Source organism: Tympanuchus pallidicinctus, unplaced genomic scaffold, assembly GCF_026119805.1.
Source record: "Tympanuchus pallidicinctus isolate F22 unplaced genomic scaffold, pur_lepc_1.0 scaffold7, whole genome shotgun sequence".
Taxonomy (NCBI): domain Eukaryota; kingdom Metazoa; phylum Chordata; class Aves; order Galliformes; family Phasianidae; genus Tympanuchus; species Tympanuchus pallidicinctus.
Genome location: NW_026294791.1, coordinates 6,290,423 through 7,428,273, shown reverse-complemented (window position 1 = coordinate 7,428,273; position 1,137,851 = coordinate 6,290,423). Strand labels below are relative to the sequence as shown.

General features: G+C 39.0%; 4 protein-coding genes and 1 long non-coding RNA gene across 24 annotated transcripts; 2 read left to right on the top strand and 3 right to left on the bottom strand.

Moving 5' to 3' along the window:
• Positions 1-38,122: 38,122 nt before the first annotated feature.
• LOC128072334 (uncharacterized) lies at positions 38,123-49,543 on the bottom strand. Its single transcript, XR_008202215.1, has 2 exons — positions 49,494-49,543; positions 38,123-41,179 (listed from the first exon to the last, which is right to left on the bottom strand). It is a non-coding gene; the product is annotated as an uncharacterized LOC128072334 (long non-coding RNA).
• Positions 49,544-110,916: 61,373 nt separating this feature from the next.
• Positions 110,917-133,516, top strand: SLC5A9 (solute carrier family 5 member 9). 4 transcript variants are annotated; one of them, XM_052665952.1, is made up of 16 exons: positions 110,918-111,085; positions 111,475-111,550; positions 112,332-112,529; positions 113,378-113,449; positions 115,829-115,933; positions 117,743-117,907; positions 120,214-120,319; positions 120,551-120,631; positions 121,387-121,592; positions 122,365-122,500; positions 123,359-123,466; positions 123,627-123,777; positions 124,949-125,117; positions 125,680-125,895; positions 131,204-131,351; positions 132,687-133,516. In XM_052665952.1, the coding sequence occupies exons 3-16, from the start codon at positions 112,401-112,403 to the stop codon at positions 132,893-132,895; spliced, it is 2,001 nt and encodes a 666-aa protein (XP_052521912.1). In that variant the 5' UTR covers positions 110,918-111,085; positions 111,475-111,550; positions 112,332-112,400; the 3' UTR covers positions 132,896-133,516. The 4 variants fall into 4 exon arrangements, with proteins under 4 accessions (XP_052521914.1, XP_052521912.1, XP_052521913.1 ...); XM_052665954.1 differs by lacking the exon at positions 115,829-115,933 and having other exon boundaries at positions 110,917-111,085; XM_052665953.1 differs by lacking the exon at positions 111,475-111,550.
• A 5,338-nt stretch (positions 133,517-138,854) lies between these two features.
• Positions 138,855-179,329, bottom strand: SPATA6 (spermatogenesis associated 6). Of its 3 annotated transcripts, none has more exons than XM_052665974.1 (13): positions 179,245-179,329; positions 174,726-174,863; positions 173,174-173,222; positions 172,264-172,305; positions 170,837-170,961; positions 166,374-166,454; positions 163,591-163,869; positions 161,911-161,998; positions 160,356-160,396; positions 159,204-159,382; positions 150,582-150,681; positions 147,659-147,747; positions 138,855-144,037 (listed from the first exon to the last, which is right to left on the bottom strand). In XM_052665974.1, the coding sequence occupies exons 1-13, from the start codon at positions 179,248-179,250 to the stop codon at positions 143,857-143,859; spliced, it is 1,398 nt and encodes a 465-aa protein (XP_052521934.1). In that variant the 5' UTR covers positions 179,251-179,329; the 3' UTR covers positions 138,855-143,856. The 3 variants fall into 3 exon arrangements, with proteins under 3 accessions (XP_052521934.1, XP_052521933.1, XP_052521935.1); XM_052665973.1 differs by lacking the exon at positions 179,245-179,329 and adding an exon at positions 178,526-178,660; XM_052665975.1 differs by lacking the exons at positions 138,855-144,037; positions 147,659-147,747; positions 179,245-179,329 and adding exons at positions 147,758-148,363; positions 178,526-178,660.
• An 18,442-nt stretch (positions 179,330-197,771) lies between these two features.
• BEND5 (BEN domain containing 5) lies at positions 197,772-1,048,775 on the bottom strand. Of its 7 annotated transcripts, none has more exons than XM_052665964.1 (13): positions 1,048,735-1,048,775; positions 1,032,572-1,032,694; positions 1,005,630-1,005,754; positions 837,999-838,093; positions 713,152-713,368; positions 601,549-601,588; positions 403,070-403,159; positions 380,007-380,121; positions 345,520-345,631; positions 296,467-296,619; positions 281,991-282,153; positions 210,471-210,567; positions 197,772-200,137 (listed from the first exon to the last, which is right to left on the bottom strand). In XM_052665964.1, exons 1-13 carry the CDS (start codon positions 1,048,763-1,048,765, stop codon positions 200,014-200,016), a joined length of 1,485 nt encoding a protein of 494 aa, XP_052521924.1. In that variant the 5' UTR covers positions 1,048,766-1,048,775; the 3' UTR covers positions 197,772-200,013. The 7 variants fall into 7 exon arrangements, with proteins under 7 accessions (XP_052521924.1, XP_052521925.1, XP_052521930.1 ...); XM_052665965.1 differs by lacking the exon at positions 197,772-200,137 and adding an exon at positions 202,881-203,178; XM_052665970.1 differs by lacking the exons at positions 197,772-200,137; positions 210,471-210,567; positions 281,991-282,153; ... (8 more) ...; positions 1,032,572-1,032,694; positions 1,048,735-1,048,775 and adding exons at positions 514,961-515,159; positions 519,031-519,244; positions 523,513-523,661; ... (2 more) ...; positions 533,763-533,854; positions 543,716-543,822.
• Positions 1,048,776-1,063,482: 14,707 nt separating this feature from the next.
• Positions 1,063,483-1,137,122, top strand: ELAVL4 (ELAV like RNA binding protein 4). Of its 9 annotated transcripts, none has more exons than XM_052665980.1 (7): positions 1,063,483-1,063,692; positions 1,097,030-1,097,270; positions 1,118,806-1,118,909; positions 1,128,048-1,128,201; positions 1,128,594-1,128,819; positions 1,130,137-1,130,175; positions 1,134,360-1,137,122. In XM_052665980.1, the coding sequence occupies exons 1-7, from the start codon at positions 1,063,648-1,063,650 to the stop codon at positions 1,134,685-1,134,687; spliced, it is 1,137 nt and encodes a 378-aa protein (XP_052521940.1). In that variant the 5' UTR covers positions 1,063,483-1,063,647; the 3' UTR covers positions 1,134,688-1,137,122. The 9 variants fall into 9 exon arrangements, with proteins under 9 accessions (XP_052521940.1, XP_052521942.1, XP_052521938.1 ...); XM_052665982.1 differs by lacking the exon at positions 1,063,483-1,063,692 and adding an exon at positions 1,063,926-1,064,095; XM_052665978.1 differs by lacking the exon at positions 1,063,483-1,063,692 and adding an exon at positions 1,077,490-1,077,621.
• The last annotated feature ends 729 nt before the right edge of the window (positions 1,137,123-1,137,851 follow it).

The following is a 1,137,851-nucleotide window of genomic DNA, read 5'->3' as shown; positions in this document are numbered from 1 at the left end:
TGAACAGTTCACAAGACTCCAAGCTTCACACTTATTTTACTGGAGAGAAAATGTAGCTGCTGGATATTATGTTTTAGTAACGTATTTCAACCTGATGACTCATAGGTTGCTTTTCTTTTTCCTTCTGTTTTTCCTAGAAAACCAGCTTTGTGGAAAATGTCTTTTCATCTGACACCAGTTCAAACATAATTCAATTTTAGTTTTGTTAAGACTGACCTCATCTCATGCTTGTCCAGCAACTAGCTGATTTAAAGCCCCATTATCCTGAACGCATTTGTATGTGATATGCACTGAAGACATCTCTTAGCTTAGAGCAGAAACTTCATAAATGGCAAGAAAAGCCTGTAGGCTACCAGGGAGCCATTTTCACAAGAGATGTTTCCCTTAAACTTATTACCTGCTTAATGTCTTTTTTTGTCTGTAGGTCTGTCTGCTTGATTTGAATGTAGGTCTTTATGTGGTCCTTTTGATGTGTGCTGGTGACCTTTGAGCCTCACCTCTTGCAAATGAAGGGGTCTCTGCACCTGTGTGCCTGGCAGAAGCACTAGACCTTGCAAATGCAGCTGTTTTAACCAAGCATTGGTTCAGTGGTGTATCTTCATAGGTAGGTAGGGCATTGACTTAGCTGAAGAGGACCCAAAATGTACTGAAGAGATGGGAGAAGGAGATAGATTTCTTTCTCACATCCAAAGTGCTTGCTTCTCCAGAGGTGTGAGAGCCGTGGAGAATACAACTGGAAGGCAGTCATGTGAAGGCAGCTGTGGTGGGAAGAAAAGGGTGTGGTGGGACTGGATAAATCAGAAAAGCAAACCCACCTGCTTTCTCTGTTCAGTTACGTTTTAAGGGTCTGCAGCTGAGCAAAAAGGAGAAAAATCCAATTTGAAGCCAAAGCAGAAAAGTAGAAGTAAGTGGAAGGTTTAATCTCTTTTGAGGATTATCTGGTTGGAGTGGTTCCCTACACAGAGCCTCTGCAGGGAGTTCGGTCCCATGAGCCGTAAACCTACATTTTGTATGACTGTAAAGCATCACTGAGTGCATGGAGAGCATGCTGCAGGAAGTTACCTGCACAATAATATTTGCTTCCTGTCTGAGCATCTAAGCACACATCGCAAGAATGTCATGCCAGTTCCCTACATGCCATAAGAGTAGGATTACCATGCTGCTTCCCATTGTCCTCAGCCAACCCTCTAAACAAAAAAAGGTTGAGCTCTATTGGAGGGGACAAGAAGAGACAGCCTGAATGGAAAAGAAATCAAGGAAGCTAAATAAAAAATGGAGAGGTTTGGAAATACAGGCCAAGTTCCAGAGAAATCCCTGGCAGAGGATTTGGGACAGGCTCTATTGGAAGGTTTTGAACATCCTGAAGTTCAAGAGTCTGAAAAAGTAATCCAGAATATGCTTGTGCAGAGGAAGGTGGCAAAAATGAAGGTTGCATCATTCTGTGATTAACAAATTAAAGAGCTTTCAAATGACTGTGACCTTCATTTCACTTCCAGACCCAAAGAAGAGATTGACCCTAAATATATTTGAAGTTTGTGTAATGGAGAGAGTCTTTGCCCTGTCAATCCTGTGATCTGGAAACTTCAATTTTGGATGAGGGCAGAAAAGATCAGCCCAATGCCCTGGAAGTCTTCCCTACCAGATGGAGCAGAATCAACCATTGTCCTGAGAGAATCAAAATTTTGTGGCAAGGACCTCTGAGAAGATCTTGAAATTGAATCCCAGGGACTTTTGCTCATCATCCTTAGACAAAATAGTTCTGTTGGATGGCTCCGCATTTAATTGCTGAGGAAACCTGATCAGAGCAGAAAGGAGGTTCCCAGCCTCTGGCTATGCTGTTGGCCTTACTTAGTGGTTTCTATCAGCCCTGTGCTTCTCAAAAAGTTCATTTCAGGTGCATCTTTCCTGAAAGATTAAATACTTCTGTGCAGATTACAGTGCTGGGGATTAATTGCCCCCTGAGGCTGAAAAACCAATCTCTTAGGCCATGTACAGAAGATACAAAGTGTGGATAAAACTGGAAGAGGAGAGGTTTTGCCACAGAAAACACTTGGAAAACATATTATTTTAGGATAATCTAATCTCTTGTTAAAGAAAAAGAAATGAAGGAATATGGAGCAACAGAAGAGAAAGGAGGAATACAGAGCAAAGTCTGTCCTAGGCAGTGGGAAATATTCAGTCCTAGAAAAGCTCCCAAATGCAGTTGCTACAGGAATCTGGGCTCAGTCCAACTCCACTAAAGCTGATGAAAAATTTGTGAAGTTTGCATCCTCCATGCTGCAAGAAGCTAGGAGAGATTTGAAAGATGTGAGGAAAGGGGGAGTAAAGGTTGTTGAGAATAAGAGAAAAGCCTGAACTGAGAAATTCACAGAAGCAAGCAGAGAGACTTGGAGGGTCTGGGATTGAGGATACTGGTTTGGACAGTTACCAAGAAAGGGGAACTGCCTCAGTGTTTGGATCATAATCTAGCTTCCAAGCCCGGTGTTCCTGCCATCTCTTTCTCAAATATATTTGGGTTTACTGGGAACTACTCCTAGATCCTGTCTGTTTGACTAGCTACATTCATGTTTGTGTAATGATTAGTCTGTGCAGCTCTTTGTGTAGTATTTCAGTCTTGGTACAGAGGCCCTGTGTCATTGTGGCAGCTGGTGGTGTGGGACAGCCCAAGCTTCTGTTTCCCTTGCTGGTTGTGGAAATGAGCTTCCGCTGTAGGACAGAGATCCATGGGCTGTGAGATGGGAGCAAATGTGTTAGATAAAATCTAGAGTTCACTCACAGATTAAATAAACCTTTGTGATGATACACCATGGCTTGTGGTTATGGCAGACAGCACAGTGCTTGCATGATAGTGAGTCATGCAGTGGGTTTGTTTCCTTCCTTCATTTACTTCTTGTTTGTTGCTGCTTGTGGGTCAGTAGTGAAATGATCTGCTTAGTGTGATCTTCCCAAAGTCCACTAAAATGCTTCCTCCTGAATGAGCTGATTTGAATCAATTGGAGCTGCAGGAGAAGGAAATGTCCTGCTTGGATTTTCTGTGAAGAATGTGGATTTGGTGACACCAAACTCTGAATTTATTTCATTCCGGTTATATAAGGGAAAAAAAATGACAATTCAAAGCAGATAATTTTGGTGTTTTCCAAATGAAATGCTTGAATTTTCCCATGTAAGGAGACTTTTCATGTGACTGAGTATGCTTTGTTTCTTGTTTGAACTCTTGAGATGGAAAAAAAAAAATTCTGCTGATTCTTTTCTGCATTTCATCAGATACTTGTGAAAGAAATTTCAGATCAAGCCAACATTTTATTTTATGAGTTAATTTGGAAATGGCAGCAAATGGGTATTTCACTTATCATTCCAGCAGATTAGAATTTAAATGTAGCACCTCCTGGAGCTCCCAGTCCTCATCCTAGGATCCTCCGGCCCCTGCCCATTGCCAGGCAGGACAGTGAGCACCTGGCCAGAGCACTGAACAGTGAGTGTCTGGTGCCCTCTATGGGTGTATTCCGTAGATGGGCCTGAGTCTGTCCACTGTGTTCAGCTGCGTGCCTGAAAACCAGATTTCTGAGGGCGTGAAATCAGCAGAGTCTCCTTCTGACCAAAACAAATCCGACGAATAACTTGAAAGCAGGAGCAATATATACATGTTGGAAGAGAATAGCTGAAATTAAGGAATCAAGCAAAATCCTTTCCTTAAATCCTAGTGAGGTCTGACATGGCATGAAGGTGAAGGATTATTCCCAGGGAAATGAGGCTGCACGGTCTTGCTAAGGACCTTTCCTTTAAATTAGATGTGTCCTGCACCTGAAGGAACAAACTTTCTAAATCTGCATGCTTAAGCTGGCTTAGTTTAATCCACTGGAATGCAAATAGTGATAAAGCTGACAGCCTCTGCCCAGATGCAGGCTCTCTTATTTAGTAGCTAGAATCTCTACCTGGGAGACAGATGACCAGTTCCACAAGATGCTCACAGCTGAAAGTTTGGGAGCAGCCCCATTTTCAGTAAAACATTGAAGGCTGAGGGGGTAGGGTAGGGTAGAAGTGTTGAGGGACTTCTGGGTTTTTTTGCAAACCAATTTATAAATGTGCCAGAAATAACATGGAGTTCTGCCTAGGATGAGAGCAATTTTTGGTACTGAGTCTTCCCGTGTACTGCTGATAAAATAAACTCTACTTAAATTTCCCTGCCTCCCCATACTGATGTGGCTTGTTATAAAGTTCATCTCTCCCACCCTTTCTTTCTCATTTCTTGCTTCCAGTGAATATGCAATTGGCATGGGAAACTGAATTGATAGATGCAGAATCTGAAGGTCTCTATGCTCAGATCTGCCAAAGCCTAAATAGCAAACAAGTCTGAAATCTTGTCCTTCAGCTTTGGAATTGTGTACAGAAAAGTCTCTCAGTGGGGATTTAAGACCTGTGCATCCCACTGCTACGCAGCCCTTATGGGCCATGGGGCGATCAGGCTCTGCAAACCATGGTTTGTGACAGAGGAGAGAACAGGCTACCAAAGGCTGAGTATGAGCAGGGTGAGACTGCAATGGCTATGGGATCAGCATCCCTGGAAAGCATGGGTCCCACAGTGGATACTGCTTCCCGAGTGAGTTGCAACAAACCTGATTGGTGCTCCCTGACTCTCAGAGCAGAGAAACCCAAATCCCCAAACTCTTGACAGCGTCTAAGTTCTGTCAGCATGTGGCAATCTCATTGCATTTCTGTGGCCACAGCCCATCTCCGTGTTGCCAGCAGCAGATTCCTATCATCCCGTACTTTGCCAGCACCGGTCCTGAATGGAAGAGATTGTGTATTCACCTAGAATTGAAATTTTGTTCTTTGACAGAAAGCAAGAGAAATACATATAGAGTCAAACTTACAGGGCCTGATTGATTGGGAAAGAGAGGGAAGGAAAAAAAATTCTTAGGTGCGGTTTGCCTTGTAAAGTATGTGTTTCCCTGCTGGTAAGGTATGTATATGAGTTTCCCTCCAATTCAAAGCAAGCTCTGTTCATCTCTTAAGCTCCTGTGTTGCCAGGATGGGCACTTTACGAGGGAGCAATCCATTCTGGGAGTCAAGCAAGGAAGAGTGAGGCTGTAATGTGCAGCTGACCAGAGACATTTTCCTGCCACGGGTTATTGGGTCAGATGGTGTGGATTAACGCAAGTTTTCTTCAGCAGAGCAGAGACCTTAATGCCGCAAATGGTTTGCAAATGATTTAACCGAAACTCTTGTATGCCACTGGCAGATGGACCCCACCTTGTCCTGACCCAAATCGTATGAGAATTCACCACTTCCCCTTGTAGTTTGTCCTAAAATTAATCATCCTCCCCACTCAAAATGTGTCTTTTATTCTCAGTTTCTGGCTCTGCCTTTCAGGCACAGACTGTAACTATACTTTTCTGCTGGCTGAAAGACTCCTTTCAACTGTGGTGTTTTCACTGGCTGCAGATATTTTTATTTCATCTAATCAACCTGTCTCTGTCCTTTTTGATAACCATTCAGGCTCTAGGTCTGTTGTTAAGAAGTATTTTCTCTATCACTTCTGCTTTTTCTCCTGAAGTATTTCCAAATGTCGGCATCTATTTTAATGATTCACTCTAGATCTGGTTTTACTGAACTAAGGCTATGCAAAGAGAGAAAAGCATTTGCCTACTCTTGTCTTCTCTGTTGATTTGGTCAAGGATAAGCCATATACTTAGTTCCTTGGCATTTCATCAGTGCACCATCTAGAGTCTTCTGCAGATCTCAAATAACTAAGTTTTGCCTGAAATATATTTCTGTTGATACATTATAATGCCAGTTTATATGTGGAATGTTGTACTGTATATAGTATATAATCACCTAGATTCTATGCATTACATTTAACAAAGAGCTGTCCAGCTGATACCAGGTCTGCATGTTGAACTCTATTTTCTATAAAACTTCCCTGACTGGCATTAGTTATATTTTCTGCCATCCATTTTTGCTTTGCCTTTCAGAATCATCTATCAACTTCTCCATTATTTTTACTTCGCTCGTTTCAGGTTTGTAGGATGAAGATCGGTGAGTGAAAATGTATATTCTTCCTGAAACTCACTCAATATTTACCACGTGCAAGTTCTCTTGAATTTCTCAGCTTTTCAGAATATGCTAGTATATAATCAAGATGTTATAATCACAATATAATTGCATAATCAACAGATATCAAGATGTTATAATCACAATATAATCAAGAGAATTAGGCAAAGTAGACAACGATCACAAAAGAGAATAAGTGGAAGAGCTTACCCTTTGGCTGAGCTCACCAGAAAACACCAATAGAGGCGATCTCCAGAAGAGATCCTTCCCCTCTGGTAGCCAGCTCTTAAATAGGTCTAGGAGGGGTGGAGCCTGGCTCCACCTCTTCCAGCAGCACAGGTGAATTGCCTTCACCTGTGCTCCTCTGGCTGGCTCATGGCTCGCCTCAGGTGATCAATCAGAGGTTCAGGCCGTGACTCAGCAGTTCCCATACAGCTAATTATCCAGTGTGACATTTGGCTAAGTGTTTGGAAGCTCACACATCCCCTTAGACCACACTGTGTAAGGTGAAACATCCCTCTCCACACTGCTGTCCTCTTTTCTAACTATTCTAAATCCAGAGCTAAACTACTTACTCAATATTTCTTTTTTTTCAGTCATGTCTTATCAATAATTTTACAGTGTCAGTTAGGTAACAGGCAGTTGTAATTGTTAGAATTTCTGCTGTTTCATTCTTGCTTAAGAACTTGTCTTTGACTTTCCCTCTGCCAACAGCAATTTTCCTGATTTCTTTTGCTCCCTTGGTCAGTTACCTGCGTTCATAGCTTCTAACTGATACTTACTGCTATCTTCTTTAAAAGCTGGTTTCATGCAGGTTTTTCTATTACTGTTGTCTTTGTGTCTGAGTTTGGCTTTTAGCCAAAGTTGTCCTTGTTCCTTGATTGGGAAATTAGTGGTTTATTAGAATATAAATAAACAAAGAGGAGGAGGTGGTCAGTGATGCAGAAGTTGGCTGAAACAGTGATCCCCTTTAAAAATAAATCCTATTCCAAGAAAAATATGCAAAGTTAGGTCAGAAAGACCGAGTCTCAATAACTGTGTTAGGGGAACATGCGAACATTGGAGATAAGAAGTAATTATGCATCCTATTATATTTAGGGAATAGCTTAATAAACGTAAATGTAGTGAAACAGTGGAGTAGGTCAACATGTCTTTAATTTCAGAAAAAAGTGTGTAGATGTTGCAATTGATTTTCAAGTAACCTGTTCTGGTTACCTGTTGCTGTACCTGAAGTGGAGCATCTTACCTCACTGGATTTTTGCTTCTATTTTAATCATGAAAACAAGCAGTATGAGTTTTTCAGCCTTGCTTAGCAAACTTCTATTTTTAAACAGGACTACTCGGTTTTTAGGTAAATATGGTGATTTGCAGTGAAACCTACTGACCTAATGAATGCAGAGCTGGCCTAGAGAGGAATATTGTTGCTAAACTGAAAATGCTGCCTGAGAGAGCATCATTAGACAAAGAGGTTTAAGCTGTAGGTCTGTTTTTGTTTGGTGAGTCATTGAAGAGAACAATGTAGAACTTCTTAGCCTACAGAGCTGATATTAAATGAAACCAAACAAATTTTCAGGAACGTTGCATGTTATTGGTCATGAGATCTGCTGACATTCCTTAACTGGGAGATTGGACAAAAGCTGATAAAGATGAAGGTGGGATACTAAAAAGAAAGGTAACAAAGGAGGGAGAGAAAGCAAGCCAGAACGTTATGGAGAAAATAAGTCTGAAACCAATCTATTTACAAGAGAAAGGAAGCTTATGCAGCAAGAATGATAGGAACATAGGGGTGTTTCTGCAGAGATCATTCTAGCACATAAAATGATTCAATGCGTTACAAAACCCCTCTACAACTGAAGTTTTGAGTCTGCATATGCAAAAAGCATCATCTTACAGAGCAAGGAAGTAATAGCTCCTCTGTTGTGGCTGTACCTGGCATGTGAGGCCAAACACTGAATTCCTAATATTGACAAATTGGAGACAGTTCAGAGAAGAGTAAGAAAAAAATAATAGAGATTAAAGGAACTAACTTTGTTGTTTTACATGACTAATAGCCTGTGCTGAGTCCAGCCGAGTTACTGTGCATTTGCATTAGAGCGAGTGAGACCAGAGTCTGGGGCTCTCCTCTCTGCATGAGTCTTCTTTACTTCCAAGTTCAGAAGATATTTGTAACTCTATTTGGGCTCTTGCTATCTGCACTGGGCCAGTGTTTCAGGCAGTGAAAATCCAGGCTGTTTTCCTTGGTCAGCAGTGCTGTAGAAACAAAACCAGCCACCCATGGGAAAATAGCTGCTCACCTCGCACAGACTGAATGTATCCCTGGCCAATACAAGACACATTCGGACTCTTCAGTGAGTGTTAAATCAACTTGCAAAGGACCACATATGCCTGCTTTGTCCCTTGTCCTCACATTCCCACATCAGAAAGGCTCTGTAGGAGCTGACCAATTCCAGACAAATTTTTGGTCTTGCTAAAACTGATAGGATTCGATTTCTGATTGTTGAGGAGACAGCACAGTTAGGGCCCAATTTAAAACAGTAAGATCTCACCACAGATAGAGTAGTTTGTACTCACTGAAGAAGTACCCTCTGTACAGTTCTTACTATACAAGCCATGGCAGTGCAACAACCTATTCAAGGAGCAAAATGATCCTCAATGTTCGAAAGCACATATCTCACAGAAGCATGATGTGCTTGAGAGTATGCCACAGCATTACAGAAATATGGGCAACAAAGACTGTTCTGCAGAAAAGCATCAGGGTGGTATGATGCATTCGAGGGATGGCATTTTTTTGAAATAAGAGTGCCAGAATTATGTGTCAGCTTATAAATTGCATGGTAAGAATAGTGAGTTGTCAGGAAAAGTCAGTGGATCTGTTCCATCTGCTTCTGTAAACTGGTTCCCACCACAGTGGTGTGCACTCACTTACTGTCTGGACTGCAAGGGCTTGAGAGGCTGTAGGACACTAGCAAGAAAGAATCTCCTTCTGTACAACATCTTTTAAGTACTGAGATGCCTAGTGAGCAAGAAACAAGTCCCCCAGAGTAGCATATATTACAGATACATATATATATCTGTAATATATGTACCTTTCCAGACTTTTCTATTTCTGCTTTCATATGTCACTGTTCACTCTGTACTGGGACAGCTTAGCTTGGAACAACACAAGATGCCTTTTGTCCCAGCCAAGGCTGTCAGCTTTGTACCCTATGGCTGATGGTCGGCCATAAGCGGGAGCTGACAGCATTTCTTTGGAGTCTTTTATCTCTGCGTCCTGTCAGTGCGGGCCATCAGAAGTGGCTTTGAACTTGCTAGTAACTGACACGTGCCCCAGACTTCCTGAAGGGCTCTGGAGGATTTGGCAATACTCCGAGATCTCATTTGTAGAGATCTCATCATGCCCTTCTGTGCCAGTGAAGACTTGGAGGCAATGCGTGAAGAATTGACTAGAACGCTTGCCATGGCAGCTATGAATTGTCCTATCTTTTCAGGCGTACAAAAGAGTGATGACAACTGTGTTGTAGACATTTGCTTTTGTGTGAAGTCGGATGTCGTCTTCGTTCCAGACACACTGCATTCATCTCCCCAGGGCTCCCCGGTTTGTGCTCGGCAGGCGTGCTTTTCCAAGGCAACACATTGCCAAGGTAGCAGAGTTTCCTCACCAATGTCAGTACTGCTTTGTCGACTGCTTTTGTATGCTTGCTACCACAGCATTCCTATTTAACGCTGGCATTTGTTCTACTTAAGTAACTAGTAATGATCAGAATATTTTTGGGTATGTGTACAACTGAGAAATTATTGCTAGAAAATAGCAGGTTGCAGGCCAGCAGCTCTGGGATTGCTTGCCACAGAGAACCCTGTGAGAATGGCTATAATGGATCAGACCACAGACCAAACCCTATCAGCTGGGGATCTAAGCCAATTCTTTTCATCTTTAGTAATCACTTATGTCCTTGAATGACTGGGTCAAACTCAAAGCATACATTTGTCAGGACAAAAACATGAACTTTCGTTTCACATCCTGCAGCAATGATGGATGGATCCATTCAGTACATCTGCACAAGTGGTTTGAAGAGATACAGTGCAACACAGGCAATATGAGAAATAATATTTATCTCCAAATTCTATCAAATGACAAAGTAGATATGCACATTTGGGAAGCCACAGAAACAGAGTGTTCTAGTCTAACTGCACAATGTCTGTCAAGAATCTAGATATGAACTATGTAGCTCAGTGCGAGGTACATTAACTCTGTTCTTTGCTTTCTTGATCACAGTGTAATCATGCTGTTTACGTGTGCATGTGTACATATCTCTTTCTTTATATTTCTACTAGAAAGAAAATTTAATCAATATCATCATATTCTCTGTAGGCAGGATCCTCATGATTTTCTCAGATGTCTTCTTCAGTCCGGAAGATTTTATTTGTTCGCTCAGCTGGATTGCTCCTAGCAGTGCAACACTGGAAATTCGAGCTGTGCCATAGTAAGTGTATGATGTCACTTCTCTTCCCTGATTAAAGGAGTGTAATTCTCAAGATCTGATTTCTGGAGTGCCTAATACATTTAAAATTTACTTTTAGGGTTGAAGTCTTTGGTTTAAATTGATAAGGCTATGTAATCTTAAGCATATCATTGACATCCAGGTTATACCAGATAAGAGTAGCATGGTCAACTAAAATAACAATGTTTAGCCCTCCTTTTAATCCACAACACTTGTTCAACATTTTGCTATGATTTTTTCAAAACCATATGGGTCTCATTTTCTTCTCACATATACTGCTTACGTACAGATGCAGCACTACTGAGTTCAATGGAATTATGCTTTGATTTAAACAGGTGTCAGTTCTCAGTCTAACATAGCACTTAAGCACATGGTTAACTTGAAAGAAAGAATGCATTAATACAACTTCTGATTCTGTTCTTGAAAATATTCACTATCTGCTTGAATGCTTACAATCATAAATACAGGAATCAAAATAATTACTTTGCTTCAGCCACTCAAGAGATCAAATAATGACTCTGAAATAGTTCTCTCTGATCTATAAGGAAAACTTTAATGCACAAAACAGCAGTAATATTTGGGGTTTTTATCAGATTCCCTTTTAAATTCTCTCATGGGAGGAAAAAATCGAATAAACACGGACAATATTTTTGAATGCCATGTTTTACAATTTATGATCTTTTTGAAACGATATTTTGGTTTCCATTTTAATGAATCTTGTAATCTTAAGAATCATGTTTCTCTCCCTCTCTGGCAAATCAGTTACGGTACACTACAAGAAATTACAGATTGTCATAGGAAGATTTTAAACTTGGCTTAGTAATGGAATATAGCACTGCTTAAACAGAGTACTACTGACAGAGATGCATCCTGAGCATCTCCAAAAAATGGACAATATCCAGCCAAAACTGCATTTTGTTGGGAGTTTGTAAATTAGTAATGCAAATTATGTCTTCTTTTTAGTTAATTCAAGTGTTTCCTATGTGCAGGGTGTAGGCTAAAGGTATTTGGTGATTCATTCTCCATTAAGCAACAGCCTTTGTCAATTCTGCTACAAATGTAAAACATAGTAATTACATTACTTAAATCCATAACGCCTGTTTGAATTCCAGTGTAAAATTCAGAACTGAGGTGGAATTTTTTGATGTATCAGACAGTTAAAAAAATATTCTCTTTCTATCTGGAAAGTTTGTTTAAGGGAAAAAATCCCCCCCAAATTTCAATTATGTGTTTTTGTTTGTTTGTTTGTTTTCTCTCCTTTTATTTATGGAATTACTCTGCTAATAGAGATGATTTCATTAAGGTTGGCATTTCTAGGGGGGGGGTGGGAAAGGCTGTTGAAGCCAATAATACCAGCTTGATGTTTTACAAAGCTCTCCACAGAAGTCAGCTTTTTCAGTTGTCTCTCTCATTACCCAGCAGTTTTGCTCCCAAAGTCTTCCTCACCCCAGACAGCTTCATTGAGTACATAATGTGTTACACCCAGATGACACCAAGAGAACTGAGTGGTCTGCTTGTTGAAGAAATCCAAACAAGTAAAAGGCTGAAGTGCCATTTTCTGTATTGGTGGGGAACATTTGTGCTAGCAGTTTTAGAATCTTCTAGGATAAAATTTTCAGATTCTTCATCATCTTGGCCAGGGCCTCCTTACTTCTACAATGTGTAGGGATCCTTCTTTCAAATCACTTGTTCAAAGGTACTGGTAGATCTGGTTTGCATGTGCAAATCCTGTTTGTGCAGCAATGCAAGGATTTCTACATGTGAAAATCGGTAAAGGAATATCAAAATCTCTGCAAATCCTTGTTTCAGTTGGTCTGGTGCCAGCTATTGTGCAGCACTGAGCAATATTTCATGCACTTCTGATTGTCCAACAGAACAGCTTAGGCTGAGCCTATGAAGCTGGGCAACATAAAAGGCCTGTTCAAAGTTTTGATAAAAGTGTTAGAAGCATGCTCAGTTCCCTGCTTCACAATCAGAAACTTCATAACGCAGTTCTGCCAGTTTGTAACCCTGACCATAAATCTGTAGAGAAAGCAAATTGAAAACTCCTACCCTAGAAGAAACTGAACGTTCTCAAATTGTGACCATCTCTAAGGATTCATCTTGAGCTCTGTGGGCAAGGAAGCTCCTGGTGTCCCCTTTACAGTTTTGGTGTGAGAAGAAATATAAAGGAGAACAATTCCTGTGACTCAAGCACATCACCGAATGTAAGGAGTTTGTTTATATAGGTTCTATCTGTAATCAATGCTGGGAGAGGAATTAAAATCAACAGGATTTCCTGGCACAGTGTTAACCACAGTGGAACAGTTTCCAGGTGGCAGATGGGCAGAAAGCAGCTGCAAGCATCCTTATGTCACAGTATAGGTTTCTCAGCTGCTTTTAACATAGCTGTGCTCATCTGGCTTTTGATGTGAGTGTGATTCAGATCATAGGGAATGGGAAAGGAGTGGATATTGTGGTTCATAGACTTGTCCCTGCTTTCTTCTCTTATGGTACAAATGAGGTAACACAAGAAATATTTTCAGGGGTGACTTGGTGCTGTTACTGCTGATAGGATCTTATGGTTGGGTTCTGCAACCCCTGACTTGAAGACAAACCCAAGGTGCCTGCTCTGTGCCTTTGGCCTCCCTCTGAGAAAGGCAAGAAGGCAGCTCCATGTGCCGGGTGTTAACCTGGGAGCCTGAATGGAGGAAAACATCCCATTTGTGCAGTTCAGTGTAACTGGAAAACATCTGTCCATCATGCCACACAAGATTAGGTGATTTGTGAGTCCATTTACCTCAGGTGAGTTTAGTTTTTGATCTTGAAAGGAACCCAAAGCAGGGAAAGCTGCCTATATGCTGTGCTGTCCAGCCAGCAGAGCATGCAGAGGGCAACAGGCAGCTGGAGAGATCCTGCATCCTGGCTGCTTTCTGGAGGCACTTGGAGACTCCCAGCCTCTCCTCACCCTCCTCTCATCCCTAACGATAGCCAGACTACCCCATCTGCTTGCAGTATCTAAAAGAGGTGACCTCAATTAAACTGAATGTTTCCCATAATTTGGCTGATAGGGAAGTTTTTATTGTTTCAACCTCACCGTGATTCATCTGCAAAATATTTTGTTTCTCTTCATGGTTTGGTTGTACTTTTTTTTTTTTCTTTTTCCTATTTGCTTGGTTGTTTTTCTTTACATGTGCAAAAGTGTTTGTTAATTCTGTAATAATGCTCTGCTCTGTGGGCAGCTATATGGAAAAAACAAGTCAGTGTGAAACCACTTCCAAGCCCAACCTCACACACGGCAACCAGACAAGGCTGAAGTACTGCCATGTACTGCAGACAGACAGAAAACTTTGCAGGTGACATTTCCAAGTGCACTTGCTCTCTGCTTTGGCCTGACTTAGCTTCTGTGGAAGCCAGTGGTAGTTTTATCGCTGACTTCACGCCATCAGCTCTGCATGATAATCCCAAAACATTAATTTCTGGACTACGGTTGACACTGAAGCACTTACATACTTTCAAGTCTTGACCCGATGCATTGTGAAGAGCAACAGGAGGACAAAGGAGGAAAGGGACTCATGGTGTTGCTGGAACAGCTGGATGCCTATTAGGTCTGAGATGTGCTGCGGGCTTTGTGTTAAGGGCTACAGGGAATAGGGAAAACAGAAACTGATGTGGCTGAGTCTGTAGATGAAATCTGAATTCTCCAACCTCAGAATTCTCAAAACAGGAGCCTGTAAAGCTTGGCACTTAATTCATCTGGAGATGGCTTTTCTTCAGCTGCTTAGTGGCCAGTCTTGACTTGTGAAAGGAGATGAGTGAAGACTGACTACAGAATATGATGTGTATGATTTTGGAAATTTTAAATGACAAGATGGTTAATGTAGGACACTAAATTGTGATTTAGGCTATCAGGGGGGTAAAATGATGTGGGAGAGAAAGCACCCAAAGATTGCCAACACAAGCCACAAGAGAAGAGGGAGTTTGGTCCTCAATTTTCCCTCAATTTTCCCCACTGTAATTTCCTGGCAGGCAAAGCAACTTAGACTGGGCACAACCTGGACTGGTAAATTGTTTCTCTGGGATGAAGGAACTCCTGTCCGGCCAAATAAGACTTCCCTACAAAGCATGGGGAAACATCTGTATCATCTCTTTGGAAAGTATGTGGGACCACAGGATCTCAGCCCTTTGCTGTGACCACAGTGAGTCAAGAATGTTAACAGTTGCATTCAGGGTATATGAAGGTAACCTGCTTTTTTTTCTCTTTTTCTTTTTCTTATTCTTTTTCTTTTTCTTTTAGGCCTGTCCAGCTGTATTTGCAATTGTAATCATCATTGCTGCTTTGCAAGTTTGTATTGACCATTTTTAATTAGAGTGGATTTTTCTGGCAAGTCCCAATCTTGTTAATTAATTAGGCTTCAGTATCTGCTCCAGTGCCAGAGCGTTGGACCATGGCTGTCACGCTTCCTTGATGTGAGTGAGAAAGAGAGATCTGTTTTTGTCTTGCTGTCTGTAGATGACAGGATTTTCCAGAAAGAACTCAGATTTGCTAACTTGAAGGGAGAAAAACAAACATGAAAAGCTCAACATCTTCAGCTACTGACAGCTAACTTCCCTGTGGTGCTCTTTTCTGAAAGCTGAAGCTCAAAAACCACCCAAACAGAAGCAATGTAGCAATAATACCCAGTGCTGAAGGTTGAATTCTCTTCACAGCCTTCACATTGTGGGTTGCCCTAATGCTCCCCACAGTTTTCACCTATCAATGCTGAGCTCAGTCCACTGTCAGCACTAGAAATTGACATCCCAGCATCACACTCCTCAGCGTGGATCATGCTTGAACTTTAGGGGTTTGTGCATAGAAGGATGTAGGGAAAGACCATATGGGTCAGTAGCTTTCAGCCTGTGAAGCAGACCTCTAGGAATTAGATAAAATCAAATTATTCTGAATAACACAGAATTCTACATGGATTTTTCCAAATGTTTTTCATCCTCGCTGGAAAATGGTTCAGACTCCTCAGACAGGGAAGAGTTTAAGGCCCCTGTCCTAGTACAAAGGGCGCAATCTGTTCTTCTATCTACCGAGTCTGAATAGCACTATTTTTCTTTCTTTCTACAGCAGTAATAATAAAAATTACATGTGATCACAGGAATGTTTTAGTCTAAGTATTGGGTCAAAATCCCTGATTATTTTAAAATAGTATTGTTAATTAAAGAAAGATACTGTGGTATACTGTGGTACCACTGAGACGTTTTTAACCAAAGAGATCTTTATTCTTTCTTTTTATTAAACACAGCCAAAGAAAAGCCCTACTTACAGGCTAGATAATAGCAAAGCAGAAAAAAGGAGCTAGCAAAAAGGCATTTGAAAATTTATTTCAAATGCACGTTCAGTTATTATCCCTTCCATCAAAGGATCTCAAAGTGCCTTTAAACTGCTGGCAACTGCCCCAGAAGTTACCTTTGCTGTAGGCATTATTAAGCCCTTGAAAAGCTAAGATGTAAGCAGTGGGTGACTTTTCACTCAAGGTTACTTGCAGGTTCACTCTGCAAGTCAGGAGCAGGGATAGATAGACTGTACATGCTACGTGCTTTGGGGAAGCATTTGGCTGTTGCAGTTGTGCATGTGGGAGGAGAGATAGGAAGGACATCTGGGAACATCATCATAAGATAGGATCCCAGCATCACAGGACTGCAGGCAACACAATGCAATTTCCTAATCCAACACAAAAAATACTGAATCACAAAGCTATTTTACATTAACATAACGTTGTTCTCTTTCACGTGTTCACTCCTGGTGCCATTCATTCTGATTTGTCTGAGTTTAGATGTAGTTTTTTAATTGACTTTTTTTTCCCTTGAATTTGTTTTCTAAACATGACTGAGCAGGTCTGTGCCACGATACTGAGAATTACAGTGGGGAAACACTGTTGCTATAGTAGTAACAAAAAAAAATGGGCAAATCTGGGTGTGTATCAAACATAATTAATGCGGGCTTTATTTTCAGATCAATAACATCAGCCCCACCAATCTCTCTGTAACTGGACAACCTAGAAGTCAGGCATCTCTGTTCCATCTCTGCTTGAAAATGTACTTGGCATTTGCTTTTTATGAGAACACATGAGAAAATGTTCATTTCTGTCCAGATCTCCTGTGAAAATCTCAGGCGTAAGAGAAGCAGTGCCAGTGCTGAAACATCTTCAAAGCTGAAATGCACGTTTGATGTTTAAACAAAAATAAATCACCAAACCCTAAAATCAGCCACTGGTTTTCAATAAAAAACACTTGATAATTTTTTTTTTTTTTTTTTGCAAGTATTTAAAAAATGTCAGCAAGTTTCAGGGAAAATGAGAAGCCACTTTTGACATCTGGGGAGGGGGTGACAATTTTTGTGAAGTATGAACATGCAATGCCTTCATCAGAAGGGAGTTCCATTGGAAGGGTGAATATCCCATTAACATGCGATATATCCTTCCCACAAACACCAAACTAATAGCTTTGCTAATTACACAAATGCAATTAACATTTTTAATGAAGAAAATAATTATGATTGCATCCGATCATTGATAGATTGGGCAGATAGCAACTTTTCAGGAAAAAAAGTCTTAGAAAAAAGTCTTTAAAAAGGAATATGCATTTTAGGTAATACATGTAACCCACACTTAAACAAACACTAACATATGCGGAAAACAATTGCTTTACAACCCTCTCCTGTAGATGAATTGCCCAGATAACACCTCCTCTTGTGAATCAAACAAATGATCCCATGATGGGAGCAGCGGCAGCACAAATTCAGTGGTGTAGTGCTTCCTATTCACCTGCAGATCAGAAAAAACATGTATTTCTTTTCAGAGGCAACAACTGCTGAAGAACAACTTTTCCTCATTATGTGCTGACACTGCTGGATAGTGAGAGCTGAGACCTGCCCATAACACGTGGAAGGTGAGGAGTCCCAGAGTAATTCTGATCCTGTGCTGCCTTCAAGGTGTTGGGAAAAGGAATTATTCTCACTTATCCTCCAAATGGGCTCCCCATCCATGCTTCTAACTGACAGCTCAACTTGAAAGAGTTCATCCGCAGGAAGCTATTAAAGTGATGATCATTCTTGTGGTTTATGCATTGATACAAAAATTCTTGGTTAAAGCAAAACACAAAACCAACAACAACAACAAAAAAACCCGCTGTGGTAATTTACTTAATAAGTTTTTCCTCCTCTTAAGTAAACTTGGGAAAAGTCCCAATGAAGGTGGTTGGCTGTGTTGGATAATTAAAGGATAAATCTTTGTCAGCGTAACAGATTTGCAAACACTGTGTAAATATGCACTTAGGCAGTTAAAGCCAAAATGTGTCTCACTGCACAGTCAAATACATAAACAGCTGCTTTAGGATAAGACCCATCTCAGCCAAAACATGTGCTAGAATTCCACCCAGAAAACCTCCTACCCTGGCTTTACCAGTGTCAAACACAGCCATTGCACTTTGTTGAAGTCTCCCTGGAACCAAAGTTAACTCATCTCACTGGAAGACTGTTCATGGTTTCTGCTTTTCAGGACAAAAAGAAAAGGTTGAGTTGAACAACTGGGAACACTTCCCAAGATGAGAAGAGATGGAAAAAATGCTTGAATATGAGCTTGATTGCATTTGAAGTGTGGCAATGGCATGCAGCCAGGATTAAAATGCTCTGTGAGAGTGAAAAGATAGTCCTATACCAAACAAATCATTCCAGATTTAGTCTCAAAAAGAAGCTCCTTTCCCTGCAAGTCTCTCAGCTACTTCTGAGCGAGGGCCAGGTCAGCAAGAACGAATATCTTTCCTCACTGTTCCTCACTCAGGCTTCTATTGCCTGTTCAGTCTCCCCATGCTGTTTTTGTTCCCCCACCCCTTAGAGAGTGAGCTAACCCTGGGCCTGGACACAGAACAGCTGGAGAACAACTGAGAGGACATTTAGTATTAGAATGGCAGGTAGAACAGAGATAATGAAAATCACTGACTTGGCCCCCATGTTTTCAGAAGCTTCTCACAGCCTCATTTCCTCCCCTCTTTTTCCTGTTGATCGCCTTTTTACTCATTCACCTGCAAAAACAGGACTCTGCTCAAAATAGTGGAGGTTGGTACTGCAGTAGTAAGATAGGTGTACTGTATAATCAATGGATATCAAGATGTTACAATCACAATATAATCAAGAGAGTTCGGCAAAGTGGACAATGATAACAAAAGAGAATGAAATGGAAGGCTTACCCTTCAGCTGGGCTCACCATGAAACACCATTAGAGGCGATCTCCAGAAGAGATCCTTCCCCACTGGTAGCCAGCTCTTAAATAAGTCTAGGAGCCAGGCTCCACCCCTTCCAGCAGCACAGGTGAATTGCCTTCACCTGTGCTCCTCTGGCTGGCTCATGGCTCACCTCAGGTGATCAGTCAGAGGTTCAGGCTGTGACTCAGTAGTTCCCATACACGTACCCAAGGAGATCTGGCTTACACGGAACTGCAGAAGGTGGTTTCCACTGAAATAAAGTCTCCTGGCAGAAATTTTAATTCTCAAGAGGCTGATAAAAGCATCATTTGAGCATTAAATAACAGAGGGCAGGAGCATATCTATGTTGCTACCAGCCCTGTCCCCATGCAAATTGTATTTCAAGAACTTGCCAGGAAATAATGAAATAACACAGTGACTTACCTTCCTGGTAATATGTGATTTTATGTTTTATTTTAAAGTGCTAGCATTTAGAATGGCATACAGATCCTTTTTACATTGGCTTGTTCTTTTCAGTCTCAAGTTTATTTCTTTGATTAAGGAAAGAAAATTGTTTAGATGTGCCAGGGACAGGACTGACCTTGGGAATAGGCAGTTTAACCCTAGGGAAGTAGAGCTAGATAAGAAAATCTTCATCATAAAAGTGCTCAAAACAGCCCCCCAGACTAGAGTCTTGAGACCGCAAACATAAAATGAGACAAAGCCCTGCAGCAAGGTCTTCCAAATGTCATCCTGTGAATGTCCAACATTCAGGCAGACGCCATTGAACAATATGACACAAAGGAAGAAACACTGTTAAGATGGAAATTGAAACGTTGTTGTGCCTTGCTAATTAATATTTAGAAATCTGCAGCATTCTTTGATCTGAGAAGTCTTCCGTGATATTTCGATGGGGAAATAAAGTTCTTGGAAAACGTACAAATTCAGAGCCTGGCCATGGGTCACATCCTAGTTTCAGTGAACTAAGTTACAAACTTCTAGTATATAACCTGCTATGAACTTGCTGTTGCCATTGAACTGTTACTGTTTGTTTTTCAAGCTGAAATACTCCTTAGGAAAGTGTTGCCAGGTAAATGACTGATGTGTGTCTTGCAGTGACAACTCAGGAATGTTCCAACTCCCATATTCTGTAATCTCAGTAGGTGAGTCAAAAGAGGACTTGAGGAGGCGAAATTTGAGATAAAGGGAACATAAATCAGATTAAGGAACTGTATGCAGGAATCTTTCCTTAACTGTTCCAGTTCTCTAATATGTTTAGCTCCAGGAAGTAACTTGACAGGTAAACCTTAGATCATACTTAGAACAACTGATTTTGCCTGAATCCAGTGTTGAAAAGGGGAGTTATCCATTCTAAAACTTTATCCTCATCCTCTGAATTGCATTTTAAAGAGTAATTCATCTTTTTATTTTTCTACCTCCAACAGAGATGTTACCTGCGGTATAGTTTAAGGTTCTAGATAGAGACAACTCACAAAGTAGCAATAACCTCTTTTTCTCACTTTTCTTCGGTAAGGGCTTTTTTTTTTAGGGCTCTGCCATCTTCGTTTTTTGATTGTTTCTGAAGGAAAATGAGACACATGTCATTACATGCTTCGTATGTCTATTTTTCTCTCTCTCCCCCACTCACAACTGAACAGTATTTAAGTCTGCTGATTTATTTTAATCAAATATAACAGAGGATTGCAGCTTCCAAAAGTATTAAACTGCTGAAAAAGTCATGGAACTCAAAAAGTGGGTAATGTGAGACAGTTTACAATGCAAGCTTACTCTAGTTAGACAGTTAAGAAATTTAGTCTTGGACACTTATCTGTGAAAAGCCAATAGTTCTGTTACTCCTAGAAACACATGCTTGTTTACTTGATTCTGAAGATCAGTTATGCCCAGAAATCACATTTTGATCTGTGTTCCTATTTCAGGGAGCTTGGGATAGAAAAAAAAATCTTAATGCTATCCCATAGCCTCTAACAACAGCTGTGATTTTGCATTAAGGATATGTTTCACATGGTGGGTGCAGCAATTAGAGAGATCAATACAATGGGAAAGGCATTACAACAAAAGCGTGACAACAAAAGGACCAGCACAATATAGAGGTGCTATAAAGGAAGAAAAGAAGACTGCTTACCCATATCAGAAAATTCCAGGTTTGCAGGAGAAAGCTTCACCAAGGAGGGATCTCCAAGAAAAGATCCTTCCCCAGTGGCAGTCAGCCCTTAAATGGGATCTAAGAGAGGTGCAGCCAGGCTCCACCCCTTCTCATCACACAGCTGAATTGCCTTCACCTGTGCTCCCAGGGCTGACCCCTGCTCCTTTCCCCAGGTGCTCAATCAGTGGTTCAGACCATGATCCAACTATTCCCATACAGTGGGACTTGAAATGAGGGATATTTTTCATGGTGTTAGCGTTCAGAGTGCTGGAGAGTATGCTTCTACCTTCTTAATAGAAGGAGTTGCTGGAACAAACTGCTTCCAGAGAATACACTGCACTATCATTGCACTATCCTTGTGGTAAGAGTCTGCAGTGATACGAAGGCTGTTTTCCAAGAGACTGTAATTTCCTGCAAGAATATACGTGATGTGCTGTTGGGACTTTTAGAGAGATTGGGGAAAAATATTTCTTGGGACCTGAAGCCAAGGAGTGACTGATCCTGGCACTGAATTCCTTTTCAAATGAATGTATAGTGGACCAAACGACTATTATGAAGTTATGGCTAGAAACTTATGGATTTGGGACATTAGGATGCTCAGAACCAGCATGACTCATTGACAGACTCAAATGTGGCTTCATGGTAAACAGTCCAGACCTAATACCTCAGTCCAAGTCAAGTCATGTCATTATATACAGCATGTCCCATCCTTTATTTGGAGAGGTAGGGATAAAAAAGCATACCCCGCTGTCTCAGAAAGCAGTATGAATGCCATGAAGGCTTACTGAACCCTGATGCTATACATTAAAGCCAGTATAAACCTTGCAGAAGAATTTCAGCCTCATGGGAAATATTATATATGAGGATGTTTGAGAACTATGGCTGAAGGATTTAGTTTGATGTCTTAATTGGGACCTGATGCACAGCTGCCACTGGGTTTCTTTGCTCCCTAATCTTCATTTCTTTTGCTTGGCAGACACCCTGCAGACAAGCAAGCCTTCAAAAGCTGAAGAAATGTGTTGTAGGTGAGGGTCTAACAGGTTATATACCAGAGACCTCTACAGGATGTGCACAGTTAAAAAGACATTCCTACTGAACTATTAGTAGTGTAAAGCCAGGCAGAGTTTTCTTTGGATGAGGCATGCATTTCTGTCCCTCTCCTGATCTGTGAGAACAGGCCAAGAAAACTTGGGTTTATTTTTTTGCTTTCACAGAATCCTGCAGAAGATTTATAACTGTTGCTGAGAAGCAGGTGCCAGAATGGCCATGGTAGATTGGGAAACTGCATTCCACTGAGACGAGTCCAGTTCCAGGAGATGGTCAGGGCTGGTCCAGGACTTTGAAGAGAGCACAGTCACCTTGAATCCCAACTGGTTTATTTCTTTCTCTCTCCCTCTCTTTTTTTTTTTTTTGGTGTGTGTGTGTTTTCCCCAGAAAGCCTAGGAACTGATTTGCAGAGTTACTTACATCTTTGTGGTGGTGATGATATGGGAAGACATACAGAATCTGTTGTTTTTGTCAATATGGAAAAATTATTTGTATCATGAATGATCAATGGTTTTCTTATGAGAGGTTTTTCAAAGGCCAGTCCTCAATCTTACTACAAAATGCTTGCTCTTGCCAGATTTGTCACGTATCCTAACACCACTGGATGTCTTTATGATAATTCCATGATGTGGAAATTCACCTATACTAAAGACATCATATCTAGGTTTTATGTAAGTGCAAAGATGGAGGTTATCACATAGAATCAACATATAAAATGGAAAAGCAAAACAAGTTTAGAGGGAAGATTTTCTTTTATGAGTAGACTTCTAGAGAGATTCTGTCTGTATCCTTGACATCTGGCTGCTCTAAATTGTTGGTTTGGGGCTGTTTTAGAAGCTGTCATACATTGTGCATTCTTTATTCTCCAGGAATATTCTTCTGCCTTGACTATTTTGGTTTTGCAACTTCCTGGGGCTGTATTTTTCCATATTCTTGTGGCTTGGTCTCCTCTTAATTCCTCAGTGTCAAAAAACAGATCAGAAGCTTGGGCACACACTGCATCTCCCCCCATTACTGTTGCCTCCATGCACCCTAGAGCTGTTTAATTCACCCGAGAGATAGTGATACTTGCTTTTGTCTTTTCTGACACAAAATTGACCACCCCGGAGTCATCTCCTTTTCCAAACTAACCAGACAGATTAATGAAGTCTAGAAATCTGGACCAGAAAATGCCAGCTGGCCCAATCAAGTGCCTTTTCTAATCTGTTTTGTTCTGATTTGTTCCTCTGTACCATATCTGCAGCATTGTGTCTGCCCTCGGTTCTTCATTCATTGGCCTCCTGTTATACATGGAAAAAGAAATTTAATAGAACACACTTTCTGGTGGACTGAACTTCTTTTAAATTTATTCTTCTAATAAAATTGCAGAGGAAAATTTGGGGAAACAATGGTGAAACTTGTCCAAAATATCAAACCACCAAGCAGAATGAGACACTGAGATCCAGCTGTGCAATTCCACAATGGATCTCCTCTGAAAGATCTGCTAGAGAGGAGATGGGCTACGCTACTTGTGGCTCCAAGTTAACTCTACACTGAAAGTTGGCACAAAGAAGAAAATGTCCCATTTTCTTGCACTTCTAACATTTTCCCAGCAGGGACTAGTGGCCAACAGCCAGGTTTCAAAGAGAACTGTGATTGATGGGTGAATATGCAATGGGGAAAATATCTTGCTGCTTCCTCGTGTCTAATTCCCACTGCTTTTGAAGGCTGTATCCCAAGGCACTGCTGGGAATAGACAAGTGAATTTCCTTTCTTGGACGTCTTGATGTTTGTGAGATGGACAGTTCAATGTGAATTCAGTTCATGCTCATTAAGTGACGATTTGTCATTTGTATACAAAGGTACATAAGTAGAACTTCCAAAATAACCAGAATCAAGAAAGACTCATTGTTAAGGAGGAGAATATGGCTTCCAGAGATCAGATCTTTAGTGGGTGGAGAGAAACAAAAATCTAAAATCCCCCTACCACTGCTGACAGTAAATCTTCTTTCCTTACCATTGTGGCTAACTCTTCAATGATCTTCTTAACATCTTCATTGCAGAATGCCAGGTGAAAATTTAAAGAGTCTCTGTAAAATGATAGAAATTGATAGTTAAGTAATGGATAGCATTGTTAATGTTTGCAGTTTTCATCATAGAAAGGAAAGCTTTCTTGCTATTCCTCTAGAATAATCTGTTGGATGGTTTTAGAGGGCAGCTGGTCGGTTGGTGCTCGCTTGCTAAAATGAACAACTTTTTGATGAGTTCCCCTCGAGTCGTGATATCTTCCATTAAATGAAAAGAAATGTCAAGACCCAATAAATGAGTGGCAAGAAGGCCCCATTAAAGGTTGGTTTTTTTTTTTTTTCTTTTTTTTCCCCTGCATTCTGATTTCACTGCAGGGAGTATTTAGCCACACAATTTTTTTTTTAACCTGCAGATTCATTGAGTGCTAATGATTAGTTGTAAGGCAAAAAAAAGTCTTCAGATGCCTAGATAGTGTTCTGCAGATGTTATCCATTGTAGGTGATGTTGTCTTGAGGTTAACTACAAAATAATAAAAATCCCAGCCTCAGAGAGAGTGCGAGAGCTCTTGGGAGTGGTAATGCAGTACAGAACCTTTCACCCTGAGGTCAGCAGGTCAAATCCATTTCAGATCAGGAATGACCAGCAGTTATTAAATGTCTGCTTTTGGATTTGCACGGGGGTTTGCAAACTGTTGCTTATATTAGTGCTACTGGAAGGCTGTTTATTGCAAGACCTGCTGATACATGTCATTGATGTGAGACAACTTGGAAGTGAATACTTCATGAACATCCAGAAATATAGGCTTATTTACAGTACAGAAATCATCAGAGTTGTCATTATTTGCCCTTTTGTGGGCTAGCACAGTAGAAAGATCAAAGATAGAATTGACCCCAGTTAAGGACTTTGCTCTCTTACCTCTAGATGTGACATCTGGTGTCAAGCTCAGCATGCTAATAGCTCCCACCACAAAGCTCAGTCATTCTTCCTGAGTATTTCAAAAGAGATGTTTATCATCAAGAAGTGCCCAAGAATCTTAAATCACTGGGAATAAAATTGTGCAGATCGAAAAGAGATGATGCAATATATGGATTGGAAGACAAAAAGATAAAAACAGCAATTAAGAACATCAGTTTCTCTATTAGAAGCAGTGCTGACAAACACATTCACCTTCTGCAAAAAAACATAGCTGCAGGCAGTACATTTGACATGTGAAAGGAATACTGCGTGAAGTCAAAGAAAATCTAAGTTTCTTTTCCTCTGCCATAAATCACAGCACTAGTTGGTTGTTTTTTTTTTCGAGGCAAAGTATAAGATTGATTTTTTGCACAGCATAGAGCTGCATATATTAGCTTCTGATGTTCACGGAAATGGCACCGTTTCTGAATTACGTGACATGCATTATGTTGTCAGTTTCAACAAGTGCTGTAGTACCTAAACCCGTTCTATCCTGTAACCCTGTTCTCTTGTCTTGTGCAACATCTCTTCTCCCTAATTGCTGCTTTTTAAGCAATCTATTCTAACCAGCTTTTCTTCTCACTTTTCAGCTGAAATATAAGACTGAAAGATACTCACTGCTCTGAGGTGGTAGATGAACCCCTGTGCCCCACCACAGACTTGAAAGGCCAAATGCTTTGAGTGAAGAATCACAGAAATCAGAACGTATCCACACAAAGCAACATTATGTGTGTATTCAGGAAGGCACTGATATTCTAGTAAGTGGTGTATCTGAATCAGACTAATTAATTCTAACTAATCAAACTAACGCTAAGTATTGATGTCAGCTTTGCCTCACTGAGAAAAATAGTTGCTGATTACCCATGGCAAATGAGCCAGAAGGATAAAGGAGAAATGATTTTGAAAGTACAGAAAAAAAAAGAAAAAGAAAAAAAAAGTCTAACTGTAGAGGTGATAACATAAGTTTTGGGAGGAAAAGGAGTGGAAGTGAAAGAGCACAAACAACATGCAAATCCTAGGCTTAAACCTTGAAGAGGAGACTCCTGGGCTTTCTGCCTTAAAACCAGTTGTGCCTCTGGGTCACCCTACGTAATAGATTCCCTTGGCAGCATCACTCTTGGGGCTCAGAACTGTAGCAACCTTGGTGGCTTTATAATAGTTTGTACACTTGGTATTGTCAGCTCTTTGTACAGCACATTGTACCCAAATATTGAGCACAACATTTCTTTCTTCCTTTTTCTTTTTTTACTTTTTAATAACAGAAGAACAACAGTAGAATTGCTTTCTAAAGTAATTTTCATTGGAAAGTAAATGGAAACCTTTCTCCATCTCATAGGTTAGAGTAATCCAATCGGATTCGATAGCGTTCTAAAAGTATGAGCTTTCAGTCTCTGTCTAGACCTCCCACGTTTATTAACATTTGCCTTCTATCACACCTATGAGGATAGTCTCTACAGGCTGTTTTTTTGTGTTGGGAATGGACTGATATGATGAATGGAAATTTCCAACACAAGCAGTGGAACTCTCCTAAGCTAATTTCATCCATTTCTCAAGCTCTGCATAAACTCTGCCTTAAGCCAAGCTTCACTATTGCCTGTAGTTTGTGCAGGGCAATGATCTGAAACATTTAGAGTCTTTTGGGTGATTCTGTTCCAAGCTGGCTTTTTCTGTATCCACATCAGCTGGGAATTGGCTGTGCCATAGAGCTGGTACAAAATGAAATGCTTCATAGTAATGTCTTTCCCTAGATGATCCAAAGTGAATTCAGACTTTCTGGGTTAGAGGATTCTTCCACAGAACTGGGCACAATCCAATGTGCAGATCTGCAGGAGCTTGGCACCCTACGTTTATCTTGAAATGTTTCCCTTCCAGTTTCCTCTGCCACCCAGTCTGCAGCTCTGCTTAATCAGTGGTGTGAAAACTGCTCCTTCTCCCAATTTCTGTGAGCCATTGCTGCCTCCTAACATCTGACAAAAAGAAGTGGGTATTTCATCCTAATTTGCTGCTCCGGTGTCAGCTCAACTTACCCTCCCTCATTCTGCTGCTGAATGACTGGTTGTTTTTTAAAGAGCTCTTTAAATGTCAAATTTAAAGAAACATGGACAAGGTAGAAACAAGATTACAGGGTCACAGAGGTTAGGAGAAGTGACCCCATCTGAGAATAAAGGATATACGAGCAGAATAGACGCAGTGGTGCGGTGACCTTGCCTACTGAGTGGTCTGACATGAAGCTGCCCAAGAGCACACATTCCAGCTGATTTCATACCCTGGCACATGGATGCCACTGCTATGAAGACAGATTTCTAGGTTCCCTGCTTTCTGATAGAGGCCTTATATGAGCTCTCATCAGTGAGGGAAGCAAAACCTTTATCAGATCTGTTTCTTTGTGGCTGTCCTCTGTAATAGGTGTTTCTTGCTTAGAATTGTATCTGTACAGTGTAGCAATGGTTGTGTTTGGTTGTGTTTGCTTTCTTTTTCTGTTGTTGGTGGTTTATTTTTCCCTGTGAAGCTTACAAACACAAGAAATGTTTAAATGCCCCTTAGCTGTTTTTTTCTTGTGTGAAAATCCCATGAAAGCATTTCTGTTCACATAAGGGAGGGAAAAAGCCTTAATTTGTGTCAGGTAATGAGGAATTTCATCTGAACAGAGAACTGCATGTTAATGTGATGACTAGTTGCTACTTTCTCCAACAGTAGTCAGTTCTCCCCTTGCTACCTGCTGCACTGAAGTCTTTGCAAGGAGAAAAGTCTAATTTAGAAGAACCTCAAACCTCTAAGAAACTCGACTCATATTTCCTTTTAAAGCTTGCTGAGATCAGCAGAATGAAGTCCTTCTGAGAACATGGAGAAGAAATCACTAGAGAAATAAAAACTGGGAGGAGTGCCAAACTAAAGTCACGCTGTATGGAGATAGCCACACGTTGAATGCTACCATATCTGTCTGAAGGCTTGCACTCTAATCTGTAAGTGTTTAATAGAGAAGATAATCAATAGAATGAAGGTCACTGCTATTATTACAGCTATGCACTACCCTTCCCACTCTAATTTTAGCTTTAATCTTGCTTCAGAGGATGGTTAGAGGCATTAATTCTTGATATTCTATATGAGAAAAAATCTTGTGCTGTAGACGAGGGCAAGGTGACCTGAAAAGTTCCTTCCCCCACCAAATAAACACATTTCTCATGTCCAAGGGAACTAAGTTTTGCCTTGGGTGTATCCCAAACATGCAAAAGTTGAACTACCCCTCAGCTCCTCGGTCTGAATCCTCATGAGTCTTTTGTGGTTTAGAAACAACAGAGTTTGCTTCCCAGCTGCAGGCTCTGAAGAGCATATCTGTTAGTTACAAATGACTCTGGGCAGCCCTAGATCTTTGCTATTTAATTACTATTAATGGATGAATTGCTTCTAATGACTTGCTTCTACATGCAAAGTTTCAGAACTGTAAACTAGCTTACTGACATAGGTGTCTTTTTCAAAGTTTACCAGTTCTTTAAAAAGCTTTTGTGGTTTTAGAGTCAAGTAGGCAATATTACAACTTTCTCTTCTGCTGCAGTTTACCTAGTAGAGACAGCTCCATTTTCCTCACTGCAAATTGGTATGCATCTTCTCCTTTGCATGATCTTATGCGTCTTTTGGTTATCAGTCCTCCATCTTTCTCCCATTTCCATATTTATCCTCCAAGTCATTATTTCTTTCCTCTACACTGATACTGAGGGACAGTTTTCCAGTGTGTAAGTATTTCCATTTTTTCTCCTCTACTCCCATGTATTTGTCTAAATTGGACCAGAATCCATTCTTTTAATTTGTAATATACTAGAAGTTCCCCAGACTCAGCAAGTACTGTTGGAAATTACCATATTTTCAATTTCTGAGCGAATAGCAGCAGCACTGCTGACAGCAATATCATTTTACAAAGAAGCCTCTTTGGGGCTTTCCTGGTCTTTAGTCTGAAGAATGGAGCCATCAGTAGAAGGGCTACAGCCAAGGATTTGTACCTCTAAGGTCTTCAGCAGAGACCCCTGGGAATCTGGGCAGCTTTCCACTGAAAGTTTGCCTTGGATTCAGTAAAATTTCATTAAACCCCTACTGTGCCAAATGTAGCATGTCAAGCTCAATGAAAAAAAAATTCACTAGCTCTCATAATATTCCCAATACAATTCCCTGGCCTATGTTTTCTATTTCTATTGCCTACTTGCCGTTATAGCAAAATTAGTTGTAGGCAACAGATATAAACAAGAGGACAGCTGATCTACTAGCCCAAGGCCACTACTACAGTGACCCAAAACAATAAAAAAAAAAAGTGAAAAATTTATAGCTCGACCAGATTTTATCTTTCGTCTGTTGTGAACTCCTCTGTATCACTCTTTCTAGGAAATCTCAGCCTAAGTCAGTTTTCCTTTTGTGGCTCTTAATTCTAGAAGAGTTTGTAGAATACTCTGTCTTCAAAACATGGCTACTACTTTGGGAGCTCCCATCACAGGCCTTAGATTCATCTACAATCTTTTTCAAACCAGTAGAGCCACAAATATTAATAACAGAAATAAAGTTATAGAAAGCTGAAAAAGGTCTTAAAAAAAAAAAAAAAAAAAAAAGTGTTGATCTGAATCTGGAAAACATGCCTTACAAATGGAAATAAAAGGGTTGGCTCTTCTCTAAACCATTTTCCAAAGAAGATGGGAATATGGAATATAAAAGCTGTATAAACTTCCAACCTGGTTGGAAACTGCTACTTTTCAAATTCAGTCTTAAAATACTGCAGAACTGAAATAATGGATGTGAAAGCATCAAGAATTGTCTCTTATTTGTTATCTTCTGGATGCCAGAATTTGTTATCTTGCTTTTTTTTTTTCTTCTTTTTTTTTTTTTTTTTTTCCCCTAGCTCACATGGAAAGTGTGCTTGCAGTGTAAGAACTTTTGAGGAACATGGGGTTTTATTTTTTGGGTGGTGCTTTTTAGAAGGGGCAGATTAGAACTGTTCCTTCTAAATTAAAGATTTAAAGTCTATGAAATATTTGCAGCACCCATATTGTGTAATCTCTTTCATGCTTACATATGCCAAAGCCCTGGGGAAATGCAGTCCTAACATTTTCTTTGATTGTTTGCATAGAGGAACATCATGACCACACCAAGTACACAGGAATAAAATAACAAATGTACAACATGTAAAAAGAAGCTGTAGTTCATTTCCCTTTTAGTTTAACTCAATAAAAGCAGTGAATCATTTGATTTTTACCAGTAGAATTTTTGCAAATAGACTTAAAATATTTCTCTTCAGATCTGTGGCTCCAACAGCTGCAGCTGAAACCAGCAATCAGCAAAGCTTCTTGTTTTTATTGGAGTTGAAGTGGCTTGTTGAAAATGGATTGGATTACGGGGATCAATCAGCAGCAGGTCGAGGATGCAGAGGGAACTCTGCCAATGCAGCAGGCTGCCAGGAGCAGCAGAAATCCTTGGGCTAGTGACACGTCCTAATGTATTGGAAAATCCATTGTTTTACAAAGAGCTTTGGAGATAGGAAATGGATCAAGTTGCAGAAGAGTGCAAAAATAACAGTAATTCTCTCCCAAGTTCCTTTTGTTCATTTGTACTTGGCTTTAAGGAAATAAATTCCATAGAGATGCTGCCTGAGTGTCCAGCCAGTGCCTGGAGATGATTGGGAATAGGACAGATGCTAAAGCATGATCTTTCCTGAGTCACAATTTAGGAAACAGAACACTTCTGAATTTCAACAGCAGCCATCTTGGCAATCTGAAAGTTGCCATATGGTTCTGTTCTGTCCAGTTCTGGATTCTCCCTAAATAATGAAGATTGTTGTTGTTTTCCATTAAATTACAGAGTTGAATAATCTTGTCATTGTTTTGCAAGGGTCAGTTCTCAATGTACTAGATCTTGATTAATGTGAGGATGAGCTGACACCCCTTTGTGTCCTCAGTTACACAGCAAATCCATTCACAACTTGATGAGAATATTACTAAGTAGACTAAAAACAGAATAACAAATTATTTCTGAGTTCAACTCCTTTAGATTTTGGTGATCTTTCTCTACTTATTCTTTGTGAAGTAGCCCCTGCATTCAGTGGGAGCCGTCTTATAGCATTTGGCAAAGACAGATGGCAAAGACATGGTCATGAATCCTGCCTGGCCTTGTTGACACGGGAATCAGCTTCCAGATGAAAGACAGGCATTTGCTGATCCTCACTCATGAGCATTTGGGAATATCACCCTCCAGCGGAATGTAGGCTTTAATGAACAGAACAGTAGTTCACAATTCTAAGAGCTGCTTGCAGTGTGTGGCTCTTTCTCATGAGCTTTAATCACATGGTGAGGGAACACAGATGTTTTCCTCAAAAATCACCATTATTAAAAACAGGTAGCTCTGCAAGAAGCAGGGGTGGAATGGATCTATCTGATGACAACATCTATTCCTCTGTCAGTGGATATCATACCCACAAGACCACGTGTCAGATATTTAACTGATACTGTACTTGAACTTATCCACACGTCTGGCATGCAAGGGTTAGGATAGGAAATCTACTTCACAAGCAGGGTTTATAACAATAATAAAAACTCTCCATACTTGGGAACCTAAAGAAAATCCACGTAACAGTCCAAGAAAAGCAGAACAGTGGAAAAAGTGAAGCATTTGAATACTCTCCCTCCCTGTGTGTTGGGCTCTGGTACCCTTGCTGGGACTGACTCTCAGGCATTGAAGAGCTGCGGTTCTCCTCAGAGGAACTCATGCATGTGGCCAGACTTTGTACTGTAAAATCAGGCAAAGAAGAGAAAGTTTCAGAGACTTGTTCATTCTGACTTGAGATTTTAAATTCTCTGTGTAAGAATTCGGTAGATACGTTTTTTCAGGACAAATGAAATGATTTCTTTTTGAGGAAATCAGCTTAGCTGATTTCAATGCTGACTCCTAAAACCTTGCAGGATATAGTAGAATGCAGGACTTTTAAATGCCAAAACATAATGCTTGGGAAAAAAAAAAAAAAAAAAAAAAAAAAAAAGAGGGTAAGCATTCCCTTCTCAAACTTGAAGCCTTCTGAATATTTCCTTCTCTAGAATAAAGCTCCAAAAAAATGGAAGAGTTTTTCCTTCTTTTTTATTTTTCCACTGCCTTTTTCCACTTCTTGCTATTTTGTATTTGGGACATGGTTGGATGAATTGGGAAGCAATGTCAATTTCTGCTTGCTCCGTGGAATGCCTGAAATGTTTTTTTAATACACTTTGGACAGTATAATAATATAATGAAATTTAGGGATCTTGAGATATACAGTTTAAAGTGGAGGAGGATTATTTCTGTTTCATGTAAAGCCAATTTTCCAAGTCTGTGATACTGTTGTCTCTTGCAAAGCATAAAATATATGTGATCAGGTAAAGTGGCTACATTCTGTTGCTTGTTAGACTGAGGATAACCAGAAAACTGTTCTTTTCCAAAGTTCTATGGTAATGCTGCCAGTAACAAGGGTGCTGTGAGGAAGCTATCCCCTTTTCTGGAGGACTTCTCAGGTTATCTTTCATTTGAACTGCTCTCTCAACCCTAATACTTAGAGGCATCTTCTGTAAGCACATTCCCAAACACTGGAGTACCTCATTTATCCTACTACCATACAGTGCACAAAAATGAATTTCTACCTGCTGCCAAGACTGGCTGTTCACTTATTTTTCACATTCATAGTAGTCTGTGGGCATCACTGGTTATCACAGAAAATACAAGGATTCCTTTCTGCTACTTAACCTGGCAAAAGAGCTGAATTGTTATCCTTTGGGTAGACTATGAGAGAAAGAGTCACAAACACCAAGTACTTTAAATTTAAGGCCCTGGGTGAGCCCTGTGTAGAAGTATTCATGTGAATTGTCAATCCCTGTTTACACCTACTGGTACAAAACCATCATCTACTCGTATTCCATTTAGAAAGTGTGTGTGGATTTCAACAGTTAATATTTCCTTTGCATATGAGGATTAAGGAGCTGAAAACAGAATGATACAACCAGTCTTCTGCAAGAATCTACAAACATGTAAAATACTATACGTATTATTTTAATTTTGCAAACAAAGCCCACTTTATGTTGAAAGATTCGATTCATGTAGCGATGCTTCAAATGGAAACATAGCTTGCCTATGTGTAGTAGGACAAATAGCATTTTAAGTGACTCATCAATGGCTCCCATGACATCCTCTTAAACAATCAGAGGCACAATAAACCAGTGATTTAGATGAAGAAGGTTTTTGCTGGAGAAATAGATCAATAGATTTTAATGGAAAAAGTCACTGATTTTTACTCCAGAGTAAACACTGATGATGTGACTGGAAACTGGATAGTTCCAAGGTTTAATTCTCAAGCATCTGACATGCTCACGTGCAAGATATTATTCATCTTTGCTCTGACAAGGATCTTCCTTTCTCCATTTCCCCCATATCTCATAGGAATCAAGTTTGGCTAGCAGGCATCTATGTAACTTGCATTTCATACTTATCTTGCTGCAAAGCAAGACCCAGCTTTAGTTCCAGTGGCCAATGAATAAAATGTGTTTATCGGCGCCTTAAGGAAAGAATAAAGACCCTGGAGAAGTCATGGTGGTGGAGACTTTGTGTGGTAATTAGGGGCATTCCCACTTTTTCCACTTTTCTTTACATAGGTAATGGAAGCTTCTGAGTTATCAAAAAAGAAGAAAACTAAACAGAGGATGCCTATGTCTTTATCTTTGCACAACTCTCTGCTCAGTCCTCTTGCAGTTTATCTTGCCAGCTCTTCAAGGGTGCAGAGCTCCTACCACCTTCCTCTCTGCACTGATTTGGGGGATTTTCTGGGTTCATTTTTAAGTCACATCACCTGGAGGTGTGCACTGCCCATGTTATGCCAGAAAATTGTGAATCTGTAAGTGCTCTTGTCCAGGCAGCAATGTTCTTTGCAGCTACTTTAAAAAATAAAACAGCAAGAACACAGGCAAAGTGTAAGTGATCTCAGCTGTCTGCGCTGGGCCTGGATTGTGCTTCTGCACAGCCATGTTTGGTGCACATGAGGCTTCGCTGAGCCCCAGACTCTTCCGTGCAAATCCCACAGTCTCCAATAAGACAATCACTCACTTTGGGATCACCTCTTTGACACAGCAAGTCTATGTGCTGGAGGGAGGACATCTGTATGTCCCCACAGACGTGGTACCACACATCCTTCCTGCAACATTTCAATGGGACCAGAACAGTCTCTAACATAGATTTTTATTTTTTTTCCCCTATAAAAACTAAAGGCTTTGAATTCAAAAGGTCATTGTTGGGATGCTTAGTCAGGAGCAAAAGATCTGAGCAGCTCAGTTTGCACTTGTGCTCTGAAATGAGCATTTCTAGTACAAATGATAAGGCTTTAATTGCAATTCCCTGCAAATGAGTTTTGCTGATTCTTTTCACCCCACAGCTAAGGGACCTCTGAGGTTCCAGAATTTTATGTTTTAGGATGCTTGTTTTAACTGCTCACTCATAGAGCACAAGCCTGATTAGAAAGAAAAACATTATAATCTAATATACATATTTTTTTAATTGATTCAGATGGCTGAAAGAGAGTTTATGTATGGGAAGAACCAACATAAATAGTTTTTTATGCGCAGAGATAGTTGGTAGGGATTTTGTTTTCACTGTGTTGCGGTTGAATATTTTGTATCAGGCTGCCTAAATGGATGTAATCTCAAGATTATAGTTCTCTATGGAGACATTGAGGTCACTTTGCAGCTGTCCAGCTTTCCACACTTTAGGTGACAAGAAGGACATGCATGGGAATGACATTCCTGTGCTTATTTCAGTACAGGAGGGACCTTTCCAGAAAAGGAGGAGGTGCCAGTTTGCAAGGGCTGGGATGAATGAGAAAGACCAAAACACACACATGCATTTCCACAACATCTGATAGCCATGCCTGGGATTAATATATATTCATTATGAATTTACTTTTCTTGTGAATATATCACTTTGTTGTGCTTGGATTCGTTAGAACGGTGAGTTACTTCTTCTAAAACAACATTGCTAAGCTGTGGATAGGAGAGCTAGAACAGATAGCAAATTTTTAGCTCAAAAATTTGTCCCTGGTAAAAACAACTTTAGCAAGTTAAACTGCATGTGGAAGGAACATCAGGACCTCAAGTTTGTAATGCATTTTTTGTAATGCATAATTATTTCTGCATCTTAGAAACTTTACAGTATCCCAAAGTTGTCTTTAGGAAAACAGGCAAATAAACTAAACAACAGAATAAATAAATTTTAAACATGAAATGAAAATCAGTGTAGAGTTTGGATCATGATTTCCAGTAAAACATGCAGACAACATGGAAGTTCAATCATGCAGGCAGAAGTTAATGGGAAATTAACTCTCTTAGTCCCACAGATCAGACTAAAACTTATAGAGTAATTTTAAATCCCTAGCCCCCCTGACCACTCAGGTTCTTTTTCTTTGCTTGTGTGTCATGACATACATGTGAGAAGCCATTAGGGAAGATGTAAGCCTCAGAATCACTGATTTTAGGTTTGCTTTCACATGGACCAAAATAGCTGAATATCAGAAAAAAGTTCTGTGGAAGAAAAATGATACCTGATATGGATTAAATGTGTTATTCATTGTGATCCTTTACAACAAAATTATAAATAAATAAATAAATAAATAAAGCAGTCAGTACTGTTTCCTCCCTTACATGCATCTTTATGTGGTACGTGTAATATTCATATAATTTCCTCTGTTAATGTGTATTTTCACATATTACAGTGTTAAAATACATGTGTTTGTGTAGTAAGGTAAATCAAAATGTTAACTGCATGGTTTAGTCTATACAAAGAATGTCTTTAATTTATGCAGAATTTCAGACTGTGCAAACTGCATGGTTTTCTCTGGTTTTACATTGATGGGACTACTTACTTTTGATCTGTATCTTTGGAGTGAAGCGTTCAGAATTTTATCCTTATGACTCTGAAATTTGTGAAAGTGGAATTGCTGGAAAATTAAAATCCTTATTGTTTGAATGTAACAATCCAAACCAAGGCAACTCTGTCACAATCTCATTCTAGAGGCAAGCAGTACTTCTTTTCTCCCAGGGAACTGAGACAGAAAAAAAGTGTTTGCAGGAGATCAGAATTCCACTTGCAAGTTCTCAAAGGAATGGCCCTTAAGATGGTGTATTCCTACTGAATTGTGGAGAAGAGCTCCATAGAAAGCTATTAAACACAGTGGTTAGAATGCAACCTCTTACCTAGCAAGTCTGTAAACCAAGAATGAGAAGGCAGTGAAAGGTAGGTTTGTTCTGTGCGTGACCTATTACACTCCTCACTAAGCATCTACTGTTGTCTGCTTCCAGATGAATCTTGTAGTAGATGGATCTTGGATTTGACCCATTACCATCTTCTCTGTGTTCTGCTGTGATCTATGAAAAGCATGATTAGAATTGATGCACTCTTGTTACTTAACAATTCTTGAAATGGGAGGGCTGTCAGTAACTTTCAGAGCAAAATTTTTACAGAAACCTTTTAAGTTTTGTTCAGTTTTGGAAGAAAATTAGTCCCCAGGTCAGCCTGTGAGGTCAACTCAATCACTCAGCACTTCAATGCAGATAGCCTTCCAGAAGGCTTTGTGAAAAGCTGGCTATTTGTTCATGTTTCACACCTCTTTAATTACCCACCTGTGTTCCTTTTATTATCAGAGCTTGAATAGGATCTCTCATAAAACTTAGGAGGCTGAAAGGAAATTGCTGATTTTCTTGGATTGCATCAGCAATGCAAAATGGAATCACTTAATATTTGAACACCCTGCCCCTTTCATTTTCCTTTTCCTGTGTTCCTTCCATGCCACTGTGGATCCTTCCCATCCAACAGCTATGATGTGCTGAACAGCAAGTGTCTATTATGGAGAGGAAGCCACATTTTCACTCTGTTGTATACCATTTTTACCAGTCTAAAATCTAGATTTCAATCTAGTGAATTACAGAAAAACAGTGTCCGACCTCCTCAGCTATGAAGGAATGCTCACATATTCATTTCCAGCTAGGCTGCTCTGTGAGGAACATTTGAATTAATTTTTTATAATGATATTGCCCTTCTTCCCACTAGAATGGTGCTAACATTCCCATTCCTGATAGCGATAGGTCGTAACTTCTGCATTTCTTTTAAGTAGAAGAAAAGAGGCTGTTTCTGTGCGTGATGTAGGGAGACACAAGACACTTAAAAAACTTTTAACATTTTTCTCAGTCCATGCCTCCGCCAAAGAGAGTTCATCAGGAAGAGCAGCATGATCTCACCATCTCTGTCTATGACAGGGCATCAACAGTTATCTCTAGGGTATAGTAGCTGTTAATGAATCTGGCTCCGGTTATTAAATCAGGGTCAGTTCAATGCCAAGTAGTTTCTCTTGTGATGGCTTCTCCAGCAATGAGCCTTTGAAGAAATTTCCCCCAGAGGGTCAGGAAACAGATCAAGTTTTTCTTTTTCTTGAAATAAAACAAACAAAAATACACTCACAATTTACTGGCATAGTGATGAGCGTGGTACCTGTCTGTGGCAGTGACTGTACAGTTTTGCCTGCTTTGTTCTTTGTTCCTTTCTTGCTCAGGCCATTGTGTCCCATGGTAAATGAGGGATTGCAGAGGTGGAGATTGAAGGGGAGGACACAACAGTGGACCTTGCTGTGCCTTTGTTTGGAAGAAAACAGTCCTTTGGAGTTCATTAGGCACTTGGCCTGAGGTGAAAACCTGGTGGAGACAAGTTTGTTGCATGAACAAGTGTGAGCAGGCCATGAGAAAAGGTTACAGGGAGCTGCTAGCATTTACCTCTCAACACATTTTTAGAACTCCTGCTCCATCTTCACTGTCTTTGTCACGTCACCTTGCAAATATTGGCAAACTCGGAAATATATATGCTTCTTTCCCCAGTGAAGAGAAAAACAACAACACAGCGGCTTTGAGAAAACACTTGTGTAACAGAAATCCTTGTAATTCCATCCTTTGTTATTACTCTTGCTATTAGATTGAACCAATGCTCATCCCTCTCAAATGAGGGCAGCCCAAAACCACTTGAGCTGCACCCTAAGAGAATAATGGCAACTGTTTCCCAGTGCAGTGACACAAGTGCCAAACTACAGTTAAGTGGCAGCAGGTCCAGAAGACTGTACTTATAGGTATAGAAGAAAAAAAGGGCATAAGTCATAGTCCTGGCTTTGGCAGACTGCAAAGGACAAGGCTCTGGGAATGGAGGGTGGAGATAGGATTCTGGATCTGTACAAGTTTTGGCAGGTTTGTGTCAATTTATCCACTAAGGATAAAGGAAGAAAATCACAAAAAGGACATGCAGCAACAGGGAAAAACTGTTCTCTCTTCAAGAGTCTCTCTGTGCTATTCTTCCTGTCCATTTTAAACTTCCCACTTTCATGAAATAAAAGTGATGGAAGCAGATAAGGAGTGAATTCAATTAAGGTTGATTCTTCCCCTTAAAGAGGAATCCAGGAAGCTCTCTGCTGTCTTGTTTCTCTCTTTGAAGTGCCTTATCATCCTACTCTCATTAAAGTATAATGGACTAGCAGTGGGTGTGCTGGGATTTGACACCCAGTGGGGAGCTGCACCTAATCCTACACGATCACCTGATCCAGTTTGGCTTATTTTCACAAGTCACTGACTCCATCTTCACCATTCTAAGTGGGGCAGGACCAGAGAATTATTATGAAGGACTTAGCCCTAATTGACTGGCCTCTGCATAGGTGTCACAGGAGACAGCTCCAAACACGGACACATAAACAAATGCAAGTCTGTCTACAGACTCTCCATGAGAGGGGGAAGAGGGGGTTTTATCAGGTGCCTGGGCCTGTTTAATCACTCAGTGCTCTGGATGCTGTCTTTATCTTTCCAAGTCAGTGGATAGCATTGACTCACCAGTCACTTAGGGGGCTGGGAGCAGCTTTTGGGGCACAGCGACAAACAAACAAGGATGGGAGCCAGGAAGACAGAAGATATCTGCTCTGACACCACAGGCCTTTATCTCTGTCACTTGGCTGCATACTTGGAGATGAATGGCTTTTAGGAACGAATGGGTCTTCATCAGGAATTGGATAGTTGTTCTTGCCTCCAGAAAAATTCCTGCTTCCCCAGCAGAGCATCTCAAATTAGATAGTCTGGTTATTCTTCTATCTGAACAATAAACAACATCTGAGGAACAATCCACCTTTGAGTTTTAGCCTTCTTTTTATCCAGAGAAAGACATGAACAAAGGTTGTCATACCATGGTCAGATGCACTCTGTGCATGTTTTCTCTGACATGGCACAAATAATAATATCATATTGTTCACAAGGGCAGTCCTATAAGTGCCTCCTAGAGACAGATACTCCTTCTCTTTACCTCTTATGTGGAGGACAATGTGCTTTACTGCCTCATCTAGGAGTATAAATCTCAGATTTTACAGAAGATAACCCGCATGAACATATTTCACTGTTTCTGACCCGCTGGCTTCCTTATTATATCATCCAAATGTTGTTCTGGTGGTTGCAAAAGGCTCACGTTGAACTAGGGCTGAGGTTCACTCAGCACAGCCTCAGTTTTATGATTATGAAAACAGCAACAGGCAGAAGGTTTCCAAGAGGAGCAGTCATGTGCATGCCTGTCTCATATGTGAGATAATCCGCAATGATTTTGGCTTCTGACAGTGGCTATCTGCAGTTACAGACATCAAAGTCCATAGAGAAATTGTACCTCAGTATGCAGGGACTGGTAAGTAACACCAACACCTCATGAAACTCAAAGGAAAATATTTGGATACTTCTGTTTTTGCAGGACTCTTCCTTTCAAAGTCAACCTGAGAAATCCAGAAGACAAGACGTGACGCTTATTTCATGCTGAATGATAAGACAGTCAAAAAGTGAATGGAGAAAAAAATTTCCTGCTGGTTCTAGCTAGCGTGATTGAGGTGCACAGGCCTTTTTGGCCAGCTGTAAGAAAGCTGCCTCTGGCTGCCCAGCAGGACTGACCTGCTATCTTTTGCAGCTCCATTAGCAGGGGACAGCTTCTCATAGCAACAAGAGCAAGAAGTAAGCTCCTATCTTCCAAGATATGGCGAGACATTGGGATAGCTCTTTCCCAGGAGTCTTTTGGCTCCATGTCTGGGTTTTACTGTCACTACTCACCTTATTGTCTGGAATACAACATTCCAAACTTCTCTTTACTTATTTTTAACAAAATCTGTGAGGAACTTATATCCAGGCATAGTAAATTAGGCATATCAGCAGCCAGAACTCAGCTGGAAAACAAGATCCAAACAGAATTTCTGATTGTCAGGTCATCTCTGTGATTTTATTTTATTTTTTTTAAATATCTTTTGGTGGTTTTAAGGAATTGCTTGCTATGGCAGGATACCTCTGTTGTTCATTGTTTTCTCCCTAAATAGATGACCAAAAGTTTCTAAATGGAAGACAGACTACAAGCAGCAAGGAAATTTCATAATAAGTTTCTACAATGTAGCCATTTATGACAGTGTTCAAAGCTTTCAGGAATATGAATCTTTGCACAAATGCTGGTGATTTCCCAGTACCTTCAGGATGAATAAGTTGATGAATAATAGGGAACTGAAATCAGCAAGGAAGTAAATCTGTTACTGACTCAAAACAGTCTTTTTTTTTTTTTTAAATCGAGTTCTGGTACAGCTACAGAGAAAACTTTGCTCTGTTTGGTTTTCTTTGGAGTCCCACGGAGGTTTCAAAGTAAGAGTGTAGATTCAGTTCTGGAGTTGTAAAGAAATAATTTGAATCAGTTTTCAGTTTGGGCTTCATTCAATGCTGTAAAGTGCATTCATACAGTGATTAAAGCTGTTCCAACAGCTCTGGCCATGAGGAAGCTAAGACAAACCCAGAGGACATGCAGATCTGGACAAGTACTCTTGCTATTTGTTTTTTTTTTTTCTGCTGATTGAACATTTGCACAGACCAAATCCTTACTGTCTTAGGGGAAGAAGAAGGTAGAAATTACCCTGGCCTGAAAGAAATCTTCCTGTCTATAGACACAAAGCTGGTACAAGATGAGAAAAAAGAAGCGGTATCTTCTTTCACAGGTTAGGAATGGAGACACAGAGAGGTGAAGTGCCTTTGCAAAGACAGCACAGGAAGGCTGTAGCAGAGCTGGGAAGTGCACCCGAGCACCATGAGCCCCTCTCTGTAACCACAAGCTGTTTGTCCTTCCTGCCTCCCCATTCAGCTGGTATGGCACCTGGTCAGATCTCCATAAAAGAGCACAGTGATCCACGTGGCTGGAGGGGAGAACGGGGAGAAAGAAAACCCATTTATTTTTCTTTCTGCTACTCTATCTCACTTCAATGGGTGCAGTTGAAAACGTCAAGAATAAATGAAAACAACTGTTGGGCATCAATCCAAGTGGTTAACAAAGAACCCTGAGCTCTTTTAAGTCCTAAAACTAAAAGGTGCTGGCATAAAAGGAATAGCATTTTTCTCCACAGAAATCATTTGTTGAACTCTCTAGTTCTGAAGAGGACTCCTTTCTTTCTCCCTGTTCACTTCACTCACACTTTTCAAACAAACCACTCAGTAAAAGTACAATTAAAGAGTTGCGTTGTATTAGATGCGTCCTGACAAGCACAGTCTTGTCATCCATGTGACATTAATCTGAGGTCCTGCCATAAATGACAGTCATTAGAAACCCAGTCTAAGGGCCCCACTCCCATAATCATGTTCTTCTGGATTTGAGATCAAGTGCCAAGGCAGGTAGCTATTTTCATCTTTGTCTGGACAGAGGATTTCCTGTTCTTGGTGAGTCAGTGGTGTGTCCAAAAGCACCTGTCTATCCTGATGGGTCAAAATGTACCAGTACCAGGCTGGGGAGATGGGTGGGTTTGGTCTGAAGCTTTTCCCAGTTAGCGAGGTGAAAATGGTTTGGAAAATTAAATAAAGAACCTGAGGGAAAAGTTTTGACTTTGAAAGGGAATCACCAATGCAATAAAGCAGAACAGACAACCAGAATACATTTAGTAACTTGTTAAAGATGCTGACCTGCGTAACTTGGGCTGTGGAAGAGGCTGAGAGGGGCTGTACTTTCTTTCATACTGAAAACATTTGGTGCCAGGGTAGAAACATGCAAGGAAAATATGGCCCTGGGGCTTTGCTGCCTGCAGCGATTGAATGAATTCTGTCTTCATCTGCTTGGAGAGGCTGAAGTTTTGTGTCTTTCACCTACTCTGTGGTTAGTACAGGTGAGGCAGGAACATAGCTGTAATATTTGTGTGGACCAAACCCTCTCATTATAAAAATTTGTTTTTACCTGTTTATAATGTAGTTGAAATTTGGGTTGAAAACTAACAACTTGGCCAGCAATGACATTATTGCTTTAGAAGAAAACTGAAATTTCACGGAGGAGAAAATACATTATTATGCTCATGTAAATAACACAGATACTCATTTAAAAATAAATGTGAAAAGTATAAGTTTGAGGGCAGTTGTTTGACACAGTACAGCCTTTAAAAACCTCTGCCATCTCCTCCCTTCCTCAAGCTTCCCTCTTTTAATTATAACATAGTGAAACAAATAGTTAATTTGGTGATCCCAATTTATGGAGATGCTAGTGTCAAAAAGCAAGCACTAAGAAAAGTACAGTCAAAACCCAGCCTGCAGTTCTGGAAAAGGCAGAGCATGCTAGCAGGTTGTGATTTGGCTCTTTCAACCAGTCTCTCATAAGTTATTTAGATCAGTACTGACTTTGCAAAGCTAGACTTTATAGAAGTCCTAATCTTTCACACTTCTACCTGTGGTGAAGGTAGTCTGAGCAACAGGTAATCTATCAAAATGCATTATCAGCTGAGAACTCAAACCACAAGTTTCTTGTATTCCTTAGACATAAGAGAAACATAAAACAGCAGTGACACCAGTCAAACCAACTGCTCACCAGTAAGCTGTGAAAATAAACTTATTATCAACATCATTTATTAAACACTTGGATTCTTTTGTGATAAATGATATAGAGGAGGCCATAAGGAAATGGGTTAATTCCAACTTCAGAACAAAGTTTGAGTGGTGTGCTGAAAAGAGATGACCTTGGACCATGTGTAATAATAATATTAGATGTTAAAGTAAAATATTCAGCATCTGCTTATTAAACTAGCACTCCTTGTAGGCCGTTAAATGAGGAAAGGTTGCTACCAAAACATTGTGAAAATAAATAAATAAGGTCATCTTTCAGCCTTAGCAATTCAGTAACTGCAAGACTATTCTTTTTCAAAGTTTCTGGTCTGAAAGGTGTCTAAGCAGAGACTATCCATTGACATCAGAAAATGAAGAAAGTGAAGAAACAGGCCCAAATGAGGATTTATATGACAATAGCATCAGGGTAGTAAACAGCACCCATTGAGTGACATCGCTCCCTGCTCTCTTCTGTATTCAAACCTAAAAAAATATCATCTGTTCATGGGGCTGGGCAGTTCTTTTCACACTGCTGTGTAAGAGGAAGAGGAAAAATAAGAAGCAAAATCAGATGGCCTGATTTCCCCTTATGATTTCTAAGCCAGAAAAAAAATGCACCAAAATTAACTGAAATCAGGAAAGCAGTGAGCAAGATCAGAATGTGTCTAATCACTTATTTAGAATTCCCCAAGGATGACAGAAGGGAAAAGCTGGGGACATGCTGAAACGTTGCCCCAGGCACGTTCAGCAGTTATTAAAAAGAATTCACTTCCATGTAAGTTGTATTTCATCAGCTAATTAAGAAGGCATTTATCCTCTGCTTTAATTAATATCTTGTATCTTCCTTCCGAAATACTTCATCGTTGAATGAAATCATCATAGAAATATTGCCCTGAAGTTAGCATAGGCATTTTATATCTCAGAAAAACTCACGTGTGTGTGTGTGTGCACACGGGAGAGAGAGAGAGAGAGAGAGTATATTTTAATAGCAGTAATTATAAACTACTCTGCCAACTTATAGGGCTGCTTTGCATTTCTGGCTTGCTGCCAGGCTTCCCCCCCCAGAGCCTGATGAATAGCAACTGTTGTGTACGCAAGATCTGTGCTCCATTTAAGCAATATCCCCAAAGAAATCGGTCTGCCTAGCCGTTAAGCACAACTTTGTTAGGCAGTGCCTGGGGCAATTGACAAAACCCATTTGCTAACTAAAAACTGTAACCAGTGGTTTGTCTATCCACGGTGCATACTTTCAGTAAGGCCGCATTATAATAGATGGAAAATCAGTTATTTCCTGAGCATCAACAACCAATTTTCCACCAGTTAGACTGGAGATGCATATCCCTGAGGTATGTAGAAAACAGAATTAACTGGTATCAGCTTAAGCATGGGAAACTAGCAAAACACATGGTAGATTTTCTAAACAAACTAAGTCAGCCAAGCTGGAACATTGCTATTGGCACTTGCCATTTATCTTGCTGTGCCATTAAGTTTTCATTAAAGTGCAAGAAATTTCCTGAGAGAAGGTGCAATCTCCCTCAGTCCAGATTGGTCACGGCCCTAAGAGAGGTGTTACAACAACAAGAAGTTACAGGCATCGTATAAGCATGACCGAAATCTTTGCCACATGAGAGATGGCTCTCAGGATAATAGTCCAGATTGGTCTTTAAATTTAATCTATGAATTTATGAGATGAACCTTCACTTCCTTAAAGAAGCCTTATTCTTGCTATTGAATCAATAGGCAGTGTTCAGTCCAGAGGAGCACCACACATGTAAACACTGTATTCCCATTCGCTTCAGAGACATTCCTCACCCAGAATATTCAGTGCAGCTAATCTGTTAATGTAAATAAAAACAAACACCAACAGGATGTAGCTTATCAGTTATTTCTGAAATATTCTTATCTCTTGTAGAGCTTCTCACCGGGAAATTATGTGAAGGCTTTCCCCCCCACCCCCTATTTCTTTCTTGCAACTATGTATCTGGAATGCCCTGAAATGGGTAAACTGCAAACCAATCACCACAAACATAATTGGAATAATTCACTCACTTCAGTAGTCTTGGGCATTTGAAGTTCCCCTTTTCAGTCCCAGATGCAAGTCATTACACGTGTCATCAGCCAAAGGCACAGAGAGGTCACAGGATGCTGATTTCAAACCTTTAAGCATGTGTGAGGTAAATCTTACTGCCTAAACAAGTATTTTTTTATTTCTCTTAACATGATAGACTACTAGAGCATTATTAAGTCAACCCTTTGTTAAAGAACATGACAAATCCCAAAGTAAAAGAGGGATGCCGTTGGACTGACTGGTCCTTGGATCCTGCAGTTCTAAACAGAATGATTTCAATTGCTTGTGACATTTTTCAGATTTGTAGACAGGCATGAGCTAGGACTGTAAGTTACAACATATCTATGGAAGTTTTAGCTTTGCAAGCCTAGGAAGTCATTTTAAAGGCTGTGTTAGCCTTTACGAGTCTCTGTGGATTCCTGCACAAATCTATAGCTGCAGAGACATCCACAGCTCTTTAATGAAGGCCTGGGAGTTCAGGCAGGACAGAAGGAACTCCAACACAATTTCTGTTCCTGAAGGTGTCACTGACTGTGGCTGTGCCACTAAAGTTTGCCAGGCTCTAGTTTTCCTTATAAAATTGGCATGGTGATGTCTTCAGTCTTTTAATGTTTTGTGAAGACTTATAGAAGAGGTTGGCTAAAATGACTTCCTTGGGAAGCACAAAGAAGTGTTTCGGATCAACGCTGAATTACAGGACTCCCTGCATCCACACCTTTGTCAATCCCCTAAGCTTGTTAGTGAAGAGGGCACCACTAGGGGCTCAAAGTCCTGCTGGAGCTGGTGTAAAGCCTGATACAAGGAAACTTAGTGGCCCCTTCTCTGTCCTTGCCTCTGCCTTCTGCTTTTTCTACCTCCCCTCCTGTACTCAAGCCATGCTGTCCTCTGTGCAACAAGGACCAGGTCTTCTACACTGATCAAATACTTAAGAAATCCAGACCTCTAATCATATGCCTATTAATATTGTTTCCAGTCAACACAATCAAGTTCCCTTTATTTTTTCTGAATGTAGGACTTAGTATTTATTACATGGCAACAGTTTGAGCCTCCAGAAATTCAACTCTTCAGGCAGATGGGAACTGCCCCAAAATTTTTATCTTCCAAACTTAAGAAAATAATTATAAGACCAATTATGAGAATACTTGGGATTAGTTCTGGGAACAGATCTATTCACAGGTCACTAGGATAAGCCCATCAGCCCTCAGTCCTGAAACAGTAGAGCACTTCTAAACAAATCAAGAAAGTCTTGAAAATATCAGGAGTCTTTCTAGATTTGTTTCAGTTCTTATATTATCTCACCTTCACCCACTCAGCCCTCTCATTAAGCAGTGCAGGGAATTTTAGTAGGAACTTAGGATGTGATAGACCTTGATTTTTTTGCTTTTATTTTTATAATAAAAAGAAGGACATGGCAGTACCAAGGATGAAAAGATACGGACATTCTTCCAAGTGATTAGAAGGTTCAAAGATGAATATATGCGCATACACACAACATATCTGCAAACCAGGCTGTGATTTACTGCTAGACTTAGAAATGCTTTAAAGACTTCTAAGCACAGGAAGAAATATGCTGTTAGTAAAGCTTCTGTGTTATCAGCCCAGCTAAATAATGATGTGCAATGTGTCACGTGTAAAGAATATATTAATACTTGGATAAATATTTTCCTAACGTCTGTTTAGTTGATATCTCCTTGGCGTATAACCCATGGATAGTAAATAACACTCACATTTCTGTTTACTTAGGGTCTATTTTTTCCTCTTGTCTTTCACATTGGCAATAGTTTTGGGGCTAATGGGGAAGAAAAGGGAGAGGGAACTGGAGTTCTAAAAAAATGTTTGTTTTCCTTACAGATTTCATGAGAAATAAACTGTTTATGTTTTAGTGTTTCACTGCCATGGAAATGTTAGATGATTGTGTGACTGTCAAAGTGTTTAATGCATAGCCAAGCAGTAGCATTATGAAGAGCGGGAGGGGAAGAAAATGAGAAACTGTAGAAACAATGAAAAAAACAAATGAGTCCGCTTTACCTTGGGGCTCCTAACACGTTATTTTTCCTTGCTTGTGGGCATGACTTAATGTTGGTTACTTCCTTTGGCTTCAATCCGCATTCATTTTAATCATCTGTTTTGACAGTCTCTTCTCCCCTCAGGCTCGTCTCTAATTGAATTTGTCATACAATCCTCACCTCCCCTAAAATTGTTTGTAAGGGAGGGAGGCTGGGAGACAGCTGGACCTGGGTTGGTTTCTGAAGTGTTAGCTCCAGTAATCTGCCCATTCCAGCCTTCCTTTTGCAGCTGAGATGATTGACATTTAGTCCCATTTCCCACAAAAGTAGGAAAATCTGGCTGCCATGCTACCAGACTTCATCTAGGACCTTTATATAGGACTTGGTGGACATCCAGTTCAGATCACTACCAGCTCCTTTCCCCTTACCTCCCGCTGTCTTCTATATCATAGGGTAGGTACGCTCTTAAAGAGCTATTGATATGGAGAATTTCTCCTTGCAATCCCCCAAAATGCAATTTTCAGCTCAGTTTTGTCCTTTATGATCCCCTTGTATGTTGAGGGATGTCATCAGGCTGCACATAGTGTGCAAGCAGGGATGCAGATCTGAAATTCTATAGCATCACAGACCTCATGCCATCAGGTGTGCAAGTATGGCAGTACTTGATTTCCAGAGAAGCACCAGCTGCTATTTGTGATAGGGATCAAAATGGAATATAAAAATGATACTTAGTTTTTTCCTCACTCTAAATGTCTTTAAGCCTGTCAGTCTCAAATACTGTGCTTTTACTCTTAACAAAGGAAAGTTATGTTTTATAAAACAAAATCAGACAAAAGTACACCTAGCCTGAAGGCAAGTTCTCATGCATACACGCATTTCCTGTATATAGGATATCACTACTTTTTCACTGTAGTTCCACAACAGCAAGGTGAAATGCTTTTTTGCACTTAATGCAAGGCTCACTGGGTTTTTAATATTTATATTGCTGAATTCATCTCGGCAGTTCAAGTTGATAGCAGTAAGCATTGGAGGGATTAGCATAAGAACACTTATCTTGTTCCTCAGCATAAGTGGAACCATCACCCTGTCTTCATCTACTCAGAAGCGTAGTGTCAACATGTCCCTGCAACAAGAGTGTTCATAATGTCTAGATAACACGTGTCACACGTTTGACACATCTGTGTTATCTCATCTGGCTAAACACAAAGGTAAACAATGTCATGGAAACACACACGTGCTTCAGACAAAGTCTGGGATCAACTCAAATCTACGACTTTTATTTCTGACTACAGCATAAACAAAAATATTGCAAGTTTACATAGCCTATATTTTGTCTTTTAAAGACAACCTGTAGAAAAACTTATAAAATAAGAATTGTTAACACTTGGAAATCTAGCCATCAGAAACTTCAGGGTTTCCTACTGAGTGCCTAAGTACAAAGTACGTGCTTACTATTATTTTAATTAGATGCTAGTAAGAGAACATATTTTCCTTTCTAGAGACACACTGATTTTAAAGCACGCATCTAAAATTCATCATTTTATTCCATTGTTTTATATAGAGTGCTTGCTCCAAGCTACAAACCTTCCATCACACTGTGGCCCCACTCCCCACCCCCCACCCACTTCCAAGCCCAAAAAAGTCCTCTTTTTCTATTATAAAATTAGAGAGTAAGTACTCTCAACCCTTCAAGACACTGTTGCTTCTGTGATTCACCAATGAATCACAGAATTCAGCAATGGCTAAAGCGGTTACTTTTCCTATATCAATGCAGTAATAGTAGACAAGAAGTCAAACTGTATGCAACGTTACTATTGTAGAGTGGATAAGTATTTCCAGATAGCAGATTCTAATTTGAATTATCATAGTCTTTCTCTTACACGCAGATGTGAAAGCCTTGCAAACAAAGGATGTAATATCAGAGATGAAGTTAGGAAGTGAAGGTTAGTTTCCTCTTCTTCCATCTTAACCACCCAAGTGTAAGTTAATTTTGGCTGTGTTCAGTCTGAGCTTACAGAAGGGAGAACGTGAGAAAGTTTACTTCTTGTAAAAGCCCATTGCCAGATGAAATAGAAAGAAGAAACAAAAATTAGTAACAAATACTGAATTTGAATTAGAGAAGAAAAAAACCACCTAATATCCTCTCCAAATATTAGCTCTTACCCCCCTTTGCATCTTTATTTACTAACTCATTAGGAAATAACTTCTCAAATATAAACAGATAGATACAGTTCCTCCTCAGTTTGAAGTGATACGAGAAAAGTCTGTTAGAGTCCATTTGACATTTTCTTTTGTTGTATTTTGTTTTTAATTGACATTTTCCTCTTCCTTCACACAAATAATCTCAGTGAGACAGACAGACCCAAGTTCCTTAACAACAAGGAAACAAAAATTGCTTTTAGACTTATGTCCTAGTCCACAGCCTCAGAAATGACCCAGGTTCAACACATCAATGGCACACACTATAATGTGATGGAAGTACAACAACAGCAGGGTAGCAAGGCTCAAAGCTGCAGCAAGTAAGGGTTTGCTCAAACACAACAGCAATAGGCACAAAAATAAGAGAAAGGGACAGCTTACCTTCATAAAGCCTCAAGCACACAGGAATCCCCACAAAGATACTCTTGCCTCCATTGCCAACCCTTAAATGAGGTCTGGGAAAGGGTGGAGATCTTTAAGTCACTCAGGCACACTGCATGCACCTGAGCTCCCCTGGGTTGTCCCTACCTTCCCACCAGGTGTTCAATCACTGCTTCAAGCTGTGACTTAGCATTTCCACTACATACATTATCTTTTGCATGTTGGTGAGAGTCCTTTATATTTAGCATAAATAGTAGTGCATAGGCAGGAATATATGGCCTTAACCAAGATACAACACTGAAAGGCATGGCTAACTGGTATTATATGTACACCATGGTGCAAAAGAGCTAAAGCTTGTGGGGTCCCATAGTTGTAACTGGCAGGATATCTCACAGAAAGCTAGCCAGCCCTGCTTGGAAGGCCTTGTTCTCCTCATTCTCTTAGCCCATTTGAAGGAAACTCTGGGTGAGGTTTATGGACTTGTTTTTGCAGGAGGTCAAATAAGAGGCTTGTAAGTCCCAGTGGCCTTGAAATCCTGTAGAGCCAGGCTGGATCTGATTCCTATGGGTCTACTTACTGACTGTTCCACAAATGAAGTCCAGAATCTCCCAGCACGAACAGCAGATGTCTTTTACCTTATGTCTAGTTTGGATGAGAATATGAGTTCAGAGGCTTGCATTTACTACAGCCTCAAGCTCCAGCGCTTGGATACACCTTTTTCCAAGTGGAAATGAAGTGATTTCACCAGAGATCAGCTCTTCTCAGCGGGACGTGGAGAGGAGCATGTATCAGTACACTTAGTATCAGTACACTGAGTATCTGTCTGAATCCCAAACTGTGGGGTGTGATGAGGTGATTCTGTTCTAATTGTGTAATCAGTGCACAGTGATTCTTACCAGTTATTTCCAGTGTGATGAAATACCCACCACTAGCGATCAAAACCTATCACTTACTCACATTGTTTTTCTTGGAGATATGCATTTGCTTTGAGCTTTCATGTTTTTCAGCACATCCGTGTTGAGAATCATGCAGGATGCCTCTAGTCCCCCAAGACAACGAATCTAGTAACTCTGGCAAGTGATGCACCCCACAGAAGAGATCACAAATTGGGCACCAAACCAACAGAAAGAAACTGCATCCAAACTTTGTGTCTTTCCACTTTCAACCTTCATAACATATTAACCCAACAGGCCTAGGGACCCCAGCAGAGAACACGTAGCGAGGGGCCAAAAGTTTGCCTGTATCTCTCTTTTTGTCTCTGCTGTGAAGTGGGATGACAAGCTCTGATGGGAGAAGGGACAGGACAAAATGTGTCAGTGCTTCTGTTTCACAAGGAGGGACAAAAGTCACTGGTTAAAGCAAGTCAGCCATGTGGCTAAGTGACAAAGAGGGGCAAATCACTGAATTTGGGGTGAGGGTGTCAGTTGGAAAGGAGTGGGGCTATTTATGAAGGAAAGAGTGGACAGAAGGAGGATGGTTAGTATGGATCCTTAAGCTCCGGGTGTCTCCATGTTTAGTTGGTGAGAGTCAGGCAGTAAAGTTGTGTCTGGGTACAGATTCAAGCACAAACTACTGAGAAAATGAGGGGACTGGATATGGTCACAGTATTTTTAAATGCTTCTATTCTGGATCATCCCAGAGCAAACCTGCATAGTGACAATCTTATCAAATATGATATCTCCTTTCCTTTCCTGCATCACCACAGCTGATTAATGAAACATGCATAACCTCTCAGCTGTTTCTTCTTCCCTTCAGCTGCTGATATTCCGTGGTTCACAGCTCCTCTCAGACTATAGCTCTGTGGAGCACAGACAGCGGTCTTTCAGAGCACAGAGACTCACATGGCAGGCCTGGATTCAAACACAAGCCCTACCCTAATGCAAAAACACAGCAGTCCTAACTGAGCAGGAGCATGGTGCTGGCTCCTCTGATGCCTCTAATAACATGCATACTCTGAAGTTTTTTTCCACAGCTGGGGCACTTGAACTTCTCTCACGAGACAGGTGTTGTCTGAGATTGCACTGGAACTGTACTCCTAGGGAAGGCATTAAACATTTTCTGTTTTCTCCATCTGTCTTATTTTTGTGAGAGGTGGGAACATAATATGCTCAAGGCTTCTCCCATGCATCAAGTTTTGTTGAAATTGGCCCTGGTGTCCAGAAGTTGTAAGGGATGGAGTGGAGAAAGAGGAGAGACCATATTGATTCATTAAAATGAAGCTGCAAAATAATGCTAATTGTATCAAATTTGAGTTTCCATTAGCAAATTAAATCCATTCCCAGATGAGATACACCACAGATGAGATTCAGCCACAGCCCTGCTCTCTCTGAGAGCTTTATGAATATTGCTCTTTTAATTTCCCTTGCTGACAGGACCTCAAATGGCAAGGGCCTCAATTGCAGAAGACACTGTAAAAGCCCGTTGACAGGTGATTAACAGCTCCTGGATGCTGTGAGTCTGACCACACTTCTGACCATGGGAGCTGTTAAACAAATTAGCAACAGAGCAGTTTTGTGGTTAACTACCCTTTTTCTCTAAACAAGGCTATTAATGACATTCCCAGGCCTGGCACCCCTATACACTTGTGAGCCAGGCACTGAGACATAGTGTTTCTCTCATTTATCATATTCCTTTAAAACACAACAATAACAACAACAAGACAAAACTGGAGAGCAAAAATAATTGATATTTCAGAAGAAACAAGAGTCAGAATCCCAGAAGTTGGCTGAGGCCCTAAACATGAGCAGCAGTTGACCAAATGCTTCCCATTGCTTTTTGTCCTAAGCTCCTGTCCAAGGGGTGAAGGGACAGGAGGATTACACCATTGGCCAGGTGGGAGAAGAATCACCCTTCAGCACTGCAAAGTGTTGAATATATGGGAGAGGGAAGGAGGTGTCCACTTAACCTGCTCCAGGGTCATCATAGGCTTTGTAGAATTGTGTTTACAGGGAATTTCACAATAAGCATCTCAAGCCATATTTGATCACAAGTAAAAGTCACTGCTCTGGCAGGAAAAGGAGCCAGGGAAACATGAGGTAGCAAGATGCTCCAGAGCTGTCTCTGCCTGTTGCTTGAACTGTACTCAAAATCTGGCATGCTTTTATTGCTGAAGACTATTCAGTTTTGAAGCTGGAAGTCTTCTCCCAGCTGGTTGACTTGCAGCTGTACTGAAGGGTGTATCAATAAGATTCTCTTGCATGGTACTCCACACAGTGGCTGTGTCTGCCATTCCCCAAGCACCATAGGGATTTGTTCTTGCCCTGAAGCATGAGGAGAGCCCCTGTACTTGAAGACATCACTGAGGCTCCAAGTCTACCTTATAGCATTATGGAACAGACAACTGTCTACCTTGGAACACCTCCCTGCTGTATCAGACTCACTCAGAGTTGAAGGGATCTAAGGAGGTTTCATGACCTCGGATGGTTCCTGGGGACATCACCATTGTGATCTTGCAGAGTCCTGTCTCTGTGACAGATTCTCACGTGAGAAAGGAGGTGCTTAGGACAAATTGCAGTCTTTGCACTTTGTTTAGAGATCTTTGGATAAAACAGAACATATGAAGCCAGAGGACACAAAACATCCTTCAGACTTTAAACTTTTAGTTATGAATGTGCTGTGACATTTGGAAGATTCCTGTCACAGTGTGTTTTACAGAGCCACTCCTTAGGAAGCTGTAGTGATCTGAGGTACAGGTGCACCCTAGGTCTTCTAAAGATATCTAAGGGCTCCAGGACTCCTCCCATGGTTCCTGAGCGTAGCCTTTTCCTGAGACTGTTGGGAGAATAGGGCAATTGCTCCAGAGGCCTTGAGATCAAGCTTTGAGGGCACAGAGATAAATATGTTAGGTGCTACCCTGGTTGCATTTGTTTTCAGAGGACAGGAATTACCAGGAGAGCTGCAAAGTTATAATGACCCAGGTAGCATATCCATTCTCATTGTACCTTCTCTTGTCTTTCCTCCTCCTTTGTTACATTGGTAGGCAAAGAATCCTTGTTATGACAATCAATTCAATAGCTCTCTAAGGAATAAGAGCAGGTGGTTTCACACTCTTACACAGTAAACTGTGTAAATGAGAAAAGAGTCATTAAGTGCAATCACTGGTGAGAGCTCCACTAACTCACTGAGGTGTGTGCAGAGTGCATAGAGATGGAGTGCTTATCATATTTAGACAGATAGAATTTGCAGCAAAAAACATTATGCAAACCTATTTTTATTCCTCATAGCTAATGGAAGCAGGTGGATATCCAAAGTCCGAGCCTGAAGTGCTTTTTTGCTTTGGAGGCTTTAGGGTACAACACTTTCTCCTTAATGCATGGATGAGAAGTTAGGGCTGCTCACAACCTGGACTGCCCTCTGCATACTTAACTCTGCTGAAAGCAAAACTTAGGTTATACTTAGGCTTTTCTAAGCCTTGTCTGCTGTTACCTGCCGTTTTCATTTCAGAGAAAGCATGTTATGCTTTCAAAGGATGTAAATAATGTGATTTTGAATTTGTTCAGATACTTATACAATTTATATTACGGCTCAAATAGCTTTTTCTTTAAACAGCAGTTATCATTGTTGGTTTAAATTGCTTTGATGTTCTGAAAAACAACTACAACAACAACTTGCCTTCTTTTTGAATGCTTTCTTTCCACCATAGAATTCAAACCCCAGGACTATAAAATACCCAAGAATGTTTCCCAGAATGTTTCCTCCAGGTAAGGATCAACTAGTGAGAAATATTCCCTTTCCTGCCTCAATCCAAAAATTGGCCATAGGATGGATGGTCACAGGATCTCCTTGTTAGGAGGGACATTTGTTTCTGTTAGGCAGTAAATCTCACCTGGGCTCTCTTTTTGATTCAAAAGCAAACACCTGAAGGATAAATCGCTTGTTCCCCTAAGAGAATTCTCATGAGAATTTCAAGCCTGCTGTTGGCCACCCTCCACTCTGCAGAGGGGAATCCAAACTGACAGGGCCAAGAAAGAAGTGGTCTTGTGCTATGGCAGAACTGCAGGGATATAAAAACTACTAAATCTAAAGAGGAAACTGGCAGGTTCAGACATATAGATTTAATCTGTAGAATTTTTGGACTGCAGTTTTTGTCTTAAGTACCTAAATTCTATTTTAGGTACTTTCACTATTATTTTTTTTCTCCTTTTTGTAAATAATTCTAAGTCCCCAATTGGAAGCTGGATGAAGCTTGAATTTACATTATGAATAAGCAGTTAGAAAAAGGAACAAGGAACTATCTTCTACTATATGGCCTATGCCCCTGTCACAGAATCACAAAACTGTAATTGAGTAGCAGCTGCAGTTATATACGAGTTGCAGCAGCTCTATAGTCTCTGTTAGAGTCTTTCTTCTTTCCCAAAAATCTGCCTTCCCTTCCCATTTCACCATGCGTATCATCTTCTTCTATGAGGCCTCTGCAAGAGACATTGCAGGTGTCCTTCAGATAAATGTGGGTCTCTTCTGAGCATTCCAGATGACTGCCTGTGCTGTGAAGATGCTTTGGATGCTATGGGAAAGCTATAAGGTCCAGTTATTTGAATAATTCAGAACCAATCTGGTGCTTTTTCCTCCAATCACGGAGTTGTAACGTGATTAGTTAGTGTTGGAATGAACCTTGGCATTTACATACAAATTATCCTAAAAGAAGCCAGCTGTGCTCACCTGCAGGATTCACTGCAAAAGGCACTGCTAGAAGACAAGGAGTTCTTTAAAGAGACAGAAAATTTTTAAGTGCCCTTGGCTTCCAAAGAGGATTGATTTCTCTACAGCAAAACCAACACAAAAATCCACTGAAGTCTGATGACAGTTTTAAGTGGTGAATATGCTTTTTTTTTTGTTTAAGGTGCTTTTTTTCCTTAATGGTTGAAGCAAGAATAACGTGCCAATGCATAACTAATAGCACACATTCTGAATAAGGCTTTTCAAAGCAAAGAAAAAATAATGTCAAGAAGCGTAAGATTTTTTTTTCCCTGAGTTTTCCTGCCCTCTGATATGTTGTAAAGACTTTTGTTTTTACTATGTACTCGGAGCCATGAGTTAGTTTTGCCAAGAAAAATCTACACGTTCATGTGTTTCCATGCAGCAGTCAGAGCAAATTGCTCTGATGTAGCTTGCTTTTGTCGAGAGATTTGTCAGCAAAAGCTCTCTCTGTACCATAGGAGGATCATGAACCAACAACATTTCTGGATTAAACATGTGTTTCTTTCAAATCAGCCATATAAAGATGAGGTCACTTGCAGGTGAGCTGATCAGTCAAAAATGCACAAAGAATGGATTTTTTCCCCCCGTGGTCATAAGGAGAAATTAGGGCAGGAAGGGAGACAATTGTATTTTGTCAGCCCAAATCAGAATGTTTTGGGTCATTTGCTGAAACGAGGAAAATAAAATCAGTCAATTTCATCACTCCATTTCACTTTCAGGTTATTTAACTCTGAAGCTAATGGCAACAGTTTTCAAAGAATGATCTCAGAACTAGCAGAGCAGACGTGAGATATAAATTCACATAAATGAAGAGGGAAAAAACTCCTGCCTGGTCAGCTCATGCCCGTGTCTTGGAGACTCTGTGTGATTTTAAGGGCAAAGCCTCCCCACACCCAACATCATACTCTTACATTTCAGGAAATGCTGAATTACATCATTTAAGTCAAGTGCTTGTGTTTCAGATCAGTACCTTTTTTGGTCTCCCTCTGGCCAGGGGCTCTTCGCTGCTCAGTGCTTCAGTTTGCTTATTTCTGGGTAACAGATAATGAAGCTCCTCATTCTACACTTGTCAGAACAGCTGGTGATGAGGTGCTTGGACCAGTGTCCAAATGGGAGAAAAATGTATTTCAGTCAATGCTGAGCTGTGAGATATGTGTGTGGCACAGAAGCTGCATCATCCACAGACATCTAAGAGAAATCTTTACTGAAATCTCTACTGAACTGCTGCATGCCATATTTCTAGTTCCACAGACTGTCATAGGCAGTCTTTGAATTTCCTGTTTTACAAGTACTCATAAAATGAATGACATACCTTATAGACAGCTATCAAATGTGTTTAAATGCTACTACTTGCTCCTGGGCAGCACTGACAGTGCTTTTGCAAGCAGCATGAATCTCTTTGTTAGAAGCTTTGCAACAATGAAGGGCATCTGATAGGCACCATTTTTACCTTGCTTGCTGCTTGCTTGCTGCTGTTTCCTACAATAAGGCAAAGACAAACCTTTGACACTTTTACTGGCCATCCTCAGTTAGTCTGAGAAGGACTTATGAGCCTCAGGAAGAATAAATGTCCTGCCTGGGAATGGGGACAGCAGGTGCTCTTCCCAAAGATTCTGTCTGGGATAATAGTCCCTTCTTGATTCTTTCACCTATGCACCAAACTAGCTCAACATTTTTCTGGTGTGCTAGGTCCTTTAGAGAAAAACTACTGTGCTGCAGTGCCAATGCAGAAAGTAGAGAAGCTACAGCAGGGGAGTTTGCCACCCTCATGCACTTCAAGTTTATCAATACTGTTTGCTCAATCCCATTTTACACACAACAATCTATGCTTATGCCATTTCATTGCTCGCAGTCCAGAAATCCACAGTTCTGGGAATGTACACATTTGTGCTTCACTGCAGCAGATTAAGCTCTTGTTGCGAGTCAGTGGCCAGTCTGTTTTTGCAGCTACGTTTTCTAGGAATTTTCTTCCTCTCCCCAGTCCAAACACCCCTGAAGCCTTTGAAAAATATCCCTTTTTGGCTTTTGACAATCTTAGTTTCAGATTCTTTTTGCCAGCTAAAGGATTTCTGGGCAGGTTGACAGACATAACATCTCCTTCTTTTCAAAACAGACCAGATGCTGGAGTGATGGGTTGGGAGCTATGTTTGCCTTAACTCAAATTGCAGATCTATCACTCAAGCTGGGAAGATCTCCCTCTTTCAGTTCTTTCTGAAATAAAATACCACTTGCTTTCAACTCTATCCAGGTTACTTTAAAGTTCCTTCTGCATTTGTCAGGAGTTCAAGAAAGCCTTATCATGAAGTGTAACTTCCAGAAAACATACCAATGGCAAAGAGATGAAAAAAATCACTGAGAGAGCATTTACGGGCCTTGAGTCAGTAGGGCCACCTTTCTGAGTGATTTGATTTGGGCAAATAATTTGTCTTGTTGTATAACTGCAATGAGATTTTTGTTACTAATTTCCTGGACAGGTCCAAGTAGCTCAAAAGGCCTGGTAGGTACTTGTATGAGATGGTTCATGAAGTGTTTCATAAGACTTTGAATGCTTTGGGCAAAATAAACTAGTACCGGGGATGGGATACCAGAAGAGCTTTGTTTCCACTTACTGTAAATGATCATAAATTCTACTGCTACTTTATTGTGGTGGCTGTAGTTCTTGGAAAAGCAGAAGGGGTGGGGAACCAGTTCCCAGTCAGTTTTATAAAGTACGAGGTTGCTTGTATTGGTACCAAGTCCAAAGTGCAGTATTTCAACTATGAATGATTGGACGTTTTCCCAGCTTCCCATAAAGTCATTAAACACAGTGTAGAGGGTCACCCATAACATAACCAAAAGATCCTTGCATGCAGAACTGGAGCAGATTGTCAAGACAGCTCTGTGTTCCAAGAAGGTGAATACACACTTTCAATTGTATAGCCTTGGAGGTAGCCATTGTTGCGAAAATGGGCCTTGTAAAATGTTCTCCAGTAAAGTTGTTTTTATAGCATACCATGGCATCTCCATATATATCTTATAAAAGCAGCAGCCAAGAGCCCTTCCATCCTGAGGGAACTTACTCATGTGGAACTTCTCTTTGGAGAAATCTTCCCTTAATGTGAGATCCAATCTTGGACCAATTCCCAGTGATCTTCCAAAATTGAGAAAACTGAGCAACTCTCATTCTTTTTGAATGTTTACATGGCAAAGTCCCATCTAACAGATTAAGGATGATACCCAGAGGATCTACATGCTATTTTAGAACTCTCTATTGAGATATCAGGGAGTTGCATTGTCATTTGTGTTTATTGAACCATTCAGCTGAATTTCATTGCTGTAATGTGATTTTTCTATTAAGCAAACTAGAGGGGAAATCATTATTTTCCAGCCTGTTCTGGGATGAAAACCACTAGTGACAGCTGGAGGTATTCTGCTTGCAAAAACAATGCTCCTACAAAAAAAAACCTACAGAAAAACTGAGGAGATGTGTCATTAGCCAGAGGGGACACTGTTAGGCACTGAGACGTGCACAGGGTCTCAATGGATTATTGAAGTTACAGCTTTGTGCTGAATTTCAGCAGTGAAGGGTCTCTCTCAATGTCCCAGAGGTCACATTGGTCTGAGGTCTGCTGCCTCAGCAGAAGACTTGGCTTCCAGTGGCGTGGGAAGGAAAAGATGAGATTGGGAATCAGTTTCTGGTTTCTCTTTTAGCAATACAAGGCAATACCGTTGGAGCAATGTGGACCACCATGCAGATTTAAATGTTCACAAAGAGGTTTTTTTTTTTTTTTCTTTCTTTTTTCTTCAGGAAGTATTCTGTTTGGAATGGAAAATAAACTCCTTTAGTTTTCTTTTTGACCCCTGCTGTATAGGCAGATCTTGCGGCAGAGTTGCCACAAAGGGCACTTCCAAATTGAGACAGAAAATTTTGGTCCATCTGTGACAAACAATAACCAATACAGCCCTTGCTTGCTTTGGGCAGCATCAGACATGGAAGCAGAAAATGGATGCAGGATTGAACTTTTCACAATCCTGGGTGTGTTTGAATAAGAGCTTTGGCTCACTTTGTTGTGCCAGCATACAACCAGGCCATGAATCTGAATTTTTCCAAAGTTCAAATGCAGTCATATTCATACTCCTCAGACCCTTGTTTATTTGGCATGTTGTGACATTTACACATACGCACACAGGGAGTCATTTAAGCCATCCAACTCAAATCCTCCTACAGCCACAAACACATAAAATTTGAATGCTTTTTTTTTTCTTTTCAGACATTTTGGATGAAATGAAGCTTTTTTTTTTTTACAGTAATAAATAACAGAATAATTATTTTTACTTCCTACACAGGAACTAAAATGTTTGATTGATTTTGGTTTTTCTGGCAGAACTGATAGATCTGGAATAGTTTTCCCTGGCATGTCAGAAATAACAGCTCCTATTAACCCTGAAGAGTCCGATGACCTAAAATCAACTTCAAGATATTTGATTTCTCCTCTCCCACCTACTCACATAGGAACGCAAGAGGAAATGTAACACACCATAATAGTGATTGGTACCTACCTTTTCCTTTCTTCATCCCTAACATCCAGACAAATGCTCAAGGTAACTTAATAACTGTCTTTTCATAGACATGTTTTCTATTTGTCTGGATTATTATTTTTTTTTGTGAATCTGAGGATTTTTTATAGGTGCCTAGAATTTCCTTATCCAGCAGAGAGCTACTGAGCAGCATTCAAGGGAAATAAATGGATCATACGTCTGTTACACCTGAAAATCCCAACCATTTCTGATACCCACTGCTCTGTGCTTCCTGGCCAGAGAGACTGTGCCTGCGCTGTACAGAAGATCCATCAGTGTTCAATAAACCCAGTGCAAACCAAATATATTGGTCTTAAGGGCCTGCGCAGCATAGCTGCATGGTTTGACACTTCCCAGAAACCTCAGGCTGTGTGTATGTGTGCAACACACACTGTCTGCACATATACTTTTGTCTGAGAAATGCCAGGTTCCACTCACCGTTGGCAAATGCTTATGTTTAATGAGAACTACTGTGCTGACAGATCTTTGGCTTCTTCAATTACATGTGAATGGTAAAGACATCATTGTTCTCACCGCTGTGCCTAGCCCCACATGTGTGCCTGCACTGACTTGTTCTGTGCCACTCGAGTTCTGGTGGCTGTTGTGGAAGGAGACTAAAGCACTGCACACTTCACTCATAAGAGGAAGGCAGAAAGATATGTATTGACATAAATAGATATAAGATGGCAATTTGAACAATGATAACAGTGACTGAACAAACTGGCTAGATATCCTTGACTATTTGCTACATAGAGTGTAGGGAGTGTATCATGAATCAAAGATCAAATCTTGGCTTCAAAACAATAAATCACTGAGAATCTGTCGGCAATGCCTCACCACATCCCGGGTGAATCTCTGTGCACCTTGAGAAGTGTCAGTACACAAGGGGAGATTTTGGTGTGCAGCCAGCTGCTTGCATGAAGAACTCTCCAAGGGGTTCTTAGGCTGCTTGCTATTTTGGGGTAAGATGATTGACTTAGAATTTGTTCCGTTGAACCAGGTGTCTGTTATCAGGTGCCTGAGCACAGGCGATGAAACCTTAATTGCTGTTAGTCCCAAGGATAATGTCTTTTGCACCTTGTTGTATACGCTAGACCCTGCGCATGAAAAACGGGCAGTGTTCCTGTTTCTCTGATCTGGAATAATCAAAGTGCAAATGACCTTCTTTGCATTCAATGAAATCCCTCTTCCCACTGTACTGAAATGTACAGCACAGTAAGCGTTTAATTAAACTACTGTCCCACCAAAGTGTATGTTTTTCCAGGTCCTATACCATCTGCTAACACAGTCTCTCTCTTTAAGCTTTGCAGTTTGAACTTTATTTTCTTTAAAAAAAAGCATAGACACCATTTATTTGTCCTCTCAAGTGCTCTAGAAAAGTTGTATGAAAGGGAACAATAATAAGCATAGTTCCCTGATACAAATTAGGCTTGTAGGTTGAGATCCTTGCAGAGAAGATAAAGTTGTAAGGAAATCTGGAAAACAAATTCACTTACTGTCGTGACTTTAACTTTGGTCATAGGTATGTTGACATCAGCTGCCAAAACTTCTGTGCTCTGCTGGTTCTGCAGGAAGCTAATAGAACTTCTTGGAAGGTTCTGTTTTCCCCTGACCGTTCAAATCTTCAGTGGGACTAGGCACAGTCTGGACATACCAGTCTTTCTTCAGTAACCTCGTGGACCCAGGGCAACACTGGCACTCTCTGTGCCGAGGTAAGTGTATCTGCATATCAGCCTGTCACAATGGGAATGTCACTGCTTTACCTATGTGGTAGCTGTAAGGATAAATATGATATTGGAGAGGCTCTGAAGTGGAGAGCTGGAGAAGTGTAGATAAAAGAGGAGTTGTCGTGTACAAGTAAGAGATTGTCTGGGTGTGTATGCATAATCTCACTGAAATTGTGAAGCCAGCAGCCAGCATCTGAGATTCATTTTCTCTGAGGATCATAACTGTAAAGCTCAACTAAATAAATATTGAAAGACATTATATAAAGCTCCCACATGGAGCCCTGCAACCTGAAGCATAAAACATATATGCAGCATATTTCTCATTCTGCTCATTGCAAAACTATGCCAGGAGTATAGGAGTATCTTTTTATATAGTTTGGCTTGCATCCCATTCCAGCGTCAGAGACACAATGCTCCAATAAACATTCATGGATTGTTTGGAAATCACAGGCATCTATGAGTTGTCTTGCCTGTCCTTCATATTTCAAATGAACCTTTAGTGTTGAGTTGTTATGTCCACCCACTCCTTCATTGCTCTCATCTTCTTAATTCCATTAAGTCATTCATATGGTGCAGTTTTGTCAACTGAATCATTTTTAAATAAGTTCTCTTTGGGTCTTTTAAAACAGCTGGTTATAGGACTAGCTCAAAGTCCAAACCAAAGTCCATCCTGAGAGGATGCTTCTTTCTGCTACATTCTCAATGACTTCAGAATGAAATAAATACAATCATTCCAATGCTCTAGTTGCTTGCTTGGGTTCCTTCTCACAGAAGGAGCCACTATACTGAGAAAACAGTAAGAAGAGTCCATAAATTCAGTATTACACATTCAGAGCCTTGTGAAACTAACCAGAGCACGAATTCCCATGGGCACCAAATGATGTTTGATTCATTCCACTCTGCGAATTCAGAAGAGTTCACCAAAACATTCATGGAGATGGGTGTCCAATCTGCTACTCTGAAAGTGATACATCTGTATCAAAGAGGGGAGACTGTACAAAGGGATCTCCTTCAGTAATCTGTACAAGGACGCAGCACAGTTTGCTGGAGAAAAGAGATGAGAAAAGCATCTGTACTTCATTCTGTACAAATGGACATGACCTATCTTCCTTCACAGAATGAAGAGCGAAAATTATTTCAAATCTTAGAAATTGCTCTTTAATCTGAGTAGAAAACACAGAGGTAGACAGGTCAGTTGTTTTTTGTTGGGTGTTGTTCTAAGAGACTTTGGCACAGGTAGGATATCAGGAACAGAAACTGAATCCTGAATTCATTGGCTATTGTCAGATTTTGTTCAAGATACATAATCTGCTTTGATCTTCTTTTTCTTGCTTTAATCACACGTATTATCTGGGCCTATCTGTTGGAGAATTCAAGAATCCAGTCATGAGAGAACATGGTTATGCAAACCCAGCAGTAGCCCAGCCAGTGCAAAGCAGTTGAATGAGTCACAGCCCTTGTGGCATACAGAGGATGCAACTGGAGATTCATATTCACACCAAGAAATGCAGTCTTATTCGATACTTGCTGACAACTGGAGAGAGAAAAATTAAAGGCAACTGGCGTGTGTTAAACCCCCTCCACCCTTTTATATAGTTTAGTCTTGCAAATTGCGTTTGTTTAACAAAGGAAAAATGTATTAATTGTTCTGCAACTGTGACTAATGGTAGCTAGTCCTATTATTCTGTCTGGAGGAGGGCTACAATTAATTACATTTAACTCTTGCTTGAAGTTGCCCAGTTTCATGCAAAGTTTTCACACTTTGACAAGCTTCAAAGCTAGTATTGTCCATCCAAGCACCCTGATGTTAGCAAGACCTGCTGACATACAGTGCAGCAGACTTAAGTTCAAGATCTCTAGAAGCTGGAGAAACTCAAGAGGTCCGAATGCAAACCAGTTCCTTTTTAACAGAAGTATCTGTTTCTCATCTAGCCCAATTGAAACTGATCGCCAACTCCTTTATCAATGTGCACTTCAGTGATTGGAACCTTTATTGTTTCTAGACTGGGCAATCATTGGGTGACATGGCCTTTATATCCAATCCAAAGCAGGTGGAAGCACAACATTCTGGTTCTTAGGCATGGTGACTTTAGACATATAACATTATTCATTGCTTAGATGTTTCAGACCTGAAAGTCTGGTTTGCACAGATCGTGCTGGGATCCCTCTCATTGGTGAAACTATTCTCTTTCCAATGAGGTAAAGGCATTTTCTACACTGCTGGAAATGTACAAATAATAAATGCATCAGCTGAGGGATAAGGAAATGTTGGGAGTTCAAACTTATCTACAGTTTCATTTCACATTTATTTTTTAAAATCCTCCTGCTTCCATCTCTGTCTGTCTTATAATGCATTCATCAATGCACTCGCATGGTGCATGGCCAAGAGCACATAAACGTGGCTATGAAATGCTACATCAAAATACAACGCCGTCAACATTAATATTTTGGGGCAGGTTCTGGAGATAGGACAGTGCATGTATGCAACTCCCCCTGGACTTGAGATGTAAAATAAAAGTGCTATTAAAAAAAGGAATGATTTCTTATTGTCTGAGAAAGCAGAATCGGTGCAGAAACAATGGTGACATAGTGTAACATAGCACTGTAATCTGTTGAGTGGAAAGGTCTCGGAGAAGTGGAAGACTTCTCTCTGCAGCCTTTGAAATAGAGATCATCAAAGCACTGAAGAATACCCACCAGGGTACAAACATCTGTGATGAGCACAGAGGTGCTGGGCGAGAAAGAGATTTTTTCCCCAGAATTCTTCGTACAGAAAGAAAGCTGAATAAATAGCAGTCTTTCTTTTCCTAGGAATTCCTCTACTGAGAAGTCAGACAGACTTCGGTATGTGGAATGTGATTCCATCCTAAAGCCAGCATCAGTTTTGTTGTGTTTGTGCTTTTACATTTACTGCTGCTCCCTCTGCTTAGATTATAGGATTGAATGGAGAGCATAGAACTGCTAAATCAGAATTGACGGCCTAGGAAGCCAAGCAGTCATATCCCAGCATCAGTCAAGTACTTTCTCAGGGAAGAATTTTCAAAGTAATAAGTTCTGTGCCTTTTTTTTTTTTTTTTTTTTTGACATAGTTTGGAAGGAAGAAGCAAAAAAAAGTGACAACATGGACAGCATGTCTTCTGTCTGCTCTGTAGCAACGTACACATATTTTGTCAGTATCTTTTTAAGGAAAATAAAGATGCTATGGTGGACGAAAAATAAAGACCTGAAGTGAATTTTGTCTGGCTTTATAGGTGTCATGGAATTGTCATCTCAGAAAGTCCTGAGACAATGAGTCTCTTTCTGCTCTTTCTGCTGGTCTTCTATTGAAACAGCTAGGCTAGGAAATCTAGGCAGGTTTGTGGTCCTTCTGGATATGCCATAGGCTTTCTTTTATTTTCTCATCAACTCACCAGGCCTTGACTTTGTATCATACATAAACAAACTACAAAGACAACAGAACTCCAGATGATGCACCTCTAGGGTGCAGCTTCCTTGCCATCCTGAGCACAAAGTAATTGCCAGCTTTACTGCATTTTCCAGTGATCATATTTAGAATCAGCAAATTAGAGACTGATCAGATTTCTTCAGACCTGTCTTGTTCCTATCATTTTCAACCATTTTCCCTACATGTTAAGGAATGTAGGTAAGTGAGTTCAGATCTATCTGTATTTTGTCAATGACACAGCCTTGAGTGTAGCCCAAGGCTGACAAGAATCAAATGCTCTATACCTCACGTTCATGGCCATTGCCACGTATACTCTGCCATTCATTCATTCTGTATATTCTTACTGGAAAGGGATTAAATTAAGGGAGAGGTGATCAGAAACAGAAGGGAACTTGACTTTAATGATCTGTACTTTTTTTTTCACAAAGTAACTCCCAAACTATTCACTGATACCTTTTTGATTTGCATACCTGCCTTGCAGCCTCTGAGTCAAATCAGTGATCCAGAAGAGCTCAGAGAGGAGACATTTTCCCCCTTATAGCAGTGATATTGAAAAAAGATGTGGCCCTCTGCTGCTGCCATGGCCTTTGATATCCAGCTACATGTTGTTTCCATACTGCGCAGTGAACTGTGAGACCAGATGATCTCCATAAATAACGCAGTCTTGTGATTTCCTCAATTACCATTCCAACAGAAACTTCCTAAGGGTCAATGCACCACGGGCTCTCCATGAGCACATGGGGACACCACACCTTTTGGGGTACTTGTGAGTACAGATGAGAGATGACCCTTAGTGAGAGGCAGTCTAGACATAAACATCCAGTGCTGTACATGGCTTTGACTCTTGGAAGCTTGGAATTAAGTCTATAGCAGTTTGTATAATAGTACATAGCAGGGCATCTAGAGTTTTTGCCGATCAGTGTTGTTAACACACTTCCTGTTGCTCACCTGAGTATGTTCTCCATATGAGATTTTGCTCTTAACAAGATACATTGTGGACATTGACTATGATGACCCATTCATCACCTTTAAGTTTCCTTCTTCAGGGAAGTCCTTCAATACTCAGTACGGAAAATTCCCGGACAGGGCTTCCTTCTACTGTGATATTATTGCAGTTGTAACAGAAACTCTTTAAACATTTTTTCTGCTACATATGTCTGTGAGAAAAATCTTTCTTGAGAAGTATTAAATAAGAGCCTTTGCCCTACACCAAGACATTGACCGTGGAAGTCAGAAGTACATATGACTTACTAACATATTTAAAACAGATAAAATTAAATCTAGCAATTTTGCCTTTCGCCATCACAACTTAACACCATTTGTCTCCTTTACTAGCAGCTATACATTATTTTCTTACAGTCGGACTTATCTGGTTTCCAAAAGTTCCTCTTTCCAATGAAAGACTGGATCATCTCTAAGCAGTCTTTTCCAAGCTGTAACTGAAGGGATCCTTGAAAGACTGGGTCTTCTCAGAGGGCCTTGCTGGGTTTCATGAATGGCCATGTTTTTGGATAAACAGCAGAGCAGGATGTTGAGGCAGACAGCACTGGCAGAGCTGAGCAGATGGGAAGGTGAGCTGAAACAGATCAGTTATTCACTCAGGCCCCAGCTGAAAGCTGATTATACGGAAAGCTGTGTGTAGAGTATTTATAGTTGGGCCCCCAAACTCAAAATCTATTCCAAGTGGGAAGGTTTACATAGTCAAATGTATTTCCATTAATTAGCTGTATTTTCCTACTAACAAGTTTTACTTAGTTGTGTTTATTGTTGTTGTTTTTTTAATCTGCTAATTACTTTTAAAACAATATCATTTCTGTGAAATGTTCTTATTGAAAGATTCAAACACTCTAAAAGGAATGAGAATTCCCACCTGAGAACAGTTTTATGTCTGCATTCAGCCACCAGTCTTGCCTCCCACGGGCAGTTCACAACAGAAGTTGTCACTGGCTTTCCTTCCTTCCCTTTCTGAATCCTGAATGCCACATGCACGTGAGTGCTTGTTGGTAGTTACACCTTTATTTTGGTGCATGGCATGATAGCATGTGGCACCATAAAACCTACTGAAAATAGCAATCTAATCGTTGGCTGCAAAAATCACAAAGGCCCTGTAAAGCTCAGTGATGACAATTGTGAAAGCCTGTAAGACATCTTACTGAAGGGTAGGTAGGTCTTCTCAGAACAAGACAGAAATTCATGTACACATTTCCTGACACTTACGTGAGTATGTGTGTGCACAAAATAGGTACTACGTTCAAAACTGCTTTTTGTAGTCTGGTATTGCATCTGCATTTAATGCAGCCTGGGAACATAGTTAAAACTGAGATGGCAGTTCTTTCCGTCATACCCTTTCTACAGGGCTTTCACTCTGCTAATTTTCAGTCATATTTTGGCTGTCTGTGTATATAGGCATAAGCCTATCTGTGTATACACTAAAATATTTAATTGAATGGGATATGTTTATTCTGTATTTTGTTTCTCACTCACGCTATAGTCTCTAGAGTCCTGGGCCATATTTTCTCATGTTTGGCTCTTGTATACAGATAAACACATCATGCTAATTTCCCTGATTTTCCACATACCTAGAGCACAATTTATAATGGCTTAAGATGAGGAAGAATGTATTTTTCTTAACATGGGTTTTGTTGAACTGTCAAGAGGAACTTTGCTGCCGTGTGACTTGAGACACAGAAAATGTTGATAGCAATGAAATCTTAGCAGAGCATGCCAAGAATATCAGCATTTAGTTTACCTAGGATATCCCAGAGGAAACATACAGTTAATATTGAAGTTTAAAATATCTTAGCCTTGGAATCTTAAAACTCCATCAGCATTTGGAAGAGGGGAAAGAAAGAGTAATAAAAAATCCTGTAGCAACAAGGAGATTAAACACACACATGCAATATGTAGCACAACTCAATGGATCACTTTTAGGGGCTACAGATTTTTCCCGATTTGGGTTTTGCTCTTGATCTCCTCATATTTGAATCACTGAAGAAAAAAATAATTAAGAAAAGCTTTCCTTTTTGAAAGTACCTTATAATGAAAACAAGAATATTTTGAAAGAAAAGAATAGGAAATGTTGACTGGAGTGTCCTGCTGCTTTTTAAGTAGTCCAGCTCTCAAGATTTATGTCAAGAGCAACAGAAGGTTGGAAATGAAAGAATGCCCTTGAAGTTATGCTCTGTAACTCAGCCGAGAGAGATCGTTTTCTCATTTACCTTGTCGAAAACCCAACATGAAAAAAAATGGTTGGAGATAAAAATCTTGTGCTGTTACTGGAGATTTACAAATGATGTGACAAAATAAACATGTGTGCCACGCATGAGAAAAAGTGCTCCATTCAATGATATAGCAGCTCCCCTGCTCAAGACAGGTGGTACGTAGCTTTAAATCTTCAGAACATTATCTTGAGCTTCTGAAGTATCCTGCTCTGAAGCAGTTCTCATACATGGGCTCACTGCAGGGATGGCCTAGCACAGCTTCCCTGCCAGCCTGCAGTGCCCTTCCTTTGCTGTTCTTGGTCTTCATGGATCTCACAAATGGCACAATTTGCTGCATCATGGGTCACATTGTTTTCCAAGAAGTGGCTACTTTACTGAATCACTCAATGTTTATTTAATAATCTGTTAAAAGTATTAAAGTAGGCAAAATCCAGAGTATATATCTTAGACACATAGAACTTATCATTTCAGCTACACTGAAACTGCCAACTTCTTTACATGATTCAAGCCTCCAGAGTAAACGCTTTTGTCTTCTGTCTATGACAGGTGGCAGATCCCTCTGGGTGCCTGCAGAGACCATTCCACCAAAATTACTTTTCTACCTCTCTCCAAGCAGATTCTTCTACAGTAGGAGACAAATATGATATAAAGACAAATTTTCATTCAGGATCCAATTTATATCTTTCCACACAGATTCCCAAGGAGGGCTGCTTCTTGTTAAAAGATAAAGCAGTGGTAATGATCTTCTAGCCAGAATGTTTGTCCCAGAGGATAGATATGGGAATTACCTTCAGGAAATCTGAACTAACACCTCAGGAAAAATCTTTAAGCAATGTACATCACCATATTGAGATGAGCTTGCAGTGCTGAAGACTACTGTCACAGAATCTTAATGCCTCATACTCCGAACAAATTCAAACCCTAGGAACTTGTAGTTGTACAAATTCAGTATCTGCTTCATAAAAATAGAGAAATGAGAACAGGTTAATGAGTGCCCTGAAAACACAACCAACCATTTAAAAGGCAGAGAATAGATCCGAGTTTTAATTTCTTCCCTCACTTCTGTCTCTGTAAGTAGACAGGCCAAAAACCTTCTATTCAAACATCCTGAACTGTGTGGAAGTTGTGATCCAAACTCTTACAAGCCGAGCCATTTCTAATTATTTTTATTGTCTCATTAAATTTATTATGTTGAACCATTTCAAGTGACCTCATGAACTCTGCAAAGAGTTTGTCATGTACAATATTTAACAGATGTCTGATTTCAGGCATTGCAAAGTCACTCATCTGGCCCTCTCCCCAGTGTGCATATACCCTTAGCAAACCAATCCTATGCTCTACTCTCTTTCAAGAAGCATTTCATTTTCATGATGCTGTATTACTGGGAAATTCGCTGCAGTCCTGTTATGGTCCATTTTAATGCCTTCATCCTCTAAGCATGTCCTGCATATTTCTTCTCATCTGCCTTGTTTCCTTCTGTGTAGATCCAGATGGGTTGTATACCGGAACTGTACTCTCTCCAGAACATCTTCTGGCTTGTTGAGTCAACCGGGGTTTGAAATGCCCCACTGGGGTTAGGTTGTAAAAACCCTCTATTATATGCACAGCTGCGCTCAGAGACCAGATTTCACTTTGTTCCTTCTTTATCCACAATTTGGAAAGCATGATTATTAAATGCTGGGGATCTGGATCACAGCCTTGAAGGGTTGTCAGAAGGGCTTTTTGAGTCACTGCGCAGCTGAGAACAGGATGTGGTACTGACAGGATCAAGAAAGAAAGAAGGAAGCTACCATGTGAACCTGAGATGTGGCCAGGTCTCCTACCACTGGCTTGCTGGGTAGGCAGCATGTAATGCCAGACATCTGGGGATGAACACAAGAAGCATTTTTGGGAAAACACATGAATTCTGTAGTCATACCCATTCCCAGATCAAGAGATCCAGACATTGCCCCAACAAGTCTCATCCCATGCACTGACATAAAAACAGGCAGGCCAAAGGTCCACCCCTTTTTCTGAAGTCAGCCAGTATTAAATGCCAAAGACAATGGACCTGAGAGCAGATATAGAGGTATTTTCACACAATACCCCTATGATTTTAGCACAGTGTGGTTCAGGAGTGCTCCTGTGCTTGTGTAATTAATATTCCTTGATAGATGTTTTTGTTTTGGTTTTCCAAAAACTTTTTAAGCTCTTGTAAACCTTTATTGTAAACCTTCTAAACCTAATCTTCCGTGGCAAGTATTTCCATGGCTTAACTTCATGTTCTGTGAAGAACTAAACCCACCCTATGCCCCTGCCTTTATCTTCAGTTTTCCAATTTGTTTCCTACTTTCCCATTCTTATATCAGAAGAAATTAAATACCATTTTCATTTTCTGCAGATCCATCATGGTTTTATAGACTTCTACGTTTCTCATTGTCAGCCATCTCTTTTAACATTGCTTCTGTATCATTGCCATGTTACCTCTAGGAGGTTAAGAAACATAGGCTGAGGATCAGGAATATATTTCTGTAGTTTAAAGGAAGAAGGAGAAACAGAAGTTGGAGAGGAACCTGAACAGCGGGTTAGATTACACTTTTTGTTGTGAATATGGTACAGCATTTCCTGAAACAAATTCTAATTTTGCAACTTAGATTTCCTACATTTCAGAAGCTATGTGTATGAAAAGGGGAGGACAGGAATTTATGAAAAGCTTCAGTTTCCACATAAAACTTAAGCCCAGTTCTCCTCTTGCCTTTTGTAAAAGTAGATCTGCAATGTGGTGTTAACCTGAATTATTGCAAGGATTAGAAGGTGAGATGGGTGCAGTTCTTAGTTCTTCTCGCTTCTTGGTTTTATGGAGGCACAGCTCTCGTGGATTTATATCTGAATTAGACGAGGACAGATGGGAGGAAAGTCAAGCCTATTGTTTTTACACTCTGCTTTTGACAGTGCTGAGAATCTTCATGCTATAAAAGTGTCTGCGCTATGCTGCCTTCCATCTGTATTGCATATATTGTATCTGTCGTGCTGGTAAGGAAGAGCTGATATTTTTGGCAAGCTTTCTTTCTTGTACAACTACACACACAGCATCACAGCATTAAAAATAGCAATGGATGGGAAAAAAAATCTGACTCATGGGAAATTCTCATTTTATCCCATGTCAGAGCAGAAAAGAATACCAGTTTTTCCCCCATGAAGTTAGAAGTGTTATCAGGTTTCAATTAATTCTTGACCAAATGTTAGGTGTATCTGGAGACAGTGGGACATTTCAGACATAGGAAGTTCAGCTTTGTCTCCTGAAACTGTACTTGCCCAAAAGTTGTCTTCAAAAATGAATAAAAGAGAGGGATTGGCCCATCTAGAGTGAATGTTATCTCATCCCAGATGCTGCATTTCAAGTAATACAGATCACTGCATGTTTGGAGAAACTTAATTCTTTCTGTTGACTACATAATGAATTCAGACATGCCATTTGACTTACTGCTTACCTTCTGAGCAACTGATGTTAGAAAACACTCCTCCCTCCAAATACTTCTGTGGAGATAGTGCTCAGCTGAAGAGAAGACAAGGTCAGAACAAACTCAGAACACCAAATTCCTTGGGAACACAATAGCCAATGCAGCATTGATGGGAAATAATTTATCTTCATTTTCCTGGCAAAAAAAACCCCAACAAACTCCTTTAAAAATCAACACTTTCCCAGGGAAGACTTTTGAGTGAGATGATGCCCTGCCTTCTCATGGAGATTTTTTTTCACACAGAAATTAAGAAATTAGTTCAATAAATAAAAAAATAAATGAATAGTAGAATGTTTGCTAATGAAACATACAAGTGAAAGCCATATTATTGAGCCATTATGAACCATTTTGAGAGCCATATAATCACCTTCCATAGCCAAGATTTATAAGGGCCTTTTATTTCACACTGGCACTGACTTCAAACATGTAAAATCTTGACATCCGATCTATATAGTGTTTGAGCTCCTTCTGTGCCCAGTGTGGAGATTCAGACATGTCTAGAGAGAGCCATCTCATTGATTCTGTAACTGCGTGTTAAAAGTTGAAGAATTTGGATATCTGTGAGGAAGAAAGAGGTATCTCACAATGCATATGCACCATTTAAACGGCGCAAAAATACTTGCATCATTCTCACTATCAGCTTATAAAGATGATAGTATGGATCATCTACCCAGCACAAGATTTGTTTTCCACGTCTTGAAATGATGGTGAACATCATATTTACGCCCAAAGATTTTCCCATGAAAAGAAGACTCATAAATTTTCCCATAAAAAGGAGTGGCAGAGTGAGAGAGAGACTTAGAAAGGTTCTTGATTAGATCCACAAACATCAGCTGATTTAAAGTTTATAAACATAATATCTGAACATTCATAGAATCATAGAATTATTAAGGTTGGAAAAGACCTTTAAGATCATCTAGTCCAACCACCAGCGTATCACTACCGTGCCCAGTAAGCCATGTACCCTTTTCTTAAACACCTTCAGGGACAGTGACTCCATTGCTTCTGTGAGCAGTCTGTTCCAATGCATGATCACTCTTTCTGAGTGTTCTGATAGTTTTTCCTAATATTCAACCCTGAAATTGCTATGTTAAAAAAACAAAAACAAAACAACCCAAAAACCTAACAAAAAAACCCCACCAGATTCCAGCTGCAAATCTATTTTTGTCCTAATTTCCTTTGATCAAATATCTAGGAATTTCCACACGACAACAAAAGGCTACACCAAAAGCCAAATTTTTGGCCAACTTTCAAGCTTTATTTTGAAAGTAAGAACTCATTAGGACTATGGAGAAGAAATGACTTCAGTTCAAATACTGAGCATTTGGAAAAGTCATCAGCAACAGGTTGCTGAATATTGTGATGGGAAAAAAACCATCAGCAGTACCAATGCCAGCCTCTTAATGGTAATAGTCTAGAGGCTGAACAGTGTTTTCTGGTGGCAGTAAGGGTTCACAGACTCTGTGAACTCATCTCTATCTAAAGTTTTCTAAGACTTCTCCTGAGCATGGGGGTAGGGAAATGGTGCGAGGGAAAGTAATGTGACCTGTGAGCTTGTACACCCATTTCATAGAATAGAATCATAGAACCATTTGAGTTGGAACCAAACTCAACTGAAATGAACAAGGACACCTACAGATATGTCAGGTTGCTCAGAGCCTGGTCCAACTGGACCTTGAATGTCTCCATAGGCAGATCATCCACCACAGTTTGTAGTGTGCCAAAGAGTAGTAAGGTAGGAATACAGTAAAATAGTAACACAGTTGGCATTTAACTCCAGTTACTGTAAATGCTTCATGGTGGCAAGTAGAAACAGATGAAGAAATACCCCTAGATCACTGCTGATCCATCAAAGGAGTTAGTGTACTGCATTCACCATGTGCCTCCATTTTATTAGCATGGGAAGTAAGAACCTGTGGGATATTGTGTCCTTCACTATGTGTTTTCAGTAAATACTGATTGCTACTCTATAGCTAAGATTAAGAGCTTTCACCTTCAATGACCCATAAATGTATGCCCTAGGACCTTTCCCCAGAGAATTTCAAATGACTTCACTAACTGACTTAGGTCAGTGAAGCAGTCTTTCTTCTTCAAAGCCTAGGAATAGATTTCCTACCCAAAGCACAAGGTCCAGACGCTGTTTATCCTGTTCTGCCCAGGACTTGCTCTTTTTGTTTTGTACTGAATTTCTTTCCTGTTAGACGTTGTTCGTGAGCCAAAGTTTTCTTTGGAACTCAGAATGGGAAAGGACCACCTGGGTTAGGAATTCCTGTCTTTTGGAATTACAGGCTGCTGTGCCAGCTTCATCATTTTTTTCTCAGAAAATAGGTATTTAGTGCTGGCTGAGAATATATACTTGTTGGGTATGGACACAGAGGATACTTTCCATCCAAAACAAGCTGTATTACAAAAAAACAGCAATAAATCAACAGTAGATCCACATAATCGTGGCAAGGCTAGGAGGTAAGCTCTACAAAAGGCAGCAGAGTCAGTAAGGTATTCAGCCACAGTTTTCTGTAATCTCAAGGAAAGAAGGCAGGTGTGAGGGAGGAGTGGGATAGGGTAGCACTGTGCCATCCAACAAACCGCTCCTGCTGGGCATGTGCAGAGGGGACAAGATGCCCATGTGGGCTGTCATGGTCATGTCTGTGTCTTGTCAGAGCCAACAAGTGAGGTTACATCACAGGCATGTCAAACGCATTGTCAGAAGGTGCTGAAGTGGCTGGGTTTTATTTTAATCTGGAAATGTGGCCCTTGCTGCCTTTTATGATGTGCCAGTCTAAGCTGCCTCTGGCAGCTGTGAGAATATTGGTTTTGGCAAACAGCTGCAAGGAGCAGCAGACTGGAAGGAGTCAGCAGCAAATGTGATAAAAGAGGAAAATTGCTGACGCCAGGAGGAAAAGTGCAAGGTCCTGCTGATTACCAGAAACCCTTTTGGAGCTGAGAGGACGAGGAGATCTCCTCAGACATTGGGATGAATGGACAGCAGAGGATTAGCTTATTCCTCTTGACTTCAGCAGAATTGCTCCCCTGTGCTTTTCAGATGCCCCACTGGCTGGATGGGAAGGATGCTCAAAAGAACAAGGGAGAATTGACAGAAGATGACAGAGAAAGATTTCTCTCCTTGTCTGGCACTTGGCTGAACTGAGCCTCTTTTATAAAAAGGACTGGGCCCAGGTCACCCATAATGGAATACAAATGAGAGCTGAAGGTGTCTAAACTGAAGGCTAAAACTCTGTAGGTAAATTGCTCTGTTCTACATTAACAGGTGCAATATTTCCCATCACTGGAACTTGATTGCAAAACAAACCACCTCTGTCTTATAACTCTCCTACTCTGTGATTACAGCAATGGCCTTTTTTCTTTTTACCAACTAGATAACAAGCACTTTGGGACTAGGATCTTTTTATGTGCTTTTTGCTCACAAAGAGGGTGGTGTATGTAAAAAGTCCCAAGTCCTTGTGAATACTATGCATTTATAATAATAATATGAATTCTCAAATTTCCTTCTCTAATCTGATGGCTGTTATAGAAAGCTCGTCAAAGATGATCTCCAGGAGCAGGTCCCTAGAAGGAAAATCAATTTCTATGCCATCTCAGGGATACAGTCAACTTGTTATCATTGCATTTTCTATTTACATCCAGAAATGCAGAATGCCTAGGTGAGGGGCTGTTTATTTTGTGGCTGCCCATTTTGTGTTTGAGTATCCAAAGCCTGGATGAATGTAGCAGCAAAAGGTGTCAGCTATCCATAAGCTCACCATAGCACATTCTGCAGAGCTTGTCACAGAGACCCCTCTGTGCATGACCTCTTGCACAAGGACAGACTTCACTGAACGTTTCCTAAATGGATCCTAGGCACTCGGTTTGACTAAGACCAGTCCATTGGGAGACTTTGCCCATGACTCCACACGTTTCCAAAAAATGCTCTCTTTTTATATGCAGTAGTAGTTCAATTTTTCTCATATTGTGTTTCCTATTTCCGATCAGGGTCAGCAAGTGAAAATGCTAGAGGAGCCATCTGAAATGCTGTTCTACTGTTTTCAGTGTAAGTGTTGGGAAACCTTTAGTGCAGTTTCACAAATGGAAGCTCTTTAGGGAAGAGTCAGATCTCTGAAGCATGCGTAGCTTATCCTAAACAAAAGCATGCTTTGAACCTAACTGAGATACAGCTGTGACTAGCTTTCAGAGAGGAATTTACAAGCCTGGAGCAATTTATAGCCAAGAGAACTTTCCAAGAATTGAGTGTAGGAATAAATATTTACCTCTTCTCACCAAATCGCCATACTAAGACTTGCGCTGAAATAATTATTTTCCCATTATTCAAAGATCTATGTGACTTGAAAAAACAGCCCAGATTTAAATAAGAGACATCTTGTGTTTTTATGTACCATTTTAGTCAGCATCTTAGGTCTGCCACTTTGTGGAAAGTGTATTTGGAGATAAAATAGTTGTGGTGAAGTATGCTTCTTGTGATACTAGATCAGAGTGGAGTTTTGTGTTGCTAATGATCTAGGTAGCAATAACATTCTTGCAACAAACTGAAGACCTGGTTGCCAACGATCATACATTTAGGCACACTAGCCAGACCTCCTATTATCTGCAGTAATTTTAGACTTGTGAACTGTTGATTTAAATGAAATATAAAACACTATTCTGAGTCGAAAGGAAAGGTGTGTCCCTGATATTTTCTAAAGACAAGTGACTTCCTGAGAAATTTCCTACATTTCAGTGATGTTGTGCTTCTAGACCTCATTCAAACATTTTTTTTTAATTATAATTCATCTTCAAAAAGGAAATAATAATAATAATAAAGATAATATACACAAAGAAAAGCAGAGTGGAAAAAAGAAAAAAAAAAGAAGAGGTCTAATCTTGACCTGGCTGATGTCACATATCTTTTCCGTATTTTAATGCAGAACCTGATGTGCATGGCTGAGTTAAAGTGAGTAACTTCTAGTGATCTGGTTCATGGTGTGCTGTTTTTATTTACTCAGGTTATTATAGCAGTGCCAAGGCACAGCAGGTCTGAATTGTGCCAGCTGGTACACATGTGCCTGGAGAAAAGTCATCCCAGCTGCAACACTGCAATCAGAAATTGACAGAGGGAAATCAATGTGAAGGTGGCTACATGAAAGAGAATCCAGCAGCAAAGGACAAAGATGATGAGAAAGACTGAAAATATAATTCCTGCGTATAAGATTGACAGAACTTGGATTGTTTAGTCTAGAGGAAAGACAACTGTGAGACAGTTGTGATAACAGTCTTCAAATATGTTGATGATTGCCACAAAGAGGGAGGTGATGAATTCCTCTCTATATCCACTGGGGATAAGGCAAGGAGGGAAGGGCTTAAATTGCAGTAGTGGTGGTTTGGGCTAGGCAGGAGGAAAATCTTTTCAAGGAGAAGGGAAAAAAACACAGGGATAGATTTCCTAGGAAGCGTTCAGAGTCTCTGGCACCATAAATCTTTTAAAGCAGGGTGGAGGAAGATGTGGTTGGTAGTTTCTCAAGGTTTAATTTAACTCCATAGCTTTATTATTTTCCCAGTTGAGAAGTAAAGCATAGAGAACTGGGGTGACTTGCACAATGGGTAACCTAGGACAGGATTACAAATCAATGACTGAGTTATCTGCTTACTAAGTGAAAAGAGAGCAGTGTCTGGGAATAATAATAAAAATAATTAACCAAGGGCATGATGTCAAATAATAACATAATAAGAATGAATTAAATCAAATGTTTACATTTTGAAGGTTTAGAAAGTTTTTCTTAATAGTGTTCTAACTGAAAACAAGCTAAGCATTCCAAATTTTCCAGTCTGTAAAGAATTCCAGTATTTTTAAACGTCTTTATTCAGAATCTACTTTCAAACAATATGTTTTGTTCAGTGCTGAAGCACAATGTTAAGTATGAAAAGTACGCACTGATATACATAACATCAGATATTGCACTACATGTTTAAACAGCAAATCAGAACATTATCACTGACACATAACATTTTAGCATTTAAAGAACAAACAAACAAACAAAACAAAACAAAACAAAAAAAAAAAAAAAAAAAAAGAAATCAAAATGATTAGTTGTTATTCCTCTCGTGCCAAAAATGCAGTTGTTAGTATCAGAATGCTTTGTTGAGCTGAGCTGGATAGAAATCTGCCTATTTCTAATACAAAGCTCTGCACTGAAGTTTTTGAGCAGCCCTGTACATTTCTTTATTTCTATTTTGTATCGTTGCTTGAACAAAATTGGAAGGGCCAGAAAAAAACACAGGAAAAAGCTGCTTTAGCTGGAAGCAGGGTTACCTGATATAACCCCAAAGGACCTGCTCCCTTGACATTTCCAATCAGTGAAATTACTCAGTTGTCATCTGTTTATTTTTGCATCAACAAGTTCAACATAATAAAGTCAGCTTACCCTTCTGAAAAGCCGTGGAGCTGTGTTGGTATCCCCTCAATATTCAATTTCAGAACAGATGCAGGAAACATGACAATATGAGCAGAAATATATTTGTATGAATGGCTCATTCTTGTTTATCTGAGTTTGCTTTGTGCTATACATGTCTGTAGGACCTTGACTGTAACAGACAAAATCTAGAGCATTTTGTCTTTATCTGACCACCTCCACAACCAAATGTGACTGCCAGAAGTTTAAACCCCAATTTAAAAGAGATGATTTGAGTCACGTACCAAAGACTGATATGTGCCGGGCTTAGGAAAAAGATCCAAGATGACCAATGTCTGAAGGGCCATAGAGAGACACAGGTGGGATGGAGTCAGCTTCAGTGTGGTTGCTTCTCTATCATGTAGCCCAGATTGCACAGACCATTGTGGGGACCACATTGCTGAGTTGGGAACCACAGTTCCTTGCCTGCACTGGCTAGGAGGCAAATCCACTCCTGCTTGAGAACGATTCTCTCGAGCAGCCCACAGCAGAGGTTAAGAGTGGGAGAGCCTGAGAATCAAAATTAATATGCTTTGCCTGGAGAAACCTTTCACTGGCTTTGTCTGTGCAGTGGCTATTTTGCTGAATAATTTCATTTCTCAGCCATCATCTTCCCCAGCCATTAAATCTACTTCAGAATGATTCCATTATAAAGCGTGTACTCCCCAAGTGGCACAAAATGTACAACATGCACAAGTCCTAAGTTGCCATTAGAGCTTCAACAGCCTGGCTGGCATATTGTCAAACATTTTACAATCCAGCAAGTTGCCAAATACCTTCTAATTAAACAAACCCTTCCTTGCATAATGCCAAACAATTAAACAGGTTTATAGATTTTAATCTAACACTGCATCTAGTTTAAAGGTTTGTTTTAAATATCAAAGCCTTTTGATCATCTAATGACAGTTGAGAGCTGATGATGGAGCATTTCACCCATCCATGCCAGCATGTCTAAAGAATTCATATTCCTTCTGTTTTTTTTTCTCCTCCTCATAGAATTCACAACAAATTGCATACAAAACACTTTTCAACCCTTCATTTTGGAGAATCATCTCTCATACCCAATATAAATTAAGGTTAATTTATTTCTGCAGTTTCTCTCCAAGAATTCAGAATGGGAGGATTTGGTAGGCACCCATGGTCATTTTAAAGGACCAGATTTAAGCCTCAAAACTAGGTTAAGTTTGAAAATCTTTCTGTGTGTAAGGTGATTCATTTCAATGTCCAAGTGATCCATCTCATTCCCAGATTCTACCACATCACCTTTTGTCACATCTGGACCACATCCCACGGAAGGGAAAGAGGAGTCTCAGAAGATCAGTGGGGAGCTGATGTGAGGAAAGATGTCAGAGTGATCCTGAATGAAAGCTGAAGACTGGCTTTCACCCAAGCTATGAACAGAGGTGTTCATCTGGATCTCAGACTCAAAGTGGTCAGTAACATCTGAGGCCCACTGACATTGTTTTCAGAATTCATAGCAAATTTCTCAATAGCCAGTGGAGAAGCTGAAAAAAGTTACTTTTCATGTCTGTGGCAACCAGATTCAATAGCATATTTATTCAGCGAAGCTTCTCTTTGCTGTACTTAAAAACCTCCAGGAATATCTTTGTGGCATACTGCTACCATCTACTGCCACTTACCCATCTTTTCACAAACACATTTGCTCAGGTAGAGATTTAAGTCAATGTGAAAGGCAAGCTAGCACACCAAACCATAAAGAAAACAATGGTTGGTTTAACAGCTGGGCAAGTAACTAGAATAGACAATGCCTCTATAGCCAGCCAGGCCCAGCTCTATTTATGCAGGTGTAAAAGAGCTCTTGCCATTGGAAATAGCGCACTCTCATTGTATTACACATTCTTTCCTCCATCAGCATCCTGTTTAAACAGGCTCAGTATGAAGGGGGTGTCTGCTATTCATTTGCAGATGCCTTGTGATGATATGAAACATAATTGTATAATTTATGGAGAATAAACCTAGAAATGGCTGCTGTTCAAGGGAGCTAGCAAGGCCCCAAAGTGCTTGAAATATTGGAGCAGGCAGAAAAGATAACAAAGCGTGTTCTTTTTGCTACTCCATTCTGGTACAGGAGGAGAGGAAACTTAGGGAAAGAATGTGATTCAGATGTGCTTAGTTGTTGCTGGAAGAGAAAGAAACACAATGGCTCTGCAAACCTATTGAGTAACTTCACCAAAGCCAATGTACTTGCCTGGGGAATGAATATTGGCCCTTAGACTCTTCTTTCTGTGCAGTGCAGCTCTTCAGATGTTTGTCAAAATGAATGTTCAATTGTTTGTTTGTTTAGAGCCAACAATGTCAGGCTGCATATTACGGCCCCACTGTGCTTGGCTTGTTCATGACTTCTCTGCCTGAAATCGCTTTGGTTTTATTTAGCTGGAGGAGGGAGAAGGATGTTGGGGACTTTGTTTCATTTTGTAGTGGATGATTCAAGATTGAATGTTAAATCTGGGGCTTGGCTCTGAGGTAGGTCAAAAGGGAATAGATTGGAATAAACTGCTGATGTGGAGCTTTGTTTTCTACGTAATGGCAGGATGTTTTCATGCTATGAACAAGTCATCTAGAATTACTACGCTGTTACCTTCCAAAGAGATTTTCTGGCTTAAGACTAAGACCTCTTGATTCTAACTTCCTGTGCAGTAATGCTATCACTACATCAAGGTAATAAACTCCTAGGCTTTTCATGTCAGTATTCTGATTCAGTTTACAAGACATTTGAAGCTGCAAGAAAATACTAAGAAATGAACAAGCAAAAAGCAAAGTGTTTCAAACTGTACTTGATATGCTAAGTTTCTCACACACTAGTTCCAATCTTGTCAGTCATAACTCCATTTTTCTCCTTGTTCAACAGCTTTCTTTAGAAAACCTGGCTTGTTCAGTGTTTTTCCATTAACTGATTGCACCTTAATCACTGTTCAGTATTTGTAACAACACAGCGTTGGCTTAAGATGGATTTTCAGAGCTGAACAGAATATTAGGGGTTTAAAAAAGGAGTAACTAGCATCCACATTAGAGAAGGTAAAGGAGAGATGTGCAAGAGTCACCAAACACACTGCCTGGTTCAATAAAGTTCCAGACTGGGCTCATTTCTTGGTTGAAGTTGTTTTTTGAATATTTAGCTCTTGTAAGAGTTAGTGTCAAAATAATGGTATTTACCACAAGGATAGATATGGCCTTTTCCAATCGCATCCATTAGTGAAAGTCAAAACAGTGTGGTGTTACCTAGCAAAATAAAACCCTATGTTCTTGCTCTGAGAAGTATATACCTGTTGAAGCAGAACCAAAGCTGACACTTTCAGAATACCATAAAAGAGGCATTCAAAGCGTTTGGCAATCATGAGAGATAATGACAGTAAAAATTCTGTTTGTATTATGAAAGTATGATCACTCAAAACAATAATGCTGTTTTTGCAGTTGCCTTAGAAGGACCCCAAAATATTCATTGCTAACAGTCTCTCTTCATGGATCTTGCAGGTTTCAACAACAGCAACAACAAAAAGAAGGCAAGATACCGTAAATATTGCTTACATTGCCAAAACATGACTTAGGTTGGAAGGGAATTCTGGGGCTTTCTGGTTCAAAATACCTTCCAAAGGTTGCTTACAGTCCTACTGAGTCAGGTGCTGAATACCTCCAAGAAGGGAGATTTCAAGGCTTCCTTGATCCCCTTTTCAGTGTTTGACTTCTCTCACTGATTTCTTTTAATTTCTTAACATATCAGATTTTCCATTCTTGCAGCTTGTACCCATTCCACTTGATCTTTTACTGTGCACCTCTCAAAAGAGTCTACCTTGGTCTTCCCTATAGGCCACACAGTAGGTTTTTGAAGACAGGAATAATGTCACTCATTAGGTTACTCTTCCAAAGACTGCACCAATTATTTCCAAAGTTTTCTTGGAAAATATCTTACTGGCTCTGTTTGTGTTTCCTTCCCCAGGAATCTATTGCCAGCTCTACTGGGGAATGAATGGCAGCCTATGTTGACTATTGGCCTTACCCACTGTTGCACTCTTGTATCCTTGGGAAGGACATAATGACCCTAACTTACACACTCAAAGCCTTTCCATGAGCTACGAGGTTATGACTGCAAGTATACAAGATGACTTAACTGCTACCAGTTGTTTTAAGTGTTTAAAGTTTCCAAATGTTTGAAAGTCAGTGCAGTACAGATGCTTTTAGGATCAGATTCCTTGCAGATTGAATTGCTCTGACATCTGCAAAGTGATTTGTTTCTCAGTTCTGTTTCAAATTCAATAAACTTTACAGTAGTCATATTTGACCACAAATTGTTCCTATCAACTTCCGTGCAGTCCTGAAGAAAAACCTGCCTTTCCATTTTTTTTTTTTAAATGTAGTTTGATTTTCACACAATCTAGGATGCTCCCCAAGTATTCAGCAAATGCCACAAGGTTATGGAATGGTATTACTAGATGCCAGAAAACAAATGCAATGGAAAGAAAGAGAGAAAACTCATGACACACTTCTGTTACCAGCTTCTTTCACTCTGCTGTTGAGATAAGAATTGTAAAGAGATTTGTTAGAACAGTTCTTTAGGTATTCTGAAAGGAGTTTGACTTGGTGAAACACTACACTTCACTTGAAAAAATAGATTCCTGCAAAGCTTCTGCCTGTTTAATAAGTTAAACAGCAGCAGTGCACTTCTGCACTTCAGCAAGTCCTATCTTCTCTGCCATGAGGACCAGTGTCATGTCCCTCATGCAAATTGCATTCAAAGCCATTCAAAAGCTATAAAAATAAGTGCTATTGATGAAAAAAAAAAAAAAAAAAAAAAAAGTGGTCACCACTTCTGTCTAGTATTATCATCCAGAAAACTGACATGGAGAAAGGATGTAAGGTTAGGTGAATTGATAACTGTGCTACACTGTGGCTTAAGTCATTTGTTCCCTTCCCGTAAGATCCTGCCATTCCCTGTCCTTCATTTTCTCTGTCTGAAAAAAAGACCCTGGTTTTCTTTTCAGTATACAAATGAGAATTACTGCTTATCAGTCTAATGGCTATTTTCAGCAGTTGGGAAGGAGAGGATAGTGGCAAGTTAAACAGGGAAAGGGCAAATGTCTCAAATCATTTCCACTGATGACTACTCTCATTACACCTGCAGCTCCTGCAACATTTCTCTGTAAGACCAATACTAAGAAGCAGGTGCTTTCTGTGGCACTGATACTGGAAGCATCTATTTGGTACATTGGAGACCCAGGAAATGGCTGCTGAGAACACTTGACACCACATGATTCATCCAAAGCAAAAGGGAGGAACAAAAGGGAAGGCCAAGAGATGAGGAAAAGCCCTTATAAACAGATTGTTCACTTTAAAGTGTCTTTTCTTGAGGGAAGAGGAAGTATGGAAGAGCAAAGGGAAATATTTCTCAGCTCTGGATTCTCACTTTTGTGATAAAGATGAGCGGAAAACAGGTGAAGGAATAGATTAATGAGAATAGAATAATTAAGGGTAAGGGGAGCTCAGCACCATTCTCACAAATCTTTCCCAGGAGAATGAGCTGCTGCTGATTTTGGTTGTCAGCAGTGTCGGGATTTGCAAGGTGCTGCTAGGCTTTCTCATCCTAAGTTAAAATGCAGGGGGCAACAGCATGCCACCATCTTTGCCATGGCTTAACGAAAGGACTGAGTAACTGCCTGATGTGGGTATTTGTGGAAGAAGTGTTCGCCTGCTTTAAGTTTTATATTCTTTAAAGAAGAGAAAAGCTCATCTGGACTTTGTCACTATAGGAGACTGGAAAAACTTGAATTTCTTCAGAAAAAAAGTGCTAGAAAGTACTGGGCCAGACTTGGCTTATCAAGATAACATTCCTCTTGTTTCTGAATTTATTAGGGTTGCTTTCACTGTGGAATAAGTGGGTGTACACATGTTTATTTAAGAAAAATGTCCACATTGCTATTTTCCTGAGCATAGCTGAAAATAAGCAAAAGGAGATGGCTTCTCTCATGCGGTGCTGAACCTCATTGTGCCTGCAAAGCACAAAGGTTCTTATTCCTTTTCCCTAGTGGGATGCTACCAACTCCCCCTCAAGTTGTCTTGATACTTCACCCATGTCTCCTCTTGCTGCTTCTCTCCTTCTTCCCTTCCACTCCCCAAAAGTGCCATTGTTAGCAACGTAACATAAGCTGAGGAGCAGATTGCTGTTGTAAGCAGGGATCAGGAGCTGGAGATCAGTCTGCTGGCCTCAATCTACACTTCTGGAGATCTTGTTCTAACAGAAGTCAAAGTCACTCCTGAGAGTTCCTTACTTCAGAGCACAGACGAGATTTCCCAGGGGTGAAGGGCCCAGTCACATAATTCATGCCAAATCTCTATTGTACCTTGCCTTGTGTGTCAGTATTTTCTGTCATGACATGCAGGCAGCATTTTTGTTCTCTCCCTTCTCCCACAGTTGCTCCAGGAGCCCATACTGTGTGCTTCAGTCTACCCAAGAGGAACAAAGACAGATGAGGGCAGAGGGCAGAAGAGGCATCAGTGACAGAAGACATCAGAGGGGTGAGCTGAAAGGGGAGGCAAAGTAGCTCAAAGTGCTCTGAGATGCTAAGTGCCACGGGAACAAAAGAGCAGGAGGTGGCATACCATGCTGGGGCAGCAGAAAGGTTGTACAGTGTTTTGGGTGCATTGGAGCAGAAATGATATGCCAGTTGTTTTCAGTTTCCCAGCTGTGGGTTTTTTTTTTTTTTTTTTTTTTTAAGCTAAATCTTGAGCTTGTTGGAGTGGGGGTGCTCATCAGTATGTGTACAGCCTGCACCTCACACACCAGGACCCTCTGTAGAATAGTAGGGAGAGAAATAACAGCTTGTGTTAAAGAGAAAATTGTTTGAAGAAGAACTGAGGCACAGCTGCAGAGGTGCCTGTGATGTATGGGATGCACCAATACACACCACCTCTTTCACTGCCTCTATTTCCTCAAAAAGGAGAGGAAAAAAAAGCCCAGAAAACATGAGGCACCAGCATGTTGTTTTTCTTTTTTGAAAACAAATGGTCTTTTCAATTAGACTGATTTGTCCCCGAGACAATCAATCTAAGTTTTATAAAAGCAAACACAAGAGTAATTAGTTCTATCCAGGAAGAATATTAACTTTGTTTATCTTTGTGTAATTAATCACTGACCCTGCCAGCTCTACAAACCCTCCTTTGCACAGATGGGACAGCAAAGAAGGGAAGCAGAGGGCAGGAGTGAGGTGAGCAACATGCGATATACAACAAGAGCATGTCAGGATGCTGTAACACACAATTTACCCCCCTCCCCCCCAACACCTACATAATTGTATGAAACCACATTCCAGCTCCAGCACTGTGAGGCTGCACAAGAGCTGCTACCTGAAGAAACAATAAATAACTTTTTTTATATACCCTCATTCATATTAACCTTTGAGTTGTGAGGACAAGCAGTTTTTCACCATGGTTCATTTGCCTAATTGACAAAACAGTGGCTATGTTTTCCCTGCAGCACTGCAGTAGCTCCCAGCAGCCACCAGGTAAGCAAGCACTCCAGTACCCTCAGCAAGAGGAATTGCAGCCTCTGGTTTGGCCATAGTGAGCACTGCCAAGTGTCACTCCAGGGCTGGCTGTGTGTCAGTGGTGGTGTTATATGTTAGTTGTGGTTTGCTCTGATCTCAGTCTATAGGGACTGAGGAAACTTTGAGTCTCTTCCTCTATCCCTGACCTCCAGTTTAACTTTAAGGAAATGTTTGGATTTATTCAAGTACTTTTCAACAGCATGAAACAAGATCATGGTCTAGTTCCCCCTTCTCTTACACTTGGTACGATTGTACAGATCATCTCTCCTATGCTACTTCAGTAAAGTTTTAGATTGACTTTACAGTAGCAGCTGAAAACTAGAATGAAATAAAAGGTGACAAATAGGAAACAATGTGCAAAACTTATAACTAAGAAAAACTGCCTTGCTATCTTAGCCCCTCCTGGTTGCATCTGAAGAAGTTGAACCGCAGGTCAGAGGAAATCTGATCATCCTCTCCCACCTCCTTCTCTGGGTTACTATTCATTAAGGTAAGGTATAGCTTTACCTTCACAGGACACTCCTTTTACTCTTTATCAGCTCCACTGAACATTAAGCAGGTCACATGTGGCCTCTGTCAGGTACACTGCAAATCTTTTGTATCTTTTAATGAAAATATTGCCAGTGTTTCTGTTCTGTTGTCATTGGAACACAACCTCATGGCTGTGATAAATGACATCTAACATCTATTGATGAGGGAATGTTTCAGCTACAAGGACACTGTGCTGATCCAGAACAGCATCCAGGGGATGCTTCCACAAGCCCCAGTGTACAACAGGGGGTTTCAGTCCCTCCCCACAGGTGGGACAACAGGAAAGCACTGCCTTTTTTTTTTTTAATTATTATTCTTTTCCTCCTGGGCATTAGAAAGACCAAATTTCTTTCTTAATCCACATTGTTATGATAGCTACTAAATTAGAAGAGCTTTTATCGTTAACTTCAAAACACAATCCAAACGTCTTTCTTTTTTTACAAGAATCCCAATTTTAAAATGCCAGTGTTACAATCAGAAAGATTAAGGTGGTAGAAGGACAATACAGGAGTGAAACAGCAAAGGGACAAAGCAGTGCTATAAAGTAAAAGTGCTCACCTGCCATTGAAAACATAGGCTTTCAGAAAAGATACCAGAAGGGAAGAATCTCCAACCAGAAAGCCTTCTCTAGTAGCAGTCAGCCCTTAACAGAGGTCTACGAGAGGCGCAGCCAGGCTCCACCGTTTTTGGTCACACAATTGAATTGCCTTCACCTGTGCTCCCAGGGATGAGCAGGTCCTTTCCTCATTTGCTCAATCAGTGGTTCAGGCTGTGACTTAACAGTTACCATACAACTAGAGAGCTTATTTCAGTTTGATAGTGGGCTGTGCTTCAAAGACTCAGAGGAAAAATAGGCACTATGGAAATCCAGTGAATGATGCTGCATTTGTTTTACACAGGAGAGGGACTCAATTACCCTTCTTGGTCCCCTCAAAGTCCAGATATTCAGTTATATTATATATCCACATTTGGGGCTGAGAGATTAGATCAGGAGAGGGAGAAGAGACTTAACGATAGTCAGTCTCTGTGTCTTTTTTCACATGAGAGGACTGCTGTTCAGGGAAGTCAGATCTGAGCTCTTTCTGTTTCTCCAACTGTTACATTAGTGGGATTGGGATCTGCTAATCTGCCCATAACTCTTCCTTAACCATATTTGATTTCCGTACTAGTCTCAGATAGGCAGGGTGTTAAGGTTTGAGTTGTTGATTCATATTTTCTGTACAGTATAGATACGAACCTAACAGGAATCAGTTATCACAGAATCATAGAATGGCTTGGGTTGGAAAGGACCTCAAGGATCAAGTTCCAACTCCCTGCCACAGGGAAGTTCACAGCTGTCCAGTGCTTTCCCATAGTCTGTAGCTGGAGCCCATGAGGAGACACCAGTTCTCCCAGTTTAGCAGGACATTGCTGCTCCCAAAGCAGCACATTCACTCCTGTATCTTCTTGCAGTGACAGCTAGGGATGTGGAGTGACTCAGACCTCCTCTTTCACCCATCTGACAACCACTAACAAAAAGCCATTCACTCTTTCTTCTAGCCAAATCACAGAGCAGATTCATCTCCTCATGCAGCTCTGTGGTTGCTGATGGTGATACAAGGTAGGGAGCAGGTCTATATAGCCAGGAGGTGGAGGAAGGTGAGTTCTTGTAGCTTTTGTTAATGATCTTAGATCGCTTTAAAACAGCCATTAATCCTCTCTCTTTAAAGTGCAGTGATTTCAATGGTGGATAATCTCAGGTCAAGCCCAAGTGACTGTCAAGATGGGTGGTCATCACAATAAAATATGGGATATCAGGATGCAACTCAGTTTAGCAAGGAATCTGCCAAACTCAGTGACCCTGTAATTAATGTCTTAAGGAGAGGAAAAGAAAATCTTTCCTTACAGGAAGAGAAAGACATTTTAATGTCTTCAGGGGGTTACACAACTGAACAGTGTTGTCTAAGAATGGTAGCTGGGGAAAGGAATTGCTCTCAATTTTCAGTTTCAATACTTCACTCACAGATGCATGAGATTTGAGAAGTCAATGAGTGTTTTCTCCAAGTCAGCCTAGTGATCATGAGTTCAAACATACATTTTTCCATTCAGTCTGAATAGGCTTCTCTGATCTTTACTGAGAATTTATCATAGAGATCATATGGAAGGACATCATCAAATCTTGCTATTTTTCTTTTCTTTTTCCTTCTTTTGTTTCAAAAATACGGTGATTTTCCCAAAGTCACTGTGGCTGTAAACTGAAATTCTACTTGGACAGTGCCTCAAACATCCAGCACTTCTGTGTGTGTGTGTCTACATCCTTCATTGTAAAGTGTTTCTGGGAGACTCAAGAAAAATGGTGAAAAAACACACCTGTGTTTCTCTACAAAGCAAGACAGCTGGACAGAGGCCAGGCCACAGGTCATGTTCACCTGATAGCTGTATATCGGATAGGCACAGCTGAATCACAGTGCTCTGCCAGTAGGTACCAGGCCCAAGGGGAGGAGAGGAGGTGATAAGAATAGGTTGAGAGGGTGAGCTGGGATGAAGAAGAGGTAGATTTCTGATTGTGTTAGTCGCTTCTCCTACTGCCGAAAGGTTACTAGGAGGATGAAAAGACAACTGCTATGAATGGGAAGGACACAGGGATTAATGCAGTACAGGTCTCCTTGAGATGTCCCAATGAGCTGATTGCCAGCCACATCACCCGTACAGTTTTTAATCTCTGCAGGTTGTGAGAAATCATGGCACTTTGACAGTCCTGGCATCCAAGAGCAGGACTAGATTTTTATTTAGTTCTAATCTTTGAGGCTTTAATGATGGATGGGATCTTTGTCTTTACTAGTGAATTTTGGAAGGTGAATAAAAAGTAGATTTATCAAGTGGTTTAAGGGAACTGGAAATACCAGTGGGACAATTCTGTATCAAGGAGGGAGAGATGTTGTGCTTATGTAAGGAGCCACTGCTGTTCCCACAGAAGAGAAAAAAAGAAGGAAAAAAAACACCTCTCCCCCCCCAGGCCTCTGTTCCATTACCCAAGCAACAGTGCATGAACTGCCGTGAGATTGAAATGAATCTGACCTTCAGAAAGAAGAAGGAAAAAGTTGCTTTTTATTCTGCACACAGCCTTTACGTAAGTGTCTCAGTGGTCTGTTACAGACTGGCACAAAGGAGCCATTAATGGCATGGGGAGTCCCAAGGAAGCAGCGATGCCACCTAAGAAGGCATTGCAGTCGTAATTCTCCCAGGGTGTTTTTGCTTTCTTTCCCACCTGCCCCAGATCAAAGGCCCCAAGGCAAATGGATTTTAGGAGGTGGAGGGGTTAGCGGTTGTGAGCTTGTGTGTTTTACTGCCATATCCCAGCGGCTGTGCAGCTCCAGTGAAAACCGGAGCTCTATTATTAATTTCTCTTGTATCACTAGAAAGGAGCAGGGCAGTGGGGTCAAGGGAACTGAAAGAGGCCTTGCAAGGGAAGCAAAAGAAAGCATTGAGGGGAAAGTAGCGCTATCAACTCCTTGTGATGTGATAGCAACTTTCACCATCCTTGACCTCTTTCTGAAAAACTGCGCCTATCAGAGACAAATGACCGTGCTGGGAAAGCTGAGAGATTGCATTGGAGAGCAATTCAAAAGGTTTCTAAAAAGTGCTGGGGGGGAAAACAGACACTACGTATTTTAGATGAAAAGTGTAGGTAGAGTATAATGTCAATAATTTCTTACAGAAAGCATGTTAGATCTGCGATCGTTAGTGGTGTTAAAATGAATGTACACAAAGTGACCACAAGCTGAAATGGAGCAGTCTAAAGATTCCCCAAAATAATCAAAGATGTTCATGTATACATGTACTAACATAAGGAATTATGTATTATTTTATATAACTGTTATCTGCAGAATTATTCATTTTTTTCCCTTAGATACAACAAAAAATGTGCAATCTAAGCTGAAGTGTACTCTTTCATAAAATATGTTAAGTGAGGCCATGTCCATGGCCATGAGGTAGAGTGATAGGTTCTGATGAGGACTAGGGCCTGGGCAGTGCCCAGGGAGAAGCTCTGCAGCCTGCAGTATGATGTGCATAATGTGCATAGACCAACAGAGCTTCTGGGATGCACCACCTTGTTTTCACTTTTAAATGCCAAAAAATTGAGATTGTGACTCAAAGACACTCATTGCATTGTCTCAAAGACTCTCCCAGTCACTGATTGCTGTGAAGAAGAAAGAAATGCATGATGGCCTGAAGCATGTCCAGAGCAGTCCTGCCTGGATGCATTGCCCTTTACATTGTAAGGAACATGTTTGTGGAAAGCAGGGAGGTTTTTTATTGTTTGTTTGTTTGTTTTTAATTTCATTTTCTTAAAAAAAGAAAATAAAAAGAAAAAAAGGCAAATTATAAAAAAATTACAGTTTGGGTGCAGGTTATATCAATCGAGATTCTTGTCCCCTGGTCTCGTGCAGTGGCTGGAGCAAACACTGGAATCTTCATTACAGAAGGTCACCTGGGCAACTATGATATGTTTCATTTCCTACACTGGCTTTTAGGGCTGCTATTAGACTCGAGGCTATCTCTGAGGGACGAAAAGAGAGGAAGCAATCTGTTTATCCAGGTTTCTGTGAAATTGCTGTTAACCTGTAACACGATGCAAGGCTTGCTGGCTCTACCTGCTGGCTAGAGGGGAAAACACACTCCCCTCAATAGGATGTCCTTAAAGCATTAACAAACCGTTTCATGAGACAGTGGATTAGAGATAATAGAAGAAATCAAAAAGCAGCTGCTACCTGATCATTTTTGAGCTGTCAGGTATGTCAGCAGATCAAGACTGATGGTCTGGAGCAGTGGGAATTGATAACATTTCTCTGCTTCCTGTCAAGCTCTCAATAACTGAGCAATGAGAAACATCAGCCCGGAATGCAGCCCCACTGCAGGAGCTTTGTCTGCTTGCAGATTAAAGCTGAGACCATCATGTGTCCTGCTGAATTTCTGAGAATTGAGGATTGACTCCATTTCACCTCAATATAATTCTGGTCCAGGGCACTGCAAAACCACGGGCTGCAAGGAAGGTTTTCATTACTGAATTTTAGCTCCATGGTCTGAGCTCTGATGGAAAAAATGAACAGCTACAAAGGCAGAGAGGGGCTTGTCTGTGGTTTAGCTGATCCCTTTTTATTTGGCGTATCAGCAGGAATGAAGTGAATGGCCTCTTCTCTCAGCTTTTGCTCCAAGTAATGATTGCCTCCAAGCAGCACCTCTTATGCAACCAGTATTACAATCTTGACATTGTAATCCTTTCCTGAACACATTTTCAAAGTTGACAGTAAAGAACGGAATGCTTTTCCTCCTTAGCTGCCACCCAGCCCAGCTCTTGTGTCAGCTGAAGCTCCTCCGTTCAAGTCTTGTTGCAGGCAATGAGGTATGCCTCTCCAGGAGCCGTAGGAAGATTGGATGCCAGAGCTAGAGATGAAAATCAGTGGGTTTCCTGTGGAAAAAGTACTCAGAAATCTTATCAGCCCAATAACGTTCATTTCCAGACATGTCTAATCCTGAGGGACTTGCCACTGGATTTTACATCTGGATTGTATAAGTTTCACTGAAACACCTGCATTAGGCTCCCACTCTAGTCAGAAGAAAAGATCAGCAGGGCTGGGAGTCTTCCTGGAGGTACTCTGCTCTGCTGGAGACTGTGGCAGGATGAGCCCGAATGCCTCAACAATGTACAAAAAGTGGCAGAGATACACTGGAGCTAATAACATTTGAATTAACAGATCACAATCCAGCTCCTGTCTTTCCAGAGTGAACCCTGCATAGTCTGATTTCATCCCTCAGAGGAGCAGCTGAACTTCAGCACAGAAAAGGTCTCAGTCTCTGGAGAAGAAAAGAGTTTCATTTTAAAGCAGACCAACTTAGCAAGAGGAGAATTTTCCTCAACACCTGCTCCACATTTGCCAAATTTTTCTCCCACTGGGGTCAGGACTTAGAAGGATTAGATCACCTGCGGTTGCTTTTGTACACTTCTGCTGCTGCTCAGCATATACCAACAAGTTTTACTTATCATAGGTCACAAAGTTGTTTTTTTTCTCTCTGTGTGCAAACAACCCAATCCCTCAAACCTTTGCCCCATGCAGACTGGAAAGGACTTGGAGAGCTGATGTCCTCCCTGAGATGTGTGCTCTGCTCCCAAAAGCAAGAAGCCAGCAATGGGAGTGTTCAACTGGGTGTTTATGGCTCCCTCTGGGTACAAACTGGATAGAGATATTGCAGCTGTGCTGTCTGACTACAAAGAGCTTGGATCCCGAATTGCCTATCCCAAATTTACTAACACCACTGCACAGAAAAAGAAAGAAAGAAAAAAAGAAAAGCAGGCACATAAAAAATTCACAGATCCACAATGATCCTCCCACTGTTCTGGTGGAGCTAAGCCATAACATGGTCCTTTTTTTGTTACGCAGGGTAAGTTCTGAGCACTTCCCTACTGGGAGATTCCATGTGGTTTCTAAAAGACACTCTTGTCTTTCTGACTTTGTACAAGAGCAACAGCAATGACTAGAAAGATTTGCCTCTTTAATACATGCCTGCTTTACTGATTGCACGCCATGTGTCCAGACAAGTGATGTAAGTCTCTTAGAATCTCTGAAAAGTCTGATCATGTGCAAGAGAGGAGAAATAGGGTTTGAAATATCTTCCAAAAGCAGCTTTGGACAAAATGATACAAAATGCCGCACGTAAATATTATGCTCACAATAGTTCTATTGAGACAAGGATGTCATAGTGCCCAGTACTGCCACAACACAATCTAAGATTACTCGTACCCCAAATAATTTATATTCTTAAGATGAGGAAATAGGAAAGCAAATTTTCTTCATTTAACAGGTGGAAGAGAATGCGTGAATTGCCCAAGGTCACACAGGAAGTCTGTAAAAGAGGCAGAAGCACGGCCCAGTTCTGCTGAGTTGTATTCCGAAGCTGTAACCACAAGGACATTCCTCCTCTCCCAAAGCAGAAATTGGTTCTGGCTGCTACAATTTCTCAATTAGGGGATTTAACTATCATTTGGGGCTCCGTCATGGGTGGGCGGAGCTGAGACAAACCTCACCATTATGACCACGATGGTATATGTAGAACTGACCATGTGGATGTCCCTAAAGCCCAGAAGAAATTCATTATGCAAATGACCATCAAAATCAGCCCATCATTTCAAGTTGCTAATGGAAAACAACTCTCCCTAAACTGCATATCCAAAACATTTCCTCCAAGCAGCAGGCTTTAAAATATATATATGCACATATATATATTTTTATTTAATTGGTGTTGTATTTCTCTGACAGATTGGTCCAGAATGCAGAGGGAAGGGAGAAGCCACTGGAATGTGTTCTAAATTAATAGTGAATTGTGACACAATCCAGAGCACTCGTAATAATCAAGTTAGTATGTTTTACATTTTCTCTCAATGTGTTTCACATTTTTGCTGCATGGGGAAGGAGGCTTTAGATATTGAAACAACATTATGTTAAACTTAAAAAATGACAATTCAAACACTGGCTGCTTTAAATAGTTTATACCTTGATAGTCTAGTGCTCTGTGCAGTGCACACATGGCTTTGTTGGGGACCCCTCAAGTAAGTGTAGTTTATTTATAGTTAATGAATGAGTGCTATTATAGATAGAAAAAATCTTCTGCCTGGCTAACCACTCATCAGGTTTTTTTTTTGTTTGTTTGTTCATTTTTCCCTCATGTTGGGGTACTAACAAAGCTATAGTAAGAGAATGAATGACAATTTACATCTCTAGTTCTTATCCTTGACCTGGGACTTCTCCATATGTTCCCATCATCCCTGCAATCCTGCTGAGCGGTACCAAAGAGGTATTACTTCCTCTGTCTCCAGCATCACATCCTGCTTCCTTCTGTTTTCGCTTCCCATCTATGTTAAATGTTACTCTACATTCATCTTCTTACCTGGAGGAAGATAATGTCCCAGGGATTTAGAAAGCAGTGTCTTCATTTCAGAAGTCAAATAACTTTTTTTTTTTAATTCCACAGTAAGAGGGTGAAATTTGTTTCCTCTAACTTTGTACAAAATATGTCTTGCTTAAAGTCATTGCAACACCTCTGTTCATTCATCTCACCTAACGTAGTTAGATGAATTACAACTAAAAATGCTACTCTCTCTCCATTCCAGCACTGGAATCCTGCATCTCTATAAATGGCATAGTTCAGAAGCCAGTCTTAAAAATGACTAGCTGAACTGTCTCTTTACAAGACAGGGAAGTCACATTTCAAGGATTATGGCTGACATAGCTGTGTAACTGGTCTCAACAGAGGGCACTTTTCCACTTTGGTAGAACTTAATAAGAAGAAATCCATAGTCTATTTTAGTTAGTGCTGCCACTCACAGAAGCGCTTTTTCTTACTGTATATTCCTACTCCTAGATTCACATCTTGTCACCAAGTTTCATCAACATTTTTGCTTTCAATCTTCTTGTGTCAACTATTCATTGATTTTCGCACAACTTGTTATTTTGTGCTGTACAGTATTGTTTTATGTTGATTAATTAATTCCTAATGCTTTTTGACTTCGTAATAGCATAATATGACTCACAAAAAATGAAGAACAACTAGCTGCTGAAGTCCTGGCTATGTGATCGTTACCTGCGGTCTGGCTGTCGTGGTCCATCAGTAGGTTTCCAGGTGCATTCTGCAAACAAATAATATGACATCATTCCTCTGAACAAATAGATCTGCTACTCATATTCACAACATAATGTCCCAAATGAGAATGTTTTGATACGGTATTTTGGAGCCATTTTTACTGCACTGACATTGGGAATGAAGTTGCTGCCCAATGAATGTGACAGCAAAAGAGAGAGTTGCAACTTTCTAAACAGAAAGTGTGTGCTGCTGATGCTACCCCAGAATACTTATTCTTGTAAAACCAATCCAAATCATTGTATATCATCAGCTGGCTTCTCTTGTATGGATATGAACCACTGAAGGTTGAGAGAAGACACTACAGACTGATATGAATGAAAATTATAAAATTTTTGTCTGAAGGTAGTGGAACAAAAATCATTAAGTTTTGAATCAAGTGTTTTTGTGGAAGTTGTTTCAAACCTCATGAAGCTAGAAATATATCCAGTGATAAATACATGTGGGAGAGAAGAATTGTTTGAAACAAAAGACAATGTTGGCACAGACAAGAGGACATGAAGAATAAGTTCAGGCTGAAAACTGGGAAGAAAGGAAAAGCAACAGGAGGCGGGAGGATAAAGAAAAAGCAGCATAAAAAAGAGACCTGAAACAAGTTTCAAAATGAGCTTGATGTAATTGCTCTTTGAATGTAGGTCCAGCAGGTCCTTTCAGACCTGTCATCTCCCAAAGGAGTACTTCACCAGCATGAAGAAAAAGGTCAATAATGTGACACTGACCTGTAACTGAGAATTGTGGAGAACGCATAATGCCAGTCTGTGTTTATGGCACTGTGGTTCTGGTATCTGTCATTGTTACATTAAAATCATGGTCTAATTTGTGTTAGAGCATATTTATGGAGGTATCTTGATGCAAAAACAGTCCAAGAAGCAGATCTAGACTGTGGCAAGTTACTCCTGTGTATATAAAATGTGGCTGGAAAACTGTATGTACGCTTAGTTACTTGTCATGGCAGTTTATTTATTTTCTTTTGTCTTTAAATCCATCATTTGACTCCCCCCAGATATTAGCCTTTAGATGCAGAAGGCTTTTACAGAGGTAGGCTGTTACTGTATCCACCCAGACCTCTATGCTTATTGTATGGATTATACAAACCTTTTGGTTACATTAGCACCTGAATATGATTTATGAGGGCAGATGGGATCTGGTGATTGACCTTCTTTCATGAAAGCAGCCTGTTTGCTGAGAAACAGCTTCCGGCATAAATCATTTTAGACATGCTTTTACACCAGGACTAAATAAACACTTACCCCTGGTACCTGCTAATATGTTAACAAGTAATGTCCTCAAACAGCCTTATTATTTGATTACATCCAAGACTCGGGTCTTTGCACTGTTGCTTTCTCTCTGCCTGCCAGGATCTCATGAGCCCAGACACATTAGTTCACTTGAATACTGAGAGAAAGTGGGAGTTTTATCATTCTCCATTATCAACTCAACATAACAAAACAGAACATAAGGGCATTTATGATCTCATGGCTGAGGCATTATAACGCAAATGTCTTAATCCTTGCTGTTCTCAGTGGTGCTGTTGCCATGTCTTTGGGTCAGTAAGGTGGTGCAGGGTTAATTAAGAAAGACAAATACAGTGGAAATGAGAGAAGCTGGAGGAGTGCCTGCATCCCACTCCTGTCTGCACTTGTGACCAGCTTGCTCTTGGCCTTTGGAAGACATTCTCTGCTGCTGCAACCTTAGCAGCATGCCTCTCTTCAGCACCACTTGCTGAAGTGGACCCTGGCTGCAGGCGACCCTGCGTCCATCAAGGCAGGGCAAGATAGAGCAGCCTAACACGGAGGAGAGGCAAAGATTAAAAAAAAAAAGAAAAAGAAAAAGAAAACCACCCCAGTTTTTGTCTCTGGTGCCTTTTATTAGCATTAGGCTGTTTCCAGGATCAGCATTTCTTGCTGGTTTTTAGGCACTGAAGGATGTTATAGGAAGTTTGATGGGATGATGGTTGGACAAGATGATCACAGAGGTCTTTTCCGACCTTAATGACACTGTGACTCTAAATACAGGAACTAAGATTTTCTTTGTGCAGGGACGTTTTGGGGACAGGGAGATCCATGAAATAAGGGAGGGGAACAGCACTCTCTGAGGTACATACAGGTGAGCTTTATATCCAAAGCATGGTGGCAATAACTTATGCATCAGCCACTGTAATCACCTTCAGTGACTTCATCAGTGACTCCCTGACTTCCCACTGAGGTACTTTCTCAGATGGCTGCCACAGCAGCTAGGACCTTACAAGGAAATGCCATTAAATTCTTTCTATTTTCAGCATAGTTATCTGAGATAAGAATTTGAGAAAATCTCTTAAGTTATCAATAACAAAAAGCTTTAGACATCTTTTTTTCCTCACCTTTGATGGAATTGTGCCATGCTTTGCAGTAACATGCACTTATATCTTGGAAAAACTAAGGTAGATTTAACAGACTTCAGACTTTGAGTCAGGAAAGCTTCCCACCATGGGAAAATTTCAGAAGTACACATAAGTCCCATTGTAGTGAAAGGAACATAAACAAATCTTGAAGTCAAATGCAGGTTTGGAAAACGTATGAATCAAAGCCTAAATGCAAGTTTCAAGAACACGTTGAGTTCAGGATACTCTTCTATCTGGGGCTACATATTCCACTTATTTTTGCAAAGAAAAGGTTAAGGAAGCTGATAAAGGTGAACACTGAACAGGGACTGTTTTTATTTTATTAGATTTCCTTTGCACTTCACATTTATCGTAGCTGTCCTAGCAGTGATGCTGTCCTAGCCATGATGTAATCTGCAATTAACTAGTCTCCTTTTGTCAGCCTGCATCATCAAAGCCTGTTTTTATGGAGTGTTAAGTCCAATATTTACAGTGTTAAATACTTGGACAATATTTAAATTGGTTTCATCACATACTATATTTAGTTGGAGTGATATTGTCTGGTTAACAGCAATGAAAACAATTCCTTTCTTTTAGATTTTATATTTTGAGTGGGTATTAGGTAACTGGAAAATATGGTCATTATATTTGTCTAACATTTCTACAAGTTGTAACATGGCATTTCAATTTGGGCTTTAACTCATGAATTATCCGTACGCAAAACCTTTGAGAAGTTTCCAGGTTCAACATCCAAACAAGCACAGAGTGCAGTGGTGTGTCTGAAAGGAAAGCAGTTTAATATTTATGCACATGCACAGAAAAGTATGAAGACATTTTTCAGAACCTTTTCTTTCCAGCATTGCTGCTATTACACAGCCTTTGTATTTTTAGGTATTTTTAATGTCAAACAGAAAATGCAATTAAGGTGTGATTTAATTGCAGTCTCACAGAGACATAAATCACTACAATTCTGGATATTGATTCTTGTAGATTTTATTTGTCTTTATGATTCTTGTTTGTCTCCATTTGTGGTATCTGCAGACAAACTTGCTCATGTTCTCCTGAGTGATTTTGTCCTTTGGACCAAAGGTCTGTAAGACTGCAGCTGTGTTGACTTCTCATCTCCAGCAGCAAGGAACTTGGAGAAGTGTCCACCTTCTTCAAAGCAGAAATCTTTGCTAGAAGTTTTTTCTAGCATTTACATAGTATAGTGACTGCTATAAGGACATTTTTCTTCAACTGCAGGGCCAATCTCACACCTTCTTTCTTAAGCTCTCCTTTTTTTTCCTAGTCCTGGCATGAAGACGTCATCTCAGCAGTGTGATTTCTAGCTATCCCACTGTGTTAGTCATTCTTCTCATTGATCATCACAGCTATGGTCCCTTGGTCAGAACAATACCTGCTCCATGTATTGGCTTTTGTCCACCAGAAGTTTCTGCTCCAGAGACTTTTGTCTGTAGTTCTATGCAGGAAACATATCTGTAAAAGGAGCATTTTACAGAGAATGATTTTGTCCTGAATTCTAGAAAGGACTCTGCTCACAAACCCATAGCTCTGACCCAGCTCTAGGGAGCTAAGCTCTTATGCAGGGGACTCCATTAACAAGAGAGAGTTGTAATTCCTGTAGACAGCCCTTTGAGCTGCCCAGGAGCTTTTTGGCAAGGTCTGGTTTAATTTCTGAAATACTGGAAACATCTAATTACCTGTTTATTTGTTGTTAGCAGATAGAAGTAAGAGATTCTGAAGAAACCTGCAGCCAGTAGATTGCAAGAAAACTAAGCACATATCAAAAGATGCACAGTGTTATTTTTAATTATTGCATGAAACAGAAATCAGTGCTTTTCTTCCTTAAAAAGTCATAGGCTTTTAAGATTTGAAATCTGTCTGTTGCTGTCACTTCCAGAAGACAGAAAGCCCTGATGGCATTTAGCTGTTCTCTTTTCTATGCACTTAGGAAAGATCTGCTCTTACACGGGGGGACACAGCCTTTTCTACATAGGAAATGAAGTGCTGAACACTTCTTTCACAAACACCAATCTAATTTAAAACATGCTTGAGACTCTTAGAGAGGGTTTGTGTGGCAGAAGTTGGTAGTTTCTGTTGTTTTTTATTCTGTCCTTGCTTTTGCATGTTGGACATCAGTATCCAGTGCCCAGGCAATATGTTCTTCGACTGCAGCTTGAAAACTCCTGGTAAAAAAGTCACGCAATGCTATAGGCACATGGGAAGAATAAGCACCTGGAAACCTATGTCTTTTTATTATATTTTCTGTTTTTCACATTGTCCTATGTCTTTTTTGTTTGTTTGTACATTGTTTTATGTAGGTTATACAACATCTTGCAGCTTTTACTTAGTGGGATGGACTTGCATTCCTTTTTAAGGGATAATTCCTTCGGGCCTAACCCCCTTCCCCAGCAAGGCTCAGGACAGTTTGTGGAGCTTCCAAAATATTACTCTTTGTACAGAAACAGACTTTATTTCAAGCTCTGCTAAAGTGTTGGACTGGATGGGGAAAACGAGAGGGAAATGTTTGGTTATATTCCTTAGTTACACTGTGTTTTAATTTCAAGATGTCACAGATTTTATGGCAGACTTTATTTACTTTCACTAACCCCCAAAAAACAAATATGACTTCCAGATTTGCTACAAAATGAGTAAAAAAGCAGGAAATGTAAAACAAACTTTGATTAAGAGCCTGATTCTGTTGATTAAAATCAGTGGCTATACACTTATTCACTCCAGAGATCAGATTTGAACCTTTACTGCTCTGGACCAGCTCCAAACCCCACTAAAGTCAATGGGAGTCTTTCTTTTGAGCCCAGTCACTGGGTGTCTGTCTGCCTTATTCTCTCTTAAATTATAAATCACCAGGAGGAGTTTAATCCTGCAGTTTTCATGGCCAGCATGACATTTATTTCAACATTGGCTGTTGACAAAGCGCCCCGCATCCTGCACTTCCCTGCTGGCAATTACATGTCTCTTCTAATTCGCATGTTACTTTCTGTCAGTGATTTTATTTTGTTTGCACTCTGCTTATTCCCATCCACATTTCCAACCCTCCCTTTGCATCTGTCCATCACATTTGGCAGCAAGAAAAATGGATCTATTCTGCAATACCATTCTCAGTGCCACTTGCCAGTCCAAATAAGAGTTGTGTATCTAACACACCATACAGGGTCTCAGTTTCTGGATTTTGTCACAAGAGCCGTATTTTCTCAGCAGCTTATTAACAGTGTGCATTTGGGGTGAAAATTAAGCAAATGGAAAAAGGATGTCACAGCAAGGAGCTGTGTTGCAACACTTAGATTATTATATAACATTAAGTTAAACAAAGAGGGTTTAGCCGTGTTATGACTATGAGTCTCATTCATTCCAGTCCCTTAAGAAAAAGTATTTGAAAAGAGACAACTTTGCTCCTCAGACAATTTCCCAATGGTAAAAACGTTCCCAGGTGCCACTCTTGTGAATTTGACAGGAAAAAAAGAGAAAAAGTTAAGTGAGAGTAGAGCTTGGGGTGAGGGGGAGAAAAGATTGCCGTAACTTTGCTGATGCCAAGAATAAGAAGAGTAATGGGAACCACTGCAGATTGGAAACTTTCTTTTGGTCATTTATCAAGTTCATATTATTTTCTCATCTTTCACTGTCTTTGGAGCGTTCATGTCAGGTGAACAAAAAAAGTTACAAGAAATCTTGAATTGCACTCCATTTTCCCACAAAAATGTGCTGACCATCTATCTCGTGTGCCTGAAGTCAATCATGCAGCTTTCAAAACTGCTCTGGATCCACAAATAGCCTTGGACAAGGCTGCCAGACAGCTGACAAGGCTTTGAATTTCTCATTCAAGAGAGGGGTGACATACAATTGCTCAACACCAATCCTTCTGCTGTCTCTTCCCACATCTGGCCAATGACTTTGTTGCTTATATGGGGGCTGAGCAATTCTGGAAATTGGAGTATAAGTAGAAAACATTCCCACTTCTGCTCTATCAGTGGTGTTGGTGAGGAAATAAAGCACTGTGACGCCTTTACCATATGTGGATTTTGAAATAATTTCTAAATCCCCTGTGTCTGAGCCATAGTTTTCTGAACAATTCCCATCCACTACTGTTCCTGATTGGGGTGGAAATGATGCAGGTGATTTTGATAGGATGAACTTCTTGAGTGGCTTAATTTAAAGACACAATTCTACCTTGCAAATGCTAAGGCATACGGTGGATTTTAGCCAGAAAGCTCTTTATTCTTGAATGGAAGAGACAGCAGTGTCTGCCAGGTTTGTCTCATGGAGAAATCAGCCGTTTTGTATACCGTAACAGTGGTAGAATGTGTATAAATGTGGTATAATTTCTAGCTCACTGTAGAGACCTGATTCCAAGTCTTTGCTTGGAAACCCACAGCCTGCTACTCCCTTTTACTTGCCTAAAGTGGGCATAAAGCTGTTGGAAGACGATTTCCACTTTCTTGATGAGGGATGCTGCCTTCAGTCACACCATTCTTTATCTGACAGACACATTTTCTCCCATACTATCCTTTCTTTACCACACAAATTGTTCCCATCTGGTGTTCCTGTTCACCCTTGAAAATTGACTTTTTCCATAATTTAGACTGCAGCTTGTGACCTGCTAACAGCCAGGCAGGTGAGGAGCTCTGTCTTCGCTCCTAAAAACACATTCTGCTTGTGGCCTACTGGCAGCTGCACTTCTGCATATAACAGCCACATTATTTCAGGCTCCATCCATCTATCCATCCATCCATCCATCCATCCATCCATCCATCCATCCATCCATCCATCCATCCATCCATCCATTTCCCACATATCACCTAGATCTAGGTCTAACCTTAAATGGCATCTGACAGAAAACATAGCCAGCTTCAAACACTGAGGGACGTGGTTAGTGAGTCTGGTGGTGATGGGCTGACGGTCGCACTAGATGATCTTACAGGAAACTATAGGTATGAAAAGATTTAGAAGTAGCTGGACAAGTTCCTGGAAGCTGAATTCACTAGGGGCTATTAAATACAAAGACACCATATCTGGCTCAGGAAATCCCAGAGCCACAAATCACTGCCCCTCAGTCGCAGTGTGCTTGCCCTGCTCCTTCCTGAAGTGCCTACTACTGCTGACTGCCATAGAGTATTGGGTGGACCTTGGGTCTTAACCAGTTTGGCCAATTCTATGTTTTTGTATGAACAGATGAGTGGGGACTGAGTATCACTTTCGGCACTAATGTCTCTGCATTCACCCGGCAGCATTTCTATCACCAGCACTTTCCAAGCTGCTTCTGCCACGGCATCTGGACATCACGTAACACCTGAAGCACATTAAGCTTTTTCAGCAGGTAATAAACCCCTGGATGGTGTAAGGCGGGCGAGCCCCATTCTCTAAATACCCACCACGGACACTGCTTTCTCCAGCAATTGCTGAAGCCTGGTTTAGATTAAACTACTTCAGGCCAGCCACCGCAGAAGGGCAAGGCTGGAAACGGAAGTCTGCCTTGTTTTGTTTGGGTTCTTTTTCCCACTGATTTGTTGTTTTGGGCTTGTTTGTGTTTTTGGCAAGTTATTTAAAGGACAAATATAAGGCTAGACAGCTGAATGCATCAAGAAGTTCAGCCAGTTTCTCAGGCTACTGTCTCAATCCAGCTGTTCCAGCTGCAAAAAAAAAAAAAAAAAAAAAAAAAAGAAGGAAAAGGCTGAATCTCCCTGTTTGGTTTATACAGCACAAATTGGTCTTCTCTCATAGAAAGCAATAGGTTAGAGATATGTGTGGAGGCTGGGGAGACAATGTCATAGAACACTCGTGAAAGACCCTCTCACTGGTGGTATTCTGCTCTTTTCAGAGCCATTCTCAGTGCCATATAACCAGGCTCTGCTCTTCTCATGACCACTGTCCATCAAAGCCTTGAAAACAGATATGTGCTATGCAGCTTTGAGTCAGAATGATATGGATATGGAGCCTTCCTTCAGCAACATCCAGCTTCTTGAACTCTGATATCATATGGAAGTCAGGGCCAAGAGGTGGAAAACATGTGGAACTGTTCCCTGTAGTCCTGTCTCTGGAAGGTACCATGCACAAGTCACCAAGCAGAAGAAAAAGACGAAGAAAAAGAAAAGGAAGAAGGAGAAGAGGGAGAAGACAGAGAATAAAAAGAAGAAGGAGCAGAAGAAGAAAAAGAAGAAAAAGAAAGAAAAGGAAAATAATGCTTTTTTGATGACAGCTGCACAAACTTGCCTTATTCTGACAGATCTCTCAATTAAAATCAAGCCACTCTTATTTAAGGCGAAAATAAACACAGGTCTGATGCTCTATACTCTGCTTTCAATAGGAATCATCTTGAGGAGAGGCAGTGTGACCCTGGGTTCAGAGGCTGATTGTGAGAGAGCTGCAGATTGGGCTGCATCGGCAATGCTGGGGCCAGGCTGAGCTGCGGCTCATTCCCCGCAGCTGTGGGTTCTCTGTAGATTTGCACCTTGGGAACCTGGAGTAGAAAATGCCACACAGTGTGATCCAATTAATCCTTGGGCTGTTGCAGATCTGCACAAACCAGGTAAAGCCCTTTGCCTACCTAGTGGGTTTTACTACTGCAATATGACAGAAGAAAGCAAAACCTTCCAGCACAGGAATGCAAAGGTCCAAGGGTCTATGGGAAATGGTAAAAGGGGCACTTGTTCAAGCTAGACATCTAAAACCTCTATTATCTACACAGAAGGAATCTGCTTGATGTTTCAGAGAAGAAAAAAAAAATAAAATAAAGAGTGTCACAAAAGTAAAAATGTACAAACTCTTCTTTATAAAGCTATCATGGGTTCGGGTCTGGATTACAGAGGTTCAAGAGATCAAAGCAGAAGGGGCAAAGCAGAGACAAAACACAGATAAAAAAAGAGATGAAAGCCAAAGAGGCTGACACTGGTAAATGAGAAACTGGGGTTGAATTAGACCAGTAGTACTTGATGTGCTATCGACTTCCTTTTTTGGCCCCATTAGCTCCTGCAGAACTGAAGCTTTAGTGTTTGGAAGTAAGGGAGGGAAGGATATTTCCATTTTTTTTTGTCCTTGCCAAGAGAACTTTCTGCATGTGAGCCATCTCTGCTGCTTGGGGAAGGCTGCAAGAAGCCAGGATAGGAAGGAAACTCATAGGGGTTAAAAGGTTCTCAGGAAGATGATGCACCCAGTTTTAGCTGTGCTATGCAGTCCTCAAATGTCACCCTACTGGGGACACACTGCCTGATCTTTGTCTAATGTGTCTAGATAGACATTATTTTATATTGTGTGATGTTTGCCATCAAGACCTTGATACTGCTGGTATCTGCTGAGGGTGGGATCTACCCCAGTATCTGCTTTTGACCATGGTGGCTGCCCATAGGTGAGATGGCTTTGCTATGGGCATCCTCTGGGTGCCCTGCGGGTGCTCAGTTCTTCCTTTCATCCTGGAAGTGTGTATGGATCCCACCCTCAGGACTTTTGTAACACATGGGATATTTCATAATCTGTTAGAGCTTGATATGAAGCATTCTGTTGCCAGGCCTGAGGATGCCCCAGGCAGCTGCATTAATTCAGCCCACCGTGAACTGCTGACAGTGTCAGTGCATTGGTCAGTGCAGCAGGCAATGGGCAGACCTCTGACTCTGGATCTAAGTGGGGAGAAGCTCCTCTGGGTGAGCAGGTGCAGCTGATACCTCCCACAGCTGCCCCACATCACTTGGGCTTGCAAAGTGGGGTGGCTGCATCCCCACTCATTTCCAAGGCCATGCCCGCACCTATGTCACCCATTAACCACAAGATGTACTTGCAGTGTGGAGAAAACCCAAATGCCTTTCCTTATTGCTATGGAGTGGCACCTCTGTGATCTCCAGCTGCCATCTGCTGGTAACTGTGCTGAGCCAGACAGCCAACACTTCGCTGCTGGATGCTTCCCAGCTGGTGCAAAGCTGAGCATCCTTGGGACCAGGGGCTGCTGTCATCCCATGCTGGTCACAGCAGTGCTCTGGCACAGAGCCACCTGAACTCAAAGGACCTTCTTGCAAGTTCTGTGAAGGGGAAACGATATTGCTGCAGCAGACTGCCGAAGGGCAAGCAGGATTTTAGCATGGCATTAAATTGCATGATTTATTGGAAACTAATCTTTTTTTTTTCTTTTTTTTTTTTTTTTTTTTTTTCTGGTAGATATTAAACCTGCCTTGAGGAGGTGGGGAAAAGATGGGGAACAATCTGTTAAAATACGTTTTTGCTGTTTTCTGATCACTTGGGTGCAACAAAGCAAGCTAGCAAAAAAGTGAAGCTTTTGTCTAGAGCCTAACTAGTGATTTTGTTTGCTTCTTTATAATCTAGCTGTGCAGCTTCAGAGCTATTCTGCTGCATGTTTACCACTGGAGATGCAAGTTACAGTGATCTGAAATACACTGCATAAATAGCAATTGCTCCCTGCAGCATGAATGATGGGTTTGTGAAGCTGTTTGCATTTCAGGCTGGGATGGCAACCAGCATCATGTAACATGGTGGCCAGCCATGGTATGACCTGTAGGCAAGCATCTGTCTCCTCTGCATCAAGACCAATATGTCACCCTTCTGCTTTGGCTTACCGCATACTGCCAATAGGTGCACAGATGTCCCAGATGGTGCCAGGCCCTGTGATGTGGTTCTTCATGGAACAGTCACAGCTCTTGTTTGTCCCTTGCAGCTCAGAAGGGGTTTGCTGGGGATCACAGGAGGTGGCAGGGGAGCGTTGGTCCTTCTAAGCATCAGCCCCAGTACTAGTAGATGCCTTCGTCAACACAAACCAGTGTAGTAGAAAATGAAAAGGTTTGAATTGCGAAGTCCTTAAAAGGTTTGTGAAAATAAATGGTGGAGTAGAGAAAGACTCTGTCAGAGCCACTGGCAAGGGGAAAACTGAAGTGTTAAACCACTGAGCCCCAAACGTTTTTTGAGATGTCAGAAGGGAGAATGTCCCAATTCCAGCTCCTAACTCTAAATTGAAGGATGTCATTCTTTACCATTTTACTCTGACATGAAGAAGAAAGATTTTTCTAAATAGTCATCAAGCAAGCTTCTCTGCTAAAAGGTAAAAAAATGAAAATCCTTGTGATATCTTAGCTGATATCACTTAATTTTGGTGCCCAACTCAAGAATTTTTAAGGCTTGGAGTCTGCAATAGCAACACTCCTCTGATGACCAGGAATAAGGGCATTATTTCTTGCCAGCATCCCAAACTGGAAGAATCCCTTTCTATGTACTCAAAACTGCCTCCTAGAATTTCAGCTCTGCACGAGGATTTTTATCACATCTTGTCCTCAGCTTCTCCAGGGCATCACAAAACAGCAGCATCCTCCCACGTGAAATCTCATCATGCTGTGCGAGTTGATGGCAGTAGTTTATCAAGTCAGATATATTCCTCAGGATGCAGGCTGCATGAGTAACATATAGGGGTTATAGGAGTTATTATTATCATGGTGCAGATTAGCATCGAGGGTGTTGATGGCGAATGTCACAGTCTTTCTATTTCATTCTGATATTTTTTTGGTGGGAAGCTAGGTTTGAAACTCAACCAAAGAAGCTCCTTATTTTTATTTTATTTTAGTTTTGTTTTAAGAAATCTCGCCCTGGAGGGAGCTGTCATTCTGGGATGCTGATTAGCTTTTGCAAGTTGACAGGGAGCAAGGAGGCTCTCTCTGTAGCACTCCCAAGTTCTTTCACCTAATCACACCAGCACTGCAGGCTCCATGTGGAGGAAATGTAACCCTATCTCACTGCCTGACAACTCCTTCAGCTCCAGACTTTGTTTTCTCGTTCCCCTCAAACTGTAACAAACCATTAAGTTTGATTTTTTTCTTTTTCTTTTTTTCTTTTTTTTTTTTTCATTCTTTCAGCAACCATTTTCGTTCTGCCTCCCTTTCTGGTTCTTTTCCTTAGGGTTAGTAACACTGAAGACTGTATTCGCTTCGTATATATCCTTTATCCTTAGAGCTTTTTGGCATCTATTGTATCAACTGGTCAGAGGATATGCAGCATCTTTCGAAAACTCTCCTTTTTAGCTGGGGGGAAAAAATAGTTGTAATATATCTGTCCAGGTTGATGTGAAAAATACTGCAAGCAGAAACAAATTAACAGGCTTCCTAGCAGGCTCTTACTGCAGTTAAAAAGAGGGTCTTGTATTGTGGAGTTTGATTCGGAAGATGTGGATTTCATTCCCAATTCCTAAGAGTCCATAATGCGGGGAAGTGACATGAAATGTGTCTTTCACAGAGCCCAGGTGTGAAAAACAGTGAGTCCTGTTCATGGACCAGCTGTTGGAGCAAGAGCTGGTGCTCCAGACCCTCAACGATTGTCTGAACCCAGAAGAGCCTGGGGAAGAGAGTGCACCCTTAATAAAATGCCTGCAGAGCTCTGGGGCAAAGAAGCAACTGGGACTAAGTTTTCCCTTGATTCTCCCATTGAGTCTTTCTAAACAAGCAGGTTTGTGCCAGATTTTGCCTCCAACCAACAAGTGCCCAAACATTGACTGATAAGGGAGAGAATGTTCTTATTCCAGCTCCTAACTCTAAAATGAAGGACATACTTCTTCTTTGCCATTTTCTCCCTGACATGAAGAAGAAGGATTTTCTAAACAGTCACCATACAGAGATGGATCAAAGCTGCCAATACCTGCCTGAATCTGCATTTCCAAAGCACATGGGCTGTTGACATCTGTGGTTTTGTCATGGAGCCTTTTCTCTTGAAATGGGCTGGCTGGTATAAATTTAAATGCATTGCATCACTTTTCAGTTGTGCACAGGGAATGTTTTTTTGTTTTTGTTTTTTTTTTGCAAATGCCAGAATGATTCAGCAGTGGCTGCTTTATTCCTCACAGTGTAATCTGGAATAGCACTGTGAAAAACTGCACCAGGAAACAGGGATGGGTACGAGCCCACCTCTTCCCCTCTCTGGCAAGAGCTTTCCAGGTGATTGAGCACCACCTCCAGCTTTTATCCGTATCAGTTTATCAGTTTAAGTTCCTCATGATTTCTCAAACAGCAGATTGCAGAACAAGCGAAACTGGTTGTACCTGTAGCACAACCACACTGCACCCTTGGCAGGGGCTGGGAGGCATTGGCTTACCTGCTCTGCTGGGGAGCTTGATGGGCTGGGCAGCACAACTCAGCTCCTCCTGCATTCCTCCTTGGCTGAAGTCTGGTGAAATGAGACGGACTCCCTTGCAGCTCCTCTATTTCTCCTGCTTGCTTATTCATTATTTTTGCTTCTCCTTTTTGCTGGCGGTAGCTAATGGACGCAGGTCAGCATGGCCTCGCTGTGCAGCATCACCCCAAATGCTGTAATTCACAGCCCACGTTGCAGGGACTGTGTGGCTTTCATTTCTTCAGTGTTTCTCAGACTGTACTTCGTTTGTACTCCAAACCTGAACCACCCTTCCAGAAAAGTAATAATCCTTCCAGAGTCCTAATACAAACTACACGCAGGTCTCTTTGTGCCTTAAATTCATTAAAAGCGCTCTTAGAAAAATGATTTATTCCCAGACTTCTGCATGGAGTTGGCAACGACATTATGTAATAGCTAAATCTTCATTACTTATATCTGTATGCTTTGTGCCTCCGTGACAATGATGGAAGCTGTAAATAAGTGTATTGTCCCATCTTAACAAGGGTAGCGTATCCATCAGTAAGGACACTTGCTCTGCTGAGATCTTTGCAAGGCTGTACAAGGGAGTAAATTAAAAGGAGAACAACATCCTTCATTTAAAGTGTCCTTGTTCTGTCACTTAATGTTTTACCCTTGCTAATATCTTTCAAAGTCTGGCTCTTACTCAGAAAAGTCACTTGGTAAATATGACATATTTTATCCAGCCTATGTCTACTTGGTCCTAAAACTATTTTTCTGGGCAACTGCAGCTTGAAGCTCTACCTGTGGCTTCTCAGCTTTGTTTCCCAGCAGTCACTGAAGATCTGCAGATTTGCAGTTCGGTCAGACATGCACCCTGCTTCAGACCGGAGCAGACAGACGTTACCTCTGATCCCACCTGGCCGGATAGACTTAATAATAATGCAGGGAGAGCTGAAATGTTGGACTTGCTTCAGACTCATCTGACAGTCCAGGAGTGAAAATCGGAGTGTGGCCTGCAGAGGGAAGAAAAGAGCTGTGGTAGCACTGCCTGGCTGCCCGGGGTCTGCTCCTCTCCCACCGCCCTGCTGCTCCTCAGCTGTTCCCCTAAGCTGAAGCGCTGTCTTTAAGCGCTACATGCATTTAAAGCCCGATCACATCAAACCAAAATTAAACAGAAGGTTTTAATTCGAGAGATATTCCTTCTGAGAAAGGGCTGGGAGGAAAATACTGGTTAGCTGAATGCCTCTCCCATCCCTGTTGCTGGAAAAAGCCCCCAGGAGGTGAGGTGAGGTGAGAGGAGAGGCTTGGCTATTGTCTTCCCTCATTGCATTGTTATGTGTATACTGGCCAATTTCTGCATCCATTTAGAGATGCACTAATTGTCATTGGAGCTGTTTGCTGACAACTGTGAAGTAGCTTCATAATGAAGAGGAAGTCCATTATTCATTAACATTTGTAAAAATAATTGCCTGTCACTTAACCAAACACCGTTTGCCCCAGAAACATTTGCTCTTCTGTGTTTTTTTCTTATGTATATATAGATTATTATTTCAAGCTGCACTCTTTGAAACGCCACTTCTGATTTCCCATCTCTGAAGGGCTCATTCTCAGCTGCTGTGATGTGAATCAGAGAACAGACTGCACGAGAAGATACTAAAGGTCCTGTCATTTCTGCTGCACGGAGAGCAGAGTGCATTAACGGGGCTGTGATGCTGTGCTCCAGGAGGGCGGCAGCTCTGAGATACTGCTTGAACAGTGGGTTTTGGGGATTGCTGCTTCTCTGCAGTCTACTCTGCTCCTTGCCTGAATATTATTATGATGCAGGAAGAGGCTGTGAGTGCAGGGCTTGGTGGTAGAAAGTCATCTCTGGCCAAGGAGGTGGGACATACAAGGTAGCCCCAGCCCCAAAAGGAAAGGCTTTTTTGGGAGATGAAGAAGGTTTCTCAGGAGGAAAACAGGGAGGAGATGGAGGTATCCTTTGTGTTGGCCCTTTTTGCCCATTACACCTATGAGCAGAGCTGTCATTTTCACCTAGACACATTTATGCCATAGGTGACGCTCTGGCAAGGCCTCGTCCCCATGCCCACCAGCTCACCACAGTCCTATGTGCCAGGCTCTTCCTCAGCCACAACCACCCCCGGGGATGAAAGAAACCAACCCGTCCGTTGGCTGTGAGAAAGCAAATTTTGGCTTTGCTGATGTGGCCTGAACACTCTGAGCTGTTCTGCCTGTTGGGGAAGATAGTTTGATAGTTTTGCAGCTATCCAGAGCATTTGAGGTACGTTGCTACATCCCCTTGGGATTGAGAGGGAACAAAGGAATTTCCTTCCCCAGGAATCAGTGGAGACCTGTCTGCTTGCACCTGCCAAGCTTCTGCTGCTGTAATAGCTTTCACTATTTGTCATTGTGCTGATTATTTATTATTTCCTGGACATATGAGTTCCCTCTCCACCCATCCTCTCCCAGGGCAGGGAGTGCCACATCTCCTGGTGGTGAATGGCCACCACTGTTGACTTAAGAGCACAGTGAGCAGCAGGTGAGTACTGTCCTGCTGCTTGGGCCAGCAGAGCTGTGCAACATGCTTCTCACCCAGGGATAGGAGTCAGGGAGTGCGTCACTTTGAGCCAACATGTGTCATACCCTTGTCTGTGGGCAGGGACACGGGCCATGTCCTGGGGGGCTGTGGGAGGAGCACATCTCCATGGCCAGCCCCAAGGAGTTGTGGGCAGAGCAGTGGGACCAGGACAGGAGGGCCACCAGACTGCCCAGCTGCAGAGAAGGACATAGCCACTGACAAGGTATGTTCTGTTTTCAGGATGAAGCCAATGCAATCCTACCTTGCTGCACCAGCAGTGGGGTCAGCTCTATGGCTTGGGATGGTGCAATCAGTGAAATAATACTTGAAGGGTCCTTCAGGCTGAAGCCAATGTCATGCTTATTGGTTCAGCAGGCTTGTGATACCTTAGAGCCGCTGGGAATGGCTTGTTAGGTGGACTTACTTTTCATGGGGCAAGCTTTCAAGTGCTTCCAAGTGCTTTCAAGTGTTAATCGTTGCTGGTTCGGCACCTTGGAATGGTGGGGTGAAAGGGGTTGAGTTTTGTGAGGGCTTTGAGTTGTGCTCCCCATAGACAGTAGGCTTCCTGTTTTGGGAAGACCAGAGATACTGACTTATGTGCTTCTTCGGCAGGAATTTGATGCATTTCAAGATTAAGAGACAGTCTTCTTGCGTTCGAGTGTCACAGTGTTAAAAGGGAAGTGTGTGGGTGAGTGTAAATGAGCTCTGCGTGCAGAGAGCTGCCTGTGTGCAGTGGGGAATTTTGGCTTCCAGATATTTAATTTCTGGTAACTGTACTTCAGGTTGTTGAAACATTTCAGTCTTGAAAAGCATTTTGCAGTTAATGAGACCACGGGGAGGCACTGCTCCCAGAGAGCTTCAGACTCAGGAGTGGAGGTGGACAGGGGGCCTTCCATTAGCAACACAATTAATTAGTGAGTACATAGCCAGAAAATGCTGGGAAAGAGGGAAATAAAATGAGAGAGTGGTTTTGATGCCCCTCGTGCAACCAAGAACAAATGAAGCCAGCAGAAGTCTGGGGTGGGGGAAACCATGGATGGCAGAGAAAATGGGGGGAGGCAGGAGATGATTCTGTATGGAGCACTGGAGGCTGCCAGAGGAAGCCCTGTGTCCTGCAGCCGTATCTAAGCAGGGTCCTTCTAGGTCCGTGTGGTTCACATTTTGTCACTGCAGTGGGGCACGGCCAGCTCCCACCTGCCTGTAGCCCAGGCCAGCTGCTGCTCCTGCAGCACTGCAGCTTCCTGGAACCATCCAGGGGATCTGGCAGCAGCTCTGCTTGTCACGCAAGCAGCTTAACTCCTTTGCTGCTGGCTATGTGCATGCCAAAAAGCTCATCTGTCTCCTCTCCTGCATTTCCCCTGTTGCTATCTGCACAGCAGACACTGCTTCACATGAGCTCACCTAGCTGCAGGTCCCTGCAGCATGGGGCTCCCCGCTCACACCTTCTTCACCCTGTTAATTATTACAAGGGAAGCGATGAAGGCGAACGTGCACCAAAGTCCAGTGTGAAGGAGAAAATCATTAGTTCTCCCACAGCCATGAGCCAGCCAACTCCAGCCACCATGGAGCCACCCGTGCTGCCAGGGGAGACGAAAGCTGTCTTTGGGGTGGCAGACATCATCGTAGTGGTTTTGTATTTCATCTTTGTCCTCGCTGTTGGAATATGGGTGAGTGCCTGCAGTGAATGGGTTCAGCTCTGCCTGGGGCAGCATTTGATTCTCCCCAGACCATTTCTGGGTACAAAAGTTTCTGCCTGCAGAAGGCATCCTCTGCACACACCATTATCCCACGCCATAATGAACAGGCCTGGGAGGTGACACACCCATGAGCCCCTGTCCCCATATGGAGACCACTATGGGGTCATCCCCTGGAGATTGTTCTGGGGGTGGTGTAAACCTCCTGTGCTGAAAAGTAGTCTCATGCCACGGGGTGGACAGGAATGGGACCAGGTCAAGAAGAATGCTGGGGCAGGGATGAGAAGAGCGTAATGAGACTTTAGAAGCTTTGGAAAGGTTAGCAATTATTTATTTATGTTGCTCTGTGGAGACCTTTTTTTATAGACATCTGTGGTGTTCTGGTTGGCTGTTTTTCTCATTCCCATTGAGTACATTCCAGAAGTCATTAAATAGGTAAAAGTGGCTTCCTTCCAAACCTAGACTACCAGAAATCTGAGTGAAGACAGGCAGAAGCAATGGCTGAATCCTGGCATACTTAACAGATGCTCTGAGCAATTCTGAGACCTGATGCTGATGCCAGAACTTCAATCTTCTCTCAGCTTGGTGGCAATGCTGCTATCTAGTCTGAGAGCTGCTATGCTTCAGCCTGCCACAAAGTCACCTACAAAGCACTGTTCTGAGTGGGGTAAGCTTGCTGATTTGGCAACAATCAGGGGAGCAGGACTAGGGTGGCACAAGATATTGCTTATAGGATGTTTCAGGCTGCTGGGAAGGGCACTGGGTCTGGCCTGAGAGTAAGCGAATGGAGGAAAACACTTTCATTTTTCCTGTGTTTCCAGTCATCGATACGGGCAAGCCGTGGAACCATTGGAGGTTATTTCCTTGCCGGGCGATCCATGACCTGGTGGCCTGTGAGTGAAAAGCATTGCTCTGTCTCTCATGATTTGAAAGCAGTTCTAGATCTAAGGAAGGCAGGTCTAGAAGAGGACTCTGTCCATGCACTTTTTGACTATACACTTGAGATGAAAAGGATCCATAAGGAATCATCCCAGGCAACTTCGCCAACTTTGCCAAAGACCTGTGAAGCTTCCAGGTCCAAAGGGCAGTTCAGCATCTTCAATTTTTTCTCAACTTCCAATTCCTCTGCTAAAGTTAGCAGTAAAACTGCCCACGCAGGTGGGTGTGAGGGAGATCTGATTGCCCATTTGGGGCTCAAACTCTTGGGTCACAACTCACTAAAGATTCCATTGTTCCCAAAGCCAAGAGAGCATTAGGTAATCTAGCAATATGCTATCCAGTAAAAAGCATTTAAAGACTGACGTAAAAATAATCCCAAAGCCCAAGACTATCTGAGCCCTTGCTATTTAGAGCAAAGTCAAGATTATCGACTAACGATGTAAGGGATATAAACTTCAAACCACCAAAGTATAAATCTTCACTATGAAGAAAAAGGATCTATTGAAGGCATCTTTTCTTGAGAGTGAAAGGTACATATAAAGATAATTTAAAGTTTGAAAGGAATAAAACCACTGCAGGAATAAATATCCTTCTCAGCCAATGCCAAACTCCACTACCATATATCTCCCCTGTGAGTCGTGGGTAACGGAATGCACTTCTCAACCAAAACAGGGTTTTTTTTAAATCTTTTTTCCCTTTGTATACGCATTGCCCATAAATTTACTAGGCTAAATAAATCGGGCACACATATGTGTCTGTAAGGTAAGTTATTTTTAAAATATTTTTTATACTTTTTCTTGGCCACCTGACTATTAATGAAAAAGCTTGATTTGATGATTTTCTCTGATTGGGAGGGGAAAAATTAAAAAAAAACCAAACACAAAAATGGAATATTTCCCCCCTAATAACATCTTTTTTTTTTTCTCCTTTTTTTTTTTTTCTTTCTTTTTTTTGTTTTCTTTCTTTTTTTCCTTCTCTTTTTTCTTTTTTCTTCATTTCTTTTGGCTCAAACTGCAAGTGGCCACAGACTCTGATGGGTACAGCCTGAATCTTGGCATCTTCAGCTTAGAACCCTAGGTCCATAATGCCCTCAAACACTGTTCAGTTTTTGAATCTGTTAGTCCATTTAGAGAGCTGATGCCAACTCCGTAGTGCTTCTTGGAGAGTCAGCTCCTCGTGGCCTTCACCTTGATTACGTGACTGGCTTACATGTACTTTTTTTATACAGGGATGACATATTTCTGCAGTGTGTTTGCCTCAAATAAGCCCCAGTGTTACATTACTGCTCCTGTGTAGTACATCACCTTCTGTATTTTTGTGTCTGATGTTGTAGATATCACAAAAAGAGCTTACATTTCTTGAGAGCACCAATTGCTACCTAAGTTGCAAATTTAGATAGCAGCAACCAGCTCTCTAATCAGGAGTTTTCTTAGACAGGAAGGCAGAGCTGCTGGCAGGATCCATTGTGGGTGTTCATGCCATATTAATGTTTTACCTTGCTCAAGGATGAGAAGCAGATCAAATTCCATCATCCTTTTTTTCAGTTTAGCATTACTTGGGAGAGAAAATATCCTCACAGAAGATGTAGCTAAAAGCAAACTTCATCTGAACAGAAACAGGCTCAGCTTGTCCTTAGCATCACTTCTCATTTGACCCTGAGAGATTTGGCACTGGTGTAAAGAAGAAAGTGAGGCTATATGCCAAAGAAAAGTGGTAATTAAGTCTGCGTTGTTTAAATCACCTTGGAGTTTGCTTTCTTCCAATTAGAGTGCCAATGAGCCATGGTTGGGACAGTGTTAAAGTTAACCTGAGGAATTAGCACATTCCATAATGTGGAGCTGAATATCTTTGAACCCATGTGAGCACAGTAAACAATAAAAAGCCAGCATATTTCCAACATTGATCTGGCTACAGTTCAAGGATATCCTATCTTAGGATGAGCTTCACCAGAATCCCCAGTGCTGTGCAAACCACCACATGCATGCTCTGTGCAAGACTAAAAGAGGCCAGGATGTCTGCAAGATGTGGAGAGCAGATCCCAAAGGGTCAGCAAACTTCAAGTTACCAAGGAAATTAAGAAATCCATCAAATTTCATAGACTCTAAGTGGCTGCCACCAGCTTCCCTGTAAAGCAGATGCTTAACTCAGGAGAACCATTGCCAAATGAACCCTGATTCTGAGGGAGGAAAACCCAACTGTCCATTAACACCCAGGTACCTACCTGCAAGGAGATAAACATCCTAGGGAAAGGAAGCACCTGGGGGAAGTACTGGGGCTGGTACAGAAGTTCCACATTGTGATTTGATTTTGTGTGCCTGTGCCATGTGTTTCAGATTGGAGCATCACTGATGTCCAGCAATGTGGGCAGTGGCTTACTCGTTGGACTGGCGGGCACTGGAGCAGCTGGGGGTCTTGCTGTTGGGGGCTTTGAGTGGAACGTAAGAGTCTGTTGTGTTGTCTACTAGGACATCATGGTTTGCAAAGGGACTGTGGGTTTCTCTCCAGCATCATACACTAACAGTATTGACAACACCATGTCTTGGGGGCAGGGTTAGTGGGCCATATTGGCAGTAGATGGGTGGTTGGACTGAATGATCTTAGAGGTCTTTTCCAACCTTAGTGGTTCTACAATTCTAAGTTTTCAAACCTCAGGAGAGAACTGTCCAGAAATTGAGGCAGCTTTAGAAACAGGAGATCTGTTTCTTTTAGCTTAAGTGCAATCCACTTAAATGATTAGCTCTTTGACCTTCCCTGAAGCACACAGCCATATTTTTAATATTTAGTTGCTGCTCATAGAGACTAAAATGAAAGATAACGAGTGCTCAATATGTACTTGGATAATTGCATGATTCTGGAAACAGGGACTTTGTGCTCCTAAATTCAATGCAAAACCACGAGAATCAGCAACACTGCATTCACCTGTCAGCTGCCAAAAAGTGAAGTCTCTGGGGTGAACGTTTGGGTGTGAAGGCAGGTCTCATTCTGTCTTACTGAAATGCCCTGGAAAATTGCCACTGACACCACACGGAGCATGAAAACCAGGCCCTTTGTGTGTGATGCTAATGATATTTCTCAGCTGCAGTGATGAGAAGAGAGACTAGCCAGCCTCACAATAAACATCACTCACCTAACTCTAAATCTTTTGTCTGTATCAGCAGAGAGTGCTAATGGTGCCGGATACTTGCCAAGCACAAGCAGGACCCGGCCCACCAAAGGCTTTCTCCTGAGTTATCTATTCACTGCAGCATTTTTTCTTTTTTTTCTAAACCCTTAAGATCACCTTTAAGTCCTTTGTGAAGAAACCCGAGCCTGTTTTCAGTCTGATGCATGTAAGACATATCACTGTATTTTAAGTAAATCTATTCGAGTAATTTTAGAAGCCCACGAAGACAAGATTGTATGTCAAGGCAAATCTAACTTCATGAGTTTAGATTCATTTCTTTCAAATTGGAAAGGGACCTTAGGATATGCCATTATTCTCTTCCTTCAGCATGGGACATCGCTCAGCTGCAGGGATCATATAGGCATCTTTTACCTGAGCCAATCTCTGCCACTGCAGGAGACACAGCTGTTCTCCTCAATCACACTCAATCTCTGTCCCCAGGGCTTGGTTTCATTTCTGATAACTTAAATAACCAATCAAAGTAAAATCTGACTAATGTAAGGTATTTGGGAAAAAGGTAATGTCCAGAACATGGAGGAAGTGAGGTCTGATAATTCAGTGACTTTTATTTAAGCTCAACTTCTCCTGTCTGGGTTTTTGCTGGGTTTTAGAGAGGAAATACATGATGGGAGATGCCTTTACAACTTTCTAAAGACTCTTCACCTGTGGTGAAGCAGCTGAACTGCCCCTTTATCTACAAGTAACAGAAGCAGATCTGCTTCAGCCTGAAAGGAGAACATCCCAGCAGAGTCTTGCTGTTGCTTATTTTTATGCTCCACAGGGAGAGTATGCAGCCTCAGCCTCATCACTTGCTAATCAAGCAACAAACAGATGCTCTCATCCTTCTCTAAATCACTTAACTCTTCACTGCCACCACATCAGTGGTTTCTAAGGCCACAAAATGCAATTGCAACTTGGAAGAACAGAACACACCATCTACCCAAAAGTTCTGAGTAGGGACAAAAACTCAAGAGTTCCAAATACATTGCATAGCACCTCACACTTCTTTTTTTGTCCATTGGGACAGGATAGGAGAAATGTGTTCCTGAGTCATGTGCCTTTCTTTTCTCCCTCTCTCTACCAGGCTACCTGGGCACTGCTGGCTCTTGGCTGGATCTTTGTACCTGTTTACATTGCAGCTGGAGTGGTTACCATGCCTGAGTATCTGCAGAAGAGATTTGGAGGGCAGAGGATACAAATCTACATGTCTGTGCTGTCCCTCATTCTCTACATATTCACCAAGATATCTGTATGTATCTACTGGATGCAACCCTTTTGGCTAGGGCAGGGGTAGGTCGTCCTGGCACAGTGCAGGGATAACTCAGATGTCCTTGAAGGGACCAGCTCGGCTACCAGGATCCTGTGTTAGTGTGCTTCTTCGCTCACATAAATAACTGCCTCTACATTGATCATGAAGATCTACCTTCAGAGAGACCACTCGTTAAACAGCAGTGCACACTGAGAACCATACAGGGATATAGCAGCTAATTATTAAATAGTATAAGCGCCACAATTTTTCTGCCTATTTTGCCTTCCATCAAACCAAATCTTTGGCAATACAGACGGGGGAACTGTGTTTTTGTAGTTGAGTTTTCAACATTAAGAATGTTATGATTACTTCTCTGTCTTTCTATCACTTGTACTGCATAAGAAAGGAATAGGAAAAGCGATAGGTTCTGGATTAAGAGAAAACTCAGCGTCCTTCCTGGATCGCTTGCAGCATTGTACCCTGCTGATAGTTAACTGCTGGGTATTTCATTTCATTTAAATGCCATTAATAAAGAGGAAGAACTTATGCTCACGGATTTGATAAGCACTGCCTCTGCCCTTGGAGGGAGAGAACTGCATTCCAAAGTCCATTACAGAGGCTGAAAATGTCAGTCTCTTGTCTCCAGCTGACTGCTCTGTGGCAGCACAAATCGGTGTTGACTAGACCCCACTGAAGTGTTCAGATCTCAAACTGCCTCAGAAGATGTTGAATGGAGATGATGCACCTTTTTCTGCTGGCTTCAATGCCCTTCCAGGTTTCTCATGTATCAGGCTCTGAGAAGTGCATTAAAATGAGCTTAAGGTTGGAAGCATAGGATGGATTTCCCACCTGTTGGCCATGTTGCCCACTGCTGCCACCATTGCTCCCAGGTGTTTTGCTCTCTGCGCTGGAGTATTGCCCAAGATGAAGCCTTGGAAAGAGACTTTTCATGTGGAATAGAGTACATGGAATTCTCCTGTAATAGTGGTGTGCACAGCTACACCCTCAATGTATTTGGAGAAAAAAGACTGATCGTTCTGAATAACCTTTGGCAGAGCTCTATTTGCCAGTGCTTTCCAGAGCAAGACCCTGGCCCCAGTCATTGCTGTTTCAACTCAGTAGTTTCTTCTCTGTGCAGCTAACTCACATGTGTCTGATGGATGTGGCTGGTGGAGTTTATGGGCATGATAGGTGCTTTCTATTAAGCACAGTGCCTTTGTTTGTAGAGAGCTCATTTAGCAGCTGCCTGGACAGCAGGCAGTTGGTTACAAGAACAATTTTTCTCCCTGTGCTTTTTACTCACACATAAGTTAGCAACTAGGACACTGCAAAGCCTTCCTCTCTTGCAAAGAAGAGCAGAGATCTCATTGCACTATGTTGTCGAAGGACTGATCCTGTACAGCTAGAAACCTGTTTGCATTTTTGCTGGGTGGGCAGCAGAAGGCAGAGAGGCTTCTGCAGTTCCTGACAATTGCTGTCCCATCTTGGGATTGCAGAAAGCAGGAGCTGCACAAGATGCTTGCTTCTAAAGTGCTTATTTATAGAAATCTTGTCCTATCCTTTCTGTCTTGCTCTCCAAATGTCTTTACCTCTATCTCACCCCATATCAGGTTTACAGGCGTTCTTTAGATGGATTTCCCAACACGTACACATCTCCCATATCACCTTCTGCATCTGAGTGATGTTATCTGTATAATTCTGGGTTTCGCCTGGTTTTTGGTTTCAATCTCTCTCACAGTAGGTCCAAACAAAACAAAGCTGATGGGGGTTTCTATCTTTCCAGGGAGGTTCTCAGCAGGTGTAACCTGTTTTACTGGAGTCAGGCTGCTGACGTTTTCAGATAAATAAATCATAGCATAAGATACCAGTGATACTTCAGAGGTCTTTCTAGCTGAGAGTGTCTCTTGGCCACTAGATCACCAGAATATGCTGATGTGCTTCAGGGGCTTCAGGGCTTCATGGTGTGGGAGTTTCCACCTCTGTCTCTCTGTGTCAGTGAAGATCATGTGCCATGAAGGCTGCCTGTAAAGTAGCCCTCATTCTGTTGGAATATAGGACTTTGATTTTCATTCTGTTCCCAGACACTGTGAGCTCAGAGCTCCAGGAAGCATTCTCCTTGCACTGAGAACACGAAGGTTCACTGCCATCAGTCCCACACTCTCTCCACCTCTTCCACTTCACCTCTGTAATGTTCTTTGTCAATGCTTTCATCTGCTCAGGACTGCAGCCTGCTTTATTAGATTTCACTTGTATTAAGTACTGCTATCAAACTTCCTTTTATAAATTATTATTTGATTATATTCCAGACAGATATTTTTTCTGGAGCATTATTCATCCAAATCTCTTTGGGCTGGAACCTCTACTTGTCCACTGTGGTCTTACTAGTTGTGACTGCTGTCTACACTATAGCAGGTAAACTGCTGGCTTTAAAACACTAAACTGTGGGCATGCCCTTTAGGATGTTCCTCTTGGGAGTGCTTGGGGCAGTTATAGGGCCCTAGGGTCCAGCTCTGTGGCAGCTTTCCCCAGTGAATCCATACTGAAGTCACAGGGCTGGGGTCAAGGAAGTCTTTTCCAGATGAAATACAGGCTTCTATATACGTGTGGACACACTCTATCTGTTGTCTGTTGTTCTCCTAACAGGTGGTCTAACAGCTGTGATATACACAGATGCACTACAGACCTTGATCATGGTACTGGGAGCTCTGGTCCTCATGTTTATAGGTAAGGGGATCCTTCAGTGGCATCACGCACTAGCTTAATGATCCCAAGGTCATCAGAGCTTATGAGGCTACCTCACCCTTTGGGAGAGGGAAGGTGCAGAAATGAGTTTTAATCACTCATAGAATAGGTGCTGGCACAATCCTCATTTGCCAGCAAGTCAGACTTCCTTCATCCTTCGTACTACCTGTCTGTAAGGTAAGGTTCTGGATAACTTCACCTCCCTCCTTTGGGGTTGTCTGGAGTTGCCAACAAGCTTACAGAACTGCATCCCCAAAGACAAACTCAGCTCACTGTGCTCATGTAAATTCAGAACAGTTCTGCTGACTTTCCATGTTGACTTTGGGAGTTACTGTGGGTTCACCTGGGTGTAACAGAATTATAAAAAAATAAAATAACAAGGAACAGACCATCATTAGTCTTTGCTTTATGTCTTCTTGGCAAACAGAAATTTAACCCATGTTTCATTTCATACCTCCTCCTCCAGCGGTTGGAGGGCATATGAACAAAGAGAAGGTGCTGAGGACATTGTGGGGATTAGGATAACAGAGGTTTTCCCGCATTGATCTTCTTCCAGGATGCACTGCTAAAACCACAAGGACTCTGGGCAAGATCCAACTTAGTTCTATACATGCTTTGACTGCCAAAAGCGAGAGCAGAATGAAAAGTAAAGAGATGAGAGGAAGATAACTGAAAAAAATGCAATCGGTAAACTCAGATAAGGAAATAAAATTAAATTATTGGCGTTTTCTTTTCAGGATTCGAAAAAGTTGGCTGGTATGAAGGACTTAAGGAGAAATACAACACAGCTATACCCAAGGTCATAGTCCCAAACACAACCTGTCACCTCCCACGTGAGGATGCCTTTCATTTGTTCAGGGACCCAGTCACAGGGGACATTCCTTGGCCGGGCCTTGTATTTGGACTCTCCGTGCTGGCTCTTTGGTGCTGGTGCACTGATCAGGTAAAGAAAGACTTTTCCTCTCCGGGAGTCCCCTGTAGTGTTATTTCCAGTCCGCTCCTCCAGTCCACTCCTTTGTAGATCTGTGAGCTGAGATATGACTGTGCCTTGCTGTGTGGGAGTTACTCCCTCTGTTACTGGACTACACCACTCTTTCAACTTTCTCAGCAAGCAGCTGGTTTTGTGCACTTCTTGGGGTGGAGAGAGTAGGTGATTTTCATCCAATTTACCCTCCTGTGGGCTGCAGTTTGTGCGATGAGGATATAGCAGTGCAATCTGTAGCTGGCTCTGCAGTGACCTTGTGTAGATCTCCAGATAAATTGATTGTACTCCAGCAGGTCTCTGATTTCTCATCCCTATCCAAGCTACAAACAAGGAAAACTGTATTTGTTTCTTACAAAATTTTGTTTTTGTTGTTCGAGATGGGATAATCATCAAAACCCACCACTGATCTTTCACTGAATCAGATTAGGCTGCTTCATTCCTTGTCTCTTGCTGCCGTACAGCTGCTGCCTCCAGTCCCCAAGGTGGCTTCATTTCAGTCAAGGGCGAAATTATTTCTGTAAGGAAATTTCCACTCTGCCCTCTCCCATAGCCTGTGTGCTGAGCTCTGAGCAGGCTGCAGACACTGAGATGGGAAGGTTGCCATTGGCATGCAAAACAGCCTGGGGTCCTGTTGGGTGAAAGTCATCCATGAGCACGAGAGGAAGGATGGATCCTGCTCTCTCTGCAGTGCTTCTGTTCTGCTTCCCACTCTCTTTCTGACCAATTGCAGGTGATAGTTCAAAGGTCCCTCTCTGCCAAGAACCTCTCCCATGCCAAAGGTGGATCAGTGCTGGGAGGATATTTGAAAATCTTCCCTATGTTTTTCATTGTCATGCCAGGAATGATCAGTAGAGCTCTTTATCCAGGTAAGCCTTCTCGTGTTCCTCACCGCAGAGCTTTACACCTACTATGAGCACTAATTGCACACAGGTTCTCCGGCACTTTCACACCTCAGGCATACTTGTATGCTTTCTTGTTGTGCACTCGTGTTCCCAGGCCTTTCCTCCATCTCCAGTGCTCTCACAGTGGCAGAAGTTACCTGGAGTATCCTTATGGGGCAGGTTGTGCTAGAGGGAACACAGAGATCATGCTGTGGATATTGCTTGTTTCTGTGTAGCAAGTTGATAAAGTGAAATGCTTGAAGCATTGAGGTTCTCCTTCAAGTTCTATGGACTGTTTCCAGTAGGCATTTGGTGAGTCTTAGCAGGCTACCATGCAATTTTATGCAATTCCTGGTAGACTAAGTGCAGCAGGCCTCCTTTGTGGAAAAAAAAAACCAGAATTCCCCTCATGTTGTCTCCCAAGGAACTTTCCTTGCTCATTCCTTCAGAGCACACCACTTCCTGGGGAGAATGCCCTTGTTAGAACGCTCATACCTGGAGGAAGGAACTTCAAGTGCCTCTCTACCAGAGTTCATCAAATAGGATGCAACATCCTTGGTAGCCCAGCTGGCAGGATCATGGAAACTTACAAATCATCAGGCATTAAAAATATACAGCATCCAGGAGACAGAACTAAACAGAACAGCAAAACCATATATCAAAGTTTCACTTTTATTTTATGACAGAAAATGTTCTTCGGCTCTACTTGCTTTTGCTACATTTTGGCTTCACCTCAGATTCGTATGAAATTAAACAGGACATCAAGATTTGTTCCCCTGGGTTATACATCCTACAGCTCTATAGGATTTACGTGACTTCTTGTTCTTTTCATGTCTCCTACAGATGAAGTGGGCTGTGTGGACCCGAGTATCTGTAGAAGGATCTGTGGAGCTGCAGTGGGTTGTTCCAACATTGCCTACCCCAAACTTGTGGTTGAGCTCATGCCTGATGGTGAGAAACTTTTATGGAAGTGGGCTTGAGCCAAGCTGTATGCAGAATCAGATTGCCTTAATCCATCCTAAGGACAAGGAAATCTTCTTGCAGTTATCAGCCATTGGAATGCTAAAGTAGTGCTGGGAGGCTAAAGTCCTGAATTTTTTTGCTCCCTCAGGGCTCCGGGGTTTGATGATTGCCGTGATGATGGCAGCCCTGATGAGTTCCCTCACCTCCATTTTCAACAGCAGCAGCACCCTCTTCGTTATAGACATCTGGCAGCGGATCCGTAAAAATGCTTCGGAGCAGGAGCTGATGATTGTGGGCAGGTCCTTACGTTTCTTTATGTCTTTTTACTGGCATCATCTGTTTTGACTGCAGCATTTACATTCTTCAGTCTGGACACACTAAGAAAAACCTGATGCCAAAGACATAGATCAGAAACACAGCCTGGGAAGAGCATTACAGCATCCAGCTTCATCTCAGATAGACCTGGTCAAAGGATACATTGAGCTTACTGCTGTGCTAGGTAGATCATTACTTCTCTGTTAGCTAAACTTAGCAAAAATACTGACTTAAATCTGCATTTTAGGAAAGGCAAAGGTGCTCCGGAGTCACTGTCACTGGAGGTCTTTAAAAACATGATTTTCACATCAGGCTGTGGCAATACATTGCAGATGCTCCTTTTTGGGAAAAAGAGCAACCTTAGTGAGCTGGGCCTCCCAGCTCTCTTTGTCTGTGATAAGTTACAGTGGCCTTTATAAGCAAGCCTTAGTATTGCACTATATTAGGGGCACATAAAGTTCTCCTCTTGATAGCAGAATTTAAGCTGCATATTTGTGCTATTTCCTTCTCAATTCACAAATACTGTTTCAAACCTTTATGCTGGGATAGGTGAAGGATACAGGCTGTACCTCACTCTGCCACTGTAGAGTATGGAAGTGCCTCTTCCTCACCCACATGGAGAAACCTCTCTAACATGCAATACAAAGATGACGAAGGGATATAACATGCCCTTGAGACCACAGGATCAATTTTAAAAAAGAGAATATGAGTTGGAATTTGGCAAAGGCACTGGACCAAGCATGATATCTGCTTGTAGAGGTGGGAGAAAGGTTGCTAATGATCACAAGCTTCCAGCTCTCTATGTCGTCTGAGAGAAAATCCTTTGAAGTACGTGTCACTGAGGACATGTGAAGTTGAGGGGGTTTGCATTGGCTGATGGTGGGAGTCACCAGGCCCTTGAGGATCTCTCACATGTTGTCTGGCAAGTCCCAGAGCAGCTTACATTGAAACCTGTGAAATCACCTCTGGGATTTGATTGATCTGATAATAGTAGAGAATGATTTTCTCTTTCCCTCTGTAAACACCATTCTTAAGAGCGACGTCTGGATTTATAGGTAGGAAATTCTGGAAGCGATTGGAATTTGCTGCAGAACTTTATTTTGAGGTTGACTTCTCCAATAATAGAGCTCATGCAATTTTATCCTCACCTTCCAGAGTCTTCATCCTCATCCTGGTAGTCATCAGCATCCTCTGGATCCCCATCATTCAATCAGCCAACAGCGGCAAGCTCTTTGACTACATTCAATCTATAACCAGCTATCTGGCTCCACCCATCACAGCGCTCTTCATCCTGGCCATCTTCTGCAAGAGGATTAATGAGCCTGTAAGTGGCACGTGAAATACCAATTGATGCACATACCAAATTACATAGAATAAATGATTAAATATTTCCCCTCACTTTCCAGCCTTGGAGATTCCTTCGACTCAAAACCACTCCAGCTAAAAAGTGTGATGATTAGAAGGCATTTTCCTGGGACATATTAGTAGATCTTAATCTCTAGTGTGTGTGTGTTTTGCTTCCAGGAAGCCACTGCAAGGAAAACTTCTTGTCAGTCTCATTTGAACTCATAAAAGCCCAAGATGTTCTACACTTCAAGGATGGGATCTCAAAGTCTAGTTGGAGGCATGTTGCTAGGAGGAGACTTGCATTATCTGTGCTCTATCAATTCCGTGTTCAAGAACTGAAAAATAAAATGAGGATTTAAAACTAATCCTCCTTTGATGTGTGTCAGTATGGGATTCTATCAAGCATAAAAGGTTTTGCTCTATGAAAGAGCTATATTAAAGAAAAAAAAAAAAAGAAAGAAAGGAAAAGAAGAAAAAGAGGAAAGCTTCAACCAAGGGTATTGTGCAGTGAGTGTTTCTTTATGCTTGCCTTCCCTCAGGGTGCTTTCTGGGGCCTCCTGTTTGGGCTGGCTGTTGGTCTCATTCGGATGATCATGGAGTTTATTTATAGTGCACCATCCTGTGGTGAGGAGGACAGAAGGCCGGCTGTGCTGAAGGACCTGCACTACCTCTACTTCGCGCTCATCCTCTGCGTCCTCACCGCCACTGTCATTGTCCTCATTAGTCTCTGCACCCCTCCAATCCCTGAAGAAAAGGTAAGTGACTTTTCTCAGAAACCCCATTTGGTTTCCAAAAATCTCTAGAATCTCTAGTCCTTTTCACGCCGTGGCTAAGAAATGGTGTGTAATGCTGCAAAGAAGCACTTGCTCCATCACTTTCTGTTCCCCAGCTCTCACAGTGTTAATGCTTCCTGAGGCACTGAAATTGAGTGTGAGTTTCCATGCTGACACTGGAGCTGGGCAGACACCACAGCCCATCATAGCTGGAAGAGAAAGAAAAGAAGGAGGGGGAGGGAGAGGAAATCATATTACAGAGCACTGCTGAGGAGAAATTAAATATATCTAATTGTAGCATCTACTCTGTTTCAGCAGAGCCAGCATCAATCTTGCAGGCAAACAAGATTAATAACTTTTGCAACATGGGCATTTAGGAAAATTGTCCCAATGTGATCTCAATTACATTTAATAACTTTGAGTCAGGCGCAACTTTCTTTTACTTAACACATTAAAATGGTGCAGAGTTGGGAGGCTTCATGTAATAAAACCTCAGAGTGACTCTTTACAGTGCAAAGTTTTAAAGCAGCTGTCAATATAACAAAGCTGCCATCTACCTCCAAACAAAGTTACTGGATAGATTTAAAATACATTGTGTTTTATTTTTTTTTCTAACTGTGTGAGGAAATGAGGGTGATGCTATCACAGCATTTTCTATCTGTTGCTTCCTCATAACTTGCAAAGCATTAACCAGCGCCGTCCATGTTTGATTGAATGTTAGTGGTGTCAAAGATACCCAGCTCCTAAAGATTACATGAAAGCAGGTGCTCAGATAGAGGAGAGGCAGAGAGAGATTGTCTTTGTGTCTGCTTTGAGATAAAGTCTCAGCTTTTATTAGCTATCAGAGGATCCACATGGGAGAGAAATACTGGCAAGGAGGCACCATTAGTTCTGCAGCTTACGTTGTTCGCTGCTGCTCGGGGTGGCCAGATGGTTGCCAGCAATTAATTACTGTGGTTTAATGAGTTCCCACTCATCATCTGACCTGTGATAACTAAATGTGTGCAGTGCTCCCTTCCCACAGCAATAGCAAGATAAGATGCATTAGCATAGCACTGGCAAATAGTGAACATTCATATCCACCAGTTCAGAAAATGAAGAAAATGACCGCAGCACCTGCATCTTTTTGATCTGAGCTCAGAGGTGTAAAAGCATTTCCTCTTAAGGAATGTGTGTGTTGGGGGAGGAGGTACCAAAAACGTCTTGTAGATGGGTGCAAACCTTAGAAAAATTAAAATGTAATCACCGAGTCTTAGAATCAGGTCTTCAGGACTGCTGCCTAACCTGCCTTGATAGACAAAGTTACCTTCGTCTCTCATATCTATCTGAATTCTGTGAACAATATGGGGTATGGTCTACCCTTAAGAAGATGGTAAACAGCTTAATTATCTGGTCAGATCTAGCCATTTTGTTAATAATTACATCACTAGTGCTTCTTTGCTTTGTATGGTATAGTTAATACAGTTAATGCTGTGGCAGTGGAATGCTGGACACAGATGCTCAGACAATCATCTGATGATGGAGATTTCAGACTGAGGGCAGCTTTTGCCCTGGACCTGAGCATGTAAATAGGGCTGGGCCATGCCTGTAGCAATGTGGGTTTCCAGGACGCACTGCTGAGGTGCTGTGGGGATGCTGAGACAGCCCCTCATCATCTCAAGTTAGTCTGTGGCCACGCTGAGATTGGTCAAGGACAGAAATATTGTGGAAAGAAGAGCAGGAGGTAGAAAGCAGAGCAGGTAAGTCAGCCCCTAAGTCTGGCTGAAGCTGGCACCTGATTTCAGTGTTTGGCCACAAGCTACTTTGGGTTGTTGGGTTTTGGCTTGCAAAACAGGAAACACAGTGAAGAGACTGTATGTCCCTATAACAACGGCTGAAGAGAAAACTGGTGGTGGGCATGAGGGCTGGAGGTGTGTGAAGTTGTGGCCCTTCCCAGTCCCAGTGCTGGGCAATTCACGTGGTGAGCATAGATCTTCCCCCATAAATATCACTTGGGGCTAATCTGCCAGCCCTTATCTGTGCAGCACTTCGAGAAGTAATGATGAAAGATACTATATAAGGGCTAGAAATTACACCATTTATTATGTCAAGCAAAAGTAAAAACAAGCCTCTAAAGTAAAAGCCAAATGAAATACAGTGATAGATCAGATTTCAGCAGATGTAAATCAGCATAGCTCCACTGCCTTCAAAGACCAGCAACAGCTGCTGAGCACAGTTATGCCACTTTATACAAGCTGAAGATCCACACAGGACAACTTTAAATATTGAATCCCAATTCTTTTCAGATAGCAAATGGGAAAAAGGAGAAAAGAGATTTGTATCTGATGTTAGAAAGGTATAGCTAATGTGCCCGACTTTAAATGAATTACAATCCAAGAACTGCAAGCTGTAGCATTTTCTCCTGCTGTTTTGGACACTCTCCCATCCCTGTGGTGATTGATGCTGTGCTGGAAAACAACTATGCAAAGAATTTGTTTGGTATGCTCCAGAGTTCATATGTCTTCATTGTAGGTAGCCCATATTGTGTCACGCTGTCCTTGAAAACCCTGCAAAAGAGCTTACAATTAAATTTGAGACTGTGAAGCTGAAACACAACTGTCAGGTGCCAGATGGCATTTTGGAACAGAAGGATTTATTTGAGTTTACAAACAACAGAAGAAAAACTTTGCTGAGTTCTTGTAAAAGCCCCTGTCCAAGGAGAATGTGGGGGTGAAAAGGGAGAGAAGCAGCTCCCAGAGTACAAGTACTAGAGAAGCAGGTCACCTCCTCTGGTGTCAGGGCTCATGCTGACATGCTGATGGATCAGCAATTCCAGCTGATGTGCTCTGGAACTCGGGATGTTTTCTCAGTGTGCTGTTGTCTGGATTCAGTGCTTTCTTTAGGTGTGCTGCCTGAGAGGAGCACCAGGCCAGCGTGTGCTGGGCTTCTTTGGTCCTGGTTCTTTGGTGTGTGTCCTTCAGCAGATGACACAGAGGAAAAGGGTGACCTTGAGGAATTCAGTCATCCCAAAACTACTCTGGGGAGGTTGAAGCTGGAGAATGGGTATGAGGCTTCATCAGGGAGCCCTCTGGGGTCTTGGCTTGCTGTGTTGAAGAGGTTAGCACAGACAGAGCATCACTTTGATAGAATTATAGAATGGCTTAGGTTGGAGGGGACCTTAATGACCATCCAACCCCCTGCCATGGGCAGAGTTGCCAGCCACTAGATCAGGCTACCCAGGATCCAATCCAACCTGGGCTTTAGTGCCTCCAGTGATGAGGCATCCACAAGCTCTCAGGGTAACCTGTTCCAGGTTTGGAGTGGTTCAGTGATGCTCTGTGATGGGGTTACCTGTGTGTCTGTACTGCTGGGAATGGCTCTCACTAGCAGAACCTGAGCCCCAGGGAATCTCCAGCCCTGCAGGTTTGGATGCAGCATGAAGGGGGTTGGTCACACAGTGACATGCAGGAAGAAAAGCAAAAAGACAAAAGTTTCTCAAACCCTTCAGTACTCTAAAACTTTGATACGTTCCAGTGACATTTCCTAAGTGATTAAAAAAAAAATAAAAAAAAAAAATCCTTGAGAAAGATGAGGATCATCAAATCAAAGCAATTTAGCACATCGTGACAAGAAAGATTAGCCCTGCCCAATGCTCATCTTGGTTGAAAATGATTTAAATAAAGCTATAAATCTTCTGGAAATTATGCAACATTGTGTGTCAGCTGGAAACTGCTGCCTAGATTTGTGTGTGTGAAATTCAAAAATTAAACTCATGTTACTTTGTAAAGTGACCCATTTGAGACATTCATTTCCATACAGGCAGAGCAGGGGCACAGTTTCTCATCAGGCAGATGTGTGACTTTTCCTGACCATGGCTTTGCTGCCCCAGTCTTGTTCTATGGGATGTCCATGAATTTGGGTAACTGCTGTTGTGTTGTGTGGCCTTACTATTTGGCTCAGTCACAGCATGCAGGAGTTAGAAAGTGGCCACCAAGCTCCTTAGTGTGCCATAGTCAGCCAAACAAGCAGCAGCCAGCTGCTTTAACCCCCAGCTTAAAGACCTGAGCACCTGGGTTTGTTATGCCACCCCACAGCTGGGGAAAGGACCGAGGTTTGGAGGACTTCCTATGTGCTTCCCCTCCCCAAGATGTGAGAAGACTTTGAGGCCTACCCTAGGACAAGGGCTTTGCTCATCCCACTACTGTAGAACAGAGATTGCAGCCACAAAAGCCTTTCCACAGCTCATTTACACACATGGCTTTTGAAAGCATGATGCAAGGAGGAGCAGTAACTCCAGAAAACTGGAATTAAATATAAACAAAAAAAATCCCAAGTGAAAAAAAAGTAATTCAGACCAACATGCCCAGAGCTCATGCTTTTTTTTTCTTCTTTTTTTTTCCTCTTGTAAGTACACCCATTGCTGTAATGCACAGGATAACCATTCCTGCAAACTGTGACTTGTTTATCACCACTCTGGCTCTGTCCCTCTGCACTGCTTCAGTCAGAGAACAGAGAGACAAGGCTGTTGCTTTTCCACCAAGAACTACAAGATAAACTCATTTGGAAGTGCAGGTTACTGCTTGGATGTGAGCTTCTCTCAGCTGTGAGGCTTAATGCTCTTTCAGGGTTTGCTTTTCCTATTAAACTACAGCTGAGATGAGGCAAGATCCTCCAGTCTGTTCCCACATCCCTGAGATGAAGCCACTCAAACAGCAGCGTCCTGATGGCCATGTATCCACATCATGCCCTATGGCCATACATCCATGTGTCAATAAACAGCTGATCTTTATCTGCTGAGAGTGGGCAGAGGGTACAATTGCTGTCTGTAACTGGCAATAACCAGAGAGGGCTATTCTAGCTTTTTTTCTTTTTTCGTTATTTCTCTCTTGCTTCTTTTTTTTTTTTTTCTTCTTTTTTTCTTTTTAATTGACTTAATGGCCCTTCCCTGCTGGACAGCTGCTGTTCTGGACACAGATCTTTGTCGTTATTTCAAGTCACTAAACTGACCACAGTTAGTAATCAGTGCCTACTAAAAGGTATCTGGTAGAAACAGGGATGGATTAAGCAAAAAGAAAAACAGACAAACAGATGGAAAGAAGCTAGATTAACTCACCATTTTTTCCTCAGCTTTTCAGCTCAAGCTGGCTGCCTTTTGTTTCCAGCGTGTGGACACCTTTACAAAGGGGAAATGGCAGGGGAATAACCACTACCCCCAGAACCACTCTCCCAGCACTGTTTTGGAGAGAGCCTTGACTTGCATACCCATCTGGGACAGGCAGGCCATAACCTGTGTTCTCCATACTTTTTTCAGCTTGCTTGCCTGACGTGGTGGACGAGACACAAAAAATCTCCTGACATTGATCTGAAAACTTACAAGAGCGGATCAGCACAGATAAACCCAGCTAATGGAGAGCACGACTTGGTCGAAAGTGCAGATGCATGCAGTAAGGAGGCGGCAGGTAGGGGGCCTGGCTGTGTACAAACACACTTGTGTGCATGTGAGTGCGTAACTAGGATACACACTTGTCCAGCCACAACACATGAGAGGTCAGCTGTTGGAGTAAGCACTTGTATTTATGGCTATACCAGTTATGGAGATGGGAGTAATGGAAGCGTTGTGGCTTTTAGCTTTCCAGACAGATCTGCTAGTGTGTTTCTTTCTTGTCGTGCTCTACTCAATGGCTCATAAGAGCTGCTATTTTTGAGAATCAGATAAAACCCACTATTCACTGAAATGCTTTTCCTCCACCCAAAAATCAAGTCATTTGCTCACGCAAACTACCCTGATGCAGTCCTGGTCTGGTTGCAGCTTTACTTTAGCCCCTAAGGCCTGGCACTTCATGGCATGATGGACTCCTTAGAAGGGAGTCAACAGCCACCTACTGTGACCCTTGGGGGTGGAGGTCTGTGCAGCTGGAATGCTGCTCATCATCCCATTGGCACTGGAGCTTTGTGTCACCACATCTCTTTAGCTGGCTCAGCAAAATGCTTTAGAGGAGATCTGTATCACTACTGCAAGATTTCTTCACTCCCTCCTTTTGTTGGTCTGTTCAAAGGACATTGGTGCCAACTACAGCCAAGCTAAACAGAAATGAACAGAAAAAAAAAAAAAGCAGTACTTTTATTTTTCTTTTTTTCCAGTAGAGTAAGCTTGGGCTTAAGTTACATACAGATGTTCATCTACTTAAAACTTATTTATAATTTCTTATCAATTCCTAGTTCTCTCAACTGGCTCATTTTTTGTAAACAAATGTCTCAGTAATTTGGTAATTAGTAATGATGGGAAAGGAAATACGGAGTACGAAAACTGACAGTTTAATGAGTTCTTGGATAACACCTTTTTCAAGGCCTTACGACATTCTGCCTTTCCAAAAAAAAAAAAAAAAAGTTATATTTGGAAAGCACAGCCAATGAAATACACACAGCGTAGGACTGACAATTAAAACACATACTTCACCTGGCCTGTCACACGTAATAAATAAGCCAGGAGAGCTCTAAAAGCACCATCATGCTGTCAGGAACTTGTGAATGTGGATGGAAGATGGGCCAAGGAGGAGGGGGAAGAAGTCTGTTAATTAACTAATGAGTGATTGGCTTTGCAATCAACTAGCTGCAATCAGGCTGTGCTATACTTGGTAGAGGCAAAGCTTTCTCCTTCCACTTCCCATCATCTCCCATCACCATCACCATCTCCTATCCCAGGTGCACCTCAAGAGCCAACACAATCTGGCAGAAGGAGGCAGGGAATTGTCCCCTCTAGATGGTAACAGTGATATTTTCTCTGTGTTTCACAGTACCCAAGCCTCCCTGCTGGAAAACACTCTATCTCTGGTTCTGTGGTCTGTCCCCCAGCCCCACATCAACTCTGTCCCAGGAGGAGAGAGCTGCCCTGGAGCGCAGACTTACCAGCATTGAGGAGAAGCCTCTCTGGAAGGCTGTTTGCAACGTTAACGCTCTTCTCCTGCTGACCATTAATGTCTTTCTGTGGGGATATTTTGGCTGAGATGGGGTTGGGCAGTGCATGGCTTTGGTTTACTACAGGTCTTTTCATCCTCACGTCTGAGCTGGAGGCTTTGGGTGACAGATTCTGCTGATGGTCCCCAAGTGCCTGGGCATGGCCCTTCCCCAAGGCACTGCTTGCTGGAAATGCCTCCTGAGCCAAGGAGTGACCAAGACTCAAACCCGGTTGCAGACAGGATACATGAGAAAGCACATGGGAGCCAGCAGAGCTGGGGTCAGCTTTAGAGCAGAGCCAAACTTGACAGGGAACAAGTGTCTGGAAAGCCTGGAGCCTTACTCCTCTCATGCAACCTGACTGCCCCACTGCTTTAGGGGAAGAACTTCTGGCTTACATTACCGTGGGGGAGGAGGCTGAAGCACTTCTTGCAGGCTTTTACATGACCAAATTGAGATGGGGTCAGGGTGCGATCACTGAATTAGTGACAATCCAGGCTCCTGTAGCTACCCCAAACCTACACTGGACAATCTCCCCTCCCCCCACCCCATATTGGCAGCAGACAGACCCCCACCAGCCCCTGGCCTGTCCCTCTTCGCTCCCGGGTGAATCTTGCCTTTAACAGCATTACCAGCAATAAAAGTGCCTTTGTAACAAAGCCAATTTTGACTCCAGGTTATTGTGGCTATATATCCTGCAGTGACACATCAAGGTCTCCCTGGGACCACCGTGTCATAGCTGTGGGATGGAAATGAACACTCCTCCATGGGCCGGGTCACTTGGACTCCAGGCTCCCCTGCCTCCCCTTGGGACTACCATGAAACATGCTATAGCCATCACGTTTTAAACCACTTTGTGAAGAAAAGATGGAAGTACCTACTGTTAATAACACTGCATGGTAGTTAGGACCTGAGAAGCCTAGAGAAGATTAAAAATCCCCATGGGGTTGTGACCCTTTACTCCACCACATCCAAACTTCCAGGCACGGGCTGAGCAGGGAGGTAAGGGCACCCTGTGAATCACAGTACCATGAAGATGAAGGAATCATGGAATAATTGGGTTGGAAGGAGCCTCAAAGTCCATCTACTTCCAACCCCAGCCACGGGTTGGGTGCCCTCAGTACATCAGGCTGCCCAGCGCCCCACCAGCCTGATCTTGGGCACCTCCAGAAATCGAGTTACCAGCTGCAATTAATAGCAGGATGATGTCTAATTAATAAATGGACACATTGCTAATACTCAGGCTCCCACCTGAGTATCTCTGAGGCAGAGGTCTTGTGTGCTCCTGAGCCACAGAGCCCCCCAGCAGCACTTAGCTTGATATCTTTTATTGGTTTTTTTTTTTTTTTTTTTTTTTTTTTGACCACATATCCTGTAAGCTATCAGAAATGCACCACAGAGCAGGATGAGGGGCAAGGGGCAGTTTTTAAAAGCATTTGAGACTGTTCTTTTCCCCTAAGAAAAATGCTACTTTTGCAGAGAGTAGAAGTAGAGCTTACTAAGCCTTTTATTTTTAACAATACAAACAGTTCTAATCTGGGGACTTTGTGCCCTGACTCTTCCCTTCCTCATCTCACCCACAGATCTTGGAGGACAATGCTTCCCCTAAAACGATGATGCCTGTGTCAGTTAAAGCAAAATACTTCAAGCGATGTGACTGCATCCCTTAGCTTGGCCACAGAATCTTTCCCTTCCTTCTATTTCCCTTCTTGGTTGAAGACTGGAGATGAGGAGAGTTCCCTTTCTACTAGTTCTCATTTCAGTCCCTCTGCTCCTTCCATCTGCCTGCACCCACATGAGCTTCCTTTGTATCTCCAGCCCTCCATTCCAGCCTTGGTGACCTCCCTGTTGGGTCACATCTGAGCAGCACGGAATGAGCACATTCATGAGGTCAGGAGACTTCTAGCACCACCCCCAGGAGATGTGCATGGTGAGGCAGAGCCAGACCATGCCACAACCATAGTCAGGCAGCAGCAGCTCCGTGCTCCCCTGGGAGCAGGCTGTCATCACTGCAGAACACAGCAGCCTAGCTCCTCACCGTGCTGATGGATTGCAATATCCTAACGGGAACACATCGCTTTCAGGGCTGTAACCAATATACAAGTCCATTGGCAGCAGATGTTATTAACGATGCCAATACATATTTTCTTATTAATCTTCCATACTAGGCTTGTGTCTATCTGCAAATGATTATCATTCATTTTCCTGACAAATCTATCAAGATCATTTATTACTGTTCAGCAAAGGATCTTCTTTTATACAAAGATTAATAACATTGCATTTTATCTGGCTGGCTGAGCCAAAGGAAATGAAATTAACAATGAACCCTACAAACGTGTCATCACTTTAATTTACCAGAAAATACTTAAAAATGTTATTTAAAAGAATATACGCTACAGTAGGCACAGTTTATTACAAAGAAAAGAAATGAAATGCCATACATACATTTTAGCAGGAGAGAAAGTTAGCAAGCAGAGCTGTGTTGTCTCCGGTTCCTTGTGCTCATTTTGTGGGCCAAAGGGAGCAGGGCATGCAGGCATCAGTGCCCAGGGGAACCACAGCTGGAAGTTGCTTCTGGGCTCTGTGGTGCTACCCAGGATCTCAAGCTCTGATCCCTGCAGGCAGCATTGCCCTCCTGTATTCCTATGAGAGGAAACTTCTTCGGGATAGAACTTACAGAGATCTGAGGGAGAGAAGGGGACATGGGCAGGTAAGCGACTCTCATGGTCGCTACTACAAAAAACACACCTGTGAACTTACATGGCCATGCTTCTTTTCTTCTGCTTTTTCTGCTCCTGGGTAGGGTTATTCCCTTTCTTACATTTGAAAAAAAAAAAAATCAAAACAAATGATAACCATACACCAAAGAATGTATCATACGCTGCCTTTTAGTGCAAGCAATAACAAAAAAGCTTAATGTTACCATCGCTTTCGCACTGTTTTATTTGTTTTACGAATCTCAGCTCGGAGCACAGCTCTGGTGGAGCCCCCACCACCGTGGGACATTCCTCAAGTTTCCAGTGCTGGCCTGAGGCATCCTAGGCAATGGGATCCCACAAATACCACAGCTCATGTGCCCGTTTCCCACCAGCCAGTGCTTCCAACACTGGCATATTATTCCTCTTCCTTGCTGGGTGGGGAGAAGATTGCTTAAAATAATTTTGGATTACGTAGTCAAGAAGTGTTTCTCCAACACACAATAAAAAGCCAACTTCTTACCTTCAGTGCATTCATCTTATCACACTAAATACAGGGGCAGAAGCAATGTTTTAAACACCAGACAAGAGAACAACCCTGCTAACCCTGAGCTTTAGCAGTTTCAAAATGCTGACGTATTGGCAAGAAGATTTCTCAGTGTGCATTTGTGCATCTCCAGGGAGCAGCACAACCACATGTGTTAAACCTGCTGGCGTTTAACCAAACGCTTTATCACTACACAAAAAAGTCTTCCTGAGTCTTTTTAATTAAAAAAAAAATCATCAATATTGTGCAAGTCTAAATAAAATTTTAACACGTGAGAAAAATATTTGCCATTTCCCAAGTGCACCTCAGCCCCCAAAGCCATGCATTTTTTCCTCCCCAGTGAGTTTTGAAACTCCTGGAGTTAGAAAATGATTCTGCCTCTGAACATACATACACCAAGCACTGGGACTCTTCAGAGACTTCTAAAGGTTTCAAATCATTCAAGTGCAGCAGGGCAACCAGCAGCTCTTTAATTCCTGACCGAAAATCTCACATCATGCCTTCCCTCCCCGTCTCCAAGTTTCCAGCACCTCTGTCTATTCATCTCCATCACAGTGGATGGGAGATGCTATTTCAGCAGGTGCCATCTGGTCAAAGGCTGGCACCAGGTAGCGATGTGCTGCTCAGGCAGCCCAAGATGTCAGAAGCAAGAACTGAAATATCACGCAGTGCAGTATTACTGATAAGCTGTCCAAGCAAGACCAGATGGCACCACTGCACCAAGGACAACGAGCAGAGATATTAAGATGTCAGAGTATGAACCCAGTCAGCATGAGCTGCTAAAGTTTGTGCCATTTGTGGGCACAGTTTCTGCAAAAGAAGTTGTCCAGGATCACAGGGCAGAAATGCTCCTGGAGAGGGCACATGGACAATGTGCCACGAGCCCCAGGATGTCCCATTAGCACACGGAATACTCAGCTCCTACTCCATGGGACTACTTGCAGGCTAGGCTAGTAGCACTCAGCACTGACTCGGTGACCATGGGTGCAATTCCTCTGGCCACTTTCTGGTTTAGAATAAGCAAACAAGCAGGCTCTACTTTTAGGCCTGGGGGGAACGAACGCAGCCACCATTTTAAGAACCCCATCTTTTTTGTTGTGTTCCTTCCCAACAGGAACGCTGTGCAAAACATTCAGCCCTCACTCCTTCCCACAGCTTCCACAAAAGAAGCATTCCATTTAATATGTGAGGCTTATAACCAACTCACGCAGTGCAATAGTTCACATCAGTTTGAAGGAAAAACATTCTGCTGGAAGCACAGGCAAGTAGCAGTGTCAATTTTTCATTAACCTACAGCCACTGTCTCTGTAGACTTCCAGCTCTAAGTAAGATTACTGTTATAATTTCTTCTAGTCCCAGAGGGAAGGGGAAAAAACTTCACAGAACTTTTAAGGTCATTAAAAAAAACCCAAACAAACCGCCTTTAAATCAGAGGTAGTTTCAGTTTACTTTTATATTTCAAAATCAAATCTTAGCTTCAGCCGTACATCACAGCAGAAATGTCAGATGCTTTGTTTCGACATCTTTCACGAAAGAAGTTCCGGCTCATACATGAGCTGAATGCCAAGTAAATAGATTTTCCTGGGGAACAAAGACAGCTTTTCTGTTTGTTTTAAACATATGTAAATAAGAGTCCCAGGAGCGGAGCTGCCTGTCACTTCCACCAGGTTTGCTCTCCTGCCACCCGGGCAGCAGCCCCAGCCCTCGGCCTCAGACCTCAGCAAAAGGAGAACGGTTTAACACACATTCCTTTTTCTCGCTTAGCGAGTTTCTTTCTTCTTTTCCTCCTTTTTTTGATTTTCAAGCTCTAGTTAAAGAAGGGAAATGCAGAACTACTTTGGCCCTCTGTCACAGTCACTGCAGAGATGCTGAAAAGCATTTGGCAGATAAGATCAGCATCTGACAATGTATGACTGCTATCAATAAACAGTCAGGGCTGTGCTCCCACATACCAGTGCTGTATTAAAGACTGATGGTACCTGCTAGCTTACAGTGGGCAGGGAAAAAACTGAAATAGATTGCTAAGAAAAATGACATAAAAAAAGAACAACAAAAACATCCCAAACTGAAAAAAAAAACCAAACAAAAACTCAACAAAAAACAACCACAAGGACACCACCAGGATTACTGTCTTTTCAGTACCTGCCATCTAAACAGGCTGGAGTTATTTCCCACAAAGTCAGGAGACAGCAAGGAGGAGCACAATCCCTTCACGTACCCATCTGCTATTACTCACATTTGTTTAAATTTAATACTAACAGATCAGCGCAAAATTAAGAGAGCTTACAATGCCTGTCACTGCCAAATGGCTCGCGCTGTATCTTAATCTCCAGCACTCATTCTGGGTGTAACACAGGCGAGCACTGAGGGCTGTGTCACTTAAAGGCCGTGCATAAGCCACCATTAAGAAAAATCCCCAAGTACACAAGAAGCCTCACTTTTGATTGGGCGCGTTGCCGTAACTTATTGATCATTCAAATCACTCAAGTATTATTCAGTGTTTTCTTCTCCCTGCTTTTTTCATCTCTTGACAAGTTTACAAAGACAAGAATGGAGCAGAGCTTAGCTGCCTTACATGCAATATGCTGCCTACACGGACGCCAGAGAAGCAAAATGAACCCCAGAACATATGGCGCTCTGCTGACAGAGCTCAGAAAGCAGTTCTGCATGAGCAACAAGGAACATCTTGAAACGCACAAGACATATGTGTTTTAGGAGGAAGATTGAAGTGTTTCATAATAAAACAGGACAAAGTGAAATACAAGCGCTGTATAAAATTTTAATTAAAAAACCGGTTTTACCCCTCAACGTGAGTATACAATATGCTTCACAGATGGATTTCATATTTAAGTATTACCCGAACCAAAAACGTAAATGAGACAAATAAAGCCTTCAAAAAATGGCACAGAGGCTAAAATGTATGTAAACAGTAGATGGCTGTGGTGAAAACAAGGCAGACAGGGAAAGCAACCTCTTAGCAAGTGTTCACTGGTGGAGTGCTCAATGGGACAGTTCATGCAGCCATAGTAACTACGCCATCGGTGCAACATCCAAACAGAAATTAGTCAGTGCAACAATACAAATATCTGTGTTAGAATTCAGCAGTGTGAGTGCTGCTTTTGTTACCTCAACATCTATTTATGGGTTCCACAGTTGTTTTGTAGACTGGTATACAAATGCAGAAAGCACAGAAAGCCTTTCCCCAAAGCAGTCCCAGATCCCATCCCTGCCCCATCTAATCGCAGTGGTTCCATGCCGTCACACCAACGTTTGACTAAATAAGTTTCCATAAGGAGGAGGTGGTTCCATATGAACCAAGGGGGACCTTGTTTAGTAACAGCAAACACCTTCCCCTGAGGAGAAGAGAAGGCAGCTCAGACATACACACCTCACATCTCACTTGTAGAGAGTTCTCTGTCAGAAGCAAACACCCAGAGCTGCATGGAAACAAACACAAAGAAAGCGCAGTCTCCACATTGATCAAGAAGGGAGGATGACTGCAGTTCCTCCATGCTGTCAAACAGACAAATTATCACTGCACTTCAGAGAATTTCTCTCTGAAGACAAACACAAGGAACAAATCACATGTCTTTGGCAAGCCAACACTGTTAGCAGAAGGAACTACAGCTACCACTTTTTAAGGGTTTGGGTTGATAATACTTCCAATTCCATGGGCAAGCAGCAGAAATCAAGAACAAGAAGTTCCACCAATTTAAAAGTTTCCTCAAATTTCTTGCCCCCTAAAAGATCTCTTGATACATTGTCAGCATCCTGATAACAATCACTCTGTAGCAGCAAAGTAATTAGTTTAATGGTTAGGTTTTCTATGACCCAGAGATTCTGCACTACAAGATTCATAAGTAGCCACTGCTAAAAAGCTAAGAATTTTGCTGCATAGTTCAGTGTTCCAGAAAACACTTTTAAGTTTAAAAATCGGGAAGATCAGCACTATATAACAGGCTGTCCCTTACACCATAAAACCTTTCCCTTTGCCAAGTTGCACACACCACTGCACCCCCTCAGTTCTTGGGGAGGTGATGAAAACAAAGCGATAGATGTTAGCAGTGCTGGTTAGCATACCATGAAGTGCAAGCATGATGAACCCAGATCATCCAAGAGACATAAACTGCACAAAATGTCCATTGTGGGAAGGTCTGTAGTGGTAAAGCATCGTCTTTTTCAATAGTTTTACGAATTTATAAGGTTTCTACCTTGATAAGTTTAAGACTTGCTTAATAACTGCCTTATTAAAACATAACAAATCTGGGAACGTTAGAATAAGGACTTTTTAGTAACCTGGAGATGAGATGGGAATTTTCAGCCAGGCTTCCACAAGAAAATTTCAGTAACATTCTCTTCAGGATCCCAAAACACTTTACAGTCATTTAATTAAGCTTCAATAGAGCACAAACTTCCCATTTTACAGCTGAGGTAATGGTGAAAGGGAATTTAGCACAGACTATTTAATACTGAGCAGAGCAAAAACTTCTGTTATTTTATCCCCATAAATAGGTTCCCAACCCCAATAGGTAGATTTCTTTCTATTTTGGCAACCTACTAAGTAACAATACACTTCAAACACGATGTACAATCTAAATAACAGCCCTCATCTTCAAAGCCTCTTCAGATCTGGCATACAAACATGCCACCCATTTATTTCATAAGGCTGTTCCTTACTCCATCCACCCCTTTGCCTCCTGTCCCCAGCAGACCAACTTAAGCTTCCCTGCTTCTTGTTGAAAACTTTGATAAGGCAAATCATTAATAAGTCAGATATTTTTTTTTGCATTTAAACCACAACAGGTCAACGACTAAGTGATTTCCAAAGCAACTGCTACTCAGCAAAGGATTTGGCATTCAGCCCAATAAGTAGACAAACTATATGCCTAGTGAGCCATCCCAAGGTCCTAAGCTGTATCAAGTTCTTTGTAGGAAAGGGAGCATGCTGGAAGTTGGCTCCGATTTATTAAAATGAAAGTGATTAAAATATTACACTGATTAGACTGCACACTGCAAGCAATACTGGATGCTGAAAAACATTTGGCGATAATACACATGGGTTATAATAGCTCAGGGAGGGCAAGAGAGAGAGAAAGATTGTACAAAAAAAAACCCCCACACACTAATTCTCTCTTAATCTACCCCATTATTTCTAGATTTGAGTAGGCAGCTTTCCTTTAGGAGGTAAAATGATGGAGGTGGAATGATGCCATCCCAATGTCACTAACAGACCACTTTGTGGATGGCAAAAGATAAGGAATGAGCATAGAAAATGCTATTTAAAGCTCCACTCAGGAACCTAGAAATTTGCATTTGATAGAAGGGATTTAAATTGTATTAGAAGGCAAGGTGCACTAAACAATTACAGTTTATTACTATGTTGGTTCGCTGCCTGAACCTATACTTATCGCATGCTGCAGTAGCAAAGGAGCAGCAGTGCTCAGTGCACTTGAGCTGTATGCATATTAATTGGAGGGTTAGCTGAGCAAACAGGGAAGGGGCCAAAAGCTTTTAAAAAACAAGTGGCTTGCAGATTTTATGGATAGATAGAGTACTTTGGGTTTCAAGTCACATTTCACAGAATAGCCTTCCATTAACCAAACTGGATTTCCAGCACAGTGCTTGGAAGAGAACTGTGCAGTATCACAGCATATAAGCTGTGGAATGACTCTGACCCAAGAGAGAAACATATCCTGCAGCAGCTGATGCAGAAAGACATACACACCATCCCTCTCCGCAGCTGGAGCAAGGCCAGTGACACTCAGAGCCTATCTGCTTCACTTGTTATGCTGCATACAAAGGCTTCAGTGAGAATGTTCATACTGGTCAGAATTCAGTATATGACACTTTCTATTTCTCCCATCTAGTTTTAGTCCGTGATGAAAAAAAAAATCAGAAGTTGTCATTTTACCATATGCTGTGATTATTCAGTTACATCCTCTGGATCTCTCCAAAATCTTTTCCTAGTTTTTCACAGTGGCCTCCAACCTCTCTCATCCCCTGCTTGTGCCTTGAGCTTACTTTCCAGAAGCAGCAAGACAGAAACCATTCCTTTCTGATCTAATCTGGGGTCATGGGACTGATGGAATACCAAGTACTGGTAACACAATACTCCATGGCCACCATGTCTTCAGTGGCATGGCTCAGGTTAAGTTTTTCTTTTCGCATCTGCAAAAAACCAAAAAAAGCATACTACTTCACAGAGTGCCTCAACAGTTATCCACAGAGTAAGGCTGTGCAGCTAATACCCTTTGAAAGCACTAATGTGTTAAATGGCAGCAGGGACAGGAAGTGATCAGTGTTAATCCACATCAACGTGCTTAACTGTTACAAGGAATAGAAATGTCTGCATGGAAGACACTTCCTCTGAGAGCCCCCTTTCCTGAAGCAGAAGCACACAACCTTCCAGCATGCTTTCCCACCAGCATAATTGCTCACCAACTGCTTTCTCAAATCAATTACATTGTCTCAGCATTAAAGGATGGAAGGCAAAGTAGACCAACTTTCTGTTTATCTAGGCATGCTGGCAGGTAACAATCATATGCTCTGCCATCTGTACTGCAAGCTTTATCTTTTATCCAATCATAACAGGTAAAATGCCATCGGTATAACTGAATCTGTTCATTTAGTTAGGGAAGGAGCCAGAATATGCATGTGTTTTCCCCCCCTCCCCATTCTAAAAGGGAAGCAGAGATGGACACTCTTGCCCTTTTAAAGCATTTGGCTTTTCAATAGATGGGCAACTTGCCCTGGCTTGCTAATGTGGGATCTGTTCAATGCAAGGCTGAAAAGGTTCCATCCCTTGGGATAGCATTGAACCGCTGATGAACATTTGGTGGCCTTTAGCAGAAAGGATGTGATTTCTGCCAACAGGATCCCAGAAGGCTGGCAAGGACAGGCATCACAATCCAGGCACTTCAGAAGGCCTGTACTGGATACATGAGCTTGCTGACTACCTTGCTCCAGTCTTTCCCCCTCCCCACTCCTTTTCTATTAGTATTTTAAAAAACTACAATTATATTTGCAAATGTCAGGACTGCATTCAAGAAAGCCTGGAAACTTTCAAACACGCAGGGTAAGTAAAGAAAGCCTTTCTTCTAATACAAAGACTGCTAATCTGGGTAGGTTTCTTCTAAAATTTGACATTATTTGAAAATTTGTGACTAAAGGTGCTTGAAACCACTTTGAAAGCATGCCTGTAGGTCACTATTGGAGTCATCCTTCCATCCTTCTCAAAAACAATCCACAGCTGATTTTCTAGAAAACAATTCAAGTTCTCTCTTTCCCAGAGCAGACCATTTATATCAACACTCACACTTACCCTCCCCTTCAGATACCCTCACTGAACACTAGGACTTATTGCTTCTTATGTTGCTACATAGATTTAATTATTTAAATCATAATTGACTGCAGCTGAAACCTGACCTACGTCAGGCAGGAACATCCAGCAGACATATTAGTCTTTAAAATGGCTATCTTCAGAGAGTCTCAAAGGAGCAACACCACTCTCATCGACTGCAGAGGGGCTTAGAGCTTTTTTTGCTGTTGTTTGTTAGTTTTTTTTAAATTTGGAGCAGAGGTGTTGTGGTGGTGGGGGTGCTGCTAATCGCATTCATTTGGCACCCCAGACCAAAACTCCATTACTCCAAAATCCTGCCCAGCCATAACTGCATCTTAAAAATAGAGTACAAATACTTGTCACATAAAAAAAAAGTTTTGCTAAGAAATATCAACACTGTGTACTGTGCACTTCCAGCCGAATTGCCATCAGGAGTATGTTTTTTGGTCTGAAATAGTGCCAGAAGCTTTTCGGTACATGTTTCTATATATTTTCGCAAGACTGTCTTCAAAGATTGCTCTGTGAGGCTTCCCTTTGTATACAGCTGCACGGTTAGACCACAATTCACCATTATCCAAGTGAACAGTGATGTTCTGCTGCACTGGTGAACTGTCAAAAGAAAAAAAAAAAAAAGAAGAAATAATGATCAAATGAGATAAATGAGAGGAATTAGAAGTACAAAGCCAACAGAAATCCGAGCGTAAAGCTGCTAACTACAGATTACCTTTCACAAATAGAAACAAAATCTGCACTGCAGCTATTCTTCAGAAATGGGAGCCCACCCCACATTTTTCATTCATACACAGTCTCCCTTACCTGACCATGTGCACTTGATAATACCTCCCAAAAAGAAGGAATTAATTCTCAAAGAGCATGCAGTCATTATGCAGTATTTTGATAGGCAGTGTGACTAGGCACTGAGCCCATGCAAGAGCAACACAGTTGGATTTCTGTGTCCTCTGAAGGTCAAAATGCAGCTATTTCAATATGAAGACAATCTATCAGGGGTATATTAAATTACTGTGGTTGCAGCAGTAAAGTGCTCTATCGGAAGCATCTTGGATTAAGTATTCTACCAAACACATTATGACATAATGGCAATCAAGTGCTCCCTTTTCCACCCCATCTTATTTGTCACCATTTCAAGACCAAACGCAGTCTGTTTACTTTGAGAAATTATTTTCCTTATCTACAAAATAAAATTTATTCTCTGAAAATCATTACAAAACATTGACAGATCCAAAGCATGTATATCTAAACTTCCTGACTGTGTGCCTTCTCTTGAGACACTCAAAACAAAGGATCGTGTTATATAAGGAAGTGAGCCATTTTCCTGTAATACAGCATGAAACAAACAGATGAAAAATCAACAGAAAATAACTACTGAGGTGACATTTGTCACATATGCTCAAATATTTAGGCACTTATGACACTTAAAAATTAGGACTGAGTTACCTTCAGCCTTTCAGTAAGGTTCTCAGTCTAGGAAAAGAAATGGGAAAAGCAAAGCTTGTGGTGACCATTCTCATTTGGGAAATGGCTTACATTTCACAGGGAAGTTTTAGACTGTGTTACATAATTTGTTGATCTACTATCATCAAGCCATTGCTCAAAACTTTGTACTTAAATTTGTACCAGTCAGCATATATAATAGAATTGGAAGAGGGCTTGTGTCACAGGACTCACAAATACTTGTAGATAGCTGTTTTAAATCATAAGGTTTTCAATTTAAGAAAGAAAAACGTGAGCCAAGAAGATCAGTAGTATGAGTGTGCTTTTTTTAATTCACAGATCTAAGCTTCTCTTCACCCACAGAAAACAAAAGTAGTATTATGCTGATATCAACTAATACCTCATTTAAAAAGATTTCTATAAGCCTGCAATATCAAAGGAGGAGGAAAGGTCAGCTTCCCACTTTTGCAGATAAAGCCTGAACATTTTAAGTCAGCCAACAGCACGAGGAAAATTTAAACCTACTCATCATCCTGGAGAGGGTGATCTGCTCACTACTGTTTGGAAGCAATGAAACCAACCTACCAAACGGTAAAATCAATAGAAAAGTTATATTGGCCTACGTTAAATGTAGACAAGTCAATGCTCTGGGCACCCATCAATGACTGAACTTTTGCTCCCTCATTTCCTCAGTCTGGGTCACTTCAGTTTTGACACAGAATTCTCAATCCAATAAATAAGGACGGAATTTGCAAATGTACATAAACAGCTCTGGCATCATTTTCCTTGGAGCTCATCTCCTGTAGTCAGCTTTGTACTTTCATTTTCATCTACTGAAAGCTTAATCTACAGAGAGACACTCAAAATCCAACCAATTTAACTGCAGAAAAATAAACTCTCTAAGGACAACAGCAACTTCCACAAACTCCTTATTCTGCTTCTAACAAAGAATTGAAAGCATGCATGCTTTAGCTTTGTTTTAGTCCTTGCACACCAGATGCTTAGCACTGGTGTGGACACAGAGCCAACCTAAAGAGTCCCCTCTCTGTCTTGACTGGAAACGAACTGACAACCTGAGCTAAACAATCTGGGAATTACACTCACAAATCATATTAACAGCAGGATTTCTGCACGCAACTCCCTGCTCTGAAATACCTGTCAGATGCTTTTGTTCCGTCATACATCTCCTTTAAGAGTCCCAGAAGTTCTTTTCTGAGTGAATCATATACTAAATATTTCACAAAACATGGACCTCTTCCTTACTCCCAGCGGTTCTGAATCACCTGCTTTACTGCCAACGTTTGGTTGACAGAACCATGTCCTTCTGTGAACTCTGTCTCCGTCCTTGTCTCCTGTTTATGAGCACTGTGGTGAACGCTCAGCAATCAGACTGTCCTCGAGTCCTTTTATGCCTCGCCCTTCAGTGAATGGGATTAGTGCTGCTGGCCTCTAAACCCAAGGAATGGTCTTTTCCCAAGCTGAGTGCCACATTTCATAACCCATCACTTCTTGATTCTCTAGTATTAGGATTTGTTTCTTCTCTTGTTCCGTTGTCTGCAGTCTCAGCATCAATCTCAAACTCCCAAAGCTGCCTCAGAACAAAAACTTGCACTTTCTCTCTCAGAAACACATCCTACACAATTTAATTGCAGCATCTCTCTGCACAGAGGAGGCAAAAAGGCTACACGCAGAATACAAGAGTGAGCTCAGGTAAAGAAATGCTAACAACTTCTGCAGCAGCTCCACATCCAGGTGAAAACCCAAGACTAATTAGATCCCTTGCACAGAAGAAGATGCAAATTATGGGAATTATAAATCCAACAACTAAATGAACTTTTTAAAGCACACTCATCATAAGACAAAGTTACCACTAGCTACACACTGAACTAACCCTCCTTTTCATGGAATACAGAGATGATTTGGGAAGACTGTTAAAAACTTTGCAGTACATTTAATTAGCAAAGTAAAACCTCTTTTTCCCCCCTCTAGTGTCAAGCTCTCTCAAATTCAGCACCATAGTTCTAGGAGTTCTACCATAAAGAAAAACAGAACCCACACAACCCTAGAAACGCTCTGCATTATTTTATACCTTTCCTTCAGCAAGTACACAAACAGTAATACAAAATACCGTGCACATACATAGAGATTATCAGTACTGAGAACTTATACAACAGAAGTGGACAAAAGAGTCAAATCAACTGGTGCCTTTTAAGTAACATTTTCAAAAGAAAACCTAGTTATAAGTGTGAGGGCAGCAAACAATAATTAACTTATAGAAGCAAGGTGTTCAAAATATCTTCTGAAATATGAAACACTGAATTACTAGACCAAGTCCTATGTATTTGCACCCTTTTTTTATTATTTATTTATTTATTTTAAGATGCTCCTCTTTTCCAAGCATTTATTTTGGAAAAAAAAACAAATAAGCAAATTATCCACAAGTCTTATCAGTGAAGAAGCTTAAAATTACTTTTGCATTCCTGTAACTTTAAGATAACCAAACAGCTACTTTTTAAGTTTCAGTTATTTACTCATCCACTGATAAAATCCTGCCCATGGACCATTTTTATGACCAAATCCAGTAATAAAAAAAAATTGGAATTTAACAAAGATGATACTGACACAAAGCCAAACAGAATGAATGGTATAATGATAGTTAACTGTATTTTCCTTTTAGACAAAAAACCTTGCTAAATCTAATATGACACAGCTCAAAATAGGAGGAGAATTTTTTTACTATTATCTAAGGGGCAAAATAATGATGGTTCAACCCCATACCTGCTCTGCAGATCACTTAAGGATAAGTGTGCTTTATGTGAAGATTGTCTTGTCTTAGTCAAGTTTCCTTTTGATGAGTTACTTTCATCCTAAAAAAAAAAAAAAAAAAAAAAAAAACAAATCAAATTCTCATTACCTTGGTTTCTGATTACAATGATCTCATTTCAAAACTACTTTCTTTCCACTCAGAAAACTATTAAAGTGCTTACATTTCTTGGGGGGAAAAAGGGACAAAGTGTAATGAGCCAAATGCTATTTATGAACATTTTTAATTAAGTTCAGCGCAACTCAGCTAATAATTCTCAGGTAATAAACTGGAAAGAATTTCTAGACATTGTATATCTAAAGAACCATGCAGACAGCATAAGTTTCAATAACCCAAAAACGTGGGTTAAATGCTACAAAACCTGCTGCTAACTGCCTTACTTTTGTTTCTTGCAAAAGATGGGAGAAAGAACAAAAAACTTACTGTTAACAGCTCTGCCACTAAGCTACCATTATTCATGTAATGTATTTTAACAGACATGTTCTACACATCTGTACATTTTCCATTCCATATGCAGGGCAGAGAACATGCTTAAATGCTTATTTACCCCTCTCAGGTATGCATGAGATAGAATAACTCTTTTGAAATAAGCTAGCTGCCCACCTGAGGTAGGATGGGAGAAATTTCATCCACACAAATACAACCATGTTCACTCTGCTCTGAAAGGCAAGGACGCTACTGAAGGGAAGGGATTCAGAGATGTTTGTAGCAGAAGCTAATTGATGCAAAGATTAGCAAACAAAAATTACCTTTCACACTACATAAGAAATAACTTGAAAACAAAATTGTGAAGTTAAAACAATCAAACTTGTTGCTAACACAAGTCTGGGAGAAAAGACAATAAATAGAGTAGTGGACAGCAAGAAGATGCAGAACAAGCTGAATGACAGGAGTGTGGATGTGGAAAAATCTACCACAATTTATTGCATTGCAATACAGGTAATAAGCATGTTTGTAAACAGGAAAACTCTTCCTTCAGCAGTCACAGGCTACAGAGTACTGAATAAAGATAATGGGGTACAGCAGTAAATAAAACTCTTCAGCATTTGCCAGAGGCAAACTATGTTCTGGAAAGCAAAAAAAAAAAAAAAAAAAAAAAAGGGAACATTATGATACTGCCAGAATGTCACAGTGGAAAGCTACAGCAGACACCCTAAGGAACCTGCAGCAGAGCTTCGGTCACACTATTTTTACAGAGCACTATGGAAACAAAATTTTGGAAAACACAGATAGATGCTTCTGGGAATGGTTGTTTAGCATTACGTTCTTCAGAATAGAACAGTAAGAGATTTTTTTTTTTAAAACTTTCAAAGTTTGGAAGAGCACCCAAACAGGAGCCAGAAATCCACTCACCCCATTGCAAGTACATAGAATCACCAAGGTTGGAAAAGACATCTAAGATCATCCAGTCTAACCATTCGCTGACCACCAGTATTTCCCACTAACCCATGTCCCTCAGTACAGCATCTAAATGTTTCCCTACACTTCCTCTGCTAAGCCCTCACTTTCAAGATGACCCGTTTACCTCATCCATCCCCTGCATAACAGCACAGTCTAGATTTGTCAGCTCACAATATCATCATTTTTGGATATGAACTGAGAAAGATACAACACAAACTGGATCAATCAATCTTAGCTTGCATAAGAAAAACCTTTTTCATGGTTGAAAATGAAAAGCACATCAACTAAACTGAAAATAAAGATTGACCAGAAATGAGAAAATAATCAGATTGAGAAAGCAGATAAGCAACACAAGTCGCTGCCCATGATGGCTACAGATTGGGAAATAAGTAAATAATCAAGACTTCAGAGCCAAGGCAGATGTTTTTCAGTACATCATGCAGCAACAAGTCAAGACAACAATCCTTTTCTTTTTTTTTTTTGCCCCAGGAGTTAATGGTAGTTATTGCATCTCTGTCAGCAGACTTCAATTGTTGGTGCACTACTGGTACACCTACTTTCTCTTCATGGAAATGCGAGGTGGGGAGACTAAGGCTTCCCCATCCTTTATCATGCCTCCTATATACACAGTAAACTCTGGCAGAGGGGTGAGGTGGACTGCTGGGGACAACGCTCCTTTTTCTAAGAAAGCTGAAGCAAAGAAAAAAGATCTTTCCCCACTTGAGAGGTTCATCTCTTTGAACCAATCAATAACATCAGTGCAGTAGATTGTCAGACAAAAAAATAATTCAGAGCTCCTTATCTCTACCTTACCTACTCTCACCCTTATATCCTTTTACCTTTCCTTTACCTCATCTCAGACTTAAGACCCCTAAATTCTCTGCAGATGAACAATATTTTACAAATGCTCTGCTGAGAGAAATCCTGTGCCAGGAGTGGGTTTCTCAAAATTGCAGTGGCAAAAAATGTCTATCTGACTAAAATCAGACTTCAAAATTCCATCAGACTCAAGGACAAAGTATTCTGATCCCAGGCTTAATAATGTTAGATTTCATTTAGAGCCAGGTAATTAAAGGGAGGAAAAAAAAAATCCACAAACAACTGGAGAATAATATTAGCTCTACAAACAGCTGGACACCAGCAGCTGTTTATGTGCAGATGCACAACATGTTAAGCCACGGTGTTCTATAATAGATCGCTAACATTTTTTGCTTACAGTGAAAACAGTGGAATCAGATATAAAGAAAATGTAATTGTCCTCTATACCCTTATGAGGTTGCCACCTGTCCACAAGAGCTTCACACAAGAAGGTTACTGAAAACAGTGAGAAAGAGTTCAGCTTACTTACTAAATTCACATTTCTAAATCAGATGTGCCTCAAAAAACATCACTGTAATAAATTCAAGAGTATAAGCACAATTAGTTCTCTTCCTCAGTCATCTTGGAAAGTAGAAAGGACTCAGTATTCAAACTTACAAACACTAGGCGCTGTCTAGCACTGTGTGTCCTTAAAATATTTTTCACTCTCTTATGAATCTCATCTCCATTTGCTGGTGGAGGCCAACCAGAGTTGAATCTGCAAGAGGAAAAAAAAAAAAGAACCACAAAAAGAAGAAATATTTGCAAGTTAAAAAGCTCTAACATACTTTTCACTTTGATTTTTATTTTTTTTTCTAAAAACTACAAAGCATGCATAGTTTCCTTCTATTTGGAATGTACGCAATGTTTAGATTTGATTCTTTTTTTCCTCTGGAGTACAAGGAAATAAACATTTTGAAGCACTGCATAAACAACATGCATCTACAATTCCAGCACAGGATACAAAGCACAGAAAACATTGATGATTTTGTAACAAGTAATATTTTTGCAACGTCTGTTTGTCCCTACAGAAGAGAAAAGCCATACAGTTATGCTATTCCCAGTGATCAGGTTTCATTTTTCTCTTTTTAAAGCAAATACTACATGCATTAAATTCTTTCCACTGGAATAAATCAACAGAAAGATAACCCCAATGCAAATAGGAAAGCCCACAGAGTTCAAAAAATGCAAATTCACAATCCTGACTTCATAGGAGGGAGCTACATATTAAGGCTTTTTTTTTTTTATATATATAAAAAAAAAAACAAACATCAAAAATAAAAATAGTTTGCTTGATTTGGGCAACTTAAAACCCACAGTCACTTTTGGATCTTCTTTTACATTTTGCAGATCTTTTCTTCACCAATTTATTCAAGAAAGAAAAAAAAAATAAGGTTCTCATCCTTCTCAGCAAGCTCAGAAGCTGGCAAAAATTTCCACGTTATTCTCAGACTACTGGAGGATGCAATCAAGATTTTAAGAATAGGGTTATTTACACTCCAACCTCCAGACTTTAGTACACTCAAATATGTATTAAAACCAACCGAAAAACAAATGAGAAAACACCAAGAATGAATTCACTGGGGAAAAATGAGTTGGGAGTGTAACATGTAAGTAAAAACATCATCAGAGCAAATAGAAACAGGGTGCCAGATCAGGTTCAAGTATCTACATTTCAGTGTTTCCTAGCATCCAAGAACCTGACTTGCTCCAAGAAAATAACACAAAAACTCGTGCTAAATATGAATATTATATATGAATATACATATATGAATATAAGCAGCCAGCTGTAGATCAGCTGGACTGGGGCTGTGAGCCTTTCTGTCCACTTCTCGTATCTTCTGTTATTATACAACAATACAAGAAGAAAGTGAGCAGTTCTCTGCCTTTGCTTCTTTCCTTGTCCTGTGTATAATTAACGCAGACTCAGTTACTGTTTACCTCTCCAAAATCTCTCTATTCTAAACAACCCCAATATCTTCAGCCCATTTATGAGTTTCCTTAAATCAAATAATCTATTTCTGAACAATTCTATTTTTCTCCAAGAAAGAGTGCCAATAAATGGCACAATATTGTGAGGATGAATCATATAATCTATAGGGGGGATCTATTTTCTGGATTTCTAATGACATCCAACAGAGTTTATTGTTGGTTCATTACAGGCAAGGGTTTTCAGAGAGCTGGCTATAAGAACATCCATATTAGCATCCTAAACATTTTCAATTAATTTCAAATCCAACAGCATGTATGGCAAATCCATACAGTTCAATTACTTTACACATAGAATGCAAGGATCTGTTGCATTAAAAGTCCTCACATAATTTTTCCTACAAGAAAGCAAAGTAATATGTGTGAATTTTGTTTAGAAAGCATTGCCTTTAAAGAAAATAGAGGTCTAAGTCATTTAGGCAGGCAGGAACATTCACTTCTTAATGCAGCCAAACTCAGTTTGATGGACAGCGTTATGAAGTGTGTGCTGTATCACCAGCAACATTTTGAACAAAACCCCAACCCCGTGGTCATGCTAAAGCACACTACTTCAAATGTGCTTCACTACAACAGATCATGCAGGAATGAAAAAGCTCTTAAAAACATCTCTAGGCTTGCAATTAGCCCTTACAAACACCAATATTACAGAACATCCCAAATGCATGTTTAAAAATCTGCATTTGAGATGCAGTGAGTCTTTTCAATTTTTAGGAAATGAAAGCTAGAGTCATGAAGTCATGGCATTTCCCTCGTATTTATACAGTGGCTGCTGTTCTTCCAAATCCAGGTTGCTGGCAGTGAGAAGTTGGAACAGATTACCTTGGGGAAATAAATTTTATGAAATTCCTATGTAAGATTTCACATCATTGTTATTAATCTCAAATTTACAAATATCCTTGGAGATATGTGCATTTACTTTTGAAAAAAGAAAGCACAGTTTGCTACTATATTCACTTAGAAAATATCTGGCTACGTCTGCAAGAAGAAAATCAAATTACTTAAATCAAGAACTATTAGATTTCCTTCTCCAGGTGATTTCATTGATCAATCCACTAGTGTGCGCTGTGGTATAAGAAATGTTGGCCACTCACATACATCCCAAACTGAATTTATCAAGGGAAAAATAGAATCAAAACCTTAAGTATGATTAAAAGCAGTATCAGCTTATTTTAATTAGTTTTGCTAGTATTGTCATTGTCTAATTTTAGTAATAACTGCTGAGTCTAAACTACATTTAAAATCATAGCGTCAATATTTACATCCACCAAAATGCATACTGAAATTCCTGCCTTGAAATGTAACACCCATCATCTGAAGTAAAACCTATTTATGATACGGTAACTCTCCTTCTGGAAATGTTTTAAGAACAGGCATTAGAGCACAGCGTCTTAAGCCATAAACAACAAGATTCCATTTGCCTAACATGACTAATACCGTGTTTCTAAAAAGACTGGTTACTTATTTATGTGATTAAGGTGTCAGTATTGTACTGCAACACTGGAAGGAAAGTCATTTCACTTCAATGACTGTTTGTCCTGATAAACAAAATAAACTTCTATAGCTGTATTCTTTGTCATACTTTCAATTTTCCCTGGGACTTGCAAACATTCTGCAGTTACATCAGTTTAAATTGTTTATTGATTCCAATAGATTGTATAAACACTTTGGAAATATAGCTCAGTGACCTAGAAAAAGCCAGATCAATCAGAGAACTTCTCAAGATTAATTTCAAAGATGTTGTGTTGAGTACAATCAAGGAAACAGAACCATTTTCCCTCATAATGTGACTAAAGGCATTTATACTCTTTATGAGATAAGGCTTTTTTTTTTTTTTTTTTAAAGGTCATGCAGACATCTACCTTGATAGAACAAAAAAGAAGCCAAGCACAGTTTAGATCTTGTGTTAAAGATTAAAGCTGTTTTTTGTTTTGTTTTGTTTTTGCATAGAATTTTATCCATTAGGACGAAATACTCCATTAGAAATACAAACAGAATACATCCATCCACCTACTCTAGTGAAACAGCAGCTTGCAAACTTGAGAGCAGTAATAAATAGGAATTTTCAAATGTCAGACAATCCAATCGTTCATTGGCACAAAGCAAAAATGTTAATATCGCATTTCAGCAGGAGATACTAATACATTTCAGATCGGTAGAATTAATGCAAAAAGCCTGCTGCAGAATATTTGCAATGCCTATCGTGACCCCTTCCCTCACCATCACACCTCCCAGCCTTGTGAACAACTCTGTGCATCTGGCCTCCATGAAGAATTCATCAGCTTCAAAGACACAGACTTCATGCTGAGCAAAACCATATACAAGGACAAACTATCAGAGGATAGAAATCAATGAAGTACTGTGGTACCAGATTCACAATTGGAGAGGATGTTACTGTAATTGGGGGGGAAGGGAGAAAAGAAATAACTCTTAAGCTAAATATAACCTTGAAAATAACAATCTTACAAGAATTTGTGCGTGGAGCAAAAGAGATTCTCAGAAAACCCAAATATATTTAACTCTGAAATGGATAAAAAGAGTCACAGACTTTACAATCAGGATATTTATGAGCGTGCATAGAAAGTGGAGAAGTTACTTTATACTTGCTCAAAAGGATGTGAAGTAGTAATCTAGCAAGATGAACTTGGTTCTCAATATATACTGGTCTCAGTAGAGGCACAACAGAGTAGCTGAGCTGCACTTAATTGTTCTACCGGTCTACTTCATAAAGGATACAATTTTGTTTTGCCTTCTCTTAAAATACCTGATGGCTATAAACCTTAGTACAAGATGTACAATTGCAAAAGTGTTTCAGAGGCTATATTGGTACACACATTTTCATTACAATTCATAAAAGAATAACAATATGAAAATCCTTACATTCTCACAATATTTGAAGTGAAGGAAGTATGCTGCTTTCACAATGCCAATATACCTACTACGAAGCAGAAACCACTACACACAGCCAATGCCTTAAATCAAAGAACAGTTTTAGCGTTTGGAAGCAGAAGCTGACAGTTGCTCTTCTGCTACAGTAAGAAATAAAAGGAAAAGAAAAACAAACAAAAACCACTAATAAAAAAAAAAAAAAAGCAACTCCTTCTAAAGAGTTTCTCTCATTTCCAAAAGCACCATTTACTGTTACAACTTCAGTGCAGAGATGTAAAATTCACAGATGCTTTCTTTTCCCCTCCTAAGCTTCAGCTCTGGCCTTTAAAACTGGGGCAAGAGAAATCATCCTCATGTATTACATGAGTTCCAAAAGGCAGACAATTTCCAAGCTCAATACTGCAGCTCAAGATCTCAACCACAGGCTCAATATTACCATCAAAAGTTCTAGGCATTCTTGTTCTAGATGTTTAAGATGTCACTAATGGGCTGAACTTTCTTGTACTCTTTGGCAGCTTTCCCACTTCTTTGTATATGTTTATTCCTAGGCAAAAGTTTTGACATCAGTCACTTTCAAATTTACCTACTGAGCAATGAAGTTGATAAATAGTATAGAAGTTGGTTAAAAACATGAAACAAGGCTTCTGTACTACACAGTCTTTGCAACATATGGTATAGAATAACTGATCCATGAGTGCTGCTCCCAGAATTCAACTCAGAGAAAGCAAAATAATGAAAGGGTCCCCAAAAAGTGAGAATGATAAATCCCAAAGCTTTGAGAACTACTTCACTGTGAAACTGAATTCCAAAACTTCCAAAATATTTGGCTAAAATCAAGCTGGAGACTGAGTCGCAGTCTCTTCCCAGAGCAAGCCACCTTCTGAGAAGTCTGCTAAATTATTTAGAGTTCCAATTAGTAGCAGAAAGCTCTCAGAACTTAAACATTCATTCTCACAGAAGTAAACCTTGGGTTAGGATGCATTCTGCTTTCTAAAATACAAGGTAAACTACCTGCTGTCGGGATGTAGTAGGATCCAGTATGGTGGCATTTCATGCTGATATTTCCCTACTACTAGGAAAAAGGCAATAGAAGAAGATGGTAGAAAACCAGTATAGGAATATTATAGAAGCTATCTGATCCAAGCAGTTAACCTCTGTCTTGCTTCAAACAGAACTTAGATTTCTGTTAGATTTTACAGTAGGTAAGATCACATTTCAGCAGAGCAACCAGAATCTCAAAAAGACATTGGAATGGCCTTTGCTCTGGAAGTGATTACTTTTCAGATCAATAAAAAAATCCCTTGATCTCAAATGCATGAGAAATAACTTTGTTTCTCAACATAGGAGAAATGATCAAATACTGCTATGACTGTTGTAGTCTCTAGAGAAAAGAATTTCTTTTGTGCCATCATATAGCTCCATTCAGAGGACTTCTATCACTAGCCTACTTTTCTTTACAGAAGGATGACTTTAGCTTTGTATTTTGCTGCAGATTTCAATGCTGCAAGGAAGGCTAAGCTTGCAAGTCCCCAAGAAAACCACCACCCTCTAGGCATGTATGACGATATACAGGCACTATAAAAGCAAGCACTGAAGTCAAATTTTCCTCTTCTACAGCAGTTCTAATGCTTTCACAAAGCATCTATGCACAAACAACCAGCCTGTGGGGGCAAATAACATTTTAACCACATTGATTGAAGCTGGTCAGACATCATAAGCAGGGAAGAACATGCATGCATCATTGCTCTGCATAGGAAATAAAAATCAAAATAGGGCATGAAGATGCACAGCCTCATCACTCTATTTTGATTCAGTTTGCAACACAACAAATGCTTTCCTGCAGTGACCTAAATAACGAAAAGTGTAAAAATAAAATATGAAAAATTAATATTCAAAACTTTGGAGCCTTATCCAACAGTAAAACTGTTTACAGTTCTGTTATTGGCTCAACTTCAGTGGAAAAGGGGAGAGCATTGATTTGAGATATCTCAAAAAGGCTCACATGAAAGAAATGGAAACTGCTACAAAGGATGCAAGATTCCCGAGGGGGCATTATGCAAGACCCCAAACTTCTGTATCACCAAAAGGTATTGCAGTGGCTTAACAACTATTCAGCAGGTTTATGAGGAAGTACTCTCAGAATGACAGACATTCACTTCATGCTCACTTCAAAACAAAAACAAGGAAGTAAAGAAAGGCTGAGGTAAGTTGTCAAGTTTTGTATTGACCATGGATTGATCAGATGAATAAACAGTATGTATATGTGAAGCTGTTTGTCTCTGTAATTCAAAATAAGATTGAGGAAATAACAATCAAATCACTGTCAGATAAGATATCATCTTGCAAATACTCTAAAACTGCCACACATCCAATAGTTCTGATTTCCTCTGTATTTCTATAATCTATAGAACAGCATTTGCATGCATTTCCAAACATTGACCTCTGATCCATGCTTGTCATTCCAGCTACACGTCTCTGCATACAGTCAGCTAAATCCATTGTTATCTCAGCAGCACGAACACAAAGATCAAACTTTCCAAAATATACCTTTTACTTCCCTTTTTTTTTTTTTTTTTTTTTTTAAATGTCAGAAGTAAATACCCAGGTCTTTAACATAAAAAGATGCTACATCTCAGAAGAGCTAAGAATATTAGTTCTAAAGAGAAAAGAAACTTCAAAAGGCACTTATCTCTTCTGGAGAGAGGGGCTGGTAATGAGAAAAGGCAAGAACATTCAGATGGTTTTACGATGACTTGGAGAATGACTAACTTGCTGACTAACAGTGGCTCACAACACACAAGATTTCCTTGCTATCAATAGAAAAGACTTTGTCATCTTTAAATACAGTCATTAAATAAGCAAATAAACAATCACCATTACAATCTCTTACCCAGACATAGTTAACCAGTGCACAATGTAAGAAGAGGGGATTGACCACATGAGAGAATGTGGGGACTAGACAAGATGATAAAAAGAAAAAACAACCAAACAACACATTTTTTCCAAACCCAAACACATCCTGATTTTCACATAACAGCTCCCAGAAATACTACTACACAGAAGAACAACCAAGCAAGTTTTCAAGCAGAGAAAGATGTTAAACCACCAACTTGATCTGAGTTCTAAAAAAATTCAATCTCCACCTGCCATCTGTCATTTTTATTTTAAAAGGAGAAAACTGAGATAGTTCTCCTTTTTTGGAGGAAAAATAAAAGTATTAGAGTGTGTGTAGGCTACAAAACACACCCTTTGAGCACTCACTAAACGAGGTACCAATGGTAATAAGGAGAAAAGAATCAGAAATGAGTGTGAAAAGGCTGTCGGAACACATACACAAGTATGGCTTTAGATAAATACTTCAGAATCAAGGGACAGGACATCAGTTTGATCCCAAGCACCTTCAAATTGTTTTAGGTACTTGGTTATTTAGGCCCAGATTTACATACAACTTTTCTACCCCTAGAAAGTCATCTAGTAACCTATTAAGCCAAACGTATAGCAGGAACATTGTGTACCCAGGACACGTTCTACTTAGCAGCAAGTAGGGAATACTCTCCTTGCAGGATTGGAGTGCGTAAATATGAAAAAACTGCTTGTTGAAATTTCTTCTGTTTCACCCTCTCAAGACACTGGAACTTCTATGCTTGCTCTACATACTCACCTAAGGATTGAAATCCACCAAATTAGGGGATATTAATATTAGAAGACTAAAAATATATATATATATATACAGAAATGGGTATACACAGAATTGCTACAGAGGCCAATACTTCAGTTTAAAATAAAGCAGAAGGATCACCTCAGTCTGCAAATATACTAATTATATGAAAGTTGGCCCATGGACATTACTCAAACTAGTCACATATTTGACTACAGCACAACCAGAAGTACATACTTACAAATGCTATGGTGAAAAGGACAGAAGAAAAAACAAAGAAAAAAAAAGGTTTCCAAACAGCTCTAAAATATCCTGCTTAACATATATCTATATTTGTATTCCTGATAGCCTAATGCCCTTTGAAACATTAATTATTTACCCATTTAAGTTTTCCCTATTTAAGATTTGTTGGACACTGGGGACATGTAATCAGAAACGTTATTGTTTCAGGGGAGGTCAGCAAGAAAGAGGTCAAGGATCCTTTTCATTGCCATATTATTTGTATTGTATTCATTAAGCAGAGAGGTGATGGCAAACACAGCTCCTGATAAAAATACAAAGTACAAGATAAAAAAAAATAGAAAATACAAGATAGTTGACAGGGAAAGATCTGTCTTTTCATCCAGTGTAAACTCCAAACATGAAACCTATTGTCATGCAAGTACTTTAATGATTCCAGAATTTCACAAACAAGAACAAGTTATTACCTTTCCCTTAGAGAAGATCGATTTAGTACAGAACTTAGAGAATGCTTCTGAAATGCTGAAGGTGCTGAATGCACTAATGAACCGCCGGAATGGGCCAGCCTGTTGGGTGAACCAGAGATCACATCCTCACTACAAACATCAGAAGAATTGTCATGGTCTTTCCCATGAGTAGATCTTGCCTGTTAAAAACAACAAGAAAAAACACCAAACCTTGCTAAAATGTAATATGAATATCAAGAGGTAAGAGGTACAGTTTTCTTTTTTAAACTGAAGGGTTACAGGCTTTCCATACATGCAGGAATATCCACCTGCTGGGGAAGAACAAAGATCCCCATTTTACAAAAGGAGCCCTAGTTTGAACTAGGAAGTGCTCCCTGCTGGTATCTAACACTCTGTATTACAGCAAAGCCTGGTTTTCAGGCTATCATCTTATTCTGACTGCATAGTGTAAAGTCTCCCATGTCACAGGATCCTCAGAGATTCAGGGTGACACCCAAGAGTCTACACCAATAAACCTCAGACCTCTCCTCAGTCCGGGACCCCTGCTCAGACTTATTTTTTTCATGACTTTTTCTTCCTCCAGGAAAAATTCTAGTCTATCTCCTAGTCAATCTTAACTCTTTCATTTACTCCTTTCATAGCTCCTCTTAATCTGAAATACAGCATGCAGATGTCTCCATGGGTTACCCTGGTTTACAACAGAACAAGATAGAACCCTGACATTATCTTCAGATCCACTTTTTACAAAGCAGCTAAAATATTAATAATTAAATGTGAAATGACAAAATAGTGGCTTGCCATTTGTACTTGAGCTACCTTTGCATAATATTCTGGAAAAAAGTTTGATCTCAGAATGACCAGGCAGATTTCTATAAATTACTTCTAAAGGCTCTTCTACAGTCTTACCACAAGCCTTAATGCCAAAGAGAAGTCCTTTACCTACAGGCATGGACACATCACAGAATATTGTTTCACATTTGTATTTCAAAATAACCCAACAGAGATAAAAAGAGCTATATCAGATTTTAAACATCCTTTGTCTTGTTTTTGGTAGTGCAGTAGACAATTACAAACGTACCTACACAGAACAAACCTCCTCTCTCAGAGCTTTCCCCCAAAACTAGTTTCTAAACAGCACTACAGAGTACTCACTTTGGCTTTCTTGGGTCTGTAGCTGCCAAGAAGAGAAAGATCTGGAGAAAGAAAAAAAATTGTATACTTCAAGAAATTCAAAAGAAAATCTGAACGCCCTGTTTTATAAAATCTTTTACAAAATAGCTTACCTCTTCTCCCAAACACTAATAAACCAAGTTATTATTACAGACTGTGAAATTCTAAACAGTCTTCCCAGTAATATTTTACTACCTTCAGATGAAAACAATGACCTTACGTTTTACTCAGTACAGTGTTAATAACATTAAATCAGGACAAGCACAATCTTCTACATAGACAGAAGTAGTACATTTTGATAAGCTATTACTTGTATAAATCAATAAAAAGTAAAACTCTATCATTCTCAAAAAAATCTCATTTACATTACTCTACCTTCCCACACTTTCTGGAACAAGCTTCCCTACCACCATCACTTTCTCCTCTAATCACCTCCTTGTTCTTTCCCTCATCACTGGCTCATAAACACAAGTTATGAAGACCACAGAAGCAACAGTGGAGGAACTATTAAATCCACACCAGCTCAGGGTGTCCAACCACTGTCAATATGCACCTCACCCCAAAGGGAATGACAACTAATTATGTCTGCTTTCTTCATCAGTTGTATCAGTCTGCACTGAGCAGCCCTAAAGACAACCCATTATCATCTATCTGCACAAAAGCAAAACCAGACTAAATTGTACTGCAATCACAGGAACTTGTGCTTTATAAAAATTAGAATTGAGCTTCAATACATAGAAACATGACTAGTAAACCATTTGGATGTTAGCTGTGAGGCAGGTTTCTCTCTCCTAGCCACTGGCTAGATACCATCAACTCATTTGTAAGTACATAACGATACTAGATGATTATAGGTCTATTATATTACCTTGCTACAACAGATTGATATGCACAATCCCAACAAGAATGAGTAACCCTTTAATATCCTGCACTCAGTACTATTACAAAAAAAAAAAAAAAAAAAAAATTAAATTTCTTGTCCCACACTCTTTATAAAACACTCAGTTACTATTGCCAGTGAAAGTGGAAGGAGACACACGCAAGCATCCTGGATGCTCATTAACAATTGTAAGCCACAGATCCACTTAAAAAAAAAAAAAAAAAAAAGCTGATATACACATTATTCATTTTTGAAGCAACAGAGCTCTTGAATTTCAAAATGATCAACATTCCAGGCATGACTAACACACCCACAGCGACTGATGTGCAGATTTGTTCCTCTATGCAACTAATCGAAACAGGTGGACTGGAACAGAGTGCCTGGACTCTGGTATTTTCTGCTCCTACTTTCCTATCATGTAGAACTACGTTCCAAGTTTCCCCGAGGTAAAGAAATACGCAAACCCACCTTTTGCAACAATAGGTTTATTCAGTGCTCTTATTCTTCCTACCAAAGAGGAGCAGGTTTTTCTCCAATAGAGATTGTTTCAAACCAAAAAAAAAAAAAAAACCAAAAAAAAAAAAAACACCTGACTAAACTACTGGAGGAAAAAAAAAAAAAAAAGCATTAAATGAGATAACAGTATTAAATACTGACCACGGGTTACCTTGGACCAAGTTTCCATTGTGCCTTCTTGCAGGGTAGAGCGGGCATAAAGCTCAGTTCCAGGACTTGGTTGTTCTACCTGAAGCAAAACTACTGTTAAGAGGTGCAGTATCAGATGTTTTAATCTCTATACATATTTTTAATTCCCTTCCCCTCCCCCCCCCCCCCCCCATAAGACCACATCCAGTCCTTTCTAAAATCATTTATTCTTTTTCAGATACTATTTAAAAATGTGTTCTTAATGTTTATATTATCAGCATTATCACATATAAACAAAAAGAGTTCTAGAAAGGTCTAGAAAGGCCTGAATGTCACGCTGTTCAAAGGAATAAAAAAAGCAGACAGTTTCTCCTTCATCTATAACATCTTTTTGAAGATATCTTTTTAAAGACCATGTGATACCACATATTTATTCCAAACTGTTCAGACCTTACAAAGTGCTACTGTTGCTAGGTTTAAAAGTTACATTTTAACATAATTTAACTTTAATTGTCAATGTAGTACTGCCAAACCAAGGCACCTCAGCAGTAAAGATGCTCTGAAAAGAGCATTCTCACTCTAGAAAGGCCATGATGCCAGGAAGGGATGCATTAAGAGACAAGAATTTTCCTTCCTGTACAAATATAACAGTGCAACTGAAATCAATAATCAGTATTTACAGATGTTGTAATTAAACTGTGAACTTCACCTATAGATCAAAAACCAGAAAAAATTGATTAGCAGGAGATAAAAGAAAAATAACAGAGAAAGACAAATTGAAGGCTGATGAATAATTAATGGATTAATAAGACTAATTTGAATTTCTAGAAAAACATACCTACAAGAAGAAGAAAACTTTTGAAAGAATTTTAGAATTTGATAAGCTATTACTACTCCTACATAAACAAAAATGAAATAGTGTGACAGGCAAACTAATTAAATGCTAAGTTATCTCAGTAGCTGTGACAAATGTTCGAAATTGTTGAGAAATCGTGTCACAGCACAGAGTCAGAACAATCCTATCTTGGGCCCTACACGTTCTCAGCAATATCCTTAGAAAGGAGGGTGACCAAATTGTAACAAAGCAATTTGCAGGAGAACACATTCATCCAAGAGGCTGGGCAACCTGGACCTGCAAAAAAGCACTTACATGAAGTTTCTTCAAGTAACTACTTAATTTCAGAACAGTTTTTCCACATGCAGATTTTGTTTAAGTGCTAAATGCAGGCTGGTTATCAGTTGTAAGTCAAAGTATCAGAGACATAGCTTTGAGTAAAGCATGTGTTTCAAAGATCTGAGAATGCTAACAAAGTTGAAAGAGGCAGTGTGCGTGTTCTTAATGTGACTAGACACCTCTTCTTTAAAGTCTTATTCAGGATTTTTTAATACTAATATCAATTACTTCCAAGTTGAATTTAAACAGCTATTATACTATCTACCGTGCTGGAAAAAAAGAAATGGGGCCTCAGAGAATTTAACCAAGATATTCATGAAAGAATTTGATCTTTGTCTAATACTAACAGATAACATTAACTAAAATAAAATTCTTTTATATTTAAATAACTATGTGACAGACTGGAGAGAAATTATTCATCTAAACTAACAGATGAATGAATTTTTGGAACAGTATTCAGTGGAAGAACAATGTTTGATCTCAGACTAAACTAGAAGCACTTCGTGGAGAATACAAACCCGTCTAACTACAAATGGAGGTTTATCAGTTTCTCTTCTGAATTCGTAAGGACCAAGGTTTAAGTGGGCAAGTCGTTGCCTGGCTTCTTCTGACAGCTCACACATTCGTCTTTTTGTGTATGGAGATGGAGAACGTGACTTGGAAGCTATGGTTGGCTGCTCATAATTCTTTCTTGCTACACTGTGCCTGCTTTTCTCAGGTGAAAGCATGTTTTTCTTTGGTAACTTTGTTTGCAGTTTTCCATTTGGAGTTGAGTGATGTACCCAATTCAAATCATCCTAAAGTGAAAAAGAGAAATTATCTGCTTTGACAGCATGCAGAACAAAGACCACTGACAGTAACAGAAACAGGGAACTAATAATTTTAACAGAAATTGATGCTATATGTCAGCTGAAATTCCTCTCAGAAGACTATAATCAGACAGCAATTTAAAAAGCAACAATGTATTTACCATTTTGTCAGAATCCAAAAGGAGGTTAAAACACACATTACCACCTGTTAGAAGTTAAGTGTCTAATACTTCACTCAATTAGTTTGCTCATTCTTTTAGCATACAGAGACTGCAAAATAAAAAAAAAACAAATTGGGGTTTCTATCAAGTTCATTTAACATAAGCTTTATCAGCATTGGACGTACAAAATTGTGCAGATTTTTCATCTGTTTAAAACTTCTAAAATACGTATCTTAAAATTCTTCTCCATTCAGATCATTTAAAGTTGCCTAAAAGTCACAAGAAGTGTAATTGTACTCTGAAATCCATATTTTCTTGGAACACAGTCAATTTACTACTTGAATAGTGTGTCTTAATCAAGAATGTTTTGTATAATAACAAACAACCAGACCATCTTCCCAAGATTATCCTGAATCAGGTGAATACTTTTGCAAAAGAAGAGAAATAGCTGTTTATTCGTATTGCTGCCAGTTTACATCCAAAGCATTTATTTTTTCAGTCAAAATTTACAAAAATCACACAATTTTCTCATACTGCTTTAGAAGTTTATCTCCGAGTCGATGCTGCTTTTAAAATACTCACATTTAACAGAATGGAAGAAAGTTGGGAAACAATCACCCTCACCAGCTCCCTGTGCACAGTACAATACATGAGTATTTTGTTTGCATGTTTTTTCACTGGAAAACCTACTTAACAATTCAGATTAGCTCCTATTCCAAATAATTATCAAATTTGCAGTGACCTCTTCAAAAGACTGCAAAACTCACTCCAACACTGAAGTTTTATTTGAAATACCTTATCATTCCTTTGCAATTCTTGGCATTAAATGTACATTTAATTACTCTGGAAGCATTATAGGTCAAGGAATTCTAGATTATACAATTCTTATCAGACTACTAAAGTCAGTGGCATATGGATAATTAGGCTTTTAAGCCAAATTTTGCCTAAATTCCCATGTTACAGAAGCTCAAAAATAGAAGTATGGCAAGATTTTTGTTTTCCAATTAGAAATTACTTTTCAAGCTTAAGGAAGTTGACATTATTCTTAAATATGAATGTTGCATGCATTATTTTACTTCAGAAGAACCTAGGAAAAAAATGCCCAGCTTACCTTTGTGTCTTCCCTTCCATATATAACAATGAAAACAAGATGAGGTTGAGTGTTTAGTACTAGCATAGCGTGAATCTGGCATCGCAAACACAGTTCACATTGCTTTCTTTTGCCTGTACTTGCACTTATGCAGCTGGTAGTGAGCCACAATGTGAAACTGTCCCAGACAAAAAAGAATCTAACACTCTAAGAATAATTTCAACTTTAACAGAAGAAGACTACATGTTCTCCTGGCTTAAACTAGTTGTAAAATTAAATCCTCACTGTAGTCCATGAAAATCTAATGGAAATTTTGTAACATATTAAATACTTTTAAGGTCATTCTTTAGTTTCAAATCAAGTTCCTTTTTCTGAAGTCCCCTTCAACGAGTTTAGTTTTCTATCAACACTAATTTTCTTTTTTTTTTTTTTTTTTTTTTTAAAAAGAAATTCTTCGAGTGTCTCAGTAATATATTTTGCTAAAATTGAATTTTCTCAGTGAATTAATGAACAATATCATGAATGGATCAAAGTCACCTCGTCCTTTTTGCACACATACCTTCTTAACAATTCTATTTGAGTGATGCTGCACCATTTGCAATAAACCAGAGAAGGAGGAGCATGTAAGAGTAACTTTGTGTGACAGTCTGTCCCAGGAAGCTATGACACAAACCAGTGAGATCAGAGAAAAGTGATACAAACTAAACTAATGCATCAGAAAGGGTATTTCTCCCCACTCTTTTCAGCTACTACTTCTTTAACTTTACTCACCGAAGAAGCAGCGTTTCCAGATTAACATTAGTGATAGGTTTTGCAACAGAAATCTTCGTTTTGATTGCTACTGACATCGCTATGGAAAACAATTAATTGGTTTGTTTTTGACTTTCTCTGACTTCACTAAGCTTCATTGTCCCGCCTTAATTCTGAGTGCCAGTACCAAACAGTGAACCTTCCCACTGCGATACACCAGGGATTAACACTTCAGCTGATCACAGAAAATAGCAGGTGATAATTGTTTCAGATTCAAGGAACTCTCAGCATTTACTGTCATGCACCAGACCCACTCTTTACTCATACTCGATTGAAAACTTAATCGAGTTGTCAAGCACCCGTGACAACTGCTTTAACCACAACAAAAGAATGAGGAAAGTTTGAAGTGAGCAGCATATGCAAAAAATTGAAACAAAGCGTATCAATATTAAATCTAGAAATTAAATTGCAAACAATTAAATTATGCTAACCTGTACGTGACTCCTTCCTGAGCTTAACAGACTTTCAGTAATAAGGGAGGTCGTAGAAAATCTCAATTTTGGTGCAATTCCCTAGAAGAGAGACAATAATTGAACATCAAGCCCCAACTCAAGATAAAGGGTATCAAAGAAGTAAATGTCACCTAATGTAACAAACCATCCCTAATTTCCAGCCATTTCCTTTGTTAATTTCAGCCTTTAATAAAGATAATTAGAAAAGACAGAACAGCAATGGTAAATGTCAAGATGCTAACATTTGCATTTCTGACAATTCAATTACAGATGATTATATTGCTTTCGTACAACAATTAAGGTCTGACTTTCATTTCAATACATTTCTTAGTCAAAAGCAATTTTGAAGATTTTTCATGCCATGCTGTATAGCATCAATAAAAATTCCAGTCATGATATGGAAGTTCCAATAATGCTAACTTCAGAAATTTATTTACAGTCTCAATTGTGTCACCTTTTTGTAAGAATATTTTGAAAATCCATCAATTACACTGCAAATAACTATTCACTTGTAACAGTGTCATCAGGAGTCCCCTTTGTTCTGTAACTCCCAGAGCAACATCTGATTCCTGTGGATTGTCTCCTATAACCTGCTTCTTTTCAATGACCTCTTAAGCACATGGCTGGCAAGAGCCAGGCCTAGTTTGACTGATCTGGAGGCAGTGGAATTCAGCTGGTCCATGTTTAATAACAAAGTGGCAGGCCCCTGCATCTCTGAGACAAACCACAGACAAGTGAGAATAATCTAAGAGCATCTACCACAACTCCACAGAAGCAAATAGGGATTCAAGTGTTCCTAGAACTTCCTACTCTCCTTTCAACACAGAGAGCTTGCTGTACAGCCCCTGGCATCTGTATGCAAAGGCGTTTGTACAACTGAACACAAAATTACTGTGAACCAAAAAGGAGCTCATCATTTTGTGATCCTGCCCCACAGCTGAGAATTAGCAGGAACTTCATGAGTGAAGGTTACTGCTGAACCAAAGGATTTCCCTACCACCTGCCTAAACACACACTCATTTCCCACAAGGGCATACGATCCAGCCCCAGGTTAGATTATGAAAATGAAATGACAAAAATGCCAAGAAAGCTCAGTTAAGCAATTAGTAAGAGTCTGGCATTCAATCAAGTCAAGTTACGGCATATAAAAAGATTTTCAAGCTGACCATCTTTAATCAACTCGGTTTTATTACTAATGAATTGTCAAGTGCTATCAACAATTTAAAAAAGGACGCACCAGAATTAGCAAGTCTATAAAAAGCAGAGCTCTTACAGAGAACGAAAACAGAGTTGTTACATGCCTACAGATAAAAATCACGTAAGACCACAGTTCTTCAGATAAACGGTTCATGGAGAGCACATACAGGACAGCCCTTGCATACACAGGAGTGGGTATAGCATGAGTAACTTATTGATCAACAGAAAAAAGGAGTTTTCCCTTTTATATTCGTATATAATGCTATATATTCTATATAGCATGATGTAAAGACCATTCTATAGCTCTAAACACTTTCTATAAATGAAAATCCAGTCAGAAAGTTTTGTGGGTCTATTTTCCTGCCACTGTGTTAGCGGTGTCAGTGGAAGACTTGTTAGTACTCTTGTAGCAGTCATTGACCAGATACAACACAGATATACTATCACCTTCTTCATAGGAAAACTGTTAAGGTAGTTCATATTCACTGGAAACCAAGTTAAAAAAACCAAATCTAATATGTGCTTTTAAGAAGCATGAGAATATATCAAAGCTTAAAAAGCGTATGTACATAACAGAACATCTTCTGTTGGTATGTAATGAAAGACAACAAAACTGAAAAGAATATGTTTTAAGTAAAGTAGCAAATAGTGCATAAAGGTGGGGAGTGGAGATAAGAATGTCTGTCAGAAGTCACCACCAGTTGAGGTTTAAACATATTCTGAAGGACAAGGGCTGCAGAGAAACACAGAAGAGCCAGCAAAAGCCTCAGCTGGGCAGCACTGGACCAAGAGAGATAACTTGAGGCATATCTGGTACACATATTGTGTTTGTAAGCTTCAGAAGACATTTAGCCAGAGACATTATCAGCCAAGTGCCAGATTTCTGGAGGAGTCCTGATCCTCTCAACTTGGGATTCCTTCCAACTGGCAGATTAGCAGCATTCATCAGACACTGCTTGTCACTGCCTATCTGAACTCCACAACTGTAACCTCGCTGTTGCTACTTTTACTTTTTTATTAAAAGACAGTTATTAGGAATCGAAGTGCCAGAGAAGCACATCTGTCAGTCTAAAATACTCAACATTTCAGCTAACCATAAATAACTTTCTGTATAGGAATAACTCAGCTTGAATAGAACACAAATAATGTGAGTGATTTTTGTCCGCAGGACCTTGTTTAACACTTGGCCTTTTGTTTAGTGTTTACACTCAGTGCTTGGTGCTGACAGGAGACACTTGCCAGTAGAGCTTAGGGAACACCAGAAGATGGAGGCATTGGAGACTTCACAACTTCTGGAGATACAAATCCTCTCATTGCAATCCCATTTTGCAACCAAAGAGAGGAGCCACAAGTAGCTATTTGAGAGACTTCCTCCAATTGCTTCAAACACAGCTTCGTTAGTACTCCTGAAAATGGGGTCAGTATGCCAAAATCCTTTCTTGGAGCTGTTCTGATTTTCTGTGATGGAGATGCAATAGAGTATAACTGATGCTTCTGCAGCCCTCATTTCAGGGCAGAGATGTATTTCATTTACACTGCTCCTGAGGACAAGGAAGGACATTTCTGTCTATCATCAGTCAACATTTAAAAGCTACCACAATGTCATCATTCAGTTACACATTCAAATGACTCTGAGCCCATCTGCTCACAGCTCACAACCTATGACACCTTATTTTGCTAGAGAATAATTTTTTTTCTATTAAATAACTTAATCCAGCAAACAAAAACAATGCACAAACTTCTCTACGTATTTCCCTCAGTGATTCACAACACCAGAACAACTGTATTTGTGGCTGTATTGAGAACTCTGTATTTAAGGTTGTTTTTGTAGCATGGTTTTGCTGATGAACGTATTTTTAAATACTTAGTTCCCTGATCTAGTGCATAGTGTGTTTGCACTCAGAGAAAATGATGAAGTGATGGGAAAGGAACGAACAGCAGAATGCAGTACTGTAGCTGAAAGCTGGATACAAAACTACAGCAACTTAAAAGCCTTATAAATGGAGGCTGTTGTGGCTCCCTCCCTCCCTTTAGCCACTGAAAATATTCATAGGACAAGTTTGATATATCAAAGAGATGCCATGACAAAAAAATGTCTTTTTCTTTACAATTTAGGGACTGTTTAAGCTGCTGCAGAACAGTACACTTTGTATCACAAAAATCACAGCTTTAATTCACTGAAATGTAGCACAGCATTAGACACCAAATTAGCACTTCTAATTGCAAGTGACAGGGCAATTTCCAGGTTGCCCTTGCAGGGGAAAGATTATACCAGCTAAATGATACCAGTGACCTTTAATCAGCCTTCCACCCACCCCAACAAAGTGTTTTTTAATCCAATCACAACAGATAGGGCAACTGAGTCCTAATTCAAACGTTCTGTCACTCCACTAGTACAACTTAAATTCCAAAACACATTCCCTATGCCAATAGCAACATCCTCAAAGTGCCTTTCTGAGGTATTCCACTGACATCGAAGATCCAACAGTCTTAAAACTCTCTGATAGGGTAGTGAGATGAATTCATTTCTACTCAATGTGTACTTGAGCCCATATCTCCAAAAAATTAACATTAATCCATTGCACTTATTCTGCCAATTAGTTGTCATTTATCACAGTTTTCAGAAAAATTGTAGAAAAGGCAGTTATTACGAGAGCATGATAGGCTGAACAGATCTTTAAGAACAGGTTTTGTAACTGAAAAGCAATCACATAGCACTAAGCTGAATTTCAGTCACTGTTTTTGGTGATGACTTTGGACCTCAGAGAGGCCCACAGAACAGATGCCATAGAATTGTATACATCTGTAGTGACTGTCAGTCTTGAGCACTACAATAAAAGAAAACAAAATGCTAAAAAGGTAACCCACCTCTCTAGTTTCCACGGTTTTTTTTTTTGTTGAGAATCGTGAATTTGACACAAAATCTCCCTCTTGAACTACCATCTGCATCATGGATTAAATTGAAATAGAGACGTCATAGAATCACATGCAAACCACATGGCATGGAAATTAACTTCTTCACATTAAACACTTTAATGAAGAATTTTCAAAAAAAAAAAAAAACCAAACACACAAATACCTTCACTGAAGGTGCAACTGAGAATTTGTGCATTCAACACCTGAACTGGCAAAATCTGTCAGAAGAAATCACTTTTCCTTTTGAAGTAGTTCAAAATGAACTACTTCATTGATGTGTTCATTGAAACACATTGCACCATAAACACAACCCAAAGGCATTTACTCACAGTAAAATAAGAAGATCTCTTCATTAAAATCTCACGATCTGCACCGTGCTGCCGACAGGTAAGCTTAGGGTCAGGGAACAGGAAATCTCTTGTATTTTCTTCATAAGTAGCAAGAATTTCTCCAACTAAAAAGAAAACACACACTGTAATTAGGAATTTGAATTAGCAGCAAGGCTCTATAACTCGTATCACAGTAGGGAATAACATCATCAAGCAGCAGAAATATTCAGACACTGGCCTAAAAGCACGGTTTGCTTATTTAAGAAGTATGCAGAGAATAGCTAAGGCAATCTTCATTAGGAGCCACAGGAACTTCCTCAAGGTAATCCCTTCCGTAGCTTCCTCCTTCTTTACTTCCCATGACACAGAAGAAACCAGCAGGTTTTAGCCAATACATCATGAAAAACTGTCTTATAACACAAAACATAGATGCTTCTTAAATAGCAAGTTGTTATCAGAAAGAAATGCAAGCAACATCGAAATTAGTACGATTCTTCAAGTATTGTGATCTGCTACTTTCTTTTAAAATATTTTCTTTAGGGGTAACCCATGAAAGCATATTTCTATTAAAAATAAAGTTTAAGTTGTGCTATCACAGTTATTTTGTCAGCTTCCACTGGGATGTACCACAGGTACCTCTGAGTCCCGATGAAATTACTGAAGTCAGAATCTTCCCCCTCCTCCTTCCCCCTCTCCCCCCCCCAAAAAAAAAAAAGTCCACACTCAGTATGTTTTCTTGGATAAATAAGTCCAGTGAATCACTTGAGGGAAGCAATTGTTTCTTTGAAACAACTAAAGGCGAGCAACAGAGAGTGCTTTGAATACTAGTTTCCAAGCGAGTTCTCTTTCAAACTTGACTTTATTTCCAATAAAGTACAGACTTACATTATTCATGGGAACACTTGAATTTCATTAAAATAGATTTTTATAATCACACAAACCAATAACAAAAGTATGACAAATTGCTATTTATTATTGTCACCTATCCCAAGCGATATGTAATACTTATAGTGAAGATAAGAGTTTTCCCAGTGGTCACCATTAAAACAGAAGGGAAAAAAAAAAAGAAGTGCCATTCTGAGAACAAGATGATACACTCTGAATTTCAGACAGACACTCTGCAAGTGAATTGTGATGCAGTTAATAAGTGATGTGCTGGATGATTTCAGTTTTTTTTTTTATTATTACTTTTTATTTTTTTAAATCTTATCACTTTCTGACATGGTAAGTTTTGATATTCAGTTGCTATTCTATTTCAAGAATGAGATCCTCCTGATCTATTAACATTTTATATTCAGAGAACTATTTGTTGAAATCCTTCCTATTTTGTTTTTGTGTTGGAAAAAGTGATTGTGCTGTAATGGGCAATGTCCTCATGGAAATTCACCTATTAAACTGCATAATTTATGAAGAGACTGATACAATACCTGGAGGAATGAGCTGTATTAGTTCAAGTACTGCTGTGTCAACTAGAAAGGAAGAAAAGTTTCTTTGTAAGTTAAAAAAACTAAAATGAGATGTTACTTAAAGAAATAAATGCGCGCTGATTGATAGTGCACAGTGACACCAACAATAAGGGCAAATGAAAACCTTGCCTAATCCTGGGGAAAAGAACAACTACAGATGAACACAATGGCATTAGCAGTATACAAAAAGCAACCCTTTCACTAAGAATTTGTTAAGTTCCAGCTGTTTATAAGTTTGTCTTTGGAAATATCTTGTAAAGAAGATTATGCAAGCTTAACCACTTTTTCCAGATACCTCCCTGCATTAGGGAGCATGCTCTTGCAGTTCGCATGTAGGGCTGGTGCTGTCTTACTACAAGTCATTGTGCTCCAGATGTGGTAAGACTGCTTTCTGTAGGCATATATCATTTTCTTAACCATATACATCCACACATACAGACGTTTTGTGTGAAATTAAGAAGTTTCACTTGAAATTAATCAAATAAGCAGTCAGACAGAGGAAACTATTCTCTCTCTGGATAAGCAGTTGGATGTCCTGCTGATTAGGATGTATTGCATTCTGAAGCATACAGCATACATTCTAGGGGCATTTTCTTAGTTAACAGCATTTTGGAGAAGCTGGTACTATCCCAAAGACAGCAAGAAACTTATGCCTGTACTGATAACAAACCTATGCTAAAGTCACTAGTGCTATGGTCCTAACTTATTTAGTATGTAATGCACATTTGTTATCCACTAACTTTTCAGAGGACAGGCTGCTGATAGAAAAAAAATAATTGTAACATTATTGAAATCTCCAAAACATCTTTAAAGCCTATATGCATATAACATTAATGCACACAACACAATACGCATAAAAAGCAGAACCTACCTTCTAGCAACTCCACAAGGTCTCCAGGATCAACTACATTAGCAAATGTCTGGAAAGTAAACAAATATTTTTTAAAAAATAATGGCATAGACAAAGTCATCTCATATCTCTGAGGGAAGAAGGAAAAAAACCCCAAAATCAATATTCTTCCTTGCTTCAGATGGTTGTCAAGAGTTCTATCCCTCTTGGAAAAAAAGAAAGGAAGCTGGAATTATCATTTGACACACGATCATATTCACTGAAAGCCAGCAGTTCTTGTCGGTTGCTTTCTAGCCATTTTAGGATTACCTGCCCTAATTTAAATTAGGAGCTATTGTGAAGAAAGAAAGAAGAAAGTATTGTCTGAGAAAATTTTAGGAGAGAAAGATAAATTACAGAATACATTAGATGTCTGATAGATGAAGAATGTGTTCTTTAATGTTAGTTACACTTTAAGCTTAACTTATTCATGTACAGAGTACTGTTCAATTTTTATTTTTTATTTTTATCCCATGGCAAGAGATGGCAAGGAACTGGGCAGGAATTCCTGCAAAAACATTCCAATGGATATTAAGCACATAACGGACTTTCCTGTAATTCTGCACAAAGTGGTATAAATGACTTTGCTGATTGAAAATACCAAAGCACTGTTCACCACAAGTGCTTAGATCCATTCAATAGCAATTTGTAAGAAAATAGTTCCTACTTCAGCTTTCTCTTTAAGCTTTTTTCTAAGCAAGTAAATTCCAGTGTTCTGGAATTCCCCTAAATTAGAACAAAACCAGCATTCAGTACATTTCCCTTAAATAGACAGTGGGATGTTTGCCTTTAATTAAATACTGTGTTCTTTTTTATTTTTTCCATTCTTCTGTGGTTGGTAAAATTATCACTGCTTTTACATTACCTACATAACAAGAGTATCACTGATGTTTACTCAGTCTAGATTTGAAAGTGCAGGGGGATGCTTAAAGGAAAAGAACTAGTAAAGGGCAAAGTATTATTATTCACAGGTAGTCAAGGAACCAGATCATATCTGTATGATTCTGTGTTTCATTACCCCTGTGGTACTAATAATGAAGCTAGCAGGGACTCAGAATATGTGATAAACAACTATAAATTAAAAGGCCAGAATACTAACTTGGGAATTCTGGTGACAAACCATGAATAAAGCATCTCAAAAGGAAAATTATGTCACCAAAAGGGTTTCAGCTGCTATCCCATCTTTCTACTGATTAAGCTGACTCTCCCACATCCCATAGTTTTTGTGTTACATTTTTAAAACAATAATATTTATTTTTTTTCCAAACTAAGAAAATAGATACTGAAAAAGGACAGTTCCTAAAAGAATGAATAAACACCTAAAAAAAAAAATATAATCTTCAGCATGTGTATTTCTTGAGACACTGTGTGGATAATACAGTTGCACACCTCTGCTGTGCCAAAAAAATGCAGGAGCTATATAATATTGCACTGACCTCTGTGTGATTACTTGCACATCAGGGTTCTGCAACGAGCTTTTGTGTGTATGGGATATGTTTCATTTGCCATGTATCAGCATTTGACGTTATCTTACCTTTTCAAATACTAGTTTTTCTTGAAAGAAAAGTGGAAATGCTGCAGGGACACACCGAGTCTTTTTGTATTGCCCAAGTATAGAGACACTGAGATAGAGCTCCTCTTTGTCTTTCAACAGCACTCCAGGACAAGTTATCTGTAAGAGGAACACATTCATTAAACAAACTGAACTTCAGTTAAAGTAGTAATGGCTGTTTTCAGGATAAAAATGAAATGGTCAAAGCTGAAACGGTTGATTGCTGAGAGTCAGAGTGGAAACATTTCTTTTCTAAAGGAGATCTATTTGTACAGAATGACAAGGAAAATTTGTCACCACCTTAAAATAATCAAGAGCAAGTTTACTTACAGTGGGAACATGTTCCACTGTCTTAAACCAAACCTAAAAGTGGTATCATGATCTTAGAACTGTATAATGAATGCACAGAGCATCTATAAGTTAATTAAGGGTCACATCATGTTCAGAAGGATGGACGTCTAGAACGAAGTTTAAATGATGCAAAGATACAAAAAAAAATATCCAAATGTAGCCTACACAATGAGTGAATGAAGCTGGTAGATGTATATGCTTCAATTCCCATACTCTGTTCAGTCACCAAAACAGAAAAGCTTATTTGCAAATATCACAATTGAATTAACATTACATTTTAATGTGCAAATGAGGAAAAAGTAAATGTTTTGCTCCTATGGGAGGAATATCACACAAGTTGTTATAGGAGAATTTTGGCCACTCAGGAGCATATTCAAGACAGTAAAGACCTCTCATTGGGCTCCAGATACTGCCACAAATCTCTCAACTTCCTCTGGCCAATTCTTACTCATCGAGTGAGAAGTTAGTATGCTTTTAAAGCTCTGATGAACATCAGATATTCTTAACTGTGTTTCAACTGCAACAATGTACACAAATCACTGTTAGCTACTTTCTCCAAGCCACATGGTTTTACTCTATTACCCATCCAGAGAACTGTCACCTTTCACTTCATTTCTACTGCTCACTTTTTATAGCAGTATAATAAATATGAGGTTGTCTCTTCTAACATAAGGTTGCTGCAGAAAGTGTTCAGACTTTCAATTGCAAGGTACAAAGACAAAGGAGCACAGTGACAGGAATTGAAATAAGTGCTTTGCTTACAGTCCCTTACTCCCAAATGAACATTTTACTTGAGAAATTCTTGCTGAAGCTAAAACAAAATTACATAAACAGCAGAACAACAGCCTCAAGTGAAAGAAAATAACAGAAACCAACATGTTAGAGATTAACTATAGTTACAGTCTAAGCTTAAAAAATCAAAATGTTTCTGCTCATAAGTATGCTAGAAAACAACAAAAAAAAGTTTCCTCTCCATGCAAGTTAGGGCTTCAAAACTGCAAAAGGAGTACCAGAATAATGGATATTCTGACTGAAATAGATTACCAATCATTAAACAGCTTCATGATAGTGGCTGCAAGTGCTAAGAGGAATGAGTAAAACAGAGATTTTATCCAGAAAGTAAAGATTCCCCCCAGACCACACACTAAAACTCCTATTAGCTTGGCTGGGACTTCTCCTTTTAAATTTATGATTCTTCTTAATCAGGGCTTTGCACCCTGCAGAAGGCAACTGGAAGAAAAGATAAACATTTGAACACATCAGGCATAGCAAAACTGCAAGCAACAATTAGGGGATATGTACTCTGGTCAACCTGTAGAAGTAAGATCGTACAGATCAGCATGTGTAGTGTGCTGCTTATCTACAATGTTGTAGAAGCACAATTCATTTTCTGGGCTGGAACACAAAGTCTACATGTTCATTTAACTTCAAATTAGCCCCCCCCCAAAAAACAAATGTACATGTATATCCACAGTTCATTAAGTGTGTTAAGTAATATACGCTGCACAGAGCTGCAGAACACTGAAGAGACAAACTAAAGTCCTCAACTGATCGCAAACCTTTCAGGCAGGATGAGGGACCATTTTAAAAATGGTGAAAGTACAACAATTTTCTAACAATTTACTGCTCTTACAACCAACCATGGGGGCTATTGAAGAGAAACAGCTGTTACCATGCACAGTTCCAGAAGGATGAAAACGTGCCATCCTTAGTGCTGGGACACCACAAACTGCCATAATGAAGTCACTGAATTCACTTCATGGGAAGGAACTGAATTCTACTGTTCCAACACCTGATATAGTATTTATTTTCTTTTCCCTCTTCTACACTCAATACTCAAATTATATCATGTATACACAGCCAATGAGAAAGGCTGGCCCTCAAAAAAAATTCCTTTAGTACCCCATCACTACCAAACAGAAAGTGTACTGCATGAAGGGCAATGGACAGTATTAACTCCTGTGGAGTGCAAGCTTACATAAAGAATAGCCCTTTGGACTCAGAGTTACAAAAATAATCTTCTCAATATAAAGAGATGACATTTTAGTCTTCTTACCTGACAGTAATCCACAATGCTATTAATTCATCTTGGTGCTTAAAGCTTTACATACTTCACTGCCACGTTTGTGAATTCTCCAAGTAGTGGTGACATGAAGAATAATGTGAATTTCATTCTGCTGCTACATGAGCAAACCAAATGCCAGCAGCAGAGGTAGGAACCAAAATTAGTCTCAGAAAACAAATAACAGTGAAAGCTCAGTCTGAGCAATCATGAATTATTCAATTTAAACTAATGGCAGGGTAAACCAAATATGGTCTTAAACTAAGGTTTTCAATTTTAGAAGAGCAGCCTCTCAGAAATGAAGAAGACTGCCTATGAAATAAACCAAAGGACTCGTGCATTCCAGATAGGAAAAGGCCTTGGAACTTAGATTAAGTCAAAAGGAACAAAACCAAACTGGAACACATATCCTAAAGCAAGAGAAAAATCAAATATGACAGAATTTCTGACACAGGTCAACAGGTTTCCACGAGGCTTCAGAAACATGCAGAGCGTTGAAAAAGAACCAGAAATTGAGAAAAGAAGGGCAACACTGCCTGACTGAAAAATAACAACTGTGAGGCAGTTTTGAGGCAGAAAAAGAGACCTGAGCAACTACACTTCATCAACTAGAATATTAAATATGAAATAAAAAGTCTATGGAGGCAAATACGAGAAGGAAAAAAGCCCAGCAGCATGTATTTAATAAAAAGAAGATCAGACAAGCAAAACTCAATGTTCTCTGGGCAAAGGATATCTAGCTTTATCTGGGCATCAATAACATCACATGGTGCCACATGAAATATTGCTACCTACGATGCAAAGAAGGAAGTTAGCAAGAAAGTTCTACAGTAATATAGAACTGGCCAAAGGACAGCATCAGCAAAATGAGAGCATCGATTAAGGGTTGCTATTAAAAATGCTCATCTATGTATGCTGGAATCCACATCTTTAAACAATTTTATTGATTCTGGCAGAAGTCAAGGAACACTCTTGAAATTCCTCAATAAAAATTCAGAAATCAGAGGTCACGAGAAAGATACAGAAAAAAACAGCAATAAGAACTGAGACAGACCCACAGACCAACTGTGTATATAACACTGGTTTTACTAGAGGATCTCTGTGTTAAACTTAACAGCCTGGCCGCAGTGCAGCTGTGAAGGGACTAACGTTAAGATATAAAGGATGAATTGCGGGCTGCCTTTTTTTTTTTTTTTTTTTTTCCTCTTCTTCTTCTTCTCCCCCCTGACATCACCTACGGTAACTGTGAGACCCTATTTGCAATGCCAAACTCAATTCTAACCCTGATCAATGCAAACTCCTTCCGGAAGGAACAAGAGTGGCTTTCCTGCAGCGGGCAGGCCGGAGGAGTCGCGGCCCGGGCACTCACCGAGCGGATCTCCAGCTGCAGGACGCAGCGCAGCACCTTTCGCGGCATGGAGCGGCCAGGCCGGGCCGGAGGTGACGGCTTCCGACCCGATCCCGAGCCGCGGGCCGGACGCCGTTGTCACGGCAACCGCCACGCTTCCGCCTTCCTCTGCGCATGCGCACAACGCCTGCGGATGGGGCCCGGGTGCTGAGGGAGGAGCCTTCGGGGGCGGTGCGCAGTGACGTCACTCCCACAATGCCCCGCTCCTCACCCTCTTCCCGCAGGGCCTTGCGCCTCCCTTCATTTTTGTTTATTTTTTTTCTCTTTTTTTTCCCCTCTTGTTAATTTTGGGTGCGTCCTCGGGTTTCCCTGACATCCCGGTTTTGGCCCCCTGGACTCACTGAGCAGTTGTCTCAGTGTGCCCGTTGTCATGTATTGCACCAACACAGTGACTGCTATCTGCAGTCTCAGACTGGGAGGAGTTCAAACCTTCGCTTATTTCCAAATTCATGAAAGCAGCTGAAGAGAGTAGAGGCAGCTCAGCGTGCCAATAACTGCTTCCAAAATAGGGCAGTGGCACAAATGTATCCCACAAATGTTTTAATTTCACATTTTCACAGACTGGCTATTAGTGCTGTAGCAACTGGACAGATCAGTACAATGGGAAAGACATTACAACAAAGGCGTGAGGAAGGAAGGATCAGCAGGGTGCTGCAAGGGAAGGGAAGAAAATTTCTCACCCACATCAGAAGATTGCAGGTCCACCGGGGAAAGCTTCAACAAGGAGGGATCTCCAAAAAGAGATCATTCCCTCATCACAGTCAGCCCTTAAATGAGGTCTAGGAGAGATGCAGCCAGGTTCCACATCTTCTGGTCACACAGCTGGATTGCCTTCACCTGTGTTTCCAGGGCTGACCTGGTCCTTTCCCCAGGTGCTCAATCAGCAGCTCAGGCTGTGACTCAACAGTTCCCATACAAGCACTATGTGATTGGGAAAGAATCACCATTCTTAGTGTGTTTTGGTTTTTAATTAATACTATATGCATATATTAAAGACATCAGAACAGTTAACAGTGGTTTCAGTTATTCCTAGAGATATATTCCTAGATTTCAGTCTGTACAATAAAACTGGAAATGTGGGCTTTCTGTCTATTTTGTCGATTACTATAATAGCTGTGAGCCTTTTTTGGTTTGTGGTTTTTGTTCAAGCAAAGGCAGGATTCTGCATTTGGGGACTGGAAGAAAAACAACCTCGTTTGAGACTTGCACACCTCTAATACCTACATTAAAGAGGGGTTTACCTTTGGATAAGAATATTTTATATGCATTACCATTCTCAAGCTTATGAGTGGCTTTCCACGATTAATAAGAAGGAAATTCTCAAAGATCCATAGCTTCATATGTCAAAACGGTTTACTACATATTTTCAGATGCCTTTCATATAGAATCATAGAAACACGAAGGTTGAAAAGACCTCCAGTTAAACCCCAGTCCACCCCCACCATGTCCACTTACTATGTCCCTCAGTCCATGTCTCCACAGTTCTTGGACACCTTCAGGGACAGTGACTCCACCACCTCCCTGGGCAGTCTGTGCCAGTGCAACACCAATATACACACGTTTTTGAGGGATAAATAATGTGTTAAAGATTGTGAGGTATGAGATTTTATGATAAGTGTAGCCATATAAGACTAGAAGACAGATAAATGCTGAAGTAAAAAATGGCATCATGTCTGTGATGAAAATTCAACATCTATGTGCAGTGACCTGGAACAGAAATGCTTTATAACCCTGGGAAAAGGAGCACAAGGCAAGGCAGAAAGTGAGTTTCAGTCTTTCTCTCTGGTAAACCAAGAAAAACCTGGGGAAGGCTGGAGGGTTACTCAGTGAGCACAGAGATGCTTCTCCATTCCTCAGATCTACAGACATTCTGCATCTCTCCACGCTGGACCTTGGAAGGGAAGGATGCTGCTGCAGTGTTTTTCCTGCCCTTTCTGCAACACTACGAAATCCATCTCCATCTTGTGGTCATGATGAAGTGCATAGTTTACTCAAATATTTGCTCTGCAGGAAGAGTGATTCAAGGAAATTCTGTCTTTCAGCACAAATCAATTTGCTAATAAGCAAAATCACAAAGGGCATGCTACTTTAACAGACCTGAGGTTTTTACTGCTGTAAAGTCTCCCTGCTGTGAAAATGAGTGAATTCCTTTGCTTTTACAAAAGTAAATCTTGTAATGCTACTTCTACTTAGTTCCTTGTAATACAAGAGCCTGGAAGAGAGCTTTGCATTTATGTTAATGTTTTTTTTCAATCTTCTCCATTTAAAATCTCCTTTTCCAGTCTTCTAAGCCCTACCACATATCTTCAGTTTCATCAAAATACTCAGTACTAAAAGATACTGGTTTAAGATAATTATTACAACAATTCTACCCTATTTTTGCAATGGTTCTCAGGGTCAGGCCTCAAGAATTTCAGTGTATTGGTATATGCTACAGCAGAGCTGAGGTTGGAAATGCACAAGAATCACAGCTGCAAACAATAAACATTGCAAAGTCCAGAATCTAAAAAAATACTGTGGATTAGAGAGAAATGGATCAGATAAGACTGGAGATCAGATAGCAAATCTAATGTCACTGAGTGTGTCAGAGATTCGCTTCTGGTTAAGAAGGCATGAATGTTTCTCTCCTTAAACTTAGGAAGAGTTACAGTGGGTACAAAGTGGTATTTCACATTTATTCTGGCTATAAGAATGAAGGAAATATAGGACATTTCCACATTTTTTCCTCCTTCTACTGCAGTTCTTGTAAGAGTGTTGTCAGAAAGCCATTTCTGCCTACTTTAAGATCTTAATGTTGTAGGAGCAGCCAAAAAAGACCTCAGCCTACGTATATGAAGTGCGTCTATTTTAGATAACATCACTGAGTGTGATTGTCTTGTCATAAATAACTGTGGAGAATTCCAGGAAGACATCTGCTCAAATAACAGCAACAAATTATGAGATATGGAAAAATTTCCATATTAGAAAAAGCAAACAAACAAAACATTAAGACTGCTTTACTTTGGAGAGCAGAAAAGTAAGATGTAATACAAAAAAAGGTACATAAGGGATTGTGTAATTTGTAGAAATGTGTTTTTCTATTTACCCATGCCTATTTATCCTTTCAAAGGACACAGACAATGAAATTAAAAGACAACACAATCAAAACTGATAGAAGAAAGTACTTTAGATAGTGGAACTCATTATAACAAGCTACATTCACCAGTGTTCAAAGGAGAATCAGAATGCTTTAGAGACCCTGTAGGACAATACCCATGTGCATTGCTTTTTTTGATCTTCTCACTCACTGCTAGGTTAAATGTGCAATTCACAAAAGTCTGTTCCTGTGCAAAGAATTGTAGTCGAGGAAAACATCCAGAAAAAGTTAAGGCTAAACAATCCCAGTGCACTACAGAGCAAAGCTGGAAGAATGTTGTAATGTGAGAGATTCTAATAGGATCTAAGGGGAGCAAAGTGAATTGCATTACTGCAGACAGTAATGTAACAGGGAAGGTAGACTGTTAGATTATTGATGAGGACAGAGGATGAAGATTACCTGAGGGTGTCAGCACACTCTTCACAAAATACATTTTCATCTAATCTTTCTACTTTGAAGCAGGAAAGAAGTTGCTCAGAAGTTAGCATTCATTAATATCCATTGCTTTAGAAAAAGACCACAATGGCTTTGTCGATCCCATCGTGGTTTGGTGTATTACGTCCATCTTGCTCTTTCCTATCCTGCAAGGACTCTATTGAGCAGAGCTCTCAGGCTTCCACGATGAACCTACAAGTTACTATGAGCAAAAGGCTGCCTGATCATTTTGTTCTTTTGGAGAAGCCATGACCTTTCTTTCCTGTGCCCTTCCAGTCTCACTCAGGTCTACTGAAGAGCATTTTTCACCATGCATCTGGAGAAACTGAGCACCTATCAGCTGTGCTGCACTGTGGCTCAGCCATTGTGTAGTGAATCTTCTGCATTGCTGCTAAGCCAAAACTCACTTTCTTGGCTATGGCCATTGACCTTCACTGATTCTTGATGTAAGTCATGCCTGCAGTAGAGAAAAAAAATAAATAAGGCAAGCTACCCAAAGACATTGAAATATTCTTAGCATGTAAGCTGTTTTTCAGGTCTGCTAAATTCTTTCTTGACTGGCTCCAGCTAAGGAAGAAATCAAATCTGATTTGATTACAGCCACTAGAGGAATATTCCAGATCTTGAATTCAGCCATGGTAATTGGAAACTTTCCTTGTAAAGGAACGATCTAAATTCATCTAAGAGATAACTTCAATGCATTCAGTTTTATGAATTCACAAATGGTACAGATACAATCAGCCAATACAGTATTAGATTTATACCCCTCGAAAGTTCCTGGGCTCTCCATTAATCAATTCAAAAGAGGTAATACTTTCCTTTGTGTTTTAATTATTTTTTTTAAATTATCTTAGATGGAGGCGTTGCCCCAGCAAAGTTTTTTGCCTGAAACAAAATTATTCTAACCAAGTTATAAACCCCTGAAAATAGGGGGTTTATAATGGGACTGCTGATAGACCCTTAACAATAGCGTTGTGAATTGCGCTGCTATAATTAATGATACTTCAGAAAGATTTATGGTCCTTAGACAGAGATAAAACAGAAATATCATTGCTTCTTTGCCTCCCATCATTTTATCCTCTATGAAATTTTATGCGAAATAAGTCAAATGAAAAATGTAAGCTCTTAATCTTTTCCCAGAGTCCTGTCTCTCACTTGATGAAGACTTTTGTAGAATAAATTAGAGCATTTTATTCCTCATGCATTTATGGCTTTGTATTTAAAAAGCAAAGAAAAGAGCATTGTCAGGTTGGCAGAACAGCACAAGACAATGGTTGTGGAGGAAGCAGCATCTTCCAGCCCTTCTTGCCAGTCCTTCTACCATCTCAGAGATGCAATTGTGGCCCTGTAGGAATGTGGAGCAGCTGGTGGGGCAGTGTCCAACATGGTGCCCCTGTGCCACAGTGAAGGCAGAATGCTGGCACTGATGGCTGTAGCTGCTGCACTGATAGCTCAGTGGCTCTAGGCAGGAAACCAAAAACTGGGCATCAATTACAGCCATTGTGTACCTTTGTGTTGAAAAAATGCAGGATACAAAACTGTTAGGTAACATAACTGGGAAGAGCATACAAGAAGCAGTTGCTAGAAGCTGAAGGCAGAAGAATTTGAATCAGAAATTAGGCGCTGTATTTTAACACATGAATTGAGTAACCACTGGAATCAGCTCTCAAAGGGAAAGTAAAATCTCCACCTTCGACAATTCCAAAAGAAAATGAGAACCAGATGGAAGGCATGGTTTTGTCAGAACAACAACAAAAAAACCCAACCTGCTAAACAAAAAAAGATACGACAACAGAATTTAATTACTGTTGTCTGTGATATCCAGGAGGTTGCAGTAATGGCCTGACATTACATTCTGTCTGTTAATGTTGTGACTAGTGAGCATATTAAAAACTAAAGTACTGCTTACTGGGCAGAGCCACAGAGAGGGCTCCGACCAGTTTGCTCTGCAGTGTGCACTGCAGCACATGACTTCTACACCGTGCTCACCGGAGATATCCATTCCCAGCACAGGAGTCCCTACTCTTTCTGCTACAGACAGAGAGTTTGGCACCAAAGAATCGGTTGCGAGAAACACTGTAAAACAGGGAAAAGGGCTTTCTGTGGGCAGTTAGACTGGGACAGCAGCTGAAGAGCAGGCTGAGAAATTGCAGTTTGGGGCACAGGCCATCTGAAATGGCAGTTAACGATCCAAATCCATCACATCCCATTGCAGTCCCAGGCTCAGGCTTCTGTTAGCCTCATCCAGCTCGCATGGCATCTAGTCACCTTTTTTTTTTTTTTTTGAAAAGCCTTTCTGCAGTGTGGCAGGAGATTTGTCCCTCTGCCCATTAAAGTAGCAGTGTTTGAGGTTCTTCCATGTTAATTTGATTGACAGCAAAGTCACTAGAGAACCTCGAGGACTTTCTGGCTGGCTTGTTTTCCTGGTATAAATTTTAGTGTGGCGTTCTATTATAGAAGAAAAGCAAAACACGCTCTTCAAACAACTGTTGGAGTTATTCATTTAATAGGGCGCTCTGAGATCTGATGTAAAATTCCTCATAAATTAGAACATTACTCCTTTAAGATTTCTCAAATATATCAAGAAGATTATTATTATTATTTTCTTAAACAAGAACTTTCGGTTTTCAATGGAATTCACTCCGGATGGCAGAACATTTTTTTCCTTTGTGAGGAAGATTTGTAAAGGGGAAGGATTGCGGCTATTATTAGAGTCCATCCTAAAGAAAATCATCAAATCCTTTAGAGCACTAGGCAGATCTGGGCTAGGGAGCATAACAGGATGGCACACAGCAACAGAGAGAAAATGGAGCAGGAAGAAAGGAAAAATGGAAACCCAAAAAGAAGAGCAGACACCAATTAGAATACTCGCAGTCTGTAGCAAGGGGTGAGTGTAAGAAGCCATATGAAAAGAAAGGGGAGAGTGGATTAGTGTTAATCACTGATACAGGGAAGTGGGAAAGGTTTTAAACGAGCTTTAAAAAGCAAAAAATTGAGTTAGCAGCACAGAAGAGAATTCCAGATCAAGCAAATGTGGGAGCAAAAACAAAGTGCTGAATACCAGGAGATAATCTGAGCCTAAGCAATTAATTTCTTATGGTAATTTTTGGAGGAAATGGAAGCTTCTCTCTCCTCTTTTCTCCTCCCCTCCAGGGAAAGCACTATTTCCTTCTTCTAGTGAAAGGGTGTTAGAAGTCTTCAACCTGATTTTTTTCCCCTCACTTTTCTAATGGTATATACATATGGCACCGTATTAGAGGAAAAACAAAGCACTGAGGACTTGAACTTGCCAGTCTCCGGCAATAACTTGGCCAGTGCATAAAGTTGAGACGATGCCTCTGGAGCTTCAACAGGTATCAAAGCTGGATGGCTGAGCAGCGAGGGCAGGAGCTCTCCTTACAATGTGGGGTATGGAACATAGCCTAACATTGTTATGTTACCAATTGAACTGCCTGTGAAAGGAGAACAGTAGCAGTTAGCCAGTAATAAAAAAATAAAAAATAAAAAATAAAAAGGCAAAACAAAAACAAACCACACACACGAAACCAACCAAACAAAAATGGTAGTACAGCTTGTCTGTTCTTGCACACTGCTACCATCAAGAAATCCTATTTTTAGCATTGGATTAATCTGCACCATAAGAAAGAATAGCGTAGTGTTTGAGTTGGGGTTTCTTTTATATCTGAATCATCATTTAAAGGTTAATGAGGAAAATAACACTGTGAGGAAAGGTTGTTTCCTCATCAGTTAAACACTTCCTTTATAAAAGACCTGTGTATTTTTAGCAGATTAGGAATTTATCATTCGCTGCAAAAAGCCTTGACCAGTCCCTTTTTCCTTCAAATTTTGCTACAAGTTACAATGAAGGAACACTGTCACGAAGGGCTGTTAATATAGCATCACCAAACTCCAACGTCCATTTCTCTGCACTGGGATGTATTTTGGTGGTGACAGCAGCCCTGCTGATACGGCAGAAGAAGACAGGTCCCACCTTACAGCCTCAAACCAAGCTCTAAGGCAACAGAAAAACCAAAACCTGCTCCAACTCCTTGCTTTGTGCCAGGGCTGCACGTGCCAGCTTCTCCAGCCTGACAGGACTCTTTTAATGACCAAAGTTACACACAAAACCCACTCTGAAAGCAGGGCTTCAGGACAGAAATGCCTACACAGCTGTAGCAGCCACTTCTCAAATGTGCTGCTGCTGCTTATGAACTGCAAGAATGATGTGGTGAAATGTGCCGACTTTTGCAGTTTTCCCCTCTTTTGTTGAAACTAATGAGTCACGATTAGAGTAATGCTTTTCTGTGACTCTGAAACCATTTTGCTTAATGAGGTACTAAGTCTTTATAATTAGGCCCAGAAGGGAACTGGGACGTGGCCCCTTAAGAGCAATAATTATTTAGGTTATTTATGGTAATAAAAAATTGAAAATAGGAATTCTTCCTCAGAATGTGACTATTTATTCTTTTACATATTGCCTAACAGGCAATTACCCTATTAAGGCAACGTTTTGTTGCTAAAGACATTAATTGAAATGTAAATTAAATGTAAATCAGCTAATTAAATTGATATGTAATGAACTTGTCATGCAGGCCTTTGAGATCAGATGCATTTTGCTAATAAACAAGTGTTATAGTAGTGCCATTGCTCACTGGAGTTAAAGTTGTTTAATGTGTTGCATCTATAACACACTCCCTCTCCAAACTCAGAGGTCTGGATGGTGTGTTAGCAAGCAGAATAAGGCCAGCACTGGGAATTTCCTGATTATTCCCTCCAACTGTTTCCAGCTTGACCTCCCTACATAGCAAGACCAATGCTGCACAGCCCACTGCCTGTTCCTTCTGCACCCCAGAAATGGTAAAACACTTCATACAGACTCTCACCAGGACTGATGCTGCTGTATCCAATGGCCTCTGTGGGTGAAGAGTCCAGCCAAGTGCCTGCTCTATCTTTCTCCTGGGTGTCTCATCCAGGTGCACTTCATTAGCAACTTTAACAGATACCTGTGGCTGTGGCTTGGTCTGTGGAGAGCAGGTATGCTCTTTTAATGCCTTTTTTTTTTTAGGGCAGTTACCTGTCCACCAGAGTTTTTAAAAAAAAACTCTTGAAACATGTGGAGTATCACTGCACGTTGACATCATCACCTCCCAGTTACCTTTCATCTTCTGCTTGTTTTATCACTCTGCTTTTTCTCCTCTCTGATTTTGACTACAAGCTGTTGGGATGGCAACATTTTTTTTCTCCCCTGTGTGCTGTGTCTAATTCAGAGCAGGCAGTGAACTCTCACAGCAGTGGGAAGATAACTCTGGACATTCCTGATATGCAAAGAAATAAAAAAAGAAACGATCAAAATTTGCTTGGAGATTATGTTGGAAATGTGCAAGGTGAACATTATTGCTGACATCATCAAGTCAATCCAGTTAGAGGAGGCTGAGCAAGGATAACCCTCTGTGCTGTCAATAACAAGTAACCTTAATCATCAGAGTGTGAGCTTGTGTCAAACTGGAAATAAGGGGAAGAGATATGAAACTATCAGTTCTGATACAAAACTATCAGTCTTCCTGCAGCTACATTTTGACCCAAACCCACTGAAATTTCTGGGATAAATTCAAGTCCTGAGTTGAAGGTACTGTGGAGGGTGGAATCCCCCCCCTCTGCCAGACGTATGGGCAGAATTCACTGTCTACCGTCACACAACGCTAAACCAAAAGTCACATATTTTGCTTTTGAAAAAGCCCTGCTCAAAACTTTAGAAAGTCCACTGCCTGTTTGCAATGAAATCGTGCGGATATTTTATATGTGCAGTCATAAAACTGAAGGAAATGGGGCAAAAAGCACTTTTGTAGAGTGGTTTGGAGGGGCTGAAATGCTTCTGCAGAAAGTTTTCCTGGACACATCATGCCACTTGCACCTGAGCATTCACACATAATTGTTCTGTCTTGAATAAATCTGATGCTGCATTTGTAACTTCTCCTACCCAGAGAACCTTCCACTCTGCAATCCTTTGGGTCTAGGGTATTTAATAAACATGTCAACTACCACTCTCTTTAGCTTGAATGCAGCATCTTGTTTTTTCCTGCTGAAGAACACTCCAGTTTGAAGTTTACAGAGCAATTAAAGACCCTCACGGGGCCCCTGATATGTAGAGATTGTCAGCATATGTAGATTAGTAATTGTCAAGTTTCTCCCTAAGGCCGGAGAGCTCTTAGTCAAATTCCAGAGATCATCAAGTATTCAGATTTCAGTGGGCTTTGTTTCGTACACAACACAGTGGCATAATTAAACTACAATGCTTCTTTTCCAATAAACTTTTGGATCTGGCTATGTTTCCATTAATTTATTTTAATTAGCTATGATCGGAAAATAAAAATGAACATCATTCTAAAGCTGTAACTTTGCTGCTTTGAAAAAAGATGCACTGGGTACAGCTTTCTCTTCTAAACTACTGGGGTTTGGGGACCATACTTACTGACGTGGCTTGCAAAGGCCTGATGTAGGACAAAGAACAGCAGCCATAGGGGAGAAGCACTACAGTTGCTTCTCAGCTGACTTGGGCACAGGTGATTCAAGGATACCCCCACCTTGAACTTCATTGACCTCCTGGCTTGGACTCTACCTCAAATTTGAGTACGTTCTTCAGTAGTTTCTGTGTCTTGGATCTTGATTCAAATAGAAATTGAAAAAAAGAAATGGTTTTAAGGTAAGAAAAGGAAATTAATTAGTATAAGGATTTTAACAGTCTCAGCCAATGCTGTGATGGTCTGCTCCAGCATCCTTGCTGTCCTACCGAGGCAGTTCTCTTCTACTAGGTGAACAAATACACACCTAAATTTAACATTCATTTGCTTAAGTGCTGAAGAGAAATTGTGCTGACTTGCTTTGCCCCTTGAATGGTCAAACCCTTAAAGATCAAATCACTTAAAATGCAGTAATCCCTCGAAGCCATGGGGTAACAAAAGGATATGGATGAAGTTTTCATAAGATCGAAATGCCTGTGCACATTCTGCCAGCTGGATTCTATGCTGAGGCTCTTACATGTTGCATTGTGGACCCTGGGCTGGGAGAATGCAAACTGCTGGTCTTTGGTCTGCATCCATGGTCCTACTCCATTGATCCATGTCCACTTGTAGACAAAGCCTGTGGTAAGGAGCAAGTTGTAAATGTGTGTGGTGTTTTTGGCATACAAACTGCGATTTTTTTCAAATCAGCATGTGGGATCTGAAAGTTTAATTCCTGGTAAAATAAAAAAGATTTGGACACTAAAATAGTGATGGCAACCCCAGAAGAGACAGCCAAAGCATCCCCAATATCCCAAAAGGATAATTACCAGCATGTAAAATCAGAGTAACTTCCTCAGTTACTTCAGCAGTCTCAGACTGACTTTGAAGCCAGGATCTATCATTTTGTCATCAACCTTTAAGTCTCTGTGTCACCAAACTCCTTTATGGGCTAAAATTAATTTCACAAAAAATCATTTAAATTGGAAGAACTTAAATCAGTCAGTAGCTACAGTCATAGACCTGAAGTGCCTCTTTTCTGCTTGGCCCACTACATATACATTTTGGTTCGTTCTTTTCCCAAGGCCTGTTTTTGTGCTAGGGCATGAAAACTGGATCCAAAGGGCACGAACAAAGTTTGGCTTTGAATAGTTGCCCAGGAGGAGAATCTGAAGGTAAAAGAGTCCTGATAAAAAGAAGGGAAAATAAACCTTCTCACATTTTTCCTATGATGATACTTCTCAAAATTATTAATTTTGCTTGTCCTCTATCATATCTTAGGGCAAGCTACTTTTCCTGACTGAATTGCAACGTGGCGTTTGGTTCGGTGGGCTTAACTGAAGCGTGGCTATCTGGCAAAGGCTGTGTTATCTGTAATAAAGTAACTCCTTCAAATTTACTTTCTTGATCTTGTACTTTGGTTGGGCTGCCAGTCTTAATGCCTGGAAAAGTATCTGTCACCCAGGGGCCCTCATTTTAAAGGGCTGTAGGTTTTTAGGGGCTGGATGGTGTCATCTCTCCACATCAATTTTGTCAATGTATTCCAGAGAGCGAGCCAGCCTGAGCAGTGTGCTAATGTCTCATCTCTTCTTCAGCTGATGGCAGTCCTGGCTCGGCGAGATTTCAGTTTTCCTCACTGGACTTTTCTTTCCCTGTCCTCCCTAAGCTATATTTTCTAAGCACCAATTTCACTCCAAAATTAAAGATGAAATTTAAAGATTAAGGGCTGCAATTTTTTTTTTTTTTTCCAAAGGCATTTTGATGTCTCATACTCATTGATTGAGTTAGGTATCTAAAGCATTCAGAGGAATCTGGCCCCAATCCAAAATTACTTGATGTAAAAGGCCAATTTGACTTTTAGAAAGCTCTCCATTTTAATCGCCTACTGTGCAATTAGTAGCACATGTAACAACTGCATTTTTCGCAGCATGGGTTGGCCAGGTGTGGAGTGGTGCAAAGGATCCCACTACCTGGCTTGGATAGAAATATCGAATAGCACATGTGGCAGTCACAGTCCAAACCAATTCCAGTTACATCAGTAGTCTGACTCCAAATTCAGATGTACCGTGGTGTCACTTAGGTCAGGATACAGTACATAATTCTTGTAAGTAAAACCCTTTAGTACCATAAAGGCAAAACTGCACATTATCCAAGGACACTGCACATTAACCTTCGTCAGAGCTTTGTTAGTTATTTTTCTCATTGAACAAAGGGTTTAAGATTGTGTCTCTGCTGAAGAGCATTCTGTTATAGTGCATTTTTAAGTTAGAAAACAAAGAAGAATGGAGGGACCATTCCTGCAATAAGCCCTGTGTGGGAAATCCTGAACGAGATTTGCTGGGCTATGCCGGAATCAAGGTCAGAGCTGAGCACTATGGCACATGCTCTGTCAAACTTCCCATGTATAGCCATACCAATCCCTTTCCCCTGTGTTAGATACGGGCATTGGAAAGTTGGGTTCAGGCGCTGGTTTTAGTTTAACTCAGTTCACCATTCTACGTTGTATTGTGGGATACCTGTTCTCAATAGCTGAGAACCCATTTCCAGGGTGCCATCCCAGGAGCCCACAATAACAAGACATCAATTTTTTCCTTCTTTGAAGGAACAAAAGTCATCACTAAAAGTAGAGAGTGGTCCTAATCATATTCATTCCACTTCTTCCCTTGGCTGATATCTCTAAAGTGTTAACTGCTGAAAGCAGGGACATGGAAACCCACCACAGTGAGAGCTGATTAGAATTCAGCCTGCTGTGTCACCCATAAATAGGAAATAAAGAATACATGTCTATGATTAATTATCCATAAATGGCTGGCTTCCTCTGTACCATATAAACATAGTCCTTGTATTTATCCAGCTCACCAAAAGACCAACAAGCAGATTTTTCCTGTCAGTCAGGACCAGGAACTTAAGGAAATACATAAAGTGGGGGCTCTGTGTTTGTGTGTATGTAACATGTAATACGAACATCTACTTTTCTCTATGATTTACAATGTCCATGAGAAAATCAGAATATAATTTTTCTTTTCATAGAGCTGTACTTGTCAATAGATTAAAATATGCTGAGTCACCAAATCATTCCTTTAGTTAAGAAATGTTTGTGATATTAGAAACATCAATCTATAATCTGTTTCTGTTGTGCATTGTAACTTGGCCAAATCTGAGACCTATAGAATCACTGGAAAAAAAAAGAATTAAAAACAGGTGTTATACAGAAACTAAAGCTGCAATCTGAAGCACAGGTGGGTAAAGGCTGCTCTTAGCAATTGGGAGTTCACCCTTCGTTAAAGCACCAGCTTGAATGCTGTTCAGCTGAGCTCACCAGAGCACAGCTGCCTGCTCCATCCTCTCCTTGGTAAAGCCCAGGAGCTCTCCTCATTTGCTGTGATTTACAGCCCTGGGGCTGCCCTGCATGCTGCATCCCACACCTTCAGCATCTGCTGTGGCTGGATGCTAGGTGCAGCTGGCACCTCTCACCAAACACAACTGCACAGGCATTGCAGTTGTAGTGCTGGGCTGAGAGTGGGAGGTGATGCTCTGAAGATTTAGTCCCTCTGCCCCTGTCTTCCCAAACGTCTTTAATCAAATCATTTGTTTTCTGGCTGTCCCAGTTTCCCCAGGTGCTAAGAAGGGATGAAGAGCTACAAACCTCTGTAGACACTGCAGAACAGTGAGAGAAAACTGCTGCAGGCAACTTTGATATCATTATACGGTTTGCTGCAGCGACTTGTATAGTGGTCAGGACCTGGTATAAGAAACAGGAACAGTATCTTAGCAAAGATGAGGTTGGAAAGGTTCTTGAGATGACCTCATTCAACAGCTCAGCTCATGCTAAATCACCTGGAACATTTTGCCCAGAGTTGTGTCCTGTTGGGTTTTGAACATCTCCAAAGATGAGTGCACTACAGCCTCTCCAGGCAGCCCGTTCCAGAGTGTGACCATTTGCATGGCAAAAAAAGAGTTGACTTGTGTTCAAATAGAATTTTGTATTTCTTTTAATTTGTGTCCATTGCCTCCTCTGGATTGTGTGGGTCCCACACACCCATGAGCTCCCAGCAAGCCCTAAGTGGGGACTGTATGTGGCAGAATCTGCTCTGAATGGTGGGTGCACAGTCCTTGGAGACATCCATCTTCAGGCTGGACAGGACTCTGAGCACCCTGATGGAGCTGTAGGTGTGTTCATTGCAGGAGAGTTGGACCAGATTACCTTTAAAGGTCCCTTCCAACTAAATAATTCTATGATTCTATGAATTTATCTGATCCCTTCTGAAATCTGAGGCATCCGTTCCCTTTCCTCTTGTGCATCTCTTCCCAGGTGAGAATTGAACCTTTCCTGGGAATCCACATCTGCTCATTCAGTCACTGTGTTAACAGTCTCACATCTCCTGGAGATATTCTGGCACTGTCCTGGGGCCCAGCCGTTAGCAGAGATTGTTTAGCAACAGGGAGCTCTCGCTGGGCCTGCCTCCCTAATTGTAAAACATAGTGATTACTTCCACCACTACCAAAAGACAGCTCCTTCAAAAAAAAAAAAAAAAAAAGCAAAAAAAAAAAAAAAAGCTCATGCCTAAAGATGTTATCATGCATAATTCAGGGGAAGAAATCCATACTGCATTTAAAAGATTACATCTTATCATCCAGGGTACTTATTAGCTTGATGATTTCAGAGTACACAGGGACACAGGGATAGTTTCTCCTGTGATTTTGCACTGGCATACTGCAGTCGTGCTGACGAATGATTTGCCCTGCAGCCTGGTTTGGGACAGAACTTGTTTTCTGATGCCAGAACCAGCCCAGCAATGATTGCCTGATGCATGATGGGCAGCTCGGCAGCACTAGAAGGTGTTCTAAGAGAGTGAAGAGCTGACTACGTTGAATGAAAGGGAGATTCAGGCTGGACATTAGGAGGTATTACTTTTCAGAAAGGGTGGTATGGCACTGGAATGGACTGCCAAGGGAGGTGGTGGAGTCACAGACCCTGGGGGTGTTCAGGGAAAGGCTGGATGTTGTGTTGAGGGACATGGTTTAGTAGAAGCTACTGGGAATAGGTGAACGGTTGGACTGGATGATCTTTTAGGTCTTTTCCAACCTTGGTGATTCTATGATTCTATGATTCTATGTGCTTGAGCTTCTCAAGTGCAGAAACAGTGGGCTAGTCTATACAATTGCCAATACAAATGCTTGTATCATTATTGTTTGCATTTTTATTAATTTACCAATAATTTTTCACCTAGAGAGTTCGCAATAAGAAAGGATTTTGTTCTATGTGCAATTTATTAATTAGCACTTACCCATTCCAGCACTGCCCTGGGACACATGCAGTGTGTCCTTTTTTTTTCCCTCCTCTTCCTGCTACTTCTTAGTCAAATCTCCCTGGACATGCTATATATTTTCCACCCTGTGACTCAGAATCAGCTTCTCAAACTCTTTGGGAGTGTGACAGGGCTGTGACCAACCAAAAGGGAAAGGAATCTCCCTTAGGGAAGGAAGAAATGAAAGTGCTAAGTACAATATGTATTGCCAGAAAACAACTTCCCCACTAGCTGTGCCTGGTTTCCCTGCAGGCCCTGCATTCAGCACTGCAAACAACAGCAAGCAGCCTCATAGTTTCCTGCAGCACAGCTCAATATGGGGCATCTCACAAATTGCATCACATAACATGGGCAACACGGCGCCTAAAGAAAATTCCTCCTATAGAAATTCCTTCATCCTTCCTTAAAATGAGGCATGGTGGCAGCAGAAAAAAATCCCCCTGATGGGACTAGTCTTTGTGGTATGGACTGGGAGTGAAACTAAAAAAAACCCCTACCTTCACCTTTAACCAAAGGGAGATGGGTACAAATGCTCAGCAATTGTTCAGGCTTAAAGCACCGACTGTACTTTAGAGCTGCAAAGGTGCAAAATGGGCAGGGGACTTTTCATACTCAGTATAATTTGTCTATGCAATGGTGGATGGCAGACTTCTTCCCCAATGACAAAACTTGCTCTAGCACTTCATTGTTCTTTCAAACACTTAGCTGGAAAGAAAATCTTCCTTCATATACCCAGGTGATTGATACTGCAGGTAAAGTTAGAGCTGGATGATTTCTGTTCCCATTGCTTTCAGATATTCAAGCCTTGCTGGAAAAGCAGCATTTTTATATTTTGTAAGTCTGAAATATTTCAATGACAAACAGCTTTTTTAATAAGAAAAAATGTGGAGAGGGGCTCTGATTTCAAAGTTTTCTTGCACCTTGCTACCCAATGCTCATGAGCTCAGCCTCCCTTGTGTTTCTTTCACAGGAGGATTTAAACCCCTCCATACTCACTCTCCCAAAATAGTATGTGCTGTGCATGCTAGCCTGCATGAAATGGGAAATAAATCACAGTCCTTGGCTATGACAGCCCCTGACTGCCACAGTGTTGCAGCATAGCTCCCGAGATGCCATTGGATCTCCACTCTGAGCTACCAGATGGGGAAGAACACGAGTACTGAGAGGTGCTCCTCTAGGCCCCACCAGAACCAGCAATAGGATGTCTGAGCTGATCTGAGGCCCCTCAGACATGCACTTACCTCCAGAGAACAGAAGAGATGATGGCCAGCTGCACTGGGACCTGTGGTTCCAGGAAGCCTTCTAGCTCCTCCATCCTTGAAGATGACATGGTTGTATTTACATGGAGATAGTGAGCAGGTCAGCAGGCTGTGGGCCATTGTCCCCTTCCAAAGGGTGCAAACAGGGTGTGCTTACACAAAAAGATTGTTTGCATCTAACCATAGAGCAGCAGCTGTGTCAGCACACATTGTCCTGCTAGCCCTGGACTTGCACAGACCCCATGAAGCAGCTCTCTGCTGTTACACAGGCACTATGGCCCACAGCACACTGATCCAAAAGCACACAGGGAAAACCATCGTTACAAAGTGCTTTGAAATCATTTTCACTGCAAGGACAGAGAGATGTGCAGGGGACAAAAATCAGCTCTTTTGCCAACCGTGTCAAATGTTTTTAACAACCTCTGGTACAAAACAATGCAGTGAGCTCTCCTTATGAATTGTCACCATCCAGCACCATGCTTCAGCCTGTGGAGAAAACTGCTTTAACTTATTTTATGTGAAAAGAGATAGACATACATACACATACAAGGCACAGACACATATAATATAGGAGGCAGAGAGAATCTGTATCTACATTTGCGGGTATCTTCCTGCACCAGGTAAGGAAAGCATCTTTCTTCTTTTAAGCGGGTGCTGTATGCACATTGTTTCCTTGCAGTCTATCTTTAGGTTATAACAGTTCACAAGCTTTTTTTTCTGCAGATGTGTTATTCAATTACTTCAGGGCTTTTCCATTTGTAATATTATGAAGCAATGATAGCCAGCAGACTTCACCTGTCTTTTAGAGATAGCCAGCCTGGTAATTTTAACTCTGCCATTTTATCCACACCAGTAAATCTCATAACATGGTTATAGAGAGATTCCAATTTTTGTAGAATCTTCTCCTGGGAATTCCTGTATACAATATTGCCATAGTCTGTAATGGACATAACCTGTGATTGGATTAATGTTTCCCTAGTGAAGAAGTCAAAGCATTTCATGTTCCTATAACTGGTTTGTAGCTTAGCAGTAAAGGTCTTTGGTGTGGCAGAGAAAATAATTGCAAACTCAGCCCCAATCAGAATATATAATCCCTTCACAGTGAGGGTCCAATTCAACGCAGTTAGACTGCCTGTGCAGGGGTTTCTAGCAGGATTTTCTTGTCAGGAGAGCAGAATGCACAGAAAACAAGTTAATTTCAGTATTTTAATATTCATGAGCCAGTCCTGGGCAAAGCAAGGTAAAGTCATTGCTACTCCTCCAAAGGAGGGCCCTCCTGCTCCCAAGGCAGGGAGCAGGGGCAGGCAGGACAATGCAGCGGGGCTTCAGGCTCCCCACAAGGAGAGCCCCCCAGTCGGGCTCAGATAAATACATGCATTTGTTCCCAAAATAAAATTTATTTATGTCCTGTCAGACATAACAATTTGGGCTTTGTATTGTCTTCTAAACCTTTCAGAATACCTGGTGTTACCTTGGACCTTACTCACAAGAACAGGAAGGAATTACTTGTTGAGTGCACCTTATGGCTGAGACACAGATCTACTTCTCAGGAAAAAGGGACTCAAACCACAGCAGCTGAAAACAGGCCGGAAACAGGCTATGAAGTGGGATTTGCCTGCTCAGATGGAGGAAAAGGACCTCAGTGCTTACATGGGGGAAGCTGAACTAGAGACGGAGAGCAGCTCCCATGATGGTGTCCCCAGGCACTTGTGAAATAGTCACACACAGTACCACATCAAATTGTAAGCTGGCAGAGAACCAGCAGAAGGGCTCAAGCTCTGCCTCAGAAGGCCAGGGAGAGCTTTCAAGTAACAGTTTATTGGTGAACCATGAAAGCAGAGGTGGGTCTCTGGAAAAAGCACTACAGTTTTGCTCTGCCTAAGGGGTTCAGAGGCGACATTATAGAGATCTCAAAGTGGAAAGATGGGTGGGGGCAGCTATTAGTGGAACAGAAGATGTAAGAGAGAAACTGAGACAGAGTGAAATGAATCTGAACACAACGTGCTGGAACAAGGATGGAGAGGGTGGGCTCCAGAATGGGCATGCTGCCTGACTGAAGAGCAAGGCAGATGCTCTTGGCAGATAACCTTATGTTTGGATGTTATGGTATTGCTAGGCAGGTGGAGGGGATGGGAAGAAGGTTACCAACATGGGAGCTGACAAATGGGATGTCATCATTTCCCATATGGGTAACTATCTCCAATCTGTCCTTTCTGTCTGACTAAAGCTTGGGATATCTCAGCAGAAAGGATACCACTCTGGCAGAGATGAGGATTCCACATTAGGTCTTCACAGAGTTGAAAATTGCAGGCTCTGGGGTAGATGTGGGTGACAGAAAACAAGTAGAAACAGCGATTTCAGGAAAATCCAGTTATTAAATCTGAACTTAAAAGGCTGACTTTTACAAGTCAGATGGCAGGAATCTCTGACAGCTGATATCAGGGCAGCCCAAGGGCTTCCCAGAACCAGCTTGTCCACTTCTTGGTCTCAAAGTGACTCTGGGAGCCCTTGGGGAAGATGGAATCTGAAAATGAAACAACACGCACATTCCTCAGCTGCTTTTATCACTTTATTCGTATTTCTTGAGCAAATCCTTTAGCAGCTAAGCAAATATCTGAAACTCTCTTATTATATATATGCATACGTATATAAATAGAACCATTCAAAAATAAATAACAAGGAATTCTGCAAATATTTTCTCACTGAATATGCAAAAGGAACATTTTCCTCCCAGTAAACCAACTTTGAAAGTCTTCCACTAAAACCCTATAAAACCCAATGATAGTCATAAATTAACAGTAGATTAATTCAAAGGAGAACTTATCCCCCCTCTGCATACCTTCTAATCCATATCTTCAAGAGGTCATTTTAATTATCACACTGTCACAGCTATTCATTACTCTGCTCTAGGAGACAGAGAGCCAGCACTATGCCTTTTGGATGCCTTGGAATTCATCATATGAGGGCGTTTTATTCTCCCTAAAATGCTCACAGTTTAACCCCCTCACCTTGAAAGACTGACAACATCACATTTGCTCGGTATTTTAAACCATTCTCCTTCCAGTGGGGTATCTTGTTTTAGCCAAGTTACCCTTTTCAGAGACAAACAAACTAACTAATGGACTAATGAAAGCTCAGCAAGCAGCTGACTAATGCACAGAAACAATCAGCTCAAGTTTTGTCAGATCCTGAGTAGTTTGCACTTTTTAGAGGCATGCAAAGCCCTTTTTTTTTTTTTTTCTCCCAAATTGTACCTGCTCACTCATTCTGATTGCAGTCCAGTCATGCTAATCAGATTGGAAACCATGTGCCATTGGTCCTAGGAGGGCTGTCTGGGTGGTGCAATAGGACTACAGAAGAGTGTGTGAGGTCCTAAGACACAGAATGCAGACCTTGACCCTGCTTGCTTTGTATTAGCTTGTATGGCAGAGACCCCAAAGGACCTTATGCAGAGCTCCCTTACACCCAAAATAACACTGGGACAGATACAGTATTCAAAGATAGATGAGCATATGAGGAACTACTAGTTTCCTGGCTGCATAAATACAACTCAGGTTGCTTTCTGGTAGTTCTTTGTAGGCTCATAGATTGGTTTAGTGTTGGTAATGCTCAGGTTCCGCAGCCAGTTCTCCGCAGCTGAAGATACAGGGAATATTTTCACTAGGGGCAGTAAATTTAAATAGCCTGGAAGGTCCATTGCCTATAATTTCCAGTTTTTCTCATATATCTTCATTTTTGCCCAGGATGCTTTCTTCTCTATCCAGCCCATCATGACTACCCAGCTGGGTCTGACCCTGTTTCTAGATTGCAAGGGTCATGTCCTGGCTTAGAGAAGAGGAGCAACCAACCTCACTTCCTTTACTACAGAGTCTTGGACTGCTACTTCATTGGGACCACCTGACACCAAGGGGAACTCATTCATTCTTGTTTCACATATCTCCCTTTAACCTCATTCTGGTTCATCCTTCCCCTTTCTATCCTCTGGGTCTCAGCACCTTCTCTTTCAGCGCTACCCCTCGCTGACACTGCCTCAGTCATAAATCTTTTGGAAGCCCACTCTTCCTAGATTCCTACCAGCTACTGCTGGAGGAACATGGTTTCTGCCTGTTAGACAGGGCTTGCAGCGAATTTTGTGCTGCACCTGACAGGTGACACCACTAGCATTTCTCATACGACCACTTTCCTCAAATGATCTGATAGAAGAGCAAAAGCCTAACCATGCAGCAGATGATAAACGGCACACTGAGGAGCACCTGCCGGACTCCCAGAAGCTATTTATCAGGCTCTCATAATGCAAGCTAACTGGGCTAGCACATGCAATTGGCATAAAAGCTTCTGAGCCTGACACTAAATGGGGAGACATCACATAGTGAAGCAGGGGAGCCAGGACTCCCTCATTTGCTCATTGTATGGATTACCCCTTAACAGAGAGGGAGAGAGAGGAGCTGGTGGAGGAAGGGGAGGCCTTCTCGTTTTAACAAATAGCTTTTCAGCCACTGCAAATGATTTCTCTAGATCTATTGGGTCACTTTTTTTTTTTTTTTTCTTTCTTTTTTTCCCAGAGATGAGAGCTAAAAAAAAAAAAGAAAGAAAAAGGCTTGAAATTGATTTACCGTCTATAAATAAAAAAGAATCAATGGTAAAATTTCTAGCTAATTTCCCTCTCCTTCGTTTCCCTCTGGACTATTTGTTATCTTAGAAATACTTATCTGGGAAAAAAAAAAAAAAAGAAGAGAAATATCAGCAGTTCCAGCTCCAGCTGCACTCTTCCACCTCACCACACAAACCAGCCCTCCTCTCCTCTCTTCTCCTCTCATCGTGCAGGGAGAGATTGGTCCTTCAGGTGTGCCTGGCTTCTCTTCCCTGGCTTGCTGTCAGCATGGCTGGTCCCCTGGCTCTTCTGGGTGGTGCATTTAAAGGCTGGCGGCTTTTCCTTCCTGCCAAAAGAAGAGAGAGAGGACAGGTGTTATGAATGCTGTGGTGTTCCTAAAGCAGATAAGCAAACCCTGGGTGGCTGAGCTCTGAGGAGATGCACGTGCAGTCTCACAGGGAAGCATCTGCAAGGGAGGCTTTGGCTGCTCAAGAGAAATTAGAGATGGTTAAGAGAAATTAGAGCTGGTGCCCTGCTCCTCTGGTCAGAGAAGGGTTAGTCCTTCCAGAAGACACTCTGCACTATCTCTGAACTCTCCAAGAGAAAGCCCTGTTTCCCTTCAGGCCAATGCACTTACAGCTGTTTTCTCCTCACCACACTTCTGAAACATTTCACATCATTTCTCCCCATTATCAGCAATCATGTCACAGTGAATATTTCCTTCTGGGGTAGATACTGCTTCCAGGACGGCTGGTTCCCAGGTCTGCTCACCTCTTCATTGCCCCTGCTAGGAAGAAGGCTCACAGCCATGGCCAAACTCTGCCCATGTGGCTGGGGAGCACCCATCATGTGGCATGTGATGCCAGTGATTCCAGCACTTCCATTAACTCCAAATATTTAATTATAATGTAAAACCTTACTTGTCACTGTTGTTTGTGGCCTGACCCTTTCAGCACCCTTTGGGCTGCAGACCTCGCAAAGCAGTTGGGGTTCAATTGCTGATCTCTGATGAGGAGAAATATAAAGCCCTTTTTCAGAGATGTGAGCTCATCACAGCCTGGCATGGCTGCACCAGCCTTGTAGCTTCCCACAGCCTGTCCTGTATAGCAGAGCTGCTTCATGTGGTTCTGCTCTCACTGTGTGCTTCCCAGGCAAAGTGCTGCCGGGTGTGTGTTTACAGTGTGCATTCTGGATGTTTGCTGCTTTAAGGAAAAGTAAGTCTCTAGCCTTTATTATCTATTAATTTTTTTTTAACATTTCTGTTCTGTTTACTTACACAGCCTCTTTGCTTAAAGGCCTTAATTAAACCCTCCCAATTCACAGCCCACCACTTCCACTACCCTCAGGCTCCTGACAGTTGTGTGTCACAGCATGACAGGCACAAACAGCCTCAGCCTGTCTGTCTGCTCATCTAGCTGCTGGGCAGAGCCAAACCTAGGAACCAATCCTCACATCTTTGTACCCTGAGATATAGCTATGACGGGAGGCTGAACGTGAAGGGCCACAGATCCTACAGCCATGTACCCCGCTGTGCTGGTGCTGTGCTGGAGCAGGAATCTTTGCCTTAGGACACCATGACAGAGTCATGGAATCACAGAACATCCTGAGTTGGTAGGAATCCACAAGACCTATTGAGTCCAACTCCTGGCTGAGGGAGCTTCACTGCCTCAGCTCTCCCCTCCCCATTGCCATCACAACTGCCACCAGTTCAGCATCTACTGCGTCTCCACAGTTCAACCAACCTACGAATTTTGAAGAGAAAAACATAGAGACAAAAATAAATAAATTAGGACCCTGTGAGGGAGACCTGAGAGGCACACAGAAGTGAGAACAAGTGCTTTCTCTGGTTCTGTGTATAATTACATTGACAAGTTCCTAGACAATGCTGGAGACCCAAACACAGCAGCAGCTGTGGACCAAACAGAGAATCACACAAAACATAGAGAGGCATGTCAGTCAAGCCATCCCTGCCCTTGGGCTGCTCCTGTTACTGCTGACAGCCTGCCCATGCCCAGCACTGAACAGGCAAGGCTTACCCCAGCAGAGGCAACCTCCTTCCCAGAAAGGCAAACTGGGCTGTCTGCTCTTTGCAGGAGAAGAAAGCAACATAAGAAATATGCAAAGAGGATTTTTGCATCTGCATAACAGCTGAAAAGCAAACTCGGGTTAACCAACAGCACTTACACTGGGATTTTTATTCACTGCCCTTTTTTAGCAGCTATCCAAGCATAAGTTGAGCTGAAGAACCACAAATATCAAGCACTCAGTTCACACCAGATTCTTGTGAGAAAGTGATTTGTGGCCATACAGCCAATTGATAGACAGTTGTGATCAAATCACAGCCCTGCTGCGTGCTCATCGCACATACAACAGTTAATCTTGCAGCCATGCAAACTGGTTTGCAAATCTCAGAGGCATAGCAATTACAATACCAAATTTATACCACATCTCTCAGTCTACTAATTGTACATCCAAAAAATCACCACTTGAATAATCTGAATACATTCACCTTTGGTGCTAAAAAAAACCCCTTCAGTACATGCATGATCTCAACATAATTTTGAGTTACGGAACCCATGGGAAAAAATGCCAACCTCTGATTTCAACAGCAAAATTGCTTCTTTCTAAATACAGGAGGAGCATAATTCACATGGAGGTCTGGCATCTTGGTGCTTCCAGAGAGGCTTTTTTTCATGTTCTACAAAATGGAGACGTTGCTTGCTTTAGTTCAGCCCTTAGTTAGGAATTCAAGCCCTATATACATCTACAACAAATGTACTGCACATGTTCACCTCTAAAACAATTTCACTGGTATGTTTAATTGTTAGGAAATCTTAAGGATCTCAAAATGAATTATCAGACCTCCAGACTAGGCTGATGTTTTAGATGAGCTGCGGTTTACACACCACTGTCCTAAAGCAGCGCAGGTGAGCTCACAGCCTGTAAGCATACGTGTGCTCTTGTGGCATTTTGGGCTCTTTCACACATGCTTTTCTTGACATTTGTTTCCAATTGGTGAAGCACGTTGAGGTGGGGAGTGATAGATGTTAGTGACTTTGCAGCTGGCATACTGAGAGGGCCAAAGCACAGAAGAGAATTCTGTATTTAAACTGCAAAAGGGAGGAGAAAATAAGGTTATTAAAGCCACGAGAGTAGGATCGAAAATGAATCATCAAGGCTGAAAAATGACTAACCTCTGATCCCTGAAACCATGAAATCTGGTTGCTGTCGTGTGTCTGCTGATCTAATTTTTACACTCTCCCCTCCATTCAAAGGAGGTGTGTTTCCATTGCAGAAGGGCCGCCATTGCAGCCAAACAATCAACGCCTGATTACTTCAAATGCTTCACTCTCAGGGATCCACAATTAGCCAGGCCCACATTTGACACTGCAAGGGGAGCACAGTATTTTCTGAGAATGTCTGACAAGTTTCAAATGTAAAAAAACACAAATTAAATGACCCAGCAGATAATGACGGTCAGTGCCCTGGCAGTTAGATAACGTTCGTGCTGCAAAGCAAGGCAATTAGAAGCTATAAAAACAAATTTACAGTGTTAGAGCAAAGGTCAGAAATCCTTAGCCATTACCAAAGGCTTGAATTTTTATTTTATTTTATTTTTTTTTTTTTGTATGTGGTCACCAGTGTCCATTTCCAGAAAGCAAGCACAAACTCATGTACATAGGTGACCACACACCTACACCTTTTACAGCAGATTATGATTTCTGGGCCTTGCAAATCCCACTATCTCAGTGAAAGGAGGATAATATCAGAACTACCTGGAGACCTCATCAAGTCTTTACCGTGAGGCTATACCTTTCTGAATGCAGGAATCAGTCCAGTGGTGCCAAGGCACCATATTACAGCTGCAAAGTCCCTCTCAGGAGACTTTGCAGATGGCTCTCCCTTTGCCACTGAAGGTTTTGTCTTGTCCTCTGTCCTCCTATTTTCTAAAGAGAAGCAGCAGGAGAATAATATATTGCTAGCAAAAAATGATTGTCTCTTTGTGTCTTGAGTTTGTTCAAATTAGAAATACGATGTCAGGATTAACATGCTATATACACCAGACATTAACCAAGTCAGCTCATTCAATGCATAGCAACTCTCTATGCTTTCACAGTGGTGTGCTCTATCCTCCTCCTTAGAAATAGGAGAGTCCACACAGGGGTGAAGCTGGAAAAAACACAGATGATTTAAATCTGCTTACCGAGCCCCAGCTTCTTCAGAGCAGCAAGCCTGGAGAAGGAAGGGAAAAGCAGGTGGGCGTCTCCAGGGGTATCTACATGAGGATGCCCCAGAGAGCTAATCCAAATACATTTAGGGTGTAAACCGTGAAGGTGATTAGTCAAACTACAGTAAGCTCCTATGTGGATATGCTCCTTCAGAGTTAAAGTAGCCATAATTCAATTCATTCATTTAGCTCATTTCCAAAAGTAAATTAAGGTAGAGTAAATTAAATTAAACCATCTGACAGCACCTTCATTTCGAAAAGGATTGTTAACATGGACCCAGCCTACTTCCTACAGTAATGCAGATTACTCTCCCCTGCTGTACAGGCATGCTGGCTCCCTGGACCAGTCTTGAAGTGGTGTGTTTTTACACATTCTTTACATGGGGATTTCTGAAAGCAGGACCAGTGCTGAGGTGTATCTGACTGTTTGCACGTGCTTTAGAGTGCATGCCTAAATCCAGGCTGAAATCCTTCTAGCCAACACTGGCCCCCAAGTGCTTGAGGAAGCAATTGTTGTAGTAGGGTGTTTTGGTGAGCGCTGCAAATCTCCCCAAACCCTGCAAAGGGATCCTCTTCATTGAACCCACTCAAATGTGTCACAGTTTAAAACCTGAAAAGCTTTCCTTGATGACAGCTACAAGTATCAAGAGTTGCATAAAACGCGTAGACATGTGTGGGAGTGAGCTGACATTATAATTACCAGTTGAGAAGGGGGAAAAAATAAAAATTATTTTTTGAGGCAAAACATATAATTTTCCTTTATGCCACAGTAGTGCTTCCATTTACAAACCTGGAAATCAGATTGAAGTTGTTTGACTCCTTAGCAGGTTTTTATTTTTATTTCCTTTTAGAAGTGCACTGGCCAATGTGGGAGGATAAAGCGGGGCTTTATTTAGATACTCACATGAGCTTTGCACTGTTGGAACAGGAAGGGAAGTGGTTAAGATGTCCTGCAGGCTTCCAAAGCATTTCTGTCCTAGCTGGTAGGATTGTGTATCACTACAGCCCCAAACAGCCCTTCCAGGGGCACAGGGAAGATTCTTAAATTCAGACTGGTGCAACCTGTCGTTACAAAAGTGACACGGCTGTGGGGCACCCATTGGCCAGGTCCAGCAAAATGCCCAAGACAGGCTGCAGTCCTCTCTCTTAGCCAGGCTGGTGATGAAGGGTTCTGCAGCTGATTCCCTTTTTTCTTTCTTCATTTCCTCCTTTCTCTACAAATGGTAAGTAAGTAGTTTTGCTGATCTTCCTCTGGAGCAACTCTGGAGGAAGTGGCTGTATCAGCACCATTCAAGAGCCACTGCCAGTACCCTGAGACTGAAGTGGGGTGATATGAGTAGCCCAGGGAGATGAGAAGCCTGTGTGCATCCTGTGTGGGCAAGGGAAATGGCCGGACCTCCTAGTGTTTAGGAGTACTTCAGATCACATATCATCTAGGGCACTGTTGCCCTGACAAAATTCATAATTCTTGCTAGGACATGCACTTTTTTTTTTTTTTCTTTTTTTCATTTTTCCCTAAAGACTACTCTCCCACTGAAAAATGGTGGGGGGAAAAGATGACAAGACAGCATTTTAAGTTTGGGGGAAGTGAGCTGCGGTGACAGCAAACAGGGCCCCAAGAGAATGACAAGAAGCAGCCATCTACGTAAAGCAGACAGGTGGCTTCACTCCCAGCTCTCATTTCAGACATGGCCAGGTCAAAGAAAGCGCCGACAGATGCAGGTAAAACCTCAAAAATCCTGAAGGCAGATCTTAAAAGTTTTTTCTGAAAGACAGCATGAGTGGACGGGAAGAACATCCAGATCCCAAGGGACAGAAGGACTCCCACACATGTGCCAGAAAATCCCCAGGACGGCATCAGTCAGAGCCTGGAGGCCCACACAACCACTGAACATCTCTTTAGTGTCAGATGGGGCTCAGCATTTGAATGACTGAGTTGTCCTGGCAGAAGTGTCTCTTTAGCAAACTGTGCCCATACAGGAAAAGACATTCTCCATCTCCACCCATTGTGATGCAGACAATGGTTGCCATCACCTGAGGATGACGGGGCAGTCCCGTGGGCCAATCCATCTGGTTGGATACACAGCTGTGAACTTATATATCATCATTAAGGCTGCAAAGTCAAGCAGCAAGAGGAGGAATTACCCGAATAAAGGCTGTCAGAGCAATTTTAATTCAGCCTCCTGGCAGATATGCCTTCTGATGCAGTCTTTAATTACCTCATCACAGCCTACTTTTTCTTCAACAAGACTTCTGCTTCATTCAGGGCACAACAAACAAACGAACAAGCAATTAAAAAAGGGTCAGTCAATATTTTCTTGTCTTTTTTTTTGTTCAGTGTGTAACTCTAGGCATTACTTGCTGCATGCCATCAAGTTCCCTGCTCTTAGAGACAGATCTACTCCTCTTCTCCTGGATTTCATGAGTATCGGTACGTCAACAGAGAGCTTCCCACATAGGAATGGATTTCTTTTTCTACATCCCAATGAGCAGAGGGCCTGGGTTTTACCTGGTACAGAGATATTCTGCTGGCCAGCTGGGATTTTTCAGGGTACTTACGAGGTGTCTGTTCGAAGTCCAGCTCCTCTAACCTTTGTCAGAGCCAAAAGCACTCAGCATTTCCATAATTTGGACCTCAGTGAACACAGAGAACCAGAAACATGGGACTAGCAGCTCTCAGAAAAACGAGTCAGCAGTTTGAGAGGCAATAGCAACTTTGCTGACACTGCTGTGCTGAAGCACAGCTCTGCTGCACAGTCAATGAGCCAGGAGGGAAAGAACAGAGCAATGTTGGCATGGGCAAAGGCCTAAGGCAGCACAAGGTGACTTGCATTTGCAAATTTTTGCATGGCAAGGTTTCTGTTTTCTTTTTTTTTAACAGATGCACTCTGCTTTTTCTTCATCACCTACAAAAATTTTGCCTTTTATACCAAAGATTTCAGTAGAGGCAATTTTTTGCTCTCAACACAACCAGTGCTAACACTTACTCTGGCACAAGTAGAGAAGTGTGCTCAGGACAGAGACACAGCAAGAGAAAGAGCTGCTTGTGTCTCTGACAGCATCACAGGGAATCCCACTCAAATTCTTCCCAGTGAGTGCAGCAGGAGCAGAATTTGTTGGCCGCTGAGCAGCATAAAACAGCACTGCAAGAAGAGGAGAGGAAGGGCATGAACATCCATTGCCAACCAAACAGCTGTGCTCTCCTGCTCTGTCCCCACTTAACTCGGCCTTGAAGAGATGTCTCTGTGTGCTGGTGGACTTTCCTGAGCCTTTCTGAAGCACACTGAAGTGGCAGCACTCTGTTCTCCAGCAGCTTCTGTAGGCAGCACACAGGTCTCACTCTTAGAAATCTATGGGCCTATCGGTTTATCACTCCAGAAAGTGTCCAGCATTTTCAGCAAGGCTTTTAATTCATTAGCTCACATATGAAAATATTCTAATCTTCCTGCCCTCCCCAGCTGAGCCATTGATGCTTTCCTATCTTGCTGCAGACATATCACCTTCAGGAAAATAATTGCTTAGTTTGCTGGTAACAATGGACATTATCTTTCTGAACTAAGTGTTCATTCAGGATCACGGGGTCCTTGCAAGAATAGGACTGTGGGATACACTGGGGATACCACAGGTCCAACTGTAGATCCAACAAGTTGGATTCATTTACATGCACATAAACACCTTATAAAGATACAGCTATCTCTCTTTCCATCTTGGAATAAGCTTTACAAGTGCTTGGCCCCACAGTCAGTTCTTGCCCTGTAACCAGAGCTGCAGTTCTTGTCTCTTGCACCAGATGATCCTAATTCAGTTCTCACTGAACTGCCTGCATCGTCTGTTCTTCAGTATAGCTGTTATCAGGGCTAAAGGGGCCTGAAAATGGGCACTATCAAATACTTGCACCAATTTTCAGGACCATCCCTTCCTTTCTGTGCCTCAGTTTCCTTCTGCACACCACGGTGATATCAAAGTAAACATTTCCTTCTTTAAGGTCCTTCAGTCAAGAGGTGCTCTGGAAGTGATTCAGGTTGCTGCTATTTCCAGGGCTATCCTTATAACACATTTGGCTGCATTAATTTCCTCAAACAGAAATCATTCTGCCTGCAATAGACTAGGACAAAGCAGCCAATTAGTTGTCTCTTACACGTTTATTAACTCTGCAGCTTTCTTTCAATGAGTATGTGGAATCTGGTAATGTTTTAATATATTTTCATAAACTATGGTCACAACATGTCCAGTCATCAAGCTAATAACCTTACCATGTAATTAGTCCTGATTATAGAGATATTTAGTATCATTTTACATATTCTAGTCCTTTCCTAATGCCACTGCCCAGCCAAGGCAGATTTAAAACCACAGCTATCTTCCTCCTCCTACCCAGCAGTTTGCAAGGTTTTCTTGTGCACAGGTTTGCAGTAAACATGACAGCTTCAAAGAAGATTTCATTTCGTTCGTGTACTTTTAATAATGTACACAGGCTCTGATCAAATGTCAGGTGACAAAGACCCACGAGACAAATAGAAGGCATTTGTCTACTTACAAGGAAGACCAGCATTTGAAAGCTATCAGGAAATTAACAACATGAATTTTCAAAATCTATTCCTAAAACATCTGTTGGCTTTAGGCTGAACATTTACAGTATTTAGGATTTTAATGTGAGGTAGAACCCCCCCAGACAAAAGATCCCTCGCCCCATTAGATTCTGGTGGGGGGAGAAGAGAAATCTGCTCTGTTCAAGTCGATTATAGATGTGTATCTTTCCCTGCTGGCATGGCTGTCTCTATAGAGATGGACATGGATATTTGATGAGATTAAAATGCTTCAGTTACCACTGTAAGTGGTTCTTTAATTTAAAACGAAGAAGGCAAACAAACATTCTTTTTGATGAGGTAACTGAATGATGCTACGGAAAAGCACTTTGCTGTCAGGTGGTAATTAGGTTCAGTAATAGCTGTGGGTTTTTAGCCTTGGAGGTTGCAGCCCCTGGGAATCTGAAAGAAATGATACATTCAATTTCCAGAGGAAAGGAAGATGCTGGATGCTTTTCTCTGCTAACCCTGCAGGTCTCTGCAGATAAGAGCATTCAGAGCTGCAGCGCTGACAATCCTCCTTGAGCCAGCCTAAACTGTTGTGTCGAGATCACGAACACAGAATGGAAGATGGACTCAAAGTAGGGCCTTTAAACACCTAATGCAGTCAGGCTGGCTTGGACTGTATGCATAAGGAACTGCCAGAATGGCTGCACCAAAAGGATTTTTAAAGTCTGCTGAAGTGTATTTCAGCAATTGCTCTATGGCCTGGGCTGATAATTGTAGCATCCATCTTACGCATCAGTGGAAAGTCTTTAGTAGGAAAGTGTTTCTTTGTAAACAAGAAACTATTCTCACAGGTATTTTTTTAAGGGGAAAAAGAGGGGAAAAGAAGGGAGTGATATTCAAGGGTCATCTGCAGTCCTTGCTGGACAGGAACAATTCCATTTGGAACTGGATTTTCCATTGTAAATATAAATTATGCTTGGCTGTGGTATTAAAACAAACAATTCCAAACTTTCCAATTGATCTAAATGCACTTAATTGGAAATTTTGAGTTTGGAGGCAAAAATGCTCCATCCTCTGAACAGAAACAAATTCTGAACATGGTGTTTCCCACGCAACAGGAGTTCTGCTTCCTGGTCAGCTTCTCTCTTCACATTATTACCCAGCTTTGTCTGTTCAAATAATGGCAATTCTCAATCAGCACTTCCGTAGTACAGCCACTCCTGCTCATGCAAGGTAAGACACTGAAAGGACATCAGTGGTCCAACACCACGCAGAGGGCCAGCAGCACTGCAGAGAATAGAGCTTGGGCATTTAAACCCTCTCTTCATACCTGTGTGCCTTCCTCTCTAGTGGCCTTACTTCATGTCCAAAAACAGAGACACTCTGGGACAAACAGCCTACACTGGCTGTAAAGCTGGATTAGGGATTCACAGTGAGGGGGAAACCTGGTCCTAGCTGTAGGAGAAGCCTGCCATCCAGCTGTCAGCACAGGTCCAAAGTGAATTGAAGAACACTGCCTTCAGCACAGGCTTGCCAATAACCTCCTGAAGCACTGAAAAAGTTTTTCCTTCCAGAACTAAAAGTTTTCAAAATAAAGAGAGTCTGATTCTCCTCTCACTCTTAGGAGATAAACGAAGGGTAAGTCCATTAAAGATACTGGTGTGAGATTGGTGTACAGCAGACAGAATTCAGGAAAGATATTGATATCTCCCAAATCCCCTGTATATTTTTTTCAGGCATAAACCAGGTATCTTTCCTGATCATAAATGCTTTATTTCCGAATGGAATTTTAATAGAATAAGCACAGTTAGACTGGCATGCTTATTATAAAGCCATAATGAAGGAGCACTGAAGTTTAGTCATGAAAGGCATGAAAGAAGCAGCCCCACTAAAGGAAAAGAAAATGCTTTCTGACCTACCGAATTTTAGGAGTTGCTGCCAGTGGTCTTTCCACCAAGGAGTTCAGCCTGTAATAGTCCAAGAACGTCCTGGCCACATTCCTTCCAAGCTTCATATCTGTAGATTTTTAATTAAGGAGTATTTTTGGAAATAATTAAAGATATTAATAATAAAACCACATAGTCCAGAGGTAAATTACTGCTATTTGACGCACGAGCAAGTTTACATTAGCCATCCCACAGTCCTTAGACCTCAGGCAAAATGACTTACATAAGCAGACAAAGCAAGGGTCATCTTGTTTTCTTCTTCTTTTCACAGGTAGATGCTATATAAAACTACAGACAAGAGGAAACAGTCTCTCTTCCCCTTTACACTTGGCTGCAGATCCCCGTGGTGTTCATGAAGTAACAGACTAGACCAAGCAGCCTTCCAATTTTCACGCTCAGGGAAAATATATACCTAAAAATGTTTGGACACAGGTGACATTTCTGTACTTGTCTCCAGGAGACAAGGTCAACAACGTCATGGTACAAACCAGACATGTACCAGTATAAAAATTTAACACTGGGATCGGAGCTGTAGCCCTTCACCTTTAGTGTGGAGCTCCCACACTGTCCTAGAAGAATCTACAGTTCTCTAGTTGTGTTGTACTCAGAAGCTAAAATGGTGGTTTAGCACTGATCTAGAAGAATGTCTTGGAGAGCTGTGCATTACCTTCCAGAGGTCAGCAACAACACTGAGGCTCTTCTCCCCTCGCTGGCCATGATTTCTGTTTTGGCTAACCCTGAACCCAACACTATACAGATGAGCTGCTGAAGAGACTTTGAGGGTGCCTGAACCTCCTGAAGACTCTGTTGCCTAAAAATAAGCTGAATAACCCATGACTGCATAAAAAAATAATATCCAAGATCATATATTCATTGGGTGAACCTCCTCCCTATGTGAAACATCAGCACTAGACCTGCCTGTTATAGAGTGGTCCCTGCTTATCCTCTGCATGATGATGTTCATCTGGAAGAAATGCAATGGATGTCATTATCCATAGCTGCATAGCTGAGGACTCTTTTAATTGCTTATTTTGACCTGATGCCTTTACACACTGCAATAACCATGTGATTTTCAAGAGTGCTGCCCCAGTTGGTCATCACAGCAGCCATTTCAGGATTTCAGGGGTGTTAATGCAGAAGCTGAAGTGAACATGCAACCTGGGGAACTAAACATACTTCTGCATCTGACATCCAGCAGACTAGGAAAAGAAACCATTTCTGGGTTGTTTTGTGTGCACATGTTCACATTCCGTTACACCAATAGTTATCTGCTGATGTTTCCATTAAAGGAAAATTCCAGAAATGCAGCATCCCAGGGGTTTCCAGCAGCGGCTGTGAAGACACTTGCTTCTAAATGAAGCTTTTAGTACCCGCCCACTTACATTAGACACATCAAAACAAGTGAGCATGAGACATCAGGTTCAGGCATCGCTGTGAGCTGTTTATCATTTATTTATTTATTTAAAAGAGAGGTCAAACTGACATGACTCAGTCTCTAGCTCTAGTTCTTCAACCAAAAACTATCAGCCAGCCACCAGCTCTGCTGGCATTGCTAGTAAGCCCTGATCAAGTGGCCGAGGATGACTCCTGACGCTAATTTTCTCCCCCCATTATCTGGTTCCACTACTCTAGTTTCCATTCCAGTGCCTGGGGATGATTATAGGGATCTATTCCAGGCACACTAATTGCCATTCTAATACGATGCATACTGTAGGCACCTATGTTATTGGTTCCCCAGAGAGGTGGTAGATGCTCCATCCCTGGAGACATTCAAGATCAGGCTGGACAGGGCTTTGAGGATGAGATCGAGCTGTAGGTGTCCCTGGTTAGTGCAGGGGAGTTGGACTAGACAGCCTTTAACAGTCCTTTCCAGCTCAAACAAGTCTATGATTCTACAGTTGTTCTATGCAATGGTACAGCACAGCCCAAGCAGCTGATGTTCATGGCTGCTGTCTGCATGGACAGAGTAGCGGTTGGATGGGGACATCAGCTGTGGCAATACCTGGTGAGCTTCCCTGCAGCTTGCTGGCACCAATGGATGAGGATAACCATACGAGCTCAAAAGTTCAGAAAGTTGGAGGCAGCTTAAAGTTCAGCAATTCCAGGAAGGGCACAGTTTCTTTGAAAGCATTTTGTGATTGTTACTGGAATTTGGGGATGGCTGTGGGTAGTTTGGTTTCTGCAGCTGAGAACTCAAAGCAGCAGCAAAGGTTAAGAGTTCAAAGTCTTCTGAGAAAATGAGAAAGAAGGGGAGAAGACTGTCAAGCATTTAAGGGATTGAGAAGACTAACATAGCTTGATCTTGTAGTTTCTTTCATTTACTCAGCACTTTAAAGACGCAAAGTGGTAATTGGACTCAGTAAAGTCTCTAGGACATTTTGTCAGTGCCACTCTCAGAAGGCTGATCCGCCAGAGCTGGCCCTGCTGCTTTTTCTTTGTCTCTTTACAACACGTGTGCTCACGTGGTGGGCAATGTCTGACACACTGCACCTGGAAAGGAAACCCTAAAATGAGAGTGGATGCAGCTGAGGAAGTGGCTACATGAGCTCCTCCATGGTGCCTTACAGCTCTGCTTTACTCCCGATGTGGAGGAATTTTGTTCTACGGGTGAACTTTACCTCTTGGAAAATGCTTTCTATCAATAAGGACTGGTAACCACTTCACCTAATCACAGCTGGAAAATTCCAGTGCAGAGGACTTCAAGAACAGGTTAAGCCTATGGTAGGTAAGAACAATGTAGCTCTAGCTGGTTTTGCATGAAGTTGGGAAAAGAAATATAGAAGGTGCCCTGAGGCCCATCCATCCCCATTTCCTATAGTTCATACCACGTATTGCAGCCCATACAGACCTCCTGTTTGTTAAGTTTACAGAGAAGGTAAAGGCATTTTGCCAAGCATAGACACAGAAAGTAGATGGACACTTTGACAAAACTGATCATGCAATTCTGTGCCACCACATCCAACCACTGAAAAGTCACAAAATGGAAACAGCTTGTAGTCTGGAGTAAGATTCAAGGCTGCAAAGGATAAAAAAAATGTGCATGTTCTAATATTGGCTTCTCATACCATCCCACTGCCATTGCTTTGCCAGCCACCTCCACAAAGGATGAGTAGTTTCTGTCACGGAAAGCAGGTACCTGATACATAAAAAAAGCATTAACAGTCTCTGCCTGTGCCTGCCTAGCCTGGGTGAGAAATGGCCTGACTCACTCAGAAGTGCAGGTGGCATGAGTGTGCAGAACTGATAGAGAGAAACAAATCATAGCAATGACATTTGCATTTATTTTGGGTGCACAGAAGACCCAGACTCCATTTTGTTTCACTAAATACCACAGACACAAAAATAACTGCAGCTACAGCCAGAACTCACCTTTTCCGAGTAGTGTGGTGGTTTGTTTTGTAATCGTCTTTCCTTTTGCTAATCACACATGCTGTGCTTTTGCCCACAAGAACTCTCTGCCCAACTTCAACCATACCTGCAGTCGATTGCCCAGCTATTCCCATCACAAGAACTCCCATGGGACAGCAGAAACCCACCTGGGAGAGCCACAATGGAAGCATCTGCGTGAATGTCTGTCTCTACTGCCTGCCAGGATTTTCTCTCCTCTCCCTTCCTCCTTCATCAATTTGTTCTGCATGCTCTGTATTCCTACCTGGAAGTGGAAACCAGCATCCCCAAGTTTCCTTCTGAAAATGCTGTTCCCGCAATATTTGCTCTTTGACTGGCATCAGTGGTTTTGGGGAGATTTCCGAGCAGTCTGTTTGTGCACAACTCTGCCAAATTTCGCAGATGTTAGGAAGTTCAGATAAGACAAGAATCAGGCAGAGCTCTCTGCAAAATCCCCCACACTTCTGATCTCCACCATGCCTCTCCCCCCAAAGCTTCTGGCCCTGGCATGAAAACAGGACAGAGGAGGAGTGTAGATCTCAGAAGTCATTACTAGTTTTCAGCAGAGAAGATTCACTGATCCTATTGTGAACAGTCTGCTTCAGCTGGAGCCTCCAGAAACATGCACACAGCCTTATTCTGTCTGTGTGTGAAGGCAATAAGAATCTCAATTTGGAAACCAGTTAGCAGTACAAGTCATTAGGGGAGGTACTAAATGTTGCTGCTTTAATAGCTCGCTGATCATTTAATAATATTGCTGCTGCAGAGCATGGTGGCACCATTCGCCTGCTTTTGTTTTGCTTTTTGAAATTCAGGGTCATTCCACTTTGAAGTGAGTAGATTATCTCTCCTTCCCCCTCTTGCCAGACACTGCAAACTGCTTTAAATAATTAGGGAATGGATGGCTCCTTCAAGTTTGTCGTCTCATTTTCATAAGGTCCAGTGTCATTGCTTTGGAACAGGAAGAGAAGCGGTGGTGGTGGCGAGGATTTGACAAGGGCAAAACAGTTAGCAGCCCCCACTCATCTTTGATAAGTCCTGCGGGGTCCCTGCCAAGCAGATTGGATCTCTGTTTTTATGTTTCATCTAGAGGATAGCACCTCCATCAATTTAAAACACCACACTGGGTTATTAGTTTATGGAATTTGTCCAAGTTTACTCCTAAGCAGGATTTAAAATTGTGACCTTCCAATTCAGACGCATCACTTATCAGACCCACGCAAGTCTTTTGTTTCCAAAAAACAGCTCTAAGTTATCTTAAAGACAGATTGAAGAAGGAAAAATAGGGAAGAGAGAAAGAGCGAAGGATTCACAAGGAGAAAGAAGGATGAATCTTTTTAATAGCTCAAATTAAGAACCAGAAGAAGCTCTTTGTTTGACAAAACTGAATTCTGCAGCAAATCTCTGTCCACCACTCAACAATCCTGTTATTTATGAAAAGAGGGATATTTTGTGTGGGAGAGTCCCAGATGACTGTGGTCAGTGAGCATACTGTCAGCTTTGTACAATCTCAAGAGAAATATGGACGAGGTTTTCTCATCTCTTTATAACAGCTTCCATCAATGGATCAAACCCCTTCCTGACTTGAACAAGAGCTCTAATGGAAAATGGCATTACACGGCTTTAAAGCACAGTGCTATATCACACCCTGCCTGATCAGAAACAGTCCTCTATTTCAGCAGAGCTGTTTTTGCCACAGTCACTTGTTTTGTTTCACAGGGCTGACACAACAGTCTGACAAATAAGAGAGGCTGCCAATGACATGTCTAATTGTATATGGGGGGGTACTTCAGATAAAGAGCAATTGGGGCAATTCGGAGACCTGGGGAGGAGGACTCATCTGTGGCTTTTCAGAATCACTGATCACAATGCAAACCTGGCTGCTGATGCTACATCCTTGCTCAAGGCAGGCTTTTCAGGAAACCAGGTTCACATACTCCAGTGTATCTGGTTATATATTTCAAAATCACTAGCAAAGGAGGAAACTTCTAAAAGAGAGTGTGGGAGTGGACAAGACTTATCATAGAATCATAGAATGGCCTGGGTTGAAAAGAACCATAATGATCATCTAGTTTCAACCCCCCTGATATGTGCAGGGTTGCCAACTACTAGACCAAGCTGCCCAGAACCACATTCAGCCTTGACTTACCCATTCTTCCTATCAATTTTCTTGGGAGCAGTGCCAGGCAAGCACAGACCACACCAGGCTGTTGGCATTGCAGAGCTGCAGGGTACATGTGGGCACAGCTCCTGGGAGGGTCTGCTATAGTCATGGGGCTGCTAGTAGCTCCCGTGTGAGGCTAAGAGTGGTGGTGGGCATTGTGGAGATCACCCAGAGGGTGGTGGATCTTATTCCTGTCCTTGGAGACATTCAAGGTCAGTTTGGATGGGGCTCAGAGCACCTGATGGAGCTGTAGATTTTCACTACAGGGGGTTTGGAATAGATGGCCTTTAAGGATCCCTTCCAACTCAAATGATTCTGTGATTCTGTGATGCTCTGCTGACCATCCCTTTCCTGGTTTGTGGCCAGAGGTCAGATGAGAGAATGGCAACTATCCCCTCTAGCCTTAAAATCTTCTAGTGTCCTGAGCACAGCCACCTTGGAAATAGCACAGGGGCTTTCCCCAGGTACTCTCAGACATAAGAAGAGTATTTCCATCCCTAGCAGCCTGTGCTCCTGATCAAAGGTGGGTCTGGGCAGCACAGATGCTTTTGGAAATGAAATGTACTGGCAATGACGAGTCTTCGTTTTTATTCTTTTTGTGTGTTATGAAGGAAGGAGCTGGGCAGAAAGGTTCTGACTGACTATTTCAGGCTTTCAGGCCCTTTTCCTGAAAAGCTTGATTGTGGTGGAAGAAATTACGAAGATGGGAGTTGTACACTCCTCTCCCAGAGCAATCAGAGGGCTGTAATTTTCCTTCCTCCTCTGTCAGGGGCGGCTGGAGAACACGTACCTCAGAGAGCAGCATTTTCTCTCTGCCGGAGGGACTGTGCTGCAAGGACCGCGACGCACTTCCCATGAACTCATTTCAATATCAGCTGTCGCATCTGCCCTTCACGTGAACTCAACAGAAGCAGGAGATCCCAGCCAGTGCCTGGGGTGTGGAACGGACGAGTCTCGTGGTAGGAGGTAGAGATGCTGCATGGGAGATCTCTATTCTCCCTCTACCACACACCAGCACCAGCAAAGGAGCCACCTAACTGAATACATTTTGCTACCGATGGAAACCTCTATGTGAGACTGAACTGCAGAGCTGCTTTCACATGCGGCCAGGAAAGGGGAGCTCTAATTTCATTGTAGGATTTGAGATGTGCAGACAGGGCATCCAGAGCAAGCACAGAAACAGGGAGGTGTGAGATGTCTCAAAGTAACACTGAAAATGCAATGGGTCCACTGCCCATTCTTACCTCTGAATCCACATGCCATTTACCAGCACTATGAGCATCATTTTGCAGGGATGTCTCTGACTGCTCCATTATCGTAATGCCATCTTCACATTGTCCCCTGTAAGTTACATTTTATCCATCTCACTGTCCCCTACACCACTAGGAGATAGAAAAGGGCCCTCCTGTAAATGGTAATTTGTCCTGAGCTGTAAAATGACAAAAGAAAATGGTTTATTTAATACCTTGGCAGCCCTGACTCCTGATGAGGTTATTTAAGGGGCAGAGGTCAGAACGAAGCTCACGGATGAAAAAGAAAAGCCCAGAAAGGGTGAATTTCAGCATCAAGATATTTGAATTCATGGAAATACTGCATCACCATCCCTCTATATACTGATATACTCTTAAAGTGATTTACTTAAAACCTGGTTATAATAGCTCCTTGTCAAGTTGTCCCCAGATGAATTTGGGCCAGTATTTACTGGCCTCACATTGCTGTCTGATTGATCATTAGTTACAGTGTCTAGAAAACTCCAGGATAAGTCTCTTCTTGTGATTTTAGCATTTCTGATATTGTATTGTTTAATTCTGGTCACTTGCCAAATCTGGGAAGGAGCCCTTGGGGATTAGCTAACCTCAGCTCTTTACACAGTCAATGAAAATTGCAGAGCTGATTCTCTCATACAGATACACAGAAAACGGATGAGGAGAGAGGAAGCAATTTTCAAACGAAAATCCAGCATTCACAATCTCCTATCACTGATGTTCTCAAAAGCACAAGGGAAAAACAGCAAGAAAACTTAAGTGTTAAATGCTTTTGTTATCAGTTTGGTTGGAAATTCAAGAACAGTGCAGTTCCAGTATAAATTAAACCCTTCAAAATACACTGGAGAAACATGGGTGGAACTTTTTTGGGATCCTCTTGGTCCACCACAGCTCAGCCATCGCTTCACGTCCAACAGTCCCCATTAGAGATTCCACTCACAGCTTTGTGCAAAACATTCACCGCTATCCAAACAAAATCAGTTTCAAGATAAATGGTAGAAAGAATGTTTCAACACACCGAAGTGTGGATAAAGCGTTTTTCATCTCTAAATTGTTGGAAGCTCATGAATTGTATAAATCATAACTAGGCATCAGTAGTCTGTTGCATGCTGCATTTTCCTCTTTAAGTGCAGCTTGCATTCGGAGGCAGGACATGGTAGCTTTGACAAGAGCTGTTCTAAAAGGAAGAATTTAAGAAAAAAGAGGAATTAAGAACAATGAGAAATTAAGAAATTGAGAAATATGATGATTGAATTTCTTTGTGACAGAAACCTGCACAGAACTGACTTTGAAGTTTTTGAGCAAAGATAAAGTGAACTGCAGTGATTTCAAGATTCACAGTGATTTTCAGGGACGTTCCTCCCCTGGCTGGGTTTGAATTGCTCAAAGCCCCACTGGATTCCTCTTGCCTTCCATCAGCCTTTCATAAATCCCTTCAGGATATGGCAACATCTGCATTTGTAGTGGGCAAAATGTGAGGAAGAGACAGCTTATCCTCAGAAATTGCCTCACCTCCTCTCTGACTGTCCTGGGAGGAAAAAGGACCATTGCCTCAGAGGCTGTACCTTTAAAAACACTTGCAGTCTGCAAGTAATAGTCGTGCTTCAGTGTGTTCAACATTTTGGCTGAGCTCAGTACAAAGTGCAGTGATTTAGAGGTGGGAGATCAGGCGGGATTCAGCAAATTCAGAATTATTTATTTCTTTAGAGCAGAAAGTCTGGCTACAGATTATTTACTGCAAATGGGTCTGTTTGGGGGAGGGGAAGAAGGTGAGAGGGTAGAGAGGAGGCAAATTGATGGATTGAAAATTTTCAATTAAAACAAGCAGTTTTTGAAAAAGATTTAAGGTTTTATTGAAAAAAAAAAAAGGGAAATAATTCAAGAGTCTGGAGCCCTGCTAAAGTGAAGATCATAAAGATCTAGGGGGAGAAGAAAAAAAAAATCCTATTCTGTGTAATATCAGGAGGAAGGAAAAAATGTAAGAAAAACATCATTATCTTTGTTTCTTCTGCTATGTTAATGTATTTCTCCCCTTGCGTTATCTCCAGCATCTGCAAGTATTGATTCTGAATAAGGCACTGTGGTGTAGGCTGCAGGCAGTAGAAAGGTCTGCTGGGAGTAACACATTTCCAGGGCTGTCAGATCATGAAAAAAGATCTTGGGATTGATTTTACAATGGGAACTCTGCTTGGCCAAATCTGAGACAGGGAGCCTATACTCTCTGCAAGGATGAGGATGGGCTGAGTGGCAGAGAGCTTCCAATTCAAGGGATGGATCAGTGGTGCCAGAGGTTCTGGAAGCTTTGCTTGGGCTTAAACAGCGCTATAGGAAGAGAGAACAAGAGGAGTTACGTGAAATAAAATTCGTCTGGGTGGGGAATATGGGCCATGCATGCCAAGACCTCATCTTTGTCTTGTTTTGCTTTCTTGGACTCAAGACCATGCCACTTCAGAGCTTTCTCTGTAGGGACACACATGAGCTGGAACAAAGCTCTCTGCAGGTCAGCAGACACACGTCCCTGGGAGGTGGTCACTCCCAAATAGTGCTGGTGAAGGACAGGAGAGATTAGGGCTGTTACTAGCAGGTAGAGAAAACTAATGCTATTTTTGCTTGCATAAGGCAGGAGTAAAATATTACTGCAATCTCCATCCCCCCCAGTTAATTTCCTCTTTTGCTATAATAATTCCCATTCCCAGATAAATTTAGCTTTTTCTAAAACCTTTGATTTTTCCTTTGTGTTTTACACTCAAGCTGGAATGCAGTGATAAGGGACTACACACACATATATATTTAATCTACATACACACACGTATAGTTATATATAGTCCCTGCCACAAATAACACTCTCTGACTGCTGTCACAAAGCCCTTGCTAAAACAGCTACTCACCCAAACTGGCTTGCTTTCCTGCATCATACCCCCAGAGAAGGACTGCTGGCAGCAGAGCGTCTGTGTCCAAATAACGATGCTGGAAAGGTCTGCACTCTCCCCTTCTCCACTGCCTGTCTTTTCCCCTCACTTCTCCGATGAAGTTGGAATAAACCTGTGCCAAACTCCACCACCTCTCAATGAAACAACAGCTGATTTTGCTGGAGTGGCTGAAATTGCACACACGCAGTCAGTGTGGGAGAGGCTGTTGTTTTATAGAAGGGACAACTCAACACAAGTGCTTGTGAGGGGATTTGGCACTAACTGGTGGGGCAGCTTCAGAGCCATTGCTTTTGCTAGTGAAAAGGGCTTTCAAAACAAGGTGCTTTTGACCATAATATAACCAGCAACCCCTGGATTTTATGAGAGACCTAAGCAGCAACCTCACATCTCTCCATTTTTCAGAGTGTCACTTACGGTTATAAAAATCACTTCCCCTTCACATTCTCCTTCTAGAGGTGAGACCTGTCTACTGCGCTGCTCCTTGCACTGGCACAGCTCCTGTGCAATAAAATGAGAGCCTGAGCTGAATGACAGTCCCAGCAGATAAAGATAACATGAATAAGAGACTGTTTACCCCCTCGTTTTTTATTTGTGTAAAATAAAATAAAAATATTCTTATGTAACCTTCTTATTTTCCTATTAAACTCTTGTATTTTGAGGCCACATCTCATTTTGCACTCTCACTGTCTGCTTGCATTCCCAATCTCTTTTACTATTAATAACGAGAAATAATTCCATTCACATGTACCTCACAGGAGGGCTCCATGCTCTGCATCACCTGGAGAGACCTCCCCATTGCCAGACCCACTTCCTTCACCAGTGTTTGCATTGAAACACCATAGGATATACGCCCATGAGTGCCAAAGGAGGTTGGCTGCAGCTGTGGACCGTGATGCACAGTGCCTTCCCCAGTCCCTGCAGAGCTGGATGGCTGAGCTCCCAGCTGTGCCCCAGGCTCCTGCCAGATGCAGCACTGGGCTGTGGTGGCACCAAGCAGAGTCAGAATCTGCTGCTCCCAAAGCTGGTTGAATTTCTGTTTAGTTGCCTGGGGATTATCAGGAGTCCAGAAAGCCTGAGGAGGATAAACTGATAGGTCGTGTGGCGTTTGAACCACAAAGTAGTGAAGAGAGAGGGCTCTACAAATGGGTAAAGGCTGTAGAGCAGGATAAATTTCTATGCAGCTGCAGGTGATGGAGCAAGAAACGATGGTCTGAATACGCAAGAAAACAGCTTGAGATTAGATTTTGAGGGAAGCTGTCTAGTGATAATGAAGCACCAGAGGCCGTAGCATCCCCATCATAAGGCAGAATTAGGAAGAAAGCTATAAGGAGAAGGGCAAGCAAAACTGATCCTGCTTAAGAATGGAGGGGTGGGCAGAGGGGTGTGCCTCTAACTCAATGCCCTGTGTTCAGATCTCAGCAGGGGCACCTTCTCTGCCAGGATCTTTCTCAGTCCTTGGCAAGACGGGTAGCACCAATCTCTACTTTTGCATTCCCAGGAAGAAGAGTAAGGGGCACGAATCCATCCCTTTGGAACCACAAACCTTCAAAAGATCACTACAGCTATCTTACCATTATGGCCTGTGATTGAAAATTCAGATCCTCCCTGAAGGCTGTACACGCTGCCACCTTCAGCTGGGCTAAATCCCAAATCCCCTGCCCCACATTCATCTGCTCTTTATTTCTGAATTTAAACACTGTTCTTTAAAAGCCTTTCCACCTTTTGCTACTTATTAAAATATTGGTTGCACTCTAGCTTGCTCTTCCAAGAGGTCTGGACAGCAGTGCAGGCAGTTCAGACAAACAAACAACCAAACAAACAGAATCCATTAGGAACTGCCACTCCTGACTGTCGCCTTTTCACATACATCACGTTGAAAAGGTTAATGCTTCCCAAAAGGGGTGGAAGAGACGGGTGGAGGGGAAGGGCAGGAGGGATCCAATCCTGTGAGGACCAGATGTCAATGGTACTCAATACAGCACAGAATGGGCTCCCCAACAAGTAAGACAACTGCCCATCCCTTGGCAAAGCTTCCCTTTGAGGGATCTATAATTTATTAGGGAAGGTGGAGCTCTGAATAAATTGTGCATAGAGATGAAGAAGTGATGATCGCTAACTCAAATCCCTGGGAGCTTGGCATTTTCAATCTTTAGCTCCCATTTGTGTCCCCAAGGTCCTGACTAAGTGAGCAAGCCAAAGAGCTGAATATCGACAAATCATAATGAGCTCATTGAGATCTAAGCGTTGCAATTAGCAGGGTGGAATGGAGCAGAGGGGCTGGGAGGCAGACTGTAATTATTAATCATGTTGATAATCACTTACATGTAGTTAAAAATATAAATACATCCCAAAGCTTGATGGCATTAACTACCCTTCAGTTAGCTCCATGCCCAATAAGTAAGCAATTCCCCACACCTGCAGGAGACAGGGGAAAGGTCTCTGTCTCATGGCTATACTCATCAGGAACCTATAGATTGTTGGCATGGGTGGGAGGTTGTTTAAAAGAGACACCATCACTGTAGCTCCCATCACTAGTTTGTGTTGCTAATGGAGTTGTGGAGAAAGACAGCTCAGACACATGGCTTATGTTCATAGAATCACAGAGTTGTTTGAGCTGGAAGCGACCCTTAAAAGTCCTCTATTCCAACTTCCTACTTGTTCACCAGGTAGCTCCCCCTCTGCCATCTCCTTTCATTTATTTCATGCATCCCAACCTTTAGATAGCTCTAACGTTTCTCACCCAGATGACCAGAATTCATTAAGTCAAGGAGCATGAGTGCAATGAGCACCATGGGAGGAGAAGCATGCTTTGCTGTGAGACAGGCTGGTATCTCCATCCTGCAGTCACAACAGTAACCACGGTGTGTTACAGCGATACTCGAACCATCCTTAGAAGCACTCCAACTACAGCTCACCTCATGCTGCTTCTCTTGTGCCGAAGCCAGCTGGTTTAAAAATAGCTGGAGTGCCTCTGTGCTGCTGATATTTCCCTGTTCCTGAAGATTTTGACCAAAGCGACTCTCCCACAAAGTCAGGCAGCCTGGAAGATGTAAGAGCTGGATAATCAATTGCTTTCCTCGCTGCAATACCCCATTTCTTTGTGGATATTGAATCAAAATGCCTCTTACAAAAACATAAGTGGTGTAATGGAAGAGTTGGTCCAAACAGAGATATGTTTTGCCAGCCAGAGGGGAGGGAGAAGGAGCAGTGGGCAGCAGTGTGTCAGAGCACAGCTCACAGTGAAGATTACATACTTGAGCAGAACGTGATCAGCAGCACACCTTCACCTGCACAGTAAGCAGGAGTGACCCTTATTATCTCCGCAGTGCACTTCAGCAATGTAACAGTAAAGCGTTAAGTCAAGTTTAAATGGAAAAACAGATTAGAGTGAAACCTAGAGGTGGACATGTACATCACTGTACATCAAAAAGAAAGACGTTTTGGGGGTGAGGGAGGAGGTGACACCCCACTTTGCCTGTACCACTGATTTCCTACCAGGTGAAGGGAATATTTACACACTGAGGGTAAGCTTGGGTCTTTCTCAGAGCAAATGTACAGAAAGGACAGTAGTGGGGACACAGCCAGTAGAGCTCAGTGAGGGAGCTTTAATGAAACCAAGGAAAAAACGGAAAGAAGAAAAAAAAAAAAGGAAGAAAAAAAAGGAGGGAGAACAGCAGCAGGCTGCACTGCAGTCAGACAAGCTCAGAAAATGCAGGCAGTGTTCAGTGAAACTGAAAGGGAGAAAAGCAACCCCGGAGTAAATGGAAATTGTTCAAAGATAATTGAATGTATGTCCAAGTGCTCGCATTTGCCAGCTAGCAATAAATACGCTGCCTGCAAAAGCAAGCAAGTGTGGGCAAAGGGAGAAAGTGCAAAAAGCAATCAAAGGGAAGCAAGAAACATATGCATGCAGGGCAGCAGTGCTGTAGGGTACAGGAACAGGAGACAAGGGACGACAGGCTGGAGAATGAAGCTGTGAGACTGGAAATGAGGCAGAACTATGTATCTTGAACCACATTCAAATAGGGCCCTTAGGCCTACCTCGAGCATGCTGGAAACCTGAAGAAAGGCAGCTGGGTCGTGCTGCCAGGGGCTGGCAGCAGTCAGGAGAGCCAATGTGCTTGGGGCCACGTTCTGGCAGGATGACCATTCAGTAGAGTAAGAAGGTACAGGTAATTGGTCCTCACTCTGTGGACAGTTTTGCAGGGACTAAAGCAAGTGATTTTCAGCTAATAGAGAAATATACCTGAGTGGTTCTAGTAGAGAAAGTGCAGAGAAAGCAGAAAAGACAGGGAATTTCTGAGCTCTCTAGAAAAACCCTGCAGAGAACAGAAATAAAGGATTCTTCCACAAGAAATAGCAAACCAGGTGAGACCAAACAACCCACCCCAACAACTTATCTTTGTCACCAGACAGTGTTCAAAGGAAGAACATAAATGCTTCAAGTGTAAGAGACCCCACCTGGTCAGAGGAGCAGCATGGACACCTCCTTTGGGTGCAGTGCCTGAGCTGGGATCAACTAACTGCCCAAATCAGCCTGGGCACAGCCTGCACCAACATCAATCACTTATTTTCAGGACTAATTTATCTTCTCAGTTGCCAGCAAAACCAACCAAGATCCAAAGAGCCCTCTGCACAGGCACACTTGGTACAGCTTCAAGTACAGACCCAAGAATCTGCATTGGCTCCAGCACATTCTTGCATGCCAAAATTAACGCAGGAGATAAGATGCATAAAGAACATATCACTACAACAAATAAAGCAATTCTCCTTTAAGAGAGCAATAGAAAAAACCTTTCAGAGGCTCACAAGCTCCCACATGTGGATTAAAGCAAGATACAAAAGCAGATGTGATGATTCCAACCCCACCAAGGAAATCCAGCAGCAGAAACAAGAGTAGGAACAATTTCCTGACATGCTCCATAGGAACATGCCTGTCCTTGGCCAAGGTGATTCCTGTTTGAGAGGAGGCAGCCTGGACACAGCAAGGAGAGAATAGCATCATCAATATTTCCAGAAAGATTTCCTTTAAGACAATTGTTCCAGCTACCTCCATGCTTACAACACATCCCTTTTCACAGTTTGCAAGAGACAAGCGTTCTGCTGGCTCACCTCTCACAAGCAGCCTGTGATACCTCACTCACATTCAGCCCATGTGAGAACAAGGCAGTGAACCCATGGGTGTGGGGAGCCCACTTGAAGCAGCTCATCTGCCAAAGCCCAGCTCCCATAGAGAACAGCTCACAGTCCACCAACCAGCCAAGTGGTTGGACTTGCTTGGCAAGTCATCCTGAGCTGATGTAGCCTGGAAAACGTGGGTCTATTTGCAGATTATTTATCATGCAGGAGAGCATGCCAGACTGATCAGAGAAGGTGAAACTGACAGAAGAGCTAAACTGTCCTGCTGCTGGAAGAGCACAAGAGCTGTGACCTGGCTCTTTTTTCAGCCTAGCACAGCACCCCCACCTGCACTTCTTTGTTTTTCCAGAAACACTTGGGCTGATTATAATTTTCGTGGTTGTTATCTGTAAAAGTTTTTTTTAATTATTATTTTTATTTTTAATATCCAAACAATGATGGGTGCTTTTTGCTTTCCAAATCTGGTATGCTCAGAAAAGAACGTGTGTGAATAACAACTCTTAAAACATGGAAAGGAAAATATAAATAGGTCCTTTCCCTACCTTGTAACGTGGAAACAACCTCAATATTTCAATGCTTTCAGTGCTACATTTTTTCCCTTCTTATGCAACCAGATCAGCTCTAATTAGTTCTGACTAGTGCATCTGCTTTAGCAGCACCTGATCTACATGGAAAGGAAATCATCAGGGAGAGTCCTGCTTATTTCAACGTGCTTTGGAGAAGTTTCATGTTGGATTAACCACTGAATCCAGTCCCAGACCCAGAGAACAAGGGTGAAGGTAATTCAGGCTCCCAAAGAAGGAGTTAAGGGATTCTGGCAAACCAGACCTGATGGGAGAGAGGTGTCTGGACCAACACCTGTTCACTTGCCTGTGACACCCGTAATAACTTGTCGTACATTAGATCAATTTTGTGACAGCTGATCCCACAGCCCCACTGTTCCTGTCCTGAGAGCCTGATTCATATATTGCACTGTTTTTCATGCATGCTAAAATCCCCTTTATTCCTCTCTCTACTGCTGTTGCCTTTGATTGTACAGCAGGGATTTCTAAATGCTTATTTACTACCAGCCCCTTGTAATTCCAGCATCTTGGAGGAAAGGCAGACCAGTTCATTTTGAAGCAGGACGTTCATCTTTTCGACAGCTCGCATAGACCGGGGCATCAATAAATTAAAGCTTCTAGGGATTAATTGATTGGAACAAGGTTGGTTAACTTTATGACTAAATAGGAACTAATCTGCCAGCAGACAGAGCAGAGCTGGGTTACATTTGTACGTGGAGAGTTTGGGCTGAGAAGATGAAAAATTGATGACGGTAATAAAAATACAAACAGGGATGCCAAATGGAAAAGGAAAAAGGAGGCTTTCTCCCTAAAGAAAATGTACACAGGCTCCGTTAGATCTGAAATGATATCTCCCTCAACCTCTTTTCTTTGTGAAAATCACTACTTCTGAAACAGAAATTCTACTGAAGGAAAGATCCTATTATCAGCAGCAGTCACATTTCACAGCAATGTGATTAACTGCCGGTCACATGGTCCCTTCGCTCACCACTTGTAGACAGCTCAATAATTTTAATGAGGAAAGAAGAGCGTCTTTCTCTTCTTTTCTTCTTTCCTTCCTTCCTTCCCCTCCCCCTTCTCTTTCTTCTCTCCCTCTCTTCCCTCCCCTCTCCCCCCTAGACTTCCCTACAAGGCAGGCGGTTGAAGCTGACCCTTAAGGAAAACCCCTCTGGGACCTGGATATCACTTATCAAGTCTAAATATGCTCCAGGTTGATGTGAAGAGCGGCAGCCGCGTCTCAGAAATCTCCCCTCTCAGAACAAACCCAGTCACCTTGGCCAGGAAATGTGCTCCCTCCATCACAGTCACACTTCAATCACCAGCCTCTCCCTTGTCTCCGCTCCTGTCCTTGGTTTGGAGTATTTACAGCCCATCTGTCTGTCTCAAACACACTTCTCACTCAAGAGGGAAATTAATCTCTCCTTCTCTCCTCTCTCTGCTTTCTCTCTCCTTCTCCCTCCCCCTTCCCCCAACACTTGCAATTTGCCATGAACAGCTTCCCTTTTCTCATCTAAAATTCTCGATGACTTTGAAAATTGACTGCACCCACACACCTGGGCACGGCGAGAGATAATTGATTGCATTTTTATTTCGTCTCTTCCCTAAACTGTTTTCCTTGCTAATGGCCAGTTCTCTGCCTTTCTTTTTTTTTTTTTTTATTTTTTTTTTTTTCTAAACCACCACTCACTGTGAGGGACTGAGGGAAAGGAAGAAATAACCAGCTGCTGAATATCATCTCATCTGCCTCTCCCAGGAATTAAAAGCTCTGTGAGTGATGAGGTTCCTGTCTGGAGATGGATCAGAGCTCCTGGGTCCAGGTGATAGAGAGGTTTGCAGGCAGACTCTCTGGTGGCTTTGCAAAGGGACATGTCCTGCAGCACAGTGAAAAGTAAAGGTCACGTAGGCAGTACAGCCAGGAGCTACAGACACCTCCACATTTTCCTCACTTGTCATTAAGACCAAGTTACTTCTGCACCCTCTGCAGACTAAGCCAAGTCAACACTGTGCAGGCAGGGAAACTGAGGTATGACTGTTTCCGTGCAATGCCATGAAATGGAAGGCATACAGCTGGCAAAGCACAGGACAGGGAGCTGAGACAGACCAGCAGACTGCCCAGCTAGGCACTGTGTGGACAGAGAAATCAAAATACTCAGATACACACCATTGAGCTTGGCTCCAAAATCCTAAGGAAGCCACTGAAAAAGACAGCCAGACTTTTCAAGTGAAAAACTGGCTCTAATATCTCTGGCTCAGTTTCCTCTTGATAATCGTAGAATCATGGAATGGTTTTGGTTGGAAGGGAGGTCAAAGATCATCCAATTCCAGCCTCCCTGCTGCAGGCAGCTTTGCCAGCCATTAAATCAGGGCACCAGATCAGGCTGCCCATCGCCCCATCCAACATGGCTTTCAACACATCCAGGGACAGGGCATCCACTGCTCCTCTGAGCAACCAGTGCCAGTGCCTCACCAGTGAGTCCAATCTGAGAGGTGATTGGGAATCTACTTCTCATCAGGAACTGGTGGCAGCTATCTTATGCCTGTCAGGTTGAAAAGATATCACTGGTGAATTTGTTCCCAGTAAAAACCTGCCTCTACTCCCATCCTCTTTATGGGGAAGAATAAAAGATGCATCAGTATTTGTCAATGTTATGAACGACTCAAGAAACAATGGCAGCCCTTTTAAACAGCCAGAAAAGTAGGTGTGAGAGGCTGGGAGCAAAGGACAAAGGTACAAACCAAAACATTCAAGTCACTGAATGTGAGGAAACCTGTAATAACCAAAACTGCTCTGAACTCATACTGAAATGGAACCACAAAGGAGGATCAATACGGAGACTAAAAGTAAGACACTGGGATACAGGATAATGTCATCATTTGAAACAGAAGGCATCCACTAGGTAGGTGAATACTTCCTACTTGTAGCTGCCTCCTTGAGGTTTTGTTTCTTAAAAGAGAAAGCTCCTTTTGCTGGGTGGTGACCAACAACAGGAACATGCTGTAAAGATAGCAATGCATCTGGTTTGCACCAGGCCATCCATCTGCAGCTAAAGGCACAGCAAGATCAGTCTGGAGACATATGGCAACTCAGGAGAAGCTGCTGCTCAAAAGGCACACCATCATTTGACCCTCATGTCCTGACAGATTCTGCCTCTCCAGATTGCCTGGAGCACCTGCAGACACACCTGGGCAAACTCACATATGTATCTTACTTACAAAATGGTAACAAGAGAAAGACAGCCATAGTCTATTGCTTAGGGGAGGTCATGAGCATCCTGAAGAGCATTTCTTTGAGAAGCAACATCTAGATATGCCATGAATAGATATGGAGCTGCTAAGAAGGACAGGAAAGGACTGGTCTCAAATCCCCTGTTAGCTTGTGATTTTCGTGCTGTACACAGCCAGCACAATCCTGGCACTGAAATCAGATTTTGGCTTAATCCTATACCTGAGAGCTCAAGATTGAGGAAAAATTAGAAAGAATTTGCAGTCATACAAGATTTCTACAGCACAAGATGACAGAAATCCTGTGAAGCAGCCTGATTTTGCTGATTACAGACAAAAACCTGAAGACGTTTTAGCAATATACAGTTAAAATCCATTCTGTGCTTTAGTTTCTTTTTAAGTTTGTACAGCAAAACTTGATCCAAAAGAAGCTTGGCTATCTCAGCCCATGGCTACAATCTGCCCAGGAAACAGTGAATTGCAGTTATGTGGGCTAAGCCAATTTGCCTCAAGTCTCACCAGGCCAAAGCTATTCTGCTGTTTTGCTAACGCATTACAGACAGGAGCATCTTTTGCTTCTAACCTTTCCAGCCTGGATCAGCTGATTACATACATCAAATACTAATGTCAGAGATGAGCAGAAGCAGGAACAGTAGGAAATAAGATTTAGCTTACATCTTCATTTAATTTTTATGATCAGAATGTTTCCAAACCCAGTTATATCCAAGGATATCCTCAAGCTGGATGAAGGTGTCATCCAGAAGCTGGACCTTTCCTTTGTGTTAGCCACTGCAGAAAGCAGAAAGGACAGGCTGTGCTCCCGGAACAACAGGATGGGTGCTGAAGGAGCACCTCCCTAGGATGCATCTCTGAAAGACATCAAAGCCAGATTTGCTGGCAATAGCATTTAGAGGGGGTGGATGATATTTTTAGGAACAGTGTAGGTTTGTTTGAACTATTTATCCTTTCTATACAAAACTATTTTCTCTTCTATTTCAGTAAGTACACAGTTCCTCTCCAGATTTACACTCCCAGGTATTTGTATAACCTTCACTCAGGACTCACAGATTTAAACATAAACACATTTGATCCTTTCCCTTCACCTCATCTCTGGATTTCTGTAACTGCAAGAATGAAGAAGCGCTCCCTGAGGTGAGCTCCCCTCTCATCAGCCTGCAATGACCTCAGGTCACAACCTCTGACTTTGCCAAATGTGTGCAAACACAAAGTACGTACAGGCCTGCAGTTCAATTCGGTTTCAGCGTGCATTTTAAAAGTCAAACCTTCTTGTTATTTATTGTCAGTCTTTGGACAAAAGCAACAATAACCATTTCTGGTGTGCTGACCCGCCATGACCCATGTAGCTCTCTTGACTCTGCACCATTACCAAGGACCTCTCCCAAGCCAGTGGTTGTCAACAAGAGTTAATTTTTGCCGGTCCAGCAAAGCGATAAGCTCAGAGGTGCCCGAATGCCACCAATTGGCAATTTCTCCATTTGCTGTCTGGAGATCAACTCCCCTTTTTCTGAGCACTCCATTAATAAGCATCCCTCAGCAAAAGGACTGAGAGACCCAGCTCAGCTCCCTTGCTGCCTTACAGTACCACTCCTGGGGCCACCTCTGACTTAGCTATTGGATACAACCTTCTGCAGGCCTATAGGAAAGCAAAATCTTAAAGCTGAAACCCAAAAGATGCTCACTTCTGTGCACTACATGACTTTCTCAGCAAGGGTTTGTGGCTTTGCAGTCAGGCTGCTTTATTTTACAAATTTCATACAAGAGGGGAAATGTAACAAACAAACCATTTAATTAGCAGGTACTCTAGGAAGCAAGAAAAGAGCAATGCTGTGGAGAGATTGACTGTATTTTCTCTCCATTTACTTCACAGAGACAGAAGGGTAAGTGACAGAAAAAAAAAGTAATAATAAATCCTGAAAGAAAAAAGTATTTTTTGAAAAAAACACGGCTTAACAGCATCTGTTTGAAGGCAGCCTGTAAAATGAGCAAGGCCCTACTTGGCCCAGGCAGTTTTTGATCTGTACTGGAACTGTTCTCTTTGGGATGTCATATGAACACAATTGATCCTTCAGCTGAAGCACAGGAGAGTTGCACTGCTCACACCCATTCTCACTAATGAACGTCCCCATACTGCGGCAGGAAAACAGGCTTCAGGAGGATCAGTGTCCCTGGAGGCATTCAAGAACCGTGGAGTTGTGGCACTGAGGGATACGGTTGTTGGGCATGGTGGGCTGGGGTTGGACTAGGTGATCTGAGAGGTCTTTTCCAATCTTAATGATTCTATGATCACGTACTTACATGAATTTTTGTATTTATCTCTCCTTAACTAGCATCCAAGTGTGCAAATAGCTCACTGCTTCTCTTCCCTTGAGTGATACAACCCAATAGTTAAATATGTGATCTGTCCAGTGCTGCTCTGCAGTGTTGTGAACATACAGTAAGCACAGCTTGCCTGAGTTGTACATGAACTGAAAACGGTGTGATGCCAGGAGAGCTAGCATTCTGCCAGCAGAATCATTATGGTTCGAAAAGGCCACTCAGATCATCTAGTTTAACCCCAACCCATCCCCACTAGCTATGTCCCTCACTGTGATATCTACCCTTTTCTTGAACACCTCCAGAGATAATATGGCTTATAATTCACCCTGCTTCTCCAGGCTCTGTCTCCTGGAGGAGGTGAGACCAAAATGAGCCACTCTACATGGAGCCCTGCAGCCCTGGCCTGATGGGCCATCCATCAGCTCCAAACATGCCAGTGATGACTGAAAATAGTGTGCAATTACTGTGTTTTCAAACGAGGAGATGTTAGGACTCTTGTGTATCCTTAGTCACTGAGAAGTGAATTTAATGCCATTTAGTAGGAAGAGCAACAAGTAAAGTCTGATGGAAATGTCAATTATTTTCAAAATGAGAAGAATCAGACCCTGAATATTCAAAGAGGAGGAGCCTGTTAAGGGAGAAGACACAGCACAGCACTTTAAATTGTGACACTGTCTGTATCTGAGGCTGCAGGAGGCTTTAAACGTGAAGGGAGCAGTGAGATCCCTTACAGACCTGCACAGCACTTCCCTCCAGATAATCAACACTAAGACACAGAGAGAGAGGAGGTACCAGGGCTCCAGAATGCTCACCTGCAGCCAGAGACATTGTCAGATCTGATTTTCCACAGCACACCAGAAACTTGCAGCTGAAGGAGATTAGGATCAACTATGTGCATGTCATGCCTGAAGTTGAGGTGGTCCTAGGTCTGTTTGCCAGTGGAAATGTGTCCACATGACAAAGCCTGCTGCCAGGGTTGACACCCTTGTTCCCTACTTTCACAGAGAAAAAAGGCACTCAGCTGCCTATTGAGAGGTCTTTACTTTTCACCTCTAAAGCTAGTCCTCCCAGATGAGTGCTAAGACACAGCAGCATACTTAAGCTCTTCAGAGGATACATTTTTCAGGGCTGATAATCCAGCACTAAATTCACACACACGCACAACATTCTCATAATAAGACATAAAAGCAATTTCTTGTATATGTCACACCATTCACAATATCTCACCGCCATCTCTGGGGCATTCAAATACAGCACAGTGTGACCTGCAAGAGACTCAGAGACACTGGGTCAGCTCTGCGTGCAGAGTTACTAGCCTTTCCCTACACCCTGGTGGCCTGGCTGGTAATGGATGTTTCAGGGAAGAGCCCAGAAACACAAAAACTGTCTCACACCAATTGCATTTTAGAGCATTGTACTCTGAAAAAATGGTCTGCACTCAATAGCTCTCCAGAGCAGAACAAGTTGGAGGCAGCTGAAAGCACCTGCATCTTCAGGGAAACCTGGACCAGCCTCTTGGTATCCAGGAGACACCCTTTGAGAAAGCCAAACAGCAGCTCAGTAAATTGCACTCTGTTGTGCTATGCTATGTTCTTATTCAACCAGGGGAAGCATGCCTCAAACACTTCTGCCACAGCTGGAAAACACTGTTGACAATGCAAATTTCCTGAGCTACGAATTTAGCCACTCATGACTATTGCTTTGTTCCTGCCTCTTAACCTCAGTCAAAATCCCACTCATCTAACTCACTGAAATGAGTTGATTCCTTGCTATTTTCCGTAACAAATATAAACAGCACTAAATGGCAGCAGTTGGGATCTTTCTATAAGCATTTGCAATGTTTCATGATGGGGATCATCCTCTTCTCCCAGGTAACAGAGTTATGATGAGAGATCGTGGCCTTAAGTTGCATCAGGGGAGGCTCAGGTTGGATATCAGGAATAACTTCTCCAAAAGAGTGGTTGGGCACTGGCGTGGGCTGCCCAGGGAAGCAGTGGAGTCACCATCCCTGGAAGTATTCAAGAACTGTGGAAACTGAGGGACATGGTTATTGGGCACCATGAGGATGGGTTGGGTTTGGACTGGATGGTCCTAGATGACTTTTCCAATCATAATAATTCTATGATTCTGTGATGCATTAAGTGGACACCAGGACATACATACCCACAAAATGATGTCTTTTGAACAAGTCATTAGCATTTGCAGGAAGAGCAACAAACAAGTGGGCACTTGAAATGTGCATATTCACAGTGGTGCATCTCAGTGAACATCTAAAATGCACATCTGTGAGTTCTTCTGCACATATGGTTAACCATGCAGCAGATGTACATGGCTGAGCCCTGTACTGGCATGGCTGAGCATACTGTAGCTGCTGGCCAACACAACCAAAAAAGAATTGACTCACCTGGGTGAGGGTTGGCTTGTCTTGCTGCATGCCCACCCCTGGAACAAAGTGCCTGTCAGTGTAGAGGCAATCAGTCTGTATCCCCAGTAGTAACAGAAAAGGTGAGAAAGAAAAAGAAAAGAAAAAAAAAAAAACAATTTACCTTAATGATACGGTTTGGTTAAGAATTAAGTGCTGATGAAAATTTGAAAGCTAAAGCCCACTTTTTAATTCACAGACCAGCTGCAGCACAGCATGCAGAAAGTGGGGTTGTCTGTTTCATTTGCTAAAACACCTCTTTTCTAGCATGGTGATGACTATACTCTTCTGTAATTCAGTTTAATTGAAATTCTATGCCTGTTAAATTCTGAGCCCTATATTGATCAACATATGTCAACTGTGGAAAATTGTACTAAATTGTGTTGTGTTACTGTGCAGCAGTCAACTGTCCATTGGTGTCTGAAGTTAGTTTATTTCACCTACTCACAATTGGACCTGCACTGATATTACATTTAGAATTGGATTTTCTGTTCTTGATTTTTAATAACTAGGATTTGTACCACACTCACAGAGATAAACAGAGGCAGCAATTTGGGCCACGAATCCATCAGAGCCCAGACTGGCCAGGAGCTACATAGGAAGTCTCCCAGGACTGTTGTGCAAGGCAGTGCTGGAGTTTCACCCATCAGCTCTCTCCCCAATCTGCTGGTTCTGATCTGATCCCATTACACAGGGTACATGGCAGCTAAATATTCTTCTGACCATACTTCTTCACAAAAATGCTCCCCAGACCTCCTTTTCCTGTTCTGAATTATCCCCCAGGGCTTTATACTAGAATCACAATGCTGAAATGTCACATCCTGAGTTCTGGAACATGAGATCTTCTAGCCAGGTAAGAATCCCCCAAACATAAACCAAGAAGACAATAATAAAATTACACCAGTGTATATGCAAAAAACAATAAAGGGACCCAAATATGCTTGTTGGTTACTGCACTAGCATAGAATTTGAGTAAACTGTGCTGCGGGGGATCAGCAGCTGTGGCTTTTTGGCAGAACACACTCATCTCAGGATCCAAAACTCAGTATCTAGCACTCCAGAAATGGAAGGGGACTAAATATGACATTCAAGAGATTATAGATTTTGACACTTTCCATAGCTGAATTTTCCATTGTGAGCCGTTTTCCCTTTGATGGTGGAGTCACTGTCCTTTGAGGGTCTAAAGAACAATGGAGACATGGCACTGAGGGACATAGTTAGTAGTCATGGTGGTGATGGACTGGGGTCAGACTGGATAATCTTAGAGGTCTTTTCCAACCTAATGAATCTGTGAGTCTATGATTCTAACAGAAGACTCATAGAAAAAGCAACTTACAAACAGGACTTTTTTCCTCTGCAGCCTAATGCCAAGAATACTCTAAGAGGAAAGCACAACAAAGGAGTTCAATAATTACGAACAGATTTGGGGATCTACAGACTGTTGCTCTCTATATATTTTTTCTAGATTTATTTCAGATGGAAGGACCAGCAAGCTTATTTATTCTTTTTCCGCCAGTCACTGGATAACTAAATCTTTCTGCAAAATAAGATAAAAAGTATTTCTTCACTCATTACAACTTATTTTGGGTTTGCTGGTTCTATATCCCCCAGGTTAACTGTCTGTGGCCTCACCTCAGAAGCTGGCAAGGGTAGAAGAGAAAAATGCAATAAAGAGTTGGCTAGACAAGAGGACAAAGAGCGAATCAGCTTTACCCATCTGTTGCTAGACAAAATCTGGCTGTAGTTATCGTTTCCACTTGCTAGCCAATGTAGAGATAGCTACGTGTCCCACAATGGCTCTTCCTAGATAGTAAGATGTTGCTTTAGGCTGACAGGTTTCCGCATGGAAGATCTTCAATGTATTCTACCAATTTGCTTTTGAGGAAGGTTTATAGGAGCAGACTGAGCAGCGCTATCCATGACAAGATTGGAACGGACACTCAGAGATGCACAGCTCTTTTATCAGATAGCTCACCCTCCAGCTGGGCGTGGGTGGGAGACCCAAGGAAGCAAATTGCCTGTCACAGAGCTTCTGAGTCACACCAGTGATCATATGTCCACTGGGCCTACATCTGCAGTCTAGCAAAGAGGCTGGAGATCAAATGGACCCGTTAAAATGAAATTTAAACATACAGACTTCTAAGAAAGGACTGTCTGAGGTTGTCCAGCTTCTTTCTCTGCCTTGGGTTGCTCAGACAGCTCCTGACAGATGGGCATCTGCTTTATTCTGAATGCAGCAATGGGTATTCCCTGAGCTTCCTGCTCCCCTAGACCTTGCTATTGCACCCTCCCTCACTTTTTGCTGCAATTTAAGCCCATCACTTCTACTGTCAAATACCATGACCATGGAAGACAGATTACTCCCTTCTTTGTAGTCACACAAGTAAAGACTGTAACACGTTCTTCCTCTATCCTACTTTTTCCTCTGGTAAGCAACCCTGAGTTGTTTTGACCCTTCCTCTCAAATCCAGTTTTCTAGATCTCCAGTTCTTTCTGCAACTCTTCTCCTCCTGACCCAAATTTTCTTGAAAAAAAAAAAAACACCAAACAACCCACAGCCAGAACTAATCATAGTGCCCCAGCTGTGACCTGATTAACACTAAGCAAAGCAAAGGGGTCATCCAGGTACCTATTTCCAAGGCAGACTGCTGTTTTCCCTCCAGAGAAGAATTTGTGTCATGCTGGAGAGCCACAGTTCCCTGAACCTTTTCATTTCTAGTTTGTTGCCTGCCCCTATCTATTTGTACAGCTGATTCTTTCTGTGCATAGACTCCTGCTTTTGCTTGCTGAATCGCATCCTCCCTCTCTCTTTTTTTCAGAACATTTCTCCAATTTGTTTGATCTTCTCAAGTGGAAGCTCTTGCGCTGAGCAACCTCTACAAATACACGGTGCAGTTTAAATTCCCTGGTGTTAAAAATATATGCTTGACCGTAAAACACTCTACTTTTTATATGGAAATAGCAGCTCACTGGGAGAAAAGTGGTAATGCATTGCATAGCATGCTGAAACAATCTAGGAAAAATAAAATCTATTACACACCAAAAATAAAAATACAAAGAAAATAAATAAAGAAATAAAGCCAATGGGACTGTATTTACGAACATATCAAAATCTTCCTACGCAAAAGCATTTACTTTCCATGCAAATCCAGTTTTTTACTTGCTTTTATCTCCATTCTATATGCACACTGTACGTCTCAGGAGTCTGTTGGGTTGATTTGTTATTGATTGGGGTGGGAGCGGGTACATATGGAATAGACAAATACTTCTTTAGCAAGTAGCACAACTATTAACATCCACTGGCCTCAAAAAGCAGTTCTGTCCTCTTTTCTCTGTTTTTTCATTTTGTTTCAACTAACATAGGCAGATATCTTCAGCTGTCTTCTCTTTGATGCACAACAGTGGAAGCAACAGTAATTAGTTCTCATCACAGGGAAGAAAAGCATAACTGTGGACCATGCCCAATGGAAATACATGGTCAGAAGCTCTCTACTCACACTCTTGTTTGCCTGAACCTACTATACACAAAGAATGTGAAGCCAGGGGAGAGGAGAAGCACCTCTCACTCAATATTTTGTGCTTGTAGCAGATGGCAATTAAATAGAGAGAAAATAAAGCCCTGTTTAAGTTTCAACACAAATGGATGTAAATCTTAGAATGACTGTTCATGGTAAATGAACAACAGAACCTTAGAGACACATCTGCTATCAGGCTGGAACAGACTGACCTACTCTTAAAGGACAACACACACTTTATGATTCTGCTAGTTCTCCATGATGTGTCCTGCCTGATACGTCCATGCTACAACAGTATGCATGAGCAGAGACCCAGTGATACTGCACTTTAGGGTGGACTAAGGTTAACCACTCCTGGGCTGTTTAAAATGAAAATATGAACAAAGTTACTCTCATTCACAAGATGCCAACTTTTCTTAAACTTATTTTTCCAAACTCCCTCCATAAGTTAAGCCTTATGAAGTTAAAACTCTCATGTCAACCACTGAATTTCTCACAACTTGCCCCAGGACATCAGGCACCCATGCCCAAAGCAATGAGAAAAAAGAATGCTGGTGGACAGACTTCATCCTGATATCTAGGTGTCGGTGTTTAACCCCTTGGCCAGTGTTAGGTCAAAGTTCTATCATATTTCTATAATAGTCAGATGTAGTCACAGCTACCAAATGTGTACGGTTTAATCCTAGAGGGAAAGAGATCCTAAATCCTTTTAAGAAATGCCAAAGGTAGAACAGTACCTATCGAGTGTTTTTAGAGAAACAGCTATATAAAAACCAAAATAAGTTAGGAAAAAAAAAACAAAAAACCTATACAAAATTGTATCCAACATAATTATATTGATATAAATTCAGTGTTTAGAGTGATCTAGGTTTCGTCGTTCCGATACCACTATCTTTGGGCCTAACGCAAGTCTGTCAATAGCTTTGCAACAGAGTTTATGGGATTTGGCATGGGAATTTAGACATGTTTTCCTTTTAATTAGTGACGCATATTTTCACAGCATACTCTGAAATTCCACACCTTCCTCACATTTTACAACCCCTTTTGCCTCCAATAATCTGGACTGGAATGATCTTACTTAAGAGCACCAGTGGTTCTTTCCCCAAACGATCCAACATGTTTTAGACCTTTACTTAGCCCTAACAAGGAACCATCTCTTAAAACAGGAGTAACTGCTTAGCAACATACAGTAACAGTATGAAAAGTCCAAGAGAGGAACAAAGGACAAGAAGTCACAAGAAATTCAGGGTTATAAAAGACCTTTACATTCACATCACCTTTGGTTAAGTGAGATAGCTGCTGGAATGACCAAACATTAACATTAGGCCTTAGTATTATATATCATACAAAATAGGAACATGTAGATTTAATAAATAAATAAATAAGGACAGAATTATTTTCATATCCTTTGAGAAAGTGGAAGACAGAAAGACTGTTACTCCAGCAAGCACAGACATGGTCCTGTGATCAGAAGTGCTTTAGTGGAGAGGTCTGAAGAAGTGAAAGGATGGACTCTGTTCAACATTTTGGATTCATGGCAGTTCCTGGATGGGCAACTCTTTCAGCGTCCCACTGCCAAGTGAGTAGAGGTGGACTTTTTAGCTATTTTTGCCATTCTGACTTTTGGCTTCTACCAGAACACAGAATTTTAAAAAGCAACAAAAGGATGTTACACTATGTTACAGCTATTTTGGACCCCACAAAACATTTGGTTTACCCTTGGGACAAACAGAGTCAACGGTCCTTGGAGCCGCTGTGTCTGGTATTTGTTTTTACTGCTTATTGTATGCACTCTGGGAAACACTTCTTGTGCTATTTCTGCAGCTTTAGCATCATACTGCATAGAAGCCAAAAATCTCTGTCCTCGTCTCTCTGACATATCACTGGAACGACAGACACAGGAGAAGAACCCAGCAAATACAGTGTCGACTAGCTAGGGGCATGCATAAAAGGAAGCAAAGAAGATGTAATTTCAGGTATTTTATTATATTCCAATTTTCACTCAATCTGATTGTAACCAGGCAATTTCAGAACCAATACTTTCTTCTTTCTTCCCAGATAAGCCTCAGAAGCAAGGACTTTTTTATCATTATGAGAATAACTCATTGCAGTGTTGATTTATACCAAGGACCATGTGGGATAAATTGAGGCCAGCTTGAAACCTGACCATTTAACAAGCAATGGACAAATGCATCACATCGCTGTGTATGCTGTGAAAATACTACTTGGTATTTTGATCTTAACAAAAGAATTGATGCATTTGTAAAGAATCTGCTGTGGCCTTTCAAATGAGAGAATGATATATGAAAATCATTGATTAATCAGATAAGCATCCCAAAGTATACCTTATTTAATCTGAACATGCATGCAATTATGCATGAATAATATTTGGTGGGCCTAGAGATGCATTTGTTCTTATGGCAGGTCTTCACTTCCTCCTAAAACCTCATGAAAAGAACAGGCAAAAACACTGTCACAGTGAAACTATGCTTTTAATATCACAAGGATTTGGGTTCTCCATGAGTTGTAATGGGAGAACTATCAAAGGAGTTCTTATTTTTCAATGCTTCCTTCACTAATTGAATTACCAGATAGAGCTGTCTGAATTCTATATTAAAAAATATGACTGGCCATTATGTTCTCAATTGCAAGTTTCAGGTTATTTTTTGCTAGTTTGCAGTGATGCTCTTTTGTTTTTCTCTATAATGTATGGGGCCAGGGTGATCCTGAATGCTGCAGCGGAGATTTCAAAATCCAGACCATGGCTGCAAGGAAGTGGCACTGACTTGGCAGGCACAAGATGTATGTTCTGTTCTCGGCTCTGCAATTAATTTGCTATCTCAGCTTGCACATGCCTTTTTCTTCTTCTATAATACATTTGTCCATCTAAATTTTACAGCCTTCTCAGCGAGGGTGGGCTTTCTGTTAGTGTTTGTGTCTCACATCCCTCAATGGGGCTTGTTTCCTCTGGAACCTTGAGAAGCATTGTATTTCAAGCAATTAAGAAGAGCAAAAAGCCTGATTATTCTGCCTAAAAGTCCTAATGGAACTGAAACTGGGCAGATGGGAGAACAGATATCACATCATGTGACTATTTTGCTCCATTACCCAACAAAGAATCAACTGTGAACAGTTCTGTACAGTCTGTACAGCGGTAGGTTTTTGCCCAGAGTATTCGGTAAATACGGACAAATAAATGAGTATGCGTTTACCTGTGATTTATTAACCAGCCCTAGAAGCTAACATTGGAGCACAAACTATTCTAAAAATAAATGGGTGTACTTTGCTGTCACCAGTAGAGGCATCTTCGCTACCGCTAATGGAGACTTGGACTGCAAACTCTGCAGGGTACAGACTTTGCTCTGCATTCATACAACAGTTAGCACAGTGGGATCCTGGTCTATTATGAGATGTCACGGATGCTAAATTTACACAAATACACATTTAGTAAGAAGCCAATGACAGATGTTTTGTGGACACTCAGGCTGCCATATTATTTGGATTACGAAGTTCTACTTCAGCCCAAGCAGTTCCAAGAAATACTGTATTAAGATATCCCGCATACTTCCAGGAGCTTTCTCATGCAATATTCAACCACCTGAAGTGACTCAAAGCACAGCTAGTATTAAAGCACGGCACACTTTGCTGTATTCATCTGTGAGCAGTTGCATGCCAAAATCTGAGCGCACAGAAGATCCAGAATCATAGGTAATATCTGACAGAGGTCTTTACATCGTAGAAATTCAGCCATCAACATCTGCTGAGCTGGGCCCTGTTTCGAATGAGGCTTATGAAGAAGCTATTGATTAAAGTACAGCTTTAGCTCTGTTTACCACTTACACACACACGCAAACAAATAAAAACACTCCAGAGCTGAACAGCATTTGAAATTATAGGAGTTTCCACTTCCAAAAGCACTTAAAAACATTAACCACAGACATACATATATGTTTGCTGTTTAATTGACATTGTTTTCCCAACTCCTTCAAGTCACCTGTAATATCAAGTCAATTAAGTATTATTTTCCCAACCTATTTACTGAGCTACCTAGCAATCAATCCACCTACACACACACGGAGAACAAATGCTCATGGGGGATGGTAGAGCTCGAAAAACTGCTGAAAAACTGTCAGCCTCCTCCAATGGCAACCAGGCTGAGAGCTGTACAGGATTATACAGCCTGACATCTAGCAGAAAATAAGTCTGTGGGATAAAAGCTCCATATTCTTACAGTGCCATTGCTTCTCTGCAAATCGATACACTCTGCACGGAGGAGCATTACTATTTCAAGTTATACACATGCTAAATATGTTTTGGATTATAGTGGTGTGAACAGATAGATATGAACACATTTCTATTTCACTTCTTGGTGCACGGCAGTAACCTGGGCCAGCCAAGTGAATTGGTTTCGTTCCTGATATTGTCAGGCACTTCCCAGGGTCTTTGGGCATGTCATGCAGGGCCTGACTCCCAAAGGGGCTGCACAAACACTTGAGATGCAGCAGATCCCAGGCACTTGGTCACTCCATTCCAGCTCATTCACCGGCTCACAGAAGACTCAGCTAACTAAATGGTGATCTCTGCAATGTATTTCCTAGAATCATTTGAGTTGGAAGGAACCCTAAAAGGCCATCTAGTCCAATTCCCCTTCAGTGAAAAGGGACGCCTAGAGCTCCATCAGGTGCTAAGAGCCTGGTTCAGCCTGACCCTGTCTCCAGGGATGGGACATCCACCACCTCTCTGGGCTACCTGTTTGATATCTGATTTTCTATGTATGGCAGCGATGAAAGAAAGAGAGATGAAGACATAATCAATCACTTTTCTATAAACCCAGCCTAAATTAGGGTTAATTGGGCTCACAGCTGATGTACTCACAAAGTTTCACTGTTGTCTCACCCATCAGGGTGCGTGCAGGGTCAAGGAGTAGGAGAGCTTGTCCTACCCTCTGCCACATCAGCTTCGCTGTTGCTATGAAAGGAACTCTCACTGTGGCCTGACATATAGGACCCATCTTGTGAGAGGGCATATGATCCCACTGACAAATAATTTTGTGTGTGTGTTCAATTTCCTAACGTTTGTAAATCAAAGGATCAGACCCTTTTCTTCCTCCCTTTGTTTGTGATGGTTCTCCAACTTAATTCCTGAGCACTACTGATGTCCATAGCACGAGGGGGCTCCAATTGACACAGGAACATCAGAGTCTTTCAACTTGAACCAAACAATAACACATCCTAGCAGCACGCTGTACAGACCCAGCATGATGCTGAAATCAGAGATGGCTATAAAGCTATTTCAGTGAAAACCATTATTATTTGCATTGCTTCATTTAGTAGAATGGCAAGTCATATCCCTGTACAAATATGTACCATTTTGGGCTCCAATCCAGGCACTAAGTCAATAGCAACTCTGATTTGTCAGGTGAAACAAGATCAATCAGGACAGGATTTGGAGTTCAAATCACTACTGGAAATGGAGCTTCTTGGGAGCTAAAGCTATCTAAATTAAAACACAGCTATTTACACCACCAGAGCATCTCCAAATAGAATTTAAAGAATTTCTTCACAGAGATCAGAGTAATGCAAGCAAATGGCAGTGAATATTTGTTCACATTTTACAAGCCTTTGGTTTGGACATTTTCACCTGTTTTCAGTACCTCAGTGTGTATTTAAGTGATCCACGTTTCATGGTCCAAAAGTTGCAGCGTTTCAGTGTTCTCTGCAAATGGGATGTCTCATGTTTCCAGCTGCAAAATAACACCAGATGATTCCCCCTGCTCACTTGTATCTGCTAAGATGGTCCAACGTCTGAATTCAATACCAAACAAAAACTGGAAACTTGCTTTCTCTTCAGACCACACCACTTCTAGCAAAGACCCTGTTGAGCATTTTCAGGGATGTGCTGAGTTTTTTCCTTTCCACGGTCAGCTCAGAGCTGAAGGAAGGTCTAAAACTTGAGCCATCACAATGGCTCCGCTGCTACTTTATCCCTAATATCTATTTCTCCCTTTATGCTCTCTGTGCTAATCTTCACTCACTAACCAGTTGATGTGCCTACGCATCTCGTACAAAGAGACACACTGGCAGCTGTCACAGCATCACTGAAACCATTGTTTGATGTGGTGCATGCGTACTCTTTTCACAGCAATTTTAGCCTGCCTTTTCATCACATTCAATGCGAATATACCACAAGGAAGGAACAGAATTTCAGTTTAAATCAGCCTCTGTTATATACTGACGACAGTTCTGGAACAGACATTTTATCCCTTATTGTTCTTTTTCATAAGAAAAACACATTGCCTTCCATAAATCTTTTCTGTGAGCCCACAGGGTCATCTATTTGCCAAAAGAGCAATTATTGATTATTCCCAGTCTACAGCTTCTGTCGCTATTCCTGGAAGTGCATGTCCATTTCTAATCAGAGCTAAGGTTATGACACAGCTTTTGTCATCTGCCTTAGCAGGAAACAGCAATATCCCAACAATATCCAATGCACTGGTGTAAAGCACTAGAGAAAAAAAAAAAAAAGCGTTCTTAGTGAAGGATCTGCTTTTATTAGAATCCCATGTGTTACCAAGGTTGATGTCCAATGTATCAGTTAAATCAGCTCTAAGTGCAGTCCATCCTTTGAGCCTGTCTAAGCAGGAACCTCTCCTCTGATAACTCCTTCTAGCACATTAAGGCTTAGAGGAAAAAATAAGTAGTGTTTCAAAATACCAATTAGACATAAGACTCAACCAGGCATTTAGAGTAATGATCAATCACTTGAAATTTCAAATCTGAGTGTTCTGAACCTTCTTGCTCACCACATTTTCTCGCCAAGAGACAGTAAAAGACATGGATCTGCTAACTGCTGTTCAGAGGGTTTGCTTTTTTTCTTGCTGGGGCCCTAGGACATGCAAGTGACACTCCTTAGATCATTAATTTGAATCAGTGATTATGCTTTGAAGGGGCCACTATGAAATGAATTGCTAATAATTTTTATATATATAGACAATGTTTTCGGCCAGGATGGGATGCCCCATGACAGCCTTTACATTTCATGTGTTTAATCCCCATATCAGATAGTTCACACTCATTTAAGTGTACCAGCCTTGGAAAATAAGTCCTCAGATAACCTATACAGTCAAATAATTCACAAAATCACATGTGGAGGGAAACTCTGGGTAGGGAAACTATTAGGAAAAATGGAGCAGACCATGGAAGCCAGACACAGCAGAGCTGATAGAGGAAAAGAGACACTGAGGCAAATGTTCCCTTGTCTTATCTATGTGTGTAGGCTGAGACCACACTGCTGCTGGAGCAGTTTGGCTTTTTGGCTTTTTTTCTTTCCACTGAGAATGAGCAGCCTGTTCATGAGAGAATGTAAGACTATACAGAATAAATGAGATTTGAAAACTGCATATTTTCCACCCACACTACAATGGGCACTATTGCTGGCAGCCAGCAGTGGGAATAGCTAGATAGACAGCCAGCCTTAATTAGGAGGAAGGCATATTCTTCTCAGGAGAAAGCCAGGGTTGCAAATGTTCATATTGAGCATGTTCCTTGGATTTTGGATGTAGCACCATTTTGGTTAAAAACAAATGCAACGTAGTCACCATTTTCAAAATTCTACACAGGATACTCCTCCAGACAAACAGCAGAGGACCTTTCAGACATTGCCTGTCCTTTCTTACTCCATGAATTGTAGATGATGCATTCACCCAAAATACCAAGCATCAGGAATAATGGTCTACAACATCCATGAGGACTTAGCCCTCAGGAACACCACAGACCAGTGAATTAGCATTTAAATAACTGAGACTGAGATGGAAAACTGTTCAGGGTTCTGGTTCGGAGTTCCAGTGCGACCTTGGCATGTATGAACATGCTTGGTCTGTGTGTCTTTGGGATCATCTGCATAAGGCAGGAGCAATTACATCTCCTTAAATTACAACAATGTTATTAAGGGAACTTCCTTTAGGATAGATAGATCAGAGCAATCAAGAGCTGACCAAACAAATACAGCCATTCACTCATGACACATCTCTAGTTGGCTGTCAGAAGCATCAGGCCCCCATCAAGTACACCCTTGGCCACTCATCTTTGAACCTTAAGAAAGATGGAAGAAATTGTTGCTAAAAAGCATTTTGCAAAATGATTTTCTGTGTCTCAGCATTTGTAGAACAGTTTTGATGTCTTTCCTGTATTTGTGCTGTATTTACAAAATTGTTTGAAAACAGAAAGCTGATTATTGTTCATGGTGAAAAGCTGAAATGTTGTGTTGTTTATTCTGCTTTGGAAGTGGTTAGGCTGCAGACATCTGAACCTGGCTCCATTTCATTACTGTATGGCTTCCAGCCTCCCCTAGAGATACACTCACACACACAGCCCCATTCTCTGCCCTCCCACTAGCAGGCTGCCACCAAGCCAAGAGGTGCTGCTGCCTCTAACGCAGTCGTCAGTGTCAGCACATGAAAATACTGACAGATGGAGACTGAAAAGTCATTTACAAAAGCCTACCATCACCAAACAACCACTTCTGCCTTGGAGACCAAATCCATCAGCTTTCCACCATGTCTCACTCCTCTTGCCTGCTCAGGAACTGACTTCCCAAGCGCCCCTGAGAGAAGGATCTCCCCAGGGCCATGGCACAAAGCTGCAGAGGTGTTAGCTAAGCTGGGGTTTTTTGTTTCACACTGTAATTACACACCAATTTTTTAAAAATGTTTTTCTGGGTATTTTTTTCTGGGTGGCAGCTGAATCTCTCTGGCCTGTCCCATCCAGATGGTGCTCCAACTGGATGCATGCCTTTAGACAACACTTTTCAAACTTGAACTAAAAGCCCAATAATTAAAAGTGTAACTGAGTAAATTCTGTGCCTGTGAAAGAAATATAGCTGCAAGAGGATGTAAAGAATCAAATTCCCTTTGGCTCAGGAAACAATGAGAAAGTCACCAACTTACCTTTTGGTGTCCAGGGCCCAGATAGAACACAAAGGTCAGGATCCATTTCTTTACTCCCTTCACAGCAGATAGAGAGAACCCCAGGAGTTGACAGAAGTGATCTGTATGCTAAGCAGGAACATCCTGGCAAAGATCGAGGTACAGGCATAAAATCACCAACTATATGTTAATTTTAAGATATGGTCTATGTATGCCTGTTTCCTAAATCCCATCACAGCACTGCCTAGGTTCAAAGTGAAATGTGATTCCGTTCCTCTAGAAGTTGGCATGATTTGTTGTTTGTTTGGTTGCTTTTTTTTTTTTTTTAAACTGAGAACGAAAGAAGGGCTAAGAAAGTTTATCAGAACTGAATTGAGACCATAAAGCTATATGATAAGAACACTGGCAGGAAGCAATTATTGATTTTTGATCCTACAGGGTAAAGGATTTCTATCCCTTCTTCAATACTCATGCAACTATTCACCAACTCATGTTTATGACTTCAGAGACTGGGGAGCTAGCATGATGCCTGATGCAAGAATAGCAAGCTAGTACATGACAACCCAGAAGAAACTAAATTCAAGCTCCTTTCAGATGGCCTACTGCGTGATTATAAAGGAAGCCCCTCTATCTGTATGGCTTCACATTAATTTTCTTCATCTCTTTCACACTTCTCCCCCTTTATCTCCCCACTTCCCCAGCAATACAAATGATGTTGGCTTGGACATATTTTCTCTCCAGCAGTTTAATAATTTGGAGACAGTGATGCATCAGAGCTCTCTGTTGGAAAGCGCATTCAAACATTTACCATTCACTCCTACACTGATTATTCAGAGTGCTTAAATAATAATAACAGCAAAATTAAAAACAACAAAAAATACCAACCTAAAACAAAAATGGGAATATAGAAGTGTACAGCGTTAAAATAAACTCTGGGTTCCTTGCCAAACTCATTAATAATTTTGGCTTTCCAAAAAAAAAAAAAAAAGATTTGGATTGCTCTGCTCTTCAAGTATCAAAACATCCAATTAACACAGCTAATTAGCGTCACAAACAGCAGTCAAAAGAATGGTAATTTAGATTCAGGATTTCAAAGGTTTCTTAATCCCAGGCCAATGCAACTAATCTCTCAGAGGCTGAAAGTGTTTTGTTATTGCAATGCAATTGTATAGCATCCCATCAATTAGTGGCATTGCAGGGAACACTCACTTGCATGATTCATTTGTCTAATCACAACAAAAAAAAAAAAAAAAAAAAAAAAGGGAGGGAGAGAGGAACAACAGGAAAGAGAAATCAAGCTCTTTTAAATATGCAGTATAAATTTTTCCTAATAATGTATACCTTAGCTGGAAATGATTGTGAATAACACAATGTCCTTCCCAAAACTGAGCCAGCAGACTGAAAGATTTTTTTAAGAGAGACTATTAGGACAGAAAAGCCAGCCACAAAAGTGATATCAGCTTGCCTATGATTAGATATGGTGACTGATGAGAATATTTTCTTAGAAAAGGAGGGAGAAAAAAGTTTGAATGAAAAGATCCCTTTCTCACCAGCCTTCCCCTTATGCAGGAAATAGACAAAAATGACAAGGTCCTCTACTAACCGACTCTGTTATGTCCTAATAACAATCAATTGCATATCACCCAGGGATTTGACCCCAGAGCTCTTAGCAATCCTAAGGTACTTGCATATCTTGCAATATCACTTGCATTTCCAAAACCTTAGTTTTTCCAATGAGAAGAAGGGAAATTCTTGGCTAATGAAAGCCGTAGAAAATGTTCAAGCCTTCTCGCTGCACTAAAGGCTTCAAGAGATCAGCAGAGCCAACAGAGAACACAACAGTCTTTATTTGTCATAAATCTCATGACTTTCAAGATAACGTTCTTTTCTCGCTTACAATTTCTCTTCACCAAAAACTAACAAGAGCTTCCCTAGAGGTAGAAGGCACAGATCATAAAACGTGCACAGTTGCAAGAACTATGGACTGGCAGAAAAACTAGTCTGCTGTCTGCAAGACAAGAAGAAAACAGAAGGTTTAAGGATAGAAACTTAGCTAAATGTAATCCTATCCCCACGTCACAGCAGAAATAAGTAGCAAGTTGAAGGCACTAGTTTTTCAATTTAATGTGGCTGTCAGAGACTTCTTCTCATGAACCCATACCCAGCTGTAGTTAACACTGGGAGTGGCGTTTACCTGAATCCTGACAAACGCCATCCCCAGCTCTGTTACTCTACTCCTTATCTTCACACATCCTCAAAGATGTGGATACACATTTCCAAACTCTGGCATATGTCTGCCTAGCAGGAAAAACACAAATTATTCAAGAGAGCTTTGCCAACATACCTTAATCAACCTTCTCACAGCAGGACGCGGTACAGAATGAGGGCAGCATAAAACAGCCTTTAACTCAGGAACGTGGAGGAGGACAAATTTAGTTACAATGAATAAATAAAAGAAAATAAACAAGGAAATAATCATCCTATAATGAGACAGACCCATGAAAATAAGAACAGAGTTCATAAAAAGGAGGTTGAAAACATTCAGTAATGTTTGCTAAAAATCAATCTGTTCTGGACAGTGAGGAAAGCACTGGTATTTTAGCTCTGCAAAATGCCTACTATGATCAGGAAAAAGGCAGCTCATCCTTTTCTAAGACTAGATGAATGGAGGAGAACTCAGTACCACTGTTGAAATCACTGTACCCATCTTTGCAGCAGGACTCAAGTCACCAAGATTTGAAGGAATATTTGCAATGCCCAAGCATTTCTGCTTGTTCAGATTTTGTGAGAGTTCAGTTTTAAAAATTTAAGTCCAATGAAAAGTGAGGAAGGTGCAAGTTCAGATATAATTTTTTTTCTTAATTTGCCATGTTTCTGCTTAATTCTAGTAAAGCTCAACCCTAGTTTCTGATTAAAACTTTACAGCTTATACCGTTGTCTGTGCCGCAGTACTTGGTCCCCTCCAAAAGTGACACAAATTTTTGTTCATCTGCTGAACTTGTTATTTAAAATTATACAACTCAACTTTCGCACTATACCTTCCTCAGCACCAAGAGTCTGGGATGTCTCACATGTAATCCTTGCATCCTATAACTTGACCTTACAAGTCACTTATGCCACAGTTTCTGTGCCAATCAGTTCTGGGCTCCAGGGATGCAGAGAAAATACTTAAGTAGGCACATATGAAAAAAAAACAAAACCACAAAGTAGTATCTAAGCTCTGGAATCAAATCATTGTACCTTACTTGCACGACAGGTTAAGGTAATTATGGCAAAGAGGTATCAGAATAAAGATGATAAATCACAGGTTTATTTTAAGTACCCTCCATGCAGAACTGAGCTGTTCCATTTAGCCCAGATCTGGAAGAACCAGGGTGATTCAACCATTACAAAATGTCTTCTTCTTCTACAGTCTGCACACACTGTCCTAGACCTCCTCACAACAGAGCCTTTCTGCGCCATTCTCCATTGGGTAACATATCTATCTGCCAAATGAGCAGTGTTTCTACTGCAGAGGCAGCCAAGGGTTCTGCAGCTATGGATGTTACAGTCTATCACAAAATGAAGCCCATGCTTAGAAGAGGCTGGGGACGAGATGCTCACTATACAGTTGTTGGTCCTACCCATATTACCCATATTATTTTAATTCTAGAAAAAAAAAAAAAAAAGAAAAAAAAAGTGAGAAATCCTGAAAGCAAGTGGACATAAATCAAAACAAGATCAAGGAGCTGGGAAACGAAGGAGGAGACAAACCTTTGCCCTCTGCAGTCCAAATCTCTACTGCAAAAGCTACTGTATTGGACCTGTCACGACTGAGCTTAATAAGACTGCATTGAACAAGACAACCCATGAGCAGAACAGGGTCTGTAATGAGTTAAGTGCGCAGCCAAACCTAACTGAAGTCAAGAACAGGGAACAAAAAGGCTGGGACCGCCCTCTGCATAATCCCAGTACATGGTCCCAGTATCAGTTCTGGTCCAGGCAAAGCCAGTATAAAAAGGTTACTCAGAAGTGAAAAAGTTAATGTGCAAATACAGTGTTCACTCCTGAGACCATTACCACGTTTAAGGCATAAAGCACTAATGAAGATGTATAGACTCAATCTCACGGACTTATGGACTAAATCTTTGCCTCACTTAGAGTAAGCTCTGGCTGCTCTTGCTCACTCAATCATCCTTAACACACCCATTGCCATCAACTACTTCTTTTGTCCTCTACATTCAGAGATTTGATTCAAAATCTAAAGAACAGCTAATTATTATAGGGCACTTTGTTCTTACTAAACTCTGCATTAGTTGAGCAGAGCTGTTGCCATTTACTCAAGAAAAACAGGAGAAAAAAGCCCAGACAAAGCAAGAAACACTCTCTGACACTATTCTCGGCTAATAGAATTTATTAAAGATGATCCAAATTAGAGCCATACCTATGATTTCTTTTGTTGTTTCAGGACTAAGGAATTCTGAAATCAAATTCCGTCTGCATTATTTTTACAACCGAATGGGTCTAAAAAAAAACAAGGAAAAAACCTCTCAAATCAAAGAAAAAAATGGAATTGCACCAATCTGACAGGATTAAAACCTGAAAGGCAGGTATGCTTGGAAAAGTGGAGGACACAATAAGGAGACTGTGATGCTTTCTTTTATGGCACTGAATCCCAGGGCCACTGTGACACACAGTAATAGTAGGAACAGTGATCCTGAAATCCCCACAAACATATCCTACTGGTAAGATAAGCACCACACTAATGCAGGATGCTCTTGGCAACACGTATGCATACAGGTGACAGATGGAATGTGAATACTGAAAAAACTTTGGGAAAACAACTCAACTTCTGGGCATTAAATATTCAAATTATGTGGCACTTTAACAGTCGTTCTGTTATTGTATTAAATACGATCACTATCAAACAAATAAAGACACCTTCTGGTTCTGCCTCAAAGGAGAAAGTGGTATTTTGATCAAGATGGTTCAGCATTTTCCACCTCATGCTCCAGCTTGATAACAAAGATCATGGACAAAAGAGAATGAGAAGGCAGGAGCAAAACAACACTGCAAAAGTTATTAGATAGCTGGTAAAGTTAGGTTTTAGTTGAACTCCTCCTTCTCAGTCTTACTGAGGATCAGGCAGTAAGGCCTGCTTCTGTTGCGTGGCTAACTAAACCATGGCAAAGCACGTGCTCATAAATTATATGTATACTGTACCTATCTATGTCCATGGGATCAATGACCAAAACTGTAGCACTGCTTTTCCTGTGACAAGTGCACACATAATTCTCCAAGCCTCATGTTCAGAATCTGTAAAATGGAGGGATATTGCCCTTCCTTCCCAAAGCAGTCTTAAATTCATGAACTTAAAGGAGCTCAGAAGTACTCTTTACAGACAGAATCTTTAGCACCAGTTCTCGTCCTTCCTAGATGTGTTTGGAAATGTGCAATAGATTCATAGCAAGAGAGAATCTTTGTTTGATGAGAAGAAAGTATCTTAAGGTCTGGACTTCCTTCCTAGTGTTGGTGAGTCTAACACAGGTACTAAAATATAATCTTAGCATCATTGCTGTGTATATTAGCTGAGAGTTAATAGATAGGTACATAGATCTACATTACAATTAATAAACCTAGCCAGGGAAAAGCAAGTCCCACAGCACACCTTTTAGAAGCAAGACGTTATTAATCAGCATTTTAACGAAGCATAATTGCAACAGCTTATGGCTCCCACCAGGTAAAGCAATAATTATAGGTGCAACCAAATAAACAGGGAAAATAATTACCTATTTCTCAGAGCTAATATTAATTTAACCAGGTTCGAAGTGATGGCTAGACAGACAGCTCTGCGCTTGTGCACAGCCAGACAGCAGGAAAGAACAGTTCTGACTGAAAAGAAAAATCATAGTCACCATTACCAAAGAGGGGGAAAAGAGGGGGAAAGGTACACGGTCTTTTTAATCTCCAAGACATGTTCCAGATTTCAAGCAGATGATGCAGTTATTCATTGGGCAATGAAATTCTTCCCATAGGCACTGTGTCTGTTAATTGCATATTCTCCTGGGAAGAGGTGAAATGCCCTGGGCTGACACACAGTCACGATGGATGGAAAGCAGGAAAATACATAGTTCTGAGCAAATGGAAGTTAGAAAAGGGCCCCCAAAAATATGTGGGTTACCTTGTGTAGAATCTTAAAATCACAGAATCACGAAGGTTGAAAAGACCTCTAAGATCATCTAGTCCAATTGCCAACCCATCATTAGCATGCCCACTAACCATGGCCCTCAACATGCCATATACCACAGCAGCAGACTGGGTTCAAGGAAGATGCCTGCTACAGTGTTGTACACTAAATAACTTCACTGTTTCAAATGCAGCCATGCAAACGGCAGGCAGAATAGAGGACACACCAACATTCTGATTACTCTCAGATCTGCTTGACAGGAGAGTTATCTCTTGCCAGGAGAAGTTCCTCAGTTAGACCTGCCACCATGCCTGACTTTGAGAAAATGGTACTGTTCAGATGGATCAGCAGAAAACATTTAATAATTACTTTCCAGGGCAATTTCTACTCTGCTGTACTTTCTATCCAGGGAGAATGGCAGACACAGACACATCAAGTGCTGCTATAATATCTGCAACAGTCAGGGCTTCCTCTGCATTATGGTGACTTGTAAGTACACCCCCTCCTGGACTCAGTGAGGCTTTGTGATTGCGCTGGGGGTCCCCCACTGCATTCCAGCTTGGCTTGTTGCAAGTAAGTCCCTAGTAGTGATATTAAAACAAACCAGAGCCTTTGGATTTTTTTTCATGATGCTCCTATTTCACTATGGAAACACAGACAAAACCGATGCTGCTGATGATGTATTGCACACAGACAAAATAGATAAATAAATAAATAACCCCTCAGCCCACTGGTATCTTTGCTTCTAGATCTAATGACGCTAAATACTAATAACCTAATGATTCCAATACATGCTGTTTTTTAACCTGGTGATGCAAAGGAAGGAGGTGGGGTCAGGGAGCACAGTGGAAGCTACCAACCAAAGGCTGCTCCTCTGAAGAGCTGGCAACTGCATTGTGGGTCAGAAATGGGGAGGGAAAGCAGAAACGGGGAGGTAAGAGGAGTAACACTGTGCAAAATCACAAGCAGTTGGGTTACGAGACTAAATGACACTGCCAGAGATGTCATTATGGCACAATAATAGCACGGTCCTACCAACCCACATTTGTCCTCAGGCCACTTTCCAGTCCTCTGAGTGTTTCAGCAGCACTGTTTAGTTGGGGTTCCTCAGAACAAATTACGCTGGTAAACAGATTTGTGGCAACGCATCAGGTTGAAAGACCAACTATGCTTTGAAAAGCATCAATTCCTCAGACCGGTACAAATCAGCATGGACTTGTCTAGCTCTAGTGAAACAACAGCTTACAGCTGGGGTCAGGCTCACTGCTAGTGGGAGAAGAGAACCAGATATTTTGGGAATTCACTAAAGTTGTTTAAGTCAACAAACTTCCTCACTTAGAGTTGTAGGGTTGTATGGTCCTGGTGCGGGAGTCAGCCTTGGCCAAAAGTATGGGCTTCACACTCAGGAATGGATGATCCTTTGCTAGGGTTCCTTTGGCTTAATCACCAGAAAGGCTCCTTTATTCTCTTTCTTTCCCATTTTTTTTGCACCAAGCCTGAAAACATTCGGTTGTGTTTCATATTTAGCAAAGTGACATTGCAGATTTGTTCTGTTGCAAGAAAATCGAGAAATGACACTTGCCAAGGACAGAACTAAAAACAGAAAAGGGAAAATTAAAAAAAAAAAAAAAAAAAAGGAAAGGAAAGGAAAGGAAAGGAAGCCATAAAAATAGAATCAAAAAAGAGGGATTTAAGACATTTTTGAAATGAATAAAAAGACAGTGAGAAACATTCCTTAAGAATGCACGTTCTCCTCAGAAGCTCCAGAACAAATTGGTTGGGAGAAGGTTTAAATACAGTCTTGATATATTTCAGCAAAGCTAAACCAAATCCCAAAGCCTTTTTAACTGCACCACCACTAAATGGAGGCTTATGCCACTGTAATTTGGGCTTGAATTGAAGACATGAATGTCAATACAGTCAAGAGGTTTGGATACAAGTGGGGTGGAAAATTTTCCAAGAGGAATAGATTTTACTCCCCTCACAAAACATGTAAAGCAAGGATTATACAGAAAATGAAGCTACTTTGCCAAGAGTAGGATATTTAAACCCCTCAGGCAACTCCTCTGTAATTTATTATTCTTTTAATTTAATTTTTTAAAATCTCTTTCTCTGCCCCCCTCCAAACAGAAACCATGAAATAACACTATGGAAGAAGACATGTGGGGCCAAATTCTCATCAGCTGGAACACTCTAAGCTCAATTTGAACTGACAAGGTGCTTGCATGAGGCTCTGAATCAAGCACTTTCCCCGTGTAATGCAACTTCTTGCAACAGAACGAAGTCTCAGGGCCTCTGTACTGGAGAAAATTTTCTGCATTTTAAATGCTTCCAAATACCTTCACTATCTTCTGCTTCAGTTCACCTAATTTAAGTACAGTAAAAAGTACCATCCCCCATCTCAGAAGAGAGCTATGACATTTGCAGAAGGATATGTCAGCTCATACATGAGGGCCAAGGGATAGGAAATTCTTAACTGTTGGTAAGGAGGAGAACTCAGCCCATGCAAACCATCTCACAAGATCAGGGCTCAAAGCGAGGACATGAAGGGTTCTAACCAAATTGCTTCTATTCAGCTGCTATCAAAAAAATGTATAGTCTCCATTGAATTTTCCCCCAGTCTTACTACTTGGAAGCTTATGTGATGCTCCAAGTAGCTGCAGGAGTCTTTCCAGGCAATTCCAACTCAAAGCTCCTGCTTCTGGCTGCCAGAGTGATTTTTACAAAGGTTTTCCATGCGGTTTTATTTTGAGGGACATTACCTTAAGTTCAGATTCCAAGAAGAATAATATAGGGAGGGTTGTGCACTTAGTGCATGGTTGATCAAAGCAGGATCCTCTGTCCTGCACAATACCTGACTTTGTAGAGCTACACTGACAAACAGGTCTGATGCTTTGAACAGAAAAGGAAAATGCAGTGGAACAATGGGAGCGTGCATGAGAGATCAGCAAGGATGCAAAATCATCCAAAATACTACAAAGGTGGGACAAATCCAGGGAGGAGTCACATAAACTCCTCTGCAAGAAGGACCTGAAGGACAGGACAGCTTTCCCCAGCTGGCTGCTCTGTCCTCACACTTGGTAGTGAATGGCACCACATAGCAAACTGGCAAAGTATCTCTCCCTGCACTTGCTTTTTTTTTTTTTTTTTTTTTTTTTTTTTAATGAGGTGGCAAACAGAAAATATGAACAAGGTGTTTAAAGTCAAAAACGTCTCTTCTCATCCCTCTGCCTCACCTCCTGAGGTGACCTTGCAAGAGGACCATATGGACTCCCTTGACACCTATGGAACCAGACAGTCACAGTGAGATGGGGAAGCTGTATAGGGGGGGTAACCTTTGAGGCCAGGACTTCACCCATTCAGCTCAGCAGTTTGGTTGCTCTCAAGCAGAACATAAAGACAGACCAGCTGTCCTCATCCAGCTCCCCCTTTTTCCCAGGCTACACAGGCTTACAAAGAATTGCAGCTTCTGCAGATCTACAGTATTTTCTATACTAGTATAAAAGCATAGGCTCCAGGAGCCATGGAATTATTTGAGGTTTCCCCAGCATTTATTTGAAAATGCAATTGGAGTTTCACAGTTGGAGAGAAAAACTTAATGTTGTAACAGAATGAAGCCCTAAAAATATGCAAAAAAAAAAAAAAAAAAAAAATCCATTTTAAAAGATTCCTATATACATCTGGCAATGCTGCATTCCAGCTTCAGCAATGCCCTTCCTTGTACTTCGAATTTTTCTTGCATGTACTTCCCCAGGGAAAAAGGAGAGAGAATTAAAAAAGCAAAAAACAAAAAACAAAAAACACAACAGAAGAGGAAAACATAAATGTAAAAAGTTTGAAAACATTGAGGCGAGGATTAGGAGAAGATGCAGTGCCAGAAAGTGATTCATTTATAAAACCTGCCCCGACTGCCAGAGCCCCTTTGACTGAACACAGTCAGCACAAAAATGAGCCCATGTTGTATGCAATGAAAATGCCAATGAACGCCATTCCCTGTGCAATGGCTTTAAAATTGATTTGAGGGGTGAGGGAAGGTTTTGTTTCACCTTCCTTAGTGGGGAAGCCAGACAGAGCTTTAAGCTTTATTGACTCTGGTATTATAATCACAGTTGCTAGTCTTTCAACCTGTTCCAGAATTGGAGGGAGGTTTTCTTCTCTGTATGACTAGACACTGTAGCATGGTCGATTCTGTGCTGAATTGAAATTCATCAGAGCCTGCTTTGTCTCAACAGAGTAATAAAAGCCTAAAACGTTATTATGCATGAAATAGTTATGGAGCTTATGAAAGAAAGGGTTGGGTTTTTTTCCCCCTTGTTGCAAAAAAGGGGAAGAAAGGAGAATATCTGACCTGACCACAAGAAGAGAGCAAAAGATAAGCCTTTTATATAAAATTGGTTCTACCTATAAAAATGTGTAAGTGACGAAAAAGTACCAAATGGGTCTCAAAGAGGGAACCCAAATGATGCAATGAGAATGCTCAGTACAGGGAACTTGGCTGAAACCTGTCTCGGCTCATAGAGAATCTGGTGTTTAAATACAGCTACAGTCTGCATGCAGCTGTATTTACAGCTCTTTTCTTGATCTTCTATCATGAAACATCAGCAGGTACTCCAAGGCACAACAGAGCAAAACTCGATCCTTCCTGGCTCCATCTTGCAGAGAATTATGCACCAGCTGTAAGAAGGTATCCCAAATAAAATATTTATGAAAATTCCTCAAAGGCTCCGCAAGACGTGGATGCAGCCAAGTTATGACCAAGGGTGGGAGAAAACCACTGTAACAGGTGAAGACACTTTGATCTGTAGAGCCTCATCTCTCCCAGCCTAAGCACTGCTAGATGAACTCCTGTGGTGTGGACACAGGATTTCGTGCTGCTGCAGGCAGGCTGGGGGTGGTGCAGCAGCGTTAAATCTGGATGCACATCCATTGGAAAGGGGTCATCTAAGACAGGCATTTCAGGAGGAGGAGTGAACCCTCTGCAGCCTTTCTCTCTGAGTGCCTATTAGAGTTAATTAGCAATTAAGTAATTGAATTATATGAAAAAAAAAGCACAAAAGAGATACACATGCATAGATCAATATCAGCCACTAGTATGTCTTTCATATCTTTAGAGAAACATACACAGAGAATAAAAAAATACAGAAAGATGCTTCAACCCTGCTGAAATGGGTGGGGGTTGGCTAACCCAGGGAGGCACCCAGCTGTGGGCACCCATCACACCGCAGTACCAACACCTGCATCAGGCTCCGCTGGTCCACTCAAATGCTTATAGGAGTTTGGAATTAAGAACGGGATCCCAAACACATGCTAAACAAACCCACGGTGTCCATGTTTCCACAAACAGCTAGATATAAAACACACTTTGTTTACCCCCCTGAAAAAGAGGCTCATGTAAGTGCCCAGTCTTCAGCTCCCTTGGATCCTCTCTGACGGGGGCTTTCAAAGCAATAACTATTAAAACGTTACTGCCATTTGTCTAATGCAATTCTATGTTCTGCATCCATCTTTGGAGAGCTGACTTTCATTAACACTTCAAAAATAATTTAAGGTTTTCACGGTGAAGGTTAGAAACTTTTCACAGCTCAGAGCTAATAGCTCTGCTGTTTACATGCTATAATGTCTTGATAACCTTTTCAAACACACTGTGGCCGGCAGCTGGGACCTGTCCCTGCTATTTTTGTTCCCAGAATGTAACAGCAGAAATGTGATGACTTTGTGCCCCCGAAATGGTCACATTTCTTCTCTTTAGGCTTCTCTTCCATTACAGAACTATCAGAAAGGGCCTCACCTTTTCAAGGGGCTCCTGATGTATTGAAATACACCCCCGGCCGTCCTTTCCTTGGTGAAATGAAACAAGCTGATTGCCTCAATGGAAGCCCTGTTTCCAGTGAAGGCATAGGAGGAGGGCAGGCAATCTGCCTTTTCTATATGGGGGGGGTCGTTGAGAGGGCAATGAACACACACAAACTATTTCTGGAAGAGTAAAGGTAGGATTCTTGCAAAACCCATGCTGCAGCCCTCTTCCTTGTTTTACTTTAGTTGGGTGCAGATTACAAATCCTTACTGAAGATAGGGCAGGGTGGCAAACAATAGCTGAGTGCCGTGGTATTCACAAGCTACAGAATGGAGTATCAAAAAGCAGAAATCTCACTTGCTCCAGACTCCTGCCCACATAACAGCTGGAATGGGGAGGTTGGGATGTAAGGATTATACTCTATCTGTATACATTTCTGAAAACGTCATGCAAGACTAATTTCAGCATACCGCCCTTACTGGGCCAAACAGGGATCACATATAGACATAACGTGGAAATATTTGATCCCTTGATCCCAAGGAAGGCTCCAAGAGGGGTTGTCTCTCTCCTAAACCCAGAAGAAAATGAATGCAGCTGCTGCAAACTTATAATGAGGAAAGGCCCTGAAGCTGAGAGCATGGGAACAGTCCATTCTTATTGAGTTGAAACATTAAGTCCTGGACAAGATGTAAAAACAAACAACTGAGACATGATCAACTCACTCAAATTTACAACAGACCAGAGGGCATGTCTATGATGTCCCCTCTCTTTGCTGGATGCAGCCTTGGAGCAGTCATAAGCACCAATGAACATGTTTGCAAACAACAGGGTAAATAGGCCCTACAAGAAATCATTCTAATGATCACATTTCTCTGCCTGGACAGGGAAGAGAATGGCAGAGGTCAGTCTGTGCCAACCCCCCTGCAGTCTCTTGAATCTGTTCAGAGACTAGCTAAGGTGAAAGGAGGGCTACAAAAGTGCAGTGACTAGTGGGGGCACTAGCTGATAGCACATAAAGCACCTGTTCTTGAGACATGGATCAGCACATGGAATCCTAGAGAACAAAATGGAAAGTACTTCTTGCTTCTGTAAGCAAGCAGTGTGAAGACAAGTACAGCCTTCTGACCTCTATCCAAGTGCTTTAATTTTTTGAAGTTGATAAGTGATGATGAAAACTTTTAAAAGATTCCTTGTCTTGGAAGGAGAGGAGAGTAAATCAAAGAGTAAGGGATACACAATACAATTTATTGTGGCTTATTTAGGCAGCTTGGTTACATCCTCCATGGAAAGCTGCACATTCAGCAGAAATTTTGCAAGGAGTTAGTGTAGCAAATGAGAACAGATAGCAAGCAGGCTACAGAACAGCAAAAGAGAGCCATCGTTAATTAAGAGACCTAAATGATGAGACCTGCTGAATTAGGTCAGTGAATATGCCCCTTCCTGCTCTAGTTTTAGGTTGTGTAAATTACTTCAAGGGATGTCGTTTTCAGAGTTCCTGTAGTTGCCAGTGGGGCCATATAACGGACGTGAGAAAAGCAGCCAAGAAATATCCAACAATTTAGATCTAGTCTAGAACTGGGTCAACATACGGCAAAGGAAAATTAAAGTCAACAAATGCAAAGTAATGTTCATCGCCACACGATGCTTGGAACCCCTGCTGAGCCTAATTTATATAAATGGCTTAGAGAACCTGACTGAAAACTGGTTAAGCCTGCTGACAACACAAAACTGGGGAAGTGGACACGGAGGGGAAAGGAAAAAAAGCAAGCAAAGAAATTCTACAGAGTCCTTCGCTTTGCTAGGTAATTTGGAAAAGGTATGGCAAATAACCCTTAATGTTGACAAATGCAAAGGCAATACAATTTATTTGCGAGATCTCAGAACAAAATGGGAATTGCCTTGGGCTTCTGCAAGGGGAAAGTAAAATGGCTACAGCAAGAAGAGAGCAGCCTTTTCTGAGGTAGACCAGGTGGCACACCACCTAACTCATTTTTAAGCTAAGAATGGGGTCAAGCTGAACAGTAAAAAGAAACAACATTCAGGTCACTTAAAGGTAAACAGAAAAGAGCATCAAAATGAACATACACCTGCTATTACAGCAAAGTCTTTAGCTGGCAAAAAAAAACTGCATTGGTAATATTCTGCCAAGCCTGAGCATAAGTAGGACCTTGATATAGGTGAATGCAGTAACCTTTGCATAAGGCAGAGGAAAAACAAAAACACAAGCTCCAAAATGAAAAACAAACCTCTGAGAGATGAGATTTTGGGGGAAACTTGTCTATTATCTCCAGATTATTTCCAATTCTGCCCACTCAAACATGTGCAAAAGAGGCTATTTCCCACACAATCAGGTCTTAAACTGTTTGCAGATGAGGAGGGGAGGGAATAATTTTGCAGAACTATCACGCAGATTCAAACACCACCCACTCCAGCACAGACAACTGACACAGCAGCATAGCACAGGCTAGAGACATCGAGCCTATAAATGAAGCAGAATCAACTTATTATATAAATAAAACTTGCTAGACTGTCCTCCATCTTCAGGAGAAGCAATAAAAAACCCTTTGGAAGTCTATTGTTCAGTTTGGACATTAAAACCACACTGTACCAATGCTTTGACAAATACACTACACTGGTTGTGAAAAAGTGACTGACCTAGATACAACAAAGTGATACATATTGTAGTAGAGAAGTGGGCAGCAGGAAGACACATAGGACAAATGTGGGCTTTGAAAGGAGAGCATATGAGAACAAAATCAGAAAGGATCCTAAAAGGGGAGTGGGAATAAAAAATACAACACAAATGACATCACAAGTGCTGTAGTCAAGGAAACAAAAGTTTCATTTTTTTTTCCCCTCCGTTCAGAGCAAGCAATCATGAAATGGACAAAAAGAGGAATTCAGAGCCACTCCCATTTTCTTTCCTGAGCATATACAACTTTCAAGGACAATGAAAAGAAGGTTTAGTCAGTATGGATTTGGGATCTAATATACACAAGTCTTGATTTTTTAGTGCTCAGTTTTGTAGTAATTCTGACTTTTGCACATGACTTCAATCAATGCACGCGGCATCAGGCCAGAAAACAATTTAGATTGTGAGAACTCCTTACCTGCCCTTCATTGGGCAGATTTTCAATCACCACCTACATGTTAGAATAATCTAACACTAAGTTAAATGCTTACAGTGTTATGACAGAGTAGCTGAACTCCATTTTGAGTTCATCTCATCTCCTTTGGCATAACAACAAAGAAGGTATTACACTCCTTACCCTTAGCTGACCTCTGGACAACAGAACCTGCAGAATGGTAAAAAACTCCTCCTTCCACTCTCCAAGGTTTCTACTCCTCAGCTGGACAAACTTGAGAGAGCAATTAAGAGGAACTGCACATAAGCAAGCCTTCCAGCCTGCCCAAAGTGGCAGAGAAAGGTATTTTCCCTAACACAAATCAAATCACAAAGCAACAAGCTGGCCCACACCCGAAAAGAAGACAAACGATGAATGTTATACATTGCACTTTACCATTAATTAACCAATGTATTTTAAAATCCTAACTTGCTTCACTACACTTAGGGTAACATAAGCAAGTTAACAGTCCCCACTTTTACAGACCACCCTCTCTGAAATGGATCCCAGTCATTTCCAAACATTCAAACAACACTGCACTTGGCCTTTTGCAACTCACTTATTATTTTCTCGACCCAGTGTCACATGTTTGGTCACAAGGGGATGCACATTCCTCTGCTGCAAATCACAAAACTGTAAAACACCCCTACAAAGGTTAGCCAAGCACTGGGGCCATCTGCCCTGTGCCAGAACATCAGAGGATCACAGCATCTGCATCAGCTCCATTCATCCCACAGCATTCTGAATCAGGAGATGGGAGACAGTGCTACATTACCAGTGTGGGACTGGAGGAAGCACAGTGGGTGTACCCTCCTGTGTTCAGCTTCCATACAAAGTCAAGTCTTGACTGCTCAAGAAAAAGTGCTCTGTTCACTGCTTGTAAATTAATTTCTTGCCTCCTCTGTAGAACAAGCTTAGAAAAAAATATCTCCTTATTTCCTTTCAAGATATTGTATCTTCTTGCATTTTTGTGTTCTTTGCAGGTTCCTGTGACACTGAGTCAATGCTGTAAGTAACATTTAGATACTGAATTGAGAATGACAAGTAGATCAGTGGCTATTAAAAATGATGACCTGATGCTGCCTCTGGAACAGGAAGTCCTTGATGACCTGATTGCAAAAACTGGGTGGATGCTTCAGTGTTCTCTGCCTTATGTCTCCCAGTTTGCTTCAGTTTTAGTACTATTCAGTCAAACTCAATCGTCACTAAAAGCTTTATCAAAGTGCACAGCCTTGCCTGAGGTCAGACCAGTCAAGTCTTGAGCCTCATATGAACTATTCTGATGCATAGAAAATGTGTTTTTAACAATTCCAGCCTCTCCTAATAAACTGGTCTGTCTCTAAAGAACACTGATTTTGAAATAGAAATAACCTCTATCTATTATGGTCAGTGCTACAAATAACACCAGGAAGAATTTTTATTATTATTATTTTTTTTTTACCTTGTTCACTCATCTATTGAATCAAATTCCTTATGTCATGTTTTTGTTCATCTCATGCTGGCAGGACATGAAAACAAGTTTGGGTAGGTTTGTTGCCTAAATTTTCTGCTGCACACTAGTTGCCCAATGCAGCTACATTCTCTGCAGTGGATGAGTATGCTTATTCCCCATTTCAATACCATCTCTACCATTTTTTCTGTGGGGAAAACATTTTTTACTTAATATAACTCACTATATGTCTAACAAAATATTTCTTCATATGATATCTGTACATTTCAAAGCCATTTTGGGGTGATGAAGCAATACCTCTCCCATTTTCATTCAGTTTTGTGAGTTTTCAGTTAAGCAGAAGCTTTGCCCAAGTGCCCAGCGTTGCCCCAGAAGGACCAGACCAGGCAAGCCCTGATCTCATGTGGAGGTCTTGCTCAGCACTCTGGATTCCCTGTATACACTGATCACCTATGGAACTCCTTGCTGCCAAATATCAAGAATGGTACAAGCTCGTCAGCATTTAAGAGAACAGATGACAGAAGCAGACCTTGGAAACATGCTTTAGCTTGCGGATCAAGGGAGAACATGGGGCAAGCAATGACAGAATGACACGAGAGCCAGCAGGTGTAAGGGAAGACAGTTGACAAGAAGCTGACATTCATGACTTGCAGGGTTTCTTCCATGAGGAAGGGATTTAATACATTTATTACCAACCAATTTACACAGAGAGACAGCAGCTACCCATGAGTCAGAAGGGAATGAAAGCAGGGGGAGGAAGGAGGTGAGAGGAAACTCGTCTCCACAACCGTCAGAAATACTTGATCTTCCTCAAAGCTTCCTTGCTAAAAGTATCCCTTCACTGCTTGCCCAAAGGCAACCATCATCAGCTCTAGTGCCCAAAACAATTAGACTCACACAATTTAAAGGCAGGTGGGAAAACACAGGAGAAAAGCACAGCAAAATGCTATTCCCTTTTGGCTTCTTAGAGAGTGGTGAGATGGGGCAGCAGAAGTGCTACAAGGAAAAGTGGGAGGGGACAAAGGGAACATGCATTATACAAAAGGCTAAAAAGGCTGAAGGTGTCTGCCTTGCTCATCTAACCTGCACGTCTCTCAAGCAAATGAGCAAAGTGCTGTCTGTACTGGTTTCCTGGTGGGCAGCAATGAAGGGAGGCAGACAAAGTGATATTTCTCTCTCTCTTGCCTTGAGCAGGTGCCAGCAGAAAGCTTTGGCAGCTGCTGAGTGTTGTGCTCTGGGATTTTCTGCAGCACAGAGTGTTGGTCTCGCTGCCGCAGTTGGATGACACCAGACCTGGTGGTGACAATGAGCCTTACAAGGAGAAGTGAAGGTGTAAAAACAAGATGAAATCCAGGCTGTGCTCTTTTGAAGGGAAGAAAGCATTTACTGACGTCAAAATCTGCAGCCAGTTCCATTTGAGATGTGCATCGTGCCCAAAATGAATTTGAAAGATCACAAATTCACCTGGAAGATTGATTTCATGGCCTGAGAATCAGAATATTAACTCTGTACAGCTCAACTTCAAAACAGGCCTGCTTTTCCCATTTGTGCTATTCTTCTGTGCTATTATTCTTCTGCCAAGGCAGGGCAAGCATTGTGTGCCAGCCCTCACAGCCCACCAGCATCTGAGAGAAACCAGAAAAGCAGTGCAAAGACTGGGGACCAGAGACATACGAGTGGTACAGTGGGAGGCCAGGGAGGAGGAAGTTGTACCCAAGGTGCCAAACTGATGTATGCTAAGTTTTCCACCATCCTCACATCAAACAGACCAAACCATCCCTTGCGTGACACTGAGGACAAGACCCTGCTCTGTTCACTGCCTCTTCATGCTTGTTAAAAGGAAACATCCAAAATACATCCTGTGTGCACCATGCTCCATCCAATCCATCCAGCTGCTCCTGTTTTTAGCCCAACTCAAAATTTCCACTGTCTGGAGCAAAGGAAAAGGCAATCAGCTCATGTAATGCCACAGAAAACATATGCAAAACCAAGTGCTAAAGCCAGTCAACAGGAGGATGAGTCCCAGACAGGCAGAGCCCCAGAGAGAATCATAGAATCACTCAGGTTGGAAAAGACCTTTAAGATCATCCATCCAGTCCAGCCATCCACCTACCAACAATATTGCCCACTAAACCGTGTCCCTAAGTGCCATATCTCCATGGTTCTTGAACACTTCCAGAGACGGTGACTCCACCACCTCAATGGACAGCCTGCGCCAATGCCCAACCACTCTTGGCAAAGAAACCTGAACCTCCCCTTATGCTATTTGAGGCAATTACCTCTTATCACAGTTACCTAGGAGGAAAGCGGACCCCCACCTCACCTCCTTCCAGGGCTTTGTAGAGGGATAAGGTCATCCCTGAGCCTCCTTTTCTCCAATCTGAACAATCCCAGTTCCCTCAGCCACTCCTCATCAGACCTGTACCCCAAGGAGAGGTCTTGGCTGTCTCCTTCTCCCCTCCAGCCTTCTCCAAAGCTCCAAGCCCATCACAAAGTCACCATGGACAATACAGCAACCAGGGGTTGGAGCAGGGGCAGTGGCATTTGCAAAGGGACAGACACAGAGCAGCCAGACAGCTTGGAGACAGACTCCCAGCAGGATCTGGCCTTCTCGAGCTGTTTTACCCTGCAGTGGTTTCTGAAGCATGGCGTTTGCAAACTCACTCCCGCTGTCCCTGTGCCACAGCTCAGCTCTTCCGAGAGACAGGGAGCTGATTAGGTCTCTGCACCGCCTTCCTCAAACACTCTCCCTCCTCAGCTCATTTTCTGTTGATGCGCCCAGTGTGGTTTTCTAACTCCTGACAGGGTTAATTGGCAGGCCCAGTAGGGGAAATAAAATGTTTCAGCTCCGAGCTTGCTTTTTTTTTTTTTTTTTTGTCCTTGTTTGCTCATGAGGCTGTGGGAAGCGCTTGCTCCTGAAGGGTTAAGGAGCAAGCACAGCAGGCAGCTCGCTGCTCCAGATCTCTCCTTTTTATTCCTGGCCCCTCTTCAGGCTGCTCAGGTGCTCATTAAGGCCACTACAGGGCCAGCACACAACCCCTGCTCCTCAGCCCCACACTTGTGGGCACGGAGGCCACAGGTGAGGGGCAGGAGGATGGGGCTGAGCTGTCAGATGGGCATGGCCACTGGAAGCCATTTTGGACCCGATGAAAAGAATGAAAGGCAAGGAGAGCTTGTGGCTCTTTTTCACAAAGGCAGAGGCATCCTCACAGCTTCTCCTCTGATAGCACTCTCATTCTACATGCATTTCCATCAGTTTCTAGTGAAGATTTATTACTCTGAATGATTATGCTGTCAGCCAAATGAGTGGGGAGCAGGAATATTCTTTCTTCTTGCATTGCAGCCACTGTACCATTTGGCTCTCAGTGGAAGGAGCCAAGATGGTTTCAGTCCCTTTTTCTTGCAAGTATTGTTTATTTGCAGCCTGACAGCATGTGGGAAAACCCACCAAGAATCGGAACCCCAGGGCATGGAGCTGGGTTATTATTCACCTATTTAAAACCTGAAAGAAGGGGGTGGTCAGGGAAGACTACAAGACAAAAGCTCCACATCAGCACTAGAGGCTGTCTTTTCCCCAGAGATTTTGCAGTCAAAAAAGGCAGAAGAAGTGACTGAAACAGGTGAAGGTGTTTGCGAGGAAATAGAATTGGCAAAGAAGACAACAGTAGTTTCCATCCCACACTGAAAAAGCAGGCATGTTACACAAGATGGCCATTGCCAAGGAGATGAAGTGTGCATGGATACACAAAGAGATCTTCCGAAGACCTAAGAGTTCAAGGTTTCTTTTTGCAGGTAAATGTTTTTGGGCAGGGGAGGTGTTTTTGTTTCTAATTTTCACTTCCTTGTAATAAGAACATTCTCCCATCATGTGAGAATGCATCTGCAGTAGTAACACTGTGTTGACAAGACACTGGATGACAAGAACACAAACCCAAATACAAATAAAAAGAGAACATAACCGGTCCAATTTTGGCTCCTACCTGAGAGAAATGCAAGTGACAAACAGATTGCACAAAAAAACCCACGTCTCTCATGCTGGATTTCTGACATTACTGGGCAGATTATTAAAATGGTAATCAGCAAAAAGGGCAATTTCAATCAATCAACTTCATCTCCTAAAGAGAAGCCACAGGAGGGAGAGTGAAGGAGTCAGGAGATCTGGTTGTGCAGATTTAGGCAAATCACTTTGCTCTGTGTGCCTGTTCCCTTCTCCTTTTATCTCACCAGACTGTGTCCTAGCCCTGTGTCATTGTCTAGACAACGTCATTCTTCCTCCTGTCCTGTGTTTTCATTCAAGAGGGCTGCCGGAGGAAAGGACAGGCAGAGCAAAGCACCAAGTCTGCGAGCTCTTCACAGAGCCACAAACAGAATTCAGATGCCTCGTAATGAGTAAGCGGTCAGGAATCCCCCTGGCAAAACGTACCTTTTTTCCTTCCTTACATGGGTCCGGCAGAGAACGACAATGTGCTATTCTGTTAGCAGCACCCTGTGCGCTGGAGTTGAAGGCACAGCCCTCCTGGTGCACCGTGCGTGTCAGCACAACATCACTTCTGCTCTCAGTTTGCTTTGGCAAAGTTCAGGAAGTTGCACACACAGATGCAATGTTAAAAAAACCTGCTATGATCACAAAGCTGAAAGCCTGCTAATCGTGAGATGCAAGAGGAAGATTGCATGACTTGCCCAAGGCCCGGCAGAGTGAGTGACTGAGCTCACAGCTGAACACAGCTATTCCATAAGCCAAAACCCTCCATACATACCAAACAGAAAGTCCCCAAATGCCCTGATCAAACAGGATATAAACCTCCTACCGGGATCAATGCAAACACAGTTCATCAGGAAAAGGATGTGTTTCTGGGTGAGCTGTTTCTACCAGCAAGACTGGGGGTTTGGCATTCTCCCCACCAGGCTGCAGCAGGACTGCTGGGATGAGGTTCTTAAGGTGCCTGCACTGCACAGCACACGTGAGACATAAATATATCACACAAACTCTGTCCTTTTAGGTTCTTCTCTTTCTCTCCATATTCCCATGTCACTGTGCGTGTCACCCTGCAATACCAGGCTGTTTATCATCACTGAGAGCTTAGATTGGCCCCACTAGAGGAAAATCAAAGAAAGCAGCAGGGGCTGAGGTGTGATGGGAAGGAAGCAAATTCTTCCCTCTGAGAAGCATACGTACTTCTCCTCAGCTACCCCATACACACCCACACACAAGCACACATTTCAGGCTGCTCGCCTTCCCCCCACCAGTCGCTGCTTTCAGCCTGGCGAGTCCCTGCGTTTCTTCCCTTTCTCTGCTCAGATTCGTGCCTCGTTTCTATGGATTTCTGTGTCAGCTCCCTCAAGGATATTCGCTGGAATGGACACATTTACGGGATGACTAACATTCTGAAAGCAGGTGGTGCTATTATAGTCATACAAAAGCCACCTATTTTTGCTGCCTTGCGCTGTCATCCTGTTATACTCTGCTTTGCTTTGTTATCATACCAACTTCTCAGCACCATTACTCTGGGTTGCTCCAGTTCTAGGGCTGTCTGCAGAGGACTGATAGAGGGACACCTTTGTTCCCAGCAGTGCAGGTTTGGTTCTCCCCAACACAAAGAGACCTGAGAGTTTCTGGCTGTCATAATTCATTTGCTTCATGAATCTTGGGAACATATTGAAAGAAAAAAGTTCTGTGTGTGTACCTAATGCACACAAATTCATGTATATATTTTCCCATGCTGAGCAGTAGCTTTAAAATGAAATGTTAGAAGAGAAGTATGTTCTCTTTATCCTTCTTTCATACAAAGGATAATCCCTGTGAAAGCCATAAGGTAATTCTTGAGTACTACTAGTTATTTCCAGTGGTGTCTGTTCACATCAGCAACTGAAACATTTCAACTTGCCTTGGCTTGAGAACCCTTAGGTTGTCTCATATCTCAGATCTTGTTACGTGCCCTTGCCTCCGTGCACTGTTGGTTTTAGTGCAGTAACAATGCGAGGGTCTGACCAAGAGCAGGATTTCTTTGTGCCAGGTGCTGTATAAAGCCACAGATTGTCTCTGCTCACACATCATTTAAGCACTCAGGACTGAGAACACAGGGAGAAACAGAGGCGTGGAGTTAAAATAAAACTGCATGATTAGAAATCACATTTCCTGAACCTCAGTCCTGAGATCTCATTTAACTACCTAATAGCAAAGTGACCACGAAGAAGCAACATCAGCGAATGGCAGTTTTAAAGTGCATGTAATAGAGCAGGGAGAGCCTCAAGCAGACCAAAACCTCCAGAATCTCTTCTGTCCTTTTCACCTTGAAAGGAGAAGCTGGATTTGTTTCCAGCTCGGTGCTTTGCAAAACCTGGCAATCCTGACTCCAGCTCCTTTCACTCCTCACAAACCCAGTGGAGGGCAGTGCAAGTTGTTTCTGTGATTCTCAAACTGGCTTATGCCAATCTAGCTTGTGTGTGAAGGATCTGCATTCAGAGAGCCTACAATAAGTACAGAATTATTAATACAGCAATGTACTCAATAGCTGAGACTGTGCCTGTTACCGGGGGGGGGAGGGGGGAGGGAGAAAGCCACTACCCTTCTGCTATAAAGGATCTAAAAGAGAATCAGGCTCAGACTTGTTTCATAGCGTAAATGCCCTGACCTGTTGTTCCCTACTTTATAACACAAATTCAGCTATAATCAATTATAGCTTGAAATGCTCCTTAAATATAGATAAAAATCCACAGCACATGCAAAGGCCCCTGACGGTCAGATGCAATAAAGCAGAGCAGGAAACTCCCTTTTCCTTTTAAAGGCTGAGTTTAAATCCTTCCACAGACAGATGCAGTTGCTGTGCTGTTTACTGCTAACCTTGAATTCACATTAACAAGTGCATCAAACTTTCCCTTCCCCTCGGAGTGCTCAATGTAGGAACTCCTCTGACAGCAGCTGCACGTCCTCCTCTCTTCACATTTTATCATGGAGCATTCCCTCCTAATCAATACAGGTCAACTTGGGATCCCAGAGGGATCCACAGTGAAAACTATTGACATCAACAGGTCATGAATAGACAATATATGATTTATATACAGCAGAGAGCAGAAAACATAAGCAGGAGAAGGATTCCAAATTCTCAGCTGGTGTAAATCAACACATTTCCAGATTTATACCAGCTAAAGACAAGGCAAGAAAACAAAACAAAAGAAAATAAGCATTCTTAATGACCTCAGACATGCAAACAAGACCTCATTATAGCACTGACCCACCGAGATGCTGTGACACAGCCAGGCTGGTACGACAGGGAGGCTTCTCACTGACCTCTATTCCTTGCCAAGGCCAGCCAGGACATAGAGTGGACAAAAAGGAAGAGAAAACCTGCTTTGTTCTTGATTTCAGCAACCATCAGATAAACGTCCCCTTCTCTTCAGTCGCGTGCCATTGAAGAACGAAACGTTTCACGCCAGAAGAGGGCACTTGAACTACAGGCAACACAATATGTGCTGCTGGTGCTGACCCAGGCAGGGATCTGGGGATGGAGAGACCACTTCTTTCAGCCCAATCTGGCTGCACTGTGATGTGCAAAGAGGCACCAGGCTCCTGGGCCTCTGCAGAGTCCTCTTCAGAGAGGGCCCTGAGCACTTATCCTCGCTACTTGTGCTGCCTTGACCTTGCTGAAGGTACACTCACCATGCAAAGACCTTGAGCCTGTGCTCTAGGGTCGTGCAGGCTCTGCACGGGGCCAGGTCTATTTTGAAATAGCAGTTAATTGCCCCACCTACAATGCATCAAATTATATCCTGTCCCTATTCTTGCTTTTATTCCAGTAAAATGGATTATGCGCCTAGTGAAATTCTCCCTACGATGGAGCTTTTTACATCGGGGCTCCCTCTCATGCCCCCAAAATACAATCATAGAACCACGAAGGTTGAAAAAGACCTCTTAGATCATCTAGTCCGATTGTCCACCTATCTCCAGTATTTCCCACTAAACCATGTCCCTCAGTGCAACAAGACCTTCTGGTGCATAATAACATATCAACTTCATCCAGTTTTTTTCCCCATCACTGGCCTTAGTTGAGTCTCTCTTTTGCTCAGCTACCTACTTTTAGAAATCTTGCCCAAACTGAGAACTGTTTCTTTGCCAATTTTGGCTAACACCAAAAAAATCAGCTCAGTGGGGTCAGTGTATATGACATACACACACTGGTAGCTCTAGGTCCCTAAAGACAAAGACTGCCTTTTTCCAATTGTACCAGCTGCTTCAATACAAGGCTGATCTCCTTACAAACCTTACTTGTAGGAGCACATACATGGGTATACAACCCTCCAAACATATTTTGTCTCCTTGAAAAAATCTTGCCAGCAACACAAATTTCAGACATTATGCAAAAACAAACAAACAAACAAACAAAAAAACCCCCAAAAACCAAAAAACCTGAATCATAGGTAAGAAAGACCAGAAGAGATGGAGAAAAACAAATGGAATGATGCAGCAAGTCTGAGAAGTTAGGTCTGCCTTGGAGAATTTTGTTTCTTTTCTGTGGTGTTCCCTATGATGAATCTCAAGGCATTTTTTTTCTTTGAGGTAACACTAGCACAGAGTAATAGCTAACATATCTGAACCAGTCCATAAACTCCCATTCCATCTATCTGTACCACCTAATTCTCAGTGTCTCTCCCAGAGTGGCTAGTCCTCTGCATCTCCAAAGTTTCCAGACACATAAATAAACCAAGCACGGATAAACTGGGACTAAAGATCTTTTTCTCAGAGAAATCTGGCAGCTGCCTCAGTTTATTGGCAGTTCATTTATCATCTCAAGAAAAATATTGATGGTTCTGGAGACACAGGTCCTTTCTGCATCCTGGTTGAAGGAAGGCTGCCCTTCTAGGCAGGCTTTGGAAGGAAAGTCAATGCAACAAATTCTACTTGGCAGACACATGAAGGATGTGATGCAAACAGGAATCATTAAGAGAGGAAGAAGGGGCACTAGGATGATAACTCTATTGGTCCAAGGAGGGCCCAACCTCACATACCTCATGGATATCACAGCAAGAATATGAGAATGTGCAGCTCCTAACTAACAAAATCATAGGCTGCTTCTCAAAGTGAGTTATTACTGCTACACAGTTCAAAACAAGGAGTTTGAAGCCGTATTCTGCCACCAGGACCAACCACTTATCAGACCTTGGAAAAATCCAAAGAAAAATATCACTTTACGCATGTCCTCCAACACTGTTTCAGCCAACTATCTGCAGAAACTTGTTCAGTGTGAGCTTTTGCTACATGCAACAATCTACTGCCTGCAGATCCCTCTTTGCTACACAAGAGAGCCAACCTGCAAGCTGGAATTCGGAGGGTCTGGAAAATGAAGAAAGGATAAATGGGCTGTTACCTATCATTTGGTCTTTTTTTTTTGGCATCAGATGACAGCTTCTGGTTTAATAAAAGTTGCTTGGATTTAGAGAAAGAAATAACTGGTCTGACAGAACCATACATGCAAACTGACTGTGGGAGTATGTAATCCAGGCGTTGATTTGCTGAGAAAGAGTGATGCACACCAACCATAATGACTGAAAATATAGTATTTGGGATGTTGCTTTAAAACAGTAAATTTCAAAAGCCCTCTATTCCCTCAGCAGTAGTTGATTCCTGGGCTCTCTTTACCAGACTGCCAAACCTCCAGCCTATGATCAACAGAAATTAAATTATCTTAACAGACTTTGAATCCCTCTCAAGTTTAGGAAATGGGAGAGTACAGCAGAACACACACAGATGGACATGAGGAAGTGGACACATAATGATTGCAGCGTGTACTCTGAACCTGAAAACCATATCTCTTATGTTGGTGCTTGTATCTTTATCCTGAGCACAAGCAATAATCGCAATGTACAGCAAATACAAACCCTGCTGTTGGAGTCACTGGAGTTGATTCTCCATTGCTTAGCAACTCATGTGGTTGTGGATACCTGGAAAGAAAGTGCTAAGACAATATATCAACTCCAGAAATGAAAGAATGACTTTGATCTACAAATGTTCCTTCAATCACAGTGTATAGGATAAGTACTCAGAGAATAACTTTGTTGGCTAGGAGACTTCAAATATGAGAAAATGAGGAGTGAGCCCCATGGGGAAAGCAGATGGCATCAATGCCACTTCCAGTGTAGCAATTAGGAGTCATAAAAATAACATTTGCAGGTAGTAGGCTTAAAACAAACAAGACAGTGCTAAGCTGTGGAAACCCCTGGCAAGGAGTGCTGTGGATACTAAACATTTATAGAGGTTCATCGGAGACATCCATTTGAGTGTTCCTACAGATGATAATCAAAATCCCTAGGTCTGGTATTCCAAACCACTAATTGCTCAAAGCAATTCTCAAAGGGAGAATATTCTGGGGAAGTATCATTATTTGCTTATTCTATTATTATATTCTCAGGCATCTGCTTTTGGCCTCTGTCAGAGACAAGACACAGCAGAGGACTGATTTTGATCTGAGCTGATTCTGGGCTGTTTTGTTATGAGACATGAGAGAATCAGCTCCTCCTGCTCTTACAGAAACACAAAGGTGACTCTCCTGAATATTACTTCAAAACTGCAGGTTATCTTTACTTTCTGACTGAGGTATGTTCAGACTTTCCTGATCTGAACCCTGAGCAAAGTGTCAGGGTTCTTGGTTGCAAGAAAAGCTGTTGGCTTGGGGTGACCATGTAGTGGCATTGGCTTAATGTGTATTCATTTCACCCATGCACTCTACCTGCCAGGCTTTTCGCCCCTTTCAACAGTAGCTTGAAGGAGAAGGGGCAGCTGCTTCTCAGGATACAATGACATATCCTTTGCTAAGGATTTCAGTGATATTAGGGGTAAAAATTTGTAGAGAAAAGGAAAGCAAAGGGAAGTCTTTCCTCATTAATAACAGGCAATGAAGGCAGTGAGATGTGGGATCTGTTTCCTCGACTATCATGCCTACTGTCTTCCTCTGGTTTCTAACAATAGAGATGCAGCTGTCCCTACTAGGGAGATTAATTTTGGTCTCTGTACTCATTCAGGCAGCTATTTGTCATGAAACTTGTAGGAACGTAATATCTCTGAGACCTTCATCACTGTCAAATTCAGTTGCAATTGGTCAAGCAACTGAGACAGACATACACATACAGCAAGACACTAATTTCTTTGCTGAGTTCCCTAAAACATATCTCTGATTCCCTTTCAGGAAATTGGTATGAGGAACTAAGGAAGTAGTAGTAAAAAATAGCTTCTGCTCCTGCCCTAGAATTCCCTTCAATCACAAAAAAAAAAAAAAAAAAAAAAAAAAAAAAAAAAAAAAACCTTGCTGAGCCTTTAGGTGGAAAAAATATAAAAGAAAGAAGAAATAGTTTCACTGAAAGAAAGCACACAGTGGGTAAGAAACAGAAATTGGGTGTGTCTGAACAATGAAACACCACTTGTAAAAATCAGATGAGACAACAAGAAGTCATGGAGGCATTGTTGCAACAAGGCGCAGTGGTAATGACCTAAAGTCACAAACAAGATGGACCAGCAGAGGGCAAGATACCCAGGCAGAAGCAGGAAAGATGACAAACATGGAGACACACAACCACCACTATGGGCTGGCAGGAAAGCACACAGGTCTATCGAAGAGACATTACAATTTTTTCTGTTTATTGCTTTTTGAAAAACACCTCGTTTTGATTATCTTTTTCTTATTCCCATTGACATTTGGGAAAGCTCCAAAGCACATCACTGGCGGAAGCCCTCTCCCAACTTCAATCTTCAACCCACAGATGTTACTCTTTAGTCATATTAAGCACTCCCCTCAGACATTTCCAACAAATCGTTAATATCTTTTAAGCCTTGCTCTCCATTGCCTTTCAGATTAGCCTTGCCCTTTCCTTTGCACTTAAGTTTAGCAAGTGTTACTAATAGGAATTTAACATTTACCAAAGAATTATTTTAACTACATGCCTAATAGCATTTGTGTAGCATTCTGAATACCCAAGAGCCTCACTATCAGTTCCATATGCTTAGTTTTGTCAAAGTTGCTGATAAGACAATGGAAAAATACAAGTTTACAGAAAAGCCAGTCCAGAAGAGAAACATTCAAGACCTTGATCCAGTTACAAAAGGAATAGCAGTGCCTAGAGGGAGCTTTCCTTTTGTTTCTATTAGCCACAACTCTTCAGTCCCTTATGTAAATCAACCTCCTAAGCATTCAGTTAGGAGAAAGCATCACTTGTGCCTGGATGAAGTTATTTTCTCCCATGGGTAAAAGAAATAGTAGTGAAAAAATGTAGCATTATTTATTACTAACAGGCAAATGATTTTTTTATACCACCAACAAAAACATTTTGAGTTGTAGAGATTTGTCCACTAGTTTAGCTGGTCTTATAGCAACCACAAGTCATTGATAGCTCAGATGGAAAGCACTGGGGAGGATTTCAATCAGTAAAGCCTCAGTGCCAGTCTGGCATGAGTTAGCATGCAGTCTCTCAAGAGAAACCCCAAAGGCTGAATTAGATACAAGATCATTTTTGGAGTGGGGCTTCTTCATCTTGGCTGGCTAATATGTATCAGACTTCTCATGTCAGTGGATACAGCCCTACCTGGGCCAAAGAGCACATTCTCTGCCAGCACAGAATAGAACACAGCTGGCTGAAAGTAGGGTCACTACTTGCACGTGTGCTTCTGTAAGATGCTTCTCCTCCTAATGTCCACAAGATCCCTATTCCCAACTAGGTTTGAAAATACTGAGAGCTCTCAAGTCTGACCTGCTCACCTTCCTTCCCCCCAGAAAGCCATGTGAACGCTTACTGAACAGAAGGTATGCAGAGCACCCAGACGAGGGGAGAAATGGACCAAGTATGTAAGACCACTCTGAATACAGCTGCTACCTGCAAGATTGTTTCCCATCCACATGCGTGGAATTTGATGGCTGGCTCCCAGCCAAAAAGAAACAGGAATAATATGGTTAAATCCTCAGGAAATGCTTTGAAGATCACAGAATCACAGAATCACAGAATCACAGAATCACCTGGGTTGGAAGGGACCTCAAGGATCATGTAGTTCCAACCCCCCTGCCTAGCAGGGCCACCAAACATCCACATTCAGATCAGGTTGCCCAGGACCCCGTCCAACCTGGCCTTGAACACGTCCAAGGACGGGGCATCCACAACCTCCCTGGGCAGCCCGTTCCAGGGCCTAACTACTCTCCTTGTGAAGAAGATACCTTCCATGGCTGATATTCTATATTACTGAAAAAAAATATACCTTTCTCTAAAAGAAAAAAAAAAAAAAAAAAAAATCCTCACCTTTGTAACACTTTGCACTTTTATAGTATCTCTCATGTGAGGCTATCAAAGCACTTTGGGATACACATGCTCAGAAATCCATTGCAAAAATTACAGATATTCCTAATCCGACTGTAGTCACTTGCCTTAATTTCCATTTCTTTACTGACACTCCCAGATGGTGTCTGCGTAGATTGATACAGTCAATGCTACAGGCAACGAGATAAACAAACCTACATCCAAACATACCCTCCCTCACCCCCCCCAACTCCTCCTCTTAAATTATTTCTCTACAGCACTGTCCACTGTATCGAACTCTACAGAGGAAAGAGGTGTGAATACAGCAACACCGCACAATGCTTTTCAATTTGGTTACACTGCACTTCATTAAACAGACTTTGTCCTTTTCTTAATTTTCTTTGATCAGGTTCCTCTGTACATACCTGATATGAACAAACACACAGATTCCTTCTGGGTACGAGCCAACAGCTGCAACCCTGAAAAATATCAGCTTCTTATATCATTAACTGAGTTTCCATGGTGCCCTGGGGCAGAGATATTGATGCTTGACAGCATTATCACTATAAAGTAACTTTACAACTCTATAATTTAACTCTATGCTTCCAGTAATATTAAGAGCATTTGAAATTGTGGCTGTAAACCTTGACACTCTTTCACACAGACTGGGGATTTGAAAGAGGATTTTGTTTTCTTTCCTCAAAGACAGTCGAAAACATGGCATTGAGAAAGAATCAAATACTGATGATGTGCAAGGAGGTCACTCTTAGGGAAATCTCTGCAGAATCAGGATTAATGCTATTTTTTTTTCTTTTTCTTTTTTTTTTCTTTTCTGCAACACACAGAAAGGAGCCTGTTTTCTAGGAGCTTAACAGAAGAAGTATAAAGAAGAAGACCTCTGGAGGACTTTTTCTGACTATACGCCTGACTTAGAAATCATCTTGGCAACAAGTTCTAACTCGAGTTCAAACATAAGCCATGCTGGGTAACCTCTGAGGAGCTCCCTCAGATTTATCAGCATAGCCTTGCATATCTCACTGGCTTTTGCTAGTAGTGTTGACTTTACTGGGTGGGAATGAACCTGCAAGGGCTATAATCTGGCACACGAGGATCTTCTAAGGATAGCACTAACACAGCTGCGAGGATCAAGGCAGGCAGCTGCTAAAAAAGAAAAAAACTACAAATAGCCAAATACATTGCCCTAAAGGACTAGCAGATAGATGAAGCTCTAAAAGTTACAGATGATTTTACTATAATTGTTGTTTGCATACAGATTTATTTTCTGCTGGACAGGCACTCAGTGAGATCCAAGTACTCTATAAGAAGAATCTGCATATAAGCAAATGACTCTTTTCTCTAGAGTATTTAACTTCTGACATCCACAGAGGTCAGGCAGCAGGCTGGTAGCCTGGAGAATAAGAGTGAAGCCAATTGGGTCCCTGCTGTCTCAATGGTCCAAGATTCAATTACCTGTTAGACACGTCAAGAGACTCCAACCAATCCAAGCTGTCATTCTGCATGTGCTGACAAGCGTGCACACAAGATGTAGCCACTAAGGCATCTTTTACGTCCATAAACATAGGAGTTCAGCAGTGCAACTGTACCCTGTTTAATGAATACAAAGCTTCCAGTTCAATATATACAGTGAAATGGCAAAAACAAGTTGTACCTTTACAAGTCTGTTCAGCTGCAGCATTAAAGTATCCAGCTCTTATCTCAGCTGTTTGTAATGTGATAAAACTTATCTTGGGATAACAGCAATAATGCCCATTTCTTCAAATGTGACTTCCAAAGCATAGTTTTGTTTTGTTTCTTTTAAACAAAAGAAGTATCATTGAATCCCTTCTATATACTGAGGATACTACATCAAAGAAGTAAACTGATGTACTTAGAAAAGCCATACAAAGGGGAACTATTCCATCAGGCCCTGGTACAGGGTTCCGGTCTCCTGCTCCACTCAGAAGTGATGCCAACAGTAAATCTATATAAATAGATGATTAAAGACCTGTCTTTGGGTGGGACCTCTCCTATCTAGGGAAAGCTTACCATAAAAATAATACACAATGAAGCCAAGGACACACTGATAATTTGTGGCACCCACTCATCTTGATTATTCTCCCTACAGCTACCAGGCTACAGTCACACCAGTTCTTGCCTTGCCTCCATCATTTCTGTCTGCTACTTCTTGGCAAGGCTCAGGAGGAGTGAAACCTTTTATGCTCTCTTATGGGATGCCTGCTGTGCAGCAGGGATCCAGTTCAAACGCTCTAAAAAAAAATGAACCCAATAGATGTGAAAACTGTTGATGCGAGGCTCCTTTAGTGGCCACTCTTAGGTCAGGCTGTGACAGCTGCTGATCAGTGGCTATTGAGGAAAGCAATTCTGGGTGTGCTATCAGCAGCGCTCAGAGTCCTGCAGCTGCAGATTCATCCTTCCTCCCCCTCTTTTATCCTTTGCTCCCTGCCCAGCTATGAAGCTGTTGTGTACCTAAGACAGCCCAGCAGCTGAGCTTCTGGGGGTGAATGCTATGGAACAGTTTACATGCCTCATGTCATAAGCCCAGTAAATACCTAGTAAAACATGGTATTTAATGGAAGCATATCAGCTCATGTTAAAGCTTCTTTACCTTGTGCTGAGCAAACTGTTGCTATGCTGCCTTTTTAATCAGTTACCACCAAATGTGTGTGTGTGTGAGAAGGGTTTTAAACATTCCTCTGTCCATTTACTTCCACACAACAGACTGACAAGCTTACAATCCTCTTATTATGGCTTTGAAACACAGCACATTCACTGTTATCTGCAGCATGCTATCACAGGATATTCTGTGGAGCCAGGCTTATAGAACATATCCCTAATGTTTCTTGTAAACCAGGTACATGTCAGTTAGGCACACCACCAGGTACATATGAACCTCTGAAAGCATGTATAACAGGATGTTCAGGAAGTTACACCCGATGCAATATTCTCATAGTGCAAAGCACAAGAGGCACTCCAGCAAATATCACTGATATAATGCTAATTGATGCCTGAGACATTCATGTAACCACATTAGCTCTTTTTATTTTAGAAGAGAACAGAAATTCAGTGCTCCACAGAATGTTGTTATCCCACCACAGAGATCCCAAGACATAAACGCTCTGCACAGACTGATGGAAGGTCCTTCACTCCCAGATTTCCTTTAAAGTGAATTCTGCTCTTTGCTTTCATAGAACAAACCAGATGTAATCCTCTAAATGCTGAATCTTTGAGGTACAATTCTGACTACATCAGAATTCAAATAATGCTGCTGCATTGAATGTCTGTCTCCCATTTTCTTGTATGTAAGCTGTTCATTTATTTCAAGAATTACTGTACTTCAGCCATGCAAGTCTGAACAAAATGCATAATCTTATCCATAATCTTATCCATAATCTTATGTTTCTATAATAGAAACATATCTAATACAGACTCATGTAGAGGTTGTAATGTAGCTCCTAACCCCCAAGAACACAACAAAATTAAAAAAAAAAATACACTTTTACAATGTCATGAAAGGGGGTGGTACTTTGATCTTATTTGCCTTAAATGCTGTAAAGGAAAGGCTGACAGGTAGAATTACATGCCACCAGTGCAAACAGAAGACTATTAACAGTTTATTCAGCTTTCTCACCTGTCAGATGGGTTTATTTCTACCAGGCAACTCTAGAAAAATGTTAGGCTAGATGAATATTTTTGTAGATTCTCATTGAGCCAGTGTAGCTCACTGCTGAATATGGGGTATGGTCTCTGTAGTCTCTGTTCAAGACAGTGAGTTGCATAAATTCTGTGAGTTGCCCAATGTGGAAGTTGAATCACAGCCTGTAACTTTGAGGAAATTTGAGCAACACCAGCCACCCTGATCCAGGTTCTATGAAAAACAACAACAAAACAAAATCTGACAAAAAAAAAAAAAAAAAAACCAAAAAAAACCAAACCAAACCAAACCAAAAAAACCCAGCATCAAAACAACTACAATAGCAAAACAACAACAACAGCAACAACCTCACAAACCAGTAACATCACTATGGGATGTTCATCATAAGAAATAATAATTTTTAAAAAGTCCTAAGAGATAAGTCTTTGAAGGCAGATTTCCTGAATACTTTCCCTACCAGTTCACAGTATTTGGGCTTGCTACATTTTCTTCATTTATTTGCTTGACTTGCTGTCTGCATGTAGTTAGATAGTTAACAGAAGCACGCCTGTCCTTGGAGGCCAATGTGAGTTGACTGGCTGTGCCTTTGGTTCAGGTCCATTAAAAAATCTGAGCATTAATTAATCACTGACTTGCAAATAGCTTGGAAGAGTTGTTCAGGCTAAATGGGAACGTTCTGCAATTGTTTTACTCTTGGTTACAGTCACTTCTGTGTGATGAAAACGTCTCCCTTGCCAGGATACAGCATGCATAAATCCAAGCACTCCTGTGCTAGAGCAGAAAGGACCAGAATCTGCATCAAGCAGCTCCTTTTCTTTCTTTAACTAGGAAACTGCACACTTGAGGAAGAGCTGTCATAAGTAGCCCTCCTGAATCCCATTCAAAAGGCAATAATAAAATCTACCAGGGCAAAATGACAGCAAAGCATATGACATGGGTAGACAGCCTTCTGGAATCCTTCTGGAAAAAGAAATTAAGCCAGGATGACCTGCAGGTCATCAAGAAAAACATACTCAAGGGAATCATGATCACATTTGTATAGGGACTCTTCCCACTCCTCGCTGCAAAAGCTATTCTTGATAAATAAGAGGATAAATAAGCAGTTGTCAGTACAAAGAGTGCTAAGTGAGGAGGAAAATAAGAAGTGAAAATAAGGCACATGTCTTACAAGGCCAAAATACCAACATAAGGAAATAAATATCTAAACCGACATGAAAAATTTGTCCTCAGTGGCAACATGCAGGTGTAATAGTCAAAGTGACTGAAAAAAAGGACTTTGTATTCCAAATGCTCAAGACTTCTAACTCACCTTAACATATTCAGTCTCCTCTCCCAGATTTTACCTTCCATTCCAAAAGCTAAATCAAAGAACAACCATGCAAATGATTCAGAATAATTTTCCAAAAGCTACCAAGATAGAACGACAAAATGAAACAAGATATTCAGGCTTAAAGTATAGGCAATGGTTATTTGATTGAGGACCATTAAAAAAAAAAGAAAGATAAAAACAGGCCACAAGACCACAATTCTATAAACTGTTGGATACAGTGAGATAGCCAGATGGATACGTGCCTTTTCAATAGTGAGACAACGCACCTACAAGTCCTCAAAAATGGGGACAACTTTGTCAGCTTTATTTGTAGAGCTTGCTTTCCATTTCTTTGTCAACCAGTATTAAAGATCTGGCCCTGAGGCAGCTGCAGAACCTAATGAACACTTTAGAGCCTTTTGGCAGCAGTTCAAAGGCAGAGAAGTTATTTTAACTCAGTACCAAAGATGCACTTTCAACTTGCTATTAAAACAATAATACAAATGCAGGTATAATGAGAGTATAAGGAGAGAAATGAAGAAAGAAATAGAAGACTGTGGAAAGGAATGGATCAGAGGCTCTCCAGGACTTGTTTCCATAGTAAGTGTGTGAGACAATCTCCTACAAGAGGGAAATTGTTTATTTGATCTAATGCGCCTTTCTCTTCTTGAATTTCCATAGTATGGAGAATCAATATGAGGGAAATTAAAGCATCAGGAGCAGACTCACATTTCCACTTGTGTGTCCCTATCTCAGCAAACTCTTACTGAGATAGAAGTATTTACCTTAAGTGCTCAGTTCACGTGCTCTGCAAGAAGAGGCAGGATTTCAAAAGGATACATGCTTCTTCTGTGTAAGGGACAGCAGCAGTAGTTCCACCCACGATGTAGCTGTAGAATGAGACTTCCAGGGTGTAGCAGTAGGACGTATCATTTAACAGCCCACCAAGAAAACGCCGGCCTGTCCCTGCTTTCACAGCATCTCGGTTGAAGGATGTACTGGACTGCCAGGGAAAGAACACAGAGACATGAAGGGAGTTCATGAGTGGAACAAGGAAAAGGTTGGGAAGCAGACTGTTAAAAAAGAAAACAGTGAAATTCACATTGCCAAATCTCAATTACGTTATTTGAGACTGTAATATTTTTCCAGTGGTGGCCTGGAGAGACTATTAATGGAAATACGATTCTGGCACACAGAACTATAAATAAGGCCTTGCAAACTTTCATAAATTAATCTCAGTTCACAAGTAAGATTACCTTTTCTTCTCCCCTTGTGGATAACACTTAGAGAAAGCCTGTTGCATGTATGAGCTGAAAAAGAACACTTTAGATCCATCATTTCAAATGCTAAGCCATAAACACTATTTGGATATTGGGTTTCTTCTTTCTACTGCAATTCTCCTATACCTCAGCCATTCTCACCAGCCTGGAAGCTTTAAGCAAAGTAGAAATACAGCAGTATTTACATCTTAGTGAAACTTTCTCACCTAGGACATTTGACTGCTTCTTAAATTAGGCCACAGAAATTTCCACTTCACTAACTTAAGTGTTAACTGGGTGTTGCTCTCCCAGTGGAAAAATATACTGCACTGTTTTACAGCACTAGTAGCACAGTGTTAAACACTGTATTTTGTGCTATTACTGAGGAACTGACTTTAAGGACCATGCGGCTTTATGACTATTCATTTGGGGGATGAAGGGGAGGATTCCAAGTATTTCCAAAAACAAGTTTTAGCTCTCTTTTGAAGGCACGGCAGTACAAAAGGGACATGGTTGAATGGGGAAATATTCATAGAAGGTGGACTGTTGGACTGGCTTATTTTGGAGGTCTTCTCCAACCTTGGTGATTCCATGATTCTATCTGGATACCAAAGTGGAGCTCACCATTAGGTTAATCAAAATCTCAGAGCATGTTCTACCAAAGACATAAAAATGGAATTTGATTTCATTCTGATTACCAGACCCTAATAACCACTAGACTAAGTCACTTTGGGTTAAGCACAACCTAATGATTGCTGAGGGGAGAGAAAGCCAACAAAAAACCCTATGCTTCATAGATCCAACTTGCATTGGTTGCATAAGAAGCCTTTATATCTCCTGCTTTAAGACTTTTAAGTCTCCAGAGAAGAGAGAAGCAAAAAGGACCCTCAGCATATAGTTTACAGTTCAGTCATTGTTCCCATGGTGAATTATCTGAGCAACCGAGAGTTCCCTGACTGAGCCTTAAGACTTGTGTATTTTCTTATTAACATAATGTTAGCGTGTATCAAAACAAGGGAAAATAAGACTTTTTATCTTGTCTATAAAAAAATAACAAACAAGAGATGCAATCATTCAAAATGCTAAAATTCTATAGACCAACAGAAGCACACTAACACTGAAATGAGCAACAATTCTTAATGAATGGCATATACCAAAAGATATGAAGAATGGAAATACCTGTAGGCTTATTAGCATTCTGAATGTTTTGAAGTCTCTCATGTTATAAAAAGGAAGGCTTTCCAGGTTAATTAGAATAAGATGGAATTGGGTTTCTTATTAGCATTATGTGTAGGACTTTCTAAATGTGATACTGCCTGAGTGGTAACACAATATTGCAGAAAAAGGTTGCATTGAATTTATTCTGCTATATACGTATCCTATTTTTTTTCCTTCAAATTTCCATTTGGAAGGAAATGCAATGGAAGAATCTTTCAGGATGGTCAGAATACTTGTGGGACAGAGAGCTAAGGCACTCTTAAGGACTGATGGGAAAATGAATTGTTAATTTGTTGTATGGAATAAAATACTTGGGGAAGTCTGGAAGAGGGAAAGTTTTCTGGTCTCCTTCAATAGAAGCCTTCAAAAGACCAAGACCCTGAAACTGGAGGAAGCTGTATCTTGAGTTAAGATCAAAAACAGAAAGGAAGATGATCATACTCTGGAGATTTCCTCATAATGCAAGCACACTGATTTCAGTGGATAGAACTTCACGTTCAAATGAATGTCTATGGTGAAATATTTACTGCACTAAAGCATCAGCTGGTGAATTTGGGTGTGTGGAGCCAGCTCAAAATAAGAAGATAACGTGTCAGAACACAGTTACTGTGGTTTGTGAGCACGAGCATCACTCACAAGAAAAATGAGCTAAGTCTATTTCTCTGCTCAGCACAAGTAAAACAATGGAAATGTTGGAGAAGTGATTCAGGGCAGGCATTAGGACAAAAAACGCTCCTGTCATTTGGAAGCTGAGGTACTTACTGTCACTGAGTATCATAAAGATAGTATATTTACAAACAAATTGGACAAATATCTGCCAAGTATAATTCATCTTTCTTTGGGATCCAGTTTGGACTTGAGGTCCTTTTCCAGCTGTAATTCCCATAATTTCAGTCAAACTAGATAAAGGTTACTGGTTGAATTTCTCAGAGATGATTCTTGATATAAATCTTACATAATATTTTCATCACAGTTCTTGGCACAGTAAAGGAGGACCATGCCAACAAAATTTGCTGATGACACACTGTGGAATGAATCATCATTATGGAGGAGGCTCTGAATATCATACAAAAAAGCAGTGGGATGACTTTAAGGACCAAAGTGATAGTAGTCAGATGAAACTCAGCTACACAAGTGCCAGGTCGTGTACTCAGAGTCTAATAAAAAACAATCTCTGCTATAAGCTGAAACCTCATCAGCTGGAAATAGATGAAGAGAGCCTGATGTATTACTTCACTGAAGTGATTTCTGCTTTCTGGCAGAAAATAGCTCAGAAGTTGGATCTAGTTATTGGCAAAATTATACTTGCCATATTTCAGAAGTGAATCGTAAGTGGTTTAAGTAATTTAAAGGAGGATTTTTAGATGGCCAAGAAGAGAAAACAAAATTTGAATCTTTCCATAGTTTGGATTTTTTATAATGCTATTTGGTGTTGTATTTTCTCTTTTCTTTTTAAAGAAAAGTTCCAGTTTCACCTGTGCAGAATTATTTCAAATAGTGGCAATGGCATGAATTAAATCATCTGTTCATTTCCCTGCCAGGTAGTGCTGTAGTTTCCACAGGGGAAAAAAAAAAAAAGTCTCGAGTAGAAAGGAATATCTCTGATTTGACTGAAGTGGGTTGAGATATTGAAATATAAAGTAACCCTTCCTAAAGTATGAACACATGCAGGTTTTGAAACAGTGGTTTGGGCTTGGCTATAGAACAATGTTACAAGCAAGAATGTGATTTGATGTGCTAGAAGAAAATAAGAAAATTCCAGATTCAAGACAATTCAAGTAATGGCAAGGTCAGGCAGCAGGTACTTGCTTGAGTTCAATCTGTTACTGTCTCAACTCAAGATAAATGGAATGGAAAAATATGTAAGTACTGATTCCTGATCTTGGCAACTGATAATGCTGAAACAAAGAGGATAAAAATCCATGTATTATTATTGCAAGGAAATAGCCATTTGCCTGCACGTTTATTTAATCAAACTTTACTCTGGGGAAGAAGGGACAACAAGATGGGAAAAGAATGTAGGTACCAATGTCAGAAAATGAGTCTATTGTTTCTCTTTGAGAGAATCTATTGCTGAAAACCCTTGGAAAGCCGAACTGAAGTCATCATTAAGCAAATGCACTGAGCAGGCACAGCAGGAGAACAGCTAAACAAATATTTATTTCTCTGAGGCTGAATCGCATGGGAGTGTCAACAACAGCAGCAGCAAAAAGCACAAAATCAGACGAGGCAGGGTTGGGGAAGAAAAACACCAAAGACTTTGAAGTTCTTAAACAGAGATATTTGTACAAAATCAACAGTAATTCATTATTAAAACACACAGATACATTAAAGCTCACAGAAGGACTCTGCCTCCTAGCTTGTGTGAGAAAATTCAGTACACAAATTAGCCATCTTCAGGGTTAGGAGATGCGCCAAGTAATGATAATTCGCTGCTGAAGGAGTGGAAGAGAAAGGATGAAAGATTCCCTCACATTCTGGTGAGAAGAAATACACCAGAAAATGACACCTGGTTCTTACAAAATCGGGAACCTTGAGGTGTATCTAGCCACTCTCTGCATCTTAGGCATTTGTGACAGATTTCCCAGGCCTCCCTACCAGATCTCTACCAGAGATCTCCCTACCAGATCTCTAGACTACCTGGTCTAGTATTGAATGTGGAGGTTGGTGGCCCTGCATGTGGCAGGGGGCTTGGAGATTCATGATCCTTGAGGTCCATTCCAACCCTGGCCGTTCTGTGATTCTGTGATCTCATCCCTCTTCCCCATGCTCTGCTGAACCCTTTCTGTATGATTGATTTTCCCACTAGGAATGAAAACAATCATCCAGGCAAACAAAGAAATTTGTAAACCAATTGGACAATTGTGGCAAAAAAAGATGCATGAGATGGAAACACAGGAAAAATCTGCATGTGAATTCTTTACTGGAGGAGTCCCCATGGAAAAACAAAACGAAACAAAACAAAACAAAACATTCTTAGCCTTTGGTCAGACTTCAGTGTGTTAGAATCCCTATCTCCAGGGCAATCTTATCTCTTGGCTGGTAAGGACACTCGACCACAGTGACCCTCAGTGAATTCAACAGCTTAGGCAGCTGCAATACGGCTGATGGATATCCTTGGTTTCTCAGTGCTGCTCTGCTGTCCTGCTAGGATCTGTAGAATCAATGCCCTGAGCAGTCCATATTCGCATTGCAAAGGCAAGCAGTTTACTATTTCTGCATGTCCATATCAAAGTACAAGAGGGGCTCCAAAAGACAAAGAAGAAAAACAACAAAAGTCTGTATCTGAGACTGAATGTACCCAAGTCTGTCCTTTGACGTCCTGGTGTACACTGAGTGGTTCTGCTCAGTGACTATGTGGCTTCACAGGGCATTTGTCCTGCTATAGCATCAGAAAGCCTAGGGTTGCACAAGAGGGAAAATAGGATGCACATCCAGTAAATGTGGGTCCACTGATCTGTGGAAAAAGAGATGCCAAAGAGGGCTGAAATACCATTCAGGCTCAGTGTCAAGCTGGAGATGGATGGCAGCATCAGTTCTACCTTTCATGGATGACAGGAGAAAGGGACATGGTACAAAAACTGTTGCTCTCTTATACAGAGATATTGGGGAATGAATCTTTGTTTTCTTCTCAAGTTGCTCAACACATTAGAGAGAAAAAGGATCAAGGCATTAGCACAGTCAGACCTTACCAGGCTCCTACCATGGGAACCAGGCTATAGACTGTGCATCACTTACGATCAATCTTGAGACATTTCTCTAACACAGCAAGAAAGGAAAATACAAAGTACAAGATGACTTAGAAAATGAATTAGGAGAGAAATCATCAACCAGACAGAAATCTGCTCACAATCTCTAATAGATTGAGAAAGATAAGTTTCTGATTTAACAAGGTCTAGGGGGTTCCTGTAATCCAACAGATACATTTTACCAGCTGTTCACATCTACTGAAGAACTATTGATTCTTTATGTGTCCATGGAAAGAAGGAGCAAAATGCATAAGGTTTCAAAAACTTAAGTTCTAGCAAGCTCACAAATGTTTTCCCAAAGATCACTTGTCTTTCCAAAGAGAGTATCTGCAAACTCAGAATAAGGAGATAGATCCTCCCATATGCCAGTATAGATAGCTGATGTAGGTCTAGTAACTTACAGAAAAGGAAGGAGCATGTTCAATTGTGTGCTCACAGAAGTCAGAGTATCTTGCTAGAAATCTTCCCTGGAGAAGAGCACAGACATAAAAACTTAGACGATTCATAATTAAAGAATGGTTTCATATTACAACACATAATTAAAAATATGCTGGTTCACCTTATGCCATTTCCATTTGGGAAACGAGCTTTATTTCTCAACTGAAGCTATCTCTTCCTTAAAACAAAACAAAAAAACCCTCCAAACCTTTTGTACATTTTGTAGTTGAGCAGTAAGCACTTCACCTACTGGGATAAACTGGGATTACGTACACAAATTGCTTCATTGCACAAGCAGTGGCCAAGCGTAAGCAGGACTAGGTTACAATCTCACCACAAATCTCTATTGATGCTGCTCTCTTAGCTGAAAAGCAAACTTTATTTCTAAAGCAGATCTGACCTCTATAAGCCCTCAACTCACCGCCCCAGTGTAGCAAAAAAAAAAAAAAAAAAAAAAAAGGAGATAAAAAAAAGTTAGTAGTTAGTGCTCTAGAGAAAAGGAATGACATAGTTGCCATCAAGGAAGAATAGACGTGCCGTTGGGAAATGGACTGGAGCCCAGATGATGTCAAATCTATCTCAATGAAGAGTTTTACGCTACCAGCTGTAACTCACTCACTCCCATTTTCTAGAATGCTTTATTGAAGTCTGTGGAAGTTAGAAAGGGAGCACAGAAATGCACTGACTTGAAATCTTTTCTACAGAAGACTGTAAATAGTGCAGTTACCAATTCTGACTCTTCTGTTAGTCTGTCCACAGGGTGCTGTAAGAGGGGTGCAACTGGCAGCTCACTTTTCCCATAGAGAATGAGCTAATTATTGCCATGGGACAGCCAGAACTCAGTGCTTCGAACCTGTCACTCTCACAGTTATTAGCTCACCAAGCTATCTTACCAGCAAAACTGATCTCCTTACTTCTCCAGAAGCACTGAGAGAGCTTCTCACTTCTAAAGCCAACTTAACTCTCTCTTCTTACCAGCTCCATTAACTCTTTTACTATACAAGACAGTGTACATGTTAGTGGGTTTTTTTGGTAATAGGCAACCAACTGTATGCCAGCTGGGTCTGGAGACATGGAAATCATGGCATTCAGAAGCCATCTCTCAATTCATTTCACAAAGAAGCTGCAGATAGCATCTGAAATGTAGATGGATTACAAAAAAAAAATGGGAACACAGCTCAAAATTGCTCCTTGACTCATCTCACCTTGCAGCTTTGCCATATTTCTGATACACAGGAGAGAAATGCATTTCATTTCAAAATCATTCATGACCGATCACATCTGGGAACAGGAGATTTTGAAAAGTTCAGGATCATTTCAAAAAAGGGATCACTCCTACTTGGAGGTTTTCCAGTTTGTTTATGGACAGACGGGCAGGGTTGATATTCTTGTGGAAAGAGTTTTCTCACATCTTTCTGACAGTTCCACAGATAACAGCTTTTTGTTTCATAACTTCTGTGCCTGGTAGGGAGCACTGAGGTGATCAGAAAGCCTTGGGTTTAATAAGAAAATATTTTCTGAACTGGAAAAAAAGAGAATTCAATTTGTAGAAGTCTGAGGGAAGGCATACAGAGGAGAGCCGACATGGTTTGCCCAGAATTCCTAAGAATGTGAAAGAGAAAAGCCTGAAACTGAAATCTTAAAACAAATATTCTCAAATCTTTAAACGTTTTGACCAGCTCTATTCCCTGGTTTATTTTAATTTCTTCTTACTGCTTGTAAGGAGCATCAGCATCACACTGCAGGAGTACCATGAACTCAACCTGTCTAGCACCACACTCTCAGGTTTTAAAGCTCAGTTCTCCTCAGAGAAATAACAGTTTAAAAGTACTTTGTAACCACACACACATCTGCTCCCTCAGGGTCTCCATTATTCCTCCAATGTTTGTGAAGGATACCAACATCTTTCCTTCAACCCTCCCAAGTGTCTTTCAGTCATGCCTGCTTGAACTTGCTGACAAAAACCCACATTTGCATGGCCATTATCAGAGGAGCTAGAAGGAGGGAGCTTTACAGGCTACAGGCTCTCAGTTCATGCCTCAAAACTAAATCTACCAAATTAGCTTTTCTTTTAAGATAGAAAACCAACTGGGTTTCATGCTTCATGGTTTTAGCTGTTCACCTGTGAGAGTTGCACTTGACTTCTCCCAGCTGGTAATCTGTGCTCCCTTCCATACAGTGCTCTGCTGCCTCTCTCTGCACCTTGGACCAGTTACGCTGGCAGCACCAGCATGGGCATTTGGCCTGTTTTAACATTCCCCAGAACCCATCCACATGCACTGAAATGGGTTGTACATACAGCTCCCACCTCCTCAAGCAATACAGCACCAAAGTGCACCCCTACTAAGCAGAGTGGATAGGTATTTGTAAGGGATCTGCGCATGCTTCTTGCTAATGATGAGAAAAAAAAATCTGCTTTCCTCTCTCCTCCTCTCTTTCTTTTTTAAAAATAAAAAATAATAATAAAAAAAAAAATGCAACCTCTGCTTCCCAGAGAACATCCTTCCCCAAAGATGCCAAAGCTGGCATTTTCTAGTCCAAGCTCTACAGAATAATCACACCATTTAGAAAATAACTTGTGTCTCTGGAGTTCTCACTTTCCCTATTTGTCAGTAGAAAATGAGACGTTTCCACAAAATATACAGTAAAATAGCCTTCAGCAGTAGCGTGCAATGTTTCTCTTTACAATAGTTTTATGAGCATGTTTGCAGTCTCCTGGGAGTGCTTTCATAATCATTTATACAAATGATAGAAACTTAGGACAATGAGAAGCAGAAAGGGAAATACAACCATCACACATGCAGTTGCTTTGAATACTCTGCAAAAAAAAAGTGGTTTGTTCTGTGGCAGAGACATTCTGCTCTCCTCTATCCAGAACAGGAGATTACAACTCTTCCTGAGGAGATGTTGTATACACTACATCCAGTCCTCCCATACTCTCTGACTACTCCAGAAACAGTTCCTTTGTGAACCAGGTTTTATTTTACGTCTGTTAATATGTCATGTACTTAAAGTGATAATACACAGAAAAAGATGCTGGAAAGGGGCCAGTTTCTCAATTCTTGACCCACCTCCCACCCCTCCTTCATTGCATAGTTTGTCCTAGTGCAGTGAAATTTCACAGAATTGTAGAATCATTAGGGCTGAAAAAGGCTTCTAAGATCACCTAGTCCAACCCCAACCCATCCCCACTGATTCTGTCTCTTAGTGTCACATTCCCACAGTTCTTGAACACCTCCAGGGACGGTAACTCCTCCAACTCCCTGGGCAGCCTGTGCCAGTGCATCAGCGCTCTTTCTGAGAAGAAATTGGTCCTAATATCCAATCTGAATCTCCCCTGGCACAACTTAGGGCCATTACCTCTTGCCCTAAATTTGCAGCACTCTGCAAGAGAGATGACTTGCATCTGAATGTGAAGGAGCTCATTTTATTGGTACCATTCTAGGAGGCTGCCAACTCTTCCCACCACCTTGGCATTTGGTAAAAATTATGACCGTCTCTCAAAAATAATGTAAATATGCTATAAAATTACTGGAAAAAAAGTTATTTCTTCTGCACCTAGTCAAAATTTCTACCTGTGTGGAGATGGAAAAGGGACTGCAAACTTATATGCACAAACAACAGAGCAAAAAGGTGGTGAAAGAAGGATCTGTTTACTCAAACACTTTTACCCCCTTCCTTTTCCTTTTCTTTGTAATACAAGTCAATTTATCTCTCTGTATTAAAAAAGAGGAGTGGACTGGTTCAGCAGTAATGGAGCAGTTTCATTTAGCTGTGAATGTCTTGTGAGACAAAAATCTATCATGCTCAGAAAAGAACAGGCTTTACAGCCTGTTCCTTGTGCCACCAGACAAATGCTTCCTCTCTCTCCTCACCCAGCCTCCAAGAATAAATAATAAATGTATGGAGAAACTGTCCAAGAAGCAAAGCAGCGAGCAGAAATGCATCCCAGAGGGGCAATGAAGTAAATAAAGCTATATTCATCTTCCTGGAAATGCCCTGCTACAAGATAATAAAAAAAGGAGGTAGGATCATTTCTTGTCCTCCAGTTTTAACAAGATTCTGAGGAGATCTGTTAAGCTTTCATGATGTTAACAAAACTACCTGAATACAATAATGCAACTTATTTATGCTTTCTTGGACAAAGGTCTTTTTGGCTGGCACAACAGAGAAGTATTTAGAAAATAGTGGGTGGAGACATTTGGATTTTACTTTGGGATGAATTCCAGGTCTGAGAAACCAGCTTGCTGCTCTCCCATTCCCTGCTCAGTCACATGCAATACAAACTGGCTCTTCTTTATTTCACAACAGATTATTGAGTTTGCTCCTTCACTGTCCACCAGCTGTTATTACTCCCTCTAGCACTTGTGCCAGCACTTCCTTCAGAGACAACCCCAAATGCACTGGAATTAGTAATATGGCTCACAGGACTAAGAAGGAAATGTCTAGCCAGAGTAAGTGACAACAACTAGTCGGGTCTGCCAATGATAGATAGATGTTTGCTGGAAGGAACATGCTTCACCTAAAAAGGCTTGGATATGTAAGGGGACACTGCGGAAATGAGTAGACCTGGAGGAGACCTAAAGGAAAGCAACAGAAAATATAGATAGATTCAAATCTCATTTGATTGATTGTTCATATTTAGACATCCAAGCTAAAAGAACCCAAGTAAATTACAACAGCAACGAAGAAGTCAGTTTTAACAACAACAAAAGAAGTAATCAACCAGACCATTCCTTGTTTGAGATATTTCATCTTGCTGAGTCAATGATACTCTCAAAAATATGTTTTAGGTCACTAGGTTATGACACTGGAGGGTTTCAAAAGAAAATTGGGTGGGTTCTCCCTCAGACATTTTGCTACTGAGTGCACAGCATGGCTTAAGCCATGCAGAAGGCTATGTGAACTGCCGAAGATAGTGGCACTTGGGAAACGTGGATCTTATTCTCTGATTTCCCTCAGCAAGTGCCTTTCAACCTGCTATTTTTCTCTTTCCTGACGTGACTGGAAGCTTTTGCAGTATGTGGGCTTTCTCAGTAGGTTTACCTACTGTCCAGTGTAGTGGGATCCCAACTCGCTACTAGGGTCTTTGCTAGCATGTAAAAGAAGATGACAAAGAGTATTTCAAAGGAAGCTGCTCTGCTGGAAGACTGAAAGCAAGAAAAGAAAACAAGCACTCAAAGGTGTCCCAAAGTAGCACCAGTTTTGAGTCAAAAGGAAAAAACAAACAAAGAAAATTAAATAAAGAAACAAACAACAACAACAAAACCACAACAAAAAAACAATCGCAAGATTAAGCCAAGTACTTCTGGCTAGACTTTTTCATCTCACTGCAAAGCAGAGCAATCTTTACAAAATGATAAAGCCATAAAAGGCTGTGGTTGTTTCTTTTAAATGAACCAGAGCAGAGATGGTCTCCTCTCATACTATCACAAAGGTCAGAATTAGCCACCCCTAAGACTAGCAGGTTCTTGAAATGTTCAAGTGCTTGTATCTTGTCGTTATGACTAATCCACTCTCCAGAACAAGAAAGGTCAAATGAAGAACACTCCTCCAAATAGTGCAACAACTCTTTGCCATGGCTGATGTGTAATGTGCTCCAACGCGGTGTCAACAGCTGCTCCTGAAAACCCAGTGAGTCAGCCTTTCAGAAGAGCTTGTCAGCTCTCACTGTTTGAGTTTTCATACAGATTATATTTACTCCCCAGTGTTTAAAAATAGCCTTCCTAAACCTTGAAATCATAAAATGTTTTACTTCCAGAATTGTCCTCTCCCTGAGACACCCAAGCATCTCTCTCATGTGAGAGCAAACCTTCCTAGCTCTTCTTTCATCTACTTTTCCCTTCACACGCTGACAACCAAACCAAAGGCAGGCCGCAGTATCTGAAGCCACATACAAGTAAAGAACTTCTGTCTCCTTTCACAACTTTTACCTTCAAACCACAGTCAGTCCTCCAGCACTGTGAGGTTAAGTGATCTGCTCAGCAGATAGAGTACAGAGATGATGGTTGACTTGCCTTTGGTCCTAACCACGTAGGCACGTATCCCCTATTCTAATCACCAACCTCCCTTGCATGCTGTCATTTAAATAAGAAGGCCTATTGGAAATGACAGGTGAAGAAAGCAGTCCAGGCATGAAATGCACCCTAAAGTATATTAATAGAAGGCTGCCAGACAAAACAGCACAAGGCATTTGATCGCATCATCTAGGCTTGTTGTTCATGCTCCTCTGCATCTGTCTGCGTGATTTCTGCCAGATTCTCAGCTGGAGGAGCAGGCTAGGATTTGCCTGCTTCCCCTAAACCGGGCCGGGCTCAGCTGCAATCATGCAGAGCACTGAAAGAAATCCCTTTGAGTTGGGATTCATTCTGAACATGTAAAACCCAGACAAATGACTGCTTCTCCAAAGTGAATCCCATTTCACAGCAAGTAGGTTATTAGTGTGGAACTCCATACAAGTAGCCTGCATTCAAAAGCCCTCTGCATTATTAATAGAAGATGAGCTTTTGACATCAAAGGAGAACCATTATGTATGCTAAATGGTGGCAAAAATTGTACCCGCACTTCAAACCTTTTCAATTCTTTGTCCCTTGTAAATCAATCAAGGTTGACAGATGCTTTAAGGAGAGTAATCTTTTCAATGATACTGTCAATGGATAACATAATGGAACATTGTCTCTGTGCTGTGTGAAGACATGGAGCTAGTCAATTATGGACAACACTTCATGCAGCCGCCAGTTTTCACTTGAAGTGCTGCTGTTGAAGTATTATAATCCCAACAAATGGCCGCAGCAGCACACAATGTAAATGAGACCTCCTGAAGCTTTGGAAAATTAATTAGTAACAACAGTGGTCCATTCCCACACTTTCAAACACCCGCCTGGTAATGTTAACGATGCACTTCCCCCCTTCCCTTTGAGCAGTCAATAGGGCATATTTACATACACTATTTTTAATCTTCAACACTTTTCTTTCCCTTCTTTTAGAAAACATAGGAAGCTCTGGATTCTTTTCCTCTCTTTCCAGCAGCAATATTCACCCCTGATATTTCTAACTAGTCATATAACCCACATGACTGAAGCTGAAAAGAAGGGAACAGAAACTTTCCCACTCAGAGCAGTAATATTCACTCCTCTTGCTTCCCAGACATGGGACACTTCATGGCTGTCTCCTTTTCCAACATCTCTATACCCTCAGCTGTCCTGGTAAGAATGACTTGGCTGGATGGTAGGGGAAAGGCTTCTGGGCTTCAGAGATCAGTAGAATGTGGGTTGGAAGCTCAGCAGTCCGAGTATAACACCAAAGTCAAACTGTGGTGCTCTAGACATAAAGATGCATGTCTGATAGCTGGTTTCTACAAAAAGGAGATTGAGAGTCAAAGGGTAGAGACTGCTCTGTATCTTTACCTATTGGTTTCCATTTCCTACTTTCCTCCTTTGAGAAATCATTTTCTCAAAGATTTTCCCATTGTCAACTGAGACTTCCACTAAGAGGAACACAATCTCCCACAGTAACTGAGAGAAATCCCACCATGAAGAAAATGGTCTTTTTCCCAATTATAGCAAATGTTGCTGTGCAGACTCAACTACTTTTTCGTCTGATGTTAGATTTTGTTTCTCTAGAGCTAAACACTTGGAATGTTTCTCCACCACTACTGCCATAGGCTACTTGAGATGACTCTGCAGAAGAGGCAGGCACTATGCCCAGCTGGAGAAGACTCATGCTTCTCTCTCTGTATCAGGAGGATGAAGTATTAGCAAGAATGGGATAACAGAGACTGAGAAAATATATAGTGGGTAGCAAAAGTGGGTAGAAACATAACAGATGTAAAACCAGGACCTAAAAAGTAGGTTCTTCCACTCCTTTTTGCTTGGTGCAGGAATCCAAGGTGATTTTAAAATGAATTTGTTCCTACCATATGTGCCAAATGTCACTCACTGCCCTTCCTCCTGATCACTGACAGTCGCCCTAAATCCACCAGCTTCTCCAGAGCAACTACAACAAGTGTTGGATAAAGATCTTTTCTCTCTATTTGAAGCTCACTCCTGAGATATATATATCCTCTACCACTTCATTTATAGGAGCTTGCCATCTATTTCCAACTCTCAAGGATAACTACACACAAACTTTCTTCTAAGTTACAAGACACATATTGAGCAATTGCAGGTTTTCTTGAAAAATGTTTTTCCATAGTAGGATCAAATAGTTTTAAGAGCATATATAACCTTTGTCACAACTTGCAACAGAAAATTATCCAACCGTTTTCATCAAGTTTATTTTTCTAACCTCTACTTGATATTATACCATTATTTAAAGCACACAAGTCAAAAGTCTGTGAATGTAATGTAATATAAACAGTGAAATACTAAACCTGATGCACTGCATCAAAAAAATCTTCTGATAAAGATTAAATGTACTAATAAATCAGAACCAAAGGTTATAATGTGGAAGACAAAGAACTTGCTTCTAACAATGTACATGAGATCACATCGTACCACTTTGGGAGAAAGTAAGAGGAAGGATAATGGCAAATCACAACTAAAATTTAAAATAGTCCTATATTCATATTAAAATTAGTACAATTCAATTAAATTAGAAATTTATCATCAAAAATAAACTGGACACACACAAAAATGAATTAAGATAACTTACGTAAGAGAAATCTTCAGCATTCTGACAGAGCAGCCTGGGGAAAACAGCCTGTCGCTGAAATCTTTCCTCGTTTTCAAAGATGTTCCCATACATGAAGCCATTCATCATGGTAGAGTGCGCATGGATGTCAATGTAGAACTCCAGGTTAATCTTCTATTAAGGGGGAAAAAAGCAGATAAAAAATAAAACACCAACAAACCATGAGATAAATCATAACTGTGGTATGTAGGTTATGCCTTCTGTAAATCTACTACTGCCATCCACAGATATATCCATGTTGCCAATGCCGGGTAGCCATAATAAAGACACTCTATTATTGCATCCAGCCATCACACCTTCTTACAGAACCTTGACAGACATTTCTCTATCTGTCCTGAACAGGCTGAAACATTTATGCAGCACAGGATAACATGCAAAATAAAGCTAAGGCATTCTTCTTTGCATTGCCACAGGGTCAGTGCCATTGATAAAAATATGTACCTTGCAGTTCCAGGGCAAGATTGTTAAGGCATTACTGCGTGGCTGTGTGTTACAGTACACAAATCTATCCTTTCTAGCAGCTCAAAACTGTGTAAGTAAGAATTCCTTCAAGATTTCCCATGTAGTTTATTTCTGTTTAGACAAATACCACAAATTTCTAATCCCGCTTTACACATGGAAATTTATTTTACTCTGCTTTGTAGCATCCAACAGAAAAAAAAATATCATAATAAAGTGCTGTGAACGCCTCTGCTTGTAGCAACCCTTGCCAGTAAAATGCAATGTGCAGCTCTCCAGACACATCTGGTCTGCACACAAAAGTTGCTCAGGCTACTGGAGAATACTGAGCTACATATCAGTTGAATGTATTACAAAAGCAGTTCATGTGACAGCAGTGTCAGCTCTTCTAGAGAGTCTCTAATGGGGGGAGAACATCATTTGGTATGTGATACTAATATGATACAGATTTACGTTCCCTTGGCAGAAAACCAATGTACAATACACACTGAATGTTTAGTTTAATTAAACAGCCTAGAGAGAGTAATACTGCATCTTATTAAGCCTCTCCAATGTTAAGATGTTAGCTAAGGCAATATCAATATCTGACCATGCTTCATAGGAAAAGAACATTTAATTGTATTTGACTCTAAAACAATAAATTGTCTGCTAGTGCCAAAACATTTTGCTGTGCTGTAGAGGACCAACAGGGCAATAAAGCATACATCTGCAATTTGGAGATATAGCACTAAAGAGAAAGATTAGCATCGACAGGATGAAACACCACATATGATTTTCTTCCTCTCCAAACATGCACAAATTAAAAATTAAGACTGAATAATGTTGTTGTTTTTTTTTTTCCATGAGATAATATCCCCATCAGAAACAGCATTTGTTGAGATCAAATGTACACCTTCCCATCACCATAAAACTGATTGTGTTGTAGACTTCAAACAGTGACTTAGTGTTGAAGGGAGGAGATAATCTAGTTGCAGTGGGTATTTATAAAGCATGAACGTCCTTCACAAAGAAGTCAGTGACCTAAGACATGTTTATTCTAGAACAACTAGAAAGAGTTCTTCATAGGGACGTAGTTAGTAATGTAAAATAATTGAGAAGCACAGCAAGATATACCATAGACTAGTATCATTTGTGTCTTAAACAGTACAATTAAAAGTGCTGGCTTAGGTGGTATAATCTGTGCTAAAGTATCATATGATACTTCTTCATCCATAGTTCTCAAAAGAACTTCCAAAAGAAACAAACAAATGCACAGAAGCACAGATCAGTCATACAACTTCCCATGTGGCTATTAATTCTGTGATTCTGTGATTATCTGGCAAAAAACCTACACCTGTAGAATATGTGTAAGTGGAACCCCAGCTTAGCTTTGATTTGACCAAGTCAACCAACCTTACACAGTATCAATAGACAATTTTCCAAAGTCTCAGGATTCTTACTAAGAAGCTACTGGTAAAGGTGTTCAGGGGAATTTTAGGTAGTCTCTTGGCAGTACTGAGGTTTTTTTTTAAGATCTGTCTTGTTTATCAAAAACATTTTATGGTGGTTATTATTTGTGAGCAAACACTGCCACAGAATCATAGAATTGCTAGGGTTGGAAAAGACCTTCAAGATCATGAAGTCCAATCGCAACTTAACCTGTTCCTGCACAGGCAGCACCTTGACCTAAAGATTAAATTTCCAGATTGCTCATTTGGAAACCATGACATTCAACATAGAACTCATCACTTAGACAGGTGATCAAACATTTATCCATCTTGAGCATTCTCCATTATGGAACAGAATGACTTGGTCCACTGTTAATATATCACGGGTTCCTAATGGCAAAATTCTCTTATTCAAAGGCATAGAGATATTCTGGCCTCCATGTGGTTGACAACAGCTTACCACTAGGATATTAACTCGAAGTAACTACGTTTGCAAACATGTTCTGCAGAAGAAATAGGATAATCTGCAGAACAAAAATGAGATGTGGTGAATTTTAAAGGGAAAATGAAGTCAGTAAATGTACATGTCTGTTCAAATGTGCAGACATGAACACACTTAGAACATAATCCAATCTAATCCACTGTTGAAACCCATGGACATTTGACAGTATCCACTCAGCAGAACCCATCCTGGCTATGGCTTCTAATGCTGTAGCATCTACAAGTGAGAATGGGAATAAAGTTTGATGTGTTTGATAGTTACATTTGCTTCAGCTTTTAAGCAGAAAATAATGAATAACGAAGCTCAAACATTTCCGGCTGCCATTACTGCCTTCTCAGAGACTACAAGTTACATCCTACAATATCATATTAAACTCATCATTTTCTGCTTTAGAGGTGGAATGCAAAATGATTCAGATGCCTTATAAGAGTCATCTATCAATTTAATTCCCCCAAGTGTCTTTTCTTTGTGCTTACAAGCAGCAGCAGAGAGCTTCTCTCTCATGCTCTCTTTTTTAAGTAAACCTATAATTACCTGGATGACCCGAGCACACAGAGTTGAGAAAACAAATGCAGCTCTGCTATTTCTTTCCTCTGTGTGTCAAAACAATCACTAGATTGACAACGATTGAACCCCACTTCCTAGAAAACAACAGTTAACATCCTCTGCTTTGAAAAAAATGGTCTTTGCCTCTTCTTGATGCTTACTATATAAAAAGAGAGTAAATGAATAAGCAAACAAATTCCTGCTCCAAAGTTTATTTGAATCCCTGCCTTTATGACACATTCTTTTCACTGTTCTCTTGGGTCAGAATAAAACTTCTGACAGCTTGAGAAATGCACATACAAATTAGGGAGGGGAAAACGAAAGAAACTATGGATAGAGAATGAAAACTCACATTCACTGTTACGATGTGAAACAGTACTGAAACTGTAAACTGGTGTGTGATACCATGTGAAGTGTTTTAAGAAAGTGTTCTCACTTGTCTGAGTATTAATTTCATTAGTCAGATGCCTTTAGAAGGTCAGTAAGGAGCAAAAGAAAGAGTGATGTTAATAGCCAGTGCCAATATGACCAAAATTGGATTTTTGAACAGTACAATTATGATTCTTAAGGAAATAGAAATAAAAAAAAAATCAATAAAGGCTGTAATAAAAAGATAAATATGCATTGAGCCCAGAACATGGGCCACTAGAGAGGTAAGTGATGCAGGAAAAAGCCAGCTCTGTCCACCAGCTGTCTCTCCAATATGGATATTATTAATTTTTGGACGTAGCAATTGGTTTAGACACAGTCCCAAAGCCTTCTTTAGTCCAATATATCATACAGGGGATGGGATAAACTCCTTGCAGTGTTTTATGCAAGACATTAAAACCATAGCTTGTCGTTAGTGGTAGAGGACATAACAGCCTCCAGGCACACCATCCAGCCTTACTGCTCAGTCACTGTTTGAAGCAAATAGACATATAGCAGTTGGCACCACATAAGGAGTTTGTGCTTTTTTGGTCAGAAAGGATTCAGAAGTTCTGAGAACACCTGCTCTTTGAAGTTTCCTCAGGTTTAGAGTCTCTCAAAAGAAAACTGTGCAAAGATCTCACACATATGTCTTCAGATATGTACCATATAAACCCCATGATAATATTTTGGCAGCTCCTACATGTGATACCAGAAAACTTAAGCACAACAAGCTAATAAGACAAACCAAGGAAAACTGATTATTCAGCATCACATGTTCAGCAACCGACATTCAGCTAGAAGACATCAGTCCTTGCCTTCTCAGCTACAGGGCACTCTGCCCAGCACCCTGATTCACTCTAGAGATGCACAACACCCATCTATCACTGACTACACAAGAGAACATCAGGCAAATTTTGGGCGGTCTGGATATGATTTGTATTTTCAAACTTCCCCTGAAATATCCAGATTTGGATGAGGTTAATTGTGCTGAAATCACTTTTCTTACTTCTACCTTCTTACACATTTCTCTGTAAACCTGATAAGGCTAGTATAAAGCCTCAAAAAAAAAAAAAAAAAAAAAAAAAAAGTTCATTCTATAACTTCTGGAGCAAGCGATGCCCACAGTGTCTTCTCCAATTCTGCAGATGATACATGTAAGCCATGCACTATTAGAGGTACTATTTCAGAGACATGCCACTACCCCTTTGTAACCACAGAGGCAACCTCATCTTTCCCCTTCCATTCATCACCACTGTCCAACTCTATGGCAATGGCAGCAATTATTTACATAAGCAATTAATAGTAGAAAAGTGGCTTACTATTTTTAAAAAACTTCTAAACTTCTACGTTTAAAAAGTATCTCCTCTTCTTGCTTCTAGTGAATGGGAATATGTCAGTTTAGATACACTCTTATTCTTACTGACATCAAGCACAGAAGTCAATTTCTCCTTATTCTTATAGATATAGACCTTTGCACAACCTGAGAATGTCTTAAGTGTTCTTGAAAAACAGCTTGCAAAATGTGCATCAACGTTTGTGTAATCTACTAGCAGTTCTTCATGACGTTTCATTCATTTCTTTTCAGATTGTTTCAATAATGTTCTGAGAGCTGTTGTTTTACAGAGTGGACTAGTCCAAATCAGCTGTAATTTAGAAGTCATTATTTACCCATCTGATTACACGCCAATTTCTCTATCTGAATTATACTTCTTAATAATAGGCACAATCTGACATGAGTCAAAGAGGATAGAGACTTCTGTTGGCTCCATGGATTCATGCAGCAAAATGATGACATGTCCAACAAGACTGCTACCATCATACCTGTCTTACAAAGAAAAAGATGTTTTTATTGCAGAATAACATAGGGCCTCCTTCAGTGAACTTGAAGCCTAATGTGGTATGCCCATCAGTAGGGCTGAAAGGAGCTAAATGTGTGCTTTTAGACCTGGACTGGGCAGTCTGCAACCTGCATATTCTGATCCTGGCTCTTCCTCTATCTACTTGTTCTTCTCACCTGCCAGTGCAGATAACAACACCTCCTGAGGATTAGCTGACGTTTGTAAAGCATTTTGAAGGTATAAAGCATCACCGTGAGTACAAGTTAAGTGTTAATTCATCTGCCAGGCTGATTCACTCTCTGACCCCTCTGCAGAGACTTCCAGTTAGTGTCAGCTCTGGCAGTTTTTGCAATTCAGGCACCTGTCCACCAGCTATGGGATGGAAGCCAGCAATTCACACAGGACGCAGAGAAGCCGTCAGATGGTGGTAACATTTGGTCACGACAGGGCTGAATTGGATTTGAAAGGGTGACCTGGAGGTGAAAGGCTCTAGCAAGAAGCAACTGCTGTTCAAATGCATATTAAATTAGGAAGGGGCCAAAGAGACAATTTTAAGACCCAGATCAAGTTTAGACAAGATTTTTGAGTCAGCTGCATAGGAAATTCTTGTATAATTTTTACCCTCGATGAAAAGGAATCAAGAGATACATTCTTTCTGGATTTTGGGCCTGACCTCCAGCCAAAAAATGTGATGGGTAACTCAGAACAAGGAGAGTCATTGTTCTGTCATATCCTTTCTGTCTCCTTTATACAGGAACAGACATGCAAATAAAGCCAGAGATATGGGTTTTGACCTCAGCAAGCTCTGAAGACTTTAGTAGCCTGCACAGTAGGAATAAAGCATTGGGATTGAAGTGGGTATCAGGCCATTACCTCACACTAAATGTACAGGGCCAACTGAGATCATCAACATCTCAGACCTCACTTGCATGTCTGTACTTTGCATCCATTGACACAGAAACCATACCAGATCTGGATCCTCTGTACTCCTACTGGAAATCCTGCTGTACTCACCTGTCTGCAGCAGCACTGGCGATATAGAAAGAGAGCTTTTAGGAAAAGGGAGGGGGAAATTATGGTGAAAAGAATCAAAAGCCTTTGGGGAAAGGGAAAGAATGATATAAAATAGAAGGAAAATTAGTTTTTTTTTAAAAAACAAACGTTGTGACAGCATTGTTATTCTGGCAATTAACAGCAAAAAAATTGAGTTACAAAATAGAAATATCTAAATGACCATGTTGTCACTGGGCGATCCAGTTTGACTCTTGTCTGGTTCTTCAAGTTTTCTCAGTTGAAATGTTCCCAATAGCTGTATCGGGGAATTTAATACTCCTTAGTACTTTTCCTTAGACAGTTGCTTGCTGTGTAACCAAGGGCAAGCCATGTAATGTCTTTAGGCTTCATTAGTTGCTGCCTACACCTGAAGCTATATTAAGTTCAAGAGTTCCTGTTCAACTATTCACTTCTTAGCAGTGCTAATATTTTTCTTTTTTACAAATAACTTTTAATTATACTGTCACAGAACTTTCTGACCAAGGTACAGAGTCTTTACTTTTCAAGTACATAAATAAGGCCAAAAGACATTGCCTGCCTTCTCTTCCAATTACAAAGGCAAAGATAGATTCAAAAGTGATGGCTAGGAATTAGGACTCGCTGTCCCCTAATTTCCTAGAGACTGATCAAGTTGGGCAAAAATACGTGTAAGCAAATCAAATTTTATAATGACCAACTTCTATTGCCTCTCAAACAATATATGGTATTACTCGTTATTTCTCATTAAATAAGTGACAGCTGGCAGAATATAAAGTCATCTGGCAGAAGACCTAAGGCAAACAAAATAAAGTACTTTTAAAATTACCTTTTACAGCACAAATCACTGCCACCAGGTTTTGTCCAAAACACAAACATCAATTAGATGATGAATTCAGACAAAACTATTCCATTATCTCATACAAAGAAGTGAATACAAATTCTCAATCAGAAAATCCTCAGATAACATGTTGCCAGAAGCTCTGTCCTATTCTTCCAGTCTGTCCCTTAGTATCCACAATTTTAAGCCACTGGATACAGAGCCAAATAGACCTTGTATTTGTTGCAGCATCACTGTTCTTATTTTCCATTTAGCCTTTAATTTATATTACAGAATATGACTTTTGCAGATCTTAGAAAGTTAATGCATTGCTTGTTCATGAAAAGCATGCAAACAGTCCTTGAAGACAGACCGGTGTGTAGTTAGAAAGAGACAAATACATCTGTATGCAAACTGCCAACCTGTCCAGTCAGATAGAAGGAAACAACCTGAGATATGTCATTCAAAGCCTGTGTGGCCATCTTCTTCCTTGGGAAGCAACAGGAAGGCTACAAATGGACACTGTGCATGTGTTCTGCTAATGATGGACAGCTGAACAGCAAACTAATGATCTCTCTGTCTTCCTGGCACAGCCTCACCACAAGCAGAAGCCATCCATAGCTGTTAGTCTTATTCTGTTCCTCTGAAAGTTGTCTCCTCTTTACTTGCACTCAGGCCAGTGACAAGTACATCCAAGGAAGAGATAAAAGTGAAAGCTGATAAACAGAACATAGGGACACTGAAAGAGATTAGGGACTATACAGGAGCCATAGCTACTTGTGAAGGAACAACAAGCTAATAAATAAATAAATAAATAAAAAGAAAGAAAGAATTGTCCATGACATTCTCTTGTTGACCCAATATTCATTCATAGCTGGTAGAATAGGTTTTCCTGAGTTTTACAGACTCAGAGGTAGCTCACCCTTACAGATCAGCATAGCATTTCACATCAAACTGTAGAACATTTTCTCCATGCTTTATACCCAGTGGTATTTATTACCTGTACAACGCTATAAAAGTTAAAATGTAATGGCCACTTTGGAAGGATCTGCTTTTATGACTAAAAGCACAACACATCATGCCTTTTGCAAGGCACTTATCAGCATCAGATGCATCTAATTTTTTTCCCTCCAATATTCCCCAACCCACATTGACTGATAGGCAACTGTGCTGCTGCAGGCAATACCACCTTGTGTTCTGCCCATCAAACCAACAGCAAGGCAACTGATGGAGGCTATAAGTAAAGCCATCAGATCTCAAAGGAAACATGTACCCTCTAAGCACATATTGGGGACTGCTATACATACATACATACATACATACATATATAAAAAAACTGATTCCTATAGAAAGAATACACTGAGTAAAACATTTGGGACTCGCAATTTAACACAGTGGCATAAGAAGTAATCAGAGAGATAATCTGAAGAGTATTCACTAGGGCAGGGCTAAACAAAGCTATAATAGCTCGTAAGAAGAGTATTTCCCACCCTAGAGAGTAGCAGCTGCCGACATTCACAATGGTTGACAATTTGCTCTGCATTATGTGTACAGATCAAAGTTTGATCTCTCCTAAACTATCTAAACCATGTCTCCTAAACTATTAGCACTGACAGTCCACATTCTGATTTCAGGTTGAGTCACTAAACACCAGACTGACTAGCCAGTTTATGATACACTTTACTGACTGCTTCAGTCGATTAGCTCTGCAAAACCATGTAATTTGGGTTTGTCAAGCTATTCTGAAAGATATAGACAATTTTGGTAAAAGAAAAACCCTAAATATGTTGTTATCAACTTGGCCATCTCACCAGCATGTAGAATCAAATCTGAATCAAAAGTGATGCTTTCTTCCCACACTGGGCTAAGGAGCCAGCTTCCTGCTCTAATTAGGTTTGGAGATCTGAAGTCAGGCAAATCTGACTAATTTTTACTTGCTGCTGTCTTATAATCCATTTCTCCTGGGTCTAGTTTGCTGCATAAATATAAAATCCCAACAACAGATAGCTTTCACTTTTTGGCCAAGCAAAAAAATAAAATGTTTTTTGGACTATGCTGCCTCAGTAATCCCAGGAGTTTCTTCAGCACATGAATGAAACCAATGAAATCAGAATCAATCTGGTGGTTTCTTCTCTGATCACTGACTATGCAGGGAGTGAACAGTGACCGCACTCCTTATGTAGGCTCCTAGATTTACTGCTGAAGTTAGAAGTTGTTAATTCTTTGTTACTGATTTTTTTTTTCTTCTACAATCATGACGATATGCCTGACCTTATATATACATATGCCATACAATATATAGTTTCAAATCAGTGGTCAAGAGAAGGGACAATAAACAGTTCATTGCAATGGTAACAGAGTGTTAAAGGAAAAACAGCAGTCAGTAATATTACTAGCACTTAACATTGCATACTGGCTTGTTCCTTTATGATCATTCCATGAATTGACCCAACTCTTATGTAGAATGCAGAATAATACTTGATTACAGGGAAAGAAATAGTATATCTCCCTCTGAAAAGCTGGAAACATCAACAAAACACATTTCAGAATAAGACGTTTCTCCATAAATGAATGAACGACGAATTAATTATTTATGTGACATATTTGCTACCTGCTTGTTGAAACTCTATTGGAAATACAGAGAAGTCACATGTGTCCCGTGTTTGCCATGTAAAAAAACACATCAAAATAGTTCCAAAGGGCTGATCTCCCTTCCCTAAGATACATCACAGGCTCTGCTAGCCAGAGGAACCAGAGAAATGCCACAAGGTTTACCCTGTTATTCCAAGAGACAAAGAAACAAGATAGAACCCAAACATTCATGACTTAGCTCAGTGAAAGTTCTCTGGAAGCAGAAAGCAATTACATTAAACTTCAGCAGACAACTCATTGGTAAACCAAACTTTTGGTGAATTTGCTCTGTTTCTTTATATTTTCCCCAGCAGTTTGGTCCCCTCTATGCTCCCACACAATCACACTGTGAACAGAGAAAGTCCAGAAGTATACTTTAATAAAGCTCCCCTTTCTCCCAAGAACATCTTCCCTTCAATTTCAGATTTCTCTGAAGGGAGAAGATTTCTGCTATCTCTGATGGTTGGAACCTGATCCTGTCATCATTAGCTTTCCCAGAAACTCTTCATTTGTTTAATGCTGGTCTGTAATAAGAGGCAGGAAGGATAGTCATTTTTATAGCAACTACCTGCCAACAGAATTCATTTCTTTATCCCTTCAAAATCTCACATCTGTCCATGTCTCCAGGCACTAGTGGAAAAAGCTCTGCATTAGTTATTTTTATTATCAACATAAAAATCTTTCCATTTATTTATTTATTAAGAAAAAAAAACTCAGCTACCTACAAAACTCAGTTCATTTTGTCCTTAGGCAGACATTTAAAGCTATCTGCCAACTTCTTTTCTTAATAACAAAATAAGCGAAGTCTTTATTACACAGAGTGTAACAAAATATGTCCAGCTACATTTACCCAGCTTAGACATATGCCATCCATTTATCAGGCAAGAAGCCTGTGACTGAAAGAGGAAACACCTGATAAAGAAAAGGGGCCCATTTCTGAACCTCAGCTACAGGTGAGTGCAGATGACGGTGCTGAGCCTCAAAAAGATTTCCTGTCCTGATAGGTAGCCAGGTCCACACTGCACACTGGAGCAGGGACAGATACCAAGAGTCCAGAACAGTCCAGTACAGACCTGTTCATTCAGAGTGAGGAGGGCTCAGCCCTGTGACTAACCTGCATTTGGGACTCAAATGTGCATATCTGCACAATGCTACACCAAATGGCTCCTCCAGTTGTTCTCTAACATAGCAGAGAAAGGAAAAGCTTGCAGAGATGTTGGGAGACACCATCACATCCTCAACCATCAGCTCCTCAGCCTGACCAGCCTGCTGTCAGGCTGGGGCTTTGCTTTTGCTTCTTGACAGTATGACATGATGAAGGCTGAAAATATGGACATGGTTTAGTGGGTTATATTGGTAATAGGAGGATGGCTGGACTGGATGATCTTTGATGTTTTATCTAACCTTGACAATTCTATGATCCCAAACTATTTAAATTCCTTACACAAATGTCTGTTGGACTCTGATATGAGAACATGGTAAGTGATGGGAATTGCACATTCTGTCCAGAATTTTGTGGCCTACTTCAGAGTAAGCAGTCCCTGAAAGGCAGGGAGGACTTGGAGCCCTAGCCAGATTATGTGTCAGAGCTGCTGCTTGAACTCTTTCTAGGCTAGTGACTGGCATGTTAAACCCAAACAGCACATATTAAGTTGACACAAGATGAAACGCATTAGGCAGATGGCATGTTTTCTCTGCGCAAGCCAGCAGTGGAGTATTTCCTCCTAATGATCTCCTGTTCCTGTTCTCGCAGCAAAATTAGTTTTAAAGGAAAAAGAAACAGAAAAACGCATAGCATGATGAGAGCAAAGATTGCTGTCTGAAAAATACATCAACAACAACAAGAGAAGGATTTTATTCTTTCAATTCCATGGCTTTTATTTATATATATATATATTGTTTATAAAACAAACACCCTATTTAGTCAGACGTGAAAAGTCAAAATTTACATTTAAATGGAGGCATTTAGGTGTTTTTTTGCCTCTCATCTCTTGAATGCAGAGTATAAAAGACTAAAAACTCTCAATTTTCCTAAATGGAAGGATAGCAGGAGAATTATGCATTCTGAAAGTTATTCGTTAAATGAGCAATGTTAAAGTCAGCAATAACCAAAGCCTACCTGATCAAGGGGAAAGGAGCACTGGCTACTAGGCCTGATGGGGATTTACTCAACAGCTGAGACCAGCAGAAGTTGTGTTCTCATTGTGCCCCATCCCTAAAGAGTAAATTATGCCAAATATAGCTCCCTGAGAGCAACATCTACATTTTCAGATGCACAATGGGTCACTATCCAACTGAAAATCACTGCAATTTTAGAGATTTCAGAGCTACAACATCACAGGTTTCATTGCTGGAACTACTGTGGATTTTTCAAGACATGAGGTGGACTGCTTGTAAGAGAAAACAAGACAACCTAGAACAAGTCCATAATTGCACTGTATTAAAGCTATTGTAAAATAATGAAAGTGGAGACAGATACTGTGATGGCCCTAAAACTTGTCAACAGTTAACTCTTTTTTCTCTTCCCATTTCTTCCTGGCAAGGAAAACGAGTACTGACTCTAAACAGTCAATCAAGCAAATACACTGATAAATAACGTGCACAGAGAATGCCAACCCAGTCCATGGAAAGATGCAGCACCATTTTTAACCAATTTATCTCGCTGGAGCAGCCCAGCAGTAACAGATGATGTACCATAGCAGCTCATTCAGTCCAGAGCTGGATTGCCACTCTCTGGCTTTTTCTTAGATGGAGCTGATCCACAGTGTTAAAAGGATACAGACAAAAAGAAACCTCATCATTTTTAAAACCACAGTTAACCACAAATCCAGTCACCATTCTGTGGGGCTTTACATCAATTGTTTTTAACTCTCTCTTGTGTGTTATACTGAGAGAGACTCATACAAAACAAATGAAGAAAGAAAGAATAAAAGAAGAATCACAGAAATAGTCTGGCTGTATTTTTAAAAGCAGAGGAAACAGTACATAAATAGCTGGAAAAGGCACACATACAAGCTAAATGCCTGGGAGGTAGGAGTGCTATCGCTCATGTACCCAGCACTAGGATATCACTAACTAACTTGCTCTTTTTAATGTTGAAAACAGCGTTTCCAGTCCCCCAGGACACTACCCCTAGCACTACTTTACTACTGGGAAGTATACTCTAATGTTTGTCCATCATGGCATTGGCCCCTCCAGCTCCTGTTTGTGAAGGGATATGTGCAAGGGATAAGTAAAATATAAAGGACTGAGAACATCTTAAACTTTGACTCTGAATTTAAGCTTATCTTGAGACAAAAGGGTTTAAAGTGAGCCAGAGAGCCGTAACGTGTCTTCAACCTCTATCAGATTTCTCCTCAAACAACCACCAGCATCCCCTCTGAGCACCCTGAGACCATCTGTCCTGCTCTAAGGAGTCTGCCTAAGAAATAAAAATTCCTCGTCTCCTTCTCCAAGCTCAGGTCTTTATAGCTGTGTCCATCCCCATGGTACCCTGTGATACTTTCTCTAGGCCTGTCCCCACTCCAGCCAAATATCTAGCATGGGTGGGTCCTACCTGTGCTCCTGGTTTCCTTTGATTGGACATCCAGAGGTGTGAGCAGAGGTTCCAAAGGACCACCACGAACCCACCTGGGCTGAGGCCTGCCATGCAAGGAGGAAACCGCACAGATGTGGGTTTTGCTTATTTTGTTTGTTTTCTAACACCCACAGGACTTTGTTTTCATTTGTTTCTCTACTTCAGATGGCAGCACTTCAAATCCATCCAGTTGCCTGCAATCTTCAAAAGCAAACAAAGCCTATTGACACTATGTGGCAGGTTTCCCAGAACCACTGTCCCTTCGCTTTGATGAATGAGCTCACAGCCACTAGGTATGCAGTCTTTCCAGACACGTAGGTAATTAAAGCCTACCTGGTATTTTAACCTAAAAATGATGTATAACACTGAGAAAGTGTTGAGATCTGTATACCATTAATATGACTCCATCAAAGGGTAACGAATACTGTAATGCACCTTAGGAAAACAGTTACTGTTCACGGACACAGACATGTTTCGCTTCAGAAAAACTCTTAGGATGCAGTTTTAGCCTCCAGAGTGATGTCAGCTTGAAGCAACCCAGATCTTAATATCATGGGATCGTGTGAAACATATCCTGCATTGCCATCACTTACCATGATCAATTCTAACAGTCCACAAGGTCTGGTGTATTTATACACACTTCTGTGGCATCCATGCCCACAACATCCAAATATGACATCTGTTAATTCCATGCAAGTGAACTCAGCTGGACAAGAGGATATAAAATAATATAAAATGTCAGCTTTCATGCTATATGGATTAAGCCAGCCATGTAATCAGACAGACTTTATGATGGGCATATCATGGGTAAGCAGTGATGACAGAGTTTATCAGTTACCAAAAACCAGTAATACATATGCTTGATTCTGTCTCTGTAGGAGATTTTCAATCAGCAGTCCCTAACTTAGGCACATGGTTATCACAGCTGGTGGAAATGTTAAACCTTCTGGGTTACCTTCCAGCTCCAGCAAGGTTTAGCATGCCCTTGAATTAACCTTGAATCTTACCCAAGGGAATAGCTGTGCAGTAAATTGAAACAGGCAGCTCCAACCAGCTGCAAATACACAGGGATTGGGACAGGGCAAGGCCAGTGGAGACTCAGCAACAAAGCTAAGGTACAGGTGTCTACCTTCTGCTTGTCTGCTCGTGTACTGCATTATGTGAGTCATCAGGCTGCTGTGCTCCTCAAGGCAATGGCAACTGATCTCCAAAGGGTCAGGCATCACCTGAAAGTGAATTACATTTCACACTGAGTATGTAACTTCTTTGACATGACTTCTCTGCTGGCACTGCACCACCCTAGTGTGGAGAAATACCTGCCAGGTTATGGACTCACTATAGAAATCCTTCCCATGTACTCAGTTCCTCTGTATTCAGTTGTTGGGAGAAAAGCTACATGACAGGTCTGAGTCATCTAAAGTATTCTTCTTGCTCCCGAAGAATTTCCAAGGTTTTTTTTTTTGTGCGTGTCATTTTTTCCCCCCAGCAAATATTCTTATATCCATTTTAATAGCCAAGCTGTGGGGAAGACAAGCATTTGGAAACATTTTTCAAAGAAGAATGTCAGTTGCATCACAGCAAGTGGACCAGCTCAAAGATACAGAGACCAAAGATACACACAATATAAGCACCCACCAAATTCAAGCCATCTTCTGTGCTAGCATGTTGAATATGTACTAAATACCACCACAGTCAACACCGTGATTGGCCACTTGATTACTTGGAAAAAAACCCCAAAAATACAGACCATTATACCATGCTATACCTTTTCATTTTCAGCAGGGAGGAGTCGTTTGCTTTGTTTTTTAAAAGGTTTTCAAGTTCCTATAAATGTCATTGAGTTGTGTGCAAGGCTGTGGCATTTTGCTCTCTCTAATACCAGAAAATTCATATACACATTTGCAGCTGTTTATCTCATAAATACAGAGCCTGGATCAAAGCACTGTGGGAAAAGTGGATTGTTTTTTCCTTAACTTTTCTGGAACTCAATAATATCATCAGTTTCTCTTTGTCTCCCACTTCTATTTTGTCTTAAGGCTCTGCATCTTGGAAGACTGTGAAGCTGCTGTGTGATTTTTATCTCCATGATTAAAGTGTTACACTTTATTGAGCTCTTTGCATCAGCACCAAAATCTGCAATGCAGGATTTTACATAACACTTCATTTTCTCCTCGCACCATTACTGTTATTAACCTGGTGGCAATAAACAGAAAATACAGTCTGGCTCATGATGTACTCCTGAGGTTTTGTTGTTGTTGTTGTTGTTTTTGTGCATGTATGTGTGCATAACACAAAAGGAAAAAGAATGGAAATGAAAGAACGTCTACCCCATAAAAGATTGGGAATGTCTGCATAAACCTGCATTTCCCTCAAAGAACAATTGCAGTTTTTCAGAGTTAAAAGAGAGATACTGTTCCACAGCATCTGTGTGCAGAGGATTCTTCTGAAACAAGAGATCAGAAAGTAAAAGAATATCCAAACAACATCAAAATTCTCCACCTCATTACAATTCTTCATTATGCTTCTGAGATGGAAGATTTGACTGATAGTCTGCTTTGGGACTCTGCACCCCAATCAACCCAAACACCCCTGTGTTTGAATTATGGAGTTCGGAGAACACAAGATCTGTCAACAGCATGGCATAAGGGTTTGAATGGAAAGTCAAGAGCTGCATGTGCATGCCATCACAGGTGACCTTCACAGTCCATCAAGGGATGGAAACAGAATGTGTCACATATTGAGATCTCTGAGTACAAAGGAAAAGAGTAGGAGACAAATATCCACATGTGTAGGAAACTGAGTTACCAATAGAGATACGTTTTTTGCTGAAGTGAGAAGAGACCTGTAGTTTCTGGAATAGAGGCTGAAAGCAGGGCTACAAGAGCCACGCAGAAAGAGATAGGTCATCTGTGACCAGCTGGTCACCAAAAAGCCTCAAAGTAACAGAGAGAGAACAGAGATAAATATGCCAGCACAGGGAATTAGCTAGATAAGCTTGTCAGAGAAGGAACATTCAGGAGCAAAGCCACTTTTGGTATGAACAGCAGCGTTTGGCAGCTTAGGTATCATTTTCAGGGAAAACAAAAATAAGGAGGGCGCCTTGCTCTCCTCTGCCCTTCAGATCACATACATGCTTGTTTTAAAGTCCTGAAGTGGGTGGAAGCAGGGAGAAACCTAAAAGTCTATTTGCAACCTGTCTTCAGTTGTTCCTACTGCTCTCCATAACCTGTACTACGCTACAACATGCACACAAGGCATTTCCTTGCAGGAACAGTTAAGAAAGGTGATGAAGATTGGGCTGAGTGGTATTGCTACTCCTCCCATCCAACAGATTGCTTACCCTGAGAGGTTCTGGTTACTTTTTGAATGATTGCTTTGTTGTTTTCTTTTAAACCAAAAGAAAGCTTTTAGAAAGCTCTCCAAGCTTCTGCCCCCTACTTTTGTGGGTTCCTGCTCTTTTGTCTTGCTATTTATTTTGCACTTGCTCTTTACTCATAAATGCTGCAGTTTGAAATATAGCAGAACATTTTTCAGTCTGTCAATGTGTTGTTTGCTGTCAAGGAGACGAAATGTTACTACTTTCCTCTGGAGAAGCTTAGGACATGATGGATGAAATGTCACAAATAATTAGACTTTTCTTATGAATTACATTTTTTTTAAACTTGTGTTTTCATGTCAACAGGTATGTTACAGATAGGCCACATGAAAGAACCTGGGGAAATTTTAGTTCTCTGGAAACAGCAGTAATGTAATATCTGCTAAGCCAAGGCACAGCTCTGGCCAAGACAACCTTTAAACAACTTCCATTACGAAAATTCTGGGCTATGAGAATCTGAATCCATCAGCAAGAACAGAAAGGACCAATCCAGTTCTTCAACAGCATGGACATAATTGTGAACGTAAAGGTTTTCTGACACAGTGTGACCTTCAACCCACCCACTCCAGCATCTTGTTTCTGACTGTGATCATTGGCAGCACTGTTAAGCCCCACACAATAGCAAATCCACTGATAATCTAAATAACTACGAGGCTTGGAGGGAATAAACAATGCCGTTCACTTTCACACTTCAAACAGAGATGTACTGCAGAGAGGCAGATATTCAGATTGCATAGCATTATCTAGAAGACATGTAGAAATCCTACAACTCTGAACTCTGGCTTGATTATCATGGCTAATCTGCATTTCATGGATAGGACACACAGCTGTGAACATCCCCAATATCTGCCAAATATCTGAGAATGCTGAAGAAAACTGCAGGAAAAAAATATCACAGGCATTCACATCCTACTTCATTATTGTTATATGAGTTTCTAAAGCTCTCATCATTTTAATCTCTAACTTTATAAACTGCCAGTTGTTATAGCAGGTAGGCAGTAAATGCTAGATCATACATAACACTGCAGCTGAATTACTGCTTTGAAATCTTGTATCACACGCAATGATTTTAAATTGCTTGCTTTGCTAGAGAGAGGCTCAAAGAATGTGAAGCCATGACACCTAAATCACACTAATCAATGATGTAAATTTTAACTGACAGAATGTGTCAATAATCAGGAAAGCTCTAGGGGATGAAATCTTGGAAATTACACACTGCTTAGGTCTCCCTTCCATGACAAACTTATTGTCGTTTATTGTAGAGTCATGAGGAAAATACAAAGATTAGCAATAAGACAGAAATTACCCTTTGACATAGAAATAAATTATTACTTCTTATGTACAGCAAAAATAAGTTTCTGCATACATTTGCTAAGTGATCTCAGCTGATTAGAAATTACTGAACTAAAATGGAAGTGTTGCAATGAACAACCTGAAAGAATCACTGGAATGACTGCATGCACATATACACGTGCAGAGGGGAGAGGGAGATGTGAGGACCCAATGTTCCTAAATGGAACACAATTTGCATGGGACTTCCAGGTATTTCAGGTATAAATTCTAGATACCGATATTACTACAACAGGGCCCGAGGAAATACACAGGTTGCTCCAAAAGTGGTGCCTCCCACTTATTTCCACAAAAACTACAAAAGATACAAAAAACACAACAGCACTGTTTGATAGAGCAAATTCTCAGCTATAAAACGCTATTTTGCAACATAGGCACAGCTATTAGTTCAGCCTTTTCACCAGCAATGAACAACAGCCTGCATGCCATGCTTGTAAAAATCTGCACCAGCGGAGATGACCCACTGTCCCTGACACCACTGCTGAAATGTACCACTCACTGCCTCATGCTCTTATCACCTCCTGATCTCCATAAACATTCACAAGCACCCATGAATGTCAGTGGGTGCCGTTTTTTCTGTGTGAAGGAATTCAGTGTTTCCTTTGTCTCACTTCCACGTCAGATACCATTCTGTCAGTCTGCCCCTCTGCTGCCATTTGTCCCAATGGGATACTGGTAAGAAGTTTCAACCTCTACTGCCATACCACCAACATCCACCTCTGACACTGTGGGCCAACATAACAAGACAGGGAGCATTACTGTCAGAATTCCCCTCACAGTTTTCTAATGCCAAAGCTGGGGGAAGTGAGAACATAAAAATGTTGTTTGTTTTTTTTTCCCTCATCCAGAGAATAAGGCTGAGATCATTACCTCATCCCTAAAGATGACAAACAACAGAAGAACGTTGCTTCCCCATGGATAAGAGAAAAGAAAGGGACTGAATACCCTCTTGACTGTGTCACTTCCTTCCAGCAATACCTAATGGGATTCTCTGTTGAGGTGGAACCTGCCACACATCCTCTACATCAAAAGGGACCTGCCTCAGACCTTCAGGCTACCTACTATGGTAGGCAGTTGCTTCTGAAAGTGAAAGTCCCCATGACTACCAAAAGTCACCTATTGCTCTGTGAAGAGCTTCAAAGTTGATAAAAACCATCACAAAGCACTTCTTTTACTGCTTCAGAACTGTTTATAGTCTAACAGCCATGTGAACATTTATCAAAGGGAAGAGTTAAGTGCTTGTGTTCTTTTTCTCCCTTCGTACAGCCCATCATAACATACATCATGTAGTAGCGGTGTATCCTTCCTCTTCCTTCCCACTACAGCTAGATAAGGCTCAAGAACAGCACCAAATTTCCTGCAGTGAAATCATATCCCAACATAAATAATATTGGCTCACACAGTATTGGCTCTGTTCCACACGAGTTGTGATGAGGACAAGGCACCAGCTACCTGGGAGCATATCTCTCAGGACTCTGATATTTTGTGGATTCCTGTGGTTGGTTCCTGACTCATTTATCACACACTGAAGGTTGTACTCCTGCCTCAGTGCTTCAAGGAAGCCGCTCCGCTGTTTCCCAGCCAGCAGAGATGGAAGGGGCAGGAAGCCTCCATATCATGAAACGGTACGTGCACTGATTCCTCTGCTCCGCCACAGACATTGCATCTGACCTTCAACAAGTCACTCAAGCTCCTCTCAGCTCCCACTTTTATAACAGTGTTGCCGAACGCTTGTCTGTCTAATCTTCATAAATCACAACCTCCTCCTGGAAGACGTTCGCTCATAGTGTACGGCAGGGCAAGTTCAATGGGATGCTGATCAGAACATGAGCTCCCAGGAACTGCTGTACTACAAATAACCCATGGTTACACAGACCTCAACACAACTCCCATTCATTGTGTTTCTGGAGGGAAGTGCAAGAGTTATTATAATAGGAATATCCAGATAACCTGTTGTGTGGAAGATGCTGTGTACTTAAGAAACTGCCCTTACTTGTATTCAATGCTTTGTACCTCAGGTTAAATCAATGCAGGAAATATTCCTTCTATTCCCATATCTCAACAACAATCAAACAAAAGGTCACACAATATATCATCAATAAAATAACATCTCTTGAAAATCAGTTTTGCCCCACAGTTTTAGTAAAGTCTAATTACTTTTGAAATAGAAGTGTCCTTCTTTAACCCTGTCAAGAAGTTATAGGCACAACATTCAGCTTCCATTTAAAAATCAAAGCACAAAAGGGTAGGGAAAAAAAAAAAAAAATCGCTAACACAATGTCAGTTGGGCTGTACAAAAAAGAACACGGAGATAAATGTTATCCTTTTTAGTTTGCTACCAAAACAGAAGATATTGAGCTATAGAATGACAGTAAAATCAAGTACATGTATGCAGACAAACTGATGAGTTGAGTCTCCAGCTCAATCTAAGCTGGAAAAACGATCAGAGGGGTGGGGAAAAAAATAATAAAGTCGTTAGGATAAATGAAAAAATAAATAATATTTTTTACATCTTTAGGTTTAAACACATAAAATAAACTGTTCCTGGTAACAGGAGAAAAGTCTGAGGGTTGTTGGTTTGTTTTTTTTCCTGTTAACATGGGATTTTTATTCTGACAATTTCTCTTTAATGTTCCTTGAATATAGGCTACTCAAGCTGCACATCAAAAATATACTGGCTTGGAGTTTAATTTTGGGACATTTAACATTACATTTTCCCAAGAAATGGCTGTTCTTTTCCTGAATTTCATGGCTCATTGAGCTTTCAGGTGAGAGATGGTTTTACAGGGATATGTCTCTGTACATTCTTTACAGTCCTTATAAAACTGCCTGGCCGGCTGCAGCACTCTGATTGCCTGGGGGACAGTTGGCAGGGGTAGGTTAATCCATGTGACCCCCATAGTTCAACTGAAATTACTGCAAACTTTATAAAAAGCCATCTTTATTTCCTTGCTGTCCTCTCTTCAGTTTCCAAGAGATACCCAGGCACAAACTTTCTCAAGGACAGCTGGAAACAAGGAGATAGGTGAGCACAACATGTTTCTTCCTGGAAAAACATGCACAGCATTATAGACAAAGATTCCAGCATACCCATAGATTTACAGTCCCTTAGGTAGCAACCCAAGTGAAAACTCACATATGGCACGAGTGTAACAATTAGAGTTGTGCTGAACTGTATTTCTGTACCAACAAGAAATACAATTAATGTGCTATGAGGGGTGCATTACTAGCTGGTAGCTGTCCTTTCTAGAAATGAAAATAACGTGCTTACTTTTTGATGGAAATGACAAGCAGATGCAATCCTTTCCAGGTTATGCTTTATCCTACATGGTAGTGCATTTGACTTTTAAGCAGACGATGGGCTATCTATCATAATTATTCCAACCTGGTGCAAAAGGGTAACTTCATGCTGCTCACACACCTTTTCTTCCCATCCTCTGAAGCAGCATTATTCAGATTTGCTGCCTGAGCCATGGAGCACTTTGCAGCTCTACCCTGCCTCCTTCCCATCTCTTAACACCTCTTCTCCTATTCCTCCCACCCCTATCAGCACTGTCCCCCCAGCAGAAATTGCCACACATCTGTACAAAGGACAAGTAGGAGAATAAGGTGACAGTTCTTTAAGAAATGCATAAAAATGCAAATTAACAAACACCAAATTTGCTGTAAACATTAAATACTTCAGACATGAAACCTTCTGTGCTACAAGAGTGCTTTCAGCATTATCTATTCACAGCAGTTCCTCTGCTCCTGAGGGTCATAAACACTGAGAGATGGAGCCAGCAAAAAAGCTCTAGTTGAAATTCAGCTCACAGCAAAAGCAATTTCCGAGTGTGCAAAGTGCTGTCAGCAGGCCTGATGTTTGTGTATGAAATATAGACAATATGACTGGCCCATCGGCAGTCACTGTCAGCCTGATGGATGGTGCCTGAAAAGAAGTAAAGCGGCTGCCGTTAGGGCCCAGTCTATCAGATGCTTGATGGAGATTCGGGGGCTTAATAGAGGTAAAAGTTTCTTCTAATCGGACAAAATTTCCAGCGGTGATCACAAAGAAAATAAAAGGGATAGCAATGCGATACGAGGGCACAAGCAAGGCTTTCCCATCTCAGCCACAATACCAAGCACAAAAGGAAAGCAGTGCAGTCTCAATACCGAGCAAAATTGGTATCTCTGGTCCTCTGACCTTGAATGTCCCAGAGCAAATGGGGCAGCCCTACAACTCATTGCATGCCCAGGTGTCTTCAGGGCTTTGCCACAGCCCATTCTCCCTGGCAAAATGATGTCAATCAAAGACCCGTAAGCAGGAAATATAGAGACTGCATATCAGGCGCACAGCGTGGATCAGAGAGCACAGGTGGCAGTCAGTTAATTATTACCTGTGCCAAGAAGCCATGAAAATCCAAAGGCTCTGATGAAATAATGTTGACTATCTCAATAAAGCCTGAGTGGTTTGGAATTAGAAGTGAGGTTGCTTTTCAAAGTTCAGCTGCAAGCATGTATCCAAATTATATACAGTTTGAAGCTAAATTAGCCCAGAGCTTTGATCCATCCCTATTTGCAAAGTCAAAGGAGGAGTGACAGCTCTGTTTTGGTTCCTTCAGATACATGAGAAGGGAAGTTCACAGCAAGGGACAAGAAATAATTATAGTTCAAGTTCAGTCACGGAGTCACAGAATCACTAAGGTTGGAAAAGACCACTAAGATCATCTGGTCCAACTGCCAGCCCATTCCCCCCATGTTCACTGGCCATGTCCCTCAGTGCCACATCTCCATGATTCCTGAACACCTCCAGGGACAGGAACTCTATCACATCCCTGGGCAGCCCGTGCCAGCGCTCCACCACTCCTGCAGAGAATAATTTTCTCCTAATATCCAACCTGAACCTCCCCTGGTGCAACTTAAGGCCATCACCTCTCATTCTATCACTGTTGACCTGTGAGCAGAGGCCAACCCACACCTTTGTACATTCTCCTTCAGGGCACTGTAGACAGCAACAAAGCCTCCTCCTGAACCTCCTTGTCTCCAGACTGAACAATCCCAGAAACTCAACCAATGCTCAGTTTTCTTAAGCAACATGAAATAAATCAAAACATACAACAAGAAATTCAAAGCATGCTAAATGGGAAACATTTTAAGTCTGTCTAACATTTTGGAAGAAGCAACATATATGAACAAAAAAACTTAACCTTAAAAACCTTCATTTTCAGTGAGACTTTTTACTTTTGATTTCAGTTTTAAGATTCTTTTCAATTAGAAATAGAGTTGAGAGTAGCTGCTGGGGCACGTAAGGAATTGAAAAATGGTCATTTTATCTCAGAAATGTTTAAAGTAGGTCATGCTCTATCAGGAAAAAAAAAAAGAAAAAAGAATGTTTCAGCAGCACTGGATGCTGCAATACTTAACTCCAGCACAGAAGGTCAGAATGCACCTGCTTAGTTCCTACCTGACTTTCCAGAAACAGCATACAGCTTACCAGTGGTTCTCTCACCTGCTGCACACTCTCTAGGAACAGAGAATTTCTCCCCTGAACAGTCTCTCCCCAAAGAGAGATGGTCAGAAATAGATCTATCCCTGCTGTCAGACCAGGGTACGGATTTGAGACAATCCTCTTGGTGTTTCTGCACTACTCAGTGGGTTTTCTCCCGTGACCCCAGTTTATTCTGCTTCAGACTTAGCTGGGTATTCTGCATCCCAAAGCTCCATTCCAGGATTTGTCACAAGGGCTGGCAATTTCCTATTTACCAAACATACGCAAGAGCACACAGAATTCAGCCTGGTAGCAAAGCAAGCCCTGACATTAATATCCTTTAGCACTGACTCCAGAAGAGTTGCTAACAGTGAGCTTTAAAAAAAAAAAAAAAAAAAAAAAAAAAGATTGCTGCATCTTTAACAGGTTTGAAACCAAGCTTCTTTACCTTATTACCAGCACCTGATGAAAACGAGTACCCTATTGAACTCACCAGCGGGCCATTACAAGTGTGTCAGATTATATTAACTAGGCAATTAAAAAAAAACACCCAACCAGCACTAACAAGGAGCAGGCAGCACAGCACACAAGGAGAGCCTGTCTGTCGTTTTGTAAATCCCCAAATTAGTTTTGAAAGGCCACTTTCAGCCTGGAGTTAAGGCCAGATTTACCCTCTGTGCGTCTGCAATTGGCTGAATCTCCGCAGTAACCTGATGAGACTGATTATCTATGATAAGTGACTGACATTGGACTGCTGCCCACGAGGCGAAGGAATGAACGTGGCTGTGACCCCAAATCAGGAGATTTTCTGTGGTCGGCTCACATAAACTCCTAGAAAAATTATGTCTTTTCATTCCATGCAGGAGATCAAATAATTAGGCAAACAGATGTGCACATATTAATAACAAAAGGTGTCTGCGTGTGGGGAGTATCCAACTGCAAACAAGCCATTTATTTTAAGACTAAAGTGTTGCTGAAATTCCCAGTCAGAAAAAGAAAGAATGATTTTTAAGCGTGGCATGGGAGGCATTTTGGAGTACTGGGGGGTAATTTAAAGCAGAATATGCTTTTTTGATGAGACTGCCAAAACCGAAATGCCCCTGGATAAAAAATAAAACAAAAAAAAAAAGTTAATTTACATACAGACAGAGCTGTCAGGCGAGTCGTCAGCAGAGAGAGGGATAACAAGTCTTTGGATAACAACTCCCTTGTTAGGAAGATGGCAGCCAGAAGCAGGATCAAGGGAAAAGGAAAGTCACCATGCAGATGTTTTAAAGGAACAGTTAGCATTTTCTGCGGCTTGGGGGGCTAAGCACTGCGTCTGCCTTCTCAGTGCAAGCACAGAAATCACTTGCATGAAGTATGTGTTCATAGCTGGGGGAAATAAGAGGAGAATCCGAGTGAGGAATTATGGCTCCAAACTCCAACTCTCAACTCTTCACATATTTGTGCCATTGCAGAAGGGGCAGGAAGGATGTCAGTGTGGGAGCTGAGTCAAGTTTTCCTTGGCTAAAATAGTGTGAATTAATTTAAAGAAAAAACGGATCAAGTTACAAGCCCTTTCTAAGAAACCTCAGATTAACCTACACACAGTCCTTGAGAGCAGCTGAATGAAAAGTCCATGATGAGTGATACAAATGAAAAGACCCAGTTCCCCCGAAAGAGCTGCAGAGAGCAGATTTCAGGGCCTCATCAGCACAGCAGCTATTCTTCGTCCCCCACTGCATGCCTGCTACCCCACCAACAGCACAAGGACCACTGATATTCAAGGTAAGGAAGGTGTCCCCAAAGTGCTTCCAACTATCCACATGGAAAGTCAAGCAGGAAACAATATATTTAGAACATTTTTACTGAAACTAACAGAAATTCAGCCTCTGACAATGAGAGCAGGTTCAGCAGCAGCCTGTATCCTCTCAAAGAGAAGAGAGCAGAACTGGCTAAAGTAGTACTGGTTGAGACTTCCCAGCTAAAGGACTTTTCAAACCAAAACATCTTCTTATCTAAAAGGCATGTTTTGCACAGGTGTGTTTTTCTGCTCCTATGCCCTTGCAAAATAAATCTTTGAACTGAGTTTAAGCTAAATATCACACAGAGAGCTCATTCTAATAGAAAGAAAATCATGTCTTCCACAGCCCTTAGAAAGGAGAAAAAAATCTAGAATCAGAACTCTATCAGTTTTGCTTTACCATGGCCATTTTCATGTATGCAGTACAAAGTGCTTACATGCTTTACAGATCTGTACACAGTAGGGTAGGAAACTACTTGGCTGGCTGTGGGGCTGGACTGGCTGATCTCAAAGATTGTTCTTATCTCTGTCTTGTAAGGGAAGGACAAACCTACTAGGAAGTCAGTGTAGGTGACTCATGATTATCTGCCTTCACGAGTTTACCCCTTGATCATGATGATGTGATTGAAGATCAGATGGGGTCTAGTTTCAAAAAGCAATGTGCATCACCAGCTCACGTTGACAGTATCTATGGATTGTGCAAGAAGTTCACTGTATTTGGTCTTATGGATATATAACAAAGTGCCAGCAATTTTTTTCAACAATATATCTGTTCACTATTTCTTTTGAAGTATTAGTCAGAGAGCAGGTATTCACACGTAATTTCAGTGAGATGAGATAAGAGAGACGGAAAATCTCTAAAACGTATCTTACTTTACTTAGCCAATTTAGTAAATACATTCAGAATAATAAAAAATAAATGAAAGCTGAGGTATTCTAGTATTATGTATATAATGCTATATTTTTGGACGAAATGGTGTTTTCAGCCATCACCACCACCATTTTTTCAACTTTCCAGTCCATGCTTACAGTTTGTAAATTTACCCTATATTTGGATGGCATTTTTCTCAGGCTCATTCAAATGCCAGAAAGGATATTTTAAAGGAAAATGAAACCAAACTTTACAACACAAAGAATATAAGTGGGGAGGAATGGTGGAAGACTTTATATATATGCATACAACTGGCATTTTTCTGAACTTGTCTTTACAAAACACTATGTGCTGCTGTTCTGACATGATAGCAGTCAATTTATCGAGATGGTATTTAAAGTGCAGATGATGTGACCCTTCTGCTCCAGTCAACTCACAAGCCATAGATTTAAAATCCACATATTAAGTGGATATTACGAAAAGGTGGAATTCCCAAATGAAAAAGAAGCTGCCAAGGTTCAATAATTTGCTTACCTGATGTAACCAACTCTATAAGGCCAGAGCCCACCCACCACATGCTAAGTATATTTGACAAAAAGGCGTCTCCACAATATCTTAGTATGATTCCCATTCTTTCCCATGTCACTGAAGTTTTATAATGCTGTGAAGCCCAGTTTTACAAACATAGCAATGTGAGCAGTAAACAGAACTTCTTCTGAACAAACATCCAAATATCTGAATGCTCATAGAGATCTCACCTGAACTTCAGACCCTGCCTGGCTGAAGCCCTCATTAACAAATATGATTTCAACATTCCGCATCAACTGCACTTGACAGCCACCAGTGCTCACCTAGGCTGTAGTTTATGTACTGGAGTAGGGTATCTTTTAGTTTGTCCATATAGGTTCAAATGCTTGCTTTCATATACCACTGAAAAGGTTGAAAGAGATCACTCATGACTGCTATTCAGTAAGGCCTCTACCGACACATTTCTGAGAGCTCCAGGCAATTTGGAAACACAGTGGGTAAACAGCAGTAAACATTAAAATGAAATAGGGGAAAACAAACGTTGTTAAACAACAAGAACATGAACTTTCGGGCTTTGAAATCTGACTGGATCAAAACTTGTTTCCACTAAGCAAAAATGAAAGAAAACCTGAAAGTGCTCAGTGAGAAAGCTACTGATTGGAATTATTTATTGATCCCTGCTTTGTCAGTTAAAAAAAAATAGCATCATCACAGAAAAAAAAGCACTAATTATATACTTTTTACCCTTGAAAACATTAAAACCACATTACCAGTCCTGGTAAACCTTTTCACAAAAGAAAACTCTCTCCCCTCCATGTGTTTCCCACATGTATACTTCTTATTACTCAGCTTCTCCTATCAATAACTTCCAGCACTTAGAATGTATGTGCAGTATTTAATAAGAGCTGGTGCGAATGTCAAAGGTATCTTGCTAAGATGTTATGTGTCAAAAAGCGATCATGTTACAGCATGATGGATTAATATGAAGAAACAGCTTGAAGGTAAGGTATTCATTTTTTTTTTTTTTAATGACAACACTAATACATTTGTTTCAGTTCTGAAATTAATTTCCTAATAGTAAGAAAGGTCAAAATGAATGAGGAGCATATAAGCCTTTTTGTCATCTTTAACAAATTATCCCAAACAAGCCTGTCAGATCAAAAGGGATAACATTTTGAGTAATAAATGTTAGTACTGATTAACTGGTCAAAGTTAATTCTTTTCAGGAGCTGCCATATGCAAAAGGTAGAAACCCATTCATCTAAGTTTTCTTTTTTTTCTTTTTATCTCTCCTATCATGTTTTCAATATAGTTCTTTGGGAAGTAGGCCTACTGTCATCTGTAAATAATATCCGTTAGATGAAAGAAGCCAAAGATGTTATCTTTAGTAGTGTTCAGATGGGAATTCAACTCTCAAACAAGTCAAATTAACTTGAAAAACAAACAAAAAGATCCTACAGTTTGTGCAGCACTTTTGAACTTAAATTCAAGCACAAAAGTTTCTGTTTTGCAGATGTATTGAAATTCTAACTAGTTTTCAATGACCTGCTTTACAGTAGGATTATGGTAGACATTTCTTCTGAAAGACCTATTCTCCTAAGTATGTAATGAGCTAACATCGCGTTATAGAATCCAGAACTTACAATCAAAACAGGAACATCTTCGTTACACAAGGCTCAAAACTGGTAAGCTCAGACATTGCTATGGATGGGTATATTTTATACGTTCAGAGGCTCTGAGTAATTAAACCTCCTTGAAGCACAGAAACTTCACTTCCCCCAGCTAAACACTTGCAAGGCAAGGATGATACCCAATAACATTTAACCAATTTTGTAGGTTGTAGGCTCTTCATGTTTGTCATCTATGAGACTTAATCAGAAAAGGAAAAAGGACCTCTACTTTTTTTTTTTTTTTTTTCCACAAACACCAAAATAGATCGTAAATATGCAAGTTATACTCAGCAGGCCTCAAAACTTGTTGAACAAAGTGTTATGAACACCCGCTTATAAAGCTAATATACACACAATTTAAATAGAGCTTTTAGAAGCCTGCAATTCCAAAGTGAAAATTCACCCCAGCTCTGCAGGGACCAGATATGATGTGTAAGATGTAAGTTGCTGGCAGAATGTCTGCGTCACAAAACAGAGACAAACTTGCTTTGTTTGTCCAAAAATACCAGCTGGACTAAGAAAAATTATTACCTCTCCTCCTAAAAGTCTTGTTAGATTTCTACTCTGAAAGCAGGATGATCACAGTAACATTATACCTCACGTCACAGGCATACCTCACATCTGCCAGAAGTCTTCCTTGTGTTGTCCAAGGGATCTGAAATTACTTGACACCAAGTATATGAAAGCCTTTTGGCACAGCTGAAAGTGAGGGAAAATTCGGATTGTCTTGCTGCTCAAATGGTACCTTTGTAGGTACTCTTTGACTGACATTTTGTACTTCCACAGACTTCTTTTTAAAAGAAATCACAATACAAATGTGTATTCTGCATGAATATCGACACTTTCAACATCAGTATTCTTGCTCTTCCTCCAGATCTCTGCCAGCCATCTGAACACCTCAATGGTCTTTAAAGGGAGCTCAGCTAATGCTGGCTGTTAAAACAAAAATGTAGAACAGCAAATGCAGGTGATGCACACAGGCAGTACAGTGCAATTGCATGCATGCAAAAGATGGCTGGTTTCTGTGCCATACTATACAACTTATTGGCCTGAGAAAGGGCTTCTCTGAATTTAACTGAATTTAACATCCAACTGCAGTCATTTTCCTGTAAAGGATGTTACCTTTCTGTCCTCTCCTGGTGACAACCATTTTAAGAGAACCCAGTGCATTCTCTAAGACTATCTGCAGCTCAGTTTCCCCACTGAAAATGCTGACATAAGTCTATTTATCCAGTTCATAGAGGCATGGACCCACCAGTGCTCCCAGAAATATCTGAGTTGTTCCTATACAGTATCCTCCATTGAGGAGTCTACTCCAGCAGCCTATTAGATAGCACAGTTAGGGGATTTTTTCTCCTAACTTATTCACATCAACTTGTACTGTTAAAACTTTGGTGAAACTAAATAAATCCTTTCCTCTTTGGGGCTTATGCAAGTCAAAAATCTAGAAGAGAGCACAAAGTTTGAAGGCAGGGAGGGAGAGAAATATGCTGGATTCTGATAATTGCTCTTCTTAGAATAAAGGGTTTCCAAATTATTACAGTTGGAAGGATTTCTGCAGCACAGAGAAAGCTATATCAGTCTATACATATTAACACAAGATTGGGCTTTCTATTACGATATCAACACTTTTCCAAAACAGACAGCAGCATGACTAATCTCAAAGCTCCAAAAAAAGAAAGCATCTCCTCTTTGTTTGGCCTCTGAGATCTTCCAAATATATATTTTTTAAAATGTTACTTTCTCTTCACCTCCTCCTTCTACTAAAAAAAATAAAGTTAAAGAAAAAAAATCCCCAAGAAGAATTTAAAGGCAAAGCACACATTCTAATATAAAGCACAAAAAGAAAACCTCCAGTGGTAGATTCTTTCTGGCTGGTGAATTTATTCTAAACTCAGTGTAGAGAAATGAGTAAAATAAAGGTCAGACCCTGTGCTGGGAATTCCCTTGACCTTTCAGGCTGCATCCATCATCGGTATTACATAGAATGTGCCATTTATCACACCAAACAGAGAGCAAATCTTTAACTCCTTTTCTCTTCCCAATAGTACAGACCCAACAATTATTCAGATTTTAAAACGCAATCGATGTTTATCCAGCTTCTTTTTACAGCTCTGCCTCTTTGGGCCTCTCACTTTGCCAGCCATTGGACATACAGTACACAATGATAACTCAGAGAGCATACGAGATCTGATGCAGCTTGGGGAGTGGGTGTGAAGAGGTGGATAAAAACTGCATTCAAAAAGGCTCTCAGAGCCTTTTAAAAAGGGCTTGCTTTCCTACTGACACCTGGCTCATTCGAATGATATTTGTGACAATCCTCTCCAGAATTCAGGATCTTATCTAGGGAAGTCTGTCATAATTGAGGAAGAGGGATCTGCGAAAGAAAATTTCAGGCCTTTAGGAAGTACCAGGTGATTATTCTGCTATGCTTTTTACAAAAGTACTGACACCTGCTTAAAAGAAACGTGGCTGCTCTGTGTGGAGCGCTCCAGCTGTGAGCACACCATGGCACACTGGGTGTTGCTGCCTGCTTGGACCTGCCTAGACCCTCAGTGCATAGCATCCCCCACCACCACACACCTGAGCTTCTCTGACACATAGATGGGCCCTTCTGACAGCAAAGGATTGTCAACCCGGGAGTGGAGATCAGAAGGAGAACATGGAGCGGAGACGTGGCTCATCTTCCCCAATGCTCTGCTCCATGCCAGCACAGGGATCTCTCTGTTCCCCTGGAATGCTAGCTCTACACCTAAGCCATACAGTGCCCTGGTGTCATTTGGTGTCATTGGCTTGCATTTATTACACGCATTACCAGCACTAAGGATCAATTTGGGCACTCCTAAGCATCTCCCTCACAAAGTATGAAGAAAGAGCAGTTGCCAGGATATTTATGGAAGGATGCATGGGGCAACGGTATTTGCAGAGGGTTAAACAGCCTAATGCACATTATGAGCATCTGTGTCATGAATCAATGATTAAAGTAAAGTTTCTTTCATCAAAATTCAGCTATCTCAACCATGGTAAATAATAGGCTAATTAGGCATCTGCTCATTCAATGTCCAAAGGGACAGGCCAATTCCTGGCACAAAGTGAAACATTTGTCGCAACAGTGAGAAAGTCATTTTGAAGTCTGAAACCACCTACAGCAAAAGGGATCATTTACCAAATGATTCCAGTCTCAGAAAGCACCCCCACCTTCCTCTTCTTGCTGATAGGACTTGCAAACTGACCTGAGTTGGGTGAACAAGATGAGAATGGCCTGATCCGATGCAAGATGGACATGAAATGTAAGGCCTAACTTTCAAAATACCAGTTGTTCAGAAAAGAAGGAGTGGGAAACTGCAATGGTCTGTTGGCCAAAATGTATCAATTATACATTGTCAAGGGGACAAAATTCAACCAGAGAGCTAAGGAGGCAGCTTTGGTAACAAGAGTGGACTAGTTTTCCTTTCATGGACCCAGCCAACTATGACAGCCTTACAGAAAAATAATTTGAACAGAGGCACAATCTTCATTTGCTTCCAGACTGCATCCCTCCTCTACTGCCTCAAAACACGCTCAGCTTCTTTTTCTATTTTCCTTTGGATCTTTAAACAGTTCAGCACAGCTATCTATGCATCACCCTGTTGTGGAGGGAACAGCAGCACGCTCCAAACCTGGTTGTGGCTGCGGTACCACTGAGGTGGATAAAGTCATCCGAATGACAACTGGAGTTAAGAGGCAGTCTTCTAAGGTTGACTGAAATAACTGCAAGGATTATATCCCATTAGGGAGGCTACAGATGCACATTTATTCTGAATTAATGTCATTTCTTCCCAAGCACTCTTATCTATCCCTTACACATAGCTCAAAGTCTCCTTCAAGCAGTGAAGTGCTGCTGCCAGGTGACTGAATACACGAAGGCCACATGGCACCAAGCAGCCTCTCAAGCAAAATTTGTAACTAACTTTCTGATTCTTTAAAAATAGCCAGATGGAGTTTCTACTTCAAGATTTTTTGCTTTGCTAGACATTAGATAGGAGAACAAGTCTTCAAAGGAAACAAACTGGATATCTCCCTTATAATACCATAAAAATAATCAGTAGCTCCTCTGAGAAGTCTAGAGAACTGCTTCTTAAAAGGTTTTCTTTTCTTAGCACGCCACCTGAATGCATCAACAAGGTTCTGTATGCTCTGAAATAAGCTGGCCCTGTGCCTGCTGTGGCACTCCCTGGACTCCTGCATTGCTCTCCTGAGACAGATGGGATTTTCCATGGCAGCTTGCAGCAGATTTAAGAATGGAGAGTTTTTCTGAATGCAATATGGTCATGAGTAACATGAGCAGTTTAGTAACCTGCATGTTATTTGTTTTGTTACTGAATTCAATTCATCTACTTTATTACAACCGAGGGTGTCACCTTGTAAAATACAACAAGCTTGCTCAAGTATCGCCCAAAGTACAGTAAAGACGTTACCCCCTATTCCATGAGGTTATTCAAAAGTACTTTAGAACACTTACAACAGGTTCAGGAAAAAACTAACATCCTCTCCCTGCTCTTCCATATCCACTTGTCTGGCTATTTGTCCTCTTGCACCTTCAGCAAAATTTCAGCATGGTTTTTCATACAAATCCCATCTGAGAATTGTTTCTGAAAGCTACAATCCTCAAGGCCATTACTGGATGCATTTTTAAAGATATTTTGAGAGAGAGGAAAAAAACAGATATTCGCCTTTCATGAATAACGTTTCTGATGTCAAACTGTTGCAACCAAATTTTCCCTTTTCATATTCTTGGTTTCTAAACATGTCATTTTGACCTCTAAATGTTTGTCTTGCTCTCTTCCTCCCCTTTAGTCTTAATGCACAGGGGCTGATTAGCACCATGAGAAAAGCAAGGAGTACTGAATATAAATAGTCCAGATGAACAGTTAATAAATGGGTTTTAATGGTACTGAAATATAATGCTCAGAAAAAGCTGTAACAGCATCTAAATGCTTGAATACCAGAACTAGCTGTTTTGTTTATGAAAGTCACAGACAAAGAAGGCTAATTTTTGGATGTTCAGGTAGCAAGCATGCCTTCTCATGTTCAGGAGGGTGGAAATCACACTGTTCGTCTTTGAAAGTTTCAGTGTGGATAGAAAGACTTTTTCTAGACAGCCAGATCAGAGAACTTTGACCTGCACATATGTATGCATAAATATGCAACATCCATACTTAGAAGTAATTTTACCCAAGGCTGTTAGACCCAGGTGGCACTTCATTTCACAGATCATGCCAAAAGCCATCTTCAGAGCATATTTTTCCTCAAGCAGACTTCTCCTCAGTACCCTTCTAGCAATGTAACTGTTTCCAACTTCTAGGCATCTTGGCCAGGAACTTGGGGGGCAGAAAGCAAGTAAGGGCCATTTCTAGAGTGTGCGGTGCAAGGTCATGTACATGTCTGGCCTATCTGGGAAGCAGAGGGTTGAAACCTCCTTAATCAGTGCTAGGAAATCCTGAGGCTTGAAGGCAAAGCAGGCAAGCTGTAGTGCTGAAAGCAACTTCCATACTCAGCCCAGACAGCTGCCAAACACTTATCTGAAGGGCTTTCAGTGCACAGAGGGAGTGAGCACTGATGTCAGGATGACTTTAAACATTTGCAAACCCTGGGGTAAATCAGTATCACTGTCCTTTCTTTGTGAAATGCAACAATTCCCTAAACAAATGTTTTGAGCTTCCCCTGTACATCACTGTATCAGCTCTACCAAGCTGAAGGAAGCAACGGGCAAGTAGAAACTATACTTATGGAGGGATAATAACATCTGTTCTGCCTGCGAACTAGTCTGTAAATTCATCTGGAAGAATTAAAAAAAAAAAAAAAAATCAAATTCTCCATCAAATACCAATGTAGTTAGAGGGTATTGACTTTGTTAATTACAAAGTTCACACAGGCACAGAGCCAGTCAACCCAATGCCTAGCTTTATTCCTCCAGTGTCCTGAAAGAGGGTGGCAGCCAGCAGTGTCCTCAAGCCACATCTCCTTTGCACCAGTTAGAGAGAGAAAATTCCTGTCACCTTAGTTCTGAGTTCTGCAGGATGGTTCCCTACAGCTCACCAAGGATCTGAGCTGCAGATAGCACAGACCCCTCTGATGCTGGGTAGCCTACAAAGCTAGATGGCAGCTCCCACTGGGCATTTTGGGCCTGGGTACCTGGTGCAGACCACACCTTTTGTGATGGTCTGGTAAACAGCTCCCAAGCTTTATTCCAAACGCTCAAATCTTTCCCCCAGATTGCAGCATAAATAGATTCAACCACAATTCTGAAACTCCAAGGGGAAAAGATGCAGATAAATATTTTTATAAATACCTTATCAACAGGAAAACAATGTGTAAAGAATACTACAGGTTTAATATATGTATAGGCACATGCACTTCTTCTCCTAATGCACAGATATTAAAGGTTTCAGAGGATTAATCAATCAGAATGGCAAAAAGCAGCCATAATCATCATTTACAATTTCCACTGACTTCAGTAGAAGATTTTGTTCTGGTGATCTCAGAACGAGACTGAAAACAAAACTAATATTTCATTTGGATGAATTTCCATTTCAGACATGGCAAACTGCATTTGAAGTTATTTCCACTAATAGCATAAAATCACAAATGTCTATTATGATATAAATTTTCATTGCCCTTTGCTATACAATACTGCAGAAATGAACAAAGTAGTTTTGCAAAAACACTGCACACAATACCACCTTCTTATACAACAGCGGTATATATCATTTTGACTAACACAGCCAATAATCTCTAAATATTTGTTTTTGCAAGCAACAATCCACTACTGTGACAGATGTAAAATCCTGCAATAAAACGCAGGGGTCAGACACATCTCTTAGCACTGCTCTCTAGACAATCCACTCCAAATCACACTTTCAAGGGTCTCTAGAGTACAGCTGAGTAGCTCGCTGCCTCTCTCCCTTCTCTCCTTGTAATCTTGTTAGAAAGTAACCATGCCACTTGGAAAATGATCTTTGCAATTTACAGAGTAAAACCAGGATGATATGGGATCAAGCAATCAGCATTTTCTGCCTCTCTCTCAAAAAAAACAAAACAAAACAAAAACAAAACAAAAGAAAACAATTTGCCTTTAAATCAGCTAATCTCTCCACTACTTTGGTTTCTGAGAAAACACATCTAATGAGCTAATAGTTCTGTATCTCACTGCCACTCAGTAGTCTCAGGCCTCTTGCTTTTAAAAATAGTCTAAAACATTTTTTTCCTTTTTTTTTTTTTTTTTTTTTTTTTTTGTCATGATGAGACATTTATCATTGCAGAGCTGGAATAATTCTCATTACAAAGGACAGCTGGGATTTTGTGCTAGGAAAACCAGGTAAGCAGATTTAAATGGTTTTCTAAACAAAGATCCAAATCCCCGAACAGCAGATTCAGCGGTTCTGACTTCTACCTTTCTACTTTGAGTTACCACATTTAAGAATTTCGGCTCAAAATCTTTTCCCTTAGCTGCCACCTTCTACTGAAAATTTCTTGTAGAACTGAGCAAGCAAGGAGATAATTAAGTGATTTGCCTTGAGCTGTCAAGCTGGACAACAGCCCAGCTTCCTCCCCGTTCCTATTCTTGCTCAGGTCTGTTTCAGCAGCTCAACTTTTTTCATTTTTCAAAAGAAAGGAACTCTTGGCTTATTTAAAAACAAAATGCATAGGTGTTCTTGCACAGCAGTGCCAAGGTGGCTTTCATTTCCCAACAGCTGAAAATTAGGATAACCTTTAAGCATTCCCGCTTCGCTCAGCAGATGAAACAAACATGAAAAAAAGAAAAAAAATGCGCTTTCTAATTTTACAAACTTCCAAGTGTGCCACATGCTGGGTACCGACACATGCCATTTTCCTGAGTCACCAACATGTGGCATCCTGCTGCTCCCGCACACCGCGGCTGAGGGATGATGGAATGTGTCTGCTGGTCACAGCAATAGCCTGGTACCCTTAGCAACATTTGGCAAATCGTGAACCTTTGCTTACATCAGGCCAGATCAATACAGCCATTACCAAGGGACATAAACAGAATAAAATGCTGTCTCTATTGCATGAGTTAACTGCAGCAAGAGGAGAACAACCAAGTCCTGAAGGGCAGGTGCACAAAAGGAGCACAGGCAATAATGTTTCCATAGACTACAAGTCATCTGAGAGGATTAAATTTACTCCTGCTGAGATTTAATTCTACAGTGAGAACCCTGTTTGGGAGTAGTCATAAAACACCATAAATTCCCTAGCAGAAGACCAATACTAAGATTGAGGTGGTTTATTTTCAAAAAAATACAAAACAATAGATTAGTTGAACTCAGAACAGAAAAAAAATTCTCTACTTAAGTAAACAGCGTTCAAATATTGCTGTGCTGATGGAGTCTTTTGCAGAGATGACTATATTTCAGGAGGGCATAAGCCAATATGTAACTTGCTTTAGAACTCTGGATTTAAGATACAATTAGAGAGGACAGGATCTCAGATGTTACTTTTGAAAATTCAGACTGAAATGCAAGGTCCATAAATAAAAACATTCAAAGCAATCTATTTACCATAACAAAATGGTAACGTCAACAGTATTAGGTATTCTGCGGCGATACTGTTGAGCTAAACCATCAAAGAACACCAACAAAAAAAATCAAATTCTTTACATGAAAAGGGGAAAACAGACCAAAATACCACGGTGAGGGAGGCAGCAGAGCTGTACTCATGTTACAAACTCAGCATACAGCATTTTGCAGAGCTCTTTTTAGCACCTCTAAGTGCATAGCTCCTCCTCTTCTCAACTGCAAAAACTCCACTGTATCTGTTCACCTTAACTTAGGCATTGCTGCTTACACCAGGCAAACCTCTGTTTCTCCCAGACATACGTTTATGTTTACCAAAATGTGATCCCTCCTTTTCTTCTCAGCTTATTTTGAGAAATAGTGAAGTAATGAACAGCCTTGATTCCAAAAGAGTTGCCCTGACACAAGTAACCCTAACAGAAAGGAAGGCAGCAGCTCACACCTTGGAGAGCCCCTGGCTTTCTACACACTCAGATGGCCTTATTGATCACACTATCAGATTCTGCAGCTCAGGCCACCAAAGTGACCCAGATCAGTAATCCTACTCTACACTGCAGTTCCCTACATGTCAGTTTGCAGAAGGTAGATATGCTGAGTAGAAAAGGAAATAATTCATTTTAAAAAAGGAGAAAAAAACAAAAAAGGAAAAAAAAAAGATGAGTTTAACAAGCCTTGACCAGCTCAGGAATAGGGTTTTGAGGATATCTGGAGAAAGACTTGACATGCCAGATGCTCCGGAGAGATAAAATGTCTGAGATTTTTTAGATCAGTCATTCTCTCTAACAGCTAAGCCACCAGAAGTTGAGGAAGCTCAGACTTTGATGCCCATTTAGGAAAACCATGATGGATGATATTTAGTACTATGTAAGTCAGACTAGATTATCACAGTGATTCCTGTCTGGTTTTAAAAACCTATTGATCTACTGGTGTCAGCAATGCTGAAGACAACAAGTAGAAGCCTTCAAAATACTTATAAGATGGAAGCTACTGCTAAATTTGATGCTGTAAAATTCTAACAATAGGATGTACCTACCAAAAAGAATAAAATTTAAACTCTTCTAATGAATGCAATAATTTTAATTGGATTTTTTTTTTTTCACTAGGCACACTGTAATCAGATTCTGGAAAGATAACTGAACACATCCATACAGGAAACAACAGCCTATCAGGTTAACTTGAAAGAGTTAAGCTACAGTTTTCTTGTCTGAAGAACTTTTGCTGGTAGAGATTTGCATATATTGGTCCTTTGGGTTTGGGATGGTTTCTAAGCATACAGTATATATGCTTCACAACTATGCTAGTAGTGAAGGTAGTCAGCAGAAAAGCTTTAACAAGAAGAGGAATTAAGTCTTGTTCCAATGCGGCTTGAGCAGCATTATGAATAGGTCACATACATCATGAAAACCAGCCATAAATACAAGAACTTACAGCCATCCAGAGACTGATTAATGATTCAAATAAGCAATCTCTTTGTATAATAGCACTTAGGGAACATTACAGACACAGTCCCCATTCAACAGCTTAAACTGGGCTCTAGATCAAGAAAACATATGCAAAACTGCAGAGTTTCTGCCTGCAAAACCCAGCTAATAATGCTATAGGCATTAAGCTATGTTTTGATGCCTGCAAGTCTAAAAGTGAGGTTTTTCAGGTTGACGACAAAATAATAACTCAGGACGCATCTCTCCTTCATTATAATTTATAAGAATTATGAATTTTCACAAAGGCAAAGATATCGGCAACTTAAAATCACAAAGAATATCTATTCCAGTTTTCACAAGAGCAATAGTATTACTCATTCAGCTCTCTGGTCATCTACTCTGCAGCTAAAACCTATCTGCCTGAAATAGCCACACTGGATGAATTAGTTCCTATATCTCTCTTTAAGCTGTTAAACAGCTGCTGTGCTCTTCTCCCAGGATTCCCATTTTCATGCTCAAACTCTGGAAGGCAGGGCAAAACAGATGCAAGATGGAAAAGAGCAGTAGAGAATCTGACCTGTACAATTCTACTTTGGAATTAGATACGCCAAGATATCAAGGGACCTAGCCTATATTTTTAGGTATGATTGCATAGAAAATATTAACGTCCTCCACTGTCTGAAGATAATTGTCTTTTCACCTAGGAATATCACATAGTTTTTACGTTTTTCTCTTCTCATTCAGAATATAGTTTCACATATTTTTTTGGCAGCTTAGTGATACTCTATAGCTCTGCATGCTACCTCCAAAAAGTCTCATGTAGCCCCAGGTACCATAATTACAGGCTGCAGAGGTAAAACAGGATAATTAGAAAGGAAGAGGAGAGCTTTCTTTTAGGCAAAAGAAGTCCTATCATTCACCTATGAAAGCAAGAGTCCCAGCCCAGCCATCACTCACTCTCATCATTCTCCCTTTTCCTTGGAATAGTACAAAAGGCCGTCAGATGCTGGTGGCAAAAGTGCATCTAAGAAAACAGTGCAAGCAAAATCACAAATATGATTAATACTGTACCAAGTACTATCATTTTTTTTTTTTTTTTTTTTTTTTTTTTATAGATCTCTGAGCCTTTGCTAGATTATTTGTTTCTCTATTTTTGATAAGAGCACACGCCATACAGATTTTTATATACAAACTATTTCAAATTCCTCATTTTTCACTTTCTTTACCCTTCGTTGGAATTTCCCTGCTCAGTAATTTCTGAGATCAGGTTTTCAGAATTCTAACTTTATCCAAGACACAGGTAAAACTATGAAGTACCACAGCGATGAGTCTTTGCTGTCTTGAGCATAACTGGCCGTCAACAGGCTAGAGGCACAAGTGCTTTTGCATTTATTGACACTGGACTTCACCTGCTGTTGTACGACTCAGTATCACAAGGTTTTTCTGTTATGTAACTTTGACTAAATCAAACTGTGTGTAACACCAGAAAACTTCATTCGTTCTTGTTCTGAACATTATGAGTATTTTAAATAATCTCAAGTGACCTGCAAATGTAACTTTCATCTGCTGTGACAATTTACCTGTAACTTAACCTGTCTTTAATCCTAAGGAAAGCTGCTCATCTCATCCAACAACAACGTGGATTCATAATTTCTTCAGAATCATGTGGGTAGCGATTTTCCCAGAGCTTATTAAAATTCAAAATATGCAACAGGCAGTGGCATTTATCTTCATGTTTATCAATTCCTCCAAAAGAGGCTAGCGGACTTGTGAAGTATGAATTCCTCCTCCAAAATTACATGTAGCATTATAACACTCTTCCCCATATAATCTGACTTGCCCCTTATAAAAAGCAGCTCTAATTTGGGAATTCCCTCTAGGCTACTCATAGTGAACACCAAAGCAAATAATTCATTTAGCATTTCTGCAATGACCTTATTTTCCTTGAGCACTTCTTTTACATCTTGATCATCTATCAACCTTATAGACCTTCGGGCAGGCTTCTTGCCTCTGATGTGTTTGAAAAAGTTTTTATTATTAGTTTTTACGCCTTTAGCAAGTTATTCTTCAAAATTGTTTTTGTCCTATATTATTATAGTTTTGCATGTAACTTGCCAGAGTGTACTGGGGTTTATTCCTTAGTTCATTTGAGCAAGGCTTCAAAGAGTGTCCTTCTACTGCTAATGGCCTTCTTCAGTCTAGTATTCCCCTTTGGTAACTTCTCCTGTGGCCTAATTTTTTTGAATTTTTTCTTTTTTTCTTTTTTTCTTTTTTTTTTTTTTTTTTTAAGGTTGTGGAACTTCCTAAACAGGGGCAGTATGTGTGTACTCCCTAATGGTAAAGTCAGAAAAATGGATTCCTAAAATGGTGTTTTTACATAGTTGCCATGTGACCAGAAAGTGCCATTTTATCCTATTCTGTCCTCTTAGCTACTCCTTTCAGTTCTCTTCTCCACTTTATGTTGCTCCCTTTTCAACAGTGAGTGAAAATCTAAAGGTTTTTTAGCCTTTATACTCCACCAGGAATGATGGATTTGAGTATGTTTATTACTACAGGATGATTCTCTGACAGTTACATCTTCAATCAAGTCTTAATCCTTGCTCAGGAAGAATAATAAAAAAAGAAATCTAATTTTCCCTTCGGGGTTCTCTGATTTCTTTCTGGAAGATGACATCATTTTAAAACTGCATAAGTACAGTTTCTGTATCAAATTTGGTCATGACATTTACCCAGTCACCAGCAATATACTCTGAGTCCTCAAAGCTTCTTCAGTTGCTCTCAGCATGCCATTGAAAGGATGCTTACTGTTACTAGCTTATTTGGGCATGATATTTTAATGCACGAGATTGTGAGATTTGTACTTGTTGATACAATTTCAGCCCCTTTCTTTTTTGCTTCTGAGCTTTCTTTTATCTGCAGTGTCACTCCTCTACTGGCTTGCTTTCCTCTGCTATTCGTGAGTAATTTTACACTGCTATTCCAGTGCACACTGATTGAGATGCTATTATGTCAATATCCTCATTTAAAATCAGCATTTCACTTTTCCCATCTTCATTGCATACATTGGGCTAATTGTCCACTGCCTGGGTAAGCCTCTATTACAGCTATCTTGCACCAGTAGAATAGCATGAACAGACATAGTTAGGTCAAACACTTGGCCAGCTGTCTGTAAATCGTTTTTGAATACTAAGAGCTCTTTTGTATTAAATAAAAAAGCCCTGGCAGTGACTTTGCCCCTGCATCTTAAAAGGCAAATGCAATCCCAGGCACAAAATTGAGCTGCATGAACAAAGAGCGTGTTCCCAATGCTGTCTGAAGTACAAAAAATAAAATGGATCAGCTTGTTCCAGGCATTTCCACTTGTGTCCTGTGAGAAGCCCCATCTCTAAGAATCTCTGGCAAGAGCCAACTGGAATTGACCATAGCATCTTGCAAGAGCTCATTCTCTTCTGATCTCATCAGCTGAAATGCAGCCACTGACCGAAGCAGAATTACCAGTGCTCTTGTCTCTGATCTATTTTATAGAAGCACTTGCTGGGGAGCAGGCGGAATTTTACAGGAGTAAAAAAAAAAATCTCAAACCCCATATCTTCCTTGAAAACAGAGAAGGGGAGGAGAAACATGAAGCTGGAATTGCTGAGGAGGAGCTTAAAGATGTCTCCCAGGCTCAGGGAAACTCTCAACACAGCACTGAATGTGTCAGCCACTCCCTGATAAATGCTGCTCTTCCCAGTACAGACAATAAAAGAAGAATCTAATAACATTACAGCTGTTGGAATTAAAGAAGGTAGAAGCAGAAAGATGTGAGAGAAGGAGAAAAATAATCTGTACAGAATCTGTACATGCATACCAAAAAAAAAAAAAAAGTGTATATTATATAAAGGGAATATTTTCCTCCATTGACAAGGGGGAAATCTCTTTGAAGAGATGGGTCTGATTCATCAGCAGGGTGCTGGCAGATGCCCCTAGAAAAACAGAGAACATGGCTGTACATCTTCAAAAACTATTTTAGGAGACATTATTTCCTCAGAGGGATATTCGAGTTGTGTTCAGCCCCCTAGGCATGTCCCAGGAAAATACAACCATGTTTTGATGGTAGAGAGGGTACTAAAGCTTTGATGGATAATATTTTGATCCAAGGTAAAAGAGAAGAAGGGTTTGACTAAAGGCTCTTAAGAGCTGTGGAAAGAGACAGATCTGCCGAGCTGAAACTAAGAAAGTAACAATGCGAGTTTCATGTAATAGCAATAAAACACCCAGAAGAAAAGATAATAAGGTGTACAGTAGATCACTGCAAAGTGGAGGTCATAACTAACATGTCTGCCCCAAACAGAAAAACATCAGTACAAAGATTTCTCAGAATGGTGAACTACAGGAAAGAAAAATGTGCCTGATTTGGATGTATGGAGCAGCCACCTGCAAGTGCTGCCGCATGCTTGTGCCCCAAGTCACAGGTTGCAAATATTAGTACCACACTTCAGAAACTAAAAGAGTTAACCAGAAGGGTACCAATTTAGGAATATGATAATGGAGAAAAGCTTTGAAGCATCAGGTACAAAGACCACATCAATGCAATGTCATTGCATTGGAACTGAGAAGATTTGGGGTTTTGTTTTAAATCCTACAGAACAAAGTTTCATTCTTTTGTGAGAGAGGTAGGTTAGCTGAAACACTTCTTACTCTAGATACAAACACTGCCAAAAGAGGACGGAAAAAAAATTAAGAACTATGTCTGTGTCAGAGATTACCCCCACAGTGATATGATACGACAGCACGAGTGCAGAAAGAAGCTTGGTAGTTGTAGGCACATCCCCTAGGAATCTAGAGTACTTGACAAAAGCACAGTGAAGCAATGTCCAAATATGTCACTGAGTAGCACTAAAACAAAACAGAAACAAAAAACCTGCTCAGTTTAGATGGAATGCAGGTTGTAACTTCCAGAGCTTTTACAAAAGTCAGGTTGTTTGCAAAGGGTGGCCTAAACAGCACATTCCTTCCACAACCATTACTCTGAGAAGGAGTTCACAGTTCCAAGTGGGACTTCATATTTAACAACGGGAAGAGCTTAACAGGAATATTTTTTACTTTGTCTGAAGTATAATGTTAGCCAGAGCATTACTAACTCCTATTGTGCTTGTTTAACAGGATGGCACAAAGTAAAGTCAAAACACAAAGCACTTGGTAGAAAAATCTACAGAATCAGACAATGATCTATCTATTTCATTGTTAAATTATGACCTAGCAGCAGTGAAAGAAGGTTGCCCTCACTGGCATTTTGTTCAACAAAGGACTGAAATAAGAAATGCACTTACAGTTCTAAAAAGTTACCTTTCAGTTCAGCAGGGACTGACAAGATGGCAGCGCATTTCCACAACTGTAACAAACTGGCACAAACACAAACACCACGGAAAGCAGCCACAGGGTTTCCTTAGTTGAACACTTGCTGTATAAGAGATAAAATCTCCTCTAATTTCATAAGGAGAGATCTAAAAAGCAGCATATCAGCCATTTTGCTTCAGAACAACTCAGAATAGCATGCACTAAGGCTGAGAATTATTGATGAAAATTGGTGCCTGATGATAGCAGATTTTGATGCCCAGAGTGAAATCCATCAGGTACAACAACGCAGGACTGGATCTGTGGCATACATAGCACTCCCCTAGCTTTGCCACACTGGTCTTTTCCACAGGCCAAGGTGTCTCTCCTGTCTTCCAGCAGTAAATACATCAGATGTTGCACTGAGCAGAGAGGGATGTCCACTTGTTTCTAAACAAGAGTTTATAGGTGGATTGTAATATAGAACCAACAAAGAGTACAGCCATTATGTTTGGAAGAAGGCAGATATATTCTTGTGAAGAGAAATGCAGCTATCTGCCAAACAATCTAGACCTACATTGACTTATCAGACAAAAGTCAGGTCTTCTGTAGTCTTAGCACATGCACACCCAAATCTATGTGGATCAAAAATAAGACCTCCACAGATGCAGCAAGACTGAAAATTATGATGCTTTTGTCTAAGTCTAAGCCAGCACACGGAATCTTAAAAAATCTCTCAAAACCAAAGAAGTGGTTATTCATCCTTAACTGCCACCCCCCATGTCTGCAGTATTATGCTTACTCATCCTTTCTTTTTATTAATTCCCTTGTCAGCAGATGCCCATAAAGCCCATAGGCAAAGCATCCCTTTTCCTCCCTCACACTAGTCCATAGCAGCAGCACATTGCCATCAGCAAATTCATCAGCTCATGTAGCAAGTATCTGTGTGGTGCATCCAAAGGTTCCAGCCCAGCAGATGACTCAGACTTGAGCACACTGGCGTTACATTTTGGCTGTATGTTTGGTTTTGAATCAAAGAAAGCTTTCACTCAGAATGGTATTGAAAGTATGCAAAGGCAGCAATGCTTCAAAGCGAGGAATTGAAAGGGAAATGTTTCCTGCATAAAAATAATTTAAGACTTTGGCATATGTGTGCATGGCAAAGGAGGTGATAATTAGTGAGCACACATCAGGTAGGTGGGGATTTTGTGTTGGTTTTATTTTTTGTTGTTTGTCAAGTTTCCAGCTCAGTCAGGGCACAAGATTAATAGTGTCCAATACTGGAAACATTTGCATTTAAGTCTCCAGCTTCAATGAAAATAAGCAAAGAAAAAGAGGTGAATGACATGAAACCAATCTGGTTCCAGTCATCTTAAATTATCTATGTCAAATGAGTAGGTACTTCTGCTGTACCTGTCTCAGCCTCTGTTCTTGAATCATACAAGTACAATGTAATTGTCTCTCATGAAGGTGCCCAGAAAAAATAATTAAATTTTCTGAAATGCTCTCATGGCATAGAAATAAAAATAAAAAGCCCACAAGGGGGTTAACAATCCTATCGTCATTGTAGGATCAGAATAATGCACAGTAAGTACAGGATGAGGCTGTACAACCAACACTAAAGCTCCTGAAACAAGATTCCAAATGGCTATTTATTATGGAAAAGTTTCCCATTTGGAGAACTCAGTGAGGCAAGGGTCTGACCAAGTGAATAACACAAACACAAAGATCATATGATAATGTACATGCTCAAGGGGACTGAGTTAGCATTGAGTATGCTACCTAAGTTCACTCAGTGAACTTGTTCTAAAGTTATTTGCTCCTCAGGAAAATTGCTCTATGGCTATGCAAAACCAGCCCAGTCAATCAAGCAGAGAGCAGTACTGCTCTCTGTTTCTGAGGCTTCATGTTATCCCAGAGATAAGCACTGTTTGATCTCCACAGACCATCTATAGTCTGAGCTTGCCATTGCTGAGTTTTTGATCCCCTATCCAAAACATTTAAAGACCTGCTTAAATAAGCACACAAGGAAACCTGTTGAAGTCAACCAGACTGTTTATGTGTTTAAACCCAGCTGTGCTTATATGATTTATCAGATTCTTTGCCTGGACTACAGACGTCCATTTTCCCAACAGCTCTCTACACCCCACAGGAACTTTCTGGTTCCACTGTTTATAGTTGCTGTAATGGTTCATAAGAACACTGAGGTACTTCAGGCAAAAGTCAGCTGAATTGGTTTAAATGCTCCATTCATGTTCCGAACAAATTCATCTACCTTGGCCCAATAGGAAGAGGGGAAACATCTACATGTATCACAGCTGCAGAGGTGGGAAGGCAGTGATGTCTGGAGTATGGGAAGGGAATGGTACTTGCAAACAGAAATATCTTCAGCCAGCAGTAAAAGATGAAGAACAAGTTTGCCACTTCAGTCTCGTCTGCAGCACTGACAAAACTAAACCTGGAGCTGAGAGCAAGCCCCCAATTCAAATAGGCCAACAAAATGACAGTGACTTACTATCAGGAGTGATTGTTTCCAAATCAATGACAGAGAACGACTGGAAGCTTTTGGTGTCTTAAACACTGACCCATCCTCTTCCTCCTAATATGTGGTCACTATGAAATTTGAAACTCTTTAAAAATAAAATAAGCGCACATTGTAAAATGTGTGAGCAAAAGAGCAAACTAGAGAAAAAGAGAACTAGAGATGCTTTCGTTTATTTTTATACAGTAACTATAGTAAACACTCAGCCCTGGACCATGTAATGCTGGAATCATGTGGCATTGTGTATGTGCCTCATACCCACTTGACTTATTTAGTCATCCTCCTCACTCCAGAATGAACTTTTTTCAAAGGAAACAGCTTATCTTTCATACTGCAGCAGCAGAAGAAAAATCCTCCTATGCAGCAATACTTAAAATGTGGTTTTATGCTCTTATGGCAGCTAATTTTCCTTAAATGACTTAAGGGAATGAATATATCTGAGGGGCCTGCACCAAGCCATTCTGGAATAGCAACATGCAGCTGAACTTCCTCTGCTTTAAAGAACATAATCTCCTGCGGGCAGCTCCTCGTGACAGATCTTGTCTAGAGGGGAAGGGATGGAGGTTATTTTTTATTACAGTACTTTGCAGGGATCATTACTTTGCATTTTATTTCATTTCATGTTCCCCAGTGGGGGGAAAGGTGACAGGACAGACCAATGTGGATGCAGATTCTCTGATCCATCATGGTTTGACAACAGCTCCTTACCACTGGCTCACCCACACGCAACCAGCCATCATGTGCTGCCCATCTGAAAGTTACACTGTACACCTGGACTGTACTTACAATTTTCAGCAGCTTCAATTGGTTCAAAGCAAGTTTTTATTCTGGCACTCTGTTAGTAGGGTCTGAGGTAGCTGACATGTCTTCTCTTTCTGTCACAGCGCCTTATATATATACATATATACACACACATATACTGAAATACAAACATCACTGGATCAGGGAGACTAAGAATCTGCTACTGCCTGAAAAAAATGCAACCAAGCAATAATCCCTTATACAGCCCTGTATTTCTAGGGGTCTCTAAAACTGTCCTCAACAATGGTACTGACTTTCGGATCATAAAAGCAGGCAAGAAATTTTTGGTGAATAGCTAATTCACTGAGAAATGAAACTGAAGAGACATCTGGATGTTGCTAAAGTCTAATTAAAAAAAAAAAAAAAAGAATCCTAAATTGCATTTTTTAAAAAAATTAAATAACCCTGAAAATGAAATGTTACATTTGTGTCTGAAAGGCTCCCATTCTTTCTCAGAAGGAAATGAACTGGAACTGGTTCATCTCAGGTTGATCATTGGGGAGGGGTGGGAGACAGAGAGATAGAGGAGGAAAACATTTCCATTTCATAACAACTCCAACCAAACATTTCTTCTGATTTTTCATTTCAGCTACCAGAGCAAATAAATTGATTCTTTGCACACAGGGCAACAGGAAAACTACCAGAGTCTTTAAAGCTTGCCAGGAATGGGACAAAGTTGAAAATACTTTTTTTTTCTCCCAATAGCTTTAGTTTATTGATAGTGACTTTTAACTTTGACAAGAGGTGTTGCTTTACTATTTAATGTGCTTTCCCTACACCCAACCCTCTCATAATTTTTAAGGACCTCTTTGTCCCTGGAAAAAAAAAAGAACTTTCTTTTCATCTGAAGTGGCTTGCACACTCTGTCTTCTAGAAGGAAATTGTTCTTTGGAGTAGCAAAGATCAAACTATCTGGAATACTCCTTCCTTTTCATTCCATCATCATCACTCTAACACATAGGATGGATGAAGAGCAGAACAGAAAAAAATGCAAGCCAAACAAGAAAATATTTTACATACAATAGGATTCCTCCCCTTATTTAGGACACTCACTATTAATTTGTCGTTTTTGTGCCTAAAGCACCTTCTGTACAGGTGTTACTGCTATCTATCTGAAAAAGTCCGTGAAGATATATTGGCAGAAGCAGGAGTTAAAGTGAAGTAGCTCTTTAGATATTGTTCTACACTAGACGAAGCCAAGGGTAGGAATACCCTTTCTTTATTAACCCTGGGCAAACCAGGTCCCTTCTTTTTTTTTTTTTTAAACAAAACACTATCAGAAAGAAAAAAGAAAAAGAAAAAGAAAAAAAAAAAAAAAAAAAGCCTCTGTGAAAATAAAGATTCAAAGCAAAAAGAAAGGACAAATATCAGAAATTCCATACAGAATAAAATAACAAGCTGTAAGATCTGCTCTTATTTTTCGGTAGTGATTTTTTCCTACCCATCTCCATCGTTGTTCAGCCGTTTTTCTTAGGTGCCACATTCAATAATCCTTCTGCACTTTGATGTCAAACATTCAATAGCTATCTGCCTGCCTCCCGCTTCTCCATATTCCCTGCAATCCATCTCCTCTGATTAGCTAAGATTTCACCTTCGAGAACACCTCTGCTTCTCTGAGTGAGCATGAGTGTGTGCGTGTGTATTTATATAATATTTGCAAATATTATCTCCCTCCTGCTCTGCATGCTACATAGCAACCTCTGCCAGAGCTATGGATTAAGCATCAATGCCATTCAGTAATTCAATTTGGGGGGCCTGCTGTTTCAAATCCAGCTCAGGACATCACGAGAACAGCTCAATTGAATTTAGGGTCTGCTTTCAGCATTACTTCATATTTAATCCGAGCTGAACTTCATTTCACTTGCTCTCTCCACTAAAGATGCTTTCTGCAACCAAAAGATACTTCAGATGTTCCGTGATCTCATGCAGTGGGGGTGTTTGTGCTTACTTCTCTCTTATATTGGTTTGCCACTGGATTAAGCCATGTCAGGGCTGCTGGCAGCTTGCAGAACACCCACAGGAGGAGACAGTCTGTACCCGAGGTGAGTGGCTGCTGTTCCCTTCCCCACTCACCGGGTTGTTGTACATCTCAACGATGAGCTGCTTCACTCCATGCAGGGTGGGATGAGCCCATGGAGATGGATTTGCCCAGTGCCGGTTTAAATCAAAACCCATCAGAGAGCACCTGTGCACACACAGACAAAAAGAACAACAATATATATATGGACTTCAGACAATTCTGGCTTCAGATGTAGAACTATCTTTCATTCAGCCTCCTTCTCCTTCCCAGCACAGATGCTCCCTCTCTCCTTCCCCTTCCACCAGCTGGCCACACGAGTGTGGAAAAGGAGTGTGGCACCTGCCTGTGTCTGGGGATCCCCATCTGTGCCGTGTTGCAGCTGGAGATCCTCAGCTACAAGGATGAAGGGCATCTCCAGGCCTTTACTTTGCACTCAGTCAGGCCTTGACTCAGCAAAGCTGTTAAGAGCATTGAAATCAATGGCCATTAAGTACGTGCTTAAAGGATTTAAAGCATGAATGTAACTGCTCCACTAACCCAGGGCCTTAGTTTTTTCCCCTTCTGCAATTGCCTATACAAAAGTCAGCCAGCGAAGACACTAAGTTAGAATGCTTTTTGGCCATCGGATCTTGTGGGCAGCAAAGCATGTATGCCACCTTGGCTTCTCCTTCCTGCCCTGATTCATATACCTCTCAGTATGCTGTCTGTATATTCTATTTTGCTGCTCTTGGCCCTATGGAGTAATATTCCATTCTGAGTGAAGCCCCATTGAAATGTGAGGCTCTTGGTAGGGGAAACACCCAAGAAATTAAAAATCTAGAGGAGACATAAACAAAAGAAGGAAATCATTTTCCTTTTTACTCCAGAGATCAGCCAGACAATCCCTGGCCAGTGATATAAGGTGGGAGATAAGTCCCTTCTACTCTCTCAAGCTGAGCTTGGGACCAGTGAGAAGAAGCAGAATGTCAGGAACTGTGATCTAAGATCACAACAGGAATTTTATGAAAGATTACACAAAGTCCACAGAAATAACAAAAGCCCAGGCAGAAATGCAACTTTATACATAATACAAACAAAAAAAATCAACTTCATTGCTAAGCCTTAAATCTTCTTGAGAAAACAAGGGCTTTCATTGATCCCTGGTCTATTATGAAAATGCCTGTTCAGCCTTAATCTTTTAAACACACCTATGTAAACAATAGAGATTTACTCCAGAGGCATTATCTTTTGATAAAAATTTTAAGAATCTGAAGACTGAAAAACATCAGTTTAATTGGCAAAAAGAAAGGGAAATGCTCTCACTTCCCTAGCAGTCAAAAAAGACAACTGTATACATCAATCCCAAACAAAAGCTGCATACAGACAGGTGAAATACTAAGAAAGATGAGGGGATGAACGCAGGATGTAGTAGAGAAAATAGCCTCCCTGTCTTGGCCATTACCAGTCTGCTCATCCAAAGAACAGCTGTGTGTCTTGCCTGGACACCCCAGCAATTTTGCAGACAACTAAGGCTGCTGTTTCCCCCCAACATAAAACAAAACATAGAAGCTCTTTTTTCTCTCCTTTTATTTTTTGTCTTAATGTAAACTCTCTCTCCAGTTGGTTCTCCTAATCCTATTTTCTTTTGATCTCACAGACATTGATATAAAATCAGAAGTACTTTCAGAGACATAGGTGGAATTACATTGGGATAAAACTGGTAGAAGTACAGAATTACAGGAATGAGTTTTCATTTAACAAACAGAAGCTGTGGTGATCATCATGAATCTTATTATATTTTGAAAGAATTCCCAAGAAAACAGCATGCACAGCCTACAAGACAACTTTCTTCAGAGTTCAGAACCTCAAATCATATGCCCCCATGGTTGAAGTCTCCCATTTAAATATTTCAAACTAATAACACTACAAAAACCAAGCATATTTTGATTTTACTCTAGCTCCAAAATACACAGAGGTGGGCAAGCCATAGAGCAGCAAAAGCAAACTTTAAATTCACACCAAGGTTGTCAATATTCTTATCTTCGGCTTGGGACTATTTGGATAACAGTGTATAAGTCATCCCTACAGGGAACAGAAGTAAGTGATATCTAACTTTTGTAAAATACCCAGGTGTTGCATTTTGCAATAGCTAAATTTTCTGTGAATCTCTTGTTAGTAATGAATCTCATAGCTCAGGCAAGAAGAATAGCTGAAGATAGTTGTCTTGGCTCAACAAGTCTTTATAAATAGAAAGAAGCAATACTTGACAAACAAGCTATTCATTTGGGAAGCTCCTCTGAGCTCTATTTAATAGAATCCTAAATCAATTTCCAAATATCATTTAGCCAGTCTTTGATGTGATATCACATCTTTATCAATTTAACAATTAATTTGATTTCTGATGGAGGCATTACTATTTCTTTCCAGTATGGCAACAGTGTAGAATTTTCTTTTTTTCTTTTCTTTCAAGTCTATTTTTTATTTCCTTTTTGCCTAAAGACACATTTGTATCTACCGCATCCTTATTATTTATCTGCTGCAAACTCGTGGTCTCTCTAAGGTAACATCAAGTTGTGTTCCTTGTTACTTTAGATTTGATTATTGACTCTATTACATGTAGAACTGTCTCCCAAAGCTCACGTATATCAGGACATGACCAAAACATACGGCAAGAGTCTCCCACATGCCTACTACAGATCCAGCATACATTATACTCTCTTGCTCCCAGATGATGCAATCTCCCTTGTGGTAGTACCTCCAATGCAAGCTCAGGATAACTTAAAAACTGCATCTTGCGCTGCTTTGTAATTCCCCCTACCAACCTTTAAACAGTTCGTTTCTAGTACACACTGCATGCTATTTCCATCGCTTAACTATTCATCTGCTCCTTTAAGCACCGAGTAGGCAAAGTGAGAATATAGGTAAGCTATGGAAACATCAGCTCTGCAAAGGGAAACAGCTATGTACTGATATAACAGGGTATCTTTCAGTATTTAAGACCAGATCTCTCCCTTACTCTGACTGCAAGTGGCTTCAGCATGGTTCCTTAATATGACTAAGTATCTCCCAAAATGGGAAAGGACTTCCAAATATTTCCTGCTGAGATTAGATTTATTTTGTGCAGTAATCAAACTAACGCACTCTGTACAAAAATAAGAGGATAGAGAAAAAAAAAAAAAAGGCAACATAAACCAAGCTAGATAAATTCTACCAAAGGCCAGTTTAAGAAAAACATTTGAAGAGTGATAAGGAAGAAAACAAAGCAGGAGATGTCACAGACTCCAACAGGCTCAAGAGAAGACAAAAGTGGTTTCAAAATTAGTGATAGGTGAAGGAGGTGAACATCTCCAGGGTAAGGGCATTGGAAAATACTGCATTCCATGAGGTCATGCCAATGAACATGGAAGATAATATTGACATAGAGACAGGTAAGAATGATATGTACAGACTCTCACCGGTTAGAGAAAGGTGTAATCAGGAGGAACTGAGTTTCCTACAACAAGCAAAGTAGCAAACTGTTGCTATTACCTCACCTACCTGATGCAGACGTAATTCATACTATGAAAACCTGATATTTGTATTACAGAGTAATTGCTGATAAAAATGACATATATGTCATGTGAAATATTTAAGCCGTTAACAATTGCTTGAATTTTGGACTGTGCTAGTTAGGGTTTGCTAGATATACGTGCCACTTACATATTTTTGTTTTCTGACAATTTATATTTAAATCAGGTTCTATCGTTATTCTGATTGAATTAGAATTTGTTCTTCATAAATGTTCTTCAGTCTTTTTTGAAAATTTCTGTTTTCTACCAACCAGTAGATAAATTTATTACAGTGTTTACAAATTTACATAAACACAGTACAAATTCAGTCAAAGCAAATGAGCTTCAAAATTGAAATGGAAACTGAAACATTTTGCAGTATTTATCCCACCCTACTTGGGAGACAGCCAGATCTCAAGAGGTTACCATCTCAACTCAGTAAAACCAAAAAATGTTCAGACCTGCATTCAGCTTGCTGGGCAACTGTCTGGACAGAACCTCCTTGCCTATGGGGGCTTAACTTATCAGAGGTTTTACAGACTTCTTAGACATCTGCTGTAATGAAAACATTCTCATCTCTTGCTGGAATAGAGGAAGGTTTAGTATCGAGGCATATGCTAGGTTTATTGTTAGGGCTGCTTCCTATTCTTTCAAGTTATGTCTTTACTTTCTACAATCTTCAAGTTTCAGAAACCTCCAGAACCTCTGCCTTCTTTTCTCTTGGGTTCTTCTCCCCACCCCCTGCCCCCCATTCATTTTCCCTACCACGTGAGTCCAAGTCTCTCACTAACAGACCCATTTCCACAAGGTGAGATACAGAGAATAATGGAGGAAAGGAGTTAAAGAAATCCTTTTTCATGGCATATGATTTAATACAAAGAGAACTCTACACTCTTCCCTTCAGCTTTGTAAGGTTGCGTTGGTTCATTGGATCAGTACCAGGTGAATCTCTAGATAATGCTGCACATAAAGCCAGGGAGTTCAAATCCACAAATGGCACTACTGACAGGGTTAGGATTTGAAATTGAAAAGGTAGTGGGGGGACCTCAGGCTTATTGCAATACAAGTGGAGACAGAGGGTAATTGGTCTCCATTGTTGCTCTTCGAGGCAAGAGTAACAGCAAGAAACTGCTGAGAATCTGCAGCCTGCAATATCATGCGAGAAGAGTAGTTGTGCAGCATGAGTGAATACAAGAGGAACACATGGAAGACTTGTTTCTTTTAATAAATATATCATTTTAAACCTGTTATATTCACGACGTTTTACAAATCAACTCTACACCTGCTGTTGTTGGAGAAGTCAGAGTCTTCATTAGTGCACATTTCATCATTTGGGTGCTTGGGGTTTGCGATTTATGCATTTGCCTATTATTCATTAAAGAGGATTCATTCAAGCCCACATGTTCTCAGGCAATTAGGTAGCAAGACATTCTAACGCTCCAGCTACAAAGCATCCCTCTCCCATCCCTCTCTCCCTCCTTCCGAGCTTTCTGCATTTTTAATTTAGAGCTCTGGAAACCTTCACAAAGGCTATTTAACATAACCACTGCAGTGTGCTCCAGGCAGAACACGAGTGTCCATACAGAGCAGAATAGCATTAGCTACCAGAGACCACACGGTGGAGTAGATGTTTACAGAATGATTGCTGCATAGTGTACTGACATAATTTTAAACAGTACATGATGGTTAAAGATATGTTTCTCCATTTTCTGTGTAAACAGTGTTAAATAAGAATAAACACAAAGGGATATTTTCTCTTTCTGATGAATGCTTGCATTTCTCAGTGCTGGTAATAGACGTTACAGACACACTCACCAAGGAGAATATGCCTCTGCACCTGACATGGGCAGACTCCCTTCTCTGATCTGCAGGATACATCTCAATTCCAGTATTAAACTCTCCCTCCACAGCCTGAGTCCTCAGAAATGCCAGAAAGACTCCTGGGCACGAAGCAAAGCACTGGAAATAAAACCTATCCCTCTTAGAGGAGAATCCCACCCTGTGAATGATCTGGGGTGTAAGGTGGTAAGATCTAATCATCACCACAGTTTCTCCCTACACATTCTCCAGTCCACTTTTCAGCTTTTCAAGAAACACCATTCCCAGTACGTTCCCAGGGTGCCCATAGGTTCACCAGGATCTTTCTGAGGCAGTCAGTTTCTGCCTCCACACGCAGATCTTTGCAGGAGCAGCTCATCTCTGTCTCACCCCAGGAAGGTGTTCTGGGACTCCCACTCCCAGCAGCATGCTGAGTCACACGCACATCAATTTAACACACCTAGGTGCTTTAACCATGTTACTGACACCGCCTACAGTGCTTCCATTTTCAAGCTTGATTCATTGTTTGGCCTTTTCAAAACAAAGTATGTAGTTCATTTAATGAGGAGAAAACAGCAGTTTTTTCTCCAACTTTTGGATCCCAAAATTTCCACTGCAGATATTGACCACCGCAGCTTCCCTGATGCAGACCGAGAGCCACCTACAACTCATGGATCACAAGCTGTAACGCACTGAGGAGAATCTTAGCTTCACATGAGATTAATTTACCAAATCTCCACGTCTGTGAGTGCTCCCTGCAGCCCAAATTCCCTAGGTCCTCCTTCCCAGTCTTCCCAACTCTTCTCATCTTCCACAGGATCTCTCAGAACCTTCCCCTTCAGAAAGACAGACATGCTCTAAATACATGACACCTCCCAATCATTAGATAGCACTCCAGCTGCTGTATGCCAACATCCCCCACGTTACAATGTCTATTTCACACAGTTCTTGTCAGATGAAGTTGGCAGTCTTACTTAACCCTACTCACCTTCAGGCAAGAGGAAAGGAGTAGTGTGTTCCCTCTAGACCGGTGTTACACAAACATGCCCCAAAAGATGGTTCAGCTCCTACTGTCAGATCTATGACACGTGGAAAGCTGCAGTTCAAGGAGCAAACCTTGACATCGCAAACCCATGCTTTTAAGAAGTTTGGATATGCCACAGCTGCACAGATACATACAGCCTTCATTCAACTCTGCATATGTCATTATTCTGACAGCCTTCAACTATGGTAGCACAGGGTGCTTTTCCACAGGGTTCTTACTTTATTCTGCACACAGGATCAACACTGTTCATTAATGAGCAGATTATTCAATATTTTGTCTTTTCCTTATTGCTCGATACACAGCCCTAGGCTCCTGCATACTCCATGCTGCTCAGAGCTGTTCTGGAGACAGAGCTATTCAGTTCCTCACAGCTTTCCTAAAGTGCTCAGCACTGCAAGACACAATAGCTGTATAAAACACTGATGGACTTCTTTTCCCAACTCCACTGATACAGGAGGGAACTACATTGTCCCAGTCCATAGAAGAATTGTTGGAACACACTGACTGAGATAAGAGGTGCCTGTGAATTTGGACCATTATATCCAAAAGGCCAAGGACAGATATTTTAAGAGAACTTCACATTACATAGTATGCTACGCATTCAGCATCTACCGTATACTGATTTGAGCTGAAGCTGACTATATCCAAAGCCTAAAATGACCACATGAATGAGTGGGAAGAATATTTAAAACAGCCAAGTTTAAGAGTTAGGAGAGTTGGAGGTAAGGTTCCTATCAAATGGTAAGATATTAATAGATGATATATGGCTTTGGGGTGTTTTTCAGTTATACCTTAATTCAGCTGTATTTTTAGTTTTTGTTTTTAATTCCAGTGCTGCTGCAGTTAACTCTTGCATGGTTAGCATCATGCCTGACCTTGCCCTTACTCTTCTGTATAGCATTAAACAATTACTTCACTACACTGCAGGCTGCCAGACAATTTGCATCCAGAACCATCACTTATGTTATGACAGTGATGCTACACACACACATTTTCAATAGGTGTATATCAGAATTCGGCTAGAAGAAATCCATCTCCACATCTCAAAGGCCTTCTCCTCTTTGATACCCTGAAGTGCAAGTCTGACTTATTACCAAAACTGTCAAGAAGACATTCTCTATTCTGATGAGATGGCAAACAGTAAAGCAGCACAGGACTGGCAACCTGCAGCTGAATGCTAACTAGCAAGATTTAACTGCCCAGCATCATAAAGCTTGACCGCTGGCTTCCTTTTAGAACTATCCTTGCTAACAGGCTCCAATATACTTAGGTATTTCCCACTCACACACAGCCAGTATATTGATTGCATTCCTGCACAGTCTTGCCATATCTGCAACTAGCTCCTCTTGCAAATGTGTTTTGGATTGGATACATAAATATCCATCCATTTTGAGCTGGTGGAAGAGAAGGCTCTTTTATCATATCTGCACAGGGATACTCAACCCATGCACGCTGCCTGAAAATCCATGCATCAGTGGCTAGCAGCAGGTAAGAGTCAGGGATACATCTGTTAAACAGGCAATCCAATACGAAGTCCCTTTACCACTATTAAGTGAATTTACAATTGCATGAAGACCTGAACAAAGCTACAGGTTTCATAATATTACAGAAGAGGGAAAAATAAGCCAGTGGTTAACTTAGGGTGGTAACATAAGACTGTGGAGACATCTTATACAGCCTACAGAAAAACTGCAATGCCTAAGTTCTCCTCTCGTAAAAATAATTTTATTACTGACCCTCCATGGTGTTTTAAGAGGAAATACATGAAGGATTATGAAGTACTTTGGCACTCCAGTGATGGGGATATATCAGGCTCTGTAGATGGAGATTAAGTGGTTTATGGAATCACAGGAAAGTTTTCTGACACAATCTGAATTTTAGTGAGGTTCACTTCCAGTAAGATTGCACTACTTCACACTTAACATTCTCTTCTGAAATGCTTCTAAAAGCAATAAGATATCCCAGTCTATTTTATGAGAGAAATTCTCTGAGGCTTTATATATATATATGTACAACTCATCTACATATAAATACAAATATGTCAGCGTTTCCTCTTGCTCTTTCAAGCCCCAGCTCCCTGTAACTAAAGATTTTTTTCCCCTCTCAAATGTTTCTCTGTTCTCACTTTACTTTTCAAGGTCATCTGGCCCACTGGGTGTGTTACATATTGCTATCTAATTAAAGAGAGCATATTAACCTTATTCTATTAGGTTGTTTTAGAACCTGCCAGATGAATATTGCACATTAGCAAAGGGACAGCATGGCCAAGTCAGATAAAAAACAGCAACACACAAAATACCAGAGCATACATCTTTGGAAAGTCCACTAGAAACTCTGAGCATGATGCAAATGTTCTTCCCATAATCACTGCTACAATAAAATAGTAAACACTTCATAACTGAAATAACATCAGCGCCAAGTTTGTCACATAACATTTCAGAAGATGGCAGGCAAACTATAAAGCCCTGATCTGCCACTGATTGCAATCAACAAAAAAGCCCAGATGCTTTCAAAGGAAGTTAAATCAGGCTCAGATCTTTTCCAATCACTTCTTAATTTAAGGGGCAGAGTTTTACCATCTGAGCTTCACTGCATGGTATTGCCTCAGCCCAAACAACACAGAAAAGGAGGAACTCTTTGACAGCACAGTGGTCTTTGTTCTATTACCAATTTCTACCTCAGATCACTTTAGCTTTGCATTTTCCACCAGTCCCATTGGTAGAAATGGGAATTTGCATGTGACCAATCCCATGCTACATGCCCTAGACAGCAAGCTACCTGGCAAAGATTTACTTCTTATATTACCCCACAGCATCTCCTCTTACTAAGTCAAAACAATGTAGGAGGAGATCTGGTGCCATTGCATGAGATAGGGGGTCAGTTGTCTAAAATGGATGCTTGTCTGATGCAGAATGGGAATGTAAAAGCACTCAAAGTGTAACTCCTATGAATCACTGCAACGCACCAGCAGAATGTGATTTGATACTAAGCCAAGCTGAAACTACACATTTTGTTTCTGGTGCACTGAAAACATCTCATTGCAATGAATAATGGTACAGTGAAAGATTAGTCTGAGAATCCTGATGAGAATGTTAAATCCGAAAAAAAATTCAGGGATTTGGAGCATTCACTTTTTTTTGTTGCTATCCATTGAAAACAAGCACTTGGGGGTAAAATGGCCAGAAAACCCTTTTTTTGCCTATCTGTTAATAAAAATTTTTAGTATTATACATTTTCCTGTGATTTATAGAAGAATACAACTGTTTCAGAGGACATGCAACATCTGAATAAAGGAGCTGAGGATGAAGCACCATGCCAAATTAAATTTGCTGGTAACCTTTATCCATGCAGACCAGGAGAGATTTCAGGTGGAAGCTGATCTTAGCATACTTATTATCCTACTTCTTACATTATACTTGTTGATCAAAAAAGCCACAGTGTTGCCTAAATATTTATGAGTGAAAAGCTTCTTGTCAGTCCAGATACTTGAGTTAAACCTGCCATGCAGAACTGATGCTTTTTTCTTATGTAATCCTTAAAGAGATCATCCAATATGAGATTATGACACACCACTGTGTCTGGCTTTCTACCTCTCTTCTCATCCTTAGAAACTTTGCTTTCCAACTTTGGCAGCCAGAGAGCTCCATAACTGTCAAAGATGAGCACTTCTCTCAGTCTAACTGCATCTCCCTGGCATCACAGTCTTTAATATTTTCTAGTGAACTGTCCATTCAATCAGACAAATTATTAATGGATGTTAAAGCACTAAGATACGTAGGAATACTAAAATTATGCCAGCAAAATGAAACAGAAGTTCTTGGCCATATGTTAAGTTTCCCAGAAACCTTGTATGCCATTGATCAAAAACTGAAGTATGGCTTCAGTATAACTTCAGTCAAGTTTTATAAGAAAGCTTGCAATTGCTTCAGTACCATCTCCGAGAAATTCTCTTGCCTGCTGCTGTCAACATCACAAGTGCAAAAGCCAGCCAATATCATCCCCTATTAAGAGAACAAGTATTCATCACCTCAAGTATGTTATATGTGAAATTTAAGATGCTGCAGCAGTGGAAGGATATGCAATTCAAAACAATCTTGGGGTTAAAAAAAAATACAAATGCTGACATGGTTGTGCATGCTGCAGTACGCAGCACTTTTTGCCTATGACTTGTATCCTGCAAGCTAAATGAAATGGCTGGTTGGATCACACCGTTTGTGCCTATGTTATCTTCCAGGAATTTTTGTGTCAGTGGATGACAACAATGTCAAAGACTTCCAGATCTTTTAATTTCTATGAACATAGGCAACTAAGCAGAAGAAAAAAGGCTGCTCCTATGATCATTTCTACTGAAGAAAATATTACTTAATGAACTAAGACTTTTATTAGGCAACAGAGAATCCGAATGTTAAAAACGTACAAACAACACCACCACAATAAACAAGCCAAAAAACCATGCATTTCTATCCAGAGAATTTCAACATGCGACTGGAAAAAGCCTTAAGAAACAAATATAACACTAGGGCTAGCTCTTCTTTCAGATAGGAGTCAGACTGAAAACCTCCAGAAGTCCACATTAATATCTTTTTCATTTAATTCTGTGAAAATCCCTAAATAAAGGGAAAGTTTCAATTACTGCTCTTAGCTCAGTAGACACCAGAGAACCCATCTGTGGGACAGCAGGCTTCACAAGAGGCCTCTGGAATTATTTATTTTTCTTTATCCATATTTGCAGTCTAACACTGTTCAGCACTCCTGAGATACAATCCTATAGCAAAAATGTACAATGAATGAGAACATATATGAGTGGGAAGTGGAGGAGCAAACAGATTTCAATTTCAAGCTTTCATGGCTTAGCATAAACAAACATGAAACAATTCATCCTTAGAATATAGAGGTGGGAGGAGGATATTGACAGTGTCCTCTAGACACAGAGAGACTGAGAAGTAGGGAGCCTGGAGCGAAGAGAACATTTTAAAAACTGTTGAAAGCCTTAGGAAAGTTAGAAGCAAAGATGAAGCTTGCCTGTTTCATTCACTGGGCTGTAAGTGGAATTCTCCTACCCCGCTACCCCCGAGACTGTTAAAAAATAAGTCAGCCCTGTCAAATGTTGCTTTCTCCTTAACAAACATGACCTTTTAGAAATCTGAGTTAAAATTCAGAATGAGTGAACAGATTCTAGAGAAAGCCACAGGAATAGCTTCTAAAGAGCTTACACTCAGCTAAGGCTCTTTATGAATCTGAAAAGCCTAAATGAATTTTTTATTTTCCCCCCAACATGTTGTTTTTCACAAATTCATCTTCTGCCCATATTCAAGCTGACATGGGACTAAGGTTTTAATGGGACAGTGCAATGATCTTGTAGTGATCATTAAGCGATTAGAGAGCTTTCTTCTGTTCCAGATTTGTATAGACACTCATTTAAGCTGTAAGCAGACAATCTAAATCCCACCTTCCCAGCAGACTTTCCCATTAGCTTCCTTATTCTCTCAACATTAAAAGCAATGAGGCACTGCATAGTTGTTACTCACTGCTTCAGCACCAGCAGTGCCTCCCATGGTAAGCTCATCTTGAAGCATAACTGAAAAAGCCGTGGAATATTAGTTCAGACTACATCCATGATCCATCTGCTTCTAATATGAGGAAGCAAAACCTAAGTGCATCACCCCATCCCACTGTGCCATCTTCCCAGTGGGGTTCAGGAATCGGCCCCTTCAGCTATACTTTGCATGGAGAAATGCTTCCATATTCGGCATGCAAGAACAGAAAGCTGCTCCATGATGCTGATACGTGCTTTGTTCAAGCTAAGACAAGGATCCAAGTGCTGTGTCTTCCAGTGTGGACCGAAGCAGTTCTTTGATTTTGGGAGTTAGTGCTTCCACCTTAAGTATTTTGGAAGTGGACTCTTGTTTTTCCTTTGCAACAGAATTTCAAAGCAACTTGTTCTTAAGGCCCATGAAATGGGATTGCTGGAGGCATGTGGAGAAAAGAGCAATTTACTACTTTCAAAATCAAATTGTTCTTCTCTACTGGCTTGACCTGAATGCTTGCCAAGAACACTGTGGTATCCCTATCTGAAATTCACATTCAAACTCACAGGGTGGAATTAATCAAATAAAACAAACTTTGACAGTAGTGAAATGGGTCACCCTGACCACAAATGAGCTTGAAAGAGAAGATCTAAGTAAACAAATTTAAGGCTTTCAAAATTAAGTGGTTCACCTGTAATGGTAACACGTGGAAACAATAGTTCTGTGGCCAGAACAAAGACGAGATGAAAATGACTTTCTTCCATTAGAAAGAAAATATATTGAAGCCTGGAAGACAAGAACAGACAAAGGAAAACAAAGTAAAGCAGCTCATAAGAGCCCTGACAATTCAACTTCTCCCATCAGCCTCTGGAAAATGGATAACTTACGTATGGTATGATTGAATTTCACTGTTTTGTCACCCTAGCGGTAGCATCTTGTATGAAACTCCATTTTATGAATTGAGTTTTGAGATGGGGCTGAGAGAGCAGGAGTTATGCCAATCTAATCAGGATGTGACAAACACATGCATCAAAACATTGCATTGTCAAGATCCAGAAGCCATTTAATTCTAGAAAGATTTTTAAAGCTGAGAAAGCAGTTTTGGCAACACAATTAGAAATGATGAGAAGGAAGATGAAAAATTCAGGTGGAGAAAGATAAGAGTTGTTTTTGTTTTTTTTCTGCAAAATATATCTTCAAAAATTTGGGCATGTTCCTGCATACTTTCTTACTTTCTTATACAAAGTTTTGTTTTGTTCAGATGAAGTGCACTGGTACTTTCTTCCATTAATTCCATTTGTTTTCTAATCATCTGATAAAAATACAGTGAAAGGTACACAAAATGAGATAAATCACATCATAGTGAAACCCATAAGGCCATAAGATAAGACACCACACAACACTGAGTAAAATATCCCAACAGAGGAGGTTAAATACAATAAGTAATATGCTAATGTCACTGCTACACAAAGAAATAAGCATGCTAATGCCATGCCATAGGAAGGAAAGAAAAATTCACAAGCCTGATTTGTAAGAGCTCCTAAACAAAAGCAGGGCACAGAAATAGTCTGTGATTATCAATAACATGACACCGAATTGGAAAGCATGTGCATTTAAGAGAGATGACACCAAATGCTTCCTTCAAAAGAAAAAGAACATCACAATCACTTTGTATTTCCCTGGTCTCAGCTTGCATCTCCTATCTAAATACTGAAGATAGCTTCAAAGGATAAGTACAGATTAGCGAAATACTCCAGGTGATTGAATGGATTAGTATTATTGTTTAGCACAATGCAAGGTGATAGAAAACTCTACAGAAAAGAAAGGTCTGATATCTGGACAGACACTTGAAATTACGCTGCTGAATTTTTACTTTTTTTGTAACAACGTCAAGTGTCACAGTAGATGCCTGAAAGCAATTCCAACTAAAAAGAGGGATTTAAAACTGAGGATCTTGAGCAACAACAGGTGGAACAAAAATTCCTAAGTGAAGTGTTATTTTGTCACACACACAGAAATCCATATGCTAGTACCAGAAGCAAAAATATCACGTTCTAACAAACTATACGTAACAAAAATTTGAAGAAACATTTTTCTGTAGGAGGAAGGATGAAAAGAAAGAAAAAAAAAAAAAAAACATCAAGAAGAGAAAATATCTTAAGAGGAATTCATCCTGTATCTAATCCTGGTCAGGTAGGAAGCATAAATACCTGATGTCCTCACCATGCAGGCTAATATAATCACATCCATCGTCATGTTCTCTGTTCTCCCCACCCTCACAGAGATCCACACTTTAGTTACAGGCTTACTGATATGTTCCATTTCCCTTAGATCCCAAGAATGCAATATCAAACAGACCAATTCTTATCAAACAGACCATTTCACTGCACGATGTGGCTAATTAGTTTATGTCTAGGTACACAACATTGACCTGAACTTCACTGTCTATTAAACTATGAGCCATTTCACATAGCCTGTAATTAGGGATGGAGATTTTGCATTCAGACATTACAGTTCTACAGTTTCCTCAACTTTCAGAACTAAAGACTTTGTACTTCAAGAGCTTAATCAAAGCCCCTAAAACTCAGACATCCATGGTTTGCATTTCATTGGTTTTTGGAACACTTCACAGGCATTAATGAAATATTCTCCAGAGCTGCAGCAAGGCAGGTGCATGGTATTAGTCTCACTTTGCAACTAAGACGACTGAGAAACAGAGAGAGATTGAATGAATCATACAAGATCATGCTGGACTTGTCTGACAGAGTCACAAATAGCAAATCAGGTCTCTGAAGAAAAATAAATAAATCATGTCCCTCCCTGCAAGAAGCAGAAAAATGTTTGGTTTATTCTGACTGTGTGTATCCTCCATGCTTCTGGGTTACAGCCAGCAAACAAGACATTGCTATTCCAAGCAAGGTCATTCCCACAGAAAACCCAGACAGACCATCAGCTGTAAGTAACAAATGTACCGAAACAGCATATCCTCACAAGAATTTCATTTGAACGTTTAAGGTCCAAGATACTCATGTAAGGATTTAAGATGCCTCAGTGATTCTCCTTTACCAGAAGAGAACCCCAGCTCCAAATTTACTCATGTTTTCTCATGGGCAATTATCAAGGCAGAAGTAAAGAGCAAATAGCATTCATGAGGAGGTCGCAGGACAGCTAAACAAGTCAGGTTAGCCAAACTATCTCCAGACATGAAGAAGCAACTTGCCCTAGACTGATGCAGGCAACTTTAGCTAAGATAAAAGCAAATTCATGCCGATGTCTCTTAGAGCACCTTACCCAGTGTGTATAGGAGTGAAGAAAATGAATAAAGACAAGAGCCCTACTTGCCACAAACACTACATATTTACCCCCATTCACTGGGATGCAATACACAAGTGTAACTGAAAAACACTATTACATTAGGGACAAAAAGGATGTTTGCTTTTTTACTTCTCTTGACAATTCTGACAGGATGACTATCAGACAGGGGTTCAGAGATAGATGTAAAGCATAAACAGGCCAATTATCAACTTTTTTCTCCTTCAAAAATATTTGAAACTGCTCCCCTGTAATGAACAATATACAAGCATATTATTGAAAACTGAAAGGAATCTTACCTATGACAATCAGCACAATTACTTGGACAGTTTTCAAAGATGACAAAATCTTTTCCCTCCAAATTTGTGGCCACAGCTCTTCTGATCTCCCTTACTCTTGGAATTAGAAGTCAGGACTCCCATTTGTGAACAATGGCATTCCAAGTGCAGACACAACATGCACTCAGCAGCCATCCCTGTGGCTATGCTGCTCACACTGGGATGACTAACATGGCTCATGGTTTGTTCAAACAGAAAAATAAAGTTATAAAAACCAAAGTCCTATTGCAAACACAGTGTGCTTTTACTAATCCATGACTACAAGAAAGGGACATTTGAGCAAAATTATTATTTGACTGCTTATGACATATGGAGAATGGGAGCAATCACCAAGTCTGGCTTTTGAATCTATTTCTAGAGCATTGTGCAAACTGAACCCACAAATGTGTCTACTTCTGTCATAACAAATGCCAGGTTGCCAGGAAAAAAATTAGACAAAATTGGGTTTTGAATTATGTCAAGATTAAGAGAATACCAGTAGAGAATGGTAGAGCTACAGTTAACAGTGACAAAAATGCACCAATAGAATACACACATATGAACCCAACAACAGTGGGCCTGATCCAGTGAGCGTATCAGTCTGTGCAACTCTGTTGAGTTGCTCTATACACAAGGACATCAGTAAATTTACTCTAGCTGGAGAGCAGACCTTCTGACTCATGTTAAACACCTTAAGGAGGGCAGATCAACCTCACTGTAATCCATCCAGACAGCAACTTACTTCACCTGGGACTGTGCTGCCGAACACAGACAGCTCTAAGACATCAGGCTAGAGCAGATGACTGACTTTTGGCTAAAAGCTAAACAAAGTGAATCTGATTCTGGTTTCAATTTCATTTTACAATTTATGAAGTAGCTGCTAACAAGAAAGAGAACATAGCAATCTTGTATTTTATAAAAGGTACTTAAGTGTGTTATACCTACTATGTAGAAATTCAAATCTACAGTGCAAGATCTGACAACTGAAAGTAGCAAACCCCTAATCAGGTACACAAAGTCCTTCATGTTTTTCAAAACACTAAAACCCCAAGGGACACTGTCCTCAAGCAATTTCAAGCCATATTTTCACAACAAGGAAGTGTACAAGTTTATTTTCTCTTCCTTTTTTTTTTTTTTTTTTCCTTTCTTTTCTTTTTTTTCTTTTCCATGTAGTTCTGCGAATGGAGCATCCAAACCTTTGAAATTCTCTCACGGCTCATTTGTAGGCATCTCACTGCATCCGAGTGAGTGTGGATGAGAGGAATAATTGAAAATGGGACACGTGGGCATCAAAACAAGCAAAATGTCCCCCTCCTTTCTTTTTCTTCTGGTTCATGCTTTTAAATGAAATCCCAGGCTGTCTTCCAACTGCTACTCAGAGCTGTCACAGAGAAGGAACACATAGAGAGCACTTAAACGACTGACTGACCTATTTCCATCCTTGTCTATGCTGCTGCATCTAAACCCTTCATTCTGAATTCCACACACATACATGCACACGTGTACAGCAATTTTTCTGAATACTCCCACAAGGAACTATTTCCAAAGTCTAACCTCATCTCCTAAAGGAGCTCTCTGTAGCCTCCAGAACAGCTGTTAACCCCTCGGCCTAAGTGCCCTCCTTAATTAGGTTAACTTTTGAGAGCTCACCCTTTGGGGGAAACATCAAGAGTTCTGGCTTGCTACCTTGTCTTCTCTTGTATCAGGTCTGTTCTTGATTGGATGCTGTGTTATATCCAAGGAACCTGCGTACAAGGTTATTTTAATTTCTTTTAAAAATGCAAGCACATAGAACACAACTGTGTATTGAATAAATCTAAAATCACATTCATAGTCAAAGCTCAGTACAGAGCCAAAACCCACCAACACAGCACCCAAATGGCTCTTCCCTTCCCACAGCATTCTAATCAAGGAACCTCAAGAGTGGCAAAAGGTCTCAACAGCCAAGGGGCACTCCAATCTTCCTCGACTCTTACAAAGCAACAAAAGGAACCTTATTATTCTATGTGATTCCTGTGCTACTACTCTATCTGGCTTTCCAGGAAGCAGCAGTCACTGTCTCACCGATCTGGCATAACCTCAGAGATATAGAAAAGTTAATTGGATAAAATGAGATTTCAAAAAATGAAACCAAAAAGCCCTCTATGAAAAGACCTTCAACAAAATATTTTAATGAAATCACTAATCCACAGCAGTATGATGGAGTGGCAGCAGTATTCTCGGTATTATAGTGAAACCAATAATGTTTAGGAGGAAACTTTGTTGTTGTTGTTTCTCCAAAACATGCCCTTCATATGCTTCCCCCCTCTTCCCACCCCTTTCAATTAAAAGGGTTATAAAACAAGAAATGAAAAAAATGTTAATGAAGGCAATATAGAGTATTAAAAAAAAAAAAAAAAAGATCCTTTTTGAATATGGCCACATTATCCTTTATTGGCCCCTGAAAAAGGATAAAGTAAATGTTGTTTCATTATTATTTCTTGTTGTAAGAGAGCTCTGACATGAGTGAGTGTAATTATTGCTTCTGTAATTTTGTATCATTCCCTCAGTAAGTTTTCTGTTTACTGAATGTGTTTATTATAAAAAGAACCCCTGGTCAGCAGGGAGCCAAGTGCTGCAAAATGCTATTGATGGTTTGGGAGTAAAGCATGCTGTTGTAGACTTTTAAAAAGCCACACCAAACTGATCTAGAAAGCTAAACTTTGTGGAGCCCCAAAAATGGTAAAGAACTTCAGAATATTCGTGCACTCTGAAATGTCACAGCAGACCCTTAAATCTTGTCTCACTTTCATTTGTATTTATTTATTTTCAATGCGGAACTCGATGACACCAAGCATCTATACATAGACAGCCAGACAGGACAGTTTGGTTTCCAGCTACACACTTCATGCGAGAACAACCTGCTACTTTCCTTCTTAGCAAATGATCATCTATGCCCAGAGCAAATTTCAGCTCTTACACTCCAGCCCCATTTATTGCTCAGGAATAATACAGAGTATCAGATGTTATTATGATTCTGCCCCTCAGCACCATTGCCAAAAGTCTCCTGAACTTTGTAGCTACTCAAGTCAAAGGTCAACACAAAAAGCGTGTCCCACACTAGTAGCAATCTTCTCTCATTTCCTACTGGAGCTCACATTTGTTATATTTTGTAGGTGGAAGAAGTCAGGTCCTTGTCTGCAACAGACTCAGCCTATTGTAAGATAGCTAATTCTTAATTTCTTGTTACCAGGCTCTGTCCCACAACATGTTGCTGAAATAATTGACACAGATTAACTTTAAATACACACCCCAGAGTAGCTGTAGTTCAAGTATATAAAATAAGGAAGCATCCTTAGCTGAAAGCTAATTTAAATGCCAAAATAAATTCGCGAATTTGCACTGAGTCCTCCCTGAGGAGCCAGGCCTTTACTCCTAATCTCTGGGCAGCAGATTTAGTATTTCAGAGAAAGAGAAAAAAGCACATGACAGCACCTTCCCTCCTGTTCAGTTCAATATAATGAAAGCCTGCTGTCCATCCTTTTCAGAGATTAAAAGACTGTGAGACTCCTACATAGTTATAGAGACATGCTACACAGGCAAATGCCCATTAAATGACACTCTCTTCAAAAGGAATTTAGTTATTAAAAAATTTGTGATAGAGTTCTGAAAACAACTCAAAGCATGTTGACCTTATAGAATGACTGGAAGTAGTCTCCAGTAGAGCCTTGAAACACGCAGTTCTGACGTTCTTGTTACTTGCAGACCTAAATATTTATTGCAGAAACTACCACGATGTGTGATGGCATCAAAACTGCTCCCAGAAATACAATCTCAGATAAAACCACATCGACTTATTTGCAGGATAACTATAGGGATACCTCAAGAATTAGAACAGAATAGTTAAATTGAAGGGGACCTACAAAAATCAAGTCCAACTTCCTGACCACTTCAGCGCTAATCAATAGTTAAAATATATTATTAAGGGCATTATCCAATTGTGCCCTTTAACAGAAAGCCCTTTACTAGTTGGTAATCTTTAATGATAGTTCAGAAGCAACCTTCCACTGATTAAACAAAATATTTAACAAAGGGAAACATCTGCAATGATATTTGCCAAAGATTTCTTTTCTTTTTTTTTAAAGCAGAGAGAGAAGCTCAGGATTCCAAGCTCTGGAGAAGTTCAACAGTCTCAAGAAAAAGAGAAAAAAACAAAGTACATTAAGGCATAATGCTGTCATGCGGCTGAGTGCTCTCCTCCAAATTTCATTCCTCATATGCCACGTATCCCAAGATGTCTCATCCTGCCCCAAAACACATCCTTAGCAAACAGGACAGAGGCAGCTGCTCCAGTCTCAACACTGATGTACTTATGCCTGCAGGCAATCCCCAGTGAAATTTTACTTGCAGCTGGTTTAGGCTTGCTTGTCCTATTGGACTCATTCACACAAAGGAACAAAATCGGATGGCAGCAGCTGTGTTAGGAAGCCAAGCCATTACCAACATTTATACAGCAGAACTGGGTGTCTGGCCTGCAGAAGATGAGAAATCCCACCAAGAAGCATGTACAAGGCCACCAATACATGTGCATCTAAATAAAATGCGCAGTAAAATAGGAATCAAAAGAGAAAGCCCCATGGATATGAAAATCCATTTATCTTAACTAACTGTAGAGTCTTTACAAAGCACCATTGAGAAGCTACAATTCCAACTCCAAAGCTCAAAATTTCACAATCAGCTATTTAGGTGCTTGATCTCAAGATGTGCTCGAATTAAAAACAAAACAAAACAAAAAAAAGCTAAACAATCCTCATCTGGATCCCAGAATCATTTGACATATCTCACTGTCAAAAACTAAAACCATGGCACCTGAGAACCACCCTCTGCTTATGAAAACCTGAGATCCAGCTTCCAAATCCAAGGCTTTCTTCACAAGTGGAACTGCACTGCCCAGCTGGCTGTTTGCATCATCCTGCTCCATCAAGACATAGTCAAAAAGGCACAGGTGCATATAAAGAGCAAGGATGCTCATTCATCCTTTGCCATTTTCTTGAAGTAATGTTTCAGAAACATGGAGTGGAATAAAATAAAGCTCCTAATATCAACCAGTTATATTGTAATAGTTCCAACCATGGAAATGACTGTTTGGCATCTCTACCATATGTTTTTTCAATTTATAGTTGGCAACAGTTCTAATTTGTAAGAAAACTTGTCTTAAATAAAATAGTAGCATAAACACATACATGGAGTAGTTCAGGTGACCATTTTAATTAAGATGACCAACCACAAAATATTCCCCTGACAAAACTAAACACCAGGCTTTACTTTGGACAACTGGTCAAAGTCAGATTGAGTCTATTCAAGAGTTCAGATTTTAACACAGTTTTTGTCCCTAGATATAGGGAAAATACAGAATTGTTTCCAGCACTAAACAAAAAAGGTGTAGAGTATCTGGGAGATCCATTTATAAAGAACACATTTATAGTATTTACTTTGTACACGCCAACACTTATTCATGGCCTGCTTTCAACTCAATTAGTCATTCCCACTACCGCTTTTATATTATAGGTTAGAGAGTGTATGTTTTCAATTAAAAAGAGAAAAAAGGTTTTGTTTGTTTATTACTCCTTATCTGACTGCTAAAACAAAACTCCATGTCTAAGTAGCCATTCAGGAATGGTGGGTACAAATCTGTTCTGATCATTATAGCAATGATCAAAATGGCTTCATCCTGCTTCTATGGACCTTGTACAACTACAAATTAAAATGCATATACCCTAAAACTAAGACCTTCTATTTAATACAAGTTTTCAGGAAAGTATCAGCAAAAATTAAATGGATTATGAAGTTCTATTCCTGTGATGTTTCTTCTGTATCCTATTAAGCTCACATGGTATTAAAGCTTAAAGCCCTCTGCACTGGACAGTTGAAACAAAGAGCCTCCAGCTCCTACTGATTCTAATAGAACTGTCATTTGAAAGGAATGAATTGTCTCCAGAACTTTAACCTGTAGGATACTTGTGTTGGATTAAATGATTTAAGTAGATAGCATGTCTAACTTTTTTCATTCAGGTATCTAATGAAGACCAAGAGATCATCAGGTATACATGCTTCTTGCAAAAGAATTCCATCTTCAGTAAACAGTGTTTTGATAAACCTACATTTGAAAGCTAAAAAGTGGCTAACTAATCATCTTTCTTGATTTACACACATAGATATCTCCCTTGAAGCATTGCCCATTCACAAAAATAACCAATCAACAATGATGACATGGACCTGAAAAACCCAGAGTTCTTAGAATACTGATCTAGATTATTTCAGACAGGAATCAGACATAAGTCTGAGATAAATTCATTGCTTGAAATATCCAGGTTGGTTGGATCAAGCCAGCTGAGGTTATCTCTCCTGCAACTTCAAGATGAAAAAGGACTTGACTGAGTTCCTCTAAAGTAGCAGTCATTTGAATTCCATGGGAATTTATGAATCTTCTACTGTGTTGTTACTGTTAACAAGAGCTGACAGTTAAATGCATTTCATTAACAGAAACTAGAATAAGAATGACAAGACTTTAGCAGATCAGATCTGTAATTGAAAGGGTGACCAATGTAAGGAATAAGAACTGTCTGCTAGGATTGTGTTTGCTTCTCACTTATACCAGTATAACGGTGTGTATCTCCTGGGTGCAACCTGTTTTTCTCTTGCACTAGTTAGTATAGCATCAGCAAGATAAAGATGTCAAGAGCAAGCCTACGTGGCCATTAGTTTCTCCTGTCGTGTCAACACCAGAAGTAAAAGTAAATTCTACTGGAAGAATTAAAAACAAACAACAACAAAGATTTTAGCTGCTGAAGACATACAGATTTACAAGGGCATACCAGAAAGTGAAGGAGAAAGACTGGCAGTTTGTCATTTGATTCTTTTCAGTCTTGGAAGAGCAGACAGAAGATCTACCCACGGATAATCACTAGGGTGTAAAACTTGCAGGGAGGGCTTACATGGAATTGGTAGCTTTGCATAAACATGCTTTGAAGCACTGTGTAAGCTTCCTCACTAGCCAGCGCTGCCAAAAGATTGACTGGCCTTAAACACCTGTGAATTTCCAAAACCTACTGAACAAAACTACCTCCAGCTGCACAAAATGGTGATTTAATCCAGGTGCAAAAAAATGAGTAGAACCATAGCGTTGCTCAGCTGCAATAGAACAGCAAAAATCCTAGAGCTAGAATTGAAATAATACTTGCACTAGGAGATGCCCAAGCAGTGAAAAAAGGGAGAACAGAGGAACATCTAGACGTAATCCATTTTGAATAAATGCACCTTTTGGTTCAACCTCCCTTTGCAAAATGTATTTTGCCACTGAAAGTCCCTTCTCCAGCTTCACTAAATCTAGAGAAGCCCTACTATCCACTGATATATGAAGATTACTTATCCTGATTGTATAGTTATCTATTGTGTTTCCTGCCATTGACCAGAGGGAGGAAAAAAAAATAATCACAAAAAAAAGAGAGAAAGCCCTACAATTATTCATCCGATTATATTTAGCACTTTGTCTTCCCTTGCTATAACAGTTCACTTGATTGCCTTGTACACCTGCTGCGCCACACTTTTAGCTCTGAAAGCACTTTGGGAAAGTGAGGATCATTTATGATGTGCTTGTACAGCATCTAGCAGAAAAGGATTGTGGTTTTTGGTGAACACCACAGTCTTATCAATCATCTGAACATTCAGTCTCCTTTGCTAGCTTGTTACAATTAAAATTAATATACATTATTTATTATTAATAATACAAAATACTGGAAGTTTTGCACACTTCTGCATCATCCTTCTTGCAGATCTTGAAATTCCCAACTCAATCTTGCCCTAAGACTTTCCATAATGCAGATTACTTGCTGCCTTGCACAGGATCAGATCAGAGCTCAGCCCACTTCTCAACTAGGGACTGGGCTAGTTTACAAGGAGAAACCATTCCCTCACCCAGCTGTTACTTGGAGATCAAATACAAGGCCTCTTATCTTCCTTTCTTCCCAAAGGCATCACACAGAGGCACCATGGAGAAGTTGAGACTCTTCCTAGATCCAACAGAGCTGGCAGACTCCCAGGATAACTGCTACATTAGCCTCAGGGTGCTGGAAAGCTTCATCCTTATGCAAACACTGGGATGTCTGAATGGCAGCGATGAAAGGGAGGGGGCAACTAAACCTCCCCCACCATAACAGCATTCCAGTGTTATTAGGAATCCAGCTGTTCTCTACAAACAGGCAGGATTTACTATTCCCCTTCCCCATCCATTATCATTGTATAATCTATACAATTCATCAGCTCAATGGCTGTGTCAGTAAAGAAAAGGGAAAAAGAGCATTAGCATTCAGAGCACATGCACCACACAAGACAGCAGGCTTATGATCTGCACAACCTGAAATAAGCACTTCTCTTCCCTGGGGACATGGGTTAACACTGAGTAGCTGCACATTAAGTCACGTATACTTCTATTAATATACATCCTTTCCAGTCTGGGAGGGGAAGAAGAGGCAGAATAACTATCCCACTCACACTGGCAGAGATGGATACTGCCTGCGTGATTCAGCACTGTGTGTCCACAAATGTCACATCCATCCCTTTCCTGACCACAACCCATCCATGTCAGCATTCTTTCTCCAGCTCCCGGGCACCAACCAGGCAGAGCCATCAGCTGTCAATCAGATGTCACATACACCTCCTCCTAGGGCATCCTGACATCCCCCCTCTGCCTGGTGCCAGAGGCAGCAGGCAAAAGGTAATCTGCTATGAGATTAATTGCTCCCGCTGCCACATCAGCACCATTATGTTGGCTGCTGTATTTTAAGGGGGTGGAGAGAGAAAGGGATTTCGTGGACACTTTTCCACCACATACGCAACAGGACATAACAGTTGTATGGAAACAACTCATCTCCAGCCTCTGACTCCATGAAGCCCCTGAGTGGGCAGTAAAAATAATAACCATTTGCACCTACTAGCAAATGATAAACCTAAGAAAGAGATAGTATAGGCAAAGTTGTCAATGAATGTACCAACAGCACTCAGGAAATCAGTGGTCATCCCGTCCTTCTTTTCTAGGGTGTCAGGAATAACTGCACAACAGCTACCAACATCTCAGCCTCCAGCTTCAGAACATTAAGAGCATTACACCCAAACCATCAATAGAAGAGATCTGTCACTGCTCATTCCTACCTCTTGCTTTGGTACCATTTTCCTGGCTGTGCAAGCCAAGTGAAAACCGACCTGGATTTCTACAGGATCAATCCTTTTCTGGCTCATAGCACTGCCACACAAGCACAAGTTGTGGCACAAAGGAGATGGCAGAGATGTGTGGCCAGGAGGGAGCAGAGCTGAACTGCCAGATCACACTCTTCTTAGCTTAAAACAGCTATAGAACAGCAGTCTCCAATCACTATCTATTCCAGCAACAAAGATTTGTGTACTAGCAGCTACAGAAAAAAGTTTCTTTTACAGACATAAACTATGTTTTCAGACAAACACCTTGAAAACTCCTTCTAAGATTTAACACATAGCTCATCTTCTGAGAGACTTCACCTATGCAAATTAGCATAAGCAAAAAGGCTTCCTTTCTCCTGTGTAGAAGTGATACATCACAAAACCAAACTACTGAGATCCGTTACTGGAAAGGATCAAAACAAGGCTCCTCTGTGTCACCAAGATTAGGGATTCTGCAAGTCAGCAGGCTAGCCAAGATGTGTAAAGGCATCTGCCCCTTTATACTCCCCAGAAGTGATGCACATCATTAGGTTATTGAATGCTGGTTTACTAAAACCATATTGTTTTAGATAATGGATGTTTATTATTTAGATTTGTCTCAGGATATTTTTTTTCATGTTATATGATACTGCCCTTAGGTCTAATATCATAAATTATACAGCAAGCTGCCATCATTTTAAGTGCCACCATTTAAAACAACAACAACAAAAAAACAACTGAGCAGCTGCCACAGCGAAAAGAAAACAACCAAAAGCAACTTAAACAAACATTCCCTTAGGCTGCTATTGTTTCCCTAGTAATTTGGATGGGATTTCCCCCTCACTACCCACACAGCAGCAGATGGAAAAGGAATACACAACATCTCCATTGATATGTGAGAAATACTTTCACCATAAGCTGAAGGTGAGCACTAAACACTTTGCTTGTGTCACATCATAAATACTGACCAGAAGCAAGGAGCTTTTCAGAGGCACTGAGAGGGATCAGTGGCTGCTGATGATCTTCTGTAAATGGAGACCTCTTTTTTATCAGTTTTTTTCATCAGCTGCTTTGCCTTAAAAGTGACAAAATCTGTAGGTCTTGGTAATCAGATGCTGATTAAATAAGGAGAACTGCAGAATGGACACGGTGAGAAAGTTTTTAAGATACTACCTGCGGAGAAAGAATCCAAAAATAGGATACGAGCTAAGTACATGCTGGGTGTTCCTATGCTTATGGATAGAAAATAAAACCCCCTCCACGTTCTCTCTCTCAGTTGTTCCCTGGAATGAACAGCAGGTGACCTCATTAATGCAAAATTTGACCTCAAGTTGGTCATTTCTACAGGAAAATATTTTGCAGTTTACATTTTTCTGTTACTTTTTGCAAGGAAAAATCTTTTTGGCATGAACCATAATCAGATGTACCCTAGTAAAGCTAAGATATGACAGTAGCCTGGTTGTGTCCCCTGGACCAACAGACAGCAGCATCTAGGAACCCCTCCAGAGCCAGGAGAGTATAGCCAAGTTTTTCCATGCTAGACAGAATCCTCTCAAAGTGAGGGAAGGAGGCAGCCATCTAGTGAGAGTACAACAGTCTCAGTAGCCCTGATAGCACAAGAACATCTTGAATCCCCACATACAGCCTGGCTATCTGTAGGGCTGTAGGTGTTCAAGAGCCCCTTCCTGAACCAGATCTTCAGCAAAGCAGCAGTACATTAATGTAATATGGGGGGAAAAAGGAGACAAAGCCTTGGGACTGGGAAGCTGGATCCCCACTGCTAGCACCTATGCAAACGTTTCCCACACAAACATATCAACATATGCAACATCAGCCCACAGCTGCTGCAGAGACACCTGCTAGAGCAGGAGGATTTCTGGTGTAAATGCAAGGTGCAATTCAAGTTAGAAGCTAGCTGTGTCCCATGTAAGCAGGCAGATGCCTGCAGATTGCTGATTGAAAAAAAGGCTGTTAGAAGGAAGGCATGTCTTACACCTGCCTCTGGAAATAGCTCAGGAAACCTTACCAGCAGATGGCACTTGTAAATACATGGCATACTTCTTAGGTAGTGTGACAGCAATAACTGTGTGTCCAGCAAACAGGCTTTCAGAGCAGCCCTTCAGTCTGAAAGCCACTGAGGATGGCCTGGCAACTGCTGTTCAAAAGGTAGAGCTCAGCTTGATACATCACGAGATAGTGACCAGCTCAACGTGTTTCTGCCTCCTCTCACTTGCAAAATCAGAAATAAAACAAAACATAGTTTTGATTGCATAGGTATATTTAAAGATGTCGTTTTTCTAAGCAATATTGCTTGATACCTATATAGTGTCTCAAAGCAAAGGAATGAATGCAATGTTATTTAACCACACACTAATAATTGTAAGGTCCACAGCTAACCTTGTGTATCAGACCTAATTTATTCCTAAATTGCAGCTAGGGAAACCAAAGCACAGATCCACTGTAAATAGGCTGAAGTTAACTGCAAGTCTTTTGCAGATTAAAAAAACAACAAAACATCTTGAATACTGGTGACTTCCCTCATTTGTTTGCTACTATGAGCAAGAACTCAAATCACCATTCAGATACACAAGCTAGACAAAGGACAGAGAAAGAGAAGGAAGTCCAACATTAGTTGGCTTTATAGCTGAAAGTAGAGCAAAGGAATCCAAATAAGATCATTCAGATCTAAGATTAGCTATTCAGGAGAGCAGGAAAAGAAATGGGCATTTAATCTGAATTGACATTAACACCCCTATTTATTGCAAATATATTCTATAAGAGAAAGATATGCAAAAATGAATTCAGAGAAGGTCAAGAATGGGCTCCTACAGCAACACACAGACATAAATGGCACTCGGGTACAAAACTTCGATTCACTTGGCTGGGATTCATGAGTTGGGTGCTTATCCTCTGCATAACGGCTCAAAGGTAATAATCACAAATGGTCCTATTTAAATGGAAAATAAATAGCCCTGTCTCTTTAAGGACATCATGTCTCATTCTCAGTGGAATAATGGCAGATATAAAAATGCTATGATTTCATTATGACTTCTCTCCCTGCTTCCGTAAAAATATAAAGCTACTCTGTAGTCCCTGATCAATCTAGCTAAAAAAGGGTTTGCTTATAACAACAAAATAGCAGCTCCAACACTAGTTGCGTATTCATCACGTGTGAAACTGGTCCCATAATGCTGCCTTCAAGCCCTTGCAACAAGTTGTATTAAATTAGGTCTTTTTTTTTTTTCCTGTACCAAAAGCAAAATAAATATAGCTTTATTTAATGCTACTAAAAGGTTCAGATTCAACTGGAACCCCAAGGCAAGTGGTTTTGTTGTTAAAGCACATACACTGACTCTATTGATTGGTGCAGTCCTCTGTGCAAGAGAATTTGTCACATCAATAGCAACTGAAAAATACTCAGGAGCTGTAATATGGTTTAAATGAGCAGTTACCACATCAATATAAAGAGCATTTTCAATGGCAGTAGATAGGAACCCTCTTGCAAACCTGGTATTTGTTTTAAGATAAAAGATGACCACTTTTTATTTTATTTTATTTTTAAACAAAAGGAAACTTTTTTTGTTGTTTGTTTGTTTAAATTAATAGTGACCAAAGCCAGTAACCATGATCACTGTTTAGTGACGCTAGCATTTGGGGCAATAAGAACCACAGTGGAAAGAAAGCATTAAAGGAAGAGAGGAACAACAGTGCTGTGAAGAGAAAATCTTCACTGCTTGCTTTGCCTTCCTGGACTTTTCCAGTGCTGGTGCCTAAAGCACGCCTGATCACAACTGAGGAACCACTTCAGACTCTGCTTTCCATGTCCCCAGCTCAGCACATTCTGGAAAATCCACAATAGATCCCCATGACTCCCATCCCAATGGGAGAAGGACAGCACAGACCATTTCTGAACATTCCTTAATTTCAAGCAGAAGCTGGGGGAGGGAAAGCTTTCTCTTCTGCCATGCCTCATCCCCTCCCACCTCCATAAGGAAGAAGGTGATGCAAAGAAATGGCTGATGCTAAATGTGACATAGGCAGGTAGAGAAAGCAGCTCACTGCCCTGAGCAATCTGCAATCTAAGTTAAGAACAAAAGCAAAGAGAAAGAGAGGCCACTGAGTAGTGGGTGAAGCTGACAGCAGCCTCATGTAGGCAGTGCTTCCCACAATGGTGCAGAAGCTGAACAGCCTTGAGCCAGAGGAGAACAAGTGCCAGCACTTCCCTTATCCAAGCTCAACTGGACAGGTACTAGAGAGATGGATTAATGAAAGAGAAATGCCATCAGCTCAGGAAAAGGAAAAGTATGGGAAGCTGTGAAAGAAGACGTGACAAAGAACACTGTAAGCATCTCCTGCTCTAACCTTTCCCTTGGTACCATCCACTGCTGCACTGGTGGAAACTGAACTTGTGAGGTTGATGCAGCACAGCTGTTCTCACAGACCCTTGCAGATATATAACCTCTGGTTTGGTCACAGGAGGATTAAAATCAAACAAACAAAAAAACAGAGAAAACTCATAGCGAGGAACAAATCTCCATCGCATGCGGTTGAAAAATGCCTCTTTTTTTTCTTTTAAATAATACGACATAGTCTTATATTTTCAGGGTACGGAACATACTTTTCCCAGCAGTGTATTTTTAGAGTATAATTCTCTCTCAATCACATCCTTTCATCCCTTGAGTTAATGCACCACCAACATTTTTGTCACTCAAGCAAAATCCCACTGAAGGCAGACGAGAAGCGGCATGTGCTGCAAGTTTTGAAGGAGATGAGAAATTTCACACTATCCTGATATCTTCTGGGTAACTGCTTATTTTATGATGACTAATAGGCAATTACTATGGTAATACTGCAATACAACATGTGTGAGGTTTGGGAATGAGAAATTATAGGTAACTACTTTGGACTCATTTCTATGGTAACAAAAAGTAATTGTCATTAAATACCAGTTATAGTGCGGCTGTACCTGGTAATTATAGATTTTTTTATGCCCAGTAACATAAATAAAACCAATAAATTTATTCAAAAGGCCCATGATTGTTTACTTATATGCTGTTATATAGAATACACAATGACAAACATCTAATTAGGAAAAATAAACTCCATCGAGAGCTTCATCTTGTCATCTGAGATAGATACTCAGTTTTTCAATTCAAAGCAATGCATGTGTTTCACATTCATGAAATGAAGGTAGCAAAAAAAAAAAACCTTTCCCATCAAAAAAAAACACATGAACAATAATCAAGAGATGTTAGGCAAATGTCAACATGCACATGAACAGCCATGCCTCGCAAGAAGTCAAGTGACATAGTATGATGACATGGCATATCCAGCCACTGTGAACAGTGAACAATTATGTATGTGGGTATATATATAGAATCTGAAAGTGTTAATATCAAAGACCAAAGACAGTCACCCAATGTTACAAGATCTAGTTCTAATTCAAAGCTAAGACGTTTTGGATAAAATCTCCTTATGCTTTTACTGTCAAATGACCCTTCAGCCATTACATGTGAACATCAATGTTTCACTTGGACTATTAGTCACAGAAATAAAGTTCACAAAAAACCTTTGTAGGATCAATGTGAAGTATTTAATTTGATCTGAAGCAAAGTTTCTCATTTTATTTCAGACTCTTCAATAGGGATCTTACCAAAAGAGTTTTTAAGCAGATCATGCCAGTATTAAATAAACAAAAGATTTTTCTTAGAAAATGCTAAAACTAATCAATTTGTTTCTTTAAGCCTTCCTTTCTCTCTTTTTTCCCCCACACAGAACAAACTGTCAAATTCAGCCCACTTCTGCAAGCAGTTTCAAGTTTTTACAAAACCATATTTCCAGGGCTAAAATATGCCATTTATCCAAAACATTTCATGACAAAACAGCTCTCATTTACGTATGAACTCTCCCACCACTTACAGTGAATTTGGCTTTCCAATCTCAGTAGGGTTGGCCTCCTTTCCAACCAACAACTTGTTTTGTTGAACCCTCACACAAGCAAGTAGAAGACTTTATTGGCTTTAGAACCATCATACCTGATAGTGAAACAAGAAAAGATCAGAACTGGCATGTGCCCTCTTCCCCCATCCACACAAACTCTTGAAGCCCCCTACAATCAAGACAGAAGGATTATACCTTCTTCTACCATCAACCCTATTGATGACGTATTAGAACATTTCAGCTAATTCATGGCTTTAATTTAGAGAAGGGTGGCACTGCTACAGCTAAAACATCAAAGGCAATGCAGAAACATTAAGGAAGGGAGCATTAGTGGGTCACACAACAAAGCCTTCAGAAAACAGGATATTTCAAGCAGCTTGTCATGGCATTTCCGAGACATCTCAGTGAAGATCTGCCCAGACTAAGAAATACATCCCTTTTGGTGCTAGTATGGGGTTTCATCTCTGGAAGGTGAGACTGACAAATTGGAACTAATCTAAGACAGTGTGGTACAGTCATCTTGCCTGCAGGGACACATTTCAGCATTTAACTGCAGAATGCCAGCTTAAGAACAAGCTCTCGATAAAGGAAAGTTCAGGCCAAGCCTGGGGATGCACGACTTTTAAAGCAAGAACACATTTTTTTCTTAGTCTAACTCCACCTCCCTGGGGATGGTAATAGATTCAGAAGATGATAATGCTATAGCACAAGTAGAGAAAAGTCAAGAAATCTCTCTTCTCAATAGCAGTATTCCTTTGCTTTCTGAAATTGTTTCACAGTTTAATTCATCAGAGAGGGATGGAAAAGCACACAAATATACTTATTTTTGCCATGATCTTTTCACTGATGAAAAAAAAAAAAAAAAAAAAAAAAGTTATGCCCCATCCTCATCAAAAAGGGTCTTTCACTTTTGTTGAGAGCTGTGGACAAATCACCTGCCAGAACAGAGGGACAGTCATGCTAAAAAGCTACTGTTTTAGCTAGGAATGACCCTTGGCTTTTTGTTCCCAACTGTATGGGGCCCACAAGTATACTTTCTGAACACTTGCACATACTTGAATACATCAGTAAAGTTTAGCAATCTTTTTTTTTTTTGCATAAAACCGGATATCAAAGGAATTGACATTCAGTCCCATGATGGTTTCTTTTGGAGCCCCCTCAAAGTATGTGCAACATAGAAACAACATTCCTCACAGGTATTTCTGTGCCGCGAGCAGTCATGTTTTATAGCCATGATATTAAACTCACTTGTTGCTGGTTATGAACATTTCACCACAAGAAAGCCCCTGTAGAATCACAACCTATTTGGTCTGTTCCCTTGAGAATGAGCAACAATTTATAGATAATAGACAATTATTGGTATTATTGGTTGCAGTTTTGTCTTAAACTCCTAGACCTTAGTTCACAAGCAACTCAGAACAAAGGAAAAAAAAATATTTCAGAGAATTGCACAGAGACACACCATCCACAAGAGTCCTTCACCTCCGAAAGCAACAACAAAAAAAAACCCCATCAGTCAAATGTTACCATATTACCTGTGCAAATGTGTAAGCAGAACATGAGAACTAGTACATCCCATCCACTCTACAAGAACTGCTGACACAGTCAGACTTCTAACAGTGCTCACTGCACTTGGGATTTCAGAGAACAGCAAAGTCCATCTGACAGCATACTTCGCCAACCGTATAAAGCTGTATAGCACTGGGGTTAAAACAAAATTTCTCCCCATGGCAGAGGATGAGTTTACAAACTCAAGCGTGAGGTTTAATTACCCATTTCATTATCTTAACTTGCATAGCTCTGAACACGCACCTCCAGTGAACCAAAGAAATAGTCAGTAGCTGCTGCTTTGAGAGAGAAGGAGATAACAGGAAAGAGAAGTTCAAATGACTAGAAATGCTCTTGCTGCCTATGGCACCACAAACCTTGTTTGCAAGCCAAAGAGGGTTGCCCCCAGCTGATACCTCTGTGTTATACCATGCCATGTTGAAGATTTCTGAAAGTTCTATTTATGTGCTAATCCGAACAAAGACCAAAAGAGATAAAACAGACTTATCTAGTCAATCACGGAGAAGCCAAAGAGTTAAATTTTCAAATACTAGCAATTGATCCTTAGAGATTTTTTCTTTCCTTTAAATTCATCCAGCAAATTCAAGCAAATAAATTCTGATGTGCTTGTGGATTTTGTATGAACAGGAAATAAAGTGTTTGCTGTAAATTATTCACTCAGCACTAGTTAACTACAACGCCGGCACATTACTAGGCTTTTTAATATTCTTCTCAAGATAATAGGTAGTATTTTGCTTATTACCCTCATTTTTAACTTATTAGTTACATTAGGCCTTTTGTAAATAAAGTGAAGAATTGCAAGGAAATCAAATGCTTTTCCAGCTACCTCATTAAAAGTGCTTTTAGTTCAGGAGGGCTGAAAATTCTGCATATCATGAAAGGCTAAAACAATAGTATAATACCAGGCTCAGCAATTCCAGATGAATTCACTTGCCCTTTCGTAATACCTGGGTTCCCAGATGGCCTTTCAGGTTATGAGCCATATGCATGTCTAAAGCTGCATGCCTCTCAAAGGGTATAAATAACAATGCAGGAGAAAAACCTACAGGGCAGGTGAATTTATGGCAGGAAAAGAAAGCTGCTTAATTGCAACTGGACTTGCCTAGGTGCAGGGCACCTGCAACAAGATAGTGTAGTATCAGATTGTAGAGCCATTCCTATACGGCGACACAGCCATTACAATAAATTCCCGGTGCTGTGAGACACCACTGCTGCAGTATTGCTCTCTGCTTTCAGATTAGCTGAGTTGAGTGAGTATCGGTGTAGCTGGAGGGTGACTGTTTGCCCTTGGAAGTTTCACATACAAAACTTGCATAAATGTGGTGAAATTACCCAAGCAGTCTCCTACTACTTCAGTTTAGGAAGCAACAAAGCACAAGCAGACTGAGAATCACGCCTGAAAACAAAAAGCAGAGCCAGCAGCACCAACTCTGCAATTTCTATCTTCTTCCTCAATGGTCTCCCCATCCACACAATAATCTAGTCTTATTCTGCTTAGCAATGCAAAACCTAATTAGATCAAACCTCGAAGTAGCCTGGCTTAAGAGTATAGTGTTATTTAGTCTTGCACTGTAAGCAAAACCGCATACACTATATTACAATTCTCAAGGGTTTCTCCAGAGAACTATGTGGTAGATGTAATTGCCCCCACAAACTAATCATCAGCTTATCAACTGCTTTTCATTATCACCTCCAGCAGCACATCTATTTTGTAAATAAATGCATAAGGAACAAACAATTTTAGGGAAAACAAAAGATTATCTGGGTATGTTCTCAATGGAGGAAGAGGTAAAGCAGTAATTCAAATACTAAAATGAAGCAAAATTAGCATAGGGTGGGTGATTATTCCATTCTATGTATCACTATCTACTACAATACAATAATAGACTGAAATCTGTGACTTTAATGGATGATCTGGGTAGTTGAAGGAAACTGTGATTGACTGACACATTTACAGAGATGCAGATGAGCAGCATAACGAATGTGTTTATAAAACATAGCTGAGGTCTAGCTCCATGCTGACTTCAGCTCCCATACATAAAGGAGGCTTGCAGAGCAGATACTCTTCTATCTTGGGGACTTTCTGTCTACCCCTTGATGAAAACAAATTTGCCATTGTGTCCCCTTCCTCAATGGGAATTTCAGGAAGCTTTATAGACACATGGTAACCTTCAGTTTAAAAGAAAGGAATGAAAATAAGCCATTTGGTGAAAAAACAGAACAGGGTGTATAAGGTAGATATAACAATATAGAGATTAATTCTCCATATCATACCTGTAATTTCCTAGGTATACTCCATCAGGATTGAGCATAGGTGCAATCTTGAACACCAGGTGGTCTCTCAGTACTTTTGCAACAGGATGCTGGCTCACAAGGAAATCAATTATACCTGAGAAAAACAAAAGATGAACTTGAAGAGAGTGGTTTATAGCATCAATAATTTCCAGGTATCTATCTGAAAACTCACATATAAAAGATTAAAATGATCATTTCTCTTGCTTCCTGACAATGTTCTGCTTCAAACATAACCAGCCACTGGCAATCACATAGCACTTTTTACTTAAAAACAAAAAAATCCCCAGAAATAACAACATTACGAATAAATATGCTTAGCCCACCTTGATAACTCAAGTACAGCATTGTACATCAAGTACTACATTAGAACCAGCCAAGTTACTCCTCATCAGCTCAATCACAGCAAACATTTTCCTCTTAAGTGGTAAAATTGAGAACAAATGACTAGTTTTACATGACCAGCATGTATGTACATGGGCATGTAATGCCACTCAGTTCAGGAGTGGCAACCCGCTGACCTGAACCGCCTCAAATTTGTTCAAGAAGGTATCTCGATCTACCCTCAACACAGAGATCAGGTCATCTGAATGTGTGAAGAGGTATAAAATATCCTACTATATTCAGGAGAGTTACATCAACTCTGTACCAGGCACAGGGAAAACTGTGGGACTGACAGTTTGGAATTCATAAGGTCAGATTCATCACTTGCTTTACACCCATACAAACCAGGAGCAACTCTACTTCATCAAGGCAGATCCTTTATTGTGGCAGCAAGGCAAATGACAGATCCTAAAATCCTTCCTCCAGGCACATCCAGCACCAGACCCCACCAGGGCTCCTGCCTCTAAGCTTGCTCTCAGGGAGTAATTCATCCTCTCCTTGCTCCAAGGTTGGCACTGGGGCAGGAGGCAGGCAGCCTAGAAGTTCCATTCATTGCTTATTCTCCCACCGAGTTGGTACTGACAGGAATGGTTTCCAGGGAACAAATGTCGAGATAAATTGAGTTCCTGTGTAATCTCAGGACACCCACAGATCGGTCATGACAGTTTGATATTTATCATAATGTCCATCCTGTGAAGCAAGAACAATTTACTGAATTTCCCCAGAATAAATCAATCACTATGCTCTAGTAACTGGATAAAATTAAGCAGAGAAAAATTAAGGCTGATTATGAGTAAAATTTCACTAATGGCAAGCTCTATTATACTGTGGAATCATCTCTCTAGGGGAAGAGTGGAACCCCGTCATCAGAAACATTTAATGTTGGACAAGGCAAAGCCCTAGGGAATAGATATAACAAGCAATAGTTCAGCACAGAAGAGATGGCATGGGCTAACTAGCTGACTTCAGAAAGTTGAGTTTAAACTTGATTCCTTACGATGCAGTAAAAATTGGTAATTCATTTGGTCTAAATCATAATGCCCACTTTGTATTTCAAATATTAATGATTTAAACTGATGTTGCTATTGGAATTATTTCTAATTTATTGAAGCACAAGGGGTAAAATGAAGTTTTTGAAATGCCTAAGGTGGTCAAGGTGTATCTGACTGTAAACACCACCAAATTTCTCATCTATTAGCAACTAAACCTGAAGACTAAACCCTTTCTGCCACTGGGTCTTCCACAGGAAAAGGTACTAAGCCTGAATATCTGAGGCAAATTAGCAAACCAGCAATAGAAGGTGCAGTTATCAGCTTTGCAAAGTGAATTATTATTCCCTAACCAAGCATGAAAGGCTCTAAACATGTTATGAGTGAATGCTGGCTCTTCACAACACACTGTTGTACAGTACAGTACAGTAGACAAGAGGGAACAGACTAATCTTGAACACACAGCAGATTGGTAGAAAATCATACCCAGCATCTCCCAGCATATCCTCAATCTATTAGAACATTCCGCAGTTATGTTCACCCAGTCAGAAATGGCTTACTCTACTTGCATAGTTCGGAGACTATATTACTTAAATCTGACCAAGACTTACCCCATGACAGAAATACAAAGCAAATGTTAAAAATAACTGACAAAGAGGAATCTAGCCTGGAAGAAAAGCAACTCCAAGGAGCACAAGAGAAGCACCAGATGAAAACATACATGAATGTCACCATAAAATTATTGTAAGCATCCAAATAATCAATACAATCAGCATAGACTTTTGTCTTTCAGAGGAACCTGATGGGCTCTGGATCAATAACATTTAAAGTAAAAAGACAGATATCAGACTGTTTAAAAAAAAAAAATAAAAATCATACCAGAGAACTTGGGCTTGTTAATAAATCAATACAAACTAAATTTTACAGCTTCTGTAATCAGCAAGAGACATATCAGTGTATCTCATTAGGCTGGGGTTAGGAATTTGGCAGCAACCAAAGCCCATTTAATATCATTTACTTCAAGGCAGACATGGCAATACAACAGATGCCCTAATTTATTTGTTGATTTTTGTATTAAAATAACAGTTTGCTGGTAAACAGGAAGGGTAATGATGCCAGTCACCCTTGTTAGTGGCTAATAATTGCTTAATTTGTCCACTAATTGACCTGTGCTACTGTTGAAGCACTGGATCATGTTGCAGGGCATGAAGTAAACAAGGCCACTGTAATGTTACTTCAGAGAATGACTTCTGGAAATAGAACTACTTATTGCTATAAATTTTCTCTTCACAGATGAGCAGATTAATTGGTCTGCCAATTAGTTTGCTATTAAAGAAAAAAAACGGCTGCCCACAGATTACTTGGATCTTCGAACCACAGCTCCAGTTTGGGTCAAATGAAATAATCCAATCTGAATCAGTCACACCATCTATGAAAAATACGACAAATATTATTTAAAAACAAATCTCTACAGCTAGAGGTCAAAGAAAATGTCCCATTAACTGCATATTGTCTCTTCAAGTCGCTTCAAGATGAAAGAACGAACTTGATGGAGTAGACCTACCCGGGCACATGAAAGTATGTAAAAGTTCTCCAATTAAAAGAAGCAAACAAATAGAAAGTATTTTGGTACATTCCTTTTTGGTAAGTAATTAAAATAATCATTTTTTAAATAATAACATGCAATTATAGATGCTGCCTGGAACTAGAATGGCTCAGAAATCAGCAATCAACCATGACACGAGAAGAGGCTTATCCACAGGCCACACAAAACCAAGTGTAGACTTTATATTAACTTTAAGGAGCTTTCCACAATTGTTGTGAGGGGAAGGCAAGAAAGAAGTAGAAACAGGGGAAAGGAAAACAGTGCTGACAACTGCAAGCTGTTAGATATGCTGTCATAACGATACTAGAAATCTTAGCAATGAGCTGCTGGTTTTTTAATCTGTCCTTTCTGAGAAACTTCACTGAAACTGTGCCAAATCTGGACCAGACCTTCTCTACTAAGAGTCACGTTGCTGCCATAATTCTTTCTCAAGACCAGATGTGCTTGCTGGAATTTCTCCTGCAGCTCAGCACGTCGCACCTACCATAACACCAGATCCTGTGACACTTCTCTTCCCTAATCCAGTTTATGGTGCTTCAGCAGCACCCTCTGCCACCATCCCTCCTCCTGTAACGTGGCAAAGTAACTTTCTCTGCTTATCCAGAAAGAACAGCGGAAATGGTGTTTCCTCAATCAACTGCTTTAAACTCTGTTTAAACTTCCTGCTGTCTCTAACATGACCTCTTCACATTTGCTCCTTCCAAAGCAAAGCCTGCATTATCCTGTTTCTGCCTCACCACATCCTTTCACTCTGACAATACATTTAATTGTATAACTATATCATACATTTGCCCTGTTCCTACTACTGAAAACCTAATTACCACAGATTCTAATGCAATATGGCAACTGCTAATGCAAACGTATCCTGGACTGTGTTCTAGCATATGACAAGAAAGAAGAAATGATTAATACTTTCAGACCCGTTTCCTAACATTGAATGGTTAGCTGATGGTATCCTACAGTCAGCTTGCCAGAGCCTATATGTTAAAGAGAGCACAACATTTAAGTATGAACACAAATGTATGGTATATTCACCGGAAAATAAATATGAAGGAAGCCCTGAACACTCATCCTTGTATAAATATTGAAATGTCCTGTTAAAGGACACAGAAACCAACAGGAAAGATGTTATGCTCGTGCATTTGTGAAAAGTAGGAAAACAAGAATGTGAGGTTTGTTGTCTTGTCATTAGGCATGAAGGAACTCTGTGGTGGAAAAGGGATCCTGGTCTGCTCATTCCTCATCCTTTTCTTGTGGCTGCAAAGGGGAAAAAATGACAGATAAAAAACTCTTCTCCATCCCAGCGTGGCAGGAAAGATATCATCTTCACATTGAACCTCACTCAACACAGGCCAAACAAGGCCATGTTAGGGCTGCAGAATGCAGATCTGTGCTGTCAGAATAGCCCCCAGGACAGTCAATAGCCAGAAACGACCCTATAATACCTTAACCTGAAGTGTTTCCAATATTCAACCCCACAGCAAGAGGTGGAGAGGGAAACAAAAAAAAAAACAAAACACTTTAATGGTGATAAATGAGCAGAGCTGACTCACAGCAGGATTACTGACATGATCTAACGTCACGCTGACGCTGAAATTATCTCTACAAAGGATCATTGCATGTGATCCATAAGCAGAGGATCACTGCAGATGCTGACCCTACTCCTTCTCTGTTCCTCCCCTTAGTGCTTATACCACCACTCAGCTATTTGTGGCTTTCCATTGGGACAGAAATGGAAGAAGAGATGGTATAAGAAGTAAAGAGAAAACAAGAAACCTTATCCTAACAATCTTATCAATACGAAAGGGATTCATGGATTTCCAAAGTGATGCTTTATTAATTGTTTTCCTTGCCTTTCCAGAAGTTCCCTTGGAATCCATGGCAAAAATAAGGTCTGTTTCATAAAAAAATAATAAAATATGAGCAGTGAAGGAGCACTGGAGATATAAACCAGATACACTAGTTATAGTGTTAGACGAAGGAAATCTCACTGCCTGGAGTATAAATTAACAGTTTCCAGCTCCCAAACCTAATGTATATCTGCATACATATGCCTGAGTGGTTGCTGCAATTAGCGAGAGTGGGAAAATCCAGCACACTGCCTGTTTTTCATTAACTCTCTCTCTGGACATCATCTGTGCACACAAACACAGCAGAAATGCTTACACTCAGAGAGGGATGCAATGCCATGCACTAAGACATCAGGGAGTATTCATCACACCCTACCTTTCCTCCACCTTGACACTCAGATTTCATTTCCCTGCAGGATAGGCTCAGAGCAGAACTGTACAGGCCTGAGGGTGCCACACAGTGAAAACTAATCAAATGCTAGATAACACGGAGAAGCTGCCAATGGTTCCCATGGACATGAAACTCTCAAAGGAGGCAATGGCTAAGCAACATCATTACCCATGACAAGACAAAGAGGACCCAATTGAGGCAAGCAAAATGGAATTAGAAAGGTGACCTAGATGCATTCCCTAACATGTGGAGGGCTTGGTTGATCTGGATTACCAGGACTTTTTAATCATGACACAATTTGTCCCAACCAAACAAATCACTATTTTCAGCGCTACATAAGATTGAGTGTGTCACTGATTGAAAACACCTCAAAATATCTCTAGGTTCATTTCAGAAGGGTTATTATTATTTTTTATTGTCTCCAGCCATCATAGCTGTTAAAAAAAATAAAACAGCACCAGTTACCTGATGGATTGCACAGATGGCCCAATTTCAGCTATCTTTAAAGAAGTTTTAATGAACCAGAGGCAGAAAAGTTGTATGTTTAACTTCAAGGATTCAGCTGTGATAAGCATATTGATTAGGAGCACATCAAGCTGTATTATGGGATGTTTATTCTTTTATTTACCATTGCTCTCTCATCTATTCTCTGCTGTAACTCTATGTCTCTTCAAAACACAGGATTAAAAGCAAAGGAAATTTCAAATAATGAGATAAAATGAATGTGCAGGAAATGAATGGGTGAATTAGATTACAGCAGATGAAACACTGAGGTCTCAAATGCAAAATGCAGGGAGTTTATTTAATTTGTTACTCTTTTAAAATGAAAATATGCTCACTGACTTGAATTAGTAATTTCCCTGTTTTAAGATATGTTAGGCCATTACAGCTAGGCCTGTTTCCAGAGCAGTGAAATAAATGGAAAACAGCCAGTCTCCCAGGGAACACACTAGCTCACTGCATTTTGCCAGCCCAATGAAACAGTGCTAATGTCAGCTCCAGAGAAAACCATGCTTCTGCTTTAGGGCTGTGTGCAAAGGAATTGGTAATGACTAGCAACAAATGCTTAAAATGGCAGAGCAAGGCACTATGGATTTTAACTCAAGTTTTAATGTGCTTGCTAAGCACTAGGAGTAATTTATTCAAAGAATGCTTAAAAAAAATTAAATTGTTTCCCTCCCTCTCCACCAGTCAGCATGGGTTCCCACTAATAACTAACCTGGCAGTCAGCGTGGCTGAAACACAAACCCAGATGAAGAAAGCCAGAGATGGGAACAGCAATCAAGAGCCTCCCAAATGGATTCTGCCAGAGATACATACAGTTCTGAAAGTGCCTGACCTGATTCAGGGCATCACACCTACTCACCTCCACGCCATCCCTCCAAGTTTTTCCCATATGTTCTTTGGTGTGTAATTGCTTGAGAACAACAGCTGAGTGGCCGGCCTACCAGGACAGATCAGCACCTCACAATTTATGAGTAACAACTGCTTTAATATTTTACAGCTCTAAAATTACCAACAACTCTGGCCATTCTGGGGCCCAAGTATTTCAATCACGTTCCAAACACAATAAAGGTATTAAAATCCTGTACTGCTGTATGGAACCAGAATGTATTTCTGCCATTACAGTCTCCAGTAACATTGAGATTACAAATTAAAAAAAAACTATTTGGGAACTTCTTGCCACATTAAAACAACTGAGAACCACTGAATAAGATGGACCACACAGTGCCACTAGGTAGGCCCTCCTGACCACTGTAATGGGTTTGCTGATTAAGAACACATGGGATAGAGTGGGCTGGAAAATATCTTGTGGATTTATTTACTTACGCTTACACTCTTTGTTTTCACATAAAGGAAATACTCTTACATAATCTATCTTTCATGTGCACTGATTGTCCCATGCTTTCTGCTTGATGTCTATGTTTAGACCACTCAGACACTGTCCCAAAACACTGAAGAGTTCTAACCACATGTGCTCCAGATGTATTTCATGCAGGGAGACCATGCAGAGGAATAGATGTAAGTGTCACCTAGTCAGACACAAAAACAGCAACAGAGAAGTAGAATAAATTTAGTGAAAAAAAAAAAAAAAAAAAAGTGGTGAGTATTCGGGATTTCCTTTGTATCTTTATGAGCTTTGGCTCTTTCCTCATAAAAAGAATCATATTTGCTTTGGAGGATACGTGATTGCTGGTGCTGGGGTAGAGTACAACATCCTGATGTTACTGAAAAGATATACAGATATACACTACCAGTAAAATATAATTGAAGTTGGCATTCCTGATGGCTAGGGTGGGGGACCAGAAGTCAGACTGCGATCTCTAGCACTGCTGATTGTTGGCAGGTTGTTATCAGACCCTGATATTTTATGAAGTTTAACTTGAAAAAGCAATGCCTAGATTTGCAGGGCAACAAAGCTGGTATCTTCGGGGCCAAAACCAGCAGATGGATTTTGCAAACAAACTCATGGAACACATGAGTGCTAAATACACTTCGAAATACAGTAAGTATTAAGCAACAACAAAAAAAGTTGCTAAGTATTGTAAGTAAATCCTGAAAACTTTTCTATTCTTACTCAGCTGGAAGAGATCTACAGGAAGTCTGTGCTACTGACTGTCCCTCTCCCAGATCTTCCTAAAACCCAGACCAGCAGAACAGAAGGCAGTAAACATTCTAGCAATTGAGACAATGAGAATTGCTGGACACTTCAGAAATGCAAGCTTGAGTACTCTCAGCACTACTGTCATCTTTTCTTCCATACAAATCAAGGAGCGCTAAATGTGTTCCACAAACCATAGGTGGTATTCAGCATCACACAGCATCACCCCAGGTAAAATGTGGCATTCTGAATTTGTCTGTTGAAGCTATCAACCACAAAAGAGGCAATCAAACATTTTGTGAGAGCAGGTCTAGTTTTTACTTTGTAAACTTTCCACATTCCTTATTATAACTAGAATCTTACCCTGCTTGAAAAATAAAATTAGTAAACAGAATTTAGATGATGGAACAAGACCACACGAAACATCTCGTTACAAAAGACCACCATCATCTAGGTCGTATTTTACATAAGGTTACCCTGACAAAGCAGGCTTCTGGCAAGCCCTGAGATTTGCTTTGATGTTGTAGCAGTTATTTAACACCTGGAGACATGGAGGAACTTAGCAGTTTGAGCCTTTGCCTCATTCATTGGAACCAACAATTTATGGCCTCAGGACTCATTTTGATGCCATTGATTTTTCAGGTTTTAGAAAAAGGCACAGAGATCCTCAACAGCTTCCAGCATAGGGGTTCGTGGCAGCAGCAGGCTGCTTGAACATTTGGTCAGAGAAGCAGCAGGACGTTAATGGCAACATCCACCTCCACCCAGCACAGCACATGGTACTCAATGTGAGTGCAGGTGGTGTATCAGCTTAATCTTTCCCTCTATTTCAGTGTATCCATTTCTTCGCTTCCTTACAGTAATGAGATCTCCATTAAATTTGAAAATAATAATAATCAGACTCACACAGGAAAGCAGAATGAGGCCAAGGCTGGATTTGTTTGGTAAAAAGTGCCGGAATGAACAGAAGGGAGCAGACTGCCTCCTGACCTCCGCAGAGATGAGCCCTTTCTTCAGCTGCTTAATTACCCTGATGGCTGATGTCGCTTGCTTAACTACAAACTAATCTCCCCCAGGTCACATGGACACTCATAAATATCTCCAGGAGAACTAGAACAACAGCAAAACCTGTGGAATCGACTTGAAAGAATATGCCAGGCTGTCAAAGAGAGGACATAGCAGCAAGAGCATGCAGCTGCTGCAGGATTGCCTGAAGAGTTTATAAATTCTGTGCACAGCACAGCCTGAGTGGGTGGCTTTGTTTTCTTTAATTTTCCTAATATGCTGTAAGGAGCTTGAAGTTCTCTTTGCATCAAAATGAGTCGATCAACATCCCCTAGATGATGTCTTTTTTCCTCCTGGGAAGAAACAATAGAGTTCCTGGGGAAACACTGCAGGAATCAGATGATCTTGCTTTATTAATGAATTACTTGGGATTTATCAGAATCGTTCTAAAGATGTTGTTGCAGAAGATGATGCGTTTGGTCATTATTATTCAAAGTCTGTCCTTCCCGTGAGTGCAAGTCCTCCCAGACAGCACTAAAAACATTTGCTGGATTATGGCCCTCAATTTTTACAGAATTAACAAATGTTAAATACAGCTACAATTTAAGTCTTGGAATTGAACTGATACGCAGGAGATTCTGCCTTCCATGTTGTATAAGAGGGTCACAACCCAGGACAGTGCTTCGATGGCAAGAGGGAAAAAAATGCAAGCAAAACAGGAAGATCCTGAGTGCGTGAACAAGAAATTAAGCAGGCATGTTCATTTGCAGAGTTAACTCAGGCATTGTTTCCTACTATCACTATCAACTTACAAAACATCAGTCTTCTGCTCATGGCACTGAATGGGAATTTCAGCTGCATATCCATGCACATGTTTGCACAGAACAAAGAGGAGAAAAAGAAACAAAATCCCTTCATTCTCCAGTTTTCTATTTGAAGAGTCTTACAGAGAGCAATAATCTAGGTTATTTTGTTATTGCTGCTCCACCCAGGACCAGTCTGAATCCCACACTAGCTGGAACATGACAATTTTCTTCCCCCTCCGTAACAGCTGGACATCTGAAAGTTAGAAACTCTTCAGGGACCAACAAGGGGACCACACCACAAGTGTGAAGTTTCCAAAATCTCCTGCACCCAGAAAAACATTCCCAGCAGAGCTCATAAGCAAAGAAAATAAACTCTTTTATGGATGTAGGGAAAACTAGGCAGCCTTTGTTCTACTTGGAAACCACTGAAGTTTGCTGGACTACAAGGAATAGCCAAAGATGTCATTTCTCCTTTCAAGCCTTTTGATGAATTGTTTCACCGGGACTCCGAGCACCCCATGCCCAGAGCTACCTCTTCGATATTTGGCAGCTCTGCCTTCCTCTGGGAACCCTTCAGACTCCCAGTTGGCTTAGTTTAACAAAGGTGGGTGATGGAAATGGAAGAATGAACTACAGCTACCTAATGCTTCCCTCCAGGACGTGCCATATAATACATTTTTGCATATTAAATGCAAATATGCAGCCACAGTTTGCTCTTACTCTCACAGTATTAACTGAAATAAGGTCTACACCAGTCTACAGAAGACAAATAATAACTACATAAGAAGATGGATAGATCAGCCTAAGCAAAAATGTACTGCAAAGCAAGAAGGCAAAAGGTAGATTTCTCTAGAGAGAGACAGAATATATTTACATATGAAAATCAAATACACAGCAAAAAGGAGAAAAAGGCATTGCATAAATAATGCTAGGAAAAATGAAAAATCTGTAATTTTAAACACATTCTAAAAATGCTTTCCAACATCTGCTCGTGTGTTGCTCAGTCAAGCAGAGATCCTGGAGCAATAGGTATGAAGTAGACAGGAACACTAAGCCATATGATAGAGCATAAAAGTCAATCACAACCATCCTTTCCAGTTTCCTTCAGCTGTGGAGAGGTAATCATCTCTACTAAGTTGTCTTCACCTTTAATAACCCTGTGACAGTTGTCTTTGGCTTACAAATGGAACACTTGGCTATACAGTTTGCTGGTATGACCAGCTCTGCTTGAGTGGACATAGAGCACACAATGCTGGAAAGCAGCAAGAGCACATGAGGAATGAGCCATCCGTCCAGGTGCTGTGTGCCTTCATGCCCTGAGCCCTTCAGTGTGGGATACACACAAGGGATTCAAAATGAATCAGGAATCTTAGCTTAGAGGAACTTGGGTAGGAGCACACACTGTATCTTCTTGTGCTCCAGCTCAGAGATTCAGCCTGCTCAGCTGAAGAGCAGAACCAAAGAATTCACTCCTCAGGACTGAACCCCAGGTCCTGGCCTCTACTGGAGCTGCTGCTTTGCAATTCAAGTACAAAAAAGAATACATTCTCCAGATTCTAATGATGACAGCCCTCCTCCACAGAAAACCTGTGAGGTTTTTTGCCCTCCTTCCCCCTCTAGGGATAAGTGATCACTTTCTATTATTGTTGACATGAATACTTACACTAAATCATCCATAATGGCACCTTTTGGTTGCCTCATTGATTTCTACTCTACTAGGCTTGCAGTGCATATCACTTCACTTTTATTGGATTTTCCAGTCCTTTTATAAAAAAAAAACAGCTAAAAAGGTGCAAGGCAGCCCATCTGTTTCCACCCAGGCAAAGTCACTTGTAAGACTCCTGAAGTCAAGTGGGGCAGAACAAAGTCCACAGGCACTGTGCATTTCTCTTGTCACTCAATGAAACCTAATAGGTACCTCTAAAATGGACACCTATTAAATTCCAAAAGCAAAAAGAGAAGACCTGCTGATTCAATAAAGAGTTACTTTACACTTCCCTGTGGTTGCTTCTGGTCACAAGAAACATAAAAGGGGAATCAGCATCACAGCTGACCTCACTCTTTGCAAGATATGGCTACCTTCCTCCTGAATCTAGTGCCAGCACTCTACCTTCTGGGGGGTTGCACTACAGAAAAACATCTGAGAGTGCCACATGGGTAAAACCAATAGTGAGAGAAAAGTAGGCCTGCAAACATTTCCCCCCTTGATACATGTGAGTCGGTGGTAGGCACAGCAATTCTGATCTAAACTGAGATGAAACAGAAGTCTTACATGCATGGCGAAGTCTGTAACTTCAGTCTCTGCAGACAATGAAAGTAGGGACTGTGTGAAATATCTGAACTACTTCTGGGTGACTCATGGGCTGACCAGACTGAAGGAAAAAAACAAGAGAGAGATTTATTCAACAAAATCCTAATCCTCTGGGAAGATACGATGGCCAAGAAATTGCTGGCTGCATCTGAATTTTCTTGCCTTGAATTCAAGATGAAAGATGTACATCCTCAGGCTGCTTCCAGAGCTGCTGGAGGGGACTTGTTGGATAGCTGCTTACACCAGGCTCCAGGAAGAAAATGCTTTTTTTCTGTGATTTTAATCTTTATTAAAAAAAAAAAAGAAAAAAGAAAAAAAAAGAAAAAAAAAAAAAACACAACAACAAAAGTAACCATATCTCTACACAAAAAAAAAAAAACAAAAACAATACTGCAACAGCTTTGCTTTACTCCTCACCAGTGGAGAGGGATCTCTTTTTATCTACAGTGCATGGTATCCAGGCAAGAATAAGCCCTACAGAAATAAATGAGGGCCACTCTCTATGAGCTAAGATGAGCTCCTGGCTGCTAAGCAGCAGAATAAGTTGTAAGCCCCCACCTCCCCTCCAAAGAAAGCCTTGTTGTGAAAATGAAGCTGCACTGAATATCCTGAAGTTGACGGTAATTAACAATGAAGATGGAATGTTCAGAGAGCAAACTGTCCTCACATGAGTAGGTCTGCCATGAGCATCTCTGCATGAAGAGGTAAAATTCTCCAGGCAGGTAAGGAGTACACATTTCCATCTGAAGAGCACTAGGGAAGAAGTTAGCAAGATATAACTCTCAGGGCTTCTCTAAGACTGAGGAGCTTTGTTGTTGCTGCTTCAGGAAGAAAACATTTCCTTAGGAACTCTGTTTGGAGACATTTTTATTGCAGAATCTACTTTGAAACATATTAAACTAAGTAGGAATAATAAGATGCTCTTGTTCCAGAATAAGAATTTCTCAAGAAATAATCTACCGCACTCTACATTCACAGCCTGCCTCGATGCAAATGAACTCTCAAGTGCCAGCAAGCCCTCAGACAGAACCTCTCCCCAAGCACTTAGCAGCAATGGGTTTAGACTCCAGCAGCACTATGACCACATAAACTAATGTCAAGGTGTTATTTTGCTCTTATCCTTAGCCTCCAGGGAAATTGTCATGAAGAACAACAAAAAAAAATAAATCAGAGGCATCAGAAGGGAATCAGAAGGGAAGGAGTGCCACTGAAAACACCAGGCAAGCTGAGACCTCAGACTAACACGAGCAGTGTGGAGTAAAAATTTATTTCAAAGCCAGTTACAGCAGCTGCTGGATCCAATGCAGAGCAGCCAACATGCCTGCAGTGAATTACAAGTTAATTTCCAAGGGATTCTAATTCTCACCCAGGAGAGCAGAGCTTGGTATTCCCCACTCCTTCCCAGAAGAAGACAGATATAACTTCAAAAGCATGGTACTCTTGTACCATCTCTTGGGAGAAGGTATTTTTGCAGCTCCGCTCTTCAATTTTGCCACCATTTGACAGATCACAGACTCCTAGAATGGTTTGGGTTGGAAGGGACCTTTAAAACCATTGAGTTCCAGCTCCCCTACTATAGGTAGGGACACCTCACACTAGACCAGATTTTGCTCAAAGCTCAAAAGGCCTGACTGGCTTGTTTTGCAGCAAGGAAACTGCATCCTCCTGTTCTTACTTTGGTGTCATGACTCGCTATACTGTTATTATTCATAATGTATCTGTTTTGCAGTGACACAAAAACCTGGCTTATGTTTGACCGTAACATAAGGCAGGACTCAACTTTTAAAATATTTTGTGTGCTGGCTCAAAATTGAATTTTTCTTCTAACTTTGGAAGGAAATGTTTTTGTCATAAAGAAGTCCTACACATTTTTCCTTTCTTCCCTTTTTTAACTGTGAAAACAAATCAATAGTTGATTTTTTTTTTTCTTTCTTTCCCTTCCCAACCCCTCTCCCCTTCATATTTCCTTCCCTCAGTGATAAAGTGACAAAAATGTGGGAAGGGAGATACAAGATACAAGATTAAAAAAAAACCACCAGAAATACAAAGTGAGTTTTTACAGTATTACTAATAAAGCATTCTTTGAAAAACTGTGGAATTAAAAAAAATTAACTAGCTTTTCAGCCATCTCCAATCATTTATTACATAAAGAAAAAGCAAATATTAAAACTAATTTCTATGTCAGAGGACAGATGAATAGATTGTATTACATGCTCAGCAAGGGGTAATAAGATACCAGACCCTTGAGCTTGGCACCATGGGGCACATCTGGAAATGGTTACTTAGCAGTCATTCCTATCTCTAAGGGCCCAATTTTCCTGGGCAAGGTGACTTTCAGGAAGGTGGTTGTGTCACTACTCCTGGAGGTATACAAGAAATGTTTAGATGTTGTACTAATGGACATGGTTTAGTGAGGAAATATTGGCGGTAAGTGGATGGTTGAATTAGATGATTTTGGAGGTCTTGTACAACCTTGGTGATTCTAAGATTCTATGATCCCAAACCCGCGATCTAATTCATTGTCCATAAAGCATTTAATAGAATTTTGTCCAAGTATTATCCATCAAAACAACTTGCACAATTATATTTCTTTCAAGATAACATTAAGCACGACTGGTAAGTCTACTTTGGGCTGGAGCATGTGCCCCGTTACCCCCTTCTCTCAAATCTTAGAGTGCAAACCAGGACCACATTGAAAGAGCAAAGATGACCTCAGCAAAGGTGCTGTTCTCTCAGGGAGGAACTTGCTTTCATCATGAGTCCCTTCTACTTGCCCTCCGAAGGAGATTTAAGCGGCAGAAGTCAAGGAGACTCTTTATAAACGTGTACACAATACTCTGACACACACAAAACAGGTGAGCAAACTATTCAGGGGCAAAGGAAGAATTTCATCCAGGTGCCCTCATGTCAAAGAAAAGTTTTCAGCAGCCAAGTCCTAGCCACACATGAATGCAGGCTCCTTAGAGCAGCAGCTACTGCAGAGGCAAAAGGATAAGGAAGGCAAGCACAGGGCATCTCTGAGACAAAGGAACTGAAAACAAAATGAAAACAAAAATCAATTCAGTTGAACTGAGTCAGGGCAGGCAAGGAACAAAGGGTCAGAAGACAAAGCTAGAAACGATAGACTAGCAAGATTAATATCAGTTGTGAGGAAGAGCTTGGATGCTACTGAAGGAGAAAGAAAAGGCTTAAAGAAAAGTGTGAAAACGAGAGCTAATTGTGAAACCAAACATGCTGCTACAACACCTGCAGCTTGATCAGTACATATCTCACTGTTGCCCTTACAGAAAGGGCTTCAGCTCACAGCATAGACTCCTTGAAATTAATGACAATTACTCACTGTGAGCCATTGCTTTTTCATTGACAACAGAGCCACACAGGTGGGATCTAAAGACAACACTCAACTTCTTGTTTTTTTACAGCCCTGTTCTGATGTTTGCATATTCATGCTCTGGTCTAACTCCACTTGGGCAGGACTTCAAGATTTCCCCATTAGCACATGATCCACGAGCACCATGTGACCCAGGGAAGCCAAGCTCCTTGGGGAAAGCTATGTGCACAGTGCAATGGATGCTCTTGGCCATAAACCAAGTACCTCCTACAGGCCTGCTCTCTCGATGAGGCCCAGAGAAGCTACACAACATGAGCATAATACCACTCCCCAGAAGAGCTACCCAAAGCTATTCAGAGCTATATGCACGTAAAATGGCCTCGATCTAACTGATTACTGGGAAGAGACAAACATCTTCAAAACCCACCTGGATTTCAGTTTCCAGCTGAAAAACAGACCACATTAAGGGGAGCTTAATGTGTTTCAGCTATATCAGTATTTTCTCTTCTTCCTGTCCTCAGACACCAACAAAGTGCCACAGTGTACTGTTACAAAGATGACGTGCTCTAGCTTAGAGGTGGATTAGTTAGGGGTGGGAGGAAATGATCTTCAAGGTTAGTCACAAGTATGAGCAGTGAAAAAACATTGCAAAATCAGTGTATTTAAGAGATTAATTGGGCAACCCACCCGGAGACAAAGCAAATTTGCCTGCTGTTGTGCAGTGAAGCCTTTCTCAATTCTCTCTTGAAGACCAAGGGCTCCTTTAACTCTGATTACTGTAAAGAGGATTAGTAAAGCAGAGGTAGTCAAATGCCTGCCCTGGGCAAAGAGCAAACTGAATCAAACAAAACCCCTTGACATTTCTTAGCTGGGTAGGCAAAGCTGACCTTGTTATCCCTAGGGATGAAGAATTAAGACCAGTCCACTCCTACTACAGAAGATGCAAAGTGAGCATGCAGGTCTAGGCTCACGGGGTGAACCTGTCCGCTGAGCCCAGCTTCACCATCCCAGTGCTTCTGAAGGGATACCAAGAGTGAACAGTAAGAGTGAATAACAAAACTACAGAGCCAGAAAAATTTAACCTCATTATAAATTTCCTCCAGCTCAGGAAATCAGTTGTATAACCTCTCACGCCTGCCTGAGACCACAGCAATTTGATTCAGACATGCTATCTTGTAATACCCAATATCACTTTGGGTAACAGAAATTCTTCTTATGGCCTATTTACATCAACATTTTTAAGAGGAGCTTTTATTTCTGTTACTCCAATATGGACGCTTTATATTCTCAGAACAACCTCCCTCCCCTGGGATACTTCACACTAAAATCCCATCCAGGAGATTTACAAGGGACAGACAATAGTGTTTTTCATGTTGCTTTAAAAGTCAAGGAGAGCATTTCCCTTTGTATTAAAGCTTAGGAGCTGTGCACTTAGAGGGAAAAAAAGTCCTAGTGAGAAGGATGAATGCAGTTCTAGCAACTTTAAGAGAGCCCTGCAGCTCATTTTATGGTTGGACTGTTGAATTCTGTTGTCTTTGTCTGCTTCTCATCATTAGGTTTCCTGAACCCTTATAAAAGAGACCATGAACTGCAGCTTCTGTTTGCCATGCTCCCTCATTGCTTGTAAGTGCTAAGCTGTGGCAAATTAACAAAGTGCTGTGCTTCCATCCACTCTCACCACAACATATGCATAGTATCTTTTGTACGCAGGATGCCATTCATTTCATAGAAAGAGTTTTTTTTTCGCCTCTTAACTAAGAGCAGTCACCTCTGGGATGGCACTCTGCAATGGCAGAAAGGGCAGATGCATTTTCCTATGCATTGCAGCTGGGAGAGGAGGTTTGCAAGGGATACAAGTGAATACTGAAAAGGAATGGAAGCTCAGCATTTTTGTACTTTTGTGTCAGGAAGACAGTATGAAGCCCTTTAAGGAGGAGCTTCTATTTAGTTCCATTCTCTTCAGTAACAGAAATGCAGTCAGCAAGCTGAAACACTGGCAAAGGTACCACAAAGGGCAGTCTTTTGTCTGAGAGCTGCAGCATGGCCAGAGCAGAGCACCCTCCTGCACTGAGATGAATCACAAGCTATGTCGTGATACATATGGAAATATTCACTTCTTTGAGCCTAGATGTAACCAGCATAGTGTAAGCATTTGCTTTCATCTGCTTTCATTTAGCAGAGAAGACAGAACTGAAACCTGACATTAGTATGACAAACATGTTTATGTAAAATTCATGTATTCTATGGAATTCTATGTTGGTTTTTTTTTTCCACTGCTAGGAAATACAGCTGAGAAATGAAGATCTAGCTTGCTAAAATGAAAAGTACAACAAATAAAGTACACAGAATGAAGTTAGAATTGACAAAAAGCAAGCATGTATTCTAACATAAATTCAGCCTTAGGTAAAGTCCAGCAGACAATGCCCTCAAGCCCTGAGGATCCTATCACTACCACAAAAGGCACTTCTTGGGCTCAGCGTTTTCCTCCAGCATGGCTTCTAGAACCAAAGCATTCTACACCAATACCTATGGAACACAGTTCCATTTTTCTAGGTGAAATTTATCCTCTAGAAACTGATAAGCAAGATTATCACCTGTGTTAATTCAGAAATGTTCTTTTCATGTGTAAAGGCTTCATTAGCTGCATATACTCTTGTATTTAAAACATGCCATGTCCTGTCTTTCAGCTATCACTTACACTCTTAATGCTCTAAGATTTATGCTTAGTGAAGGAAGCAGAAAAGCAACTTTTAATCCAAGTGCAGCTTATTTCTCTTATTTCTTCATAATGAATGACAAAGTTCAGCAGAAATTCCAAGCAGAAGCAATAAGTTCCTGAATGACTCTACACATTTGCAATGTGTCTGCCACAAAGGAAAGAAAGAAAAAAGAAAAAAGAAAAAAAAAAAAAAAGCAGAGAGGGAAGGGAAGGGAAGGGAAGGGAAGGGAAGGGAAGGGAAGGGAAGGGAAGGGAAGGGAAGGGAAGGGAAGGGAAGGGAAGGGAAGGGAAGGGAAGGGAAGGGAAGGGAAGGGAAGGGAAGGGAAGGGAAGGGAAGGGAAGGGAAGGGAAGGGAAGGGAAGGGAAGGGAAGGGAAGGGAAGGGAAGGGAAGGGAAGGGAAGGGAAGGGAAGGGAAGGGAAGGGAAGGGAAGGGAAGGGAAGGGAAGTCTCAGTTCTGTTGCAGCAACTTTACTCTTCTGTTAATTCCTTCAGGGATCCTCCAGAAATATATAAACAAACAAATAAATAAGAGGTTAAAGAATATTTTGAATCTGTCCTGAAATAAATTCCTTTGTAGCACACTAAGGGGGAAATAGCACCTTAGTCATGTAGAGAGCAAGCTCAATAACCCACCAGCCTGGTGAGTTATTCTACAACAGCAGAAACAGTTGGTGGAAACATTGCTTTCAGGCAGTCTGTCCCCTTCTATCCCATTATATCCCATTTATAGAATTTATAGAATTTATAGAATTAAAATTTGTACAAATGTCAGGGTTTTTTTTTTCCTGCCCTCTAGTGGGAAGAGAGTAGGGATAAAAAACAGACAAAGAATGTTAACTGAAAACCAAAAGACACTGACCAGTGTAGTCTGGTTTTTCATTTCATATCATCTGATTTAAGCTGAAGCTAGAGGGAGCATCCATTTAAGCAGCGGTAATGAAAAGAGATTGATTGAAAAGTCATTTTTGCTCCATTTCTTATGGATAAGAGTCCCAGGTGCCTGTTTTCCTTACATTTTCTTTTTAATGGCTGCTCCCTGTTCAGCCCATAATCTTCAAGGTCAGCTTCAGGTCAAACTGCATTTAGTACAAGATGCTCTGCATCTGCAAGCCCGGCTATGGGATCCCTCTGCCATCTCTATAGCACTGGGTTTTGTTTTCCATTCTGGGCTCCCAGCTCAGCAAACTTTATTTAGAGTAAATGCTTATAGGACCATATTTTATTTCTACATTTAAGTGGCATTATGAACATCACACTGGCAAACGTATTACGAAGACAACAGATAGTTCCCATTCTAACAAGAGATGCTGAGCCTATGAGGACCAGTCCATGCCTAACTACATCTAGAGTTGCTAGAGCTGCAGGTGCTAGACTTGCAAAACCCAAGGCATACAGAACAAATTTCAACATGCTAGCCAACAAATCTCCTACAACACTCCACGTGCATTTGCGGCCTCCCACAAAGAAAATCTAGCAGGCAAAGGAAGGAAAATAAGACTAAGAACACTGGGAAAAAAAATACTCTTATTGCCAGATCTTAAATGAAATTAGCCTTTGGAAAGCTGTCTAAACATCAGCTATTATAGGGTAGGAACTCGTAGACAGATTTTGCACACACGTGCATATTACATGTGTATATAGACACTATTTGGTCGCATCTGTAAGATAGAAGTATCTATCTACTTACTTAAGATGCTTGTCCTAGAAATGCAACGTGAAAATAAGACAGTAAGTAGCATATATTTTTTACATAAAATATTTTCTGAAACAAAAATACTTTTTTTTTTTTCCTTTGGAGAAACAGAGGAGAACAGTTTTTTCACTTTTTAAGAGAGGTACAAAAAAAAAAAAAAAAAAAAAGATTCAAAATCATAATTGAAACCTCTCAGAAATCTGAACAGCCCACAAGAGATTAATTCAAGTCGTAAAATGAATTCACTTTTATTTTTTTAAATGATAAAAACTCTCCAGTAGCAGCAGCGACTCTAGTCTGTTAGGAAACGTTCATAAGAGTAAACTGAAAACAGAACCCTTTACATCCTAGACCCTATTCCTACTTTCTCATCCGCAAACATGACAAGCATCAATGCTCACGATGAGTGTCACAGCCTGAGGAGGAGAGCACTGCCCAACCTTTGGATGTAACGGGTACTCATGCGATGCATTCTCTGTTGACTAACTCTCCATCTCTGACCTCGAACTTCACAACAAGCAGTTAAGAACTATCAGAAAAATGTCCTAAAAAGGCTGACCTGAAGCATTGTAATAACTCTTAAAAGACCAAAACAGAAACAAAAGTTTGTAATCCATCTTTCTGTGAAGAGGCCCTTTGGGGTTTTGTCTGCCTTTTAATGAAGAGAGCTACAGCTCAGCAGCTGCACCATGTGTGAAATATTGTGGCACTTGTTTTTAACTGCTGGACGAGGTGTTTAATGATTCTAAGGAAGTCTGACTACTGCTGCTAGCATTCCACAGCAGAAAGGAGAATAGCGCTTGCATCTGAGTTTACAACGTTCTCACATGTACATGAATGAGGAGCATTTTCATCAAAATCCCAGTTTACGGTGGATTCCTCAGTATGGAGTATGAAGAGGGATGACTCAAACAATACAGCTCGGAATGGAAAGAGGTATTTATGGTGTTTTCCCATAGGTACACAAATATTCTTGTTTAGGTTTTCCACATGTGGATAAGGTAGAAGACAAAAGATCCACAGTCAGGACCAAGTACGTACTGATGCATCAAGGTTATTTAACTTTCTTCTCAGGGCATCTTGCCTAACCAGATAGTGGAAGCTGTAAGAGTATAGTGGTGTCAGGCCCTAGGAAATTGGTGCAGATGCTACATTAGAGAGCAGGAAGAGATGCAACTAGCCCAAAGACAGGTAAGGAGTTAGTTACGAGCTTAGTGCCTTAAAAAAGACAACAGACCCAGAACTGAATAAAATATTCAGAACAAAATAGAAGAATGAAAAATGAAAGCTTGTAACTTATCATTGATTCCTCTGTTGGCTGATTATCCAGGCCCAGGCAGTCAAAATACTGCTCTTCCGTATATAAGATGCTGCTTGCACCTGGGGAATCTTTGGGATTAGCTTCCATATCTTAATACTTCAGGTGGTGAGTATAATCAAGCATTCGAGAAGAAATCTCTCTACCGAGGAAAAAAATCCTGACATGTTCCATACGCACTGACTGGGCTTGCATTTGGATATTAAATCTGCAGTATCTAACTCTGCCAAAATTCCTCCCAGGACTCCAGAAATAAAATTCCTTATTATGCCTTCACTTGACTGCCCAAGGGATCCTTTTCATCCCTTCTTTTGACCCTACCACGCAAAAGTTTTCAAAGATGGAGCAAGCACCCAATTTCACATCTGGCAATGCTAGAAACTACGCAGCAACAGCCTTGAAATGTTTGCCATTTCTACTTGTCTTGACACTAATTATACACACAAGGCAGCTTCATCTGCACTGGGCAGAATGGCTCAATGCACAGTGGAGTTCAGTGCCTTCAGATCTGTGCATTTCCAAGTGAGTGAAGCGTGCATTATAACTGCAGTCGCAGCAAGTTTCTAATGTGCTCCTCCAAGACTGACCCCTCCTCTCTTCTTACATTCCCCCTCTCTTTTTGTTTTAATTTTCCTGTAAAATGCAAAGTTTTTCTCAGACAATCAGAGCATGACTTCCATCCAGTTGTTTCATCAGGCTAAATTTGCCACCCGCTTTTTCACATCCTTTTTTCCCCCCTCTTTTTGTATAAACTCTCCATTATCAAAATAATATCACTTACAAAACACCACCTCAGCAGCATGCCTCAGCCCTCATTTCACAGGGCTCTGCCAGCAGCCATGAACAGAATCAAAGCATCCAATTAAAAATCCATATTCATTAACAAAACACCATGTGTACTATAATGCTCTACATTGACTATGCTACCATAGGAGATGGAAAACTCTGAGTTCCCCTGCACTCGCTATGGAGGTCTGATCTCTAAAAGGAAGTGTTTTACCTTTTTCTGAGAAGAGGCTTGGTACTGCCTTAGCCCATTGGGCTAGGACAGTAGAAGTGACAGCTGTTGACCTTCTGCCTCAGAGAAATGCCAGATATGGGACTTGGCCAATATGAGAAACATACAGAGAAGACCATGAAGCCATGCCAGACCTTCCCTACTGAGGTCTTTAGGTACCAACAGGACCAGTTGCAAACCAATCTGCAGCATTACGAGCAGCCAACGTAATAAGCTCTGCGTAAGCTTGATTGATGCAACTCATTGGTTAGGCAGGGCCATATTCGAGCTGATGTAGTAAATTAACACATTCCCTTGGTTTCAGGGAAGTTGCATTGATTTATACCACCAACAATTTACCACCGTGAAAAGTCACATACCATAAGTACAATATTTCAGCCTATACAATGAAGCTATACGAACACATGCCAGGATTATTTATTTATTTGTACCCACAAGCCTGGGATTTACAGCTCTTTATAAATATGAGCTGGGTAATTTGCTTTCTATTTTTAGCAGGAATGCTTTGTGCAGGGAACAGCTGTCAGCCACTGGGAACTGTGCTTCTCAGAGCAGCAGCTTCAGACAAATAGAGGCCTCTTAGAATTACACTGGAGAACTGGAGCCACTGCTTCACAGCAGAAAAGATGCTGAAGATAGTAGACAGTGAGAAAAATGATCACTCAACTGAGAACCACTCCCGGAATTTTTCCATCATTTTTTCTCTACGGGAAGGAGCCTTATGCCATCATATTACATGTATGGATCTTGAACTGTCAAAAAATCCTGAATAATCTCAGAGCCTCCTGTTCAGTTTTGACCAAATTCAGCAAACATTCACAAATCTCAGGATTGATACATTCTCACTGATCCCTGGGTAGAGGTGACAGACTCCCTACTATCTCCATTATGGGAAAAAACATCACGTGAACTCAGCCTTCTATCAGACCAACAAAATTAGGCAAATCCAACAAGTGAATCTGTAGGAAACCCAATCTGGTATTCCCATTTCTTACAAAACCACGGTGTTGTAGGCACTCACCTTGGCACACGAAGGAAGAAGGCGTTTCCCCAGGATGGACTCGTGCAGTGATGAACACCACTTTCTGTTCAGCACCTGGGCGCAGGTTCGCTGCAGCAGAGTGGCAGAAGGAAAAAGAGAGACAAAAGATCCTTAAACTGGGTTCCATATGTAGGACACAAAGGAACATTAATATTAAAGCATATCCTTTTATTAAAATTGGTCATACATTATAAATAAGCACAATCTATAATTAAAGTAGGCAGCGTCACTGGGTCTCCGTACCAGGCCACAGCAGCAGACTGCACAAGGGCTGCAAATCTAATGACACACAAGCCAAACCTGCAACAACAAAGTTAGCTCTCCTTTTATAAAACAAGATTTACTACAGGGAGTTTAACTGCACTGTAATTGCTCTCTCACTTGTGATAAATACCCCCTGGGGCAACAAGAACAGTGGGGGTCCATTCACATCGTAAAGCCAATTGAACCCTGCCTAACGCTTGATGCAAGCCTTAGCAGCACCAAAGCATGGTGAAGTGCTAACCAATTACATTCATTACCACGGGCTTTGCTTTGAGGGATCTTTCCTCTTCTGTTTGGGTCCTCATCTGCTCTGATGAAAAGAGATACTAAGGAATATCGAAGTATGGAAGAGAGATCAGAAGTAAACTGGGGTGAGACAATAACTACATGAATTGCATTAAGGAAATGACTTGCCCTATTACATTAAATAGCAAGGACCTCTGAGGTGGACCATAAAAGGTGGCTAATTGAGCACTTAATTGCTACCATCTTTAAACCACACTGCTTTGGCCATTTGCTTAGTTGTAAACAGGTTGGGTCACACAGTGTGTTCCCTCTGTGCAGTGATAGCATTCAACAAACAGGAAATAAAAGTTATGCCTCTTCAAAGTGGTTTTGGGGATTTTAAGGACCATAAGAGGTCAGGACCTCAGTTAGTATCTTTCCTAGATCTGAACACACACAGCAGGGGAAGTACTGGACACAGCAGGATTCAATTTAAATCTCTGCTGTGAAATAGTTTTTACATTGAAAGGCAACTGAAAACTAAATCCAAGCTTTTAAAAAAAATAAAATAATTAAATCAGGTATATGCGTTACATGCATATCCAAACATAGAAAGATATTTGGGGACTGAGATCACCTCACGATTTTCTGGTTGGTTGTTTTTCTGTTTAAAAAAAAAAAAAAAAAAAAAAAAAAAGTCCTGGTTCTTATAAATGTTCAGTTCTCTCATCTCAGTTTTTACAGCTTTCATATCTAACAAAATCACAGAAATAATCAATACATTTCGGTTGGTTTTGATTGTTCTCTGGAGGCAATGGGACAACAGATCTCCGTGGGGCATTTATTTCCTCAGCCCTTCTAAATGTTCTACAGCAGCTTACCCCGCAACTTATCCAGTCATTCATTCTTTCAAACTCCAACTTCACCACTCTGGCATTTCAGAGCCCCAGAGGCAAAGAAATATAAGAAAGAAATGTCTCTGACAAACATAGCAGATGTGGGGTCAATTCTGTCTGCAGAAAAGAAGTGGGAGGCAGTAAAAAGGAATACAACACCATCAGCTAGAAGTTGATGACCACTCCGCATCATTTGCATTAACACTGAGTAGTGTGGGAGGAAGGAGATGCATCAGCAAACCAACTTTAACGAGCAGGAAAGGAAGCCTATGGTGACAAGTGGAGTTTTCCAGGGAAGATGAGGTGTTTTAATTTTAGTCTTGGTTTCTCACTACCTGAGATTATTTCAAATGGAAGTAAGTTAAACTAATTTCCTTCCCAGTCAAATTTATTTGCTTATGAGGGTAATAGGTAAGTGAGATCCCTATCTCTATCTCAACCCACAAACTTTTTCATCTCATTTTCTCCTGTCCCACTCAGCGCAGCTGGGTGGGAGTGTGGCAGCCAGCCAAGGCCAACCCAGTAAAACCAGCAATAGATACAGCTACAAATCACTATCTCACATTTTAACATTCAACTAAAAATCTTTTAGTTGAAGCATCTTTTCTACATCAGGATGGAAGAGACCAATGGAATTTATAATAAAAAAGGTCAGACGTGTACCTTTTCTCAGTAGATGCCAAAACCTAAACTACAGACCCACTTAGCCATGAATTATCCAACTTCACAAATGGAGAGAATGTATTTTGCTGTGGTACCTCATGCCCCAACAGCTACCATAGCAACAGATCTTTCAAAATACCAGATGTAAAAAATTTTCCAAGGAAAAAAAACTTATCAATTTCTGGAATTATTTTCTACTCTTACTTCTAGCTGGTATGTTGAAGACTGAGCTAAACATCTTCCTTCCCATCTGAAGTCTACCACTGCAGTCACCATTAACTGTATTTGCCTTGCCTGAAGAATTTGACTGAGACCTAAACAATTTGCCTCTTTATCTATTGGCAAAACAGATTCCACATTGCCTTCCTTTCTCAGGTGTTTTGAACTATGAGGTGGGCTGTTGCCAGCATTTTGTATTCAAAACCCCGTGAGCTGAAGACTCCACAGAGGAAATGAAAAGAACTCTATTGCATTACACTTCCCTGCGCTGTCTCGCCTTGTCTGTGTCCAACAGAGCTACAACATCTGCGTTAAAGCAAACACTGATGTCATTGCTGTCCTGGCTGTCTAGTCTCCGCCACGTTAAACTGCTTTAGCAAATCAAATCCAGGCAGCCTTTACTGTACTCTGGCTTTTCCCAAGGGAACAGATTAGCACCTAATGCCATTTGTTCTTGTTACTTCTGGTCACAGATGTCATTTCAAGTAGGAGCGCACATCTCAGCAACACATGTTGTAAAAGAATGTCATTTTAGGTCCCTACTAAATCTCACTGGACAAGGTGAAGTCAAATAAACACAAGCTCTTCTTGCCGGCTTATAGTTGGATTGCAGGCCACTTCCCAGCATCCTCTTTCTTAAGACTCACATAGGCTGTGCAAAGAAACTAAGCAGGTAAAACAGATGCCTTTCATACCACAGAAATAAGCAAAGACTACATTACAATTTCTGAAAGTCAGATGCCTATTCTGAGTCCCCTTGTCCTGGAAGGGGCATAGGCAGGATCTCACGTGCCTTGCAGAAGAACCCACAGGAGGTCAGCTGCGTGCCGGGGAAGCATGTCTTCAAGATGCCCTTACTGCCTCTCTTCACCTTCCACCATGTTTAAGTAGTCCCATGTAGAGCACAGAGGAGTTTTGTTCAAAGCCCCCCTTGTGCTTGGATTCTACCCAGCAATGGTCTTGCTTGGCATGCTCTAAACTGGATCCAATCCTCTCAAGTTCCAGATTTTCATTCAGGCTCTGGCCTTGACTCTGTCAGGTGCTTAAATACATGATTTAGTTTGACAGACTTCTATTGTGTTTAAAAATGGGCTTAAATGTAAGTGTTGGCAAAAGAGCTTTGCTGAACTGGGGCCTTTTAGCAGGAAGCCTGCTTCTGAGATCATTGTCACAATGTTTTAAAGTTGGAGATTGTGCAACTATTATCCTTTATTGCCCATTTTATACCAAAGTCTCTCTTCTTTCTCTTTTTACATCCCTCTTAAAAGCAAAGCTATTTTGGAGCATTTAATATTATTTAATCTCTCTACTCTGGCAGCATAGAAATTACAGGAACCATTACAATGGTCCTGTGTGCATGTATGCTTTATTGATGTATATGCTGACCTAATATCAAATTGATTTTGCTCAGCTTTTCTGCTGACCATAGAAAAATGCAAATTGGGTATTATATTTGCACACTAATTTTACTGGGCCCTTGTGTCTTCATAAAAAGATAAAGTTTGGGCTAATAAAAATAAAACATTTCTGGTGCTAATATGGGCAAATGTTTATGTAGGCAGGTAACAAATTGGTTTGTCATTTAGGGGAACATAAAGAGCACTAAAATCATCTTTAGGCAAAATAGATTGGGGGCTTTTGCTTAGCTTTTAGCTTTCATTTGCAAAATCAATTTAATGTAACACAGTGTCTCAAAGGCAGGGTGACACAGGATTAAGACATTCATTGTATTCCCCCTCCATAACTGCTCCTTATTCAGAGACCATGAGATTTAGGTTTGTTCCTGCTTAAAGCAAATTAAATATACTCCAACCAAAAGGGAGAAAGGAACATTTAGGGTTGTGCTATATGCGAGCATCCTACAGGGACAAACAAAAGGGTGGAGTAGGAATGAGAGGCTCAGAATGTTTGGAAGGTATTTGTTGAATGAGTTATCAACACATTTCAGTGCCACCCAGGAATCTGAAAGTGTAATACGTGAATGGTCTCCTTGCCTAGCTAGTTCTTTATTCCTCCTTCAAGTCCTTTGTAACAATGCCTTTCAGGCATCTTTAACGGCCAACAACTTCTGCTGAAATGCAGCTAAGTGAACATCAATGACAGTTTAACTAGACAGGCATATATCAACAGACTAACTTCTATACTGAAATGAGTTGACCTATTAAGTTCTTTACTTTGAGAGTAGTGAGGTGCTGGAACAGGCTGCCCAGAGAAGTTGTGGATGCCCTGTCCCTAGAGGTGTTCAAAGGCCAGGTTGGATGGGGCCCTGGGCATCCTGGTCTAGTGTTGAGTGTGGAGGTTGGTGGCCCTGCATGTGGCAGGGGGTTGGATATTCAAGATCCTTGAGGTCCCTTCCAACCCTGGCCATTCTGCGTGATTCTGTATTTAAATCCCAGAGCAGGTACTATTTCCATCCAGCTTTTGCTTTCCTGCCCCTTCCCTCCCTCAATTGCAAGGTATTTTGGAGGGGTTCCATGCAGCAGGAGGTTACATAAACAATTTTGATGTTAATACTTGACTGCATTTTCAACCTAATAGCCCAGGAAAGGGATCTGACTGTAAAGGAAAAGGCCAGAAGTGTCTCCTGGTAAAAATTGTGCTGAAACACAGATCAAATGACACTGCAAAGCTATTTGCAAATCAGAAATGGCAAATGATTGTGGGGCAAGATTCTCCTTACCTCACAGACCCTCTTGTTTGTTTTTAATCTCCATTAAGTTTTGGAAGCAATCATTTTTCTATTTGGTCTGATACTTCCAGCTTGCCACCCTTCTGAGGAAAGAAAATTAACCACATGCAAAACCAGTCAAGGTACACTTACATCGTCTTTCCTCACTCCTCCTCTCTGCTGAAAAAAAACACTTCCAAAAAAAACCTGAGGTTTTGTCTTTAAATTATACATACCCTTCTGAACGTTAGAACATACAGTTCTATGAATAAGAATAGCAGTCTAGAATATGAACAGCACATTATCGTCCTCAAATGGCCAAGGTGATGACAACTCATAATTAAGGATGCAGACAGTAGCATTTAATGTCACCTACCTGCATCACCATCATACCACAACAGTTTAGCAGGCAGGTCCCCAGCCTACTTTCTTTTTCCCTCTCCTGCTTTGCTATTTATAAAGTCAAGTTGGAGCGTAGATAAACCCCTTGCCCTCCAGAGACCACAGGCAGGCAGTAAATTATGGGAAAGCTAAGTGGTACATCAAATGTGTCTCCTCAAAGCTATATATCATCTTGTTAAATTTGATGCCTAATCCCAGAACCCCAGAAATCATTCCCCAAATCCCACAAAACGCTTGTTCTATACCAGCTGAAGGACACAAGAAAATAAAGTTTACCAGCAGGAAAAAAATCATTCTAGCCCTCTTTTTCTAAATGTCTTCATTTTACTTGGGTGCCTCTCAGTGCTATTCTGTAGCTTCACAACAAACCCATCTGTATTTGAATGTATGGATGCTGATCTGCAATACTCATTTTTTTTTCTTGCAGCATTGGGTATCATACTGCAAACTGAACAAACCAAAACACATCCCACTTATCTCTTTTTAAATATGTTATAGCAGATGCAGATAGAAAAGTGGTATCTTACATACACAGCAGCACTTCTCCAGTTATTGTGAATGACAGTATAAAGACCTACAGCTGTTCCACAAACTTCACTTAACTGAACTCCACAATCACACATTAGTGAGGAGAGGGAGAAATACTAAGGAGCTGCCTGCAGCCACAGAAGCAGGCCTCATCTTTAGGGAAGGAATCAGTGCTAACTGGTACCTATCTTGTTCTGTCTTTTCACAGCTATCTTCCCTCTGGAAATGCTCCCTGTCCCAGCAGCTTTCACTCTATACAAAGGGCTAGAAATAAAATATTCAGATGGAAGACATTTCCACCTGCAGTACTACAGTTACATTGGTATCTTTTCAGTTTGTCTTTAAAATCCGGGGATTCAAAAGATATTGCTAGGGCGTGTTATAAAGCAATTCTCTATCAGCTCTCTCCAGTGGAGAGGGCTAAGGCTATGTTTGTTTGCTACAAGTATGCATGGGCTGAAAGATAAGGGAATAATTTATGTCAGAATTTCAGCCAAGATAGCAAAGAGGGAATTACCAACCACTCACAGAGTAGTCCAGCAGTTACAGGAGCAGCCAGGACACCTTTGTTCCAGTTTTGCTGTGGATTTGCCTGTGATTAACTTCAGTGCTTAGAGTTTTCCAAATTTAAAAAAAAAAAAAAAAAAAAAAAAAAAAAAGGCATAGAAACGTGCACAGAAGAGGACTGAGAGCCCCAGTACTGCTTTATCCAAAATTCTCCTAAGTTTCTAGATGCAGAGTCACGTCCTTGCACTATGGAACCTTAAAATAAATAAATAAAAGTAAAATAAAAGAGAGAGCTGAAGAAGCTACCTACAGCTATTTGGAGATGCAACTCCAAAATCCACTAGGCTGGCACTTCTAATCTCACAAGGCCAATGAACAAAGTATTAGAGAATGGACTAACTACAAGACCAGCATGTAGAGATCAGGAAAGGTGTGCCTGGATAATACCCACTGGGGCTATGCCTCACTCTTCTCTTAAGAAACAGCCTCAACAGACCTCAACAGGAAAAGGAGTGGAAAAAAAAGGAGTAGAAAAATATGAAGCGACAGACAAGGCTGCATAGATATCTACACAGCTATTTTGTTCTAAGTCAGGTGTTGCTCATTCTGGGAGGAAACGAAGATAAAAATAATCAAGGTTTCCTTCTTCTGCCAGCAAAGGCTGAAACCAGCAAAGCACGCTGCAATGCAACCAATGTTGTCACTGGGTTCACCTCCTATATTTTACCTCTCAGACACTGATATGAACATCATGAACTGTTCTGAATTATTCTTCCCAAAATACCAGTTACAATAGAGTGGGCACACTCCATGCTTAAGTACAGACACAGATGATGTTGTTTTTTTTCTTATTTTTCTTTTGACGGCATCAGACCCACCCTGGGAAGAAGGTGAGGAACTGACAGGGTTAAGAAGAACAAAGTCTTCTGTGTGCAAGGCCTGACTTGAAAGCAGTGATCCCAGGCAGGACGTATAAGGTGTTCTGCAAAAGGTTTTGGCCTTTATTGAACTATGACAGTATGTTCTTCGGTAGCTGAGCTTGCAGTCAATAAAAAGCAACCTGCTGAAATGAGATTCATGAAGAACACTGCTCTTCAGAACATGACATTGACCTCCAGGAAGCACCAATGCTGTCTTCAGAGAGAGCCTAAAGTCTGCAAGACAAAAAAGATGCTTCTCTCTTCATACTCTCCGCTTGCCTGAAATTAGAACTCAGACCTGAGCATGTAGCACCAAAATATTAAGGTGCTCAGCAGAGGGGCTTATATACCCAACACAAATTTCAAAATACTTCAGCAAGATGGGGGATACAGACAGCCCTCAGCTCACCACAGAGCAAAACTCATACGTGTCCCTAAAGCAGCCCAAAAGCAATCCTGTCTTTACTGTAATCTTAGACACTGGTTTCAAATCAGGATAAGAAAACAGCCCTTTTTAATGTAAGGGGGAAGGCAAAGATGGAGTGGAAAGCAGCTCCTCATTCATGAGAACTTGAGTTACCAGCTCTTTTGCACACATAAGAGCACTTAGCCTGTACCATCTGTTCTGTGGCCTGGCAAGATAAAGTCCTGCCACATTCTTGTCCTTTCCTTCATAGAAGAATGGTGAGATGCATGCCCAGAGGGTGAGCACGTTTGTTTCTCATTAAGGACCAAGAATTAAGTAAGCTACCATTTTGATTCACAGACTATTAGATGGCTTTTTCCTCTCTGTTACAAAACCAAAATGTTTAAATTCCACCTGGACACACAAAATCTTCCAGCAGTCTGCACCAACCTGCTACATTTGTGCCCTGCCTTTCTGCAAACTAAGAACGGATCCTCACACAGACAGAATTCTGCTGTAATGTTTGCATGCAGCCCACTAACTTCACATGCACAAGTGCTTACCAAACCTAGCTGCCCAGAATGATGATGCCCTGTCCTTTGGGCATTCAAAGTTAGGCTGAATGGGGCTCTGAGCACCTGATGGAGCTGTAGGTGTACCTGTTCATTGCAGGGGACTTGGATCAGATGGCCTTTAAGAGCCCCTTCCAACTCAAACAATTTTATAGTTCAATTATTCTAATTGAACTTTCTTGTTCCATTATTCAGGAGTAAACTCAAATGGACAGCATAGTGCACATGTAAAAAATTGTTTTGTTGTCTGCATACACACACACACACTAGAAGGCTGTGCAAGCTTTGTATCACATAGCCAGTCATCAAACTGTTAAAACCAATCTATACTATGCACCGTCTCTCTCTCAAGGCAATAAGCCTATGGAGAATTTTAATTAAAGTCAAAGGAGCTTTTAAAAGAGGAGGGGGAGAAATCTAGCACAGCAAGAAATAAATTAATAAAAACACACTCCAAGTTGAAGCTCAAGGGGATCGCTCTCAGTCATCATTTATTTAAAGGATGGGACACGTCAAAGATTGGAATGTCAAGTGGGAGATGCTGTGAAGCAGCAGAGGACAGAAAAGGGGCTGACGATCTGGATGCCACAGCTCATTTTTTGTCACTTTGGTTATATCTGTGCCTGACCACCTGCTGCTTGATATTCACTATGTCTCAAAGTTAGTCACCAAAATATCTGTATTCTCTTTCACATTTGATCTGGTGAGGACCTTTCACGCCCATCTAGACCATCCTTATCTGGCAAGCACCCAATTTCTACAGAAAATGATTCCATTGTCTCACCCGAGAATATTTTCTTTGGTATTCATCCAGCAATTTCCTTTGCAAAATTTCAATCTATTTCTCACTTGCCTCTTCTGTTGGTGTTGATATTTTTTAAAATGCCTTAATTTTGCATGCCCTGCTTTAGCTTTTGCTCAGGTAGTGGAATATTCCAGAGGAACTAGGTAACCCCTTCAAATGAACTCCTACATACAGGAACACCACCATGCTCAATCCGCATGTCCTTATGATCTTTTTATAGAGAAAGTTTCAATGCTCAGATAAGAGCTGGCATTCTGCTCTTCACTTGCCATTCTCACAGCCAGTGAATCATATCTTCTAGCCTTTCCGTAGCAGGGGGAAGAGGTTTCTTCACTTGAGGCCAGTTGCAAGCAAGCAGTGACACACTGCTCAGCTTTAACAACTCCCAGTATCAGCAGCTACAGCAAGCTCTCATCACCTCCGCCTGCCTGTCTTGTAACAGCTCACTGGGGTGTAAGATGCTTGGATCAGTGTCCTCAGCAGTCCCTAAGGTCTCCAGACCTGTATTCAAGGGAATATAATGCTTCTATTTGGTGCTCTGTCACAAACCTCCCAGCACTAGATGCAAATGAAAGTAATCATCCATAATAAATCATGTGATTATGCTGGAAACCCATGCGTGTCTGATCCTTCAACTACTAGAATTATGGAGATCCAATATTAACTGCATATCTTGACACTCATTATCTCATTTACAGAGTGTTGTGCTGTCTATTCTTCGCCAGCCAGGTCCCTTGGTAGGGACAAAAGCTTCATGGGTTGGTAAGACCCCACATCAATTTATATGTAAGAACATGGAAATGTAACTCATTTCCAACATAAAATATTGAAATTTGAAACCTAATACATATATTTATTAATGAATCTAAATTGAATTATGTTTTGCCCTTTTCCACAAAGAAAAAAAAAAAAAGAAATGCCCTCGTCATGGAAAGAGGGTTAGAAAGGTTAAAAAAATAAAGAAAGTCAAAGTCATTACATTCCAATCAAACTTGATAAATATGTAAATTACAGCAACTAAACAGTTGGCTTTGACAAATGACTTCCATGTAATGGATTTTTCATAGTAATGAGGCTACAGTGCAATTGTTTTTTAAAGCCTTATATTTCTCATCAATACAGAACGTGAGTCAGTATGCAGAATGGGGATATTTACTTTAAAAAATTAAGAGGAGAAAAAAAAATTCAGACAGTAATTGATATCACAGAGGGATGCCACATCCTGTGATGGTGTCCTTCTTTCCATCTACACTGACATGTTGTTTACTGCTCCTTAATTAAGTAGCTTGAACTTGATGTGCTACTCAATGCCAAAGAAGCATAAAGCCTAGGACTTTGTTGCTTGTGATTCATTTTTGATATATTCATCCATCCAACTCTACAAAGGGTGCCAGCTACACACACTGTGCAAACTCTACAAGACCCACAAAAATGGAGAAAAGAGGAAGAAAGTCACTTCAAAGAACTTTAAGTAACCTCTTTGCCCACATGAATCATCCACCCTCATTAAGATCTTTGACACTGTGGCATCAATGCATTTTCTTCTGTGCAATCTGACCATGTCACTTCAAGCTCTCAGCTCATAAACTCTACTGCCCACAGCCTCATCTTTGTCTTGTGGAGATATTCTAACACAGGTTGGATTCTAGAAAAGGATTCACGCAGAACACCTTCATCCAGAGTATTCTTTTCAGTTACCTTACCATTGTCCTGAAAGTGATCTGGTATTCAGCAAGACATCTCGCAGTTTTACTCTAGGCTTCACCTTTATTTGATGCAGCCTATTTGAGAATCTCGAAAGCAGCAAAGGTGACAGAAGCCAGCAACAGTTTCTCAAAACAAAGTGGCAATGATTGCAGTGAAAACGTGTCCAGAAACCTCGATGTGTGTTTAGCCTTAGCAAGGACCCTACCACACAGGATTACAGTTGTGTTGTCTCACTTAGTGCACGCTGTTGGCAAGGAATCAGACAGTCATTGAGACGGTAAATGGGACTATGTTTGGACAACCAAACTCAGTGACCAACTACACTGGAAAAGGCTCCTCTGTCGAAAAGCAGTAAGTTTTCCTCTGCAGACATCTTGCTGCATCTAGCAAGCAAGCATTTCTAATTTTTTTCTGATTTGAATGGGAAGACCCAAATTAAGTAAAAGGGGCAAAGAGGATTAAGCTCTCCCCCTCACCCCATTACACAATCCCCTTCAAAGCCAAATAACACTGGTGAACAAAGGGACTCGGTTTACAGATGTATGGTACAGAAGTTCCTGGACAAATACAGGGGAACTTTCAATGTGGAAGAGTATGTCATTTGATACAGTTTTGGTTGTTCAGCTATTCTATTTGAATGGGGGCTGAATCCATGTCCCCGCATCAAAAGGATCTTTGCCACCTGGCATTTGCATTCCTGAGCCAGGGCTACAGAACAGAGCTTAGAGTTGCCCCAAACATGATCAGATGATCCAAAGGTCGGCCAATACTGGATAGTGACAAATCAAAGACTGTACTGCTGATTTTAAGTTATTTAAGTAAAAACAACCCTTCTCACCCCAATCTGTTGAAAGGACAGAAAAGTGAGGAAGGGAAAACACAGCCAGGGGAAATGTCAGCTGAAAATAAGGACAGAGGAGGTGGAGGAGGGAGTTATGCATATATCTTCCAATAAGCCTTATAAACCCTGGCTATGGCTCTGCGTGCATGCATTTCTTTTGCTGATATAGGATGCATACTCCATGTAATGCTATTCTTGTGAGCCAAGAAAATCTGCATGTGATACAGCAGGAGAATGCTAATGGTTTTCAACGGACCTGGAATCCAACACTACCTGCCTTTATCAAAGGTAGATTTCAGAGCAAACAGTCAACCTTGGGGTTCCTCCTTGAGTTACAAATCAGTGAACACAACACAACCACATGCATGTCTGTTTGAGCCAAGTGTCCCCCACTAGCATAAGAGGTACAATCCTTCCCAAATATCCCTCAGGCTATAGCAGAGGTATTTTTCAAGCAGCCCTTTGTCAGTAAAAGAAAAGCAATTTCAAGCCCATTCAAGTGTTGAATTCAAGTGGGTTAAACAGCTTACCCAATTCAGGCTGCTAAATCACCTGTGTAACTACCAGCAAAACACCTGCATCCTATCTTCCCCCATCTCCATCCCACCAGGCTGCGAGGACTGTCCCTGCTTGGTCTGACCCACATCTCTGACAGAAGCTACATTACCCACTCTTCTCCCATTAAAAAACATCTGAGATATTTGGAGCGATTTCAAACTAAAGAAAAATGAATAGATAGATACTCCAAATAAGTAGAAAAACAACAGCAGCAACGGAAAGACTTAATCATGAAGGCCTTTTTCATGAGAGACTACCAGTAAATGACAGAAAAGCTTAATATGAATGAAAATTTAGGTCAGCACTTGCAATGACTGCCTTCTGAGTTTATGAACTTATTTAGGAGAAACAGAGAATAGATTAGTCTTAATTTGCTTTATCTTTGCATTCCTGATCAGTTGATTATAATAACTGTGGCTAATAAGAAGGAAGATAGGTTCTACAAGTATTACCATACAGACGGCAGGCATGAGTCAAAGTGAATTTAAGCAGTTTTGTTTCCAGAGCGATGGTGTAATGCAGAACTGCACGTTTCCAAGGAAAGGAAAAAATAAGATTTGTGACATTAAGTTCAAGCAGATTTTCAAATCATTGCAGAGAACAAACAAACAAAAGCCAACGACAAAAAAACGCCACAGCTTTCTCTCAGATCAGACATGTCCTAACTGACATTTAGGACTATACCCTAAAGAGATTTTTCAGAAGTTGTCAAGGCTGAACCCAAACCACTGTCCTAATTTTCAGAAAGCTTCAAAAATAATGGAAAACTTTTTGAAGGTCACTGTCCTCTGTCAAGGATGTGATGTAGCATTGTCTGAAATACAAGGACTGAAGTTCAAAATCCTGTGTTCTTTTTGTTGGTCTTCCACTAAACTGATGAGTAACCTTTCAAAAGACACTCAAGAATAAAACCAAAACAGATTTAGCAACTAAAATAACCTAAATCCTATTTAAGCCCAAAGTTTAGATCTTCAAAAACTGCATTCAGTTGTCACCAAGTTCAGGAGATGCCTGCATCCACAGGCAGAGTTCTCCTTTTGGCCAAGTCCTCACAAATCCACATGCATCTCTTTCTCCCACTACTTTCAGCAAACATTTTCAAACTGTGCTGAATGGAAGGGAATCAAAATAAACTAACACCATAGCAGTAAAAGTACAATGGCAACAACATTCGTTTCTGTCAGTACTTACAGGATCAAAAGTCTTGCCCAAAATATGGGAAGTCCCTTGGTACAAGAACTGTAAGTACTTACAGGCCTTGTTTGTCTCTCTAGTTTTACAATCATTTTAATAGCACTAGTAACAGTTACCTGTGATTTTTTTGTTTGTTTTTTAACACATCACTTTGAGATACTTGATTGGAAAAGAACTTTACATCTGCATGCATTTATTACTGAAAACAATTCATGCATGCTTTTCTCTTTACTGGGAAAATTTGGAAAGCACTTTTCCGAAATCGGCACCTCAATCACTCAGTATTTTATCTACAAAAATGCAGACTTCAAGGTTTTATTTGCTTGAATAGACAGAAGGCTTCAGAGGGAGAAGAAAAATATGGCTTTCTTAAACATTTTGTTTTCGTAATCTATTCCTTTCCTACTTATCTGGCTGTGGATCACACACATATAGTGGCCTTTCATGATGTCCAGATGATACTAGTAAGTCAACAGAGGATATATTATGCTTTTCTTTCTAACATGAAATTTACTACTTTTTTGGATAGAAACAGAAAACATGAGCTGCATACAAATGGGTCACAGCACCTCATGTTTACCATTAAACATGAATTAAATCTGAGTAGCTTGGCATATCTCTATAATAAAAAAGGCACCGTTAATAAGGTTTCATTAAATGGAGAGCTAATGTGTAACAGCCTTATATCAGATATGTGAAAACAGAATTTCATAACAAGGCTGGGAGAAGCATTATCAAGGACCTAAGTAGAAAATCTGTCTTTCTCGATACTGGAGGAATTTATATTTGAAGAGTGTTCTTTCCTATTGAGATCTTCATTGACTTGTACAAAAATACCGCTTTTAATCTCAAATCCCCACTGGCATTTTCATATAAGCACTGAAAATGCTATTGGGCTTTAGAGATTTAATTTAATGAAGGAAAAGTATTTCTATTAAAGTGTGTAATTTTTGTTGTTGTTGTTTTTCCTTATATATTTAAACACAACATATTCTGAGGGCCCAGGGAAACAGGATTATTTTAAGCTCTGAAAAACTAACCTGTGCCCTTTTAGAGCTCCTGCCTCACAAAGAAAGCTTAGCAGAAGACCCTGTAGACCCTGAAAAGGGACCCTACTGTCCCAAGTCACAGATGCACCAAGAATACCAAGCCTGGAGGAGAAAGTAGCAGAAAGAGGAAAAGAAATGTCCCCATGCAGTCAGGTTGTTTATGCTAAACTGCTGCATCATTAAGCTCCATTCTGAAATGTCAAAGATGGCAAAAACTCACCAAATAGCTACTAAATCTTCTGCATTAATGGACTGATCCTCCCATCTATTTGTGTCAAAAAGGATTAGGTCTGGCTGGGTAGGAAACAAATTCACTGTTGGGGTAAATGAAAGCCACTCCATCAATTTGGGCAGAAGGGCACCCATTGGCTCCTTTGATGAGATAGGCTCTGAATGTGCCACCATGAATTCCCTGCACATTAATTCTAACAGTACTCCTTTTGTGAGGCTAAAAATCTTTGTTTCTTCCGTGGAACACAGATCATATGAGTCGCATTTATCGTGTGAGTGTTCATTACAAATACAAATTCCTTTTTATACTGAAGAAAGAGAGTGCACTTGACACCAGGAGGCCTCTCAACAGGACACTGCTAGGGCTGACAAGATGAACAGTAAACATAAGTAAAAGCAGTTGTTCTGATTATGTGCGTAGCTTATGCAAAGTTAAATTTCCCCCCTTTTTTTTTTTAAAAAAAAAAAAAAAAGGTTATGCTTTTATGTAACAGCAAAACAGATCATTGAGAGATAACAATGCAATCCCCCTATAAACCTATAATAAGTTCCCTACTACAGCAGCAGCTGAGCCAAGGTATTATTTGAGTAAATACAGACAGCAGAAGAAAGTAGTCCAGAAATAAATTCTGGACTTTTCATAAGACTCATTGCTTATCTTATATTCAGACAGCAAACTCTGCAGAGGGATCATTTATTTAAGAGTGTACAGGCAACTGGGCACCTAGATGATTTCACAATCAAAAGGATCACTTCTGGTTTCTGAAATGATGTAACCTCGGCAAAAGTAGAGACTCTAAAGGACCGGGATGAACATCTAGTTCCTCACTGCTGACCAGCAAAGAGGATGTTGGTTTAAGCAGGCCTTCAGCCTCAGATCATTGTCATAACACAAACACCAACCTGCTTTGACCTTTCAGTTCCCTTTCCCATATTTACCTTTTGGCCTCATCTGCTTAAATTCTCAGAACTTTCAGGCATTTCTCTTTAAGCATGAAGTTTGTGGACCAAAAGATAATTCTGCCATTAACATCAGTAGATCTAAGGTTCTCTTTTGTACAGATGTACTTCAGTACAGCAGAGTGCCTCACTACCTGAAGTCTTCATAGCAATGAAATAAGCCTGTGATTGGGAATTCACTCATCTTGCTGCACAAGGTACACGATCAGTGTCAAAAAACAGTGATTCATTTCATAAGTTAAAAGGTTTTGAAGGCATATATTAAATATTACTAATCAGGGACGAGCAATCACCTGTAGTATTTAGAAATTTATTTTCTATTTAGCATTTAGAAGAGCAAACAATGAAAAATAATTGTCATTTAAATCTAATTAAAACATAGATGAAAAAAGAATCTATGAATCTTTTATTAAAGGTAACATTGGTGGATATTTTGACAACCAGACATTTGAGCTTGACAACTATTTCATCCTAACTACCTCAGTTTATTTTTGTGGTGGGTACAGGCAAGCATGATAATCCATGGTTTGATTTCATTTATCGCTCCTGAAATGCTCTTCTCCATGTAGATGGCTCAGGAGCAAAGAGAAGTACAATTCTTATGTTTGAAGGAACAAATATCTGGGGATCTCTGGTTTTATTTGACATATACTCACAATTATGCAAATAGCCACAAGAGAATGTTTTTTCATTGATCACTATTATCAAGTGCTTGTGCAATGGCAGTTCTAGTACCTCACTGAAGCAAAATGAACAAACAAACATGCACTGAGCTTCATTCTATATAAAAGCCTCAATTCTTCCTTATATGCTGTCACACCACCTACAGAATGCTTCCACTCTTTCATATACCCAGAAGAATAACAATCTGAGTTGATGTAAAATTTGCATAAGACAGAATTCCAACTAGCCTCCTGCCTCATCTCCAGCAATGGTCAGCAATGGACACCTATGGTTATAAAAGCATGATACACAGAAAGGAATTCTTTCCCAGCCATTTCCTCCAGATCCTGACAGATTCTTTCATTTTAGAGATGATTTTTGTTTTAAAATGTCCACAGATTTTCCATCAGAAAAAAGAATTATTGTCTACCCAAACCTATTTACCCAAATTTTGAGTCAGAACCATTTTGAAACAAATTAATACTCGGTCATGAACAGCCTCAAACATTGGATGCAGGTGAAAACTTCACGAGTGATCCCTGTCACTACAGAGAACCCAACAAAATCCCAGTACTGTAGAAAAACACAGGATCAGGTTCAAACCATGAGGGAGCATCCTTCAACCAGCATAAATTGTTATCGCTCCATTGAAGCCAATGGAGCTCTGACCACTTGTCTCAGCTGAGAAACTACCCTAAGTCACTGGCTCATCTCTAATGGCACTGCCAGGGGACAAGGTGGGTGGCAGGAGAAAACAGTTCAGGAGGAAGGCTGATGCAAGGAGGCAGACAGTATATTTTTTGAAATAAGTTGGCAGAGTTAATAGAAACTCTCTCCCATTGCATTCTTATGCAAAGCTCAGCTCTGAAGGTTACCTGCTTCCCCAGTGACTTGAAATGGAATTTTTTGTAACGTAATCTCTTCAATCTGTCTCTTCCTCTATTTACAGAGCATAAAAGTAACCATAAAATGCTACTGTTTTTGAGCAAATCTAATCTGCCCTTCCAGTAATACCAGGCCACACGATGATTATCTCATTTTCTCTTTGACAAATGTGGAATTATTGGCTGGTGATTGTCAAAAAATGCATGTCTCTACATCAGATAAATAAGAGTAAACACAAATAAAAAATGTGAAACATTAAGCATAAGCAGTGAGAGGCTAATGTCCCTGACTGGTGACCTGTTCTGCAGAGTTAGTGACACAGAGCAGTCTCATTTTTCAAACTGCTTATGGTTCTAGTCCTTTTTTCCTATCCTGGCTTTCAATCACAAAAGAGGAGAAAAAAAAGAAGAAAACCTTTTTGTTTCTACACATCAGGGAAAAATACAAGATTTAAACAAAAGGAAAGCAATAAAAATAGCCTGGTTTTGGACATTCCAGACTGGGGGAAGACAAGACGTCTCTGTAGAGAGAAGGCCAAAGGTTTCTAGAGGGGAGGGTTTGCTCAGTTATCAAGGGATGGAGAGGAAGAGCGAGTCAAAGCAAACCTCAATGAATGCAGGCAGAAAATGGCAAAGAAGATACAAATTTAGCATCTATTCCAGAGATCTAATTGTTAAGGACCGGAGAAGAACCTGTCCTTGGAATATCCAAAGCATCATCAAGTTCAGCAAGAAATAACAAGCAGTCAAAATGAAACAGTGACAGTCTCAATAGGATTGCTACTTCTACAGCAGGCACACACTGCAGGGAGTACCAGAACACTGCTGACCAGTGACATGACCACTGAAAAGCACAACAGAACTCTTTTTCCCTAAAGAGAAGCAAAGAAGTTTCACTGCATGACCGAGCAGCCCATAACCGTATCTCAGACAGATTCAGTGCCTCAGACCCTAAACTCAGAGGAGAACCATCTTCTCCCACTTAGCTTGACTCCTACAGGTAGAAGCCTTAGATATGTTCAGCATGCTGACAGTAGTGAAGTTTGTATACTGGTCCCTGAAGTCAAGCAGCACAGTCAAGCTAATGTGAGATCCCTTTTGCCAGCACTGGGAACAAATGTTACATGGAAAAAGGTCGCTTGTAGCCTCCGGCAGAGGAATGAACAGCTCCTCTAGTTCACTGGAAAAATACCGGAGAGCAAAGCCTGACAAAGGATGTCCTGAGGCTGCAGGACAGATTAGGCAGGAACCGAACCAAGAAGACACTCAGAAACCTTTTTGAATCCATGGGATTTAGAAGGTAAAAGAGCCAGGCACCAAAGTGCCTTCTTGTACCCTGACTTTCAACCAGGATTCAACCCATCTGGCTTTGAGTATTTACATGAAAAGTCAACTACCTCTAGAGAGCAAAGCAGTTCTTTGTGAGATCAGGCAGTCTCAGCAGTTTCCAGCCTCCTTGCACTGACTGCAGAGTGAGCTTGGAGTCTCCAACCCAGGCACCTCAAAGCTCTCATTCAGCCAAGGCAAATCTGTGGTTTAATCTCTTGCCCTTTCTCCCTCCACAAAAGACAACCAGCTCTTTTCCAGTGCTATCACAACCAAACTTACCATAAGAAATTTTCAGTGTGAAAACATCATCATGCTCCTACAGAGCATGGTCTCTTCACAGAGACCTCAGCGAAACTTCAGATCAATTCACAGATATGGTCCCAGTAGGTATAATACTCTCTGTTTTATTCCAAAACTGAGTAATCCAAAGGACACCTTGGGAATACACTATGGTGGGACAAGAGGCAGCATAAATCAGGTTTGCGTGGTGCAGAGAGCAAAAATTACAGTGAAACTACTGAAGTCCTACCCAGGTCCAGAAACTGCATTAAAGAATCCCCATTACAGTCATTACACTTTATTCCTGCACTTTCATTTTCCACTGTCACGAGGCACACTCCAAAGACATTTGCATTACCAAGGTGTTACAAAAGTGGAGTGAAACAGCTTAAAGTTTCTTTTATAGACAATACATCTATTCACGGTAGATAAAGGGATTAAAGATCCTACTAAAATCCATTAGAATCAGGAGTAATACTGCCACATATAGTTTTATTTTGCACTTTTATTATACCTTTCCTCCTTGGATCTTAGAGCACTTGTCAAATAAGAAATTAGGCTTTGCTACTTTACCAGAATAAAAACTCTGCCTTCAAATAGAGAGGACAATGACAGTGACAGCTGAAGGTCATACAGGAACAGAGCCTGGCTGCTCTGGCTTGTGGGTTTCTGCTCTAAAGCCCATTCCCTTTTTCAATTAGAGGGATGACAGCACCACATACACATGGTACTTAGGGTAAACATTTGCTTGAGTTCTTCATCTCCTCCTACCATTATCTGCACCATTTTTATTTGAACGCCTCATTTTTTTTTCCAGAGTTTTCTGCAAAATTCAAATGAACCGTGAACAAGAGAATGAGAGGTTTATTGAGCCATAGCAGGCTAACACTACCCATGTTGCAGCATGATTCGAATACTTAAGTGGCCCAGATGCTCTCGCATTCACTTAATGAATTCCGGAGATTTGGGGAGGGGGTGGAGAGAAAAAAAAATTACACAAGATGTTGGCTTTGCCATTGCATTATCCTAGGTGTCTCACTCTGATGTAGGTTAATGAGAAGAGTTCAAATGCTAAGACATAATTAAATAGCAATAATTAAGGAAGCTGACATTGCTAGAAGTAGCGAACTGAAATAAAGTAAGATTGTTTCCCTTTAAAAGAAAGAAGGCACTTATTGTTTAAACACAACCCTAGCAGGTTTGTGAAACGGTTTCTTATCTTCCAAAATAGGAGGCAAACGTGCATTAATTGGTATCATTACATGTTTAATGTTGTTTGCCTTTCCTTTCCTGATCCTATTTGCCTATTTTTGGACAGTAGCCTCAGCACAAATAAAGCCCATTTGGCAAGTCTGCACCCTGATCATAGACAGACATGCGATCACCGTAGCTAATGCACAGCTGAAAGGTGTTCATATGCTCTACAGGTAAGCAAAATATGATAACTGACAGGGAAAAGAATTGTAAGGCAAGCAGTGCTCTGACCCATCATATCCTGGGAGCACAATCGGTGCAAGACATAAAACTAAGTCAATGTTTGGAAATTGCAGGATTCAGATCCTGGATGCTATGGACATTTTGGAACGTTGGTCACCCTTGCTGATTCACACAGTATGCAGTAGGAAAAAAAAAAAAAAAAAAAGAAGCACTTTCTACTGTGTTTCTCACACCAATTTGCAGCTGCTAGTTAACATTCATCTTTTTATTAATGACATCAAAACTTCCCACTGTTCAGAAAATCTCACTGATTTACTGAACACTTAAGAATTACTCAGCACTGTCAACAGAGCAAGCGCTGTCAAGGTAAGCACAAGTTTGCCTGCTTTTGAAATCCAGCTCTGGATTAATGGAAATCGAGTGAAACGATTCTGCCAAAAGCAGTACTCATGTACAGTGGTATTCTAAAAGACACAACCATCCCATCACGTCTGCAGGCCCATCCTTCAGATCGGTTATTCTGATGGATAATTCCAGGTAGCAGAATGAAGGACAGTGAAAGTGCTCCATAATTTCATTCATTCTGAATTCATGTGGTCCTTGTGGGTCCCTTCCAATCTGTTATTCAGTGACCTCCTGATGATGACCTGAAGACTTGACAAGTCAGGCCAAGAGAAGATAATTTCCAGCCTGCGACAGGATGTTCAGTGAAGAATTACCAAGCACAGTACCATTTCCCCTTACCTTCTTTGTAGATAATTCCTTTAATTCCTAAAAGTGGATAATTCCTTTTTGTCACCCCATTAACGAATCCCATTTCCTTCCTTTCTGAAATACAACCCAGGTCTGCAAAACCTAATCAGTGCCATTTGCTGAAAGATCTTTCAAAGGAAAGTTTTCAGTCTTCAGATCCAGAAGGATGAGCTCAAATCATCTGAGCTGAGGTGAACCTCACGTGGCCACCCAAGTAAACCAAAACATCAGACAAGAAACTGGATCTGAAACTTAGGTCTGTTCCTGAATTGTGAGATTATCATCCCAATCCAGAATTCAAGCTTGCACCGCTGAAAAGATGGAAAGATGAAGAACACACCATCTAGATCTATTTTTACCATTCTTCCACCTAGAATGTCTTTTAAGACAATTTTGGGTACTGATTATCAGCTTTAAAAGAGAACGGAAGTTTCCACTCCCTGCATACAAGCAGAGTCATAAACATCAGTTATGTATGAGACTACAGCTTCTCTACTGCATATTGAAATCCAAAAGGTGCTTACTACCAAAATGTACTTAGAAATATTTGTTAAGTAAAGTATGAAATTTTAAACAGATTTATAAATATTGTCTGAATATTGCAGGTACGAAAAAGGTGTGATAGATATTCTAGCAAAACTCAATTTCCTTTTATGCACTTTTCGCACTACTCTTCACAAGAGTATATCAGCAAATGGATAACGTACTTCTAAGAGGAAGAAGTTAAGTGCAATGGAGAACGAGCATTGCTCCTGGTTGGATAAAAACAAACCCATGTTCAGTTACATTTCAGGAAGGGAAAGGAGAACGTGGCATTAAGGATGCTGTGTAAATCATCTCTCCTTAGAAAGTGGCTTATCTAAAAAAATAAATAAATAAAAAGATTCCAGCATTTCAGCTCACTACTGACCAACAGCTTTGGCGGTACTGATACAGTGCCAATCACTGCAAACACCTGAACAGCAGTATTTCTCCCTTTGAAAACTTGGCAGCAGTCAGTCAAGGCAAAACTTGCAGCATTATTATTAAGGTGCAGAACTGGCATTAGAGCAGGAAAACAACATGCTCTTTTTCATCTGAGTCTGACCAGTATTTGAAGGCAGGCCTCAGTGGGTGAAAATCCAGTACTGAAATTCCACTGAACCTCTGTGAAGGTTTTCTTTGGTCATTTAATCTTACTCAGAGGCAAAACTGATGAGGAAAACACCTTTAAGAATAAGACAAATCAACAGAAAAATACCAGCATTCTTATTCCCATTACTAAAGTATGATGACCTTGTTGAGTGGTGACCAAGGGGAATCTGGTTACAGATGGTGGCTGAGCTTCTGACAGTAGAAATATGTCTCTTGTGATAAGTTTTCCCCTAAGTTAAGGCACACTGCTGCCTCTTGCTACCTACAGATGTTTTAAACTTGAGGCAAAAACTTGGCAGGAGTTTGAAACCAAGCAAAATGCACTATTGTGAATATCCATGGAAGTTGTACAGTTTGAAGCTCTGCAGACAGAATCCTAATTTTAACTTAGTAAGCCTTTTCACAGGCTGATTCCCCAGTGGTAGAACCCGGATAATCAACTTCCTGAAGCTAGTCACAGAAAAAGACTCGTTCCTAGGGGAGCACCAGGAAAGATCATCCAAGTCAGACAGAGGTTACAGAACAAGACAGTTGGTTCCAAGAGATCAACCACCCATAGCAGCCATGCTACCAGCTCAAAAACTAAACACCACTCACCCATCAACAAAACCCTACATGATAAAGCTCTTGAATCAAATAATCAACCCATTTCATGATCTGCATCAGCATCCAAAGGTTTCTCACATCATCATTTATCACATTAAAAACACTTGCTCGCTCTCAGAGGTTTTTTGCAGAGATTGAACAACTGCCAGATATTCAATTTGCATGCAGGAAGCTGTGGAAGAAGACAACAACGTTAAACTGTCTATGCTTTAAAAGCATAGTTCTCATTACAATCACCAGAGAGCATGTAGCTATACCTGTACTCAGCAAGCCCTTCCTGATCATACTTGTCTCCTTTCAGCCCCCCCTCTTCCCCAAGGAATTTTTTTTAATTGACTGGATGGTTAATAATCACTTCATGAACGCTCCTCAATTCAGCAATTGTGAATTGCTGAAAGTTTCTCAATAAATTTTTAAAGAATTTACATTGCAGCATTCCAGACCATAGTATACTGACCAGAAAACAAAGAACTAATACTGGTTATATTTAACTGTTTTATGCTTTGAAACATCTTTAAAGAAAGGGTACAATGTTGGTAGTCATATCAGTTTATATTAATGGCCTTTAATGGAGTACAACATGTAAAGACTAATGTTGACAGTTAATTTAAAATATGTTCAATTTGAACCCTTCAGGTAAATGGTAACAACAGGGACAGCAAATACTCAGAATCAAAAACGTGTAGGAATATCTTCTCCAGATACACAGATATCTCAGTATTTTGGTGCTCAAAATTTCTTCCAGATTCATTATTTCTTCATGTAAAGTCCTTTCTTATTTTTGAGAAAATATTCTGGAATAAATGTACTCAAACACCAGAGTCTTCTAGCTTGCCAGTAGAATAATATACAGACAGTAGAGGAGAAAGAAAAAGGAGAGCAAAGAAGAGAAGCAGTACGTGGAGGTAAGCTACTGTACATCAGCCAAAGAAAAGTTTGATCAGGTTGGGTAACATACTGATGGTAAAACAGCTGTAAATAATTTAAATAAATATAATTCTGATATTATTTGTAACCTTCTGTCATCTTTTACATCACATGTTCAGCAGCAGAAGAACTGTACCATTGTCTTTCACCTACCAATGGCTAACAGTTCTGTGGAACTCCAACACTACGCTATCATAAACTCCTCTGTAAAGCTTAATGTCAGTTATTCACAGAGCATACTTTTTTTTTTTTTTTTTTTTTTGAAAGGTGAAGTTAAGAAGTAGAATGAGATTTCCAAAATGAAAAAGAAAAAAAAAAAGCTTTTTGAAGAGATCAAGATGATTTCTAAATAATGCGGATAATTGGCTAATGAACAATCAAAAGACCTGACTATGCTGCGGTTTCTTTCTTTCAGAGTGCTTTTAAATGCACTGTTTCATCTCTCACTGTGATTTATACCACTTTTATATAGCTTGCATTACAAGGAAGTTGTGGCCTCCAAATGGCTAGGTCCTCTAGGAACTCAATTATTAACCCGGTGAAAAGCTCCATTTAAAACCCTCCATCTAACCATTTTGTTCTGGCAGGGAATTGTAATGAAGCAGTGTCACAGTCAAGCATGATGGTGGACAAGCGGGATATTTGCAGGCAGCACATTCAGAATTATATACAGAGAGTATTAGGTTACTGCTGGGCCATCAATTCCACTAAATCAAGTTTTCTCATAATTAACAAGGAGGTTATTTTCAGTTTTCAAAAAAAAAAAAAAAAAAAAAAAAAGAAAAAGTATAATCAAGATTATACAACTGCTATCTCAGGGAAAAATCACAAGTTTTTGCCCTGTGAAATTGCCAAGAAATTGTTATACTTGAGCACAATAACGTGAAGTAATGATATGTGCTTCAACAAAGTGTGCACAAGGCAGATAAAAAAAAAAAAAATCTAGTACTGTCTTTTTAGAAGCACGCATACTCCAGCATCCATCTTCCTCCATGTCAAATGAAACCAACACTAAGGGTAATGAATAGCCACCATTTAAATTAATTTAGACAAAAAAAATTACTAACAGAAAATTGTGCTTACATTTTACTGAAAGCACAATATTGATTATCCTATGGGCCATGTGCATATAACAACAATTACAGTATCCTTTTCTTATTCAAACGTTTCACAGTTTAAAAGAGGCGGGAAGAATGATGAAATAAGATGAGGTTCAAGTTTCAGCACATAAAATACTGCCACAATCATTAACTTTCTGTTTATCATGACCACACCCCAAGTTTATTTTTCAAAGCTGGGCCCTTTTAACTCGCCATGCCTACGTGGTCATCTGGAGATGCACGTACTTCAAAAGACAGCATTTCTAAAGCTATGGCACGAATTCTGCAGTGATTCTGGGAAGGCACCATCAGAGCTTCGCCCATTTACATCATTCAGGGTAGTAACCTATGGCAGAGTATCCTCTGTAGTATCCCCTTCCCCTTCTGCATTTAAATGCTAACAACTCCATACTGGGAATCAAGTTTGTATGAAGCTAACTTTCCATAAAGGAAACAAACCATGCTAAACATCTATCTGATGTGTGTTTTACCTGCGGTACTTTCCTCTCATTCCCCCATAACATATTAAATATCCTCAGGAAACAGTACAATATTAATACAATATTCCAGTGATCCACTTATCTTCACCAAATAGTCCCTCTCTCCTCCATCACTCCCCTGAGCATGAAGACAAATTATATATGGTTTTTAAATGCATTCTTTTGGTAATAAAGAAGCTTATCTTATCAGTTATTGCATGTATTAAAGTGTTGTCCCCTAGAGGCATAATTTTCCACTCTACCCTAACCTTATTTCAGTATCTGTTAGAACTGAATTTACAATCTCTGTGTACTAATAACTGACCTTTGGCCTTGAGGTAGGAATGCTGATCCCCAGCTTTATCTGACAATTCCTGTTTTCCTGCAGTTACCCCTGAAAGTAAATGAAGCTTAGTTTGCTTTCAAGGTTTATTGATTAAGTACCATAAAGGATGGTTGTCGTGAACTAACTTCGGTCATAATCGCTTAAATAGGTCTCAGGAGCAAGAATAGTCATTTTCTTGCAAAGATAACTGAAACCACACAACCACATATGCGAGATAAAACACACATGGGTTTTTAGGGTGAGCTGGTGCTTTGTGTTACAAATAAATGTCGTACAGAGGAGTGCGTTTCCCCTTTCTTTAAAATCTCTGCCACCACTTTCCCTTAAGCTTACAAAAGGAAATGCTGGTGATCATAATCTTTGAGATGCTGCTGTGCAGTCACATATTTTCTTCTTACACAGTGGCTTTCATCACAGATCTCAAATTACTTTTTGAACACTGATTAATCCCCACCTGTGAGATAAGCATTCTCATACACATAGGAGGAAACAGTGTTCAACAGCTTATCCAAGGACACAGAGTTCCTGAGTGATAGAACTGGTAACTGAACCCAGACTGGCTGAGGATCACATTAGGTGACCTCCAGAGGACCCTTTCAGCCTTATGCTATTTTATGTAACGTTACACAAGTCACTGCTCACTTAGAATAGCTTTTATAGTGTGCAGTGTGCTTATTAGATGTCAACCACAGGACTGCAATGTGCACTCAACAGCTGAAGCTTCAAGTCGACGTGGAAGCAGTCATCTCCTACACCCCTCAATGGACCATGGTGCCGTAGCACCCCTTGCTGAGGTGCATCCCAGCACTGAGATCCCAACAAATCCTTCACCCTCCCAGGGAGTTTCACTGGACATTTCTCTTTCATGGCTATCTGCCCTGCTCCTTCCAGATTGATCTCCCACACCCCTTGGCATGACACTCCGACCAGATCTAGCCCTCCCAAATAAGACTTTGAGAAGTTTGTCTCCACAGCCTGATTTCAAACAGATTTAAAAATAAAATTCAGACAACCTACAGGAACAGCAGTGGGCAGGAAGATGGCCTCAGGCTGGAGAGACATGATGTTAGAGGAGGCTGAAGTGAATGAGCCTAACAAGAATTTAAACTGGTTCCTGATGAAGATGACATCAGATCATCTATCACCTCCTGAAAGAGTTACATCCAGGATTTAACCTCAGGCCCTGGGGAACAAGTATAAGTAATCAACAGAATTTCCACTGAAGAACAAGGTACAGAACACAATCATTTACGCTAGTGTCTGAAGGGTGAGGGGACTGCACTGGGAACATGATCAAAAAAACTAGCCTATGAAATTTTGCATCATCAACTTGAAATAATTACGTTTTAAACTGAAAAAAAATAAAAATTGTCATTTTACTTGTATGCACTGACTGTTTCTTAGACTGGTGTTTGATATTTAAATTACTTCTCATGAAATAAGTCTGTTTGGAAAGTATCAGGCAGATATTAGCAGAACTCTTCCATTAATATGTACAGATACTTAATATTTTCATAGAAAGTGGAGAAGACAATTGAATTATGTTTAATAACGCGCTGTTTAAACTTCAAAATTAAGAATGAAGCACATTAAAATCTGAGATAAACTGGATTTTAAAGAAGCTATACAGAGAAGTACCATTCTCAGTATGTGCAGAGATACAAGTTAAAGAAAACATGTAAAAGATCAGATCAATGGCATAATCTGTGCAGCTTATTGGAACACTGCTTTGTTTAATGAGCAAATTTCTGAAGTCTTTCATTTCTACATTATGCATTTCCTGAGCATGCATTCTGCTATGCTGAACAGCTCTCATCCTATATCAAAGAAAATTTTCAATTGACCAGAAACTAAACCCACATTCAGTTTCTCAATCTTTCTGCCTTTCCCTTTCAATGTATGTTATTGTCTATGTTTTTTTTTCTATGTTATTTTCGATGTTATTTTCTATGGGTCCTAAGTTTATGGTTGTGAATGAGAACAGTTTGATCTTTGAACATAATTATTGGCCTCTACTCTTCAACACAAAGAACCAGGTTCATATATTTCTTTGAGATTCAGTATAGATTTCTGTGACATGTAGTCAGTAAGCAAAACAGAATGACAAACTCACAAGGAATGGATAATATGCCTGTGTTCCTCACTAATCACTACACAACTCCCACTTTCTGCTTACTCATACTCTTTTGATCATTTAGGAACAACAAAAGTCAAGATTTATGACAGTTACTTTTGCAAGATTCCTTAAAGAACAAACATCATGGGACTTACACAGAATTATCTGAAAAATAACTAAATCTGGGTTCCCACAGAAAACACTATAGCCAGCAGTGCTGGCTGAGCATTTCTAACACAATCCAGTTCAGTTGAATGCTTTCTTGCAAATGCTCTGCCAGCACTACACGGATCACGATTGTGGTTATGCTCAGTGTTGACATTCCTCAGGCTGCAGAGAGATTTGTAGATCACAATCATTATTATCCTGCTGCCTAAAAATCTTTAGTTGATATTGTGAAACAAACCTTGAGAAAAAAATTCAATCAGTAAGTATCAATACCATGGGAAGAACATAAGGAAAGGATATGAATGAGCATTTGCTCTGAGTTACCTTTTACAGAACAACAATATGGGGGAAAATATCAGTGCATATTATAATGAAAATTTCTCTTTCACTAGAAGGTGGAAGAGATTATTTACTGAGTTCTTTGAGGCTGAAATATCTTGTTTCAAATCAAAACTCTTGAAAATATTAGAAAATTTAAAATCAGATGTAGTCTATCAGGATGTTCTGTTGGTCTAAAGGTTGACAATTGATTTTTCTGGCCTCAGAAGCTGATCTCATCTAGGATTAAAGACAACTGTGAAGTCAAACCCATTCCCTTCAATGAATCTCTCATCTTACAAGAAAAAGGATATATATTTTATACACACACACCACGGTAGCCCCTCAAACTGATTAAAACAGTATCTGTGCAAAGAGAATCTGTGTTGCAAGACTATTAAAATCGATGATACTCAATAAAAAATGAAACACAGACACCAAATTCAATGGAGAAAGAACTCCGAAAGCAGAGCTCCTCATCATTACGCTAAGATCTAAATTTAGGGAGCACATTAACAGACTCTTACTTGGTACTCTGATACTATTCAGCTAAACCTTTCAAAAAGCAAAGATGTTCAGCAAACCTTTTTCATACATCCCTACTCCTCCATTTTAGGATGCAGTTAGAAATAACCTTGTTTACTTCATAAATAACACACTATGTTCTCTGACCTGGGAGAAGAGTATTTGGCGACAGCTCCCCTTCACAAAATACGGACAGATTGGTTTAGTGATAGTTGCATTCACTTGATTTTTGGTACAAATGGAAACACACGACCAACAGGAAACCCTCATCTTTTACCTCCAAACCCAATGCTCCTCCAGTTCTTCTCAACATGCCACGCAGTGTGGTTGACTTCCTACAGCACAGTGTGATTTGAGCTTCAGCAACAGGTGTGCCTAACCAGCTTTACCAGCATCAGCAGAAATACACAAAGCATCCAAGAATAAAAGCTCAGACACACAATCAAATTACTGAGCCTGAGAAGCTACCATGCATCAGCTGAGATGGTCGCTGTGGTTCAGTATGCTCAGACTGAGAAGTGAATTATCTTAGCTTAAATCTCAGCAAAATGTGCAGAGGCAGAATGATGTTACTGCTCCCAGCTGATGCAGGTAACCAGATAAGCAGGTGCTATTTTGTCAGGTGTCTTTAGTGCAGCTGCTGAAGAAGTATATACATGTGAAAGTGGATAAAGTCTGTGCATACACTTCTCATATTATACAACACAAGATAATATTTTAAGGAATTATCCTTGAAAATCCTCACTGCACATTTGGGTACATGCCCGAGGTGATGAAGGCACTAAAGACTTGTGTTTGGTTGTTTTTAGCAAGCTTTGCTTACATATTCCTCAATAGTTCTGGTTCAAGATCTTAATGCTTTCCTTAAAGCTTCTTAGTTGACAGAAAACAAAAACTTCTCCCCTAAGCAAAACACTTTACTGCTGGAAAGATATTTAACTTTCCCTTTGTACTCAGTTTTAGAGGAGAGAGGGGGAGGGCACTGAAATTTCCTGCTCCAAGTTACTCTCATCGTGCTGCATCAGAGCTGGCTGAATCAGTCACACTGCATTACGCTACATGGCTGATTTAGCTGTGTATGATGAGTCACTGCAGTCAAGCGTCAGCAAAGAGATGTGCTACTTAAGACAAAAATAATAATAATAACAGTAACAATAATCAGGGCAGGTGCTGTGTGGTTAAAAAGTTATCCATAACAATCATCTTTATTTTGTGCCTAGAAGCCCCCAGTGGGACTGCTGGCCTGAGCACTGCGTGTTTGTCTAGGGAGGTGACAACATCCTCTGCCATCACAAAACATCAGAGCACATAAGGCAAAGTCTGCTCAAAAACAGGAGCCTGCCTCTGGATTCCCAGCCTCTGGACTATAACAGACCTCTAAAATATGATAGCACTAAGAAAAACCAGTTTTTCTGATGTTTTTTAAGGAAGGAGAAGAGGGAAGAGGTGAGACAAAAAGGTATATGGGGTCTGCCAAGGAACAAGGTGAGCACAGAAGTTTCAGTGACCTTTACATCTCACGTGTCCCTCTTAGGTATCATTTGCATGCCATGGAAAAGCAGGTGAAAAACAAACAGGTCAACAGCATGCTTTGGTGAAATCTCCTTGCTATTCTGCTTGTCAAAAAGACTTTTTGGCACTTGAATTAATTTCTTGTTTTGCTCTTCTACTGCATCTAGTTTTTGTATTTCAGTGCTCACAGATCACATCATAATCCCAAAAAAGTACATAAATCATTCTCCCAAGATAGATCTCTTCTTCTTTTCCTCTGCCTTCATTTCCTAGTTCCTCTCATTTGCTTCTGGATGCCTGGGTAGATTTAGATTAATCGTAGGACTGAAACGTTATGTGGAAGGGTTGTACTCATGCCTGATCAAGCTACTGCATCCTACTGTAATTCATGTACATCTGTAATAAAAATAAGCCTCTGGGAAAATATTGCTCAGAATGGATTTTTCTCTGTGATTGTCAGCATATGTTCATCCCAAAGAAAACTAAAAAAAAAAATATATGAAATGCAAACTGTTAATGGGAGTATCTCCAGGTAGCTGATCACCCTAGTTCACTGAAGAGACAGTTTGTTTTCAGTCTGAAATGAAAAGACCAAAAAAAGTGCAAAAACAAAATATTATTCACTGTGTTCTGCGTATTTGTTTCTTTCCTACATTATTACTGTGCATTTCCTAGTTGAAGAAGCCAAAGATCAGAGTTTTCCACATATTGCAGAATCTAGTCAAGTACCACTTAATCACTTGCCAGCAGCTAAATGAGTGCTCCAAAAAGACCAAGTCCTGTGCTCTTCACGTGAGCATAATGTATCAGAACACAGGTGCACCACTCTTCTAAAAAGCAGAGTTCACATGAATTTCTCCTACTGTTAAGTCTCATTTAACAATCTTCTAAAATAAGCATATTCTAATTGAACTGCTTACAGTACTTGACAGCATATTTAAAGTGTATTCTCCGTTACTAAAAGGATGGGGAAAAATAAAATAAAATAAAATAAAATAAAATGTTCATCCAAGGCCATAAAAGATCACAGATTTCTTCAGAATTTATATGCATGATGTAGGCCAAAGTAGGTAATAATTTTTAAAGAGTATTTACTTACAGGGTATATTAGCAGAGGAAAGGAATTTTCCTTTGCTTCACTACACACACTGACATGAACAAGTAATCATTCAAATGCTTTTAAGATATGCAGTCTTGCTAGTACAGTTCTTTGGAGTCACAGAGAAATGAATGTAGATTACAGCAGCAATAGAGAAGCTATAAATACGCATACTCTGCCAGTCACATCTGCTTTTATTTTTTTTTAATATAAGTTCATGGTATTGATATATTTCTTCTTGCAGAAGATTTAAACAGTTATTTAGGATGTCAAGATTAAAAGCAGTTTTTTAAAGAGCAGGTAAAGTTCCTAGGTTTTCTTTTCTACATTTTCCAGATGTATATTTCACCTCAGGAAAAAAAAAAAAAAAAAAAAAAAAAAAAAAAAAAAAAAAAAACCTTCCTTATGGACTATCTTCGCCATTGATCAAACGTAAGGCCTTTAAAAAAATAGAAAGCTTAAAATAAACAGTATTATCTGGGAAAATGCAATCAAATAACTCACCAATTAATCCAAACAACTGTTTTGCCAGAAAGGATTAGTTTTAACACAATTTGAATTTCAAAGTTAAGGTAATCTTCTTCAAGTTCCGTGACTGTTCATGCATATCATATCCACATTTTCTAAATGACCTCATGTTTTTAGTTTACAGTTGAAGCGAGGGATGTGTGTCAAAATACCAGTGACATTTTATTTCCCTTGTTCTCAAGCAGAGATAGAGCAAATCCTCCCTCCCCTGGCTCAACCCCTCCAAAAAAGCACCCACACTGATTGCTTGACATTTCAGGGCTTCATCCAGCTCAAAATGGGAAGCATTTCTAAGCCATAAAATTGTCAAATGGTGACACAACTTTCTGCCTAGCTATCATGAACGCTTTTACAGTTTTCTTTAAATTCATCAGCTCCTGACACTGCCCCCTCCGCCACATATCAAAACAAATGTAGAATGTATGGAAATACATTCTAACTGAATGTATGTTTATTCACAACAAAAAATGAATTACGCAGACTAATAGTACTAGAAGAAATCCTTTCTCTTCTGAAGGACCTGGCACAAGCACCATAGAACAAATCAGACAGGGAAGGACCTCTGGCAGTTTCCAGTCCAACCAACTACTCCAGAAAGGCCAGTTTCAAGTTTGGATTTACAGATCGCCACCACTTACATAGGTAGGGTTATGGGATTGAGTGCTCCTGTTTAGTCAGACCTCATTTAACAGCTGTACTTGAACAGAATATCAAAACATCCATTTTCCAGAATAATGCAGCAGTTATTATACTATACAAATACTGTACATTACAAAGATAATAAAGAGTCAAGGTGTCCCATCCGGTTTGCAAGGCATACAACCTGCCTCAGTGGCCTCTGCAATTACTAACCTATTGTAGTGCAATGGAAATGGAAAGCACAACAGTGACGACAGAACAGCTAGGTCTGAGGCTGCAGCAAGCAAGGATATGCTCAAACATAACAGCCATGGGCAAAGAAATAAAGAAGATTATCTTTGGAAGGTCTCTGGTATACAGGGATCTCCAGCAAGAGATCCCCTTGACTCCATTGCTAACCTTTAAATGAGGTTTGGGAAGTCACTCCGGTGCATTGCACACACCTGAGCTCCCTTGGATTGGTGCTGCCTTCCTACCAGGTGCTCAATCACTGTTTCAAGCCATGGCTTAGCATTTCCGCTACACCTACCAACCAGCTCTGTCTCAAATACAGCAGAAAGCATATTAGCATTTTGGACCTCATGGAAGGTAATCAGAGTGCCATTAAATGCTATTTGATTCCCTGTGCCCAGTGAACTAGCAGCTTCTCTTGTAGCACCTTGGACCACACCTGGCAAGCTCTGCAGGTGAATAGGGAAGTTAATGTGAATAAGACTGATCAAAGCCCAGAAATAAAGTCTCTTGGTGCTTCAGTGAAAAGACGTTACCAGTGTTAGCATCAGTGGAACACCATGCTAAATTTTTGTGTAGCTGTGTGTGCAAGACTTTCTAGTCTTGAGTTATTTAGAAGAATGTTTTGGAAAAGAAAGAAAAAATACAGCTACTGGAGACACAGGTGGACACCCAGGAGAGCTGGTATTGAGCACACACTCTCTTTTCCAGCATCTCAGGGCAATTATGCATGTTACAGCTGTTCCCAAGGCACAGCTGAGCTGCGTGACTTGCACTTCCATCAGCAAGTTTCAACAGATCACACTAACCTTGACAACTTTACAGCAGCCATTTTTTCCCACACAGACCAACCACAATTTTCTGGAATAATTTCTCCAATAGATTGGAATCAAGTACAATTTTCTTATATAAGAAACAAGAAGGTTCCTTTCTCCCTGTGTTTACTATGCATTTATTTTTGACCATTGTGAAGAAAATATTGCTTTCTAATTCCCCTTTATACTTAAATACCTCGGCGTTTCTCTGGGGGGAAATGGTGCATTGCACATTTTTGTTCTGTAACTTTTGATTTTTCAGATACCTTTTTTCTCCCCTCAAAAATCTCAAATGGAGAAAAAGAAGTGGCAAATTTTTCTGTTCTATTTACCTATGATTAGAGTGTGCTGAGCAGAAAGCAAATAAGTTTTAGAGGTGGTTAAATTGGCTACAAGCCTGCCTTCCTCAGCAAATTCCGCAGAACTCCGAATCACTCCACAATTTGACTTACCACAGAAGTTTGATGTAGCAGGCACTAAGATAAAATAAATAAAACCATGACCCAAACAAATGTAAATGAATAGACTGTGAAGAGTTATGTGAACCAAGAATTTTCCTCACTATATATTAATTTCTTAACATGAGTTATAGTCTGTGTAGCACTAAAGATCCTAAAGGACCTTTCAGACCAAGACTAACAAAGCAAGAAATATATCTTGTCTAGCTGTAAACCTTAGAGCAGCACTAGCAAATGCAACTTTTTAAAGGTAACACCACAAGACCTTCCAGAGCAGTACATAACGCAACTCGTCTTTATTAGCAGACAAGCATCATTTTTCTCAAAGGAAACCGTGTCCAAAAAGAACAAGAAAGGAGATAGATCAGTTAATCTTTCAAGAGATAGAGGCAGATCTATGTGAAAAGTACCATGGAAGAAGGCATGACAATGAAGGCTGGTGATCAAAACAAAGGGATATATTATACAAAGAATACTTAAGCATAGCAAAGAGAAAGACCTGGGGAATTAAAAGGTATGTGAGATACTTGCAGGCAAAGGCAATCCAAACTTGATTTAGGACAGTAAATAATAACTGCATTCAAACACAATGCGACTATCCTAAAAAAAGAAGAAAAAAAAAAAAAAAAAAAAGAAAAAGAAAAAACCCAACAGCAAGTAACTTCCAAATTATAAGGAAAATTTGGAAAGATTGCCCTTTATCCATTAAAATATGCAGTGAATCTTTCACGTAGCGTGGCAAACTTCAAAAGCCAGTATCTTTCTGGGGATAATATTACAATGTGCACAAAGCTATTTGTCGTGCCATAATGAAATACCAAAATTAGTTCTGATGGAACATGCAATTGCTTACCCTAGACAACATTCACTGTCCAAACAGATAGAGATTTTCTAGTTAGAGAGCAATTTTTTAATTATTATTTTTAATCACCACTGAAGTCATCTCATTAATATGAGCCAAAAGGAACTTGACCTAACATAATATACTATGTCAGAAATGAACAAAAAGAACATTCCTTTCTAATCAGCAACCGTTTTCAATTAAAATGTCGACATTTGGATTCAAGCTTATTGCAAGAGACTTACATTGGCTAATAACCTAGCTCTCCTAAGTTTTATCTGAATAAAAGATCAAGGTAGATCTGTAATTAATTATTCCTTCAGACAATCACATACTATATATGGAGCACAGAAAAGCATATGAAAGGACTAGATGCTAAATCCTGGACTCTTGCAGTAAACTTTGTAAAAATCCCCATTTTATCCTCAAACAGCTTAAAATTTCCATTTTTATTGGTGGCATTTTGGTTTTGTTATAGCATCCCTGTTCTAAGGAAGCCTGGATACATTCAAGGCAACAGCAAAAATTAAGAATAACGTTTTACTGCACGTTACAAAGACATTCAGTTTGCTTCCAGAAGTTGGAGCATTTCACATAGCCAGGACTAAGACAGTTGAGCCCTTTTAAGAACACACAGCTAACCATGCTGCCACCAGAACACATTTTCCCTGTGCAAATTCAAGAAGCTAACACAATAAGTAACAGTGTCTAGAAGTTTGGCGGAGAAAAAGAGGTCATTGCATGTTTGGCAACACATCATTAACTTGCTAATTACGCACTAATGGACATCTGATATTTCAAAAGCACTACTTGATGCAATTATGTCTGCTTTCCTACATTAAAGGAAAAATGGAACAGCTCTGCATCATCCACCTGCTGCATTTTTGTACGCTTTCTAATGCCCACTCAGATCAGAATAAATGAATTGCTTCTACCCACCACTGGTATCAGGCAACACATACGCTAGTTTCAGTACTTCAAATATATACCTTTGATCAGCAACCAATATTAGAGATATCTGCTTACTGAAAGACTGGTAATAAATTATAAGGTTAGAAACACACTGCAGTATTGCCAAATTCTGCTGAACGTGTCTGTTAGTCCCAATTCACAATGCCTGAGCCAATGCTAACAAAATAATAGCTCTTTCCTGTTTTATCTCATGACCAATTGCACAGGCACCTATTTGGTTAGCTAGGGCAGTAACAGCACAGCTGGCTATGATGGCCCAGAGCTGACTCCACCTACCAGCCAAAAAGAGGAAAACAGCACGTTTCCATCAGCCTTCCCAATAATCCATGTGTACCTGAAAGCTGCTGTGACTCGCCCACCATCTCACTGCTGGTTGCTTTTATTTTCCCCTTATTTGCTTTTCTCCTAGCAATACAGGATTTTCCCCTGTGGCACATTTTACCCAGATATAATAAATACCTGCTTCCACGCAGTTGTTTCCTGTGACTTCAAGGTCTATGCCTTTAAGTTGCTAAATTAATTAGTACACTGCATTGTATGATAGGATTGGAATCCCCTTAGCAGATGCAACTTCAACTTTCACCTTCCTCAGATCTTTCCACTTTAAGCAACAAGAACCTAAATCACTTCAGAGCCCTCAGTTCTGCACAGAGAGACTCCATTGCTGACAGACTGTTATCCTCTCTGCCCACCAGCGGGAGGGCCCAGCTTCCATGCAACACCCAAGGGGAATTAGCACACATGGAAAGGGTTGCAGGGCACCCAGTGAACCCTGCAGAAAGCATCCCTTCCCTTCCTAGGGTCAACCACATGCAAGTCTGCTCAGGCACTCACACACCACAGATGCAAACCAAACTCATCAGCAGGTATTTTCTGCGCAACGTCTAAAATCCAGCATCCGTCCTTCGAGCAGATGTTGACCCAGTGCACCTCAACCATGAAAGCATTCACGTGACTTCCCGAAAGCATTTTTAAACTGTTTAAAGGACAACATAGGAGATCCAAGGAAAAAAAAAAAAAAGCCCCAGTGAAGGAGAAATGAAGTCTCTCAGGATAGGCCTGGTTACATCCCGGCCCCAGAGGGCTTTTTCAAAGCTTCTGGCATTCTCAGATAATTTTGCTGCCATGATTTATGCATAGCTGGGGAAGACCTCAGATGAAAATCGCATGTAGAAATCTGCAGTGCTGCCAGGTGGCCTCTGGAGGGAAGAAAGTGCTGTGAAACTTCTGGAACAGTTTAAAGCTCTGAGTCCCTGCGAGGCAATTTGGATTACAGGATGGCCCATAGCAACATGCTGTTCTTGAATACACAAAGCATAAATACAGCAAATTGAGTTAATAGGTTTTGTACTGCACATGTTGTTTTGTTTGCAGAAAGTGCTACTAGAAACAGCCTCCAGTACAGTCCAGCTTCTTTCCTGACTGTTTTGTCCAGCTCTTGCCTGCTTATGTAAGTATTTATTTTAAGGTAGCAATTGCAAATCTGCAAACACTATGCAAGGACTGGAAGGAACTGCTCACATCAGTTGCCTTCTCCACCCAGACAGTCATGTCAGATGAGTCAGGATCAGATAATCCCTTAACAGCTTTCCTCCTTTTTTCTCTGCCCCTTCACACAAGCATTTCAAAGTGTGTTTCATCTGGCAGAGATGTCCCTGTCTAATACCAAACTGGCTGGTGTCCATCAGCACCCATCACGAGCTGAGCATCCAGAGTCATGTATAAATAGCGCTGCCACCCACAGCAGATGAGCAAAGCCCCATGAAAGAGAAAATCAATTTGCTACACCTATCCATAAAGAAAAACAAAAACAAAAAAATACAGATTTAAGAATCTAGTCTCATTTTTACATCTTGCTATATTTAATTTCTAAGCATCAGATGGTCTACCACACCGCTGTCACCTCATAGGTGCAGAGCAGCTACAGCTTGGCGTGTGCTTCCTGCCAACTAGGAAGGCCCCGGAACACACCGTTCCTTAGCACCAGACTCTAAAACAGGCCTTTAAAAATGACATTGTATCCTACACATACTTTGGGTAAATTGCACAGATTTATTTTGTTTTCTAGCTCAGAGATAGCCAAATGAGTGATTCCATATGTTTGTAACCTTTCCCCAATCTGTGGCAGATTGGTTTATAACCGTTTGCAGGCAGCTGATACATCGAGGGCTTGCTCACCCTGTGCAGCGGGAGCAGTCTTGTCAACTCGCAGAGCCTGCTGTCCATATGCAAGCCTGGGCCCTTTACAGTCTGCTCAAGGGGCCTGGTCCCTGCTGAAATATTCCAGAAGGTCTCATTTAATCACAGCAGCTATAACACTTGTCCCTGTTATTTAGCTTACAGTGCACAAAAAGACAGATTGAGGTGTGGTTACAGTGCTGAAGAATGAGGGGGTAGAGAGAAACAAAAAAATCACAGAAGAGTACAGGGAGATAATAAAGCTTAAACGTGTGTTAGAAGAACGCAACATGTATTCAGCTAGGAAGACCCGACATAACTTGCTTCTTGACTTCATAACAATGTACACAATTGTGAACTGTCCCAATGCTTTTTTAAACTATAATTCATAGTTTACCCGGCACTTGGCTGGGCAAACCGAAGCCCTGCACTCTAAGTGCCTAAAGAAATAGCACTGCTTTCAGATTTCACAGCTACATCAAAATATTCTGCTTGTCATCTCTTTGATCCAGCTCATACCAACACACACAGATACCCCAGAGAACTCTCCCTTGACGGGATAGAAAGAGCAGGCCATCAGCTGGAGAAAAAGGCAAGGAAGATTCAACACTGTCTTCATTAATCACAGGGGCTACAAAAAGAAAGCCACAGACCCACCTCTGCAAAAAGAAAGCATTAGTGTTAAGGGAACAGTGCGTCAGGAGAATGCATCATTAGACATGGCACAAAGCACTTTGTGGTGGGTGGATATTTGTGCTGGGTGGATATTTGCGCTAGGAAGTAAGGAACAGGACAATTTAAATATGAATTTGGCACATGCTTCAGCTCACTTCATTGACACAAACCATTTGAAAAATACATCAACAAGCAATCAAGGAAATGTTCCAGCTGGGTTTCTGTGTCTGCTTCTTCTGAGGCGTTATTATCACTGAGTCTTAATTCAGGGACACTTCAATACAAGACAGAGAATCTGATGTCCAGTGTCCTGCTGATTAGCTAGCAGGTTTAGCCAGGAGACTTAGAAGATTCCCTTTTTGAATAAAAAAAAAAAGCCAGTTGCCAGCACCAACTGATTGGCATTAATGCAAATAAGCAATTCCAGAGTCACGTGTCAGCATCCCATTACTGCATTACATTATGTAAATCAGCCTCCAAGAAAATGCAAATAGACAAGAAGAGACTCTAGTCTCAGCAGGCATCACACTGTCAAGTGCAGCCCCAGCTGCCAGCCCCTTGTAGGAGTTAACACCCCATATCCTGCAGAACAGGTTGCAGTCTGCACTGGCTCACCATTTACTTCTATTCCTTCTCTGTTTTCTCAGCATTAAGGGCTGGCACCTGGGTACTGAGGAGTGGGGGACTAAGGGAACTCCAATACTCAACCCATGCCTTTAGCAACTAGCAAAATGGAAAATGCTACCCCAGCATGCGAAACTGTGCTGGCCATCCTGTGCCACCTCTCCTCTCCCAAATCAGGCCTGAGCAAGACCAGAGAAGTTTCATGCTCCAAAATATAAAGTGAAAAACACAGATGGAAAAATACTTCTTTAATGCTTTCCTAGGAAGAAGAAATGTACCCAGCACTGAATTCTCCCATTTAGATGCATACTCAAACTACCCTGCTACCTGCTTTTCTTCACATCTTATTTGCTCAATCTAACAGTGACTTTTGTTTTAAGAGATCTAGGTCCGACCTAATTCATTCTCCCTGTTCAACCTAGGTGTGACCTCGATGCTCCCCTGCCTTTCACTCTCTATCTGCCCAGTGCTCTTCTACTGTTTTGTTCTTTCTCTGCACTGGGCTATGCCAATCCCATCTTTGAATCCCTCCACTGACTTCATTTAAAACACAATAAACCTGGACTTCTTTCTCAACACACAGAAGCCTAATCCCACCAGCAGCTTGGCTCTCATCATTTCCTCCTTCTCCTTGTATCCCATGTTCCCTTTAACACTCCCAACCAGCTCTTTGCTCTCTCTCAAAGCCCTCCCTTGAATGCAGCCCCTTAACACGTTAAGGATGTCTACTTGTTAAGTGCCTGATCACACTTCTTCCATTTACATCTTTCCAGAGAGACACTGCTTCAGCATGGACTTGCAAACTAATTGTAACAAAAGAGCCATGTGTAACTTTAAGACCAAGCTTTGATGATCTGATCCTTCCCAGACACTGCTTGGATGTAATATTCACCACTCTGCTCAGCAGTCTAGAGTACTGAAGCAGGGACTGTGATTTCCTGTTTCATGAGGCACAGACCACACTGTCAGGGCCTAATAAATTCTGGGCAATGTTTCATGTCCCTATAATTAATTGCATCATTTGACCCATATTGCGGAAATGGAGGCACAAAAGCACTAGACAAGAATCTTGCTATCTGTAAAAAAACTGATCAAATTCAATAGCAGCATCCAAGAATAAGAACACTTAAAGAACAAGAGATTTTCAAAGACCTCATCATAACCTAAAGCAATCCTACTGCAGGAATTACATGCTCTATTCAGTCAGAGAAAGAAAGAAAGTACAGAAAAGAAAGTTCTGTCCAAAATTGTATTTGTATTATACAAAACGCATTGGTGGGCACAGTGAGTGGGCAGAGGAGAAGAGAGAGAACAGAAAAAACCCTTGTTTTTGCTGTGTAACATATTGTACTTGTTTTTTGCAATTCAAGATCTTGGAGTCTTTTCCCTGTGGATAACTGTTTCACATATTGCAAGAAGAGTCAGGAACTCTAGCAGCAAAATTAAATGCAAGAAAAGTAAATGAAGCAACAAAACAAAGAGGAGATGCTTTCACGCTACCAGGACAGACAAAAGACTTTTCACAATATATTAAGCAGCCAGGAACTTCTTTTTGTATATCGTGATATAAGATAGAACTTACCCTAATCTTGTCCGCAAAGCCTACAGTCACACTGCAGTGCCAGTGAGCACAGCTTTGACCACATAACACCAAACCCATCAGCTTTAGCAGGGCTTATTCAGTCAATCATCAATCCCTCAAGTCCATCAACAGCTGATATTCACAACCCTCCATACTGATTTGGCATGGGAAAAATTTATTTTCAGCGGGACATCAGTATCCACATAGAATGACGCCTCTAGCTGTTTGTTTTGTTTTCATGGAAGAGAGTGGCTTACTTCCATTTTACTAATACATGTACAAAGGTCTGAAAAACAGATGCTGGGAGGGACTGTCAGTATGAGTGGCAGCAGCTGCCATTGGGAGGGTTAAGCACCATTAACTGTACTGATATTATCTGAGTGTAAGTCACTCAAAGGGAGGCAGCAGAGTTGCAGTCTTGATGACAATGTCTTCAGATTTCTTTCAAGAGTAAGGAACAAGAATAAAAGAGCATAGTCTCAGCAGAGGAATGATGAACATCTGGTCTGAGGCAGATGACACTCTGGAAGCGATGGCCATGCAAATCACCGTCTGTACAAGCTCAGAACAAAGAGCACACAGAAGATGATATCTCGGCTCACGCTGCCACTTAAATGGGATCTGCTAAGAAGCAAACATGCCATTTTCATCCGCACCAGATTTGTTTTATGACATGCTGGGCTTGACTGAGCTTCTCAGCTAAAGGCATGAAGAATCCCTGAAGCCAAGGACGTTAGAAGGTGGGACACTGTGCCTGCCAAGTCCCTCCTCCTACCAGGATCTGGAGGCTCCCAGCTCATTCCAGACCAGTTGCAGCACATTGGGCAACCTGCCACCTTGGCCCTTCTCAGACATCAGCCGAACATCATTAGGATAACTACAAATCCATCCACAAGAATAAGTGAAAAAAAACCAAAACATTGGTTGCTCCAAAAGTAACACCTCCCATTTATTTCTATGGAAACTACAACAGATAGAAAGAGAGCAATAATGCTATTTGATAGAGCAATTCCTTAACAACAAAACGCTGTTTTTCAGCCTAGCAACCACTATTAGCCAGTTTGTGTGGATGAACTGATTGAGACGCTCTTCATTTTGTGGTGTAACAGATGTGCAATCATCTGGAATGTGGCTTGTCTTTCACGTCACTGTCGCCACTGCTGAAATCACTACCTTCCTCACTGTGTTCACATCCACTGTTTGGTGACCATACACATTCAGCAAGAACTGATGAATATCAATGGGCGCAATCTTTTTCTGCATGGAAGAATTCAATGCCCCACCTTTGCTTCATACACACTTTTATGTCAGATGCCGTTTTCTTAGGCTGCTACTTTGCTGCCATCTGTTGCACAGCAACTAAATGGAATGGAATACTGGTGGAAAGGTTCAACCTCTACTGCCATACCACCACCATCTGCCTCTTTAATGGGCCAATGTAATAAAATAGGAGGTATTACTTTTGGAGCAGCCCTCATACATAGTGCAATCAACTCTCTCCATCTGTTTGGGCATTAGTTTGAACCCCTGTTTCAGAGACACCTTAAGAAGAGAATCAAGATTTAATCTGAATATCCAATAAAGTATGGGGCATGCCAGGATAGATAGCAAGGAAATCTGAGCTATAATACCAGCCACAAGCAGGCAAGCAATTGCATGAGGTATCTCATTAAACCTAAACAGCGCGGTAGCTACACATTTCATAGCAGCTGTAAAATCAAAGAGTTTGGAAGATATTGAGCTGGGTATCGGTCAGCACAGAAGATAGAGATTGGGCTGGCAGGGAGAAAAAAATAAACCTTACTTTGAGAGGAAGACAAAAAAACAGCTTTTATGGCTGGGAGGGTAACACAGTACAGTGATTCCAAAACTCCTGGAGAAAAAATAGCAAACATCTCTCACCCTGGGTCAAAGCTACAGCTTCACCCAGATTTCCTATTATTTTCACTCATCCATTGCAGCTGAAGACTGCAAGAGTTGGGTTCCATTTCCAAAACAGCACCACTTTCCCTACTAACGTCTTCCCATGCTTTAAAAATCTACACATAAGGAGAAAGACAGGCAAACAGCTCACGAGCAGCCCTGAGCAGAAATTGCAGGGATTGCTCTGCACTGCTGCCTTTGGCTGATCAATCCTTGCTCCAAGCTGTGTGCCCTTAGGGTACAGACATTGTTTTACAGGCAGAACAATGTGGGAAATTTGCAGAATAGTTTGTTGTCCCCATAACTGCCAGTCCAATACTGAGGATGTAAACACATAACATGTCTTGAATTAGGGTTTACTGCTCTGAGTGGCAGCTGAATCAACCCTCCATGTTGTAAGCATGTCCATTGCTCCCAGCAAGGCCCCTACAGGAAATTTTGATGGTGGTGGGGAGAAGGCAAAACCCCATGAAAGGTCTGAGCAAGAGCAAAAACTGCAGTTCACCACCAACACGAAAAACCTCAGCAGCTGAAATTAGATCTGCATGGGGCAAAATGTGTGTCCCTGTCAGCTACACAAGCCGAGACCTTGCAGGTCATATAGGAAAAGCCTTTTTCCCAGCAGATTCACATCTCATCACTGACCAATGCAGACAGCCAGAATAGTACAACCTTCAGCTGGAATCTCTAAAACTACAGTTAGGTCTTCCCAAGAGCTCTCCCATGTGAGCTTCTCTGATTTAAGAAGAGCTGAATCCAAATTGCCATCTTCAATTTGGGCAGAGGAAAATGTCATAAAAGCATCCTCTCAACTGTTTTCCACAAAGACTTTAGAAACTCATTTTTGAGACTACCACCTTTCAGATTTGGTTAGCTGATGGTAATCAGCAAGTCCAGAAGTTGTGATGGCACACTATGGAGGGGAGGAATAAAAACAAATCATGGGAATAAAGCCTTAAGGACTCAGAGTTCAGTACTTAGGTTGAGGACTTGACAGGTGCTGCCCACACAAGTACAATTTGTATAAGCACTATGCAGTGGAGCAAGCACTGTATGTCTTAGCTGGCAGCTGAGAGTAGGGACGTAAGTCACAGGAAAGAGTTTTTTTCTGAGCCAGCCATCACACAGAAGTAACTCTTTGTGGAGTTTTTCACATGCATTGTTAAAGTTGAATTGTTGCTTGAAGGTACAGAGCATAAAACCAACAAAATCAAAACAGACTTTCAGAAGGGCAAGGAAATATGCCAACAAATACACTACACAGGGCTTCACCTTGTCAAGATTTTGGCATGCACAGCCTTGAAGAAACAAAAAAATCACCTTTTGCCACTTGCTCTAAGAAATTTCACAGTCCTCTGAAAACGTACAACGGAGTAGCTTGTAACGTCAAAGCTGATAAGCAGTCCCTGGATGGAAGACAAGGCAGCTCTGTTTTGCACCGAGATATTTTGTCATGAAACCAATCAACAGCATTAATGGCAAATAAACTTGTTCATTAAAGGAAAGTTCTTTCTGCTCACGTTCTCTGCGCTGGCAGCTGGCCTCCCTGAGATTGCATACTTCAACACTTAGCCCCAGAGGAAGAAACTGGGGGGAACATTTTTCTTTTTATATAAATAGGCATAGTTTGATTTAACCTCAGAGAAAAAGCCATAGATTTCCCAGCTAGCCAAATTATAACAACACATGGAAACTACATTGACATTTGGACTAAAGCTTGTTTATGTTTAAAAAACAACAACAACAACAAAAAACAACAACAGAACTGACTTTCTCGCTGTCATTCTGCCTCTGGCAGTAGTCTTCTAACTAGATCCAAAATACTTAGAGAGAAGGAAAAAGGTGTTGTAATAAATGAAGACCTCAGAACATTCCTGAACATCCAAAGCATGGGTTGTTCTTCCTAATATCCCTACCAACTTCTCCTGCATTCAGCAGCACATTCAAGCCAAAAAAAAACTCTTTGGTTGTCTTTCCTACTAGAATATTAGTGTCACTGCAGAGGTTAAGAGGTTTGTCTGAGAGAAAGAGAAAAAACTGAGGAGCTGTAAGAATACCTATTGGCCTAACTTGGACAGAAGTGTTTCATGCACTTTTTAACTTTTAATTCCCTAACTGAATTTCAGCAAGGGCTCTTCTGGAGAAGGATCAGTGAAGTTCCTAATCAAAACCACGACATGCAAAAAAATAAAAAAGTACCATTTCTGCTTCCCGACATGAAATATTTAGTGTAAAATCCCATGAGCTGCAGTATAATGACATCACACTAATGGAAGATGGAGAGAAAACCTTCCAACAATTAAAAAGATCCTCGCTGAGAAAACACACGGGAAATAGTCACACTGTCATTTATGCAGCAGCCACAGCACATCGGACAGTACTGTACAGTACTGCGTGCCCATTTGTCTCGCTAATGGGCTGCATCAGGAAACAATGAAGACCATAAACTGAAGGAGGTATTTTTTGTTTGCTTTCAAGCAGAAGGGTAAGGTCAGTTAAAAAAAGACACTATAGTACTACCCAGAGCTGCCATCAGAGCCTGTTCCAAGTGCTGTTCTTCCCTCAACAGTCCCTGTGAAAGCACGGAGCAGCTCTGAAAACAGCAGAGATACGCCAATGCAAAGGAGAAAAGAGCTGTGTGTAGCACATTTAGTTTTCTGACAAAACCAAAACTCACGCAGACCAGCAAGCAAATTTCTTTCCACCTTCTGCATCTCTGGCAAAATTGCTGATGAGGGTCCGGTTCCAAAGCCATGACTGCCCATACAATAACGCAAAAGGCAGGAAGAGCACAGCTTGAGCTTTGGAAGCCATGCTGAACATTCAGCACCAGCAGGTACAGAAACCTTGACTATAAACCTGAGCAAATCTGATCTGGGAGTTCACTGATGGAGAATAAATATGGAAGAAACTGACTTCAAATTGTATCTTCTGAAAGCATGAGTCGACAGGACAAAAATAACAAATGCAATAGGTATCTGACTGCCACCGTTACTTTTGTTTAAGCAGAGATTGCTGCAATGTTCAGGAGCTGCATAAAAGACTCTGCAATATGCAATCAAGTCACAGGTCTGAAAACACACCAAGAAACATCCAGTAACTTTCACAAATGATAAGAGCGGAGCAGATAAAAGAAGTAATTACATCTTCTTTGAAACTCTATTTAGCTATTTTTAGTGCTTTAATCATGGGGCCAATTCTTTTACCTTTCTTCGCATCACGTTATCCTTTACTCTGCAACTATTTTCACTGGCAAGGCTACTAGAAATTAAAAGCTACTATTGAGCCAGAGTTAGGGGAGTCAGAACCTGCCCCCAAGCCTTTTAAATCAGAAGCAGAGACTCTGACCAAATGCTGTGTCATTGGTGGCAAAAATAATAATAATAATAATAATAATAATAAATAAAAATAAAAATCTCACACATCTCTTTACTTGTTAGTGTGATGGATGTGGTCCAGAGCTGGAGGGTAAGGTTTCTCACTGTGATTGTTAGCCGGTGGCTCTCTCCAGGGCTATGTTAATCAGACTGAGCTAGATCACAGTCTGATGCAGAGAAATACAGATGGCTATTAAGGATTGGACTGGGACCAGCTCATTCACAAATACTATCAAGCTTTCAGACACCAGAGCCACTCCAGGGCAAATCCCAGAGTAAAAGTGAAAATATTTTCTGAACAGTAGGCTTTTAGCATGAACTTCCATATCTAAGTCTGCCATGACTGCCAGGCTTGGGAACAGCTCCATACATTTCTCTACACTGCTTCAGTGGTCTGCATCAGGATAGAAAGATCCAGAGCCAGCACAGAAATCCTCTTGATGGCTCTATTTTGTGTTATGGATACATCAGCATGAGTCCAGCAGCAGCCCTGGGATAAAAGAGAACAAGCTAAACCCTAAGAGCAGGCAGGTCAGATCTACTTGAATTTACTTTGGAGACTTGTAAGATCTGGCTGTCAGTGCAGAGCCAGGAGATCATCATCAGCATTTTAAATAAGCATCAACATTTTTCAGACTTTGTATTTCACCAAAACATGTCAAATTTGGATTAGATTTCAACTTCAGCACTTCATCCCTCTCCAGATTCAGATACTCTCGCTCAGCACAGTGCTTTCAGCCATGCTTGCTCAAGTAGGGTGAGCTGATTGCTCTTGACTGTTTCTTCTTCAACTCCCAAGGATTTTGCTGTGTGCTACTTTGAGGGAAAGAGGAGAGGAGCAGAAAAAGGAGCAATATAGGAAGCAACCAAAAAGAGGATTAGTGTCCCACTCTGCTATTGGTTAATGACTGTTTCTGAAAGAAGCCATCTTTTATTCCTTTTTTTGTTAAAGCCTTTTTCATAAAATAAGAAAACCAACCCATGCATTCTGGAGATGATTCTAAAATAAACTTAAATAGCAAAAAGAAAAAAAGCAGGTTTAAATAACTGAACACGATAAAGCACAAAACACAAAGTCTGCTCCCCCAGGAAGCAGATGAAGCCTAACCAAAGCTGCAGAACTTGTGTTCAGGCACAATGCCACCATGCCAACAGCATCTCCTCTTTCCTGAGGGTGTCACTTAATGAAACACAGGGAAGATAGAAAAGCAGAGGTAGAAGGACTCTTTCCCCTTTGTCAGACTTGCTGAATTTAAGCAGCAGGACCTTTCCCCAAGGTTGAGAACCTTTCTCCCCACTACTACTTTCATCTAACAATGAAACAATCTCTTAGTGCCAGAATTAAAATAAAAATGGGCATCACACTGATGTGCTGTGCGCCAATGCAGGGCACTCTGGCCCAAGGGAACGCGATCCAGATAAAATGGGAACACTGGAAAGCATGGGATTGCAGCTTGCAGGTTGCCACAGGTAAGGTAAACAAGAATGATTCTGAACAACTCTTACATCATATAGAACATGGGCAAAGTGAAATTACTTCGCTCCAAGGAGGGTTTCCTGCCATAGCCTAAGTTACCACCAGCATGAATGAGGTTTGAGGCGATGTGAATTAACCACAGTCACGGCTCTGCTATGCATTGACCTAAGTCAATTGAATAAATGGGATATTATTCCAAAACTCATTTTTAGAAGAAGCCATCTGACAGCTGTTACCTTGCAAACTGCTGTGTAGAAACAGGTGCAATGTGAGCAGAAAGAGCTTCAGTTTCCTTTCTTGCTGAGCTGTAGCACCCAAGGCAGATAGTTACAGTGAGGACTGTGCCTTCAGAGAGCTGGAAGAAGAGGTGTGGAGACCCAGCAGTCTTTCCATAGAGAAATACTATCAGCAGCCAACTTACGTGGTGAGCAAACAAGCCTTGCAGAAATCAGACCTCAAGTGTTGCATGGCTTAATTACATTCTGCAAGGTCTTTAAAGATCATTATCTAGAAAAGCATTGGAAATGCACACTGTATTACTTAAAAGATAACATATATATATATATATACATATATCTTTATTGACTTCAACGAAGCATTATGAATTAAAAGAAGAAAAAAATGATCATCATCCACTTAAAAGGAATGAAGCATCAAACATTTGATTCAGAACGTAATCACAAAACACCACAGTATTTACAAACCATCCTTTTGAAATCACACACAGGAAGGGCAGATGCATCTGGATTCTCAAAAGAAAAGAGTAGCTCACCCACTTGTTGTTTTGAGATTCTAAAAGGATCAAAAGGGCCATTTTAATGCTCCAAATGCTCTACCAAAAACAAAACAAAACAAAACAAAACACTCTCAAACATTTCAAGCAGGCTGGATAGAAAGGAAAAAAAAAATGATCAGACACATGCTGCTTTAGGGAGATCTGAGTGCAGAAACTTGCAAGCGTTTCCACTGAATGCAAAGCAGTAATTAAATGCTTCCTATAGAAGAGAAAGGTTGTCCCTTAGACGCTTCTGTCAATCTGCATTTAACAGACACAGCAGCCTTCTCATTGAAGCACACGAGCGCTCCAGTACTTCGTTGAAATGACCTTAGCTGTCAACCCAGCCTGTCCTGTTCAATATCTGTAGCTCAGCTCAGTGCGTTATGTGAACATGCGTGGGGATGAGAAGATGCAAAAAAGAAAAGCATGATGAACAGGCAAACCATTGGCCCCAATTAAAAAATTAAACAGGTGTCCTGAGACTGTCAGCCTGAAGATGGAGCATCTACATTTAATTAAAGGGATAAGTTTAGCAGAAAATGCCACTCCAGCTACTGTCAGAATGCATGATTAATTTGTGATAAAACATCCAGCACTGTCTAACAGAAACAGACGGCTGGGGGACACATATTTACACAATCACTTGTTACTTCTTCAAGATATTACCAATGACCCTGGGCTTAGCATCAGTGCATTAAAGTCAAGAAGAACAGATGTGAGAACTTGAAGTTTCACAACTCGCTGGAGGCATTTCGCAGCAGCCCCACGCGATGGCACAATGAAACCTGGAAGCAAAGATAAGCAGTGGGGTCATCTGCCTCCTCCCCCATCTTGGTTCATCTGTCCCTCTCCCCACAGTGATGCGTGGGCATGGCTCTTCCTTAAGCTCATCAATGATGCAGGTTCCTTCTAAGTGATTCCTTATCAACTAGTTTCCCTACCACCAACAGCGGGTACTGCACCCGCTGCTAATCAACCACACTTTCTATTAGCAGATTGGGTTTTTCTTTCCCCCACATGATTGATATACTCTGCTACTGAGATGTTAAAGAGCTCAGTTATTTCTGCTCAATCGTAGAGACTGTTTTATAAACCATTTAGGTGAGATAACATGCAGAACCATATCTTGAAGTCTCACTTCTGCCTTGCTGATCAAAATTACAATTCTGTAGTCCTTGTTGTTTCTCAGTTGATGAGAGGAGCTGGTTTTACTTCCAGCTCCTGGGACTGCAGGTAAGACTTCCAGAACTGTAGCATTTTCTTCCCAGGGAGGAAAAGTTGCCTTGTGCTGACTTAGGTCACCAAAATTTCCTCCAACCTGCAGATACAATTCATACTTTATTTCATGAAGATATGATGGAAAAGTTTGACGAATCAAGCTAACCAGGCTCTGGGGATGACACATTTATGGAACTTACGCTGAGTTTTTTTTCTTCCCTAGATTGGTGCTCAGCATACCAGAATAAAGAAAAGAATCACAGAGCTCTCAGCATTTCACACAACACTTATTTTCAAAAATCAAATACCCAGTTCTTTTCATGCTAGTTAACAAACACGTGAGATTGTACTGAAGAAGCCAAACTCTTTCAGAAAAGAAACTATTATTTCCCCAAAGACAAAACAGTACAACTAATATTCAAGAGGATATTATCTGATACAGCTAACGTCTGAATTCTAGTTGCTCAGCAAGCCCAGAGAAAAAATGAAAGTCAGGAATCACTGCCTTCAACTCTGCTTGACATGAATAATTTCCTTCTACCCCTACTCACGGCCGTGGTCCTAGCATAAGACTTCTCTTCAGGTTAACTTCGGCAAAGATTAAGACTCTACTGAGTTAACTTCAACTGCTTCATAGGTGCAGTCAGACAGCCACGAGTCACAGTATGAGAAATGATCACAACTTGTTCTAGCATATGTCCTGTACATTTTGTGTTTGTATAGGTTTTGATGTAACCATCTGCACGTTCAGAACATCTAGGCAGAATGACCCTAGTTTCTCTGTAGCTGCACAAGAAGCCTACACCTTCTTCAAAGAGCAAGAGTTTGTTCAGAGCTAGACATACGGATATTTTCAGATCTGGAATCTCAGATGGATGACTGTCAGGCTAAATACAGACAGTGACATAGACCTAGTTAAGATTTTTTATAACTGTCTTTGGATTTCCCTTAGCTACTTCTGAAGAGATTTCTTTTAGCAACCTTAATCAGAGTGCATAATGCCTTTAATAAGGGACAAACAGCTACCTATCAACTACAGTCAGCAAGGATATAACCTGGAATACTGCAACTTCTACTTTCAATAGATAAACACAGGGAGAAGTAGATAATACTATTAAAAATATATATCCAGGCAGGGAAAGTTTGTAAATACAGCTGTACAAATCACAAATGGCTGCATGGCTGAGCTACTCTCATTTGCTCCTGAAAGAGTTCTAAGGACACAGGATGTGAATTTGTGTGATACTAGCACTGCCCAGCCCCAGCTGCATGAAGACGAGGTGTCCTCTTATACCTTGCTGCCCAGAAGTACTAACCAACAAAGGAATGGCACAGAGCAGCCCTTCAAATGTGCATGGTGATTTCGGAACCTGTGTCATCAGCAGTTACTTGCACACTTGGATACTTACATGAATTGATAGTTATGACGTTTAATACAAAAACTTATACAGGATAATTTTGGGGGGTCAAAGATTCCCACTTCACACAATATAACTTTTTCTTGATGGCCATGTTTAGCAGCATTATGGGGCTCTAGCAAGCATGAAATTAACTTCTCTGTGTGTCACAAGGCTGTCTATTACCAGATCTTTTGGCTCTTCTTCTTCTAACTGTAGGACACAACAAACCTCCAGGCACAGAGAGCTTCAGAACTGTGGGCACAATCCAAATACTAGAGAACGCCAATAAAAGGAAACAAAGGTACAGCAGAAATATATACTCAAGAGGTCATCTGATAACTCCTTGGAGAGTCAACATATATGTTATTATTACCTGAGAATGAACTGGGCTAACTGTAGAGTTTTTGTCTGCATTCTAACTGCTAGATTACCATTCTGCTTCCATTTGCTTCCAAAGAAAAAGGGATTTTTGCAGGCTTTCTGCAGTTCTCACATTTTCAATAATTAAACTTATCTCTGAGGGAATCACATTTAGGATTACCAGGTTTCCTATCTCCAGGCTAATAGGGTCAAAATGCTTAGTTGCCCTCCTGCCTGCCAGTTTATTGCATTTTGCTAATGGATCATTTCCTTCCATGGGGATAACATATTGGCTATTAGGTGTTCTCTTGTTGCACTGCAATTTTAGGTGGTCAGGAAGCAATAATAAGTGCTCTTGTTATACGGGAGACTTTATTGCCAAATTAAATAGAGTAACAAAGCAATAGAAATAACTTCTTACTCAGTGTTTGCTGTCAAAGACAAGATGGACACCTGTAACTCTCTCAGTAGCTCTCCAGTTTCTACCCTGCTTATGCTCTTTTTTTACTGCACTTGTAGTCCAAAACCACAGTATTGCTCAGCTGACCGTACTGAAATGTCCGTACCGTGGAAGATTCCAAGTTCAAGGGGTTTCTATTTAGTTTAACTCTTCTCCTGAGAAGCCCTGCACCTGCATTTCCTCAGCATTATTCTCGCCCTTATTTTGTTTTTCCTCACACTTACTTACCTAACTTATCTTACTGCAGTAGTCAAAATGTCTGACCAAGTACACATTTCTGTATATTAGAAATGGGGATGAAAAGACTAAGGAAAAAAAAAAAAGAAAATGCAGTATGCGAACAATCCATCTGTACAAAATGGAGTTTGTATGCAAAATGGCATTACTTAGGCCATGTTCATACTCACAGAAATTGCAATTTCCTTCCACTCTCATCATTCCAAAGCAACTTTTATGTGACAAACTAGAGCTGCAGTTGTATCTAATACATTCTGGTCTTGATGCAAAAATGGGATAATAGTGACTTGTCCCTCCAAATGTTGATTTTCTGGTAGAAGCATTTAATATTACTCATTAGACACTACCAAGTGAATGAGTTAAACTGATAGAGTTTCTTTTCAAGGGTTTTATTTATTTATTTATTCATCCCCTTTAGTTCTTCAAGGCCATTACATTGCACAGAAAGTAATAATCACTTATCAGGCTCTCCACTTTGCACAGAGCCTTATTTCCATAGAGGTGAAAATTTAGTAGTTCACTCAAATGCTCTTATTTTAAAGAATTCGGTGCAATCAATGTGAACCTCATATTTTTGCCTTTTTTTTTTTTTTTCTTTTAATAAAAAAGTCCTCTAGTCCTTTTTTTTTAAATAATAATAAAAAAAAAAAAGGGACTAAAGACAGCCAGTCTGGCAGAGTTTCCATTCTCAAGAGCTCAAGACAAGATGAATTAAAGTTAATTGGGGGTAAAATGAAGCACTTTAAAGTGCATCTCTGGAGCTCAGAAAACTGGAATAAGCACAGAAATCTATTCAATTATCTGTGACTGTGAGATTTGTTTTGTGGAAACCATAGTACTCAATCCACTTGTTCTTACTGCTCTTTGTGCCCTGATCCCATCAGACATCATAGGCTAAGCCCTCTGTCTGGATCAGTACTACAGCTGGAGAGTCAACAAAACTCAAACTTGGGCTCCATAAGAGATGGTTGTTCAAACAAGAGAGCTTCTCCTCAAACCAGTCACCTTGCTGGCATCATTTTACTGGTCTGAAGTGAACAAGAACAGAGAAGAAAAAAAAAAAGACATTTTAGAGAAGACAGAACTGAGGGCAAGAAGTTTCTGCAAGAAGAGGACCTATCTCCAAAGGCCAGCTGCTACCCAAGTTAATTCTGATTTCTTTTGTTCTTTTCTACCGAACACAAACTTACAACTAATCCTAAGCAGTTTGGTCAAAAAACCTAAACTGTACCTTTCACCCCAGAAATGGCTGCATTTCAGCCTTGGCTGGAGCAGCTGCCACATAGACAGCAGTACCCTAGCATAACAAATGCAGATTCCGCTTGCATGCACATACCTGGCCCAGGTCTAACCCTACTGTGATGTGTTCCCAGAACTCTGTATGGGCTCAGCTGTGCAGGGTGAAGGGCAGGAGCCTGCACTGGGCTCACGGATTGGCTCAAACATAGTGCAAAGTGGAAGTTTGGCAAATTAATTTTTTTATCCCACCTAATGGCATTGCAATACAAATGAAATGTGCCTCAGGCAGGTCCAGGCAGGTCTTTGGCTACAAAATAGATTTATCACACTGCATACAACCTATGATTTGCTCTGGGATCTCTCTGGGTGAAATCAAAGTCATCAGCATCTTCTAAATATCCTCAAAGAGTAGAAAGACAAGGAATAATCAGATACAGATTTAGCTCTTGATGGGATCCTGATTTAGGCATCTTGCTTTTCATCCTCATAGCTTGCAGCAGATCTGCTCTCTTTCTGAGAAATCTGCACAAATGGCCAGGTTGTTTTTTTTGTTTGTTTTGCTTTTGTTTCCTTCGTTCTCTCTTTCTCTCTCTCTCTGTTTCTGTTGGTAGTTGTGTGTGCACGTTTGTCTTTGTTTTTGTCGAGCAGGCAGCTAATGAGAATAGAGGAGGTAAGTGAGAAGGGAGCTGCTTTGTGCCCAGTGCAGGACTCTGCCTCCTGTACAGCTCTGTTCTGCAACTTACTGACCAAACTCCCACTCCACAGAAGAGGCTTCAGGTGCAGATGTGCCTGGAATAGGAAATAAGAACTACTGCAGAGAGGGAGGGCAGTGGGGGAAGAGCTGTTCCTGGCCTTTCTCACACCTTTTGACTCAGCTGGATCTGTAGGTCTTACCTGCTTCTTTGCAGTTGTCTTCTACAGAAGGTCAGGCCATGAACTAAACTTCAAGGCTGAATTTCCAGTTACGAGGAGTCTGGACATCAAGTGGTCCTTCCAGGCCACACATTAATCCAAGGTAGAATGGTACAGCTACAGGCGTGACTAAAGAGCATGCAGCAGCAAACAGGCTATGCAAGAGAGAGCCACTGCTCTTTCAAAAGCTCAGGCTATGAACCAGAATGTCTTCTCAGGTTATTCTATGGGTAGATGAGGATTAGCACTGCCAGTCAACTTGAGTTTAAATATGATGGTCAACATCTTAAAGGATGCCATGTCACAAACTGATGTCACGACAAAAGGGTAATTTCTCCAGCTAAATTCTTTGGTAGGCAGAACCCTCAGCTCTAACCTGCAAGCTGACATGTGATGCAGCAAATCATGCTCTGGTTAAAGGAAATCATCTTGCAAAAATGTATTGAAATGACCCCAGGCTCACGAAGTATTGATGGAAGGTCTTCCTTTAAGTTCTTCTTTGCTTGAAAAATAATAAACATTCTTTTTTCCCCACTTCCTTTATGTGGTTTCCCTTTGATGAGTAATAAATAAAAAGGCAGTTTAAAACAGAAAACAAGTGCAAAGCCCTAGATCTGAAAGGGACAAAGACTCCATCTGTTACAGAGAAATCCAGCAATCCGAGTACGAGCACAGAGCCCACCTGCCAAAAAGGTTTTATGTTTATGTTAAGTGTGGCTTTAAGGAACAGAAATGTTCTCACAGATAAAGGCAGCCACAAGAATGACTAACTGAGATGCACAGACAATAATTCCCTCCTTTGATTTCCTTTGCTGTCACCCACTATCGGTTAGACATCTGAATGAAAATCAGCTTAGAAACTTTGATCCCTTTAAAAACAGAAAAACAAACCCCATAATCCAGAAATCCCTAGAGGAATATAGAACTTCAGTGGCCTCCTACTCACTGCCATAAGTGTAAGGCTGCAGCTGCGAGTAGGGACATATGGGGCCCCGTCCTCCACAGCAACCCCAGGCAACACACAGGTGTTCTTTGCTCAGACCCACGAGGGACTCTGCTCTTCATCTCCAAGAGGAACATGGCTCTCCTCATCACTTGCTGCTTTGTGGGCTTAAAGGAAAGGGAATTTACCCTGGTATTTCTCTGTGGAGGATTAAGCAGATAGCTCTACCAAACTGGAGAGCCCCAAAGACTTGAGGTCTTCTAGATAGATCTGTTTTCCACCTCACTGTGTTTTGCTCCCAGTATATCCAGGCTCTTAGCTTTCCACCTTAAGTGATTTCACAAACATGGGCAAAACCACTATACCTCTGCGCTCCCCATCCTTGGGTACTGATGCCCCAGAATAAACACTAACACTGTGCATAAGTATAAGTAATTCCAAATTGCAGAGCAATCAATTGCTTCAGCACAAAAACTCAAGATCTGCTATGAACTCAGAGAACAACCTGCTCACACAAGAGCCATGGAGCTAGAGACTTCACAAATGACCCTCTGGTCACTCCAGCAAGCTCCTGCTGGGCCCAGGATGCTAACGCATCTCAGGAAAGCAAGCTGAGCTCTAGAGCACGGAGCAGAAGCATGACCTATGGTCCTGTTCGCAGTTATTTCCTCCAAGCTGGTGCAAAGCCATTTCTTTTAATAGCATTGGCCATGACTTACCCCAGGCAGCCTCCCTGCAGAGCACAGAATCAGCATCTGAATCAATCAGCTTCACATGCTTCCTCTCCTCAGTGACCTCCTGGGCTGGGCTCCCGACCATCCCATTAACTTGTCCTTAGGGGATGGAGCCACACATGAAATACCTGAACTTTCCAAAAAAAGCCCATCACATCCACTGCCACTAAGCATGTTTCCTGCCTGTGCCCTCCACATAGCCAGATGTCAGATGCTCAGGTCTGAAGCAAACCTCATTTTCCTTCTCCTCTCCAGCACAGCAGTCCTATAAATGGCTTCCCCCTCACCCTAAAACAAGCTAATAAATACTACTGCATTTCTGCAGGCTTTGTAGAGGGCTCAGCCACCAGAAGGCAGACCTATCTGCTGCAGATCAGGTGCCTCCTCTCCTCAACAGGCAGCTTATGGGTGCAACATGCACCCTAAATGATACCCTTCAGGAGGGCTATGGGGAACAGCCCCTTCCTCCAGCCCCCATGCCCTGCAAAGGAGCACTGGCCCCAGTGTTACAGAAAATGAAGTGCAGCTCTGAAAAACAACACGCTTTAACACCCCTGCACCCTGACCATTAACTATAATTGTATTCTACATCAATCACATGAGTTTTCCCCTTAAACGTTATTAAGTATAATTTCTGCTATGCAAATAGTTTCAGCTTCATTAATGGATTTCTGGTTTCCAGTAGAAGTTACTCTTTGATGAATGTCTCCAGATGTCAGTATCTGAAAAAAGTATTGGGGGGAGGAGGGAGGAAGAAAATTCTCTCTGATGCAATGTAAAAAGGTCCACTGGAGAGAGGGGGTTGGGAGAGACAGGAATATAATTAAAACAATTAAAATTCCTATCTCATGACCATTTACAGATGCTCTAAAGTGGCTCTAAATTAAAGGGAAATGTCACAGAACATGGATGCTTCTGCCAAAAAGCAGCATTAAAAATGACAAATTCCAAACAGCCTGAAGACTCTTGTTAAATCCAAGGAGCTTCACAGCTCAACCAAGGCAAACTGAGGGGTAGACAAAAAAAAAACAAAAAACAAACAAAAAAAATACAAAAAAAAAAACAGACCCAGCAGTCAGCTGCAGAAATGAGGGAGAGACGACTGGGGAAAAGCTATGGCAGAAAAACCAGATAACATGAGACCTACTGATTTTTAGATGTATTCCCACCATATCAGAGGTCTTTTCTATTAGCTGGTCTTTAATGGTCCCAATCTTTCTGTTACAGAACTCCCAGTTGTTGCTTTTTCCAGTTTTTTTTTTTTTTAAAGTATCTAAGTGCAAGACATCTGAAATCCAATTTTGCTAAATGAAGATTCTACACATCCGTCCAAAACAAAATCAAGTGTCACAAAACAAGACCCCAAGTCTCAAATCAGTGGAGAGAGGAGGCTGTAGAGTCTGTATATGTTATGCTTTTTTCACTGTTTTTTCGTTTTATTTCTTTTTCTTCCCCCCTTATCTGCACTGCTGGGAAAACGCTCTTTTGAAATATTTTCTCATTTGTGCTGTGAGAAACCTCTGCTGGTGTGCTTGGGTTGAGAGACCTGTTTTTATTTGTTTGCTTTTCTTTAAATAAATAAATAAAAATGAAGGGCCATCTGCCTAAACTTCCTCTTACACTTTTCCACTTAGGTTTTCACTGGAGAAACTCAATTATAAGAAATACAATAAATATTTATTGAACTGGTGAAAGCACTAGCATATGCTGCACACGCTCTGTTTTCCTGGATATTTTTTTCCCCCTGCATCAAGCCCTTGTTCTGTCAGAATTGTTTTCATGTTAGTATTACTCAGTCACTCCCCATGTGTCAGTAAATGCAAAACATGCCTGCTGTGAGACAGAGAGCGCGGGTGCCACTTTGCAGTTCCTCGGGATGCGAGTTGGCACAAAGACAAAGCACACACAAAGGATGACAGGCACCACAGCCTGCTTTTCCAAACAACAAACTGTGGAAATGATAATACCTTGGGAACGGGGCTGGAGTGTGGGGGGAGGATGCACATAGGCTTCAAGAAGACTGAAATTCAGTTGTCCTTGGTGCACGAGGGGAGCTATCTTGGTGGAAAGTGAACCCACGTGGCACAGCTGCTCCAGGAAAGCAACATCTGTGCGTGGGGTCAGGTATTACAGCCTGGTAGCAGAGCCTATTAAGTGGCCATCTGTAGATGGTTTGCTTATTTATGGGCATTTCAATAGCACAGCTCATCATTACCTAATAAATGTTAACGAACTTGGCCATGTCATGCTGTTGTAAAGGAGGCACGTTTTCATTCCCTTTCCAGCCGACAACAGGCATTAACTCTGGATGCCTTCACTTGCAGCCAGAGCCCACCTGTGGATGACTCCAGGAGAGGGAGATTTGGCTCAGGCTGTTTTCTCAGTCCCTGTCCAGGTCACTGAGGGTCCAACTTCCAGAGCACTTGAGCATTGCTCAGCACCACTGGGCCAGCTGCTGGAGCCATGTCCAGTGCAAGCACTGCAAGAACAATCAACTGAAGTCATCACCAGGGACCAAAGCCAGGCATCTAAAATGAGGAGCATGGACCTATATGATCTGATCTCACATCATACAGAAAGACCACGGTACAGTCCGGAAATTAGCTCAGCCTTTCAGCTCACAGCACAGTGCCAGAAGAAATTATAGGACAGGAAATTATTGTTGACTAGATCCATCATTATTCTTTTACCATCTGTTACTTTCAGGTTTAGTGTTTTTCATAGCTCATGGATTAGTAGAGAAATGTAGCGCGGTTTTTCAGCAATTGCATTCAATTTTTACTGACCAGAAGATGAAAGAATAAGCTCAGATCTTGATCAGGGGTTCACATTCAATTCCCAGGGAAGATTGCTGTCATGAAAATTGTTACAGAATCGTTAATGAGCAGTTATAGCAGAGACCTGTTTAATCTCTCATCCATCAGATGGCACCTTTGGCATTGCCATGACCCAGGCTTCCCACAACACCTGGTACTTACATAGTGGTTCACCTTCTCTAAGCACTTAATTGGCATAATAGATTAATGTTTATGGATTAGCTGACTCAGAAAGAGACCACCACATTCTGGGTTTCTGGTAACCCCTTCTTTTGGCACATAGCCACCTCTAGTTGCTGGGCAGGAACAGCTCATTGACCTCTCAGGGTTCAGCATTTTATAGGTTTTGAGCAATAGGCTATGAATTCTCCCACAGATGTCCATGATGATTAGACCAGTCAACATCTAACACTCAAAATGGCATCAGCTTTCTCTGATGGAAATGAGGAAAAAGGAGACATGTGGAAAGAACAACATTTAGGATACCTGGTCTAGTGGTTGGTGACCTTGCACATAGCAGGAGAGTTAAAACTCAATGATCATTGTGATCCTTTTCAACCCAGCCCATTCTATGGTTCTGCGATATTACTGAGGGTCAGGTGGCACCACCAACCTTCAGCTGGTATCTCCAGTAGATAGGATGCTATATGACACCATGATCATCCAGAACATTATCAAAGACATTTAGTGGAATTTCAGAGTAAGCATATACTCAACCAAGTCCTCAAATGGATTTGTTACCATACATGCCCATCCATCTACTATGCTGAGCACACATTCATATTGATACCACTGTTAACTGAATCAGAACCAGTAAGCAGGTTTACTTAGCATGCAGCACTGTGTGTCTTTCCAGCAGAATCCTCTTAGCTCAAGGAAAAACTATGATTCCTTTAGTGGCTGTGAAGAATTAGAAACCATCAAATGATGTGCAATGGGGTACTGGAGAAGAGACTCTCACAGCAATCCATTCTGACTGCTAAATCACATAATCTCAGCAGTAACCATCCTCCTTTTCTACAAATAATATCCAAGAAAAGCTCAAGAAGCTCATTTAAGTTTGTGCTATACATTTATCTCCACCAAAAAGCCAATTCTACCAGGAACACCAATTACCCCATCTTCACTGCTGGCTCCAGCTCCTAGACTTGAGACTCATCAGAAGACCTCCAGTGCTGAGAGGGAGACATACTAAGCCAGGTTCTAAAACTGTGCAAAGCGAGTGTTCCTATGAAGAAATCATGGAAGTTTTCCAAAGCCTCAAACCACTGGAATAAGTGCAACCCATGTCACTAGGCTGTCCAGCACACACACGCACACACACACCCCACAACACAGGCACCCTCAGCAAGCAGAAGAACGCTGTTTTAAATGCCTATGCTTCCCTCTTTCAGCAAAGCATACCAGCACCCTCACTTCAGTCAATGAACACTGTTCTTAAAGGATAACCACCAGCTTAAGAGAAGGCTTAGCATGCACAAATGCTGCCTGTAACAAAACACTTTAGGATAGAAATAATATTCTTAGGCACCTTCTTTGGCTAGGATTTAATAAGTGTGAAATCAATGTTATAATCAAATATAATACTCATTTCCTAGAATAATCCTCTGACAGAGCAGTTGCTATTTCAGCTGATTAGAAACATTGCTCAAGTAATAGAAATTCCCAATCAGTAACCCAGGAGTCCAAGGCAAGGCTTTTTTTTTTTTTTTTTTTTTAAAAAAAAAAAAAAAAAAAAGAAACCTAAGGCAGTTACTTCCCTTCATCCTAAATGTTTACAAGTGGAGAAACACCTGTAGGAATTCTTCTGTTACCATCAACTTAAACACCGTGTTCTCCCAGCAGCAGATAAATAATGGATGATTAAGCTTTTGATGCCTAAACACTGATGTGTTTGGGATTAACAGGCAAACCTGTGCTCTTAAGGTGTGTTTTATATTTTATTTTTCTTATTTCAATAGGCAGGAGCAGGGAGGGAATTTCAGACTGTGAATCTCAGCAAGGGAGCACAGGAAAGACCTCAGGCAACAGCCATGGGATGCTGCCAGTCCTAAGTGAGTTCTACAGGTGGGAAGCGTCTATCTTCAAAAGGCTCCCTGTCAGACAAGATAGATTTCAATGAGGAGATGAAACTGATGGGAGGTTTTCTTTCTGTGTCTGCTTCTGGCAGAGCAGACCTGCGCATGCGTGATGGAGTTATGACTTGACAGCACATTGCAAATCTTTCCCTTCTTATCAAGACAGAGCAGCTGAGACAGCCTCTTCTATAGCTGGCTTTTTAAATGAAAGATTAGAAGTTCTCTTATGCAGTTGGCATCAGACTTAGCATTTCAGAAAAGTCACACAGGTGCTTGGTAATCCAACAGCCTGCAGGATGGCCAGGATCACTACATGGGAGGGGAGGACCCTGGTCCTCTCACCACCAGATCAACTTGTGCCAATGAAGAGCTCCATCCAGCTCCCCTGTTACAGATGGTCTACCCCAGTTTGATGTAAAGAGAAAATTTTTCCTAGAGACATCTCAATTCCTATTGCCTAAGTGCCTCTTGGCACCAGCACTGCAGGACTAGGGTGCGTTCAGGGCAAGGAGCGCAGTGCAGATAGCAGAATCCTGGTCTGTGGCTCAGGCTGAAGGGGCTCTGGGGACACGTATGTACGAGGCAGCCAGCTACAGCTTCTGGAACAAGCATGAAAGAGGGATTGACTTGAATGGAGAGAGAGGAAGGGGCAGGCTGGGAGCAGTACTGTAAACACTCTGGTGCAGCTTGAGCACCAGATTTCACTCATTTAACCCATCTTTGACTCCTGCAATCCTCAAGAATCAAGGATCCTCAAGCAAACTCTTCTTGGCCAACCTCTCCCCACAATCACTTCAAAATCGGGGAACTCAAAAGCTCAGACCATGAAGTCCTACCACCACTGCACAGCAGAGAAACAAAGTAACTGCCAGTATACACAGAAACCAACAATAAGCACCTTCACAGGAGATGGTCAAAATAAACTCAGATGCCCATTTCCACTTGTATTTGCACTGCCGTACACAGCCCAAAATGTTTCCAGACTCAAATGATTCATTATTACAAGGAACAGACAAAGAACATGAAGATAGCAACATTAAAAATGAAGACAGTGTCATTGAGAGAGAGCACCTCATGCAAACACTCTCTGCTTCACGTTGCAATGCGGAGGGATGACACCATCCAGCCTGCTGGGGTGGCTTGGCATTCCTGGCACCACAGTGCATGGAGGTACAATCACTGCCTATAAGCCAAACTTTGTTTTCTTCTGCCTGATGGAAATGAAACACCACTTAAATGGGAGGATGTCAATTTTTCCAGCTGAGAATCTGGTTCTCTTGTGTTTGAATAAGGCCTTAAGGAAAAAAAGTCAGTAAATAAAAGGAAATTTGCCTCCCTTCAAGCCTTGCAGAACTCATCCATTACCCATCTGTCCACCCTGCACCTCATTATTTATTATTCAGGACTCAACAAGTCAGCATGCCAGTTAAGATTTTCCCTGAAGAAAGCTGGCATCTAGACAGACAGCCACAGCCACCAAAATGTTTCTTTTTTATTTCTCCAACTTCTGTCACTCCATTCTTCACAGTGGGAATAAATACAAAACCCTTGAAGTAAATAAAATGGGTTTTAACAAAAGAGCGAAAACAAAATAGAAACAAAACAAAACATAGAAATCTATTTTCTTTAGTCAGACTTTACCAGGCCTCCATTAAATCACCCCTAGAGTTCCTTTCCTCCTCTTGAGTTGGTAGCTACAAGAGGTTTGGTCTCAGGCACATATAAAACTTCTGAATACATGATGCAATTGTTCAAACCAGAGGTCCAGAGCATAGCTACAGCCATGCTGTGTCTTTTCTAGTCAGCACTAAAGAGATAATTTAGCTTAGAGGCATTGTTTCAAAATCAAAATATGATAGGGGCCTCCAGGAATCCTCCCATCATGCAGGACTTGGTAGCAGTGCCCAGAAGACTGGCTAAGATAGGATCCCCATTGTACCATGAGCCACCCACACAGCTCCTCCAGCATCGCAATGTCCGGGTTGCTCATGAAGGCATGGCTTGTCTCATGGGTCAACTGACTGCTGCACACCTGAATTGCAGTTCTGGATTTGAATTCTCAGTACCTGATGCACTAAAAGAGATAAATGCATGACTGTAGCCCCCACCTCCTCCATTTCAGATTTGCAGGAGTGTTTAGCAGGGAGCATCACTGCCAGCCACACAACACAGGCCAATGTGGGGCCATATATTGGCCCAGGTTAAACATATATTTAAAATAAAGATCCAGGTGCCTTTGAAAATCAGGCCTTTGCCCCAGACAAAACAATCTTACAGCAAATATAGAACAGGGTAAATGAGGTGCCTTCATTTCCACGATAACATATTCCTGCCTTTGTATTTTGCATCAAATAACAGCATCCTCCTTTATAACACTCAGAGCAAGAATATTTATTAGGAAAAACATAAGCCAGAAAAGGTGAGATTTCCTCCCTGCTCCGTTATCTCAAAGTTTCCTGCCTGTCATTCTCACACATTGGCTGATGCACTCTTTCATGTAATACATAAATATAATTTATGCAGGAATGTATCTTCCAGTATGCATGCTGCAGGGCCCTATCTTGTGCATGCACACAGCACATCCGGGAGCTAACAGCTTCCAGAGATGCTGTGTCAACTGTTAGATGTGATGAATATGGGGAAAGGTGGGTTCCTTTTCTCAGACTGGGACTTCCTTCCCCTGAACAGGGCACACAGTGCTCAGAGAGCAGGCAGTTTGGAAAAGAGCCATACAGCTGCACGACATGGGCTGGTGTACATAAGCACAGTGTTTCCACCCACATTTACAGGTGAGGAGCTTCCAGATCAGAACAGCTCTGGTGCATCCTGGTCAGTCACACATGCCTCCAACACCAAGAGGTGCACACACATATGGCACCATCAGATAATGTAAAAACATTTATCAGCCCCTCGGTGTCTGTGGGACCCTGAAGCCTGGTTGTGATGCCAAGCAGCACTCACAGTACTTCACACCCACTGTGAATTACAGTTGCATCAGGTGTGGTAGCAGAGTTGCCTCTCCATCAGTCTCCCCCCACTAAGCATCTTGTCACCATTATATCACATTACAGATATCACTGGAAGATGTAATACAAACAGTGCTCAGCTTCACACGCACAACCCAAAGCACAGTATTCTGGGACAGAAATGGTCTTCTCAAATATCTTGTCTCTAGAAACAGCAACAGAGTTTAAATGTCAATTATTTCATAAATATAAACCAGCAAGATTTACGGTTCCCCACTACTGTTCTTTTTCTTCGTATTTTTTTTAATACATATCTACTTTACTCCTCTAGCTGCTTACTCATTTGCACTTACCTTTTAGTCTGATCATGTAAAAGGTTTTAGAAGTAGTACAGAGGAAGAATAAAAACATAATGGTTTCTCACTGCTCGAGGGCATAACTCTAATTAAAAAGAACATTTTTGCTTTTAGCACCCAGACTTCTCTCTCTTCAAAAACTGAACTTTGACATTTTCAAACTGAGATTTAAAACAAGAAAATAATTCTCAGTACTGCAATGAAGGATTGTCTGCACTGTACAACGGAAGAGGGTTGGGGTGAGGGAGAAGGGGGTATGAAGCCAACAGCCTTAGCAGGAAGCCAGTGCTAGGAAATTGTAGATTTGCTCAGCAGCAGGACCTCACCTTCTACTCATGCATCAGCATCACAACAGGAAACCATAGAGTGAAATGAAAGGAAATCATAGAATCGTTAAGGTTGGAAATTTTACTAAGATCATCTAGTCAAACCACCAACCCATCACCACCCCACTAAATGACGTCATTCTGTTAGACACCTACCCTTTCCTTTAACACCTCCAGGGATGGTGACCTGACCACCTCTCTGGGCAGCCTGGGCCAATGCCTCACTACCCTTTCAGAGGAGGCTTACGGAGTTCCATGTGACACCAGCATGCCCAAAGCTATCTATTAGACCTGGAAAAAATCTGGTGCTACACATTAACCTTTTTTTTTTTTTTTTTTTTTTTTTTTTTTTTTTTTTTTAAGATTTTTCCAGCTTCTCAATCAATGTGCCAAGAAATGCTACAAGTGCTACCCTGGGCACCAATATATTGTAATGCCCCTGCTTCCTGTAATGCTCTCCAGTACAATACAGCTTTCCCAAGTGATTCCCTTTAGTCTTAGATAGTCCTCCTCAGTCCAAGCCTTGAGAGCCTCTTTAGAAACATTCCTTAGGTGATCTTGTCTATATAAAGCAACAGAGCATTTTAGCACTGAACAAACAGTATGTTCACAGCAAAAGCCTTCCTCTTTCACATACCCCAGAAAATGACCGTTTTTACTGTGCAAATGAGAAAGAGACTACTTAGAAATAAGAATAGGGGAACATTACTTAGCAAGAGTTAACACTGTCTTTCCACATATCATGTCCACACTTGCACATACCTGCAGAGCCAACAGCAATCCTGCAGCCAGAAGCTCCAGCAAAGACCTCAGGGTCAGGCCAAGCAGTGCTGGGTGAGAGCTCCTTGCTCACCAAGTGCCTATGGAGGCATCTCTGGTTGCAAAAAGTTCCACATCAGCAGCTCCTAACCAACATACAGCTGTTTTTCTTCTTTAACTGTACATCCTTATAGTCAGAATAGCTAAACAGGTCACAGTGTATTTCTGCTGCAAATTTTGCATCTGCACAGCAAGTAACTCCTCGTTTCCTGCCCTTGTCCCTGCTTCAGGGGAACACATTCAGCTGCCCTTTTATGTCCTTGGGTCAATTGGCAGAGCAAAACCCAAATCTGCCACAGGTGCTGCTAAGGATTTACAGGTGTGGCAAACTAACACCTTGATTCCTGCAGTGTTTTTGCTTGTGTGCTCCCTTTGCTTTTGTAACAGATAGACTTTAAATTTAAAAGAAAAAAAGCACATTTTAGAATTAGGCATTATAATCACTTAAAAATCATTCAGTCTTGGATTTGAAGTGGGAAAGAAATGGAAAAGGAGCTCAAAAAAATAAATCAGTAGACACAGATCAAGACATTTTTTTTCAGGTTTGGAATCAAGATTCATTGAAAGCCACAACTCTGAAAGGTGTAATAATTAAAAACTAGAAGCAGTTTAAAATTAGCACATTGCAGTACTATCTTAAGTTCAACAGATCACAGTATATTTCATTTCTTCGTGTAGCAGGAACAATACAACTGCTATCATTTGAAGGACCTAAAAAAGAAAAGCATTCAGTTCCCATTCAAAGGTGATAGGATTGATACCTAATCACATTTCAATTCACAGGAAAAATTTACTAACAGCAAATCAAAAACTGCATATGTATGGATTTTCATGCTGAAATTCAGATCACCACATAACGAGGATCTAAATTCTTGCACTAGTTCACATCCAGAACATAGTACTTTGCAGTGTGCTTGTAGGTAGGTCTGATGTGACAGAGCAGACATGCTTTACAAGTGAGAAATCTGCACAACTATGGGCAGCCCCACTGCCTGCCACTGCAGAAAAACAGATTCTCTGTAGTCCACCATTAACCCACCTGGCAGAAGCCCTGAGCTCATGAAGCAGAACACTGATGAAAAGCTATCAGAAGAACACGTGTTGCCCATAGAAACATTTGTTCATGGAGTATCCTTGTGATAGGATGTGCTGGAGAACTCGGAAGCAGCTGCAGGATAATTTATTGTTGATTTGGAGTTCTCATCCCATGTAACAACTTTAACTAGATGCTGGATGATTGACCAGCTCCATCCATTAGATGCTTCAAAGGAAAAAAAAAAAAAAAAACAACACTGGAAGTATTACTGCAGACAGATTTTCTCCCCTTCGCTCATTTGCAGACAAGAGAGGAAATGTTTTTCTTAGCCTTTATTGGCAACAGCAAATGTATATATGCATGCATGTTGCTGAGAAAGGGTCAGAGGAAGGAAAAAGCAAGGATTTGTCCAGATCAGAAACCTTCAGAAGACCAGGGCATGGATCCAAAAGCCAGCTATCTTACAGAACTCCAGTCATCCCCAGACTTTCTTGAGATGGAAGAGGGGAGGCATGGACCATCCCATCCCATCAGTGAGAGGTTTGAGAATTTCTATCACAACTACAATTTCACAGTCACTGTTCCCAAGGAGAGAGAAAGTGAAACGACCACCTGTTCTACTGGAGTTTTGCTTTTAGGGGGGTTAATTCACTCTAGCAGTTACATCTGAATGAGAGCAGAGGCTGCAAAACTCACTCGACAAACCAGCACCCACACAAGTTCTTTTTTTCTTCAAATGATTCAAGAGTGATTTAGACACTTGAAAATATCCCCAGACTTCAACCAATTGTTTGCAACTGAGACATAGTCCAATCGTAATTATTCTACTGATTGATCTTCAAGTGATAGATTTTCAAAAGAACCTAATAAAGAAAAGCATTCAGTTCCTATTCAGAGCTGAAAGAATTGATACTTAATCTGTTTAGGATCCTCTGAAAAATTCCACTTTAAATTAACCTGTAGAGAAGCTTTCCACTTTTGAGAATATGAGTTAGTAGAATTGACTATTACCATGTACAAATCCAATGAATGCTAAGTAAGATGCTCCTAAAGCATCTGTCCGTGTGTCTCCATCCTGGGCAATGCTATCCATTCTAATTCAGCTCTGGACCTGTGCAATAGAAACACTTTAATTTCCACTAACCATAGATTAGCTTTGCCATATGGAAAAAAAAAAATATATATATATATATGCAGCAATGAGAGTGGTGACAGAGCCAGATCCTTTTCCACATGTAATCCACAGTAAAACAGCATTAAACCTAAGTCTCTCCTCTGGAAACAGCCAGAACAGACCACTTCTGTCCCTGTGGGGAAAGCCCAAGTTGCCTAGCAAACGCATTAAAAATGCTCATGCATCTTGTCGATGGGGTGAAAAGTCTGCATAATTATTTTATACTATTGTACTGAGATATGAAAGCTTGGTTGTATACTGTAAGTTCTAGGACATCAAGATGCAAGTGAGAAACTGAATTTCTTGATATTATTGAGAACCATTATTACAGAACTTCATCAATGCACAATGGGATTTTATCAGCATTTCAGCTAAAAAGGAAGCATCGTTTATGCAAGAAGTGAACCAGAGTTATGAATTTATGCTTTTCAGTGTGTAGATGCTAATAGCATGGAGCAAACCTGAAACATGGCTGGGGAAACTGAGTATTTGTCCTATTTGCCCAACAGAAAGCAAGTTTAAATCACAGGGAAGAGTCTGGTGATTACAGTGTTCCCCCTTACGTGCTTATTTCTCTACAGATCAGAAGCTCTGAAACCAAGGGGAAGAACTAGAAACATGAGCAAAAGTCCTGGAAAGTTAGGCTGTCTGACTGGGGACCTGCCACCCCCGCTACTTCACTTCATTGATCCTTGGAGATTATTGTTCCAGGTGGAAAGCCAGCCCAGAGGACACCTGTGATCTGGAAGCAGCCATGCAGGACTGCAGACACCTGCCCAGCTTCAGAACTCAATTCAATTTGACCCAGCATAAGCATCAGTAGACCTCCACTGCCTTGCAATAGGCAGCTCTCAGAATAATTATCTGAGCCAAGGACTAAGAAGCATAAATTTTCTCTGGTTCTGTGTTAGGCTAATTCCTTCCCTCTGCATGGAAATCCATGTCTTCAAACAAAACAAAGCTTCCTCCTTCCACCACAGGTGCCTCCAAGCAGATGGTCATATGTTCCCTGTCCTAAGTGCTGATACAGCCCAGAAAGGTTATCTAATTACAGAAACAATACTTACTGGATGCACTAATGCATCTGCAATTTTAATAGCAATATGATATCTAGGATTTATATTATTTTCCCTTTCTGATTAATTATTTATATAGAGACAAGCTGAGATTATTAAGTACGTGTGTGCTTTGCCAAGCTGCAGAGATTTGAACAACAAAAAAAATGACACAGACTCTAAACTTTCAGCAAAGAAGAATCTGAGTGCTTCCAGAGTGCAGTACTCTGCACAAAGGCTACAAGGGTGCATTGGCTCAGAGCAAAGACTTGACCCAGCACACTACAGCTATAGCTTCCAAGTTAGGTAGTAAGCTACAGCAGAGAAAAGAAACTCATGTCAGTCTTTCAACCAAAGAGAGCTGCATTTATCTGCAAGCCTAACAAAATGCTACACAGGAGCACAGACAGCTGGAAAACATCCCATGGAGCAGGCAGCTCCCAAGGACCATTCACCTTCTCCCCATGCAGCATGTCCCCAAGGAAGGTAGAGAAAAACTAAGAGCAGTCAAGACTGCAGGGATGCATTTATCAAACACCCAACCCGCTTCAAAGCGCAGCCAAGAGCTCTTCAAGTAGAGCTAACTCTGTGGGAAACACATTTATTTATTTATTATAAAGAGGGGAAAAAAAAAAAACAACAAAAAACACCAATGACTTCTATTTAAAATTTATCATCTTTTCCTAAGATCTAGTAGTTCTTGGAGATTTGCCCCAGTATTTTAATAGGCATGCAACAGTGAGTAGTTAGTACTAAGTGGCAATGCCGAGCCTGGCATCTGTTCAGGTGGGATGATATCATTTCGAATATTTCGTTATAAAATAAAATGAATACAAGATGCTCTTAAAGCCTTGGAAAAAAAGTCTGCCAGCTCATAGAAATCATAGAACTATAACTACTACACAATCTCCAACACAAATCTCTGTTTTATATCCGAGCAAATTCCCCTGCACTTGTTTATCATTCAGCATACCAAACGTCACTTTGTTAACTTCTTAAAGTCCAGATGTTTATAGGAAACGATGCTGTTATCCTCCTCTGCTGCAGTGTTGAAACTGAAAGGAATTAATCCCACAAAGTTTCAATCAGATGGCAACTTTGCTTTGATTTGTGAAAAGTAGTTTTAAGAAAAGACATTTTGCAGAACAGAAGAGTCTCTGCAAAATGCTCCAAAGTCTCCTCCTCTGACTGGAGTTTTTAGTCATTAGGAACAACAAAAAGCAAAACCATTACCACCCACCTCATCTGGAGAGGACGAGAAAGCAAGTCCTCAGAAAAAGAGGCACCAAAAAAAACTGTGGTGTGGCAGATTGGGTGTGTATGCCCCTATTTTCCAGCAAGAACTTCACAATAGAGTAAATCTCAGGTAGCGCTGAAGCCTGCTGCATAGGGAAAAGTCAAATATGAATAAGAAACCCTTCCATCACACTGTCACAGAAAGCAGGTTCCCTAGGGCTTGAAGGAAGGCTATGCCTTAAACAATTTGCTCTTTAATGGACTTTTTCTTTGCAATCAGCATGTGAACTTAAAAAAAAAAAACAAAAAACAAAAAACAAACAAACAAAAAAAACCCACAACAACACTGGTTTGGTTTCTGGAGCATGTAGTCCTGGCCTGATGAACCCACACAGCTCCCAGCACACGAGCAACTGATTGGCAACCCTGCCATCCAGAACTGCCGCACAGCTTCTGCATTATGGATTGTATTAAAAATAATACTCTTCTGATTTTAAAGGATTTAAAAGAGGGTTTGTTTTTTTTATTATTATTATTTTTAATGAAAGTAATACATGCATCACCTTCCTAGAAACCAAGAAGATGCATTTCTAGAAAGAGAAAATATATGCAAGAAGGTCTGCAGAAGGTCGGTATGGCACATCTGGATGCATGTAGCCCCAGAGCCAGACAAACTTTGTAGCCCTCCTGGTACCACTGGGGTCTGGGTTGGGGGCAATGGCTCCATCAAGGCTAATAGCTATTGCCCTAACACAGAGAGTGAACTGGATGGATTGAGGTGGCTGGGGAACAGAGCCTGTCTGGTGGTAGGGAGGTGGATCTTATCCCATGCAGTAAATGTGTTTTCCAGAGACTGGTAGGCTCTGCTACCTCAGGAGAAATACAGTGGAGTTAGGTGCTGTCTGCATGGACGAAGGCATGTGTTAGCACTTGTCACACCATCAAGACTCCTTAAAACCTCACCTCTATGAAAGGTCATGCATCAGCCTCCAGCATGCTGCCATATCAGATGGTGTCCTCTAGGTCACATAAATAGCCTTCAGTAGACCAAAGAACTGACCCCAGTCCCCATATTACACCTTGACAACCAGACCGACCCTCTTCTAGCTGTGGACTCTCACATCAAAGAAACTTGCTTAGCCTTTATTGCATTGTATTTACTTCTGTTTTCCAAAACTAAAGAAAAGCAAACAATGTGGAAAACCTTTAATTTCACATTTTCCCCCAGCTGGTAAAAATGCTAGCTGGATGTGCACACATCAGTATAATCATCTCCTAAACAAATGGCACAATGACAAACTGAGGGGGTGGGGAGAGGGGGAGCAGAGCACAAGCTGGTGTTTTCAATTTAGAAAGTATGCATTATTTACACTGCCATTATTCCACTCAATTTGAGTTCACACTTTAGTCCTAATTTCAGTATAATCAAAGTCAATGAATATTTAATCAGCATTGCTTCCAGAAATTGAGTAATGCTATTAACATAATGTCCCCAGGACTTCAGTGCCGATTTTCCTCAAAAGCATGGGACTTCCACTCCTTCTGTCCTCCCCCCTTCACTTTAACCAGTTGGTGCTCTGATCTCCACCTCGGCCAAGTTTAACAAGGTGGAACTTGTCTAAATTGTAGAGAATGGGAAAACTGTTTCCTAAACATAGAGAAGTCACACCCATATCAATCCTGTCCCAGGATGGTTAATGATTAATGAGAGCCAGGCATTTCTCTTTGAGGTGACTCTGTATGGAGAAGAGTCCTAATAACAATAATCCATTTGCACTTCTGAGGAACCTTTCAACAGAGGGGCCCGAGTCATCCTACAAACATTAATTAATCCCTTCCCTTCCCCAGCTAGGGGGCACTTACTAACATGATAGCTAAGCTACAGATAGGAAAACAGGAGCAGGATGAGGTTAAGTGCCTAGTTACAGCCACTGGGAATCCATTCGGGTGGAAGTTTGGAGCTCTGAATGGCTCCAAGTTTCATTTCCTAACCAACAGACTGTGCTGCTTCACTAAAATATGATCAAGAGAAGCAGCGGTACCTATGAATATTTATGAACAATACAAAATTACAGCATAAAAAATTGTATGGACATTTCAGAGCTGCTAAGTGATGGCTCCAGAGCTGTGTCTCTGTATGCACAGAGCACTCAACAGTCTGCGCACACATGCCCCCTCCAGCAGGGCTGCATCTAATCTATCATCTTTTCTAACATGACTATCACTGTAATATCTCAGCAATGCCTTCAGCTGAAGACCTATCACAGCTTTCCATCTATCTGGGCTAGCTTATAAAGTTTTCCTTGGTGGTGTTAGAGAAATCTGTGGGGCATGTTTTTAAATACTGGATAAATTCCTCACTTTCCCTCCCATTAATCTAGCTACAATCTTGGTGCAACCTGGATCAGAAGCAAACAATCATTTGTTCTGCCATAAAATTAATTCTTCTGTATATTAATTAGGAAGAAACAACATTCTATTTTTTTCACACAAGACACACAATTAGGAAATCTGAAGTTGCATATAGAAAGTACTTTGAAAGTTGCTCTAACCCAATTTTAGAGGGTTTTGGCAGCTTGGGATCATCACAACTTGATAAAGACTCTTCCACGTGCATCTTCTCATCCAATGTTATTTCATCAGCACTCCCCCATGGTCATCAGTTTCCACATCTAACACTTGCTCTGACAAGGATCCTGCATGACAAAGACATATAGCAGTGCAGGTGTTCTTTCTACACGGAGTGAGAATTGGTTGAGAACCACCGAAGATTTCTGGACTGCACTCGTGCACGTGGCATATAGAAAACTGCAAGTCCTGCTGGCAAGGCCATACATCTGGGCTAAATTAGTGACAGTGGAGTTAAGCAGCATCCAACAAATTTATTCTCTAGAAATTTTCCTCACGTAGGCAAACGTGAAGATCTGGTTTACAGTCATTCAAAGAGCCTTATTCACAAGTCACCCAAAGAGTTTCCTCTTTCAGATTGAATGAAGGAAATAAGTGACAGATTTGGAGCAGGGAGGGAGGAATAAAACATAGCTCCACAGAAAGAACAAGGAGCTGTACTCCTTAAGTGGGAGTGGTGGTGAGACATTTACTATAGTATGAAAAAAGCTTGTACATATCACTCTGACATTAACTATTATGCAATAAAAGCTCCCTGAAATCTCAGGGGAAGCCCCTCTATAAAGTCAGGTAGCATTTTTCTAACCTATCTTGCTCTTAATACCAAGCATTTAGAAGTCAGAAGCATAATGGCTCTGTGTAAGTGACATGTTCTCCCTCCTGTTGAATAAGGTTGTATCAGCCAACACCCTCTGACACCTTCCTGATTATCATAATGGCTTTAAACATTAGTCTTGGAAAACACTATTACTACCCTGGCTGAGACTAAGGTGTCACATCACCAGTTGTGTTTCAGCAGTAAGATGGAAGAATGCTGGTTCTGCCCTTAAAAATCCCAACTTCATTGGCTCCAAAAGAAACACAAGTACTCTGACAACATCCAGAAGTGCCCCCCTTTAGGAAGGAACAAAAGATATCACAGTCCACAGCTCACCTAGAGCTGGAAGGGCACTCAGGTTTTGCAGCAGCATCAGGGAAGGCATTTTGTAGTGCGCTTCCTGACAGGCAGGGTAAGAGTTAAGCTGGAGGGAGGGGGGAAGTAGAGGATTGCCATAACATATCATCTGTGGGACTATTAATAGGGTACAGGTTATAACTTATTCATGAACTTCTGCACTTTTCACTCCCACAGTAAGGCAGGGCAGCGTGGGAACACTTACAAACGACACTACTAATGCACCAAAGAGAACGGAAACAGCTCTGGTGCTGATGCACATTAAACCTATAAAATTTTCCTCAAGACTCTATCAGATCAATCAAGCAGACATGGATACTACAATTAAAAGATTTGCCCTCAGTGCATCACTATCCCCTCCGGGTCTTAGAAGCCTTTGGCAGATACAGGGTACATTAAATCTTTCTGTCTTGGGCATACTTGTATAACCTGTATAATTCCCATTTCAGCAAATACTTAGGAGCATGGTCAGGCTCAACATGCAGCACACGTTTGCCCTGGGCCTGTGGCCATAGGAGTCCAGCGCCCTCACAGAGGCATTTCCCCTGCTCTTTGCAAGGCCAAAACAGTTTAGAATCATGCTTTTCCTTAACCACACCACAGTACAATTTACATCACACCAGTGCTAATTAATTACTGACATCAAGCAGAAAAATTCAAAGACCTTCACACCCTGGAAAATCTCTTCCATGGTTTTTGATTCTCATGTCCAAGAGGAGGTTTTGAGTGCCCTTGCATGCTGCTGAGAATAACTGCTCACATTACGAGGCTCCAACTGAACAGGCAGCACCTACACAGCCATAACAGTACTCAAGAAATGTAAAAGCCCAAATTGCCTTCTCTCTTTCAGCAGACCAGCTCACACTGGTCCTGCCTACTATCCTGAAGAGGTCCAGAAGTATAGCATAACTAATTTAAGACTTAACAGATATGGCAAAGGTGATGGGCTGAGACAGTAGTGATGCTGAGGAAGGAACTCAACTATACCTAGGGACCAAATGTTTTCTTCTCACCTGCTTTCCAGGGAAGAGATTTAGCACTTGTCACTGGTTTATCTCCACTGTCTTAATTGCCTTCCTGCTAGTTAGGGCTCATTGTATGTTATATTGATTGTTTTCCCCCACTAATTGACTGTGGTTATTGGCCTCTTTAATTGTGATCTTGAAAGGCACTGTAAATTGTCCTGCATCAACATTAGTGATAGTAAAAAAAAAAAACAAAAAAAACCCCCACAACAACATAGAAGCGCCAAGGAATTTCAGTGTTGACACAGCATGGAGATATCTCAAAGCAGGCAGCTTTTATACCCTGCCTAAGTACACAGTCTAAGGCTGAACTGTACCTATTTTCCAGCAAGGTTACATAAGCAAATGAAAATGAGAAGTGCAATCCATAAGCCCAACAAGAAGATTCCTAGATATCTCCACTAGTAATGAAAGAAAACCAACCAATTGCAAAAGAAGTTCCCAGATTTTAAGAACAGAGCTACCACCTAACCCATGAGATTTTTGGAGATCTCTCAGCTCATTTCATCCCCTCCTTTTGCTAGCTCATCCTAAAGAGATGAATGCTTTCATATTCTGATTTTGAATCCTGGTTCAGAGCCATGAAGTTCCATATACGTTTACCCAGATGGTGATATCACAGCATATCCTGCCCAAACAGATGTGCTCTGCCTGGCTCTTCCTCTGATTAACTGAAGTCTGCTTCAAGCCATGGGTATTGTGGTATGGCTAATGGCTATGTGCTTTAGGTTACCAGAAACTTTTGTTCAGATCCTAAGGCATACAAAGCTTTTCGAAGACATAAGGATGCTGACAGAGACTCAAAGAGATTTCCCAAGGCACATAATTCCTGCTGCTAATGCCTACAGACTGACTCAGTCCCTTTAGGGCTTTCAAAACTTTTACAAAACATGCATAGTCAATTTTAAACAGTTGAGTTACTCTACCTGGGTCAGTCCTTCAGACCCCATATCTGCAAGCATGGGGTGTTGCATATGCAAATCCAAACAACAACTACACTGAACAGGAAGAGTCATTCACACAAAACACAGATATTGTGGAGAAGACAGAAGACTACAAGAAAGATGAATCAAAGCCTAGGAAAAAAGAAGTGTTTTTTAAAAATATTTAGCTTTTACAGTTGGAGTCTGGAATAAGTTTGCCCTCATAGATCTCATTAAACATTTAATTAATCATATGCACTTTTATCTTCCAGAGTTTATCCCAAGTGAGCACTAAAAAGCACTAAAACCTGGTTCTGAATGTTGGTTCTATAACAGAGGGGCAGCATGGCAAAGTTCATCAGCTGCTCTCCTTCCTTCGATCACTCCACCTGGATGAATAATTTAACTTTCTTCTCAGATTAGAATAAAAATCTAGTTTCTTTACAACTTCCTAAATTCCCTAAAGCAGTCCATACAAATGGCAGTACTGCAAATACAATGAAGGCTAAACACAGAAGAAAAAAGCTACCAGTATTTCCAGCTGGGCTGTGTATAAACTTGTCTCAGTGCCGATTATAAAGAACCCCAATTAGATGCTTGGCCAGCCCTATGTCCTTGCACCTGGCTTTGGTGAGGTGGGTTGCACAGTCTTCAGCACCTAGCAGACCCCCTACCAACCTAGCTATTCCTCCTGGGTGTTGAAAATGCCAGCTCCTTCCATCTTCACATGCACCAATTCAATGGGCAGCTAAGGGCACTGCTCAGTATTGAAGGCGGAGATGCTCATCGAGTGCATGCTGATTGCCTCTTTTCCAGAATAGCATCAATACTGCAATTGATTCCAGAACTTTTCTTAGAAGAATCCCAGTTTAAATTTAACCCTGTTGAGCAGCAGCTTGGAGACCACCAAGGGGGAAAGTCACGTATTTCAGCAAACAGCCAAACAGAAGTAGGCGTTACTAAATAAATTTAAAAAAACATAGCAAGTGTAAAGGATCTCATATCAATCACATCCTGTGGCTACTTGGGGTTCCCAGAACAGCACCTCATACAACTGTAGGACATTTTCATCATACAGGTAAAACCATCTTCCTAACTGACCCAAAAGTAGTGTCATTTCTTACCATCTTTACATGGCTTTTCAAGTCAGCACAGGAATCTGAATAGAACAGATAAATAGAACACTATTTAAATTCACATCTGCTGTTTCTACACAGGCTAATCTCTCCACCATTCTTTCTCAACCCTGTCCCAGAAATAAATTTAAAAAGCAACCTAAAATGAATCTACCTGCAACACTTGACGTCTTTTCCCCAGCTTCCTTCAAATCATTTGAGCAGTTCACATTGTAAACAAGGAGGCAAGAGAAGATATGTTTATCCTGCCACATTTACAGTCCTTTCTTTAATTTCAGGATACTCTCCTTGAGCTGAAACGGAACAGTTAGGAACTTGCAGCTGAAGCAGAAAGAGGAAGAATGCAACTGAAGCAAGGAAATCCTGGGATGCAATTCCATCTATCTTCAGATGCCACATCCTCAACAATATCTGCTGTGACCACCAATTCATTAGAGCAATGCAATCTATTAAGTAACAGCCACCAGCTTGTTCTCCCCTCCCTCAGTTGCCTCTACAAAGCAGCCAGTTAAATGCTTACAAGGTAGAAAGCCAATACAGAACCATTTTTCTCAGGCTTCATTGTTTCCCACCATTTACCTTACTAACCTTTAAGCACAGCAAAAGAGGTTTTTTTGTTCGAAGTGTTGGCTTTGAGCTGAAGTGATTGGTATGTGGTAGTTGTGCATGGAAAAGGGATGTGCACCTTTCTGCCATGCTGGGTATGAGCCCACCAGCCCCATGAAATCAACTTCTCTCTAAAACTAGATTCACACTTTGCAGCTTGGGAAAGAATGATACAAACACACACACACACACACACACACACACACACACACACACACACACACACAGAGATGAACCTGCCCACTACACATCTCACTGTACTACTACTGGAGTAATGGTTCATTCCATAAGTAGGAATATATGAGATACTCAGAATTAAACTTACTGAAAGGATAGGCCAACTCAATATTTTTGAAGTCCAATCCAATGATACATTTCCATCTTCTGACAATTTAAGCAGTATCATTACTCTGAGTGTTAACATTCACCTTTGTTCCCAGAACAGACACCTATTATTCTCTTGCCTTCCAGTCCTGTCCTATCACCTGCTGAAAACAGTTCATAATGAAGAACAACAATTGTGTGTTCTCTATCAGTCACACGTACTTTTCATGTCATGTCCTGCATGTGACACTCTAATATTATTTAACAGCAAACTTCTTGCTGGAACCTAACTTCGTATTATTTCCTATATTTATATTTCAACTTTGTTGGCACAAGCAGAGAGCATAGCAGAGGTTCTTAAAACAGAGAAGGAAGCAGAGACAGGAGTCTTAAATCTGCATTTTCAGATGTTGGCAAAAGTTTGCAAGCATATTTTGCCTGTGAACAGCACCCTACCCACCAGTATTTGCTATGTCTAAAGGTGCCAAAAAGCAAGCCTGAAACACACACAGGGAAAGGGGCTGAGTTGAAAAAAAGCCAACTTAGTATCTATCTGCTCACAACAACCACCAAGCACACAAATGAGTCCTGCACTTTTCTTTCCACATTTTTACTCTGTTGCCACTCTCCAAAGAGAAGGCAGCACGATAAGCCAGAGGAGAGCAAAGCAAAGCATCCCTGTTTCAAGATCTCATTAACTGGGAAGTTAATAAGTGCACTGAAGCTTTCATTCCTCAAGCTGAAACAGGAAAAGTTGAGGCGAAAAATAAAGTACTTTTACAGTGTCAGAATTTTTATTTCTCATTTTAATGATGTCTCTGTACATTCTAATAGCTGATCCTCCACACAAAACCCACAGGAGCAAGGTTTAAGGAGCCAGATCTTACTGGAGTGTTTGCATCCACTTTTCAAAAAACCCCTTCTTTCCACAGAAAATAAGAGTCTGACTGAAAAGCTAAGAGAATCTTCACCTCCATATAATCTAGAAGCTTATTAGTGGCTTTTTGATTCTTGAGTTGTTACAGTTCACTGGTTTCATAGCTTTAGACTTGCCTACTAATATCTTCCTCGGGGCCACATACCTTCTTCAGTCTTTTTGCAGCCATCTAGTGTTTAGAGAGCGGCAGCTTGAAGCTTGAGAAACTAACAGCAAAAACGTAGTAAGAACTAGTAAATTACAGTTACCAGAGATTAACATACATAAGCAAATACACTAACACTGATCAAAGCTTTTCTAGGACATACTAAAGCATCAGAACTTCCATTTTCCAATGAGTAGATACTGGCCAGAAGTGATTCATGGTTAGAGCAGAGAGACAGGAGCAGCAGAGAGTGCAGATCTACCAAGACTTGACCTTAAGTCAAGTCTACCTAAGTCTACCTTCACTACTTAGAAATCTCCTTTAATTTGGACCTCAACTTCACTTCCATTTGTTTCAGAGAGAAAGATAGAGAATCACACTCTAGATATAGCAGGATAGATTTTTTTTTCATTCTAAGTTTAAATATTCTTTAAAAGACATTAAGAGGATTTTTAAGATGCTTGAATATCTTTCATTTTCTTGAGGTAAACTGAAAACACCTAAACATCACCACGGATTTCTTTGGATGAATTAAGTTACATGCCTTTACTCAGCTGAACACCTGTAGAAACCTAGTTACTATAAATATGCTGATCACACAAAACAGTGCCAAAAGAGAAACTGAAATTTAGCGCTACCCACTTCTTGATCTCCTCCAAAATGCCACAAATTAAGGAGAAAAATGGGTATTTCTAGACTCATGCCTAACATGCCAACAGCACAGTTACTATTGCTATCCATACAGCCCCTGGAATCGCTCAAAGTAAAATCAGGGAATTGTCACTGTGATGGAAACTTGGAGTTTGTGTTATATGGCACTGACACTTGGTGCCTGGAAAGCCACAGCAGGGGCCTGAGTTCCCATTCCTAGCACAACACGTCTGCACTTGGCTTGGCTCCGTGCCCTCGCAATTCCACAGCTCTGTCCAACAGCCACAAAGCCTGTTGCTGGAGGGAGGAATTCAGCATGTTCCCAGTAAACCAGACTGGCTTCCACAGCTTAAGAAAAGTTCTGCTTTCTCTTGTGCCCTTTACAACTTTCACTTTGTGTCATCTCCCTTTCAGCACCAGGCAAGGCAAAGAGGAATCGCCCTGGCTGTTGGAGTCAGCTGCTGACAATACATTAGACTTAAAATCCCTTTTAATATTCTACTTAGACACACTGTAAAGGAAGAATGGATATCCAGAATAATTAAAATATGTTTAATTTGCATGGAGCTCAGGGCATTGTTCTGACATCAAACATCACTGTCAACCATATGTGGAATTTCAACTGCCAAGTGCTTCATTTATGTGAAAATTAGCTTAAGTGTACAAAGAATGAAAAATTTATGATTATTTCACATTTTAATAAATGCAGTGCTATGCATTAATTTAGACTTCTAAAACAATTTTGACAGTGACAAGGGAATCCTCTGCAGACTAAGTGCTGTACTGTGCTGTGTTTCACATGTCCTGCGGAATTATGTGGCAGAGCATCGAGGCAGTTAGATTTTTATGTTTTTAAACAAAGATATTATATAACTATATCACTTAAAATACTGCTCCAGTTCACTCTTTCTTTCCCTTGTTTTCCCATGGGGAAGCACGGAACCTATCAATAGCTTTACTGTGCTACACAAACACGTTTGCAGGGAGAAGTGCATATGCATTACATTGTTCAGTATAACAGGTGTTGGCAACTTTCTCCAGACTTCTGTCATATGGGAAAATGACTTAGATGGTGACAGCATCTTCCCCAAGGTGCTAAGATCTGACACCAGCACATTATTTTTCATGAGTATCTTCTGCTCTGCATAATAAAATGCCATGTTTTACCACCTCTCATTCCTTATGGGCCATCTGGGCTTTATCTAGACCTAGACTGCAATCCCTCAAAGTATTCGTGTTTAAGGAAACCTAGACCATGAGACAAAATGTTGGCAGCACCATAAGGATGACTACTTCCAGAGGCTTCCATCTCTGGATATATCATCTTTCTTATCTTTCCTATAAGGACCAAGTTTGCATTTTGCTTTGATTACAAAATTAATAAAAAGGTATGAAACACTTGAAATATGACACAGAACCCTTGAATAAATGCATAAATGACATAAAGAAAGAAGCTTTCAGCTGTTGTCAGCCCACACAAGTCTGACTTAAGATCTGTGATTTACTGCCATGGTCTAGGGCACATCCTTCTCGGTGCATATCATACACCCAAAATCTCCATTAAAAGAAGGTTATTAACACAATTCTGCAAGAGTTCAGTAAAGAGACCAAAACCAACTTCATTCTGCCATTTCCTAAGGTGGGGCTCTTTGAAAATACACCAAAGAACTTTGTTCATCTTTTTTTTTTTTTTTAAAGCAAAGTTATAAAAATGGAAATTCTATCACATAACCTCACCTTGAGCGCAGATGAATTATAAACAGATTTGATCCTTCAGATCCACCTTGAGCTCTCAGCATGTGAGCTTATCTGGTAACCAAAAGCAGTAAAAGCCTTCATCCTATCTGAGAATCAGCTCTAAAAGGAGATGAGATCAGAAGTATACCTTGCTATTGGCTTTCAAGGCTGTTCTCTGACAGCAAACTAGTACTAAGAATAAAGAAAATTAAGACCCATTCTAGCAGCCATAAATGGGTTTGATCTCTCAGGCCCAGCTCCTCCCGTACACGCCAAATCATGAACCATAATCTCCAGTTCATAGTTGGGTTAGTTACAGTGGCTGTTTTTCAGGTTAATACACAAAAGCTCACTTGTTTTTATTTTTATTTTTGCTGTTTTTTTGGCATTTATGCTGCAAGTGCAATCAGGTATTTGACATCACTTCTCTACCTCAGCAGGGGAAATGCTGGTGCGTAAGAGAATGCCCCAGCAATAAATTATCATCATGGACTTTAGGCTGGATAGTAGATATTTCATACCAGATAATCACCTTAAGTGGAATTTCATGGTCTGCTCTTACTGCATTTTCACCACAAATTAAAGCCAATTTTAATTGCTGATTTGAATAGAGACACTTACAAACCTTAATATTTCTCCCACACTTTTTCCCTAAGTTTTCCTACAGTCAGTAAATTAGATGAAAACTATTTGTAAAACTGCATGTGGATCATTTTCATTAAAAGAATACAACAGAAAGTTCAAAGAAAATCTACAAGATGTGTACATTTAAAGACAAATTAGAGGCTGGCATCTGTTTCATTATTCATCTATCAATTTGTGTAAGACATAATTTTCTATATATAGTGGAGGAAAAGCTCCGTGGATTGTAATAGGAAGTTTTCAGCCGGATGATACTGAGATCATTGCTTTGTTAAATATTTGCTGGAAGAGTTTCGACCCATAGCCTAACACCAACAGCCTGCCCCAGGGATTTGCTTCTAGCTCATACAAGGTATTTTGTCAAGAGCTCTGTCACTATGCAAACTTCTTATACCACAAACATTACACTGGAGGGCTGCAGAAGCGGAAGAAGGAAAGACAGAGTACAATGTTTTCATGTTTACCCCCAGCCTCCATAACTCACCCTTTCACCACTGTGCTTGCTCCACCTTCAGACACCAAATTCACAATCATAATTAAGGTTGGAAAAAAACACTAAGGACATCTAGTCCAACCACCTGCCCATCCCCATTAACCACATCCCTCAGTGCCACACCCTGAAAGCTTCCAGGGACAACAACTCTCACCACCTCCCTGGGCAGCCTGTTCCAATGCATCGCCACTATTGCAGTGAAGAAATTTCTCTTAATACTCAAGCTGAACCTCCGCTGGTGCAACTTGAGGCCTTTACCTCTGATCCTATTACTGCTTCCTGGGAGAAGCAGCCAAGCCTCACTGCACTCCAACCTCCTTTCAGGGAGTTGTAGAGAGTGATGAGGTATCCCCTGAGAGACATCCCCCTTTTTATCTGCAAGCTGCATTTGGAAACCACAGAGACACCCAGAGAGATTTGCATCACACAGAGACACACAGAGACACCCAGAGAGATCTCAAAAGTAGATAAAAACAGAAGAATTCAGGCAATGTGAGCTGAGGATCTGCCCCACAATAAGATTGTACATCTGCCCACAAGCCAGTTTCCCAAAGAGAGGCAAACACAGACAACGCATATTGACCACATGGTGTACTAATTAGCTAATTCCTATTTAAGCTTTCACCCAGGGTCCTGCAGCACGTACCCCTCCTGTGTGTGCAGATGGTGACACACACATGGGGGGAATTCCTCACAGAACAACGTCCCTGTGGTCTTGTGGCTGTGCTGGTGGCAGAGCTCAGCTGGTGCTCCTAATCCTCCAAACAGGAGGAATAGGATCAGCTCAGTCACTGAAAAACGGATGCTGAACACATCCTTCCCACACCTCCTGCCAGCTGCTTGCAGCAGGGTTGGCATGAGATTTACAGCCAGCTGCTAACCTCAGCAGGAGGTGCAGTGCCACGAGAGCAGGTAGATGAAACAGGGAGAATCTGTCAGGAACTTAAGAGAAACAAAGAGAAGGGAAAAAAAGTAAGAATTAAATAGAAAGAGGGGTTGGGGGATAATTACAAAACAGGTATTTTAATGGTTGCTGGCAGAAGCCCCAACCCTTGTATTTAAATGGCTTTTTTAATTAAAAAACAGCAGGCTTTGAATGCTAATCTTTCTGAGCAGAAAACTCCTGATGGCTTTCCTGCTTCCAAAAGACTAAATCAATCAGCAAGAAGGCTAACATTCATTTCAGAAGGGCTCAAACTTCCAAAGTCAAAGCGCAGTGCATTTCTGTATGCACAGAGCAAGATATATACTAACACTAGAAGTACAACATTCAACAAAATATGCCCAATAGTGTTTTAGCTTCCTGGTTTTGGTGTTTTTTTTTTTTCCCCTAGATCTGATCTGTCTTTCCTTGTTACTTCAAAACGTTTTTTTTTCTTTTTTCTTTTTTCTTTTTTTTTTTCCCCCCTAGCTAAAAATATCAGCGGAGGCTTTCCTGGCTAAAATGTGCAGTTCAAGTCCCTAAGTGTTTGGATAGGGAATATTCCAATTGCTCCACATTTTTGCCTATGTAAACTATTTAACTTGCAAATCAGAAAGCAATGTTGTATGACACACTTGGGTTTTTCTTGGAACCTCAGCAGACATGCAGTGAAAAAAAGAAAAAGTATATAACCAGCAGTGAGAGAGAATGATGTCAACCATGTAGTACAAAAATAAATTGTTAACAATTTTTTATGAACTGAGGTTTCCCAAATGTAAAGCAATTTAACAATTTTGTGCCATCGCAATTCACAGTATCTGTGGATAGAGGGATATTAAATGAAAATCTGGCCTTACTCTATTCCATGTCAAGAATTACACATCATTTTGTTTCTTCCTTGTATTTTATATTTGTATAAAGTATCAGAGAAATAAAGCCTCATTGGGGAAGGCCACCATCAGAAAACAGCATGAGAAAACCTCAGTGCAGCAGCACGGTGGAAGACCCAAATTAGCAGGATTTTGAGCCTCTTTCAAGCCAGCAAGTTCCTGCAGTGATATCCATGCTGGGAGTGCTATGACTGGGGGGAGAGATTATGATGTCCTGTGCTTGAAAGCACAAATACACATCCTCCTATCTCCAAACACCTGGTCTTTTTCAGCATCCTCATGCAGCAGAGCAGATGCTGTGGAAGTCCTCTGGCCACTGCTTTCAGTCCCCTCACTGCTGTGTCATTTTTTCCTCCTTTGTCACTGTGTCAGCTCCCACTGATGGAGCTGACCTCCGTGCTCCTCAAGACATTGCATCGAAGCCCTCCAGCACATGCACACACATCCATCTCCTGGCACACCACACTGCTAAGGAAAGTACATTCAGAATTAGAAGATGATTACACAGTTTGCACTGTCACTGGGGAATATATAAACCCAGCAGGCTACCAGCACAGCCCATGCCTTTCTTAACTGAGCATGCCTTGCTCAGGCAAACCACGTGTGAAAAGAATCCATTTCAGGCAAATATTCACAAGGGAAATAGCAAAGCACAGAAAAGAAATTGGGTATCCTGTATCTGCACACAAGGAAATCTTTTTCTGCTGGTCTTGGGAAGCGTAGAGACACTTACAAAATGTTTTGTGGCAAGCTGCTATAAAGATGATAAATAAGACCATCACTGATGTGTACAATTCTCTTAACATTTGGCTTTACAATCCAGTTTCTGTATGGTTCCTTTGAAGGCAGCTTACTGTCCACTGAGTAGGTCACTGATACAAGGTCATAGAGTCATAGAATAATTAAGGTTGAAAAAGACCTCTAAGATCAATTAGTCCAACTGTCGACCCATCACTACCATATCCACTAAACCATATCCCTAAAACCATGTCCTTAAAATCTCAAAGATGATTCAAGAAGCCTCATAGATTATGCCACACAGTTTATGTTATCACCCCCAATGTGTCTGGACGCTCTGCATAGCTAACATCATTACTTTGAGGCACCCTGTAAGCCTTCGAGAAGAAAGACTTGAAGACATGCTCTGTGGATTGCTTCCTTGGTTACCCTTTTCTTGAATCAGGCTGAGCTTTTGCTGCAAGGAATTTATCCACAAATTCACATTGCAGGATGCTGATTTCTTATTATGAGAGAACACAAATCCATTTGACAAGAAACGTTCTCTTTCCATTCTCATTTTATTTCACATCATATGGCCTAAACCTCAGGTGTATTTTCAAATAAGCCAGCACTCATAGTTGCAAAGGAATCTCTACAGGAAACAAAGACATAGAGCACATTCACATCTTATGTTTTATTGCAGAATGCAGCAAGACAGCATAGGAACATACTGATGAAGGCTGGGCCTCTCCTTCATACTGAGTGCAAGGAACTCAAAGGATTTTGCAGACTTCCTTGAATTGTGCCCAACAAAACTGCCATGTTAATTTTCTCCCCTTCTTTAGATAGAAAAAATGAGGAGAGAGATGGGATAAAGAGTTCCACATAAAAACCTGAGAGTGATCCATAGTCTTGATCAAATGTACTTCACGTGGATCACGTGCTCCAGAACTATTCAGCTGATGCTTTGTGCAATGACGGATGGCTTCATATATTTTGCATTGCACTGACACTTGCCATTCTTGGCACAAGTTTTCTTTCTTGGGGCATACTAAAGATAACAGATCTCCTTGTGTCTGAGACAGAGATTCTCATTGTTAGTCGAGACACTGAGCAGGCCAGCACCACAGCCATATCACAGCTTTCCAGTTTGATATGCTCTATCCATCGAACAACAGCGCGTGGATCAAACGAGGCCGAGCAGTTGCCATCCACCTGCTTCTCAAGTGCAATGAAGCAGAAGAAATCTACTCTGACAATTTCAAAGGGGACTACAACCAATTCAGAAGGAAATGATTGCACAAAGTTCAACCCAATGCCTCGAAGAACATCACAAAGCAATCCTCCATCACTTAGTGTTCTGGGCCTGTCACTCTTCTGATTTAAAAAATGAGCTTAGGTAAAGTAGAGGCACAGCCACGACTCACTCAAACACTTGCACTCAGGAGTACTACACTGTCTTGCTGATAACTTTATAATTTAAAAGACTACTTCTGCCACATTTTCTTATTTACTGAAATAGATTTATACGTATAAATTATGGCAAATCCAGCCACACTGACAACAGAGAATTTTTCTTTTCTTTTGAGCAAAAGGAAGAGCTCTGGGTGTTCATGTAAACAAACATTTAGTTAGCATATTTAGACCTAGTTTTCTGCCTGGGATAGAGCTGCAAGAGTGTGATCAGTGCTAGCTGGGCATTCAGTAAACAATCACTGGGAACAATATTTGTTTTTAACGCCAATCCTTAATCCTTCAGATTTTCATACAAGAGATTTTTTTGTCAGGTCAGACACTCTTGACCTTAGCACCATTTGCTGTCATGGAACTGCAGGAACTATCCATTGACTTTCAGACCCAAAATACAGTTCAGCATGTTCTTAGAAATTTCAGAAAGACGCCGGGTTGTGGCATCTCATCCTGTAGTCCCCAGTGCCTTTCACAGTTAATTTCCTTGCCAAGAATCAATGCAGCCTGTGCCCCTCTGTGCTCCAGGAGACCGCAGAGACTGTCAGAGCAAATCTCATGGGACACCATTGAAGACATCCCTGAGAAGTCAGTGGAAAGCCAAGAGGAGTGCTAATACCTTGGGGACGGTATAAACACTATGGCAGAAGAAGCATCCCCACAAAAAAACAAAACAAAACAAAACAAAACACCCTCAACACTAAAAGCACAAAAAAACTCACACGTTAAAAATCAAACCCATGAACTCATGCTCCCAGAGAATCACGAGGAAAAGCATGCTGTAGACTTTTAGATATTTGAATGGTCATATAACACAGCCTGGTAGAAGTCAATGGAAAGGGGCAGAGAGCTTAGCAAGCATCATGTGTGCCAGCCCCAGAAGCCCTGCTGGAGCTGGTGCCTCTGCTGCTGTGGGTTACACTGCATGCTTGAGATATGCAGGCTGCTCCCACCCAGCCCTGGGGCAGCAGATCCATATGGACCAGACAAAAGCCAATGCAGCCATGCTTTGCCTTCCCCTCCACACAAATTATTAGCTGGAGAGGCTAATGAGGTACATTTACTTTTGTAAAATATTTTTTAAATGTCCAACAGTGCATTCATGAATTTATTTACTTAAACATCATGACCTCCCCTAGAGCAAAGAAGTTGGCTTTCTGGACAAAAATCTAAGCAGGTTTTGACCCAATTGCACAGTCTTCCCTTTTTTAACAGCTGTAGATACAACCTATGTAGTTACAAGTTTCAGAGCTGGAAACTTCACGGATTTCAAGAAAGCATCATAGATAAAGTGCTTTCCACATACTGTAAAGCAAGTTCTCTTTGAAACTAAACTGATAACCTGGAACAGGGTATATCTTAAATGTTATATATTGGTTTGATGTGGAAACAATTCTAATCATTCCTTTTTAGTCTTGCTTCTGGAATTTTACACAGGGGAAGTCCACCTAGCTCTTACCTGCAAATAGTGCAACCACTGTACACGTTGCTACAGATTCTGCTCTCCCAGCTGAAAGATAGCCAGGTCCTATCACTGTCCTCCAGGTCAGACACATTCCAGACACATACTGAAAGAGTGCTTGAGGACCAAGAATCACATCTCTTTGCTAGTCTTGACTGATTTCCTGAGTGGAAAAATCAGGTGGTCTGAACATCTCAGGATAAGCAGTAGAAGTTGAGGTGAAGCTCTTCTCCAGAGAAGCACGAGCACAACATCATCATCATAATCCTGCAGATATATCTGGCTCACATGTTACAACAGGCTCCTCTCACCAAGGCAACTGCTATGTCAACTCTGGGGAAGAACTCTGGGGGAAGGTCCTGTGTTCTTCCCCATCCCCTCTGTGGTTCCACATGGAAGGGAGGCCACCTCTACCATTCACCAATACCTCAGTCTGTTGACTGGCTATGCATTTTGCCTCACTCATACTACATGCTCACCATGGTCTCCCACTCATTCCCTTTATAATGGGGACACGGACTGGCAGTTCCCCTTTGGTGCCTATCAAAGACAGTGGTTGCAGCTGGATAGCTAGCTCTATACTTCACTCTGCTTGGAACTGGGCTTTCAATGACATAATTATAGGCCTATATTAAAATGTTATATTTAAATGATCTTATTCTTTGTCAGCAAAGGATATTCCTAACCAAAACAAGTTCTTCTATATCATTTATTGTATTTAAGATAATTTAATGGGTTTCTATTCATGCTGGAAGGCAGCAAATGAATAAATTCCATAGCACTTTATTTAAATATTTTAGAACAAATCTTGAAAGATGTTTTCATTTAGCAGAAAGCAGCTTAATAGCAGTTTTTTTTTTTTTTTCCTTCTGCCACAGTAAAAAAAGTATGGGTTTCTTTTTATTGCGCTTGTTAAAATAAATGGCATTTTTAATAAAGACTGTCCCCATAACAACATATATGATTTGATCATATTATGAAATAAATGTCATGTGAGATTATACATTTCAAAGTAGACAGTTTATGTTCTTTTAGTTATTAAATTCAATCAACTTTACTCCTTTTTTTTTCCTGAAGGCAAGTAAGGTTTTGATTAAAATGTGACCCCAAAAGCAGAATAATTTAAAGTGAGAGTGTATTTTCAATTTTTGAAGGTTTATCTACCTTCCCATAGGAACATAAAAGTAAAAAATAAAAATAAAAAAAAATGTGTTTTTCAATGGTAGAATTAAAATTTGTTTTCCTTTGACTGACGTTTTTATTCCAGAGAAGAACATGATACAACACAAGGTTGCATAGGGGAGAAGTTATATGTGGTGATAACTAATGAGATATTATGGTTTTAGTCCATAAAATGGGCTTGATATAAACATGCTTGGAATGCTATAGAGCCTCCTCAGGGGATACCACTCTTATTCAAAAACCCAAAACCTACATCAACTACCAGAACTCACCATTTCTGATTCTCCCTCTCTTACCCACCAGCTCCTTCGTAAGCATCTCCCTTTGCCAATAAGCATTTTAAACATGCCAAAATTCCCCGTATTTAGCCACAGTGATTCGTAGGAAGCCTACAACTGGCCCAAACTTAGGCTGAAGTTAGATACATACTTTGATTTTCTAGTCTTGATTCAGTGCAATAAGCTGCATAAAGTCCTCTTCCACCTGGCGTATCTGTAGTCTGCTCAGTTAAATACCCAGGTGAATAAACAATATAAAAACAGCCTTTTTTTCTTTTTTTTTTTTTTTTTTTTTTAAATCATGCATACAGAATTCCCGTCAGGGTGCTGCTAGATCCCCATTCCTTCTTTAAGAATACAAAAATAAGATCTTTAGAAAAGAAAGCAATATTATGTCTCTGAAGTCTCACTTGCAACACTGAGAGGCACAACCTGGGTAGGGTTCCGCCAATCCCTGCATGCTATTATCCCTATCTCCACCACTCTTAAGCCCTCCTAGGTGCCTTCCATCCATTTTAGACTCCTCCACTACACATGTCCCACTTCAATAAATAAAGCTCCAATTAACGATCACTGATAACATTGGCTTTGGTTTGATAAAGATATTACTTCTAATCAAAACATCACCACCCATCAGAAGAAAAGCAAGGAAAAGAAAATGCACTGATGCACAGCCGCAGAATAACATTTGAAAGCACATCCCAGCTCAGTCAGAGCATAAACACTGAATATTAAACATACCTGAAGCTACATGTGCCACCACCTAGAACTATCACTTCATTTTCTGTTACTCGCTGTGAGTGAAGGAAACATCGCAGACATTGCCATCTGTGTCACTTTTAATTACCAATAGGATGTGCACACATGACATATTTCACAGCTCACCCAGAAAGCTGGAATGAGGTAATGCCCAGGGCTGAGGCTTTCTTCCAATGCCTTAGTTTGTGACTTGGGTGCTCACTGGGAATCATGGTGGAACAGGAACAGCCTCTCATTTGACAAGTGGAAACAGAAGCTTCCAACTGAAACCTGCATGTAGCCCTGCTATCCCCTGATTAATGAAGGTGTTAATCGTTAGTGTTGTAGATTCAGTGTTGGCTTATTGGTAGCATCATTTAGGTTGAAAAAGACTGTGAAGCTCATCACATCTAACTCTGCACCTGAGAAGAGACCAACACCCTCCCTGCTGCAATGGGCAGAGCCATCCCCAGGCAGTGAGCAAGGATGGAAAGAGAATGCAGAATCAAAGCCTCTGCCTGGGACTTCAAGCTCGATCAGAGTACACAAAGTCTGCATGAAGGACAGAACTACGCGTGTACTGCCAAGAGCGACGATGAAGTGAAGTTGCTGAGTACTGTTTCATTCACTGCAGTTGGATGGATCAAAAGAGCGGGAAGCTGGCTGGGCTAGGAGGAAAGTCAACAATGTTCTCATTATTCCTAATGCATCTGAGCATAAAATCAGGCTGAGGACAAATGATTTCACCAGCAGCAGGTAGTTTACATGGGTCTTTGCTGCTCCTCCTGTTTGCCCTTCTAGGAATCCAATGCCTCTGTTATTTCTTCCTAAGATGCTACCAGAGTTTCTCTGCATTCTCTGGCCCCAGGCCCTCTTCTCCTGCCAGGAGGATATGCTGGGGCAGGGTGGATGGGGCTGACAAATCAGCAGGAACCGTACTGTTACCGCAGGCAACCAAGTTCAGCTGTGAATAAATCAGAAGCGAATAGCACGAGGTCGGATGTTTTTCAGATACTTATCTGGTCTCCTCATATCCTGTTAAACCTCTCAGGAAATATTCAGTAAAACCTAAAGCCTGTTCACTGGAAGTGACATTCTTCTGCAATTAAAAAATGACTGGAAATGGCACTGCACTGCTCAGCACAAATAACCCAGACCACAATGAAATAAAACAAATCTCCTCTTCAGAACCAGCTGTAGGGCATCTGGGGAAAAGCTACTCAGGAAACTCAACCAGAAACAAGGGCCTCAGACCCACTCCTCTCCCATTTCCCACCCTGCTGCTTGTCTTCTCTTTTCTGGAGCTAACTCTTTCCTGCTCATCCCTTGTAGGATTCACACTGACTTCTTCTCATCCAATGACAAAATGCAAAAAGTGTAAACTATACCTACATCAGCATCTCTTTGTCTGCTGTGCTGATAAGTATAGGAATAAAGCCAATTAAACTCCAGAAGTCAGTCAATTTTTTCCACCCTCTGTCCCTCTGTTGAAGTGAATGCTGCATCTTCTCCTCAAATTCCCTCCCTAAGCAACAATCCCATTTACTTTTTGACCTCTGTAAATTAAAAGAAGTTTGCAGCTCTTTTTTTTCAGAGCTGACTCCATTTACTTGTGAAATTGTTTATTCAGGCAATTCCCACTCTGTAGCATCAAAGTTTGTTGTTAATAGTTGCAGACCATTAATCTACATGATGAATATAACAAAGCCTGTGGAAGAATCCCAAATGGACAAGCATGATAAGAGATGGGAAAAGAGGCTGGTAAAGGTCCAGGTACATGATATTTTTGTGCCTGACCTCTTTAATTACTCAAACACCAAGTTGACTGGTAGATGAGCTTTAGAGCTACTCCAGCGACTACCAAAGAGTTCTTTAATTTCTGTGAAAAAAAATGCAATTTAACTGTTCCTCTGCAGCACAGAGGTAACATTTCATTCATTACATCTCACCGTAGTGCAAAATTAGTTTAAAACAGAAAAAGGAACCTCACAGCACAGTGAAGGTATACAAATACCTCCTCTGAGCCTTCCTGCCAGAGCAATATTATATTGCCAACAGGGTATTAGGGGATTTATTTTCATCTCAAGGTCCAGGTGCAGGGAGCTGAGGATAAGGAGCGTGGGATGATGTAGTGGCTGCTCATTGCAGATTCTTAACCCAAGTGACCACCACAGATACCATTTCAACAGCCACATTTCCTGGCACTAGGGAAACCGGTGACAAAGCACAAATAAGACTGTTTAATAAACGAGCATTTTGCTATTACAAGGAATAGCTTTTATTTCAAATTGTAACAAACTCAGCAACACTTCAAAATAGAAACAACGAACCAAGTAACTACAGCTATTTTTCTCATATAGTTTGCTGCCAATATCTCTCCACTGCTGAAATCAGCAGCAAGGTGGAACGATATAAACTTCTGGGGCAATTTCCCAAGTAATTGGAATTGGCCTTTTCTCCATCAATCCATCTCCATTCGCCACATCATGGTACTTTCATTCTTTGAGAAATTGTGAATCTCCTCAAAGACTCTCACAACATACCTGTAATTTTACCCTTGCCTCTTCAGATTTGAAACTGGAAGGAGAAAAAGGATCAAAGTTTTCATAACATCATAGAACCATTAAGGTTGAAGAAGACCTCTAAGATCACCCAGTCTAACCCCAACCCACCCCACCATGCCAAGTGACCACGTCCCTCACTGCCATACCCACAAAGTTCTTCAGAACCCTACAGGAACAGTGACCACACCACCTCCCTGTGCAGCCTGTGCCAGTACATCACTACTCTTTTGGAGAAGAAATTTTTCCTAATATCTAACCTGTAATGTGTCTCAGCTCATGGAACCAAGACCAAGTTCTTCACTAGGTTTTGTGCTATATCCTGTCTATTAAAATTAATGATGTCTGTCTCTCCAAAAACTCACATTCAGAAACCAAAATGACAAACGCTTTGATGATATCCTATATTTAAGAATTAAAAACATTTTGCAGATGTGAATTAAATCTCACAAAGCGCAAAAGAGTTGTCTGCTGACAAGAACATTTACTGAAGGAAAAAAAGTCCAGATGATTGAACTAATGATTGTCAAATGAAAATGCCACAGGAATTTATAAAGCAGAACTCCCTCCTGAAATCAGTGAAAACTTCCTGGTTCAACATTACTGACTTCTGCTAGCAATTCAGTTTTGATAGATGCTCCTGTTTTTTGACTAAAAAGTAGAGTTATTACTGACTTCCAAGGTTGATTTGGAAAAATAATTCCTTATTGAAGTCTCATCAATCCAGAAAGTATCAAAACCTGTGCCTGAAATATCATCCTTCAACCTGAGATATGCAAGAAATCTCTACTGCTGAGGATAGATCTGCAAGAAGGATTAGGAAGAATTTTGCCTACGGTTTGATGTTCAAATTAGATTACTAATTCACAGAGTCCTTTTGCTGTTTAATAAATTCAGATGAAAAGGAAAGATACAAATTCGTACAGTTCTCTCGCTACTTAATGCATTCAGATGAAAAGGAAAGATAGAGCGTAATCAACACATGCATTAATTTATGCAGATCTTTCCCCAGCCTCATGTTTTAAAATGTCTTTTTAGATAAAAGGCCAATAATACTCAGCATTTTTCATCTTCAAAGTGCTTTGAAAATCTTAACTACTGAATTGGCACAGCATACCCATCAGGTCCATACAGATTAGTATCCTTATTTTAAAGAGCAGTTCCAGGCAGAAAGGTTTTGGTATTTCCTCACTTAACCAGAAGCTAAGGCTAGGTGCTAATTAGCAAATTCATAACTTGCAGTCACAGCCCTTAGATTACACACCATGCTCTCGCTAAGTCACATCGTATAGACAATGTGTGTTTGTCAAATCTTGAGAATACTTGTCCTCGGGGGACAGAACCCAGCAGGAGAGCCTGCAGTGCTCCATAACCAGGGCTGCAGCAGCAAATTCACAGCATTGTGCAAGGCAGGTGTCTTACACAGCTCTAAACCTCACCTCATTTCTGTCAAAGCACCCCAGTCCAGACAGCAGAGGTGAAAAGAGGAGCCAAAGGCAGGATGGCAGGCAGGCACTGCAAAAACAGAGCTGATAAGCAGATTCAGACCTGATTAGCACCAAGGGTTATGTGAGCAGATGCCTATCTCATCGCAGAGGGCGTAAACACATCACAGAGAAGACTTTCTGCAGTTTATTTACAAAGAACACTTTCTATATCTGCTGCTAATAGTTTTTTTCTTGTAGTTGGAGTTCAATCTGCACTGCACCACTGGAAGAAATTCCACTAATAGCAGCCCCAGCATTTCTCCACTTCAGTTCATTATTTTCTTTCTGTAATATAAAGGCTCTTCCACAGAGGCTCAGGCTACGAAACAGAGTTGGGGTGCATTGTGATGGATGTGCAGTGGATCGCATGTGCACTGCACGACTGTACGATCTTAGAGGTCTTCTCCAACCTTGATGATTCTATGATTCACTTCCACATCTGAGGACAGCGAGAGAGAGAGAGAGCAGAAAATATCCCATAGAGAGGCAAGATGCAGACATGCAAGAACCAGCCAGCTCAAAAATCCTAACTACATGGGGATTTATAGCAGGATGTAATCCACAGCTATAGAGAAGTCTTATTTTTTATTACAGCCCTTTACTCTTTTTTCTTTTAAAGATGCAGCATTGCTTTTTCAACTGGGGCAGGAGATGCCCTCTGGCAGATGCAGATTTGCAATGGTTCCTTCTTCAGTCATTTATATGGCACTTTTATGCAGGGTTACACACTGCTTTCCTGACGCAGCAATGAGCTGAGGGCCACGAGGTAAAATGTCAAAGAGCTGTTCTAGCCCAGGGCCTAGCAGACAAACAGTGGGATGAGAAAGAGTTCACAGGAGTTCAGCATACAGTAGTACTGTGGTTTGGTTTGCCCTTCCCTGCAGCATCAAACAATGGGGTTGTGTCTTTGCTTTCAAAGCTCTCAAAACTCTCAGGAAACCTCCAGAAACTCTGACAGTGGTTTGGCTGTGGGAGTGCTGAAACCACTGCTGATCCCTTTGATGGTGACACAATGTTGTCTGGTAGCTTCCAGGCAGAGGAACTTCCTCTGTCCCTCCCCAGTGCAATACATCACATGCAAATCACAAGATCTGTGCAGCAGCTCTTATCATATATTGTCTCAGCATGCAGCACAGCAGGGTCCCAAGCATGGATAGGGCTCACCCTGGCTGCAACTACCACAGCTCATCAAGATGTGCCTCCCAGACACCAAATCTAAACAGTGCCATTTGCAGAGCTCAGCTTTGAACCAAAGGCCAAACATCGCCTCTTAGTACTACCTGCAATTATAACTCCTTATTGGTCTGTCTCCAGGACCCAACTGCAGAACTATCACAAAGATAACAAGCCCAGCCCCAAACACATAAATACCTTCTGACTGCAGAGCTTACAACGCACTTTGTCCAAAGTTTAGGCTACTAAAAGAAGGCTGGTTGCTCCATGAGAAAAGTAATATCCGTTTTAGCTTTCAAACATTTTGGATTTTTTTTTATTAAAAATACATACAACAAAAGCCTTGCGCTGTTGTCACGTACAAAGGAGATAACAAATAGCATATACAAAGCAGATAACAAATGCTAAGGAGTGGAAATCTGTCAGCTACTAATATCAAAAGGCAAACAGATAAGAAAGAACAGAGAAGTTTCTCACTGCAGCCTTTTCATAGCCAACAAACAGAGGGCATCCCTGGCTCCTCCTTGTCTCTTATACCCACCACATATACCAGTAGCCCAGCTACCAGAAGCAGGAACGCACTGGAACTTTAAAAACAACCAACCAACAAAACAAAACCAAAGTAAACCAAAAGCAAAACACTACTATGTTTGCCTCTCCCTTCTCTGGGCAGTGTTATCCAGAGTTTTCTCCGTGGCTCCAGGAAGGAAAATTCAGTGTCTTTGGTACTCTGAGCTCTAGGATCTCACCATAGTGTCGCAGAAAGATTCCTCTCATCTCTAATGCCAACACATGCCCAGCACAGAGAAGCCACCCCCTGCCCAGCCATTTGCTGCAGCCAAACCTGCCTAGCTTGGGTTTGCTGATGGCTGCATCTCTCAAGATAGCGACATGTTAATGGTACGTCCTTTTTGGTCTGTTAGCTCCCACTTGCAGCAAAACAGCTGTAGAATTAACTAGAATCCAGAATTAACATAAGTCACTTTTTAATCTCTTGATACAAAGGCATTTTATATGGTTCCCTGGTACATCTCCACAAATAAAAGCCTACTATTAAAATAAGCCACCACATGCAAACCAGTAACTTTATGGGACTGCATATCTTGAGGTGCGCCACCATAGCCTATTCCTGCATGGCATCTGAACAGTAGGGTTATAGAATGATTTGTAAGGACTCTATGAACTTTGTGGGTCCAACTCCTGGCTCCACACAGAACCACTCAAAATCCAAACCCTACATCTGAGAGCACTGTCCAGCTCTGGCAGCTTGAGGCTGCAGGTATTACTTGCCTCGTGTCCTGGCTCATGGTATTGCAGCTACTCATAAAACCACCATGCAAAACAGAAGATCAGCGAGCCCTGCCTGCAGCATGGCTATGAACCCAGCCACTGCAGAGCTCAGTAATGACTAGCAGAAACCACTGATATTAAATCAGTTTGCTCACTTTACAGCAGCAGCCTCCCCTGAAGCTCAAGAACAGCTGTGCTGTTTCACTTGGAATTCAGTGGTGGAAGGATGTTGAGACTGAAACTTTGTCTTCTTCATACAACTTAGCTCTCACATGAAGGTACAATGGCTGCCTACCAACACTGCTTCCTTTGAAGACCAGGGCATCTCTACTTAAGAGGTTAAATGAGGACTTGGATATATATCTGCAAACGTACATAGCATCTGAAGGACATACTGGTGCTGTGCCACTTGCAGAGAGATTATGAGTATTTCACATTGTGGTGTAGGCTGCTCATCTTTAACTGCAAGGTCACACAAAGCAGGAGCAGTTATTTGCTTGCATGAGCAACTGCGTCAGCGAGTGGCTATTCAGAGCAAAGCAGCCCCGCCTGCACTCTGTTCAGCAGCCATCAGCAAACAAAGTCTGATCAACTACCTCCATTTGTGCCTGTATGCTTGAGAGGCCTGCAGATATTAGCATTTTTTTGGTTATCTCAAGATCTGCATACATGATAACCACATAACCGAGTTTCAGCTGGCCTTCATTTTTCCTCATTCAAAGAGGAGCAGATGAGAAATCACCCATTTACCCATTTACTTTTGGCTTTGGAACAAGGCAGCACACTGCAAAGCATCGACCATCCGCTCCATCAGCACGAGCAGAGCACTCACAGCACCCAAGTCCTGGTCCGGCACTGGGGTTGCTAAGCAATATGGAAATACAAATAATAAACGAATAACAGCCACCTGCAAAAGATTACATGTTGAATTGTACCTTACCATGAAAGCTTATGTTTCAGACTTCATCTCATTTGGATTCAAATTTACTGAAATTAAATTTTAAAAGATGGCACGATTACTGTGCAGAATGTTTTGAGATATGTAAACACTTTCTATTCTATTACTGTGAATCACTTCAGAATTTGCTCTTTTTTTTTTTTTCTTCTTCTCTTCAAGGCACTTAAAGCATGCAGCTCTGTGGAATACAATGGCTGCTTTGCTTATGACAGCACAGACTTGAAACCGTTTAAATATATTTTTCTGTCAGCATGTATTTGTGATTCCCATCGTTATTTAAAAGGTGACTTATTCTGTGTACAAACGTGTTGTTAGCATGATTGATGTCAAAACTGTGTTTGCACTCCACATCAGAGAAGATTAAAAGCTGCTCCTGAGAAAGCCTCCTCACAATGCACAGCAATGTAAACACACCATACTAGGAAATCTCCCAAAGGGAACTTCTCCCCAAAGGCCACCTCATGTATCTGCTCTGAGCTCAAGCAACTCTTGTCACAACCACATGTCCCTTAGAAACAGAGAACCCCTCTCTCTGCAGTTTGGGTCTGGAACTCACCAAGATAACTCTTTAATGGGTGCAAAGAGCAGCTCTGCACTGCACGTATGTTGAGGGCCAGCCGCCAGGCCATGGCCAAGCAGACACAACAGGAAGGAAAAAGGAATGCAACAAGGCCTTCAGATTGCAGTGCTAGTGGTAGATTGTGCATTTGTAATTGGAATCATGCAGCTTTAATCAGATTTTTGTTGCCACAGCCCCTGTGGACACGCACCTAAAAGCAGTGATCAAGGCAAGGGGAGGGAAATGGTCAGACCCCAGACTGATGGCACAACACGGGCCCTATGCCAGCCCTATGAAAGCCAGGTGGAAAACAGAGCAATCACCTCTTTTGCAAATTATTGCAACTTTGCAAAACAATATGCTGAGTAAAAGAGGAAATTCATAAAATCGTTAAGGTTGGAAAAGACCTCTAAGACCACCCAGTCCAACCCCAACCCACCCACCATGCCCACTGACCACATCCCTCAGTGCAACATCTCCAAAGTTCTGGAACATCTCCAGGGAAGGTGACCGCACCACCTCCTTGTGCAGCCTGTGCATCATTGCTCTTCAAAACTCCCTCGGGGTCACTGCAGCCTTAAATGCAACCGTGGGAACTGAAATTGTTCATATACTCCATTTCCGTTGTCCCCTCCTCCCCTGTCGGGAGTTGCTGATAGCAACTTACTCTGACCACAGGCACCCATCTCACCCTCAGCAGCATGCCAGCTCCTATTCTCTCAGGAGCTGCAGTAACCCTCCACGTGCACAGCATCACAGCGAACCCTGAAGCAGCTTGACTTTTCTCAGCTTGCTGAGAAGAGGTTTAAGCTTGCATTTACTGTAGACCAAAAGCTCTCATACACAAACAGTCACATAAAGCTATAATTTGTAAGCTGCAGCAATTTAATTGCAAATTTCAACCTTCAACACCAGAAGATTATCTTGCATAGGGATAAACACTGTACTCAACCTTTCTGCACTGCTGGAGTGGTCTTACCATGTGCCCAAAATAAACATAAAAGATAATTTCCATAATTTATTTTTTTGGAAGCGATGAACTTTGCAGTTGGTGTGCATTCTCCTCCTGTAGGTTTGGCTTAGAGTCAGGAGGTTGGCTTTATGAGATGCACTGGTAAAGCTGTGTGCAAACCACGGAGTGGCAACTTCTATGCAAGGAAATGTTTTGTATTCCTGAGAAAAGAAGCACTCCAAGGTGGTGCTGATGCAGCAGAATAAATGATGCCAATCCAAACTACAAGGGGGGGTGCCACATTGCACATCAAGATGCAAAGCTTGATATTTATTTGTTCCATGTATGCACTCTCTGTAGCTGTAGCTCCTTGGGAGATCTCACTCCGCATTATTACTTAAGCTCGCAATCACCCCTCATGTTGAGATTAATCTTCACAATAAACACCACACTGACAAACAGAATTGGAAGCATAAGGGAGAAACGTGGATATTTGTGTTTGGTTTGTTTCACCCCCCCCCATATATCACATATACAGCTCAAGAGTTGGTAAATTTCAGGTGAATGTTGCCTGAAGTCCTTGAGATAAGTATTACTGAAACAGAAAATACAGATGAATGTGGCATTAGGTGCTATCAGCTCACCTGACCTGTTAACCCAAAGTGTATATATATATATATATATAAATTAAGTAAAAACTTAAAAAAAACAATGAAGCTTAACCCAGTATTATAGCAGTACCTACAAAACTTAAACACATGGCACCCCATGAGAGTATATCCAAAGTATTTGTGGCTAAAGTATCCAGGCTTCAGTTTGAAAAGTTGCCCAGGAGAGGATACGAAATCAAATTCCCATTAAACTAATCTTCCAGGTGGCTTTCCAGATCTCAGCCTCAAGTTTACATTGACATACCCAAAGGCTTTTAGAAAATGTGGTATAATCTCCTATTAAAAGGCAGTGTTGTTTGAATTTTAGAGCAAGGGACCCAGGATTATGCCTGCAGTGCTAATTTTTGTCATGAGATGTAACACTGAGCTAGTAACCAGGTCCCTATTTCTGAGCATTCTCACTCATTTCTTGCTCAGAATAATACCTGACCCACTGGGTAAGATTGAGGCTCCCACAGATCTTTACAAATAGTTTTAGAATAGATAGAAATTTACATACAAGCAGAGGCAGTTTTGATATAAGCACTGTTTAAGAACACACTCTTAGCAGGAGGAGGAGAAACATCTACTAATGGCATCACGCTGGAGGTTAACACCAATGCGATGCAGGAGCAGAGGAGTATCAGATGGGAGGAAAACATGACTTTCAAGAAAGGAGTAATGGAGTGGAGATCAAGTTTGACAATGTGAATACAAGTTCCTAGAGACTTATGAAGGCCATGTGTACAGCAGGAACCCAGAGAAAAGATAATCTCAGCAAAGTCATTGATTACCACTAAATTATGAGTCCTCAGCATGACAAAGACGTGAAAAGAGCAGAAGATATTTCTAGAGAAAGGTATTTCTCAAGAGATAGTGTCATTGCATAAGGTACTGTTACCACTCCAGATAAAACTCAGCACAAAGCACCACTGATCAAGTAAGATCTGACAAGTACAGAAGAAGCTGAGATAAGCAGGTGAATCAGTGAGCGTATCTTACAAGTGAAATGTAAAAAGCAGTTCAGTCTAAAAAAAGGTAAAGTATATATAACCTATCTCTCCAGAGACAAAAAAATTAAAAGAAAATATACAAAATCTCATTTTAGGACTAGATAACGACATTTCCTCATGAATTGAAACTGGACGGGAGAGGTAAAAATCAAGCCCTGACAAATGATGTTCTAGCCTCATTTACCATTAAACGTAGGAAGAGTAACACTGGGGCTTCAAATGTATGGGAGAGGTCACTTCAATCTTGCGTGACAAAATCCAACAACAGGTCTGTACACATTCAGTGCTAAAGAACGACTAGCTCCAAATTCAATAAAACCTTGGCATCTGACAGAAGTCTAGGCTTTGGGATAACCTATTTTAGTGCAGCCAAACAGTTTCACTGCAAGAAATTATGGTGGAACAGACATTCCTGGAAAGGAGCGCTTGCTGTCCTTCCCAGTGCCAAAATGAACATGTTGATCTTATATTTTATAAATGTTTCCTTTCCAGAGGAGGCTGATGTTTACATTAATTCACCCTAGATGTCATCATCTTATTCCTCCATTAGGTGAGCCTTTCCAAATTAAGTTGAATAATTTGATATAGTAACACACTTGCCTTTGACTTGACCTGAAGCGATGCAATCCAGGCTAAAGTTGCAATCACTACTTCACTACTCATTCTTTCTCTTAAGGGAAAAATAAATACATATTATTATGTACGAATTTCTGATTTTGTAAGTACCTGTACTCTAAACAAACACATCCTTCTCTGGATTTCAGCACATTGACACAACCAGTATCCACAATGCTCAAGTCAACACTCACTGTTTCTATCATAATCTTTTCTACAGGCAAAATACCTCCAGATGAATTTAAGGACGCAAAAAAAAAAAAAAAAAAAAAAAAAAAAAAAGATTGGCACATGCTTGCAGCCTTGGGAGACAGGGATTAACAACAACAGGACTTTCAATCCTGAGCTCAAACTCCACTAACCAGTGCCAAGGGATTTGTGGTTCTGCAAGGATGTAGGTCAAGCCAGAGGGGACAGACAGAGTCCTGTAGGAGCCTGGAGGCAATTAAAAGCAGTGATGCAGCTGAGCATCGCTTCCCCCGAGATAGGAAATTGCAGGCAAGAACCATCTATTCATCCTCCATGTGTCTGACAAGAAAAGATGACTTGGTTATAAAGCCTTTCAGATGTAATGAGTTACCAGAGAAACTCTCAAAGGATGTCACTGGTTACCAAAATACTGCTCAAGTATTTAACAAAGAAAAAATCCTGCAATAACAAATATCTGTTCCTTTAATTGTGCTTTTCAGACTGCATCCTTCCAGTAATTCCAACATGGGCCCCTGAAAGTACAAACAGATAACTCTCATACACAGAGCACAGGCAATACCGGCCAATAGGACAACCTTCTGCCTAAACATCCTAGTTTGAAGTTTGTGACTCAAACCAGATGAGCCTGTTAGCCAGCAACAGAAGGTACCCAGCTTTTGCAGAACTGCCTGAATAGCTAAGACACACAAAGTGTATGAGGAAATTCTGAAAGAGGGGAAAAAAAAATTATCAGCCACAGATGACCTATCTTTGATTTCATAAACACGTAGGATCAAGTTAGTTTCCTTTTCCTTTTCACAGGTTAGAGACCAAGGAGCAAACACAGTTGCACAGGTCCTATCAGCATAAAACAACTTCAGGGAAATTCCTTGTTCAAGTTGGGGGGTGGGGGGAAACATGGTAGATGCACAGAGAAATGAGCTGAAGGAATCTCCCACAAATGAGAAACCCACCACCCATAAGTGCAAGTATCAAGCTCCATAGCCTGTATATCACTAAGAATTCCCCCCCAGTGCAGACGCCCTGTTAATTTTGCACAGGTTATAACAAGCTGACCATTATCAGCATTGATATTGAACGTATACAGAGTGACCGGAATGCTACGAGCAGACAGCGTGGGGGTAGATAATACACTACGGAAGTACTAAGGATCTGAACACAAGCTAATACAGAAAGGCATGCAAGTCATCCCAGTGCTATTGACACCTCTGAGGCAACAAGCCCATGGTGGCCCCTGCAGAACCATGTTGCCCTTTGTGCACTGGCACAAGCTGAGTTGCTGCACAAAGGGGATCAAGTAGGACCTTCTGAATCCCACCAGGGCTCAGACTATGATGAGACACTAAATTTCTTCTCTAAGGAAGACGAGCAACTGGCAGCATCCTGCACTGCAAAGTTGAAATCTTTTGAGTCCAGTTTCTACTTATCTCCAGAAGAGAAGTCTTATCATTAACCTTCCAGTTAGTTAAAACCTATACAGGCCTTTCCAGCTCACATGAGAAGAGGCTACCCTTCAGTACCCCCTCACCCCCACGAGGAAAAAAGTCAACTTCAGGCATCACATTACATGTTTTTCTTGAGCTCATCACCTGAGGGTCAGCATTTGAACAGGACTGGCTCCATGATGCTGTCCTGCCCATATGTTGTGAATGGAACCTGGATGAACCTGCATGTCAGCTAGGAATAGGCAGTGGCATTCATTTCAAAATCCACTGGAAATACAAAAATATCAATAGACGTTTAAAAGAGAAACAATTTCTTTTCAAAATGTGTGGCACACAAAATTTCTAACACCTTTGAACGACATCGTCACAGCATTTATAAATTACCAGGTTCATTAACGGAGAATATTTAGAGATGATGAAGGAAACTCAGAAGAACCTTTTCTGACAACATTCAAAATTCTCAAAGGAAGGAAAAGGCTTCTTAAAAAAGGATTAATTACAAGTTTTTTTCACTTTACCTTGACGTACTTCGTTTACATATTCAATTCTGTTTTGACCTTCAGAATTCTCAAAGAACAATTTTTATTAAACCATCTCAGTGGAGAAATGTAGCAGTTCCTAATCTTGTCTCTGAGGTTAACTGAGAATATTAATTATTTAAAAGAAATAAACAAAATATATGTAACATTAAATTCCTTTAATTTATCAAAGCAAGTCCTTATTCTCCCGGCAGGTCCAATTTCTTTGTGTGATTTTGGCCAAAGGCTACTGATTGAGATGATTCCAGTTAGTTGTGTCTCTCTGTAAGGAAAGCTTCCTTTCCTTCTCAGCATATGTAACAACAAAACAATAAGGACTCCTTGCCTTCTCTTGGCAGTTCCTATATGTCACCAAACAAGAAATCTCCAAACCCCTCTCCCAACGACGACACAAAAATAAATGATGCTAAGACGACTGCAGCCTGCTCTCCTTCTAGTTTCATCATTTTATCTCCACTGCATTAGACACTGCTCACCTGTTGCTCTTTTTAATCCAGTCCCATATTGCCATCCCTGCCCAGCTCGGCAGAACACTCTGCTCTGACTACAAGAAGAAACACTTGGACAAATAGGAACAATGTGCTCTCATTGTTGGCACACACGTAAGATTTAGTCAAAGAAAAAAGCATATAGAGATAAATACAAAATTGTCGTAACAGAGCTATACTTAGCTACACAGTTAAAAAAAATAGAAGAGAATTACATTGCAGCATCAGTTGATCAGGAACAAATTAAGTACCTTCTCCCCTCCCTTCTACAGAGGCAAATTACATTTGCCCCACAAAATTAAATTACAACTGGCTCATATGACATTCTAATACAAACTGACGTGTCCTAAAGCATGAGACTGTACACGTTAATTAAACCAAATACAGTATTCAGGAGAATGTCAACAACTCTTCTGTAGGTAGCACTTCCACAAAACTAAAATGAATTTGGGTAGTCATAGAGAAAATGTATCACAAAAATGAGCTGCCACTCAAGAAGCACAGGGCAGTGGAAGAATGAAGAAACTCGGTCTATTAAGAAGTGCATCAGGTGAGTCAAAAGTATATTAAGACAAATTTAGAACAATGAACTGGAAATTAAGCCAGAAAAACATACACAAAAACAAGGCAGAAGTCAAATAGCAAGGTGTCTACCTGCTGGCTGGAATAAACTACTAGTGGAAAACATGGATTTAATATTTTGATGCATCTTCAAGGCTGCTTCTTGCTCTAAGCAGCATGCTGCAGCCCAGCAAATGCTTCTCTCTGAAGGAAAAGAGTGAATTTTTCTGGTGGGGACCACACTGCTCCATTGAATGGCCCACCAAGCAGCCAGATCACTGCCACACTGCTTCCACGCAGCACACGGAACAGAACTCAACAGCTAAGAGAGACATTCTCAACAACTCTGCTTTGATCACAGAATCCTCAAATAGCTCTTTCTTCCTGAGGTCAACAGGTGGCTGCTTTTTGTACAGTAAATGGGAAAAGGGAGTACCATAAGACAATTTAAAGTCATAAATCAGTATAATCTGCCAAAGTGCAAAATGCTTTCCATTACTCATAGCATGGAAATGACAATCCAAGCTGGAGTACTGCAGTTAGGTGAGAAGCTTGCAGGCTATCCAAGTCTATGAAAAAGAACCAGGGAAAACTCTGTTTTAAGGAACAATTTCAAATACTGATGAAAGCTTGTATTTACAGGAAATTCTATCTCACAACTTTGAGGTCTCCACATAAGAGTAAAATTTTCTTTGCTACATACAAGATCTGCTTCAGCACAGCAAGAAAAAGAAAACACTGCTACATTTAGCCCCTAAACTGCAAAGTGTGCCTTACAGCAACAGGAACAACACCGGATCTCCCAAGGAAAGGCTCTAGCTCTGTATAATTTATCTCCAAAAACAGCAAGTAGGTATTTCACTTCAAAACCCTGCAAGGCATAGATTGTGAGGTGCTTCTGACCCCTTCCTTTTAAGGCAAGGGCTTCAGACCATCTCCCCCTTGCAAAAGTAACAGAAGAGGAAAAGATACACCCAGGAAACAGACAGGACTGGCCAACCTCAGAAAACTATCAATTTATGCAATTGTGTACTCTGCAACAGGATGGAAAGTAATGACAAAGTAGCAAAGACCCAGGCTACAGAAAGTGAGGACTTGCACAAACACAACAGTTGCAGGAACAGAAACAAAGCAAAGAAACTGCTTACCTTCCGAAGGCCTCAGGTGCACAGGAATGGCCAGCAAGACACCCCCCCCACTCCTCCTCTGTCAACACTTACATGAGATCTGGGATGTATCCTGGCTCCACCCCTTTGGTCACTCAGGCACATTACATGCACCTGTGTTGGCCCTGCCTTCTCACCAGGTGCTCAATCACTGCTTCAAGCTGTAACTCAGCATTTCCACTATACATGGCACAGAGTTATACAGAGTAATGTACAGAGTATATTACATCTGTACACATACAGCTACATAACTGCGTAAGACAGAGGTCCTGACTGCAGAAGAAAAATGCTGATTACTCTACTTGTTAAAGGTTAAATTCCTGGTATGCAAGTGATTGAACTTTTATAATTAATGAAAATTCTCACTGATTGTAACCTTAAATGCCAGTCAATCTGCTTGAGATTTTGCTCTTTGGCTGCTGACTTCACCTAAACCACATGTATTAATTCTCTGTGGGAAGGTGCAAAGCACAACCAGCTGCAAGGTGCCCTGTTCCACCAGCCATGGGTCCTGATAGAGGGAATCCATTTCATTTTAAATTTAGGAAAGCCACAGAGTGGAATTTGTACCAAATATTTACCAATGCTGTGAAAATTATCTTCCCTATGTACCTGCAAAACAGCCATCCCATCAATTGTCTGACCTTACTCCAGCAAGGAGGGCAACTCCAAAGCGCTCCAAAGCAGAGATGCTACAGCCTTCACCTCTGCTTAGTCCCAAATTCCTACATCCCTGATTGCTTCTTCCTGTTAGAATATGCAGTGAAACGGAGAACTTACATGAGTATACACTGGTCTGGAAGAATTAAAGCATTCTTGGAACTGCAAAGAACCAGCAAGTGCCAAAGCACATTGACAAACAATTCAGTAAAAATGTGAAATCCCACTTTCAAAAGTGTTGGTGGTTTTTTTGTTTTGTTTTGTTTTGTTTTTGTATTTCATAATTAAAGGCACTTAAAAAAACAGAAATGCAAAGCAGTAAGTTAGAGGTTGATGCTTTGCCCATCCACATGTAACGCAGGCCTAATTACTTTGAGAATTACTTTTTAAAAGGAACTCCCATAAACCCTGCAGAGGACTCTGTGTGGAAAGGGGAGAATTTGGCACGTGTGGTTCACAGATTCAAAAAGTCCAGTGAATTATTTTCAATTACCAGAGGGCTGATATCTCAAATTAAACATCAAGAAAGGTGTGTCCCATTAAACTTCTATTCATTTAATACAAGAAAAATTGAAAACGTGTGAAAATACAAGTTACAATTTAACTATGCTGCAATTTAGTTAAGATTATTTCTTACTAAATATTTGGGAATTATTTAAAGATATATTCAACTATAAAGGAAAGACTATGAAACGCTCTCATGTTATGGCTTTCATCCCTCTGTGTGTCATGTGGCAGTGTGATACGGCCATATCAAGGCATGTTCCCTGTGCTGTTATCCCAGTGCAGGTTCATTCTGACTGTACCAAAGGGTTTTCGCAGCCAATTCTTCTGATAATTAGTCTATCTCAGGAAAGTGGGACTTTTGGGATGTTTTCTCCATCTCAAAAGTAAGAAAGCTCATGATGACTATAAAGGATATGCAAGCCCCAGCAAGCATAGTTTCTTATCTTACATTTCACAGAACTTTTTGCAATTCTTGTGCTATAATGAAAGCATCTTTTAGGTGTTCAGTAAATTTTCTGTGACTCAGAAATTCCAAATCACTAAAGAAAAAAAAATCATATTGAAGTAGGTAAGCCCGATTCATTAAAAATAGGTGTAAATACTAACAAGGAGTTTAGTTTCTTTTAGGTTTTATTATCAACTCAAGTTGCTATGCTGCAAAATGGGGAGGAAATAATTCCTTTCACGGAAAGAAGATGTCTACTTATCAGGCAGCAAAGAAAAAAAAATCCTTTAAGGCTCAGTTTCTTCCTCTCCTCCCAGAGTTGCTTTTACCTCTGCGTTGGCCCTGCCATTAATGGAACTTCTGATGTCATAAGTGAGGTATTTTCAACTTTTGGATCAACAACTGATGTCACAATTGCGGAACTGTTATTTCCCTACAGGACTGAACAAGTGGTATCTGATGCAGAGAGAGAAAGTTATTGTTCAAATGCAACAGCGGAAATAATTGCAAAAGTAAAGCAAATGAACAGTCAAGTAAATTAATTCCTTTTTGAATTACTGTTCCTGTTTTCCAAGTCCAAATGATTCTCATTTCCTATTTAGGAAGCCTGAGGGGATGAAAAAGTGTCCAAGACGGTGAAATTAAAAATTAGCTACTGAGCATGAAACATGCAATAATTGTACTTCATAGCATTTTTATTGCCCCAGTGTTCTATGAATCACTTCACCATCCCACACTGTTACGATGAAAAAAATGACACCAATAAAATCAAAGCAATTGATGTTATGACTTCATCAATCCAGGACTAAAGGCATGCACTTAACAACAAATATTTTCAAGAAAACTACCACCTCATTTTGAGGAAGCAGAAATTTCATCTTTATGTCTTCCTGAAAGTTCTCATACCAAATGATGGAACACTGGAATATAATCCCCAGCATCACTCCTGTGTCCGTATGACACAACCTTGCCTTCTCTTCCAGAAACCAGCCAAGTTTGGGGCTCTCAAGCGACACAAATGAGGTTAGCACATAGCCAGGCTACAGCTAATAAGCTGTCCTAATTCCAAACGCTCTCATTCCTTTGAGGTTTTGCATCAAGATAGTATTATTTTAACAATGAACTGCACTCAGCTTTAGTTTTTTAAAGTCTACAAATTCAGGAAGCGTGAAGCTGAATTATCTCTGCAATTTCACTAAAACCAAATAAAGTTCAATTTATTGCTACTTAGAACTTCCAAGAGAACAATAATCTACACTTAAGACAACAAAGCCGCAGCGCAGCGATCTATCAGATACGACATCAAAGGTACGGCACGCAGAAGTCACCTCCCGCAGGGAGATCGTGCCTGATCTGACAGCCATGCTCAACAGCTACCCACGTGCAATCTCAAATTCCTCCTGCTGATAGCTGAAATTCGACAGGAAAAATAAATAAATAAGAACGTTAGTCTGGATGTGTTTAAAAAATAAAAATCCAAACAATCCGCACCTGCGCTTCTACCTCTACGAAGCATCACTAAATCCAGACCCGTTGCACAGCCAAACAGGATGACTTCTCTCTTTAACAAATACTAGCTTTCTTTTTTATTGAGTGGGTAGGCATCTTGACCAAGGTATTAAAATCTCTGTTAGGATTCTTCCCTTTATAGTAGCTCATTTCCCTTATAAAATCATTAATGGAAAATCAAGCCATTTTTGTTAACTCTAGTCCGGCTTCCTTGCAGGAGTGCCAGAGGCTTTTTAATATGGATCAGGTCATGAATATACATATTACAAATTGCAGCAACACTGTGTGGCAACAAAGGACTCAGATCATTCATAGAACAGTAATATCTTCTTTCTATTTTGATGAAAAAAGAAGGAAGCAGCATGCACTGATCAGGACAGAAGTCACTTACTCTTAAGTCCGTGTTTTCCTGATGCTTACAAATTCAGGTTTACAGCATGAAGCAATAGCACAGCACAAACCTAAGAATGATGAACCAGGAGTATTACAGGGCAAGAGAAATCCTCTTTCATGTTATGCCACAATTCAGCCCTGTTTCACATGAAATAAAAAGTTAGTAGGCATTGCAGTGGCAGAATGTTCCCTAGTAGATTCCCAACAGATGCCCTATGAGCAAAGCAAAATGGTGTACAAGCAGACCCAATTCCCAAAGAATTAATGTACCAATAAGAGCAACATTTGTCAGAAAGGCAGAATAAAACAGCGACATTAAATTCACAGCTAATTTATCAATCGATATTTCAATTCAGAAAAGCACACCCTCTTAAAACATCTATTTTTTTCTTGGGTAAATGTGGAACAAATGACAACCAAACCCTACTTTCTTACTTGAAACAGAGACACTGATAAAGGCTTCTATGGTTTTTGTACGGGTTCATGGAGAGGGAAAAGAGGGCCAAACTGAAGTACAAAGATGTTATTCATACACACCTGCTAACCATTACAGAGCTCTCCACAAACTGCTTTATAACTACAGTGAATGAAAAACTGGCTCATGATTAGCAAAAGCTAATTTCCAGAAATACAAACGTGATTTAAAACACAACAAATCAGCATATTATCTTTAGCACATCCTGTTCCTTTACTTTAACTTCAAGCAGTGCTCACGCTAAATGCCAGTTGCCCAGTCTGAAGCCTCCACAACACTGCTTGATGTGGGAAAGTGAACCTTTCTGTGTTACCCTAACACACTCCTGTTCAACTCTTCTAAAAATTGCCTGCTGGACCTAGGGTGGAAGAAACTTCAGAAGAAATATATGAAGACTTCCCAGATACCTTTCCCAATAGAGTACGTGGGAATTCTTCTACAGCATTAACACCTGATGGGACAAGTATGTCAAGAAGAAAGCTGAGAAAGATTGATGCTGATTTTAAAGATAGAATCTTTGCATTTTAGGGGCAGCTAGACTCCTTACTCTAATTAAATTTTAATCTACTTTTCCCAGGTTTCAGAAAGTGCTGTCTCAAATAGACTTATCTTCTAAGAAGCGTAGCATGATCTCCTCATTAGAGTTGCTACAATGAAAACACATTAGTACTAAAGCCATAAAAGATTGAGGAAATTGTGGACATTTTCCCCCCAAACTAGTGGATTTTCTTAGTATCACTTAAAAAAAAAATTGTACAACCACAAGTCTGCTTGAAAAATGGAAGCTTGATGTTTAAGTGTTTCTTCTATTCTGTTCCTTAATTAATAAAAGGATACATGCACTGACATTATAAACACTAATTTGCTATTTAGCATCCCAAATTAGGAAGCATAAACATTTATGCACTTCATTAAACACTACCTAAGAACACTTTGAGATTAACAGGAGACAAGCAAGGCTGGTAAAAGCAATTTCAGACTAAGCATTAACCACCGCAAAAAGACACTTTTTCTCTTGCCCTCACTACAAATTCTCCCCAGCTCCATCCTAGAGGTACCAGCCCCTATGAAAAGAGATTTGGAAATTGGTGAGATCTGGCAGACTTGTTCTGGTTTAAGGGAAGAAGAGGTTGGAATGCAGAGTTATGGACAGAGAAAGTACTCTTTTTGCAGCATGACATACTTAGATTGGCTTAAATCAATCACAAAATTGTACCTTGGAAAGCAAAAACCAAATACTTATGCCCTAAATTAAGGCATTGTTTAAGCACACGTGGCCTACAGAAACAGACAAAGTGGCATTTCCCCCATCTCACCTCCAGCACACCGCATGCCCCATCCCTTCCCTCTATCCCAGCTCTGGAAGGAATCCTGACATTGCCCCTCACTCATTATCTGTGCACACAGGACTCTGCAACAGGCTCTACGTCACGGTCTGCTGGTGCTAAAGGAGGATGAGAAGAGATGACATGTCTCAAATTTACATCAGGAAAGTTGCCATGGTGGAAAAGAACCAAATGGTGACACTCAGAACAGACAAGCTGAAAGGCAGGTAATCATGGTTAACTAACATCACAAATATGACATATCCTCAAGACCGATCGATACAGGTCCTAAGTCATCTTATGCTCAAAAAATGTTTCATCCCTCACGAAACAAGAATTAAGGCTATTTTCTTCCAGTTACAGACAGCAAAATGTAATTCAGACACACAACAAATTACGTCTCATATCTTTGCGGTGCAAGACTAACTTCAGGGTTAAAAATGTATATTTATTTCTAATTCAAATTTGTGCTAAAATAACTTGGTTAAATTACAGACTCACAGGGAAATGGCATTAGATTTTCCATTATACAGAATCTTGCCATAGTGTACCCATTTAAAAAATCTTCTGAAAATACAAATGTCGTATCAAGAACAATAACATGGACATACTTGAGAGCTTTGTACCAAAACCAGAAATCTGAAAGGCTCCTTGGTTCCTGAAAAAGAACGGCTTTTATATATATATACATATATATATGAGTATATATTTACATAATTTTAAAAAATAAATTACCATGATTTAACAACTTTGGATTTTTTTTTTTTTAAATTACATTGGCAATAGTGCTCTGACTACGTGATACGAAGTGAGAAAGCAGCATTCTTCCTGTGTTTTTGACCAAATATTTATAAAAACAAGCGCTTAAAATTTCAGTTCAGAAAAACACGTTGTAAAATACAATAAGATCCTTTTCTATAGCAAAATGAATTTTATGGAGTTGTTCCTTTTGAACAGATTTTTCCTGCAGCCTAGATGCACGAACTCCAATAAAACAAAATACGTGCAAGATGGGTTTGTGTTTGTAGGATTACAGCCTATACACAGAAGTGTGGGTATCCCACTGCAACTGGTTGGAAAACCTCTGAAAATTCACTGCTTCATTGTGAATGGACTCACAGTCGATATGACATGACTTAAAAACAGACTGCACTATAGTAAGGCTTTCTGACAGAACGGCTCAAAAAATGAATCCGTTATAGAATGAAAGTAACGTCTCAGGGCAGCTTCTCCCGTCAGCAAAAATGCCACACAAGTAATAATAAAAAACGACACTTATATAAAACACTAATATTTTATTAAAAATCCAAAATTTATTGCAAATTGAACTTTGCACTTTCCCTCCTTTCTTCATTTTTACATGACTTATTGATATCCATGATTTTTTCACAGATGTACTTGTTGACTTTGGAGAGTCTCTGTGCAATTTCAGTTTCATCCACAGTTTCTTGTGCTATTCTATCATACAAACATTCTGGGGAGAAAAGAAAAAAGAAAAAGGAAAGCGTCATTAGTCTATTTTTAGAAGAGAATATAGCCCTGTTTGGGGCTAACTGCTCAAGAGACATCACCATAGAGTATTTGTTGCAAAACAACAGAAGCTCTCATTGATTCACTGGCTATTTTGTTAAAGATCTTTTTCACCAGGATTGAATCTTTGGCATGACAACCTTCTAGTTACACCATGACAGCATTAAGAGGCTTTCTATACAGAAATAGGGCTAATTCCAACCTTCCTTGTCAGTCTTGCCCACCTAACTCTGGTATTTTTTCATGTCTCCAGAGTAGATTTTGTATCTTCTCCCACATGAATGGTTTCACAACTGTTATTTACAGTTTCCTGTCACTTCTATCATTGCATCTTCAAAACATTCAGTAAATTATAATGGTTAGAAAGAGAAGCAGTAACCAGTAGGATAAGGCATCCATTGATCTTTTAATTATTATTATTATTATTTTAAATCTGTACATCATACATTAGCATCTGCACCTTCATGGTGTGCCCTGTCTTGGGGCATACTTTGCTTTTATTAGTAGATTAGCCAGGAAAAGAGCTATGTTCTCACAGGTTTGCACAGTGCATTTCGTGTTCTCAACTGTTACACAGAAAGCAAGCAACAGTAATAACTGCAAAGCAACGAAGACAACGAGAGTAGAGACAACCCCGTTCATGGTGTTGGCAGTTCAGTACCAGGACTCAGCACAAGTTACTGAAGCTGACACAACACACCCAACTCCTTAGACACAGGCAAGCTTTTCTTTTTGTTTTCATAACCTGAACAATGTGTTTTGTTGAGTAGGCTACTAGCAATAAACAGCTTCCCAGACTGATTAAACAAACTCAGCTCTGCTTTGCCTATTCCAGTGTCCGTTTATTGCTTTATATACAGAAAGCCATAGAGATTATCACTTAATTAACATGGTTTATAGCATTTATAATGCATTACATTAAAAAGTTATGAAAATTAAGTACTATGCATGCTTTGTAGTTCACTTTGAAACCTCTCAGAAGTTTTATAAAAGGCTATTTCATGTTAACAAGGTTTATAGCAGTGCTCATGCATCATACTTTTAATAATTTCTTTGTTACATACTGCACAGTAGAAAATTTTTAAGGAAGCCTGAGATACCAGACTCATTAAGAGCTAATGCTGTTACTCAGACATCCATTTTAAATATACTACTCTATGTCCACAGAATGATGAGAGCATCCAAAACAATACGAATTTTAAGTTGTAAGATTTACACTGAATATAAAATAAAATTAACCAGCATGAAACCCAATAGCTGAAATGCCAATCATAAGGAAACTATGATTTGAAGATGATGCCTAGGAAGAGGCATTTCACTGAGAACCCGAAGAAACCCAGCACGCTTACAGGATGAACTTGTATTGCTGCAACCTCGTAAATGTGGCCCAAAAGGTTGCAGCAGATGCACCTAGTATGGTGAACTTCCAGTACAACACCAGCTACAGCCACAAAAAAGAATTACTTGACAGAACCAATACATCAGCTTTGGTTCTTAAAGTCAGTATGACCCAGGCAATCCATGACTACGGATTGTCACAGTTCTTCATCTTCTTTCTCTTCCATTTCTGAGAGGCTGCAGAAACAGTAGTTTAGTAGTTTAGATGGTGGCTCAGGAGCTCCAAAAATTGATCCAAGGGTTCTGCTGCTTCTTTGCCTTTTGACTTTAGAGAAGTATACATACCTTCTTATTTCTGACATAAGCAAAGAGTCAGGTAGACCTGAACTCAAAGGTCTACTCAAACTGAAGTCTAACAAGGAACTTTATATCTTTCTGTGATACGTGAACAAAGCCAGTGGCCAACTACCTTCCCTGCATTCCTGCACTTGTCCAACTGTTACTCTTCTTTTTTTTTTTCTTCTCTATTTCTCCATTACATAACAATTTCTCATATTTCCAGTTTTCTGGGAGTCACTGTTAATTTAATGGGGCAAGATCTCGAATATTAACACAAATGAAAAGGACACGGAAATGTGGAAAAACATGTTTATGCACTGCCTGCTGCCACCTGAAAGTATTGGCCATGCAGTTTAAGTGGCTGAAGAGAAAATCGTGCAGTCTCTAGACCAACAAAAAAAGAGTTACAGACAAGGTGAAGGAAACACTGGAAAGAAAAACATGGAAAATCAGTGAGTAAACAGTAGAATTCAAGTGATGGTGGAGGCAGGAAGCCAAAGTTTGACAAAAAACACAGTAAACTGAGGAGATGGGGAAGAGCTGAATTGCTGGGGAGCATGAAGTTAAGGAAGAGCACAAAAGGAAGAGCTCAATCTGCCTCTCACCATTTATCTGTCAGAGTGCACTTCCAAAATCACTAATCAAAACAAGTTAGGAGAAAGTTATCATTTAAATAGTGTAAGCAACACAGACCGGCCCTGACTGAAGTAGAAGAGCAAATTCTCACATAAGTAACCTTGCCAGCAGCAATGAGAAGCAACAGCCTTCAGCTAAGAAACTAGAAGGCTCACTGCAATGAACAATAATCCCTTTTTACTGCAGGTTTGCACATCTGTAAACTGGGCAACTAATTCTTTTTTAGGAGCAGACAAGCCACAGAGTGGACTCCTTACACAGTCAGTATGTCATCACTGTATGTTAGGATTGTACCAAAAAGTCCCGATCAGAAGTGGAAAATCGGTATGGAACAGCGTGCATTTCTGTATTTATTCTCAAGATAAGTTCATGAAAAAAACAAACAAACAAACAAAAAAAAACCAAAAAAACCCATCTTTTAGTCATTTCTTATGGAATAAGAAAGACAACAGCGGGAATACCAGCTTCCAACTTTTCCCCACAACACAAAGACACAGACACGCACACACTCAAAGAGGAATAGTATTTCTTAGTTCCAAAAAGTGGTACTTGCAAGGCACATTACAACCGCTCATAAGACAGTTCACAGTTAAGAGCACACAGTGGCTAAGAACAGGAAATACAGAATAACGAAGCTCAATCAAATTGCAGAAGAAACTTTAATAGGGAGATTGCTTTCAGCCCTACTGCAATTTAGTCTGGACACAAAACCAAAATCCAATTTTGCTAGGTATTCCACAAGGAACTGCCTCAGTTGTAACTTAAAAAGAAGAAATACCAAGAGAGACAGAAATGAATGCGAAACACAAGCATGATGATACAAAGGGACTGAAATTCACTATTCATTTTAAATAAAGGAGAAGGCCTGCTCTATCTCCAAGTACTAAATGCATAGACTCTGGCTTGCAGTTACTGAAAGTGTCACTGCAATTTTTTCCTGCCAATGATTTACACTTCCTGTTCAAATTCCAATTCAAGTGCAACATTTAATTTTTACTATTTACATTTTCTCCACTTAAAAGGGTAAAACTATTATTTCTCAGCTCTGAAGGCATGCATATTTTTACAGACAGCTATAACTGTTTCTGTGCCTCATGTCAGAGTTGGTTACATTCTGGATGGAAGAATGTGGTAAAGCTACTCTCAGGCTTGTTAAAAGCAATAAGTGCATTTAGAAAGATTGTTACGTTACAAACAAATTCCAGAATCATGTGGTATTCTCCAAGCTCAAGAGTCCTGTCCTGGAAGTGGTTCAGAATGATGATCTTCTAGAACCTTACTGAAGTCAACATACAACTCTTCGACTGTGAAGGACTGCGCTGTGCACAGCTATTGCAATGTATCTGATTTTTCCTGGATATGTATGCATTAACAATGCAATAGCAATTTTAATTACAGTTTTTAATCAGTTAATTTTACATGAGCTGAGAAGAAGCATCTTTCAACTCAGTGATTAATGGTTAAACTTCAAAGCAGGAAGCAAAAGTTTTCAAATAACCTACCTCTGACAATGCTTAATTTGTGAGGTGAGAGAGGTGGCTTGGGAACGGCATCTTTCTTTTTTTTGGTTGCAACTCCTGTGACACTTCTGTTCTTGAGAACATCTGTTCCCCAAATCATAACCGCTAGATTTTTTGTATACTTTGAATCTCCTTGTGTTACTTGCAGCTGGTGCCATTTCTCCTCATCTACCCAAATTCCACTGCCAAGATGGACCTAGAAGGTAGTAATAATAACAGCTTATCTATGGTACGTAGCACACAACAGTCTCCAAGTGCTGTTTGAACATTAATATTAGGTACTACAATAACAGTAATTAGGGTTGAAAAAAATCCATTTTGCCTAATACTGAAACTTCTCCAGCTTTGTGGGGACTCTTCTTTTCCTCAATTCTTCTTACCCTACCTTTTAAATTTGATTTCTGCCCACCCATAGCCTACCTCCCAAGACTACGGTTAGGAATAAAGATAGAAGAAGGAAACAGGAAATATATCCAGTATTATTATAAAGGTATGCACAGCATACAAACCAAGCACCAGCCTAATTTAGGAGCAAAATAAAACATTTTCTTTAACATGAAAACTTCCCTTTCCCTTTGGCTGAAAAAGACCTGGAGCAGTAGAGAAGGGAGGTAGCAGAGAAGGGAATACCTCCTAAGCCATATCCTGCTCCTGCTGGCCGGACTGAGCTTGATTGTTTAAAGTAACTTGATGAGCAGAAGTGATTTTGAGAGTTTCAATTTCAGCATAAGCCAAGAAACTTCGTAAGTGCTGTAGAAACCAAACTCTATAATAATAAAGTCTACTTAGTCTGAACAGTCTATCCAGGTAAATACTGCTTTGTGGTAAGGCAGTGACCCACTGCTGCAACATCATAAACTTTCCATTATCGAGATACAGAGAGTAGAGATATTGCATTAGAGCAGTAAAAAGGGATGATAATGCAGGTACTGAGAAATGCAGCATAAAGCCACTATAGTCTCCAATACAAATCTGCTTGAGTGTAGTTGTGCTTCGTAGTCTTGCTCAGTGCTGAATATGCTGGGCTGACTCCCACAGGGCTACCCAGCATCCCTTCCTAAATGTTCTCAGTGCTTACTTAAGACAAATGCAGGACAAGAACTTGAGCACCGTCCTTAGGCTGGCACTGTGCACATTTGAGCTGATAAGCCCCCTGATAACCAGGCTCTGTCAAGCAACAACAAGGAAAATGACTCTACCATAATCAGCAGGGATCTGACACGAGTGCAACTAGTAAATCCAACTGGATCCAAATGCTGGCCCTGTGCAGCAGAACCACAGTTAATATTTGTCCTGCATCTGTCTGTGCTCCTGATCCCTGGAATACACTGCAGACACCTGTAAAGCCTCTGCACACAGAAAGCCTTGTTCACATGCTGATTAACTTCACCCTGCTGGGCCCGCACTTGCTCAGTACCCATGACAGGGCAGTGCATGACTGAGCTATTCCAATCACTGATAGAACTCGCTGCACTGGAAAACAAGATAGAACTTGCTTTCAGAAAATTCTGTAAAAGTGGAAAATACCAAAAATATGTATCAACCAGACTGTTACATAAAATTCATAAAATCTGATTAAGTGGAGGCTCTCTCTGTAACACGAAAACCTTAATTAAGCTTATTGCCTCCTCATCATTAAAAAAAAATAATCCTGTGAACATAACTCTCTCCTTTATTAGGAGAATTTGTTGGGCTTAGCTGTTTTCTTCTTAGTTTTTCAGATTTTTACTTCTTTCATATGGTGTTACATAAACTGTGTCTGTTACCCATATGGATCTGAAGAATATCACATAAGTCCCATTAAATTCATTGAACATTGGACAAAGCTACTGTAAAATTTTATATAGCCATAATTTTACAGCCCACATTCAAGCAAATTCAAGCGAACTTCCATTTTCCTTTAAAAGGAAGCCTGCCTTAATTATTATTGTGTGCTATAGCCTGAAGAATTATTTTATTACAGCATCTTTCAAGAGTAAGTACTTGTATAAAACCTTAAACAGGAAAATAGAATGGTTTGGCCACCAGCTACTTGGTAAAAAAGAAAAGAAAAAAAAAAAAGAAGTATAAAACCATAAGGCAAGCTGCCTCTACTGGAGGAATTGCTATACTAAGAGGATTCTAAGAAGCTTTTCATAAGTCCACATTTACTCTACAGGTATAAATTGGCTATTTTTGTTTTAATCACAAAAAGTTACCAGTAAAAATGAACACAACAGCTACTTATAACTGAGATATGGAATGTCGCGATGTGAGATTTTGGGTTGCTATATTAACTAAGTTCTAGAGAGTGTCCCCTATTTGATCAAAAATCGGATTCCTTCCTGCTAGAAATTGTTTAATCTTTTATTTGTTCATTAATTTTAAGTTATTTAAAATAAAACATAAAGTTACAGCAAATATTTTTTATATTTATGGTTCTGACAGATCACTTCTTTGAACGTCCTTCATTTAGTAAAAAATAATGATTCCTGATATGAAACCCCTGTGGTAACAGGAACGACGTGACAGACAGCCACAGCCACAGAAATCTTATGTCTTTCTTTTTCTATTTCTAGCAGTGTCACAGCAAGAAATTTAATCTGTCCACGTCTCAGTTTACCTCTCTAGAACAGGCTTGGTACTGTTTCCTATTACTCTCAAAGTCATGGGAAGCTTACTGTATCAATTCAGAATTCACTACCTTCTTGCTGGAAGAGGTGCCCCATGGGCCAGTCCCTTGGCTTGACGAAATCAATGGGAACTTTGCCCCTGACTTCAGCAACAGCAGGATCAACCTTTAAGCCCAGTGCAACAAGAAGAGCAGCAAATTCAAAGTAACGCTCACCATCGTAACTGTGCTAACAAGTGCAATATATTTAAAATGTATCTCAGAAGATGGACTTTTTTTTCCCCTCTCCAATGAACACCATAGGCTCTTGTTCAGTAGGCTCCTGTCCCTCTGGAGGAGAGAGATTTATCTGCATGGAAAGAATCCTGCTAAGATCAAACACAATGCCACAAAGGGGTAAGATTTCTAAAAAAGTATTTCTCACTACTCTAGAAATGTACATCAATACAGAAATAATGGAAAGAAAAAAAAAGAAAGGACACAAATCAGGAAAATGGGGGAAAAAAATGCTATCCAACACTAAATAAATTACTAGTTTATATTTCTGGCATCTGAACTGGCTGAAGCACCCCCAAAAATAAGAAAAAATTAAAAATACTCCAAAAATACAAAAAATAAAATAAAGTAAGAGATCTGTAAAGACAGAAAACTTGTAAGTGCCAAGAGGCTGGCAGATGGAATAAGAGTGCAGAAAAAGTTGCATACAAATACTAAAGGACATACCTTGCTTGCAAACCTTACAGAGAGAAAAAGTAAACTAAACTGTCACACTAATATGTTGTAAGTTTTCATTGCCAATAATATGCACATACAAAAAAAAAAAAAGCAAATGACACATGTTAAATACGTGTATTAGGCAAGAAAAGCTACCTGAAGAAAATAACTGTCAAACTGCCAAAATTACACCATTTTTCGCATACATTTTGTCCCCAACAATTATGTTGAATCATCTTTAAGAAAGACAGGCACTTTTGCAGTCAATGTTGTAACACAGATCTGAAAATGTAGCATGTGATGTTATTCCATTACTAAATTCTACTCCATGTGAAGGCTGAAATGGACACTTCCTCCTAAAGGGTTCTCAGATTGTGGAACTGAATGCATACATATCCTAAGAGAATGGATCTGCACAAGCAATGCTTAAGGACATATGGTTTTGTAAAAGAAATATCACGTTAATTTAATCATAATGGCAACAGCTATAAAAGCAGGCCTCTGTGGATAAGCAGACAATGGATTAAACATACTGGAGTCTGAAAAACTATCAGTCAGGTGCTGGCATACTGCAGCTAGACTGCATTTCACCAACTTCATAAAAACATCTGGAAAGCAGAACTACCTCAGCTCATCTCAAAGGCAACGCTCCTACCATATTCAGGGGAGCCCATTTTCATTCCAGGGTTCATAATTATCTGCTGGACTCCAACCAAAGCATGAAGGTTTCTCTGCAATATGAGTACAGCACACTAAAAACATTAAAGACCTTCTAAGAAAAAAGGTATTTTTGTTAAACAGACTAATGTAACTTTATAATGTGTGTCACTGACTGCTGCATATTCAGTGGATTTACGTATGTCATCAACTGAATACTCCATGCATGCACATTAATTTTATTCCTTGTGTTATACAGCATTCTATGCTTTCAACACTGAGCATAATTTTCAGTGCTGTTCACATTTGCATAATTCCATCATTTTCCTCAGCATTAACAGCACACCTTTGCAAAAACAAGGGAAGTTTGTATAAGCTGGTATCATGCACAATCCCCAGGATTATGAAAACTCCACAAGAAAAAAAACACCTGAAGGACATTTACAAACTATTCATGCCACATTTAATTTAATTTAAAATACCTTTCCATTCTCGAGAATATACTTGTCCATTACTGGAACAGGGGCAGGAAAATACGTTGATGTATTTGCTTCCTCACTGAAGGTCTTCTGTACCTCAGGTTCAGGCTCAATTGTTTCTGGTTTTACTTTTTCAAGCTCAATGGCAGGTCCTAGACAGTTAAGAAAAGAGAGCTGTCTGCTATCCCAGAGAACATTGCATCAATCACTTCATCACCCATGGTTAGCGTAAAATATCACAGTGGTCAAGTTCACAGTAAAGTTAGAAAGAGCCCAAACCAAAATCCTCTGAACATCAGTAAGCAAGAGCAAGGTAAGTAACTCTGTCTTATAAAGATTAAAATATTCAATTTAAATTTAAGTGTTGAATTTTATTCTTAACACATAAGAACTTTTACAGATGTGGATAAGGTTGTTTCAGTGCACATCACGGGTATTTTGCTGCAGTGGTAGTGAATTTATAAATCAAAAGACACAATAGTAATTCACTAAATAAGAATTACTATACAGTTATGTAGAAACCTCCATAATTTACTGAGATAATTATACCTAACATTATATGGATAACTTATATTTAATAGAAATTTGAAAACTCTTTAGATATTTCTAAGCATCTACAAAAATGTCACGAAGGAAAAAGGCTTAGGCTACTTTTGCTGAAGTATCATGCAAAGAAAGATTATTCAAAGTTAAAAACAAAATAAAACCATAAATTAGAATTTTGATTCTCCAATCCACCCAAATCCATCCACCACTCCAATTTTTATTTTTAAACCAATCAACAAATATTAAGCACAAATTAAGTAATAGAATAATGTTAATCATTATTTTTTTTTTTGAGGTTTCAAAGGAGGATAATTATATTGTCAGTCATCATCTTTTCTTTTCCTGGTCAAATTGATCAAGTGCTCCTAAAAAGGCAGAAGAATAAAAAGAATGCGTGAACTGGATTTTATTATCCCATTCATGGCAACAGTTAAACCAGAGATCTAGGAACAGGCTATGAAGCCTATCTGGGTTTCTCGATGCCTCTTAAGCTCTTGAGAAGCTCCAGCAGCCACAGAGGTCCCATGCAGAGAGAGTGGTTTGTTAACAGCACAGCTGCCAGCACAGAGCCCCGACTACAGCCATCACCCCCTTCAAGAACTACAAGGATAAACTCACCTACTTGTAAGAGCTACAGCGTATCAGATATTGCACAGATTCAATAAATGACAATTCAATAAGCATATCACCATTATGGACCAGCATCCCTCAGTGCTTGTACGCAGACCAAAGTCTGAACTGATCTATGGCTGCAAGTCAGCTCAGAACAAGAGCTTTCAGGTCATTTTCCTTAAACAATTCCTGCACTGGAACACCCAATGTAGTCATTCCTCCCACTTTGTGCAGTTTCATTTATAGATTATCACATGGTCGTATCAGCATTTCCCCAACTGCCAGTATTTGACCTTTATCCTATAGCTTATTCTGTACCTACATAGCTAGCTAGCAGTTCTCAGATGACTGCCAGTCAATGCTCAGCAACAAGAACTCATCCAAAAAGAAGTTGACTTGCACAACTACACAGCAGTGCCACCAATAGTGTCTTAAAAGCCATATGCAATGCAAGCATGGCACAAAGAGAGAAATCACAAAAACATAACATTTGCATTACAATTTCACAGTCATTTTCATAAGCACTTGAACTATCATGCGTATACCATGGTGAGACTGAAACAAACTGAAGTTTCAACACTTGAAAGTGTTAAAATGAGTCAAATTGGGGAAAATTCTTGATTGATTGAACCATCCCGAGTTTTTGCATAGATCTTCGTGCTGGCAGATGCAGGGATGTAATTGCCACGTGAACTTAACATGGAGAAGTGAACTTTTGGCTTTTTAAGAAAACACTCTTCAACAAAGTGCTATTTTGAGCTTTCTTCAAATGTATTATTCTTATACTAAGAAAACTGCTTCGAGGAAGATACCTAAGTATAATCACTTTCTTACTAGAAGGAAACATTTATCTCATCTAAACACTTCTAGTGTTCGCTACTTAGAAGTCTTTTACTGCACGTTTACAGTAATATATTGACACAGCTGGGATCTGGTTTCCAGAATCCCCCAAGAAAAATAGCTGACTGAAGTCCCCAGTAACCATAGCTCTAACAGGTCAGAAAGATCTCTAATTGAATTCATACTTTGCTGCTGAAATCACCTACAGAAAGCCTTGAAAATGTCTTCTTTCATACTCCACTGGTTCTTCTTCTCAAACAGAAATCTGTCTCTAAGTAGGTAGTCTGCCCAGTTTCTTTCAATAAGTACTAAAGAGTGCATTTTCAGCTCCACACATTGTTAGACATGCAACTAGCATTGTTACCTTCATACCAGTGGGTGTTGTGTGCCTAATTTATCATGCACCATACTTTAAAAAGTTCTATGTCTGTAGCTCTTGTGCTCTGCATCTTATTCTAAAAAGAGCAATGGACAGGGATACATATGTATTAAAAAAATGCTGCCATCTAAAAGATGAATAACAATAGTACTTATTACATATGGATCATGAAAAAATAAAGACAATTCGTCACGACACAACAAGGAAACAAATGCTTTCTTCAAAAAAATCTTTCTGATTGTAAAGTTTCCTTACTATCCGAGAGGCCCTCAACTTCAAATGCGCTATGAAGAGGCAGAAGGCTTCTCTTCAAACACCTCCTGAGCTAACAGGGTCTACTAGGATTTCAGTGAAAACAGCAGGAGTCTGAGAGATGATCATGCTTTACATATGCAATTTCCTGCACTCCAGCTTGCTAGGAATGCTGGATTTTTTTCATCGAAAAGCCAAACAGATAAAGAGAAGCTGGAGTGTGTGTGCTAAGATGCATAAATAATTGGTCTTTCTGCCTATCCTGCTGTCAGTCCCATGACCCTGTAAACTGCATCACCACAGAGAGCACAGTTAAAATAAGCTCTCTGTGAGCGAATTGGGGTGGATACACTTTTAGGCACTAGAGGAACATTAACTCCTAGCAGTGCAACACGCATGTCTGAAAGGTATCTACACCCAAACAGCATCCCTGATACAACTTCACTACCTCTGGTCATATACAATCACAGCAAACTATCCATATCTTAATCTGTAGACACTTAGTTTTAGAAAAAGTTCCTGAACTTCTCATCTTTTGTATCTATTGAAAGTAAGGAAAACAGGGAAAAGCCATTGATTTTCAAAGTCACCTCACTCTCTCTTAATAAAACCAGGGCAAATTAGGGTATTTTTAGATGCAACAGAGCAAAGACAAGCTACAAGGCTTCCTGATATCACAGTAGGCAAGTGCAGAGAGGCTCTGGCCATGTACACACTTCAGGGAACATGAGCATAGGATACTGTAACTGCTTCCACTATCATCACCCTCTTTCCACACAGCCTTGAGCCCTAGAACTCTGGTCAAACTCTTGTATCTTCCAGGAAGTGATCCATATTGAAATGATGGAAAACTTTCTGTTATTATCCATGGATCAGTAGCGATTTCACTACTGCTGTTGGCCACAACTGCCCTCAGGTTCTGCTGTCCCCATGTGAAACACTGAGAATCCTGCTCCTCCCACAGCAGCAGCTCAGGATTTCGTAGCAGAGACGAAGGCCTATGTCTGGAGCAGAATATACTGACTTCTTAATTCACACTGAAATCAGCATATTGACAGGAAATTAAGAGACTGAATACTTGACTGAATGTTAACTCAAGAGGGTGTTCTATATTTGATCTGCAAGTTTAAAATGGCAACAAGGACGTGTTTCCCACAGCTGCAATTCATCAACACAAAACAGCTGTCATCCCATGCAAGCAAATCAGAAGTCTCTATGGTGAAAGAGAAATGCAATTAGTTTGCATTAAGTTCAGCCTGCTAGAGGTAAAGCTTAACTTAAATGACATGTCATTTGAAACTCTGAGTTTAGGAGATCACCACAACAACCAAAGATAGATTCAGGATGTAACCTATTTTCTGAACCGTTTTCAGAGATTCTTCACATACTCAGACATACTCCATTTACAAGACTGGAAAGTAAAGAAATACATACATAAAGATTTTTTTTTTTTCCTGATTAAAAACAGCACTTTTTCATAGTATCATCAGACTCTCTAATTAATAAGTTGCTGAAGATCTCTCTTTCTAATCTTTCTAGAACTTGTTTTTTTCTCTGTGAGAGAGGCTACAATGAAAGGCAACAGTTAGCAGCAGTTAGTATACAAGTATACACAGCACACACAATACACACATAACACACACGACACACACACAGTACAGCCCAATGGGCCAAATTCTACCTTTGTCATCCATGAAAAGTTCCAAAGGGATCCAGGAGAGAACCCACCTCCAGAATGTTTTAATGTTACAACTAATTATTATAAAGGATTTCTGGAAGTTATTCATAATTAGTATTTGTCCAGGCATACAACTAACTTGTTTTCAATGTATTCAAGATGTATTTTCTATTATGTAGCAGAGACATACTGATAACAGGTCCAATAGAGGGTCCAATGGAGTGAAGATTCCATTTCTTTTTCAGCCTTTTTTCAAAAGTTTTTCTTTTTCTTTTTTTTTTTTCTTTTTTTTTTTTTTCTTTTTCTTTTTCCTTTTTCTTCTAAGCTTTCTTAACGTGGCTCTAGTGAAAAAAAGCAGCCCCCTTTCTTAGAGTGAAAGAAATGAGACAGAATTCAGAAGCTGTCTCCATTCCACTGCTGGTCTCACCACTCAAACTGTTGTCAAGTCTACCAACTAAATTGGTATTTGATGCTGTTTAGCCCCATTGCCTACAAACATCTGGTTGATGTTCCATTCACATAAATTCCAGCTAACTATTTGCAGATGAAGAAACATCTCTCCATCCAAGGAAAATTTTTCGAAAGCTCGGTAGAATCTACTGCCAACCACATTGTGTTTTTTCAGATTGTGGAAATCTTGCCTGTTTTATTTTAAAAGTTAACTATTATTTTTATAATAAGTAATGGCATTTTAATTATGCAGAGCATAACAACAATGAGCGTTCACACCCAAACACCCAGTTTAACTCTTCAGCCTCGAAAACCTGAGTCCAAATCTGCCAGCACACCTTAACACATGCTACAGGACAGGCACATGCTCTATCAGGTTCAGGTTTGTACGTGAATGGATCTCCATGCAAACTGCATGCATTCGTTCAAGTAGAAGAGCCAATATCCAACTAACATGCAAAAATTAATTTTTCCAGATACACAAAGGCAGACATAAGACACAGCATGCTAAGTCTGGATGCGTAAATTTTAACCAAGTTTCAGTCACCAAGCGAATCTTCAACACAACAGTTTCACATTCTATTAGCAAATAAATATAATTCAGTAAAATATTTGAAGGTATTCCGAGGGTATCATCTTCAATGAAAAGGATGAGCTTTTTATTTTGTCTTTTTTCCCATTTATTCCAACATAATGATTAAATAATTGTTATAAACCAAAACAATTTAGCAATTACTCAAGATATTTAAAATTTAAATCCAAATTACACAAACCTGCATTTTGTAACACATGCTGATAACGGGACGCTAATATAGAAAGTTTCTCTTAATTAGTCTTTAACAAGCCATTATTTTTTAAACAGCATGGCTGTTTAAAGCCACTGCCAAGAAGTTCAGGTGTATTCCACATTCCAGTGTGCTACTGACGGGAAGCGGGGGGCAGAAAATGGGAGGTAACAGTCACTTACATAACAAAAAACCCTAACTGAAAGAAGTAAAATAGGTTTTGCCCAAATTTTCATTGCACTGCCTTTTCTTTCTTCTTTTTTTCTTTTTAAAACTGGAACATATTGGTATATTTTGCAGATTAAACTTTATTGTCTTTTTCAGCATATACTGGAAGTTGAAAGACCTGTTAAAATACAGCTGCTTAAAACGAAACTGATTCAGCCAAACTAGCACAAAGACCTCTACTACCATTAAAGAAAAACCCAGACATACATATCATACAAATTCGACGTATATTGTACAGCCATAGCAGAAAACCCTTTTAACATTCAATGTCCAGTTTAACAACCACTGCTATTCTTCAAAAACGTTTCCATTACTATTGATCACATTTGCAAAATTCATTAAAACTTGTCCCATTTAAGTCCGGCACTTACCACTACCTAGTCTTAGAAGCAGTACATCCTGGAGTCTCCTGTTCAAGTCTCTGAGCTCTTTCATTTCTGACACGAGTGCCCCATATTCCTTTAGCTTCTTTGCTTGTTGCACAAGCTGCCTCCGTGTTCTTTCAAGCTCCTGTTGAATGTGTCTCATTTCTTCTTGTTGCTGTTGGTAACTCCTCAGCAATTCTTCATACAGAATCCGAGGGACTACAGCATCGTCCATGTTGTTCATCCCTTCTGAAGCCTCCATGAAAGCCTCCTCAGGGCTGGAAGTATTACTGAGACTCATCCCATTTTGTTTTTCAAGGCGAGCAACAACTGCTTCGATGCTTTTGTGTGTACCTTCACTTTGTTTCCTTCCATCTTGCCTCTGAGTGTTACAATAAAAATAATAATAATTAGAAGTATAGTAAGGTTTAATATAAATTAAAATTCTACAGATTTGTGGACTGTTAATATTCTTTTACTTATTAAAAAAATGCAAAAAAAAAAAAAAAAATAGTCTGCCTGCAAAAATGTTTTGCCTATCAAATCCTTATGAAGACACACGCTGTAGCTACCATGCAGGTGTAATTCAGCAAAATGCATATACAAGCTTCTGAAATACAGACGTCTTTCTTTCAGGTCTTTCTTTCTGCACTTGTGCAACAACTGCAAACTGACTGTGTTAATAGGTCACTCCATTCCATATACAAAGCTAATTTATGAAAAAAAATAACACTGGATCTAGTGCTCTTTTCCATTCAAGATCATGCTTAACATCTAGATTTCCTACAACAATGGCTTTTCTGGTAGGTAAGAGAGACAATCAGTTATGTTTGTCACCTGTGATGACATCAGAGATCAAAGGAGCACACTACACAAAGCTGCTGTTTGCATTGAGGGCTTGTCCTTCCCACACACGAGGAGACAAAGCCTTCTGACTTTTCCCCTGCTACATTAGCCCAATGGGTGAATATGTTAACACTATCAGAAAACAATGAAAGGGAATTGAAAACACTGAAGTTGGAGACAGAACGTATCATCTATCTCATTTCCCTGATCAACTGATTGTTTCACTATTAGTTCTACATTGCAGAGGCTTCATCTCCTTTGAACTCTTGGCAGAAATTCACCTTCAGTCTTCTAAATAAAATCCAAACTCTATAAATTAAAGCACACCTGTTTTTGGGGGCCCATACAGCAGTATTAAAATGTAACGGTACGTGTAAAAATCACTATGTTTTATTGGCCAAATATGGAAAAAGCATTTGAACTTCCAAGCAACTGCAAGGAAAGCAAATGTAGTTCATAGACTAGAGACAAGAAGCTGACACTATCAATTCCCATACCACAGTATCCACGAGTAATGTGGCAGAAAATGAGATTACTTCATGTTATGCCTGCTCCACGCATGCTCTAAAAAAAAAAAAAAAAATGCTGGCCCACCATAAAGAGATGTGCTAGCATCATTCCTGCAGCTGCAAAACACATGAAGCCACAGAACATTATTTTATTCTGAAGGTTGGCAGGCTTTTAAAGAAATTATCTGATATCAAAAAATAAATATGGTTACATAGTGGGCTTCTGCAATCTGGACCTAAAAAGGCAACTGGCAGTTATAATGTAGGGATGCTGCCTTGTCAGTTTGCCTTCTCAAGCACTGCTGTATTTGAGAAGTCTCAGAGCACCTCTTCCAATTCCAAACAAGTAAAGTGCATTAGGTCATAAGTGCCACTGAGAACAGCTGGTCACTTTTAAAGCATTCTGCACCCAAGTGAAAGAGCATCATTCCAAAAACCTCAAATGGTGATTAAACCATGTGAGACCATATAAACAGAAAAGTGTTTGATTGCACATGAATCAGGTTTTTGAAAACCCATACCATATCCCCTCCACTCCTAATTTGAACCAATTACAATAAACACAATGTTTTAAGGAGATCAAAAGCAGCACTGGAATTCTTAAGCTATGAAGTCTGTACATGCCCCAAGCACTTCCTCCCCCCAAAAAAAAAAACAAAAGAAAAAAAAGGAAAGTCTTCAGTACCTTACTGTGTCTAAGCTCCACATCTTCTTCCCCATAATCTGTAACCTCCCCAGCTTCTTCTACGTGATTGAAAGAGAGTTTGGGGATTTTAATTTTCTTCTGCATCACACTGTTCTCAAGGTCAGTTTTGTCCTCTAAAATGTATATTGAAAGTAAAATTTTGTTACATTAATCAGTGTTCTTACTTCCAAATGCTACATGACTTCAGTAAGACTCGTTTAAAAAAAAAAAAGAAAAGAAAAAAATATCTCCCATGCTACATTCCCTTCAAATTAATGCATAGTGTAACTCAACTGATAGCCATTGACGATGCTAGAGTTTCAACAGGAGATCAATCAGGCCAAACCCAAGCTTAAGTATTGTAAAATGCCGAGCTAAGTTTATTGGAACCATCAGAAATGTCAACAAGTAGGTAGTACTATCACTAAATAAGAGTTAAAGATGCTGCAAATAAGGCAACTTCCTAAAAGCATCTGCATTACTTTAAGTTTACCAAAAGTATTTTCATATTCATTATCTGTTGCTGCAGTTCAGACTCTACTGAGGCTTTAAGTGAAAATAAACTTGGTTATTTATCCTGTACTGCACTTGTACCAGCAATCAGCAGCACAGATTTATTTGCTAGCATGGCAGATTCTGCAGTCGTGCAAAGGCAGGAAAAGGAGATGCTGCAGGACATGTTGAAATCTTTGAATCTCAAAAAATTTAAGTAAAATATTTTCAAGTATGAAAGATTCTAAAATACCTCAAAATTAAGTATTTCCTGAAAATATGTTTGAAGCATGTTAATATTTTTGAAAAGATGCAAAGGGGGAAGGGAAGCAAGAGTACAGTCACCCCAAATGTGTCTGTGACCTGTGAAATTCTTGCAGAGCAAACCAAGCCTAAAGAAATTTCCCAGCTTGGCTACCCATGCAGGACTTCGACAAGGAGCGATGCCTTTAAAGTCTGAAGTGTTGTATTTGTGCACTGAAAGTCTATGAATAAGAAAACATTTGGAGTCTTCTTATCCACCTGCAAACTGTATTTCAGAAAGTGTCCCATGAATATTTTTGAAGGTGCTAATGAGGATGACATTTCTTAGTGTTTAGTTGCATTGACTTCTGCTTTCTCACATTAGCATCTCTCCACAGGACCTTGAAATGGTTAGAGTTGACAACACAGAAAAAGGAAACAAAGGTAAATCACTGTTTAATGAGGAGCGAGGCATTCATTAGAAATGAATTACACAGATGAATGCAATTCATTTTGTTCCAGATAGAAATGGATCTCTTGTAGGCAAATGGTGATATTACAGCCCACGGCTATGTAAAAAGAAAAGGCACAGAAAAGGCAGAAGACGACATTAGACAACCTGAAATGAAATGCAGATGGTTGCAATAAATACTAAGACAGATGCAAAACGAAACAGATAAACAACAGAAAACAGCGAGGCTTATTTTAGATCATTCTCTGTTCCCCAGAGCATCATGGATGCTTATCCCAGTAAAACAAAAAGGCAATCCAACAGTTTCAGCGTTGGAAAAAAAAAAACAACCACAAAAATACACAGAGAAAGAAGCAGAAAAATAACAACAGCACACAAAAACCAACCCTACATTTCCATTTATCTGGAAAATATAGGTTCATGAGAAGAGTGACACAGCTCACTTCTGCTGTCAAAGAGCAGAGGATAAGACAGCCCTTACTGCAAAACAAACAAACCCAAACATATAAATTTGACTGAAGGATAGGCTAATGGGTACTGATATCTTCTTGGAAGATCAGAAATTGAAAACTAAATAAATCCAGATGGAAAGAAAAATATACATTTTTCTGTGACTATATACTTTGGTGCACTGGAGTGTTTCACTAAAATATGTGCTCGCAATTCTTTCAAATGTATTGCAGAGCAAGCTTTCCTAGGTTGCTTTGCCAAACCATCTTCCACAGAACATGAAGAACAACATTCTACATCTCTTCTGCATTTAAAGAATGCAGATCTGTTTCTCTGGTCTGAAATAACCCTTGGCCTCTTTACAAGGTGGACATCATCCAATTGCTTCACATAGTTACCTAAAGTGCCTGCTGGCACTTACCTGAGGTGAGCCCTAGCCAGAACCCGAGGCAAACTGGAAACGGACACCATCAGTTCTGCCCATGGCCTGGGAAAAAAAGGGCTTGAAACACTCTGGAAAGGAGTCACAGAGGAATAAGTGCATGTGTAGGCTACAGTGAAGTCAGCAAATACTTTCTGACATACAAAACATTAAAATAAAAACAATTTGGAAGAACAGAAATATTTTTCTTTTGGTTTTGGCTTTCTATTTTTTAAGACAACTTGTATAGGTTAAGAACGCATTCGATGCTCTGAAGAACAGAAATGAAAGAAAATAACCAGTTTGGGGGTCAAGTAAAACAATGCACATTATCTCAATTCTTTACCCTCCATTCCCCTCTCAGTTCCTCAGTCTGCCTATGAAATCTGTATTTACATGACATAACAGGTGGACTGAAGGTAAAAGTGTATTTATATACTTCCTTACGAATGCTTAGTTTATCAATTATTGGTGTCTAACTATCAGCACAAGTCTCTCCTGTATTTGGCAAATCTTTGCATTTGGTTTCTTGATATTACTGCTTATCCTGTAAACGAACCAGTGAGTTGAAGAATTACTTTTCCCCACAAAATTTGAAGAAACAATGGTAAAAATGAGCCCGTGTAAATTAAAGCTTGTTCTTGTTTTTTTTTGAAGTACATTTCTAACTTCTGTTGTCTTCCACATTAGCTGCAGATAGAGCCAGAAACAAACAAACAAACAAAAAAACCCTCTTAAATTTAGGATAATGTTAAGTACTGGCTTATGTCCTGTAAATATTAATGGAATTTGGGAAGGGGTGGGAGGGAAGTGAGAGTGGACCAGAGGGAAGGGTAGGAGAAACATGAATTTGCCTTTTGATCTGTTCTTCTTAGAACTCCATTTCTGCTGTTGTGTAAGCCTACAAAAGGCAAGGACAAAAGAGCAATCCAGAAAATGTGAAACATGCACAAATCCTGAGCCAGAAGAAAACCAGGATATGAACCTGAACAGCTGGACAAGATGCAATTTGCTCTCTGGAGCTGTAGAACACACTGAGAAAGGCAGCCCCAGAAATGCTGTCACTCAGAGCCTTTTGCAATGACGTGAATTGTTTGTCCAGACTTTGCCCCCAGTCATTTAAACCTTGACACAAGTTAAAGATTATACCTTCCCTTTGGTGGTCATAAACAGACTGTCGTAAGTTGTATCTACTGCTTTTCCTGTGCGTGAAATAAGTGATGTAGTGAAACTGAACACAGAGAACTAGCACTTAACATCGCTAATTAGGTACTTGTAATGAAATAAACAGCACAGAAGCGCGATGCAAGCATGGACAGAACTGAAGCCCTCTGCCCTTTAAACAGACATTCCAGAAGACACGGAGCACAAAAAACTGCTTTTGTGCACAGTAGTCAGAGAAAATGGTATTTTGTGATTCAATACACAGAATGAAGAATTCTGGAATAACAGTACTCCAGGAAAAGGTCAGGCTTGGAGAGATCTCACCAGTCAACCTCACCAGGTATTGAAGTACAGGGCTCAAGAGCCAGTGCATGTGACAGCACTTCTCAGTCCGTATGGCCATCTCCCATTGTTCCTCAGCTAGCAAGAAGAAAGCAAACTGCTGGGAAATTTCACAGTGCCTGGGAAGACATTTGCCCTCAGCATTGCCAAAAGAAAAGAATAGAAAAAAGCCAAAAAAACATGCCTGCATTAAAGAATCAGTATCAACTAGCGAAGGATAAACTGTTCCTGGAATGTCTCCTTCAGTCGGGGCCTTCGTTTCAGCATCAGAATGGGTGGATCAGAGCCAAAATGCAATAGCTTTGAGTCTACAGCAGCAGGGAACTGAGGCAGACAAAGTGAGTTTGACAGGGCAGGAAATGAGTTGGTTAAATTCAAGTAAAAATATGTTAGTGACCTAAAATTGAAAACTATATTCCAGGATGTAGAGTAGAACTACGGAAAACTCAAAGTCTCTTTAAAACATTCCTTACTTTCTAAATTAATGGTACACACTGAAGAAACTAATCCCTTCAAAAAACAGTTCACATTCTGTTTATAAGTTTGTTTGTCTTCTAACTTCTGGAGTCAAAGATGAAAAACTAGAGGACGAGAGCTCTGCACCCTGAGTAGATGAAGGATGGAAGGTTTTGGATCAGCCCAAATAAGGGGATCAGTGATGCTATAAATCTTACAGTAATAAAATGAGAGAACCTTGAGCAAAATTCATCCTTTCCCTAAGCCTTCAAAAAAAAATTCCATCCCTTGTGAAAAATGATATACTGACAGTTCAAAAAATTCAACATCACTCTTCCCATTTTTAGGCATATACCCAACACATATGGGCAGCACCTGCGAAGAATTCAACATAGCAGCATGGGGGGAACTGCCTCACTGCTGCCTGAGAGAACAGCATTGCCTCCATAGGTTCTGCACAGCTTTCAGTGCACACTTTAAACAAGACAGACTCTCGAGAACCAAAACAAAAAACCCACAGACAAAGGTATACTTGGCGCTTCAAAACAAATACAAGCATGGAGCACCACAGAGCATGGGTTCCTAAGTGGCACTTAAATACAAATAAACAGTAATCAATATCGCTGTGACTGAAAATGAAAGCAGTGTGATAATACAACAGAAAAAACCAAGCTAGTTTATTTGAAAATGGAAAGAAATGGAAGAACCATAAGTTTCTTGCTAATGCAAGATGCTAAGGAAGTCAAGAGGAAAGATTTAAGAGGAAGACGTGATTTCAGAACGTATAACAACTCTACAGGCTCAGAAGGTGATCAGGACATAGAGAAAGAAAAATTCTTCTTGCACGAACCACCCCTGAGCTTAAGACCTCTACCAAAGTGGAAGAAACTCAAAACCACAATAATATACAACACAGTGGAATGGATAGTGTAGGAATGCAAAAGGTATGCGAGGAAGTGAGCCACTGAAGTTGAAGCAGCGAAAATGAAGGGAGCAGGCAGAGAAGGGATCAAACATTTCTGCGTAAGGATGTCAAAGAAGAAAGCTAGAAAGAAATTTCAAGAAGTGACAAAAGTAAGGAATAAAAATGCAAAGCTGAGTATCCATCATCAAGGCTAATATCACCCTCAAAAATTTAAGAACTAAATACCCATGAAAAACATCCTGAGAAAAAGACAGCAACAGACAACTGAGCGACCAGGGAAATGTCTTCAAAAAGAAGTGTGCTCCAAACATCAGGGAAGAACATAACAAGCAGCAACGCTGACAAACAAGGCCAAAAAGCATGTACAGGTGAAGACATGCTCTTGAGAAACCAGCCAAAAGGTTGCTAAACCTCATGAATTGCATTTGAATGGAGAGAATGGAAGCCAGACTGAAAATAACTCTAAATGAGACTGGGAAAAGGCTTGTTAGGTTTGGAGATATTGGGTAAGGAGGATGATGTACCAGAAACCTGAGTCAAGAAAGCTCCCTGATGATGTATTTCTTAATTCAGAAGTTAATATGAAGCCTCTCCAACAATAATTAACCAAAAGCAACACGGCCCAAAATAAATGTAAATAATAATTTATATAAGTTTTAATTTGTTTATTTTTAAGCAATATAAGTTATTATTCTTTTTATAAACAAAACCCTCCCATTTAATTTCTTAGGAGGAGGATTAAAACAGTGTCTGTTGGCAGTAGAGAATGATGGAGCCATTAAATCAAGTAAAGACACGCAGATTGAGAAACATGAAATCAAGGTGGGTGATTTTTGGTTGTTTTTGTTTTGGTTTTTGTTTTTCCCCTCTAAATGGTGAGGATCCAATCTGGGATCCAATATTTACTTAAAAACAGACATTGAATAACTTGATCTCTGTCTATCTCAGTGCTTCCATCTGCCCCACTGAACTGCTGTGCAGATTTGTTAATGTTGTACAACACTCTGAGCACGTCAAGTGTAGAATTATAGAACAGCCCAGGTTGGAAGGGACCTCAAGGAACACGAAGCTCCAACCCCTCACCACAGGCATGGCCACCAACCTCCACATTTAATACTAGACCAGGCTGTCTGTGGCCTTGAGCACCTTCAGGGACAGGGCATCCACAGCCTCTCTGGGCAGCCTGCTCCAGCAGAAAGGAATATAACTATTTTGGAACAGTTCTCATAATCCTTCTGGAATCAAAACCAATAATGTATTATTACCATTAAATGAAAAAATATATATTCTTGAAAGCAAGCATAACATTAATATCCTTTAAGTCTTTACTCTGTACCTATATGCAAAACTCAATTATGGGAACTACTTTTCAAAAGCCTGGACATGCTAAGTATTTCATAAAAATGTTCTTATTACAAAAGCTGTTTCTTTTTCAAAAAGTTCTATAGTTCATCTCAAGACATCACCCTTGCAATGACAGCTAGAGTTTGTCAATTTGCCTGCTATAAGCAATCAGCCTGAATCACACCAAAGAACTTCATTAGTACCAACCCTCGATAATGATTTCCTGATCACAAAGGCCAGAAAAAGCAGCAGCCTACAGGGAACTCTCCAGGAAATCTCCACAACCTCTCTGCCCGAGGAATGAGTTTGCTATGGAAATAGTGGGTAGATTCATGTATTTTTTGGTTTCCACACAAAAATTATGTGGTTCCGTTGGTGCTATTTTTAAAGGATTTCCAGAAGCAACAACAACAACAACAAAAAAAAAAACAAAAAAAAAAAGCCCCAACAACCCAGGAAATAGACACTAGCACTTAGGCTAGCACTGGAAAAAATGTTTTACAGTCAAATTAAGAAAACAAAAACGATAAGTTACATTAATCTCCTTTTTCACTTCCCAGCAAAATTTAGCATATTTTAATTAGTAAGTGTTAGTTACCATAGTTACCATCCCCATACTACCTTTGAAGTCAATTTTATTAAAATCCCGAAATTTGTATTTTTATTGTACCATAGCTGAGCTTCTGCAACATTTACAAGCATAACTTGTGTTATATGCTATAATGTGTGTATTAAGACCAAGAGAAATCACAATGCTCTAGGTGACACGTAAGGGCGTGCGTCATAAAAACAAACTAGTAAATGACTTCCGACTCTTCTGAAGCAAAAAGCAGAAGTGACTGAGGAATAAGCAGGTCAGCTGAGACCAAAAGATACTTCTTTCCACACTAAGATATATAGAAAGAGGTAACTAGAGGGTAAAATCTTGCAGTAAAATTGCTTTTAAATTCCTTTTCATTAGCACTGTTGCTGATGATACGTACCCATCACCACTATCATAACAGTTACTGGATATTGTTTTAAAAGTTCTAACTTCCTTTTTGATGCTGCCACTTCAGCTTTGCAATGATGAGCCCTACCTTAAAGCTGAACAAACAGATACAATAAAGAAAAATGGCACCCTTGTACAAGCTCTTTAAATCTCAGACACACTCCTACAGTACAATATAGAGGAAAGGGGAAAAAGAAAAATAAATCCATCCTTCATCTTGAAATAGTTAAAAATGAACAGGAAATGGACTATGTTTTGAACAAGCTTGCTTCAGCACTGCTGGGCTCAGCTCTGCTCAGTGACCAGGTCACCCCAAGGCAAACCCCAGTGCTCAGGTAGGACAAAGTGGGCTGGCTGCTCAAAGACAGCCATGCAAAGTGCAGCCCACAGGTCTTCCTGAGTTATCCCAGGAAAACAGACCAAAGTCTGTGACAAGCAATTGCTGGAAGGCTTCCTACAACTCCCTCATGGCACTACCTTACGTGGGGCAACACTGCGTCTGAGCATGGCACAGGCCACGGCATTGCCACACTCTGCTCTACCTAATCCAGCTCCCCAGGCTGTCTGAACAGTGAAAGGATTCAGAATGACTTTACCCATCATCACCTGCTGACCTACATGCTGCACAATCTTGGTATAACCTAAAATCCCAACTTGTAAATTTTCACCTACTCCAGCACTCAACAATGTCTCCCTCTTTAATTGTTCAAATCAGAGAGCTTCAACTTCTTAGGATGAATCCACCCTCAAACTTATTCAAAACTCAGCAACAAAATCATTTACTTGAAAACTGTTCCAGGAATGGAGACTTCACATCCTTCTGAAACGCAGCAAATTACCTCATCATGAGCTGTTCAGACTTTTAAAGACTTTAAAAAGAAAAAAAATAAAAAATAAAAAAACACACCTAACCTAGTTAAATAAAAAGTGGAGCATCACATTTTATGAAGGGACAGGGAAGAATATGGATGCACACAGGTATTAATGTGCCTGCTGTGGCAGGCAGGGAACTGCAGTCAGGATCTGATTGAGATGTGTTTGCTGTTATGGTGCAGGTGGGAAGTGCTAAGGGCAGTAGCTAGAGAGAGCAATTATTTACTGCAGTCAGGAAAGAATGCCTCCAATTAGAAGACAGTCACTATTAAGTTGTCAACAGATGGAGCCTGCAGTAGTGAACTTTTTAAAAGTTCCTGTACATTGATTTGTTCCACCTTGCTTTGCAATGTGATGAGCATTAGAAGTGGCTCCAGCAGGGTCACATAAGGATCACAGTAAGGTGCACACATGCTTATGGACAAAACTGACAATGATTACATCGGACAGGAGCAAAAAAAGTTGCAAGTGGCACACCTGTTTCAACAAGAGGGACGAGAAAAACAGCTTCTGTGTTTAGATGAAAGGACACGAAAGAAATAAAAATGAAGGGTGTGAATGATCAGAAGGAAGGCTCAAGCTCCTTCTGAAAAGCTGTCAATTTATTTTATCCTCAGCGAGAAAGAGCAGTTAACATGCCACCTCAAGAAACTGCCTTAAAGTACAGCTTCAGTCCACTGAGCTGTATTTTCCATTCAAGAGGTAAATAAAGTGATTCCTTTATTACTACGTAACATCAGTTGCCTGTTAACCAAATGCTAATCTTGTTATGGAACAGAACACTCATTTTAACATGCTTTCTATGGCTCAGCTGTCTACAACTGCCCTAGTCAGGGGTTAACCTGCTTTATTTCAGCCTTAGTCTTTGACTAACTTTTGAAATAGTTTAAGGTTCCCCAACCACACACACAGAGGAACAACAGACATGTACTGCTGCTCAGAACAATCCCTGTGCTCTAATACCACTATGTACTGCTGTTGAAGTTGTTAGAAGACAGTATTTATCCCCTCGTCATATCAAGTCTATCACAACTATGTGCTGTTCTGAGCATGCCCAACACTCTTCCCTTTTCAGCTCTCCCTGCCTCGCAGCATCCATTTCTCACTGATGTACAGATTTCCAAATATCCAACCTCAACACAGGGATCAAATAAATGCTCCTCGAGTCCTTCAAATCAGGACAATTGTTTCACAAATGATTTACAACACAAATGCTCCAATAAATTTTGTATTGTGGGTGTGAACATATATCTATCTCTAGGTAAACTAGAGTGTCAGGATGGTAAAAGTGTATTTTTTTTTTTTTTTAAGACAGTAGAAGAGTTGTTTCAACTAGATCTTGTATCAGTATTCTTTCTCTACTCCTTCCTTTTCGATGTTGCTAGAGAGGAAAGCTAAGAGGTTTTTTCGTACTCTAATTCCCACTGCAAAAACAGTGTTAGATCATGAAAATATATCTGAGCAGGTATCATTTTGCTTACTTGAACAGCTTTGGAACATCACTGTGCAACCTGTTGAAACTCTACCAAGAAAATAACAGAGCATGTTGAAACTAACTGAAAATAAAAGGAAATTCTTCCTCCCACTTTTTTTTTTGTTTAAATTTAATGTGTACTACCACAGTGATCCTAAAAACTGTTCCTAATGGGGAATCCCCAAAACAAAGCAGTAAATCCTTAAAGTCACTGATGCACTAATTTGTGCAGACATGGGCTCCCCTCCAGAAATTCCAAATCATCTCAGTTTGTACATTTTAAAGATAAAAGCTATTTTACCCATTTTATTTACTTTACTGCTAGTATACATTGTAATGCTTCAGGATTAAAAGTTCCATGCAAGTATGTGACACACTACTGACTTTTAAACTCATCTTTTACATTACAAAAGCAGGTTGCATAACATCAGATTCATAACGCTTGCTGTAAGTTGTCTTAATCTGTTTGCCACACAAACTTAATTGGTCACTAGAAACCAAAAGTATCTTCATGTAAGATCAACCTTTATCCCCAGTGTTTTAACCACTATAAAATAAACATCAACATTAAAAACTGGGTGAGAAAGAGAAAACTCTGAAAGTAACTAATCCTTTGGCTACACCATGTTTAATTCAGTTACGGAATTTTTATATGGTAGAGGAAGGAAAGAAGAACCAGAATAAACACTCATATGAAAAATGTTGAAACATGTAACTCACACATACACATCATATGTATTGAGATGGAGCACACATGATAAAAATAGCTTTATGTTTCTTTGTGTTCCTGGCTTGGTAGGAAAAGTTCCTGTAAAAACTAAGATCTCTGAGGAGTAATTAATGCAGATCTCTAAAACAGATAACAAGTTTTGCCCTCTGGAGAAAAAATATATACTGCCTTGTTCTGGTTCTGGAGAGATGAAGAAAACTCTCTAGTAGACTTCTCTTAGGAACAAACTCTGTCTGGGATGAGTGAGTTGACTAAAGTAAGAGCACTTTCTGCTGGAAAACTTAGTGGCAACCTTGCAGGCTCACCACATTAGCAAAACAGCATGACTGAGAACTCTGAAACGCTTGAGAAAGGGCACTTCCCCAGTAAGAAACAAAAAGGTGAACTCCATGTGGGTAACTTTTGAGAAGAGGCCAAGCAAACCCCAAGCAGTGATACTGCTGTCTTCCATGTACACAGCAGGCAACATGCAAATAATTCATGTATCAATTCTCCTGTGCTACAGACAAGTCACACAAAACACTGCATGTTGGCACAGGATGACAAAAACTTTGCAGAAGAATCCACTCCTCCATCAGCCTCTGTTATTTCTGAACTCTGGGGATATTCCTGCAGATATTCACAGATCAGAAAAACTCTACAGGGAAATGATGTACAAGCTCTCCTGTTTCTTATTTGAACCAAGCATCTGCTTATGGCCACTACTGTACACAGGCCACTGGTACAAGTCACTCTCTGACTCAGGGACTAGATGGACCACCAGCTGACCTACTTTGTTGTTTCCAAAATTGTTGTTTCCAAAAATAAAATAAAAACTAGGAAAACACTAGTTTTACATGCCTGTAGCATCAAGCTGCTCTGTTCGGGGCCTTTGCAGTGCAGGAGAGCAGATTCGGCAGCCCAGGCCATATTTGGGGAAATGGCCACGGGCCGTATTTCTCCCCAAATGTGGAGCTCAGGATCGGAACCCTGCATTCTGTGGGCCACACAGTGACACTCAGCTTGTCCCATCCTATGGGACACCTCCACACCAGCCAGCAGCTCGCTTCAAACACCCTCAAACTTTCTTCCCATGCCAGCTGTGAGGACAGAGCTTTTTGCGGTTGCAAAGAAACTACAGAAAGTGTTCGTGCTGCCAACAGGACACGACTTGGGGACCACACAGCAGCACCAGGGTTTAAATGGCCAAAGTATGGGATTGCGTTTTAAATGTGCAGTTGAAGCAGTGCTTGTAGGCAGGGAGCCGTGTGTACGAGAAACGTGGAGCAACCACACTGAGCACCACCAAGCCCCACACAAAGCTCTGCTTCCCCCGCTGCTGCCTCCCAATTTGAGAAGTCGTTTAAACTAACAGAGCAGACAGAAACCAGCAACACAGCTCCAATGTGGCAACACGAGCTGCGAAGGTACAGAAATGACTCCATGCACTATAAATACGCTAGGCAAGGAAACCTTCCCTTTTTTTTTTTTTTTTTTTTTTTCCTCGGGGAGAGGGGGGTCTCCCAACCCGGCCCCGCTCCCCACCCTGCGGTCCCCCCAGCCCAGCCCTGAGGGTCGCTTGCGAATCCCCCCCCCGTCTTCCCTCGCCCCCCCCCCTCCCCAGGGCTCCGTCCGCCGCCCGCCCCCTCCCTCAGCCGGCCCTGCCCGCGCCCACCTGCCAGCGCCAGGATCTGGGCCTTGTGGAGCAGCAGGCGCTCCCCCCACTCGCCGGTGCTCTCGTCGTCCTCCTCCGCCGCCTCCTCGGGGTTGCGGTACACCGTGTAGACCTTCTGGTTGTCGAAGTCGAGCTGGGACGTGGGGCTGAAGTCCTGCACGCAGGAGACGGGCAGCGCGTAGCAGACGTTGTCCTCCAGGAACCGCACAAAGGCGTACATGGTGCGGCGGCGGGCGGGGCGGCCGCGCCGGTCCCGCACTCCCCGCTCTGTTATTGTTCCTCAAAATCCGCCTCTGCGCTCGGCTGAGCTCGCCTGGCCGCGCCGCCAGCCGGGCAGCCCCAGCGCCGGGCAGACGCGAGCAATCCAGCGCGGAGCGACGCGAGCCGGGCTGAGGGGTGGGCGGGAGGGGGCCGCGCTGTCACCGAGGGCACAACGGGTGCGGCCCTGCGGCCTCGGGTTCGGGGCCGCGCCGGGCGGGGAGGCGCTGCCCCTCGGGATTCGATGCACCGAACTCTTTGCGGTGCAGGGCCCGTGCCGAAGCGGGGCTGTTCCTGCTCTGTGGGGGTACGCGGAGCACGCACGTAGGCCGGGGCAATACTTTGAGGAGTGGGGGAGAGGAGAGCAGGTGGGTCGCAGGCGGGTCGCAGGCAGGCGGCACCGCAGAACGGCACCTATTGGCTAAGTACCAGCGCAGTCCGAACGTGCGTTGTTGTGTGAAGGTCTTGAGAGTGTGATGCTACTGCTCTGTGGGGTTCTGAGCCACCGATGGGGCACCCATGGTAACGTCCAGTGGCTGCTGTTGGAAGAACTCAGAGTCTCCTTGCCATCCCCCACGTGAAGATGTTCTATGCATGTGTATGAAAACAAAGCTGAGAGACCGTGCCGTTCATTACAGCACAAGTTCCCAAGCTGCTGGAGACATGTTTATACTCGGTGTGGATGTTTTGAGCTTTCTGTATGGAAAAAAAAAATAATTATAATGCACCTGCACCAGTTACTCTAACCCTGGTGTCCAGTGCTGAGGTCTGCTTTGCCCAGCTAGTTTGGGAGCAAACTGACATAGCGGGGGATTGTGTAAAGGCTAAACAACAGCACAGTAAGTAAGGAACAACAAGAAAGGGGCATTGCTGTTTTTCTGTCTGCAGAAAGCCAACACGAAATGAAACCAAAATACTTTATCTTTTCTGGTTTGCAGGTCCATAAACGTTTGGAGTGATATCTCTACCCATTACACCGAGTTTAACCAAACTGAACTTGTTTTTCCTAGCTATCTTCTATAGACTTCTTACAAATGGTACATGAGAGCAGACCATAACCCAGAAAAAAGTGAAGTTTTGACTGAACCCTGGAACTGCTTGTCCAGAGATTGTGCAGTCCCCTGCATGCTCTGAGATAACACGTATGAGTGCAGCCCTGGGTTACCAGAAGTCATAGTCACAGAATAATAGAACATCCTGAGCTCAGATGGATCCACAAGGTCTCTTCGCACCTCAGCCATTCTGTGAAAGCAACAGAAACTGGGAAGTCTGTCTCTTAAGCCATGAGAACATGAGGAATGCATACAGGTATAGTTAAGCTGATACAAGTATTTCAGTAACAGGCTGTAAACTTCCCATACAATAATGGCAGCTTTATTATTTTAGCAATTACAGAGTTTTGCAAATACTTCAGCATAAGATTGGGGATTTAAACACCGCTGCTTTATGTTAACAATAAAGTATTGCCAGACTGGTATGTAATTACAGGCAAATATAAGTGCTACAAAGTATGGATGACAAATGAATTCTAGAAGCGAGGCTGCAAGGGAAATGAAATTCCAACAAAGATTCTGCTGCTGATCAAACAATAGCAGCTGCTGTAGGGATCCTATCTCCTCCACCTCATGTTATGATGGAGGTAGAAGGAGCTGCAGAGAGAGACAGAACAGGCCAATGGCTAGAATTACTCCATGGACACTGTTAAAATTACATGAAGGACAATTTTATCCCACTAAGCTCAGTGGCCAGTGAGGGATTCGGTACCCGAATCTTATTGGTACTGTATTTCCTCTGCTGCTGAAATCTATTAGCACCACCTAAGACTGCTGTCAAGGGAAAGGAAAACAACAATGGAGAAACTAGAAACAATAGGAGGAACTAAGAGAAGCTAAGGGTGCAGAAATTAGGGTAGACCTTGAAGAAGGAAATTTCTCATCAGCCTGGGTAATTTGCCCCAATGAAAGAAAACAAAAGACATTTGTGTAAAGACAGCTAGCATCCCAGCGTGCTTTTTTTGTTTTCTTTTTCACAAAATGGAACATTCTAAACTAGCATTCACAACATTTTACATTTGAAGGTTCTATTACAGCAAAGTCTGTAAAGATCTTTGTGTCAGTGGCAAAGAAAAAGGTCTCAAATCCTTTAGAAAAGCTGTTTTACAGTTCCCCACTGAAGGACATTTTTGGGAACAGATTAAGGGTCACGATGATAAATGTGTGTTTACACTTGGTCCCCAGCACGCACATTGAGCCAGAAGGCACTATAATGCTAGAGAATTAATAACGATCCCATACATTTCTCTTCTGCCTGCAAGGAACTGTGTTAATTTTTGGCTCTGAAATCTATAAATAATCTGCATCAGTTAGCTGTGAAGCAGAGGAAGAGATCGGTTTAAGCACAGAATACACAACAGCGGCACTCCTTTCTCCTTCACGCCTTCCCCATTTCCAGCCAGTTGCTTGAGTGCTATCTAGCTATCTAGAATATGGCTTCAAGTTTACAGATGTCAAGCTATTTTACGGGTGGGTGTTCTAAAATGCATTGTTAAGGGAATAACCGGATCCTCACCAGATTTAAATCCTGTAGCAATTTCAGCCTTTTAGAAACAATGCAACCCTGCTGAGAAGGAGATTGTCATATTTTCAAAATACAAATGAAGCCTCAGCTTTAAAAAGTAAAAGTGTCACTCCAAGAGTCAGGAAAACCACAAAGCACATCCCCAGCCCTTCTGGGACTCGCGAGCGGCTGTTTCCTGGAACACAACCTATATTTTTCTGCTACTGTTTTTTCTTCAAAAGTAAAAAAAGAGCATTAAAAAAAAAGCTGATGCCTGCTGTTTTGATGTGTTTTCACATAAAAATACAATATGAAAAGCTAATGGTACCAATAATAGTTATGCAGGTGCTAAATCTCTTCCACAGCAAAACATTAAAATTAGGCTCATCAGTCACATTACTTCCACCCTTTATACCGAAACCTCAAGGGACGCCATATTGACTTTAAATGCACTGGTGAAGAAATTCCAATCTTCTTTTACCATCCAGGTGAAGGGGCTTCACTACTACCTGACTACTCAGTAATAATTATATGTTGGACTGCTATAGGAATCCCTATTTAGATATGTGGTTTAGAAAATTTTATTGTTTTCTTCTGAATTTCTTTTCCAAGCAATATGTTTCTTAAATAATTGCTTTAAAGCTCAAATGTACCCTGAGAGATGCATTCACAATTATTTAGATAATCTACTGCGTTTTAACAATAGCATTTAAAGTCATAAGCTTAAAGACTCTTAACAACAGTCAAGAACTGAAGACTATTCAAAAGCTTATGCATGTATATGTTTCAATCCACTCATAATCTGGTTAAATTTTGATCAAGAATATGCTCTAGCAAGTGGTCAGAAAATACCTCAAATTGATCTCTTCCACAGTATCTAATCTTCTCTCATAATAAAGTGCAAGACGAAGTCATTTCCACGTGTAAATAAACAAATCTCCCTATGAACAAAGCCATATACAACATCTTGGTATTTTGAAGGGGAGAGGGTGGCTGGAAGAGGAGACTCTTCTGGTAGGCTGAGCAAGGCAGACATTCCCAAAGGTTGATCCCTCTTTAGCTTTTTCAATAATGTTTAACTCTCAAGACAACATTCTTCTTTCAGCATCATAATGACTACACAAAATTCAAATGGAGCAAATAAGGTCCAGTTGTTATACAATCCTAGAAGACAGACAAGGATAATGCTTCTGTCTGGATATAATGTCCAAAGTGCTCCAATACCAAGAGGAAAGTACCAAGATTACATAGATAAATTCTTAAGATTTAATCTTTTGAAATCTATGTCCTTAAACCATCCCCAGAAGAGAAGGAGAAGCACTGCAAGGCTATTTAGTCCCAATTCCTGAGAGGGGTCTAACCTTTCTTGAGGCTAAGGATGCTACTCAATCTTCTTTTGCATTAAACTCGCATGTCCTAACAGAATATTCTTTCAAAGAAATGAAACCTCAAAAACACTTTATAGCTCTGTTCACACAAGAGACATTTATTTCCCAGAGGTAGCTGGTATATTCTGTAGCATGACAAAGTAATGTTTAAGCGAGTGATCACTGGAGGAGGTGCTTTCCTTGCTGTTATTGGCTGGCTGGAGAAAGGAAGGGCCAAAGAAAGTGCCAGACAGTCATTAAATGCTGAAGGTTCCCAATCCAAAGATCATCATTACAATTATAAAGCTGGAAAATAAATAATTACATTCTTTGGATTTTTTTTCTGCATTGAAAAGACAAAATTCCAGTGTCTGCTGCTGTGAATACTGATACTGCGGATACTGTAAGATACTTACCTTTCCCATTCTGGCATGCTATAGGATAGGTGTGAGACTGGCAACCCTTCAAAAATGGGTGCCAGACTGTATTTTCCTTTTCCAAATTACAGGTTGAATCTGCTCACAGAAAGTCCACAGGAATCAGGAGGTGCTGGCAGTTTGCATGATCTTGCCTTGGCATGGGGCAACGGCTCTCCTTGCTCTCACCCGATTATTTACTCAGAGAGAGCCAGAAACTGGGTCTTTCAAATCTCCGTGACTTCCAGCTCCCTCCCTGCTGCACACCATTCAAAATCTTGACAAACACCATCCACTATATTCCAGCGGTATGCTGTTTTCCACGCTATAAACTTGCCTGAGAGGAAAGCATGGAAGACATTTTCTTTGAGCTAACTCAGACATGGACTCACCTTTAAAATATGTCCTTTTGGTACTGCTGCCACCATTTTCTAGAACTGTGCTGAGCACATGCCTGCGGTTGCAGTCCTAATGAACTTGCTACCATCCACCGACAGTTTCAGCCCACATATTTTCACTCTATCTGGAGCTCTGAAAATTTGGTTTGAAATGTTCCTTTCCTTTATTTAAACCAGATTTTTTTTTTTCCCCTGGCTTTTCGTAGTTATTTTAGTAGTATGACTGTTGCTTTACATATATACATTTTGCACCGCTGCAGTAATGTCATTCCTTCCATACCATATGTATCAAAGGGACTTTAATTTGGCAAGGTCTCAACTCTATGTAACCTTCTGGCTTTAGTGTAAATTACAGTTACTACACACTGCCTATGATTATATTATGCTTCAGACAGAGATTCTGAGTAAGACAGTAGTCATGACTCTTTTCATATTTCCATTTTGTCTGGGTTTTTTTTGTTGTTGTTGTTCTTACATCTCTACAGCGCTGTTCTATCTGTAATCAGCATTTATATCTCATACTGGCATGGAAAACAATCCCGTAGCCTTTTTCTGTATAGGCCAATATTGCTTGAGAGGTATGCAAAAATAATATGAAATATGTGCAAAAGAAAAAAAAATCAGCTACTACCAACTGCATTTTTCCAAAATGGTACCTCCATGTATATACACAACACTTTTACTTTCCTTCATAAGTCTGATTTCAGCAGGAGACAGGACAGATTCTAGAGATGAGTTCTGCTTTTGTTGTAAGGTTCTTGACAGTCATCATCATCAGGAATGGACTTGCATATGTGAGAACAAAGTCAATACTGCTTAAAGTTTTCATAATTCAGTGCTTTTAAATTCATACTCGTCTAGCTATTTCTAATCCTTTTCAGGGCTAGCTACAGTTCAGTATAAGGTGAGGTTTTAGAAAATATTTCCAGGAATTAATGCTCACATCTCACCATTTCAGAAGAGAAGATCAACTTTTCTACTTCTAATGAAAGACACATTTGGAGATGGGCCAGCAGCTCCTTTGAAGAACCTCAGCTAATGTGAGCAGTAAAATCCCTGTTTTGGAAAGTGAATGGAGATAACAGAGCAGGAAAATCCCTGGAATATTGTAGAAAAAAAAAAAAAGCCTTCCTCAGTCTCACTAATAACCAAATTTAAATTAATAGAATGTAATTTGTAACGTTTGGCAAACTGGATGTCAAAACTGCTAGAAACAGCATGTGCAAGTGGTCACTGCTATACAGATCTTTCCTATATCTCCTCTTCTTTGAAGACCAGACATCACTGTCATTTATTAGTTCAGAATGGAGTTGCACCTGCTCTGCACTAGTACATGAATTAAAACAAAACAAGACGACAGAAAAAATCAGCTCACAAACATTAACTAGAAGGGCTTACTGTCACCCAAGTAACAAAAATTCTTAACATGCTTTAACTATAACAGACAGGAATTTCTCTAGTTCTTGGAGAAGGGCTTAACACCAATTACCTCACATAACAAAGAAAATTGGCAATCATCTCTGCCCCACTTGCAAGGAAGTTGTTTCCCCCAAAGTAGAAAATGTTATAGGAATCCAAAAAAACAGGAGTTTGAATCCTCCAGGCACTTCATGCTTTGCCAATATTTTCCACAAAAGCATGAGCAACATCTACCGTACAATAATATTTAACATTCAGAAGAATCAGTCTTTTCTAAAGTGTGATCAGAAAGAGGCACCTTCATAGTCTGCCACTGTGTTTCTCATAAAGGAAGTTTTGTTTCGTGAAGAAATATCTTGTACTAAAACACTGTAGGGAAACTGTGGTTGTTTTTGTTTTCTAAACAAAGAGGAGAATTTTCAAGTTTGAGGTTTCCTTTAAGCACTCTTCTAACATGAATATGTTTAAAGATCTTCTATCAAGTTCGTGCGTGAAATGTCTTCCAGCCGTTAGTATATTTCTATGCAAATACAGCCATGAAAGCTAATAACTGAAATCTGCATTTTTTTCACATTTTCAGCATATTATACAACTTCTTATTCTTTCCTGTTTTGTAACTCACATTAGCCTCTTACCAATAAAACAAAACTCAGGTTATATTGCCTCCTGCTTAAATTTTCCACAAACATCAAAGCTGGACATTTGAATAAGCAATTTAATGTACACATTTTTATTCAGTTCAATATACTGATATTCTCCTGGTAGGAATAAGAATTCTGCAGAATGAATGCAGAGAAACACACCATTCAGAATATGAATTGGAATATTCTTGCGATGCTTTTCAGTGAGGATGGTGTGATATTAAGATTAGATCCTGCATATAATCAAATTTTGATGCTTGTACACACAGTCTGGTATTTCTTTTTCTTTATAAGATTTGTATGCAAAAGCACAGCAATCCAATATTTTGAACATACACTGTCTGCACATCCTACACAGTCCAAACTGATGAAAAAATAATGTCAATGAAAATAAGAAATGGTGGAGCAATGCAGTATACAGACTTTGGTAAATTCATCATATCTAGTTTTACTATTCTGAGGCCATAAAATATTGCAAATCAGTCCTTCTAGAAGAGCTAAAGTACACAGGGCTTATGTCCACTCCTAAATTCAATTTTGGTATACAGATTGACTCTTTTGGAACTGTAAATATTTCCATAATCTTCTGAACTCTCCGATATGATACATACAGCATTCTTCCAAGTGGCCTATATCTTCTAAATTCACTCCCTTTTTATTTACCAGTACATGCAAGAGGTAATAAAATAGAAAAGATGAGAGGTGGAGAGACAACAAAGATTATATTACATGCAGAGGTGTTACTACTGAGAATAACCACAGTTTTTAGTGAACATAAATAGAAAGGAAACCTATTTTTTATCCAAAACCACAAGAGATAAAAAAACAAAACAAAACAAAACAAAAAAAAAACAACCACAGAACAAAAGAAGTCTATATTTTGTTCAAAGGATGAAATAGAAATAGCACATTGCAGTAGCTCAAGATACTGCTTTAAATAGTCAGCTGGCTGAAGAGCATGATATATAAATTCTCCACGTGTATATACACAAACCTCTTTTCAGTCACAGACTGAGCTATCCTTACCAAATGGCCAGAGAGGTCAAAGCATGCACCACAATGCTATCTCCCATCTCTTACCAGATATCTCCCACTTGGGTTCCTCATCTGGCTGAAGAGATTCAGACTCCCACTCTGTGCCTCCAGTTGTAAACACCCTTTTCATCATCTACACAGTCATGAATTCCCGGGTCAAGCCCTCCCCATGAAAATATATGTTTCTACTAATCTCAGGCTCAGTGTACAATATTATAGTTGACTTCTTGTTGATCACTTCTAAAGGTAGAAGTGTGGCAGGTAACTAAGCTACTGCAAGGTAAAGCATTCAATTGAGAGCAAACTACTGTGGATTAACTCACATTTGCCAATTGTAAGAACACATACATGGGCAGCGACTCTCAGTCAGCTGATGTGAGGGAAGCTTATTATTCTGCAGTAATTTATGTTGGGATCTGTATTCTAGAGAAAAGTACTGCTAAAGTGGGAAACAATAAATGTAACTAACAATTAGACTTGCTCTTAAATGCCTTAAATACCTCCAAGGTAATGTTTCCCCTGACAAAACATTCTCAGACAGCATATTCACTGCTTCTTGCTTTGCATACATGTTTCAGCTTGTTTGGGTTTTGATTTTTTACATCTTCAGACTCTAAGACAACTGTAAATGAATAAAACAAATTGATACATGAATATGCAGCTTTTTTTTTTTTTTTTTTAAATTACCCTCATTGAAATATTCCATATTTAGGAAATCTAAGAAGGGCATTAGAATTTCCTCCGTTTTAAAAACTCCTCTAAAATGGCAACTAGATCTTTGGGATGCTACTTAATGAGCATCAGCGGAAGATTCTCAGTAATCAGTACTTCTGTTTTGGAAAGTAAAATGAGTTTTGGTATGTAACTTCCATGTTTTAAGTTTAGAAATTTTGATATGATTTATCAAATTATATCTAGACAGTTAAAATGTATTCCATACTTCAACCTTCGGATGATGTATAAGTAGACACAGAGACGCTCCTACAAGGCAATTTGCCAATCTGAAAAAATGCTAATGTTAGAGTCAATAAGTCAACAGTCTGCAATGTTAAATTACGAAATCAGAAAAAAATCTAGTTCACATTCAGTATGGCTGTAAAGATCATTAGAATTCGCAATGTTCTATGCAGGACAGTAAAATTCAAAGACAACTGTACTCTGCCTCAATAATCACGATCTGCACAGCACTTTCAGGTATTGTCGCAGAGATTAAAAACACAAAAACAGAGCAGAACAGCTCAGCATCAGATAATCACAAGCAATCCTATGTCAGCAACAGACAGCTGGAGACATATGCCAGCAATATTGCAAAAGTGGTAAAATGGAGATTTCATGACAGCAAGGACGTGGGATTCATACATTAAGCTGAAACTCAACCAAACCCATTGAAACTGTTGTTCACAAGTAACAGCTCTCTATTACAGTGTTCAGAAAGTCTAGCATTTGGCATTAAAAAAAGAGTACTTAGAGCAAACATTAAATAGAAGAATGTATTACTTCTCTTTAATATTCTGCACATTGAATATTTGTATGCTTTCATTTGATTATCTTGGGTGAACAGATTGGAATTCTTTTCCCAGAGCAGGTGGGAGAGCTGTCCATTTATGTACCAAACTCATATTTTGTGAAAATTTTAAATGAAAAAGCAGTTTGATGAAATTCTATCAAATATTTAAGAGTTTCACTTCAAATCAGAAGTATTAAAAAAAAAATAATAAATATTCTTTGGTTTCATTTGACTTAGCTTGAGTCACTCTGTTGTTCCCTTCACCTTAAGTTTCAAATATCCATCAACTATCATGTTTCCCAATGCTTTCACTTCTTTAAACATCTATTGCTAAAAACTGAATATATCCAAGAAAGAAGCTAAAAAAAATCCTTTTATATTTATTGTCTTAAATTAGAAGAGTGAGAACAAGGAAAAATACTTTCACATGGGAGGCAAAAATAATCTACATTTCCACCATTTTCTTTCTAAGCCTTCTATGTAGACACCCTCCAAATCTTTTCTTGTTTTTTTTTTTTTTTGTTTGTTTGTTTGGTTTTTTTTTGTTTTGTTTTTTGGTTTTTGTTTTTTGTTTTTTTTTTGTAGGTGGCTATATAAAATCAAGATTAAAAAATAAAAGGTAAAGGAACTGAACCTGAAAAAAAAAACCCACAAAACAAGATTCTGATTTACACAACCAAAAGAAAGCCCTTTCTGTATTAAATTTCCTATAAAAATGGAAAATGGCTTGAAAATATTCACCAGAAGGACAAAAGTTCTCTGATGAATTCAGAGGCTGTGCATGCAAAACAACAGTTTCAAAGTGATGTTTTTTGTTACTGCAAGGAGGTGGTTACACCTGAAAATTTTCTGATTTCATTGCTGAAGCTCTGACTTTGTGTGCTAGACATTTTGTCCTGGCATTTTTCCACGATACAATTCCTGAAGCTGTGATTTTCAGGAGTCTAATGGAGATAAGTGGCTTGCGAAAAAACCAACGCCACCAAGGCCTTTGTATTTTAGGACCAGGCACTTGATGCAGGTTAAAGAACAATGTAATGCTTGAAGCACTGATGAGAGACTTGGAAAAATCAACAAAATAAAAGGTAGCAGCAGGGTATGGCAGATTGAATGCAAGAACAAATGCCAAAACATTCTTAAAAGAAAATGGGCTGGAAAAAACAAAATGGATAAGAGGCAATGGGTATTAAGAGTTTGCAGGTCACGGGTAACTTTTTTCATGATTGATGTATATCTGGAGCAATTAAGCAAGCGATTTGCATAACTGCTGTTTTTACATTTATGCTTATATTACATAGAATCATAGAATGACTGTGGTTGGATCATCTCACCTTAGAGATGATCTAGTTCAAAGCCAACTGACAGTGGTATCCAGTCTAGTTCAGTAGGTGGGGGAGACAAGGCCTGCCTTTAACTGAAACTTCAGCAGCTCAACAAAGTTCATATGTTAGGTGAATGGTGGGTCAGTATCTCCCATCAATCTAAAGTAGGAAGAACCACTCCTTCTTCACGTGATTATTGATTCTTCAACATAGTCATAGTCAGGCCACCTAATTTTCATGTGAAGTGAGACATGGCAGAATTTAAGCTATGAAGAATTTAAGCTATGCATTCTCCTTTCCTCCAAAATTAACTCTTATGTTAATATGGTAGCTTTTTGGAAAGCCAAGCACACAGTTTCCAGTTTGGGAGTGTGTTGAGCCCTGCTGAACCACCATGTTATCCAAACTGAGGCACAAAGCCAATATACCTGCCAGAGAGGCTCGCAGAGCTGGTGTTTCAGTAAAGAGAGCGTGTGCGTGGTCTGCCTGCTGGCACAGGGGGCGGCATCTCAGACCGTCCTACATCTATTGATGAAAGTCTGTTTTAACTTCTGTTTAGGGGTGCTACCATGCAAAATACATTACAGTGGATTCCATGCTTCTCTCATCTCCAGCTGGAAGACAGCCTGTCAGATGAGCACTGCTGGAGAAACACAAAAGCCCCTTTTGCACAGCCTCACCTTACTGAGGCCAGAACGCTGACTGCTGCAAAAAACATGAATCAAGAGTAGAGCGGAGTGTAGAATACATTAATCAGAATGATCACTGTTGCAAGATCTGCTAAGAACAAAGAAAACAAATCCAAAGTTAACACTAGAGACCATTTTCACGGCTCTGTGAATCAGCTAACGAAATAACAGTCAATTGTAGACACGAACCCTTTGTGCTTTCACACAATTTAAATATAAAGTAATTTGCATTCAGGAATCCAAGTCTTCCAGAAAAAAAAGATTAACAATTGGATTCACTTTCTTTCCACAACCTTTTTTCTCCCTTCCTTCCCCCCAGGGGTGGCTATGATAAGGTCACCTTATTAATGCAGATCCTCTGTTTTTCAGAAAGCAGCCAGGAGTTTAAGTGTTTCACTGTGAAATGATCTATGAGATGAGAACAGTCCATTTTTTATCCTTGATTGATCATTTCAGCATGTATAACAGCAAATCCTAAGGGACACTGCTCAAATCCCTGCTTCAGAATGACCTAGAGACTCAACACTGAAAAGTGTTGCACTCCACGACACAATCCTTCATAGCTTTTTCTTAACTTAGCATTTTGCTCAGGACAGGATATAGTTTATGTGCATCGTTACAGTCCTCTACAGAAAAAAAAAGAAAAAAGAAAAAAAAAAGGCTTACAAATAAATGGAAGTTTTAACAGCTGAGAGTCGTGTGTCTCTACATCCAGAGGAGGAACAGAGGCAGCAGACAGTTAAGACTTTTTCTCCAGACAAAACGTCAGGAAGATGCCTGTGATCTCAGTTCAGGTGTCACGGCTTCTCATTTCCTCGCCAGCCATCAGACACCTGTTTCCCTGCTCTTAATAACCTCTGATAGGAACTGCCTAGTGCCAAATCAGGAACTCTGCCTCTTGTATGATGAGCTGAAAATAAAGCTATTCTCTTTCATTTATTTATTTATTTTTTAAAGATATTCACTGCGCATAAACTTCATCTCAGCTCCATTGTTGGGTTATTCTTCTCTATTCTATGCACTTTCAGCCACCTAATCTTCATTTTGCTTTTTTTGGGTGACTTTTCACTGACTTGCACAAAGTCCTTAAATAAATCATTACGAATATAATTAGCAATGGCTGGATTACAAAGGATTCTGGAGTGCTTGTAAATTAGTAGGCATGCAAGCCTACAGCTGCCAACAGCTGATGCAATATTTTATAGTATTATTTTCTAGATTGCAGAAGGGACAATTATTGTCCTCCCCTGTTTGTTGAAGGTTGTTTTTTTTTAGTTTGACAAACAATTAAGCAATTTAATGCTTACACAAATTTTCCAAGGAAACACCTGGTGGAGTTTAAAGGCAAAGGTTCTCTCTGCCCATAATTCCCAAATACATGTACAAAGACCAGGAGAGACAGAAGTCTGAGACGCTAGCAGAAATTAGAATTTAGGAAAGAATCCACTGAGATATCGCTCTATTCTCAGGAGTATTTCTGAGCAGTTGGGCATTATAACCATGTAAAGAGCTACTCCATCTAGAACTGTTTGACACTGCTCTCCCCAGTTTTTTTCTTTCCTCCTAAATGCTAAACTCGGACTTAGACTTTTGTGTCATGGTAGCACAAGCTAGTAATTCCTGTAATCATCTGGTAGAGCAACATTAATTACAGAGACTTTTAATAGACCACACATACGCTTGCATCCCCTTATAAAATGCCAACCCACTTCCTGTCCAGAAATGATTACAATCATAGAGGATGATCCTGCAAATACCTCTGTAGGACAGAGCATTTGCAACCATATGTATGTCCAGTTAAGCTACCAGCAGTTCACAGGCATGGGACAAAAAGCTCTGATTCACATATATGAGAAATGACCCATGATGACATGCTGTCTGTGCAGTGATGAAGAAAGAAGTGCAAGAACAAGTAATAGTTCCCCACAGAAGTTCTAACAATAAAAACAAAATTCAGAGAACTGTATCAGGAAGGCCTTATGTAGTTACATGATGACAATGATGATGTGGTGAATATAGGAGTAGTGTTTGGGTTACAAGTGATACAGGAGATAACTACTGAGATGTGCAAAGACAAGGTTTGGATGTGGGCCTTAGCAACGAGAAAGGAATTAGCACTGATATACAGAAGACCAGGAAGCAATAAAAGGATTCAAGGAGTAAGAGCTTTAGTTGCGAGCAGAAGAGATTCTTAGCCACCAAGTTGTATTTTGGTAACTGCTCTTAGACCCAAGCAGGGATACAGAAAGTGATGTTCTCAAAAACTCTCTTAAAAGCCACTGGTTACAAATCGGTCTGCTAGGCTGACTTCCCAAGCTGTGTGATTGTTTCAGCAAGTGAGTAGGTAGTGCAAGCCACGCAGTGAGTAAGGCAATATTACAAACACCATAATTAAGCAGCTCAAGTAGTAACCCTGAGATAGAATGACCTTGAATTTATCGCATATGCTACTCCTTGGAAACTGCCTTTCACTTACCTCAATTTTAGGGACTAATATAATCCTTTCAAAGGGATGACTGGCACATGTTGTAGGTATTTTGCCTGATGAATGATATTTCACTAATTGAATGTTATTTAATAAAATCTAATAGTTTCAGAAGGCACAGCATAAAAACTTATTTGTAATTTATTACTGATGGATACTTAAAATTCACTGAAAGTATCAATTGTCATTCAGTAATAGCATGGTCTGAATATTTAATCCATTTTATTTACCTTATGTCTGATCCATTTCATGGACAGAAAGAATTTTAAGACACATTAGAAAATCATTTCCAATGATAAACATCCAAAAATGTCAAAAGGAATCTCTCTAATCCCTGCCCAAAACAAAGCAGTTCTCCCTCCATGTATGCCCCTCTATTAGTGAAGACCTGAGTTTAGGGAGAGGCCTTGCTGCAGTCTCTATTTATTATCATCTGGCCTCACATTTTTCCACATGAAATGAAACTCTCCCTAAAAAATTACCAATATCATGCAATGATCCAGGAGCAGAACAAAGCAAGAATAGTGTAAAAATGACTGGCTCTGGTGTAGAGCATTATAAGGTCAGCTGTCTGTTTGCTAGTCAGAGTGACTATTTTTACAGTGTGGTGTTAACTGAGACAGGGGCTGCTAACTATTCCAAGGGTTGTGTTAAGGCTCTTGGTATGCCCAGTGGGAACAACAGCCTTCCAGCAGCCTGAAACACCTCACACAGTTGCCTGTCCCTTAGTCTGTCTGAATAGCTTACTGCCTGTTCAAATCTAAAGATGTACTTTCAATAATATCTTTCTGCAAATAATAGCTAGATCTTTGTAAAAATCACATTGTATCTCCCAAAGTGAATAATTTCATTTTTAAACCTGTTATTATATTACTGAAGAATACTGCAACAAAGTGTATGCACATGCACAGCCAAACAGAACTGTGCCCAGCAACGACTATAAATTATATATAACAACCCGTAACAAACTACAGCTTGAAAGCACAAACATAGTCTAGGAGAAATGTGGAGACTAAATGAAAAAGGAAGCAATTAAATGAGATCTTCATTTGGACAAAGATAGTTGCAACACTATAAGCTAATGAGTTTTACTGCCCATTTTCTTTTCAGCAGCACTAACTTGCACAAAAACTAACTTGTGAAAGATGGAGATGGAACCAGGAATGGCAATAAGTCAAAATACAACCAGGCAACAGATGTGGGGTGCTCACATCAAGCGTTATCATGAAATATAAAGCGCTACTGCAAAGACAAGGTGGAACAATTGCACATCTTGGAATTAAATATATAATTCTTGTTCACATTTTTATTACTGGGTTGTTCGGTGTTTGTTGGTGTGGCTGATTTTTTTTAATTTTTTGGTTTTTTTTGTAATTTGTATGCAATATCCTGAGTTGAGCGTGGGTTTCATTGAAATCAATAGACTAATTTTTTTTTAACGACTTTCACCTGATGCTTATATATTACAGAATCACAGAATCACAAGGTTGGAAACGATCTGCAAGATCATCTAGTCCAACCACTCTCCCATTCCTATCAGTACCACAAGCACTAAACCATCTCTCGTAGCTCCTCATCCAGGCACCTTTTGAACACTACCAGGGACGGCGACTCAACCACCTCCCTGAGCAGGCAATTCCAGTGCCTGACCACCCTTTGAGAGAAGAAGTTTCTCCTAATATCCAACCTGAACCTCCTCTGGTACAACTTCTGGCCATTTCCTCGGGTCCTACTATTTGCTTGGGAGAAGAGGCCAGACCCTTTTGCACCACAACCTCCCTTCAGGAAGTTGTAGAGTGCAATGAGGTCTCCCTTGAGCCTCCTCTTCTCCAGACTGAACAATCCCAGCTCCCTCAGCCGCTCCTCATAAGACTTGTGCTCCAGACCCCTCACCAGTTTTGTTGCCCTTCTCTGGACACGTTCCAGGGCCTCAATGTCTTTCTTGTGGTGAGGGGCTCTCTGGGGTCCATGAGGGATTTGAGGATACAGGGAAAAGCAAAACAACAACAACAACAACAAAATCAACCAAAATAAAAGAACCAGATTAAGTAAAAAAAAAAGCCTATGCAAGCTGTCTTCAATTATTGACAACTTTTTGAATTATTACAGTTAAAACTGGCATGCCTCCTTGAATGGCAGTAAAGCATTTTAAAGCTAATACATCAGTTGAAGGGCTCAGGTTTTGGACTCCCATCTTAACATAAAACTGTAGTGTCTTGATTCAATGAAACTTGAACAATTAGTAATCACACAGTTCAGCAGCTGATATATTCAGAACAGCAATGCCAGGCAGTGTCCTACACTTGCTACTAGATTTGTCAGAGCGTTTGTTTTCAAAATCTGAATAAAAATGGATTATATAAACAGAATGAGATTAATTAAATACATAAATTCAGGAAGAGAAAAAAAAAAAAAGAATCACTGCACATTTATTTTCAGATCACTTTTTACTGATAAACTGGGCAGTTTATGTACCTAAGAAGAAGAAGCTACTTTCATCAAGACCAAAGATTTCTTCACTTACATCATAGAGTGTTTTTTTTCACTCATTTTTCTCTACTTTAGCTGTCTGAAAGCTGTGCAAGTCCATGAAGTTCCTTCCAAGACAGCTAGGAAAGACATACATATCTAGGGAGAAACAGGTTCCTTACTTTAAACTAGAATAGGTTGCTCTCTGGAAGGTCTGAGATGGTATTCTTTGCATGAAATTTCTCAGAATTCAGAAGGCAAATACAGAAGAGCTTAAATACTGTTTTTAGTCTTCCATACTTGTTCACTTCACATTTTCTTTGACACTAGAGTCTACAAATATTACAGAAGAAGAAAAAAGTGAAGAAATATACAGACCTCAGCAAAGAGTCCCAAACTGAAGTGTTGTGGTGCAAGCCTCTTTCTGGAAGCAGCATTTTTTGGGACAGACTTGGGAAGTGCAGGGTGGCAATCCTGAGAAGTTAAGGATGGCATGTATCCCCTGGGACAGATGGAAATGGGCAGAGAACAACAAGCCAGCAAAACCATCACTGCTCCTCTTTTATCATCCCTTGTGAAACTCAACAGTTATGAGGGCTAAATGTAATGCTGCAAAACACCAAGTTTATCCTTAAGGAGAAAACATAAATAATCAGAATGTTGGGTAAAATCTTTAATGTTAGAATAGGCTGCATCTTTAAAAAATGCAATGATATTCCAACATGCCCTTCTGGTATTTTTATTCAGTGTGTCAAAGAGCTTGTTAACAAGCAGACTTCTCAAAGCCTGCACCACTGCGATTCATGTCACTGCTCCTGCTTGAAGCAGTAAGTCTTCAAAAGCAGCACGTTCACACAACAGGAAGAACAAATGAAAAGTGGAAAAAAAAAGTTCAAGTCAGAAGTGCTGTCCATACTTGGCTTCTCTGGCACTGTTCTTCCAGCATGTTGTTCCCTGACAGCATCTGCAGACAGACTCGCTACCTTCCAGCTAGCCCCAAAAGGATAATCTATCTCAGTGCCTGCAAAAATCACATAGTCCTTTTCCATCAGGATTAATATCCAATGCCACAGTAGTCTGATACATACAGGATGAAGTCTGACACCTGTTATAAAGGTCACACAAGGAAACAATCTCTGCTGTCCTCAAACCACAACCCACAGCTGACTGATTTCCATTCCCTCCACTGTATGTGTTAAGGAGGCAATCATCATCATCATCATCTTTTCTTTATTTATTCCAGTAAACAATTTTCACCCGGCAAGCTTAAAGCCTGCATCAGGGTAGGTATGTTCCAGCTTCAGTGATAGTTCAATCAGAGTAGAACTAACAGCAGGATCCCTTCTTCCCTGCGCAGTCCAACTGCTGCCTGTCCCCCTGTGGAGATACCTGTTGTGATTCTTGCAGGAGAAAAATGACCCATTTTCAGGTACACACAAAGAAGCATTACAAAATAAACCAAAGTGCTGCCTGCAGTTCATCACAAGTTACAGAAACCTCATCACCTGCAGAAAATGTGTTATTATATACATGGCACAGATCATAACTGAAAGTTGAAGGCTCAATAGTTATAAATTCAGCCACAACCAGTAAGGAAATGTATTTTTCCTCATTCATTTTTTAGCCAACAGTATGTGAGCAGCAGTTTGAAGAGCAGGTGAAGCAAGGAAGCTTGGAACAACTGCAGCACATTCAGACAACATAAGGATGGGATCAGAACTTCTTATATATTCATCCTGTTCTACCTTGTTAAAATCTAATCCAAGTTGTACCACCCTCAAGACCTGCAGGAGGCCCAGAAGAGCAAATCAAGCTTTCCTAGACAGAACAGAGCAGGCAGGTTTTGCCATTTGGGATTATTAAAAGATCCCACTATGCATCCTGACCCTGCAGGCTGAAACAAGCGTGCAAGTTACCTTACACAGAAAGATGGAGGAAGTTTTTCTATCTGTAAAAGATAGGCTAGTATTTTGAAGTATAGGCATACACATTAACTAATTGAATTGCTGTCTTCTAATCTTCAAAAGCCTAGCTGCTGTTACTCCAGATTAAATTGTAAATATTCCCTGTCTTTGGGACAGTAATGCAAACTGGAAGCTGAGGACTATTCTTTCTGTGTGCCCTAACTGCTCTCTTTTCTTTCCAAATTTGCAAACAGTTGGTATTACACTGCTTACTCAGATTGCTGAGCTCAAAAGTTCTGTCCATGCTGGTATTTAGCCATTGTTTGTCATCTTCAGCTTCAGTGTTTCATAATTTTTCTTAACAGTTCAATATTTCATAAACAACGTACCTTAAGAAATAATAGCTATACATACATCTTACTGATACTGAGGGCATCAGCTTACTAACAGCATTTCATGGAGACCAAACAATTTATAATAAATGACAGAATTAGGAAATAAGTTATCCAGACTGAGTTTCCTGTTCCTCCCCCTCCATCATTTTCAGGGACTCTGTCATTGGTATCAAGCTGAAAAGGCCACAGAAATATTGCAAGACAGGATTAAAATTCAGAATGAGCATGACAAATCGGAGAAAGAGTCTGATGAAAAAATGGTGACAGATCAATAAGGACAAAGTAATACATAAGGAATAACCAACTGCACAAATACAGGCTAGAAGACAAGTAACAAGAGTGCTATTTTGCAAGAAAAACTATAGCATATTTTAAATCAGAAACTCAACACCAGTCAATGGCATCAAACTTTATAAATGAGACAAATATTGAAGTGGAATTTCATCTGTTCACTGTATTCAGCATTTGTAAGGCCTTAGTTGGATCCATGAAAAAAAAAAAAAAGTATTCTGCAGGAAATCCAAGAGAAAGCAAAGTTCACAAAGGCGATACAGAGCAAATGACTCAAAGGAGAAAAGATGATCAGTATCAAGAAAAGCTTCAAGAAATAAGGAAAAAGAAACAAACTTCTTCTGTATCAAGAAAAGCTTCGGATGTTTGAAAGTCTGTTGCAAAAAAAAAAAAAGAAGGAAAGGAATAATTTACTCTCTGTAGTGGCCCTCTGTAAGAGGGCAGAAGCAATGGATTTCTCATATCAGCAAAGTCAATTTAGTTTAGATATCAGTAGACCTTTCTGAACTAAGACTGCCAGACACCATAGCAACTTCCTACAAAGAACAGGAAATCTCTGTCTCAACATTACAGAAACATCCCTTGAGCATGTAACAGATTTCTCTGCTTAGGGATAGGAGTTGGACTAGATGCTTGAGGAATCTCTTGGCATGATTATTAATGACTCTGTAGTATGGTCATAGGGTCATGTAGTTTGGGAAAGATCTCCAAGATCACCAAGTCCGGTCATCAACTCAACCAAGTCCCATCACTTACTGATGCCCCTTAGTGCTATGTCCACACTGCTCTTAAATACCTACAGGATTGAGGAATCCACCACCTCCATGGGCAGCCCATCCCAATACTTGTCCACCCACTCTGTGAAGAAATTCTAATGATGAATCTAAACATCCATGGTACACCTTGAGATCAATTCCTTGTGTCCTATCTCTTGCCAACAGAGAAAACAGATTGACATTCTCTTTTTTTCAGTGTTGTTTCAGGTAGCAGAGAGCAATGAGGTCCAATCTCCTTTGCTGGTAAGGTGTTTACATTGCTTTCATATAAGAGTGTTAATAAAAAGGAAGCCATTTACAATTACAATTTTCTGGTCCTGCAAGACCCAGTAATTCATCGAATATTCCATATTGCATTTTAACCAAGACACCTGGAATTTAGGGGGAGAACAGAAGCATGATAGCTAGATATTTCCTCCTGTATTTTAAGACATGGATGGTCTAGGCATGGCCATGCACATCTTCCACTATGGTAGAACTCTGCTACATGGCCACCAGGCAGAAATCAAAGGGACTCGTTTAGATTGAGTTGAGGTTTATAGGCAATAAAATTACAGATGCTCCACAGCAGTGTGATTGTATCAGCTGTGAGCAGGGAACACTTCAAGCCACTTCTCTGGGCTTGCTCCCACAGAAAGACTAGGAAGTACGGTTGCTTCTCCAGCAGAGAATAAAAGCATCCAGACTAAAACAATGAGTTGGTGGCAAATACTCCTGTTATTTAGTCAACAACAATTCAACTTGATATATGTGCTTTGAAGGTGGGGGAGAAAGACTGGAAATAAGAAAATGAACCCTGGTGAGAAAAAAACATATATCCCTTTTAATGCTTTTTGTGACCCATATTTTTCAGCATTTATTCACATTGACTTTTTTAAAGTAGAGAAATACACATAATTTGCACTTCGGGATAAGTTGAAGGTGTCCATGCAATTTCATGGATGGCAGAATACCAATTTTGTTTAAATGATAGAGTCCCACCACATGTCTCTTATTTAAATGACCTGAAAATAAGAGATATGAAGGCCTAAGTAAAAGCAGAAAATATATAAAACTAGTGCATTAAGTGATATTCCCCAGTGTATGTTTCACTGCGAGAACCAAACCCACTCTCAGAGATTGTTATCTCTCACATTAACTCTCTTCACAGAGTGGTCAACCTGACCACAAGCAGTGCAGAATTCTGTTGGGTATATGCACGATCACTGGGTCACTTCGAGTAAAAATCCTGACTCACAGACAAAGCCAGGAGAGGCAGTTTTTGGTTTTTTTGTTTTTTTTTTCTGAAACAAGATACTGTAATTCTGGGAGAGCAATATAGTGCTGCTGTAGAACCTACAGTACAATAACATCAGCAAAAGTTGGATGCTACCCAGGATTCCTGTAGAATTTAAAATATTGGCATTGCAAGGTATTTCACTTCCAAGTCAGAACTAAAAAATAAGAAAAACAATAAAAGCACTGAGATGTCCTAAGGACAATGATACAAGACCTAGATTCCAAAAACCCAAACACTGTGGTTTTGTATAATTAAAAAATAATTTCAAAGTTAGCATAATTCCATATTTATCTCAACTTCATTGAGTGAACTTTTGTTTCACCTTCTCCTCCTCTTCCCCTACCTGTTTGCTTTCTTTTTCATCCATTTGCCCTAAGTCTCTGCTACATCCTCGCTCACTTTCCCTTAATGTTTCTCTGTTCCTCAGAGGAACCAGTTAGCGATTAGTTTTAATAAAATTTTCTTCATTATCTCTGCTAGCAACTAGGAGGAAAGCAAGTGTTCATCTTCTGTACCACAGAGACTATAAAAATCAACATGCTCCATTTAAATCTTGTCCTACTTACTGACTTCTCCTAGCTTTTTTTCTCATATGACCACCAAAATAAAAAGCCTGTCCTGGCTATTTGGTAACATCTGACTTCTGAATGAAATTCCTTGCCATCAAAATCAAACTAGGACAGTTCTTGTTGCTAACAACAGCATCCTGTCTGCTGCTCTTATCCAGGGGGTCACCTGCCCTCCTGGTCAGTTAGAGCCCATGCACTTCTGTCCATCGACCTCTTGCCTGTTCTTGATCTGAGCACAAAATTCAACTCAAAAACAATTTGATAGATAAATTCTAAGAAATACCTCAGTAGTAATCTCCTGAAAATAAAAACGATGGAGGAAAACTCTTTTTCAGTGTTCAGAATTAATGAGGTTTAACTTATTCTTCCTGAAGATCTAATCATCAGGTTCTGCTATCGTGTGCTTTAATTTATCTATTACTGTATAGAATCTATTCCTGTTTCCATTCACTTCAGCAGAAGCTGGCTGGGGTGTAAGATCTTAATGTCCATGAGGAAGAAGGAAAATATCCATGCAGCATCAACTAAGCTTGGCAGAGCACTGTATATTATCTGTAACAATTTCAGTGGGTCACTTGTTCCAGCAGCACAGGAGATCACATTTTTCAGATCTGATCATTTCACATGGATGACAAATGGGTCTGAACCCATTTGATTTCTGAATCTAGATGTGTTAGGCACAGAGGACTGTGCCTGACTCACCAGCCAGAAGGTTGCAGTAAGCAGCATTTGGGTAAATGAATCAGAAGTTCATTCCTTCCTGCACATTCTTTATTCACTTTCTAAGTGTTTAATACAAGCTTTACAGTAGTGTTTTTGTTTTGCCTAATTCTTTTTAATTTCCCTACACTTCACTTAGCTGCATTTAATTCATACAATATAAAGTATTAGGTTTGTGCTTCCCTTTGGGCCAAGTCATAGTGCTTCCAGGAATCATTAAGGCACACATGAGTCTAGCAATGTAAACGTACTTGTAATATTAAAAGGACTATTTAACTAGAGCAGTAACTGTTCATTTCCTTTTCAGATTTGTCACAGTTCAAATGCTAAAAGCAAGTAAATGCTATATTTTATCACAGACATATTATTCTATTATTCTGACATTTGCTCAAATAATCTGTTTTGTTTTTTATGACCTTAAGAAAAATAATTGCTTTACTAAAGAGGGGAATACATCCCTTTGACTTTTAAAGAGCAACAGATTTTGGCATGGTTCAGTACTAAAGACATTCTTGCACAGTTCTGCTGTAATTAGTTTTCCTGCTTTGGGGATCTTTTTGAGACTTCTTACTTTATTATAACTATGTCATCTTTTTACACTGAAAAGCAGTCGCTGTTCATATTGTAAGGAAAAGTATGCTAAGAAATGAACAGTAGAGTTTTCAAGTGCTCATCCCACGTATTGATACAAAAGGATGCACTCTCTAGTGCCAGCATACCAATGTCACAAAACATTTCTGCAGCGCTGAAATACTCGCCAGCCCTTGGTGATGAACAAAAGTGTCCGTTTTAGAAGAAGTCTAGAAATGCAGGTGGCTAGTTCTAAGCAAAGTAGGACAAGAGGAACATCCCGTTAGATACTGCACGAATGCAGGGGAAATGTCACTAATCTGACATCTCCCCTTCTCTAATTGCTCTGAGGGGAAAAAAAATTCAGCATTGAATATTCATGCATAAATCAAATTCCATGTGCATCATTCCTTGTTTCTGTGCATTTGTTTTCCTGACTTCATTTTTAAAAGGGGGCATGCCTTGGCTTTGTCCCTGATGCTGAACCCTTTAGTTGTAGTTCTTACACAAAGCCACAGTTCTGCAGTAACACTCCCTATCCCCAAGTCAGTGTGTTCTCTTTAAAACAAACCAAACAAAGCCGCCTACAGCCCTAGCGAACCGCTTAGTCACACTGAAGCACTGCAAACCCACCCAACAGTGACATCCATCACGTTATAAATATCCCATTCCCATTCTCTAGCAGATGGAGCACAGCACTTGCTTCACTAATCAGCAGAATATAATTCACCTAAACTCAAACACAAAACATTCTTGCAAAAGGAAATTACTCAAATTCACCTAATGTTTTTCTGAAGAAATGCAAAGCACTGAGGGTAGCGTATGCCTTTGCTGCTGAAAGCTCAAAGGAAAATGCTGAAAATTAGTGAAAGACAATGAACAGAAATCCCCCATATGTTGTGGGGGAAATGAAGAACATGCTGTAGTACATACCACATTATCAAAATATAATCAAACATAAAATGTTTACTCCTAAAACTTGGTAAATCCAGCAGGCATTAGAAATGGAGCTGTAGTTCACACCATAATATTTATTTGTACTTTCTGCCTGTTCATGTACTGATAAGATATGCAGCATGCAGAGATGGGGGGCAATAAAGAAAGGTGGGGAAGCACTGAAAATAAGATTAAAAAAATAATTTGATCAATATTGTTGATTTAGAAACACAATAGAAGGCTAAACCAGCAAAGTAAAAAATGCAGAAAATGGACTGGCAAATGCACACAAAAATATTTATTTTGTGTTCTTTTCTGTTTCAAGTCTGATTCCAACTTCTCAATGCAAGACTTTGGCAAAAAAGTGTGGCAACCTTTTTGTTCTTTCTTCCCTCAGTTCTCACATTTCTGTACCAGGTCATATCTATAGACACTCTCAGATGTTCAAGACTAAGTGAGCATGTGAGTTCCTCTCATCCCAATCAGTACCTGGTACTCTGAAATCTCATGACTAATGCTTCATGTCCCCAGTATACAGGAAAGTCATCAATACTGGTAATTAAAATACAAGTTTCTTCCTTACTTTACAGCAGGTGAGACAGATCAAGAAAACTGTTCCCTGCAGGTATTCTTCTGTACCATCTTGTGACCCCCCACCCCCAACCTGGTGGGACAAACTACATTCTGGTAAAAATCATGAACTGTAATAGCATCAAAAATTTCTGCAAGTAGAATATTCCTAAAAGCACAGAGGTTGCCTTTGACCTTGAAAGGGGACTACAGAGAACAAAACTATATAAAATTCAGAAATCAGGAGCCTGATTTGATTAAGCCATACATCTGAGTAACTGGAGACTTTACAAAATCAGCACTGTAATATGTATGCATGCACAGACGGCTCAGTGGAAGCTTGCAGCATGTGATACTTGGGAAGTGAAAGTAATTCCACCTAGAGGTGCGCTCAAGGCCAATTTACAGCACCGTGTAAAGGTCATATTTTATTTAACTGAAAATATGGCATGAAAAGAGTTACCTTGCCTTACCCAAGGAACTTCTGAGCAATGATTTATCAGCTTCTTCCCCAGTATTCGAACGAAAACACCTACTGAAAACGCCATTCTACCTACTGGCTCATTATCTTACTGGGACTGAGAAATTAAACTGGGTTTCATACACAGCTTGTGTGCATCAGAGTGTACACTCTTACCTAGATTTCAGTGTTTTTGAGAAACTGACATGGAACTTTGATTTTCTTATTTAATCAAAAATTTCTATAGCAATGGAGGTTCTGTTATCCCATTCATCCAATCTTGATACAAAAATAATGATAATAAAAAAAAAAAATTAAAATGAGTCTGATGCTTAGAAAGAGCCAATTATTCACAAACAGACAATCAGGCAACATTGAACCATAAGAAACCTTTAAACTTTGGAAATGAGAGCGAGCTGAATCCTGCCTCAGGCACGCTGTGTTAGCTGCCACCCTTGTAAATGCTGGTGGGATAAACTGCCACCAGACTGGAAATGACACTGAAAGAGCTGGAGGGAGAGATGCAAGGGAAGAGCAGGAACTCCGTAATGCTTGGGTGGGAAAAAAGGTCAACTCCGGTGTTGGGGAAGGAACAGAAGAATATTTCTAAAAGGCTTCTGTATGCATATGAGCTTTAACGAGTTGGGTATGAAGCTAAAGGGCCAAATTATGTATTTTGAAAGAGTTCTAAATGAAGGAACATATGTGTTAACATATTTCAAGTGATATGTTTTAAAAACATTATCAAGCTTTTATGCACATGTTGCATCGTTCAGCTCCTAAATTTTGCTGCAAGATCTGTGGGAAGAGATAGCCTGCTTTCCTTTGATTCGCAGCCTTGATTTTGTATGCTGCCTGAACACAGTCCCAAATGTGCTCTCTGAACAAAATTAACCCCTGATGGGCAATCACACAACACATTCATACAGTATCTTCTGTTTCAGTGATACAAAGTTATCTATGACATTTTCCTTCATCGCTTGGTAGATCAGCAATGCTTATTCTGTAATCAGTGACACTGCACTAATGTCAGACCCAAACTGGTCTCCACAATGGTTATGTAGGTGACATTTTTCCTAACACAGTACACAAAATATCTAATACTACATAAGCAATATTGAGAAAATGTATATATATGTGCACAGTAATGTTTTAAGGCATTTTATATTTATTTTTTAACTTCTCCATATGATCTGAAACAACCAGAGACCCTGAAGTGTCAGTGGGTTGGGAACCTCTTTACCCAGTCCCCATGAGCATTAACACTTGTTCAGTGCATCCTCAGCCAAACATCACAGATGCTGAAGGTATTCCCCTACAAAAAAAATTCTCAAGTCGATCCTAAAGAACATTGACACACACAACTGGTATTTGTACCAAGCTTTTCAGCACCAATTATGGAGATCAAGGGGTTCTTTGATGACAGAACTCTAGGAGCCTGACAGGTATTTACTGTACCAGTCAAATAAAAGACATCTGAGAGCTGCAAGAGCACAAACGCACAATGACAGCATGGAGAACGCAGAAATTGGCAACGAAACTTCCCAACGATTTCAAAATCCAAAATGATTATTACAGATCTGAAGATATAAATAATGCACCAGAAAGCCTTGCTCCAGTCTGAATGCCACCCTTGCGTGGTCTTTAAATGGATATTTGTAATAAAAATATCTAATTTACTACAAGGTGATGACGAGAAGCTTGAAGCTGATGTGTAGTGAGTAGGTTTGTATAGAGAAGTCATGGTTACAGCAAAGGCAATGAGTGCTTCACATCAGGAGTTGTAGTAACACCACAGGTTTTTCATTGCTAGGGAAGAACAATCTGAGAAGTGAAAATGGGAAGAGAAGTGGTAACAACACAGTTAAGGCATGGAGATTCTGGTTCCTGTCCTAATAATTTCTGTTTTAGTGGAAACAGAATCAGGATCTTATTTGTCATTTTCATAAGCTTTTTTTTGTTTGTTTGTTCAATCAGTAGGAAGTTTCAGTTGGTACAAGAGTGAAAGTAAGAACTTATGAAAATAAACATGAAACAAAAGGAATGCTACACAGGCCTGATGTACTGAGGCTTGATCCTGTGCCACAAAGCTTGGCAAAGCCTTTAAGAAGTACTACTGCACATCCCCCTACTCCACCCTGCTCCTTGAGCAGAAGTGGCCAGCATTGGTGGGACCTCTCATTGTCACATAGGAGAAACATTCTCTCTCTGGTAGGATCTGTGTTTACATACCCACAGCAGTCCAGAGATACTCTAGGTTGCTGAGATGCTTGTTAAACACACAGGTGAGTATACATGCACACGCATTTACAGTAATGTTTCAGCATTCAGCTCAAGACATTCATCATACTTGGGGTAAACTAGACAACAATCGCTGTATTTTAGATGCAGTGACATCCCCTTATTATTGCTTCTAAGTACCGGTATCCTTTCATCAAGCTTAGCTAAACACCTCTGCTGCTGGATTGAGAGAGCTCCTCTCCAGTCTTCTGTCACAACACCTAAACGCTGCCATCTCGCCACATCTGCTGTTTATTCCACAATCCTTTTGGCTCCCCCTAGCAGAGAGCACTCCCCCACCTTAGGAGACCTGAGAAACCTTGTTCTTCAACACGAAACTTAAAAGGGTTTGTCAGTCAGATGGATGAGGGTTCATAGCAGCTAAAATTACTGCTGTGACAGCATTACCTGTTAATTGTGTACCCGCTGATAGAATCTCTTCTTATAGTTATATATGCACCCTCTTTAGGAAGCAGCCAGTTTCACTAAAACATCATTAATATAATTAATATATTTCATTACCTTTGTTCTGCTTCAGTTATTTTTCAATGAAAAAGCTGAATAATTTCAATAGCTAGGAAAAGAAAAAATGTCAACTTGAATACAAAATTTCTTCATTATGATTCCTGAACCTGATTTCCAGTGCAGAAGTAGAATGTATTCATCAGGATGATGGCAAAAAGGGAAACAATAGGAAGCCTTTGTTATTTTAAATAGTTAAGTTGTTACACAATATGATGGACTTCTTCTGTTGTACCTTAATGGATAGTAACACAATCAATAAATGGCTGTAACAATTTCGTTCTGCTTCACCTGCTGTAATTGAAAAATAACTCAAGCAGAACTTTGGAGTAGTTTGTGATGTATATTTTATCTTCTGACCTTTTTTTTTTTTTTTTTTTTTTTTTTTTTTTGATTAAGATAAAGATTATGCTTTAGTGAATGGAGTAGGTGAGTAGGTGTAATTGTTATTACAAACACCTTTCAACAAGCTGTCCTACCCTGAGAACAATCCTGCAAGGCTACCATACAAGGAATGAAATCAAGAGGAAAAAACATGGATCTGAGTGGCACGAACAAGAATGTCATTGGTACAGAGAGGAAATAGGAAGGAATGAGGTCTTGACATTTGCTGCCTGAGACTACTCAAGCTAGAATGGGCACCACTCCTTCCATTAGAGCTGAATAAAAGAAAACTATTGGACTAAATTCTGATTATTTTGCTTGTGAGAATAGGAAGTAACTCAAGTAATTTCAGACTTTGTCTTTTTTTTTTTTTTAAAGCATGCATTGAAAAAAAATACTACTTCAGTTGTTTTTTTTTCCCACTCAGTTGCAGTATTAAAACACAGGTATTGCAATTATGTCTAAATAATAGCGTATAAGAAGAGCTTCTGTAAGAGAATCCATAGTGGTGATGCATTAATCACAAGAAGGACTGTAAATTACAGAAATTTGGAATGGAAGTTACATTTAAAAGGAAATGTGGAAACAATTAAAAAGCACTCGTCTTGCCTGCAACATACGGTTTAGGTGCATAGGAAAGATTAAATAACAATAAAAATTAAGAAGTTAATTCACTTGGGAGTACGAGCTCATTGGTGTCGTGAAATAGCCATTCCTGACTGCACTCCGTATGCAGAGAACCAAAAGTGTCTGAGAGCCTTCATGGAGTGAGATGCCCTGGTGACTGGTGGGAAGAGTTCCCACTTACTCTCTTCATCAGTTGTTCATGGTTTTTTGTATGTATACACTACTGCCCTGTATATTCCAATGGAAGAAAATAAGGCCAAATATGCCTTCAGCTTAGAGCAGAAGGACAAAGGAGACATTTGTCTACAAGTCCTAGATTTGTCCTATAGCAACATTTTTCATCACCAGCCTGAGCACACTCTGGCCTTCACCAGTGAGTTAAGTTCTGCTGTGCTGAGACAACTGCTGGAGACCTCTTGGCAGAAAGGGGCAGCCTGATCAAAGAAGTGTTGGAATTTAATGGTTTCCAGGTATGACCCCAAGTTTAATGGCAGGAAGCTTTGTTTAGAAGAAACAATAGCAGCAGTGATTATATTTTAGTATTTCACACAGCCACCCTCCATCATGTAACATGTTCAAAGACAGAAGAGAGAATGATTTGCTGTACTGTGAACTAAATGCTATTAATGAGTAAGTCTGAGCTGAAGTAGCAAGTGAAAATAATTAGGCAATGCAGCAATAAATCTTAACATAAAAAGTAAACTAAAATACAGACTTGCCTGCTGTTAACTGATATAGTTACTTTTATAGTAACCTCTTATGGTAAACACTCAAATTCCCGTTTTCTGTTGAATTTGTCAGGCATCAATACTGTTTGTTTAAACAGTTTGCATTCCTTTCAAAGGAACATATTAAAGCATCATTTTTTGTGTATGCTTTTTTTTTTTTTCTTTTTTTTTTTTTCCTCTTTAAAGTATACTTGGGGAAAAATAATCCACTTAAAAAAGCTTTCCAAGCTAAACTCTTCTCTTTGGGCACTTCAGTCCACAGCAGTCTTATTTTCTGGGTTCCCTCACTGCTCACTTCCCTCTAATTAGAGCCAAGAGAATAGATCACAGCAAGTAACTTACTCAACAAATTTAGCTTCCTTTCTGCTCTCCAAATGTCTGCAAGCAGATTGCAATTTCCTCAAAATTGTTCATTATTCAAATTTACTGTATATATTTTTTCCCCCTCTGAGTATTTCTCTATGGATTGATCAAGAACAGTTTGCTTTAAGTATTCTGTATTCAAATTCCCAGCTGCCTTCAGTAGTTGTGATTAAATATAGAAGTCATGTGATATCATTCCTGCTTCTCAAAAGCATAACTCTTTTTTAGACACCAATTTGGCAAAGAAGTTAAGCATGTGCCTAAAATTAAGCCTAAATGTTCTACACCATGGAAAGGAGACTATTCACCTCATTAAAGTTTAACATGCTTTTGAGCACTGCCTTGGACCCAAGCCAAACAGTATCTCCTCACCCTTAAACAACACAAGGAATTTTACTCATTTATTTAGAGCATTTGTTCCCATGGCTCCAATCTTTTACAAAATGTTTAATATACAGGACATCACCATATTTATTATTTGCCCCCACTGAATTTATCTCCCAGTCATGTATATTTTCAGTTACAATGATCCTCCCAGTTTGAGAAACTAAATAATACTGTTCTAAATTCCATATCAAGGCAAAGGATTATTAACATTATTAACATTACTGTACAATACTATGGACTCTGGCTCATAGAAAAATTTACTATCAGAGGACTACCAGAGGTCCTACAGCTAATACTCCACCAGCAATTACAACCCCCAGGGAGAGTGGCACCTAATGCATCTTTAACTTATAGAACTTACAGTACTTAGAGCACAGCCTTGCACTGCTATCTACCATCATTGCTCTATAGAAAAAAAAATTCACCAAACCAGAACACCCTAAGAGCCAGAATGTTGTTCAATGGGCATGAACACCATTATGGTTTTTACATGACTCTTCACTTCTAGGCACGTCAGGATTATCAGATCCACAAAGTCTCTTCAGGTGGCTGGTATTTCAAAATAGCATCAAGTTGTATGGAACTAAATAGTTCCATAAAAAGCCAATCAAATTCATTTTGGAATACTCTTCCTAAAGTTATAAAATCTATGCTATAGATCTCATTTCAGGCCATATTAGATTTTCATTTCATTCGAAAAGGTTTTTCAAAAGGTTTTTCACATCCCTGCTGAGTTGTCCCGAAACTGCCAGATTTCCTAATAGTCTCTCCCCTTTCACAAAGTTTAGGTCTTATGGATCCATTCTTCAACACAAATGGACATAAGAAGAGGTGACCTATGATCAGCAGGCAATGTTAGCAGTCTCGTTGGTACTTCAAAAAGTCAGATGGAAATTATTTCTGTTATAATGGGTAACAGCAGGTCTCCAGGAGGTTGCAGGAGAGTCTATTTGATAAAGTTTAACACCTTTAAGTTGTGAGAGTTCGCACATTTCATCTCATACGTCTGCACCAAGAGCCCAGTGCCGTTCCTAGCAGCCTGAGCTGCGAAGCTTTCTCCCATCCCAAGGCAAAAACATTTTCATTTGGTTAATAGCAAGTAAGATCTCTGAAGAACAGAAAAAAACGCACCTAAACACCAAGTACTTCCAGTGCCCGTTAATCAATAGGCATCACATCTGATCTTTCTGGTGCTGTCACCATGAACAGAAAGAGCAATGACCACAGGATTTACTTGGAAAAGAGATTACAAAGTGACTCAAAATGACAATTCACTGACATAAGATATCTTACACAAACAAACCCAACCCTCAACACAACTTTAAGGGCAGATAAACCTCGGAACCATTCAGTTTTTGATCTTGATAGCAGTGCTCAAACCCCGTTACACAAAGTGCTTCTCACTGCATGGATTAGCATGTCTAAATTATCATATCCAGCACAATTCACCCAGACCTGGCATTTGATGCACGTGGTGATGGCAGTCCAAAGGAGGAGTCTCACTGCACTGTCCCAGATTCTGAGTTTAAATAAGCACTGATTTCCAAGCAATCTTAAATAAAAACACACACATGTAAAACAGAACTTGCAAATTTTAAAATATATTAGTGCATTCAGAGGATGACCAGGAGAGGGTGTCCTCATTGCCTTTCAGCAGTTCTGTGAGCTAAGAGGTACCCAGGCACTGAGCAAGTACCACTCCACTGAAACACAGAAATCCTCAGCTGGTGGGGTTTTAGATTCTGTCAGTAAGTAGGCAGGTTTGAGATAATCATCTAATGAAAGGGAAAAAATAAAAACAGAAGAAAAAGCTGATCTTTTTAAGTAAATACAAAAGAAGAGTATACAACCTTAAACAAAACTCACATCTCATAATTTCACTGGAGATCTGGAAACGTGATGCTGGGTGTTACTTAACAGACTGTAATGCACAGAGTGCCATCCTCCAGCGTGAAATGCAGATTTTGATTATGCTGTCAACTCTCATTTACCATTTGCTGTAGCCTGTATTTCTAGAACTGAAAACTATTTATATAACATCCATTTATGTTGCACCTTGCATCCCACAGCATCCAAGAGTGCAAGCCCAACTGATATACTAACTCCATGCAGGGATCATTTCACCTGCCACTGAAGTGCTGCAGCTGCACCTGGGTAATCCTGCAGACTTCTTTATGAAGGGAAACAGCATCGGTCTGTATGAGATTGAAATGCATTGATACCAGCAGAAATGTAATTGCTGAGATCATGATCTGGTGCTAGCACAGTGAGAGTAGCTGAGGACCATTACTGCATAACTGCTCTCCTGCCTAGCTTAACATTCTGCAGGTAACTTGCAGATTTTGAGGATAGTGCCCTAATTAATCTTCAAGTGCCTTTTCATATCCAGCCTATAATTCCTACATGTTTGGAAGTGGTTTTAATGAAGTGCACCTATCACCTTAATGCAAAAACTAACAATACAGCAGATTTCATCTTCTGGAAACCAGAGTTTCTAAAACATATTTTGGTGAAACCTTTGGCAGCCCGAGGTCAGGCTGCTTTAATTGTACATCAGCAAAGAAAAAAAAGACTAGCATATATTCACACCTGATAAAGGCCACCAAAAAAAGGAGAAAAATGCAAGGCTGGGGCAGTAAATTTTTTAATGCTTATCAGCTGCAGAAAGGTATCCACATAATAGACTTCACAGGACAAATTTATGGTTCTGCAAATGTTCCCTTCATTTAAATCAGCATTTCAGTGACTTGATATCCGCAAATCACCCTAAAATCCTGATGGGCTGCAATACTAAATGCCACAATGGACCATATAACGTTCATTCTTCCTGGTAAACAGGGAGGAGGATCTATCATAATGACACTGAGGCCCTTTGAGGAGCCCAAGGTCTGGCAATTATGCATATGAAGCTGAGTGTTTAAGTCCAATAATGGAGCTTTAGTGATGGATGGATCATCCCTTCCTGTACTTCTAAGATGCTTGTGATAGCTGAATTGTCCCCAAGTGGCACCCATAAATTTTGGCCTTTCAGAAAAGCCCACATATTGTGAAGGTATCACCCAAAGCCCTCATTAGTTAGACAGTGACCTTTGCTGCGTGACTATCAGGCAAAAGCCTAGAAAAGGCCTGTGTTCGATTAGCACTGCAATTTGTTCATTATCTCCTGACAGGAATTTGCAAGTGTCAAAGACAATTCTGTTATGAAAAGGTCAAGATCTGAACAGTGGGGGGTGGGGCGGAGAGGGCATCACTCTTAGAAATTCTACCCCAGCACTAACAGCCTCTGCCTGAACCATCATCTGCATCTTTCCTGGGTACCAGGAGGCAGGAGCAGGTAAATCACAATTTCACATAATTCGTCTTCACGGGAGTTAAATCACTTCAGGATAAAAACAGGTTTTCTGCTTTTTTACTTAAAATTATGGAAATTGTTTCTGACAGCAAATTGCTCCTAATTAATTTACGGTCTCTGCTGGGAAAATGCACTGTACTGTTGATTTCTACCTTCTACAGACTTAATTATAAAAAAAAAAAAGCAAAATTTTCCTAAACTATTAACTTCTGTGCTGTCAGATTTAAGACTTATAAAAACTGCAAGGGAAGCTGGTTCTAGGTTATGCCATGTGCTCAGAAATAAATGTTACCCTCCAGTGTCATCCCAGAAGTATAAGGAGGATTATCGCTATTTCAGAAGACTAGATTTAGTTGGGCTTTTTTTGAGGGCTACAAAGATGGTGAAGGGTCTGCATGCATAAGAAGCAGTGGAGGCACCTCAGTTTGTTCCAAGAGCAGAGGAGCTGAGGTGATGCCTTATGGCAGCTGTAACTCCTGGGGACAGCAATAGGACTCAACTCTGGGTCCACTGATCTCCAACGCACAGAACACAAATGACAAACAACTGGAAAAAGATGGGAAAGATGCAGAACGAGGAACTCACCATCTGATAAGATACAGACTGCAGCAATAAAAATTTCGTCAGCTCTACCTCACACGAGGGACTGTGCAGAAGAGCAGCATTATTAATTTGAGGTAAGTGGGCATCAGATGTTTAGGGTTGAGGACCACCAACACCAAGTAAAAAGGAAGGAAGCAGAAGGACAGCAAAATCTTTGAATTAAAATTAGAGTCAGACTGAAGTGGATGGCCAAGATCAGGACGAGACCACTAGTACTAAGAGGAAGAAACATAAGAAGCCTCCGTTTTGAGCCACATGCAAGACCCTCCTGCACCTTGTGGACACAACAGAGTAGATTGGAATCTGGTGGCTGAAGGGGCTGAGAGGGCATTTCTCCCAACATACAAAGACAAAAACATCCCCTTCTCTCATGCTAAAATCTCTGCCAGCTAGGCTTCAGCTGAGCCTTGGTGACAAAGTTCCTCATGGCAGCACAGAAATGTAACAGCCATTATTCATTTCCCCCCTATTATTTTCTTGAGACACAGTCCATTCAATTACACTCTTTATTGGAATTCAAAAGTTGTAGCTATCTCCTTGGCAGCTGATGATAAAACCTTTGATAGTGTACACTGGCATTGGGCAAAATGTCAAAAGACCTACTGTACAAGCACAGAAAATTTGACCCACTTTTGTAATACCACAAGGGTCAGAGTCTTACATTAAATCCACTGGGAAAGCTTGGCACAAGCCCATTTGATCCATGATATTTAATTCTATGAGTCAGATTTACTCAGCTGCTATCATTTTCTAAGCTGTCCCCGCTGAATGATTCTCATCACTCATCGCATGAGAGAAAGTAGCAGCAGATCACAGAAGAATCTAGAAAACGTTCTAATATTTTTTTTACATCACTCTTTCAGTGACAACCATGACATTTAAGAGGAAAGAGCAATTGGTGAATGCGGATTCGGAGCACTCTCCGAATTACCATCAGTGAAACAGCAGCGCAGGAACATGACGGATGTGCATGTTATTAAAGTACAAACATACATACTCAAGCTCGTTACTCTTTAAACCTGGGAGTGCAGAAAATGGAGCATTCAATGCAAACAATTCATATTCTCACACAGAAGAAAAATAGTAGCCTAAGATTATATATGAGCAAATTAGGAGTAAACAAACAACCCTGCAAAAATGTGAGTAGCTATTTAAAAACAAACAAGGAGCAAAAGATCATCATCAACAAAGAACAAGCAAAAAAAAACCAAAAAAAAAAAAACAACAAACCATCCCAAGTCCTAAAAGCCCAGAAAAGCAAAATTTAGACAAGGACAATACAGGCACATGATAAAGGAGGCCAAATAACCTTATCTCTGCCCTTCCACTAACAACTGGAAAAACATAGTCCAAACAAAAAAGACAAATTATTTAATATCAGGATATGCAGAATTGCTCTTACAAGAAATAATAAAAAAAAAAAAAGTAAAATTTGTTACTCAGCAATCTCCAATATTTCCTTTTTTTCTTATAAGCAGTATTCCAATTTACTTGGCCTATGAAGAGTGGATTACTTCATTTTGCAGTAACAATTTTTCTTGCCAAGTATACATCAAGTAATGCATCTTTGCAAAACTTTTAAACACGTATCTTGATCTGAATTGTAAATAAAAATTCAAAACATTTATGAAGATGTGCTTGATGTCCTTCACTGTCTCACAAAGCAGGCAAACACCACAATCGGAAGTCATCTCAGAAAATTATAACCTAGGCACTCAGTCAGCTGGCTGAAATGTTGCTTTAGCTAACTGCCGCCATTAGAGAAAAAGCCTGAACTACATGACAGTACTTTATCATACAGCAGGTTCTACCAATTCAGCTTGAAAGGGAGCACTACTGAGTTTTGTACTTCAGAAAAAGAAGTTAAGAATGTAGTAATTACAAAATGGAATATGTTATCTTGTAGGAACTTCTTGATATAGGAAAACTTACCGTTCCTATATGAGCAAATGTGTCATGAAAGATAATCTAGAACAGCGTCAGTGATAGCTACTGTGAGATTTCATCAGGTGGAGAAAACAAAAAATTCAACATGCAGTAGAAGACTTTTATCTCAAAACAGACCCCTTTCAGCCTATAGCACTCCCAAGGAGTCATGGAATAATGGAATTCTAAACTAATAGGCTAATGTTAGTTCTCAGCCTGGAGAAAAGAAGGCTGCAGGGTGACCTAACTACAGCCTTTCTGTAAAGGGAGCCTAGAAACAGGAGGGGAATCAACTCTTTGAAAGGACAGATAACAGCAGGACAAGGGGAAATGGCTTTAAGTTGAGGAAGATTTAGGTTGGATGTCAGGAGGAAGTTCTATACTATGAGAGGGGTGAAGTGCTGGAACAGGCTGCCCAGACAGGCTGTGGATGCCCCGTCAGTGGAGGTGCTCAAGGCTAGAATGGATGGGGCCCTAGGCAGCCTGGTCTAATATCAAATGGGGAGGTTGGTGGCCCTGCATGTGGCAGGAGGTTGGAGATTCACAATCCTTGAGGTCCCTTCCAACCCTGGCCATTTTGTGATTCTGTGAATGTTACAACTGTGATGGGAATAGTCAGTGAAAGTAAACAGCAAGGAAAATCTTGACTACTGCAATGAGCGCGGTTGTGGGACTGACCCAAAGGACATCTGGCAGCTTCAGCTGATGCAGGACATGGCTGCCTGCCATAGAGGATGAGTAAATGAGTAAAAAAGGACAAGAGCATATTGCACCTGCTCTTGGGCTCATGCTGACTGCCAGCTTCACTCCAAGTACAAAATGAAATACTGGTTATTAGCTATGAAGACCTCCGTGATCTAGCAATTCAATGACCTCAGAACATCAAACATAATGAATCTATTTTCTTGTGGTCTTATTATAGGGTAAAAGCTATCAACCTAACAGAAATATTCCCTGATACCAGCCCAAGCGTTCAGCATCCTCAGTGGCAACCTCCTGATTTTACATTGCTGGTGTGAACATCTCTGGTCACGGTACTCAGTTGTCCATCAGAACATTTACTTCCTCCATGAGGGTTTCATTAGATGAGGCATCTTGGATTTGCATTCTCCGTGGCATCAGTAGTGATTCCTCTTCCTTCAAAGATCCAACAACTTTTCATGAAAACTTCAGCATAAGCAACACTTTAACAGTAATGCAGATGATGTTTGTTGAGTACGCGCTATTTATTTAGAGTTAAGCATTTCATTTAATGTTGTGACACTTCAGTACTCCTGCAGCAAGCATCTTATAAATATCTGCAGCTATGAAAGTGAAGTGGTTAGATGGACCAGAAAGATTTAGGAAAAATGAGATTTAGGAATGAGAAAGAGCAGGAATATTGTTTGAATACAACAACTGATTGGTGCGAGACACAAAACAGAAGCTGTGTCTTCCAAAGCTCATGCAGGCTCTGACACTGAGTCACATCACATCAGTCTGTGAACCTCTGTTTGTTAATCACAAGAGATGAAAAAAAAGCCAGTTCACCCCAATTCTTACATACAGGCCAAGGTTATGAACTGACAAGATACAAAATATGACACTAATATTGCCACCATTAGCATTTGTGAACAACCAGCTTTAACACGAAAATATTTCCAACAACCCAAATTCTATGTGTCAAAACAGCAAGTTATTTAACAACTGAAGATGCCATCCAATTTTTCTCATGCTCAAGGGACGTGACCCTTAGATTTCCAGAGTATTCCAGAGTATCTTTCCAAATGCCCTCCCCATGCAAAATTAGATTACCTGCTGGCCAATGATATCTCCTTTACCACTACTGTATGCTCTAAAAAGAGATATTTTAAGTTCAGAATTCTACTGACAACGTAAAATTTAAGGATTCTGTGTTACAGGTACAGTGATTGAAGCCACAATACTTCATAGTTACCTGAAGTATCTTAAAGTGAAGTGTTAGGCTACCAAATTCACTAACTTGATCAAAATCCTCCAATGGTGAATCTTAATTAATTATCAACAAAAAGTCCACTTATAATAATCAAACTTTACGATAATTTTTTTTGAAGATATTTCTTTCTGCCAGCACAAATGCTCCAGGACAATGCCAGTCTGGCAGACACCAACAAAAACACTCCTCCTTGAATTTGTCCTCTGTTTTCTCACAGGTTAAGAAAACCTCTATCTCCATTTTTTGTGTGGAGCATTGCCTACATGCAATAACACTTGAACTTGTTGAACTATTACAAACTATTAGATAAAAGATATTGGCCTGCAAAAATAATTTCCTTTATTCTTTATGAAAACAGGCAGACTATTCAAAGGAGAGACTATTAAAATATTTTCATCAGGGGAAAAAAAATTGTAGTGTGAGCTTACTACTTATTAAAGATCAAAAAATCCATACTTTCAAGCATACAATATTAATCTTGCTGTTAACAGAACTGTTTATTCCAAAGGGTGCATGGTATTGCTGTGCTCACAAGATATAAGATGACAAATTCATCAAATGTCAAACTAGCTGTTTATACAAAAGAAATAGAGCAGAGACAGGAACTAATAGGGCTTTCAGTGTGCGCTAGGTAAGATGCTGTGTTTCCAAAAAAAAAACCCTTCAAAACTGAATTTCTTGTGCTTGTTTGTGGGTCAGGAGATAGTACCTCTATAGGATGAAGAGCAAATCTTGGGGAAGCAAAGTAGAGCCAGGCAAAACGCAGTCTCTGCCAGAAAGCTTTTTACACAGACCTCACATGCCTCTGCTGGAAAAGAGGTGAGAGCTTTGCATCTGGACACTGCAGCTGCCAAAGCCACCCCAAGAGTGATAGAGAAAAACATAGAGGAGGAATGCCAAGGGCAGCACAAACATCTCCGCCAGCATGAGAACGTGATGCCAAGTGAAGAGCACAATTGCATGCCTCCACCTTGGAAATGGCATGCCTGTTTAATAAAAGAAATTTGGATGAAGAAACAACTTGCCTGGGCATATTTTTTACACATTTTTAAACTATGGAAGAAGAATAAGTGACAAAAACACTCGCGTCTGCACCTATAGCAAGCCCAGAGGTAGTGTAAAAGCTGCCAGCATAACTAAATGAAATCTGCATTGATGCCAGCCACAATCCTCAACTGAGCAAAATATTGCAGAACTTGGCAGCTGGGTCTCTGCCATTCAAACAGGTGGAGAGGAGTACAAATGAGACCTAAGAATCGGGTGAGCACCGAGCCAAAGAATCAATGGATTGAAATGATAATGCCAGACATTGCAGAAAACTGTGGAAATAAAAGGGAGGATGGTGGAGGAGGGGGGAAGAAAAAAAAAAAAAAAAAAGGACAAGAGAGAAGCTGAACCATGATGCAAACATCCAAGATAGGCCAGAAAACCTTGCAACTAAATAGGAAATTGATACTATACTTCCTATTTGTATTTAGATAGTAGACTTCATAAGGTCTAAAGCACACTGTTATTGGACTAGCCTCTGGACCAGACTGGGCGCATTAACTCCACAATTCACTGAAAATGCAATATCCGAGTTGTCAGGCATCTGTTTGCAAAAATACAGATTATTCCTTCCTTTGATCCCTGATAAACAAAAGCCTCAGATGCATTTGAGAAAATATCCTCATCAATATTGAAATACAGAGCAATCTACAATAGTCAGGGAAATAACTAAAATGGGAAAATGGAACATTTAAACTGCTGCCTTCCAGAACCATCTTTATAAGCAAAGGAATATGGGAGGAGTTCAGACAACAGCAGTGAGTCAGGCAGTTTTTACCTTTAGATCTGCCATTAAACCACAGCCCAAGATGGTGGTGAATCAAAGTCACTTCCATCTGTGGACTGTTTGCTGGCAAATTGATTTAGCAAATGTATTTGTGGTACCAGTGCCATTCCTTGCTGTCACAACTGACACTAATTAACACCCTTGCTGACAGCCCTGGGGAAAAGGCCAGAGGCTGAGTGAGCATTAAGGACGGCTTGAACCATTCTTCCTCTGGCTTTCTTCCTTTAGGGGAATTGTTGAGAGTTGCTGGGACACTGTTGGGCTGCCAGGGCTTGTTGAGCCTGCTGTGGGCACACACACTCCCAACTTGATGTTGAAGTCTCTAGCCTAACTGAATCTCCGTAAGTTTGTTCACTTATAGGAAAAACAAACAAGTAATAACAACAAACAGAGGGCACAGTTTCCAAACAATGCTTAGAAGTGACCTCACAAAGCTAGAAATAAGTGTTTGTCAGCATTCAGCATACACTCCATTAAAATTCAAAAAATAACCCAGTCCTCAAAATGTTTATGGATAAGAAATGTGTTCTGCTTATGCACAGGAGCATCTTGCTTCTAACACCGTTCTGGATGTGTTAGGTTACCCCGTCAAATTTTTTAAGTCTGCCACTGAAAAGACCAGTGCAGTGATAAAACTGAGGAAATGTTCTCAGACATTATTAATGCACCAGCTTTTGCAGAAGGTAACAACCTTGGTGTGTCATTAAATAAGGTCTTCACACTCCCAAAGCTGATATTTAGTGTGTAAAATAGTTGAGCCCTTATATAAATGAAGAGTAACTCTGGAAGGTAAACCATGTTTATACTAACGAGGGAATGACTGCTACCAACTGAGAAGTCATCCAAACAAACGTGCTAAATGGAGTAGTATTGTTGGAGTAAATCAGCCTCTCATTTGGCTTTAATTCAGACTTCTATCAAGTAGCTTTTCTCCTTACAGGCCATTTAAGAAATCAAAACTAAACGGATGAATGAATAACAAAGCATAAAGAAACCCTTTTCATTGCATTCATCCACTCTCTGATCAAATTCTTTAAATGTTTTCCCCATCCCAACCAAATTATAAAAATATATCCTCTGTAGTGTTTGGTAAGAAGTCCTAGAAGTTCAAGCAGAGAAGAGAAAGAAATGTTTCATAAAAGGGAAGCCTCTACAAATAATTCACATAGAATATATGATATTTCATTGATATATATATAAATGAAAGATAGTATCAGTGAGGAATATCAAGTCCTTGCTGAAATGAGATGAATTGATTACTGAGAGTTACTCAGAAACAAAGTTATCATTAGAAGAACAGACTGGCATCTAGCTAACCTACTGCTTCATTACTAGCACCAATCAATGCCAATTGTTTCCTGAGAAGAAAATGCATTTGGCAATGGAGTACTACATTGTGCTGGGATACCCTGCATTACGAAGTCCTGATGCATGAAATGAAACATGACTTTTTTTTTTCTTTCCTCCCAGGCTGTAGAAAATATAGCGCATTAAATTGTAATATCAATTCAAATCAGAAAACTTTGAAAAAGGATTTGAAATCCTGTTTTGCAGTTTTAAAAGAGGAGACTGGTCCTAGATACTCAGCAGGGCACCTGCAGCAAGCTATTCCCATACATCAGATGCAATGTAAGCAGACGCTTTGGAATTGCTATTTAGTTTATCTTTCAGCTGGCAGAAGCCTAAAATATTGCATGTAACTTTCAAGGCTTGCAGTCAAACTGCAAGGTAGCAATGAGTGAATTCTTAGTAGACAGCTAAGCCTGTGATTCTGGCTATACTGGTCCTTTCTGAAAATTAACTGACCTCTAAAAATAGTAAAACATACTTCAAGGTGAAAAAAAAAAAAAAATTAGAATATGAGTGTATTCAATTAACAGGTGTATTAATACATTTCTGAATGGTTTCACATCTGAAGATCAATAGTTGTGTTTAGCAAGTGCACAAGTCTAACCCCCAAGCGATAAGAACTAATAGCTACTAAACATTGTTCAAACAATAAAATAATTAAGCAAAAACTTAAATGCTTAGCTTTCCACATGATGCATTCCAATGACAACCATTATTTTACTTTGTTAACAATGATTTTTCACTCACTAAATTAAACAATACCAAAGTAATTCAATTTCAGAACATTTCTGGCAATACCCTGAGTTATAAACAAAGAAGGGAGATGGCAGAACCATTTGACAATTAGTTAACTGACAAAGCTTTTATTTCCTCCATATGACATCCCAGGCATTTCAAGTTTTGAAGCCAGCCTCTTATCTACTCATCTCATGCTTTGGCTCACATCACAGAGCATCCTGGAGCACACAAAATGGATTCCCCTCAGATGAAATCAAATCTGAAGATGTGCTCCAAACACCAGCAGACACCAAAGTCAGATGAGACCTAGTCCAAAGTAAAAACCTCAGAAACATACAGTAGAGGCATGATGTCTTCAACATCAACTGTTCTGCTCTAAAAATCCATTCCTACCAGTCCACACAGTGTGAGAGTCTAAACATAGCTTTGGCAACATGATTTAGAATTAGATCTGAGCATTTCTCTCTATTGTCACCATTCTGGTGCCTCTTACTCAAAGTAAGTATTTTCAGATATTTTAGTTGTATAGAGCAAAAAGGAACAAAAATTTTGGTACTTTTCACTACTTGTTGCTGTGACATAAGTAGTGGTTGATGGGAAACAAAACAAGTACTGCAGGTTGTTTTAATTCCTGTCAAGGATGCTTTTAGACTGCTTACATATGAAAATTTTAGTTTAGAAAAAGTTTCCAAAATAACACGGCCACTGCTTCACACTGCTGTTGACAAATAGTTCAGAATCTCTCTATACCCTCCCTGCTGCATCCCAGGCCCTTCCTTGCTGCCCTGGCAAAGCCTCTGTTTGCATACCTCTCTCTCCTGCTTTTCTTTGCATGCCCTCTCTTTGGATAAATCAAAACGATCCTTTTGGTTTCTGAGCCAAGACAAAATATGCATCCACACCATGGATCTTTCTTTGGGAGCATCCCAAATCTTTGAATCCTTGTTATTCTTTAAAATTACTCTAAAGTTGAGTAGAAGCAGCAGCTTATTTCACTGCATTTGCAAGAGAAAAGGGCTGTATGTATAACTTTTGAATCTGAACATTACTAGAGCAAGGAAACTCGTATATAAACTCCTAAGAAATGCTTTTATTTGTGGAGCTTGCTGAGTGCACTACTATCCTTACAGGGATTCCAAATCAATCCTACTACAGGAGGTAACTGCCACTACTAATAAGGGTTTTGTTTGTAATTTGCTGTACGTTTCCTCAGGATGTCACTTTTCTCATCAGGCAAGCCTGCAGGCACTCACTCAACTCCAAACAATATAAAGTCATTAAATTCTTTTGCCTTGTTAGAGGGAAAGCCCAACTTCAAACCACACAAACAAACAACCAAAAAAAAAAAAAAGCCTTGAAAAGCAGCAAAGCAACTTCAACATCATGCAAGCTAATTTTTCTTTTATGTTATTAGTTTAGCACTGTGAGTTCCCTGCTTCCAGTTTGACCTTTAACTTTGGTGAGACGCTGTCAGAATTCCACATCTAAAATAAGAGTAATATCATTTTGTTTCAGAAGCACGGCTGTTCTGTTCACTCCTTGTATCTTCATACCTTTTGACAACTTTTCCTTTTCTGGGACACTGAAATGTAGCCCAAAGATTTCCAGTCATAGTTCATCACATTGGACACTTTGTTCAAGGCAGAAGAGAAAGGTAACACAATAGAAATGTTATTTTTGGTAGACTGCTCAACGGTATTGCTGATTCATGTCTTTATCTTCTGTTTTCTACCCATCTTCCCATCTGCGCTATTAACTTCAGAGTACTTTAGCAGACAAATTATTATTCCTTACTCCCATATTACTTCTGTTTATGTCTTCTTTGTTTAACATGGCGTGAAATATTTTAGCTAGTATACATGGTGTGATTGGTCACCTAAAAGAATACACTTCTGAGTCTTGCCTCTGTGTTAAAGCCACAATGAAACCCAAATTTTCTTCAAAGAATTCCACTATTCTGTGCACCAAAACCTAGTTCAAAACAGGAAGATCAGACAAATTCCACACCAGGTTTTATTATGCTTCAACTAAGTGTGAAAACATACTTACTTTACCAAATAGAGTAGGTATGTAAGGATACTTTTCCATTCAGTATGACGGGAGATGGTAAGAAAGCTCTGCTTTTATCTGCATTCTCTCCACGTTGCTCAGTTCTCTATGTGCTGTTACAAAATCTTGTCTTCCTTTATCATGGCAATATCAGTGCTCATCTCATATCCCCAGACACATACAGCCAACTATAGCCACTCTCCAATACTCTGTGCCATTTTTGGATACCTAAACAGTTTATGGTACACACATAGATTTTATACTCTGCAATATAATTAAAATACTCTGATCCAGTCTAACCACTTGCATAACTATTCAGAAAAAAATATATATATATTTCGGCATATAGCTTTCCAGACTATATCTAGACTATAATCTTAATTACATGTCAGTTCAGAATCCCAAGTTATTTTCAATCAATGCTGCTCCATTAGGCAGACTTTGGGTGAAGTCTTGGCTTTAAGCAGAACTCTGTATCTTGCTATATTGAATTGCATATAGTGCAACCTGATCCAGCCAGTCAAGAGATCAAGGTTGTGCTGTATGACTAACTGCTCTACATCTTTCTCAACCACTCAACAGTGATGTTTTAATCACCAACAAATCATCATTAGAGATTTCATTGGGCCCACTACCGTGAAAAGAATCCCATTAAAAAAGAGCCCTATTGAAGAGAGATTCTCCCACGATGAGTGATTTGTGAGACGTGGCAGCTGACTGATCTTTAACCTATTTAATATGTTCTATATTTTAAAAAAGTTGTAAGGCACTAAATCAAACACCTTAAAAAGATCATGCAGCTAACTTTACCAACTAAATTTATAATATACTCAAACACTAAGATAAATTACTTGATAAATTCCCTTTCTCACAAAATGCTGACTGCTTTTCATTCGTGTTTAACTTATGCAAACTACACCTCCATAAGTCTTTTCATTAATTTCCTGGGGGTTGTTGTCAAAATATCAGTCCATGAGAGCCTGAACTGCACTACCTGCCCTTCTGAATGTTTGCACAAGAAAATGGTATCTCCCCATGTTCCAAACTCTACTCATTACTCATGACTTTGGGTCTCATGCGATCTCAGCTCTCCCAGGACTCCTGCCCAAGGAATGTCACAGCCTGCTGATTTGGGAGTATTTACCTGTAGCAGTGCTAAAAACAACATCCTTTTCTGTTACTACTGGACTTGAAAGCATTTCATCCCAAGATGAAAGAAACCAGAAGAAACTCCTGCTGAACACATCCGCCTTTTCTGCATCCTCAAAAAGAATTGAAACTTGTTGAGTTGTAAAGACTTATTGTATATTTGCAATAAAAGAGATGCTAGCAAATGAAGTAGAAGTTTTAGCTTCATTGAGATTGTTTCCTTCATTTCTATCACTTACATAAAAAACAATCATAATATTCCCTCTTATTTAAACTTCATACTTATTTTTGTCCCCTATTTCTATTAAAGACGTATATTTGAGTTTTACTTTCTAACACTCTTGCACATTTCTGTTCATTTCCTAGAAATTTTATACAGCTGCAGAAATTCAGCCCTTCTCAAGCAAACCACATTTGAGATTGTAATCATCTTCTCTTCAACCTTAATGAATATAAACTTGTTATGATGAGGCAACCACACACTGAAGCCAGTAAAGGTTTTTATTTATTATTGTATTTATCCAAAACCACGCGGTTTAAAATGCAGTTACGTGGCACTGGTTGCAACACTTTTTAAATATAGGAAAAAAAAAATAATAAAACAACCCAATGACCTTACACCTTTAGAAATTGAGTTCAAGCTCTATTTACACTAGTGGCAGATCCTAGAGGAAACAAACAAACAAACAAACAAACACATTTCAACTTGATTTCTTTTTAAATGAAAGCCATTTTACTGATCATCCACGCTGCTTTTTGCCAGTGTCTTGCTCGCTTTACTGTCTATTTTGAGTCTAGGATGACATAGCTACATCTGATTTCAGCTTCCCTACTATTCTCAAATATTCTACTTACACTTTTGATGCTATTGAGGTCTAAGCAGACATTTTAACAACTCAGATAGCATTCTCAAGCAGTAAATGCTAGGTTAAAACTACTGCATAAAAATTTGGGACAGTGCATCTGTTTATCTAAAAGAATTCTTTAACTTCTATATTATAGAATATAATCCTGGTAGAAATAACTTGCTTCCTGGATTTCGTCATTCAAGGTTAAGTCCATCACAGGTGAACATCACACCTGCCAACCATATTTTAATGAAATCAGAAAATTAAATTATTCCAGCTTAGGACCAATTGTGGTTCATCTGCCTGAGCTGCCAATCTGAGTTCTGGAGAGAACAGAAATTCAATTATGTCTGTCTTCTTCATGGTCCTTAGAAATGCCACAACAGCACAGGATGGCCTGAGTTTCAATAAAAGAAATCAGGCTGCATCACTGGCAGAATTACAGACAACTGCAATTCAACTGTATGGCATTTATACATCCATCTGAACTGAACGAGGTGCCTGACCTCCAGTGAAGTTTGGAGGAAACATGAGAATGGACACTGTTTCATTCTGGAACAGATCATCTATGAACAAAGAGTACAGGTAAAAAAAAGCCAAGAAAGCGCTCCATCTTTGAAAGACATTGAGCAGCATTGAGCACCAAGCAGCATGAAGCAACAAAATGAAATCAAAGTCTTATGAATACACTACAGATTTCCAAAGGCATTCCCGTGTTTACTGGACAAGGTTTATAGCTAGCCAGATGAGCTCTGCAATCCAATGTACAGCTTTTTGACTGATCATATAGATAAGCATATATAGGTAATTTTCATGTAAACAAGGATTTGTTTTTGCATTGAACTTGGCAAATAAAGAACTAAATACACATCATATGCAGTTTTAAATCAAAGCATCTCCTTTGCTGTTGAAAAATGATATGGAAGGTTTCAATAAATAAGAGATAAATATGCAAACGTTTGAACAAAAATATAATTAAAATAAATGAGAAAAACTCCTATTTTCACAGCTGCTCATTGGTGCTAATTGCCACCCTCATTTTTTTTTTTTTCTTAAATTATATGCTATTGTGTTTCTAACTTCCCACTTTCAAATGCAACCTAAAGACATTCAAGATACCACCAGCCTACCACTCACTGAGTCCATTCACCAGCAGTAACTCTGAAAGAATGGAGGATATGGGACTGATACTCCTTTTTCACTACTGCCAGTGATTTAATTATAAAAGCCATCCCAGTAGGCTCACGCTCTGTATCAAATGCCAAACAGGCAGAAGCAGGGATCCTCCACCCCAGCCTCTGGTATGCCTCAGCCTCAGCGGCAAGGAATCGGCTTCTCCTGGGATAAGAGGCTAATTTATCAGCTACATCATGATGCATCTCTCTCATTTCATCCAGCTGCCTCCTTCAGAAGAAATGGATGGTTAAAGAGACTTAGATCTAATTAATAATTAATGTTCAAAGCAGATATACAAAATAGCTCATATTCAAATGGGAAATCAAATTTCTAGAGATGAAATAATAAGAAGTACAAGAAAATATTTAAAGACATTTATCTACGCATTGAAATAGAAGTACTATGGCCTGAAAAAAATTATGAAGAGTTCCTGTTATCTGCTCCTCCTTGCTAATAAATAGCAGGTCATAGTACTCTGAAATTTTGGTTTGCAAACATACAAATACATAAAGTTCTGTCTCCTAGCTCTCTTCTCTCTCAGGAAACTATGCCTGGCAAGGTGGAGGATTTACTGGCTGATTGGTCCTTTGGTAGCACTGCAATAAGCAGGATAATTACAAACGGTGATCACGTGCCAAAGGGTGCAGGCAAAAGTGGACAAGATGCTTCAGATGAAGCTGATGGCATTAACCATGAACAAGACTGAACACGAAGGAGAAAAACAGGCCTTATTTTTAGGGCTATGCTAGCAAAACCTCCCTCACAGAAAGTGAATAATAAATAAGCTGGATGCCAAAGTAATGTCCATGGGGGGAGGTAAGGGATTGCTATAAAACACAGTATTCTAACTACTACAGATGTTGCTGCTAGAATTTACAGCTTTCTCTGCGTGCTTATCTCTCCTCACCAGTTTCTGCACATTGAGTCACATTCAAACATGGGCCATTTTAAGCCATCTTTTTATTATTTTAACCTTTTTTTTTTTTTTTTTTTTTTAAAGCTACAATTAATTTCTTTTGCACTATTCTGTAACGCTAAATAGATTCAAGACATGTATTTACAAACCACATGCAATCCCATTTTGGCACATGTAAATTACATGCAAATACATTCTAAATTAGTTTGTTTATCACTCCAGAATTCTAAACCAAAGGCTTTGTTTTTTTGTTTTTTTTTAACTTTAGTTTTTATTCTGACATGTTTACAAATGAGTTTGACTCTGGAAAATAACTTAATAAACTCAGGGTTAGCTATGCAATTAGAGGAGGCATCTGGGAACCATAAAACCTGGAAAACAACATTTACATCTTTCATACATCCAAGACTCCACTTTTCTTTCTCCCTTGAATACATCATTTCAAAATATTGCAGTTATTTTTGTATGAGAACAGACAGGAAGAATTCATTTTTATAACCAATGACCCCTCTCTCCAATGAGCAATTCATGGGGTTGTGCTGGATAAAATGCACAAAGTAGAAGATTTCATTACAAAAAAAAGAAAATGAAAAATAACTGAATTAACATTGATCATGACTTTTCAACAGCATTTCTTGTTATTACGGCTGGGAAAAGTCTCCTGTGGGCAGTAAAGCTTTCCCATGTATTATTAGCCCTCTACGGAAAGCTATGAAAAGACACAAATCTGTTTTGTCAAAGGACAGAAGAGCATTTAGTTATAAGAGAAAGTATGGTCATAATCCATTGCCAGGTTAAAGGTGAAGAAAACAGAACTATAACACAAAGCCTTAAGAGAGTAATACTCCTGCAGTTAATTCCTGAACACCACAGTCGAGACGCCTGGTTTGTGGGGAGAATACATTCTCAGGGCAACCTGACATCTATACGGTTTATATTTATTAGCAGCAGCGCTGTTATATGGCATCTGTTTGTGCTGGGTACAAACGCACAGCACCACGGGTCCTGCTTTGGGAGGCATTTGTCGAGATGCCACAAGTGCTCCTGCAGCCACTGCTGGAGCCCTGTACAGCAGTGATCGCCCTCACCTGGCCAGAGGGATGGGGACGCCTTGCTTTGTTTTGTTCCTGCCTGTGGTGCAGCCCAGAGCAGCTGTCTTTGGATGCTCAGGCTGCTTGGGAAGCTTTCCTAGAATATAGGATTAACAAAATGCAGAACGTTGGGGTGAGAGAGTTGAGTTGGGCATCATGTGCTAACACAGCTCAGGAGCTTGCTTGCCTCAGATCTTTGACAGAGATTAGGAGTTTGGTCCAGATAAGAGGCCATTTGGGTGCTCTGGATCACATCCCAGCACAGACTTGTGGCAGGTCTAAGTGACCAGATAGGGATTCATTCTGCATCAACCCAGGGGCCCTGCACCCTCCCAGCCCCTGGCAGGTGCAGCAGGGTGAGCACAGGGCACAGCAGCACAGTAACATTCAGCATCGCTCTGAGATTGTCCTAAAGATGGGCAGGAAAATTAGGGTCATTACAAACGATTCCTCCTTTCAGTAGTCCCCAGAGGATAAGGACAATAGCTGCAGCTGAGTAACAGAGCAGGTAATGTAATAAAAACATCAAGAATAATGTAATCCCCTGCTGTCTTCTAGATGGTTCGAACATGCTTATTTTCATTTTTATTTGTATGGCCCAGGAAACATGACTTTGTGGCTTACGCTGCCCTCCCCAGGCCCTGCTGCAGACCTCATCCTGTTCTGCCTGCATCCCTGGCTCCGGTGCCAGCACTCTGTCCCAGCACAAACAGCACCTGCACAGTCCAGTGCTGACATCCCAGCCAGCTGCTACGTCAGAAGCAGACTGCAGTGACAGAAGAGTATTTCACCTTCCTCTAACCTGCTTTTAAAGGACTGCAGTGATACAACCGCCTCGCAGTACCCATGTTATCTCCTTTAGCAGCATCTCAGATAACTCTGTACCACACTGCGCTGTGCTGGGTGATGAACAAGTCACTGCTCCACTTTGGGTTATTCTGTACTTTCAGTCAGATTTGCAAAGCCATAACACCTTCCCCATTCAAATCTCCTAAAAAATTCCTTTGTGCCTTCAAGTTACAAGCTCAAAATAATAATAAAGGCTCTAGGTCATCCTTTCTTGTGGGTTTCCCAGTGACCTTGGCTGACTGCTTTAATAGAAAGTGTTCTGCATACCAAAAAAATGAGCCCACTGGCAATTCTTAGGAAAAAAAAAAAAAAAGCTAAGAAAAGGTTCTCTTGTGCAGTTCCAGCTTCCCTTTTCCTCAGTCTCATTCATTTAACTGTGTAAGTGTCAATGCTTGGCCATTTTCTGTTACAGCAGCAAATGAGGGAAAGGGAGAGTGGGACAGCAGAGGGAATCTTCTCAAAAATAAAAAGCAGTTCTATTAAAATCATACTTCATTTTTGACATTCTCTATTTTTTCCAGCCATCACCCCTGCTTTGTCTGTTTCAGGTACCAAATACTGGGGGGCAGCTTGGTGCCACAAGGTCCACATCCAGCACAACGACATCCTTGTAGGTGGGGATACACAGACTACTAAAATAAAGTGGAGCACAGCTAGATGCATGTGCCCACCTAGGTTTAAAAATAAAGTCACAAGCAAAGGCTTGGGTCCAGGTGTAAACCAGCAGCACCGGAATGACTGCACACTCAAGCCAGCAAAATCCAGCAAGAGTCAGGGAATGTTTCTGGCAGGGATAGCACCCAGCTCAGACGCTGCTGCACTGCCCTCCATTTTGTGATGTCAGTGTAACCCCTGCTGCCTCCAGGTAGGGAGAATATACTGATCTTGCACTGAGTCTCATTCAGGTCACTCAGCAGATAATTAAACAGATAGACAAAAAAAATCCTGAATGAAGGAACTGTTTCCATACAGATGCCCTTGCTAATTATAATTTCATTAGAAAGAAAGGAAAAAAAAAAAAAAAAAGCTTTCCATGCTCTCTACAACCATCTAATACTAAGAAAGGTTGTTGGATATTTTTTTGGTCTTTTTTTTTTTTTTGAGAGAGAGAGAGAGGAGGAAATTATTTTAAGTTTTCCTCAAGCTTGCCCAAAAAGAGAAGCAGCACAATACACCTGTGCACAAAATTGCTCATTTTCCCTCTAAGTGAGCTCATTCTGCACATTGTGAAGTACAACAGAAAGCATTATGTGCAAACATTTACAGCATGAAAAGCCTCGTCACCTGGGATACTCGCTGTTTCTGAAAAGTCTGATCAAAGATAAAAACCAAGACAACTCCTTGTAATCAATTATGCACAGATAGTCCTCAGTGTATGTGCAATTCATAAAAATAATACTGAAAACATAACATGGATTTACATGCAGAAAAGAAATACAGACATGGACAGAACACTAATCTGCCGATTGGTATCTGGAAGAGACAACTGCAGCTCCATAGCTGAGGCAGCCCCTGCCCACAGAGCTGTGAAGGTCACAGCAGGACAAGCTAGATTCGGGTTTTATTTCTGAGTAGGCAAAGAGTACTAACCCCCATACAAATGCACACAACCAAACAGCACTTACAGTTAAAGCAAGCCACTGTCTGGCAATCTAGCTCCTTCTAAACGTGGAACCACACAGTGATACTTGCCATATTGGGCTTCACCTTGAGAACACACCTTCTGCATGCCGGGGGAGACCTGCAGCCATCTCCAAACACATCCATCTTTGCACCCAGAAGGGCAGAAGAAGATACACTCAGCTTTCCAGCTTGTATGAACACCATCATCATCACCCTCATTAATAACAAATTCACACTTCAAGGCCTTTTTCGCTCATCTTTATGGCAGTCAACTTAAGGAGTTCACACTGCAACTTCAAGCCTTTCACCAACTCCAACCCTCCCACTCCCTCCCCCTCCCCCAGCTATAAAATACTTATATTTCAACGTGAGGATTTATTCCTGTTTTGTTCTGGCTGACATCTCATCTTTTTGTCACAGGTCTTGCACACTTTTTGGCTAGGTGAGCCCCAAAGAGTACACAGGAACTTAATGAGCAGATCAATTACTGGTCATAAGAAAAGATACTGTCTCTTTAAAGGTTATTTGAAGGTTGATTGCTATCTTATTGCTTATATCCTGCAAAACTATTCAGCCTTATGAATGAATTTGACCTTTTTATACTTACTGGGGAAAAAAAAAAAAAAAAGAAAAAACGAAGAGAAGTTAATTTAGAGCTCTATAATACAACACTTTTTCCTGGAGAAATGAAAGGGCATTCAAATCGATACCTGCACAATAACACTCTGATGAATGTTTGCACCCAATTTTCTCATTTTGCTAACTTGAGATTGGGCATTTTGAATAGTTCTCAAAGAACATATTCTTTATGTGCTGTGAAGTATGTGGTATTGTGTCCAAACAATGCTAGAGGATAATCATTATAGGAGTATCACTGGGCCTGAAAAGGTCAGTTAGTTAGAAATGTCAGCTTTCAATGCAGCCATGCCGGACCTCCCTATGTAAGGATCCAATTAAAGGGACATGCCAAGGTGCATGGAAACATCATGGTGACCCAGAATAGTAATAAGGTATTGTGGAGAAACTTGATATTTTTCTTCAAAAGTAATGGATTAGCCTTTAGTACATCCTTTCTGCAGCCTTATTTTGATTTTGTAAATATCACTTATTCTACATGAATCCAAAAAAGGTCATTTAAAAAAAAAAAATAAAATGCAAAGGTAGGGATGAAACAGTCTTACTGAAAGTAAATATCGGGTAACTATATGGAAAAACTGGTTATTGGAGCAAAAAGGAAAAAGAAAGTCATTTCAATAGAACTCAGAAGTGTGATATTTGAGATGGATATATATGATGTTTTGGGAGACAGATGGGCATGAATCAGGAAAAACAGGCAGACAGGTGAGGGCAAACTTACTCTCCTGGGACATGCTGTGAGAGAGGACTGTCTGCGCAGGGGAAAGACAGGAGGAACAGTAACACCAGTCAGTGGATACCTGGAATCTCTGCAATTGTTCTTTTCAACCCAATGGAGAGGTATAAATAAGAATAAGAGGATACCGATCCGCACAAATAAGTAATTATAAGCAACAATATTAACCCTCCTTATCACAGCAAATGAAGATTTTTACAGCTGTTCTGATGCTGCGAAGATGAGGAATCGGATACAGTCAAATTTCTTAATCAGGCTCAAGATGGCCAAAACCAACCTAATGGCACTAAAATGGTGCTGTGCATTCTCTGTGCTCTCTGTTAGTGCATCATCTTGCTAAAGGATCACCAAGTGTGGAACAAATTTCTTCCAGTGTTCCTTGGGTTCAGCTAAAACTGACAATGCTAATTTCACTCTGAGACTTCAGTATGCATGTTTTATTTTTCATGGCAAAGAAATTCCTGTACCATGGGTTCAAACAATTGGGGTCGATTGCCTTGCAGAACAGTGAGGTCCGGTTCCTCCAAGCTACTTCAGAATACCATGGGCCCATGGGGGAATTAATACCACCACCATACCACAGTGACACAAGAAATGATTTCCCTCCATTTCATCATCTAGCAATGAAAGACTCTTATTAGCAAACAGATACATAATTTCTTTATTCCACCATCTTTTTTTTTTTTTTTTTAAAAAAAAAAAAAGCATATGAATGTTCACTAACAAACACAAGCAGTAATCATGTCAGACTGTTTAAAAACTCAGACACTTGACACCTCCTTAGTACAAAATCAATGTTGTATTAATTAATAAGGACCATCAAAAATAGTAGCCAAGTTTTAGCAGCAAACAACTGTCACATTTTATTATTCTGTATCGTTTTTTACTAATACTCATCTTCCAGCTTCATGACTCTGGGCTCATATTCTTTTCATGCTTCAATTAAAAAGAAGAAGATAGCCAGACCGTCCAGGAAGGTAATGGAAAAGTCTTGTAGGGGGGCTTAGTGGTGGAATTTATGGCTAAATGAAACTTTCAAATATACTATAAAACTTCTGCTTCCTTTGCTTAGTTTTACTTGAGGTCTCATAAGCAGTAATATGTAGAAATGCAAAACTTAATCAGCTAAAAAATAGAGCAAATCCCACATATCATTTTATGCAATACCAGGAGAGCAGAAATATATTTTCCTAACCAGAGAAAATTAACTAGGCAACAGTCCTATATCTATAATTTAAAGCAGTAAAATATGTATGGCAGAAACTAAAGCCACCTTAAAAGAATTCCTGTAGCAGCATATCACAAATTAATGAAATGGAGACATTTTTAGAGCATGCTGCACTGAAGATATTAAAAGGGGGGGGGGGAGAGAGGGAGAGAATATTTCACCCCACAGATAAGTCTGATAAATACTTTTTAAATCAAGCTTTCTTCCTTATTTAAAAGTGCAAGAGCTTGAATATTAGGGGACAGCACACACGTAGTCATTAGCATTCCCAATCAAATCTCAGTGTCAGTCCACAGAGATCAGGGATATTTCACTCTGTCAGTGTGTGTAAATTCCTAATGTGGTCAGAGGAGAATCTGAACAAATCGAGAGGAAGGAATTATGGAGTCAGCTCTTACTTTATTTCTCCTAAAACAGAGCTGAAAGAGACTTAAAATACTTTATATTCCATGCTGTAGCCAAGCTGGGCACTATAGAATATTCAACTACTGCAGGTTTTTTAAATGCAATCAATTTACTGCTGCCAAATGTAGTAGGTTTATATACATCTGGGAAACATGCACCTACGGTGCTGATGAATTTCTCCTGACATTGCACTGATTTCAAGAGAATGTTGTTTTAAATTGGCAGTAGAGAGGCTGGTAGAAAAGGATAAAGCCCTGAGGACGGCTGAATCAAAGAGAATTTCAAAAGAATTTTCCTGATGGTTCTTGGATAATATCACATGTTACCTATTTTCAAAGCCAATAGTTTCCAACGCACTTCCATTTATGGTATCAATAATTAAAAATATTTCTGTGGGAGATGAACTTACTGAGAAGAGAAACTGGAAAGCTATATTATTATAGTAAACAGAGGAGATGCAAAAATCTTTGTCTCCAGGGAAAAGCTATAGAAACAGGGATATCTTATTTGTAACTATTGAGTGGTTACCACAAAACGTGACACACTTGCATGTGCACGTTCGAAGCATTAGAGAACATGATCGCACAGAAATTAAAGGCAGATCAGATTAAGCCACCTGAAAATTTGGTCCTGAAACCTAAAGTCTAGAAGACAAAGTGTAGAGAAAATGTTTTGGATCAAATTCAGAGGCAGAAAAGCTAAGTTTAAAGAAAATTTAAATTACCAAAACTTAAACCTCATTATGTCCCACTCCCTGCCAGCACGTCCCTGCCAGCTACTAATGAATGTTTAAAATCTTTCCCCCACCCCACTGCGCACATCAGCTCTGAACCTGGCATCCCGAACCATACAGCACACTGCAGTCTAATTGTAACTCACATGTCAAGGGGCAAGAAGAAAGGAGTGTGGCGAGAGCATTGATAAATTTAACTCAACATTCCTCCAGCTACTCAGCAGTACGGCAGAGCCGTGAACTCCCTTCCACATTTTACATGGGTGTCAGTTACTTCAAAGGGATATGTTCAAGCATGAGGGAGTCTGGCTCGCTCCCAGCTTATGCATCATTTGTGCCTGGCTTTTTCTGGAAACCCACGGCAAAGCAAAGACTTCCTCCAGTTTGGGGCACATTGTAGAGCTTTCCAGAGCTGCTTTCTTAGACTGGAACAGATCAGCTGTGCACCTTTGTATATGAGACATCTCTTACTCTCTGCATTTCTTCCCTCCTCCAGAATGCCCTGTAAGCTGAATGAGTTCAGCTTACAGATTTATGATGCACACCTGTTCAACTAAACACACAAATGAGCTATTCCACCAGTGCCACGCATACGTGATTCAGTGTTCAGAAGTCACCTGGAGCTAGGCAAGAGGCTCCTCCCTGTTTCAGTGCAGTATGTCTACCTACACAACCACTGGAAGCTGTTTTCAAATACAGCTATTTTGACCAACCCAATTAATTGCTTTGTTGATATAATAAGTTGCTGTATTAAACCCAATGATCTGAAGCAATGGCTACTTACTGCATCCACACCAATACACAAAATCAGTGAAGTCAACCTTTCATTGTACCATTGATGTTGGTATTTAACATTACAAGAAAAGTATCAAAAATTCCTTTTACAGACACGTCTCATATAAGGTTATTCTGTTCCTCAACCTTCCTTTCGTCTTATTTAATCTAAATTAAATTAAATTAAAGAAGTAGGTGGTCTTCGGTGCCCTTATCCAAGATCTGAATGCCTGTTACAATTAAGACACTTAGAGGTCTTTTTTCCCTTTTCTTTCTCCTCTAGAAGCAGAGAATGTTGAAGATATGAAAAATTAAAAAAAAATGTGCCATGCTTGTCCTTGAAGTTACAGTCAGAATAGTGACAATGGCTGTATCACACTGTATTGTTGCTTTTATCAGCAAGTGCCCTGAGCATACATTAACATAATTGCAAACTGCATGAAAAGTGAACATGCAAAAATGTGATGCAATTGCCAATAGCCTCAAACATCTGTCCCAACAAAGTGTTCCTCCTCCTTATTTTAATTCTTATTATTTTAACAAGGTTAGTGAAGGAGAAACCATGTCACAGATGATATCTACATTTAGAGTGTCAGAGCAATTATTGATGCAAAATAGTTATCCAAGCAAATGAGTCACATTTTGTTCACTTCCCAAAACACCTGTTCATTTCCTAACACGTTATTCCCAGCTAAAGCCAGAACTCATTAGTCCCAGTTAAAGCCAAATGGAAAGCTTAATGTGCACATACAGCTGGAAAACTGAAAAAAAAATAACCAAAAGGTAGCACCATTCAAGCACAGTGTATGTCTGGAGCTGGTGGGCAGTGAACTACTATAGCAGCCAACAGAACGAAAGAGACAAAAAACCAGCAATAAACTAATAGCCACCCAGCCTTAACAGTGGAGATCAAAGAAAACTACCCAAACAGCCACCATTTTAATCATGGTACTGAGATCTTTGAGCTCACTATGCCAAAGAGCCCACCACATCCGCAGTATATGTATTTTTAAATCCTCTCAATAGGTAAACAAGAAAGGCTGTTACGGAGAAGATCATTTAGCACCTTTCAAATTTCACCTCAATACTTTCTGTACCACATCAGGATTCTCCAGAACTAAATCTGGACCTCCTGTCTCCCACCACTTGCACACAGGGCCACTGTCCCATTGCTCCCCAAACTGCTCATATTTGCCACTGAGAAAAGCCAAACTCGCATTTCTGTGATAGTCAAACATACATTGTGAATTTGAGGGCATCTGCCCTGCAGACATAGCGCTAACTGTAACCCCAGGAGGCTTAAAGAAATATCAACACTCAAATTCATAGAGTAAAGGTCTGAAGAGGCAGTTCTGTGAACGGATAACTGCCCGGGGCTTTGCCAAGCACAATATAGCTGTCACTTGTTATTACGTGAAAGATTTTCTGGGGAACAGTGTTTTTCATTTTGCATGTCAGAGACTGGGGGAAAAAAAAAATACATTTAGACAACCATCTCTTTAAGAAAAGAGAAGAGAGCCATGCAGCAGAGCTCACTTACCAGGGCTGGTTATTGTCAGAAGGTCAAGCTGCCGTCTCTGCTGAAAAACAAATTATAAAAGGAATTGTTAAAAGGAAACTAATTTTAGTGGGTAAGCTTAGACCTGTGAAGTAAATGTTCTGACATTTATAGCAGAATTAATTACAAGTTACATGGTTCACAGTAACTCTTTTGAATGGGATCCTCACGTACTTTATGAGAAACAACAACAACAAAAAAACCCCAACAACAAGCTCAGTCCTTTTAATGTGTTTTTATTTGCACTTACGAAGTGTTACTATTTCTTCTTCGAAGCATATACTTGAAATGGATAGCTAGAAGCACAGATGGACCGATATACTTATGAAAGCAGTTTCTGATTCCATAGGGAAGGAGACAAGGAACCAAGACAAGAAACCCTAAGTTTTTTATTCATATCAATCACTGACTCATAGCCTGGATGTGATCAAGCACAATTACATTGCCTTGGGGTAAACCTTTCAAAGACTTGTAAGGGGATCTAGACAAATTCAAGACTGATAAAAGGAAAGTTTCTTTTTATTGCTGAGCACAGCTAGCCTGCAGATCGCATTGCCACCAGTTATCCTTCACCCCAAAGCCTGCCAGAATTGACCAGTACTGAATATTTCTACAGATCACAAAATCCAGGGATTTATGATGGCAAATATCAAGTTTAAACCAAATAATTGTTTCTGGAAGGCCTGCAAGCATCCATCACTAGACCATCACTGGAATGGCTACCCCTCATCTCACAAACAGCGTGTTACTGCCTCTCCTTCCCAGCTTTCTAACTTTCTGTCTTCTCCCTAACTTTGCCCATCATTAGTGTGTATAGCTGGCATTTCAGATTACACTGTCCAGTTTAATTTCTCTCTCCTAATCTGCTCAATAATGTCTGTGTTACTTTCATTTATTGTCAGTCCTATTGATCTTTCTCTAATCTAATTCTCATCATTACATTCACTGTATTCTCTGGGTGACAGCTTAAAGTCCTTGAGGAAGAAACACTGACTTGGTACTCCCTACAGTGAATGTTCATCCCTGGAAATTACAACTGATGAAACTCCTTTCCAAACTCATTGTTTCTCTGCAAGTAGAGCTTCACTGGCTGAAGTACGTGAACACAGCTGAGCACGTACTGGATATACTTACATTGCAAACCCAAAACTGAATTTGGCCTTCTGGGAAGCTAAGTGAAGTGTCAGGCTGAGAAAAACACATTTTCTGAATCACTGCTGGCCTTCAGTACCTCTTGTACAGTGGAAATCACCTTTGAGAGAAACCTAACTCCTGTCTGCTTCCATAATTATTCCTTTTTTGCTTAACTCTGACAAGGCATTCTGAGTATGATTTTAGCAGTATGCTTGATATTTGATTTCTTATAAAACACTAAGGCCAAACTAAGACAAGCATGCCAATGTAATGGTAAAATGGAGCAGAAGAACGTGCCCCATTGCCTTGTGTCTCCTCCACAAGAGCCATTCAGAAATGTTATCCCAGCTCTACTGAGTTCTGCTCGCTCCAGACTTCTCCCAGAGAGCAGTAATGCAAAGTAAGCAATAGTACAAATGAAGGACCTGCCTCCCCAGTGGGAGCCATAAGAAGAAATGTCTCCTAATGAGTCGAATTTTATATAGACTCTGTGCCTTAATCCTGAGTCACACGTATAAAGCTATGAAGTGCTAGGACTTAGCACCCACTGGGCCAAAAGCTTTGCTTACATTTCTCATCACAACTGGAACTCCAAACGCTGTATATCTAATGAACAGCTAGAGCAGAAAAGTAAAAGCTTCTCTACTGGGAGGAAAAAAAAAAAAAAAAGTGGAATATAAATAGTCTACATTAAAGAAGGTTGCAGACCATAGAGTGTTTGAAAAGAGAGAAATGCCTGTATAGCCCAACTGGCTTCCAATCCTGACCTAAAGCTGTTAGATAGGTTTAGAATAAGCACTAAATAAAAACCTAAATTGCTTAACTCAATACTGCAAGAAGATAAAAGCATACAGAATAGGCTAAACAACACATGAAACAAAGTGAAACTTTTCTTTCTGATAGGATGCTGCCTTCAAACTGGCCTTGGAAAAAAAAAAAATAAAAAAAAAAATTAACTACAGGTCCAGGAAATCTTTGTGTACGTGTTGAACTTTAAGCACAAGTTATTTCTCTGACTTCAAATGGAGCAGCACTGATATTTCACATCTACCACCTAAATGCTGCAAGGACTTTGAAATGCCACCAGGCTCTTGGCCCTGACTCCATGCATGCACTCTGAGCTGCAGCTCTGTGCTGACTGCCTGACCTGTGCACCCAGGAAATAAAAATTCCTCTACTCTGACCTTCAGCAGACCTTGAAGAAGTTTCTCTCATTTAGCACAGCCAGGGAAGCTTGCACATGCTCACCCAAGCCCTGGAGAGAAGGAAACAGCAAAACACATCTCAAAATCATGCATTTAAACATGCAAAAATGCACTAATTATGGATCCAATCACTTTCCGGAAATTCAAGCCTGCTCTCAGATCTCAGGGGCTAACTCTCTGCGGTTTCCAGGGCTCAGCTGGATGCAAGCAGACTAGTAACTATATGATTTTTTTTTTTTTTTCATTTCTACTGGCACACTTATGAGTAGCTATAAAAGCAACAGAATTGGGATTTAAAGAGAAAGGCATTACACAAAGTGTCCACAGTTAATAAAATAATTGCATCAGAAATATCATGGCTGTGGGGCTTGATATATCCTCTTCTCCCTTCAGTGATGAAAGCTGCCACTTGCAGCTGTTACCCCCTTCTAGCATGATCACCCTTTCCCTGTTTTGACAGATTTCTTGAAAGACTCATCTCAAGATGTCTGGCTCCTTTTTCCTTTGCCTTTAGTAATTTTCCACTTCTCAGACACCTGCCCCTGCAGAGATACTTGGGGCTATCCCAATCTTCAGGCAACCTCATGTCCCAAGAATTACTACCGGAGCACTATAAAATATAATGATTATTATTTCTAGTCTGAGAAGAGGTGACAGTGTTCCATGTCACTAATGCTGTGTTTCACCTACGCTGGGAAAAAGGCACTCCACAAAGGAAACAAACAAACACACACGCACATTAAAATGATTTCCACAGCATCAACCGTAATGCTAAGTGGAAAACAGAAATATTCCCTTTATCATCACCGTATCTCTAGTGCTATAATCCTGTGCTACCCGTAAGGGGCAACATTCTCATTTTCATTTTGCTGGTTATTTGAAAGCCCAAAGGCACGAAGAGGCCATTGGTGATTCATACTGGCTTCCCACTATGTGCGTTTTTCCATCATTGGTAGTATCCAGAGGCACAGTCCCTACAGCACAGGGCTCTGCAGCAAACCTGCAGCAGATCGTGTTCTCTTCCATAAAATTAACAGTCTTTAATTAATGCAATAAGCACTGATGAGTAATAAATCATATTAAAATACAAGGAAGGCAAATTTTTAATACATTAAGCATTGATTCACTCAATAAATATTAATCTATTAAGCATCGAGAATTAATTACATTTAGAAAAAAAAGTTTAAAATCCTAGCTGGTGATCTGGTCTAAAATGAGCAGAACGGTCCCTGTTCACCCATAATATGCACTTATTTTTAACTAATTCTGTAATTTATTACATGAAATAACTTGCCTAACAGCAAATCTGGAATATTATTCTATTGCCATATGCAATTTTCTCGACAGATTCTAACTCACTCCATATATTACTCCCTAAATTTCTCCTCGCAGCTCCCTTTTTGAGTATCTCCTTTCCCTTCCTTGATGCTCGTGGTCTTTAAAACACTTGTCGATTGGTGTCATTTAATTTTCACCTCAATTAGCTTAGTGAGAGTTGCAAAACTAGAAAAAAAAAATGTGTGCGTGGGGAGAGAAATTAAATCATTTATTTAAGTTTAGCTTATCTATGAGATGCTCTTTCACACACTGCTCTCTGCAGTGCTCCTCCAACCTTTTACATAGATGTGGGATGTGCTGCAGTTGCTCTGACTCTTATCTACAGATTAGCAAAAGAGAAGGAAAAAAAGCCAGATGCAAAGATGCCCCATGAGACTGATATGAGCTGTTTCTGTAGCAACCGATGATTTTCTTCTCATGTAAGAATGAACTGTGTCATATCTAATTCTGAATGTATCTGGGCCTCACTTGCCAGCCAAAGCTGTGTCAAGTATAAAGTCAATATAGTTAGAAAGAGTGATAAAAAAAAGCAATTATAAAGTCATCTTCATCCTCCTACACTCCTCCTCTAACCAGGATCCAAAAGATATCCTTGCCCCTGCCTTCAGCCCTGGAACATCACCTCCAAGCACCCAACACCAAGCAAAGATAGGAAGCATTTCACAAAAGCAGCTCCTCTGCTGAAAGCTCCCTTGTTCATCCCATGCACTCTCATCCCAGGAGATGGCAGTGCTCTGAGAGGGGCTCCCTAATTGATTATCTATCTGTCTATCTAAAAGCACAGTTTTATATGGGCCACGACAAATCTCCTAAGATGAAATCAACTTCATCTTCAGAAAGCTCTTGTTAGGTCTATGCCACTTTGTTCTGAAGGCAGTGTTCCCTGCAGATCTGAACCCAAGGGCAGGCTGCTATCTCACCAGTGTCTCCTCCCACAGTTTACCCACACAAAGCTGGAATTGAGACTCTGTGAGCACAGCAAGACTTTGTCTTTCTAAACGTCTTTTATCCAGACTGGTCTCTTCTCTCGATCTCTTTCATCCCAATTTAATGTGGTTTGAACGGGTGTTCTCTTTGTACCACCTTTAATTTACAATGCAATTCAATGAGTTTAAAATTAAAATCAAATGCATGATGACTTTTTGATTTACAACAAGTTGTTGGCATTTTTGTCTTTTCTAAATTAATTTCTAAAATTTGAATTCTAAGTCAGTTTTCTTCTTCTATAAACAGGCAGTGATGACAAGAGAAATTGTAAGCCATGAAGGAAAGGTTTAGGCTGTACCCTATCCATTTGCATTGCCACGAGATGGGTAATGAAGGCTTAAAGTAATGTTAGAAGAAAGTAAATATGATCATGCAAGCATTTCACGTCTGTCTAGTTTCTCAAATGAGAATTTCTCTACTGACACCCTCCTTCCCTTCAGAATGCATGACATTGCTGAAGAGAGAATCTCAATTTAAGTAATGACCCCAATAAGATACTAATTCAAATCCTGTTAAAACGGATAATCTGATGCTTTAAAGCTTTTTATTATTATTATTATTTGAAGTTACATTATGATGTCAAGCAATAATCTTTTTTTTCTATCCTGAAATCACAAGCTTTTGTGATTAGAGTGAAACAAGATCTCACATTCTGTACTTCCTTTATTATTAGCTGCTAACATTCCCTGACTCTGATAAAACGAACCAGTCAGCTTGTTGACACTTGACTGGGGTTTAAGTAAATTGCATCTGCTGTAGCCTACTCTGTGGAATCAATTATTGATAATATAGGTGTGGGGGAACATTTATAAAGTGGTTTGGGATATGTTGTTGCTCATGCTAAGAGCTATAATGAGCATTTAAAATCATTTTAACAGTGACCTCTACAGACATTTGATCTTTGCAATATTTGATAATTTGATTCTGGTTTAGAATCAAAACCAAGCCAAAAATGATAAAAGACAGCAGTGATCCATTAAGCTACTTTGCTCTACCTTACATTTCACATATTATTCTACTTAATATCTGACACTCGCACACTTCTCTCACAAAACCTTCGTGTCAAGGATGTGTTTCTCAGAAACACTGCTGAACAAGTAGCTAAAACATATTCCTCTCCCTGCTCGGACTATTTATCTCTGGAACACAACACTCATACATAATGTATTATTTATTAATAGGCTCCTCCCTAGTTCTAACTGTCCTGCTGTGCTCAGAAGCTATTTAGAAAGAACATCAATGCAATGGAGACCGGAAATACTGAAAAACCATGTATGATCTCTTTGGGCGTATGAAAACACTCTCTAGTTCCTCTAGTGGTAGCAGTAAGTTACAGCCCCAGAGGCTTGGTGAGCAGATCCACTGAAAGCAGTGGATCGCTGCCCAAAGCAACAGCCATGGGAACCGAGCCACACAGAGGTAGCAATTTTCTGTGGGCACCATCACTTTTATTGGCCACACAATCTTTTCCCCATACATTCTTCAATGACATCTACTGGTGCTTTATCTATAAGTTGCCTCATTTACATACACAGTGCTCATGGATAATATCCAGAGACTAACTGAACCACTAGGAACCAAAAAAGTTCATCAGATCCCTATAAACATTTGCAAATGCAACAAAAAGTCATTAAGACACTCTTATCTCTGGAAGGAAGGAGACAAGGAATGAGCTGCTTTGGAATGAACTGATCCTTATCTTTGCCAGTGAGAGTTATGAAGGATGACTGAACATCTCTTAATTTTATTCTATATTTCTACATCTGTATTAAAAACAAACAAACAAACAAAAAAACCCAGCATCCTCATACACTTTGGTGAAGCAATATAAAGAATTGTAGCAACTGTATCATTACTGATGTATACAGTGATATATAATTATGTGTGTAACCTCTCAGATAAGTACATAAAAGGACACCTTTGACAATTCATAGCGCAGTCTCTCAGCCACATCAAAAAATAGCAGCCAAAACCAATCACTTTACTTAACTCAAAAAGCAAACATCTCAGAGCTCCTAACTTCATAGGATTCCACCTTCCCAGTTAACGCAGGTCTGAAAGACCTGCAGATAAACAGGGCTGTAGTCACCCCACATCTTGTATAGAGTATATACACACACACTGGTATTTGTGCCCCAGTGAAGAGTGGAGAAGAAGGGATGATATAGCCAGTATCTTGTCTGTCTTTGCTCTGCTCTTCCTTAACAGCTTTGTGCCTGCAGGAAGCAAAGAAAGAGGATAAGGCCCATTTCTCTGACATCCTGGGAGTCTGACCCCACATCCAAGTTTGATTTGAACTTCTTTGCAGTTCCACAAACAACGAGGTGGCTGCACATACCTATTAAATGGAGCCTACATACTTACTTAGGGTTTAGGATCTACTCCTTCCACAGTTTAACTCAGCATTTTAATGGGCTTGTTTTGGTAACAAACCACCGAGCAGGTTTTTCATAGTTTGGTGTATTATTATGTAAATTGCAGGGCCGAGGTTATAATCCTGTGTTTGTGACATCAATTACTTAATGCCTATAGAGATTACTGTAATGCCACAAGCAGCGGATTATGTCTTAAAGTACATAGTAAGTAGCAGGAGCTAATAAACTCTTCTTCTTAAATTTTATTTATTTTGGGAAAAAAAAAAAAAATAGTGAACAGGGCAGGAAATAATATACAGACCACACAGAGTACTATCAAAAAACAAAATCCACACATGATGCAGGTTGCTTCTTAGGCATCATGCAGCCACTCTTTAGTTGTGAATTCCTTGTTAAGCCTTACAGATGAAAGGAGCAGCATTTGGAGAGAAAAAGGGATAGATCAGGGAAAGCAATTATGAACTTTGAGACTGCACCATTTAGGATGTGGGGAGAGGGTAAACAACAGTGTTCAATGAAGGTTTAATTAGAAACAAAGCATATCTACCAATAGCAGTAATGGGTTATTGACTAAGGAGCCATTGTTTATGGGTTGTTTTAGATAACAGACGAGACAGATTAACCTCCAACACGTGGAATTTTAGAACTAACAGCGCCATTGCAGGATCCTGCGGACACATGCTAAGGGAAGCACAAACCAAAGGTACCTGTCCTTGCTCTCCTCCATCCGGTTCCTGACCCTGAACTTCAGCCATGCATACCTTGATCACCAGATCAATTCTCCCAACCCCTCCTTTCCTTTGTATAATTAACTAAATATTTATCAAGGTTGGGATGTAAGCTCCAGTATCCTCATCCAACCTGAACAATCAAACTACCAGCTTTGTAGCGCTTGCCCCACACTGTCCTTGCCAACTAATTCTTAGTTCAACAAATCACCATTGTTCCAGAATAGCTGGCTCACTCTGGGGGCAAGAAGTCTGACTTGAGTGAAAATAAAATATTGTTCGTAGAACCATGGTTTTCAGCAAAATAGAGGGGAAAACAAACAAATGTAGAACTAGAAATCTGAGAAAGTCAACAGGAAGTTTCCTGAAATACAATAAATTTTCATTAAAAGATTCTTCCTTTGGAAGAAGTTAAATATTTCCCTGTTTGGGAAGCAGCATGTGTTTGCAACCAGGCTGATTTGTGCTCTGTGTTGGCATTCTGCTCAGGGCAGCATGTAACCACGCAGTGAAGTTCTGCATTACAGCATTGGCAGCATCCCCTCTCTAATACACCTGGGCAAAGTCAAAGGAAACACTTATTTGATCAACCTTTAAGAAACAGGACTCCTGTGGCTTCGTACCATAAGGACAGCAATATGAATAGAAGGTAAAAAAAAAAAAAAAAAAAAAAGAGATGCATAAAAGATGCAGCACAAAAGTTGAATTCCTTCTGAATATAAATTTTCCAAAAATTACTGCATTTTCATGCATAAAACCTATGAATTATGCGTTAAGATGTCCCTATGATCCAGCAACACAGTGAAAATAAACATGAGAACGCACAGCTTCTCTCGCTGCCATTCCCTCTGACTCCCCAGAGCCCTATCTCTCTTCCCTCTCCAAGAGCTCCCTGACTTTACATCTGATTTCATGTGAACTATCCAGTCGTGTTTTATCTTGGGCGTTATTTTCTATCACAGCGTCACAGTGTTCCTGAGATGCAGGTGAGCAGTGTGAGAACAACGCAGGAATTTCCAGGTCCTGGTTTCACTGATGGAAGGTATTCTGCAAACACTCAAGATCTATTCTCTTTTCTCTGAAAGATGCCAATATTTAAAGGCAACTGAATGACTCGCACACAATGGTAATGCATGCCATTTTATTTAGAAGAAGGCCTCAAGTGTGTTGCGTTTCTGGAAACTCTCAATCAAGCATCAAAGAAACATTAAAAAAAAAATACAAAGACAAAAACAAATAAAAATCCACCTCAGCAGAGTACAGTTGAGCTCTACAAGCAAAGCAAACTTTTGTCAGTAAGCCTCCAATAGCTGAGCTTTGTGTATGACACAAAGCAGAACAAATACTGGGAGAACTTTCTAACTGGCAAATGGTGTGCATGAGATCTACAGTCTATATCACCTCCAAAATCTTTGTTTAGTGATTTCTGTTTGAACCATCAGCATTCTGTTTCAAAGCCAACAGTTATCTCACAGCTGCAGCTCCAAGCATTCAAAAGGAAAAGACAGAGCTTCTTACATTTTGGAAGTTACTTTTGCAGTTAAAATGACTAAAACCATATATATACACACACAATTACGTGTAGGTATGTGCAATCACAGACACGTATAAACATTCATGCATGCCCATGCAGTTGTGTATATACCATTGTGTGCCTATTCACTTTTGCAGTAGGAGTAAATGTTCGTTAAGCTGTATACATATTATGTACCTATACATAAGGAAATGATATAAGACAGCATACTGACAGAAGAGACAGTATATTGACAGAATCACAGCAGCACGACTGCCATGGATGCATGGTTAGAGAAGCTTCATTTTGAGAAATCTGCATGAGGGAGTTGATGAAACTGATTCCCAATGCGCCAGACTGGAGGATTTCAGTTTCTAATCTTCAGTTCTAACTTCACCTGCCCTCTACTCACATCACTTTTCCTCTTTCATTCTCCTTTTTCATTTCCTCCACACAGATGAAATGCTATCGACCAGTATCATTTGCATTTTCAAGCTGCTAATATTATGGGAATGTAAATCAGTAGGCTGGAAATATCAGATTCCAAAGATTTGCACAACAGCTAGACAAAAATAGCATTTTTTCATTTGCAGCATGGAGGCAGCTAACTCCATTCCTCCAAGTCCTGTTCCAGCTGTCAAGGTAGTTTTGTAGCCAAAGATATATCTGCAATAAGGACAGGTAAGACTAAGAGGAGAAAGAACCGTGCTTCCATGTGGTATTTAGGAGGATTGCCTTCTCTAGCAGTATTTTCTCTTCATACTGTTCAAATTTATTTGTTTATTGTATACAAGTCAAGACAACATGATCAAAATAATAGTGAAAAGTTAAATTAGAATCTAGTATGTTTGGACAAATATAAATTTATATGTCCAACTACTGCAGTCTCATCTAATTTCAAGCTTTTCATCTCATTTCAGGTTGAGTCTGTTTTCTTCCACAGTCCCTGGCTGTGCGTTTTTCTGTTATTCAAACATATACAACTCCCCCCTTCCCCCCAGACTGGACCACTACTTCTCATATTCACTTAAAAAACCACACAGGGCAGTCCAACATCACTCTTCTAAATACTGAGTTTTAAATTACAGCCACTGTAAACACTGTCCAGAAGTCAAATGGTGGCAATGGCTGCAGGCTGTACCCACAGATGAAAAGAACAACCTTACTTTCCAAGCAGACTTAACAGTTCCTTATTCCTTTCTAAAGCAATTTCTTTGTAGCTTTCTACAGCATATTCCAAAACCATCATCAAATTTCTCTATCTGAAAAGTCCTGAAGCACAGAATCAGGATCAAGGTCCACTAAGGCTGCATCCTTAATTCCCCAAAATTAACAGGAGTGATCAGACTCCTTACCGTCACTTCTACGATTAGTCTGCCTTTGTGCACTTTTCAGCAAAACTCACATTTAATCTGTGGATGATGATTTTAGAAAAGTTAGCAAAAATGGATACATTGGAGACTACTGGAACTAGGATGCCACATAACCTTAGATCCAGATCTGAACATTTTGATCCCACTTTTGATATTTGGCACGTTAACCCAAATTGACCTCCTGGATTCTTTAACCCATGAAAACCACTCCAGAGGCATTTTTATTCACAACTGTCAAGAAGAGCTATACACATTCTATGCGTTATGTTGTACCCAAGGAAAAGATAAAAAAAAAACCTGGTTCATCAGAATTACTGAGCTGAGTTAACTTGCCCGAGAGCAGCCTCAGATGGATCCGTGGAAGAAAATGAGGTCACCCAGATATTACTGTTTCATTTCTCTCTTTGGTCTATGTCAGGTTATTCTGACTAATGAAATAAGGAACAACATTTGTCCTGTCCAGCTAACAGAGATAAGAGGACTGAAATCCTCTTTTCATTAGCCTAGTTGCTAACTGTTTCAAATTATTGCTCTTTTACTGTTGTGCTGTAAGCAATTCATTGGGGGCCTGCTATCTGATATACATCTAACGGTGACTAAAAACACAGAGCAAGAGCTTGTCAGAAATCTGACCAATCTAAGCCTGTTCTGTGAAGCACCCAAAGCTTAAGGCCATCTGTGGCAGAGAAAAGGGAACCAAATATTAACTCAGTGAATTTTATATAAAACCAATGGGTTTGTCTCAGTGTGTAGTTGCTCTGTGGCTCAGTCCAAAAGCTGACTTTCTTCAATTCCACTTCCTGAGACAGTCACTGAGGGCAGACTGTGCTCCTCAGAATCACATCTCCAGAAGACAAAAGCCAAGATTTATTCACAGACACGTTGCAAACATCTAACAATGAAAGGAGTAAAATAATACATTATGAATCTACGGCAAAGCAGTTCTTAGGTTTACACAGAAAATATATTTATCTCAAAAAACTTGAAATGTCAATGTTTACGTATGGTTTGAGAGTCACTCTGAAACTTGTACTTTTCAGAAAAATATAGTTCTGCATTTAAACCACTTCTATCAAAGCCATTTACATTCTTCATTTATTAGAGGAGAACCAACAGGCTTCCAAACGTTCACTGAACACCAGTCTTCAAAATTAACTCTCTAGATGTTAAAAGCAACATTTACATACCGTGTTTGGAAAAACATTTGACTTTCCCAACAAGAATAATGTTTTTCAGTTATTGAAAGAGCTCTGCTATGTCAATAGTAATTCACAAGGAAGAACCAGTCCATCATTTCAAGCCAATTTCGCAGTTACAGGAAAGGTGAACAAAGTTTCATAGGTGAACGCATGACAAAAATTTATCCTTGCTCTTACCCTGAACTCTGTTGTGTCAGACAGCTATATTTCAGGACTTCCTTTAAAACAAACAAAACACCAAACATCCACCCACATCCATCCACAAACGTAGTGGCAAAACCAAGTGTTAAATTCACTCCTCACAGAGAAGTTAAATCTTTTGGGCACCAAAGACAGAGAACATTTTTTCTTTGGCAGTGGAGCTCCTCTGCAGCCTAGGTTCAGCTTTCAGAGGAGCCACAGACCAGCACAGGAGCACAACACACTTCACCCTTGCTTGTCCCAGACCCACAAGAGGACAGGTGTTGGCAGATTTATTCCTCACAGACCACTCCAGAAGAGAAGTCTCTTTACTGCCTTAGTCATGGCATCAGATACATATCTGTGCTGTCACAACTGAAGAAAACATGTGAGTTAAAGTCTTTTTAAAATCCCCAAGGAAACAGATGAAACAAGTCAGATGATACAATAGAATTAATACTTTCCAAAGACGTTTTTAATGGACTTCGAACAGATTTCCAGCCCAGGTGATCAGAAAACTAAGTGAAGTCATTTAGGATTACTGCTAAAAGGCTTCTTGGGATTAAAAAAAAAAAAAAAGGTTTAAAATGTCTTAGGGCAGAAAAAGCACTTTCCATATTCAGAGCTGGCAAAACATTTCATACAAAATACCAAGGAAGAAAGCATTAAGAACTGCAGGTAACTGCAGGTGCCATTAGGAAGGTAGCTTTGGAGGAGATTACATAGAAATCAGATGAAACTTTTGGGAAAAACAAATAAACAATTAACCTTGCTCCCCCACCCCTCTGATCAGCAAGGAAATCAGAACTATCAGCTTTCATGCACCTTGCACAATGAACTTAAAAAAATGAAAAATAAATAAAAAACTGACCAACTAACCCCAAATGGTTAAGCTTTGATTCAAGCTGCACAAAGTTAATTGTTACCAACCATGGCTTTTCCTAATTAGGCATTTGAGGGTCTCAGGAGCATGAAATTTCCTAGTCTGGGGAGTGCTCTAGTGTTGCTACTGTGTACACTATGAATTATGTGCAGATTTTTATAAATGGAGTGATTCCTCTCTTTATGACGACAGGCACATTCACATCATATAAAGTTGGGAATGGGGAGAACTAAACAAAGGCACTGAGTTCTGAATTGATCACCTAAAACATCTGCTGTATTGCTTGGGAATTGCAGCACATATGGCATATAGGAGCATCCAATGTTTGGAGGCATACTACCTATGCAGAACATCCACAGAATGTCAGAAACACCCGTTCTGGGCATTTCAATCTTAACTCTGAATGTTCTTCTTTTAAGTAAAACGCATAACGTTATTTATGGGTTGATTTTTTCTGCTTTACCATGTATTTTGATTGCAATCGACTTAGCTGCTGCCCTAAGTCTCCTGTATGTTTCTTTAAAGGACAGAGAATAGTAATGGTGTTCAAAAAGACAATAGGAACATAATGGAGAAGAAGAAAAAGTTATCACCTACATGTGATCCTCTCCATCTCAGCCATCAACTCCTCGCACTTATTCTGAATCTTACTGCTATTATACTACAAGAATCACAAAGCTATCTTCACACAATACCTATTAACAGCAAATCATTGGTATGCATTTCTAAACTGTATTTTACTCTGATGCAACAACTCTGCTGTATAAAGCTCCAGCCTTGCCAAGAGCAGTGCATGTAAAGCGACATTTTCTAGAACAGCTGACCTACCAGTGCATTAGGCACCCACTGCCTCAGGAGCATCAATGTATCTTTGAGAGACTGCTCCTAAGCATTTGAGTCTCACTAAGGAAAGTCACGATGAAGCCTCTGAATTTACACTTGAAAATATTCAACAGAATATGTCAAATGATCGGATAAAAGTACTTTAAATATATATGTATATATTTATAAGTTACCTATTCTGTAAGTTTCTTCTTATCTGTAGGCCAAATAGGGAGATAAGAAATACTAGATTGTCACATCCACAACAAAAAGCATCCCGAGAGAAAAGAGAGCCACTGTGCCAAGCAAATACCAAATGGGTATTTGAGCCATGGAGCCACAGAAGCCATCGGATTGAAAAATTCTTCGAGAGGAAACTAGTCTAGGGAGTAGTAGAGGCTTAGAAAAGATGGCAGAGATCACCTAAAATACTTGTAATTTGTGTGGTCAGAGTTCCCTTTAGCCATTTCAGGCTCAGAAAGAGGTAAGGGTGAGCTATGAATCAACGCTTACTGAGCCTCTCTGGTAGACTTATTATTTGATGCAGTTTTCTGTTGCAGACCCAACAATAAAGCTTTCCCCTAAAGATAAACAGTAATAAAAGAGCTTCTGCTTTTGCAGCCCTTTAAACCTAGACCACTGATAAAAATCAGCAATACATTGCATTCCTAATGTCCCTCGCTAAAGGTTGCCATACAAGAAATCACAAAAAAAAAAATGTGATAATTTACCCTTTACATCACCAGACAAACTGGGAGGTTCCTACTCACACTACAAACCTCATCCAGCCCAGAATGATTTATTCTGAAAGACAAGAGGTGAATCAGTCCTCACCTTTGATACCTGCAGCTCACATGAACAGAAGGCAGAAGGGACCCCTATTAGAACAGAGAAAATGGTATGTCTTTTCCAGTAAATCCAGTGACCAAACAGTATTGTCCAAACTGTAAAAATCATTATTTCCAATGTCAGAATGCTAAAATATGATATTTAATGTAAGCCACGTCACATACTTAATAGCATCAGCTAGCTGTATAACTCCAAAAATGAAATATGTATTTTCTTTCTTTGTGACCTGAAGTCACTGAGAATCCAAAGAGCACCAGCCTGACATCTCACATTACTTGTGCCACAAAATTCTTTCCTTCTTAATGAAAAAGGCCATAAGCTTTGTATAAGTGTATGCTGTCCGAAAGTCAGACAGCTCCTTAAAGAGCAGATCACAGAAGTAAACAGCATATATAATCCTGTGAGGGCTCCCTCTTTTGGTCACAAAAGAAATACATCACAGATCATCCCGGTAAGGCTCATCACGAGAAGTTCTTTGGTTTCACAACTGAAAACCTCAGCATCAGTAGCACAGGCTGACCTCACTGCATGGTATGTTTTGGGGAAAAACTCACGTGCATAGAAGCCTTCACTTACCAACACAAAAGGGGCTGCTGTTCTTGCCCTGTGACATTGCTTGTATTGCCCTTCTGCAGAAACCTCAGACCACAAGAAACTGCACAAAACTCCAAACTTCCTCAAAGATCTTTCGGGGGCTGGCCAAGAACAGCCACAAAGAAGAGGCAAGATATGATTGGCTGAGATAAAAACCACAGGATTAGACTTGAAAATAGGACGCAAATGAGAGACCAAGGAACAAGTGCAGGCTTTTCGTTCCCTTCCTGGGAAACGTGCCAGGAAGTACAAAGGGTCCACAAGAAACTTCCCTTCGATATTAAGGTCAGCTTAGACTTGCATCTCTCCCATAGAAGTTTACCTATAGGTTAAGCTGTCAAATGGAAAAAGCATCAAGAAAATTTTGATTTCCTGTTATTGGGATTGCTGGTACAAAAGCTCTTACCTAGATGAAGGATATCCAACAGCTGCTGATCGCCTGTTAAGGAGCAGTGCCCTGAAACCTGGAATGAATTAGCAAACTCACTGCACCTGGCCTTTCAGTTGACTAGGAGACAGGGATTTTCAAGGGAAACATCTTCACCTGAGTTGTTACCATATTTCTCAAAAAAAAAAAAAAAAAAAAAGAATTTGGGGTCTATGTGTTGGTTGAGCTTACTTAAGAGCAGCTTAAGGCAAGTTCTGTAGCATTTATCAGCACAAAAAAAAAACCAACACCAAAAACAACACAACCTAGAACTGTTAATTTGGCCTTGGATAGGAAAGAGTGGAAGGTTTTGGTGAACTTTTTCCCTTTACTTTCTTGCAATTCACATCAATTGATATTCTACAGTTCTGATTTCACACTGTGGGAGCTTTTTAACAGTTTTTGTTATTGGGTTATTGAAATTTAAAAGTTCATTATGTTACAATTCTCTCCTTCAGGCCTCAAAGGCTTTGGTATTAATGCTGTCCAGTGAGGTTGCAAAGCAAGGGATACTAGCTAAGTGAGCTCAGGCAGAACTTTTTATAAAAATTGTAGGTATTGTGGGGTCTTTCCACTTGACTGTCCTGTCTGCAAAAGGCAGATTATTCTAGGTTTATATATATAAGAAGAATATCAGACTAACTTTTTATTAAAAATTAAAATAGTTTGAGTCACAACAGAAATCAATACACCACAATTCAGAAGAAGTAGAATGACAATCCTGTGGTTAAGTAATTGAAAGGGGAATTGAGTAACCTGTCATTCTCTCTGCTCTGTGCAAGTTAGCTCTGGATGTCATAAGCATTGTCTCGTAAGTTCCTGAAGGAGTTAGACATTCTGTAAGTGTATGAAACCAATATAGGCAAAATCTATTCAGGCTCCAGAACAGACCCAAATAAACTCCAGAATCAGGGCTGATAACTTATTTTCATGCCGTGCCATTGGCATCTTTCTCACATTCAACTACTACAGCTTTTGAAGTAAATTATTTGCCTTCATTTTGAATTTACCTGACTTCTGTCAGAACCTTAATTCCAGTGAGTTGCTGAGTATTGTATCTTTATAAAATACACTACTCAGCTGCCAGCAGACATGCAGATTAGCCTTATCCTAAAGCATCTCATCTCTATTTATCCCAGGATAATTAGTCACGTAAATTAGAAGTCATTACCAAAGGCTACAAAACCCTTTAGCAAAGGCTTGTTGACAGGCTAAATGTGTTTAAAATACTTTAAAGTTCTGGGGAGGAAGAGAGGGGTATGTGGGGGGGTATGTGGGAATAAATATCATCATAATAAGAAGTAAATTCTGACGTGGAAAATGAGGCTGCATTAATCTGTATTCATTCCCAAAGAAGGACTTAGATTATTGTATGCTGCCACGGTGATATATAACAGGGGACATTTAAAATGCCAAGCCATAAAAGTGTATTTTCTTCATTACATTTTCTTTGAATGCTTTGATCTTCCCATTTTACACTGTAAGTTTGATTCATCATTACTTTTCAGTAAGAAACTGCCACATTTGATTGTGGGAAGAAGAATTCTTATCTAATTGCAATTTGTAAGTACAGGATTTAGTGTATTGTTGCCTGAAAAATGGAACTGTCTAAATTATTTTCCCTGAAACTAACATCCTCAACAAATAAAAGCAACATATGATATCTGGGCATAATTAAAGAAAAATGACACCTACTGTTACTTGAATAAAGAAAATGTGTTGATGACAAGAAAGAGAAAAAACGTGATTTCCCTGCAGTTTTGGTGAAACACATTTTAGCATTGCATTTTAGCTCTTTAACACATTTGTTCACTGAATTGGACAACAACAACAACAACAACACAAGCAATCCCTTTCTCCAAACCAGCCTGTAACGTACAGTTATTTCTGTGCAGTCAGAGCAATGCATGTCAGACATTTTGGATTTACTGTGCATGCACAGCAATCCTGCCTTAGCTCCTGTGTGCCCAACAGCCTTTTCTGAGAAACAGCACAGAACGAAGGAAACATGGAACAAAAGAGAAAAAACAGCCATGAAAAAATGGGCATGCAAAAAACCTTTCTTAGAGGACCCTATTTACAGCTTCACTCTCAACAGCCATTTTGATCTTTTAACATCTCTATGCGTATGTTATGCAATCAGTTCTCAGATAACTTTCTGCATCTTCAAACCTGCTCTTTTTCCTTCACACTTTTAAAATTCTCATTTCTGTTCTCTTACATATGCTTATCTATTCCATTCCCCAATATTAAGCAACCCTTATAAAACCCCTGTTAACAAAACATTCAATATTCTGTTATCATTTGGTATTTCACCATCCAAAGTTTAATGTATGTGTGTTTTTTTTTTTCTCCTTTTGTTTTCAGCACTGTCCCATTTTACCCTTCCTCACAGTATTCACGTACTCATGACATTGATAAAATAGTTTTCAACTCCTTGGGGTTTCAGTAGGGTTATGAAAATCATCTAACTTTAACTATTTGATAATAAATACGCAGTGATTACTCTGCATCATGTATTCTCTTTTCTAAACGGTATAAGAACAGTATATTTTGTACAGACCAGAACAGCATTTCTTCCAACACAGTGCAAGTTTTCCAAGCCCATTCTGAAATCCTTTGAGCTCCAGCTACTTTCCTGCTGGTACGTACTCAAGACTTGACTGTATATTTCTACCTAAGTTGGCAATGCAGTTCTGACTGCAGAAAGGTATATTTAGAAAATAATGTGCAATATACCAATAGAGAAATACGTTTAGAATATGGCTAGCTATTACAGAAGGCATATCTATTGCCATCTACTATAATTATCTATTACTTGTAGCCATATTTATACCACAGTGATGAGGAACACTATAAATCCCTACAGAGAATAAATTATCTAGTGATGTTTCTTTACTACTCACAAAGTCTCAGTATCACGCCTCAGAATGGAGGCCATTGCTTTGAGCAGAAGAGTAGCAGTTATGACTGGAAGATTTAAAAAAAATAATAAATTTAAATGAGCTACTTTTTGAGCCATCTGCAAAGTGTGCGTCCACAAACTCTTCAAAATTGCATAAGCATGATGGGGAGATACATGCAAATCTCTCTTTTGGAAGAAGATCTCCAGTTAATAAATAAACAGTGAAAATCAGTTCTTCCTCCAGTCTAGAGGATGTTTGTCCAGGTTCTGAACTGGGCGTTTTTAAACTGTCAGAGCTGGAGAAAGGTCTTACTATACTAATGTGATAATAACCACCTTGAAGATTAGTACCGTTTTTACAATCATTTCACTTATCACAGGTATACCTCATATTTCACTTTGATTCCTAACATGTACAGTCGCCCTCAGCACCACTAACCACTAGGAAAAAAAATGGTAAAAAGGCAGAAGAATCCTGCTGTGCATGAATACTATGTAGCATACAAGAAACAGCTAAAAAAGTGGTTATTCCAGCCTGAATTGTGGGCACTGTTTTTACCAGCCAGGGCCTCTCTCAGCAGCTGTTGAGAGTTCCTCTGTAGCTGGTATCATTGCCTGGAGGCAGAAGTACCTTCTGACCATATCTGTTTATGAAAAAGGAACAATCAGATTAGAAAACACTTACTGACATTAAGTGTCCATTAGATGATCTCCCAAGGTCCCTTCCAACCTCAATGATTCTATGAAATATTCTTTTATGTCAATAAACACAAACAGATCTGATCAAATATTGATTTCCAGCACTTCACTTCCCGAGGCAGCCTTCCTTCTCTATATAACACTATGAGTTAGTCAAGTGATGGGGAGGATGAGGGATGTTTTTCACTTCTGTGCCAGTGCCCTCTCTCCTTGAAGCCTCAGGGGGTTCTCTACAGATTCAAGATGAACAAAACACAGATGACTTTGAAGAGAGCTCTTTCTTAGAGCTGTCAATACTGCTTTGGGTTTGTGAGGTTTTCCTTGACTTATTCAAAGAAGTTTTGTACCAGGACCAGGGTGCCTCCTTCAGCAAGCGACATATGACACAACCTTCTTTGACAAATCTACCCTACTAATAAAAGTAATACAAACAAACAAAGACCATTCCCAACATCCTAACCCACAAAGACTTCTTTCTCGTGAAAAGAAAAAAATCCTTATTTTCCCTCAAGTAAGCTGTGAGTGAGGCTGCTGACATTAATTTCAAATAGAAGATGGTCAGATAGCATGATGTTAAACAAAAACCCCTCAGTTGTGTTGATCAATGGGCAGTCCTCGAATCACAGTATGGCAAAATATTTGCTGAGCTGAAGTAGGTGTTCTCCATCCAAACTACACAGGTAGCCACTTTCTTCCTGGGGCACTTTACAAGAGCACTACAGGTCTCTTATAGCCTGCTCCATGGGGAAGTCCTGCCTAACCTCCCCATTTACTGCTCTTTACTTCCTTTCACCTCTTATCCTTTCCCTTCTATGCATCAGAGTACACTGCACAGAGTGAGCAGAGTGAAATTCCTGTCACCGTTAACAATTCCTCAAGGGCAATGGAGTCCTATGTGTTTCATTTACTTTGCTAACTGTACAGTATTTAAACCTCATCTGAATTGGTAAGTAAAGAGAATATCCCTCGGGCTGCAGAAGACAAATACAAATTCCTACTCCAAAGGTGTGCAGCTTAAAAGGAAAGCTGGGATAAGACAAGATAAAAACCTTAAAAGAAGAATGAAGTCTATGCTATGTGTGCAGTTTTTTTTCTCCTCCTTAGACCCAACAGTGGAAGGGAAATACAAAAAAGCATGATTACTTCCAACAAGCAATGTAGCATACAACAAGAGGATCTCCTCTGCTCATTTAAGAGCAGGATTTGATGGGGATTCTTCTACTTGTGTAATAATTCTTATTTGTTGGGAAAGATTCCTCTGAATTCCTATAAAAGAAGAAAATATCAAAATACGACCTTTTTTCCTCTAAAGGTCTCCAAAGTAGCAACATAGTACATAGTGCAGGAGACATCACAATCATTTGGGAGGTTAGGGAAGAAAAGGGAAAACCCTCCCACTTTCCTCCTCTCTATCAAAAGCATTCTTCCTTGATCAACAATGAGTTCTTTTTATACCTACATATTTTCATTGCTTTCTTATATTTTACCAGATTTTTTTCCTTGATGGCAGAAAACATTTTGAGCATGGAATAATTTTTAAGTACTTCATACATTTGTTCTAAAATACAAATAATTTCAAAATATTAGGCTTTCATGATGTGAAAATACATTTTAGACCCTAATGGAGCTAATGCTGTGAAAGCTTAAGTGAGCATGGTAAAAAAAAATGTAATAATAACCATAATATCTCCCACTGATGTGGGAGGAACAGTTTCTGGCCTTTTGTACAACCTTTTGGCAAGAAGTATTAAGAACGACTTAGAGACAGTGATACATTTTGAAAACAAATGTGGTTAAAAGAAATACATTATTACTTAGCAATTAGTAAATACTCAAATAATTGTTTTTAAAAAATCTTAGCATCCATAAAACCAAACTGAAGTCAGCTGAGTACTGCAGTTGTTCTGTGCTTCTAGAAGTCAGTTGCCCATTTTTAATGGAGAACGGCAAAATACCTCGTGGGGATATAGTGCAATTTAAAGTATTATGAAGACAAAATACTAAGCACTTCTTTCAGAAGACACCATTTCATCAGGGCAGTTTTAATCAGCATGCCTCTGAGAGAACTGAGCTCAGCTCCACAATATTTAATGTCAAATGGCTGCTGGTTAGCAGGGGTGGCAATTGTGCTTAGTGGGGACATCTTCTAGTGATTTAGCAGTGATTAGTGTTGCTCAGTCTCCTGCTGACTGTCACTGCTCCTTTCTCCAACAATAGCTGCTTGCTTTCCTCAGCTCTTCTGCCTATTAAAAATTGTTTTTAATTTTTTTTTTTCTTCTCATCATTTCCCTATTCCTGCATCCTCCTCCCTTTCCTAATAAGACCTTTGGTCCCATGGGCTATGGGTGCAATAAGCTGCAGCTAGCCCAGCTGGCAGCACTGTGCTACTGTGGGAGAGTTCAGTCCCTTTCTCAGTGCAATCAGGATTTAAGTCCCCCTCTCCAAACCCATTAAGTGGCAGCAAAATGCCACCAGTTTTCAGCTCACTCAGTGCCTGCCTTGTCTTAGAAAGGGAATCATCTATAACCAACTTAGTTCAACAGATATTTCAGCAAACAGATCAATTAAGAAAAGCAACAGCTGGTCCTGTGCTTTGGACTAGCACTATTCTGCTTTGTCCATCTTTAGTGTGCTGCAATTTCATTCTAGTACTTGAAATGTATAACAACATTTTACTGTCTGCTTCACAACACAGTTAGATCATTGGTTAGTTTTTTGGGAGTGGGTCTGGTTAGATGATGCTTCATTAAATTCCTAGGAAAAAAATAGTCTTGGAGATTTTGCTAGCTTTATTCTAATTTTCTTGCAGTGCAGCCTGAATATAATGCCTATTTTGTGACATGACATAACAGAAATGATATTTGTTTTTTTCCTTATTTTCAGTACAGAACGGTAATCTTTCTTTCCTTGAAGGCTATTTGGAGCACACTTATTATATCAGAGGAAGACGATCCTTTGTCTAAAATATCAGTTATCCATTATTGGTTTTGCCATCATCTGGTATAATCTTCAATAAGTTCTTAGTTTCCTGTCTACAGAAATCAACATGACACCGAAGCTGCTGTACTCTACCTATAATAGAGATTATATGGTTTCCTTTATAAATGTAATGACAATAATAGACAGTAGATTATTTTAAAGTGTCTTAAATTAGGGGTGATTCTAAAACACTTACTGGATTTTATTACTAACAGCCAGAAAACTTTAAAAGAGGCCTTTGTGCAATAGTTATATTCCTGGCATCTGCTTCTCTTTGCAAACTTTCAATTTTGTTGGTATTCAGATGTCATCCACAAAATGATCATATATGAACACTTTTTGAAATGCAGAGTGGAAAAGAGAGCAAGCTGTGCAGTAATTCAATATTCTGGAGACTGCAGCCTATGAACCCAAGACAATAAGGAGTTTATAACAATGGAAGTCTACAGTCTACTTAGAGTTTTGATATCAGACTTTTTTTAATCAAAGAATGAAGTTTATCAGTGTTGATCTAAAGTAACCTTGGGCACTGCTAAGACAGCAAAAGGGGGAAAAGAGCCTGGATAAAATAATTGCATATAAATATCCAGAAAGAAATTGCATTTGATCTCAAGTACACACAGAATATATTACCACAAGGATATTTTAAAAATACTTACTAAAACAGATTGAACAACAGGAAATTTCTTGGGCATAAAATGGAAAATAAAAGAAGCCTATCTTTAATAAATCTTTCATAAATAGTCTTTCTAATTCTTTAAAGACTGCAGGAGAAATCGTCAGTTGGCGTAAACAGTTCTAGATCTGCATCTTAAAAAAATGACTAGAAGCAAGACCCACTTAGTTGCAACGTTTGAATTCCCAGATTGTAAATTAGGAGCCATTTCAGAACAGACACAAAATGATGAATCCATTCACTGTTGAAACTTGAGTTCTGCTATGCTGCTGTATTGACATTATCTAAATTTAGGTACTCAATTTAGTGGCTTTTATTAGCTGGCTAGTCTCTTTTTAGCAGCATAACGACAGTCTGATCCAGAGGGCAATTTAGAACATATATGTGATGGTCCTCTGGCAGCTCTCCTTCAGCTCTGCACAGTTATCCACTCTATCTTCACTTACATTCTTGAGTATGACAGTGAGGGTAGCCACTCAAGACTGTACATTTGTATTCCTTGTCTCACAGAACTGGCTGATTTTAGAACTTTATATATTTTTAAAAACTAATCAACTTGTCATCTATTGTAAGCTAGATGACTTGGTTTGTTATTGTTAATGGAAGGAGAAAATCATGTAGCTTTACAGGGCGAATTATTTTATTTCTCTCAGATAAATCATCTAAGAGAATCATCTTCCAGAGATGCTTTGTGCATGCTAGCCATTAAAACCAATTGGTTAGCTTGAACAAGGTCTCCATTACGGTTTGTTGCCAAGTGAAATGAAACTCACCCTAAACTTTATGAAGAGTGGAAGGCACATGAGGACAGCTACTTACCTGATGCATCTGGTTGCTGATGCCTCTTTCTGAACTAGGTGCTTTGAGATTAATTTGAGTAGGAGCATTCTCAAGAGTACTAAAGAAAGGATACAGAAAACTTTTTTTCAAGTTTAAGTCTCTTTAGCAAGAGATACTGTAGAATAAGGAAAACCTAAAAATAGGGAAATGAGTTTTGAAATACTTTAAACCCCATTACATAAGCACAAATAACAAGCAAAACAAGCCAGATGAATTTCAAGTGGCACTAAATACTAGCATTCTGAATCAGGAAGCCAGTTAACTTTAATGGATGTAACTTATATGAGAGAGTAAAAGGTAAGAAGGTTAAGGGTTGAAGACATTTTGTTCTGTTTATTCTCTGAAATCCAATTAAGTTTAGTATTTTGAGAAGACAAAGCTTCAAGAACACATATGAAGAAATGAAAGAGATTGAGACTCCTGAAGGAACAGGAAGAACTCTTGATACAAACATCGCCACAGCCAAAAGGGCCAATTCTTTGAATTAGGCTTGAAAGAAACAAGAGATCTGCCCAACAGTCTGGCGTAGAAGGCTTTTTTGGGGTAATATTTCTGATCTTTCTGTGCCTCTAAAGTCATCACCTCCAGCAGCTTGAAATCCAACACTGCTGCTTGTGCTACATACCTTTATTCATTAGCAAGAGTGTATAACAATTGCTGAGGCTCTATCTGAGCACTGAGGTTAGAGGCTCATTTGTGCTGCACTGGTTGCACAGTCAAGCAGAAAAGCTGAGACGCATAAGACAGTACTGCACAACCAGACAGTTTATGAACAAAAAAGACCTACCCCAAAATATTAGCAAGATGAATAATAATAACTAAAGCAAACAAGCAAACAAATGAAAAAGCAACAGATAAGCTGTATTTGAATATAGCTGTTTTAAGAACATTCTTCCCAAAAGTTTATACGTTCAGTAGCTAGGAAAACCTTTGCGGGTATGCGGGTAAGCATCATGATGCTTTTGCAGCTGTGGGGGAAAAACACACAGCCATGTTGGTGAGCATGAGCTACAATCTTCCAGTCATCAGGTCCACGCAAGCTTAACTGGTTGCTACATCCATTCCTCATAGGATGTTTTGCTTCCCCCACCCCCCCAGAAGGGTATATAGAATGTAAAAGAAAATAGCTACATCATATTGGACAGTCATAATTGATCCATAAGGGACAACTACATCAGATAAAAATAAATAAATACACACACATACAGCTTCCAGAGACAGATGAAAAACAAAACTCTGCTAGACTGCAATGGAATTAGATATGCTCTGTGTTAGTCATATTTGCACACGTATACAAAGAGCACATCTGCATAGAAACAGTTAGTGTGAGAAATGACAGGAACAATGAAATTATTTCCATGTAATTGTTGAGATAGGGAAGCCTCTTTGTAAATAAAAAATATGACAGGGATGAAGTGACTTTCCTGTTGTATAGGAGTTTAAATAATGGCTTGTAAAAGCGTTCATTCATTTTCATGCTCTCTCCTCCCAAGTTCTTTAAGTCCATCATGCAGTTTTAGAGTCTGAAATGATATTAACTTCTATCAGGTTATTATACTAAGTAGAAGAAATGGTAAGTAAGTTAGGAAATAAGAGATCTCTGTAAAATAAAAGTGACAGAATAAAACTAGTTGTAATTTGTGACAGTAGAGGCATAGCTAGATAAGTATCTTAAGGGAAACCACACAAACTGACCATTTGTGCTTTGAGAAACTCAGTAAGATTCTGAGTCATCTATGGTCTATCAAACAGTAAGTTTGAAGGAGAACTATCTTTATAGACATGTTTTGAAAATGGCAGTCTGTCAAGTCACAGTGTATGGGATCTATCTTGCTTATCTTTAAAGGATAGGCATCAAAGCTAAGCTGGTCAACTAGGCTTCTTTTAACGGGAAAGAAACAGGCACCTCCAAAGGACTATTAATCTTACCTATCTTTACCAGCAAGTTCAGGATGGAATAAATTGCCCTGTAGATGTGCTTCTCTCTCTCCATCTATTACTGAGGAAATCTGGACAATGAGCTTGGATTAGATGCTTAATTCTAAATGATAGAGTTAGGAAAGAAGGATTCTTCCTGATAAGACAACAGACTAGTGTGTTCTCCTTGAGTCACAGATAGATCTGAAAAATTAAGTGTAGACTTGGCTGAGGAAAGCAACAGAGAATTGGAACCCTATAGTGCTAGACAGAGAGCCAATAGCATCGGCAGTAGTTGAAGGGTATGAAACCAGCTCTCTATTACATTGCTGTCTATGCAGTTCTCTATTCCCCGTAATGCTAATTCTCCTCTTTTTCCTTAATCTGGTTGCTTTCGGATTAAAATATGAAAGTAATTAGAGGGGAGTTTTAATAAGTAGCATCAGGATGGCTCTGAGCTACCTCCTGTTACTCTGAAAGAGTCGATGCCCATAAATCTAGTACTGAGTAATGGTAATGACATGCGTGGTGTTAGTCTTGGCCTGTTTGCTTGAGAACGATGAATGCCTCACATGAGAATCATAAATAGTCTGGTGTCACAAAATGAACTCAGTGCTTATGTAGCACCAGCGCTTGTGAAAACCTCTGGGTTTTCTTTCTTCATGCTTGTTTTCAGAAAGAGGCCTTTGGAGTTTATGTCCACATCAGTATGAACACAATGAAAGATGCAGTGCCTTCTTTTAGTTGGAGAGAAGGTTATCATGTTTCTGTAAATTATTTTCTGAGCCAGTTACTGTAGCAGTGAAGAAAAATACAGATTAATAACAAAAATATTTCTATTTACTATGAAATCTCTCTGAAATTGGAGACTTCATAGAAGTAGTAGACAGTACTGAAAAGCTGCATAGGACCAAGAATAGGAGAAGAAACAAGCTAAGTAGTCTGGGCCAAAATTGTCAATCTAGGTAAGGGCACATTCTTTAATGGGGGACTTGGAGACTCAATAAAATAGACAATACCAGTGGCAACTTACAGGCTCAGCTATCTACATGCAATTGTGTTTGTAGAAATCAATTTTGGAATCAAAATGTCTCTCCTGACAGCATTAATATTCAATACCATTTATATTAGAGGACACATTTACTCTAGATTGGACAGTCAAATCTATCTGAATCCATCAAACCAAAACAGGCAACAAAACTGGTTAGACTGCTTCCAGTTACTGCAGATAAATGTGTAAATGGTCATATATGCATTTCTTTGTCAATTTTAATTTTATTTCTCTAAGAAGTACGTTTTATGACAAAAGTTAATATCGTTTTGAAAATGCTGACACTAGAGGTCTAAGTCTTTATAAAATGGCCTGGGCCTTTATTAAGCGAGAGTTCAGGTTTTTTTAGCTGTTGGGCATTAAATATTGGTTCTAATTCCTAAATATATCTAGCATCCAAACATCTCTGAAAATATTGAGCAATAAAATCTCATTATATCTGTTCAGAAGAAAACAAAAAGCACTTAAAAATGACAAATATCAATTGCTGAAATATCTAACTGTATGGATAGCCAACAGACTTAATCTCTATTCACAAAAAATAAAATAAAATGAAAACTTAAAAAAAAAATTAGAGAAACAGTACTTCAGAGATAAATGTGTCTGGATACATAACCAGGATTGGACAGGCTATTACTGCAGATTTCCCATCCTACCAGGCACCCTACCACCTGACCAGTATGTCTTTCTTCTCTTCATCTGAGAGTGCCCTATGAGAAGACATCTGCAGTGGAACTGTGAGTAGGAACCAGTACGGTGATTTCCCAGTTTCTACGTTATGGGAATAGAAATAACACTTGCCTGTTAAACTCCTGACTTCAGAACTCCTACAGCTTTGATCCACGTCTTCCAAATGTAGTTAGTAACACAGATAAATGCTGCGGTTCCACTGCATACCACAGAGCATCACTAGATCTGATTTTCCTATGAAAAGCACAACCTATACTCAGAGTCTGCTCTGAGTTAAACTATACTGCAAATTCCTGGGCTTCTTGGAGCCCATGGACAAGCTATCCAATCAGACTGCATTTGGAGCCAAATTTTCTGCTGCCTTAACACCATTAGTGTTGGTGGACTTGTGCCAGTAGAGAACTTGGCCCTTGAACTTGGAGCTGGTTTTCTAAAAACCTGTCCATTTCTAAGCAACCACAAAACACAATTCTGAGGGAGCACAGAGTAAAGCAAATAAGAAGCTTTTTTTAAAAAAAATCTGTGAGTACTTTTGGTCTGCCACCAAAAATAAATAGCGCCTTCAGCTTTGCACCATCTGCAGCACCTGTAATTGCACGTTTTGGACTCTGAAAGGGCCTGCAGGCTGAAACTGGTTTTGTTTTAGGTCTTAAATCTTATAAAGCCTCCATCTTTTGTGATGTAATGGAGATTTTGTAACCTCTTTTCCAGGTTTAACTGTCTCACAGTATACGCACAATTCACTGCACTCACTTTAATCCAAACACTGTCTCTAATATGTTCTGCCTATCTTTTTCACAGTTTCTTAGTGATCAGAAAAGATTTTTCCACTGTATTCTCTTCCCCTACTGTTCCCTTTTTTGCCTGCTGGCAATAATTATAAGTTGTGCAGGACACAAAAAAAGCGGATATTAAACAGACTGTATATTATTAAAGATACTGTCATAGGCTTCAGTCCTGAACCAGAAGTCTGACTAATACATATTTGTCTTCCTTTGGCACATAAACATAGTCATTATTCCTGACAAAACAGAAAAGAGCGGGGAAAGAATTGTAGCTATTTAGTAATAATTTAAGGTTTTCATTTATTTCCTTGCAATGCCATAACGTACATGCATCTGTGTAATTGTTTCCCCTATGCATTCTAGTTGAAATGCATCCTACTTTCTAGATTCAAGACAATGAAACATTTATACCCTATATTCTGGGATTAATTTATATCAGTTGTTTCATATTATATTATTAATATTAACAAGCCACTCCTCCCCTTTAATTATCCTTTCTCTTCATAATAATAGCTTCAGTGAAAGATTCCAATTTGCTGGAAGTGCTGCATAAAATTTTTTGTGTTATCGTAATCCAAAGATGTTGGACCAACTCTTCAGGTGTTACAGCATTAGCTGATTTATACCAGCTGAAGGTCTCATACCTTATTTCAAACTGTGTTTAACTTCAGCTACCAGGCTTTTAGATAATTTCTCAACTTGATCACCTGCCGTTGTAAAGCTGGGATATTCTTTTTTCCCCTTTTCAGTGTATATAGTATATTCAGGAAGTTTAATTCCTTAAAGATCTAATCTGATGCACAGTGAAAAAATCTTCTTCACCAGCACCATGCCATACTTACTACTTACTGTTTTGTTTTTATGAACATTGGCTGATTACTACTGAATATAATTCCTACTGAAATCAAATTAATTGCTGACTTGTATTTAATGCCATTTTCCAGCTCTGGTCTGTTTTCTATACAGTGTGGAAAAGAGAAGAACCACTGCTGAAGTTCTAGTGGAACACCAGGGTTAAGCTAAAGCAAACTGGGCACAAGCTCTGACTGCTGAGCTTCGGCATCTAGACGTATTTTTAGATAAAATGTCTCCAATCAATTTAACACCACATCAGCTGAGGAAAGATCTTGTGTCATGTTCTAAGAGCGAGAGATCAGAGTATTCTGAATTTGTACATAGATAATACATAGGCTTGGATATGGGTTTTATTTCTGTCTGATCCAGGAAATGGAATTCACTTCTTAGGCATACAAAGCACCTGATAATACTATCATAGTACTTTGCTTCTAGGTAGTATTTATCCTCAAATGATCTGAAAATGTATTACATTTAGTGAACTGCACAGCAGTTCTGTAAAGCGTAAAGATATGAGTTGATTATCAGACAGAAATAATACTCCAGACATACATATTTCTTTACTTGCTGCATTAAGATCTGGTCACTGTATCTCAAACAACATTAACTGCTTGAAACAGATGAAAGAAATCCTGTGGATGCATACCTCTGTAACAACAGGGTTTATATCAAAGACTGGGGGTTCCTAATTTAGAGGGAGAAAAAAGATACAGAAAACTAATAATGGTAAAAAAAAAAAAAAAAGGATGAAATTAACTGCCATTTATCATTGTTAAATGCTGAGGTACAAGGGCAGTTCTATGAAAGAGAAGAGATGAACATCTGGACTGCCAGCTTATCATTCTGTCCCTGACCTCAATACTTATCTTGTCAAAGCCTCTAAAATAATTCTCTGATGCTACTCAGTCTCTATATATATAAATGAAGAAAAAATACTAGAGTAGAGTAGAATAGAATAGTTAGATTCAGTTCAGTTCAGTTCACTTGGAAGGGACCTTCAAAGATCACCAAGTCCAACAGCCTGACCAATTCAGGGCTAACCAAAAGTTTAAGTGGGAATTATCTAAATGTCTCTTGAACTCTGATAGGTATGGAGCATTGACCACCTTGCTAGAAATTCTGTTGCCACTGCCTTCGTGGTATAAAAATTTTTTTCTAATGCCCAGCCTGAACTTCCCCTGACACAGCTTTGTGACATTCCCTCATGTCTCACCATCAGTTACCATGGAGAAGAGGCCAGAATTGCCCTTTCCACTCCCATCCTCAGGAATTGGCAGAGAGCAAAGAGGTTGCTTCTGAGCCTCCTTTTCTCCAGACTGAACAAGACAAGTGTCCGCAGCTTCTTCTCACAGGACGTGCCTTTCAGCTCTTTTACCAGCCTCGCTGCCCTCCTCTGGATGCTTTCAAGTACCTTGAAATCCCCTCCATACTGTGAAGCTCAGAATTGTGCACAGTATTCCAAGTGAGGCTGCAACACTGCTAAACATAGCAGGAGAAGAGACTCTATTCTGGCTATGCTGCATCCCAAAACACAGTTTGCCTTCTTGGCTGCCAGGGCACACTGCTGGCTCCTGCTGAATGTACTGTTGACCAGCACCCTATTTATTATTATCAAATATTCATTTTCTAGAATATAAGCTAATACCCCTTGTGACTTCTATTCTGCAATTACACATTGGTAAGTAGCCACAATACAATTAGCAGCTTGATCTTCTGCCCAGGATGAGGAGAGATTCAGATCAGGACCATGATTTCTAGAAACCATGGGATTCTTATGTTGCACAAGTTTCTTCCAAGAAGTAATTAGAGAAGAAGTAAATACAGGGACACAAAAAAATTAATTTCCTATTTGTAATGTGTCAAGACCAAATCGGGACACTTTCCATTCATCTCAAACCTTTCAGAATATTAGGAGAGTCACTGTTGTACTCTACCACCTCCAAACAGCCTCCAGTGTTGTTAGCAGTACCATCCCAATCTAAAGCATCTGCTTTCATTTCTGACCAACGGCAGGAAGGAAAGCATCCCTCATGAATAGCTGAGTTTGACCTGAAGATAAACTTTGTCATGGTCCTCATATTCTCTCATCATTCACTTGTGGTAAATTATTCTGCCTTAGTACAACTCAGGTCCCTGTTATGAGTTTAGACAAGAGTGAAAGCTGGATGAAACTCCACAACTACAACTGAAGGCCAGTAAGATGTTAAAATGTAATGTCAGATAAGTTTTGATATTTAATAGAGTGATGAATAGAAGAACTCTTACACATTAAAAAAAAAATAAAAACACCACTCATATATATATGTATACAGATCATTCACTGGCATAGCACTGTCCAAAGAATACTGATACCTTGGATTCTGAGAAAGCAAGCATACCTATCTTTCTGCATAAAAATTTATTTGCCATGTTTCTGTGAAACCCTAAATATTTCTTTTCAATCATCTCTGCTAAAGTTTGTGTTTAAATAAGCAGTTCAAGTTGTATGCGTAAATCCACTGCATATCTGTTTGGTCGGAAGGCAAATTGATGTGTTCAGTCTACTGGAAGTAGAGCTGTGAGATTAAAATTCTCAGTCCGTTTAAACAAAACTTCACAAAATACTTGGAGTAGTTAGTGAGGAATACTGCAGAAGACAGTTTTCAGTTTCAGAGTCTGGTGTGTACTCTTCTCTCAGATGTATGAAAAGATATGTGACATTTAGACCTGCCATGAGGATAAATTACAAAAGAACTTTGGGCAATAACATGCAAAGAACACACTACTTTTCCCAGTGGACAGAGAGGCTGGAATATCTCATCCATGTATACAGTTCATGCAAAGTGATACTAAGATTGACTTTGAGAATCCATTGCCAATTCTGCACTTGTAATTGTATAAAACCTGTAGTCTCTAAAATACTGTTTATTTTCCTTAGCTTAGCATTCATGCATGCACATACATGCATGAGCATTCACTCTCTCACCTGTCCTTCCATTTTGTGTCTACATTCAAAAGACTCAAAAAAGGGAAATATGCTGAAATGACTTGATTTACTTTGCTCCTAAAATTGTTTCAGTCATCAGGACGTAGGCTGCTGTTTATATTAGATGCCTGTCCCTTGGGTTAAGAGCTACCTAAAGGAATGGAACTTTGGGGAGAACTGTTTTTCCTGTGAGAATTCAGACTTTGCTTATGAATTCCCAACTCTCAGGCTTTGCAGCTCACACACCACCAAAAGGGAGAAGAAAAAAAATACAGTCAGAAGATAAAGCATGCATCAGTGTCAGAGCAGAACAGGAAAGTGCAGCCACTTTTCCGTTAAGTTTGGGCTTTCATAGCAGCTTCTTTGTGGCTCTGGGGCACTTTTCTGGCCAAGCACAGTTAGCACCAGCTCAGCTGGGGCTTTCACAGTAAAGCATGAGTATATTGTTATATAATTCAAATAGAGGTGCAGTTGAAACGCAGAAACCCTGATATTGTCAGTTTGTTCAGTTTCACTGCAACATTTATAATTCCCCTTTTTTGTTCTGTTTTATGTTCTGGATATTTCTAGCTCCTACAGAAACCCAGAGAGCCTTGTGGAGGCCCTGAGGAAGCCCTGTCCAATGGTGGAGACAGGAACAGCTAATGTGATCACTTGCTCAGAAGGTGGAAGCTCACTTAAATTCACTCAGATAACTTTCTTCTTGCATGCCTGTCACTGGATGCTGCTGAAGCTAGGTACTAGAACACACAGACCTGTGGTCTCCCCCTCATTATACATGAGGTCTCCCCTTCATTATCCATGAGATGTTATCTCATTATTCACCTTAGATGCTGTTATTTGGCCCGACACATGGAAGTAAAGAGTACCAGGCTAAAAGCATCTCTCAGTCTCCAGGAGCTTATCACATGGTCCTGAAGCACAACACTGTACAAACCATTCCAATCACAGCCTCTTTAGTATATGTGTTAAGGAAGAGATTATCAGTCACACACATCCAAACAACAAAAGAAGCCAAGTATTCATCCATGCTCCACCTAATAATAGCATGCTCCTATGGCGCAAGTCTGTGCTATAGACATGGTGACATCAGCATTAGAGACCCAAGGGACCATTACTGATGCCTACGTAACTATATTTCTTTTTAAACAAAATCAAGCCTTTAAATAGCAATATTTAACTGCTCTTATTTAGTCACATCTATAAGGTTTTACTCATGCACTGCTTAGTATTAACATGCTGTGTTTATCTCTGAGTACCAAACTCTTTTCTGTACAAAAAAATGATACTGAAAATGCATAAAAGCAACATACTGTGAATAAACAGCTTATCTTGGGGGAGAATGATAAAATTCACAATACTAAAAATGGGGAAAACCTTCTTCACTGTTGAATTTACCATTTATAGATTAATCTGTCCATTTTGCTTCTATGAAAAGCTTTTCTGGCATTTCACTCAGAAAAACAAAATCTACATTTAAATGAATGTAAGAGTGTACTACAGCAGGAGCCTGTCAGACTGTTTTATATCTCATTGCTATAATATAGTGTTATTGATGCAACCTAGATTATGTTTGAGAAATGAGATCGTGCAAATTCTCTCTCATATATCAACCAATGTGGCACAAAGTATTAGGCTGCAACATTATATAGTTCTGAAACTATTATATGACCTCAAAGTTCCCTAAAAGGCTTCAAATTGGCACAGACTAAGAATTTGCTAAGGGTATGTTTTCAAAGGGAAAAGCTGTTGCTTGTTTATGGCTTAAACATTATACTATGCCAGTAATAAAATACCAGTGATGCATGCAAATGGAAATTCGTGCTGCTTTTTGTGGTAAAAAGGTTAATTCCTTTGGAAGAAACCAAGTCCCTGGATACAAAGCATCTCAGCCACCTGACTAACATACAGAAATTTCAGTACAGTCTTATTGTGTACAAAGGCTAGGAAAATCTAATAATATCCTGCTTTTTTTTTTTTTTTTTTTTTTCCCTAAGATTCAGCAGGTAAAAGCTCTGATTGAATTTCATCTTGATTTCATTAAATATTCATAAAGGCCAATTAGAAGGGCAGCTAAGTAGGCCACAAGGCCTCCTTCCATCATCCTGTCAAAGGCAGTCCATCAGACAGTCCTGTTTGCATTAGGGCCTGGTAGTCAATATCTTCATTCAATCTTTATGTAGTATCCCTCTAAATCACTGCTCCATCCCACTTTACAGCTTTTATGGACAGACAAGGGGGGAAAAAAATCTAATAATTCTGAAGGCAAGATGCTTACTCGGTAGAAAGCAAAATGCAAATGAGAAAAAACATCCTCAATCAAATGTTGGAATGAAAATCTTTTCTTTAATGAGCAATGACATTGGTAGAGCACTGATTACATTGAAGAAAAACTGTTTAAAATTCATAATCAATCAAGCAAGTTTATTTTAACCTTTCATGACTAAACCGCTGGGTTACAGTTTAATTTATTGATGGTGCTTATCTCTCCCTCCAACCACTAATTTTAAAATTACAACCCATATAGAATATGCTGAGTTGAGTCACAAAAATATATACTGATGTTTATATTCAAAGAAACCTATTAGCTCTGCCTGTTCCCCTTTAAAGATTCAGCGGCCTTTCTATACACGCCATGTTACATATATTGGCAGTTTATGTGGCTGAAATACATTAACTCCACTGATGCCTGGCTGAATTGAAGTATCATGGCAGTTTTCATTTCCAGCTCTGTTTCCCAGACACAGCCAAGCAAATTTTCTTCTCTCTGGACAAGCATAATAAAATGCTTCATCATGCCACTAACTACTCATGCATAGCAATGGGGAGCAGAGGATGCTTCCTTGCTTGGAAAGTTATTGCCATGCCATAAGAAAATGGGGCAGACAGGCTTTTTGTGTCAAATTTCTGAATTTCTCTGTACCACTATTGGTATATATACATACACATATGCCACTGAGAGAAAAACATATTTGCTTTACAATTGTGCACTCTCCTTCCTGAAGAACTTAAGGAATACATGGGTTACAGCAAGGAAAGTAGGCTGGCTTACATCCTATTTGAGTCAGTTGAAGTGCTGTGAGGTTCAACACCAAAATGCCTTCTCCAGATATTTTAAAAAGACTTTCAAGCTCTCTCTTCCATTTCCTGAATGTAATGTTATATTTTTTAACCTAACACAGTGTATGGAAATGAAAGTTTAATCACAATGTAATTAAAAGGATGATACTGTAAATTCTGGAGACCTAAAGGGAATGAAACTCACTTATTTCTAAGGGCTTTCTGCTGGTTTCTTATTAGATGGGCTTTATCTGTTGAATTCCTCACTCTGCTTTGTGGTAGTTTAAAGTTCAGTACAGAAAACTCTCTTAACACTTTCCTGTACAGCAAGTATGAATTTCTTTCCCCAGTATTAGTCAAGTATTCAGTTACACAAGTTCCACCTAATCCTTAATTAAGATTTTCCTTTCTTTTTTGTCCTTAGTTTAAAAAGTGCACTTAATTAATATCTACCTACTTCTTTTAGTGACAAAGTTATTGAATGATGAATATCACCGGGAGTCATTAGCAAGTATAGGACACAATTGTAGGTCTCTATTATACAGCTTCACCTGAGGACACCTGATGATCTAAAAATGGATGCCATGAAAATGAATACATTTTGGAATAGTCTTCCTTTGTTTTCCCAGGAAAGCACTAGATTATTAAAGTCTACTTTCTGTATTCTTTATGTTCACAAAATTTAGTTCACTTAATTTCTAACAGAGACCAGAACAGTTGTTTCTATTCAGTTATCCATCCTTTTCAGTATGTATACACTTCCATTGCCATTGTATCTGAATCCCTGGGCAATTCTGGTCTCACAGTCATTTCAGAGGTTGAAAAAGATTGTCATCCCATTTAATGTGCACTGTAAACTACTCAGAGACAAAGATTGTCCTTTTGGTCTGTGTTTATACTGCACCTAATCCTGCTTGTTTATGCCAGGCAACAAGCATGAGAGGGAACATAATACCAGCCAAAAAGGGCTGCCTGTAGTCCCAAGCAAAATGTGACTTCCAGTTACTGCAACGAGCCGGCATATGTGCTCTGCAGAGTACCCCAGATCTTCTTCCCACACTGGGCACATCTCTGTGCCAGGTCCACTAGCACATCCCAGATACAGGGGAGCATCCTGGACACATCTTGACTTGCTGCCTTGGCAAGTGCCAGTACCTTTCCCTATGCTCCATCCACATTTTTCAGTGAATCCAATGGTCTCCATCTCCCTTAACAAAATCTCTTGTAAGTAAATCACACAAAAAAGGCTGCAGCAGCTGCAGCATGTCAGACAAAGGAAAGATGTTTATCATTTTACTTGGTTTATATGGAGTTTGATATGCCCTCCACAGACCATTAGAATAGCTGTATTTAAAACTTTTGGGTATCATTTTAACTGAATATACATTTCCTGCATGTTCTCTGTTCTCTTTCCTAAATCTTAGTTCAGTTTCAGTGCCAGTTACTATGACAAACAGCAGACTTCTTTAAGATAATCTAGTCTATTGTTTTTTTTCTAACCATAAACCATCCTAATCAACCATTGGCACTACATTTGTGTTGCTTTCTTAAATTGTGAACACAGAAAATCCCTGTCCTCTAAAAAACAAGGAAAATGTCAAATAGCTCAGTTTGCAGCCTGTGTTCAAATGATTATTTAAAGAGTTCATCCTGAATAATTTAGAACTTGAGTAAACTACTTCTTTGCACTCCTCCCCATCCAAGTTAAGAAGAAATACATCATATATTCACTTCTTTCTTGTATTTGCTACAATGACAGCCAAAAAAATCCCCAGCAGGATGTTGGGAACCAACAAAAAAACCTCGCAAACAAGGCAGAATGATTTTGCTACGACACAGACTCATGTGAACATGCATTTTTTTATACCTTGTTTGGTCTCAGCTTCCTGAAAGGGGCATAGCAGAATGAGAGAAGGTACAGGGAAAGGTAGAAATGCACAAGATGACAGAGAAGCTGCTTAATGAGGAGGCTGTGAAATTGCTGGGACTTTTCCAGTTGGAAAATAGAAGGCTGTGAGATGTGATTGAGGTTTATAAAATCCTGGAGGTAGTGGGTAAGATGAATTCAGAATTCAGAATAACAGAGCTGTTACTCTCCAAACCTAACAGTTAAATCCAGGTGCTACCATTCTTACTGAACTTAGCAGAGCAGTGGCTTAAAACAGATAAAAGTGTATTTTTTTAAACAGCAGGCACTGAGCTTCTCAAATTTGTTGCCATGGGGGGCTGTGGAGGCAGATAGCATTGGCAAGTTCAAAAAGAGATTAAAAAACTCAGGGGCAACGGATCCATAAATAAATCCAAAAGGGAACAGGCAGGGATGTGTTCTCTAATGTCCCTAATCCAGTGCTGAGGGGTTGGGAGGGGAAGACACTGCAGGCAGTGGCCAGGCTCATCCACTCTTGTTATACAGCATCTCCTGCCACCACTGGGAGAACAGTGCACAGTTTGACATTTCCATGGTTTGACTCAGTGGGGCATTTCCGATGGTTTTATATTCTTCTGGAAAAGTGAATATGCTCTAAAAGTTGTGCAGCTTGCACTTTCACATGGCTGTTAAAAAAAAAAAAAAAAAAAAAAAAAAAAGTTGAGGCAAGAAATGCAATTTGATGTTTCTAGGAGGTTACAAAGAAAGCGTAGCAGTGCGTTTTTTAGGACGAAAGACTGAAATGTCAGGGAGGAGAGAGGAAGGAAAACAAGAAATACAGTGGGAAAATGGTGTTCAAAGGACTAAAAATGTGGTCCAACTGTAGATGGAAGCGCATGAATCATTTGTGGCCTCAGTTCTGCTTGTCTGTTAAATGAGGTTTATGCTATTTATCCTGACAGAAAACACAGAAGCCTAATGTGTTGTGTTTCAAAGAAGTTTGTAGAAGCTGAATTGCAAATTGCTGTGAGATCCAAAATATACATAACTCAACAGGGCAATTTTCAATAATTTCCAAAGTGTAGTTCATGCCCTGCAAATCTCAGCTTTTACCTCTGAACACCAGCTTTAACAGTGAACCAATGAATAATAACATTGGTTTCATAAACCATGCTCTCATCATCTTTTGAAGACCACAAGTTCCTAACAATGATAGTCCAAACGACACTGGAAGTCATTGCCCCTTCCAGAGCATATTGGTTTACAGTAACAATCCTAGTTCATAAATTAAAGAAAAATGTGGGTTTTTATTTAGATAAAGAGAGCTATTCATGTGGAAAAGCTATTCCTACTCCAGAAATCTGTTCAGGAGCAGGCCACAATGATTTTTGGTAGCTTTCCGATGTGGTTACTGCTCTAAATGTCAGAAAGAATCAAGAGAATATGGTTTGTTGTTTGATTTTTTTCCCCTTCTCTTTTTAGGAACACATTATTCTGTCCATATTTCAGCATTTTTTTTCACATCTTTGTCTGGATACATGATTACCTCCAATAGGCAACCCAGAAAAACCAAGAGAGAAATAGGAATGTTTCACTTTATCCTCTAAGAGCGAGTGTAATCATGTTCCCTTGCTGATTTGTGTTTGGAAATTACCATTCTAATCCAATAGTTTAATTTTATTATACCCTTCAGTCTAACAGACCAGGCAGAGAATGTGTAATCACAAACAAAGGGCCAAATCCTGCTTGCCATACTAATGGGAGTAGTCCCACTGATTATAATGGGACTACATGCAAGCCTTACCCTTAACTAATATGAACAGATAAACGTACTTAGACTCTAGGGTAGGGTTTTCCTTTAGGCTTTTCTTGAGGCATATTATTGAGTTTTTCATACATGGTCTAATGTAGTGGTTAAAGCACAACCGAGGCAAAAAAAAACCCTTCTTCATTAGAAAGTGTAGGCATAATATTTAGCTTATGCTGAGATAAAAAGGCTGAAAAGCTTTCAGCTATTTGGAAGCTAGCATTTATATACGTGTACTTGAAGTGTTTAAATATAATATATTTCAGCATCCTTTCACAAAAGCAGCCATTTGAGCCTTCAGGTCTGAACTCCTAGATGTTACTATTTGCACTTCAACAGGATTATTTGCAGATCAGAGCGATGATGAGTGATGAGGGGGGTGGAAGGAATCACCAGATCCTTCATTACTTCCTCTGTTTGCTCATAGCTCACTGTGAAGGGGTGCTCAGCCCAAGCCAAAGCCCCTTTGAATTGCGTCCTTGTTTGGTCACACAGAAGTCTGCAAAACTAAGTATTGGGTGAAATGACCCAGTTATTTCTAAACTTCCAAACCTATATTTGCATAATATTCTCGGATTATACTGGCAGAGACTTCAAGGTAAAGGAAGAACAAGATATAAACTGTACCTGAAACTTATAAAAGATGTCAGGAAGCAGAACTGTAAAGACATGTTAAGGAGTTGTAATACAGAGCAAAGAAAGAGCTATAAAGTGAACAATGAATCCTGGAAAAGTACACTACTCTGCTACCCATGCAGTATGCACACAACCAATGCTAGACTGTTAATAACTTACCTGAAAATAATCAAATTGAGTACTTATTATTTTCTAATGGTCTGTGTAACAAAGATGGAAATACTTAGAAAACAAACTTACCACAGAAAATAAATGGTAAAAAAGGAGGATGAGGATTGTTCGTTTGTTTGTTTCTTTTTCACTGTTTTTTTCCTCTGAAACTGTTCTCAGTTATGTTTCAGGACCTAGCTGTCTATGCATAAAAATAAAATTTTTCAGTCCTTTAGCATCATAATGCATATTTCTTTCAGTTGAACAATCTTCTTCTCCATTTCTCTGATTTAGTATACTACAAACTAAATATAGCTCTAAAGCCATCACACTTATACATTATCAGGTCATATGCGCCCATTTTGAATTTCATTCTTGACTAGATGTTATTTACACAGAACATCTTTCCCTGAACTCATAAAAATGTCTAGCTGACCATGTTTCTGATATACAAGAGTCAGTCAATATAAAGGATGCAGCATAAATTGATGACCAGAAACTTGCCTTCCAAGCCATCATCAGCGGTGTAATAAAAATGATTCAAACACTTAGCATGAGTCATACTGGCAATTTGATGGGATCATTGTTTCTCAGAAAGGAAGCCCATATAGAAGCCTATGTACTACTCACTACAGCAAACTGTTTTTATAATAGTATATATAAGCTTATTAAGTGCCAGGGCTTGTCAGAAATAAAGCCTTATCTAAACACTACCATTCCTCAAACATCCATGCCATTCCATTTATTCTTCCAAAAAAGCCTGGGGACACTGCAGCCTTACTGCACCTCTCGAAATGGGAAAAAATATCCAGGCTATTTCAGGTGACAGAAGTCTTTTCCAAAATCAAGGTTCCTTTCCAGAAAATATCCTGGCAACTACTTACTCAGATTAGATTAAGGAGGAAACTCTTTCTTTTGTAATTGAATTGATAAAGCTTATTTGGGAATTAATTCATCTTAAGAAACATACACAGCTAAGGAGAGGCAGACACCTCCAGAAAGCATTTGAACTAACCAAAGATCAAATTCACTCTATAATTGTCTTTTTCAACACTGATTACTGAGAAAGCCCCAGAACAAGCTCCTAGCTTGGAGCAAAACTCAGCCAAGAGCTGAAACAGGATCTGTTAGGGCTATAGACATGTACAGATGGAGACCAATACCTTAACAACCAAAAAGCCATGCACTCCCACTTTGCACCAGTGCCTGTTCTGCAAAGAAAAATTTTGCTTAGGTGCAAAGATTCAAAAAGACATTGAAGCCCCCCCCCACACTCCTTTTCCCTTATTATTATTCCAAGAGCTCATGTGGAGGGTTTTCTCAACAGAGAATCTTTGAGGCTGAAATGGAGATTAAAGGAGACAAAGAATCATCAGGACTGAGAATCTGAAGTGTCTACCTAGAATAGAATTTGGGAAGCTACTAGGAACAGTATGGAATCAGGGAATCTTTCTGTCTTTTAACATACAGAGGAAAGGAATAAAAACAAGCAAAAACAAACAAACAAACAAACAAACAAAAAGACAACAAAATGATCTGCAAGCAAATCAAACACCTTAAGAGGAAACATTTGAATTTCATCCTATGTGCACGCTTGTAAAAGTAGCTGCGACAAAAAGATACCATATGAGGACAAATGTGCCTGAGCCCTTACCAACTGCTGCAAGAAGAGAACCTGCAAATCCTCATTAGCGGGGAAAATGAGCAATGAATACAGGCTCAGAGGGCGAGAGCCTGGCAGCTGAAAGACAAAATGGAAAGAGAGGGGATAGAGAAAGGACAGAGCCTGAGCCAAGGAGATCACGCTTCAGGGCAGCTCCCACAGAGGAAGCTATAGTACTGGATGGGGTAGACGGAGCTTGTGCTGATCCAGCTGGGCTCCAGGCACATTTAACAGCTCTGCAGGGGAAAATGTACCACTAAATTTCTCTTTATGGTTCTGATTTTATACTCTTCCATTCTCCCCTGGTGGATTGTAGGGACAGGAAGTTTCTTTGCAGGACACCAGAAAACAGTCAAAACAGCTTTATTCTGATCACACTTAAAAAGCAATTTGGGACATCAAGAGGCAGGCAAAAAACACAGATACAAAATGGTGGATCCACAAAACTAAAATAATGGTAAATTACACCTATCTATATCAAATTTAATGAATATTTTCATTAGCCTTTGCCAGAGCCACAAATAGTGTTGAGTGATCAGCAACAAACTGATTTTTCTCTGGAAGCTAATGCTGTTCGGTGTCTGAATTGTAGTTATTACTCTACTACTAACTGAGAGCCAAAAATCTACTCAAGAATTTCCTTCCTCATGCACAGAACATAAAATACAGAAGTAAGAAATCAGTAGCGAATTAATATAAGTGGCTAATGCAAGTGGGTGACTGATACGTGCATTTTCCTCCAACTGGAACCACTCGTACTTTCAGTAGTTAATATCTGATTCAAAAAGTCTGAATTTCAGCCATCATATAAAGCAAGGAAAAGAACTCACGGTTAGCTACAATGTGGTATATCAGGGCAAGCAAGCCAGATTTCTATTATCCTGGTGAGATTCCATGACTACATTAAGCCAACTGCTTGACAGCTATGAAAAAGACAGCTTCATCCACTTTTATCAGAACACTGACCTTTTCAAGAAATAATAGAATATATCCTGCTATCATTTCTCACATGAAGCTCCTGTTGAGGTCAATAGGAATTTGGCGTCAAAATGTGAAATCAGTACTTGGCCCATGATGTTTAGTGCCACATAACAGGCTATTGGGAAAGGATCCAATGTTAAGCATCAGTTCTCATTAATTACACTGCAGATTCCATTTCTAAAGACTTTCTATCATCTATTGTGCAAATTAAATACTGAGAGCCAGATCCTCAGCTGATGTAGATCAGAATACCCATGATGAAGACAAAGAAATAAGGTCAATAAAGATCAGTCAATGAACTCAATACAGCTAAGTAAAATTATACCACAGAGAATCTGGCCCAATGAATAATTCTCTTGTCTAATCAACATTGCAGATTTTTTATCTGCAGTGTCTGATCTTTGCTGCATACCCTGTGCCTCTCTGTATGTGGAAGGTCAAAAGATGGAACTGGTGAAAACCTGTGTAAAGAATATACAACAGAAAGATGTAGCATGAATAAATCCACTTCTGAATTGCAATACAGCATTGTGCTCTGGTATAACAAATAATGTCCTTTTCTGAACTTATTCAAGGTTTGGGTTTTTGTCATTATGAAACAATATTTTACCACCGTATAGGCTTGTACTTACAATTTAGAATAAAGGGGATGATGGCTTTTGTACCTTGCCTACTCATTGTGCTGAATTATGTTCTCTGAATTACGTTCTCTGTTTCATGTGTCAAAAGAATTAGCTTATATGTTTATTTTGGGATGCAGTCACTGTTAAGTGCATAGCTTTCTCTTCCCTTGTCTGAATCTGAATTACCCAGTCTGAAGTCATAACTTTCTTCATCTTCAAGAAAATATATTTGAGATATCTTTTAGTTTATGAACTTATAACACAAGCATGTCTGGAGGTCAAAAGTGTTTACACAGGCATTCACATAATAATATTTGGAGAACAGTTTTAATTCAGTCATAGAACTCATTTTACCAAGCAAAAGATGTTATTATTTTAAACAGTAATAATTAATAATACCATAACTTACTAACAAGAAGACAGGACTCTCATACTCTAAGAATTGCTCAATTGCAAACCAAGGCAACAGTCCCCTCCCAGAAAAATAATAATCCAATTGAGTTCAGCCACAGCCTCTACCACACTCCTCTGAGCAAAGAGATTCTATGTCCAAACACGATGGAGGAGTCAAAGATGTATATTGTATGGCAACAAGTCATCCTCTGCACAAGTGTAATTTGGTATTAATTTTGTAGAATGGAAAGATGGAGATGAACTTGACACATCTGAGAGCATCCAGCATCCTACTCATCCAGTGAAGCACTAGATGGAGCACTTACTGCTGCATCTGGAAGAGGCCCACTCTTTACTCTCCTCCCTATTTGTAACAGACTTCCAACTTGTGTTTGAAAGCCATCAAAATACAAAATGATCTTAAATATGGAAGCTGCATGACAACATTTCAATTAAAAAGCTTTCAGGAAAAGGTCGTGGAGAGCATCTATAATATATATCTAAAGGTCTTGGAAAGAAGGAGGTTACAATATGGGTCGCATCACAATTATGGTAAATTGGGTAAAAGAGAGCTTCCTGAGACTGTTCTAAGCCCAATAAAAGTGATTGAGAAAGTCATAATATGACAGATATTAATAACTACTACCTATCATAAAGCCTGACATAGTATCTTTTATCTCAAAGGATCCCAAAGCACTTTGTAAAGCTCTACATGGAATTATTTCTTTTATCACTACTATGTTTCCATATTTCTCAGAAGGTGGTGGACTGATGAACTCTACACAGTAACACAGCACGAAATTTTTCAAAATCCCAGAAAATGAAGAATACCTTTTCTGTTTGAAATTTTGGCAGGAAAACTGCATTTGTGGCTAACTTCTAGCTATTATAGTATGTTTTCAATAGCAAATATCCCCAAAGCGCTGGTGCACTTCTGCCCAACACCAAGAACATCAAGCATTACTGAAGTTTTAGAGGTGTGACTATGTGGGCTTGTCAATATCAATCAAAAACCTATCCTAAAAATATGTAAGAGGATCTACAAAAATGTCCCATTACCAAGTATAATACATACCCATGTGGTTCGCCCTGCCATCTTCCCACCTACTTGTCTTGACCTCTGTGGTCATTCTTTAAAAAAAAAAAAAAAAAAAAAAAAAAAAGGAAAGAAGAAAAAAGCAAGGGCAATGCAAAAAGTTAACCCTTTGCTATGCCCACAAGGCTGCAAGAACTCACACCTGGTGTCAGAAGGATGCAAAGTTACAGGAAAAGGTCTTCATTCCACAAAACTTGTCTCTTGTATCTTGGGAGGTGTTAGATCTCTCTGACTAAGGATTTAATCTGTAGTTTAATTCCCATGTCAGTGAAGGCTGAAGAAGTAATTATGTCTAAGTAAACGATTTATCTGCAAAGAAAAATAAGTACAACTGCATCTTTAACCCTTAGAATCTCCTTTTTTTCCAGGTCCTACAATTGAAAATGTGCTGCTTTTTTGTAGGGATTTTCATAGCTTTTATGATTATAAGATAAATATCTACTTCATTTTCCAAAGTTAAACAGTTCAAGGTCTTTAAAAATCAGTGGAACTCCATTTATTGAATTCAATAAGCCTCATACCAGAATTCAGTTTTTCAAAATATGAAACCCTTCCTTATTTACACTAATAGGCCATATCTGCTTCCTTAAATTTCTCCCTTGTAAGCATGAAGTTCACAGCTGTGTTGATGTGTTTTAGCAGGCTGTGCAGGTAAGAGAGCATTGCAGTACTGTGGATCCTAAACAAAAACACTCACATATTTTCTGTTATTTCCTAGGGATCACCTAAAATCTGCACATGGGGATTTCCCCCCTGCCCAGCCCACCGCACACACACGTGCACGAGCACACACACATACACAAAGGATTATTTTCTACTGACATTCAGCCGCCAGCTCATTTTATCCCAGTCTTTATAAAATAATATCCTAAGTAGCCTATTAGCTTTAAGGTCAAAATCTTTGTCTATTTTCTAAATCTGTTCTCTGCTCTCCCCCCTCCTACTTCCTTTCCTTTCATTACCCTTTCCTATCAATTATCTCATCCCTGCCTGCTGCCCATCTGAGCAAGCCAGCAGGACCCCCTCAGTGCCCGCCAGATTGTCTCATTCAGCTAGCTCTCAGGTTGCTGCTGATTGCCGTCTTTATTCATTACCAAAACACTTGCTACATGGTGCTTGGGCCCTGGCAACCAAACTCTAAATCCTGCCAGTGAGAACGTAATTACTAGTACACCACAAACAGAGAATGGAGTCTGCTGTGAGTTGTTAGAAGCAGCCGTGAGATAGACCCGGGCTATTTTCCCGTAACTGTAGCTGACTACTTGTTTGTCACTTGGTATGTACTAATGATTGGCCTTCTTCGTCTTTTTTTTTTAACAAGCTTTATCTGAGACAAAAATGCAGCTCTAAACAAACTCACGGATCTGTCAAGGATAGCAATTTACAGGTGTGGAATATGGTGTAAGAGGGGTTCTAAATGAGATTTCATCTACAGATATATGAAGTGTCTGGAGCCATCAGCACTGCCTCACTGTGGAAGACATCCTGAGAGCTTCTCTGATCCATAGAGAGGATGTTTAGGGACAGAGTTCATTTTCCTTAACAGTCTGCTGAGCCAAAGCAGTTACTAGATACTGTGTGTTAGACAGCACAAAGTCCCTTAGACATGATTTGCTTTCCTAAAGGAGTCAGACATTCCTTCCAAATGTTCTTGATCACAGATTATCCCTCTTACTATATGCAAACAGCAAGAATACTCTGCTCTAGTGTACTCCCCTGTGTTTATTATCCTTCTCTTTAAATACTTTTTTCAAACTTTTACTCTTTCACCAGGGAACAAAGGCTGATCAGTTTTATTATTTCTAAAACTTATTTTACTAGGGGAAGATCTTTCTGGCATCAGCTGAAAAGTTCTGTCTGTCTTTTGCATCTGCTCTTCTAATCCTTAATCTTTAAAAGTGCTCACAAACGAGGAAATGCCTTAATGCTAAGCAGTCTCTAGCAGATTTGAAAGTGAAATTCAAGCGGCGTTTATCTCCCCATCAATGGGAAGGATTTATCCTATTACCTATCACTGCCATTGACAAGCATTGGTCCTGTCCTGTAAATCTCCAACATGTAAAGGGAATCAAACACATCTACAACTTTTCATATAAAGTATCACCTTTGATCCAAGCAATGCAGAATTGTATGAGAACACTTATAGTGAGAATACTGCGTATCACTAGAAGATAATTGATATACTTGAAAGAAAGCCAAACAGATCATTTACCAAAAAAAAAAAAAAGGAAAATCTTTCATACCATAGAGTTAGAAAGACCTTGCCCCTGGATTTGTTTGCAGTGCTTTGCTTAAGGTTTAATTCTATTGATTACACATTCCATTTTCCAAAGTGCCATTTGCCTGAAGGAGCAGGTGGTGTTTGCTGTTTCCATTTAACTGATATATTAGCCATGTGGTGCACTGCATCAGTGGGCAGTATTAATCAATTTACGGCAAGATGACAGAGAGAATCACTCACAGCAAAATTGTAAGGGGGAAAAAAAAGGACAAAAGCAGGAAAATAATGACCACTAATGGGGAACTTGGAAAAAAAAAAAAAAATCCGTGCTTTTAATACTTCTCTTTCACAGCAAATGGAATTGGAAGAATTTAAGAACAGCCAGTGTTAAAAAGAAGACAAATATCACCATGTTCAGTGCAGTACTTTTTGTAAGCACTTAACTGTTTGGCATTTTGTAATGAGTGCACAAAGATCTCAGATACTTGCTGAGAAACTTACATTTCTTTTTCTTAACTAAAAGCAAAATGCTTTATGCAAAATCAAGGTTGATTCAGATCTGTTCCTGGAAGAACAATTCAATTTGTATATGTGAGAACCATCTTTGTGCTGTACTATTTTCTGCACTATTTGAATAAACATTCTGAGGTTTTGATTCTAGCATGATTTCCATGACAGTGAATGAGGTGGTTGGATTTCAAATCACCTGGTTCTTTCTATTTGTAAGATTATATTTTGTATCCATAATTTGATTAAGTCGTCACTGCCCTGTAATTCATCATCAACAATACAACAACACTAACAGCTTCTGGAAGACGATGGTGTAGAAATACCTCCTGCAATACTGCAAATGCTTTCCAGACACAGCAATCTGAGGAACAAGAGAAGAGACATGGTATTTATGTCAGGATGTCAATATGTTTTTTCAGCATTTAAGTATATTTTAAGAACTGGATAGAGGTTTGATGACCTATTTAGCAGCAAGATTCTCTTCCACCTCTCAAGGATGTAGAAATAAAAAAGAAAATCTGTCCTTCTAGGGGAAGGAAAAGCAGAAAAATCATTGTAATTCTAGAGCTGAGAGAAGACTGAAGGAAGACACAATTCTTCCACCACACCATGTGAGTAATGCAAGAAAGCCTCACGTAGCAGTGAGTGTGACATAGCTAAAGAGAAAGCCAAAAGATCAGCAGAACACTTCTCCAGCCAGCACATTGCACAAAAGCATGAGGAGAAATGTAGAAAACTTTGTGCATGCCTATACTTGATACGAATTTTCACTGTAAATGCATGGTCATATCCATCTAGCATAACACCTGCTCTCCGTGAATGGTTTATAATAGCAGGTAAATTAATAAGAAGTACGAACTTTCTGGATCCAGTCATAGTAATAAAGGCAATTTAGAAATTTCAAGACTGGAACAAGAGCATCAAAACTGAGAACTCAGCAAATCCACCCTTGGCAACATCACTTTTGCTAAAATGACTGTTTCTCATTGTTTAATTGCAGAAAGGGGACAAATTCAACAGTTTCCACTGAAATGCAGATTAAAACTGTAAGGAATGTGAGCCCATGTGAAAGGGAAGACAACATTTAGGAAAAAACCGTGGTGCTCAGGGACATGATTTAGTGGTGGGTTGTTAGAGTTAGGGTAGTATAGTTAGGTTGTGGTCAGACTTGATGATCTTGAAGGCCCTTTCCAAACTGAGCAATTCTATGGTTCTGAGTTCCTGGGGGGCACATTATAGGTCTTTTAAATCTTTTTACACATGTTGTCTCCCAGTAGCTAACTTATCCTTGACTATCTACATGCATTTCGTTGTTTAATATTCTATCCCTCCTTAAAATAGTGAAGTATCACAATGCACTGAATCTGTGCTTCATAAATTAACAAATAATAATAAAACACCGCTTGAGGAACCTGTCTAAATGACATAATATTAGCATGAATCACAGCCTTAATGAGAAGTAAGGAAACATTTGACAATGGAGTATGATACTGCATAATTCAATACAATAAAGTTATAACAGCTCTCAGTAGCACTACATCATTAAATAATTTTGGCCAACTTTTCAATTAGATGCCACAAGTAATTTAATGCTGAAGTGTACGCTTTAATATTATCTGAAACTTGTTAGACAATTAGAACTTGATTTTTTCTTGATATGCATTCAGGGATCTAATCTTAGGGGGGGAGATTTCTGTATTTTTGGTCTCAATTACACCTGGTGGCTTGAAATTTCATACTGGATTCCATACACAGGGACTATTCCTGTAGCAGAGACTGTTCTTACCATCCTGTGGATAATTATTATTTTTTCTAGATTTATTTCTATCTGCTGTGGTATTCAGTATAATGAACTATGTGAAAGAAAGGATGTTAGATTGCAGTTGCTCAATGTTCCGCCATCTTTGCCAAGAGATGCAGCTCTATTTGTGCATGCAAATCTTGGATAGGAGTTATTTTTTGTTTTAGAAGACATAATGTGTCCAAACAGCAGTAGGAAGGACTATCCATATTTCTACCCACAGAATGCAAGACACAGAAATGGAGCTACTGACATCTAATTAAAATTCCTGCTTTAATATGAGCTAAGAGCTCATTGCCCAGACATTTAAAATGCTTTTCGTGATGATGTAAGGCATAGATTACCAAAAGTCATGATGTAGGAGCAGGGCTACAGTCTTAACACCTCTACATTAATGATTTTCAGAGTTTTTTGTTTTACGTAACCAAACATATCCTTCTGGGGTGTGAGTCCTCTAAGAGAGGAGTCAAAGGAAACTAGAGTGATCAGCCTTAGCAATAGAAGCGCACAGTCCTGGTGCATATTCACTGCACCTTACAAAGTTGCTCTTTACTTCTCTTTACCCCACTGCTTTACCAGCATAGTGTGATTGCAGCCATAAGCTGATTCTTCTTTTTCTCCTAGGGAAGAAAAGCAATTTATTTTCTCAGTTGTAGCACTGTCCTCCTTCGTGGCCTGATGCATCACTTAGAGTCAGTTGGCATGATGCAAGAGAGGGAAAAGACTGGCCCTGATCAGCAATTCTCTGTAGATATGCCCATGAAGAATAAAAGCAGCCCTTTCCATACCAGGCTGATTATTAAACAGCTCTTAATGGTCTGCAAGACCTTCCCTCTTCCCTCTCTAAAAATGTACATTGTTTTATGGGACTTTGGGGAAGTATAGGCTGACTACGTAGAACTAGAAAAGGATGAATTCTAATTAAGAGATAATGTCAGTGGAATAGAACTTTGTCACAGGATAATGATCCCCTGCTGTTAGATAAATATCGAAGCAAAACTTAGACGGTTTTTGAAAATAAACAGTGAGGTGATGCCAAGATGTTTATATTCAGAAAGGGAAACATTTATCCCTCTGCAGTATTTCTATTTCTTAGAGGTTGCTATAATTAAACAAAACCTATCCTTCCCTCCCACCCAACAGAAATCATCTTCATTAATGATCATGGTCCTGCAAATCATCATGAATGTCAGATCCTTGCTGAAATCAAAATGAGAGTTGTAAATCAGTCCTGAAAGATTCACTCCATAGAAGTAATACAGTTTTGCTAATGGGATCAATAAAGCTTAGCAACTATTACTACTATTTTTCCACTTATTAATAATCAAATTACTAGCTATGATGAGCCAAACTACCTTTTGGCAAAACTCCTTGTCTATGGATGTACGCCAGCAAGCAGTTGGTTCAGTGTTTTACATTTACAATGCATGTATTCATTGGGCAAATTTTGATCTGTTACCTGTTTATATTTGGAACACATCAACAGTCAGTGGAATTCCAAAATGAAAACTATGCAACATTCAGTCATTAAATTTCTCATGGTGTATTTCTTTAATTTACAGTTTCTTGGAACAAAATATATTATCCAAATTATAACGACATTTTAAAATCTCCAAAATCAAACTGTATGTCAGTCTCAAACTTAGGCCATTTGTTTTATGCCCCTTCTAGGGGAAAGCCCCATTCTTGCTCCACTGCAAAATTTGTGATTCTGGCATACAGTTCAGGTAACCTTGTAGATCCCAGGTCCTCAGATGTTTTTGGAGGAAATTATACAAATCATTATCATTGACAGACTGATGAACAGGCCTGCCCCAATGCAGCTTCACATCACTGATGCCAGCACTGGAGTTGTTTCTCTACCAGCACCAGAAAGATTGTGGGAAGAAATATTTCAACTGTGCCACCAAGGCATCAACATGCCAACATGCAAGCAGCCCAGACATGCCAGCAGTTGTAACTCATCTCACATGACAGAACCTACAGCACAAAGATTCAGCCGCCTCCCTTCAAAATTTAGGCTCCACTCTACCTCAAATTACAGATTCTGACGATTGACAGTGAAGTGACAACAGATCTTTCTCCAAGAATAAGCATACTTTTAGTTAAATTGATTTAATGAATCTGGGACACTTACGTATTGTTTTTCTCTTCTGTTATTTTCCCAGGATGGTGTCTAGCTGCCAGAAATAACATTCAGCAAAACTCAGAGGGGTGGTTATTCTTCTATATGAGCATGTATAAAATAAAATCAATTAAAAAGCACGAATGCAATTTCTAGTGGCACTTCGCAATGATTGATTAATATATTTTGAATATTTTACTCTGTAAATTTGCTTTGCTTGATTCTCTTTCCCTTGGAAACTGCTATTTAGCAAAAACTAATCAACATGTCAACATTTTGTTTATTCTTAAATAGCATCATTTATTACTATTATTACAGTGTCACTTTATTTTTTGCCACAGAGAAGGTTCCAGGAGTGCAAGCTCCCCACGTGGCCTGCCTGTTTGACATTCAGGATGCTTGCCCCTTCTTCCACTGTAATGACAAGGTTATACACAGTCTGCAGCCCTGTGGAAACAGGTTCTTTTGGAAGCTGAAACTCTGACAGACTTCGAACACAGCAAGGCATCCATGACATCTCTGCGTCTGCCATCTCCATTCTTGCTTGATTAGCTCTTGGTTACCTCAGTGATAATGTCTGGAGGCACTGATTAATGTATAATAATGGTACATCTCACTGGAAAGATAAGCTTATAGAAGATCAATTAAACAGTGGCAACTTCACAGGCTACAAGCTAGAACAATGGTACTCGCAGCCTTTTCTTGGAGCTATTTTCTAATCAGTTTCTTCTGTCTGCTCTAGAATTTTCATGTAAAACAGTAACTATCATAGAGGGAAGAAGAACTACACTGAAAATGAAAGGTGACGGTACCCATTAAAATTACAAGGGAAAATGAATATGAATCAAGGCCCCTGAACATTCCTTCAGCTGTCAGAAGGTTACAAATTCTGCTTTGATGATAAGACAAGAAGTTTTTTCAAATGCAAACTTGCCATAAATGGTACATAGGAGAATGCCATTGTTTCATGCAATTACATTGTTGCCTGGGCAACCATGTACAAAAGTTAATGTAAGTACAGGTTTAAAGATGAAATGTCTCCTAAATTGGAATAAAAAAAGCTATTTAATAGTATAGATGATCCACAAGAAAAAAAAAAAGACTTGAATGTAACTATAAAAAGACCTCTTCTCGAGCAGGAGTATAAATTAAAGGTTACCCTCCTCCTCCAGTTTTTAGTCAGTCATTTTAATGATAATAAAAGCAAAAATCTTCAGGTGCGAGATGTTAGATGTAACAATGAAAATTTTAAGAACGCAAATATTATTTTGCTAGGAGAAAATTTGAGGGAGATTCAGAATATAAATAATGAGAATTTCAAAAGATGGCTGGTTTTATAAGGGCTTTTAAAGCAGACAACAAATTCTATTGCCCTAGAAAAGAATACTACGGGAAAATATTTTATTGAAATGTATCCAGAGATTGCTCTTCCAATAATTATATTTAATGCAGATAGAGGAAGGAGAGCCTTTACTGCAGTGGGCAGCCAGTTTTATTGCTGGAATGATTACACTTCCTCCTATCATTGGATTTAATAGCAGCACTATGGCCCACTATGTCTATTGCAATGACTTCTCCAGAACATGGTGGCTAAAGATATACTTGATTGTGGAACTAAAACACATATATAAGTGGATGTAGTTGGCAGGGTATTTTCCATCCCTGGTCTCATGCCAAAGGGGAGAAGCATCCAGAAATCATGAGGGAGAGATCAATGAAGCAGGAAAAGAACAGAAATAGAGATCACCCTTCTTATGCATCGCTCAATATAAATAAATAAATAAACAAACAAAATAGAATCCCATCTACAGAAAATCCAGCATTTACAATCTTATTTTCCAAGGAAAAATCTGCCTGTGATAACAATATGAGAGGAAGAACATTCTTTACAGTAAAAGAGAGGGAGAACACTCTGTAGAGTAAAAGAAAATCTTTCTCAATTCAGAGGGAGGATTTAAAATATTCTATCTCGCTTTCCTTTTTTTTCAAATATGTGTATTATTTTTTCAAGAAAGATAAAAGGCAGAACACTGCCTTTGTAACTGTCACCTTAAATCAGAACATCTCCTGTATTTTAGAGGGACAAAACACAAGAAAACATACTGAAATGAACAATGCTGAACTATTGGAGACATGGAGTAGCTGCCCTCACAGGTCTTTTCCATCTCTTACTTCTTTGACTCTGTGAGAAATGGTATGAATACATAATAAAGTCCAACACATATTCAGTAAGACACCAAGGAACTGAAATACATAATAGAATAATACGATTTTGTCTGTTTTAGGAAACAGCAATTGTGTTTTGCTGTAAAAGTCAGGTACGAAGCAAAGAGATTCCTGGCTGATGTTGAAAGAAAAACCTCTTTGTGCTAATCCAGTTGGGCATGATTTTCACAAGTGCAGAACACTTAAAACTCCACTTGAAGTCAATAGAAGCTGCAAGTGCTCAGCACTTCTGAAAATCAAGCCCTTTGGGAACAGGTAAAGAACAAAGAGCAAAGAACTTGTGCCTCAGATAAACTGACTGTCAAAATTTGTAGAGCTGCCACCATCTTCTCATTTAAACATGTTCTTAACACCTTCCTCTGCCTCTGAGTGATAGCTACAAGTCACTCCAATCTGGCACTGGTTAGGCAAGCAGCAAGCTAAGATTTCTACTTTTATGCTAATGCATTTGCTTCAGAATTATCATCTTGCTTGTACAACCCCTCATCTGTCCTTGTTTATCTATTTAACACACCTGTTGTGCCTTGTTTCCTACCCAGATTGATGTTATTACAACAGTTACCTTCATAAAATAGCAATTACAGGTAATCAGTTCGCTCTTTTTTTTTTTTTTTTTCTTAATGTACTATTAAAGCTTTTTCCTAACTTGGAGGACCAGAAAATCCATAAATTATTCAGCTTCAGCACAGTGGTTATTAACCTGAGCTTCTAGAAATGCAAAATTGTCAAGCTGACATTACAAACCACAGGTAATTGGAAGGTATCAATCTCAATCTTTGTGCTTATGTCAGATTATTTCAACACAGTTAAGAACTAAAAGGGAATTTGACACTGAACCTGGCTCTGAAAAAAGGTACTGGTCACTTCAACAGCTGTAGTTTGCTTCTGAGGAAATGTGGAAGCTTGAAAATACCTCTGTGCAATAAGGAAATTAGATCTTATTGGAATTCTTATGAGGAAGAAACATCTTGGCGTGACTCATAAAATAATAATAGTATGAATAATCCTTTGCCTTCTATCTCAGAAGCTGAAAGCAACTTTATAAAAATTTATGGATTAAGCCTGACAATACACCTTTGAGGTGTACCATTATCTCTGTTTTATGGATAGAAAACTGAAGGCAAACAGATTCTAAATGTATCACTAGACGTAACACTTGGAGAATGCTTCAAACACAGCCCTTGCAGGAAACGTAGGCTGCCTGAGGAATCGGGGCAAAATTATCAGTTCATCTGTCATCATAAACCAGAGCATACCAACTTCATTTTGAACGTGACGGTCATTGACATTTGAAAGATCTTGTGTCTCAATAACTGCTAATTTCCTCCTGAAGTCTGAAGGGTAGAGAAAGCAAAGATCCAAGGCAGTGTCCTTCTGACATCAAGTTCTATATTTTCCATGTCTGTTGGAGATAGGAAGAACTGGGATTATCATGGTGGGTTAAGTGAGCACAGATCCACAAGATAACGGGGTTAAATATTTAGGTCGCTCCACAAGTGATGCCACCTATTTATATCCATGGAAACTACAACAGATACAAATTGCCCAATAACACTTTTTGTTAGAGCAAATTCTCAGCTACAAAACATTATTTTTCACCATAGTCACCACCATTAGCTGTGCGTTTTTGCCAGCAAAGAACTAGATCCTGCATGCTGTGCTCATAAATATCTGCACCAGCAGAGATGACCCACTGTTTTACAGCTCCTGTGATGGCATAGTAGCAAGGAAAATGCTGCCCACACGGTCTATCTTTCATTGGCCAAAAGAGATGAAAGTCACATTCAACATCTACTGCCATACCATCATCTGCCTCTGACGTCATGGTCCGACATAATAAAATAGGAGAGCAGCCCTTGTACTTATGCTAATAGAAAAAAGTGCATTTAGTTAATAAGAAAAAATTAATTTGGGACCACTCCCTTAGAAAGGAACTTAAAATACCTGAGTGCTAAAATGCATCTTCCAATAACTATACTTCATTTCTGCTTAATGGCACATGCTTGGTAGCTACAACTCCAGTGGAATTTGGAAAAGATCTTTGTCTGAAACAGAATAACTGCCAGAGATAAGCCAGAAGATCAAAGTTTTACTAAAAATTGTGATCTGGAAATTCTTTCTGCAACAACTTACACAGTTCCAGCTAACCTGCTTTCCGTAGAGGCAGAGGAATTATTTTCAAAGGATACAGAGGTTCGCATACCAAAATGTATGTGAATTTCCGAATGCCACTTACATACTTATCTTTATCATGACTGGGCTCCAATAACAGTGCCAATTTAAAAGAAGGGCAATTCAAAAATCTGAGTGACATTTCTGTGCACAACTGAAATAAAATTTCACTCAGTGTCTACAGTTATAAATGTGGTCATGCAGGAATCTGAATGGGTAAGCTTCAAACTGATGAAAAATCTGTCTTAATGTATATCCTGGAAACAAGCCAGAATTATGTGTTTATTAAGACCCCTGGATTCAGCCAGGACAGATCTTACTGACCACAGCAAATTCTAGGAGCATGCCATTGGTGGTGTATTATTCATGCACTGCTACATAAAATTAACACAGTGTGGATATACTGGCTAGAAGCCCAGTAAAAAAGCTCACCTGTAATATGTTTACTATTACTAAGATGTGGGAAAAAATTATTTGCTTTACCTTCTTCCTGAAATGACGCAAGAAGTACAATGTTCACAAATGTAACGTGGACAATTTTCAATCTTCAGGAGATTTTAAAAACTGCTTTAAGGGTCACGTGGATTCCTTCAATGATGAAGTTTTTATACATGAGGTTGCAGGACTACCTACTTCATTTCATCTCTGTTGTAAAGCTCTGCTGGTAATATATAAATCATCATGCCATCAGGGCTAGATATCTTTGAAGGGTCTTTGTATTTGAAGCTCTCCTAATCTCAAATCTGATTCTCTTTATCTCTTCAGATCAACTGAGCATGGAATATATTAGAGAGCAGTGTGGAAGCATAGCTGATGAGATCCCCATTTAATAAAAACTTAGCAAAAAATAAAAAATGCCCAGGACTTCAGAACTATCCCAGATTCAGCTGCCTTTGCTCATGCTCATCACCTATATTGGTAAGCAGTTAGCAAAAGATGGATTTATAGACATGGCTTTGGGGAATGCTGCCAGTACAGTGAGTTTACACAGGGCCACAGGGTTCAACCAGCTTGACTCACTGCATGATGTGGCAGCAGTGGTAAGAAGAGGATCCCAGCTGCTTTTTTGACTCCTCAACGTAAGGGCTCCCAGTTCCCAGTGAGCAAACACACCACCAAGCACACCAGAGGGAGAGAAGCACGGTGACACCACAGTGCTGATTCGATTTCAATTAGCATTTCAGCTTCAGCTGACAAGTCAGAAAGACAGAATGGGGGAAAACATGCACACACGGTAGCGGTAGTTGGTGCTGAAGCTCAGTAGACAGGGAAAAAATGTAAAGGCTACTTGATTCGCAGATTGACTCGTGGCAAAATCAGTTTCCTTATTATTATTTTATAAGACAGAAAACTAAGGGGGGGTGGGTGAGATTGCATAATTAGATGAAATTAATTAAATCTAAAAGAAAATATCAGGAAAATGTAAGTAGTTCAGACACCTTTTAAAAACACTGCAGAAGGAACAGGCAGGGGGAGCTCCTCTACTGGCCAGGGGTGATAGAAAGCCCTCCACAAAGGCCATGAGCCACTGCCATCACCCAATACAGGCAGCAGAGGCCACCTGCTTATTAAAGTGTCCGAGTTTACCAATATTTTAAGACTGTGGGATTTCCCGCCAGTTACAAACTGAGTGGATGCAAAAGTGAGGATCTCTTACAATTGGCATTTTTGGTGAAAATGAGCTACACTTTAGATCTATTTTCCCTTGGGGTTTTGAAGAAGGAGGACAGATGGTTGGATAATTTATACCATTTGGCATGCGGCTACATTTGGGAAAAAAAAAAAAAAGAAGAGAAAAGAAAAGAAACCGAGAGAGACAGACAGACATGAGCTATACATATCTGAGCAGAGATGCAGTCATTTTAGATGCAGATTTGCTCAGGCACACCACAAGCTTGTGCCTCTAAATATTATAATGGCAGTTTTAAAGGAAAGATAGGGATTGGTGACTCCACTGCAGAGAAGTTGAGTGGGGAATACGAACACAGATTTTAAAAACACACCCATCTGAATACCTCAAATGTGCTTCTGTAACTACACAATAGTGCTTTTCATGTCTTGTCACTCTTTCATCTTAAGAGCTCAGGTTTTAGTGGTTTATCTCTTGCAGTTCTTCAACCTGAAGTAAATACCACAATTGTCCTGCACAGTGATGAAACAAGTAAACCTCTGGTTTTACTTTTAGAAGTAAACACATTACAAAAAATTCAAATGCAGTGCTCATATGCAGCTGCATCAACTTCTGAGCACCTGGAAATGGAGATAAACTCAATGGAGCACTAAAGGCTCCACATTCTCATGGGGAATGAAGTATGGGGCACTACATAGGAAAACACACAAATCTGAAGGCCATTTTCAGCTCTTCATCCTGTAGAAATGAGGTTTATGCAAAAATTCCCTCTAGTCAGGCAGTCATCTTAATGCTATCGTACCCACCAGTCAATATTAAGGAAACTTCTCAAAGCAATCTCACCAATAATGCAGATAGAAGGATTATACAGAAAGAGACAATGGAGAGGCACTCAGAATGGTTTCCTGGCTGAAGGAAAGCTCACAACATACACCCAGTGTTGCCATGCACCCAATGAAGAAAAGGCAGTAGGGAATTAGTACACGCAGCCTGCTGTTTCTACTTCTCTTTGCCCCTTGCCCCTCCTCCTCTCCCCCCAGCTGCTGATGCTCACCTCAGTGGCCTCCATTCCCTGCCCTGGTTCTCAGTAGCTAACATTTACTCTCTTAAAACCTGTTTCTGGAACAGCCACTTTAGGAAGGTCTCAGAAAAAGCCAAAGCAATCAGAAAATGTAAGGAGAGCTGTGTCAAATCTAAAGCCGTAAATATTAAAAACCTATTGCATGAATATTGCAAAGCTAAATGCTGAATGTTGGCAGAAAGCCTGCAGTTGCCAGTGACCTTCTTCAGGAAGGGAAGGCCAACCTGCAAACCACCGTGCAGGGGGGAAATGTTTGTGTTTATCACGCACATAAAGATGCACTGCTCTGTAGACCAACTTTGTGGGACAGTTACAGTAGTTATTAAACCCGATCTGTATTGTTTCAACCTTTCCAGAGCTCTGCCGATGTTTGTACAGTAAATGCTCTCATCTACAAAAGAAAACGGGGAAAAATGAAATTGAAGCATGATGAAATAGGACAGGAGGGCCCTTGCAGTTTATGTCCCTTCTGGGCATGGGGCAGAGGTGGGAGAGCAGCACAGGGCTCCAGCCCCAAGGACTGCACTTTGTGAAAGGCAAAGCAGAAGGCAGTAGCACTGTCCTGGCTACACAAGCTGCCACGGAGGCGGCTGTGGCTGGCACAGCCCCTGCTGGGTCTGCACCAAAAATCCCTGCTGGAAGTTGTTGGTGTGGATGGGGAGTGAGACACCCAAGTGGCACTCTGAAGAATGATGAGGAACCTTCAGAAAGGCTTAAAAGAAAAAGCACAGCACTCACAGCTCCAGCAGAATGAAAACAATGTCTTGCTTTGTTCCTTGGACTCGGACATTGGGCGTGAAACCATTTTTTGACTATGAAAAAGGCAGACAAACCCCACCTACATTAATCAGGATTTACTCCAGGGAAAGAAAAATCAGAACAAGTTTTTAAAAGTCCCAATCATTTTTACAGGGCAAAAAGTACAAAAGAAGATCGTTTAATGGTGGAAGTGTTGGTGAACACCTTAGACACATCTCTGGCACCAGAGGTTTTTATTCACTGGGCTTTTAATTTGTTTTCACAGCGGTTTGAACAAATTGAATTTGTTAATTAAAGCGGTAAAATGAAATGCTGAACATTATTGACTAGATGCTAATTACATTAGAAGAGATATCGGGGGAGGGAGGAGTCCTTGTTTTCAATAGCCAGGACAAATCATATTAAGAGAGACAAGTGATCAGTCTGAGCCTAAATTCTGCAGGGAAAATACTGTTTACATGTTGTGGTTGAATGTTTATCATTCATGATCTTCAATTGGCAATACCAATAGAAACATGATTACTGCAGCTTGCTGTTGTACCTCTTTTCAAATTTCACTCAAGTTTATAACATTCACTAAGCAGAGGTCATTACCCAATTAAATGCAATGATGCTCATTGCGCTAATCAGGGAGGACATTACTTTCATGTTGGCCTCATCAAAATGCAAGCAGTTCACATTCCACCTCTGAAAAGCCCTTTGAGCCTTCAAGCTGTAACTTTTAGTATTAAAAAAATTAATATCAATTAGATTGTTTTGCTTCTTCACACTGACTTTTATTTTATGACCTTATTTTCTATTTAAGCATATGATTTTAAATAAAACTTTAATCTCACCTATCATGTGCTCATATGAGAACTTGATTACTTAGAACTTGATAGTGTTATATTCAATGTATGTGATTTAACATAAGTCTATACAATATTCCTGCCGGGTAGTGCCAACACCTAGATTCTGTTATGGGGTTAACTAGCCTCCATCGTACGTACACTTTTTTTAAACAAACATATGTTCAGCAAATGACAATATGATCACTGTCTTCAAAGAAAAATTCCCTAAAATCTCACTGACGTAAAAATACAAAGAGCTTCTCCTTCCCAAGGCACCCAAATCAGGTCTGAAAATACCACTGAAACCCTAAATCACTTAATTGGTACTTAAAGTTGTACCCAGTACGTGCAAGTTTCCAAACTGAAGCTAGAAATACAAAAATGTGAGAGTTAAAATCTGGCTTCTGCTTTCCAGTTATATCAACTCTGCAGTACTACCAGGTATAATAAGGATTACTTTCTGTATCAGTGCTATCAGAAGGTGATTCAGAATGCAGAATGAGGTTTTGCTGAGTAAGAGGAACCATTTTTAGATGGACAGTTTCTTGCTCTCTACTATGCTTGTAATCATGTTCCACTTTTTGAACACCACCAATATATTTAGTGCTTTACAAAAGCATAAGGAGACTTTTAGAAAGAAGGGGAGGCATTTCATTCTAAAAGGCTTCAAAGTCTCTACTGCCCATAAATACTCTGTAAACAATAGATGATGTTGCATTATAAAGAAACAAAGAACAACTGTAGGACAGAGAACTGGTTTTAAAGCTTGCTGAGCAGAGAGAATAGACGCCTTTCTTCCTTTAGAATCACGGCAGAGAAGTGGCAATAAAATGATAAAGAACCGATACATGCAAATGAAATAAGCTGAAGCAACAATTTATATGTCTAGGATGTAGGGGCAGAGCAAAAAACGGTGTACTGCAGCCATCAGTAACAGCAGAACCAGCTGCAAAGCAAGGCACTACCACCTGCGTTAGCTTAAGAAACGAGTGCAATAAAGCCCCAAGCACAGGAAGGTGATAAATTAAAGGTTCTCAGCTCTGGCATGTTGAGAGTGTCTTAATAGGGACAAAGAGAAAACAAACAAATACTCTTCAGTTCTTAGGAGAATGTGCTTTGTCCTCCTTTCCAGTACTTAGAAACAACACACAGAATGGCCTAAATGGCACATTTGTTGTTTTATTTCTTTTGGGGAGTTGATTGCCTGAGAGCAACCCAACCTGGCTGCACTCAGTCTGGTCTCAACTGCAAATGTTCACCCCATGTACAGCTTCATGCATTCAGGCAGGCTCATTGAATTTGTGTGCATGTTTACTTGCACAATAAACAACACTTCAAACATGGTGCTAAGGAGTTGGGGGGCTCTGGGAACAGAGCTGCTCCAGAGTATCTGCAGCCTGGAACAAAGCCAGTCAAACTGCTGTTCATAGCTTAGAAGCTACTCTGTGCATGTGCAGTTAGTCTCATAGAATCAGTACAGATCTGTTATGCATAAGGTATAACTTGTAGCTGATTTTCACAGTGGTTCTAGCTACTCACAAAAGTAGCAGCTTCCTTCAAAAGGAGTTAAAAAATTTGTCTCCTGCCTTTTATAAAGGACGTAGAATGTGACCTTTTAATGTGGAAAATCAGATACAATACAGACAGATGACAGTTACAGCTTTGGCTGATGAGTCTGCAGGGACCTCTTCAAATTGCAGACGTACTACCTGGATCTCTGGGAACCCATCTCTTAAGATGACACACGTTTCAAATAGAACAAGGAACTCATTCTCAGCATATTCCCTTTTAAAGTTCTTAGAGATAGCAGAATAATAATTGAGCCTGATCCTACTTGCCTAACCTTGTTCTGCCCTTTCACTGAGCATAACTAAGCTATTTGGGATCCAAAGCAAACAAAACCTGGATCCGTTAATTTCAAGCATCTAGTGCAATTCTTTATGTCACCCCCTAAACCAGATATGAATCTAGATCTTAGTACATTTAAGTATATCTTCGATGTATCTATCAGTGAGTTTTTCTAATCGGATTGGTAATCCAATCCTCTCATACACCAGCTCTTCCCTTTGATAGTTCAAATAGTCTACTGGTATATTCTTGATTTATACTCTAAACTGTGTGGCTTGGGCACATGATTTGTCTGAGAAGCCTCCTGAACAATATTCCTTGGGCTTTTTAGAATAAGGTGCATATACCAAAGTCAAGTTCAAGCTTGATCCAATTTCTTGGCTAAAGAAATAGAAGAGATAAGAATTAGAAACCTGAAGTAAAATGCATGGAAATGCCATCCAGAGGAAATTATTACCAATAATGCTTCTGAGCTCCTGCTGTGTTGCTGTGGTTTTACAGATACTCAGTGTAGGTCTGTTGCTCAACAAAAGAATTTAGCTCTATGTCTGCATGAGAGAAGGAATAAATTTGTTACAATCAGTAAGCAAAATCCAAAAGGATTGGACATCTGCCTTGGAATCTGCTTGCTATACAGAAAACAGTTTAATTTTGGCAGTGAAAGAAATTTAAGAAGTGTACAGGACCTAATTAAAGGAGACGTGCTTAGAAAACAGATATCAAAAAAACCAGTCCACTAGTTTTGGATTAGAGAAATCATGAAGATACAGAATAAGTTTTATGGTTCTCATTTTCCTGATGTTGCCAGATGGCCTACTTATTCAAATTGACTTGATACCAGCACAGTATGACAGAGACATAGACCTGCTGGAATGTGCCCAGAGGAGGGCCACAAAAATGATCAGAGGGATGGAGCACCTCTCCTTTGAGGACAGGCTGAGAGCTGGAACTGTCAGCCTGGAGAAAGCCTGGGGAGACCTGAGAGCAGCCTTTCAGTTTCTAAAGGGCAGCTGCAAGAAGGAAGAGAACAAACAATTTAGCGGAGTCTGTTGCAACAAGGGGCAATGGTTTCAAACAAAAGGAAGGGAGATTTAATTGTATATAAGAAAGAAGTTTTTTGCAATAAGAGTGGTGAAGCACTGGAACAGATTGCCAAGAGGAGTGGTGGATAACTCCTTCTTGGAGACACTCAAGATCAGGCTGGATGGAACTCTGAGCACCTGACGGAGGTCCATATGTCCCTGTTCATTGCAGGGGATTTGGACTTGATGACCTATAAGGGTCCTTTCCAAGTCGAATGATTCTGTGATTCTAGGATCATGATGAAAAATTAAAATAAAAAGCCAAGGGTGTCAGTACTAGAACCCAATTTGGACAGTCATTTAATTTTCAATTTCCACTAATTCTTAAGTGTGGTCAATGAACATGAAGAATTTCAGTACATTTCCTGCAGAACAGATAAAAGCTACAATCAAAAGCAATAAACTAAAACACAAAATATAATTGAAAAAGAACTGTGAGTCCTTGGTCAGCCTAATGGAGGTAGGAAGCAATTTGTGAGCACTCATTGAGCTCTGTCTGAACAGTTCCCCCGCACCACACCAATGATGAGGCAGTAGACCATAAAGTTTGTCACAGGACTGTTAGAATCAAATTAATGAGAAGATAAAATGCATTTTACCTCTGAAAGAAATTATCTCCAGGTTTATATTAGAAGAAGAATAAATTTATACTGAAGTGGGTTGGGTTAAACCTATCACATATTTGCATTTATTTGGAACTGAATCTGTACTGAAGTGTTACTAGAGCTCAAAGATTAATATATACATATGTAGATAGATATACTTACAAACCATATTTTCTCATAATATTTTTCTGGAAAGTATGCACCTGCCTACACAAAGCCTAGACTGTATTCTGAAATACTACAAATCAAGCATGTAAAAGTATGAATCTTCCTGTAAACCTTTTTTTAAAATTATTATTACTCCTGTTCCGTGGGGAAACTGCCTGCTGACATGCAAGATAACCCAAATTCGAGGGCTATCCCAGCACTACAGCAGGTGACACTGTCAACTAAACACTGACCTCTGTAGTACAAGTGGTAATCATTGTGTTCTCCATTACCAGCAACACTGCAGAACTGTTACCAGTAATGATACCCATCACAGAACACTGTAGCTAGGTGATTTAAAGGAGAAGAGTCTCAATTTTGAATTTTTTTTTTTTTTTTTTCTTGCTATTCACATGCTATGGAGCTTTAGCTCTGAAGAGCTGATGTTATGTCAATGCACTCATTACAGTTTAGCTGAGGTCTGTGTTTTGTTCTTCATATATATTCACAGCGTACAGTAAACTCTAATTGCTCCTTTGGAGCTGTTACACTGTATGCTGTAAATGGTTATTAACAATACTATTCATTCATTTACATGTAATGGATTCATAATAGCAAAAGTAGAGTGAAAAATCTTATGCTGTAATATGAAAAGTAGATACTGCATAAAGGCAGCATTTTAATACTCAATACCCACTTTTAATTATTTTTTAAATATCAATAGGTCCTGGTTCAGTAGCTTGTAAAATTACACAAGCCAAAGCAGCCTTGAAGTCAAGGGAGCACAGTGAATAGTGAGCACAAAGCCAGAGACTTCCATGGGCCTAATTGCTCCCACAGAACTGCCCGTGTTAGGGATGGGAACCCCCATGGAGAGTGAGCCAGTGAAATGGTTCCAGGAGGGAGAGCTTTCTGGCCAGACGAGCTCTCCCATCCCTGGCAGTACCCCATGCTGGACACTCAAGCTCCAGACACTCACAGGTGCTTCAGGCAGCTGTTCTCTACATAATGGAAAATGGAGGATGAACCAGAGGGAAACCCAACAAACAGAAATTCATATAGTCTTCCAAAATTGACAGGCAGAACAGCCTGCTCGCCCTTAATATGCCAACCTTCTCACATTAAAACTTCTATAGAAGAGAAATTAAAGCTGGCATAAAAGATCCAAACCATTATGCGTAACTCAGAAGTGAAGCATCTCATCCCCAAGTGCTGCCCTAGAGGAACAAATCCCACTCCCTCTGAACTGGACAAGACCCCAAAAGACCTCCTGAAGGAGCACATTAATTTTCTGACATGGTATACACTACAAGAGCCTAATTTTTCCATTGCCTCAGATAAAAATACCAACAAATAAGTCAAATGAATCCAATTTAGGAAGGACAAAGACTCCTCACAGAATATGTCCAAGGTGCCCACTCCCCACAGACACGGGGGAGAAGCCTAATTGACCCTAACAGATGCTAACTCATTATTGGCACAGGGAATGATGCAGAGAGAAAAGAGCACCTCTGAGTCCCTTTCTAATAAAGTGAAAGAAAAAATGGTCTTTCCTTTCAGGTTCTTTTAGAGTTTCTTTATGTTTCAAGCTCACTAATGTCAACCAAAGGAATAAATTTGAAAATGGAGTTCCTAGTAAACCATGAACACACTATGAGGTCTGACTGACACTGCTGCGAGAAAGCGGTTGAGCTTCCAGGATAGGCTCATTCAAGTCATGTTTTATTTATCTAAGGGTTTAGTACAGTTGTGAACGTATTTTCCATGGATTTTTTCTAATAACCTAAGATGACTTCTGTAGTGCTTCTCTCAGCACAGCCTCAGATGGTGGAATAACATGAGAAAATCAGGTCTCATTATTTCAGCTTAATAATTGGTTTCTTTAGTCATCCAGAAATCTAATGGAAACTGTAAACATCAATACAAATTTAGCTTTAGTTTGTATCCTCTGAATACCACTAATTTAGCCATTAGTTAGATTGCTTTGTAACCTAAATGCAATGCCTTTGTTCTCAAGCAACAAGATGTAATAGAAGAGAAAAAAAAAAAAAAAAAACCTGTTTGTAGTAGTCAGGACAAAATACACATCTAAAAGGAGTTTTCACACAAAAAAATCTGAGCAGATTCATACATAGCATGTAAGGTTTTGGTGCTTATGTCTATCACAGACACAGGGGAAAAATCATGTTTTTAAAGGATTCACCATATAAACTGTTTTTTGAAGCTGAATCCGACCCACTAAAATCCACTAACAGTTATTTATCACAGAAGAAGAATTTGCTTGAATAATTGAATACTTCATGGTGAATAGTAAAGAGCAAATGTTGTACCTTCTTTTATTGTTTCCTATTTTCATTGGGTTGTACAAAGATACTGTAATCACACTGACATAAGCCATATTCCAATTTACCTTTGTTTTACAGCTGTTGTTTCTGAGCTTACACTAAAGGTCAGCAGCACCATTTGTTGCACTGGCTTGGGCATTCAACAGTAACAAATTAGTAATATTTTGGGAAAACGGAATCAAGAAAATTATAGCTGCTATGCCATTTATTTCTGTCTGCCTGTTGAATAACTATTTCCATGTATTTTATATCTGTAACTATTTAATACAATTAGTTGAATGGCAATGACATTTTTTATAGCAGTGGAGATAAAGAGCTAATACGTTAACCCTGAGGATTCAATCTTTCCAAGGTGAGAGTTTGCTCATTATATTCAAATTAGCAGAGATACAAAAGTATAGGCAGTTATACAGCCTATCTTATCTGCAAATATATGACCATTCCAAAATGATTTGATTTTTTTTCCCTGGCTTTAAATAACTGAAAAGATATACATCTGGTTCAAGCTAAAACTGAGATTTAAACTATAAATATAACAAAAGAAACCAATTGCTCTTTTAGATCTGAACAACAATGTTTACTTCTATAGCATAACTTTCTTTGTTCATAGGAATGAAAAATAAAGCTTAATATATTCAGTGCTTCATTGCTATTAGCAACAGACAAGCTTGCTTTGCCTCAGATCACAACTGATTAAAAATAATATGCAATTGTAATTATCAAGATTGTATCCAGTCACAAGAATTACCGTATTGCACGCATATTCAAGCCTTTGTGGGCATAGGGCAGGGAAGGAGGTTAGAAAATCTTAATGTGAAAGCTATTTGTATGATCTGCATCTGTGTTAATCTACAGCAAAAACAAAGTCATTTATTCTGCATTCCTAGTTTATACTTTTACTTTTAACTATGTTCTGAGTAGTGCCAATTACCAGTGTGGTAGTCACAGACTTGATTATCTCCTTGATTTTAGAGAGTCCTGTTCCATTGATAAGAATCTCTGGTATACAGTCTGTATCACACAATGCTGCTCCATGCCTGATATTGAGTTAAAAGGACCATAAATCCTGCTTGGCAACCTGGTCTGCTGGAATAATGGAGAGTGCTTGGCAGCAATGGCTGAGCTGTAATTCAAGCTCATCTCCTCAGACAACTGGAGAGGGACACACATGGCCTCAGAACTCATTTCAGAATCTGAAAGCCATTAAACATCTTTTGCTGGCTTCTACATGAAGGAGTGTGATGCCAGAACCTCAGTGCCAAGGGATACCCAAAGGGAAGGCATATGGTCTGCTTTCACTTGTGCTGAAGAGTTCATTCTTGTTATTTAAAGAAATAATGGAATGTATGAATCTTTCTTTATCGACAGCCTGGCTATTTTAAAGGAGGAATATTGGTAAGCAATTAAACAAATTACAATATCACAGTGTTCTTAACACTGTGTTGGCCATGTCTGCAAAATGGTGGGATGGTCATCGGAGGATGGAGAAGTCCCAGAAAGTAATGCAGCTGATTGCCCTGTTCCTTCAAGGAGCGCCTTGACAAGTGCAAGGGGTATCATCCATCTATGTTCCGCCAGTCATGTCATGAACCTGTGTTGGACATTACCTATACATGAGACATAATGTTACTCCTGAGGTATAGCAAATAGAAGATTCACACTGTGACAGCAGTGGAAGATTGTAAAAGCAACCAGTGCTTCCCCTTACATGATCACATAAAAACCATCATTTGAGTACACAACTGAAATCCGATAAAATTCACGTCAGTGTTACTAAAGTTACCAGTGTAGCATGTTAGATGTATGTGCTGAAAGCCTAGAGTTGGTTTAGAGCAATTGGTACAGCGAGAGAGCTCATCACAAGTCCTTATTCTATCCCATGTAGAAAAGGAATTTTTAGTAGCTGTAGGATTCACAGACCATCTTTAGCATCAATACTGAATATAACCAACCATCAGAAATAAGTAACAGAAAGAGCAGGTACAAAGAAATGGAAGTCAGGGAGAATAAACTGGAAAGGGGTTAGATTTCTCCGCATCTTTTCACCGAGAGTATTTATAGAGAAAAAGGAGTGGAGATGGTGCTGCATAAGCAGACCAATGCTCAAGCCTTTTAGGTCTGCTACACTTTACAGCTCATTTGAAGCCTTGGCTATATTTGTTGAATCAATACTCAGGCAGCTGTTCTGATAATTTCACTCTGATGACATTTCTCCTGGAAGGACAGACAAAGGGGGAAAAGCAATCATCTCAACAAGGTCCAAAGTCCTCAAAGGTTTCCAAGTCAGAAACAGATTGAAACATCAGATACCAACTCACTGAGATCAACACCATGAAAATTTGCAGCTGGTAGCTGAGTAACATTAGGTGACCTTGAATCATGATAAGAATGAATGTTGCAAGACAAAGAAAGGTAGCATTTGTAAGAAAAATGTAAACCAATTTATACATAACAATGCTTTTGAATTAAAAAAAATAATAATAATTAAAAAAAAAAAAAAAAAAAACTGAAAAAGAAAAAAAAAGTTAATCTCTAAATAACCATATCAGGAATTCTACCAAAATCTGACTTCTAACTTGATCAATGCAAATTGGATGCAAACCAGAATTGAAACACTGTGACATATCTGTTCCTTCCTGGCCTCATCTTTTTTTTCCCTTTAGGAATGAATTTTGCAATCAAATGAACTCGTAAGAACAAAGATTCATAAAATAGTTAAAAAACAAGTCAGATAAATGAAAGCAGGTACTACTCAACCTCCCAGAGTAAATACACAAATGGAAGGCTAATTAATCCATTAAGACACAGGCTACAACAAGACAATGAAACCGAACATAGAAACATCAATTTTATAACTCACTGTGCTATAATTATTCTCTGGCTCAGCAAATGCATGCACCTTTCAGAAACCTACAGTGCCTTTCATCTTACATAAAGAATTAAATCTTTAACTAACCCACATAGAGGAAATACCATTTTATGTAATGTTCCCACATTACTCCCTGCACACTGCTAGATATTATCCATTTATAGTCAAATCTGACTATTTGCAACATGTATAAGTGTCTCTGCCCTGATTACACCTTCCATAGCTACATGCACAACTGAGTAACAGATTTCTAAGCATCAAATTAGACTATTCATGGGGGAAACTGGGAAGAACACAACAATCTTTAACATGCACATTAATCATTATATTCAAATGGAGGGTACATATATTTCCTTTCCAAATGCAGACTTAAAAATATAGTAATGACACTCTCCAAATAATAAAGTTTCTAGTTTGTCATCTCAACAAGTTTTCCAAGCAACATTCATCCAGTCAAAAAGACAAAACAAATCAGAACACATCCTTCTGTAAATCGTGAACACAAAACAATGTTCCACTTACATGGCAAAACCTCTTAGTTGTACTCTGTTCCTTTTCCATGCATAAGAAACCTAGTGATACCAATAGTTTATATAAATACAGAAAGGTTGAATCCAAATTAGTCACATGAACAAGACTCTCCCTGTAACTTATCTGTGAGGTTTCCTCAGATTCATTATGTAGATTCTATTGCTAATGTTATTGTATTTTTACATGGAAATACTAATTTACAACACTTTTCTCTGCCCAATGCTGACATACGCATACAGTCAATTTGCTAGTAACACACATAGAGAGAAGCCCATAAGTTCGTTCTGCATTACAATACCTCTCTAGTGCTGCAAAATAACAATGAGAAGAAAATCTTTCAAAGGTTTTGCTGCAAACTAAGAGGTTAGTAACCAAAGGTCAATTTTACAAGCTTCTTTTTTACCTATCAAAGGTAAATGATTGCCATGTTACTTGTTTGCCTTGAAGCTGCAGAAATTAAGCACTGACTCCCTACAGCCTGTCATTCCTGATCCTATCCTTCCAGTTGGCAGAAGTGCCAGTTTAGTGCTAGCAAATGCAAAGAATCAATATGCTGGCAGACACAAACAGCACGTTGAGCCATCAGACCATAACAGCCTGAGATCATTTTTATTTTTTTCCTTTTTGTTTTTGTGCTGCTTTTTCGCTACCGTCTTATCTGAAGTCACTGGATAGAAGCCATCTATCAATCAAGTGAAGCCTCAACAAGGTTTATCACTCAGCTGCTCAAAACAGAGAAGAAAGATCAAGCCTCATTATTATCACAGAATATGCCAGAATATGCTTTATTTTGCAGGGATCCTTTTTCTTTGCCACATTAACACAACGATATAATTTTACTTGATCCACAGGCCTACAGAGAAACGCAGCTGAGAATCTGTGTGTGTGCGAAAGGTCTCTGCACAACTTGGAAGAACATTTGTAAGGTCTATGATGCTGATGGTCGGCATTTTATTTACCCTACTTGATTCTATTTGCATGTGTGCCTGAAGGAACCAATGGTCACAGACCATTTTCCTTGAATTCTTGGAAATGACTCCTCCACTGCAATCAAAACACAAGCTTCCCTCCATACTAATCCAAAACCTTTCCAAACTTTCATCATCTTCTTCTTGTAATGGCATTGAAAATGTTATCTGTGTTTTCTGACTTCAGTGAAACTAATCCCGAAATATTAGTTACCCTTGCTTTTACGTACATCCATGGATGTAGGCCACAGAGATTTGCAGAGGTGTGGGAATCTTACGTGAGCCAAACACCACCTCCACACTGAATTCATCTGTCCTCGTCTGTAATGAAGATGATCATCTTAAGGATGAGTCAGAGTGGTACAACGCTGGCATACACTAATAGCTTTCTTTACAGCTGCTTAAGGGACTGGAGCTGGCTCTATTTATTTCCCCCTTAAAAACTTAAGTTTTAAAATTAGGCAATCCCATTGTAATTTTATCATAATTAAAGACTGAGGCATATAGTAATAGCAACACTCTCTAAATTCACAGATTCGTTCTGGGATTTCTTAGTATCCTGTAATTAACACAATGAAGAACCTTAAAATTCACTTAGCAATTAGCAGTGATGAACAAAAATGAGTTGCCTTTAAGGCTCTTAGGCCGTATTCACGCTTCCTATTTTAAGAACCAAGCTACTTAATTTCTACACCTGCAAACTACGCTCCTGGATTTAGAAAGGATGATTCAGTCAGTTTAAGTTAGGACTGGATTTTTCTTAGAACCAGAATCACAGTGACATAATTTGGATCCCAATGCACACATTACTTCCCAGTAAACAGCTTTCTTTTCCACTGCCAGTCCCACTGAGTTCTATCCTGTTCTCTTATTTTAAATCTGAGATATGCCACATATAAAGACTTTAAATCCCAGGTCAAATAGCAGGAGAAACCAGCTAAAGGCCAGCTTTGCATGCTGTGACTGATACTGTCTAGAAGGATTTCCAGGGCATGTCAGTATTACATGTGTCAAAGGACAGCGTAAAAATGTCCCATACTTTAAGTCTGAGCAATGACTCTGAACCTGAGGCAGCAGCAGGAGAAGCATCTAGCTGTAAAAGGATACTTTGAATATTTAATTGTTTTATAAGCTCTGCAACAGCAACTTAATGGTGCTGTACAAATGCCAGGATTGTTGTTATTTTAAATATGAAAAGAAGATAAATATCAGTCTTTACTGTATTATCTTTTCCCTGTGCCACCACAGAAGGTTCCAACCAATGTAGATACAAGTGCATAAGTAACAGACTGTGCTAAGCACCCTTTCTTTATAATTATTTGAGATTTATGTAAAATATGGAAAGACCTCTGAATTTTACTTACTCCAGTTTATGAGCAAGCAGTCCTTCAGCAATTATATTTATCAAAAGAAAACTTACCCTTTTAAAATACTATTTTGCCAAGTAAGAAAATAAGGAACCTCCAATATTCACTAAAAGAATTTTGCAAGACAAATGATTTTATCTCATAGGAGTAATGTGAGCAACAGTGGGCAAAGACCAACAGGAGATTTCTATGCCAGCCAGTGAAAGGAGGCCATCAGTAGTCTTTTGTTGATACCTAATATTTAACATACCCTGCTTAATAACACTCACTTCATCAGCCTGTCATACCTTACATTGAAAAGTTTTACAATGACTGCAACTGACATGCGTCATTTATTTCCACTTGAGCCAATTAAAGTGCAATGATTGGAAAAGCACTCTCATTAAGTGATTTACATTTGGACTGCAGAGCTGGGCAAATCTGGAGTTGTGTGATAACCTCATCTCAGTATTTTTAAGGGACTGAGAGAGACGTGAAACAATACCAAACAGATTAGGGCATTATCTATCTAATTAAGGAAAAGAAAATAATTCTCAACTGGAGTGATTTGTCCAGTAATGCATTTGTGTGTACTTGTGTTGTCTTTTCTTTACTGTTACAAAGCAACAACTGCTTTTGCAGGTATTTTACACCTGCAAAACTTTACCTGTTTAAATATTAGAGCACTTCACTCAGTGGTTCAATCTTGTACCTGTAAACTAGCCATTCTTCACCTCCTTGAAGGTTAGTGGCAACAGGTAGATGGCACATTGCTTTGAAGGTAAACTTATTCACATCTCTTAAGGACATGGACCCAGTGGTCCAGTCTTGCTGCCTCTGTGAAATGCAAGGGAATTTTGTCACTGACTTCAAGGGGGTAGAGTGAGGTCACCGGGCTGCAAACCACCTCCCAGAAACAGGAAAAGATTGTACCCCTACCTAGGGTGAATCAGGCAGTTACTGAAAAGGAAAAATATTTTACATTTCATTTAGAACCTGGAGCAGACAAAAAGAAACTAAAACAAACCCTTGCATTTAATTCCCATTGCAGACCCAAGCAATTATTAGTCTGCCACTGCTGTTTTATGGCATCCTTCCTCTGGTTATTCTAACTGCCTGTATTTTCCACCAAATGCCTTTAGATGCCTGAAAGTTCGAATTGCTTTTTTTCTAAAACGTGACTGAATGAAGCATAGTATTCATATTCTAGAGTTGAGGCTCTGATTATTATGGTTACAGTGAGTTGGGCTTAGTTTGTTTGTTTGTTTTCAAGGACTGGGGGCTGTTTCTTTTTAGCTTTTTCTTTTTTTTTTTTAAAGAATTCAAAAACAATACTGGTGGATCAGTTCCCTTTGCCAAAATCTGTACAAAGACAAAACAAACAAATGGCAATGACAACAACAAAAAAAAAAACAAACAAAAAACCCACAAAAACTAGGATTTTTCTTCTGTCATAGAGTGCTCAGGCCTTCCCTTACTCTTGGTCTGACCCTAGAAATTTAAGAGACAATATAAAGTAGAAAATGATTTTCAAAAGTGTAGGTGCTATCAGTAGGCTTCAAGTGAACTGATATGGTTATTTAGAATAACACTAGAAAAACTACCTGTTGCATCTGATATACCAAAGCACTTTTAGATCATATTTTAGCTTTAACCAAGAAATTCATGAAGACTTTTGGGATGAAGAATGAGTCTGAAAAACAACCTAATCTTTATACTATCTTTCTTTGTGACCATGGGAAAGGCATTCATCTTATTTACTCCATCTTTAAAACCAGGCTAAGTATATATTATTCATCTTCAAGCAGGGCTGAGTTATTGATGACAATGGCTGTGTAACTGCTCACCATTATTTATTATTATCAGAAGTGAAAGCTTTGCAATGGATCAGATAATAAAACAAAATCTAATCATTTCTGTTTATCACTGAGCCAAGCTAAACTGAACTTGATTTTGTTGTAAGAGAACAAACATGTCTGTGCATTCCTTCTCTCTCTCTATTTCTCTCCTGTAATACAATGACTGCACACTCCTACATTTAGAAAAGCTGTTGAGAAAAAGCATATGCAGAAAGTTTACCACAGAAATCTCTGGCCTGTAAGCCTGGATTTTCAGTGTCTCATGATTTCTTTTCTACACTGCAGACAATTTTGAAAGCTGTAATCAGTCTGGTACATTTTAAATATCATTCTTGTCCCATGATTAGCGACTTTACAGTGATAAAATCCATATATAACATATCTAAAAGCCATTCACAATGAAACAGATAGATTACACTGATATGAGTAAAACCATATTTTGCAATTTGCACGGGCAACTGATGCAAGTCCTGAAAAGAACTGACAAATTATTGGTTGGAAGGAAACATAGGCTTGTGCCCATTTGCTGGTAAGAAGGCCAAATATCTTCAGGCTAGAAAATTAAAAGGTTGAGATAAAAGACGCAAAATTATTATCTCACAATGATTTTAAATAAAATATTTTTCACTTTCTGAAGTAGGAAGTACACTGAAAAGGTTGCATTACTGCAGAAGTCATGATCATAAGCATATCTGGGCTAACCTCTTCTCATTTAATGGAAAACAGATAATGGAAAATCATGTACTAATATTTATTGTGCATCTCTCACTAGGATCATCACTGGTCCTTCCTCCTTTCCCTTCAACAGAGGGGCTAAACTGCTGCTACTAGCCCATATCTACATAAATTATATAGAGAAATCAGAAGGTTGAAGCAACTGTGGAAGATCTGTTGACTGCTTGCTATAATTTTATCTATACACCGGTAGCTGTGTAAAGCATTTATGTTCACATAAAATTAATGCTTAGTGCTTTTAAATAGTTGCTGTTTGCCAACAAAGGTTATATTTTTTCCCTTGCCCAAAATATATTTAGAGTAGCCCATCGATCATGCGTGATGTATAGGATACACAAAGTGAAGGCTATCAAAGAAATGCTACAGTGTGGCATATTCGATTATTTATGGAAGTCAAGAAAAAAATAAATAATGCTGCTCTTGCTGGATGAGTGTCACTAACGGAAGTGTAGCTCACAACAAATTGGCTACCTACATGAATGATTAATTAAAAGAAAAAATAGTTAATCAAGATAAACTTCTGCACCTAGCTAACGGAGGACTGAAAGTTTATCATGTCTAAATGTTTCTCATACATTTACTGCAAATTAGTTTTTGAAAGTGAATTTCAAGGTCTACTGAATCTGAGGTTCACTAACTCAGTTTTCATTAAGTTTTCACAAATGATCTACTGTAGCATTATTCTTTTATAGTGGTGCAGATTTAAGGCCTACTATGAAAAGCAATTATGCTGTCAGAAAAGTGTATTCTGACTTATTAAAAAATTGAAAGGTTTCATAAAACTATTTATTTTGTTGTTCATTGAGAGTGCATGTCGTCAGTGTTACAGAAGCATTTTTCTGGGACATATCTCTCAACTTCTTCTCATCACACCTTCTTGTTGAAAACTTGAGACAACCTTGCTTAGCAGGAATGTTTAAAAACTGTGTAGGCAAAAACGAAGTAAAACAAACTACTTCACAAATTTGCTCTGCAACTGGTCAACTGAATTTATTTTTCTAGATTCATATTCCAGTAACAATACACATGTGTTAGCTAAAAGTACAATAATTGTGCTTTAGTAAATACTGAAGATGTTTAAAAAGAAACCTTGATATTAAGCAGTCTGATGAGTTATACGAGTCATGTCAAGAAGCAATTTTGCACAAATTTTGTGGATCACTTGTTTCAACTGCATTGCATTAACTTTTTCCGATTACCTCATTATCTCCCAGAGTGTTATTTTTATATCCTATTTGAGCACTATTCATCTAAAATAACTATGACTCAGAGAATAACCATAATGCTGTCCTGTAGTAAAGGACTGAGTAAAGCTTAAGATATGAGCAAAGAATTTATTCTTTGCTTGTTACACAGCATCTAGGAATAAATTCCACTATTTGCCCCCTGACTTCTTTTCAGTGAAAAAGACTAAGAAGTATTCAAGGTATGGACAAAAAGGAGGTGATAACTGAATCAACTTCACCCCTGAGCTTGTTACACAAAGCTCACTATAGGATACAGAAGAGGAAGAAGAGAGAGACTTGTTACTCAGATCAGATCAACCTCAAGAAGACGACAGATATGGAAGATAGACACTGGCACCTAACACCTACCATTTGAAGTCTGGATTATTGGGATTTTGCTGTTGTTACTGATTTTCTTTAATTACATCGATCCCAAAGGTTATGCACTGTTATTGTTTAAGCTATAAAAACCCATTGCATCCATTAGGATCTTTTCTTCAAATTAGTTTATAGAAGACAGAGAGGAAGTTTTGGTTATGGTACTAGAAATGAATTGTCAGCAGGATTCAATTCTTAATTGTTAGGAATAACTCTTATTTCTTTACCTCATTTAACTACTGGTTAAGCCTCCAGCCTTGTGAATCTATAAACATACTTCATGTAAGTGCACTGGTACCAGAGCATGGAAGACTAGGTGATTATATTCCTTATTCTAAAGACTAAGGGACTATTCACCTTCTGAGAGGTTTACAAAGGTCTTCGTATTTTTAATGGTTCCACATCTAGTGGAATCCACTTTTTCTGCAAATAACCTAATCACAGCTAAAGGAATACACACAGATTTAAGTGAGCACGAATTCTTTATAATTTACTTTCCCGAAGTTGTGCACGTGGTTTCACAGCACAGAGATCTGGCTTTCTCACGTCTCTTCCTTTCTACACCATCTTCCAATGGCTACTCATCATTTCCCATTCTGCATCTGAAATAGCATAACTTCAAAGGCTGTGACTAACATCAGTTAAATATTATAATTTTTTATTATAACTTTTTACCAAACTATTAATAAAGAAAATGATTTTTCCCCAGCCTATGTGATAAAGGAAATCATTCACTCATTTTGTGTTTTCTTGGCAATGTATGTTTCCTCTTTAAATCACATAATGTCAAGAATTAGGAAAAATAATCATTTGTCTTATGTCAGTAAGTTGGCCAAAGCTATCGCATTTATCATCACGTAGGAAGTCTATTACATTAGAAAAATTTTTGCCATTCACATTTTTTTTGAGTCATTCAGTATTTAAAAATTCATAATCATCTTTGAACCTTTTTAATTGTTCCACTGAAAAGAACAAGTGGTGAAAAAATAAGATTTGAACTTGACTTGATGGGATTTTATTAGAACACTAGAAAAGTTTGCAACAGTATGGGAAAAGTTTGGTTGAAAATAAATGTATGTGTGCTCCTCCTTGCAAAAAACTTTTCCAGGCATTTTTTTCTTACACTTCTCTACACTTATTTTTTAAGAGTGCAAATCTTAGTAATATCTTTAAAACATTTTTATCTTAAAAGCTAAACTTCTATTCCCATGAACTAGCATTTAGTAAGTAACAAATTAGGCCATGGTTGTTACAGAAAATTCAGAAAACTTAAAAAAATATATGTATCTATGCATAGAGAGCAACTTTTATGATACCAAACGTTCATTTTACAGAAGTGGCTAGGTCTCACGCAATGACCTGATCCCACAGACTTTTTCATCTCCTTATAGTATGTTTTGCCAGTCCAGTAGTACTTAAATAAAAAGGATGATGGCTTCTGCAAAGCCTGCATATCCCCACAAAAGTCTTTTGTACAAGGATGTAGACAACAATACATCGACATCTGTGATGAATCAGAGTGGTCATGTGAGAAATACCAAGCGCAGCACACATTCTGGTAAGAAACAGCTGAGATCTGTTCCAATTTAATAGAACTACTTCTCTTGTTAGCAGAATAAACAAAGTTTGTATTTATTCTGCAACTAGTTATATAAAATCATATCATGCGAGTGCCTGCTAGCAGAGTCTGAAGCTAGAGAAAGCAAGCCAATCTTGTTCATTTTCATGACAGATGGCATAGAGCAGTGTTTAAGGCACTGGTGGGAAAATTAAGACGGAGATTTTACTCCTGGATTCCCCATGGTGCTGCAGTACAGCCTGTCAGGCCAGCTCACCATTTGGGGCCTCTGTTTACATTTTCCCTTTTCTATGTTTCAGAGGAAAGTTTGTCTTCCTGCGTGTGCTCACACAATGCCTGCACAAAACGGCCCCGGTGCCAGTGGGAGCACTGAGCAGTGTCCCAGCATCAGCAACGCTATTACTTTTATATAAACTTCTTATTTACTCTATAAAGGCACTACAGTGCACAAACAGTATTTAATCAGAAAGGCAGCCTGGTAGAGGTTTTCTCTGGAGCACACTTTTGGTCTATTATATGTAAGAATTTAAAGTTCACTGAAAGGGTTATCTGAATTCCATGGCTAGAAAATGAGTGAATTTTTTTGCAATAAATTCATGCAAAGCCAAGGCTGCTGAACTTCAACAGCTGACACTGGCTTCTGCAGGTGCGAAACCACAGATGGTTACATGTCATTACTGCCACAGAAGTGCTACTGAATTCACGAACGTTTGCCAGGCTGTGCAGAATACTGTACACACAATATGCTATAGAATTCAAGCAGCCCTGGACACCGTATATTCTGGATACTCAACCATGTTCAGTATAATTATCTGAATGTGTAGGCCCTACGTTAACATCCGCATCTTTGTTCTTCAGATGTCACCTTGTCTTTAAAAAAAGTCACAATTCAACCTTGACGGGAGTTTGTTCTGTGCAAGACAGGTGGCAAAGTCAAAATAGATATATTTAAAAGCTTCAGTCTCAAACATGGTCTTCCTGACACCGTTAGTTGGAGATGAGAGCTTGGCCAATCACCAGAGCCTATTTTTTGTCCTTGTTCTCCCTCCTCCTGTGGCAGGAAACAAGCCGCAGGCTACTGCAGGCAATTCATACACTGGGACAGAGCAGTCTCTGTAGTTTGGAACTGATTATTTTGCAAAGGAATGGTTGTGATCCTTCCTACCCTCCACAGAATACATCACAGAAACCAACGAGTCCTTGTGTTTGTACAGCCAGGTGCACCTTTCTCACTGATTTAAGTCCCCATTTTTCTGTCTCACTTAAAGAGGACTTTTTTTATACTGAAAATGCACTCAGGGTAATAACCAATTTACAACTTTTTTCACATTCTTACTGCAGCCAAATAGATTGTGATTAGAAGCACTTTTAAACTACAGTTCTACTAATATCATCCACTTGACAAATTGCCCAGAATAGGTGAGAAAACCAAAGTCATAATCACCCAGACTTCAGAAAACAAAAGTATTGGCAATGGCTCATTTTGTAGTCCATTTTGTTTCTATTCAGATTCCTTTAAATGGAACAGAGATGAAAGACAAAGAAATATGGAGAAGTCACTGTGTTACTCAGTAGAAGCTTTACAGATTGACCACTAAGTTGCAGCCGTCCAGAGGGCAAAATCTGTTTCTTATGCATTTTCTGAGATAGAGAACATTTTCTGTAATGGGAGATTATATAAAGAGTGTTGAGAGGATTTTTCTTTTTTCTCTCTTTAAAAAAAAATCCAAAAAAAATGATGGAGAATAAGAAACCACAGGCTAAGAATTCACCTTTGGTAACCTGTCTAAAACATAGTAATTACACCACTGAGTAAAAGTGATATTGTGCCAACAGAAATCCATGGCAGCTAATCACACTGCTATGTGGTTGACCATGTATTTAGTGCTAAAAACAAATTAATTCCCAAAAGATAGCTAATCCAGCTTTTTGAGCCTCCTAGTAACATTGTGGAGGCTGTGCACTAATACCTAACAGCATGTACTTTATATCATTTGGTGGCAACTTTTCCAGTAACTGGCAACCAAGGGCTTTTCTATTTGGATTTAAAAATTTTCAAAGCAAATTTCTGAAGGGCAAACTTATATAACACCATTTAATTTGCAATTATTCGAGATCCCAACACTATGTGAGCTCCTACTGAAGACTGTTCTGTTTTCCTCAGCCAGAAATTTGCTGCCTATAACAACAGACCAAAGTAGGAATGTGCCTGCAATATCAACAAATTTTAAATCACCCAGATAAAATACAAATGGAGAAAAACACAATCCAAAACAGCTTCTATCATACATTTTGGATAGACTAGCACTGGATTGAATTAAATGACATACAGCTGCACTAATTAAAACAAAAAATGGCAGAAGTCCTATTTCTTCAGTGGAGAAAGGATCATTCTCCACACGTTTAACCATGAACAATCACATCACACATTGATGAAATGATAAGAAATTATTTGCTATCGAGTCTATGATAAGACTCAAATCATTAAAACAATTTCATAAGACCCTCTCTCTCTTACCTCCAAAAAAATACATCAAATTTATCTCAGAAATTACTTTCCCTAAGTATTCTATTTTCCTTCCATATTATGCAGCAGCATTAGAATACCATAATGTTATGGCAATGGATGTTTAAGAACACTTTGATAGTGTTTAAATTTTTTTTTTCCTTTTACTACTGATTCATTGTATATTCCAAACACACCCTGGAGCAAAACATTTGTTTTAGTTTGGGAAAGAAACAGTGGAAAATATACTTGCTATATTTACCTCACTGTCAAACCCACATTTGAAATCAGGCTTCTAAAATACAAAAACAAAACAAAATGAAACAAAACTGTATACACCCCTTGCTACTGTCATAAGTATATCACTTATCTACCTAGAGGCAACACCTTCCGAGTTATTTTTTTGTCCTGCAAGTGTCTATACTGATGAAAATTTTATACCAAGTTCTAAGGACACTTACTTACCCTTGTTTATCTTCATCCTTTTAAAATGCATGATTTAAAAAGTACCCTTTTTAAATTTTAAATTTATCTTTTTAAAACAACCTTACTCATCCTTTTATCATAAGAATGCACAAAATAATAGTGCAGCACACCTGGTAAATAATACTAATAGTGAAGGAAGGTCTGACGACCCACAGCTGATAAATCACCCACAGCCTGGCAAAGGTAAAGGACTGAAAGGTCTGCAGAGACTGAAATTCAGCAAAACTGGTATGGGAATCCAAGTCAAAACAGTAAATATTTAGTATTTTACTCACGACTGTTAAATGGTATTTTTACCTTCATTAACTGCTTTTTAAAGGTTGTTTCCTTTATCACCAATCTGTCGAGAGATGACAAATAGTGTTTTAAGAAGAGTGGTGAATTTTTTTGCTCCACTGGCAAGAAAATTGAGTAAACCAAATAAGTAAAATGAGTAAAGTTGGTGTTTGTTTCCCAAATAAATATATTTGAAATTGATTGTACCATTTTTTATATTTTTTTGTTTGGATTGAAAGACAAACAGATATTGAAGAACAGTTCATGCATCTCACTAAACTTCTGAGATTAAGAAGAATACGGAGGATAAATTTGTTTTGTAGCCAGGAGGAACTGAACGGCCCAAACATAGGAACTGTGTATAAGTGCAAGTGCTTCCTATTGCCCATATGGAAAGGAGTTTTTCTCCTGTAGATCTGTGCCATATTTTCTAGACCACTGTGAATGTCTCAGCTAGTCAAGGGTATCCAATAAAGGCATTAAAAAACACTACTGGACAATTAAGTCTAATCTTAAACAATACCAACAAACCAAGTTAACCAAGTGTAAGAAAGATAAAATGCAAAAGCTCCATCTCTGAGGTGTTACAAGCCTTTCACTCTCAAAAGCCATTAACCACTTCGGGAAAGTTATCTCACTGACTTTATGATGGCTACATTTCTAGATCTGATAAGCAAATATTTTTCTCAAACTTCTAACTCCATTTTTTGTCTTTGATTACCTTTTATATTTTTTCCTAACAGCACTGCTGCGTGCGTAGTTCACTGCAAATGCTTTCTCTAGGGGGAAAAGAAATTCTGAAGAAGTGGGCTCTCTCTTTGGGCTAACTTTAAGTGATGTAAACTAACTGACAGTATCTTTCATTTGTCACCAGGTCAGAGTGTGCACATAAGCAGTTACTATGGAGCAGCTCATGCATTGCAAATTAACACCTCTGTTTAAATATCAGTAATTTATTCACATGCTCACTCCCTTGATCTCAGCCAGAGAATTGCATCAGCCTGCAACGGCCAAAGCAAGACAAAAATTAGTCACAACCTAGCCACGGTAATATATTTGATTTACAACATTTTAAAATAATCCTTTCACATCCAAGACCTCAATATTTGTTACAAAATTTGTTTTGTAAAATAAAAATTATATATTGCTAAAGAGATTTACAAAGATAAAATCTGTTAGTGTTTGAACTACTCCACCACCATTCAGTTTTCTATGCACAGAGATGGGCAAATGTGGTAACTACAAAAGCCTTTGGACTAGAGCACTGCTTATACAGTATGGCTAAAATACAACAAAGAGACACAGAGAGTTTTGATAAGAATTCTGTATTAAGAACCCAGACCTACAAACCAGCAGCAATGGCATTTTAGCAGATGCAATTTGTTCTCTCTTCTGAATTCAGTTAGTGGCTCTTCAGCCATAAGTTACCAATGTGAAGCCATGGCTCTGTATGCAGGAGCTTCGTCTGGTTCAAACAGCAAAGGAGAAAGTAACAATAGCACCAAGCACTATTCAAAACCTAGTTGCATTGGTCAAGAGGGAAAAAATAGCTGAGATGTATAGGATGGTGCAGGAAGAGCTGCAAAGTCTCCAGAAGGAGCATGGGGCTATAGGAAAGCCTAAGCACAAACATCCAGCTCAGAGCAGGATGCAAATCTGAAAATGAAGGGCAAAAAGAGATGGGTAGGAGGAATAAGCTAACACTGAGATGAAAACGAAGGAATTATACTTGTTTCAAAAGGAAACTAGAATCCTGTTTTAGACTGAAGAATAGGATGACAGAATTCCAGGCAAGAAAGCCAAAGAGCACATTTTGTGGATCTTAAGGTTGTGCTCTGTCCTTCAAAGAACCCAGAGAAGTTTATAGAGCAAGATGATAAAAATATTTCTCAATACTAACCCAGCAATACAGATCACATTAACATACAGCTTTGTAAGGAATGATATATAAATTAAAACTATTTGCAAAGGACTGAAAATAATAAGCTCATATAGAATGATAAATGTGTGTTATTAATGTTCTGTTGTCTTAATTGCAAGGCTTTTGTTCTCTATTACAGAATGAGAATATTGCCTGCAAAACAATTATTCTCCTGATTGTTGGTTAGATTAGCATTTGCCACAGGGCTTCATGCTTCACAAAATATTTTTGCTTGTATAAAGAAACCATGAAAGACAGGCAGATAGCAAACAGAGAAGTCAAAGAAAACAGATCGTGTTTGCTCTTTCTGTTTTTATTATATAGCTGGTCACACATGGATGGGAGTACTTCCCACATAAGAAAGAAGCAAATAGAACTCACAAGCTCTAATACAGTTCAGTATTTGAAGCAGGGCTATTCTGTGTGTCATTCTAGCAAAACAGACATTTTAAGTAAATCAGATATGGAGACATTTTATGTGAGTCTTTCCCATAGTTTCTAACATGACCAAACCTGAAATCTTCGTATTTGTTGACATACTGCCTGCTGGTGTCATAATATAAACATCACGGAATTGAAAATACAAATAAGTGCTTTTTTAAAGACAGTAATGGCTCAGCAGGTCGTAGTTTTCCAATCACTGATATGAGTCAGAACTATGACTCTGGAATGGTGTTAGAAAGAACAAAATATCAACTTTCATCCGCAGAACAAGAATTGTAATCCTGACCATTCCTCTAATTAAAGATGCCCTGCCTTGTTCTGGAACATATCCCAGCCAAACAACCACTCTGCTACTTCCCTGCCTGCCTTAACTGCCTCCTACAATACAATGTGGAAGAGCGTATGCTCTGTGCTCAGCAAAGTAGCATGGCTATACTGTCTTGATTAGTATTTCTAAGCTGTTTTGAGATATTTCTGTGAAATGGAGAATAGGACAAAGGAAGACAGCTAAATTCTACATGGGAGCAAATCAGAACAAGCACAGCACTGAAGGAGATATAAAGACAGTTTAAGAAAACAGTGCTGTGATGTTTATACCAACACACACACGCACACAAAAGAATGCAAATGAAATCTTCCAGCATTATTGATAGTAACATCAAGGTTACGGTATGTGTGCATATCATGTCTTATTGCTGATTGAGATTATCACTAGTGTTTATTCAATCAATATCAGCATGTCTGAGGGGACTGAAAAGGCACTAATAAGGACGCACACTGTTTAGGGTAAACACAGAGCTGATTATAGTGACACTCACTTGATTTGGCAACTCAGATTTAAATGGACTATTTTCAAGATGCTTGGCATAAACTATTCACCTGACAATCAGGAAAACAAACCATACCCTCTTTTGAGCTCTCTTTTAGCCTTACAGTAACAACCCAGTGATACACTAGGGGTATGGGATAAAAGCCAAGACTCGGGCCACTGTGAAAATGACAAATATTTAGAGTATAAAAGTTTTCATCATATGAATTTTTCATCATACTCCCTTTTCTTTAACTACAGACACCAGCAGGCAATGAGGAGATACAAGCCAGATATGTTATCCCTACACTATTCCCCTACCAGGTACTCCCAGGTTGCCAAATTGCTCAGCCTCACCAACTGCAGCTCATGGAGGGATGTGACAAAAGAGCATGTGCCATAGGATGGCAAAACAGAGAGCTCACAGGACCACTGAATGTAAGCTACAGCATGGCATTCACGTTACATATAGCACAGTTTTGGAAATCACTATCTTTTGCATTTGCATACTGCAGATATACTCACCTTGTTTTTATTTAAAAGATCATAGAAATCATTAGAACCCTGAGAATGCCCTCAGAGAAATAGTTTGTTCCAACCATGCATTCATATACATATTCATATTCATACTGTTTTAAGTGAGGAAAGAAACAATCTTGCCTCCATTGAGTTTATATGTCATATTTATATGACAAGAATGTCAGCTGCATCACATGGGACTTTGTCTAAAAAAGGACTTGAAGGCAAAAAAATGAAATCAGGAGGAATTTTGGTACAAAATTTTGGTACCCAATTGCAATCCTGAGTTGTAAATCTCAGCTGCCACCTGTATCCTGTTCACTCAGCATTTTGTGGCTGTAGAGCTGACTACAGACTAACAACTTCTTCTTTGGCACCCACACAGAACTGCCTCCTTTTTGACAGAGCTGAGCAGCTTGGCTCATAACCCAATCAGGCAAAAGGAGACTTGGCATTGCTAATAACAAAAAAAATAGGTTTCTGGAGAATGAAATGCATTTTATGACTTTCTGAAATGGACTAATTCTAATAATTAGCAGGAGTACAAAAAGGCTTGAATGTTGCATTAAAGACCTTGGCTTTTCTATGCATGCAGTGGTAGCAGACTTTGGCAGCTGTGCTCAAGTAGCCCAGGATGATATTACGTCTGTATTATGATACATTTTTATCTACCGGCTGGAGCATATTAGTGCAATACATGAAATCTAAGCAAGTGTAGATTTTTGCAGACATAAGAAGTTAGAATATGAATTAGAAACCAAATTACATAAATTTTGTCATTATTTTCTTACCCCTAGGTCCAAGTGTGCCAAATATCTGCCGTTCCTATGAAAGCCAAGTATAGCTGAGAACGCTTAACATTTTGTCAAATTATATCCAAGCAGATTCATACTGCATGTCAACAGAAAAATATTCAGAAAATTGACATTTGCTGTTTCCCTTGTCACAGGGCAGTACCCTTCCTGTTTGAATGCAAAAGTAAGCAAAGAAAAATAAATCACATCATCATCACCCATGGGTAAGTCTGGAAGCTGACACCTGTTGTTTCTTTTGAAGTATATTTCTTTAACAACAAAATAGTGTGTTGTTTGAAAGGTATTCCCAGTATCAAATTCTTAAAAGAAAAAAAGGAAAGTTGCAAGTAGAATCTAAATGCTTTTTTTTTACATTTTACCCATGGTAAAATGTCCATAGTCACATGAGGTACAGATGCCTAATATACTAGATAAGTAATATAGTTTCATACTGTAATAGCTGAAACTTTCATCTTGTGAATGTAAAAATGAATACATTCTAACCAGAAGACGCAATCGTAAGGCATGTATCACTATGGCTGTTTACTATTTGATATTGGCAGTCTATCATTTCTAAGTATGCTTGGAAGGAATATTTGGACAGTGCATTCAGCAATTTTAAAGGTTGCCCTAGTACTATTTACAGGCTGCAGCCAGAAGTTTATTTCTCAAATTTCTCTTTTCTAGCAGTTGTGCCTAATATCTCTCTCATGATAAATACATAGATTCCAGTACCCACTCTGTCTTAGAACTAGTTCTCCCTACCCATAGTTCACCATCCACTCCACTTTTGCCAGTCTCAAAAAACCAAATCTTTGTATACAAACACCAGCTACAGCAGTCCTCCAGTCCTTACTTCTTATTTTCTTCTCCTAATCGCCTTACAGGTGAACATTACATTATTCACAGGCAACAGACTAAAGGCAATGAAAGAACTTGCTGAGGAAAGAGTGTAAAAGACTGAAGAGAGTATATACACAACAACTGGATGATGTTGCCCTTGGTACCTCCTTTCTATTACATGCCACAAGGGCTCCTGTACTTTGAGATTAGTGGTAAAGCTACAAATTGTAAAAAAAGCACAGCATTCTTCTGTGCGTGGCACTCCTATATTCTCACAGTGTATCCTAAATGTCATCAGAGTTGAAGGGACTCCAGGTCCTGCTACCTATCTACACTGGTGGCCAGGTGTAAGGCAATGGCCAGCTGAGTCACATGTCATTTTGGAGCATGCTGAGAATGAAAATAAGCTTTGCAGAAGCAGGAGGATTGACGAGTGGTATGGTGACTGAGAAGCCCTGATGCAGAGAGAGGGAATGGAAGACTGAGTTTGATGTTAATAAGGATAAAAAGTTGGTGAGAAGACTGAATGTAGAGAGAGTTCTTCTCTATAAGCACTAAATTTTGAAATATTATAGGCAAAGTTTCTCAGTTCTCTTTAAACAAATTAGAAAACGATGCTCAGAGAGACCTGGAAAAACGATACTATATCACCATTCAAAATTCTCTTCCTCAGCACTCTTCCTTCCACAATCCTTCCTCCTTCCTAAAAAGCATTATGGTTAAAAAGGGTGAAAAAAAAATGCAGTAACTGAAAAAGTTCCTATAAACTAGGTACTGACATGACCATCTATCTTTAAGTGTGAGCATTCATAGCTCTGTTTCAAAACCTATTCAAACTTGGATAGCCTTTTGTGGGGACAAATGAGGCTTCTGCCAGTTTTTACCAAGTTATAAAATTTTCAGCATCACAATAAATTGTGAGACAAGGAGGAGAGAAATTCAATTTAACAAGTAACTCGTAACTTTTCATTGAAGGAGTGTTCAATTGTGGGACAAGGAAGAAGGAGTGAGGGGTACGGCGTGCATCAATATCTTATCCCTTTCTTTCTGGGCTGTCCTTGGATGCTTGTCCATAATTTACTTTCCCAGGGGAAATTTAGCACAAGTGTAGCAATTTTTCCTTTCATCCTGCTGACAGTCTAAGCTAGACTCAGAAAAAAAAGGGGGGATAAAAAAGAAAGAAAAAAAAAAAGATCCATAGATACTATTTACACAGCAGATCATGTATTATTTTTACCTTCAGATGTTCATATTTTGATAGTAGTACTAACTGCACACCCACTCACACACACTGGGGTAGTATGATCAATGGTAGGGGTCAATAATCCCATTTCAGAAGCAGTCCTATTGCAGAGTGAAATGAAACAGAGTAAAGTCTAAAATAATGAAATGTGACAGAGCCACATTCGCTGCCATTCTCCAAATATGGAGAGAAATACATTTCTACATGAAGAAATCCTAACCAGCAAGTCAAATCTAGTCATATAATAAATAAGGCTACGCATCAGTAATGGATGACTCTCATACATAGAATTTGCCTTCTTCAATTAACTATAATATGATCTCACAAAGTCTGATTTTTTGTTAAAGTATGAATGATTAACCTTCAAGTTTCCTTGTAAGCAAATGGTCTATCTCATTACTTCACAATATTAGTCAAATATTTTATTCTCTCCTGGTATTTGTTGTGTCACCAGTGATACTATAACTACTTCAATTGGCTAAATCAAGAAATGATCTATAAACAATCACAATGCACTTAGTATCATAATTGTCAATGCATATCATTATACTGGAGAGGGCTGGAGGTGGCTAGCAAATCTGACTTTGATCTATGGGCAATTGTACACCTCTCTGAAGCCACCATTCATTCAACATAAGCATCAAAACCAATAGTACCGCATTATAAATTGTCATCTTTGAAACAGTGGAAGCCATTGCCCAAAGAACAGAGCAGATTCAAAGGCTAGGAAGAGGCTGAGTTCAACAGGCCTACGTGATTTCCTCTGGCAACCTGTAGATATGTGAAGACATTCATTTGGTGGAGCATTATACAACTGTATCAGAGACATAGGATTAAGAAAACCAGCAGAAAAGAGGTGAAGGATAAGGCAAGCTGCACATGCAGAGGCCTCTTTCTTGTCTTCTCTTTGTTGTTTTTTTGTTTTTGTTTTTTTTTTTCCCCCAATTACACAGAGAAATTTCTATGTTCTGTTATGGTTAAGAGGGAAGTTTTTATATATAACTATATTCTTAGTTACATATTCATCCTAGTCCAGCCTTGTTGTCCTGCCTTCTCCCTGCTTCTGCTTGAGGACAATTAGTTTCCAACTCTACAAAGTGAAAAATCACAATACAGACAAAAAATGCAACTGATTTCTGCTGAAATTAACTCATGAAGCTTTTGACTTACTTCAAAATGTCTCTAGCATTAAAAAATCTGAAATTCTGTAAATTCAATAAAGCATACGATCAATGCCTAAGAACTAATTAAATGAAATTCCCCAGAACTAGTAATTACAGAATTGTAATATAATGCAGATGTTTTTGATGGAAATACACATAAATAGGTATTACCCTCATACTGTCCAATATTTTGATTGAAGGTGGATGTGCTACAGCTGTCAGCTACGGACAGGAGAGATTATGAGGAGCAGGTTAATTATACAGTGTCACTATGTTCCTTGGCCTGTATAATTAGGTATAGGAAATCCAATTATCTATTTAGGAATAAAAACACAGGCTAAAACAAGGACTTACATTGCAGTAGAAATTAACTAAAAATTTGGTAGGCATAAAAAAAAAAAAATCAAGTACCTTCAAGATAACATGCAAACATCAAGAGGCATGAAGCTTAATAAAATCACATTATAGATATTTCAGTAAGAAGGAGATCAAGGAAAAGATTGGTTCACTATTTAAGTAAGGAATGAAATATAATAGATGATGCCAAAAAGACTAGCAACTTTAGTCTTTATGACAAAGGCTGCTCTGAAAGTAATGCCTCCTATTTTATTATGTTGGCCAACAATGTCAGAGGCAGATGTTGGAGGTAAGGCAGTAGGGATTGAATCTTCCTGCCAGAACTCCATTTCATTCTGTTGCTGTGTGATAGATGGCAGCAGAGGGGCAGTCTGACAGAACGGTTCTGACATAGAAGTGAATATGAAGGAAAGGTGCGTGATTCAATTCTTCCATGCAGAAAAAATGGTACCCACCAACATTCATTGATGCTTGCTAAATGTTTATGGAGATAAAAATTCAATGTAAGCATAGTGATGGGTGGGTGGTGCATTTCAGCAGTGGCAACCAGTGACAAAAAGTGACCTCTGCTGGTGTATATTTTTAAAATCATGGCATGTGAAAATGCATTGGCCAGTGGAGGGGATTGTGTTGAAAAATACTGTTTTGTAAATGAGAATTTACCAAATAGCATTCTTGTGCTCTTTGTTTCTTTTGTAGTTTTCATGGAAATAAATAGGAGGCATTATTTTCAGAGAATTGACCTATGTATAAGATCAATTGCAGCCATGTAGCTATCACAGTTAATGTCACTGAGCTTCAAATGGAGAAGGTCCAAATTTCAGTGTACTTAGCTAACACAGATATTTTTATAAACAGTTCACAATGAACTTCATCCAAAAGTATTTAAACAGCTAGCTGAGAATCTGAAAGCTATTGGGTCTTATCTTTCAGAACTTATAAAGGACAATGGAGAAACTGGAAGTAAAAAAAAGAAAAAAAAAAAAAAAAAAAAAAAAAAAGGCAAAAGTAATATCTATTTTTAAAAAGATAGGCTTAAAAAAGAGAGAGAGAAAGCCTGAGAATCATAGGCCAATCAGCTTATCTTCAATTCATGGAAAAATACTGTAATACATAAACAAACTATTTGTAAGCATCTGGAAGATAATGAGGATATGTATAATATCCAATGTGGATTTGTCAAGAGCAATCATGTCTAAGCAATCTAATTTTCTTCCCTGATAGGATATAACAGACCTTCTGGACAGAGGAAAAGAATCAGATGTCATGTGTACCTAAGAATATTTTTTGACCCTCTTCCGCATTATGTTCTTCTAAGCAAACCATTGAAGCATGATTCAATTGAAGACAGTTATGCTGTGTGTTTGACACTGATTCAAAAGGTAATACTCAGACAGCAGTTACCAACAAACATGTCACTCCTATCAACAGGAAAAGAAATCTCAAATTGAGAATCTGTATGAGTCTCTCTTAGGTCAGGTATCATTTAATATTTTGATTAATGATCCAGAAAATAGCATTATAAACATACTTGTTATGGCAGCGTCTTGCTTGGAAGCATTACAGGTGCTTCGGACAACAGATCAGAATTCAGAATAGCCTTGGTTGAATTTAAAAGCCTGATTTGTAAGCTATAGAGCTTGGTCAGTAGGGATAAATGTAAAATACTATATTTAGCCAAAAAGAATTAACCTCTTGGAATGAGGTACAACTGATTTGGTAGCCATTTTGTAGAAAATGAGAAGTTGTTTTGGATTACATGCTGGATAACCAATCAAAAATACCAGCATGTTCCAGAAAAGACAAACACCCTACTGCAGTGCATAAATTAAGTAGAGCTTGCAAGTCAGAAAAGAATCCACTCAGCACTGATAAAGCTGCAGTTGCATTATTTCATCTACTCTGAAGAACTGCACCTCCAGAAAATGAGGCTCAACAGCGACAATCCAGAAGAAATTGATGAGAATAATCTAAGTCAAAAAAATATCTCCATTAGCAAAAATTTAATGAATTAGGGTTATTAGAGAACAAATAAAAATTGATATAAATAAAAAGTAGCTGTAAAGTGTGGTTTTTTTTGTTTTTTTTTTGTTTTGTTTTGTTTTTTAAACACAACCACAAACAAAACCAAACAACATGCCTATTCTTTGTGCTGATGTCAGATAGAGCAAGACATAAAGGATTTAAAAGCAGTCAGGGAGATTCAGGATAGATTTTAGGGAGCATCCTGTTCTAGTGTTTCACTACTATTAGTGTAAAAAAAGAATCTTCCTTATATGCAATCCAAATCTTCCCTCCTTTAATTTGAAACCATTTCCCCTTGTCCCATTACAATAGATCCTGCTAAAGAGTCTGTTCCCTTCTTATTTTTTAGATATTGAAAGACTGCTCTCAGGTCTTCCCAGAGCCTTCTACTCTTCACCCTGTCCTCTAACGGGAGGTATTCCACCCCTTGGATCATTTCTGTGCCCCTCCTCTGGACAGGCTCTCACATACCCTCAGCTCTTCTGTACTGAGGACTCCACATCTGGACATAGTACTACAGGTAAGATCTCACCAAGGCAGAGCAGAGGAGTAGGATCACCTCCCTTGAGATGCTGGCCATGCTTCTTTTGATGCAGCCCAGGATGCAGTTAGAGATCTGGGCTGAGAGGACACATTGCTGGCTGATGTCCAGGATAGCAACCACCAGTATCTTCAAGACCTCTTTATAATCCAAGATTAATCCAACTCAAGAATTAGATTGACATTTTTAACAGTGAGTAATCAGACACTGGAACAAATTATCAAAGGAAACAGTAGATATTCTGTTTCCTGATGTCCTGAAATCAAGACTTGCATTCCCAAAAGACAGGCTTCAGTCATACATAGGTTAAGAGTTCAACAAACAGCCATATAGTTGTAATTCAAGAATCTACAATGTCCAAGAGGGCTGCCACAACTTTTCAAAGTCCAAAAATTAATTGAGAGCCTGATCTTCTTTTCATCTGAAGAGGACAGCCTCTCTATTCTTAGACTGATATAATTATTGCGACCTGAACACAGTGGGATAATTTCCACTGCACATGGTCCTTCATACCTGCTTTTCACGAACATGCAGGATAAGGAAGTATTTTGAGACATCCAGCATGGCTTCACCAAGGGCAGATCATGTCTGATCAACCTGGTAGCCTTCTGTGATGGAGTTACAGCATCAGTGGATAACGGAGGGGCAAATGATGTCGTCTAGCTGAAATGACCTCACTCCAATTTATTGCTAAATTTAAAAGATATCAGTTTGAAGGCTGGATTATTAAGTGGATTAAAAATTGGTTGGATGGACATAGCCAGAGGATTGTTGTCAATGGGTCCACATTCAGCTGGAGGCCCATCATGAGTGGTGTCCTTCAGGGTGTCCATCTTGTGACTAGCACCCTTCAATGCCTTTAGCAATGACATAGACAAGTGAAATTGAGTGGAACCTCAGAAAGTTTGCTGGCACTAAATTGAGTGTTGCAGTTGACACAATAGAAGGGAGGGACACCACCTAGAGGAAATGGGCATGCTCAAAAAGTGGGCATACGAGAATCTGTTTAGGTTTAGCAAGGGCAGGTGCAAGCTGTTGCACTTGGGTTGAGGCAATTTCAGATACAAGTACAGACTGGGAGAAGAACTCATTGAGAGCAGCCCTGCAGAGAAGAACTTGGGAGATCTTGATTGACAAAACAACTTGAAATGAGCCAGCAGTGTGTGCTTTGAGCCCAGAAGACCAACAGTATCCAGGGCTGCATGAAAAGTGTAATGGCCAGCAGGGACAGTGAGGTGACTGTCCCCCTTTACTCTGCCCTTATGAGGCCCCGTCTTGATTATGTCCAAGCCTGGGGCTCCCAGTTCAGGAAGGATGTGGAACTGTTGGAGTGGGTCCATAGAAAGGCCATAAAGATTATCAAAGGGCTGGAGCACGTCTCTCCTATGAGGATTGATCAAGGAAGTTGAGCTTGTTTAGATCAGAGAGGAGAAGGCTCTAGGGAGACCTCATTGCAGTCTTTCAGTATTTGAGTGGAGCTAACAAGCAGGAAGGAGACTGACGTTTTACATTGTCTGACAGCTATAGGACAAGCAGGAATGGCTTTAAAGTAAAAGGGGGGAGATTTCGGTCAGATGTTAGGAATAATTTTTTTTACTCAGAAAGTGCTGAGGCACTGGAACAGGTTGCCCAGAGAGGTTATGGATGGCTGATCTCTGGAGGCAATGAAGGCTAGGTTTGGTGGGATCCTGGGTAGCCTGATCTTGAGGCTGGCAACCCTGCCAACAGCAGGAGGATTGGAACTAGATGATCTTTAAGGTCCCCTCCCCTACAGCCATTCTGTAATCCCATAATAAAATGAGAACTCTTTTCTCCATAGCTCTATGAACTCAGAAACTTCCTCTCCCATCAGAACAATGTGGAAAAACAACAAAAGATAATAAAATAAATAAAAATAAAATGAGCTTCTGTTGCTTAAATTAAAAGTCTAAACTATTAATTTGAAAGCATATTTTTCTTCTTCAGAACTTTAAGTCTACTATTTAATGTGTTATTTAGTCTGTTAAAGTTCTGTCTACTCTAAGAGCAAAAGGATTAATGGTTTCAAATTCCAGTGTGTTGACCTTTATTCAACATTAAAATGCTTATTTGAGCATTCTGCCATGGTACCAGTAAGCCTCTATCTAATGAAAACTGTAAGGCAATGAAAGTTTAACTCCCATATGTCCATGGATAAAATTATTCTGCAGTAAGTTTATGGGACCTTTACTAAACACAATGTTAACACTGATGCAAAGAATATTAAAACTGCAGAGTATACTCTGAGTATTACTCAGAGTATTACTCTGGTTACGTGTTAAATGTTAGAACAATATTAATGAAGGTAATGGAGAATTAGAATGGTTAGGAGCTCCTGTTCCCAAGTTAATGCCCAGAATAACATAGTAATGACAGCAATTTTAAGCAAAAGCTAATCATACTAGTTACTTCTGCAATAAATTATAGAAATCTACTTCCAAGTACCACAGTTTTGAAGAAAACTAAAGAAGCAATTCGCATATGAGAATATATGCTCTTCTAACAGTGAAAAAATTATGCAATAAGTTGTCAAGAAGGATTTTGACTGTTGCTGAATATTAGAATGGGTAAATTGTAAACACAATGGCTGAGATGGCAGAAAGAACTATGGGAGAGATGAAGGAGATAGAGAGCCTGGATGCTTTTGCAGATCTTCAGGGCACTTTCTGAATGCAAATAAAAAAGTGTCTGTATAGACAGGAGAAGACTGAGAAAGCCAGGACTTTGATCATATCGGATCTTTACTGCTGAGATACTGATTAAAGTACAGCTATGCAAAATGCTGAGCCGGGGGACCTTTTTCTCAAAGATTTCCATTCTTCCATAGTTACAAGTTTTACTCAGTTACATAGTTTTACAAGTTTTACAAGTTGTGCAATCAAATGCAATCTAGGATGTGAAACATACAGAGATACCACAGACAATAAATCAAGACTGAAGCTAGTATTCAGATAAGATTTTTGTCCTACAGTATTTTTGTAAGTCCTTTTTCTCAGTGAAAGATTACCAGCCAATCTCCTAAATATCGAAAAATTATTGGACAAAGATAGTTGATACAAAACAGACAGCTGGTAAAAAGAATTGCTCAGAACCTAAAGACTTGAAATAATTCCCGTAAAGGAAAAAAAAAAATAAAAAATTACATGTGAAGAGAATTTTTGAGCTATCATGTTTTAAAATGTAATAATCATATAGCCAGGAATTAAAATGTCTCATACCTTAGGTTGTTCATGACAAATAAATTAGGTACAGGACAACTAAAGAAGAGCACTATCAACTCTGAAGGTATATGAATGCTTAAGAAGATGTGGGTAGTAGATAAGAAATTCAACATCTTGTATGACAGACTGTCACATGCAAAATAACAAACAAAAAAGAGCTTTTGTGGCTTTGAGAAGAACTGGAAGAATTATTCTAATTCAAACTTCCCCCTGTATTAAAAGAAATCCAGAAAAATATGTACAAAGTGCACCAATGTTTTGCTAAAAAAAAAAAACAATTCCATAACTGCAAATACAACTCAAAATTTCTGCCTCTCTTTGAAGCCCAACTTCACTGTTTATCCACTATCCCCAAAGATAGAATAAATTAAAGCACACAGTGTACCAAACTGGAAGATGAAGAGCTGGATTCTGCTTGTTAAACAAAAACTTTATAGAAGTTATAGACTGCAAACAGTTTATTCTAATAATCAAAAAAGATATTGAAAGAGTTTATGTAATGTAAATCTGTCACTGCTTGGCTTTCACAAAGAATATGCAGTACAGCCTTTTACTCATGACAGGGCATCTCAGTGAATAAGAGGAATAAAGGGTGAGGAGGAATGACAGAATAGGTTCTGGAAGGGCTTTTATAATATACATACTTTCAGGAAATTGTGAAATTTAACATAATTATTTTAAATATTATTTTTTTAAATCACATTAGAAAAGTACAGAAGTTCAAAAGCAGAAGTAGATACTCCTACTATAACTCTTTTCTTACTCACTTAGACTGTAGAATAATGAAAACCCATGAGCTTTCATTGAACTCTCTGATGTCATACAGGTAAAAAATGCACTACTCTATACATACCTATTTGCAAAGGATTAGCAGCCGGTACAACAACTCGATGCTTCCTCTGTGACACCTCACTGCACAAGGAATGTATAGATCATAGCCAAATCACAGTAATTCACTCTTACTATTGACAGAAATGTAGGCTCTCAAATACAAACATTATTGCATTCTGAATCAAAATATCATTTGCCATATCTTATTATCCAACCCATTCCAAATGTTATGCCATACAATTTGAAAGCCTGGTCTGAATTTATCTTCAGATGTAGTACATTGGACCTGTGATATGAGATAGGCAAAGTATTAAAGCATGTTCCTGCTTTTGCTGATTCTCACCATAAATGTTTCCTTCCCTCTTACCAGTTATCTAAGCACCAGCATGCTACAATCAACTTCCAGTTAGTCAGTTAACATGCTTGCTTGCCTTTCTTCTCCAAATGCAGCACACTCTTGGGAGTACTGATCAGTGACTAAAATGAAACACAAAAAAATCCAAACCAAATCAAACCAAAACAACAACAACAACAAAAAAAATCCAAGATGAAATTCCTCTTTCTTTTCTCTCCTTTTTCTACAACCACTTTTTTAAAAGGTCCTTTCTTCTCCTCCTCTACCAAGAAAGCATATTATTTGATGAAATATAAGGATAATGAATCAAAAGTCATTCAACACCAAACTACTTAGAAATGGAAGGTAACTGTAGAATTTAGCCTCCAGCATTTCAGTGTAGCAGCACACACATGCACAAATTACTTTCTCAATGTGGAAACTCAAGAAAATCCAGCCAGTAGTGCTACCAGATTTTATGCCACTGGGAACAAGAACACATGGATGATAGCTAACATGTCGAAATATTGAACATATTTTTATAGCTTAAGATGTGTCGTTTCATGTGATTCCTAGGTCTTTACTTGCAAGTTGATTATGCTATTATCAGGAAGAGTTAATTTCAGCAGGAGTATTGAAAACCATTCCCCACCTCTCCGTCCATCCCTCCAAACATAGAGTAACAATGGTAGAGGGAAACAGAACAATGTACGTTTAGCCTGCAGTGTTATATAATCTGTCTGTTAACAAATGCAAGACACAAAGTAAAGTCATATAACCCAATTGAAACAGTTAGTACTGGAGGTTGATTTCCCTTGGGAACTGAAACATCAAGAAAGAAACTGAACCAGTTAAATATAACCTTTTTAAAGGGCAAAAGAATTCAAAGGTAATCAAGGATTTTTTTTTTTCATCAGAAGGGCATTTATAATTATATTCCACTTTTATTTATAACACCCCTTTTAATGTTGATACTACAAAAGAACTCCACAGAAAATCAGCCTTGACTTATATAATAGGATTCAATCTACATGTGGTTTTCATATGCAAAGCATTCCTGATATAAGCTATGCACTGACAAAGATGCATTTCCCTGAAGAAACAAGAGAAATACATTTTCAAAGCAGGTTGTGAAGGCTCAGCCATGTGCTTTTCACTACTATTTTTAGGGTCACTTGAGAATAAATCCTTACCTCTTTCTTTGAGAAAGTGGTATCATATGACTGCATAGGATACTGGACAAAGATCAGAATGTAGTGTTTAGGTTCCTTTATTATCCCAGAATATGCTTGACCAAGAAACCTGTCTCAGAGTATGCTCCTAGCATCTACATGTCTACCAGAGACTCATGTAATATCATACTGTAGTTTGTTGACTTCAAAAGATAAATAAATCTAAATATCAGAGCCATGACACAGCAGTGTTGCTCTCAAATTACTCTACGCAGATCAAAATCAAGCAGCTTCTATTGCCCAAATACTTGCAAATATTACTATACAAAAACATTTGCAGAGAACTGCCCCACAAACACTGTTCTGTGAATAATAATAATAATAATAATAATAATAATTTAATCTCAAATTTAAATAAAAGAGATTGTTTGCATACCACCAGCATGCAGAATTCCACAGTGGATTCTAATGTCTATATCTGCTGAAACTCAACAGAAATACTCTGCATAAGTGTAACTGCCAAACAGATGACAGGGCCAGCTTGTTTGGTTTGTTTTTTTTTCTTTCTGCAGTGGGTAATCTGTTGATACACAGAGAAACTAGTATTAGGAGATGCTTTAGTAAAAATGCTGTAGGTTATTAATCACAGCTTTGGGTTTTCTGACAGGATGTTTTGATAAAATAAATCTATTTTAAGTGACTGTAATGAAATACTAACCCATTTTTGAAGGGCTTTTAAGACGTTTTTAAGAAGTTTCAGATCAAAGACTCAGTTAATGTAACCTCCACGCATTAAATATTTAGTACTTACTCAGTCACTTGAGCACTCAGGCATCTTGACATTATAAGAGGGGGAGAGGGAAATTGAGTTTAAGTCAGTTTTGCACTGTGGGATTTTTCAGTTTTTATGTTAAAATCCCAGACATGTAATTTTAATACAAAGGGGTCTATTCTTTACTGTAGCATATGCACCACCCATTAAGAGAATGTTTTATGCAACTGAATAGATGGGAGAATAAATCCTCTATAGAGTCATTTCAGTGGAAACTATTTTGCTGTGATTAAGATGATGATTGAACATTATTCTGTCTCTTAGTTCTCTGATGGACGAAACCAAATGCACACACTTCTCTTTCCAGAGCAGAGTGGGGACTTGCAAGAAGACAGAAATTTAACAACGGCAGCTACATTTAAGCAAGACTTTTCAGACATTTGGATTTTTCATATGAGACATTTCCCCTTTCTGGCATTCCTGAAATCCAAAAAGTTGCTCTTGAATGCTTCATTTCTTCCAAGGGACATGATCAGAGGTTTTTAATAAAGATCAAGATGAGGGAAATAATCCTGTCAGGGGATTTGTTAACATAGATGTCTCAAGTTCATAAACTGTGAAACATTAGGGGCTAGAAATGGTTTCTGGAAATTCAGCAGCAAATATAAATTCTGCAAGTTCTCAATTATCCTCTTTCCTGTGAAAATTCACTGATCATAGTTGGGATGCAGATGACTACAAGCAGAGAGAAGGCATTCTGATCTCATTTCTTGGCTTACTTGCAGTGAATAATGGATAGGAATGAAAAAAAAAATCACATTAAAAAAGGTCTCTGAAGCTATTATGAACTACCATTGACTCATCTTAATATTTGGTTTCAGAATCAAGATAGCTATTGCTTATTTCAATTCTATTCAACAAATATGAGGTCACATTCAATTTGCTTCATATGCTCAGTTCTGATAAGGATTCAACAATATCAATATGTGGAAACAGGCAAACAAAAAACAAAAACCCCAATAGTTTTGCCTACATTTCATTCATCACAGACATTTTTCCAAAACACACAATTCTACTGAAGATGATTGGACCCTAATTCAAAGTTCAAAAAGCTAAAACTGACCTCTGAAGTAATGATAGCAATACATATTCCCAAACCTGGTAAGCATCATCATTTCATGACCCTATTTGTCATAAGTGCCTTCTGAATGTTAAGCAAGCACAAAGACTGTATGTCATCATTGGTGACACTGAAAGACAAACAGCTACTGAAAACATCTACATGTATCTTATGATAACTAGATGATCTCATCTTTTTTTTTTCCTCAAAGACTTACGTTCCATTTTCCCCTGCTTTTACTCCTGGCGACAGCTCTGGTGCACCTGCTTTCTCTGGCCACTTTAAATTATATGAACCAGAGGGGCAAGAAGGTACAAGGAAGCAGTTTTGTACATAAACTTAGCTTTTTTTATGTGTGGTTGCTTCTCTGTACACAGTGCTGTGAGACTGTCAAATAATAAATCAAATAAACGAAGGCTTACACCGCTTAAGAAGAAACTAGGGTAGATTAAAAAAAAAAAATCCAAAATAGAAGCCAATACTAAACTTATAAAGCATATGAAGTACTCCAGTAATTCTCCCATTGATTTATCCAAGAGGTAGTAAAGATTTATCTGCAAGGTACTACCAAAAAAAGGCCTGTCTTTTGTTCCTTTGTATTGTTAGGACTAGAGACCTGTATAGAAGTCACATAATGAGATATCAACTCACAGGTTATACCAGAAGAATTTAGGTGTACAAGTGGAAATTTAAATTCTTTCTAGAATGTTATAAGTCAGTGACATTCTCAAAACTAGCACAAAGCCTAGGCAGATAATTTAATAATTGGTTAATTCTGAAAAACCTTTGAGAAAATTTTTTGAATGTAATCTTGGAAAGCCACTGCTGTAATGAAACATGGCACAAGAGAGGTCAGATATCAGCTCTCCTTGCATCACTGCCTCTGTAACAGACATTAAATTCAAAAAGAAGGCAACATTGATGGAGAGAGAGTAGTGGGACTGTGACCAATGCTGCAGCGTAGGTGTCACGGGAAATGAAAGAAATAATGGAGGTAGATTTGGTATTAGTGGAAAGAACTTCAAAGGCCTTCTACAAATTTTACGGAAACTGACAGCAATATCATGAATTATGATTTGACTGTGGCACTTTCAGGTGCTATATAGATTTGAAAACAATGACAGGGATAAAAGGAGAGCTTTTCAAAATTTAGCAGCAATAAATAACTCCAATACTACTGACTGGTAGGCAGGAAAATTTAAAATTATCACATAATAAATTTCCCTTCCAGAAATTCAAGCTATTCTAGTAGATTCTGGTTTATCATTAGATAGCATTTTTAAACTTGCCATGAACATGACTTCCTGGTCTAGGATACAAAAGAAGAGGATTGGCACAAAGCAATGTCCATGATGGAATAAGATAAAATGGGTATCTGAAAAGAAGAAGACTTGGCTATATGTTGTCTATTTATGAGCAAACTGTTTTACATCTTTGGCATTCAGGATCCTTGGCAGTAAACAACACAAAATCAGCTTACCCAATTGTGGTAAAGTTGAAGGTCTTTCCTAGAGAGATCTGACTCACATTGTCCCTGGAACAAAACTGCAAAATTTAGTATTCTTGTTGGCTGCAAACAGGGGTACAGATGGGTAGTCCCATCACACGGAATATAGTATGAATCTGCTGTAAGGATTTCTATTCATAATCACTGTTGAAATACATCTTCCATCAGCGTTACACTGATAAGTTAAGTGTGGCCAGGGAGATCTGATGATGTATGATCAGTTCCAGAGGTTTGTTAGGGTTTACTATCATATCTTTTTCTTCGCAGTAGACTACAGTCATTACATTGTAATTATTATGGGGTATTTCTGAGTCAAAAAAGAAAACATTTTAAGATCTAATACCGTTGTAATTTTCAGTAAGCTTCCCTGTAATAATTCCTGAGAAGCAAAATGATAGGAATTGAACATTTGTGCATGTAGGCTCCCCATTCTATCAAGGACACAAATAAATAATTAACGCTTTCCAATAGCACATATAGTCTGTGCTGCTGTCACTCTATAGGCTATCCTACATCCTCACACTTGTAGCACTTGGGACGTTAGAAACAAAACAAAGCCTATAAGATGAACATCTTAGTAGAAAAAAGAAAGCAAACAATAAAGGAGATTAGGAAAGGATTTTAAAATGCACTCCTCATCCACTACTGCAAAAGTGTACTTCTGGAAATTTCGGATTTTTCAGTTTACTTCACCTGATATTAATTTGGTGTTTCATACTGATGTTAAGAGTTGAGATGGTTGTTATTCAGGATAATTACAAACTATCATTTTCCCTTCTTTTCTGATTTAACTTTCTAATAAGAAGAGAGTACACTATGTATTTTGTAACATGCATATATTAATTGTAGCTTCGAAGGAATGAAGTTCAGCTCACTGAGAGAAAAGTTGTTATTTTATCTCTAACTCTCTGGGAACATGAAAAATCTGAGATTCCAGAGACCTTGTCTCATTTTACATCATTACTGTCATAGCAACAAATGATCTTGAAGTATAGTATGCAACATCTATCACCATTTCTATTATAGCTCTACATACTAACTTGTTTTTGTTAATAGCTAGCATAAACTAGTCTCTGTACTCTTTGGAATTTAGTTGATGAACTGCAAAACAAATGGTTATAGTTAATAAAATTATATTTTGCCATCTGTGTCCAGTAATGAGAAAATCTGAATTATAGGAATGAAGAAAAAATGAAGTTTTCTGCCAAACAGATCAATACATCCCACCTCTTTGTCAGCACTGAATTAGATGTTTTATATTGCTGCATATTTCCCTCATTGGTTGCCATGGCTAATTGGAATTTCAGCCAAGATAGGACATATAGGAATTCTGTTTGATCACAAGGAACATAATATCTTTCTACACGTCTGTGCAGTATAAGCCTATAATGTTACTTGGTCTGTGTGCACCCAAGCCTAATTGGGTCCTCCTCTAAATGGAGGACTGCAGTGGAAGCACTGCTATGATATTTGCTGTTAAAAAATCTTATCTATTTCTACACAAGAAATCTAGAGGATATGTGCAGTTTTATTTCTAAAGCTGTGAAGGATTTCAAAATCAGCTAGAGATGAAAACAAATGTGGTGCTGCCAGAGTATCTTGTAAGGATGAAGACAACAGCTGAAAATCATACCTTTGAAACATACATTCTTCTTTCCTTAGTTCACATGCTGAGCTGTTTGTTCTCTTGAGGATGAGAATACATACTGTCTGTATTCTTCATTAAGATGAACAAAACACTTCAATCACGTATTTAAAAAAAAACTTACAGGTTCTCTGGGACTCCACAATACCATTAATTCCTGAAAGAACAAATGGTCCTCAAGCAAAAGACACCAAAGTACTTTATGTTGGTAATTTAATTGCCTGAGGCACAGTAAAGATCTAGACAATTTCCCTTAAGATATAAGGAAGAAGACGGACTACAGGGCAATATGAAACTAATTCATTTCCACTCACTGCAAGCAAAGATTCAATCCCTTTGAGCAGTAATGCTATTCTTCTCTGGCCATTACCTTTCACATTTTGAAATATTCATGGTTTGGATTAATATCAATGTCCAGGTCTTAGACAAATCTTGATGCATCTTGATGCCAGAATTCCTCCTATTTTTCCAACACATCACCACCAACCTCTATTTTAGCCCTCATCTGTTAATCTATAAAGTGCCCTTAATAGGTCATCTGACATTCCTATAAATTCTCCATTGGATATAACACCTTAGAGGTTATTTTTCATTCTCATGAGGCAAATAGGAAAAACACAATTGAGGTTTTGGGTCACATGAACTGTGCAAAATAACTGATTCAATTTCTAAATATCTTCTTGCATGCTGAGGACAACATTTTGAAGAGCTCTGCAGTTGTAAACGGAATCTGGTTCCCAAAACATTACATTTCCTTTTGGTATATGACTATCAAAAGTTTCACTTTATTATTTTTCATCTGTCAAAACACCTGAAAGATCAACTTCGTATTTTCATATTTTCAAATCTGTATGCCAAACTGTGTTTGCCCCAAGGAGACAAATCAGTTGTACTACCTGTGGTCCTGACCACAATGATCTATTCTGAGGAGAAATTCCTTTTAAATTAGTTCTGCTTACTATGGATAAACTAGGAAAATTAATATCAAAGTCTTCATCACGTATTGCTTCTATTTAATTCCATTTTCTGTAGTAGTCTCATTACCTATAAGATGGCTGCAATGACACTACCATCGGATGGATGACATATTTTCTGAAACTGTTCTTTATTTTTTTTTTAATGACTACAGATGTAAATTCCTGAAATTGATTAAATGCCTCCTTTGTCTTCATCCACAGTACTTGTTTATCATCAGACAAATTTAACATCAGATAAGGTAGCTCACAAAAACAAACTTTCTCTAAAAATGTATGTCCGTAATTCTAAAGAATTCTGAGTGAAAACTTTGGACTGGGCCTAAGAATGACATTCTTTTTCATAGAAACTGCCACACAACTGAGACCTTTGCAATGTGTGTTCAATTCTGAGATTGTTCTCTGCTGCCACAGTATGGTGCTCAGCTGCTGTTTGAAAACATAAATAAGAGGATCTTTATCAGAGACCACAGTTATTTTCACGTATCAATATAATTGGTTGCTATGTAAGATATCTTTTGAGGAGTATTTAAAATGCTTTAAATTGTACCTTACATTTCCTAAGAAATGAAAAAAAAAAATTATCAACAACAAAACACACCAGCTTACAGTTAAGTAGCTACTACTTTACACTGAAAATCTCCTGCCTTCTCATGTTATTTGTACTCTATTTTGTCTTCAAAACAAAGATAAATATTGCTTTCAGTATTTCTGAGTAATAACAACACTTCAAAAGTAGCTAGCATTTCCTAGAAATACATTCTTTTTTCCCCCGGAACTGTTATGATCTCCTAACATAAAATATATATGAATATGATCTGATGTCTTAAAATAAAGGTGACAGCATCTTCTCTTACATGAAAGCTTGATGTACTTATTCACTGCACTATCCTTTGATTAAAAGGGTCACTAAATCCACATTGCAAGTAAAAATGGACCTCAGACTATACACACCATTGTCCACTGTGCTTTCTATAATTGTAGTAGGTAGTGGCAAGCCTTATATTATCTCTCAAGTATATATATTCAAATATTTAGAGCCAATAGTAAGGGCACAATCAGGCAGCTTGGACCACATGAACTACACTTCCTTCATCAGTATTAAAATATTTTCTTATTCTTATTATACATTTATCTTTTCATTCCTATGTGGTATAAAGATAATGCAGGTTCCCTTTTGACACACAAACTGAAGTGGTTTTCAGAGCCATCTTTCAGCATTCAAGGCTTAGGACAACCAGGATAAAGTATTACTGAACACCTACAAGCCAGGGATAAAGAGCTACAGAATTGGCACTGATCTCTTATGTAGAAGGCCTCAAGTGCACACCTGATAGATACATTACAAACAGGTCTTCTCTTTACAATTGGGCATTCAGCAAATTTACAGCAAGCTGCAAAAAGGGCTGCAGAATACATTACCTGAACCAGTTTATCCAACAAGATGTGAATGAGTGATGAAACATCCAAATATAAAGTAGCAGACAAGCGCTTCTTTAAATCAAATTTGAGACTTCCTTTTATTTGTTGAGTATTATCTATTAAGTATATTCCATTATAAGAGAGATGATGAATCTGAAGAGTGCATGCAGGAAGGTTTGCAGAAAACTCATATCCTGACTGAATGTGACAGATATTTTGGTTGCTTGTTATTGAATGGTTTATTTGTTATTTTAAAGGGGAGAGTAACTGGCTCACAAGTCTTAAAATTTAGTCCAGTGGGAAATTTATAATATTAGGAAGTTATTTGAAACCACTTCCATCTCACTGTAAATTTGCTTTATTATTACACTACAAGGAGTGAACAAAACCACTAGACATTGGTTTCCAATGACAGGAAGCAAATTCTTTTCATATCCTAGCACCAGCTCTCTAATTCAGCTCTCAGCCTCAGCGTACAGTAGGTAAAGGTGAAACGTTAGATAAGCAAACCTTTGGGAGCTTACTGAAGCAATCATTTTACAGGAACTGAAATATAAATCAACTAATAACCAGTTCCATTTACATTCATACCAGACTGAAAACATCATTATTCCTTGTTACTTTGTAAGAAGTATGCTTGGGCAGGAACACTGAGATCCTTTGCTCAAAGTCTAGGATTATTTTTTTTTCCTTTACTCATGTTGTTATAGTGCTAGTGCAAGATAATGGCTATACATGAGGGCACTTAGTCTTTATCTTGCAAAGTGCTGATTGCTTTGACCTTGAATGTAAAGGCCCTTCTAGACATATGTGATTTGATTGGAACTATGCCAATAACTTCACCAGGATATTTCACAGGCTTAAGTTTATTTCTGTGTTTGTGTCTTTTTCTGCATCAGAATCATAATATTCAGCTTACACAAATCATACGAACAAGGCTTTGCCTAAAGTAATTAGATTTTAATACATTATATTTACATTCTATATTTACCATAAAGCTAAATCAATACATAATTCTTTCTTTGGTTAAATTAAAAGGGATAAATTCAAATCCTTTTGCCTAAGCAGACTTTAACACTGTTAAATAAGCCTTCAGTCCCAAAAACTCAACCCTACAGATAATGTGGGTGAGGCTAACAATTTTCTGGGTCTACAGATGAAGAATATACATTAATATATAACTCTGTTCTCACATATACATTACACAACAACTGCACTAGAGATCTAAATAGAAGCCAACTAAAACACAGTCACAATCCCAGTGGAATCAATGCAGTAAAGAGTTACTGGACAAACGCAGCTAACAGCACTGTGTAGCACTATTTCCCCTACATGTGAGCACATTCAATATCACTAAATATATTTATTGCTTAATGCTGCGCTGGAAAAGAAGGAAATGAGACTGAAAGAATGAATGTAATCTAGACAGTTTGATAATTTCCAGGGCCACATGTATCTTCAAAATATATTTCTGTCCTTCAGAACAAGTAGATCAATCCTAAAATTATTAAAATTAAAAAAGCTTTACACTAGTGCACATGTAGAGGACCCCAGAATTCCATTTTATTTATTTATTATTCATGAAATAACATTATTTCCCAACCACTAACGGAAAAGGGAGTTCTAATGAACAAGTCACTAAACACGGAAAGTAAAGGAGGTGGACCCTGTCCCCAGAAGCTTACAGTTGCTCATATCTGAGAATTCAACTGACTGTAGACAAAGAAAGTTTGTTTTCAATTGGGATTACATTATTTATTCATTAAACAAATATCTTCTTGCATCCAGGTATTAACTCAGGTATGTCAGGATGACCAATACGATACTAACATGCTTCCATTCCAGGTTGAAGCTCTCTCTCTTTTCTCTACATGACAAATAAATTACATTACACCTACTTTGAACATGTGGATGTACATATTAGAAGAAGAAACAAATAGGGAGCACAAGAGTCATAAGTAAGAACAAAGAAAGGTGACAGACTAGAATATAAAAGCAAATGAACTGACACTGGGATGAAACACAGAAAAGAACATGACAATCTTTTGTGGCCCTGGAATTTGCAAGGCCTAACAGTTACTTTGGACTTCCCCTTTGTAACAGAAAGAGGCAATTGAAAAGAATGGGAAAGAACACACAGAATAAGAACAAGAGTCTATAGGGGAAGACGTAACAGTGTCTGAGGTCCATTAGCTTGTTGGATCCAGAGCAGTTAAGGCTGAGGGGAGGTCTCACAGTGGCTGCAGTTCCTCACAGGGAGTGAAGGGGCAACACTGAGCTCCATTCTCTGAAGACATAACAGGCCTGAGGGAATGGCGTGAAGTCGTGTCAGGGAGGAGTAGGTGGGGTTTAGGGAAAGGGACTGCACCAGAGGGCAGTAGGCATGGAACAGTTCCTCAGGGCAGAGAGCATGGCTCCAAGCTGCTGGAGTTCAAGAAGCATTTGGACACCTCTTTCAGACATAGGGTTTGAATTTTGAGTGGTCCTCCATGGAGCCAGGAGTTGGACTCCATGATCTTCCTGATTCCCTTTCAACTCAGGATATTCTATAATTCTAAGATTTGTTACTTAGAGTTTGATAAACAACAATATATGTGAATCTTTCTGGAAATTATTTTCAGATAGAAAACATTGTTCTTTCTAAAATTTAAGACTTAACCAGCTTATATATGTGGTAAAGTTTCTCAATATTGCAAGATCTTAACTTGCAAGACTAACGGTTTTGTCTGCCTTTCCTTGTCTGTAAATCTCACTAGCTAGATTATCTCCCAGAATTTCCATCAAATTTTAAGAAATTCTCCTTAAAAGTGAATATATGTATGGAAGAATTCCTTGTTACTTTTCATGTTATTTGGCCCAGTGGCTACAGCACTCACACAGCGCAGGGATCATGTACCAAAGGATGCTGGGTTCAAGACCCAGGCTCTGCATTTTCTTTTTATGGGGGTTGGCCTCATTGATCTCCAAAGGTATCTTCCAACCTCTGTAATTCTGTGATTTATATAATTTTGCTGTAAAGGAGGGTCCACCTCCTTTACTTTCCGTGTTTAGTGACTTGCTCATTAGAACTCCCTTTTCCATTAGTGGTTGGGAAATAATGTTATTTCATGAATAATAAATAAATAAACATGTAAAAATATTGTTTAATATCAATACTGTAATATTGTACATTACTGATCATGTTTTAATTCCAAAAGTGGTGGTGTTACTTTTAGGCCCAACTCTACTTCTGCTAATGCCCAAACCCAGCTAAGCAAATATTTGTAGAAACATATAAAATCTCATTTACAGTTTTAGGATAACATACATATTAAGAATAATATGGGAAAATCAGCACTATATGTATAGATAGATACATAACTGATTAAAGAGTATGTGCCCTAAGCATATGTATGGATGCACTTTCACATTCTAGATAAATGAGAAGCTAAGTTTATGGTATTTTTAGCGTTACTTCTGTGCCCTATTTCAGACCAAGTAAATTACCACAAATTGCATTTAGATGACATTTCAACCTAGTTGCAGTCAGGTCCACTGAAAAGTACAGAATATGATACCAACATGATTTCCATGGCATGATACATCACACTGAAGCCTATCACTTCTTTTTTTTTTTTTTAAGATGAAGACTACACTTTTCTTTTATAGAACCATTATTACATAACCTAACACTGTACACAGAAATGGGAAACTTAACCTTAGAAAAATTGTCTATTTTCTTTGCTTCATGCTTTAAAACAGTAATAACTGAGCAGTTAAAAGGGACCAGTAGATATCTGTAGAACTGATTAGCTATTTTTACCGGGGTTACCAGTAGTTTAGACATCAAATAAGGGATTTTTGATCAATGAACCAAAAATGTGACATCGGCTGTGCAGGTTTACAGTCTTGGGGCCTGATTCTGATTCACTCTGACACCATCATGAGAAGTAATTTACATAAATTAAAAGCATACATTGAAATGGTGGAGCATCAGAATGAAGCACCTTGTGCTCCAATCTGTTTCACTCAGTATTTCAGGTCTGACTTTAGAGACTAGCTCACTTACAGGGCTCTGCATTAGACATATTGCCTTCTTGTTTTAAAATATGTATGTTTAATATTTAATTTAACAGAATTCCACATACTACTGACTGTGCTCTGTGGAAATCCCTTTGAGGCCTGTGGTTTTTATGTGCAGTTGCAATACTCCTCAAGCATAATTTGGTAGCACCATTGCCTAACGGAGTAAAAGGAAGTATCTATCTACAATTAATCTTTTCTGTTTTTGAAGAGAGCGACAAAAATATCGCCAAGCCAGTTGCAATTTGCAGAAGCCAGTCTCAGCAATACTTATTTAATTTAGTATGTGTGATAGCATAATGCTAGTAGAGGTACAGGTTTCATCAATCGTCCACACACTTCAAGTATGTGCAGTTAACTTAGATCACCATCTTTAAACAATGATACTCAAACGTTTTGCCAAGTCTGTGGTATTGTTTATAAGGCTACATGTACAGATTATATATAAGTAGCAGACATTGAGCTTGTGTTTATATTTTCAAATGAAATAATAAATTATTTTTCATTATAAGATGCTGTACAGTATTGCCTAATATCTGCCAAGATGACAGACTCATTCATAATGTGCACAGAAAACAACTGCACAATCTTTTCCAAATGCTTACAGATTTTGAACGTATGATCTGCTGGGACAATCTATACAAAGTCTGAAGTTATCTACAGGCAACAATGGCAGAATGAAAACAGCAGTTTGAATGACACCTGGGTGGCCATCACAGTTAGCTTGCAGGGGAGACTATTTTCAAGATCATTTGGCACATCCAGAGTGTGGGATAGCTCTCTGAAGTAAAGCGTTAAAACATTAAAAGGTCAGAAGCAGAACAGCTAAGTTACCCATTCACACTGGCAATGGGAATCTTTGCCATTTGGCTCTGAACCACTTTGCCATTCTGCATCCTAATGACAATTACACGTCCCACACTGATATTTCACTTTCAATTTTCATAGAATTAGTGAAAGCATTTAAGGAGTTAATGGAGGCATAGTACTTTCTTTAGAGAAAATATGAAATTAGATTAGAAATTAGATTGCCTTGAAAACATTACATGCAGGAAAATGTGCACTCAGAAAGCCTTCAGGAGCAATCATCTGAGCATGGTTTCTTGTGACTAGCATTTCACTGTTCCAATACAAAGGAAAAAAATAACCACATAGATCTGTGGCAAGATTCTGTTGTCTACAAGAGGCACAGATCAAAACTTCATAATCCAGGAGAACTTAAATTGTTCCAAACCATTCTCCATCCTCACCACCTTAAACTAATGAAGCGAGCTGTAAAATCAGCTGGAACAAACAAAAGGCATTAGTGGCTGTATGGCATTCAGCAGGTATGCAACAGTCTTCCCCTAACATGCTATCGTGATTCAGAGTTTGTCCTCAGAAGGCATCTTTACATTTCCTTCTACCATGTGCTACCAGGGGTATCGTCCCTTCGCCAGGAATAGAGCTTTTAAGGGCCTCGTTATGCCAATCTGATTCCTCTTATCTTACGTAAGGGGCCAGCGTGGAGATGGAGTTCTCTTTTTCAGCTCTAAATCTATCCTATATGGCACGCAATTCTCTAAAGTACAGCCAGCTTCTGCTTTGATGAAGTACTGTGCAGCGAAGACTGAAGGATGCTGTTTTTCACCATTTAAAGATGTATGATAGCAACAAAGCTCTATGTTAAAATATTTAACTCACAGAGAACTTATGGAAATTGTCTATTCAAGCTCAGCAAAGACATTAAATTACCAAGCTGTTCTAGGACAGTTGTGTATGGAGAAAAGCCAGAAATGCTCTGAGATTGTAATGTTACTTACAAAGATTACAGCACAAGCCTGATTCAGAAGCTTTTTATACATATCAGCATGGTGAGCTGCAAAATGTTACCATATCAATTTCTGCAAAACATACTGTGTGTGTACATATAGATATAAAATCTGGACTTGTACACAGCACATTTCCTGCCACATTTTGAACAGCATCTGTTTGTTTAGTTTGCTGAAATATGAAAAATAATGTTTAGCAACTACTGGCAACACAATGTTAACATGATTTAAGAGTTTAGCTCAGTCTGTCAAAATGCAGATAAAAGACAAATCCTTCTATCTCAGTGTTTTAATCAGTCAGATCAGGGTTCTGATGAATATGCAAATGTGACTGTTTATATACTATTTTCAGAGTGAAAGGAAACAAATTTAGTTTCATTATAGAATTAATGATAGCTCTGTCCCCTAAGATTAATGAGTAAAACCCTACACACATTAAAATGATAGCGCTCCTTCCTCCCACCCTCTGAAGACTTTACTTCTTTTTTTTTTTTTAATTAAAAAAAAAATTCCTCGTGCCTTTGTAATTGTTTGTCCCCCTAATTGGAATGATTAATCATTAATGTCAGTTCAGAGATATGTTACAGTCCTCTTTAGAGCAAAAACTGTGCTTAACAGACAAAAGGGTTAAGAACAAAAATTTTCTGTTAATTTTGGTTTTGCTCTTCTCTGTAGGTTGAACAATGAGTTTCATGGCATGGAAGGAACTCAGTGGCCTGACCTAATGGTGGAAACCAGTTCTTTATTCCAGAGCAGGTTATTCATATTATTTTCTTCTCATTTTCACAATATATTCTGGGATTCTTTTTAAAGCCTGAGCTGCCAGAATCAGCAGCCTTCATAAAAACTGCAGCTTTCATTTTCTGACACACACATACACTACAAGTTTGGACCAAATCAAATCTCAGAGAAGAGATTTAGACTATGGAACACGTGCACTATCATGTCTGAGAAAACAAAAGGGAAAAAATATCAGCAATTTCTTTTCTTAATCTGATGATTTCTGAATTGATATGGCACTGGCTGAGTCATGATTTCCAAATCTTCAGGACAAGAAACATTTCAGAGAAAGGTTGTAGCAAATTATATTCAGCCTTAACATTAAACCTCCTTCCTCCACCAGAATGTCATATTTCATTTTTGTATGGCCACTAAGGTCTATATATTGAGAGAACTAAACCCCTTTTTAGTTAAATTTACCAAAGCAGACAATCTTAAGACTAAATAAAATAAGTTGCTTTTAAAATGCTTTGCATTACTTTACTAGGAAAAGCTGTATTCTCGTTCCAAAGATTCTTATTTCTTTCTGAATATGAAAGCTTTTTCCATAAAATCAAATAGATAGAAAACTCTAAAAATCACATTTCTTCAATAAAGCTGCTTCAGTTACTTCCTTTAGTGGTCAGTTGGTCCTACGTGGGAATTTTAGCATTGCCTTGCATATTGCAAAGGAAATACTTTACATGAAATTAAATTAGCATTTGTCTATATTTCACTATGTGGGTAAAGCTACTCTGTGTGTCACTGACAAGTGTAAAACAAATATGTGTGCATGTCTACCTTAGCAGGGATGACGAATTATTCTCTGTAAGCATTTAAGGGTAAGCATGCATAATGAAGCCTGCTAGTTGGTAAAAATGCCTATCACTTACCACGCTGAGTCCTAGCAGTTCTCTGCAAAAGTAGTCCATGTTCCTCCTCTGTAGGTTGTCAAGATAGTGCTGAAGGCGAGTATAGGTGTAAGGGTAGCAGTAGGCAAATTGATAAGTGTCGTTCTCACGGTCAAAGCAAAAAGCAAATGACATGACATAGTTCTTCCTGTGGTCTGGGCAGCGATAGTAATACACATTTTTGGAGGGTATTCTTTGCCTAAAAAATAAAAGCAACATATATAAATCAACATATATATGTTCAAAAGAAATCTGAAGTGAAATGCTTTCTGAGATTCCTATTTCCTCTCATGTAAATGAAGTAAAATAATTTTAGACAGTGTAGATCCCAGAGCCTGCATTTCAGAGCACTCATGCACACAAATTCCATGCTTGGGCTGTGCCAGCCATGGCTGCTGTGCCAGGTCTGAGCTTGTAGGGCTAGTATAGCAGGAGAGAGTTACATACAATCAGACAAACCAACTCCCAGGAAGTGCTGAAGATGCATGGGCAGCTGAGTTGTGTGCTCCTTTGCTATCAAGCTTGTGCAAGCTCATAGTGCTACAGAGTTTCCAGCAAAATCTCTGGCTGGAACATGGCTAAATCCTATGATACACGACTGGTTCATCCATGCATAGGCAAGGCATAATTGGTGAAGGATGTTCAGTATGAGTATATATACAGTACATAGTATAATATATGCCAATATACATATACACACAAAGGAGCTATCCCTCTTAGTAGTCAGGGGATGTATCAGCACCTAGCCAATGAATTGAAGACGAAATAAATTCTTAAGGAAAAACAAAAACAGGAAAGAAAAAAAAACAACAAGCAACTTTGGATTGGGAAAATAACCTGGTCCTAAATTAGAAAGTGAAGGAGAAAAGGATGTTTGGTCCTGTTCCAAATTGGATTGCTGCCCTCTGTGAGAGTTCTGGCTTATAGTGCTGACATGATAAAAATTAATATACATGATGGTAAATAATTACAGTGCAGACATTTATTTATGTCATTGCTATTAAGCTGGTATCTGTTTAAAGAATAAAAATGTCTGCCTGACATCTTTCACCCAACTTCAGTTATTCTTTAATTTCTCAAAGGAAGTGAGTAATGTTTCAGAGGTGCATCAAACTCTGATTCTATGAAGCAGAAGTGCTCAATATTTCTATTTGTGCCCCTTCTTCATTACACAGATGGATTTTCCACCTTTATTTAGGCAGGAGATTCTCTAGTCATGCAATGTACTTGTAATTTGATGTAACTAACTTACCAATCCTGTTTGGCAACGAAACACTACAGTCCTGCAGACTCTAACTGAATCAATTACATAATATTATAAACGGGTCTCATATAATGATTGGAACACATCTCAGCTAAACTAGGATCACGGTGAGGGAAAATGTAATAAGATTTAGAGACAGCAGTAGCAGTGTGTCTCTTTGTAATAGTTCCGAGAAACTGGTCTACTGCAGAGCATCAGTTATGGCCTTTCACTGCTAATATGGAATGGAGGACAAAAGCCTTTCATTATGCAGAAGTACGCTTGCCAATGAGCAGCAGTTAAGGAATCTGATCAGCAAGACTCAGGGGCTACAAAGAGAAACAGAAAGGAGTTGAGATGTTCTTGAAAAAGTACAATAAAGAGCCAGTGAAGCAGTCAATTAGACTTGAAATAAGAATTTATTTGCTGCTTCTATTACTCTGGTTCTTGAATTTTCTGTGCTTCAAGAATTTTCTTCAGCGCTTTTTGTTTTAAATAAGATATTTGTTTATCATTAACATCTGAAAATGATTTTTAAGCCACAAATGCAAGAGATAGGAAACAAAAACCAAACTATTCAATTTTTCTTAAGTAGTAGTAGGGAAAAAATGCCACCAGCTGTGTGCATGCAGTGCCCTCACCTAATAGGTTTCTCCAGTATCTTAACATATTTCTATCATTCACCCTTACTCCGGAGTGCTATAGGACATCCCTCATTTGATCTCAAATCAAGCAGATGATATGGCACTGGGTAAATGTATTCTAACTCCCAGTCCTCAAAACGTAATGCAAGTTTAAATAGTATGTTGCTGAGTTGTTGAACTTTATTTGTTTCAAAATTAGCATGGGAGAAATAATAATGGACAAGCCTCTCTTTATGATATAAAAAAATCATGTAAAATGAGACCAATAGGAGGAAAGTCAAGATTTTAGAAAGGCTAATACTAATTGAAATTCATCTGCTGATAGTTAATGCTTAAATGACACGTAGTTCTCCTTGGTTCAATAACTTTCTACTTTTAAGCAAGTTGAAGACAACTTTGTTAATGTATTAAAGGCACTTTTGATATTTTGTTCCTTCGCTCCTTCATTATAGAAGCCAAGCATCTGTTTTATTATCCACTTTGACACATCACTTTATGGCTGCATTTGGCTATTATGGCTAATCTTGATGTCTAGGACATCTGGTATTGACATTTCTCTATCTGGTGTCTGACACAACAGCAGAAAGCATGCTCAGTTCCTAGGTTTAAATTCACCCTCTCAGGGCAGGAAGTGCCCAAACTCTTAATTCAAGCCATATCTTCAAAAAATAATTATAATGGTACTCCTGTCACTGCTAATCTATTTTTATCTCTCCTAGCACTTTGTCACTGCTAATCTATTTGTGAGTCATATAGAAAAAGAGAGTTAGAGTTTAGATACCAACAGCACATCTTTACACACGGTAGCCTAATCAGATTGAGATCTTATCACGGAATTAAAGGGGAAAATAAAGGGGGGGGGAGGGAGGCAGGGAGGAGGGAGGGGAGGGAAGAGAAAAAGAAAGAAAAGAGACATACTGAGACCAACTGAGTTTTTGATAACGAAAAGACATTGCTCAGTTCTTGAATTAACCTTTGTGTCCTAGACGCACTATTGTTTACTCTTTCCCTTTTTTGTTCTATGCCTTCTGGAAAAGGACACCCACACACTGTGGCAGCAGCTGCTCCTATTAATTTAAAGCTATTACAAAAATTAAAATTAAACCCAATTACTTTGGCTGGTTTATAGCCGGAGAACGGCTTAGTCTGATTGTTCCCTCTGGTTATGGACAAAAACAATATTCCTACCTAAAGGCAGCTGCCAGTGGAATACTAATGCATGTGGGCCTGGCAGGGACAGATCCAGACTGCGGAGTGCAAGTGCATTTCTTACCAGAGGAAAATATCTTATCATGGATCTGCAGAAATGCACCAACTTCTTACACTGTGAGTCACAATGAAGTTGATTTGTAGTTAGAGGTAAGAAAGCAAAACGATAGAGGAAAGCTTAATACTCAGATTTGTCATTTTGCATTTCCAGGCAGCTCGCATGAAGAAATGCACCCTGCTAATTGATACACAACTGCCTGAATTTTCTCTTTTCTGAGCAGTTATTTAAAGGAGAACCACCCCAATTCCAAGTGCAGCCACAGAGCACAACATGCAAGCAAGTCATTTCCAGTCTGTCTTCAGAAATACATTCACAGAAATAAAGCTTAGTATTATACATCATTTTGAAATAAATTCAGACTCCTTGGGTCTTGTCTGACAAGGAAGCTGTCCCAACCCAGCAGATGTGTTACTCTAAGTGTGCAAGTACACGTGCCTGTCTCTTCCCATACACTTTCTTCATTGCTGTCTGGAGTCAGCAAATTGAGGTCCTTGGTCAGAGTCAACTCCCTGGGTAACATCAGAGGCCCCAGGATTGCACCCTTTGCTACAACAGTAGGCAGTAATGATACTTACTGCATAACTTAGTATCCTAACAATACTTCTATTCTGATTATAACTTAATCCTATTTCTAGCTTATCTAGAGCTTTGAGTTTAAGCTAAATTTTATGTATTTTTTTTTTACTGTTGTTTTTTCCTTTTGAAAAGAGCTAATCAAGTTGTCACAGAACAAACATGGGGGGAAATGCAATGTCCATTCTTTTTTAGGTTTTAAACACATAGGGATGTTAATTAAAGACAAAAGGGTCTTTTCTTTTTAGTCCTTTTGAGGGTCATTTTCACTATGTTGCATGCCTAAAGAAGAGAGTTCTTGCCCCGCAAAATTTCCAATGACTTTAATGTGCAGATTAAATAGTCTTTGGACTGCTCTTAATATGGCACTCAAGAAGTATTTATTCAGTTCCTTGACTGTACAAGACGGGGTTAGACATATCCCAGTCAGTAGGCTTCCAAGTAAAATGATGACCTTGGAAGGAAAGTCAAAAATCTGCAGGTTCTGTAAAAGATCAATGGTCAAAAGACAATGTCAGTGTTTGGACTTGGAAGGAAATGCTCAAGTGAATCTGATTGCAATGCTGTGTTAGCTGTGGTGATATAATGTGAGATCATTTTAAATTGCCAACAACTTCCAGATACAAGGATACAACTTAATAATTCTACAAATTTCCAGGCTTCCTTATATCACTCATAGGAGTGGGACTGAATCATTGCCTCAAAGGAAATTATGCCTAGTTTTTAAAGAGATTCAAAACACAAAACCTGATTCTGATTGTGAAAATAACCTCAAGGTATTAACCTTATGATAACCTTATTGACTCCATTCAAAATACCAGACAAAGTATTTGGAGCTAAATGTCCCTTTTATTAACTGCAAGAAATCCAACCAGCTCTGGAGAAAATATAAAGAAGTCAAAAACATACTGAAAACTCTTCTGGGAGGCAGCCCTTTTAAACTGAAAGACTTAACAAGTCCTTTATCTGCTGGTGTAAGCCATTACCTTCCTTCTTGCTTATTCTTGTTGACAAATGGAGCCAACTATTTTCAGAATTTCTGGTGAACTCATGACAAAATAAGTTTACAGATTTTTTTTTTCTTTCACAGAATTTTGTATTTGATTCACAGAACTTCGAGTGACTAAATGTATCTAGTGATGTTAAATATTTTTTTTGCGTAAAACTGAATGGATTTTGGCACAGCTCAGTTTCAAACATTGGAAATTATGTTCTGCTTTTATTCTTGCTAATGTTTATCAGAATATTTTCAGAATATTTTTATCCCCTTGCATCACCTACTCAAGGTTTTTCACCTATGCAGATATCTAATTTCTTCTTTCTTGGTATAAAAACTGAAGCACTGTGTAAATCAATAGCTTTCATAAAAACCAGGATATCCGGACATTAAGCATATGGCATTCAAGGGGTTAATGTTAACTGAAATAACTAAGTAACCACTATAAAGACAATAAAGACATAATTCAAATTATAATGAACTGATACTGATTGCTTGTGAGCTTTATTCTTTAAAACTTCAAGTGGAAAACATTGAGTATTTCACTGTCTTTTTTTTCTTAAATTTAATTAAATAAGTGACCACAATAAGGTGCATTTAATTTATTTATTTATTTATTTATTTTAAGAAGAAGAAGAAGAAGAGTATCTACATTTTAAACATTTGTAGTAAGTGTATCATTTAGAATACAAAAGTCAAAATTGAGAAACAGATTCAGGTGAGAAAATACTGTGAGAATAATTTCCATATTTCATACAGGCTTGGATACATTTTGGGGAACTTATTAAGAAAGGTTTTTAACAAAACTGTATCTTCAGCATGATGCAATGCTAAGTAAAATTCAGCAGAGAGAAACAATAAATAGAATGTAGCAGTAGGAAATGCCCTTCATCCTGTGTTTGTGGAATACCTCACAGAAACTTTTTTCCCTGCCCATGGGCCAGTCTTCTAGGTCCCATGATAATATCAGTAAGAAAAAACCTTTATGAAACTACTCTACATGAAACCAGAGGGAAATAGCTGAAGTCATCATTCTTAGAAGTGACAAATAATAGCTGAAGAAAGTGCGTACCTTGTGGGAAGCATAATGAAGCAGTGCAGAAGGGTCACCAAGTGAGCCCCTGCTGGCAGATCAGCATCATGAGATATACAGCAATACTGAAAACCTGTTCTTAGGCTCTGCCAAAAATGAAATCACCCTTTGACTCACTAAAACAAGCATAACATTATAAATGGGAAAGCTGCTAAGTTATGACCTGGCAAGTAATAATCTTTTAAAAATAACTGAATGATTCTTTTAAACAGTTTCACATAAGATAGGGCAACACTGATAGAGCTGTTGTTTCAGGGTCTCCAAAACTTAACAAGGTTTTGTTGGAGGTTCTCTTCACTGTTGCCTACCACTTATAGGTCTATCTCCACTAAATACTAAATTTGCTCACTGAGGTCCAGACTTGGCACGAAACCCTCTTTAGAGAAAACACTTTAATATATCTTAAGGGAGCTGTCAGTTGCTGTCAAAATCCAAAGTCTTTTACCAGAAGCAGGTACAAGTGAGGCTCCCAATGGCAAAACAGCAGATATTCTTCTTTGCTCCCTGCTGCCTACATTATAACCAAAGCTACACTCCCTCTTCCATCTTTTGTTTATTCTTTCCAGTTGCTAAAGATCACACTGCAGAGACTTTCCTTGGAACCACTGGTTCAAGTACTACAATTATTCTACAGACACTCTGTTTTTAACCACAGGGATAATGAATGGTGCTGGTATTTTTTTGCTGTTGAAATATGATTTGCCTACTGACCACAGGTCTTCCACCTATGTACTGCCTCAAATAGCAATATCTCTATGCAGTGCTTATAAAAGAAGAATGAAAAATGCTGACTTTCCACAAAAATATTTAAGCAAGAAAAGAACGCTGTGGAATTAGTCATACATGTACTACAATCATTTGAAGAGACGATACATGCAAACCAAAGAAGCAAGAGCTAGCATTTCTGTCCCAGAATGCTGCTCCTGAGAAAGAAACAAGCACAGATTTAAAGTAATATAAGAGATAAAATTTGCAGAAAAAAATTAATGTAAGTACTGGATAAGGTATGGAAAGTGGGAAGAAACCATCTCTGAATGCTATACCACTGAAGTTTCAGAGTTTGAAATGCGAAAAACGAGCTCTTTCAGAAGCAATTCAAAAAGAATAGCTACAAATACCGCTCAAGAAGTGGAGAGATTTAAAAGAATGAAGTCAACATGAATGACGTTGTGCTAGAAAAGAAGAGGACAAGAAATGCTCCACCTCCGCATATAAATCTGAAAACCACATGGCAATGCTTGTCCTTGCTATGACCTACACCAGACTGTTTGGCTACAAAAGAACAAGTCTACTGACAGTGTCAGAAGACAATATGAATATACCAACATCTAAGAGAAACAAGAACATTAAAAGGAAAAGAAAACTTATCACTGGGTGGACCAGAAATGAAAATACGTCGGGAAACTGAAGGAAGAAGACAACACCAGTAAACCTGAAGCAAGCCAGCTTCAAATTAGCCAGAAACAGGTTACTGTAATGACTTAGAAATAAATGACCTTTTCGGACATCCCTCTTTCCACTATCTGTAAAAAAAAAAATATTCTTGAGGGAATCACGTGCCCTAATGTTTTACTTTTTTTTTTAAAAGGCTGCTCGGTGAACAACAGTTTATGCCCATTCAGAACCTATTCAAAATACATTTACTTCAATTAGTTTTTTCTCTGACATTCAGTTCAGAGGAATACTGGGGAATTTCACTAAACAGCTTAGCCATCAGAATAGAATTTCAGTCTCTTCATGCTCAAATTCAGCACTTTACCATCTTATTTTTTCTTGTTTCCACTGCATCCTGACTACAGTCCCTCCAGATAATATTGACAGGAAAACATATATTTACAGGATAACACAGGCTATAAAATCAAGTCCCTGCAATGTCTGGAGCATGTGTGGCCCTGGGAACAAGGGATCAACCTCAAGCCCAAATTCAAGTCCCTGGACTGCACTACCAGTAGACCACTGGGTCATCTCTAATAGCCTCTTAGCCTCAATTACCTAATTAGCCTTTTCTTCTCTCTCTTCTTCTCTCTTTCCCATCTGCTCGTCTATTCCCACCACTCCCTGTTCTTCTGCAAGAATAATTTTTAAAATCTATGTTAACTTCATTTGGGTTATTCTCAGGTGACTTCTCTTCTATGCAAGAATAATTTATAAGTCTCTTAAGAGCCTCAACTTGAGGAATTATTTCAGTAATGTTTGAATTCTGAAATCCATGTTAAAAATGTTGATGATTTCTCAGTCTAAATACAAAGCTGAGATTGTTAATTTATGTTATTTTGATGCAACATTTACCTAACTACCAAAGGAAGGAGAATGGATGTGAAACTGGATTTTACCAGTAATATCCTGGTTAGTGAGCTGTCATTAGGAAGCTCTGAAGCCCTCTGGAAACCATAGCCATATCAACCTATATTATTTCTGTTAAGGATCAGAGTATCATTGTGAGTAGATGATGAATGAAGAGGATAAAGACAAAAGAAAACAGGAAATTGTCACCACAGATCAGACTTTGTTAGCTCGGCAAACTTACCCATAATATTGTGCTTTATCCTATCCTCTGTCTCCACACAATGAAGGCTGAGTTCAGTAATTCATTTTTAATGTCCCATTTCTTACGCCTTCTAGCACCTTGTTCGCTTTTTCCACCATAACAGCATCTCAAATGGCTTCTGTTATGGAACTGCCACCAGCAATATTCAGTTTTTTTTTTCCCTTCAGTTAGAGGATAAGAATTTGCTTGGTCTCCTCCACACACAAACTTTTCATTTATCAGGACTGAACTTCGATTTGAGTAATTTCTTTAGATCGCTCAGAAGTTTTTAACAGCCAGTTACAGGATTAAATTACTTAAGTAATTGCATCATTTCTAAGTGTTACATCCCATCCTTCACCTCTCTCCCTAGATCATTAATAAATATATTTAGCATATGACCTGATAGGTAACTTTAAGGAATGCAGCTGCTAGCCTTTTATGGTGATGAAAACTGCTCGCTTAGCCCTCTGCCTTTTTGTCTCCTTGTCGTTTCTTGATCTATGACGATACTTGCCCTGTCACCATATGTGACTACTTAGCCTTTGTAGCAGTGTTTTGTGACAGACTTTGTCACAAGCTTTTAAAAAGTCAAAATCCATTATATCAGGCAGCTCTCCCCATAAGCCTGGTAGCTGAAACCTGAAGGTGAGGAAAACCTTCCCAAGAATTCCCAGGGGAAAAGGGTATGTCAGCATCTGATAGAATCAAAGAGAGATAAACAGAAAAGACTGATAGACAAGCCAGAAACACTTACTTTTTCCATGTATTGTAATTATATTTCTGTTAGAAAGGGTTACTTCATTACACAGAGGAAGTGTAGGGAAGTCTAGGCCAATTAAACTCTATCCCTCTATCAAACTGAATCAATTCGGGCAAAAAAATATTTAAAATATTAAAAACAAATATTAAAAACAAGCTGAAAAAGAAATGCATCACATCAGGTTAGCACATTCCATTTCACTTGACTACCTGGCAATAGCAGCTGTTCTTGAGCTGTAAGGGAAGGCAGATGAAAACAAGCTGGTGAACTAGTACTTGTATTGCTAGAAAAAGAAGACTATAGTCACAGTTATATTTCAGAAAGTTGTTATTGTTACTTTGGGCATCTACCTTGTCAGACTCCTCCTTTCTCCTCTTTATGAAAACGTTTTATTTTGCTATCTGATTCCTATCTGTGAGGGGGAAAGCTTCTCTCACTGAGCCCCAGGAAAGGGATGATGTCAGCATGCTCGCAGTGACCACCATAAATCCAAAACTGGGTCACTGTTCCTGTCAATCAAGTACAGATAAAAGGGTTATCTAATTCTTTTTATTCTCTTTTTAGTCCTTATTCTTTCCCACATGGCTAAGAGAGGGCATTGTCTGAGGCACAGTGCTGGGCAAGAGGGACTTGTGGTCTGATCAGGCGTGGCAATGCCCATTTCTTTTTACAGGCATATTCACCAAGTTCTGAGCAGTGTAGCGAGACGCGATTCTTTCTAGCTGAAGCTGTTCTCATTAAAGTCTTTCACATCGTGATCTTCCAGGTGTTTTATTATTCCCTTTTAAATTCCTGTTTCGACCATTTGCAATGTGCAGATGTAATGCTTATTGGTCTAAATATAGGATAAACCCCAGATACTTGCCAACTCTCTGGAACAGAGCTTGGTTTTAATGAGAGCGCATATCTTTGTTAGTGGTTCAGCTAATTCATTCCTAAGCTTCTTCAAAATTCTTTTATGCATAAATCATGTGGGGCTGATGATTTACTGCTTTTTAATTAATCAATTTGCCCCATCTTCTCAATCTCTGACAGTTCCTCATCTTTATTGCCAGGAAAGAACAAATCTAAGATAGGTTCTTCCAAAAACTAGTTTGCTATAAAGACTGATTTATGATGTAGAACCACCTGATTTCTTTGCATGAAGGCACATCACCTTTATAACATATACAAGATGTGACAATGTGAGGGCAAAAAAATTAAATTTAGCATTGCAAACTTTTCATTTTTTCCTCAGTCTACCCATCTTGCATACTCACAAATTCTGTCCTCCATTCTCCTCTAATATCTCCTTCGTATTTCATCTTCCCACTTTCCTCTGTTACAAAAATATTATAACACCTGCAATCCTTGATGTTGTCACAGAACAACCATCTATAAACATACTGCCTTTACTCCTACAGGGAAAGCCTGTATTTCTTTTCCTTTTTTTTTTTTTTTTTTTTTTTTTTTTCTCTCCATGCCAGTATTAAGTCTGCTGCTAACAATGCCAAAACTGCACTTCTAGGGCTGAACCTGCATTATTGTCTGTAGATCCACACTAGAGCTCGATTTCCTCATTCATTTGTTTTGCAGACAGCACTCAGAGCCATTGTATGAAAAAGAAGAGGAAAAAAAAAGAAGCTTGGAATGAAAAGTCTGTTTTCTTAGCTAAAAAGAAGAACAGTAAATACAACAAGCCTCTCTCTTCAAAGATGAAAGTGAACACACATGCAACAGAACTTTCAGTACTTTGATTTACAGACCAAGAGCTAGAGCTTCACAGACATCCTGCTCACCAACTCCACACCATTTTGGTCTCAGTCCCTCTCCCTTCTGTTGTCACCTCCAGGAAAAAACATGCGGATGGCCACTGAGACATTAAAATCTTCACTATTATTTAAAATAAGAAAAAAATATTTTTTTTCTTTTGACTTGATTCTTTTCAAGCTTATTCACAGTGGTCTTTCTGTCAGCAGATACTGGTTCAGAAATAACCTTATTAGGTTCTTTTCTTAGGTAATATAGATGAACCCACTGCAAAGGTGTTGGCCTCATCTACAGAGGAAATAAACCACAATTCCCTCCTTCTCTCTTTTCAAGCATTCCTAGTTGCTGACCCATGGAGTGGTATTGATCTAAGAAGAGACTAAGTATCTTGCCCTCCCAGTCACTTCTTATTTACAGTACACATGGAAAGATGTAAGCAGACAGAAAGCTGGGAGCAGAAGGACCATGCAGCCAGAAGCAATTGCTCACACATGGGATTTCTCGTCCTAAACACCAAGGTAAAAAATGAGATGCTGCAGTGGTTGGTGTTGAAGACAGGATGAAATGAAAAATGGTATGTGTTGCTTTAATCTTGTTTTTCCAAACTATATGTGTAATATCAGTCAGGTCATTCCAATTTTTCACAATAATAGGTCCAGCATCTTTTTTCTTGACAGCCTTTCTTTCATACTCATTTGAGGAAAAATCTGTGTTGTTTTCTTTTCCCCTACCTGAACAGTGTCACGAAATGGAGCAACTGCAGGCCTTATGCATATTTTAAAGTACCGTCCCACTCATCCTGCTGAGTTTGTTTAGAACATAAGAGCATTACCTCTCTTAACCTCTTCTGCAATACTACGTAGATTTGATGAGGAGGCAAAGAGGATAAAGGATTCATCTTGTTAAATTACATAAAGTTTTATTTAGCCTTGAAAGACTTTACACATTTTCTTACTGTTAAAGGTAATGACAGTTCCAGACACGTCCCTTCCTCTTTACAGTGCTATAAAACAAAGCAGAGGAATGCACACACTGCCTACAGATCAGTGAGGAAGCTGATATGTCGTGAGAGTATGGCTGTGAACTGCAAATGCAACCTGACTCACAATATATGATTACCAGTGCAATGTGAAACTTCATGTTCTGCCAACATAAGTGTTTTTTTCCTGTGTTCTCGGGAAATGCATGCAGTTTAAACGACTTAAAAAGGAGGCCCTTTCCCCCCTTTACCACTGAAATATTGTTTGAGTCAAATTTTCAGTATTCTCTGGGAAGAGGTTTGGCAATTTATGGCAGGTACTTTGAGATCCAAGCAATAAATATACATATGCAAAAATCGAGCCTTCACACTGCAAGGCTCCAGAGAGGTTACTCTTAAAATGGCTGTTTAAATGCCTGATCAATGAGATTATCTAAGCAGTTGCTTCAGCTGCTCTAGCCCAAACCCACAACCACATACTCCTAATATTTTGTGTGATGCCTGAAGATTTCAGATAAGGAGAAAGTGGGCAGGCATAACTTCATGAGAGAGTCTTACATTACAATGTGTAATGATAAAATTAAGAAAAGGAAATACAGAAAACATCTTGAGATGTTTGGACAGTCTGTGTTCCTCAACACTTTCTGCACTGATAACCTTAAAAAACACCATGATTAACTTCAAGTCATAAATACCAGACTTCAGTAAAAAACTGATGTGAAAAAACCTACCATCAGTTCTATCAGCTTTATCTTTCTGTATTGCAAATGAAATATTAGTAGGCAGTAGCAATGATGGTCAGTTTGTTTTAAGCTTTTACTCTACAACTAATACAAAAGCATGTTTGACCCCCCTTTAAACAATATATCAGTCACAATTTCCTATCTGTTAAATATGACAAGAATGTACTGAGGTGTTAAATACACATGCACATATGTATTAACTCTTATGGTGGTATTTTGGCAAATTTAGCTGTGTAATACTGAAGTAAGATTGAAAAAAAGGTATTATAACTGAGGTAATAGGGGAAAATACATACACATGAATTTAATTAAAAAAAGAAAGTAATAATCTATTACGTAGCACAGTATTAAAGAAAGGTTAGAAATGTTTGTGTAAGACTGCTTCAATCTCATTTTGCCTACAGTAGTACGTTAGCTTAGTTCTAAGCAGATGCAATCCTTTTGAATACACACCACAGATTTAAGTAATGTCTATAAATAGGGTTAATCATTAAAAGACATGAAGGTAGATATTATTTCCTATTCCATGAATTACCACAAAAATTCAGTGTAAGGAAAATGTATACTGAAAGGCCACAGAATCACAGAATGGCCCAGGTTGGAAGGGACCTCAAGGATCATGAGCCACAGGCAGGGCCGCCAACCTCCCCATTTGATACCAGACCAGGCTGCCCAGGGCCCCATCCAACCTGGCCTTGAACACCTCCAGGGATGGGGCATCCACAACCTCTCTGGGCAGCTGTTCCAGCACCTCACCACACTCTCTGTAAAGAGCTTCCCCTTGACATCCAACCTAAATCTTCCTTCCCTCAACTTAAAGTCATTTCCCCTTGTCCTGTTGTTATCTATCCTTTCAAAGAGTTGATTCCCCTCCTATTTATAGCTCCCTTTAGGTACTGAAAGGCTGCAATGAGGTCACCTTGCAGCTTTCTTTTCCCGAGGCTGAACAAGCCCAGCTCCCTCAGCGTGTCTTTGTAGGGGAGGTGCTCCAGCCCTCTGACCAACTCTGTAACCCTCCTCTGGACTCTCTCCAACAGCTCTCTGCCTTTCTTATATTGGGAGCATCAGACCTGGACACAGTACTGCAGATGGGGCCTCACAAGGGCAGAGTAGAGAGGGACGATGATCTCCCTGTCCCTGCTGGCCACTGCTCTTCTGATGGAGCCCAGGATACTGTGTGCTTTCTGAGCTGCAAGAGCACGCTGCTGGCTCACATTAAGGTTTTCATCCATCAGGACCCCCAGCTCCTTCTCTGCAAATTTTAGAAGGTAACAGCTAACTTGTAGGAAGGAAACACGTGGACTACAATAATCCCACTGGCCAGATTGCTGGAGTCTCCCATCAGCAGATGAGAGCACCTGTTTTGTGTACATCCCATGCTGACTGTAGGATGTCAACGTCTTTTCAAGGGAATGGGGTAAAACGGCAAGACTTGTTCATAACACTACATAAAACCAAATCCAAACACAACTTTTAAGTAACAATTCCATTTGCACAGTTGGTGTTTTCAACCAGTTACTAGCTCTCAGATACTACAATGCACTGTGGCTTTTAAATGACAAGGCAGTTATCACATAGCCAACCCATACAAAACTGCCTATCTCTGTTATTATTTCAAAATTGCTAGGATGAAATTCAAAAAAAGATCATATAAATAGATGCAGAAAAACAATAAGTGTTGTTTTAAGTTGAAGTTACAAACAACGGACAGGAAATTAAATGACCTGAAGAATACATAGGTATACACACACCAACAATAACTCATACTTTCTTTTCACAACTCTCTGCCTGATGCATGACTGGATGAAGGCTGTGATTTGTGAGATAAATGCTCTGTAACATGGCACAGTGCTCCAGAACACAATCAGGAAAAAACTCTTTAAAACTGCAAAGGAGAAATGCTGAAAACTCGAAAACAAAGCCCCAAGGAAAAACTTGTAAATGCAAAATTTCATACCCTTTATACCTGACAAAACAACAAGAACTCTCTGACAATTGCCTGAGAGAGAAACAATGGATTTGGCAAATTGAAGAAAGGCAAGAAAGGCTGTAATATTGCTTATTAAAACAACAAGTTAAGCCAAAAAAAAAAAAAAAAGACAAGTCCAACCAGAAGTGCTCACATGACATAAAGTTTTCTGATTCTCCCACCCATCTCATTCTTTTTTTTCATTTGTCTTGCAAAATACATTCCCTTTAACATGCATTCACTTTCTTATATCCTTTCATCACCATTATTCCAACAACATGACTATGGCAACTACATGACTCAGCACACTTATTAAAGGTTAGCTATGGCTTTGATTCCTTTCCAGTCTCTCCTAAGGAAAAACTAAATAACTCATCTTCCATATCCAGTTTTACCAGAATCAAGTCTCTCAATTTCCTCTTTTCTTTCTGCCACCTTGCTAACATGTTTCTTCAGCAGAGAAAGCAAAAACCTACGACAAATTTCAGTTTAGAAACCACAGTGCTAAGAGAAATCAAGTCATTTAGAACAGCATCTTCAAAACAGAAGTGTTATCAATTTCCTAGAACCTCAGAATCAGAGAAAAGACCTTACCCATACCTTAACATTTAGCGTATCTCTTAACAGTTAGGACGCATTCCTGCAGTCATTATTCACCTTGGAATAACTTCTCTTTCTGATCTAAAAATTCTGACCCTTTCCCAAGCTGCAAGATGAACACCTGGAAGAGTTCACAAAATTGTCAGAGGCAGAACATTACTGACCAGCCAGCTGACCAGGGAGAATTTCACTTAAAGCTTATAAATGAAAGTTATACTAACAGAGACCCATACCTGACTTCCACTCTTACAGGTATTACTAAATAATACCCTAAGCCAATCTAAAAAATGAAATCTTATAAAGCAGTAGTAAAATTAAAGATTTCTTTTACATTTTCCACTGTGCCTGTCAGACTTGCACACTGCAAATACTCGTACATTAGCATTTAAATGTCTTTATTTCATCTCAGAAAATGATCCTATTTCTATCAATACCTTGTTGTATCTCACAAGCCTTTTAAGACCAGTTTCAGGCATGTAAAGAATAATGAAAAGTTCAGAAATTTATTTTGATTTCCTGCAATATGCTACCCAACAGTTTTCTGTTGTGTTATATGACCTTTCTGCCTAGCTAGTGTTTTGCTATTGATTTTAATTACTCCGTTTAATTTACTGCATGCCAACACAAAGCTGTTTACTCCTACTTGCCAAAATGTTGTCGTAGTCTCCCAGAGGAGGGCAAAATGAAAAAAAAATATATGTGTTTTACAGTTACATGCTATTCATTATAAAGAATGTAATAGATTCACTTCATATAAATGCCACTGCTCTCACATGTAGCCACTAAACGCACTCAAACGACATACAAGAAAGAAAGTGTTACACCAGTCAGTGGAGAGGTGGAATATAAAAGCCTTAATTTATGAAAGACTGCCTGGAAATAGTTTGGATTTTCTGCTCTGCCATTCTTCTCCAAACAAGCAAGAGAGTTAGGGCCATATGTTCCCTTAAAAATAAATATGTTCCCCACCCATAAAATCCTGGACAGAACCAAAGAAGTTCTGACACTACACAGTGACTACTGATGAAGGCAAACTTTACCTTGCCTCCGTAATAAAACCGTACATAAGGAAGAGGAGATGTTAACTTCTGCCTGATCTTCTCTGTGTTCATTTCCTCATGTCACGTCAGGGAAAGTATTACACACCAGAACAAACCACTTTATTCAAGGATTCTACAGAGTTTAGCAGAATGTCGTTTCAAGGAGAAGGAAGCTTATTTCTGGGATAATGGTCCAGCCCTTTCACCTGAGCAGCATACTTACTGGTTCAATTACTCTGTGGGTAGTCATTTAGATCAGTATAGTAGGGCTGGAGAAAAACTTGACTCTCTGGTCAGGACTCACAGTGGAGTCATGGGAGTCCCATTACTCTAATATAATGGGAATCTAATGAACTTAAGAGACCAAAGCAATTGCCCCAGCTTGCTCCACTGAAGGAGTGAGAATGGCTTTTAGTGCATGTTTGTCATTTCCAATGGACTAAGTGTCATAGTTTTCAAACAGGTTACCTATCATCTATTTGATTATCATTATTTTAAAACATCAACATTATTTAAAAACAAGACGATCTGATGATGACAGTGCATTATAAAAGCGTCACCAATTTTGCTCATTCCTGTGGAATGATAAGATCTCTGAACAAAACTGAATATCAAAACAATAAAGGCTAAGACAATTAAAATCCTCTGAGTATGTTGTTTGTAGTATGAGATTATCTCCTAAAGAACCTTTGAAAACTATTCTTTGAATTTGTGGAAAAAAACACCACATTGAAAGGTTGTGAAAACATTAATATTTCATGTTACTTTGCATTTGTTTATTGTGAGTTTGTTTACCATAACATCCTTCCAAAATTAGAAATTCTATCCTGTGAATCTCACCACCACAAAGCACCTTTGTAAATAATAATAAAGACAAAATCTCAAAACAGCCCTTGTTCAAACTCATAATGATTCATGTTGAAAATATGCATGGTTCAAACATTTCTAACGACCTTGATGTCAGCCATAAACTGAGTAAGCCTTCCCTAAAATCTAGCCCCAGGTTTTCTCAATGCAGAAACAAATTTTCTTGAAAGCCTCCACAAATCTGCCCAGAATCATAATGAAGCAGGAATGCTTGCAGTTACTTTGATTTTCTTTCATCGTGCTTTGTACATCTGTAAGATCAAAGCGGTTTTGTATGAGAGAATCTTAGAACATTGAATGGTTGTTTAGAACTAAATCTGAAAAACAATCACAAATCTAAATAAAGCATGTATTCTGCCTATCCAATGTACAGAGGGACTTAGGCACCTCTGAATGTGATTACACTACTGTCAGCACTGACAGTAAGAGGCAGTAGAAAATGCCAATGACAGAGGCATTTCATATGCTTTGCTCCTCTAGGGACCATGATCCTCTACAGGATCATAGGATAATTCAGATTGGAAGAGGCCTCAGGAAGTCATCAGATTTAATCAGGGTCTGCTGTGAGATCAGACCATGTTGCTCAGAGTTTTATTCAGTCAAGTCTTGGTAACCTTCCCAGATGGAGATTGCACAACTCTGAGCAGCATTTTCCAATGCTTGACAATGCTTTCACTGAGAGGACAGTCAACTTTAATGTTGCATGCTGTTGCCTCCTGTCTTAGATGCATCATGTCCCTGAAGAGTTGAAAGAAATTAGACACTTCCAACTTAAAGCGGAGACTTGGAGACTTCCTTTCTTCTAACACACAGACCTTTGAGACAGCAGCAGTGTCACTTGTTATGTATTGTTAGTAGTTAGGCCAATAATTAGGAGACCCTCTGCCGAAGTGGTCTCCAGGGAACGGAGCAGCCATTCTGTTGCTAGCTAGGCTAAGATGGGAATGGCCTCTCTCCTTACACACATGCTTCATTTTACCTGAAGTGGTTAAGAGACATGTTGGAAAGAAAACAGCTCAGTAGAAATCACCTGTGCAGAGAGAATTTGGTATGGTTCTCTCTCAAGCCACCATATAAATACTTGTTTTCTGCAAAGTCTAGGAAGTTTCTGTGCTCATCAGATCAGCACAGCTGGCTGAGGAATACCCAATTTATAGTTCTTCTCATAACACATTGCTTAGGACTCAGCTACTGATATTGTTATGACTGAAGTTCTTAGGGATAAATTCAGACACAGAGCTTTAAGCATCCAGGAAATCCGTAAGTCAAAACACAGGATCTTACAAACCACAAATGCTTGCAAAGCCAGACTGCTGCTCCATAAGGACTTGAACAACTTCGCTTACATTTTAACAACTTGGGTTTTAAGAATTACAGTCATGCAGGATGCTCACTCATGTCCCTATAAAGAGATCCATCTTCTTGATAAGGCGACTGGTAAGTGTTTCATATACCAAAATGGTAGCTGTACTGAACACAGTGGATTTAGGGCAAGCTCACTAATACTTTTGAAAAGATAAAATAAATAAATATGAGGAAAAAAAATGAATAAAAAATAATTGCATATTCAAAACATTATTCCCAAATTCTCCAGGTGGCACTGTGTACAAAATTATACATCTAAACTTAATGACTAGTCTTCCAATATCCAGCATACAGCATTATTAAAAAAGTTAAATCTGAAAACACAGTAGGTATGATGCTTGCTGTCACTAGCACCTATCTGAAAGAACTGCTTGCTGTAGTAAAACAGGGACTGCTCATGACAACAACTGTGCCCAGAAGAGTCTATAGATACCATCATAAAAACAAAAAAATCACATAGTATTTACATACTATTTTATTTTTCCAAATGCATCAACAATAAAATGCCAAACTATGCAGTGAAAATTTATGTGGGTCTTGAGGAAGACCCTTATCTTTTGTGCATGTGTGCACAGATCCAATGAAGAAATGGAAGTCCGTTCCCCATAACTCTGTAAGAAATGAAGACATACTGATGGTGTGAACAGCATATTGTTCCATACTGCAGATTTTGTTGACCATTCTTAAATGTTTTAAGTAACATACAGTCAAGAACTTTACTCTCCTATATATTTTCTAACACTTTACCATCCTCTGCCAGATCAGCACTTCGACTCATAACCATAATCATAGTTACTCCTTTTGTTTAGTAGTAAATTCGAAAGAACCAAATACCAAATTAATGTTACTATCAGAAAAAAAAAATAGTAAAAAAATAAAATAGATAATGTTTTCTTAGACTCAAACTTGTTATTTTTTGTATTTTTCCAAGAATCTATAGAAAAACTACATTTGCCTATAACGTTGAGAGCTGCCCTTGCCTTTCTTGGCAACTGAAGTAGCTAATAACGTGCCGTGGAACTTCCCTCAATTAAAATAACTAATTAGTAACCACTTCATGCAAATGGCACCCAAACCTAAAAGGAAATATCCTTATAAAATGCTTTGTACCCAACCTGACTGGTGAAGTACAGGTTGTTTCTTAGCAGCTCTCAAGTATTTTCAGATTGACCGCTGTGAAGAAAGGACTGCATTTCTGAGCATGCCTTTCATATAGCTGAAAAGGCAAGGGAACCTATGGTTTCAATGGGAGAGTGGACTTCAGAAGACCTGTCCTCTGTCTTCAGCTCTACTGATATGTTGTTTTATGATATTTTGAAAGTAATTTCATCTTTCCAGGTCTCCATTTCCTGCTTTTAAATGATAACACTGCCACTTATTAAGATACCTTATACCAGATATCTTATCACTTATATTACACTTAAAACTGTGAGTTTGTCAAGAAATTTATTTTAAAAGGTGTTTTATATGTTTTTACTTTTAAGAAGATAATACCCTTTTTACAGGTTCTTTAATTCAATGAAGAAAGAGCCCTTGATCCTAGGAGACCAGTGGAATTTGTCCTTTGTCTGACAATACTTAATGGATCACAGCTATGAAGTTCTCAATAGAGCATAGACTAATAATGAAATTCCAACATGACATGGCTTTTTTATTTCCTTTCTTTTCTTTTTTCTTCTTTTAACTAAAATTAGTATTTTTGCCTTGAAAAAACACTACAACATTTCTGCATTATATCTTACAATAAATCAACCTTCATCCATTAGTAGCTTGGTGACCTTTACAACTTTTGAGCCCAGAATTTCCATATGAATGGGCCATGTTTTTTCTCACAATAACCCCAATTCTCTCTCCTTGAATATGGTTGTCCCTAGTGCTACATTAGCTAATTCTTCCAAGAAGCCAGCTAGCAGGACCATAAATTGGAGGTCCAAAGATCATCCCCAAACTGATGCCTCTTCAGTGGCTACATGAGATGAGCAATGACGGAGATATTTTTTTAATTCAGGTTTTGTGTTCTCTGCTGTCAACAAAATAACTCTTTATGACCTTGTAACAAATGAGCGCTTCCTATTTTATACAGCATCTCATAGCTACTCTGCTAAAGCCTTGATTTTTAAGATTTGAACTCCCACTTTTACTACGTTTTTAAAATACATTGGACTACTTCATTTATTCATCTCTTCCTTCCACATAATAATATCCTAGATACTTTAAAACGGTATCACTTTTCTCACATGAAATCAGGCTTTCTGCCATAATTTAGCTCTCTAGTTTGACCTTCTGGTCTTCTTCAGCATTTGCATTAATAGTTAGACTATATGAATCTCTTTTTTTTTTAACTGGAATACATTTTTATTACACAAAGATTCTTAGACTATCTATATCAGAAGTGCAATTACATTCACCACACTGTTTAACTTGATTTAAAAACTTATGCACTATCCAGAAAATACAAATGTGTTTTTACAAACCTTTTAAATCAAAACAAGCCAAAAGCACATTAAAATTACTGTGCCCATTAAGGATTTTCAAACTTTCTCCCAAGAAATCAAAGACTTTTAAAAATGCCAGATATCTTTGTAAAATGTTCAGTCCTTCAGCCACAGAAAACTACAGAGCAGTTTAACATGGACACACAAGAAAAGCTTATTTTCAGAGGTTCTTGCTATGACTTATCTCTCTGGAGAATATATACGACAATGCCTTTTCCCACTGCAAAACCTTTTTATACAGCCCTGGTTAAGAAAGAAAAAATGTCATTTTATCTCTAACTGATAACTCTTCTGATTCAAAGTAAGGCATTTACCTAAAAGTAAGCTGCAAAATGGGCACGTACACATGTGTGTGTATGTATATATATATATATATATATATATATATATACACCCATATATAAGTGTATATGTATAACATTATTTTACTGTCTATGTATATGTTATTTTACAGATTGGTGTCACATCTCCTTAAAAATAAGGTAAATAGCCTACTCTTTGCTGTTCCTCTATTCTCAAAAAATAAAACTGATTTTCTAACCTGTAAAAATATATACACTTATCTTAAAAGTCGTTCTGCAAAGATGGTCCCGTATTATTCTTCTTTGACATTTGGCCTATGAAGTCCAGTTTAAGTTAAACAAATGAGTAAGTCAGTCATGTTCATCTTTAAAAAGATAGATAGCAATATAGTTTTCTTTACATAGTTTCTTGGGTTTTTTTCACTGAAATTCATAATTTGGCCACAGCCACCTGACTGGTGCAAAACAAGCTTGCATTATACTTTTCTGGTAATGAAACAGAGGAAAAGGTATGTGCCCTAATGAATTCTATAGGTGAAGAAACAGTTCTGTTACTGTTTCCTCTGCAATATCATAGCTTTGCTAATGGCAGCCTGCTGTGTAGAAAAAAGAAGGGGAGGAAGAAGAAGAAAGAAAAAAGGAAAGAAAAGAAACCCAGTTAATTAGAGTACAGTTGCTGCTTTATTGCAGCATTACTGCTAAGTGCACTGAGATGCCTTCCCATCGGCAGGTGCCGGTGGTTGTACAGCTCATTTAGCCTGGGTGAGTAATGTCAGTTCAGGAGGAGAGAAAGGCTTGTGTCTTCAAACTTTCAATCTGCCTCCATTATCTGTGATCAAGGTGGAACCACAGGGGAGTGGAATTACTGGCAGGTCTAGGACAAGTGAAGAGGCAGTGAATCTATAAGACATATTAATCATCTTTCCCTTCTCTTCACTGGCGCCAGCCTGTGCTTCCGACTCCCCGGCGCCAGGCAAATGGATTCTCTGTCCCCACAGGTACAAGCAAATGCCTTTCAGGGGCAAGTAATCAGAATAATAATTACTGACACTGCTGAGTTCAGCCCTAACCAGTCCAAAAGGGAAGAGAAAATGTTACGGGAGCAATGTATATTCCCAAACTTGCCTACCAGTATTTGTAGCATTAAGATTTTTTTCAATTACAGTAAGCATTTTCAAATTACATAGTTCTAAATCTATGTATCTCAGTACTGTAGTAGCATTGTTAACATTGTATGAATATATTAAATCTTTAGAGTTTCTCTTTCAAACACCATTTGGATCTGCAGCTGATGTGTGAATACCACAGCATTTACATTACAACAAGTGTTAAAGTCCAGTCAATACCAAAAAGAACGCAATCCTTGTGTGCTTAGGTTAGCTTAATTCTGAAACAGAACACAATGTTCTGTTTTGTTTTAGCTATTCCTAATTACAAATACAAAATAAGCATTAGTAGAAAAATTATTGTATACACTATGCAGGTGAACATACATCAATACAGACAGGCAGATATATATTAAAGGCAGAAGCACAATTTAAAGCCAACTAATTTAACACAGGACACAACAAGCCTGTATTTTATTGGAACATTTAGCATTTTTAGTCCCTTCCCAAAGCATTATTTACATTCATGAACACATAAAATACAGAGCCACATCTAACTTGCACAGAACAGAAATCTAGTTCTATTCCAATTCAGCAATTTTATCAATACCTAAAGAGATCAGAAAAACAAAAGAAGGCAATCTGTTGTATTTTGCATCGTGAAGCATATTTTACGTTACAGCATTCTGCATTTTACAGCATAAAATAGGAAATATTTCCTTGGTCATGATTACAATCAGTTCAATATCTGACTGTTGACAGTACTGAATTCAACACAGGAGTGAAACAGCAAAATTTCAAATTACTTGTCAGAATTACATGACAAAACTGGCTCATTAACATGCACTGATTGATGAACCCTTCATCTAAACACAAATCGCAGCTTCAAGAGTTTACATCATAAAATATCTGACCTTGAGTTCATCTTGGAGTTCGCCACACACCTGCAGCCATCTAAGCAACAATAAAGCTAATATTTGTGCAGGCCACTTTGCGCTAAGTACCAAAAGCAGTAAAAGATTCAAACAGTAACATATGTTCATTTATTTTCAAATCAGCAATTTCAAAGTTTACTGACAGAGAGTACAGAGAAAGGGAATGACTTGGAAATGCAAAATCAAATCAAATCGCTGCTTGGTGCTCAGCTGCAGCAGCCGCCTCCAGGGCGGCCAATGAGTGCTCCCTATTGATTTTTCCACTGGTCTTAAGTGACTCTGGACACTGATCAATGCTTTAAAAGAGAAATATTAAATCTCATAAAGAAAAATGCACATCTGACTAAAGAGCAGCAATAAAAGGAAAAGTTTGCCAATAGATAGAAAGATGTACATATTTAATGATAGTCAGGCTTGCAGAATTCAGATGGCCAAGCGAAGATCAAAATTAAGCCTGCATTTTTGCTTGTGAGAAATGCCGAATGAAAATTTCTTTCACATCTATTTAGATTTTCATCTGTCCAAGCAAGTGCTGTGCCCAGGGTGATCACTGCTTTTAAAGACATATAGACCCCAAGCAGTTATAAAATGGCACTGGAAGTTTGAACTTAGACTTCTGAAATAAAAGATGTTTCTAAAAAAGACAGGTAATAACTATTATTTTCATACCCTACTGTTTATTGTAGTTTATCTTATCCTTTTTTTTTTTCCCCCTTTTTTTTTTTTTTTTTTTTTTTTTTTCTAATGATCATATATTTTTCAGGAAATCCATCATTAATTTATCAAATCGTGTGTATTTTTCCAACTTGGATGGCTACAAAGGGGAAGCCTGATACAAGAGCAAGCCCAGCTAAGACCCTAAGGATAGATACACTGTATTCAGATATCAGCTGGCGTGACAGTGCCTAATCCTGAGTAACGTGCCCAAGAGCCAAGGGAATGCTATTTCTCTCCGTTGTTCCAAACAACAGATGCTGTCAATTAACTTTAAGCAGCGTCCAAGAAAACCCTTTTGTTATATTTTGCAGTATTATGCAGAAAGTGTCACCTCTGGAAATGAGGGAACAAGCTGTTTTTCATTATCATTCAATTGTCCCAATCAATCTGACAATTACAAAGAGAAAAAGTCTTAATCACTAGACACATGCTAGTTTCTGCTAGTTTTACCAGCTGCAAAGGAAAAATGAAAGAAAAAAGAACACCTCCACTCCCCCAAACAACAACAGAAAATCACACTGAAAAACTCAAACACCGTTTTCCTACTTTGAGATTTAACCAAAAAAATATACCTGCATTAGAGTGAAAGATAATTAAATACACAGTGTTATGATAAGCATGGGAACAGCCACTGCAACAAATTAGTGAATAAATCAGCTTCTGCTGTTGATTTACTGAGGCTTTCATATAAGTACCATTTGCTGTGTACAAAGAAGCAGTCATCAACGTCTTATTCATTTGAATACAAGAAAAGTTGTTCATTAAAGTTGTGACTGGTGAATTTCCATACAATTAAAGAACTGCATATATAAGCAATGTAAAAGCTTTCTGAGAGCTGCTGAGAGAACTGGTGTAAATACAGATGGCCTGCACCATTTGCCCTACTTGAAAGACGAGGCTGCAGAGAGGCAGTGCCACAGCAAGGAGGGCAGCGCTTGGACCTCTTGCTTTCCTGATTCTCCTCAGGAGCCACAGGGAATAAACACAGAAATACCAAACAGTGGATGTCAGCACAGTGAGATGGTGCAGCAGTGATGGCAATGGGTCACCACTTCTGGTGCAGATGTTAACGAGGCTTTTATTCGTTGCTGGTAAAAATGCTTAGCTAAAGGTGGTAACTTGAAAAATAGTGCTTTGTAACATAATTTTCTCCATCAAATACTGCTATTGTGCTCTTAGTAGCTGTTGCAGTCTCCCTGGAAATAAATAGGAGGCGTTACTTGCAGAGCAAGCTACATGTAGTTGGACAGTACAGAATGGTTTCAGTACGCCATCAGGAGTCTCTTTTCAGTAACATGAAAATGGACTCTTTCCTATCAATGCCCAAAATAGAGCAACAGATAACAGTTTTTGGAAGAGAACTGGCATAGAGCCGCACAGAGACACGTAATGATGTGAGTGACATCAATTAGAATAGGTATTCCAATAAATGCCAGGTGTGTGACATTGAAAGTATCTGTCTGATTCAAGTCCTTTAGCATACGCCAGTTATGTTTTGTCATATATCCTCAAACAGCTCAACTGTCACTAAAAACACAGAGAAAATTCAGTATTCAGAGTATTCACGACCACGCTGCTCTGGTTATCAGCATCTAGCCACTAAAGAAGAGCCAGAGATGGAAATTATTCCAGAACTACTGGTAACCTTGCTGAATAGTTCTGCCTGATGCCATTCCTAAGGAAGCAAGGATAGCAAAAACAGCTGGTCTGCTGGGAAAAAAAAGAAAAGGAGAAAAAAAAGCCCGCTTTCTCTCATCTAATTGCATTGTATCTTAAATTTAAAAAGTTGCAATTCAGATAAAAGACTTGTAATCACAGCCAAAAGAGTGTAAATAGACACAATTCTAGTACATAAACCTGGATTTTGGGTTTTGTCCTCAGGAAATCTGCTAGTCACAATAATTCCAAACTATATAGGGAAAGATATAAAGATCAATGCACAAAAGAGAATCACAATAAGTATTAAAACAAAACACATATTTTACAGAAATCCATAAGATTTAGAAGAAGAGGCAATGTTATACCTGAGGCATGAAGAAGAAAGCCTTTGTTAGCCTTTGTTATAAAAAATAAAAAAGAGAGAGAACGCTGAGGTACTGCATTTGGCAATCACACACACTGAGCTTTATACACTCAGACCAATAAATCTATGAAATTGCAGCACTGATCTATCAGACAGTGAATATGGAAGTGGGAACAATGGAGAGAAAAAGAAATACCTTGATTCCTGGTCTCCAGAAGAAACACATGGACCCTCCAAAGGCCATCTGCCTAGGGTGTAACAAAAGTAGTCTATCAAGACCTGGCCTAAAATCACAAGGAGATAGTGATGCAAGGGGCAGCTGGGTCCAAAGTTTTTCCAAGAGGACTTACTGTGTGACTGACTGCAACACTGCTCATTCTTCTCTTCCAACTTTTATTGTGAATGCTTCAGGCTAGTCAGGGTTTCACTAGAGATATACAAGATGAATCGGGTAAAAGGTTTTTGTCTCCCCTTGGCCTTTCAAAGGGGATTATTTTTTTTTTTTTCTATTTCACTTCTGATTATTCTGCAAAATTTATAGAAGAGACTCTTAAGGGCGCATCACAGTTAGCTGGTTTGCTGACCAATTAAAGAGATTGCATTGCTATAAAAAGCATTTATTTGACAAGCTAAGGTTTCCTTTACTAGCTAGACAGTATAAACCCCACATAGAATCACACTACCAAAATTTTAGTACCTTCTATAATATAAGTGTAGAAAATGGCATTTTAATTTTATTTTTAAAAGGTTAACATCCACGTATTATCATTTTAGATAGAGATAATGCATTTTTCTTGTGTGCATATCTATTCTGAGAACACGCAGGAGCATCAAGCTAATTCATCTTTTAATAGATTTTTTATTTGATTTCTAGTTTGTCAAAAGCTAAGAAATGTGAAGGTTTGTGATCCATTTCTCTTTGCAGAAGTAAACTGTCTGTGCCATAGAATGAAATCCTTTTGTGAGATAAAATGGGAAGATGAGGAATCAACATCAGAATAGAATTAACATGTCACCTCTTACACTTTATCAAGATAGTGGAAGCAGGAAAAAAAAACAAGTTTTACTTGTAATTATATCTGATCTGCATATTTTTCTTATCAGTCTTTCAACATTTCATTTTATCTTGTTTCCTTCTTGGAAGCTATTCTCCATTCTTCTGCCTAAAATTCACAGAATAAGGAAAACACAAAGCAGATAACAAAGGCAGTAGTACTGTAAGGCATATTATGAGAAGTGTGCAACTTCAGCTTACAGTGGGATAATAATTGTATTTATGTAAAACTGCAACTTTGGAATACGTGAAAGTATTCAAAACAGAGTACAAACAGGAGAAGAAAAAAGGAAGTTTTCCTCTTCTGCTTTGGCTATGCATCCTGAGAATGGCACATGCAATGAGGAAGAAATTCCTCAACTCACATTGTTTCCTCTTGGCTTTCACCAAATGTAGCAAGATGCTGCTACCTCCTCAACAAGATATCTTCATACATATATATATATTTATATATATATGAATATTTTATTTTATTTTTAAGAAAAAGAAGAGAGAAAAAAGAAAAAGAAAAAACCTTCCAGAAGCCAATTAAAATGTAGGCCAAATGCTTGGGGAAATTTTCTGTAAACACAGGAGGAGAGTGCCAACTTTTTGGTAAGAGGCTGTTTCTAATAAACGTGATGGGGAAGGACTGCATAACAGACTGCTAAGGGGAGAATGAAACATGCAGCAAGATGCATGCTTCAAGAAAAGAGTAAGATCTAGCCAACGTATGATCTGAGTCAACAGAGTGGGTCTGAGATCATTCATGTGGGTAGAGGATTGAGAAAATAAGGAATATAATTTTAAAATGACTAGAGAATTATCTGGCTACCAAAATTCAGAAATACTCTTTTCATGAACATTTTCAAAACTGTGACAGTGGCCCTTTGGCTAGAATACAAACATGTGCTTTGGGTGACCCAGGACCATTTCCTTCACCCAGCAGAGATGAAAGGACAGACAGAACCACTTTCAAAAATAAACAAAAAACCCATACTTGATAAAGTCCATTTTAATAGGGATGAATTTAAGATAAGCTATAGAATAGCTCCTAACCATTAATTAGGCATCTAAGAAGCATGCCCAACGTGCCCAAATCATATTAAGATCATGTAGGAAAGGACATTTCTTAGCATTTTCAGCAGCATATTTTTTATCATCTCCTCATCCAAACCTACTCCAAGAGAACTCTTAACGCTCTCTATCCATTTATCGCAATGGATGTACCAGGAATTGAGACAAAATAATGATGAAAAATAGTCCATATATTCTGTAGCTAAAAGCACAGTGAGAGTCCTCAATGATAGCAAGCATTAATGAAGAATGCTGATTGTTAATTTATTAGCAAGATATTCAAATGACAGTGAAGAATGGTTGTTAGAGAAAATGACTTCCATAGGAAGATAATAACACATAACAGGAATGTAAGACGTAGATATAAGCCATTCTATCATGTCCATCTCTAGAAGATTATATGGGCTATTGTGAAGATGGCCTTACTGGAAAGCATGCAAAGCACAGAATACACCTCTGCATCAGAAAACTAATTACAAAGCCACAGAGTAAAATAATTGAAAATACCTTTAATTAATTCAGATCTCTGACTGATAACAAAGCAAATTGCAAGGATCTGATGCAAGTTCTTATTAAGTATTTTAACTTCAGTTTTTTCTGAATTATATAAAGTATTTTCTTTGCAAAATTGGAGCATTTTTATGCTTAATAACTGAAAGTGTAATGTATTTTATGCTATTATAAAATTGTGTAAAGGTTATTTTGCTGCTAGTTCACTGCATATTTTCATATGCAAATGATACAAATTAAATTATCTCACATAGTAGCAGAAATTCCAGCAGAATAGTATTTTTAATATAAGTCATCATCCCCTCAAGTCATATAATAGATTAAGAATTGCTTCTGTATTTATATTTTTTCATTAAAAATAAAATGATTAATTTCACAAGTTAATTTACTTTCCCCATCACAACACCAAAATTGAAATTAAATTTTCTAATGCTTAGAGATATTAAAGACTCGTTTATTGAAAGCAGCTTATTGTTTTAGGTACATTTTCTTGATAAGAGCATGTTACCAATATACTACTACATTATTTTTAATGATTTTATTGAACAAATTGTGCATTGTTGCTTGGGTTTTGTTATGCTTATAGAACTCATAGTTTTCTCCTTAGGAATACACATAGATCTTATTCTCATTTTTACACCATACTGAGTATTTTACTAATTTTGACTATCTGAATGGGTTATTAGCATTCCAGTAACCTCGCTCATGGCTTCTACTGAAAGGTTCAGTTGCAGTACAGCAGCTGTCCCTTCTGCAGGCCTCAGTATGCTTAGTGGAAGTAACCTGTTCCCCTCCACACCATGTACAAGCTCGTTTTACTTGGCTTTCTTTCTATTATAACATAACCATTACTGCCAAAGACTAATATTAGTTGATCATAGTAATAGATTTCTAAGAATAAAATATAGAAAACCTTCAGTACTTTCGTAGTCTCTTTTTCTCCAAAATCAAAACATATATCTTTTTTATAATGTGGCTTACTCTTTCTTTTATCCAAAAATGATAGTTTTACTCTACGTTAGACTTTCAAATTGTGCAAAAAAGGTCAATGAAGGCTCAAGACTGGACATTTCTTTGGAGCAATTCCGTGTAAGGGGAACAAGAAATACAGATTGAAGGTAAATTATCCCTTCAGTTGGACAAATATCTGCTTGGTGACTAAATCACTTGCAAGTTAATCAGATCTTCAACCAATCCCATCAACATGGATGTGGTGAATATTTGATTCAGACTAATTAATACGCAAATCCAGACATTCTGTATGTATTTGGAATAGGTTAGGCAGCGACCTGGAAAAAAATACAGATAGTGGTATGTCATACTACCGTGCTCCAACAATTACTACAGCCCCACCTAGGTCACCTTCACAACTCCAAAAGACTTGCAGCTGCCAATAACAATAGCCAATAATGATGGTAGATGCACTGTCATTCATATTTATTTTGTTTTCCTAGAAACATAACATGGAGCTCCTGGTTGTTTTTGTTCGAGAGGAGAATGTTCTCCAGGATGCACATATATGATAGATGTAATATTTTTTCTTTTCAAAATTCTGAATGCCTGAAGATAATCAAAGGCACTTGTTATATTCTCCTACAGATTGGTTTAGCAGTCACACAGTCGAATAGCTTACAGAAAAGAAAAAAAAGAAAAAAAAGAAAAGAAAAAAAAAAGCATTAATATAAAAGCATAATGCAAAACTAAAGTTATTAGGTGATGATGTAAATGGAGATGTCCAAGTACAGTCTTCCTTATGTGTTTTTAGGATGCCCTACCTACATCCTTCCTTATGGGTTTGTAGGACTGGATTCTAATGAATAAAGTGATCTAGAGGTCTTCAAAAGATCCCTTAAGTCACGTCAGTTGCCAGTTTATATTAGATCTCATAAACAGGTGCAGAAATAGAGAAAAGAGGAAATATCCCACTGGAATACAGAAGAAATTGCTAATAGAACATCCCTAGCAGGATTTGTTTACATACGAACCTGTCTTTCCAGCAACTGTCCTCAGAAGCTATATTTCCATTTAGAAAGTATACAGCCTTAAAAATTAACTGCAGGAACTTCCTGCCATTAGTGCACCATAATAAAAAAATCCTGGGAAATTCAGCATTCATGTTAAGCAGAGGTATAAAATGAAATAAAAAAATAAAAAATGGAGATAAATTATTAGAGAAACACTTTATATCTGTCTGAGTTTTACTCAGAGAAAAGAATTTACTGATATTTCTTTATAAGAGAACTAGGTTTTTTTGTAGTGCAAAGAAATTCATATAAAAGATATTTAGAAACGATATAGGCAAATGTTCTCTCTCATGTTTTCATTACACATCCTGGAAGTATAACAAAAAGACATTTTCAAAACAAAAAAAATGTCTTTGAATGAGCCAATATTTCAAAATGATAATACATGACAAAATATATCAAAATAATTATAAAAGTGATTCAGAGAAAAATGACTGTACATATTTTAAGTTAAATAGCAAGCTGTTAGTCTAACCAAGAAAATCTTTTGCTTCTCATTCATTTTTTCTTTCTGGACTTTAAAAAAACAATGGCTGGACACAACCTAGTCTAGCTGAGCAGGTTCAATGCAGCAGGATGTGTCTCCCAGGATGGAGACTCCATGATCGCTCTGGTTTACCTGGTTTACCCTTCTCACCATAAATAAAATAAAATAAAATAAAATAAAATAAAATAAAATAAAATAAAATAGCTTTTGCCTTTAAGAGAAAGGAAGTTAGGACATAAGTTTTAGGTATGCCAAGGTTTTCAAATTTTGCTCATAAACTGTGACCACAGATAGGAAAAGGAAAGTATGTTAACAAGCAACAGGGAGTTGATTAATACACAGCTGAGGACCTAAAAATGCCATGAATTTCCTGGCCAAACATGTTAACAAGCAACAGGGAGCTGATACAGCTGAGGACAAAAATTCCATGAATTTGTTGGCAAATCCATATAAACTGCATGTGTTACTGCAGGACACTAAATGCATAGTCCTGCATGATGCTGAGTCTCACCACAGCAATTAAACTGTGCAAACTCAAATCCTGTTCGGGGTTGAAGACTGATCTGTTTAAGGACCATATTTTTATTACCTTTAGCACACTGTTTACACTTCTTAGAATGAGTCTATTTCCTTCTAATTACAGTTTGGCAGATCACTGCACTGTTTGTCTGCATTCAAAGATGCCCTGAAAAATAAGCCTTGCAGTTACAGAAGAAAATCATTTCAACAACTACACACAGTTACAGTCAAAATCCCATCAAGAACATGGACTTCTCAGTGACTGACCTATCACATTTCTTTGTTGAACCTGGATGATCTTCAAGGAATGGCAACTACTTAGCATCCCAGCTGGGCCAAACACTCAACAGCATGAATTACAGAAAGACAGTGAGTAGGTATATGTTTATATAAGAGCTGATGCATCAAAACAGCCTAAATTTCATGCGACTTGTATTCAGTTACTAATATTGAACAAGTAAGGAATTCACAGTTTCATAAGACAACAAGGTATCTGCAGAAATCAAAGTAATGCCACCTAAGAGATCTCTGAAGTGACAATGAGTCCAGTGAAACCCTAACGCAGTGCTGGAATCAGAGTATGCACCCTAGCAATGAACCTCAGAATAAATCCTGCTTCTGTAGCCATCTTCTAGCCAAGGTCCAAGATTGAAAGTTGAAGCTAAAATCTTTCAAACTAACAAGAAACTAAGAGCAACATCATGATTATTGACCACCAAAAAAGGAACTTAAAAGTCTATTATCTAGCATCTGTCAGTCAAGACCAGAAGCGTCTCAGAGATACACTGTAGTCCAGACTGACATTTTGGGGTCACTGCAGCATTTATAAGACTATTACTTTGAAGTCTGATCTGTGAGATGCAATACCAAATAACCACAGTTGTGCACGATAATCTCAGCATCAACAAAAGTAGCATTTCCTGCACAATTATGAGCATAGATATCATTTTACTTCCCTTGTATATTTCAGTCCTCCTAAAAGCAGTTTTTCCATGGGAGGAGGAGAGGAAATAAGCTGTTTTCTCATGTACAGCCAATGCCATTAGTGAGGTGATCAATATGTAGAACATTGTATAGTTCACAAAAGATAAACTCTATTTATTCAACTCAGGAAAATGTGGTAGGAAAAAAAAGGGTAAAGGGAGGGAGGTCATGCAGGGCTGACAAACACAAGCTAGCAGTAAAATGCTTACATTTTGATCCTGTTTAGGGGTTGTATTTTTCAAGTGGATACAAGAGGAAAAAAAATGCTGCCTGTCTTCTATTTACAATATATTTTCTTTTAAAATTATAAATTGTTTTAGCTGGAACTATTAGCACTATGCTGACAATGCTTAGTTCTATTGATTTTATGATGGAATATTATCTATTTTGCTGAAGGTTTTGCAGAGCTGTTTCTAATCCAGTGATAGATGTTGGCAAATTATCCTTAGGAATTTACATTCTGACAGTTCTTACAGTCTGAATATAATTAATAAAAATGCTGTAACAAACTGCTTGGTGAAACAAGGGCATGGTTTGAGTCATTTCATTACAAACTTTGACTAACAAATTGGAATCAATTTGTAAAGAGAGAAGAAAAGATTATTTTGGCATTTGAAGTATATTTTGAATGAGCAAAATGTATAAGATGTCTCTTTGTATACCCATATTTAACCCCCTGTCTCTAGGAGATCCATTTTATTACTACTGGGATTACTTGTTGCAGTTTTCTCTTCTTACCTTTCCTGGCTGCTCACCTATATCTACCCTTTTCCAACTCTCTTGAGAGTCACTATGAATCTTAGCAATAACTTGAAATATAATGAGTACAAGAAAGAACTACAAAACAACCTTTGGCTTTGTAGCAAAAGAAAAAGACAAAGCAAAATAAATAAATAAATAGGTAACATCATTTCAGTATAGAGCTAAGCTTGTTTGATATGGTTTCTGATATAGTTTCCCAAGAAATGCAATAGAAAATAAAAATACTCCACTTGAGCAAATTAGAAGTGGAACAGGCAGAGCATTAGATAGCATGCCATGTAAAACAAGGGCAAGTTTCTAAACAATAGAAGCAGCAAGATGTTGGATTTTGTCACACTAAGTCTAGCTTTTCAAACCATCTGCTCCTTTGGGGTGAAGTAGTTTGTAAAATGACCCTCTACGTGACCAGACCATGTAAAATACAATGGCTAGGCACATGGTTCTTAATTAAAATCAGTGATAAAACAACAAAACATCTGCTAAAGAAAATGCTGTACAATGCACCTTTGCACAAATACACCTTTGTAATATAATTTCAGTTCAGAGAATTTCTATCTTAATAATCCTACTTGAAGTGCTGCAAGTATTTTCTAAATTAAAACAGAGATAACTGTGGTTATATTTTTTATGCAGGAAAGGCCCTTACAAATTTTCTTTATTTGATAAGTCATCTCTCTTTTTATCATAAATGAGACATAACACTATAAAAACAGAATAGCAGTGTTACCTCAGATTGGATTTTAACTGTGATTTAAACAAGGGTCTATAAAGCCAGAGCTGCTGATGGCTCTTGGACTTGCAGTTATACTTGGCAGCAAACAAAGGGTAGCTACTGGAGCGAGTGCCCAGATGAACTGATGCATATAAGTAAAATGAAGATAACTCAGAAATATTTTATCAATGGACAGTAAGAAATAACATCTCTAACTTGCACTGAGTCTACTCTTCATGGCCTAAATAGAAAACATTATCTTGGGCCTGTGCAGATGGACTGAAAATAACTCCAGGAACATTCATGTCTTGTCATTTTTAGGTAGGACACTTCTAAGGTATCTTCCTGGTATTATTTTAATTTCATAGTATGCAATTTTTCTCAGCAAGAATTCTCCAGCTTGTTAAAAAAAAAAATGATTTCAACTTATTAAAGTCATATTCAGTACCAGCAACTAAACAGTTTATTATTAATTCTAAACAGTTTGCAGATTCTATAGATATATAAAATAACCTTTCTTCAGTTTCATTTCCATATGAGCACACAAAGCAAGTTGCCAATAAAAATAAATTATCTGGGAAGCAATCAGAAAACTTCACAAACATTAAATAATATGCCATAAGGTACTGTACCAGGAGTACCATACCATAAGTTATTGCATGTGAAACTGTTTTAGCAAATATGCATTGCTAACACTCATCAAGGAAAGGAAGAAAATCCTAGCTTCTATTCCCCCAATCCTTGGAGAAGAAAGCACACTATAAATAGATGTTTAAAAAACTCCCAATATATCACTGTTATTCCAATATTTTATCATTGCTCATTTACAGTGTCTGACTTGCCTCCTAAATGTATGTGAGAAGTTAATGTTTAGAGCTGTGTAAACACCAACTTGGAAGGGAAAAATATTCAATCTTGAGTTGCAATTAAGTTTGAACACTGCCTGAATCCACTGCTTTCTTTAATACTGCTATGTTTTGTTGATAACGTATTGAGTTTGAGATTTGTTTGCTGAGATAAGATGCTTGAGTTAGACAACAGAATTGCACAGATGCTGCTTAGAGTGAGCTGGGAATGTCAGATTGGGAGAAAAAGTAAAAAAAATGTCAGCATCAGTTCAAATGCCCTACCACAGTAAAAGTTGGTGCAATACGTTTGTGCACCACATGACACAGTCTTGGTCACACCAGTCCACTTATGAAAGGCTTTGATTTGGTCTCTACATGTCAAGCTCTCAGAAGGGAGTAGCTGGATATGCTATTAGTATCCTCACGTAGTATACACAAATATGAGTACACATTGTTTTTCCTAAGCTACCCTGTGAAGCTAGCAGAATGTCCTATACTCCAATTTCTTCACATACACACAATATCGATTCATATTTTCACATCCCTAAAAAATAAGGAAGTATAAACATAAAAAATGCACGTTTACAACAAGTTGCAATCTTTGGGATCAGATCCTTCCTTTTAAGACAATATATACCTAAGAGTGAGTTGAGGCCCTGAGCTCTCTAAGCTGAATTTGTGTGTTCTCATCTCCCATTATACATTGCCAAATAGACTTTGATTTATAATGTTGTTTTTTCATCGTAAAAACAGCTGCCTTGAGAAGAGTGATGTTAAAGTGAAATTCAGAAAACTCACTTGTTAATACATCTTCATTAAACAATTGGATTTGAATACTTAACGACAGTTGTTAAAAGTTTCTGTTGGATTTTTAGGATTCTGTACAAAGCAGAAATTATTTTCCTATTTAATGTTAGTGGTTCCCTAGCAGTCTATATAAATATTCCAAAGGATACAAAGGACTTAAAAGTAACATTCAAGCACTAATTTAAATCGAACAGCAGTTGAGAAAAAATAAAGGTTTGAATCTTCTGACATGTATTTCCTTGCATTTGCAAGTAGGTTAAATCCTGCAGTTGAATAACTGCAGAGAAAGAAAAGAAACTAAAGATATGAACATTTGCATTATTCCTTTTTTGTGAATTTTTATTTAAAATCTTCCAATGATAATAATCTAACAAGGCTTCTTTTTTCAATCACATCACATTACTAAATGAAAACTAACCCTTAAAATTCCTTAAATAGAGATTAGGAAAACAGCAAACTCAGCACCAGAAATAAGTAGTGCTGAAATTTGTCAAACTCTTCATTGGCCACTGCTACAAGACAGAGAAAAGAAGACTTCATTATCATTTTAGCGTAAGATTGCTCAGAAGATTTTCTGTTTACCACTATAACAATTGTCAACAAAAAGGAAAGAAGAAAGGAGAAAAAAAAAAAAAAAAAAAGGTAGTAGCTTCTACAATAAGCTTCCCTAAACAAAACATTATTTATTTTTCAAATTTCATGTCCCAAAGAAACATTGTGGAGCATCAGCATATTTCTTTGTTCAACAAAAGGAACATAGTGAGGATATATCCTCATGCTTTCCTTCTGGCTGACCATGGAATCAGCATAATATGCAGCTAGCATAACCTTGACCACTGCTTTTTGCATTCAACAGGGAGTTGTGTCTTATGTTGCATATTCCTTCAAGTTATCAGTGTAAGTTTTTCTATTTTTGTGTGTTTAGACTGTTAATTAAATAATTCAGCAAGTTAATCAATACTGGCTTGCTAAGCAATATATCTTATTCCTATTTATTTAAATAAATATGTAAGGGAAATCAACAGCAATATTTCCAAAAACAGAAAAAAAATTAAGGGATGGAAGGAGGGGACCACAAAAAAAAAAAAAAAAAAAAAAAAAAAAAAAAAAAAAAAGAGAGAAAGAGAATAAGGCTTAACTTCCCATGTCAGAGAGTTTTTGTTGAAATATAGCCTTGGATGAGAGCTACAGGTTTTAACATACTTAATGAAAAGATTCCCAGATAACTCTTTTTAAGACATTCTCTGTCCAGAGAAATTGAGTAGTTCACATTTCAATTTTTGTGTATGAAAATCCAAGAAGAATAAAAAATCATAAAGACCAAATGAACCACCCCATCATTTGGGAGAATAAACAATCGTAATATTCTTTTTTCTTTTTTTTCCTAAGTTGAACATTTCTTTTCATTAGATTTGAAGATGAAATCACAGAAATTTTCCACTGAGGAAATTCTGATTTCCGTAAAGTCCATTTGTAAAAGAGCCCTTCAGAAATAGAACCACCTTCTACAGTTTCCACTAACAGTAATGGTGCCTTTAGAGCCAACAGCATAAAATAACAGCTGAAAACAAGCTCTCTCCGATACTAAACAAGATGCCAAAAAGGAGATCTGGATGCTTGTACAAATTCAGATTCTCATTTGGCAATGTTCTGAAGGCAAACCTAATTAAAGGTTACACTTGGCTATGTTGCATTATCCAGACATTACAGACTATAATTGTTCTAGGCCCAGACAAGTGTTTTGTTTCTAACAAAAAATATCCCACAGCTAAATTAAACATTTTTCTATTTAAGATAGTGGGCAAAACACCGCTCAAAAAAAAAAAGAGAAAAATACCAGAAATGTAGCTGTATGAATAGCTACATAATTTTGAAAACTGTTAGTAGTTTTAGCAGACTGAAATGTCTGATACTGTGAACATTCAGGTATTCAATGCAAACCGGGGCGGATTTGAAAACACAGGATGAGAGTATTAACATAATTTGGTTGTTTGAGGCAATTTCTTGGGACTGAGGCAGAAGAAAAATATACATATTCTCAACTTATGCTCTAAGTAAACAGCTTTAGTTTCTTAAATACTGGGGAATAAAAAGGAGAAAAGTCATGGTTTACCATACATTCAGAACTGGTTTAAGGACATTCACCACATCAACTGCTGGTGAAAATTCACTGTGCAATTGTTATGGGCTGGCTTAGTGCACTCATACACGCATGTAAAAAAGACAGATGTTAGGGGCTGCTCACAATGGAAATCTGGGTACTGAGTTAGATCAGCACCTACATGGCTACCTCAGAGCATCAGGCCCCTCCGGTGCAATACGTAGCTTAAGACTTAAATCTTGATAAACCTAGATCTTCCCAGGTACTCCGCCCCTCATCAGAGGCTAAAGGTTAGCCTCAAATTTCACACTGATTAGCCCCATAAAAAAAAAAAAAAAAGCATGTGAAATACCTAGTTTCAGCTAATAGTTCATGGTGAGACAGCTATTTGACTTTGCTCTCTTAGACTAAAACTTTCAGAATTCTATTTGCTTAAAAACAATAGGCTTATTTATGCACAGATTTTCAGTCTCTAACAGACTCACATATACAGAGGATGGCTATGTTTAGATATTCAACTATGTAAATATAGTGCCTTTAACAACCGCCTGGGTCCCTGAGTAACACATGTTTACAGATAAATCAATTTTTTTCTTATGTTCCAGCTGGATATCTTTCACCTGAAATTGTGCAAAGTAGATCCTATTTTGCTTTACACATCATCAGTAAAATTCTCAGCTGAATTTGACTGCATAACACATGCTATTAGTAACAAAGGAAGAGGAAGAAGCAGAACATTAGTTACTCTATTTTCAGGAGCAGGAGAAAACTGCGGAATCTGACTGCAACTGTCTATACTTCCAAGCATCTCTGTGTCATGTATTATGTCTTGCACTGGTGGTAAAAGAGTACAAGTGTGAAAAAAAGAATAGCCACAAACACATGTGCTATTCCTTTATGAATAATAAGTCAGTGTTTTGGGATGCTAATGTTTTAAATTATTATAGATTAAAATAGAAGATTCGTAAGTAACATGAATTTTTCAGGCTCACATCTTCAAAAAGGACTTTGCGCTGGAAGTAAAACATCCAACACATCAAACAAATTCTAATGCACAGAAACTACATTATGTTAAAAGCAAACAAGGTTATGACCAAAAACAATAAGAACTTCAAAATTCATGGTTAGTCATGATACACCATATGTCCTCCACCACCTAGCCACAACAGGGTGCCCTTTAATTACTCTGTTAATGTGATCTTTGTGTCTAAGTGCTGAGGACATATGGTACATTTCACTTGTAACCATGAATTTCATGTCTTCAATGTTTTCTGTCAAAATTCAAATGTTCTTTTAAATGTATACACATATATGTTAGAATTTATATGCTGGCTTTGTCACCAATTTGAACCCCTTTACCATTCTGTACCTCAAACTGCAATATACACCTGTCCAGGGGTAAGCTGACAAAAGATTGAAATTATTACATTCTTATTGCTCAAAACAAAACAAAACATAACATCTACTTAATGACTGGGAATGGGAGGGGGAGTGATGGGCACTAAGTCCCAAACTGTACAATAAGGACATTTAGTTTCAAACTTTAAAGCTGAGTTTACACAAAGATATTCTAAGTGAATCAACTGTACTTCTGCTCTCTTCTTTAGGACTATATCAGACAGCAGCATTGCAATTTATGGCCATATGCTGCTGTCTATTAATGGACAATATTTTTAATATATTTTTTCATTTCAGGTTAAAAGGAAGAAGGTTGTGTCAGTCTGTTCAATTTGTCTTCAAATGACAGGTCAGATAGGCACTGATGAATGAGAATGCCATTCTGATGTGCCTAATGTATTGAAGGCAGCAATCAGATCTTTGGTATAAACAAGGTATAACAGGATGAACATGGTATTCCTCATCTGAAAAGGTGTCAGCATCTAGACAAAGAGGATGACATCCTTTAAAGTGCCTTAGGATATTAGACAGCGATTCAGTGCACCCTGGACTCAGATGGTGGTGATGTGGCTGATGTATGTACAGTCGAGACAATTAAGTTACATTAATCACATTCTGAGTCAATTACAGTTCCAGGGAGATTTGGGATTTGCCTTATGTAGGAAGAAGGCTCATTTTATGTTTCAGTTACAATAAAGAATTCCTCAAGCATCCCCTGTGCTGTTCAGAGGTTTAAATCAAAGACAGCTACCATACCAGCCACTGAATTCTACAATGTTTCCTCCCATTCCCCCGTACATTTTAATATAAACAGCAACCTATAAAGACTTCAAATACTGCTGCTCAGAATAAGAAGATAAAGATCAAATACTGTGCCAGAAATGTAGGCTCAAACTGCACCATGCCATTTTAAAGATTAGGAAACTTACAGACTGCTCAGTTTTACAGCACAGACAGGAACAGCAGTCAGCTAGAAAGCTGCAAAGGTAGCTCTACGATGGGTCAAGTTTACTTTTTCAAGTTCAGTGCTGCCTACTGCTACTTTTAAATCAACCCTCATTCTGATGCTCGTCTTTGATCTGCAAACAAATTTGAAATGCAGTTACTCACCTGGAGGAATATTATGTACAAAGCTGTATTCCAGCATTCAGCTGTTCTTAACCTGCATGCCATAAGCCCCTGATCTAAGCTAGTTTTTAAAAGGAGCAAAACAAAATCATCCCAGAATTAATCACAGGGAGATCACTGTCAAATCCAAGGACATAACCAGCTTTCTCTATCAATGGCATTTTTATATTGCAATGAATGATTATAAGGAGGACTGTTTCTGGCTCTCAGTGTATGACCTCCATTCAAAACAGGGGAGCAAAAAGAATTAAGGCAGGCAGAGACAAAGTTATTGGGGATTTTGTGGGTACATTCTACACATTCTGACACAAAATGAAAACTCTCTGTAGCCATTTATGATTCAGTTTTCTTGAAACTATGCCAACTGAATTATAGTTGTTTGGCACCAATCTGCCGAAATTCACAGGATAAAGCTAAATGTTTACAAGATAATGCAGCTCACTACACAAGATGGCTAACAGCACTCTCAGCTAAAGATTCACAGCTATTCAGGAAAAAAATACAAAGTGGCGTAAACAATTTTCTATGAAACAGCTTTTAAGACACAGCTCAAGACAGATGAAACCACCAGAGATTACAAACAAATTGTCAGAAATTGCAGGTTCATCGTTTCAGAGACCCTCTAACTGGCCAATATCTTTCTACAATTACCTTCAAAGAAATATTCCATTTCTGTTGACAAGAAACTCAGTTTTCATACTTGCTACTTTAGAAGACCATTTGAGCACAAGACAAGGCCGAGCTGGTAGGTCAAATTAATTACAACTCTGTCTTATTACAGTTTGTATACTGGGAAACCGTAACTGCTCTGAATTCATATACAGCACAAGAAAACATCATTTGAAGTGGAAAATTGAATGGAATAGAATGTGGAGGATTAGTTAATCTCAAACAAAGTAAAATACATGACTTTGAATCCAAGTTTCCTTATGGGAGATCAAGGATTATGCTTATTTTAGTTCTGGGAAAGTGAGTCAGATTTCTTCAGACAAATACAAGCAGCAAAAACAAAAACAAAAAGGGAAATTCAAACATACTCATTCTTTACTATTATTGTACCTAGAGCTATCAAAAATGTTTTAGCTTAAAAACATGACATAAGCTTTTTTAAAATGCTGGGTGTTTTTGTTGTTTTAGTAACGGATCCATAGGGAAATCAACTTTTTACTCCAGTAGACAGTGATAGGACAAGGGGGAAAGGGGTTTTAAGTCCAAGGAGGGAAGGCTTAGATTGGATGTCAGGGGGAAGTTCTTTACAGAGATGGCAGTGAGGTGCTGGAACAGGCTGCCCAGAGAGGTTGTGGATCTCCATCCCTGGAGGTGCTCAAGGCCAGGTTGGATGGGGCCCTGGGCAGCCTGGTCTAGTATTAAATGTGGATGGTGGCTCTGCCTGTGGAAGGAGACGGGAGGTGGAACTTGATGTGATCCTTGGGAACTCTTCCAACCCAAGCCATTCTATGATTCTATGATAGCATAGTATCATATACCACTCTGTCTAAAAATTACAGGAAGTTGTATGCCTCACAGGCTTTCCTGGCATATTCTTATCAACAGAGTGCTCAAATAAAGTTAAGTGATTGCACACATTAAAGCTTGCTCAGTTACACATACAGATCAACCAAATGAACCATGTTTATTAATAGGAGACCTAGAAAAGTAAATTATGCAGAATGTTCGAGTGTTGGGTTCCTCGTTTATGTCTTTAAAATTAGAGAGTTTTGCATGTCTATCTTGACTGCCTCAATTCAACAAATGTCTCATCAAAATCACAAATATTAAGCTGCAGCAATGTTGACAGCTTTCTGCAGAGTCATGCAGACTTAAACAAATGAACTAATTTCTGGCATGGGTATTCCTTCTACAGGAGCAATCCATGCTGAACAGACACTCGTCCTGTACTATTCCTATCTCCTATATGAATCAGTATTTCTCAAACTACCAGTTTCACACTGTTCATAATCTCTAAACTAGTAGTACACCTAAAAGTAAAATCAACCAGCACCAATTACAAAAACAGCAAAAATTAGACAGAAATAAGTAAAAGTGACAGGATGAGCTATTGGGGGAAAAAGAAAAAGAAGAGAAAACAGAAAGAAAAGCTCTCTCACCATTAAGGAGTTAAGCTGGTAGCTGCAGCTTCATTTTTTCCTTTCATTTTTCCCCTCTTTTTTTTTTAGTTTTTATTAACTGCTAAACATGAGAAGATTTTTTTTTTTCTCTTTTGTCCAGAAAAAAAAGAAGTTCCCTTGTGGTTGATTTTCATCCAGTTTCTTCATGAAAGAACTATCAAAGAAAGTTACACTGTATATTACTTTTCATTTCAGAAGGATTTCAACAATCCCTAAACCTCCAATGATATCTTCTTGACAACCTAATCTCTTTGTAGTGGTAGCTAAATTAAACCAAACTGTCATCAATGAAAGCTCTCAAGAGTAACTCAAGGATATTCTGAACACGTGGTCAGTAAAAGTACAGTAGCCAATCTTTAAAAAACACTATTTAAGGTAGAACAATTGATTAAAGATCCCAGTTTTCACAAAGTATTTTTATTCAATATTTATTCTTGTCTATTCTCATTCCCAAAATGTCTGCAAAACTGCTTATTTGAAGTTCAGCTTCAAAAATTGCTTTTTCACTTACAAAAATAAAATAAAATAGAACTTTGTAAATTTTTAGAAGAACAAGCTGTTGCTGATCCAAGCACAAACTAAATAGAAAATTCCACAAATCACATTTATGTATCATTAGGGTAACCCCAAACACTGATATCCATATAAATATTCAAATGACATTATTTGTCTTAATGTATGAGCTCTTATTTCTACAAACTCATTCAAATACTGAAATGCATGCACAATTCTCAAGCCTGGGGTCTCTACGTCTTTCTAGGTTCCTTGCAGATCTACATGGGTAAAACAACAGACAATATATTTTGTAGTTCACTTCCAGCTGCACAACAAACCTTTTCCAGAAACCACTCCACCTCTAGCAGGCACATGAAATCTGAGGACTGGATTATTATTAGAAAAAAGAATAAACTCTTCTTCAAAACTATCATAAAAAGCATAATGATGCATCCCACATCTATTACGTCTCCTCAGCATGACACTTCAACAAAAGAACATCATAGCTTTATCGTTCTTGTTCCATAAGCCATTTATGAAATATTTGGAAAGACCTTTTATTCTCACAGCCCCTGCTGGACCACCCCAAGGAACCAGGATCCATCTGTTTTCCTCTTCCTCCAACAGCTGCATTCCTAAAGAGCCATGAAACATGGTTAATGAACTCTGCATAGGTACCAAGGCTTTCTCACCACTGTAACACACCTGCACAAATCACTGCCATCAAGTCAAGAATGATTAGAAAAGTGAATCTCATTCCTGTGCAAGTGAGGAATGAAGTTATTGAATCCTGCTTAGTTCCGTGAAAGGAGGAAAGGAATAGATTTTTATTCCTACATGTTGGAAGAGTAGTATGATATGTTACCTTGCCCATATAGCTCTCTTAACAAGCTTTTATACTTGGCAAAACCTCAAATGTTTGATAGTGGCAGCAGTAGAAAGACCCAGGCAGGATGAATTTACAACCACAGAATCCACATACTTCACAAGCTGTAAACTCATAATTCAAATAATGTCACTTTCATTTAGTTAAAAGTTAATAAGGCAACATGAAACACATTTCTGAACCAGGAAACAAAAGCTCTGAATTCCACAGTGAGTTGTTTGCCAGCTCTGTACCTTTTCCTTTGAATGAAGAAAAAAAAAAAAAAAAAGCCATACTAAAATATCAGTAATATTTGTCTTTGCAGAACCCACCTAACAGATTTTCCATGCTCTGAATAGAGAAGGGGATATATATAGTGATAAAGTTCAGTACTAAATGTGACGAACTTTGACTTCTATATTGAGACTCCCTGAAACTACAAATGTCAGTGATGGAGAGTCTGAATATCAAAGCACCAATGCAGCCATGGTGACTTTCGCTCTGAGCTTTCTCAGGCCAGAAAAATAAACCCATTAGAGAACACCTAATGGTGTTGAATATAATTTCAATACAAAAATGAGGCTTTCTGACTGAAAATCAAACTCCATTCTACCAGCCACACATGTAGCTTAGTCCACATTCTCAGTTATACAGAGGCTGGTCACATAACATAGACCCAGGACCACCTCAGACATCACAAAGTGAAGTTGCATACTGTCAGGAGAAACATCAGATATCGCTTCTTTATGCTTATGTGCTATTCTTCCCAACTTATCTTTTTTTTTAGATGAACATATGAGACAAGCACAAACAGAACCTCTTAGACTTTATATTACGGGATGCCAAAAGTATTTGCATACCGTCTCACTTTGAGGTTGCAGTAACAGTTACCATTTTCAGAAACGTGGCCCCGTTTGTCAACATTATGAGTAAATCTGAAATTTCTGTAACACAAAAGAATATTTGTTATGATGAAAGAGAAACATTAGGAAAGGAAATAGTATGCTTACTTTCTCATTTCTAAGAAAACCGTGTAGAACACAGGTGGCAGAAATATACATATAGCATCCACAGCTGGCTGTTCTGCAACACCTAACACAACACAGGCGCTAACAGCTGGGTGGAGGCAGCACTCTGAACTTCCCACGTCACCCAGCCATGCAGGTGACAGCTATTTAATGAAACAGCATTCTAAGAGCATGAAGTGAAAAGTCCACGCTGGGTGTTATTAGCGCATTGTTTCTTCCGTGCAGCTGATAGAAAGCAGTAACAGTTAAATAGTATCAATCAAATGTAACGATTTGTTACTGATGCTGTCACCTGTATGTAAGTGTTAGTTGCTCTCCCCAAGCTCTGCTATTTACAGTTAAGGAACATACAGCCAGTATCTATCAAACTGAGGCTCTTTCTTAACTGTTGTCACCTAACACCATATTTAGACATTGTGGCACATAAAATATCTTCTTCTCACTCATCAACACCTTGTAGTGAAGTGTCAGAGCTGTTTCTTGATTGTCCAAGTTGTTTGGGGGAATATTTTGTCTTAGTCACATGAACATATTTATTTACAGGTGATGAAACAAGTGAACATGTAATTATTTTAGTTTTGACTCCATCCCTGTCTTTTCCTCAGGAACATACAAAAGCTTTGGCGTTGAACAGCACAGATACTAAAAGTTAGCAAAAACTCAATATACTAAAAAGAAAAAAACATCTTAAATTTCCATTCAGACTTCACATGATAAATTACTTAAAAGGGCAAATAAATAGAGTATTGTCATGTTCATCTCTGTTCCAGAAGGAGCCTTAGAGCACGATTTTTATTTTAAATAAAAATACTGCAAAAGTTAAATAATTAAGAAAAATCTTCAAGCCTTAGTAATTGGAAGGGTCCCAGAATCCCTTTTTATTTCATGCTGAGATGCTCAGAGAGTTGCTCATATTTAATTGAAAATGTATTAACATTACAATTTCAAAGGATCAAAAATAAAGGGAGTTTCCTGAAAATTTAAACCGGGCTTTCAGTGTTTCCTGTTGTGCAGAAGAAAGATCTATTTTTGATGGTATAAACTGTAGAAAAGGACCTAAAAAGGGCAATTTCTTCATTCTTCAGTGATGCTGGTGGGAAGTAAAATGGTACATAATTAGTTTTTGGTGGGTTTTCCTTTCAAATATATTTAAAACTTTCTGAAGGTTAATGCTCCCACGCAGCTGCATTTAAAGACAAACTTTATTTGAATAGTTTTTTTCACTAAATTTAGATCCTACTAATTTGAATTTACAAATGCTAAACATTACTCCTTTGAAATCCTTAATAAGTTTACATGAAAGCTAAAATGGAAATAAATAAATGCACTTAAGATTCTATTTTCAAAAAGCTATTCTACTAAGTTTTACCTAAAGAGAATCCAAGAACACCCCATTTGAAAGAACTTGGGGAACTTGTGGGGAAGAAATGTTGTCAAGATCCTCAATATTATTAGTATTATTGTAAATTTGGCTTATTACACTTTGTGTTGCCTCTTAAAATTAACCTTTACTTGCTGTACATTTGATTTTATTAAAAAGTGCAACCAATGACACGACTGTATTTGGGAAACTTCATGCTGACCAAACTATGCTTTTAATTTGGTTTCCAATTATCGGAAAGTTTAAGAGGTTTGATACATAAGCCAGTTTAAATGGCTTAGATCAATATCAGTAGAATGAGCAATTGGCACTTCTTAGCACCATGAATTAAATGATTACATCTATCATTTTTCCTTTATGATGTAAACAAAGTTACGGCAACAGAACACTGCCACAGGATCAATGTCTCCTGCTTAGAAAATGAATTCTTCAACACTCAGACAGCAGCAGGAGATTATTATTGTACAACAGTCCATGCCATTTTCTTAATTACAGCAACACCCTTTTGCTAATATATGGTGAGCCCAAATTTTCTCCTCTGTTTGTTGTAAGCAAACTATATGGCAAGAGCATCAGCAGAAACCAACATAATTTCTGTATTCCTCTGGGTGCAAATTTTTATTTCAGGCATATATTTGTGCTGTAGATTAGTGGTAATTTTGACTTCCATCAAGACTTAATGATAAGTTACTTAATATCATATTACCAGATTCATGTGTAATGGATCTCAGAGATGCCAGAGGTTCAAGTTACCTTCTTCAACGGATTGATATGTCTCTGCTATCTAATACCAGTACTCAATTTTTCATATTAAGCAGAATTTAGATCTTCTCTTCAGGGAGACACTTTGGAATCACTATAGATAACCTTGAGTGTAAATGTTTTTTCCTCCTCTGTAGTTCCATGTACTGACAGTTAACAGGGATGTCTTCAGGCATTCCCAGGAAACCTCAGCTCAAATTTCAGGAGGTTCAGTGTCCCAGGACATCCCCTGCAGTGGAATACAGCTTCTGCTGTTACTGCTGTCTCTGGACATGGAGAGACTATTGCTGCTCACTGAGCCTGAGAGAAGTGGATAAATCAGCCATTAGCTTCAGTGAGCTAAACACACAAGAAGCTACTGACAATGCAGTCTCCTGGGTAAAAAAAGGTATGAGACCTCATACCTCAAGTCAGAGTTTTGCAAGCAGAAGTACTAACAGGCTTTTTATTTAGATAAATTTCACGTCTGCCAATTGCACACCACCTTCTTTAAAGCATCCTAAGCTTGAAAAGGTTAAACACAAAAGTGAGGAAATCAGTTTAGCTGTTTTAAATCTATCCATTATGTTACCACCTTCATTCATTATACATGTAAAGGCACCATTTGGGTTTTTTTAGATGATAGTCACAGCAACATCTGCTAGTGATGTAGCCTCTCCTAAATTCTCTCCTCTAGCTACCCTAATAACTAGTTCCTGAATTGGCCTTGATAGAAGGACACAAGACCACAACAACCACTGATAGCTTAATGCAGAGCCATCTAGAAATCACATCCACCTTGCTAAGTCACACAAAGTAAAATATTATCCTGTCTCTGTTGAAATAAGAATTTCAAGCTTGACACAACCTTGAGTGCGCCCAAAGACAGAAATAGAGAAAATCTCAAAAATATTTCTGCAGTGTTTTTCATGGCTCATTCAAAGAACAGAATGAATGACACTTGGGAAGAACAAATGAAACAGAAATCTTTCAAGTTAAAAGTCAAATACCCCGCAGCATTCAAGGAAGAAAAGCAAGAAACAGTAGCCTGTAGTGGAACCCCCCCCCCCAACAGGCTATTCATTATAAAAAGTCATTGCTATGTCTACTTAAATACACAGTACACAGTTATTGCCACCGTAGTCATTTTAAAACTATTTAAATCATCTATCCTTTCCTTTCATGTTCTATATTTAAATGTGTTTTTCATATAATTTAAGATAGAACATTAAAGAATCCAGAAAATTGCCATTTATCTTATTTTCCAGTTAAAAATATCAGGCAATTAGTGTAGGTTTGAATTCACAAATATCTGGTCTTTTTTATATGTGAAAATTCATTTTAAATTTTCATTTGAGAAAAATGTCCAAATATCTGCTCCCACATTTCTCTATGAGTTCATAAGTAGGTTAAAATATAATACTGTTTACAACAGGCATAAACAAATACAACTTCCAAGAACATATTAGAGGTATTTATCTCTGTAACCAATAAAATTGAGCCCATGAGTTTTGTTGTTTTCACGGAAAAATATAAATAGTTCCTAGTTAGACTAATTATGCTATTTTAGATGTCATGCTCCAGAAAAAGAGATCACGTTACATTTCAGCAATTAGATTACTACAATAAGAGAAACAAAATATTTTTATCATGTTCTGTCCAGTGAGTGTATCAGATTTCACCCTGAAAAAGTCCAAGCTCTGACCAAATTATATTACACTACATAGGCATATTAGAGAAGCAGCTTATGTTACAAATTTCTGCCCTCATCTAATGAGGCACTAGGCTTTGGGATAAAGTTACCTGTTTCAGAATAACAACCTTCGTATTTGGCACTTCAAAATGATGCCAAATAACAAGAGATCAAGCCCTTGGGAACAAGCACATAATTTCCAGAACTCAGAAGAAACTTTCTGCCTTCTTGGTAGTGGAACAGACAGACCGAGCAGGGATGAATCTGGCGGAAGTCCCTTAAAAAGGCCAACAGAGAGTGTTGCACTACCAACTCTTTGTAAGCTGAGCAAGTAAGATGCCTGTGTTACTAGGAAATTAACGTAGTTATTGCTTATTTGCTGGAGCCCATATCGATATGACTAATGATGATCAAGAACATCTGATGTGACAAAGGCTGTGCTGTCCTGCCCTCAACTACAATACAGTCAGACTAGATTTCTACAGTGATCCTTCTCTAGCAGTTAATAATTAAAAGAAATCTCATGTTGAAGATGGGAATGAAGAGCTCAGTTTTAACCTTGAGGTGGTTATATTACCTGAAGCAGCTAGCAGATGGGCTGACTGGGTTACTTGCACACACTCATATCCGCAAAGAAGATTTGGCAGCAGTTACAGATGTCCTAAAGCCAGCCTTTTTGTTTAGAATGACTCACTTTGTAGCTGTATTATCAGAAATTAAGTGCAATGCAAGTGATACAGCCATTTTGCCATACTGGCATATAAACAAAGATGAAACATCCAAGGGAATGATCCTATTAAGGTCTGGAATGGCTGGGCAATTGCAAGGAAAGAAACAAATGGTTTATACATCTGAGTCATCAACAACAAAACTAAATTATTCAAATGTGAAAGCTGTGAGAGCTTTCATTAATGAACACATGGAGGGAAAGATTCCTCATGATAGCCCATAAAGACAGGTAAGGCAAAAAGTGGCTGTAGAAAAAGCAAAATTATCTGTAATAATATTCAATAAGCAGAAATAAAATGCTGGTATTAAACACAGAGCTGGAACAGATTAGAACTGCTTTGAAAACAGAAAGGTAGTTGGTTCAGGCAAAGCATTTATCCCTGTCCAGTGCACTTTTTGAAGATGTTAAAAGAATTAAGGGTTGCAACTAAGGAATACCATGGTTGAGTTTTTCTGAACAGAGACAAGGAAATATTGTGAAAAGTCCTATTTATTGGTAGTTACAGCTGTAAAATTAGGAGGTGCCAACAGCGATCTTACCCTCTCACACTTGCTGTGGCAGGTTATTTGCTTCTATCTGTTTCAGTGGTAGCAAAGCGATTTGCGTAGGTGCCGAGTTTAGACCAGTAGCAATGACAATCAGTTAAAAAAAGCTTTATCTACATATTTGGTACCAGACATGAGTAGGACTTATTGCTACCACACATGATTAAAATTATTTATTTCTTTTGCAGCCAGTTGTCATTTTGAAGCAGATGAGACAGAGGAACAACTAGACAGTAATACACAGGAGCATTCCTAAAGAAAAATTATTCCTAGGTTTGAAAACTGGTTTAAGCCCATGTGGGCTGGTCATAATGAAACAAATTAACGCGTGAGAAGTAGGTAAACAAAAACAGGAAATGAGCTGCAAAAAGAAAAAGAGAACAGGAAGAAGCAGGGAAAGGTCCCCCCAAGAGCTGATATACTTGCTCATGGTCAGGGTTTCTCCCCGCTGACCTACCACAATTTTTGAAGCAGACTACATCTCTGGAGTGTGTCATTCACTTTTCACCTAGAGATATGCTATTATTCCATAAAAGCAAAAAAAAACAGGGTCTATACACATTAGTTTCATTATTCAAATTCTGACTACCCTTTGTGATAAATTGCATTTTGCTATACATTCACAGACTAGCTGCCACCAGTCGTGAATATTAGTAGCTTTTTTTTAGGCAGGACAGCTACCAAGGGGTAAAGATGCTGTGCTGGAATTGGGTATGTATGCACCACCTGGGCTAATGCTTTATCATAATAGGCTCAGTATTATTTTGTACCTAGGAATCTCTCTGCAGCTATCAGTACAGCCAGATGATAACACCACAGTCAGCTTTTCATCTTATTTTCAACTTACCTAACCTTTTTATAATCAGTCTATTCTACTCCATAACTGAAGCCATTAAATACACACATTTCAGTCTTAATGCTGGAATGTATTAACATTCCTATTCTTGAGCATGCTTCAAGACAAGTGACACCGGGACAGCAGTTTTAATTGCCTTGAGTTGGTGAGAATCAGATACAGCCAAACACTATCATAGTGTAAATGAAAGTGTAATAGGTATCTGAGATAAACAGAAGCACAAACAACTCAGCTGTAAATGAGCAAAATCTGCTCATGGGGCTGTCTTATGAAATATTTGAGCACTTTTGTGCATTACAGTTTTTCTTGACTGTTAGTAATCAGATTCTTCACTCATTGCCAAGAATTTCAAACATAGTTTATCATGTATCGTGAAAATGTGCCCTGAAATGAAAGCCATCTAAACTTCTCCCTACCTGTTTCTCCAATGCTTTTGCTGGCTCCAGAACTCCCTTCCCCCATTTCACACCTGCTGGCAACTCAAAGCTTTTACAAGAGCTTTACAGCCATCAATAATATCTCCACTTACTCAACACGGTGCTGATTCTGGGCTCAATGTGCCCACTCCCATACTGTTGCTGCTCTAGTCTCATGTAATTGGCCTGTCTGTAGGGGGGGGAACATGGTTTCCCTTTCAAACAATTTTCCTAAGAAGTCTCAGCTCCTGTTAATTGCTCCTGAAAATAAATTCCAACACTCCAAGGTTCTTATTTCCCACACTTAGTAGGAATTGGAAAATATACATTTCTGCCTGGTAGCACACAAAAAAATGTTTTGAGAGCAAGGACTACACAGCATCATGAGCTTGACCACAGACCTGTGTCACCTGTTAGAAAGGAGACATTCCTCCTATGCTGGGATATGCATCTATCAAGAAGAAGCCCCATTACACAATCTGACATATGTACACAGCACTGATATACAAGGAATTCAAACACAATATATGAGAAGATGCCGTTGCTTCAGTCCCATTGGGTGATTTTCAGGCACTTGAGGAATCTCTGAGCAACCTCTACAAAGCATTGTGGCAGAGAACGAAAGAGCTAGGTCTGGTTAATGACAGAGTAAGGGGCACTGAGTTAAGATACATTTAATAAAAATATTTTTACAGTAAAGACCTGATAAATTAATAAAATGAATAGAACGTAGTGGCAATTCATTACTTATTTATCATTTTTTATCAGTCCTTTCATTTTAAATGTATAAGTTATTACACAGTTTGAGCAAAACTGCTTAATACAGCCGTACATCAAATGCACTACCTAACATGGCTGCCTGCTCAGTTAAAATTATAGCATCAATTCTTTAAATAATTGTTCCTCTGTAGAGGTAAATATGTACTTTTTTAAGAACTGCTACTTTGGATGAAATTATTTGCAAGTACTACTCATAACTACTGAATACAATCAAAAGGTGGCAGTATGATTGCCATATATTCCTCCCTATGCATATTTTTTATTTACTTCATTTTAAAAGTGGACACCATTTTCCTGACCCCCTCAAATAAAGAAACAACTCACCAACTTCAGTGTAGATTCAGATGTTTAATCATGTGTACATATGAGCTAATGTTCAGATGTGAGATGTCTATACCACCTAGCATGCAGCTTAAGAAACATACTTTAACTTGACTGTTTTAGATTTTCCTTTCAGCTTTCCAGGAATCAGCTCCCTACACAGTCACTACCAGCAGCTAATTTAAACAACCTAAACTGACAGAATACCATAGAGCAATTTCATGTTGTACCATGACATGTGCACAAGCATTAGCATCACAGCCAGTGTTACAGCTGAAACGTTAAAAGGAATACAGGAATAAATAACAAAATATTAATTTTCAGGATGATCTAGTTTTTGACTACAGATACATAACTCTAGGCAGATGCCTGTGTTCCAGTCAACAAGACATCAGCATCTAAAGAGAAACATTAAATACAGGAATGTATGCATCAATGAGACTGCAGTGGGTGCTTTGTCTGCTACTGTCATTCTCTGCATGTGACCAATAATAGAAGCTGGCAAAACTCCAGCAGCTGTGTTTAAATGTCTATAATTTTGCACAGATGCCCACTAACACACTGGACAGCCTGTGTGCATGCACATGGGATACCAGGGGAAAGTACAATGGGTGGAAAAGAAAGGGCATGTCAAAATAGCAGCAAGTTTGCAAAATGAAACATTTGATTGTTTAAATCTTAACTCATCCCTTTTCTTTGCATATGCAAAACAGTAAAATCATGCTGCTGATTTTCTCTGTTTGTATTCCAGTGCCATTAAGAAAATAGAAGGCTGGACACAGCATTGATTACCAGCTCTTCTGTACTTTTCTTTCTCCTTATCAAGGAAATGGCCTTCTCCACACTCAGCTGAAAGGAAAACGATTAGATTTGTGCACAGGTTCATCAGTAGCACTTGCTACAGTACCCTCATACTTCCCCAGCACTATGTTCATTTAAGCAACGCTGGATTCCATGAGGCAAAGCAGTGGAAACTCGGAACTCCACCTACTTCCAAACACAAGATGTGCAATTTCCCCATTGGTAACAGAGCTATGTAGGCAAAGCCGGACATTCAGCAGCTGGGATTCAAAAGCAGAGCCAGTAGGGAAACCTCATTTCTCCCCTGCTCCCAGTTACCCCCTTGAGACAGCCAGCAAGGGTGGTGGAGGTCACTCCCTGGTCTGAGTGCAGCAGTGGCAAACACTCCACCAGGGGCAGAAAAGGAAAGATGTAAGACAGCTCTCTAGCTGGGACATGCAGAGAATGGGAAAACTCCACTTCTTCAAAATAAGTAGACTGAACCTTTCTGTCAAGATCACAAAACACCAATATTTACATAGTCTCTGGTGAATTTTAAGGCCTTATTCAAAAATCTAAAGTTCTAAAACATCCATAGATCACTTGTATTTGTTAACATGGATGAAATAAACTGTATTTTTTTAAGGGAAAAATAATAGCAGTTCGTTTGACATTCTCCATGGTTGATGGTCATAATGCTTAAGACTGAAACATGGGTTCAGTCTGATCAACAGCTCCAAGCAGGTTCTGCTGGACTCTACACAAGCTGCAGATTCCAAGTTGCTCCCAAAAGTTAATCTGTACTGGACCCCATTACAGTAAACTCCAGCAAGAGGTGAAAATCTATAATTAATGATCAGCGTCAATTTAGCATTTCCCACAAGCAATTCTAGAGTGTTGAAGCTGTGACATTTTGTGAGTTATCAGAATCAATTTAATTAGTTGAAAAACGGGTTATTCTCAGTAATAATGACCACTCTAGCTGTTTCTAAAGTACCCAAGGAAACCAGCATTTAAAAGCATTCAAAATGACTTACCTGTTCAGAGACTGATATGCTCCACGAAGTGGAGGATATGACACAGATATGGTGCAAGCTAAAAGGCTATCAAGAAGATTGCAAAAGGACATACAGTCCTAATGTTTCATAATAATTAAGTGCCCAGAAACAGCTATCACAGCAATTACTATACATGCATGATTGATGCAGACTTTTCCAGGTTTTTAAATTATACTCTAAATGATCGTGTCATGGCAGTTCCAGAAAATGACTGGTCTTTTTGCCGTTAAATTACCATCCAAAAAGAATGGACTGGGAACAAAAAAAAAACCACACAGCCTAATCAGTTCTTTAAATAGATAATGCAAGACACAAGAGTTATTCAGGATATTAATAAGACTTAGAGCAGAAAGCAACAAGTCCTGAGACGAAACCTCACCAATTAGGAGGCTTTTTATCTTCCGTTATGTTTAATTTAGAAGCCTTTGCATCCCTGCAGTCTACAAGCAAAAAACTCTTTACATAGCAAGTTTCTAAGATTGCCTAACAATCAATATTTGGGAAGAGCTACATGAAAACTTTCCCTTGTGATTTAGCAATGACTCTGATTCCCCAAGGTCTATGTTACTGACATTGCTGCAAATGTAGTGCAAGCAATGAAAAATGGAAGCTGCACATACTGTGCTTTCCCCATTGCCTTTGCTCAGGTCGTAACTCAATCTTGCATACACTGTAATTCAACCTGTGGAGATCCCAGAGGGTGCTTTATAAACACCATGTGAAAACTTGACTCGATCATGAAAACAGCATAGCATGTTTTGCAGATTATTGAAAGTTTTCTAGTTGATCACTTAGCTGAACTTGCTTGCATTAATCAAGGCTTCAGCTGATTTATCATTTATGAGCTTTTGTATTAGGCAAACCATCAGAGTGCTCTGACACCTAAAATGAGCCAGGAGACAAGAAACAAAAGCGATATATGTCAAATTTCTATATGTCAGAAAGACAGCCCTTAATCTCTCCCCTAGACTGTCCCTTAAGGTGCTGTAAGTCACTTGACACGGCACACCACTGCTGTTTCCGAGGCGCTGGGCAGCTGATGAAGTTCCCCTTGAAAGGAAACCTCTGTATCTGAGTGAGGACACTGCACTCTCATACACATTCAGCTGAAGCCTGGCACACACTCAGCCCCAAACACTCACCACTCAAATTGTTAGCAGGTATTAGCTGTCACGTTACATTAGCCCCTCAACATGCTATCTTGCATCATGCCAGCATATAATGTGATTTAATGGAACATGACGTGACATATGTGATGTGACGTGATGTGATGTGACAGCTACCATTTAAAGGGGAAAGCACCTATTTTCAAATCAGATGTCCATTATCAATTAAGCTGCTCTGGTGATGGTCAGACATTCATATGTCAAGCCCAAGCAAAACTAACCAGCATGTGTTGTCTGTGCTACCAAACTGATGAGCTGGGAATCTGCCAGCTCCCCAAATTATCCTTGGGTAATTTGACAGATCTGTAATAGAAGACCTGTATATTGGTTGCACATCGTATTTGCTCAGTACTTCTAAAAGAGTGTTTTTGCCATTTCTCCTCTTCATCCATCATAATTAAAATCACCTAAAATTCTGACTACCAAGCTGTAACTTCTGTTCTATTATTATCAGCTGCCAAGGTTGATACGTGAAAATAAAAAGTGGGCAAAGGATATTTTTTTCTGTAGCTGCAGTGAACAAAGTTCTGAAAGCATTACAGACACAACATGGAACTAATATGAAAGTTAGCAAGACTATAGCATGAGCAACAAAACCTTTTTGAATTCACTTCTGCACAGTGATTTTTCTCCTTCAGTAGAGAAAATGCTTTTTCTTAAAACCAAAGATTTGCATAGGCGCAATGAGATTGTCATAAATCTGTTGTAGGCAACAGGCTGTGTAATATATGCATAATTCAAAAGAAGAGAGCTCGTTGATGAGTTTAGCATACAAGTGAAATTCAGACACACTGTAGCGCAGCCGTTTTACAATGCATAAGGAATGCACATCATCCTCGTGCAGATTAAAGTATTGATTCTTCATCATTCTATAGCTTAGCCATTAATATTCATGCAAAGACTCTGGTCACCTTGCAGGAATGCAGGCAGCAGCGGAGAATCAGTCCTGTTCTACGTCAGCACTTCAGAGCTAGAAAGCTCTCTGCATACACAGTAACATGGCTCCCTGCTAGTGATATGCCTGCAGTTGCTGCTCAGTTGACTGTTTCTGATGATCTTGCTGCTGCTGCAAAAAGGGGGAAAGCTGCTGCCTCTAGATTTCCCGATGCAAAAATTGCACTTCAAGGCCGGATGGCAGCTTGAAGGTCACACGCACTGACGTCTCATATGCCAGAGACAGGAAGCCTAATTTTAGCCCACAAAAAACCAGAGTGCTGATTAGAAAAAATGAGATTCTATAATGCTTCAAAAGCTTTACAAGGGGAAACGATTCTTAGCAGAAGATATCCCATCACACCTATGCTTCAAAGATGTCAAAAGAAAAGGCTTCTATAGCTGGTGGAAATGAATGAAAATAAATTATACTCTTGTCTAAAACAGAGAATATTGAAAGAACCTGGATATGTAATAGGATAACATTTGACTATTTACCCTACACTCGTCCAGATTTATAGAATAATAGGCAAATCTGTAGCAAGTTATGAGCTAAAGACAGAGGAAATCTGCAGCACCACCAGCAGTCTATGCCCCCTTTTCCTTCACAAAATGCTCCCAGATCTGATCTGAAGGCTTACACATAGGGCTGTCTTACCAGAAAGGCTGGTCTCACCTCACTTGTCAAGTTGAACACACAGGCTGCATTGTGTCTGCCCAGGATGCACTACAGAGCATCAATGGCTTTTCTGTGAAAAGACAAGCCACATTCCAGACAGCAAAGCACAGCCGTCAACACCATGAAATGAGGAACATCTCGATCAGCTCAGCTGTATGAATCAGCAGATTACAGCCAAGGAACTGTGTGCGGGGCTGAATATTAGCTTCAATGCTTTGGAAACAACGATGGCAATACAGGAATATTGCAAAGTTTGTGCCAAGTGAGTTGCACGAACATTCACACAGGAACAGAAAGAACACTATTGAACCAATACAAGGCTGAAGGTGGCAGTTGCCTGGATAGCATAATTACAAAGGTGACAAAATGTGATATCACCACTATGAGTCGGAATCAAAACAGCCTTCCATGGAGTGGCAACATATGAATTCCCCATTAAATAGAAAGCTCAAGACACAGACCTCAGCAGGCAAAGTGATGCGTATTGTCTTTTGGCATGGGAAAGATGTGATCCTTCTGGATTACCCAGAACCTGCACAAACCATCAACTCTGATCACTACATCACATTGCTGACAAAGCTGAAGGCATGAACTTCCTGAATCAGACCAGAGAAGACAACGTTCATCTTGCAGCATGATAACAACAGTCCAAACTTGGAACCTTCTGACTTCCCTCTGTTTGGGCTGATGAGAAATAGATTGCGTGGGCAAATCATTGTTGATCTGCTTTCAGGTTATATTCCCATGTTTTGCACCTTCAGGAAGAATGTTTATTTGATAGGATATCTTTACTACCAGGGAATTTCTGTTCCCATCCATGTTTTGAAAAGTTCACATCAAGGTCAGAAATTGCATTTTGTATTTAGACTTAGTGCTCCAAGTCTGAAGCATTTAATAGTATTTTTCAGAATAAGAGTACACAATCCCTCAAATTCAGGTCAATCTGGAAAGTCATTCAGAACATGAAAACAACTGTACTGAGTGAAACCAAAAGACTCTTCTAGTGCAGTATTCATACTGCACCAGTGGTCATAAGTATATATGCAGGCAAGAGTATAAATGATATTTCACCTAATATTTAACTACACTCCTCTTGTTTTCAACTTAGGGACTTTCTGAACTGGATGTGATATCCACGTGTTTAATTAACCTTCAGTGAATTTCTCCTCTATGAACTTGCTTTGTCTCCCCTTAAACCAATACAAACTTTTAGTATCCATCATTCTTTTGGCAAGATCAACAACCTACCATATGAAATCCATGCCTTTTTTTTTGTTTTGTTTTGAATCTGGCTCCTGCTACCTTCATCTGATTTCCTTTGGCTCTCAGACAAGAATGGGAAGAGAATATAAACAATTAAGTCTTTTCTGCACACTCTAAGATTTTATAGACTACTGTCATAGCTATCAGCCTTTTCCAGACAGGAAGATCCTCATTTATTTAATCATTCCTAACTCTTCCATAGCTTTGTTTATCTTTTTAGATCTTTTGTGGAGTGCTATTTAGTTCCATTATGGCCTGCTGGAGATTGGGGCCAGGTGGGATGGAAGGACTGACACAGACAAGACATAAAAACTGCTCTTACTCAAGGTGCAAAGAGATCATGGATTTTCATATAACAATGTAATGATACTCTCCATTTTATTATGCTCCTTTTCCAATGATTTTTAGCATTAAATTTGCCTTCTGACATTGAGTACTGAACCAACACACTCAGAGGCTTTCCTATTGTAAATGGAATATCTTTCTTCAGAACATTCAGGATAAGATCAAAATGTATTATCATCGGTACATGAAGTTAGGATATGTATATATATATATATATATATATTTTTTTTTTTTTTTTTTTTTTTTTTTGTCACATGCATCACTGATATTTGCCTATACTGAATTTCATGTGCTATTTTATTTCAACTTACCTGTATCTGTTTCTCCTTCAACAGGCAAAACAGGACAGATTATCTGTGCATAGTATCAGCAGCCCTTAGACACGTTTTTCAAAATAGGCTTCAATTGTCCATTAACACTGGATGATAGAAATTGCTCCTGCATGTGTGAGGGTTCAGGTGTTAGCCCCAGCTACCCACAGAGGCTTATCATCAGGCTTATTTCATAAAAGTAATATCACATTAGTAGAGGCTACACTGTGTTACATTCTCTATTCTTGTGCTTCTAAATACATCTAAGAAAAGCTGTTCAGAAATCTCATACATATTTTTCACTGAGTATTGAAATAATGACACTTTCAGAAATAGTTACATCTCTAAACTTTCAGCAAAATTGAGGTAGAATTCTAGCAGACTCTTGCCTGTCTACCAATTCCAAAGACCATTCTTACTTTTTCCTACTCGTGGTGCTAGTTCTTCCCAAGTCAGGAGGATGCCAGTGTCCCCAAAGGTTTGCAGCTTTCAGTCTCTTTCCAACCAGCTACAATCTCAAAGTCCTCTGGCAGCATGCTTGACTCTCATGGAGCCAAAGGTCTTGGAAGTGCTGGTTACTGAAGAACAATTCCTTTCAGTTTCTTATTTTAACACATGGTTTAAACAAGCTAATCAGTTGTGTTGATGCTGTTTAATAGTGTTCAGCCATGACTAATCAGAATCATGTTACTTTCTGCCCGCAATTATAGGAGTTCCCACAGTCAAAGCATTTGCTGCAGAGTATCTATTTCCTCTCTGAAGGAAGTTTGATTGTCTTTGAAAAGGAAAACTGTGTTGGATCTTTACCAAACATAAATATTGATTTTGATTTTAAATTTTACTCCAAAGTTGACAGGAGAAATAGGCAAGAAATACTCAAAAGACTTTTGCAGTACTAACTTTTCGCACAAATTCTACGATACACAAGTTGTGCACTGAAAGTATTTGGATTCTTGCTACCTGCACGTATTTTCTTTTCAATTTCACTGACACTAATATTAAAGGTACACATTATTTGATAAAACACACAATTAGAAGGATATTTAAAACCAAATGCATTAAGTTGTCAATGGACAGAATAAAGACTTCAGATACATTTCAGCATGGCAATAACTTATTTATATGTTCCCACTGGTAACTATTTCTTGAAAGGAAAAGATGACAATTCACATACATCTTTCTACTCCCTAATGAATTATTTCATTGCCATATGAATAATTTTACAATTCAATAATCAGCTGCTTAATGGCTTCCCATAAAAATAAAAAAAAAACTAAATTAACAATGCAAACATGGCTTAGGTTCCCAAAATAAAAGAAAAACAAAACAACAGGAAAACATCACAAACTCAAATATTCCTAGAGCATATTTTAATTTAAAATTGCCTAGCATATTCACTGCTTGAAAAACTTCAGCTACATTGGAATTCCAAAGCATCTCTGTTTTCAGAACTGTCATCTATTTTTGTTGGTATTTAAATACGTTCAGAAGAATCTAATTTTATGGGTGAGAACCATAAGCAAAAGAATCCCAGACTATTAAACTTTCTTCTAATTCCCATTTAGATCTTTTCTCATGGTATGCCACATCTTGCTACTCTAATTCATGCAAATGATCTTTACTCCCACTGATCTAAAAGGGCAATGCGAATGCTGTAGGGGCACAGTAAAGATCTGCTGCATTTCAAATGCCCCAAATATGCAAAAATAATAATAATAAAAATTAAAAAAAAAAAAATTGGCAGTTTTGTTAAAACATCTGTTCTTTTTAAAATAGAAGTAATGTGCTTCAGCTCTCTTTGACTACACAAATCAGTAATTCCAAAACCATAGCATTGTTCTTTTGGTACAGGAAAGACTCTCAGTAGTTTCTGAACAGAACAGTTCTATGTGATTTTTTTAGAAGACCAAATACAATCATTGTAACCCTCAGATTAAAGTGCCTTTCTCCTTCCATTATATAAATCCTACAGCATATTAGAAGACAGCATCATATCTCTTTCTCCATTATGACCTGCATTATGATTGACAGCAATCTTCATCTGCAGGGACCTGCATTTGCTCTTACTGAAGTTAATGCAAAAGTCTAATTGGTTTCAATGACAGCAGGATACAATCTGAGGCCTCATTTATGGGTCTTTTGCAAGAAACACAAGGAAAACATTTGCGACCATTATCCCTCCTCTTCAAACATTTTATTCTTTTTGTTTTGTCCCACATTTCAAATTTTTAAAATAGTTTGTCATTACTGCTGGGGCTAAAAAGAAACTGTGATGTGGGAAATATATTCCATGGATGCCTAAGAATGATTCTCAGAGCTTACTGGTTGGCTACACTCCTGCTCTGCTTCACAGTGTCAATTTCTATGTTGGATATTGTTCATTTTTGGAAAGATGTTCAGAATTATATTTGGCTTCTACATTAAAAATAGAGCTAATTTTTTTTACATGAGTTTGAAGATGCACAATATTAGATTAACAGGGTTGGATTTTCATGGAAATGCTGGAGGGCAGATTCTAAAGCCAGCATACTGACCTCAACCTTGTTATAGCATTCTCCATTGCTCCATCATAAAAAGCCCTGCATATCTGCAGCCTTTGAAAAGTACTCGTGAGAAGACTGCATGGCCATTCACATATCTCCACTGAGATTTAACTAGAGAAAAAGGATTTACCACTGCCCAAAACTTAGGCTTGTGTAGACAGGGCCCTATAGGTGCTTGTCTTTGGATGAAGCAAATATCTGGTAACTCTCACATTCTTAAAAGGTCCATTCTAAATAATCTCTAAAGTTCGGAGGGAATTTCCAAGACGTTAACTGCAAATGTTTGATTCCTAATTGTGCTTAATGAAGATCAGGCATACAGCAGGTTAAAGGCAAATATGCAAACAAAATCTTCAGTCTCAACATCCTGGTAACCAAAAATTTTCCTTTGCAGAAGAGTCCAGGACTCCCTGCACACTCTGCTCTTTCCATTACTACCATAGCCAGGAAAAAAACAATGAGGCAAGTGAAGTATAGAAAAGGCAAAAGTGTTTTCAAGCACAAGAAACAAAAGTATCCTGTTGGTTTTACTGGATGCTTTTCTCTGTTATTGGTTTTCTTCAAAATATTTGAAATAAAGAGAAATATCACCGAAAATGTTAAAAGAAATTCAGTGAAGAAAATGAGAAGGAAAAAAGATTGGCGCTTGTCTAGGAATGGGAAATCATACCCACTATTTCCAAACAGAACAATAGAAAAGATCAGAATCCACACTGCTCACATTCTTCAAAAATGGAAAAGAATTGAACTCAATCCAGTGTTTGCTGGTGTTTATATTCTCAAATCTTGTCTACAATCAGATCTAAACCCAGTACAAGGTGACTATCTCAAGTATCAAAAAACTAACTGCAGAAAAAGACTTCCTGATTACTTTTTTCCTCTCAAAACAAATATTTCCATATTGCTAAGAAATTATTATAAGGAGAGCCCAGCTGTGATCTATTCACGTATAATAATACACAGTTCTTTTCTGAGGCATATTATTTACATTATGGATTTATTATTGTCTTCTGTTATGTTGACACAAAACAATCTTTCATCTCCTTCTATGCTAAAGAAGTGCAAGCATCCTTTGCTCCGTAAATAATTCAAAGACATAAATATTTTAAGAACAATAAGCAGTATATTTTGGAGCAGTAGAAGTGAAATTAGTTATCTGTATCTGAGATCTTGATTGCAGCAGCATAATTGTTTTTCAGTTTTCATTATCCTACAGTGAACCAAATCTCTCCATTTACTTTCAAACACTGAATGTTTGGTTTCATCTGCAAGAGCAGTTTTGATGAAAAAACAGAAGCACTCAAGCATGAAATTCCAATGCTTTCAAAATTCCTATGCTAAATAAAAGGAAAATATACTTAAAACAATTTGTTTGTCCTGCATACATCTTTTTAAAGTATTGTATAATAATCTTTTTCATAAATATTGTGGTTATGGGTTACTGGATGTAACTCACTCTGTATTTGAATAAAATTAATTTGTGAGAATTTTTCAATCAAAAGGAGCCTTTTCCTTTATCACTGTAATAAGATTGAAGAAAATTTTTCATTCTTTTGATATTCATATAGAAACTATAGTTGAAATGATAAATCAAAACTGACTTACAGTCAAAAGTAATAGAAGTTTAGAAACCTAAAGAATGTGCAGACACAGCAAAAATTCATTTGGGAATCCCTTATTACTAGGTGCTGTTTTTTTCTCCTGTGATCTGTGGGCGGTTCTCAGATCTGCAATGCAGATCTCCAAAATTTAGAGTAGATAGGCTACAAGGCCTGGCAGGAGCTCTGCGTTAATACTGTCAATCCAGTCACATCATCTTTTTCCCTTAAAAGACTAACACAAAACCTGTGTACCTCTTTCTATTCTCAGTGTTGGATAGGCCTACTTTAAAACGTATAGAAGAAAAAAAAACAGACCTTGAGCCTCTCTGCAGTAAGGATTTTAAGTCACAGCTGATCAGTTATTAGTTTCACAATAGACAGTGCTAAAAGTTTCAGAAGAGGATATAAAGCTACACGTGTTGGTTCATCACTTACAGAACAAACAATAACCTGCCTCTGAGCAGCTAACTCCTCTTACTCCTTCTGTCTCTTATCAGGATATTTTGTAATGGAGTATTTGGTTGTAGCTCTTAGACAGTTGCAAACATCATTGCTATGGGCAAGTGCCTACACTCCGATAAATTTAAGACTTTGATTTAAATGACAATTCTGTCATTGCAAAATCCCAAAGAAAAATCTCTATTTGATCAAGAGATTTCTATAAAGATGTTTGCAAATGTACTTCGACTTTTCAGCTGTTTACATCTCTAATGAAAAAAAGAAGCATGCCCCACACTTCAGTAATTTCTAAGATGGCCCTCCATCCAGCCTCACACATCACACTACACAGTATGACAAATACAGGACCTGGAATTCAGACAAGTTTGTCAAATGTAAGATAATTTTGAGGAAGTGATGTGATCAGAGACTGAATTTGATTTAAGAAATGAAATATCCTATGTTAATATTTATCCATGTAAAACAGGAAGATGTTATAAGCAATTGTTTTGGTTTTAATCCTTTTTTCATAGCCCTGTGGTGCCTCTCTTTACCTTTTCTAAAAAAATATGATTTGTTATCATTTTTTTCTTCCCTCTTCCTGTTTGGTTTAGAAGCAGAGGATTATATTCAAAAAAATATACTGAAACCCAGTAAAAGTTTAGTAAATGCCCCTGTGACCTTGATAAAAGACAGAATAGGAAAAAAGACTGCTGAAAGGCAGCATAACTGGAAATTGGAAATATTCCACCAGAAAGGACAGGAAAAATAACTGCTTCCATCCCCAGAAATATCAGAGATCAAACTTGCCAAACATTTGCCAAAAATGACAAGCAACTGTTACTACAACCACCTTTTAAAACTCATTTCTAACCCTACAAACATATTTCTAGCCCTAGAAGAAAGCAGATCAATAAATTGGTAAACAGGCTTTCCAGCTGGTGAAAAACAATTAAATGATTGAATATACAACTTCTCATGGCCATTTAAATATCCATTATTTTAAAATCCAGACTAATTCTAGGAAACTATGTAATAAATATTCTTCCAGCTCCAGGCATCTAGGGAAGACATGGTATAGCACCTTTCTTTTGGTCATTCCAAGACCATCTGTGGTGGATTGAATCTGGAAACATCTAGGACCAGGTGGCTTTTAAATCTTAACTGAAATTCCAATTTATCTCCCTCTTCTTGTTAGCCCACCATCTCTACACTGTCATTTTGGAACAGACATAATGTTTCAGATGCACTTTATCACAGTTAGAATGGCTGATGAGGGGTCATCACATGTAGCACAGGGAAATATTTGGAAAAAGGTTACTGCTTAAACTGTAAGAAGTTGTCTGTATAACCATGGATTTTGTTTAGGTTACTTTATGAGGAAAAAACATGATAACAAGACATCCTAATTGACTGTATCTCATGGACTTTAAAAGTGTCAGAGCAATTTAGCCTTTAAAGAACTACATAAAATATTTTATCACATCTCTGCCTCAGTAACTTTAATAAACTATACAGCCTTCAGGGACCAGGCTCCTTATAAATTAAGTGCCTTCAACTTGCTGCACAAGGGTCTTTATCTCTTGTCAGCTTAATTATGTGTTTAATTTTATTTTTAACATTTTTTTGCATTGACCCACACCAATAGAAGCCTAGATTGTTTAATTAAACATACAAATATGGTTATATCTAGCACAATCAAAGCACTAATTTGCCATACTAATGTTTTATACAGAGCTGATAGTTCCATTGTAGTGCTAATATACTAGTTTAGTCTAAAGTTTATCAGCTCACCTTTCCAGCAATAATTTAAAGTTTAACTTTTTTCCACCGCCCTCTTACAACTAATTGGCTGTAGCTTTTCCCCAGTGTCTCAACAGAAGCTAGACTCTAATAAGTTATTAAGCAATTACTTATGCATTATTGCTTATGCATGTGTGTTCCAAATTTACACTCTAATACAGAAAGGCTCAAATGAGTGTCTGGGTAACAGAACACTACTACATATCACTTTCTCTTCAGTAGCAAAATTTCTGTTACAAATATGAGACTAGAACAAAAAAAGCTGTGTTACAAATCTACAGAAAACATGGTAGAAAAACACAGCCTTATCTAACACTTGAGGTCCTCAAGAACAATATCACTACTAGCCAGCATGAAAGGTGAAACACACTGACTGCCACCATAAAATGCAGAAGAAAAAGAGAGGAGGTGCAAAGCACCAGAGTCAGGCCTCGAGTTTTGAGTTACACTTCATTAAGGAGAGATCCAATAGCTCTGTGATTTGGGATCTGCTGGGAAGCAGATGGTGAATGTAGCCCAGGGGTAGGTCTTTCTCCAAAATTATATCGCCCTTTGATGGATCTCCACTTTCCAACTTTCCCCTTTGCATTGTCCCTTTTTCATCACCAAATTATTAGTGTTTCAAACTGATGATCTGATAAATTTCTTAGCCAATATTGAGATTTTCTTTGGCAGGCTGACTCACGATCTGTACGCACCAGGACTGGCAATAACGGCAGGACAAATTTCCCTATTTCCCTCTTGTGGAAATCTCCTGAGAGCTGGTAACCACAAAACATGGTACTGGAGATCAGTTGTTTAAGGTCTGCAACAACCTCCTTACACCAGCCAAGCAACAGTCCACACAAGCCAAAACTGCAAGTCTGGCAATAAGATGAAGGGGTATGCACAAGCTATTTTACTATTAGTCATGTAGTCCGGCCACAAGTCTTACTAATCCTATACTGTTGATGAGGGAGAATGGCTAGCAGTGAGAAAATCCTTCATGCCATGGAAATGCCAGCTAGAACAATGGCTAACTTGTACTGGGGGCTTTTTATAAATGTGGATGTGAAACTCAGATCAGAGGAACTCAAATACACATTTTTTGATGCCTTCAGTGCCAGGATGACACTGGGCAGTAGATAGGAACAGGGCTTAGTGACATGAGTTTGATTGATGATGGCTGCACTGTGCAAATGATATGCACAGTAACTTCAGAAAGTGATAGAAAGCACCTGGAAAGAGTTTGCTTTGAAGGTCAAAGCTGACAGAAACCTTATATACGTGGGAAGATGCCAGTGGAAGAGCAATAACTTTTAAGAAAGCTACAAGAAGTAAAAAAACTGAAAAATACAATTGCAAGATCTTGTGGAATTTATGGCTTGCTTGGTTAATACGTCTGTCTGGCTGACTGATAGTTCCATTGTGGTAATAGCACAATAGTTTAAAAGTGAAGTTCAATTGCCCATCTTTCTAGAAATGACATAGAATTTTCACTTTGTTTCACAGAACCCCTCAGACCGACAATGAACGGCTGCCAGCTTTTCCAAATGCATTTCAGATGCTAATAAGTTATTAGCCAATTACTTTCATGCCACATGCATCCAGGCATATCAGCACATTGAATTTAAAGATTCACTCACACTTAATGGGAAAGTCTGAGAAACATTTTAGTCAGAATGCTTGTTTAAATAAAGCACAAATTCGGGTATTTTTCTGCATATATCTTTTGAAGCTCTTCATTCTCTAGAATTTCATCTGCTCTTTGGCTTTTTACTTAATTTGATACTGTAATGTTTCACTCATTACTCTCCACAGAGATTTATTATTAATTGACAAATTTAAGGCAGATATAGAGAACAGATGTATTTCAGAAACACTGCAGCTTTTAAAGAAAAATATCACAATCTTGTTTTAGTAGAATTAACTGTGATAGCTATGTAATGCAGATGTAAAACCACAAACAGGTAAAGGTGAACCATCAAATGAAGAAACTGATTTTAAAAACAAGTATGTAAAGTCAAGAACAAGTGTGCTTGTTCTCTCTAGCTGCAAAGCTAGCTAAATTAAAGATATCATTGAAAGCACCTGCTTTTCAAAGATCCTGAATCTTCACGAGAGTGGTTTCCAGTTGATAAAATTAACAATTTTTTAACAGTGTAAACCCAAACTTCTCACAGTGGATGCTTGAAGATGTCCCTTCAATTACTGTAAGACTTTTAGACAGGTTACAAACTCTCAAAATCACAAGTTGTTCATCACTGTGCAAGTTCTAATTTTTCAACTGAACTCCACAAAATTTCATATTTGATTTTGTGGCAGCATAAAGGTAAAAAGGAAAACCACCAACTGGCCTAGAAGTAGTTTAAGATAGGAGCTCAGACTCAATGGCCTATCCTCTCCACTGTGTAACAAGAGAGGAACTGAATTTGCAACTGGTAACAGGATGGCTTAGTGATTTAAACTCCTTTCCCATTGGTGGACATTTATATATCCAACAATGTCTGCCTCAGAAATGTCTTGCTGTTAGCCAAACGGAATTGCATGTGATCTGCTCAAGAAGCACATGCAAATTGTAAGTCTGGTGCTATGGTTGTATGGAAACATGTCCAAATCAAGATTTTCCAACATCCTTCATCTTGACTTTTCTCACAGAGATGATTTTGCTACCTTAATGCTGTTTCTTCTTATAAATTGACTTGGGGTTATAGTTTTTTATAGATAAAATGCAGTCCACTACCAAGTAGCTACCAGGTAAAACAATCTTCACCTACTACAACTGTTAAAAAATACCGCATCATGAATTACATTTGCTTTCATAATCCAGAAGTAGCAAGTTCTCACTTTATCTCCTAAAACCATCATTACATCAGGTAATGGAAGGAACATTGCTTTTACTTACAGTTAAGAAATGGATTTCTTCTGCAATTGTTGGCTTTCAGAAGTTAAGCATGTCATGTAAAGTCAACAGCTACTTTACTTAAAAACTCCATTCTAGATCAGTACCATTTAAATGTCCATTTACCTTCCTCATTTGCTGGAAGCTTGGACAACTGCACCCCTTAAGTTAATCCTAACATTTTAATTAGTTCAGAGCTGACAGCTATTTGTACTTTCAGTAATAAATTTTAGAGTCATTGGAAAGTAGATTAGTCTAATTTAGCAAAGCCTACTCATGTGTTTCACTTGTCTGTTAAGGACAGATACACTCATCAGATGAAGATCTAGACTGAAGGGAACCTGCTTTTAATAGCACTTACCTGACCTAATGGCAGCAAAGAGCATAAGAGGAACCCATTTGCAAGTAGGGTACCTAGAAATGTGGCCTAATACTTGCAGATAGTGGCTCTTTCATCAATCCATTTGGCTTTCCATAGTCCTGCTTTGTTGCTTCTGTACTGCTACCTATGCAGGTCACAGTGCTTGCAAGCAAATTAAATTGTTTTCCTCCTTTCACACCTCTGGCTAGTCTCTTCATACACATTGCTAAAAATAATCCATACTGCTGGAGTTCTTGTCATCTCAGTACTGTCAGTCTCACTACTGGAATTCTTGTCTTGTCCATCTCAGGCTACAGGACAGCATTTATGACAAAGAAAACTAGTGTGCTCACAGGTAAGGTCTTAGTGGAAGGGGTGTTTTATTTGTGAGGAAGCTGATTCTTCAAGTACAGAAAGCAACCCTGGCAGCTTGATGGGGTCAGGTCGGATTTAGCCAGTGACAAATTACGCACCAGTCATTATTCTTTTACATATACTCCAGGGAATGAAAGAGAAATGAAAACTTGTTCCAGAGTACACATTTATTCCTCTGCTATATTTTATATGCTATATAAACACATTTGGGTTTTGTTTTTGTTTTGGGGGGTTTTTTTGTTTGTTTGGGTTTTTTTTCATATCTCTTCAATAGTATGAGATGCAAGAAACTGGAAAAAGAAAATGTTGTAACTTTACAAATTCATTCACTGCTGTACCATCAGGTTTGAACCTTGCATGTTCTCCCACAAATAAAACAGGAATGCGCTTGCTGTTACTGAGGCTGAAAATGACTAGATAATGCATTTCACAACCATGCCAATGGTTATTTTCTTTCACTCGTCATCTTTTGTTCACTACCAGTTATTTCAGTTGGCAGATGTGGCTTTGCAATCCTCTATAACTGTTATCTGCTAGCATTGCATAGCTGAAAGTTCTTCCCAAGAGCATCTTTAGATATTTCTTATGTCCACTGCAGGTCTGTTTCCCATTAGTTATTTCCTTACTGAATAATTTCTTCAGTAAATGCCTTTTGTCCAACTGTGGAAGGCAATCTCTTTATCTGAGTGTGATAGAAAATGGTCTTATTCTCTTTTCAGCTTCTGGCTAGCCTGGCACAAAAATGAAGTGACTCCTCAATAAGAGCTCAACTAACCCCACTGCAGATGTTTCTATAATTTCTTTCTATAATATTCTTCTAAATTCCTGCAGGGGTGGAATAGAGAAGAACCTATCAGAGGATATTGCTACCAAAGGGGCAAAAGGAGTAGAATAATGTAGAATATGCTAGGTCAAATCTGTTTCATGATATTAAATTCACATCAAACTATAGAATGATTTAAAATATTTTAAGATATTCTCTGGATGCTTTGACTGTAGATACAAATTTGTGATACCCCAGAGATGTCAGTTATTAATTCAAAAAAGTTTTTCACATGATTTAGGAATTTATGCTTTTTTTTTTTTTTTTTTTTAAATCTATCCTGGCCCTATATATGATCAAACAATATCTATTCAACATGCAACGTTTTCACATCCACTTAAATAATGGTATTTAAAATTCACTTCAAGTAGTCAATTGCATTAGTGATAAGATTTCAGTTTCTTTTGTTAAAAATATCTTGCAACCCCATGCATATACACACAGAGTAAGTAAGAGTAAATAATTGCTGCAAATATGCTGAAAAATTGCTAAAATTTAGACTTTGCTAGCAACTAATTTGATTTCTCTGTTACATTAGAATCATCACAAACACTAATTTACAGCTGGTAGTCTCAACTGTTTATTTTGCATGTTATTAAAGATGAGCATAAAAGTCTAAAACAAATGTTGAAATATTAAAATTGAAATTTCAAAACACTGCTGAAATTTTATTTTTCCATTATATAATTATTACCATTAGAAGGATTTAAAAAAAAAAAATCCTGCTCTTTTTCAGGAAAAAATCACTTTATCAATAAACACCAGCCAGTTCTATAAAAACTATTGTGATTCATTTTCATCCAGAGTAGACATATCATAAGGAAAGCAGCTGCCCGCTCCTGGGCAGCAGATGTATGGAGTACTACAGAGCACAAGACAGAGCATTTGGATCTCTCCTGTTGAGTGGAAATAACAGCTGGGATACATTCTAACAGCATCCAGGCTGGGAAATACAGATGTGGATCAACTTTTGGAAGAGTTACCCAGCAGTGCCATTACAACAGAGACAGGCAGCATAATCTACTTCCAAGTCCTTCAGAGTTGTCAAGTGGCACCTCGTACTTTTCTGATGTGAAACTCTCAAAAATATCCAACAGTTGGGTGCCGTCAAGCATTTTGTTGAAAACTGAAGTCCTTAAGCAAGAAAGCCTAATAGGATGTGTATAAAAATCATGCAGTGCGTTACTGAGGATGTGACAAATCACGGGATAGGAATATCTTCAAAGCCCAGCAGCATGTGCCAGTCTGTGCCCTGATTACTGATTAACGTTCGGAAACATTTCAGAGAGAAGCCTGACTCTAGATGGAATTGGAAGTGATATATGTTACGTGAGATGTACATTCATTTTCATAAGTGACTCTTCAGAGAGTTTTGAAAATTCCCAGAGGGACCTCCCTCCAATGATTTAACAAAGTGATCAAGGATCAAGGCACCTAGAATTCATGAACAGCATGACACTACCTCCCTTTCATGTCTGACATCCTAAGGACAAAGAAACTATGAAAGGTTCACAGCCATAACAAAACTGAGAGTTGTTAAAATACAGCACTGTAGCGGTAATGATGACAGTTAAAAGAGAATTAGTCTGAACTCAGCAAAAACTTTCCATAAAACAAATTTTTCTAGAATAATTACTCTCTAAAACCTTTCAGTGTTAATCAGTGATACTTTTCATGCGTCCCATATTCTTCCACTGACTCCAATAACACAGCAGTATATCAGTTGAACTATTATTGATACTCATCACTATCACTGATACTCATATCAGTGGGGGGGGCAACCTTCATGTCTATTTCTTTTGTTATACATTGCCTCTAAGACTACCTAGCTATTCTCAGATGCCACTGGCATCTACTTTCTTCAGATTATGCTCAAATTTAGATAATACACAGCATAAACTGATGCAGTGTCATGACGGTGATAAAGAGACATCTGTATTATGCCACATTTAATATCCCAGAATGCTGGAAGGGAGGATTGCACTAGCTGTGATTTACCATGAAGATCCTGAAGTTTTGTTAGAACATTTCCAACTACTAAAGAATTTTCCATATATTCATCACTAGAAACATAATGAAAGCATGGACAGATATAAGAACCTAAAAGCACAGGATGTCACTGAAAAAAATGAACTAATAGTTTCTCAGCATCTTCCAAACAAGTAGACACAAACAAAAAGGATGCAACAAAGTAGACAGGGATGCTAATGTCCATATGTTACTGTAAGAAAAATTACTTTCAGGGATGGGCATCTGGGGCCCACAGATGCCAGGTTTGTTTCATGAAAGGCCATGGCAGTTAACTGCAATGTCAGGATGAAAAGCAATGGAAACCAGCTGATTCTTGAGTACAATTCACAGCAGCAAAATGCACTTCTACCTTGGAATGCTGTTGCAGAACAGGTTAGGACAATATGATATTAACTTTAAGACAATGAAAGTACGTTAAAAAGCTTGACCATCAGACAGATGTTTATAACTCCCATATTCTGCAGTCTAAACTTGTTAGCAATGCAATATTTGCATATGATAATTAAGCACACATTTCTCTGCCACATATAGAATTGAATCCTAAGCTCTCTTCCCACATCCCTGTTGCTTAGCGGTTACTAATACCATGTTCTCTGATTCTCTGATTCAGTACAAAGCTTCCCAAATATGGCCTCAGGTCTGTTCATTGAACTCTTGAAGGCACTTATTTGCCCAATTAAATTTCTTTAGGTGTTGAGAAGGTGAGAATATGCTTCAACGAGTCAGGAAAGATAACAACAGCTCCACACAACTCCAACTGAAGTCTATGAAAAGCACATAAAAGAAGAAAAAATAAGGAAAAAATTAAAAAGACAGAATAAAAATTGATCTGTTTAGCATTACTAAACATTATGCATGGAAACATGATGCAAGTAAGGATTGCAAACTTGGACTATGATTCAACACAAATACATATTTAAATATAATTTGTTTTAAACAAAGATGAGATATCTATCAACAGATTAAGACTCTAGTCCCCAATATTTTATTCACATGCTATTAATTTTGTTGGTTTCTTTATTCTCTCTCAAAGAGAAGCTTATACCTGGAATTACTATCAAGCCAGGGAAAAACCACTTCAAGCTGTTTACATTCAGATTTGCACTTTCTCAAAAATGCTTGGACCTGGACTCATGCTCATCTCTTTCTTTTATCCTTTGTAGGATCCAGCACAATTTCTGAACAAAGAATTAACTTACTTCAATGAACACAATCCAGTCTCTATGAAAATAATAGAAGAATTCTCCTTGTCCCTAGTGACCTTGGGATAAAAGGAAATATACACCATAGTGACTGTAGCTATACTGTATAGTATATATATAGTTTTACTGCTCTTTCCATTTTACTATATCACTATCTTCTGTATTAATGGGAATGGCTTGCCAAACTTACAGATCTGGCAAACATATTATATTTGGAAAGTACTGTAAAAGCAGGTATATTTTTAATGTTTTACCATCTGCTTGGTAGGCTATAGACAAACACATAATGCCAAACATTGCAGTTTTCAGTGAGAACTCTTTTGGTAACCTTGTCTAAAATTTGATTACTGTATTTGGAACATTGATTTAGCAATGAAAGTAATGACAATGCCATCATTTTAAACTTTCATGCAGGAGCAATGAAGAGATACACTTAAGTTCATGTTTGCCTAGTCTTCCCTGTCTGCTTTAAATTATGAAATGCATTATTTAAGGAGAGTGACAACAGCTCTAATTGCAAATAAAAACAGGGTGCATCTTTGCAAAATGTCCCTGTGAGACATTACAACTAAGCCCAGTACTATAAAAACAGCATATAAAACCTGATAGATTATTAAAAAAGCTCAGTGACAGATTTCATGGTCTGTTCACTCAATATTGCATTTCTGAAGAAAGCATTCTCGTTTTAAATTTGCTCAGCTAGGAATAGAAATGCTTACTATTATTTGTGTGTATGTAAAAGATCCTGTGATAGAATAACACCTCACTGTACTGCACAAACACAGCAAAAGACTTGCCTAGCAACAATGGATGGGTGATCTGAATATTATAGATACATTCTGTGTCCATTTTTTTGGTTTTTTGGGTTTTTTTGGTTGTTTTTTGCAATTTTTCTTTTCATGTTTCTCACTTCAGACAATTCCCGCCTAGTACCAGGACTTGTATTGTCCTACTGGATTCAGAGGTACAACAGCTCTTGTTGACCTACTGTGTTTAATCCCACCACTATAGCTTTTACTAGCTTTACTCGTTCTTGAGGAAGTGTACCTTTTTTGTCTAAAGTTCAGCTCTGGCAATCTCTAATTGTTTTTATCACATCATGAGCATTTTCATTTCTATCTTTCAGAGATTGCACAGACATTCTTTAGAACCACCAAAAACCTGGAAAACAATTCCCCCACTTTGCACTTGTTTTCAGGTCTAGTCGTTATTGCTGCACAAGCTAGTTGATTGTGTTTCTAATAGCATAAAAAAGTTGACCAACAATATCAACAGTGGAATGAGGCTCGCTGTACTACACAGCTACTGCTGCCTGATAGCGAATCTACTTTATTCTCACTTCATTTATTTTGTCTGAAGTGTATCTGTTGCAGTTTAACCCAGCCAGCAGATGAACACCTGACAGCTTTTTGCTCGACCCACCCACTTCCACTCGTAGTGGAGATAAAAACTATTTACTAAAACAGAGAAGAAAGAGAGAAATAACAGTAATGATAATGAATTATATATGTATAAATAGACATAAGAAGAAAATCATCTCCACCCAGCTGACACTAGGACAATATGCTTCCTTACAGGTTTAAAGCTCCAACTTTCCAGAACACAAGACAAAATAGGCAATGTTCTCATAGCATCTCCCAACAAGTGTGACAGAGCAATGACTTTGCTTTCCTTCTTAGCTGTCTCTCAATCATCAGAAATAAAATTAAGAATAAAATTTGTTTATCAGTCAGCATTCAATTGTATGTTCTTTACGTCACAATTTATCTCAAGTTTGTCAAGATTCTTTCAAGTTACCTATTGTTACATGGTGTCTTACTCTAGCTGTGTCCATCAATATGAAAGTCTTGAAATCAGGCAGATGGTTTTTTAAGGCAAAGACTGATTTGCCTCAGGATAAAAGTGTGTAGATTAAAGGAAAGGTTAATACAAAAATAATTCAAGGTAAAATAAAAATTTGATAGATGTGTGCAGTTCTTTCACCAATTCATTTTCTACCATATCACTGTAGTATTTATATATTCTAGATCATACCTATGTGAAACTGTGCAAAATTTATCATGGGAGTGAAGATCTGAAATTAATTTCTAATCAGCAAAGAACATCCTGACAACATTGCTAGTTTAAATCCCCTTGGCCCATAGGCCAGGAATAACCACAGCAGCTTTGCTCTGAAAGTTCTCTGTGCAGATATTGTGAAGACCTCATGATATAGATTATCTGGTATGACAATATCACACTCTGCTTATGGGGGAAGTCAGTGCAGGCTTGTGAAATGATCTTTAAAAAGCAAATTAATTTTTAGAAAAACGCTATCATCTGCAGCAATGTAATCAAGATGTTGCGTGGAAATTGCAATGTCTCCCAGTCTTAAAAGTGCAGGGAATAAAACTCTCTCCTTTATGCAGAGATTCTGCCGAAAAGTTAACAAAAAGTTGTGCGTATGTAATTAAAAATCTAGCAAGATGTCTTAAGCCTGTATATTTCTATTTGGGACAGAGGAATGGAGGAACATGAGGTAGATACCAAAGCAAGCGATATTCTAATGGAACAAGAAATAAAAATATTATTCCAGATTTGCCCTACCAGCTGTGTCCCACTAATGCCAAAAGGGTCAATAGAAATATTTACAATTTAAAAGTATACCTTAATATGGCTCAGAATTGTCTTCCACATAGTGTCTTTTCCACAGTGTTTGGCAATATTTTAGAAGTTTTTTGTATGTCTATAGTTTTATTTTAGAATTGTCTCAAATCTATCAAATGAGACTTCAAAACAAGATAATTTGGGACCTATGTTCTTTGTGATTAAGGCTAAAATCTAACTGAAACAATTTTAACACAATAAAAGCAAAGAGTTTGACAATGCTTTCTTAAGTTGCATCTCCGGTTTTGCACTGTCCTGCCTCAGGAAAAGGAGACAACTTGTACCACATCCTTTTCACTACAAACAGTTCAGGCCTAGGTGTTTAGGACCACTACGCTGACCCTAAATGCTTACCAGGTTTATTCAGGGGCTACAGGATCACAGCAGCTGGACAGTCAAACTGCAATAGAGGCAAAACTTTTCTGCCCACGCAGTTTACATGCTGGTATTCAAGCCCAGCCAGGGAGCTCAGAGCAGAGAGTAAGAACAGCAAGGAAACTTGCTTTGGAATCACACAGCTATAATATCTAATATCACCTAAGCTTAAATACAGATACCAAGATCCACCCAAAGGAGACTAAGCTTTATATTCAGAAGTGATGAAGTTTACTGGAAACTCACTGCCTTAGCAATGGAAGCCACATTTTGTAATGCTGAATGAAGCAATGTCTAAATACCTTAGAAAATCAGAACTTCAGAACTGAAGCAGGTCTAAGAGCTGCCTGGATAAACCCATGAAATATTTGTAATCCTCCAGTCCCTTCCCATACCCCTCCTTTCTGACCACAAATACTATCATTATTCAATTGCACTACTTTGACATTCCTCTGCTTGTCTCAGTTTTACTCACATTACTGGTGTACCATTGTTAGGTGACTTCCTTAGCACAGATTTTGGGACTGGATCCTACTTTCTTTGCCAGAAGGAAGATTTTGAACTCCAGCATTTTTGGAGGTTTTTTCTGCAGTCAGGCATATCTAATGGTAGCTATTCTGAATCAGTCAACATCTGCTTCAGTACTTTTATCTCACTTTTATCAGCTGTTAATGTCCACCACTCATTTTCTCTCATTTGCTGTCCTTTTATAGGATATTTTCTCCATTTCACTTTCACAAACACTGCTTGGATTGAGACTATAGTGAACGCATGCCTTCGGAATGTCACTAACCTGCAATGTTTTGTCTGGCTTACTGAGTATAATACTCAAAGTTTAACTTAACAGAGCCACGACTTCTATAGCTTTAAGAAAGCTGTCCGTGCTAACCTTAGTTTTCCCTTTCAGCATGACTTCTAATTTGATCAAACCATATAAGTATCTAGTGTGAAACAGATGGTGTGTGTTTGGGAAAGTTTAAAAAGGGAGCATAATATACTCCCTTTGGCGGGCGACTCTGAAATGCATCTGTTCTCTCTGCAGCGAGGCTCTTCTCCCTACTGCAGGCAGGCGCTGCGAAAGCCTCCACGCACAGTGCTCGCAGTGTGCTGTCTGAATCATGCTGCTCACATTACCTTCACGTCCTGGGTCTCTTTTGAGCTGAATGCTAATCAAGGTGGTATTTTTGATAAAGGACAAGTATTTGAAAAATTAAGAGCTAAGCTTTCAGAAAACCATTTTGTTCGTGATCTCCGGACTGAGGTCTAGAATGTCTTCAGCATATTCTGTCTGAACTGCAGTAATGAAAACCACATCAGGTTTTAAGACAGACATATACAGCCTGCAGCCCACACAGCAATGTCAGTATAGGGGCAGGCAAGGCTGGAGCTGCAGCATCTGAGTTAGCAACACCCACCTTGCCATTTCCTTCAGATTCTTAGCCCAGCAAGAGCCAAGAGACAATGGAGCAGTCAGGATGAGGAAAAGATCCCATACTGAGTGCATTCTGTCACAGGTCACCTCTTACAAGGGGAAAAAAGAGTTGGGCGTTCCACGTTCAAAAACATGAAGCTCTCAGTAAAATGTTAACAAAATCACATATTCCTTCTTAGCCTAAGTAATGACTATGAACTCGTTCTGGAGTCCAAGGAGAGGGAAAAGGTTAAATCAACACTCACACTAACATTAATGTGGTTTCCTTTGTACATTCAACAATACAGATACAGTTTTAAAACTCAACCCCACACACTGTCAGAGCAATAAAAGAGAGTCAGTGCTTGGCTTAAAGATGCAAGCAGAAGCATTTTGGGGGCCCAATCCGGGGGATGGATATAACAAGTAAGTTTTAATGAAATGACTAGCAAAGAATGCTAAAAATATTTTTAGCATCACAATCACCTGTGCATTAAAAACTGATGAGTCACAAGTAATTCTTCTTGAATATCCAAAGCTACTGTTTGCTGCACAGACACTGGTTTTAAGGAGAAACTGTACCTGTGATTCCAAATCCAGTGCTTGAGAAGAAGCATCCAGATGAGGAAATACAATACAGAGTCCATACCAGAACAAGACTAGCAAAAAAGGTAATCTTGTGGAGCACTCTTTATCTGGATTGCTGCTCTTCCAGTGCACATTCTGTTCTCAGAAGAGAGGGAGAATCAGTCCATACACGGATTGTATGAAGAACTCACTGGGATCCAGAATTCATCTGTTTTATTCCCAGTAATTTGGGGCATTTTTTAAATTCATCAGCAACCACCCAGTGGGAAAAGAAGACAGATTTATACATCTGCTTCTCAGCAAAGCAACTTCTTGCATTGATACTAAAAAATTCCTAATTCAGCTAAGTGCTTTGTGCCTTGCAGTATAATAGCCTTTAAAACTGACTCATTACAAAATTCTGTGACACTAAATGTATAACTTTGGTTTTGAACTTTACTAGTTCGAGCAACTTGTTTTGTTTTCTGGCATTTCAAATTAGATCTTTTCCACTCTTACATTTCAACCAAAGTAGAGGAACTAGAAGCCTAATCTCAGCAGCACTTCAGAGCAGTAATAATGACCTCTTGGTTACAGTATTCCCCAAATGCCATTTTTCAAAAGTCTCTTTTTAACGTAATATAAAAACTTAAAGTTAGTAAAGTGAGACTGCTGGATTAAGACAAAAAATACAGTCAATGAAAAACTGTATTTAGTACTAGAAGTACTTCACAAAAATTAAAAGGCAATGAGACAAGCTTCATTGTGAAAATTCAAAAGAATGGTACATTTAGTTATTCCCATTTTTATTTTCTTCTTCAGTTTGCAGGATAAAGGGTTAGCCATGAAATGCACAGCTGTTAGTCAGATACATAACATATAAGCCGAGTTTCACAAAAAGCATTTGCCTGCTCTACAGATATTACTTCATTAATCTGAATGATTAAGCACTCTATATTATCACTTTCTAAAAGCATATAGTAATTAAAAACTATGAGGAAGTTCTGGAAAATGGAATTCTGCACTTCATACTGTAACCCCCAGTCTCACTTGTTATAAATACTTAAACAGAAAGAATAAACTTTATTATTTAAAGGCAAATAAAACTATGCTTCTCTCAAACTGGAAGGTCCCAAAGGCTTCATATTCTAAAGTCTTTCCTCTAAAAGATTTTTCCAATTTATTTTCAAAATAGAAATCAGCAGGACAAAGCACTAAAGGGTCCCTACGGAATGGAAGTGTGGGAATGATCTTCCCTTACTCTGTACTCAGATTTGTTTAACTACAGAATTGCAAAGCATTTGGCTATGATTGTGAGGAATCAACTCAGCAAACACAATGCTGTTCATGGCTTTGTGGTCAGTATAAAACAAGATAATAAGAATTCAATACTTTTATCTAACTCTATTCAAACACAAGAAAGAGAGGATCCGAATACAAAGTCAAATACATAAATCATGGCCAGCTAAGTTGATTCTTCCCATTCATCTGTCCTACTATCAAAACAGCTACTTGTCTTTGGCAGTAAAGAGAGAACCTCTATGATTCATTTGCAGCTGGGGATGTAGAACCTCAGCAAGGTGCCATGAGGGCAACAGACTGCTACAATGCCCCTGCCTCTCCTGCAAGATAACACTGCTGCCCCTTTCCTCTCATGGCTCTTGGTGCACGGGCAAACGTAGCTCTATTCAGTAAGCAGAAAGTCATCTATCATCTTTCAGGGACAAGAAAGCTGAGAGATTTCCATACTATCAGTAGCAACAGCAGGATTTGTGCCAATATATGGCACAAATAATATATGTGCAAGATCCCAAAATCTAAGTATTCCCTCCAGAAAAATGTTTAAAGGCTTCAAGATTTGCTCAAATAAATTTTAAGCTAGTTCCTGCCTAAACCTCACAGAGTGGGAAAACTTACTGTGATAATCAATCATCAAAATTCAGGACGCCCTACATAAGTTTGAATAGATGTCTATTCAGGCACCTACTCCTTGATTTCATAAGGATTATTTATGTAAGAACTGCAACATGTGACAACTTCTTAGTACAAAATGGTGACTGCCTTACACTTTCAGGCAATGTTAAGAACAAACTACGTATCCTAATTAAACATATGCAACCCTGATGATAAGGATCTGGGTAATAAAAAATGATCACTTTAACATACAGTTAAGACTTCATCATTAAAAATGAATTCTGCATAAAGTGAGACACTTGCAAACAATAAAGAGTACCAAGATGAATTTGATACAGCTTTGTTGTTTTTACCAAAGCTACTTTCAAGCATTTATTGTTTGCTTGCCACAGAGGAATACTAGTGAGTTTGAAAGCGATTGAATCCTCCGATCCAGTAGTGCAAAATCCAGTATGCAATCTTTTGGGGAAACGCTGTGCCTCCAGTCAAAGTCAGCAGAGCAAAACAACTGGCTCATTTTATTTACAGGTTCAGATGTTTATCGATAACCCTCAGTTATGTGACTGATGCACAGCGTCGCTCATGAACGTTCTATCAAACCCGAGTACACTAGTTTTCAAGTCTAATGCTCAAAGAAAGTATTTGCTGCTGCAGTTTTACTTGTATCAGAGTAAATTGCATAATTTGTAAATCTTTGGCAAAATGTTCCTTTCAAAGAACAGTAATATATAGAAACAATATGAATATAATTTGCTTTTAATTTACAGCTGCAATAGAAAGCCATATATGAAGTTTATTAATCTCTGCAATATTTCTGAGTTCCAAAGGTAGACTTTAGTTTTGCAAACATATGGCACAACTGTAGAATACAAGAAAATGTAAGACGGAAAAATCTAATTCTTGCACGTACTATCAGTATCCAAAAAGGGAGGGGGAGAACCAACCCAAGAAAACAGGTATTTCATGCACACACAGGAATCATATTTAAAAATAAAAACATTTAGGACACATGCTATACCATTAAATGTTACAGATAATTACATAGCAACTGAATGTTGATTATTAACTGAATATTAATTTGAAGTCTTTGCAAGGCATGTAGCTAAAAATGACTCTGGCATTAAAACCAGAGCTAAAGCCAAGCAAGTAGATGTTCTGTAAAAAATAACCCACTATTTCTTTGGTTATAACAGCAGAGGGAGAGGGAACAACAGAGAATAGCCATGACTACACCTAGCTTTCAGGAATCAATTAATGGCCAATCGCAACCCCAGCTTGCAGATGGACCAACAATGCTCAAAGCTGCTCCTAAGAAGATGCAAGTGCTGTAGCCAGTGAACCTGAGCACAACCACTGTCAGAATAAGATAGCAAATGCTGCTGCTGCTTACAGAATTGAGCCTGTCAGAAACCTCATTTTGTGCCATGAGGAGAATGTGATCTTGAATATTTTTCCTACAATACTTTCATATTCCAGTGTGAAAGACCTGTACAAGAAAAATTAATGACCTCTTGTTTGAGCTGTTCAGGTACAATATAAGAGTCAGAATCCACCCCCCCACTTAAGGCCTATGGGCCTTCTGACTAGAAAAGGCTTCCTGTGTCATTAAATCATACTTTCAAGGAATAAAAGACAGTACATTATCTTATCTACTTCAAAATTGTCTCAAACTAAAAATGAGGTAGATTTCCTCTACTGTCGGAAGCATCTCTTTCCTAGTATTCAGAAAGACTCCTAACTTACAGTCTAAATTTATTCATTGACAGTATTACCCATTTGTTTTTAGCTTGATGCCAATTTTCCTTCTTGGACATCAATCCTATAACATATTTATAAGAAAAATCCTATCCTTTTTCAGGCTTTGCTTTATTGGAATAGACAAACAAAGCTCATTCGCTGTGTTTGTTCTTTTCTTCCCTGACCTTCTCTGCAGCTGTGCCAAGGGTGGTCACCTTTTTTGAAAGTAGATGGTAAAAGATGTACACAAAACTCCACAGCGTATCCTTTGTTATTAATGAATAAATAGTGTACCCCTATTCAGCCTGGAGAATGACTTTTTCCACACGTGGACTAGATAGACTAGATAAGCATGAAAAGATTTTAAGTTCCTTGAATGAGTAATTCTAAGCTAATCAGCTACTTTCTTCAATGAGCCATGTGCGATGGTTCCTACAATTGAGACAGCCACATAATCCACAAATGCCAAACTGAGAAGTGTGTAGGTGTAGATAATAAGATTTCACTTATTTGTACATAATACAAATTGAGCTCATGGTACGTTGTCCCTCCTGTCCAGCCTCAGTATTAATTGAAAGAGTTACCATGTCTATTAACTTAAGAGAGCAGAGGTAGAAGCTTGCTCTTCTGCCATAGAGTATAAATATATTTGAACAACATCTTGAATGGACAAAAATAAAAAATGACCTGAATTTGACTTCCCACAGACAGTAGTGAATCCAGTTAACTCTGGACCACAGGTGAAACATATTCTTAAAAATACAGTAGAAAATGCCTCAGTAGATCAAAGTCAATAACCTTTTTAATCTCCTCACTTTAATTCCTAGACAAGCGTCATAAAAGTATTCTGTAAATTGTTTCTCTAGCTGTTATTTTTGGTTGTTTTTTTGTTTGTTTGTTTTTGGTGTATTTTCTTTTTGTTTTGTTTTGTTTTTCATTTAATGTTCCCCTACAATACAGCTTGTCTATTTTCTTTATGTTGGAGATGAGTCATGTCACACTCCAGTCACCACTAGAATCCTACTCCTTGTACCTACATGTGTATCGACATATGCTCAGGTTATTAGAGATTTCAAGTATAAATAAAAGAAAAATACCATAAGGCATTTTAGCTTTGTCCATTAACAACTGGTCATATAATCAATATCTGAGGTATACTGGAAGCATTAATTATTTAAAGGAGTAATGAAGGCCATTCTGTTTATGTGTGCCCTTGTAACTGTAAGAAAACTGTGGTCTGAAAATCTGATTCATCACACAGCTCCTACTTGATCTGTTCCCAAAGATTTTTTTTTTACTCTTTGAAATTAATTCTAAATTTAGGGAGACACTGAAACTCAAGACAGGATAAAATGCTATGAACCATGCATACCTTCTTTTTCGGTCCTTTTAAGTGCATATGTTATTGCCCACACACAACCAGCATATAATTGTTGGCAGTGATGTTTTTGGCTGGCACTTTCCTTAGTTTTTAGGGATTTTTTTATTGCTAACATGAAATGGTATGATTGCCACAGAGACAGAATAGGGAGTAGGAAAAGTTCGTACTGACAACTGCACTTTCCAAATTAAATTAACTATCATCATCATACTCAGAAAATTCTTTGCTGAAAAATGTGGTCTGTACCCTTGCTAAAGGATTTGGGGCTCTTGTTGGTGTTTGGTAGTTTACTTTACCAAACTGTACACAAGGCTAAGGGACAAAAATGACTCCATTATATTTCTGTCTGACACACTGACATGTGCCCAAGAATAGATCTCTGAGATGAACATTTTAAAAGCTAGAGTGTCTCAGTCACATTATTCAGTTACAGCTGCTGTGGATACTTGGTATTCCCTGGCAATCAGAGGGCAGAAATTGCACACTGAGCATCTGAAAAACTAAAAAAAGCTAGAGGTCATGTAGAGCCCACTTCTGTGTTTGTTTGTTTTTTACATTTACAGGCTTAAGGTCCTGTGATTAGACAAAGCATAGATAAAACTGGGAAAGTGACTAGAAATATCCACATCATCCTGCCAATTTTGCCTCAAGTCTAATCTGGAATCTGCTTTAAGATGTCAGAAGGAAGTTCATCATCACGCTCACTGAAGCTGCCAAAATAATGTAATTGTGACAGGTTTTGTTTTTTGTTTTGGTTTGATTTTTTTTGAGTGTAAATGCCATCAGTTCCTTTCACACACAGGCTCCCAGACAACCATCAGATGATAATGAATTTCTGTCAATAGAGACCCAAGCCAAATCTGAACTGGCAAGCTACAAATGAAAGATTATGTGTCTGTTACCTATCACCTGGTCTATCCATTTCTTGTTACTCACACTTACTCTTAATTTACAAATAAACTGCCATTCGATGCCAAAGAATAAAATTAGAGAAATCAGAGAAAAAAGGGAACACTTAAAATGTGCACTTCATGTCCAATTTTATGGCAGCAATAAACAGTGAAGACATGAAGTGGGGAGGAAATGCCTTGGGTACACTATTATTTTAACTACAAATGTTTTTTGTGAAGCATCAAGCCCAATTCAATAACCAGCCATCTCTTGTGGTCCTTGGTGACATCCCCTGTCATTGAAGTGGGACACTGGAGAAAACCTACTCTTGTAAGTTAAAGATTTTTCCCAAATGATAATTCTCCAAAGTGAATCTCCATATTTGAAACATGTCACAGCCACAATCCAACACCACTGTGAGCTCATGAAAACAGTTGTAACAACCAAAATGATTCCAGAACTAGTTATCATGGCAGACAATTTGATACCAACTGTGTTTTCAAGCTTCCTATGTAAGGTATGTATGTTCATCAGACTTGTCACCGGGAGATAACACAGAGGCAATGTCAGTTCCACTGTATTTTACTCAAATGCTCTCCAGGAAATGAAACTAGGACTACTGGGTTAATTTGTTTCCACCTGAGTGGACTGGATCCTTCTACAGGCTGATTTTATTTTAATGCATTTTGAGATTCAAAGGACTAAGATATAACTGGCATTAAAATGCTAATTTTGCAAGACAATTTCCATTTTGTGGTTAGGCATCGTACACTTATTTTAAAAATGTGTCATCTATTGAGGGCTGAATCTCTTCTCCAGGCACTCTAAATACCTGCTGTTTTGTGATTCAGTGAAGAGATTGCTTAAAAAGACTAAGAAAGTGTGGATATAGGAATGGCTCTGGACTGATAGATACACTTCAGCATGAAATGAATGGGAAGCTTGGAAGAACACCTATTCAAAGCCGGTCACAAAGTATATTCTTAGATGAAGTTAATTGAAATAATGAATATGCAAAAAACAAAGCAACTCAGAATCTCCCAGGCATGACTTTCTAAACAGCAAAGCCACCTCTTAGAAGAATTGGGTTCAAAAATCAGCATGTTCTTACATATGATTCTCATGACTTCCATGACACCAAAAAACTCAGTATATCGTTAAAATCAGTATCATTAAAAAATTTGTTGCCAGTAGGCAGAATCAAATGAAGGAATAATTGTGACTCCATGAATTTAACAGGTATATGAAAGGGATTTTTAAATGTAAAGTTCTTCGTTTACATGGAGAAAATATAGGTGCCACAGACCAAGGGAAAAAACAGTACCAGCATTTGATTATCTTGTGTACCTGTGTTTTCTTGCTCAGCTCCAAGTAGGGAGCTTCCAAACAGAGTCCATACCGCTTGATGTAAATTGAAGATTTCTTAACCCGAACTCTCTGGGCTTTATCATTAGGATTTCTTCCTGCTGAGTCACTCAATCTTTGCCTCCAGTGGAGCTGGTGTGTAGCTATAATTGAGCCTCTTGCTGCCACCTGTAGCACTGAATCTGCTGAAACAACCCTAAGCCTACACAGTATTTTGGGAAACTGAACACAGTGACAGCAACCCGCTGTGCTACACACAGCTCACCTGACAAGTTTTTACAGAAAATTGAGTCTAAAGTAGTAGTTCAAGTACTGAAAAAGACCTGACAAAACTAAAAAAAGCTAACCAACCCAAACCCATGTTGCAGTGAAGCAGAAGAAAGGAAACCAATCATCCATTTTAATAATTAAATGTCAAAAGTAACTAGAGTTTAGCATCAATCAACATACAGTGTGACTGTGTAGTGTGGTTTTCAAAATTTCTGTCAGTGTTTTTACTTTTAACAGAACAATTCTACCTGCGGGTGGAAGCCTTTGTTTTTCTGTCACCTACAACCCCATAACCACTATGGGGAATCTGGGCTATTAAACATGTGGTTTACAAAACATTAGTATTTCATATTCCTCTACCTTAATTACTAACGGAATGCAATTAACTGATTCTCTCATGTGCTGTGATACCAGCTATAACAAGCCTGATTCCTTTCTTATTGTGGAATAAATTATCAGTAACTTCATTAATGTCAATATTATATTGTGTAAAAAGGATGAACGGATGTAAATAGAGAAGAACTGGGACAATCTAATATTAGGACAATATATTAGCAAAATATATCAAGACAAGGAATATCAGAAAAAAAACAAAAAACAAAAAAGTTTACTGGCCTAATACATTTTTAAAACATTTAGAAAAATGCATTCAAAACTGTATTCATTACATTATCTAAAATGCAAGACCTGCAGAGTTTAGTGAATGCTACCTAATGTCTCAACAATCCAGTTCCGAAAGGCAGTACTAACCAACGATTGTGTTTCTACTTTTACTTGAATAGTATTCTCCCTCCTCATTACTTTAAAATTTCACCTTCAAATGCCTCTCTAAGCTAAGTTTTGTAATTAAATGTAAATATTCATACACACTCATGTGTATAAATCTGTTTTAAAACCTATAAGAGGGTATTATTAGTCTTTAAAATGTTACCTGGGAAGAAAAGGAAAGAAGTAAAACATTTGCATGAATTTGAAGGTTTGAAGGTCACAGGTTAAATGTTTAATTCCTATGACTGCTGCCCAGTATCTTCTTAACAAAAGACCAGTGCCACAGCTTTCTGACTGAGAGCTTTTAGTTAATCTCCAAAGGTCATTAACTTAAATGTGATGAGAATTAAAAAAAAAAAAAAAAAAAAAAAATTACAAATACCTTTTAGAAGCTGCTGTTTGGCACATAGACAGTTAAAGGCTCTGTGTGTTAATAACTTGTCCCTGATTTAGAAGATCTCCATTTATCAAGATCCAAACTGTACAGGCTGGTTGGAGGAGAATAAAAGTGGATAAGAACAAGAAATACCATCCCCCTCTGGCTACACACCACTGATTCTTTTGCACCTAGCAAGTAGAAGGACTTGACAAGATATATTTGTTTTTCAGTTAATATTCATAAAAGGTGTGAATAAGATTCAGAACTTTTTAGTACAAAGCAAATCCAAACAAAAGGAATACTCAAATTAAAACTCTTTCATTTTTTCAAGACACAGCAGCCTTTTCTAAGCTTTATTAGAAAATTATCATGCCAGCTGTCTCTTTTCCCTGACTGTTATTCACACAATATGCCTCTCTCTTGTTTCTTTTCAGCTTTGTACATGTATAATAATGAGTTTTCTAGAATGGAAAACCCAGTGGAATATTAAAATTGCAAAGAGCAGCTCTTTGAGTTAATTTCACTAAAGTGCATCACAACACAATACAATGTTGTAAGAATGAATTTCTAATAGGAATTCATTCATGGAAAAATTAATTAAAGAAAATGTTTTGCTAATATAGCTTTACATATATGTTTATATAGACTAGCAATAGTAAAAGCTAAAAATTTAAAACCTGAAGTGTTCACGATGAACTTCCTAGCCCATGTAGCAAATGGTATCTTTTTGTGATATCACAGCAATATTGACTTAAGTACTTTTTTAATGATACCATTAAAGCACAAAGTTTGGTCAAGCTCGCTCCCATGGTTTTATCATTTTATCAAGTGAGAAATGACCTGCTTTACTCATCACCAAAATGACAGTCCCTGGATTCAAGATTTTCATGATGATACTCACTACGAAAAGGTAAGAATACAATGGAATATAGTAATGAACAAAAAGAGAAGCTGTCAACACATAAGAAGATTAGGACAGTATATACAAAGAACCAGAAAGCCTTGATGAGTAAAGTAATAGAAGTGTGATGAAATTGAGCGCAGCAAAGGATATGCAGCTGGAGGTTACTAAGAATTTATACCATTAACTACAAATACTGTAAAGTAGAACACAGAAAAAAAAGACACAGGATGATATGGATGAACTCAAAGAATGGCAAAAGATTTCAGGTAGAGTGCACAAGTATATTTCACAGCTAAGATTAAGAAAGTATTCATAGAGCAGCATAAAGCACTGTAAAGGTCCTATCTAGATCCTTGATTACAAAAATGAACTGGAAAATATGCAGATAATTATATTAAAATAATTAGAAAGGAAAATCCTATCAAATAAATGGAACCTCTGGGGATCAACTTGCTTAGAAAAGTCAAAACATATTGAAGAAAAAAAAAAGCAAAAGAAAACACTAAATAACACTAAATTCTTATTTATTGATAAATACAAATCCAAGGAGAAGAAAAAGTAAAGGCTAGCACTGGAACAGAAGAAAGTGGCCACAAACAAAACCAAAATAAACTGCCTATGACTAAATTTACACTAGAAATTAGAAGGTTTCCAGCATTCTATCAAGAGTCAAAGCTTACAAACAGCATTCCAAGGATCTGGAACATGGTAGACTATGAAAAGGTTAAGTGACATAATTGCCTGCTACAGAAGAGGACAAGGTAATATGCTATAAGAAATTCCTTCCCATCCCAAATTCTTAGATTCATATTAAATTATGCAAATTACACTCACTGTATCTCAAACTACACACACATCCCTTTCTCTGATAAAGATAAAATATTTTCCTAGTTTTATGTAGTTTTTAACTAAAACAAGCAGAAAAATAAGTCCTCAATGCTTTAGGGTTGTTCTGTTTTGTTTTCCTAACAGCTCAACCTTGTCTAAAATCTTTGCCCATGATGCCACAATTAGATATCTGAATACTTACCACAGATACTCACTGCTGGATTACCCACCCATGATGTAACAAGACAACCAGAAACAATCCCAAAGCAAAGGAGTTCATAGTAAGATACTTCATGAAAAACATGGGTTTTTATCTCCTTAAGCCACAGGGATATCAAACTTGAGACCTTACACGCCACATCAAAATACCTGATACATCCCATGTGAATATGTCTAAGTTAGTGCACATAGGAAGAAAATTTTTTTGTAAGGAGCGTGCTCAGATGAGATAGGAGGTACAAGGCATCTTGAGACAGGTCCGGACTGCAGAAGTTAAGCAGATGGGAATGGCTCCCCAATGTCCTGGGCAAGGTAGCCAAAAGGAGATGTGGTAAGAAAGACTTAAATCCCATAGAGTTATTCAGGATTTCTACTGATTTCAGACAACCACTTGGGAGTGTCTTGACTACAGTCTCCACCGAGTAGCATGAATGTTATCATCTATACTGAATTGTCTCAACCTCTTGGTACAAATAAGTACATTACCAAATGCTCTGGATTCTTCCTTGCAGGCTTTTCTAGATATACACACACAGATTTAACTTTCTGAATATTTTAAACAGAAGTTTCAAGTGTTTAGCTGTGTGCAGGAAAGCAAGGAATGAATAAACAGTGATCAGAAGAGGATAGGCTGCTAGCACTTGAAAGAGTGAGACAGATAAACCATTTCCTGGCAAGCTGCTTCTCCCCTCTCCTTGGCCTTCTTTTTCAGTACATAAAGTGCCATTCAGAATATCTGATAAATAAAGAAAGTCAAATAATGGATAATTTTCCTGGAATGTATTACATACATTACTCATTCATATATCAGCATGATTTAAACCTGTTTGAAGTGAAAGTGATCTGAAAAGTCTCACTGTGCACAAAGCTGGATATTTACAAACAAGTTCTACAAATCTGTATTTTAGCTCTTTGAGCTCTCGAAGGTCTTTGGAAGTGCTCTTTTTTTTATATTGTCTAAACATTAAAATCGAAGCTCCCTTAGGAAGAATGACTTGTGCTCTGAGCTGACTTTTTATCAATCATGTTAATTTGGAAATAAGCTATTGATTTGACTTTTTATTCATCATAGTCAAAAGTGGATTGTGTTAGCCCTGTCCCATTTGCCCTTAATTAACAACCATTGAATCCCCATATTAATTAGCAGAGCAGAGCTGTTAGATATTTTACATCACTCTTCACTACAGTGGATAATTAAAAGTCCCATTAATAAAACTCTGGTATTCATAATTTTATAAACCTATTATGAAACAATAAACTTGATTACACTATAGCATTTTACATGCTTGTTTATTGATATGGTAGTACTTTAATTTTAAAATTATTCACAGTCTTCTAAAGATTTTTAAGTGGTGGAATTATTTTAATTCAACTAACACACTAAACTTGTGAGATGATTGACTTAAATATTTCCTGAAACTGCCCAAGAAATAATTGTCACTACTGGAAATGAACAACGTTTAGTTTGTGCTCTTTTGAGTTTGGATGACTTTGATTTTTGGTGCATTTACCACAAACCTTCATTTTTATTTATCACACTGAACAAGAGACTGATTGATTCCCACTTGTGCGCAGGAGGTGCAGTCCAGAAGACAGCAACTTTAAATGACAGCTACAGCTTAATTGGCATCATCCAAGGGAAGCTGTCCTGCTGAAGCACTGAACCATCATTTCCCTAAGGCACCTTGGCCTTGCCATGTCCCCAGTCAGCATCACTTTTGCATTTTCAGATGAATCGCCTCAGGGCCCTTTGCTAGAGGATCTATGCCAAGGACCTCTGAAACCATGAAGTTCAATGTCTTAAAACTTTTTGTCACAGTCTTTGATGCAACCTAAGTAGAAATTTACATTCACAAAAATCTGGACAGGTGACAATTGCCAAAGATGTTCAGGTGATGGTGACAAGGTATTAAAAGCTCACTTAATCCTGCTCACCTCGTACCCACAGTACAGTCTTCTGAAGATTTAAAATAACATCACTGGGCTATTCGTAAAACTTCTGGTAACGCAATTTGATCCATTTCAAACTCTTCTGCCACACGCTAAAAAGCGATAGGATTGTGATTTGTAAGGGAATCTACAGTTCTGAGTTGCAAAGGGCAGAATAAATCATAAATGCAACATTTTGGAAAGGGGACATCAAATTTATTTTCAGTTACTTGCTCCAAACCTTTCTTCAAAAGAAGCATTTATCTCTCTGTCTCCTTAATAGTAGCTCCTTTATTTTTAACTGACTTTTAGAAAAGCTTAGTCACTGATTTCAAGAGCTTCTAAGATATCTTGTGAAATTTGCTGCCACATCACTCTTCTTACGTGTTTTCATTCTAAATTAGTCTAGAGTGAAAACTCACTAATTAGTTTTTTTCTTTTGGGAAAGCTTCAAAGTACAGAGGTAAAAGCCTATCCCCAAATTTTGAAACCTTCTGTGTGAAATAGACAACTCTGACTCGAAGCAGAACATTATGACATTTCATGCCAGCCCTGAAAAAGAAAATAGGATGACATTCTGGAAGTCAATTTCTTAACCGAAGAAATTCACTTAAATTTCAAGTTTAAAGTCAGATCTAATTCTGCAACCACGTTTAATTAAGCAATCTTTAGCTTTTTTCACTGAGGATTTGTTATTCCCTGTTGCATTCTCACTAGGACTAGTTAGATTTGCTGAGTTTAATTTTTATCACAGTTCTCTGGCTTTCTACTTGTCATGTTCTCCCAGGCAAAAACCACCTGTTAAAAAAGCCCCACAAGCTTTCATTTGTAATAAGAGGTTAAAAATTAGAGAAAAGAGGCAGAAATGTATGCCAACTCTGACATTCCCTCAGGAAACGTTGCAAGTTAGGGAAATTTTTCAATATTATGAAGTAAAGGCTTGGGTTGTCATTTCTGTGGGAACAGCTGATATTCTACTGCTATGACTTTCGTGCAAATGAGGCTGTGTGGGTGAGAGCTGTATTTAAGTAGAGTGGCTGTGAATTTATAAAATGCAGACAAGATGTTCTGCTGCAATTTAAAAATTTACTAAGAATTTGCAACTGCAAACAAGCAGGAAAGACACCTCAATGCCAGCCTATCAATATGCAGGTGAAAAACGGTGAAGAGAGCATTTCCCACCAAGAACCTCGCTATTCCAATCATTCTTTCAACTAAACACAGGCTGATGCCACAAGATAGTGCTCAGGATTGTGCTAATGTAAGTCAAATGCAAGAAGAAGTGATAGCCTACCTAATGTATCAGCATCCTGGAATGATGCACACCTTGAGCTAGCTGTGACTTGTAGGAAAAAAAGATATATCTATACCAAATTCTGCTTTTGCAATTTATTGTTCCTATATTCAGAATTCAAGGTGGTGATTCATTTTCCAGTACATTTTCAACACAATATGATAGTGATTTAATGAAGTAATTTCCTAACCCTATCTTAGAGTTTTCAGTATCCAGGTATTCTGATGTTCTCCACTGCTCTCTATAAATCTTTGGGAGCAGCTATGGGGGCACAAAGCAAATGCCAAATTTGAAAATTCAATACTACTTCAAAGCTTCCTAATATTTCCTACAAATACGTATCTCAAGGGATTTTAAAGTAGTTACATATACCAAACTCCTGAAGATGTTTTGTTTTGAAACCAGAATTGTTTTCATTATTTTCCTAAAGGAAAAATAAAAACATCACTATTCACTGTTTAAAAGCTTTTAACTGCTGTAATTCAATTGTAGCTAACTTACAGGCATGAGTTTCAATCATCTATCAAATACCCATTTTTAAATGATCACACAATGAATGTTTTAGTAACAATTAAATTATAGGATTTTTCCTGCTTTTTTCTGATATTAGTGGAAACAAATACCAGTCAGTATGTGTAAAGTATCAGAATGTAGTTTGAGAACAGATTAGTATGTATGATAATCTGGTGAAAAGAAGAACTCACCTCATTTTATACTCTAAGCACGAATATCTAGAGACTCAACTTCATCACTGCTATATTTAAAATACCCCTTCTCTATAATCAGTGCATCACTTTGACACATGCTAGTCATGGATGCAACCCTCCATCTACAGAAACACTTCATTCATAACTGAAATACAGCCACTTCAGATGCAAGACATTATCAGGCATTTCATAGAAACATGACATGACGGTACTTCAGAAAAGTAAAGAATTGGAACTTTTAAGGGAAATTCTCGAGAAGAATATAATTAGTTGATTTGTAATGTGGCCAGGGACTGAATAACTCCTCCTTTACTGGCTTTCCAAGAAACATTGCAAGACACCATCCACCGATATATTAAGCACAGAAGAAAGTAAACTGTAATGGCTAGGTCTATCTTTGTGGGAATCAACTAAAGCCTAACTCATTTACAATAAATGTCCTCTTTTGATCAAATCTCATGAACTCAGTAGTCATTCTGTGATTAATCATATACTTAGTAAAAGATGATATTTGCAGATGAGGAAAACAGTTACAGATTGGTGGGTCTACAATCACCCAGACTGCTCCCTCTGCTTGTTCCTTTTGAGTCAAGATAACTAGGCCACTGAAGTCCACAACAGATGCACGTTTCCCCATCTAGCTATTTTTATTGCTCTTCAGAACAAAAATTTAAGGCGCTGTTTTGAATTATTAAAAATGCAACAACAAAGATAACTTGAGTAACAGCCCCTGTTGTGATAAACAATAAACACAGAATAGAAATTAAAACAATAATTGAGAAACCTGGAGAGCTATAATGACAATTTATTAGAGATGCTATGGACTGTATGTTAACAAAATTCCAAACTAAAGTTTTTCACCCTATGCAACTATGTTGTCATTCACCATCTCAGTTAATTCTCCATTATGAAGAGGTCCCTAAGTGGGGAAGGGATGGTGAAGGGAAGACAAAAAAATATATAAACTAGTTCATTAAGAATGCTGAAAATTTTCTGTTGCCTTAATCTGCTATCTTGTATAATGGAATATAAAGAAAAGGAGCATTTGGAGTTGTGAATACAGATCTGGTGTGGTGCATATTGTTTCTACTTGTATGAATTCATCACTCTTCTACAAGCTGATGCAATCTACATCCCATAAGATCATAAGGCAAGCATCAGGAATCATCTGGCAAAGCCCTTGCAGAAAATTTTCTGTAATTTGCTACTGAGCTACATAGTGCTATAGATTAGCTTCCTCTGCCAAAAAAAGCAGGCTTTGATGGTTCCTGAACATAGTTCATTGCCTCAGATAGGTGAGAATGAGTAAATCTTTCTTCTGCCTTCATATCAACAGTTCCTCCAACTAAATTTTTCCATCCAGCACGACAAGTGATGAATTTTGATTCAGCTTCAACCCTTCAGTCAGTCTGCACAGACACCTCCACGAGAAGTAGAACTACACGCAGCATACCTTACATTGCTATAAAGTCTCACAGAAGACCAAAGCATGGCATCTTTGTGAGTAGCAGGAGATCCATGCAGGTTCTACAAATGTTTTATGGTCACTGCAGAGGTGTGCATACGTAGGAAGAGAGAATCTCTGCCACCACATGACCAAGGCTTAGCTATGCCTTTGTTCTACACTTATTTTAACACAGTTTTTAAAAGCATCTGCACTTACAAAGAAATTGTTTTTCAAGGAGACATTTACAAGTACACAGTTTGACAGCAGAAAAGCATGCAGAAATCCCTCCACCAGTAAAGAACAGAAGACCTTTTAATAAAATTTCTAGTAATAAACACCCTTGATTTTGAACCACAGACTTTAGCTTCACATGACGTTATTAAACACTTATGCCAAAAGCAGACCATAGAATGCCACCTTCCCTAGCAATTAATTAAAAAGTTAAAATAGAAACTAAAAAAACTAAAAAGAGTTTATTTGCAAACTTCTATTTCTGTATTTTGATTGAAGACAATAAGCCAAGGACCACTTCCCTGAACAAATACTCAGTCTGTCTTTTCTACACCACTTTCTCTCCCCAAAAAGTTTTATTTTCCTGTGCATCCTGTCTGAAAACATCCATCCTTGTTATGACAGGTCCAGAATAATTTCAGGTTTCACTGTCACATCCCAACATCTGCCTTCACAGCTGTCTCCCCATTGATACCCTACTGCCAGCTGTACATTGTAGCTGCAATAATCTGGGGAGCCAGTACAGCCGGGTGAGCACTGCTGAATACCATTGCAAAGAGATCAGGTACATTGCTACTTCCCAGGAGCACTGTGGTCTGAAATACTGAGTGTCACCAACAGCACATTGCCACCTTGCAAATCCTTTCCTGTTCAATCTTAATGTAACCAACGGTTTAATTTAAAAGCTCAACATTCCTCTCCCCCTCCCCCCCTACCTTGACCATACAGCAGATATTAACAAAGAACAAATTATACTAACTTTTGATCCAAAGCACATCCTTTCAGAAACAAAGCACCACTGCATTATGTCACAGTGGTTTATTTTCTGTGGCATTCAGCTCAGAATGTTCCTTCCGGAAATTTATAGCCACATTAAAATGAGTCCTTGTGAGAAGAATAGGGTGAAAAAACAACAAAGGCAAATACAGTTTCAAGATACTGCAAGGCTACAGATTTCTGCCAACATAGCTGCTATGATCACGGATGCAAACTGGCTCAGTCCCTGAAAAATTCCCTACTACAGGAAGACTTCCTAAGCATTCTCATAGCCTAGATCTTAAAGATAAGTATGAAGTGTGGCAACTTGGCTGTAATACTATCCTGAGAAAAAGTTTCTCCTATGGATGCAGACCTACTATGTTGAATCGCATTCATCATAATAACATCCTGCAGAATAGTTATTCATTATATCCATACTTTTTGTCTGCTAATTTTAAAATTTCTGCTTCTCTAACTCAATAAAATACATGCTTCAAAGGAGTTCAAATACAATCTGCAGGTCAGAAAAGAACAGTAAACATGGCACTGAAGTCTATTCAGCAAATTTTTAGATTAACGAATGCTTGTCACCTTATTGCCCATTGTCATTCCCCTCTTGCAAATTAGGCTGCAAAGTGATACAGTAAGAAAAAAAAATGGTGAAAAGAGAGGTCAGTAGCAATGCTGAATCAGATCTTCCAGAGCATCCAAGTTGGTATCACTGCTACACAGTGCAGTGCCAAAGTGACTCATTCACAGTGGGACTGAGTGTCCCAGTACCTGCAGCCTATTTCCCATCCGTCAGCTGGATAATCTACACTAGGATATTTGAAACACCATTGTACTATCTTCCCATCTAAGAGTGAGTTTGGCTTTGAACACAACAATAGTGACTTTGCAAAGGCTGTTTTACCACTGATCTTAAGAAGCAACTATATTGCTTTAGTCTCCACTATAAGCCCAGCAAAGGATTTATTATACTCATCAACATCGATATCTCTACCCTACAAACTTAAAAAATCCATGATTTAATTTCAGACAATTCTAAGCTGTTCATATTGCTCTGCTATACAAAATTTGACTAAAAGCTACTTTCATTATTCTTAGTTATCAGAAAATCACATAAAATGCTTAATTATAAATTTTGAGGTTTTAGTTTATCTGGAAAGCTTTGCTCTCTTGAACATTTTTCTAGAATATTTACTAAGAAAGAGCTCCTCAATGAAGAAATTTAGGACTAAGTTTCTACGAAGCATTTCTGAACCTTATCTACTTTAGCTGCAATCTGATTGCAACTCCAGTCTCTGCAAAGAAGAGATGGGCCTCTCAGATTATGGAGTTCATATGGTTGGAGCCTCTACAAGCTGACTGCAGGAGATGGTAAAATACCAGGCAATCTTAAGATACAATGGAAGAACACCATTAAAGCCAAAATGTGTTTTTAATAAACTGACTAAATTTCCTTATATGCATCATAAGCTCTTGTATCCCCAAGAGGGCTTATTAGATCCAGACAAAATGTTTTAGAAAATTCCTATCACCTAACTACTTTAAGCTGCATTAATCATTTTAAATTCCACCCAAATCATGAGCAAAAAGTCTGCTCTCATCTAATGAATACAAATGCTTTCCCTTCCATAGCTAAATTTCTCAAGCTGAAGTTTTACAAACATTAATGGGAGATGTCCACAGAAAATCCATTAAACAAATAAAAGATTGTGTGTGCAAATTTCCTGTACAATACATGGGGTGGAGATTCAGTCCCTTTATTGCTTAGCATTTTCTTCTCAAATATCAGGGGTGGATTTTAAGTATTTCCAAATCATTTTTGGACTTTTGTTTTTTTTTAAATCTCATTACTTATATCACTTGAAAATTATTTCCTTGTAAGATCATCCTGATTCTTCCCCAGGTAGGCAAGAAGAAAAAAGAGGAATGGCACAAATCACACAGGTCATCTTAATTCATTTACCTGGGTCTCTGCATACCATATGTAGCTCAGGAATACAGATGTTTCGTGTGAGATTAAATTCCCCTGCTCCAGCATTTGCTGTTATCTAAACAAACAATACTTAATTCCAGCAGTTCTGATTGACTTTCAGACTCCAAAAACTCTGATCATAAACTTTTTCTTTTTGAAGTTCACAGACACTGTTCTTTCCCAGTTGATAATTTATATTTCTGCTGAGCTTCCAGCAGACATCACATGATGCCATGGGTACAAATGGGAAAAGCACGCAGATGACAGTTACTCATTCTACTCTGACCAGCTGTCCCAGTGTAAAGTGACACTAGCAACTTGATGAAAACAGCTGGCTGAAGCAAAATCTAGATCATACAATATCAAATTAGTCAAGGATTAATGGTGAAGACACTGTACTGGGATTTGAGAGTTCTCAGTTCCTGTTTATGCTCCATTTGTGACCATAAGTAAATTTGCCAGACCCAGATTGCTGTGAGGTACACACTAAATTTCTAAAGATTTCAAAAATATTTGTTTCCAAAATTAAACTTCTCAGATCTGATTTTAGCCGTACCTGTCAATACCAAGGCTGTCTTATTCATCCCAGCACTTGTCACTATGGGAGATTTTTGTTTTGTTTTGTTTTCTGGTCAGTGCTACATCAAGCTCTGTGTCGTTGATGGGCTCCTCTCAATTGGACCAGAAGTCTTAGCAGCCAGCATGCCATTCAGACTCACAGCAGAGAAATAGCTCAAGAGACTATTAATGCAAGATTCAGCAGAGTTTAGCGCTGTGAGGCACCCACAAAATAATTTCTAGAATCTCATGAATGAATTCAGTTAGATGGAATATAAAATGAGACAAGCCAACCAACCTGGAATGGACTCTGCCTTCTCAGTGTGAATAAGGTATGAACCCTCCAGCACCACTTACATGGAAGATGTGGAAACAAACATCTACACAAAGCAGATTTTTTATCCTCTTCTGACTGGGAAAACATGTTACAAATACCAACCACTTATATTCAGGAAAAAAACACCAGTTCAAGAGCTTCCTCCGTGCATTTTCTGTTGCTCTTGGGACTCCCTCTTTTCAAACACTGAGTGACTGGCTATCTTGAGTAAGTACAATTATTTTTAAAGTTCAAGAAGGATCAGTATTCAAATGTTCAAATGCAAGAAATCCAGTAGAGATTTTATGTTTAACTCTTTTAAACCTTCTGTAAAAATTCTAAAAAGCATTCAGAGGTGCAATACAGTTTTGACTTCAAAACTTCTAAGATTAGGCATACTTTCTGTATGAATAATATGAACTCCAATAAAACTCATCCATGCAGTAAGCTCACTGAAGCCAAAGAAATTACTGTTATGACTACTTCGGTCTACTGTCTCTTAATTAGCTTCTTTCACATTCAATTGACTATGCTTTAGCTAGCTCTACAAAAGCAAAGGTTATTGTATGTAGAGAAATTGCTTTGCCACAGATATACCAGCTCTAAATCATACTGATCTCCCCAAAACAAGGAATCTCTGCACACAAATCTCTCCACCTCTGCACAGAAACAGAAGGTAGCTGCCCATGGTTCAGGCAGCTGGGCTGTGCAGAAGGTTCTCTGCAGGACTGAAGATTTGCAGCTGGGTGGAAGCTGGCCACAAGCACAGGGCAGGTATGCAGCCAAACAGCCAGAGGAAAATGAATACAAGCAACATTTGTTTTTTCATCTGCACTGGCAAATTCTCTTTGAAGAACACCCTGGAGATACATGCTAGCTAGGAAGTGTCTGATGCTGCAAGTCTCCCCTGGGGCAGGGAGAAAAAGAACTTCTGCAGTTGTAGAAGGGGCACAGGGACACTTATTGACCTTGTTGGATGTTAGGGATCTACATAAATCTCAGAGAAGCAGAAAGGTATAAAGGCTACATCCCTGGAGTCTTATACAAGAGAGGAAAAAAATATACATTTTCCCAAGTTGCAGAAAGTCAGTGCATACACTAATGAGAAGAACCATGTGAAATTCCTTGGCCTCACTACAGATATTCCCCAAAAGTATACAAAATGGGTCACACGTGAATTTAGACAAGGACTGATTTCTTATATCAAATATTAAGTAGCATGTGCAACTTTTTGAACACAAAACTCGTTTGATCAGGCATTCATCAAAATGTTTGGGGTTAGCATCCAACATTTCAAATGCTCATATAAACCTTCTCAAAACTCCCTAACACAACAAAATACATTCACGTTTCTCATTTCACACATCTCTTTGCAGTTCATCTTTCTATACATACCAGAAGTACCTGACATCTCTTCTTTCAAAATTTTTTTTTTTTTTTTAGTTTTCTGCAGATATAAACTGAATGGATCTGCTCTCTCTATTCCAGAGATAAACCAATCAGCTCTTCTTGGTTTTGAACTCTCCAGATATTGCCATGGTATGGTTCAACTCACTAGGGTCTGCTCTTTGAGTCCATCATACATAGTATTTACTCACCTAATTCCTATTTTCCATTACAAAGATTCTTTTGTACTTAAAACTTCATACACATTGAAGATTAGAACACAGTGTGAAATACAGTGCTTCACAGATCCAAACAGAGGTAGAAGCTTAGAGAAGCAGAGCATTATCCAGATAAGTGATAAGGGTTACTATTTTTCAATAGAGTTGCTTCAACATTTGAGTAAGGATTCAGGATAGATTTTCAAAATTATTCAGGAGAATTTCTATAATTCTTGTTTCTCCAAGCAAGCCCCTAATTTAATGCTTCCTTGTGCATATTTAAAATTAGGATGTGGCAGTACTTTAAAGGGTGCATACTCCAACAAAGACATAACATGTCAAATAAAGGGTTTGCAAGACAACATCAAAATCAAATAGAACAAATGAAGCTCACTGCTACTTAAACCATGTCAAGGCAGTGCTATTCTAGTAGGGCCAAAAGAAATCAGGAAATGCAATTCTGGTAAATCAGGTACTGAATCATGAAATACTTCCTTTATATTTTAAATACATATATAAATAAAAAGAGTATAAAGTTAAAAAACCATTTTTAAGATCTTCCAGTCAGGAATATAACCCACTGTGATAAAGTACAAGACATTCATCTTCATTTGCAGGGATGACATAACACAACTTATTCAGTTCTGCTTTGCCACTTGTGAATTCTGTCAGCACCCCAAATGTATAAAAATCAACACTGCTACTGTACTCATCAGTGCCCTTTTTTATTTCTTCTTCTTCCTATAATGTATATTTTTTTCATCTTCTAAAAGGCACAAACAACCTGTCAGATATAGTCAAGCATATGCAAACTTCTAACTAGACAGACAAAAATAATCTTTGTTCTTTTCCCCCCCTTGTGCTCTGTGGGAGTTTTGTCTTGTTTGTATGATTGATCAGTTTACATTTTACTTCAGCAAAACTGTTTTTCAAACATACGCGTGCAGTTTAAAAGCAGAAGAAAAATATTTGACACAGACCTTTTATTGGCCAATGCAGATGCAGTAAAAAAAGAACTTAAGACTGTAAAGCGTACCAAAAATAACATTAGAAAGCCTGGGAGAAATGTTTTTTGCCACAGTAGCTTGGTACCGAGTGGTATGCCGACTAAATTCCCAGAAAGAGAAAACAGTATTTCTAATAATTACTTAATTTCCCGTGTGTGGGGGGGGGGGGGGGGGAGGGGGGGGGGAAGGGAGGGAAGTCTCCTGAGGACTGAATGGCAAATGAAACATCAGAAAATTGGCAAAATAAGTTAAAAACAGCAATGATTGCATCACCTTTGGAAAAAGTCACATTTCTCTTGATCGCTCTAGTGAGCTATAATAAGAAGAGCACACTCGTACTTCCCATCTATTTCCTCTACACGTTTTCTCCTCACATACGACCTCACAAAAATAGTACTAGAATATACATATTTTTTCTAGCTTTTGTAGCAGTTATTTGTTTCTTTTGTCAGAAATGAAGGTAAAAGTACTGTACTCCTTGAAAGACATTTCCTTGATTTTACACTCAGCAACCTTTAAAATCACTTAAGATTGCTTCTCATAACCTACCCTTAGCTTCAATCATCTTCCAACACCAAGTTTTATGATTTGTGTTCCTTGTACATCTCAAAATTCCATATCTATGAAAGTCAATGAGAGATTTAGGTATACACTGAATGCAGAATTAAATTAATTGTGCATTAATTACTTCTAATTCACAGCAATTCTACAGTGATTTTACTGCAGATGCACATTACTGACTACACGCTGTTCCAGAACTCGTTTTTGCAAAACACTAACCTGAATTTCTTCAAATTTGTTATAGTAGTATTTATTGAACTGAATGAAAAACTTTGAAAATTTTGACAGTCGGAGTGTTAACAACCATGAAAATGGACGATATCACTACAATCCTGCAAACATTCTGCACAGATTTCCAAGGCTAAAATGGCACTTCGTCCTCAGCATAACGTTTTTTCCTTATGCTAATCACAGTCGTCACTGCATACTCCTTCCCTGCTGATGACGGGGTAGAGGATCTTTCATTCCTAAAATAGATATGATTTTATGAGTGTGCTCATCAGCTGGTTTAGACAGTGTAATTTAACTGAAGTCAATCCCTGAGAAAGTATTAGGAAACAAATTAGAAAACATGGTGAGTAGCAACAGTGCAGTGAGCTATCTCAGCCTTTTGCATTAACAGTATTTGTTGCTTTTTCAACACATTAACTAGCTTATTTTTCTAGATAGGAATTTAGAAACCTCTACAAATAACTCCGTATCAGTAGTAATCAGCACAGCAGGAGCCAGCATCTTTAACATTCCTATCTTTTCTTTCAGAATGATGCTGTTATTTACCTTGAAGTTTAAAGGAGGATCCTATAATTTCCAGGAAACAAGTAGGTTTGTTCCTCAGTGTGTTTTCCAGATACCCACCCCTCATTCTGACACTCTCAGTGACCTTAGGCATTTCAATTGACCTCTGCAAACCTCAGTCAGCTCAGCCAGAAGACAGAATCCTTTTGAAAAGCAGATGTTACCTCAGTGCCGAGTTTTCTTGGATAAGTGCATTTAAATTAAAACAAAGTTATGACTGCTCAATGACCTTTCAGTGCACTTAATGTCAAGGGCCTTTCTTTCAGAGACTAAGTGTCTATCTGGAATTGCTAATGCAATTTAAAAATAGGAATAAAGAAAAGAAATCAAATTGTAACTGCTCACATACAAACACAGAAGTAAGGACTACATTTTCTTTCATTCCATATGCTTTAGCTGTATTGCACCTCTTCTTTTGGTTTATTTCAAGATAATTCATAATATTGCAATGTCTTACAGATTTCATTTGAAGTTATGTATTTATGTGGAATCTTTCATGCTGAATCGTCTGAAAACACTTTCAAACAAACTCATAGGCAGAAAACTTGTAGAAATATGAATATAGTTTAAAAAAAAAAAAAAAAAAAAAAAAAAACAGTTGACAAAAGAACAATGTTGGGTATATTTAAAAACCACCAGTTCTATTTAACAAGGACATATTCTCCCACAGCATTCCCAGTCCCTGCCATCTCAGCACGGACATTTTCATCTGCCAGCCACCCAGTCCTCTGGCTGCGTGGAGCAGCAGTGACCCACAGGAAGAGCAGGCAGAGCAGGGCTTGGTGACTGACAGCCCCAGGGCTGGGGAGACTCTGCAAGTGGAGACACCTGACCCAGTCGGAAGTAGGTGTTAATCAGCTCCTCAGTCAATGACTCAGCACGCACAAGCATATTTCAGTATGGTTCCACTGTAATCTCATCTGGATTTAAATCCTTTAAATCACTGCTTGGTCTTCTCATGGTTATATCCCCCTTTTAAGGCAGGGAAGTACAATGCTCATCTTTTCTCCTCTCAAATAGAGCAAGTCAGGATTTTTTATTCTTTTAGTATGTGAAATTGGTTACCAAACAGTTATTTTCTAACCTACATCTACATCCCTTTATATGAAACTGTTTTTAGTGCAGATCCCTAGGAAGCATCATTATAAGGCTGCTGAAATTCTGCTTACTAATTTACGCTGTTATTGAAGTGCTACTACTTGCAAGGAAAAATGTAGCACTAACACAGAAAGGTCACTCCAATTTTCTCATCAACAGTGCTCTGAAGTATGAGAAAAAGAGAAATTAAACAGAAGTTTACAAATTCCTACATCCAATCCCCCTAAGACTGCACTGCTTCTAAGCCCTTACTAATGATCTATCTATTGAGTGTTATGCTAAGGGTGCTAGCGCATCAGCCTTAGAGGCAGGAGATACTAACTGCACCCATAAATTCCAGAAAAGAATAAGGAATGTTGTTTTGGTCCATGATTGCCTTTGTCTGTCCTCATCCTCATGCAACATACTTTTCCAGAACTAACTGTTGCAGGCTGATGTGGTCGAAAAGCTGTGCAGAAAGCATGTTTTCACCTATACCATGAGCCACTGTACAGGGAAGGAGGAAGTGAGAACAGAGCAGAAATGTCTGACACTTTCCCAATTGGCTGCTGCCAGATTGCTTAAAGAAGAGCATAGTAGAAGTTTCCCTTCTCATCTGACTCTGGACCTCCCAGCTCATAGCCTAATCACCTATTAATACAGTCAATAATAACAAAGTATTCTTGCCTTTTTTTCCTTCTTCCCCCTATTCTGTTCTATCCACTCACAGATATAAACAAACAATTCTATGAATTTATGAGCTGTGTTTAACCACACAGTTCCCCAGAGAGACTGGGGAAAAAACCCTCGAGAAGACCAAGTAGGCCAAGCACAGGATAAGAGCTAAAAGTTTAATTCAATCTATAATATACTGCATAATATTTTAAAACATTTATCCTTATATTACAATGTTGGTCTGTTGAAAAATGTGCTGTTGTCAATAATAAAGGAACATAGTAGAGCTTCAACCATAGCTCTGAATTTCCTAATTAACAAAGAGTGTCATTTCCAGAGTTTGATGACCTCCCAGTATACAGTGGGTTTAACCATAAATAAACAAAAAAAAAAGTAATTATTAATAAAGAGGGATTATAAGTTAGAGGCTTAATATTATACTGCTACTATTAAACAAACACAATTAGTGCAGTTCTAATGCATGTTCTTCATTATCTTCTGGTGGCTTGAACACTGAAAAATGAAATTGCATGGCCTTTAATAAATAAAATCCAAACATTGTTTATGCTTTCCAACCCTGCAAAGAGTAATTGACTTCATCACTCGAAAACATACGCATTTTTGAATCATTCTCTGGAAATTAACTAAATTCCCTTCAATGTGTTCAGGACTTTATTTGATTTTCAGATACCTGAGTTGATGTCTGAGGATAGTCTGATTACCCATTCACTTAAACCAAAGCAGCTTACAGGAATACTGTCAAAAGACAGCATCAAAAGTTTTGGTAAAGTTGAGGTAAATAATCACTTTCCTCTATCATCCCCAACTCCCATTATTTTATCAAAGAGTGCAATTGGTAATGTCTCATTTCCCTGTGCTAAATCCACACACCATCCACTTCACATGCCCAGCACTGTCCTGCCAAAGAACCTGCTGCATGATTTTCTCAGGCACCAAAGTGATGTCTCCTGTCATGCGATTCCTTGTATAGATCTCTTGGCAGTTTTTGTACTGGGCAAAACATTTGTCTTTCTTCAGTCACTAAGAACCTCCCTCAGTTTTCATGACATTTCAAAGGTGATACACAATGACCTCTCGAGGACATCTGCCAGCTCTCAGCACTTTGAATGTTACCCATCTGCTCCCATGGACCTGAACGAGTCAAGTTCCCTTAAGCAGCCTCTGGCTCAATCCTCATCCATTGCTGCTAAGTCTCCTTGAACCCTGCCACTAAACAGGCCCTGGAGGCCTAGAAGACCTTGTCAGCAAAGACTGAAGGAAAGGACGCAATGATAGATAATGAAATTATTATTGACTGTAGGAGCCAAATCCAGGCCCGCACAGGGGGTGCTGTCATACTAGCCACAAAATTACCATAACGTAAAGGTGAGCATTAAGCTTAATGTATTTTTTATGCTGAACACTTCTCACAACCTTATCACTTCCTCACACCAAAGTGATCAATCAATTTCATAAGCAATTTCTTCCAGTTTGTTTTTGAACTTAAATGGCAGGATAGCCAACACCATAATCCTCACATGCTCATTCATGTTCAGCTTCAGCAACTCCAACATGCAGGTCATAAGGTTGAGCTGAGAATAACCAACAGTTCATAAAGCTAATTTGAGAACATCCAAATCTGTAACCTGTGATCGATTGAAGTAGGAACCTCCAGCTACACAAGTGGAACAATATATCTACCCCACACACAATAGCCAGGGAACATACTCAACAACTTTTGCAGTAAATTCGTGATATGTACACAAATCCTTTGAAACAAAGAATAAACATTTCCTGTGAGAAGCAAAAGCAGACAAATGAAAACAGTCTGCTGATTGATCTACAGATTCTACTCATCTGCTATGAGTATCATCTACTAATAGATGATCTACATCTATTTCATGTCTTCTAGATAATCATCCATATGATTTTGTCTTAATCTTGCCCATCATGTGTTTATCTGCACTTGCAGAATGCTCAGGCGTGAATACCAAGGCACTGTGACCATCAAATATTTCGATCTAGAATCATATACTCATTGTGCCTCTGTGGCTTTATTCTTCATAACAGCAGTCTATCAAAATTGAGTTACCTATTTGTTTCTGCAATACAAACAATGCCAGCGAATTACTGCCTCTATCCTCTGCTAGGTTTGCATAGTAAATCTGGACAGCAGATTGCCCTAAACAACTCTTACAGTACGCTCTTCTTGTAAGCACTCACAAAAATAACTGAAGGGACCTAATTAGGACACTGTTGTTTGAACATATAGGCACGGTAGTAACACCTATATTTAGAACAAATTACAGCTTTTGTGGATTCCAAAAGCTAGCTGATCTCTAACTCTCCCCATCCTAGAAGTGTCACTTCTCTCTTTACAGTAGCATTTTAATGTTTCCACTTCTATCACCAACCTAGATGTTCTTTTTTACAGTTTCTGCATTTCCTACTGAAAAAAAAAACCATCATACTGAAGCTGTTCCCAAAAGGGAACTACATTGTTCTCAATTCTTCCCCAGAACCCTACAGTATTTGCTCATTAGTAATTTCTTCTGTAGATTCCCTTTTACACTTTTGTACTCTTTGTTAGATTCTACCAGACTGCTTGCCCCATTTTCTAATTCTGATGTTGCCATGGTATCATAGTAAGTATCAGAAGTAATGACTCCACAACAGCAGATCACCTTTTGCTGAACCACCTTCCTACTAAAAAGGACACAGTTCGCCTCAAAGAGTATTGCTCTCACTAACCCTATTTAGAACGCTTAGTTTATGCTTACAGACTATATTCCTTTAAATCAACTGGAATTTCACACACTAAGAATTCCAGATTTATCTTTTGCATCTTCATTACTGATGTACACCTATGACACAAAAGAATTTACTAAAATATCTGCTTATTTGCCCTTTCTGCCTTTTTCTTATTTGAAGTCTTTCATCAACAGATATTTACCAATAAGCTAAGAATGAGTACACAAAGAACCTTTTAATAACTGTTACTAGACTAAGAAAATGAAAAGATCAGAAATAGAGAGCAATTCATGATTTAACTTGCTTATGCAATATATACAGTTTAATTCTTGGAGTGAATCATTTGTATTATTTCCTCACTGTAAAACTCAATTTAGTATCCATTAAAAACCCAGAATAGCTAGATTTTAACCTACTATTTCCTTAGCAATGGGGCACTACATGATTGACAATGCAATTACCACTGCAAAGTTTCTGTTATGCTTAGCAATATTTAAAATAGAACTTCAATATTTTCACGTACAGCACCGTGGGTTTTGTAACTCCCTATTTTTGTGCATCTCCAAAGATCTTTACATGTTTGAGGGAAATTTGTTACCTTCGTATTTGCAAAGAAAGTCATGGATACAATATAAGACATTCTACCATTACTAGCAGAGTACAGTCATACTTTCATAAACCTTTCTGAATATTAAGGATCTTATTACTTGAAAAACAAGACTCATTTTCAATGGATTTTAGATCTAAAATTACCTAATCTAATCCTGGGTAGTTTACATTCAAACTGCCTTGATATCCACTCCACTCCTTTCCCTTTTCTACCATTTTACTTTAACTTGCTAGATACTTCCAGACATTTTAGAAGCTACTGAAATTTATCAGATTCAACCTTTATCCCTGAAATTCATCTATGAACATCAGAATATACTGTAGTTTTTGTTCCACTACAACAAATTTTCATTTCACTTTTAGACTCAAACCTTCATTTTCATTTTTCTTTTCATAGGTTGCGTTTCTGTTCACTTGTCTGTTGCTACTGTGAGATACATAGAACATGGTCTTTCCTTTTGCTGTTTAAAAGTATTCTAGAACATTATGAGCACTGACAAAAAAAAAGAAAAAGATAATATTTACTTTTCGTTCCCTACTGCTTCAGAAAAATGAATAGTTTAGGAATTAATTCTAAACTCTAGATTTCAGTGAGGCAGAAGATTTCTTTAGACATAGTCCACCTGAGCATTTGCAGTTTTTACTCAAAGTCAACCCCTTTTAATTTGCATAAAAAGCTAATTAACTATGACTAAGCTCCTACACATACAGACAGAAAGCACATAGCTTCATCACTGAGCCAGCAGAACATGCAACATGTAGTGCATAAACAAACTAAATAAAAAAAAATCTTCTTTAATTCTTAGTAGCAACTATCCAGACTATGATCAGAACCTTCCATATTCACTTCTATGTAAAGTTAATATTTTGACAAGAAAGATTTAAGGCATGGAAGTCTAGCTGCTTGTCCCTGTGGGAGTCCTCCTTCCATACCACTCAAAAGGGTTTCATCAGTAAGGATTCTACCAATTTCCTTGAAAGAATGCTCAGGCTAATGTAACTTATTGCTGACAACTTTCACCTCAGTTATAAAAAAGAAAGCATAGGATTTATGGAATTCTCATGAAACTGTTTTGATAATATACATCATTTGATATATACCATTTTGATATATATATCATGACTCGGCAATTCTGATGGGAATCCATCAGGTTCTGATGGGAACCTCAGTTCAAGGTTCTGTTAGGATTGATGATTTGTTACCATATCTTCTTAGAAGAAAGTGTCTAAAAGCTTCTCTTCCTGTTACAAAACTCCTTTTTGATTACTGATATGTCCCATAACAGCTTTTACTGGTTTTCATCACAGTCACTGACAAAGGTCCTCCATTCCATTATGGAGGACAGTGAGATTCCTTACTCTTCCAATTAGATCCAGCAGAAGAAAACAAAAACACAAACCCCACTGAGAAATTGTCTTCCATAAACTTGAACTTTGATATATACGACCTCAGTTTTCCAGAATAGAACTACCACTTTGACAATTGCAAAAAGCAAGCCTAGCTTGTGCTCTTAGAGCAAGATACAGGGCTACTTTTTTGGCTAATCAGTGCTGCTGGGACTGTAAAATAAAGGACAGAATTTCCCAGTGTTTTTTGAGGATGCAAAGAAGGATGATTAAGCAGCTGATATAGTTGAAAAGAGATTGCAAGTTTTTCTTGGCACATATGCAACCAGTCTTCTAGGTCAGAGCAAAAAGAAAGTGAATGGATGATTTAAGGAGTTTTTGGTTTTTGTTTTGGCTTTTTTTGGTGGAATGGACAACCTTGTGGGTTTTGTTGTTGTTGTTCTTTTTGGTAGGATTTTTTTGTTTGTTTTTGTTCATTGGGTTTGGTTTATTTTTGTTTTGTTGTTTTTCATTTTATTTATTATTTTTTTTTCACACACTATGACTGTATTTCAGACGCAGAGCATCATTCAGAAGCACCTTTTAAAATAAAAGTGCATCCTTGTTCTTGGAGTGTTTGACTTTACCAATCTCATCTCTCTGCCTTTACCTCAGCCTCAGTCTGCTGCTCTACTCACAGCTGCTGATCTCATCTAGACAGAGAGTATTTGGGAGACAGTTATTTGGATTAGAAGCAAGTGTGAATACACAGCCGATGACAATCTCTGCATGGCTGGCATTTGAGAGGAGACTACTATATCCAGCAAGTCACTTAAATTTGTGCTTCACTTTGACTTCAGTAAACTACTCACATTTTCAAGATTAAGCAAGCGCTTCACTGGATTGAAACCACAATATCCCATAACATAACAGAGTAGAGGTAAGTAGCCTATCTTACAGTGATGTAAATCTAAAATAACTCCAGCTAAACCCAAAGGTTTCTCCAGATTTACAGTGACACAAAAACAAACACTGACCTATTATATTCAAAATCCCTGCAGCCACTAGATTCAGTTCTTTATATTTCAAGTTCATCCTTTGCTTTCTCAACAGAAGTACCCATATAATCATTCTGCACAAGTTATGTTGACTCAGAATATCAAGTAACACAGGATTCAGCAGGTCTAAGAATTATGCAAAGACAGTTTTAATCAGCTTAATGTTAAAAAATAAATTGGTTTTAAAAAGTCTACCAAATGTGCAAAAAAAGTTGTTTGTGTACCAGCAAATTAACAATATTTTTCCTGTACAGCTACGGCTTGAATACACTGGGAATCATAAACAGTCATTCCATGAGGAAAAACAAGAAGCATAATTAGAAAAATGTGGTGTTGAAGCAAATGTGTGAATTTCCACATCTTCTTGTGTGTAAATTAGAATTAGATGAGAGAAAGAAGGGAAGAAAAGAACATTTGAAGTAAGCTAGAAACATAAGACTCAAATACAAAACATGGACTAGACCCACATCTGATGGACCCAGTTTTGCTGCAATTAGTGGAGACATCTGTATCCTTGGTACTGCCTAAATATACTCCAATTCAAAACAGCATTGCTTTAAAGTTTTCTTCTCCATTGCAGTTTTTATACATACAGCACACCTTGCTGCTGCTTATAAATGTAGATGGATGGGTTATGGGAAATGAGCATTGTGTCATATTTACTGCCTCCAGCAAACTTATTAACTATTTGGAACAACAAATCAAATTAGCAGTATGAATAATTACCAACAACTTTTTTGTTCTAAGAGTCTGTGAAAAGTTGGTTTGAAGCCAGTCCTAATCTAGAAGGGAGGTTTTTTTCCTTAATTTTTCTACAGTTCAGAGATGAAGATGGGAGAATGTTCCTCACACAGCAATGAATGGCAGCATCTTCATACATGACTCTCCAAGTCATTTCAATGAGTGTTTTGCAGGTTATTTGGTCTCATCCCTGGACAAGTGACCCACTAATTTTCAAGGTGAGTTACTTGGGAGATTAGGGTGCCTTTGGTGTCCTTAGATTAACGTAAAAAAAAAAAAAAAAAAAAAAAAGTTATTTCCTAGCCTATTATTCTTCCCTTTTTCTTTACAATGGCATTTCAGCCTTATTACTTGTTAGGATCAGAAGCAAAACATCCATATCCTTATAAATTAGAAAATGTTTAATAAGAATGAGCTTGAACAAATTTTTATTATAATGAAAGGATTAAGGTGCATGATAGCATTAATATTTAGGAAAAATTAAACAAAATTGCTTTTTATCTGCTGCAAACTATGTTAAATATTTAATATGTCACATTATAGAGGTACCACTTCAAAGGGTATGACAACCTTTCCATTATGAACCTCCATTTCAGCAGTTCAGACTTAGTTGGAAAACTTCTGACTGTTAAATCTTAATGCGATATGCAGGCTTTCTAGGCAGTTAGAACTGAGACAAGCTTCTGAGCTGCACAGAAGTTCTACAGCAGAAAGCCCTGCAAAGACTAAGTCTAAAGAGGCCATCTCCTGTGGGCTCTACTGACCCAGCACATGGTTTATTTAGAAGGGCACTCTGAGTTTAATTGTTCTGGAGCATATGTGAAGCCTTTTTTATTGCTCTGGAGTGTCTGAGTATATTTTTACACAGGGTTAAAACACTAAAAGTCATGCAAGTATTCTGAGGTGGGTAGAAATGTGAATTTTCAGAAATCTAGCAGCAGAAAACTTCCATGTAAGTATTATTATGAGATGCAAATTCTGGATCCCAAATTGTAATAAATGAATATAAACATTCCCTTATAAATAAAAAGATGTGTTAAATCCTGATAGGAGCAGCAATATGCTTCTGAAACAAAACAAACAATTTTCTGCACTGTGAAGGTCTGGAAACTTTTACAGTTTATTTTTTAAAGCTCCTAGAAAAATTTGAAAAAATAAAAATAAACAGCCCAAATTGAGAAAGACCTACATAGCAAGCTACAGATTGGATGTAGTTTTAAGATAATAAAGAAACAGTGTAATGTAGTAAATTTGGTAGGAGATTTTTCCTCCTTTCAGATCACTGAACTGAAAAGCAAAAGAAAAAATTCTGAGTTTGCTCCGAAGCTGATCCTTACAATGACCTTGAAAAAAATCTATTATCCTTTGCCTTTATCTCTCCTCCTGTAAAATGCGATAATAAACACTAGTTAAGCGTTATATTTTTATCTTGTGATGGAACTCAATGTGGAAGACAATGAAATGTTACAACCACCTTGGTTAGAGTCGACTGATTCCCTGAAATCAGCCTTCTGCCCCACAAAACCCCAAGCAAAAATACACAGCTCCTCAAAACCTGTCAAGGTCTTGTTATTTACTTGTTTTAAAGCTCTTATTCTACCACAGTTGACTTCCGTTTTATCTTCCCAAGGCAATTGTTTCTATCTATATGCATGGTCAAGACAGCTATTAGCTATTTGACTGGATGGTACTTCCAGAGATATACTTTCAGCCCTGTTGTACAATCCAAGTGCAGTAGCACTATTTGAAATAGGAATTTTTTTTTTTTCCTTTCTTCATTACAGAAGTTTTATTGAATAGTTTGTTCGCAATTATAAACTTCACAATTTGCTTATTACTGCTACGCACATGAAATATGACTTCAGTTTCTGAATACATCTGATTTCAGTCTGCATATTTGACTTGTTGTCAAGGAACTGTTTTCTGGAGCTCATATCTTGCATTCAAGAAAAGAAAAAAAGAAAAGAGCAGAAGTCAAACTGTCACAGATACAGAAGTCACTACTAGCATCCAGATTTCACTACTAGCATCCAGATTTTCTGACTCTGGCCTACATTCGCCACATCTGCCACAAAAACGTAAAGCCTGCGTATTTCAGCATCTTCCAGTGTTACATTCTGAAAAATGCCTTTCAGAAAGTGAAGGTAAAAAAATGGGTGTTCAACAGCAGGTTGAGGTCCAAGTTTCATTTACTACTAGCAACACAGTAAAAAGATTTTATTTAATACAACTGACTTAATGCTTCCATTTTTTAATATTGCTTAATCTTGACTTCAGTAACTACTGTGCTTAGTGTTGGGGACTTTGACATTTTTAATTGCTTATGAAATGACTCTTGCATTTAAAAATAATGTTTGGATACCAACAGAAGTGCATAGGGTGTGTAGTTTCAAAGTAGAATTTAAAATGTCGATGCTTAAAGATTCATCTTAAGCATTTCAATAAACTGCTTTTTATTGAAGCATTAGTGACCATTAACTTCTCATGCATGTGGCTCATGCTGTCAGGCAGAACGTGTTAGTGATACTTGTAAATGTTGTCTGTGAATATGTACACCACTTGTGCATCTGCTGTGAAGCATCCCAGCTTCACTTACCAGAAGGCTTTCTAATCCTTGATCCACTTTTTTGGTGGCTTGAAAAGAAATAGCTTTTATTAATTACGCTTTGAGTTAAAGCTACAAACACTCTTTATGCGAGCACAAGATTTTCAGTTGGTGCATCTTTCTGGCATTGCACTGTACAAGAATTAGAACCTTGTGAGATTTACAGCAACTTTGGGGCTTGAAACCAAAATAGTCTAGCAACTTTTAAAATAAATTAAAAATAAAAGTCATGCAACTTATACTGCCAACATTAAGGAGCTGAAGAAATACACATACACTTGGACAACAGAAATTTCATAAGCAACCCTCCTCCCCTCCAAGAAAGGCAGAACAAAACAAAAAATATACAGCAGATGAGTATGCATCCTGAAACACACACACACACACACACACACACACACACACACACACACACACACACCGCTTTGACTGCGATGAAGAGTTGATAGAAAATGGTTTTCCTCGCACGCAGAATTTCAGAGGAAGCCACACAGTGGCAGTACTGGGAATGTAAATACTGTGCTCTATTGTGCAGCAGGATTAAGAGTCTTTAAGGAGCTAAAATAAAGTTTCTTATGTATGTTGCAGTTAAGTTCAGTGTTACTTTATATAGAAGACATCCTGGTTTCTATTGCTCTAAGACTGGAAGAAAAGCACACAGTCAACATGTAATTTATTTCCTTCTGTAATTTTAGTATTAAGAGGCCTCAGACACAGAGTTAGTCACACATTTCACTCTGGGCTACTATTTTCTCTCCATTTTTATCCACACTTTCATTTCCTCTCTTCAGATACGTTTTTGAAGCCCAGCCTAAACTTGGAATACTTTGCCAAAATATAAGGAAAAGTAAACAAACTGAAGAAGCATCCCCCATGCACAAACAGACACACCACAGACATTTGTGATTCATCAGGCTTATTGGTTTCTGTACTTCCCTAGTACATGGAGACGACTATTAGAAATGACAAATCCAGAGTGATCTGTTTATTTTCACAGTATTGGGAGAGTCCTGTCAAAGAGTACCAGCCACACAGATCACAGATATTAACTTCTAACATATGAGTATCTCCTATCAGGGCAGGTAAGGGAATACTTCAAAATAAATCTGTGAAATTCACGGTTACAGAAAGACACAATGACTGACAGCTACACAGAGCTTTAAGATTTTTTCAAATATTGATAAGCCCTCTCCCCTGTGCACCCTGTTCTTTACTGGCAGATCTGCAGCTTAGCGTTCCCTTTCAGATTGATGCACAAACCTCCAGCCCCATGTTTACTAATAAAGATAATGGCAGGAAAACAAGGCTGCATCTATAACAAACTTCCAAAAGAAAAGCTATTTGTACATTATTCTAACTGATGCCTGGTACTTTTCCCCACTTACCTCTGTGCTTCAAGAGGGGGCAGGGACAGACTCTTAATTTGCAATGGCACAAAAGCAGCAATTAGACAGCTTTCCATCAGGTAACTATTTGGTAACCATACTTGGTATACAACATGATGAAACACCAAAGTGCCAAGACAGTATGTATTAACTCACTATAAACCATACGTGCTCTACAGACAGTGTAACAGTCACCATAACCATATATGCACAAGGAGTGTGACACAGCACTAAAACACAAGGCTAGTCTTACTTTTACAGAAGAACACACTGTAATCATCTGCCTATTTATACCCATGACTCCATCTAAATCAAGTCCTTGAATTCACTGGGGGTACCAGCAGTATTCCCTCTAATTGATTCTTTCTTTTAAAGAAATATCAGACTTCTGATATTTCTGCAGGGGTTAACACCCAGTAAATTTGAGATGTCCTTTCCTGCTTACCTTGACTTAGCTTTTACTGACAGAAAATAAGGCGAAGCCCACCTGACAGCACCTGCACTTCTCCCTTTTGAGTCACTTCTCAAGTTCATGAAACCCACGAGAGCCAAACACTTCCCAAGCAGGATTTGCACTGCAGCCTCCTCCACCAGCACCCCCAGAAGAACAAGAATCTGTTATGAGCGCCCAGAGAATTATGTTTCTGTATTAATAAAACCTACACACAAACACACATATGCTGTATGACTCTGTTTCAATGACTGAATGACATTTAAAAAAAACATAGGAACATTAAACTATCCAGTAGAGTAGCAGATGGGGAACATTTCTTCTCCCTATCAAAGCTAAATTATTGTATCTCTACTGGTCTCAAAGCCATGAGGTAACAGTGCTTTTTTAACTATACTAAGAGAAATATTAGGAGAGGATTTTATCCAAAGGGCACAGTACATTACTTTAGCTTGGATATTCCTCAACTTCTTTCTATGGTGACTCTGTCCTTTCAAGTTGAATCACCTTTTATCTGGAGCTGCAGTGGTCTCTCCTATAAATTTGCTGAAGGGTATCACACACTCCCAACAAACAGCTCTGCAAAACTCTTTGTAGGATGAGTACAATTTTTTTTTTTAAACTAAGCCTTTTTTAAGAGATTGACATAAATAATTTTCTTCCTCAATTACAATAGCATCGCCCAGTTAACTTGAGAAGTTCAGAAAGTTATGAACTTCTCCATCTGAAATCACATCCCTAGTGAATCCAGCAATGCAAATTTAAATGGTTTGTGTTACTAGGATTTGGGAGCTGGAAAAACATCTTAATGGTCAGTGCAAGCAAAGCACACTGACATATCAGTCTCCCATCTGCAGCACAAGACAGATGCAAGTATCTTCTTTCATGTCCTTGTTGTATTAATTCCAAGATTCAAGAGCATTTGTTTGTCACTTAGATGTGTGTTGTTTTTCTTTTTATTTTAAAAGAAAACAGAGAACCTCCATCGTTCCCATTGCAATTCTTTCCCATGGGGGAAGAAAAGCAGCCACAGCTACCAGCTGCAGCAGGGCACCACAGAACCTTGATCTGATGATTGTGACAGGGAAGACTTGGCCACTTACAAGACAATCAAAAGCACAAAAATTGTGCACCCACATCAGATTCTGGGGTAGTGAAATGCCACAACTTTGCTCCCCATGACAGGAGGCCTGGCCACATGGCTGTGCTTGAGACACGCAATGCCATCTGACTGCTGTGAGCTCCCAGGAACTGCTGCATGCCCACAAACCCACAACACACTGATAGGTGAAACATTTGCTGACAAAAAAAATTTGTAAGAGGATAGGATGAGCATTTTCAAGAATGTTTTGAAACCCTTAACCTTTGCACACTTACTTACAGCATGGGAGGAGGGTTTTATAACAAACATACACAAACTAACAGGCTGGAGTTGCACACATTTATTGAAGGAACAGAGCAAGAAAGGGAGCACAAGCATGAAACCAATTTTGCCATCCTCTATATGCAACACTCATCCCAATATGATGAGTCCAAACAGAACTGCTTATGGATGCTCTGCCCAGCAGAGAACCACAAAGGCCAGCATTTAAGCTTTATTTATATCCAACAAATATAATGCCCTGTGGCGGCACAAATACACTTCAGCCACAGCTCACCTGCAACTCAGCTGCACAAGTGCTACAGATAAGCCCCAGACTAAGGGGTGGTACTAGTGACACTGCCTAACCTGCTACCAAAGAAATACAAACTCCAAATTCTACCAGTTTCACTAAGAGAAAGTGGTGATACCACAGAGCACTAACAAAAGGGCTGCTCTGTTGATACCTATTTTAATGGCTCATCTTCCCAATGGACCATATTCAACCAAGAGCCAGCACCTTTCAGTTCCCTCAGCCAGCACAACTCTTCTCCCAGAACAATCCTCACTTTCCAGAGGTAGGAAACCATCAGCAAAGCCACCAGCTGAGATCCCAGAGCCTTACTTTCCCTTTAGACCAAGCATCTGACAGCCAGTTATCCTGTCTGAGCAGTTCTACACAGAAAGACTGGAATTAATATTTGCTGCCAAAAAATATTGGATACTTTCTAATCACGCTAGGGAAACTCGCTAGGTTTTCAATCTCAGATACTTAATACACTGAAGCAGGAAGACATTTCACTTTCAAGCTAGAATTCAATAATCATACTTGAAGCAGCTCGAAAACAAGTTTTAACCACTGCCTCAGCATCTAGAGATGCAGAAAAGATCTTTATCATTAAAATTTAATTTTCTCAAACCAATGGCATATCATACAAAAGTTAATTCATAAATTAACCTTTCCGGTTGCAGCATTAAAAAGTAGGATCTTGTATTTCGTTGTTATATACAACTGTAAAACCATGTGAGAAGATTCAGCATTCAATATTTTAACATTGTTCTTACAATATCAATGGGCATAGTTATGGCTTATTTTTTCCATGGTTCTCATTTCCCACAGTGCAGCAGAAATGTTTATTTTCCATTATATTGAAAGAAATTGAAGTAATTGCTTTGGCTTTTACCATAGCACGGCAAATTTCAGGTGGGTGTGGAGGACCATTTTACTTTTATCAGGAGTTCCCAACAAACATTTCCCCATCACTTTTGCTTTGTACTGAACATTGCTACTGTTAATTTTTTTTTTTTTTTCCATAGCAAGAGAATGAAAAAGGTTGTTAATGATTCAAACATTTAGAAATATTAGGTTGGCCATTACGGCCAACTTCCCCTAAAATATTATTTCTGATATATAACAAAAGCACAGTATATGCAATATATAAATTCAACCAGTACTATGGTTGGTTTTTGTTATTATTTAAATATGTCAAAAGATCTTTAAAGATGCAAGTCTAAGAGAAAGAAAGCAAAAATGTAACCTAACTGTACTGCGTCCTGATGCATTCTCAATTACGTTGCCATAGATTATTACATCTTGTTAAATTCAACTTGTCTGGCACTCTTCAGACCATTAAAACAATCTTAAAGAGATGTTACATTTTCTGATTACAGTTTTTGGGTCTTATTTGTATAGTCTTGTGTTAACAGACTGATTTTCGAGTACATTTCTTAGTGACACTCAGCTTTGTCTGTGTAGGGCTCTTACCACTAAGTACTTACGACTGATAAATGCCATTCTTAACTGAGGTGATTTTCATTCTGCTTCGCTCCATTAGTTCAAAGTACAAAATTGCAATGAAAAGCTGCAATGTCCTCTTTGGCAGTTTGACTCTGCTTTGAATTCACTGCTGCCTGTATTTGTCTAACTTATAAACTCAATCTTGGGGAAAGCGCTTCAATTTTTATACAGATTTTTTTCCACCAAACCTGCCAAGGTTAGGGTCTCACTGTTTTTTGAACACTTCATGCAATCAGTTCCACCAAATACCCATCACTTGAGAAAGGAGAATGACCTGTTTCAGGATGGGGTGCAGCACACAGCTGCAGTCATATTTTGCAGCCATTCAATTCAATTCCATGGACTGCAGCAAGGAAAATTAAAACTACAGTTCACTTATTTTAGACTTCCAACTGCAAAGTTTGTTGTGATTTGCACTGAAGTGAGGGAAAAGTATTTTCAGGCAGCATCACCTCTTTAAGATTTCTAATTTCTCACCAACACCCCAATAATTATTTACCATAGACCAAAAATGTACCTAGTAGAAACAGACTCATTTGTTTCCTACATGCTTCAAACCTTTCATGAATAAAGTAGCACCAAGGGTAACCTTTCATGAATACAACCTTAGGGATCACAGAGTGCCCTCAATCAATGCAGGGAACTCATGTTGACAGAGTATATGGGAAACAGATTGAGGTATTAAAGCACATAGCCTCTGGTGTTTTAGTTGTAAATACTATAACCATCAAATATTTAGACTCTTATGTAAGCAGTATGCCATTTTTTAAACAGTTACTGCTTGGAATAAATCTTTAAGGACAGAATTTTCAGAAGTGCTCAGTATTGGCCTAAGTTTGTTCTTACTAAAATCAATCATAAAATTTTCACAACTCTGGAAAAAGGCATTGTCTATTTATATGTTTCCGTGGCACTATGCACAATAAGTCTTCATCCTGACTGGGGCTTTTGCACTCCACCATAATCTAAATAAAATTATATATAGGAAATCAGTAAGATAATGATGAGGAAACACACATACACACAAAATAGCACAGTTTTTAAAATAATGACTGTGAAGCCATTTGGAGCTGCTTATATTTTCTTCAAATCTTAATTTTCATTTGCTTTTATATTAATCCAATTTCTTTGCTATTAACTTTCCCCAGTATAACTCTATGAATCTTAAACTTCCAGTACAGTATCCAGTCAGTAAAACATAACTTGCTTTCTCGCTATAAACTATTCCCATTTCATGTACACAAACACATTAGCCTAAGGACTCACTTCATAGTTTTATTCGTAAAAGATCACCTCTCATCTATTTCCAAAGGCTGTTGCTGATAAGAGATATATAACCTGCTTTAAATTCCCAGGAATAACAACTTTGGCTGGGTTGGAGAAGGGAGCATTTGTTTTTATGGTTTTGCAGCCGCAACCACTCTGTTTTGTTATTTTACAACATGCACACCAACATTGATTTATGCTGGAATCAACATTGGAGGCAGCTGTTTTACTTTCATATACACACACTCCCCAAAACTACCTGAAATGTCTTATTTTCCTTCAAAGAACTTCACTAAGACCAAGTCAAAACTCTTGCTCATTCTTTAATTTCGGATTCTAAAAGCTCAGTAAGATCATGTCCTTTTCCCTATTTTCTCCAAATGAAAAGCCACAAGTTACTAAATTTGAGACTATGGTTCCACAGACAGCTTTCTAGGTATTTTCCTAGCAGCAATCCTCACTCCCTAAATACTGTGTCAGACATTTACTACCACCTTGCTCCACTCCTCCAGTTGCACCTATACAGCCAGTCAGATTTTGATCTGTGGTGAAGCAGACTTCCTTTTCTAAAAGACTTTTAACCATGGCCAGAGACCAGTATGGCGTCCCTATGCAGAGCTGCAGCAGAGAGAGCAGCTCTTACCAGACAGGTCTGTACCTGGCCAAAACCTGCACTGATGTACATCTATGTATTTCAGAGAAAATGTTTCTGAATTTCCAAAAGTATTCTTACCAGATCCCTCAAAAAAATAAAATAGCAGCATTATAAAACTGGCAAAGGCACAAACCTCCAGAGAATAGCCAAGGTTGTAAAATAGGCCAAAGAAAAAACTAGGTAATGATAAAAACATGTTCATCTTCTTTACCTAAATTCAAGTTGATACTATCAATAACCCTGGTCCACCATATATTTTACAGTAAGCACTACTAGTCTTTCAGATTAGCAAGCCGTATATAAATTTAGTGCTTTATTCTCAAACTGTTCCACCACAAGTGACAGCTCATTCCACAAACAGCTTATCTTATGGCTAAAGATATATAAATACATACTAAAAACGCTGTTGGAAGTCTCTGAATGTATAATGCAGCCTGATAGACATGGTAGTGATTGTAACACTGCATTGTAGACAAATGTTAAAGAAACTTGGCAAGAAACAACACGTTTTAGCTACTCAAAATGCAGATTTTCTCAGTCTTGTCCCCTTCTGATGAATGGAACATATGGGAGTATTGTTCATAAAACTTGCATTGCTGTTCTCCATGTCTACCAAAATTCTTCATCATGACAATATTTACCAAGTTGCATATACTCTCAAATTTGAATTAATTACCTAGATTTTTTTCTGTATTTCCAGGTTTATTGCAAAAGGAATACACTTTAGAAGCAATGTGTTAGGAGAATTTAACAGTAGACGTTATAGCAACAGAGGTAGTGGAGTGCTTGCTGGCAAAGGCAGCTATCCAGTTAAAAGCTATCAGTGCTAAGTGAGATAAAAGACGGGAAAGAAAGTGACGGCTTTGCCAAGAAGCAGTTTAAAATCTGACATTATAAACAAAACACATTTAAATCTAGACATAAATCTTCTCTTGTATGATGTAGCCTACATAGCATTTGAGCTAGCATTATTACTTACATACAAACATTTCCTGAAATGCAGTATCACAAGTGCTGAGCAGCCTTTAACCTTGTATTCATCCACTCAAGAACCATGTTATTTATTATCCTTTGTCCCTTAATTATGGGGACTTCACCTACTGCTCTCAGCTCATTTAAAATGCAGAATAAAATACAATGGATGTCTGAAGACTTAACAGGTGTCAACCAGATATTTGCCAGCTACCACTACTATTCTACTGGGATGAGCTGCTGTTCTATAAATACTAATTAGACTTCTGCACATGATCTTGCTGAAATACCTAAGGTGATGAGTGGCCAGTTGTTACTTTTAAAAGATTAGCACAATTTAAAAAAACTAACGTCCCCAATGAGGCAATGCTCACATTGAATAATCAAGAGTTATAGCTGTTCTCTGCCCAAAGGGAATATTTGCTCACTTCATCATTTGGAAAATCTGCTGCCTCTCTAACAAGTCACTCTTCTATTTCACTTTGAGAAAGTTGTAAAACTTCATAGAATAAATATAATGATGTGGTATATGTACTTAAACAGTCTTCCACAGCCATGCCCACATGATAGATTTTAATAGCTCTTAAGAATAGAGACTTCAGTTTGAAATGATTAAGACGCCACAACCAAAACAGATCACACTAAAATGAAGCATAAAAGAGAGATAACACTAAAAATTACATCAGCATAGCAAAAATGCAATTTACAGTAACCCACCTCGACCTCAACTCTTCACCTCCACAAATCAGAAAGACCCAAACAGAACAGGTGTGTGTTACAGCGATCCTCTATATTTGAGGTAGTCATTATCAAGGAAGAAAAAAAAAGAAACGCTATTTACTCAAAATCTCAGTTTAATAATTCCAGATTAGCAGATAATTGTCAGCAGAAATGCTAAGTGACCATACACGGCCCATTCCACTGGCTTGAAATAAAGTCTTGATTTTCATCTTGAAACGTAACTGATGTAACACGGTGTGACAGCACTGCATTTCTATGTATGAGCTGTGATTCACTGTGGTGAGATTTGACTGATGTAACTGACACAACCCTATACTATTCAGTAACAACCTAGCATGCCCACAGAAAAAAAAAACATCCAGGAAAATGAGAATAGAGACACAGAACTTGTTTCTATTTTTCTGCCTCTATTTCTTGTGAATAAGCATTCAGTAAATCTATTAACATTTACTGTGGAAATGCATATCTTTTAAATCATTTTTCTGGTTTTCTTTTTAAAAAATAATCTTATTCTTTACCATGAAATCTGGTTTTTCCTTATCATTCAGCATAATGCTTCCCCTTTTTTAAGTAGCTCATTACTGAAAATGTTTGGCCTTACTTCAAAAGAGAAGAATATGTCAACACCAGAACATCTGTGTCCACACAGAGTGCTTTGATGACAGTGATATACCCCATTTACATCACTAACACTGAGCTAAACCTTGATGCTGACTGCATTTAAAGATTTTACCCCACAGGGCAAGAGAATACAGGTCAAAAATGTTGATCTGTGTTTGACACACTCTACTTCAAGAGCACTTGGCAATGATTTGTTCCAGAGTCAAGAATCAAACTCGCAAAACAACGCAAAGCTCGGAGCCACGTTCACATAACCACACTTGAAACAAACATTAAAATTCACTGTCTCTGGAGGCCAATCTGCTTTTGATACAGAGGATTTTGCAAGCTATATGGTCAAATTCTATCCTGAATACAGCAGGATTTTTTATTTCAGTCAGAAGGGCATAACACTGCTCCAATGCAAAACAAATACTAGATACTGCCATCATAAAACTCAGACCTGATTGTATTTAAAAAGGCAGAAGAGTTGTGTATGACACAGCATTGCTTTTGACTGTGTGGCTAGAAAAAGAAGAATTTCAGTATGTATCACATGTCTCCACAGGCAGGCACAATAATGGTGAGTTCCTAAAATATTTAGTACAGGAGAGTTCAGAGATGAAGCTATGGAAAATCTGTAGAACACGGCTTCTAGTACTTTTATTTTTTTAGTTTCTTTTTAATATGTTGTGCTTCTTCAACTTCCTGTAATTAATATCTGCTTTTCCTACCAAATTACATTATATTTACTAAATCACTATGCTTGTTTAATTTTTAGTACAAGGTGAAGAGTTCTAAGTATTTCTCTTCAACAACTCTGAATCTTGAGGACGTTCATGTAAACCTCAGGACTTCAGCAGCATTAAACAATTCAATTCAGTGCTGCTTTCTAGATTAATTCAGAAGAAGCATCAAACAAGACCAAATCAATGCAAGCCAAATGTTGCCCTACTCGTGTTCAAGACCACAACTACCTGTACACTGCATGTGCATGGAAGTCTTATTTCATTTCAGTAGAGAAACAGAAAATTTTATTTACAGATTTCATTAGAACACCATGGAAACAGATAAAGAAGCAATTGCAAGAGGCACAAGCCATGTGAAAGGCAGGTCTAATAGAAAGCATGTATTCAAAAATAATCTATGTGTTTTCCCTTTTGAAAAGTATACATATAATTCCTATAACATCAAGCCAATTATACTGAGGAGACCCCAATATCACTGAGGGCCCTGACAACGGTATGAATTAATTCACACCTTTAAGGTACAGCAAGTTTTCGCACCTGAGCTATTAGAAAAAGAAAAGATATTTTAATGCAATAATTATCTTTTTTAAAGAAAGAAATTAGAGGTAGAATTTCTGAAACAGGATTAAAGTACGGTTGTAGCCCTGTAAAAGGAAGCTGCATTGCACACTGTGCATGGCTCCAGGCAATGCTATTCATTCCTCACTTTCATAGGAGCAAAATACTTCCCCCTAAAAATATAAAACACAAAAATAAATAGATCTCCTGGGAAGTGAAGGAGAAATCAGTTTTAAAAATAGTGAAGGAGCCTATATGTTCTAGAAAAACCCCATTTTGCATTGTTTTCTAAGATTTACACTTTAATTTGAAACCAAAGTAAGGCATAAAATTTGTATGAAAGCAATATCTGATTTATATATAGACTTAACACAAAATATACTTAGCTGCAAATACCAGACTCCAGTCAGAGAAAGAAAAGGTTCTGAAATATGATTAAAGTAAGTCTGATGTATCCCCAAAATACCCCAAAAAGGCTTTTTGGAAAGTAAATAGTAAACAGTAACATGATTTTTGCTACAAAGAAAAAAAAAAAAAAAAAAAAAGGATTTTTTCTTAATTAATTTTCAATGTTATTACATACATCTATTGAGCTGAAATTGACTCCAACTGCTACCTGTTTCCAGGGCAGGTTTTTTCTGTCCAGGTGACCTTTCCATGTAATTTAAAAAAATAAATATAAATAGCCCTACCTGTTGGTCAGACAAAGAAGAAGTGATCTCATGGTCACAAAAGTTAAGACTCAGTGAACTCCAGTTTTCTGATTGTTCAAGTATTTAAGGAAGACATGTATATATAAGACTAAGATTACGTACAGATTAATAATTAACCAATAAAGACTTTCAAGAATATGTTACTGTACACTTGTGGTCTAACCTCACTATCCATATTCAAATAAATCTTGCTAAAGGCAAATTATATAATTCTTGAGAGTCTTGCATACATTTAGACTCATTAGATTTACATATTACTCACAGTAGACATTTCATTACAGTTGGTCTAAAAAAAAAAAAAGCACCATCTATTTGTGTTCCATATCTGCATGAATTTCCATGTTGTATATATTGCCTAACTTATGACCAAGTTGTTTGACCTTCTGGTGTTTTCAGCTGCATCTACATCAATATATAAAAGAGCAAATACTGCTTATTGAATTGAAGTCATCCCAGAGGGCAGAGTTCATACTCTTAACTGCAACTTCTCAAAAACAAGGGAACCAAACCCAAAAAGCCTTTTAGACATTCTGTTTACCTCATAGCATTTACAAGCATTTGGGAGAGTGCAATGTTAAACAAGCCAAACCAGAGCCAGAGACCATGCTCACAGCTGGATGGTGAGGAGATTACCGAACAGCAATTTAGCCAGAGCCCCCACTGTTCGATGTGTTCAAACAGACATATCTTCAGTCACACTTATTGGAGCAAGACGCTAAAACATCGTCACAGCAAAGCTGGAAGAGGCCTCTAGAATTCATCCAGATCACATGCACCAAAGAGAACCCTATTCTCACAACACTGCTCATACATTCAAGTTCATTCCTACTCTTACTAAAAGCTACACCTGAGCCAGAAGATCTTCACTATAAAAGAATCCCAAGTAAAACACTTTTTCTACTAATAAGCAAGCCTTTGAAATGATAACTCACCATTTTTGTCTGCTTGTGGATTTCACCATTGGAGCCATTCCATCTCTATAGAGGCTTTTTGTTTTACTGAAGTTGACGACATTGAAAATTACTCTCTAGAAAAAGGAAATAAATCTCAGTTATAAATTATGAAATATTCTACACATTTGTCGTATATACCAGCTGCATAAAAACATACAGAAAATATAGAATGGATATGTATCTTATGCTTTGAAGTACTTTTAGTCTCCGTAGATCTCAGATAACACAGTGTATTCCTAGTATTTTAATAGCCTACATTTTACATCTCGCAGCAGTAATGTACTTTGAAAGTAAACTTGAATTTAATACACTTGGTTTTCTGGTAGGAATTCTATCAAAACAAATAGGTTACTCAGATTCAAAAACAGAAAAGCAAGTCCAGTTTATCTGTTGAAGATGTTAGTGGAAAGTAGGCAGATAGGGAAACTGATCTCACAAACACCTTTCATCTGCTTCATCTCTTAAAGATTCTTGTTTCTACACAGCAACAGGAAAAATAAAAACTTCTGATTTTTTTCCCCCTAAGAGAAGATTATTTCTCTTCATTCTTTCTGGCAAGAGAAAGAATTCTCTTCTGTAAAAACTACACAGAACAGTTATACATCAGAAATTGCACATAGCCATCGCTGGTTTGAATATGGTAGTGATGAGAGCCCAATTCTCATCTTAGTATATACTGATAGCTTGGGGAGACTACAGCTGGCATTTAACGGTTCAAAGGAAGAGAAAAGTCTAGATCTTCACTGGTAATGGACTGATACCAAAAGTAAATTCATGCAGAGGAAAGAAAAAAGACAAAACCTTCTTCCCTACCATCTGTCTGCTGTAAATCACTTCATGCAGAATTACTTATCCTGTTTCTGTTAAGAAAGTCTGGAGTAGACCAAGCTCATTTCATGTATTACATTAACCTTACAGATATTAAATCCAATATAGCTGGTTTCTCATGCCTCTGATATGCAACATTAGTGTACATAGAAAAACTGAAACATGAACACTAAATTAATTTTGATATGATGTTCCAGGATATACTACTGCATTTCATTTGTATTTCTCTCTCTACATTTATTTTCCGCTGGTGTCAGTGAAGACTGCTAAAAATTATATTTGCCCTGAGATATTCACAAATATATTTTTACAGTGAACTATTATAATATTTACACTGTTAAATAATAGTTCATAAGAAGGCTGAGAAAAAAGTGGCCACTATATGAAATCTAGCAATTCTGACTGAAGCAATAAGATCAAGTAAGCTTTCGTATGTAAAATTTCACAAAAACAAACAGGCAGTCTGTTCAGAACACAGTGAATTATAACATTAAAGTGAAAGCAATCAGCAGTGGGACACTGACAACAGGATCCAGGTACAGTTACATTTGCATGTGGGGCAGGTAAGAATCCAGGCAAACTACACACATATAGTTCTAATTAAGAATCTCTGTACTCAAGAAAAAAAAGGTTTTTAGAAGCATGGTAGCATTGAAGATTTCATAAATGGAAGCACAAGATGCTACGTATGCAAACTCTGCAAATTAGTCAAAATTTAAGAATAATCTGTGGGTTTTACTGGAAAAGGCCCAAAGTTAGCTAGTTTAAAAAAAAAAACAACAACACTTTCTTATGGCTGCTAATTCAGTTTTGTATCAACGTTAATGAGCAAGCTACATATCTATGCACATGAGTTTACAGGTATTTAGCAGTATTTTGAGTTTTTTGTAACAGCCATGAGATAAGTTACAAAAATAAACTCTTAGTGGAAGTACAGAGTTCATATTACTTTATATTTGTAATTTTCAGCACTGAGGATGTTGCTTCTTTGATGAAATGTCTATCTTAGGAGATCTCCAGTTATTTTCTGTCCTACACTTACAACATAAGGCTTTAAGTTAGATAATTATATTTAGGTATGTTTATATATGTTTATATATATATATATACACACACGTGCATGCATTTCATAACCTACATGAAAGCATTTTCCTATACTACACTGCTGAGTTTTTCCTCTGTTACTCAACTTCTTTCATATTTGTGAAAACAAATTAAGTTGCTACAAATTGGTTTGTCAATCTCCATGTTTGCACAGAGTGAATGAAACAAACAAGATCTCCAAACCAATTGCCTTAAACTTTGGATGCAATCATGTCACTGTTGGAAAGAGAAAGTTGCTAATTTTGTTACGGGCTGACTCAGAGCAGACAGCTGGTAGACAATGTTCTTATTCCAATCAGGCTTATTTTGTATAATGAGCAGGGCAAATGTACACAACTGGGTAAGCAACGTATACAAAAACAAAAATATGCAGCTCATTTAACAAAGCACTGCAGATTATAACATTTCAGCCACTCGTGTTCACTGCAGAGTACGCAGTTAGCAATGCATGCAGTTCTCTCAGCACGGCATACAGTTAGATTGGCAGAATGAAAATTTAACGGCACAGAACAGAACTTTATCAACATACACCGCTGAAGTAATAAAGCACGCAAACCGAAGCGCTCAAATAAGCAGCAGAACTCAGTCAAGTATTCCTGGTGACAGTTGAAGTAGCCCATGCAGCTCAGTCAGTGAAGTGTGCAAAAACGTAATGACTACAGTGTACACACCTCAGCCAGAAAAATATGCAGCTCACTCAATAAGGTATGCAAACTTCTCTGAACTGAGCACTACAACAACAGCTTCTGATACAGCAAGCATAATTTTCTGATCATAACTAGTTTCATTTTTTTAATTCTTGCTTGTTCTATATACCAGTTGTAAAACACAGGACAACAACACTAGATATATGCTACGCACACTGAAGCACTCTCTTCTAAGAAAATTATCACTATATATTTTATGAATTATAGACATACAACGGGAGGCATTTAATGAGTAATATAATTTAGAAGCTCAAAAAATGAGAAACTTCCCGATTTTTAAAGAAAAGTGCAAAGTTAATAAAATAAAACTAGATGAAATGTACTTACAAATTCCCTAGGAATTGCTCTACTCTCCAGAGCATCAATCCAGAGAAAAACGGCAGAGAAATTTCACAACAAAGACGCTTCCTTGTATTCACTTCAGAAGGTATAAATACCACTAAAAGAAGCAATATTCTAACTTGTAACTGAAGTGAAATCACATATGATTGTTTTTGGTATAGCATATTTTCAATCTACTGCGTCATTCTGACAAATGGCTGCAACTTCTGGGTTGGTGGAAGAGGCACAATGCAGAAAAGCCTCTCAGAATACCAGCAAGCACAACTGAACCACTTCGGGGCACACATCAGGGTGCACTGGGGTTTCACAGCAGGGAGGAAGGCATCTGCTGCAGTCTTAGGTTCTTGGACTGCCAGGGGTGGGAGATACTGGACAACAAGAGACCACAAAGGTCCTTACTGAAAAGCAAAGTCCCCTTTCCATGATGCATGCGCTAAGCATGTTGGAAATATCTCACTGTTAAATTCATTAAGATAGAAAAAATAATAGATCTGTCTTGCCCTTATCTTGAAGTTTACTGATAAAAATCTGCTTTTCTGGTAACCTTTGCAAAATTGTTTCAGGAATTCAAAGCATAGTCAAGTGTTAAGGTTCACTCTGGGTTTATTTTGTTTGGATGGTTCTTTTTTAATGGTTTCTTTTTTAAAACATGAATGAGGTAAACCCTGAACACAGGCAGAAAAGATGGCTAAAGCACATAGTACCATTGGTATTATTACCAGAAACACAGATTCCTGACTGGGGCTGGAAGGAGCTGCTAGTTTTGGAGGGGAGCAGCACACATTTGGGTAGTTTGGCACCAGAGCTGAAGTCATTAAGCACGGATGGCCATATTTTACATCATATTCTAACGTGTTTCTGTAAGCACAAGGTAAGCCTTAAGGTAAAACTTATAAGTTCATCATAAAATCACTCATATCATGGCAGGTTTTGCATCTGAATCTACCAACACTGAAGCACATCTCCAGCAGATCTCAGTCACCCCTTCACTAATGGCTAAGTGCCTTCTCCCAGGAGGAGGTCACACTAAGGCCCTTAAGAAGTCTACCAGGTTTATTTTGAGTGATTTTCTCCAGCAAAATTCTCAGGAATAACAGAGTTGCTATGGTTGACATTAAAAGGAGAAAACAAACCAAAGAACACCACAGAATTCAGCCTGAGGCAGACACCTGGCACAGTCAAATAGCTACAGATATGAGAAGTTATATCTAACTCAAAAGAGGATTGCTAATAAGAAGGGCTTTCTTAGTATTTACGTGACACATTTTAAATATTAAGGACTGTATCTATGTAGTATTACTAACATAATGCCAATTCGATGGACAATGCTTCATGCCACAAGAATAATGCAGCCTTCACTACACAAGAACTAAGCATTTAAATGCAGACAGGAGCAATTTCATCATTTAACCAGACAAGGTAATCAAGCTGGGCACAAAGCAGCAATGCTGGAATGTATCTGCTGAAATTAAGTCTGCACTCTTGTGCTCTGAACAAGCATTGAAGATTCAGAAGGCCCAAATACTATGGCTTCATTTCTTCTCCTGCTGATTCTTTAGATATTATAGCATTTGGGGAATTCCTGAAACCTGCAGTATTTTGCCAGCTGAGATATCCTTTCCTTTCTCTCTTTTTTTTTTTTTTTTTTGTTTGTTTTTGTTTTCCCATAGCATCTTCCCTTTCTCTTCTATAAATGAAAGCTTTTCTCCTTTTTAAGGTCAGATCTACTTTAGAATAACATTCTATTAAAAAAAAAACAAAAAAAAAAACAAAAAAAAAAAAACCCACAAAGCAAAGAAAAATGAACTTCTCAAGCCAACCCCACAAGTTGTGAGATTTTAGACTCAACATTTCTGAATGTGAGAAACTGGCAACATGGGACTGCTGCCTTCTCACAAAAAGAACTACATTTTTATATTTGTGTCAGGAGGTCGTTGGAATCTTTCATGACAAAGCACCTTATATAAGGCTATATAAAAATAAATTAGACCAAAGGGACTTCAAAACAGAGAGGAAAAAACTGTTACCTGCAACCGCTACAGATGCTGAAGATCACAAATAATACAAACACCCATTCTGTGCAAAATCCCCAATGAAATCTTACCAAGGTCATTTCTCTAACCTTTTAGAATTTAAATCATTCATTACTGCTAACATTTTAAAGTAAGTCATACTCCCTTTTCTCCTTTACAGGAATATACATCCTTTCAGACTGAAAAGTTCTAAATATTGATAACATTTAGTCTTTTCAGTTAAAGAGTTTTCAAAACCTGCTGGCATGCAGAAGGGGAAAATAAATACCTACTGAGAGAGGATGTTAGCAACTATCTTGGGCTCCACCAGGCTCACTAATCAGTTGCACCTGTGTCTTGTTAACTTGTGAGATTGTGGAGCCCTTGTAAGGTAACGAAGTCTTACGAAAGCAAATGGCTCACAGATTGTGAATTATAGGACTTTTTCCCTCAGCAGAGATCCTCACTTTGCTACTTAAAAGACTGAAATGCTAATATCTAGGATGCTACAGAGAGCAACATGAAAATAAGACTCAAAGGATTTTACTGTAATAAGACCTCAGGTATACTGCTATGCAATGTCCATATCTCAACCTCTGCTGGCGACCTGTTCCAGCACCTCTCTACCCTTAACACAAAAACCACGTTCCTTATATCCGTTCTAAGTCTCGCCTTTTTTGGTTTGAAACCGTTTCCCCTTGTCCTCTCACAACAGACCTTTCTAAGGAGCCCATCCCCTTCCTTCTTATGGCCCATTTGTAGATACTGAAAGGCCACTGCCTGAGGTGCTAACGACAAGCTTTACAGTTTGAAAAAATTACCAAATTAGGCCCGCACCCCATTTCAGCTTTTCTGTCAATTCTTTGATCGCCTCCAAATTAACACTTAAGTGCAGACCCACAGTTGCAACACCTGCGTGCAGCAGCAATTCTCACTCAGAATCTCACTGTTGATGTTAATTTTGCTCACCTGGGCCCGGGGAGGGGGATAGTGTGCAGAAGGCCACCTTCTAACATGAAGCTTTCAAAGGGATCTGAGTAGTGAGAAATCGATAAGTAGAAGTTTAACAGCAAAGTTTTGTTACTGTTAGCACGGTATTTTTTTTTATGGGCAGCACTGGGATAGCATCGAAATAACACTCCAAGAATGCTCCACCAGTTTGTCATTCGTGAACAGGTTATTTTTTTCACATGTATTACATATCCATTGCATTCCCAAATTCATTATCCTACCCACTCCCAACGACTGCCCAACATACACAGCCATATTTGGCGATCTTCAATGCCATCTAGCCTTCTAGCACAATGATGGTCCCTGTCAGCCCATTGTTAGTCCTTGGAGTGGTCGTTTACTTCCTCCCAACAATCGTTTTGTCCCAAAGGTTGCTGTGAAATGCAAGGATAATAGAGAACACTCTGCCCACACAGGTAAGGAAGACAAAGGGAAACATCTTGTTTTGGCACTCCGTTGCTTCTCTTTTTGCCTTGTTAAAGCAGACCAGCCTAACAACATGTCTCCTCATCTATAATACTACATCACAGTTACTATCCGCAATATCTAAAGACTACTGTGGTGTTGCAAGCAAGCATTAACAGAATATTTTGTGTAATTGCTTCTTCAAATCAGCAGGAACCACTATTCCACAATGTTGTGCTGTGGACTGACCACTAATCTGTGTGTTGTTGGACCTAAACACCAAGTCACACAGTCTTTCCATTCAACCATTCTTGGGAAAATAGCAAATTTGTTAGTGAGCACCCTTTCCCACCAACAGAAGCCAGCTTTCTAGTAATGTTTTTTACTTTCCATCAATAATCTGAAGTTTCAAGACCTCAAAAGTGTCTTTTTAGAAAGATGGCAGTGGAATAAAAGATCAACTCAGGGTCCTTGCTTCCTTAGGCTAAAATCTCCAAACCTTTGAAATTCTGTCATAAAGCATAATTTGTTTTGTGCTGATTCCTCAAAAAAAAAAAAAAACCACTAAGAGTCCTGACAGGGCATATAACCAGGCTACGGACATATTGAAAACAGATTTGAAGCTGAAAGCTTCTTGCCAAAATTTTCACTTCTTTTTAGCAAAATATCAGCAGAGATGTAGGGGAAATATATATATATATATATTATTTTTTTTTTTAATCAGCTCTGGGAGAAAAAAAAGATACTTTTATCTTCTGTTTCTTCTCTTTTCATTTATGCACAGACTTTGGACAATCAATCCTAGCTACATTACTAGCTAATTGCAGTTCTGTAGGAATACATGAGCAACTTTTATCTGACCTTCGACTGGATGCATGAACCCTCCTGCTCGTGGCATTTATTTTCTCAGCATACCTGGGTAATGTTTTCAGAAATCAGTTGAAATATTAAATAAAGAAACAATGGGTGGTCATCCAGTGAGACCTTCTATGCTAGCTAAATTGTTTCCTAATATATTCCATGTCATGTAGCAAAAGTTGCCAGATGACATTTGAAGTATTGTCATGTATTAAACTCTTTCCATATAATCACAGAAGCTATGTGTGGTTAGGTTCCATATTCATTTCCATCAATATTATGGCTGCAGGTGGATAGTAACAGCTGGCTGTTCTGGAACACATTTGCAAAATTTGCTGATATCTTACATCCCTTAAGAGGAAGCAGCTGAAAAGACTCAAGTTTTCCTAATAGAATTTTTTAGCCACTGATGAAATGCTGCAAAGTTTCATGTGATTCAAAATAATAATACTGATTCTTTGTCATAAAAAATAATAATAAAATGTTTTCTGACCCAAATACTATCCACAGGATAGAGCTCACAGGAGGCTTCAAAACAATGAGACCAGTCTGGAAAAAGTGAAAAGGACCAGAAATAGACCCTGTGCCATGGTTACCGGAAACCACTGTCAAAATAATAAAAGCCCATGAGCACAGGCGTAAAATGTGCTACTAAAGACCAGAGAATGAAGTGGCAAGTACTGATCTGTGGGAGCATGCTCCTCACCAATCCTTTCTTTTGTAAGTCAACTTTTATACTTTTCTAAGCCCTTCAAGAAGTGCAACAGTCAGCCTATGATCAAGAATCAAAGCTACTTTTACTAACAAGAGATTCATTCATCAACAAGTTAGCCATTTGTGATGGATAACTGTTGCTCATCTGTAACTACTCAGGCTTAAAGCATACAGGTGGAGTGCTGACAACTGTCACTCACTAAAATGCTGCAAGACAGTAGGTGAAAGTAGCACTGGCAATGACAGAGAAGCAGTAATATTTATGTGGATCAGGATCAAGATTTTGTTCAACTTGTGAAAACACAGACAATAATAATCGCAATTTAAATAGTATTCAAACACAAAGGCAGTAATCCATCTGATACCCAAGCTGGACGGTGAGAAAGCAAATGCCTTTTCATGTGTGATTGCAATAAGCAAAAGGAAGATACAGAAATCCCTGTTAGGAGAGAGATTTGGATGAAGTTTTTCCAGCAATTGTTTACTTGTTTTTTTGCAGCTGGCATTAAAGCTATTGTTTGTTTAAAAAAACAATTGTTTGTCTGAAGCTTGTGGAAAAAACATGTGGTAGAAAGAAGGATATTACAAAGCATAGAATACGGAAAGGCACAGTATATAGAAGAGCTCAAAACCAGCACCAATATATTTGCTTCAGTATTCTCTGAAGCATTGCAGAAGCGAAGTCATTTTGCTGTAAACAGCCAAGCATTACTGCTGCGGTAGTGGTTAGGTTACTAGGATCCTAGCCTTGCAAACTTATTAAACCAGCCTATGGCACCAGAAAACAAGCACAGATGGGCTTTGTGTCCAGGTCAGTCATAGAGGTCCTTGATTTTCTCTTCTTCTTAATTGAAGTATTCTGACTCTTATTACAATAAAACCTTTGAATCTTCTCTGTTCTGCCATACATAGTTGTGAACAGTAATGGAATAAAGATTTGCTCATATTCTGCTTCTCCTATATGGAGACAGAATGGTAATGGGATCCTTAGATCCCAAAGAAGCTACAGTGTCACTGGAAAAGCATTCAGTACCACTCAGTTTTTTGTGGAATATATAAACCATACGTCATTATTTTCATAAAATTAAGGGATACTTTTATGGCACATAACCTCTTCTTCTATAAAATTAACAATTCTTGCTCTTAAGGGTTGTTGACTTACAATCAAATCCTTTTTTAATATTTCAGCAGTTAAACAATTCACCTATTTCTATAAAGAAACATAATTGATACATTAGTGTACATTGGACTCTGCATTGACAACTACAAGTTTGTTATAATGATTTGAAAAATTGATTTCTAAATTATTTCTAAAGTACTCCAGCATGATTTCTTGTGTTTTCAATTTTCACTACTTAAATTCCTCCCCAAGTGTTCAGGTTTTGTAATAACAGACTATTCAACGTTTTGTACAGAGGTAAGTAGAAGGAAATCTGATCTAATTCCTGCTATTTTCATGTACCTGTCTATTTGACATTTAGAATAAGAATTCAGAATAAGAACCTAACTAACCATAACAGGAAGGGAATATCTGAAACATCCTCCTGGCGTTGAAAATCCTGTTCTAAAGCTGAAATGCTGAATGTTAGATTCAAATGATGATCTCTGTCCACTTGTAAAGGTGATTTACAGCCTGTAAAAAATGTATTTTGGCAGTGCAATGTCATGAGCTAAACAAAAGAAACTGGAGGATTAAAGAGGAGAGTTCAGTGTCCTAAAGCAACATGACCTGTGCTGCAGTTGTATAACACAAGTGTCATTCCAACCACGCACTGACTCCATATTCAGAAAGGAAAAAAACGACAACGAATATCAGTATTCAGGCACGCAGCATAGCTGCAGTCCTGCAGTTAGGTCCTTTTTTTTTTTTTTAAATGTCATTGGTATAGCTTACATCTTATCCTGGCTCAGCTTTAAATATGAATGAAAGGATATTCATATCCAAAAAAGCTCCCAAACATATCTATTTAGCCACACTTTTTAGTGCTCCCAGAGGCTTCAAGTTAAGTAAACACTCACAGTTCCTTCCTGAAGAAGGGGTGGATTTCTGATTCAGGTTTGAAGACAGTCTAGAAATATGGGGGAAAATGCTGGATTTACCAAGATCCCATAGTCTGCATTTATGCTTAGCAACTGATCACTGTATATTGGAAGAGACACTTCTGCAGCTTTGGGATTCGGGGACATCTTTATTACTGTAGAAGATCAACTGTAAATGTAATATTGTTTTGGTAATTTATGTAGAACAATCTGAAATGTTGTGTGAATAAGAGGAATTTGAGAGTTGATCATTCATCTTTATTGACTTTTAAGTACTTTGCTCAAACTATTGTATTATCAGAAACACTGAGTAGATACTGAGCAAGACTGAGCACAACTTCTGGTAATTTTCCACCAAAAATGAGCCTCCAAAAGAAGATAAACATGGAACAGTACTGAACGTCTTATAAGAAGTTGCATTATATTTGAGTAAAGTCCCTTTAAATATTTTATGGATTAGATTTTACTTCAGTTCACTTCCAAAAGCTAGTATAGAGATCTGTTTCAAAGTGTCCTCTTGGTAGAGAAAGCATTACCTGGAAATGGCTGCTTATTCTTCTACAAGTCAGCAATTGCACAGCTTTGAGGCCACCACAAATGCTCTGTGCATGTTAACAGGTCAATTCCACATTTATCAATATGTCCATTTGGTGGAATATTAAAATTGCTGAAATCCCTTCTGAGGAAATGCTAGAACATTTCTTCACTACCAAGTATTTTAATACAACATCTCAACATTAGCCCTAATGCTGAGGAAGACCTTTTGGACTTTGTGTTATTCAAGCTTGGTCTGTTAAAAAGACTTAGATGAGTGGTTTCGGAAACCATATTCAAATACAATTCCTTCAATATTTTCATGCAATTGAAAATCACAACAGCAGAAGACACAGATTATCAGCATCAGATTAGCAAAAATATTTGTAAGCAGAGATCTGAGACATTCCCTAATTCCCTCGTGAAGTAACCGCAGCTGATCATCTTCAGTTTTCCAGAGTATGGTTGAAACTCCAACCACATCATCTTGAAACACTGATGCAGTTTACATGTATTTTTGTTTTGTTTTAGTGAAATGCATATGACAAGTTCCTTTTAGTTTCACTTCTAATGTATAGTTCTTGTATGTCAAATTTTGCACCAAGAGCCAGCCTATAACTAACCATCACAAAGTCAAAAATTCACAAGACCACTTTCATGGCCATGCACGGGGAGAGGAAGAAATCCACTTATCAGAAAGGAGGCAAGAAAAAGAAGAAATTTATGCAGTGGCATGAGTAGGAGATTATGACAAAGAATACTAACACAAGCTGCAAAAATAACAAGGAGTTTCTCACAAAATTGGGCAAGTGGTCTCTCAGCAAAACACAAATAGCCATCACGTAGGAAAACTCTTTTCTATGCTCCTTACACGACACTGATGTCAACAGGAATTTTAGATATGCAAGGAATGAAGATTTAAGCTGTAAATATGACTACAAGAAATAAAATGTTGATTCAGATTTGGGGTGTCAGCTGCAAGAAGAGTATGCAGAGTGTCTCAAGAGGGTAAAATATTTGGCTTAGCTCTGCCCTAGTTCTGGATCATTAGGGATTTCCTCAGCATAAATCAAAGCAATCTGAACACTGTGTTCTCTCCCCAGCTGCTGTGATCCCAGCGTGGGAAAGCTGAGTCATTCATTCACTGTAATAGCACTGAGTGCAAATTTTGGTGCAAAGACTCCCTAAAGTGGGCATCTTCTTTCTTCAGATGACAATTCAGCCCAATATGCAGAACCTGTGCACACCATAAGTTCAGATCAATATCCACAGATAAGCAATCCTTTCCCATCAAGAAGGTTTTGTTGTCCCCATGTAGAAAGGCAGTTTAATAGTAACTGTGGGCTTATTTGTCTCTACCATGGCAACTTCTATGAAACACTGACAAAAAATTGACTATGGGGTCAAACATAGCCCACTACTAAACACTGTCCTCCTAAAAATGTAGGGCAGATATCTTCTTTCGGAGAGAGCAATTCCTTTTCTCACATTGTGTACCATGGCTCATGTTTAGAAGCGCTTTTTCTCTTAAATAATTGACTGGGAAAAGTGACTGTAGGGGAAAAGAAACACAACTTAGATAGATTACAATTTTGTCCAAATTTGTAACTCTATTACCCTAACCATACACAAGATTACATGATATTTTACTGGAACACTGACAATTCTAAAACCTATTAAAAATATGAACAAATCAATAAAGATAAAGGAGAATTATACATATAAGGAACATCTTTATTGAACAATTCTTATAGATCGTCTTGAAAAAACATGGTTATAGACACTTGCTTGGATGATCTTCTTGCTAAGTTTTAAGGTGATAGCTATAGTAGTTTTGCATTATGTCCACCCCAACTGCAAACAAGCAGAAAAATCCAAAAACATTCAGACAGAAACATATATGAAGATGTCTATAAGGAGTTTCAGGGTTTTAATCACATTACCAAGAAATGGGGGAAAGGAAGAGCATCTTTTTATAAATATAACCAATGGTAAATGTGTCGAATTAGCTGCTCACTTCTGTTAAGAAGTCTTACATAATTTAAGGTGTAGGTTTTCTAATGACAGCCATTTCTATCTTCATTACATGTAATTCAGATAAACAGTCTGGATTATATACATATATACAGTCAGAAATGGTCTGGCAAATTTTAAAAAGCTGTTTCAACATCTATTAAAACACATTTTATTTCAATTTCTTAAATTTCCATGTATAAATGCAAGATTGTAAGAGTAAATTGTGGTTCAAAACAAGGGCAGCTGTTGTACCAAGAATTTGGTATTGATGATAACTGGATTTTAAGATATATTTTCATCTTGGTAGATGTTTAAGTGAGCTAAAATGACCATTTCAGCATCAGAATGCCTCATTGCAGACCTTGATGTGTTACACAAAGTTTCTCAAATAAATAAGCTATTTTACACACAGATTTCCCTTATGGAAGAAACAACTGGGCAACTCATTTCTCTTTGCTTCTCTCACCTCAAGGACAACTTCTCTCAAGAAAAAATGTCAGTGTCTTATTTATAATGGCAGATCTCAGGTTTGATTCTGGCAGCTTTTGATCTCTTGATGGCCCAAAAGCTTTAAATACACGAGAATCTGATGCCTTTTTGGCATCCTGCAGTGTGCCTGAACCTCAAAAGCAACTTTTACTCCCAGAAGTGAATTACTGAAGCAGTATACACAAAATACAAACATCACGCAATGATGAATACCTGAAACAATGTCTTTGTCAGATAGATGACAATCTCTGATTACTTGAAAAGCATTTTTGGAAACTAATCTGCAAACAAAAATATAAAATAGTGAATTCATAACATTTCAAATATTCTTTTTGGAAAGCCATACAAAATTTTAAATATTTTCATTCTTTTAAATATTTAGACCCTGAGAAAAAAATCCTACATCACAGAAATGCGTATAACCTGGTTGTGACATAACTGTCAGTAAATGGGATACAGAAAATTGTCTTCAGCAAAGCTCTCATATATGATTTTAGAAAATAACTGCATAAATTAGAGAGATGTAAAACATTTTATATCAATTGGAGAAGTAAATTCAGATTAGAATGTGACAACGACAGCTATTTAGGGTTTTTTTTCTTTCTCGTGATGAAGGGAAGGGAAAGAAGAAGAAATAAAGAAGGATGGGACAGCACTATGGTACATAATATTTTGGTTTCTTGTTTTTGTGTTAGTTTTAGCATCAAGACACAACAAAACTGGCTTACTAATTTCCTGGTTAATATCTCTTGGTGATGCTTTAAGGATGCAAGAAGTCATAAAACACTAGATATATGCCTCAGTCTAATAGGAACTGTCGGTTATATTTGTATAAGAAAACTGGAAACAAAGATAAAATGTTGTAGACTAGTAGGTTTGGGTCTGTAACCTTTTATCCTACATGAGAATAAAGACAGCTGATATAACATCATTACTAGGAAGCAGAGCACTTTAAAGATGTCTGTTCCTTACGCCAATTTATAGTGGAGTTAAATTAGCAATGAAGTACTGTACTAGTAATACATCCATTAATCAAAGGAAACAAACAACACAGACAACAGATATGTGAGAGCATATCTGAAAAATAGTCAGAGACTGGGGAGTGGCTGCAGAGGATTTTCCAGTCTAATGAAATTCCCTGCTCTTAGTTTTCAAATGTCTGCGTGCAAAGCAACAGGCTCCATTCTGACTAAATCTGTACAGTTAGGTTTACAACAAAACCTGCTAAGTCTTATGCATTATTGATCAGTGCTGGTGTGCTTAGCCTAAGCATCCTATTTACATTACGTGTCTTTTTATACTACTAGGATCTAACATGGATTTTATAAAATGAAAGCTCTTTCCACTAAAACCCTGCACTTTGTGTTTTCTGTACTTTTTAATGGTTGTGAGCAATTTAGAAGGTTAGTCTTTCAATACTAGATAAAACTGGCATTATTTCTTAGTAAATAAATGTCTAATCATCATAATTTAGGAAAACTTTCAATCTCTTTTTTTTTCCTAAATAAATAGCTGGAAAATGATCTCCTTTATAAACAAATGCTACTTAAATGGGAGCTGTGTCACAACTTATTCTGATGTTCTAATGCAGAGATTTTGTACCTAATTCTAAACTCAAAGCAAAAACGTTTTAAATTATTTAAATTATTTGAAAAATAATAAGATGAATAGAATGGGCATTCAAAGACAGTCTATTCATTCCCTTTTTTTTGCAGAAGAAGATTTTGCCCAGTAAGAACCTGTGACAGTCCTTGCCTTCCCAAGGCTCGTGGCAGAGTGGCTATGCAGCCCCAAAGGCAATGGGAGAGACGTGAGCCACGTCATTGAAACATTTCTTGTTTCAAGACACGTTCTGAAAAATTCTGATTCCTTATGCTTGCTTCAGACTGTCTAGAGCAGAGGATGTAAAGTTCAAATCTCTTTCCTAGTAAGTGCAACCAAATTCACACATTTCCTGACTTATATTATTGTACAAAGCCCTTACAAATATCTGGAGAGAAAGTTTTAAAAGAGTTCCCTGGTTTTTAAATCTGCTGAGAGCATTCACAAAGCAGTTTAAGCATCAGTGTTTCTGAAATCAGAAAAGGAAAATCATCAGCCACTTCAAGCAGGTCCTGCTTTGACATCAGAAAGTCAATTCACTCAGCTTAGCAGCATTCAATTCTCAACAACATTTTGTTCTGGGTCTCTGTCAAGTTATTCTAGGCTGTGAAATTGTCAGGAATGATGGATGACTATCAGCCTTCTGCTATCTTCTTTCGTTCTCCTTAGAGATTTGCGGCTGCTGACAGCAAAGCAAATTCCTCTTTTCTTTTCCTTTTTTTTTTTTTTTTTTGCACAACATACCAAGTGAACAACAGTAATTATGAGAAAGCCTACACTACAATTATTTTAGCACTTAACTGTGTATTGACATCTGTAAGAGACAGAGCTCTTTCGATTGATTAGCAATGATATAGCTTCCTGCCTTTTACTAATATTGCTGCAGTCATCCTATAAATGCAATTTCTCCTCTCCAAAATAAATAAATAAATAAAATTAAAATTGAACTAATTGAACTAATTACAGATAAATTCTAATACTTCATGAATATAGCATATTGTCATTGTGTCAGTTCTTCCAACTGTACAGTACTTGTAACATAATCAGAACTGACATAAGAGAATAACTTAAGGATATTAAATGGAATTTTGTTAGGACAGATGCTAAAGCTGCATTATTGTTCCAGGTCAAAATCCTGACTTGAACAAATCCTGTTTGGCCAGCCAATTGCAGCCCTGATGTGGCACAGGGAAAAAAAATTACTGCGAACAGCATTAAACCTACTTACACATCGACAGAATTTGATGACAATATTTAAACCATTTACCAAAACTAAGTACAGGAAGAAACATCTGGTCTGGAGAAAAAACAGTTTAGGGAGGAAAAGAGCAATTGCGAGAAAACGTAAACTGGGACATCCTTGAACCCCATGACAATTATAATGCAGTCTCTCATGCCCTCGTTGTATACAAAATACCTGCAAAATTTATCACAAACAATTCTCTGGCAATTACACAATACTAATTAATCTCCATTACTCTCAGCCACATAGCTGTTCTTTTCAATTAGATGTCATATCTACTCAGCTCAGTACACAGGGCTACATGTAAAAGAAAACCTATTCCATCTCATCTGATATGGTCAATCCTGAAAATATAGATTGCATACACCCAAAGAAATACTCATCAGATATCATAATTGCAAGTATTGTTAAATTTAAAGAAAAAACAAAACAACTCTTCTTCCAAAAATGATACGTGATTTTTTTTCATCTAGCCCCTAAATATACCATGACAACATTCACCAGGAGTTTTCCTTGATCATGTTAAATACATGCAAGGTAGAAATCAATGTTTCTCATTCCCAAGCTACTGTTGTGAAGTGGGAAACATTTGCGACTTATTGTGGTTTAGAAATAGAAGATGAAAGTGGGTGCATTAAAATGAGGTCATATTAACGTAGAGATTTCCTCCTCTCCTCAACTTTTTTTCTTTTAATTTCCTATCTTAAGTCAAGTAGATCTACGCTCTGTTTCTTATAAGTAGAAAGTGTTTAAGTCATTAGACATTTAATACAGATTTTGTAGAGGTTATTAACTAATTTGCTATTGTCTCAGAATTCTCCTGTTTCCCTCAGCTTTACTAATGGATAATCATTTGGTTATGAAATTATTATCTATGACTACATCCAAAGGAAAAGAAAAAACAGAAAGACAGAAGTTGCTGCTTTCCAGATTTATTTATTTTTTATAAATCTAGGCTATAATGTCAGAATTCAGCTCAGTGCCTTCACACGACATTCTGCTACAACCGGTGGATTTGTCAGAATATTTTGAAGGTTCTATCTTTGATATGTATTTTTATTTATATGAAAAGTAAGCTGTCTGCTGTGCTGAAGTACTCATCAAGAAACCAGGAATGGTTTCAGCTGGTATAAACATTAATTTACTTTCATGCGTCAAACTCTTGTGACAGAATCCTGTCATATCACTTACAAAGAGCTTAATAAGTGCTTAAGCTGCACAGTTCACTGTCATGAACTAGACAAAAAAAAAGGTCAGTTTAATTGTTATCATCTACGTATAAACATTAGCTCACTTAGATTACAAGGAACTTTCATCTGTGAGCAAGAAGGGCTCTTTAACACATTTGCTTGCAGGGATTTGGTTGTTTTAATTGTGAATAAACTTTGTATAGTTACAGTATTTTATTATTTTATTTATTTTAGAAAACTTTGACTGAAAACAATGCACCTCAGAATAAATAGTGACTGCAGAACTTGGCCCCAAAGAAAACTGCCACCATCTTGGTAACAAATTTACTTTCAAAACATCATGCCAATGCCAGATCAGAATGTTCCAAGCTATTTAATCCAGAGATCTGTAACATATGAAAGACTTCTTAATTGAAGGTAGCAATCACTGTGACCATATTATCATAATTAATCATTATTCAGATGAATTTACCTACTATTATTTTCAAATAGAATTTCAATCTTTTTGCGTAGTAGAAAAATGAATATAAGCCCTCTTAGGAAAAGTCTTAAATGTCTCCCTCAAAAAGTCATAAATGGAAACTGTGGTATATAGTAATTTAATGTCAGAAGGCGAGGTAACAGACATAACAGTCCCATAATGAGATGAAAAGCAATTTAAACAGTAATCTCATTCCCTAAAAGTAAATAAACCTCTTCTGCTTTTCCTTTTTGACTTAGCTTAGCCCTATTTGTTTTATCTACATTTAGGCTTCAACTTTAATCATATCTCAGAAGCTTTTACACAGAAGAACTGCAGCAGCAACTGAATTCATCTGTAGTATTTGCTTGCTTGTAGCTGTTTACTCTGAAATTTCCCATTTGCTGCCAACTAGAATGTCCAAAGTCACAGACCAGAGATAAGGGTTTAAATTCCACTATCAAGAGAATCACCTTCTCCACCAAAGAAGCTGGAACAATATTTAAAGATACTCAGTTACTTCCAAAGCATTCATTTATTTTCCTTATACCAATAGTAAGATCCAGATATGTGTATAAATAAGCTTTACATCAAGTAATGTAGAATTTGTGTTGGTAATTGCATTTTCTTAAATAAGCCAGTGGTTGAAAAAAAGTAAATGTTATATACACATATCTGCCTGTATGGGTAAAAAGTGAGAGGAAGGGAAAAGAAAAAGAATGCGCATTCTTCTTCATGCATATGATCAAAATACTAAAAATTAAAAATAGGAAGAAGTTTGAGTTTACATTTCCAAAAAGAAAAGCAACAATCCTCACCACTCCAGTGGACATATATGCACCCAATACAGTATAACCAGTCCTTGAAAGAAACCATGTGAAATTCAAGCAAAGTCAACTTAAACCTAATTTTCCTGAAATCCCAGGTACACCATATTTTCCCCCAGTCCATCAATATGCTCCAGTCAGACAAAAATGTTATGTCTGCCAGGATATTTCTGTTATCATCACATTGTATCTAATGTATGTACTCTACAAGTCAGGTAGAAATTAATACTTCTTCCTCACAAGCTCTCTTCATGAAACACCCTGACTGTACCTACTTTGGGGACACACAGGAAGAGAACTTTGAAGCACCTAATAACTCAAAAGGACAGCATTTTGTTTAGTATGTCATGTTCTTCTCCAAGATATGCAGTGAGTATTAGACTTAGTTACCGTAAGCTGGAACATATTATTTAAATCAGATTTGTAATCATTTTTTGAAACTTTCTAATGTGTCTTCTGTTTTAATAAAACCATAAAGCCGTTTGCATGCCTTATTGAAAGAGCTACTCTTTGTCTTGACATATTTCCTGACAAATCAGACATCAGTTCCACACATTTTAAGAAATTGAGAAAAACAGATTTCAAGATTGAACATTTCCTAGCTGAAGACACCAGAAGTATGCATGGAAAACTACAGGACATGGTTATTTTATTCTCTGAACTCAAAAACATGTCAGTGAAGACAATATTTTTAACAGAAGAACTCATAAATGCTTTGTTGTAACCTATCCTTTAATCCTTTAAGGCATTACGTACTGTTTGAGCAAAGATCCAATTTTAGGCAGCATCAGAAACAGAAAATGTTTTAAAACATTCTGATGCAAACCTCAGTAATGTTTAACCAACACTGAATCATGCTCACCTTCCATTTCTCAAAAAATTTTAAGACTCAAATTAGGCAATTGTCACTTAACATGCAACACACACAAATAGATGAAAGAATTTTTAAGAACCATTTTACTCCAGAATGCAATAATAATTATCCGATAGACATGCCTCATCATTTCCATGTGTTAAAGCATCTGAGATACCAGCAACATTGCAAGGAAAAAAAAGATGATAAATATTTCTGTTGTATGTCTATAAATAATGACTATATAGAATATTATGAAAAGGGCAACACCTGAAAGCAAATACTTACTCTTAGTTTCTGTTAGTCTGCAGGCAGACTGAGGACTCTGTTAATGCCAGAATTATCACCTGAAAAGGGTCACACTTTCAAAGCTCAAACCATGTGGTCACACTCCACCTTTTATACTTCTGGATATTTCTAAAAGACTTGCACTTTCTTCTTCTAAGTAATCAAATAACTATGTTGGAGTTAGAGTGTTAGAATCATTTGATAGGGCTGTTTTGAAAAACCAGTAGCCAAGTAGAATATCGTTTTTTAACCAGACTTTAAATTATTTTCTCCCCACCTGAGAAAGGAACTAGCATATTTTTGACCATGAAATCTTATTCAGATGCATCATTTTAGCCAGGTTGAATCCTGAAGGAAAATTCTACTTCCATTCACAATTGAGTGACCTACATTTATGACTACATATAATGCAATTATGACTACGTGTAACGCATTTGTCGTTCTGATTTTGGAAGCTCCAGAAGATTCATATTTGTAATCCACATTGATCCTGTTTTGATTTTTCTCTGACGTTCCTTGCTTACTGTGACACTGAGAAGCATGGTCAAGTCTTAAGAAACCAGGACAAGATATCGCACCTGTTGGGCCATATTGTAGCACGCAGAACAAGATGACAAAGCTCATGTCGCAACATTTCCACCTCTTCCAGCTTTGCATCATTCCACTTGTGTGGTTCACTGATCCACACAAAATAGCTATTGTATGTAACCATTTTAGGCTGTGTTTCTGCCACCTGCAGAGATGGATTGTGCAAAACTGAAGATATCCAAATAGTACTATGATGATCTTCTTGTAGGTTTTTAAGAGTCTGTAATAATCTAGACTTATTCTGCAACACATATTTCAAAGTCATTTCAAACATAATGACACTCCCAACACTGAAAGCCCTCCAGAACTCTACACCATATCTCCTTGAAAACCTCACCAAAACTGCCAGCGCTCCCAGGGGCAACAGAAATTCAATTTTGCTTACACTGCTGAGAAGAGTTAAGCTGTCTCTGATATGAATAATAAGCAATGATCCCATTGGACTAAGCACTGCTCAGAGATGTAACAACAGAGTTGGTCCCTGGCACAAAGAGCTTACAAGCTAATTAACAAAAAAAATAGGTTTAGACATATCTGTAAAACAATGTAAAGATGTAAGTGGGATTTCCCATTGTGAGTGGTCCAACACTGCATAACATTCAGCAAAACTTCCAATCCAAAAAAAAAAAACAATAAAGAAGCAGGACTTTGGTAGATTCTTAAACCTATCTTTTTAAACATGGTCTCTTAAAATGACCCAAAAGCAGTGAGAAGGGACACATGAAAGGAACGTGTCATAGATGTCTCTGTGTTACAGCCAGCTTTTCTCACATTAACTCACTGTGTTGTTCTTGCCCTCACTGTGGTATTTAAATATTCTTCCCCTTTGCTACACATTCAGTAAGAGCGTCGTGAAGTATTCCTCCCTCATGACTTCTAACACTGTAACAATATGAACAGAATATAAATATAATCCAATACACTGTTATATCCTCCCAGGTCTACAGACAGGTAGAGGTGATAACTCTGAGCTGTGTGAGCGGCACTTGTTATCTCACTGAAGTTACTATTATTAACCATTTCACTGTGGATGACGTTAGCACAAACACCCTGCAAATTTACCTTAGAGTCAGAAAGCGACCTCACATCTTTCAAAGCCACATAGAATTCTCAATCCACCTGCCAAAATTGACTACATTTTTTTAATACTCATTTAGAGTGCCATTTGACAAATCTGCAGCAGCATGAAAACAGATTATTAAATTCAATGAAATACAAACAGCTCAAGATGCTACTGAGAAAAAGGATGAAAAAGGTGGGTGGAAATATCAGTTCTAGTGGTATTCCCAGTGGTAGGACATTGTAAGTGCAATGGCACAAAGATAGTGGGATTCATTTGCAAAAATGTCCGCAAGTGTTTTCTCAAGGGGTAACACTTATCTGCCTGCATCGGTTTACAGTGCAGGAAATTCCCATGGCCATACCTTAGTGTCTCATTCTTTTTATTACAGATTCTGCATGGCTGTAGGCTCAGAAGTATCATTCCTGGAAGTATCACGAGGACTGAGGAAAAGCTCCTTGAATAAAGCCGGGTAAAACTGTCTAGACAAGAGAAGTAATGTAGTTTTGAGTCTTGGGTTCCAAGAGGAGCAGTGACACCCAACTGTATACCGAGATCTTTGCCCACAGATTTCTGCCTGACTTCAGCATCCTGCTGAACAACTTGCTGCCTGCAAATCAGTACTGGTTCTTTGTTGATTCTTACAAACTTAGTTTTGCCATCCAGTTGCCACTGGACTATCTTTCCATCTTTCTTTTTTTATATAGACTTGAAAATAGTATTAAAATTCCAGACAAATCAAATTGGCTTTCTAGAGAGCACGTTAAAATTACAAGTTAATGACAATGTATGCAACTGAGATGGGATTACAGTAGATCCATTTAAAACTCTAGTTTTCACAATGCAAAACACATGGACTGGCCACAGTTTTTCTCTTGAAGCAGGTAGTATGAAAATGCTTTATCTTAATGTGCTACAGTGCACAAAATTAGGATGCAAGCTTATTATTTTAATCCATAAGGGAAATGCTGTTTTTAATTTTATCTAAATTAATTAGAAAGACAAGGTTCAAAGAATAAGTAATGTCATGAAGGGGATGTTACTAGAAAAAAAAACCACCTCAGTTGCTCATAAAGTAGTCAATAAATGATGGTATTCCTTGTACATTCTCCTGTCTTCCCTCTCCCTTCCCGCCCTCCTCCCTCCCCAGAAGATTCAAAAATCAAAACTGGAAAAAGACACAGCTACAATTCCTTCTAAATAATTTGGGGTTTTTGTTAATTTAACAAAATTACAGGAAAACATGCAGTATATGATTTTTTAGATGCAATGGGAAAATTCAGAGTATTGTTCTCAAAACTCTCCATTATCAGTCTACTTTTGCTGCTCTAGCAGAGAGAAAATCTGAAATTTCTGAAATCAGGCAGACTGGATCTCTGAATTTAGTGTCTATTTTAGAAACATATGCCTTAAAAAACTGAAAGCCCTACGCATTGTCTTCTATTTTTGAAATTTCTATGTATCCTCTAACAGGATTTTTGTTATTTTTGGAATTGCAGGCAGAATCACCTTTATTTACCTTTTACTCTTGTTATATGTATGCGTTGAAATACATTTCAGCAAAATGCATCATTTGCCATACATTTTCTAGAACCATACCCAGAAATATTTGGGGAAAGTTGCCCCTTCAAACCCTGAAAATTCCAGCTGCTTCTTTAGGCTCAGACTTGTGAATTTGCATTCTATTCTCAGAATATTTCAGACTATCAGAACTGAATTGTTTAAGATTACAGTTGTGGTGGATAACAGCTTCTGTGTTTCCAAATACTTTCATCTCTTCCTTGTTTTCCAAAACTTTCAGGCTCTGTTCTATTAATTTTTCTTTGCCTGGTTGCACAGCTAACCACAATATAAATCATCTAAGGACATGGATTTATCACATCTGTAAGATTATTCTCAATATTGTCTAAAAGGTACAACCTTTACTTTCTCACCCAGCTTGCATTTCCCATTTTCCCTTTTTTTTTTTTTTTTTTTTTTTTTCACATTAAAACTAGATGCAAAATACACTTCCTACTTAATCATGAAATAACTCTGATAGGATATGACAGCTGTGCAAGATGGAAAAGAGCCTTTAAAAGGTTCACAAAACAGGATACGGGGAGCCTGAGACACTGCCACCACATGTACTGCCAAACAGGAGTCGATTAATCAAGATAACCTGGCAGGAAAAATGTTTTCTCAAATTTGTGACACAGAGCTAAGGCTGGTTTGTCACTGTGCACTATTAAAGAAGCAGTATTCAGTCCCAAGTTTCAGCCCTGATTCTGACACTGATAACAACGCGTAACCTTGTGGTAAGTCATGGACTCTGTGAACCCCATTCTTCACCTGCAAAACAGGAATTGTAGCACTAACCTGTCTTTTCTGGATACTATCAATCTTAATTAATGTCTGTAAAGCACTGGGAACATCAAATGAAACATTTTCTTTAGACGCAGTTACTGTTTAATGCATAAACAGGAAAGAAAATCTAAGAGAGGGAAGAGCAGCTGGTGCCAATGCACCAGCTCTCCTATTGCCCTCATTAGTCCTTCCTGCTTACAACACTTTTCCATCACAGGAAAAACAGTATCTACTTCATAAAGACGGAAGTATATTTGCAAAAGAAGTGACATGTAATACTGTGCAACAATCAAGTGGAAAATACTGCAGAACTAAGGTGCTAAGGTGAAGAGCATCCAACCACAGGCAGTGCAATGGCATTTTGATCCTAATAATACCACCAAGTGACAAATATGTTGGTTGCTTAGATCCAAAATTCTTCAAAGCTTTTTCAGTCTAGCACTTCAGTGCTAGCAGCATAACAGCAATAGAAGCTCTGTTTTGTATCCCTACATGATCATTTCAAAGATTCCCCTCACACCACAGATTCTCAAGTGAAAAATGTTGAAATGTGAGTTAAATATCAGAAAGTATAAAAACTGATGTTTATCTGAAAGTATCTTTAATAATGGTTCCACTTCTTGAGAAAGACTGCTCTCAATAACACCTGCCCTCCTTCTGTTCCCCAGAGGAAACATTTCTATAACTCCAGTGTGAAAAAGGAAAAATAAAAAAAGAATGGAGCAAGCCTACATGTGTAGCTAAAGAAAATGGTTCCTGAATTAAAACAAATTTGACATGCATTTTTCAAGCTTGCTCAGCCTAGATAATTTTAAAATATAAGCAGCTTTGCCTGCATATAAGCAAATAAACAGCGGAGGAGGGCATGACAAGGAAAGGACCAAGTCAACACAGGCCTTGTAAAATGAGAGCCTACAATTAAGAAATAAGATAATACCAGGAGGCTTATCCCCATTTTAGTCACAGATGTTTCTTTATGATTTATATGTGAAAAACAATATCAAAACAAACCAAATCAAAACAGTCTTCACATTTAAGGGCTGTGAGTTTGTACTTTTTCTTCAGTTACAGAGTGATAATTAAGAGAAGACATTTGAAACACCCACTTCAAAAACTGAACAAACTTAATATAGGGTAAGATAACGCAGAACTTAGTAAAGATGTCAGCTCAGTCTAAAATCATAATTACTGTGTACAACTTGCTCCCGAGGGGTTTTCCCAGTAGAAATAATTACATTACTTCTAGTTCCTTTTATTAAAAAAAATTACAGATAGGCATAACATGTAATTTTGCAAACAAAAAATAGTGTTTTCCTTTTATTGCCAGATTTTATATTTCCCTGACAAAATGCTGCAGACTGCAGGGAAAACAGTAACATGCAGCTTGGAATAAACTTTAACACTTTGAATCAGATTATATTTAAATTAAACAGCTGCACAATTAATGATAGAATAAGCAAACTTCCTAATTACCTGAAGTATAACTAATTTTTGTGATTGTGTTATCTGTAACCTACCAGCTGGACTACTGCATTCATTTCTGGCCCACATCTTAGGCAAAAGAAAATTCTGGTTTTTCTGAAGAAAAGAACAGTAATAGGAGGGTAACTAAGTAATATATTTAGATTGCAAACGCTATGAAACTTCTGTTTTGTTTCTACATTAAAAAAAAATGTTATCTAGTCTTCTGTGAAGCACTTAGCATCGCCTCACAACTCTCATAGATCCTGAAACTTTTGATGGAACAGTGCATGCTTACAAAAGATATCAGGTTGTTTAAAGTCTTCAAATGATGAAGTCTGCTATGTTTGAGTAGTAGTTTATTCCTTATATTTGAAATTAGGGAGAATGGAGGTTTTTCTTTCAGTTTTCAGTGAAACAGCATTCATTAACCAAAGCCAGGCAACTGACCATAGTCACACTTTCTCTAATGAGTTTCAAGTCTGCGAGCCTGCAAAAGACATATTTTCCCCTCCTATTTACAGTAACAAGACTAGAGATAGAGTAAGGAGTGCAGCAAAAGTGACAACTCCCTAGCAATCTCTAATCTCTAGCAATTCAAAAATAAATACGCTATGATGTTAAAATTTGAGATAAAATCATATAGTAAATTTTAAATTAATAACTGAATGCACGGATCTGAAGTTTACTGTGCACCAAAACACGGATAGCCTGTCCTCATTTCTTTCTATGCAACAGGATATGATACTGTCAATCACCATGAAACAACTTGTAAAACAAAATTCCAAAAGGCAACTCACAACAGCACCTCAGGCTCAAACACTCTTAAGCTGAGAAAGAAAAATTCAGTGTAGAACATTTAATCCAATTGCTACAAGTAGGCTGAGCATGAAGAATGATCCGTCCATGTAGGAGAAGTTCACTTTTGGTTTAGAACTCTGGGCCTGTCTTCACAAATTTCATAAATCAGCTGTGAAAACAATTCCATTCACAGTGTGAAGAAGATTTCTAAGCTATTCTATAACTCATTAAGTGTCTGTTAAAAGTCAAATCAATTATTTCCTCACAGACACCAAACAAGCTCTAACTGCATAATAAAAGGAAGAAACACTATTTATTAAGTAACAAGTCTAATTATTTCCTGAGCAATCACATTCTCTTCCCCTTAGAACTATCATTTCCTTTGTTCTCCCAGCCTTCAGCTCCTTCCCCAGTCATCTCTCTCTCCTTTACAAATTTCTTTGTACTTTGCTCTCTTTTCGTTGTAGAAAGCGACTAAGAAAGGACTTTCTCTCAAGAAGCTTTTTCAAGAAAGAGAATATTTATGCCCACAATAACTGGGTAAAACTACATAGGACTTCATGTTTTATTTCGTATTTTGTCTGAGGAGAATTTGCCGTCCTCTAAGGAAGAAGCCCCCCCATGGCTTCTAAAACTCATGCTAGCTCTGTGAAAAAATGAAAACAACCTGATAATTGAAATGGTGATGGAAAATTTTGTATTATCTCTGGATGACCTCTGTGCACAAGTTCTCTGAACCAAGGTGGAGCTTCACCATTGTTCAGTAGCAATTATTTGATCAAATGAAGATGATGACAACTTTACTTTCTTTATCATAATCTTCTTCTCTGATTCCATCTTCATTTTGAGTATTCAGCATTATATTTTATTAAGCATAACCTGATTACGTGAAGACACAGTGATGATATTGCTCTTGACTAGGGTATTAGAATGACCTTGAAAAACATAATTCTGTTATAACATTAAACAATTGTGTTAAAAGTTTTGACCTCTGCTCCTTGCTATTACTGCTTTCCATGGTCTCGGTAACACAGAAGTAAATACAAATGAGAGTGATAAAGTGCCGTCTCTAAATACACTTAGAAAGAACAAACTACCCATTCTGTTCATTCCTGAAGGTCAACCTTTGCCTGAAAGTTGATCATTCAATGATCAACAGTTTCCAGAAGTTAAGCATCAGGTTGTAAGCAATGTTGTTCACATCTGAAAAAGAACAGGCTGAAGATAAGAAAAAAAGTTTCCTGGTGGTGGTGGTAAGCAAAATACCCAGCAGAGAGTATCTGTGCTCTTCCATCTGACTTATTCTGCCTTCAACAATGCCACTTCATTAGCTAATTGCTCACCAAGAGGCAGCGTTATCTGTAGTGATGGTGATGCAGCTTTGACATCATGAAGTCCTATTTTTGCTTCTGAGCTCTGGATTCCCTACAGGGGGTCCAGCTGTGTAGGGTACAAGCATTCCCAACTTGCAAGCCCAGCTCAACCCCAACCCCTTTCTACACAGTCACTTCATACACTTGAAAACCGTATGCAAACTTGAAAAATAAGCAACAATGGGAAAAGCTTAGGTTTAGCTGGTAGAAAGGAAATATATGGCATGAAACACATGCAATAGATGTTCAAATACCTGATTTCCCAGCCAGACAGCTGACTAAGAAGTACAGAAGTTTGTTGTTTTCAAAGTAGTTTTCTTTAGGCTTAAGAAACTAGCTACAACTATTAAATCTCACTACCAAAACTCAGGAAAATCACTGTTGGATATCTCCATTGCCCTAGAGTCAAACAGAACATATTTCAAATTATCCTTCCATCTCTCAGTTTGGGATTCTAGCCATTGGATTAGAGACTATTTGCAGATGTGAATCCTCTCAGCCATTATTTTGTATTTCCAATGGCACAACATTTGTTATCAGATCTGTTCTGATTATAGATTACAGCAGCTCATATCTCTTCAAGAAACAACTGCAAAGTTTGTTCTCCCAGTCAGCTATTTTGACCGTTACTCTTTGAATTCATCTACTGGTTTTGTCTTCACTGCTACATCCAAATTATTCTATTTCACTTGCAAAACTTTTCTCAGGATAAGATTCAATCATGCATTTCAGTAATTTCAAGAAACTCCTCCATCCCTAAAATATTATGCATACCCTGTCTATTGTGTATTCAAATTTGACATGCTGTAATGAGAATAAAATAATAAATCATCACATTCCTAACACTCCTATTAAAATGATACAGTGGTTAAAGAATTATTTAACAAATAGAACAGATCACTGCTCTGCCACAAGAGTATAAATCTACAGTAACTTCAGTGACACTCCTGAGATTTACATGGCTGTTCCTGGGGACAATATCTGACCCATAGACCTTTGCAAAGTAGATTTGTTCTATGAGGTTTCGTAGATAGGACATAAATGAGGAATACATCACATTTTAATAAAAGACTGTTCTTAGAAGTGAATGATTTTGCACTTGTTGGAAGGTGCTTGTCAAATGAGAAATAGGAGTGCAGGAGGAACTGAAGAATAGCAGCCTTGTGTCATGGGTAGTCTTATGAAAGGCAGCCTTGAATAGAGTGCACTATAAAGAAAGAATATTGTTACATTTTCTGACAAGGATGTGGTTTGCTAAGTGATTCTTGAACTCCACGGGGGAACTTGTCTCTTCACCTTGATTTAAAAGAACGTACACACAATACCACTTAAACTCAAAATATGCCCAAGCTGTCTTCTGATTTTACTGAAAGAATCTCAGAACAAGACAAAACAGATGGTACCAAAGCCCTTTTCTTTAGCTAATACTGACTGTACTTACAACTCTGAAAAGAGTGAGCAGTGTTTTAAGAGGAAAAACAGGCCTTGTGTTTGGATTATTTTTTTTTTCAATTGTCAGGGCTTATAAATACAGCTATTAATCTGATTATTTTCCACGGTGTATTGATTCAGTGCAGAGTCATCCAAGCTAACTGATAGCATGAGAAACTAGTTCCTCCATTTTCATCAATTTCAACAGGAGGAAAGAGCTTACTTAGTACATATTTGAAAGAGAAAATAATTTCTCTATTTAAAAAAAATGGAGTATAGATTATTATAGTTTTCATTAGGAGCAACTCCATAGATCTGCAGTTTCTTATGTCAACCTACAGAAGCACGAAATCTTTGTTTAGCTGTAGGTATTACAGTTAACTCTAAATTGACTGGAGTTCTTTTCTAAAAATACAGTGCTTATTTTACCCTTTCTGTCTCACATTTTAAAGTTATATTTACAAGTACAAAACCAAAAACCCTGCACTCTAATGCACTCTAACCTGTGGAGAACAGGTCCACAGTGGTAGGATGCTCAGATTTCTACAGAAAATTTAAAAAGAAATAGCAACAGAAATTAAAACAAACTGCTAAAAATATTTATTATCTATGCTTCCTGAGGATAAAAGGGCTGAAAAGAGCACCAAGAATTCAGAGATTGAAGAGAGCCTTTGTTACCATAGATACTGGGCAGGTGTGTCATTTTCAACTATAAGCACACATTTGATAAGAGGCTTCTGAGTACAAATGCACCTGGATAAAATAAGGAATTGTAAGAAAAAAATGAAAGAGACAGAGACCAAACTATTTCACACCTCCAGCTTATCTCACATTTTATGTTTTATCAAGTCTCTGAAATTTTCATCTAAACAAAGAAAGAGCAGATTTTCAGAATTTACTGGGTTGTGAGCTTTCAAATCTGTTCACTCTTTCTCTCCACCACTTTTGTCTAGATTTTTATACAAAATACTAATGAGACGAGTGGCATTTCTAGATATCCAAGTCTATCTTTCAGACTTTTCTCTCTGGGTACACACAATTAAAAATATTATTTTTCCCCCAGAGATCTGTGAGAAAATTGCGGGAGAGAAGTATCTGGTGGCAACAATCATCAATCAAAAGGTGAAGAGACAAAATGTTTAACACTATAATTTCAAAAAACTTATAAATATATTTTAGTAATGCACTTGCTAGCACTCAGCAGCAGTAGCATCCTACACCAAAAAAAAAGATAGAAAATTCATTCAAATTGTCAGTCTCAAAACTATATTCATTAAATACAAAGGAAAATGTAAATACAAAAGTTAAAGGCAGAAGTCAATCTTCCTTGGATGTACACCTGATTACCTGCAGAAAACTATTAAAGTTGCATTTATTAAATGACATCCACCGTTATTCTTCAAAACCAATTGATAGTCTGTATCAACTTCATGCACATCAAAAGAGAAAAATGGAAAAGAGACAATAAGCAAACAAAAAACAATTTTTTTTTTCTTCACTGTAACTGGAGTATATTAATTTCCTTGCAATTAGATTCAGTGGGCATAATGGCTTGAAATATGAGCTGTAAACAAAAGTTCAATCTGCCCACTAAATCTACACATTTGCTTATTTGTGAGATTACTCTCCCCATTAATTTCACTTGTTACTTTCTGACAAGCTAAAGGCCATCTCTTACAGCACTTTGCTAGATGTAAAAATAAACAGAGGTCAAAAATAAAACACTGATGTAAGTCTTTCTAGCCTACAAAAAGTTTTGTTTCAGCTGTGGACAGTAATGTGTTTTAACTATTTTATGTGTCTGTACAGCTTACCTCCTTTATAACAGCCTCATGAGCATTGTGTCAACATTCTCAAGATCTTTTTTTCTGTGAAAGAATTCCAGCTTTATTGAGACAGCAGAAAACACTGAGCTAACAAAAGCATGGCAGCTAGTTCAAAGAGAAGGTAGGCTTCTGGGAAATATAAAAACATAAGTCATTACAAGGAAATTAATGATAATCTTTACCTCTAATGCTTTCTTTATGACTGTGAATAATAACAACTTGCTGTACCTAAGGTATGTTTTTAAGTGACCCCAAGTGTAGGCAAGAAATGACTTCCGCTATTCCAGTTATGCTTCCAAGGACATATATGGAAACAGGCTGCAAACAGCTTTTTCCTAGCTGGCCATTCCTTGGTCCAAAACAATAGTTTTAGCTCCACCTTGAATTGAAGAGCAATCTTCTGAGATAGAAGAAAAAACAGTTTTTTCAGCTTCTCCCTAATTCTTCCTCATAATGTTTCTAGGATGTTCATATCATTAGTGCAATCTTTAATGTCTGCAGATAGCATGATATAGCCATAGGTTACATGCTCACATTTCACATGCAAGGTTTTCAGAAAGCGCTATGTCTTCATTTTTAGGTGTTGAAAATGCCTTCTTTCAAATAAAACAAATTGTATCCTGACCACATGATGTCACTGAAGCTCATACTTCACAAGAGCATGAGATATTACATTGGCGTCCTAGATAAAATGCAATACCTAATTCTTCACATTGGCTTTAAGATACAGTCATGTTCTTCAACTTGATGATAGTAGAGACTTCTGTGACTAATTACTCTCAGTAAATCATAATACTAAAAATCTTTGTTTGGAGGAAATCATCCATTAATTAAATGTTAATCTCATGAGGCCATTTTACTGATGCATCCATTTATATGTTTCTGCTAAAAGGAAACAGCATATATTATGTTTTTCAAAAAGGCAGAAGCATAAAATGTTTTCCTGAAATGATCTTGAGGCTATGTTCCAGATAAGAAAACTTAATTCTTCATCTCTACCCATCAATTCTCACCAAAGAACTATTCACATTCTGATGCATACCATCAATCTAAGTGCAGACAGTTGTATTACCTAGCGCTGTGTTAAAAAATAAAACCACCTTATCTACCTACTTCAGTAATTTCTTACATTTGGAATACATACTAATAAACAATGTCCTTCCACCAGCCAGGAAACAGCTTGACCTCAACATCTTAGCACAACAGAAAATATTAAACATCAAAATAAGAATGGTCCATTTCTTAGTAATTTTATCTTTCTCTACTACTCGATAAAACAGCTGGAAGAGAAACACACCATCTCTTGGAGAGATTTGGCACCATTTCCTTCCTTTTTCATGAACAGAGTATATAGCCTACCAGTTAATTCTTCTTCATTTTACCTGCTGTCCTTGATAAAACTGACAGTCAATTGCCATCTGATACTAAACTTTGTTTTCTGAAACTATTCATGAGGAAACTCATAAAAGTCTGATTGAAGAAAAAAAAAAAACAAAAAAAAACAAAAAAAAAACACAGAAAAAAACAGTTGACTAAGCTTAACAGTTTCAATCGAATAGGACTACACATAGTCCTGGAATCATTGTCAGTCTTCAGTTTTCAATGACAGTTGTGTGTTTATTTACTCATTCTTATGGACCACAGCATCATTCAACAGATTTAATCGCTAGACTAGGAAAATTTACTGAAATTCTTGCAGAACACCTTTCTCTTGCCTGGAGGGACATATACAAGGTGCAGAGATGAATGACTACACAACCACTCAAGACTTCAGTTGCAGAAACATTCCTGCCATTGTAATTTCAAGACAAGAACATCCTGTTAACCATCAACAGAATGCTGAAATTAAACTTAAGAGCAATTGCATTGCATTCTTCATTAGCTGGAAACACTCAGCTGCAAGAGTTTGAACCAGTCTTCAGTCTGATGATTCTCAGACTCTCCAGCCACCTCATCATAGAATCTGTCATCCACCTGTGAGTTCGACTAGAAAACTATGTCATGTTTAATGTAACGACTAGGTTTTATTAGTGCATCTTAATGTCTTCTGTCATATTACGTCCTTCAACCAGCCTGCTTGCCATCCTCTCCCACATCCCATGAGGTTCTTCCTAACCACTGTCCTCACTGTACAACTTCAAATTCCTGTTTGCAGAAGACAACAGCAGTAGACACAATAAGGTTCAAGCACACTTCCTTTTCTTTGATGCCCTGTCTTTTCTATGACTCCTCTTGATAAAGAAACCATTCATAGAAACTTCAAACAGCACAGCATGCAGCAGTGCCTCAGCACAGAGATTTTCAAGGACACACAAAAACTCTGCTCTCTACACTGGCTTCTCTTAAAGTTTAAATAAGTTTCTGCCCTCCAAGCACTTTGCATGTCCATCCCATGGCATCTAAAAGACAACAAAAACCTCGGTAGCAAGGATTTTTGTCCACAGTTCTGTGCCTAACACGGAAACATACAGCTCCTTCAGGTAAATGACTAAGCTTTTTAACAAGCTAACTGGGGGCCTATGATAATTTATGCTATCTATATTCCAAGTACAAACACTCATTTGACCTTCTGTCTAACAACAAAACCATAACATAATTTTAAAAACAAATCATGTGCTGTGTTGTCCTTTTTTTTATTTGCCTGTTTGAATTACATGATTGCCCTACAGCAGGACAGGGCAGAAGAATCACTTATGATTAATCATATGTCTGTATGAATGGTTTAACAAAAACGAAATGCTGTTATTTCTTATCCAGAATTCTGCTTTTGTTGATATCAAATAAATAGAAAGAGAACCTCAGTTGTACTGCAGCACATGCAAGAAGGATATTTGATTCTGGCCATATTCATTTCCAGCATTCTCATATTTTCCTATAATTTTTATTGTTACATACAGGCATAGTTCATTTATAAATCTGTTACAGAATAAAAATGAAATCCTCTCAGACAGGTTAAATGAAAACTAAGTATTAGCTACAGCAGAAGCTGGAAAGCACTACTGTACTCCTTTTTATTTTTATTTTTTTCCTGGGAATTTAAATTCTGCATTGAACTGTGGTAATGGTTGAGAGATAATCCCTGGAACCACTTAAAACAGAGAACTTTGTTACTGCTTGTCCTTATCTGGATAATCAAATCATAAAGTCCAACTGGCTACCAAAGCAAAGCTTTCATGCTAACTCTAAAATACCTCAAATGTAATTTGTTCAGTAAACTGCAGTACATTAAATTTCTATATTAAGTAAATTATAAGGAAGAGTGCACTTTGCAAAATTAAAAAAGTGCTCCGTTAACTTATCTATTATTCCTCTGGGAAACTTTCCAAAGTGTGTCTAGTACAATTAGATACTTTCTTTATGGTCAGTCTATAGCCAAGAAAGAATTGTTACAACTCAGCAAATGTGTTTCCACTATAGTTGTAGACTCCTCTTTATTTTCCAAGGTGAAAATCCCTGACCACGAACTCCATTTTTCTAGCTTCTGTGTGCAGACTGAAAACTTTTAGATAAAGATAACTACCTAACTGAATATCTGGCAGGTAGAATCAAAGCAACATTGATCACTTGCACACCTTTAAGTGCCTTTTTTTAAAGTACTCTTTGGAAGTGCATTTAGAGTAGAAGTAAATAGGGTACATGATGAAGTGGATTTATTTAAGTAGAGTCTCAATATATAGGAACTAACAAATTGCCTTCATTGCATTCTATAAGATATAAATGAGATATTGTTTTCAATAAGTTTTTTTAAATGAGAAAAAATATTAGCATTTCAGAAAGATGTGCAAAACACTTGACCTAAATTGGTTAGGCTTTGGGGTCCTTTTTGTTTTGTTTTATTTTGTTTTAATTATTTGTTTTTTGGGGTTTTCTGTTTGTTTTTCTGTAAAATCTGTCATTCTGAATTATTTTTTATTGTTTGGATACTGAAAGCTGGGATTGCAGGTGTCTCAATCACCTCTCATTTGGACAAACCAACTGATCAATACTTTTAAGTGTGCACTCCTTATTAATTACTGTAATGACAAAAATCTTATTTGCTTAAGAGATGAGATCACTCATTACTTAGACTTTGGGTCAGTGATGTGCTTGTTAGAATTTCAGCGTCCTCCTTCCCATTGTAAACACCTCTCCCCACTTCTGCTCCTGAATACTACCACCCCAGGCATATTGATAAGGTTGTCTATGAACAGCAGCCATATTATAACCAGAAAATACCAAGATTGTCTAAGGTCTGTGAACAACATTGCTCAGATTTTCTTTTTATTCAGACATTTAAGATTTCAAGTCCTGTGTTGTGTATGACCTGTCCTTCAGCAGCTGACACAAGAACAGAGGGTGCCTTTCTGGACACGCTCACACAACAAAAGATTCTACATGGTGAGGTGTTTTTACACAGTAGTTAGACAGAGCCTTACCTATACTGTGCCACTGCTCTAACTGGCAGCCAACTACAAGGTGATTGGAGAGGTGCCTTCAGCACATCCTTTGCACTTGCAGGAATAACATTTAAACATTATTCCAAAAAAAATCTTCTCACTCAAGTCTCTCTCAAGGACTGAGACAGGTTTATTACTACTTAAACACTAAAAATACACTAACAATTTTCTTTCCAAACTGTGTTCCCAGGGCACAGCCTCAAGGTGAAAGACCCCATACTGCATGTTGCACAGTCAGGTGAGGAAGAAGCATTGCGGAAAGCTTTCTGGCTGGAGGCAGCAGTGCTGACTCAGGTACAGTGGAGCCTGGCAGACATTGTCATTCACATACACAGCCCCTTTAAGGAATTAGCTTGAAAAATAAGCTTGAGAGATGCTTCTATGTGTGTCATCATGCCAGCTGTCAAGGCTCTCACAGTCCCATCTCAGCATGTAAGTACTGGATCAAGGCACCAAGGCCAAGAAAAAGAAAGTGTTAGCTTGTCTTTTGAGTAGTTTAACAGTGTCAGTAAAGACACTGTGTAGCATGAGATCTGATTCCTTATCTCAGGCACTTCTCTGCCAGTTCTTGAATTTGCCAAGACAATGCCAGAAGAACTGTCACACACAGTCAAGCTGAGGAACATCAGGGGAAAATCCCAGTCATCCAAGAAGCAGCAATAAAGACCAAAGAGTACCAACCAGCCCACCTGGAAGCTGCAAATGAAATGAGCTATTTGGAAAAGATCATGACAATCTCAAGCTCAAGTGATTCCCGTTTCTGCCAAATATGAACTAGTTCTGCACCTCACTGAGCTCACTACACAGTAGGTCTTGCTGAGTGGTGGAAGTCGAATGCAAGCTCACTTCCACATCTTGTAAACCTGGCTTTGTCTTCACTTGGAGCTCTTCCCAGCACCGTTCTTTCTGAGAGGCTCTTCAGCTACACTGAGGATGTTACATCTAAAAACAGATGCCAGCTTCTGCCAGTAAATGCAAAATGACTTCTCGCCTTGAAATGTAATCTGCCCACGCTTGAATTTTGTATCAGTGGCTATTTGTAATTTTATTATTAACTGTTCTGGGGATGATAGTTTTGTATGTTATGTATCTAAATAACCATTTTTTTTTCCTGCAAAATATTATCACATAAACTAAAGCACTTATCAGATATTCCCCATTTTAATTTTTAAATTGATCTACATGTATTGAAAACCAAAATTAAACAGCACTTTCACTCCCCAGGATTCTTTTCCTTTATATTCCTCAAATCATTTGTCACAGGTTTTTATATAAAACATACATAAAACAGCATTTATATAAAATACACTGACAGATATTTGCCTTCCCACTCTTTCATACAAAACAATCTTTAAATCTTCACAGGGGATTTTAATTCTCAATATATACACATTTAATGTATAGCAGATGATTCAACTGCTATTCTTGTTTGCTTGAAGGCTTCTTTTAGTGGACAACTTAGGAGGATTGCTGTGGAAAATAAGGGGAAAAAAATATTATTTCATATGCTGTACTACAGTCTCATGACTTTATTTAATCTTAAGAGGGCAGGAAAACAGTTCTCATTTAGAGAAAATAGTCAGTGATGACGAGGCCATCAACATTTCTAACTGCGTTTGTTTGAGTAAGGTGCCCTGAAACACTTTCTGGCAACAGTTTCCCAAAACCCAGGATCTCATTTCCCAGCCTCTCAGCTTTAAACCAGTATCTGCATTGCTTTTGTCATGCAGTGTGGATGAACATTATACCTGTAGACAAGAAGGTGGTTTTCCTTCATGATCATCTGGTAAACAAATGCATGAGCCTTCAAACATTTCACATACTGGAGAAAGCTGACGGTGTGAATGCTACATTGCATTACAGCTATCTCAGTTACCTTAAAACTCTGTTAAAATGAAAGATTACAACTTTCAGTAGTCAGCCACTTTCACTGGGTGCTCACAGATCCCAGAACTTTAACATACAGTGAGTAAGGAGAGCAAATCTGTGTCTGGGACATCTTACAATGCCCCGATCCCCTTCCTGCAGCACCAAAGAAGCACAACCTAAGATTCTGTGTGGACTTGACAGTATACAAGAAGAAATGTCTTCTCAGTCATTATCAGACTGTTAGTAAACAAGGGACATTAAGCAGTGTTCCTGTTCAACAAAGACTCTGCTGGGTAATTTTGGTTCATTTACCCCTAGTTAACCATTAATTGCTACATAAAATTTTAATCTCCATTTAAACAGACTATAACTCTGTATCTGTTTCCATGTCAGCCTCAAGACAGCAGTAACTTTGCAGCTGTGGAATACAGACTGCTTGGTATTTCCTAAAGAGAAAGGTAACATCAAGCACAAACAAGATGTTAAATGAGGAATTGGAAAAAAAAAAAAGTTGCTGTTGTGAAAAAGAAGGGGGATGGGGTGGTAATTAAGGAAGACTTTGAAAAGATCAGATTTATATAATCTGGGTGAATCTTACCTTTAGAGACTGGTGAGTTTTTGAACATTTTCTGAGGGTAATCCTCTGTGATTAAAAATATATATTCTTGGTACCAGAATCACAGAATCATAGAATCACAGGGGTTGGAAGGGACCTCCAGAGACCACTGAGTCCAACCCCCCTGCCAAAGCAGGTTCCCTACACCAGGTCGCACAAGTGGTGTCCAGGAGGGTCTTGAACATCTGCAGAGAAGGAGACTCCACAACCTCCCTGGGCAGCCTGTTCCAAAGCCAAAGATACACCAGAAATGTATATTCTTAACCAAAACTGAAAAAGCTTTGCTCCCACGCATTTTTCTATGGTTCTTGCATATGACTGACCACTGTAGATTCCCAGTAGTTGTGGTTTCTGCTGGCCTCAGTCACAGTCTCTAGTCACTAGGCAGTACTACCAATAGAACAGTGACTAGTGTCAAAATAGAGATACTGATTCAGAGCACAACATCCTTAACAGAGCTCCAAATAAAAATAACACATTTATAAACACTTCCTCTTGATTGTAATCACAAAAGATGAAAGGAAAAACTGCCATTCCTCAGGTGCACCTCCACACATGTAGGAGAAGCCTCCTTGCTTGATGTTTGGCAGTGGCAGAAAGGAACTGATTGTCATCTAGTGAAGCAAAAAGCAGATCTCCCAGAGGCAAAGGCAAACACAAAGCACATAGCTCCTTGGAGCCAGAGTTCCAAAGGAAGATAGAAATAATGATGATCTACTGCTTCCATCAGCCAAAGTGGTAAATTTTGGTTCCACTGATGTCAGTGGGAGTTTGTTCCTGACTTCAGTATTAACTAGCATGTTTAAGCACAATTGAAGAAGGCTTTCTTTAACAAATTTAATCATCATCTTTTATCCTGAATGTTAGGAAACTTAGTTCCAGCTTCAAATTTACTCTTACACAAAATCTCTTTTTCTGCGCCTCCCACCTCTTGGATTCTGTGGGCTTTACATGTAGTCATAGGCAGTATTTAATCCCCATTTCTATCCTAAAGTAAATGCACCATTACTGAAATGCTGAGTTTCATGCAGGCCCTCTATCTAGAAAAGAATTTCCTGCTGACTTTCAGATATTTTGAAGTTATCCCGTTCCTCAACCTTTGGTGTTGTCTATTTTCAGCAAAAGCAAATTCCTGATTTAAAATTAATTTGCCAAATAAAGAATGGCTATGTACAGACCATTACTGACAATAAATTGCAAAAACATTAACAATACTTTTTACTAATACACTGCTCTACAGTATTATGCAATTACTAGGAAGCATCCATAGGCTAAAGTTGTTTTGTTTTTTTTTAATGATGGTTGCTATCTTCTTTGTTAATTATGCAAAACATTTTCCTTTACTACACAGATTATCTTACAAATGACTATTTTCATCATTTTTGTATGCTGTTTGTCTAAAAACAAAAGTGTAGATCTTCATACTAAGACATACTTAAGACATATTTAAACAGATCCAGGAAGGCATATACCCATATTTTAATTAATTGGCCTTCAAAAGCAGACACTGGTAAATCATCTATCTGGACACAAATTTGTTCCCTGATCTTCAGAAAAAAAGACCAAAAGTATCTCTTACCAATTAAATGTAAATATAAAAGGGGGATAATTTGTTTCTTTTTCTCAGTAAAAGTCAGGGGCGAAAATGAATATGCTTTGTTATCTGACTTCTGTGTCAAGGTAGAAATAATGAAAAACAGCCACTAAGAACTATGAGACTTTCTTATTCAGACACAAAAAGCATTTCTAAGGATGAGGATGCTCTGTGGATTCTTCTACTGTGTAAGACTACAGTGGAAAGAAATGGATTTTTATAAGCCATGTGATCATTTTCCAGACAAAGTGATGCCAAGAGCAGTTTGCCAGAAAAATTTGGGCTTTCTCTGCTTGATATCCAATATTATTAGCATCCTGGACAACACACAGCAAATGCAGTCTAGGAATCTCACCTGTAATATAAGTAGTATATACATCTACTTTCTTCTTGTGAAAATGTTAAGGATTCCAGTGAAGGGAATCCTAAATATTTAATTGATAAACTATTAATGACCTATTTTTTCTGGAAATTGATTTACTTTTCATTTTAAAACATCCTTGGCAGGAGTAAACTCAGTGCCAATAGGGCTAAATCCTCATCACATCCCTGCAGATTGCATCAACGTTCTGACACCTCAGGAGAAACTTGTATAAAAGGAGCTGTCTTAAGCCACGACTGCTTTTCAGCAAATTCTGCAAAAGGAAAGTGAATATAATGGTAGGAAAAAAATATTAGTCAATTGTTGCTGGATATGAAGCATTCAGACGACCTCAAAAGCCTGTTGACCACTTCATTGTACCTTCTGAGGAACATGTAACAAAACTTCTGAGCAGTTTATTTGCAAGACAGAGCTCATGTCTTCAGATACCTAATCAAGCGAATTTGAGACAGCAGCTTTAAACACCAGTGTGGTCACTCCACATCTGTAATTTGGTTCTACTAATGCTCCCGTAATCCAACCGTATGTAGGTATCTCCAAAAATAATACTTCCAATTTATTTCCACTGAAACTAAAACAGATACAAAAAGCACAATAACACTATTTAATATTTTTCAGGCCCTAATAGTAGGAATTTTATAGCATTATGCAAAATAGCATATCTGGCATAACACTAACCTACCATAGAATAAAGCAGAAACAGCAATCACTGCTGTTATTGTAGGAGATAAAGGCATGAAGTGAGTACAAGCCATTGATATAAGTCAGCATTTGTCAGCCACTGCCATAGAGCTACTGCAGATATCTCCCATTCAAAGTGTAGCTTAAAACAATGAATTGCTATATACGACTATGAAATAAGTGATGGCATGTTTATGACCTTCTCAGATCAAAAGCAAATTAAAGCTTATAATGAGAATATTTACACAATAATGTGAACTCAGTATGCTGCATATCAAATTTAAACACAAATCAGGAATTGGAATGGTAAAATGCCACACAGTGCTTCATTATGATTCAGGATAGCCAGGTGATAGTTCTAGTGCTCTGCTGATTATAATTTCTTTAGTGCTCATTGTAATGAAAGAAAAAGCAGGAACAGTGGAAACATTTTGGCATGATTAAATAGCCACTGTTTTCAAACAAAAGTTCTGATCTACATTTATTCTGAATTAAACAGCTGCCAGAAAAAAACATTAATCTAATGCCTGGACAGTGGAACGGGATTTGTGATTTGGCCTCCCATTCCAGAACCATGGGACACTGCACCAAACCACTATTTTCAGACTTCTGATTTGTAAACTGGTCATCATCAGGCATTTTAGAGCCTATGTACTGACTTAGTAACATACTCAGGAAACACATAGCAACCTATCTATCTTTTTTGACTGCATGTCTTTACACAAAGGGTTCCATTGTAATTGAACATGCACAGCATTATGAAAGAACTAAGATTTAATTTAAATACAATAGATATTACACCTTCAAATATATTTCTATGTATTTTAAATATCAATATGATATAGGTAAGTTTTACTAAGCCTTCTTGATAACATCTTAACAATATGAACAGAAATGTATGTTGCCAAAACACTGATGCTAAATCTTATTTACTCCATTCTTCCCAGCAACTTAGTCTAACTGCACAGCTGACTCTGCTTTGAGAAGGAGGTTGGACTACAGCTCTCCTGCGGTCCCTTCCAACCTCAATTATCCGTGATTCCATGATTCTGTAATTAACAGAGCACGAATGCTAAGCTGCATTAAATTGCTTACTTCTTACAGCAGCCTCCTAACAAACTTTTTTTTCTAATTATTTTTAAGTAATGACACGGAGCACTAGTTTGAAGTACTCTCTGGTAAATAAAACAGCTATGTAACTTGCATTATTTGATTGACTGCACAAGATCTGACATATAACAAGTGCAGTGAAAGAAGCATGTGGATTTATTGCCAACTGAGTATATTTCTATATTGAAACTGCCTGTGACAAAGGACAATTTAAGAAAGGAAGAAACCAAGTCAGTAAACTACAGCACAGCTGGATACATAATCAAAGACCCGTCTCCTGGCTTTAAATTTCCTGCATATTTACTAAAGCACTGCTTTGTGTACTCTTCTCTTCCAGCTTTCAATCTTAAAGGCAATAGAAACTGCGGGAAAATAAACTGTGAAGTTCAGTAGTTACCATTTTATCCTAAATTGCATTAGACATTTTTAGATAAAGCCTCAATGTCAGAGTACATACATGTACTACTATATGTAGAATTTTACAAACAGAAAACAGTAACCCACATTATTGAGCAAGGACTTGTATGCTCCTAGCCCTTCAGAGGTTCTCAAGATCTCAAAAGACTCTCAAGATCAAAGAAGAAAACAACCATGATCAGCCAACCCAGAAGAAAAAGAGTTAAGACAGTCATTGCTAAATTGTAGCTGTTTTTCTCTCCTTAGCATGCACCTTCCAAAAGGCAGCCAGGGAAATTTATTGGCTCTCCCATCCTGGATATTGACAGAATGAGGTAGAGGCTAATGGCTGAATACAGCAATGGGCCCCATAGCAAGAAAAAGCAAAATAAGCACATTGCACAAAGCTCTATTTTTTATTAAATACAGTTTAGAGCCTGGCATTAAGGGTGCTGTTTTTTGTTTTTCTAAAAATCCCAGATCGTTTGAGGACAGGCTGCCAAATTCATCCATCAACTCAGCCACTGAAATATTTGTGTTCTAAAAAATTCATACAACATGAGCTCTCCACAACCTGCAACTGTGGGGACTTTTATTTTTAAATTATAGTCTTCCACTTCAATTAAGTCTTTTTTTAAAAGCATATGCTTGCATTCGGGAAAAACAAGTTTGCCTTCTGTGGACTACATGGACTTAAAAAGAACAGGTATTTTCTACCTAGAAGCCAGAGGATGGGAATTTTAAGCATATTTTTAGTTGTGTGCAAGGTAGAGATACACCTTTCTCCTGGAAAACCTATTTTTTCCCACTTCCACTGCTCTGTTATCTTGAGACAAAATGACCTCAGAATTTTCAGAAACAGAATTTTAGGCAACAAAACAGGCACCTCTGACTTTTGCTTTCACAGAATCAGAATAATTCAGGTTAGAAGGAACCTCGGGATGTTATCTAAGCTTCTGCTTAAAGCAAGCTCTTTATTCTGTAAGCAAATACAGTCTATGTATAATTATTATGCTGGAACTTAATTAGTCTGAAAAAGATAGCACTCTAACCTCTGTCCAGATCTCTTTGGCAGTAGAAGGATGACATACAGTTTGAGGCGTACAAGAACATAGCCTGCTTGTGAAACAAAAATAGACCTGGCACAAATGTCAGAAGGCATAAAACATTACAGGGAAGTTGAAAAGGTAAAGCTGAAGTATGTGCATGAAATAATATAGACAATTTGCGTTGAAAATCTCCCTTCGTGACAAGGTTCTCTATTCAAAATAATTCAACTTTTAAAGGAGCAGTAAAAAATTGTAAAAAAGATCCAAAAAATGAAAACTTTAGCATCAGATAAGAGGGTGATTTTAATCACCTTATGAAGGAAATATCCATCAAACTGCACTTCTAATATATTCAAGTCTTTACAAGTATCTGTGTGATCTTTTGATTTCATTCAGTTATAATTAGAAAACTCAGAGTAATTCCTTAAAGCAAGGCTTCTGAGGGCAGCAGCACAAAATACACAGAAGTGCAGTTTCACCCAACTGTGACTGCAGCAGCGCAGTAGGCTCACAGCTAGCTCCTTGGCTCCCCTTTCCTTGCATTTCCTACCTTGCAACCTCAGCAGCTGCAAATTCTAGACAGAGTTGCAAGATTGGAAAGGAAGTCCATGGACTGTCAGGGGCTGCAGGTTCACTGAACCTTGTGGCCTTATTGTATATCTCTGTAGGCAGCTCGTGGGTTCATATGAAATTTGTGCAGAATTTAGTCCTCGCTGGTGATGGCTCAGGTGAGTGAAAATTCATTAGCCAGTTCTGTGGAACCCAGCCATCACAACAGCACCAGTGCAAGCAAAAAACGCTCCCTGCATCCAGCTGGCTCCACTAGGTCATGTTTGGATACAAACAGCCCTGCCCATTGTGCCGTGTCAGCTTTACAAGGCTGGAGCTCAGAAAATAGATTACAAACAGGTTGCTTCCTAGGTGTTTTGAATGTCCAGACAGAGCAGCATTTGACTGACATGAAACCAGCAGAAGATAAGAACAGTATGCTGGCTTTATCAGAGTACATTTCTCCAAAACTGACATTTAGGCAGAGTGCTAAGACGTCAATGCAAAGCAGTGACTTCCCTTCAAATTCGGTTAATATTCTTCATTGAACTGTAAGATGAAATTGCTTACTGGCACTAAAATTCTCTGCAAATTTCCATGCAAGGTGCCTTCCTTTTCTTAGTTTAGGCAAAAGGAAACACAGCACAATCTGTAGCCTGTGCTGCATTTGATATTTACTATGATTTTATGTTATTCTTGTGGCAGACAAACCACCAGCTTCATTAAAGTTGTAACAGTATTATCCCTAGCATGTGGTAGCAAACCTGTTAGTTATGCATGGCAGGATAACTTTATAAAGTAAGCCATATGTGGAAGTTTAATTGTTATTTGTTTATTAAGTCAGTTGTAAAATCGTTAATTATTTACTATTACAATGGCTAAAAAAATCCAATAATTAGTTAAATAAGGTGGTTGCTTTTTTTCATAATGAACCAACACCACAAATTCTAAGCAAATATTGTGCTATCTTGCACTAAGTAAAGCCTACAGCACTGCTCTGCAGATTTGCTGCTACAAGACTATGGTGTAAGTAAATGGCAGCATAAATGCGTATTACCAGAATATGTAGTCCAACCATCCTAAAAAGCCCTGGGAAAGCAAAAGATTTCTACATGTTGAAAAACAAAATAATGGAAAAGAGAACTAATGTCATCACTTCAGAGAACACTAAGTGTGTGATCAAACTCTCAGCTTACATGCATGGAGTACATCACCTTCTACTTAGGCACATAGGACAGTTTGACCACAGCCAGTAACTCCAAAAGAATACATCTAAAATGCTCATGCAGTTACCACTTGAAAAGATAAAATCTGCATTTGCCGAAAACCTTGTAAATTACTGAAAAAAAAAATCTTAAAACTTCCTGTCAATGAAAAATGAAATATAAACAGGTTTTTTTTCCCCTTTATGTCTTCTTTTTTTCTCTCAACGATTTTTAAGGGGAGTTCTCTTTCACCATTGAAGAGATCCATTTCTTTTTTCTTTTTTACAGTAACACACTAACACCACAAAAACACACAAATAAAATTTCAAACACACCAACACCCTGAACTGCGCATACAACTGTTACTGGCTCGGGCAACACTTGGTGACAAAGCTTATGGCTCTCCATCTGTTACTCAGAAAGCCAGCAGTATCACTGTGCAGCCCCTGCACTGAGCTCAGCGACCTGCAGAAAGGGGCCAGGCAGCCATCCTGAATTGGCTGCTACAAAGCTGAGGATGGAGACTGCACTGTAATGTAGGGGACAGTGTATTTGAATTAGGGGAACTGTTGACTTAACCCCAGAAGCTTTCTTCATACGATCAGGTGATGTGACAGCCCACAGGATGGAGAGAGCACTGGAAGAAAAGGGAGATGATGGAAGCTTGGAAGGACTGTTCAACTCCGGTTGGCTGAGAGTCCCTGGAAATAGACTGTTCGGTCCAAGTTCTTGAGCCTATGTGAAACAAAGCTCACACAGACAAAACTCATCCTTTTGTCCATGCAAAGACTTGCCTAAACCAAAGACAAAACTGTATCAGTCTGAATCCTGTTCCAACCACACCAGCCTTTTAAATGTGCAAAAACAAGCTAAGTAGTAACAGTGTAATAAAAAGCCTAATGGGGGACTTCCACACTGCTATCAGTAATCTAGGAAAAAATGCATGTGCAGTCTCTGCACAAAGAGTAATGAAAGACCATCAGAGAATCTGCTAGTGCTCCTGCCGGGCTGGTGGGTGCGCACAGACCACCAGAAAGTGTCCAAAGTCTTCAGATTGTGCCTGGATGAGATGTTTGGATTTAAAAAAGATGACAACTTGGGGAAGCCCAGATTTACAGTTGTGGTATCAATTAATAATTTTTATAAACAGATGAAAGTTGTAATTAGTTTAAACCTCACTTGTCTGTTTGTATAATATTTTTGAGCAGATGGCTTTGGCTAAGAGTTACGGTTTGCACGCCCACTTGCATTTTGCAGTGATAAAATAAAGATGAAAGACACATCTTAGGTCATTGCCCTAACAGTGAAGGATTGATCCCTACAACATGGAAACCAACAGCCAACTATTTGCCATCTGATGCACACAGTTATCCAAACAGAAGGGATCTATAGAGATCACTAGGCATAAAGAGAGGGGGATGAGATGCACAAGAAATCAGAAACGTTTACATTGGTAAAGGAAAAAATATTTACTGCTGAATTAGCCTCATGGAGAGTCAATAGTCATGAGAGAGCAAGGCTTCAGCTACAAAAATCAAATGCTTTGTAGGATGGGGGTTTAAAACATCTTACAGTAAATCATTGGTTTTACCATAAATGCAGCAATGACATCACTGCTGTTTCCAATATTTGTAGAGAAATGGCAAGAAAAGTAAATTTCTCTTTGCAAACTTGGAATTCTTGCAATCACATTTAGCTATACAGCTTTCATGCACCCTTGCTGGTCCTAAACCACAGGGTCACGTCAGTTCTTTCACCCATGAATAATGGTGATGGGCCCAGATATTTCAAGGAAATGTTATTTATCATTTTTTTCACTGTTCATTCACCACTATTATCTGCTCTATTTTAATGACTAAATTTCCTTCTTCCAACTTGTTTGTTTCTGAAGTTTTCCCTGACACTTGTCTGGTTAAACCCAGACTGTCCCTACCATAAGAGTTTAAACAGTTCTTTTCCTATTTGCATTTCAACACACAGCTGTTCTGCAGGTCTTTCATCAATTCAGCTCCTACATAATCCATATTTAGCAGTTTCATTTACTATAAAAAGCATGCCACATATCCTGTAAGGAATGGTTCTGCAAAACAAAGGAAAAATGTACATAATCCCATACTGTGTGTGAATCCACACAAGTGAAGACCCTTTTATTGTACACTATATCATCATATCTAAACATTTCCATCTGATTTTCTGTCTCCAGTCTGTACTTATCTTCTAAATATTCTAATTATTATTTGAACGATGGCAAATGAAAAGCCCCAGTAGCCAATTGATGTGTGCTTATCACATTTGTAATTCTCATTTATGCATTTCTAAAGCCCCTTTTTGAGCTTGTATTTAATCATTTGCTTTAAAATAATAGGAGCTATAATTAAAGCCTAGTAGTAACAAGACTTAACAAATAACAGTCAAAAGAGAGTCACCAACTGCTAAAACACAGAAAATGAGGAACATCAAGGCCACCTATCAGTAAAACCTCTATAAATCAGAGCAACACAAACAGTGCTCAGACCTCGGGTAAGTGTGTGCATAAGAAATGCATAGGTTAGATTGACAGATTAGATAAATAAATCTATTCCCTTCAGTCTGAAAGGAAAAAGATACAATGCTGGGTACACACATTACAATAGGAGCTTTTGGCTTATTATTCAAGAAGAGAATAATCCTAGACTCTTTCTTTGACAACAAAATGGAAAACAGCCCTTAATATGCCTTCCATGGATTTTCCCAACCTGTACAGCTACAGGCATTAAATAATTCTGAGTTCATATCCCCCTTCTCCTCCGAAAAAAAAAAAAATCTTTTTAATAAAAAAAAAAGAAAAATTTACAGATGTTTAATATCTATATTTAATGACATCATATAGAAGATACAAAAACAAATCTAACAAATACACTTCTGACTAGTTAAAAAAAGATAAGTATTACCCATTACATCTATTTCTGCTTCACTTTTATTCACTTATTTTTAGATTTAGTTGGATAGATACTCTGAGGGATGGTAAGTAAAAATTAAAACAACAGGGAAAAGTTACTTGTGCATAAAGAAATGCATAAGAAGAGAAGGTCACGGACTGTATCAGCTTTCCCTAGAACATAAATACCTTTCTGTAAGTTCTATTATGGGAACTTCAGTGCATTCCAATATTATGAATTGCACCTACATCTTTCTGGGCCAGGACACTGAGGGATGGAGGCATGACTAAGCATCCTGCTGACAGCTTTTAAAGCACCAGGTGCAAAGTCAAGGGTAGATCTCAGAGTCGGAGTGCTCCCAACGCTGAATTATCTCCCTGTACTTTTGCCTGTTCCTGACATCAGAGAAATCTCAATACCAAAGAATACCAAAGAAAACCCTGCAGATTTTGAAGCAGATTAGCTGTTTTCTAGACCCAAACATCTGCTGAAATAACCTGTCTACTTCAGGAACCAGATATTTACAGTATTCCAAAGCTCACCACATAAAAATCACAAAGTCCCTCTGACAGTCAAAGGAAAGAGAAGATAACAGGTACTACTTGTGCCTTTTCCAGCCCATAAAATCTCCCATGATACTAATAAAGACAAAACACAAATCAATACTTAATAAAGGAATTTCTCCAATAAGGATGAAGTTGTGAAAATAACGACATGCATCAATATCCTGATTATTCCAAAAGTTGCCATAAGAGTAAGGATTTTGTCTTTTTTTGCCCACTGAGTAGGCAAAAACAGTGATGATCCAAGTCTATACAAGTTCAGTACTATTGAAAGAACTTATTTTACATTCTACGCAAGCAAGGAGCATCGGAGTAGAAGTTCTAATGCTTATTATTAAATAATGTAATTTTTTGCATTTATTCTGTACTTACTGAATGAGTATGTGGAGGTCCTATAAGTGTTTAGACTGAATATAAGAAAAAGGTTTTTATTTTACGGTAAGGGTGGTGAAGCACTGCAACAGGTTGCCCAGAGAGATTGTGGATGTTCCATCACTGGAGACATCCAAGGGCAAGTTGGACAAGGCTCTGAGCACCTGACAGAGCTGTAGGTGTATCTGTTCATTGCAAGGGAGATGGACCCGAGTTGGCCTTTAACAGTTCCTTCCAACTGAAACAATTCTGTGATTCTATGAATCTATTGATTTATTCCTGAATTGTAGAATGCTGTTGATTAAGCTTTTACTTCATGTAAGGGGAAACTGCTCAGATTGTATATTGTGTGATATTAGAAAATCACAATAATTTAAATATAATCAATCAGTTTTTCTTAACATTATTTGTTTTTTGAGTAAGTAAGTAAAGCAAGTAAAAACCCTTTCTAAAACATAGTATTGCTCTGAACCATTTAAATTAGTGGTGGAAAAGAGAGGAAACTAGCAAGTAAAGTAAATAAGAAGTAAAGCAAAGCAGTAAAAAACACTACCAGTATCACAAACTACGTGTAGCTTCAGCAAGAAGAGAGAAAGTACAGTAATGTATGGTGAGGTGACCAAACATACAAACTACATTTTGGGAAGTTTTAAAGTTTTTTTTTATTTCATATGAAAAGACAATAAGGATGAGGCTCTGCAAAGAGTATAACATACAAACACTGATGAATTATTCTATTCAGTACAAAAACTCATCAGTTTAAAAAACCTAATATTTATTTCTGAATGTCGCAAACAGATCGTTATCTTGCAAAAATTAATTAATCAACCATTTCAAAACTGGAATAGATCAAAGGGACGTACAGTGTAGCCAAAGTCTGGAAGACACTCCCCTCCTATTGCAAAAAATACATAGGACACAATATTTACTAAGGGCAATTCTGCTGCTACAGAGACTCAAATTCCAAGTGAAGTGCTATGGCTTCATCACAAGAGCACCTTGTTTAATACCGCAAAGACTACTGCTTTTATTGGCATTTCTTAACAAAAGAAACACAGTTTCATAGTTTTTCAATACATAAAAGTGTTGTTAAACAAAGCCTCTGTATTTCCCCAATTTATGAAAAGATTGTCTCTATCAGAGCTGTGCTAGAATAATGCTACTGTAGTTGACTAAAAATTCAGTGTTTTATTTTGCATTAGAAACAAAAAAAAAAGCTAAAAAGTCAAAATGTCATCTAAATTAAATAGATTAATTTTGAATGAGGTTATGACAATAACAAAAGGAAACACACAGCAGCCAGAAAACTCTCCCCAGAATATCAGCTTTAAGCAGGCAAAAATTGTTTCTCCCTGGCTATTGAAAGTGAGATTCCATTAAAACATGATAAGAGGTTGTTGGCAGTGTAATGTTAGAAGTTTTTCCTGTACTACAACTAAGCATGCAGATGTTACAAGGACGTTGTTTTCCCATGGTGCTATTCTTGTTCTCTTCAGAAGTATAAACAAGGCTTCTCACTTCTGAGTATAGAAACGAGTACATGAGATTAAGCAAACAAAAATGAAAATTACGATCAAAGAACAAAGATTTGGTGCAAAGTAGGCCTTGGGAATTGAAATGCAAGCCTCTATTGGTGTGTTCAAGAGCAATGTAATATATTTTACCCTAGAAGACCATTGCTTTCACTTTCCAGAATCTTTGCAAAACAGGTGTTTTGTAATTCTTAGAAAACAGTCCTTAAACACCTTTCAGATGCTCATTTAAACATGAATGCACTAACATTAATGCTGAGAAAAGAACTGGCCGATTAGCTAGTCGGATTTGCATGCGTTTCTAGACAGAAAGATGAAAAGACACCTTTTTGCTGTTTTCTGAGAAGTAAATGACTTATCCATCACCTTAAATTTTTCAAATGCTTTATTCTTTGAAATGAAAAATATTAAAATAAGACACAATCAGCACAAATTTGCTGTTAAAAAATACATCTTTTTATCTTTTCATTTCTATTTGCATGGAAAATGTAAACTTGAAGCAAAGTGACCTTGGTTATAAAAAGTAAGAAAGCAATGTCAGAATTGATAGGACCTACCATTAGTATTTCATTCTGACAGGTAGGAAATAGGCATGTCAGCAGTGAATGTTATGGACTGAGCTGTGGCCCTGATCATAGTCAAAGCGGTAAATTTCTTCCTACAAAAGTAATTTCCATCAAAACAAAAAGTGCTTAAATAATACAAGTATCCAGAGATGAGAATAGCTTTCTGTGGCTGAGCTCAAAGACAAATAAATGAAAATTCAATAGATATCTTTTCTGTGTATAAAAGTCAGAAAAATAACACAGAGTAAATAATACATTGATTAAATATTCAACTAGCTCTCTGTTACCTAGAAAGGTTTTTAATAGAAAACGTTGTATTGAGAAAATGAATTTACAGAATGTTTCATGTACAGCCATATTATTATAGACAAAACATCCAAACGATCACTGAAATTAAACAAGTAACACCTGAACCTTTGTTCCTTCTATCTGGACATCACACACAAATTTTGGGGTCAAATAATCATTCACGTGTACAAAAATGAACAGGTCACTAGATAGGACCTGTTGAACCAAAGTTTACTTTCCTAAAAACAATCAGTAATCAGACTTTATGCTATTATAAAAAAAAAAATAAAATAGCAAGACTAAATGAAGTACCTGTCAAGCTGAGCTTTCACAGGCATGACAATTCCAACACAACAAAGCCCTGAGAGGATTATTTGCTTTTTTTATTTGACGTTCAAAGGACATTCCTGACTTAATTTCCCAACTGCAGCATTTACACATTTAGATTTACTGCCTTACTGGACTTCAAGATGAGCAGCCACAGTAGATGCACTTGTTTATGTTGTTTCCAAAAAGGTATTATCATCACAGTGTGCAATTAAATATGAAATAAATGATATCGCACATTTACATGTTTTTCTCACTGTTTATCCAGGTGAATAAACAACAAAAATATTTTTCCACAGCTCTCAACCAGATCATTACCCAAGAGATCTCTTCCAACTTCACCTATAGTCAGGACACTTATCTATTTATGGAAGAAAAAAAACCCAAACATCTGAAACAGTAGTCCCTATATATGTAATATAGGTATAAAGTCTTCACTTCCATTAATACCATTTGAATATTTTTAATGTGGAAAAAATATTAATAGAACAACACTGGAGCAATATTGCTGCTACTTGCTCTACTTTTCCATCATCTCTTTAATAAAAGCAAGATTTTTTTTTTTAATTAGTCCATGAAGGATTAAGTAGATCATTAAAAAAAATGTTGCATCAAAACACCTTTTATAAAGATTTGATAAAATGAAAGATTTTAGGCACATCGAAAGAAAGATTGTATAGAAAAGCATCTGAGAAAGATTGGAACCAATTGTTTCAAGATTTTTTTCGAATAATTCATCTCTCTTTTAGAATGTTTAGGTATAATAACAGGGACTTCTCACAGCAGAGTGGAAAGAGAAACACCCAAGTCTCTCTGATCTCCCTTACCTTTAGGCATCAACTTCTGTTATTAGCTTTTGAAACCCTTCTCCCTCCTTTCCCCTGGAGTACAATGCCTTATGCCTTGTTTACTTACAATTGCTGAGCACCCATACGGTTGAATATATGAACTTGTACTCTTCATATTGTCAGAAAAACTATCAGAATACTTATGCTAAATCCTTGTACTTTTTACCTTATTTTACTAAAGGATTACATATCTGTCCTACTCCCATATAAAGCATGCCTTTTAATGATGTACTTTTAGAAAAGTCTAATTAAAATTCAGTGCATAAAAGTGTGAAAGGGTTGATAACCCACAGAACTCAGCAGACCCTAGTTAACATTCTAATGCATCCTCCATTTGGAGAGAGACAGTAAGACTTTTCCACCTCGGTGGCAGACACTAATGATACTTGCAAATATGACTAATGTCTTCATTGGTGAAAAATTAATGCACCACAATAATTTTTCTACCTGGGGTTAATGAACATGTCAGATGCTGAAAATGAGTTGTTTGAAAGTAAATTACTGTAATCTATATTTAGAAGATTCTGCTCTTGGGAAAAAAAAAAATCTATGGTGTGTTTGATGTCCTCTGCTTACTTTTGTCATGATTTCCACTGTCCGCCTTGTGAGACTACATTATGCTGACTTTTCTATTGGCACATGTGAACATTTTCTCTTTTCTAGAAAGAGAAGTTTTACTTTGTTTGCAGCAAGCACTGTAACAAATATTCTCGCAGTCATACAAGCAGCAGTACTGAATTGAATTCCATAAAAAACAGTTTCTGTTTGATACGTATAACCCCAAAGCAATGTCTCACCAGGAATTTTGGGAAATGCAGATGCAGACTTTACAGATTTTCTTTCATCTCACAAGAAGGGGACAGCTTCACAATTCAGATTGCTTTGTCCCTCATGACTCCCCTTTTGCCATACCAAAGCAATATGAATCCTGTATGCACCAGTATGAATACAGAACACATTCAATAAGGTGGATCAGAGAGAAAGGAATTTCTTTGTATGTGAAGATGTACCTTTAGTCACTGTAGATTGATCACTGCAAAATTTTCACAACCACATTCTTTGTTCAGTGGGATCCAGTGGGATCTAGAAACTGATAACTAGCAGCAAGTTTCACATATAGAGCTTATTCCCCGTATTGGAATCGTCTTTCAACTGTGATTATATCTTCAGGAAATATGCAAATGAATTCATTCTCTAATTGCCTTTTCTAACAGAGCACAGAACTCCAACTCCACATTTAGCACAGGAAACCTAAGTCCATGGCATTGCTTTTGAAATGTGCAGGCAAAGGAAAAAAGATACAGAAGAGTATGTCTGGCTTTTATTAAGGTCCCACTTACAGCTCCTGCTGGGTTTAAGGAGCTGGAAAGACCCCTAATCAAACATTAAAGGCTTCAAATCATGGCAAATACTTCATATTCCTTCTCACTTCATCCTAAAGGCTAAGTATTCCCATTGTTCAAAACAGTTGCACCTTATTTACCGCTGACACCTTGCTAGATGAAGTAGGGCTATCAGAAAGCAGGGGACAGATCTACCAGTGTCTGCTGTGATAGGACAAGCCAAAACACTTCCAACCTAAAAGATGAGAGATTTAGACTGGATATAAAGAAAAGAGTGTTCTTCAGTAAGATTAGCAAAGCACTGCAACAGGTTGCCCAGAGAGGTAGCAGGTGCCCCATCCTTGGAGACATTCAAGGTCAGGCTGAATGGGGCTCTGAGCACCTGATGGAGCTGTAGGTGTCCCTGATCATTGCTGGGGAGTTGGACCAGATGGCCTCTGAAGGTTTTTTCAACTCAAATGATTCTACGATTCTGTGACTAATTCTAGCCATAAGCCTTCTGATATGAGATGCATTTGCCTGTATGAGCAGTTACGCTGTAACTTGTTTACATGGTTTGTTCAAAAAGTAGAGGCTACCATAAAGGACAATGATTTGTGAACCTGAAGTATTATCTCTAAATGCACTTAGAAACAAAGCAAGCCTCTTTAAAGAAGTGGTCTGAAGACCATTTTATGCTCACACTACCAAGTCTCAGAGCAGACAGTTTTCTACCTATATGCAAGTTACCTTGCAACTGCTATGAAATGCATCTGTTCATACAGTTAGTACTTGAGGTTGCTTAAATATTCCACACCTCTGAGTGTTCAGGCCAAATATCACAGATTCACATCAAATAAGAGTGTCTAGCAAACTTAAACTGTAATCTGAGCTAGCATTCAGAAATGAGCCAGCTCTTGGATTTGTCATGAACTCCTGGATCTGAGAGATTCACTTCCCACTGAGTGAATTCTCTGAGAATTAACAAATTTATGATATTAGAAAAAAAAAAAAGAAAAAAAAAAAAAAAAAAAAAGGCCAGAATTTAGGTCTTAGATGCTACTGAAATAAAAAAAAAACTTCAGTTAAAATACATTTGCTGTTTCTCCAGAATGCAGTGGATAAAACATTAAGAACTTTTTCTATTAACCCCTTTTCTCCAGTTTCATATCAACGATTGCTTTGTCTCATTTGTTGTTTTCTACAGTACTTTGAGTTACGATAGCAAACACATTATAGAACTTTACTATTCTTAAGCAAGCTGTCTACCCACAAAAATTTCGTCACTCCATTTTGACAGATCAAGTAATAATTTTATCTACCATGGGAGAGTATAAACTGTACCAGTACAGGAATCATAGTGGGCGTATAAGCTGTAACCATCATAAATGACACTTTTTATTCCCTTTGAAAATCCTCCTGATTTATTACATTTACTTAGAGACTGTCACAGCTTATTTTTACTAGACACATATTTTTTTTTTTTTAGCATTCCATCAAGTGAGCTCCTGTGTGATGTAGAGCAAACTGATAGAAAATGGTGACACTCTCACCCAAGCTGTCATTATTCAAAATGATTTCTTCTGCTCAGGTTGTTTTCATTTAGTAAAATAATGTGATTTTTTTATGTCTACCCACATTCTATTCACAGGAGGCAAAGGAAGCTCAAAACAATGTCTTCTGCATTTAATATGCAAGGAGAATGCTTAATAGAATCATTTTCAGGATAATTAAAAGTCTGCTGATACATCTTAAGAAAGTGTGAAACAAAGTACAAAATGAATAGAGCCAAATGGCATTTGCTTATTTCTGTAGAATAAGTGTTAAGTCAAAGAGGTCATAATTGCTGTTTCACATAAGGAAAACAGTTAACAGGGTTTTAGAGAGATATTTTGTGCAGTAAAACTAAAGCTGACTGTTTTCATACAGAATTTAGTCGAATATAACAGATGAAAAGGTTACAGAGCATTGCTATTGGGTCTGCCTGTGATATCAAGGAAAATAAGTCCACGTATTCAAATGCAACTGAAGAATGGCTTGAGTTGAAGTCAGTTCCAGCTTACATTTACAAAATGGCACATTCAGCCTTGATATTTCCCTCTGAAACAAACTTGACTTGTTCTAGCAAACCAAAACACATTTCTACCCTATTCATTTACATGACATCCATCAGAATGCTAATGCTATATAATTAATAAATGGCTGCACTGCCCTCCCCAAGCCCCATCTCTATCACTCTATGACATTTATCACTTCAAATCATTGATCTAAAAGAAATTTTCTAAGCAGTCACCTTTTGAGGCAGATGTGTAAGGTCTGTCAGGAATCATGGGAATTGAGTGTGCTCACGGAGGACAGCCTATGGCCAGCAGCTGTGCCAGTTATCTTGATTATATTCATCTTTTATGAAGTGGATAGCCCCTTATCTGGCTTTTTTTATGACTACAAATTAGTTCTTAATTACAGTCAGTCATTGTAATTTCAGAGCAACTGCTAGCTCAAGCACTGACCCATTTTACTGAATTATAAGCAAAACAGATAGCATAGATTCCTTTATTCCCTAAACAATAAACAATGAAAAAAAAAGTAAAATTTGGCATTCCTGTCCCAATCCTGCCTAATGTTAAACAATAATGACAACTCTTCCTTGGCCTGCTGTTGTTTACCTCTGAATAACAGTTACTGTGTAGCTCTGCCATTTAAGTTAAAAATAAATAAATAAATTTGTATAAAGAAGATGCTATTCAAATAACTGCAAGTTAGGTTTCTCAGTGTATGCCCAAGACATTCTGCTAGTTTTATGTGACAGTAACCAATTGTCTCACTGACTTTACTCATGACTGATCTTAGGTCGAGGGAGAGGAGAATTATGCCAAAGTCTTTAATTATCTGCATTTAAAGAGTGCAAGCATTGTAGGGATCTCCACTCAGAGACAGAAAAACTTAAGCCTGACGTGAATAGTTAATGCTATTTACTGATTGCATAAAGCACAGAGCAAGTTATGAAAGAAGTAGGCAGTGTTTCTCTGTAGAAATCTTACATACTACACATACTATAGTGTTCCTACATCATCTTTTATGTGTGCGTATGGCTGTCATCATCATAGACACATTCATTCTGTTATGACATGGATTTGTAAGACAGATAAACCCAGTGAAAAACAGTGGAGTGAGATCAGCATTGAATTTACTTGAATCCTATTAATTATTACCCGCAAATTGTAGAAGGGCATTTCTCCTTGATTCCAGTAGACTCAGTGCTTTAGAACATGTTTGTTGAAGTTATTAGTTTTAGTCAGCATGCATTCCGTGTCACGTGTTTTTCCACAAGGCTCTGTTTTCCTGTTACAGCCCCAATACCTCAGCAGGGAGGTGTGCCAGGTGACAGGATGGCACAGTGCTTCTTCAGCTGACGTGGAAGAAACTTGAATGCAGTGCTATGCTGAGTTCCACTATGCTATGCTGAGTTCCCCTACAGATGTTTCCACCAAGTGTGCACTGGTTTATATAGCAGAGAGGGTGCATTCTGCTCTCTGAGCCCACTAACACAGGTGAACTGATCCAAGGGCCCAGAAACAGTGGGAAAGAAGGGCAGTGCCTGCCTCCCCTCTGCCTGCCTTGTGGTCCATCTATCCCAGAAAACAGCAGAGCCACCTCTGCAATGCCTTTAACTGCAAAGGCATGGGATGTTCCTTGCATCCTTACCAAAGAGCACACTTGTCAGAGAACACCCCAAGAAAGTATTAGAATTCAGCTGCCAGAACTAGAAAGATCAACACACAGCTGCAGTCCCAGTGTCAGTCATGTTGGAAAGTGAGAAAAACGTAACACATCCACTTGGAGCACTGACAGATACTGAATGGAAACTGATGATTTTCCTGCCTGAGAGATAACACATACCTAAAAAAAAAAAAAAACCATGCAATTGCATTACATATCCAGAACTCAAACAGAATCCCATATAGAGCAAGTAATCCACTGGAGTTCTTTAACGAAGATGTAGGGATTAATTTCGTTCATTCAAAATTTAAAAAAACAAAGCAAAAAAAAACCAAACCAAAACAAAACAAAAAAAAAACCAAAACTGAAATAACTTCCACAGTGAATAAAGACAGTGAGAACCAGCTTAACTAACATTTACCAGAACCCTTTTCCCCACCAGTTTTCAAGTTGTTCTTCCTTACTCTTTTGCTTGCAGGCTAATTAATTATACACTAAACATACTGCTAGTGTGATACAAATCATTAATTAAACATGGTCACAGGCTACAACATTAATTGTAACAATATATTACACTTACTGCTGCCTGTCTCTTTCACCTAATAAGAGCTTAGCAACACACAGGGACTCCAGCTTGGTAAATATGTATGTATATTTACTACAGTAATGATCTGCACAGAACAACACATCCTATTTCCATAGGGTAACAGCTTGGAAGTTGTGAGGAAAACTGCCTCTCTTTACACCTAGGTGGGAGCTTACTGCTTCCTTGAGTTCACTCAGATCTCTCAGAAGAAAAAAAAATAATAATAATCCATGAAGAAATTGACTGCTTTTTTCACTGCAGGTTCTCTGGGAAAACGGTGTCTGAGCTGAGATGGTAGAAAGGGCAGGAAATAGAAGGCATGGACAGAGAAAGAACAAACATCAGCAGATAAGATATTAAGCAGATTTCAGGGTTCTAAGGCTGGCAAGCACACAGGTATTATTCTCAGCAAGACCAAGCAGATTCCCTGAAGAGATTAGTAACATTTACCTTGAGCACAAGAAATGTTCAGAGAATTCATCACTTGATGCCTACAGTGCTGAAAACACAGCGTGTTATGGTAGCATTGACTATTATTAGTGTGCTTACCTGCAGCTCCTATATCCTACCAGATGGCTCACAGTTCTTTTAAATTTTCCAGAAAGAAAATACCCTATCTGTAAGAATGCATCGTAGACATCTTTTGGAACAGAATATATGAAAATAACCATTTTGGAAAAAAAAAAAAAAAACCTAAAAAAAAAAAAAAAAGCAGATGTTTGAGGAAACCTTTTTTGTCTTCCACAAGGTGGGTCAGAAATTGCATGCATGTAGCACATAGCAATAAAGTAATTCACAGCATACACCTAAGTGAACAAGACCTTTGAGGCAGATTAAGCTACAAAAGCATAAAAGAGAATCGAGAGGTAAAATACTTTGCCAAATACTGTGGGTTTTTTGTGTCTTTTTAGGAAGAGAATTGTACCATAGATACACAGTGATTTAACAGATACAGCATTTAAATGATTTGTGCTGTTATTTTTATGTGTACTGTACGTGGGAAAAGTGCTTTTAAAATATGATGGTTTCTTTTCAATTCTTTCATTATTTCTCATTGATTGCCAAAAAAAAAGAGCTTTATAACACCTTCTTTGGCAAGTAGACTTAGCACCTCAGAGTGCTGAGCTTCATTCCTTAGCATACGATTTTTAAAATTATTTTTTAAAAGCCTTCTCTACTTCCACTGCAGTGAATGAGGACATCTAGATACCATCTTCCACCCAGTTGTCAATGGAAGCATCTCCCATCAGATTTTCTTTACTATACAAAGCATTTATTTGGCACCTAAAATGTGAGGATGCTTGGATTTAGAAGACATTAACAAAGTATTAGTTCAAAGACAAATTGTGTCCATTAAAAAAAAAAACAAACCTCTAAAATCCTAAAACCCAAGGAAGGAAAAGAAAAAGGAATCTTTTTTTTTTTTTTAAATTTAAATATTTTTTTAATACTACACAAGTAGAAAATAACTATTCTAAAAATCAGTGAAATTGCATTAGTACAAAATTTCTGCTGAGAAAAGATAAACTCATATTGAGCTCACAGTTCTCATTCCTGGTGTCTTATGTTTCTCACATGATGAGAAACACAGTTTTCTTTTGTTTGATATTTTATTTTTAATCATTAATTTCTTCTCCTTTGTCAGGAGAAATTCTTTCATGCAACAGTGCCTTCTATACACCTGATTATTGTTACTGGAAATACTGTGCTGCAGTAATGCAACCATGCCTGAGCCATGGGTTATGATCCTATAACGGCTGGCCAACTCATAATAAAAGAACGATTACGGCATTGAAGAATTTAAGAACACATATTGTACTTAGGGGCATCAATTCCCTTCATTCTTCCTTAAATTCCCTCAAAACCTTTTCAAAGAAGGAAGTGCTTGGACAGAATGATTTTCCTATTTCCAGTAGAATTATAACCTAATCTCTTTATTTTCCATGTCAAGTCTAAGCAAAATTATCCTACTCATACAGATGTGTTTCAGGATTTATATATAGGTTTTCTATGATTTCTTGTTCCTTGCTTCCACAACAAGAGTACCTGATACAATAAAGTTGTGACAGAACCTGACAAAAGCAAAAATAAAACCCAAGTGGAGGATGACACTTTATACTGCGCTTACACTCTGGTGCAAGACATATACAAGAGGACAAGTTAACGATAGAATGTCAGACATCACTTAGAATTTCCCGGCTTTTTGCAGATTTCCTGCCTTAACTGCTTTATGTAAAACAAGCTATTTTTAAATTTGAAAAACAATACAATTGTATGTCAGAGAGCTTGTATGTTTTTTTGCCTGTTACTTTGTTCCAACATATCACTGTAAACCCTGTTCCCTACATGATCCCAGTTTCAAACACTACCATAATCAATAGAAAGGAGAACTAAATATTGTAATGTTTTCCGTAGGATCCCTTAATTAACTACGTGGATATTTCCCTATGGCCCAATACCTGTCCAAGGCACTGGGGAATGCCAAGAACAGGTATGGACAGTGCTGCTTAAAGCTGGCCAAGTCTTAAACATTTCATTTGGCTTACAGTGTCAGTGTAGCTTAAATCTAGCCAGGATAGAAAGTGTATAGCATCACTGTCTACGATTCTTTGAGTTAGAACCATAGAATTGCTCAGGTTGGAAAAGACCTTAAAGATCATCAAGTCCAATCACAAACTAATCATACTATCCCACCTCTAACAACCCTCTGCTAAATCACATCCCTGAGCACCACAGACAAAAGGTTTTTAAACACACCCAGAGATGGTGACTCAACCACCTCCCTGGAGAGCCTATTCCAGTGCTTAACAACCCTTTCTGTAAAGAAGTTTTCCCTGATATCCAACCCAAACTTGTCCTGGTACAACTCAAGGCTATTTCCCCTCGTCCTGTCGCCTGTCACCAATGAGAAGAGACCAGCCCCACTCTCACTGTAAGCACCTTTCAGATATTGGAAGAGAGCAATAAGGTCTCCCCTCAGTCTCCTTTTCCCCAGACTAAACAGCCCCAGTTCCTTCAATCTCTCCTTGTAGGGACATTCTACAAGCTCTTCACAGGCCTTGTTGCCCTTCTTTGGAAGTGCTCCAGCCCATCAATCTCCTTTCCGTACTGAGGTGCCCAAAACTGAATACAGTACTCAAGGTGAGGCCTCACCAATGCCGAGTACAGGGGTGGGATGACTTCCCTAGTCCTGCTCACCACACCATTCCTGATACAAGCTAGGATGCCGTTGGCATTCTTGGCCACCTGGGCACACTGCTGGCTCATATTCAGCCGACTGTTCATCAGTACATTAAGGTCCCTTTCCTTCAGGCAGATTTCCAACCCTTCCTCCCCAAGTCTATAGAGTTGCCTGGGGTTGTTGTGGACAAAATGTAGGACCCAACACTTGACTCTACTGAAACTCATACAGTTAACATTGGCCCATCACTCCAGCCTATCCAGGTCCCTCTGTAGTGCCTTTCTCCCCTCATGGAGATCAACACTCCCTCCCAACTTGGTGTTGTCTGCAAACTTACTCGGGGTGCACTCAGTCCCCTCATCAAGATCGTTAATAAAGATATTAAATAGAAGCGGCAGTGCTGAGCCCCAGGGGATGTTGATGGGTATTTGGAAAATGAAAAACAATGCTTTGCTTTTACTTTACAGATAGACACGCTTTGTGTTTTAGCATACATATTCTACTAACCTGTTTTTAAGGATTGAAAGTAGCAGAAGATGATGGTGATAGAATATCAGCTCCCTTCGTTCCACTGCTCTGCTAGAAACATCACCATATGATGAGGACATTCATAACTTCTGAGATATTAGGCATTATATTCAAGACTCATTTCCCCTCCCCAGTCTCAAAATAAAAACTGTATATTCTTTCTTCACTGATGTATGAATGTCCTATTAAAATTAATCAGAAATGTGCTTTAAAAAAAAGACAACTGTTTTATCTAATAAAAATTACAGGATAATGTGTTCCATTTTCCAAAGAAGAATTTAAGAAGCTTTCTAGGATTTTCTCTAAACTACATTTATATTCTACTGTGTTGATAGAAGCACAAGGAAATGTGCTTTCACATATTTCGACAATTAAGCTCCACTCTTAAAAATTAGGTGCTTAGGAACCAATTAAATAACTTCTTAAATACTCCTAGCACTTGTGTTAGCTAATACTGTAACACAAGTCAGAGAGAACAGTTACCTGTGGTCCCACTTTGGATTCATATTTCTCATTATGAGTTGTTTCTTATTAATAATTGTCAGGAACAAAAATATTTTGGAAATTTAATCACACCATTACTTCCAGGAAGGCTGTGCTAACCTAAAGACAGAGCAACTTCAGCAACAATGAAAAGCAACGTTTTACAGAGGCTGCCTTGCCTGTTAGAGCAAACTCATACACAACTACAAACTAAAAATTATAAAATCCTATAAATTTATTTATGTTGTAGGCATAGAAGAAATCACTGCAGATTAATATCTAGGAAGTAACATACATGTATTCCTATTTCCTCATTTGTTAACTTCCTGTCTTGCGAATAGACAGTATCTGGAAGTTCTTAAGATGACTTTTCAACTCCAGCAATCCATATGATGTTATGCTGGAGACAAATTTCACCCATTTTTGGAAGTGGTTCATTACCAACTATACAGTAAAATGTGTTCTTCAGATTCTGACTTCTGTGTTTCTACATGCATGGAGAGTATTCACGGGAGAAGATGCAGGCCATTTTCAGGAGGCTGGCTAGTAGGTTTGTTGGCATTTTATTGTGGGTTGTGGGGGTTTTTTTAGGTTGATTGGTTTTTGCTGGGCTGCAAAAACTACTGTGCAGGATGCATCTAGTTTTTGTATCAAAAGATCTTTTATCACAGTTGCCGCATCTACACAGGATGTAGCTCTTTGTTTATCTATTGTGGCAGGGGTTCTGTAATAGAAGCAATGCTTGGTGAGCTGTTACTCCAGTGCTTGCACCAAGCATTCTGGATATGCATAAAGAGTAGAAAGATACATGTAAAATAGCATCTAGACAAATCAGCAGAATTTATTTGGCAAATGCAAAGCTACATTGTCAGCTCCCACATTAACTTCACATACTTTTGGCCAGAGCAAATCTGGAGCAAAACTACTGTTTTGCTGCGCTGGTACCAGACTAAGAAACTTGGCATCACAACTAAAGTGGTCAGCAATGCTCTGCATATTCTCTAGTGTGTAGGACACAAACAGCCTATGCATACCACTAACAATTACTGCAGCCCTGTAGATTTGAGACCTTCAATATACTATACCAACAGCTACTTCCCACTGTCTCTAAAGGAATCATGCATTTGCTTGCTACTGCACAGATGTCTGAAAAGAGTGACGTAAAGATACAGCAATGCTTGTCATTTTTCCCAGTGAAAATTCCTGCCCTTCTATCTTGGACAAAACCTTGGCTACTTTTATTTGCTATTCAGAATATTTAACTGCAAAAAGTACACTGGGCTGGGGCTCACCCGAATCAAAATCTCATTTGACTGGAAGTTCAGCAAACACAATGACATACTTGACACTGCTCAGGAAAGGATTTTGTCCAGCAGATAATTAACACAGTACAGGTTGTCTTTTTTGTTTCTGGAGGCACATGTTTTCTCTGAATTCTAAAAATTTTCTCCTACCCATAGGTTGGCAAACAAGTTCAACATTTTTGTTTTTCCCCTTTCTTCATTTGAATGTTTCAGGAGGAAAATCACTGAGACATGGTTTTTCACCTTGTAATATCTACACAAGAGCTCAAAAAAAAAAAAAAAAAAAAAAGAGAGAGAAAAAAAAACCAACCAAAAAACCTGCTTGTAGATATTAGTGCTGCTCCAATGCGGGGAACAGCAGAACTTCATTTAGAGCTTTAGGCAGACAGTATATTAAACTGTTGAAATGTTTGTACCAGTGACAGAGGATTTTCTCTTTCATTCAGTTCAAGAGCATTTGAGCATCTTCACTACTGAACAGTATACCACCACCAATTTTACAGAGACTGTTTTCAGGCTGTCTTAGAAGCTTTCAGATTTTTTTCTAAACAGAAGCACATTGAAGTTTTTCCACCTTTTTTGACCACTTATCTGCTACCATGTGAACATTTGTTTCTGTTGTGTTTCTCTCTGTCATAAGCAACTCTTGTGTTTGCCAGTTCTTTTCTTCAGATCTTGTGCAATATACATTATATAGTCATATATATATATTGAGAAACTTGGTGGAATCATCACTTTTTATGCAATGCAATCTTTAAATTTGCATTTGGCAAGAATTTAGGAGCACTACACAAAAGTCCTTTATACAGTCAATTACACTTTTTCACTTGCTTGCCATCTTTAATTTAATTTCAGCTTGGACACAGGGAAAAGATTTTCTGCCAGAGGGCAGTGGGCATGGAACAGGCTCCTCAGGGCAGAGGTAACGGCACCAAACTGCCAGAATACAAGTAGTATCTGGACAATCTTCTCAGGTATCTGGGCAGATTTGGGGTTATCCAGCATGGAACCAGTATGCCACCTCTATGATCCTTGTGTGTTCCTTCCAACTAGAGATACTCTATGATTCTCTGATTTAAGTTATATAATTGAAATATAGAAAGATCTGGTGCACAATCCAACACCTTCTTGGTGTCTGCTACCATAAGCAATTTAGTATGAGGTCACCGAATGCTTTTTTTTTTTCCTGTAGATGTTGAAAGAATCAGAGTGGAAAGGACAGAACAATAAGCACACAGAAAGACAAGTATGCTAGTTCATGAAGCCTCAAACAGATTTGCAGGCACATGAAGATGATGCCATGAGGGCATCAATTCTCTGAAGTCTTTTACATCTGAAGAGAAAGACTGTGCAGAAAAGTTGTCGTTACTGTAAAAAAAAGTGTGGGATATTCCTACAAAGACTGAAAATGACCCTGCCTTTTGTACAACACTCTTCTGAACCAAAAACCTTCATGATCACTATATTTGCTAGGTCCTTATTTTGTTCTAATTACTGTCAAAGTAAACAAACAGAAAACTCATGCAAAAATCTAGAATAATAATAATAATAAAGCAAGACTTATTTTCATTGTTCACTAGAACATAGGACTTTGGAGCAGTATGAAACAGAACAGCAAAGCTTATCTACATGCATTTCTAAGGTAACGCCTACTGATTAACAATTCCTCCTAATTTTTACAAATACGTTATCTGTGTTTTCTGCTTGGACAATACCTTTTTGTTTTTCCTCCAGTTTGATAGAAAGAAATATTAATTCCAAATATACTACAATATAAAATGAATATACAATTTGTCTTTTTTCTTTTCGCAAAACGTAAAGTTCCTTGATTTTTCTAAGCTGTCTCAGTGAAATTACATTTACATTAAAAGCCTGATTGCAAGGCCATGGCCAAGACCATAGTAGTCTGGATCATTTTTAACCAAGCATTTATAATCCCATTTTTTGTACCAATGTAGCTATCACAAATATTTGCCTTTGTGAAAATACCATAAAACTGAGTGGAACTATGTTGATGACATTTTAGTCTACACAAACTAGTAAAGGATAGATCCAACATGGAACTGACATATGATATTTACTGTATAGAAAGAACTTATTACAACCTTTTTCTGTCCCATGAGGGACCTGTCCCTGAGGCATGGTTATAGTTCTCTACAGTAAAAAATGGCACACCTTGCTATGAACAACCTCTTGCTTCAGGGCCATGGACTCTTCTCTCTACTCTTGCTACCTCTATCTTACAGCAATTCTTTAAAGGTTATTCATTATTATTACATCCCATTTTCTTCTCTCTTGTTCTTCCACTCCCCACTGAAACTTGAAATGGTATTAGCACTTCCCAGCAGCAGTACTGTACACATGTGCCTCAATGGCCATTGTACTTAAAAGGTAACATTCCCTCAAAATCTTTTTAAAATTCCCATGTACTCCGCTACTCCCATGGCTACAAAGATGGGCAAACTCAGCAAATAATATATACAAATGCAACTGTGTCCTTACAAGATCAAATGACCTCAGATCAGAGAGAAGAATTATCTGGACTATTGCCATTACCAGGATATTTTCATTAATTTATCGCTTTTATTTCTGACTCTAGTTTGTCTTTATAAATATTTCTTTCCTTGCTAAAATTATATTTTAAATTTATGCTGAGTAGTAAGAATGAGTTTATCATGGATAATTTAACAACATAAAATATTTGATAAAACACATGGGATAAGCTAGTTTACATAACTAAACTTTCTAAAAGATATAAAGTTGGCAATAATACCTGCTTTATCATCATAAAACTTCATAGCTTTTGTCCTTGGCTAGGACTCCATTGTGCCATGTTCTAGGCACTAGATGCTATATAAGCAGAGATAAAAACACATTTCCTGCCCTAGATGCTTTACCACAAAGAAAACAACGAAGGAATATAGACAGATGGAGATGTATAGAAGGTGGCAAGATGATTAGGATAATAGTGGTAGGCAGCAATCAGAGCACAAGAACAACACTGTTGTCGTGACAGAAAATAAAGGTTTAGGAACAGAACTGTCCTAAACCACTGGAACGTATCAATGATTTGTCATCTATTTTCACATATTGAGCTGCAACCCTCATTTCCACTCTCCAAACTCTTACGTTCTCTCTGAATAAAAATTTGTAGTAAAACATATACAGAACTGCTGCCTTCACTAGGAGAAGCCCCACTTGCTGGTAAATTCCCACTGTTTCGTTTAAACTCTTTAAGACTTTACACTTCACAAATAAGTTAATGATAGTATTTATATAGGAGTATACATTTATATGAACACAAGATTCATATTCATATTAGTGTTGTTAAAAAACACATAGCTTGAAATTCAGACCCAAACAACTCTGTCAGAAAAAAAAAAAAAAAAGTTGAAATGACCAAATAAAATTGATAGTGATGTAAATATTAACATTTACTCTGAATAGTATTTGCCAACTCATCAGGCTTTTAAAATTCACTATATGGCTACATTCCATCCCAGCCTGTGCAGATCTCCTCCTGGGGACACTGAGCATACCACTAAAGGGAAAATAATTGTAGGCAAAATGTAGTTACATTTTTTTTATAGTATTATACAGTTAAATCAGCATGTTGTATGCATTGTTATGGAAACCAGTGGTATTACTGTTCATAATTGTCTTGAAACCAAAGCCCACTGTGCACATAACATTAGACACCCATTTGGCAGATGTAAGACCCATACTACAGCAAATACTTCCTTGGAGGCACGGCAGAGGTGTCCCCTGAGACTCCCTAGCCACATTTCTTGCAGCCTATGACCTGCATCTGCATTTGCTGTTGCCAAACTTGCCTCTGAGGCTGGCCAGGGGTCAAACTTGCTGACCTCTATGAGCTGCCTCAATTTTCTGGACAGTTTTGTTTAGACTTCTCTTTGGCCAATGAGCACTTTGCCTCTGTGTTAATGTTTTAATATTCTATGACAGGTAGAGAGGAGTTGAGGTTTTAAACAAAAAAATTGTTAATATCTCCACTAAATCAATGTGTATGGGAGGGGAAGAAATTTAAACTCTCACATCTGTTCAGATTATCTATATCTCAGTGAACTTGATCGCCTGTCTTTGTTAGTGAAAGACAAAACATACATCCTTAAAAAACTTACCCAGCCTCACTTAGCAGGTTCTCAACATCAACTTCTCTTTAAGTGGGTGTGAATTACAGTCACACTAACAAGAAACCAAAGCAGTGTAAGCATTTCAATTAGCACTCACGTTTCAATTCAGAGATGTAGCAAAAGAAAAATAATTACAGGTCCAAGACAGGGGTGTACACTTTGCAGATGCAAACACAAGCTGTGGCTGCAGAGAGGAATCTAAGTGTAGGTTTCTGCATTTTTTGTCATAATGTATTTGCTGAATTCCAACAATCATATTTACAGATTAATTGAAAAACAAACTGAATTTATATGCATTTATGTTTCTTCTGTCAGTCTAGTCCTCTCGTCTTGTCTCAGACTTGAAGTGATACCAGCACAAATCACACTGCCAACAAAAACAATACTGAAGCCATACCAGAGGATGAAAACGAACTATAAGTAGATAAATGCTTACTATTTGGCACAGTTTCCCCCAAACTCTAGTGCATTATTCCAGTCTAAAATCTCTTTATGCACCCATACATCACAGATGCTTTTTACAGGGCAAAGACAGAGCAAAGTCTTCTCATAGACTGGTAAATCTGTATATTGCAAAGTGATGAATCTTGCTGTTCAATCCGGACTGTGGCCTCAGGTTTTACAACTATACATATTTGACATCATTAACTTGCCAACCTTGGTGATTCTGTGATCAAAATATTCGAGGGGAAAAAAAAAAAGCCTCTGAGTCTATTCATTCTCATAATTTTCTTGGTTTAGTTAAGAGTGGAAATACTTCAAACCTGTAAAAATACCTCACTGTTGACTTAAGCCACAGCAGTGTATCTATTGACTTCCAGTGTTTTGGCATAGCTCAGGCTTAACATAAAAAGAGAATGCTTCCATCCATGTGTCAGCAATATGATAAATAGCAATTATGTGGAAGGCGAGAGGAGGCCCATGCATTTAATGGAATTTGAGTAAAACTTCCCCCCACAATACATCAAAGAGCCTTCAGTTCTCTGAACTGATCACAAAAGGCAAGTGAAGCTGCAAGCTTTGGCAAGCAGAGATCTGCTGTCTATAAATGCAGCATGAAATAAGAAGCCTGAAACATAGTGTGTCCTGGAAGAGAGGAGGGAGAAGACTGAAAGGTTAGGACAAGAAAGAGCAGAGCATGACAAGAAAAACTGAAGATGCAGATATTAAATAGACAATAGTTTTAGCAGGAATGACATATACAGGCAGACAAAAAGGTATGGCATCATCTTGAATGGCACTGAGGTTCTGAAATGAAACAGAGAATAAAAAGAAATGATGAGAAAAAAAGAAAGAGATCAACAAAGTACAATAAAGAGAGGAAAACAAAACTGACTGAGATATGAAATGGTTCTAAAAACAAAACAGGAATCTTTCAACAGCGTAAACACAAAATGGGGAAAAATGATGAACACAAATGGTTAAGAGTGTGCCTCAGTTTACTGTTGGCATATTTAATATGCTGTAAAATGTTGAAAGAAGATAACAGCTGTCATCTTCTTCATGTAGAAAAATATCTACCTAGTAAGACATGCAGTCACTCTGCAGAAGGCACTAGCCTACAGCTACTATGACTGGAGATACATTGTGCGAGTAAATATTCTGTTAGACATAGAAGAAATATTTGAGCAAATGAGAATCTATTTTAGAAGACAATCAGCAGCCAATGCCATATTGTAATAGCAGCCATAGGCAAGAAAAGAATCAGAAATAAACATTCTTCATGAAGAAAAGTCTTTAATGCATTGTAGACGCGAGAAAAAGATTTATTACACCTGTAAACTCCATGAAAAAAAATGAATTGTGCTGGCACAAAGTAAATATTTACTAAGCAACAATTTAGATTTCTGAATTTTAAAAAAGTTCTTTTTAAATGTCTTTTATGATTCAATAGTTGAGTTTACTAATTAAAAAATGCCTATGTCTGGAAACATTTATGCCTCAGTGTTGAAGGATGAATATTCTGAATGAAGTTCTCTTAGTCACCAGTCAGAGTTCAATTTACTCACTTTCCTTTCAAGAATCCAATAAATATGAGTAGGCAATTTGAAAATTATTTAATTAGATCCCTAATCTATATACTTCAATAATAAATGCAGTGATTCTAAAGAAGCTGTTAACTGAACAAACAACAGAAAGAGAATCAGCTGTCTACCATATGTTTCTTATTTACTCAAGCAAAAATATTCATTTTGAGCTCAAACCAAAGTCCATCCAAGTCAATAGAAAGACTCTTATGATTTAAACTATCTTCGGAATAGAATTTATGTTGCTTTACATACAAACACTGTATCGCACATTAGCCCTACAACCTTCCTGCACCTCCTAAGTTGAAAAAGTTGAAATATTAAAGAGAAATTTTAGGGTCGTATTTAGTCAGTGTGTACTGATCTGCTAAAACTTAATTCCCTAGCAATTCCGCACAGCAGCTGATTCAGTGCAAAGTAAGAGCTCATTTATATACTCATATACCTCTCTTTTTGAAATAAACATTCTATTTTAGAAGAATGTACTTATTACTTTGTGTACATGAATGTAAACCTTCTCTCATTTCAGGATGATTTTGTTTGCGTTTTTTTTTAAATGGAAAACATTCAGAAATAGACTGTTGGTTTCTTCACAGCTAAATAGACTCCCTAAAATTTGAGATAAAAAGCTGGGTTGAGCAAATAAAGATATTTAAATATCTTAAATATTAAAATTTAAATTTATTCAACTACCTTAATTATTTAGATTAAAGTGTAGCATTTAAATATTTAAGTATGGTATTTAAATATGTATTAAATAAAGATAAAATATTCTGAGCACACAAAGCATAGAACAGCCCTTAGAAAGTTACATTAGCCTTAGTTCTGCAACAATATCTTTGTGAAGCAAAGTACACAAATATGTATTTTAGGATTATTCTATCATATATACTTTGGATTATCTCTTTTGTATTTTGTTCTCACACAGTTAAAAACATGCACATTTCACAGAACCAATCTTCCTGTTGCGCATATGTTAAGTACCTCCATGTAAGGCTCCCACTGTCACCAGACCCTGCAGACCTATAAAAGATGACATTTACAACATGGAACTACTTTTTTTCCTTCTAAAAAGTGTTGTTCTTTAACAATTTCAAGAGACAGAAATTCTTTTTCAGTTTTTTTTTCATTAAATACTGACATGTTATACCTTTCATTTTATTCAGAGGATTTTTTTTAAATTATTAAAAAAAAAAAAAAAAAAAAAAGGAAACAAGGAAAAGGGAAGATCTCTTTGATACTTCTATCTGATTTCCAAAGAGTCATTATTGCTGCCAAGCCCAGAACATTTTGAGAAACCAAATGCTTCTCCCAACATGAATGTTGTATCCAGGCCACAGTACCTTTAAAGTCAGTACACAGCAATCTGCTGCAGTAGTCAAAACCACATTTTCTTCCCCTATCAGTACCTAGAGCAGAAATTCTGACTCAGTCAACCAAATCCATGACAGAAAGCAACACTGATTCTTAACATTTTCAACTGTTTTTAAAAGAAGTCATCTTTTCCTTTTAAGTTAATTCAGTCTGAACTGTTGTTCAATACATGGCAGAAAGTGCAGAGACATAAGTAGCCATAGCCCACATGAGGAAATCCTCTCGTCAGCACCAGATAAAACAAGTTTGGGACATAGAAGTTGCACTTCACTGTGTCACTAGCACATCCTTTACTTCCTTGGCTACCTCACTCATACCTGAATCATATGTGTTTTCCTCTTACAGTATCCAACTCCAGATATCTACCCTACCTATAACACCAAGCTACAAGCACCCTCTTCCTCCTCCTCCTCTCCAAAATGGCTGAGAGTATGATGCGTCATTATAAGAAATACTATCTTTAATCAAAAAGCATTATATAAAAATAGGTGGATTAAATTTCCCAGTATGAAGATGTTAGCCTAAATGTTTTGATTGCATTACATCCAAATCATAAAATGAAATTTCTACATTATAAAAGCATTTTTAGTGGATTACAAAATGCTTAAGTGATAGTTAAGACTAATTCAATAAAAATCAATAGGAAACAGATATGATTATACTTTTTCCATCTGTATTTCCATGTCATTTATCACTTTCTCTCAAAATGCATGCCTGTATTTTCATGAAACTGTGTATTTGTATAAGCTCTATTATTTGTGTTTCATGAATTCGACTAAGTTTATAAGCAGAAATCTTACTTGTAACCTACATTATTGGACTTCTCCACAAGTTCTAAACTAAATGGCCATAGCTAATAAATGAACTGTTACTTAAGGACGTTTTTATTTAAGAAAAAGAAACAGCATTTTCCTTGCAATGCTGCAGCCACATGTCAAAGTAAACTATTTAAGCAAGTAACTCAGCAAGAAAACGTATCCACTAAACACCAGATTGTGTACAAAAGCAAGAAGGTAGCCCCTGCTCCAAGGCCAGCCACAACTATCACTCCTACACACTTCTACTTGAAGGCAAATTAATTCACCACACATTGTAACAAAAGCATGAAGAATTTATGAAGACAAAGGGGCACACGGTGAAAAATGAGCAGTCTCCACAAACTGGATCCTGAAGTTCCTTACTGAAGTTGAACTCAGTCTAATTTCCCTTTCAATAATATTTAAACCCTTTTCACCACAGATCTCAAAGTACTTTAAAAAGCAGCATAAGCCACATTATCTCACTCAAGTTAAAAGAGATTGTCCTGAGGAAGTAAAGAATAGAAATTTTAGGATTTCCCTCAATAAAAGTTATAAGACCTGCTAGTTGGACAGATCTACTACTTACACCTCACCAAATTACTAGTCATCTTTATCAAATTAGTAAACACAGCACCATTGCATCTTGTAATAATGAAATATACAGTAGAATAAGGATCAGAGTATTTAGGTCACAGTTACATGCTTAGGATTTTCTGAAGTAAGAAGGAAAACGAACAAGTTTTGTTCATTATTTCCAAGAGAGAACAAAAATGAGAAAAGTGATTTACAAATGACAGTGAGTCACAGAACAATTTTAGCACTTGCCCAGGTGGAAAATGGAGATCTGGAGAGTACCAAATATAATTACAAGCGTTTTTTCCAATTCAGCTTTGTGGCTATAAAGCACTGTTAGATGCAACTGTTGTCAAGGAGGCTCTGTTGTAATGCCTGGGATACTGAAAAATGCCCAGAAAACTAGGCATGCAATTTTTCCTTAAATTCAGACTATAATTTAAGTTCGAAACCACCAGGGGGTTTTGGCACTATGTTGCACCTAAGGAGCAGGCATATATACCTCAGGTAGAGGTAGAGGAAGACAGCTCCCCAAAGAAGAGTCAGAAAAGGCCATGTGCTTCAGCAGTTCTCAGCAGGGAGTCACTGACTGAAGAGGCTCAGAAATGAGAGATACTGAAACACAAGGAATATTGAATGGACTTGCTTTCCCCTAAGATCACTTAGTTATGAGATATAAATCAGAGAAGATACCAGCCCATATTTTAAACTGATTGAAAGAAATACCGAAAGAGTGCTTATTTTCGGAATACAGATTGCATTTAGTGGAGCCAGGGCTGTAAATTCTTGCACATAACTTAGGCAGATCTGAATGTGCAGTGAAATGAACGCACAGAAAAAGCCTGTCTGGAAAAATCCCAGATACATACAGTAGACACCTAATAGACGGAGGGATTGCAAAGATTACACAATTTAGGTGCTTAAATTCAAATTCAAATTTAGGGAGCATTTGTTCCGCAGTTCCCTGAGGTATTTTTTGAAAATCAAATCCATTTTTTTCCTATAATAGCAGGCAATTATATTTTTGCACTTGAGATCATATTATATTTTGTGAATTTACGATATCAATATTTCTCACAAAGTTGTAATTTTCTACAGATGATCGTAAGAGCTAAAAAACATTCATCTGACTAACAATACAGGAAGACATATACATATTTCAGGATTAATGATAGGGTGCTTAAAGTAGCTTGCAGTAATACTTTGAGAAGAATAAGAGGTTGTCATTTAAAAAAAAAAAAAGAAAATTTGGAGATTGCAAACTAAAATTATTCTGCACAAGTGATTCTGTTTGATACTTTTAAAATATAACTTAACTTTACTCATGTCAGTGAACAGGAAGGCTTATTATCAGATACTATTTTGTTTATCATTATTTAAATTTCGCTTGAGTGCTGGAATTATCTTCATAAGACTGGACATGAAAACATATACATTTAAATTAACACAGTGGTGGCTGCATCGTTTTTCCAGCCTTCACAAAATTTTTTTTACTAATGCTGGTAGAGGAAACTAAAATAAATTTTGCAGTGTCTGCAATAACAAGGTCACCAGTTCCAATTTAACTTTTTTTTTTTTTTTTTTTTTTTTTTTTAATAGATGTCATTAGAGCTTGAGAAATTTATTTAACATTCCCTAGCCTACAGTCTAAGCTCCTTGTTACAGGGGGGGAAAAAATGTCAGTGGTAACATACTTTAAAAGCCTCATCTTCTGCAATTTAAAGGAATACAACATTCGTGTATCACTCACAGTATGAGGTATTTATTTATAATGTTGCAAACTGTCAGCTCCTGTTTTACTTCTATTATATATAGGATGTCAGGAGCTGTCAAGACTAAGAGCTTTACCAAGGGACAGGGCATGTTGAAGGCAGCAGATTAGGATGATGCTGCGCTGAACGCACTCTGGTTGCCATTAAGAGAGCTCTTACAGAGCCAGGATGAGATGGGCAGAGATTTCAGCACCATGGACAGGAGCTAACCGAACACATGGGCTCAGCGGGGACTGCGAGGTGTAAAGAAATAAAAGCTTTGAAGAATTCAAATCTGCAGAAAAAAATACGTCAGGAAAACAACAAGGCAACAAAGTGCTTGTTTGGGGGAAAAAAAACAAACAACTCATTGCATGAACAGGCATAAAACAGCCATTAATAAGTTCTGCCTTGAATTAGACCATTATTTCTAACAGTCTGAGAAGCAAAGTTGTGGAAACCTGTTTTACTATGAGTGTTGCATTAATAACCCGGCCCATAATAGCCTACAAGTCTCATTCTCTGAGAATAAAAACCACTGTATATATGTATGCCTCCACAGTACGGTGTAAAAGATACAAGGTCACTGACAACAAAAAAAGGACACAGGAAGCAGATTAGAAACATTAGCACAGCTCTCCACCCATTGATAGCTTTCTCACATATAGTGTGCTTCCTTTTTGTTCTACAGAAAACTTATTCATTTGGAGTCTGCTGTTTCCTCTTTCACTTTTATTCTATCTTTCCTTCCTCACATTATATACTCTAATTCTTGCCCTTGATTTTGTCCTGTCCACTTCTCTCCTCACACAAACTATTCTTTTTGAATACTAAATTCCTTCTCATAATTTAACAGTCCTTTCCTCTCCCACACATCCTGGCACCCTCAAGTGTTATTCCCATCTGCTTCTTTATGCCTAGGATTGAAATATTTACCAGAAACATAGTAACTAGTGAACTAAATGAAGAAATTGAGCCCATTTTCCAGAGACAATATGCATTAGCAAATCAAATTTTCTTGCACATCTTCATGTATACTGATACCTTTAATCTTGTTTGGTAAGCCAAACAAGAAGTATTTGGCAGGGATTGAGAAAAGTATCTAAAATAAAGCCAAGATGCAGCAGCTTTAAGAACTAGATATACACATTTGTTGCAAGAAAGAAACTCCTGCAAATTTTATCACTGCATATGAAAATTTTTTTCAGTGTGCTGTTCTCAAACTCTAACCTATGTTCTCTCATATTCAACCAATACTGTGCAATAAATTTGAATTTACTCATTAGGCTTTGTAGCAAAGAAGCACTTCCTCTTTCCTTACTGTTTTCTAACATCATTGTGTATTTGGGCTCCTGAGAGGAGATGATAGATAACAGAAGAGATTAGCAAAAGACTACAATCCATCTACAGGAGGCTGTTCTATACTAAACTGTTTCTGCTGACTGGCAGCTGACAGTCTTGGCAGTGTCCTCTCCATGAAGCCCATATTTCTTCAAGGTTCTTCTGCACTACATTGTACAGGCCTAAGACTGTAAATATGCTAACTTGCTGATATGAGACATCTCAACAAGCAATTGAAGCCTGATGAGGATGTTACATCCTGACCCAGCCTTTCTACTGTGACTAGGATATTGTGCTACACAGAGCCAACAACCCAAAGAAAAATGGAAGAGGCACAAGGAAACAGAGAAGAAAGTTGCCTTCTCCTACATTTTATTATCCTGGAGCACTTGAACTGCATACCACCAAACATCACATAAAAACTGTAGGCTTGCCCAGAAATAGATGCTCTGACCCAGTAAGTATTTTGGTTGACAGCTGCAGTGACCACAAATTTCTATCATTTTCACCAAGGTATATTTTTCCACTGCTTCTCTGTTATGCTTTTCCCTACATCTGCTAGTTCTGATGATTTTCTCTCTTTGGGAAAAAATAACAACTGATAGAGCTCTATAAAAATTTTGTACATTTATAACCATTACGTGCATTTCTTGAAGTAGAGATTTTGAAGTTTAAGGTTCCAAAAAGTCTTCTGGATAAAGATCTATAATATTGGTCTATTAGATGATAACGATAAACTTCAGATTAGTTTAATGCAGAAATTGCTGTAGGTTTATTTTAACTTGCAATTGCTTTCCTTCACTTTGTACAAAATGGAGTAGATAATGTAACTTGCTTCTTTACATACTAATCAATTCCCAAACACCCATATCTCCTTTGTCAACTGTGCGTACTTCATTAGTATTGGTGAATATCATTTAAACAGTATTCTCACAAATCCCAGATACGAAAGAACAATCAACATGTCAACTCACAGTTAGTGAGAGACTATTGCACATCAGATCTTTTCAATGTTTGTGATTCTATTGGGATAATATGGATTGAAATAGTTTATCACAAACACAGAACGGAAAGTCTCCAGTGACAATAGTACATCAGTGATGTCAAAACACTGTCAAATAAAGCTATTATTCTTCCTGCTGATACTTTCAATTGCATCACTTTCCATCATTATGTCGTAATTTTCCCTGTATTTTCATTGTTCAGATTTTAAGTGATTATTAATTTCACACGTGCATGTCAGTACAGACATTAAACAGAGGAACATTTTCAGTGTTCAGAAGTTATGTTTTTCATTACAGGAGTACAATTCTTGTTTATAATCATTCTGTGCCACTCAGAGTACAGTAAATGTAACCTGTTTGTTTTTAAACACTACTGCACACATATATGAAGAGTGCAGCAAAGCAACTAAGGAATACTCTGGAATTGAAGATACTCAGTCTAAATATAGTTTATTGAACATAGCCTACTGTAACAATGAGCAGAAATGTTTTTTATCAGAAAAAACTTTTTTTACATCTATCTCCTGCACAAAAAGATAAGACACAGAAATCCACCTCACCTTCCTGGAAATAACAGCAAAGTTACTGAGAAAAAAAGAATAATGGAAATGTCTTTAAAGATCTCTTATAATTTTGTAAGCACTTTGAAGTTACAGCATACCTTAAAAATAGGTCATTGCATGTTACCATTTTAAGAAAGCATCTTTCTGTCATGAAAACAGTAGGTAGGTAGGTAGGTAAGCATTAAAGACACACTTCTTAAGTTACCATTCAATATCTGTGTAACTATGAGTAAACAGAACCCTTTGCTTCAAGCATACAATCTACGAAAGGGAAATAAGTTACCCACTTCCCTAAAGTACTCTTACATACCAGATGAAGTGCAGTTCCTTAATATAAAAATAGTGCTATTCCTAGAAAATTGGGAAAAAAAATGTATTTACTTAGTTGCTGAGCACGCTACTCAGTATGGAACTCATCATAAAATCTATTGACAAGTAATGTCAGTTTTTCTCTGAACTACTCTTTACAACTTTTTTGTGGAAATGTTCGCCTTTTCTGTATCACTACACAAAATAAAAACAAAAATATCAAAATGCCTTGCACTGAGCTTATAAGGAAAGAAATAAGCCTCCAGTTAGTGACCAGTCTCATAGCACTCATATATTAAAGCCTAACAGTACAACAATTAAATGCAGATAAATGTCTCTAAGTTCCAGTCACAGTTGACAACCCTAAAGACCTAAATCCATTGAAATGTGGAATTTTTTAGGCTGAAAGACATTGTAATACAAATAGCTCCAAAAAGACTATCAATAATTATACTGTAGTTTCATCCATTCTAAAAATATTCACTTATTAAGTTTTTAAAGTGTAGAAATACAATCACAGATTATAGGATTATACTCTTGCTTTCTATATGAAAAAAAGCCACATGAACTGTTCTTTGTTTATGAAACATAGACTTATAACAGAATACAAAACATATGATAGGTTTTCTTGCAAAACAGTTTGTTGCATATAACCCTGTAATGGCAAAATGAAAACACTGATTCTTTTCCCTTTAATCTTCATATCTCCTTTTGAAGATAGCATTGGAATGACCTTTTTTAAATAAAATGAAGAAAATAATTCTGCCAGTAATGTTGTTATTTTGCAGCCTGCCTGTGCTTGTCTCCATTGACCTTCTTTCATCTGTCACTTCTTGAGAGGAAGCTCCTGCACCTGTAGCTGTGCCAATGCCCTGAGTTCACTAAGCCTGACTCTTGGGCTAAAGCCTGAGATAATCAGTAAATGTGACGTTTAGGGAGCTTCCACTGCCTTTAGTGACATCTCTAGCAGCTAAGAGAGAATCAGTGAGAGGTTAGGATTTCTCTTGAATCTTAGGGGCAGTTTGTTTCCTAGAAAAACTAGTAAGCTACATAAACAAGACTTTAACTGGTATCATAACTCCATAAAATAAGGTACATTTGGCATCCTAGCCACTGTAGGTTTCTTTTACCCTCATCATAGAATGGTCTGGGTTGAAAAGAACCTCAAAGATCATGTAGTTTCAATCCCCCCTGCTATGTGCAGTGTCACCAACCACTAGACCAGGCTGCACAGAGCCACATCCAGCCTGGCCGTGAATGCCTTCAGGGATGGAGTGTCCACAACCTCTCTGGACAACCTGTTCCAGTGCATCACACCACCCTTTGAGTGAAAGACTTCTTCCTAATACCTAATCTTCGCATGCCCTGAAACAAATTACTTTGAAACAGATAAAAAAATGGAAATGAAGATTTCCACCTAGAATCAGTTGTAGTAATCTGGAAATGCAAAAAACAGCATCATATTTCAAAAGCAACCTTCCCTGCATCTGCAGTCTGTTCACATAAAAACTTCCTTTTAACTATGGAGGTGCTTTTGTTCATTAGTTTGTTTTTCTCTTTAATAACTGCCTAGCTTTCATTTGAATTAAAATAGAAAGGCCGTAGCAATGCACATCAATCTGGTTCAGCCACTGAAAAGTGACTTTATTTCAGCAGTACTATATGTGTCTTATTGAGGCCGACATATTTATATTTACTGACAATACTTTCCAACAATTCAAGCATTTTTTCCACGTGACCACCATAAAAACTAATTCCTGTTGCTATTCCTCTCTCCTTTATCTAAGTTTTGTTCCACTTTCTTTAAGTAGTCATTTGACCTTCTATATACGGTGGTCACAGCCTCTCCTCACTGATACAGTAATTTTGACATTAATAATGGCAATTCCTGTTGCAAGAACAAAATAACTTCAGAAATGACTATGACGAACGCTGTGTACATCAGAAAACATGGTTGATATTAAAGATGGAACTTAGAGGAAGTTTTGGGTCTTTTGCCCATCTGATCATGAAGAAGAACCAAAAAACACTGCATGAAAAGCTAGAAAAAGACTTCTGAAAAAGTATTATAAACTACATCCACTCGTTCAAATCACCAACGTAAATAATTTATATTTCTCCAGGAACAATGCAATGGGGAGAGGAAGAGCAAGTCAAAAATTTATTAATGTTGTTTTTGATGTTTCTATTTTATCACTCTAAGAAGCGATAGGATGCGGTTTACTATCCATGAAAAGAGACTACAGTGCAATGAACAGAGTGTTCCACATTCATTTTCCCCATGCTCATTGCAATGCAGTCCAGAAGGCTGAGTTCTGGTCAATCAGAAACTAATTATTTTTTGGTAGACAAGTATATTTCTGTAGGGTGACGCTTCATTCAGTACTTGTCTCTAATGCATTCAGAATTTTATTATAACCCATGTGACCTGGTTCTATTTTAAGCAAAGTAATTCGCCAAAATGACATCGATAATTCAAAGCAAAGTTTCACAGTCAATCTTATGAAGTACTGTGTTGCGGATATTTCTCTCTCTTATCTCAGTATATTATAAAAGTAGAATTTAATCTTGAATCTATGCAGTTTATGGAAAACATTTTTAAGACGCAGGCAAGGCTAGCAGCAACTGTTAAATTGTCACTATTTCTTAGACATTATAAGGCCTTCCGAGAAGGACTGTACTTTGTATGTTAAATTTTTAAAAATATTGAGTTAGCAAGTAAAGCAACAAGATAAAGTAAATCTGATGTGATAGGAACTCATATAGCAACTTCCACCCGAAGCAAAAAGATCAGCTTGTGATTTCAGGCTATTCTGCAGCAGCTATCTGTGTAAGATTTCTTTGAAAAGAAATTGTTTTACAAATAAGTCAGAAGACTAGCTCATTTTTCACATAGCTTAACACCTTTTCTACGTGCAAAGTTAGATATAACCAATACCTGGATTCTTCTCAGATTCAGTGTGCGAGATGACCTTTCAAATATTATTTCATCATCATGTGCCTTATCTTCCCATCTGAGAAATTGCAATGATATATTACAAACTCCTTCAAAATTTACTTATGAGAAGTGTTTAAAATAGAGCTAATCGGTATACACAACTTTAACCAATTAACAAGATTCTTCATAATATGAAATTAGATGAAAAAGAAATATCTGACAATCTAGCATTTGTTTGGCCACCAGAAACGTTCAGCTTTGGTTCCTCACAGTTCACAAGAGCCATTGAAAACCTGCAGAAGGTCACCAAGAAGACTAACAGGACGTAAAAATTAACGTATGGAAAAGGTTGAAGGCCTTGGGTTTGTCACAAGCCTAAAGAACTGAGAACAGCACTGCCAGATCAAAGCTGCGTTTATCAGTCTGATGTCTGAGTAATGCCTTGATGCCTTGGCAGATCGTAATCCTGCTGAATGTGATGTTAGAAAAGTGAAAACCTATATTTTGTCTTGCTCTGGAGCATTACAAGATGTAAGAAATCCAAGAACAGTCCATGGCGTTGAAATAGCCAATAGCATTGATCAAATGGAGACAAAGATAAAATCCTTGACTGTCCATTTTTGACTTCCTGAGAAATGTTTGCCAATATGACTTGCCAATGTATTTCTGAAGCATGGGAAATAAATAATACATCCTATTGTTCTGTAAGAAAATATGCTATTTCCTAAGACAGAACATTCTTTTATATTAAAAAGCTGACATGACACTTTCTTATTTGTTCATGCAAAACACTCCTATACTGTTGTCTGTCATTAAATGGATACTTTAACGAGAAGCTGGCCAGGGGCTTTTATCTAATGCTCTGCCACACAAAGATTGAGTCTCTTATCACAACAAAATATTATGAAAAAATCATTTGAGTTGGGATATTGAAAATATTTCACAAAACAGATAGATATAGTCAGTGTAATCTCATATTCATTCTGGTATCCGTTGTACAGTAGGAATAGATCTAGAAAAAAAAAAAAAAAACAAACTAGAATTGATTCCCAAAACTGGTAGACAAAGTATAAAAACTCTGATATCTGAGCAGCTCTTTAAATAACAAAACGGCAAACTGTAAACTAAACAGATAGAGGCCAATTGCACTGCTACAATCACCTCTGATCTGGAACAACATCACTTTCTTTTCCACGAATGCAAAGATTCCTGCTATGTCTACAGAATGAGGATAGACATCACCACTTATGAGGCTGTTCATTCATGATAGCTGGAATGGAAATATCAGAAGGTTGTAATGTAGCACACAAAATTTCGTATGTGCAGAACTTCATCCACTCATGACTTTTAGCACTGCACCATTTAAAAGAATGGAGCACTAATCGCTCCTTAACAAAGCAGTAACAGTAATTCTCTCCAAACATGCATCACGTGGGAAGGATAGTAACAAAATGGTAACTTAAAATGGACATAACACACATCATTGGCAATATTGTCTGAAAAATTAGTTTGGACAAATTTAAGCCTCGCATTGAATTTGTTATTTTTTAAAAATATTTCTGAAAATGCAAAACACTTAAACAAGCCAAGAATTTACCAAAGCTGTGTAAAATGTTGGCAATTATGATTTTCTTAAGTATAAGAAGAGATAGATAGATATGCGTTTGAAAACATCATCCGGATAGGAAAAAAAAATAATACATACATATAGATTGAATTGCATCTGATAACCACATAGGAATATTTTCATTACATACTTCATTATTCTGACAACATGCGTACTGCGACCACATTTGAAATTCTTTGAAATTTTATTGCATGTTCTAGGACAATACCACATAGTATTTTCATCTAAGAAGGGATTTTGGAGGCAATCAAATTATTTACTTTTACTAAAAATATTTTAAAGGAATTGTATATAGATAACAAAAACAGTGAAGCACAAAATAAAACAGTGCCTCACACTTTTTATTGTGGTTTAAAAGAAACTATTTAGTGAAGTTAGTGTCATGCAACTGTAAATTAATAAGCATACGCCATAAAACATACCACCTGCCAAAGAATTAAGGACTGTGACTGGACTGCTACAAATGGCCTAAGAATCAGACAGCTCTACACATAGTAAACTGTATAATCAATTCTATCAAAGTGACCCTTTCCTTTTTTTTTTCTTTCCCCTCTTCATTTACTGGAATTTGTAAGTTGAAGAAAAGAACTTAATCTATAAATGAGATCTTCTCCAACTTGGTGCCATGCCACTTCACTTCTAATTCAATGGTTGTTTAAGAACATTTCCTAGGAATGTAATCAGAGCAGGTTCAAAAACTCAGTCTTTCAATCTTAGCAAGCCATATTTGTCTATAACTATGACATAAAGCTGATTAAAAACAAAATCCATCTCTTAAATTCAACTTGTGAAGAAATAAAATGAACTGATATTAATATCAACTTCCACAAGTGAAACATGATGATCATAATTGCAAACATTTAACCAGCAAACATTTAACATCCCTGAAGCCTTGCTGCCTGAAACATCTCTTCTAGTGTGGAAAAAAATACGCAGAGAATGCAAGAATTGATCAAAATTTATATCACAAAGATAATTTAACTATCTCTCTGCTCTTCCAGCCTTCAGTGAAGATTTTGTTTAAATAACTGTGTGTGAACTATATCTATACTAACTTTTGCATGTAAATTTGTTTCTTTATTTAAAGAAGGGTTCACAGTCCGTGGCCATCACTTGAATGTGCTCACCCTGCACACCTTTCCTTGCAGTGTGCTGTTTCATGGAGAAGTTATTTTGGCCGTTTTACTTGACTGATCCCTTTCCTGCCTAATATCATAGGTAGCAAGGGAAATACATGGCTACCTTTCTTCAAATGCATCTTAGGTATTTCCATCTTCTTTATTTCTAAGGCAAGTTGACATCTAATGAATTTCAGCATTTGCTATAAACATACCCCTCTTAATTAAATAATATATTCCTAAGCATTTGCTTTTGACAGCATTTTGAAATTTGACTATACAATTCTTGCTTTTTTCCTGGCTTCCACAGCAATATAGCACAGCAGAACTATGTTTGTGTTGAAGATTGATAGTTTGGTCTATAAATTTTAGATTATAGAAGACTAGATGTTGTGTAAGTAAGTGAAAAATAAAAAAGCCTGCCGTCACCAAATATTAATCAGTTCTGGATATCACCATTGCATTCAGTGTTACTGTCAAAAGATGTGAAGTATCCCGTATGATAAGAACTGTGCTGTCCAAGAGCAGAGAAGAGAGGGGGGAACAGTCCAACAAGAACTCTATGATTAATGGGGATTTATAATTAATCCCACCTTTTAAATCTTTGTGTTTAAATAGTTAAGCTGCCACTAGAAGAGGCACATTGTCAGCAAAACCTAATTGTTTTTCATCTGTGTGCTGTCTCTATGACATTCCTGTACGTTTTTTCCTGACACACTGAAATCAGTGGCAATGCCACAGTATCTTGCTTAACATAAAATCTGCCTTTCCTCCAAGTAAAATAGCTCCTAAAGCAGCTATAAAATTGAAACCAAGCGTCTATTAGCATTGCACCAATGAGCTTTGGAATTTGGCAATGAAACTTCTCACTGATGTAACAGTCTGCTAGCTAGTTTGCTGCATTTGCAAAGGTAACATTTAGCTTTAATGCCTTTTTTTCTATTGATCTAATGACCTTTTGTGATCTCATACTTCACTGAGAAAAAAAAACTGATTTTAATCAATATGTAGTTAATAACAAAATATTTTTAAAACATTTTCTCTATGTCAAAACTCCCTAGTTTACCATATGCACCATCTAGAGACTGAAAACAAAAAGCATATAAAGTGCAACATCACTAAGCACTAACCAGCTTTTATTTTAATAGTATTCATAAATGGCAGCTAATTTAAGTGCATTGTATTGGACTGATAATGGAGTCTCAGTTATTGCTCATCTCTAGAAGCATCTATTGATATGTAAAGCAAAGACATTAGCCATGTAATTAGCCCGCAGCATAACTATCATCCTTCACTCAATCATTTCAGTTCCAACTGCCCAAACAATAGTAATATTTCACAATGTTTTTACTTGAAATAGCTGGTGCTGTAATCATAGTGTGAATTTCTTATGAAAGGCTCCCACAGATAGTGTACATCATGCTGGGAAAATGAGTTTAAGTACAGGAAACCGATTAAAACTCTAACAATCTCCTATGGATAATTTGTTAAAGGGGTTTTGTTACTTGGAGTTTGCTCTAAAAATAATCTTGTTCTTTATTAAAAGGTTCAGCACCTTAATAACTATTTAGGATTGTATAAGAATAATCAAGGCTTTTTTCTTTGTTGGCTACATATTTTTATATTAAACATAAATGCAATTTTGCAGTTAGTTTTAATAATATTTCCACATATTTCTATTACATTATTCACATGATTCAGTTCTGAAAGCAAAAATTAAAAAAAAAAAAAAAACAAAACAACCCACTAAGCAATTATTTGAAAAATTCCAATTTATTTTAAGATGGAGTTTCAAATGAGAGGACTTTTATGAGGCTTTCTGCAATAGAAAAGCCCTAGACTCTGTGACTTATACAATTCCTGTCTTCCTTTTGTCCTATGTTCTTGTATTTTTGAAGGCTGTTTTCAAGACATATTAAGCTTTTCATGCTCTAACATTAAAATAACTCTAAGTAATATGTATGTCTACAGTGTAGTTTAAGGCTGACTTAGCTGGACTAAGGTTGACCTTCAAAGACAAAAGTCATCCCTCCTCATCTTTGTCTTTATTGACATCTACAGAAAAAAAACATCCACATTGCTTGCTTCCAGGAAATGGTCTGCCTCAGGGAGGAGAAGCAAATTCATGTTTGCTTTCCAATACATTTCTAATTATGAGCAATAGAACTAGTAAGCAAGGAACAAAACAAAAACAAACAAACAAACAAAAAGTAGTTAAAGAAATAGAGCCAGCAGACTTCCTTCAAGATTATTGGTAAGTTCCCCATGTGGGGCAAAAAGGAATGGACTAGGAGAAAGATTTATCTTAGATTATGATATCAGCAAATCAGAACATGCTGTTAGTAGAAGACAGTGAGAATTTTTTCAGTTGAAGACTGCCAGGTCAAGAAGATCATAGGGTGAGTCCTACATATATTCTTTGACTGAACTGTCTGAAAGCCATAAAACAGCAGCAGGTGAATAAGAGACCAAATGGACTCCAAGAATGATGTCACGTAGAAGATACATTAAACTAAAGATTATCTTAAGACTATAGTTGTAGTTCAAGACTATAAAGAGTATCACTAGATGCAAGTCAGTGCAGTGGTTGGAATAGAATTTACAGACACCTGGAATGGAGAAGTTTACCTTGTTTAAGTCTTTGTCATGATCTTGGGAGTACAATAGCAGGGACTGACCCTCATTAGCCTCAACAAAAGGAAAATCTTTTTATCTACCTCTCTTTCAGATGTGAGAGAAAAAAATCTGGTTTTATTGAAGATGGGATAGATGCTTTGACGTGGATGGAGTTCACATTCCAGGAATGCCCAGTATTACAAAATGAAGAAGACCTGTGTTTCCATAAAATATTAATTACACTTTTCAGCTCTATCAGATGACACAACATCTCATAGTTAAACGGAGAAACCAGAAATTCTGATATGTTTTTGCCAATCCTGAAGGCTATTATCGCATCCTACCTTAGTCTTCCTTGGAAAATTTTAAGTAAAATATTTCCTTGGAAATCATTATTTACACATCTTAGTCTAATTCCATACTTTAAACAAGAGAGGGTAGAATAATCCACAAAGGAAAAGAAGATAACCCCCAGTACAAGAAAGAGAACTGTTGGAGAGGGTCCAGAGGAAAGCCACAAAGATGATCAGGTGGCTGGAGCACATCCTCTACAAAGGCAGGTTGAGGGAGGTGGGTTTGTTCAGCCTGGAGAAGAGAAGGCTGCAGGGTGACCTCACTGCAGCCTTTCAGTACCTAAAGGGAGCCTATAAAGAGGAGGGGAATCAACTCTTTGAAAGGATAGATAACAGCAGGACAAGGGGAAATGGTTTTAAATTGAGGGAGGGAAGATTCAGGTTGGATGTCAGGGGGAAATTCTTTAAAGAGAGAGTGGTGAGGTGCTGGAACAGGCTGCCCAGAGAGGTTGTGGATGCCCCATCCCTGGAGATATTAAAGGCCAGGTTGGATGGGGCCCTGGGCAGCCTGGTCTAGTATTGAATGTGGAGGTTGTTGGCCCTACATGTGGCAGGGGGGTTGGATATTCATGATCCTTGAGGTCCCTTCCAACCCTGGCCATTCCGTGATAAATTCTATCTGAAGAAACAGAATTTCACTAAACAGTGCCATAGTTCAGTGACTGAACCAGATTTATCAGTCCACTCCTGTACTCACTAAACCACAGTGTCTACTAGCACTTGGCTGCAGAAAAGTTGTTTTATCATCAGCGATTTAAGAGTAAAACATATTTCAGAGCATGTCAAATGCATTCTAAAAATTTTTTACAATTAGAGTGAAGAACAGCTACCATTCTGTGCCCTCTGGTTCTTACTGAGCTCTCATGTCAGTAGTGGTCTACTATACACTTCTTCAATCGAAGGCGAAAAAAAGTAAAATCACAGCACAATGTGCTAAGAGAAAAAACAACACATAACCTGATTTCAACCCCCCGCTCCCCAGCCTATCCCTAGGAAACGGCTCATCTTCAAAGATACAAATATTCTTAATTTCTATGAATTTCATTAAGACTGGAGAGCTTTAAGAACCTTGCATCTATGTATTAAAATTTATATTTTCTAGCTTTCTCCAGTCACATCACAAACATTTTTTGTATTCCACTTTCTTATCTAGGAAAAGATAAGGCAGAATAAGGTTTAATTTTTTTCTATTAAAATTCTAACCATTCTTAATCTTTCATAAAAAATTAAAATCTCATTCTCAAACATATCTTTAGTTTCAGAGAAAATAATTGGAAAATTGCTGCAATTTATAAGAGCCTATACATATATTGAGGTAAATTTATGTAAAGAGAAAGTTTCACTATTTGTTAAGCAGCAGGCTTCCACTGCTATTCCAAGAATTCCTGTTCCAATAAAGTAAAATAAATTTTACTGAGCAAAGATGGAACCGACGTTGGGGAGTATTTCACAAAATATATTATCCTAAAATCAAATACAAAATGTCAAGCTGAACTGATGAATAAGAGTTGAAAATACAGTGTGACTGACTAGTACTGTTCCTAGCAGTAGTAGAAGTGAAATAGCACATATACTGTTTTATCATTTACCATATTTTAGGGCCTTATTTTTATGGACAACTTGACAAAACAACGCTGGAAGATGTGAACAAATTAATTTGAATTATACTGCAGTAGATTCTTTCTGACCCAGCCCACATATAATGGGGGTGGGGGGTGGTAATCGCACGGCATAACTTGCCAGAATCCCAAGGGGAAGCAAGAGTTACTCCCAGTTGCTCAGAAAGAGAAATTGTTTGTAGTCTCTAAAAAAACAAAAAACCAAAAAAAAAACACCAAAAAAAAAAAAACCACTAAATACTGAGTGCTGCACCAGATCCATTTTTTTAATTTCAGGGAGCTGCTGTTATAATTTATATAAATTGTACTTGATTGATCCACAGAGATTCTTACTGCAGCTTGTCTTCATCCAGAGAATAAAAAATGTCTTGTAGGCATTGCTGCACCAGAAGAAATATTGTGAAAGTTTTTGCACTGACTCAAAGTTTCATCCTGTCATTGAAGACTATCACTGAAGACTACTCTGGGCTAGAGCTACTTTGACTGCTACAATACTAACTAGGAACACTGAGGATTAGCTCTAGGTTTGATGTCAGGAAATACATTAAAAGTAGAGACAGATGAAAGAGTATTGTTAGGCAGAGAAAAAAAGGAGAATAAGGATGGGAAAATAAGGACCTTTCTGCACAATTTGAGTTTTCTGCCTCAGGTTTGTTTTTTTTTTACAGAGAGGAAGTACACGATTTGTGTGGGACTGTGGTAAATATAGGTCTCTGAGAGCAAGCAACAAAGCACAGGGGAAGGCCTGAGGACCCAAGCTTCCATGCAAACTGCCACTTCAACTCTCTTAGCATGTGTATTGCAGTAGACAGATAGGGTAAATTAGACAACATTTGTACAATGCTGTGAAAATCGTAAACGTGGTAACTATTATTAATATTATGTACTGAATAGAAGCAAAGAGCTCCATAAGACCAAAACCAAATAAAATAAACAGCTAACAGAGATATTATAATTAAACACACCCACTGCTATCAGGTACTCAAACTAGTTTGCATGCCTGCCAGCCTCTGCATTAGCCACAAGTAGACACTGAGAAACAGGAAGAAAACAGAATGTCCATTGAGCCAAAGGGTATAGGGAAAAGAAGAGGCACCAAAGCATGATCCTCAGGCAGATGAGGTTTAGTGCTCTGCCTACCCACCAACTACATATGGCTATGGGTTAAAACCCAAACTCAGGCTAAACACAGGCAACAGAAAAAGACACTTATGACATCTTAAGGTTAGTCTAACATTAATTAAATAGTCAGAGCACTTCACTATTATCCTCTTTCCTTATTACTTTTGTGGATGTTACTATTCTATTAAGAAGTCATTTCCAATTAGAACTTCATAATAAATCTGAATGTCAGAAATCCCCAAGTATGAATGTCATCTTTGTTTTGAGGCCACAGGGAAGAGCTGAAAGCTAAGATGTCCTTCAGCACTAAAACTAGCATAGGATCCTGAGTGTGGCATTAGACCTCAATCTGCCTAAATCATAGCATTTCAGGACTGACTGCTTCATGGAAAGTTACACACTGCAAATGGCAATGCTACACTGCTGCAACTCTGAGGAGAAATTAGTGCAATGCAATTGCAAACACAGTACAGCCAAATTTTCAATTGCTACGCACGACTCAAAGTTTCCCACTCAGCATTTTGCCAGCAAGAAGTCCTATTTTCTTCTCCCATCTGCTCAATGCTTCAAGACAACCAGTTGTAGCTCACCATTCTAAGGTCCTTGCGCAAATTGTGTGTTTCTCTGGAGAGGATATAAACGTCCCCTCCCAATCAAATAAAGGACAGAAGTAGTGCATTCTGTTTCACTTGATGAATATGTGTTATACAACTTAAAAAAAAAACAGTGATACCAGCACATTCCCAGACTTCATCCATATTGGTGCATATCGCATAAGGAAGCCTATATTCACTTGTATGCTTCACTCTCATTTTTCTTTGAATGTCATTCAATCTTCAAAAATAAAAAACTGAATTCACTGGTATGCAATAAAGTAAAATCCTGCAGTCAACAAGAAAATCTGTCACTGCTACACAATACTCAGAAATTGTCAAGGGCAGAAGTGACAGAAAATTAAGAAATATAACAAACAACTAAAAGCACTAAGCATATGCAAAAATACACAAAATAATAAGTCAGTTCTGTTTGCTGAGGTTAAATTGAGCCATATGATTATTTACATATGGAATTTTATAGAGTAAGAGAACTCATGATGAGAAGATGATGTTTCTGGCTTTGAGGTTGTTGTTTTCGTATGTTTGTTTTTAAACTTTTCCTGTTTTATTGCCTTTGTGATATTTACACTTTATGTCTTTGAGGAGAGATTGGATCTTGTGCCCAAATGCAGTCTGTATTCCATCTCATAGGTTTTTATTTTATGATAATCTATAACATCCATAGTTTTATTAATTTCATGGTAAGTTTTAAGCAACTCTAAGTTTTGAGAAGACATGGCATGAAGAACGTTCCCAGCAGTTAAGTGTCTGATACTTACCATACTAAGCAAGATGGACAAAGTAGAAGTTACCCCAGATACAGACTTATGCATAAAAGTTGTTTTTTCCATTGTAACGAAGATGCTTCATATGCAGAATTGAAGGTTTTCTGGACCGTTGAATCCATTTTTTATTAAATGTTGCTCACTATAACTGCCAAAGCTTGCTGCTTTAGAGAAGTTGCTTTTTGATATACAAAGTTCTACTTCCCCTTCTACTGAAGAGAACAGCAATAGTAACAAGCATACAGTCATAGAATACCCAGATTTGCTCATCAAGACAAATTCTGGTCCTTCAAGGACCACCCAAAATTCAAATCCTATGTCTGAGAGCACTTGAACTCCAAACACTTGAACTCAAGCAGCTTGATGCCAAGACAACCACTCTGGGGAGTCCAGATGCTACTGATAAATTTGGGATGTCTACCACTAAAATAAAGTAGGCATAAAGAAATATCATATTTGGAATAACAGCAAACTAAAAGACGAAAAATTACATAAAACCTAGCCAATTTGTTTCTTCACCCCACAATAGCAATAGGTAGAAGATATCAGCTAGCCTATCCAATATATTTTCCTGTAAAAGAACACTTCTAATGAGATATTTATAAATGCAAATATGGTAGAATAATTAACTGTACAGACTAGTACAATGAATGTGTACCAAATTGCCCATTAGGATTCTGTACATGGGCCTGATTACTTATAGGGGACAGATTCTTCGGGAAAGTTCAACATAGGAGTTCATCAATAATAGAAACCATATAAACTACAGAACAGTAAAATATTTATTGAAAGCCTGTCATAGCTTACCATGAAAGAAAGGCTCCCAAATTTTAAGTTAAATCTTTTTACTTTGATTTAAAAACCCTCAATAGGTTTTATTTTAAAGCTATACATCTTTCTGTGAATTTTAAAATAAATCATTTATGGTGATGATGTTTTGTGCCTGTTATTCTATTTCACTTCTCAGGTACTTGGATACCCCAGTGTTTTTGTCGTTGTTGTTGTTGTTTTTAAAGTACTTTCTAATAGCTAAACTCCCAAAAGAGAACAGGATATGAGCCAAATTTTTTTAAGTGAGATGAACTGAAGCCTAGAATACATCTGTGTTTACACATGGTCTGTTAGTCTGCAAATATATGTGGGCAACTGTGCACACCTAATTCCACAAATTTGAGTTTATAAACTCATTTACTTCACTCCCAATTGACACTGTCAATGTATCCTTTACTCTTTTTGCTGAAACAGGACCAAATGTGCCAACCATGATGATGACTTCTGATGCCGCAAACACTTTCTATGAGAAACAGACTGGTAGAAGTGGCTGACTTTGCATATGGCAGGAAAAAAAATGGATGTTATTAATGTTCATTTACTGTTGATATTTTCCACATTTAAAAGAACAGTCTAGAGTCCACTGCCTATACTTTGAACCATCTGGTATCCCTTATTAATTGTTCTAACCAACCTTCACAAGGGAAGAGAAATATTGTTGTATCTTCTTTTATCTTGTCTTATAATAGGAATCATGTTTCATAGTGCTGAAATAAATTACTTGCACGGTGATCAAACATCTTAGCTTCGTTTCAGCATTTAATCACCCGTGAAAACAGTTTATTGCTTCGTATACTCCAAAGCCGTGAACATTAGTTCCCAACTATTCTATGGAAAGTGTCTTTAATTTTTATTTTTCAATTATGTCTTAAATTCTTTCATTCCTTTTTAGCAGGCACTTTGGTGTAATCCTTCTCTATAAAAGTTCTTTATTTCTCTAATATTTATTTCCTTCTATAATGTTTTTATCTAGTACAAGGGAAAAGAAAATGCAAACGTGAAATGACTAATTTTACTGAGACTACTTTTTTCCATTCAAAATACAAATTACAAAGTCTTAGAAACTAATAAGTAAAAAAAATACCTTAAAAAAAAAATAAATAGATCACAAGACTTGGGTTATTCTAAAATCCATCATGTTTTCTAGGCCACACATCAAAGCATCACTTCTATGTTGAAACAACAGTCCTGCATCAGTTCTTCCTGAAATCCCTACCAGTTTTATGGACAAACAATAATTCAGTTCCAGACACTTCAGTACATTTTGTGTCAAATATTACATTTCTCTTTTGTGGGCTGGTTCTAAGTCATACTGCTCTCTTCAATGCATGAAGTTACTCCAGTCTTCTCTTAATTAAAAAAAAAAAAAAAAAAAAAAAGATGGCTATCTATTATGAGTACTCAGTTAAGACCGACATGCAGACAACATAGGGCAGAGAAAAGTAAATGTTGTTCACTAGTTGGCACTCTTTGGGAGTACTATGTCATATTTGGGGCTTTCGTTACAAGAAGAAAACAGAAAACTGGAGACATGGTAGAAGATTGACAGGGAGATCAATTGCAGGAGCTGGAGCTCTCAGTGCAGAAGAGGCCAAAGGAGATGATTTTCATGCTGGAGAATAGAAAGCTAAATGGCAGTGTAATTGAAGTTTTGAATATCAGAAGAGGAAAACATCAAAAAGGAAGAGGATAAGAGGCAGTCGCAGGCTTAACAGTTTCAAACATAGAAAGGCTTGGGTTGAAAGAGACCTGGAAGATCATCTTGTTCAATTCTCCTGCCATGGGCACAGTTACCACCCACTAGATCTGGTTGTCCAGGGCCTTAAACCACCAAGGAAATTTCCAACAAGCTCTAAAAAAAAAAAAAAAAAAACTTCAAAATTATACGCAAATATAACCTCTGTGGGTTCAAGTATAAGTGTCCATTTTTAAACATTTTCAAACCTCTTTGAGAAAGGCCCTGAACAGCTTGGTTCAGCTTTGAAGCAAGCCCTGCTTTAGGCAAGAAGTCAGTCTAGAGACAGGCAGAGCAAGCTGAACTGTCCCATGATTCTTTTCACATACAGACAACAGAAGTCATCACCAGCCACTGCTTAAGAATACTCTAATTTGGTTAGCATAATAAATGACTTCAATTTAAAAATAGTGAAATGTGAAAATGAATACCATTCTATAACTTCCTACTTCTTTCCTCAGTACTTCCATGATTTAGCAAGTTTTGTCCTTCATCCCAAACACCAAAGATGTTCTTAAACATGCAGTACTAAATTTTTGTACTAACTGAGCCAATAACCAGAAGAATAAGACTGTGATGATTTTCTTTTGTGGTTTTTCTTGCACTTCTTGTGTAATTATGAGCTGCACTGTCTATTTACCCTCAGCCAAGATCTGTAAAATGGGAAAGCTATAAAGGAGAAAAAGAAAAAAAAAACCAAAAACTACAACACTGTTATTTTTCAGCCCCATAAGCTCTCCCTATAAGCTTTAGCTTCCATATCTGTATATAATAGTGTTTTCTTTTGTCTTAATTGACATTATGCTTTCACCCTCGAGCTGCCTTTCTCCCAAAGCCGCTCACCCTGCCTCTATGCAGCCCAACCCCTCTGCGCCAGGCACTGCAAGGCCAACACTCTCAGCCTTAAGATCCCTTTTGTCCAACTGCCTGCACAGCACAAAGGGAACTCCACAGTCAGGTCTGCTTGCGCCAAATGTCCACTGGTACAGGTTCCCCCACTAATCTCCATCCAGACAAAAAGAGGGGGTTTAATCCTTGAAATCCTCTTAATGACCTTTCAAAGATATTGCCATCAATAGTCTTCCTGTGGCCCCTCAGGCAGAGTCCTGTGGGTTTAAAAATCTTTCTGTATAACTTTTTATGATGTTCACTGACACCAAAACTATATAAAGTACTCATTCAGTCCATTGTAATACAGTGACTTGCAGGGGGGAATAAATAACAGCTTTTCAGACAAATGTTGAAATCAGGGCAAGTTAACTTGCTTTGAGTAAATAAACTGTAGGAAACTCCAGTTTTTGTGAAACGCATCCCACTGAGCTCAATTCTTCCCATTAGTCACACAGTAATTACACAACTGCACGCAGCAAAACAAACCTCAGACTTTTCCTTTAGTCTTTCTCAGTTACTAAGGACTCCTGATGATACGGACATTATCAAGTAAAAGCATTAAATTCTTAAAAGGCGTGCTTTCCTTTCATGGGACAAAAAGGAACATTACAAACAAAACCAGAAATTACTAATAATTTCACTGCAGAAGCACAGGAAACTGCTAGAAACATCACAAACGGCGCTCCAAGTGATCATAGCACTTAAGTGACTAAGAAGCTTAAATTAAGGGTATTTATCTTAACTAAACATGTAAAACATTTATACAAAAGGAAAACACAAGAAAAGTTAACTGGTCAAAACAGCAGCAGAATAGGACATCACCAGGGTTTTGCTCCTGTCACCCTACTGCACAGTTTTTAGAGCTTCTGCTATTTTCAAATGCGTTGGTACATCTAGAAACTTTTTTCCACATTTCTTCATACTCATTCTCAACTAAAGTGATATGGATTCGAGCCTCAGCAGAGCTTTAGTTTCGACATGCAACTACAGTGTTTCTGATATGTTCCTCTTGAGAGTAGAGAAAGAAAACCTCTACACTCAGTTCAGTTAGCATCACATGGTTGGTTTAAATTGTCAGTTTCAAGTTTACTGATATTTTGTGCTGCACAACTCATGAGATGACATTTTGCCACAGAAATAACAAGGCATAATGTATTTTCATTCAGTTCTGGAGAAAGTCTGACAGATTTTGCTTCATAAGTAAAACAAGAATAAATATTAGAAATACAAAGTAAAATAAATGTAGGTAATCCTGTAGCATAACAGCATAACTAGTAATGTATTTTAATTATTACATTCTTGTGATTTGAGATGGAATAATTCTAATTCTCCAAATAATGAAGCAAGTTTATTTGAAGTAATTTAATAAGAGCTTTGTTCCACCAAATAAATTAATATTGACTAAGTTCATCTCTTCCAAAACACAGCAGGTTCCTGCTTTGTGAATGTCTTACACTAGATTGTTTCCTAATCCAAAGGTAGCCCATCCTGTAATGCAATTCCTCAAAACAGGATATTGCTAGAAAACACAACGTTTAGTGGCAAGTTTGTTGCCACTGAGCCTGTCTTCATTCAGATAATAAAACACTGAGGCCAGGTTGTTGTTGTTGTTTTAATCCTTTGTTATAATAGAATTTAAGAAATTATATTCAACCAAAAATCTGATGTCCATCATTACAAAGTGAGGGTTTTTATTGTGCATTTCCTATACTATAATTTAGTTATTTTATGTATGAGGGACCACAACATACACCCTTTATTTGTGATTTGAGGAGTAAATCATGTGAAGAAGTCACATAGTTGAATATTCATGTGCAAAGGATTGTCATACAGCTATAAAGTGACAAAATGCTCTGTAGCATTTAACTGGGGCAAGCTTATAATATGAAGAGAAATCTGAAATCTGGAAGATCCAAGAATCATTAAAACTTTTTGACCGGTGTGTGAAAATAGTGAGATACCTTTAAAAAGTTTTCAAGAAAGCTGTATTTATACCATCTGATATCTTTTTTGTGTGTAAGGGAACTTATCACATTTTAGGGCTCAAATAAAAATGATACTGACAAGCACATTTTTCTTTGCCAGAAGTAAAATAGATCAGATAAAATACAGCTGTGCCTTAGGTCAGTGCAATTCCTGCTGTACACAGTCAAATAAAGGTAAGACTTTGTTTCCACACTTTATATGGTCTTTAGTAAGTGACTCCAATGAAGATAATACTACAAAAACAGGAAAGTATTTTGCACTATTCAAGAATTGATCTTATAAAGATCAAGCTCCACTGTGGAAGTGTGAAAAATGCAAACAGCCAATTTACAAGACTGATTATATTTCATAGCAACCAATAGTGGCATCTAAAAGTAGATAGTAGTAGTGCTTTAAATATTAGACATAAAAGTTTGTAGTGAGATACTTCTGAACAAACGAGTGAAAGTATTGCCAACAAAAATAGGGGAAAAAAATGCACTGTGCTTTCAAAGAATAATTGTATTAGTCAGTTACATGCTTGTAAATTGCTCTGCACGAAATATTTCAACTGTGGGATTACTCAGGCATTTATAAATGGATAAATTTAATGATGTAGAAATAAAAGAAACTGTATGTAAAAAAATACTTATTAGAATTCTCCAAAAATCTGTTTCACATCTTACCCTTGGTACTATCTGTTGATGACTGAATGGGTTTTCTCATTAGGGAAAGTATTTTCACATGAACTAGCTTCAAAGCATTCAGTGTATGACCAGATTTTCAATCCTTCCACAACTGCTGAGAGTACAATACCTGTAGATAACATATGCATCTCTTTGCTGTCTAAATGTTTCAATAAAAGGGCATTGCAAGACCAAGCAGCATTGCCATAATTTTCGTACCATAAAGAGGAGGAGAGTGGAGAACGGACTCCATTCAGAGTTCATCAGCTCTTCTATTCCATGGGGCTACAAACCTCAATAAAGCTCTCCAATTCCTATTCCTGCTCAAGTTCTACTTTTTTCTTTCAAGGTTAGAAAGGAAGAAGCAGAATGAGAGCTCCCTGTCAGCGCTCTCACTCATCCCAATCAGTGGTCAGGAAGAAGGAAAAAGGCAAATTTCTTCAGATTATTTTGCTATGAAAAGAGGCACTGCAGCATAGTTTTTACACACAAAGCATTGCAAGTCCCAGCTAAAGGTCTTTCAAACTTATTTCCATTTCTCTCTGGAAGTCACACATAACAATAACATTGCAGGCTCTTTATTTAGAGAAATCCTGTAGTACTCCATATCTTTAATCCTAGATTTGAAATGTGTCTGAAAAATAATGTAATACTCTGGATATATTAAAAAAATAGGGGGTTTTTTTGTTTTTTTTTTTTGTTGTTTGTTTGTTTGTTTTTTAGACAAACCATGTTTGCTTGGATTTACCTAAGGTAGAACACAAAAAAAAAAAAACATTGAGCCTCCAAAAATTCTGTAAGAGAATATTTAAATATCCAGTTAGTACTACATGCTGAAAAACAAAATTACCTCTAGTGGGATTATCCACAAGCTAATGGATAACCCACATGTCACTGAGGAGGAGCAGGTAAAGATTCAGTTGCAGGTGACTGCACAGTTACAAACATCAGACAACAACATTTCAAGGAAAAAGGAAAGCTCAGTGACAACTGTCACACAACAGTGCCCAGCTGCCTTTCTAAAATTCAAATCAGGCCAAATGGCCTCAGAATTGCTCATAAAATCAGGATATCAGACCAAATATTTAAATGCAGCAAAGTTAAGACTATGAAAAATCTTTGAATTTCTGCACAGTAGACTTTTTTTGACCACTGAGTAAAAATCATTTTAAAGAATAGCAACAATGAGATGTGTAATATGAATTATATATCTAATGACACAAGTTTACCTCGGGAACAGTTGCATAGCTTCTAGCAATTGTAGTTTTTCAAGTCACTGTGATTTCTATTGGACATGTCACATGCATGTGCCTCATGGCAGAAGACTGCACTATTTTTAAGAGTGCACTCTGTGGTTCAGTTGTGGCCTTATGATCAGCATTGCCACAGGTGTCATGAATCCAAGCACAAGTTTACTTCCAGCCCAGTAACGCTCTCAGGTGCTGAGGACAGGACGCGGGTCACCAAATTTGCACACACAAGACACGTCAGACAGCCAGAGAAGTTAACTGTGAAAAGATGTTTATAACCCATTAAACAGCTTATTCAGTAGCCATTACTGTTATACATGTGACCACAATATTATCTAGGTTGTGCCAGGATTCTCATCCTGATCATCTGGACTGTAATTACATTATGTAGCTACAGACATGCTGTGTCAGATTATAGTGAAGGGGAGGAGTAGGACAGAGGTGCAGGGATACCACTTCCTGAAAGCACCCTGGGTAACTCATGCCTGTGACAAACCACAGACAATTTATTTTGCAAATGACTCAAGTCAAATGAGGAAAAAGCAAAAGCAGCTTTCTACTTTCACCTTGTAATTCTTGAGAAGGTTGCCAGAGAGGGATATTTTGCCATGTAAGAAAGGATTCCTTTTAGGAGTCAGAAGCAGGCTACTCAACTCTGCAGTGACTAATATTTGCTTCAGTTTGCCACAAGTTGAGAGAGATGGAGGCTGGAGACACCGCCTCAAAAGGAGATATAATTAAGTGTTTTCTCCCTAAACAGACTGCGAGAAATGTCTGAAAAACTGCAAAGAATCATCAGCCTGAGGCAATACAGTGTGTCAATAAGGCTGCCAAATGTCATCAGTGCAGCTGCACTCCAAATCCTTAGCCTAATCATTCTGCAGCCTTGTGTCAAACATGACTTGCCACCTATTATTCAAAAATATAAAAACAAAGAAAACCCTCCAGAGTTTGTGGGTTTTTTTGTTGGTTTTTTTTTTTTTTTTTTTGTTTTGTTTTGTTTTATAGCTTTACTTATTCTTAGATAAGACTCGTAGTGTCAGCTACATGGTAAGGAGCTGAAACATTGTGGCAGTTGCACATTATTCCTCTCAGAAGGAAGAGTTCAAAGGAAGTTTCACCTTTATGACGACTTCTCTGGCCAATCTATGCCAGAGATTGAGAGTTCTAATATAATTAGTTTAGTTTCTCCTCAAGCAAAAAGAAAGTGTAAAGTGCCAGGGGGAAAAAAAATATGTGAGAAAAGGCAGAAATAAAAAGAGAACAAATTATTTGTTTACAGGAATTATTGCTTAGAAAGTCCTGTGGCCTGACAACAGAGTTTTGTAGATACACGACTTCCACATCCATTTGATTAAAAAAAGTAGTTTTAGATTTAAAAAAATGTTTCCTGTCTTTAATGGAAATAATGCTTTTCACTCAAGGAAACAAAGCTATAAAAACCAGGATAGATAATACAAAAAGCTTTAATACATCATCCTTACCCTTGTTATAGGTTTAGTTGAATTAAAGTAATCAGTTTGCCCCTCCTACTGCTTCAGAAAAATCCCTTTCAGCTTGCCTCAAAGTTTTATTCTTCAAGAAATAAGTTCAAGCACTATGGCAATGCCTGGAAGAATTACAAATCTTATCCATTTACGTATCAAGGATGCTTGTGGCATCCTTTCATACTGGGACACAATGAGCTTCATGCACTCACAGTGAGGTTTCTGGAGATGCAAAAATAAAGCTTTAAGAATTATGAATTCAATAAGGACTGCTGGAGAAAGCATTTCTTGGCCAAACCCCCTTTACACAGAATCACAGAATCACCCGGGTTGGAAGGAACCTCAAGGATCATGTAGTTCCAACCCCCCTGCCTAGCAGGGCCACCAAACGTACACATTCAGATCAGGTTGCCCAGGACCCCGTCCAACCTGGCCTTGAACACGTCCAAGGACGGGGCATCCACAACCTCCCTGGGCAGCCCGTTCCAGGGCCTAACCACTCTCCTTGTAAAGAACTTCCCCCTAACATCCAACCTAAATCTTCCCTCCCTCAACTTTGATCCATTTCCCCTAGTCCTGCTGTTGTCAGCCCTTTTGAAGAGTTTACTCCCCTCCTGGGTGTAGGTTCCCTTCAGGTATTGATAAGCTGCAATGAGGTCACCCCGCAGCCTTCTCTTCTCCAGGCTGAACAAGCCCAACTCCCTCAGCCTGTCCTCATAGGGGAGGTGCTCCAGCCCCCTGATCATCTTAGTCGCCCTCCTCTGGACCCTTTCCAAAATCTCTATGTCTTTCTTGTACTGAGAGCTCCACACCTGGACACAGTACTCCAGATGGGGCATGTTTGAAAATGCAAACCTCTGAGTAACATCCTACATCACTCAGGTCCAAACACTGGCAGTGACTAACCAAATCATTGCCAATTCAAGTGATGAAAACAACCAGCTTGAGGATAAGATTTTGATAGACTCCACTAGTGAGAAGTAAGATGTGAATTGCAAAAGAACAAACAAATCTTAGGACAAAAGCCTCCAAGATGAAAAAATTGTCCTTGCCCTGCCCAGCTCGGCTAAGGAAAGGAACATGGCTCTCCTGTTGTTCAGATTTCCTCTTCTTTACAAAATGTCCTCAAAAAATCATTTTGGCGCATGATCACCATCATTAAATAAACAAAGATACCAATCTAATTAAAGAATGAACTACACAGCAAAACGCAGCATCTCTGAGTTAGTTATTACATTTATCCACGCAGTTCAATTCACTCAATGTGGTCATCTCCAGTACAAACAGAAGTCATTAGTGCCAATTGCTAATGTTCTTATTAAAAGTTTAATAAGGAAGTGCTTTAAGGCAAGCTGACTTATAACCTCTTAGTTGTGTATCATCCAGCATTCCAAGATAAATATCGTCTTAAATGCGATATGCAAAACAGAATGGGATGCTATAGTCTCTGCAGATCTTTTTAGGTACTAACCCTGTCATTTATTAACTTGACAAGAACTCCAGATCTTTCATGATGAAAAGCTTGTCTAAAAATAGTTTCTTGACTTAATTACTTGCTGTTGTTGTATTTTAAAAGAAAGACTAGAATTCCTCTTTGTTACTAAAGAGAATTTAAGAACCCATACATCTTTTAACAAAGAAAACTGCATGACTATCTAGATTCCTAGTTTCAGGGCTAAAGGCAGAATTTCACCAGTGGGGATTGTGCTGTTGGTCAGGAGGAGCTAAAATAACAGTTACAGTGGGAGTTAACAGAGAAAAGCACAAAAAAAGTAGGAGGTACAACATAGAGAAAAGATGTGAAGTTCTGCAGAAAAGGAGAAAGGAAGCAGTCACGAAAAGACAGATTGGAATTCATAAAAGTGAGTAAAAACATGCAGTAGAGTGCATCTACCCTGTGAAAGGAAGAATATGTATTGCTTGTTTCTTTTATATTATACTTTGAATGTTCCAGAACAACCATCATTATAAAACAAAACTGGGTGCCTTCAATACCCATTTGTAAAACATGGCACTCTGAGAGCCAAAATAGACTACTAAAAAAACTCTAAGCATGAAATCACAGCCCTTAGGTAACTGTCCTCAAAGAGAATGACAGATATTTGCTATTATGTAATCCCATTTACTAAGTATTAGTTCTAATGCTTGTTCTCTAGTTTAGAAGAAGGAAGATAATTCAGAGTCACAGTAATATCAATTTAGATATCTTAGCTACTTACTACTTTGTTATGTAAAACTTTCAAGGGCTTATTTCCCCTAGAACTCCCTTCCTTTTCATATGCTACTATCTGTTGCCTTAACTCCCTACATCTGAAACACCTACATTTAGCAAGAAGCAGCGTTTCCATCACTTCCCCTGTCCTGATGTGGTAAAGCACAGAGCCCCTCACAGGCACACTCAGACCTTTTCCTGGAACACAGGCCAGATCTTGCAACCTAAGGATGAATTCCAGAAACCTATGAAATTCCTAACAGTACCTGCAACATCAAAAGACAACTCAACAACAACATTCAGGTTTTAGTTGATTATAGGAGATATCTGAGAAAATCCCATCTACTCTCTACTTCCCAGCAGGCAGAACCAATCACATATTTTGTATTGTTTGCTCTCCATTCTTTCTTTCCACTTACATACTTCTAACTGCTAGTTCTACCTGTGTAGTCAGTCTGTTACTAAAAACAACAAAAATGAACTTTGAAGTCTAAATATCTTTTTCTACATTCAAGAAGTCTTTATGGATTTCTTTCTATGTTTCCAGTATAAAGAGAAATCACTCTAGAAGAGAAAAATAAGCGTGGTACATTTTACCTTAGAGAAATACTTAAACCTCAGTTCTTAGGTCACAACGCAGTAAAAGCAGAAATTCAGAGTTGAATATTTCAGTACTATGTAGTTCAACTGATCCGATTACCCACATGACAAAGATCTCTCCTTTTCTCTATTTTATTTATTTATTTTAGGAAAGATATTTCCCCTAGTGATTAAAATTGAATTTAAAAAAGATAGGAACAAGTTCTAACAGTCCTAAGACAGCGACAGAAGATACCCATTTTTGTTTATATTTTCCTCCTTGGATTGTCACTCACCTTTTAGCACTCACACAATCGCATGCACCAAGATAAAATTCATATTGGAGAGAAAATGATAGGAATTCAGACCATACTCTAAAAGCTTATATGGTAGAAACGTACCTACAAATATCATACTAAGTATTCGAAAAATGTACATGATCAAGTTGGTTGTGAAACACTTAACTTTAATAATGCCTTACTTGCAATATAAATTACTACTCAAAAACTACCACGTTAGCTTACTTAGCTTTAGAACATCAGCATCTAGAAAATGTAGGTGCTGAGCCAGAACATTCAAATAAAACAGAAAATTATTATGTATGCTCCAACTGCTTGCACTTAGAGACACATATCCTAGAGTACTAGGCATATTGTATTTCCAATTTGAAAGAAGAAAATTGATCAAATTTCACGTATTTTGAAGAAGCCTTTCATAGTTTCCATTTTTAGACTGAATCAATAACATCAACGTTAAAGGCTCTGACTGAGGAAAATAAAGCCAACTCATACCATTTAGAAACATGAAATTTAATATTGAGGAGAGAGACAAGAAAAAAATACAGCTTTAGGAAGAAAGAAAAACTACATCAAAATGATTCTAATGTCATCCAGTCAACAGCTTACTATTAAATATTATTTAACAAAGCTAAAGGTTCTATAAATTCTCTAACTTGGATATTTTTCTCCAAATACTTGTCAATTCACATTGCGTTTTTTAATAGCAGAGCCTGGCCTCCAACGGTATGAACTTTGCTATTATGAGCCAGCTCTACATATAACCTATGGAGAAAAAAGCACATTTATGTAAAAATTAATACAGAATAGACTCATTAAAACAAAGTTCTTAACCAGATGAATGAAATTGTACTAATAGAACAAGGATTCTGTGTTTTATTCACAGAAACGCAAATAAATGTTCAAGTTTACTATAATTCTGAATGTATTCAGAAGAATAAAAATCTTTCTATTAATGGAGGCAACCTTGCTCAGTGCAGTCCTCACACAAGCAAATCTTCCACTGAACGTAACATAATTAATAAGGTGAGCTGTAGTTGGCAGTTTTTTGAGTACACACAGAAGAGCTGAAGAAATAACACCATTTTTTGGTGATTACATTTCTAAAAATTTATTCAGTGGAAGTTTCACCAGAAGACCCAAGAAGGTCAGACTAGACCTCAAGATCCTTGGAATAAGCCACTGCCCTCACTGCCAGTTTCAATTTCTGACAACTTACCATCATTTGTGCATTTTATGCAAAGCTTCATACTCCTTCCAGAACATAACATGCAGTCTGTACAGAAAACCTCAGCTATTCTATTCTCAGCTAGCAGTGCTAGCAAGAGCACATCACAAATTCCACCAGTCTGGGTACCCCGTTACTCATTATTTACAACCTTTCACTTTTGTTGGCTCCTTTGTAAGCATTACATAGCAGGAGGACTGAATCAGACAAAGGTCCATCTAAAACAGCATCCTGCCTGCCAGTGGCCATTATGGAAATGGTTATTTCATGACAGCTACGGAGTGGTATTTCTCCCAGTACACCCCAGTAGTCAGTATTTTAGTAACACCAAGAACTAGTTTGCATTCTTTAGTAGCCCTTGGAGATGTTGCCCGACATCAATTTGTCTAATGATTTCAAGAATCTATTTCTAAAACAAAGTCCAGCAACATAATCTACAGGAGCATTTTCTGCTGTGTGAAATACTCTGCCAGATAACAAGACTGGGCAGCATCCAGTAAAATTGTCTACGCCACTCTCAATTTAGTTGACACCAGACGTATTCCTTTCTATGATCTCTCAAGCATTTTATTACTCATACTATAGATCTTTTTTAAAAACAGATTATAGAAACTGCAGTGTGAGAATCCCATAGATTCTGGTGTGCTAGCTTCCCTAAACTTCTCTAATGTGAATGAAAATGCTAATTTTGTTTAGCTTCTGTTACTATCTTATCCTTTTGTAAGGCAAATGTTTCATAGTCCTACAGATTGCGTGGTAGCTTTTCTGTTTTTATGTGAAATTTCAAACACTTTTAGCATATTGTATCTAAGTATCCTTTCAGCCTACTATATTGCCATTACTGTCTAACTTGGCACTTAAATATACATGAGTTTCTACACTTTTCTTTTTTTGTATTTTCATAAACTCAGAGTTCAAGCATCATATAAAAAGCAGAAGCTACTAAATAACCTCGCTACTAAGCATTTTACCTTTATCTAACCAAATCTGGGACTGTTGCCCTCCATTATAAACATATACACAAATCACATGAGATCGTAAGCTAACACCAGTATTTCTGGTCTATGAAGAGGTTTTTTCTGGAAGCAGAATTATCAGTAATATGCATTTCAATTCTTATTCATAAAAGTCATAGTGAAGAAGAAATAAAAATGCCACAGACTGTTCCTGGAAGTCCTCCTATGAGTTTTGCTGCAGAGAATTTCAGAGTTTGTTTGTTTTGTTTTGTTTTTTTTTTAAACAGACTCCATGGAAAGGCTACAGTGCAGAGTAAAGTTCTTCTGTGTTCTATCTACGATTATCTTTAATTTCCTGGCATATACACAGGCACAGAACAGTGCTAGAATATATCCCAATGATCCAAACACAGCACAAATGGCTATATAGAACTTGAAGCCTATTCTGCACTGAGTTCTCAGTTTAGAATAGTTTCTTTATGAACAAGATGGAATAATCAAAATAAAATTCAAGCCTGTTTTACTTCTCAAATTGAATACCAAAGAAATGCAGGTCACTTGCTAGAAATTTTCTTACCCCCACCTTTTGGTGTCAAACATGTAAGTCAGTCCATATCCAGGCTATATATTTTTTCAGGTGATTAAACAAGATTAAAATAACTGTATTATAATCTATTTTTCTCTCTCTTTAGAAGGGGAAGGATCTCCTGTGATACTGTCTCAGAATAAAATATGCTTGTTGGGGAAAAAAATTCTCAGTTTTAAGTGACAGCTGTCATATTCTGTTATGGAAGTAAAATTCTATTTAATAGGCTTGATTGTGCAATTTGCTGCACCTACCTTACATTGTGTGGGCTCACATGAGCACGTCTGAGTTGTACTGCAGAATCAATGCCAAAATAAAAGAGAAACATGCATAGTAGAAAAAAAAAAAAAAAGAGAGAAAGGAGAAATATGAGAAAAAGCACACATATATTGTGTCACAAAATCCAGACATGGCTACAATGCAACTGAATCATAGCTTTGGCAGGCGAGTTCTCTAGAGGGCTCAAAATAGGTTAAGGTGTTTTTTTGTTTGTTTGTTTTTGTTTTTTAAGGATTAGGAGATCAGGCTTGTGTTTTAGTATTGAAAAGCACCTGCTTTCTAAGTGCAGATCTGATTATCAGCCTCACTCTGCCTTAGCTCTTATCAAGGATACACAAGGTGACTCACAGAGTTTGTGCAATACTTAACTCCAGCATTTAACTCACTAAGAGCCTCTAATGTCATCAAAATCATTTAAGAAACACGCTTTAAAATTACATGCCATGCTATTATAAATGTATGGTAGTACACACCAAGTACCATACTTCACAGAACTGTAGGGGTTGGAAAGAATCTCTGTAGATCATCTAGTCCAAACCCTTTGCTAAAGTAGGCTCTCTGCTTTAGGTTGCACAGGAAAGCATCCAGGTGGGTTTCGGAGATCTCCACTATCTCTCTGGAGAGCCTGATGTACAGGCTCTGTCACTCTCAAAGCAAAGGGGTTTTAACTCATGTTTATATGGGATTTCCCTATCGTTCCAGTTTGTGCCCATTGCCTTTGTCCTGCCACTGAGCACTGCTGAAGACCATCTTACTCCGACTTCCACCCTTACATATTTATAAACATTGATAAGATCCTCTCAGTCTTCTCCATATTAAATATACATACATTAATATATGTATGTACATTTTGAATAAATATACAGGGGAAAAAAGTTTAAGGACTAGCATTTCAATCCTCAGTGTGCAGTACGGCAGGCAGCAAAGGAGAGAGAATACAGGAATTGTCGCCTATTGACATTTAACTGTAACAAAGTCTAGCAACACAAACTTGTTATTGAAAGTCCTCCCCACATTCCATATCTGAATGAAATCCGCCCACTACCACGGCCAAGCAGAGTGGATCAAGGACCTTTCAAAGTTCAGGTATTAACACATTAGAGAGGAGGAGGCACAGAAGGGAAAGTTAGTCAATAAGGCTGAACTTCAGCTTCCTCTGCAAGTTGGTCCCTAACCTAAACTTTGGGAAAGACTTTTTTTTGCAGCAGCAATTCTTTTCCAAGTTTCATTGTGAATAGTTGAGAAAATAAATATGTTCTAGACTCTTAAGTGACAATTATCATTTGTAGTTGAAGAAGAAAAAGTGAATTCAGTTTCATTGGGGACCATTTTCTTCACTGATAACTAAAAGGCCTGACAATGAATGAAGATTTAGACAGAAATCCTACACCTACTTGAATGAAGTGATGATTTTGCCATTGACATGGACAGAGTCAAGAAGTTCATTATGCTCATGAAGTTAATATTACTTCCACATGCAATCCTTGTCATAAAATTATGAGCTGCATTTCTATAGTAATCTCCCAATGGGCTTCAAAAAAAAATGTTGCGAGATACGATACGATGAATTCAACCTCATCCAAAAAGAATCATCATCACTGCTAGGACAGAAATGAACAATGTTAAGGCCAAACCACAGACGAGCCAATGTGAAAGGGTTGGCTAAAGTATACTTTCCTGCACTTTCCTTACTCTGCAACAAATACCGCACTTATTCCTTTTCTTACGCACTTCCTTTTAGCAAGCCAGCTGGAGCAACAAAGTTAACAATTCCGTATTATAAATCTTGTAAATGCAGATAAAGAAATAGGCATTTGTTCTGTTAGACATAGCTATTGGAAATCATTATGTTCTTCTGTAGTAGGGAGAATCATAAGGAATGTCAGGGCTCAATTCAGTCCCAAATATCCCAGAAGACACCCATGATGCCCAGACAATCTGAAATGGTTCTTGGTGTTTGTACAGTTTCGCTTGCTGAATGATTTACTTTCTGTGCTTCAAAGCATTACATAATAATTCAGATAAATGTCTTTTCACTCAGTTGTTCTGAGAAACTTGAAGTTGTCTACCAAGGGATGCTACTTTTAACAAAGTGAACAGAACTAGGGGGAAAAAAAAATTCTAACAGCATTAAAAGATGATGCAAATACTCATGAAGGGCAAAACAGATGACCCAGGTAACTACAAATTGCAGGGAAAAAAGAGGAAAAAGCTGATATGGGGATTCTGTTGATAAAGAATTAAAGGAGAGAATATAAATAATGCCAGACAAAGTGATTTTACAGGAAGTGAGACTTGTCAAAAATGATTTTATTATTTCAAACTGAAAGTAGGGTTGATCACGTTAATCTCACAGATGTAATCTACCTGCACTTTTATGAACTATCTCATTCCATGCTGCATGAAACTAACCTAAGAATTATCCTTAGAGAATATCAGTAAGTATATATTATTTAGATATACTAGGAACTCGCTGAACTGACAGTGAAAAAGTTTCTGAAAAAGCTGTTTGCAACCAGATGGTAGAGCTGACTTACTGACAGTATTTCAAAAGTTTACAAGACTGAAAACAGAGCTAAGTCAGATCAATAACACAAACTCTGGAAGATATAGGAAAACTGAACTTGGAGATCTCAGGTCAGTTCATAGTCAAAAGCTGGTTAAAAGCACATTATAGTAACACGTTTTTATTCTCATGAGAAAGCATTGCACTCTATACAAGCAGTCCTCCAAATACTTCAGTGGTGCATTACAGAAAACGGAAGTATTTAAGGGAAATGGTAAGCATATGAAATCTGGAATAAATAGAAAGAATTGTGCATGATTTTAATTCTATGTTCTGCGCTATATTAATTTGTTACTAATTATGAAAATGTTCCTCGGTTTCATAAGTGACATTGCCTGTATTATTTCATCCTTTCCCATGCAGTTTTGAGAAGCAATTTATGTATTTTCATTATATTATGCTGTAAGCACTAATCGATGTTAATATACTAAATTACATGCAGCAATTTAAGAAATAATCAGTTTTAAATTCAACCGTACTGTTTTTCTCATGATGACCTTTTTAGAACAGGTATACCTTTGTCTGCACAGGGAAGACAATGCACTCCACACGGAGTTTAAAACAGTTTGAAATGTTCATAAATACATTGCAAATTTATTTTCGCAAGTCCAAGGAGATTTCTTCTCTCTCAGACAAGAATATTTAATATAGCATTTTGAGTAAGAATAATAAATAGAAGACCAATTATTTGTGCTGCTGTTGGCTGCAACAAAGTTAAAGATGTTGCCTCAAAAAGTATTCAAGCTCTCTGAAGAACCAGCCTTGTTACGCAATGGATTTTTTTTTTAAAGCATCATTATATATTGTTCACAAGACAGATATATTGCATTTATTTAATTCAGCTATACTTCTTTAATAGCTTTCAACTAAATTTTGAAGTACTGTTGGAAATTGCATGTAGATAATTTTCAGATTAGAATTTTTGTCTTTCAGCAATGATATAGATATTATTTCATCATCTTTATTGCAGAAAAAGACAAAGTAATTTTCCAAAAGCACCTAAGCTTATAAGCAATTTATGTGCTTCTGAAAATGGGAGTTCTGCTTCTGTGTTGTTGGGCAATTTAGAAAGTTTTTTCCAGTGTTATCCACCTGCTCCAACTTAGTGAAAATCATAAATAACCTGAAGCTCTTACCTCACAGCACTGGAAATTACTGCACTAAAACCTCAACATGACAGTAGGAACACACAAAAACTTCCTCATACAAAACAGAGCTGCACATAACCCTTTTCTCTGTGAGAAATTCCAAATCCAGAGCAAACAACTTAAACAGCGGATTCTCCCAGGTGCTCCTATTTATATCATTTCTTCAGCTCACAATTTGCAGAATGGCTGAGTAGTCTCAGCTGCAAGTGAAGAAAATAGGATGTATGCATCAAAGAAAGCACTACATACCAGTGAGTGCTCAAAGAAATCAAGTCTCAAATGTTCCAAACTGGGCATATACAATATGCCTGATGTTTGTCTATGCTTGAGAGCAGAAATAGTTTATCCTCAAAGTACATGGTTTGAAGTGTCAATTTATTTCTGATCATAGGATATTCCAGTCTTACAGTAATGAGTGCTACAGAAAAGCCCATGAGGAAGTTAATTATTCTGCCTTTAGCATAGCATTTAAATAGCATACAGTAAACAGCATATACTGCAGCCTGGAAGCACACATGAACATGATAAAACAAAATACTGAATCACGATTCATTAAATTTCTACCTTGTACTAGAAATAATATGAGATTATGTATTTAGAGAACATACAACAACACGTGCTCACACAGAAGTCGACGTGGGCATCTCCAGCTCCTCAGTAGTCCACAGTCAGTCTTCAGAGTTTTCACAGGTACCGTCCTTATCCAGTATTTGTTGCATCTCAGTTTTGCATAACTCTTCCTTCACTTGTTGGCTTTCGTCATAACCCTGAATTCGCATAACTATACAAGCTCTTAACGCCATCAAGCCTTCACAGTCTTAAAAACTTCACTTGTTATTACAAGGTCAGTAGAAGTAGGATTAAAAAACAGGATGTTTTAAGACCCATCCTTCAATTTCTGTTACCTGCTTGTCATTCCCTATGTCAGTCCCATGAAAGTGCTTACAACCACGTATCTCAAAAACAACTGTTTAATCCTTTCCTCCCTAGCGAAATAAAGCTACATCTAATCACACATTTAAATTAAAACTGCAGGCAGCCCAGTTTTCAAGTGTGAGGTACTGCAACTTCAGGAATATTCTTCTCTTTGCAAGTTCAGTGGGTTGAAAGTATAAAAAATATGGTGGCACTTCAAGAGTTGATGTACTTCACAACAACTCAATGGAGCAACCAGAGTTTTTTTTCTATTATACTCCCACTTTATGTTAAAGAAGTATCTGTGCTTTTAATTTTTTCATTTTATTTAACTTTAAGAGTAGTTTTTTATGTTTATAATTAGATGCTGGTCTTTAAAAACAATGAAATTTCTTCTGTCAAGCTCTCTGCGATACCAGGCAAAGTATTATTACAAATGTCAACAATCATATACAGGAAAAAGTTGACACACCCAACCAGCGATAGGGTTTTCTACTTACAGCCCACTCCTTCTCACAAGACAGTCCTTCAATAGCCCCTTGTTTCAGAGGCCAGTCCTTAAATGAACTCAGGGAGGGATGGGCTCTGGATTCACCTGGGAAGCACAGATTAATTGTTTGCAACTGTGCTTCTTGGGCCACCCCCTTCACCAGGTGCTCAATCATCAATCACTTCAGGCTGTGACATATCAGTTTCCTTAGGGCAGCGTTCTGGTGGTTTTCAGTACAAAGACCCATAGTAAACAATAGCATTAAAGAAAATATTCTACAGTTCTAGTTTGTTGTCTTTCCACTATGTTTATGTCTAATTGCTTGTTACTGTTGAAGAGAGAATCATGCTAACTCCCAGCCACATAAATGCAACCTGTGGTCTGAATGACAAGCCAGGCTCTTCTTGGATCATGCGTCTTAAATAGAAAAAAATAAACCTAAAAATGGAGTTGAGCATAGTAACATGAACCATGTGGAAATACAGCCTTGCTCGCTTACCCATATGTTGGGATGCTAAACTGTGCCCATCTTAGGTTAAACTGAGGCTCAAACACAGGCGCAAACTGAAAATTGCCATAAACTTTCTCATTCTGTGCTTCTGTCTGGTGAATTACACTAACGCCTTTTGACAGAAATGTTATCTTGTTCTTTATTTCAGCACCCGAACTAACAGAGTGAAGTTATGGTACCTCACCGTGCAAGTAACAAAAGGTAAATGCTTACTTCTTAATGGCAAGTACTGCACCACTTTGCATGGCATGCTAATGTTCTCTAGCCAAAAAAATGGACACAAACATGCATGCACCCTATACATACTAATTTTATATGGAAATGTTAGAAAATTATGTAATTCTTCAAGAAAATAGACTAATTAACTCATTGGGTATATATATTAAAAAAAAAAAATTGTGTAAAAAAAAAAAATTTGGCAGCAATTTGGGGAAAGGGCCTGCAGACACAGCTGAGATATCTTTGTTCCTGGCTTTGAGACTGAAGTGTCAAGTAATTGATTTAAATAATCCTAGTACCTTCCTAAGTTAAATGAGGCAGTATGACCTACCAGTTTGAGCACAAGACCCAGAGCCCTTTGTCATTTCTAATAAGATTATGCAGTGGATTTTTTTGTGTGATCATAATCAGTTCATGTAGATTTTATGAACTAAAGGAACCAAAAGACTTGCCTGCCTTGCAGTTTCTTTACAACACAGAAGGTAAATAAAAGTACCATTTGTTCCAGACTGATTTCCTTTCTGAATTCATTCTTTTTATCTCTTCGCACAAGAATCCTTGAGGATTTAAGGTTAGCTTTGGAAAGACATGCTGACTTCCTAATTCTCACTCACTTTTATAAGGCATAGATCAAAATCTCCCTGAAATCTGTGCCAAAATATGTAATATTGTAAGAAATCAATGGAATTTTAAGTAACAGCTGCATTAAAATTCATTAATAGAATAGAACGTTATTATTATGCACATATTTCTTAAACTAATGAAATAAGCAAGCCAGATGCCTGCAACCAATGTAAGCAAAGCAGATATCCCCCCTCTTCTGTATTTTGAAATAGGCATCAGAACAAAGATAGATGCTATGGAAAAAAAAAAAAAAAAAAAAAAAAAAAAAAAAGACTTCCTTAACATAACATAACTATTCCAGTCCTATTTCTCAGGTCACAGTTACAGCAAGAAACTGCCATTTGCACTGCAGGAAGGTGGGAAGTTGAAATCATACTCCCTCACCATGCACTGACACCCCTGCTTATCTCCCTTTCAACCTTTGTTTAAGGAGATACAAAAACATTGGGATTTACTGTAAGCCTTGAAAATTTTGTACAGAGCACAAAACATTTTACTGTTGCACAACAAGCATGCACACACAGAAAATTTAAATAAAGAATCAGTACATTTAAATCTCTTTCAATTACACAGAAGGCCATTAATCTTAGTAATCACATAGAGAATGGACCCAGTATTTTAACATAGTCAAAATGTTCAGCTAACTTTACAGTAAAAAAAAAGTGTTTACTCTTCTCTGAATGGACTTTCTGGTATCATAATTTGCATGCATGGCCTCTTATTCTTTCACTGAGCATCACCGAGCATAGCTGTGTCTTCTTTACAGCTTGCCGTTGTATATTGCACACGTTGATAAGACCACTAAACGGCCAATCTAGCGTGTTTAAATGTTCCCTAGTCAGATCCTCCCTCTCTCATCCTTTCTTGCACTGCACTTTACCAATAGTATCAGGGATCTGGGATTCCTGACAGTTGCTGTTAGCAGCAAAGACAGAGAAGTTCAGATACCCTTAGTCTTCTCTGGGCCTTTTATTCCCTGCTCCATCTGGGGTTCGGACACATTTCCCATGTCTTCCTTTTATTGCTAAGAACTTGCATTAAGTTTCCTTGTTGTCATTCAGGTCTCTAGCCAGATTCAACTCCAAGTGAGCTTTAGCTTTCTAAACACTATCCCTGCGTGTTCAGTACGTTTACATTTCTCCCAGGTCACTCGTCTTTGCTTCTACTCGTGTGGTTGGAGGAGCTGATTCTTAAAAATCAACCATCTCTCCTGGATCTCCAGGGCTGTAACCCATAGGCTTCTTCTAGGCAGGACTCTGACTATACAAAAGAATGAGATCCTTCTCTTTTGTTCTTCTGTGTCCTCTCAAAGAGTTTGCATCCGATTGTCCTCTCTTTTCAGGACTTCAATTTGACAGTGGTGGGAGAGATGTAACTGTTAATGTTATTCAGTGGTAAGATATATAGTGGGGGTTTTTTCAGCCCTTGATGAACTAAATTTCTCTGAAAATATGAGTGTAACCTATTTCTAACAGTAAAGGACGTTTCACTTTGACTAAAACTTTGTGAAGGGAATATCGGTCTTTTCTGTGCCAGTACCTTAAATTCACTGCACTTCACCTCTTGAATTCTCAAGTCACATGATACTGCAATAACTCAATATTTTAACTGCAATTTATTGCAAAAAACTTTAGAAATCTATTTATGGCCATTAACATTCTTTAACTGAGGCTCATTGAAACTTATTAGCTCTACAAACACATTGATGAAATATTGCTGGTGAGAATTTTAGTGAAGTAAATTCAAGAAATAAATTTGCAATTACTGTTCTGCACATGAGCCAGTGCATAAGTATAACCTAACAAATACACATATGACACACATATTCACCATTCTGTCCAATAAGAGTCACCACACCTATATATTAATCCCTAATAAATGCTAAAATATAGAATTTCAGTCTTTGATTCTAGAGCTATGTCAAATGCCAGAGGAAAAAAATAATTATCATGTTTCTGTTTTTAGCACATCAACCTGGCTTCAAATAATCTACTACCTTAAAAACTGGAGGTGGAGAAATGATACATTAGCTGACCCATGTCAGAATAGTAGATTTAAAATAATAGTAATAAATTTATTTAAATTTATAATTTAAATTTAAAAAAAAAATTAAATTTATTTAAAATTTCTGTGTGTGCATGCTTGTTGTGCAACAGTAAAATATTTTGTGCTCTGTACACAATTTTCAAGGCTTACGGTAAATCCCAATAGTAATAGTAGATCAAAATAAGGGTGGCCAGCAGGGACAGGGAGGTGATTCTCCCCCTCTACTCGGCTCTTGTGAGGCCCCATCTGGAATACTGCATCCAACCGTGGAGCCCCCAGTACAAAAAAGACAGAGAGCTGTTGGAGAGGGTCCAGTGGAGGGCCATGAAGATGATCAGGGGACTGGAGCACCTCCCCTATGAAGACAGGCCGAGGGAGCTGGGCTTGTTCAGCCTGGAGAAAAGAAGGCTGCGGGGTGACCTCATTGCAGCCTATCAATACCTAAAGGGAACCTATAAAGAGGAGGGGAGTCAACTCTTTGAAAGGATAGATAACAGCAGGATGAGGGGAAAAGGTTTGAAGTTGAGGGAGAGGAGATTTAGGTTGGACATCAGGGGGAAATTCTTTACAGAGAGAGTGGTGAGGTGCTGGAACAGCTGCCCAGAGAGGTTGTGGATGCCCCATCCCTGGAGGTGTTCAAGGCCAGGTTGGATGGGGCCCTGGGCAGCCTGGTCTGGTATCAAATGGGGAAGTTGGTGGCCCTGCATGTGGCAGGATATTCATGATCCTTGAGGTCCCTTCCAACCCTGGCCATTCCGTGATTCTGTGATTTTTGGCTATGGCTTGTACTTAATACTAAGTATTTCTCTCACATTTTCTTTCCTTCTCACTGACCTTGGCTACAACTTAATTGGTAAAAAGCTTTTTTCTATACAAACATAAATGGCTGCCACACTGTAACCTCATTGTAGACATGATGCTCTAACGAAGGCTAAGTTTGCAGACCATTTCTCTCATAAAGAAATGTCTCTTCTTTTTACACTTTTTGTTATGGATATGTATCACAGAAATGTTGTTCGGATAATGATAACCATAATAGTTTTTTTGCTGCTCTCTTCTTAGACGAATATCACAGCTGAATAGGTCCTCTATTAGCATTCATAGTAATAAATGTTACTTAAATGGGAAAAATTTGAGATACGCAAGAACAGAAGCAGTCTATAAAGAAATACTCTATTTGTGTAGTGTAAATGCACATGCATTTATATGCATAAAAACAGATAGTTTTATGCACAGAACATGTGACAGAAAAGACGCTTCTCCATAAGGAGGCATCAGACCTTTTTCATAAGGAATCATTTAATAAAACGCATTCATTTATGAGCAAAAGATCTTACTAATAATATATTGATTAATCAACCAAAAAAAAAGTTTTACAGAGGCATTTATTCTCTGTAAAAGAAAGAAAACCTTTGGGGAGAGCGTTATCTAAACAGACAGACTTGGTCTTAAGAGGAATTTTAATCAGGTTTCATATTCCTTCAATTTTATATTTCAGTAAACTGACCTACATAAAGAAATTTTCAGGCAATCAAACCAGAAAACTATTGAAAATAGATTGGTCTAGAAAGCGACTCAGGAAACGAAGGAAGAGCAGAACTTAAACAGGAACTGTCAGAGCATGATGACACTGTGGCAGGAAAAAAATCTTCCATGGTCTTTCATAAGTCATAATTTCTATTTTGTCTGTGTTCATCAAGCTCATTGAGTTTTTGAGCTGTGCTGTGGAAGACGTTCTCAATAACCACCCTGACTGACTGGGCTCGAACATGGGAATGAGCAGTGTGGAACAGAATTTCTGCTCGGGGAATATCTAGTTTTAGAACTAAATCTATGTAGAAATGTTGGAAAAGAGAATGATATATTACACTTGTAATGCTGGAGAAGATACTTGTAAAAGGATTCACACACAATTCTCCTCATCCTGTTCAATGTAATGAGGAATCAGAGTACCAGAAATAAATGGCAAAGGAAAAAGGATGGATATGCTCTGAAGTTGTTTTGTCTGCATACAGACTACTTTATTTCTCAATTGAGTGATAAAACTATTGCATTTGCAATATTGACATGCATACTATAATTCTTTGTTGTACATAAATCAAATTAAATTATAGCCAACACTTAAAAACTGTGGAACCTCTATAGAAGTTATACATTATTTATATAATGGAATAATTCTTGTTGCAGGCTAAAGAATAAATAGGCAATGATTCAAAGCACAAAGTCTTTTCTCTACGTCCTCTCATGGACATCACCACTATGTGGTTCCTGTTACAGTGATTCCCCAGTTTAAATGGTCTAAATTGTATCCATGCTTTTTAATGGCTGTAACATGCTTTCCAGAAAACTTGCAAATCCACACTCTGGATAATTTCTAGACACAAAGCATCCCTTTGATGTTGTACTTCTGTTTTCAGTACTCTATGAATAATACATACTTCATATACGGCATTATTCAGCATTAAATCTGAAAATTGTTGCACAAAGGAAGTCAATAACAGCAGTATTTTTTCCACTATACAGATATCGAACACGAGGCAATCAGGCAGATTTGCCCTACGCAGTAAATATGATCTCCTGTGTCTGGGTTCAGTGTTCTATCAAGCACAACGTCTGCTCTTAGTAACTGGTACAAAAATGTTTATTGTTTTCTTACTATGCTTACTATGCTCTCTGATAAATGTCTTTTATATATTTACAGTATTATTTATGTGGGCATCCTTTAGATAAGGGTTGTCTACTTCACTGACGAATCAACATATGGAGAATATGCAAATGCTTACCTAAATAAATGTTTCTGGAGAAGTGATACATTTCTGTGTAATTCTCACACTATCTTTATTATGTGACAAAGATAATAAAAATAAGCAATGTGCAGCCATGATGTATTTGATGATACAATGATAAAATTTTTGCATATAATAGGAACAACGGATTTGTAATACTGTTATACCAAAAGCACAGCTGTTTTATATAAGGGCAGAGTTAATACTGCCATTACAGGTGGAATATAATTCTCTATAGCACATCATTCAGAAGTATCAGCTGCTTTTGAAACCATTCCCTTCCATTATGCTTTGTATCCCTAAACAGACAAAGCTCTTTCAGAACAAAAGTAAGAACTGCTATTTAGAAAAACATGCATAAAGCAAGCTCCTGAACAGGGCTAAATAAGCAAGTTCATCTGTATCTTTAGAAAGCCCAGATTAAAGGCAAGACTCATGGGAATAGATGTGTGCAAACCTCACCATAGCATGCCACTGGAGCAAAATGTTCTGCTTCCAAAATCCAACTTTCGGAATAGCAAGAATGGGTCCATTCTATTTTATAGTTAACAACCTTCCCCAAAGAATGGCTTCTACCCACCTACTGTTCACAAGCAGGAAAAGCAATTTTACCTTGTGAATACAACCAGTCTCTCAAGAGAAAGTTGCAGAGAATCAAGCAGCACCAATTATTTTACTTTTTGCAAATCTAACAAAAATCAAGCTACGTGCTGTTATCATTTGTGGTGCATTTTTTTTCACATGGCCAGGACCAGGACCTGCAGAGAATTCAATCAAGTTCCAGATACCTCAGCCTTCCCTGAATCTAATGCAATTAGAGCTTGGAAAGCCCATCCTAATATTTAAGAATCAGTCCACTAGCTTCTCAAGCCCAAAGCAACCTTGAGCAAAATTAAAAACATTAGTATTGCTCAGACAGTAAGACATGATGCTTCAACCTGGTTTTGGATCACTTTTCCAGGGAAGTATAAAATATTATTGCTTACCAAATCCAGTGGCTGCTTAAAATGAAAAGTGTGCCCATTCAAAAGCTCAAAGGTGTCCTGACATGAGAGAGAAATCCAGGTTTGAAAGACCTATTGTGCTGACCTTTGGGCACTGTGCTTTAGAAGTTTATATATGACAGTCATCTCTTTTTCTTGAGTGTTTCAAAAGGAAGATGAACCAAGAGTAATGCTGGGCCTGCATCTGAGCTCCACAGTGCACAAAGCAAACCTCCGACAAATAAATAGCCTAACATACATGTGGCTGACGTAGCGAGGAATATGTACTGATGACCATTAAGGTGCTCCATGTTTTTTCACGGTACAAAGAAAGATTTTGTTCTTTCCAGAAATAACTCTTCAGAAAACCAAGCAATATATTAGGAAAATATATATTATATATATATAATTATATATATATATAATTAAAAGGAGGAATTATCGTCCCATGTTATTCAGAAGATAACAAAAGAAGTTAACAAAAGATGCAAGTCTTGTACACTGTCAGGCAAACTTCCTGATTCAAGAATCAACCACTTACTAAGCTTGTTCTAAAACACACTCTTACCTTACAGCCTTACCCAGCCTGTGTAGCCTGTTTTTGACAGTCAGTAAGAAATGAGGTGACAAAGGCCTTTTTTTTTTTTTTTTTAGCTTCTCTTTGCAGAAAGCTAAGAATATGTTTATCTATATTATGGAAGATGCCATGAATACTGATGGAAACTATTTGGGGTCAAGAGCACTCAGTGCTACATTTTCCAGGTTCACCAACTTCCACTCATGCACCTAAAAAGAAAATGGCATCAACATCAAAGATAATTCAGTCTTTACAGATTGTTATCAAATTCACTGCAGATGCAAGCAAGAAGCATGCCATTGCAGTTTTTCAGTGTTTTTTTGTTTTGTTTTGTCCATTGGTTTGGTTGGTTTTCTTGGTGAAAAAGCTACTATTATTTTAAGTCTGTGTTTGTATACTGTGCTTTAATGGAATTCTGTATTTAAGCCATTCTACATTGAAATACTGTGCCTAAAACATGCAGAGCACCCCGTAACTCCTCAGCTCTCAGACAGCACAGCTTTCTCTCAGCTTCTGCCTTTCACTCTGGTTTTAGTACAGTCCATCTGAACACCTGCCCGAGGCACACACTAGAGGCTTCTACTAACCTCGCCAATAGTCTCTTTCCTTCATTAAGAGTAAATCAATTTTTAAATTTAAACTCTGTAATCTATTTTAGGATACTCTTTCTTTAATCTGTGAAATAAAAATGCAACAGGAAGGTGAATCCCACTTTAATTTGGTTATTGCCATTCCTGTTGTGTCATAAAAATTCCTTAAGTGTAATAATCTGCTGATTGGCACGTGTCTTGATATAGACCCAATGAATATTACATATTTATTTATTTATTATTTAATTATCTAATTATCTTTATTTGTACTAACAGATAAATTACTTCCACAGTTGTCAGATCGAGTTTTAATAAGGTAAACAGTTATTTTTAGCATTTTTCAATAATATTTATATGAATTACTATAATCTTCACAATTACTTCCTCTAATTCTTACTGAATTTCAGGTCCTTCCTTTTTCTGCTAACTGTTAAACTGTCAGGAAAAGAAAACAAAAACTCATGCACACATTTTTCTTTTACCACTATTATTTCAATTAGATTAATATTTCCTGAGTTTATAATTAATTTGATAGAAATGTCATTCTAGTAAAAAGTCAATATTCCTTCTGTTCCTTGCTGGCAAACTTTCTCTACAATGTAGAAATTTATAGCAGTGCCAGGAATCATCAATTTGCCTAAATATGGACATACACATGTCAAATATTTGATTCTTTTAACTAATTTCTATAGTACCTATAACCATGGTATTTAGATGAATCTTAACTTATTTACTGTTAGAAACATAATATCAACAATTAAAGTTGATATTTGATAAGAATGTCCATTGTGTTTGCCAATGCTACTACACTTTCTGTGATCTAAGTATATTTGTGCAATTGCTCTACATCTTAGAATGAAAGAAAACTTACGACTTTGTATTTTGAAATTTTGGAGGCCAGATTATCATAATCATGTCAGTACAAAAGTATACGTGCTGAATGCATAAGATATTTATCATACAAACTACTTACAAGTATTGTGATGATTAGTAGCAATTTTCACATGAAGAAATGCATATTAATTGTTTCAAGTCTAAAGCCATTTTTGTACTCCAGTCTGTGTATAATGTGTGAGATAATTCTATAATTTTAATGCTAGAAATAATGCACCTGTAAAAATGTCTTTAAATCTAGAGCTTGACAGTGAGGAATTCTTAACCATTTCAGACCTTTGCAAACAGAGATACAAACATCGCTATCACAATGAAACAGTGCCGTCAGTATGCATTTCATTGAGTTATTCCTTAATGGGACTACTCTAAATTCCACTTGACACAACTAGATATTGATATTTATTATTAAGAAATGATTACTCATTTCTTAATTTCTAGATTCATTTCTACTTAGCAAACACTTTTTTTTCCTATTTCCAAAGATGTAGCAGCATATCTAGAAAGAAAAGCTAAAATATGAGTGGACACTGCAAAAATGAGGAGCAATTTTTGACCATGAACACAAAGTTATGTCATGTATCCCATTCCAATAATCAGTACTGCATTGTTTTTATCATATTTTTTCTACTAATGTTTGCTTCTGATTTTTAAATATTGAGTGCCATAGCTTCTACTCATCCATCTTCTCTTTTTATTTTCTAACATAAGTATCTGCTAAAGGTCACAAGCAATTGTCACAGATGGACTTCTTTCCAACCTTATGCTACCACCTTTATGTTTTTATGTATCACTGCCCTTCGAAAACCATCCTAACATCCCACTATCCTGCCTTCATCCTCAGATGTAAATGGATATATAACTTCCTGATATTGAAGAATAGTGATTTCTTTTATTCCATTAATTTTTAATGGTTTCCTACACTGCATCAAAATTCTTTTCCTTCCGGTTTTTTAGCTTTTAAATATTTACAGGTCATCATGATGTGCCTTTCCCAAACATTATTTGATCATACCTTACCCAAGGGAGCATTTAACAAAAAGATGTGCTAACCCTGATGTCAGTGTACCTATGTATACTTTTCAGTGCACGTTTTCTTTCACTGCATCATGACCTTCAATCCTTGTCCATGGTAGCAAGTAATTATTTTCCATTTCATTATTATCTTTGTCATTTTTCTCTTGACTTACTCAACATACCAGTGTTTCTCTGAATTGTATGCCCCAATAAAATTGTTGTCACGCTTTAAGCTGCTTTAAAAAAATTCACATTTTATACCACTTTCATAACTCCCAACACAAACACGATTTTCAATACTAGAAATTTCATATCTTACATGGGCACTGTTTTGCCACCTTATCTAATGCCTGGCTTTGTTGCTGTTGTTTTATATTTATCTAGAGGAACTGGAGAGAGAACAAAAAAGCAAGAATCGCAAGCAGTGAAGAGCCATAAGAAACCACATCATATCTGGACTGTAAGAGATGATAATAAACAGAGACGAAGTATAGACTGACATATACCAAAACTTCTTCATAGGCGTTTATCCACATAGCTGCAATTTCATCTTGACAACACATCCCTAGTTAGACTATGGAAATATCTTTAAAGTCTCAAATAAAAGGGGCTTCATATGACCTAGACAGTCTGTTTGAATGCCTGATTATCCCTGTAGTCAGAAAAACCCTTTACAATTAAATTTAAATATTTTTCTCTGTGAGTAAAATCCCATGGCATGAAGATAAGAAGAATCATTGATCGCTGTATCTTTAAACTGCTTCCCTCTAAACTTCAAGTTTATTCTATCTTTCTTCAAGTAAACTCTACAACAAGAGATGTTACCCATGTTAACACCACAGACTGAGGTAAAGAGTAATATTTATGTTTTAAACACAACAAATTTGCAGTTATAAATTTCAAAATAATACCTGTTGTTTGCAATTATTGTTATTTGGGTTGGGTTTTTTTTGCCATTCAGCTACAATAAATCAAATTCAGGTTTTATTTCTCTATCACCCTCCATTTCAGATGGCAAACTCCCTGTTAGGAGATTTTACAGCTCATTCAAGGCTGTAAAAAAAGCCTTGAACGAGCTTTTCTTTCCTACATTTAACACTCTGGTCTGGCCTCTTCTGAATCAATTCTGCAGTTTTGTCAAGATCACTCAGAATTCTCAGACCTTCTTCCAGCAGGCTTGCTAGCTTTTCCACTTTAACTGATTACAATAAATTAACTGATTACAATTTGATGAAAACCAAACTGAGGAAAGAACTGAATATTCTGGTTGCTCTGTAATTCATTTTGATACTCAAAGTGACCTTTTATAGTAGTAAAAAAAATTGACATTATTTAGTATGTGAGAAGATGGTAAATGTTTTATTTGGCTGCAAAAAAAATGCTGGCTTTTGCAAATATATTTTTACAAAAAATAATCAGACTAGAGATGTTTCACTACTGTCTGTGTTCAAAATCCACAGAGGAGATTTTGTGGAAGGGGCAGGGGGAATCTTTCAGGTGGACCTTCCAATTTTCCCAAAATATTTCCCCTATTTTCACAAGCCCCACAGCATGCATTTTGGGCAGCCTGCTCAGAATTTCTTTTCTGACCAGAAATACTTGATAATATGGAGATGACTCCAGCAGGTCAATTGGAAACTGCCCAGGAGAAGGCTGAATTGCTGGCAACCTAGCTCTAAAATTCAAACCTTTCTGAGCTACAATGTGCTAATTTTTATTAATTATTAGATTATTAAATAACATTACTGCTATATATATATCTTTAAAATAATAAATAACAAAGACTAATTTTGAAGATGCAGTGACAGTGGAAGGACATCTTGCTGAAGAAAACTAATGTATAAAGCATTTAAACTATGACAAAGAGGTGAAACATTATTAAATATAATTCATTTATTCACTTATGAATACTGTATGTGCATCTACAAAGGTATGCTTCTTAATGTAATTTAATAGCTTTGAATGCAATTTTCACACTATTTGCAGATCTGACCCTTCTCCACAACACCAGTTTCTCAATAATCAGCACTTTCATGTTTGTTAACTTCCAATGTTTGTAAAATAAAGGACATACAGTAAAGTTCACGTCTGCTAACTTCAGTCTAACCTACGCCTTGCTCCATACACCCTGAGAACCATCTTTCCTATGTATTCTAAACAAAGAAAGTCTTAGTTGTCTGTCTTTCCTTCTATAAATTATCAACCTAGCAACAATGTGATTAACTATGATTGTTACTAATAAAAGCAGTAGGTAGTTTCCTGGATATTTGCATTTTAGTATCTAGACAGAAAAAAGTGTCTCTTTAATACTGGCAGAGAATGGATTTGCTTCATACTAGAAAGTATTATAGCACTGAATAAAGTCTTTCTGATCAAACCATACCATAATAGCTTTTGTCTTGTGTCACTTTATGTTAGCCAGCATCAGAAGAGAAAATAAGCAGAGGCTTGCTATTGTGCCTCTATTTTAAAAGGGCCTTCCATCTGGTAGGAAGCAGAAGCCATCAGCACTGTAATTAAAATGCAATTACTGTCCCCCGCCGCAATCCCAGGACGACCATTCCATCTGTGTGATATACAGTGTAAAAAACACAATTTTTTGCACTTTTCTAGCTCCATTAAGTTTATTCTCTTTCTATTAATTAATCTAACAGCACTAAGGGGTCGTTCTTGTTTTGCAAGCCATTGTGTCACAAACTGCACACTCACAAAGACTGAAACCACATGAATTTTTAAAACTCTCCGCTATCCCTGTGACATAAAACCTTAATTACTTTTGACTAAATCTGTAATTAAAATATATCACCACAGCAGATTTACCTGCGTGTGGGTGTTGGAGTGCATGCTTCTGTGACTGTCACAAATGAATCACTCCAAGACAGTGTTATAAAAAGGGGGATGAGGATGCACGACAAAAAAAAAATGCAGAATAGGGCCTTTGAAAATGAAAAACTGGTGGCAATCTAGGAAAAAGTTGTGCACTGGTAAAATAAGAAAGAGTCATTTACTTGTTTTACTGACTTCTAAAATAAAAACATTTGTAGTATATGTGGAGACATATTGGATGCTCCCAGTTTATTCTGTTGCAGTCCAACATTTCAGTGCATTGCCATGACCTTATAACAATAAAATATGGCAATAAGTAAAATGTCAAATTTTACAAAATAAAATTTCACAATATTTTTTCATAGCACTCCACCTACTGTGATTAATAACTTATAATAATGAATAATAATAAGGTAATTTCATAATCAACTTCTTTCATTCACAACTGTATTGTCTAAGGCCTTCCATCTGCCAACTCATAAAACCTTAAAAGCTTTGTGAGAAGTACAGGAGCTGCGTATATCCACACAAAAGTGTTAGCTAAATATTAGGGTGAAATCCTAGCCCTGTCACAGCTTGTTAGATGTTTGCCTTTGACTTCTGTGAAGTCAAAGAACATTTTGTTTTGTTTTTTTAAATACATGTTGTTAGGCAGAAACAGAAAAACAAAACCCTCTGCAACTGATCAGCTGCAAGAGGTGAGCACACTACTATTGAACCTCAGCACGAGAATCTTTGCTGTAAAATGTCACACAAAATAATATTTAAAAGCCCTGGCAAATAATAAATTCCCATTTCTGGTTTTGACTATCTTGGAACACTTCAAGGTTCAGCATGTGCATAAGTGTTTTTACAAACTCAGCATGTGGGCTCAATATGTCTCCAGCAGAAGAGAATTTTGGCATTTCATAGATTCATTCCTTAAAGGGTTCGGCCAAAAGCATCGTAAGATGTTTAAGTTAGCTTCCTTCAGCTCATAGGTCACTAAAGATGCCACTCCCCCTCTCATTTAGTACAAGGACCTGGGTTTTGCTAGCATATATTGAGTCCCATTTCAAAGAAGTCACAAGACAAAAAGTCCCATTTTAAGAGCTTGCTCCGGTAGTTAATGATGCCGATCAGTCAGAATTTGTGCCTTACTCCCAAGCTGACTTATTTGTTTTAAGATTCAGGCATTAGTTTCTAATATGCTTCTGTACTTTAATTTTAAAAAGCTTTTTAATACCCGGTATTTTCTTCCTGTGAATTTACTTGCACACTGTAATCATGTTACCTATCAATCTTCTTTTGATAAGATAAACAGATTGAGCTATTTAAATCTCCCACTATAAAGCATTTTCTTCAGCTCTTAAAATGTTTCCATCTTCTTGTACCTCATGTAATTTTAAATACGTGAGGAACAACTGTGCGTAAAGTATTCACCATCCTCAAGTAAGGGAAGAGGCTCGCTGCTTTGGGTGGATACTAAAATAACTCGAGCTCAGGACTGATGCATGACACAGAGAAAATGAATCCAATCAGCATCCTCCTACAAGGAAGTGGCTCCAGGTCTCAGTTTTCCTGCCGATACCATTGAGCGCTTTAGCTTTCATGCAGCAAGTTGTTATTGATAACCTAATTGACAATAGCCTGCCTTTCCGTAAGGGAAGGAACCCAGGTCAGCCTGCTAAACAGAACCTGCAAGAATTTAGTGGGTTCAGGAGTTACAGTCTGGCTGGAACCAGATGGTTTGCATATAGTTCATCTCTGTGTAGGAAAGCAGTTCTCACATGCTTCCTATATATGTTGTTATTTAAACTGGGTATTCTTTTAATCTCAAAAAGTGATTATTTGGTGTTTCTTAAATAATAATAATAATAAAAGAAGCTATATCAACATGTTGCCTTGTTTCAAATACCAATTATTCCATAAATGAATGTGTATTACTCTATTGAAAAGTAGTAGAGAGAAATGTTATGATCAACCATACATGATTTAATGGGTAAAGCATCAAATTCAACACTGGTTAAGAATAAGGTGTATTGGTACTTACATATAAAAAAAGCCAAACTTAAAAGTTACAAAATTTTATAGGAATGATTTTGAAATAAATGTAATTGCTTATAATTTGAACAAAGTTACTTGGCATAAATATATTGTTTGTCTGACTACAATATAATTTTATGATAAAGATTATTAAAATAATAGATATTCGTAATGATTCCATATGTTTATTTGAAAGAATATATGAGTGCAGTCCTTTGTTCTGCTCTAATACTGATCTTCTCATTACCTAGATCGCTTCCCCTCATTTGTAAGCATAACAGACATAAGAGTACAATCTAGTTCTAATTAATATTAGTACTTAGCGGCCCACTCCTAGATCCTACTGATATATTTAGAAACTAAATAAACTGCACATCCTAAGAAAACATATACATCACATGGTAGGCCTACACGACTTCATTTGATTTTCAAGAGCGTTGAAGAGGACTAACTTCACTCTGCCAGATAGTCTATGAATACAGTCAATAAGTACACATCCCCAGATGTTGTTTGATGGTCTTAATTTCACCTCCCAGGACATCCGATAGCACCAGCTATTGTTCTGCTATAGGAAAAAGAGGTCTATATTGAATAGGAACATCCTGATGGAATTAAACTTACTGGCAAGAATCTGGAAGATTACAGATTCAGCTGTATGTGCAGGCTCAAACGCATCTCCTGCCTAAGCATGCTATAAACTGGAATGTCAGCCCACACTAACAACGAATGTTGAGAATTGTATAGAGGGAGGAAATAAAATTGGAGTGTGGGGAAAGAAAGGGAGGGGGGCGTTACAGCAAACTAGAGAATACACGTTTAAAATGTGTCACCTGCGTCAGACATTCCTTAGTCTATGCTCTCAGTGCCTTAGTACACGGAAACTGCCTGCTGCCTGTGTAAAGGTAAGAAAACAGTTATTGACTGCTGTTGTGAGGAACAGCTATGTACTAGCATCTGTTTTGCTAACCTAGCGCATAAGGCAATACTAAATTACCTTTCATATCATACAGTCTATCACTGTTTGACCCTCCGGGCTGTTTTTATTTATAGAACGTTGTTTCTAGTTTACTTTAGTGTTTTCATATTAGATAAATATTCATGAAAGTGCACTCTTCCTGAAATTGGGTCATTTAGGCATACTATCCCATTAAAAATAGATTTACTTTTTTTACAGGTGTCATCCATTAAGGTAGGACATAGACAAAACCAGCCAATTGTATCTGTCAAAAAAATGTTAGTCCTTCTGGAAAGTCAGTCTTCTGTCCTTTACGTACAGCATTTAATAACAAAATGACTAACTTCCTTTCCATGGTATTTATACTTTGGGGAATTTTTACTGTTGCAAAATTTGTACCTGCAGGTTTGAGGAGATATTTTAGTCCTTCCAAGGTGTTCTGACTGACAACAGGCACACAGATAAATGTTCTTTTTGGCTAAGATGTGGCCACAGGATGTTGGCTCAGGAGAGAGAAGTTTATCTGCTCGATATAATTACAAACAAACAAAGCAGAAGACAAAAAGACAAAACAAGAATACTGATGTGGTCTCTCCCTGGAAACATGGGATGGGAAGCTCATATATTCACAGAGCAGTGGAACTACAGGGATTCTGTTTGGTGTGGGTCCTGGTCTTATAAATTCATATAAAGTGTGTATACACGTAAGTGTGGGTTCTTAAATTCATCCCTTGTCTTCCATATATCTGATCCACAGCAATTCAATTGGAAGTACTGCGGAGGAAGATTTTTAGGAGTATGTGTAGGGAAGAAATAACATCTGTGACAGATGAAAGAAAGAGCTTGCAAGGCTTGGATATAGATCAAACAAAGAGGCTGATAGGTGTGATCAAAAGCACAGGTTTGGGGAAATTGAGACAAACAGGTATTTCTATAGAGCAGTCCATCACTCCCCTTTAGAAATTGTTTTAAAATGGAATGAATGGCCCCTCAGAGAGCCTTGGGAGTTTTTGATGTATAGAGAGAACTTCAACATCTGATCTAGCCTGGAAAACTAGACCTGTGAGAGAGGAGTGAGATAAACGTGAGAGAATCAACTCAGCAGACATCAAGGTCAGAAAAGAAGGAAGGCGAGGAAGTGCTCCAGGTGCTGGAGCGGAGATTAGCCTGCAATATCTAGAGAGGAGCTTAGAGAAACATGCTCCCATGCAATCCATGGAGTATCACATTGGAGAAGATACCCACCTGCAATTCACGGAGGACTCCACCATGCAGCAGATGGACGTGCTGCAACAAAGTAGCAGCACACAGAGAATACACACAGGGGCAGGTTTTCTAAAAGGATCTGTGGCCCTTGGGAGACTCAGACTGGAGCAACCTGTTCCTGCATAGAACAGGTACAGCTCACCCTGCTCTGTGGAAAAGATCCAGGCTGGAGCAGTTCTTAAAGAACTGTATTTCATGAGAAGGACTCAGGATGAGCAGTTCATGAAGAACTGTGTCTCACTGTGTCCTTTAAACACGCTGGCTACTCAGCAGGTAACTGCCTATTGCACTACCTATCAAGGTTTTTTTTCTTGGTATTAATGATGCAGCATTCTCTTTAAATTAAGAAGCAAATTCACAGCCAAAATCTTATGACGACAAATTGTTCAATGATTACTGATTCCGATATCTCCAATGCAAACTAGTGAGGCTGTTTTTGAAGTGTTAAAAGAGAGAAAATCATGTTGGCCAACCTGAAATTTTTATGCAGTTTAGCAAAAAATTAACTCCTTTTTAAGTTTATCTAGTGCAACACCCTAGTCAAAAGCTAACACTGCTTCAAAGAAACATAGGTACAAACCCGGAAAAGGAACATAACACAAGAAATATCTCTTCTTCATGATTAAATATAAGTATATTCTCAAATTTCAGAACTTGTAGTTCTGCAAGCTTCATTTCCATACTACTCATATGACAACACATTCCAATTGTAGGCATTTCCCTATGATTTCTATTTATTTATGTACTTTTCTCAGGAAGGTACCATACCTGATTAAAATGAAGCGGTCAGGTTGTGGTGTACAACTTCCAAGAATCTTCAGGCCTACAACTTCACCTTGACAATACTTGGTAGTAATTATGTGCTATTTTCATGATATAAGCATTTTTATTTACTTTATTAGAAGCAAAACAACTGGAGGAAGAGTTTATAGTAGAGATGATCTTATCTAGCAGGAGGTGTCCCTGCCTATGGGAGGGGGTTTGGAACTAGATGATCTTAAAAGTCCCTTCCAACACAAACCATTCTATGATTCTATGAATTTTCAGTGATTGTGTTTAAGCTGTTATGTACTGAACTCTAGAGTTCATTATCAGAGCACTGTTTTCTCATTCCTGTGGCTCTTCTCCAGAGCATTGCAACTTATCCAGATGCTTCTTGACTTTATTTTTATATTCAGTTCATAATTTACCCTGATTTTACCCTGGTTTTGTTCACAGCCTTTCTTTCTGGGATAAAGGTTCCCCTCCTAGACGAGCATGCACACCCGTCCTTTCCATTATTTATTACTTTCCCAGTTTGTCGTTATTGTGACCTTCACCAGCATTTTATTTTCTTTTGTGATATTAAAGATGAGTAAAATAACTCCAAGAGTTCAAAAATTACGTACTACTGTAGGAAGCAGTTCTTTGCTGAAGTTATTAAGACATGTATATATGTCTATAAAGAAAAAAATTTGTAGGAGGTCTATATTCAAAACTTTGAGTACCACTTCCCATGCATAACTCACATCTCCTCAGAGGAAAATATCTTCAGATTAAGAGACCATTTCCAAAGAGGATAATGCTATTTTCTTCTCAAAAAATAAAAATCAACTACAGCAATAAGGCTTTATTTCACATCTGCCAAGCTCTATTTGATCATCACAGTGTGACTACGATAGCACATGTAGTAATAACTGCACCTTTACACAGATTATATTAATATTATATTTTCAAATGTCCCCAAAGATTTATCAGGCTGATATAAAATCTAAACACTTTAAATTATTTTCATTAATTTATCTTCCTTTAGTATGAATTTTAGGGAACTCAAGATATTATTCTGATCCTGAGCTCTCTATGCAGATTTTGATAAATATATATTGGCTATTGACAAACTTGATGAGTACGATACTTTTCTTCACATTACTTCGTTGATCAGATAGAGAGTTCTCATATGCTTTTCCCTTACGTTCTTCTGTTTCAATAAAAGCAGATACTGTGCTGTGACAAGAAGAATATGGGAAATGCAATTCACACGGATCTCGGGAAATCTGGCCCCCAATTTTCAAAGCACGCAAGGATCTGCTAAAATAAATGCAGATAGTTTTGTGGACAGAAGAACATGATGGAGGGATTATTTTGACTAACAGTAAAAGAATGCCAAAATTTATTCTGAAGCGTTAGAAGTGGTAGCAGTTACATTGTGCAACAAACCATACTGAAACAATATAAGTTGTCACATGAAGTTGTAAAATAAAGGAGAAATAGGAATTATTCATAAGAATATTTTGAAAAACATACAAATGAAAACTGGAGACCTCATAGTCTCTAGTAGTTTGGGCTTTAACTACTTTAGTGATTTGCTTAGAGAACATAACACCAAAAAACTTCAAATAAAAAAAGAATTGGCAGGATGACACATCATTAAATTCTAAAAAAGGTCTAGGAAAAAAGGCCTGCTCTTACCTGTAGTAAACAATCATTTATCACCTTGAAGAATACATGATCCGATTCTTACAGAAAGTTTCAACTTGAATACAGGATAGATTTAGATAGAAATTGGATAGATCCCTTCCTGATCAGACTTATAATGTTTCTTTGATTCTAATATGACTAACCTATAATGACTAGTAAAGAGCTGATAGTTATTTTCCCCATAAAGCTGCAGAGAACTCAATTTTGACAAGCAATTTAAAAACCTGCAGATATGTAATACAGTGACTAAAAGTGCTGTAGAAAAATGTTATTGCTGATAGGTGTTAAATTTGATAAGAACTTTCTTTGCAAGAAGCCAGCCATTATTTGGTGCCTTCTGCAGAGCTGAAAGGAACTAGGTCATTCTCCACATTCCCCATAGCCCCTTTTTGTCCTTAAACATCTTCACAAACAAAAGCTACCATTTTTGCTTTGCACACTGAGATCTGGAAAAGTATTCATTACAAGCATTAGTTTTTGTCCAGATGTATGATTTTTTTTCTATCAAATCAGACAGAAAACAAATGTTAAAAACATTTAGATATCTGTTGAAATATGTAGCATAATATGCTACATGATAATAAACACATTGATTTTTTTTTCCACAAAGCTTTAAAAGATTCTTATTGATGGAAAGCATATAATAGTAATCACACGTAAGTTAAAAATTGCACCAAACCGACACAAAATTCAGGTGGTTCAGCAGGAACCAAGTAGGCAACTACACAGGTAAATGAGTAAGCATAATTTCATGCTGTTCAGAAACTGCAACCCAAAAGCAGCAGTGAAAATGGCATGTAAATTAATTTGTTCAATCTAGAGCTAATTGCATTGACCTCAAAAACTACTAGATTATGTTACGAAAATGACGCTTCAACAATTCCAGGGTTTGTTTGCCTGTTTGTTTTGGTGTTATGTGTCATATCTACTAGAAGTGGATGACATCCTTAGTCTCAGAAGACATGGATACAGTATAACTTACTGTTATATAAACATTGATCTAATACAACTATATTTCTCCCAGTAACAAAGCTAATTAAGTTGGAGTTAGACCACTAGCTTATGCAGACAATCCTCAGAAGGCGGGAGTTTTAACAAATGGAATAATTAAGTGATTAGCTTACAACAATATACTTCCTTTTAAAATTCAGCAAACTTTTATACAGATTTCCAGCTTCTACTTTTATGGTTATTATCTCAATAACTGAATGGAATTATTTTTTATTTTATAGCTACTTAACAAAACTACTTTTATATTGAACCTCAAGGTCAGATTTTGCTATGAAGATCCAGTTTAAATTGTTCTATTAATTCATTTTTTGATACATAAAGGACAGTCTTAGTTAAGACCTCACACCATAAATATGGCAGATCTAGACTTACTAATTAGATTTTATAGTGACAGAAAATGAAAAATTCAACAATACCTAATTGTGCTAGTATTTAAATACATATGAGCTTTCAATCACTACTTGTTTTACATGAGAGTTTGTAATTAACAAAACTTTACTGTCTATTTTCACTTTTAACAAGCAACAGTTAAAAGAAGTTGTTAGAATTTAAAAATCAATTGTATCATCCTTCTAATGAATCACACCTCATGTTTAGCACGCTTTATTCTAGAGCTAATTATGCTGTACACACAAACATTCCTAAGATAAATGTTTATTACTGAAATGATAACATGACTGCAATATAATGGCAATATCATGATGCAATTACAATGAATCACAATAATCTTGAAGGGTTTTGAGGTACTTAAATATGCAGTACATTTCATATACTCTGTGTTATGCTGTTCTGTTTATCTAGGCAAAACAGAAATCTATATTATTCACATTATTTTGCTACTGTTGTGTATTGCTGATACAACCCTGATGTCTAGGAGATTAAGACATTGATCAGCATCTCTCTTCTGGGTGCTGCCAGAAAACAGAAATAAGAAATGATCTTTGTCAAAGGAGCATTACATACAGTACACTAAGAGGCAGACATATGGGAAAGCATAAGGAAACAGTGAGACAGCATTGGTCAAACTGAATGTATGGTCCCCATACACCAGCATTCTAGCCCTTGTCACATTGTTTTATAGTACGTATAGAGGGAGGCAAAGTTATGCTAGAGAACAAGAGAAAAGCAAATACTGAATTAGTTTTGTGACTGCTATCACAAAGCAGTCAAATAATAACTTGTAGTCATTCACACACTGCAGTATGAAGTTTGAGGTGTTTATCTGTGTAATTTTTTTAAATATATCCACGATGTTTTAACATCTAAGGTTGTCTAAGGCTACTCAGATGTTCCTTAGTAGAAAGTGTTTTCTTTCCTAAAGATTAAATTTATTGTAATAAATGTCTTCATAACTGTAAATACGAATTTTCGCCACACATTTAAGTCAGCACAATGTCTCTCCTGTTATTCTCTTTCTACATAACGAATATAGATAGAATACTGAACTCACTTTTTGGTGGGTTTTTTTTTAGCATTTATGAAATATAAAATAGTAACTATAATAAAACATTTGTGTCTTAATCTGCCTGCTTTTTGCATTCAAATTGTCCCTTAGCTCCCTTCTGTAGCACATTTTCGTTTTGCCTTTTACATCTGGAAACCCTTGGTTGGCTATTTCCTCTTCTCTCACTAATTGGATGATTTCCAGAGACCTGAAAAAGACTAAAACTTATTCCCAAAATAGCTCTCAAACACTAAATAAGAATCAGGAAATTAACAGAAGTATGGTGAAAGAATCACTCAGATTTTTCCTGCATTTATTACCATCTAATCTGTATTCTGGATATTCTGAATTTAAGTTCTTTAAGAAAGGAAGCTTCATCTTCAGGTTATCTGCAAAGCACTTAGCACACCTGGAGTGTTAAATGAATAGTTATAATAGATACATGGGTGAATAGCATTAAAAGGCAGTGGGCACAAAGACATTCACTGGATCACCTGTTTTGACCGGCCTGATTAATGTGGTAATTGTGCGTGCATTCTTTAATGCGCAGACTTCCTTCAGTGACAAAAGACCTATTGTGAGTGGCCACTGCTTCTGCCCTGGTAATTTCACTGACATTCAACAACTTCCAATGTTGAACTCCTTGTTTCACATTAAAAAAAAAAAAAAAAAAAAAAAAAAAAAAAAGTAGAAAAAATAAAGCCATAGTTTATTCAATGAAGGAATTATTAGGGAAAAGATAGAAACATTTTTTTAGTAATTTTTCATTCTATCTTTATTTTTGAAGGGAATCAAATTTAGCATCCTCACTTCCCAAAACCTTTGGCCTCCTAACTAGCTTAATTGGTCTCTGTTCATTTCTTACTCAGATCATTTATAAACTGCCTCTATGGCCCCTGCTGCTTTTTCAAAGCAGCATATGGCCCTTCCATTCATGACAGCCACCATTTCTATTAGTGACTAAAGGAGAAAAAGCTTCATATTCAGATTGTACCACAAAAAAAAAAAAAAAAAAAAAAAAAAGAAGCAAAACTTGGGATTCAAGAATGAAGGTATTAATAGCAACACCATCTCAGAAACATCACCCATCCTATATGATTTATAATGTATTTTAAGAACACAAAGTACTCAGTATTAGGGCTACATTTGACAACAAAAGTGAAAAATAAAACAGTTTAAATTCATAATAATACGTATTTGTGAGCCATGCTACTGGAACCTCAAAGATTTCTTTACTTACAAAAAGTAAAAGCACAAAACCTTTCACGGAATTAAAAAATAATGCCACATATAGCTACTAAGGTTTAAAACAAGCCAAGAGCAATTAATAAAAAATAGCACCTTGGTATTAAAGAACATCTTGGTATTACAGAAAATACAAGAGTTGAATTCCAATGAGCTAGTATCCCATTCCCGTCCCAATGATTAAAATCTACGACTAAAAGACTGAAAATATGAGTGACAATTGTTATACTTAGTCCTAGTCTCTACAAAACATGCTAGCAGAAAGATACATTTTACAAACTAAACAAATTCAATTTGAATTTGAATTTTAATAAACAGAAAAACATTGGCCCAATTATAGCAGTGAATGCCTAGATCATTATTGCTTGCAGTGGCCAGCAAGCACAGACTACTAATGCAAAATAACCACAGAGGACTGTCCAGAGTAGACTCAGTCAAGATTCCCATTTGTCTGCTGGAATAGACAGATACAACCTCTCCAGTTGTAACGTTTCTCTATTAGGCCTAAACAGGCTACAGAACCTAGAACCAGGTACAGCCTTCTGCAATATCAACCCTTTTCAAACTTGCAGTTTCTGTAAGTCAAATATCTAAAACCAAACAAAGACACTCCATTCTACCAGACTTAGGAATGTTCATGATTTAATGATATTTTGTCTGTTCTGTTTATAATTTTTCAATGATCAGAAATAAAAATACTTTTAACTTCTCTTTTTGTTCTTAGGCTTTTATTTGCATTTTTTATAGTTAAACAATGCAGCTTCACTCTGTTTGCCAACTTGGATGAAAGGTTAAAACACCGTTAATTGAGATTTACTGCATATTACTTTGAACAGCAGAGGCAGCTTTTATGGATGGCGATATGAATTCAATAAAGCTGAATTAACATGAAATAAGGCTAATGTAGTACCTGCATATTTACCAATTGATTTCAAATGTTCTTCTTTAACGTTTATTTCTCTCATTCAGAAAAAGCACACGGTTCACTAAGTAACTTGTTTCAGCCCAGTAAAGGCTAGAGGTACATCAGCTTCTGAACAGCACGATACAAGATCCCCTGTTCTCAACATATCTTTATTTTTCTGCTGATTCGGAATTAGAAAAGTCCTACAGCTGAGTTTTGTCTTGAAGTTCCTTTAATGAGTTTGTTTTAGGTGTATTTCTGATCTATTGACATTATTTTGAAAATAACTGGTTCAAGTACAAAAAGAAACCAACTCTCTAATCATATATATTCAGAGTACGTACATGAGTACTTTGTGACTAAGTCATTTGACCTGTTTTGAGGATGACAAAATCCAGCTATGAATTTTTTAAGAGGATGCAAAAAAAAAAAAAAAAGTCACTTAGATTCTTGCCATGCACATATCTTCTATTATTAAATAGTTCACAAGAAAAGATAAGCTTTCCTGTATGTAGATACAGGTCTTATTTCTCAGTAATTTTATACAGGACAAATTTGTTTCATACAATAAAAATTATAATAGAAACATAAATTTTAATATAATAGGCCATATTTCAACAAATTCAATTTGCATTACCTCAGTGCAGGTGGTTATTTATTGCAGTGCATGTACACATAATCTTGATGTTTTGAAGGTGACTGAGAGTGGCTGAGTAAGTTAGCCAGGGACAGCCAGCGAAAGCATTTACTCAGCATCTAGAGTACATATTACAAGCTCAGCTCTGCATGAAGGGCAATTTGGACCATGAAGAAGCAGCAAACTGAATCAAGGACAAATGTAGTTTAACACTTCCCATCTCATGAACTAAGATCCCATTTTTAAAGGAAAAAATCTGAAGATCGAAACCTGATTTACAAAAATAGTTCAAGTACAGCCCTGAGTACTTAGCATCACCCATAAGAAAACTGTGCTATTATATGGCTCAAAACACAACTACTGTATATATATATATATGTACAAATATACATGTATATATACACACACATATATATATTCCCATATATATTAGGAGCAAAAGCACAGATTATACTCTAATCTGGACAAATACGCTTCTCACTGTAAAAAGTAGAACACATCCATTTGGCAAAGATTCCCCCAAAAGACATTTTTAAGAAAACTATGGAATAGCCAAATACTTATTCAAGATAGAGTACAACCCAAATTGGATTCATTTTTAGTGACATTTTAAAAATATCATATTTACCTCAAAATTATAGTTTATCTTATTTAAGAGTAAAAGAAAAGTGAGTTACATTAGCTCTTAAATAAGATTTGTCCATTAAGAATTTTGTCCAAGTCTCCTGTCCTGATACTGCTGATGTACTCTGCTGCTTTACTGACAGTCCCATTTGTAATGCCTTGGCAGCAATACCATTTAAATCGATAGATATACATGTATGTACACAAACTTTATCTTTCTGCCAACAGACTTAATTTAGATGCTTTAATTTAAACAGCCCTATGGATGTTATAGACTACTTTATTTTTTCTACACTATATGCAACAAATACAAATACTTTTTCAGCTGACTTTCATTAAGTTACTATATTTCACACAAAATAAAGAATTTAGGTGTATTCTAAAATGGAGATGTTTCTTTTGGGGAAAAAATAATTAGAATTAGTAATAAAAGGTATGAAATAATAACAACAATATTAATAATTCATGTAGCATTTTACACAAATACACATTATTTTAAAAATACATGCTGCACTTTTGTCTTTTCTGGCAGGTGAAGCTGAGCTAATGGTATGGATAACCCCTGGATATATAGTGAAGATGTAATCTGGGCAGAGAACTTCCTTATTTCCAACTTCCCTCTACAGAATAACATCATGGGCCCACATCATTTTTTCAAGGTATTGACATGCTTTCTCTCAAGTTGTAACACACCTCATGATTTTCCACTTTAGAACATATCAAAAGAATCTTTTGATTAAATAATACTCAGCAAACTAGGATGATGCATATTCAGGCCTTCATACTGTAAAGCATCCAAGCAAACTCCTCATTTGCACCACAAGGAGACTTTCACTGATGTTGGACACAATCAGCTTAAGTGGGGGCCCCAGTTTGCAACTTCACAGGACTGACCCCAAATCAATTAATTAAAATCTTAATTCTGAAACTTATTTGTTATCATAAAAGCAAGTAGTTCTATTTAGCTACTTGCATAAATCAGGCTTCCATATGAAAATTAAGGTTTACATACAAATCCTATGATTATCATTTGTCAACAGGAATGTGTGAAACTGCTAATTTGAATGCAAGAATTGTTGCACTAGGCAGTTTGTACATATTTCATAGTGAATATTTTACATTGTTCTATATGCAAGCCAATTTTAATGCAAACTACTTAATTTCCCCTAGGTAATGAGAAGGTAAAGGAGGTAATCAAGATGTAAATCAAGATTCTGCTGTTTTCCTGCTAGTATGAATATAACATGAATTAAAGTTTGATTTACCAAGAAAATAAGCATTGTTCTAAAGCAAATGGTTTCAGATGTCATTTACTGCATCTCACTCACACACAGGAAGCAGGTCTATCTTTGCCACTGTAAGCAGCTTTCTGTTTAATCTATGTTAAGGATACATAATGGTGGACAGCCCATAATTTTCCCAGGCAGGCCGTTCAAGCGGTTCACTGCCTCCACAGTCAGACACCTTCACCTAACAACAATTTTGAATTCTCAGGGTAAGTCTGTAAGTTACTCTCCCAATCACAATTTCAGATCAGCCTCTTCACATTCTTTCAGCTGTGTTCAGTCAGTTCACAGTTTCCTTGAAGGGAAGTATGCAAAATTAGATACGCTTTGGCCTTTCTCGTGCAGTGCAGACCTAAAAATTTTCTCCACATATTTTGTAGGTTATGATTCTGCTTCTGCATTGAAGGATGCTGTTTCTCCTCTCCAGCTGTCAGATTATTTTGAATTCAATTTTTCTATCTCAGTATACTAATTATCTTTTCCAGAATGCTGTTGTTAACTAAAAGTTTAATTCTATCATCCAAGTCTAATGAGGAATTCTAACAGGAGCAACAGAACACCACAGAGTCCCACTCAATACTTCAGTTGTGACTCTGAACCATTAAAAAGCACCCTCTAGATAGCTTTCAAAGCAGTACTCTATCACTCATAATGTAATTTCATCTAGACCTTATTTCCTCATTTTGTTACTATTAGTAATATAAGAGACAAAAGTCTGGACAAATCAGGATTAAACAGCATTTACTGTTTCTTCTCTATCCATAAAACTTACAAAACATTCTTTTTTGAAACTATGCTGACTTTGCTGTTGAATTTATACTTCAGCTTCTCTTGGATTTCACATTTGCTTCACTTCAGAATTGTTTTATAGAGACTAAAGTTAAGCCATCTATGTATTAACTGTAAGTAAAACTTAAAAAGCATTCTAATATTATCTCTCTTTTATTGAACAAAAAGAACCACATTGCTTTTACAGTTTACTGTGGGGAATCTTTCCTCTTAAGAGACAAGCTGTCGTCTGGTAAGAACGCAAATGGGGAAAAATATTGTCCCCGGTGTTTCAGCATTCACTAAGATGTGTCAAGCTTAAATGAATCATTAAAAAAAAACAAAAAACCTACAAAACTTCTCTTACAGGGAATCAGCTTTGAAAAAGAACAGACGAGAGAGCATTTTGCAGAATATGAAACAGAGCTTGGAATTTATAGCATGTCAGTACTATCTTTGAACATCAATTATAACCATGCACTTGTTACTTTGGCCACAAAAACAAAACAAAACCAACATTTCTTAGCCATATTGTGTTCTTATTCGGTATCATAGCAATTTATGATGATATTAAGTTAGCAACATCGTTGTTGGAATAAAGATGGACCCAAACTGAATTCAAATACCCTTGAGTCTCACTTAGCTGGTAAACAGACCAGGACACAGTTGTTAGACTAGGTCAGAAAGGTAAAAGTGCTCAGTTGTGCTTGAAGGAGGAAGAATGAAAATGAAACAGATTCAAGTGTAAAGAGAAAAGAGCAAACTAACAAAATTTTTAAAAAAGGATTATTTAAAGAGAAAATGCATTTCTAGGTGTATCAGAAATATTTAAGTTGGAGGAATATATATATTTTTTCTCTTTTCCTTTAACAAATTAATTATGACAAGTAGTCTTGTCTTAACTGCAATCTTCAGTCTTAGGACCGTACAGTCAGCATGTCAGTAAAGTACTATCTGTAGAAATTTAAAGTAGTCTTTTCTGATGTTTCAAACAAAACCTCTAAGAGGTTCACTAGTTGTGATTTCCTTATTTTTTTTTCTGTCAGTTATGGATAGCTCTGATTGTCCTTAGCTCAGAATTACTCTGCAGTAACATCTGCATTACTCCAGGTTGCAGAACTATAGAATCATAGAATGCTTTGAGTAGGAAAGGACTTTTAAACACCATCTATTTCTAACCGCTCTGCCTATGGCAAGGAAGCCTTACACCAAATCATTTTGCACAAGATCACATCCAACCTGACTTGAAAAGCTCCAAGGAGGAGGCATCTGCAATGACAACAGCTAGGCTGGAAAAAAAAGAGGTTTAAATAATTCAAGTAATAAACAAACCAGGCTCTTAGAAGCAACCCATTATGTTGACCTATTCTACTAAATGTATGTAGTGTCCAATCTTGACGATAAAAAAAAAAAATTTCTTGCAGTAATTAAAAAATACTGAATGACTTCATATGCCATATGAAACCAAACAAGATACCGCTCATGTGCTTTAGTTTTCTCTCTTCTGATCACAGTGTGAGAGATAGCACCTCTGAGCCTTGATCCTCAGCACCATGTGACCTGGAATACCGCTCTAGTTTACCCTGATGCCATCCTCCTTTAGCATTCAGCTAAAAGATTCTTTCATTATGGATGTACTGAGGTTTTAAAATACTTCCCTGCACACTTTATTTCTAAATATGTAGAAGGACGGAGTGTTCAGCAATTCTAAATTTTCTGTTATCTAAGGATGATTAAGTCTGATCACCCAGACATTTGGAAGTAAATTCACATACCCATAAGACCTCCTGGCAGGCAGAAGTCAATAAATATTGTTAATGCTCTTCGGTTTTTGTTTAAAGTTACCTTTGGAATCAAATGTCCTTGGAAGTAGGACAAGACAACAGACACGGGTTAAAATATTTTGGGGGAAAAAAAAGTAAAAAACAAAAAAACAAGAAAAAGGGAAGAAAGAAAAAGAAAGAAAGAGGAAGAGAAACAGAAACAGGGGAAAAAAAAAAAAAAACAAACAAGGAAGGAAGGAAGCAGAAAGGCAGGCAACAAGGAAGAAAGGAAGGAGGAGATGGGGGAAGGAAAGAAAGAAGAAAAAAACATCCTGAAATCCTGAATAATGGAATTTCCTGTCCTACGAATGCTAGATAGCCTGGCATTGGCTTTATATCTACATCTTCTGACACCTTCCTAAACAGAACAGAACATGTAACCTGCTATTTCTGTTAACTAAAGGAAGTCTTTTCAGCTTCAGCAGTGAACACATTTAGTGAAGTTATGAAAGAAGACTATTTCTACTTCCATACGTATGCCTGTTTGTAATAGAGGTAGCAATTATGTCAGCGTCGTGCAATATGTAGACTAGTTACATATTCTAAGCTGCCTTTCTACAGTTGACATTTTTGTGGCTGGTGTGTATAAATAACAGCAATAGTTCTTGCTTTGCTAGTAATTTTTACAGCACATACTTCAATCCAAAATTATTTAATGCACACTTCCTCATTGTTTTAAGTCTATGTGCCAGTTATACATCAATCTTGGAGACCAGTCTCTGCAAGTGATACAGCCCTGGATTTTGTAATTATTGTCTTTACATGGGAAACTTTCTGTTACTGAATGAAAAGGTGCTGTGGTAATCCCCAGAGCCTGTACCAGAATTTTAAAATAATTTGTTGCTCAGGAAGTCAAAGGAATGAAATAAAACCTATTCAAAGAGTAAATTTTCTGCTCTTTCATTGTTTATTATACACTTACTGATAACGATGAAGTTCTCAGCTCCTATATATTTATGAGCCTGAGTATACTTTGTGTTTTATGATAATGGAGAAAAGGAACACTGTTTCTGTTGAAAATTGCATTCCTTATACATTTTTCCAGCTGTTTTAGAAACAAAACTTCTGTAATTTTGCATTTTATATGTATCAGCTTTACTCAGACAACAACTGTGAGAGAATTACAAAGAAATGATTGATTTTTTTTTTCATCTTCCATTGTCCTGTTCAAAACTATCTTCTGACACTAGGAAAATACTATAGGATGCAACACTAGACTGTGAACCACAGAAACCTAATTAAGCTTCAGAAAATTAAGATTCAATTGGTTTGTAAGACTGTTTGGCTGATATATATTTTGAACTTAACATTAAAATTATCTCTATATACCATTACAAACATATAGTTTGCAGATGAAATACAACTGACGTTTTCTAAACACAGTAAGATGGAAATAAGAAATAAGATAAGAAACAAAGACCAAAATGCAATCTAGTGAATATATTTAGTCAACACTTATCTATGAAAGGCATCCCAGAAGATTTAATGTTCACTAGAGATTGGAATCTCAACTTCATTTGCACCTTCAGAGCATAATGTCTCCATCTGCAGTCCTGCTGGCATTACTAATTAAAGAATCATCTACTGATTTACCAACATGAGCTGGCATATAAAAGAATTCACAAAAACTGCTTTGGAATGAATAGCCTTGCAATTCTAAAATCCCAATTCACTAAGCCGTGATAACTTTAGTGCCATTTGGTGGGAAACACTATATAGATATCCATAAACATACTTAACACATAAATGGTAAAATAAGTGTTTTCCCTTCTTCCTTTAAACAGAAAGTCATCTCATGTAGGTATTGTCCAAAACTTGGAGGCAAGGAGAAATTTTTTTCTTTATGTTATAAGGGCTCTGCATGCAGTCTGCTAGAAGATTAAAGAGTCAGTAAAGACAGCTAGCTACATGAAAGCAAACATGTTTCTGTTTCCCAAAGACAGAAATGTATGTGTACATCCACTTTTCTTATTTAGAGACTAATTTCTCTGGAATTGTGAAAGTATACTATAAGCAGCAAGTTCATCTTCCTTCAAACAACTAAAACAGTTGATAAAGGAATTAAAAGAGATTGAAACAATTTAATTTTGATTAAAACAGACTGCGTGTTGCAGCTGAAGTTCTGTAGAAAATGCCAGACAGTTATAGACAGCAATTTTCTCCAAAAGAAAAAGACATAACGATACCCAATAGTTAGAAACTGCAACTAGACAAATACACAAGTAAGGAACAACATTCTGTTAATTGAGATAATTAACAGCTAAAACAACTTATTCAGCAAGTGGGACAATTTCTTCACAATTAACAGATATTAGGTAAAGGAATGGTTGGTCATTTCTTGTAAGATAGCTCTGCACTTATCTACAATTGTAGTAACCCTTCTCTGTACTGTCTTCGAACTTCTTTTCAACAGCAGTAACCAGAATTGAAGGCAATAGGTCTTGCCTCTCATAAAGACACTATTTATGCCTGACAGTCACAGCTAATCAGCTAATATACACAATTTCTCATGTTTTGTGTTTAGCAATTAACAGCTTCTATTTTATGACATAAATTCATTTTATTAACCACTAAATCTATCAGTACATGCTGTCATACCTTATTTCAACTATATTGCTTAAATTTTACACGATCCTCTATGTCCATCAAATCTGATCCTTGTCTTTAATGACAATCTTCCCATCTTCATATTATTCTTGAAATTTCATTGGCACAATACAATTATGGTAAAACTACAAATGAAAATAAGAAGCAGATAAAAACTATGTTCCAGTGAAGAAACCACTTAGTCATTCGTCTGAAATTCTTCCTAATGCCAGTAAAAGGAAACTTAAATATCCTCAAAGAAGCCAGAGAAAACTCTATCACTGTATTTCTATTTAAAGAAAGACCTGGGATGTGAATTACACACTTTGTTTGAACGGTTTCCTGTGGATGAAATTTTTGTTTACTGAACAACAAATAGAGCTCTGTACTGCTATAGATTGACAAAGCATTTTTCTGCAGTGCCCCTCTTGAAAGAAAAAACAGTAGTTATAACTTTTTTCATATGACAGATAGACAAAAAAGAAGCCTGCCCACAAATAAAGTGAGAAGGGAAAGCACGTAGTTACAAGATAGAGACAGTAAAAAAACTTCAATTTCAAAACTGTCTCTGAAGCCTGTGTGAGGTTATCTGGTGCACTATATATAACATTTAATAAGCACCTTTCATCCTTGAGCCTCACATGTACATTGTGGTTTGGAGGATCAGTACTTACCAACATGCTTGTATTTTGGGGATACCACTCCAATATGCGTGCTGAATTTAAAAATGTAGTTCTTTTGCAAGTGATAAAAATAATTAATGCAAAAGCAGTAAAATGCAAGAAAATAAGAGACAGAGGTATGAGAAAAATTTTTGCTAAAATAATACATTTAGGGAAGTATGTTCAGAATAATAAGGGAAGTAAGCTATTTGTTCAGCAAAATGTAGCACCGTATTTTTATTGAGTAAATTGAAGAGCAGTATGCAATTTGATGTTATTCCAGCTTTTAGCTGTATTTCTTTTACATTTACTTTAATTAATAAATATTCCCTCGCTGATTACTTTTGTAACATAGGCCTGATATTCAAGCTTCAAAAATCAGTTCATTTCATGAAAAAACAAAAACAAGACCAACAAACATATTTAACCCTGGAAGATTCTATAATGCCATCCTGTAGTCTGCCTACTCTCTCCATCCATCTAAGAGAAAAATTAAAAATTTTGAAAAGTTCATGCACGAAGGCATTATCATTTAAAAGTCTGCAAAACCAAAATCAGTCTGCACTCTGCAATGTTCAGTATGTCAATATATTTGTAGATATAAAGTTCATGTCTATTTTTAATGCAGTAGTCTGTAAAGAGAATCCTAGAAAGATACCCACACTTCCCAACTTTGTGCTGTTTACGTAGATTTACTTGCTCATTTTAAAATTAATCAAGGAGTAGTTAACTCATTTTAAAATTAATCAAGGTACAAATCTCTACAGAATGTACAGAAACAGTCCAGAAAGATGAGCTAGTATTACTTACTGGAAACATATTTTTGTAAATAAAATCACTCAGATTTGGAGAAAAATTTACTCTGCAGCATCTAATGCATTGTGTTAATCTGCATCATAAAACATAATGAAATCTGTCTAAAGTAAACATTTTTTACACTGCAGGAAATATTGTTTATTAAAATGAAGAGTTTTGAAAGGATTGCAATCTTGCCAGATAATATACCCTTCTCTTTTAAGGCTTCTTAACAGAATATATTTTCCCTATCCAAATCAACAGGAGTCAAGTTGAGATTAGTAAAATCTCCATTTTCCAGTTTTCAGATATATGATCAACATAACGTTTATGGCTTAATTTTCTTTTAAGGGATTCTTATTTTCAAACTCTTTGACTTTATAATATTTATAAAATATATTTATATTTTTAAAACCTTTCAGTACCTTTGAAGTATTATTGCCCCCATTAACACACAGCATTTTCCAGTTTAGTACAATGTAAGAATGTAATTCAAGGTCTATTACTCCTCCATATCATTTAGAAAATTGTCAAATAAAATTATACTTGTCACCAAACTTGGCAGTACTGCACTGATCAGTTTCATCTCTGTTGTAATTATTTTTCATTTGTGTATGCTCAGTAATTTTTCATTCTATGCCTGTCCTCTATCATAGTTTCACCCTTTACATTCGACTTACTAGAAATTATGTTGTCTATTTTCATATTTCACATTTCTATATACTACAGTGCATATGTTGCTTTACACCTACATACATTTTTTGTAGGAATAATTAATGTTATTAAAAAACTTGTGTTATTTTCATTGTTGCTGCTTTTGTCTGATTATTACAACTGGAACAAAACAGTCCCAGGTACAATTGCTGACTGGCCCACTGTCGCATGCTGGTTCCCATTTCCTTCCCGTCACGTATGCAGCCTCCCTAATCTTCGCTCCACCGTTCCACAAACATTTCCAGACTGTTTACCAAGATGATTCTCTTACTTTCACTCTATTGATATGTTCACAGATTTCTTTGTTTCATATTTTTTGGTACTTTCCTGACAGTTGGGATTTTTTAGAAAAAAATATTAAATTTTAGCAAGTATATTTATTCATTACAATTAAAACCTTAGTAACATACAATTCTGCACTGATAGAAACTTTCAGAGGTTCTGCAAATTTCATTTTCCAGTTCATCTAAATCAGAAGAAATAAAGCCAAGCATTTTAAAAGGACAAAAATAATTTCCTTATTTCCTCAATAGCAGGATTATTTTGCTGCCTTTGTTGTTTTTTTTTTTAGCTCTTTAATACATGACAGTAAAAATCCTCTGACATTAGAGAAGGTAAAAATTATAGGTTCTGATGCTACAAAGACTATTAACTTTCAAACAATTAGTAATCTCAACTCCTCAGTCCCTATTATCATGATTCTGAAGGCTCTTTAAAGTTGGGAAAAAGGAAACAAAAAAAATATTATAGTTTATCCCCTATTTTTTCCAATATTCCTCCCTCATTAAGAGTAAAACTTTACTGAAGGTCCCTAAATATCCATCTCAGTTTCTGTGAAAGCTTTTAGCTCCCATTTAGCAAGGCCAGACCTGATGCACAATTTCTTTCAGGTTGTTCAGGGAAATACTGCTAGAAGCAGGAGCATGGGCCGCTTCATTTGGGAGCTGCATTTAAGCTCATGCCTCGACCTTGACTTTCACATGAGCTGTATGCATACATGGCCTATCCCTTGTTAGATACTCCACCCTGACCCCCGGTCTTGACACTGGAGTGTCACTTTGGACATGCATGGCAATATGGATACTTGGCTAAATCTGGTACCAACCTGAGTCTTTCCCTGCTTTCTTCATCAGAGAGAAGTCTACTCCTGCCTCCTTTGCATTTTCACCTCCCCTTCTCACAAGAAGCTTCCCACTGTTCTTACTTCCAAATCACTATTAAAATGCTACTCTTTGTGTTAGCACATTCTTTGCCTTTTAGCTTTTATTATGAAAATCAGATTTCATAATAACTTACAAGTTCAACTACTACATTAAATTTCATTGGCCCAAATTTTGATTTATGCTGAAAACCAACCTAATCAGTAATTATAAGAATTGCTTTCTGAAATGTGGATGGTCTCCAATAAAGTCTATTTCTCTACTCCTGAAAAATTCCTTACATCAAAATGAAAGTCTGTAATTCTGACAGGGGGTCTTGCACTCTGTTCATTGTTCATACAGCATAACTAGAATTGCCATTCACTACAAAAATGCTAAGGGCTAGGATTATGAAAATCCTATGAATTGAAAACAACCCATAGAAATAATGGCTTAAGTTCCAAGAAACATTAAATATCATCTAATTCCAACCCTACTGTCATGGACAAGGTTGCCACCCACTAGAACAGGCTGCCCAGGAAAATTCCTGTCATTCCTGTTACAAAACAAATATATTCCATATTTAAATCACTAAATAGATATAAAATTAAATAAATTATTTAAAATAAAGAAGAATAAAGATTTAAAATTTTCTCAGCACAATTTATCACTGCAGAAAATCTACCACTGAAAGTAAAGTGAATATTTTCCTTCATAACATAATTGTGCAATTTCTGACCACCAATAGGGGAGGAAAGAACAATAAAAAAAAAAAATCTGAAAAAACAGTCATAAATATATCATTGAACATTATCATTACCAAATAAAGTTTCACTCTTGGAGGAAGACAGAGCAAGCGAGACCACAAATACATAATGTTTCAGTGTGGTAAAGAATATTAAATGTTACTATCAAATTTAGACTTGCTGATGCATGAACTAGAGTTTTCTCTCCTCGGATTAGGTGGTAATTTTCATTGGTTCTCAAAAAAAAGCAGCTAATATTTCTTTCCTATCTTTAGATATTGCTATTCTAAGAAATCTTAAAGGCCAAGTAAATTATAGCCACATACATAACAACATTTATAGAAAACAGAGGGAAATTTATCCAACTGTTTTGGCCAGTCAGGTTTTTCCCTTCAGCACATTTTTGGTAGACCCCTTCCCAACCACACCATACATACACATAAAGCATTATACTGTATTGCTAGGCAGCATATTCTCAAGTTTTCTATCTATTAACACTCTCTGGTTTATCTTGATGTAATATAGACTTCAAGATTGCAGGAAAGGCAGAAAGACCAGTTTTCATACAGTGCTATCTTATTTTTTCGTAGCATGTCATTAAAAAGTAGTTGTTCACTGGCATTATTTAGGCTGCTAAACAAGTATTTCATTATCTATTTGTATTTTCTATTCACACATTTGATATGACATTCATCTTTGACTAATAATATTTTACTTATCAATCCCTGACTAGCTGACTAACCAGTAGATGGAAAATACTGGTAGTCGTCATAATACTACTATTCTCAGCCTTTTGGAGTTACTCAGATCACCATTCCAAACAAACAAAACAGTATTAGTGGACAGCAGTGCACTGCAGTTTGAAAAGTGAGACTTCCTGGAATTGTGGTGGAAGATTATAAATAACTGTTATGGTGATAATGTGTTTGTGTGGTCTCAGGATTCACACAGAACTGAACTTAAACCTACTATTATGAGAAAAGAACCACATTACACAGATTTCCCATATTTGATACAGTTCCTGCTCAATACTAATCTGAAGTTATCCTTCTGCAGCAGCCATGCTTACAGCTTTATTTTTAACAATGCTTTATTGCTCTGGGGCTACCCAAGGAAAATATGAGGTCACAAATTATGTGCATTGATATTTTATTTATGTCTCATAATATTGAAACCAGAGTTGATATTAATGGAAGAATGAATGTATTGATCAAACTGAAGTATAGTCCTGGCTCTGCATTCTCCCTTCAAGTAGAATTCTAGTGCTCTAAACAAGCTTAAGAAACTAAAAATCTACATCTACTATTTTATGTGAGCCTTTAAAAGCACACACACAAACTTGAACTAGCAGACTTATGTGACTATAAGATCACTTACAAAATAAAATGTATTGCTTTCAGATAGAGTCTTCAGCTTTTTTTGGTAAAACATCTTGTTTTCATTATTGTGGTAATACCTTTAATCACTGCAACATTTAGAAATACAAGTCACTCTAAGTTTAATTCCTACTTTCATTAAAAGATACACGTTAAAATGATTTGACTCTATCAGCACGAATAGGAATACATAGGATGCACTGAAAGTAATGACTGCTGTTTCTTTCTATGGAAACTACAAGAGATACAAAGAGCACAATAGCACTGTTTGATAGAACAGAGCACTGAACTCTCTAAGTTAGAAGCTCCTTTCACTTCCATTATTGTGTTACTACTGTATATCAGAAGCAGGAGGAAGGATAGTCAAAGGATGACCGGCTACTGACCCCTAAGTTCTTACTACGTCCTACTCTCCCTGCATTCTCAAACCTTAACCTTTTAAAATCAAAATCTTCTCTTGCACCACTTCCTGTTTACCATTCCATTTGACTTGAATCAGCTTAGTATGAATTGATATGACATTCTTCTCTATAGTTACAGCTCTTTTCGTCAATGTCTATCAACTCAGTCTGCAGTCACATAAGTTTGCTGTTTTTTATTCAGCAGCAACACAACATTCCTGCAAAGAAGTGCAGAACTTCTGCTTTTTTTTTTTTTTTTATGATCCTGCTGTTGACAAGTGGAATCCCTCATGGAGGCAAAGCAACTGCTTTCCATTCAATAAGCCCCTGCAAACAGGCCTGGATATCCAAACCCAATAATGCTTGATTTCTCTAGGCACAAGAAAAACAATCCCACAGAAATAAAAATTATATCAAGCAACATGCTGGTTGAACTGCATTTAGTTTTCCTTATACTTTGAATCAAAATAGAAAAAGAACATCAAATTGGTGATGACAATTTTTAGGACAATACCCACGCTATTTTTGACTTAGTAATACAAATTTTAAAATAAAAGGTAGCAATAATTAGTGTCTATTTGTTTTAATAACTCTACAGATTGGAGACATCTTTGCATACCCTGTTGCTTACAGCTGTTCCATTATACCACGAATATATGTAGGAATCACACGAGCACCCGAAGCCAAAATGTCCTGTTTTCCCATGTTGAGAACTTTTTTTCTGAATAACGTGCAGTTACTAAAATCTATCAGAAATGTGTTTTCTGCTTGATGCTACGCAAAGTGAAAATTAGAAGCGTGCCTTTCAGAAAGAGATCACAATCTTGTCATTAACTTTTTTTTAACTTTTAACCCCTTAGTTTCTTCTTAAAAAGTAAAGTGGAAATGAAACTGTATAAGTTAATTTATTATGTACTACTAACTGAATGCACACCTATGAGGAAATAGGAAAGTGAAACAATTATGCTCCTTTCCAGTTTTACATGTGATAACAAGCGCTGAATCTGATCGTTTGCTCTTTTATGGGCAAATGCATATTCTGAATTCACTCAAGGACAACAAGATGAGGAACTCAAGACTAACTGTTAAACACAGTCATGTGTTTAATGTCATGTCATGTCAATTACATTTTAAAAAAAGTTTGCTGATATGCATCTTAAGTAAAACAGGAACTTCGAAGAACATGCCTCAACTTTGCCGAAACAAGGACTTAAAAAAGAAAAGTGAATGTTGCAAGTAGTACCATGCTCAAAGCATAAATAGGAATGGTGTTAATTAGGTGTGATATTAATATGCTAGCAACGGTGTCCGTAGATACACTGCTGAACAATACTATTTGCTTGTTTCAGTACAAAAGTCAGATTTGATTAGTTGTCAGTATATTTAGTTTGGTTCTCTACTACTATTCCTGCAAATGCACTCTTGTGTCTGAATATTGAAGAATTTTATCTTTCATTGTGGTAAGTACAACTAGTCTCGAATGTCAGGCATCAATCCTAAAAAGGATGTACATAAGCTGAGCATGTAAAAATGGGCAAACACACTGCTCAGACTGTAGGACTTGCTGTGTTTACAACAGAAAGCTTTTATACACACTCATCTAAATCTGAGTGGGCAGCCCTGGGAACATGACCAACATGCTTCTGAGCTTTTAAATGCAGTTGTAGCATAGACAGTGATGATACGTTTGCTTGACGTGCTCATGTATTTAAATAATGGACAACTTCAGAATAAATGCACTTATCTTTCGCTTGCACTAAACATTACAGATATACCTAAAACATTTTTCCACAGACCCTACTGAGTGGTCACATTCATGCAACCATTGTCTGATAGGAAAACTTACCTCTTTCCCAGCAGGTTATTATAAATATTTAATGCTGCTTAATCTCAGTGAAAATTAGCATAAAATTTAGCTTCAAATACAATTTGACTCTCATCATTCAGCATACATGTATAACCCTTCTAATCCCAACAAGGTGTTTGTAGAGAGAGGAGAACTCACATTTGTAAATCTTGAGTAGGTGCAATGCAAATCTAAACTAAGATAAGGGATGTAAATTACTAGAGAAAGTTTCTTAATGTAAGATCTACATCAATTAGGAAAAAGTTTCATGTATTCCTGTGTTTAATGTGACTACGCTTCTCTTTTCTTCAGTAAAACAATTTTACATGAATCTTCCACTTGGTTGATATGTTCAAAACACATTAAAATACAAAGAGAAAAGGAGATATTGTTTATTTACAATTCAATATTGTAGCATCTGTTGTCCATAAGTACTACACAAGCAATTTCTGAGTGAGTGCTTTTGTGAATTTGTTAAAACTTCTATTACTAGTAATACAAACTCTTAAGGTTGCATAGCATAGAAAAGACACTGGCTTTAAGTGGCTGTTTTACTGAAGTAATGGACCAATTCTTATGTCACCAGTGAAGAACTAGTGTAGCTACAACACTGTGTAAGTTGCTTTGTGTGGACAACACACAAGTATAAAATAAAGAACTAAAGAAACTGATTTTCACCTTCCATAAATTTTGGAATTTTGCTTGTGTAATATATCATGACAATGTTAAAAAAAAGTGTATTTATTCATAAGATTCATATAAATATGTAAGTCTGTAATAGCCAAAAGAGAATAAGGAAAATAGCTGGCTTAGTAACTTTTTGCAAACAAGCAGAATCCTTAACAGTAGCCCAGAATCCTCTTCATTTAAAATAGACATTGCAGTAAAACTTCTGATATCTAAATTTTCAAAAAGATTAAATCTCAAAACACTTTTGTGGCATCATTTAAAGGACTATGTACACATCCTCAAAAGCAACAGTGTATTTCTTTAGGAATATGAGATACAGCAGCAACTGTCTTCTAACATAATGCATTTCTACCTTTCTATCTTAGTAAGCCAGCTAAAGTTAAACAATTTCAAAGCCATATTCAGTCTGTACTGCAGTATTCTTTCAGTGTAGGACACACTGAAAGCAAAAGCACATCAGCTTGCCTTTCTACATCAACGCATTTCAGTCTTGATCAGGTTGTCCACTCTAATGGTCCTGATCTTCATTTTTAATGAAAATGTTCAGGTTATGTAGCATGTTTACACCTGTTGATATGAGTGTATACCAAAGTACAAGCTTTGACTTTGGATAATCAGAATATCCCTCCGAAGATATATATAAATAAAGACTTTATTTAAGTGAACAACAAAATCTATCCAATAATCCATTGTATAATGGAGTAAAGTGAAAAAGAAACAAATGATGCTTTTTGCTGTATGATACTTCACTAGAAATGAAGATTACAAAGGAAAAGAAATTTCCCAGAAGGACAAAAGGCTCTTTAGATCTTTTTTTGTTGTGCTTGTGATTACAGGATGAAATGATTGATTTTCCTCTATGACAATGTCTTAAATGTTTGTCATACAGTCAAAATTTAAAGCTTGATAGGTCCACAGTACAATTTCAAAATAATTCAAAGATGCTCAGAATTTAATTAAGAAAAACATTAGACCAATTAAGGCTAAATGGTAGTATAAAATATTAAGGTAAACCATGTATTAGTCTGACATTTGCATTTTTATGAAGTATGAATCACAAAGAAATAAAAACTGCTGCTAAATTTCAGTTAAGTCCCTTTTCAAAATCTTGTTTCCATGGCAATCCTGCAAGTAAGTTTTCAGAGGATGTAAGATATGGATTTTTTATTTAAAAAAAAAAAACAGTTTAAATGAGAAATTGCAACATCGTGGCCTCTTTTCAATGTTCTAATATGCTTCAGAGGCACAAAAAATAAGTCACTAAGACATCACTGCCAGGATGAATGCAGGAGGACAGACCCCTACTTATTCTACTGTTTTTCAGTGTGCTTCTAACTAATCACAATCACCAGCATAATTCTGCTGCAAATACACTAATTGTTAAACAGACAACAGTATCTTTTCAATCTGAAGGCCTAGTAGTGCCGATTCAATTAGGAAAGTTTAATAACAACACCACAAATTATCAAGATGAGATGAAATTCCACTACAAAGGCTACCGATGACAATGTAGCTAAGTGATTTTACATTCCAAATCTAAGAAAAGTTGTTCAAGTCTCTAACGAGTAATCAGGGATTGAGGTTTCTAGTCTACAAAAATCCTGTTGTGGCAAAAAAAGGCAGAAACCTAACACCCAAATCAATACTGTATTACTCTCTCCACAGGCAAGAGCTGCTGGGTCAGGAAAATCATGAAAAATTCATAGCAGAGGTGGTCAAGTCATCCATAAGATAGAGAAAATAATGCTATATCTAAAGATCCCTTGAGCAATCGAAGACATTTTATAGATTTCACTGTGGATAAGTGCTAGTTTGTTTCATCTATGTACCTTAATACTGTTCCTTTCTGATTTCTAGCAGTAAATGAGGATGTTTTGGTCTATATTTACTGTCTTTCATATTTACTTTATTAATTTCTTAGTCTTCATGTTCCACTGCAGCAACAGCCACCCACAGGATAATTCTGAGTCATTCTTTCTAGTAGAAAAAGAGGGTAACACATCACAGAGAAGTCTTCATATAAATACCTCAACAGGTAAGCATAAATCTAACTACCAGAAAAAGTTTAAAAGTGTCTTGCTCATTTCTGCACCATCACTTCTCCAAACAGACACTGGCAACAGGCCATCATTTATAAAGGCTAAACTGAACAGTATCAAATAGAAATATTGTATTTTTTTCATGCAAGGGTGACAGACAAAGAACAAATGCTATAGAAACAGACTTGTTCACAGTAGCTTGTTGTACACATTTCATTCTTGGTACAGCATCAGATTTTTATCTAACAAAACAGTAAAACAAATGAAACAATGAAAATGATACTGAACAATAAGTATGTAGGTTATATATAAATTATTATATAAATAATGGCTCCTATTCATTTCAATGGAAGCTGTAACAAGTACTAAGAGCACAGTAACATTATTTGATGGAACAAATTCTAAGATACAAAACACTATTTTTCAGTATAGTCAATAATTTCGACATTAGTGGAAAAGTCAGGTAAAAGATGTAACCTAATTAAAACAGAATATGTGATAGTCAGAAATGCCTGCTTCTGTTACTATCTCTTGACTACTACAGTACACAAGCATATTCATTAGACATGATAAACCAAGGTGCTGAATGATTGAAAACAATCTACTTCTCACTTTCTAAAGTCTCTCAGCCCTAATTTCATTTTCCAACTGCTGTATAATTCTTAAAAATGAAAATATTTCCTAGATTTTTTTTTACATTCTTGATGCAGTAATGAAAGTAGCTATGCAAAGTTATAGTCTACTTAATCATGGATTGGTGTCTTTTTTTTACTGTTAATGATATTGTTTTTGTGAATTCCTTTGTCTATGAAGTGGATGCTGTCTGTAAGTGAATAAGCCCTAGTTTTGGCTCCAAGTTATACAATGCTGGCTGTTACAAAAACAAAATTAATTTACTGGAGATGGCACACTCGGTGTGTATTTTACTTCACACAATGCCTCATGCTCATGGCTCTGATTTTTGTCATCCTCATTTGCGCTGGCCAACCTCATTTGTTGACATGTCACCTACACTATTCTAGGAAGTACTGTGAGTCTCCCCACACAGATGCAGTTGTCCCCTCAGTCCACATCAAGATTACATCTGGACAAAAAATATTTTGAAGTGGTTAAAGCCTATGATTTTCCCTGGAAAGCGAACAGTAAGTATTGTCTTTCTCATAGAAGTTTGTATGACTACGTCACAGGCACCAGTTGTAAAGGGAGCCATCAGTATGTGCCTTTATGTTTCTGTTATTTCTCTAATTTATGTCTCACATTACTGCATCTATTGTGTAGACAGTTTCTAAGAGGAAAAAGTTATTACTGATGAACGTTCTTATCTTGAAGTATTAAAGTTATGGGTGGGTGATAGTCTTCTCAAAATGAACATAGAAACATGATCCCAGAAAGGTGGGCTCTAAACAGGTTGAGAAAATCTCTCCTAACTTTTTTTAAGGGAGACTAAAAAGCAAAACAGCATTAAAGATATTTACTTCAAATGCCTCCTGATGTTTAAATATTTGCTGCGTACACCACTATTATGCTACTGTCACATATTGTTCCATTATCACCGCGGGAATATCTGAATTCTCTGCAATATTTGAAAGTACATTAGTGACTGTATAGAAGATTGTGCAAGCAAATAAAACGGCCAATATTCCAACATACTGATTGTATTTTATTAATCTCACTTGAAGTCATTGGAAACTTTTTTTATTTTGTCATTCTCAGAGAATGTGTGAAAATCATGATTCCATAACAGAGATTTTGTGAAATCACTTGTGGTAGAAGTTCCCCTGGTAAACTGCATAAGAAAGCAGAGATTACTATAAGCAGACTGGCAAAATCAGCTGAAAGGAATAACTAAATTATTATTGGCAGCATGTAGCTAGATCAGTGTACTGGGACACATGCCAGTATTACAAAGACAATGCACATTAGTATGTATCACCAATATACTGCTGGGTGTAAAGAAGTGGTCAACCAGACTTACCAAGGATTGTACTTGAACAGCAGACTAGAATATGTAAGGGATTTTTTTTGAACACTTCATTGAACATTGACTGTGTTAAGGTTCTCCCAAACACATTTCCCAAATACATGACCTCATGATTACGTAAATTCCAAAAATGATACTGGTTTCTAAGGGCTGACGAAAGGAATCACAAAATGAGACTCTTTGAGGATAGCTGTGGGTTAATCTTTCACCTTAGTAAATATGGAAGAAAAGTTACCTTTGGCAGATGAGAATACTAGAAAATCTGCATTTTTGTACAGCTCTGATAGTTCAGTGAGAGACACACACAGGGTTGAAGTTTTCAGTTTTCAGTGTTCTTCCCTGTTAATTGCTGAATTCTATGCTGATAACGATTGTAATATACCTAATGGCAAGCAATTGTTATAGCACTATTTTTTTTTTTTTTTTTTTACTATCTTAGCAGTTCAATTTACATTGCCAGGTCAAAAGTACTTTGGCTTAAAATATTTGCAAGAGTAGCACAAGAGATTTCAATTTGTCCTATTTTAACTTATAGGCATTTATTATTTATCAGCATTACCACAGCTATTTGTGTGGTGGACAGATTATTCTTTTTATTCTTCCATCTATTACTACCCACAGAAGTATTTTGTTCTGAGATGTTCCTAAGCAAGAGGTGAATGCAGACACAAAAATACACCGGTTTCTTTAGAAGAGAATGAATTCTTGATGAAAAAAAACTAATAAACAAATCAGTGTAATTTACACAAAGATAAGGATAACTCCTAGAGAAATGTTTAAAAACTTTGCAGTTAATTATACACTTGATCTAGAATAAAAATAACTATACCTGAACGTATTTTTAAAGTTTCATTCATTTTCCATAAATAGTAAATCTTTAATAAAATAATCTGTTTAATAGAACAGAATTCACAGCTCGATTAGTACTGCATTGGAAATTGAAATAGCTGTCTCATTTACTGTGCTCCTATCATGTCACATAATATCTCTAACAGCATGCATGCTCTCACAATATCCTAACCTTAGAATTCTTAAAAACTGTGTTTTATAGTAATGTAAAGGTCTGTACAAACAGAAAAGTATTTCAATGCAGAAAATTTGACACTATCACTGCACTTTCCTTCAGAAATGTTCATTCCTTTCTTTGACATATTTTTGGCTTGCACAACAGGGTGCCAAACATTTGTGACAGCTTACAATAGAAAAACAATATTGCTTTTAGTTAACAATGTTAGCTATGAATATATATTGACAGCATTTTCACTGCAGATTTGCTGCCAACATAATACAAAGCAAATAGCATTCAATATGTTGGAACACTCAGGGGAATTAAAGAGTTTCAAAAACAAATTTATGGCATTAGGTGCTGAATGCTAAATCTAATGAAAATGCAAATTCAAAGTATCTCCTGCACATACTTCATGCAAAGGAATGCAGTTTGATAAAGTGATAAAATTCAGATTGTTTTAAGTCAGGAGAAAATTATGTTAAAAGCCTCTGCTTGGCTGACTTTTTATAAAGCCAGTTCTATCACAAAGACTAATATTTTTCCTAAGTCTTTCTGCTTTGTTTCCTCAAGTACATCTGAGAGAGATTGTAATGAAAGCCAAATTCCAAACGCTCCCAAATGTTTTGAGAACATAGAAATACATCGATGCTTAATTTTCATATTTGTAACTTTACAGCTATCCCTATACAACTACAAGCATTGCTGTTCCTTTGAAATAACAGAAGCAGAGTTTTGTTAACAAGTCTGAATATTTGTTATTCTATACAATAAGCAATGTGGAGCATAGGACATCTGATTTAACCTTATTACAATACAGCAATGTACAGGAGTGCTGCAGTGTCATCTCCCTCCTGCATCACTGACAGTCCTTTAAGTGACATGATATTAATAGTTTAGAAACCATTTGCAAGAAAAGAAGGAAGGTTAACAATAGCACTGTCAAGAAAGCCAAAATAGTTGCACTTCATAGCTGTCTTATGATTTGTTAGGATTTGTTGATGTAGATGATAATAAATATCAAGGTGCAACACTTAAAGCTAACAGTACTGTCAAGCCAAAAACACTACGTAAGCTTCAAAATAACTTCAATTTCTACTCACACAATCAGTACCGATAGAAATACAACAGACTGCATTTGCTTGTTATAGCTTTTTCTTACTTGTTTTCTCATATGGGATACTGCTTGTACCTGTTGCATCATATATTTATAGCTCTTAAGCTCATGTATGAATGATTGCATTTCTTATATAAAATTCTATGGATTACTTGCAAACTAAATGACCCAACTACACAATGCCCATAACAAGCAGAAATAAGAATTGAAAGATAATATTAAGACTCCTTGTAACTGTCTGGGTTTTGTTTTAATTCAAATGTCTTTACCTAAAACTTCCAATTTGATAAGAGGGGTAAAATCCCTGCTTTGCCAGATGCAGTTTGCAAAGTTCTATCCAAGTGATCACAGAATATTTCCTGAGTCTCAAATCCTCTAGTAAGTATTTGAAAACTAAAAGTGACTGACTTAAAAATGATACATTCTTATAGATAGATAAAAAAATTATACAAATTGTGGAGGGAAACTATTGAGTTCCTTTTCTGACTAATTGAATTGTTCAACTACTTTGTAACATCTAAATAACAAAGAAGAAAAAAATATGGAAAAAGTATCTTATTTCTTCAACAGTTTGTGTACTTAACCACTGAAGTGTAAAATTACTATAATCCCTAGTTATCAAACCCATTGAAACACTCAAAAATTTCTGAATACAAGGCTTATTAGAGAACCGAATATAACATACTTTAGTGCTGAACTTGATCTCCAACACCAGTAGATCCAAATTACTGCACGTTACAATAGTCTCAACTACAAACTTTTACATTATTTCTACTGCTACAGTGAGAGAGCCACAACTCTACGTCTAGACTAAGAAAGAAAAATCAAGAACATTGAAGCTTTGTTTTCACTGAGCTATGAATTGGAAAACCTTCTTCCAAGCACATCAACCACAATTTGAACCTCTATGTGATAAGCATCAAATGAGTAATTTTTTAAAAAGCTGAAAGACACTCCCAGTAGAGATGATGGAGTAAACACAGTTAATTTGTTAATATTTACTCTCTTTTCACTGACTGTCAAGGAAATATTTTCCTTTTTCTTTCTTCCAGTATGTGCTTGGAAAGGATTTCCTGGTAATCTACATTAAATCTCACTGAAGGGTAACAACAGAAATCAATATGCGTCTCTGAAGACTAATCTAACCAAACATTTACATTTAAAATATTCATTTGTATTTATGCATGAGATATTCTTGGCAAAAAGAAATTCTTTTCCTCCATGCATTCAGTCTCTTTCTGCAAGCTTTTATAGTTAGCAGACTTTAAAATCAATAAAATAAATATATATTACTCAAATAAGTTTTGTGGTAAAAACAGCTAGAATTCACGTAAAATAATGGTTTACTTAGGTAGGAAGCTGTATTAGCCTCTGCTTCACATAAATTTGTTTTCTCCTTCTGCAGCCATAGGGAGGACACAGCCCACAGGGAACAGCTATTATACTAGAATCCTGGCTATTCCAAACCCATGGAATTGCCATTCCACACGCCTGCTGGAAAGATATTCTGTTTAATCTGGCTATTGAGGCAACTCTAATCTAACATACGGAACTCAGTATCAAATTTTAAGGAGCAAACATGTCCTACCACAAATCCCACAATATTCTGTAGTCCTCAAGCATTGGGATTAGTTTTGCCCACAGAACTGCACAGAATACAAACACACGAGATGATGCAGTGTAAGCAACATTCTACTTTCTGCATCACTTCTGACAGTTGTGCACTAAAGTGTGTAAATCCTGCAAGGAGAAACCATACCTCAGTGCACAAAAATAAGAATCCTGTGTGTGAAGCTTCACATGAGTTTTCAGAGGGTTGTATGAGCACACTAAACAAGCCTCCACAAAACAGAAAATACTCTGTACAACTAGAAGCACTGTGTAGAGAATGACCATTTCACTGTGGGAGAAATAGATTCGACATTCCAAGAAAAGCCCACTAAAATGTGCAAATTTAAGGGTTTGAACTCATGGTCTTCAGTGTTAGAGTTCAGTGTTAGAAGCTAAACATATAACACACAAGAATATTGATAAGAACATCCTTCTCACATTAAAAAATTATAGTAAGAACGTAGTTAATTTGTTATCATTTACATTGGAAACTTATTAGGGAAAACAGCAAGCAGAAGCAATAATCTCATACAGTAGCAGGCTTAGAGAAAACAAAAGTTTGGGGCAGATTATTTATATTGCTTATACCAATCTACTAAAAGCTTCAGAAAGATTATCTTTTCCATGACAATGTAAACTATAGTCAGCAACATTCACCAGATTTCACAGAAACACTTGCAGTTGTTTTAAATCTACACTGAATACATTCCACTGTATATGCATTCTTTGGTAAAAACAGTAATAAAAAACTCATTTCTTCTCGAAAAGCCTTCTGAGTTTTAGCTACAACATAACATAATGCGTATTTAGACTAGCACGTTATTTAGTAAAAGATGTCCAAACAAGATGATTTGATGTTGGAATAGTCATCTCAGAACAACCAGAGCAATGCAAGGTAAAATAATTGTCAAGTCAATCTCTAGCTTACACTTTATTGCAGAAATAAATTGAACTCTGCTCTAGCTTTTTGACACGTAATTCTGATACTAATGGGTTCAAATCCATTTCTCTTTGCTCTCCTTCCTAACAGGAAGCTTTATGTAATACTGTGTCAGAAACCTACCAGTTACTGGCTAATGTTTCCCTTAAATAAAAAGTGTCTGCCTGTAATACTATTAACAGCTGCCATCAGTTTACGGTAATGAGCTGCAGTTCATCACAGTAGCACCAGTATGAAAATTAGAAGCTTCCATAGAGCTTCTCAATTTGCAAAAAAAATTATCAGAGCCATCATGAGCAGGCGTGTGTAAGCAGACATTGGCTATTTAAGGCTTACAGGCCAGGTCTTGCGCCGGCACAACTCTACACAACCATTATAATCAGTTGGTGATACCATATTAAGTACTAAATACCCAGTGGTTCTCTTTGGGGGGGAGAGCCAATACATAAATCCACTGCTATCCTTCATAATTTCCCAAAGCAAAAATTTGATTTTTTTTTCCCCCCGTAAAAAGATTTCACACAGTTTCTTCAAAGGAAGATTTAAGGATTTTTGGCTTCAGAAAAAACTGCTTTAATTATACTTATTGTAATTCCTTGGTCACCTATAATGTGCAGAGGTAACTTCCAGTTTCAGTTAATGTAAAAAAAAAATAATAGCTATAATACCAGAGCCTATTTGTTTTCTTTCCTCCCTGCATGTTTTTTGGGTTTTTTTGCTGTTTTTTTTTTTATTTATTTATTTAAGTTGTATAACTTAAAACTTACTGTCTCCAGAATTTGACAAATCAATTGTGTGTTTGTAAGAAATATATCAATAGAACAAAATACCTGATCCATTATTTCTCATAATGGGAAAAAAATGATAGTGAATATTAACCAGCATGTTTAAAAAAGAAATTAGTCTTTATATAAACCATGTAATTAACTTGTAGAAATATTGCTTGAAGTTACAAAATATATAGTCAAGTTAGACAGACATGAAATATTTCACAGGATCCACCTGCCCCAGCTCAAAGTAATCTGGAGGCAACTTCTGGTGAGTTCTGATCAGTTAGAAGGGTGAGAACTCTGGTATCACAACACACAGCACGATGAATATCCATCAGGCTGGCCAGCAGGTAACCAGAATTTTCCTGCTTTCCTGGCACACAGATCAGTTCTGCCTATACTGCTGACAGAGATGTTTAAAATGAGGATTACTCTATATTTTCCTACTTCATAATAGTATTTTAAGCATCAACTGGACATTGTCCAGAATAAGATACCAGACTAGAAGTATCCTTAACTTGACTTGCTACATGAGTATGATTCCACTTTAACATCCACAAAAATGACAAGACAACAATGCTGTAAGAGGGAAGATGGATGAGAATCAGTGATACAGAGCAGAACACAGCAAGAACAAGTGGGCTGCTTTTCCATCATTTTTCATTATTAGACAAATACCCCTCAGCTTTCCAGAGCAGTTCCAGACCCACATTCCAGAGCTGTAGTCCTTGTCACTATGTGCTTTGAAGAAGTTCCCATTATTTAGTGAGTCAGACTACTTCAGCTAAGAGTAGGACCAGTTGCTCATGGTTTTCTTGCGCAATCCAAGAGCAATATGATTTGAATTCACAAGCCCTGAGTCATGACTGATTTTCCACCAAATTTACTGAAAAAAATGTGTGAAATACTTGGACTAAAAATGAGTTGCTGGTTGGTGAATGGTGAGTGAATCCACACTAGCTAAATGGGTCTCCCAAATATACACTCTTTCCAACAAAACGCAGTGATAGTACTGCTTTATTCTTATTATTCTGTAGTACTTATTATTCTGATGGAGGCTATTAGTGCTCACTGTAGTGAAGGATTTACTACTTCTCACAACACAAAATTCAAGTTTTTTTCTGATTTTCCCCCCATCAGAAACACAAAGACTCTCGGCACAATGACCCAACACTGGGCTCGCGTGTTAAAATCACAGGTAGCATAAAACAATGATGCAGGAAATGGGTTGCAGGATCTAGCTCTCTTGTTTCATCTCTAACACTTAAATGCAGAGTAGAGGATTTCTTAGAGGCATATGCTTAATACACTCAATCACCTGCCATAGCACTGGTTGCTTCACTGCTCTTTCCAAACTATTTCTCAGCTAACCGTGTCCTACAAAATATCATTCCTTGCTTAGACTTCCTTGGCAGAAAAAAGAAAATGATTTTTCAGCACTAGTTTCACTTTGCAGAACTGTAGAATGGTTTGGTCTGGAAGCAATGTTTAAAGATCATCTAGTCTGATTCCCCTGCAATGGGCAGGGACATCTTTTGTGAGAACAGGCTGCCCAAAGCCCCATCCAGCCTTGCCTTCAGCATTTCCTAGGATGAAACACACAGCTTCTTTGAATAACCTGTTTCAGGATTTTACCACTGTCATAAGGAAAAAATAATAATTCTTCCATATAACAAATCTGTATTTACTATTTTTTAATTTGAAAGCATTATTCCTTGTCCTATCATTACGTGCCTTTATGCAAAGTTTCTCTCCATCTTTCTTACAAGTCCCCATAAAATATTGCAGTGACGACCGTAACACAAACACTTTCCATTTATAAAAATAGAATTAAAACAGATTTGCATGAAGGAAAATTAACACTGGAAATAAAAAAGGAGGTATTTAATCATAAAGTTTTTTCAAATGAAAGAAAATAAGCATGTCACATCGCTGACATCAAGATCGACATAATGCTGATTTTGTTTATGTCATTTATAACATTTTTTGACATTCAGAGTGACAGATGCCATCATAAAAAGGAAATTAAACACACCTGGCCATTAGTCACCTGTAAGCATAAACCAGAGTAATATCTCAAACACACAGTTTGCTTGCAATAATTAAAAAATACTGGCATCTAGAATTTTCTTTGTGATACCTGGAAAAGTTTATGAATTTAACACTGTCATGTCAAAAGAAAATTTCATCCGGACAGCAGTTGTTTTACTGAATATTGTTTGGATTTACTAAACTTTGTAACTTTTCAGAAGATGTCACATCATGACAATTTTGGATAATTTCGTGGACATGCATACTGTACTGAACTTACTAAAGCTTCACATGCACCCTCAACCTGTTACGAGCACAACAAAAACTATTGATCCAAAACAAATTTATGCATACTTGAAAGGATTCCAGCTTGGAAGAACCATCGTTTACAAATCTGATTTTATACATGACCAACGTAGGCACATGTTTCAAAAATGGAAAAACTGTTTTTCTTCAGAGCTGCAGTATGTTCAATTGATTTTCTTTTTCTAATGTCGAGATGAACATACCATCTATTTCCAATGTCATTGTTTCATTTCTTATTTAATTAACATTTCATGTGGCTTCTTCAGTAAATAATTACTTCAATTACTACTATACATACCATCTAACCCTAAGCACTTTGCTCTTTCAACTTACATATTAATACATATAATACATTTACACAACTTACAATAATCAACTTACACATTAATACATATTAACATTAAAACGCTTTCTAATGAAGAGATTGGTGAAACTACTTTCTAGAACTTCTGAGGCTCCTTCGAAATATAATTTGAAATAATCTAATACACATTTCAGATAATTCAAGCCCTTCTCATAACTATAATGGATCCATATTATCACATGCTACAGTCCTATAAGATCTTACAAAATTTGCATCATGGATCTGGCTCTGTTATTCCTTCCCTTCCCCCCCAAGCTGAATGGCATCTGTATTATAAAAATATAGTTTGCTTACCCTGTATTAAATGCAGTTACTTAAAAGATGTCAAAATGCACTCGAAATAGCCTGTCTCATGCTTTAAAGGCATGCAGATATATATTGAAAAAAACACCTCCAATAATGATCTCCAAGTTGTATTAGGACAGTAATAGAGACCTGAGAAAACTGAAAAGCCTAGTGCCAGTGATGAATATATACTGAAAATAGAACGAAAAAATAAAGATTGTGCAGGCTGCAGTTTGTTTGGTTACTATTGTTTTGTGGTGTTTTTTTTTTATTCTTTTTTTTAAATTACTTTGTGGGGGAGGGAGAACAAACTATTACTAAGATCTGTGAACTTGTGATGTCCAAATTTACTGTCTTAACTTGGCATCCTGTCTAACTTCTAAAGAAAATTAAGTTACCTTGTGCCCTGCTTCATAGAAACACATAAGAAAAACAAAAAAAGTTGATTCAATATTCTATTCTCAATCCAGCTGCAACTGAATTAGAACAGGGAGAATGCCTTCTAAGTAAATAACATTTGATTCTTTGATTTTAACCTCGATTTACTTCCTAACTATAGATAATGATCAAATCCTTTGCCAAATATCCAATTTTTTTCTCTATCCTTCTCAATATGTTTTGTAAGTATCTTTATGATGGAGAACTCCTAAAGTATTTATCAACACTTACTGAACAAAATTTGGCACTATTAGGAAACCCCTTATGTTGGAAATTCTTTTTTTAATCTCAGTGAAAATATCACTTCTGAGCACGATTCGTCAGCAGAGTTTAGAGTACATACACATACAAAATAGATCATATAGCCTAAACGTGCATTGGTATAATATGGCTGCTGTTCTTTATGGTAGTTAATAACCTCAAAGACATTTTTCATCTTTTCATCACTTTGCTGCATTCAACACTTACCTCTTCTCTCTTCTCAAACTGAGCAGAAGTTGCCAATACAGAGACAATCTTTCCCTAGTGTGGCTACTGTATCTGGAACACTGATGGTCAACACTTTAACTAGAATTCCTAGGCATGGCCCCAGAACAAAATAATTACTAATCACCTGTAAAATCTTCTGAGGTATTCTTGCAAGTTCTTTATATATATATATATAATTTATCACATGTACACACATTTCTTTTTTTTTTCCTTAGTTCTCAAATTAATCACTGTTGCTTCTAACACCTTTAATGACATTCTAGCTCAGAAGCAATCGTGCATCTGAAGCACTGTCTATTTAAAATACTTGAAATGCAAACTAGATGTGACATTTGTTCATCCAGTTTTCAGTTTCACAAAGAAGGTTAGCAGAATCACAGCGTTGTATAGGCCATGGTTAAAATTATTAATGGGAAAAAAAACCTTCCCCAATAAAGAGCATTGTCCAGAAATAGACGGTAGCCTGTGATAGATGTATAATTAGAGAAATTGGTGGCTTTGCCCATCAGAATGGGTGTTCTACAGAAAATCCTATTTTCTTCATTCTCCTTTTCAAGGTTATTGTAAATGTAATCATAGCATGATGACAGTCCTTACATAGAACACATCAGTTGTGGGGGTTTTTTTGTTGTTCGTTCCCATATCAGTGTTAATTGAACTCATTGAACAAATTAGTAAAGGAATCCACCATTCAGATCTTATCAGACCAAGTGACTTGCAAGTCAGAAACCATATGGGGAGGCCAGAAGGCCAAATTTTACACCTCACAGGCATATTATGTAATGGTTCTTTCTACTCATAAATGTAAACCATTAGCTACTTTATTTTTCCTAGCTAAAAACAGAAGATTTGCCTAACAAAATGACGTATGATATTGAAAGTCCAAGTTATAAAGGAGTTTGATTACCAGTTTCCCCATGAAAGAAAATTTATACTGGTTCTAATGTAATACAGCAAAAAGCGTCAAATAAATTTATCATAAATTTCTAAAAGTAATTCTGAAAAGATTCTGGCTCTCACTGCTGGGCTACATAACAGTTCCTTTACCCGCCCCTGTTAGTGAAGTACAACAGGGAACTAACATATGTGTAACATAAGAAAGGAAGCAATCACTCTGAAAAAGACTTATGTATGGTAGCAAACAACAAATTAGGTATGGGTTTCCATAGTGACTAAGTAACAAAAGGCTGCTGCAGTTTTCAGCTGTCTATACTCAGAGAGCAACAAAGCAAAGGGACCAGAATCTCTTCTCTGTAAGCAGGCATGATAGTGAACTCAGAATTGACTGTTAAATGCCAGTTCCATATTATGAAGAAAATATTGCAGAAACAGGAATAATTATAAAAGAAGTTCTGCAAGAAGTAAAATCGTTAAGTGCTAAGGATTTGGATTTCGTGGTTGGATTCTCTGCTATCTTACCTATGCAAATTCCAATGAGTACTTTTTCCTGTGCAGAGAATCCTCCTCTGTGGATTCTCTGATGTTCAATAAGAAATGATCTCATACTACAGCCTTTCTCCCAATGGGAACACTAATGGGGTCTTTTGCCCATCTGGCTGTTTACTTTCCTGAAATCTACAGGAATTCTTGTCTAGTAGGGTTGAAACTGGCTAAGAGTTAAAAAGCTATTGAGAGAGAAGGGAGTGGAGAAAGATCATTAACCACACAAAAATCTGGGCTAGCAAGTGTAACTGTGACTGTGTGATCATATAAGACTTGTTTCCCTAGGAAACTAGGATAATTATCAAAGGGTTGGAGAGATTCACTTATGAAAGCCCAAAGGTCCCCAAGCAGAAAAATACTTTAAGCTGAGGTGATCTGTCAGATACAGGACAGAAAGAACCAAACATGATAGCTAGGATATGAGATAAATGCTGAGAATGTGATAAACAAATGTACATGTTAGTCAAAGATGAAGAGGATTTTTTGTATCAGGAGAAGTTACTAAGCAGAATTACAACCAAGAATGAAGAGATTAAATAGAGAAAAGTTTGAGACTAAATATCAAGCAATGGTATTAGTGAGAGGAATCCATGGAAAGGTTTCCAAATACAAGTGGTGAAAGATCCATGGCTTAAGACAAAACTTGCACTATAAAAAGCAGAACAACACATGGACAGTGAGATTGACAAGAATATCTCCAAGGTTTCTCCTCATATGTCTCTCTAGATTCATAATACACCACAGTGCACTAAACATACTGTAAAAATCACTACTTTCTTGTAGTTGAACTGGAAAATAAATGAAAAATACAGTGTTTGTATCATTCTTGCCTTTCTACCTTGCCTTTTTCATTCACTTTTTATCAGTTTGCCACTGTTAGATGTCAACATCTGATGCAACAGAAGATGTAATGGATGATTGCTAAGCCAGATAGTGAAAGGAAGTTGCTTGTTTTCTCATGATAAATTTGAAATAAATTTCATTTTGAATAAAAGCTTTGGTGTGAAATATTAAGCAAGGCTGAAGAGATTCTTACCGCATAAAAATTCTCTTTTATTTTAAATCTAAGTAAACAAGTTAAGATTTTTAAACTATGAAAAGGAACAGTAAGAAGGAAACTGAATCTACATAATATGAAAAAATTAGTAAATTTAGTAACCTCATCTAAATGGCTGAGACCAGACCTGAAATGTGTTAACACAAAGATCTGTCTATCTACCACATTATCTATATGTTACAGCAACACTAAGTATAATTTATACAGACAATTACTTACACAGAGTTAAGATATGTGCTTCTGCCAGTAAAGAGATAGAAGTTACTTGCACATTAGTACAACAGTTCTAAGCGCTCTGGCATAGGATGGTTTTTGTTATTTTACAGCAATAAAAATAATCAAAATGTACAAACCAGGTTACACAGAACATTTGAAATAGCAATTTCTAGAATTCATTTAATATAGCTGAGATGCAATGACTAATACTGCCCATGTCTGCTAGCACAAAGACCTAAATAAGGTTCCAGACTAGATTACGTTCATACAGGTCTCATTTCAACGGAAATTGGAGAGATGAAAAAAAGATTATAGGAAGACACATTATAAAAACAGACCTCACAAGTCAAACTTAATAGTGAAACCGTTCTCTTTCATGTAGACAACCATGAAAACAAATATCCTGTAAGCACTAGATATATATCGTATCTTTCTACCAGATCTCTTTGCCTCCTTGAGACAGATTCTCATTCATCTCATGACTATGTAATTTGATCATAGTTGACTAAGGCACAGCAGGGGAAAGGGCCTGTCTGATAAACTATCAGGCAGATAAGCAAACATTTCAATTGATAAACAAACAATTTCATGATTTCTAGTTGTAACAGGAATAGTACAGCAGCGGATATAAAGAGCCTCATAGGAATACAAGTATCAAGATTCTCCAGTTTTTCTCTAAGTATGGGTTTTTCACCCCATTAGGTGAAAAATCAGTCTGATTGTGATAAACAATAAAATACCAGAATAAGACGCGAGGAACAAGTGGAAAGTGGAAATAAATCTTTGTTGACTTGTCAGTGTGAAAATAAAGACTTTTTTTATTTTCATTTGTTTTAAAGTAACAAAAATACTTACTTGCTCCAGATGTTCATCGTGTTTTTGTTGTCCTGGTTTCATTTTTTAATGAAAATATATGTTATTTAAAAGTAGATGAAGGAGTTTCCTATCAAGTTCTTTCACATTTGAAGATAAACGCTTTCCACAGGGCCCACATAAAAAGACTACCTCTCTTCTGTTACAGGACACAACAGTAATATCTGTTTGGAATGCTAGCTCATTGTTCTAGATGTTTTAAATGAAGGCTTGAGTGCTAAGACTTGAACGCATATGATGGACCTGGTTTTCATACATAGATCAGATGAACGTTTATGTATTAGTATACATCAGCCATTATTAATACAAATAATATTAGGTGGCAATTCTTATGCTGTCTTTGTAATGATTACCTTTTTTAGACAGCAGAAAAAACAGTGATGTCCAGGCAGGATGCTAATTGCTTTTACTTATCAAAATTCAAAGGACAGAAACATATTTTACAACTAATTGATAGTTACAAGCTCTGGACAGCATCTTTTCTTTTTTTTTTTTGGAAAGAAAATATAAGATATTCTGGGGTAAGCAATGTTTAAAGCTGTCATACTATTTAAATTAGTATGTGCTTACCTGTGATTCTTTTACATTTTCAACAGTAAAGTTGAACCAAACTCGAAAGCGTGGGTTACAGGTATCTGGTCTGATGAAAAGGTCGTACTCAAATTCTGTGATGTAGTCCACTCTTCCAAGGTTACCTATAAAAAGCATTTGAAAAATAATGCATTTTTACAATGGATTTTAATAAATGGATAAGAACAAGAACTACAAACAGAAAAGTTTTAAAAAAATTAACTTTGATGTTTAAAACGTATATCGCATATGTAATGAACTTTACAATAGAACAAGATTATTTTTAAATGACTGAATTATGGTCGCAGAGTAAAATAAAATAAAGTAGTTTATTCCCACAAAATTCAACAGCTACAAAGAGCAAAATAACTATTTGATAGAGCAAATTCTCAACTACAAAACAGTACTTTTCTATCTAGTCTCCAACAAAAATGAACAAGAACTGCATTCTATGTTTGTGAAAATCTGTGTGACCATCCACAACGTGGCTTGTATTCCATGTTGCTGTAGCCACTGCTGAAGCGCACCACCCACCACCTCACTGCACTCACAGCTATGGGTTTCCACAAGTGTCAACAAAAAAGTTTCAGCAAGTGTCAACAAATTTCAGTGGGTCCATTTTTTCCTCACAGAGGAACTCAGTGACACCCCTTGCCTGCTATGCACTCCCGTGTCAGACGCCATTTTGTCAGGCTGCCCCTCCACTGCCATCTGCCACATGGCAACAAAACATAAAGGAATATCAGTGAGCAGGCTCAACCCCTTCTGCCATACCACCAACATTTACTTCTGATGTCATGGGCCAACACAATAAATTACGAGGCATTACTTTCAGAGCAACCTCACACATACCAGTAAACAAAATACACCTGAATACACCAAAAAGACAACTGCAAAGGCTTTTATTATTCAAATTGACTTCTTCTTTGATTCTTTCAGTTAACAAAAATGATAGTAGGATGTTTATATTCACTTTATTTTCCCACTTTGTGGGAAAAATATCTCTAAATTTCTTTCAGGTCCCTTGTGCATGGATTTCTTTCCTTCCATTTGCTGCTCATGTTAGAGCACCTCTGAAAGCCTCAGACTTCCACCTGGCACCTCTGGCTGTCCCACTCTTCCCTCAGATGGCAAGGACTTTACATTTTCCATGATTCAAAAGCCATCTTAATACTTCTTTACAAGGTGGGAACAGTATCACCTCCTTCCACAAAAAGAATGAGGCTACAACCCTTCATCTTTTCCCTGATGAATTTAATGGAATAAAAACTTTAAATGTAGTCAAGCCAAATTGCCCCCACAGCATTATTCAGCAAGCAACATACAGTCTATAGAAGTGAAATTCAGCACTCAAAAAACTTGCTAAGTTCTTTTAAATTGCAAAATTGGCATTTTTCCTTTGAAGTGTTCTAGGATACCTAATACAGGGTTTAGACTGTCTGCTTCACAGGGAACTACAAAAACACTAATTCAGAAACAAGACTTCACATTTTCCTCATCCAAAACAAATATCATCCTATCACACCTTATAATTTGAACTTCGCTGTCTTACAGTTTATGCCCATAAAACAAACTAGCACTTTAAGATGACTCGATCTGTTTCTGTGATTTCAGATATATTTGTTGATTTAAATATATATTCCCAAGTTGGATATATGCTGTTCAAATAGTTACTTATAACATCATTGAAAATAAACAACTTCCTCCTCAGCAAGTCTCACCTCAGTCAATATAGCTGATCATCAGTAACAAGCTACTAAACATCAGTAGAAGTAGGAAAATTTGGATCATCAGCTGCTTTGGGGTGAAGCAGTAAATAACATTCAAATCTGTTCACCAATACATTTGCAGAATTTCTTCATTAAATTGTTACTGGCTTTACCAGATGAACAGCGAGCACTTTCAACTTTTCCTATTTTTAATGTTATCGTCTACTTTCCTGCCCACAGCCTCCTTTTCAGAGGAAGATTCTTCTCACCGATTCCCACTTCAGAAAACCTCTTCATGCTAACAATCTGTTCCTAACCACTTGCCTGAAGGATACATTCGGAATTAGAAATTTTGGGGAGGGGGGGAGAGAGGAGAAAAGCTATGCTGTGCAACAAGAATCTCTTTTGCAAACACATATAACATCACCTGCTGTGCAGGGACTGTGGTGAGGAGATGCTGGGCCTGCTCCCGTGGCCCCTCCTCGGCATATGGCCAGGCCTCTCAGCAATGCTGGGGGTGAAGGAGTGCTCAAGGGGCAAAACATGGCACATACTCTGAGGGAACAGATAAGGAGCAGCCCTGCAAGCACCACAGCCAGGGGAGGAGGCAGCGATCGGTGCTCCAGGTGCCGAGGGCCAGACAACCTGCAGCCCATGCAGGGAGCACACTGGAGCAGGGGGCTGCTTCCTGAAGGCCCTGCTGCCTGGACAGGATGCTCTCCAGATCAGGGAAATGTGCGAGGATAACAACAGAGCACAGAGGGGCTGTTGGAAAGCGAGAACTTGCCCTTCTCTGTGCCCCTGTGCCACACACTGTGGGGGCAGGAATGAAGGATCCTGGGAAAGAGGGAGGGCTGGGGAAAGGTGGCACTTAATTTGTCTCTCACTCACTATCCAACCCTATTTTAATTCGCAATAAATTTAAAAGTTTTCTCCTCATCGACTCTGTTTTGCCTTTGATGGTAATTGCTAGCTGACCTCCCTGTCCTCATCTCAGGCCATGAGATTTTTTCCATCTTATTTTCTTCCCCTCCTGTTGAGGAAGGGCAGTGAGAGTACAGCTGGGTGGTCCGAGCTGTGCAGAAGCATAGGTTGGATTCCAGTTACCTCACATAGGGTCACAGGGAAACAAGAATAGGAACAGGCCACTCTTCAGGTCACGGGTCACAAGCCCTCTCTGGACATAGCTTAATGCATAGGCACCCAGAGTCATGGCAACTCAAGTGGTCTGTGCAGTGCTGATGGATCCTCTAACATGAAGGCAGAAGGCTGCATGAATACAGGCTTCATTCACAGAATAGAATCCTGCTTATAAACTACGAGGTGTAAAAGCCTCCAATGATCACAATTAACCCCCCACGCAGTGCAAGTTACCTGCAGCACAAAACAGCAGACAAAATCTGATGGAAAGATTTCCAAATAAAATTTAAGTCTGAATGTTTTTACTTAAGTTCAAAGACCATCAAGAACTTCAACTGCAAGCCATGGAAAACTAAAAGATTGAGTGAATAAATAAAAAACAGAGCAAAAGGAGATCTTGATTTCTGACCTATCACACATCTCAGCTTCTGTTTTAATATCAAACTGATCTAAACCGTTCCAGGGACAGGTTGCTCAATCAGAGCTACATTTTTGAATAAGCCCAGGGAATTCCTGAACTAGAACTGGTCAGTGAAAACTCTGATGGTGAAAAGCTGGTCCCAGTCTGCCCTGGGAGAGCTACATACTCAACTCAAACCCAGCAGCAGCTGCAACACTGTGTGAAGGATTTCCCACAGACTCCCAACAACGCTTTATTGCCTTTTGCCTTTGGAACTGCTCCTTACTAGGTTCCTGCACAATACATCTCAGCTGCTGCAGTCACCTGCAGCCATGTGCAGTTCAGTATCATTTGTACTTTCCATTAGCACAGTATTTCTTCTCTGTCTTCCAGATGCTAAATAGGCTGGACCTAACACTAATGCCTCTGGTAACCAATTCAACAAGTTCCTCATGCTCAATAGGCTATTGTTCGTGGTACCACAGCCTTTGCTCACAATCTGTCAGCCTAATTTCAACTCACATAGCAGTGTCACTAAACAAGACAGCAGTTTTGGTACAAAGAAGCCTAGAACTGCAAGAACAAAACACTTCCTGACTTTCATATATGCTTCATAGAAAATGAACAACATCAATTTTTTTGAATCAAAGAAGAAGCCTCCCAACATTAATCAGAATCAAAGTTAACGATATCACAGTGATGCTGGGAAATATATTCTAATGTGTGAGAATTATATTTCAATACTGCACGTAACAAGGTGAAATGCATTAGAAACTAGGAGATGTTAAGAGATCATCACTGCATAGTTTGTGATTAGCATATTTTGTGAATAACTTTGTAAACCGTAAGATTTTAATTTTACTTTTATCTTAAATATCATTATTAATGAAATAATGTGGTCAGCAGAGGAAAAACAACCTATTAAGCAGTAAGATTAGAATTCTGACAATTTCAGTTATCTCTTGTTTTATTTCTCTTTTTACAGCTTGGGTGCACTTGCAGTTGTGAAATCACTGACTATATCTTAAAAGTAAAAATAAACAATTTGCTGGAGTAGTCAGCACTTTACAAACCATTATGGAGTTGGTCACTCTGAGAATAGTTGTGGGTTTTTCTCCCCTATTATTTTACTTTACAGAAATACTGGCACTGATTTTGTTTTAAACTCGAAGGAAGATGTGAACAAATTAGGTTCCCAAATGCCTATAAACTGACTTTCACTTAGCCCTGAGGTCTCCCTGAGGTTTGTTTTTAAGACATGCTCAATTTTCAGTCACAGTTCTGTTCAATACTCTACATGCTGAGAAAAGAAGAGACATCCTTTTCTTTAATCATTCAAGCTGAAATTTTTAATTATATTTGCTTTACAGAGTAATGTTTAGTGCAATGTTCTCAAAGTGCAAGTAGTAAAAAGGGTCAATGACACGTTTCAAGTTTCTATAAAAGTCAGGGAAAAAAACATGGTACTATTTATTAATCATGCAACACACACTTAGTCCTCATAAAATATTAACATATATTGCTTCCTACATCAATAGTAAGTATACTTTACACAAAGAAAGAAAACCTGTTTAAGAAAACACTAGCTAAACTTATTATGCATTTTAACAATTATCATAAAAATGCTAGAAAAATATAGATATGTTAAGCAATCCTAAAATCTTCTTAAACCACACATTGTGCTTTCCTACAGAGAATTTTAAGATGAAAAATAGACCTTGAGGGTCTTAGACAAGCCTGAGGCAATATAAAGAAAAAGGTCAAACACTCCGCTAAAAAGGACCGTTATCTTCAGAACAACAACTTATCAGCCAGCTTGCAGCCCTGCTTATTTACAGTTATTGGTCCCAGAGGAAGTGCACTTCAGCGCAGGGCGCGATTACTTTGTAATGAGTTTGCCAGAAATGGTAAAGGAAACTAATTTGTAACAATGTGCTGTTCCCTGCACATGAACTTTCTCAGACACTTTTTTGTCCAGCAATGAATAACTAACTTCAGCCTCCCTAATAAGCAGTGAAAACAGAAGTGCACTAAAAACGACTAAGTTGCAAAGCATGAATGTGCTGAAATATCAGTGATTATCCCTCTCAGCTGTCCATTACAGTACTCATGATGACCACCAATTCCCCTGTGGTGGATATACAGAATGCAGGTTTCAGGGGGTGGATTTGCACATGAAAATTAACACCATTTGGAAGAAAATAGCCTGCACCTGTCACAGATTAGCAACAAAAGGTCAAATGCCTCCTTTTACACCTAGAGCACTTGCATATTGTGTGCCTTGCTTACAGGAGCCTAATTCTAGTTTCTTAATTCCAAATAGCGAGTGCTATGGTGAACTGTGGAAGGGTGGGGGAAAATTAACCTTGGCTAAAAGCTATCAATAAATCTATTGATCAAGTTACATATGAATGGAAGGAGCCGAGGCAATCTCTGCCTCTAAAAGAGGTAGTTTTTCAAAAAGAGAATTACATAAAGTGCTCTTCTGTTTTTGTCAATATGCTGCCAGGTTTTGAAATACTATTTTTCATCCACACAATAAAAATCTTGACAAGTAAGAAATAGAAAAATCACTAATACACTTGCAGCTGCATTTCAATCTATACAAATTCTTTAAACAAAAACAACCAAGAAACATATTGGAATATACATCATTTTCACCAGCTGAACCTGAGATCAAGTCCAAAGATCACCATATGGCATTAATCTATATTTTCATGCAATTCCATATCTTACAAAATAAGGTGAGATCTAAAACGTGGAATACTCCCAGTAGTAGTCATACTTGAAGATCACAAAACACACCGAGACAAAAAAGCAAAGAAGTTTTACTGATGTGTCCTAAATGAAAGCAGAATCACTGGGACCAAGATCCATAAAAACTTTCTTGTGCTTTTTTCAGAAGAAGGTAATCTTTCTCACATCTAAGAATACCAGTTGTTAATTCCCACTAGCTTTATGCTCTTTATCTGTGGAAAGATTTTTTAGAAAGTACTTTAGCACTACTAGGACCAAGCAACTTGTAAATACAATTTGATTTTTAAATAGGAAAAACTATGATGAAGTAACAACTATATCTGAAAACCTGATCATTTTAGCATCATCTGGACTCCTGCCCAAAGCATATGTCAAATCAACATTCATGAAACTGCAAAGAACATGATGTGAATAAAAACAAATACCATACGACACATATGCATAATTAAATTAAATTAAATAATTAAAAAGTGTGGAATTAAATATATTTAAATTATTTAAATTGTATTTACAAACTGCAGAGTAATATTTACACTTCTGCAGTTAAATCAATAGTTTGAAAATAATCACAATACTTTTCAAAATTAAGCACTTTGAGAACCTGACGTTTCCTGTAAAACACTGCTGATGGTCTTAACATTCTATCAAAATCCACATAGCCTTAGAAAAATATTCGGTGTTAACAAACAGGCAAAGTGTTTCAAAAGCATGGCTGCATGCTTCAGACTTCTATTGATAGCCTCTTCTCTATCCCACCCGACATCAATTAAACTAGTTAAAATTGCCATGCCTTCATTAAATTTTAAAATTTCCATCAATAACAACATCCAAAGGGCAGCAAATGAGTAGATTTTGAGAGTCTAATTGTGGAAAAGGACTTTATAGGAATGAACATCAATTGGTAAAAGGCCAGCTCCCATCACTGGAAAGGGAGATGTACATATTAACGCACAACCCTGAGAAGCCAAACCATTCTGACTGAAATTAGACAATGTGATAAAATCTAATTGTGACTGACAGCATATCAAAATTCTAGCTTTTACACCTTTCTTATCTATGAATAATAAAGCATAAAATACATCTTGTTGGTCTTTTAAGTATTTATTTGTTTATTTATTCCACTATGAAATGATTCAGCAATAGCATGGAGAGTATTGAATCCAAAACTTAAAAATGCTCTTATTTTTTCTAATTCAACTTTTCTTGGTGAAACGTTGATTTTAATGGTGTTCCTCTGGATTTGTAACTATGAAAGCATGATCTAATTCTCCACACTTTGTCAGGATCCTACTTCAGGTTATACCTTTTCCAATATTTTTTTCTCACAAGTGATACAAGCAAGGTGCTCTAGGCCCATTCCCTAAGAGGATTCTGTCCTATCAAGGATCACAGCGACTGCTTGAGTGATCCCATGAAGCATAATGAATAAACATAAAAATCCTTTGTATTAATATTTCTGAAATTTAACTTGATGAACAGTGTGGTTTAGACTAAATCACACCTACAATCTTATCGAAACTTTGTAATTAGAATCAAAGGCAGAATTATCACTCACAGCTTCTAATTATTGGACTCGATGACCTCAAGAAGTCCCTTCCAACCCCTCCAATTCTGTGATTATTGCTCAAAATAACCACCATGAGCAAAATAGTAATGGACATCCCCATATACTACAAGCATTATTGTGTAAACAGCTGGTTTACCAGTATATATAATGAAATTATGATAAAATCTTGCTTCAGGAATTTTGTAGTTTAGATCAAATCAGATTGATATTTAATCCCTCGCAGCCAAAGAACCTCATTTCAAAACTGTCATTATCAATAAACAGTGATGCTTTCAGTTAAAGGAGCTAAAAATCTCGAGCTGTAAATAATAAAATATCAATGTTCATTTTGTATAGAAATTGAAAAGGAACGAAAAAACCAGTATTTTTAATCTGACATTTGTGAGATTTTTAAGAACCGAAAAAAAAAAAAAATCAGTAGAGTCCAAGACTGCAGTATAAATACTCCTAACGAAGTAGAAATGACTTAAATATAGAAATTGGCAGCAATAAAGTAGAAGGGCACAAGAGTAGATGGGAGTGCCACGAATGCATAAAAAGTGGTGGTCCATATCATAAGGTGGCCATTGTACACCAAAACCACCAAATGCCCAGAAAAAACAGCATACTACTGATTTCTCTGCTCCTTGTTTATCAGCTCCCCAGAGACCTCCAATGACAGATGGGCAGTTATTTACCCATTGCAGCAAATCTTTGTTAAAAGAAAATGAGAATACAATTGTGTATCAGTATCATGAAATTCAGCTTTTTTAAATACATACATATGTTATCAGAAATAGTAGCTCACTATTTTGTATGTACCTCATCTTTCAAAGAAGAGTTTTATAAGTAAAAGCATTTGGGGAAATTGCTGTTTGTAAGTCATTTAGCATATAATGGGTGCTATCCTAAATAAATAATTAATAAGCTATTAAATAAATTATAAGATCTGCAGCCTTTACCATAGAAGAAAACACCAAGGCAGATCAGAGAATATGAACTATTGTACCACAACAGGATGTGCCATTATTGGTACGTATTAGGGAGAAACACATCTACTTCTTTTGCCCAGGCATGATGCTCAATATGCATCATTAAAGGCTTTTGCTGTCTCTTACACGAGAAGACATTTTTTATTCATCTGCTGCCTAGACATCACAAATGGGCAAGCAACACATTGCAAACAGTTAAAACATGAAAGTTACACATCTTCATTCTGAAGTACATTACAGTAGCCCTATTTATTTAATGCTTACTTCTCAATATAGCCATCATTTTGCAAAGACTGTGTGCGGTCTAAGACAAAAGACAAAGCAGTTCTTTCATCCTACAAGCAAGGATATTTTTGTTCATTTATTGCAGCATTATTATTACAGCATTGCTGTAATTCTGCTATTGGTCTAGTTTAGCATCTGACTTACAGATCTATTTTTCCAGGTGAATCCTTCCACAACATAATTACTAACTGCCACTTGAGGAAAATTATTTGATAGAAATCTCAATCAGTCTCAAGACCTGCAGTTAAATTATTTCCTCAAAGACAGCTCCATAGTCACTATAGCTGTAAATAAGTTTGATTTTTTGTTATTATTATTTAAGGTAATAATGAAGAGTAAAAATTGAAAGACTGCAATCATCATTTTGCATAGGAATCTTGCATTTGAGATGGATCACAAGTGGGATTATTTTTAATTAAGAAATTGAAAATGTTATAGCTAACATTTTCCTTCTGTAACTTAAACAAAAGTTTCAGTGAACACTGGCCTGAGATAAATTTTCATTACAAATGCCTGTCCTATATAAAACTTCTACTAGGGCTGAATTTGATCTCTATGCTACTGTGAATCTAGTAGAAAAAAAAAAACAACTCATTTTGAGGGCTAGAAACATTATTCTCATTCACTACACTAACACCATTATTTAATTACCTTGAGCTAAAATCACTGTATTATAATTTTCCTGCAATCTAGGCACATTTTTAGCTATTTCATCAGATTAGATATGCACAGCTTCATCATCTACCTGCTGATCTGTTTTACTTCTTAGTATGATGTGTTTTTACACCAAGGTGATTTCTGTGTTCCCATTTATTATACTGTATTTTGATCCTTCAGAAACAGAACTTTTTCATGTACATTCTTCAGATTCCTTTGCCTTGCTATATTAGCAGTCCTCCAGTCACCAGCTTGCTTTGGAACTCCTCCTTGAACTCCAGTCTTACCAGCAATTATAAAATGCCCATACCATTTACAACTCAGCTTTATTCCAGTGCATAATACACAATTTACGTACAAGAAGCTACACAATGTTGATTTGTATGATAGTGATCAAAATTATAGCAGCTTTCTTAACTGTACCAACATAGATGTACAAAGAAAACAACTGCTTGCACTTTCTTTAAGATCTAGTTAAAACTTTAACTAAACAGTCTAGTTGGTGCAATTTTTTCAATCATAAGCGATTATTTAAATATTGACATTTAAATGGCAGCAACATGTTTTTGTCTTCTGCTATAGTTAGAGTACTTCACTATATTTGAATGTCTGTCTTAATTTGGGGTTCTTTCTTCCCATTTTGCAAATCCAAAAGCATTTTCTTATTATTTCAAAGTATTTCTATGTTTGTAGTAAATTAAACATTAATCTTTCTCTGCAAATGTCAAGTGATATTTAAATGTTTTCTGGCAGATAAATGATTATTAATATTAATGCAATAAAATCACAGCTCTTTGTCCTTTCTTTGATATTTAAGAAAAAATTAAGAATGTCAAAACAGCTCTGCAAGAAGAGAATTCATTGGTCTACAATCCACTCTTCATTAGCCTGAGAGGTAAAAAATTACTGATCTTGTGAGACAATGTGTTTATAGAATCAGAAAGGGTTGAAAATGAATTACTCTATCAGTGGTAGAGTGTGTATCACTTCAATGTGAAAATGCCTTGTTAAAGTTCATTTTAATTTAAAGCCCCCTTTTTGTCATTCAAAAAGCTTTAGCACAATGAAAGAGTCTTTGTCACTTTCATAATTAGCCCTTCTTGCAGTAAATGAGAATAAAATCTGATCAGAAGTCCGTGCAGGCAAGGTCATAAATCAAACAGAAAAGCTCCATGGACAGTTCTGTAAGATGTCCAAAGGCACAACACAGCTTAGAATTAAAGCACTGTAGTCAAGATCTACTCCCAGAAATGCAGTATAAAAAAAGCCCCAATAATATCTGTTTGACAGGCTGAATTTATCTCCATATTCTGTAGCCCTCTAAACACATTTTGCTGTTTAGATACAAAAGCAATTTCAGCACCAAGGACAATTCAGGAAAGCAAACAGCTGTTAAAGCACCACTATTACCGTTAGCCGACCAAAGTTAAATTAATTTAGCTGAATGCTCTCACTTGAAACTGTGGCAGTAAAAAAAAAATAATGCCTTATATGATAATTGTCATAAAGTAGGAACAAAACTGTATTAACAGATAAAATTAAAGCTGGTTTCCTAAGGAGTTTTATATACATAAGTGATCATGCAGCTTCCTTTCATTTTCAGATGCAAGTAAAAAGATTGAGAAATGTAATAAAGTTCTCAGCCTTGGACAGTTATGGTAAGAATGACAGCACATTACATGGGGATCATCATAATACCAACAGAATCCAAACCATCAACATAATATTTTACTCCCCAGGTTTACACAAGTGAAGATTTCATCAGAAAGTAATGCTGAAAGCATATAGAGAGTATGGGGCAAAGAAAAGGAAAGACAGACAACTGAGGAAAAAACTGTTAGGAAGATGAAATTGGTAGGAAAGATGTTCTTTTTATGATCGGATGTATTATGTTAAATTAAATTCTAATTTTAAATATTAATCAGCTGAGATTTGTAAAACAGCTACATGTACAGAAACACGAATTTTTATGAACGTATACTGCATGGATATAAACGTGTAAGTTAACATCTGGGTATATCTGTGATTTAGAATACATCATTACATACATTAAAAATGTGCTACTATCCTTCATAAGCATTTGTTTTGTAACATTATTCTCTCTTCCAAAGGAAGCTGCTGAAGTTTGAAGTTGTGTATGTAGCCAAGTAAATACCAAGCTATTTTTAAAGTAATAGCTTTGCCGTACAGCACAGCAAGTTACATGTATATGAAACATTCCTAAAATTTCAGGTTACTTTTCTCATACAATGAGCAAAAGTAATTGGATTCACATGGTTAGGAAATATTAAGACTAGTTTGCTAAGCAATAGATTTAAGAAGCAAGAGTATGACAGGAAGAAGAAGGTATTTACTGTATCCTCATACAGCCTCCCACTTCAGGACACCAGCAGTAAACATCATGTGTCAGTTACACAGCAGTTTCACTAGTCTGTGTTCCTCCTGCTTCAACTTTATTAAACCAACACTGTAAAAGACACCTTCAATCTTTCTCCCAGGTTCTGTGCGATATCTAGTGGAGCTCAAATATTATGGATATATGCAGATACAATGCCAGTGCTACAATTAAATAAATAACTCACAATACTAGGTAGCTCCTTCTCAGCGTGCCCTTTGCATTCCGCTTTCACATGTCCTCACAAAAGGCAGAAAGGATACTGCAGGAGCTACTACAGGATACTACTTTCATAACCCAGGATTTCAGTTCTCCTCTTTTCAAAGAGGTAAAGCCTGCCCAATAGTCTCCCACCTTTTTTTTTGTTTGTTTTTACTGTTACTTATCATATTTATCTTCAATACACAAAAATAAAAATGAGAAATTGTGACTTTAAAAGGTCTATGAAATGTGACTACTATTTTAATTCCTATTTTACCTTGTAACGTTATAATATAATGGAAAGCACAGCAATAATAGCAGGGTAGCAGAGTCCTAGGCTGCAGCAAGTAAGGATAAGTCCAAATGCAGCAGCTTGAATGCAAAAAATAAAGGGAAAAAAAGCTGTTTAGTCTTGGAAGGTTTCAGATAGGCAGGAATCTCCAACAAGATACCATCACTTCCACTGCCAACCCTTGAATGAGGTCTGGGAAGAGATGAATGAGGGCTCCACCCCCCTTTTGGTCACTCAGGTGCACTGCATGTTCTTGAGATCCTCTGGGTTGGCCCTGCCTGCCCACCAGGTGTTCAATCACTGTTTCAAGCTGTGACTTAGCATTTCTGCTACAACCATAATTACAAATACAACCACAAAATACAACAACAAAATACAACCACACTACAGTTAACAAAATGTGTGATCTCTCCCATCTAAGTCTCCACAATCCTATTGCCTTTCTGACAGCCAAAAAAAGAGAATTGCTACAACAAAAACATTATGACAAAAAAGTACTTCATGCCACAGCTATGCTAGTAGGCAACGAAGAGCGGTCAGAGGGCCCAGATTGGTCTTGAAGAGTCTAAAACATAGAGACAGGAAAATTTATTTCCCTCTCTACATGTAATAAGAGCAAGTCTTCTCCTTCCTACGCTAAAAGGAAACACAGTTACTGGAAGGGGAAGTACCACCTTACAATTCATAAACATGTTGTCAGCTTCTCTTTCTGAGTATTTCCATCATGTTGCAGGTCTGATTTCTATCAATCACTTAAAAAAGACAGGTAGCACCTGGTTTTACAGATACCAGTTGGTTCCTAATGAGGAAGAGCAATCTTTATTTTTCTGCCAGTCTTCAGCTGAGATGCTTTATCTGCATATTTTTTATTCCATATTAAGAAAGAGGTAAGAGGAGCAGTCAGATTATTCTCTTATAATTTATGTCTATATATAGGCTGAAGTACACAGTATAGTCAGAGGCATATTTGAGTCAATAAGCTATTTGCAAAAGCCTTGGAAGGAGAGCTAAGCATGAGGATTGGGCTATCTATGGGCACAGTCTGCAGGGTTGCTCCAGTATTAATAGATAAAGTCAATCCCATCAGATACTGGCTTCTCTGTTCTCATAGTAATTCTTTACTATCCAGAGTTCTCAGCCTATCAGCATGTCCAGTTAAGCTTCATTTAGGATTTCAATATGTGGATTATTTTTAAAAATTCTTAATTTTATTGCATCCTCAAGTTTGTTATTTCTGTCTGGTAGAACCATAGTAATACAAAATGAGAAAATTAGGACATATGTTAAAAACAGACTAAGTTTTCTTAAAAGATGGTTGGGAAAAATGGAAAATAAAGTAAATATTGTGAAGCAAGAAAAATGCTTGAAAAAAGAAAAAAATGATTGTTGAGCTGTATTATCGTTTCTTGTGTGCATGACATGACCTTGATCAGTTACAGCTCAAATGTTTATTTTGAGTCTTCAAAAGCAGTGACATACACAAAGCACTATTTCTATTCAAAACCAGTCTTATTGGATTTCTAAAGAGAGGTGCTAATTCACCTATTTATGTAATAATCCAAAGGTGTATTCAAATCTTCTCAATAAAAAAAACCAAACACCATTTTTGTTATATACTGTATTATACTAATGGTACATACACCCTGCCAGAGAATCCATAGCAAGGTCATTTTATACTGAAATTTAAACTTAAAATGATTCTTTGTATGTAAGAAGCTACTGGTGTATAAGTCCTTTGATATATAAAGCACATAAACCAGAAGACAAAAGGGTTAATTAAAATTAGTTTTTAAATATATCCAAGGTTAATTGCAATTTTGAGTTTGAATCTATATGCACACACTTGTCATAGCATGTTCACTGTGATGCACAAAAAAATATTTCTATATTAAATGCCTTAGAAGCATTTATTTCATTCCTGTACAAGGAGTTGCACAGGAAAACAATTCTCTTTTGAACTAATTAATTATTCCTGATTTTTAATTTTGATAATATTCAATCTGCATAACTTTTATAAGGTATGCTTCTTTATTCATATAGAAATAAAAATGTTTATTTACTGTATTAATGAAGTAGGAGCATGTTTCTTTAAATGTTACTATTAATAATGAAAAATGTGCAATAAGAGACTTTAAGCATAAGCACCCTAAAAGATACATAGATGTCACAATGATTGTTGCACTATAGACATACCAAGCAGACACTTTTAATAGGACCTGATTGTAATCACTCAAAATGTTCTTACTTTTATGTCATCTAATCAGTTATCTTACTTCTAGCATTCACTCATACTGACCTCTGGCCCTCTGACTAGCAGAACATTTTCCCAACTGCCACATGACCATTCATTAATAGAAAGTTTCACAAACTTCTGAGTCATCCAAACACAACAGAAATCACTGTAGTTTTACTGAAATTTTTCTCTGCTTGTAACCAGGCCCTAAAGATTTAGTATAAGTATCTGTCAGCATAAATCCTCCGTGCTGGAGAAAAGTTTTAAATGCAGTCAATGTTTTTTATGGGAAAAGCTTCCCGTCCAAAAGAACGTACAGACAGGTTAAGCATATCCTGGTCCATTTAAAAAAATAATATAAAGAGAGAGATTCTGGAAGGATACATTTAAGGAAATCTTCCAAGGAGAAATTGTGGGAATATTTGGAGAGAAAAACAAGCGAATGGGAAATCATGACTGAAATAATGGACTGAAGCATTTCCTGATGAAAATTTAGCGCAAATAAAAGGGAAGGAAACAAAAATATTGCTAAAACCAAAAGGATAAAGAGCACACAGACGGGAGTAGTGAAAAAAAAAAAAAAGTAGATGCTAACGGAAAGAATATAACAGATGAGATGCAGATAACAAGCATTAATTTGATATAGCATTGGATATATGCACTCATGAAATGAAGCCCAAAATTCTCTCAGTACAAAACAGAAGATGCTTCAGCAACAGCATTTAGAAAAATGCAGAGAGCAAACAAACCCAACACAGGAAAATGTTATGAAAACCAAGAAAGAAAATGGCAATTATTTGGAGTAAGTGAAAATGGATCCATTCTAAAGTTACTGATACAGGAGAACTGGAGGAAATGCAGAGCAATAGCCAAAAGCTGAATTTACAACTTACTATCATCTTTCAGCTTCCAGATAAGAGCACAGATTACTTACTACATTGGTGTAATACTCTTTGTCTTAGCTTTACTATTTAGTAGGGAATGTGCCTATGACGTATTTCAGAGGAATAAATGCATCATCATGTCACATTGTCCAACACAGGCACAAACTGGCCAGTTCAGATATTCTGGCATCAATGTAACAGCACAATACTAAGAATAAAATAACCATCTCAGTATTTGTCTAAAGACATGTGGGGATATGCTACCATTGCTATGCAACCCAATATGTGTGTGTCTACAAAACGGGCAGTCAATTCAGTGCAGGTATATATATGTTTTTATATGATCACTACAGCATTGAAGTCATTTCATCATATAACTTAACAGCAACATGAAAGATGTATGAAAGGCATCACATAAACGAACCTTAATACAAACAAAAAAAGTGCAAATAAGAATAAAGATAAAGGAGAGACGTAAATCTCCAAAAAATCCAAAATTATTGAATCTCACTGTGAACATAATTGCTTCAGTCAAAGACCAAAATGCTAAAACAAAAATCTAAATGTATTACTCTTTTGCTCTATGTTGTGTGGGGGTTTTTTTTCAATACTGCATTCATAAAAAAGATTAAAAGTTACTCATATCAGAAATTTGACATTCATTTACCAACTTGGAAAAGGTTACCGGAAATAAATTATTCATTACAGTACAGTAGCAACAATAAACAATTTTCAAAAAGCAGAATAAATCATACTTCCTATGACCACAAAGTTATAGATTCAGTTGAGAGAAACAGAGATGTGATTCTACCACTAATTGTTGGAATATAATAATAAATCCTTAATGCATTAGGGTAATTTACCTTCCCATTATGGTATTGCAGTTGTTCTTGGAATGTAGCAAAAAGTAGCTGTCTAAAGAGCGCATGTGATAACATATGGTTTCTTCCCAGTTTGTTTTCAGAAATACAAACACTAAATCAAAATTAGTATGCTAAAGGCCAAACCTAGAAGGCAATTAGGTTACTAAATAGAATCAATAAATGCAAACCAGCCTTTAATTTACCCAAATGTTTTTAAAGTACTGCTAAGCTGAGCAAAATATTTTCTGTTAAAAATCAAACAGTATCACTCAGAGAATAAAAATTTGACATTTGATGTAGAAACACCACTTCTGAATTATGTTTTTCAACAACTATTCTTTCAGGACTACAGACCATTACATATCTCAGTCTTCTGCCTCTTTATACATTACAGTGGGCAGCTGAAGACAATAAAGCTCTTAATTTGGATTGTTAACTTTGGAACAGTAAGCAGTTGAGAATTTTTAAACAGTGTAGAGGGAGAAGGAAATGAATGCAATCTACCTGAGGTGTATTCTAACTTCAAAACAGGTAACTATCTTCTAGATTATTTTAAGTGACCTCTGGAAATGACCAAGACCATTCCTTTCCTTAGTTCAATGTCAGTGAGAGCAGAGTAATGGCAGCACCAAACTGTGTGGACAGTATCCTTTCGAGTGCAGGGCCTGATGGAAGTGTTCAAATCATACTGTATTTTCACTGCTTCAGCCCCTCTCCTTATTCTTTGTAACATCACTGCTGGATCAAATCCCAGTAGATATAACACAAGATAAGATATGAAATTTCCTAAATTTCATTCATCATTTGGTTTATACGAAACTAATGCAAGGCACTCAACATTTCTCAATCACTTTGCACTCATTTCACAAAGCTGCTAGGCAGTCAAGAACCAAGTCTTTTGTGCTGCTATCTTCTTCATAACTGGAATAATAATGCAGGTTATTGAACTAACTGAACAAAATACCACTATTGAGTCTAGCAGAATATTCCAGTCTTCTCCCAGGTGAAAAATAAAGCTTTACAACTACCTCTTAGCCACAAAATATTTACTACTCTGACAGCACTTCACTTTATTCTGAGTACAGCAATTCTTTCTGATCTATCTACATACCATCATCTGCATAAAGGACATATACAAATTTATTCTAATTCTGGATAGCTCTGACTCAAAAAAGAAGAGATAAGAATAAACAGCGCAGGGAAGGCAGAGAACTACAATGGGGAAAGGGCACGAAGTATCCCTAATAAAACAAACAATACTGATTTTTTTTTCCCCACTGGCACTGCTCTTCTCTGAATTTTCCCTTGATTTGAGAACTCCCATAGTGAAATTCTATAACAGTGGTTCGCAGCTCTTCTCAAGGCTCAAAATCAGAGGAAAAACTAAGGTAAAGATAGTGTCTGCAATGCTATCAACTACATCCACCAGAAGAGATTGACCCAAACCCAACTACGACAGAACATTAACCTGCTCTCTATTTGAAGAATATTTCAAAGTGATCATTTCCTTAGTAATCGAAGAACAGTTCACCTGTTTCTCTGTGGAGTAACTGTAGGTTCATTCAAATCCAGGGATTTCAAAGGAGAATTCTGCAACTCCACATCCAATGCTGTTATAAATATTCTTAGATAAATCACAAACTCAGCTGGGTGTTTTTTTTCTTGGTACTTTCAACAGTTACAGGCCCCTCTGTTGTGTCACTGTATATACCTATCTCTATACATTCATGAGTGATTAACTGATGTTATATTCATGTTCATATTAACATGTGCAGTTTGAAATAAACACAGCTGCATTTATGTCAATGATTTTATATTCAAATATATCTGATTATGCTGAAATAAACACAGCTGCATTTATTCCAGTGATTGTACATTCAGATAAGGGTATTTGCTCAATGTAATGTAATGTTCCTTCATACTGGCAAGGACATTGCTATTCTTTCTTACATTTCCCTCTATCGTTTTTCCAGATGGAAAAATCTGAATGGAGCCAGAAAACGGAAACTGGGAAATTTATCTCAGAACCCCGTTTACATGAAAATTCTGCTACTTATTCTGAAAAAACATCATAATCACCTCTGTACGCAATATTTTTCTTGTTGATCTTCTATAGTTTATTTTCTGTCAAAGAGCAATTTTAGAACAAAAAAAACACCAAAATCTGAAACTTTGATGTAAATGTATCTAAGTAAGTACTAGGAATATATAGAAGGTATTTCTGGATAACTGCTGTTCATGATAGCAAAGCATCTTCAACCACTACCTTTGTAAGAAATTATTTTGAATGGAAACATTAATGGGAAGGAAAATCTTGAAGTTACCCGATTAAATTTTAGTCTTGAATGATGCTAAAGTTGTGATTATAGCTTTTAATCTATTTTTAGAATATAGTCAAATATAAAAGATTAACATATGAACTAAAAATGACTAAGCATTTAACCACATGTATCCACATCTGGTTAAAGTGAGATCAAAGTCTAGGCAGAAAGTGCCAGGAAGGGATCCCTGGATGAGAGAGTGGGAACAACACAATCATTTAAAGATACCTCTCCTGAACAATTCCTCAATTTACAACAAGCAGCTTATGAAACTTCTGAGTCAGAGAAGGTGTTGATATGTAGTAGCTCTTAAATTATTTTTCTTCCCTGATCTTATCAGGTGTTTTATTGGTTGAAAGCCAATGAAAGCCATGACACACAAACTAGCATCCACAATATCACATAGGAACAAGTTCTACAACTTAATTAAACATGTAAGTAACCATCGCCTTTTGTTTGCCTTCCACATGTTATCTGCTACTTTCATCTGATAGTCCTTACTTCTTGTACAAAGAGACAGGGAGCCACTGTTCAATACTCAGTGTCATTTTAACTGAGAATTATAGATATATACTTTGCCAGATGTCTCTTTTCCTGACTAAGGAGTCCTACTCTATTTGGTTGTTCCTCATACGGAGAATATTGAATTTCTGCTCTGAACTGCTCCAATCTAAGACACTTGTGTATCCATTTCCAGCTGCTTATTCTCAACCTTCTTCAGGCCAGTCAAACAACAAATCAAACACTTCTGTGTTTGTATTTGCTGTGGGGATGCAAACATGGTAAGAGGCGGAAGGAAAGGTTAAGTCTTGAAGAACACAACATGATTGTCAAGTAAACTGACCGAAAATGAATATCACACCAACTACAGCTAATCACCTAATTTTTACCAGTACTATTATACTCGGCAGTTCTTATCACATTGTCATTAGTTCCATAAGTCACTTATATCCATTTCTCCTAAGTTAATATACTTGACTAATGCTGTATTTGTTTGCTGATTGTGGTATTTGTTGGTATTTGTTGATACCACATCAACACAAAGCACTCCTCCATTTGTAAAAACGTCTTCCATACTTGTTCTGTTTAGATATTTAAAAGGTTAATATTTAGTTCAATTTGAAATGCTGACCTAGCAAGAAAGAAATTAATTTGGCATTACAGCAGTAACATCAATTTCCCATGTAACTTTAGTAATGCATTTACTGGAAAGAGATTAATATCAATTCCATAAATCATTCACATGCTTTTTCCGGAGTTTGAGACATCTGAGTAATGTCATGTATGTTAACTGATATCACTTTGTGCATGCTACATCCATTAATCTGTGCCCAGGGTCATCATTAAAAAATAAAAAATATTAAATCAATCTTTTGTTCTTAATTTTTTTGTGACTTCTAACCTGCAGTAGCCCACAAGTATTGATACTCTGTTAGAATAACACCGCTCTGAACTGGAAACAGACATTTTCAGAGGAGGGAAACATTTGTTAAATTATCCCTGCTGGAAGCAATAACCACTTAATATCTTCATGTGAAATATGGTATAAATTACTGCCAACAAATAAGAAAATAACTAAAATAAACTGTTTCATTAATCAGATACACCTCAATGCCACAAAAGTAGGCTGAAAATAGGCATCATCACTAATTATAATATATTAATGCTCATTTATTTTGCTCCTACACTGCATGTGAGCATTCTTATAGAAGTGAAAGCCAAAAAAATCTACCTGATCTAGCAATTCTACCTAAACAGGGCCTACCATGAATTAGGAAGTCTGGAACAAAAATAAGTTTTTGCTCCAAAAAGCAGGTTGGACGCCTACAGGCAATGTTTAAATGTGCTGGAAGAAAGTAACTTAACTAGTGTTGTTTGTTTGTTTTTTAACTTTTTATTTCTATTACTGTCATTTTTACCCTTGTTTGTATTGCTTCATTCACCATCTAGTACATTACAGTAGTGCCAGTGAAATCAAGGTGAAAGAAAGCTATTTCTGTTCCTTTAAATGTACACACAATCAGGATCTTTTTATTTATTTATTTATTTATTTATTTACAAATTTGAAGCATATTGCAATAGTACAAAATGCAACTACCTGCTATGGTGTGCTTTAGTTTTATTTTGTCCATAATACTAAAAGCATCATCTCCTATATCATCTAAGTGGCCTTTAAAAAAAAAAAAAAAAAAAAAAAAAACTTTATACAGACAAAAATACCCATTTCAGAATATTTCTTATAACTCAAATTTCACAGTACTTCTGTAATCACGAGTAAGATTAATCTCATCTAATATTACCTTTCTAAAGTTACATGTCAAGTCTTACCAACTGGAACACAAGTATCCCCAAACGGTAATTCATCCTATACTGTCTTTGGTGGTAAAGCTTGAAGGCCTATTTCACGCTTGTAAGTGGCTACAATGAGATCAGCAGAATTACAATCACTTACTGTAAGTTTAAGTGTTGCCTAAAGTGTTTTATAAGTGCATTATCCTATTTTTGAAATACAGAAAGATTTTTAAAACCTTAAAAAATTCACGAGGGTACTTCTCAGTCACATGGGATCCTTTAATACACTGTATGTCTTTTTTTTTTTTTTCCAGCTGATTGAAACCATTTTCATCAGCATTGAATTTTTATCAGATTTCTAATATGAAATATTTTATAAACCAGCTGCAGGAAACAACACATCTATGTTTGTCAAACATATTCGCTGTAAGGTGGTGGTATTTCTATCAACATAATAATATGAGGCTTACAGTAATTGAGGTTGAATCTAAAATTTCACAGAACTTTAATTACAACCTTTTGAACATAAGCCACAATACACAAATTACCCAATCACAACATTTTTTTCATAAAAAATAAGAATCCATCCAAAGGATGGAAGATTTAATGACTCTTGGCGGAGTTCCACTTCTGGTTGAAACGAGAATAAAAGCAGACGGCTGCTTCATTTCTAATTTCAAGAAACACAGTATTTTTAACATTTTAACAGCATTATATTCAACTAACAAGACAAAAATATGTATTTTCAAAACCTTATAACAGGCCCCTGTATTTAACAGCATGAATGCTGAGATTTAAGAACCTCTGTGAGCCAGTCTTCCTCTTTAATCCTCAAATGTAATGATAAAGCAAGCAATTTGAGCTACAAGCAGCAGAAACTGTCAGGTTTGGGACATCAGGGTTTTGTTTTCTGTTCCTTCCTCTATTGCCATAACTGCCCTTGCAATTCAACACCTAACACTCTATCACTAACTCCTGTTTCCTACGTTCCCCGTGACATCCTTCCAGGCAAGGCAGAATGCGCTGTGGTTAATCCAGAAGTGTGTACAGGCCAGACTGACCAACCAACACTCCTATGGAGACTGACAATCCAGATGATACTAAACAAAATGAACAGTACTTTAATCCTCCTTGCTTTGACCTTCAGTGGAGACATAGCTGGCAGTGTCAACAGTTTTCATTTGCCAGCTCTCTACATCAAAAATCAGGGGAAGGAAAAAGACACATCCGTTCTGATTCTGCCTTCAAAGCACTCTCTGACTAAGATGCAAAGACAGCTATGTCCTGAAAAACAGCCTTTGCACAGTACAAAAAAAGTGGTCTGCAAGCCTCTCTGGTACACATGTATTCTCAGCTCAGAGGAAATTTGGTCCTATCAAAGCACTATGACCAGTGCAGTGAGCAAGATGATTGCTCAATGGATGTCACCTCTTGCAGGCTTTTTGAAGGTTGTAGAAACACAGTTTGAATACATGCCAGCGTGTGCCATGCTTTGTACCCTCCTAGAACAGTCTCCAGACAGCATTTCAAAGAACAAGTCATCCATGTTGTCTGATGGCACCCTCTAGAGTACTCCAAGAATCCAGCATACTTATGGTTTCTCCGTATTTAAGAGCTGACTGTGCAAGGAAGTCTGCCTGAACACCCAAAGAACCCAATAAGCCACCAACATTCTCAGAAGAAAACATTAATTCAAATCTGCAGATTTCAGTCTCTCCGTATTTTGTGGTCCATTTCAGAGCTACAGAATTATTTCTAATACCTTACAATATTATACTGTGGCTTGTTTAGCCATGCCTTTGGGCTTAGAAAAAAGTTATAATGTCACTTTCAGATCCTTCATTCTATCTGAGTTCTGACAAAATATTTCTGTAGCCTGCAAAAGTTATGGTCAAACACTTGAAGTTCCCATGCTGTAGGATTATTGCCTAAACCCTCCCTTTTGTAGAGAGGGAACATCAGACTTGCACTCGTCACAAAAGGTTGAACATCTGCACCATAAAAATACCAGATTCTTTTTAAAGACCAAGACATTTGCTTCATGTTTTCTTTGTTCACTTCGCAAAACAGATTTGAAAGGTTTCGTGTGAGTCACAAAATTAATAATTATCATCTTCTGCAAAAGGAAGTGAAGCTGTTACATAAGTTCCCAGAAGAAAAAAGCAGTTTTTTCATCACTGGGGGATACTAGTTTATCATCTCCAAAAATGAGCAAATAAAAACAAACCACTAAAGAGACCACTGACTAAACCAATGCCATCAGAAATAAGTTCTAAGCCAATACAAGACAGTACAGGAAACTAGCTAAACTAAATTTAAAAGTCATTTAGATCCTCACAAAATAAAATGCCTGAAATACCAATTTGCCCTGAAGATGTTACAGTACCAGAGTCCCTAAAGAACATCAAAGTTTGGGCCTGACACAATTAGGAAGGACTTCTTCGTACAGCAGGGGTGAACACAGCCCTTTCCTAGAAGGATTTTATTTTGCCAAATTCTCAGTTTTTCTAGAGTAGAGGACAAGAGAAACATTTGCAGAGCACTGCATTTCAGCAGAATAATTTGATAATGTGTTAATGAATAATACCAAAAAGAAACTGTTACCGACCCAAATTCATACATTTCAAGTTGAGACTTATTAACTTTTTAAAGTTCTATGTAGAAATAGTTGTGTTCCTATTCCATCCCAAAACTAACTCATATTTCTTTGGAAAATCAGCACTCAAAAAATGCATAGTGACATATGAGTACAAGAAATCTAAATTTTCTTCTCTTATCCTAATAAGTGAATGTGAAAAGTTTCTATTGGACTCATATCCTTAAATATTAATAAAGACAACAAGGAAAATTCCAGTTGTTACAACATTAGCTCAAACTATGGGAACACAAATTCAAATTCCTTGATATTTGCAAGTGGATTATATTCTCTCTGCTTTACTCCTCCATCTGTTATTTATAAGATAAATGATTCAACCTCTATTCATCCTTTTCAATTATTTATTTTACAGTAAATATTCTTTCACTACTATTAAATTCATCTAGAATAAGTTAAGTGCAAGCTGCAGTCTAGTTAGCTAGCTCATCTGAAAAGGATCTGGAGAGTACAAAGGATCATAAATCTAATAAAGTCAATAGTGCCATGCTATTGTGAAGAAGATTGGACTGAGTCACAGAAGTAAATAGATTGCAAGGCATATCATGCAGTAAAGTCTACAAGGTATTGACATCAGCATATCTGAGTATCGTGTTCATCTAGGATCACCACACGTCAAGAAAGGCGTGGAACAGCTGGAAGAAATCCAGAGGAAATTAAGAAAGATAGGAAATTTGGAAAATATGGCCAGTGAGGAACTATTGAAAAAATAGCAGTTATTTAACCTGAGGAGTGAAAGGTCAAGGGAAGATAACAGCTTTCCACTAAGCCAAAGAAAGGAATTATCTCCTTTTTGTACCCATCACGCTGGAAAAGAACTAATGCATTTTTGGTGAGAACATCTCTCATTGAAAGAAAAAGTTTCTTATAATGAGCAAACAGAACTATCAGAGTGGATTCCTGATTTCTTATTGAAACATTCCTCACTAGAAGTCTCAGCAAGAAGGAAAGACAAATATCTGTCAGGAATAGTACAAGTAGTATATTTTGCTTTTCAATAAGAGAGTGGACTAAAGAAATTGCATCTATTTCAGTTCAATTTTATGATTTTATAAAAACAATGTCCTTCTAAACAGCTAAATAGGCATTGCTTTTCAGACTACATGAGAACACCTCTGCCTCAAAATCACACACCTCAACACTACTTAACACAGTGACAGCCACGACAAAAAAATGAAAGATAATTAATTAACATTTCTTCTACACGTGTTAATATTTTCCCTGTTTCCTACAAGTTTAGTAATCTTTCTGTTCTAAAAAGGTACATACCTCCATTTCTGCAATATAAAAGAGTCACTGAAAAATAAATCCAGAAGGGACCCTTCAGTTCTATCAACCAGATATTTCAAGGAAACCCAGAATGTAAGGATAGGAAAGCCACTTGTGGAACTGCATTTAATATAGCTTTTATTTGGAAAGGAAATCATCAAGTTACTCTCTAGGTACCAACGTCAGTCAGTTTTGCTCCATCCTGTCATAATTTGATCAGAACCATGACCACTTCCAGGGAAAAACTCCAGCCTGCAGGAGTTCAACGTTCTCAGTGTGGTCCTGTAAGGAGCCGGGAGTTGGAGTCTATGATCCATGAAAGTCCCTTCCAAGTCAGAATATTCTATGATGCTATGAAATGCCGTATATTACTCCTAGGTTGATATTAGGGGATAGACTGTAGCCTTAATAAGGATTTGATCAAGTATTCAGTAAGCAGTTAATTTGTTTTGACCCATTAAGTTACTGTAAACAATTATTTGGCTGACATAATTTGTAAATTCACTTTATTGTTAAATAAACACATTATTAGTATTCTTGCTAATACATCATCATCATGCAAAAATAAATGAAGTTATTAATTTTATTCGTATTTCTATTTTGAAGGTGTCTGTCTATGCAAAGCAACAGAGACTCATCATCCTACAGTGTAAACACAGTATTCCATACAGCATCTGCCTCTAGCACATGCTATAACTGTCAAGTTAAGAACATTACCTTTGAACTACATCAGAGCTTTATTTCAAAAATACAGTTAATTCTATTGTTCAAGAATTGCAACTTAACCACCACAGCATTCTTCACATTACTTCACATACAATTTCATGGCTGCAATTGATCCTTTTCACTGCACAGCAGCTTCATACAGTAGGCTCAATTTCTTACTTGGCTAATGAACAAACCTCATGAACTGTTTTCAGATTTAAAAATTCATTAATTGATAAAATATTTTGCATGCTATTTCATAAGTTAAGAAATGTGTTAATGTTAGAACTTCCAGAGATAGAAGAAGTGATACTATTTAGTAGTAACTGTCATTTACACCTTTTACACAAAATAATCAGAGGATTTAAATAACTCAGTTTAATATTTATCCAGGAACTGGCAGCCACTATTCTACCCTGAGGCATCTAACTCTTCATAAAAACCTCATTTTACATGACACTCTAGCAGTTTTGGCATTACTAACATCTCTCACATAAACCATGCTGGAAACCATAGTTTATCTTGCCAAATGCCTTTTGTACATATGGTGTTTAACAGCACTCTGCAGGTCTGTAAGCCAGTAACAATAGATGTAAGCTAAAAATCTAGAGACAAGCATACATGCAACATGAAGATTTAAGCTGAGCTGCATGTTCATACATATATTATCTATATACCTTCACAAGCACATAAACATACATAATTAAAAGATTATTTAAATCAGTATACTAAATATAACTTTTGTAAAAATAGTTTCTCTTTCAATTTGTAATAGCTTCCTAAAAACTACATCTGCTCCCATTGACATCAGAGGCAGAACTTGGAACAACCTCAGCAACACATTACTCAGCCACAAGAAACACAATAAAAATAAAACAGTAAAAGAGTGGACAACAGAAACTGCATCTATTTCAGTTTGAAACAAGAAATATACCTGAAGAAAACAAGTACACATTTATAAAAATTTTTTTAAACTACCTAAGGATGGGCTTGGTCCTTTGTCAGGTTAACCTCCACAGCAAACCTGAGAATTTCTTTAATAACATTTATAATATCCTGAATCTTCAATTTGTTTCTACAAATACTGCACATATAACAATGCTTATAATGCTAGAAGAAAACCTATTTAGGTGCCTACATTTAACAAGAGAGAGACCCATTCAAATGCGTATTGTAGGCAAGAGACTTCACATTCTCTCTTGCTGGGCACTATGTCATCTCTGAAGCGAATCAGTGAGTAAAACAGTGTTCAATACAAATCCTTAAATTAAGATGCTTTTTATCAAAGAGTGATGTATGTGTTACTACACTGACAGTCTGGTAACAAAGAAATGCTGAAAATGCTTACCGCTTTCAAAACAGGCATCAAATACAAGATGTCCTTTTTTAGGCTGTCCAGAATAACCAGTTGGGAGAACAGTGTACTTGTTCACGTTCCCTGCTATGATTTCATCGCCTCCTATGTCACTACCTGTTGCAGCAAAAGCAGAAATAAAGCATGAGCATGAAAAAAAAAAAAGCAAAAAAATTAAAAAGCTAATAGATGGATGTGCTTCTCTAAATAATGTGGAATTCCCACCAGTCAATGAGCTTTCTTTTCAAAGTTCGCTTAAGAATTGGGTTAAAATAACATTGTAAATTAAAGCTTCTCCAACAAAACACACAGCCTGATTTTTTGTTTTTTAATGTCCTGCAGTTGAACACTCTCTTATGCAATGAAATTTAATCTTCAGCTGGATCTACTTTGTTTGACTGGAACTCTCCAATACACATACTTTGCATGGACAGCCCAGAACTAAACACCTATCACAGCATATCCCATGGGCATCAATGGCACCTTTTTCCTCTATCCTGCTGCCCGTTTTCATGCATCTTACCGTAAACTCAGAATCTGTGAGAACATTTAGGTCCCACTCCCATTTGTGAATTTAAATTCCTTAGAAGAGAAATATATTCAAGGAGAGGTGATCATGCAGACCTTGCTTTCTCAGCAAATAAGGCCCAGAAAGTGAACTTAAACAAAGAAAAATGTCAAAAACACAGTTTTTATTTCAAAATAAAATACAAGGACGCATTTTTTTACACTACCACACAGCTTTTGTCCAAATCCACCATTAGTGCATATATTGAAAACCTTGTCCTCTCAGTCAAATTACACTGTCTGGTAAATTACAGTGTGTACAAAATTTGTTTCCAAGTAGGAATGCAAAAACAGTGACTTTTTATTCCCATTTGAGAGATGTAGAAGAAAATAATTTAGTATTTGTATATTGCATTATACATTTTAATGAAAGAGATATACAATAATATAATTAGCTGTTTATTCTTCCAACACTGGCTCATTTTCTTCATTAATTACTGTTTGGACAAAAATATCTAACAATAGAACAGTAATACTCTGTGTTAGGGAAAACTAGAAGTAAACTTTATGTCTTCAAGTGCAGAAGGTGCATGACGGAATAATGGGATGATAATATCTTATTTCACTGTGATAAATACAGCTACTGAGGCTTCTAGAAATAGACTTTTGGTCTGAACTGATTTTTTGACATTTAAATGGGTTATAGGCGATGATGAATGTGACACAAAGCTCAATTTGTTTTATTTTTATATTGAAAACTATTTCACACAAATGTTACAAGCAATTCATATTGCCCTGAATGATGAAAACAGCTTATTAATTAAAAGTGACCTTTCCATACATAAATGTATTCCACCTCTTGAGGCAAAACACCTTAGCTGAGGTAACAAATTACATCAGTGTGTTAGTGACACCACAGCTAAAGGGTCTGGCAGCCCTTCCATTATACACCCATATTTTCAGAGGTATATAAATCCAGATTTAGAAATACGTATATCTATATCAATACTTGGCATACAAATTTGCAGTCTTCCATAGAAGGAATTTGAAACTTTCTTTCAGAACTCCTGTAACAGAAGAGAGAGGTTAGATGTTTTCCTATTTTACCATAATACAAAAATTGAGAAATTAAATACCGTGTGCTAATATTTTTTAGCCAAATTATTATTTGCAACCTCAATGTTATTAGTTTTAGAATGATTACCCATAGACAGCAATTTGTAGGTAATTGTTTTCTTTGAATATAGAATCATTTGCTTAACCATACATATATATATATATATATATTTTTTTTTTTTTCAGCTCTGCAGAGTGTAAACAAAAGGCATCAGCAATGCTGCTATTAGCTGGTAACACCAGAGGCAGACCCAGACCTGAACAGGGCATCCATATGTCTGTATGGCCATGATCATATCACTCAGTACAATTTATCCCTCTGAATCATGCAATTAATAACAGCAGCCATAGAAAAACAATCTCTAAGTTGCAGTTCAGTGCCATTTTGATTAAGGGACCCCACATATCTGTAGCAGTTAGTCAAATTCATTGTTTGCAGTTCAACACATCAAGTCCAAAATACAAAGCAACACTCAGGGAAAACCTGCAGATCTCCTCCAGGAATGCTGGGGTAGCCAAGGACCAAAGTGAAAGATGGGAGGCAGCTGAGTACAGCAGCAAGAAGACTGAACTCCTCTTGGTAAATGCTCACTTGCAAGTCTCAACTAAAAATTATAGGCTTCTAATTCTTGAAAGATTGCTGGGAAATACCACTTAGACAAAGATGAAATGAGGAAAGGTAACAGCATTGCCACTTCAAGACGATTGTAGGACAAACAGACAACACTACACAACAACATCATGTGCCATTTGGTGTGCCTCCCTTACCCGATATAGAGAACATCTAAGCTGAGCTTGCACTGCTGTATTGCAAAATAGACATGGCTTCACACTCGTGTGTTCAGCAGATGCAGCAAGTGCTGCTTGCAATACATTACAATCTTTAGATGGTGAGAACCACGTTACACGGTGCTGAAGGCCCCCTTCTCTTCACAAGTTAGGAACCCTATGTAGTTGCTCCTGGATGATGGTAAGGATGCATAATAGAACATTGTGGGGTGGGGTAATAGCACTCCAATCTCAAAAAAATGAAAGAAGAAGAAAATTAACTGAAGAACGTACTGCACTATTCTCAAGAACAAGCTGTCCTTTGGAAAAAAGGTCAGATAAGACAAGAAAAGGCAAAAGTAATTTAGCAAAGAAATTTTCTCATACTGTAGGTCTTATTTGGTCAATTATTTTCCTTATAGGTTGAAAGGCACATGGCTATTTATACTGTTTCTTCATACCTTCAATGCTTGGAGTGCCCAGCAAATCCCTACCATTTACTTCTACCACAGTATTAAACTTCAGTGGCAATTTTCTAACAAGAATAAAGTCAGTAGGTGAACAAAATCTCTAAGTTGTTAAACAAGGTTTTAAAATTCAACCTGGATAGTGTCTTTCAGTGCCTGCATTCATGACTGTGGTCAAGCTCCACATCAAAAGAGTGAGAATGAACAGAATCAGTTACAAGGAACTTCTTCTGTCTTAGCAGGAAGACTTGGAAACTTCCAGAGCTTCTTACTATTCTCAAGTTCAAAGGGTAAAGCAAACAATTTTTTTAATTTAGGCAAAGCTGAAAACAGTATTTGCCACAGTAAACATCATGCAAATTCAGGTACATTTTCTAAAAAACAAAAATACCTGCAGCTTCTAGAGAAGCAGAAAGTAATAGTTATTCCCCGCACTGGGTAAATAACAAACCCACTTCCAGCTGTGATGAACTTCAGAATCCAGGGAGATGGCAACAAGCAGCTATCCCCATGCAACATTAAGTAGCAGAGAGCACAGCTGCATGAAAACAGACAGAACTTTGCCTGGAAAACCCACATCGTAATCAGGCTTACTGCCTAACAAGGATACATGAGTGGAAAGGTAAGACAATCCAAAAAGGCCCAATAGCTGCAACTGATCTTTGTCAAAGTATTTCTTGGAAGTGTCATCAAAACGTCTCTCAGCTCATTCTGTTATCAGGACCAAATTAGGATTGTTGCTGTTGTTCACAAAAGAGAACTATTGCTGTTAAGTTTTCTTGCTTAATTGCTCTTAACAATAGGATGAGCAAACAAACTGGTTTCCAAACATGGCAATTCTCATGTTAATCTCATCTCTTCTGTACAGTCAAAAAATAAGCCAAAAAAATCCAGCATTCTTCAAGAGAAATGAGCAAAACAAACAAATTCGCTTCACCTTTGATTACAAATCTAGCATAGGCTGGCTCTTCTAATCAGTTCTGAACAATCTAAATATTCTACTTTGGGTTCTGTCCAGAATAGGAATTGAATTTGGAATGATCCATTGTTATGATCAGAAAGATTAATACAGTGGAAGGGCAGTACAGGAACGTAACAAGAAAGAGACCACCATGGAGAGACAGGATGGTAGTTTAACGGAAAAGTAAAGGTGCTCAGCTATCTCCAAAGATCCAGAAAGACTCCACAAGAGAGAGATCTCCAACCAGAGATCTTTCCACAGGCACAGTCATCCCTTAAATGAGGTCTAAAGGTGCAGCCAGGCTCCACCCCTTCTGGTCACACAGCTGAATTGCCTTCACCTGTGCTCCAAGGGCTGAGCCAGTCCTTTCCCCAGGTGCTCAATCAGTGCTTCGGGCTGTGACTCAACAGTTCCCATACACACATCAAAATCAAGCCACTAGGTCTAAAATATGCACTGTAAAACTACTTTATTTTGAGTGACTTCCTGAAACTTAATGGCTAAATTAATGCCAAATAGAGTAAAATTGTTACCTAATTTTAAAACCTATCTTTTCAGCTACCATACTTCCCCTATCTGGATATTGGCCAATTATGATGATAACTTATACTGCTTAAAGATATAATAACCAGATTCTCATCCTCCACAGGCCAAGAGAAGTTTCCAAGTATTGTAGCAAAGACCATCATCATCCTTGAACAATATAGTTGTTGTATGCCTGTACAAAGAATTGAATATGGACTCTCAGTACAGTCTGCAATAAACAGAAATTTGCTCAGGTGTTCAACAGTAGTTCCTAATGTAACAAGTCCATAGTGAATCTTGTTCAACTTATGTTTTGGACCAGAAACTATTATGAAGGTTATGTCAATAACAGTGTCTTTTCCACCAATCAGAGAACTGCAAACAGTGTAATATTATCAAAAGTATTTTATATCTGCTTTTATAGGGGAATTCCTAGAATCAGTGTTGTTAGTAGCTCTTTATGTTCCACTTTTCTTTCAATATTTTAATTAAAAGATTCAGATAACAATGTTCCTAGGCTTCTGCAACACTGGTAGAACTTATGTCTGCTAGAAGTTCTGAGTGCTCCATAGCTATCCTAAAAGTTCTATGGGCAGCAACAGTCAGGAACTCGGAATTCCAATTCCACTGGCTTCAAAAATGCAATGAAGAAAAGAAGCAGCAGCAATTGTCAGTTTGGTCTTCACAACCACACATCCTGAAGACTGGGCATGATCCTCAGAATCTGAACACACTGCATAGGTCTGTCAATCTGAAATGTACTTCACTCACACTATCTGTAGTCAGAAGAGAAAAGGAAAAAATTAAATTAAGACTACAGATCCCAAGGTTTTGGAAAAATACCCTCCATGATACCAATCTTACTTGATGTCTCATGTTCAGGTACAGTGTGCCCACACTGTTACCCCTGCCTGCTTTACAGATCAAGCAGAACAATTAGAATGTCATAATACCACATTCTCTCACAGCTTGGTCTAGTTCTAAAAAATAGTAACATCTTGTATTATTATTTAGAAACACAATTTGAAATGTAGCATCTTTACAGTAATTGTCACTTCAATTACTTTACTCCCACAGTTTGACCAACAGACTGCTTGTCAAGAGACTGTCTCACAACACTGAGAAGATATTCATAACCAAGAATGCATACAAAATAAAAAACAAACGCAACTTTTGCAGAGATTAGCAGGTAAATTCTGAGTTTTGCAAAGGTTCTGAAACTGCTCAGGAAAAATAAACTGCCAGCTCATGTTAACAACTAGAAAAAGCACTAGGTTGTGCAAATAAGAAGGAAGCATTGCCATTACTTGTTTTTCATTTTGTATGTTGTTACTTCTACTGAATAGGCTTCTTTTTCTACAGAGGCTACCAGGCTCTTAACCTTCTAAATGCAATTCCTTGGCTAATGCACCATTAACTTCTTCTTTTGGGTTCAGAAGGCCAAGTACACCTAAATACCTCACGCCTCTTTCCATATACGTGTCCAAACTGATGTACTTAAGCAGAGGAATGGCATCAAAGCTGAGAGTAGAAAAGGCCTTATTCTTATATGCAAATACATCAAAGTACAATAAGCAGTGAAGATGTTCACACAAAGTCTGTATGTACTGCAAAGGATATTTTGCTTGAATGCTCAGTTTGAGCAGACAGTAGGAGGCCCAAAAGGAAGCAGAAACAAAAAAGTACATAAAGGTGCTTTGCCCATGACAAAGTTGTCAACTTACTGCTGATTAAGCATGAAAAGATGATGAGAAATCTGTAATATCTAGTCCACTTTAAAAAAAAAAAAGAATGCAGAGAGAGATCCAATTATCAGTCCAAGATCATTTATACCTCCTTTCTGAAACCAAGTGAAGAAAACTGAAGACAACATCTGGCTCTGAACATTGATCCCTCGTGTCCAGATACTGGTGTTACCTTATGAGTTTGTAGGAAGACAGAATATGACTTATTTTTTGTTTTATAGGTAATATTTATTTCCAGTCTTGAACCTAGAAGTGTAACTTCATTATTTACTTCAAGAATATTTATTTATTACCTAAACATGGACAATCTCCAAGAATATATATTCAGATACAAATGGAAATTGAATTTTTTGTATCCCTTTAGTGAAACTAAAAATATCCAAGAAGGTATGAACAGTTTTCCTACATAAAAGAAGAAAAAAGATGCAAGTTGTGTTTCAGTAAAGCAGGAAAAAAAAAAATATCCATTACTCTTTTTACTGTGCTTACAATTTCTAACCTCTCCACTAGAATACTGTTCACCATAAAGGAAAAAAATGCTGAAAAAATTAACAGTGCTAAATATGTTCACTGAAAAATATGTTTATTTAGAAACATTGAAAGAAACAGTGAATTTCATCTGATAGACTGATCTATTCCTTAACAAATATTTGGCATTTGATAGTATCAAAAGTATCACATGATGCTACAGTTGCTATAGTAGCAATACTTCTTTAAACAAAAAAGCAAACCAAATAAAAGCATAGAACACATAAATTGTAAGGAAAAGTGTGATGCATCACATACATCTCCCACTAGCAGAGAAAGGAGTAAATAACAGCCACAGGACTCAGTGAGTCCTCAGAACTACATCCAAAAAAAAGGCCGTTGTTTGAGAAAGTCCATGCTATAAGAGATGACTCAGAGAATTAGGTCTACATATGAATAATGGGAGATGATGAAATGCCAGCTGAAGACTACAGAGGAATTCAAGTTCTAGATCAGCAAAGGATTAGAGGAGGGAGGGAACATTTCCTACCAAGGAAGAAGAAATAAGGATTCGATGACACGGGGGAAGCTGAAGAGCAAAAGCTGATGCCCTGTGTCATACTACAGCTTTCTTTCTCAGGATCTCACGCATTTTTGAAATGTGTAAGAAACTGGAGAAAGAAGTTGAAGGGTGAGTTCTTAAAGTGCTGTGAACATTTCCCATGTTGCGTAATTCTGGGGAGAGGGAGGGGAACCCACAAAAAAAACCCAATTTTTTGCACCTATTTTTCTAGTAACATGGGGCAGATGGAAGAAGTGGTAGAAAAGGAAGGGAACAATCTGCACATACATGGTTCCAATATCTGCCCAAGATATGAAGCACTGAATAAAAGCAGGATAACTAGCTTAAGCTGTCAGGTACACCATTCAGACACAAGTCTACACCGGATATCTTCAAAAGCCTTTCTTTGACAAAGTTTTTAAATGCAGAATGAGTAGCAACAAAATGCTTACTAAAAGATATTTCTGAGTAACCTCAATAGCACCAGCCAAAAGATGTTGATTCAGCTAGTTATGGTTGGGGCAGATCAAATTTAATTTTAAATGCAGAAGGCTTTCAAGAGGCAGACTTAATCCATACTTACACTGAATAAGCAACAGCAGATCTGACCTACAGACTATGTAGTACAATCATCCTTTATTGCTTTCAGTATAAGAATACTACATTCTTTCAAGAATACTGGCTAGGTTATAAAAGAAATTTATCAACAGTATTTTTGCCATTTGTGAAAATCACACCTTCACATTTCACTGCTGATTTCGCAGGGGCTTCCAGACCTGTATTTCAAGAGATGTCCATACCATATTTTGATGGACATTGGCTTATCTGCTGGGAGCCAGAAAAGGCCAAAGAAAGCCAGCTACAGATAAAAGATACAAACTAGGCTATGTGAAATAATTCAGGTTTGGCACAGAGGCAATACAGCTGTGGCTTCTAACTTGGATCTGACATTTCTCTAATTCCCAAGTATTCCCCAAATCCATCAGGTGTGGTACTACATCAAATCCATTCTTCAGAGGTATTTTGGGGTTTTTTTGGTGCCTATTTTTTGTGGTTGCAGTAACTGCTGTGGATGGACCTGCCTAAAGAAAAAAAAAAACACCTGAATATCACTGTGTCTAATTGTCAAGAGGCACGAATCCAGTTCCTGACTCAACCACTGACATCTTCACAATGGCAACAGACCCTTGGCCCTAGGAGACAGCCTTCCACAGTGACTCCACCAAGCACAAAATCTTATGGGGGAGCACATCAGCAGCTTTGCATAGCACCACCCTTCTCTTCAACACACTGCATTTCACAAGTGATTGGAAAAGAGCTAGTTGTGGAGTGCTGCAACTGCCAGGGTTAAGTGCGACAGGTGAAAATTGGGCCATCTCTAAGTTCAGTGATGATCTCCATCCTGTGCATTAGGCAACATGATTTTTGCTTTTTTTTTTTCTGGGTTGAAGTTCTACCTTTCCTTGGCTCTCAAATGTGCACAATTTAAAGATATGGTTTTATCCTTGCTTCTTGTTTACTTTTCATTTAGCAGAAGGCATGTTTTCCATCAGTCAATGGTAGTCTTGTACACAGCAAGGCAGATTTTGATTCCTTCACTACAAAGTTAACATTTTCTTAATTGGAATACATCAAAAATAATTTGGAGATTTTAGCACTACTTTTGGAGTAACTTTTTTCCCCAAGGTTGTTGAAATTAATCAACTATTAATTACTGCCATAATTATAATTACTCATCGAAAGAATTCCTTTAAATTCTTAGTTGAGAATAGTGTCTCTCCCTCTACTTCCTGAAATAGTTCCTTTCAAAAAGCCACTGAGTTTATTTTTTGAGTTATTTAGTTTACTGAGTTTTAAAGCCATTGAGGATTTCTTCCACCCAAGCACTGCCCACACAAATAGCTGATATTATTCTTTACGTAATAAACACTACAACATAATCTAGAATTTCATATCAAATTAAATCATTAGATCATTGGGGTGTTTTATTTTACTCACAGAATGTAATTACTGTGGAGCAAAAGGTTTAAGTGTTGTTTAAGAATTCCTGTTTTCTAACATAAAAGTGTCAGCAAAGCAAATGTGATCCATTAAGTCCCTTGCATCAGCAGTGCAGTAACAGGAACACTACTGAGCACACTACTAATACACCACATTCAGCAGGTTTTTAACTGTGCAAATGCTACATTGATACAATATTTATAGGAATGTGAAATGCATACAAATTATTTCAAATACTCAGAACACGAACCAAAATTCTACCTACTCGAAGGTTTATACAGAGCAAGCTCTATGATCAAATTAATAACTATTTGTACTCCTTAGATATAAATAACTGCCTGATATAACGTTCTTCTGTGCAGTTTCAAACCATCTGTGATTCAGCAGTACTACAGACTGCAGGCACAGGTAAGCAGTCCCCAGGCAAGTTTATCTCCCAATCCTATTTTACAAGGACAGGTTCCCTAAAGAAACCACACAGACTTTGGATTTGTATAGGTTATTTAAGGAATATTTCATTCATCAAGTGTATGCTATCTCATGTGCAGATTATATGCATGAAAATATAATAGCCATTTGATAGGTGTTATCCTATTCTAAAGTTTACTGTAATCGCAGGGTAGCTTTACTGCTTACTGCAAATGAAAACACATCAGCAGACCTGTAATGAATCCAGTTGGGCTTTCTTTGCAATGGATTCCTGCTGTTCTGCTTTAGTGTTTCACAGGAACTGGTATTCCTCTTGCTTTTGAAGAGATTGAAATTCAACACATTTTTCAAGGTGATTATGAAATAATACATAAAAATGAAATCTTGCCAGTTCTCATTCACAACCAAGAGAGCCACTGCTTAGTAAACAGCTGTGTGAATTAGCAAGCAAATGAAATAAAGTAAGCTTATGTATGTAACAATAATATTTCAAGATTACTATTTTCTACCCACACACTCTTTTTAATGGTTGGTTTTTGCCACTGCAAATCTATGAAGTTAGCCAGTTAACCATGCTGCAAGAATAGGGACAGGTATATTAGGAACCATACGTACCACATTGTATAGTGTTTTCTCTAACCTTAACACATTATTTGACCTAAACTAGAATCAATCACGAAAGCACATTACTGAACACATTCATATGTGAATATCTTCACTCATCAGAGTCGTGCTAACAATTTTGACACACAAATCATAAAATTACTATTTAAAAACAAACCCCACCAATATTTCAAACTGATGTTAAAAAGTATGGCACTCCAAAGTTCTTAAATGACAAACTGGCCCTCTGTGGCAATGTAAAAAAAAAAAAAAAGAGGAATTACTGAGACAACGTGACAAGGAAAGTGGGATACAGAGCACGTAAATGTGCACCTATAGCCAGTTCTCAGCTCCATGTAGTTTGGTTTGGTTTACCTCTATGGTAGATTAATTGCAGACACAGCTTGAAGTTGGAAAGACTTATTATCTCAGGTACAATGCAAACTAAACATAGCAATTCTGTGTCAAAGCTCTGCATGCCAACTACATTTGGGGATTACTTGAGAAAGCTGAGCTGGTTTCTATACAATCACACAGTTCTGGAAAAGGGCAGTACAATTAACCCTCCAGAAACTGGAGTGATGTAGCATGGTGCAAACAGCCAGGTGGGTCTGCTGGAGCGCAGTGGCAGCACTGCTGGATCTGAACGATGCTAGCAGTAAATGTTTCAACCAAATTCTTCCCCGTGTGTTGTAGCACCTGATTCATCCAAGGTTTGGTGTTGCTCTGCTATAGTGGTATCCTAGCTCTTAAAAAAAGCAAACGTAAAGATGATACGGTCCTTTCACTCTGTTGCTCTTATTCCTAAGCAGGTGTTGCTGGAGAAGAGAAGAGCAGGAGGAAGGAAAAGGCTAGATAAGTTGCCCAGTTCTGTGACAGATAACAGCTATCATTATTAGGTATCCTATTCGATAATCCTGCTTGTGAGGCAGGTCAGTTCCCCAGGCCTGTGAGTGGCCCCATGTGGAGATCAAGCCAGCAACCTTTTAGCACAGGAAGCTGAATGTAAAAGCTATCTTCATGAACTTAAACTGGACTTTAAAAAATGCTAATGCTGAGTAGGCCATATAAATGCATTGAGGTTGATGTGGTTTTGGTTGTGTTATTTGTTGGGAGTTTTTTTGTTTGGTTGTTGTTTTTTTTTTGCATCAGATTTCTGCAAATACGGTGACAGCAGCACTAAAGAAACTTGCAGAAACTTGTTTTACAAATCTCAGTATAAAACCTATTTAAATTCACAATATGTCTCATTTTACTTCTTATAAATTCAAAAACCTCATCTCACAAGTGCTAATAATTAATAGGGTGCTTTGAACTTCTCTGAAAGAAAAACGTTGGGAGGCTTGAGGTAAGTAACTTTCAAAAGCTTTGATTATCTGTCAAAGAAAAAAAGTGTTTGAAATATGGCTAGGAAATGGTAAACCATTAAGAAGTGGCAACTGGAATACCCAACACAGCGCTGTTTCTCTTTCTTTTTCTGAAATTATATCTTCTGGCTGTATAAAGGCTTCATTAATATTTCTCAGATTTCCTTATATGGCAAATTATGCAACAGAACATGATCAAAGCTATAAGCACCAAAAAGATATTAGCAGCTCTTCTTCAGCAAATTCTTCCAGTGGGGATTGTTTCAAGTACATAACTTAAAAAGTGGGAAATAAGGTGAGTGTGAGACTAGCAGTAATATACTGTAATGACTATTGTATTATTTTTCTGTAGCAACCATTATTCATCTCTATAAATAAAAAGCAAAGTAGTTAATGTCTTAGAGTGCTAAACATTTACCAGTACACTTTCCTGTAGTATCTCCATGACTTTGACATGCCTTAAATAAAGAACCCGTGCTGTCAGTAACTTCTGGCAAACGTCTTTGTTGAACAAAACGTATTTGGAATTTGTTTACAAACACACACTGTAGCATTTCATAAACATCTGCAAATCGCTCTCTACCATGTGGGAACATCTGCAAGTCTGGGCCCAATACCCTTCCAAATTGCCTGATTTGAAATCTTTTCCTGCTGATAGGGGGATACAGGAGGCAGATGTACTTCCTTTCCCCAGCACTGGGATTCAACTATGCATACAGACTAGTCAACTGCAAAGCTACATATTTGTGTAGATTAGGAGATGAGTTTTATTGTTGATATACATGTGAACATTGTGAACATTCAGAAAGAATTTAAGAAAGCCTAATTCAATTTGAGAAATTAAATTTGCCTAGGAGAGCAGAAATACCAGTGACATTTGGAGTTATTTTAATGACCAAGACTACAAGTACAAGTAGTAAAATAGTCAGGTAATTTACCCTATTTTAAATTTCTTCATGATAAAGCTAAAGAATGAGTGTTCAGTTTCCCAGAAGGCTTATATTTACAGAAAAAAAAAAATTGACTATAGAATTGGTTGTCTTATGTAATTCAGCTCTTTATTTAACAACTAATGCCACCTAAAAGAAGGCAGGAAGTTCTTCATACTAGAATGCGTTCATACCATACCTGACAAATGTTTTTCAAGGAATAATTATTCTTTGAATAATAAAAAGCTCTCCTTCAAAACAGCAACTCAGCACTATCACATTAAAGACAGATAAATACTTTCATTTGATCTTCATGTTCAATTTATGAGAAAGATGAAGTGATTATGTAAATATTGATAGAAGTTGGTTTACAGGTTAAAAAATAAGCAAGTTCAGGCAGTCTGTACTCACTCAGACCTGTTCTTGAAACTTCCTTTGACAATTAATAAGGTCACGTTTGAATTGTAAGAATGATGTGGGCCTGATTTTTGAAGAAACTCAACTGAACTGGTTATCTTGCTGCACCCCACATTTCTACAGGTGTGAGACATCAAGGGCCACTGAGCAGAACACCAAGAAGGCAAACCAAGAAGCACCTGGAGGTAACTCTTTAGTCTTAATCCTTTTCATTCTCTGGCAGACTTTATCCCAAACTTGTGACATGGAGAACCTAAACACAGAAGCTGACAAACTTACGGCTTATTGCAGAAAGCTGGTCTGAGAAGTTCAGAGGAACCAGCCAAAAGTAGTTGATTTGCAGCACTGTAACCAAACGTCAGAACACAGGAACTATCTGAGTGGATTAGAACAAATGTCTGCCTAGTCCAGGGTGCCCAGTAGCAGAGTATGCAGAATACGAACGCTGCAGTAGATAGATGTGAAGTAATCTACCTTCTATACTAAATCTGTCTCATTTGAAACACACAGATTGGCTTAAGCTATGATCTAAAAAATAATGCTAAGTATGACAGTGTAAGAAGGGTTGGCGGCAGTCTTTCTTTTGTACTTCATAGAAAGTTGAGTGTCCTCATCCTCCTCATGAGAAAAAAATCAAAAAGGCTTAAAAATGTGCAAAATCTACTACAGAAACAAAAATGTTCTACATGAAAAATAGAATTAAAATATTAAAAGATTTTATAAAGAAACAATAACTACAATGATCAGTGCATGAACAATTAACATTTAATTTCTTATGACAAAAGAATAAGGAAATACAAATAAAACTGAAATACAAAATTCTTACATGATAAAAAGTATGTTTTCCATAATGCTTACCAAAAATTGATATAGAGAACCTCTTGACACAGCATATTTCAAAACTAAATTTAGGCAGGTTGAAAACACCTCAGATGTGTGTAAGCAAACAAGGAAAATAACAGCATTTCCTAACAAGTGATCTGTGTTGCTGTAAAGCATGGGTAAATTACCTTCAGTCTTCCTGTACAGCAGTTCTTCCGTTTGAAAATAAAAAATAACAATATTTCAAGAAGGGAAGATAAGAGAGCTATTATTTGTATCTTCTGACTCAGGAACAGAAACATTTGCAAAAAATGTAACAGCAAGTGTAATAGAGTCCCACTGACTAAATCAACTTACATAGTTTGAACAGTGTTGTCCTTTGGCAGCTTTGTTCTCCCTGCAAACCATAGAATCTCGGAATCATTGAATCACCAAGGTTGGAAAAGACCTCAGAGATCATCCAATCCAACCACACAGAAATATTTAAATGTGTGTAAAATTCAGGTTCCAGACCTAGACTCAGATCTCCTCAAGAACGTCCCAAATCTGACGGAGCATGATGACATAGGAAATGGGATGTGCCATGAACAAGAATATTCCCTACCTGCAATACATTACATCTGTGTCAGAAACCTATACTAGGTGTGGGGGGAGACAGACACTTCTTCCAGAGCCTACCTTTTATGCCCTCTCTAAATAAACAGGCCAAGACCACAAGTTTGTTTCATTCAGATTCCTCAAGCCCTGTGAAAATATTGGGACTTTTTCCTATTTTTGTGACTTTTTGCATTTAAACTACTCAACTAGTAATCCAGACAGGAAGGGGCCTGCAAATTAGAGTTACAAAATGGCCAGACAGGCACTGAAAAATTGAAATGAACATGTATCTGGAACATGCAACAAAACTTGATCTCAGCACAAGCTCGTGGAACCAGTGCATTTATAAGAAAATGATGGATTACCCAGCTGAAATGGACATGACAGAGTAAAAAACAAAAACCAAATATTGTAAAGATACAGATTTAAAGAATATAGCAGGAAGCACAATGTAAAAGTTACTTTATGCAGTAATCCAGAAATAGTGAGCAAGTTCTACCATGTTATATAGAAAGTTACTGACAAGCACGTAGGCAGAAGTGGATGAAGTTTGCAGAAAAGCTGACAAAGTCAAATGGCCACTGGAGATGCGTTCCATTCCATGGTGCAATCAGAGTGGATCAGCTGTGTTTAGTACAGTGTGGTACAGCAGATGAAACAAATCACCTGCTCCATGGAAAGCTTAATATAAGAAACTTCTCAGCACAGTTTCAGGGGTTCATAAAGCGTAGGCTTGAAACAGACTGCGAGTTCAAGAACCTCAGGCCAATCAACTCAGATACAGCCCTTGTGGTTTTGTTTTTCAGAGGACAAGAGCATTTCACATATTTTTCACTTTATTTCACCTTGAGTGGTCCAAAAATCCAAAGTCAGTTCTATGGACAATGCATCTTCCACACACATGGAGACACTTCTGGGGGAGAAAAGCACATGCACAGCAGCACAGCAGGCAACGAAAATGAGCTTTTGGTCCAGGAATCTAGGAAATTCATGTGTATGATGTTGTGGGGTATTAAATACTCAGAAAAGCTGTCACCACCTTTGTTTCATCGTCACAGTGTTGATACATTTTCATAAGTTAGTTTGGGAGCTTTTGTGAGATGGAAAAGACCTTTGCTGTGTTCTGTTACAGCAGGAGAGAGCCCTGTACCTAGACAATCCATACCACACACGAAGAAGCCCAGAACTTGAGTTTCACCTACAAACTTATCTTCGCACACCCAGCCAGAGCTATCGCCAGCGGGGTCGGAACGGGACAATCCCACTTCAGCCCCCAGCTGGAGCCCCTGACAGCGCAGCAGGTGCCATAAGCGAAGCGCTCCATACAGACCCAGGGACAGGACAGGCAGCACCTGCAGGTCAGCCCAGAGCCGGCAGCACCGCGGTGCGGCTTCAGTTCCAACCCTCCGCCTTCACGTATCATTTACTTTCCATTCTAGGTAAAGCAGGGAAAGGTTTCTCGTGTGAGGCGCTCCCTCCCGCCAGTCTTTGCTCTCCTCCTCACCACAGCGCTCCGTCCCCGCGCGCGGCGCCGATCGCCCCGCAGAGCCCCGCAGCCGGAGAGATCCCCGCACGGGTCTGAGCCTGCCCTTCCTCTTTCCCTACCCCACGGCCACCTCGCCCCTGGAAGACGTCCCTCCGGGAATGGGACTTGCCCCTCCTCGCAGCGACCCGTGCAAGGAGCTCTCTCCCTGCTCCGGGCCCCCTCTGCACCTCAGAGCTTCCCTCCCTTTCCCGGCGGGAAGAGCTCCTTTCCCTTCACTCCAAGCGAGGCATGCTTTCTCTTCCCTGCTGGAAGCCCCTCGCCTTCATCCCCTGGAGATGGGGTCTCTTCCCCTCTCCCCCCGCCCAGGCGCCTGCGGCTGGCACTGACCCGTCTCTGCCGTCCTGCTCCTCTCCGCCATATTTGTTGTCATCCCCTCAGTCCCCCCCCTCCCCCCTCCCCACGGCGCGAGACGCCGCCTGGGCGTCGCCATGGCAACGCACGTCACCGCCGGGGAGCCCCGCGCTCCCCCTCTGACCGCGCGCAGCCGCCGTGGCGCGGCGGGAACGAAAGGGAGGGGAGGCGAGGGGTGTGGAGGAGCATCGCGCTGGCAGAGCCCCCCGCCCGGGAGAAGCCACCCCGGCGCGCAGCCACCCCGACAGCGGGCTGCAATCGCTGGGCCGCCGCTGCCGCTGTCTCCCAGGCTGGCGAACGTGGCGGCCGCGCGTGAGGGGCCGGGCCGCGGGTAGAGGTGTGCCACCATCCCGCCCTACCGCACAGCCCGCACGGCGCTCTGATTAGACGGCAGTTACGGCCACTTTTTTCCCTCGTTTTTTAGGGCAGCCCAGTGGGGGGCTTCATTATGAGTGTGTGTGTTGCCCGTCTGTCTCTCGCCCTAGCAGGTGAGTGCGACCATATGGCAAACACAGTCAGGCTTCCTAGGGACGGGAGGGCTCCTACGTGCGCTGCAGGCCCGCTGGGTGACACCCAGCATGTGGCAGATACAGCAGTGAGTTGTGTGGTGCAGAGGGGCTAATTATGTGTGTGTTTCCCCAAAGACCTTCATCATGTGTCCTCGGTGCATGCTCCGAGCCTAGGTGAGGGGCAGGCAGTGTCACAAGTGCAAGCACAGATCCTTCAGTCACTTGTATTTGCATCCATGGACACACGAGGGATGAACACACTCCAAAATGAGTGGCTAACTGAAATGGGAAGCGTGTGTGCAATGCTAAGCAATGGAAATGGGCAAGACTGTTTATGGCTACATAAACATTTATGTGTTTGCTTACTTACAGCTAATAAATTAATGTTACTACAGAGACCAGTGATCTGTTACTGAAGCACTCCAAGCCTGAAAATGAAGGCAAGTGAAACTGTACCTTTCTCCATCTCTCTGTCTTCCTATCTCTTATGTGCATTTTCTGCTCCAGTGCAACACCTGATAACAAGACTCACATGGTTCTACACAGCTAGATTTTTCTGTAGGATCTATTACCTTCTCTTCATTGTGTTTTTCCTTGGCTTTCACAGCCTTGTCGATTCTTCCTCCAGTTCATCCTGTTCTGGTTATTTTTCTCTTCATTCTCAACATATTTCTATACCATAGCCACAGCCACAAGTTTTCAAACGCAGCCACATTCCTATTCCAGTGACTGAAATATGTGTCTAAAATAGTGCACCAAGGGGGCTTTCTGATGGGGTTAGAAGTCCTGTTGGAACATGGATATTGTTCTTTGCTTTGTGCCAGCACTTAAAAGCCATCAAGGGACATCTAGATTCAAGCCCTGGAAAAAATAATGTCTATACTTCTTCAGCCTTCATAAACGACATGTGGTAACTAGGATACTGCTAAGGCTGGTTTGTCTCACTGCTGACAATGAACTATGGTGAGCACCCCACCCCATGCTCTCCGTTCACACCATTTCCTTGGACTAGAAAATTTCCCAGGCCTTGTTTTTTGCTTGGCAAATGATCCTGGGAGACCGCACTTCAGATTATGCTGCATGTATTCTCTTCTGTCCATTCAGGCCTCACTGATGACTGCTTATATCAAATGTTCATCAAATATTCATTTGGTAATGTTATTAGCACTAATTCAAGTTTTTAATGTACTTTACATTCTCCCCTGGAAACTCTCTCCATGCATTACTGTACCTCCTGCCTGTCTGTCACATAAACTACACACCTAACCTGACTGCTTTTCCTTTTTATTTTTCTAGCCTGTTATCAACTCTGGCTTTCTCCCTGCAAAGTTGACCATATCAGTATCAGTAGCTAGGGCAACTTTTTTGTTTCTGCTCATCTTTTATCCTGTCTGTATAACTTCTTTTATTTAAGGTTCCCTGGTAGCCATGTCCCAGTCCTTAAAATACTTTCTCATAACATTCAGCTCTTCATTCTTTTATCTAAACTTTCCTTTTTTATCCAGGTCTTACATAGTTCTGTCCAAGTCTGCAGCTCTTGTCTGGTTTCTTATGTCCCCAAGTCCCCTATCCCCTTTGTTCTACTTGCTATTCCAGCTTTAGTGTCCCCTCATCCATATTTCATTCCTATCTATTAATAGTCAGATAGCATTTTTCATCTGTAAATTTCTAAGAATTAAGTGCCTGTGGAGAAACCTTCCAAATCAGTTCTTGGTATGACCTTCTCTTTATTCACATTTCTCCCAGAGACTCACTTCTGTGGTGACCACAAATACTAATCCAAAGGCCTTTTGCCTCCAGCTGCCAGTAGCTCAGATATTTGTAGATGTATTGAAATAAGAGATATCTGGGGAAAGCACTCTTTTTTTCAGTCAAATTGGCTTTTCTGAGTTAACACACTTGAAAAACCTAGAAATGCCACGCTCAAGTTTTTTTTAGTCTGAGTTTAATGCTATGTTATAGTCACCTCACCAAGCTGAAATGATGTTAAATATAGATGATATGCAGTCTTTCCAAAAACAGTAAGCTAATTTGACTTGAGAGAAAAACTGGAAAGTTCACATAGAAAGTTCTTTTGAAAAGGGAAAGATACCTGAATGGTGTAAACTTGAAGAATGAGGACTGAAAAATGAGGGAAAGAATGATCAGGAGAAGCACTTGTTCATTTTTATTTATGCATTTTTAGAGCATGCGAAAAGATGTTAGGGTGCTCTTCAACAGAAAGACATCTTTGGTCCCTGCCCTTCCAAAGCTAATAATCTAATTTTGGACATCACGCAGCAACAGGGAGTAACAGAATACTACAGCAAAATGCTAACTCCTTGGTTATCTTCACATTTATTACTTCAGCCATATTCTTTATTTTATTGCATCCCTCCTTCAATATCTTAGCAAGCAAAAGCTACTTCACTTTTATGGCTCTTCACAGCTTATTCCCACCCTATCATCTTTTAATATCCTATAGAGAAATCAACGTCTTCCCCCCACACATTTCATTCAGTAATAACTCTACTTGTTACATTTTCAAACCAGCACCTTCTTGCTTTCCCTCACTGCTGCTTCTCACTCCCACTCACCTAATTTTTCTCCTTCAAATCCCTCCCTAAAAATCTCCTATGCTGTGATGTCTACTGAAGAAATGATAATAAATAGTCAGCTGTGAGCCAAGATTACTGTCTGTCAGTGTGACTAGTGTTGTCTTATTCTGATCTTTGTCTGTCTTTGGCATCAACTTGTGTGGACTGAAAGTGACTTGAAGCAGGCCCTGTGTTCTTGCTGTGTTAGATACGGGTTCCCAGAATGGACTCTTTAGAAGCATTATATAAACAAATAAAAATAAACTGCAGTAATAGAAATACAAATGGAAATACTGGCCAAAACCACAAAGATTAGGCAATTATTCAGTTGTGATTCATCAGCTTAGACAAATTTACATAAAAATTAATGTGACTGACAACTCCGTTCTAAATATCAAGCAAGAAATTATTTTTCTAAATGTGGATTTGTGCTATCTTTCTGTTTATTTATAGTCCATAGGAACTTGAGGAGCACGCTATTTTTTCAATCTTTCTTGTATTTAAAATGTCAGATTTCCTATTGTTTTGTTTATCTTTTGCCACAGCCCACAATACTATATGGCTACAAAAGAACGTGAGACAACATAATGCCACAAAAGCAAATAAAGGAAAAATTATTTCTAATCACTCCTTTTTTTCTTAACATGAAGATAATTCAAACATGTCATAGACGGATTGATTTGCATTGTGCATTCAGTCCTTCTGATTCAACTGGAGGTGGCTGGGGTCAATACATACCTGTTGAAATCTCAAATATCTTCCAGAAAAATCAATAAAAACTCAATTTTACAATCCTGATAATTTCAGAGTGTGTAAAAAATTGGCAAGTTGAAAAAGAAAAAAAAAAAGAAAACGTTTTTATACATAGCAAAAAAGAAGCCAAAAAAAGGCATTACCGGTTTTTCACAAATCGTTTTTAAAAGGCTGTTAAGGCTGGATGAGAATGGAAAGTTAGAATATTAATGCACAGGTTGTGCATGCATTTCAAGCACCTCACATATGGTGTATGGTACGAAAATGTTTTTCAAAGTGGAGATATAAAAATCTAAGTGCAATTATATAGAAACCATATAGATCTTTTTTTTTTCCCCCTAGCATAGAAGTCGTGCATGAACTTGAGTACATGCAATGCAGGTGCTTCAAATCTGTTGGACTTCTTTCAGAGCAAAGGCCATAGGGTTTCTTCTAGAAACAGGCCACCAACATTGGCTGTGAAGGCAGAGCAGAGGAGGCACAATCCAAATGAAATCAAACACATAACAAGATTAAAAACAAAAAAAAAAATAGTCTGGTTTAAGTTTTTAGCCAGGATGTTATGGTTTGGTAGATTCAGACAGAATATGTAATCTGATAAAGAGCCAAAATGAAAAATCAAAGCCTATACTGAGGTAGCAAAAATTGAAGTGAATTTTCAAACATGCATACATATTGGAGGAATGTTATAATCTTATTATTGTAAACTCATTCCACTCTTTCCATTCCTCTAGCATTTATTGCTCTCATTAGTTATGTAATACAAAAAAGCAGACTGTAAATTTCTTGGGTCAGTACAGTATCTTTAATGTATTCTGAACATGCCTAGTATTTCTTCAGATGTTCTATACAGAAATAATATTACCTCTTGGGCTCTTCTGAATTATTTCTAAGCATAAGAAAAATTAAAATGCAGCAAGTCTGGAAAGGTCAGACTGTGTCTTCCTTCATTTCGTGCATGACTTCAGAAATAATCAAAAAGTTATGCTGAGATAACTGATATGAGACCTGAGACACCGTGATCACAAAAGTTGGATCAATTTGTGCCCATGCAATCAAAGCACTATCTCATTTCACTCCTGAAAATATTTTTTTAATTTTACATTCTATGGATATTTTTGAACTACTGGGCCCTAATGATTGTCCTCAGCGATGTGTGGCAGTATTGTGGAATTACACAGAGAAAACACTGGCCTATGGAACCCAGGGAGTAGATTACAACCATACTGAGTACAGGTGGGCAATCTGTGACTCCAGGATGCCCCATCCCTGGAGACTTCCAAGGTGAGTGTGGATCAGGCCGTGGGCAACCTGACCTGGCTGTGGTGTCCCTGCTCATCGCAGGGGAGTTGGACTAGATGACCTTTAAGGGTTCCTTCCAACTCTAAGGATTCTGTGATTTGTTGGAAAGAGGTTGGTTGGTTGTTGGAAAGAGTATGAGCTTATGCCTTGCAATTGGTGAGGAAAGGAAAGACCTCCAAGGAAAGGTCAGGGCCAGACAACTGGGTGCAGAATGGAAAAATAAATGTTCCCCAAGGACAGGAGCAAACCCTCATTATTACGAGATCAATTTTTAAAAATTATTGTGGGGAAATTAAGAACCTTCATTTTTAAGTTCCCATTGGAAAGGTTTACATGCTACACAAGAAAAGTGCATTTTATCTGGGAAAGGTGAAGGGCTGAGTCAGATCTCTGGGTGTCTGAATGGGTGGATGAGGACAGCTAAGGAACTTTCAAACCTAATGTTAATGCATCATACCCTCGTACCTTGTTGATGTTTCCAGGGAGTTAACATGACTGACAGTCGTGGCTGCTTCAAACTGAAATATATGACTGTGTTATGTTTTAATATATTTATTGAAAAATATTTAATAAATATTATTTTCAATGACTCTGTATGTATTATTATTTTCCAGACTGTTCCTACACTTATATTTGCAGGTGTATTTTAAGCATTGTACGTTAAGATTCTATATACTCTGCAATTCTCTTGTATCTTTTAATCATTTTTAGCATCCACAGGAGTAAAAATCTTTTAATGTAGGTAATTTTAATGCAGGTACCTCTGGAAAGATGAGAGAGGTAAAATCAGCCTATGACAGAAGTGAGCACTCATGGGCTTTTTTAAAGAAAAAAATTATTTTAAATGTATCAAAGGAGTGAATTCAAAGGATGCATGCAGATAGCCTTTGGTAGTTAGGTTGATGTGGGCTTTAGATCAGTGAGACTCAGCCATCAAGGTCCTTGCTTGCCTTACTCTTGTTTTCATGCTCTACAGTGAACAGCAAGAACAATTATGCTTTGCCCATTATTCCATCATTTGAAAAGCCCACTGTAGGGCAATGAACTGATCTGGTTTCCCAAGTTTCAGGCCCGGCCGAGTACATATGGTCCTGATGTTTGTGGGGGTAAACCTGAGATTTACAGTAAGCAAGAATGTTTAAAGAGAACTGCTCCATTCAGTGAAGCAAAAAGTGATAGAAATGTTGGTAAAATTTCCCAGCCTAGCATTGCACACCTACAGACATTTACACAACAGGCAGCATTTAAAACAAACGTGAGAATAGATGCTATTTACTTAGGACCTTCACTGAAAAAAACATCTGGTATAATCAGGTGAGGGGAAGTCTTTACTCAGGCCACATTTATTGAGATATAAACAATGTCCAATTGCAAAAACTAATTAAACAGCAGGGCTAGGGTAGCTGTTTTGCCTGCATGACTAGGATATAAGGTTTATAATCCATGCTGTTATAGGACAACAGGAAGAACAAATAACCATCTATCCAAAAAGTCAATTATGGCCATCTCTTAGTAATAACATGCTCCAGAGGTCAAATAATAATTTTCTTTAAGTAATATAGTCAGTTTTCTATAGAGAAGCTTGAATACTGTTCAGTGTTTGTGAGGAAGCTGAAAGCAGCAAAAGCAGCCTAATAAATATCAGACTCTGTTCATACCATTAGTCCATCCATTAGGTGCTCCTTCACGCCCTTTGCTCCCACATAGCAAATTCTCTGATTTTGAGTCATCTGCCAGTGAGGGATATCTGGTTTATGAAGGACTCATATCAATAACCACATAGCATTTCAAAGTTTCCTTTCAAAGAAAATTCATTTACAAGTAAGACAGATATTTTGTGTATACATATAGATAAATAGTTCAGCTAAAGCCAGCTGAATGGCAGGTGCAGACAAGTCCATGTAGCTACAAGTTCATTGACAAATCCATCTCACAGAGCTTCTTCAGAACTTTCATAAGTGATGGCAGCCAACATTTCCCTAAGCCCCCCAGTCTGCCTCCAGGTTATTCACAGGGAAGCTCCAAACTGCAACACCATCTCTGGCGCTGGCAGCACCACGCCTGTCACTGTCACCTGTCCAAATGCAATCCCTGTAACAAGGAAGCTTTCTTCTCGCTTATCCTCTTGGTACTGGTGGCATGATACATCACTGCACATCGTAGAGAGAAACACAGGTTTGGAGGCCAGACACTGGCTCTCACTTCAGTCACCACTCTCCTTGAATGTTACTCTGTTAGACTGAGAAGTACCATTCGTCATATGCCATGAACAGCTAATAACAAAGTACCTCCCAAAGAGTCCTCTTCCAAACCAATGATGTCCATGAACACTATTAGTGTTAACACTATAAGACATCTTTTTTTAACAGTTATCTTGACCCAGAATACATTCACTGCACTGTCCAACTGTTGCCATCAAACAACACGAATTCTACCAGAAGGCTGCATACTGAGCAGCGATGTGCAAGTGCACAGAACCCTTAAATGAGCAAATAGCCTTTAAAAGCACACATAATTTTCTCTCAGACCAAGTATCTGAAGCAATCCAAGTGGAAAAACTAACATCTTTAAATGTTTTTAAAATCCATAGCCTCTAGCAATGCGTTATAATGAACAGTAGATATACAACTGTACTCAAAACCTTAAATGTTTTCACAATAATTTTTACTTTTATTAATTTAATTTGCTGCGTTTTAAGTCTGAAAGTAGCAAGGACAATTTCAAAAGAAAACTTCAAAAACAAGATATAACCAGAGACTTTTTGAGGATGAAAGAATACATGTAAGGAGGATCAAGACCCTACAGTGAGATCAGCTATTAGCTAATTAAATATGTGACTAAAATTCATCATTTTAAGTAGCAGACGTATTGATGGTGAGCAATCTGGTAGGCAAACAAATGATAGTGGATTTTTTTTTTTTTTTTGTATCTTCAGAGAGAAACATTTATCTTAATAAGATTCACTATGCCATAATACATGTGGAATAAGTCAACGTCTACTAATTAAAGGACACTGTCAACTTGATTTTCTAAACAGCTAATTAAAATATGTAGTATCTAATAGAGCACTTCTTGCAAAGTGTGCTCTGTTTAAAAAATACGTTCCTATAAAAGTTACTTGTTTTTCTATTCCCCTGTGTTTGCTTTTTAATTGGTTTTTCTACAAAGGAGGATCTGCTGAACTAAGGTTCTATTTCTGTATCAAGTTCCATTAATGCACACCCCTGTACTTACGCAGAAACCAAACGATTTGTCAGTCTAAATGCCTACATAAGAAAACAATGACACTAATCCTAAGGGTTGCTGTTGTTGCTGTTTCAGGAATGACAAGGTTTACTCTTTGTGGGGTTTCTTCAGGGGAGTTGGATAATCTGTCTGTTACCTGGCAGCGTAGAATTTTCAAAAGCGATGCAATTTTCATATTGATAAGGAATCTTTAGCCTTCATTTTATAGATTAGATTAGTTTCTCAGAATAAGCATGCTTCTCTATTTCTTATTCTGATTCTGTATGTAGCTTTTCCAAGAGAAAGAAGTTGTTGCAGATCTGTCAGCAAGGCTCTGGGAGTAGGAGGATGTTTGGATTTCCGGCATATTGCAACACAGTTCTTGGCCACGAGCAAAGCTATGTGTGTGAATCTCATTTTATATCCGTTGTTTGCAGTACCACATATTTTAAGAGAAATTTGAAAGTCTCTGTACTCCTAATGCTAGATAAGTGATCACAATTCTTTCCCTAAAAGAAACCGAGATAGCAAAATAAAGATACCTTTGCATATATCATGCCGTGAGAGACTGTGGATGAACTGATGCTGTCATAGAAATAAAGCAAGCCCAGTTGTATCTTAGACAATTTGAGTCTGTATTCAAAGTTCTTAGTTCAAAGCTGCCTATCATTTGCAATGCTTCTTCCTCTTTCCAAATTCAGATTTAACATTTTCTATTGCATTCTTTTTGCCTTAAAATATTACTTGCCAACTAATCTTATTAGTCAAATTCTTAAAACATATCTACAATGTGCTTTTGTGGTGCAGGAATCTAATACAGTAAATTATGAAACTAGCACTCATTTACCTTTCTCATTTCTCCCAGCCAATACACCACCTTTCCAGCCAAGGCATATGAAATGTCCTTCAGAATTCACCAGCTGGAGGGATCCCTGTGGGAGCAGCATTAGGTCCTTCCTACCTCAGGCAGCATGCAACAAGCTCAGGATTTCCAAACATTTTGTCATCAACAATGAAGAGGTGGTTTAGCATGCACTAACAGCTAACACGTAACATGTGAACACAATATAAACACACCCTGTCCTGTCATGTAAAATTTGCCTTTTTGGAGGTGAGTGCACAGTTCCTCCCGAATGATAGGGAAGTTCAGTGGCTGGCCAAAGAGGTTTTGACAGTGTCTATAAGGACAATGACTTGAAACCAATCCTCCTCATTGTAAATAACTTCAGGAAAAGAATTGACTGTGAGTTGTACTGCCAAGGACTTGGGGCAGATGGAAAATTATTTTTACTCTTCTATAACTGTAGGCAGTCTGCAGTGTTACCAGGAGTAAAAACCTGTTTTAGTCATTAACGTAATCAGGTATGAATCAAAGTAACCTCAGGAGATGTTTGTGTAGAGAAAGCAGATATTCTTTTCACACAAACAAGCACTTTTCTTATCCTAACTTCACTTTAATTCATGTATATCTTTAATAAACAAAACCATTATTTTGAATACTATCAGGAAATTTCTATCTTTAGTATTGCTCAAACAAATAATGCTAAAATGTTAAAAGCATTTTGTATTTTTTTTCCTATGCACATCTAACATGTTCATTGCCATAATGCAAGATTGTCAATGCCAAAAAAGTGAAGCAGTGATCTATAATTTTAAAATGCCAGTGATTCCAAGCTGTCACTGATCTTGGAAAATTTCCTCAGTAGCATGTGGAGATCAATGTTTATAGACTTTTCAATCCTGGTTTATATGGAGCATATTATTACGGACTATGTCAAATCTCTTAACTGTGAAGTGGAAGTCTGATATCACACACAAATCCACCCAAAATCCCATTCTGCTAAGACAAGAAGGACAATCTGGAGACCTATAGGCTAATCAGCATTTGCTTTTCTCTGAGAAAATAATGGCGCGCATCCTTACATGTAATTTCTGGAGGAGGAAGAGAAGGTGATTACGAACAGTAGTCAGCATGGATTGACCAAGGTTTGCCGTGCTTGACCAAGTGCATCTGCCTTCCATGACGGAATGGCCAGGTGTGCAAACCATGCTGTACCCCAATGCTGTAAAGAAACAAGATATGAAGTGTTCACGTAAAACACACAATCAAATTACATTATTCCATTTAATTAATTCAGATGTACAGGTGCTAGTGTCCTCTTAAAATCATAGGTTTCATCTCTTTAGTTACATCCATACTGTAAACTCCCTGGTAAGCAAGGAGAGTCCTCAGCATGACTAATACTACTACAATATAGTCATTTGTTACATGACTGCACATTCTAAATGCAACTGTATTTAGCAAATGGTAGAAATGCGTGCTGGAAATGAAACATACATTTTCTTCCTAATTCCATTAATAAGAGTGTGTAAACATGTTAAATTGTGCAGTTTCATATCCAGTTCTGATTTCTAGTGTTACCAAAGACTGCCTTAAGGTATTTAAGCACTCTTTGCGCTGTGTTATCATGAATTAGAAAGACAAGCTATGAGAAAAGCCTACATACAAAATTAAAGCGGCTACTCCAATTCTCTAACTTTTGTGCAATTACAGTGGCACAAACTGTGAGTTCTAAAACATGATAAATATGCAAAATTAGTAAGCATGGTAAAATCTAGTTCTTTTTGGGTATTCATTGGTAGCTTTGCCACAAACTACAGCCAAAGGCTAACTTCTTTTAGTCACATGAGAATACCACTCAACTTCCACTGGTGTAGTACTGTGTATATCAGTAGAGGAAGCAGTACGAACCTATCCAAATAAGAAAAAAATGACATTAAGATAAATATCTAATTCATCTGTCTTTGTTTTTGTTTTTGTTTTTTTTCCGCTTCAGGCTGCGCAAACATCAAAAAGTACAAAAAGGAGACTTGCCAAAATACAATTCAAAAAGAAGGAAAAACATTTAAATTGGTACATAAAAAACCAATTGTTACACTGGTTGTTGAAGGGAGAGTGAATATGAAGTCACATGGCTCTGAGGCCTGATCTTTTAAGCCGCTCCTAATTAAATGCATCTTTCCTCCTACTTCATGCTAAGAGTCTTGCAGGTTACTGGCTGTATTAAGTGAAAATTAGATGCTCATTCAATGTATCTGCATGAATGTTGCAAAGTTGATTGAAAAAAAAGATAACGTGTGAAGTCTGTGTTAAAAAAGAACATTGCTGATTCATCCTAATGTGCTTAGAAGTTCCTGAACTCCTATGCTTCATCAGTACCTCATAGAATAGGTCAAAATCCTTAGCAGATAAATGCTTAATCCAAGATAAATCGTAATAAATCCAAATGAGATTAGACCTGTACTGAAATATTCAATGAATGGTATAAAAACATGTTTGAGTGACTGTGATAAATCAGTTGGACTCACTGACTGAATTATGTGGAGAACTTCAGAGAGGATGGAATAGCAGTCAGAAGAAAAGCGGGAATTTTCTGATAAATGCCACTTGGGGGGCAGCGTGGAGAGTTCTTAACCAACCTCACTCCTTAACGCTATTCTTCTGATCAGCTAAAGGGCTGATCAGAGATGAGTCTTCATGGTTTAAATCAGTGCTCTGACAGTCACCTGCTTTCCAAAAAGATGTTTTATTTATTTCTTCCTCCCAACTCCTACTATTCTGAATCTAAGTAAAACCAGAAAGAGACTTAAGCCTAATCTTCAGTGGGATCCACCATCATTTTCATCCCCTCTCTGTACAGTAGCTCATGATGACTGGATGTCATGTTCAGCATTTATAGTGAACCACATCTCTGTGCATTTTCAAAAATAGTACCACATTGCCTTACATTCAATACCTAATTATAATTTAAAAAATCACTACTCAATACACTGTAACATGATCTAAATGAAAATCCTGAATGAATCTGGCCATATATTTTATTAGCATTCCTGAAGAACACTCGTTGTTGGAACACTGGTTGCATGGGAATTTTGACGACGTGAAGAATCAAAGTTTGTATCTGATGTCCTTTAAGTCTTTTATGTGTTTATAGCTTTTATAGTCAAAGATAAGCTTTGTAATGGGTTCCTACGCTTACCTTGAAAACTGTACTCTACTGCAAAAAACACATAAATACTTATTTCTGACAACATTTGGTATTTACTCTAAAAAGTGGTATGCATTAACAATATACTGATTTAGAGTATTATACTCTGAATAGATTTCAACATCGTGCTCATATAGCCCCTTTGTCGCCGACATTAGTATTTCTCATTCATCCTAACGCAACACAATCAAACTGTGATGATTTCAACAGTGCACCAGGTAAGTCACTTCTCATTAGCAAATCACGCCTCCTCCATTCAGCCCAGGTTCCTAAACTTCTATGGAGCCTATTGTTGGGTGCTCAGATTTGACAAAGAAATGGGGCGGGCTGTGGGAGGAGTAATATGAATTAGATGCTCAGGTAGAGACAGATGTGCGTAGACAAAGCAACACAGGTGCTTTCCTAATTCCTGTGTAGAATGAGCCCTCACAGCCTTTGAGTTGAGACTACACAGCATTTCCATTGCCTACAACATAGGACTCATTTTTCTGGAGGAGAAACGTAAGTTCTTATTTTCAAAGGTGTTTTTGTTGGTGGCTTTGATATGTAACTAAGAAACGAAGTGACATGAGAATGAACTAAATCTACTCTGCATACTACATAGTTAAAAATATATTAGCACTATTCATTCGTAAGATATATTGATAACATCCACATTTCTTTGTATTTGAACAGACCTGCTTAGATTTGTCCTTTTTAGAATAAGTTTCAGTCTGTACTCTGAAGATTACCGAAGACTTTCTTTGCACTATTTACTGCTATAGTTTTAAAAGACAGTTAGGAATATCCTATGAATCCAGACTCGTATCAACAAGGAAATATCACATAAGGATCATTAACTGTGCGATGCAGACCTTTTCCTACACTCGTGGAGATATACTTGCATTGTAACCAATATTTAGTATAGTTTTTAAATATTTTTTCAACAATCTAATAAATCATTGGAAACAAGTGAAATACGGAAAAGTGCAGATTCAATATACTATAAATTAAAAACAAAAACAGCACATCTTTCTAAAAGATGTAATTTAATTTAGACGTACAGGACTTCAGAATGAAATGGTTTTAGAAAAGCTGTGATATCTTTGAATGGACTACGTGCTTTTTGACTCGTTTGGAACTGGACTTCTCAATTTTTAAGAATATCAATACCACCTCAGAAGATGGCTCTGGAGGCTTGAGTCAGGAAGGATCTCCTTAATTCTGCCAAAATATACCAAAAGAAAAGGCATGGAGTATCTACAAGTACAGCAACACAACTTAGGTTTGGAGAGAAGTATTTTGCTACCGGCGTATTACTTAGGGGTATAATATTTTTCATATATTAAGACTGTTAGAATGCACTAACAAAAAAAATTCAAACTTGCTTCCAGAAAAAAAAAAAAAAAATCTTAATTTAGCTCTGTCTACTTTTCTGATAATTGCATTTCATAACCTCATTTTTTAGAGTAATTTGTTCCATGGGATGCCTGCACAGACAGTATCACAGGTCCTTTCTGTATGTGCTAGTTTGTCTCTAAAATGAGGATTTTGACCAAACTAATAGACAGATGAAGCCAAACAAACAAACTGCTGCTATGCTAATTTCTGAAACAGATGGATCTGATCCAGTATTTGCTAGCAAATGCAATTCATTGTCAATCTAACACAGAATCATGTATGTCTTTCTGTCATTCTGTTATGTATAGCATATAGGGAAAAATCTGGCCAAGGATACCCCACCCACAGCTAAATTTATACACAAAGAACTGAAAATCAAAGTCCATAAACAAGTACAAATTCTGCCATCCTTAGTGGAAGCAGAGATTAGGCCTCCGTTTTGAAGTCCCAGGTACAGATCTTCAAAAGCCCTGAGATGTTAGGGCAACAGTCCTCCCTCGCTACATGGCAGAAATACCCTTGAAATTAATGCAGGTTGCATTCAGGCTTGCAGCACGAGCGTACCAGACAAACCACACTGTAAACTTTCAGTTTTCTAGAGATATTTTATTTAAATAGCTGTGGCTTTATTACCCCTCATCGAGCTGTGCAGAGAAAAAGTCACTAAAAAAGCCAAGGGTTTGCAGCCAGCCCCCTGCCCAGGCCAGCAGTCAGCCTGCAGCCCGCTCAGCTTCCCGAGGCGGTCTGTGCTGTTGGTGCATCTTCGGCTAAATTTAGCCTAATGTTAAGAATGACCTACACAGCAAGGAAATAAACTGTTTGAAAAAATATAGGACAAAGCTTATGTTTAAGGGAAAGCTTCCCACAATGTTCTATTTGTGGCACACGATCATACATTTGTGTCACATCATCTTATCCGTTCCTTGAGCATTGATTGAAAAAGAGGCTTTTTAACCTGCTCAAAATTCTTCTTTGTACGTCTTTATCGGAGGAGGTCACCGGCGGCAAGGAAGCACCCCAGGCAGGGGTCTGCACGCACCGCGTCCCACCGGCTGCCTTTCGTTTATTTCCAGCTCCGCTCCGCGAGGCACCTGGATGCGTCGCGGCCCCGGGAGGGAGCAGAGCCTGCACACCCGCTGGGTACGTTACCTCGGCTCGGTTCTTCCCCTCACGCACCGACCTCCGGGCTCACCCCGCCCGGGGCTCACCGAGCCACGCGGGCTCCCCCCCCCTCCCCACCCCGGCCGCCCCTACAGCTCCCCCGGCTGCCGCCGCGGCCGAGCACGGAGCCGACTCCCCGCAGCGCCTGCCGAGATAAAAAGCCCATCCCCGCTCCCCCTAGCCCTAATCCGCCGGGCGCTGCCGCCGACAAGATGGCGGCGCCGCTTCACGCCGCTGCGTAGCGCCGCGTCCCGCCCCGCTTTCCAGCGCGGGAGACCCCGCAGCCGCCACGTGCCGTCGCAGCCACCGTCGCACGCGCTGCTCGGGCCGCCGACTCCGCACCTCCTGCAACCCGCGGCGGAAGATGCGCGTGCACCGCGCGGTGAGGCGCGGGATGGGGGCCGCGGGGGGGAGCACAGTATGGGGGGTCCCGCGGGGTCGGGGGGAGCTTAAAAAAGGGGGCTGAAAAATGGATTCGGGGAGTTTTCTGAACTTTTCTTTGTGGGATGGGGGAAGGAGGGAGAGGGCTGCAGTTGATTAAGGTCTAGCAGGTTGCTTCGTGCTCAGCAGTGCTGCTTATTTGCGATATTGCATATAAACGGGGGGGAAGAGTGAACTTTGCGAGCATTTCGGTTTCGGTGCGGTGAGGTCAGCGCAAGTAATGTGTTTTAAGTGGCTGCTGATGAGCGCCTGCTGCCCCAGCACGTGCTGCAACACTGCACAGGTGTGGGTGAGGCTGTTGTGTGCCGGCACCTGGCTGCTCGAGGTTAAAAAAAGGCTGGGGCCTTTAAAGTAAGTTGTTTGTTTGTTTAAGCCATTCCCGTTTATTTATTTGTTCACAACACCTTGAAGGGCACCTTGAGGAGCGCGGTGCTGGGGGCCGTGGGGCGCAACCTGCGGCGTGGTGGGAGCAGAACCCCGTGGCAGTCAGTGCGAGTTCATCCCCTGTGCTGAGCGATGTGCGGGCGGTGGGGATGCTGAAACAAGGAGAAGTAAATCGGGTTTGTACGTCAGGTAGCGTTCAGAGGCGTTAAAGCGTTGTGGCGTTTATTTGGTTGTTAACGTTTGGAGTTGTTTTAGGGGAGAGCAAGAGAAGCCATAGGAAATTAATTCAGTTAAGGCTTGGGGAAAGAAAAAGACTGATTGGGAGATGAGGCTTGTAACTGTGCAGGCAACAAGGCCTTTGTGCTGGAATGAGCCTTTTCCCTCACCAATTGCACACGAGTTCCACTGGCCTGTAAATTCCTATTGTATGTAAGACGTTTTAAGTGTTTCAGAAAGTAGCATTTTGGCACAGAAAGAATTTCAAAAGATAGTTTTTTCTTAGCTGTGCTGGTCTTGATGGGATGGTGGGTTCATTTCTACTCTGCTCTGGGGAGATGTGGAGGCTGTTGGTGTTATGTCATTTTGGTATTGGTGTTGTGGCATTTTGTGTGGTAATTTCTTTTTTTACCTGTTTTTGTTTTTTTCTTAGGCATACTTGGGATTTTTATAGCTATTTGCTATATTAAACTTTAATTTTCTGGAAATAGATATGTAGCAAATAAGCTCTTTAATTCTGTCTGCATTCTTGGCACATTTCTGACACCATTAACTACCTGGTAGTGTTCAGGTTGGCCTGGTACCATTTTGAACAGTTGGATTAGTAATCCAAGTGGATGTATTTCTATGTAAGGGTACTACATGAGAAAAGAAGTAAAACCTTAATAATGTCAGTTAGATTACTATTATCTGTAACTTCTTTTTTAGCCTTAAGGAAAGTTCATACCTACCAGATAAAGATGTGAAATTGCATCATATTTTTACATTGGTCTGGCAGCCTTGGATACAAGAGCAGGTGGAGTGCAGTGGCCCTAATGTGGCTGTGCATCAGGACCCATTTCTGTGAGCTCTGGGTTTGTTCAGAGTGAATAGGGGGAGTGCACCGTAATTAGAATTCTGGCCTTGTGAGAATAATACTGTCCTAGGCAGGAAAGAGTGCCTCAGACTAATTACAAAATAGGCCTGCTGTGTGAAGTTAAGTTTCTGCGGTGTGTTCTTCAGTTTTGCTCAGTTTGGGGAGAATTTGGCTTGGAGAATCTTAGATCAGAGAACAGGGAAGTACAAACAAGATCAGGATTAAGCAGCAGGCTGAAAAAATCGTTCCCGAACTGTGTAACAGTGACAAAATAATTGTGATCACTTACAATTAGCCTGTTTGGTTTGCAGAACCAATTCAGATTTTTCTAAGGAAGTATATACGCTTGTGTTTTTTAATTAGCTCTCCTTGATTTTTCTTGCGTATCTTAATTAAAAGTTTGGTGGTTGTTGTTAATTATGATGTACTTGTTTAGCTTTTTGTTTAGTCTTTGTTCTGTTTATGAATGCTGCCTTCGAACAGCATTGCTCTTACTCAAACATCTTGCCTGATCGTTTTCCTCTGGGGTTACAGAAATGATAATCAGCCTTATGCTTGTGCTGTTTCCAGGTGCCAGCCAGAGACTCTTTGGAAACGACAGCTCAACAAACAGGCATTCGTGCTCTGCCCTGACCAAGTGCTGCTTGACAGGGACCCAATTTTAAAGCATTAAGTGCTGGTCACTGGCCTGACCTGCTGTTGGGACTTGGTGTGTCCCTTTGCTTCCAGTTGGAGTTTTGATGCTTCCTTTGTTTGGTTTTAGTATGGAAAGAGATTTTACAGCGGAGGATCTAAGTGTGTGTTATGCTTCCTGTAGCCTTTTGTATTCTAGCAGCTTTTGTTCCCAAACTGTAGTAACTATAGCACGGAAGCACAGAAAACTCCTAACCTCCTGTAAAATGGAATAACATATAAATATTACAGTATATTGCTAGACTCAAAAAGCAATTGACTTGTGAATGGGGCTTGATGGAACATTTTATTCACAGTGTCTTTTCATTATTTATTCAGATAATTGATGCAATGTTTGAAGTCCCCAGAGTGCACAGATGCTTCTGCAATTTCAATGACGTAGTAAACTATTTTTCAAGAAAAAAATGCTTGTATATCCTCACAATAGAGAAAACATGTAGCCTTTGTCCTAGTAATGATGTGAAGTTAATGCATGGGAGGGTGAGTTTGGGATTTCCATAAATTAAGGGTTTTTCCCCCTTCTTCAACAGTTGGTTTTAGTGCTGGAAAGAGTAAATATAGTTTCCACATAAGGTTTTTAAGAATTCAGTAAAAAATAACAGCTCTGATAACCCCTTACCTCCTCCTGATTGTCAAAAGTAATAATAACAAATGGTATTTGTGAAACTACACTGATACTTCTCCAGTTCAAGAATACGATGAACAGATGCCTTCTATTCCTGTCCACTTCAGCATGTTTACTGTGCCTAGGTCATATTCTTGTTTTCGTGTTTCTAAGTGCTCCTATAGCTGCTTCCTTCTAAATGCAGTCAGCTGCTCCCTGATTTGGTTTACGTGCTCTTAGTGTCTCCCTCGGGTTCTCTCCATTCACCCGTCTTTCACAACAGACTCTGCAAGCTTTGTTAATCAGCTCATCCATTTGCATTAGAACAATTTTCTTTTCCAGTGCAAGAAAAATTGTTTGCACCCCTCAATGCTTGCTGTCATTCCTAAGTTTGAAGCAAATCTGTCCCTGTGTCTAAGTTTATTATCAAATTTATCATTTGCTGTACTCACAGCTAATGTTGTGGGGTATTTTTTGCGTGTGCGCCCACTTATGTTATCTGGCCCCTTGCCTGCCTTTTAAAAAAGGAGAAAAATCTTTCTTCTTGATTGATTTCTTCCACTTGGTTCCTTTCATCTTCTTCACTGACTGGTAGTTTTGTCACTTCTGGGATTTCATGCACTATTTCCAACACGGTTGACTTTATTTGAACCGTTGTCCTCCATACTTCCTTGCAGTGTATAACTAGAATCCTCACATCTTGTTACTTAAGTTAGCCTTTATTTCTAGCTTTCAGCTAGGTGCACTGGCCTGCTATTAAAATATATATGTATACATACAGCTGCTGATGCTTCCTTGAGGGTAAGATGTAAATAGTGGATTTTAATCTTACCTGCAAGCCTGTTCACTGTGTACCCTTTTTGTCTTTATTTGTGCTTAAGAAGGTACAATTGCAGGTTTGTACTGAGTGTTTTCACACCCCAGTTCATGCACTTTGACATCCTTTCTAATTGCAGCAGCCCATGTGAGGTTACCTTTGGTTGAGCTGTTGCTCACTGTTTATGTAGAACCCCAATACTCCAAGGTATATCAAAACTGTCATAATTTAGTAGGAACACTGTTATTGGAGAGGCTTGCTAGGTCCAAAAGAGAAGGTCTGGCACCCTTGGGGCAAGGAAGGCTTGCTCATCTCCTGTGCACGTTGCCCACTAAGACCTCAAAACCTCATTCTTCTAAGCATGTTCTTTGACCAGCTGCAGGATGCTAAAGCACACTGCTTTATGTCTAACTGTGAAGATTTATTCACCTTATGCATGCTGTTTTATGGAAATAATAATATTCCCAGCTAATCTGGCTCAGTTGGTTGAGGAATGTTGCAAGTTAGCCCTTGCCTGGGTGATGCCAGTTTCCTAGAGGTCTGCAGAGCACTTGGTTCTGGCTGCTTTGGGTTTATTTAGGGCTTGGTTGTTCCGAATCAGGTGATGCTACAGTGTAGTATTGAGTACTGGTGGCTTTGCTAGAGGTTGTTGCTGTTTCTAGATGGGAGGTTAGCAAGTTTTATTACAAAAGGTTTTTATATGAATCCAGTCATGTACTCGAGACTCCTGTTTCCAGGTCTGTCACTTGCCTGTAATGTATAACCATTCCCCATTCAAGTGGATGTGTTTTCAAGCAGTTTTTGTTGGTGTTTTTTTGGTGGTGAGCTAGTTTTCTAAGGGAAGTCCTTACTCTATCCTGCTTGCTTATTTGTCTTGTGTTGTATGCTTGATGGCTTTCTAACCCCTTGGCCTGTCTGGAATTAATGACAACAAGGTAGGAGTTCAAGGATGCTAAGCTGATACCAGCTTTGTGAAACTTCTTGACCAGTGAAGCAAGTTTCAGAAGAATTAAGTTGCTTGAAAAAAGGACAAAATCTGAACTTGCAGTTTCACTTGTTTTTGGATTGTCCTCACTGTTCTGTTGTCCTTCAACCTGTGTCTGGGAAGGCTGTTCCTGCATTAATGGGTCACCCAAGTGGTTTGGTCTGAGTCTTGAGAATGACTTACATGCAGGTAGGAAGAATCCGTAGAGGAGCCTGCTGTGCAGTTTGTGGTAGTTTGTCCTTGCAGGGAGATTTGTGATACAGAGGAAGGAACAAGAAGATGAAAAGCAACAAATGCTGTAGACTTTGCAGTTCCATGTCACACTGAGTGCTTTCCAGTCCATCAGCTAGCTCACAGTGGCTGTGAATAGTGTCAAGAGGCCTATTTCACATAGCTTGTAAACTCTCTCTTGCTGTAAGTCAGATTTCTGTCATGTCTTAGCACTAACAGGGCAGCCAAATTTCCCACCTTACCACCAGGACTGTAGAGAAAGGAGTTGCTACAGTGCGTTTCCCACAGCTGGCAGTGTGACATGAGGGGTGTGAAGCTTGCTTGCTAGCCCAGACATCTTCCTCCAGTAGAGGAAAGGATGAAACTGATGCCAGGCTTCTCTCTTGTCCTCTGCTGGTATGTGGGGGAAGATATTAAGGTCAGCCCCAGGCTCTGTGTGCTGTGACAGCGTAGGTTGTTCCCTTTACACAGATGGTCTAGCTAATGAGTACATTGCTGAGTAGAGTTCTGAATCAGGGTTATTAGCACCCAGAACTAACTACCCTTTATGAAACAGGAGTTCAAAGAAATCATCTGTAATAATGAGATGCTGCAGTGTAGCACAGGCGTGTACTTCTTGGCTCTGTGCATGGATTTCACTCATCTTACCCTTTAGGTAAGGTTCATGATGACATCAGAAGTACCAGCCATACCTCCTGAAAGGTGTTCCCAGGGGTCACAGCTTTTCCCAGCCCCTCTTGAAGACAAAGAAGACTCTGAGGAGCGAGGCAGGGGAAGCCCAGAAGCTGCAGCCTGATCTGAAGCTTTCTCTGAACCTGATGCTGCTCTCTGCAGATCATTCACCTGGAAACCTGGCTGAAATTCTGCCAGGTTGCGCTGCTTATCTAGCATTGAATGATGCTTTGGGGATCCTTTTGTCACTCAATGGCAGTCTCATACCACATGCTGCTTCTTCCTTGCTGTTAACCTGTCTGATGTGGCACTCAGTGATTACCTGTTAACAGAATGGTTAAGCTGAGTTTGTGGGCAGGATAGTAAAGTGCTGACGGGCGAATTAGGCACTGCAGAGCATCTGGCCTGTCTGTCTTAATCTGAGCCTTACAAGCAATCTCTTGTGTAGAAACTGAAGTTTTTATGGGATCTGAATAAAGTAGAACCTTTATTATGCTTGTAATATTTTTAAAACTATTGCCGTCAGTCTTGTGGAAGCACTTGGAGCAGGATATTAGTGTTTACTTTTACATGTTGTCTTCAACAGCATTTTTAGATCTTTTTATTTTGGTTTGTGTAGTTGATGTGATGTATCTGTCAGATGTTTTTCCTTCATTCATTACTTAAAAGCTTAGTAAACATGCAGTAGTGTCTAGTTCTGACAGATTCTTTTAATAAATTACTGTTATGATCTTATGATACAACAAAAAGGTTGGCCCTGCTTTCCACAGGGAAAAGCGAGTGATGGGATTCCAGAGTTTGTTGCTTTGGGAAGTTTTGCGTCTGTCAGCAATGTGTGCAGTGTGTGATCTCCATCATGGGTGTTTGCATAGCCTGTGGCATTATGGCAGTGTATGTGGAGTGTCTTGATGGTGAAGACTGGAGTTGTGAACTGATGTCAGTGGGGCAAGATTTGTACCTCAAGCAATCTGGGTGTGAGGAGACACAGCGTTCTGCACTGGTAGCGTTGAAGCCTTTGTGCCATAGCCAGTGGTAGATGGAAGGTGACAAAGGCAAGAGAGGTCTCATTTGTCATGGTTTAGCAGAGGAAATGCGTTCCTTGTTCACTAGGTATACGCAGGTTACTTGAGCTCTGTTGAAATATTTTCCAAGTGACTGTTTTCTCGATACATGCTACTGTTGGCACTGGGGCCATGGAAAATGGTAAACTTGAAAACTTCATTGGGCAAGTTTAAACTTCCTTTTTTTGGTTTTGTTCAATGTTAGAAGAACAAGTAAGTTTGCTCTGAGCAGAGCTGGGTGTCCCTAGATGCGGGTTACAGTGCATCCCATGGTATTAGTAAAGGAAAGATTGTTTGTTGTTGTGTTGGGGAATCCTTGTAAAATATCAGGAAAACTGCTTGGAAGCATATAAACGTGTTCAAGTGGGGGAGTGAAATCTTTAAATTGCAGGGAGATGGCCTGTAGCTGGGTAGCTTTTCAAAGCAGCTGTTCTGATGCAATTTGTTGCTGTACTGTCAGTTATAAATTGGATGGGTTGGAACCCTTTTCTTGGGGCTTCCCTGGAAATCCAAGCACTAAATATGTAGTACTTAGGAGTTGTAACCAGAGTCATTTTATTAGCAAGTTAAACCTTTAGAGAAGTTTTTATTGCTAGAAATGAATTTGGAATAGGTTTTCTTTTAAAAATATCTGTTGTTCTTCATCTGCCTTAATTCAAAGGAAGGTGGGAAGTATTTGCAAGGATATGTGTGACAGTGCAAGAAGTAGTGTAATGGAAGTAACAAAAGCAGTTGAAAGTTGGGCAGGAAAAACTGAAGTCTCTCAGACCAATGAGAGTCATCCAGATCCCAGGACATGAGCAGCATAAATCCTGGGGAGAAAGAGCCCCTTGTGATTTTCTCTGCTGTTCTTATGGTTGCCTTTCTCTAACCCCTTCCTGTTCGTGTTTCAGTATGGAGAGTTCAGAATCATCTCTGGCCCATCCTGAAATACTGTGCCTGCTTTATTTTTCCTCCACCTTTTAGCCTCTCTGTACCTTACTGTTGTTGTTACTGTTATAAAATTGTCACTTCTGGAATCTGGATTGCACAACAAAGAGGTATGAGTCATGTTTATGATGGAGCCATTGGTCTCTCAGTTGGGATTTGGGGTACTCTTCAAGCAGGTTTTTAACCCTTACTTATCTGTCTATAAAACCAAAGGCATAAAAAATAGATGTAGTTTAGAAGCTTCCTGTAGAGATGCTTGTGTCCCAGAGCTTATGCTCGTACTTGCAAGAGAAGTTTGATTTGTTAGTTCAGCCTTTTTTGCCTTTTAAGCCCCTTAGGTTCGGGTAGTATGGCTGTTACTGTTAGGTGTGTGATGGGGCTGACTCAGTTGAAACTGACAATTTTTAAGTGTGAAATTTTAAGACTGGTTTACATTCTGCCTGCTATTACTGAAATGCTCCAAGAGCCAGCTGTTCTAATAAGAAATTGGGACAACTGATAACTCTTAACTCTTTGTACTGTTTCTGTATTATTTTTTTTCTTCCCTGGCCCTGTATCTTTCCTGCATAGTTGCAGGCTGAAGGAGATGTAACCCTTCTGCACTCTGCTTGCTGGTCTCCTTTGATTCCTGCTACACCTCTCTTCTGATCCCCTATCAACCACCTCACATCTTCCCCAGATCTTCTTCTGATCACTGTCTCAAAGCTTGGAAAAGTCACCTGACTAATCCCCCTTTCAGGTTTTCAGCTTTGTTCTTATTGATATTATTTGGCCTGAGTACAAGGTGTGTAGAATGCGAGTCTAAATCAAATCCATCAGCCTCTATAAAACCAGGCAGTGCTTGCTGAAGGGCCCAGTTTCCACTTCTGTGAGGGTTTTTGTGCTCATGCATAGGCGCATTAAAAATGGCTGAGCTCTTGTAAATCTCCCTGGCAAGTCTAGACTTATTCAGTGTCTTAAGTCCTTTCATTATTTACAAGTAAATACATTTTAAAAATGCAGTCATAAATCTTTGAAAACTTCTTCATTTGTGCTTGGTTGAAACTCTGCAAACTTTTTTGTGCAAAGCTGACAGCAGGTAGAAATGTTTACCCTCTCTTTGTAGGTAGGGTTGAATTCTGCTCACAGTGATGGCAAAGCAAGCTGCTGATTCCGTGCTGTCTGCTGTTGAATCCAAGTTTGAAAATCTGTAGATTTAAAAGGAAGGAAACAATATTGGGGAGAAAGTGTTGAATTGTGTATTTGTGAAGCAAAAGTAAAGCAGCCAGGAGGGGAGGAAAGAACTGGCTTTGTCTCTCATTAGCATGTCTTCCTAGAATATATTCTGCCTCTCACTTTAGTGCAGTGCCTCTGAGTTCTTTAAAAGGCATTGAATTTTGGCCGGGGAAGAGGAGCAGTATGACTAAGGGATGCTGTGGTCTCTGAGGTGTCTGTCTGCTGAGAGTCAGAGTGGAGCTGCGATGCCAACACCGGCTGTGGGAAGTGTAGGACAGGCGCCACTCCTGTGTGTCGCAGCCCTCCTGGCCCTTAGTGGGGCTGCCTGCCTTCTCAGGAGCACTGTGCTGGGAGCTGGCGTGGGATGAGATTCCTGGGTTGTCACCAGATTCTTCGATGTGTGTTTATTCACTGCCCTACATGCATGTCCAAATCTGAGTGCATTGCTGAGACTTTGCTCGTGATCAGAGCTATTTGCATCTACTCATTTTGTTACCTCTGTGCTCTGCTGTGCCCTTGGGAGCTTTGTTCCAGTCTCCCAGCTTTCACACATAAGTATCCACAGTGGGATTTGCAAATATACCCGTCTGTGGAAAATTGGTGTATGATACTTAGAGCAGCAATGCAGCATCCAAATTACACATCTGATATGGCATGGAAAAAAAAAAGTGGGCAAGCAACATTAAATAGCATATTTGTACAGAAGCAACTGAATTGTGATTTCTTTAGGAAGCTCATGTATCAAATATACCTGTTTTACATCTCTTGTCTTTTTATTCCTGGCATTTTTGAGGAGCTAGATCCTGAACTTCTCTTAGATTTGTCATTGTTGGCACCAGTTAGAAAGGTGGCAGGGTTTCCATGGCATGTTTAGCCTTCATGCATCAGGGGCAGCTTCAGCACATGGGCAGCATGTTGCATCAGCCTAGGGCTGTTCGTTTGCTGGTGGGTCCACGAGAGGGACAGAGCAGGAGGCAGTGATGGGTTCTTGTCCTTGTGAGACGCTCATCAAATAGAAGAAGGGAACAAAAGCTCCAAACCACAATGGTTGTCTTGTTTCAGCACCTATCTCCTCAAAAGCTGTGCTGTGTTCCACCTGTGGGCTATCACTGTTATTTTTATACATGTTTATAGTGAGATCTTAAATTCAACTCTTCGAACACCTAATAAGTTCACTAACCTCCAAGAGCAATTGCCTAAAGAGCACTGCAGTCTCTTGATTTCCACAAGGTAGCTGGTGAAGTGTTTTATTTTGCTGGGTTTTCTAACACTACTCAATTTAAAAATATATATATATATGGTATCTATATAAACAAGTTAATAACCTGTTCAAGTAGCAGCAGGTGGAGAGACCTCTGCTCTGTTGTATCCCAACTCCTGTACCCATTCAGAATGATCTGGTGATCCAGTGAACCAGAGGACTGGGTTTTCGGTTGCTTTTTTTTTTTTCTGTTCTCTTTGCTGAAGTCTGATTTGCAGTGAGGTTCCATGGGCTGTTTGGCCCTAGTTTTGTCTGTCTGGATTCATGACTTCCAGCATCCGTGAATTTCCCAAGCAGCTTCTCACATTTTCTTGGCATTTTGTGGATGGCTTTAAGAGATGAACTACTTTCTTTGTGTACGTTAATAAGTGGCTGTGCCCTGATAGTTCTCTTTGTCTTCTAATGCTTTATTTAAGGTAGATTCATGCAGTGAGTTTGCCGATGCTGTAAATGGTGGATGAGTTCTTAATTTACTGTGAATCTGCTGATGAAAAGGCTGTGTGTGAGCTCAGTGTTGTTAAAGATAGTGTTGATGTGATAGCTTGAAGAGGAGACTATCTGCAGAGGTTCTTGAATTACTGCATAGGGCAAACCCTAGTGCTTGCATTGTGTAATGTCCTTTCCTAGCCTGTTGTTTTCTATTAAATCACTTTAGAGTTCAAATCCATCTCTTACACTCACATGCATCTCCTTTGTTCCTCATCCACCTGCACCTTCCATCTGTCAAGTGACAAAATAATATTTAATGCTGATCAAAGAATAACTTTGATAGAAATGTCTTCAGAAAGAATAAACGTAGTTCGAAGTGTAAATGTTCAGTCCTCTGGAAGAGTGAAAAATGAGGCGATGGAAAATGTCAGGCTGTAGTTCGCAGGCAGCAGCACTTAAATGGTTTGCTGTAATCATATTAGGATAGAATTAAACTGAATTCTTTATTTTGTACTGCAGTGAAATAGGACTGTTACTGATCATTTTCTCCTCCCTCATGCTTTGATGATTAGCATGAAAACTCAAGCAGCAGAATTACAGGAGTTATGCGGCAGTGGAACTGGTGTGAAAGAGCCTGAGCTGGAGTTCTGTGTCCTTGCACATGAGAGCTCTGGTGCTTTCCTAATAGACTGAAAATGAGACTACTGCTGCTTTATAAGAGGTCTGTTCCAGCCACATTGCTCTACAGCTTGGCAGATGGTGGCATGTGAATGGTTTCGTATTGATTGGATGGATTTGCCTCGGGATAAGAGGAGTGTGGGGCCTTAGAGGTGCACTTCTACCTCTTCTTTTTTTTTCTTTTTTGTTTGGGGAGGGGAGGGAGGAAAGGAAATGTATGTTTATAAAACACTTCACTTTAAATCGGAGGAGTACGTAGTAATTCAAGCACTGAAGGTACCTGGAAATAAAAAGTCCTTAAATAGATTATCACAAAGTCCAGAAAGCCAAGGGTACTTATTTACTGAATGATTATGCTTTTACATTAGAAGAAAATGACACTTTTAATTAGTGTTCAAGGCATATGGTGAATGAGAAAATAAGCTTATTTCATGCAAACAGAAATCGATGCAAATAACCTTTCTCCTCTTTCTCCTCGTATAAAAAGGGATGACTTGAAACTCAATACATATTCAAGAAGGTTAAGTCATTACTGCATCACTTTAATATTAGTTAAAGGCCAACAAAGAAAACCACTATTCTGCTTGTGCTTACTCAGCAAGGATTGCTGTGTTTGAAAGAATTAGTGATACTTTGTAGGTGGAAAATCTAAAGAATCCCTGGTCTATACCATGCTTTTATTATTTAACCACAGTAAATAACCTTTTGGGTTCTGCCTTAGTGCAGGAAGTGGCTGGAGATCCTATAATTCTCATACCTGTCCATCCTGGCCCACAGAGATACTTGGTTTTTATCTTTGTTGTTCCTTCTTGCACATCTGTGTTGTGCTGTCTTGGTGCCTTTCTAAATCCTTTGGTAAGAAACAACTTCAAAAGTTTGCATATAGCACCGAGCTCAAAGGATCCCGATCTCATTCAGGCCTCTGGGTGTTGCTGTAGAGCACTGAGTAAATTTGTTTATTGTAGTAATGGAAATATTTCTTGAGTTATTTGGTCTTAAGTAAGAAAGGGGTGGAGGGGGGGAAGCTCTCAGACATGGGAATGGGGAGTTTGATCTATTTGGAGGTTCGTGCACTGTTGAAAAGTGTCCTTCCCATACATTTTTCAGTCATGTGCTTTGATGCATACAACAGTGATTTCATAAATGAATTTAAGCCGAGCTACGTCATGACATTATCTTATCAAATTGTCTGCAAATTTGCTTGGAGGTATAGTTAGTATTTTCTAGCAGACTCTACCCACATGTGAATTATTTACACACTGAATTTTGTGTATTCCTGAGATCCTGCAGGCTGAACTTGATGCTAATTTTGGTCTGCAGTACAGACCATTTCAATGGGTGTGTTTTCCCTTCTAATTACGTTTTGTTCTCTGAACTGATAGGGTGTTACCATTTAGTCCATTTTTGCTGAATGAAATGGTCCTTCATAAATTTTAAGGTCCCTTTAAAGAATAATAATGGAGGAAGTTTTGGTGTTTTTTCTTTTAGTTGAGCTTACTTCTGGAGAGGGAAGTGCACAAAACAGTGCAGACCACATACATGTATTTAAATCATACATGTGTGTTTTTTTCCTCATGCTTGATAGGTATAGTGCTATGGGTTCTGCTGTATATCACAGCCTAAAGCGATTCCAAGAAGAAATCTTTAAGATGGTTACTTGAATCTGTGTTCACTGCCCACCTGGTGGTTATGGAGTGAACTGTTACTTTAAAGAATAGTTTAAACAACAGCCATGTTTGGGGCAGGCTAATCTTGCAAAGAGAGCAGTACATATAACAGGAGTCTACTGTGTGATAAGGGGAAAATTCAGCTCACTGACTAGATGTTTTAATGTGCGAACTCTAGGGAAATAACATATTGACTATTCTGTTGTGCGCAAGAAAATTGAAGAACCCTTTGCAGACAGAGGGCTTGCAAAGGATTCTTTCTGTTTCTCTTAACCAAAATCTGTGGCAAGATGTTTGAAATCAGCAGGACGCTTAATGCTGCTTTGTTAAATAATGAGGTAATATTTTGTCACTTTTTCTGGGCAGCATCTGTTTTTTCTCCTTTTTCTATGTTTATGAAGGCTTCAGATTAATCTTCTGAAAGTAAGAGATTAAAAAAATCATTCTTGAATTTATTATGATTTTTTTCCTTTTGATGCTTTTGGAGAATTGGGTTGTCTTTTATTTGCGGTTTCAATCGGCTGCTGTTGCCTAGGACATTATGCCACGTAAGGCTTCTAAACTGCACAGAGTAGGTAGTTATTAACGCTGAATTGGCTTCTGGTATAGTCCATCTGGGCTCTGTATGAGAGAGCTTGCTAGCGGCTACTGATGCTAAGATACCCGCAACCTTTGGGATGTATGCGTGGTGGAGAGGGGCTCAGTGATATGAGATCACTTCTTTTAAGGGAAACTGTCATTAATGAGTCAAGAAACTGCTCATTTATGGTAAGGAGAGGGGGGGTGGGGGTGGGAAACAACCCTGTGATTTCATTTTGATATTGGATTAGCTGTTTAAGACAAGTTTCTATTTTGTGGGGATGGAAGACTGCATTAAAAATATGTTTGCGGGTGGATTCTGGAGGGGCTGTATTGAGAATTTGATGCTTTACGAATGTGTCACAACTGTGATGCCGTGGCCAGGCGCTTACCCTGAGAGATAAATGGTACTATTGGAAAGACGAGAATAAGGTTGACTTTTTCAACAATAGGATTCTGCCTTTGTCTTTACGGAGGGAGGCCTCTGAGGACGGTTGAGCATTTGTTTTAGTGCTCCTCGGAAAGCCTGTGTGTGGGGCGCTTTTGGGGAACGCGGTCGGTGTGCAGAGCACCTGGATATACAGACAAACGAAAGAGCTGATGTGTTTTTTAGGGGAGCGGCGTGCAATTATTGTTTCAGAAAAATGGCTGAATCTTCTGATATGCATAACCAATTTATTGCAACGAAGTAAGCTGAACTTGAAAAGACATAAAATAATGTCTGGATTTCCTTCTTTAATTGTTATTAACCCAGAAGAGACCTTAAGTAAAAATTTGCATTACAAATTTAACTTCAATGTTCAATGTATATTTGCACGCAAATGTATGGTAATAAAGTGGCTCTGTAGCATTGTGATGCCGGGTGAGTGGATCACCTCAGTAGTCGAGTTAGGAAACGGATCTTCCGGGCGAGTTTAATCTCTGCTAGTTTTTACCAAGCTAGAAATGTGCTCAAAAAGATGTATGGTGAGAGAAACCCTCCGCAGCATCCTTACATTGTTCCTATTTTAATCAAATTCAGTACTCATTCCACAGCTAGGTTGTGTGATGCCTTGTAAATGTGGTTTTTCTCTGTGGTGGGTCAGCTTGGAGCTGGGCTTTGTAATCTGACTGTATTTCATACATTGTATTCCTGTGTTCAGTGAGCGTGTGTGTGACTGAAAGCAATGTGAGATGTACGGCATGTCAGCTCTGAGCCGAGCAGCTCCGAGGGGGCACATCTATACTGCAAAATAAAATGCAACTTCTGAGCAGTGGTTATCCAGTTAGGTGTTTTTGAAGGTGTGCGCGGTGGTTTGTGCGGAGGTGCCCTTCTTTCTCCTCGGAAGGAGCTCTGTGTGGGCTCATCCCACCGCTCTGCTTTTACCTCAGCTTTGGGAGCGCTCCCGTTAGTACCGAACTGCGAGGGACCGTCTTTGCTGCCAGGAACGCCCGAATGGTGGAACGAGGCGATCCCTGCGTGTGTGTAGAGCAGTACGCTTTAGTGGGGGTGCGTGCGAACTCCAGGTCAGTTGCGATGAGGGGATGCCGCGCCTTGCTGGCTCGGCCAACCTGCGAGCGAGGAATCGTAGAATATGGAATAGGAACGCGCTGCTCTGTCACGAACTGTCACTAACCCGCCGCGCTGCGTGGGGCGGCGGTTCTGTCAGCGGTGTGTGTGTGAACTCGGGCAAGCTCCGCTCAGCACAATGCCGGCCGAGGGCTGGGCCGCCGCGGCCGAGCGAGGGCCGAGCGGGGGGCGTTCGGCGCGGCCGTTGGGGCGCACGGCAGGCCTCGCGCGCTGCTCCCCGCCGGGCGGCGGCGCGGGAAGAGGCGCGGAGGGGCCGCGCGGCCCTCCTCGGCGCGGGCCTTAACGAGCGGCGCGGTTCGGGACCCCGCCCGGTGCCGCGGCGGGCGGAGGTCAGCGGCTCATTAACACCGTCAATCTGGCGGCGGCTCATTTCAATAGCACCTGATGTCGCGACGCCTCCCCGCGCGGCGGCGGCCAATGAGCGCGCGGGCGCCGCTGACAGATGGGGCCATAAATGGGCGCGGCGCGGGGCCGGCGGCAGCAGCGCCAGCAGCGGCAGCGCCAGCAGCGAGCGGGCAGCGCGGCCCCACCGCCCGCCCCGCGCCCCCCGCGCCCGCTGCGCACACTGTGCTTGGTGGATCTTAACAAATACCAATAAAAGTCAGGTCCCCGAAACCTTAGCCAGTCTGTAGAAGAGTTGAAGCCTTTCAAGACCCAATATTTGCCATTAAGAATGGTTATGGTAGGTATTGGTAGATTTAAGCTCGGGGCGCAGCGGGTGTCTGTAGAGGTAGACGTAGAGGCTGACATAGTTTTCCCCAAACGTGCATCGCTCTCCGCCTGTCTCACACGGGGGTGGCTTGCTGTGCTCGTCCATGATCTCTCCCTCTCTCTCCCTCTCTCTCTCTCTCTCTCTCTCCCTCCCTCCCTCCCTTTCATATTTAATGTCTGCGCGTCCTTTAATAAAGGATGTACTCTCGTTGCGAGGTGGCGGCGGTGCGCTCGGAGCGGAGCGCTGATGCCGGGCGGTGCGTGGCGGGCGCGGGGACGGCGGCTTTGTGCGAGCGGGGGTGCGTGCACGGCGGCGTTCGGAGATGCGAAATCCTCGGGGGGGGGGATGGGGGGGGAGGAGAGGGGAGGACAAAAAAAAAAAAGCCTCGAGATTGGTAATTTTCTTTTGGTGGACTGCGCAATAGGTATGGTAATTTTAAAAGCGAGTGATTTATATGAGCTTCGGTAAATGCTGCATATTGTATTTCAAAGAGTTTCCTGTCATGACCTCATAAAAAGAGGAGGAGGCTGTGTGTGTTGCAGCGCCTAGTCTATGTCGATTTTGTTGCATCGCTGGGCAGCCGCGCTGTAAGAAGGAATGTCAGCTTTTACATAACGCTCTCTTTGCTTCCGACTCGGTGAGGGGCTCTGAGGGTCCATCTTGGCGATCCCAGATGGAGTGGAATGGCCTGAAGATGGTAAGTGAGCGCGGCGCCTCGCCCCACCGCACCGCGCGGGGCTCTTTGTTCGGGAGCCGCCACCGCGATGGGCAGCGCCGCGCCGGGCCGGGAGCGCCGCGGGGGGTGCGGGTGGCCCCGCGTAGGGCCGTGCGCGGGGAGTCAGGTAGTGCGGGGCTGCGCGGGGCCGGGGGCCGCGGTCTGTGCGCTTTTTGCTTTTTTTTTTTTTTTTTTTTTTTTTTTTAATTTAATTTTATTTTATTCCTTCGTACCGAGGAGAAGGGCAAAGCCATATTTCTGTGCGCGGATAGTAATTCTATTTTTAGCCCGCGCTGGCAGCCGAGGGACCGGAGCCGCTCTCTCCCCTTTTGTGCTCGCCTTGTGCAAAATGGCACGATCGCATCCCGGGGGCGGGGGGCCGCGCACAATGCACCCCCGCTCGGTCCCCTCGCCGCCGCCACGGAGCGCGGCCGGGGAAACAAAGCGGCGGTCTTTTCCCTTTCTTACAGGATTGCCTTTGTCTGCCTGCTTGTTTTGATGGGTGTAAAACAAATAAGATTAGACTGAGCAGCCGAACTGAAAGCGATAGCTGGGAGGAAAAGCCAATGAAAGGTTGCCGGGGAAACGAGCAGAGGGGAAGCTGAGTGGGGGAGCAGGTGGCAATCATGTGGGAATACTGCAAACAGTGTAAAAAAAAAAAAAAAAAAAAAAATCTAAAAAAAAAAAAAGAAAAAAGCAGGGGCTACCTCGATTATCTGTGCTATTCTTTGTGGCAGTCACAACTTTAATTATTCTTTATAAATAGGTGTTAATTACATTTCTGGCTCAGGCTTACAGTGATTTCTAGAAATCTGTTTTTAAGCATCTGTTCTTTCTCCTTTGCAAAAGAGGGTTATCTTTTTTTTTTTCCTCCTCTTTTTTTTTTTTTTTCCCCTCCCTGCTGTGAAATTGTACGTGCAAAAAATGGCAAGGAATCCTGCGAGGCAGTATAAAAAAAAAAAATGTAAATTATATTGAATGAAGTTGACAGAGGTATAATAGTGAACTCCCACAGCTGATAGCTTCTGCAAATCATTTCTTAGAATTTTCCAGCAAATGTCCCTATGAGAACAGTAGGTAGAATGAATTTACCCTAAGCGGTGATTTTGTGTTAAGTGATATTGGTATTTTTACAAAATCAGATGGTTATATGGCAGGATAATCAGTTCAGGGGAGTTCACCAGATCCTGCCGTTTATGCGCTGAGCAGAATTTACGAAAATAATGGGATTATTTTCCTCTCCGTCTCCAGCCCCACCTTGAGCCACCATCTATTCTCCATCTGCTGTAGCAGTGCCACTTCCAATGGCAGGCTGCGCGTGGCAACTTTACTTTGGGAACTGCAGCTGAATATTGTGCTGGTGGTGATGGGCTCTCATTGTGGTGGCAAACAATGTGCCATAGAGAAGCGCATCTTTAAGCGAGGCTGTCGGTGCTGGAGCGTAGCGGCTGCTGGGCGATAGACGGTAGTGTAAGAGATAGGAAAATGTGGTTGCCCAGAACATGCTCATCTATCACACATCAGGAGGCACAAGAGGAGCGGAGCACGGATACAGAACACGCCTTTCTTTCTGCCTTCGTTTTCAGATTATTTCTTACTCTCTTCCTTTCTCTCGTGCACAATTGCTTCAAATGCAAATCGGAGCAGAGACATTAGTGCTCGATTTCAGTAGGAATAAAAAGAAATTAAATCCCCCTTCTGATTTGCTTTGTTTTTAGTGCTGCTTCTGCTGCAGTCCTTTCTGTAAAGAAGTGGCTGAATGGCCCTCTGAAAGCTGCACTGTTTTACATTGTAAGGGGAAAAATCTTGAGGGTGTGTGTGTATGTGTAAAATTGTGTATTTCACAGCCTGTCCGTGTGCAGAGATGTGTTCTGACAAGTATTATAGTTGTATGTGCAAGCAAAATGATTTTTCTTCCATCTGAAACAGAGATGCTGTGTTCTAAATCTGTTAACTTAGTCACGCCAATAAATAAGGGTGCCTTTATTTTACACAGCTGCATTGTTTAAGAGTCATCAGCTAGCACTTACATTTTCACTTCTTGTTCAGTTTGGTATTTCTACAAAGATTTTAAAATGTAGTCCTTGTCTTATGGCGCACGTGTTCCTGCCTCAGTCTTCCTCTTTTCTTTGTTTTAGGATGATATTAATGAATACAGCCTGCACATAGTGGCATTCTTTCTGCATGTAAGGGATCACGCTGTAGACCTTCATATAGGAAAATAGCTGTGAGGTTAGTGAAATTAGTAGTTAAATTGCTCGGAATTACTATAGAAAGATGAAAACGTAAAGCCTCTTCCAGTTTAAATTAAAAGGTGGAGAAATTGCAGCAGTATTTAGGCATGTTTTGGGAAGGAAAAAAAAGAACACTGCTGTCTTGGTGAACACCTAGTCAGAAAGGATGAAATTCAGAATTAGGTTTTGATGCAATGTGAGTCCTGTCCAGCAGTTTAAAATCCTGTCTCCATGTACTTCACTAATCAAGTTCCCATGTTAGACTCAGATGTCTCTGCTGTTGTTTGGCTTTCTTGCCTCCTCTGCTTTCTTCTTTATTAATTTTTCTTTTTTGAGCTCTCGAAGTGAGCCCGAGCTGTTGTGACAAAGGATGAATTAGAAGGGGTGTACTTAAAAATCTCACTTGAATGGGTTTGGAATAGTCTTCCTCATCTTTATTTGCTCCTGATAAATATTTTGACTCTATTGAAAGAAAATCTGGTTGTGTTAATCTTGCATATATTAATTTTTGGAAACATCTTTTAGGTTACGATGACTTTTTTCACCAACCTTCCTACTTGAAATGCTGTGAGGGTATTAATTAAATGCGGGTTATCCTCTGCGCTCCCCGAGGTTTTTTGGGAGAAATAAAGTCTGATTGCATCCCATATTCTGGCAGGGGAATCTGGTGTCTTCCTTAGGAACTTGCACTTTGAAAATTTTTCAGTAGGGACTCCAGGCAAGAAATGGGCAGTGGCAGAGGATGTTATAGTGAGAGAGATGCAGATAACTTGACAAATCTACTCGTCTGTTTTGGCAATCTGTGTCTGCTAAACAACTGATTTACATGCCTGGGCACATTAAAACGTACATTTGTTTGTCAGTGGGACAGCTGACTGGATACACTTGGATGCACTGGCAAATACTGCAATGCAGTATTTTTTTCAATGTCATTGGGGTTTTTGGGGGAGAAGTGGGCGCAAAGTTTTCTTTGCAAGTGAAACAATGATAAACCACGTTGCCTTTGTAAATGATAGGCCAGATTTCACAGAATTTGCTTATCTCTGGAAAGGCACCCTTCCCCCACTGCACTTCTCTCTTTCTCTCCTTTCCGCAAAGGATGGAGGAAGAGATGAGCATGCCTGTATTTTGTGTGTTCATGTGTGTGTCTTTCTGTGCCATTCGAATGGATGCGAAAGGAAGAGCTGGCATGGGAATGAAAATGGAAAGGGTGTTTCTGTAAGGTAATACTCTGGAATTGTTTGTGCATACATCTGGTTATCAAAAGCGTAGGACTTCCAAGCAGCTCCACAAGCAGGACGTGTTTTTGCAGGACTCTATAGAAAAGGAAAGAGGAAGGTAATGTTTACAGTTTAATAAGTAAAATAGACTTAGTTGTAGTAAAATCGGTATCTAATATGGATTTAGATGTAATGTTTGAGATACCGTCAAGTGAAGATGTTGAAGAAGTGGGCGTTCAAATGAATTCCTTTGCTTGCTCTTTTTTCTTCCTTCAAATGATCCATCTTTCTAAAATACCAGAATGTTTTAGGTGCAGGGGGCTTTTGTAGGTCACTAGATACACACTAAGAAGAAGGCAGAGAGAAGGTCTCAATGTGTCAGAGGCAATAATTGTCTAAAATTAACTATCTAGAAAAGGAAGGAGAAGCTTGGAGGGAAGAACGAGGCTTAAATACATGAAACTGCGCTGTTCTACTTGGGAGGTATTGAGTGGTAGAGCTGAGCTGGTGCTGTGGTGTGATGCCCGCTGATTTCTCAGAGCCTTGACTTTGCAGGTTTGTTACTTTGCTCATGCCTTCAATTATAACCAGTTTTGGGTGATAGCTTGGGGCAGTGAAGATAAGACCTTTTGTTTACTTGAGTATTCTGGGAGAATGCAATAGTGGTGGAACATCACTGTTAGAAATAAGGTGTTTTCAGATGAGATACAGTAAGAAAGCAATTTTTTCAACTACCTAATATTGTTCTATTTGTATCAGTTACATTGCTTGCATAAATTAAGATCAAGCTCAGTAACACCAGTGTTAGATATATCTTTATTTTTGGCAATGATAATCCATGTTTTTCCTAATCATACTGGGTCACCAAATTATTTCTTCTTTAGGACCCTGTAAAGTGAAGGAAGGGGCTGAGCATCTTTTACCTATTGTTCTACCTTTGATTGCAACATATTTGATGATTCTCCCCTCAATGAAGAGAATCTGTAAGAGTCAAGAAATAAATCCTTATTTAAAGATTGAAAATATATAAAAAAAAAAAAAGACACACAACCTAGACCTTTGTGTCCTTCCTGAAAAGGGTTAGTTACACGATGAAAGGCAAGCCTGGCTTTGATATTTAGAGTTGTGATGTATATAAGATTCTGTAGTAAGCTTTTGTTGCTAAGGCTCATGCAATTGCGTCAGTGATGCTGTTGTGATGGAGAATTATGCATTCTTGAAGTCTCAAATAATTTTCCCTACGTTCACTTTTTTTTTTAATACTAAATTCTTATGAGATGCTTTAAAGCAATAAATATCTTACAGTTGGTATATTTTCCCCAGTGTGAGATCATGCACCAATACTTTTAAGGGTTGGGGCTATAGAGTAGTTAGTTTCTGAGCTTCCAGAAGTCCTGGGGGTGCAGCACGATAATCTGTTTTGGAACAGATGCAAATGAAAGTTGCCCTCTAATTCAGTGCTTCAGGAATGTTCTCTGCGTAATGCTTTTCTGTCCATGTTGGTGACTTTCAGCGTTGGCAGAGGGCACTGGCACCACTGGAGCCCTTTCAATAGCAAAGCTCTTTGGAGTCAGTTGCTCCAGTCTGGAGTGTTTGCAGAGCTGTCAGGTGGCCACTAAGCTGTCTCTGTTTTAGTCCTTGCTTCCTCCGAGGTGGCTGGAGAGGATGTGGTCCCATCTGACCCTCCACCCGCAGCTGAAAAGAAGATGGAAGGTCACTGCACTGCGCTTGGGCCTGTGCGCTGCCTGTGATTGCGTGCGAGCCTGGTCGGAGGAGCTGAAGGCTCCTCTGTATTCACTCCCTGGTTGAGTGCTGCTTAAAAGCTTTTGTAGGTACATGAGGGATGAAGGAAGCTCGTCCTTTTTTTTTTTCCTTCCCTTATGAATTTTTCATCTTTGCATACTTGAAAACTGGCAAAGACAACAATACTCACAATTTATAATTTAAGATGGATCTGACTCATCCCGTAATGTTGTGCGCAGTGGCCCATTGAGAATGTGGAATTCCAGGAGCTGACTGTCACGTTATCTCTTGTGGGGCAGATGAGTGCAGTTGCCATAAGTCTGTGTTTTTCTACTGTTGTTAGAAGGAAAACTGGTATTTGTGACTTGAAAGGTTGTTATTGTTAAGGTAAGCATTATTGGAAGACTTTGCAGTTCAGTTAAATTCTAAATGTTTGTTATGATGTGTGGATGTTGACCTGTTCATAGTAGTTCAGGTTTGAGAGCTTGTGGTGAATTGGGCAAAATATTGGAAGCCTTCTGGTGAGAGTCAAATGCTGGTAGGTGGGGAGGAGGCCAGGCCTTTCCTCAGCCCTCAGGAGCTGCAGTGTGGCCTCCCCTAGTTTTCTGCAGTATCGTGTAACATGGAACAAATGAACCCATGCTTAAGCCACTACTTTGTGGTGAGTTGGTAGCACATTATTCGCTTGGAATCAGAGATTTGGGGGTACTTAATGAAAAGGTAAGTGCAGCACTGAGTTGCTGTCCTTGGATTCACCTTCTCCTGCTGGTAGACCTCAGTATTCTAATGGTGGCCAGTGGCTTCTTCTACTGTGTGCTTCTGGAAGAGGCTGAGGCTTGTGGGCATGCTTGTCCCTTTCATTCCTGCAAAGCAGAAGGCACTGTCACAGTGCTGTAGAAGTAATAATGCATATAAACAAATATTCCTTAAATAAAAACAGTTCTAATAGTGTTCCCTGCATATCTTTGTTCCAAATGAAGATACTGGCAGTAGATGAGTAGGGGGAAGTTCATTTTTAGCAGAAAGCGTGAACGCTGGAAATTCTTCCTAATATGCATGTGCCAGCTATTCTGTGGCAATACTGCCGTTTGATTTCCTTCCTGTAAGAGCAGCTGTTCAGGGAATTAATCTCTTCACTTGATGCAGAGGGCCCTAAAAAATGCAGTACGCAACTGCTGTGGTGATTGTGGCCATTTTCAATGTGACCAGGGATGGAAGGCCCTCAGTGATCCAGCACGGTAGCATATTGTTCTCCAGACTAAGTGGGCCAGAACAAAATTACCATTTTCTGTTTCGTGTGCTCTGTGAGAGATTCCGGAGTACGCTTCAGAATTTGACATTGTGTTTGATAATTTATAGAGCACAGTTTATATTTAACTGTAGACACACTAATCCAGGAAAAAGAGGAGTGTATTTTTAGACTCCTTTTTTATTGTCTCTGCTTGTCATTACTCAGCTACTGAAAGAAGTGTTCATAAATGTAGATGCTCACTGGGATAAAAACTGAGTTTAATTTCCATGATTAGTCCTTGCTACTTAGAGGGGGGGGGGGGGGGGGAGAAACCACAAGCATTTGCATGATGATCTTTGGCTAGCAAGGAGCTTTACAGCCATATGTGGTCCTGGTGGCTGCTGCAGGAAGATCTTCCCACCCCAGAGTGACTAGGCTGAATGCCCCAGCAACCAGAGATGCTTAGAGGACTTTTTTAGCTTTAATGACCCAAGGTCACCTCGAGACAATGACAGAGCTCTTGTTTGAGGTGAAACACTGATGCATTGGATCCAGCTCTAAAGAAGCTTTGAGTCTAGACGCTGAGGATTGGAAGGAAAGGCTATTCAACAGAAAAGGTATTAGCATTGTTTCTTTTCTTCTTCCTTCAGTTCTTTAAGTACCTATGTAAGCTGTTTGTCTGTGTTTGGGTTTTTAGGACAGTTCTGCCTAATAATCGCTAGTGCTTCCACTTTCTTAATGGTTGCCTGTTGTCATCTAAGCAAAACACAGTGCACAGGGTTTGAGGTTGGGCTCTGCAGGTGGCCTGGGACCTGTTGTCTTCGTGCATCTGCACCTGTCAGAAGCGGTTGTTGTATTTTAACCAGGGTTACTTTATCCACAGACTCACTCCTTTATCTTACCAGGAGTTCCTAAAGATATTTGAATGTTCAGGGTATGTTCATTTATTTGAACAGTTTATTTGAAGAATGTAGTTAATGAGTTTATTTAGCAACTTCAGGAAGCATCCTAGTAATTTGAATAAGGAAGATGTTTGGCTTGGCCTGGGGCCTGTTTCCTTTCTTTAGCGTAGACACTATTGGAGTTTGTCAGGGATAAGCTGGTAGGATCTTTTAGCTGGACCTGTGATAGACGCACGTGTGCTTGATATTTTGTCCTTCATCAGTTGAATAGTATGCTGTTAATTTGTGGGTAATGGTCTTTGATCTCAGCATAAGTGTTCTTTCTGCCTGAGATCTTTCTATATTATTGAGGTATTTGTCCCGTACATTGCTTTGCTTAATTTTGTTTAAGCAGTTTTGTGGATGCTTCACCTGTGATAGCATCAGACTGAGCAGCTCTTCTGTATCCCAGATCAGTTCTTATCACTTACCGCCAGGAATTTCTCAAATCCTCAACTTAAATTTTGTTTGTGCCCATTGCTTTCTTATGTGGTCATATTACTCCAGGGTAATTCACTTGAATTTTGTCTACCATAGCACCTTGCAGAAGCAAGGACCCCTATTTTTTGTGACAGTATTCCTGGAAGTAATAATGGTGTGTTACAGGGCAGTAGAATTAGAGGTTAATTACATAAATGCTTTGAATGTTTGTTATTACTAGTCTAATTCAGTTGAAGACTGGACAGGGTAAAGTGCTGTTACTCAGCAGTAAGCTAACATCTCTAATGAGTAAAATGGAAATTCCAGTGTTCCCATGCCTGGTCTGGGGGTATATCTCTTGAACTCGTGAGCTGTAATATCTATAGAGATGTTATTGCCAGCAGTCAAGATGTCCACCTGTTCATTAGTGCTTCTGAATTGCATTTACCAGTGTGTCTTCATTAAGGTCCTGTTGAGGACAGAGCCTGAAATATGTTGGTTGTGGTGTGTTTCGCTAAGCTATAAACTCCTACATAATCTTTGTGTGCCTGGAAAACATACAGGCAGTACTTTCTAAAGAGAACAAATGGCTTAGAAGCAGAAATCTTCTTGCAGTGAACATTAATGAACCTTAAATCATGTAGAGGCTTTTGAAAATCATAGCTTTTGCTTCTAGGACTTCGATAGTAATAACAGAGGTGGGAGTTGGATGTCCCTGGGCTTCAGGGAGAGCCTGCTTTGGCCTGCCTTTGCTTTAACTGCTGGTAAGTAGACTTCAGGCTTTTGCCATCTTGATCCTGTAGTGGTTTTACAGTATGGCTTGTAGTGCAGTTCTCACTACCTGAATTTCTGGGTTTCAAATAATTCCGGGTATTCTTTAAAGGGAAAAAAGGTGGAATTGTGACAGCTCTACAGCAAATGAAAACTTGCAGCGCTCTGCTTATTGCATTAATGCATAGCTGTGGAGATCTGCGTAACTACGTGGTGGGACGTAGGTATTCTCACATCCGTAATACAATTCTAACATAGGTTAGTAATATGTAACACAGTAATGTAGTCAATAAAGTAGGCAGTGGCTAGGAAACGAAACAGAGCTAAGAATAGAGTTCAGAAAGTCACTAAAACTATAGAAAGATTTTTAAGTACATTTAAATTTGTATGGTTATTTGTATTCTTAGGTTGTTTTCTTTACACTTAAGAGCTGTTTCAGTTGTTTGACCCTAGCATTCTCTTGTGTTATCAGTACTACTTAGTATCCGGGCTTTTGCGAACCTTGCCAGAATTCAGGGTTTGCATCATGCTCACTGTTTTCCAGTTTTATCACCCTGCAGAGGCAGATCTTTAAATACGGTTTTCCTAGTCTCCATCTTTTCAAGACTGATGAAGCAGCTAGTGGGAGACTTCTTTCCTGCCTTTGTGGCATCAGTCTAATAAAATGTGATCTGTTGCGAAAAAGAAGATGCTTTCATCAGATTTTGGCTTGGAGCATCAATCAGAGAAATATGTCATCTTTCTGCTGAAATTGTTTGTTTTTCAAACTCCTTCTGCCTTCGTATGCATCTTGAAAGAACAAGTAGTAGATCCTGATTTCTGAAAAAGCCAGGAGGGAATAAGGAGCAGTACAGCTTGATTAAATAAATAAAGTAAACCCTTGTGAGATTTTTTAGGAATGGAGCTGTCCAATAGGAGTTTGGCAGAGGCAGCAGGATGATTGAAACCATGTTCTTTCAAAAGGCAGTGTCTGACCATGCTTCCTCTGCTTGGGTTTCAGAAATGTTTGGGCCTCTTGGCAGAGGCTGCCCTAGAGGCACAGTGGGCAGGAACAGTGGTGACCCTGTTATGGCACACTGGTCCATGTCCTGTCCTTGCCACGACCATGTTCAGGGCTGTGATGTGTGGCACGCAAGGAAATATAAAGTATTCTAAGCTAAGCTGGTTGTAGAACTTATCAAGCTGACCCAAAATGCATCCACTTTCCTCTCCTGGTGTTTTCTGATTGCTTCCTTTGATGCTGCATTCCAGAGCTGTGATTGAATACTGTGAAATCAAGGCTGAATTCTCTTATATCTTCATATGTAAATGAAGTTCAATGTCAGAAATGATTACAAGCAAATTCTAGTGAAATGGCTCTAAAGTATAACTGGTTGATTTCCTAGAAGTCAGTTTTCTTTTGGAAGAGTTAACCTCATGCAGGGGTAGTAGGTAACTTCCCTGATGCTGCTTCTTACCTTAGTTCTTCCTATCCCTCGTGCTGATAGAATGTTTCAGGCAGAAGGGACTTAAAATCATGAAGTCCAGCTGCTTGGGCACTCCACGGCTGTTTGGCATATTGCTGTAGGCCTTTGCTTGGTGCTTGGAGAGCACTGAAGAATAGAACCGAACTGTGCTGAAGTTTCCAAGGTGTGTAATTTCTTCATAGACATCTTAAAGCGAAGGAGCTGCTTGCCATGATGGAAATCAAGCCTGCTAGAAGTTCATAAAGAACCACAGTTAGTGTGGATTGAGGTAATGCGTATGATGTTGTTTCCATGCTCTCTTTCTGACAGTGTCCTTTTCACAAGTGCTTGCTTTATTCTGCTTCCCAGAAATCACTGTGTCTGGGGTGGTTGCCTGTGCTTGCTCTCCAGTTCAGCATGCTTCCTGTTGGTTTGAGGAGTGCTGAACTACAGGACCCTAATTGTAGTGCTTCCCAGTCCTGTTTCTCAACCTCAGAGTACCTGCAATGAGGATAAGAAACCAGGTGAAGTTTTTGATATAGTGCATTTGTTACTATCTGTTGTGTGGTTATTGGACATGTAGCTCTGAGGAGGGCTTCCTCTAGTCAGACCTTGATGTTGAAATGGATCCAACTTACTTGAGTGTTTTGCCTTTTTTTTTCCACCCGATCTTTTTTGTCTTGGAAGTCAAATGTAACCTGTAAATCCCAAACTCTGTGGGAGCATAAAGCATTTATTACCGCTTGGTGAGGTGCAGAGAAATCATGATTTGCTGTTTTGCCTTTTACCAGTTTTCTAAGGAAAGGTAACCCTGTGACTAGGCTGGGTTTGGAGATACAGTTACCCTTCTAGAGCTGTCACAGCTTACCATGTATCTACAGCAGTCTGCTAAGATACTTTCCTTTTGGTTTATTTTGCTTTGCCCTTTCTGCAAAATCTGAAATAAAAATAAACTTTTTCATTGTGTTGGTGCAGCAACAGTCCTTACCCTGACAGTATCTGGCATAACTTGATGCTAGTATCAGTTCTGTCCTTCAGGCATTACTGTGATAAGTCATGTTGCCAATAAACTTTACATTCATTGTGCTGCGATTTGGGGGCAGGCTGTTTTGTTTTGGCACTGTCACACAACAGCCTGTAACAAACTAGATCAAGGCAAGCTGAGCTATGAAAATAACTTGCTTGTTTGAACAGAAGTAGTCTATTGAAGTGAATGCATTTGTCTTCTCCACTGGGATCAGTTGTGTGCTCTTGTGGCACCTGGTAAATGTGAACATGGTGAAAACGTTTGGACACCGTTTCAACTTGAGTACAGTGCGTTCTGAAACGCATCAGTAAGAAGACTGAGGCCTTGCCACCCTCAGCAGTGACTGCTCATCTTCAGCTGAGTCTTTGACCAAATCTGTTTTTAGGACATCAAGTATCCCTTCCTCTGGAAGGGAGGGGAAGGGCACTTGTGTGTGGAAGAGATGTGCCTGTTACCTGTGCTGCTGGAGCTCTGGCTTATTGTTTTTAAACATTTCACTGAGAGGAAGACAAGATTTGTCCTGATTTTTATGATCCAGCAGAATTCAGTCAATGTAGAGCTGTGCTTAATGCCAGTGAAGTGAGTAGAAGAAGCAGCATGAGATTGGAGTAGGGCCGTAGGGTGCTGAGGGAGGCCAGGTCTTAAAGCTCCTTGTTTCAGTGCCTGTGAGGGACCCTCTGGCTTTGGCATGGCAGTTCCTGTTGGTGGGGGCTGATGGAAGGCCTGTGGCTGGGCAGCTCCTGCAAACTGGGCTTTTCAGCCTGCAGGGAAGGTTCTTGTGAGACCAGACTGGTGTGCCATGCTGACTTCCTTGCTTTCAGAGGAAGAGAGAAGCTGGGAGTTTAAAAACCTGTTTCTTTCTATAGAAAGGAAACTATTGTGACTGTTTTGTTTGAGAGGTTCTGTTTGTTTTTCCTTTTGTCATCTTATTCAGGAGATGGCTGTGGGACCTCTGCCATGGCACCATTTGTTTTCCCGTGTAAAAGCAAACAACTTGCAATGCTAATTAAAGAGCTTTTTTTAGATGAAGTAAGAGCATTGCATTATTTAAATTTTTTTGAGAGAATGTTCTGAGTTTGTTCATTAATGAACAGTTAGAAATAAAATAAAATTAGACCTCATGAATTCTTCATGAGATGTAATTTACCATCGTTTTTCTTGGCATTTAGGTGCTGTGAACAGTTTATTATTCATAGATAACATTTTTGACTTCTGAGTCCTCAAAATGGAGCTGTCCACATGAATCCTTTAGAGTCCTTAGGATTTTGTTCAGTCTCTTAATGGAGAGGTTGTGGTATGTTTGAAACACTTCAGTGCCTGCTCATATGCTTATTTTTGAGATTGTTAATTGCTGCTCTGTTTTTTTTTGACGTCTAAAATAAATTTCTTTTTATTGTGGAAAATGGGCAGCAGAGCTTATGTAACTTGAATAACAAGAATGAATGTTAAATAATTTGCTGAGCACACACTCCTCGCAGTGTGTGCTTGTGACAGTCTTTCAGTTCAACAGACAGATCTCTTTCAGTCTACTGAGAGCAAATCTTGTAAATATAAAACATGTATATTTACATTTATGAAGCCATTGGCTATTGTTTATGCATGCAATAGGAAGATAAGCCTGTGTTAATTCAGTCTGTGGGTAGTTTTCTAAATGATTCATTAACTGTGCTTTGTAATGATAGATGCATGTTACACACTTACTGTAACAGCAGCTGAAGATAAATGTCAGTCATTGTGGCTTGTTTAAGGTTTGTAATCGCTTTGTTTATACATACAGGTACTCTTTGCATTATTGTTGGCACTAATAATTCAACAGCACTAAATTAATTGAATTAATTGGAGAAAATGTATGAGAAGATATGGTAAGTATTTCTGAGATGTAGTTTGGAACATAGGAATTGCTGTACTGTGTATTTGCTGCTGATATTTTGTAGCAGGGGTCATACTAAGACTTTTGGTAAGCAGTGTATTGCAGAATGCGGGCAAGGCTGATGCTGAATTCCTGAGCAGCAAAGCTTTCCTTTGTGAAATCTGTCAAACCAAAATACCTGGTGCCTGGCTGATGCATTGCCATCCTGAGAAAAGTAGTACACCAAGAAGCAATTCTTATAAGCAGCAGTCTGAAATGTACCTAGAATTTGAGGTACGAGTTGCCTTTTTTAACTTTAAAAAAAAAAAAAACCATCACAATTGCAATCGTAGAAATTGTGGTTTTGAACATTACGAACACGTAGCACTCAAAGTATTGGTGCTTAAATTACTAATGCATAAAAATAGTAACTGCAGTTTACTTTTTCTTCAGTTATTGTTCATCTGCATATAGAAGAGGAGTGAGAAGGGAGCAAAAAGCTGTGGTTCTGTACCAGTAGCACAGGCACGTTAGCACATGGTGGTTGTATTAGTGAGATTCCAGCTAAAGTAGGTTAGAGAAGGGCTGCAGAACAACAAAGATGTTGCTAGATTGAAGTAACATGTAAGGAGGTATAACTGATCTTTAAGGAATTACAGCATATTTATACTGCAAAAAAATCTTTGTATGCAGTCGCTGGTGGGTTTTCCACGCTTATTTTGTTGATATCCAGGCGAGCCCTTCATGAGCTAAAGATAAATTCATAACCTCCTTTCATACTTAATGATTTTATAAAAAGTAGTAATATTAATTAATGTTATCAGCAGTAATTACAACATGGTCAGAATGAACTATTTGCTGAGGAAACTGTAGCATCATCTTGAAAAATATTCGTATTGCGGTATAAGTATTGAATTCAAAGTTGCCATCTTCATGTTGTGGCCAAAGTGAATGGTGTGCTGAAACTTAACATGAGGAGAAACTACATGTATTCAAAGAACAGTGTGCTGGCAGCTTCTTGATGTTAAGTCAGCTGCTGTCAGTGTTCTCATTGATTTGCAGGGCTGAGGACAGCATTGAAAAGGAGGACTGGGATTTATGTTTCTTGTTAGTGTTAATTTCCTAAGTTTTTACTAATGATATGAATCAGTACATATGTGTAAAATGACTGATCTGGAGATTGACTGGAGCTAAAGAGCAGCCAGGAGGAAACCCTGGTGCCTGGGGTCACACTGGCTTATGCTGAGATATTTGGAGATGCTATATGAGGAAGTGTATTTGTTCAAGAACAGACTTCACTGAGCAGCCTAGGTTACTCCCAATGTTCTGTATTTGTTAAATACCTTAAACTGTATTTACTGCATAGAGTAGAAGGTAAGCATCCTTAAGATGCAGCTAAAAAGAGTTTGCGAAATGCGGAAATAGGACACAGCTAGCTTCAAATTTTGAGTAGATTTTTTTGAAGAGATTGAGGTTTCTGTTTATCGTGGGAAACTGTACATAGCTTTTGTTGCTGCTGCTAATAATAGGTGACATAGCTCTGTCAGCACGCTGTGTTGAAGGCCAGCTTCTGCTGCAGCTGGAGCCACAAGAAGTGCTTCTCTTGGCTTCAGAGGGCCAGGGCTAGTACCTAAAACTGCAGTGTGTCTGGTGGCTTTTGTGTTGGAAAGGATACAGTGGGATGACTTAGAGCTGCTGTTAGCCATGTCTGTGTCGCTGCCATCTTCTGACTGACCCTGGCTAACTGTCAGGTTTTGCTTGGTGGGGCAGGACCAGGCCTTGTCCTGCCTGTGATGGCCTGTGTTCTGCTCCTCAGCTCCTGGGGGGGGGAACAGCAGGAAAACCCCAACTAGATTTTACTTTAATGAGACTTACATGGTGTGTGTGTGTGCATATGAATAATATAAGCTTGCTGAGCTCGGTATATTATCTTCAGGATGGCAGGAGCCTGCATGGGCAGCAGGTTATTAGCAAAGCTTAGGATTGGAGCAAGAACCCGCTGTAAGGCTAGAGATGCAGAGATCAAAAGATTATCTTCCAGCTGGACATCTGAGCTAAACAGATTTAGTGGTATCTGAAGCACTTAGTGTGTGTGAGTAAATACGTGTCGGAAATCGGATTGGAGAAGAGAGTATGGCCAATTCTGGGTAAGCAGAAGGTCTGCAGTGCTGAACGTATGGCTGGGTGCTGCCTCACCCGAGGTGTCGGAGTTTGGACGCGCGTGGCTGCCGAAGTGGGCAGTGGGGCTCTGAGGCTGCTGGCTGCCCCAAGGTTAGCACTTCTTTGGAACTGTTCTGCTTTGTGGCTGAAGGCCTTGCTGTTTAAGCATAATGTAGCAAGGTTTCCTTTTATTTGGAAATGGTCAAACCGCGTAATGTATTCTGGAGTCCAGTAATCAAAATCAGTAGTAATTTAAAACTTGTTTCCATTGATGAAAATGAAGGATTATTTAATAAATGTGGCTTTAAATAAAGATACATGTATCAATGTAAAAACAAAAAATGCTGACCAGAACTTAAGCTAATTAGAGACTTAAGCACCTTGGTACGGTTAATTTTAGATCACACTTGTCTGTTCTGGTGCCCCCCTCTCACCCAACTACAAGCCTAATTTGTCGCAATATGTACCTCCCTGGTTTCAAAAAAGAAAGCTAATTAAGTCATGAGTAATTATAATAATTACAGGATGAAATGAGCATGAGGCTCAGTGCTACTAGCTCTCCTCCATGCCCTTCCTGTGGTGCAGCTTCCCGTGGCTCCTGCTCACTCTGTCCTGCCCCAGCCATGGGCACAGCAGGTCCCTGCAGAGCCTTGAAGCACCCAGGTTTGTTTTCATCCATGTCTGTATAGCTCTGCTGCAGACTGCCTTCTCCAGTGTGTATGTTGCAGGTGGAGGGGCATGCAGGCAGCTGTGCCCACATGGTTGGGCACACTTCTGACAGCAGGGACATTGTTGCCTGTCTGTGTGAGCAAAATAGCTTCTTAGGTGGCACTTTGGAGAAGTCTTGGTGAAAAACTGGAGTTTCATGTTTCAAGTTAGAACCACTTGTTAAAATACCATTCTGCACTGAATAAGCTTTATCTGATTAAACCTTTCCAGTAACTTATCTGAAGACCTTTGTATCTCTGAAGATTGCAGATCCAGGGCTTTATTATTTAAAGAGGCATCAGTTCGTTAGTGAAAATATAACTGGAGAATATAGGTCATCCGTGGAACCAGTAACTGGTATGTCTTGGGACACAGTGCCTTTATTAACTAAAGACAGCCCGTATGTGCTTGGTTAATGTTGTTGTCATTGCACTTTGTGATACAGTTATTAAATAGGTAAAATATTTTACCTTTTCGTATAGAGCCATACACTTATTTCATCTGATTTAATGGAACTATAATTTTAATTATGATTATTACCTTAAATTATAATTAAATTTATGTGGTTTAAATATACATTTGTGAAAATGGCTGTGTGATGAAAGCAGAAATCAGCTTTGCATTAACTAAAAAGGATTTTTTTTAAACTGCATCTTAGTATATGCTCACAGCCAAAGACTAGCATGACCTACTTTGCAACAATAACAGAGGAATCAAGCCGGTTTCTTTTGTTGAAGTATCTAAATTGGCCGTGAATGCTACCTACTCATTCGTTTGTAAGTATCTTTTAAAAACAGCAGTTATATCTATGAAACTTAAGGTTTCTTCTCTTTTTTTTTTTTTTAATTTAGATAATTAGCACCATGGAGCCTCAGGTGTCGAATGGCCCTACTTCCAATACAACCAATGGACCCTCCAGCAACAGTAGAAACTGCCCTTCCCCCATGCAGACGGGGGCTGCCACAGATGACAGCAAAACCAACCTCATAGTCAACTATTTACCCCAGAACATGACCCAGGAGGAATTCAGGAGTCTCTTTGGGAGCATTGGTGAAATAGAATCCTGCAAGCTCGTGAGAGACAAAATCACAGGTAAGCTCTTCAGCGTTGCTTTCCTGTACATCGGGGTCTGTTTACACTTAAGGTCAGCAAAACCTCAGTGCTCATATTGCAAGTGCTTAGAAATGCTGCAGGTATTATGGCAAGCTTCTTCTGACCTTTAAAACCTTCAAACCTTTAGTTTTCAGTTTTGTGTACTGGCTGTAGATTTACAGGTGAACCCTTGTTCTTCAGCTCACATACAGCTTTGGGGAGTGTGGCAGACACTACCAGTGTGCATGCATTTAATGCTTCCTAGGCAGCTTCTTGCAGCAGAGCTCAGCTGATGACATGGCTTTCCTCATCATTCTTCTATTTTTCCTGATTAATGTTGACTCAGTTATACAAATGCATCTGAATTGCTTGAGCCAACCAACAATTTATAACTCTGGCTTTCTTATGGACTTCATAATACCTTCATCAAACTTCTGCACGTTAACATTTCAGAGCAACAGTGGTTATGTGTCCATCGCAGCCCCTTATCTCTAGCTTCCTGGCGCAGCAGTGGTGTGTAGTTAGGAGCTACTGCTCCAGTTCTCATTTGAACATTTGTGATTATTGGTTAATGAACGTTGTTCCCTAAAACACCATAGTTTGCAGTGACCTCTTTGTGTGGTAGCACCCGTTGATCGGTGCCTTCAGAACAAGGAAAGCTTCCAATTACAGATCTTACCTCATGGAAGACAGTGGTGTCTCCGCTTCTGCTGAAGAAGGTGTAGGTAGGTGCTGATGCACTTCACTTACTCCGCATCCTTGCTGCCACAACCAGAAATTCACTGATGGACAGAACAGCAGCAGGGTGAGCAGTGACATCATGTAGTTTGCTTTATAGGTTAGTTTTATAGGTTGTGTCTACTTGCACTGTAGGTGGTGAAGAGCTGAAACGTCTCTGCTGATCAGCATGTCACCAGTGTTATGTTTAGCACCAAGTGCAGCAGACTTGGGAAGGAAAGGGTTCTAGCACAGGAGCAGTCCCTTCTCAAGTACGCGCTCTTGGCAGTTTGAGTGTGCATCATCTGGAAAGAGGCGCTGTCAAAATGAGGAATTGAAAAGACAAGTCTTCATACCTACATCTGTAACAGCCTGGCAGCTGTTTTATTGGCAGCATTAGGGTTATCTGCTTAGTGCTTCTAAACATGCAATGTTTCTTCTTTATTTACTTCTGACATACAGCAATGTTCTTGTTTAACGCAAGGCACATAATAAATGGCAGTAGCCCCAGGGCAGCTCAAGTCCTCAGAAGTGTAGTCCGGCAGAGCTTTCTGTTTGCACGTTGACCATGATGTATCTATTTCAATATATTTTCTGATTAGGACGCAGCTTCAGGGTATGGAAAAAACAGATTGAAAAATCAAGTTGACTTATTTATTCTTCTTCTTTTTCAACTTAAAAACAGTTTGCTCATACTCTCTTTTCCAAAAATTGTCCATGCTGAGAGCTCAAGTTGTCTGCTTTTACGTGCCTGTCTGTCCCAATATGACACTTGATTCCTACTACCAAACAAGCTTTAGCCCCAGGTATTTTTTCTTTTCAGTCTGAAAATGGTCTGGGAAAGAGAACTGCAAGTTACTTTAGTTACTCGAGACCCAAGTGAATTACTGACTCTCATCTACAAGTGTGCCTTGCTTGAATTTTGGTTGTGGCAGGTCTTGTATTTTAGTAACTTTTTTGCCTCCTGTATTCTTCATTGATGGGGATTTCCTTGAAACGGAATCTCAGAATTGTAGATAGTGTGTTGTTTTTGTAGAGAATTGGCAGCCTTTGTAAGGAGAGCTGTTACTTCATCTGCTTGTTATATTTCATCTCCAGGCTTTTGTCTCTGTATTTGAAGATGTGAGAAAATTGATGTGATCTCACTGACATATTCTTGGGTAGCTTTTTACCTATATTTTTTTCTTTGAAAAGCTTATTAAGAGTTAAAGTCAGTAACTTCATAGCAAATATTCCTTTTTATTTAAAAAAAAAAAAATATATATATATATATGCTTTCTGGACACCATCCCTGTGTGATGTAAGAGCCTCCATGTTTTAAAATGTGATGCAAGTAGAAATTAACCAAACGAAATTCAGGTAGGAAAAAAGCCACCAGGATTGTCCTCCAAAGCCTGGGCTGTTAATTTGTGAAAACAGTCTAATCTGATCAGGTTTGAGACCTGTGATGATACAGCATCACTACACTTCAGGATGCGATTTTCACCCTTGTATTAATTCAGGGTTGCTAAAGCAGTAGGCTGTTAAGGAGTAACTGACTTCCCAGGGGGTTTCTGCTGTGTTTCCATATTAAAAATCACTGTAGATTTATTTGACAGTGAAGCTGTACTGTAGAAGAAATATTAAATTCTTAAGCTACTTGTGCTGAGCTCGTGAAGGTCTGAAACAATTAGTTTGGGTTTGTCTGCTTTTGAATTTTTCACTGTTTGTTCAGAACTTTATCTTAAATCTCAGCTAAATGCATGCTGGTAAACAAATGTTAAAATATTTCTTTAGAGGCATGGAAAAGGTCACAGACCAAATCATGTTAAGTAGCTAGTCTGGAGAAACCGTGTTTTAAAGTCTTCAACATATTTCTGAGGTTGGAATGAATATTTTTGCGTGAACCAATGAAATTCTGTGCTCCCTGTCCCATTAAAGCAGGTGCACAGATACTGTGAAAAAATGTTTAGATTCTCAAAAGGCTTTTTTTTTTTTTTTCAGGGAGTTAAAGCTAACCAAAGTCTGTTAAAGTATCCCTTTGAGAGAATTTGTGGTCTGAGCTGTTTTATTTTAAGTGGATTAAAGACTACGTGTCAGCAATCATCATCTGGTCTGAGGCTTTTTGCAGGTCTTTTAGAACAGCATTAGATTTTTCTTAAGGAAATTGATTCGTGATGTTACCCCTCGTTTTGGAAAGACACATGTTTAAACAACCATGTTCCCTTACTAAAAAATATATGCTAATTTGGTAGAACACCGTGCTGAGTTGAATAGGGATGACAGCTTCTAAGACAGCCTTTAATTTGGTATTCAAAACCAAAATTGTAAACTTGGGTTTTGTTTGGTAGCTTTGCAGAACAGGCAGGATATACAGTAGCATTTTTAAAAGATGCTAATGACTTGAAAGAGGAGATGGAAGTCAGGCATAAATTTTAATTATGGGGGAGGGGCTGCGATAGGAAAATGCTTTTTTCACTGCAGAGATTTTAAGGGAGCGAGACAAGGAAAAACAGACTGAAGATAGTTGCCTTCATTTGGCTGGGATGTTTAATAAAAGCAGAACTTGTGGTTGTAAAGTGTGCTTATTAAATTCTTCATTTACACTACCTAATTAATTCTAGCATTTTAAATTAACAGTGAAACTGGTCCCTGCTGTACCATTTCATAGCTACAGCATATTTCGTCCAACAACCCAGTTGTTCAGGTTTAATCAGCTGCTTTCCAAAAATGAGGAGAAGGAATTTGAGTTTGAAAAAAAAAAAAACACAAATGGCATAAACATTTTAGCACAGCTTTAGATGAAAGGAGATAACTTTATGGAGAAGCACTATGGTTTTTGGATGGATATGAGGCTCTATGCTTAAAGTGATGTTAAACTGTATGTTTTTGCAGATGCACTTCATTTCTTCTTTTGTTCCAAGAAAGCTAGCAGTGAATCTCTGACTTAAGCTGGGGAAGGGAATGGCTTGAGTTCATCAGCATTTATTTTCTCAGAGTTTCCTGACCTTCTGTCCCATCCTTGGAGGTAAAAGATTAACTCAGCGTAGTGACTGTAAGAACCATCATGAGCACTGCTAGCCAACCACATCCTTGTTGTCTTTGTTCGTGGGTGGGAGAAGAAAGGTGCTTGTTAAGAATGATATTTGATTATTTTTTTTTTTACTTGATCTGAGCTCTTCTGAATTACATTTTTTTCTCTGTATTCTACAGAGCAATTCATATCACCTGATCTTCAAATGAACAGTATCTGAAATCCTCAGATCTCACTCTTTTCATACCTTACGATGATTCAGGCACACTGTAAAGCAGAATGTTTATTGATACAGGATTTCTATGCATCACTTAACATATGACAAGAGTTTGCATATTCCTGCTTGTGGTGCAATTTGATGTTCTTTGCATGCGTAATCAAGGAATTTCATTGCTCCTATCCCCAAAAAGCATTTGTTTTAAATTGTTCCTTTTGAATTCCTTCTTGATTATACAGTTTCATGTGTTTTATTTTAATTTCAAGTATGACAGAACTGATATAGACCAGGATTCAGATTGCATTTCACAAATAATCATGGCATTGTAAATATAAATATTGAGGATTCAGAGACAGAATGAAGAAACAGGTGACTCAAATTGGTATCATCTGTGTTAGAACATGTTAGGAGAGAACTACTAACTTGTCTAGCAGTGGATTGTCCAGCCAGCAACTAAAAGCTACAAAATGGCAGAATCACAAATTATACAGTATTATGAGACAGGTACAGTCTTCCATGTGAGCAGTGTTCACAATGTCAGCTTACTTCTAAAGGCACCAGTAAATTGAGCCTGCAGTGGTGTGGATACTCTGGCAGTACTCCCAGCACACCAGTGTGAACCTGCTCTGCTCCAGAACCCTGTGAGGGGTGAAACTGGTATCTTTCATCTCTGTATTAGTTGTTTTTTTCTTTTTTCAAGCTCCCTGTATAAGAAATGGCTTACAAACAAGTACCAGGATGTGCTGCTGTAAAACGAAAGGCACGCATGTAATTTAACCGGGACTAGATGGTGAATGGTGCTGAACTGCTGGTTCTGTCTGGGATGCTTTGTGCTGAGGTTTCTTATCTGGCACTTTGTGAAATCTAGCACTTAAATTTTTTTTAAAGCAGTTCTAATTCTCACATCCAGGACCAATGACTCTGAGAGCCTTGCATGGAAAAGGGTCTGTATCCTCAGGAGAAGCCATTAATTGGCACTGCAAGAGGTGACAGTGACCCTAGGAGGCAAGAGGGAAGAAAGCCAGGTATCATTGTGTTGCCTAACAGTAAGACTCTCCAGAAGGGAAGTTTTTGAGTCTGACAGTGTGTGCAAAAGCAATAAGACAGTACTTAAGCATAGTAAGCCAGCCTCTTCAGGTATTGGCCCACTGCTTGGAGCTAAGTTTTATTTCAGTGGGAGATTTTGCTCCCTGACAGAGTAGGTAAGAGAGAAGTCACAGTATCTATCTTGGGGTCAGGAGCAAACTTGAAAAGCTTGAAAAGCAAGTCCATAATGAAAGATGCAAAGCAGAAGCAAGACTACTAGTTGTATTTCTCTTTAGGAAAGAGACCTTTATGTAATACAGTTCATGACAGTAGATGACAGTTGGGTGGTGTACTCTGAACTGGAAAGACACAGCTTGGAAGTTGCTGAGATATTAAAACTGTACTGTTTTTTTGTTAACATGGGGTGAAATACCTGTTTATTTTAAAATAAATTGTTGAATCACTTATGTTTAGGAGCTGAAGGAACTTCATGTACAAAGACAACGGGTGCTTTATATATGTTTGCTGTAGCAGTTTTGTAAAAGGGCAAACAGAAAATCTTTCCTGCTGGGAAGAAGAAAATAGCTATATGGCCCATATGCAGATAAGAATAGCTCGCTGTGAAACAGCCTGCTCTGGGCATCAACTGCTTCTACATCAGATGTCCTGCTTGGTGATTGTGCTTGGGAAGCTCATCCCATTTTGAGATGTTACCGGTTCCAGCAGTTTTTGCCCATTCAAAATACATTAAATAGACAGGATTACAAAATGTAGGGATTAGATTGATAAGATTTATAAAAACGTTTAGGAAGTATGTAAACTCATGCCTCATGGCATAAAGCCTACCTAATAACAGGGTTTAGGAGAAAAATACCTTGTAGAGATAGTTTATTCCCTTGTTGACTTGGAAGGATATTGTGGTAATTCTCTGTGAAGCAGTGATAACCAGTCACTGATCTCTGATTACTTATTTGGTATAGATCTTGTCAGATCAGCTTGACAGCGGCTGCTTTGTTCCAGTGGTAATGAGAATTTGCAGTCCTTCAGAATAGAAGAACACTGTGTATTGTGGCATTCACCATTTGCAAAGTGAATACAATTCTGGGATTTAACTTGCATTTAGTGAGCAACATTTAGTAATCCAAATGAGGGAGGATGAAAAAAACTTGTGAACAGTAGTATTTTACTTCCTTCCATTTCACTTCTTTAAAAGTAAAGGGCTTAATACTTGCTGAAATGAAGTAGGGGAGGTAGATGAATATGCAGCAGAGTTAGTACTCTACTGGAGTTCTTTTAACTGGAAAATAATGTCAAATTCACTGAATCACCTTCAGTTGTTCAGGAAGTGATTCGAGATTGGCCTTGCTGTGTTTCAGTAGATACAGAGGAGATGATGTACATCAGAGGTGAGTCCATGGTCAAAATGCAGTGTGGAAAGAGTGGTCAGAACAGCATAGCTGAAAATCAGGTCCTCATGAAAACAGAACTCCTGCAGTGTGTTCTGGAAAAAGGGACTTTCTATAAATCAGATGGAATACAGAGCATGCTTGAACTTTTGGCTATAATTGTTTTTGTAACATCTGTTGCACACGGAAGGTAAAATACTGGAAGACATAAAAAGCAGGCATGTCAGAGTTCTTTAAACCCAAAATCCATATTATAGCTGTATGGTTCTGAATGCTATTAAAGGCTTGGTAAAATAACTAGGTCACCAAATTAAAATCAACTTATTTTTGTAGCTTCTGATTTCCTCAAGTATGTTCTCTGCTGGAGAGGAGATAAGTAATACTGAAATAAAGTTTTAGCCTATTCTAAAGGCTGAGGATTCAAGACAATTCTCAAATATTGATCAGCTAAATGAGTATTTGCATTAAGTGTGTGAACTAAATTCATCAGTGCTGTATGGGAAGGAACACAGAAGTAATGATGACCATCTTGGCAGGTTTCTAAAAATGTATTTGGCTTGAGTTGATAATGACCAAATTTGCATCTGTCACTTTCTTTATAACCTCTGCGGTTATCTGGAGCATGTTCTGCACGGGTGAACAAAAGAATTTTCATTTCTGGATTATTTGGGGAGAAGTAGTTTAAGTGTAGAGGCAAATAGGCAGAGAGCAAGAAGGCTTGAGCCTTGAGCTGAGAACAACCTTTCTAATTATCTGAAGTCAAGTATTAAGTGTGGAGGTTGGTGGCCCTGCCTGTGGTGGGGGAGTTGGAGACTCATGATCCTTGAGGTCCCTTCCAGCCTGTGCCATTCTGTGATTAAGCAGTCTGAATACCGGGACAGTTTTGAAGTGTCAGATGCCTTCAATGCATGCTTTAGTTTACTCTGTAGTTCTCTTTGTTTTAAGTAAATAACACCTTCCTGTCAAGTCTAATAAGTTACAAGTACTGTTTCCTGTAGAGCACTGGCATATTTACTTCTGGAACTGTGACCTCTTGATAGAAGGCTATTGGTAAGGCATTTCCATGCATCTGCTGCCCTTGTCTAAGGCTTCTTTTGCACTTCACGTGCATGAAGATGTTCCATCTACCATGAAACAGGTGAAGTGGGTTGATTGGTGAAATCCTCTGTTAGGTGACTATCTGTCCTTGGCTCCAGTGTTCTGCTTTCCCTTTTTTAAACCATAGTGCCGTTTAATATACAAGGTCTGTGCTTCAGCACTCCTCCAGTTTTCCAGTATTTAGCTTCTTTGTTTCTTTCCTTTTAGCACAAGGAAGATGAGGATAAAAGGGAGAAAAGGAATAAACTCCAGTGGAGCACTGGGAGATGGGCAGCACTGTCTGTTAATGCCATGCCCTCTTCCAGCTGAGCTGGGGCCTATTAAGGCAGCAGTAAGCAGTGCACCAAGAGATACTTCACCTTCCAGGGCTCCAAGGTTGATTTTTCCAAGCACTCATCCATTGTCTGCTGCTCAAGATCTTCTGCATTTGAGCCATGCCGTGCTGCAGCAGTTAACCCCTGCTCATCTGTCCAGCTCTCTCCTTAGACAGTTTGTCCAAGGACAGAAGTGACCTGTGCAAAACCACTCTAAATAGTTCTGCAACTGCCCTAGCTCCTGCTTTCTTTTCACAAGACTCTGCTTTTTACACTGTGGTAGGAGTTTCTTCTTGGCTATAAGATTGTGTCTTACAAATTGTGATCAGGATGATTTGACCTGCCTGCAGTAGCTTTCTCAGACTCCATGAGCTAGGAAGTTCTTGCCCCTTCTGTTACAGACCTGATCCATCATCACTTTTTCTAGAGTGCAGATGCTTCTCCCTACAGCTGAAAGAGTACTGCAAGTTTTCCTTCAGTTCAGCTACTGGAAATAGTCACCTTGAGACCTTCAAATCCAGATTGGGATCTGCTGCCCATGGAAGTATACATATTGAGCACTCCCCTCTTTTTTCCTCTCTATTGCTGCTATCTGAGTTGTGCATCAGACTGCCTCTTCAGACCCCGGTCTGTTCTAAATCCTGTCCCTCAGATCTCTGCTTTTGGAGTCATTCTGATACATCTAACTTGTGTGAGGACCCATTTATGTGATCAAGTCAGCCTGTTTCCCAGCTGTGTCTCAAGTGAGTGACCCTCTGCAGAGGGTAGCACTTCTTCAGGGATAGCTATTAAATGAAGGCTTGGCTGGACTTTAAATCCTTGTGTTTTGCTTTCAGAAAATTTCAGAGGTTCAAACTCCAGTGCTTCAAAATCTAAGGTATTGGACTTAAGAGGGTCATTTTGTAATCAAACAGTCATTATATTGAAGAGTAGATGGGAGGAAGATTTGCTGGTTTTCTACACTGCATATCGTTAATGCTGCTTATCTATTCTGTACTCACTCTTAGAGAATAGTTTTACTTGCTAGCTGAAATTGCGCGTCCAGTAACCTTTGTATGCAGCTCAACAGCAGTTACATGATTATAGTAATCTGTTAGCTATTGGAAGCTGTTCTGATGCTCAGCCTCTGGCAGCAAATGGGCATTTCTGAGCTTAGACTCATGATTCATATCCTTTCCTGGAGCAGTCATTGGTAAGAGAGTTGCAACCTCTGACTTCCTATACAGTGGATTGTACAGCATGGGTCTTGTTTAGGTCCTCTGTATCTCAGTCTGTATCTCTGTTTAGACTCTGAGCTTTGTTTCAAGTTTGACTCGTTTCCCATCTGTGATGCTAATCTTAGGGCCCCTTTCTTCCCTGTGAGATTCTTCCTCTAAAAACGTAGAGGAAGAAGAGAAAGAAACTTCACGTCAGTGAATTCTAGATAGGGCTCTGGGCAGCCTGACCTAGCTGTGGGTGTCCCTGTTCATTCTAGGAGAGTTGGACTAGATGACCTATAAAGGTCCCTTCCAACTTGAGCAATTCCATGATTTTAAGTCCAGGTCTATTTCTCTGATTCTGCTCACCAGCTCTGTTTTGGCTGACTCACTGCTTTGGTTTGTTGAATGTGTTCTCCTTGAGCAGGATCTGTCACTGACTTCGCAGGTGTTGCTGCTTGTTTCCCTGGGGAATTTCAGTGCAAGTTACTGACTTGCAGGTGCTGCTGAAGACAGGATATTGGACTAGGCAGAGTGCTGCTCTGACCCAGTACTGCTGTTCTTATGGCTTTCATAGCATCTGTTTAATCAGTGGAATATATCTGCTTGAGGAGAAAACTGAACTCATTATTTTTATTCACAGGAGCCTGGAATATTTTTCAATTAGTTGATTTTTAAAACGGTGTTGAAACAACAGATGGGTGAAAAACTGCACTGTATTCACCTGCAAGCAAATAAATGGCAGCATCCTCAGTATGATTAATTGTTGCTGCACTGGAGGGGATGCTGTTTGTGTGGTAGGAGGTACAATGTCCTTGCTGCCCTATACAGGTAGTCTGTTCTCACATGTGTTTTTAAAGCATCTGAATTTACATCCACAGGCTTCTTCCTGCTTACAGCATCCTAGGTCCCAAAAATGAGGCAGTCTTCCTTAAGATGCTGCTGGTTAGATGGAGGGGGTGTTTTCAGTTTCCCTGGTAGGTAGGGCATGGTAAGATAGGACATGTAACAAGGAAAAAGTATTTTCCAGCAATTCCTTTTTTAGACTCCTCTGTTCTCCTACGTACTGTATCTGTGTCATTTTCATTTACCCCTGCATCTCTCCCCCCATTTTGTTTTCTTCTTTCTTGTTCTGCAAACTTCATTCTTAAACAAAACAACTCCAGACCTTAAGAACAGCAGCTTGGGAGCTAGACTGGCTGGTAGGTCCTTTGCCCTGATACTTTGTACTGCACTGGAATAGCTGCTTTGTTACCTTGATTTTCTTTTGTAAAGCTGTGGCATCTTCTTGCTCCAGGTGAGCTACTCTGCCACCTGGAAACAAAAGGAAGGAGAAATTATGTGTAAATTGACTGCTCCTTGTGTCCTGTCCCTTCCACTGCTTACCCACCTACGTGCTTAATATTGTGGAGAGTAGTGTCTCCTTACTGAACTCATCTACCAAAATCTGTACCATGTTCTGTGGTGATCACCCAGCCAGAACTGCTTGTGATTGTGACTTCTGCACATGGTGTATCTAGAGCCATGCATGTAGCATTGAAGAACATACTGGTAGACTATGTCACCCGTGAAAAGACTTGTTTTTCAATCTGGAGAAAAAAATCAAATGAGGAGCATATTACTTCTGATAGCCTTGAAAATAGTATGTGGAAATGTGCTGCAGACCAGGGAGGGAAAGGAAGCAATTACTGAGAACTGGTTTCCTTTTCAGTGAAATTATCAATAAGTTTGAGTGATAGAACTGGTTAGTAATGCACACAACAGTTCTAATACTTTCAGATTTAAACAGCTTTCATTAGTTCTGTAATATCTGAGAAATATTAACAGACGTTTGAAATATCCTTTAAAAAAAAATCCTCTTGTTATGCGGTTCTTGAAAGTTCGACGTTGAAGCTAAAGCAAATTTAATTAGGCTCGATACAGTCAAATACTTACAGGCAGCAGAATTTTATAGGTAGTACGGTTTGGAATATGATCGAGTGATTTTACTTTTCTCAGCATCTTCCCAGATGCTATGTAAAGTAATCTCAGTAAATCTAATACTGCAGATTAACCTTTGGAGTTGGTAGGTTGCAGCTTTTATTTGTTTTCACTGATCAGATCAAAAATGCTGCAGACACAGGTTTTGTTGCTAATATTAAATTTTGTGTTCTGGCCTGTAATAAATGTCTGTTCTCTGTGCATTGGAAAGACTGGCTAGTAGAGCTCAAAGAGTTTAATTAGCAGGCTGCTTGAGACAGAATAAGCATTCTGAGTCATTGTTCGGAATTGCTGTGAGATTTCTTAGTCTAGTGGTGGCTTTTGGATTTTTGTTGTCTGACAGCCTGTTTAGTACAAAACCCTAAATACTGCTAAATTAAATCATTTAATGACAGAAGTACCAAAGCTTTTCGAATTTGCGGCCAACCACGTTTCATATAGCTGCTGTTTTACGTCCTACGTAATTTGCAAAGCATATTCCCTTTTCTCCAGTTCTATGTGCCTCTGCCACTTCCTTTCAAGTGTTACTGCTGCTGTTTCCACACAAAGTGCTTCCAGGCTTGAAGATTCACTGGATTTTCATACTTCAGCTGTGCCTTTCCTGATTCTTTCAGTTACGTAGTTCCTCTGTGGGAGAGCATTTTCTTAATCTTGTAACAAACATTTCCTATAAACTCAGCTCTGCTGTATTTCATTAAGGCAGAGTTTTCTTTTCTCTGTGCTGGTGATGTTCTGATCCAGCGGGGAAGCTGGAGCCCAGTGAGTAGTTGGGCTCTACTGTGGTTCTGCTTTTCTTCTCCTCCTCATCCCTCCACTCTCCTTCTACAACAACGCGCTTTCACAAACATAATCTCTGGATGTCTGCCATCTTATAAAAAGCTGAAGGTTTGGTGTACTTGCACCAAATCTGTGTGATGTGTGATGGGATCACAATATTCAGAAGTCACTGTCACTTCACTTGAAGCCTGACCTAAATCAAATTAGTCTGCCTTCCATTTCTGTTCCCTTGTTAAGTATTATGTTTGAGTTGCTCTCTGCTCTAAAATTTTAAGATAGCAGTTTCTGGAATAGAATGCAGGAGAGGAAGGTGCCCTTGCTGTCAGTGATGTACCTTGCTGGGTCTCACTGTTGGGGTACCTTTTCTGTTGCGTTTTAGATCATATAGTTTACCCTTCTTAATTTCACCCTTTGTGTAACACTGAGTAACACGCTTCAAATATATTTCTTCAGACTTACACGTTTGAAGTATCTTAGGCTTTTGGTTCTCCTTTTAGTCTCCATTAAGCCAAGGGGTAGCATGTTATTCTAACATTGTACATTCCTAATCTTGTATCTTAAGTCATTTCAAGCCCTAAGTCATGCTTGATTTAAAACCGTGCTGATCATTGACATTTGTCTTCAGTTTGTTGCTTTCCTTCTTGCATCTTCAGTGCATACATTTGTTGTTACAGTTGAAGGTAGCTGCTTGGTTTTTTTTTTATACATACTGCTCTTCCAGCGATGTTGTATTCCCTCTGCATGATGTGACAGCAGCCTATTTTGGCTGTGGAAGGCTTCCTGCCACACATGACACGTTTCTGTCTAATTCAGTGACTCCTTTAATTGCTATTGCAAATTTCTTTCCACATGGCTGCTTCCCACTTTCTGCATTGGTTTGTTTTTCACTTCTCTGCGATCTGTTTTCGCTGCTTCTTATTGAATATTGTTATAATTTAGCCTGTTATGTTTCTGTATTCTGTTTTCTTGTGTTCAATTTGTCCCTTCTTCAGCATTGAATGTACTGCTTAAGATAGATAAGTCATGGCTGCTTCTTTTCTATTCATGCCTGTCTCCCGAACAGTGGATTTTTGTAGTACAGTCCCAGTTCTGTTCAGGGACAAAGCAGGGAGGAGTGCAGCCTTACTCTTCTCAGAACAGCTGCTAATTCAGGGGCTGTGTGGTTCCTTTAGGGAACGGGGAAAAGATTGAAAAAGCAAAGTAGGAGATGTCAACTAGGGGAGGGGAGCAGTCCTAATATTTGTTCAGGAATTGAACTGTTTGTCCTGTGTATGACAGGAGCAGTGCTTTCTGAAGACAGACTTGATCACAGCATCCAGCAGTATGTATGTACCCATGCTGAAAATGAATTCTTGCATTTGAAGGAAGCTGATAAAAGCAGCAAAGAAAAATTATATATCACAAGAGAAAGTAGGCAAGATATTCTGCAGCATGTGGAATGTGTGTGTTGTTTACAGGATTCTCCAGCCCAGCACAACACACAAAAGCACTGTGGTCCAATAATAAGGTTACTGTCTTGCAAGGGATGGGGGGAAGGGGGAATACAGCTTTAGTTTCCTGCTCTGATAATGTTGTGCCATCCAAGTTCACCCTGGAAATTGCAATGCCTTTCAGTTTTTCTTCCTCCAAAATAAGAATCAAAGTACTTTCTTGAAAAGTGTGTTTGCATGGAAAGGTGTGTTGCAGAGATAAAGCACTTCCATGGTATGGGTAATGGGAAGGCTCCAGCCAAGTCAGCAGCATCTGTCTCAAACTGACACTTAAGCTTTGCATGCAGATTAGTCCATGTCCTCAAGTACAGTAATTACGCAGCTGACTTTGTTAGGGCTCTGTATAGCATGCAGGTAAGAGCAAAGTTGTCTTTTGCATGAGATGCAGAACATCTGAAATGCTGGAAGGCTTTAAAAAGACTCTAAAGCACTATATGCAAGAGTAAGCATGTTTTATAGTACTGTTGTGGTCACATTTAAAAAGGAGTGATTGCATGGTTTTGAACATCTTCCTGAAATTTCTGTGAGAGCCTGGTTTTTGGAAGGATGTAGTGGTGCCTGGATGGTGGTGGGCTCTGCCCAGCACCCTTGATTTTGTGTTGTTCTGTGGATGGGCGTGTAGGGCTACATTCAGAATGACAAACATTTCAGTGTCTAATTTTGAGGGAAAGCAGCTGCTGTCAATTGGTATTTCACTTCTGTAAGAACTGTTATTGCTTCAGCATCTCTGAAAATCAAGGCATTAAATAATGTCTTGTATTAAGGGATTTGTCAAAACTGCAAAGAAGGACAAAACGGATCCTCTTTTAATCTCCTCCGGCATTGCCTGATGAAACCAAGTTTTCACTCAGGCAGGTTTTGGCTGAATGACCTTGTTTTCTGTTGTGGGCTTTTGGTTTTTGAGTCTCGTTTTTGAGGTGACTATTCTGGGCCCCATGGCTTTCCTCATGGCAACATTGAGATCAGAGTTCACAGATACCTCACTAACAGTAATGGTTTGATTGCTTTAGCTACATTTGTAGCATTGGCTTCACATTTTTGGGCCATGGTTTTTTTTTTTTTCCTTTCCCCTTTTATTCTTAGAGGCTTGTTGTCATGGTATCTGGCACTTCCCATTCAAATATTAAAATTGAGTGAGTGGTGTCTGTATGTCTGATTCGTTTTCCCTTTTATCCTCTCCCTGAGGGAGTGCTTTACGTGGGATGCAGCTCGCTGTTGGCAAGGGCTTCCTTTTGGGGATTCTCAGTTATCCATTGCTGTGCCTGCAGAGTGGGACTGGGGTGGAGAACACCCTTCCACTTGGGCTGGGGGCATTGAGTCCTCAGTGCTGAGATCATATTGGGAGTCCATTGCATAAGTAATTGCCCACAGAAGATCGTTGTCTCCTGTGCAAACAAGCTCTCATCCAGGTCTCTCTGACATTCCTACCACTGCCTCAGTCCTGGCATTTCCTCCCACCTGCAGGGAGAGCTCAGCCTTTGCAGTTTGGGAATCAGGGCTTCGGTGTTTTAAGGGAAGAATTTGCTGAGGGATCTTCTTCCTGAGCAGGGTTTGTGTCAGCATGTACATTTCCACAGGTGTCTTAGCTTGATCTAACTGCCTTCTGCCCGTGGACCAGGAGGATTTTTTGCTGGGTTTAATTTTGCTTATCTATTCACTCCAGAATTTGCAGAGATCGTTTTTGGGGGGCATCTGCAAAAAGGGTTTCCCTGTGTGAGGCTAAATCCTGCCTTTCTCCTCTGGTAGGACCTCAGCAGATGCATCTTCCACCGCTATTCGAATCTTGCCAGTAATGGTTTCAACTAAGAGCTAGCAGTGCTCCTCAGTTGGAGGTGTACTGCAGCATCAAACCCATCTGAGGTTCTAGGCTGGGCTGTATTTAAACACAGCTAGCTTGTTATTCTTGAGGAGCATCTTTTGAGAAGAGCTAGTAAGGGTATCCATTATACATTAATTTGACAGAGTTCCCAGACAAAGCTTCCTGCAAAAGTGGAGGAATAAAAAAGCTATTCTCATCTGTCTCTCTCATTTTTTTTTTTTTAAGGCTACATATTTTTCCCGTAAGTTTGGCAGTAGTGGAAGTCCTGTTGTGGTGGAAGATGATTTCTCACTCCTAATGGGCAACGTTTTTTGAATATATCTTAGTCTGTACAAATATGTAGCATCTGTGTGAGTAGTACTGTAGGCTAGATAGATTCTGTGAGAGCTGTGCTAAGCACAGAGCATGCTAGCTACCTTTGTAGTTGTTATAGCAAGTTGTGATGGCCTTGGTTTAATTGTTTGGGCTGAGGAGGAATATGTACTCGAGCTGCTTCCCTCCCATTTGCCTTCTGTAACTGCAGAGTGCATTGCTAGGGTGAGAGCAGGTTTTCCTTCTTGATGAAGTAGTATGGGATGAGTAAAACCAGTGGTGCTATTATAGAAAAGCTTCAGTCCAATGCTCGGATATCATTTTCCTTTAGTCAGAATGTTCTCTACGTATTTCATCTCCTTTTTCTAGGTAAACAGCATTTTGTTGATGTTATAGAAACTTTATACAAAAATAAAAATACAGACAGCTCACTTGACCTTCTTTGTACATTCTGAATGCATCATCTCAGTCGCATTTATGTAACCTTCTCCAAAAGCCTCTACTTCATATGGCTTTTCATACAAGTTGCAGCTGTTCTTTGTCCTTCCAGGAAAACATTTAAAACACTCCTGAGATGGATTGGAGGCTTACAAGGTTGTGCTCTGAAAGAAGGCTACCAGGAGCAGAACCTCGAGCATCAAATCTCCTCTGAGGCTGTCATTTAGAAGATGGAGAAAACAGTAACTCTTTTATCCAGCAAGCAGAAGTGATGAGCATATTCTCTTGCTACTGTTGGTAGTACTTTTGGGAATGTATCCAATGAATGGGGATTGTTGGTCAGGTCCAAAAGTACACAGGTGGATGTGTCTAAGTCACATGTGGGCAGCTGTTGCCGAGTTCAGCTTTTTCAATAGACACGTTCAACCTAGCAATGCTTTCTTCCCTAAATGTTGGCTGAGGTATAAGTGGTTGAAAATTGGAGCCAGGAGCCTTGGAGAATTTGCGGTAAGCATTGTTCTTTCCTTTGGTCCTAAACCCAGAGTGACTGAAGGCTGTTACAGTCTGACGGCTTCTGCCTGGCTAATGCGAAATGAGCTGTCAGACTTGGCCTAGTTCTGGAGGAAGATATCATGTCACAGAGGCATCGGCACTTGCTGCTGTGCGTGTTATGGCTGTCAGGCGGGCAGCTTTAATTAGGTATTACATTTGGGCAAGAGGCAAAAAAAAACAACAGCTTAAAGAAGTTAGCATTGTTGCTCTCCTGTTCTCTGCTGTTTTCATGAGTAATTCTTTGTAGTGGAGACCATAGATTTTAATACTTCTCTGTAATCCAAAGAATGGACATTACTGGGAGGGGTGGAAATCTGAATTTCAGATACTGACGTATTGTTAAGTTTCACCTTGATCTCAGGCACAGATTGGTCTCTATTAGCCTTTTGATTGAAAGTGCGTTTCAACCCTGGCTCTTTTCATGGTGCTTCTCTACCATCTCCAAGGCACTGGCATTCAACATGAAACACAGCACCATGCCCAGGTCTGGTGAACGGCAATTAACCATGCAACTAAATTGGATTATAGCAACTGTTTTTTTTCCCTAGACAAATGTGTGGGTTTTATACTACAAAGAATCATTGTAACCCTATTGGCAGCATTGCAGGCTTGACATGTGGTTGATTATCTCCATATTTCTGAGTCTTTTGCCTCCCTTGCAAATTTGTGCTTGGGAAATAACGCTGAGAGTTGTGGTTTGCAGGGTTGTGATCTTGGGTGTGTGCTGTCTGAAGGTATATAGTCCAAGGCTACTTGGAGTGCTTTGGGGAGCTGTAGTTGCTCTGTACCTGAGTTTTGTCGTCTTAGTTCATTTCCTCTAATCCTGTCCTTCTGCTGTTTGCAACATTCTGAAGCCAGGAGTTTGGGTTTTTTTCTACTTGTCAACAAAAATGTTTTAACAGTTCAAGGCCAAGATCTGTTTACAGAGAGAGATGGACAGGAAAGCATCTTTCTGTTGACTTCTTATGCACAACTCCTTGTTTGAAATGTCAGCTGATATTTTTTTAATTCATCTAATGTGTAGCATGTTAATTTTTAGTCAGTTAATAAGCAGTAACAAATCAAGTGCTTTATAGAAGACTGAGTCTATCAATTGACACTACTGACGCTACTAAATTGACATTCTTAAAATTTATAAGTCCAACTTGTAATCCCATCAAGAGGGATGTCAGTTCAGTTTGACAGAATCTATTTTCCATAGAGCTAATTTGATTGACACTGATTATATTACCCTTCACTAATTCTTTATTATTAGAGTCCAGTATCAAATGTTCTGTAAGTTTGCCTTGCTTGGCACTAGGCTGATGGACCTGTAATTACTTGGGTCAACCAGTCCAACCTCTTTCTATTTCAGTGCAGAATTCTTTCCTTCAAGCTCCTGGAATTTGCTTAGTGCTCTAAGAATTACTGAAAATAACGAGTCATTTGCCTCTTATTTTTTGAGGGCTGTTCTGTGCAAGTAGCACAGTCACCTCATTTAAACATGATCAATGCTAGGAGCAGCTGCTTTATGTCCACCTGAGTTGCTGGTTGCATTTCATGCTGCTTCTTTAGGTGTATATAACACATCTGCTCTCTGCCCCATTGCTATTAAGATCCACTAATGAGTTAGTGCTAATTTGAAGGTCTCTTTTCACCCTGTAGTTTCATAGTTCTTTTTTTTTTAAAGAGGGTAATTCTGAACTTGGGCTCTTTATTTACCTCAATTTCCGCTGGCATTTCTGTTGTAACTTACATTGCCATCTGTTTCCCCTTTATCTCTTCAAGTACAAATGTGGCATTGGCTCAAGCAGACTACGTCGTAGAGGAAGGCAAGTACAGGCCTTGAAAGCCTTGGTATGGCTTTCTTTCTTTCTTTAATAGTTGCAGATTTGAGGGCATGTGGTTGAATGTTCTGAGCAGGTTATGTTTATTTTTCCACCTTCATCTGAGTTCATTGTGATCTCAGTGGCTTCCAGCTCTGAAATGAAGCCTTCTGAAATAGCGAGTATTTACACTGCAGGCTTGGACTTGGCTTTGTGTTTGGGTTTTTTGACTGTTTTAAGGCAGTGAAATCTGGATCACTTCTAGCACTAACTGGACCCATTTGTTACCTCATCACAGGAGGTCTGCTATTTACTTTCTACAAGTTTCACAAGTAATGAAAGAGGAGTGGGAATAGCACTGCAGAAGGGTGGTGTTTTAGGATCGTTAAGTATCTCTTGCTTACCCTACTGAATCACAGCATGCAGTGACCTATTAGATTCCAAATCACAGGAAATATTTACTATTTACGGTACTGTTCCTGGGAAGTGTAGCATGGGAATGAACTTCAGTGTCTGTGTGGCATCCCACTGAGAGGTCCAGCTGCTTGCTTTGTGGTGCCAGATTGCGTCCTAAGAAATGTTGCCCTTTTAGAGTACATACAATAGGAATATGTGATGGAGATGGATAAAAGCCTAAGTTCTCACTTCCATATTCTAGAATATGGAGAAGAAATAAAATTCTTTCTTTTCCAGTAACAATTTTTAGTTATTCATTTTTGGAATCTATTTTGTCTGACATAAGGTGTGTTGCTCCTGAGAGTAATTTGAAAATAATATTTTTAGCTGGGTATATCTTTCTTTGTTGCTTCTTAGCTGTAAATGTTTAGCACAGTAAAACTTTATGATGTCTGCCAGCAGTCGTAAAGCTCTGCACAAAATGATTTTGGTTCTGGGTTTATTTTCTTTCCAATTTCTTGCTTTCTGAGAGAGGTGTGTCTGTCTTCATTAAGCAGTGGCATTCAGGAGAGATGTGCTGTATACAGAATACCTGAAAGCACAAAGTAGTCCAAGCAAAAGATCTTTCTGAAGAGGTATGCTCTTAATGGAAAGATTTTTCCCTTCAGCTTCACTGGTGCAAAGTGAAGCATATGGCCTCATGCAGCAGTGGGGATTTGCTAATTGAAGCAACGGTGCTGAGATTCAGACTGTGAAGGGTGTGAGGTTTGGGCTTTTTATCTGAAGCTTTGGGTTTTCTTTAATTACAAGAACTCTGTGTTCAGAGTGCTGGATAGGCACATCCTAACTTATTTAGAACAGCCATTAAAGCAGTTAGGATACTTAATACGGGTACTTAACACAAAGTCATAATAGATAGCTTATGGACAACTAACTTCCAAGTGTCAGTAGTTACACGTTCTATGATGTTCAGAAGTGTAAAGATTAAAGGCTTGTCCAGCCTTGTGTTAGCTGCATGCGTCTGAGGATCAGTATGTGAGAGATGGAAGAGCAGGCAGATGGACTTGGGGTACCCAGGCCCTGATCCCTTTTATCTTCTATCAAAACAAGGGTAGCTTCCTAGCGAAGGGCTCCCTTCTCCCTAGGAGTGTATCAAACAAAATGCATTAAGGCACATTCAGATGCACAGGGGATAGGGCTGTATGGAGCATCTTGGGCAGGCAGTAGGAGGAAGGCATAGCAGGAGGAGCTTCTGCTCAGGCAGCCTTCAGTTCATTCTTGGTTAATGCTATGTAAATCAGGTAAGAATATAATTTTTTGCTGGGATTAATTCAGTTCTCCAAGAGGACTGGGTATGTTTTTAGACTTTTGTCTGAAGTTAAATTGATTGGATGAAATTGCTCCCTGAATATATTGTAGTTTAAAACAGCTATTTCTTACCCATACGCCTGCATGTGGGCACTTGAGGAACAAGCTGCAGTTTCCATGGATTTTTAGGTATTCCATAGCGTGGTTAGCAGCTCTTAGTGCTTTGATCAGATTTTGTAAGACAGAAGCACTCCCTATTTGTGGTACAGCGAAGCACTGTATTTTTGGTGGTGTCTGAGAAAAACACAGATGCTTTTTTTGTAGTCCAGGAGACAAAGAAACAAAGCCTTGTGCCGAGGAGGCAGAGTCCGTGCCTGCGGGGTACATCGAGGCGCTCTGTGTGCGGCTGCTTTCTCAGCCACTGCTTTCTTCCAGTGAGAGGGAGCTGCGTTTGTTGCTGTGCTGTTTGGAAACCTTCTGTCAAGCCGAGTCCAAGGGCACTGCTGTCCCCTTTAGGGGGTGTTCACACTCCCCTTTTTTGCTGGCTTTGCTGACATGGGCAGCAATGTGGCCAAGGTGCAGGAGGCGCTGCTTCCTGCTTGGGTTCGTGTGGCTTTTGCGGTGAGCTTATCTGTGCCAGTGGGGTCTTAAGTTCGTGTGCCTTAAGGAAAAACACATAGCAATTACTGCGTTTTCTAAATGTGCAAAATAACTTCAGGAGGAGGTGTGAGAGGAAGGAGGGGGAAGCTGTGCTCTTGTACTGCACTCAGATCAATGCTGCAATGTGATACTTGGAACTGGGAAGAGGTGTCTTTGGTAGGGCTTCCATGGCCCCCTGCGGACACACTGCTCTGTTCCTGTACTGTGTGAATTGAGGTTCTCACAGTGCTGCTGCCACTGCATCGCTGGTGCCGGAGTTCCTAACTGGATTTCCTCTTCCTGCTGCAAACACAAGCAAGGTTTGGCTAGTCAGACAGCGAAAACAGAAGCTGTTGGAATGATTTTGGCTGCTGAAACGGGCTCCTGCCATCCCATGCACAGCAGCAGTTGTACTGTTTTGCTTTTGCTGTCATCTTATATGCACTGAGGGAAGCTTTAATGCAATCTTTTATCTGAGAGCTGTCCTTTCTCCTCCCATTTCCTGGCTGCTCACTGAGCAATGAAATGAGATGTAAAGGTGGCTGTCTGCTTCCCAGTCAGCTGCCTAAAGGTTGATGTGAAGACATTGTTTCCTAATTTTTGCATTTTCAAACACCTACAGATTTGTTTATAAACTGTAGCATTTGTGTGTTTATAATTTTGAAGTGGTGGCCTCCTTATTGTTCTGGCAAGTCAACCAGTTAGGTTTATTGGGAACTCTTATGTAATTTTGCTGATGTCAAGCCTTGTACCTTTACAGTGACCTCTTGGAGAAGGGTGGGACTTGCTTCCTTCTGTTTTGCAAGTAGGATCTTCAGAGTGAGAGCTTTAACAGCAGAAACTGATTTAAAAAAAAAAAATTTTTTTTTGGATGGTAACAAAGTAGTGAAGAATGGCATACAGACCATAGGGAATAGCAGTGGTGAAAGGAACAGTGAAAGTAAATGTTGATCGTGATATTGAAAGCTGTGTGCTTCCAAAAAAAAAAAAACCACACTGAATCCTTTTTTCCTTGTTTTTTTGTTTCAACAGGGCAGAGTTTAGGATATGGATTTGTTAACTACATTGATCCAAAGGATGCAGAGAAAGCCATTAATACTTTAAATGGACTCAGACTCCAGACCAAAACCATAAAGGTAAGACAATATAAAAAGCCTTTTGTTCAGTTAAGGAAGAAGATAAAGTAGTTGAAACAGTTTCTGGCAATTTCGCCACTACTTTAATCTGTCATTGCGAGGGGCACTCAGCTAACAAGCTCCTTGGAACAGGGGAAAGATGTGCAGGAGATGAAATCTCTTCTCTAAAATTGCAGCTATTGTTAAGGAGCCTTCTGTTAGTCCCTCTCCCTTAAAATGTTGCAGTGAGATCTAAATGTAGAATAGAACAGCCGCAGTGATGCTGTTACCATAAACAGATGTAAAATACAGGACCGCGTGTTTGTAATTAACTCGCACACTTTCCTTTGTCTTTATGGGAAGCACCTTCACGTGGAATTAGTCTTCACTGACACTTGTCTCTTTAGCAGGTATTGAAGGTACATCTCTCAAGTTAGGATATTTCATTCTCAAAAAAAATCTCCATTTCCCCATCCTTAGTCTGATTTACTCTTTTAAAAGCTGGAGGGATTCGAGATCCCACTGAAGTCTCTCATTTCATTGTTGTAATAGACCATTAGTTATTCAATGACCTCTTTTAGTGGTCTCACAAGAAAAGCAAATTTCTGCAGTCGCGTTGTTTGCTGCCTGGCTGATGAAGCTGTTTCAGAAAGGCTTACAGAAGATTTCTCCATCCTGAGATCTGATAAATAGTGCAGCTTAGGACATATGAATAAAAATCTGAAGGGGACAAAGCAGCGAATGTGATTCAAACTGAAGTAGATTATTTGAGAATGCTGAATTTAGATGTGTTTCTTAACATTCTTTGCTTCAATTGTGCTTAAAGCTAAAAATATTATAGAATATAAAAATAGAATAATTTTTTTTTGAAAGCATCCATGGAGCATGAACCAGTTTATCTTAGAGAAAGTAGCATATGGTCAGTACTCCTTTTTCTCTCTAATGGTTGAGGTTTAGGTAGTGTTGTTGTTTAAAGCAAAAGTGTGTATATATATATATATATATATATATATATATATTTTTTTTTTTTTAGTTCCTTAGCACCACTGAGGATCATTTTTTAGCTGCTCTGGCTGCTCAGGAGCTGAGGTTCTGAGGACTTTAAGCATAGCAGTTGCATGGACCTTACTCCTTCCAGACCTTCCTTAGACCAGACAGGTCCATCCCATAGATATGGATGCAGGCTGTATATCTGCGTGCTTTCCACCTGATTTTGAAAAGTTAAATTGAGAGAAAAATTTACAGGAAAATATATGGCAGAGCAGCAGAATCTCCAGTCTTATCTACCACTGCAGGTGGAAATGTGTGCTTGGACTCAGCACTTTCTTCTGCTTACAGTTAAAAGCTGAGCAGTGAGTTGCTCTCCAGATTACTTTTACATTGTCAGGAAAAGTAAAATATTTGGAGAACAGTTACTGTGTATTAAATACTTCATTAAAAACTTAGTGCAGCTTTGATGCCACACTTGATTTAGATCTTTAAAAACTAATCTATATTTTGAACACTGTTCAGCTTATCAAAGCTGCTGCATTTCTTGTCTTAAGTACTGGTTTTGTGTTGTATGTTTCTTTTGTGAGCCAGAGCGAAGCTGGTTGTATTTGATAACTCCACAGTTACAGAACCACATAAGCTTAAAAATAACCTCCAAAAACTCCTGAAACGATTTTACATTTCTCATGAATACACTTAATTAAATTGCAGAATTAAAAAGGGAAGGCTTAATGGTTTATCTTTTAGTAATGAAATCTTTGTGCTACGCAGAAACCTACCATGCCAGAACTTCTTACCAAATGTTTTTTCCTTTCTTTTTTTATTCACTTCAAATTTTATCAATACTGATAGTTCATGAGATTGGTGCTTGTTTCATGCTTATTAATAGCTGCAGGACTTCTTTGGAGCTTGTGACACTTTGTTGGACCCCTGAAAGCCATTAAATCTAATAAACAGAGATCAACCTAACCTACATGTACAGGAGCTGCGTAATTCTGTCAGTGGTTTTGGAAGGAGCTGCGTAGACTTTAATGTGCTTTCAAATATTAACACCATCAACAACCAAACCAAAGGAGTCTGCTCTTGAAGTAGCCAACCTTTGTACAGAGGGACACCAAACCAGCTGCCTCTAGCCCTGTTCTTAATTGTAGCATTGTGTGGCTGCCTCACCCATGGCTTTTTGTATTTCTAAATTGTATCTTTGCTCATTTAAAAAAAAATCTTCTTAGATGAAGTCTGCCTCCCTGGCACTGCTGTAGAGAAGGTGGCTTTCCTGTGTTGGTGCAGCTGAGCAGTGAGCCATGTTTTGCCCATGCCACCAGCCGTGTCCCTACTGCCTGGAGCAGCGGAGCTGTGCTCAGTGCTGTTATGTTCTGCTCACCTCCAATGCGTTAAAAAAAGTTTCTCAGGTGATATATGGAGAGGGACTTGGTGGCATATAGCTCTGTACGCTAAAAATAAGTTAAAACACTAAAATAACATTGAATGGGAAAAGTAGTGAGCATGAATTTATGCTGTTCTCCTTGTGAGCAGGGCTCAGCTTTTGTTCTGCAGTGCAGTGCTGCTGGATGGGTTGAGCCCTCAGCCTGTCTGTGGATGCTGGATAGCTGCAGCCTGCGCTAGCATTTCTTCAGCTGCGTTTTGTCAGAGAGCTGCCTGGATAGCAAGTTCACATAAATAAGCTGTGCAAGGCCTTTTAGAGACACGGATCGCTTCCGCACCCCAAGGTCACCTTGGCCCTGCTGGCTGTTCCCTCCCATCTCCTTGCTTCAGCAATCCTATGTCTGTGTGCCTGGGCTGGGTGATAGCTGGCTCCAGGGGGTCACGTTTGCGCTTGTATTTTGACCCCATAAGCCTTAATTCCTGTTGACGAGAAGAAAAAAAGCATTTTCAGTAGCTTCCAGTTCTGCATGTGTCCCCAGATCCTGTCCTTTCCACTTCTGTAACATCTCGTGGCAGCTGAATGTTCTCTCTTCCTCCTGATGCGTTGCAAAGCAGCCATGCTGGCTCCGGAGGATCTGACTTCCAGCAGGATCAGCAGAACAGCCCAGCACAGCCTGCTCTCAGATGTGTGGACTAAAATAACCGAATGAAACGCATTTTGTTATTTCATTGTTAGAATAAATAATCCCTTTTCACTGAAGCAGCTAAAATATTTATGTGCATTTTATTTAAGTCAGTGATGCCCTTTCAAGTCAAAGTCGAGAGGTGACTATTTGCAGAAATCTGTTTGGGGGAAGTGAGCATTGAGGGAAGTGTTACGTGTTCAGTGGTAATAGGTTACACAGGTTGTGATCCTCCTCAGCTGATTGCAGAGCATGTGTTATTTATGCTGTTTCATAGCACCCTCATTTTGTCGGGGGAGAGGAAAAGGGCTTCACTTCATTTTTACAGCTAAAGGTTGGCATAGTTCTACAAAATAATCTAGAATGAGGGAAGATGCAGCATGTGTTGAAATAAATGTATATTCCAGAAATTGAGTCTATTTTTAGAAATTAAATTTGCCCATCCATAAAAGCGTATGAAAGGTCACTGCTGCTGTTGAAGATTGCCTTGCAATTCAGTTGCATCAAATATGAGAAAACAATGTGTGCTACGTGGGGCAGAGGCTGCTTAAATCCTACATTGCCCTGAAAAAAAAAACAGGCAGCATCTGAAAGGACACGAAGGAGGTGTTCTGCTATTTACTGATGATTCAGGTGACCTGGTTCACGTTGGGGGATGCTGGAACAAGGGCAGAGTAGAATTCTGAAAGCAGGTTTGAAATAAAAAGATAGCAGCTGACCACCTGAAGTGCGGTCTTATATCCCCTTCTTCCTTTTCTCTGTCGCCTGAGAAATAGATTTGTTTTGTTCTTCTTCCACAGGAGCAGGTAATGTGCTGTGCCAACTGCTGGAGTGGAAAGAACCCTCTGTGAGGGGAGAAGGGAGCTGGGTTCTGTGAGCCTTGAATTCATTCCTTTTGGTTCTATGTCAAAGCTTTGGTGGACTTAACACCGAAGAAGTAGCATCATTCCTCTCTGGTCAGAGGCTGCTTCTGTATCTCGGGTTATTCTCACTTTCAATTCAGTGAAAAAATAACAAGGGATAGAACTGCTACTATTTTTGTTGTTCATATGTTTACTTCTACTTTAATCTGTTCTGATCAATAGGACAGGGTGGTGGTAGTTGAAAATACAGCAAACAGGTCTGTAGGAGAAAATGCTCCTGTATTTTCTGGAAGTGTTACTACTTGGTTATTGGTTGCTCTGGTGTTTCTTTAAAGGCCAGGTATTTCTGCGGCATTCAGGCTCTGTGCAACTCTCATGGTTGTCTGCCAAGCTGCAGCCCATTCTGTTGCTGTAGGATAACCAAAGATCAGCCACCTCTGGTCCCTTCTGTGGAAGGAACAGCTATTGGTGGTGGATCTGAGCGGGGCTGTGAGGATGTCAGGAGCCGAGCATGGGGACAGTGGGGCTGGCTGTGTGTTGTGAAGGTCTGCATGTGCTGTTCCACAGAGCTGCGGCGTGTGGTGCACGCCTTCCTTCTCTGAAAACTCAGGTTATGGGATGCACAGCTGTGGGTTTGGGACATGGCTGCTGTGTGCCTCCTTTGGTCATTAAGGTAATCGCTTATCATGAGCTGCTGCATGTTAGAATCTTTGTAAGAGAAGTGTACGCTGCAACTGTGGCGCTTGGAAGCCTTGGACGGAAGGATTTTTCAGATCTGGAAAGCTGTGGCGGAGTTGAGGTTTTTGCTCCTTAAGGGCTTCTGTCTGCATTCTTGCTTGGACTTCAATGCTGGTTAACAAATCCCTTTGCCTGTAGTGATGATGTGACTCAAAGGACCTTTCAGGGGTGAATTTGAAGGTTCAGATTTGGCTCTGCTGCTTTCAGCAGGCACCAGAGAGTCTTTACCTGTAGTTTTGTGCATCTGCTCTTAATTGAAATGTCTTTCTTAACTGCTTCGGTTTTGCCAATGAGCTCCTTTTCATTCTACAGAGCTGGAGCAATTATTTCTTAGCCCAGCTCTTGAAACAGCCGGAGTGCCTGTAGGTTGTCATCTGTGGATGCTTCCCCTGAAGTGTTGGGATAGACTGTTTCTTACCAGCAATCATGAGTCCAAGCAAAACAGCATTGAATTGCTGTGTGGCAAAGTGCACTGTCACTCCAAAAACCCGTCACTGCCATCCTCAGCGCAGGGCTAGGAACAGGAGAGAAAGTAGTGCCTCTGACATGAAGTTATTCCAGATCTTAGTTCTTGGGTTGATTCTAATAAAGTTAATTCTGACTGAGTTTTGACACAGGATGGAGGCATGGGTGAGTGGCTGTGAGGAAGCAGTGTCTTCTGGCTGTAATGAGTTGTCTGACATTATGTAGATCATGGTCAGAACGGGAGATTGTGCTTGTGTCCATGTGTGCTTCTGCTGAAGCGCTTCCGGTAAGCATCAGTGTCATAGGAGGCGGTGGGCACAGGACAGGTTTGTCCCCATTTTATGTAGTTGGACCTTGCATGAGAACTAAGTGACTCACCCCAAAATCACACAGAGATCCTACATCTGAGAGCTTACATGCAGGCAAAACAAAGCCTTTCAGAACTGTTTTTAAGGTCACAGCAAAGCTCAGTACTTCTGAAGATATTACACAGGGCTTCTTGAAGGCTGCCCAGGGTGTCACTTAATAGTGATGTCCTCTCTGGAGCGGGCAGCAGCCAGGAAGGTCGCTCTGGTTCGTTTCATGAAAACTTTGACAAGTTCAGGATTAGCATTTGAGCTGAAGGAGTCTTTGAAGAGAAACAGCAGTGAAACGGTCAGGAGCTTCATTCTTGAAATGGTGGCTGATAATATCCGGAGCCATGCCTTGGAAGACAAATGGGATGCATTCATGCCTCTAGGTGCCTTTGTGGGCTCTCTGACTCGGAAAGACCAGACTGCATTGATTTACGTGATGGGAAGTCTGGAGGTTAGACACTTTTCAAAAAGTTTTCTGCGTTGGGAAATAGTACGGAATCAATAGAGAAAGTAATTGCTTTGACTTGGAGATTCTTCTTTGCTCATGAGCAAAGAGAATGGTTCATTGCTGTGAAAGGTATGAAGCACTGGACCCTATATTTCCCCAGTAGTGTTTGGAGAGAACAGTGCAGCCTAGATTCTTCTGAGGGTAGCTTGTCCTAGAGAGAAGCTCTTACAAGTTGATGCTCACAGACGAGAGATTTCCTAGCTAGGAAATCTCTGTATATTTTAGAATCTAACATTGGAGGTTGGTAAGCTGTAAAATGAATCAGATGGTATTTTATCTTCCTTGGAGAGGAGCGAAGAATTGTATACAATGTAGTGAAATGCAATATCATGCATGGACATGTGGACAGGCACTTGAGTGCTGAGAAATGCCTGGTTCAGGCAGCAGTTTGGTGTACTTTAGCTCATGCTTGTTACTTCTGGTGGCTGAGATTTCCATATTTTTTTTTTTTTTTCTTTCAACAAGCTGTTTTATTATAGAGCATTAACAGAGCTCTGAGCAACGTGATGTAAAAATAAAGAATTAATGCAGCCTTCCTCCTGAGTCCTTCATATTCAGTGATAAAATGAGGGCTGATTTCAGCACCCATTTTAGCTTGCTTAGTATACGTTGCTTTTGGTCAGATGGAGGGAGGGTTGGGATGGATGTTTTCTTCCTTAGGTAGTTAATAAATGGGAAGACATCCAGTCCTCAGCACTAACTGAATAATAGCTTGAAAGCAGGATGGTGTGGTGTAACCAATCGATTTGTCATTGGCTGACCTCAGAGGGAAGATGAAAAAGATTCAAAAGGAGATAAATAATTGACACTACTGCCTCATGTCCATTCAGCTTGCAACCTTTTCTCCTTGATATTGAAGAGAGCCGAGTTGCTTTTGGCAGCTTCTTTCTTTGGCCCAGGCTCCCCTGCAACCTGAGTGTTTGATTGCAGGAGGAAATAAGAATTAGACCTGAGTGATGATGCGTCTTACATGTACGGAGAGAAGATGAATTTCTGAGCATGCAGGCTCTTAGCTCTGCGTTTCTGCATAGCCCACAAGAAAAGAGCTGAGCCTTTTTTTTCCTACATTGAGGTGTGTGTATGTACTTATATATGAAATGTCAGGCACTCCGTGCTCTGGGAAGCAGTGTTTTTGCATATCCCAGTACTTTTCATCTTCCCTGTAATGTGGCGTTTGGTTAATGAATGTGCCAGAGTGAGAAAACCCAAAGGAAACCTCTGGCTGTTTTCCTAGAAACTTTATTAATTTTGCAGAGCTCAGTTTTGAGGAATAGGAAAGGTCCCTACCCCTGCTCCGGAGAGGCTCTTAAGTGTTTTTTAAATTGTTATTCCTGAAGCAGGTTAAGCTGGAGGTGTCTGAACGTTGGCAGTGCCCTCTGAAGGTAAGGTGCTTGCGGGTGCAAAGAGGCTCTGCTTGGCCTGAGGTGGTGTGGGCCTGGCTGTGGGCAGCAGGCACCTCTCTGACCTCAGGAGATGGGTTCAGCCCCACGCTCTGCACCCGGTGTGGGGCCGATCCTCCAGCCTGCTATCTGGCCATGCTCTGAAGCTCGAATGCCCAACCTGGTCCCTCTTCCTTGTGCCTGGCAGCAGGTCTCAGTTCTGGGAGGCTTTGAGCTGGGCCTGCTGGTCTTCTATGTTCCATGCCGATCGCACCATGGCCATGCAGCAGTACTTGCCTGAGGGGTGAAGCCACCAAACCAAACGCAGCAAAGCTGGTTTCAAGCACCATTTCTAGTGTTTCCCAGCTTGTTAGGCCTGTGTGCTTCCCCTGAGCTTGTCTCAGTTAATGCAAATGTTTTATTTTTTCCATCTCTTTTCCTAATTTTTTTTCCTCCTCTTTTTAGCCTTCTCTCAAAATGGTAGTTTGAAAAGGTTATGTATAAATGTACGAGTTATAAAGAAGTTGCCAAAAATATTAAAACAAAAAATCTTGAGTTTGTCTGCTATTATATGCAGCAGATAGTGGAAGCAAATATTAGTCATTCACATCATTTTCTGTGTTGAGTCAACATCTATTTTTAGGTGCGGAGCGCATAAAGACAACTCTTTGACACAAAAAACACATAAAGGCATCCGTTTGACATCATTTGTGTTGGGGCTGAGGCTGGGGAGGAGAGGAAGACGATCACTGAAAGCATTATATTTGTGACAGGACCCCTCATTTCTTCGAGAAGGCATTTTAAGACATGGTGCAGGAATGTACTGATCTGTTTATATTTAAATCAAGATGAAGTGCAAAATATTCAGGTTTAGATCTGACTCTGTTTCAGATGTGCTGCAAAGTAGTTCTTCGTGATCTGTGCTGAATGCTTGCAATTAGGCCTTATCTGGGAAGTGTTCTTGTTCAATTTGCTATGCTAAATGCGTATATCGTAACAGTGCAGAGGGCTTTTCATGCACATACTACAATTTATAGATCTGATTACAGTTTATAGATCTGATTTTTCTTTCGGCTCTGAATTTGTGTTTTTGTAGGCAGAAGAGCAGTTGAAGGATTTGATTTAATAATTTTTTGATGGCATACATGCAGTGCCTCAGCTTGCTTTTCTTGTTTATTTGGTCATAATATTTTATGGTCTGGTTTGGGCTTGCAGCGCAAGGAACTTCTTGTGATAAACTGCAGATATGACAGTGAGTGTCGGTATGCAGTTCCCTGAGCAGATGTTCATTTAGTTGAATTTTACCAGCGCTTTGCTCTTCGTCTGGTGCAGGTTTCACCAGCTCAGGATGAGAATACAAAGAGCACAAAAGATCATTCTGAAAATAACCTGATCTGCTTCAGATACTTGAAGAAAAGCACCTTAGAACTTGAGGATGCTGTGTGTTCTAAGGTTATTGCACGTTGGATGCAGTACATCATCCATACACCCACAACTCATGGGGGTAAATTTACAAAGCAGCGCGTGGGAGGTCGCACATTAATCTACCTCTGAACAAAAGCTATTTTGTGCCTGTGCTTAAAGAACCCTTGCATTTGTTGTTGAAGTCTCCAGCTGCCTTTGTTCTTGTAACCTTTCCTGGTTTGGTTGGTTTGGTTTTTTGACAGGTAGCACCTTGGCTTCAGGGCTGTTCAGCCCATGTAAGGTTTATTCTTGTGGAGAAGAAAATCTGTCTTTCAAATGCAAAGGGCAGCCCTGCTTACTAATAGGTATTTCTTTGTCTTAAATCCCTAGGTGTCGTATGCCCGTCCAAGTTCAGCATCAATCAGAGATGCGAACTTGTATGTCAGCGGCCTTCCGAAAACAATGACCCAGAAAGAATTAGAGCAGTTATTCTCACAATATGGGCGCATCATCACCTCACGGATTCTGGTTGATCAAGTCACAGGTTAAACAAAAAAGTTTCCTTGACGCGTGCATGTTTTTCCAGATGGTAAAATTGCAAATGCTTGCTGGTGGTAGGGTTTAAGATGATATGATTTTCTTCTTGTGTAAAACACATATCTAGTACTCTATAGTTATTATTGCTTGGAGTTGTGCTTGGTTGCTTTTTTAATGAGGGGCTGGAAAACACAGTGTTGTCATCTCAAAATGATTATATTAAATATTGTAGGGTCTAATTGCAAAGAACACAACTGGGGAATGGTATTTTTCTTTATAATAAGACTTATCTTAATTTGCAAGCAGTGTGTTAAATCAAAATGAACGTTCTGTTTCATCGTGACATAGATGAGGCAGTTCCTGCATATATTCATTTGTTTGCATGTTTCTACTTCCCAGGGGTTTCTCGAGGTGTGGGATTTATCCGTTTTGATAAGAGAATAGAGGCGGAAGAAGCCATAAAGGGACTAAATGGCCAGAAGCCTAGCGGTGCTACAGAACCAATTACTGTGAAGTTTGCCAATAACCCCAGCCAGAAAACAAGCCAGGCACTCCTTTCACAGCTGTATCAATCTCCCAACAGACGCTACCCTGGACCGCTTCACCACCAGGCTCAGAGATTCAGGTAATTACCTGGAAAAGAACTGAAGTTCTACCAGCGACGATGATGTGGGGCAGGTGCTATGCAGGAGAAATGTGCTTTAGTTGCGTAGGCTGACCTGATTTTCTTCGTAAAATTAAATATTCTTTCCTGGAGAATGAGGAGGAAAATCTGCTGACAGCAGTAGTCATGTCGTATTTACTAAAACAGCCGAAGTACTGTACTATCGGATCTCATGAAGCCTCATAGAAAAAAGGGAGGACAGAACAAAGTTGCACTGATAATCAAATGAGCAGTGAATACCCTGTTCTTAGCATTTTCTTGGTAATGCTTTTATTTTCTGCTGTATTATTACAGTTTTGATGCAGCCTAGACTTTGATGTTAATGACAATGGATTGGTAGCAGGAAAAAAGCTGAGTCTGTTCCAGTCGGCAGCAGTATCATTAAATTTAGCTTAAGATATCTGCTCTTGCTGTGAAGAGACCTTGTATTAGTGCTTGATGTGTTTCCAGAGATATCTTTAGAGATACTTTATTGTATATATTCTGATGATACTGATTCCATCCGATACATAAACCAGTGTTTGCAATACATGATGTCCTCGTTATTCTTGTAACGGCTTTCAGGCAACTCAGCATTCAAATTGAAGCTTCTTTGGGGAAAAAAGTGAATGTTTCCATAACTGAGTAGCTTTACCAAATTACTCAAAGTTATTCTAGTTTTTTGCTGGCTAAGTGCTAATGAATGAAGATCATGAAGTAATTTGACTGATTCAAAGGCGAACACGTATTTAGTGTATCTTGCAGTGCAGCTTAATGTTCTGTCAGTAAAGGGCTTTCAGAAAGCTGATGACTGTATGCGTTCTGCACAACTTTATAGTCAATTGAACTGATGTATTGTGCAGGATTGCTACTAAGTGTATCCTAGTGGAGAGATTATGTTGAAGTAGCTAAAATCAAGGTTTTCTTCAATTCCATTTATTTTGTACTGCCATTCTTTCCCAGTTAATTTGGAAGGTGAGCAGTTGAATATTTGCAAAGATTTCGTAATGCTGTCTAAATTGACAAACCAAAAGTCTATCTTGTTAAAAGTAAATCAAACCAGGAGAAGTAAGGTTTTTAAGGTGGTAGATGAATTAAAATTGCTTTGAATCCAGTGGTGGAAACTTAAGCACAATCTCAAACTTAACAAAGCAGGCCACGAGTTGTTAGGCTCTTTAGATGTGTGGGAAACTTGTTGAACATTTCTTCTTTGAAAATGGAATGCTATTAATAATAGTTCCATTGAGCGATCTTGCCATCTGTGAGACATTAACCCAAAGACCCTCCTTCTCTTTTCAGGCTGGACAATTTGCTTAATATGGCCTATGGCGTAAAGAGGTAATTAGAATTCCACAGATTGCCAGATGTCCGTGTTGGCACAGATTGGTGCTACAATTTATTTTTTTTAATTCACTAACTTTATTTTTTTTTAATTCCTTTTCTTCCACCAGCATGTCAAATTCTTTTTAAGTTTGGACTTCAGTTGGTTTTGTTCCTTTTCAAGGCCACACAAATTCTGTGGGTTTTTCAACCTTTTTTTATTTACAGGCGGGCTTCTCAAATGGTTGAGGTGCAACAGCTACAGGCATTCAAACTCAAGTCGTCCTGTCTATTTGGTTCAGAATCAGAACTATTAACTTAAATTTCTAAGTAATTTCTTATTTGATTGTGTGGAATGTAACAGCTGAAAATGGAATTCGACTACTACTGTCCAAATCTCAGTTAAGACCTTCATTGTCCTACATCAGGCTTCCCAAGTTTGACTTCAGGCTGTAGCTGCGTGCACCTTAATCTGCCCTACGTTTCTTTTGTTACAGGTTTTATACTTTGAAATTTTAGTGATGCCTGATTTATTTTTCGTTTCAAGTAGCGGTGTTTGTTTGTATGTGCTCTTGTGCGTGAAAGTCCAGCTGATGTCACTTATGCTGTTTCATCAGTGTGTTTAATGTCTGATAGCTGAAATGAGTTGACATTGTCAGTGTTTCTCCTAATGGTACACATCAGTTCAAGCGAACTTTGCAGCAAAATAAAGGTGTGGTCTTACTCCTAATGTAAGACGTCCAGCTATTCCCACAGTTAAGATGAGAAAATACTACTTAATCTTCTGAAGTGCTCTGCTCATGACACGTGAAAATGGCTTGGTATTTTTTAAAAAGCTCACGCTGTGAATGGTATGGTAAGTATATCTGTAGCTGGCAGAGGACAGCAGCATACTTCTAACTGCTGCCACAGTAGCTGCTGTACAGGGACTGCAAGACCGCTTTGTGGAAGTGAAGCAGGGCTCAAAACAGGCTGCATGCTTTCCCTGCACGCTCCTTGTGTTCATCAGTGCACTGTTTTCATGACTGTGATCGTGGTGGTGGTCTCAGAACTAGCACCAGCCTATCATGCTCTGCTTCTCCTGAGTTCTTCCCTCTTTCGTCTCTTGATGAATTGCTGGAAACTGCAGAACTCAGAGCCTCGAACATGTATCAGATGTGAATAACTCTTAGAAGATGGTGGTATTCAGGGAGTTTTCTTTGGTTTTTTCTCCTCCAGAGTTGCAGTGCTTGGTTCTGACTAGCAAGACTTCACAGTTGTGATTTCATATTACCTTCAGAGAGAACAAAAATGAGTTCCCTACTTGTTTGTGATACATCTGCATAAACTTGAAATAGCAACGGCTTGTTTGTTTTAACTAGTTGTTCTTCAGGCATTTTGAAGTAGCTTTTTTCCTCCCTTCAGGTCTTGAAAAATTTTACTAGCAAACTCTGTAATTATAGGTGTAGGGTCACTAGCAAAATACTGTATTGACTTCTGGAACTGATTCTGAACTGTGTAGTGTTCCTGGATTTGGGGACTCAGTTTGTTCTCCTGCATGCTGTATACAGGCAGCAGATGAGATATGCTGGGGTGGATCATAGGTTTTATTGACACTGACTTCAGGTCATGTGTAACTCAGAGCTCTGCTCCCAGCAGTAGGTAATGTTGTATTTGTGTCCATAAACTTGTACTGGTTTCATGGATGTTTTCTTGGAGTCATGTTAGCTCCTGTGCTCATGGCCTGCTGATAGAAAGCTGTGTAGCGCCTGAATGTTTCAAGGGGAAAAACTGCTCTTCAGTGAACTGTGAAACCTTACCCCTTTGTGTCCATGCAGAATTTTATGGAAGAGCATGATAGGCATGGCTCTGTGCACTGTACAGTTTTATAGTAATGTCACGGACAGGATTGTGTACATATTAGTGCTGTCTTCATGTTAAATTTAAACATAGCAGAAAACAGTCAACTGTTTTCCTGGCTTACATATGTTACTAGCACAGTTGGCACTTAACAGCAACAGGCTTTTAGTTCCATCTTCCTGACTTTAAAGGAATGTGAAGCTGTTGGCTTGTACAAGCTCTTGTCCTTGCTGCTCTTTGTAAGTTCCACCATGTCAGGTGGTAAAAAGATCATATAAACTGGCTTTGTCCTGCCATCTCCATTTCCTGAGCTTTAGAAGCAAGGTAGCAGAGCTGTGCTGAACGAACCGTTGCGATATTGTTGCTAGATCCGGTATGTGGGAGAGAAACTAAAGGATGTTCACTTGCAAAAGTGAAGTTCAGTAGGAAGACTGTCATTTATTCTTAATAAGCTGTTTTTACAAATGTCTGTGTATGTCTGAGGATCCAAGGCTGTGAGCTCTTGCAAACTGCTCATTTATAGCGTAGCAATACCCCAGTGATGTTCTTAAGCTCCAAATGGATATTCCAAGCATCTACTCTCCTCAAATGTATGTATAAAGTGCCATCAGGAGTCAAAAGAAGCAGCCATCAAGTATGCAGTTTCTTTTATGATTATGAAGTGTGTGCTGCGTAATGTGTGGATAGCAAAACAGGTGTGGTAACATTGGAATTATAAAAGAAGTCTTGGAGCATGAATGCGAGCATCTTAGTGATGCTGTGAGTGCCCCCCCTCCACTCCCTCAGTCCTCACTCAAATTCTTGAAGAATAATTGTTATTCAGTTCAGGTATTAAAACTCGTCATTGAATTGGTGTGAAACCGGGTTTTTATTAAGACTTTTTCTCTGTGCAGTTATTTTAAAACACCCCAAAGTGTAGCTTCAGAAATCATGTCTGTTTTTCAAACTCATGAAAGGAGAATTATGTTGATCCTGAAGGCTGATGCTGCTTAACATCCTCATTAATAACCTGAGTCACTGGCTGCAGCACACCTCCCTGAATGGGCAGCACTGGTGTGGTGCAGGAGTGGGGGCAGTCCTTGTGCTGTTGGCTGTGGCTGCTTTTGGGGTGACCTTGCTGAGCTGGAGGAACCTGGAGAAATTCAGGAAAGGCAAATGCGGAATTCAGCCCCTGACTCCTGTCTTCAGATACCTGCAAGGGCATTAAAAAGAAGATGAAACCAAGCTCTGGGAGGTCAGTTGCAGAAGGGCAAGAGTCAACAGAAACAGGCTGCAGCAGGGGAAATTCAACTGGATGTATGGGAAGAATTGTGAACAGTGAGGATGGTCAAACCCAGAGCAGAGGCTTTGCAAGTGAAGTTCCCACCCTTGAAGATTTCAGAACCTTTGTGGGTGAGGCCCAGTCTCACTCCATTTAGTCTGGCTTCAAGCAGAAGGCTGTTCAGATGTCCTCCATAGGTCCTGCCCAGCCTGTGCTTACCTGTGTCAGTTCTTTTGTCCATGAACGCATCACCTGGCTTCAGCTTTCTAGTTCATGTGTTCAGATAAGCACAACAGGCCCCTAAAAAAGGGGTAAAAGGCAGTGCAGGGGGCTTAGAGTTCTGTGTTAGGTTTCCAGGAGCTTGTCTCTCTCTACATTGACTATCTGAAGAGCCTTAGATCCTGCTATGGACAGGGAGTCTCACATTGTGAAGGTATTAGTGACATATGCCCCATGATTACATTGATGGACTTTTCTACTTTGTGATTGCTGTGTAAATCTTTGTATATTTGGCTGACTGGCTTTAGGACTCTTTAAACTGGATTTTTTTTTCCTAGTTTGTCAGATAAGGGCTGTGAGGGGAGAACTAAAATCTACCACTTCCAGAGCTCTCTGATGGTACGTTCAGCCAAAAGAGCTTACTGGTACAGGTGAATCCTAACAGTGGTATTTCCTGTTACTCCTTCATTTAAACTTTGGAGGCTCTGTTTTTTGCACAGCAAACTTCTTACAAGTAAAGAGTTTTCCATCACTCTGAAACATGTTGGAAATATGAGGCAAACTTCTACAGACTTTTTTAAGCAGAATATGAAGACTGTATTTGACTTGAAAGAAGTGCTAAGGACGGGCTTCTGGATGTTTATAACATTTCAGTTGGCTGTATCCATGGAGGGAAAAGCCTTCATGCCCAGATTCACTCTTTATCTAGTAGAGGTCCCTTCCGCGTGCATAGGAGTTAGAGACTCAGGTTGCTACGTGGTAATCTTCCAGGGATAGGATTGAGAACCTAAGTTAACGCCCAGTTATTTACTTTGAAGTCTTGGTTCCGTGTAGCTTTTACCAAGAGATATATTTAGAATAGACCCCTCTTTTTACTTGGTAGGTTCTCCCCGATCACAATTGATGGTATGACGAGCCTTGTCGGAATGAATATCCCTGGTCACACTGGAACTGGATGGTGCATCTTCGTCTACAACTTGTCTCCCGACTCAGATGAGAGCGTGCTGTGGCAGCTGTTCGGTCCCTTCGGAGCAGTCAATAACGTCAAGGTGATCCGCGACTTCAACACCAACAAGTGCAAGGGATTTGGCTTTGTCACCATGACCAACTACGACGAAGCTGCCATGGCGATTGCCAGCCTTAATGGATACCGTTTAGGAGACAGAGTATTGCAAGTTTCCTTTAAAACCAATAAAACCCACAAATCCTGAATTTCATATCCTTACTTACTAAAATATATATATATAAATATATATACGAACAAAACAAAACAAAAAAACTCTTCAAGGCTTATATTCAACCATGGACTTTATAAGCCAGTGTTGCCTAAGTATTAAAACATTGGATATCCTGTGAGGAACAGGAAAGGATTTTATAATGCTTAGAAAAAAAAAAAAAACCTTTGATGCATTGAATGTTCTTTCATAGCTGTCGTTGTTGAATATAATATACATAGATAACAATGTGCAGGGATTTTTACCCGGCCAGCTAGTTTTACTACCTTCCTTGAAGGTGGGTCTTTTTAAGATGACCATTCACTCATTTGAAAAAAATAAGAAAACAGAAACAATTTTTACAAACTAATGGGATTAAAAGCGAGAAAAAAGATTTTTCTTTTCTTTTCTTCTTTTGAAAACATTGATCTAATCAGATTGGTAAACCCCCCTGGTAAATTAAAGAGGAACAATAAAAATTGCAAAAAGAAGAACATAATTTTGCAACTTTTTTTATTTTTCCTTTTTTCTTTTATATCATGTGAACTAAACAGTCTTCTGTTAGGGAATGGGGTAGAGGGGGATACCTGATGACATAACAATTTAAATAACATTAACAATGTTGCCAAAGAGGTGGTCTCTTTGCTGAAAATGGGTTTCAAGAAAAATCTATTTTTATAAAATATAAAGAATTTTTACAAGAGAATCTGGATTTGAGAAAAAATATTTTGACTGGCTAATTTAGGGGAAATTGACAACTTTGTCATGTTCATACTGCACTGGTAACTTTTTAGAGATCAAGATGTGTGTTTTAAACTGGATTAGTAGATTGTTTTTTGAAGGATGGGCTACAAACAGATGATCTTCGTATCTTTTCATAGCATGTAATAAAAATATTAAATACAGTACGGGAGAGTGTTCTTCCCAGGCACGCAGTTACCCACAGTCAAAACCCAAAAGCAAGGAGATGAGTTGCAAGATGGTTTTTCTTTAAGTCATCAGTATGGGATATCAGCAGAACAAAAGTTTAAAAAAAAGAAAAAAAACTTAATTTTGATCAAAAACTTCCTTGGTTTGAGCAGTAGGTGCTACGAAATTATTTACATATCTTAGTATCATAGTTAAATGTAATGTGTTTAGAAAGAATACATTTGCTTTAAATTTGTTAAGAATTTTCAAATTCACTTTATAGCCCATGCTAATATAATTGGGCTGTGTTGGCACATTTGGAACACTGTTTATGTTGCTTGAAACACTTATTTATTTAATTGCCGATGTGATGCATATGGCCAAAATCAAATATAGCTAGTTTGGCTAGTCTACTTATTTGTTTACTTAAACTATGGGAAGAAGCATATTATTGTGTCATTTTGTTGTGTGTGTATGTGTATATATAATATAAATATATATATATATAAAGTTATTTTTTCTTTTGGTTAATTTATTATAAGTTGTAACACTTTGCTAGTTTTGTTTGTATATGTCTTAAAATGTTTTCTTATGATACTTAAGTGACAGAGGTATCAAGGTAACTTGTGTAGAAATATTGTTTGATATATTGTCATGTTTGTTGTGAATATTTTTTCTTACTGCACAGTAGAAAAGAAAACAACTGGGTCTTTATTTTAATGTAATTCAGATTGGGGAAAACAGAGCTAAGGGAACAAAATGACTGAGGGGGTGCTCTCCCATGTCCAGTGCACTGATCATTTTAGTATGTTTGTGCTTTGTACGGTTATATATTTAAAACAAAAAAGGGTCATGCTCTTCCCTGAGTACTAGAAACAGTTACTCGCTATGCATAATCTAGTTGATAGTTAAATTTGCTATTGCTTTTCTTGTCTTGTTATATAAAATCTTTTCAATACAAGTTTAGTCTTAATGGTAATAAAACGTTATGGTTATTTATAACTTGTGCTTATTTTGTGCATTTTTTCCATGCTATACCCACTAACTGCATGTAGACTAAGTATTGTTTTTTCACACTGAAGAGGCAAACTTTTGTAGTAGACAAATAACTGAAGCAAAGGCTGCATCATAATTTTATCAGTTTTTTACTTTAACAATGTTAGATTTTAGTTTAAAGGAACACTCATTCAATGTTCAGGGAAACCTTTATACATCATCTGCTATGAATGAGCGCAGTTTGCTGGGAAAGTTTTGATGCATTTGCTAAGCATTAGTGGGGAAGGCATGTCAGAATCTTTTCTCTACAATGTGTTTTACTATCTGAATAATAATAATTTAAAAAAAATCTTTCTTAGGACCAGGCAGTTGTATACTTTAGTTATAATGAATGACTTCATGTTAACCTTGCTAGTTTAGATCATTTCTGAGGGAAAGTATTGTAAATGTTTTTTTCATAACCTTGTTGTGTTTGAATTATTTGTACTTTAATTGTCCAGACAATAAATGAAAGTGTGTAGAATGGCTATGGACTTTCCACATTTTTAACCGTGTTCAGATGTCGTAGTGATCCCAGCCACACCTTCAATGAGGGAGATGTTAGCCTGATCTCAGAAGCAAGGTCTCGGAGACGAATGTCTTGGTTGGACCAGACTAAGAATATTCATTATTTGTTTTTTCTCCTTCTGAAGGCAAGAAGGAATCTGCCATTTAAGATGTTTGACACCAAAGACCAAATTGTAACTGTGATTCAATACCTTTATTTGAATGTGGGAGATGCTGAAGGGTTTCTACCATATACGATGTTTTTACACAACGAAAATATTAACTCAGTATCAACTCTAAACAACAGTAATGAGAATTTCAGCATTAATATTTTCTAAGTCATTTACTTTGACTTTTCTATGACCATGCTGTGAATGTCACGCGAGATGAAACAGTGTACATACCTGCTGTACAACAGTGTGTGACCACATTCCCAATTTGATTCTTTTCACCATGTTATAACAGTTGATATTTCAGTTGACTTGTTTGAATCCCATTAATGCAAATATTCACTTCATGTTTATGTTATGTAACATTCACTAATTGAGAATGTGTACCTTGTAAAACTGCAGCATTGAATCTCGTAACAGATTAGGAGAAGTATCAGTGGGCTGGATGGACTGTGCAATTTTTCAGCTCCTTCACCTATTAATAAACTCGTGTTTTTGTGAGATTAAGTTACCCTGTTGATTATAATAATTAATGTCAGG

Excerpts from the sequence above, each read along its gene's own strand:
- SLC5A9 (XM_052665951.1), top strand. The coding sequence starts at position 112,254 with ATGAGCTCACCTAGCTGCAGGTCCCTGCAGCATGGGGCTCCCCGCTCA. Across the intron at positions 125,896-131,203 it reads CTCCAATCCCTGAAGAAAAG|CTTGCTTGCCTGACGTGGTG; the intron begins GTAAGTGACTTT and ends TACTTTTTTCAG. Across the intron at positions 131,352-132,686 it reads ATGCAGTAAGGAGGCGGCAG|TACCCAAGCCTCCCTGCTGG; the intron begins GTAGGGGGCCTG and ends TGTGTTTCACAG.
- SPATA6 (XM_052665973.1), bottom strand. The coding sequence starts at position 178,573 with ATGCCGCGAAAGGTGCTGCGCTGCGTCCTGCAGCTGGAGATCCGCTCG. Across the intron at positions 172,306-173,173 it reads CCTTGTGGAGTTGCTAGAAG|TTGACACAGCAGTACTTGAA; the intron begins GTAGGTTCTGCT and ends CTTCCTTTCTAG. Across the intron at positions 166,455-170,836 it reads AGAGATCTTCTTATTTTACT|GGAATTGCACCAAAATTGAG; the intron begins GTGAGTAAATGC and ends TCTCTCTTCTAG.
- BEND5 (XM_052665964.1), bottom strand. The coding sequence starts at position 1,048,765 with ATGGCGGAGAGGAGCAGGACGGCAGAGACGG. Across the intron at positions 838,094-1,005,629 it reads AAAATGTAAAAGAATCACAG|AGAGTAATTTTCAATGTCGT; the intron begins GTAAGCACATAC and ends TCCTTTTTCTAG. Across the intron at positions 282,154-296,466 it reads ATGCTGAAGATTTCTCTTAC|TCCAGTACATCCTTCAACCG; the intron begins GTAAGTTATCTT and ends TTTCCCTGGCAG.
- ELAVL4 (XM_052665978.1), top strand. The coding sequence starts at position 1,077,505 with ATGCTAAGATACCCGCAACCTTTGGGATGTATGCGTGGTGGAGAGGGG. Across the intron at positions 1,118,910-1,128,047 it reads TCCAGACCAAAACCATAAAG|GTGTCGTATGCCCGTCCAAG; the intron begins GTAAGACAATAT and ends TTAAATCCCTAG. Across the intron at positions 1,128,202-1,128,593 it reads TCTGGTTGATCAAGTCACAG|GGGTTTCTCGAGGTGTGGGA; the intron begins GTTAAACAAAAA and ends TCTACTTCCCAG.